The following is a 1,153,433-nucleotide window of genomic DNA, read 5'->3' as shown; positions in this document are numbered from 1 at the left end:
AACATTTTCTTTTTTCTTATACTCCGTGATATCAGCTCCCCTTTCTCCCCTCCTCCCCCCAGCATAGCCCCATGTATCCTTATTCTAATTTTGTTTTTCTATAATAGGCTTTTGTGTTTTGTTTTGCCATATCTTACACAATCCAATATATCCATTCACATAAAATTCTGTTTGATTGCATTGAGTAGGGCTATACAGTCATCAATGCAATCAGCTCTCCACCCCCACTCCCTCACTTCCTGTACTCTCAGGAAACCATTACACCTGTTACTCTTTGTGAAGCCTTATCTATCTTGGCTTTCATGTATCAAACAATCTTAAATATAAAAATGAACATACACAAATCTAACATGATTAATGACGTAAAACAAATAAAAACCATAATAGTAAGGAGAAGAAATATTACAGAGCTATAGGATAGTTATGTGATTTATCAGTACCATACAGCACCCTGGATTTATCATCCCTTCCATATGGCCCTTCTGAGAGGGACTGTCCAATTATTCTATAGGTGGATTTTGGGTCTCCACTAAACCCACACCCCTTCACATTGATTTGGTTGCTTCATTTTGAACTTCTGTTACCTCTTCCCATCAACACTTCATGATCACATAGGCTGGTATTCCTCTTCCATGTGGACTTTGTCGCTTCCCTGCTAGATGGCTGCTTGTTTAACTACAGATCTTTAAATCTCAGAGGCTATATCTTTTACTTGCTGTGCACCATCAGCTGTCTTCCCCATAGTTGCTTATGCACCCATTTTGTCTTCAGGAATCATGTCAGGTATGTGAATACAATGCCACATTATTGGAACAAACTGTTATTGTACTGACGTAATATATATCTAGAGGCCCAAAGACCATCTGCCTCCTTGTGGAATTTGCATATATATATACATTTATACAACCAAATACACATCTATTTATATATGAGGGGTTACACCTCCCATCCCAAACCAGAATTGTGCTAGGCAGAGTGGAACTTTCGTAAATACACCTATTTTTTTGCACTAGATGAGCATCAAGCAACTCACTGAGTTAGTATATCCAGTGGCATCACTTGGGAATGTCTTCTCTGGTCACAGTGAAATTTTCATAAAAGCAGTTTTGATTGAACCTCATTTACTGTGATGGCCAAATTAAGAGAACAGTATAGGGCTGTGAAATTTTGTTTTCTGCTCTAGAAAAATGCCACAGAACTTGTTGTGATGTTGAACACAGCTTACAAGGACAGTGCTCTGGGAAAAAAACTGAAATGCACAAGTGGTTATTTCATTACAAGAAAAGTGAAATGTCTCTTGACGACAAACCTCATTTTAGTCATCTGTCAACTTCCCGAAGAAACGAAAATGTGCATTTGGAATTCATTCCACCAGGTCAGACTGTTTATCAAGCTTTCTATTAAGAGGTCCTGAAATGATAGTGAAAAACAGTATGTGACAATGAAGACCTGATTTGTGTCAGATAAGGGACTGGTTTTGCCACCATGACAGTGTTCCTGCTCATGCAGCCATCTCAGTGCACCTATTCTTGGCCGAAAACAGCATGTCTCTCTTGCCCCATTCACCTTACTCACAAGAGCCCACTCTGTCCAACGTCTTTTTGTTTCTGTGAACAAAGAAGGATATGAAAAGAAAGCGATTTGATGACATAGAAGAGGGGAAAAACAAACTGAGGGAGATGCTGTCATCCATCCAGACAGACAAGTTTGAAAAGTATTTCCAAGAATGGAGTTGCAGATTGACAAATGTATTGTGTAATGGAGAGTACTTTGAAGGTAATATGGTTGTTCTGTTTTAAAAATACATAAATAGATAGCTTTGATATATATTTTTTTCTGTGTTCCTCTTTCTTCCCCTCCTACCCTACTATTATATTTACCCAACATTCATCTGTCTCAGATACAATTTGATTGATCACCCATGACCAGAAAAACTACACTCTCCTTGCCATCAAGCAAAAATTATATCTTCTGTTTTCTCTATTTTATAATATTTGATTCTGTTTTACTTTATTTATTCTCTGTTTATTATTTTACATCTATATGGCAATGATATTGGTATTAACCGTGTATAAATTTAAAATATTGTGGCTAAAAGGTTAAGTTCTATGCTAAGGAGAAGGGAAGTCAACCTTGAGGGTTGGTATAAGACCTGCAAAATCATTATCAGCTAATGTCACCTGCCCCACCAGAGAACAGGGCTGGCCATCATGGTAGTGGTGAGGTGATTACATTTTTGACCAATATGGTCTGTGAATGATGTTATAAATATTCAAATGGCCATTGGCAGTAAAAGGTTTCCCACCTGTGCTAAGGGCGCCAATATGTTCTCCTCTCGTTCGTGTCTTCTGTGAAACCCAGGAGAGCCCTGGTTTGTTTGTTTTCGGAGTTACAATAGACATGTCTTTGGCTCCTTTCGGATCATGGGAGCAAGTCATGGAATGCAACAGATGTTACAATTAAACAGATACCAAGATCAATAGGTCAGGTCTGGTCCAACTCACAGCAACCCTGCATACAACGGAATGGAGCACTAGTCCTGCGCCATCTTCACAATGGCGCTTCCATTTGAGCCCTTCAGGGCATCCACTGTGCCAATCCATCTTGTGGAGGGTTTTCTTTTTCACTGTTCCATTACTTTACCAAGCATGGTGTCCTTCCCCAGAGACAGGCCTCTCCTGACAACATGCCCAAAATATGTGAGACCAAATCTTGCCATTTTTTGCCTCTAAGAAGTACATTCTGGATACAATTCTTCCAAGACAGATCGGTTTATTATTTTAGCAGTTCGGGGTACTTGCAATATGCTTGTGATGTTGAACATGTAGTATACTTTGAAGCAACACCGACTACAAAGTTGTTAGACAATTCTTTTGATGTCAGTTATTGGGTTGAGTGACTAACTTTTAATCTTTTCATCATTTACCTTTCCCCCGCTAAATTACAAAAATATCACACTTCTATTCATTTTAATTAATTTAAAAATAGATTTTTTAAAATGTGTCCAAAGAAGAAACTAAAAAGGATGCCTAAATACAGGCATGCAAATATGTAAATAACTATATAATGAGTAGAACTAGGTACTCAGATCTATATGGTAAGACTTAAGATTGCAGATGGACATTTGGCCTCCACTCAAGTGCTCCCTTAACAGAAGAGCACTTTGTTCTAACAATCTGGCATTGTGTGATGCACACATTCCCAACATGATCGCTGAAGACAAAATGGGTGCATAAGCAAATGTGGTGAAGAAAGTTGATGGTGCCCTGCTATCAAAAGATATAGTGTCTGTGGTCTTAAAGGCTTGAAGATAAACAAGTGTCAACCTAGCTCAGAAACAACAAAGCCCACATGGAAGAAGCACACCAGCCTGTGTGATCATGAGTTGTTGATGTGATCAGGTGTCAGGCATCTAAGACCCAGAATAAAACCATACTCAAGGTGAGTGGGGGGGCGGGGCATGGAGTGGAGACTCAATGTCCCTCTGTGGACATTGGACATTCCCTCAAAGAGGGGCTAAGGGAAGAGATGCTACAGTCAGGGTGCAGTACAGCACCAATGAAACACACAACTTACCTCTAGTTCTTTGGTGCCTCCTTCCCCCCACTATCATAACCTCAATTCTACCTTCCAAATTAGATTAGAACAAAGCATGCACACTGCTACAGATAAGAGCTGGGAACATATGGAGTCCAGGAGAGATAAAGCCCTCAGAGCCAACAAGGAGAGTAGAGATACCAGGAGGATTGAGGGAGGGTAGGGGGAGAAAGGGGGAATCAATTACAAGGATTGCTGGGAATTTAGACCAGCTATCCTGCATCAAGCTGTGTTCGAACTGAGGCATGCAGATGAATGTAAAAGAAAGAGCTATGTACAAAGCATGGGATTGGGAGGACTCCAATCTGATGGATTGAAGTCTCCAGTATATTTGAAGCTTGGCATATATACTCTTCTTACACAGGGAATTGGTTACAAAACAAACATCAAAGAACTTAAACATTCCTAAACTCTTATCTATGCAAATGTTACTTAACTAGTCAGTTTCTTAACTTTAGAATAATGAAAGCACTAAGTTCAAAGACAATCACAAGGATATGCTGGATTCAAGAGAGCCTCAAAGAGATCTTAAATAACTGAGTCATCTCTCAATGTTTTTAGCAGCAAAGTCACAAATAACAGTCATTTTGCAATGCTTTTGTCTGCAGAGACACAGAGGCTCAGGGGACTAAATAGTCAGCCATTAGTAAACACCTTGATCAGCCAGATGAGTCCTACAAAGGATCAATCCAGTATCCCCTCCCAGGGAGACCAATAATGGAGAAATGGGTGAGGTGCAATGGAGGATGGTGTAAGATTTGGAAAAAATAATTTATGACTTATCCAGTGTCCAGAGGGAGGGTGGGGAGAGGGGAAGGAGGGTAAGAAATGGGGAGCTGACATCATGGGTTAAAGTAGGAAGAGAATTCTTTGAAGATGATATGGCAGCATAAGTGCAAATGTGCTTGACCCATTGGATGAATGTATGGATTGTGATAAGAGATGTAAGAGCCCCATTAAAAGTATTTAAATTTTTTTGTCCCTTTGAGCATATTTATTTCTAATTTCTCCTATCCTCTCTAAATTAATGTTCAGTCAGAGCAGAAATTCCTTAGTGACTACAGCACTGATAAATAATACTTTTCCTTATTTTTTTCTTCATTAAATATCTATTAAGGGTTCCATGACAATTTTCATTTTGGGGACCAAGAATAGCAATATACTTGGTTCTTCTATAACTACCAGATATACAGTGGGATTGTTAGGTTTCTCTCTCCGGCCTAAATCTCAGCCTCGGTCCTTGGCTCCGTGCGAGAAAAATTTCACGCCGAAGCGGGGCTCGTGATCCAAGTGAATTTAATGAAGGTTCAAAGGAGCATCAGGTTTTACGCGGCACCCATAGGATTCCTCTGACCATGTAGCCTGGCAGAGACTGCTCCAGGACACGCAATGATCTCTCCCCTCCCACGAAGACCACCAGACCACCCAAGCAAGACAAGACCAAGAGACCAAGAGCCCCTCTCCCTTCAGGTCCCTGCCTTTTCAAGGATTCCCCGGGGAGGTGTGGTGAATGACCCCAGGTCGATCCCATTGGCTGAATTGCAATCACCAGGCCCAGGTGGGCTGCTCCAGGTGTAACGCCCATCTGGGCCCACCGGCGGGAAAATCCAGCTTTTTTCCTTTGCTGGCTCTCCTGGGCATGCGTAAATGGACTTCCCAATTCCCTCGGCTAAGCTACCTAACAGGATAACATTTAGCAACTATCTGTACAGACAAACCTACCAGCCACTCCACAGCAGAAAGATGAGGCTGTCTGCCCCTGTAAAGATTTATGGGGTTTCAAGGCTTCAGGTTCTAATCAATCCTATAGGATTGCAATGAGTCGAATTGATTCCATGGAGGTGGCTTCAGTTTTCATTTGTTTGTTTTTTTCTAAAGAAAAAAACCAGTAACATCACAATGAATGTGTAAGGACAAAATGATTAGTGACTTTTGGGAATGAGCCGAGCAGCTTTTCTTCATGGCTAATTAAAAGTAAACAAAATCAGTTAGGAAAAGTCAAAGGGAAGAAGAGCAACATCATTCCTTATCATGACTTAATAGCCTGGCCCTTGGATTAATGAGATGCTCTCAGCCAATATGCTGGAGACGTTTTCTAAAAGACACTTGTTTGTGGCAAAGAAGAAAACTAGCTGCTGCCTCATTGATTTAGTTCTACAAGAGGTTTTTCAGACATTTGGGCCTCCAGTCACAGCCCCGGTTGAATCTGACATCTCTGAGAGTGAAAAGGTGATACATTAAATTAAAATAAAAATTCCATAGGACCTTTGAGCACAACACAGCATTTCTTAACTCAGCTCAGCCCCAAGTCATGGTTTTTCTCACAATTTACTTTTGAGACTTCTTCATTTTTAACCCAACAGATATTGAGAGCCTTCTATATGTCATATGTAACACAGGTGCTTGGGAAATAGCAATAGGCAAGCAAAGGTCTATCTGAGCCCAACAGCTACTCACTAGAAGGAGACATTCCAAATTGTAAATGCCAAGATAGAAGAAATTTATAAAAATTAATATGGAACTGTAGGTAAATGCTAGGATGCAAAAATGAAGGTGTGACTTTAAAACTAAAGAATACATTTTTATGTATAAAACATTGGTCTCTTAAGAAACATAACAAGGGATTATCTTGACTTATTTAGGCAATATGAAATTATTACAATATATACAGCTCTTTAGATAGCGGAATTCATTCAGCTTTTAACCCAGTGGAAATCTCTAGTACTAAGCTGTACCTAAAAAGGCGATCATTTAAACAATTTATCAGCATTTCTGCAGTAAAAAGACTAAGCATTCTATATATTTGAGTGAATACACCTTAGGTATATTCATATATACTAGTATACACAGGTTTGGGAATATCACCAATATTTTTCAGCACCATTCTTTACTTGGTTTATGTGTAGGAAATCTATAGGAAAAACATGAGGGCCATGTCTCCAGGGCCTCATGATCTATCCATTAGATATACGCCTTAAAGTTCTTCAGAATTCTTACAGTGTGATTCAAATGTATGTTCTCCTCAAAAATGATGAGTTGTATGTAGAAAACCATAAACCATGGGATATTTTTAAAATATAGACATTTTTTTACTATGATCCTAATTATTCTACAATTTAATAATATTTGACTGGTACATTTGTAGAATGTAATGTTTTAGATATGTGAATTTTTAAAATCTCTTTATGATGCGAGCTCAACTCCTAAGAGACACATTTGCTATATTCTGATATATCTAGGGTATTATGGGTTTAGGTCTGCTAAGCTCATTTACTCAGAGCTTATGAGAACAAAGTCTCAGTTCTGATACCCAAGGGAATGTGGGGTCACAAGCTGCACATTTGCCATATCGGCTCATAGCCATGATGGTGAATTTATCTCAGCAGCACTCAAACCATTGGTTTCATACAATTCATGTTACTGTATAAAGTGTGCTTTTTGTAAATACTAGATCTTATTTATTCAGTAAATCACTAATAAAGGAATTATGAATAATCTTATTGTGAGAATAAGAGAATTTAAGTTATTTTCTAATCATATAGTGAAAGAAATTTCAGTTTTTGCAATGTATACTAGAATTCAAGAATACTCTAGTTTTGGTCCCATTGGAGAAAAACTAAATAACTTAGAAATGTTGGCATTATATGATAAAATAACAGAACCATTTATATATACAGCAATAGTTAATATTTTCAATTGACAGCAATTCAATAGAAGTCATTTACAGTTGTGGGTTATGGAGTATATATATGGTGCCACCATGCTGCTTAACATTTGAAAATGCTTAATTGATGTTTATCAGGAAGATAAATCCATGAATGAATTGGCTGTGGCTACAAAGAAGAAAACATTTTTGAATACTTCTATCCTGTTTTCTTAATTTGGGATGTCTGGGTAGATTGGTGGATTGCCTGTGATTGTTAAGCCTATTTTTGAAGGTTTGTTGAAAGATGGACATAGATATTAGATTCTGTCAAAATTTATACTTAAGTAGAAGAATCTGAAGAAAAGTGACTCACAGGCTGTGTCCTTGTCTAGAAAAACTGGCTGTCTTAAACGTGTGCATAAGCAAATGTGGTGAAAAAAGCTGATGGTGCCCAGCTATCAAAAGATATAGCATCTGGGATCTTAAAGGCTTGAAGATAAACAAGTGGCCATCTAGCTCAGAAGCAACAAAGCCCACATGGAAGAAGCACACCAACCTGTGTGACCACGAGGTATCTAAGGGATAAGGTATCAGGCATCAAAGAACAAAAACATTATGTCATTGTAAATGAGCATGATTACAGAGTGGAGACAGAGTAAGACAGAGTAAGATATGACAAAATAATAATTGCTAAAGTATCAAGGGTTCATGAGGGAGGGGATAGCAGGGAGGGGGGAGAGCAAGGAGGGAGGGGGAAAATGAAGAGCTGATATCAAGGGTTCAAGTAGAAAGCAAATGTTTTGAGAATGATGATGGCAACAAATGTACAAATGTGCTTGACACAATAGATGGATTTATGGATTGTGATAAGAATTGTATGAGCCCCCCCAAAAAATGCTTAAAAAAACTGTCTTTTCTAGCTCTTCAATAAGCCTACTTTTAAAAATCAATTGCATTTTCTTTTCCAAGTAACATTAAAAATGTTAACATGCTAAATTAAGTTTACAAACATTCACATTTTATCCAATTAAGACAATGATTTCATTTAATTGTTGTGAGAGGCTGAGAAACAAACACAACAAAGCAAAACTAATCTTTGAAAAGCAACCCCAACTCCCCAAATAACCATTTGTGGTAGTTACATAATCTGTTGTCAATTTGAGACTTAAGAGTGAAGGGGTGGAGTTTAGCCAGTCAATGGACACAGCTTGAGGACCTCATTCAGAGGCACTAAGGAGATAAATTGCTCACTGGAGGCGGGACACATGCTAAATCCCTGCTATTGACAAGCCACATGGAACTGCTGATGGCAGTCAGTCTTGGAACTGGAGGAGCCACCTGGAAACCCACACCAGTGCTAAGATGCTTCTGTCATCACTGGAGCCATGAGAATTTCCACCCACTGGCTTGTGATCTTCTCAAACTAGCTATCATTGATGTGTTGCAAGAGTCTGAAGAATTTACAGATTGGTATTGGATGTATGATCTACTATAAGACTTATGGACTTGATCTGCACTGGGCTGGGATGTTTTCTTAATTTAAAATTACTCTTCATATTAAGCTCTTTCCTATACATATCCCTGGATTTGTTTCTCTAGTCTACCTGGATAAACACACCATTCTACTGTGTTCTGGACATTTTATTTCTCAGTATCATACTTAGGAAACCATACAGCACCAATTATCATTTCATGATTTTATCAAATATACTCACACACATCTCCATTTCCATATTTATATCTTCGCAGTTAATTCATGTGTTAGGAGATTATTTAATTTTCATTATGAGTTGAATTAATGGAGAGAATTATCTTGAGCCATTAAAAATTCAGTAACTATATCTCCAATTTAGAGGAGACAAATATTTTTGTTTTATTAGTATTATTTTCGTACATTGGTACACAGATATATTTTTTCTCTCTCACTAATAAAAAAGAGAAAAATAAAAGTTAGTTACCTGATAATCATCTTGGGAAGGCTGCTTGCTAGATCTGCAATAAAGGGTGAGAATATAGGAGAATTCACACTGATAACATTTATGATTTGTATCCTTAAATTAAATTCTCCTCTAGTGGCATATAAGCAATGCTCACTGTAAAATGCTTATACTAGTTTGGTTACTGTTTCCAAGATGCATTATGTAAAAATAACAATATTTGTTTAAAATGAAAGACATCAAAAATAGCTTATTACAGACCTTTTCTGGACATTAAAATATATATGGAACAAGGAAAATTAATATTCAGTTACTCATGCTTTCCCCTCAAATAAATACCGATGTTGCTTTTTTGTCACTACTGTTTACTAAACACTTTCTTTCACTTGATATGGAGTCTCCTTTAGGCATATTAGCATTTCTCAGAATAGTTCATGGGAGTGCTGATCTCTCATCTATCAAGAAACCAAGTAATTTCTTTCCCTTTCTTAGTTTGGCTCGATGCTTCCCTTTTTGCAGCTTTAAGCCTTCTGCTTTTGCATTCTGTATTTATGAGGTTGTACTAATATCTCTCAGAACAAAGAAAGCACGCTCCTTACTTCCCACTGAACATTTAACACAGCTCTTTACACAAGTGTTTGTTATTCGTGGAAATGGGGTTCTTTTGAAAATATTAAGTAGCTTAAAAAGGAACCTTTGTGGCATTGTCTTTCCGAATTGGGCTGCTAATCACATGATCAGAATTTCAAAACCAGCCATTCCATGGAAGAAAGGCAAAGCTTTCTACTCTTGTGAAGACGGACAGTCTCAGAAACTCAGGGACAGTTCTACCATATATGAGTTGTAATCAACTTGACAACAGGGAGTTTTGAAATAGCTTTAAAATTTTGCCTGATTAGTGTTTGGAAGACTATTTCTATCTCTCTACCTCTACCTTTAGCTCTACCTCTACCTGTCTCTATAACTATCCATACTGTTGGTACTGTGTGCTAGGTGTTGGCCTGGGAAACATCAGGTCAATGGTTCAAACCCCACAGCAATTCCTTGGGTGAACAATAAGGCTTTCTGCCCTGCAAAGATTTACAGTTTCGGAAACCCTTTAAAAAGTCACTGAGTCAGAATTCACTCAATAGCAGTAGGGGATAGATAGATTGATAGATCGATAGATAGATAGAGAGACAGACTATAGATAGCAATAGGTAGATGGGAGGATGAGTAGATAGATGGATAGACAGACTGGTAAGCAGTTCGACAAATAGATCATACATAGATAGTTGCTATTGTTAGGTGTCATCATGTTGGTAATAGCCCATAGCAACCCTATGCACAAAAGAACAAAACACTGTGCAGTCCTGTTCCATCCTCACAATTGTACCTATGCCTGACCTCATTGTTGCAGTCACTGTACCAATCCATCTCCTAGAGAACCTAACTCGTTTTTGCTGCCCCTCCATTTTATCGAGCAAGATGTCATTTTCTAGGGCCTGATCGATCCTGGCACCATGTTCAAAGTACGTAGCACAAAGTCTTGCAGTTCTTGCCTGTAAGGAATGCTCTAACTTTTTCCCCCAAGACAGATTGGTTTGCCCTTTTAGCAGTCTATGACACTTTCACTATTCTCTGCCAGTTTGTTGTTGTTGTTGTTAGGTGCCAGCAAATTGGTTCTGATCAATATCTAATTTAGACACACCAGAATGAAAGAGTTCCTGTTTCGTCCCCACAAATTTTCCTATGCTTGAGCCATTGTTACAGTCATAGTTTCGATCCATCTCCTTGATGCCTTCCAAAGTATGACATCCTTACATCTAAAACGCACAATGGCCTTATTTATTCTGATACAAATTGATTGTACCAGTACATTGACAGTACACATTCAGAAGAGTATGTGGAACAAGTGCTATTTCGACTCAAATGCGACAATACTAGAAAGATATTTACTTGTATTTATTGACTATGCAAAACACTCAATTTTGTGGATCATAATAAACTATGGATAAAGTAAAGAATAATGGGAACTTTAGAACATTTCAGTGAAACTTGTACATAGATCTAGAGGCAGTTGTGCAAAAAGCACAGGGCATACTGTGTGGTTTAAAATCAGGAAATATGTGTGTCCGAGTTGTATCCCATACTTATTCAATCTGTAGGCTGAGCAAATAATCAGAAAAACTGGAGTATATGAAGAAGAATGCAGAATCAGGATTGGAGGAAGGCTTATTAACCAACTGAGCTATGCAGATGACACAGCCTTGCTTGCTGAAAGTGGGGAGGTCTTGAAACACATGCTCCTGAAGATCAAGGATGCAGCTTTCAGTATGAATTACAATTCAATGTAAACAAGAACAAAACCCTCACAAGTGGTCCAATAGGTAAGATTATGATAAATGGTGAAAAGGTTGATATTGTCAAGGATTTTGTCTTGCTTGAATTCACCATAAACACACATGGAAGCAGCAGTCAAGAGATCAAACAAAGGATGTTTTGCATGACATAAATCTGCAGCACATGAGTTTTCGATGATTGAAAGGAAGGATGGTACTTTGAAGTTTAAGGTGCACCTGACAAAAGCCATATTTTCCATTGCCTCATATGCATCTGAAAATTGAATTAATGGACATTAATTGAAGTGCTGGAGAAAAATATTTAAAATTCCATGGACTTTTAAAAGGACAAAGCAATCTGCCTTTCAAGAATTAAGGCCAGAGTGCTCCTAAGAGGCAAGGATGGCAAAGCTTTGCTTATATTATACGGACATACTATGAGGAGAGAGCAATCCCTGGAGAAGGACATCATGCTCGGTAATGTAGAGGGGCAGTGAACAAGGGGAAGGGGAACAAGGACATGGATTGGCACAGGTACTGCAGCAATGCGCTCAGGCATAGGAACAATTGTGAGGATGGAGCAGCACAGAGCAGTTTTTCCTTTCCTTGTGCAAAAGGGTTGCTATGGGAACCAAACTGATGGCACCTAACAACCACAATTCTCTATGTATGGTCTATCTATTTGTTGATCTGTTTATCAGTCTGTCTGCCTGTCTAACTATCCTTCCTTCTGTGTACCCATCTATTATCTATCTATTTTTTATCTGTTTTTCCTCTATCTAAGCCCCAATGCTATGGGTTGGAACTGACTTGATGGGATCTGACAACAAACACTAACAACATAGATGACAGTAAATTCTGAAAATTAATTTGCAGAATCCCCGCATTGCATTGTCTCAGGTGAATTCTCTCTGACCATTGATTAGGTATTTAAATAGCCTTCCTATTAGACAGAATGTACCAGAAAGTGGATTAAGGCAGATGCAGTTATGTTAAAATGTAACACCATATCATTTGTTTACCCTTTTGACTCATTTTAAATTTGTTCTAATTTTTAACATTTTCTGCTTTCATTTCAATTGAGGTTTTCTGTTTTATTTGCTATTATCATTTGTTTGTTTTGTATATTAGTTTTTATATTCATTTTCTCATCAACTTAGTTTAGTCGATTTTGTTGAAACCTTTAAAATCCTGTACTTGAAATCCAGGAATCTATAACTGCGATAGTTTATTGTGCCAGTCTGTCCGATAAACACAAGTAGGATTAACTGAAGGGCAGAGGGATAAACGGCTCGGTGAACCTCGCCTTGCTTGTCTGTGCCTCAATTTAAAGGGGTACACTACCTGTGGGATGCCTAGCCTGTGGACAGTGTCGCTGTAAATTGAGGTCCCGTTAAGCCCACATGATTGGAATGTTCGTCTCTGGAGCTGGGGACCGACAGTTGATGACAGTTGGGGACCTGCCTTGCTGTTTGCTGCCTGGGTATATATAGCCCAGCTCTCTCTACAGAAAGGGACTGGCAACTGGTGGCTCTCAAGCCTTAAAGGACTGTTAGTGTCTCACTGCTTTATAATTTAACTGTTGATTTCTTGTATTATCTATCTCTATATAATTTAATGGTTCATTTATTTTATTATATATCTATCTTTATAAATCTATTTATATATAATTACTAGCAATCTGGTTTGTCTCTCTAGAGAACCCTGTCCAACACAATAACAGTAACTAGATTTATAATTTCTTAAGTTGATGGAGCCCTGGTGGCATAACGGTTAAGAATTGAGCTGCCAACTGTAAGGTCAGTAATTCAAAGCCACCAGTCACTTCATGGGAAGGATGGGGCTTTCTATTCTTCCAAACTCATGACAATTACAGGAACCCATAGGGTTAGCTGTGTGTGGAAATCTACTTGATTTCAATCACAATCCACCTGTGAGTTGTTGTTGTTGAGTTGTAGTGTTATGGCAGGGGAGGTTATGGGGAAACGGATAGCTAATAATAATGAGCACAAGAAAGAATATGTTTAAATTGTTCTAAAATTGACTGTGGTGACAATTGCACAAATATGAGTCAACTATTGAATTGTATGATTTGTGTTTATGGACATGTATGACATGTCCATAAAACTGTTAAAAGAATAGTCTTATCTGTACAGGTATTCTCTCAGCATTTCTGTATAATTTTTGTTAGATTGGTTTCGTAATTAAATTTTTTTCAACATATCTTCAAATAATTTGAAATGAATTTTTCTATGGATTAAAATGAGTCCAATTTAACATTTTAGTCTGTAGCTAGTTATCCCAATCCTATCGATACTATTTACACATTAGATATTGCCTTAAAATTGTATTGAAGTATAAAATCATATTTGTTATTAACAAATATTTAATTATATGATCTATACTTATGGATTTTATTTATGTATTTGACCTACCTATGCTTTAATTCTTAGTTCTACTAATATGTCTATTCTTATTCCTGTGCTAATAACATCAATCTGGTCACCTTTCTTTATCTTGCAAAGCAAATCCCTCCCCTTCCTCAGTGTTTCCTTTTATTTGGTACAGAATATTTTGGTGTGGTAGTGACACAATTGCATGTCTACTTGATAAATAGGTATAGGGGTGAAGTAAGTCTAGTTTGTAAATTATGTCATAAACTGATGATGCCTCTCTACCCTATTCTTTAGGGCCACCAATCCTGACTCTATGGCAATGAGTTTGTTGGGTTTGGGGAGGGTTGGTTTTAATATTTACCTAACAGCTGAGTGCTAGATTTTCTCCTGCAGAGCCACTACCTAAATGGAAATATTTTTTCTGCTTATTTTTTAAAGATTGTAAAATGATTTTCAGCAACATCTAAGTACTCTTTCCATTCATATTAGTTGGGGAACTATTATTTTTAAAACTCTTTAATTTTTTTTCCAGAAAGTCCTCTGTTGTATACTTTTACCTCCCCATGTACTCTATATATGAATTCTAAGTTTTCAGTGATGTCATTTGGTGTCTCATTTTCACAGAATGCATTTATTCATTTTTTACTTATAGAGCTTTCTCAGCCACCTTAGATGTGCTAGTAATGCCATTCCAATTTACTTGGAAACACTGTCCCACATGTGCCAGATGCCCACTTCCACTTAGGTGTTAACCCAGCATCCTCTGATCCCGACTTCCAGATACTCACTCAATCTTTAACTGAGAAATCCCAAACTGTGTCTCTGCCCCCACGATTCCCACAGCTGGGACATTTTTTTAAAAATAATTTTATTAGGGGCTCGTACAACTCATCACAATCCATACATCCATCCATTGTGTCAAGCACATTTGTACCTATGTTGCCATCATCATTCTCAAAATATTTGCTTTCTACTTGAGCCCTTGGCACCAGCTCCTCACTTTTCCCTCTCCCTAACAGCTCCCCCAAACCCTTGATAATTTATAAATTATTATTATTTTGTCATATCTTACACCATCTTACATCTCCCTTCACTCACTTCTCCACTGTCCGTCCACCAGGGAGGAGGTTATATGTAGATCCCTGTAATCTGTTCCCCCTTTCTCCCTCATCTTCCCTCCATCCTCCTGGTATCGCCACTCTCACCACTGGTCATGAGGGGTTCATCTGTCCTGCATTCCATGTGTTTCCAGTTCCTATCTGTGCCAGTGTACATACTCCAGTCCAGCTGGATTTGTATGGTACAATTGGAATCATGATAGTAGGGGTGGGGTGGAGAGGAAGCATTCAAGAACGAGAGAAAAGTTGTATATTTAATCATTGCTACACTGCACCCTGACTGGCTTGTCTCCTCCCCACAGCCCTTCTGCAAGAGAATGTCCAATTTCCCACAGATGGGCCCTAGAGGCATTACTTTTATCACTGTTTGTTGACACAGAAAAGCCAGAGACCAGAGCTAAGAATGGCAGAGTAGTGAGATATTTGATATTTGGTGACCTTATCTCCAGAACGTCCAGCAATTTTTTAAAACTATAAATATGTTTAAAATAATATTATAGCATATATTATCTTATATCAAACACAATTAATTATGTGTGCATATTATATAAAATGGCTTCAAAGAGTTCATGGAAGAATAAAGTTAAAATATAATGGAATTCTCCTATGAATTTTAGTGGTTCCTTTTGTTAGTCTGGATACATTAGAGAAACCAATCCACAGAAATTCATATGCATGAGAGAGTTTCATACAAAGCTTAAGTGCACTTCAAGACAACATCCCAACCCAGTGCTCCCCAAGCCCACAAGTCCAACATTAACTCATATGTCCAGCACCAATTCACAAAGTCTTCCTCCATCTCACAAAACACACACTGACACCGACTGCAGGAGAAAAGCCAAGTCAGGGAAAGGGTAATCATATCAGCACAGGTAGGGGTCTCCACACGGGTCCTCCAGTACCCAGGGCTGCATCGGGTTAGGTCCATGTGGCTTCTCCTCGGGATGTCTTGCAGGAAGTGAGTCTTGCCAGCTGAGGCAGGGAACTGGCTAAGGCAGCTGCACTGCTCCGACCATCAGAAGAAAACAAGAGGCGACCCGAGAACTAGAAAGGCAAGGCTCACGGAGCCATTTATCTCTCCACCCTTCAATTAGCTCCACATGTGTTTATCTATCGGCCAGGATGACACAATAAACTTTAACGATCTCATCCCTCCTATATGGTGTTCTTGTTAGCTGCCATGTGGTTAGGTGCTTCACTTGTGGTGACACTAGGCACAACGAAACAAAACACATTTGCATGATTCTAGTTATCGGTTAGAGTGGACCCTTCTGATCTATAGGGTTTTCACTGGCTTATAGTAGATCACTAGACCTTTCTACCATAATATAAATAATAACATAATGTATAGCCTATGGACGTATATACCTAAGATCAAATTCATTAGCTATTAATGACCCGACTACATGTTTCTGTAAGGGAAGCTTTTTAAAAAAAAATTTGAGTCTGCATTTCATTTAAGTTCTTAATTCATAACTTTATGCCATATTAAAGCTAAATGATAAATTTTCATTTTTCAGTCTTGTTTTTATATTTGTGAATGAAATGCGCTTGCACAATGGAGGCATACTTTGAATATAAAGTCCATGTATTAGGGTGGTAAGGGGTATAGATTTGATAAGGAATCCCTAAGTGGTACAAATGGTAAAGGCGAAGGTTGATGCCTCCAATTTACCCAGTGGTGGTTGAAAGGCCAACCTAGCAATCTTCCAATCAGAGGTCACAGTCCTGAAACCACAACTCCCTTCTGCAAGTTGGTGTCACAGTGCATCAGAATTGACTCTGTTATAATGAACAGCATTGATGATAGTTAGGAATTTTAGAGAAAGAGCTTACATTTGCCTATGGATTGGCTCAGCTTACAGCTAGATGCTAGAACATGAGACAATGGCTTTGGCTTTCCTTCTAGAGTTGTGTAACAACCTTGACTTCATTCTTATAAGAGGGAACTCATTTCTCCACGTTTCTCTTACTTTAATAAGTCGCAATCCCTTTGTAGTGTTTCCTAGGAGTGTGGTAGTGTTTGCTAGGAGCGTGGTAGTGTTTGCTAGGAGCGTGGTAGTGTTTGCTAGGAGCGTGAGTGTCATGCTGCTAACATGTTGGACTGTGATCCACATGATTGGCGATTGGAAACCACCAGCAGCTCTGCAGGAGAATGACTGGGTTTTCTACAGTGTCAGAAAACCACAGGGCTTGCTATGAGTCCGCATTGACTCTATGGCAATGAGTTGACTTGAGGGGTGGTCTACTCCCTTGAAGAGTGACAGATGCAGTTCTGCCTTGTCCTGGAGGGTCACTAGGAGGCACCGTCTACTCCATGGCAGTGAATTGGTTTCTTTGCTTAAGTGCTAGGCCTTGCTTCTCAATGGGTGCTTGGGAAGTAATGTTTGCCTTAGGAAATATCATCTGGAAGAGAATTCTGGAATTCATTCCATAATGAGTGAATTTCACCTTCTTAGAAAAATTTAATGAGTTCCTGAATGAATTGACTGAAGTGTAAATTCTATGACAATATAAAAGTATTTTGGCTTTGCCATTTCTTCAGTCTAAAATAGTGCATGACACAAAGTAAGTTAGCAGTAAATGTTATTGAGTGAAATGTTGTATTCAATAATTCAGAACTAGATACATGAATGTGTGAAAATTAAATGGTAGCAATTCCTAAGTCTGTGTAAAGCATTACTAACAATTATCCTTCTTAAAGTATACCTGTTTAATGTGATAATACTGACAGGAATGTGGCATATATTATTTGAAATTAAGGCTTTTTTCATATTGCTCATACTGTTGTCTTTTTTATAGTGGTTATTTAAAAAAATATACATGCATTTTTTGCATAAACCTGTGTTCTTTTCATCCTAGTCTATAAATTGTGATGCATGCATGGACTTAAACTATCGATGCCATTTTGAAAGCTTATTACTTAATCTGTGACTTTCTTTTCCCCTTCAAATAAATTATCTAAAATAAAAATGAAAGTAATTCTTTAAAACCTAAAATAATATAACACTTTTCATATTCTTCTCATACATCAATAAAATCTTATCCATGATAATTTAAACGTTTGTATCATACACAAGTTTGTTAAAGAAATCCATTGCTTTATTAAAAATGATTTTCACTCATTTTCTCTGGTAGAAATTTTACGTGTAACATAGTTAGAAGGGAATTAGCCAGATGAAGGTTAACGTTCTGTTCTAAGTCCTCCCTATCTTGTGAGTTCACGGTAGGGATCAGAATAATGAAATTGTTTGTTGCGGTCCAATCAATTCAGGGGTCAAAACAAAAATTGTATATGGTCTTCAACTCTACACTTTGTAACAACCAAATCATAAGTTGATGCTTATGGAAGTAGCACCATGAACGGGAAAATACACAATTAATTTAAATAGGAAAATGATTTCATATGTTACTATATTGCAGATCATCTAGATTTGGATTTTAGTATTGCACTTCACTCCCTCTTACTTCTGTGACGAAGTAGTCTTTTGTAATCCAGTTTGTGCAGAATGCCCACGTTGATCTTGTCCTACATTATGCACATCTCAAACTCCTTCAGCCCGTTCAAAAATAACCATATAGATCACATAGTCAGGGAAAATATTCAATAGTTAGACATTAAGCAGTTCCTAGGAAAATACATTAAAATAAACCAATTATTATTGTTATTTATTGAAAAAAATCAGGACAATTCCTTCTGTGTTAACAATTTTCTTATAATACAATACCAATTTTCTTATAATACAATATAATATTTTCTTACAATACAAAGTAATGGGCCATTACTTTGGCCCATTAGTGCTTCCTCTCTTTTGTGTAGGAGGCTGTTACCCTTTGAATTCTGTGTTTGAATCCTTCTACCTAATAGCCAATCACTTTAACCCACATATTTTTTAAATTCTCACGAAATTTCAAAGCATGTATACAATTTTAAGCAGCTACTTCTTTTGCACGCACAGCTGATTGACTCCTTAGTTTGTTCTTCTTCTTGTGTTCTGCTGAATCATGTTCCCTTGGGGAGAACTGCTGGCCTTTGAAATACCAGTGACATAGCTTCAAGCCTCATAGCAACACACAAATTGCAACAGTGTGACAAACTGACAGACAAGTACCTGCAACAACAGTTTTAAACACTGGAACAATTGGGAGAATGGCACAGGACTGGACAGTGTTTAGCTCTGTTGAGTATAGGGTCTCCGTGGGTTGGAGTGAATTCAGTGGTATCTAGCAACAACAGCATTTTTAAATGATTGTGTCTGAGAATTGTACAACACTTCCCTCTTTAGAATAGATGATCAGTTCCAGACTGACTGCGATGAAATAAATTCTTCCCAGGAGCAGCAAACACTTCTTTGGACTGTGGTCTTCCCTTTAGCTGCCACTAAATGGAACCACAGCACATTGTTTCCAAAACACCCCTCTAAAGGGACCTGCTCTAAATGTTCTGTCAATTAATTTAATTCTTGTACCAACTCTGCGAAGTTCTTTGATTATTAACCTCATTTTTGTAGGTGAAGAATTTGAGATCGAGGGACTAAATAATATATGTAATCCATTGAAACTAATAAGACGTTGAAACTAAAGTAACCTGTCTCCTAAGTCAGCGTTTGTGACCATAAAGCCGTGGTTGCGTCTCATGACTTTGAATTAACAAAAAGAACCCATTTGAATAAAGAGCAATGTGCAATGTGTATCTCCACTGATATCCATATATTTAAAATTAACACATGGGAATAGGTTGGAATCCCCCAGTGTAGATGAACAGACTACTACCTATGGCCAAGCTGCATCTGGACAAGTTATAACCTGAGTGTTATGACTGGTCACCAGACCCTGAAAACGAACTCTTACTTGATCTGGAAGTGCCTCACAAGAAAGGTACAAATAAACAGGGAATCAGAACACTTAATCTGTATTTGCCACACTCCCACAGCCTATCTAGGGCCACTCATTCTTTGACCTGCTGTTTCTTACCTAGGCATAGTCAGTCCAATCAATATAATAGCGTCTCGTGCCAGATTTTTATATTCCACACAATTCACTTTCATTCCTGAGGCACAAACTCCTGATTGTTTAACAGTATTCACCCTCTCACCTGAGTTAAAGTGCTGCTCAGCTAAGACTTCAATTTCTAGTCCCATCATTAGGAATGGCCAAGTGAATGGGTTCTTGGTAATGAAATGGGAGAGACGCATATGGGCCATTTAGGAAATTTAACAGAAGAAACAAGTCACTTTTTTTCATCCTGTTCTCCATTTAATGGATGTTTTGTTAGCTTCCCTGGACCACATGAAAGAAAAAAGGTCATCTCCCTAGATGTTCATGAAGTAAACTGGAAAGAAATTGGGTCTGATGACAATTTTAAAGGGCAAATCAACCAGCTATCAACAACCTGATTCTGTATTTTCTTGAAATATAAGATAACTGCACTCTGTATCATTTAATTGACTGTTAGTTATGAGTTTGTTTCATTATACCATCAGCTGAACTTAACTGACACTAATTAATTAATTCATTCATTACCTTTCCAAGGTGTCTTTCCTTAGAGAAAGGTGACACATGAATACTTCTATTGGTCCAAGTCTTAGATGAATTTGTTTTGCTAGCAATTAGGAATATATATATATATATATATATATATATATATATATATATATATATATATATATATATATATATATATATATCCCTACAGACAAGTTGAAATGAATGCCTCATGTTAAAATCTAAACTTAAGCCACTAAATATAAATAGAAAGTTCCCCTAATTTTTATGCAAGACATGATGAAACTAATTATCCACTCTGATTCAGATCATAGAATGCCATGGAACATTCTGGCATATAGAAGATCAGCAGAACCTGTTGAATGGAAATAAATGAAAGATCTTCTATAGAGGCGGGGAATTTTAGCATTATGAAAGCAATGAGGAATTTGAAGCAGGGATGTCTGATTTGAAAGTGGCTATTTTGCTTTAAAAAACATATGATGCATATCTTACCTAGTGAAGATTAGCAGAGATAAAGAAAAATGGAGTGGGCATGAGCCTTAGGAGGGAAAATGTGAGAGCTTACTAATTTATTGCAGGTGAGAAAATCGAAGAGCAAGCAGTCTCTTACTGCTCTCAGGCTGCTGGTCGAGATGAGAGGGTTGATTGAGTTTTAGCCACTGAGTTAGGAAATCTAAGGAGATGTTGTGCATTCACTGAGATGGGTTGTTTTCCTGTAAAATTCACATGACACCGGAGAGGAAATTCAGTACCCCTGCTTCTTAGGTGACCTGAAGTCCATTCTGACTCATAGCAACTCTTTGCACAAAAGAATCTCACACTACTTGGTCCTGGGACATCTGCACAATTCTTGATATGTTTGAGCCACTTGTTATTGTTTGAGCCACTGTGTTTATCTGTCTCAAGAAAGACTTCAATTTGCCCACTGACTGTACTTTTTGTATGCTATTCTTTTCCCGGGATTGTTGCTCCCTTACAATAGGCTCCAAGTACTTGCGAAAAGTTTTGCCATCCACATTTGTAAGGGGGCTTCTGAGTGAGCTACCTACAAGACAGATTTGTTTGTTCTTCAGACAAAACCACAGTACTTTCAACTTTCCACAACAATCCCATAAGTTAAAAACATCAATTCTGCAGTCTTCCTTATTTAATATCCAACTTTCATACGCCTATGGACATTTGAAAATGCCCTGGCTTGGATCAAGGGCATCTTAGTCCTTAAAGGTATCTTTGATTTTTAGTAATTTATATAGATCTTATGCTACAGATTTTCACAATGCACTATGTCATAATTTGAAGCTAATTACATTATTAATCAAGAAAAAAGGAATCAGGTAGCATGTCATAGACCTCACACCCACTTTACTGTTTTGCCTCGACTACCCAACCTTGGTTTTTATATTCATTCACCAGAGTTGGGAAGTATGTTTCACTCTGAAGAGAATGAACGCCATTGGCTCCGACAGTTCTGGCCATAGGTGTTGGGGGTCATTCTGGCAGGACTGGATCACTCAGTGAGTTAGTTGGATAATGGGATGAGAGTTAAAATATATATCCCATGATTTTTTTCCAAAATTCTACAATTCAGTAGCTGTCTTCAGTTTCCAAGATGAAGAAAAGCCATTTTTAATACTAATGTCTTCAGCATTTTGAGAAATATATCTTTATTTTTTGTAAAATGTAGTCGAATTTGTTTGGCTGACTCTATATGTTAATATGGCTACTTTTGTTTTGTGAAATCATTCATTTTTAACCAATCTGCACCATATACTCAATACATAGCAATAAGAGAAAATCATTTTTATGAGTTTCATGTAAATTGTACATACTTTAAAAAAACAACTTGGGATGTTTATGGGCAGTGTAATTAAATAATTTTCACGTGCTTTGCTTATTTTTAGTATATGGTTGGAAAATGTTAGAGAAAATGCCTTATATACAGTTGTGGCAGAACATCCAAAATGTGCCATGAAGCTTCAGGAATATTTGTATTATGTATATTGAATGTATTTTCTTTAGAAGTTTAATGGAGAGCTCATTGGAATAATTGAAAGAGAAGAAAACTGCTCAGCCATAACCAGGGTAACAAAATTAATATGTTTTAAATTTTGGTAAGTGTAATATCACAAACACAAAGAGACTTTTTGACTTACCTAGAAATAACTAAATGATATATAATTAGCATGAATCTTCCTTGAAGCTTGAAGCTGAAAAGCAAAACAGTGGGGAAGCAAACAAGCAAGAAATTAAACAGCTAAAAATTTCAAAATAAAAGATAATGGAAGAATTGTGGTTCAAAATATTAATGAAAAAAATCATGGTCTTCATCCCATGAAGATCATCATGTCCTGATTAATTGTATTATTATTTTCTTTTATTGTTTGTAACCAAAAGCATTATTAAAATGTTACTTCTAGTCTCTTTGCAAACATGTACTTCGTGTGTGACTCATACTAGATATCAAAAATACTTTGGGAGTAGATATAATGCAAAGGGGATTGCAAATTCTTCAGAGATTTCCTCAGATCATTTTTTAAATTCACATAAAATATAATCACTAAGATTCATTTAACGCAAGATGATATTTATAACTATAATTTCCCCTCTTAGTTTCAAAGCAAGTGGGAATGAACCACATGAATCTCTTTTTAAATGTCTCACTGATTTCAGAACTTAAACACAGGGTTTGGACAGATGGTCAGTGAAAAGGTTTTTGTTTAATTGTTCAATTAAGTGAAATCTGAAAGAAATTATAATTTCCTTAAACTATGCCTCACAGAGGCATCAGTTGATTGTAAATATCTCACTTGGGGGAAGTTACCAATTTAATTTTAATTACCTTAATAATAAATAACCAAGATAATACTTTTGCGTTGTTCATAGTTTGTTGTTGCTGTTGTTAGTGTTTTTAGTTTACTTTTCTGCACAAGAATTACCCTGGAGAATAAGAACTGAGAGTGTATTTAACAAAATCTGGGAAGTTTTATGCAATAATCCTCATGGTAATTACTCAGTGTGTGGGGCAGGTGGGTTGGGGCAAAATAAAAAAAAATTTTCTCAGTGTATTAAGCATCTGTGTGCCATTCAATATACAGCACATACAACTAAAAATAATAACTATTTGAAAACAGAATCTTTTACCTGTTAAGATAATAAATAAATGATAAGTAGTAAATGATTTGAGGACTCTAGAATCTGATATAGCATTTAGAATGTTTTGGAATTGTTCCATTTTCCCTTTATCTGTGACTCTTCAATGTGAATTCTAAGCAAACAAATCATCATAAGAAGGAATTATTTTGTTAAAGCCACTTCCTTTCCTCTTACCTCCCCCTCTCCCATGTCCTCCGGGATCCATTGGTCCTGTTGTTTTCTCCTCCAGATTGTTCATCCAGCCTATCTTATTTAGACAGACCTGCGGAGATAATAACATGCACGAAAACAAGAAAGAGAAAAACAAAGCATCAAAACAACAACAAACAACCAATGACAAATAAAAGCAACAACAACAAAAAAGAAAAGCCTGTAGTTAGTTCAAGGACTGTTGGGTGTTAACAAACCCAGGGACAAGGGAATAACAAGTGATACAAATCGGTGGTGAGGAGAGGGTAGAAGCCTGGTAGGGTATGATCCATGGTAATATAACGGAGAGGAATTGCTGAAACCCAAATGAAAACTGAGAATAATAGTGGACAAGAGGAAAATAAAAGGAAATACAGGCAAAGGGCATTTATAGAGCTCTAAATGAAGGCACATACATATGTAAATATGTTTATATATGAGGATGGGGAAATAGATCTATGTATGTGTATATATTTATAGGTTTAGTATTAAGGTAGCAGATGGACATTGAGGCTCCACTCAAATACTCCCTCAATGTAAGAATACTTTGTTCTATTAAACTGGCATTCTATGATGCTCACCTTCCCTTCCCAACATGATCACTGAAGATAAAGCAGGTGCATAAGCAAATGTGGTGAAGAAAGCTGATGGTGCTGGCTATCAAAAGATATAGAATCTGGTAAACAAGCTGGCATCTAGCTCAGAAGCAACAAAGCCCACATGGAAGAAGTGTACCAGCCTGTGTGATCATGAGGTGCTGAAGGGATCAGTTACCAGGCATCAAAGAAGAAAAAAAATCATATCATTGTGTGCTCACCTTCCCAATATGATTGCTGAAGACAAATGGGTGCATAAGCAAATGTGGTGAAGAAAGCTGATGGTACCCAGCATTCAAAACATAGAGCGTCTGGGGTCTTAACCTCTCTGATGGTCTAATTATGTTAGTAAATTTGTATCCAAAGTGGTATATTGTTTTGCCTAAAATTTGTTGTAGGCCTGTTATTCTTAAGAAATTACTCATTTTAAGAGAACGTGATGCAAAGGATTTAAGTGGAGAACAAATGCTTTGAAAATGATAAGGGCAAAGAATGTACAGATGTGCTTTATGCAATTGATGTATGTATGTGTATGGATTGTGATAAGAGTTGTATGCATCCCTAGTAAAATGTTAAAAAAAGAAATTACACATTTTAATCCCTCTAGTAGACATTCCAGGTATGAAAACTTTAATAAACAGTTAACATTTACCCTGAGTCACACTTAGGATTACCGCCAGGAGGTTTGAAAGTAAACAAGCGGCCATCTAGCTCTGAAGCAACAAAGCCCACTTTAAAGCCCACTTGGAAGGAGCACACCAGCCTATAAAATCACACAGTGGCAAAGGGATCAGGTATCAGGAATCAAAGAAAAAAAATCAAATCATTGTGAATAAGGGGGAGTGCACATTGGGGCCCCAGACCCATCTGTAGGCAACTGGACATCCCCTTATACAAGGGCTGAGGGGAGGAGATGAGCCAGTCAGGGTGCAGTGTAGCAATGAGAAAACATACAACTTTCCTCTAGTTCCTAAATGCTTCCTTCCACCCCCCACCCCCACTATCATGATTCCAAATCTACCTTACAAATCTGGCTAGACCAAAGGATGTACACTGGTACAGATAGGAACTGGAAACACAGGGAATCCAGGACAGATGATCCCTTCAGGAGCAGTTCTGAGAGTGGCGATATCGGGAGGGTGGAGGGAGGGTGGGGTGGAAAGGGGGAACTGATTACAAGGATCTACATATAACCTCCTCCCTTGGGGATGGACACAGAAAAGTGGGCGAAGGGAGACATCGGACATTGTAAGCTATGACAAAATAATAATAATTTATAAATTATCAAGAGTTCATGAGGTAAGGGGTAGCCGGGGGAGAGGGGAAAAATGAGGAACTGACCAAGGGCTCAAGCAGAAAGCAAATGTTTTGAGAATGATGATGGCAACAAATCTACAAATGTGTTAGACATATCTATGTATGTATGGATTGTTACAAGAGTTGTAAAATGATTTAAACAGCCAAAAAGAAGGAAAGTATTTTTAGTGGAAATTTAAACCAATAATCATAGAATTAGGTTTTCTCCTTTGAGTCAATTTCAGTTCATAATGTGAACTTATCTGCAAATGGATAAGAAAAATCAATATTTATTCTCCAGTGTATTTACGGGAAAATTTTTAAATTGTTCTATAAATTATGTATTCATGTGTTCCACATAATTCTTTTGATTTACCCTTTAAGGTTTCCCACGAAATTGTGTTTTATGCTATTTTATCTAGTGATTTAAAATGAACAAAGTATAAGTGGGTAGCTTAAGGAGTTATATAATTTCACTCAAAGCAAAGTATTACCCATCATAAAGTAACAAAATTATAAATATATTATTTACTACTGAAAATGAGGTTTAAGCTTCTGAGCAAAGTAATGAAAAAATGTGATAAGATTATTTTATGGAACTTTTGAATGAAAATATTTTTCTTCTGTAATTTATTCAGTAATACTCAAATTTCATTTTAAAAATGTTTTGGGAAAAACATTTAATTTGGATAGCATTTATATATCTTTTTTTTTCAAACAAAACAAACCATTATTTTATGAAACAAAATTATTGAATTACATGAGTTGGTTGTATCCATAGCCATATTATTTTATCTACTGGAGATATCTGGCATCAGAAAAATAGCAAGCTATTGCTATTTTGATTTATCTTATGTTTTTCTCGTTAGTGAAAGGATTTCAGAGATCATTGTTTCTGACTTGTTCAGAAATTCCTGATACACACCAAATTGTCGCGCTTCTTGTTTCTTTTAATAGCTCCTGGAATACTATAAAAATATCTTAGTCTGTTTAACTTGATTCAATGACACAAACAGTTATTGGTTAAGTATTATGACCATGTACAATGCTAAGAGTGGCATATACTCACACAATAGAAGAGAGCCAAAATGCAACTGTCCTTCTATAGTTCCTCATAGTATTGTTAAGCAATCAAGCCATGCTGTATAACGGTCATTCTGTTAACTACAGCCCTTTCATGTAAATCATGCATTGGACCCAACCGCAGCTTGGGAGTGCTGCACTGGCGTCCCTTCACAGGTGAGTATTTAACCAGCATAATTTTATGTATACATTTAACAACCTGTGAGCAGTTGACAAGAGAGTTTCTGTCAATAGAGTGTCATACAAACTGCCTTTTTGTTAAAAGTGGAGGAGAGAATGAAGCTGGGGAGAGAAATTGAGAACCAACTGTCACATGCATGGGCACATATAGACAGTGTGTTACACACATGTGCGTGCACGTGCCTGCAAATCACATTTTGCCATAAGGGTTCTAGTTCATAGTTCATACAGAAAATTAATTTATTTAAAAATGTGTTTCCACATATCTCTACAGCAAGTGCATGGCGACAAAATAGTTCTCTTAGTAATATACTTGTCTAGTTCTTATTACCAAGACGTCACACATAAGTCCCCATCAAAATTACCAATAGGATTTGGTCTGGCAGTTAAGTTAAAGACAGACAGACCCGCTCAAAGGTTATGCAAGCTTGTGACAGCGGACGAGCTCGAGATTCCAAAGAGGTCAGCTCAATGGACTCTCTCAAAAGACACGGGATCATAATGTACATAGGAAGTTTTAAGAAAATTCAAACTGTGAGAAGGTCAGGGATGCTAGATCAAAGATTTTCTCCCCAAATCACAACAAAGAGCACCTGTTCATTTTTGAAGGGACTAATAGCCGTGCTATGGAAATTTCATTGGGAACTGTAACCAATTCTCCCTACAGCCCAGATCTTACCTATTCAGACATCTTTTGTTACCCCGAATCAAATAAATACCATGGAAATTCCTCAGGAATGCCAGACAGCTGTTCTGAGGTGGTATCGATCAAAGAGTGCAGAATTCGTCAGGAAATGGATAAACAGATCTATATAGCATCTTCAGCAGTATAGAGACCTAGATGGAGAGTATGTTGAGAAGCAATAGCCTTATATTTTGCTAGGTTTTGTTTAAGGAAAGTTTCAATGATTTTGGAATAATAGCTTCTGACTCACCTCATATATTGCCTGTAGAAACCACAACCATCGCCTTCTTAAACAAATAAAAAACTCCAGTTTCTGACTCAGCCATCTTATAGGAGAGGGTAGAGCTGCTGTCTAGGATTTTGGAGGCGATAGCAGAGGAGGTTTGGGGAAAATTGGGAGCTAACGAGATGAGTACAAGAATGAAGAAATGTTCTCAAACCGATTGTGGTGATAATTCAACAGCTCTTTTTGATGTGATCAAACTGTTCAGCTGTATGAGAGCATTATGCTAATAAAAGTGTTGGGGGAAAGAAAAAACCTTTACAGGGTGGTGTCCCTCGTGGCCTGGCATTTCGGCCCTTGCATTGATAGTATTTGTTATTGTTAAATGCTGTCACGTTGGATCTGACTCAATAATACCCTAAGTACAACAGAATGAAACACCCCTGGCCTTGAGCCATCTTCAAATTATTACTATGTCTGAGCCCCAGTTGGACCCTCACTGGGTGTCATCCTTTTATGCCTTCACTTTGCCAAGCATATTCTCTCTCTCCAGGGAGTGCTTGCTGTATGTGAGAGGGAGTCTCGCCATCAGGACCTCTAGTGAGAATTCCTGGCTGTACTTCTTCCTAGACAGATCTGTGTGTGTCCTTTCAGTATGCTTGCCACCAGGTCAGCTGTACAAATCCACCAGCCACTTGGTGGAAGACAGCCGTGACTTTCTACTCCTGTAAGAGTTACAGTCTCAGAAACCCACGAGGGCAGTTCTATCCTGTTCTATAGGGTCACTATGCATTGGAATCCACTTGGGTTGAGTTGATTTCCTTGCAGTCAGCAGTACAGTCTGTAACCCACTAAACTACTAGAGCCCCCCAATGCTATGAGCTTCCTTATCCTATAGCCTCATTTTCTACCCCTCAGTCCCCAACACAAAGTAAAGGCGGGGAAAGCTTGACCGGAAGTCCACTCCAAGGAACAAAGACTTCAAGTAGAAATCTAACTGAACAAAAACATGTTTTTGAATTGAGATGGGTACTCTTCACATAAGAAACTAAGTGCTAAATGTACAGTGTGATTTGAGAAGTACTTTGTGCTTTCAATTGTGGGGTTATAAAGAGACTTTTCCCCAGCATTGTCTCCCCCAAAGACAGGCCAAATATTAGGGGCTTTTTGCCAGCATATGGTGGGAGGTTAGATGCCTAGAGACATCCTCCCTGAAGGCAGTCAGTTGCCAGACAATTGTCTGGTCCCACCAAAGTAGGGCCTGCACCCTGCTGTTACGGACAGTGGACTATTTCTCCCCAAAGGCTTGGGACTAGTAGCTTGGTTCTGTAGGTGGGGTTTACACCCTGCTGATGATAATGGTCTCTGTAGTTGAGCCAGAAAACAGGTCAAACCTGCTCAGTGACATCCAAACTTTGGCTGCCTTCCTGAATCTAGGATCTGCCCTCCTTGTTTCATGTATACCCCCCAGTCCCCTCTCTTCCTATTGTGTGTATATCCCTAGATTGTCCCCCTCTCATTGCTGTAGAAACTATAGTGCAACCCCTTCCTGTGACACATGACTTTACCTGTAATTAGTGGGCTCACACTGCCCCCAAAGGTATATAGACCTGGGTTAGCAATAAAGAGCTCTTTCTCTCAGGCTCCCCCCTTTGGATCTCATCTGTTCCCCCTCTCCTCTCCTGTCCTTGTTCCCCTGTTCCCTTTCCCCTTGTCCTCCTCCCTTCCCCCTCTCTCCAGGTGGACCAACAAACATGGAAGAGGTGAGAATGCTACCATGAAACGTGTCTGACTCCATTATTTCAATCCCTTTTATCTCTCATGCACTCTATGACTTTAATGTAATATTTATATATCTCAACCATACATTTGCGCCTATTGAACCCACAATTAGTTGTGGGGGGCTGGCCCTTCAATTAAGTGTTGCCACTAGGAAACCAGAAACCGACACAAAGAAGTCAACAAAAATATAAACCAACCTGTGTAAAAAGCAAAGCCAAGCTATTAAATGAGAGTTGTAATCCCCAATGCACTATTGTTAATTCCAGGAATAATGTATGGGCTTTACGTTCAAGTCTTCAAAACAACTATTCTGTAAATGCTTCCAACTTATGTGTCTTTGTTCAGATTATTATTCCCTTGAGCTCACAAAATACACCAAATTTTAAAGTTGTGTAATGGCTAGGCTGACTGTTTTATATCTGGCAGATGGACTTACTACCCTAATGAATATGGACAAAATAACAAGAAAAGCTGGAGTTAGAGGACTGAAAATTCCTCCTTTGTTCTAAGAGTATTTCTATCAAGTAGCTGTTAGATCTCTCTGGAGATAGAGTTGCACCTCGGTCCTTGGCTCTGCATGAGAAAGAATTCACGCCGAAGCCTGGCTCGTGATCCAAGTGAGTTTAATGAGAGTTAGAAGAAGTTTCAGGTTTTACACGGCACCCATAGGATTCCTCCCGACCATGCAGCCTGGCGGAGACTGCTCAGCATCTTGCAAAGACCTCTTTCCCTGCAACTCTATGTTATATCTCCCTCTCTCCCTCTGGGCTCCTGCCTTTTCAAGAATTCCACGGAGAGCCGTGGTGAACCATCCCAGATCGACCCCATTGGCTGAATTGAATTCACCTGGCCCAGGTGGGCCGATCCAGGATTAGCGCCCAACCATGCCCACTGGTGGGAAACCTGGGCCTCTGAGAATGTGCAGGTAGCTGCCCTTTGTTCTCGTGCTTGGCTCTCTGGGCATGCGTTAATGGACATTCCTATCCCTGCACTATCTGCCTAACATAGCCTTATAAAACACTAATAAAAATTTGCTATCTTTAGCTAGAAGTAGAAATAAAACTCAAAATTTTGTATGTAAGTGACAGAGACTTCCCAAAGGATCTTGAAATTTCATTAAAACATAACCCTGAATATGGGATATATTAGCAAACACTATTAATTCAGGGACTGTATTATATTGAACTTAATAGAATGATGTGGAGAAAAAATTGTGATTTTTCTTTTTGGATTCCAGGACACAGAAATTAACAAATATATGTATATGGTGGAGTTTATCGACGTTAGTGATTTGACCTATGAGTAAGCTCATTTTGTAAGAAAACTAGAATGGGTTGTAATCCTTCCATTTCTCTGCTTACACAAGTTTCAGAAAAGATCAACAAATGAACCATGATCGTTCCAAATGCATTAAAAAATATAGAGTCGGTTATGTAAAATAAAAACCGAAAGCTATTACTAATGAAAAAGAAATAGTATTAGAGGAAACCGAGTGAAATGTAAAATTTCATGGCAGTAATGGAACTAAAAATATATAGTAGGTGATAACAATGATAAATGGATGGTATCATGTACACACTGTCATGGATTGTAACCATGTAGGACAGGGGAGAACTGCCTCTGTGTATCATTGAGACTGTAAGTGTTCAGGGGAATAGAAAACCCACCTTTCTCCTTCATAATTGGGTAGGAAGGATCGTGTGGTGAGAAATTCATTGGAAACTGTACCTCGTTCACCCTGAAGCCCAGAATTTTCCGCTCTGGACTTTTTTGTCCCTCAAACTAAAATAAATACAACTTAAAGTCAGCAGGGGAGCCAAACTGCAGTTTGGACATGGTGCAGATCAAAGAGTGCGAAATTCCTCAGGGAATGGATCAACACATGGAAACATCTAATGGCTTTAAACTTCAGGCTTTGCGCTGAGCATCCCAATGAATAATCATTTATGCCACAAAAGCTCCATATACATATAGGATATATATGAAGGTGATCTCTATATGCATGTGTATGATACACATTGCTACACAATTGTAGAACATTGTATTAAATAAACATACAAATGAAAACATGAATTTTGTTTCTAGTCATAGTTTCCCTCTAAGTCTACTCACTCTAGAAAATGGTATTTCTGTTTTTCTAACCCTTTCCAAGTATCTGACCACGTTCTTTCATTTTCACCACTTCAAAATGTCAATTTTGGCATCCTGGAAGGACTCAAATTGTGCTCTTTTAAAATTGATTTTGAGTATTTGGAACAAAAATAAACCCACAAGGGCAAGGTCAGGTCTGTAGCATGAATGGAGTACGTTTCCATAAGAATATTCTCATATCTTTGACCAATGAGCATGTGTTCACTTTTCCCAGATAGAAAGGGGGGTGGAGTGGGAAATTCCCTGGCGTTTTTCTTGGTCTTTCCCGCACTAATGCAGCTTTATATTTCCTTACAGCTTTTTTTCATAATAATATCCTTCCCATCATCATGTGTGGCTTTTGAGAAAATCTATTAAGATTGCTCATTTGGATCCCAATAACAGAGTTTCTATAATCCTCGGCATTAACCTCTCTGCTGATTTAACTGGTATAGAAGACACCTCATAAGCCAGTGTTTTGATAGGAACTCTTGGAATGTACTCCAATGAGTCTAAGGCAAGTGTATTCCTGAGCGACTTTGTCTGCAACCGTGCACTCGTTGCAGACACATGTATAAACATGTTTTCTTTGTAAGAAACCCATGCATATAAAAACTGAAGCCCCAGGAGAAATATTTTATGATTTCCCTTGTATATATATGTACTTGAAAGGACATTCAGAATGCATGCTTACATGTGAGGATGATAAGATATAGTCAAATTTGCTTTGGATCTCATATAGGGAAGGGCCAGTTCCTGAAGAAAGACATAATGATTGGTAAGGTAGAGGGGCTGGGAGAAAGAACTTTCAAGAAGATAGATTGAAACAGTGGCTGCAAAAATGGGCTCAAGTATTGCAATTATGTGATATATAACCAAGGAACATTTTATTCCATTGTACATCAGGTCACTCTGAATCACCAGTTTGTCTGCATGCACACAACAGTACCCCTCCCCCACACACACACGCACACACAACACGGTCTACAAATATTGTTACATCCTTTCACTATGATAGATCTCTACCTCAGTTTTGGGAAGTTTGCTGTTGCTCGCAATAAATATAGATTATGTCTTTCTGTAGATCAAGGAGTATTAGGGAATTTTTTTAAGGAAATAGCCTGTAATTATAATGACAAATGAAATTTTTCTGAAACAAAAGTATTTAATTACAGTGAGAAGAGGGTTACTTGAAGGTGAATTGTATGCAGGAAGAAGATGAATCTGATAATACAGGTAACAGGGAGGTAAATATAATTCTGATTTGTAACTTGAAGTTACAAATATAAATACAGACTTTCAACTTGAAATATTATCTTTACTTAATCATATATTCTTTCTAGGACTCAGTATCTTCTTTTAAAAAAGTTTTGTTGATTATAATGAAACATTACCCAAGATCTCCTAGGATGAAAACTCAATTTTCTTTTCAGTGGGAAGCAGAAGACTGGGAAGAGAGTGCATGTGGATGAATTCTTTCTTCTTATATTTTAAGAAGCCTGCCAGGCGGGGTTTCTGGGGGTGGAGGGAAAACTTTACCCTTGTTAGTTAGAGATATCATCCGCACTATATTCCTCCAATAATAGAACTACCTTAAAAGTTACCTCTTTTACAAACACACTGTTCGTTGATTGCCACCTGGCCAGCAGCTTTAACTATAGGAGCAGACAGGCATTATTGCTCTCTGGGCTCTGGAGAGTCACTCCCCCTTAGCTACCCCCAGCACTAATGTTAATTTACTCCTCCTATGAACTCAGGGGCCTTTAGGGTTAGGGTACAGGCACTTCATTACATATGTGGCTACCTGTATTTAGGGAAGCTTGCATGCCCTGAAAGTATACAAACTGTTGAAAATGCAATCCCTCTTTCTGCATGAACCTGGCTCCCAAAGTCATGGTGCCAGAGGTGAACCCGTACAATGCTTTATCTTGTCTGATGTGTCTTTACTTTACCCTTCAATTATACAACTGCCTTGTTGGACCCGTTTGGTTGTGGGGGCTGTTATCCTACACGTTTCTTTAGTTATGATAACATTCCTAAGGTGATGTTAGGAAAAGATTAACACACTACAGTGGTTTTATTAATTTTATGATTTCATCTTATTGGCATAACATTCATATATAATGCGATTTTATTGTTCAGTTATATATTAAGATGATGTGTATAATCAGCACCACAATGAATTTCAGAGCACTTTTTCTCATACTTATTTTTCTTAGGTCTCCAAGTTCTCCAACTTCGCTTGTCAGTCCCCTAGTTACTGTCTCTATTGATTTATCTATCCTGGATTTCATATACAAAACACACACCGGTGTCAAACACCACCCCCACCACAAATCAACAAATGCCCAGACAAAACATAGGAAAACCTCAATAGACAACAAAGCAGATGATATTAAAATCTGAAACAATGTTAAAATGGGTCAAAAGAGATTTTTTTTAAAGTGCTACATTTTAACCTAGATACAGCTGCCATAATCAATTTTACAATAATCTTTGTCTAATATCAAAGTTATTCATACCCCTACATTGTGAGCACAGAGAATTCAACACAGACTTAATCCATGTCACCACCTGCAGGTGGCTTTGGGCTTCCATAGTCAGCCATAGCCTTCTTCCAGGTGGGTGTGCAGAATTAAAGCTCTGAGAGTATTCTCTCCTTTGGGAGATAGTATTCTTCCTGATACCTGGGCACCATCTGGTTTCCTCATCACACTTTCACACATCTTCACTGACTTTTTCATGAGGGCAAGGATCGAGTGAGGCCATGTCATTGAACTAATTGTTCTGAGATTGGGACTAGACAAGTGTGAGTCCCAAATGCATATATATTTATAGTTTATAGATATCTCTGGTTCACTTTAGAGACATCACTCTTATTTTATGACAGAACCCTATAAATCACCACCCAGAGGCATAAAATAATTCTATTGATCATGTCATCAATGTAGCCAATGATATAGCATTTAAAACAATTTTGAAAAAAAATAAATTATACATGAATAGGTGGGATTTTAATACCAAAATACATAAATTGTTGACTTGTACTTGCAATATGTGGCTTAAGTGAGCACATACTATATTTTCATGAACAATGAGAGTTGGTGATAGGGCAAAACTTTAAATAACACTCATTTACAAAGGCACATCCATGCCTACTAGATGGTAGTTTACTTTCTTTGGGCACCCACAAACCTTGAGATCCAAACCAAAGTCCAGTGGCCACTGATTGCAATAATTTGTGGATGGCAGTCATCTTTTTATTCTTACACTTGGGCATTTCAGGTTGCGTCCCCAGTGAGTTTAGTCCACAAACATTCAGTGTCATTATCGACATGTGTTTTTGTTGCTGTCATTTTGCTGTGTTTGTGTTTGGTTTCTTCCTTTCTCTCTCTCTCTCTCTCTCTCTCTCTTTCTCTCTCTCTCTCTCTCTCTTTCTGCTTTTGGTATATCTTTTTGGTTTTGTTTTCTATTTTATTTATTTTTTTATTAGTTGGGATTTAGTACAGGTGAATATTTCATATGATTTCATATTTCAATCTTGGCAAGTAGATTTGTACAATCGCTTCCACAATCAATTTCCAAACAATATTTTTCTGTTTTAAATTATTTTATTGGGGCTCATACAGCTCTTATTAAAATCCATACATACACCCATTGTGTCAAGCACATTTGTACATTTGTTGCCAACAACATTCTCAAAACATTTTCTTTCTACTTGAGCCCTTGGTATCAGCTCATTTTTCCCCTCCCTCCCCCACTCTCCCTTCCTCATGAACCCTTGATAATTTGTAAATTGTTATTATTTTTTCATGTCTTACACTGAATGATGTCTCCCTTCAACCACTTGTCTGTTGTCCATCCCTAAAGAGGGTGTTATATCATTGTGATTGGTTCTCCCTCTCTCCCCACATCTTAGAGTTACCCTCCTGGTCCCACTACTTTTATTATTGGTCTTGAGGGCTTTTTCTGTCCTGGACTCCCTGTGTTTCCATCTCTTATCTGTAGCCATGTACATGCTCTGGTCTAGCCGGATTTGTAAGGTAGAATTGGGTTCATGACAGTGGGGGAGAGGAAGCATTAAAGAACTACAGGATAGTTGTATGTTTCATCGATGCTATACTGCATCCTGACTGACTCATCTCTTCCTTGTGAACCTTCTGTAAGGGGATGTCCAATTGTCAACAGATGGGCTTTGGTCTCCACTCTGTACCCCCCCTCATTCACATTGTTATGATTTTTTTGTTCTGGGTCTTTGATGCCTGATACCTGATCTCATTGACACCTCATGATCACACAGGCTGGTGTGCTTCTTCCATGTGGATTTTGTTGCTTCTCAGCTAACTGGATGCTTATTTTATCTTCAAGCCTTTAAGACCCCAGTCGCTGTACCTTTTGATAGCCGGGCACCATCAGCTTTCTTCACCATGTTTGCTATGCAACCATTTTGTCTTCAGCAAGTGTGTCAGGAATGTTAGCATCATGGATTGCCAGGTTATTAGAATAGTGTTCTTTTGTTGAGGGAGTACTTGAGTAGAGGCCCAATGTCTGTCTGCTACCTTAATATTTAATACTTAAATATATGTATATAGATCTATTTCCCTATCATTATATATAATATATAAATAAATATATAGAAGTATATTTACCTATGTAAATGCATAATATGCCTGTACTTAGACCTCTATACATGCCCTTTGCTTCTTAGTTCTTTCTTCTATTTCCTTTTACTTTCCTCTTGTCCCCCTGTCATGTTCTGCCTTCATTTGAGTTTCAGTAGTTCCTCTCAGTTACATTGCCCTTGATCAAGACTTACCCGGCATCCTACACCTTCCTTGACATCGATTTTAGATCACTTGTTTTACCCTTGTCCCAGGGTGTGTTCACACCCAATTCCTTTCCCTACCTCGCCTCTCCAAAGTCCCCCCAGAGTCATTGGTCCCATTGTTTTACCTCTGGGTTATTTATCCCACCTATCTTATGGAGATAGACTTGCCTTGGTATGGTTTTATTGATCTCTTTGTACATCCTCTATTTCTGTATTGCTTTGAGTTCTGATTTAATTGTATTGGTTTCTGGGTGGTATTGTGCTGCATAATGTTTTCAGGTTTTTCTGTTGTTGTTGGCTCTCTGCCTATTTAGATAAGACTTTTTATAATTCTGGTCTTGTTTTCAGATTCCTTTGTTTTGGAATACCTTTATTTCTCCTTTGAATTGAGGGATCTTCTTGCTGGATATAGGGTTCTGGATTGACAGAGGTTTTGTTTTGGCTTTCAAAAGCATTTTGTATATGTCAGTCCATTTTCTGCTTGTCATCTGTGTTAGGCCAGGTTGAATTAAGAAACAAATCCAAAGACATTTAGATATGTGTAAGAGAGAGCTTTATATCAAGGGCTAATTATATATCAAGCAAATATCCCAGCCTAATCCACATCAAGTCCAAAAATCCAATAATAATTCATAAGTCCAATTCTAGTCCATACATTTCACTTGAGACTTAAGCAGCCACATACAATAATGCGAATGCAGGGAGATCACTGGTAGATACAGAGTCGTGGATCCAGTGGCAGTGGTTGCATAACAGGGCTTGCACAGGTCTCCATGTGGCTCCTCAACAGGAAGGTGAAGACAGAATAGAGGGTGAGGAAGAGGTCCCAGGAACCTTATGAGAAGGCCACACCTATGAGGAGGTACCATTAGGCTGTACCTGATTGACAGGCTAGACTCCACCCCTACACTTTTGTATATCAAGCGGACATGAAATTATGTCACTACCACATCTGCATAGTTTCTATTTAGAAGTCTGAGCTAATCCTCATCAGTTTTTCTTTGTAAATGGCAATTATTTTTGGTCTACTTATCCTCAGGATTTTTTTCCATTTCCTGGAATTTGGATAGTTTTATTATGGCACATTGTGATGTTTTTTTCTTAGGGGTTGACTTTGTGTGTGTGTGTGTTCCCAACTTCTTGTACAGTTATTTTCTTATTCTTTGTGATACTCGGGTATTTTTTTGTCACAATTTCCCATACTATTTTCCCATTAGGTTTTGTTTGTTTGTTACTCTTCTTCTTGCTCCAGGATCTCAGTGCGAGGGAACTCTATCCAGTGTTCCAAATCATTCTCAGGATTTCATTGCATGCATTTGTTTATTCTTTTTTATTAACTCATATGTTGTAATCACAGTGATTGGTTTGAGCCCACTGATTCAATGTTTCTTTTCTTCCTTTCTTTACCTCAGATCTTTTACTATGCTGCCTAATTCTGTTATCTCGTTTTTTTATCTCCAGGGATTTCTTTTAATTTAAGAATTTCAGTTCTTTCATTTCTTCCATTGTTCTCATGAGTGCTCCCCACACCTCTTGATAGGACCTAATCATCATTCTTCTGAATTATATTTCTGGTAGTTCTAGGCTCTGTTTTTTCAGAGTAACCCATTTGATTAGGGTGACTTTTGATTGTTAATGCTTCTTTTTCTGGGGGTTTTCATCTAACTTTGGCTGACTGTTCTGTTTCCTAAGCAGCTGGGTGAAAGTGTTAGTGGTGTGTGAGCTGCTGGGTTGAATGGGGTAATCTGCAATGTCCATGGTGGGAGAGGTCATATAGGAGCTGGAAAATAAACTGGTGAAGTGGAAGAAAGGGGAGAGAGATGGATAAGAGGGGGAGAAGAAAATATAAGTAATAATAATTATGAGCACCTGTCTGGATAGGCCAACATATATGTAAAATAGTAGGGAAATGTATTCTCAGCAGGGTAATCAGAATTCACAGGTTTCGTGGAAGTCAATTTCACGAGGAAAGAGAAAGAGCCCAGAAAATGACAATGGATTGGGAAATAGAAATGTGTAAGAGTGTGTTCAGACCAGCAGTAGAGGATACACACACACACACACACACACACACACGAACACACATGTATATATTGATAAGAAAATGATTATCAATGAAGAAAATAGAGAAAAAAATGAGAGAAGGCAAATAAAAAAGGAAGAAGCGACAATGAGGAAAGAGCCAACGAAGACGAAAGATTAGGGTGTGGGTGTTGTAATCGGATGTTTTCTGAGGAAATAGTCTTTGGGTCTGTTTACTCAAAGGAAAAAAGAAGGGCAAACATTTTCAGGGGGCGCGTCTGCCTGAATCTACCGTTCTGCTTATTTTGTTTGGTGGGAATGCATGCTCTCGGAAGGTGTGGTTACACCAGAAGAGAACATTGGAGAGAATTAGAGTGAAATAATAAATGTATTATAGAAGAAGGTAAGTACAAAATCTGAAGAAAATAAAATAAGGTATAGAACACGACGTATGGGTAGGCCTTTCCGCTCCTTTGGTTGTGCTATTGTATATATGTGTGGGTCACACTGTGGATGGGATCACATCTTGGAGAATCTGAACAGGAGACAGGAAAGAAGTGGGAAGGTAAAAACTAGAAAGCATGTAGCTTTGGTACTGAGAGGCTGGCACCAGGCAGCCTATAAGTTATGCTGTCCACAGAAGACCCGCCGAGGTCGGCAAGGCTGGCCGGGTAGCCCAAGGGGCCTGCCCGGAATAACTGGGTCCACTGGGTGGAAAGGAGCGCAGTTTACAGAAGCGGTGTGCACCTTCCTTTAGGACTGACTCCCTATTAGCAGGCATTGCTGCTGCTCTCCCACGTTAACAAACTGTGCCCTCCAGAGCTTTTAAGTTGATTTTCTCATTGCCAGGAGGCGGAGGGTCTTTATCTAGTGAAACCTCGTTGGCCGTTGTTAATGAGATCTTCCTGTACTTTTTATCTGGGGGCTATATCCCCCTACTCCAAGACACCCACACTCCATCTTCACACAAACTTTAATTTCTGGTGGTTAAAAATCAAAGCTCTGTTTATTTTATGTAGCTGTAGTTTCAAATATAATACGCAAACATGCTATTACCCTAACGTGACTGAGACATATGCACATTTGTAATAATTATTAACAATTGTGAGTTATAATTAGCAACAATTTATTAAAGATAACTGCATTTGAAAATATGCAAAGTTTTCACCATTAGTACTTGGCAAATAAAATGTAGTTTACACAGAACGAATACTTTGCATAAAGTACTTAGAACTTATTTTTTTAATCATTTCATTAGGGGCTCAGACAACTCTTTTCACAATCCGTACATACATCATTTGTGTCCAGCACATTCGTACGTAGTTGCTATCATCATTCTCAAAATATCTGCTTTCTACTTGAGCCCTTGGTATCAGCTCATTTTCCCCTCCCTCCCCACTCCCACCTCCTCCCTCCCCCTGAACCCTTGATAATTTATAAATAATTATTATTTTATCATATCTTACACTATCCGACATCTCCCTCACCCAGTTCTCCACTGCCCGTCCTCCAGGGAGGTTATATGTAGACTTTGTCATCTGTTCACCAACACTCCACCCTCCCCATATCGCCACTCTCACCACTGATCCCGAGGGGCTCATCTGTCCTGGATTCCCTGTATTTCCAGTTCCTATCTGTGCCAGTGTACATCCTCCTGTCCAGCTGGATATGTAAGGTAGAATACTTATAACTTATTTTAAGTATCAATTTACCAATATTAAGGTCAAAGTTACTTATGAATACAAGGGATTCGGAGTTGAAAGAGATATGATTTGCAGTCACCTCATTAATCATGATACTAATTAGTGGAAACATGGAACAATACACTTTTATTACAAACTCATTGCTTTCATGATCATGCAGTCTCCATTGGCCAGCTTAAATTCTTTCCTTACATCTTCCTTTTATCTGACTTGACATTTTTACCACACTCTTGGCTCCCACACTTTCACTCTGGCACCGTTGTAGATTTCTGTCAGATTTCAGCACAAGTGGTCCTATTCCAAATCCACCACTCATCACTGTTAGTCTTTTGCAAAGTATTCTGTGTTTTTCCTTCCCAGGGCATGCCATAATTTGAGTCTCTATCTATCTTCGTGCTGCATATATTTCTTGGCATCTGTCTTCCCTGCTAGAGAGAAGTCCAGCAGGGATCTTGTCTCTTTGGGTCACTACTCTTTATCACTTTCTGCCCTATCTTTCTGACACACAGAGGACAATGTATTTGCAGTGACTAAACGAAGGGATAAATAGATGAAATGGTGAGTCCAATTTCATCAACGCAATGTGACTTTTGTTGACAAACAATGTTCGAAACCTAGAACTAATGTATACATTGAAAAATCAATTTGGTTAAAAACCATGGAGTTGCTCTAAACATCTGAAAATTCAAAATGAAAGTAAATTTAAAATGAAAAGTTTATTTACTACAAACTTATTTTTTCCATAAATACCAAACAAAGAAACTGATTCTGTGATCATAGACACATTCTGGTATTCAAGAAATTTATAAAATTTATAAAAGTGTAGCATTTGAACATAATGAATGCAGCAAGAACACAGTAGGAGGGTACAAAACTAAAAATCATAAAACAGACCAGGCTGACTGGTCAGCTAGAGATTGGTGGAACTTCTAAGACTATGGTCTGTAATCACTTTTATGTTCTGGAAATGAACTCATCCTTGGGACTCAGTTTTCGGCCCCCTAAAATGATAAGTCCTTAAAGGGAAACAATATACTAGGAAGGCACACACTTCTTAGATTAACCATTTGAGACCAAAAGGCAGTGTTTGTTCAAGGGTAAAAATTACAAAGAAAAAGGCATGGAAATAAGAAACACAAGGAGGAATTTGGATGTTGTATTGTAGGGATGTCTATCAGTGAGATGAACCAGTATGTGTATGAATGAAAAGATGATTTGCTCTGTAACTCTTTGCCAAATTACAATAAAAGTTTAAAAAAGAAAGAATGCATGAATGGAGATAAGAAACTGAGGTAGGATGTGGTAAGAGTGTTACCACATGGTGAGGATTGAAATCATTGTCACAAATCAAAATATGTGGATTATTTAATGGAAAAATTTTCCCTGTAAGCGTTCACCCAAATTATAGTACATTTTTTTCAAATGGATATCTAATTTGGTTATAACTATGTTATTAGTAGTCATTGAGAATCACAGATGCTTTCATTCGACTTCTGGAAAAACAAAATGTTTTCACACGCAGCATGTGTCTCAAAGTCACTAAATACTTGAATTTCAAGCTAAGAATGTATATACAGTCTGAGATTAAAGAATTCCACATCAGTCTGACCACTGCTGCAGTGTGATATGCTGACCCGAAAGAGCTTCAAACTGAGTAAGCACATGAAGAAAAGCATGGGCGAGAGATACCCCAGGGGCAATACAGGACTTCTCACTTCACTATGCATTTGCAGTAAATGTAAACGTTCTCAGCTTACATTTTGTCTTATTGGCTTAACTTGCTTCTTTAGAACTTGATAAATTGCTACTAGCAGTCTCATAATTTCTTTTGAAAATATTTTTAACTTTGAGCTATTGGATTTTGTTAGGGACAACTGCACTTCTTTTTCTTCCTTTGGTTACAGCTAATCATGTTACACAGTTTTTGGCAACTCTTCTGAAAGCTCCTATTTACAATCTTAATTACAAATTTCTGTAGTATTTCATGGCTTGCAATCTCCCAGTCTTTAGAGATTAATTCATAATTTGATTGTGTTCAAGAATACATTGTAGAAAGAAATTTCTTGTAGCAGTCCATTTGAAATAGAATGAATCATGTCAGCTTGATATCTTACATGGAGCTTTTACTTAGATTCATCAATCACTCCTAATGTTGATTATCCTAGTGGTGCCTATGGGGACAGTAACTTTCTTTCATCAAATAGCTACTAAGAAAATAAGATGTCTATTTATTTTGTTTCTCACGCATTTGGTTTGCCATCTCAGAGATGAAAGGTGTCTGGGCAGCAAGGTGACTGTGGTAGTGAGAGTGTGTTTAAGTGAAGTGAAATCTCAGCTGTACTGTTAGTTGGCACTACTTTTTCCAAGGCCGTTCCAAAAGAATAAATGGATGAGAAAGGGTGCTGGAGAATATTGAAAGCACAAACCTATCTGTCTTGGAAGAAGAGCTCCTTGCAGAGAGCTCCTTGCAGGCAAGGAGGGAGAGACTCTGTTTTACATACTTTAGACATAATGGATCGTATAAAACATGAGCTCACACATTGGCATGATTTATCCAAATTAGAAAGTATGAACGAAAGCAAGTGCCAGAGATACATCACAACCCCACTGAGTGCCAGCAGAAGTTATTGTATGTAGTCACGTGAGAAAGGTAAACACGTACTCATTCACATTCGTGATTTAATTATCTCTTTTAGAAGTCTCGTAATGGCAAACTAGACTATATATTTGTAATGATATATTTTAATTATATAATTCCAAACTGCCGCATTCTGATTTTGGCTAGATTTTCATAGAGAGTTGATTGCACCCTTTTGAAAATAATAAATCTTATCAATATAAAAAAGCTAACTTGTTTCCTACTAGCCTTATCTTCCTTAATTTCACAGATATCATGATAGCAAATTAGTAAAGGTTTATTTTTTCTCAAAAAAATTGAAAAATATTAAATGCTAAAATTGTTCATGATAAATTTGTAACAATGTGAGACTGCAATTTTTAATCATATAGTGTTGACACCATATGGCTGCTAACCTAAGTTGGGGATAGGAAACCACTCAGTGGTTCCCTAGGAGAAAGATATGCAGCCTTCTGTAACAGTGAAACCTTGGAAACATTTTTTTTAGACATTTTATTAGGGCCTCATACAACTCTTATCACAATCCATACATATACATACATCAATTGTATAAAGCACATCCATACATTCCCTGCCCCAATCATTCTCAAAGCATTTGCTCCCACTTAAGCCCTTTGAATCAGGTCCTCTTTTTTTTCCCCCTCCCTCTCCGCTCACACCTCCCTCATGAGCCCTCGATAATTTATAGATTATTATTTTGTCATATCTTGCCCTATCCGGCGTCTCCCTTCATCCCCTTCTCTGTTGTCCGTACCCCAGGGACGAGGTCGCATGTAGATCCTTGTAATCAGCTCCCCCTTTCCAAACCATTCACCCTCTACTCTCCCAGTATCGCCCCTCACGCCCCTGGTCCTGAAGGTATCATCCACCCTGGATTCCCTGTGCCTCCAGCTCCTATATGAACCAATGTACATCCTCTGCCCTATCCAGTCCTGCAAGGTAGAATTCAGATCATGGTAGTTGGGGGGAGGAAGCATCCAGGATCTGGGGGAAACCTTTTAAGGCATTTCTATTGTGTCCTTTAGTCCTGCCATGAGTTATGGAGAATGGATGCAATGGGAATGGATTCTTTGGGGAGCAAGGTATTTGTGTAGGAAATGTTTAATGAATAAGGTTCAGAGAAATAGCCCAGCGATTTGTAGATAAATAGGACTAGGTGCATATGATTATCATTCAGATTTGCTTTCGTATAAGCAATAAAAATCTGGATCCTTTTCAATGGCTTAAAAGCTACATCTGCAACAAGGGAAGTTGATGGTGCTGAATAATTTCGCTGCAAGGAGAGGATGGTTCATCATTTCAAAATGAGGGAAATTTACATACTATCACCAAGTGAGCTGGCCTTACATTGGGTATTCATAATCTGAGAATTATACCTAATAAATAAATATATCCCTAGCTGCTCTCTTGTATGACAAAATGAACTTTATTTCAGTTTGATAGACGTTTCTCCCTCTTTGTTCTAATAAATTCAATGTGACTAGATCTGAACTTATATTCTGAAGACAGAATTTTAATTATGGTCTTTTTTTGTGTTCAGATTGATGATCTTTTATATCCCAGGCTAGAGGGGGAATAAATGGGGCTTCAAATGTTTTCCTTTGTCAAATAGTGGTCATTAAATTTAAAATTATTTCTCTTTTCCATCCATATCTTTCGGTTTCTACTGTGATTTCTGGGGTTTAGTATCTGGTGTTCCAGTACCTAATATATTTTTCCTTTATAATTTTTCTCATATTTATCATGAGACCTATTACTTCCTGTAAAACTGAAAAGTATCACATCGACAATGTATAATATACTTATTTATTTGACATGGCATTTTATGACATGGTCCCATCTTAATTTACAGTGCCTTTTGCTTTGTTTTCTCAGATCCCTTCAAAAGCTCTGTTCTAGGGGACAAACATGCTATGCATTTTCAGCTCGAGTGCTTTACCTTTTTCTCTTTGTTTTGCCTTCTTCTCTTTCCTCATCCACTCAGTTCTTCCTTCAAGAATCAGTGTAAACACCATCTTCTTTTTGACACTTTGAATCAGACTAAGCAAAAGAGAAAAATTTTCCTGTGTATAATTTTGCATGTAAATAAAATATCTGTTGCATTGAGTATTTACTTTATTTCAATTGGTATCACTGTTAAATTCAGTCAGACATTTCCCCACCAAAAGAATGTAGAAGCATGAATGTAAGGAGTGGAAATTGTTCATAAGGTTGAGAAATCTTTAAAAGGGAAATTTGTAGACTAGAGAAATTTAAATGAGGAATAATATTTTTGAAACTTTAGGTAACACTGAGACATCATAGATTAGTTTTGCATAAGTTCTAGTACCTATGGATAGTGCTAGAGCTCATTTTGACCCCAAATTTTTCTTATTAATTTACATTACTTGGCTCTCTGATGGTGACCTTGCATGTAATATAATGATACCATGTCTAAACCTGGTGAAAATTAATTCTATTAAATGTGAAATATGTTACTTTGAAAAAATATAATGGGATTTCTTTCATAAATTCAAGAACTCATAATCATACTTAGCTTTCTTTTGGGAAATACAATCTATAAAATAATTTAAAAAAATTTAGACATACATTTCTAAGTACTGTGAACATATCTAAGTTCTGTGAGAGTTAAATACGTCATAGATGTTTCATAGTCCAGTTGTCAAATAGCTCTGCTGTGCAGTGGATTATTTAATGTGGTTCTTCTAGCCATGGTCTCTGTAAATTCAACCAAATGACTTTTTTGCCTGATGGGTCTGAGGGAGACCATGTGGTCTAGATTCTGGTAGATGATTGTATTTGGTTGTGTGTAATTGTTAATAGGGTTAATTGTGATGGCCATTTCAAGAGCAATAAAAGGCCCTTATTATCAAGAAAAGAGAAAAGTGGGGAGTGGAATATGTCCTTTGAACTCCAAGATCCCCGGTGCAAACAGTCTCTGATCCAGAAACAACTGACACCAGAGGAGCAATAACAGCAGCATCTCTAGCCAGAGCATGAACATCCAAGCTGGGATGCACAGAGAGCCTGCAGGAAGAAATCGTGTATGTTAAGTGGGGTGCATCCGGGCACTTAATTGAGTGGGGGAGGTTTGCTGCCCTACATAATGGGAGTTGAACACCTTCAGACAGAGGCTTATGGCAGAATGGTGTGTCCTTTGACCCTTTATTAGCAGGGCAGGAGGCTGAGAATCAGAGAGTAAATTGTTTGCCTTCCTGCTGACCAGGCAGAAAACAACCTATCCTGATTGAGTAACTGATCCCAGAGCATTTATCATTTAAAGTGTAACCAAATTGCCCGGCTATCAAAAAGATATAGCATCTGGGGTCTTAAAGGCTTGAAGGCAAACAAGCGGCCATCTAGCTCAGACGCAACAAAGCCCACAGAAAAGAAGCACACAAGCCTAACTGAACAGAAGGTGTTGAAGGGATCAGGTAGCAGACAACAAAGAACAAAAGCCATCATTGTGTGATCACCTTCCCCACATAAAAGTTGAAGACGAATGTGTACATAAGAAAGTGTGGTGAAGAAGGCTGATGGTGCTCGGCTATTGAGATATATAGCGTCTGGGGACTTAAAGGCTTGAAAGTAAACAAGCGGCCATTTAGCCCAGACGCAACAAAGCCCACTTGGAATCAGCACACCAACATGTGTGATCATGAAGGGCCAAGGGGACCAGGTTTCAAGCAACAAAGGCGGGGGGGAAATTATATCATTGTGAAGAGGGGAGTGCATGATGGGGACCCAATGCCCATCTGTAGACAACTGGACATCCTTTGCAGAGGGGTAGTGGGGAGGAGATGAGCCACCCAGGGTTCAGTGTATCAATAATGAAACTCACAACCTTCCTCTAGTTCTTAAACGCCTCCTCCCCCACAACTATCGTGATCCCAATTCTACCTTGCAAACCTGGTTAGACCAGAGGATGCACTGCAGTACAGTTGGGATCTGGAAACACAGGGAATCTAGGACAGATGAACCCCTCAGGACCAATAGTGAGAGTGGCGATACCGGGAGGGAAGGGGGGGCGGTAGAAAGGGGTAACCAATCTCCGGGATCTACATATAACCTCCTCTCTGGGGGATGGGCAACAGGAAAGTGGGTGAAGGGAGACACCAGGAAGTGTAAGATAAGATAAAACTATGTGAGATCCACATTGGTATGATCAATAAAGCACAAGTAAATATAAAAAGAAAGTGTAACCAAATTGTTGACTGTGAGTTCTGTATAGCCTTTACAATGGACTCCAGCTGAGAAACAGAGTTCCTTGGGAAGGACAATTGGTGTCAGAAGGTCGAAGGGTGAGGGGGAGATGTCTGATCTCTGCCTCATCGGAATTATATTTGAGCAACTGTGGAGTCGCATTCTCATTCTGCTTTGTGAAATTACAGGGAGTAAGGAACTGTCCCCATGATTATTGTCGTCATTGTTTCTTTTCTTTTATTGACAGGTTCAGTTATTCTTTTAACTTGAGAACCTTACTGGCACTATAAAAAGACAGACAAATAGACAAGCACGCACATGACCATCCACTCAATGTTGACTGAAAGAGACCTTATAATACATGTTAGAACTGCCCCAGTGAGGTTCTGAGACTATAGGAAATTATTCTTGTAACTCTTTAAGGGAGGAGAAACTGACTTTGCTCCAAGGAGCGGCTGGTGGTTTTGAACTGCTGATCTTGTTGTTAGTAACCCAACACGCAACAACTATGCCAACAGGGCTCTGACATTATGCAAAATAGAGTGGAACAATATTGGGGTGGAACATTATTTGCTCCATAGATTATTTTCATCTGTGGCACCAAATAGGAAAATTGCTCTTCTCTGTATGTGTAGGGTTTGGACAGTCTCAATTGCAATTTCAAAACCAAGTTTGTCAGATTTAGGAGGCAAATACCCAACATGCTTAACCTTTAAGACATTTTGCATGATATACTTTTATTATTTTATTTTACCCTTAAGCTAATCCACCATTTAAATAATGTAGGCAATTTCTAAAATATCCTCCTATTATTTAAGCAGTACTGCTTTCTGACGCAATCATTCCCTCCCATTACAGTATTTTTAAGATTTCTATTGAACATGTCAAAGTTGTCAGGACTTGCTGTTTCTTCCTCCTCTCTAATTAAAATGAAAATTTCTGAACTACAGATTATTATACACAGCTATGGAATTAAGCTTTGAGGCTTAATTAACTGAATGAACTTTATATGGTGCTGCTTTATTGGTACAACGCCTGAAGCATAGTAGGGATTCAGGAGATTCTTATTGGATAAATGTACGCTTAGCAACGTTTCATTTAATGACAATTTTGAACAGATACTTTGATCAGGTTGTGACATCAACAGGGATAAATTGTCAAACAGAATACATGGAGATATATTTTATTAAATTCTGTGTTAGGGTAGGTTCTCTAGAGAACCTAAACCAGTGACCATATAATCACTGCTAACTCAAAGTGACCCCTTGTGAGTTTCTGAGATTATAACTTTTTAGAAAGTCCAGTTTTTCTCTCATGGAGCTGCTGGTGGTTTTGAACTGCTTACCATGCTGATTGCAGCCCAAGCGCATAACCACTATACCATCAAGACTTCATGTATATGCCTATAAAAAGAGATTTATATCAAGAAGTGGCTCAGGCAGTTGTAGAAGTGATTAAGTTCAATCTGCTTCACGTATGTGGGTAAATTGCAAACTGAAGGATTCTGCTGATGCCTGTGGCTTCAGGGGCTGATTAACAGGTGTCAGGAAGATGATGCATGATGACCACAGCTGAGCTGAACAAATCTGAGATCAGCCAAGTGAACCCAATGTCCCCAGTCCACTGAGGGCTCATGGAATCATCAGGCAATATAACAGGAGGCCAATGAATCAGATGCAGGAACTAGATGCAGTAATAAAAGTGAGATAGTTTTCATACATTGTCAGTCCCTCTTAATTTTCTCAAGACTGTGAACTTATTAACTGCTTGGCTGGTTCACAGAAAATCTCATCATGGAAATCACCACAGTAGGTTATATCATATGATAGGAGAATCCTCACCCACTCAAATTGACATAAAACTTATTTATCACAGTCCACCCCTTGTCAACTTGGCATTTGTACACATATCCTTAAACTACACATATTCTTTAACAATGGCAATAATGAAGTTATTCTTGCGCCAAAAATGATGCACCTAACATGCATACAACTGAAAATGCACCAACCCATTTACATTTTATATTTTCCAAGTGAAAAAAAGGAAAATATTTGATGCATACCTATAAGAAGGACATCTTCATAACAATCACAGTCTGTGTCTCAGTAGCTGATCATATAAAAGTAAGTGGTATTTAGAATTATTGTCTTCTCACATCCATTCTATTTTCTCTTTGCTCTTAGCAAGGACCTCCTCTGCTCACTATTTTTGTCTGGTGTGATGGTGACCCAAATCTTCATTGCGGAAGCTATTAGAATTGATGTCAGAATTGAATGTTTTAGTTCCCCATTGATTTTAATCATAGGACATGGTAATACTAAGAGATAATGTAAGGTATCCCCTGGATTCTAGACATATTCTTCTTTACCTTTATTATGCAAGACTAGCCAATTTCCCTTTGGAATACAGTAATGACCTCCTTTGTTGATCCACATGAATGAGTCCAAAATGACCAGGAGGCATTCTTAATCCTACAAAAATCAGACCAAACTCCATGCCATCAAGTCCATGTTGGTTCAGAGTGAGCCTATAAGATGGGGTAGAACTGCCCCCGTTTGGGTTTCTTAACCTTAGAGAATTAATAACTCAGAAAGAATCTTAAAAGCCAAAATCTGTTTTCAGGTCTGATGGGAATGGAGTGTAATTTTGTGGGGAATAAAAGTGGAACACAAAGCAACCAAAGAGAGGTCAACTACCAGGAAATCAATGAGTGAGTTCTCTGAGGTAATTGTTCAGTGCTCAGATGGTAACTGAATGGTTTACAATTTGTACTCAACAGCTCTTCAACAGGGGTCTGCTCTGTAAAGATTTATAGCCTTAAAAACCCAATGTCATGTGAGGTCAGAGATAAAAATGCAGTTGCCCAAGTTTTCATTTACCCTGGATCAAAAATCAAGGTTGATGCAAATAGCAGTCTAGAAATAAATAGAAAAAAATTCTCGAAGACATTTTTCTTTTTAAAGAATAACAAAATCAGCAATCTACTGGAAAATTTAACAAAAGAAAAGAAGAAAATTTGAATATCAAAAATAAGAAATTAACTGTGACATTATATACTATGTACTATATATTAAATGCAATCCTATAGAGGACCATACTTCAAGAATTTTGAAGGCTTAAAATGAAGTGGACAAATTCCTAAAACACACTACCTACTCAAATTAACACAAACTAATGTAAAAAAATTCAACAGATCCATAATTAAAGAAGAAATATATAGACATCACAAACTTTAGTGGTTACATAATTTCCTGTCCACTTGAGGGTGAAGAGGTGGAGTCTAGCCTGTCAATCCTGTCACAGACAGGATTGTTATGGGCGTGACCTTTTTATGAGGATTCTGGGAACTTCTGCTCTTTCTCCATAGAACTGGGCTACACTCTCTCTCTACTTTCACATTCTGTTAACAAGCCTCATGGATTCACACAGATGACAGCCAGTGCCCTGGATCTGGATGACTCTCATGTAAGCCCGTGCCAGTGCTGAGATGCTTCTATTACCACTGGATCCACAAGCGTTTCTACCCACCGGCCTGTGATTTTTCTGTATTTGGCATCATTGAATGTGCTGTGTGAATGTAAGAGGAATTTATAGAGTAGTATCGGACATATGGGCTAATGCTAGGATGTTTTCTCAATATACGATTGCTCTTTGATATAAAGCTCTCTCTTATGATATGAGTGTCTATGGATTTGTTTCTCTAGTCAAGCCAGACTAACACTAACACACTTTCAACAAAAACAAGTCTGGATTTTAATGTGTGAAGACATTAATGTGTGAAGAGTAGCAACATATACTATTAGTAGTCTGTGAAGTAAAATGTGGAATTGAACATGAAAACAAACTGAGTCCACATTTGCCTGAGTCAAATCATAGTAACTTTGACTGATTAGATACTGAAGACAGTGCTGTTAGGGAAAGGTTTCAGAGACATAGTATTTTTATTTGTTTACATATAATCCAGGATGAGAAGAGTTGTTTTCTTTAAAGTTAATTAATCTACAATAATAATCATCTCTTATTCTCGATAACTGATCACTTCTTTGCGACCTTTAGGCAAGGGGATGTCCCATTGTCTACAGATGGGTTTGGGGCCTTTGCTCTGACCCCTCTCATTCTCAACAATATGCTTCTTTGTTTGTTTGTTTGGAATCTTCTGATGCTTGTTACCTGATCCCATCGACACCCCATGATCACACAGGCCGGTGTGCTTTTTCCATGTAGGTTTGTTCCTTCTCTGATAAATGACTTGTTTAACTTCAAGCCTTTAAGACCCCAGATGCTATATATTTTGATACCCTGGCACTATCAGCTTTCTTCACCATATTTGCTTGGGCACCCATTTTGTCTTCAGTGATTGTGCTGGGAGGGTGAGCATCACAGAATGCCAGGTTGCTAGAACAAAGTGTTCTTACATTGAAGGGTGGACTTGAGCAGAGGCCCAAAGTCCATCCACTTCCATAATGTATTGCCATATAAATATACGTACTATGCCAATACCTCTATGTTTATGAATAAATACATTTACACAAGTGCACACCTATGTTCGTATCTCTATCCATAGCTTTGCTTCCTAGAATGTCCCTCAAGTTTTATGTTTTCCTTCATAATTATAATGGGACACATCCTAGAGAGGTGAGGTGTTGCCATCACATCTCATCATAGCGACACACCTGTGCCAGAACTGGTGATGTTTGCCTTGCTCATCAGATGAAGTAAATTTACAACGTTTCTTCACTGTAAAGTCTACTTTCCTGTGCACTCTGTACCCTATTCATTGAAAGTAAGGCGTGAACTACAGTCTACATTCAAGACCTCCAGGACATTTTTAATGACCTTCCTAAAATGACATTATAAGATTTTGTAATTTTAGATGAGAGCAGACAGCCTCCATTTTCTCTAGAAGAACACCTGGTAGATTTGAATTGATGATCTGGTGGTTAATAATCTAACATTTACCAAACTGCACCTTCCTTATTAACTGATTATAGAATCTACATACTCCTTATTTCAATATCATGAAAACATTGATTGAAGTCACTAAATTATTGAGACTCCATTTCTGTTTTCCTTTGATTATAAATTCCTAATTTTTTATTTTGCATTTTTCTACATTTGTGTAATTGGTTTCAACTTGTAATTGTACCCTGGCTGTTCTTCATTTGGTAGGAGATACAATATTACTTCAACATATCGACGATCCAAATAACACAACATGTAAAACCTCTTCAAAGTGGAATAGAATTTCCTGTGTTTTCTCATAAAAGAAGCTTTTCACAATGTTTGTTAAGATCAACAGATCACTATCATCCAAACTTGCAGTATGAATGGATTAATATAATAAGTGTAAGTAACATTACAAGAAGTTTGGAAACAACAGTGGAACAATCTTCTAAGAATGATGCTTTACTACTTTGGTGGTACAGAGGATAATATAAGGTGTGTCTTAGGGGGGCGGGGAGCATAAACATTGAGGAATTTGAATTCTGAAGTGGTTCAGAAGTTAGACTTTGAGTGTGAAAAGACTTTAAAAGTACCCGTAGGCAATTTATTTGCTATATATCTTCTGCAAGAATTTGTAGAAATATTTGCATGAAAACATTTAGAAAAGCTTTTTTCCATTAGTATTATATTCTCAGGGACATGAAATAAAGTACTAATTGTTTAAATATAAATGTATATGTGTGTTTCCTTCCTTAGTGGTATATAAGATAATGAGACATTTTATAATTGATAAAATGTAAAATTCAACCAAGTATGGATAATCTTTATTAGCTGGTATTATGCAAACCAAAATCCACTATTTATTTGTTCTTTAGGAAAACCTATAAGACAACATCAGTAATAATTTGCTGAATGGATTAATGTAATAAGTGTAAGTAACTTTATAATTCTTGGAGAAAATGATATATTTAGAACATCTCTAAATCATAAAGGAAATATGGAATTAAGTTCAAAGAAATTTTATTTTATTGTATTTATAATAGAAATCCACCCATCACACTCTCCATATCATTTAATTTGGTTTTAAAGATAACCACTTTGAAAACCAATAGCATAAAGAAAGACTATTTAGTTTATATTCATAACACTGGAAATGACTTGAATTAAATCACTTTAAGTACATATAACTGAATATTTCACAATACTTTCTTGATCAAATTTTCCCCTAAACTATAACAATCTCTCATAAAAATCTCAATATTTAAAAAGTTAAAATTAAAATCTGTTGATATGCTTTGTCATTATCAGAGGGTGAGTTGTTGGGTCATTAATTATGTACTTTTTGCTAGGGAAATTTGTATTTAATTTTATTTCACTTAAAAAAGCATAAATCAGTAATATTAACAAACACAAAGACTTTAATGGTGATACTAGTAGTATATATGTAACTAAGTTCGTTCTAATCGTTTTTGTTTTAACCTTGCTTGAAAATTTTTTATATAATTAGAAAACACAGAAATAATTCATAATCATTTATTATGACCTAACTATATTATTTTATTGTAACAGTAGTTGGCATAAATATTATTAGCTTTCATAAATAAGAAATATGAAGGAATTTCAAATGATTTTCCTTCTTTGAAAGTGCTTCAATTTTTGAAAGATAATTAAATATTCATATTCTATTCATTTTTATCATTAAACCACACAATTGAAGTTGTCACTTAATATATTATTAGTAAAAATATATTAAGTAAACAAGAATATATTTATTTGGGAAAAAAGTCTTTTGGTCTGCTGTTGTCCTCACTTTTTTTATACTTAATTTCATGACATCATTAAGAGTTATAAAATGAAAGACCCACTATTATGACTATAAATGCCTGTCTTTTGCAAGCAGTAAATGAGAAAGCTTCAAATATTTGATAATATTCTGTAATGTAGTTTTTATATATTTTAAAATGCTTTTGAAGCTATACATAACATCAATATTATAATAAAATGCTCAATGACCTATGTTACATTCATGTGCAAAGACATAGAGTTAGAAAAACAAAAAGAATAACATGCTCAGCATACCCGAGACTGAAAGAATTCAAGAAAGAAAAATCAATTACCTTGCAATTTTGAAAGATTCTATAGGTAAAATATTGAATGATTCAGGAAGCATAAAGAGAAGATGGAAAGAATACAGAGTCACTGTACAAGAAAGAACTAATTAATAGTTCACCAGCAATATCATGAAAACTAGACAAAAGTTAGGAGTTGTCAAGGATTTTGTCTTACTTGGATCCACAATCAGTGTTTATGATCAAGATATCAAAAGAAATGTTGCATTGGGGAAATCTTCTAAAGATCTCTTTAGAGTATTGAAAAGGAGTGCCTGACCCAAGTTATGGTATTCTCCATTGCATCGTATTCATGTGAGAGTTGGACATTGAATAAGGAAGATTGAAGAAGAATAGATGCATTTGAATTGTGATGATGGAGAAGCGCATTGAAAGTACCAAGGGCTGCTAAAAGGACAATTAGACCTGTGTTGGAAGAAGTAAGGCCAGAGTGCTCCTTAGAGTCAAGGATGGCACTTCGGACATATTGTCAGGAAAGACCAGTACCCAGAGCAGGACATCATGTTTCATAAAGTATATGGACAGGGTAAAAGAAAAGGCCCTCAATAAGATGGATTGACACAGTGGCTGCATCACTGAGCTCAGGAATAGCAACAATTGTGAGGAAGACACAGGACTGTGCAGTGTTTCTTCTGTTGTGCACAGGTACCACTACCACCACCAACAACAATAGCAACCATATTTTGTATGTTTTATTCAATTGATAAAACTTCAAATAACAGAAGACATAATGGTTGACTTCTTGAGTGTTTGTATGGTTACAGAGACTCTGGTAGTGGATACCTCCATGTCAACTTGAACATACATAAAGTGTAGGGGTGCTATTCAACCTGTCATTCAGAACACAGCCTGATGATGCCTGCTTGTGGGCATAGTCTTCTCATAAGGAGGACTCTGGGAACCCCCGCTTCTCTCTCTGCCTTGACCTTCCTCCTGGCAGACCCTGATTGTTGCCAGAGCCCTGTGGTATGTCCACTGCTATTGGATCTACATGATTCTTCTCCAACCAACCTGTGATCTTCCTGCATTCTGCATCATGGCTTGTGGCTGGGTGAGACTGAGGAGGGACTAATATCAGGCTTACAGACTTGAGTTGGACTTGGCTGGGATGTTTGCTTGATATATAATTACTTCTTGATATGAAACTCTTTCTTACACATATGAGTGTCTCTGCATTAGTGTCTCTATTCAACCTGGTTCATAGAGAGACTTATACGTTTCCTTCATTCAGAAAACACCTACTGACAGGTTGCAAAGCCCCAGGGAAGATACAAAGTACAGAGAAAGCAAAATGAAAATGATGCAGCTTCTGACTTGAAAGAAGTTGCTGGTTTTGAAAATAACTATTACATATGTAACAAATTGTTTTAATTCTATGTGGAATGCTACTATAGAGAATAGTGTGAAGGTCTTTGAGGGTCCTGGATAAAAGTTATATGAAAGTGGTGGAAATTTCAGGAACAATATCAGAGACAGTTTGACAGTTACAAATTATGTTCATTTGAGGCTACCTGAGTGGAGATAGGGGTGGTGTCAATCAGATGGTAGCCTGATGACATCTCTTTTGGGGTGCAGTTTTTTGTGTAAGGGAGATATCAAGCCTTCATTCTTACTGGGACTCTGACTGCTCCAGGTGTATCTCCAAGGGGACAGCTGACCCTGGGAATGAACCTCCAAACTGTCTTCACGCTACCATGTTCTCCTAACCCTGGATCCATGTGACTCTGCACCCACCATCCTGTGATTTCCCTCCTTTCTGCACTACCTTTTGGTGTCATCAGCCTGTAGCTTTGTGAATCTAAAGTGATCCCTGGCTGGCATCTGACCTATAGACTTGAATTGGACTGGTTGACATGCCTTCTTGATATGTAAATACTTCTTGATATAAAGAAGCATACATATAGGAGGGTCTCTGGTTTTGTTTCTCTATAGACAACCCAACCCACACATAAAGAGAGAGATAAGAGTTTTCAAAGAAAAAAGGAATGGAAAAGACTTTAAGGAAGAGTAGCTAGGAAACAGCAGGTCATTTGCTATGACTAAAGAATAGGCTCTGGTAGTGGGTGATGTTATTCAGTACGTTCCAGTCAGTACTGCCTCATAGTGATTCTGTGTACCACTGAAAAAAAACACCGCCTGGCCCTGCTCCATCCTGACAATTGTTAGGTTTGAGCCCATTGTTGTCATCGCTGTGTCAATCCATCTCATTGAGAGTTTTTCTCTTTCTCACACACACACTCTACTTTGCTAAGCTTGCTTTCTCCCTCCTGACAACATTTCTGAAGTACATGATAGAAGTATCACCATATTTACTTTTAAGGAGTTTTCTGAATGTACACTCTCTAAGATAAGTTTGTTTGTTCTTCTGACAATACTTAGTACTTTCTATAGCCTTGCCAGCAACATAATTCCAATGCATCGATTATCCCCTAGGGTTCCCTATTCATTGGTCCCAATTTAGTTGCATAGGACACCTTAGATCTCAAAGTAACATCGATTTTCTTTAACATTTTAAAGTTGGGGTTTTTTTATGATTAATCACTATGCTTTAATTATATTCAAATTGTAAAATGAAAATACATCCTACATATCAGATATTTACATTATGACTCATAACAGCAGCAAAATTACAGTTGTGAAGCAGCAAAGAAAATAATTTTATGGTTGGGGGTCACCACAACATGAGGAACTATATCAAAGGGTCGCAGTATTAGGAAGGTTGAGAACCACTGACTTAGGGGTATGGCTTGGGGTCCAAGCAACACAAAATCTTTGCCAACTGCAAGCATTTATCCATTTATGATGATGTTTCCTATTGGTCCAGTTGTGAGGATTTTGAAATTTTAAAGTTTTATAGTAGCAGATTTTTCCAATGAAATACTGTGCTTGACTTCTTGACTGCCTCTTCCATGCATTTTGAGTTTGGATCTCAATAAAATGAAATAATTGATCTCAATCATTTGAAATACTTTGGATCTCAATAAAATAAAATGAAATAAAATAATAATAAAAAAAACTTTAACTGTTTTCTCCATTTGTTATGGTGTTGTCTATTGTTCCAGCTGGAAAATTTTTGGTTTCCTCACACTGAATTGTAATCTATACTGAAGACTTCAGTCTTTAATCGCCAGTAGCAAGTGCTTCAGATCTATGTTTGCAGGAAGCAATTGAAACCAAACTAAATTCACTGTCATTGAGTCAGTTTTGTCTGATAGTGACCCTAGGACAGGCTGGAACTATGGGTTTCCAGTACTGTAACTCCTTACAGGAGTAAAAAACCTGTCTTCCAAGGAATAGCTGTTGATTGCATATTGAAGAGTGTCAGTTTGTCTTCTTCCAGTCTTGCTGAATTCTTCTCCAGACTGGCTAGAGTCATAGACTGTTTGCTTAGTAAACAGATTGACTAAATGTGGTGAAAGGGTGCAGCCCTGATACACGTCTTTCCTGATTTTCAATCATCCCTCGTCATGTTGGAAAGAGTGCTTCTTAGTTTATACTCAGGTTCCTTAGGTGTACAGTAAATGATCCTGGAATTCCCCTCCTTCACAGTGTGATCTCTACTCTGTTCTGACCCACATAATTTCATGCAGTTTCACACTCAATAAACAACAAGTAAACATCTTTCAGGAATTTTCTGTTTTCAGCCAACATTCATTTGACGTTGGCAATGCTATCACTTTTTTCAAGAAATCCTCCTCTGAATCCAACTTGGGTTTTTGAGAACTTCCTATCAAGGTACTGCTGAAACCATTTAAAAATTACCTCCAATAAAAATGGACTTGCATAACTCATATATTCTCGGTCCTCTTTCTTTGGAATGGGCACAAGGATCTCTTTCAGACAGTTGCCTAGTGAACTGTCTTCCAAATTTCTTGGCACAGACTATTGATTTGTCCAGTGCTTCCTCAGTTTATTGAAACATTTTTATTTGTAAGTTCCTGAAACTGTTTATTATGCTTGACTTCACTGAAGCTTGGAATTCATCCATCAGTACCTTTTGTTCTTGGTGATTTTTACTTCTTGAAATAACTGAATACTGTATTTTAAACTTGACGAATATTGGTTTGAATAAGAAATCCTTCTTTAAATTACAACAGCTCGTTAACTATGGAAACTCTTCAATGATAGGTGTCCTTCCATTCACACAAAAATGGCTAGATCACAAATATATATTTGTAAATCCATATATATTATGGTTTTATATTATAGTATTTATTATAGTATATATTAAAATCTTTTTAATATGATAATTTTCCCATGTTCATTTTAAAAACCTTTAATATAAAGATATCAAAATAACAAAAAAACACTGAAAAAAAATCTATAAAATAGTCTGTGACTATGATCCAGGGTGTATTGGGAAGGTCATAGACTTCCTCGTTAGGATGACAAATAACATCAAGATTAAGTTTGTTACTTGAATGTGAGATAATTTCTTGCTTATTCATCATTGAACTCCAAGAGATAAAGCCAAACTTTTTCTTGTTTATTTTATAATGAGTTACCAAAAGCATATCCTCAGGAAATACCTATGGTAAATAATGTGAGGTCACCATTTTATACAGAATAAATATTTATGTACTGGATTTCTAGAAAAGGCCTAGTATTTCAAATACCTAAATCACAAAATATCCAGTAGATTGCAACCTTTAAGCAACAAAGGTTTAATTACTTTACCTACCAAATTCTAACAAGCACATTGAAATGACTTGAGTAAGCAAGGAGTAAAAATAAAATTGTTGATTACTTAGGATTAGTTCACATGTATATTATTGATTTGGAACTAAATTTATGTAATTCACTGACAGTAATTACAAAATATAAAATTATTTCTGGGATAGATCAACAGTATATAAAATATATATATAATGAATAAGTAAATCTCCATAGATGTAGCAAAAAAATGGAAATTCCAGCTTGTACTTACATTATGGAACAAATCATTATAATATTGGATATTATGAACATCTCTACTTATTATATAATCTTTTATTATGACACTTAAATGGGTTGGTGATGTTTCTGATTTGTGTCCAGCAAGCAAAATTCTATTTGATTTCTTAAACTGCATGATTAGTTTTACTTAATTCTGATTTCTTGTGTAGGTAATTTTTTTCTTTTTTCTACTTCCTGTAAGAACTCTTTTATAAATACCATAGAAAATATTTTCATCTCCATTACTTCAAGAAATCTTCATTATGACACATATGGTTGTTACCAATACCCCAAGAGGCACTTGCTTTCTTTTCTTAGAACATATCTTGTACTTAAGTCCTATGCACTCAAAGGAGCCCTGGTCATGTAAGGGGTTATGCATTAGGCTGCTAACTTAAAGATCAGTACTTTGAATCCACCAGCCATTCCATGAGAGAAAGATGAGGCTGTCTTCATAAAAATTTTAAATGTCTTAGAAACCAAAAGGGGCAATTCTGCTCGGTCCTATACAGTCAGAATGAGCTGGAATTGACCAGATGACAGTGAGTTTTCTAGATGTACTCTCTCTTGCAAAACAATTTTACTTAATAGCAACTGCATGTATTTCAGAGTAGAACTATGCTCTATAGGTTTCTCAATGATTGCAGTTTTCAGGAATCAGATTGCCTGAATGTAGTTCTGAGGTGTTCCTACATGGATTTGAAGCATCAACCTTTCAGCCAGTAGGCAAGGAATTTATTACTAGAATCACAAATACTGGTTTCTATTTTTAAAAGACATCTTATTTTCAATGGTACATGCACTTTAAGTAGTTCTGACCTTTTAAAAAGATTCTCTACTGCTTGTTGTGCTCAGATTTTTTTTTTTTTTTTTTTTTTTTTGCACAGCAGCATTAGCTGCTTCTGAACTCCAAAGAATTCTCAGACAGAAAGAGCGAGTCTCTGAAATGTGAGCATCGCAGCCCAGGATTTTCAACCATGTAGTCTGTTAATTAAATCTTTGCCTGTGACATTTCTGTTTCCTTCCAACACCCACACAGTATTTCTTTTATAGATACCTAGAAGCTTCCCATACCGGTCATAGTTTAAATTATGTCTTTAGATTTCTGAGCCAGTTGATATTAATATTTTTAGATTTCTGAGCGAGTTGATATTAACGGTAGAATCCATTACAGTATGTTCAGATTTTCAGCTTCTTTGAGAAATAATTCATTGTAATCTATTGTCTTAGTAAACACATTTCTAATAAATTACTTTCCACTTGTGATATTCTGTGTTAGGCAGTGCATAATTAGCAAAATTTAAGTGACCTTCTAGAATCACTAATGAAGAAAAATATATATACTTACACATGTTTTACTCAGTATAACAGCTACATATAACAAATGAAATAAGATATTAGATGCTATAGTAACTCTTTTTTATTAATTTTGTGATGATTTTATATAACCATTTTATAAAAATCACACAACAGAATTTGTTGTTAGGTGTCCTCCAGTCAACTCAACTCATAGCAACAAAATATATATATATATATATCAGGATAAAACACTACCTATCTCTTCACTGCCCTCACAATTGCTAATTATTGCAGCCACCACGTCAATCAACATCATTGCGGGTCTATTTTTTCATGGACTCTTTATTTTACTAAGCATCATTCCTTTTTCCAGGGCCGATCTCACCTGAAAACATTTTCAAAATAGGTAAGATGAAGTTTTATTACTCTTGTTTCTAAGGAACATTCTGTCTGTATTTTGAAGGTAGATTTGCTTGTTCTTCTGGCAGTCCATGGGTCTTTGAGTATTCTTCGCCAGCACATTGATTCAAATGTATCCATTCTTTTGTAGTCACACCTCTTTATTGTTTATCTTTCACATCTATTTGAGGGGATTGATGAAGAATGGGACTCACTTGTGTCAGGTGCACCTTGGTTCTCCAAGTGATACATTTTCTCTTTAACACTTTAAAGAGAACTTGTGAAGTACATTTACCCTTGACAATTACAGGGAAGCTCTTTGTGGGAAGGGGCTGTGACTTGTACATCTCATCCTGAAGAAGAAAAGCATGATCCAATTGAAAGCTTCATGGCAAAATAAGGCTTCTAGATTCGATGTTCCTCATATATATTTCTCTTACACAGAAAATGCTGGATATGTAGTTGATTATTATGCTCCCAATCCATACAAAATATAGCTACATCATAGAAGAACATATGAATCATGGTTTCGCCTGAGTATTCAGGGTAAGTATAAACAGTGTATTTTTCCATGTTGTCAAAAATCATAAATACTCTTTGAGAAGACATCAATCCATTTCTCTCTTTATTCTCAGTGCCATCTCCTGTTTTGGCACTACTAGAACTAGGGAAAATTTCAAGGTTCTAGAATTACAGTCAACATCTACTTATCAAGATTGTATGAGCTTAGTAATGAGAATATTATCAAAATATTTAATCTAGCTTATTTCCCAGTGACTGCCTAATTATCTCCTCATTTTATATAATTGGTCTAATGCTCATTTGCTATAGTGAGTCTAAGATTAGAAGAATGTAAGTTTGAAGAAAGTTCAAATGGAAAACTAAGCCTAAATAGTTCAAATTGTCTCATACTTCTCAAAATGTCCCTAAATTTGTGCAAATCATCCATCCTTCTATTTTCTGGGTAGACACGTGTAATACATTTGGTTTCAATACTTGAACATAAAGCTATACTCCATCTGGAGTTTATTTTGGGTTATGTCACAGGCAAAACCAAGGTTATTCTTTTTCCAAATGGTTTGCCCAGTTGTTCAGTTGTTTATCACTTTTCCTTGAATAATTCATTCTTTCTAACTCATTTGAAATGCCACCTCTGTGATACACTAAAATACTTAATTATGCTCATGGCTTGGCTTTCTGTGCTATTACAATGATGTTTATATACCTCTGGTACACTGTATTAATTAAAATGTTCAATATTTAAGCTAAAATGGAGTGAAGTTAAAGTTTTATTTCTGCTTCAGGATATATTTGTCACATTGAGATACTCATTGACGTCAAACAATCTTGACTCATCACTACACCTTGTGCGTTTCCGAGAATCTAACTATTTAGGGGAGTAGAAAATCTCGTCCTTCTCCCGAGGTTTTGAACTGCCGACCCTGCAGATCGAAGCCAAATCGTGACAACACCAGAGCCAAATAATTCTCTACACCTCATTTTGTAAACTCCATGATGTAAACGGGAATAAAGATGAAACTGGGCCAATTATAATATTTGTTCATAACAATGAACAGATTAATAGGAGCTGAGGTGACACGGTGGTTAGGTGTTGGACTTTGAACCTCAAGGTCAGCAGTTACAAACTGTCAGATGGGATGTTCCACCGGGTCCTATAGAGTCACTATGACTTCCCAGCTGCTTAATGGCAGTTTGTGAGAACAGATTAGATGAAATAAATTATTTACTATATGTGCTTATTTTATCCACTTATCTATATAGATTACTTATAATGTTTAGCACACACATGAGATAATAAATCATTACATAACATATTTCAGTAGGAGATAGTACTAGGACAGCACGCTTTCAATTAACTTCTGTCCTTTTTTGGTATTTTCCAATAATTTTCCTCTGCTAGAATGGAGTTAGGTAGTTGAATTGGAAAAATGTTTAGTTTTTAATGGAAGGGATTATAGCATTTTGAGAAGCAGAAAAGACAGAACCAATTGAAATAGAGATGGTGAGTATGAAAATTTAGAGAGGAAATAATTAATAGTGTAATAGATAACTAAAACTTGGCAGATATTACATCACAGTGACAGATATAATATCTCCAATAATATTCAATTAATCAATTTGTTTATTGCTATCATTTTAAATATTCTGCAGCACCATCCAATCTCTATTTAAATAATGATACTGCTTCTTAAGGAAAAAGGAAAATGCCTAAATTCCTTTTTCTTTTCAACTTTTGACTTCAGTGATTCACTGCCTCAATCTAACTTCAGCACAGATAAATGGAATCTACATATTATTCACCTTTACAAATGCACGACAGTTTATAAATAGCCCAATTTAGGAGCTAAGTTTAGGCAGTTGAGTGAAATTTAATCCGCCATTAATCTCTACTCCTAGGTTATTTATCAACTTTACACGAAGGGACAATAAAAAACTATCAAAACATTGTTTAGCACAATCATCAATAATTAGTTAGCACTTACCTAGAGGGCTTTTAAAAAATCTTTCGTTCCCCAAGGATTATCCTAATATCTGAGTAGAAGAAAACACTTTCCAGCATCTCTCACTCTTCCAGGATTCACATTTATCTTTAATCAATTAGCTCTCCCTGGAAAGCCATGTTTTGTAGGGCTGGCTGTGTGTCTGTACAAAGTGGAAGGAAAAGCACAGAACAGAAACAGCTTTCCAGAAAATCTGTCCCAATTCCTCTTTTATTCAAAATGCTATTGTGTTTTAAGTGACAGCTCACAGGCAAATTAGGTTCCACTTTATCAATCATTCAAAAGAGAAAGTTGAAGATGTCTGTTCTCCTACAGATGTACAGTCTCAGAAACCCGAAGGAGAAGTTCTATTGTGCTCTATCCGGTCTCTCTGAGTTCAATCAATTAGAAGGTAGTGGGCTTCATTAAGGAAAGTTTTAGGTTGATTTATTCAAAATGTTCCATGCCACTGGTTAACATTTTAAACAATATCATCATTCTCCGTCATCATTTTTAGTCTGTCTTTTGTTTCCATTTATTTAGTCTCCTTTCTCTTTTACATCTACGTTTTTTTGGGTGATGTTGACCATTTGGTCGCATGAAGTTAATTATTTAAGGGAACACATTACTCATGGGTGATATTTGGTTGTATTAGGCCAGGTCGACTTGAGAAATAAACTCAGAGACACTCATATATGTATAAGAGAACTTTAGTTCAAAAACTAATGATGCTTGGAGAAAACATCCTTGCCCAGTTCAACTCAAGTCCACAATTCCCTCCTCAGGCTCAGGCAACCACATGCAATGATACAGAATGTAGAAAGATCACAAGCAAAGTTGTGAGGTTCCACTGGCCTGCCAACAGGAAGGTGAAGTCTAAGAGAGAGGGGAGGAGGTTCCTGAGGCCCACCTTATGGGAAGGCCACACCCACAAGAGGCCAGCATTCAATCTCATCCATAGGCCGAATGCCACCCCTACACTTTTACATATCTTCAAGGTGACGTGAAATTATGTAACTACCACATTTGTTTTATAAGACTCTCTTTTGTAATTAAAAAAATTAATAATGTACATATTGGTTCAACTTCTTTTCTGTCTGTTTATTTTCTTGTCATTAGTTGAAAATCAGTTACTGTATTTATATTAAGGAGCCTTGGTGACCCACTAATTGATGGCTCGGGTGGTAACTGAAAATTTGTGTTTCTAACCCACCAAGCACCTCAGGGGGAGAAAAACATGACAATCTGCTCATGTAAAACTTATTGTTAGGTATCATCTAGTTAGTCCCAATTCATCACTACCTTCCTTACAACAGAATGAAAATTCAGTTAATCTTGCAACTGTGCTGGAAAAGAAAATTGAAAGTACCATGGACTGCTAAAAGGACAAAGTGGTTTATGTTGGAAGAAGCCAGAGTGTTCTTAGGAGCAAGAAGGGTGAGACTTGGTGTTACATAATCGAACATATTGTCAGGAGAGACCAGTCCCTGGAGAAAGACGTCATGTTTGGTAAAATGGCGGGGCAGCAAAAGAGAAGATAGACTTCAAAGAGTTGGATTGGCACAGTGGCTGCAAAAATGAGCTCAGGTTTAGGGAGCTTTATGAGTATAACGCAGGACTGGGTGATGTTTCATTCTGTTGTACATCAGGTTGCTAGGAGTCGGACCAAGTTTATAGACTTTAAGAACAGCAGGAGGGAAGGCCAGGCAATCTCCTAAAAAAATCAGTCAAAGCAAACCCAGTTAGCACAGTTCGGCTCTGAAACTGTCCCACATTTCTTGCTATGAAGAACCATATTATTTTTAATAATTTGTTAATAATTATTCTGGGTAATGTTTCAGATTCCAATTGTTTTAGATCAGTGGTTTACAACCTTCCTAATGTCGCGACCCTTCAATACAGTTCCTCAGGTTGTAGTGCGCGCTCCCCCCCATGAACCATAAAATTGTTTCCATTGCAACTTCATAACTGTAATTTTGCTACTGTTATGAATCACGTGACCCCTATGAAAGAGTTGTTTGACCCTCAAATGGGTCATGACCCACAAGTTGAGAACCACTGTTTTAGATATAGACACCTGCACCTATGACTTCTATAAACTAACTCTTCAAATGCAAATAAGGTGCTATTAATTATCTTCCTGGGTTCTAAATTTGTTATGCTATTTGAGCTAATAAAATATGTTTTGCTCACAAATAAGGAAAAGTTCCAAATAAAGTAGCATCTGAATAAACAAGATAATTGCTTCTTTCAGTAGAAACATTTTTACCATCACTGTCTTTTCAGTTGAACGTGTTTCTAAAAAGTGTTTATGGAGGGTGGAAGGCCTTTGATAATTTGCCAGCAATTCTGGCAGTTTGAGCTCAATGCTGAATTCTCCTTATTTCCTCTAAGAAGAACATTTCTGTAAGTCTTTTTCCCCAAAAAACTTTGGAATCATTCTCCTGTGCCTGTTTTCTTTCAATTTTGGTATCATTCTAGTAGGACTGGCTGTAAACCAACCCTTTGAAATGCTGGCGCTTCTCTAGAAACTCTCTGATAAAATGCAACCCAGGGGGATCTCATAAAATTTTAATTGCTGCTACTACATCTGTCTTAATGAGGATATTTTACGGTAGCAAGTTATAGTAATATCCCTGATTAAGATCTGTCACTTTAATCTTTACTACGATTTTGTAAACCCGGTAAGTAAATTTGCTTTTTTCAGAGTCTATTTTATCTTGTAGTTAACTCACCTCATTTCATGTCCCATATAGATGGTTTATTTCTCTTTTTTGTGTTTTCTATATTAAGTATCCTATAAAAACATCCCATTCTCTTTTCCTCTCAACACAAGCTTACTGTTTAAAACTTGAAACATAAATAATAAAAAACATTCTAATTAACCTGCTAATATAGTTGATATTTTTAGTTGCCATCCAGTCAGCACAACCTTAGGTATAACAGAAATAAAGGATGCTTATTGCAGTCCTATCTTCATAACTGTTGGTAATGAAGGAAATGGCCTGCTGGCCATATATGACTTCCTCCAATACACAAAGGAGTAGGAGAATCCACCTCCATTTGCGCCCAAAGATTAGTCTTAGGAGGAATAAATCAGACATGCCTCTAGCCTTCATCCTTCTTTTTTTTTCATTCTGCCACCAACCTTCCCTCCTACAATGCTCTACAATGCTGGGCCCAATCATCCATTACTGTGAGAACATGACAGGTACAGACAATGCTCATGATGATGAAGTTAATCAGAAAAGTAAACAGGCTAAAAGTCAGGATCAAAACACATTAAGGATACAGTTGTTTTGGCCACAGCACCCCTTTAAGCTCTGCTAGTCTATCTCTGGTTCTTCATCTCTTTGCCCATGGACCTTGTCCCCAGCCCAGAAGTGTTACAAAGCTTCTTTAGCATTTATAAATTCCCAAAGTACACCTGACTCTCTAAGCCAGCCTCCTGCTCAAAGCCACTCAGTTCTACTTGTTCCTTGAGCTGGGAACAAATAAAGGGCTAGTGAGATTTTACCCTGAAATATATGAAGAAAAGAAAAGGGCAATGCAGATAATGCTCACTAATTCTCTTCTACAAACACTATTCTCATTCTCAGAGTTAACTGAGATGAACTCTCAAAAGAAATGGAGTTATTACCACAACTGTAAAACTATACTAATCATTAGATTACAATTTTATGGTTTGTGTATCCTTTTTATTTCCAGTGATGCTCTAAGATTTATATGTAATGTTTTCAGTCTCCAAAGACAACTGAAAATTGAACTTCTAAAGAAGCTGGTATCAAAAAGCAACAATGATGAAAACTGGGGCAAACAAAGTATTATTCAATCTACCTTAGAACTGAAAGCTACCATAAACCAGGAACTCCATGTATTTTGTCTATCCCTTTACATGAAATCATTTTTATATACATATGAGTAAATGATATGCATATATCACATACTCATATATAGTTAGGTATATATAATTAAGAACATGTATTTTCAACTTTGCCTCATATTCCAAGAAGCAAAGCTTAATATTAACTAGGGGGCTTACTCCACTCTTGTAGAGTTAGGCATGTGGATACCAGATCAGCTTCAGGGTAGGTCAAAGTAGCTCTGCTTAAGATCATGGAAGATTTCTGCTGAAAGACCAGAGTATGAGTTGCAAACCCAGTGCTTATTGGGACAACTGAACAGACAAAAACCCACCCTGACTGAAGCTGGGGCTCCTGATGAGGTCTACAGCCACCACAGTTAAGCCACATTTTAAACAATCTGTCTCTGAACTTTTAAGCTACAGTAGAATCCTGAATATTGATGCTAATCTGCTCTAGAAGGAGGGTCAAGATGTGATGCAATCGAGTTCCGAATCAATTTTTCCTATGAGAAATAACTGAAAATGGCTTACTCCATTCTCAACCACCAAGTTTTTACCCTAGCCTTGACTTTTATACAAAACCTTATGCAGAAATTTCAAAGTAAGTAAGTTCTGAGTTAAATACATAATATAATTTAAATAAGAAACACAACATTAAGAAAGTTTTTAATAGCTGCAGTATGGCCCGTACCTTGAGATTGATGAGGATCTGTATCTGTGGACGTGGATGTGGAGAGGAGGTGTTCAATGGAGAGAGAGTCGTTTAGAAGGAGAATCCCCTTCCATAAAATCAACTGGTAGATGCTTTTCAGGAATTTTTTCCCCTCTTTCCCATTATATACCAGATCTTAGTGAAAAAATGGGAAAGATATATTTAATGTGGTCTGGTGGTGTTTCCTTAACTGTTTTCTGGAAGGGTTTAATAAATTATCATCAACAATGTCAATAATATGGTTACCCAGTTCCTTATCATGATGAGTCTTTTCAAAAAACTCTTTCTTAGGACCCATGTTTTTTTTTAATCTAAAAACAGTTCAAAAAACCATAAAAACTAAGAAAATTATAGCAAAATGCTTGGAACTCAGCTGCAAAAGTTTTAAACAACGTGTACACTAACTGCGCCAACTAATGCAGTGACTGAAACACGAACTATTTTTATTTCCAAAAATCACATGCTTCGGGTCAGATTCCAATGTTTTGTTTGAGCTTTGATGCAAAATTTTTCTCTACATTTAGCATCGAGATCTTATTGCATTGAGTACTGGTGCAGTCAAGCACCGGGGTCGACTGCATAAATATCTCTTTTCACTGCCCCTCTCTTGCTTTCATATGAGTTTCTTCCATTGATGAACTTAAACCTGAAGCAATATACATGAAAGGATATTTGAAAACACGGTTCCAAGACTGTGGTGGTGCTAGTCGGTGCCATGAGCTATCCAGCACTGTTATTTGTACACCTTATAATAGTTTTATTGACATGTAATTCACACATCATTCAATGTAGTGGTTTAAGCATATTAGAAAGATTTGTAGAGTCATCACCACTATCAATTTTAGAATTGTTGCTCATTAATATTAGTCCCTCTTATCTCTCCCCCCACTCCCTGCTACCACCTTTCAACTTCTGATATAACCCTAAGAAGTCATCAATCCAGTTATTGTCTCTATAGATTTACCTATCCTGCATTTCCTATAAAGGAAAACATACCAAAAATCTACAACCAAACAAACAAAAAACCCCAACAACATCCACCCAATAAAAGAGAAAAAAAAGTCTCAGTTGAAAAGATAGCAGAACATAGTAAAAACTAGAACAAATTTAGAATGGATCAAAAGGGAAAACAAAGGGCAATGTGTTCAGTTTTAAGCTAACAGCATCTTCATCAGTGCACTTTCCAATGTACTCTCTAGCAAGGCTAGCTACATCTGGTAAAGGACAGAGGAGATGCACAAGAGGTTTAGTTCAAGTGGGGATCCTGCAAATAGCATGTGTGCTTTCACCGTCATCCACAGCCTCCTACAAGCTGGGTGTTCAAAAGGTAAACTCTCACACCGTTCCCTTCTCTAGTCTTGGATATTATTTCTAATCCTTGGATCACACAGTTTGGTGTGCTTGTTCCATGTTGATTTGGTTGTCACCTTACTTAGATGACTGCTTGTTTTAAGACGAGCGTGTAAGACCCCAGACAGTGTTATTTCTAATAGTCCAGAACCATCTAATTTCTTCATGACATTTTCTATATCGCTAATATTTTCAGCGGTCTCTTCATGAGGGCAAGAATGGAGTAGGATGTTATAAGAACTGACTGTTCTTAGATTAAGGCTACAATTCGGTGTGAGCTCAAAAGCCATTCATTTATCAATGACTTATGCATGTCGCTGGTCCTCTTTAGAGACGTCATTATCTTTTTATGAGAGAACATTTAAAATCCTAGCAATGGAGCATTTGATCATTCAATTGACAGTAACATTGATTTAGCAAATCGTGTCCAATTTCATACACCTCGGTTGTCAAACTCAATTTGTTTTAAATTCTTGGTTGAACACGGAAATGTCAAGATCTGAACATATTTCTCCAAAAGAAATCATGGAAAATCCACTCTTTTTTCTGAGGACCCATAATTATGCTTAAATTCATTTTTCCAGGACTTTAGATCATTATGGTGTTCTTTAGCTTTCTCACATTTCATTGTGTCAGATAAGCTATTGTCATTGCGTTCTCATTAATCCAAATTAACTAACTTTTCTACCTCTTGGATGATTTTGTTTTCTTTTGGATTTTGGTTAATAATTTCACACCTTCTTAGCTACCTTAATCACCCCCACCCAATGTTGATAATGTTGACTTAGCCATGTTGTATTCAGCTGCCAAATTGAACATGTGGCAGCCTGATTTAAATTTCACAATTCCTTTCTTTCTTCAACTATATTGTGGTTTTCAAAGATTTTCTCTTAGCTTTGCTGCTGGTATCACTAACTTTCTTTGTAAAAATATCTTATGCAAATAAGTACAAAAAATCACAATGATGAATGTTTTAACACACTCACCTAAGCATTATATGTAGTCTGAGCAAGAGAGCTGAGCTCGAGGGAAGCATCTCCCATTTGTGTCCAAGATGAATTTCTGTGCGGGTAATATGCAGCACTGAGCTTAGATCCGCTACAACTCCGGAGAACCTGAATCCGGCAAGTGACCACGTGAACTTGGAAGAGGATGCAATCCAAAGTTGTAAAGTGACTGTAGCCTCAGGCACCACCCAAGTCACATCGGAATTAAAAGAAGAGGGTAAGACAAACTCATGGGTTATGCAAAGTACAAAACTGGTGCTAAGATGTTTTGCTGCACACTCAGTGGAAGGGTGAACTAGGAATAAAACAGAAACAAAGAGGGGCAATATGTAAACGTGACTGCAGAGGGAAAATGCTACCAGTGGGTTTTGTAACCTGAATCCAGTTACAAAAATTTCATACTATAATTCTGGTCCCGAACTCTTAAAATTTCATTCAAAGTGATCTCAGGTTAGCAATACCAACTTATAGTGACCCTATGGGACTGGGGCAGAACGTTCCCTGTGGGTTTCTTTGGAAGAGTGCCTCATGATTTTGAATTCAATAGAAAAATACTCTAAGTTTAGCCCAAACTTCAAGGGAGGATATTACACAAAGCATAAATAACAGCAGGAGTGGATCATTGTGAGCTGTTTAATTTTTCTTATTTTGCATTTTTCATGCTTTATTATATATATTTTTACTGAATATGTCCGCAGTTTTACAGTCAATAATTGATACATACTTTGTTTCATCTCACTTATTGCAATCCCCACTTACTGCACTTATTCTCTATGTATTCTGTTTCCATTCTTCCTCCTTTACTAATCCTCCTGAAATGTATACATGAGTATATCCTTTTTATCTTAAATGGTTGATTATTATTAGTTGTGTGTTCTTCACAATTATTGTTTTTCCTTATAGACCTGTCAATTGTTTGGTTAACAATTTAGCCACTTGAGTGAATTCAGTTTCAGAACTGAATGGGGATTAAGGTTTATAGTTTGGGGGCGCTGGATGAAAATGACTGCTCTATTTTATGATTTGAGTTCTGTTATACCTCCACATTATGTCTAATAGCTGTTAAACTGATTCTTTGATCTGAGAAATTGCTAGTAGTAGCTGGACAGCATCTAGATCTTCTGGTGTCAAGGTCATGGATAGTGACATTTGAGTGATACATTAGTCCACTGACAAATTGTTTCCATTTACCTATGATTTTTATCATTCTTGAAACTTTTTAAAAATATCCATTTAAATGCCTATATTTTGAATATGGAAATGCAGTGAATTATTCATTATGACTCTTCTAGCCATACCTTTGTTCCTCCCAGTAAATGACCTGTTATTGCTAGGTAAGATGGTAAGGGGAAATGCTGATTGGATTACACGATGCACTTGTGAGTGATTGTGATGTCTACCCTGCTGAGAATAAAATAAGCTATCTCAGCAGATATGTAGGATCTCACTACTGCCAAAAGAAAAGAGTCAGGTATGGAACTTGTCTTTGGGACATCAAATCCCTGTGTATTGATATTCTTTGATTGAGGAGACAGCTTGGATGACAAAACAGTAACAGCACACCAGAAGTCCAAGAAAGAAGCAGAGTAGTGGGCTCCCAAGACTACAGTGCAAGTAACGCTGAATGCTGGTTTGTGGAGTAGAGTGTCTCTGGGCACTTAGTTGGGGTATATGAGTGTGCTGACGACCTACAGAGATGGACCTGAGTACCTTGGGGTTTGAAGCTTAGAAAAGTGTGGCATGCTCTTCAGGCGTTATTGACAGGGGCTGCCATTGGGTGTGTAGATGGGGGTTGGCCACAAGTAGTGTATGAGGAACACCTTTCCTTGCTTTTCACAAGCCACTAGTGAAAACTACTGCCAGTGTGCTGTCTTAATGGAACACTCCTTCTACAGGTTCAAGATGCTCCTGCCATGTGACGCTAACCAATGATTCAACACTCTTGTGCCTTCTCTAACTTCTTTTGTGTAGTGGTCTCTTGACTTGCATTCAATCCACTTCTGTAGCCATGTCTCTAAAGTGTAGCGTTTTAGGATTACTATATACATTTATTTCATTGGTTGTATCTTGCATTTGCCTTAGAGTGGCATATACGCTTGGTTTGCCATTGTGATGGAAGTCCCATTGGGAGTTATTTCGAAATAAATATAATTTCTCAGGGTTTTAAATATGTAATATTTTCTTCATATTCTAATAAAAAGTACCCATCACTCTATATAGTCTCATCTCTTCATTTTATTCTAGCTTTAGCTGACTTGACAGCACCTAAAATCAACAATATTGGAGTCCTTGTTTGCAATTCCACATAGGCTTAACAACTTCATGAATCTTGGACTGTGATTTACACATGATTTTATTCCAGTCTCTGTCAACATCAAACATTGGCCATTTGTTTAGTGGTAAACACATAATTGACTCTTAATGAATGTTTCTTTTATTGTTTATTTGCATTAGCACTTTATACTCTATGTTACTAAAATAACAGGGATGATAATGTCTCATTTATTTTGTTTGGTGACTAATTCTACTAATTTTTGCTTTCATTCATGTTACTTTGCTACATTAGTGTTTAAATGCTAAAGGCTAAATAAATTCTGAAGATGTTCTTAGTGAAAAACACATATCAGGTTTTATACCTAATCTTTGTATTCTTGATCAATACCTAGAATGCTAAACCTTCAGAAAATATTAATCAAATCCATTTCTATTACTGAATTATAAACATAAATATTTCATGTTCATGTTTAAATAGATAAACTTGAAGGTAAAAGACTGGACAAGGTAAGAGACCTGTTGTCACTTCTAAGTATGAGACTAATCCTAGGGGTTAGGAGACCAGAGGTCAAAGGCAGATATTTATTTCTCCTAAGAATGTCTATAACTAATGAGAACATTTAAGGGCGTGGTAACTATTAATGTTGTAAAATTGTAAATGTAGTTATTTATAATATTCTAATGACCTTATTTGTAGAGGTATTAATAATGTAATTTAGAAGTTAAAATGTTAGTAGCATTGTGTTTTACTCGTTCACATCAGAAATCTCACTAGATCCTTACTAGAAACTTCATTTAAGGAAGAAATTGGATGCTATTGTTCAAAATTTTAAATGTGGAATATGAAGTTAAAAATGGTTAAGAGACGTATCAATAGTACATTCAGGAAAAGCGATCCAGGACAGACTTGCATCTCTCATATATGACTTTGTGACTTACCAAGTGGCTTCTATGATCCTTTTATCACTGAATTCAAAAGTGATGTACTATCTAAGCAATCTCTAGCTCGTTCATTTAGCATTTGTTGAGCATTTACTACATATTACTGATACTTTACTGACTGTATGTATGTAAAAGTGAACAAAATATGCGTGGTCACAACCTTCATGGAATTATAGTCCCCTAGTGGAGCCCTGGTGGCATATTGGACTGTTAATTTTAAGGTCAGCAGTTCAAAACCAGCTTCTACTCTGGAAATAGATGGCTTTCTAATCTTGTGCAATGTTACAGTCTGAGAGACCCACCGGGGCATTTCTACCCAGTCCTTTAGGGTCACTGTGAGTCGGCATCAACTTGACAGCAGTGAGTTTTTCTTTTTTATTGTTGTTGTTTAGTGAAGACAATTAACAATTAGAATCAACAAAGGCCACATGGAAGAAGCACACCAGCCTGTGAGATCACAATGTGTCAAAGGGATCAGGTATCAGGCATCAAAGACCAAAAAAAAAAAAAAAAAAATCATAGTGTTGTGAATGAGGGGGACTGAGGAGTGGGGAGCCAGGGCCCATCTGTGGGAAATTGGACATTCCCTTGCAGAAGGTGTGGGAAGGAGACGAGACAGTCAGGGTGCCATGTAGCAATGATGAAATATACAATTTTCCTCTAGTTCTTGAATGCTTCCTCACCACCACCACCCCCGAATATCATGATCCCAATTCTACCTTACAAATCCAGCTGGAGGATGTACACTGGCACAGAAAGGAACTGGAAATACAGGGAATTCAGGACAGATGAACCCCTCAGGACCAGTGATGAGAGTGGTGATACCAGGAGGGTGGAGGAAAGGTGAGAGAGAAAGGGGAACAGATTGCAAGGTCTACATATAACCTCCTCTCTGGGGGACTGATAGTGGAAAAGTAAGTGGAGGGAGATGTTGGGTTGTGTAAGATATGACAAAATAATAATAATTTACAAATTATCAAGGGTTCATGAGGTCGGGAGGAGTTAAGAGGGAGGAGAAAAATTAGAAGCTCAAACAAAGGGCTCAAGTTGAAAGTAAATGTATTGAGAATGATGATGACAACATATGTAAAAATGTGCTTGACATAATTGATGTATGTATGGATTGTGATAAGAGTTGTATGAATGCCTAATAAAATGATAAAAAATTAGAATCACCAACATTTTACAAATTATAAATGTAATAATGAATGATAAGATCATCCAATGGTTCCTAGTTTAGTTGGGGAAGGGACAGGGTTAAAAAGTCTGCCCTAAAACAATAATCTAGGCATGAGGAAGAACGGGTACAAAAGTTTGAATATGAGATGACTTGTTTTAATCTTTGAAAACACACACGCACGCACACACACACACACACACACACAATAAAACTCAGTGCCCTCCATTGATTCTGACTCATGGAAAACCTACAGGCAGGTCGAACTGCCCCTGTGAGTTTCTGAGGCTATACCTCTTTACAGGAGTAGAAAGGCATCTTTCTTCTTAGGAGTGGATAATCCTGGTGGACATGACAGTGAGTGACATTAATCAGTCACAGAGGGTTCATAGTGTATCACACCAAAACTGTAAAATTCAAAAAAGTTTTTGACACTAAAAGATTCGATTGTTGGTGGTCACTAGGAGTGAGGGGGAAAGAGGCATCATTGGATAGAAACTATGTCAGTGTTAACTTATGTGAAGAGGAAAGCCATGTAAGAGGGATTTGGGCAATAAATTATGAAGGCTGAGGAACACATCAGGTAGTGAATATTTTATCAATTCTTTTTAGTTCTATGATATTGCAGTTAGGTGCCATTGAGTTAGTTTCTACTGAGAGTGCGCAACTAAATTCTTTATTGAACTCATTGTTAATAAGTCCATAAGTCCTAAATAAACGTTTAAAAACTAGATTCTTTAGAGCCAATAAAGTGGCAGTTTCGGAGAGTTTCATGGTTGAAAACAAAGTCACCGGTGCTTATTTCAGTAAATCTGTGGCAGGATGGAAATGATCAGCTGGGAAACTATCAGCCCAGTGTGGCTTCCCTCCGCTCTCTGTCGTGTTTGGTTGGTCAAGCGAACTTCTAATGGAGCACCCATGGTTATTAAGCACAGCAAGTGGACCCATTATTGGAAAAGGCGAGCAAAGGGATAGAAAGTTAATTTACCATTTTTTTTAGTAAAGGATCATATAAAATGTCTACACAATTTAAGTAGCCTCAAAAGATAGGCCATTGACAGATTTGTGCTTTCTCGTGCTATCTAACACTGTTTATAAACAAAGCCGTTTATTGAGCTCTGTAGACTCATTATTACAGAGATTTATAAGGTTAAAAATGCCATGAGTTTTGTGAGCAGCAATAGAATGAATTAGGATATAATCCGGCATATGGGTTTTTACAGCCCCTACCCACATGGAGATTGATCTTTCAGAATTGATGAAACTACATTGGAAGAGAATAAAAATAATTCCTTATAATATTATGCTTAAAGCCAAGAAGTAAATAACTTCCCTACACATTACTTCCATAATATCTTTTTAAATCCTTTTATTAGGGCCTCATACAACTCTTATCATAATCCATACATACATCAATTGTGTAAAGCACATTTATACATTCATTGCCCTCATCATTCTCAAAACATCTGCTCTCTACCCAAACACCCGGCATCAGGTCCTCATTTTTCTCCTCCCTCTCCATTGCCCCCTACCTCATGAACCCTTGATAATTAAAAAAAAAACCTTTGTCATATCTTGCACTGCCCAATGTCTCCCTTCAGCAACTCCTCTGTTGTCCATCCCCCAAGGAGGAGATTATATGTAGATCCTTGTAATCGCTTCCCCCTTTCCATTCCCCACTCCCCACCTACTCTCCAGGCATCACCACTCTCAGCACTGGTCCTGAAGGGATTGTCATCCTGGATTCCCTGTGTTTCCAGTTCCTATCTGTTCCAGTGTACATCCTCTGGTCTAGCCAGATTTGTAAGGTAGAATTGGGATCATGATAGTGGGGGGGAGGGGCATTTAAGAACCAGAGGAAAGTCGATGTTTCTTACCACTGGTTATACCTTAAATTTACATGGAAAAACCTTAAAATTAAATGACGAAAGAAAAATCAATGCGTAATATAAAAGATAAACAAATCTATTCCTCTCCCTTGACACTCAGCAATGATAAGTGTTGTTGCTGTTGTTGTGATTGTGAAGCGTCCTCAAGTTGGTTCCAACTCACGAGGACCCAAGGTCCAACAGCCCTAAACCATGCCTAATCCTGCACCGTCCCCAGATTTGATCTGTTTTATTCCATCGTTGCAACCACAGTATCAATCCATCTCAATGAATGTCTTACTAAATGCTTCAGTGTTTTACCAAGCATCATGTCCTTTCCAGAGACTAGACTCTTGATAACCTGGGCAAAGTACATGAGACCAAGTTGTGCCAGTGTCATTCCTAAGGAGCATATTTGTTTGCTCTTCTCACAGTTCATGATAATTTCAGTTTCCATATTCTTTACCAGTAGTTCAATTCAAGTACATCAATTTTTGGTTAGTGTTGCTATCCATTGTCCAAGTGCACATAGCTATAAGGTACCTCGACTGGAGTAAGGCACACACTCATAGCGACATACTTACTCTTCAACACTTTAAAGAGGCTTATGTGACAGATTTTTCCAATGTAACACTTACATTTCTTGATTGCTGATTGCCTGAGCACGGAATGTGGATCCCAGAAAATATGAAATTACTGATAACTTCAATCTTTTCTTCATTTACTTTGATATTAACTATTGTGATAATTTTGCTTTTCTTTGCATTGATTTACAATCCATACTGAAGGCTGTAGTCCATCATCTTCAGCAGCAAGTATGCCAAGTTCTGGCTTTCAGCAAGCAATGTTATGCATAAGCTTAAGCCTTCCTCCAATCCTGAAGCCTCACTCTGCATATCGTGCATTTTGGGGGTTTCTCTGCTCAAGGCACCAAATAAGTTTAGTGAAAACCCAACTTTTATAATTTTAAAGCATAGAATATTCCCTCGATTGGTTAGAAAGATTGCCACTTGATCCATGTACAGGTTCCACATGAGCACGATGAAAGTTCTGGAATCCCTGTTCTTCACAATACTATAAGTAGTTCATTATGATCCGCACAGTTGAATACCTTTGCCCAGCTGTGAAAACACAAGTAAGCATTGGAAGTTAAAATGCAAGTAACCTTTTTGCTGAAGACCAGGCAACAATGGTTGCAGCACTACATCGCTAATGAGTTGTCAGAAATTCAAGAGGCTTCAGAAAAGGACATGGAAGAAGAGATATCACCGGTATGAGAAGATAGATTTTGGCTAAGAGCAGAATCCCAGAAACATCTGTTCTTTTTCCTCTAATCTGACACCAGCCTTTCCTCCCCAAGCACTCTATTTTTCTCCTGGTTTCAATAAACCAGTGCAATAGCCACACAAAATTCACAATCAATACTAACAATTATAGGGCTATGTCAGAGAAGTTAACAAGTTACCACAAGCTAGAAGTCATTAAACACACAAGTTTTGACCCATACCTGTACTTCTTCTGTACTTCTTCTCGGTCCACAGTCAAGTCTCTCTATGGGCCTCATCCTCTTAGTCATGCTGCGCTTTGTCCTCTGCCCTCATAGGTCAGAAAACCTGCTTGCTGCTCCAACTCACTGCTTCATAGTCTCTGCTATGAAAAGATCAGCTCCCATAGAGAATGAAGCATTTATATTGGGTTGTTAGGAAGCAGGATTACTCCATAGCACTCAACAGCAACAAGTAGACAGATAAAAGGTGTATCCTTGTGTGGCGATTGTTGCTGGGAGATTGAGTAAAGCAGTGCAATGATACTACTTAATTCACATTCTGAATTTTCAAGATCATTTTGAAGAACAAAACAGGCAGCCATTAAAGGGTCTTGGGGAGGAGAAGAGCCAGTCAGGGTGCGATGTAGCAACGATGAAACATACAACTTTCCTCTAGTTCCTAAATGCTTCCTCCCTGCCCCACTATCATGATCCCAATTCTATCTTACAAATCTGGCTAGACCAGAGGATGTACACTGGTACAGATAGGAACTGGAAACACGAGGAATCCAGGGTGGATGATCCCATCAGGACCAGTGGTGTGAGCGGCGATACTGGGAGGGTAGAGGGAAGGTGGGTTGGAAAGAGGGAACCGATTACAAGGATCTACATGTGACCTCCTCCCTGGGGGACAGACAACAGAAAAGTGGGTGAAGGGAGACACCAGACAGTGGAAGATATGACAAAATAATAATTTATAAATTATCAAGGGTTCATTAGGGAGGGGGGAGTGGAGAGGGAGGGGAAAAATGAGGAGCTGATGCCAGGGGCTTAAGTGGAAAACAAATGTTTTGAGAATGATGAGGACAATGAATGTACAAATGTGCTAAAAAGAAAAGAAAGAAAGAAAGCCACAGAGTGGCAGAATAGATTTTTTTAAAAAAGAAGCATCATTGCAGAGAGCAAATGTTTTGAGTATTATGAGGGTAACGAATGTACAAAATGCTTTATCCAATTGATGTATGTATGGATTGTGATAGGGTTGTATGAGCCCCCAATAAAATGATCTTTTTAAAAAAAAGCTTTGTTATATCAATAGTACATTAAGTTTATTTTTGTCACCAGTATGCTAGTATATAGAGCTGAACATCGTAGGAACTTACATTCTGTGTAAAACAACAATTTCATGAATTAAAGTAATAACTGAGCTTGATTTGAATTTCCTTTGGCCTAAAGGAAAAGAGTTGGCACGATTGTGGATGTGCAGGATTTGAGCAGGAAACCAGCCACGTAAGAAAGGCCGCCAGAGCAAATGCTCTATTTCCAGAAGCATAAGCACCCTGAAGTGTCTTCTTCCTCTTTGCTTGCACTTTACTTTGACTGTAGTTCCCACTCAATAAAAAGGAAGCAAGTATTGGATCTTGGGTTTGAATTTGGTAAATAGAATTTTGTGCTCTATATTTGGAAAGGGATCATGGCTTCTAAGTGTAGAAATAATGGCGTAAAATGCAATGTTAAGGAAAGAGCAAATTCAAATGGATTTGGCTATGTAAATGCATTTCACAAATGAATAGCTCAGAGAAAAGAAGGACTTATATAGGTCAGAGTAAATATAAAGTCGTATATGATTAGAAGGACATTGTTGGTTTTTTTCTATTTATTAAATCACCCTGCCACTAGTGCTCAGCATAATGTATTTCGTGAATATTGTTCCAGAATTGTTAGAAGCATCAGTTAGAAAATATATCATTCAAGTCTTTTCTATATTCCTCACCTGAAATTAAAACAAATATATTAATGAAAATATTATATTTTAATTCAAGAAAGAGAGACCTATGTATACATTTAAATACAATTCTCCTGGTTGATGTATTAGAAATTCTTGGTTAATTCTTTTCCAATTCCCTTCTGCATTTCTCCCCTTTCTTGGATGAATTTTATTAGAATATTTGCTTATCCTATTTTCCTATATCCAAGTATTATAAGGTTTAAATTGCTTTAGTAGTAACAGATAATGTTATTGGTTCTTAAAACCAAACCCTGCTGCCTAGAGTAGATAACAATGCAGAGTAATCTGACTGAACTGCCCGGAAGGCTTCCCAGGTAATTATCTTCATGGGAGCAGCCTGCCACATGATCTGGAGCATGTGGCGAGTTTGAGCCACCGACTACCTAGCAGCTGAGTGCATAACCACTGCATAACTAGAGCTTCTTTCTCGTCATTGCTAAGTAAATAAAAGTAAAACCTCTATGTATCATATTTTACTGGATTTATAACCTATTATCTAGTTATGTAATCAACCTGGGACGACCCAGGGGCAAGAAATGTCTCTAACAATAATTGAAAGCCACATAAGTTATTCATGTAATGTATTAGCTTTATTCATTAAGAAATCTTGCAGTGTAAAACCAAAGGAGCTACCATTTTCTATTTCCCAATTTTCATCATGAGATTAAAATCAGTGCTGCAACGATTTGGTTTCTATCATGCAATTTCACAGGTTAGTCTTTATAGTTTGCAAAGCAAGAAGATCTTCTGCTTTGGATTTATGAAGGAAAACTTCTAAAATCTGGTTAAATAAAAACAAAAGTATGTAGAATATAAAGTTCATCCAAAAAGTCACTCTTCTAGGGTCGTCTCCTGGCTTCCATCCTTCTGGGTTGTCTCTCCACTGACTTTATTGAACTCAATGACTTTAAACGTACATGTGACTTTTCAAAACACTGCTTTTGTTTCCCCTTCGTTTTAGGAATGCAAAATTGACTAGTAAACACCACCATATGCATTTTACAGCTCTTCTTTTTACACACCAGGCCATGAAATAAACTCTGTCTAAACTTGGATCTGCCACTTCCTTTGGAATTTTTATCATCTATTGTGAGGTTTAAATGACATCGCATGCCTAAAATTTTGCCTGGAGATGGTCGTGTTCAATAATTCTTTGCTCTTAAGGCTGACTATTCGCTCTGTGACCTCCTCTTCTGACTTTTCTATTCCTGGCAGTGGAGCCTTGTGTGTGGGGGGTGGGGGGTGGGAGGGGATTGCCAGACCCCACAACTAATCACGGGGTCAAAAGGCACAATTGTATGGTTGAGATATATAAAGATTCTAATAAAATCATCAAGAGCATGAGAGAGTGAAGAGAGATTGAAATAATGGAGTCAGGCACATTTCATAGTAGCATGCTCACCTCAGCCCTGCTTGGTGGTCCACATAGGGAGAGAGAGAAGGAGAGAGAGAGAAAGAGAGAGAGAGAACTTGATTTATTGCTAACCAAGGCCTTTATATTCTCTGGGGATATGGAAGCCCCCTAATTACAGGTGAAGATGTTAGGGTTCTCTCTCCAGCCTAAATCTCAGCCTTGGTCCTTAGCTCCACGCGAGAAAGATTTCACGCTGAAGCCGGGCTCGTGATCCAAGTGAATTTAATGAAAGTTCAAAGAAGCATCAGGTTTTACGCGGCACCCACAGGATTCCTTTGACCATGCGGCCTGGCAGAGACTGCTCCGGGACACGCAAGGATCTCTCTCCTCCCACGAAGACCACCAGACCGCCCAAGCAAGACAAGACCAAGAGACCAGGTGCCCAAGAGACCCTCTCCCTTCAGGTCCCTGCCTTTTAAGGGTTCCCGGGGGAGGTGTGGTGAATGACCCCAGGTCAATTCCATTGGCTGAATTGCAATCACCAGGCCCAGGTGGGCTGCTCCAGGTGTAATGCCCATCCAAGCCCACCGGCTGGAAAATCCAGCTTTTGTCTTTTGCTGGCTCTCCTGGGCTTGCGTAATAGACTTCCCAATTCCCTAGGCTAAGCTACCTAACAAAGACATATGTCAAAGGAAAGGGTTGTGCTATAGATAATACAGTAATGGGAGAGGATGATCTAGGGGTATCCACACAATAGGAAAAGAAGGGATTGTGGGTATACATGTGACAAGATGAGCAGATCCTAGATTCAGGATGACAGCCTAACTTTGGATGTCACTGAGCCAGTTTAACTTGTTCTCTGGCTCACTATAGAAACCATTATCAGTAGGGTGCAAACCCCACCTACAGGAACCAGACTAATGGTCACAAGCCTTTAGGGAGAATTAGCCCATTGTTCTTAACAGCAGGGAGTGGGGCCTACCTGTGGTGAGACCAGACAGTAGTCTGGCAACTGACTGCTTTCAGGGAAGTAAGTTGACAATCATCTGCCATTAGCCACAAGCAGTGTCCTAAATCTAACATATTTGGAGGAGAGGACTTGGGAGAAATCTTTCTGTTTCCCTCAGAACCTACATCAGGTCACCCAATTGTCATCTTTTAGTTTACTCATTTCCTTTCCTCCTTCCTATAGATTATTAGCCTTTATTATTTAGTTTACTTTGAAAAATGCTTTCTCTGTCCAATGTCAGGTTCTAACGGCCAGGCATTGCTTGGCCTTTCTTACCCTTCTCCTTGATTTTCTTAATCAGTGCTTACACAGTGTGAAGAAAATCTTTTTGAAACAACTTTTGCTGTGTCCTTCCTTAGACAAATAAATTTCCCACAACACTTATAAGTTCTATTGTGTTAGGTTAAGAATTCTCCATAGTGGGGTCTCTCTTTGTGAATCAATCTCTTCCATAACATTAACCTCCATTTTTGTTTGTATGTTTGTTTAGTTTTGTTGTTGTTGTGAATTGGGTGGACATTTCCTGCACAAATCAAATATCTATGCAGCAACCCATCCACTTCTTTGCTTTATGTCATTGATGGCAATTCCTACAGTGTAATATTACTTATCCAATTCTCTCCATTTCTTATTTCCGTTACTGCTTTTCCTCAACTCTGCTGAACTTTGTCTGAGTAAATAGCTGCCCACTTTGCTCTCGAATCATTGACTATTCTAAGTGGTGTGTGCCTGTCTAATGTTATTTTCTGTTAGACGTGCCTGTGCTCTTTTGAAACTTGAGCCCAAAGGGTGGTTTCAGTGTGAAACCTAAATGGTAGTTTAGGGCCAAAGTCTCCTCCCTCCTCAGAATGGCTTTGTCCTCATGTCCATATAATGTACATTAATAATTGTTTAAAGATAAAGCTCAGAATCTTTCTTCCTCTTAGGGGATGTAAATAATCCAATAATTTCTTAATTTAAAATGCCCCAACATCTGTATTTTTCATTACATTTTATCTTATATTGGTTACATGTCTTCTTTTTTCCATGTTTCTTTGTCTCACAATGGTATATATTCATCTTCTTCATCATGATAAGCAACCATAGTTTTAAATAAAACTTTTCATATATCACCTTGATAACTATATGTTGAATAAATAAATTAATTTGCTATTGCTCACATCACTCCTTAAAGGTGTCAATAAAGTTCATAGAGACAAAATTAATATATCTATGAATAAATCGATGTGTTCTTGGAGTCAGTTATTTTCCCAGTAAAATTAGAAAATTACATTAATATTTGCCTCATACTACTTGTAATATACTTTGTTACTCTGAATAAACAAATAATCTTCAAAATTATTGCATATGCAATAATTATGTAAACTCCAAATAAATATCCAAGATTTGGGGAGCACTTCTTTTATTTGTTTTGCAAAAGAGGTTTACAATGGAATGTTTATTGTCTTAGTTATAGAGTGTGGCTACAATAAAAATACCACACATTGAGAGCCAATCAAAAATAAATGTATTTTCTCATAGCTTAGGAAAAGAGAAGTAGAAATTTAGAGAGCTCAATCTGGAAGCAAGCCTTCTCTCTCTATGCATCTTTGTTTTTCCTTCAGGATCTGTGGATCTGGTGTTCTTTGACAATCTATGTGTCTAGACATCAACCTTTCCCTAGATTTGGAAGTGTTTTAGCATGGGGATCCAGTGTCCAAAGTGCTGCACTCTGCCCTTTTTTCCTGATAGAGATCAGGTCCCTCCTGTCCTTTTCTGCTCACACTCTATACTTTTATTTTTATAATGTAAAGGTGATACAAGCCATGCATTAGGAAAATTCCCCTTCCGTTGAATGTTGAATCTGTGCTGTGATCTGAATAAAAGTGTTACATCCCACTCAACTTTCATCATGGGGTGGTGGAGTGGTGGGATGGGTGTAATTTTATCATTACGTAGCTGCCAAATTACATCATTCTATTACTTCCTAATGATAGGAAATCATGACCCAACAAAATTGATAAATATTTTCAGGGAGACACAATTCAATACATCATAATCCCAAATGAATTTCATATTTAATAAAACATGATAAGAGAGCCATTAACTAATTGTACTTGATTCATTAATAATATTTATACGTGTAAATGATTCTATTTCCATATATTTTCAATACTATTTTAACAATCTAAATTTTTCTAAATGATTCTTGAAATTTTCATCGATATTAAGTCATGTGATTTTTTTAGGGACAGCAAACTGTTTGGAATATGTTGTTTACAGAGTTTTTTTATATACAGAAAATGTTAATATATAACCAATAAACTTTGTTAACAAACAGATGAACTTATAAATTTCTTAGAAAATTTTAATCATGCTACACTGCAATTTGTTAAGTCAAGTATATTTTGCCCTTTAAAAAGGAACAGCTCTGTTCATCTCACTAATGAATTATATAATGTAAACTTCTAATTAAGAACTTTACCATACAAACTTTGCTATAACATCTATATTATATATTCTTTGTTTATCAATTCCCAAGAGATATAATTAGCTATTTGTTTAGTAAAAGTAACTTATACTTTTATCTTTACATGCCTTTAATTTATATTTTATCTTTAATTGAAATAATTATTAAAAATTTTAATTTTTTGTAATTAAGATATGTTATTTCATTAATATAACAGGTGTTTTATCCTATCTTCTTACATAGTTATTGTATCTTTAATAAGAACAGGAAATTGATTCATTTACTCATATAGTCATCAAGTAATTATTGAGTGTCCATGGTAGGCCGTGGAGATGGCATTGAATGAACTACAGGGATATCTTATGTACTCAAGTTAGGCACAATAGGGAGAAGAAGCCAACACAGACATAATTCATTGATAGAGTTTGAATCTATTAGGTAGTGTATGCCTTTTTTATTAATTTTCTCACATGTAGACACTTTATAGTTTCTTTCACAAATAAAGCTGCCAGGGCTTAGATTAACTATCAAGCTACCAATGGCAGAATTCACATTGCAGCACAGATCTAGTTGATAACACTGTCTTCCTTTATGCCATGATCCATTCTCATGCAGTCACTATTTTTCTCAGTGTCTCAAATCTCTATGTTAAATGAATGGGATATTTTAGCTCTTCTTTGGCCCATGGATAACTCTGTTACCATAAAGTAGATTCTAATTTATACCTGATCATATATGGTTTCCAAAGCTATAAATATTTACCACAGCAGAAAGCCTCAGTGTTCTCCTGTGGAGTGGCTCCTGAGCTTGAAACAATGACTTCCAGGTAGTAACCCAACACCCAGCCCACAGTGTCACCAGGTCTTAAGGCAAGAAATAGGCCATGGGAAAATGAGATGCAGTGGCCATGAAGTTGGCTCTATACCGGAAGCAGCCTCTTGGGTGCCACAGTAAAACTGTGCTACATAAACTCCCAATGGCTGAATTTTCTAAAGTAAATCACCATGTTCTATTCCTGAGATTCTTCTTACCGGAAGCTCTGCTGGTACAGTGGTTATGCGTTGAGCTGTGATCCTCATGGTCCACACTTCAAAACCATCTGAAGATCCCGAGAGAAAGATTGGGCTTTCTACTCCAGGAACATTTACAGTCTTAGAAACCCATAGTGGTCCCTCTGAGTCAGCATGGACTCAATGGCAGTAAGTTTGTTGGTTGGTTGGTTTCTTCCTGGACTAGAACTCCTAAGTTTCAGTTAGCAGTTGAGTGTGCATAAGCCATTTACGCTTGTGGTTACCATGAGTAGGCATCAACTCCATGATAACTAGGAAAATAATGAGATCATATAATTGAAAGAGATTTGAGTTTCTGAAGAATTGTACCATAATTTTCCCAGGGATTAACAATAGTGGAACTTGCTTAGATGTGATAAATTGTTCAAGAATTTCATATCAAATGTAAAAGAACAACATCACAGTCATGGAGTGTATAAGGTAAGTGATATTAACACCCACACTTGAAACAACCAAAAAGGCAGGGTGGGGCTTGGAAACAAAGTTATGCTAAAATTTCTAGTTTTCAATGTTATTTTTGTGGTTAATATTGTTACTAGTATATTGGGAATAATACGGAGAAAATGCACTTAAGTTTAATTAAAAGAATAAATCATGCATTAGATCTATTAATGATAAGGCTTAGTGACATTCACAAATCTCAAAAGGTAATGTCTTAGTAAAATGCCAGCAACATTTGGTAAATACTTTGAGAATTATGAAGTATCTCATTATGAGGGCAGGTTTGGTTAAATTACATATTCCAATGAATTTAGTATGGAGTTGACACTATTGCTACACACATAAAAGTGTAATATTATAATAATTAAGTTTTTGTCAAATTAGCTGGGCCAGGATACTCAGTTTGGTAGCTGAGGTAGTTAGTTTATTGTGCCAATCTGGCCGATAAACACATGTGGGGTTAATTGAAGCGCAGAGAGATAAATGGCTTGGTGAGCCTCACCTTTATAGTTCTTGGGTCTCTTGCTTTGCGATGGTCAGACCAGGGTGCAGCTGCCTTAGCAGTTCCTTGCTTCAGCTGGCAAGGCTGACTTCCTGCAAGACATCCCCAAGGAGAAGCCACATGGACCTACTCTGATTCAGCCCTGGGTGCTGGAGCAGCCATGTGGAGACCCTTGCTAGCGCTGAGATCCTTACACAGTCATTGACTCGGCCTTCCTCCTGCAGTCGCTATCATTGCGTCTGTTTTATGAGAGGGAGGAGGACTTTGTGGATTGGTGTTGGACATATGGGTTAATGTTGGACTTGTGGGCTTGGGCAGCACTGGGTTGGGATATTTTTTTGATGCACACTTAACCTTTATATAAAACTCTCTCTCATACATGAGTTTGTGTGGATTTGTTTCTTCAAAGTACCTTGACTAACACAGTAGCCAAGGTCTTCCTATGATGTTTTACAACATAAGGTAAACAACTTCATGATAAAGTAGCACAACAATTATAAGCAGATCACCAAAACACCAAACTCACTGCCATGAAGTGGAAGTCATCTCGAGGAAACCATATAGGACAGGTTGGATTCCCTCTGTGAGTGTCTCATACCATCACTCTTTCCTGGAAGAGAAACCCTGCTTTATCACACACAGTGGCTGGTGGTTTTGAACGACTGATCTTTTAATTAGCAGCCCAACATTTAACCACTGCGCAGCCAGGTTTCTCACCTGAGGATTAGGGTAGAGTAATGCTCCGTCTTCCACAGTCTCTGGCCTGCTGTAATTAAAAAGACGTTTCCTTGGGGAAGTTGTTGCTAGGTGTCATTGAGTTGGGTTAGACCCGTAGCACCACATACACAACAGAATTAAATCCTGCCCAGTCCTATGCCATTCTCACAATTTTTCCTATGCTTAAGCCCATTTTCATAGCCCCTGGGCCAAGATATTTAATTGAGGACCTTTTATTATGGTCCCTCTAGTTTATCAAGCATTATGTTCTTCTCCAAATGATTGACCTCTTCTGACAACATGTCAAAGTATGAAGACAAAATCACCCTTTTGTTTCCTCTAAGGAGCATCCTGGATGTAAAACTCAATGTAAACAAAGCACAAATCCTCCCAACTGAACCAATAGCCAACATCATGATAAAGGAAGAAAAGATTGAAGTTGGCAAGAATTTTGTCTGCTTGGTTTCACAACCAGTTCTCTTGGAGACAGGAAAGTGGGGAATGGAGGACTTATCTCCCAAATCAGGTGAAAAGCTTTGTGTTTATTCAACAATGGGGTTATATAATGAGGCTCTCATGCCGCCTATTAGCACATACATAATAGAATGTGCAATGCGTGAATGCTGGCATCTTGAACTCTCCAAGACAGTGCTTCTCAACCTTCCTAGTGCCTCGACCTTTTAATAAAGTTCCTCATATTATGGTGAACCCCAAACCATAAAATCATTTTTGTTGCTACTTCATAACTGTAATTTTGCTACTGTTATGAATCGGGCAACCCCTGTGAAAGGGTCATTTGACCCCCAAAGGGGTTGCCACCCACAGGTTCAGACCCACTGCTCTAGGGGAATGCTTCACAATAAATATTGAGCATTGAAGAGACAATGGGAACCCATCTCTCCTTGAATCGAGAGATGAAAGAAGCTGTGGGTTCTCTGTGGGTTCTTAAAAGATAAACATCTTTAGCTGCATCGTGAAAAGCCAGGGGCCTGCAGGCGACAGCTCCATCTACCTAGCGAATGTATATTTGGCCTTATCCATATATCTGGATGGTGGAGGTTGACCTCTAAACATTAGTGCTGGTTTTCCAATTCCTGTGGTCATGAGTGTAGAGATTAGGCCACTTAACCCTTTCTTCCAAGTTCTCAGTGTCCTGTCCAGCAGGACATCAACAACGTGGACCTGAAAGAGGAACTGGGAATGAAGATGGGCAAGGGCGCAGAGAGATGGAGGCAAGACAGGAATCTGATCAAGCCACATTTTATTGAGTTGAGAGCAGAGATTTAAATAGCCAGCGAGGGGCTGGCACCATTACGTCACATGTAAAATAAGGTACAGCTGAGGTAGCCAATAATCGTGCATCTCCAAACAAGGAAGGAATGGCAGGGAACTGATCAAACAGGTAAGTATGCTAACGAAGCATTCCTGGTGAGCCTGGGGGGAGATGCCCTCAGTCATGTATTGACCAATGAGCATAGCAGCTGCTAGTGAAAGAGCACCAATCCTAGCAAGGGTCAGGGCAGCCACCCTCTGGCGGGAAAGGAACAAAGGTCAGAAAAACCTCTGGGCAGTTTGTATGGCGAGAGTAAATTCATGGCTAAAATCCAGGGTGGGGAGACACGCAGCTCCCTATAATCAGTTTCACACATACAAATTCCCCAGTAGTCTAGAGTTCCCATTCTTCCTAAAGCTACAAATAGTTCATTATGATCCACATAGTTGAATGCCTTTACATAGTCAATAAGGTCCAGGTAAACATCTTTCTGATATTCTCTGTTTTCAGATGTCAAGTTCCGTCTGACATCAGCAATGATATCTCTTGTTCTATATCCTATTCTGAATACAGCCTGAACTTGTGGAAGCTCACTGTCAATGTACTGTTGCAGCCCTTGTTGTATGATCTTCGGTATGTTTTACTTGCATGTGATATCAGTGTTGTTTTCTATAACTGGGGATCTCTTCCAGTGAACTGGTGTAGTTAACACCATCCAAATTTCTTGGTATAGATGATTGAGTACTTCCAGTGCTTCATGAGGGGGTTTAAACATTTGAATTTATATCCCATCAATTTCTGGAGGCTTGTTTTTGGCTAATGTCTTCAAAACAACTTGAATTTCTTCCTTTAGTACCATTAGTTCTTTCTATCTGCTACCTCACGAAAGGGGGTTGTGGGCTACTCTTATTCATGCAGATTCTGTGGGAAGACTTCTCTATTTTTGACTCTCTGAACTTGTCTGTTGATTCTAGAGTTGCCATATTACTTACGCACTCTGGAAGATACCAGTGGTCTTCCAACGTTGGATTAATTTGTCTTAATAACCACGACCCTGACTTATTGCCTGATTTTTTCCCTCCCTGGTTCACGGTCCATCAGCCAGGGGAACTGGCTGATTTCCTGACGACATGTGTCAGGAAATGCCAAGAGCATGACTTGCTCACCTGGCTTCCTTCACTTCGGACTCTGCTGGACTATGGTCTTCCTAATTCATGTTTAGTCAGCCCCAGTAGTTAGGTGAGTGAGGAAACTCTTCCATTTTGGCATCTGACCCACAGACTTGAATCAGAATAGACTTCTATAAGGAAGTGAGCCACTATTTGATACGAAATCATTGAGTGTGTGTGAGTGTATAACTTTTACTGATTTCATTTCTGTAAAGAACTCAGGGTAACACAAATAAATTGTGACCTTTACTGAGTTTAATCTTCCTAACTATAAGAAAAAAAAAGAGTGGAATAAGAAATTATTACTTTAAAATTATACAATATTTCACCAATATTTCTATTATTGAACATATTTACCCTCCAGAATTTACCTGCTTACTGCTAAAAATTGAACAATTCATCACTAGGAAATAGTATAGTATGTATTACAGATTTGCTTGGGAAGCTTCATTCAACTTGAAACTAATTATTGTGCCTGCTATTATGTTTCAAAACTGTTTAAATATGTGTTAGCATTTAATGTTATGAATAGAAATTGTGAGACAAAGAAATAAATTATTTTGAACACCAGCAATCTGCATCACCATTACAATTTTAATCATAATGTACCCCTTATTAGGCACTTGTTTCAAAGGCTTCTACGATGAAACATTCACTCCCATAACTCACCTTGAAATTGTGCATGTATTTTGATTATTTTATTAAATGAAATTGCTGACGCTCAAATACTACAAATGACTTATATTGGGTGACAAAATTAATAAAGGAGTTATATAAAAGCTCATTGAATTATATTTCTTGGTCAAGGCTATGTTTCACTATCTAACCACTTTGATATTCAAAAGCACTTGCTATATGTGGATCATAACAAAGTATAGATAACATTTCAAGGACTGGGGATTCCAGAAAGCTTAATCATGTGTGTGCCATGCATAGAACAAGGGGCAGTCAATGAAACAGAACAATGTCATATTGCAAGTTTTAAAATCAGGAAATGTGTGTGCTGAGGAAATATCATTTCACCATACTTTTTCAACGTATATGATGAGTAAATGATCTTCAAAGCTGGACTATGTGAAGAAGAGCTAATTATCAGTGTAGGAGAAATGCTTATTGAAGATTGCAACATGCAGGTGACCCAAGCCAGCTTGCTGAAATTGAGGGGGACCTGAAGCATCTGCCAATGAAAATAAAGAACTACAAGACAAAACTGCAATCTTCAGTGTAGAGTTCAACTCAATATACCAAAACTCTCACGACTGGATTGGAATACATCTTGTTAAATGATGAAAAGATTGATGTTGTCAAGGATCATTTTACTTGGCTCCACAATCAATGCTCATTGAAGCAACAGTCAAGAATTCAAAGGGAAAATTTTTTTAATTAAAGAAAAGAATTCAAAGAAGTATTTCATTTGACAAATCTGTTACACATGACCTTTAAAATATTAAAAAGCAAAGATGCTTGTTTGAAAATTGTGGTAGTTCACTGTTTTGACAGTTAAAACTTAGTAAAACCCTAGTTATTTATGTAACACCACGTGGACCTCAGGTTCCTTAGAATGGAGCCAGTGCCTTGTTATACCACCTGACTATTCTGGGAATCCGTAGTGGACGTCTACCTGACCTGTTAACTTAGGATTCATTTGCCTCTACAGTCACAAGGCTAACCTGCTAATTTAGATTTATTTATGTGTTCGATCAACAATCTGTAGTCTTCCTACTGATTTTTATGTCATCTGCTTCTATAGCTATGTGTTTCATGAATAACCTCCAGTATAACATCTGACTCAGACATAGAATCTGCCCAAACTTGGACTTGTCTTGTTCTACAACTGTGTGAGGTATTTTATGCAAGTTTCTGTATGTATATACATATATAAGCTTCAATGGTTTTGTTTCTCTGAAGAACCCAGCCTAACACAATCACTAATGTGTGCCTGACTGCAGCCTTTTTCAATTTGCCTCATAAGGTATTTTCTTTCTTTTTTATTTATAAATCATTTTATTAGGGGCTCATACAACACTTTTTACAATCCATACATACATCATTTGTGTCCAGCACATTTGTACATATGTTGCCGTCATCATTCTCAAAAACACCCACGCTCTACCTGAGCCCCTGGCATCAGCTCCTCATTTTCTCCTTCCTCCATGCTTGCCCCTCCTCCAAACCCTTGATAATTTATAAATAATTATTATTTTATCATATCTTACACCATCCGACGTCTTCCTTATCCAGTTCTCTGCTGTCCGTCCTCCAGAGAGGTTACATGTAAACCTTATCTGTTTCCCGTTTCTCCCTCACCCTCCCGATATCGCCACTTTCACCACTGTTCCCGAGGGGCTCATCTGTCCTGGATTCCCTGTATTTCCAGTTCCTATCCGTGCCAGTGTACATCTCCCGGTTCATAAGGCATTTTCAATGGCCTCATAAGCATATGAAACCAGGACATTGAATAAGGCTGATTGCAGAAGAATTTATCCCCTTGAATTCTGGTGTCATTGAGGAATATTTAAAGTACTCTGTATTGTCAGACAAACAGACACATTTGTTTTGGGTCAAGTACAGCCAGAATACTCCATACACGTCAGGATGTGGAGACGCCATCGCACACACTTTGGAAATGTTAGCAGCAGAGACTAGTCTCTGGAAAAAGGCACCGTGCTTAGTAGAGGCTCAGCAGAAAGGTGGAAAACCCACAATGAAATATACTTGCTCAAGCATAACAATTATGAGGCTGGCCCATGACCGGACAATGCTTCTTCTAGTGTCTTAGATCTCTATGAGTCAGAATTAACGGGGTGACACCTAAGAGCAAGAACAGCAGCATTTACATGTGTTTAATGAACAAAAAACCGTACTATTCTACTATTTAGTATTTCCATGTTAACATAGATCATGTATTAATAAAAATTTATTTTTAAAACATACCCACACCCAAACTCCTTGCGCATATGGATGTTGCTGTGAGTTGCTATGGTGACCTTAGGTACAATAGAACAAAACATTGCCATCGTCCGTATTCCTTAGCATAATTGAATTGATTATTGTGTCAATTGATCCGAGTCTGTCCTATGCCCTTCTCGTGACTTTGCCATTCTCCCGAAACAAAAAATAAGCCCGCTGTTATTGCGAGTAAGATCATCCAGCATGAGACTGAGGTAGTCTGCTATGCAGCCATCAAAAACTTGAAGAGAAGGTTAAAACAAAGCTTATTTGAGCAAAGTGAAAATTATTATAGTATGATCCTACTCTTTTGGGTCTATAAAATAGGATTACTAGAAGTGGGTGACTTAAGGGAGCATGCGTTCATTTTCTTTCCGTGCCGGAGGCTAGAATTGAGAAATTTACATGTGGCTCTCAGAGAAGATCCTTTTGTGCCTGTTGAATCTTCTAGAAACCTTCTAGCCTTAGGATGGATTTGCCTTCCTGTGTCTTCTTTAGATAGAGTCAGTTTTCACATTGGGTCTTCCTCACTTCTTACTTAATTTGTTCTTTATATCTCAAAAATGAATAATCCAAGGTACACTTCTATGAACTCATGGAGTCCTTATGGCTCTATTCATTAGCCCTTGGTCTGCCAACAGCAAGATTGGCACCACCAGCCATTCCACAAGAGCTAAAGAAGATTTCTACTCTCATAAAGATTTTGTCGTTAGGCTCCATCAAGTTGAATCCAACTCATAGTCACCATGTGTACAACCGAACACAATTTTATCCAGCCCGGCCATTCTCAGAATGGTTACATTTGTACTCATGGTTGGAGCCACTGTGTTATTCCACTTTGTTGTGGGTCATTCTGTTCGGCCGAAACTCTATCAAACATCATGTGCTTCTCCAGAGAATGTCCTCTTTTAATAACATGTACAAAATATATGAGATGAAGTTCTCACCCTCAATTTCCAGGAGCACTCTGTTCATAATTTGTCCAAGACACATATATTTGTTTTTCTAGCAGTCCACGGTACGTTTTTGGTTTGTTTTTTTTAACTTCGCCATCACCACATTATAAATGTACCCATTTTCTTGTGGTCTGCTCTAATCATTGTCCAACTTCACTTTTTTATGAAGTGACTGAAAATGCCATGACTTAGGTCCGGTGTACCTTATTCCTCAAAGTGACATCTCTGTTCTTTGGTACCTTAACAAGGTCTTGTGCAGCAGATATGCCTCGTAAAACATGTCGCTTGCTTTCTTGAATGCTATTTCTTGGAGTGTTGATTGTGGGTCTTGATAACTTTGATCTTTTCCTTATTATAATGCGGTCTGCTGTGAGAATTGGATTTGCATATATAAAGATAAGTGGATTCCTGTAAAGATTTACAGACTCAGAAACCCTAAGAAGCAGTTTTACTATGTCTAATGCCAGGCCTGGTGGGAAATGATCAAGGGTAAGGTTGCTTAGAGAAGAGGTATACTCTAGCCCAGGTGGCGATGAAGCATGGTAGTAGGGCAGGAGGAAAGTCAAGGGAGATGGAGGAAAGAGCTAGGAGTCAAAGGGCATTCATGGAGGTCTAGACAAAGACATGTACATGCAAATATATACAGGAGGATGGGGAAATAGATCTATGTGTCTATATTTATAGGTCAAGTATTAAGGTGGCGGAAGGACCTTGGGCCTCTACTCAAACACTCCCTCAATGCATGAATACCTTCTTTTATTAAATTGGAACTCTATGATGCTCACTCTCCCGACACAACGGCTGGAGCCAAAGTGTGTGAACAAGTAAATGTGGTGAAGAAAGCTGATGGTGCCCGGCTATCAAAAGAGATAGTGACTGGGGTCTTAAAGGCTTGAAGATAAACAAGCGGCCATCTAGCTCAGAAGCAACAAAGTCCACATGGAAGAACACACCAGCCTGAGTGAGCGAGTGGTCCCAAAGGGATCAGTTACCAGGCATCAAAGAACAAAAAATCATATCATTGACTGCACACCTCCATGATAGGATCGCTGAAGACAAATGGGTGCATAAGCAAATGTGGTGAAGAAAGCTGATGGTGCCCGGCTATCAAAAGAGATAGTGTCTGGGGTCTTAAAGGCTTGAAGGTGAACAAGCGGCCATCTAGCTCAGAAGCAAATAAGCCCACATGGAAGAAGCACACCGGCCAGTGCGATCACGAGGTGCCCAAGGGACCAGGTATAAGGCATCATGCAAAAAAAAAAAAAAAAGATGTAAGTGTGTGTATGTATGTGTATATATGTGTATATGTATATATGTATGTATATATATGTATATATATCATATTAAATGAAGGGGGAAGTGCAGAGTGGAGACCCAAGGCCCAAGTGTCGACCAATGGAGATCCCCTCATAGAGGGGTTTAGGAGAGGAGATGGGTTAATTAGGGTGTGAGGTAGTATCGATGAAGAACACAGCTTTCCCCCGGATCCTGGATGCTTCCTCCCCCCAACTACCATGATCCGAATTCTACCTTGCAGGGCTGGATAGGACAGAGGCTGTACACTGGTGCATATGAGGGTTGGAGGTACAGGGAATCCAGGGTGGATGATACCTTCAGGACCAAGGGTGTGAGGGACGATGCTGGGAGAGTGGAGGGTGAGTGGGTTGGAAAGGGGGAACTGATTACAAGGATCCACATGTGACCTCTTCCCTGGGAGAGGGACAGCAGAGAAGGGGGGAAGGGAGACTCCGGATAGGGCAAGATATGACAAAACAACGATGTATAAATTACCAAGGGCACATGAGGGAGGGGGGAATGGGGAGGGAGGAGGGGAAAAAAAAGAGGACCTGATGCAAGGGGCTTAAGTGGAGAGCAAATGCCTTGAGAATGATTGGGGCAGGGAATGTATGGATGTGCTTTATACAATTGATGTATGTATATGTATGGATTGTGGTAAGAGTTGTATGAGTCCCTAATAAAATGTAAAAGAAGAAAAGAGAAAAAAATGATTAGGGCAAAGAATGTACAGATGTGCTTTATACAATTGATGTATGTATATATATGAACTGTGAAAAGAATTGTATGAGCCCCAATAAAATGTTAAAATTAAAAAAAAATGAAACAGAAAAAAAAAGAATAAAAAAAAATAGTGGGAATCAACTTATTGGTTGTGGATATGGAATATGATCTCATTAGCATAATAAAAGATACCATATTGTTGAGCAGGATTACAAGCACAGGTATAAATGCTAATATTTCAACCTTTATTTGGGGAAGCATGGTTCAACTGATAACAAATGTGATACCTTTGTATTTCTGTTTGGACAGAGACATTTGGAAATATAAGCATACAGAAGGTAATTAATTGCATATCTGTTATCATATGTTCTGGGATTCCTATGCATAGTGTCGCTTGTCCAAAATTGTCAGCATCCTGAACATTTACACAGTCATTCCTAAAAATATCAGTTATGAATCCTTTAGAAATGATGCCTACATGACTTACCAACACTTAGCGAGAAAGCAACGGCTTGTCCAGTCCCTACTGCAAAATGGGTAGGATGGTGGTCTCAGGGTCCGCCTGACACTGAAAGTAAATATCATTAAATAATACTAAACTATTCTCTATTTCTAAATAGATTGATAAAAGTTAGTTATAAAATAACCTAATACTAACATAACGCAAGGACAAGATGAATGGAATGATGAATACATACCAAGTCAACCAGCTCTGAAGGGCGGCCCATAGACATTGCAAGGTGGACCCTGACAACCCCTCACCTTGTATGGCCAAACTATATCACTTATTTCCTCTGTTGATGGACTTCCTTGTTATTTTGAAGTGTGCAGTGATTAGCATTCATGTGCACACAGCTCAAAATGTAATCAATTTAATAATACATTGAACAAAAAGGAAGACATTAAAAAAAATAATCTCACCTCTCTCTGTCCAAATGGAATTTCTTCAGATGATATACATGTGGTGACTTAGAAAACAGTCCTGTGAGATTGACTCATCTGTAACATAGCCTGGGATAGTTTGATAAAATATTGACATGTTATTTCTGCCACCAATTTTATTTCAATTCTCTCTCCCCTCACTCTTGTCTAGTATTACACTTGTTTATAAAGCAGTTCTATGTAAGTTCTATGCTTCAGGCGCGGGTTCTTTATAAAGCCAGGATTAATACTTTTTTAAAAGGTATTTCTCAAATTGAGGCCTCATAAACAAACCTCAGCTATGTTTTAATCTTGTATTGGTGAGGGAAGGTGAATTATTTTCAAAATAATATTTTAGCAGAAAGCAATCAATATAAGTCTCAAACTCGGTAAGGCAATGCATATTTGATCTAATTATCAACTGAGAAACTTCAAAGGACACAAAAATATATTACAAGGTTCAGTAAAATTATATTACTCCAAAAAGCACAGAAATCTTTGTTAAACCAAAAGATCAAAAATGACTATTATTTCTTAACAAATTACCCATCGAAGTCTAATCACTTCTGAATAATGTATTTTCACTGCAATAATTCTTACCTTGAGGTGCCTGTGCTCTTATATTAAACCATGTCAGACAGCAATTTTGACACCCTCCAGAGCCACAAATTGTATTTCTTTGAAATGTTCCCCAACAGTAGGAAATGAAAAGAACTCTGAAGGGACCATGTCAAGACTTGGCAAATTTTCCCAAAGAAATTCTCATAGGTGCCCTTACTACCCTTAGAAATGAGCCCATGTATTGTCATGACTGAAAAAACAATCCTCCGCTCAATTTCCTTGGATTTTTTTTTAACACAAATGAAGTTTTCCATTTTATTAAAACCTTTCATAATAATCCCCCATATTCATGCTGCGTCTTTCAAGAACATCTATTTGGTTACTTCTTTGGAAACCCAAACGAAACAGTTTTCCTAACCTCCTGAACTGCTTTTTTTTTTTGCTTCGAGTATACCTGAACAGCAGATTCTCTTTGATTGGGCAATTAGATGGAAGTCAAACTAATGGGACTAAGAGGGGTACGTTGCTTAAAGAACTTATGCACAGATGCCCACTGATGTCAGAGACACATTTAAACAAGCTTTATTTGGAATTAACTCATGCACGCATGAAAGAGAACCCTAGTAGCAATGATTTGTAAAGTCCCTTTGTATCAGGAATAAAAACTGAGGGTTTTTTTTATGCTATAAGCCATTTTATTGATGGTGATTAGTGGAAACTGTGATAAGAATGACTGATGACCACTTATTTTCTAATTATTAAGGAGAGGAAGAGGATAAGGCTTTTAATCAAAAGAGTTTTATTGATGGGAAGGGAGTGATGATCTGGAAGTTTAATGCCAATAATTTCAACATGTAAAGCAGCATATGGTGTGAAAATTTCCATTGAACTGGCCTGGAAATATGCCAAGATCCACATGTTATGTGGAAAGCTATCTTTTTTAAGTGGTCAATTTCTTTCAGAGTTAAACCAAATAAAGCTTTTTCAATGTTAAGCCACAGGAAACACTTCCTGGTTAACCCACTTATCTGTGATGAGTGATCATTTCTAACAAAATGTTTGCTATCTATTTGCTAATGGGCGTTCTAGAATTTGTAAGCTTACAGAGATTTTGAAAGCCTCACTGAAGAAATGTGAAAAGTTGACATATCAATTTTATTCGTGATTGATGGCAAAGCCAGTGCTGGGCCCAAGTCTCCTGATTTCTAATAATTTTGTGTGTCCCTTCAGGTCTTACAGTATGTTTGGAATAAAAACTCACCTTTTATACCAATGTTAGTATTTGATAAGTATTAACTGAAGGAATGAAAAAGTGATCTCACTTGTAAATATTTAAAGCAAAGGTGTTTTCTTCTAATATTTGAACGTCAACCCTTCAATGAAAGAAAGAGAAGAATAAAATACTTTCCATGAGATAATAAAAATAACAACTCAGTTAATTCTTTCAGTAAGAAGTATTATATCAATATGAGGCTTGGTCAAATTGCTAACATGGCCAAAGAAATGGAAGCAATAACATGCCCTCTTTACAGACATTGTTTTATTTTTAAAATTTTAATTATATGAAGAATAGTGTTTTGAAATGATGGTCAATTTTAACATAAATGCCTCTTTCAAATGTCTTAGATTTATCACTAGAAATGTTAATAGGCTCATGATTTAGATGGATAACTAATATCTATAAATACAGCACATTCTCAAATTTTGTAAAAAACACCTCCTCATGATCACAATATGTTAGAATTATTCATAATTCAGTTCCCTGCCAAAGAAATCTGAACACTTTGTAGCTCAACAGGAAGATCCAAAATGTCAAAGATTGCCTAAGTACAGTACATCAAGCCACATGATTTGGAAGATATCTAGGGATATACCTAGATATGCAACTGAAGTTAAAAGGAAAAGTTCTCAAATATTAGATGTCTGATTATTAAAAAGAAAACGAAGTAAGGCAGCATTGCCTCATTTTTCTGGTCCATAAGAACTGGTGATAGATGCCCCAGAGTGATTGTAGTGGCATTACTACTCTTAAATCATGACACAAGTACTTTTCCCCTCAATAAGGGCTTTTTCATTTTTATTTGACATGCAGTTTTATTAGAACTTGGTTATGTACAAAATATATCTCAAACCATATGCTATGGAGGTGACCAGAAAAAATTTTATTAGCTATATTAAAGAAGTAAGAAATAATAGATGAAGTAGAGGTCATATGGAAGGTGAACACATTTTAAAAAAACACTTTAAAATTCAAAACAAATGTATATGTTAAAATGCAACTATATCGTGGAGTCATGTAATGTTGAAAAACCTCAAAGAAATTTATAATCTTTGAGGCCCTAACGCTAATAGAATATAAGATTTTTTTTATGATCCTAAAGTAATCAGGGTAAAGTCCAATATACTTACTACTTTCTTAAGATTATAAAAAAAACAAACCATGATACCTTGGGAATATTTTCGTCCATAATGAGTTAACTTAAAATGTTTTGATACTGATATAAAATGTTTCATTTAATCATAAAACAAGTATCAAATTTGAGTAAGATTCTGTTTTATCTGTCTATGGTTACACATTATTTCATTAAATACATTGATTTTTCTACTCTAGAAATATAAATTCTTAGCTATTTTCTAGTTTACATCAAAATGCTACTATAAAACATCTTTCATAGCCACAATTTTACAACCATTAAAATTGAGGCTATTATTTTGATCACTTACATTTTAGGTGATATTTATATTCATTTTTTTCTGTCTGATAAAATATGAATGGCATAAATAACAATAAATCACTGTATCAATGAGCAAATTGTAATGTTATCAATGGATATGGATATAATCTGTGTGTAACTCAGTTCTTTCTTTGTGAAACTTATATTTAAATGGATTTACTTTAAAATTTTTCTCTTTAGGCTCTCTTCCAATATTTATAACACAATAGAGAGGAATAGATTCCCAAGTGTTAGGTTTTCTGAATTTCCTTGTCAAACTAAAAATATCCATTAATGAAACAAATCTATCTTTCAAGGAAAACTGTGGAATCTTAGTTAGAAAAAGAAAAAATTATCAGTTTTAAGTTATTTTTAACAATTGAGTTCTATATTAACTTCTTAAAGCTTGTAATATTGTTACAATTTTAGGGTACCATGCTGTCAATTCTGACTCATAAAGACCTATATTTAAGAAAGAACTCCTAAACCATTTTTCTAGTCTGTAGTTTTTATGGAAGTAGATCTCTAAATTTTTTTTCTTCCCAAGAACCCTGGTAATTTTAGTGCCTAAACATCGCACTACCAGAGCTTCTTCAATCCTATAATGCTTTTAGTGTTTTATACAATCTGGTCAATTCTGACTCATATTGTTGTTGTTGTTAGGTGCCAATGAGTCAGTTCAACAACAGAATGAGACACTGCCCAATCCTGCACCATCCTCACGATTGTCGCTATGGTTCAGCCTATTGTTGAAACCATGATGTTAGAGCCTCTCCTTGAGGTTCTTTTGCTGTTTACATTGCCCCTCTACTTTGCAATCCAGGATGTCCTTCTCCAGGGAGCGTTTCCTTCCAACATCATGTCTGAGGATGTAAGAGGAAGTCTCCTCATCCTTGCCCCTAAGGATAATTCTGCCTATGCTTTTTCCAAGACAGACTTGTGCACAGATTCTTCTTCGGCCATCCTTATTCCATGTCCAACATTCACATGCATATGAGACAATTGAAAATACCATGCAAAAGTCAGGTTCACATTAGTACTCAAAATAACATCCTTGCTTTTCAATACCCTAAAGTGGTCTTGTGCTACAGATTTACCCAATGCAACATGTCGTTAGATTTCTTTGACTGTGAAACCAAGGATGTTACCTTTTGCTATCGTTGTGAGGATTTTGGTCTTCTTTACTGAGTTAGTCTGGGTAGACTAGATAAACAAATTCATAGACACTCGTGTATAAGAAACGGGTTTATGAAAAAGAGCAACTGAACATCCTCCCTGGGGGATGGACAACAGAAAAGGGGGTGAAGGGAGACGCAGGATAGGGCAAGATATGACAAAATAACAATTTATAAATTATCCAGGGCTCATGAGGGAGGGGGAGCACAGAGGGAGGGGAAAAAAAGAGGACTTGATGCAAAGGACTTAAGTGGAGAGCAAATGCTTTGAAAATGATTAGGGCAAAGAATGTACAGATGTGCTTTATACAATTGATGCATGTACATGTATGGATTGTGATAAGAGTTTTATGAGTCCCTAATAAAAGGTTTTAAAAAGAAGAGTTGTATAGGCCCCCAATAAAATGATTTAAAAGAGAAGAAGAAGAAGAAGAAGAAGAAGAAGAAGAAGAAGAAGAAGAAGAAGAAGAAGAAGAAGAAGAAGAAGAAGAAGAAGGAGAAGAAGAAGAAGACCAGCCCGTCCATATCAAGTTCTTAAGTCTGATATTAGCCTATATGTCCGATACCCATCTATAAAGTCCTCTTCAGACTCACAAAACACATGCAATGATGCCAAATGCAAGATGATCACAGGTCAGAAAGCCTTGGTTCCAGTGACATTGTAAGCATCTCAGCACGGCCACGGGTCTCTGTGTGGCTTCTCCAGTTCCCAGGGCATGGGGTCTATCAGGGTAGTGGCCTGTGTTTTGTCAGGAGAGAGTCTCTCAGGGAGTGAGCCAAGAGAGAATATGTCCCCTGCCACTAAGGAGGAAATACAGAAGTTCCCAGAATCCCTCAGGCAGAGACCTCATTGTTTATACAATGATTGACAAGCTAGACTCCACCCATTCAGTCTTAATTCTCAAATTAACACCAGATTGTGTAACTACCACAGACCACCCCTTGTCAATTTGAAACTTTCACAAAACTATTTAGCAGTATATAATTTTAAAATAAAAAGTAATAAAATCATATCTGTAACTATTAGGATAAAACTAAAATGCATATAATTAAAAAATGTAACATAACATTCTATAAGTGAACAAAATAAAAATATCCTATGCCTAACAATTGCAGTTAAGTAAAACCTACACTTTCATCCTATAATTCTTTGCATATATTCCCAGTCTATGAAAGTTTGCAAGCCAACCACGTCATGCCTTTTGGGTATCCAATGTCTGATCTACCCACTATGAACCCAGTGCTCTGAGGAGACAATCACTTTCTTTGATGTGAAGAATCTTCATTTCAGTTGGAACCTTGTGAAGTCTGCATCCATAAGCAAAGTCAAATCAAGACAGGCTATCCATAAAATCAGCAACAATATACACCAGTTCACAGGCTCAAGCATCTTCTCTTCATCTGGTAAGGTTCTAGTCAACTGCATGCGGCCTGCCTCACTTTGTCTCACCACGGTGCCCATTGGTTACCTTGCCTTTGGTTCTCAACTTTCCTAATGCTGTGACCCTTTAATACAGTTCCTCATATTTTGGTGTCCCCCCAACCATAAAATTATTTTTGTTCCAACATCATAACTGCAATTTTGCTACTGTTATGAATTGTGCGACCTCTGTGAAAGGGTCATTCGACCCCCAAAGGGATCACGACCCACGGGTTGAAAACCCCTGCTTTAGACCACGGCCTCATCAAAAATTCTCAACAAGCCTAGCCCCTTGTGCTAGGTCATGAACTTCAGAACAGTCAACCGCTCTCATCTTCTCCTTTAGTTCCTGTAAACCAAATCCATTGCTGCACTTCTCCCACTTCCACTTAATAAGTGGATCTATGGATCCAGATGGTCACGTAGCAAGCATTTCAGGTTGCCACAGGCTCCCTTTAACGTTCAGTCCTAGAGAGGAGTTTTCTACATGGTTCCAGATTTTTTTCCAGCTTCTAGCAGAAACCACTAGTTTAAAATTTAAGTTTAAAAAAAGCAAATAGTTCCTTTTCCTTCAATTTGTCAACAGCCGCTAGGCAAGTCTCTTGGAACGCAAATGCCCTGAGTACTCCAAAGCACTGGGTGGGGCTTCTCTTTTCAGAGGCTTCTTTGCTGGCATGTCCTAAACCTATTTAAAGATGGAATTTTAATGTTTCCTCGTATATTGCCTGATTGGATGTGGGAGATATTCTCTCTCATGGCTCACTCCCTTGGAGACTCTCTATTGATAAGACTCAAGGCTCACTGTCTTGGAGACACTGTACTGACAAGACACATGCTGATAGACCTTTTGTCCTATGAACTGGAAGAACCACATGCTCTGGAGACCCCTGCTAGTGCTGAAATGCTTCTACCACCATTGTAACAACAACACTTTGCACCCACTGGCCTGTGATTTTCCTGCATTCGGCATCATTGCATGTGTTTCTTCTTAAGAGGACTTTATAGATTTAGTGTTGGACATACGGGCTAATGGATTTATGGACTTAATCTGGACTGGACTGGGATGTTTGCTCAATATTCAGCTGCTCTTTTATAAACCTCTTTCTTATAAATAATATGCGTGTTTATGCATTTGTTTCTCTAGTCTTCCCAGACTGACACATTTGCTTTGAATTGCAATCCATATTGAAGGCTGCATCATCAAGGACTTCAAATCCTCCTTACTTTCAGCAAGGAAGATTATGTTATCTGTATATTTCAGGGCATTGATAATCCTTCCTTCAATTCTAATGCCACATTCTAATATTTTATGCTCTCACTTTTAATTTTAATAAAATATATAATTTCCTGTTACATAAGGAACAAGTCATCTACTGATCACTAATAAAATTTTAGAAATATTTTGTAAAAGGTTAGTAAGTGATTGAGAATATATCCACTATAACATTCTATGTGTACAGCTTTCACACCCATTCCACCCCCATTTCTATTTTGAGAAATGTTACAAATACAGAAAAGTTCAAATAATAAAAGTGTATCTATATACCATAATCCAGAATTATCATTATCTGTGTATATATATTTACTTAGAGGATATTTAATTTTAAGAGAAATAGATGTTTATATATGTAAATCTGATGTCTTCTTTAGCCAATCCCCTCCCTACCTCCCATATACACATTCTTCCTTTAGCCACTCTTCACAAGCAATCGTTATCAAGAGCTTCATCAACTGCCTTCTAATCCAACCCACTTTTTAAATAGATGCAAACATATATTCATCCATTATCAATATATAGTACTGAATAACTTTTAAACATTACGGAAATGTCATGAACACTAAATACATCATTCTGCAATTTAATTTCCTCCTCCTACATCATTTTTAAGATCTTTGTTACTACAGAGAAACCTTGTTATATTTTAGAGATACATATTCCATTAAGATTTTTCTATTTAAATCCTGATGTGAATTTAAGTGGCTTCCAACTTTCTGCTATGAAAAATCATGCCACAGTAAATATTCTGGTACGTATTTCCTGAGTAGGCACTCAAAAGTAGAAATGCTAGATACTTTGGAATTTCTTATACACAAACATTTCCTACTCCCATTTCCTATTTTTTAATGCCTTTGAGTTTAACTCTTATGACTTATGGTCTATTCCTACCCTTCCTACCCTCCAAAAGAGAAATCTTTGAACCATATTTTTAAGTATGACTACCTCACTTCCTGATGTCATTTGTATATGTCCAAATTCTGATAAATGCATATGTTTCTGGGGTCTTGTCTGTTCTGCTGGATGAAGATCTTATAAGAGTTGTATACTGTATACAGATGATAATTACATCACAAAAACATATTAGTTAGGATCCCAAATTCATGTTGACAGCAATGATGATAACCATGTGCGTCTTGCTCCAGCGTTCGTGGAAATGTTTCTAAAGCTTCAGCATCAGCTTTGCTGTTTACTGGAGGTTTCTGTTGGACATTTTATACACAGATGTGCTCTTCAATGTGATTTCTCTAGAGTCCAGTTTTTAAAAAAAACTATTTTTAAAGTTTTTCTTATTTTTTGGTTCATTTCTCTGAATAATTATTTCTGGCGTGCTCTTAAGTGTAAATTCCTGATAAAAATTTGCCCACTTTCAAGGATTTTTAGTTAGTATTAATTTTTTAGTGTTTTTTGTGGTGTAACCTTTTGACTGAAAGCTTTCCCACTTTTAGTACATCGATAAGGCTTCTTCCCTGTGTGTATTCTCAAATGTACAGCTAGTGTTGAGAATTGGGAGAAGGCTATTCCACATTCATTGCAACCATATACTGTATATACTCATGTATAAGTCGAGTTATTCAGCATATTTGTTATGCAGTTTTTTATGGTAAAATTAGGTGCCTCGGCTGATATTTGGGTTGGCTTATACTCGAGGATATACGGTAGTTTCTCAGCTGTATGGCTTCTCATGTGCACAGTAAGAAATGAGCTCTGCGAGAAGTCTTTCCCACATACATGCATTGTATTCATAAGGTGTATCACATGAATGAAATCTTGCATGCAAAATAAGTGATGTTCTTTGAGAGAAAGCTTTACCGCATTCATTAAATTCATAGGGTTTCTCTCCACTGTGAATATTTTAATGTTTATCAGGTACTTCTTTGGGCCAAAAGCTGTTCCACATTCATCCATTTACAAGGTTTTTCTCCAATAAGAATTTTCTCCTTCTCATTTAGGTTTGATTTGCCACTGAAGGTTTTCCCACACTCCTTACATACAAAAGTGTTCCCTCCTGTGTGAGTTCACTGGTGTCTGATGAAGTTTGACTTCTGAATGAAAGTTTTCTCACCATCCTTACTGAAAAGATTTCTCTCCAGTGTGAATTCTATGGTGGGTAAGACTTTCCTTCTGGCTAAAGGATTTTCTACATTCATTACATTCAAAGGGCTTTCCCCCATCATGAGTGTTTTGATGTTTAATAACATACTGCTTTTGACTAAAGGTTTTTCCACATTAATTACCATCAAAAGCCTTCTTTATATTATGAAAATATTCATGTCATTCAGATTTGAATTTTCATTGGCGACTTTCCCACATACTTTACAGGTGAGGGGGCTCTTCTCGCTGTACTTTTTTTTTCTGACTAAGGTTTGACATGTAAATGGAAGCTTTCCCACAGTCTCAAGATTTTTCTCCAGTATGAATTGTTTGACTTTCAACAGAAGGTTCTTCTACATCTCTTATGTTTACCAGAAATCTCTGTATGACCTTCCAAGTCTTGTTGCCCTTCTCTGCATGACCTTCCCAGATCAGCATATCTCTGTCTCAGGTTTCTTCTAGGATGACTTCCTTTCTACTTTCTCTCTACCATCAGGGTTCATCTCACTGCTTAAAAAAAAGTGGGCCATACAGCTTGATCACTTTATTATCTGCTCCTACTTCCATGCCACATGGACTCAGGAGATGTACTGACCTAAGGACAAAAAACAGACATTCTTTTTTATATAATCCAGATTTTCTGATTATCTCACCATGCAGATGGAATATGTTTGTTGGAAGGACACAAGCCGGTCTCCCACCTTTCCTGATTTTAAGCCATGCAGTATGCTCCTGTTCTGGTTGCACACAGCCTCTTAGTCTTGATCCATGTAGAAGTTCCAAGGGAACACAATCAAGTGTTCTGGAATTCCCATTTTTCTCATACAATCCATGTTATGATCCATAGAGTCGAATGCTAAAGCATAGTCAATAAAACACAAGTAAACATCATCTAACATTCCTTTCTTTGGCTCAAGATCCTTCTGAATTCAGCAATGATATTCCCTATTCCACATCTTCTCATACCTGAGGACTCAATATAATTGACAGGTCTGAACTACCCTGTAGTACTTTATAGGCCATACTCTTTAGAGGAATAGATAACCAGGCTGTTTTCTCCCTGCATAGCAGATTCAGTTGTGAACTAGCAACATTTGGTTTGAGCTCAACACTTAATCATTGTGTTCCCAGGGCTTTAGGGCTTCTATACATCCATTACCGTGCAGTCAATTCTGACTCGGCACCTCTGTAGATCACCCTAGAATTGTCCCCAAAGATTTCCAGTGCTGTAATCTTCACATAAGTAGACTGACATATCACCCATCTGCAGAGCAGTTGGTAGGTTCAATGGGTGGCCTTTCTGTTAGCAATGGAGTGCTTAACCAATTCACCAACAGGGCTCCTCAAGCATAGTAATGCTAGGAAGGGAAATAGGGAGGTGTGGGCTCACTATGAGTTAAAATTTCTTCAGTGATACTTAACAACAACAAAATCTTTGAAGTCTAAAATGTTTCCAATTTTGAAGTATTCCTCCTAATGGTTTCAAATCTAGGGAGAAATAAAGGATTTAAAATATACTTGAATATCCCTTAAATGTATAACGTAAATCAATTATTGCTTTCTTCAAAATACTTAAGGAGTTTTGTGATAAGTACTATCTTTATAGTGCAGTCTTTTTATGAACACATTTCTTAACTTAATCCTCCCCTCTTCCCTTTTTAGTGCCAGTAAAAATATCCATGCCTGAAATTTTAATAAATTTTTATGCTGCAGTTTTCAGGCCGTGAACAAAGCACTGTACTACATTTCAGAAGGATGATTTAAGAGCAGTAAGAAGCATTTTTTGATCAGTGTTTCTCATGAATATTTGAGAACCCTTCCACAGAGGTACTGCATCTCCACCACTCTATATTTGTCAGTTAGGTTTAACTCTATTACCTTATACATTTATTTATTATTTGTTCTGTTTTTAAAGATATCACTTAAAATGGCTGTATCATTGTTTAGGGGACATTATTTGTTGTAACAGTTGACTATTGCTTTTACAACACGAAGGCAAATGCCAACGTGAAGTAGAATACAAGCTGTTGAAATCACATCAGCAATAAAAAATGAATCCCTTTATAGAATCAGAGATCATAGAATTAGAAATTGAAATGTAGTAACGGAAGAGACATAAAAAGGGTCTTCAAAAATTGTAAGGAAGATATAATGAATTTTTCCCATGAAATGTATGGAGCCCTTTCTTACACCGTGTTATTTTTAAATAGTAGATTGATTATTTTATTGGTGATGGACGTGTGTGTGTGTGTGTATGTGTGTATTGTTCAGAGTACACTGGAAAGGATAAGGGCTAGAGATAGAGATGACAAAAAGGAGGCTTTTCTGGGTATGAGATGTTTAGGAATAGGTCAAATTAAAGAAACATTTGAAATATCTCAAGGGCCAAACCAATGCAAGATTAAAATTGCTTTAATATTAAATAGCAAAGAAAAGTAAAATTTTCCCAAAGTAATTTCTATCCTGATCCGTAACGTTCCGTAGTGGGTTATGAGTTGGATTACTAACTACAAGGTCAGCAGTTTAAAACCACTAGCCATTCATTCCATAGGAAAGAGCTGAGTCTTTAGATTCCTGTAAACATTTACAACCTTGGAAATTAACAGTGGACATTATAATCTGTTCTTTTATAGGGTCACTAGCAGTAGGAATCAACTTGAGTTGGGAGTGTTTTGTTTGTTTGTTTTGACAGCTTTGTTTTGATAGCTTATACAACTGGAAATCAAATGGCAAGTGTTCCTTTTAGTCTGATATTTCTCATTCTATAATTTGATGGAGATTAATTTATATTGTATATACTAGTAATGAATTCATTTAATGGTTATAGTAATCTATTGGCTATATCAAAATCTGTTGCTAGAATTTTGAGTAATTTTCAAAAATTTAGGGTTATCAGGAATAATTCTGCTGTGAGTTTTTTATGCATGTGTGTTTTAGTGCATACTTGTACTAACAGCTACAATATATTTCTTTTTTTTCAGCTACAATATATTTCAAGAATAAAATAGATAGACCTAAAATCATATTTTTATCAAGTTTTCATGACATTGATAGCTTTTCATAGCAGTTGTAGAGATTACACGCCTTCAAGCATTGGATCCACATCCTTTCCAACACTAAGTATTGTTCCTTTTAGAAGTTTTAAAAATCCTTGTTCACATATATGTAGTATATCTGATTATGAATAAAATTGATACTTTTCTGATACAATCTTTTTCAAATGCTTATTATCCAGTATATATTTTCATGTTTGAAGTGCTTGTTCAAGAACTTTGTTCATTTTTATGTCCCTAATAAAAAAAGTTTCATGCCTTTTTTTGTGTGGTGGTGGGGTTTACTTTGTGTTCCTTGTGTATTATAGATGTAAGTCTCTTTGTTATATAGATCAAACATATCATCTCCCACTTGGTATCTTGCTTTTTTAATTAGTTTTCTGGAATCTTAATGCTTTGTATTTAGGACTAGTGTATCTATCTTTTGGTTTTCCATTTAATAAAATATTATTATCAAATGATAAGACTCATTCTATTGTGTCACTCTAAAGTTTCATTGTTATCGGAAATCCCCCTGCACTTCATGGTTTCATATGCTGTGAAATAGTGGGCAAGATTAAAGGTGCTCTATATAAATAAACAATCGAAAGACCGTTGTTTATTAACTCTTATGAAGTGCCACCTTTGTCATTTTTACATAGACTTGGTTTCTAGAATTTGTGTTCTTTTCCATTGTTAAATTCTTTATTCTTCTACTAAAATCACACATGCAGTTTGTAGTAAGGCTTTATGACCCAGTTTTATAAGTGCCCCAAATATATATTTTTGTTTTTGCCATTGATGCCATTGATTACCATCACGTTGATTCCAACTCATGGTAACCAGTTGTGTGCAGAACAAAGCTGTTCCCTGATGTTTCAAGGCTTTGATCGCATTATCAAAGCAGATCAGCAGTCTTCCCTTTCTCTTCTGCTGGGTGGATTCCAAAGGGTCACCTTTTGTCTAATAATCCAGAAATTAATGAACTAGTTCCTTTTTCAGTAACTGAAATCCATATATTATTCAGATTTCTTGTTCTCCTCTAAGATCCCACTGAGGATGCCACATTCAATTTAGTCACCATGTCCCACCAAGTCTTTCCTTAGTCTCTTCAAGGCTGTATGTGTTTTATAGACATTCCTTATTTGTGATGGCCTTGGCAGTCTCCAGGAAACCTGCCTCTCAATCTGGATTTTTCGGTGACTTTCTGATAATTAAATTGGGATAATACTTACATGTGTTTCAAGGAAGAGCACAGAGTTAACGTGGTATTGTCATCACATATCATGGATGAATGACTACACGATATATTACCCTTGCTTGCTGTGACCCACTGCCTGCACATCTTGTGTCAAGTGTCCCTACGTCAATGCTATCTTCCTACTCCTCTTTGTGTTGTACTCTCTGGAAGGAGTCATTATATGCAGATGACACTCAAGGATTAGAGAATTTTATTTAACCTTTGAAAGTAAAGTATATAAAACCTTTACAATGATTCTACATGAAAGATGTGTCTGTTCTCCCCATTTATGGATTTTCTCCATAATTTATTTATATCAGTATGAGTTGGTAGATATTTATTCTTTGTGAGTTTCCAAGACTTTAACTCTCTTTAAGGGGAGCAGCAAGCTCCATTTTTTCCCTTGGAGGAGCTCGTGGTTTTGAAAAGCCAATCTTGTGGTTAGCAACTATGCTATCAAGGATTGGGGCATTGGAGGTTTGGACACTTTTAAATCCATAGAAAATTAATTTAGAAATCAATATAAGGTGTTCAAACCCTGGTGGTATGATGGGTGTGATAGGTAGGTTTATTGTGCCTATGTAGCCACTAGAATCGTGTGGGATTAATCAAATCACAGTTTGATTCAAGGGCAAAGAGATAAATGGCTCAGCCATGCCCGCTCCTCTCTCTTTTTGTCTCTGGGGGTCTGACCAGGAAGCAGCTGCTTTAATTAGTTCTCTGCCTCAACTTGTGAGCTACACTACCTGTGGGACAGTCAACCCATGCATCCTGTCACTAGAGCTTGCGGTTCCTTTGAGACCTGCTTTGCCACACTGCTGGTGTATACTTTGCTTGCTCTTGAGGCTGGTGGTTCCTGTTTTCTTGCATTGCTTGAATTTGATATCCCGTCTAGGCCTGTTTTGCTAAGCTCCTGAGCTGCTGACTGTAGATGACCCAACCTGCCTTTTGCTGCCTGTGGGAGTATTCTGCCTGCTTGCCTAAGAGAAGACTCAGCTGCCTGCTTCCTTAACTTTGGACCCAGCAGCCCTCGAGAGTTGAAGGACTCCCAGTATATTAGCTGTTCCAAAGAAGTGAGTTGAATCAAGCCCTCTATATGGCCATGTGGACTAATTAGCTGTTATAGATCCTTATATATGGATATATCTCTCCATATATAATGCATGATACAATTTGATACAAGATATTATATATTATATATATATAATCATAAGCGTTCTAGTTTTGTTTCTCTAGAATACCCTGCTTAAACATAATGGGTAAACTTTGGGCTGCCAATTGCACACCTGCCATGCCTCAAGAGAAAGATGAGACTATCTGTTTTTATTATATTTACACCGCAAGGATCCTACATAGTTACTATGAACTACTATTAGTCTAAATAGACTGAATGGCTATGAATTGTGTGTGTGTGTCTGCGTTTGTATTTTCTTGCAAATTCTAGAATCACATTTTAATTTCTAAAAGATCCATCAAGAATTTGATGTAATTGCATTTAATTGATAGTTCAAGTTGGGGAGCCCTGGAGGCGTAGTGGTTAACTTCAAGGTCAGTGGTGTAAAAACCACCAGCCACTCTGTAGCAGAAAGATGAGGCTTTCTACACCCACAAAGAGTCACAGTCTTGGAAACCCACAGGGCTAGTTCCACTCATTATTTGGGGTCACGATTAATTGGAATTGACTCGAAGGCAGTGAAACTTTTTTTTGGTCTGCTTGTTTGTTGGCTTGCTTGCCTTGAGAGTGAGAAAGCTGGGAAATTTGATACTTTTGCAATAGCTCATCCTTAATCTACAAACATGAGACATATATAAATGTCTCTATGTGAATATTCTTATTTCTTTCACAGTGTTTTGGAGTATTAGATCTTATATATATATTCTAGATCTGTTTCAAACTATTTAGATGTTTTGTGCTATTTTAAATGGCTGTGCATTTTCTGTTTTATTTTGAAACACATGATTGGTATACAAAAATGCTATTGATACCTGTTTAATGGTGTTAGATACAGCCATATTTCTATATTATTTATTATTTCTAAGTTTTCGCTATAATTTTTAATTTCCTTATTTTCTATTAAAATATTTTTCTTTTGTGAATTAACCTTCTTACATTTCTGAATTCAACTAGCCAATACTTTGTGCATGAGTTTTGCATCTAGTTATGTAAAATAAACTGCAATTTTCCTTTTATATATGGTATTAGTCAGGGTTTGATACGAATGTGATGAAAAGAACTGGAAAAGCATTTTGTTTTTATCTTGTGTGGATGATTTGATGTCACATAAGTGATATTTTTATTAAATATTTAGTCTAAGTGAATTTATTGGGGCATGGACTTTGCCTTCCAGAAATATTTATGTAAAATTTAAATATATTTATAGATATACAATTATTTATATGAAAGTAAGACATATAGACTATTTTAGTATTGCTTTTCGTTCTTCATTTTGGTTCATTTTGGCTTGGGGGAAACATGGATATTCATGTGTACCTTGATCTATGAAATATTTTAAAATTTATGAGTTTCAAACAGTTCAGATTCCTAGTTATCTCTTTGCCATTGTTTTTTTACTGTCCTACTGTGATCAGAAAGCATATTTCATGAATGTTTTCTCATGAAATTTGTTAAGATGTTTTGTATGGCCTGACATTTGGCCAATGTTTATAAATGCATGAATGCACTTTACAAGATTATGTCAAAAACTGTGTCTATATAGTTCTGAAGCTATATTTTCTGATATTCTTCTGTGACATATAAATTACTGAGAACAAAGTGTTCAATTTTCCAACAATGTTTGTGAATTTGCCTATTTATTACTGGAATTTTGTAAATATTTGCTACCTGACATTTAAAAAAGATGTTTTGTGACTGAAAAAAAAATCTCAACCAGTATTTTATCACATATTCTGCCTCATTATTTCCCTACTATGCTCCTTGTCACAGGCAAAGGATACATAGTTAGAGGTCTTCAGCATAATTTTTAAGTCTTTAATACTATGGTATTTTAATATCTATTCTCCAATTCATTTAAACTTTCATAACTAATGTCAAATCTATGGTTAACTCATGAATTTAATTAGTAATATTTATTTTTCAACTGTAGGAATACTTTTATATTATTTAAAAAATGTATATTCCATTTCTCTCTCTCTTTTAAAAAACCATTTTAATGGGAGCTCGTACAACTCTTATTATAATCCAAATATACATATATCTATTCATTGTGTCAAGCACATTTGTACATTTGTTGCCATAATCATTCTCAAAACATTTGCTTTCTACTTGAGCCCTTGGTATCAGCTCCTCATATTTTCTGTTCCCTCCTCACCCCTCCATCTCGAACTGTTGATAATTTATAAATTAGTATTATTTTGTCATGTCTTACACTATCCAACATCTCCCTTCACTCACTTTTCTGTTGTCCATCTCCCAGGGAGAGTGTTATATGTAGATCCTTGTAATTTGTTCCCCCTTTCTACCCAATCTTTGCTCCACCCTTCCGGTATTGCCACTCTCACCACTGGTGCTGATGAAATCATCTTTCCTGGATTCCATGTTTCCAGTTGCTATCTGTACCAGTGTATATACATTCTCTGGTCTAGCCAGATTTGTAAGGTAGAATTGGTATCATGATAGTCTTGATGGGAGAAATCATTAAAGAACTAGAGGAAAGTTGTATGTTTCATCATTGCTATGCTTGCTGCACACTGAGTGGTTCATCTCTTCCCCACGACCCTCCTGTAAGGGCATGTCCAGTTACCTACAGATGAACTTTGGGTGCCCACTCTGCACTCTCCCTCATTCACAATATTATTTTTTGTTATTTGATGCCTGATACCTGTTCCCTTTGGCACCTTATGATCACATAGGCTGGTGTGCTTCTTTCATGTGGGCTTGGTTGCTTCTCAGCTACATGGCCGCTAGTTTATCTTCAAGCCTTTAAGACTCCAGACGCTATATCTTTTGATCTTTTGATAGTCGGACACCATCAGCTTTCTTCACCACATTTGCTTATGTACCCACTTTGTTTTCAGCAATCACGTCAGGAAGGTGAGCATAATGGAATGCCAGTTTAATAGAACAAAGTGTTCTTGAATTAAGGGAGTACTTAAGTAGAGACCCAAGGTCCATCTTCTACCTTAATCCTAAACCTATAAATATATGCAAATAGATCTATTTCCCCATCATATAAAAATATATTTATATATGTACATGCCTGGGTTTAGACCTCTATATTTGCCCTTTGCGTCCTAGTTCTTTCCTCTCTTTCCTTTTACTTTCCTGTTGTCCCACTATGATGTTCAGCCTTCATTTGGGTTTCAGTAATTCTTCTGGGTTACATTGCCCTTGATGAAGCCCTACCAGGCCTCGTCCACCCTCCTCACCCCTGATTTTGGATCACTTGTTGTTCCCTTGTCCCTGGGTTTGCTAATACCACTTCTGTTCCCCCACCTACCCCTCTCCTATGTCCTACCCCCTGAACTGTCAATCCCATTGTTTTCTCCTTCAGATTGTTTATCCAGCCTATCTTATCTTGATAGACCTGCAAAGATAATAATATGCACAAAAACAAGATAGAGCAAAACAAACCAAAAAACAAAACAACACCAATGAAAATTCCATGACAAAATAAGAGAAAAGCCTGTAAATAGTTCAGAGTCTGTTTGTTGACCTTTATGAATGTTTTCCAATCATGTTTGATGGGGTGCCAGGTCCTGACCCCAAAGTCTATTTTTTGTATTCCCCAGAGACTTCCTTGCTCTGCTCCCTTTGCTGTCCTATTGCATGCCCTTAGTGTTTTGCCTCAGTGTGGTGATTTCAGATCAGGCACAGTTCCAACACTGTGTCTCTAGTAATGTCCCTGTAGGGGCATGGGTCAGTGAAGGATGTCATGTCTCATAGTGGAGCTGACCATATTGTCCACTCTGTGCATTGGCTGTTCTGAGCAGGGATATCATGCTCAAGTCTTGGTGGGTCAGGATGTGGTCCTCTCTCTCTTCTTCCCTGTTCATTTGCTCCCATGTGCTCTGATCAGCCATGTACCTCTCTCTGAGCTGTAGCTTCGGTGCTGTCCTTCAAATTCTTCTGAGGTGAGTGGTGGCTGTCCAATTAGTTAGGATTGGGGCTGGCCCCTCAGACCTCTCTCCTGGTTCCCTGCTTCATGTCAGTATGTTGCATTTACATCATGGAGAGCCAGGTTGAAGTCTGGTCCCTCTTTCCCTGTGGAGATATAAGCATTGCCCTCCCCTTGGGTGGGTTAGTGCCCTATTCCCCCACTACCTATTTTTTTTACCCCCTCCTTTTTAGTTGGCTACCATATACATCCATGGATTTGGTCTGGCCCCTACCATACTACCTGGACTTCACCGTAGGAATGTTTGTATACAGTAACTTTTCCCTATGCCCCTTTGGCTTTTTTTTTTTTAAGGCTTACGTCAGCGACTCATGTTAGACTTGTCCTTTTGTACAGACAACAAATCAGTTGTCTGTATGCTGATGATTTTATTTCTGGGTTTTCAGTTCTTTTCCATTGGTCTGAGTATCTGTCATTATAACAATATCATGCGGTTTTGACCACTGTGGCTGTATAATACGTGCTAAAGTCAGGTAAATCAAGCCCTACCACTGAGTCTTTGAGGAGTTCTCTGCTAATTCGGGGCTACTTCCCTTTCCATATGAAGTTGGTTATCAGTTTTCCCATTTCTTGAAGAAAGATGAGGGTAAATGTATTTGGATTGCATTAAACTTATATAGTGCCTTGGACAGAACCGATATCTTTACTTGTATATTTACATACAACCTTTTCTATTTATTCTATTCCTATATTGAGTCTTCCAATCTATGAGCAAGGGATATTCTTCTATTTGTAGAGGTCACTTTTGGTTTCTTGTAATAGTGTTCTGTAGTTTCCCTCATATAAATCTTTTTTTTTCATTTAGTCAGGTTTTTCCCTAGATATTTCCATTTGTGCTTGGCTATTGTGAAGGGCACTGTCTTTTTTATCTCCTTTTCTGTGGTCTTATACGAAGTGGATAGCAGTCTGATGGACTTCTAATTTATTGATCTTATATCCTGCCACTCTGCCATACATCTGTATTGTTCCAGTACTCCTCTTGTGGAAGTTTTGGGATTTCCCAAATATGAAATCATATCATCTGCAAATAATGATCGTTTCACCTCTTCCTTCCCCAGGCATATAATTTTGATGTATTTTTTTTTGTCTTATGCTGTTAGCTAAGGCCTCCATTACAATGTTAAATAAGGGTAGGGACAAGTAAGAGTAGGGACAAGGACCAACATTGCGGTCTAGGCCCCTTTTCAGTGGAATGTGTTAGTCATTTCTCCATTTACTACTACGTTGGCTTTTGGTTTGTCATATATAGCCTGTATCATCTCGAGGAATTTTCCTTCCATTCCTATTTTCTTCAGTCATATCAATGTGGTGAGTGATACGAATGGTCTTTTGTTTGTTGCACCATCCCTGCATCCCTAGTATGAATCCCACTTGGTTATGATAAATTATTTTTTAATATATTTTCATATTCTGTTAGCCAGTATGTTGTTAAGGATTTTTGCATTGATGTTCATGCAAAGGATACTGGTTGGTAGTTCTCAATTCTTGTGGCATCCCCGCCCGGTTTTGCTATCAGAGTTATACTAGCTTCAAAGAAGGAGTCTTGGAGTTTTCTGTTTTTTCCTATCTTCAGGAAGAGTTTGTATAGGATTCGTGTTAGCTCTTCTCTGAATAGTTGGTAAAATTCTTCTGTGACACCATCTGGACCAGGGAATTTTTTATTAACACTCCCTTGATAACCTTGTCTAATGATTCTATTGTTATGGGTCTGTTGATATTCTTGATGCCTCTTGGGGATAGTCTAAAGAGGGATTGTTTTTCCAAGAATTTGTCCATGTGTCCAATTTGTTGAGTTCATTTGAGTACAACCCTTCGTAGTACTGTGTAATTACCCTTTTGATTTCACTAGGGTCTGTTGTAATGTCCCCTCTTTCATCTCTCATCCTTGCTATGGAAATTTGTTCCCACCTTTCTTTGGTTAGGTTTGCCAGCGGTTTGTTGATTCTCTTTATTCTTTCAAAGAACCAAATTTTAGCAGCACATTTCTTCCCATAGTTTTCTTATTTTCCCTCTGCAGAATCTCGGCCCTGATTTTTATTATTCATTTTCTTTTGCTATTAGTAGGATTGTCCTGTTGACTCTGCTCTAGTTGTTGTAAATTTTGTGCCAGCATATCAATCAGAATAAGTCTCTTCCATTTTCATGTGTGCATGTATTACTATGAAACTTCCACTGATAACTGCCTTAGTTTTGTCCCATAAGTTTTGGTATGTCTTATTCTCATTATCGTTGGTTTCTAGAAATTTCCTAATTTCAGCTCTGATCTGGGCCAGTACACATTCCTTTTGCAATAGAGACTTATTCATCATCCAATAATTTTCTCCTGTTTTCTTCATCTTCCTTTTGTTGATTCCCAGCCTTATTGCACAGTGGTCAGAGAGAGGGGTCTACATGATAACAACGTGTTTAAATATATGTAGATTCACCTTATGCCCCAGCATGTGGTCTATCTTCAAATGTGTAGCATGTGGGCCTGAAGTGAATGTGAACTTGTTGTATTTGTATGAAAAGCTCTGTAAATATCAGGCCAAAGTGTCTAAATGTAGTGTTTATATCTCTAGTCTCCTTGTTGAGTTTCTTTCTCTGTGATATATCTTTCTCAGAGTTTTTTGAAGTCACCTACTATCATTGTTGAGGCTGTGATTTCTTTTTTCATCTTTTGGAGTGTTTGGTTGATGTATTCAGTGGGTCTCTCATTCGGGGAATATATGTTTAAATTGCATAGTGCTTCTTTGTGTATTGTTCCCTTGAGCATTAAATAGTGTCCCTCTTTATCTCTTTTTATGGTTTGCACTTTGAGGTCAATTTTATCCGAGATTAAGATTGCAATCCCTGCTTGTTTTTAATTCCTTTTTGCTTGGTATGCCTTTCTCAAGCCTTTTATTCTCAGCCTATTTTTGTCTGTAACCTTGAGATGTGTCTACTATAGGCAGCAGATTGAGGGATTGGGTTTTCTAAGCTGTCTGCTAACCTCAGTGTTTTAATGCCTGAGTTCAGTCTATTGATATTCAGGGTTACTATCTCCATCTGTGGCCTCTGTGATGTCATCTTACACCTTTTGTGTTGGGTGTTTTCCTATGTCCCTTTCTTATCTGTGTGTGTGTGTGTGTGTGTGTGTGTGTTTCATTCTTGACTTCTTTCCACCCTTAAGCCAATGCTATTTTGTGGGCTGTTTTCTCGTTGTTTCCCTCTGGATGGGGTTGTTCTGAGTGGTAATCTCTTATTAATGCTGGGTGCCCATTCTGGGTTAACAAGTATCTTTTGTGGGGCTGCATTTCTTCTAATGTATTCTTTGATTGCTTCCTTGTCTGGGAAGACTCTTATTTCTCCATCTATCTTGATAGATAATTTGACTGGGTAGAGCATTTTTGGGTTTGCATTATTTTCATTAAATTTTTGGAACACGTTACTCCACTCTCTCCTGTTCTTCATAGTGTTTGCTGATACGTCTGAGCATCTTCTTATTAGGGAATCTTCATATGTGATTGCTTGTTTTTCCCTAGCTGCTCTCATGATCTTCTCCTTTTCCTCAAAGTTGGAGAGTTTAACAGCTATGCGTCTTGGTGACTTCTTCTTGGGATTCATTCTAGCTTGTGTTCTTTCAGTCTCCTGAGTGGTTGCCTGGTTTTCATTCATTATGCTGGGGAAGTTTTCCTCCAAGAATTCTCTCATTATTGTTGCAGATGACTTCTTTGTTGCCCAAAGTTCGAAACCAACAGCAGATTCATGGGGAAAAGATGTGACTTTATACTTGCATAAACCGTTACCATCTCTGAAACACACAGGGGTAGTTTTCCCATATCCTATGGGTTCACTGGGAGTCAGCATCGACTTGAAGGTAGTGAGAATGAGTCTATAGGTAAAATTAACATAGTTTTGTCTTTAGAACCCAAATCTAAAATGTGCTTTAAAAAACTATTTCTATATTCAAAATGTGTTTGCTTGAATATCAGAATTACATGCAGAGTTCTGGATATATGTACCAAGTATTAACAAAGGAAATTCACATTTTGAATGTTGCTATTGATAAATAAAAGATGGTTGCATTGTTGCCTTAGTGTCAGTGCTTTCAGTTATTAAAAAAAACAACAACTATTTCTTTATTGTCAGTAGGACCTAGTCCCTGGAGAAGTACATTATGCTTGGTAAAATGGAGGGGAAACACAAAAGAGGAAGGCCTTCAACAAGATGGGTTGACGCAGTGGCTGCAACAGTGGGCTCAGCCATGGCAACAAGTGTGAGGATGACACAGGACTGGGCAGTGTTTTGTCTCCTGTGCATAGTGTTGCTGTGGATCAGAACCAACTCAATGGCACCTACCAACAACAGCTATTTTTATAACATTAACATGTTTTTACATATTTGTGCATGTGTGTTCATATACTCTGTTATGATGTAAAATACATTTCACATTGGGTCATGGCCCACAAATCTTTGAATGTCAATAGTTTTTAGAAAAACCTTCAAATAGAGTGAAGAAAGAAAAGGATGATACTGCTAACAGAGATAGAAAAGTCTCAACATTCTTCAATGTCAGACAAGCAAGAAAGGGATCATGATGGAGTTGTCAGATGTATCAAGAGTGACAACTAATGCCGTGTCTAATGAGCTCTAAATTAAGGAGTTCTGATGGCACTGTGCAGTAAGCATTGAGCTGTTAACTATAGGACTGGTGGCTAAAGCCCACCAACTCCTGCACAGGAGAAAGATGAAGTTGTCTGCTCTCAGAAAGATTTACACCTTGAAAGCCTGTAGAGAGTCACTAGGAATCAAACCCAACTCAATGGCAGTGGGTTTTGGTAAGTTAAGCCTAGTAGGTTTGGCAGCAAAGGTTTTTGTTTAAGTTAGGATGGTAATGTTAATTGAGTTTGAGATTCAATAAGTAAACTGTTTTAAAGTTAAGGACTCAGATAAATGATGTCCTTTTATCAGGAAAAAAAATTTTTGTAGCTACTTGAAAAAGCTGGAAGGAAATAAAAATTATGTTAAGAACATACATGACCAAGGAAAATCATGTCCAAAGAGATAAAGTTACACCTGTTTGAAATAAGTGCTTTAATTGGAAAATACTAGGAACCAATACTAAAGGAGAGATGTGTAGGTCAAAGAGGATATTATATGAGGGGGGTAAACCCCTCCCACCTAGGGGTAAACCCCTCCCACCCAAAAGAAGTGAAAAAAATCTACCCTGGTCAGAGCTTCCATAGTATGCATTTTCCCCACAAGGCAAACATCCAACAACTTGTTCTGAGATAGTGCAACCAATATCATCGCCTAGGAAGGTCGTCTGGTCACAGTGAATTTTTTTGTAAAAGTAGTTTCGCTTGAACCTCGTTTTTTGTGATGGCCAATTTAACATAACAGTGTGTGGCTGTTAAATTTTGTTTCCTCCTCAGGACAAATGTTGCAGAAACTTTTGTGATGTTGAACAGAGATTATAAGGACAGATATAAGGGGATATCTCAACCATACGACTGGTTTTCTTGTTTTAAAAAAGGCGAAATGTTGATTGATGACAAATCTCATTCTGAATATCTGTCAGTTCCAAAATGGATGAAATGTAGCCAAATTTGTGCATTTGTGGCTGAAGACCGATGACGATGAACCATTGAAGAGATGGGGAAGTCATCTGTATTATCTTACATTTTAGTTCACCTAATTCTAATGGAATATTTAGGAATGAGAAGGATGGCTGTGAAATTTGTGCCTTGGGTTCTGACTGACCAAGAAAAAGAGGATTGAGTGGAAACATGCTGGGCTTTGAAGAACAGCTCTGAAGAAACCCAGACATTTTTTTCCAAGGGCACTGATGATGAGGAGACCTGATGCTATTCTTAAAACTTCATAGGCAAACATTAATAAAGCCAGTGGAAGACACCATCTTCACCTCACCCAAAATAAACTCATCAATTGATATCAAAGATCTAGACGATGTTCTTTTTTCTTTTTCTTTTTTTGACGTGAGTGGGACAGTGTGTTTAGAGTTTGTTCACCAGGTCAGACTGTTAATCAAGCTTTCTATTTAGAGTTTCTGAAAAGATTGCATAACAGTTTGTGGCCAAAAAGGCCTGCTTTGTGCAGATTGCTTTTGCAATCCCAGTGTGCCAGTTTTGGGCAAAAAGCAACATGTCTCTTTCCCCCACGTGTCTGAACTTGTTCTGTGTGACTTCTTTTTGCTTCCACAAATGAGGAGGGACATGAAAGGACAGCCATTTGACAACAGAGAAGAAGTGAAGAAAAACATGAGGGAGGTTCTGTCAGTCATGCAAGCAGATGAGTTTGAGAAATATTTCCAAAAATGGACTTGAAGATTTGCCAACAGTATTAAGTGTAATGGAGAGTACTTTGAAAGTGGTAAGGTCATTTTGGAAATAAAGTAAAATTTAAAATTTCCCCTTTTTTGGCACCTCCTTATACATGGGAAATTACTGATATATAATTAACAGAAATGGACAATCACCAGTGAAGTGACACTTTCACTCACTCTCCGATGGGGAGTTGATTCCTACTCATAATGACCCTCTACTATAGCATGGTTCTCTGAGATGAAGTCTTTATGTGAGTACTAAAGATAACCTTTCTCTCTTGGAGAGGCCAGTGGTTTCAGACTGCTGACCTTGCACTTAGTCCAAAGCATAGCCCCTCTGCACCACCAGGGCTCCCTAGTGAAGTGAAAGAGATCTTGAATAGGAGTCAGGAGTATTGTCAGAAACCTATAGTGAATTCAATTTTTAGAAAATTTGAAAAGGTCTTTAAATTTAAAAATCTATGATTTGAAATGTGTTCAAAATATGCAATATTTGCCACTTACATTACATAGTTTTAAGCAGGTCCTATTTATTTATCTATCTATTTATTTATTCATTTTAAGCAGGTCCTATTTAATTAAGTATTAAAATTAAATGTTATTTTTTAAAATTGCTTCCCTGTTACTTATTTCATTCTTTCAGAGTAAATATTTTGCATATCAGAGGATATAAATAAATGTATGACTTCATTTTTCAAAAATCAAGGAATATGGTAATTTACAAAGGGTTTTCCCATAAATGTTTCTGAATTCATTTCCCTAGAGTAATTCTGATTCATAACTACCGTATTTGTTGTTAGATGCCGTCAAGTTGTTTCTGACACATAGCTGCCTTAGGCATAACACACGGAACCACCACCCTGTCCTGGACGATCCTTATGATTATTCTCATGCTTGAGACCATTGCTGTACCCACTGTTTCAATCATCTTGTTGAGGGCTTTCCTATTTTTCACTGCCCCTCTACTTTACCAAAACAATGTCCTTCTTCAGGAACTGGCTTCTCCTGGCATGTACAAAGCATTTAAGGTGAAATCTGGTCATCCCTAGCTGTAAGGAGCACCCTAGCCCTAAAGGACAGCATAAAACTGCTCTAGGCTTTGTGCAACGGTTTCATCTTACTTCTATGGAGTCATTGGTAGGTTTAGATCTTTGGTTCTATCGATTAACAAGCCAGTACAATTTACTCATGTGTTAAAATTGTTATCGATTAACAAGCCGGTACAATTTACTCATGTGTTAAAATTGTTATCGAAACATCAAATTCACAAGTACTTTAAATGTCTTTTAAATCATATATGCCATGTTGTTGTTGATAGGTGCTACTGAGTGGGTTCTGGCTTGCAAATACACTACTACATCAGAAAGAAACACCAGTTGGTCCTGCACCATATTCACAAGAGTTCTTATGTTTAAGATCATTTTTGCAACTACTGTGTCATCCATCATGTGAGTCCTTCCTCTTTCACTGCTCCTCTATGTTGCCACGATGTTCTTCTACAGTGCCTGATCTCACCGGCCAGTGTATCCAAAGTATATGTCTTGTTTCTAAGGAGCCTTGTGACTGTACCAAAAAAGTAGCTTTATTAACACTTCATCCACATGTCATACAATACAATAATATAATCATATCAAGGAGAGTTGTACAGTGATCACCAGTCAAGTCTAGAACAGCGTTTTCTTCCTTGTACTCATTGTTATTCATGTATTTATGTTTTCACTGATTGTGGGAATAGGATACACAATGAAATCGTCTCAAATTCAACAATTTCTACATGTATGATTCAGTGCCATTGATTATATTCTTTTTGATGTACAACCATTACTAATATCCCTTTTTCAAACTATACCACCATCATTAACATAAACTCAATGGCCCCTAAGCTGCAACTCTTTCTCCTTCACCCATGGTAACCACTGGTCAAGTTTGGTTTACTTATTTTTTAATCACTTTCTTGATATAGTAGTTTCATATCATACAGTTCCAAGGTTAAATTTCTTTTAAAAAGAGTTGTGAATACACACTATCACAATCAATTCTAATGCTCCCTCTCCTATCCTGAATTCATTGTTTGCTTCCCAAATCCTCTCAGCCTCCCCACCCTGATCCCCACCCGCTCCACATCCCTGATTAACCATAAGTTATTGTCTCTATGTATCCACTCCTTCTGTGCTTCACAAACTGGGGGACCCAACAAAAACAATTAAAAATAAAAACCAAGCAAAATGGAAAGAAGAAAATAATACTAATACATAAAATTATAAATACAGAGTAAGAAAGATAAGACTACCTTTAATATTTAAAAAGCTAGAGGGAAATGTCTTCCTGTGAGAACAAGTGAGAAATATTTGAACCTAGAGCAAATTCAAGTTGGGTCAGGAGGGGTGTCAACTGACTCAGTGTCATCTTATACCATGGTTGGATCCACCATAATCAAGTTTACAATAATCTCTGTCTGATTTCAGAGCTGTCTGAGTCTCTTGCCTGTGGTTACAGGGGATCAGTCAGAGGCTTAATCTGACTACATCCTTTGCAGATGAATTTTGGGCTCCTCCTGTCCTCCAGTGCCTCCTACAAATTGAGTGTTCATAATTTAAGCTCTGATACTTTTCCCTTTATCGTACTTGAATTTTGTTATTGTCGTCTTTGGGTCACACAGGCTGGTGTGCTTCATCCATGTGGATTTAGTTGACTTCTCTCTTAGATGGCTGCTTGTTTGAATACAAGCCTTTAAGACCCCAGATGTTATTCCACCTGCTTTGTTCACCACACTTTGCTGTAGCACAGGCAGTACTTACAAGACCGTTCTGTTTGTTATTTTTGGACATCTATGCTATTCTGGATATTCTTCACCACCATGATTCAAAAGCAATGATTCCTCTTTGATCTTGCTTTCAAATGCATATGAGATGATAGAAAATACCGTATGTCGGGCCAGGGGAACCTAAGTCTTCAAAGGAATACCTTTGCTCTTCATTACCCAAAAGAGGTCTTGTGCAGCAGATTGACCCAATGCAATAAGTCTTTTGATATTGACTGCTGTCACCATGAGCATTGATTATGGATAAAAGCAAAACAAAATGCTTGACAACTTCAATATTTTCACCATTTTTTTGGTGTTACCCATTGGTTCAGTTTTGAGACTGTTTATCTTCTTTGCATTGAATTATAATCCATTCTGAAGCCTCAGTCCTTATTTATCTTCATCAACAAATGCCTCAAGTCCTTACTTCCAGTTAGCAAAGGTGTGCCACCTGCATATGACAGGCCATTGACAAATCTTCCTCCAGTCATATGCTGTATATTTCTTCAGATAAGCCAGCTTCTCTGATTGTCATTAATTCCTTTAATATAGATTTCACTTCTTGTATTGATCACTATAATTTGTGATAAGCAGAAACTAAACCAAGCTTAGTTAATGATGGAATTTTAGAAAATGTCTACCTTTGACAATATCACTGTCTAGATAACAGGGGAAAATGAATACATAAAAATAGACTTCACCACCAAGCAATGCTAATTTCCATATATAAAAGCCCAGGTCTTGTGGGATGGTGAGGACAGATAGGAAATTTTGTCATTTGCTCACTCTCCTTTACTAATTTTCTATAACTATTTTGAACTAAGAAGAGTGGGACTGAAAGTCCACTAAAATGTAAGAAATACACATTTACATAAACTTTGCATAACGATTTTGGATCTCAGTACTTATCTTAAGTGAGATAAACCTTAGAGCTCCATTTTGGGTTGAATTTTATGTTTGTAGAACTAACATGAAGCTAAAACCATAAATATATATATGTGTGTGTGTATATAAATATAAATATATATATATATATAATTTAGGTATTAGGGGGTCCAAATTCTTAGCATGCTCAGCTGCTGACCCAATGTTTGGAGGTTTGAGTGTACTCAGGAAAACATTCAGAAAAAAGACCTGTTTATCTACTTCTGAAAAAAAGTCATTAAAAACTCTGACATATGTGGATTGCCATTAGTTAAAACAAATGCAATACCTTTTCTTTGTCTTCATTTTTTTTAAGCACAGGAAGGATACAAAATTTGAGATTCTGGGAAGCAGAAATTTTATTTAGAGTCCATGTGTGATGAGAAGACAGATATGTATCTGAATATAACAAGTAGCCTTTTTTGGGAAAGTTTCAATCCACAAGTGAAAAGAAAGTGCTTTGGTAGAGAGAAAAGGGCTCATGGGAAAAATTATGTAATATTGCTCCTAAAAGTATGTGAGTTTAGTGAGAAATAAAGGAAATTGGAGCTACATTAAATGATAGCCAGAAACACAAGGATACAGAGTTACAAAGTAAGAATATCGCCTTTTGATTTAAACTGTAACAAAACTCTTTTGGACTACCAGGATGTATTTAACTCAGTGCTACCACTGAGTAAAAACTCAGATTCTGAGGTAAAGGTGAATCATGGCAAAGGTAGTTTAAGTGGAAACAGTTCTCCTTTCATAACTGAAGTTGAAAATCTTTTTAAAAATTCTGTATCTGCCTTTGTAAGACCTTATAGTGTCTCAAAATCATGTCATTTTCATTGCATATTTCTGTAAATTTAAGAGATTAAGGAGAAGTAGTTTTGATACCAGTGTATAACTTAAAAGAGCTTATTCCAAGTAAATCCATTATAAAGTTTCATCACCTTTATCATTGATTGCTCCCTTTAAAATTAGACTAATGTGCTCTGTCAAGGGGAAAAAAGGATATGTAGGCTGAAACTCTTAAGTCATTCATTTTGACGATCAAAGAAGTGTCAATTAATTAATTTTACTAGCTAAAACAAAATAATGAATTGAAGATTTTATGGTTACTGTTATGATCATTTTTCAATGATTTTTGAAGTTTCTGGAAAATTTAAATGTTCAAAGGATATAGATATATATCCTTCTTACGTACATATAGTGTTCTAATCTGTCAACTTGCGTGTCATAGTTAGTGTATAGCAATCATTCAACCTATGTGCATATCAAGCTGTAGAAAAATGCATTATAGGGCATTGAATTAAATTGCTTTCTATTACTAAACCCAAGATGAATAACTCAAGCTACTTCCACCATTTTGCAGCATCCAAATGTAATTGTTTTCACTGGAATTTGAAACATGTGGTTATGTCAGTGTGCATTTCTCAAGGGTCATCTCATCTGTTTGATGTTACCTAAAAGTGTCTCGATCACTAGATAATTCAAGGGCAATTTCTTTTTAGAAATAAAAAGTTGTGGCACGTGAGAAATAATTCTTAAAAAATCAGAAATTATTTTCCATCTGATTTAATTTTCATAACATTTTACAAAGCTAAAAACAAAATCAGTGTCATAGAGTCAATTCTGACCTTCTGTGTTTCTGAGACTGCAGCACTGGGAGTGTAGAAAGCCCCATCTTCCCCCTGAGGAGCCGGTGGTTATTTTGAATTATGATACACAATGACCCCACCACCAGGGCCTTTTGATAATATTATCATTATCACCACCCCACATTAAAATGTACCATAACTTTTAAAGTGGACTGTAAAAAGTGATCTACTAATATTTTACTTGAAGAATATTTAGGGACGTAAATTTAAAGAAGGAAAAGTTTAATATAAGGAGTAAAATTTGTACTATATGATAACATTTATATGGCATGTAAATTATATTACAAACATTGGCTTCATAAAATTTCTTCAATTAACGTGTTTTAAAATGACTTTATAAGATGTATTTAAATGTTATGTTACCATTTTATCTTTTATTGGTAATAATGGCACTAGTATAACTTTCGTTAAAGCTCATTTTGACCAAATGATGTACAATATCCAATTGGAAAATAATACAATGAGGAAAAATCCATTTAGTCTACAAATTGAATGGCCAGAATAGTATCATCTCAGGATCTAGTCTTCTTGGCTGAACATGTCTCAAAGAAACCAGGCCAGCAAGAACATGATATGTGCATATCCACAGAAAGTAAAAAAATTTCCAGGGACATCATAAAAAATTTAAGCAGGTAAAAATGTAGACAAATTTTAGTCTTTGATGAAAACCTGGAGTTTGATGAAAACCTAGAATTTGAAAAGCACATAGATTTTCAAGTTTGTAAGAATATAGATTTGGGAGAAAACAGAAAAGACTTATTTCCAGAAAGATTATGTTATTCTTCATGTTAATAAAGCAAAAATTCAGGAATATTGAGTAAGACTGGAACATGATTTTAAGCACCCTCTGAAAACTAGGGATAATTTTTAGAAACAAGACAGAAACATTGTTGCAAAAGTTGTACCCTAAGGTAAGACTTGGTGGCATTCTTTATCCATTTATTCAAGTAAAACTTGCTGGGGAATTGTATTATGTACCAAATACTGTGCTGTGATTCTGAATCTGAGATTTTTTAAAAATAAGCTAGCTAAGGAACATGGCTAAATTCCAGTATAACTTTATTTCTGGGCATCCAAGCTTGATTTTCATAGAATTCCCATGTGCCATATAGTATTATTTATTCTCTCAGTTAAAAAAAATCATTTTATTGGGGGCTCGTGCAACTATTATCACAATCCATCCATCCATCCATTATCTCAAGTACATTTGCACATATGTTTCCATCATCATTTTCAAAACATTTTCTTTCTACTTGAGCACTTGGTATCAGCTCCTCATTCCCCCCCTCCCTCCCTCATCTGAGAATTTTAAGGTGCTTAGAAACCTGTCCCTGTAGTATAGGGTTGCTAAGATTCAGCATATGGTAGCAGTAAGGGAGATTATAATGTCTTATTCAATGATAAGGATACTATAGAATAACAAGAAGGTATTACGTTCCTTAATGGTAATGAGTAGTAGCCAGTAATCACAAATAAAAATGTATATCCTTTATATTCTGAACGATATACTATCAATACTCACAATACAGATTTACCATGGTCTGTGTGCTAAGAAAACTTATATACAGAATTTTTTACTATCTTTGTTAACATATATCTATCATTCCTTTGAAACATAAGCAATATGCTTACTAGTTTTTTATGCTTCCTGATTTTATATAAAAATTCAGACCTTAAATTGCATTTATAAAACATACATGTTTTCTAGTTTTCTATATGGAATTGTGACAATAAGATAAATTGCTTTTACTTGGTTAAGTAAAGAAAAATGAAGTTTGATAAACCTTATATAAGAGTACTTTTGACTGTAGCTGTATCTTCAGTTTCTGTGCCAAATAAAAGAGTAGTTCACACCGCGCACAAACACGTATATACACCTGTGCTGTATTACAACTCATTTCGGGAACTCAGTAATTAACATTATTTTCATTTAGTGCTAACCTCTATTAAGCCATCCCAATTCTCTATCTCTATGCTAATTCTTCTCCTTGCACCTGATCAAAGACCTTTAGCTGTTTGTCCGACGTCTCCCTTCACCTACTTTTCTGTTGTCCGACCTCCAGGGAGGAAGGTATATGTAGATCCTTGTAATCAGTTCCCCTTTCTACCCCAACCTCCCTCACTCCACCCACCTGGTACCACCACTCTTACCACTGGTCCTGAAGGGGTCATCTGTCCTGGATTCCCTGTTTCCAGTTCCTATCTGTATCAGTGTATATCCTCTGGTCTAGCCAGATGTGTAAAGTAGAATTGGGATCATGATAGTACAGGGGTGGGGGTTGGGGAAGAGGAGCATTTAGGAACTAGAGGAAAGTTGTATGTTTCATCGTTGCCACACTGCACCCTGACTGGCTTGTTTCCTCCCTGAGACCCTTCTGTAAGGGGATGTGCAGTTGCCTACAGATGGGCTTTGGGTCTCCACTCCCCCTAATTTACAGTGATATGATGGTTTGTTCTTTGATGCCTAATACCTGATCCCTTTGACACCTCATGAACACATAGGCTGGTATGCTTCTTTCTTGTGGACTTTGATTGTTCTGAGCTAGATGGCCGCTTGTTTATCTTCAAGCCTTTAAGACCCCAGACGCTATAGACATTAGGTCTTATCGTCCTGTAAAATTATGATCTGACCAATAATATGAGACATTTTGGCAAAAGTATATAAAAATGAGAATGAGTTTTTTTGACAGTTTAATATTAGGTATTCATATGTAGTTCTGGCTGAGTGCTCAAAGCAAAAGAGAGCACATCATGACCTTCATTCATGATTTGATCTCCAATTCTGCGTCCTCCACTTCACATAAGAATGTCTGCAGTCATTTACAGCTACCTTATTCTGTTCTCCCAGTTGCATATCTGTGTGAGGGGCGCTGAAGAGTTTCTCTCCTAGACCTCTCTGCTAAAATGAGAGAGGTGACTAAAGGGGAAAAAAATTCTAGAAGTTCCAGGAATTCCATGCTCGATTTCTTCCATTTTGTTCCAGCTTGCCAAAGTATGTCTAAAGAAAAAGGTGTTCTGGACTACAAAGAGTTTGATGGTTGGGGTATTTACATTTTCTAAAATTAAATATGATATAAAAATAAATGGACTGATATCCTACCAATGAAATTATGAAAGAAGATACCATAGGATAACATGTCAGAATACTGATTAGGAGACTTATGTTTTCACTACATGTCACAACATCTTTATAGAACATTTTTCCTATTATTTCATTTCTCTCCAAAGACAGAAGGACTTAGTCATGCTCTTCACCCCCTCTCCCCCGCTCCTCATCTTGGCTTTTATATCAATCCACACATCTCTTCTAAAATCAAAATGAAATGGTGACATGTTAACTTCGAATCTAGGGGCCCTGAAGTTTCAGTATTTAGGGTTGTTAGAACTATTGGATCACCTTTGTCTTACAAATAAGCACACTAAGCAATTAAAATAAATGCACATTTAAAACTCTACCAAAAGGAATAATAATAGAAGTATATATTCATTATTTATTGCTGTGTAACTAAATACTCCAAGATACCCAAATAATGTCGACATAGTTCAATTTGGAATTTGAGAAGGGTCGCTTGTAAATTTAGGCAAGATGCTAATCTGGGCTAAAACTATTTGAAAATTGAGTTGGGGCTGGAGTTTCCACTTTCAGGAATGACACAAGACTGTTGAACTAATGTCATAGCTCCTCACTGGACCTTTCCAGGAGGCCTTGGTTCCTTGTATGTGAGTCACTTCCTAGTGCTAATTATGAAACAGTAGGTCTAATCTTCCAGAGATACCAGTGTAAAGAAGACACAAAGTACTAAAGAAGTCACAATGGCTTTTTGGCCTACTCCTTGAAATCTCAAACCAGCACTTCAACCTTATCCTATTCATCACTGAAAGCAATACACTAAGCCATCCCATTAGGTATCTAGTTAAAACTTTAATAATATGGCCCACTCAAACAAAGCACAAGCATTTTAAACTAGCTATATAAGGTGCGCTCTTCCATTTCATCCTTAATGCATACTGTGTCTCAGGGTGGCAAATGGTTCGCACTTGGCTACAAATTGCCCCCTATCCACCCAGTGGTGCAACAGGGAAAAGGTGTAGCAATCTATTGCACTAGATTGCAGCTATTGACAATTCTTTGGAGTTCATTTCTACTCCTCTCACATTAATGATAATCTATATGATGACGGAGGATTAGCATGGCCTAATGGCCACCTAGGAAGACATAATGAAGTAAAACACTCGTTTGTAAATTTCTAGCAAAAACTAAGTGATATGAATAGAACATATGATTGAAATTGATATGCTTATTAGGTAGAGTGAACTTTCCTATGTTTACAGTTTCGGTTTTCAAAATGAATACTTATGAGGCATCAATCTTGTCACAGAAAAATGGAATATCCAGCTGTTCCAAAAAAGAAAAAAATCTAAAATTTCACCATTCAGTGAAAACTATAACTAACAATTGAGGGTTTTTCACTTCAACCTTTCATCTGTATTATTTCATATATTTGAAGAAATGGCATGGGCATCATTTAGTATGCTATTTATGAAAATTTGTATTGTTTTAACATCAACAAATAACAAGTAAAATCACACCATTTGTGACAGGTAAGGGTGAGTGTCAGGTTGGCTAGGCTGGGATTCTCAAAGGTTTGACCATGAATACCTAGTGGCATGGGAAACCTTGCTCAAGTCACAATTCAGATTCAACTAAATACCTCTGAGGTGTGGCCTGCTTCCAATATCAATTAATATTGTGGGGAAGCTTTGGGCTTTCAGTTAGATCTGGATCCTACACCTGCTTAATTGAGGGCCAGTTCTTTGGTTGTGAAGGCAATGCTCTGCCATATTGATGGCCAATCCTGAGAGTTGTCTGACCCACTGACCTTGGCTTCATGCACATCTGCAGCCACCTGCCTGATAATCTGACCCGGAGACTTGGAATCTACCTGGGCTTGCCTTGCAGGTTTCTAAACTTTATGAAACTTTAAACATATATATATATATATAAAAAAATATATATATATATATATATACATACACACACACACATATATACACATACATAGATATGTATGTGTATATATTATATACTGATGATATATATAGTAGTTATGCACTGGACTGCAACCCCCAAATAGCAGCTCAAAACCACCAATTGCTCCATGGGATAAAAATGAGGCTTTCTACCCTTAAAAAGAGTTATAGACCCTGAAAACCATAGTGAGCACTATCCTGTCTATAGGGTTACCATGAATCAGACATGATGGCAGTGAATTTGGCATATAAATACAAATATATATATGTATGTCCCTGGTTTTAGAGAACCTAGTCTACAACACCATCTTTAAACGATTTAACCCAAACATGAATGGTTGTTTAATGCCCTAATATTCTGAATACTGAGCAAGCCCCCTTCTAAAGGCTATTTAGGTAATCTCTTAGGGTTTCATTTGGACCTCTGGTCATGCTGCTTGGTAAGAGTTGGACGCTGACCTCAATTATAAATTACCACCTACTTATTAGGAGAAAGATGAACTATGGGCTCTTGAAAAAAAATTACAACTGCTGAAACACTACATGACGTCATCATAAATCAGGATTGACTTGATGGCGATATGTTTTTTTTAATTTATAGATTTTCTTAGGGCACCCTGGTGATGTAGTGAAGTAAGTGTTGGGCTGCTAACCCCAAAGTCATTGGGTCAAGCCCACTAACATCTCCAGGGGAAAAGGATGAGGTTATGAACTCCTGTAAAGATTTATAGTTTCAGCAATTTAAGGAGTAGCTCTACTCTGTGTTATGGTCTTCATTGAATTTGAATCAAATTAATGACATTTGCGTGGATTATGTTTTCAAAATTTACAGATATCCATCTTATTTTTTAATCATTTTATCGGGGGCTCGTACAATGCTTCTCACAATCCATACATTCATCCATTGTGCCCAGTACATCTGCACATTTGTTGCCATCATCATTCTCTAAACATTTGCTTTTTACTTGAGCCATTGTTATCAGCTCCTCATTATTTCCCCTCCCTCCCCACTTCCCCCTTCTATAGGAATCCTTGATAATTTATTATTATTTTGTCATATTTTACACTGCCCTACTTCTCCCTTCATTCACTTTTCTGTTGTCTGTTCCCCAGAGAGGAGGTTATATGTAGATCCTTATAATTTGTTCCTCCTTTCTACCCCACCTTCGCTCCACTCTCCTGGTATCGCCACTCTCCCCACTGGTCCTGAGGGGTTTATCTGTCCTGGATTCCCTGTGTTTCCAGTTCCTATCTGTACCAGTGTACATCCTCCAGTCCAGCCACATTTGTAAGGTAGAATTGGGATCATAATAGTGGGGGGTGGGGAGTGAGGAGTGGGGGAAGAAGCATTTAAGAACTCAAGGAAAGTTCTTTTTCATCATTGCTAGCCTGCACCCTGATTGACTCATCTCCTCCCCACAACCCTTCTGTAAGGGGATGTCCAGTTGCCCACAGATGGGCTCTGGGTCCACAATCTGCACTCCCCTCATTCACAATGATATGATTTTTTTCCCTTGATGCCTGATACCTGATCCTTTGACACCTTGTGATCACACAGGCTGGTGTATTTCTTCCACGTGGGCTTTGTTGCTTCTCAGCTAGATGGTTGCTTGTTTACCTTCAAGCCTTTAAGACCGGAGACGCTGTATCTTTTGATAGCCGGGCACCATCAGCTTTCTCCAACACATTTGCTTACGCACCCATTTGTCTTCAACAATTGTATCATGAAGGTGAACACACAATGATATAATTTTTTCTTCTTTGATGCTTGAAACCTGATCCCTTTGACACCTTGTGAGCACACAGGCTGGTGTGCTTCCGTGTGGGCTTGGTTGCTTCTCAGCTCTATGGCCGCTTGTTTACCTTGAAGCCTTTAAGATCCCAGCCACTATATCTTTTGATAGTCAGGTTCCATCAGATTTCTTCACCACATTTGCTTATGCACCTGCTTTGTCTTCAAGGATCATATCAGGATGGTGAGCATCATGAAATGCTAGTTTAATAGAACAAATGTTCTGCATTGAGGGAGTACTTGAGTGGAGGCCCAAGGTCCATCTACTACATTAATACTAAACCTTTAAATATCTGCACATAGAGACAAAGGAACCTCAAGCCATCCAAAATCGGTGATGAGGAGGGTGTGCGAGGTCTGGTAGAGCTTGAGCAAGGGTGATGTAGCCGAGAGGAAATACTGAAATGCAAATGAAGGCTGAGCATAATAGTGGGTCAAAAGGAAAGTAAAAGGAAATTGAGGATATAACTAGGAGGTAAAAGGTATTTATAGAGGTCTAAATACAGGTATGTATATATTTAAATATACTTATTTATGATTATGGGGAAATAGATCTGAGTTTGTTAACACCACTTCCTTCCCCCCACCTCCCTCTTTCTCATGTCCCCCGGGTAGAAAATCCATCTTTATACTTTAATTTTTATAGGAAAGATTCTTAGAGAAGAATTTGCTAGACCAATGATTGGGAATATTTTGAATGCTAAGTGTATTCTGATAGAGAAGAAACAAAGCAGAAGTCACCATTGAAGTACTCAAAAGAGAAAGAACATAACAGTAAATTAGCAAGATAGAAAAGAAATTCAAGATGCGAGCAAAGACTATATAAAACCATGATGTAAAAGCGAGTACTAGGAATGCTGTGAGCTTAGACTAGACTTTTGATAAGGGGATATTAGTCTTATTTGATGTTAATGAAAAACACAACAAAGGACTCCAAATAAAAAGAGAAATATCGCTGCTTAAATTTTGTTTGACTATTGATATGGATCACTTTCTCAATGGAATAACATATTATGATGACTGTATTCCTATGTATATCTTACTATGCAACATTTTTTAAGAGCATGATGCTCATTAAACCCACTGCCATCAAGTAGATTTCAACTCATAGTGACCCTAGAAGTCAAAGTAGACCTGCCCTTTTGGGGACATCTTTCTCCTGAGAAAAACATGATTAATGCTTCCTAAAATACCCTTTGGAAAATGGTAGGCTAATGCAGAAGAAAACTGATGACTAAGGAATTTGAACTTAGTTTGATGGGCAGTGCTAATCAGTGAGAAGATGATTCTGTTAATTATAGTCTGATGATTCTGTTAATTATAATTTATCTGCTCACATGTACAATAAATTGTTTTTGTCCCCTTTGTATCTTATACCTCAAACATTGGACCTATATCACATCTGTTGACTAAGGAATGAACACAATCAGCATTTTCCAAGTACTTTTAATTAGTTTGTTTTTACCCTGATCATTCAACCTTTTGACCTTTCTAGTACCTTGTTAATAAATACTCATGTCATACAATTTTGCTATAAATAGCCTTAATGTATTACTAATATATATAATACATATTATATATATTACACACATGTTTGTATGTTAATATCTTCCTTCAATATTCTAGTCATAAGGAAAAATATGACTTTAACATTTTATTCTTATATAATTTATTCTAAATTTTATTCTTAAATATTTACTGTTCTCATTTTGCATTCTACAATTCCATTAGTGATACACCTCTGAAAATTTTATTTTGAGCATTTTTATCAAATATCCTTATTGCATTAGTTATTGGCTTCTATCAAATAATGCTTAAAAGGTAGTTTGATATGAAATTACATGGTATGCTCCTTGATCATAACACTAATCCAGTAATTTGTGGATTCTGTGCTGCTATTGTAGTAGATAATCAGATTGTCAAACTGAGCAGAATATAATGCCCTGAAGAGGATGGTGGTGTCAAAATAGAATAAAATGAAGTTGGATGAATAAAACATATCTGACCTCATCCTCATAGGAATCATCCTTGGGCTAATGTGGAGTTGGACTATCAGACAGAACCCCCACAAAGTTTTCTTCTGACAAGTATTATACACATGGAACAGTCATCATTTGTAAAAATATAGTCAAAACACACAATGTACTCCTACTGCTTGTAATAAATATTAATTCTTTCCTATTAGTAAGCTCTTTCATTCTTCTTTGTCTCACCCAACTACTCCGTCTTTAGTATTTGATGAAACTAATGGAGAATAATAACTATGAAAATTTGCATGAAATATATTCTGCTTGCATATGTTAACAGGAATAATCATTTCTATTATCATTATAAGACTATGCAAGTAAGACCTTTTATCTTTTACATTTTAAATTTCTGTGAGACAGCTAATACACACGCAGTCCTTCAAATCATGAGAGCCACTGGGTGCAAGTCAAGGAAGCAGACAGCTGAGTCCTCTAGAGCAATTCAGGAAATCCAGCCACAGGAAGCAAATAGCAAGACAGATCACCAACAGTCAGCCATAAATGACAGGATCCGGCAGTCAAGCGATGTATACTCCAGTTGCGTGGTGAAGCAAGTCTTGAAGGAACCTCAAACTACAGTGACACAGTCCACGGGTTGGATGTCCTATAGGTAGTGTAGCTCACAAGTTGAGACAGAGGACCAGCTAAGGCAGCTGCACACTGATCTGATCATCAAAGAGCAAGAGACAAGAAAAGCGAGGCTGACTGAGTCATTTATCTCTCTGCCCTTCAACTAATCCTGCATGTGTTCATTAGCCTGGTTGGCTCAGTGGATCACACAGTATTTGCCCATTTTCCATAGATTTATTCCACTTAACGTGATGTTTTGAAGTTCACCCATACCGTACCAGAACTTCGTATTTTTTGGTGAATGCTATTTTATTGTATATACAAACTGTAATTTATATGTCTTTTTCTGGTGATTGCAGTTTAGGTTTTGTCTAACCGTTGATTATTGTAAATAATGTCATACATATTTGTATATATTATCTATATTCTCTTAAGAATTACTGGTCACATGGAAGTTCTAAACTGAACTTTTTGATGAACTGCCTAATTGTTTTCACAGGACCTCTTCTGTTTTACAACCCCACCATTAATGGAAAAGTGATAATAGCCATCCTAATGGATATGAAGTGTTATCTTGTTCAGTTTGTAATCTGCTAATCCCTAGGTACTAAAAGATAGTGAACATCTCACAAGCTTATAAATTACTTGTATACCTTTATGGTGATATCTCTAATCAAGTCTTTTGCCTACTTTTAGAGTTTGGTTGTTTGCACATTTTTTGTTGAGGTGTAGGAGTTCTTTACATGTTTTGAATCTCAAAGCTTTATCTGTTATATTGCTACTAAATATGTATTTTTTCAAATTCTGTATGTTCCTATAAAAATACATTTTTATATTGAGCTTTCTGTTTTTACTTGAATAGGTTTTTCATGAATGTGATTGCCTCTTTAAATTATTTTAGTGCACCATAAATTGGACATCATGCAGTTTTCCTTAATGGTTATTTATTTTAATTGATTTATGTAGTTCTCTATTTAATGCCTATTTTTTTCCACTAGTAAAAGCCTGTTATTGCTAATATTTGAACATGGTAACAATACATTCCATGTTTTATTCATATGAATAACGTTTAAAATGTTTATTTCTAAGAGTGTGAGGGTGTCCTTCTGGTTCTTTTCATGGCCAATTCCCTTATCCTAACTTAGAGTTAATTGTACAATAACATAGTACTAGATCACTTGGCCTATATGTTCTAGAAGTGCATTCACATGTGAAGTTAGCCAGAGCAATAATAATTAATAGAGTTTATACTTAGTGTCTACTTACTCATAATCTTAGATAAAGTAAGATGAAAGCATAATTCTGTAAAAGCCCCTCTCTCAGCAGTTAAGTCAGCTACAGGATATCAAACCTAAAATGTGACCAATGAGCCAAGGTTCCCGTTCTCAGATTGACACTAACGACACAGCAAATAGCAAAGGGCAGGCAGCATTTCATTCTGTTATGCATGAGGTCATCATGAATCAGAAGCATTTTGACAATAACTACAAAGAATAGTAATTGTAGAATACACCTTTTGAAGGATAAAATGCCTCTGATGGTAATTCTTCTCTCTTTTATTTTTCTTATGCACTTTCATTTTTTTTTTTTTTTGGTAAAGACTACTTTATTGGTGGCAGTTAGTACAAGTCAATAAATATTGATCCCCAAAGAAGAGCTGTTATTTATTTACTGGTCCATAGAGCACTGAGTTAAACAGAACCAACTACTGGAAGGATAAACTGAAGTCAATCCTGCTTCTTGGGATGAAGCCACAGCCAACTGATAGACGGCATATGCTGTTCCTCCGATTGTAAGAACCATGGTGGCTCCATACAGTAGGGCGTCAGTTGCTCCACCCTCTAGATGCTCTGGAATCCCATTGTTCTCCTGAAATAGCTTCTGTGTCTCTGAAACTTTATTCTCAAACTGTCTGCGTGAAGCAGTACTTATGGTCCTTTGGGCAATCTGACGCAGAGCTTGTAGATTGCACAGCATCTCGGCTCTGTTACTAGCAACCCAACCCGACAACTGAAGCCCGCACTTTCCTTTTTTAATCTGTTCTTTCATACTCCATTTGGAGGAAGATAGAAACAAAAGAATAAAGATGTTTTAAGAGAGAGAGAGGCAAGATTGCTTTAAGTGCCCTAGATGATAATTATTATTCAATTTCTACTCTTCTTCTATTTTTAAAACATCAATGAATTTATTATCTGATAATATTCACTAAGATGTATAGAGATTTCAAAGGATAATTTTAAAACCTTTAAATTTATAGAATTTCAATTGAAATTTAAGCATCAAAAATATTATATAAATTCTCATTTTATATCGTCATTAATTAGGAAAAGGCAGAGCAGGATGTTAAATCTGGTTTCAAGTGGCATCCGTTGAGATATGGGAGTAATAACACATTAGGAAATACATTGAAAATATTAGACAAAGTGCTAGCCAAGATACAAACAAAGCTTGTTTGTGTTCTACATATCAATAAAACCTTTGAAGGTAAGTTTCTGTTCTGCACAGCAATAAAAATAGTTAACAAGTAACTTCACAGTGTGTGCAATCTGGACTTTGTATATAGCAAATGGTAATGTCAACAGAGTTATATTCTCTTAGGATTTAAGAATCTGGGAGTGAGGTTGTTTTTTTTTTAAAGGCATCAGTATAGTTAATATAGTTTTAGTAAAAAACTAAAAGGGCATATTATGTACTATATATTTTTCTTTTGGTGTGAATGTCTTAAAGTGTTTTAATTTAATTTAATCTTAATTGGGATGATTAGAAATATCTTAGTTAATAACTCTTAAAATTGTACAGATGCTATTGAGAAAATGGGGAGTGCAGTTGTGGTCAGGTGTCCAGGGGTAGGAGGAAGGAATTAAAATGAGGAGCACAAGACACTTTTAAGGCAGTGAAATTATTCTATATAATACTGAGTTAGACATCACATGTCATTATGCATTTGTAATCCCTAGAATTGTACAACACAGTGAAGTCTAATATAAACTATGGACATTAGTTAATAATAACATCAATATTTCAATCAGTTTTTGCTAACATATCATAAGAATTCAAGGTCATTTGATAGGAGAACCAATGTGTAATGAGAAGACAGAGTATTTGGTAATTCTTTGTAGTTTCTATGCAAATTTTTCTAGAAATGTGAACATGTTTTTTTTTAATATATATTTTTAAATCTTTTTATTGGGGCTCATAAGGCTCTTATCACAGTCTGTACATACATCAATTGAGCAAAGCACCCTTATACATTCGTTGCACTCGTCATTCTCATAATTCACCTTCCACTTGGGTTCCTGGAATCAGCTCGATTTCCCTTTTTTTCCCCGTCCCCCTCCCTCCCCGATCCCACCCCTGGTCCCTTGATAGTTTATAAATAATTATTATATCTTATCTTACACTCCCCGGCGTCTCCCCTCACCCACCTCCCCATTGCCCATCTCCCAGAGAGGAGGTTACACATAGATCTCCGAGATCGGTTCTACCTTTCTACACCCCCTTCCCTCCTGGTGTCGCCACTCCCACCGCTGGTGTTGAGGGGTTCGTCTGTCCTAGATTCCCTGTGCCTCCAGATCCCCACTGCACCGCTGTACATCCTCTGGTACAACCAGATTCGCAAGGCAAGGTAGAATTGGGGTCATGATGATTGGGAGGGGAGGAAGCGTTCAGGAACTAGAGGAAGGTTTTGAGTTTCATTGTTGCTACACTGAATCCTGAGTGGCCCATCTCCTCCACACTACCCCTCTGGAAGGGGTGTCCAGCTGTCTACAGATGGGCATTGGGTCCCCATCACGCACTCCCCCTCTTTCACGGTGATGTGATTCTCACCACTACTCCACCTTTGTTGCTGGAGAACTGGTCTCCTCTGCCCTTCATGGTCACCTATGTTGGTGTGCTGCTTCCGTGTGGGCTCGGTTGCTTCTGGGCTAGATGGCCACTTGTTTGCTTTCAAGCCTTTAAGTCCCCAGACGCTATATCTCTCAGTACCTGGGCACCATCAGCCTTCTTCACCACACCTCTGAACTTCAAAACTGGTTTTGTATGTGGAAAAAAAGCAACTAGTAACTGTAGGAAAACGCGTACGATTTGCTTTCAATGGATTTTTTTTGCTATAATAGTACCATTGTTCTTAAATGTCTAATTAAAAAACAAACTGCTATTTAGTCCATTCCAATTCATAGCTACTCCTATGATAATTATTAGAGTAGAACACGCAATAGGAAAAGAGCATGGAGCAGTTAGGATGTAGGAGTAGATAGGAGAAGACACAGGAATAGATAGAGTAGAACGCTCCATAGGATTCCCAAGGGTGTAATTTTCATGGAAGTAGATTGTTTTCTGAGCATCTCATGAGTTCAAACAACTTACTACTTGGTTTAATCGAGAGCCTCACCAGGCCTCTCTAAGTGACCAATGGTGATAAATATATCTTTAAGTATGCTCTTTTAATGTTAGTTTCTGCATAATACATAACAGCAACACTATTGTAACCTTCCTCTTTGAGTATATAATGTTGCTGGGAACATGCATATAAATGGTTCCTCACACAATTTAAATTTTTTGTGTGCAATAATACTCTGTCTTACTCCAGAAGGATTTACGTAGTAGGAAACTGTTAAATAAAGTAATAACACATATAATACCACAAATCACTATGTATAGAAACCCCTGAGTGCGCCAGTCTTGAATTACTTTTTGCATATTTGCAGATATTTGACACTGAGCTATCTTTGGCTCATAACGAATCTATGTGTGCAGAGCAGACTGGCTTCGTCGTGCATTTAATGCTGCGATCTTTCAAAGACAGATCCTCACCACTCTATTCAGAGGGAATCTCTGAGAAGCTTGAAATGTCAACCTTAGGGTGCGTATTTGGGTTCTTAACTCTGTGCAAGAAAGGATTGTTACATTAATAGCTAAATAAAATAGTTCCTTCCCGATTTCGTTACAAGAATTCCCCAGAGACTTGTCATCCATGGTCATTCACCTTCTCCGACCCTCTTCCTGGTTGACTCTTTCATCTTCTGCTTTCATGATTTTCCCACCCTCTTCTCTTCCTGCTCCAATTTCATTAATATAGCACTTGCAATTAAAGTGTTTTTCTCTGAGCGTTTTCAGGAATGCGGGATTACATCACAGAAAAGAGGAAAACACCATTTACATGTGATTTTTCAGCACCACAGTTTTAAACTTCCATGCCTTTTCCCATTGGAAAAATCACTCTCTCTTTTTAAAATATCATTTAATTCTGGGACTGTTACATCTCTTGTTGCAATCCATGCATCAATTGTATCAGACATGTTTGTACATCTCTTGCCATCATTCTTTTCTAGACATTTACTTTCTATTGAGCCTTGGGCTCTTTCCCCACCCTCCTCACCACTCCCTCCCTCGGGACCCCTTGATAACTTATAGATTGCTGTTATTTTCATACCTCACACCTACTGCTCACTGCCTCTCTCCTCCTCTGGTTTCTGTTGTTCTTCCCCCTGGAGGGGTGTGTGTGGTTGTGTGCCCTTCCTTGCTATCAGCACATCCTTCCTCTCCTGGGAAAATATCTTCCTGCTTCCTTCATAGTCTTTTCATAGTCTCCAGATGTGTCCTTATTTTACTAATCTTGCTTGAATTCCAAGTACTTATCTCCCACTTTCTTATCTCTCACCTAGAAATTATTATTTTGTTAATTCATTATGCAGAGAGATGTTTTACCTTGTATCAATCATAAAGGAGCCTTACCCATAAAAACAAAAAAAAAAGCCCTTTAAAATATTTTCTTTGTGACATTCAATCCTCCTCTCTTACGAACAGAAATCAAATCATCTCTTTAGAGAAGAGTTGTATTTGTTGTAGGACTTTACTCCTTTGGTTCTAAACTATACTTCCAGTAATACCCCTAGCAGTTTTACTGTTGTTGTGGCTGGTTGTCTTGGATTCTATTTCAACTTTTGGGGACCCATAAGGTTGTAAATGCTATGAGTGTTCAGAGGCAGATTGCCAAGCCTGTTTCCCGAGTCACGCCTCTATAAGACCCAACCATCGACTTCTCAACAATCTTAGGTGAGGGCATCTTTGCAGTTTGCTCTGTGGAACTTTTCTCATGACACATACAAAAGGAATAGGATTGTACACCTTCTAGGCTAGAGCTTGACTTCCAATACAGTGCATATACTCCTGAAGCTATCAAGCTTGCTCTTTCTCCTTGTTATTTATTTTTATTTTTAACGTTATTTTGGGGTTTTTTTGAAGATGTTTTTGTTGTCACTGTAAAATATCTGGGGAAGAATGTACTCATGGAAAGGAAGAGGGGTGCTGCCATCTGGCAGCTTATTACCAAGTAAAGGAATTGTATCATTCATGGGAAGAAGGACACTTTATTAAGTGATTGTGATTATTTTTAGATGATCATTTTGTAAAAAAAATTCCCTTGCTAAAAGAATAATAAGATTATTTGAGCTTTCACTTGTAGCAGACAGATGCATGGATGGATGAGTGAATGCACAGATATAATGTTTTCGATACTCGTTTGTGCAAAAAATCCCCCAAACATTTTCTGTTGGGTAAATTTAAATTTTATTTCAGTAAAAGTATTTAAGGATTACATAAGAGCCCTGAGTACTGGCTACAGGAAAGTGACATTTGTTCAGAGTTGTCTTTGGAGGTTAGCTGGTCTGAGTATATCAAAATAAGCTAATAATAGTAAATGATAACTTTATAGTGATATTTTGTACAGGATATCCGAATTCTTCTTAACAACAGAAAAGAATGATTGAGAACAGCTAAAAAATGGCAAAAATATTGTCTAATGAATGAGAAAATATTGCAGCTGCCAATATTTTGATTTATTTGTAAAATTTCTAATTCTTGATTGGTACTAGAGTTATATTTGTTTTTATATTGTTGGCAATGTAAAAATATGAGAATATTTACATAAGTAAATCTGATTATTTTACTTACAAGTATTTTCAAATTAATACTTCAAATATCAGTGGATAACAATGTATTCTGAATTTTTTAGATCATAGAGGAAAGTGGAAATACTATTTTCTTAAGGTCAGGAATTTTCTTTCCAGCAGTACAGTTCCAAAGGACACCTGTTTTCTCACCAAACCAGTAAAAATATAGAGCATGGGCTGTGTGTTTTTATGAACCTTAGGAAAATGCAAATTTAAATATTTTCTTCATCAGTAATTAATCTAATTCAAGAACTGACATTCCTTTATTAATAGAAACTTGATCATTACTTTGCTAGTAATTGGTTCAAACTAATTAAATTTCCACATAGTTATTATTTTTTAATCTCCTTTCATTCATTGTAAAGTATATTTTTCTTCCTTTCCTTATTAGCATTGCATACCCTTTCACCTGGAAACAGGTAACTTAATGAAGTACTAATGAGACTTTCAGATTCAAAAGATTGTTTAACAATGCTTTTCCCCCAGGCATTTGGAAAAAAAAACGTTGTAATAGCAACATCATTTTTCTGACAACTTCTCTGGAAAGACATATAATTTTTAAAAAATAGGAATGAACGGTTAATACTAATACTTATGGTATTTTTTTGAATAAAAATCAATGGTGGGGAATTATAAAGGGAAATATTTCATATGTTCAAATGCTGGGATTACCATAAGCATAGTTCACCCTATATAGACTTTCAACATAATTTAGATTTTTCCACTTTGGAGAAATATTTCCTCCATTATTTACTCCAAATAAGAGTGGATTCCAAGTTTCCTTATTAAATGTATCAAGCATTATGTGAGAACAGACTTAAAATACAGCTATAATAAATAACCTTTCTCCAAAGTTTCAACTGCATATTCTATGATCATCTTATTATACTTTTATAATATTTTAGCAATTTTATAATATTTTTAGAGAATATAAACTTAGATCAAGATATATTCAAATATGGTTGATTGAGACTTGTTTTTTATTGTGGTGATTATAGAAATATTCCTTTCACCAATCAATTCATCATTGAAAATGCTAACCAGTTACTTAAGCCTGTCATCACAATTTGATTTTTCTACGTATGTTCCCGCTATTCTTTTCAGCCTCATCCCCTTGTGCGCTTCTCCCTTATTTGTTACATATTTTCTATTTCACCTTATTTTGTTGTTTCAAATTATTTTTGGTCATATTTTTATTGACATGTAATTCACATCATGCAATCGGATAACAACAACAAACAAATTAACTGCTCTCAAGGTGAGGCCAACTCATAGAGACAACATATAACAAAGCAGAACTGCCATTGTGAGTATCCTACACTTTAACTCTTTACAGGAGTAGTAAGCCTCACCTTCCTCCCATTGAGAAGCTGCTGGTTTTGAACCACTGATGTTATAATTTGTAGCCATATGTGTAACTACTATACTACCAAAGTGCCATGGAATTCAATAATTTAGTCATATTCAAAAGAGCTGCATAATCATCACAATCCATTTTAGAACATTTTCTTTTTTCTTGCCCTCATCATTATTAGTACCCAAGTCATAAAGTAATGGGAACATATGTACAAGATCAAGACAAGAGAGATGTGGTGAATCATAAGAATGTATGCTTACCTTAAAAGACTTTTATATCTTTCTAATAAGATCACTTATAGAAACCAGAGGCATCCATAACCTATGGATAAGCAGATGGATTCTGAGCTCCCACTTAATTCTAGTCCCAATCCAAGGACATTTAGTTCTTATACCATGGACCTGCTCAATACTCGCCTTTTATGAGATCATCACTGAACATAAGCATGCTACAGCAAAATGTGGTGAGCAAAGCAGATGGTGCCCAGCTATCAATTGGAATAGTCCTACAGACTGCACTCAAACAAGCAGCCATCCAAGTGAGGTGTCAATTAAGTCCACATAGAAGAAGCACAACAGCCTGTGTGATTCAATGATGACAATAACAAAAGCCAAGTGTCATGAAGGGAAAATTATGAGAGCATAAATTGTGAACACCCATTTTTTGGAATGCTATTGAAGACAGTAGGAACCCCAAATCCATCTGCAGAGAACCTAGTTGGATTAAGACCCTGGAAGATCCCCTGTGGCCCCAGCCCGGGTAAATGGACAGTTTTGATATCAGACAGAGATGATTGTAAATGTAATTATAGGAGATTGGACTACATTATAATATGATACTTGGTCAGTTGACTTTGCTCTTGACTCAGTCTGAATTTGCTCTTGGTTTAAATATTTCTCATTGTTCCATGGAAGAAATTTTCTCTCTGGCTTCTTTTAATATTGCTGGTGATTTTTATTTATTACTCTTTATTTTATTGTTATTGTTTTTGTTCTTTTATATTTCCAAGTGTATGAAGCACAGAAGCAGTGGATGCATAGAGACAATAACTGATTCAATAGCTTATTGTGTATGGGGGGAGGGTAAAGGTAATTGGGGAGCAAATAATGAACACAGGAGTATGGAGGGTGCACTGGAATGGATTGTGATGATATATATATGACTCTTTAAATAAGCACCTTAAATATAGCAGTGTATGATATGTGAATTTTATATCAATAAAACTGTTAAGCTAGAATCATGAGATAAAAGAAAATCATATTTGACTATATAATAATTTTATATTTACATGCAAAAATATAAAATACTACCAAAATAAAAATATAGACTTGGTACAATTTTCAAATAACTATGAAAGTGTATGATGTGTGAATTTTATATCAATATAACTAATAAAAATGATGTTTAATTTGGAAGATCATTAAATCTATGGATATAAATTCAGGACTTGTTAGTGAAATTTTGAAATAAATAATATTCAGTTGTGAGTATGTTCTGTTTTCTTCATGAGCTTTTGAGTCAGAAAAAAGTTAATGCAGTGAGCTACTAGCCAAGGATAGAGGTTCAAGCCCATCTAGAGAGCCCTTAGAAGAAATGACTGGTGTTCCTAGCTTCAAAAAAAAAAAAATCATCCATTGAAAATCAACTAGTAAAGGAGCTAGGATGCATTGGATGACCATGTTTTGTTGTGTTATCACAATTCTACTCTGACACAAACAGGGTATCTGTGAGTCATCATAGGACCAATCACAATTGTTTGATTTATTTACATCCATGATGCACTTCATACATTAGTCCTCTGCTGGAGAAAGATAGGCTGCCTGCTCCCTTAAGTATTTATAGTCTCAAAAAACCTATTTGGAGTCTCTATGAGTCACAATGGACTCAATGGCAGTAGGCTTGGTTTGGGGTATAATTTTGCATGTGATATGAGATATAGATGAGAGCTAATTATTTTCTTCCCATAAAGATACAGTTGTCATGATGGCACCATATATCAAAAATGCTTTTTCAACATGTATTCAGCATGGTCTTTGAAATATTTCATTTTTCATTTGATAGATTTGATTATATGTAGATTTATTTTTATGCTTTGTAAATTTTCTCTGTAAAGCTTTTTTTGTTGTTTGTTTCCTATGACCTCCAATTCACGATGAGCCCACATGTGCACAGTAGAACGCTGCTCCTTTGGAAAGCAGATGGCCAGTCAGTTTTTCACAGAGCCTTCATGTGGAGCTGAATGACCAGTATTTTGGCTATTAGTCAAACAACTAACTCGTGCCATCCAGGGAGTCCCCATGTGTGTAATTTTCATTTATTACTGGAATTTTTAAGCTAGTATATTTAAAAATATTTGTCTCCAGTTTATGTTCACTAACTCCAGAGTAACAACTTGTATCCAAAGCAAATAGTATCTATAAAAGAAATGTCTCTGCTTCTAAGTAAACATATCTTACCCTTAAATTGTATACTTATCTAAAGATCTCTGGCTTAGGGGCTAGAAAAACTTTCATACCTGTAAAATATATTCAATTGGATAAGAAAAATATGATACCACTAATAAGTGACCCCAGAATCCATTTATTTATTTATTTTTAAAATAGCTACAGAAAAAATCCAGGAAGTTGCTAGACATTTTCAAGTGTATCCTTTGTCAACGCCTAAATATTAACACCTGTTTCAAACATTTTAGTGTTCTATTATTTATAACTGATCATCTTCCTCACAATCTACAGTGAGAACTGATAAGTGAATAACTAAATTGAACATGCAGAATGTTTCTGATTTGCACAAGCTCGGTTAAGTCTCACTAATTCTATCCATCGTTTAGTATTTGCTAGGCATGCCACAATTTTACTACCTATTTATTTTCTTCAGTAATTTTTATCATAAAAATTTTATTTAAATTTTAGTTCACACATTTTAAAAAGTAACATTATGTCCTAAAATTTTGGCAGTTGGTGAACATTGTTCATAAATTTATTTGTATATATTTATGTGAGTATACTTCATATTATGGATTTATAAGGTTAAAAAAATTATTAGTATGAAAACAATGTAAATTTTACTTAAAAGCTTAGATATGGGGAGTTAAATTACATTTTAACAAGCATGATTTAGTTGTTTATCAGTTCAGACATTTGAATTTCCAAATATACTTCCATAAAAACAGAGAATAGCATATCATGATAATTTAATGAACACAATGGACGTCACATATATTTTAAAAATTAGTTTCAAATCTTAATATTTATTATGTATTTATATCATATAATTCTATTAGTATACATTAAGTTTTATTAATTATAAAACTTTTTTATTGTCAAGGGATTCCATAAAATTTATTGATATTATAAATGATTAAAAGTGTGAGTTTATCTGTATTATCAAATGAATTACTTATAATAGTGCTTTTTATGTGACATGAAAATATACATAATTATATATAATATAAATTCACACAAGCATTAAACTGAATTTTCAGTAGTTTATTTGTGTATGATTACATTTCTACTATATTTTGTTGTGCTATATCAAGGCACTGGAATATTAATATATGTCTATATGTGTGTGTGTATTATATACCAGATTTAAAAGTAACTCCTGGCTGGTTAGGGGGTAGAGTTAGAGTTAAAAAAGAAAATTGTATATGAAAGAGACAAATAAATAAATAAGTAAAAGTAATACTTGGTGATTTGAAAAAAGATTACAACTCTCTTACACACATAAACACCCAGAGACATATATATTCTCTTATATCATAAACATATGAAATAAGAGAAATAAAGATTATGAAAGCAACAATTTTGCTGGCATTTCATATCATTGGGAAAAATAACTAATTAAATGATGCAGAATACAGGTTCTAGCGATGCACAAATCACTGCATTCAAAATTTTGCTAATCATACAGTATTGGATGAGCTTATGTAAGCTTTGCTTTACCTCAATTTTGCCACATGAAAGTAGATAGCTAAAAAGCAAGGAAGACATGATGATTGAAAAGCATTCACCAGATGATTTCCAAGGGTAACGCAAGAATACAAATTAAAGTACTATAATGAAATGGGCAAAGAAGTGGGGTTAGGAAATCAAAACCAAAGACCATACTCAAGTTGAGAAACCTGAAGAAAAAATATATAATTCTCCATTTCCAATATTGAAGGATTCTATGGGGAAAACACTGACCAGTACTAGAGGCATCCAAAGAAGGTGGAAACACACACAAAATCACTGTGTCTAAAAGGACTAGTAGATTTGGTATTGAAGAATCCTTGAAATTCTTGGAGGAAGTTCAAGGGGCACTGCTTGAATGGTATCATCAAAGGAACGCAGCATTGGAGCGCTCTCTGTTAAATACCAAGAGATCTGGAAGACAGTTACCTGGCCAACCAGCTGGAAGAGCTCCATATTCTTGCCCATTTTAGAGGAAAATGATATGACAGAATGTGAAAATTATCTAAAATATGACTATTATCATATGTAAGTAAAATTTGTTGTTAACTCAGAAATGGTTTTTAGGTAGAGCACAGTTTGCTTAGCGGGGTTTCCACAGTGAATCTTTCTGGTGTGGCTTCTGAAGGATATTATATGCCATGGAAGGACAGAGTCTAACTAAAGTCGCAGAATGGACTGAGTCTCTGGTTAATCCTCTCTGACTGTGGCAGCTGGACTTATGTTAAAAAGTGTGTGTCAGGTTGTATCCTCTCACCACCATTGTTCAGTGTGCATGCTGAGAAACTCATTGGGGAAGTTGGACTGTATGAAGGATAATATGGCACCTGGACTGGAGTAGGCTTATTTACAACCCGGGAGATGAAGATGATAATAATCTTCCTTGCTGGAAGTAAGGAGGATTTTAAGCATTTGCTGCTGAAGTTCAAGGATTTTGCCGACAATATGGGTGACAACTCAATGTAAAGAATCCCAGGATCTTCACAACTGGACTCATGATAAATAAGCTGAATAAGAATAAGTTGAAGTTATCAAGGATCTTGTCTTGCATAGACATCAGTCCTCATGGAAGCAGCAGTCAATAGAGCAAACGACATGTTGAATTAGGCAAACTGCTCACAAGACCTCTTTAGAGTGTTGAAATACAAGGATGGTACTTTGAGAACGAAGGTGAGACTGACCCAAATCCTGGTATTTTCCTTTGCCTCATATGCATATGAAAGTTGGACATTGAATAAAGAAGACCAAACAAGAATTGATGTGTTTGCATTGTGGTACCAGAGAAGAATATTGAAAATACCATGGACTGCTAAAAGAACAAGCCAATCTGTCTTGAAGGAAGAATGTTTATGCTCCTTAGAGACTAGTGTGGAAAGGCTTTCGTCTTACACATTTTGGACATATTGTCAGGTGAGACCAAGCAATGGAGGACAGACCTAATGCTTGGTAAAAGGAAGGTCCCCAAGGAGATGGATTGACACAGTGGCTGTAACAATGGGCTCAACCGCAGGAGCCGCTGTGGGCATAGTGCCCGATCAGGCAGTGTTTCGTTCTATTGTGCATATATAAAGTCACCATGGATGGGAACTGACTCAATGGCCCCTAACAACAAATAATAGCAACCCTCCACTTATCAATTTACCCTTCTTTTTCCCACCCTCAGTAATTACCAAGGAATAATAGTTCATGACAGCTTTTTTCCAGTTTCAGGATTTTGGTTCATTGTCTTTTTGCATTCTATTTATGACCATTTCCTTTCCAATATCCTTTCCTGTCAATATACACATTAGTTGAGGTATTGCGTACCTTTAAAAATATTCATTAAAATATATATATTCATTTAAATCTAGCTCTCTCTATCTACTATCCTATCACTTTGAAGCAAAATTTCCTAAAATATTTGTCTAGACGTGTCATTTTTATTTTCTTCATTTTACTTATGATTTTAACTTGTTTCAATATAGCTTCAATACCATTTTTTTCCCTCTCAAACAACTTTTCCCAATTTCTTTACACAATTTCTAAGTTTCTCAATAATTGAAACTAGGTACGGGTGACATCAAATTTTAACTTTTTCATGCCTTTGACTGCTTGCGATTCACCTTATTTGCTCTTACTTCTTAACATATGTAATTGGTTAATAATGGTCTTGCACACCTTGATGGTTGACTTGTTAATGAACTCTACTGAGAACTGAAAAGTGAGGAGCCTAAACCGCCTGCCTTTCCATGAAAAATATGAGCAGTGTTCCTCCATTAAAACTTACAGCAATGGAAACGATGTAACATCTCTACTCTGTGATGCAGCACAACTAGACAGAATACTTTTTTTGGCAATGGGTAGATGCCAAAGATTTGTAATATGTCTATCTTCAGATGGCTGAAATCATTAGAGCTCCATTTCCTATTAAAGTGTTCTACCTGATGTTTGCAATAGGGTGATATACAGGGATCAAAATTAATATGTGAAAATGAACTCTTGATCTTGTAACCATATCAATTTCTCTTTTAAGTTTCTCTATTCTAGTTAACCTTACTTAGGGCTATCTGCTACTTACACTAGAACTAAAGAAGTTATCCTTGGTACTTCCCTTTCCTTCATCCTCCCTTTGTAAACTACTATGATGCTAGGGTCATTCTGCTTCTAAAATGTTCTTAGGTTAAAGCTGTCAATTTCTGTTCACCTATGCACACCTATAAATGATTCAGTCTCTCTTGTATTTTAGGAAATGTAAAAGTTTTTATCTAACTCCTACTTTCCGTGTCTGCGTCTCTCCAATCAATACTCCACTCTGCAATCAGAGTGATAAGTCAGCTTTTCTTTACACTACTCTACTTATAGTTGAACATTCTTCTCAAGGAAGAATTTTTAAAAATAGCAAATAAGAAACATTAGATTACATGCAACTTGAATAACCAAGTAGCTTATCCAAATTACTTTTTCAGAATTAGTAAACGATTATTATAAATGTCTACCTTTCAAAAAGAGTTTTTCCTTCTTTTGGTGGTTACGGTTCTTCTATTAATTAATTCTAAATCACATTTTCTTTTAATAAAATCAGAATTTCATTTCCTAGGCTTATCTCTAAAATTAGTCATAGTTTTTTTTATCATAAAGCATTCTGATTAAACGATTACACATTAACTGAAGAGGTCAGATAGAAGAGAAAATGTAATTGTTCAAAGAAGGAAAAAGACCACTTGTGGCACTATGTCTGCATAACAAAGTCAATCGAAGCACTGATAACTTGATACTTTTAAGTTAACACTGATAAATTGACAAATTAAAAAAATAAAATATTTGGCCCATCTTTTTCTTCATGAAACTGATATCCCTTTCTCTTAATGGTTGTTTTGCGTTGTAGACTTTTCAGAAATGTATGTCTTAAGGTGCCCTGCAGTGTCAGAGACGATCTGGTATCGGATCTAGCCCATCTCCTCTGTTTCGTGAGTAAAGAGTTAGACTATATTTTCCAGAATGCCTTCCAATGATGGTGACCTCTGTGTTCTAGGCTGGGAGTTGGGTGAAGCTTACAGCCCTGGACCACACACATCTTCTTGTGATGTTTTATACACCAACCTCTTAAAGATTTGCTGTAGGTAAACATGGAGTTCTTGGAGCTCTTAATTTGGCAGTCATACATTAGAATAAATTTATCTTTTTTTAATCACCATTTCTCCAAGATCCATCTGAACAAAACTAACATTTTACACTTGCACAGACTTGATAAACTGATAAGTTAAACCAATGAGAATTTTGTTGCCTTATTATAATGAAAATATTTTCTTAACTGATGTCAATTCTATTAGATAGAAACCAGAACCTCTGGATTTTTCAAGTAAAATTTATAAACCAAGGAAACTAATAATGGACTGATTTTAATTTATCAGCATCTTCCACCTATTTCTATCTTGAAATTACCCTGCTTTAACCTGGGTAACAGTCTGTAAATATTCTTATATTTTTTCTCATTCTCCTAGCCTGATGCTGTAGAGGCAAACATATGACAGAACCAAAGATTCACAGTGTCTTCTTCAGAAATTTCTTTGGATGGCATCCAGGAAGATACAAAGAGAGAAATTGAACTTCTGTAGTTCAATCATAAAAATTCAACCTCTGATTATTGCTATTTCTAGAGAGCAGCTGTTCTCAATCTGTGAGTCGCGACCCCTTTGGGGGTCAAACGACCCTTTCACAAGGTCACCAGATTCATAACAGTAGCAAAATGATGGTTATGAAGTTGCAATGAAAATAATTTTATGGTTGGGGGTCAGCACAACCTGAGGAACTCCATTAAAGGGTTGCGGCATTAGAATGGTTGAGAACCATTGTGCTAGAAGAGCCTTATTGCTGAGTATAAAATAAAGCAGTACTAGTGGCATCTTTGTAAAAGTGCTGGCTGATAACTTGCAGTGAGTGGTTTGAACCTACTGACGGGCCCATGGGAGAAAGGTGTGACATTGCTAGAAGCCTATGCGGTAGTTCCACTCTGTCCATATATGGTTGCTATGATATGGAATCCAGTGGAATTTCTTTTATTGATTTTACAGGTTAAAATTTGTTATGGCGGGGAGGATCTGGATCAGAAGAAATAGAAAGGCGTCTACTCCACATAGTTGGAAGATGCCCACTTTTGTCGTTGTAATTTAAAATGTATCACTCCATTCTGTAAATCCTTTCACAAACATTCCCATTTCCACTGGAGATAATTTATGAAGTATTAATGCTACTCATTAGGCCCAGGACTCTACTTTTCGCTCCAGCTTCCTTTCATGCGACATACCTGCATTTACTCTACTTTAGCCAAGCGGATTATTCTATTCCCAGAAGACACTGAGCTCTCTGGTATCAGTATCACCAATACTGAATGCTCCTTCTTGAGTTTTGCCCCCCAACTCCTTTTTTGAAAGCTCTGTGGCACCGTGAGTTAAGCATTGGACTGCTAACTGCAAGGTCAGTGGTTCAAACCTACAAGCAGATCTGCATTGGAAAGTTGTGACTATCTCTTCCATTAAAAACTGACAGTGTCAGCAATCCAATATGGGGACACTATGTGTCAGAACTGACTCCATGACAGTGGGATAGTTTTGTTTTTTGTTTGTTTTGGCCTAAATGCCACTTCTCCCTTGGGATTTTACTTCTACCTTGTCCTGACCCACGGGAACTTCAACACGGACCCTGGAGGAGGGAGTGGGAATTGGGGAGACAAGAGACACGAGAAATGGAGACAAGACAAGTAGCCTGATCAAGTCTCATTTATTGAGTAAAAGGCTACAGCTTATATAGGCCAGGGAAAGGGAAACAAGCCACAGGTGTTTCCCTGAGAACAATAAATGGGGGAAGCAAGCCACAGGTGTTTCCCTGAGAACAATGACCACAGAAAAAAACAGTTCCTGTGGAAAGTTACAGAGCTCAGGCAATAAAGATCAATACAATGGCTGGGCCTCATGGCTCCGGACAGGCAAGGTTATGGCCAGGCCTGAAGGCTCCGGACACTACCTACCACAGCCAAAGCTGGTTTCTTATAAGAAAAATCAAATTTAAGATAATAATTAATGAGTATAATTTTTAAATATCACACCAACCAGACCGCTGTTCACCATCAGTTTGTTGGACTGCACAGCCACAGGAGCTGATCTGCTGTGCCGTGTCAGAAGCTGTGCCACCACGATTTCAAAGACTGGCAAGACCACGCATGTGCAACAGGCTTCGGTAGAGCCTTTTGCTACTTTGTTCCGAGTCTGAGAACTCTACCCAAACTTGATTTTTCTGTTGGTTTAGTCTTTTGTCTCCTTTTTGTTGATTTATATTTTTAGCGATAACAATTATTATATGTAAATATGTTGACTTTGCTCCTATTAAATTTTTGTTAACTTATATAAATGTGGACATTAGATTAATTGGTATACATATATGTAAATGTATATACATATACATTCATAATACATATGCTTTTTTTAGGAAATGCCATTATTAATTTAAAAAGAAAATATGACTGCTTATATTTAATACTTCAAAATAGAAAAACACAGCTAATATTAAATATAGTTTCAGAAGTTGGAATAATTTGTATCAAACTCAGAAAATATACACTTCCTGACCCGGCATTTCTTTTTTTTTTTTTAATTAATTAATTTAAAAAATTTTTAAAAAACATTTTATTAGGGGGCTCATACAACTTTTATCACAATCCATACATATACAAAAATCAATTGTATAAAGCACATCTGTACATTCTTTGCCCTAATCATTTTCTTTCTTTATTTTTTTAATTAGGGGCTCATACAACTCTTATCAGAATCCATACATATACATACATCAATTGTATAAAGCACATCCGCACATTCCCTGCCCCAATCATTCTCAAAGCATTTGCTCTCCACTTAAGCCCTTTGCATCAGGTCCTCTTTTTTTTTCCCCTCCCTCCCCGTTTCCCCCTCCCTCATGTGCCCTTGGTAATTTATACATTGCTATTTTGTCATATCTTGCCCTATCCGGAGTCTCCCTTCCCCCCTTCTCTGCCGCCCATCTCCCAGGGAGGAGGTCACATGTGGATCCTTGTAATCAGTTCCCCATTTCCAACCTACTCACCCTCCACTCTCCCAGTATCGCCCCTCACACCCCTGGTCCTGAAGGTATCATCCACCCTGGATTCCCTGTGCCTCCAGCCCCCATATGCACCAGTGTACAACCTCTGCCCTATCCAGTCCTGCAAGGTAGAATTCAGATCATGGTAGTTGGGGGGAGGAAGCATCCAGGATCTGGGGGAAAGCTGTGTTTTTCATCGGAACTACCTCGCACCCTGACTGACCCCTCTCTTCTCCTAAACCCCTCTATGAGGGGATCTCCAGTGGCCTACACTTGAGCCTTGGGTCTCCACTCTGCTCTTCCCCCTTCATTCAATATGGTACACACACACACACACACACACACATACACACACGCACATATATATACATATTTATATATCTTTTTTTTTTTTGCATGATGCCTTATACCTGGTCCCTTTGGCACCTCGTGATCGCACTGGCTGGTGTGCTTCTCCATGTGGACTTTTTTGCTTCTGAGCTATATGGCCGCTTGTTCACCTTCAAGCCTTTAAGACCCCAGACACTATCTCTTTTGATAGCTGGGCACCATCAGCTTTGGTTATGAGGTTTGGGAAAGTATTTTTTTTTTGCTCTGTTCAATAAAAAGAAACTATCTTTCACTACTAAATGATACAATGTAGCCAAGTTTCATACACAGATTCTTGTTCTTTCTGTCCATATGGCATTAATTCTTAGATATTGATTTTTCTGGGAATTACTCAGAATAAGACTTTGCACAGGATTAAGGTAAGGTTGCAGTGTTTTAAGTCATTAAAGAGAAGAAATGAATGCAGTAAAACAATAGGTAAAATATAAAATATATCTTCAGGAAAAGTATTTACTGCATTTGGATAATTTTAGTGGTGAAATATTTCAAAACAATTTTATCTAACTTTGTTTATAATTGAAGAAATAAGACTCCTTGATTGTACAGAGACATCAAAACACTGAGCTGGTAAGGGAGCATTTCATGTTGCAAATGTAAAATTAAAAATTTAATGATCACATTTAAGCTTACAAGTCCTTGAAGAAATTACCTTCTGAGGAAGCTGGATGAGGCTCTGAGTCACTGCCTGCAAACTCCTTAGCGCTGAGCTCTGAATCATCCTGGGCACTTTAAACATTACCTTTGACATTTTTCACAGCCTCAAGCAACGCTGGCTTTCTGATGCCTGTCATCGAATGCATTTCAGGATTACAGGTTTTCTGAATCAGAAAGCTTCTTGCATATTTTATTAGACACAAAAGTATTAACACAGAATGGTTGGATGTAACTGGGTCATTTCTATTGAACAGTGAATGACACATTTAATGTTATTTTTTTTACTGGCAAAATCTACTCTTTACTGACAGTGACATCTAACTCACACAAAATAGAAGGCTTATATAATTTTTCATTTCTCTGGCTGTTTTATTTTTCTTCTTTTTAAAAAAATCAAATCATTTTATTGGGTGCTTGTACAACTCTTATCTCAAAACACTTGCTTTCTACTTGAGTCTTTGGTATCAGCTCCTCATTTGTTCCCCTCCCTCTCCTTTCCCCCCTCTCCCATGAACCCTGGATAATTTATAAATTATTATTATTGTGTCATATCTTACACTGTCCAACGTCTCCCTTCACCCACTTCTCTACTGTCCTTCCCCTCAGGGAGGAGGTTATATGTAGATCTTGGTAATCCATTCCCCGTTTTTTACGTCACTCTCCTTCCACCCTCACCATTGGTCCTGAAGGAATCATCTGTCCTTGATTCCCTGTGTTTCCAGTTTCCATCTGGACCAGTGTATATTCTTCGGTCCAGCCAGATTTGTAAGGTAGAATTGGGATCATGATAGTGGGGAGAGGAAGCATTCAAGAACTAGAGGAAAATTGTATGCTTCATCATTCCTACACTGCACCCTGACTGGCTTGTCTCCTCCCCAAAATCCTTCTGCAAGGGGATGTCCGACAGCCCACAGATGGGTCCTGGGTCACCACCACTCTGCACTCCCCTTCATTCACAATGCTGTGATGCTTTTGGTCTTTGATGCCAGTTGCTTGATCTCTTTGCGTCCTCGTGATCTCATAGGCTGGTGTGCTTCTTCAATGTGTCATTTATTATTTCTCAGCTAGATGGCTACCTGTTTATCTTCAAGCTTATATATTTTGAAAGCCAGACACCATCAACTTTCTTCACCACATTTGCTTATGCAAACGTTGTCTTCAGTGACTGCCAGGAAGGTGAGCATCTCAGACTGCCAAATTGTATTGAGGGAGTACTTGAGTAGGGGCCCACTGTCTGTTTCCATAATACTAAACCTATAAATATATGTACATAGGTCTATTTCTCCCTTGTCACATGTAAATATATTTACATCTGTATATGCCTGTATTTAGATCTCTATAAATGCACTTTGCTTCCTACTTCTTTACTTCTTTGTACTTTCCTTTTGTCCCACTATCATGTTCAGCCTTCATTTGGGTTTCAGGAATTCCTCTTGGTTACATTGTTCTTGATCTAGCCATGCCAAACCTCCTACACCCTCCTTGCCACTAATTTTGGATCACTTGTTGTTCCCTTGTCCCTGGGGTTGTTAACACCACTTCTTTTCCCCCACCTCCCCCACTTCCAGGTTCCCCCAGAACTGTCATCCTGTTGTTCTCTCTTCTGACTTGTTTATCCCACCTATCCCTTCCAGGTAGACTTGCAGTGACAACAATATGCACCAACACAAGACTGAGTACAATGAAGCAACAATAGGAAATAAAATAATAGCTACAACAACAACAACAAAAACCCTATAAATAGTTCAAGGTCTATTTGTTGTCTTTCACAAGTGCTTTCCAGTCAAGTCTGATGGGGTGGCATGCCCTGGCCCCATATCTATCCCTGGCATTCCCTGTAGACTTCCTTTCTCTGCTCTCCCTGCTGCTCTACTGCAGGCCCCCAGTGACTGGCTTTGGCGTAGTAGGTTCATGGTGGCCACAATTCCCATCGCGTGTCTCTAGTGTTGTCCCCCATGATGCTATGGGTCAGTGAGGAACAATGTGTCCCATTGTGGGGCCGGCCCTGTGGTCCTCTCTGTGCATTGGCTGCTCTGAGCAGAAACATTGTCCTCAAGGCTTGGTGCACCAGGAGGTGCTTAACTCTTTTTCCCTCCCGGTTTGTTGGCTCCTATGAGCTTTGATTAGACAAGTCCCTCTCCTTGGGCTGTAGCTTCAGTGCTGTCCTCTGAAGTGAAATCTTCTGGAGGGGAGGGAGGTGCTGTCCACTCAGTTGGACCCCTCAGGCCCTCTATCTGTTCCCTGCTTCATGGCAGTGTGTTATGTTCTTGTCTTGGAGCACTGGTTGAAGTCTGGTCCCCCTTTCCTGTTGGAGACACAAGCAACACCCTCCCCCTGTGTGAGTTAGTGCCCTGTCCCCCGGCTACCCATGACATTTTTTCTCCCCCCTTTTTGGTGGGCTACTATATGTATCCCTGAGTTTAGTCTGGTCCCTGCCATATTGCTTAGACTTCACCCCAGGAATGTATGTATATAGTAGTTTCTTCCCTGTGCCCCTATTTAAATTTTTTTTGAGCTTACCTCAGTGGACTTATGTAGTACTTGTCCTTTTGTGCTTGGCTTATGTCACTTAGCATACTTTCCTCCAGTTCTTCCCATGTGGTGTTGTGCTTCATGCATCCTGAACAGTTTTCAAAGAAGAAACAGAAGATTTATGATTGGGTTGCTATTATAGCTGATTGGGAGCCCTGGAGTCATAGCAGTTATGCATTGGGCTGCTAACTATAAGGTCGGCAATTCAAAACCATCAGCTGCTCCCCTGGAGCAAGAGCTTTCTATGCTTGTAAAGAGCTACAGTCTCTGAAACTCCGAGGGCAGTTCCACCCTGGCCTATAGGGTCACACGAATCAGCAGTTTTATTCAGTCCTGTAGCATCATGTATGAGTGGCTTTTTAAAACAATCTTGGAAAATTACGTTATTTTTCCACTTCATTTATTCATGATTTTTTTAACCCTTCCATTGAGTCTAATCCAATTTATATCAGGGTTTCAAAGTTGTAACTACTTAAAGGTATAGTTTCATTTTTCTTCTACAGAGTGGCTGATGGATTTAAATATGCAAACTTTCAGTTAGCAATCTAGCACTTACCTGACAGTGTCACTAGGAATCTTTTATGAAGCCCCCTTAAATGTCAGGCTCATATCTTGGAGACCACCTCTTGTCTGTCAGACTGCCATACCATGGTGGCTTGCATGTTCTGATGCTGGAAGCCGTTACAAATAGTTCAAATACCAGCAGGGTCAACCAAGGTCAGAAGGTTTCAGTGGAACTTATAGATTAAGGAAATACTATGAAGAATGACTGGATTGCTCACTCCTGAGGAACCACCCACCGAAAATCACATGAATAACAGCTAAATTGTGTCAGATATTGTGCAACTCCTCGGATTGGGAGTCACCCAAAATCTAACTGGGGGACATCATCTTCTTCAGGACAGTTAATCACAAGGGTGGCAATAATGAAACTTCAAAGACAGTCATTTAGAAGTGGGGTGCAAGTCAAATGAGAAGAAACAGCTACACCCATTCATTCCATATCAGAACTCGGAATATAGAAAATTATGAATTGAGGAAAATTGGAAGATGTCAAAATGAAATGGATCACACCCAGATCAATAACTAATCCATAGCATATTCCATAGGAACTGAAGTGAATCTGCATTAGCAACTTGAATCAATTGTATGGTTTCCTGTACGAGGAACGACAAATTCAAGAATAGTGTCTTATCCATTGCCCAAAAGGATATTTCAAGTCCAGTTAATACAAATGTTATTCAAAATTATACCCCAATCACTAAAGCTAGTGAGAAAGAGGTTGAAGATCTTACCACCTGTCTTCAGCCTGAAATTGATTGAACATATAATCAAGTTGCATTGATATTACAGTTGATTAAAATTTGAAATTTGGAAACAAAGAGGAAAGAGTGGAAGTTGGAAAACTACTGTTTTCAATAGCCTTGATGATGAAATTAAGCTGGGGATCACATGGTTGAATTTCACAAGACAAATAACTCTTAATTACAAAAACCCTTTTTCAACAACATAAATATCATCTCTGTATTTAAACCTCACAAGACAGAACACACAGGAACCAAATTGACTTGATCTACAGAAATAGATATGATGATCCTCAATATTAGAAGTCAAATTGTGGCTGGGTTGATTGTGTAACAAACCATCAACTATTCATATGTAAGTTCAAGTTGAACTTGAAAAGGTTAAAACAATTGCTGTCTTGGTCTTACATTTGGGGTGTGGGAAGGTTGTAATAGCAGTAATGGACATGAAATGTAATAGTTCTCAAAACCTATTCCAATTCTTTACTGTAGCTCTACTTTTTAAAATCTCCTTCTGAAGAAATATGGTACCTGGCTCCTGTTACTAAATATTTCCATCAAATAGTCCTAATCAAATTGAAGAAACTGTAGAACACATTTTTAAATTACCATGAACTTCATTTTCCCATGAACTCGTATGCATGTGAAAGTTGGATATCGAGCTATCGAGCAAAGAAACTTAAGAGAAACCAATGCATTTGAATTGTGGTGCTGGAGAAGAATCATCCAAACATCATGGACTGCTAAAACGACAGCTTGTCTTGGAAGAAGAATGGCCAGAGTGCTCTTTAGAAGCAAAAGTGGCAAGCCTTCATGAACTTATATGCTTTGGCCATGTGGTAAGGAGAGCCCAGTTCCTGGAGAAGGACATCAGGCTTAGTGAAGTGGATGGGGGCAGTGAAAAAGAGGAAGGCTTCTCTGAGATGGATGGACACAACGGGATTAGGTATAGGAACAATATTGAGGATGCCATCAAAGCCGGGCAATGTTTCATTCCCTTGTGCACAGGGTCGCTGTGGACTGGAACCAACTCTATGGCACGTAACAACAACAACTGCATAAATGAACTTCACTACCATTGAGTCAATGCTTGTTCCTAGAAGCCATATAGGACAGAGTCGAACTCCCCCTGTGGATTTTGGAGACCATACTATATGGGAGCAGAAAGCCCCATCAGAGTGATTGGTAGTCTCGAAACGACGACCTTACAGATCGCAGCCCAACTCATAACCACTGCGCCACCAGAGCACCTTTTCAAATGTCCCCTGAATGTTTTCTTAAAACCAAACAATACTGCCCATGAGAGTAGGACCCAACTGTGTTCAGTTCATTGTGTTGTTAGGTGCCAGTGAATCAGTTCTGACTCATACTGACAACAAAATAACCAGTCTTGCAAGCTCAGTTTTCTGCCATGGCGTGGGTCTTTATTTCATTGACCCTCTACTTAGTCAGCCTATTTATTTATTTGGTGGCTGGCCTCTCTTTATGACATGTCCAAGATACATGCAGTAGAGTCTGACATGCTTCCCTTCTGGGAAGCTCCTGGCTGCCCTTCCTCCATGACTGATTTGTTTGTTCTTTTGGCAGAATAATTTCAGTATGCTTTGTGGTCACCATAATTCAAATGCATCACTTTGCTGAGGTTTAACTCATTCATTGTCCAGCATTCCCATGCCTATGAGACAATGGAAAACACCATGGCTTGAGTCAGACACACCTTAATTCAAAGTGACATCTTTGCTCTATAAAATTTGAAATCATTCAGATTCTCCTAACTCATTCTCTCAAATCTATACAAAACACCCAACTAATTAAATAAATGCTTTTGAATTCCTAAAAATAAATAAATAAAGCAAATTGAAAAAATGATTATGTAAAAGAGGTGAAGGGTGAAGAGAAGGTTTCAAAGGATGGCTTAAGAAGACCAGGGGAGACATATTGAGATTGATATGACCTGAACTTATAAATCCCAATGGAAAAACATGTTTTGCATACTCAAGCAGAAATAATTGAAGAAAAATACAACCCTGAGCAGTAATATTGAAGCATTCTATAGGCAAACTATTGAACAGATAGAGCATAAAATGAAAATGGAAGCAATACACATTGTCGCGCCACCAAAAATAATTGGTCAACATTCACATGTTTCAAGGGGCAGCATATGGTCAAGAACCAATTACACTAAACGGTACCCCAGCTGCACTGAATGCATTTGCAAAACATAAGTCTCCCAAAATTGATGAAATACCAACTGAAGTACTCTTTTATGAAAATTATTCTTAAGTAGACTCTTCTATATTGAACTCAAATAAATATAGGACATTGTCCAGTATCTGCTGAAAATATATCTCATGATCCTTTGTACACGAATTAATTAAAGCCAATAATATTACTTTTTTTTAACTCATCAGAAACAAAGAAGGATCACTAAAGACACAATTATCTGTCTTTCAATAGATTCATACCTGGCACTTTAATGTATGCATTCATCATTTACTATATCTTACACTCATTGAATGTTTACATTTTAGTTTTTTAAATCATTTTATTGGGGGCATATACAATTCTTATCACAATCCATGCATACATCCATTGTGTCAAGAACATATGTATATTTGTTGCCATCATCATTCTCAAAACATATGCCCCTACTTGAGCCCTTAATATCTGCTGCTCTTTTCCCCCTCCCTCCCCACTCCCCCCCACCCTGTGAACCCTTCATCATTCATATATTATTGTCATTTTGTCATATATTACACTGTCTGATGTCTCCGCCTGCCCTCTTCTCTTCTGTCCCTCCCCCAGGGAGGAGGCCATATATAGATTCCTGTAATCAGTTCCTGCCTTCTACCCCACATTCTCTCCACCCTCCAGGCATCTCCACTCTCATCACTGGTTCCAGAGGAGTCATCTGTCCTGGATTCCCTGTGTTTCCAGTTGCTATCTGTACCAATGTACATCCTCTGATCTAGCCAGATTTGCAAGGTAGTATTGAGATCATGATAGTGGGGGGGGGGGAAGCATTCAAGAACTAGAGGAAAGTCATATGTTTCATCATTGCTACCCTGCACCCTGCCTGGTTCATCTTCTCCCCACAATCCCTCAGCAAGGGGTGTCTGGTTGACTGACTACCCTTGGGCTTTGAGTCTACATTTTAGTTTTAATGAAGAGATACAACTGAGATTACATCATAAATCCGAATGGAAAGTTAAAGATGCTTGTAAAAATTTTAATTTTTAATGTAACTTTTAACTCAGTTTTTTCCCATAAGCTTTAAAAGAGATAGTCAACCCAATCATCGTTTATGATGTGATGTACCAATAAGGTATAAATTCAGATTTTGAGAGGGATTATTTTGTCATGTGTTTATTATTTATTTTAGGAAAAAAATGTCACTAAAATTATCATTTTAGTTTACTGTGGTAATGATTGGGGGCAGGGTTTAGGAAGCGGTGGAAAGCTAACTTACAGGTCAGTAGGGCAAACTTACAAGCAGCTCTACAGGGGAAAGACGAGCCTCTTTGTTTCCTTAAAAATATCAAGCCTCAGAAATGTTAAAAATATATATGTATCAAGCCTCAGAAACCCTATAAAGAGTAACTATGAGTTGGAATTGACTTGATGGCAGTAGGTTTGGTATTTTGACTTATGCATATGATTAGGCTACTTGAAACCAAAAGGATACAGTCAAAAGTCAAACTTTCTAATTGCAGGTCTCTAAAGCTGAAATGGGTAATTGTGAGAAGTGATTTGGTGATTATAGGCTAGCATGAAGTCCCTTCTATATTTGAAAATTATCATTGACAGAAGCTTTAGCTATTTCCTCACTCTTCACTCGCATACATGTCGTCACCATCCTAACACTTGCTGTTATGCTCAAGGCAATTGCTGCAGCCACTGGATCAATCTATCACAGCCTTTGTCATGGCCCCTCGACTTTACCAAGCAGGAAGGAATCCTTGTTCAGCGACTGGTGTCTCCTGTTATTTGCCGACAGTATGTGAGATAGAGTCTTGCCATTCTTGTTTCCAGGGAGTACTCTGTACATACTTCATCCAAGACAGATTCACTTCTTCTTTTGGCAGCCATGGTACTTTTGGTATCCTTTGCTATCACCTTTATTCAAAGGAAACAAATTTTCTGTCTTCTTTATTCGGTGTCCTATTTTCACATGTATAAACGACTACTGAAAATATCATGGTTTTTTTTTTTCTAACAAGCAGCCATCTATGTTAGGTTTCAACGAAGTCCACATGGAAGAAGCACAAATGCCTGTATGATTTAAGAATTCTCAGTACGCTCATACAAATTTAAAGGAAGGAATGATATCAGAGCTTGTATGATATCAGAAAATGAATGATTCACTTGTGAATAGGTGGTGTGTGGAAGGCTATGTGCGGATGGCAGTGGAAGGCCAAAATTCATTTGCATAGTCCACCCCTGGATTAAGCCTCTGATGAATCTTCTGGTCACAGTTGAGCAAAGTGAATAACCTTATTATCAGAAAGAGCCTATTATAAAGCAGACATATTTAGGTCAAAATGTATTATTTTGTTCATTTGCTCTCTCTTTGATACATTTTAATGCTGTCTCAGTATTTTGTTTGTTTGTTAAGTAAAGGGGAAATGCAGGTGGAATAAGGTCCTGATGAGTCCCCTCTGACCAGGGATGGGAATAGCTTTGCTATCATGCATAATGCAATGACAAGTGGATTGTTGAAGGTAAGGTTAGGATGCTATTTAACACCCTAGCCTTTGATCTCCCTTATCATCCATTTAGCAATAGTCTAGTTTCTTTCATCTTTTGTGCTTTCTTTTCATTAAGGTTTTTAATCTGTTTTATTTTGTATTGTCAGGTTTTCAAAAATGTGTTTCTGTCTATGAAATCCAGGATAGGCAAATCTAGAGAGACAGTAACTGGACTGATGGTTCCTTGGGCTATGGTAGGGGAGTGAGGGGGCATATTAGGAGCTATGAGTAGAGTAGTGAAGAAAAGGTTGTAAAGATGATTGTGTTGATGATTGTACAACTTTTCTTGATATGGTTGAACTATCGAATTGTATGATATAGAAATCATATGCCAATACTGCTGTTAATAAAAAAAGAAAAGAAAGAAAATCTCACGGTTGAATCAGGTGCATCTTAATCTTAAATGTCACATTTTTGTTTTCAACACTTTAAAGTGGTCGTGTATGGTATATTTGTATTTCTGTTAATATTCTATTGATTCCTGGAGCCTTGCATTTTGCTCAGTTCTTCAGCGCATTTTACCTTCTTTGGGTCCCATTCGTTCTTGCTACCTCTTGAGTGGTTCAATGCGGACCGGCTCTTTTTGGTACAGTGACTCTATGCATTCTTTCTATCTTTTTTTGAAAGCCTCCGCATCAATGTTTTTCCCCATGGAATCTTTCAATAATGCAACTTGAAGCTTCACTTTATTCTTCAGTGTGTTGATCTCATGTGTGCTGGGCACGTTCCTTTTTTTTAACTCCATTGTGTGTACATTTCATTATATTAGTTTAAAATTTCGTCTCCAGATGCCCTTTGGAATTTCTGTTGAGCTCTTGGCTTCCTCATTTAGTCCATTTACTTTAGCTATTCTAAGATCAAGAGGAAAGTACAATGTCTCTTCTGACATCCAGTTGGGTTTTTGACTTTTTCCCCATATCTAAAATGTCCTTTTGTTTCTTCATGCATCATGTCCTCAATGACATCCCAAAGTTTGCCAGGTATTAGTGTTTGTCAGTCATCAAAATAATAATAATTTATGAATTATGAAGGGTTCATGAGGGGGAGGAAGGGGAAAATGCAGAGCTGATATCAAGGGCTCAAGTAGAAAGCAATGTTTTGAGAATGATGATGGCAACAAATGTACAAATGTGCTTGACACAATGGATGCATGTATGGATTGTGATAAGAATTGTATGAGCCCCAATAAAATTATTTCAAAAAAGAAGAAACAAAAGCAAAATGAAAAAAAAAAGTGAAATCTATATTTTGAGATGGTCTCGAAATTCAGATGGGAGAAACTAATGGTTGTATGTTAACTCTATAGCGTGTTTGTTTTGATTTTCTTCACCTTGAACTTGCACTTGTATAAGAGCAATTTATGGTTCCAGAGTCAGCTGTTGGTCTCATTTTGGCTGCAGATAAGAGATTCCCCATCATCATTTGCCACAGATGTGGTAAATTGGATTCCTGTGTATCCCATCTGCCAAAATCCACATGTGTAGCAGCCATTAGGTTGTTAACAAAGGTATTTACACTGAAGAAATCTGTAGTCTTGTACAATTAAATCATGACTTCTCCAGTCCCATCAGTCAATGAAGGTCCATATGGCTTTACTCTATCCTTGACAGGAGGTATGCTTTTGCTTATTCAACTTTGATAACATCTGCCAATTCTTGTCTTCAGTGTTGTATATGGTGTTCAATGTTACATGGTGTTCAGTTCATGTGTCTTCAATGTTACATGATGTCTGTAGTTTTCCTTGTATGTGTGTGTATATATGTTATGCTTTTTAAAAAATATGATACTATTTGAAAGTGATTAGGTTTATGAGCACTCCTAACCTTTTATGAATATATTAACAAAAATAAACAAAAAAACCCTTTCTGAAATTTTGTATTTAAGATTATATCTGGAGAAAATATTCTTCTTTCATTCATTTAATAATATATTATGTGTGTGTTGGGGGGGGGGGGTAATGATATCAGTAAAGAATGAATCCTGTCTCTATAGAACTTATAGTCAAATAGAGTAACTCTAGGTAAAACAATTTTTTGAATAGTTTATAAAAATATTTAATCTTTGTTCATTGGTATATGAGGTTTTAGCATAAGTTATTCTTCTTATAATTTCTGAAAAATTGAATTTTATGATTTGATATCAAATGGGCAAGGTCATGCTTTCCTAGCTTCTTATGAAATCATTGAATTCATGGCATAACATGGGCTTAACATTTTGATATTACTCAATCTTTCCCTGTAGAATGACAGGATATAATTAAGAAATTCAGACTGTGAATGTGAAAAGTTAATTAACTGTGAGATTTGGATAGTGTGTAATTAAAAATCAAAATAGATTTGAAATTTTTAATTACATTTTGTTTCATTTTGTGATGCTATGAAGCCTAAAAGGAGATGTTTTACATTAGCCTGATGTTTTCCTCCATCACGGTAGAGCTTACGTTATGCTCCCGGTGAAGACATAATGCACTTCTCCCCTGCAGTAGCCTTCATCTGCTTCTGAAAGTAATTTTCGAAATTAGGGTACTGCTGTGGCATTAAAATCTTATACTTTCTTGGCACCATAGGCAGAAATTGCTAAAGGAATAAGAATACACAAAATTGAAAGTAAAATGATTGTTTTTTCTATCTCAAAAGGAAAATGGAGCTTGTGTGTGATATTTTCACTAGAAAAAGCTAATTAATTTAATAAATTATTTACCTCTAATACCCTTTGAATCTTAGCTATACCTGATTAAACCTCTACCTGTTTCTTGTTATTTTACTATTTTTGAGGATTCTCAAAATATCAGAGCTCATCTATATTTGACGAGAAAAGCTCATCCTTGCAAAGCACGAACCACAATTATCAGCATCTTTAAAATAGGGTTTGCTCCCGTACATGCTCGATGCATTATCTCATTAATGTCACTGATTTTCAATTACTACCCACAGAAATAAAATTGTGAATATGAAAAGAATTTATTTTGCCACTTGAAGACATTTTTTTTAGCTGTATGGTCGTCCGTGTGGGGGAATTTCAAACAAATATTGAACTACTGGACCGAAAGTTATAGATTCGGCTTCTTGGATTCTCTAGTGTTAATGGGCAATGAAAACTCCATTGCATCATCCATTCACTCACTAAACACTATTGAAGATGCATTTTTAGGCACCGAATTTGGACTAATGAGCATAGCTTGCTAGTGTTATCGCCTCCATAGAGCATCCATTACATTACCAACTCTTAAGTGGACATGAACGATTTTTATGCATCTAGCAGATACCATTAACGTCAGTGAACAAAAACAAGGTGAAATTCAACTTTATTATGGAAATTCCTGATATTAGACTTTGAATCAATGCTCGTGGAAGGAGCTATCAACAAGTTAACATATTTCATTGAACAAATTGGTTGCACTCACCCTCTTTTTTAAAGTGTTGAAGAACAAGATGAAGGGACCCTTAGCCAAATCATGATAGTTTCAGTCACGTCACATGCGTGCATGAGAAAGTTGGAAAATGAATAAAAAACACCGAGGAAGAATTGCCACATTGAATTATAGTTTGGGCAAAGATGGTTGAATGGTCAAGGGACTACCAAAAGAAAGCATTTTTCTCTTGGAGGATGCACAGCCGGAGCGCTCCTTGGAAGTGAGGATGCAAGAGAAAGTATCGAGTATTCTGGGCCTGCTTTCCGGAGATTGGTTCCAGGAGAAGGACATCATGCTTGGGGACCCAAAGGATCAGTGAAATGAGATGGTGGCAGCCTTAGGCTTAAACATAACAACTGTGAGGATGGTTAAGGACCAAGCAGTTTTTCATTCCATCATACATGACTGTTATGAGCTTAGACTGACATAGTGACACCTAACAAGAGCAATTTACTCTTTTTTTTTTTTGCACACATCTCCAACAGATTTATTTATTTTTTTTGAAAAGCATGAATTGTGAGGAAAGAAAAAAAACATGAGGCAGGGCAAAGTATGGAATAGAAAATAAATACAAATGTAAGCCGTTTTTGCTAATTGCTTTATAACCACAAAGGAGTACAGAGGAGGTCCTGTACCAAACAACACAAAAAGGTTCAAAGGTGGAGGTGTTCCCTTAGCAAGGCTGAAGAGTCCAGTCTCTGGTATTTGGAACTTAGGCGGCAGTCCTTGGTTTTGGATGGATCCCTGGGTGTGTGGGCACAATCCATGCTTTAACCAGATTTGAACAGAAGGATGGCCACTTGGCCCAGGTAGAAGTAAATGAAGGGCTTAGTTTCATGTGTCACATAACTACCAAAGTTTCTGCCCACAATGCAGTGCCAAGTGGGATTGTACTTCTTGTCAAACTCCTTCTTGATGGGGGCCGCAATGTCCTTCTCTATGTTGTATTTCTCCAGCGCCTGAGTAGCGCACCCCACCGCGTCCTGTTGCATCTCCTCCGACATGTCGGCATTTTTGATCACGGCTTTTCGGTCGCACATGGCTACGGTGAAGCGCGGACTAGCCGACTGCGACGGTCCTGGGGGAGGGGTTAGAGCGGCTCAAACACAGCGAGAGCCGTCGCTACCGAAGCCGTGGCGCATCTCGCAATTTACTCTTAATAAATGTATTGTACCTGGTTGCATAGTAAGTATATGTCCAGTTGCAAACCTAAAGGTCAGCAGTTAAAAGCTCATATTCACTCTCTGCGAGAAGAAGGGGCAATCTGCTTCTCCATTCGTTCCAGATTTGGAACGCTTAGGTGGCAGTTCTAATCTAACCTACAGTTTTGCTCTGTGTCAGAATTGACTGGCTTTCTCTCTCTCCCTCTCTCTCTCTTTCAATGAACCCACCAGATAATCTACAGAAGAAATGACCTAATGATCTGTAAATATTGTAGTTTCTATTGTGAGATTCTGAGTTGATTTTGACTCTTAATAACTATGGGAATGTGGACTATATTACATTATAGCAATCCATTTGCATCATGTCTATAATAAATTACTTATTATGATACAATACCAAAACAAGATTTTCAGAATAAGTAAATCTTTATACTTTTACAATATAAACATGATTACGTCTGTGATTATAAATAGAAAAGAAAAGTAGAATCTGAAAGCAAAACTAAGCAACTCAGTTGCCAAACATGTAATAATAACAATTGCAGAGATAATTGCACATATAATGTTCTGGGGAAAAGGAAGAACAATTATTGGTAAAATTCCTTTGTTAAAAGATCCTGCTCAATGTCACACTACACTAATGAAATACACCATAGATAAGCAATTATTTTCTAGTATGTATTCTAGCAGATATTTTATTTTGTAGTCAAATTAATCAACTGATTTGTAAAATATGAATCAGCTCACATATGCAAGCACAGTACAAAGGAGAGAGCTCAATGATGATGCTGCTCCCAGTTTGCAAGAATTAAGAAAGGATACACTTAATTTGAATTAAAATAATGTTCAGTAAATTGCTCAGAGCCTTGATTATATTGATGAAAGGAGCAAAGAAAAGTATTATAGAACACTGACATATGCCAGAGAAAATATATTAGTTTCCTTGTTTACCATAAGATCAACTGACTGTTGATAAGAAAGACAATTTACAGAGTATTTGAAATGAAGCAGACAAACAAGTAAAATATTAACAAGCTTGCTTGATTATGAAAAACAAATAAAGCAAAGAAGTTAATATAATTTCTCTGATTTCGTTGACCTAAGAAGCCTGAACCTATTACAGCAGGATTGAAGGAGTAAGAATGGTTATGTGGATATGATTTCAAGCTTCCATATGCAAATGAAGTCAATAGTTTCCAACACTTTCCCAATACTCTTTCAAAATTATTTATCCTTTGAAAAAGCACTCTTAATATTTACACATGACATTTGTAAAAACCATAACCCAAATAGAGAAACCAGGAAAAAATTTTCAAGGATGTTTTATGGTTGTTGGAAGTCATTAAGTCCTCTAAGTTCGAAGGCTGTGAAAAATCAGAATCAGTGTCATTGCCCTTTCTTTTAAGATCAACCGTTTAGACTACTGATAGTGCTGGAAAATGTCCGACAAGTGATCTTTAGAGATAAAGCAGCCTAATTTCTGAGCTCATTTGCAACCTAACAATTCAGACAGACAATACATTGACAGAAATGTCTTCCATTAACAATAATTTGTGTTCAGAAATTTTTTTAATCAGTAGAATTAAATAATCAGAAAAGGTGTGGAGCTTACTATACAGTACCAGCTACTTGTCATCAAGGCTGAATAGACCTAATTTAGTAAAAATAATCATGAAAATATTATAAGAAACTATTTTATAAACAATTTTAAAATACTATGCTTACTTTAATTGGTGGACATTGTATGGCTTTATTTCCATGTATTTAAAACGGGGTGCACTTTCTCAGAGATCCCTCACTATATACAGCAGAAAAGCACTCTCCCCTGCACCATTTTAACAAGCTTTCTGAAATTTGAGTCCATTGTTGCAACGACCACCTCAATTTCTCTGCCCCAGGATTTTACTTCTTTGCACTGACCTCCATTTTTTCAAGCATTATGCCCTTCTAGAAGGACTGATTCCTTCTGGCAACATGTCCAAAGTACATGAAACAGAGTCTCAAAATCCTCCAATGGAGGGGGCATTCTAGCTGTCCTTCAGTCAAGGCAAATTTATTTTTCTTCTGGAAATCCCTGGTCTGTGTATTCAATGTCCCTCATTAGCATTGTAATTTAAGGACATCAATTCTTCTATTTTCCCTATTCATTGACCAGCTTTTGAATATATGGAAGGCAGTAGATGACTCTGAAGGGGATACACTGTCACAGTGGCTGAAACATGGGCTCAGACAGGACAACAATGGTGAGGTACCTGGATAGATGGTAAGGTACCAGGCAGGGGTTCATTATGTTGTAAATAGGCATGCTTAGTGGAAGCAACAAGGTAATTGAATATATCCTGCCATTTTTCACAGACACTTCAAGCCTTAAAATCATGTATTTGTTCCTTACCACATTAAAAATTTTTGCAGCAGATTTTTGGTTTCTCCACTGATGCTTCCATGAAAATTGATTGCAGATTCAAGTAAAGTGAAATTCTTGACAACTTCTGTATTTTCTCAGTTTATCATGATGTTCTTTATTGGTCCTGTTGAGAGGGTTGGCAGATGGGACTCCACCCTACACTTTCATAGAGATTCAAGTTGACATAACATCTGACTTCCACAAACCACCTCTTGTCAATTTGACACCTGCATACTACTCTTTAGCCATACATAATTTCTAAAACAAAATAATAACATGTTTCTTCTAAACAGGATGCAACCAAAACATATACTGCCCCAAATACACTATCCCTATTATATTTCATAAGTGAACAAAATAAAAATATTTCATGCCTAACAATTTCAGGTTTGTGAACACTTACACCTTAGTCCTATCATTCTACCAGCATCTTCTACCACCCAAGAACGTTTTTCAACCAGCCACTTCATCTCATTATTTCGACCTTCACCCGCACCACTTTAAGCATGCAATCTATCAACTGCTCATTTCTATTAAAGTAGTGCTTTGAGGAGGCAACCATGTTTTTTGATGCAAAGAATTTTCCTTTTATTTGAAACTTCATGTGTCTGCATCGATACGCAAACTGACATAAAAAGCTGGGTCTCCATCAAAATCAGTAGCAATGTACATAAGTTCACAGGGTCAAAATCATCCTTTTTATTGGTCTAGTGCTGACCAACTCAGTCTTACCACTTCCAAACTAGAAGATACAGCAAGCAAAGGAGTTCTGCAGATGACTCGCCCATTTTAGATCACTGACCACTTCACTAACCCTAGCCCCTTCAGGTTATGTCATGACATAGGCTCAGGTTCTGTGCAACTCTTTACATTGTAGATTTGCCAGCCCACTCTCATCTCTCCACTCCTCTTTCTATGCACCAGACGCATGGGTATCAGTGGCCAGATTCACCCCCTCTCTGTTCCTGCATTTCTCTCAGTTGTTCTCAACAAGTGGCTCCATGTAGTCAACTACAGAGCGTGTCATGTTGCCTGAAGGCTTCCTTTGATATTTAGTCATAGAGGGCAGATTTCTTGTATTGGCACAGACTTTCCCGACCTAGGCACCTTGCTCAAAATTAAAACAAAACAAAATCTAAAGTCACTTTTTTGTGGTTGTGTTTGTGTGTGTGCATCCCAACAGTTCAGTTCTAGGTGCATGTCTTTTCAAAGGCAGATGGATGAAGCTAACCTTTCCAAATTTTTTAAAAAAGCTTTCCTTGTAAGCAGTTCCTCATACTAATTTTAGTATATATAATATAAAGACTGAAGGGAGGCGGTTTACAAGCTCTCTCTAAAAATAATTTCCAATATTCATTCTATCACATATTATGTTAATAAAAGTGGGTTGGAGAGATCAATGATATTCTGGTACAGGCATCTTCTGAGAGAGTGCAATAAAACTTATAGGAGTGGAACCTGCCGGATCTTCATTTAATGGTGGAGCATGACTCAAGGTAAAGAGTACAGCTGAAAAAAACACAAAAACAACAACAACAAAAACTTCTAATGATTTTAACTTGGAAGGTGGAAATTTTGAATTTAGGAAACTTGGAAGTCGTCAAAAAATTCCTTTTTGGGAACACAGGATGATCAGTAGCCTAGGTATTAGTGAACTACAATGAACTTCTATTGCCCATTTTGATTTAGGATATCATATGATTTATTATGCCCGGAATACCACAATCAAGAGGAATGGTGGATATTCATTGTGATAGAAAAAAACACTCAATGCCATTGTCAGTGCTGACTACAAGAGAACCCCTGTAAGTTTCTAAGGCAGAATCTGTTTAAGGGAGTAGAAAGCCCCATTTACTCAGCGGGGTATTGGGTGGTTTCAAACTGCTGACCATGTGAGTTGCAGCCCAATGCATAACCACTAAAAGACCAGGGTTCCTAAACTGTCCAATATTCTCTTGCTAAAGCCATCGTGTAGTACAATACTATCTGGGATCAGATTATATCTATCCACCTTCAAGGAAATCTGATCAATACAACTGTTATTAAAATTTATGCACCAATCAAAAAAGCTGGTGGTGAAGAAACTGAAGATTTTCATCAATGACTGTGAAATTGATCAAACGTTCAGTCAAGATGCACTGATAGTTATTGGTTATTGCAATGCAAAAGTTGGAACCCAAGAGGATGGAACAGTAGTTGGAAATAGGGATTTAATGATAGGAATGAAGTTGGAGATCGCATGATAGAATTTTGCAAAACCAGTGAATTGTTCATAGAAAATACCTTTTTAAAAACACAAAAGGTTACTATACATGTGGACTTCCCCCAGATAGAATACATAGAAATCAAATTGACTATATCTGTACTTAGACACAATGAAGAAACTCAGTGTCAGCAGTTAAAACCACACCAGGGAATGACTGTGGAACAGACCACAAATTGCTCGAAGTTAAGTTCGGGTTAAAGCTGCAGAAGGTTAACACAAAGTCACAAGAGTGAAAATTAGACCCTGAGTCTATCGTACCTGAATTTCTTGAACATCTCAAGAACAGATTTGACGCGTTGAACAATCATGAGAGATCCCCATTCATGAAGAAAGGCAAAGGTCATTCAATAGATAGGAAAGGAACAACAGACAGTCCCAGCAAGCAGAAAGGTGATGGAGCAGAGAAAGGTGGAGGCTCTTCCTTGCTCCCTTATAAAATAGCGGCACCTCCAAGGAAGGATCATCGGGCTGTGACTTGACTGAGAGGTTGGACTCTTACCCTACACTTTCATACCGATTGAACTTGACATAACATCTAACTACCACAGGAAGCCTTTTATTTCCTTTCTTGCTAATTTCTTTGGCCAGGACTTCAAGTATAATGTTCCCTAGCAGTGCTTAAAGGGATCATCTGTTCCTTATTTCTGACATTCAGGGAAGGCATTCAATCTCTCCCCAATGATTATGATGTCCACTGTGGGATTTCTTAAACATCCTTTATTATACTGAGGAATTATCTTCTCTTTTATTGTGAAGGGATTGTGGATTTTATCAAATGTCTTTTTTATATCAATTTATATAATGACAATTTTCCTATGTTCTATAATATTATACATACACTATATATTATATTCTATAACAATAGTTTATGTTATATTATATAATATTGAATTTATTATTATATATATTTTTTATTAATTTTAACAATTTATTAGGGGCTCATACAATTCTTATCACAGTTCATACATATACATACATCAATTGTATAAAACACATCTGTACAGTCTTTGCCCTAATCATTTTTTTCTCCTCTTTTCCTTTTTTTACATTTTATTAGGGACTCATACAACTCTTATCACCATCCATACATATACATACATCAATTGTATAAAGCACATCCATACATTCCCTGCCCCAATCATTCTCAAGGCATTTGCTCTCCACTTAAGCCCCTTGCATCAGGTCCTCTTTTTTTTTCCCCTCCCTCCCCTTTCCCCCCTCCCTCATGTGCCCTTGGTAATTTATACCTCGTTATTTTGTCATATCTTGCCCTATCCGGAGTCTCCCTTCCCCCCTTCTCTGCTGTCCCTCTCCCAGGGAAGAGGTCACATGTGGATCCTTGTAATCAGTTCCCCCTTTCCAACCCACTCACCCTCCACTCTCCCAACATCGTCCCTCACACCCTTGGTCCTGAAGGTATCCTCCACCCTGGATTCCCTGTACCTCCAGCCCTCATATGTACCAGCGTACAGCCTCTGTCCTATCCAGGCCTGCAAGGTAGAATTCGGATCATGGTAGTTGGGGGGAGGAAGCATCCAGGATCTGGGGGAAAGCTGTGTTCTTCATCGGTACTACCTCGCACCCTAATTAACCCATCTCCTCTCCTAAACGCCTCTATGAGGGAATCTCCATTGTTCGACACTTGGGCCTTGGGTCTCCACTCTGCACTTCCCCCTTCATTTAATATGGTATATATATATACATATACATATACACATATATACACATACATACACACACTTATATCGTTGTTGTTGTTTTTTTTTTTGCATGATGCCTTATACCTGGTCCCTTGGCACCTCGTGATCGCACTGGCCGGTGTGCTTCTTCCATGTGGGCTTTTTTGCTTCTGAGCTTGATGGCCGCTTGTTCACCTTCAAGCCTTTAAGACCCCAGACACTCTCTCTTTTGATAGCCGGGCACCATCAGCTTTCTTCACATTTGCTTATGCACCCATTTGTCTTTAGCGATCCTATCATGGAGGTGTGTAGTCCATGATATGATTTTTTGTTCTTTGATGCCTGGTAACTGATCCCTTTGGGACCACTCGATCACACAGGCTGGTGTGTTCTTCCATGTGGACTTTGTTGCTTCTGAGCTAGATGGCCGCTTGTTTATCTTCAAGCCTTTAAGACCCCAGTCACTATCTCTGTTGATAGCCGGGCACCATCAGCTTTCTTCACCACATTTACTTGTTCACCCACTTTGGCTCCAGCCGTTGTGTTGGGAGAGTGAGCATCATAGAGTTCCAATTTAATAAAAGAAGGTATTCATGCATTGAGGGAGTGTTTGAGTAGAGGCCCAAGGTCCTTCCACCACCTTAATACTTGACTTATAAATATTATGGGCATATTTTATTTTCTTCTAAGTAGCAACCCTCCCCTCCACACACAATATTTTCACAGGTGTACTATACTATGTGCAGCATTCTCAAAAAATCATAAAGTGTTTATAAAAACACTTCATTCTCAGGATGGATGTGAGCTAGAGGGGGATATATTTGACAGTAATATATAGGAAACTATTTTTTCAAATGTGAGCCATTAAAGTTTTATTATGTCACACTCTTTTACTTTGGAAAAATTATAATTCATCATGGTTTATATAATAATCTGGTGTATACGCATGATAAATATACACGATATATTTTGATTTCTTCCTATCTTTTAAGATTCTGGGTCAGATGTTTATATATTTATTTCCAGTAGTTGTATTGGCAGATAATTCATATATCATATTATTCAATAGTTCAATCACACTGAGAAGAGTTGTACAATCATCACCACAATCAGCTATAGAATATTTTATTTAATTATTCTACTCATCATTATTAGTTACTTATGTCCCCCCCCCAACCTCCCCGGCCAAACTCCCAAGAAACCGTTAATTTAGTAACTGTTTCTTTCGATTGACCAATTCTGGATTTCATATAGAAAACCATAAAAATCAAACCAAAAAACTAACATGAATAACAAAGTAAAACAGATTAAAAACCGCAATTGAAAAGGAAGCAGAAAATATTTAAAACTAGAACCCTTTGCTATGGATCATAAGGGAGATCAAATGATTGCTTGCTAAATGTTAAGCTAACTGCATTTACAACAAACTGCTTTCCAGCGCACTCTGCATGATAACAAAGTTACTCACATCCCTGGTTCAAGCTCAGAGAGGAGCCCCCATTGGCTTAATGCACGTGTATTTCCCCTGAAAAACAAATCAAAAAAAAAAATCCAAACGGAAACGACTTTAAAATATATCTAAGGAAGATCAAATGATAAATATTACATATTTGCCTAACTACGTTTGCCAAAACCAACTTTTCAAGGCTCTCTGTCTAATAACCCGAGCTATTAACATCCCTAACCCATGATAGTAGGGCATTCCCTGGAGGCTTAAGCCTTGGGTGGACCTGCAAAATGGGTTCGGGGCTTCCACTGTCACCCACAGCCTTCCACAAACCAGGTGTTCACAATGCAAGCTCGGATGCCATTCCACTATTTAAAGTTGGATTACATTGTTTGCAGTCCTTGGATCACGCCGATTCATGTGCTTCCTTCATAGGAATGAGTTGACACCTCACTTAGATGGCTGCTTGTTTGAGAACAAGCCTTTTGGACCCGGGATGCTATTCTGTCTGATAGCTGGGCACCATCCAGTTTCTGCACCACACTTTGCGATAGCACCCATACCTTCGGTGATCTCTTCATGAGGGCAAGCATCAAGCAGGGTCCTGTCATAGAGCGAATTACTTTTCAATTGGGGCTAGGATTTATAATTGTTTTCTGTTCTTGAAAAGTTGATCATTTTACCATTGAATAATAGTCTTGTTCATTTCTAAGAAGTGTTTAAATTACAGTTTCTTTTTCCTGTAATTAATTTAGTCATTCAACTCTCTTTTGCTTTCTACTTACATCACATATTTATTTGTCCTTTTATGCATTTAGCTGTTCTTGATTAAAAAAAATAGAAGTATAAATGAACATGAGTATGTATATGTATGTCCTTGGTATGACTCTTGCTTCTTGAAGCTATATCTCCAGCAGACATATTGTTGGATCATATGGAATTTCTATGACCAGTGGTTTGAGATAGTACCATATCATCAGGCATTGTGGTTACTATATATAGCTATAGTCCCACCGGCAGCACATTAGGGTTTTAATCATCAGCAGCCTCTCCAGCATTTATTCTTTTCTCTTCTTGGTTTTGTTTTAGTAACTGGACTCTCATCGTCAGTGTAAAGTAGTATCTCGTTGGTATCTCACTGTTCACAAAATTAAGAAGATGGAAACACATTAAATACCCGTCAATGGAAAAACATATTTTTTGTGACATACATGCAATGGAATACTATTCATTTATGCATCACTAAAAATCAAAATGAAACAATGAAGCATCTCTTGGCATGGAAGGTCCTGGAGAATATTGTAAAGCAACCAATCACTAAAGGACAGATGTTATATGAGATACTGTTATCAGGATGGAAACAAACAAACAAAAAACAGGGCCCAAGCTAGCTACAGATGCTGTTTCAAGTGAGCTGCCAAACAAGTATAGAGGTATTTTCTAAGCTAGTATCAAAAAATACTTTCTCATAAGCATTTTCCTAGCTACCAGGACCCGCAAATTATTATCCAGCTTCCTACCTATGCTAGCATAATGATTTTCTGTGTGCCTTTTCCTTTGTGGGAGTACAGGAGCATAGAGCATCTTATCTGACCATCTTGGTTCCTGTATTTTTAGTATATCATTCATATGTATAGATTTACATGGAAGAAAAATTAACATACTTACTGACCTTGATCTCCTATTTCTAAGTACTTCAAACTTTAGAATTTATACTTAGCTGTATATCATATAAGCCCTGTCAACAGCTAATATATTTAAGCTAATCATTTTAAAGAAAGTAATAACACCTAATGGATTATAATGACCAGAGAGAATAGTGAAATTTCCTGAGACCTTGAATTTTGCTGACAATATGGAGCTCGCTAAATAGATCTATATTGCCCTGAGGCTTTCACTCTGTTATTTTCACTCAACTAGAAGAGCATGCATAAAGATACAGAATTGAGCACATCTCAATTTTCAATTAGAAGAGAGTTCTTTCTTTTCTTCTGCCATACAGCCTGCTCTTTTAAGAAGTCTATGACAACAGGGTCAGATGATAAACACAGTTCCCTCTAGAACGGGGCCTCAAGACACGGAGCTGAGCAACAGGGGGAATTGATGTTAGAATGAAATCTGATAGCAGGAAGTTGGGCTTGAGGAAATAATTGTTTTTGGAATTTCACAAAAATGATCCATTTGTGACTTTATTAACGTCATGAATTATTTGGTGATGATAACTATTTAATGACAGAGTCATGTAGCAATATCATAATCAGCAGGAACATTTTTATTTATTCTGAGAAATATCCAGAGCACTGATTACACACATTGTGTGCATTAGTAGTTATAGGACTGAAGAGCCCTGTTGGCATAATACTTACACGTTGGCCTGCTAGCCACAAAGGTTCCGATTAAAAGCACCAGCTGTTCCAGAAGAAATCTGAGACTTTCTACTCCCACGGGGTGTTACAATTTTGGAAAAATATGAGCAGTTCTATCTTGTCCTTTAAGTCACTATGAGTCAGAATCATCTCCATCATAGCAGTGAGATTGGCAAATGATAAGTTTTCAAAGATTACCCAAACTGTAAGTGAACATTTATCCTACATGAGCCCTCTGCTAACATTATAGACATATATAATTTCAAGGCATCTTAGAGTTGTTATATGTACCTAATTATATATCTACTGTGATATTGATGAAATTTATTGATGGTGGTTATTTTTCTCTTAAAAAACAATATACATATTTTGATCAATCATCTGAAAATCTTCTCCCTGTAGTAGAATAAGGTGTTATTGGAAATCTCTAGAGTCTGAAGCAAGGATTTATATAAATAGCTCCTCCGTTACCTAAGTCAAGTCTCAGATGACATGAAAACAAACTTGAAATTTAATTATTTAAATATATCGCTTTTCAACAATTCTTATACATCTAAAAACTTAATAATGCTTCAAAGTATAGATGAAATATGAAGGTAAGTAAAACATTATGGCTACAAGATTATACAAACTTTTCTTAAACATTAAGAATACGTGAAACTATTGTTTATCAAAATATATTCCATTGATACCTAAACACTTCTGAAGGTGGTATTTCTATCTCTCTAACTGTCCTTATCTCTAACCTCTTTCATGTTTATCATTAGATTTGCTCATTCTGCATTGTAATCCATATTGAAAACTTTAATCTTTGATCTTCCTGAGGAAGGGCTCATCCCCTCACTTTGAGCAAGCAGGTCTATATCATGTGCATAATGAAGGTTGTTAATAAATTCTCCTCCCATCTTGGCCCAGCATTCTTCTCCATATAGCCCAGCATCCCGGATTATTTTCTCAGCATACACTTTGAATAAATACGATGAAAAGATACAACCCTAACCCACACCTTTGCTGATTTTAAACCACGCAATTTTCCTTTGTTCTGTCTCACGATTGCCATTTGACCTCTGTACCGGTTTTGAATTGGCACATTGAAGTGTTCTGAAATTGCCAGTCTTATCAACGTTCTTCATAGTTGGTTATGATCCACCCTGTCGAATGCCATGGCATAATCAATAAAACCCAGATCAAGTGACTATTTTTCTGATATTACCTGCATTGACCCAAGGGCCAGGTGATGTCAGACATGATATCCCTTTATCCACATCCTCTTCAGAATCTCAACAATCAGTTGCTATAACCTTCTTAGTTGACATTTCTGTCGTGGGTAGATTGTATTAGAGGTCATTTTTCTTTTAAAACATTTTTGTGAAGGCAACCTAAGGAGACTAAGACAAGCGAACGGCTGAGAAAACTTGTCTGCACTATCTATGGGCATGTTTAAATACATTTTTGAAATAAAGTTGTTCATGTATGAACAGGAGCCCCTGTCGCAGTATCTCTTCCTTACTTCTGTATATTAAAATATGTGGGGTTAGTACACTGTAAAATATTAGATCAGACTTTTTTTGCTATCTGTAGAACATATCCATTGATTAAATTCAAAATAGACTTTCCAAAATGAATTATTAGAAAGTTATTGCCTTTTTGTTATTTAAATAAGACCTAAATTAAATATAAATAGCCATTGATGCAAATGTTTTGTGTGTGTTATTATGTGGACTCCATTTATCATCCAAAAAACAGTGTTATACATTTGCTAGTTGCCATCAAGGAAGCCTCTGATTCATGGTAACCCAGTCATGGTGTATCAAAATACTGCACAGTCATGAGCTAACCCCAATGATTGGTGGTAGATTATACCATTAAAATTTGTAGAGTTTCCATTGGCTGATCTTCAAAAGGAGTTATGAAGTAAGTCGATCTGAGTCCAGAAACGATGCCGAATTCTTTTTTACTTCAGAGTAAAATGCAAGCTTCCACTGGCAGTGAATTGTGGCTTTGCAAAGGGTACATTGGCCCAGAGCTGAACCCTTCTCCACCCCTCTACGTGAAGATATTTGGAAGATATTCCTACCACCAACCCACCACTAGCTCTCTTTTCAGATCCTTAGTCAAACCCAACAGAGGAAACTAAGACAACTTAAAGCAAATGCTAGTAGAAATAAGTAGGGCTTACCTAGGAGAATTTGCCCTCTTAGCATGCAATTTTGGTATTTAGATGTTTTTCAAAAACATATTTGAAAGAATTTTGAAATTCTTTCAAAATTTTTGAAAGAAGGAAATCATTTGTTTAAAATGACACATTTGTACTGTCCTTTTTTTTTTCTTTTTTTACATTTTATTAGGGACCCATACAACTCTTTTTTTTTTTAATTTTAACAATTTATTGGGGCTCATACAATTCTTTTCACAGTTCATATATATACATACATCAATTGTATAAAGCACATCTGTACATTCTTTGCCCTAATCATTTTTTTCTCTTTTCTTCTTTTACATTTTATTAGGGACTCATACAACTCTTACCACAATCCATACATATAGATACATCAATTGTATAAAGCACATCCATACATTCCCTGCCCCAATCATTCTCAAGGCATTTGCTCTCCACTTAAGTCCCTTGCATCAGGTCCTCTTTTTTTTCCCCTCCTCCCTCTCCATTCCCCCCTCCCTCATATGCCCTTGGTAATTTATACATCGTTGTTTTGTCATATCTTGCCCTATCCGGAGTCTCCCTTCCCCCCTTCTCTGCTGTCCCTCTCCCAGGGAAGAGGTCACATGTGGATCCTTGTAATCAGTTCCCCCTTTCCAACCCACTTCACACTCCACTCTCCCAGCATCGTCCCTCACACCCTTGGTCCTGAAGGTATCATCCACCCTGGATTCCCTGTACCTCCAACCCTCATATGCACCAGTGTACAGCCTCTGTCCTATCCAGCCCTGCAAGGTAGAATTCGGATCATGGTAGTTGGGGGGAGGAAGCATCCAGGATCCGGGGGAAAGCTGTGTTCTACATCGATACTACCTCACACCCTAATTAACCCATCTCCTCTCCTAAACCCCTCTATGAGGGGATCTCCATTGGTCGACACTTGGGCCTTGGGTCTCCACTCTGCACTTCCCCCTTCATTTAATATGATAGATATATACATATATATACATACATATATACATATACACATATATACACATACATACACACACTTACATCTTTATTATTTTTTTTTTTGCATGATGCCTTATACCTGGTCCCTTGGGCACCTCGTGATCGCACTGGCCGGTGTGCTTCTTCCATGTGGGCTTATTTGCTTCTGAGCTAGATGGCCGCTTGTTCACCTTCAAGCCTTTAAGACCCCAGACACTATCTCTTTTGATAGCCGGGCACCATCAGCTTTCTTCACCACATTTGCTTATGCACCCATTTGTCTTCAGCGATCCTATCATGGAGGTGTGCAGTCCATGATATGATTTTTTGTTCTTTGATGCCTGGTAACTGATCCCTTTGGGACCACTTGCTCACTCAGGCTGGTGTGTTCTTCCATGTGGACTTTGTTGCTTCTGAGCTAGATGGCCGCTTGTTTATCTTCAAGCCTTTAAGACCCCAGTCACTATCTCTTTTGATAGCCGGGCACCATCAGCTTTCTTCACCACATTTACTTGTTCACACACTTTGGCTCCAGCCGTTGTGTCGGGAGAGTGAGCATCATAGAGTTCCAATTTAATAAAAGAAGGTATTCATGCATTGAGGGAGTGTTTGAGTAGAGGCCCAAGGTCCTTCCGCCACCTTAATACTTGACCTATAAATATAGACACATAGATCTATTTCCCCATCCTCCTATATATATTTGCATGTACATGTCTTTGTCTAGACCTCCATGAATGCCCTTTGACTCCTAGCTCTTTCCTCCATCTCCCTTGACTTTCCTCCTGCCCTACTACCATACTTCATCGCCACCTGGGCTAGTGTATACCTCTTCTCTAAGCAACCTTACCCTTGATCATTTCCCACCAGGCCTGCCACTCCCACTTCTCTACCATTTGGGGTCCCATGTTTTTCCCTTGTCCCTGGGTTTGTTAACACCACTTCCTTACCCCCCCTACCCCCCCACCCCAAGTCCCCCCAAAACCTTACTTCGCTTAGCATGATTTCCTCCAGTTCTTCCCATGCCGCTATGTGCCTCATACATTCATCACTGCTCTTTAGTGATGCGTAGTATTCCATTGTATGTATATACCACAGTTTTTTAATCCAATCGTCTGTACTGTCTATTATCATTATTTTTATCCAACAAACTAAGCCGTTTCTAATATTCATATCTGATCTATTATCATTAAGAACTAGTGGATAACTTAAGAGTTGCGGCAGCTAAGACTTAGAAGGCAAATTGATTATGCTTTTTCTCTTCTGTATATTTTACAGGACCTGAGGAATATTGGAAATCCATTGTTAATTCAGGTGCCATAATATCAGGTGTGCTAATGATTGGTTTCATGCTTCTTTAAATAAGTGATTCTACACTAATTTTTAAAACTCAACTGGTATTTATGAAAGTGTTTTCTTTCTATCAATAACGAAAATATGTGGCTGCTGCTTACCATTGGTATACCTATTTAATTTTTGACAGGATCAATGCATGATAGACTATATTTTTCTTGTATATTTAGCAATATTAAATATTCTGTGGGTTGTCAGAACAACAAACAAATCTGTTGTAGGAAAAAATACGGTCCGAAAGCTTCTTAAAAGCAAGGGTGCTGAGACTTTGTCTAAAATAACTTGAACTTGTCCTCAGGAGGAAGTCCCTGAAGAAGGATATCATTCCTGGTGAAATGCAGAGCCAGTTCAAAAGGAGAAAAGCCTTTGAAGTGCACTGGGTTATTGGTGGTTTTGTTAGCTGTTATTTTTGTTGTTCATACGGTGGAGTCCTTTCCAACTCACAGCAGCCTGGTGTGCAATAGAATGAAACACTGCCTCGTCCTGTGGCACGATCACTACTGTCTTTGTGTTTGAGCTCACTGTTTCAGGCACAGAGTCCCTGCTTCTTGCCTAGGACTTTCCTCTCGCTCACTGTCCCTCTGCTTTACCAAGCATGACGCCCTTCTCTCTCTAGGGTTTGCTCTCTCCTGACAACATGCTCAAATTACATGAGATGAAGTGTCCCCCTCCCTGCCTCTAAGGAGCATCTGGTTGTACTTCTTAAAAGACAGGCTTATTTGTTCTTTCCACAGCCCATTTTACTTTCAATCTATATGCCAGCAGCATCATTCAAAGGTATCTATATTTCTTCAGTCTTTCTTATTCAATACCTTACTTTCACATGCATAGGAGGCAATTGAAAACCCCATAGCATGTGTACCTTAGTCCTCATGTTATATGACCTACCTTTACAACAACTTAGAGTGGTGTGTGCAGTAAGATATACTCAGTGCAAACTGTTGTTTGATGTCTTGACTGCTGCTTGCATGACAATTGATTGTGCATCCAGGTAAGTAGACGTGTTTGTCAATTTCTATCTTTTCTTTATTTATTATGATACTACTGATTGTCCCGTTGTGAGGATTTTAGTCTTTTTTTTTTTTACCATTGAGTTGTAATCCATACTGAAATTTGCAATCCTTGCTTGTTTTTAGCAAATGCTTAAAAAAACTAACTCAATGTATTTTTGTCAATCCCAGCTCATATAAATCTGATAGGACGTAGGAGAGCTGCATTTATGCATTTCCGAGACTATAATTTTATGGCAGTAGGAGGCCTTGTGTCTTTCTTCCAAAGAGTGGCGTGTGATTTTGAACTGATGATTCTGAAGTCAGCAACTCAACTCATGCCCACTATACTACCACAGTCAAGTATCTCCTCATTTTCAGGAAGCAAGGTTGTCATCTGCAGATAGCAGTTTATTAATGAACCTTCCTCCATGATGGATACTACATTCTTCTTCAAATACTCCAGTTCAGCATACAGATTGAATAAGTACAATGTGAGCATACAACCCTAATGCCTACATTTCCTCATTCTAAATATTGCAGTATGCCCTGATTCTGTTTGCACAACTGCTTCTTGGCCCATGTACAAGTTCTGCAGGAGCACAATTAAGTTATTTTGGTTTTGTTTTTCCTTTACTCCTACCAAATGACTTTTCCCTCAAGGGTTTTTGTGTTAAAGTGGGAGAAGATACTGATTGAATTGTGTCAAGAGTGGATCCTGCAACTGGTTGGCTTTTCTCTGTAGGGACTCTGCTTCCTGGAACTTGAGTGAAGGCCCCTCATCTGATCTGGTTTCATCACAGTCTGAAGCTTTGGGAATGAGGAAGATTTTCCAAATGAATGTTTGAATTGGAGATTTGGGACATAGCAGCACCAACAACTCCCTGAAACATTTCCCTTCACCTTAAAGTTCTGGGTGGCCATTGTAGTGAATTATAGAACCCTGGGATATAAGGGGATATTCCTATGGAACAAGCAGTAGTGATATCAGGGAAAACATTTTTTAAGTGTAGTATTTGGGACATATTTAACTTCAACCTTCTAGAACCAACAAGATAGCAGCTAAGAAAATCATCTGCTGTGTACTATAACAATGGATTTGTCTTTTGGTAGAGAGGTTCAATTTCTCTCATAAGTAAAAGTGACAGCTGGATTTTCAGTCACTAAATAGTAATATGTAAAAGCTGAAATGAGGTGTGCAGTTTAATTATGGATAATATTTCTTCTGTTTATATAAGAAGAAATATTCTAACATCATGCATGCAATAAATGGTGGGAAGTAAAAATCCAAATGGATAACTAAAATATTATTAAGAAAGAATTTGTAAAGCAAAAGGATGAACCAGAAGTCAGGAGAAATCTGTTGCCAGACAGATTTTGTGCTGTCGAGCCAACCATCTTTACCTTTCATTGTATCCCTGCCCTTGCTAAGCAAGAACTTGTATCTGAACCTCAGATTTTTCATTGCAAATAGTTTCTCATGTCTTCCAGGAAAAGAATGCAGGCTCTGTAGCTAACTTTCAGACTAGAGCACTCTTCTTTCTTTTCCTTCTCCTTTTTCTCTCTGACTGAATTGGGTTACAATCACTTGGGCAGTTGTATAATCTGGGGTCAATTTGAGAGGATTGCAAGTGAAGGGGTGGAGTCTAGTCTGTCAATCATTGCACAGCCAATGAGGCCTTTGAGTGGGCATGACCTTCCCCTTAGGATTCTGGGAATTGCTGTATTTAATCCCTGGAGGCAGAAGACACTCTCTTGGCTGAGAGACGCTTTACTAACAAGACACATGACACTACACTAATAGATCCCCTGCCACTGGCCTGTGATCTTCTTGCATTTGGCATCATTCCATGTGTTTCATGAGTCTGAAGAGGACTTTATAGATTGGTATCAGACATTGGGGCTAATGTTGGATTTATGGACTTGATCTGAACTGGACTGGGAAGTTTGCTCAATTGCTCTTGTATATAAACCTCTTCCTTATGCATATATGAGTGTGTATATGCATTTGTTTTTCTTGTCTCCCCCACACCCCCAGACCAACACATTATGGTGCCTTGGGAGTGGAGTCCTAGAGAAACAAATCTTAAAGATGGAGAGTAGATGTTTACATGACCTCTCCCTCAGGTAGTGCTTCTTCTTTGACTAGCGTGAAGTTAAATATGTCCATGAAGTTTACTGGGTTGTTTTCTGAAAAGAATATGGGACATAAAAGGTTTGATTATTATGTTTGGTTGTAGTCTGGTTATTCCTGTTTGAAATGGCAAAAAATGAATTTTGTTAAAGTATATTTTGAGCTCAGGGGTAGAAATCACACCTTGAACTTCTCAGAAACCAAACTGCTCAGGGAAAATGGTTAACAGAAAGCCTGGCTCTTGTCTGATGCTCTCAAAAGCCTAATCCCATATTTTGTATCAATAGACTGGTTTAAAAAGGATTAAGATAGCCTCAATAAGGATTGAACTTGACTGTTTTAAGACTTGAGTTTAGTGTATAATTCTACTTTGTTTATATTGATTTCTCCTGCTTATTATTGTGGAAATAAGGATTTATAGAAATGATTTGGGGAAGTATGAAAATAGAGAGCTTGTAAGCCCACTTGCCTGAAGCCATTAATTTGATCATTAGATGGGTTTAGGACACGCCTGCCAAGAAGGCTCAGAAATGATAAGCCCCACCCAGTGCTTTTGAAAACTAAAGATATTTTCGTTCCAAGACTATGTGCAAGATTGACAGATTGGAGGCATAAAGGAACTCTTTGAAGGATGAAATTTTGAACCAGTGGTTTGTGCCAATAGCTGGAAAAATTCTGGAACCATGAAGAAAACTCATCTCTGGGACTGAACATCCAAGGGAGCCTGTGGGCAGACCGAAATGCTTGCTAGGTGGCCCCGGGATCCACTTGTTGAGTGGAAGTAGGAGAAATGAAACAATAGAGAGATGGGGGGAGTTTGAGCACTAATACCCGTGGACCTGGTTTACAGGACCTAGATGAGAAGATCCGAGTGGGTTGACTGGTCTAAAGTTCTTGACCTAGCCCAAGGGGGTTAGGCTTGTTGAGAATTTGTGATGGGCCATTGTCTAAAGGTTAGGCGACCAACGTACATCCTAGTGAGGCTAAGTGAAGCAGCCCACACTGAGTTCCAGAACCCAACCAGATAAAGAGAAGATATTTGAGCCTGTGAACTGGTGGATGTTGCTTTAGACTTTATGGATAGCCTGTCCTGATTTGACTTTGCTTATGGATGCAGACTTCACAAGGTTCCAACTGGAATAAAGATTCTTCACATCAAAGATTGATTGTCTCCTCAGAGCACCGGGTTGATATAAGTCGACAGTATAGAAATTGGATAGCCAACATTGGGGGAATAAAGGCATGAAGTGGTTGGCTTACGAACTTTCATAGGTAGAGGAATATATTCATAGGATTATAGGCTTAAGGTGTAGGTGTTACTTAACTGTAATTGTTAGGTATAGGATTTTTTTTTGTTTTGTTCACTTCACTTATAGAATGTTATGTTTAAATGAGTGAGGCACATATTAAATTATATGGATTTTAATTTCATCATGTTGAGTACAGATGTGATTGTATTGTTATATGTTTGAAAATTATAGATGGCTAAAGAAGTGTGTACAGGTGTCAAATTGACAAGGGGTGGTTAATGGTAGTTACATAATCTGGTGTCAATTTGAGAGGATTATGAGAGTAGGGGTGAAGTCTAGCCTGTAGATCATTGCACAGCCAATGAGGCCTCTGTGTAGGCATGGCCTTCCCCTGAGGATTCTGGGAATTACTTTATTTCCTCCTTGGAGGCAGAGACTCTCCCTCGCTTGGCTCGCTCCCTGAGAGACACTCAACTGACAAGACGCATGGCATTATGCTGATAGACCCTGTGCCCTGGGAACTGGAGGAGCCCCTTGGAGCTCCTGTCAGCACTGAGATGCTTCCACCACCACTGAATTTAAAGAAAAAAGAAAAAGAACATACATTTTACCCTAAGCCTAATTAAACAATGTATAATGTCTTTTCCAGGCTATTTGCATGATTGACTCCCAAAAGAGAAAGCAGAAATGGATAGATGATTTTAATCTGTTTACATTAATTTGTTATATGATACTGAAAATATCATTTCAAGAAATTGCATAGTTTTTAATGAACACTTGACACAGAATTTTAAAATGACAGATATTTGTTAATTCTGTTACAATGATGTTTAAAGAAGTTCATAAATGAAGCCCATCCTGTCATCAAGCTGAGTACCACTCAAAGATGCTCACTCCATAGGGTTTCTGCCGCTGTAGGCTTCAAGTGGAGTGCCTGATGGGATTCAATCACTGACCCTGTGGTGGCTGTCCAATGCTTGCCTGACATTGACACCAGGGCTCCTATTAACCCATAGACTTATGGAAAATTTCTGAATGGGAAGAATTTTGTCATCTTCTAATAACCCATATATGGATGTTTGATTTATTTCTAACCTTTTACTATGCAAAATAATGTGATGGTGAATAACAGTGCATGTATCCTGCTAAAATGTTTTGTAGAATTTGGTGGCCATACTCTGACAGTGTGGAAATTTTGCTTTGCTTCTAAAGGCAATGATATTGTAGTAAAGGATTTTTAGCCTGTTATGAGACAATTTTATAATTTTACTTTGAGAAAATTTTACTCACTGCAGTTTTGAAAATTGGCTTTAGAGAGACAAGGAGGGCCTAGACGAATTAGTCTTCACAAAAGGCTATATTGCTTGGCTCTAATGAGATTGGATTTGTCATATCATGCCAGGAGAGATAAAGATGGTAGGTAAGTGGACATCATAGTTATAATAGCACTTGCCCCTTAAACATTAAATTCGATGGTAGCCTGAGTTGTATTCTCTTTTCTCTAATGAAATAGAAAAAGAAACCTGTTTACAGTGATTTTCAGAAATATCTTTAACTTGTCCCTGAGGATTAGGTTGAATTTAGGATACTTAATCATATATTACTGTGCTTACTGAAAATGAAATATTTGACACCTGCTTCGAGATAGCATGCAATCATCTCTCCTGCTACATAGCAAACATATCATATTTTGATGGCATATAAGCATCTACCTATATTATTAGTACTAGTCAATACATTATTATTATTACTACCGATATTATTATTACTAGTCAATACAACTCTGCATTATAAATTTTAAAATAGTAGAAGATACTACAGGGACCTTAAATGGACAGCTAGAACAATTTTAGATTGCAGTGTTCATCATTGCCTTATTGAAAAGGTAGTTATACTTATTCATGTCAAAAATAAATTACTGCTTTCAGTCAATTTTGACCTATAGAGATCCTATAGGATAGAGTAGAACTACCCCATTCTTTATAGAAATAGAAAGTCTCATCTTTCTCCTTCTGAGCAGCTGGTGTTGTAGAACTGCTGACTTTGGGGTTATCACCCCAAGTGTGTTAGATATATTGTCATTTGTCAGTTTTAGGATTAAGAGTGTAGGGGTGGAGTCTAGTTTGTCAATCAGATCATAGCTAATGAGGCCTCTGTCTGGGCATGTCCTTCTCCTGAGAATTCTGGGAACTCCTGTCTTCCTCCTTGAAGGCGGGAGACACTTCTCTATCTGCCACTCCCTGGGAGACTTTGCAGCTGACAAGCCACAAGGACCGACCCTGATGCAACCAGATCTCTGAAGCTGGAGAAGCCACGTAGAGACCCCTCCCAGCGCTGGATGCTTACAATGCCACTGCATCCAAAGACTTTCTACCCACTGACCTGTGATCTTCTACATTTGGCATTATTGCAGGCGTTTTGTAAGTCTGAAGAGGTTTTTATAGATTGTTATCGAACATACGGCTAAAATCACACTTATGGACTTGATCTGGACTGGGTTGGGATGTTTTCTTCATGTGAAATTGCATTTGTATATAAACCTCTCCCTTATACACATATGTGTGTCCATGGATTGTTTCTCTAGTCTACCCAGACTAACACACCAGGGTATAGTACACCATGCCATTGGTGTCGCATTGTGGTTAGGTTCCATCAAGCAGACTCTAACTCAGAATGAAAGTATTGCTTCACACAGCACTGTTCATGGAGTCACAGCTAGGTTTGAGCTCATTCCTGGAGGTTGATCAGACACTGTTGTGTACTATATCAGTAATAAGGTGGGTTATTTTTATTAGGAATACAGACTCTCAAGATTTGATTTAAATAAGAGTTTGCATTTACTTAAATCAAATCTTGAGAGTGTATTCCTAATAAAATAACCCACCTTATTACTGTTTAATCCTAAAATTAATAAACACCTCTGTATTTTGTCTGAAAAGTAGCACACATTTACTTCTTTGTAGAGTAGTCTCTGGAGTCCTTAATTGGTGCAAATTTCTGATGTTTGGGATACTCTCTGAACACTGCTACTAGAACATTGTTAGGTATAGTACACCCAGAGTTGGACTATACATCAAAAATAAAGGCCTGGTGATCTGTTGAAAAATCAACCATTGAATACCCTACGGAGAACAGATCTACTCTGACGCAGAATTTGCACGAAGGCAACTAATTAAAAAAGGGTACTATTTTATTGATTTTTTATTTTGTTTTTTACACATACAGCTTTGCAAATATTGCTGCATGGTAATAGCCCTTATTTAAAAATCAACAATAGTCAGGTATGTATTCATTTCTGCCCCTTAAAAAATGTGTGATTTGAGCAAATAGCTTCACTTCTTTTTTAGAACCTAGAGTGATCTCTATTTGCAAAGAGTAACTTACATGACACCATTCTGTGACATAAGCCCATTCCCTTAAGACTTTGACCAAGGTGGATGAGCAGGTACCCTCCAGGCTGTCAGAAATATGGCAGGGAATGACACAGAGGTTTCACTCCTGCAGAGCTTCATTGTAAAGCATTGGAAACTATTAAGTGGTATACAAGGAGAAATGTTAAAAAATAAAAGTCTAGCTATATTACACATTCTTTATATAAATATTTATGCAGTCCACTTAATTAAATTGACATTTTCCTAGGGACAAGAAATCTGCTGAGATCTATTATATCATGCACAAAATACACAAAGCAAGGTACTTACTTATGTATCAAATTGAATTTAAGTAAAAAAAATGAAAAGAAAACCACAAAGAATGAAATTAAGTAGTCAGTGATTCTGATTCTGAAGACGGTAGCAAATAGAGTATGTTTCTAAAACTCAGTATATTTTCTGAAAGACATATACTTAGTTATTTGATGTCATATACAACACCCCACATTTTGCTTTTGACTTGATTCAGACTTCTAAACCTATAAGACAGAGTGGAACTTCGCCATCTATAAATTTTTGACACGAGAGCTTAATATTGTCCCAGCAGGGTTCGTTGGTATTATAGAACAGGGATCTTTAAATTCTGTGTCAATTTAGCTCTCAAAAGGGTCTAAGGATGATATGTAGCACCTCTATATAAAGATAAAATTAGCATCAAAAAATCCTTGTCTATGATTTCTAACCACCTCAGAAAGATTACACCTTAGATCTTCACATTCTTATGGCAGGGGTAAATACTAGGATTGTCAGCAATTAGGATTCTCTGAAGTCATTAACAATGGGATGATTAGCCCTTCTCCATTTGGGAGATGCAATCACTTAAATTAATTAAAAAAAATCTGTACCAAACATGTTGCTGCTATCAAGTAGTGCTGAGTCACGCTTAGTGTTTGAGGAAATTTTCCCATAATGACTGTGAGTGGGGACATCCATAAGAACTACATTTTGATTAACATTGCAGATTAATCAAGACAAGGCTTTCTACTTCCATAAACAGTTACAACCTCAGACACCAACAGGGTTCCCTATGAGTTAGCTTTCACTCAATAGCATGGAGTTTTGTGTGGATTGGCGGTGAAACGTGATTACATTTCTCTCTATCATATAATGCTGGGCATTGCGATCTCAACCGTTGTACACTGTCAGAATTAATTTCGTGACTTCAAAAGTCCGGGATGAGTGATCCATTATGAGGGATTCTGCTTCATATTAATACCGCATGTTACCGAAGAAGGTTCCGGAGGAGATGGACTAGCGCAGTGGCAGCAATTATGGTATCAAATCACACGTGTGAGCATGGGGGCAGTACTGGCCAGTCTTCTTTGTGGTGTATATAGACGCTACTATGAATTGGGGCCTCTGGGTGGCACCTAATAAACACATAGGACAAACCAAAAAAATATTTCGATTGGAAATATTCTTCTTTAACAAGTACTATTTCTTGGTTGCCCAGGCATTTGTAGTTCCTAGTAGAATTTTCATCTTGATTGACGTAGACCTGAATTTAATTCCTTACCAATACACCTTATGTACAGCCATAACCTGTCTATCGGTGAATGCTTGATTGTTATTAAAATGTAGAAAAATTTTCAGTGGGTAGTCCACATTATGACATACTAGGGCAAAAAGCATGGTGATATTCTTCTGAAAACCAACCAACCCTGTGAATGTCCAAGCAACAACTGATTATGGCAATAGCACAGGGCAACAGCCTTTTCCTCAGCTGCACATCGGGTTCCACGAGTCAGAGACCAAACCATTAGCAACAAATACCAAATATCTCATGGATAAATGAAAATTGTCCTAAAACCCACCCAGTTGGCCTGAGAAATATAAATGGGGATTTGTTTGTAAAATCCCAATCTTTATATATAAATATTGGTCTTTTCTCATACCGGAAACGTGCACCTTACATTTGGTCGAGTTTGTGTTAGATTAGATTTTAAGTTTAAGAATCAAAGTAGTAATCCTTTTCAAAGATCCTTTATGTATTAATTCACCAAACACACAAAAATAGGATCTTTTAAATCTGCTATAATCAATATAAGACTTTTGCATACTTATTGTTCCTTAATATTTGTCTTTATCATTTAAATATATTCTGAGGTTCAGAACGAGGAGTGGAAACAGAAAACAGAGGGAAAAAGTAGTATAAATTATGTGACATTGTGGAAATTACAATGATCAAAAACCAAACTCACTGCCATTGGGTCATTGAGGAATCCCAGTGTTCCTATACACAACAGTGTTCAGGCTTGCACAATCCTCAAAATGGTTCTTATGTTTGAGCCCATTGTTGCAACCGCTGTGTCAGTCCATCTCATCAAAGGTCCCCCTTGTATGTTTCTGACTCACTACTTTACCAAACATGATGTTCTTTCCCAGAAATTGTTCTCTCTTGACAACATGTCCAAAGTTGGTAAGTAATAGTGTCTCTAAACCATCACTTCTAAGGTGAATTCTGGCTGCCTTTCTGCTAAGACATATTTTCTTATTTTTCTGCAGTATTTGGTACTTTCAATTGTCTTCATAAACACTATAATTCAAACGCCTTAGTTCTTCTCTGATCTACTTTTCTCTTTGTCCAATTTTCACATTAAGATGGAGAAATTGAAAATACCACGGCTTGGGTCAGGCACCTTAAAATAACATCCTTGCTCTTCAACACGTCACAAAGTTCTTCTGCAGCAGATTTTCCCACTGACCTGTGTCATTTGATTCCTTGTCTGCTGCTTCACTGAGCACTAATTGTGGATCCAAGCAAAATGAAATCCTGACAACTTCAAGCTTTTCCTATATATCATTATATTGCTTATTGGTTGAGATGTGGTTTTTTTCCCCCTGCTTTTGTTCTTTTTTTTTTTACATTGATGCACAATCCATACTAAAGGCTACAATTTGATTTCATTATCATATCTTCTTAATTTTCAGCAAGCAAGCCTATGTAATTAGTCATATTATCTGCAAATGCTGTTGCTACTTGAAATTGAGTCATTTCCAACGCATAGCTACCCAATAGACAACAGAACAAAACATTACACCGTCCTGCATCATCCTTACAATGGCCTGAGCCCATTGTTGCTGCTACTGTGTCAATCTATCTCCTTGAGAGCCTTCTATTATTTTTTCCTGTACCTCTACTTTACCAAGCATGATGATATCCTTCTCCAGAGACTGGGGTCTCCTGACAAAATGTCCAAATTATGTAAGATGGTGTCTTGCCATCCTTGCTTCCAAGGCGTCCTCTTGCCTTACTTCTTCCAGTGCAGATGTTTGTCCTTTAGCAGTCGATGGTAACTGCAATATATTTCTCCAGCACTGCAATCCAAAGGCATTGATATTGATTGCTCTTTGGTCTTCCTTATTCAAAGCCCAACTTTCATATGCCTGCGAGAGAATGGTAAAGACCATGGCCAGAGTCAGATGCACCTTAGTCCTCAAAGTAGCATCCTTGATTTGCAATACTCTAAAGAGGGCATGTACAACCTAATGCAACTCATCTTTTGTTCCCTTGACTGCTGCTTCCATGAGTATTGATTGTGGCTGCAAGCAAGACAAAATCCTTCACAACTTCAACTCTTTCCTCCATGTATCATGATTCTAACTATTAGTCCAGTTTGGAGGAGCTTGGCTCCTTACATTTAATTGTCATCCAACTAAAACTGCCATCCTTGACCTTCATCAGCAAGGGCTGCAAGACTTCCACACTTTCAGCAAGCAAGGTTGTATCTTTTGCTTATTACAGGCGGTTAATAAACATTCTTCCAATTCCGATGCACATATTTCCTGATTTTTAAGTCAGAAATCTTTTCTTGAATTTTTAAATGACTCTCCCTGGTTCCATGTACAGGCTTCGCCATAGGACATGGCTTGTTCTGGAATTCCCGTTTTTCTCAGTGTGATGCTCACAGTTTGCTATCATCTACACGGTCAAAAATCTGTCTGTGTAGTAAATAAAATGTAAGTAAACTAATGAGCTTATAACATCCTGTGAAGTAGTGGGCATGGCCTAAAATATTTTAAAAATCTATTATATGAGATAAATTAACTTTGGCCTTTGATGGTCTGAAAAATAAACTACTTTCTTTTATTAATATACATCCTAACTCAACTAGTCATTAAGTGATACAATAAAAAGTTTTATTGCTTGCTGCCCTCAAAGTGAATTATAATATCATGAATAAGAAATTAATATTCTGATAGTTTTGGATTTTGTTTACTAAATGTATTCATCTTTTCTATATTAGATACTGTGGAGAAGAATTACAGCCACAAAAGCAGGACATACTTCCTGTTCTAAAGCATTAGACAGAAACAATGTTGGCTCGACAGCTATGAAGTAAATAAGAAAGGAGCACCCACGTTTAAATAAATACAAATAATTAATTTAAAGATTTTAGGTTGGAAGGCAGGGTTTATGATTCAGACACCATAAATCTACCCAATGGCTGCTAGCGAGACTTCCTGTGATGTAGGAGCTGTGGATGCATGGAGTCAGTAGAAAATCTTACACAGTCAAATCTCATTCTTGAAATAGTGTATCAGTCAGTTCTCCAGAGAAGCATAACCAATACAATGTAAAATATGTATAGATTTTGATATAGATACAAAGATGACATAGCTATAGGTACATTGAATTTACTGTAGAAAATGCTCTCAAAGTTGTAGGGTTGTTTGAGCTAGAAAACCCAAAATTAGTGAGTAGGCTGGAAGTGTGGAAACTACAGAAAAACTGCACTCCTAAGGCCAAATTCCTTCTTCACTTGGAAACTTCAATATTTGTTGGTTAGATCTTTCAGCTAATTAGTTGAGGCCCCTCCACATTATCATGGGTTGCTATTACTGCTAACTGCCGTCAAGTCAGTTACAACTCAGAGATACCTTACATGCCATGGAACAAAGCACTGCCTGGTCCTGTGCCATCCTCACGATTGTTAGGTTTGAAAACACTTTTACAACCACTATTTTCATCGACTCATTGAATGTTTGCCTCTTTTTCCTGACCCTCTGTTTGACATGATATCCTCTTCCAGTAACTGACCTCTCTTTAAAATGGTCCCAAAGTTCTTGAGATAAAGTTTCTCCCTTTTGTATTCTGGCGGTACTTCATCTAAGCATGCATTCTTCTGTGGTCTTCATTATTTATGTCTAGCTTTCATATGCATATGAGGCAATTGAATATGGTTTGTATTAGGCACATCTAAATTCACAAAGTGGCATCTTTACTCTTTACAACTTTGAAGAGGTTGTGTTAGTCTGGGTACTATAGAGAAACAAATCCACAGAGACTCACCTATAAGAGAAAAATTTATATGAAGGTTAAGTGCACATCAAGAAAACATCCCAACCCAGAGCTTCCCAAGACCCCAAGTCCAACATTAACCCATTAATCCATATGTCCAACACCATTCCACAAAGTCCTCCTCCATCTCACAAAACACACACAATGATGCCGACTGCAAGAGGAAAGCTGAGTCTGTGAATGTGTAAGCATCTCAGCGCTGGCAGGGTTCTCCACCTGGGTGCTCCAGTACCCAGGACTGCATCGGGGTAGGTACATGTGACTTCTCCTCAGGGATGTCTTGCAGAAAGTCAGCCTTGCCATGTAAAGCAGGGAACTGCTAACGTAGCTGCACCCTGGTCCGACCATCACAAACAAGAGACCTGAGAACTCGAAAGGCGAGGCTTACCAAGCCATTTATCCCTCAGCCTTTCAATTAAGCTCACATGTGTTTATCAGTCAGGTTGGCACCATAAACTAACTACATCAGAGTTCTTGAGCAGATTTTCCCAAGGCAATATGTTCTTTTATTTCTTGATTCCTGCTTCCATGAACAGTGAGTATGAAACAAAGTAAAATGGAATTCTTGACAACTTCAGTTTATTTCTCATTTATACTGAGGTTACCTCTAAGTTCAATTGTGAAGTGTGGGTATCAAGGTTAAGCTTACTGAATACAAAGTCAAGTGATGATGAATGTTAACCTTCTCTATAAAGTAATTTCATAGCAGCGCCTAGATTAGCATAGGGCTGAAAAACTGGCCTAGTGAAGTTGGCACAAATAACTAGATATCACATAATAATAATCAAAAAACTATAGACAATCTTGGTCAGAAATCTGAATAGGGTAAGATTCGTGCTGTAGCCTGGCTGGAATAAAGTTCCCGAATGAAAATCTTGCAGGGAAGCACTTTCTCCCCTCAAAGAATGAGCAGATGCTTTGTGAGATAAAAATAAATAAAATGAAAACCTTAGCACAATGTTCCTGGATTTTTTCTCATCATTGCAGTTTTCGGCTTTCCTAAAACTCCTTCATAATAAACTCCAGTGATTGTCCTCTGTCCTTTGAGAAATGTATTAATATTATCCCAGGGGGGATACTCAAATCAGTCAGCACAGCACAAACTTTTGATCTGCCTCCCCTGTTATAAATATTACCGGCAAAACAAATTCTCTCAGATTCCTCTATTTTGATTGCAACTTTGAGGATTGTTATGAGAAATTCAATACTTGTTTCAAGTTATTTGCTCCCTATAAATCATCTTCATTAGCTTCAATCTTGCTTAAAAGGCTGATGAAAAGATCAGTTCTTTGAGCTTGCTGAACACCCAACGCTTTGGGCGCCCGGCTCGCTAAACTCTTTCAGAGGCCAGGTTGCTCCCCTCAATTGAAAATCCTGAACCAGCCATGATCGGAACTTCAGTACACATCACATCAACAATGCTACATACTTGTGCCCCCAATTTCTCTGCTTTTGCAACAGTTTCTTAATTCATAGTCTTCCCTTGCTTTTCTATCTTTGAAGTGTCCTGTAAAAGCTTGATGCATGTGAAAAAAACGTTGTTTCATATAGGTCAGCATTCTGGTATACATGTGGCAAACTTTCAGTGATTTGGAAAAATACTCATTTGCGTTTTAATAAATACTCTGATATTAGCTCAAAATATTTTTTTTCTGGGACACAACAGGTAAATGTTTTGGGACTCGAGCAAGAGTTTTACTGAGAGAACTTGTCTTAAGCTATCTACAGATTACAGACACATGCTTAAACATGTGTTGTTGGGAATAAACACATGTATTTATGAACTGAAACCTTAGTAGGAATAATTTGTATGACTCTCATATTTGTTATTGTTTAGTGGCATTGTGTCGACTCCCAAGGCACAGTGATCTCATGGAACACACTGCCGGCCTTTTCTTTCTCAGTGCCAATAGGAAAGTTGAACCCACCAATCTTTATGTTGGCAGGTGAGTGCTTAACTGTTGTGTCACCAAGGTTCCCTATCACTGATAATGAGAATAGTAACATCCTTAGTGAACGGGAGAGAAAAGAAGAAGTAAAAGAAATTCGCCATTTATTTAATCGGTGCCACTGACATTTTTTTCCGCATTTTTAAAATTTATTTTTATTTATTTACATTTTATTAGGGGCTCATACAACTCTTATCACAATCCATACATAAACATATACATACATCAATTGTATAAAGCACATCCGTATATGCTTTGCCCTAATCATTTTCTTTCTTTTTTTTTAAATCTTTTTATTGGGGCTCATAAGGCTCTTATCACAATCTGTACATACATCACATGAGCAAAGCACCCTTATACATTTGTTGCACTCGTCATTCTCATAATTCACCTTCCACTTGGGTTCCTGGAATCAGCTCGTTTTCCTTTTTTTTCCCCCCATCCCCCTCCCTCCCCGATCCCACCCCTGGTCCCTTGATAGTTTATAAATAATTATTATATCTTATCTTACACTCCCCGGCTTCTCCCCTCACCCACCTCCCCCTTGACAATCTCCCAGAGAGGAAGTTGCACATAGATCTCCGAGATGCCACTGACATTTATAAAAATATTTATAAAGATGTTTTCATTAAAGCACTGCATTTCTGATCAGTTTCTGCCAACTTTGTTGAAATATATCCATCTGTGTCTATTTCAATGTATTTGACTCTTAGTATTCTTTTTTTTAAATTTAATAAATCATTTTATTGGGGCTCATACAACTCTTATCACAATCCATGCATACATCAATTGAGTAAAGTACCCTTATACATTCCTTGTCCTGGTCATTCTCAATATTCGCCTTCCACTTGGGTTCCTGGAATCAGACCGTTTTTCTTTTTTTCCCTTCCCCTCCCTCCCTGCTCCCCCCTCCCCCATGAAGACGCTTTGTATTCTTAAGGTTCACTGCATTTCCTTCAAAATATTTTCAGCATTTCCATCAAAATTTAAGGTTCTCAAGAGCTGCCTCATATTCCCAGCACCTAGAATGGTATTATTTTTTGTTGTTTTTTTCCTTTTGTCTTGTTTTCCTGGAAACATGCCTTCATGGCAGAGGTTTTCAACCTGTGGGTCATGACCCCTTTGAGAGTCGAAGAACCCTTTCACAGGGGTTGCCAGATTCATAACTAGCAAAATTACAGTGATGAAGTAGCAACGAAAATGATTTTATGGTTGGGGCTCACCACAACATGAGGAACTGTATTAAAGAGTTGTGGCATTAGGAAGGTTGAACACCACTGCTTTGTGGAAAGATAGCTGAGAATCTGGGCTTTCAAATTACACCCGAGTCTACCGAAGCAGGCTGGAAATCACAGCACACAGTAGGAATCTGAAATAACCATTAGAAAATAGCATACAAGTTACTCTTGCTAAATGGTAGGTAAGTGCACACTTTTTGGGAAGAGATAGATTTCCACTTCACTAATGATTTAAGTTACTTGGATAAATTCTGATTAAAAATGATGGACAGGCTATTTAAGTGAATGAATCATTCTCTCAATTAATGGGATGGTGGACCACTGAACCAAGTTACCTATGGTCCAACAATGTAGCATCTCAGCTCAAATGGCTAGATGGTGATGAATTTGTGAAATTTTCATGTTGAAATATCAGACTTTACATTTCTAACTCTATCTATCTATCTATCTTATATAAATAAAACAAAACCTTACCAGATGCGTACTCCTCTTTGGGTGGGTTATCAATTGTCATCACAACAAACACAGTTTAAAACTCAGGACAAGTTTAGAGGGTTTGTCCTATTTTATTTCATTTTATCTATTTATTTATTGGTGATCTGTAGACTTAAAAGCATTTAGGATTTTGTTTGAGAAGTTGATTTTGTAAGTTAGAATTTAAAAATATATCTTCATATCCATTTTGCCTTTGATAGAATTTTATTATGATAAACAAGCCTGTTCAACATGCTTATGTGTTTAATATCTTTTGCATGAAATAAAGTTGCCTGAGGAAAGGGCTTGACAAGACACAGTGAGCACTTCAAAGGCCAGAGTCCTGATTAGACTGGTGGAATTCTGTCTCCAGTTTGACTTTAACAGATATAAAATTCTTTGAATTTTGTTATCACAAATTTCATTAAGACTGTCTCCTTCAGAACTGAGTATATAATTTTCTGTTCTTTATTGAATTACGGTAATCTCTATTTCTAAGGGTCTGCGATTTTCCTTTCCCTGCCTCCAAGTGAGTCCTTAAACACAGAGATTCTTTTTGACTTTAAGCCGAACATGTTATTGTTCATATGAGCCATCAAGTTGTCTCTGACTTAGCAACCTTCTGCACAACAGAAGGAAACATGGTTCACACCTGTGCTTTGGTCATCATCTTTGTCATGATTAAGCCTATTGTTAGGAGATAGTGTCAACTCATCTCATCAACAGCCTTCCTCCTTCTCATTGCCCTTCTACTTTACCAAAATCTATTATTCGGTGTTTTCATGAACTTTTTGAAGGTCTTTAATTTTTAATCCCTATTTATATCTAAAATGTATGCTTTTTTGGTGTGATGTCTCATAAATTTACTTTTAAAATTAATTCTGGTTTTTGTCATATCTTATACTGTCCGATGTCGTCCCTCTGCCCCTTTTCTGTTGTCCATCCCCCAGGGAGGAAGTTATACATAGATTCTTGTAATCGGTTCCCCATTTCCACCCCACATTCCCTCCATCCTGCAAGCATCACCACTCTCCACATTGGATCTTGGATTCATCTGTCTTAGATTCCCTGTTTCCAGTTCTTATCTGTACCAGTGTACATCCTCTGGTCTAGCCAGATTTGTAGGGTAGAACTGGGATCATGATAGTAGGGAGGAGGAAGCATTTAAGAACTGGAGGAAAGTTATGTGTTTCATCGTTCCTACCCTGCACCCTGACTGTCTCTTCTCTTCCCCACAACCATTCAGTAAGGGGGTGTCCAATTGCCTGCCGATGGGCTATAAGTCTCCACTGTGCACTCACCCTCATTTACAATGATATTATTGTTTTTCTTTGATGCCTAATACCTAATCCCTTTGACACCTTGTGGTCACACAGGCTGGTGTGCTTTTTCCATGTGGGCTTCATTGCTTCTGAGCTAGATGACCGCTTGCTTATCTTCAAGCCTTTAAGATCCCAGATGCTATATCTATTTTTTAATTGTAATTTTTTATTGGAAAACAAATATACAATTTGGAATGGATTTGAGGCAAATTGTGCCATAAGCAGATTTTCTTTAAGTGGCTAAACAAAATTTAAAAAGCAAGTAACCATAAAAGAAAAGGTTTCTGGTACAGGACCAGCAGTACAAAAAAATAGTGTACGAGTACCTGGATAATACACCCATTTTGCAATAGTGTAACTTTAAGTACATATTGTTGACTGGCCTTAATCCACACAGAGTTACAACTCCACCCTTCAACAACCACATGCTGACCGTTCCTAAAGAAAACTACTGAAAAAAGGCCTAACCCGATATTCCCTTGTTTGACCAACTGCATCTAAGTTTAGATTGGCAGAAGGGCTTAGATCTATCCAGAGTAAGCCACATGCAACATGTTACTTGATCAATTTTCTAAAATAAGGTTTCAGGACAATAACAGTAAGATCAGGGAAGAGAACATGGAGGAATTAAGTACCAATTACTATCCATGCATATTCTTTTGACAGTTGGGGGAAACCTTTTACAGAGAAGTTACAAACAAAGAAAAGGCAAATAAACAATTATGTACAAGAAATTTAACACATTCTGTACAATGTCTTCACTTTGCTGTCATCATTTGTACAAACTCTTCATAGTTTATATATTTTGATAGCCAGCACCATTAGCTTTCTTCACCACTTTGCCTATGCACACGTTTTTCTTCAGCTATCATGTTGGGAAGGTGTGCAACATAGAATGCCAATTAATAGAACAACGTGTTCTTGCATTGAATAAGTACTTGAGTGGAGGTCCAATGTGCATCTGCTGCCTTAACACTAAACCTATAAATATATGCACATAGATCTATTTCCCCACCATCCTATAGAAATATATTTACATATGTACGTGCCTGTATTTAGACCTCTGTAAATACCGTGTGTCGTCTAGTTCTTTTCTCTATTTCCTTTTACTTTCCTCTTGTCCCACTATCATGCTCAGCCTTCATTTGGGTTTCAGGAATTTCTCTCAGTTACATTACCCCTGCTGAATCCCTACCAGGTCTCTCACACCCTCCTTGCCATTATTTTGAATTACTTGTTGCTCCCCTGTCCCTGGGTTGGTCAGCACCACCTCCTTAGCTCTACCTCCCCCTCTCCCGCATCCTCCCAGAATAATTTATGAATTTTGAAGGGTTGATGAGGGAGGCTGGATGGGGAGGGAGGGGAAAAATGAGGAGCTGATATTAAGGGCTCAAGTAGAAGGCAAATGTTTTGAGAACGATGATGGCAACAAAGGTACAAATGTGCTTGACACATGGATGGATGTATGGATTGTGATAAGAATTGTACAAGTGCCCAATAAAATGATTTTAAAAATTTTTAGCGCATATAGTAGGCCATGTGAAAGATTTTATGTGGAACTTGGGGACCGAAAGTGGTAGATTGAAGCGACCGTGCAATTAGTCCTGTCATAGTCCTGCCAGTAAGATCTGGAGGACACCCTCGATGCTGGAACTATCAGCGGGAGGAGAAGATGCACCCTGGAGCTGTGGTGAGTCCCAATGGGGAATCACAATGTGTCTCCTGGAATTCTGGAAGAAAGTCATGCCGTTTACAACAGAGAATTATATGTTTGGAGAAGCAATTCCTGGCATGCTACTGGGCCTTCGTCGAAATGGAATTCTTGACCATGTGTCCAGAATTGTCAAATATGAAGTGGATACGTGTTGGGCTGTGATCTGAAAGGTTAGCAGATGGAAACCATCAGCCCCCTCTGTAGGAGAAAGACGGGGATTTTCACTCTCATAAACTCCCAGGGGCAGTTCTCCGCTGCCCTACAGAGTCACTGTGAGTCGGCATTGACTTGATGGCACTGAGAAGAGAGAGATGCATTGGGTTGAGCCAGGGAGAGTCCCAAACATGAAAACGTTGTTCCTCAGAATGCATTTACTTTCCCAATACACACAACCTGGGACACTTTTTCAAGCATCTCTGAGGGAGCTTCAGCATGTTTGTGGACACTAGACTGGGCCATATCAGAGTATGTACACAGGTACAGATAAGAGCTCAGGACACACGGAATCCAGGAACAGGAATGGGAGTAGTGATACCAGGAGGGTGGGGAAAGATAGGGAGAGTAGGGGAGGAAGGGAGAACCCATCGAAATGATCAACACATAACCACCCCGCAACCCCCCTGGGTGAAGAACAGAAACCATGAGGGAAGGGAGACAGCAGTGAGTGTAAGATATGAAAATAATAATAATTTATAATTTATCAAGGGGTTATGGGGTAGGAGAGGAGTTGATACTAAGGCTTCAATAGAAAGTAAATGTTTAGGAAAAAGTGATGGCAACATATGTGCAAATATACTTGATACAGTTGCTATATGGATTGTTGTAAGAGGTGTAAGAATCCCCAATTAAATGATCTTTTAATTTATAAAAATAATAATTCTGTTTTGAGTATGTGCCTGATTATTGGGTACTTGTACAATTTAGAAAATAACCAAATATTTTCTCTTTAAATTTCTTCTGATTAATTCTCCCTACAGTTTTCCTATAGAATATCAGTTATATATTATTCTAGATGATTCTGTCAGCTCCCCCTCTTATCTATTCTTTGCCTAAGAGGTAATATATTGACAATGTCAAAAAATTCCTTTGCCTTTAAGTTTCCTTATTTATTAAAAGGGAGAAGAGATCAGATTTGATTAGTCATTGCTTCTGCTAGAATCATTATTTTTACGCTGACTACTGATGGTCACCACTTCTCTCAGAGAATATTCGCAATATGACTGTGCTACTTTTATTTCCTTTCCTTTCTAGATCTCGGGTGATAACATTTTCCACGGTACTAAGCCTAGAATAATAAATTATGTCAATTAATATTTGTGTTTGTCAGGTACACTAGAGAAATAAATCCATAGAAACTCATATGTGTATAAGAGAGATTTTTATTTAAAGGGTAATTAATTGTACATTAAGAAAGTATCCCAACCCAGACCATAAGCCCATAGGTGTGATATTAGCCCATATGCCCAATACCAATCTGTAAAGACTTCTTCAGACTCACCAAACACGTGCAATGATGCCAAATGCAGGAGGATCACAGGCCAGTGGGTTGGAAGTCTTCTGGATCCAGTGGTGTTAGAAGCATCGGGGCACTAGGGTAGTTTCACGTGTCTTGTCAGCTACAAAATCTCCTAGGGATTGAGTAGTGAGAGAGAGAGAGAGACTCTCCTCCCTCCAAGGAGGGAAATCTAGATTTCCCAGATTTCAGCAGAAAGCTATGCCCACACAGAGGCCTCATTGGCTGTGATCTGATAGACAGACTAGACTCCACCCCTTCACTCTTAACCCTCTCAAGTCCCAAATTGACACCAGATTATGTAACTACCACATTATCCTTAAACATATATATATTTATAAATATATATATTTACTCTTAATGTCTATTCCAACTACCCTCTTTGTACCCTCATTTCTAAATTAGGTTCTGATTCCGTTCTTAAACTGTTTCTTTGTGCTTATCTTGAAACTTAGCCTCCATTTTATGTTTCCAATATATACAAGGACCATTTGTGACACAGTAGTTAAAGCATTCTTCTGCCAAACAAAATTTCAGAGATCTGAACCCTTCAGCAGCTCTCTGGGGTAGAGAGGTGACACTCAGTTAAAAAGAGGAAGGTCCTGGACAAGATGAATTAATACAGTGGCTGAAACAATGGGCTCAAACCAAACCACAATTGTGAGGGTCGCACAGGACCAGGCCGTGTTTTGTTCAGTTGTACATAGTGTCACTATGAGTGAGGACTGACAGGATGACATCGGACAACAATAACAATTTGGACTAGGATCCAGGTCTTGTCTCTAATGCCTTATGTTGTATGTTGCTGCACACTCCCCTTTACCCACTACTCTCGTTAATTATTACTCATGGAAATAAATAGAGTAGAACTGTTCCTTTGGATTATCAACGTGCTACATCTTTCTGGGAGTATTATGCCTCATCTTTTCTTTTCTGAAGGATTTGAACAGGTAACCTTGCTTTAAGCAGCCCCAAACCTAATCTGGTGTGCTTCCAAGGAAAAAATCCCATGTGAAGATGTTTACACGTATGGCTGAAGTTGATGTTCAGTCATATAAGTTTAATAAGGTTCTGGTGCTACTGCAGGTATAATTTGGGTTGCTCAACCCAAGGTTAGCAGTTCAAACCCACAAGCTACTACAAGAAATGAAGATGAGGATACCTGCTCCCAGAGAGATTTACAGTCTTGAAAATCTTATTTTCATTATGAGTTTATTTATTATGAATCAGAATTTTCTCCACGGCAATGGATTTGGTTCTTCTGATTTTATTCTAATGCTCTATCATTTTGTTTCAGGGATGTTTTTTGTAAGGTGCAAAATGCCAATGTCACTTTTATTGAAACTAAGATTTCTGGTATTTTAATTGCTTGGTGTCTCATATGTTATCTTGTTTCATGTATTCTGACCCCTTAAATTCTCCATTGGATTATTCATAAAAAGTTTCATGGATAAGTTAAGCCTTGAGCTGAGTTTCATGAAAGTGTTATCTGTCTTTTGGGGTTTTGTGATGAGAAAGGAAGGGGAGCACACAGCAGTCAATAATTGAAATCATACGGGCAGCTTGGCTACCTGCTGTTTCCTTTATTTAACAGGTAACTTTTCAATTTATATCTGATTTTTTCCCCTCTTTATGCTAGCTCTAACCTTTCTGAGCAAAGGATTCTATTCATAATGGAGATTTATTGTACTTTTGCAATGTAAAACATTTTCTAATTCTAATAATCACACCTAAAATCTGAAGTTAATTGTAATGGTGAATTTCAGTATATGTTTCTAATAAAAATGTAGAATTTTTAAAGTTAAATGTTTATTTTAATTCATAAATATTTATGATAAACAGAACAATTATGTTTATGCTAACCAATAAAAGAATTAAAGTAATGGCAATAATTATCTGGAGTATAATAAGAACAACAGAATAATCAAGGCTAGATCTTTGTGATTACTGGGAAAGGTGCTTTCAAGGATAACCGGTGGTGTTCCACAGATACATTTTATGGGAATAATGACTCAAATACTGAATTTCACTTATCTACTCATACTAACATTATTAAACACATTTGCCTACACATGAAGAACTGTGATTCAGAAGAGAGATAATTTGATAAGAATCATGCAGCACGTTAGTGGCAGAAGTGGGGATTAAGTTCAACAATTTGACTTTAAACTTAATTCTCTTTGCACTTTACTATATTTCCTATTAGTTCACTTTCTTTCTATCTCAACTATGTTTCCTGAATATAATATATTCTTTCTTAACGCCAATATTGTAGGCTTTCACGCATATCTTTACAAGAATGATCTGGGCTGATGTACGTTACTGTTGAAAAGTTGCAGTGATGAGGATCTTTTCTTGAGCTAGGGCTGCCTGAACAAAAGGGATCACGGGTGGTGGTTTTATGACACAGGATGTGCGGGCTTGGCAGTTCTGAAAGTCAGAAGTATAAGTAGTCTTTCATCTCTAGGAGGAGAGCCTCCCTGTCAGCAGCGCCGGGAGCTCCATAGTATTTGGGGTGTTCCATTTCGCCTGCCAATCTCTGCCCACATCAGACTGTGGGTCTGGTTTTTTTCTGTTCATCATAAAAGAAAACACTCAAAGTGATTAGTTTTACGTCCTACCCAAGGATAGTGTGACTTTGTTAGTATAACAAAAAAACAAAAAAAAAACCCTTCTGTCCAACCAGTGTCATGTTTTCAAATACAGATTCAATATACCTTTTAGGATGTCACAATTGATTCAATACCTGATATGTGTCACAGGTAAACCCTCTCAATTTTCTCATAAACTACTTTCCACTTCCAACTCTTTCTAACCCCATTGTTCAGAGTAAAGTCGGAAAGAGAATCCAAATGAATTAATTACTAGCTCATTTCTTCTTATTCTTATAATTTTACAATATTATCTATTATAAATCAGATATACATTTGTTTTCTTCAAAATACACACTAAAATACAATGAACTTTAAAATTTTCAATATATGAACTTGGGGTAAAGAAAATAATTATTGAATATTTGTTCAAATTTTAACTGAAACTGGACAAAGATTTATATTGCACATAATTCATGTTCCCAAAAGTTTCAAATGAACAGTTAGTTAGCATTAAACATTTGTGTATTTAATGCTTCCAGTACTTATATAGCCTTAAGAGGTCATTTGCTTTAAAACCAGCATTTTCATAAGAACTGGATATTCCAGAAATTATTAAGTTTAACCGCACAACTCAATGGAGAAATGAATTTTAACTTTGTTAAAATTCAAATGGTTGTATTTTAGGAGTCTAATTTCTTCTTTAATGTCACATTGAAATCTAAAACACACTAAAGATTGGCATAGATGTGCATAAATGTAACATTTTTGGACACAGAGAGCCTCGGGTCTGTGAAGACTATGCTCTCTACCTAGGAGGGCTCCCTAATGAGCTGAATCTCTTTTGACTGCATACTTATATAAATATTGTAGTTGTTTTAAAAACAATTTTAAAAGAAGAAAATGAAAGATATCTATTCAGGGGACCGTTTTCCTACTGTTGTTGAACTATTTCTACTCATAGTCTCTATCAATAGGGTTTCTGGGTCAGTAAATCCTCAGATAGCTTTGTCTTTCTCCCAGAAAGAGTGGGTTTGAAACCCAGACCTTGTGGTTATCAATTCACTGTTGACCAACAGTGCCAACAGGGCTCTGATTAATGGCATAGTATCTGACAATTAAGATAAGTAATGGAAGAAAATGACAAAAAAGATTTACAATTGACAATAAGAAACATAAAGGAATTTACTAGAGTTTGGTAAGACCAACAAGAGCTATAAAAAAACTAAAAGTTTCAGGGAGGAAAAAGGATAATAGTAATCCGGTCCATTTGCAGGCACTGTGCTAGGTACAGATAGAGACAGTATGTGAATTAATTGAATGAGTTCTTTTTGTTTTCCTTTATCGTAGCTCAGAAGTTAGTGCATTGACTTGTAATCAATTAGCAATAACATAGCACAGAAAAACACTAACCCAAGTTGATGGTAAGAGCAAAAATGTGATTAATTCTTCTTTATGGAAGACAAGGGAGAGAGTGTGGAACTCATAATCAATTTGCAATAACATAGCACAGAAAAACACTAACACAAGTTGATGGTAAGAGTGAACATGTGATTATTTCTCCTGTATGGAGGACAAGGGAGAGAGTGTCGCTAAGGTGAGCAGCAAGTGGAGGAAGTGCCATGGAGTGCTGGAGAACAGAGTTGGGATGTAGGCTGAACCTTTATGGACTCCAGAATGACCCCACAAAGAGCCAGGGAAGGGTTTTGAAATTAACTAAGAGCAAATGACATAAAAGTAATTATTCGTGTTTCATGGAAGGTGTATTTGTTGACAGAAATAGTGTGTATTTTTTAATTTACATAACAAGTTGATAGAAGTATCGGTGACAAGCACTAGCACAGTGATCAACTGCACATTATCAGCTGTGTTAGGCAGGCCAGGCTAACATTAACAGGCCATACATCCAGTTGCTTATACCAACAAATAAGTCTTTACTATGTTTTATATTCTCTTGTTTTGTTTTTTCCATTCCCTTGATATTCTTATGAAAAGCAACTTTTTCATTCAGTCACTCAGTTATCTGTAAGATCAAAGATCACAGAGAATACCATATGCATACTTTATAAAAGGCCAGTAGAGACTACTGCCACCATTCCAAGAAAAGAATTCCTTTCACAGGGAAGTTTGTGAACCAGACCAAGAGAGAACAGATATCTTTTCCTTTCCAATACTTTTCCTGGAACTACTCTGTTTCCCCAAAAGTAAGACATCCCCCCAAAATAAGACCTACTTACAGTTTTGCCTCTTGCTGAAATATACAGTATCCCCTGAAAATAAGACCTCCCCAAAAATAAGCCCCCCTGAAACTACCGTAACTCTGGACTGTAGTGGCAGGCGCTGCCGTGCAGCTCACTGTTGGCTTTAGTGCACCTGGAGCAGAAAGGAAGTGTGTGGTCTCTTTTAATAAAACCATAAGCAATAAATGTGTACTGTATTCTTCGTGGAAAAATAAGACATCCCCTGAAAATAAGACCTAGCGCATCTTTGGGAGCAAAAACTAATATAAGACACTGTCTTATATTCTGGGAAACAGAGTATATAAAGAAACTAATTAACTGCAAGTGCATCTGAAGATACTTTCTTATCTGGGTGACCAGGACAAAGAAAATTAATAATTGATGAACAATTTATCAACCCAGAAACATTGGTCTTTGGATTGCTAATGACCTATTTTCTTTAAATCAAACATATCCCCTCCCCAATCTCTGGTTTCAGCACTTGTATAACGTTCCGGCTCTCTGAGTTAAAAACTGTCTTCCTTACCTGTTCCTGCATCTTCTGGTGAATTATGTTTTGGCGTATTGCTAATGAAAATATTCTTCTGGAAAGTATTGGATAGAAACTCTGCCATTAATGCGGGGGAATTCGACCTTTAATTTACATTCTATGATAAATTAATTGATCCCAAATTTACCTTTTTCCCATAGGAGGCGTTCTGTATCAGTTACCTTCTTTGGATAATTGCACGAGGAAGAACACATTCCGTAGCGGACACTGACTGAATAGCCAGCAAAGCTTAGGTTCTGAAATAAGTTTTACGGTTCAATTGGTGTATGTTACTTAAAATAGCCATGGTGACATTGTGGGCTAAGCAAGGGGCTGCTAACTATAAGTCCTCGCCCTTTGGTAGAAAGATGAGCCTGAGAAAGATGAGGCTGTATGGGACTGTAAAAGTTTGTGATTTCAGCAATACTGTATAGGGTCCCTATGAGTCAGAATCAACTAGATGGCAGTGGGTTTTTGCTTTTGTGTTACTTTGCGTGTTAGTCTGGGTACTTTGAAGAAACAAATCCAGAGAAATTTATGTGTAAGGGAGAGCTTTATATAAAGGTTAAGTGTGCATCAAGAAAACAACCCAACCCAGTGCCGTCCAAGCCCACAAGTCCAAAAGTAACCCATATGTCCAACACCAATCCACAAAGTCCTCTTCCATCTCACACAAAAGATGCAATGATGCAGAAGGAAAACCGAGTCAGTGAACGTGTAAGCATCTCTGCGCTGGCCGGGGTCTACACATGGCTCCTCCAGCACCCAGGGTTGCATCAGGATAGGTTCATGTGGCTTCTTCTTGGGGATGGCTTACAGGAAGTGAGCCTTGCCAGCTACAGCAAGGAACTGGCTAAGGCAGCCACACCCTGGCCCAACCATCTGAGAGCAAGAGACCAGACTACTAGAAAGGCAAGGCTCACCGAGCCATTTATCCCTCTGCCCTTCAGTTAACCCCTCATGTGTTTTTCGTCCAGGTTGGCACAATAAACTAACTACCTCACTTTGGCATTACAGATCCCTTAAAACTTAGTATTAAGTTATAGGCAGCTATGTGTCAAGACTTTCTTAGACGTCATCCTAGAAATTGTTTTATTTCTTTACCTTCAGATACCTCTCATTCAATGGTAAGAGCATATTTTCAGGCTGGAAAGGCCACACTGTATATTTGACACAGTTTGAATATCCTAGTACAACTGAAACATTGTACTGTGATTTTTTGTTGACAGTCTTTAAAATTCTATCACTTAAAGTGTGTAATGTAGATGCAATTGGATTTTCCTCTCCTAAATACTCCAAATATCAGTTTGCTCTACTTATTTTTACTTTGGTTAGCACATTGGCCAGTTCATTTCTGAACTCATTAAAAAATACTTTGTTAAAGGCATTAACTAGAAGTGAGCACTTCTTTCCAAACAATGACCCTAATATAGAGTCATAACATATATCTTCCCTTACAGGTGATTTCTGGAGACAACTTCAAAAATATTTTGCTACATATAATATCTTTTAAGCTTCCAATAACAACTTTCCAACACCTGGTATTTCACACTGAAGTCTGTGTTAACTTGTTTTAGTTAAACAAGAACCTTCTATCCAAAGCAGGTGCATAAGCAAATGTGTTGAAGAAAGGTGATGGTGTCCGGCTATCAAAAGATATAGCATCTGGGGTCCTATAGGCTGGAAGATAAACAAGTGGCCATTTAACTGATAAACAACAAAGCCTACATGGAAGAAGCAAACCAGCCTGTGAGATCACAAGGCATAGAAGGGATCAGGTATCAGGCATCGAAGACCAAAAAAAAAAAAAAAATCATAGCATTGTGAATGAACGGGAGTGCAGAGTGGGGACCCAGGGCCCAACTGTGGGAAATTGGACATCCCCTTGCGGAAGGGCCGGGGGGAGGAGATGAGCCATCCAGGTTCAATGTAGCAATGATAAAACATATAATTTTCCTCTAGCTTTTGAATGCTTCTTCCCCAACCCCTCCACCTACTATCATGATCCCAATTCTGTCTTACAAATCCGGCTGGACCGGAGGATGTACAATGGTAGAGATAGGAACTGGAAACACAGGGAATCCAGGACAGATGAACCCCTCAGAACCAGTTATGAGAGTGGCAATATCAGGAGGGTGGAGGGAAGGTGAGGGAGAAAGGGGGAACCGATTACAAGGATCTACATATAACCTCCTCCCTGGGGGATGGACAACAGAAAAGTGGGTGAAGGGAGATGTCGGACCGTGTAAGATATGACAAAATAATAATTTATAAATTTTCAAGGGTTCATGGGGGAGGGGGGAAAAGAAAGGGAGGGAAAAATGAGGAGCTGATACAAAGGAATCAAGTAGAAAGCAAATATTTTGAGAATGATGTGAGAAACAAATGTACAAAAGTGCTTGACTCAATGGATGGATGGATGGATGGATGGATTGTGATGAGATTTGTATGAACCCCCAATAAAATAATTTTAAAAAAAGAACCTTCTATCAAAGTACCGATTTCATATTGATTATAGTCTTATTGCACAAAATTCCAGTGGTGTGACACACCAACATATGTTTTTACTTACGGCACAGTCTAGTAACAGTTGGTATAGGGATGGGAGTCAGATTTATTTTATGTAACCGTATATGGTCTCATTTTCAAATTCCATCTGAAAAGGCTTCAATGCATAAGGGCTTACAATCTTTCAAATTGTTATTGTTAAGGGCTGTCCAGTTATTTACAAGCCACAGTGAACCTATGCACAATAGAACAGTGCAAAACACTGCCCAGTCTTGCACCATCCCCATAATTGTTCTTATGTTTGAGAGCATCATTGCGGCCAAAATGTCCATCCACCCAATGGAAGATCTTCCTCTTTTTCTATGCCTCTCTACTCAATAAAGTATAATGTTTTTGCTTTGTTTTATTTTGATATTTTTTTCAGGAATTGCTCTCTCCTGTCATATTCAAAGTAGTTGGCATGAAATATCACCATTTTCGCCACTTAGGAGCATTCTGGCTGAACTTCTTCCAAGACAGGTACACATGTTCTGTTGGCAGTCAAATACATCAGTTCTTCTACAGCCTTCCTTATTCATTGTTCAAGTTTAACATGTGTCTGAGGCAATTGAAAACACCACGGTTGGGGTCAGATACCCCTCGCTCCTGAAAGTACCATCCTTGCTTTTTAATAGTCTAAAGAGGTCTTGTGCAGCAGATTGACCTAATGCAACCCTTCTTTTGATTTCTTGACTGCTTCATCAGCATTGATTGTGGATCCAAGCCATGGAAAATCCTTGACAAAATCCAACTTTTGTGTATTTATCACGATGTCACCTACCAGTTGTGAGTATTTGGGTTTTCTGTACATTGAACTGTAGTGTGTGCTGAAGGCTGCAGTTCTTGATTTTTGTCAGCAAATATTTCAAATCCTCCTCGGTTTCAGCAAGTGACGTTGTGTCATCTGCATAGCACAGATTGTGAATAAGGCTTCCCGCAATCCTGACTCCGTATTCTTCTTCCTATAATGCAAGATTTCTGATGACTTTCTCAGTATACAAATTGAAGAAGTTTGGTGAGAGGGTAGACCCTTGTCTCACACTGTTCCTGATTTTAAAAATGCAAATCCATTGTTCAGTTAGAAAATTTGCCTCTTAAATCATACACACCTTCTACAGAAGCAAAATAAATTGTTCTGGAATTCTCATCTCATTCTTCTTAAGGTTATCTATAGTTTTTATGGTCTATGTAGTCAAATGGCTTTGCTTAGTAAAACACAAGTAAATATTATTCTTATATTCTCTGCTTTCATCCAAAATTCAGCTGATATCAGTACACATATCAATCTCTTCTGAATCTGGCTTGTACCTCTGGCAGTTCCCTGACAATGTACTAATGTAATTTTAATGTTCAGCACAATTTTATTTCATGTGATACAATTTTCTTTTCATGTATGCAACAATTTGTTGTATAATTTATGCATTTTGATGGATCATCTTTCTTTGGAATGCTTACAAATATGGAACTCACCCAGTCACTTGCTTATGTAGCTGCCTTCCAAATTTTTCTGGCATAGATAAGCAAGTGCTTCCAGTGCTTCATCAGCTTATTGAAACTTTTCCATTGGTATTCCTTCAACTCTTGGAGGCTGGTTTTGGATTATTGCTTTTAGTACAGCTTGGACTTTCTTCCTTTGACATAATTGGTGTTTGCTGTTAAGGAACATCTTGATTTGGTTGAATGTCACCAAGTTCATTTTGATACAGTGACCCTGTATTTTCTTTAATATGGAATATTCTATTGAATATGGAAGACTGTAGAAGAAGTGATGCATTTGCATTGTGCTTGTGAAGGATATTGAAATTGTCATGAACCGTTAAAAGGACAAATCAATGTTTTGGAAGAAGTATAGCCAGAGTGTTCCTTAGAAACAAAAAATGGGAAACTTCATCTTACACACTTTGAACATGCCAGAAGAGAGCATACAGCATATTTGGTAAAGGAGAGGGGCAGTGAAAGAGTAGAAGCCCCACCCCCCAAACACACAGACATGTATTGGCAGAGTGGTTAAAATAATGGGCTCCAGCATAGGAGACATTCTGACAATCATACAAGATGACCGGGCAGTGTTCAGTGTTGTTGAGTACAAGGTTGCTAAGGGTCAGAACTGACTGGTACTTTAACAATAACGGCAACTATGTTGATGCGCATTAATTCTTAGAACCAGAATTGTAATGAAAGCATCTATTTTATTTCTTAATGCAGAAATATAAAATCATGTATAAATGGAAGATTGTTGACATATGATTTCATTGTTTCACAAATACCATGTCTTTTCTATTTTTTGAGAAAAATATTACTTTTAAAATTATTTTTAAGAAAATTATTAGTTTAAAATGAGATCTGAAAATATCATTTAAATGATACCAGAAAAGAATAAAGATGTTATTTTTTGCTATAATTCTCAAAGAAAAATATTATGAGCTGAGTGACTCTTAAGAACATGAATATGTTTTTTTCACATTCCTGTAAGCTAAAAGTTCAAATAAAATATCGGTCATTTTGGTTCTTAATGAGGGGTCTCTGCAAGACAATGCACCATGTCTTTTATCTTCAGTAATCTCTGCAACCTTTGGCATTAATTGGCTTGCACTTGGATCTACCTCCATTGTAAAATCTATGCTTTCCTGAATGTCTTTATCTCAGTGTATTGTCCTTTTTATAAAGAGAGCACAGTGATTAGATTAGGAGCGATCTTACTCGAGTTATTTCCCCATGCTATTTTAACTGTAAGAATATTTGGAGGTCCTATTTTCCAAGGAAGTCCACAGTCACTGATACTGGGAGTTAGGATTTCAACAGAATTCAAGAAAGAATACAATTTAATCCATAACCATAATGTAGAACTTGAAGAGGGCATTCTTAGTGGTACATGCTTCAAGACAAAGTAAATAATAGGGATGTGGAAAACTCATGAAGAACCTATCTATGCAAGTGCCACATCCAGTTTGCTGAAAGCAAAGAGACCTTAGGGCACTGACTGATGAATCTATGACTGCATAAACGCCCATGGAAGCAGCAGACAAGGAATCAAATGACATACTGCATTGGGGAAATATTTGGCAAAATATCTTTTTTAAACTTTTAAAAAGCAAAGATGTCACTTTCGGGACTAAATTGTCAAAAATAGATCAGTTAAGGGAAGGCTGGCTGCAGGACTGTCACAAAAGACCATTTTTAAGTTCTAACGCTCTAACTCTGAACAAGCCTTTGGTTTTGTTTGCTTTTTATTTTTAATTCTACACATCTAATTCAAATTTATTTTGTAGAAAGCAAGGACAAAATATTAGATATTATAATTTTAAAGTGGTGTTTACTCATCAAAACTATACTCGTAGCTCTTGGCCACAAAGTGCAGCTCTTATATGATTAAGTGTTGAAGTGGAGTAAGAACAGAGTTTTTTTCTAGTCAATTAAAACACTGACTTCCTTCTAAGTGTGTACGTGATTAGGCATAAGTCCTGAAGACAAGGAACTGTCAACTTTACTGGGTTTTTCATATAGCACTAAGTGTCTGAGATACTTGACCTGGTGCTGCTGATAAATTTAACCAAGTACAAGTAAAGCAAATACTAAGAATAACCATAATTGGAACATACTTCTGAAGAGCCATTTTAACATTATTAGAAATTTCAATTGAGCGTGTATTTTTTAATTTTCTTTTATAATATAAAAAAGAACTAATCAGTTGTAAATAGCAATTTCTATGCATATATTGTATGCTCACATAATACTGTCACTCCTATTTTGTTTAGAAAAGTTTATCAAATTTATCCTGAATATTTTTATACTCAGATGTTTTTGTTTATAGTTACAAAAGTGTCTTAATATCAATTTAAAGAAGAATTACTTTCTATTGTTATGGTTATATACTTCTTGAATATATAGTCTAAATATATAAGCAAAGATATAGCATAATTTGTGCATATAACAAGTGAATATATAATCTTTTTATATATTCATTAAATGAATATATATTTTCTGAAATATATATACATTTTCTAAAATATTCTAGAATAGCAGATCAGAATTTATCTTTTCCTTAAAAGAAAACCATAAGAAAGTCAATATTTCAGTTATCAAGAGTTTACTGAAAGCCTTAAAATGCACTAAGTACTGTCAGCTTGATGAGAAGCCCAGGTGGAAAACTCATGAAGAACCTATCCATACAAGTGCCACATCTAGTTTGCTGAATGCAAAGAGACCTTAGGGCATTGACTGATGAATCTATGACTGCATAAATGCCCATGGAAGCAGCAGACAAGGAATCAGATGACATACTGCGTTGGGGAACTATTTGGCAAAATATTTTTTTTTAACTTTTAAAAAGTGAACATGTCACTTTGGGGACTAAATTGGACTGGCCCTAAACATTTTATTTTTAATTGTCTTATATGTATGGGAAAGCTGGTCAATGAATAAAAATAACTGTAATGATTGGTTCATTTGTATTATGGTGTTGGTGGAGAATATTGAAAGTACTTCAGATTCTGAGAAGAACAAATAAATCTGTTTTAGGAGAAATACAACCAGAATACTTCTTATAACATGTCATTATTTCTTATGTACTTTCGACACGTCACCAGAGGGACCAGTCTCTGTAAAAGTACATTATGCTTTAGATTTTCACGATGACTGTAACAATTGGCTGAAATATAGCAAAAACTGTGTTCAGTTGTGATTTGTTCTGTTATGTATAGAATTACTATGAATTATAATCAACTCAATATAATATCAGCTGGTAGTTAGAGTTCCAATATCCTGTTGGTTATCTGTTACATTGATGTTTCTGGTTAAAGACATGTAGCTGTTTTTGTTTTATATCTTGTGTCCGGGATAAATTATAACTGGGTAGCTATTTCCATATATAATTCAAGTATTTAGTCATATGAAATACTTATAATTAGTAATTTTCAGAACATGAAAATTTACAATACCACTAGTTAATATGGCCATAAAAATCAACTAAAATTGAATGGGTCAATTTGATCTACTAATTTTTGACGAGGGAATATTCTATAGAGTATTATTTTATACAATCTGGAATTACTTTAAAATTTACTAAAACCATATTTTGCATCTCTGAAAAAAATTAATTTGCATTCATTAGACTAATTATATGGGACAACCACACACGCAAAAAGGAATTTATACTTTTTTTTTGTACATGGAAGAGCTTTAATATAAAGCAGAAATTTGACATCGAGAAGGCACCCCAGCGAGTCCAAATCCAGTTTATTGGTCCGAAGCTAGCCAGACCCTTTTCAGACTCAAGTAACTGCAGGCCAGTGACAGTGAAAGGTGACAGGTGAAGTGGAAGGAAGGGAAGTCACAGACCATTGACTGCAAAGTCATGTGGATCCAAGGTTGGTGCAGACATCACCAGGTGCTGACACCTCTCAGGGTTGAGTGGCTTGCATGGGGCTACCACTGCAGGCAAACCAGAGTCCCAGCAAGGATGAAGGCAAAGGGCAAGAGAGAGGCAGGACGTTACCAGTTTCTCTCTCATAAGAAGTCCACAGCTCCTCAGAGGCAGCAGCAGTCTGTGACTTATTTAACAGCTTGGACTCCACCCCTATACTTTCTTTTTTTTTTTTAACGTTTTATTAGGGGCTCATACAACTCTTATCACAGTCCATACATATACATACATCAATTGTATAAAGCACAACGGTACATGGTACATTCTTTGCCCTAATCATTCCTTTTCTTTCTTTTTTTTTTCCTTTTCTTTTTTTACATTTTATTAGGGACTCATACAACTCTTATCACAATCCATACATATACATACATCAATTGTATAAAGCACATCCATACATTCCCCACCCCAATCATTCTTAAAGCATTTGCTCTCCACTTAAGCCCTTTGCATCAGATCCTCTTTTTTTTCCCCTCCCTCCCCGCTCCCCCATCCCTCATGTGCCCTTTGTAATTTTTTTTAAATCTTTTTATTGGGGCTCATAAGGCTCTTATCACAATCTGTACATACATCAATTGAGCAAAGCACCCTTATACATTCGTTGCACTCGTCACTCTCATGATTCCCCTTCCACTTGGGTTCCTGGAATCAGCTCGGTTTCCCTTTTTTTCCCCCATCCCCCTCCCTCCCCGATCCCACCCCTGGTCCCTTGATAGGTTATAAATAATTATTATATCTTATCTTACACTCCCCGGCATCTCCCCTCACGCACCTCCCCATTGCCCATCTCCCAGAGAGGAGGTTACACATAGATCTCAGAGATCGGTTCTCCCTTTCTACATGCCCTTCCCTCCTGGTGTCGCCACTCCCACCGCTGGTGTTGAGGGGTTCATCTGTCCTAGATTCCCTGTGCCTCCAGATCCCCACTGCACCGCTGTACATCCTCTGGTATAACCAGGTCCGCAAGGCAAGGTAGAATTGGGGTCATGATGATTGGGAGGGGAGGAAGCGTTCAGGAACTAGAGGAAGGTTTTGAGTTTCATTGTTGCTACACTGAATCCTGAGTGGCCCATCTCCTCCACACTACCCCTCTGGAAGGGGTGTCCAGCTGTCTACAGATGGGCATTGGGTCCCCATCACGCACTCCCCATCTTTCACGGTGATGTGATTCTCACCACCACCCCACCTTTGTTGTTGGAGACCTGGTCTCCTCTGTCCTTCATGGTCACCTATGTTGGTGTGCTGCTTCCGTGTGGGCTCGGTTGCTTCTGGGCTAGATGGCCGCTTGTTTGCTTTCAAGCCTTTAAGTCCCCAGACGCTATATCTCTCAGTAGCCGGGCACCATCAGCCTTCTTCCCCACACTTGCTTATGCACACTTTCGTCTTCAGCAATTATGTGAGGAAGGTGATCACACAATGATTGTTTTTGTTCCTTTGTATCTGCTACATGGTCCATTCAACCCCTTGTATTCGCTTAGACCATGTGCTTCTTCTCTGTGGGCTTTGTTGCTTCTGAGCTAGATGGCCGCTTATTTGCCTTCAAGCCTTTAAGACCCCAGATGCTATATCTTTTTGATAGCCGGGCACCATCAGCTTTCTTCACCACATTTGCTTACACACACGTCTGTCTTCAGTGATCATGTCGGGAAGATGGGTATCCTGCAATGGCTATTTAGCAGGGCAAGGTGCTATTGTATTGGGGGATTATGCATGAGGAGGCCCAATGTCCATCTGCTACCCTACAACTGAACCTATAAATATATGCATATAAATCTATTGCCCCCATACTCATAAATATATTTACATATGTACATATCTGTATTTAGGCTTCTCTGTATGCACTTTGCCTCCTACTCCTTTCCTCTATTTCCTTTCACTTTCCTCCCGACCCATTACCATGTTTAGCCTTCATTCTGGATTCAGTAGTTCCTCTCAGTTACCTTGCTCTTGGTCACTCCCTTCCAGTCCTCCCCTCCCCTCCCTCCTCTGGTTTTGAACCACTCGCTGTTCCCTTGTCCCTGTGTTAGGCGACACCTCCTACCTTCCCCTACCTCTCACGCTCTCATGTCCCTCCAGGACCGTTGGTCCTGTTGTTTTCTTCTCTCATTATTTGTCCAGCCTATCTTGTCTAGGTGGACCTGCTGACATAGTAATATGTGCATACAAATGGATATGAATTTGACTGTGCCCAAGTGGCCCATAAAAACATGGCTTTGACAGAAGCAACATCGACATGCTGATAAGTAGAAAAGCCACTAACATACAAAATTTACAAGGTAAAAAACAAATAAAAAAAGACTAAACAAAAAGATAGCAAATATTAAAAGAAAAATTGCTAGTAGTTCAAGGTCAGTTCGTTGGCCTTTAGGAGTGTTTTCTAGGTGTAGCTTGTGAGGCGCCACATCCTGGCCCTGAAGACCATCCTTTATACTCCCTCGGGATCCCTTTGCTCTGCTTCCTCCACTGCTCCATTGCACGCCCCCAGTGTTTGCCTCAGTCTGGCAGGGTCAGCTCAGTCGCCCATCCCCCATTGTGTCTCAGGTGCTGTCCCGTGTAGGGCCATGTGTTGGTGCAGGATGTCGCATCTCGTAGTGTGGTCAGCTGAATGGTCCTCTCTGTATGATGGGCCCTTCTAGCTGGTCTATCGACCTTGGGCTTGGTGGACCCAGGTGTACTCCACTACCTCCTTTCTCCTTCTTTTGTTTCAGCTTCCTTCTGGATGTGGTGTGGTGGGTCAGTTCCTTTCCCACTCCAGACGATCTACTTCTGTTTTCTGTGGTATTCCCTTCGAGTGTGGGGGTCGGCCTAATTCTGGTTTGGGCCGGCTTGTCATGCAGCCTCTTTGTGTAGACCTCTGTACTTTGCGTTGCCCTCCTTGTTAGGTGTGTTGTGTTGGGGTCTGTATGCATGTTCCAGATCTGTGGGGACACAACCGATACTCTCCCCCGGGTGGGTTAGTACCCTGCCCCCCCCATACCATCTATTCAGATTCTCCCCCTCCCGGTTCTCCCTCTCCCTACCCCACTACTCCTTCTTTATGCTGGGCTCTCATGTACCTCCCTAGGTGTGGGGAATTTATACTTTTGCCACATAACCATCTTGCCTAACACTTGGATTCTGTTACATAGTAGCATTCTGTTAAGCATTTTATTAAGTATTGCCAAATTGCTAGCATGTTTTGCTGCCAAATTCAAGAATGGCATTTTGTGTTCAAGCAAAGGTTCCTCAGAAGAAAGGTAGAAGGGTCTGTGATTTCCTTCTGACAAATTATAATGTTACTTTGTACATATACCATTGCTAGGAAACACAATTGATTCAATTATGCTGAAACTAGGGTTCCCTCCTTCTTTTCATTAAAAGACCTAGCATTGTTACAAGGTACTGTACCTAATGCCATGAAAAAATAATACTAGGTTTGTGACAATATAACAATCTACAGAGTTGACAAATGTTACGCAGAAGGTTGGGGATGGGGGTGGAAACATATCGGAAATTTAATGTAATTGTTTCCAGAAAAGTTTCTAGGTGAATAAACAAGGTGATCTTGCACTACCTGACCTCACAACTAAACTGCACAGTCACTGTTGTCAAAACTGCCTGATATAATGGTATAATAATGATAGATACATGTCTTGGACCAATGGATCAGGACAAAATACCCAGACATAGAAACATCCACACAACTGATTTTTGACAAAGACCTAAACAACATTAAATGATAAGCTGATGCTCTCTTCAGTAAATGGTATTGGAAAATCTGGACTTCCACCTGCGAAAGAGTAAAACAAGACTCATATCTCATTCCATGCACTAAAACAAATTCAGGTGGATCAAAGACCTAAATGTAAAACCCAAGAATATCAGGATCATCAATGAGAGAATTGGAATAAGTCTAGGAGCACCAGTGCAGGGAGTTCATGGGCTATCAGAAATCACAACAGAAACACATGCTTGGAAAACAAAATAAACACAGTGCTTTGGAGAGATGAGTATAGAAGAGACAAAGGCATCAATTTGAATTCAACAGTTAAAATTCTGTCAGTGTATTCTCCCTATGAAGTAGGCTGCACCTGATCTGGCTTCCAAAATGTTCCGGTTTTTTAGTTTGTAATGTTTTATTTGGTATGTGTTTGTATAGATTAGGATATCTCGGAGGTGTTATGTCATTGGAGGTCACCCTCTTGAAGTTGGGTTTTATGTTCTCCCATTTTTTGGCCAGTGAAACCGAGGATTGAGAAGCCTGTGGGGCTGCAAGTCCAAATAAGGGTTTCCGGGGGAGCAGGATACAGTGGTGGTGATGCAGATAATAGGGAGATGATGTCAAGGAGCCCAGGTATAAAAAGAATGTTGGAAAAAGATTGTGGTAGCAATTGCACAATTCTATGTGATTGGACTATGGAATGATATTATATATTATATATATATAATCCCAATTAATAATAAAAAGAAAAGAGTAGTTTTTTTTAATTGGGGAAAAGATGAGAGGAAAGATGAATTTATAGATATAAAATATTATCAAGAAATGTGAGCTCAATTAAATCTTACTTGGTATCTCCTTATTACCCTAATGGTTGATGTGGATCATAATATATATTATTCGAGTACATTAATTTTAGCATTATACTCTCTGTTGGGTATACATGCTTGTGAATAGTAATTTAAAATGGTTCATCTAATTCCAGAGTTTTAGCTTTCCATTAACTTACACTGTCTTTGATTTGTCAAATAAAGGATGTCATCCACTCTGTTTCTGAATAAGTGACCCTCACAGAAGGGGTGAATAGCTGTTTCTTTCAAATCTGTTTTCCTGATAAAAATGCCACAGGTTGTTTCTGTCACTCCAGTGTGCCCCTTTACGTTGCCAGCTCCCGATTAACAGGAGAACATCGACATCACATTACACATTTCTTCTCCTTTGCTGTCTTCATGTAGATAATCAGCAGGTAGCCAGTGTTTGAGAAATATATATACATATATGTATACGTATGTATATACATATATGTATATGTATGTATATACATATATGTATATATATATTCCTGTCAATGTGTCACTATATTTTACACATGAAGATTGGGCCAATGAATATAAAATGTTTAGGCGCATTAAAGATTAATGCTTTTAACTACATTTGGATGTGATAGAGTTTATATGTCAGTATCAGGCCACTTTGCCTTTTCTCTTACAGAGAGATGTTAAAATGTTAAAACACCACCATCACTCTGGCACACAATGCCTGTTTCTTCTGGCATAATGCCAAGTTAGCTTAGACTTTGCATGTGTTATCATTTACCTAAGCTTCCCAATATTCATCTCAGTGGATTATAAGACTGGCTTATTTTAACATAGAAATGGACACGTTCGTCCACAGAACTCTTAGATGTGTTTTTATTTGCTTAACCAGGGCAAGAGTTTTTGCTTCAGTACTCGTTTGACAGATGACAATTTCTGAAAATCCAACTGAGAAGTTACAAGGGAAAAAATGAGGGAATCAAAAATCTGACTTCTTTTTGTTGAACTAAATATGATAGTTAAAGGAACACCTTTGAAACTCGGGATTTCAGATTAAAATTATTTTGTAGATATCAGATAGATCAGCATGATAGCTTCTCGATTTCTACCTACTCATGCAATTTAGTCATTCTCACATGATCCCACTTATCTCTGCGAGTCTCTCAAAGAGGGGGCTGGTGTGCTAGGAAAAACTTTCACAGAAGGTGTGTTACCTCCTTAATTGTAGTCATGTTGAGATTTTCAATGAAGACTGAGTAGTGAAGATGACTGTCTACATCAATTTTTCCTTTACTGACATCAACCCTATGGCGTTCTGCCCATTTTATTTCATGTGTTGCGTGGCCATGGCCATACTTGTATGTTAAGGCAGGGGCAATTGCTGTTATTTTAGATGCCTTCTGCTTGGTTTCAACTCAAAGTGACCCATGCACAATAAAACAAAACACTCCCTTTTCTTCACCAGTCTCACGATTGTTGCTACTTTCGAGCCCACTGTTGCTGTCACTGTGATCCAGGGACCTTTTCTCTTTCAGGATCTTTCTCTTTTCCCTTGACTCTCTCTTTGACCAAGCAGGCTATCTTTATCCAGGCACAGATTTCTTATGATAACAAGTCCAAGTTATTTGAGATGAATTCTTGCTCTCTTTGCTTTGAGGCAAAAGTTTCTGACCTTTCTAGCGGTTCCATGAATATTTCAAATTCTCCATTAATTCCTTCATTTGAAGGCATTGAATCCACTCTGATCTTACTTATTCATTTTCCAGTTTTCCCATGCATATGAGGTGATAGAAAATATCTTAAGTTTTCGCATATTTGACGCTGAATTGAAGTCCATTCTCAAGGATATAGTCTTTTTGTCCATTGAAAAGAGCTTCAATTTGCTTCACTTTCAGCAAGTAAGGTTGGGTCATCTGCACATTGCAAGCTGTTAATGAGTATTTCTCCAATCTTGTTTCTATTTTTCTTCATATGGTAGTAATAATTTATTTTTAAATAATTGATACCATATTAGTCTCAAGGAGATTAAAAATGTTTTAAGTGTTCCAATCTTCTAAGATGCTATTTTGCTCCACACAAGTCCACCAGGGCCCCTTAAAGCTACTAGATACTACATTTAATGTCCATGATCACTGAAACAACGTGAGACAAATTTTCATGTGAGAAAGGGTGAATGTTGGACTTTTGTTTGCTTGCTTGACTTTGAACAAATTGGCATTTTTATTATCAAACTTTGTCATGTAAAATGGCAAGATGGAAGAGAGGGAGTGAAAGCAGACATAGATAGTTACCAGCACCAGGATGGTGTGGGTGGCTTTCATCTCAGGGGAAGTTGTTTGGTATTTTTTAATCATCTTATTGGGGCTCATACAACTCTTATCACAATCCATCCATCCATCCATCCATCCATCCATCCATCCATCCATCCATCCATGGTGTCAAGCACATTTGCACATGTGTTGCCATCATCATTCTCAAAACATTTGCTTTCTACTTGAGCCCTTGGTATCAGTTCCTCATTTCCCCCCTCCCTCCAAGCCACCCCTCCCTCATTAACCACTGTTAATTTATAAATCATTATAAATTATTATTTTGTTATGTCTTAAACTTTCCGACATCTCCCTTCCCCCTCTTCTTTTCTATTGTCCATCTCCCAGGGAGAGGGTTATATATAGATCCTTGTAGTTGGTGCCCCCTTTCTAACCCACCTTCTCTCTACCCTTCAAGTGGTATCACCACTTTCACCACTAGTCCTGAGAGGTTAATCTGTCCTGGATTCCCTGTGTTTCCAGTTCTTATCTGTACGAATGTACATCCTCTGGTCTAGCCGGATTTGTAAGGTAGAATTGGGATCATGATAGTGGGGGGAAGGAAGCATTAAAGAACTAGAGGAAAGTTGTATGTTTCATCGTTGCTACACTGTACCCTGACTGGCTCATCTCTTCCCCACAACCGTTATTTAAGGGGATGCTCAGTTACCTACAGATGGCCCTGAGTCCCCACTCTGCACTCCCCCTCATTCACAATGATGTGGGGTTTTATTGTTGTTGTTGTTCTTTGATGTTTGATACCTGATCTCTTCAATAGCTTGTGGTCACACACGCTGGTGTGTTTCTTCCATGTGGGCTTTGTTGCCCCTGATCTAGATGACCACTTGTCCACCTTCATGCCTTTAAGACCCCAGATGCTACATCCTTTGATCTTAACCATATTTGCATATGCACCATTTGTCTTCAGCGATCCTCTTGGGAAGGTGAGCATCATGGAAATCCAGTTTAATAGAACAAGTGTTCTTGCATTGAGGGTGGACTTGAGTGGAGGCCCAATGTCCATCTGCTATCTTAATACTAAACCTATAAATATATGCATATAGATCTATTTCCCCATCATCATCCATAAGTATATTTACATATGCACATGCCTATATTTAGATCTCTATAAATGCTCTTTGCCTTCTAGTTCTTTCATCTATTTCCTTTTAATTTCCGCTTGTCCCACCAGCATGCTCAGCCTTCATTTGGGTTTCAGTAATTCCTCTCTGTTACATTACCCTTGCTCAAGCCCTACCAGGGCTCTTACACTCCACTCACCATTGATTTTGGATCACGTGTTTTTCCCTAGTCCCTGGGTTTATTACTTTACCTATATTTTCCTATGGGTTTCTCACTCATAAAATGAGTAGCCTGCTAATAGTATCCTGTAAGGGTGATTTTAAATGAACTCATGTAAGCCTCTAGAACAGTGCCTGGCATGGTTGATCCTTAGGAAAAGCTAACAATGTTGATTGTAATTAGCATTGCCATGGCTTTCTGAAAGAAGACCTGCTAAGTCGAAGACATAATCATATTAATACAACAGCATCTGGTCCATGGTATCCTGTCAGCAACTTGTCATTAAGTAAGTAAATTTCAGATAGTTTACCATTTGCCCTGTGCGGTGTGCACGTGCGCACGCCTGCGTATTGCCAGATTGAAGTAGCGCTTAGTTTATATTTGGGAATCTTATTATTGTCCATGATAAAAATAACCAGTTTAAGTGTAAAGCTACAGGAGAAGAGAAAAAAATAAGAGCCCAGTTAAAAAAAAAAAAGAAGATGATAGTGAATGAAAGAAATGTCTTACTCAGTGTGCTGGATGTTTTAACGCACAATGCACCTCTGTTCCTGCTCACGATTCACGAGTTATTTGCCGCCGCCATTATGTGGGGCATCCATAGCGACACTAAGCAATGGTGGCTTTGTCATCACTACAGTGAGAAGCATCTAGAAGAACCTTAGAACTAAGGAATAAAGTGAAAGAAGTACATTTCAGCAATCACCACAAGGGATTCATCCAATCTCATATCCTTCACCTGTGCTCACTGTATGACCACCTTCTCAAAACCACTCCACATATGTTGTTGACGTTTCTTTTACCAAGTTAGATTTTGCAATATACATATATTAGACTATAGATATTGCCTAAAAGTTTCTTATAATATCAAAGTTAGGGAAACCATTTCCCCTATCTCTGGAAAGAGTACATACAATTAGATGCAATATGGGAGTATTTTAAAAATAATGAATTTTCTTGTACTCTTGTGTGTATCATGTGTTATCAGAAAAATGTTCATCTATATTAAAATAGAGATATTACTATTACATATTGGTCCGGTAACCCAATCCCATCACAATTGGCTGGAAAATTGAAATTTACTGCCTATTAATATTATAAAATAAGATTGATAGCTGAGTTTTTCTTGTTGCTATTAAAAAATAATGACTTCCTTGATGTCGCATGTAAGATAATCACCCTACATTTTATCATCAAGTTTTATCTGTCATGTTCTGTTGTCATGGCATCATTGAAATAGCTAACAGTATTTCACTAAGAATTGTTCTCCACTTGGCCTCTTTTGGATATTCCGTCTAGTGAGCAACAAGGTTACTGTACTATAGTCATATATATAACCATCTTCACTTAAACCTTCTACCCAAATGAACTTCACTATCTTTTAAGTTTCATTGGAAGCCTTCAGGTTTTTCCCACTGAGAAGCCCCCATGATAAGATCATTATAGTAATGGTAGCCCTCAGAAATTATGCCTTCTACCCTTCTGCCTTTCAAAGGGTCATTTTTCCTTTTCTTCTTTTTTTCTGCTGATTTGATGCAGAAGTAGATGGCGGTGGTGCCGGCTACTGGTCATATACTTGGTTCTGGAATACCGGACTCTAAGCGAAGCCTTTTCAAATCCTCTTGGTATGCTCTCAGGGAAGCTGCCTGCATTGCAACAAATTTGTTTGATGCCTTTTCTTCTTCCTTCGCCTTGTCCAGGCTTTTCTGTTTAATCTCACTGATTCTTTGGGCCACATGTTCCTTCTGAGACGTTCCTCTTTCATGAAATGCCCCACTTGGTAGGATTCTCTAGGAGAAGACTCGCCATACTGGTCTGTTGTCCGCTATCCAGCACTTACAGTAATCACAGATTTTCTGTGGTTGTGACTTCCAGGAGTCTGCCATGATTCTGCCAGTCACCCTCATGCTGCCCTAGGGTCTGGCTCTGACCCTTGCCCAGGACACTGGGTGGATGGGGGCCCAGCCCACCGCGAGACCAACTGGAACCTCCGACCCTGAACACCTCCCTCCTTCCCCAGCAGCTTATTCTAATGATTATAAAATGTATAGAGAAATATATGACTTTTATTGTTCCACGCCATGTTTTTCCATGTATGTTTGTGTGACATATGAAAGCAACAAACACTGCGCATAGCATGTAAGTGGCTCACTCTTTCTTCTGAAAGTGAGCGCAGATTTCCTTGACTTCTGCTTGAATGCTACTTTCTGTAGCTTACATTTTCTTCATCACCTGAATCTCCATCTCCACTGTAGGCTTTTATGGCTATTATCGTCTTTTCCAATCTCCCTATCACTCCTGATTTCACAGGATTCTCTCTGCTGATGGTCTCCTAATACAAGTCTTGTGCTTAAGAGATAATGTAATGAGCTGAAACCCAAGGAAAAAAAATAGGGAAATTTAATTTTGTTATTATATGCTAGAGAAAGCAAAAGTTTAAAATGTTATAGCTGTTCATTACAGAGATACTCATGTTTCTAGTATGGTCGTACAGTCAGAATACTCTTTGGAGGAAAGATGGTGAAGCTTTGTCTCACCTACTGTGGATATATTGTCAGGAGAGACCAGTCTCTGAAGAAGGAAATCATATTTGTTAAAGTAGCTGGGTGATGAAAAAGAGCTAGGAGGAGGTGAGCCAGTCAGGGTGCAGTGTAGCAACGATGAAACACACAAATCTCCTCTAGTTCCTATATGCTTCCTCCCCCCTCTCGCCCCCGGTACCCCTTCACTATCATGATCTCACTTCTACCTTACAAATCCAGCTAGACCAGAGGAGATGTACACTGGTACAGATAGGAACTGGAAACACAGGGAACCAAGGGCAGATGATCCCTTCAGGACCAGTGGTGAGAGGGGTGATACTGGTAGGGTAGAGGAATGGTAGGGTGGAAAGGGGGAACCAATTACAAAGATCTACATATAACCTCCTCCCTGTGGGACCAACAAAAGAAAAGGGGGTGAAGGGAGATGTCAGACAGTGTAAGATATGCCAAAATAATAATCTATAAATTACCAAGGGTTCGTGAGGGAGGGCGGAGCAGGGAGGGAGGAGCTAAAAATGAGGAGCTGATGCCTGGGGCTTAAGTGGAGAGCAAATGTTTTTGAGAATGATGAGGGTAACGAATGTACAAATGTGCTTTACATGATGGATGGATGTATGGATTGTGAGAAGAGTTGTATGAGCCCCCAATAAAATGATTTAAAAAAAAAGAAAGAAAAAGAGAAAAATCTTGGACTAGGTTGACTGATATAGTGGTTGAGCTCCAACGTGAAAACAGTGTTCTGTTTTGTTGTACGTAAGTCATTCTGAGTCAGAAAAGACTCGGTGGAACATGACAAGAGCAACAGATGGCTCATCAAATTAGTATGACTAGCTAGGAATGCCGTGATTACATTTCTATGCTTTTAGCGTGGCCTTTAAAAACGATGCCCAGGAATCAAATTGTGTGAGAGAAAAAGGCCAATTATAACCCTGTTCCACAATAAACAACGAATCCTAATCATTGTTATCTTTACAAAGACCAAGAACCTTTTTAAAATTAAGGTTTGTTTTTTTTTTTTAGTATTTTGACAGATCCATCTTCTAAGCTGTCCTTCCACTATCAATAATTTTATGGATTAAGGAAATAACTAATGATATTTAACAGGGGGCGTTTTAGTGAGATACAAAAATAAAGCAGGTCTTCTTGCTATAAGTTTAAAACATGCTTGTCAAAAATCATTCTTACCCAACAAGGCAACTATAGCTAATTAATAACTCCATAGTGATCTACCTGAATGGAGTTATGACTATAGAAATATTAAAGCAACATATAATGTAGTACCCTAATTTGGGAAAATAAATCGGTGTTATTTTCTGGCATTGAGACCATGGTAAAGTGTAATATCGTAATATGGTCCTTGTACCCAAGTTTCTGTAACTCACATCAAATGACTGGGTAGGACTCTGCAAACAGTGAGAGTGCATGGCTAACTCTGTTAGAAGAGATCTATCTATTTTCCTTACCATCACCCTGGGATGAGTCAGCCATCTTCTGAAGCAGCAGTAGAGAGGAGAGACACCTGGAGGAACATAAAAGTGCATGTTCAAGATCTCTGTCAGAAGTGGCAAAAGCCACCCAAACTAGATGCATTATGGATTGTGGCACAAAGACGAAGAGGAACAGCACAGATACCATGGGGCAACTTCTCATTTGGCCCAAGACTATGGCACGGTTGGACAGAGCAGTGGGTAGGCTGGCATTCCAGCCCACGAAGGCAAAGGCCGGAGAAACTGGCTGAGACACTAAGAACTAGAGAGAGTTTTGGCTCCCACGTGACTGAGAGGTTAAGAATTGGAGAGGGAGACTTGCCAGCTGAGGAGACTGAATCCTTACTCTTTGTTGAGTCTGGCTCAAGGCAATCAATTAACTTCCATAATAAGTCCCCTTAATTGTGAGTATATCCTGTGAGTTCTGAGTGGCTACTTCAATAAATTATGGAACTCAGTATCAGTGTAATATATCTTGGGAGGGTGGTTGATTTCATAATAGGTAAGGAAGGATGGATCATGGAGGCAAGTCTGAATACGTCCTCATAGCAATAGGGATAAGAGGAGGTAAGATATGACCATATCTATGTCTGCTCCACTTTTGTCCCTTTTTGTAGTCTATATTTGTTCCTGTTAACTATTTAGGGGGCAAAAATATGGCTTTCTATTCTAATAAAAAATTACCTTCTAAGAAACATAAAGATGCAGTTCTACCCTGTAATAATCAGAATTGGCTCTCTGGCAGTGAATATTGTTTGGTTTGATTAACTATTTTATTAATTTTCTATGGCTAATATGACCAGTCAAGATTAATGAAATATTTCCCTGGTCATGAAATGCCAAATTAAACACACAGTGTTAAAATTTTATGGAGAGAGTGTATGGATGCAGAACAAGATTGTGCTTATGGGATGATGTCTCATTAGTCTCCTTCCCAAAAGGCATCAGTAGCAACTCAGAGTGACAATGCTGGCCATTTACATTTTCTTTATATTATGACTATCTTGACAAACAAACTGTCCCTTCTAGAACCTTTAAAAAGTATGGGAAACACATGTCCTAAAGACTGAATTTTTTTTGTCCTAAAGACTGAATTTACAGACTCAAAATAGTAAAAGAGTATTTGCCAAGATTGACATCAATCAGGATGGTGTTGAATGTTAGTAATTAAGCAATGGGCAATGGAATGAGTGAGCATGATCCAGAAGGGAAGAGATCTTCGTTCTATTGCTGGCTTTCACTTTCTAAATACACAAACATGGACCATTCATGTGATTTAATTGGACTTCATTTTCTTTCATGATCTAAAAAACTAAAAGGCTAGATCTCTATCCAGCATACCTCTGTATATATAATTATATAAGTGTAGTTTTAAATGTCACATTAAATATTAAAATGGTTTGATATTTTAATTTGAAATATTTAAAACTATTTTTATATAAGGCTAAATTAATTGGATTTTCCTTCTAATGCTAATGAATATATCATGATTAAAAAATCTAACATTTTAGTCTCAGTTTAAGAAATATATTTTCTGAAAACCTGATCCAGCACATTTGAGAGAACAAACAAGAGAGGAATTTCCAAATTTGTGAATATATTATACATAAAGGGAGTTCTGAAGTGTCAACCCATATTATAATCTCAGGTTCGTCTTTTAAAATAGATACTAAAGTGTTACTTTTATATCATGCTTATTATATTATTATTATTATAATTCAGTGGTCACTTTTGTTGAGGTCCCTACCTGGTGCAAAGAATGTGCACTTCACAAATAAACTAAAGATGAGTGGCTTGAACCAACTCAGAGGCTTTACCAAAGATAAACCTGCGAATCTGATTTCATAAAGATTACAGCAAAAAGGGAAGGTATCCTATAGCCTTAGAACTTCTCATCTGGAAAAAAAAAAGAACTGCTCATCTGAGTCTTGTTGCCATAGTCTGTGATGCATCTAATCTAGGCAACCTCCACCACTTCAGACAGAGATCTTGGACAAGATCTTTCGTAGTCTAATGTTTCTCTCCCTGCTGCTGCTTCAAATGTGGCCCATCCTTATGCCGAAGAGGAACTAAACAGTCCGATCCCCTTTCTTAGTGTTACTCATGCTTTTTTGCAAAGTCCCACCAGTAAGTTGGTGTGAATGACAGAGACTTGGGTAGTAGAGCCGTATTAAGAAAATTCATTCCACCACAATGTCTACGACGTAATACATTGGAAATGACACCATCAAAATAATAAAATTTGGAAATTCAAATTTTAGATTCTATGTTGGGGCTAGGGGCGGTGATAGATAGAGTCCCTACTGAGAAGAAGAGGGAATGGGCTCCAGTTATTCCCTGAGGGGTTTAATTCAGCCAAGGGCAGGCTTTTCTGTATGAGAGAAGGCTCTTAAATATTGGCTCTGTTTCTGGGAGAGACCAGCAACTCTTCTAGAAACTCTGTGACAACGCGAAAGAATCTGGTAAGATTCTCTTCCCAGTAGCTAGATGGAATACCCACAGTAGAAAACCTAGATACTCCTTGAGAGTGGCTGTAATTCACTCCTGTAATGATTTCATACTTCAACGCCACTGCCACCCAGTCTACTCCAATAGTGACCTTATAAAGGATTTCTGAGACTATCCATCTTCACAGGAGCAGATAGCCTTAGTTCTCTTGGACAAGGGATTCTAAAATCTAGAGAAATTTTTCCTTTAAAAGATTAGTTATTCCTGAGTTTATCAGTTTAATTTGAAAATGAAAGGAAATGTATTGTTAAAAAAATGGATGATGGCATGTTCCTGAACTTCAAGCAGAGATTATTTTATTTGGTTTCATTAATAGAATGACTTAAAAGCCTTACTAAGCCAGTAAATAAACAAATAAATAGCTTTATTGAAGAAGTGAAAATGTCAAATATCATTATAGTTTATGATAAATAATAAAGATTTATGGTCCCCAAGATGTACAGCAGTTTAAGAATATATTACACAAAACATTTCTAAATTATTTTTTCCAGGTATATATGCTGCTTTATTATAGAAACAATGAGTATTTGATATTTTAATCGTCAATATTTTGAGAAAAACCTTCAATTTTGAATTGCTTCATTTTCTAGACCTTGCTTAACTGCAACTGTAGTTAAGTCACTTAATACCTTCATGATGTTTTGATTCAATGCCAATTAAAGAAATGTTGCCAGGAGAAATCTATGTCATAACCATTAAAATCTTAAAAGGAGAGCCGTAGATTAATGTCATATATTTATTTGGCTCGGGGTACTTTTGTTCTGGCTTATAACTTTTCCTCTTTTATGTATTAAGCATATATATCTATATAGATATTTATAGATATAGATATCCTTCTAACTTTCATGAAACAACTAACTGCCAAAAACCTTTCAGAGAAAAGTAGCTTAGCTGATTGGCTCACTCACTCACTCACTCATTTACGCATGCACTCACTCAGTCAGTCAGTCACTCACTCAATAGTAGTCAATTAATTTGACCCCTCTAGGCCAATTCCTTATTGTAATTCTGGATCCTATGTCTGTGGCAGCCACTGTGTCGACCCATCTTGTAGAGGTCCTTCTTCGTTTCCCCTGTCCCTCCACTTTGCTGGAAACTTTCAACAGCAGTTACAGCACTTGGTCAGGTTGCTATTGTCAAGTGCCCCAGGGTCATCTCTAACCCATAGCAACTATGTGCACATTTGAGTGGAACAGTGCCCGGTTCAGAGCCATCCTCACCAATGTGCTTATGCTTGAGACAAGGTGCCAGTCCATCTACTTGAAGGCCTTCCACTTCTCCACTTTACCAAACATAATGTCCTTCTCCAGGGACTGGCCTCTCCTGACAACATAGCCAAAGCACGTAAGTTGAGGTCTCATCATCCTTGCCTCTAAGTGGTATTCAGGCTGAATTCCTAAGACAGATCAGTTTGTCCTTTTAGCAGTCCACGTGACTTTCAGTGTCCTTCTCCAGTACAACAATGCAAATACATTCATTCTTTTTCAGTCTTCCTTATTCAATGCCAAACTTTCACATGCAAATATAACAACTGAATATATACCATGGCTCTTTGAATTTGGCATACCTTAGTCCACAAGGTAACATCCTTGCCTTTCAATACTCTAAAGACATCTTGTGTAGCAGATTTACCTAATTCAACTCTCTTTTGATTTCTTTTTTTAATTAAAAATATTATTAATTGGTAGTTAATATAGAAATCATATCATTTTGTAGTTCAATCACGTCAAGCTGTAATTTACAATTGCTACCACAATCATTTCCCAAACATTCTTTTCCTCCCTGGACTCCTTTACAGTGTGAACTCCCTTTTGCCCACTGCCCACCACTACTGTATGCCCCCCACCAACCCTTATCCTATTTACTGCCATTATAAATTCATCAATTCTGGAATTCTTAAACTGATTCCTTGACTCATAAGCATTGATTGTGGATCTAAGCAAGATGAAATCCTTGAAATCCATCTTGTGTTGGTCCAGTTGTGAGAATATTGGTCTTCTTGACATGGAATTGAAAGTCCTCCTCACTTTCAGGAAGCAAAGTTGCTGCATATCTCAGGTTGTTAATAAGTCTTCTGCCATTCCTGATGCCACTTTCTGCGTCATATAAGCCAACGTCCCTGATAAGATTTACTAATTATGATGAAAGGATACAACCTTGTTGACACTATTTCTGATTTTAAACCATGTAGGTTTCCCTTGTTCCATTCATACTAGTGCCTCAATCTATGTATAAGCTCTGCATGAGTAATAGTAAGTCTTTTGGAATTCCCATTCTTTGCAAGGTTATTCATAGTTGATTATGGTCCACCCATTCGAATGTCGTTGCATAGTCAATGAAACACAAATAAGCATCTTTCTCATATTTTCTGCTTTGAGCCATGTCCACCTGACATCAGTAATGACATCCTATTTCCAGACCTCTTCTGAACCAAGTTGAACCCCTGGCAGCACCATGTCTACATATTGCTGTAAGCTTGGTTGGATAATCTGCAACAAAACTTTACTTGCATGTGATATCAATAATATTGTTCTATAGTTTGAGCATTCTGTTGAGCCACCTTTCTTTGGAATGGGTACAAATATGGATCTCTTCCAGTTAGTTGGCTAAGCAGCCAACTTCCAAGTTCTTTGGCATAGAAGAGTGAGTGTTTGTAGTACTTCATCAGCTTGTTGAAACATTTCCATTGGTATTCCATGAATTCCTGAAGCCTTGTTTTTTCAGGAGCCCTGATGGTGTAGTGGTTATGTATCAGGCTCCAAATGTCAATGTCCACAGTTTGAAACCACTAGCCACTCCTCAGAGAAAGGCATGATTTTCTACTCCTATAAACAGTGACAGTCTCAGAAACTCACAGGGGCAGTTCTAACCTGCCCTCCAGGGTCACCATGAGTCGACATCAATTGGCAGAGAGTTTTTCGGTTTTTTGTTTTGGGATCATTCTTTCAGAAGCAGCATTAGTTCTAGCTCATATGCTACCTCATGAAAGGGTGGGTGGTTGACCAGTTCTTTTTACTACAGTGACAGTATTCTTTTTTATCTTCTTTTGATGCTTCCAGTATCGTTCAATATTTTGCCCATAGACTCTTTCAATATTGAAACGTGAAGATGTTTTTCAGCTCAAGATATGCTGAGTGTGTTCTTTCTTTTGGTATTCTAACTCTAGGCCCTTGTACATTTCATTTTGCTCTTTGATGTTTGTCTTTTTGAGATGCCCTTTGAAACTGTCTGTTCAGTGCTTTGACGTCATCATTTTTTTCCATTTGCCTTAACCACTCTGTGATTAAAAGTAAGCTTCAGAGTCTCTTCAGATATCCATTTTGACCTTCTTCCCTTTCTTTCCTGCTTTTTAAATGAACATTTGCCTTCTTCGTGAGTGATGTTCTTGATATCCTCTCACAGCTCATCAAGTGTTCTATCATGGTGCTCAATGCTTCCAATCTGCTCATGGTGCTCAATGCTTCCAATCTGCTCATGGTGCTCAATGCTTCCAACCTGCTCTTAAGATGTTCTCAAAATTCAAGTGGGATATACTCAAGATCATACATTGGCTTTTGCGAACTTTAATTTTTAAAAAATTTTTAACCTGAGCTTCCATAAGAGCAATTGATGGTTTGGGCATAATAACAATTGTGAGGCTATCCCAGGGCCAGGCACTGTTTGTTTAGTAGTGCATAGGGTGACAATGAGTGGCAACCAACTCAATGGCTGAACAATGTCTATCATCTCATTTGGGAGGAAGTTCATTGCTACAAGATTAAGTTGGGGTTAGAACATCCTTTGTATTCCTTGAGGGAATACAAAGGTGAGTGAGTCTCTCACTCAACCCACTGCCATCAAGTTAATGCTGACTCATAGTGACCCTGTAGGACAAGGTACAACTTCCCCAATGAGCATTCTCAAGATCTCTGTCTTAAGTGGGAGAGGATCCGAGACCAGATACTTCAGAGCCTGTGGCATGGAGACGCAGAGAATCAGCACCAAGATTAACAGGCATCTTCTTCTATCTGATGGTGTCCTGGGATGGTGTCCTGGTAGTGGTTATATGTGTGGCTGCTAACCTCAAGGTCAGCAATTTAAACTTACTAGCCCCTCTGTGGTAGGAAGACAAGGCTTTCTACTCCTATAGAGTTACAGTCCTGGGAACCCATGGGGATTTTCCATCCTATTCCATAGGGGAGTTATGGGTCAGAATTAACTCATTGCGTTAGGAGGTTATTAACTTTCCAATAAACTCCCTTCATCATGAGTATTGTGTGTGAATTCTGTGTGGTCATTGGAACAGATTTTTAATCAAGCATAGAAGTAGAGTCCCATGGGAAACATGGCTGGTGTCAGGAAGGCTAAAGAAAGATGGAGTGTGAAGGCTTTCCTGAACCTGCCTCCTGGAAATAAGGAAACCAGAGGTCAGATATGACCAGCACCCTGCCCTTACCCTGGCCCTTATTATGTACTCGCTCACTACCATTGGTCTATGTAGACTCATAGCCATCTCCTAGGACAGAGCAGAATTGTCCCTTTCCGTTTTGGGGGTCCTACATCTCTATAGGAACAGGCTTTGTGACAAGCACTCCGGAGGGCCATCAACTGCAGAACCAGGGCTCCATGAGTGGTTTGCTAGCCACTATCAATCTCTCAGAAATCTTCATGCAAGCAAATAGACACTTAAAATGAATCTGGTATGTATATGTATGAACTGTGAAAAGAATTGTATCAGCCCCAATAAATTGTTTTAAAAAAAAGGAAAAGAAAAAAAAATAAAATGAATCTGTCTGTAAATAATAAATATTTATCAAAAATGCTATCATGAGTTTTTCTTTAAGAAATTTTGATGATTTACTTCTTAAGTCTCTAACTTAAAGCATATTATTTTATGTAAAATTATATCTGCTACATTATATATGTGTTTAAATTATAATAATCTGTATTAATTTTAATATATTTAACTGTGTATATAATATATAGTCCTGAACACCTACTAATTGCCTTTGAATAGACTCCAAATCATAGTGACACTATAGGAAAAGGTAGAACTACCTCATAGGATTTCTGAGGATGTATTTATGAAATCAGACTGCCTTATCTTTTTCCAAGTAAGTGACTGATGAACTCAAGCCACTGATCTTTCTATTGGCAGTTGTGTTAGTCTGGGTACATTAGAGAAACAAATCCACAGAAACTCATGTGAAAGAGAGAGTTTTCTATAAAAGTTAAGTGCACATCAAGGAAACATCCCAGTGTTGCCCAAGCCCACAAGTCCAACATTAACCCATATGTCCAACACCAATCCATAAAGTCCTCCTCCATCACACAAAACACACACTATGTCACCGACTACAGGAGGAAAGATGAATCAGTGAATGTGTAAGCATCTTAGCGCTGGCAGGATCTCCACAGGGCTGCTCCAGCACCCAGGGCTGCATCAGGGTAGGTCCATGTGGCTTCTCCTTAGGGATGTCTTGCAGGAAGTGAGCCTTGCCAGCTGAAGCAGGGAACTAGCTAAGGCAACTGTACCCTGGTCTGACCATCAGAAAGCAAGAGACCCGAGAACTAGAATGGTGAAGTTCACCAAGCCATTTATCCCTCCAGCCTTCAATGAACCCCACATGTGTTTTTCGGCCAGGTTGGCACAATAATCTAACTACCTCAGTAGTAGAGGAATTAACTACTGCTCCTCAGGGTAAATCAACAATTCACTGCCATTAAGGGGAATCCAACTCATAGGAACCCTATAAGATTGAGCAGAGCTGCCACTGTGAGTTTCTGAGATTGTAAATGTTGAAAACAACAGAAAGCCTCACATGTCTCTGCAGAACACTGATGGTTTCACACTGCTGACTTTGTGGTTAACTGCTGAAGGGTTCCCTTGGGGTCCATGAAGTAAAAGTCTGCAAAAATGATACAGAGGCCAGATCTGAACACCTCTGGCTGGTTACAGTAAGAAGGAGAATCCAACTGCACAAGCAGAGTTCAGACTAGAGTACAACCTCCAATAAATGTTAACCTATTCTGATTGCAACAGTCTCTTCTATGATGTTCTACTACTCTGCTGTATTCACCATTCCATTGCAATGGCCCTACTTACAGGCAATGCTCCTGATTATGGAGACTTGTTAGATAAATGAGGATCAGTACATATTAGTGATACAGTTCTTTTGTTTATAGTGTTTCATCTTAGCTATGCCCACAGGCGCATCTTTCTGTGATCTTTGGCCTCTCGGCCATGATATCTCTAGTAAAGGACATCATTCTGGCCTATTCCGATAAATAGTACATAGCTCCAATATTACAAGCAATGATAAATGACCAATGGGCGATCCTCTTTGAAAGTCAACCTCCTGCCTGAAAACATTCAGTTCTACTCATTCCTGGGCTGAGAAGCATTCTGTTGGTAGCATTGACTAAGGCTGTCCATCTGCTGCCTCTCCACACTTCATTCCTGGTTCTTCTTCCATGATAGTCATAGAATTCAATGTTCTTGCTCCTGAGATGACTCATTATGTACTCAGTGGGCTGGCAAAATGGACCAATCACTTCATTAGAGTTCTTTACACCATATTTGCATACTTGAGTCATTTAATAGGAGTTATAGAAATTTCACTTCACAAGGCCTTTGAAATATTCTGGATGTCTTCAGTGGATTCTTAAACATTGTGACCTGTCAGTAATGAAGGAAAGCTTAGTTGGCTGCTGTTTTTTTTTTTTTAACAAGTATCTCTCATGCTACTCTGGCAGATATTTGTTATATCACTACTTTGCATGTACTACTCTAAATGATAACAGAATTTAGCTCAGTTCTAAGAAGATATTTTAGGAGATTGCTGACTGAATTTTAATTTAAGGTGAAGAATAGCTCTGATCCAGTAGTGGGCTATGAGTTGCACTTCTAAATATAAGGTCAGTAGTTCAAACCCATTAGCCATTCCGCAAGAGAAAGAAATGGCTTTCTGCCCCTCAAAAATATTTGCAGCCTCAGAAATCCACCCAAAGGCAGAGAGAAATGCCTGGAAGACAGGCATTCTGACTCATGAGTGACCCTTAGAGGACAGAGGTAGAACTGCCTCTGGGCTTTTGAGGCTATAATTGTTGATGGAAGTAGAAAAACCTGTCATCCCTTGGGGCACCTGGTGCTTTTGAAATACTGACCTTTCAGATCATAGCTCAATGCATAACATTTAAAGTAATGTAGTGTCTTATAATTCTAAATATAATGAATTTTATTCAAGTCGTATTTCAAAATGAAAGTCTATATTTTTAATAAGCATTTTATTGGGGGCTCGTACAATTCTTATCACAATCCATACAACATCCACTGTTTCAAGAACATATGTACATTTGTTGCCATCATCATTCTCAAAACATTTGCCTTCCTCCTGAGCCCTTAATATCTGCTGCTTATTTTCCCTCTCCCTTCCCACTCCGCCCTACCCGATGAACCCTCCATCATTCATAAGTTATTATTATTTTGTCATATATTACACTGTCTGATGTCTCCCCCTGCCTTCTTCCCTGCTGTCCCTCCCCAAGGGAGGAGGCTATACGTAGATTCTTGTAATCAGTTCCCCCTTTCTACCCCACATTCTCTCCACCCTCCATGCATCGCCACTCTCACCACCGGCCCTGAAGGAGTCATCTGTCTTTGATTCCCTGTGTTTCCAGTTGCCATCTGCACCTATGTACATCCTCTGGTCTAGCCAGACATTTGATAAGGATCCAAAATGTATTAAATGGGAAGCAGATGCCATCTTCAATAAATGGTGCTGGAAAAAAATGGATATCTACCTGCAGAACAATGAAACAAGACCCTTACCTCACTCTATGCTCAAGAATAACCTCAAGGTGGACCACAGACCTTGAGGTAAAACCACAAACTATTAGGGCCATCAACAAAGGAATTGGGACAAACCTCAGAACCTTGGCACAGGGATTACATAGGCTATAAGAAATCAGGAAGGATACAAATACAGAGGAGACACAAATAGACAAGTGGGCTATACTGACGGTAAGACACCTGTGTACATCGAAAGAAGCCACCAAGAGAGTAATAAGAGAGTCTACCGACTGGGAAAACATCTTTAGCAATGACACATCCAACAAAGCCCTTATTACTAAAATCTACACTACTTTGCAAGCTTTCAATAAGAGAAAAACTAATTGCCCACTGAGGAGGTGGGGGAAGGACCTGAACAGAAGTTTCACAGAGTCTGAAATCTGAATGGCCAATAAACATATAAGAAAATGTTCCTGATCATTAGCCATAAGAGAAATGCAAATCAAAACAACTATGAGATACCACCTAATGCCCTCAAAGATAGCCCAATTCAGAGAATCAGAAAGCAACAAGTGTTGGAGGGGCTGTGGTGGGATAGGAACTCTCATCCACTGCTCGTGGACCTGTAGGTATGTACAGTCACTATGGAAATCGATTTGGCGATTTCTCAAACAGATGGAAATTGAGTTACCATACGACCCAGCAGTCCCACTACTGGGCATATACCTAGGAGAGGCAAGAAACAAACCACGGTCAGACATCTGTGCAGGTCTATATTTTACACCAAGCATAATTTCTTTTCAATATTTCTTATTTTCATGCATATAAAGAAGCTTTGAAAAGAAAAAGGAAGATATAAGCTATACTAATAACCAAGCAGAAAATTCTCTTTTTCAAAATTTTATCTCAAGGAACTCAAAGGCAAAGATCAAATTAAATTCTTCATGGAAAACCCACAATGGTACAAGAGTCTTCAAAAGGAGAAAATCAAGCGTATTCATTATTGCACCTCAACTTGGCTGTCGTTAACTGGAGGCAACTGAGTTTGCCCTGTACCTTATTGCTGAAGGCAATAATTACTCACTCAACCTTGGACCGTCCCCACCCCTATCCTCTAGGATGAATACAGGTAGGCAGACTCTGAAATAGTCTTATGCATTGACCCTTGGATTTTTTTAATATAATGGTAAATTCAGAGTTCAAAGTAATACTCTTTTCACCTTAGTACACAGCCTCTCCCCGGAGAGAAATACTATGGGACATTTCTTATGTACATTTCCAAAGTACATTGAGTATTGTATATTGACAAAATATAGGTGACTCTTTTGGACAGAGAAGGATGATCATGCCGGTATAAAAATCCTCTTGATTTCAAATTATATGATATAAATACACCAAAGCATAACTTACTAGCCTAAAAGAGTTGATGTCACTGGGCAGTGTATTTACTACAAGATAATGGCTTAGATACCAGAAGAAATCGGAGTATTTTACAAATAAGAGTATTTCACAAATAAGTGTTCTATTAGCAACAATGGGATTTATTAACATGTACTGCCTGCAGCAATCAACAAAAATTTACATGAGAATATGCATATTAGCATAATGAAAACTATTCTGGTGCTAAGACATCCCTTGAGATTTCACAACCACTGGTAAACAACTGTTTGTTTTGGCAGAGAAATCAATTAATTCCCTGTTGTATAAATAATGTGTTTGGAAAGCAATTTGGAAGTAAATGGAGAAATGCCTTCCTTTGACCTGTTCATGAACTCTCTTTGTTAATTCTAAAATATATGTACGTAATTGTAATTATATGTATATAATTATAAATATATATGTGTAAAATGATTGGAAAGGGTATAAGTTGTAACTACTGAATAAATATTAAACTACAAAACATATTTTAATAGTTTATTTTATTTGGCTTTGTTTTGAGAATATACATAGCAAAAAGATACTGATTCTGTCAGTACTATCTAATTCATTTATACTGATACCTTTCCTTAAAGTTTGTAATCATTCTTATCTTCCCTTTCTGTATTTTTCCAATTCAGGGATCGCCTGATTCATAACAGTAGCAAAATTACAGTTATGAAATAGCAACGGAAATAATTCGAGGGGGGGTGGTGACCACAACATTCGGAACTGTATTACTGGCTTTTGGTATTAGGAAGGTTGAGAACCACTGCTGTAGAGCCTTCACCGACAGTATGGCTGTGTGGATACCTGATTCCAGACTTCTAGTTTCCAGGTGTCTTATATAAAAGAACTTAAATGTGGGAAAAAATGACTTTATATCTAATGCAACATCTTAGTACTATGACTCAAATAACATCATTGTCACCAATGTGGTTCTTCAGCAAGCAGATGATGATTACCCCATGGTTCAGGAGACTGGAAGTTCTCATTGAAAATGGTGGCTCAGGGGAAAGCTTCTCTCTTTGCTGAATCCGAAGATTCTTGTCTGTTGACACTTCTGCTCCGAGGCAATCCTGAAGTGTCTTGGCATTTCTCATCTGCTATCCATGACATTTCACCCTTGTACCTCCCCAAACACAAGCCCTTTCCACATGCCAAACAGCTGCACACTACCACATCATTGCACACTATTTACATCAACTGCAAGCCCCAATACTCATCTTCCAAATCATCTAAATGAAATATAAGTGAGGCTTTAGGCATATTCTATTGTGGAGCAAGATTCCTTTTCTTCGATGTACCTGAGAAATTTAAACTACGCCTCTGTGTTTTCAAAGTACAATGTTGGAGCAGTCACAAGGGAGTCAATTCCTTTACAAAAGTGAGCAACTGAGAAGAACAAAAACGTGTAAGAGTCACAAGAAATCCCAACACTCAACACAATTTGCATCAACTCGCCAGGCTAGGAAAGAATCCTCTGTTTTCTGGAAGCCATCTGGACAGTGGCCTTGTCCTCTCGTTTCTGAGTGTGAAGGGACCCTGGCTTTGTGCTCCACCTTCCAGTTTCGCCTGCTTGGTCATTCTGTTCTCTGGGCTTTGACTGCCTGGTTTTCCCAGTTCATTTGGGTGTTGACCCTGTTTCTCAGCCCCTGTATTCATCTGCCCATTGGTATGGCACCCTTTGACCTCTGCCTTGAATGTCCCCACACTACTGGCCCTTCTGAATAGCAACTAGACGTTCTAGTACTGAATTATAAACATGCAACGCTTAGAAATCTAAGAGCCTATGGAACTCCCCCTTGCAGATCAATGAAATTGAGGGTGCCCACGTGGACGCTGAGAGGGCCCTGCTCCCCCAAACCACTTTCCAACAGCTCTACTGTGCTCCAGCCAAACTTAGGGATAGTTCCTTTCTTTCTGGAAGGACATTAGATGCAACGTCTTTGACTTGCTTCCTGCCTGTAGAATTCCAACAAGGATATGGTACCCTTTCCTTTCAGCGTTTTGTTGTGTGCTTCAGTTCCCTCTGACTCTAAGTCTAAGTTGACCGCAGCATTGCTCTCCATCCATGTACAATCCACATGTGGTTCATTTTCTTTGAAAACCTGACCATGAACACATACAGTATATTTGCTCCCAAAGCAAGCACAGGATAAGGATACTTGATAGCTACATTTCTATAAGCAACATGATGTTGGCATTGCCATATTTATTCTCTCTCATTTATCTTAAGAAATCATTTTCTTGGGGGCTTTATCCTTTTGGGGGGGGAGGGCTATATATACAACCTTGTAATGGGTTCTCCCTTTCTCCCCCCTCCCCCTCCCGACCATCCCTGTACATCACTACTCCCACTACTGTTCCTGAGTGGGTTATCTGTCCTGAATTCCATGTGTCGAGAGCTCCTATCTGTACCAAGATGTGTTCTCTGGTCTAGCCAAATTTTTAAGGTACAGCCAGGCGATGGTAGTGGGGAGGAAGCATTCAGCAACCAGAGGAATGATGTGTGTTTCCTTAGTACTATACTGTACCTTGGTTGAATCATCCTTCCTAAAAACCCTTTTGTGGGGGGATATCCTATTGTCTACAGATGGGCTTTAGGTCTTCACTCCAAACCTTCTCGTCCGCACCAATATAGTTGTTTGTTTAGGATTTTTTGATACCTGATACCTAATTCCATCAACACCTCATGATCACACAGTCTGGTGTGCTATTTTCATGAGAGTGGGTCTGTCCAGACCACAAGGGAAGCGGACTACGAGAGAGAGAGAGAGAGAGAGAGAGAGAGAGAGAGAGAGAGAGAGAGAGAGAGAGAGAGAGACAGAGACAGAGACAGAGACAGAGAGACAGAGAGAATGAGAACCTAATCATGGCCCACCCAGCCAAGTGACAAGTTATTAGAACCTGTCAGGTGCATAAGCAAAAGTAGTGAAGAGTGTGAATGAGTACCCCGCTATCAAAAGATAGCATCTGGGGTCTTAAAGGCTTGAAGTTAAACAAGCAGCCATCCAGCACAGAAGCATATTTATTCTCTAAAACAAGAGAGCCTTTCCCTAAAGCACTTCTGAGCCCTCACCAGAATTGCCTGTGAACTCCATAATTCTATCAGCAGTGTCTTCTAGGCAATCTATTTTTTTTTACTACTTAGTACCTACACTCTTCCACTGCCAAATCCAAAACCACTTCCACATACCACGCACCCCTGCCTTCCAGTTTCAAATTCCTCAATAATCTTACGCTGCTAGAGCAGTAGTCCCACTTGCATGTGGATCAGATGAACAGAAATATATAATCTAAGAATCTGGGAAACTAAAATTCTGTCTGCATGGAGCCAGCATCAGTGGATTACTTTATTTCTTTGCAGAATCTGGAGTAAAGCCTTTTTCCCTTTGAATTGTGCTTCAGGCCAATTTTAACATATCTGGGCATCTCTCTTTCCCCATATCCCAGTTTCTCACTTTTAAAATGTATTTTATATCTCAAGAGAGATATAAACACCCTATACTAACCATGGCTTATTAACCCAACAAAGACCAACCATTCTGCAATAGAATTATAAAAACCTGCGTAGATGTTAAGATACTCTTGGACATAATTCAATCGTAACATGCAATGTAATTTTAGAAAATTAGATATTTCTATAGTGGATGTATTTATCTTTGTCTCTTTTGAAACGTGCAGTAATTCATACAGAGGATGGAGGGGTTTTATAGCTGCTAAATGTTATCTGCGTGGTTCCCCAAATTGACCTGTGAGACAACCAGAAGCTCTCTCAGCACATGTTCGATTTCAAAAACTTTGTTTTCTTTTGGCCAGTGCTTCTACCAGCCTTTAGCTTATGGCCTTAGAAAGTAATTTTTTTAAATCAATAATTGAGCAGTTTTAGAACTGCTGTACATCATAATTTGGTCAGCTTTCTTCAAATAAAATCTCATTCTCCCCTTTATGTGTGTATATGCACATTCATGTGTCTGTACATGAGTGTTTTGTATTTCAATGTGATGAGACATGTACTTAAAGAAGCCTGTTATGATTCTTAATTCAATAAATTGATACCATCTTCTTTACCCAAGTTCCCAGCCAGCTGAATGACAGAAAGGACTTATGGTGACTAGAGATCAAATATAAGGGTTTGGTTGCTGTTGTTGTTTTGCTTTTGTTGAATGCTGGATCATAAGTAAAATCTATGACCAAAATGGATTTGTCTTATATTATTAAACTAGGCAGATTTTTCCCCTCAAAATTATTGAATCAATGGAACAACCACAGCCCTAATCCATTAAAAAGCCAAGAATTAATCTCTCCTGTTTAGACTTGTTTAGAAAGTGCCAGGACCCTGGTGGGACTGATACACATGTTTCTGATTCCTTCTCCCAAACTCATCAATAAGATTAGTTACTCATTTTGTTCTCTGGAACAAATGCGCGGAGGGTGGGCACAGGAGAAGCACAAAGTGTTATTTTAACAAAATATGAATTATTAAAACACAGCAGTAAAAGGAAGTAAGCTGTCTGTCAATAGTGAGTACTCATTAATAAAAAATTTTTATTTTATGAGTTTTTTTTAAAGAAGTAATTTTTGCATCCTGTTGTAGACTGGTAATTAAGGGGCAGAAGAATTGATTTTTGTCATTACTAATGCAATTTGCCATCTGCAAATGTAATCTCATAATTTGAGCCTAATTTTATTTTTAAATTTAATAAAGCTTTTTCTGAGACTAGTTTATAAAATGAAATGTCATCCTTTTAGAGAGATGACCATGGAAAAGTGAGTTATCAGCATTTTCAATTGCTCATATTAACTATTCTCTGAATCAGTCAATTATATGATTTTATGCTGTGCATCATGCCAAGGAGAAGTAAAGGGTCAGTGTAGACCCCTCCCCACCTCACATGGCTTCTTATCAGATGCTAATTTTATGATATTATGATTATAAATACATTTCTAGTTAAAATATATAAAGCCTCTATTTACTTGTGGAAAGTAAATCCTATATCATTAAATTTTAGGCAAGTGCATTTGTAATTTCCAATCCAGAGCTTTGTAAAAACATATGTAGTAAATTAAAATAGTTCTCTGAATCAAATTAATTAAGAATGCACACATTACTGTAATTAACATAATTATTTTAAATTTAATCACCAATGATAATAGCTAGAGGGAGAAATGAAACAAAATATTTTAAAAATAAATATGCCTTTAAAACCCATATAATTTTAGTTTTTTTATACTGATTTATCATATTAGAATGCTAAGCATTTTGCCAATATAAGTTTGTTTTTAAAACAGTTGCTAAAATGTGCAAGTATATTTGAAGGCATAAAAGAAAATTTTAATTCATGACTTGCATATTAAAAATAGAGTGCATTAATTTTATAAGGAATAAATATTATGCAGAAAAGTTTAGTTTTTCCTTTTTCAAGATTCCAAATACAAATTGGACATTTTATTTAGTATTTAACTTTATTTCATTCATTGTTTTAAATAAATGTGCTTAAAGTTACAATAGCCTTGTTATGCTTCAGTTATGTAAGCATGACTTTGGAAATTAAAAATAACTGTTGAGTTAGAGATTATAGTAATAAAGTCAATCAAAAAATGCCTTTCCTTTAACAAAGAGACTCTTCAAATTTCATATTGTGTTCAAAATGTCATGTGAAATTTCACCCATTTTTTAACTGAAAACTGGAGGTTTGGAGTGTCTGCATGGTTTCTCTGAATATCAGAGCTAATAAATGTTTACCCTGGGACCAGTTGCCATGTATGTTGCTTTTGGATCACTGTTCTTTACAATACAAAGCAATCCTCTCAGCATCCGTTACCAAATAAATTGATATAATTATGTGGAGGGTAAGTGAAAATGTATTTCTACAAAAGTACAGAAACCTTTTGTGGTATTTAGATTTTAATTTAACTTGCTGTCAATCAGGTTGGATTGATTGACAGCCTGATGATACCTCCTCAGGGTAGGGGTGGGGTGGCATTTCTGTAAGAGAGAGACAGAACTTTTCCCACTGCCCCATCTCCTTCACCTCCCCGCTGACGCTGACTGAGACTCTGTGTCTGCCTCTAGGGCGGGTCCAACCCAGTAAGCCAGACTGAGAGCTGCTGGTGCCCTGTCAGGTTTCCATGGACTTTGTGTCCACATGACTCTTCATTCGCAGGCCTATGATCTCCCTTTATCCCATTTAATCTTTCAGAATCATTGGTCTACAACAATGTGAATCTCATGATGGCCCTGGATAGTGTCAGACTTATGGACTGAAGTTGGTCTATCTAAACTGAGGTGCCTTCTTGAATAAAAATTATTTCTTACTGGTCGCGGGGAGGACATGAGCTAGTCGGGGTGCAGGGTATCAATGATGAAAGATACAACTTTCCTCTAGTTCCTAAACACTCTCTGCCCCGCCCCCGCCCCCTATCATGATCCCAATTCTACCTTACAAATCTGGCTAGACCAGAAGATGTATGTACACTGGTAAAGATAGGAACTGGAAACACAGGGAAACAGGATGCATGCTTCCTTATAGAACAGTGGTGAGAGTGGCAATAGTGGGGGGGGGCGGTGAAGAGGGGGAAAAGGGGAACCGATGAGAAGGATCTACATATAACATCCTCCCTGGGGGACGGACAACAGAAAAGTGGGTGAAGGGAGATTTTGGACAGTGCAAGATATGACAAAGTAATAATTTATAAATTATCAAGGGTTCATGAGGGAGGGGGTGCAGGGAGGAAAGTGGAAAAATGAGGAGCTGATATCAAGGGCTTAAGTAGAAAGAAAATGTTTTGAGAATGATGATGGCAACAAATGTACAAATGTGCTTGACAATGGATGGATGTATGGATTGTGAAAAGAGCTGTATGTGCCCTCAATAAAATGATTTTTTAATGTTATTCCTAATACATATTAGTGCCACTCATATATCTCCACAGACAACCAAACCTAACACATCTCCCTAAACAAAAATATAAAAAATATTTTATGTATTGCTTCCCCACATATCTTCCATCTTGCACTATGCAGTTGTGTAGACATTTCTGAAAGTGGTGTTTCCCTTGCTCTACTCTTTCCAGGGGAAAAAAAAAAAAAGACTAGGAAAAAGAGACAGATATTCCACTTCTGAGTTATGGTGGTACTGAACAATTTTGAAGGATATAGACTACTAGAAAGAGGACCAAATCTATCTTGGAGGCAGTAAGTCCAGAATGTTTCTTAGAAGTGAGGATTGTGACATTTTTCTAATGTTGTCAGGAAGAAGCGCTCTGTAGTATAACCCATCATGCTAATTAAAATAGGGGAAAGGAAACGTATTCTTAATAAACTAGACTGATACAGTGATGCAACCAATGGAGGAAGACAACAAAATCTTTGAAAGTGTTGCAGAACCACGCAGGTTTCCTTCTGTTATATTTGTTTATATGTGCGATGAGCTGAAATGGCTCAGTAGTTCTTTCAACTCTTCTCTGAGGAATTTCTCACATTTCAATTTATAACAGTGTTGGCATCTTTCAGGGACTGAAATGTCTTTCCTTATCCTTGTACTTTGAGTTTAGAAAACAAAAAGACAAAATAATAATTGATAAATTATCAAGGGCTCATGAGCGAGGGGGGAGTGGGAAGGGAGGGGAAAAAGAGGACTTGATGCAAAGGGCTTAAGTGGAGAGCAAATGCTTTGAAAATGATTAGGGCAAAGAATGTACAGATGTGCTTTATGCAATTGATGTATGTATATGTATGGATTGTGATAAGAGTTGTATGAGTCCCTAGTAAAATGTTAATAAAAAAAAAAAAAGAATCTGGAAGGGGTGAGATAAGGGACTGTAATGAATACCCTAAAGTTTCCTCTCAATTTTCCTTAGGACAGCAACAGCTGCCTTTGAAGAACAAGCAGTTGTACTGTCATAATGAAGAAAAAAAAACCTCTTTTTTCTCATTAATTCAATTTCTATTTTTCTTCACAACTTCTTCTCAATGAGCCTCTGTCATATAATCTTGTACCCTTCAAGAGCATCTGTCACAATCACCCCTTTGGTATCCCCCAAAACATTTTCAGCTGATTGGTCTACCTTAAATTGAATCAGCCAGCAGACGTTCTTTGCACACACCTAGTGATCAAAGGACCTGTTTATACACATTTTGTTTGGAATCAATCTCTCCGTGTAGAACCGAAAGGCTATTGGTAGCAATTTTCAATTACTCTCTTCTTGTGGTAAATATTAAATACTTGGACCTGAATTTGTCCTCTTTCTACTAAAATCCTAAATTTGTAACTTTTTATATTTTATAACTTTCAGGATAGAAGATTTCCCTATTTAAAAATAAATGATTTCCTGCCAACACTGTCATAATCAGGATGATAGTGATTTTTTGTTTAATAACTGGACTCTTTTTTGCATTTAAACACAATTTATAAAAACCTTGTGAAAATGGAGCGTTTTCTTGAAAGTGTAAAGGAATTTGCATGTAGGGTTTATACCTTTTATTGGAAGAGGATTTTAGTAAACCAACCCCCTTCCAAATGGATGAAAAATATTACCATTTTTATGCTGATGAGGCTTCCCTGGGAGAAGTGAGCTCAGTTGGGAGACACTATGCTAAAATGACATTGGGGGTTGCCATGGGATACAGTTATAAGAGCATTTGCAGCGCAGATGGAAGGAAGCTAAATAAGTATACCCAGGTACAAAATGAGAAGTTTTCTATTTAATTTGCCATTAAACAATGGAATAACATGAACATTTGTCTATGGGAAAAAAATTCCTCTCGTCAGAGCAAATTGCGCTTGGCATTTGGAAATATAATCCTATAATTGTAAATCAAATTAGTTTTAAAACTTGAGAGAACAGATTTTATAATGGTGTGATAATGTTCTTCAAGGAAATAGTTTCTACTATTCATCTGGGAAAATCAGATGAATACCCATTTCCCTAGTATGAATCTATACTTTCCTTTTGTTAGCATGATTATAGGTAATCATAAATAGAAAACTATTGGTGATTTTCCCTTGAGTTCAGGAACTGGAAAATCTGAATTATCAAAAAGAATAACAAAGCTTTCAAAATCGTATTGAGGATGGCCTTATTTCTGTTACTTTCTGTGCCTGCATTGGTGCATTGTTGTAGAAAACAGCACCATTTTAATTAGCATCACTCCTAAGACATCTTCAGTGATTAACTAGCAAATACATAAAATACAGTTTCTTATACAAAGTCTGTATATTGGATACACCGGCCACATGCCAGTACGTTTCTATTTAAAACAGCGAATCCATTTTACAGAAATGGATTGATGCAATTGTTCTGAGCACAAAAAAATTACATGAGAACATTTACTTAGCAATCATATGCATCAATAATAATGAATGCATTGCTATTTTAAATGTTCTGAATTCTAATAGCACTAAGTCCCGAATAGAACAAAATAAACCAAAGCTTGTCCCTGCCTGTGTGTTAGTAATGTAAGTAATTAACATTGTAAAGGAGAGACAATAACATGGTGATTAAATAGAATAATAAAATAATGGGAAGTATAGGTGTTGCTGTTTTAAGTACCCTCAGGTCAGGTTTAACTCATAACAACCTTATATACAGAAGGAAATACTGCCTGGTCCTTGATCATCTTCACAATTGTGGTGGAACCCCTTAATGAGAATTATTGTTATTAATGCAGTCATTTCAGTAGGTAGCACATGATCCAGAACCAATGAGATTGAAAAAGGAATTACAAGCTACAATTACGGTATTAGCAGAATAAATGGCTCCAGATTTTACGAAAGGATTGTAGCAGTGGATGTGTTCACTGGTTTGCTCCAAGAAATTTGGAAGACAGCTACCTGGTCAACTGACTGGTAGAGACCTTTGTTTGTGCTCTTTTTAAAGAAAACTGACCCAATCAAATACAGAAATTATTGAACAATATCATATCATGTGCAACATTTTGCTTGTGCAATGGTGGGTTTGAGGCATCTTAAGCAGTCCAACACTTACCCAGCAACACCACCAGGGCCAGCTTGAAATCATGGCAGTGGCGTCTACCTCCATTGCTAGCCACTAGACACATGCCACAATTGAGAACTTGAAATATGATTAGTACATCTCAGAAATTGAATTTCTAATATTAATTGTTAAAATATAAATTCAAATATGATAAGTGGCTACTTGTTGAGCCCTAGTGTCTATGTGGTTATGTATCGGGCATCAATCTGTAAGGTGAGTTATTCAAAACCAACAGCAGAGAGGTAAACTGAGGCATGAGAACAAAGAGAGAAAAAGTTAAGAGGCTGTAACTGTTCCTTGTTAGAGAAGAAACTCCCAGACAATGTTCCGTGGTCTAGCAAATAGCCCAGGGAAGTCACGCCCAGTGAGGAGAGTGGTGGTTTTTTTTAAGGAGGGGTGGAGGATGGTCCCTTTGGGAAGGGGTTGGGGCTGTAGCTGCTGAAATTTTCCACTGCTGTCATGTTTTTCCTTAGTCCAATTGGCCAGTCAGTGCAGGTGGGGAATAAAGACGCTTATTATTGGAGCCAGTTCCAAGAATTGTCCATTTGCTTCGTTTCCTGGTATGTGCAGGGAGAAGGGTTGAGGCCCTGACAGCCTGTCCCTGACCCAACATCCCAATCTTTTGGTGATGACTTGGGGGGAGGGGATGATGTGAGTCATTCTGGCTACTTCCTACTGACTGCAGAGAACAACAGGGGGCTACAGGCTGGAGTGTGTTGGGTCAGGTTTGGTAGGCAGGGGCTGTAAGGGTGTAAAAGAAGCTGGTTGACAGTTAAATTGGTTATGTCCTTTAATCTGTTTTGTTTTCCTTTATTCTGTTTTTAAGAAAATTGAAAAAACAGGGGCTATTCACAACAGAAACATATGACTATAGTGTTCCAATCAAAGGGTGAGAAGCCAGGAGAAAAAGGGGCTTTGAAACTTAGATGTTAGTGAGGCACTGTCTTGTTGATGGTTCCTGATTTTGTCCACCATTTTATTAAGAACTCTTACATTCTGTTCCACTCCTCCAGATTCATTAATGTAGTAACAACATTTTTCTTTGAAAACCATACAGGTGGCTCCTTTTTCTGTGGTTAGGAGATCGAGAGCCCTATGGTTTTGGAGGGTTACCTGTGTTAGGGAAGTAAGTTGTTGCTGTCGGGAGACTAGAGATTGTGAGGTAGAACCCATGACCAACTGGAGGGTCCCATTTGAAAGCCCAGCTGCTATGAGTGAGGAGGCAAAGCTAAGGCCAACTAATACAGGTAGGAAGACAGCCCTTTTGTTGTGTGGGTTGGTTTGGGACCCCATAGCCATTTAAATTTATTGGTCCTGTACGTAGTAATTTTGGGCATCACAGTGGTTAGGAGGCATGAGCTTGTTACCCTTTGGTAAGGGTGCTATTGACCAAAAGAACATTCCTCGGGGGTTGGGGGGTGGGCCTGAGAACGCTGGTTATGCAGTGAGTACTGCTACACTGGTGGTTTGATGGTTTGAGGCCGATGTCTTTTGATAGCAATTGGGATATGTCTTGTTTTTGCTGGTGCTGGAAGGATCATACAAAAGAATTCCCTTTAAGGGTGTAGGGCACACCCCAGACTTGATAGATAGGATAAAGTTCATAAGGGCACAATGGCTAATAATGGATGCTATATGATTACTTTTGAAACATGGACGAGGGCACACCTTCCTGGATTACTTTTAACCAGGTGAATGGGCTATTGGGGTGTTTTTTGGGTGATGGACTATCTACCGCCAGTAGCTGGTTAGCCAAGGATCGTTTACTATCCTGGATTTTCTGTGCTACCTGATTTAATTTATTAAAACTTTGGGGGAAGATTTCTAAATTTTGTTTATGGACGTGAAGGGTAGCAACATGTCTGGCTCTATACCACCAAGAATATAGTTTGCCCTTTCCCTTGACATCCATTTGCTCTCCCAGGGATCTGTGATGTTAAGGTGGTAGGCTTTGTTTTTATTTCTGACAAAAACGCCTTGCTGATCTAGGCCAAACTGTGCATTCCAGTCCTGTGACCAGTGAATATTGCAACAGGAATATGGACATCCCCCATAGATGTTTGGCCACCTATGATAGTATTTTTCCTTCTGGTCAGAAACAAAACACAGGATAGGGCTGACTGTAACATGATTTGTTATGGAATTTAAGGAACTGAAAGGGAGGTCGATTGAAATTAGTGACTGGCACCCTGGTGGGGCACAATATCCTTTTCCAGAGACGTGGGTATGCTTAGCATTACCAGCCTAAAAGGTTTTATGGAAAACAAATTCCTATGCAAAGGAGTTTACTTTGGGCTTTGTAGCCTTACCTTGGTTTAGGCTGGCTTGCAGAAGGCACCCTAGTAAAATGAAGGCAAATGGGCCCCATGACTTGGGTGGAGTACAGGGGATCATGGCTGGAAGGCACCTGTTTAACTTGACTGAGGTGGTGCCATTTAGGACCCCTGAGTACCTTAACTTCCGTGGGAATAGTGAGGATTATGTGTGTGGACCTGACCACCGTGGTTGTAGAGGTTTGGGATGAAGAGTTTTGAGAAACATCAAGTTTCCAGGTTGCAGCGTGATCACCTGAGAGGTTTGGTCTGAGTCTTCGGGGCAGGATAAGTACCTGTTCGTGTGTTTTCAGAGCAATTGTCTTGAAAACGAGAGAGATAAGGGAGGTAGGATGTCAAGGGGAGTTCTTGGTTAAGTAGTTTGCTAAATGGTGGTTAAATTGGAATGGTCTTCTATACATTAGTTTGAAAAGACTGGGGAAGGTGGGACTACAAGGGGAGGCTGTAATCTGAGCAAGAGCTATAGGTAACTCAGGACTTGCAGAGTTTTATAGAAAGCTGGGTGTGGTGATCTTTGAAGAATCCATCAGTCCTTTCTATTTTTCCTGATGACTGAGGTCTGTATGGAATGTGTAGCTTCCAGTCTATATCTGGTGATGAACATAACTGATGAGTAATCTTGCACATGGAAGCAGGCCCATGATCAGATTGTATGGAGGTGGGATGCCCAAATCTGGGAATGATGTGGTTCAGCCGGGTGTCTGTCATTCCTTTTTCAGTTTCATGCATGATGGGAAGGCTTTTACCCACCCAGTAAGGGTACCAACCATGGTACGAAGGTATCTTAGCTTTTTGTATGATGGCAAGGGGGTGAAGTCTATTTGCCAATCTTGTCCTGAGAGATGGCCTCTCATCTTATAGGTGAGGAAGTTTGGTTTAAGTCCTCCCTGTGGGCTGACAGAAGCAAGAACGAGGCAGGCAGAACAAACAGTGTTCACAAGGGTTTGCAATGATGGGTGATGAAGCACGGTTTACGGAAATGAGTAAGGCTTTTTGGCTGATGTGTAGTGGTGCATCTATTGCACTATGGTGGCTGCCTGGGCTGTTCGTGCAGCATTTCCCACCCTTCTGGGGCTAAGGTTCCTTCCTTGGACAGCAAGGAGTGTAATCCCATGTCTGTATACTGTGGCTGGACTTTGGGCAGTGACAAGAAGAAAATGGGAGAGGGGTAACTGGTTTGAATTAGTTAGGCTGCAGGTGACAGTGTCTGCTCAGTTGTTTTCCTGTGTCACCTAGGAATCATTAGTTTGATGCCCTTTATATTTTTTATACTATGTTCCTTTTCTTATAATGAACACATCCATTTCTCCTTTTTCATTATTTTTTTTTGGCAAACAGCTTTCTGTATACTTTTCTATTTAAAACTTACTGTCTTCATCTTAATTTTTTTGCCTAATTGGCCTGCTATTTACCCTACATGTAAGAGGTCCAATGGACAACAGGTGAGAGGGATAACCATTAATTCCCATGACAGAAACCTGAAAAGGGTGTAAAGGACCAGAGAAAGAAGGAAAAACAGAGAAGGTAGCCCCTGTGTTGACCAGAAAGGACAAAACCATACTTGCTACCTTGATTCTTACCCCAGGTTTGGCGAGGATGAGCAGGGTCGTGGAGTCTAGGCTCCATCAATTATTCACACCTAGGCCCAGTAGCATTAACGATAGGTCAGGGCTTGGAGGGACTGGCCTTCCATGGCTGGGTGCTGAAGGACAGTCACTTCTCCAGTGGCTCTGTTGACAGCACGCTGGACAAGGCATGTTGGGCGGACAAGGTTGTTGACAGTGATTGGCTCAGTGACCTTGTTCGCTACACTTGAAGCAGGCTCATGGATAAGGTCCTCTTGTTCCCACTTCCTGGGAAGGATGCCAACGTCTTCTTGGTTGCCAAGAGCCCCAGGACTGCAAACAAGGCTGGGGCCTGTAAGTTTGCCTTCTGGTGATTTCAAGACCTCCTGTCTGCTTCTGCCTACTCCTCTCTGGTATTAAAGACTTTAAAGGCTACATTTACCAAGTTCAGGACAGGAGTCTGAGGGTTGTTTTTTGGCCTTTCTAACTTTTTTAATGTCTGGAGCTGATTGAGTAATGAAAATGTGGCAAGGAGTGTGGCCCCTGCTGGTGAGGTTGGCTCTAGGTAGGTATATTTGGTAAGGGCTTTAGTCAGGCGATTTTAAATGCTGCTGGGTTTGTATCTTGCCTTTGAGTAATTTCTCTGATTTTATTACAATTAACTGCTTTGTGAGAAATTGCCTGGAGACTGGCCAAGACACACTGGAGCATTTTATCTTGGCAGGATCAGCCATCCTGGCCTGCCTGGGTATCATTCTGGTAACTTCAGTCTGGTTCTTGCCTTGGGATGGCCTCATTAACCGCAGGCATGTTGGGGTCAGTGAGATGAACCTGGTATGCGTGCTGCTGGGCAGCGGCAAAAACGCGCTCTCTTTCATTTTTGGTGAAAGTGGATGAAAGGACCACAAAAATATCATGTCATGATAAAGTATAAGTTTGAGATAGTGAAACTTTTTTGATGTAGGTGGAGGGATTATTTGAAAAAGAACTTAAGCACTTTTCAATTTGGGAGAAGTCGGTGAGAGAGAAGGCAACATGGACGTGGACTAGGCCTGCAGTGCTTGCAACTTCCCGTAGGGGGCAGAGGAGGGTTTGATGCAAATGAGTATGTTGACTGATAGGGAAAGACAAACAGAGAACTTAGGGCCTGGAGTGGGGGCCTTCGGCAGAGGGGTGGTGTGGAGTTGAGCGGGTGGCGGAGGGAGGTGATGGTAAGGGGAACCCATAATATGGAGGAGGCCTTACTGGGAGTACAGACAAGGGGTCAGGAGGTTCAGAGAAAGATGAGGGGGGAATATTGTCTGGGGTCTGATTTAGAGAGCACAGTGATAAGTAGTAAAGAGAGACAGAGATGGGAGCAGAGAAGACAGAAAACTTGGATTTCGGAGACCTTAGGCCATTTTCGATTATCTAGTTTATATTGGAACTAAAAGGAATTGCAGTTAAAAAAAAACAAGGCATTGGGCCAGATACTTGTCATTAAGTCAAGGGTTGAGAAGTTAATTAGGAGATACCATAAAGGTGTGGAAGAGTCTGGCTTGGAATTTTTGTTTTCCTTGCTGCAGGGTTCTTGGAAGAGACCGAGGTAGACAATCAGGGTCCCGAGTATCCAACTGGGCCTCTGAAACAGAGGTGAGGGGGAAGCCTGGCTTCCTAGTACCCCCGGTAAATAAATAGAGACTTGGCCGTCCCTGAATGTTTCCGATCTTTGGATGAAGGGAGAGGGGCCAAGCAACCTCCCAACTCCCTGGCTGATGGTGAGGCTCTGACGTGGGCCCACGGTTCAGCAGAAATTAATGGACAGAGCCTCTGGTGGAAGAACCCAAAAGCAAGGGGCAGCGGTCGAAATAGCAGAGATAAAAATGTAGTCAGGTACTCATTCATAGACTCAGTGAATGGCAGCTGAAAGCTTCCAGTCCAAAGGAAGGGGGGATGGAAGAGAGAGGACCACCGCACTTGCCTAAGGCAGGCAGGGGTGCGTCAAGACACCTCTTACTCCTCCAGGGGTTTCAGCACCAAATGAGACGTAAACTGAGGCATGAGGACAAAGAGCAAAAAAAATTTAAAAGACTGTAACAGCTCTGTTGTGCTTATTGTTGTTAATTATCATACAATCAGTTCAGACCAACAGAACCAGAGGCACAACAGAACAAAACAATTCATGGTCCTGAGCCATGCTCATCATGAATCCTTTGCCTGAGCCCCTTATTGTATCCACTGTGCCAATCCATCTCCTGAAGGATCTTCCTCTGTTTTGACTGCTCCTCCACTTTATCAAGCATGATGACCTTGTCTAGGCACTGGTCTCACTGACAAAATGTCCAAAATATATAGCACATGGTCTTGACATCATTGCCTCTAGGGAGCACACTGGCCTTACTTCTTCCATACCTATCATTTTGTCCTTTTGTCAGCCCATGGTACTTCCGATATCTTCTCCAGCACCGCAATTCAAAGGCAGTGATTTTACTAAGCTCTCCCCTATTCAAAGTCCAACTTTCATATTCATATGAGGTGACTGAAAATACCATGTATTGGGTCAGGCACACTTTATTCCTCAAAGTAACATCCTTGGTTTCAAACATTCTAAGGAGGGAAGTCTTGTGAAGTATATTGACCCAATGACATTCTTCCTTTGCGTGCCTGACTGTTGCTTCCATTAACAAGAAAATATCCTTGACAACTTCAACCTTTTCTCCATTTGTCATGATTTACCTATTGGTCCAAGTTTGAGGATTGGGGTCTTGTTTGCATTGAGTGATAACACATACTGAAGCTGCTGTAAATTTTGTTGAATAATCTTAAAAATAATTTTACTGTATGTGATATCAATGATATTGTTCTGTAATTTGAGCATTCTGTTGGGTCTCCTCTATTTTGAATGGATCGTTCATTCACTTGGCCAAGTTACTGTTTTCCAAATTTCTGCCGCTGATGAGTGAGTGCTTCCAATGCTTTATCAGTTTGCTGTAACATGTTTATTGATAGTCCATCAATACCTGGAGCTTTGTTTAGGCTAATGCTTTCAGTGCAGCTTGAACTTTTTCCCTCAGTACCACTGGTTCTTGCTCATATGCTACCTCCTGAAATGGTGTTATGTCCATTAGTTCTTTTTGGTACATTTGATTCTGTGTATGATTTCCACCTTCTTTTCATGCTTCCTGTATATTTTACCCATAGAATCTTTCAAGATCAAACCTTGAGGCTTAGATTTCTTTTTGAGTTCTTTCACTTACCTTAAAGTGAGTTTGTTATTAATGTCGACTTTGTTCTTCTTTTTGATTTTCTAACTTTAAGGATGGGAATATTTAATCATATTAGATTTTGTCTTCTTGAGCTGCCCTTTGAGTATTTCTGTTTGGCTCTTTGATTTCATCATTCTTCCACTTCCTTAACTACTCCATGAGTAAGGACAAGTTTCAGTGTGTCTTCTGACATCCACTTTGATCTTTTCTTCCTTTCTTATCTTTTTAATGACCTTTTACTTTTTTCATGATTGAGGTTCCTTACGTCCTCCCACAACTCAACAGGTTTCTGCCATTAATGCTCAATTTAGAAAACATCTGTTCTGGAAATGTTCTAAAAATTCAGATAGGATTGAATCAAGGTCATCCTATGGATGTCCTGAACTGTTTTTCATTTTCAACCTTAACTTATCTATGCCACATTTATGGTCTGTTTCACAGTCAGCCCGTGGCCTTGTTCTAACTGCTAATCTTGAACTTCTCCATTGTTTGGTCCCACAGATATAGTCAATGTGATTTTGTGCATTCCATTCTGGCAAGTCCAGGTGTATTTATTATTATTATTTGTTTAGTTAAAAAGGATATTTGTTCTCTCAAGACCATATTTTGTACATTCCAAGTTCCAATTGTGATAACTCAGTTGTCAAACTCAATTTGTTCCAAAATCCTGTGTGCACACTGAAAAGTTTGGAAACTGAACATATTTATCCTTTAAGAAATATGAACACTATATCATTTTACAGAGGCTCAAAACCTAAACTTATAAAATTTCTTTTTCCAGGTTTTAACACAAAAGTGAAAGCCCTAGGCTGTGGAAGTCCCATTCTAAAGCACTCAACACAATAAATATCATACATTAAATATCAAAACACAATACAAGAAATAAAATTAAATAAAGTAACTATAATTTATGCCAATAAAATACAAAATGATGAATGTTTTCATGCCCTAACCAAGCACTATGCATGGTCTGAACGAAAGTGGCGCAGCATCATCCCTTTGTGTCTGAGACGAAATGCACCGCATGACTCACGCTTGGCCATTACAGGATATTTCAAGTGAGATTTTCAGTTAACTATAAGGGAAAGTTATCAACACCAAACAGATTTTTCAACAGCAGACCTTTTCGGTGGAAAGTTCAGGTAGTGGAAAGTTGGAGCTGGGAGCCATGCATAACCAAGGTACCCACCACTGTATTAGATTTTCGCAGCTGGTTTTGCTTACCTTGAGTTGTGAAGTTCCTCAAAGCTACAATCCCACTGGCTTTACTCTGGTCACATTACCATGGTAAACTCTAATTTGAGAATTCAGCTCCTCCTCAAACACATTTAAAGTGCTTTCCTGAATCAAGGGGCTGATCCCCCAGCATTATTTCCAACAGTTTTCTGCTTCCATTCATTAGACCTTCAGTGTCTGACAATGTTTTGAAGTATTGTATAAGGTTTTCAGGAGCTGCTTCCTCCAAATTGGGAAGCCACGTCATTATTTGTGATCTGTTCTTAGTCTGGAAGTTTGGCTGAAACCTGTCTGACAGTTGAAATAACAGTGACATAACTTCCAGCATTGCAGCAACACAAACCACCATAGCATGACAAACCCACAGACAAGTGGAATTGAATATTTCTTTCCCTCATTATTTCTATAGCAAATCCAATTCGTTTTTGTAAAACTTATTAAGTGATGTGTAATAATATTTTATGCCAATATTTGCAGTCTGAGTAAATGTTTTTTCATAGCATTAGCAAGGTTTGCTACCATCTCTGCCAAAGGCAGAACATTTCCTTTATCGCTGTCATAAACTTTCTTGGATGGTCTCTGGAACACATTCATTGTGCCAAAATATAAATTATGTATAGTATATATTCAAGAATAGCATGTCATCACATATTTTCATGGAGTTGGTTCTTCAACCAAAAATAATTAGTTATTTTCTTTTTTCAAAATATTTTTTATTCTTAAGTACCCAATACTGCTATTTTGGTCTAGTTCACTTTATTTATGGTTACTCACTTGCCATGGTTTCTCTTGGCAATTCTCATGCATTAAACACAAGCTTATTTTCATAAAGTAAACCAAAAGTAATGTTTTCTTTCATTTGAAAGAATCAAAAAATATTAAATAAACCATGTTTCTATTGGCTCAATCATTTGCTAATTCAAACTTTCTTTTTCTTTTTGTTTTCTTGCCCCCAATATGTATGAGACCAAGCATCCCTGGCCTGCTACAAGAAACTAGCAGACAGGGATGGATAAGAAACAACTTTACTTTGAACAGGGGTAATGACAAAATAGCACCTAACAGCTATATTGTAATTAAATCCTGCTGTCAAACTTTCTTTTGTAAGATGGATAATTTTTAATAAGAGTTGCTCATTTTTGGATATTAACTATATATTTCTATGCTATGGAATTGTCAGGAAACAACATTTGGTTTGAGGGATTCATCAGCATTTTTTTTCTCTACTCGTTTTTATGAAAAATTATCAGTCCATGTTGACATGGAGATCATTTTACTTCCTGTTCCCTCAGTGATAATTTGTGCCATTCTCTGTAAATAGATTAGATAGATAGATAGATAGATAGATAGATAGATAGATAGGCAGGTCATTCAGATGCTTACTTAATTCCCCTTTTTTACAAGCACAGGTTCTTTTAGACCCATCTACTCTTGACATGTTCACAGAAGAGACCAATCCCTGAAAAAGAACATTGGCCTTGGTAGAGTAGAGGGTCATGGGAAAAGATGACTCTCAAAGTGGTAGATACATACCTTATCTGGAACAATGGGCTCAAACATAACAATTGTGAGGATCTCGTAGGAGGGCCAGAGAGTGTTTCTTTCCATTGTTTATTGTGTAGCTATGAGTAAGAATAAAATTTAACTCGATGGCAGCTTACATGTGTATATATCAAAATACATATGTATCCAAATGAATGAACCCATGGATATATATTATATATCTACATGTAGTTATATACATGAATATGTGTATACACTCTAGGGGCCTTTAAAAAAGTTCATGGAAGACTGAATTAAAACATAATGGAATACATGAATCTTTACTGTGTGCTGCCCCCAACAATCTAAAAGTATATATGCATCTATATGATGTAGAAAGACATGTCAAACTGTAACTATCAAATTCTCAACATTATTTTGTAAGCCTTTTGTATTCTTTCTGTTTGCTCTTTGCTTTTCAGTTTGCTATAATGCACAGAAAGCTTGAAGAAAAAGACGATTCATTTGAAAAACTTACATGGAATCTCTATTGCCTGCAAAATAAAGTTTTTACTTGCAAACACCTAAAAAAAAAAAGAATTATCACAGAAACACTTTGAAGCCTCTATTAGTGTTTTAGTGAAAGAATGCCCAGTAGAAACAATTCACATTCATGATTTATATGCATAATGTTCAGTGGCATTGATTACATTGGTCACCATGTGTCAGCATTTTCATGATCGTTATAACATTTCCATTAACTGAGTCTCACTACATGGCTTTCAACCAGCTCATTCATGCTGTAGAGCAGTGGTTCTCAAGCTGCCTAATGCCGTGACCCTTTATTACAGTTCCTCTTGTTGTGACCTGCCACAACCATAAAATTATTTTTGCTGCTACTTTGTAACTGTAATTTTGCTACAGTTATGTATCAGTTGCCCTGTGGAAGGGTCATTCGACCCCCAAAGGGGTCATGACCCACAGGTTGAGAACCACTGTGGTAGAGTAATTATCCATGAATTCATAGATTTGGGTTTTTTTTAGTGTAAAGCATTCTTTTAGAAATTATGTTTTGCGGTTTTTAAAATTAGATTTAAAAAAACCCTTTTAGTTAGCTCACAGTTACCATTCTTAAAAAGTGATTTTAAAGATAGTTTTGGGTCATGGTTTAAAGAATGACTCAGGGATATGTATTAGGAATTTTCCTAGTCATGATGGGTACAATATGTCTGGGTTCTTTGAGAACTTGAAATTCTGTGTACATGTTTCTCCTGTTCTGCTAGAATCCATGTCTTGGGACCCTGATAAGAACATTCAGTAGTTATTTGTGCTGTTGATTGGTGTCATCAAGTCGGTTATGACCCTTAGCAAACCTTAGAAAGAAGCACCTTGTGACCCTGCCCACCTGACAATTGTTCTTATACTTGAGTCCTTTGTGGCACCAACCGTGTCAGTCCATCTCCTTGAAAGTCTTCCTCTTGCTCGCTGCCTCTCCATAATACGAAACACAATACTCTTCTTTTAGGAGCTAATCTTACCTGACAATATGTCCAAAATATGTAAGACAACCTCTTACCACCCTTGCTTCTAAAGAGTTCTCTGGCCTTATTTCTTTCAAGACAGAATGGTTTGTCCTTTTAGCAGACCATGGTCCTTTCAGTGTTCTTCTCCAGCACCACAATTCAAATGCATCTGTTCTTCTACGGTTTTCCTTCTCCGGTGTCCATATTTCAAATGCATATGAGGCAATAGAAGCTACCATAATTCAGGTCAGATTCACCTTAGTCCTCAAAGTAACATCTTTGCTTCTAAATACTATAAAAGTTCTCGTGCAGAAGATTTACCTAATGCCACATGTCTACTGGTCTCTTGTCTGCTGCTTATGTGAGCATTGATTATGCCTTCAAGCTAGACAAAATCCTTAACCACATCAAGCTTTTCTTCATTGATCATAGTGTTACCTATTGGTCCAATTGTGAGGATTCTGGTCTCATTTACATTGCGTTACAATCTGTGCAGAAGTCTGCAATCCTTAATTTTCATTAGCAAGTGCTTCAAGTCCTCCTCACTTTCAGCAAGTAGTGCTGTGTCATTTACATATATCCCAGGTTGTTAATAAGCCTTTCTTCAATCGTGATACCATATTATGAGCCAGCTTGCCTGACAATTTATTAAGCAAATAATCCTGTTGAACCAGCATGGTGAGAAGATGAACTCTGATCACATCTTTCCCGATCTGAAACCATGCTGCAGTATTCTCTTGTTCTATTTGCCCAGCTGCCTCTTGAGTCATGTACACATTCCCCATGAGTACAATGAAGTATTCTGGAATTCCCACTCTTCTAAATGTTATCCTTAATTTGTTCTAATCTGAACAGTCTAATGCCTGTGCATAGTCAATTGAGCATCTTTCTGGTATTCTTTGCTTTGAGGCAAGTTCTGTCTGATATCAGCAGTGATATTTCTTGTTCCAAATCCTCTTCTGAATCTGGCCTGAACCTCTGGATGGTCCCTGCCAATGTACTGCTGCAATAGCTGTTGGATGATCTGAAGAAGAATTTACTTCTGTGTTATATCAATGATATTAATCTATAGTTTGAGTATTCCGTTAGTTCAGTAGTTACAACTAGTATGTTTTAATGTTCAAATCTTCACTTCATCAAATACTTTCTAAGTCCAAATGGAATATTTTATATAGCCTTTTAAAAATAGAATACTTTGTTCCATTTACTGGACATTTGTCATAATAAATATACAAATAATCTATTTTTCCTTAAATTGTCATGATAAAATATTAAAATAATAATGTGTTTAAGATGAGTAGAGGTACATTGGATGAAATCTGAATAACAACAGCTGTCCAGCAAATTAACTAATGAATTAATTTCACTCTTTCTTACGTTCTCCCACTTTTCAAAAGAATGAGTCGTGAATTATCTGGGACTAGTTTGGAGGGTAAATTCCATGTCTAGTCATTATGTATCATCTGTTACTTAAATCAAGGTATCCCCCTCCCCTGTCTGAATAATTTATTTCTGGGCAATACTTCTGCACAATTCTATGATCACTTTTAGTTATCTCTAGAGTTCGCAATCACCCATACAGAAGGATTGCGGTACCCAGGTCTCAAAATGCCCGTGTATATGAAAGCAATAGTAGTGGCAACAACTGAGATATGACCTCCCTTCTTTCTCCCAGACAAACATCTACATAAGCTCCCTTCCTTTATTCTTTTCTTACTCCCTTCTTTTAATATTTATTTAATCTTATGCCATACTATGAAAAATAAATGTTAGATAAGTAGTATGCATATGGTTTATTGAACTTTCAGAAATTCAGCCGAGGTGCCTAAACTGATAACTCATGAGGACTCACCATCCTAATTGCTCCCGCACCAAACCACTATGTAATGTTTACAAATTTGGTAGGATTTCTGATTGCTGTTTTCATTATGCTTATGGGATTATTTTACAATATTTGATGTTGGGAACTCATAGTTAAATATCTGGATTTCATGTAAATTTTGCAATATGTAAAAAATGTGAAAGATGGAAAATACTCTGGTCATTCAATTGAAGTATAACTGAAAGTGGACATCGTTAAGCCTGGTTGGCAAGTCATTTGACTTTCATTAGCCAAATGAAGGCTTTCATTACTTAATATGAAAACCAAAGCAAAAACATGTTTTAATGGTTTCAATAGTATTTGATGGTCAATACATATTTTGGATATATTAAAATGCATAATTTCAAAGACATTTTTACTGTTGCATCCCCTTATTAGCTTCATCTAGTGTTTGTTCTCTGGTTATTGATGAATTTCTGAAAGACTGTTCTAATTCAACAATAGGCCCCTCTGGATTGAAACTCTTAAAAACGACAAACACCAACCCGAGTATTAGACTCAGAGAATTCCTACTCCATTTTGTTTTATAATATACAATGATTTGACATCAATTTTCCACTATTTATGGTTATCTTTTCTATGAATACCTACAGGTAATCCCAGAGTTCTGAGAGTTCACTGTACACACATTTGCCATGAATAAGAGATTGCCCATGTAAATATGCTGCTGATAGAAATGAGATAATTTGAATTGATATAAGGGCATCCACCATACAGGGACATGTACACTTTAGAGGCATATAAGACTTTGCAGAGGAAACAGCAGATATAAATAAATGTGCATGTGACAACGAAGCTTCCATTGGGGAATTATCACCCATTGTCTCCCCAACAGCAATTCTGCATTGGTGTGGCTATTTCAGCATTTGTTATTATAAAAATAAGTCAGGGTAACAGCTCATGGGCTACACTTTCATCCGGCTTGTCACGTTAGTCTCCATTTCATCCATCTGAATCTTGTGAAACTTGCGGAAAAGCTGGGCATATTACTAAACAATATTTATATGGACCACAGGGAAAATACGTTTACAGTTTAGTAACTAGGAATTAGAGAAGTAATCATTTAACTAGATCCAAGTGAGATTAAATATAGTACCAGAGGCAGTTGGATTACCGAGGGGGGAACCCATAATTTAACCCTAATTTTACAAGGTAAAAAAAAATTGCTAAAATTTAAAATGGGAGACTGAATTAAATGGGTTTTCAATGCTTAAAATGAGATTGTTTAAAATGGGTATTTCAAAGGGTCTGATATTTTCCCTAAAAGAACAGGCATTCTTAACACCAATCCAACATTGCATCTGGTTACCAGCACTTGCTCTGGATTGTGACAGTCTAGCAAATGTATTCTTAATCCCTAACGGGCCAAAGATAATGAAACAGGCAATCAATCTAAATTTTGCAAGACCAGGGCAGAATATAACAAGTAAAAATTATATAGATGGCAATATATAGAGATAACCAATGTCAAGTACATTATAGACCTAAACAGCAAGTTACTGGGCACACTTGAAAGCAATTGAAATCCAGTGACTTCAGAGCCCGTGGTTTGATGGGGGACCCCCTTGCCTCTTTGTGTACTAGCTCATTTCACTTTACGTTTAAGGGAGTGTTTTAGTTCTACTAGTCTGCAAGGATGATAGTTTGATGCCAAACGGGCAAAGTTATATATTACACTTGTGTCCATCGGTAAATCGGTCACCTTACTTTCTTGAAATTTATTAAAGAGATTTATAAAGCTGATGAACCCACTATAAATCTCTCTAACTTTTATAATATCTTACTGATGTCTATGGCAAAATGAATTATGAATTTTTCCTTTAACACTATTTTCCCCCGGAGGATCCTCAGGGTGTAAATTAGTATGTTTAATCAGAGCTTCCCATAGCTTTTCTAAGAAGGCTGTCCATTTTCCTTGCCTTTTGAAAAATAAGTCTAGTTTTATCATATGGTATCATAATTTAGGCAACTATTTTCAGTCCAAATAGCCCTATTCCAGAACTCATAATTAGGTTAAGCCATGTTACCAAATAATATCAGCCTTTTTCATTTTAGGATTTGAGGATCAAATTTTTTCCAGTTCTTAAGAATGTTGTTATGTTGTTAGATGCCATCAAGTTGACTCCAAATCTATTGCGACCCTGTGCACAACAGAACGGGACACAGCATAGCCCTGCACTCTCTTCCTATGACCGAACCCATTGATAAAGCCACCGTGTCACTCTGTCTCATACAGGGGCGTTTTCTATTTCGCTGCCCTTCCACTTTACCAAACATGATGTCTTTCTCCAGAGACTGGTCTCTCCGGACAATAGGTTCAAAGCCTGGATGACAAAGTCTTGTCATTCTTTCCCCTTAGAGGCGCTCTAGCCTTACTTCTTCCAAAACAGAACAGGTTGTAGTTTGGGCAGTTCATGGTACGTTCAATATTCTTCTCCAGCACCAAAATTCAAATGCATCCACTCCTCTTTGGCCTTCTATATTCAATGTTTAGCTTTCAAAGCACAAAAGACCATGTGTTAGTCCAGGTATACTAGACTAGATTTACAAATTCATAGACACTCATATGTGTATAAGAAAAAGATATATATAATTGAATATAGAGAAAACATCCCAGCCAAGTCCAGATCAAGTCCATAAATCCAGTATTAGCCCATATGTCTAACACCAATCCAAAAATCCCTCTTCAGACACGAAACACATGCAATGACGCTGAATTCAGGAAGCTCACAGGCCAGTGTGTGGTAAGTCTTATGGATCCAGTGGCATTGTAAGCATCTCAGTGCTGGCAGTGGTCTCCACGTGGCTCCTTCAGCTCCAGGGCTCTATCACAGCTCCGTGTCTTGCCTGCAGGAATGTCTTGCTGTAGGCAGTGAGCATGAGCATGTGTCCTGCCTCCAGCCAGTTATTTATTTCCTTAGCGCCTCCAAGTGAGGTCATTGAGCTGTGACCTGATTGACAGACTAAACTCCACCCCTTCACTGGTAAATCTTAACTTGACAAGATTATCTAACTACCACAGGCCAGTATAATTAAGATCAAGTTCAAGGAAATAGAAATCTGGCTTTCCAGGGCAAAATAGATAGTCAACAAATAAAGTCAGACACATAGAAAAATATACATTCATCCTAAGCAAACTTTATGGAGTTCTGCTAGGACAATAGCTGATATCCCACAAAAACTGAGGGATTATAAAATGTTTTCCTCATCATTTTCTAGATGGGAATGGTTGACAGGCCTTAATGAGACTTTAGACTGGTGTCCAGACGTCCGCATCCTCCAATTCCATGTCCTTTATCTTTCGCAAAATGTTGGAATCCCAACCCGTACAAATGCTTTAATTTGCTACCAGATGAAATAACAGAGAGAACCCAGACCAGAAGGGAAAGGAGAGAACGAGAAGCCAACGTCTCCCTTGTAGATTCCTTCACTCTGAGATGCAGCCGCATGCCCACCGAAGGGACTCCAAGGCTGAGTTAAAGTGAACTCTAGTGGCCACTTGTGTTCTTGCCCAGCATAAGATTTTGTTCCAGTCCATTGGTGGAGAAGGACACTCTGCTTCTACTGGATGACATGGGGGGCAAGGGATTTGGGAGAATGCAGTTCACAAGATGGTTACAGTCCTTGGTCGCTGAAGCTGTACTTATCTGGCAGGGGAAATACCATGATCGCGAAGGTGTTTTCCCAGGGCGAGGCTCATCCATTGCACTCTGGATGTGCTGCCCCCTGCGAGTTGCCCAAACCTGGGCAACTCGGCTGCTTAATTTGTGGTAGTGGGGGACTGCGTTCGCGCTCTCCCCTGTAAAAAAAGAAAAGAAAAATATCTGAAAACTTTGGTTAAGAGAGAGGATGCCAGGCTCTAAGAATTTTTCTGAACTCTCTTTCCACTCACTCAGACCAGGGAACCTTTCACCCCCCTGTCTCTGGTTTGCCTGTCGCTACTTTTGCTACCATGCAAAGTCTCAGTATCAGTAAAAAAACTTAGTTTCTTCATCATTATTTAAAAATTACAGCCTTTAATGTCATTCATTTTGTGTTTTTTTTTTCCAGAAAAGGTACTGAAGAAGAATTTTGAGAGAATATACTAAGTTTCCCTCCTACAATTAAACAAGACGGCTATATTTTGTAAGTCCATTTATATTCTAGTTCTTTTTAAGTTCTATATTTATCTTAGATGAAGATTACTTTGTGGTGCAAAGTCTCACATTTTTCATTGGAAATTAGAGTTCAGTTTTTCTCTAATGAAATATTTCATTGATTTAATCTTCTTAATGCCTTGTTTTAGGTAAATCTTTCATTTCAATGAATAGTGAAATAAGCATTTCTTCTGTAGATTAACTCTGAGTCTTTGTTTCTATTACACAAATAATGGAATGTGATAAGGATCTTTTCAATGGTGTGCTCCTATAAAGAAGCTGTTAAGTAATGCTAATTTGGCCTAAACAGATATGTAGGTACCTAGAATGTCTTCTTTTTCAATGAACAAACACATTTGATTTTATCTTTACAAACTGACCTTTCTATCCTCATGAAGTAACTGAATGCTGATCATTTTTTTATATCAATGATTTTTCATTTCAGGATTCTAATCATTGAGATGTGGGTTGCATAAATTTGACATATGGGAATATGAATAGGACCATTCATTTCACATAATGAAGAAGCATACAAAAAAAGCCTACTGTGTGAAGACTCCTAAATGGCAATTGATAAATACTTCCTAATTTGACAAATTCAAAATCTTTCTGATTCTCACAAAGTTGAGATATTTTCTATTTCTCAGTTTCTAAAATACAAAGTAATGCAAATAGGCATACTAATGTTGAGACTAACATATATACCATTGATCCTTCATGTCTAATTAAATTTCTATGGCACTCCCAGCAGACTGACAGAATATGATAGATGTCATTTATCTTGATAGTTGTAACACTTTTTTTGTTGTTGCTGATTTTCCTTGAGACAGACTATTTCCATAAAACAAGAAGAAAAAGATCACACATAAATGAATAGTTTTTTATAAAGCTATCTAATATTTTACAGCTCTAAAACTCACTGCCATTGAGTCAATGGTGACTTGTGGAAGCCCCTGTCAGTTATGGAGACTGAAAGGATTGGACAGGAGTAGAAAGTCTAATCTTTCTCCTGAGGAGCTGCTGATGTTTCTTTTTTCTTTTCTTTTTTTTTAAGAGGGTACAGAAGAGCTTTAAATAATATTGTAATTGGCCTAGTTATCACATACCCAAAGAAGGAGATTTTTATAAAGACGAATGATACTGTGTTTCAATGAGAAAGAAGGAAAATGACTGGGTATCTCATTCACTGCCATTGAGTCAAGTCCAATTGATAGCAACACTGCAGGACAGACTAGAACTGCCCCACTGGGTTTCTGGGACTATTAACTCTTCATAGGAATAGAAAGCCCTATCTTTCTCCCATGGAGTGGCTGGTGGTTTTAAACTGCTGATCTTATACTTAGCAGCCCAACATGTAACCCAGTACATCAAAGCTGTAACCCAGTACATCTCCAGAGTTGCTTCACATTTGGCTTTTTGGCTACCACTACACTTCTGGATTTGATAATTCACCAGAATACTCAGAAATAACAGAAATTAGTAAATTTTAATCTAGAGTAATAGTACCAACTCAGCGACACACAGAGCAAAAACTCTGAAGCAGAGAATCCATTAGCATCATCTATCAGGTCTCAATTACCCTGACTTACAAACACTAAAAAAATAGACAATCAAAGAAGATGCATTTATTTGATTAACTAAGCATAGGAGCACATTGATGTTTATTATACAAAGTTGACTTTCCGATCAATGGCTAAGGGTATTGTATGGATAGAGAAACTTGAAGCATCTCAACCAGAAAAGGGTCTATCAAAGTTGATCAGACGAAGCAGGTGGAGACGTTGGAGATGGTTCTGGATCTGTGCCTGCTCACAAGATGGCAGTAATTCCTTTTCATCCCCCGGCCCCAATATGGGTAATAGTTCATTAAAAGAATGAGTTATTCAAATTGGTTGGAATTGGTTCTGGACCTAAACTCTTGCATTTCCTCCAAAGTAACTAAAAGGAGAAATGACACTGAAGGACATTAGTATTGCCTCGAACAAGTATATCGTATGCGGTTTTCAGAACCTATCTCGTTTACAGGTCCTACTTGTATCCGCCTATTTTGCCAACTGGAAACCCCTGAGGTTTACTTTTCCTGAGCATTGCCAAGCCTTATTAAGGATTCATGTTTGCTTGAATATGCTCACATCCCTGAAATCAATTTTTATCATGGGGTAATCCTCCTGACTGGGGTGCATTAGTATAAATCCATAGGGATACCCTAAAGACCTCATCAAAAACCTCTAATCACTTGGAAATTCCATGATTTTAGAGATTCTCTCTCAGGAGTCAAGGAAAAAGTTAAATTCTTTGAGTAAAGTTAATGTAAAATTCACAGTAAATTTTAAATGTAGACTATCAAAGACCTTTCAGTAGACTCTAGCAAAAAAAAAAAAAAGTGGTGTCAACTAGGATTTTACTTCCTATGTGAAAATAAATGCCTGGCAACAAGGGTACTGTAGAAAGGTTTATAGAACATGAGTAGAGGAAAGTGTAATGAGATAGAACTGCTTGGGATAAATCATGAAAATCTAAATTCCATGCTAGACAGTATATATTTAGTCCATGGGAAATAAAAACAAAAGATAAATTTTAATGAAATCAACATTATCCTGAGTAATTGATTTAGAAGAAAAAGGAGTTGGAAAAAATATAAAAAGTGATACGAAAATTCTGACTGTGAATAACTGGGCAAAGAATGGATATGTGAAAATGGAGAGATTAAAGCTAGAGATTATATGAATAATAAAGGGGGGATCTTCCAATATTTTAAGGACCTTCAGTTTATTTTCCAAGATAATTTATCTCTAAGACCACCACCCCCTTATTTTAATTTACCACCGTAAACTTGGCTTACCTCAAACTCACCTGTAGTAGGCTTAAATAACTGACATACTACCTTGAATTTAAGGCTGAACCACTCTAGTGTGAATAGAAGCAGATGATCGCTATCCCAAATTTATGAAATTGGTGGTCATTGGACTTTAATTCAGGTCTCTTGCTTTGTAGGTGCCCAGTGAATGGTAGCCTGATACTACGAGATGTACATTTTCCATGATAACTGTAAAACATCAGAATAGCATTCTGCAAATGACTATGTCTTTATGGGTCTTTGATAGACACTTTGAACATTATGTAAATACAATTGTGCCAGAAAGTAAAGTGTATATGACAGGTTTCTCTTTTGAAACATAGGGGAAGAGCTTGGAGAAACTTGAGGATTAAATAGTTGACAAATTATTCTATATTATCTTGACTATCCGTTGTCTCTAGCAGACTTCTGAAAGGATTTTTATGACAGACAGCCCATAAATGGAGGCAGATATTTTTATTTCTAACTACAACAAGTACTATGCTATATACTATACTATAAAATGTACTACACTAGACTGTAGATATCAGCATGTTGAAAAGAAAAATATTTCATTATTAAACTTAATGGTTATAAATGTATCAATTTAATTAACATATGCCCTCAGTTAACACATAGTGTAGCATATTTTATTAATCAACATAAATTGAGTTACCTGTGAGAAGGGTGAAGGAGCCATCCATAGTGGCATGGTGGTTTACATACTGGGCTTCTAACCACAAAGTATGCAGTTCGAATCCACTTCAAGGGAGAGAGTTCTGAGTCTTTCTGTTTCTGTAAAGATGTCACACTTTGAAACCCACCAGGTTAGTTCTGGTGTGCTCACAGAGCTGCTGTCCGTCACAGTTGATCCCACAGCAGTGCGAAGTGTGGAGAGTGAACATTTTTGTCAGGTATGGACTCTTCATGTTTTACAAAGTACCAAAGAGATAGTAAAGATTTCATATGCCTGTATTTCTGCGATTTGGACAGGAAATCTTGAAAAACGCAATACATGCTATCACCATGGTAAAACCTTAACTTGTTATTCTTACTAAATATAACATGATTGGAACATGTCTGTGATGTAGCCATTAGGTAAACATATGTTCTAAGTGGAGATATGGAAACTTTTCACAATTCCCTCTGCTCGTTGCTTTTATTAGTTTCATAGCAGATTTTTGTTGTTACTCTTGATAATTTGCTCTTTGTGTAAAGCTCTTAACACAGTTGAAAGGGGGTGGGGGATGGAGATGTTATGTTCCACAAATTCAAGAGCCACGATGGCACAATGGTCTAGTGCTCAGTGGTTTGAATACACAAGCCACTCAATGGGAGGAAGGTCTGGCAGTCTGACCGCCTACGATTACAGCCTTAGAACCACTATGAGCAAGTTAGACTGCCTTATAAGGCTGCTCCTGAAGCAGAATGGACTTAATAGCACCACGTCTGGTTTGGGCTTAACACAGATCCACAACTAGGAATAAATGTAAAAATTAGATGTCTCTAAAAGAAAAGCTCACAGGTTCCCTTCAGATTCTTACCAAATAGGGTTCAACACAGGAACATTGGTTCCAAAAATAAAACATTTTAATCCAGGATTCCTTCTTGTGATCTGCAACAATAGTCCTGGATGATGACAATAAAGACCACTTCTTATTCTGTTCTTAATTACTGTTGAGTACATCCTTGGGTACCAAATATAGGAAACGTAAATAATCAAAAGGCGGTAGGTCTACCACTCTCAGTTATCTTTTAAAGTCCCATTGTAAATTATAAAAATTATTTTTATATCTTACACTGGCCGCTGTCTCCCTTCCACTGCAGTTCCTGTTGTTCGTCCCCTTGGATGGGGAAGGTTGAGGGGATATATGAGTATGTGTCAATCATCGCTATCAGTTCTACAATTTATCAAGGGGTCACAAGGGTGGGGGTGGGGAGGAAGGGAAAAAAGAGGAGCTGATACAAAGAGCACAATAGAAAGTAAATGGCTGGAAAATAATGATGGTAACATATGTACAAATATGCTTAATACAATTGATGTATCAATTGTTATAAGGGCTGTAAGACCCCCATAATATGATTTTTAAATAATAAAAAATCCCATTGTGTATTTTTTATATTATATCTGAAAAATAAAAACAAAATTCTTTTCATATAATTATTTTTTAACTATTGTCCTCAGATGTAACACATTTTAATTTGTTTTCTCAACCTAATTAACAACTTTGACTTTCTATTGCATTTGTATTAACATTCACATTAATGAATTCACCTTTTGTCCTGCTTTGAATTTGATATTAGAAATGGTTTTATGCACCGATGCTTCTTAATATGCCTCAAGTAATTAGTCCTGGTGCAGTAAGTTATATAATATTTATTTGAGACAATAAGAATGACTTTACCAAGAAACAGAATTCATCTCAAACTGATATTATTTCAGCGATAGTTATTTATATCAATATAGAAGATTTGAAATCACCTTTAACAGGAAAATAGATAACAATTACAGAAATTCAGAAAATATTAGAGAGATAGATAACATCTCTTCATGTAGCCTCAAACAACCTTAACATTAAATGTTCTAGCAAGTTAACTTGCTATTATTAATTAAGGGAAAATATGGCTTTCAAATCAACGTGGGAACAGAGTAGTCCATACATATCAATTTTCTGAAATATTCTGACGACCTTTTCAGTCTGCTACTCCCTTTCCACTTTTCAGAGTCGTCTCTTTTGGAATTAGTGCTGTGTATAAGTCAAACCTTTTATTTATGCTGCTGAGAATTCTGATTTCAAATCTCCACACCCGTGGTTTGCTAAAGGCACTGAATAAAAACGAGGGCTGTCGGATGCACAGGATGCAGACCTTTGTCTGTTGTGTGACAATGCTCTTCACAAACACAATGTCAGCCAGACCCCACGTATGAAGCTTGGGTGAGGAAATGTCTTCCAGTTGGCAATGCAAGAAACGTGTGCATTCCTTGAAGCCAAGAGAGGAATGATTGGGTCACGCAGGTCAACTTTTCCTATAGTTAGTTTGAGAAGTCCCTCATTGTTTTAGTCTCAAGGCAAAATGCATGTATGTTGAAATTTATTACTAGTCGTTTACTTAGTCCTAAAAGAGTTAAGGGGCACTGGTAGTTCACCACAATTACTGGATAAAGTAAGTAAGCTATCAGATAAAGATAAAATAAACAGATAAATTCTGTTAAAATGCTTTAACAAATAAAGTATTTAACTGGATTCACTATCAAAAGACTTTCACAGCACAGCCATCTGAGCCCATCTTTTCTCTGATGGAGGAGATCATGTAAAGATGTCCATTGTCTCTAAAAGTGACTGGTAACACCTCATCTAACGGCCATGTGGTTCCGTTCCACTTGTTTTGAGCTTGCAGTTACTCATCAGTATTATTTTTAATATCCTCCTGAAACAGGAATAAAGACTGAGTGAAACATGAAGTGAGGTACAGTATGGCCTCATAGAGAAACAGGACAAAAATTTTAATGTGAGCTTCATCATTGGATTATTTTGGGTCATTTCTCCTCACTTTTGAAGCAAGCTAGTTGTTTGCTTAATAGTATATTCGTTTGTTTGTATAGTAGTATATTCATTTGTTTGTTTATATAGTATATTAGTTGTTTGTATAGTAGTATATTAGTATATTATTTGTTTTCTTTTTGCTCTCCATTCCAGATCTTTCTCTAAGATACATATTTTGGAACCATTAAATACTAAGAGAAACAAACAAAATAAAATAGTTTTGGTATGTAGAAGTCGACATTTAAACATTCTCATAAGCCACACTTATGCACAATTGATTTTCTTTAAAATTAGTCCAGTGTTAGCTAATGGAATGATCTTGACTATTATTTTATGTTAATCTACATTTAAAATAAAAAAACAGGGTCCCCCTAAAGCTGTTAGCGCGCTGTGGCAGCAATGATTCAATCAGCGATGTTCGATCATTTGAATGTGTCAACGTATCACGCAGTTTTTTGTAAGCATTTATACAATTGCTGTCAAACAAGAGCTGTGAGGCTGTTGTGTTGGTATCTTCTTCTGGAGTTGCAACTTAAAGGGTAAGCATTTTGGAATGGAAAGAAGCAATTCGGGTGGTAAAGGGTCAAAACAAAGCTGGAACCCACAAGGGTGAGCTGAAATCCGGAAGTGGACGTGAATTCATATTCCACAGCAAAAATGGCAATTCCTCTTCATTAAGCTCAACAGACATGTGGCCCAGAAAAAGTAGAAAGAGGTCCCGTAGGAGGAAAGACCAGTAGTACGCCAAGCGGAGAATCACAAATTAATTAAAGAGTACAAACAATTGGGTCAACAAAGACATCTAATGACCCTACCACCGTATTACAAACAGCATGGTTTGGACAGTGTTTCAGCTGATTCTCAAATCTCAAAAACAAAACAACAACAACAGCAAACCATACTGACTTCATGAAGGGATGTAATTCTGGGAAGTGCACTTTGTCCTATGCTAGCCAAGTCAGCAGAATGAAAAAGCCAGCAGAGTGACATTTGGCAATCTGGTCCAGTTTGAGTCTTTCCTCAGAATAATCTTTTAAGTGATTTAAATGCTCGTAATCAAATTCAGAGGATTTCAAAGAAAAACAATTATATTAACATGTATTAATCAAAATAGATGACATTTATGATGCAGTGATTAGCTTATATTGCAATAAATTGCAAGTTCTAGATAAGTTTAAAAACAGTAACGATTTTGAAGTGATTTTGAAGAAGTATGAGTATAAATAATTATGTCTGCAGCACCTTAAATGTATTTTGAAAATAAATCCTTTCATCAAAAATTCATAGATATCGCAGATTATTGTGGATTTTTACTAATGTTGTAAATTGAGAAGATGACAATTTTCAGCTAGAGATGAATGAAAATATAGATATGACTTCTTTTCTTTACTAGCAAAATGTGAAGTTAGTCCACGTTCTATTCATGGACGGATGAGTAGGAACTGTGAATCCTTGGGGAAAATGTTTCCTTTAGCATGTCAAACACTCTTCATGGAAAATCTGTCCTGATACTCACTTTTTAAAAAATTTTTTTTTAATTTTAACAATTTATTAGGGGTTCATACAATTCTTATCACAGTTCATACATATACATACATCAATTGTATAAAGCACGTCTGTACAGTCTTTGCCCTAATCATTTTTTCTCCTTTTTTCTTTTTTTACATTTTATTAGGGACTCATACAACTCTTATCACCATCCATACATATACATACATCAATTGTATAAAGCACATCCGTACATTCCCTGCCCCAATCATTCTCAAGGCATTTGCTCTCCACTTAAGCCCCTTGCATCAGGTCCTCTTTTTTTTTTTCCCTCCCTCCCCTTTCCCCCCTCCCTCATGTGCCCTTGGTAATTTATACCTGGTTATTTTGTCATATCTTGCCCTATCCGGAGTCTCCCTACCCCCCTTCTCTGCCGTCCATCTCCCAGGGAAGAGGTCACATGTGGATCCTTGTAATCAGTTCCCCCTTTCCAACCCACTCAACCTCCACTCTCCCAGCATCGTCCCTCACACCCTTGGTCCTGAAGGTATCATCCACCCTGGATTCCCTGTACTTCCAGCCCTCATATGTACCAGTGTACAGCCTCTGTCCTATCCAGGCCTGCAAGGTAGAATTCGGATCATGGTAGTTGGGGGGAGGAAGCATCCAGGATCTGGGGGAAAGCTGTGTTCTTCATCGGTACTACCTCGCACCCTAATTAACCCATCTCCTCTCCTAAATGCCTCTATGAGGGGATACTCACTTTTGGAAGTAATACGTTTGGAGATCTAGATGTCCTTCTGTGAGACTTGCATTACCTGGTAAATGATGTCTGGAAACCCTATGAGCCTTACATTCTTACTCTTTTTACATTTCCATAGGTGAAAAATTCTTAATCACGATGAATAGCATTTTAATACTACTCCATGCAAAGTAAAACTAACATTACCACAAGTTAGGCTCCCTGGGGTTTTCTTCCTTGCTATAAAGGCTTTTGTGATTTTTTTTCATAGTTTATACATAGTTTATCAGTATGATTCAGGTTTCTGATTATGGCAGTTACTAAATAGTTTCAAATAAGTCTCTTTCAATTTGCATTATACTTCTGGTGAAAAATATCTTTTAGTATGCAATAACGTTTGCAAACAATGTCAAACTTACTAAATAGACATTGCTGTCTGAGACAAAGTAATATGGTATTAAATATTAATATTGAGTATCCGATTTCTAAAACATCTTTTAAAATTATGTTTCCTCTTTGGATTTTTTTTTGAAGTTTGTGTTCAATCTTATTTACCGTGGCATATTCTTTAATTAGAGCCGAGTTCTAGAGGCATCAGAAATGACATTTACACATGAAGGGGTTTTGAAAATCCATGGAAACGTTTCATGATTATTTGAATTTAATTTTTCCCCAGATACACATAATTTATTCACAGACACACAAATTCATATATCCTAGAAGGGCAGTGAATTAAGTATTGGGCTGCTAACTAGAAAGATCGGTGGTTTAAACCCCCAAACCCCTCCACAGTAAGCAAGTGAGGCATTCCACGTCCATAAAGATTTACAGGCTTGAACACCCTATGAGGTAGTTCTACTCTTTCCTCTAGTCTCCCTGTGGATTGGAATTGATATAATGGCATTGACTACTTTTAGCGGTGTGTGTGTGGGCAAGATGAGGGGCCTCTGAGTTGGTCGGACTCATAGTGACCTGTGCACAATAGAATGAAACAATGTCTGAATTTTTGTTCCTGACTTCCTATTTTCATTTATTTCAGCTACAGAGATGAAAGTTTGGCCATTTGTTTACAGAAACATACATATTTCATTACATAAACATAATTATCATCACACTGTGAGTCAGAATTACCCCCCCAAAAAACCCACTCAAGTTTAATTCAAATTATATTTTATCATAGTGGCTAAAATCATTTAAATACATCATATATCATTTGCTTTAATGCTCATTGCCAATGACCAATTCCTATTCATAGAAACCTTGTAAGAGTAAAACTGTCCCATAGAGTTTTCAAGCTTGCAATCTTAACTGCAGCAGACTCACATCTTTCTCCTACCGAGGAGCTGGTGAGTCTCCACCACCAACCTTTTGGTCAGCAGTTGAGTGTGCAGCCCCAGGTCGCCTTTTGATTCGATACTGCCTTCAACTGTGTCCTCCCAAAAGATATGTTGAAGTACTAATTTATATTATCTGTGAATGTGATCTCATTTCACAAGGGAACATTTGGACATGCAATTAAGTTGAATTAGATCATAATGGATTAGGGTGGACTCGAATCTAGTGACCCATAGACTTGTAGGTAAAGGAGAGGAAACGTGAATGCTAATACACACCGAGAGGAGAAGTTTGTGTGAAGACAGAGAGAGATTTGAATAATACATCTAGCCAAGGAATATCTGGAGCCACTAGACGCTGGGAAAGAATCAGAGGATGCAAACAGGCATTAACGCCTCCTAAAGGAACCCACCCTGGCAATCCTACCTCTGGGTTTGGGCTTCTGCCCTGACCCCACCCCCCTAAATGCCCCATGGGATAGATTGCTATTTTTTATAATTTTGTTACTATTTTTGCTTTACTTGCTTATTGATTGTTTTTCTTGGTGAGAGAAAATGAGAGAAAAAAGTTTATATTTTCTGTGTGATCTAGGAATTTGGGTCTCTCAACCCGGAATTCTAAGCATCACCCCTTCTTTCTCTAATGACCAATCTTGGTTTTGTACTGAAGTTAGACCAAATTCCATCATTGATTCTTTGACACTGAGGTAGTTAGTTAATTGTGCCAAACTGGCCGATAAACACATGTGGGATTAATTAAAGGGCGGAGAGATAAATGGCACAGCGACCATTGCTTTTCTTGTCTCTTGCTCTTCGGTCATCCAACCAGTGTGTGGCTGCTTTGCTTGTTCTGTGCCTCAATTTGCAAGCTACACTGCCTGTGGGACACCTAACCCATGGACTGTGACACTGTAATTTGAGGTTCCTTCAAGACCTGCTTTGCCACACCATTGGATTTTACATCTGAGCTGTGGACTGTTGGACCCTGTCATCTGGCTGACTGTTGGTGACCTGTCTTGCTGATGCTGCCTGTGTCCAGATAGCCTGAATTGCTCTACAGAGGACTAATCCGTAGCCCTCAAGACTTGAGGGACTGCCAGTGTCTCACAACTGTCTCACGGAAGTGAATTGCACTGAGCCATTTGTACTGCTTTATAATTTAATTAACTGCTTATTTCTTATGTTATATTTCTTATTTCTATCTGTATATAATTATTAGCATTCTAGTTTAGTTTCTCTAGAGAACCCTGTCTAACACAGCACCTCTCTGACACACGTTTGGTGGTGGCTGTCCTCCCTCTGGGGTTTGCTTTAGACAACCTCCAAATGTGTAGCAAGCTAGATTCCATAGCCACCATCATTTAGAGACAGGAATGTCGCATCATTAAGATGACACCATACTGTTCACAAGTGAAGATACGGGGATTGGAGCTCCTGACTCTACAGTCTAATCCAAATATGTGAGGATGGCAGTTTCCTTATGTTAGTTAAGCTACCTAAGTGCTGAGGTTAAGGACCTATCTCAAGGTCAAAAAGATAGACTGGCAGTTAGTGAGAAGTAGAGGCCAAAAAAGACCAGCTGTCAGATTGGAGGGTGGTCTGTTGACTTCTGTTGTTGTTTTTTTGAAAGTGTAAGGAATGATATTTTAATAAAATTTAATTTAAAAATGAAGAAACATAAATTGTTTAATTTTCTATACTCTATAGCTATACACAGATGATAAAATATATTTCAAATGTTTTGAGGTAAAAACAAAATATTCAATTGTCTTTTACAAAATTTTAAGGGAGTAATGACTTTGATTTGGGAAACTATATCATCATCCAGATAGCACTTGATCAAATACTGTCAATATGTTTAATAGATTATCTATTTTTTTTCTTTTTCTTCTTTTTTTTTCTTCTTGACTGTCCCCACGCTTTCGGCACAGAGTCATCCACATGAAGAACAACCCTGTTTCCTAAGCTGGGGTTTACTCTCAGCTCACCACTGGATTACACCAGCCAACAGAGAATGGTCAGGTGCAGTGGCGGGTGGCTGGGAGATTATCTATTTTTTGCATAATTTTGAGCAATATTAGTTTCTTTACACATATGATTACTTATATGTCAGAAGCCCTGAAATACATTTGTTTCCCTTTTGAAATATCTATAGATTTTATTTCTGCTTAGTCTTTTGTTTATTAATTGGGACTTTTAGAATACTTTCAAATATTAATTATAACAATGAGCAGCTTTGAGCATATTTTGGACTTTAATGGAATTCCTTTATTTGTTTTATGCTATCGTTTTATTTATTGTTAGTGATATGATAAATACATTTTTTCATAATATTATATAGTATACTTTGTGTTTCACTCAGAATGTTTCCCATCATTTTTTAAAATTTCTAGGAGAGAAGCATTCAAGAACTAGAGGAAAGTTATATGTTTCATCGTTGCAACCCTGTACCCTGACTGGTTCATCTCCTCCCCACAACCTTTCAGTAAGGAATGTCCAGTTGGCTACCAATGGGTTTTGAGTCTCCACTCTGCACTCACCCACATTTTCAATGATATTATTTTTTATTCCTTGATGCTTCATACCTGATCCCTTCGACAGCTCGTGGTCACACAGGCTGGTGTGTTTCTTCCATGTGGGCTTTGTTGCTTCTGAGCTAGATGGTCACTTGTTTATCTTTGAGCCTTTAAGACCCCAGACACTGTATCTTTTGATAGTTGGGCACCATCAGCTTTCTTCACCACATTTGCTTATACACACGGTTGTCTTCATTAATCGCATCAGGGAGGTGGGCACCCATTGATATGATTTTTAGTTCTTTGATGTCTGATTACTGGTCCCTTCTGCACCTTGTGGTCAGACAGGTTATTGTGCTTATTCCAAGTGGGCTTTGATGCTTCTCAGCTAGATGGCTGCTTGTTTATCTTCAAGCCTTTAAGACCCCAGATGCTATATCTTTTGATAGCCAGGCACCATCAACTATCTTCACCACATTTGCTTATGTACACATTTTTCTTCAGCAATCCTGTTCAGAAGGTGTGTATCCTGGAATGCCAGTGTAATAGAACAAAGTGTTCTTGCATTGAGTAAGTGCTTGAGTGGAAGCCCAATGTCCATCTGCTGCCTTAGTACTAAACCTATAAATATATGCACATAGATCTGTTTCCCTACACTCATATAAATATATTTACATATGTACGCTCCAGTCTTTGGACCTCTATAATTACCCTTTGTCACCTAGTTTTTCCTCTATTTCCATTTATTATTCTTTTGTCCCACTATCATGCTCAGCCTTCATTTGGGTTTCAGTAATTTCTCTCAGTTACCTTGTGTTAGGGTCTCGTCCAGCAAAACCCTCACACGGTGACCCGGAGGGGCAACGAACCTGGATGGGAAAAAGAAAGAGAGACATGGGGCAAGACAAGTGCTGATCAAGCCCGTTTATTTTGCCAAAACTCTGGGTATATATTCACAACGGAGAAGGAAGTGGGAGGCACATAATTCAATGAAGCACACTGTGTAGAAACCGCACACTGTACAACAACCAATCAGCCACATGTTCCCAATAAGGTACAAAGGGTACGCAACAGTACTCAAAGACGTCCGTGGTGACGTCCGCATGCAAATCAAGGCTTACCGGGTGAACTTATCACGATGTTCCTAATATGGTATATCTGCAGTTCAATGGGTGCTCAGTACTTTGACTAATGGCAACAAGGTCAGTTATCGGAACTGCCCATGCTACAGTAGCTTGGAATGTGGGGGCGAAGTTGGGCAGGAAACAAAGCCTTGCTGTTACAAAGCGGCCAAGATTCTGCTACGTGTCTGAGGCTAGGGTCTTAATGGCTATCAGCTCCCAACAACCTTGCCCTTGCTGAATCCCTACCAGGCCACTCACACCCTCCTTGCTACTGATTTTGGTTCACTTATTGCTCCCCTGTCCCTGGGTTGATCAGCACCACCTCATTGCCCCCTCCTCCCTCTCTACTGTGTCCACTGGAACCATTGGTCCCATTGTTTTCTCTTCCAAAGTATTCATCCAGTCTATCTTATCTAGCTAGATCTGTAGAGATAATAATATGCACCAAAAATCAAGTCATAGCAAGATAGGCGATGAGTGAGAACACAGCCATAACAACAACAAAAAATAAGGAAACCAATTACCCATAGAAGAATAAATTAATTAAAAGAAAAAAATTTTAAAGAAAGAAAAACCTGTAAATAGATCAAGGTCTGATTTTTTATCTCTAGGTGTGTCCTTCAGTCAGGTCCAGTGGGGGACCATGCTTTGGCCCCGGAGTCTGTCCTTTGTTCTCCCTCGGGCACTCCCTGCTCCGCTCCCATGGTTGTTCTGCCGCATGCATTTAGTGGTTTGCCTCTGTCACAGTGTCAGTCTGGGCCAGTCCTGGCCCTGAGTCTCCAGTGTTGTCCCCCTTAGGGCCCTGGGCCCTCGAGGGATGGAGTATCTTGTAGTGGGATCAGCCATATTGTCCACTCTGTCCATTGGCTGTTCAGAGCAGGGATATCATCCTCTGGGCCTGATTGGCCAGGATGTGCTCCACTCTCTCTTACTCCCCTTTCTTTGCTCCCATTTGCTCTGATCAAATATGCCCATCTCCCTGAGCTGCAGCTTCAGTGATGTCCTCTCAAGTACATTTTTCTGGGAGAGGGGCAGTTGTCCATGTTGCTCGTATGGGGGCCGGGTCCTAGGGCCCCATCCACTGGCTCCCCACTCCTTACCAGCACACTGCATTTGTCTGACACTGGTTTTATATCTGGTCCCTCTTTCCCTGTGGAGACACAAGCAATACCCTCCCCTTGGGTGAGTCAGTGCCCTATTCCCCAATCACACATCTTTTTTTTCCTTTCCCCTTTCCTCCCTCCACCCCCATTTTAGTGGGCTACCGTATGTACCCCTGGATTTGGTCTGACCCCTGCCATACTACCTGGACTTCACCCTTTGGAGTGTTTATATACAGTAGCTTTTTCCCTGTGCCCATTTTGCACTTACCTTTCTGCTTTTATATATATATATATAACTTACCTCAGTGGACTCATGTTGTACTTGTCCTTTGTGCTTGCCTTACTTCACTTAGCATAATTTCCTCCAGTTCTTCCCATGCGCCGATATGTTTCATTCGTTCATCACTGATTTTTAGCGATGCATTTTATTTGGGGCTTGAACAATTCTTGTCACAATCCATACATACACCCATTGTGTCAAGCACATTTGTACATTTGTTGCCATCATCATTCACAAGACATTTGCCTTCTACTGGAGCCCTTAATATCGGCTCCTCCTTTTTCCCCCTCCCACCCCATTCCCTTTTCTCTCATGAACCCTTCATTATTCCTAAATTATTATTATTTTGTCATTTGTTACACTGTCCATCATCTCCCCTCACCCACTTTTCGGTTGTCCATCCCCTAGGGAAGAGGTTATACATAGAATCCTGTAGATAGGGAATTAAAAAAAAATCCCTTAACACGGATATATTTCTACTTATGAGGAAGTAAAAGAGCTATGCTAGGCAGAGCTTTGATAGTACGCATTTTTCCCAGTAGGCAAACTTCAAGCAACTCATTCTGAGTTAGAACCCTGTATGTCGCCTGGTAAAGTTCTCTGGGATCACAGTGCATTTTCCTATAAAAGCAGTTTCTCTTGAACCTTATTTTTTATTTTTGTGATGACTGATTTAAGAGAACAGCATGGGGTTGTGAAATTTTGTTCCCTCCGAGGGAATAATGCCACAGAACCGGTTGTGATGTTGAGCACAGCTTACAAGGATAGCGCTATGGGAAAAACGCAAGTATGTGGATGGTTTTCTCATTTCAAAAAGGGTGAAATGTCGATTGAAAGCAAACCTTGCTCTGGATGTCCATCAACTTTCCAAAAAGAAGAAAATGTCAACAAAATTCATGGACTTGTGCTTGAAACCTACGACGGACCATTGATGAGGTGGGAAAATTAGCCAGTCTATCCTGGAGCTCAGTTAGTGGATTTTAATGGAAGATTTGAGAATGGGAAGGGTCACAGAGAAATCTGTGCTTTGGCTTCTGACTGACCAGCAAAAAAAAAAAGTCCTGAATAAACAAGCAGAGCTTTGAAAGAACAGCTCCAAAATGACCCAGACTTTGAGATATGATGCTATTCTGACAAGCCTGAAAGTAAACATCAATCAAGCCAGTGGAAGACGCTGTCATCACCTCACCCCGAAAAACTTGTCAAAAGAAACAAAAAAATCACGGCGATTTTCATTTTGGCATTTTTGTTGTGTTGTGTTTTGTTTATTTGATGAGGAGCGTGCATTTGGAGTTCACTCCACTTGGTCAGACTTTTAGTTAAGCTTTCTATTTATCGGATCTGAAAAGATTGCTTAACAGTGTGCAACAGAAAAGGCTTGATTTTTGGCAGACAGGGGCCGGTTTTGCCACCATGATAATGCACCTGCTCACACAGCCATCTGTCTGCCAGTTTTTGCCAAAAAACTGCATGCCATTTTTGCCCCATATACCTTACGCACCTGACCTTGCTCTGTGTGACTTCTTTTTGGTTCCACTAATAAAGGAGGGACAAGAAAACACAGCAATTTGATGATGTAGAACAAGTGAAGAATAACATGAGAGATTTGCTGTCAGCCATCCGAACAGATGAGATTAAAAAATGTTTCCAAGAATAGAATTGCAGATTTATCAAATGTATTAGTGCCATGGTGAGTACTTTGAAAGTGATAAGCTGTTTTTATATAAAATTTAAATATAAAGCTTTGAAAAAATAATTCCTTTTTTATGGCGGGTACCCCCTATTTTATGTATGTTTTGTATTGGTATGTTGTAATACTCTTCTATAATTTTTTTTGTTCGAGTGTTTGTTTCTTTGGTTAGGTTTATTCCTAAGAACTTCCTCTTTTGTTTGGCTATTTATTTACAATATCACCTCCTTGATGATTTCTTCTCAGTTCTTTTCATTGGTATCCAGGAACTGGATTGATTTATGGTTTGTTAATCTTGTGTCCTGCTACTTTACGAAATCCCTTGATTATTTCCAATTATTATTATTACTGTTTTATTTTTTATATGTGGGAAACTAACACTGAGGGAAATATGACGAGGATTATGTTCCCTAACTTATAACAACGGGAATCTGGAAAGCTAGTTTTCCACATAAGAAAGCCACCACTTAGGTAAGCCAGAGGTAAAGTCTGAGTACATTATCCTGCTTTAAATATTGTTCCCTTAATAGCTATGCTGCCTTGAAATGAACACATGGTTAATTTTATCTCCTTTTAGAAGCAGACATCCTTTTGTTATTTTTTCCAACCGTGTCACCCAACCCCACACATATTTTCACCCATTGAAAGTGCTAGGTTACTTCACCTATGAGCTCAGGGACCTTAATGTGGAAACCACCCACCTTGTGATGCATGTAACTACTGACTATGCATGTATTCTGGTTACCTATAAATGTCCCAATTTGGGAAAGTTTCCTTCTCCATCCCCCCATTTTCACATGGACCTTCAAGAAGGGCTTAGGTGTGTATGCTACCATAAAAGGTGTCTGACTCCTTTATTTTGTTCTCTTTCCAATCTTTCTTATCCTCTATGACTTTACTATTATCTTTATATCGCATTGCCCATTGTTTGTCAGTTGATTTCAACTGACATGGTGAGTCTTTGTGGTTCTCTCTCTATAAAATTAAATCATTCGCAAATTGTGAGTTTCGCTTCTTCTTCACCCAATTGTATTTCCTTGATTTCTTTCTATTGCCTAATTGTTCTGGTTAAGACTTCCACATTATATTGAATAAGAGTGGTGTTGTATATATCCTCTTATAATTTCTGCTGTCAGCAATGTTTTAATCTTTTTCAAAATTGAGCATTTTTTTTTGGATATTGACTTCTCATAACTGATTTTTACTGTGGTGAGGAATTTCCTTTCTTTTTTAATCATTTTATTGGGGCTCTTATCACAATCTAGACATATATCAATTGTATAAAGCACACTTATACATTCGTTGCCCTCATCATTCTCAAAACACTCACTTTCCGCTTGAGCACCTGGAATCAGCTCCTAATTTTTCTCTTCTTTTCCCCCATCCCTCCACATTCCCTTCTCCCTCATGAACCCTCGATAATTTATAAATTAATTTTTATCATGTCTTACACTGCCCGACGCCCACTTTTCTATTGTCCACCCCCCAGGGAGGAGGTTATATGTAGATCCTTGTTATTGATTCCCCCTTTCTACCCACCTTCCCTTCACCCTCCTGGTATCACCACTCTCACCACTAGTAGAATTTCCTTTCTATTCCTGTTTTCTTGAGTGTTTTCATTGGAAATGATTGTTGGATATTGTTAAGTGTTTTTTTTTCTGAAATTTTTGATATGATCATATGGTTCTTATTCTTTGTTGTGTTTATGTGGTAGATTACATTAATTGCTTTTCTAAAGTTGAATTATCCTTGTACTCTGATATGAATCACACGAAGTAGCAGTGAATTATATTACTTTGTGATGTTGTTGTATTCTACTGGCCAGAATTTTGTTGAGAATTATGGTGTCTTTGTTTATGAAACTGCTAAAAGAACAAACAAATATGTCTAGGAAAAGTATGACCACAGTGCTCCTTTGAGAGAATTAGGGTGAGATTTTTGCCTTACATACTTTGGACATGTTGTCAAGAGCGATTGGTTCCTGGATAAGTGTGTTATGCTTGGGAAAACGAAGGCAGGGAAAAAAAAAAAAGAAGGGTCTCACTTTGCACTTTGATGGATTAACACAGTGACCTCCAGAATAAAAACAATTGTTAGGATGGTGCAGTACTGAGCTGTTTCCTTCTGTTGTGCATAGGTTATAACAAAACCATCACAGATTCAGAGCCATTCTAGTGGTATCCACCACTACCAAGATGTCCATGAGGGATAGCAGTCTGGAGCTGCCTGTCTTTGTGTGGTCTTCCACTGGTTTTGCTATCAAGGATCTGCTAGTTTGAGAGACTGATTTTGGGAGTCTGTTGCCACTTTCTAAATTCTGGAAACATTTGTGCAGACATGATGACAGTTCTTCACAAAAGACTAGGTAGATTTTTCCTGTGCAGCCATCTGTTCTTGGGCTTTCCTTGCTTTGAAATGTCTTTATGACCTTTTCTATTTCTTTATTTGTGTTGTGGGTCTGTTGAGATTTTCTACTTCCATTTGTGTTAATTTGGTATATGGTATCTTTCTAGTTATTTGTCCTTTACTTTCAGGTTATCGAGCTTGTTCAAGGACTACTTTTCATAGCAGTATGTTATTTTTCTTTTTTTGTCTCTTTGGATATATTGTAGTGTTACTCTTTTAATCTCTAACTCTAGATATTTGCATCTTCTCTTTTTTCCCCCACTTTGATAAGTTTGCCAGTGTTTTGACAATTTTGTTCATTCTTTCACAGAACCAACTTCTTGTCATAATGAGTTTTCCAACGTTGTGAGAAACTGAACAATTTTTTTTTAATGGCACAATCCGTTATTTGGAATGTGAAGAAGCCTGTGCTGGCCTATCTACAAAGTCCATCCTACATGCGTGGGTCCCAAGGGCCAGCAAGTGATGACTCATCTGGATTGGCTGTCATGATATTTGGGATAGATCAGCTGCTGGTGAAAGAGGAAAGCAAAACACTCCGAAGTGGCTCAGACCACTGTTAATGGGGTGTGTGTGTATGTGTGTTTGTATGTAGGTGGGGAGAGGGGGAGTCTGTGGAGGTAGTGTCAAAAACTCAGCCTTTGTTACTGATTTTCAACTTTCCTGGAAAAGGAAAACAATTTTAAAAAAACCTTGGATTCCCCGATATTGGGATCTCTAGGGCTGGCTGAGGGCTCCTCCCATGGTTGCAACCTAGAGCCCATGTTCCCCTTCTCTTAGAAAGTAAACTCAAATATTCGTGTTAGGTGATGAGATAAAGCTATGGAAGATGATCAGTTAGACCCTAAGGAAAAATGTTCTTTGCAAATTTTGGTCTTAATAACTGAAGACTTTTAAAGAAGTATAAAATGAAAATCATCACTTAATTTGATATCGCTACTTAAAAATAATTCTCCATCAGTTTAAATAACTTATAGAAGCACCATCTTATTTTATAATCCTCAGCATGGTATATTTCTTTCATATAATTAGGGACCTAAGTCATATGGATAAAGAAACAATCATAAAAAGCTATGAAATACAATCAAAAAAAGCTATGAAATATCACCCAAATTCTAAAATGGTATTTATATTAGATTATTGATATTTTATGTTAAAGTTTGAAAATATTATGATTTATATAAAACATGTTTAAAAGAAAATTATATAATTTAATGTTGAATATTTGAAATTTTTGAATTTTAAAATATAGTAGAAAATAATAACTGGTTGTTTCACTACACTCATGCAATATTAATTACATTTTTATAATAAATCATTTTATCAACAAAAATATTCAAATCTATAATAGAGAAATCCTGTTAGATTTGTCTCACTAAATAATTTTTTGCCTTTTATCAAAGAAAACTAAATATGCTTGGCAAATACAGTATTAAATAATCTGTGGTAATAACTCCTCAAATTATTTAGAATAAATTACATTATTACTCCATGTTCAATATGTGTAATGCAGAACATTGTTCATTCTAGAATATTTTATAGGAGACTGAGAAGGAAGTTCTTTGGATGGTCAAGCTTGTTTGTCATAGTTATCAATTATATGCCTTTTATAGAGAAATAGGGCACAGTCTATTATAAGAAATAATTTAGAAAAAGACACCCCAATATATGTGAAAAGCTTTGAAGTTTGAGATCCAGGGCAAGATAATGGCAGCATGAGATTTTAATGACAATTCTAATTTACGTATTCCACATGGATGGCCCTGATTTGTAGCTGTGATTGGTGATGATGTGCCTCATTAAAATCCTCTTTCTGCTCTGTTTAAAATGCATTCCAAGTTGAGATGAGGCAGCAAGTTTTGGTAATGTAAAGAATTATCACGTTGTTTGGTTCATGAGTTTTGGAAATAAGAGAAAATTAAAGAATCAGACTACTTCTAGCATCTCATCCTTTTTTGTGTCTGTGTGTTTTTTTTAAACATTTTATTAGGGGCTCATACAACTCCTATCACAATCCATACATATACATACATCAACTGTATAAAGCACATCCGCACATTCTCTGCCGCAATCATTGTCAGAACATTTGCTCTCCACTTAAGTCCTTTGCATCAGGTCCTCTTTTTTTCCCCCCTCCCTCCCCGCTCCCCCTTCCCTCATGTGCCTTTGGTAATTTATACATTGTTATTTTGTCATATCTTCCCCTATCTGGAGTCTCCCTTCTCCCCCTTCTCTGCCGTCCACCTCCCAGGGAGAAAGTCACATGTGGATCTTTGTAGTCAGTTCCCCCTTTCCAACCCACTCACCCTCCACTCTCCCAGCATCGCCCCTCACACCCTTGGTCCTGAAGGTATCATCCACCCTGGATTCCCTGTGCCTCCAGCCCCCATATGCACCAGTGTACAACCTCTGCCCTATCTAGTCCTTCATGGTAGAATTCGGATCATGGTAGTTGTGGGGAGGAAGCATCCAGGATCTGGGGGAAAGCTGTGTTCTTCATCGGTACTACCTCGCACCCTAATTAACCCATCTCCTCTCCTAAACCTCTGTATGAGGGGATCTCATTGGCCGACACTTGGGCCTTGGGTCTCCACTCTGCATCTCATCCTTTTTAAAAACAATATCTATGAACAAATGAGAGCTATTATATGATGCCCAGTTTGTCAATATATTTTTCACAACAGTCTCAATATCACTTGCTGGATTAATGTAAGGATACTGTTAATATGTATACTTCCTAAAACAAATATGTATGGATCTGTTTAATTACCCGAATTCATTCTTTCTTTTTCTTCTTCTTCTTCTTCTCCTACTTCTTCTTTTAACGTTGGCATCTTCTTCTTTTAACGTTGGCATCTTCTAAATTACAAATTCTCTAAAAGCCATTTAAGGCCAAGTTGGTGAGGGCATGGGTAACAATTACTTCAAAGCCTTTAAACTATTGCTTCAATATTACAATAGACTTTTTTCTTCATATATATATATTGCGGCTTGAAAATTGATATATCTAGCTGATAGCACCAAGAATATAGGATCTCTTTCTAGGTTTTTGAGAATAATTTCCTTCACTAATACCTAATTTCATGCCTCATTAAAAAAATAGAAACTCTTGACTACTGCGGTAAAATGAGATGGCAGGCTTCACAGGAGAAAACAAACTTCTAATTTACAGGATTTGACATTAAAAAATATGTATATACAAGTATAGGCAGGAGAAGAATGTGGACAAATAGCCTCTTGGGACTGTTTTTTGAAACGTTGAAAATTTTCATACTTAAACAACTTGTCATGCTCTATTGGCGACATAGTTGAGATTATATTCACCGAGCAGAGGGAGCAGGCCTGCATACATTTGCTGATGGATGGTTCAATAAATTTCATTAGCACTGTCGCCTGACCTGACATTTCCATAGCCTTTTAGTGAAGATGACCATTGTTTAAATGGCTTTAAGGAGGCCATGGATAAATTGTATCTTAGTGAAGCAGTACATCACTAAGGAGCTGCCAGAAGTGCAAGGTGGATTCAGAACGGGACTTGGCATAGGGGAGACCATTGCTGGCATCAGGTGGATTCTGGCTGAAAGCAGAGAAGGCAGAAACATGTTGATGTGTGTCTTATCAGCTATGCAAGGGCATCCGACTGTGTGGATTATGACAAACTATGGAGAATATGACACAAACTGGGGATTTCAGAACATTTAATTTTGCTCATAAGAAACCAGTACATAGGCCAAAAGGCAGTCATTCAAATTGAATAAGGAAATATACCATAGTATAAAATCAGAGAAGATGTTTATCAGGGCTGCCTCCTTTCACCATGTTTACTCAATTTGTATGTTTAGAAAATAATTTGAAAAATTAGAGTATAAGAAGAAGAATGTGCTGTCAAGATTGGAGGAAAACAACCTGCTCTACGTGGAAGACCCAACGTCGAGCAACCTGCTCAAAACCAGGTGCTGAAACACTTGATTAAACCCAAAGACTGCGGCATTTAGTATGGATTACATCACAGTATAAAGAAAACAAAATTATAGCTGCTGGTTCAATAAACGCCATCATAATAAAGAGCGAAAAGAGGGATTTCATTTTACTTTGTTCCACAATCAATACTAACTGAAGCAGCCGAAATCAAAATGTATTGGGCAAATCTGTCTCACAAGACCTCTTTAGAGTGTTAATGAGCAACTTACTTTGAGGACAAAAGTAATTTCATATGCTTATGAAAATTGAGCAATGACAAAGAAAGACCACAGAAAAATTGATGCTCATGCTAGTGTTCCTAGGGGCACCAATGGACTGGTACTTTATAGGCTGACTTTTAACAAACTGCAGTGGAATTTGTACCCTGTCTTATAGTGTTGCTATGAATTAGAATCTACTCAATGACAGCGAGTTTGTTGGTACAGAGTTGCTATGAGTTGGAATTGACTGAACTGCAGTGAGTTTGAACGTGGAGCATTGGGAATGTTATCCAGAGAGTCCAATCTTTAGAAAAGCTTAGTGCTGGGTAAAATTGTTGTTGTTAGGGTTTGTTGAGTTGGTTTGCAACCATATGTACAAGCGGAGGCGACAGTGCCCAGTCCTGTGCCATTCTCACAAGTGTTTTTATGTTTGACTCCATTGTTGCAGCCACTATGTCTATCTTTCTTGTGGAAGGTCTTCTTTTTCACTGCCTCTTAGTTAACCAAGCCTAGTGTCCCGCTGCGAGGACTGGTCTCTCCAGACTGGTCTTCTCCAGGGACTGATCTGATTGCTCTTGACAACATGTGGCTAACAAGTATGTTAGATGAAGTCTTGCCATCTTTTTCTCTAAGGATCATTCATACCGGTCAGCAAAAAAAAAAAAAAAAAGATAAAAGAAAAAATAGAATTGACTTAGTAACTTCCATGATGGATTCAAACTTAACAACAGTTGTGAGGATGGTACAGGGCTGGACAGTGTTTTTGCTATCATTAAGTTGAACTAACTTGCTGAAACCTAACAACAATGTACTAGAAAAAATCCATGGAGAAAATATATAAATAAGTAAATGTCTACAGCTCACATTTCTTCGGTTGCCTTTGAGGAGGAGGATACAGCCAAGACCTGGTTTCTTCATTTGGTTGTTTGTTTATTCTACGTGACCCCACAATGCATTCTGGGGGACCACTCTGCCATGAAAAGATTTATTGATTTCTGTATTTATACTAAGAATTAAGGAAAGACCCTTTTAAACAAAGGGTAGAGAAGCACCCATATAACCTGTTCAATTGTTTATCCTTCCCTACGAAGCTCAAGATTCCATGCAGATTCTCTTGCATGGAGGCTTAGGTTTGAATCTATGAGCAAGGAAAAATAATAAACACAAGAGAGATCATTATTATTATTTTTTTATTCAAGACTCTGACACAAGTATTCTTATTTTTAAAAAATCATTTTATTGGAGGTTCATACAGCTCTTATCACAACACTTACATGCATCCATTGTGTCAAGCACATTTGTTGCCATCATCATTTTCAAAACATTTTCATTCAACTTGAGCCTTTGGTTATCAGCTCTACATTTCTCCCCTCCCTCCCCCCACCCTCTCTGCTTCCCGAACCCTTGATAATTTATAAATTATTATATTTCCATATCTTACACTGACCAATGTCTCACTTTACCCACTTTTCTGTTTTATGTCCCTCGTGGGATTATAGGTAGATCATCATGACCAGTTTCCCCTTACTTCCTCCACCTTCCCCTGACCCTCCTGGTATCACTACTCTCATTATTTGGTCCTGAGGAATTTATCCATCTTGGATACCCTGTGCTTCCAGCTCTTATCTGTATCTGTGTACATGCTCTGGTCTAGCTGGATTTGTAAGGTAGAAATGGAATCATGATAGTGGGGGTGGGTGAGGGGAGAAAACACTAAAGAACTAGAGGAAAGTTGTATGTTTCATTGTTGCTTTACTGCACCCTGACTGGCTCATCTCTTCCTCGTAACCCTTCTGTAAGGGGGTGTCCAGTTGTCTACAGAGGGGCTTTGGGTCTCCACTCTGTATTCCCCTTCATTCACATTGATATGATTTTTTTTCTGGGTCTTTGATGCTTGATACCTGATTCCATCGACACCTCATGATCTCTCAGGCTGCTGTGCTTCTTCCATGTGGACTGTGTTGCTTCTCAACTGGATGGCCACATATTTGTCTTCAAGCCTGTAAGACCCCCAGATGTAATATCTTTCGATAGCTGGGCAATATCAGCTTTCTTCATCACATTTGCTATGCACCCTTTTTGTGTTCAGCTATTGTGTTGGGAAGGTGAGCGTCACAGAATGCCAGGTTATTAGAAGAAAGTGTTCTTGCATTGAGGGAGTACTCAAGTAGAGACCCATTGTCCTTCTGCTACCTTGATACTTAACATATAAATATATGTAAATAGATCTATTTCCCTACATCACATATAAATATATTTATATATGTTCATGCCTGTATTTAGATCTCTATAAATGCCCTTGACCCCCTAGTTCTTCCCTCTATTTCCTTTTCCTTTTCTTTTATCCCACTATCATGATAGGCCTTCATTTGAGTTTCAGTAATTCCTCTCGGTTACATTGCCCTTGATCAAGCCCTACCAGACACCCTACGCCATCCTTGATGTTGAATTTAGATCACTTGTTATTCCCTTGTCCCTGGGTTTTGTTAACACCCACTTTCTTTCCCTCACTTTCCGCTCTCCTGTTTCCCCCCAGAACCATCAGTCCCATTAAAAACTTCTTATATCAGTGTATATATTTATTTGTTTAGTTATTCCAAAGAGCACAACTATAATAAAATAGTATTATTTCCCATAACAAATTTAAGTATAATTAGTGAACTAGGCCTGCTAAATTAATGTCTGTATGCTATTTTGAATAAGAAATGTTTGTGACTTGATTATATTGATATATAAATAATATTTTTCAACTTCAAAACATTTTTCTAGCTTGGCATTCTTAAATCACAGCATGCATAAATTTGCAATGTAATAGGTTTGTTCTTTGACTAGCAATTTTTAGATTTATGTTATTGTTTTTGTTTGTTAATTTTCTCAATAACTCAAGAATTTCATAAGTGATTCTGGTCTCTTCGGGGATTTCGGTGCTCATCATACTTTTAGAATATTTTTATCTTTGACTTCTGACTTAGACAACTTTTTGAAAGAATAACTATATATATTATAGGATACTATTTAAGAAATTATGTGAATATTATAAAATGCTGACAGCAAAAATCGTGGGAGAATTATGTGACTCAGACAGGAAAATGAAAGACGAGATTCCATGAAAATGCTTACTTATTCCACTACTCAAGTTTGTCTTCTAATAGAAATCTATGTTCTATTCTTTTCCCTAATCCTTTTGTAATAGCAGAAATACTCTCTCTCTCTCTCCATATATATATATATATCCCCCCCCCTGGATATGTGGATATTTGGAAATATAGAAAGGTTTATCTCTTACCACATGATTAACAACCTCCAAGTTTGGTGACTTAAATAAATATTCTCCTTGATGATAATTTTGTAACTCAGCTGCCCTCCCTAAGTGGTTCCTCAGCTGGTCTTGCCAGTGGTCAGTCATAAGACAGCATTCTGATATTGGAAAGGTAGGGATTTGTCTCATTCCATTTAGCCGAAGGGCCTCTTCTTCTCTAAATGACTTGTTCACATGACCTTGTAATATAACCAGAGTACTTACCCTGGTGTCTCTGGGTAATCCAAATCATATCAGCAAAATATTTCAATCTTTATGCTCAGGTTCAGAAATGACACTGCACTATTATTTATTGTGAGTTAGAGAGACATATACTATCAAGGGGATTAAATGACACAAGGGAGTGAGTTTTCAGACTTATGGTTAACTGGGAGCTAGTGGATATGCTTTAGGCTGCTAACCCCAAGATCAGCTCCATGGGAGAATGGCAAGTCTTTTTACTTCTATAAAGAATTACAGTCTTGGAAATGCTGGGGCAGTTCTATACTGTCCTACATCGGTGGTTGTGATTCACAAGCAATATAGGGGCAGTGAGTTTAGTTTTATGATTTTGGACATGTGTAACAGGGTATAAACAGCTTGGAATTTCTAAGCTGGAAACCGCTAGTCTTAGATTCCTATGGCGGCTGACACAAAATACTATAAAACGTGTGGCTTAAAACACACACACATCTATTCTTTCATAAATTTAGAATCAAGGAGACCAAATTAGAGTTCCAGGAGGACCACTTTTCCTCCATTTTCACTAGGGTTGGTCCCTCCTTATCATTTCTAGCTTCTGATAGCCCTGGTGTTCCTTGATTTTTGAGTGCACACTTACACATATTACTTCCTGTGTGACTATGTCTCTATGCTTTGTTTCCTCTTTTCAAGAGAGAAAAGGACTAGGGCCCTGACTACTTACATATATGGATGAGCTCCTTAGCTTAGATAATAATTTGAGGGGGTAACTCCCTAAAAATAAAATGACCCAAAAATGGAAAACAGTGTCGCTGGGTGGAGTTTTCATCCTATGAATTTTTCCCACTAGGTGAGCACTGAGCAACTTGCTTTCCGTTAGTGCCCCCAGTGGCGATGCCTGAGAAGGTTCTGTCTGATCACAGGGAATGTATTCATAAAAGATGTTTCACTAATACCTCATTTTTTTGTGATGGCCAATTAAAACAGAACAGTGTGCAGCTGTGAAATTGTGTTTCCTGCTCAGAAAAAAATGACACAAAAACTGTTGTGATATTGCAAATAGCTTACAAGGACAGCTATAGCGAACACACAAGTGTGCCTTTTTCTGGATGTCTGTCAACTTCCTGGATGGATGAAACTGCAGTGTAGTACATTGGAGTTTCTTCCACCAGGATTGTTAGTCAAGCTTGCTATTTGGAGGTTCTGAAAGATAGAATAACATTGTGCGACAGAAAAAGGCATGATTTGTAGCAGACGAGAAACTGGTTTTGCCGCCACGACAATGCACCTTTTCATGAAGACATCTTAGTCTACCTGTTTGGGGCAAAAAACTGTATGCCTCTCTTACCCTATGCACCTTATTTACCTAACCTTGCTCTGTGTGACTTCTTTTTGTTTCCGCTACGGAAGAGGAACATGAAAGGACAACAATTTGATGATGTAGAAAAGGTGAAGATAAAACTGAGGGAGGGGCTGTCAGCCATCCAAACAGATGAGTTTGAAAAATGTTTCCAAGAATGGAATCACAGATTTGACAAATGTATTAAGTATAATAGAGAAGAATTTGAAAGTGGTAAAGTTGTTTTATAAAACAAGAAAAAATTAAATACATAGCTTTGAAAACACAATTCCAGTTTTTTGGGAGGTTACGCTTAGTATATTCAAGGAAAGAACCTATTTCCCCAAAAAAAGTATTATTCAAAGGTAAAGGGATTGGGATTTCAATGCATTGCTTAGAAGGACACTTTAATTCATAATCTGGTAACTGCTAAATTAAGTTAAAATTATATGAGATATGAAATTTAATCTTTTATGATCGTATATTTATAGTCATTGTACATAAATATAATATATATATAAATAAAATACAAACACATTCTAAAAACTAATGAAATATATTTTAATATTATAAACAACTATGATTCTATAAAATTAATTTTAATAATAAGTAAAATTGCTAATTATTTTATGGTTAAAAATAAAAGTAAAATTATAGTGTTAATGGGGTTTCCATTTTCAATTTTAAGTTTGGTTAAAAATACACTTGCTTTCATTGAGTGATTCTTTTCTTCTGTTTCATCAAACTATGAGTGATAGTTCAGAAATAAAAGAACAATATGTTTTTGAGAAAAAATAAAAGGAGAAAATATTTGCTATTTATATCACTGTTAGTATAATAATTAAACATATTTTACACTAAAATAAGAGGTAAATAAATGGTTCATTATGAGCATAGACTTGAAGTATCAACAGGCAATTTCTTGTGTAAGAATAGGAAAATGACAAATGAATAAGAGTCCTATCATCAGTAAAATAAAAGAAGGAAAAGTTAAAGAAAGCGTTTTCAAATAATTCTCCATAACTTAGATTAACAAGAATTTGAGAAAACGGTGCAGATATTTCTGTAGACTTGAGAAACATTTAAAAGTATAGTGTGTAAAAGCAGCAAATTCTAGTATCTATTATGCAAAAATAGTCATTTAAATTAATGATGAATTAGAAAAAATAATAACTACCTTAATAGCATTGAATACAAGGAACAAAGGAATGTTCTAGAATTGAATGTGGTTAGATTTTACAACTCTTGATATGTTAAAATATTTAATGGTTTAAATATTGAATTGTATTCCATGTGGATGAAGAACTGATAACTCTGCTTAAAAAAATCAAAGATGTATGTAGAAGAATGTACTCTGTTACTCTACCTGCTTTGTCTTACCTTTATGTTCCTTTTTAGATTAAGTGTTAGTATTTTTAGGGTAAAATTTATTTATATAATGTTATTTTTAGGTATCTTTGAATCACTTCCACCTTCTGGCAATCTCATGAATGAAAAAAAGTGTTACTTAAGTCTGTACGATCCTTACAATTGTTGCAATGTGTGAGCTCTCTGCTGCTTCCACCAAGTCAATCAGTCTTAAGGAGCATCTTCCATTCTTTCACTGAACCTCTAATACACTAACTATGATGTCTTCCTGCAGAGATAAATTCTTCTTGATTATGTGTTCAAAGTACTTGTCAAGAAGACTTGCTTTTCTTGACTCTAACAGCATTTCTGACCATGTTTCTAAGCTGTATTTGTTGACTCTCCAAACAGTACATTTGGATATTGTGTTAGTCTGGGTACTTTAGAGAAACAAATCCACAGAAACTCATGTGTAAGAGAGAGTTTTATGTAAAGGTTAAGTGCACATCAGGGAAACATCCCAACTCAGTGCTGTCCAAGCCCACAAGTCCAACATTAACCCATTAACCCATATGTCCAACACCAATCCACAAAGTTCTCCTCCATCTCACAAAACAGACGTAATGATGCCAACTGTAGGAGGAAAGCCAAGTCAGGGAATGTGTAAACATCTCAGCGCTGGCAGGGGTCTCCACATGGCTGCTCCAGCACCCAGGGTTTCATCGGGGTAGGTCCATGTGGCTTCTCCTTGGGCATGGCTTGCAGGAAGTGAACCTTGTCAGCTGAAGCAGGGAACTGGCTAAAGCAGCTGCACCAGGGCCCAACCATCAGAAAGCAAGAGACCTGAGAACTAGAAAGGCGAGGCTCACTGAGCCATTTATCCCTCCGCCCTTCAATTAACCCCACGTGTGTTTATTGGCCCGGCTGGCACAATTAACTAACTAACTAACTAACTCAGATATGATTTGTCAATACCATTAATAAATGCATCAATTCTTCTTCAGGTTTCCTTATTCATTGGCCAGCTTTCACATGAATATGATGCAATTACAATATTACGGTTTGTGTCAGTTGGACCTTTGTTTCTAAAATAAAATCTTAATTCTTTAGCACCTTAAAGGTGTCTTTTGCAGCCGACTTGTTTAATGAAATGGATTATTTGATTTCTTTTCCAAGTAAAAATAAAATTTTGAGAGCACATGATCACAACCAATAACAGGCCATCTCCAGAGGGAAAAGTAATGTAGGGTGGAACCAAAAATACCATTGGAGGCTATCCCTTCACCTTATATACTCTCCCTTCGTGGCTGGTCTTCTTCCACATCCACTTAGGTCATGGTTGTATGTGTTGTTGGACAATTAGGGGGTATGTTCAAATGTTCATGTGACATGTAAACGGTCCTTACCATGCGTGCCCAGACTTTGGGTGTGCATAAACATGCATGTGCCATCACTGATCCTTACTGGGTATGTCTCCTTCCATAGTAGCCTTCTTGCATGTACCTGATCTAAGAAGGACTCTTTTCTATATGGACTTGGCTAGCTATTCCTTGCTGATTGATGGGCCTTTGGGGAATAGCCCCTTTCCCCCTAAACTTCCTGGCTATCTTTCCCCCTCAAGCATCATGGGGAAGCATATTCTTGTTACTCCTGCTGATCATAGGTCAGGAGGGGGAATTTGCACACATTTCTTCTTCCTTTTCTAGCAGAGGCTGACCACTAGGGGCCCAAGACAATTGGAGGTTGAGGTAAGATTGAGATACTTGTACTTTTGCGGATTATAGCTGTGACTTAATAGCATTTGTAATTTGAAAGCTTCCATTCTAATCTATATACGTTGTGTTCTTTGATATTCGTTAACAATGATATACCTTATGCCATATCTTTCTTTGAATTCAACTTGATTTTCTGTCAGCTCGCTGTGTATTACTGCAACTGTTTTTGAGGTATTGTAAGGTCTCTCTCTCTCTGGCCTAAATTCCAACCTCAGTCCTTGGCTCCGCATGAGAAAGATTTCACGCCGAAGCCAGGCTCGTGATCCAAGTGAATTTAATGAGAGTTAAAAGAAGCTTCAGGTTTTACGCGGCACCCATAGGATTCCTCTGACCATGCGGCCTGGCAGAGACTGCCCCAGGTCATGCAAGGATCCCTCTCCTCCCACGAAGGTGACCAGCCAAGCCAAGCCAAGCCCCCTCTCCCTCTAGGTTCCTGCCTTTTCAAGGGTTCTCGGGGGAGGTGTGGTGAAAGACCCCAGGTCGCTTCCATTGGCTGAATTGCAATCACCTGATCCAAGTGGGCTGCTCCAGGTATAAAGCCCATCCGCGCCCACCTGCGGGAAAATCCAGCTTTGTCCTTTGCTGGCTCTCCTGGGCATGCATAAATGGACTTCCCAATTCCCTAGGCTAAGCTGCCTAACGTATCTTCAGTCAAATTTAACTTGCATGTGATATCCTTAGATAATAAATTTCCATGTTCTGTTGTATCACTTTTCTTTGGAATGGGCACAAATATTGACTTATTTGGGCTGACTGGGTAGCTGTCTCAAAAATGTCTTGGTAGAGATTCATAGTTCCAATGTGCCTCACTTTGTTCCAACATTTCAAATGATATTCTGTCCCTCCCTCGAGACTTCGGTACAACTTAAGCTTCTTACTTCAATATCAGCTCTTCTGTAGTATGTAAGAAGCACATATTGCTGATGCATCTGGATAAATATTTGTCCATCTCTAAGGATCATACTGTGGGAGAGCAAAGAGGCTTTCCACTGCTTTAAAGAATTACAGATGCACCTACCTACAGCATCGCTAGAAGTCGGAAAAAAGTTCATGGAAGTGAATGTCCTTGGTTTGTTTGCTTTTAAGGAACTAAGGGGCTTGTTTTGATTTTTGTGTTTCCTTTGACTCTCAGCTGAGGACAGCATCAGTTCACATAACTGTGATTGGGCTTTGTTTCTTATGGTTCTCATCTTCTGCCAGAGACTATGAGGTTGGTCTAGGGAGAGTTTTTACTTAGTGAGGACAGAGGATATGAGCATGCAAACATCATGCAATTATCTTTAAGCTGTGCTTGCAATAACTTTGCTCAAAATAAACACATTAAGAGTTATATAAGCCCTTAATAAAATGATTGAAAAAATATATATAAATAAAATGAAGACTAACTAAGACAATAAAATAAAAACACAGTACAATATCCAAAAAAATGGGAGGCACTAAAATTACAAAGGGCTAAGTGTATGGATACTATTTATACCAATAATTTTTTTCTTCTGTTCAGTTAAGTTGACTTCTTACTCTCTTGTCAGGTATCTTTAGTTGATGGTATTATCAAGACTATTTGCCTAAAACTTTTTCCTCCTTTGCGTTACTAGAATAGCTAACGAGGCTTCGTTTGTGTGTGAATATCAATGTCCTTAAATTTCTATAATTATGAGTCTATTTTAACATTCTCAGACTGAAGTCATCAAATACACCCAAAAGCACTTGCCATGAAAAATTGATTAATTGACTGAACTAAAACAATTATTTTGTTCTTATATAACAATAGAATAATTGGACTCATAAAAAACAAAACACAAGCCGTGCCTAAATTTTTAATTATGAATAAATCTTTTTATTGGGGCTCATACAACTCTTATCATAATCCATACATACATCAATTGAGCAAAGCGCCCTTATACATTCGTTGCACTCGTCATCCTCAAAATTCACCTTCCACCTGGGTTCCTGGAATCAGCTCGGTTTCCCTTTCTTTTCCCCTTCCCCTCCCTCCCCGCTCTCCCCTTCCCCCTGGTCCCTTTATAGTTTATAAATAATTATTATATCTTATCTTACACTGCCCGGCGTCTCCCCTCACCCACCTTCCCATTGCCCATCTCCCAGAGAGGAGGTTACACATAGATCTCCAAGATCGGTTCTCCTTTTCTACACCCCCTTCCATCCTGGTGTCGCCACTCCTACCGCTGGTCCTGAGGGGTTCATCCATCCTAGATTCCCTGTGTTTCCAGATCCCTACTGCACCACTGTACATCCTCTGGTCTAACCAGGTACGCAAGGTAGAATTGGGGTCATGATAATTGGGAGGGGAGGAAGCGTTCAGGAACTAGAGGAAGGTTTTGAGTTTCATTGTTGTTACACTGAAGCCTGAGTGACTCATCTCCTCCCCACTACATATTTTAATTTCACTTCAATATATAAGAGGAAAGTTTTCATTTCTCTAAGTAATTCTCCAGCTGGTCAACTGATTGGAAGAGATCCATATTTGTGTCCATTCCAAAGAAAAGTGACCTAAAAGAATGCAGGAGGAATGGAACAATATTATTAATATCACATGCAAACAAAATCATGCCATGATAATTCCACAGTCATTTTGGTAGTACATCTGCAGAGTGCCCAGAAAATCAACCTGATTCAAAAGAGGATGTGGCACATGGGATATCGCTGATCATGTCATGGATGTTGGCTGATAGCAAAGAGAGCAAGAGATGCTTACTTGGGTTTTATGCATGGTGCAAACACATTCCGATCATAATGAATGATAGATAACATTGAGAAGAATGGAAATTCTAGAACACTTCATTATGTTCTTGAAAATACACTGTATGTAGACCAAGAAGTAGCCCTATAAAAAGAACAAATGTATACTGCCTGACTTAAAATCTGAATTATTCCTATTCATATTGCATCCTTAGCAAATATTTCAAGGAACTGAAATAATGAAGAATTTGACATCAGGATTGAAACAAAATTATTAACGCATTCCCCTGAAAATAAGACCTACTTACAGTTTGGTTTCTCATGGAAATATTAGGCACCCCCCCGAAAATAAGACCTCCCCCAAAATAAGCCCCCCCAAGCTACCGTAACTCTGGATTCTGGACCATAGCGGCAGGCACCGCCACACAGCTCACTGTTGGCCGCAGTGTAGCTGGAGCAGACAGGAAGTGTGAGATCTCTTTTAATAAAACAATAAACTATAAGTGTGTACCGTATTCTTCTTCATGGAAAAATAAGATAGCATCTGAAAATAAGACCTAGTGCATCTTTGGGAGCAAAAATTAATATAAGACACTTTCTTATTTTGGGGGAAACAGGGTAGTAACTGCGTTCTCTAGAGAAACAAAATCAGTCACACTTGTATGTGTTCTACATTGTAAGGTATTTATATCAAGAAATAGCTTGTGCTGTAGAAATAGGTAAGTCCAATCAGGATCATGTCACGCTTCTCCTGACTCATGGAAGTTGGTGATCAGGAAGTAGGATGATGAAACAGAGTCAGCAGGTGGCACAAGCTTGCAGATGCAGAGGTCTGAATTTGTCTGAATGAATTCCTGACTGGTAGTCTGCTGATGGCTCTTGGATCGGAAGGTAATCCAACAGAAGATGGAGAAACCAGAATCAAGATCCAGTTATGGCACATGGCAAAGTAACCAAGAGAATTGATTGCTTCATTTCTCTTTCATACAAAAGGGCATATGGTACTAAGAAGGTGTCAATAGGCTGTGACTGAATTGATAAGTTGACTTTGCCCCTACTGTACCCAAGAGTGTCTAATTGACATGATCCCTAACCATGACAATGCCTCAATATCCAGATCACCCAACCTTGTTTGCTGAATGAGAGGAAGACATGAAGCATTCACTGATGAAGATGAAGGATTGTAGACTTGAGTATAGAGTACAGAACAGTGTAAAGAAAACCAAAATCCTCACAACTGGACCAATAGACAAAACTGTGGTAAATGGAGGAACATTAGAGGTAAACTGACCTAGCATTTGAAGCAATGGGTTCAAACATTCAATGATCATTGGATGGCACAGGACCAGACAGTGTTTCTGTTGTGCATTAAGTAACTGTGAGTTGGAACTGACTAGACAGCCCCTAATAAACATGGCAACATAAGTATTTCTCTTCTACATATTATAAATATCTACACGTTAGTCATTTTTAATGTTTACCACAAAAGTATCATATATGTATTTTTAGATATGATTTGATTGTAATTTTCTATTATGAACAACACAGTGAGGAATACACATGTATATTTTAAAGGCTCTGGTTTCATAAAAAAATGTTTCAAATGAGTACTTTTGGTTACAAGAATCTATGTATAGCGTCCTCCCTGGGGGATGGACAGCAGAGAAGTGGGCAGGGGGAGATATCGGACTGTAACATATGACAGAATAATAATAATTTATGAATTATGAAGGGTTCATGAGGGAGAGAGGAGTTGGAAGGGAGGGGGGAAATGAGGAGGCGATATTAAGGGCTCAGGTAGAGGGCAAATGTTTTGAGAATGACGATGGCAACCAATGTACAAATGTGCTTGACACAATGGGTATGTGTATGGATTGTGATAAGAATTGCATGAGCCCCCCCAATAATATGATTATTCAAAAAATGAGTATTAACAGAGACTAATTATTCAGACCTTGTTAAAGCAAGGACATCAGCATTGATACTTTTTTACCAGACACTATGGTAGTTATAGATATGGGAAGGATTGATAGTAAGGGGAAATATGTCCTGATGTATATTACAAAGCGGATGGACCTTAAAAACCAATTTGAATGAGTCTACTTACATGAAAGATCCAGAGTGGGCAAATGTAGAGAGACTAAAGTTTACTTATGGCTACCAGAGGCTGAGGGAGTCAATGAGGGAGCATCATTGTCTGACACTCTGGGTTTCTGTTGTTACACAGCAAGGGTAACATAATTTCTCTGAATTGTATGTATAGGAAATGGTGAAATGGTTGATATTTTGTTATATTTATGAGGAGGTTGTTAGGTAAGTTCTTGGAACAATTCCATTAAGCTTTAATCTCTTTTCTCTAAAAAAACGTGAAGCCCCATCATCTATGCTGTTTTTGTTACTTGCCAATTCTTAATAATCCTATAGACAATAGAACAAAACACTGCTAAGTTTTGTGCCATCCTCAAAGGTATGATTATGTTTGAGTTTATTGCTGAAGTCACTGTGGGTTTTTTTTCCAGTTCATAGATGCACAGGTTTATTCCAAAGAAAATGTACTTGGACCTGTCTACTGCCAGAGGGTGGATGCTAATTCTCTCAGTAAGACATTCATCTTACTTTAATTAGGGGACCTTCAAAAAGAAAGAAAGAAAATCCAAATCAAAACAGTGACTTTCTTTCATTCTGTCTTTTTATTATTTTTTGGTTTTTCTTATTTTTTTTATCATTTTATTAGGGGCTCAGACAACTCTTATCACAATCCATACATACATCAATTGTGTGACGCACATTCGTACATTCATTGCCCTCATCATTCTCAAAACATTTGCTCTCCACTTAAGGCCCTGGCATCAGGTCCTCATTTTCCCTCTCCTTCCCTGTTCCCCACTCCCTCATGAATACTTCTCCCTAATAATCTCGCTTGCATTGATCCTCTCTTATCCAGCATGATGGCCTTCACCAGGAACAGTCCTTCCTGCGAACATGTCCAAAACATGAAAGCCAAAGTCTTACCAACCTTGCCTCACAGGAGCATACTGGCTATACTTCTTCCAAGACAGAGTTGTTTATTCTTCTGGCAGTCCACAGCGCTTTTAACATTCTTCTCCATCACCCTAATCCAAGAGCTTTAATTATTCTCGACATCTTTATTTGTTGTCCAGCTTTCACACGTATAGGAGATCATTGAAAATATCATGGCTTGAGTCAAGTGCATATTAGAGGTTTTGTTCTCTAACACTTCAAACATGACTTTCACAGGAGATCTCCACAATGCAATACATAATTTAATTACGGAACTGCTGTCTCCATGAGAAGTGATTGTGGATGATTACTTCATATCACCTTCCATGGATCCTTTAGGAAGAAGTTGTGGCTTTTTGTCTTTCGGATTAGATATTCTTTTCTACATTTTGGCTAGTTTACAGTGCAAAACAAACATGCGTGTGTTATCTCTCTTTCTGGCTTCAGCATTAAAAAAAATCCTTCAAGTACATAGTCACAATATTAGCATCGAATTATATGTGATATGAATCCCATTTTCTTGTCCTAAAATTTTCAAAAAATACAATGAAACATTTCTCTTTCTGTTCAGAGTGCTGTAGTTGGAAAGAGAGATGTAAATTCTCATTGTACACTTACTGCTGTCAGAGCCAGCAACACACAGCAGGGTGAGAAATACTGAAAAGCAAAGTTCATCAGGAGGAAGCTGTGGCTATCAGTGAAAACCCATAGAGATATGTTATATAAAGAACTGACAGCAGAAAAGCATCTTAAATGAAGACACAAAATGAAATTGTAAATATTTACTATAAGAGATTGAATTAATTCTAAAAAATTATCATTTTATTTATGAATGTTTCAAAAACATATATTAATTGAAATAGAACCTTTTATAACATTATCTGATTTGGTTTTATTCTGTAATAGAAAATACCTTGATATATTATTGTACTATTCGAAACAATTAAATTTGAAACATTGAGTTTCACTTATAATATTGATTTATGAAAATTAATATAGTAAATCCAAAAAGACAAACCAAAATAAATCAAATGGATTAATCTAAAAGGTAGAAGATAATTTGGCTTTTGGATTTGAAAAAATTCTAAATGCATTCAAATATATTCATTAATGGTTAATATTTTGACATGCCAATATTACCACAAAGAACAAAGCTGAGATGTTGAACAGAAAAGATACTATTTCTTATTTGTAAACATGAAATATTATGCTTAATTATAGAATAAATATTAAGGATTCACCAGATAGTATTAGTATGTAGGTGAATATTTTAACAAAAATGAATTAGGACACTCAGACTGGCCTTAGTGGGGCTTTATAACAGTCTTTATTTCTTATATTAAATTATCTACACCATGTTTCCATAGGATTGCCTTTGCATCTTGCAGGGGATTAGACCAGCTATCCTGCATCAAGCTGGGTTCGAAATGAGGCGTGTGGATGAAAGGAAAAGAAAGAGATATGTACAAAGCAAGCGGTCAGGAGGAGGACAGTCTGATGGACTGTGGAAGTTTGGTTTTTATACTCTTCCTACATGGGATTGGTTACAAAACATCAAAGAACTTAAAAAAACATTCCTAAACTCTTATCTATGCAAATGTTACTTAACTAGTCACAGTTTCTTAACATTTGAATAATAAAAGCACTAAGTTCGAAGACAATCACATGGATATACAAGATTCAAGAGAGCCTTAAAGAGATCCTAAATAACTGAGTTATCTCTCAATGTTTTTAGCAGCAAAGTCACAAATAACAGTCTTTGCAATGCACTAAATGGTCACCCATTCTTAAACACCGTGGTCAGTGGATGCCTCCTACAGCATCTCTCAAAAATTCTTTCAAATGAATAATTGTATGCTACACAATTATGATGAACATAAAATCTAGTAACTAAACTGTGATATTTGGGGAAGGGAAAGGAGCAATAACTAGATGTGGTGTTGGCCATCTAGTGCAAATATGGACTGCCCCAAGAAAATATGTGACCACTCTACAAAAATGCACATTGACCTTTATCTCACATCAATTTCCTTATTAAAAATGACTGTAGATGAGCCAGTCATGCTGCAGTGTACCAACAATGAAACATACAACTTCCAGTTCCTAAATGCTTCCCCGCCCCCACTATCATGATCCCAATTCTACCTTAACAATTATGGCTAAACCAGAGGATATACACTGGTACAGATAGGAACTGGAAACACAGGGAATCCAGGACAGATGATCCATTCAGGACCAGTGGTGAGAATGGTGAGGGTTGAGGGAAGGTGGGTTGGAAAGGGGAAACCAATTACAAGAATCTACATATAGCTTCCTCCCTGGGGGACAGACAACAGAAAAGTGGGTGAAGGGAGACGTTGGACAGTGTAAGATATGGCAAAATAATAATAATTTATAAATTATCAAGGGTTCCTGATGTGGGAATAGGGAGGGAGGGGAAAAACGAGGGACTGATACCAAGGGCTCAAATAGAAAGCAAATGTTTTGAGAATGATGATGGCAACAAATGTACAAATGTGCTTGACACAATGGATGAATGTATGGATTGTGATAAGAGTTGTACAATCCCCCAGTAAAATGTTTAATTTTTAAAAAATTAGTCTTCTTTTGGTTATATAAGGAACTCTGGTGGCAAAATTGGATGATCCCCCCTACAAGGTCATCAGTTCAAAACCACCAGTCACTCCATGGTAGAAAGATGAGGTGATTTGCATCTGCTTAGATTTACAGCTTTGGAAAGGTTTGCTATGAGTCAAAATAGATTCAGCCAAAGTTAGTTTGGGTATATGTATTATAATTAATTTATAAGTAAAGAAAAACTATGTCCTCATTGATTATATCTACATATCTTTAATGTGTCATATTTATCATTAACTGCAATGTAATAATAAACACACAGTTCTCACAAACAGCTATTTCACAATATTTGAAATCATATTCTCTATAACACCATTTCTCTGGGTCTACTGCTTGTGGAGAATGCAAAGAGATAGTTTGAACCTTTAGGAATAGTATCTGTAATGAAAGAGGTCAAAGTAACAGCTAAGATAATTAAAGACCACAAAAAGCTCCTTTGCTTTTATTGAGGTTTATAGAAATAAGGTGCCAGGCACATGACCCTCTGTATGGGGCTGTATGTGAGAAGACTTGTGTTTAATTAGTTGAGTCCAGTCAACTCACACCATATGGGATGGTTGTGAATATTAGCATCATTCATTTTCCATTATGTTCTTGCAAGCGTAGTAAATGAAATGGAGTCAACAGTAATTAATTGTACAAATTCATGAGTGAATAAACAGGTATTGATTATTGATTGATTGAGACCTTGATGTCATTGTGGGGAGCATACTTTAGCAAGCTATAAACTGTATGAATAATGAATAATATATATGATTACTCATATAGATTAATGACACGAGAGGTTGTTTATACCTTTGTGAAATTAAATTACGATTCATCAGTGGGTAGCACAAAAATATATTATTTAGTAAAATTATATGGATGGATATCTTCAGTGGTGCAAATAAAATTTTATTTTATGCCTGGATAATTTAAATTGTTGAAAGTTCTTATTGATTTTAAATGAATCTTTTTGCACTTTATTGTTTGTTCCTCATTATATTCCATGAAGGGCACAAAGAATCCTGCATCTTTTTTTTCTAGTTGTTTGAAATATTCCATTATTGAAAAATTTCATCAATTTTTTTCATTTTTCCTTGGTAAAAAGTTCTTATGTTCCATGAATAAAATGATAGGGTTCTATGGTGTTATGCAATGTGTTTGCCATAATTGTTCATAAACACTTTTTAAAATAAAAAATTATTCTGGGACTTTGCATTAAATATGAAATATTATCTGATACAATTGAAGAGTGCATGATTATTATCCACATCCTTTGGCTATATATTTCTTATAATATACCTAAAGAACACAGAATACAGGCAGAATGATATCCATAAGTGAAGCTAACACCCTTAACTTTTGATCATACTTATTTGCTAAATTATCTAATTTAGTCTGAATTATAAGCAAATAACTATTGGAAAGATGCACAGATTGAGAAAACCAGAAGAGAAGCAGCTGGACAATGTTAGGTCAATATTCAACAGCCAGCCTCAAGATCATATCAATGGATGATTTACCTACAACTCATCTATGAAGTAGGAGCTCAGGTAGAATCTATCAGATAAGCAATATGCTACCATTAACCATTGAAGTCCACCAGCTACTAGGCAAGATAAAGGAAAATCGTCTCCCATGAAGATTTACATTCTCAAAAGCCCATTGTATGGTCCCTGTGAGTCAGAATCAACTCAATAGGAGTGGGTGAGTTTCAACTTAAAAAAAATAGAATTTTTACGTCCTTCCTAAATAAAGGAATTCCAATTGCAGGCAATAGAAGCATGATTCAAAATAACCAACAGAGATGTAGGCTTCTGTATTTCTGCTATGGCACCTTGCCTATGGTTCCTTCAAGTCTGAGGTGAAACCTCTAAAAAACAGACAAAAGGAAAACTGGGCAACAAAGGTGTCTTGTCAACTTCTTCAGCTTGCTTTCGGCCCTGTTCATTGAGTTCCACAGAACACATAGTTGTGTATGTCAGAACTCATTCGTGTGTCTTTTTGAGACATAAGGAATGCTGGGACATCTGATCTATTCTATGAAATGATGGCACGGGTCAATGTGTATGATTCTGTAACTAAGAACGAAAGGGAGTCCTAGATGCTAGTTTAAGCGATAGCAGCTTCTACCTCATTGAAACAAACCCAAAAGAAGGAAGGAAACCTCAGTGAGCTAGACTGACAGAATAGGCACAAGGATGAACTTGTATAGATGAGTGATCATGACGTTGGCATACAGCTGGGCAACATTTTGTTCTCTTAGATACAAGGTCACCATGAGTTGGAGCTGATACAGTGGCAAATAGCAGAAACAACACCATGTTTCTTCTTAGGTTTGCTAAATGGTGGATATTCTTGTGATAAGGAAGAATGTTTAATGTTTCCATTAAGAAATCTGTACTCCTGGAGGCACAGGGAATCCAGGGTAGATGATACCTTCAGGACCAGGGGTGTGAGGGGCGATACTGGGAGGGTGGAGGGTGAGTGGGTTGGAAAGAGGGAACCGATTAAAAGGATCTACATGTGACCTCCTCCCTGGGGGATGAATAACAGAAAAGGGGGTGAAGCGAGACGCCATATAGGGAAAGATATGACAAAATAATAATCTATAAATTATCAAGGGCTCATGAGGGATGGGGGAGCGGGGAGGGAGGGGGAAAAAAGAAGGCTTGATGCAAAGGGCTTATTGGAGAGCAAATGCTTTGAAAATGCTTAGGGCAAAGAATGTACAGATGTGCTTTATGCAATTGATGGATGTACATATATGGATTGTGATAAGAGTTGTATGAGCCCCTAATAAAATGTTTTTTTAAAAAGATACACACAAAAAAAGAAATCTGCAGTCTTTCTTGTGATCATTACCCTGGGTATGAACGTGGCAGTTGCATAATAAGTGAGTGCAAAATGAAAGGGTTGGCCGCTTTGTTTCAAAGAAGGAAATGTCATTATAGTTCACACCACAATCTCCCTTTTGGCCTGTCCTTGTGTTCCAATTCTACTATTCAGTGTCAGATTCTCAGGCCCAAAGTTACTCAGAAAAGGAGTGCAGACCCTCATGGGTGCCTACCTTCCCTTCCAGCATCTCTAACAAAACTCCTGAGAATCTGCATCGAGGGCCCTTCTGGAACAGTGTGGCAGCAGTTGCTTGAGCTACTTGGAAGGATGAAAGTCCCTAGAATAGCAGGGAGGTGTCAGAATGTGAGGCTACATGTGATCTGAGGCCTCAATGCCTGAAAAGGTTCCATTATCCCATCGGATTTTATTTACAAAGCAAGTTCAAAGATAAAGGTACTGAGCCTTTCCCAGTGGAAACCACAGAGCCTTATCCAGCAGTGCGGAGGACATAACTGAAAATGGACTTGCCACAAGCCCATAAAGGCAGCCCTGGGTTTGAATTATTTAATCTATTACTGTGCGGGGCTGCCAGCCACCCACAACTAATCACAGGTTCAATAGGCACAATTGTAGTGATAATAGGTAAAGATGATAGTACAGTCATGGAGAATAAGAGGTAGAAGAGAGATTGAAACAATGGAGTCAGATAGATGTCATGGTAGCATGCTCACCTCAGTCCAGCTCAGTGGTTCACATGAGGATGTGGAAGGTGGTAATTGCAGGAGCGAGCAAGAGTGTGTTTATTGCTAACCAAGGCTTATATATTTTGGGGGTGTGTGTAAGCCCCCTACAGATAAGGACATATGTCACAGGAATGGGTTGTACTATAGGTAATACAATAATGCAGATTTTAACATTAGTAAAGTGGGACAACAGCGGGACACCATTGATAAAACTCATATCCTGGAGAAATAGCCACATGGCAGCCGAAAACCGTATACCCTAGCTTGTCATGCTGCAGTCTTTCCAAAAATCGGGACTTTTGAAAAACACCGTGGGACATGGGGAAAATTGTTGAAAATCAGGACTGTCTCGCCAAAAGCAGGACATCTGGTCACACAAGAGGAAGGGAGGGATTGGGGTATACATGTGACAAAATGGGCAGATCCTAGAATCAGGGAGGCAGCCTAATTTAGGAAGTCACTGAGCAGGTTTGACCTGTTCTCTGGCTCTCCATTGAAACCATTATCAGTAAGGTGTGAACCCTACCTACAATGGACCAGAGGAATGTCTGAAAGCCTTCAGGGAGATGATCTCTAAGCATCCAGCCTCCCACCATGTTCTGGCAAACAGCCTCTAATGTTTGGCATATCTCTGGGGGAGACAAAGCTGGGGAAAAGTCTGTCTATATCCCACAATTACTCTGAAGGGATGAGTTTGAAATGGGTAACACTACTAAGGCAGACCTTGATGTAAATATTCCTGTGACATTGATTCATTAAGAAGCCTTCCCAGAAGTGCACGGTATGGAAATGTAATAGGAAATAAAGGAAGGTAAGATGATCTAATATTTCTCAGGGGAATTTGGTTAAAAAAAATTAATAATGCTCTTGGTCCATTGTAGGTCACACCCGAGTCGTCCTGATCCTGGAGCACATTTACTAATGTGTCTATCGCAGGAACAACCTCTGGCCACATACATTTCCAGGCACTTTCTCTTCACCCCGCAGCATAGAGCTGAACTGGGCTCTGGCAGTTTCATAGCAGGCCTGCAACCAACGGATGCAGGCGTTACTGTAGGAAACAAACACACAGAATGGTACTGCATTTGAGAATAGTAAAGGGAATCTGGGAATATGGTCCAAGGAGCAATTTAGGGCTTGCTTCAGTAACTATTTAAAGCTTAATAAATGTTTCTGCCGTTCCATTTTATTTTTCTACTACAGATATTTGCAATTTGTAGCCACAATGTTTTTGAGATTTTTGAAAGTCATGTTTACAGTGTAGGTTTCTGACTCTTTCCTTAGAGACTCAAATAGGCAACATCAATAATGAAAACTTGGCCAGTGAACAAAATGATTTTCATGAAAAACCATGACAAAAGAGGCAAAGATCCTTAACCCTATAATGCCTGAGTTTTTAATTTTAGGAAATTATTTTGTGGTTTTATTCTTTACTTCATAGTTATCAATATATATATTAGTATATACATATAATAAAATGTTATGAAAACATCACGCTCAGCATTATAGGAAATCAGAAATGTTAAGTTCATTAGTCACACTTAATAATGAGGCTATATATAAAATAAAGAGGATGAAAAGGGTTGTAGCTGGAAATTTTCTAATATCTCAAATTAGAGCTAACGACCACTATTTTGAGGACTCTGTTATCCATTCTATGTACTATCCAATGTAGTTTAATGAAAAAGACTACTAAATTGACCCCAGCATAACAACAGTTGTGAGGATGCCTTAGGGCTGGACAGAGACGATTCGGAGTGAGAAACAATGCAATCTATAAGAATTGGGTAGGAATGGTGTAAAGAAAATGGAATTTAGATGGCCTGTAAATGTAGTGAAAATGTAAGTGGCATGAGAAATCCTAGAGACAAAGTGAATATATAAAATGTAAATTAGTTGGGGATTTTTTTTTCGGAAAAATTTTTAAACAGGAAAGCTTGCCGAGGACTAAAACTCTGTCCAGGTTAAGTAGGTGAAGACAGATTAAAAATAAATGACTGTTTGGTCTGTCTCCCTTTCATCTCTTGCATTTTTATATAAGATGTTATAAAGACAAGATGATAGCTTTTATAAATCTTGTACATTTCCAAGGCTTGGCTTCCATTAATTTTTTTACTGAATTTATATGATTTTTGAAGTTACCAGAAAACATATGTTTGGAATTCTTGATAGTTTTAGCTCTTTTGTTCTACATAGAGAAAACAATTTTTTTTCTATTTTATCATTGAACATTATATTTTACATCATGCAGTGATGGTTTCATAAATACATTTAGAATTACTATATTATTCAACATCAAGAATTATAGGATTTTGAGTAGAATTCCAAAGACATGTCTGCAGTAAATATAGTAAATATTTACAGGGAAAATCCAAAGAAAAGTGTAACTATATTGTTATGCTGTTAGATGTCGTCGAGTCAGTTATAGCTGGTAATGACATAGGCACAGCAGAATGAAGCAATGTCCGGTCGAGAGCCATCCTCACGATTGTTCCTATGCCTTAGCCCATTGTTGCAGTCACTATGTCAACCCATCTTCATGAGGGTCTTTCTTGTTTCCATTGCCCATCTACTTTCCCAAGCACAATGTCCTTCTCCAGGTCCTCATCGCTCCTGACAACATATGTCATCCGAAGTATGTCAGAAGTCTTGCCATCGTTGCCTATAGGGAGCACTCTGTCCATACTTCTTCAAAGAGAGATGTTTGTCCTTTGGGCAGTACATTACACTTTTGATATTCCTCGCCAGCATCACAATTCAAATGCACCTTCTTCTTTGCTGTTCCTTAGCCAATGCCTACTTCCACATGCATATGATGCCACGGACAGTGCTATGATTGGGTCAGGCATACCTAGTTCTCAAAGTACCCTCCTTGCTCTACCACACTCCCAAACGTCCTAGTGCAGCAGATGTACCTAAAACAGTATGTCCTTTGGTCTCTTTATTTCTGTGTCCGTGAGCACTGATTGTGGATCCAAACAATGCGGAATCCTTGCTCATTTCAATCGTGTCTCCATTTATTATGATGCTACCTCTTGTTCCAGTTATGGTGATTGCTGTTTTCTTTACATTGAGTTGTAATCCAAAGTATAACAATGAATGCTTAAGCTAATTCAAAATTTTCCATTTATAAAGTCAGAAATGAAAACAAAGATATTTTTCAGGTGACTATCTGACAAAAAGCCAGACTTTATTTTTATTTTCTTATGAAATGATGCAGAGTATCACTATCAATCAGAACAACGCAATGGCGGTGGTTTTGTTTGTTTGTTTGAAGAAGGGGGTTAATTACATCCAAATTCCCTATCTTTGGGTTTTTATTTATATTGGGCTTTGCTCTTATTGTAGTAGAAAGAACCAGAATGTATCATTATCTACAAACTGTATCATAAACTGCTAAAGAAGATGGATACAACTATCATTAATTTTAAGAAGTTATAAATATAAATTGCAAAGTAAGGTATATAAATTTAAAAAACAGCTGTGAGTCTAAGAATCTAATTAGAGTGTGCTACTAAGGAATTAGCATATATAGGAATTAGAGTTAATCAGAAATAGAAATTTTATTTAAACACGGATAAAAGGAAACTATTTTACTTGGATTTTAGGCTGAATATTGAGCAGCAGGTTTTATTCAGCTGAAGTGGTCCATACATGCATTTCTGAACAGATTAGCCACAAAATAATAGGGTTGGAAAGGCATGCACGATTATGTTCAGAAAGACTAACCGACCGCAGAAAAGCTTTGGAAGGTCATTATTGGAACTGACTTCATAGCTTTTCTTTTCAAGGTCAAAGTCAAAACCCAACTGCCACTGAGTGGGCCCTCACCTTGTTGGGCTGGTAACCAAAAGGTCAGCAGTTCGAAATCCGCAACACCTCTGATTGCCAGCGAGGAGCCCTTCTACTCCAGTACAGAGTTACAACCTTGAAAAACCCAGTGCTACTTTCATCTACAGAAATCTTTTGAGCTTTTTTGTTTGTTTGTTTTTTAAAAAGAGTGGGCTAAATTTCAGAATTTTCTCCCTACTTTATATTAGCTAAATGACAATCTGAAATCCATCTGCATAGTCTCCTTTGTGTGTAATATAACAGCCACGGACACAACCCAAGGGGTGAAGATGATGATGGATAAATTCCTACGTACTTTAGTCACAAATGCTGATATTTAATTTATAAAACTGTGACTGATTTTAGTAACAGAATGAGAAAACCAGTGTTTTAGAGAAAAATATTTGAATATGTCCTAAAGGAAAATTTCCATATTTCAAATACAAGTATATGTATTTCTCTTTAACAACCCTTGTGAATGCTGATACCTCCTTGAAGTGTTTTTTTTTTTTAATTTATGTGATATAATTGGATTTCTGGCAGTTATTTTATCCTGAGGCATAAACTCTGGCAGTCTTATTTAACCAGTCTATACAAATATTAATCTATCTCTATTAAACACATTGGGAAGCTTCTCCAAGTTTAACCTTTCTCTTAAGCAGATCGGAGAGTGTAAGCTTGCCTGTGAAGCTTCCATGAGGGAGAATTAAATAGCTGCCTGCTTTCCTTTACCCTGTCCTTTGTTGATACTCTTGGTTCCCATCTAGTTGTATATGACTCATGAAGGACCCATGTAGAAGAGGGAAAAACCAAACAAAAACCTGGCCAATTTTGGATTATCTTTATACTTATCGAGATGCTCAAAATCACGGTTGCATTCACTGAGTATTTTGAGTTCCTTCAAACCTCATCTAATTCCACCAAGCCAATTGCAATTCACAATGACCCCACGGGAAAGAATGGAACTGCCCAGGTGAGTTTCCAAGTTGATGACAGTGGAAACCAAAGCCTCCTCTTTCTCCCATGGAGTGACTCATGGGTTCAAACTGCTGATCCTGCATTCGCAGCACTACGTACAAATCACAAAGCCACCAGAGCTCCTGCCTTCAAACGTAAGCAGCTCGTTTTCCCAGCACTGTAATATGTAGTAGTCTACATGTTATATTGCTGTATAATTTTTGTTAAGTAGATGGAAAGGTTTTTCTTCCTAAATCAGTCTTATTCTGGAAACTCGGCAGCAACCGATTGACCATAGGCCACCCTCACAGTTGAAGTTCCCAAAAGATTAGTCCATTCATGACACTACTTTGAGGAAGCAGTTCATACCCAGTCTTATTCTGAGTGCCGTTCAGCCTGAAGGGCTAATCTTCGGAAGCGATCGTCTGACCATGTTCTGTTGTTTTTCATAAGGCTTTCAGTGTCCTCTTTGTTTGTACTATGGGAGGAAACGCAGTCAAGATGTTCCTCAGCTTTGAGTTTGAAATGATTTCGTTGTAAATACTTTAGAAACGGGATCAGGAGACACCAGTCCCTGAAGCGAAGCATCATGCTCGGTCACATAAAGGGGCGAGACAATGAGACAGAAGATCAATGCAGCAGATTGACAAGGCAGCTGCAACACTGGGCTCAAACACAACCACTATGATGATGGCACAGAGCCAGGCAGTGTTTCCTTGGCAGGGTCACTCATACTGCGGCGTGAACAGTTGGCATTTAACAAGAGCAACAATATGTGAAGATACGAAGAATCAAGTTTCTTGAGGTTGGTTGGCTTTATTTTATCCAGCAAACATATGCGTATTCTCAGCCTCTGATGTTCTTGCCCCGGGGCTTGTTTCTGAAAGCATCGATTGGCTTAAGGTAGAATTGGGTTTTTACGTAGCTCAGGTAGGTGACGTATCCATTTATAGTTCGTATCAAAGGCAACTCTCCTTTTCCTATACCATATATCAAGAATTCTGGAAGTGGTCATGTAATGTTCCTTGATATTCCACTGTCAAGGAACATTTTTCTATAGTGAGAATCAACTTGTCTATGCTTGTATTTGTCTATCTCTGTATGGCGTGAAGGTGTGGAGAGAAATGTCTTCACAGAAGATTAACTTGCACGTATAGTGAATACCCTATATACTGTATAAGCCAAGTTTTTCAGCACATTTTTTAATGCAGTTTTTGTGGTAAAAATTGGGTACCTCAGCTGATAGTTGGGTCAGCTTATACTCGAGTATACACATGAACGTTCTTACTTCAAGGTACCTTCTCTACATAGCTTTTCCTGCCAGAGCTCCTTTCAGTGAGTAGATTAATTTGACTGTGGGGATTACAATGGGTAAGAGACTTTCTTTCTTTAAACTGTGACTACATAGCCCTTAATAGCAATAACTCATTGAGAGAACTCCCTAGATTAAAGACAGCTCTACTCTGCATCTCATTTTGTTGCATCAATTTATACTGTTAAATGGGAAATGCAATTTTAGCCTAATTTATTTTGCTACATCTTTGTCAAGATAAAGCCAATACATGTTGCTACACAGAGGAAAGAATTTTCAAAAGGAGAGTCAGGTTTTATACAAAGCTTTTTATTTGTTCTTATCATTGGATTTTGGAATGTCTTTAAATACCTGATTAGCAAACATCATTATGATAAATTTTTAAAGTGAATAAAACATACAAACATATTTCCCAAGTTAATAAAATGGGTGAATATATTATTTAATGCCTAATATAACTCCATGCTTACACTTATATGCACAGTTATATAAGCTTTTTTTTTAACATCTTCTAATTTCATGTTGGAGGTTCGTATGTAGTCATTATCAACTTGACAAGATGCATTACATATGGATCATCTTACTATGGCATTGTAGTCAGTTCCTATAATCACAATTCAGTGTCCTTTTATATTATAATAGCTTATTCACATTCTACAACATAAAATATTGATTATGCCATTGAAATGGCACAAATTGAGATTTTGAATTTGGTAATATTAGTCAGATTTAATAATCTGACATCATCAGTTTTTAACGTTAAATGATGTCTTAGAATGTACAATGTACCAATTGTGGACAACATTATGCTAAACAGAGAAGATAGTAAAGATGCCACAAGTTTCCTTTTTCTCACGTACTCAACTTAAGATCCACGATGAATGTCCATGGAAGCCACAGTCAATAATCAAAAGGCATTCCTCAAATCTGTTGCAAAATAATCATTTCAAGGGTTGAAGAAAAGATATGTCACCTTGAGGACAACAGTGACTTTGGTCCAAGTCAAGGACTTTTTAATCACCTCATCTGCATGTGGAAGCTGGAAAATGGATAAGGAAGACCAAAGACGAATTGTTGCTATCCAATGCCATTAAATTGCTTCTGAATCATAGCAAGCCAATGCACAACAGAAGGAACAATGCTTCAGGATTGTTCTTATTTTTGAGCCCATTCTTGTAGCCAATATGTTAATCCATCTGGCCAAAGACTTTCCTCCTCTTCACTGCCCCTCCTAGCGAGTAAGATGGCCTTCTCCCAGGACTGGTCTCTTCTGACAACACGTACACGGTACATGGAACAAAGCCTTGCCATCATTACCCCTAAGGAGCATTCTGGTTGTGCTTCTTATAAGACAGGTTTGCCCTTTTGGCAGTCCATGGTACTTTCAATAATCCTCACCAGCACCGCAGTTCAAGTGCATCAATTCTTTTGTCTTCCTTATTCAATGTTCAACATTCACATGCATATGAGGTGATTGAAACTGTCAGGCCTTGACTCAGGCACACCTTAGTATTCAGTTTCAAATGTTTGCTTTTCAACCCTTTAAAGACATCTTGTGCAGCTGATTTACCCAATGCAAGTTTGTTCTTTGATCTTTTAACTGCTACTTCCATGATCATTCATTGTGGATTCAAGCAAGATGAAATTCTTGACAATGTCAATGCTTACTCCATTTATCATGATATTACATATCTGTCAAGTTATGGGGATTTCTGCCTTCTTTTTTAAACATTTTTTTAGGGGTTCATACAACTCTTATCACAATCCATACATATACATACATCAATTGTATAAAGCACATCTGTACATTCTTTGCCCTAATCATTTTCTTTTTTTAATATATACATTTTATTAGAGGCTCATACAACTCTTATCACAATCCATACATATACATACATCAATTGTATAAAGCACTTCTGTACATTCTTTGCCCTCATCATTTTCAAAGCATTTGCTCTCCACTTAAGCCCTTTGCATCAGGTCCTCTTTTTTTTCCCCTCCCTCCCCTCTCCCCCTTCCCTCATGAGCCCTTGATAATTTATAGATTGTTATTTTGTCATATCTTGCCCTATCCGGAGTCTCCCTTCCCCCCCCCCTTCTCTGACATCTGTCTCCCAGGGAGGAGGTCACATGTGGATCCTTGTAATCAGTTCCCCCTTTCCAACCCACTCTCCAAGCATCGCCCCTCACACCCCTGGTCCTGAAGGTATCATCCACCCTGGATTCCCTGTGCCTCCAGCTCCCATATGCACCAGTGTACAACCTCTGCCCTATCCAGTCCTGCAAGGTAGAATTCGGATCATGGTAGTTGGGGGGAGGAAGCATCCAGGATCTGGGGGAAAGCTGTGTTCTTCATCGGTACTACATTGCACCCTGACTGACCCATCTCCTCTCCTAAACGCCTCTATGAAGGGATCTGCAGTGGCCGACAAATGGGCCTTGGGTCTCCACTCTGCATTTCCCCCTCCATTCACTATAGTATATATATATATATAAATGTATATATATATATATATATTTTTTGTTGTTGTTGTTGTTGTTGCATGATGCCTTATACCTCGTCCCTTTGGCACCTCGTGATCGCACAGGCTGGTGTGCTTCTTCCATGTGGGCTTTGTTGCTTCTGAGCTAGGAGTGGTTCCATACTAAAGAAGGCAATCCTTCATCTTAATCACTTCCTCACTTTCAGCAAGCAAGGTTGGGTATCACAGGTTGCTAATAAGCATTCTTCCAATCCTAATGCCACATTTCCTCCTCATATAAGGCAGCTTCACACATTATTTGTACAGCATACAGATTGAATAAGTATGGTGAGAGGATCCAAGGCTGATGCACCCCTTTCCTGATTTAAAACCATATAGTATTATTGCCTTGTTCTGTTTGCACAAGTCTCTCTGAATCCATGTATGGTTTCAGCATGAGCACAATGAAATGTTGTGGAATTCCCATTCTTCTCAAACCTGTCCATAATTTATAATGATCTACACAGTCTAATGCTTTTGCATGGTCATTGAAATTAAAGTAAAGGTATTTCTGGTAGTCTCTGCCTTTAGGCAAGATCCATCTGAAATAAGCATTGCTATCCCTTGTTCCATGTCCTCTCCTCTTTAGTTATGATAATTATGAAGATTATAAAATACACCATGAAATTCCAGAAGAAGGAAAAATATCTATTTTAGAAGTAGGATAATCAGAATGCCCCTGAGAAGCAAGGGAGAGGAGATTTTGTGTCACATACTTTGGACATGTTATCTAGGGACAAACCCCTGGAAAATGACATCACACTTGGAAAAAGAGAGGGGCAGAGAATTGATACAGTGGCTACAAAAATGGGCTTAAACATGGCACCATGTTGAAGCTGACACAGGACAGAACAGTGTGGGAAACTAGCACTGAGGGAAATAAAACTGGGACTTATTCCCTGACTGGTACGGAAGGACTCTGGAAGACTAATATTCCATGGCAGGAAGATCACCACTCTGGTAGTTGGAGATATATAGTCTGAGTACATTTTCCTGTGGTAGTCAATCAATTTCCATAGTTTTCCCCCTTAAAGCTGTGCTTCCTTAAAGTGAGAAAATAGTTAATTCTATCTCCCTATAGAAGCAGAAACTCTATTTTGGTCTATTTCTTCCCACCATGGCATCCAGCCACTCTCATACCGTCCCCAAATAGTAGCTGGGCATAGGGGGACTTTATCCTCCATGCCTGGATTCAAAATGTTTGCTATAAGCCTGATTTTGGGGCTATGTTAATTTGGTCATTAAATTTGTCTGGACAGCTTTCAACGTATAGAAAATTACAATGTAGCTACTTTGGCTCTTTTGAATTTTATATATAAAACAAAAGGGAAAATTGTGGGAAACAGAAGGATTTCTCTCAAGTTCTCTTCCCCAAATATATGCCAAAGTTTGCTGCTTGAGAATGACCATATACTTGGAGGTCATCAGAAGTAGATCAGGGGTTATTCTCCCTAAGGGTTATCAGCCATATAGAGCAAGCAGTCACCACCGTTTATCCCACACAAGTAGGACCCACTCCCTTCTGATAAGGATAGTAGTTGACTGTTTCTTTGTAGGAGACCCCAGAGAGGTCAAGCGCACTCAAGGATGACCAAGTTTAGGGGGCCATCATGAATCTAGGGTCTGACCTTCTTGTCACATGTATACCTTTCGTTCCTCCCATTCTTTTTTTTTCGTCCCTCCCATTCTTATGGGCACACCTCTAGCTCATCCCCTTCCTGTCACCTTTATGCCGATCATACAGCCCCTTCTTATGATGTGTATGCCTTTTGTACTGCCCCTTCCATTGACATGTGGTTACCTGTAATCAGGTCCCCCTAAAGAGTTATGATGCTTGGTTATCATTAAACTGGGGTTCTCTCCTGCTCTCGCTCCCGGGCTCTCCCCAAGAGAACTACCAAGCAGGGCTGAGGTGAGCATGCTACTAAGAATTGTGTCTGACTCCATTACTTCAATCAGTCTTCTATCTCTCATGCTCTCTATGACTTTACTACAGTCTTATTATTACTGTACAATTGCGCCTACCGGACCTATGATGATTTGTTGGGGGCCCTCCTTTCCCCCACAGAACAGAGTTTCCTTCATAGGATCCTCTGCATCAGAACCAACGTGACAACAGCTAACTATAATAAAAGCATACTCTATAATAATAATTGATGGAACGCAATCCCCCACAATATTATTTGCACATTATTCATAACTATGGGCACTAAATGACTGACAGTATAAAGTTTAAAAGTTACTGCTTAAAAAGTTTAATAGTCACTGTTGAAAAAGTTTAAAGTTTAATAGTTACTGTTGAAAATGTTTAAAGTTTAATAGGTAGTGTTTCATAATGCCTAAATGACTTGGCTTGAAATTTAGAGATCTGCATAATGATCAGATAAACTGAAAACATATTTCATTTGTTTCTCTGTAGGGTCTGGACTAATAGTTCTAAAACTTGGAGTTTTTTTAAAACCTTTGTGTGATATTCCTCTTTTTCATAAGTAAATGGGCAAACACTGGTGGTTCAGAATCTAGCATAAAGTCTCTGCAGATTAGTGGATTCCTCTTGAAGTCTACAGACTCATAACATCCATACTAGGAACTCTTGCTTGAGTAGCTTATTTTAAGTTTACAAATAAACACTTACACATTAGGATACAATTGAAAATATATAAATAAAAATAAAGAATTCCTGTAGTCTCAGGAATACATATTCATATTTCCTTAACATTTTTCTTTTTAAGAAACATTCTCTGCCATATCTTTTATAGTAACTGCATACTAAATTCTTAAACCAAAACATAACGTTGCATCCAAACCTTATCATTGAAAATATTTAGGATGTTTTCCTTTCTCATTATTATAACCAACCTAGAGTGAACTTGCTGTTAGCTACTACAATTTTTCAATAATAGAACTGCAGAATGATATAATACATATATTTTAAACTTTTTAAAAATTAAAGTTTCCCTCTAGGGCTATAATCTCCATTCTAATGCTAACAGTTGATTGTCAATTTTCCACTTCCCTGAATCTTTGTTTACACTTCATAAGGCATGGACATCTAGTTTATCATAGGAACCATATAGGGCAAGTCTCCTATGGAGTTTTCTCGGCTGTAAAGTATTCAAACTGCTAGCCATCCAGTTTGCAGAGCGAAGTGTATCCAATGTCACAAGAATTTCTGTGCAACTTGATAGTAATGAGCAAATGAAAGCCAAACTTGGTTAATGAAGATACATTTTTGGATTCATTCATTTTATTCATTCAGTGATTTCAGGGGAAATCGTCTTAGGAGAGTGATGAAGCGGAAGAAAGAGTGCTTCCACACGTTTCAGAGTCACAGGGACCATTCGCAGGCACAGAAAGAGTCCGAATTAACTTCACAGTGGTGAGGAGAGTGTTCCTAAAGTGGCCACCAGGTGTGCGTGACTGAAGGCAACGAATTTGCTTGTGGTTTTAGTGGAACTTTAAAAAAATCAAGCTCAATTAAGCAATGACAAAAGCCTCCTTTATAACTCGGGTCTACGTGAGCACACATGTGGCTGGAAAGTTGACGTCTGCGGAAACATTAGTAAGAAGGTAAACTTTGGGAGGAGACGAGCCAGTCAGGGTGAGATGTAGCAACGATAAAATATACAACTTTCCTCAAGTTCCTAAATGCTTCTTCCCCCTCACTATCATGGTCCCAATTCTACTTACAAATCTGGCTAGACCAGAGGATGTACACTGGTGCAGATAGGAACTGGAAACACAGGGAATTCATGGCAGATGATCCCATCACAACCAGTGCTGAGAGTGGTGATTCTGGGAGGGTGGGGTGGAAAGGGGGAACTGATTACAAGGATTTACATATAACCTCCTCCGTGGGGGACGGACAACTGAAAAGTGGGTGAAGGGAGACGTCGGACAGGGCAAGATATGACAAAATAATAATTTATAAATTATCAAGGGTTCCTAAGGGAGTGGGGAGCAGGGAGGGAGGGGAAAAATGAGGACCTGATGCCAGGGGCTTAAGTGGAGAGCAAATATTTTGAGAACGATGAGGGCAATGAATGTACAGATGTGCTTTACAAAATTGATGTATGTATGGATTGTGATAAGAGTTGTATGAGCCCCTAATAAAATGATTAAAAAAAAAAAAAGAAAGTGAACTTTTCCAGTAGTGATACTTGGTGCTAGGGTCAGTGAAGTGATAAGCATACATTAGTTTTGAATCATGGACCAATTACATAACATATTCATACAAAGTAAATTTCTGCTTAATTCCTCAGAACTTCATGAAGATTAAATGAAATCTCACAAATAAGAATCTCAACATGATGTTTGATGCATACAGGCTTTAGTGGAAGTTACTATTTTGTGTGTGTGTGTGTAACTGTTGCTAATCTACTTTATGATATAGTATTTGCAATATTTGTAATGTTATTGGTATTGTGGAAACTAAATAATAATTTGAGTCCTGTAGAATTATTTAATTATTACAAAATCATCCTGGATCTTTAAATTTTCACAGTTGTTTTATAGTAGTTGGTTGAGATAGTTAACGTTTATTGTGCCAACCTGGCAAGTGAACGCATGTGGGATTCATTGAAGGGCGGAGAGATAATTAGCTCGGCAAGTCTCGCCTTTCTTAACTCTTGCTCTTTGATCAGCGGACCAGTGTGCGGCTGCGTTGCTTGCTCTGTGCCTCAATTTTCAAGCTACACTAACTGTGGGACACCTAACCCACTGTGTTGCTGTAATTTGAGGTTCCTTCAAGATCTGCTTCGCCACACCATTGGAAGTTACATATCTTGAGCTGGGACTGTCGGACCCTGTCATCTGGCTGACTGTTGGTGACCTGCCTTGCTATTTGCTGCCTGTGCCCGGATAGCCTGAATTGCTCTACAGAGGACTACATGATGTCCCTCACGACTTGAAGGACTGCCACTGTCTCACAACTGTCTCATGGGAGTGAGTTGCACTGTGTCATTTGTACTGCTTTATAGATTAACTGGTTTTTTTTTATGTTTCTATCTATATAATTATTAGCGTTCTGGTTTTCTTTCTTTAGAGAACCCTGTCTAACCTATTAGTATAATAGTTAAATAGTTGCTAAAGCAATTTTAATTACAACTGGTGTGTATTGTGTTATATTTTGATATGGTAAATGGGAAGCAAAAATCAAAACAATGGAGAATAGGTAAAGTGAAAGATTAAAGTGAGAATAAAATGAGATTACAGCATAAAATGAGATTACAGCATAAAATGAGATTACAGCATGAGAATAAAATGAGATTACAGCATAGTTACAGTTCAAGAATCAGCATGCTTTCTGTACAGGATTTCAATTGTTTCTAGAACAAATTCTTGCCAATACCTACTAACCACCATCAGAAGAGATGAACAAACGTTATTAGTTTTTCTCTCAATTTTTACCTTTTCCCCTCTGGAATAGTTTGCTTTAGAATATTGTGATTAGTTCTCCTACTGAGATCTATAGAAGTTTTAATACATATGCAATATTATGTACCTTATTCTTTAAACATCACACATTGAAGTTTACATCTTTCCCCCCAAAATGGACTTTATGTCATCTCGCCCACTTTCTAGGACTCCTTGAGTAACATGGACTAAAAATGGAACGCTGCATTGGTTGCTTTGAACTCACCCAGATATATGCTTCAGAAGAAAGGCCTGGCTGTTTGTTCCCCCCGCCCCCACCAAACTCTTGGAGCTAATTCTATCCTGAAACACAAAGGCTCATCATGGATTGGATCCATGACAACTGGTTTGTTAGTGCTTTCCCTGCACCCTCAGGTGTTGCTTCTCCTCATTATCTCGTGAGATTCTTATAGCATTTTGTGTTGGAGAGCTTTTTTGTCCCTTTATCCTGACCCTGCTTTTTCCTGTAGAGCAATGGAGAGCATGGGAAGCTCATTTCATTATCATCTCAATTAGCCAGCTCCTTCCTTTGCATTCTTTTAGAGCCTCTTCTTATCATGTTGACTCCAGGACCCTAATCTCATCTTCTGAATCAAAGCATCCCTCAAAAATTATACTACTTAATTTAAAAATTAAGTTGTACTTATTACCTATGCCACACAGAATTAGATTTGGTATTACATTATCTTAAACCGGAAATAAAGTTGTAATTCATTAGCATTGTTATTCCCTTACTCTTCCTGGAATATCTGACAGTACTGAACATCCTATGGCCTCTGAGCATGAACAATACATTACAAAGAGTTTTAAAATTGTAATTATATGATGACATTGTACAATTAGGATGAAGAGTGTATGTTAAGATGAATATTTCATAGATGTTTCTGCAAATAACTGTATGATCTTGAAAAAAATGCAGAAGGAAATGGTAGATTAGTATTCCACGTTATTATAGAGCAGCTTCATATCTTCACTTAGAGTTTTAGGAGGAATATTTAAAAATATATTTTCATTATTAGACTTTTATAAATCCATAAAGATGGTATTCCTGCTTCAATTATTCTTAAAATAACCAGATATTTTTCTTCAAAAGGGTCATCTTTCAATGTTTTTACACACCCTCTACTTTACAGGCTTTAAAATTTTACTTTTTCTTAAAACTGCATTTTTTAAAATTCTAAATATAAATGTTGACCCTTTATAAAAAGACAATAAAATAAATTGAGAAGGATTCATATTTAAAGATAGAGGAGGTGTTAGGACTATCTTAATTACCTCTTGCCTTTCAAGAAAATCATCAGTCTCCTAATTTTTTTCCCCGTATTTCATGTGTCCTGTTTGCGGACTATTGTCAATTTGTCACTTGTAAGACCTCCATAAAATGTAGAAGCAACAAACAGAAAAAGACAGTAAAAATGGTGTTCTCAAAAGGTTAAGATTATAAAGGAAATATAATTCTTAAATTATCTCACATTTAGGAGAAATAAAACTAAGAGATAGCAGTAGTTTTAAATATAGAGTTTGAAATTATTAAATGTCTAATGCTGATCTTCCAGGTGTTTAAATGGCTACTACCTACTAATCCAAGAGTAAACTGATATATGATCCCAAACACCATATTCGAACAAAGCCTGGTTTAACTTAGGATATGTAGCTCTGCTGGCACAATGATGGGTTCAATTGTCAAAGAACAGTTAGCAGGGGGACTTGGTCCAGCAGATCTCACAGCCTGGGAAACCATCTGGACAGTTATACCTCAAGTCTTAGTGAGTGGAAAGACAACTCTTAGGCTTGCAACAAAAATAACAGCAACAAAGATACTACACATCATTGAAAAAAGGAAAACTGGAAATTTTTCAACAATCTAGCACTATATGAGAATGAACCTTATTAGATCAATATTGTTACCTTCTGAAGCAATGGAAGCATTCTATTTTGTATTGTTCAAAGAGATGGTTCCTTATAACTGTGATTATTAAACACTTGGAATGTGGCTAGTGTAGGTGGGAAATTTTTAAAATTTCACTTAACTATCCATATGTGGTTAGGATGTAACATAATAGAGTGTCTTCGTGGAAGACTTGGGTCAAAATATTAACAAGGTTCCCAGCAGGACATAGATCATACAATAAACACAGTTTAAAAGTGAAAATAGAGTAAACAGATATTGTATTTTTATAGCATATGCTAATGTAGAATACATGGCAAGGATATAAGAAAGGATGACAGGGAATCATTAGAATTCTTAAGAAAGGCCCTTCTAATCGCTCCCTAAAAAATTAATATAAAAGCCAAAAGAAGAAAAGTCTTTCCAAAAAAAGTTTGGCAATAAGTGGATGCTTTCTTATGCAATATTATGTCCCAACCTATATCTAATATTTTATATACAATTAACTGAAAATGGATCATAGTCTTAAATATAAAATGCTAAACTATAAAGCTACTATAACACACCTAAGAGAAAATTGTTTTGTCCTTGTGTTAGGCAAAATGTTCTTGGATATGACACCAAAGTATATTTCATGAGGGATAGATAAATTTATAAATTAATAGAGGTCAACCTGTCTCAGAAACACAGCAGAAGAGACAGCAGGTCAAATGAATTGCAGGAATATCACTCACAGATCACTCCTTTTCTGTCAAACCTCCTTTTTACACTTCACTTAATTTAAGCAATAGAAGTTCAATAACCAACATATTTTGAAAGGTAAAGTCAATTAAGAAATTGTGTTGAAAATTCTTAGATTATATTGAAGGTTGGACACTTCTCTTTTTTTCTTGGTGCTAATTCACCCTGACAAATGGCCCCACATTCTAGAGAATAGTTGGGAATAGTTTATGGTATGTTTGTGTTGTCATATTAAGTTTTCCAGCTCCATATTAGTCCGTATAGTATACATTTGTAAACGGGCTTAAGTCTCAGACTAGGTTAACAAAACACACAAACCAGATGCTCAATCCGTTGAACCGGACTCAAGAGGATTTCAAGTTTCAGGATAGAATTGTGCTCCATAGGAATTCCATGGCTCTAACCATCAGAAAGCGGATTACCAGGCCTTAACTTCAAAACTTCTAAGCTGCCCTTCCAATTGCCAACCATTCATTTAGTAGTCAAGCACTTAATTATTTATGCCACTCAGCATCCAAGACTAAGTTAAGGATCCGGAAACCTTCAGCAATGGACTGTATTCAGACTTATTTTCATGAAGCATATATTCTCTATTTATATCTTATCCCAATTCCTTGGAAAATAATTCCATGTTGCTTGGTTTGGTCTAGTCCAAAGTCACAATTGCTGTTCCTTTGTATTGTTATAATATCTCAGAATATTTCCCTATATTCTTCCCAAGTTTTGACAATTTAAATTGATAAGACCTTGTGATTCCCTTACTTATAAATGGGAAGGACTTTTATTCTGATCAATATTCATATTTAGCTCTCTTCATGATACTGAAGTCAATGAAAGGTGGGAAAAAAGATAGAACTGTGACTTGTAGACTATTACAATATAAGGAGCCCCGTAGGCACAGTGATTAAGCCAGGGGTCCTCAAACTCTTTAAACAGGAACCAGTTTACTGTCCCTCAGACCCATTGGAGGGCAGGACTATAGTTTTAAAAAAAAATCTATGAAATCAAATTCCTATGCACACTGCACATATCTTATTTTGAAGTAAGAAAACCAAACAGGGCAAAAATACCTGGTGGGCCGGATAAATGTCCTCAGTGGCCTCATGTGGCCTGCGGGCCATAGTTTGAGGACCGCTAATTAAGGTCTTACCTGCTAACCTAAAGGCTAGCAGTTAGAGCACACTCAGAACTCCTTGGGGGGTGGGGTGAATGTGGTAGTTTTCTTTCATAAAGTATACAGTTTAGAACACTTTACAGAGTTACTAAACCCTGTCCTGTAGGATTGCTGAGAGTCAGAATCCGTGCCATGACATTTGTTTTCGCCCCATATGATATCATGAAAGCATGTCCCGTGTGATATCATGAAAGCAAGTTAGCCCCTGGTTTCCTGAGATGAAAGGGTAAAGTTGTTTCAGCTGGAAAAAACTATTCAGATGGTTTTGTGGATTCAGATTTTCAACTCTGTCTGGTTTTGTCAATGATGAAATCATCAAGTCTCGTGACTACCAACAGAATTTTAAATTTTGTTTGGTTTGCCTGAGCCCAAGAGATTTGGAAAGTTGTATATTTTGGTCGCATCGCTACTCTGAGTCCCCTTCAATTAGACCTTACTTAGTCTTGATCATCAGTTATATATGCTTTGAGGCTACACAAATAAGGATGATTTTAAGATAGATATTCAATTTTCTTAAAAGTGAATGGGGAGTTTCTTGTTTTAAACACATATTCAGCTTTACATCAGGTCTTCCAGAATAGTCAGAAGTGATCATTCATTCCATAGTCTTTAGGATGATCTTCTTTGCTATAAAAACTAAGTGCCAGAGAAAATTGATCTTTCATTGCCTTGTGCCCAATCATTAATTAATTTCATGTAATTCTCAAATTAAATAATTGAGATGCCATTCTGTCTTGCCCATGAAAATCTCCCCCAGCAGTGAAATTATCCATCTGCTCATAAATATGAGAACAACCCATCACTAGAATCCTATGTATGATGCCAATTATTGTACCAGACAGGGTTCTTCCAGAAACAGATGCTGCCCTCCAAATGAGGTTACTGAAAGAATTTAAGGAAGGCCGAGCTAAGTGAAACAAAAAGGGCGCTGAGGCATCCGGTGCGTAATTACAGTGGGACCCCTGGAGGGAGACGCAGGAGAATGCACTGCATCTGGAGAGATGTGGAGTACTGGAGGAAAAGAGATACTGTCAAAATGTAATGAATCTGGTGAGGGTTGGAAAAATACCCATTTTATTTTTCTGCTGTAAATCTCTTGCTGATGACTCTTAAGGATAAATACTAAATAGAGTCAGAAAACAGAGCGATCCTGTTGAGGCAGTCTGTAGAATTCAACTTCTTGGGATACAGAGCATGGAAGAACTTCAGGAAATTTCAAAAGCGTAGTGTTATCATTCAGTATCTAAGGTCAACACCATATTCATTTGTCATGGCTAAATGTTACATTCTATAGGATCAAATTGCATTGTTTATTCACATGGATGATAATGTTAAATTAGATACCACCATTCCTAATATTTTGATGTGACGAATCTGGATTTTGCTGTTTATTTTAAAGAGTATTACAATCATTGGGGAAATTAGCTAATTAATTTGTTATCCTATACACAACAGAATGAAGCCCTGCCCAGTTCTGTTCCACCTTCCCAGCTGTTGTTACGTTTGAACCCACTGCTACAGCCACTGTCAATCCATCTCACCAAGAATCTTCTTTTTTGTTGCCATTTTGCTTTAACAGCATGATGTTCTTTTTTCAGGGACTAATCTCTTCTGATAACATATCCAAAGTATGTGATCTGAACTCTTGCCATCCTCACTTCTAAGAAATGGGCAGATTTCCAAGCAAACAAACACAGAAACTCACTGCCCTCACTGAGTCAATTCCGACTCATAGTGACCTCACAAGACAGAATAGAAATGCCCCAGCAGGTTTCCTAGCCTGAAACGCGTTCCTGGAGTTAAAAGGCACCTATTTCTCCTTAGGAGTGGCTGGTGGTTTTCAACTGCTATGCTTGCAATTAACAGCCCCACTCATAACCACTATACCAACACTTTTCGCAGGGGTCCTCAAACCATGGCCCGTGGGCCACATGTGGCCCGCCGGGTGTTTTTGCCCCATTTCTTTTTACTTCAAAATAAGATATGTGCAATGTGCATAGGAATTTGTTCAGTTTTTTTTAAAACTATAGCCCTCCCCTCCAATGGTCTGAGGGACAGTAAACTGACCCCCTGTTTAAAATTTTGAGGACCCCAACCTAGGGGATGGCTATGATCATTTCTAGTTTCTCTTCCTAGTGACTTTTGGTGATCTGCACCACAAATTGCCGTCTTCTTTGTGGGTAGCCCAATCTCTGTCTCCTCCTCTCAGAGCCTTTTGTTCTTTACCTTTGGGATAAATTCCAAAGTTCCTTCTAGGTAGAAAGCTGAAAAATTGTAAGAATCCGCTCACTTATGGTCCCCTTTGCAGAAATCATGGTTCTGTGTTGTCTCTTCCTATGTCTGAAAACATTTGCTTAATATGCTTTTTGGGGTTTTAGGACTGTACATTGGTAAAGCGGGACACCATTGATAAAACTCATATCCTGGCGAAATAGCCACATGGCAGCCAAAAACCGTACACCCTAGCTTGTCGTGCATTCTTTCCAAAAATCGGGGCTTTTTTAAAACGCCGCGGGACGTGGAAAAATTGTTAAAAATCGGGACTGCCCCATCAAAAGCGGACAGGAGTCTGCTCTAAAAGGTCAAAACCCTGAAAATGCTATGGAACAGTTCTGCTCAGCACACTTGGGATCGCCATAAGTTGGGATCAGCTCAACAGCGATGGTTTATGTACTTAGCGGTTAGTATTATATTTCTTACAGCTGACAGTGGAGACGAAGACCCAGAGCAGTGAAAAAAAAAATTCTAGTGAAATTCATTTGACCTCTTTTCATCCTTATTTATCTCTCTTGAACTCATGTTTCAATTACTGATTTTATGATTTCTATTCTATCCCTAAGTGTTTGTAACTTAACTCTTCGAATGCTTAATCTATGTCATGATCTATGCTTTGTACTTTGCACCTATAGTCTAATCTGCACAGGTGTTTGAACGCTGGGTGAATAGGCTATGAGTTAAATTATTAAACAATTTCCTAATTCTTGTTATATAACACCATATGATAGCAATTGAATATCTGTGCTTTGAAGCAATGTAAAGTATTAATTACATCTTGACATGCTTTAAAGGAAAAGTAGACTGACAGACAATATATTTACAATTAAACTCCTTTTATAAGAGAAAGGATTTATATGGTACTGTCAACAGGTACTAAATGTTCCTCACTTTCTCTTTATGTCTTATTCATTCACTAATTGTAGCTATTTTTAGGAAAATTATTCTTAGGTAATTATAATTTCTTTAAATGACAGATGAAATATCACCAGTTAATTTTAAAATTCTTAATAAAAACCACTGATTTTATTTCTTTATTATGTGGCTCCTGTATTACATGCAGTAGTAATAATTTTAATTAAGGAGGCTTTCTATGAAGAAAATATAACAAATTTAAAATTATTTAAGATTTTGATAATACAATAATAGTTCAGATTATTTTGTTTTTCCTGTTTAATAGTTTTATTAGCATATAATTCACACATATATTTTAATAGTTCCACTATATTAAGAATAGTTGTCTGATAATCACCATAATCAGTTTCAGAACATTTTAAAAATAAATATTGTTGTTAGCTCCCCATTTCATCCCAATACCACTGCCATACCTCTAGGAAATTATTAATCCAGTTACTATCACTACAGATTAACTTATAATAGATTACAAAAATCATATAATACAAAATCAAGAAACAACAAGAACAAAAAACAACAATGAAAAATTAAACAGAGAAAATTCTCAATAAAAAACAAAGCAGACCATATTAAAAAATACTTTAAAATGCTTCCAAAGGGAGATCAAGTGTTCAGATGTTAGATTTCAATCTAACTACATCTTAGAGAGCAAGGCCATTCACATCCCTGGTCTGTACTCTGAGAGGATTAACCAAAGCTTAATCTATGTGTGGACCCTGGAAATGGATTTTGGGCTTCCACTGTCACCCAGAGCCTTCTGCAAACTGGATGTTCACAATATATGCTCAAACACTGTTTTCTTTGGATCATCCAGGTTGGTGTGCTTCTTCCATGTGGACTTAGTTAATGCCTCACTTAGATGTCTGCTTTTTTGAAGACAAGTTTTTACGACCCTAGACGCTATTATTTCTGAGAGTCAAGCACCATATTTTTCACCACACAGGTCTTCAGTGATATAAAAGGAGTATGAATATTGAGTAGAGCCATGTGATAAAAACTAACTGATTTTAGATTAGGCCTTGATTAATTGTGAGTCCAAATATATGTATGTATAGTTTATATATGTCTCTGGCCCACCCTAGAGCTATCATTATTATTTTATAATAGAGAATATTATAAACCACTTCCCTGGGGCATAATTCTATTAATAATGTTGTTAATTTAGCCAATGGTATACAATTTAAAGCACTGCCAAGAAAAGGAAATTATACAAATATAGGTTGGCTTTTCAGACCGAAATACATACACAAATATGTTTTATTTTTAAAATAAAGATGTTTGTTCATTTGTGACCTTGGAATAAATAATTCAATATTTTATTCAAATGTTCTTTCTTCGTCAGTGTAAGTTTCAGAGGGACTGAAAACAATTATTAAATTTTATTCAAATCAGTAACTGTATTAGGAAAATTCCCAGACCAATTAATTCATTTAAAGAAAATCTGATAGAGATGGTAAGTTGTTTAATTATCTTTCTGTGTTTAGCTTACTCGCTTTCCTTACATGTCGGAGTTCACAAAACATTTTATTTATTACTCAAGGCCCACAGGGTATTGAATATAAGAAATTAACTGGTTTTTTTTTAAATTTTAACTATTTCTTAGGATTATTTGGCATCGTGCTGACTGCCATCTATGTAGTTCTTCCGGAAATAATGTCTAGTCAAACACGGTTTCAGTTCAATGAATCATAATTCGGCATGAAAATCAATTTATTTGAACCTTTGTTTCAATTCCTTTTTCAATCATTTGAATTTTCCATATTTATTTGTGATATGCTCTTACTCTATGGCAATTCCTTCATGTCTCAAATGATTACGTCCTGACCTCTTAGTCGGTTGTTCAAAGTTAGTTGCTCAAACACACATAGTGTTCAGAAAGGTGAGATTCTTGGAACCCCATTAGCTGTTCAACTAGGTATACGTAGAGTCACTATGACTCAATGCCACCATTCGACTGTCAGTTCATTGTACTGATGACCTGTGTGTTGCTGGGAGATATTTCACCAGTATTTCAAATGTCAGCAGACTCACCACAGAACAGGTTTCAGCATAGATTCCAGACTCAGAATTGACTACAAAACAGCAATCGTTTTTCCACTTCTAAGATGCCACTGAAAACCATTTGGACAGAATGGACACATTATTAGATATTGAAAAGCTCATGGAAAGAAGCTGAACATTGCCAGAGATAGTGCCAAACGATGAACCGCTCAGGTCAGCAGGCAATAAAGATGTGACGGAAGGAGAGGTCTGTGGTATTGCTGTTGCTAGGTGTCATGCAACTACTGCGCGGTCCTGGGCCAGCATCAGAACTGTTTCCATGCTTGAGCACATTGTGGCAGCCAGCCTGTCAAAGCCAGTTCCTTCAGGTCTTTCCTCCTTTTTTGCTTCCCCTGGATTTTATCAAACATGATATCCCGCTGTAGGGACAGCTGGAAACTCCTGACAACATCGCCAAAGTATGTCGGACCCAGTCTGACAATTCTTTCCTTTAAGGAACACTGTAGCTATACTTCTTCCAAGACAGTCAGTGCGCCTGGTAGTGGGATGATTTCATGTCAACTAGACAAAACTCATGGCTTGGGTGGAGTCAAACTTGTCAATCAAGCGGTATGTTGATGACACCTCCTAGCCAGTGAGACCTTTGTAATGAGAGTAAGTGACTCTGGGAACTGCTCTGGTTTCTTTTTCAGAGAAATGGAGGTAGTTATTTTACCTAGAAATAAAGATCATGATGAGACCCAGATTAAGAAATATATGCAAGACATAGAAAGTTTATGTAAAAAGTAGAATTAAAAGATGATGAAATTTTTCCACAAATGTTTGAATCCCCTTAGAATATGTAAAGTGCTTGATATAGTATTTAGAACATACTGGGCAGACTAGGAGATAGTAATTGCTATTTTACAATCATTATTACTTTCTAGAGAGAGTAAACTAAGGAACATTGAAACCCAATAAAAAACAATGTCTTATTTGCTAAGTAAATGTAAATACATATATTAAATAGCACATTTCAATATACAAGAACTATAGAAAAAAGTCATACCTTGCACAAAATTATAGTGAACACCATGTAATATTTCATATCAGGGAGTTGTATTAGCTACATGCCATTTTTATTATTATCAGCTATGATACTCTAGAAAGTAATAGTAATTACTATCTATTAATCTTCTCAGTATGTTCTAAATAATATATCAATTACTCTACACATTCTAAGGCAATTCAAAACATTTGTGGACAAATTCAACCATCTTTTAATTCTATTTTTTCCTAAACTCTTAAGTCTTGCATATATTTCTTAATTTGGGTCTCATCATGATCTTTATTTCTAGGTAAAATAATTACCTCCATTTCTCTGAAAAAAAAAAAAACCAGAGCGCTTTGGATTTTATCATTTTTCCAAAGACATAAGACTGAAGTTATCTGTGTTTAACACCAAATATTTTAAAAATGACATGTCACAGTATGGGTTCTGTAATGTGGTACTGAAATTTACCATGTTTCTCTGTTGCCCTTGTGGGACATGCCACAATACCAACCAACCAATGAACGCTGTGTTCAGTGCACTTTATAATCAGATATTTGCTTTCAGAATAGTGGGGAAAATGAGTACAACTATCAGAAGCTACAGTTTGGCAATTTTCCTAAGAATGTAGTCAACAGGATATTTATTATTGTTGGATGCCGTTGACTGTTGTCATCCTTAGGTGCCACCAAGTGGGTTCCAATTCACAGGGACTTTATCAGAAAATCTGAACAAAACATTTCGTGATCCAACACCATCCTCACAATTGTTCTTATGCCTGATCTCCTCTCTGAAGCCACTGTGTCAGCCCACTTGCAGAGCAGCTGTTCTCAACCTGTGGGTTGTGACCTGTTGGGGGGGGGGGGTCGAACATCCCTTTCACAAAGGTCACCCGATTCATAACAGCAGGAAAAATTATAATTATGAAGTAGCAACGAATCAAGTTAAGATCCTGGGGGTTGGCAGATATTTGTAAGGAAATGGCAAAATAATGTTCTACATAAAATCCTGAAACAATAGTGATCAATACTTAGATAGACCTTCCAGCTAAATAAGTGTGAGAGGGAGAATATACCTATTAATATATGCAGTTATTTGTATATGTATATTTAACTTTGCTATAAATATATCCATGATTGTGGATGGGAAAATAGTATGAAACCTATCAGGAATAAGTCACTGTGTCTAGGGCCTAGGACCACAGTCTTAAGGTTAATCAAGGTCAATTGGCACACCAGTGTTCACAAAGTCCATGCTATAAAACCTGCTTGATAATTATCTACGGAGACCTGGAAAGCTTCTAAGTTGTACTATTTAAGGTGCAAGTATTTACCTCTCCTTCTGCAGAGGAAAGAAGAGAGGTCAAAATAGAGGCACAGGTATGGAAATAGACAATGGACTAATGGATCTTGCAAGCCTCAGTCTCCACCCTCCTGAGGCCAGAGGAACAAACGGTACCCCGCTGCCACTGCTAACTGGTCTGAAAAGGATCACATTAGAAGGTCTTGGATAGACTGGGCAAAATATGGAACCAAAACTCACACTCAACATACACCAGGCTTACTGGTTTTATAGAGATTAGACTCCAAAGGCGATATGCCCTTGTTCACCCTTCAGGTCGGGAACTGGACTCCTTCTCTTGTTAGACCAATCATTTATTATCTAAAGGGCAGAGTTCATCCAACTACAAAATTCAGAAGATTACAAAAGATGGGAAGCTGAATCAGAGGAGAAAATAGAATAAGGGGATCACAATGAATGAACTGAAACAAATCTGTGTGAATTGCTTAATGAAAAATGATGATCTTCTTTATAAACTTAAAACTAATCACAATAAAACCGGGAAAAATTGTTTAATTCCATGCTAAACCATGTGACAAGCTTACATTAAATCATAGTATTTATAAGTGATGCTACATATGTGAAAGAAAATGTAGTGGCAGAATCTAACAGCACCAAAGAATTGAAAGTTCAGGATAATTATAATACTATTAAAATAAAGAAAATATCTGACTAAATATTATAGTGACCTAATTTATTACATTTTGGAGATTTAATCATGAATCAAGAGATCATTTTATAAAATATTATTATATCGATAATAAATCTTTGTTTCATTTTTCTTAGACAGTATTCTCTTTTTCTAAAATCAAGAGCCTTTTAACATATTTTCCAACATTTTATAAATTATTTTGTACTCTTTTATCTTTTCAATAAATTTTTACAAATTTAAAAATTCATTATGCCATCAAAATTAACTATAACATTCTGGCTTGCTCGTGTGCTCTTTCAAAAGCCCACAAAAAATAAATATCAGTGCTAATTAGAAAATATGACTAAAATTTTTTATGGGCTTTAATTGGGTTATATCCAATTGTTTCTTAGATTTAAAAATTTCTTCATTACATTTGTTATTTAAAAAAATTCTTGTTTTTGTTAGGTGCCACTGAGTGGCCCTCAACCCATAGCGACTCATGCGCAATAGAATGAAACACTGCATGTTCTGTCCTCCCCATATTTCCTATGCCTGAGCCCATTTCTTCTGCCTGAGCCCTGAGTCAAAATATCCTTAAGCTACGAATATTGGAATAAAGAGGTCTTATTTCAAAATGATGGTGATAAAAAAAAGAAGGCATTCTCTGAGAGGAATGGACACAGTGGCTTCAACAATGGACTCCAGCATAGGAATAATTGTGTAGATGACAGAGGATCAGTAAGTGTTTTCTATTGTTATGCTTATGAGCTGGCAGGGAGTTGATGACATTTACCTGGTAGTACATGTTACTGGATACCACATATTTTGAGTCTTGAAAAATCTTTATATAAAACCAAGCACTAGAGTGGGTAAATATAATGCTCATTTTACAAATTGGAAAAGACAACTAACTAGTTGGGTTGTTTTGGTAAAAGGTTATCAAAGAATAGTCCTATTGACAATTTTTAAAAGTACTCAAATAACTTTTACATGGGAATGAGAGAAGTTCTTGGTACAATTATATAGATATGTGTACATCTACATTGGACCATTATTAAGTCCATAGATTCTCTTTGAATGAATTGTTGGGAAATGCTTATTTATTTTTAGATTGTTTCCAGTTTCAGCAAAGTTATATGGCTATATAACTATACATGATTTATAAATTCAAACTACTTATAGTCAAATCACATCCACCTTGTGTTAGAAATGTCTTTGTGATTTTAATTAAGTTCCTGTAGACAACTGATTTTTTAGGAGCTACAAAAAGGCAGTCTCAGAGACATACAGTGCAATTAGAAAATGGAAATAGGTCAAAATACAATCATGAAAATATGTCAGATATTGAAAGACTATAGATGAGATTCCTGAATTTTGAACCTCAATGTCTTTCAGCATTTTCCAAAGTTTTGGTTAAAAACATCATTTTTCATATTGTTATGCTGGTACTTGCCATTAAAAAAGACTGGCTCATGTATAGCACAGCAAACTCTTTCCCAGTCCTGACTCATATGCATAATCCGGCATATTTCAGCCCACTACTGTGCTGACATGAAATACAATCTTGCCATCCTACTTTTCCAGGGAACATTCTGGCTGTATTTCTTCCAACACAGATGTCTTTGTTCTTTTGACAGTCCGTGGGACTTTCCATATTTTTTTTACCAGCATCATAATTCAAATATATTGATCCCTCAGTCTTTCTTATTCAAGGGTCTGCTTTACCATGCAGATCAGGCAAGTGAAAATACCATGGTAACATCCTTGCTTTTCAACACTTTAAAGAGTCTTCAGTGCTACTTTTAATATGCTTTCTCAGTACCATAATCCAAAAGCAACACATTCTCTCCAGTCTTCCTTAAATTTGTCATCTGTAAAATGACACCATTATTTATATTTTTCCTTTTCCTTCAATATACCACATTTTGTGATATGATTTTCCTCTTATTCTGAATAAATATTATTTCTACATGGATTTGTATGAACTGTAAATAAACATTTGGGTAAATGCATGTTTCTCTAATTAGATATCAAAAATCATGCTATTTATTGTGTGTGCTTTTATCTATTTAATTGTTTGCCTGACTAGAAATGTCATGGCTAATTAATCTAGGTCTAAAACCTTGAAAGTATGCTACAGATTTTCAAACAAAAAGGTAAAGTTTATCTGAGTGCATAAACTTTATCTGTAAATGATAGTTATACCAAAAATTAAGGTCATTTGATTTTGTTTCTTTCATAACTGGATGCTGTGCAAAAACCTTATACGTTCAAAAAAAGTGAGACTACTATCTTTCACATGACTCTCTATTGGCTATTCTTTACCAGATATTAGTCTTGAATAGAAACTTCATCAATAGCTCCTTTATGATACATTATTTTAATTGTGGATTGAGTGACGATTTACAGGACAGATCATCAGTTTTTCATTCAACAATTTTAAGCATGTTGTTATAGTTTATTCATTGCAATTCACTCAGCATATTATACCTAATTGCACTTTCTCCCCATGTGTCTGGTTTCTATTATTTCTTCTTTCCCAATCTTCCTGAATTTCATCCTGGGTACATGTCTTCCTTTTTTCTTAAATGTGTTGATTATTCTAAAGCAGTGATTGTCAACCTTCCTAATGCCATGACCCTTCAATACCATAAAATTATTTTCATTGCTCCTTCATAACTAATTTTGCTAAGGTTATGAATCGTAATGTAAATATCCGATATGCGGGATGTACTTTCTTTTCTTTTTTTTTACATATTATTAGAGGCTCATACAACTCTTATCACAATCCATATATATACATACATCAATTGTATAAAGCACATCCATACATTCTTTGCCCTAATCATTTTCAAAGCATTTGCTCTCTGCTTAAGCCCTTTGCATCAGGTCCTCTTTTTTTTCTCCTCCCTCCCCGTTCCCCCCTCCCTCATGAGCCCTTGATAATTTATAGATTATTATTTTGTCATATCTTGCCCTATCTGGCATCTCCCTTCACCCCCTTCTCTGTTGTCCGTCCCCCAGGGAGGAGGTCACTGGCATATCCTTGTAATCAGTTCCCCCTTTCCAACCCACTCACTCTCCGCTCTCCCAGTATCGCCCCTCACACCCCTGGTCCTGAAGGTATCGTCCACCCTGGATTCCCTGTGCCTCCAGCCCCCATATTCACCAGTGTACAACCTCTGCCCTATCCAGCCCTGCAAGGTAGAATTCGGATCATGGTAGTTGGGGGGAGGAAGCATCCAGGATCTGGGGGGAAGCTGTGTTCTTCATCGGTACTACAGCAGGATGTATTTTAATTGTTACAAATTGAAAATAACTAAAGCATAGTGATTAATCACATTAACAATATGTAATTATATATTGCGAAATACTTATTTCTAATTTCAAATAAATGAAATTTTGTCTTGAAGCGTGGTATAGCATGGGTAAGTCTTCACACAGGGTACTCTTATGTGGGCATATCTGCATGTGGGTAGGTCCGCCTGGAGATGGATAGAGGAGCAGTGTCTTGGTTCCTAAGACCACGGAAATATGTGTTTTCCAATGGTCTTAGGTAACTCCTGTGAAAGGGTCGTCTGACCCCCCAAAAGGGTCACGACTCCCAGGTTGAGAACCGTTGTTTTAAAGCATTCATCCCTCACAAATATTTTAATTTCACATATAGATCTATTTATTGTTGGCTGAAAATTGAGCCACAGGGTGACTTAAATGATATAGACTTACTAAGATCATGGTCTTTGGATTCCCACTAGTTCCTATCCTACTATTAAGCCTAGTTTGGTTTTTTTAATGACTTTGAGTTTTATTCCACATTTCTCTCGTACTCTATTCAATACTTAGTGAGGTACTATCTAGGCTTCCTGATCTCAGGATTGTAGAAACTAATGTTTGTGTGATCCCTTAATCCACTGGACTGATTGTTTCCATTCTTTTTTATTTTCATCCCTCTTCTTTCTAATGATGTGAAGAGACTAATAGTTGAATCTTAGGTGGCCACTTACAAGCCTTCAAGACCCCAATATTTTCTTTATGTACCAAGTTATAGCAATTGGTTTGGTTTACCAGAAACCATGGTTCTGAATCCTTAGGCCTTGGAATTCGTTCCTTAATGATGTTTGGTTGTTTCTAAGAAGTTTTCATAAGTGGGCCCATGTATGATCTACCACATTCATGAATATATTTGTAGCAAATCACTGTCAAATTGATATGCATTCATGAGAATTCCCCCACTCTCCCTCCCACACCTATTCAGCCTGTGTATCTAGCCAGGTCTCTACTTACAGACCATCGGTATTGCAGGGTTTTATGTCTAACAGAACTTTCCTCTGTTTACCTCACAGTGTATTACCCTGCCAAGCTCCATCTTACTGTCTATTGCCTTCCCCTTATTCAAGTTAGTTGAATTATAATATAATACTGTATTTAAATGTACTCTTTATTTTGCCATGCATTGATTGATTGGGACTTTGGGGATATATGAATGAAGCAAGGTGCACCGGTGGTTCAGTGGTTAAGATTGTCAGCTGGGAAACACTGGCTAAGAAACAAGTCAGTGATCGGAACCCATCGACTGATGGTTCTATAGCAAAAACAGGTGTCAAATTTGTTTCCACAAATATTTGAAGCCTTGAAAACCCTGTGGGGTACTTTCAATTGCTCTTTTAAAAAATTGTTTGAAATGAACTGTATGTCATTAAAGACTCCAAGCCCATGTCCGATGTATTTTTCCTTCTATTTTGGCCACTCAGACCGAAATTCAGACTGGAAGGATAAGGGATTTGAAGGTGTTTTGTTGGCTCCCATTGATAAAACAATTTTTATTTTATATATTTAAAATTTTCCTGTTTTCTTTTGTGGGCGAAATCCTCCACTCCCCACCCCCCACGACCACAACCACTACCATCACCATACTCCCCTCTCCCTGTTCTTGACCCAGTCCCTTCATGGTCATCCAAGTCTTTTATGCTGGTGTATAAAACACATCCCTTCTTTGTTCTTCCTTATAACAGTGGTGATATTAAATGTATTTCTTTGTGAGATTGAGTTTACTAAGCATAATATTTTCCAGTTTTGTCCATGACCTATAATGTTTAAGAGAGTTGTCATGGTTTTTAATTGATAAAGGGGCAGTTTTATTTTGCATAGAGTGTGGATTTGGGTCAGAATGAAGTTGAGGGCAATGGGTTTGGGTTTTGTTAATTTTTTTTATTACAAGAGTCTGTTTCATATTGGTTAGCTTCTCTAAGTACACGAAGTGAACTAGTATTTTGAAGATATTAGCAATGTTGACAGTAAAGTTTTAGAATACGGAGGAAAGAGAACATCAACAATATGCGCAAACATACCTCATCCTTTTCATGCTCACAGATAACAGAAGCACACAGAAGCACTTTGAAGCAACAGCGCCTTGGATACCTACCCAGACACCAATCCACCATAGATTTAGACCCAGCCTTGGGAACAAAGCCTCTCTAAAGCTTCATCATAATGAAGGCTCATGATCATCAGTGTCTTTCAGGAAAATTTGTCCAGTGTACTTCTTTGGAATCCCCCAAGCCTTTCCCATTATCTTCTAACGGGATCTCTCTGCCAAGAACTGAACCGGCCTTGAAGAAACTACAGGGTCCACTATTTTATCAGACTTTTTAATAAGGCATGTGAATGAAGCTAAATCATTGAGAGATGTTGTTTTTAGCCATCTACTAATGCATGAGACAAATTCAAGGTTTTATGGGGAATAAACCAGTACATTTATGAACTTGAATTCTAGTAACTATATATGAAACATATGGAGAATATTAGCAAATATGAAATTGTATCCTTATAGATGGGGAAATGTTTAAACTTTTCCCCCAAAATAAATATTGTCTTTAAATAAGATTTTAGCTCTGTCTTGTCAAGAAAGTGAAATGGAACATGCCATTTTGATTTTATTAATTCTACGCTATTTCTAAAAAGCTAACCACAAGGTGCGCAGTTCAAGCCCACCATCCTGAGAATAAAAATGTTTGCTCCCATTGAAAATATTCGTCTCAGAAACCAAATAGAGGGTTGTGATCAGTTGGAATTCACTTGCTAGTAGTGGGTTTGTTTTTAGGTTTCATCTTCCTTAGGATTTTGGAAAGTACTCTTATAATCATATTGATGTTTTTTTGTGTGTTTTGCTTTTTTTTTTTTGCTTTTTTTCCGGTTTTTGTTGTTGTTTGCTTGTTCATTTTAAAAATGTAATTAAGTCGTTTTTTTTTCTTATCTTGACAAATTAGAAAGGAATGATGAGGAACAATGATCAATCCTATGATTTTAAGAAATTCTTCCGTTTTTTGTCAAGAGCATAATATAAAGAATGTACACTAGTACATCAGAATATTTTAGTGCCTCCTGTAATCATCTCACATATCATGTGACTATGGTGATTGCTTTTTAGTCCCCAAAAGGCTGAAACAAATGGTTTCCATGACTTGTAATAGCCTTTAACTTCAGAACACAGATGTGGCTAAAGTTAGGACCAATACATCTAGAGATTACAATCAAAGATCTTAAGAATTCATCTGATCCCTCATTCTGCCTTGAGAATTGATGGTTGATCATATAATTGCTTCTGAAAGATATCTAAGGACAGCATTTTCACATTTAAAAAACGCTATTTTAAGTATCAAAGACGCTTTCACACACCAAATATAATCAAAGTTGGATTCTAGCAATCAGAGGAAATGCAAGCAAAATGCATCATTATAGAAATGCTTCATTACATCACTGATTTTTTTTATAAATCCTATACCATATATTTTCATCATTTTTTGTTTCATTTTTATACTGTTTCCTTTTCCTTCAATTTCTGTTACTCTTTTCTGTTGTTCCCTATGGACATATATGCTTCAGCATTCTTACAATTAAAATAGCCTTTAAATCAACATGCCTTTAAAAACGTATTCTGAAGTCTCTGCACAGTGATTGGTTGCTTATATATTCTTCTCCCAAACTTCTCCCAGTGGGCTTCAAGTGTCCGGAGTCAGGGCACACTGAATTATTTTCACATCTGTTACACCAGAGGTCTGGCATGAATATTATTTGCCTAGCAAAAAAACAAGCCAATATAAGCAAACAAAAACTGTCATCCTATAGATTCTGAATTATAGTAACCCTGTGGTCAGGGTTGTAACCTATGGGTTTCAGAGAGGCTGGTGTGCTCCAACTGCTAACCAGCATGCATACGTACTGCGTCACAGGACACTTTGCCTACCTCAGAATGCACTATTTTCATTTTCAGAAAGACTTAACGATGTTACCTTTACAACTTCTGTGTTTGTTTGTTTTTTCTCAAATGTGGATTCGTCACTTCAACATTCCTTTCCCTGTCTCTAGGGGACATCATTTATTTTCTCTCTCCTGAAGAGTTTCAGTCACCCCGTAATGCCCAGCCTAGTCTAAACAAACTGAGAAGCTTAAGCCCAAGTTCCATGTTCTTGAAAGCAGCCTCTGTAAACCTCACCTGCCAACCTCCCCCTGATCCCTATGCTTTGAACGCTTTTGTCACATTATGTCTTCCCAGCTCCGGCATGGTTTGTAGGTCTTGCTTAAGGCTTGCTTTAACCCATTAGACCTCTGGTTTTTGATGCTCACATTTCTGTTGACCTCTTGATTCTCTGTTATGTTTTAAATATTGTTTACATCATGCCATAAAAACACATTTTACAAAGAGAAACACCTTGCGTCACATATCCTTAATGACACAGAAAATTTATGTTCCACATAATGTTGCATCCTAACTGTTTCAAAACATAGAGAAGATGCTCAATCTGTGTTTGTTGGAATGCATGATTTGTCTTTTCATGGATTGCATCGATGACTGTGACTTTTTGCCTGGAGTCCCTGGGTTCCACAAAGTCAGTTGCTGAATGCCTAGACAACATTTGTTGGTTCAAGTTCGATCATAGGTTCCTTGGAAGACAGACTTGGTTATCTGCATCCCCAACAGCAAACTTGATGAGAACTAACAAGTCTCATTCTCTATTTTTCTAAATTAGAAACAAAATACATCCCTTAACAATGACCCCGCCCCTTTTCTCATGAAGCTGACAAAGAATGAAGTAGATTTTATGGTAGAGGATTAGATACACACATGTTTCATTTCATTTTCCTGTTAAACTAGAGATGATATAAGTCTCTTAGATCAAGGGACAGCATCAAATCAGAATCTCTTGGGAACAGCTAATATCCTAGTAATAGATTTATCAAGTAAAAATGACAACATAGGGACAAGAGGCAGTAAATGAAATGGCGTTTCCCCAGCCAGAGGGTAGGAAGCCAAAAAGTGGCATCAAGGGAAATGTGATTCAGGTTTGTGCATGGAATAGTATCCAAATAGAATGTAATTATCCAGGTGGAGGATGAATATTCATGAATTCTGATTGTGCATCTAGATACATGTTAGTTGGGTGATTCCAGAATCCAGAGTTATCCTCTATGATCTGATTCCCACCTGTTAATGCTCATTTGCTTGTTTGTTCTGTGGGGTTTAATTACAGCATGAGATGAACATTTACCCCCACGGGAGTAATGCGCTCTACACCAGTTTGCTTAGCTCTGGATTGTTCAACCATGAGTCACCCCAGAGAGCATCTAGGCTTCAGGTTGGCAGCGAACTGGGAGAACTGCCTGATGTGTTAAACGAATGCCCATCACAGATATCACTGGATCTGTCTTCTCATTTGGCTTTACAATGCATCAGTAATACCCAGAAATGTTAAAAACATATTCATATGTATTCCTATTACCGTTCGAAATATCTTAAAGCTCCATCTGTGGTAATACTCCATACAATATTTAATATATATGTATTAAATGTTATTATTAAATATTTAAAGTCATTGATACATTTACTTGAAAAGACACCTTGAAGCCTCCTGTTTGTATATAAACTAGACAAAGAACTTAATATACTTTTCCTGAAATTCAATTTGTATTCTGAATTTTAGAGTAAAAGGGTTAATTGAAAGAAGTCAAGCACATAAGTCAAATTAACGTGAAATTCAAATCTAATTGCTAAAAATCTGAGAGTAAAAAAAACATAATGAGGTAAAGGATTAAGACTGTTAGTTAATTCAAGCTGAAAACCTGCTTCCGTATAACTTCCACGAATATTTTAGGCAAAAGTCTCAAAGTCTAACTTACCTGGAAGTTGCTTTAGTTATTCATGGAAATTTTCATGGATATAAATATAGACAATAGTACCTTTCTAGGAAGGTTTTCAATTTATATTTTGTCACACATTATTAGATTTACAGATTTCTATTCTTTTCCTAATTAAGACAGTTTAATCAGAGGAATGGATTAATCCTTTTACAATAAAAAAAATAAACAAAGTATCCACTTTGCAAATGCAGGTAACAGATGTGACCCTGAAACTATAATCATTTTAATGCTTTTGTCAGTTTAACTTTGCTCCTGGCATTTTGGGAAGGGATTTGTTTGCGACCCTTTCATCTAAACCTTTGTAGACTAAATGTGATTCTGAACTTATGCCAGGCTAACTCTCTAGTTTAAAAAATCTATTCGAAAAGAATACATGTTCCCTTACAAAAACTATAATTAGCTTATTGGGTTAAGGACATTTTAATGATATGATAAAGTGGTTTATATTATAATTAGCTATGTTTTTTTCGGGGGGAAGGCAACAATAAAACAGATGCCCAACTTGAGTCCCTGCCACAGGAATTGGACTCATTGGCACCATGAGTCCCAGGTACTCATGTGTGATAAATATCCCCAGGTGAGCTGGAAGAAGAAAGCACCTCCAGGGCACACATACAGGTGGCTGATTTAGATTAGAAGGAACTCAGCCCAAACTTGAAGGTACTTGTTGAAGTTTTATTTTTACTTTTTATGCAATATAAAATAAAACTTACATTGCTTGATATTGACTTACATGTCAATGAGAGTACCTATCCATGTCCCTTTTTAATCTTTAGTCTGAGTTTCCATAACTTAAAATGCTTTGTATAGATGGCCTTAAAGTGTGGTGTACAAAGGTAACTAGGGTTCATTTGAATTTCAATAAGAAACTATTTTGAAAATCTCCCATATAATTATACTCAAACCAGACCCACTGAGTCCATTTCAACTCCTAGCAATGCCATATACATTTTCAAAAGTGTAAATTCATGGATACTCATATGTATATAAGAAAGAGTTTTATGTAAACGAATAATTGTGTATTAAGAAAGCACCCCAGTCCAGTCCAGTGCAAGTCCATAAGTCTGATATTAGCCCATATGTTCGATACCAGTCTAGAAATTCCTCTTCAGACTCACGCAACACATGCAATGACACCGAATGCAGGAAGATCACAGACCAGTAGTTGGAAAGTGTTACGGATCCAGTGGTAGTGGGAAACATCTTCAGATGACTCCTCTAATTCCAGGGCTCTAGTGTAGCTCCTTGTGTCTTGTCAGAAGGAATGTCTGGCAGGGAGTGAGCCTGTCCTGCCTCCAGCGAGCTATTTACCTCCTTAGCGCCTCCAAATGAGGTCATGAAGCCGCGACCTGATTTACAAGCTAAACTCCATCCCTTCACTCTTAAGTCTCAAATCGATAACAGATTATGCAACTTCATTTCTATCATGTTGAGCAGCTGATGGGTTTGAACTGCTGACCTTGTGTTTAAAAGCCCAACACTTAACCCACATCACTGTCAGGAGTCTTTCCTGTATGATAAGGATATACTTATAGGGAGCTCCTGATGATGTGCTTTAAAAAAAAACAACCCACTTTTCCTAACACATGCTTCTTTTCTGGAGGGGAATGATAGCTATTGGGCAAATTTAATCTAATCACAAATTCCAGAGAATAGAAATCCATATCATGAGAGAAAAAAGTTATCTTCCTTACTGGCAGTATTAAATCATTCAATAGAGCGAAAATGAGCGTGAGGGGAAATGGTTTTAAAGATGGAGATATATTTTAAAAATTGACCCTACAGTGGGCTTGCACCGCTTTAAAGAAGAGCTCTTTTTATTATTGCTGTGTTTTTTGTGTGTTTTAATTTAAGGAGTACATAGTCTTGTTATCTATTTGCTTTCTCCAGTTCTGTAAATGGGGTGTTCATAAGAGCCGATTTCCTGAAAAGCTAATGAATGAAGCCAAACAAAGAGCAGCTACTACTGATTCTAACAGACACATTTATTTGTGACAACATGGGGAATTGCCCTGAAGAGGAATGGAGCTGTGTAGTGCTCTCGGAGTGACTGATGCTTTCGGACTCTGGTGGAGATGTCTTCCTGAGGAAGATGCATCCCATGCTTAACTCTCTTCCCCTATCAGCCCAAACCTGAAATTGCTTGTCTTTTCCTCTCTCACGCTATCTTTCTCACATCATCTATCTATCTATCTATCTATCTATCTATCTATCTATCTATCTATCTATCTATCTATCTATCTATCTATCTATCTATCTATCTATCTATCTTTTTGCACCTCTTTCTGGGCTCTTCACCTCGAGTCAAATCCTTTGACCTAAGCAGATTAGGAAGAGATTTGGCTGCAAATCAGACACTAAGCTTTTCAGCCGCCTGCTTGTTTACCTAGTCAGCAGGATGCAGTGTCTCTAGGTGCTTAGTGGACTCCTGGGGAATGAGGGGAGAAGCAAAATCCTAGTGGCAGCCGCTGCAAATGTGGGAGTCTGTGTCATTAGACAAGCAGTTGCTAATAAGGGCCTGTGAGACCTAGGTTTCCTTGGTTTCCATGACAGTTATTAGGGACCATAGAAATTGAATTGTCTCCCACAATGCTCTGGGGGTGAGGGGGTGCTCCAGTGACAAAGCAGTGCAGTTATGACTTGCAGTGAATCGTCCTTTTGAGGATGCAAGGCGCTCTGGATTATTCGCTTTTGCACTTGTTTTAATCTCTCGTTCGGCGTGTTTGCCATTTGGGTGAGAAGATGCTGGTTTGTGCTGCACCGTGTCTCAAAGACTTTTTCTCCCCATTTTTTTTTTTTTTGTCTAGCACCGAGCTTGCTAAAGCAAGGACATGAGCAACTGTGCGGGTGCGCTACTCAGGGCAAGTGAAGAGGTAAGGCATCCAATCAGGGCCTGGCAACCTGCAGCCTTGCCAAGATGCCCCGCCACCAGAGTTCTGTAATCCCAGCTCAGGAGACTGCCGGCAATGGGAGGAGCTCAATGGGCAGAAACAAAGAGAAGAACAAGCAAGTCGAGGTAAGAGGAGCTTTGATTTGATGAAATAGGACCAGCCAGGCCATGCCAGCTAATGTCACTCTCTGCACAGCAGCACGTGGCGGAGGTTTCAGAGCACTTGAATTTCAGCCCTCCTTGAGGAAAGGAGGCCGAAAGAGGCCCATTGGGAATTAACAGGAGCAGACAAAATTTCACCTCCATCACCTTAGTAAAGAAAGCAGCCAGGGCCACAAGGACACCTGTTACTTGACAAATAAGAAACGTTGCCTCTTTTTCCGAACATTCTCCAGAAACACGTTTGTTAGCTCATGAGACAAAATCCGGCTGTTCTGTTTAGCTCTTAGGATTTGATGTAGTTCATTATCAGACAGTGGAGTTGTTGATATTTGTTCAGTTTGCTCCCTGCCTCTTAAGCTTCAAGTGATTTGAAAATAACTCTTTTATCTATGTGACAGAGAAGCCAGAGATCTGAAAGTTGTGTCACTGAATATTTAACATAAATTAGGGTGATATTTCACATGGCATTGTTCCTATTACTGTGTCCACGGTACATACAAGTGCAATATTCATTTGGATGACCATCATTTCTGTTTTGTTTTGCATGAAGAGTATTCTTGACATTTTACATAGACCAGAGAAAGATGATCTTGAACGTGATACCGTTTGGTTTTATTTTGCCAAGAAACTTAGAAGACATTAGTCTAAGCTAAGTTGCTTGCAAGATCTGATGCTATGAACTTGTTTCAAAAGTTTGTGGAAAAGGATTTCAGTGCAGTTAGTGATAGTAGGGGAAAGATATTATAAATGCTTTTGTAGTCTTCAAAAAGGAAGCTTGGGATATAATGCCACAACTAATCGTCTTACCCTTTATTCTAAGCATTGTTTAGTCTTTGGGTATCATTAGCTTCATAGAAGCTAATTTGCCCCCACCTCCACTTCTATACATTGCTAGAGTAGGTTCTGGGGAGAGCAACACGTTCTTTTTGTTCCTAGAATTTGTAGAAAACTTTGAAAGATTTTCTTGCTAATTCAGTGAAAGTGATATTTTTATTTAGTACTTGTCCTGTCATAGGAACACTGGGTATTTTTGGAGCTTCTGAACGTGAAACATATTTTTAAAGTGAGAGAGCTTATTACTTTGAATTTTTGATAAATATATGTAATTTCTTCCTTTCATTTGGTAATATGATCAATAGAACAGCAAAAAATATCATCCCTATATTGTATTGGTGTGGGGTCTAAGGGATGCTGATCAGCTCTGGAGTTGGAATAAAATATGGAACTGTTTAAAGTAAAATTAAAACGTTACAAATTAGGTACTCATTATAATAGATTCTTTGAGTGAGATTCCAGGAATTAAGATTTTTCTTGCTATCCAAAATGATCTGTATTTAAAGAATGCTAGAAATGAAAATTATGTTTAAATTATAGGTTTCTGTCCACCTTTCTTTAACTTTATTCTGATATCAGGCACTTCTTTTTTATTTTTGTTAGGCAAATAATCAGGATAAAAGTAGGATGCTTCAATGGCTTTTGAAGAAAACATTTGTTTCTTAGTGCATGGTAAGAAATAAAGGTGAAATTATTTTACCTCAAGAACAGACAAAACCTTTATGCAGAAATTGATGCTTATTTCCATCTTTACATATCTTACATCTTTTGCAAGAAACATTCAAAAACTTTTTTTTTTCAAAAATAAAAGGGAAGTCATTTGGCACAGTGGTTACTGTGGGCTCTACTCCACAATGTCAGGAGTTAGAAATCACCAGCCCACTCCAGAGGAGAAACCCATAGGGGAAGTTCTACCCTGTCCCATAGATAGGGTCACTATGAGTCAGCATTGATTTAATGAGAGTGAGTAATGTACAATGAGTGGGCAATACGCATTTGAGATCCATGCGGTCCCTGGTAGCTGTCCCATGACCAGGTGTATTACATCAGAACCACCCTGGAGAGGAGCACAGAGTTGGTTGGACTGTCGTGCATGGGGTGGTACCTGATCCCAAGGCAGCTGAGGGGCTATTGGCTAGTGGGTCTCTGTCCCAGGGGGCTGCTCCAAAATAAAACTGGGCAGCAGGTGAGCTCCCCTGTGAGTGTGTAGTGCCTGGTTCCTGCAGAGCCCTTGGGACTTGTTCAGGTCTGTCTCATTGCAGCAAGGTGCATGCAGCTCCTCGGTCCTTGTGATTCCCAGGCTCAAGCTGCCCAAGGGACACAAATGGCCAAGTGCAGCAGCCAGCTGTCCTGATCATGAGGTGGAAACAGTAACCCCCTGAATGGCCTTTCTTGCCCAAGGTGTGCACATAAGTGCACCAAGTGTGTGGGGGCCAGCCAGACTAGTGAAAGTTCTTCTCACAATGGAAAATGATTTCTTTCTGTCTTTAAGAAAATGTTTCTATAGCAGTGAGTAGTTAGTTTATTGTGCCAACCTGGCCGATAAACACATGTGAGGTCAATTGAAGGGCGGAGAGATAAATGACTCAGTGAGCCTCGCCTTTCAAGTTCTCTGGTCACTTCCATTCTGATGGTTAGATCAGGGTGCAGCTGCCTTAGCTAGTTCCCTGCTTTAGCTGGCAAGACTCACTTTCTGCAAGACATCCCCAAAGAGAAACCATACTGACCTACCCTGATGCAGCCCTGGGTGCTGGAGCACTCAAGTGGAAACCTCTGCCAGTGCTGAGATACTTACACATTCACTGACTCAGCTTTCTTCCTGTAGTCAGCATCATTGTTTCTGTTTTGTGAGATGGAGGAGGACTTTGTGGATTGGTGTCAGACATATGGGTTAGTTAATATTGGACTTGTGGGCTTTGGCAGCACTGGGTTGGGATGTTTTCTTGATGCACACTTAACCTTTATATAAAACTCTCTCTTATACATGAGTTTCTGTGGATTGGTTTCTCTAAAGGACCCAGACTAAAACAAGCAGTGAAATAATCCTTCTGGGACAGGGGATGCTTTAGAAATTCAAGCGTAAGTTGGAGAGGGTCTGATTCTGCAAACCAAACGTCCACATCAATAAATACCAAGATAAAGATACAATGGAAAATCCTTTGGACAGAAAAAAAAGAAGTTAAAGTAAAAAATATTGTTAATGTACACTTATGATAGTTTTGGAGGTTCATATGCATAAAACATTTTTATAAGACCATAGTAATGAAATTATTAGGCATATAAATCCTAATAATCCAAGCCCTTGCATAATGATACTCTACAGGATGTCTGGGAGAGTATATCTTTACAGTTGCAGAAAGCTTCACTTTTCTCCCACACAGGTGCTGGTGGGTTTGAATCACTAACCTTGCTGTTAGCAGGCTAACCCATAAACTACATACAGTACCACCAGGGATTCTTGTTAGCTCTATAGGAGTAACTGAATTTCATCGTCTACATCCGGTAATTATATGGATTATATAAATTGCGGTATTTCGTTAAAATCTAACATATTCCTTATAATTATTTGGTATTTGTAAACAAATGTCAGGAAAACCTACTGTTTTTCCATTGTAATGAATCTATTAGAGTTGTACAGTAGCTGTTTTTGATCCTGGCATTGTCTGCATAGAGCCTATTCCACAGACAGTGGACTTTACACGAAGGGGAAACTGACAATAAAGCTTTTTCTCCTAATCTTGCCTCAATCTCAAACTGACTATGCTTGCTAACCCTACTTAGAAGGGAAGTAGTTAAGCTCTTTATTCGTATTTCTCCTTATCACTTTTATGATTTTGTGGTATTTCGCTAATTTTCTTCTTCCTTCTGCTTCATGCTCCCCCCTTCCCTGCCGCCGCTTTCTTTCTCCTGGAATACCTGGGTGATACAAAAAAATTAAATTCTGAGTTGTTAACTGGAAGATTGAATGTTCCTGTTCACCTGGTAGTACCTCAGAAGAAAGGGCTGGTGATCTGTGTATTAAAAAATAAATCAGCCACTGAAAACCCTAAGGCGTACAGTTCTCAGAGCACAGCTCACATGAGAAATCAGCCTCGCCTGAATCACTCAATGGCAACTGGTTCATAAAATTAGTTCTTTTTCATAAGTTCTCCACTTTATCAGGAGCCCTGGGTGGGTAGTAGGTTAGCTGTTGGGCAGAGAACTGCACGCTCAGTTGTCTGTGTGAGAAAGAGGAGACTTTTTGCTCCCCTTAAGAGTTACAGTCTCAGGAGCCCACAGGGACAGTTCTACTCTGTCCGACAGGGTTCAGAGTCAAGGTGAAGGAAGTGCGTTGGGTTTTAGAGTTTTATCTCTTTTAAGAATGTCTTCTCTTTCCAGTATTAACTTCCTTATGCAAAGATGCTGATCTCACTTCATGAATTTCAGTGACCTGAAAAGAATTATTTTCATTAATATTCCTATGTGCGGTGAACAGTTGAAATGGAAAGGTTTCCTGTCTCTGAATGCATACTATTGTAGATGTGTCTTAGCTTATGCCTTTTTCAACATTTTTGAGAAGATTCATAAAATATGATTATGGGTGGGTTTTTTTCTATTACTCCTTCAACAAGATCATATCATTTTGGCATATATGTTGTTTTGTCTATCGATTCTTTTTTCTCTTCTGGTAATTGTTCGGAGAGCTGTTTTTATCGATTTTCAGCCTTATGGCACAGTAGACTATGATTGACTTAAGCCAGTGCTTCCCAAAATGACCAATACTGCCCCGGGAACAATTCAGGGAACTGAAAGGGGTCACACTGAAGGGACGATTCCACCCGGGTGCAGTTTGGCACCGATAAAACATGTACCATTCCTCGGGTTCTTTCGTGCTTCCTTGCCCCCTATCAAGACTCCAGCGCTACCTCACAAATCCTGCTAGCCTGGAGTATGTACACTGGTACAGATAAGAGCTTTCGACACCCAGAAGCCAGGACAGATAACCCCTCTGAAACAATAATGGGCATAGCGACACCATGAGGGGTGGGGGAGGGGGAAGCGGGAGACAGGGAAAACCAATAGCAATGATGGGTCTATAACGGCGCCCCCTGGGGGCCGAACAACAGAAATGTGGATGAAGGGATACAGTGGCGGGTATAAGATATGACATAATAAAATTATATAATTTATCAAAGGTTCATGAAGGTAGGAGGGCTAGGGAAGGAGGGATAAAAGAGGAACTGATAATAAGGGCTCAAATAGATAATGTTTTGAAAATGACAATGGCAACATATGTGCAAGTTTGCTTGATATAATTGATTTACAGATTGGTATAACATGTGTAAGAACCCCCAGTAGAATGATTTTAAAATAAAAAAATCATACTACACTTTATGCAGGGCTATAGTACAAATCTTTTTAACTGCCAGTGAGGTGCTGAGTAATTTTTTTTCCTCTCAAAAGGGGAACCTAAGCCAGATGAACTTAAGACCCTTCAGAAACTAATCAGTGTATTTCAGCTTGCTTATCTTAAACGTTAAAATGTAGTTACTCCATGTCATTAATACCAATTGAACAAATGAATGTTCTAATGAGTTTTTAGTGAAAATCCAAATCAAAGAAATCCCTCCATGCTCCTGAAAATTACTGGAATAGACTCGATCTCTGCTGTGGGGTTGGCCAGACATAGAATCTGGATTTGGATACTGGGAGGCACTCCTGCAGCCAAAGCTGACATCAAAGTAGGAAGACATGAGAGAGAAAGAAGTATTAGTGACTGATTAAGCCACTGGATCAATCTGAGCCTGAAACCAACCGTTGTTAAAAATCAAGCAACTTTCCAATAGAGTGATGCAGTGTATATCTTTTATTAAGTCCAACTTTTCGTTGGGTCACTTTGTTTTCTGCTTTGTTACCTGTGCAGGCAATAGCTTTGCGATTGAGCTGTAATCCTGGATAATCAATCAACAACATTAATTTCTGAATAATCTATGCCCAAAGCACCCATAATGCTCTGCATTAACCAAATGAAATTCATTCTTAGTAGATGTGAGACTGACTACAGGGAGAATGTCAAGGGGTGAGAAGGGTAACTCTTTTCATTTTTCTAAAAGAACACTTTCCAACTACTCTCCTGAGCCTGAATTGAATATTAAAGTCCCCTGTGCTTAGAGTGAATTCCACTGAGTATGCTAACAGTGGATTAGAATATTTTTACATAAAGGAAAACTGAGATATTTCCATATTATTATTTGCTTTCAGCAATAAAATTAGCATAATTCACATTAAATTTCCTTGTTTAAAACATGCTGTGGGTAATTGCATTAATAAGTAAGACTGAATAACATATTTTATTGACTATTAAATGAAAGCAGTTAGTAATTGCTGACATACACTGGTATTTTTTTTAAGTGTAGACTCAACTGGGCAGGTAGGTTTTTCAAATTCTTCTCTGATGTGAACTGTATTTTTAATTTATCATGCACTGGAAGTTAGTTTTGTGAAACTGAATGTCATCATTGTTTTTGAGAAACTACTGAAGGAAAATCATGTTGTCCAAGAGAGTTGGAGCATGGGAAGAGCAGGTGTGGCTACACATGTTTTTTACAGAACTTGATGATTAGCCAACTTTTATTGGAATTATGTGCAGAGAAAAGGGAGCCTGAGAAAGACCAGCATCGGTGTCAAACCTCTCATTTGAGGCACTCCCGGGCGGGGGAGTATCACAGTCTGACTATTGCTTTCTCCCAACTCCTTTCTAGGAAGATCACCTGGGCCACTTGCCTCATCCTACATCCCCTCTAAGACAAGATGAGAAATGACATCTTTTCGATCCTCATTCTCAGAGCTGTCTATTCAACCCTGTTCAATAATTGAAATAGGCATGACAGCGGTAGAGCTGGTCATAGGAATTTGAAAAAGAGACTAGAGAAAAGGATGGCTATCCTGGGTTCTAGATGTCAGACTTCTGGCTTATACACCTTGGTTTTCACATTCATTACCCCATTCACTAAATTATGGAAATGCAGATACAAAGAGCAAAGAGGACCATTACTGAAAGCCTTGGCACTCCATCAATGCCAAAGAAATGCCAAACGCTGCCAAGTCTCTGACATGAAGGGACACTTCAAATTCCTTAGGCTTGTACTTTTTGATGTCAACATCAGTAAAAAGGTACTTTCTAATGAAAAGACTCTAACACCAGCCAAACATTGGGCATGAAACACATTTATGCTTGAAAATCACAAGCATGAATCAGAATGAATCAATATTTGCTAAGTGAGCTACTAGCTCATACAATCAGATTCTTTACATATTCAAATTTCTATGAGTAAATGTAAACAAATTCTGTGCTGTTATATAGCTGATAATTACTTAGTTGTAAATTCTGTTTTTACACTGTGCTGGTTTAGATCTGTAACATCTTTGCTTTTTATTTTGCTTTCCAGTTTTCTTCCAAATCAATTCTTGTAAGTTAATAGAAAAGAGTTAGAGATTTGTTATTATAAATTTTAAGAAATCTTAAAAATTTACGTTCCAACAACATAATATGTATTCTCATCCAAAGGTACATGACTAGTCTCTATGGGACTATCACTATAGCTAATTTGGCTTTTGGTAAAAATAACTTCTGTAAACAATGGAAGAAATATGCAGTAAAGGATTCATTTTTGAATGGCAATAACTCAGACATTGAGGTAAGTTCAAGTATTCTCTCTGAAGTCGAAGGAGAACATAATAGACACTTGATGGTTTGAAAATTGAAACAATTTCTTACCAGACTTGATATGTAAATAGGTCAAGAGTGTAAAGAATAAGTAGGTTAAAAGCAGGGATCTGAAATGAGCATGATTTGGCTTAAATTTGTGTCTGTCACGCCTACCTGTGAACCTGGAAGAGGTGACTTCCCATCTCTGTGCATCAGTTTTCTTATATGAAAAATGGTGGTAAGTGCTGAAAGTACCTCAGAAATTTTCTGTGAAAATTAAAATGAATTCCTATTTCTCAAGGGCAAAGATTTTTCATCCACATATTTTATTAATCTTAGTTTATTGGACTTAGTTACTAATTAATATCTTCCATTGGGTTGAAGAGCTATTTTAAAATTGTATTATCCCCTAAATTGAGCCTTTCATAATAATACTAATAGAAAATAGTGATAGTTAAAAGACAAACTTATGCTATTTGGTTGACTACCACTGATCTCTATTGGCAGAGTGTTTGTTTGTCCTGTGTAAGTAAAATATAATTAACTAAGTTATGTTATAATACCAACTACCCCAAACAAGCTACAAAGTCAGTTCCTGATGAAATTCCAAAAGTTCTTGTTTTCCCCAGAATTGGAAAATCCAACCCTAGCTATACACATATTACCTATTGCGGACAGATCCCGAGTTTACTAGTGTTTTTTACGCACCATCTGTTATAGACGGATCACGAGATAACTCGTGATTTCTCCATGCTTGTCTTCAGATGCCATTTGCTTGGATATATTTTAACTACTTCGTCTATTTAGGTGTTTGCATCAGTTTGCATCAGTAGTTGCATCAGTAGTTTGTATCAAACTTGATTGTCTTCATGTTATAAATAAATATGATAAGTCGATGAGATGTAAACTCATTTATGGTTTAATGCAAAAATAAAAAACCAAAACACAGAACAGCCAAAAAAAATACACGGCCACTTGGGTAAACTGGCAAAAAAAATCCAATCTTTAATTTGTTAATAGCCAGTATTATGATTTTTCTTTGCTACCTCAACTTTCATCTTATAGTTGCTCAATAGAGATGTTTCTAGAGTCAAGGATTTTCAGTGAAGTGCATAGTCTCTTTGACTTCTATTCCGTGTTGTTTTTGTTAGGTGCAGCTGAGTCTGTTCTGAGTCAGAGTGACCCTGTACAACACATCAAAACAGGCTCTGCTCCTGTGAAATCCTCACAGTCATTGCTTTGTTTGAAGCCCATAGTGCAGCCGCTGTGCCCCTCATCTCCAGGTGTTTATTGAGTGCTCTCCAATTTGAAGAACAGAGCTTCCAGTGCCATATAAGACAGAATTTTGCTGTTATTGGTAGGATTTCACAAGCCTATTTTTTTTTTCAGAGTAGTTCATCAAGTCTTACTACTTATTCGTTTTTTTTAAATTAGGGGCTCATACAACTCTTATCACAATCCATACATATACATACATCAATTGTATAAAGCACATCTGTTACATTCTTTGCCCTAATCATTTTCAAAGCATTTGCTCTCCACTTAAGCCCTTTGCATCAGGTGCTCTTTTTTCCCCTCCCTCCCTGCTCCCCCGTCCCTCATGAGCCCTTGATAATTTATAAATTATTATTTTGTCATATCTTGCTCTATCCGGCTATCTGGCGTCTCCCTTCACCCCTTTTCTGTTGTCCGTCCCCCAGAGAGGAGGTCACATGTAGATCCTTGTAATCGGTTCCCCCTTTCCAACCCACTCACCCTCTGTGCTCCTAGTATCGCTCCTCACACCCCTGGTCCTGAAGGTATCATCCACCCTGGATTCCCTGTGCCTCCAGCTCCTAAATGTCCCAGTGTACAACCTCTGCTCTATTCAGACATGCAAGGTAGAATACGGATCATGGTAGTTGTGGAGGAGGAAGCATTTAGGAACTGGAGGAAAGCTGTATTCTTCATTGGTGCTACGTTGCACCCTGACTGACTCATCTCCTCCCCTAGACCCCTCTGTGAGGGGGTCTCCAGTGACTGACAAATGGGCTTTGGGTCTTCACTCTGCACTTCCCCCTTCATTCACTATGGTAAGATTTTTTTTTTTTTATGATGCCTTATCCCTGATCCCTTCGACACCTCGTGATCACACAGGCTGGTGTGTTTCTTCCATGTGGGCTTTGTTGCTTCTGAGCTAGATGGCTGCTTGTTCACCTTCAAGTCTTTAAGACCCCAGAAACCATCTCTTTTGATAGCTGGGCACCATCAGCTTTCTTCACCACATTTACTTGTTCACCCGCTTTGGCTTCAGCAGTTATGTCGGGAGGGTGAGCATCATAGAATGCCAATTTAAAAGAAGAAAGTATTCATGCATTGAGGGAGTGCTTGAGTAGAGGCCCAAGGTCCTCCCGCCACCTTAATACTAAACCTATAAATATAGACACATAGATCTATTTCCCCATCCATATATATATTTGCATGTACATGTCTTTGTCTAGACCTCTATAAATGCCCTTTGCCTCTTAGCTCTTTCCTCTATTTCCCTTCACTTTCCTCCTGCCCCACTAACATGCTCCGTCCCCACCTGGGTCTTATTTGGTTTTAATCTGGAAGCGCAAGCGAAATCTATCCACTGTGGGTAATTTTGTGGTCATTTCAATACTGCTGGCACAGCCGCCCGCACTGTGGCAACATACAGGTCACCATTGCATGACACACTAACATGAATCGTAGCTGTTCGATGTACATTTTATCAAACTTTCTTCATTTAGGTCAGTGATTGTCATTTTTTCCTGTTCCTTTAATTTTCAGTGCTGCAAACACCTATTGGTTTGATTACTTTCCCCAATTTCCTTTTTCATGTATTGTGGTGGTAATGTTCTTAATAGAATGCTCTTGTATCAGTTCTTTAGGCTTTATAAAGAATAAATTATTCTGTGAAAAATGAAAATAACAGTGAATACTGAACAAAACATTTTATTGAAAGTTTATATGGCTAGAATTATTTGTGAATGTTTGAATACTTAGAGGAGTCATAAATATTTTCTTAATTTTTAAAATCACTATGACATCATCTTCAACAAAATAGCATGGATTTGAACAGAATTTAAAATGACCTTCAACTGCATAGTGATACATATATGATATTGTTTAACCTACATTAAAAACTTGAGATACTGATCTGATTCAGCTTTATATAAACTTCTGTGAAAAGGTTGTTGTCTCTTTCTTTTGATAGTCTGGCCATAGCAATACTTAAATATCAATAATTACTTTTGATTATTAAAATTTTAATTGTAAAAATGAAGTGAAAAACAAACATTGCACTTACTTTGAGATTTGAGTTGAACAAAAAGCATATGGAATTACTGGTGAGTTACCTTGATTTATTCCAAAACTCTCAGGCAAAAATAACAAAGCAACTCAATTCCAATGTATGGTGACCCAGCATATTACAGTGTAGACCTGATCCACAGGGCTGACTCAGCTGATTGTTATGAAAGCAGATTGCCAGGCCTCTTTTTCATGGCCCTGCTGGTTGGGCTCAAACCGCTCATCTTCAAGCTAATATGAAAACAAAACAAAAAAGAACCCTTTAGCCATTGAATTGGCTTTGACTCATTGGTGACCTTATTGAGTGTTTCTGGCACTGTAAATGTTTGTCGGAGCAGATGCCTTCAACAGCTCACCTGACGGCACCACCAGTTAACTTTGAAGTTAGTAGTGGAGCTCAACTATTGTCACCAACCAAGTAACTTGACAGTTAATATCATGAGTGATGTCTAACAAGGGACCATCACTTGGGCTTTATATGAAATCAATACCACTCTTCCCATTGCCTCAAATTATCAGCATCCTTAGTGCTTCGTCCTGAAAGTAGAAGAGTAACTATTGATGTTTATTTGGTACTTTAGACCTCAATCCTTCCTTTGATGCATTTCTCGAAATTAGTACTAACAGAGAAAACTAATTTGACCTGCAAAATTATGGTACTGTCAATGTGAAAGGTAGCTTTTCTCTACTTCTGAAGCTAATGATCATTATTATCATTGTACATATTACATATACTCTCCATCATCACTGTCTTCAGTATCCATTGTTATAATATCAAAAATAACAAAAATGTATGCCTTTTACAAACAGATGTTTATTCTTTCCCAGTTTAGGAGGCAAGGAGTCTGCATTTTGGGCGTCAGGTCTAGGGGAAGCTTTCTCTGTTAGCTCTGGGAGAGCTTTGTCATCAACTCCCCTGGGTCTAGGAGTCTCTCAGTGCAGCTTCTCTTGAGTCCCAGGTCTCCTTTCTTAAAGCGAGGAGATTCTCCTTCCTCTTTTTGGTAAAATCACACATCATTCATCTTATGTCAGATCAGGGTTGGGGCCTCTTTAAGAGCATTGCTTCCACCCTAGTTCTCTTACAATTGATGAGAAGATCACATCATATTACATGATGAGAAATGACTGTCTCATTTACATACCTGCCAAAGTACAATTGTCGTATAACTACCAAATCACTGAGCATCATGGCCCATCCCAGCGGACAAACAGTATTTGGAAGAGTCAATTCAGTTCGTAACAATCAGCATCATAAACATTCTACGTCATAATTATTGAACACTTACGAGGGGTCAGGAACTCTTTTACTTGCTTTTCGTAATACCTCTTACCTTCTCTAACACATGGTATGTCACGTACTGCCCCTGTGAAATGAATTTCCCCAACACACAATGAATTGAAATAGCCGTGTTATGTTGCTCATGAACTCCAGGGATCATAAATATGCTCAGTGCACAAGGGGCTGCTCTATGGTATGCACCTCTGACTCTATATGCATGAGTAGGGTTGTGATTCCACTTCTCAAGGTGATTGGAATACTGAGGCTGGGGCTATTCAAAAGTTCATTAACCCATACACTGGGTCCTGTAAATGGAAATAATTTGAAGATTAGATCTACTGGACATCTATACATGGCCTCCTGGTGTGTTTTTGCATCTTACTTTATAATATGTTACTTTAGGGTAGTTAGGTTTCTTACATGGAGGTTCAAGACTTAAGTTGGAGTTTTCTAATAGGCCCATCTGCATTGCAGTTCTTTTTACAATAACCAGCCTCAGAAACAGCCAAGTGTTATTTCAGAGTTGTTTTTTATTGACCCTGTCACTTCAAGACCTTTCCAGATTCAAGGGTAGTAGATATAGACCGTAGCTTTTTTTGGAAGGAATTATTAGCATATAGTTTTGGTTATATGTTTTAAAACTATCACAGTTCAACCTATAATCACACTTATTTACATTTCTTCATTGGATTACTTGTGAAAATTGCATTTATATACCCTAGAAATTTTAATTATCTCACCCAATTTTCTTATCAACTGTACATTTAGAATCTTCTCACTTAAAATTGCAGGTTTAGGTGAGCTTGTTGAACGTAAATCTAGTGTGGTTCTTTTTAACCTAAAGACTTCTAAAGGAAGGAAGGAAGGAAAGAGAGAAAGAGAGAGAGAGAGAGAGAGAGAGAGAGAGAGAACTCACTCAGGTTATCTTTCCACTTTGCCCTAAATTTAGATGGTTTGATAAGCTCTACAAAAATTTCAGTTTAAATAGGAAGGAAATTGGGAACACACATCAGTCACCAGTCTACAGATATTCTGAAATTTAACCAAGGACTCATGGACAGTCCCTTAAATAGAGCTTACTCTTAATTCCCAAGAATAGTTATCTGATGCGTTTGGTTCCATCCACTAAAATATTTTCTTCTCTACACAACATGAGCTGTGCTTTCAAGTAAAAAAAAAGTCCTCCGTCCTGCTTCCTGCCCACAGATGGTTGTGGAACCGAAGGTCTCTTATCACCTTGTACTATCTCTGTGTGCTCCAGCAGAAGATGAACAATTTCTTTCAGCATTTCATGAGTTCTCCGTGTATAGTTTATAATCCTCATTATATAAAAGCCATAATCACACAGCTCTTTATAATAAGCCTTTCTTTACAATGGCTTTCTCTAAGATGCAAGGGATACAGATCTTACAGTTATCATAAGCAATATTTTTAACAGTGTAGAATTTGACAAAGATGCTACTAAGGTTTTTATAATTTAAAAATATATATATTTGAAATTTTACTTTAATTTGAAATTGGCTTTCATGTTCTTACTTTATTTGTGTTGTATTATATCCAAACTGGAAATCTTAATCAAATGTATTGGCTCATTTCTGCCACTGATGATGGACACATTTGTCTTTAGCTTTCCATCACATTTCTCCCCGATTTTCTACTTTTCTTCAACAATCTGTTGCCATTTATTTATTCTTGTTATTTATTTTTCACTCTCTTGAGGTCCTTCTAGCTCCTGTCCAATGCCATTTTCCTAATGTCAAGATCTTTGGTTTATTTACTTAACTAATTAGTCTTTAATTAATGAATTAATTTAATGGTAAGACCTTTCTACCATATGCCACATTTCTATTTTAAAAAACTTCTAGAAACATGTGTAGCTCTGTCTCAGGGAGTAAAGTATAAGCTGAACATCACAATTATTCTGAGGTATTTTGAGGGTCATTTTAGAGAAAGACTCAAAAGGTTTTGCTAACACTGGAATGCATCACCTACAAGTATAAGGAAAAAATAATGTTAGCATTTCCTGAGAACTTAGATGGAGATTGTATCAACTCTTCTTTTTATGAATAAAGAAAACTAAATCTATATTTCAATCCCAAGTACTAATCTTTAGGTGCAAAAGTAAAATGATTATCTGATATTTAAGATCCTTGCTTTATTATTCCCTACATTATCATTTTCTCTTTCTTAACAGTATGGCTCTTTCTGACACTTGAAAGGCTACATTCATTCTTTTACATTCCCCCAAAGCATTCATCAAACCTTTTTTGAGAGCTTACTCCCTGTCAGACATTCTAGTATTTGAAGACAGAGTGGTTACCCATAAATGAATTCTTCATCCTCATGTGTGTATATTATATCATAGGATGGAAAATGATTCAACTGTAATATACAGATTTGGAAATCAGAATTATTAGGATTATTAGGAGGGAGATATTTTGTATTTTATGTGAAAACGTGTTAATATTTACAATTGAATATTTAGGTCTGAAAAAGAAAGTGACTACTTTGTGAGACAGAAACGGAAAAACAAAGGAAATCCTAGTAACATCTAAACAGAGGCAAAGAGATCATCTAGCGCAGTGGTTCTCAGCTTGTGGGTCGCGACCCCTTTGGGTGTAGAATCACCCTTTCACAGGGGTCATCCGATTCATAACAATAGCAAAATTACAGTTATGAAGTAGCGACAAAAATAATTTTATGGTTGGGTGCCACCACAACATGAGGAACTGTGTTAAAGGGCCTTAGAAAGATTGAGAACCACTGATGTAGAGGGAGTAATCTGAAGAAGATTCAACTTCCAAATGGTTGGAGAGGCATAATCTGTAGGATCTACTTTTGTTTGGCGTCAAGTCCATATGTCTGGTGAATCTGCTACAAGGAGTTAATGGGCATCACAGAAAATTCTCAAGGTTTCCCAGCTAACCCAAGATCCCCAGGACTCATGGAGATCAGGGTAATTAAAGAGTTTACAATCATGCAATTTTGACTTTGAAACGTATGTGTCTCTGTTATCATTAAAATTATTCTCCACACAGTAGAAACGGAGATTCACGATGTATAAAAAAATCTTTGCAAACCACTAGACTAGTACTTCTTAAATACCTACCAGTGACATAATGTGAAGAAATATATGCCGCAGACACCAGGATTTGTGCTGGCGGTTCAGTTGTGCATGGGCCTTTTGAATGAGTAAGGTCTCTTGGCTTCAACTCCTGTCTTCGACCTGCCCTTCTCTGTCTTTCCTCTTTGACTTTTATCATTTTGATGTAGTTCTTTAATAAAAAATAAAGTGTTTTTTTTTAGTAAAGACCCTATTTACTTAAATAATGGCTTTCTTCCAGTTCAAGCTCATTTCAAAGCTGTGTTTATTGCCACACTCTTTAATTATTCTCCACAACATTTGCTATGCACTGAAGAAATTTGGAACATTGAGAAGTAATTTCCATGCCATATTTTTATGCTCATCTACATAATTTTGTTGAATGATAAATGTGTCAATAAGTTACTTTGCATTACATTTAGGGAGCAAAACTATCTCAGAAGACTGTTTCATGTTGTGTATATTTATTACATGTCATTTGTTTTAATCTATTGCCTATCCAGATGGACAATGTCATATGCTACTTTTGTCAGGAGACATAAATATTGGGGAAGTGAATTTAGAGTTAAGGCAAATATTTTTTTGCCTTTGTATTGAACCTCATTTTACTTTCAGAAAAAGCAGCAGGCTATGTTAAAATAAATATTCTTTTTGTCCTGCCATGTCCCAACTTTATTGTTGAGAATCAATACACTAAGAAGATTCTTTCTTTCCTGAAGTCTATCTCCACACAGACTTTCCTTTGAACATATTTTAAAGCATCTGCTCTCCAGTGGGCAAAATATACATTAGCATGTAGAAAATGCCATGGGGAACACGCAGATTGAATTCTGCTGCTCTCATATTTTTCTCGCATGAAATGGTACTCTTAAATATTGAGCTTAGCACAAAAAAATGAAAATGCAAATAAAGTCTTTCAGCTGTGCATATTAAGAGAGGGAAATACAATCATTCCTACTCTGGCACTTTACAAGCTGTATTCCACTCTTAAGAATACTTTTTCTTTTCTTTCTTGTCAGGCCCTCAAGATAAGCAGGTGCCCACTCCAGAGAGTACCTGATCAACCCAGCCGCCCACACTATGTGTGTCAGCTGCCCAAATATCCCATCCATATATTGTTTCCTACACATCCGTCTAATGCTTAGCTTTACCCATTTTGTGAGCTCTGAAATCCAGGATATTTCTAGGACTTCTAAATCCTGTAGATCATGGGCTGCTATAGGATCACATTCCACCTTCATTTCACAATAGCAGGAGGAACAAGTCCAGTTCTCCTGACGAATGTGCAAGACACAGTAGAGTTTAGAGCAATAATCCCTGAAGCCAAGAAATATTTAAAATAGCTGATTTTAAATATTTTATTTTTCTGGACTAATTTCATATGAGTTGTTTGGGGATGAGGGGCAGATCGAAGAGGAGCGGTGTTGAGTGGGATGGTGGCATGGGAAAGGGCTGCCAAGTATAAGGACATGGGTGTCTAAATCCACACCCCCATGCTGTTTGTTTTATGGAGCGCAGTGTGCTCAAGTCATAAAGAAGCCCCATGACTGGAAGAAAGCAACAAGCGTTGACTCAGTGTTCTGCACAGGTCAAGAGCTCAGCAAGTGCTGCCAGGGTGGAATGGTGTGGTGTTGTTGTTTTTTGTTTTTTTTTTTCAATTACCATGAATTAAATGATATTCCTTGATAGTAGTAATACGTGGAATATACTTGAAATTGTTCTGGATGTTAGAGAAAACACAATATATGGTAGAAATGATTGCTTTTATAATAAGTAGACATCTGTTTCAAATGCTGACTTTTGAAATTCACCATGCATAAATGTAAGTCTACATTCCTTTCCACTCACTTTATTTAAGTAATATTTTAAGTGGGTCTTAAAATGTACTTTAAAAATCCTAATTAATAAGACAAACCCTTCCTTTTGGAGAAGTGTGTGAAGGTGCAGTGAGTAGGATTCAGTAAGCACACAGAAACTATTTCCAAATAATGAATTGCCATAGGGTCTCTGAGTCAGAATGGATTCCATGGCAATGTGTTTGGTTTGGAAGGGTTTGTAGACAGAGAGTATCAGATTTGATCCTACGTCTAGGGAAACACCTGCATCAACTGAAAGGCTTTTCCTTGTCCTGGGAATGTGAAGGACACATTGCTACCCAGATGGGGATTCTTCCAATGGCTTCAATGATATCGCACTAAATAGAAGCCTACTCTAATTGTGCCCAGAGATGATTACTGGTTACCGTCAAGTGTTCTCTTTTGCTGTACTTGCAGGGCATGACTTGAACCCATCAACAGGGGTTGCACTTGAGCAATTACCCGGGTCACAGCGGAACAAGTGAGAGAGCAGCAAAGACTTTGAGAATTGCAACCATGAGTTATGGATATTTTGACTGGGGTCATGATGCCACTTGATAAAGCCATGCGCCTTTCTTAAAAAAGGTTCTTCAACATAAATTAAACACTTGTTTCGCATTTCCTCCCTTCTCACGGCCTATTTGTCTTAAGTTTGCTGTTAAATAGGGTCAAGTAGGCTACAATTCATATCAACTCTATTAAAATAAAACCAAACAGCCCTGAAATCTCCTTAGAAGCAAGGCTGGCAAGACTGTCTACCTGACTTTAGACACCTAATCAGAAAATGACAATATTAGAAAAAGTCATCACATTTAGTAAAGCAAAAAAAAAAAAAAGATTAAATATTGAGGAAGAACTCTGATAAGACTGACTGACCCAATAGCTGCAATAATGGCCTCAGACGTCCCGTCGCTTCTTAGAATGGTGCCAGGCTGGGCCATGTGTTCTCTATTGTACACAAGGGTACCACGAGTTGGAGCCGACTTAGCCCTAAGAAGAGCATTAACTGCTTCTTTCTGATGATATAAGTGCTGATCTGTGGCAAAGGGCCGATCCGATGGTCAAGTTGTCGTAACCTCAGTAATTCCCTTGTTGACTGACTACACTGTCGATGCTGGCATTTCTTGCCTCTGCGAGGCGTGTTCTATTTCCTATTCTCTGTCAGGAGATGTTTCAAGGCCCAAGAAAGGATGTCTGATTTCAGTGCTTCCCCTTTCATAAAATAAGAACCTTCTCTTCTTTGTGCTGTCAGAGGATTTGCTTTATATGCCTGTTACATAATCTCTGCCAGGTCTGGCTCTCCAGCTCCCGGTCTTAGTATACAAGATGGCTTTGAACCTCAACCTTTCCACTCTAACTGCATGACCCTGAGCAAGTAACTTCCTCCTAAGGTTCAGTTTACTCATTCATAAAATTGTGTACAATAGGCAATTCAGAAAAGGATTTCATATTTTAACATGTTTTGAAAACTGTCTGGCATATAGATAGAGTTCTAAATTATTAGTTTCAACTCATTTTTCTATTGATTGTTTAAGACATAGTCTGTGTGGCTATCATATGCCAGACATTGTTTGTAACCATCATCATCGTCATCTTCATTACATTCATGAATTCCTATAGGGCCAGTTCTACTGAGTCTTGATGGCAGTGAGTTTGATTTGTTTTTGTTTATGAATTCTTGAATACTGACTATTTCTCCAAGCAAATGTCACATAGATGTTCATTATATGTTTATCAATGTAAGACTTGCTTTGTTCATTTGGTTTCAACATTGAAAGATTGGATGCTTGGTTTTCATTCCATTTATTAGCAGAAAAGATAGAGAATCTACTTATGAGAAATAAGCTTTATAAAATAAAGCTGTTTTCATTAATGCTTGAGAAGTTATATACACACACCAAACCCAACCCATTGCCTTCAAATTGATCCCAAATTAAAGTAAGCCAAGAGACTAGAGAAGAACTAATGTTTAACTACAATGCCACTAGGGCTCCATGAGAATTATAATAGTTTAATAAAAATTAAATAATATACCCTTTTTATATAACTCATTGCATTGGAAGCACTAGTTTATAAATAAGATTATATAGATGGGTTTTAGTGTAATGTAGCAAATTAAAATAATTTTATTTAAATTCAACCTTTGAAACATGTCTAATGTTAAGGTATGAAATAAGGTCAATTTACCTTTGCTATAGCTGCATACATCCCACTAACGGCTAGTAAGAGCACACACCTTCCAAGAGCAAGTTCATTGGGGTCATCAGGTATGAATGGGAAGTGTGGCCATTCAAGGCTACCTCAGATGAGAGGGCTCACCATATACTTCCAAAGATCACAACCACTGACAACCCTATGGAGCTCAGTTTTACTCTCACCCCCATGGGATCAGCATGAATCTAACTCCACTTCAACGGCTTTGATTTCTGTTTTGTTTTGCTATTTTAAAATCTCATCCCTGGATGAATTGAGCTTCAGAAAAGTGCTTTCAAAAGGCCATGGACACATATTGCTGACTCACAAGTACTGTTGCAATGGAAATGTTGGAACGCCTCTGCTTTGTGGAGGAGGTGACCGGTCTTAGAGGCCCTACCCAGCAGGGTTCTGGGAAGGAAGACGTGACTGATCACAGAGACATGCTTGTGGATTGGGCTACAGAAAAAAGAGATTTACTCATGATTGAAACCTAGGATGCAAAAGTAAAAAGCTTAGTAGGCAAACTTTACTTTATCTGACATACTAATTTTATACTTTTATTTGTATCTGTTTTACTAACAAATCCAGCAAATAGGTTTTTGTGTTGTACTACTTATGGGGTTTTCAGTGTGGCTTGGGCAAGCCGTCACCTGGAAACTTATGAGAGATGAAAGACTATATCCTATTGAATCAGAAACTCTGGGGGGCTTGACTGTAGTAATTTAATTTTACCAGCTCTCTAGATAATTGTGATACAAGCTAAGGTTTTCAAACCATTTTCAAAACCTACCTCAGACTCCATATAGGTAAATATTCATATCTATTATTTGTTAAGATCATTATAATAAACCTAAATTTTTAGATCATTATTTTGTTCAATAAGTAATCATTATATTAGAATTGTGTTTCTACTTCCCCTCAAGGTAAAATGTTTTAAAGGTATAAATTGGAAACACAAGGCAGTTTGCTAAATGCTAGATACTTGCTTTTAATTGTAAAGGAGCACTGTTGGCATATTTGAAACTTAACCATTTATTATTATTTATTTATTATGTTTATAACTATATACTTACATATTATATAATTATATCTTATTTTAATAATAATCAATATTATTATATCTCTTTATTCTCATAGCAGATTCCCATCAGCTAGGAGGTTTTGATTGAAGCCTCTTTTACAGTTGCAGTCTGACCCCGGCTAGGGTTGGAGCTATCCAAAGGATGCTCAGGTCAAGCCTTCATGAAACTTCTTCACTCTTTTGGGATTCTGCAGGCTATCTATTTTTGTACTTCGTGTCTCAGTCTCCAGGCCTATGAATAGCTTGGGCTTCTTACAGAAAAATATTATCTTCTGATACAACTGGTATACATGAGAGAAAATGGATGCTTCCAATTCCTTGAAGGAACTGGAACTGATACCGTATCAATTCCACCATATGGTTTTTTGGTCAAATCTATCACATATCTGTGTTTGACTCAAAGGGAAGAGACACAAAGATGTGAATAACTAGAAGCATACTTTATTGAAGGGCCTTCTCTGGAGATAAGGTACCATAATAAGTTGAAAGCAATCTCTGGGAAATGCTGGTTCACACCAATATTTTATAAATTATTCCAGCATGTAGCTTCACCTGAATGCTAGCTTCAAAATGTCCACCCTAAAACGATAATTCACGAAAGATAAATAACATGAAGGTAAAACAAATAGTCTCAGTTTTACACTCCTATGACATTTGTTTGCTGGTCAAGACCAGAAAGGTTGTGAATGAAAAAGTTAATAAAGCCAGTACCAATTTCCTAGCAAAATGTGTCTTTGCTTTAATATATCTATACAATAAGAACACACTAATACTTCAGACAATATCAAAGTGCTGATGCGTAGCCAATACAGCTGTGCATGCAAGGTTTCATAGTCCTGAATTCCTTCCAGACTATCATCCCTGGGTATTACAATTAAACACTGACTACTCAACAAAATTTTGGCAGCTAGGACACACTGTGCAGTACTTCAAAAGAAAAGCCTAGAATTCTGCTTTTGAAGTATTAAGCCTTAAAAATATCTTATTTTTCTTTGAAATAAAGAAAGAACTTATCTGTTAAAATGTGACTTATTCCAATGTGTAAACAGAGCACATTTGTAAAGTTGAAAATTAGACATAAAGAACGAGTCATTCCATAGAAGGCCTGATGGCACAGTGGTTACGTCCTCTCCTGCTAACTGCAAAGTCAGTTGTTAGACCCACCAGCCCCTGGGCAGAAGACAGTGGTAGGAGTTGGTTTCCTGAATCAGGGCCGCCTTGGGAACACTGCAGAGCAGTCTCCTCTATCGTACATGATGGCTCAGTCAGCATGGGCTTGAAAGCAATTCACAATAGCAACACCTTAGATTTAATTTATTGTTTTGTTTTGGGTATTTTTAAACTTTTTAAAACATTTTATTAGGGGCTCATACAACTCTTATCACAGTCCATATATATACATACATCAATTGTATAAAGCACATCTGTACATTCTTTGCCCTAATAATTTTCTTTTTTTTCTCCTCTTTTCTTTTTTTACATTTTATTAGGGACTCATACAACTCTTATCACAATCCATACATATACATACATCAATTGTATAAAGCACATCCATACATTCCCTGCCCAATCATTCTCAAAGCATTTGCTCTCTACTTAAGCCCTTTGCATCAGGTCCTCTTATTTTTAAACTTTTATTCCACTAAATACACTGTTCTATAACACCATAATGATTCTAATCTAACCTAGATTTTTCTAAATATGTGGTTGTTTAGAAAAATGAAATGTCCTCTAGAAAATCCCATTGAATGAAAATGAGTGAAGATTTTCTGAGACTGCCTTCAATATATAGACTTTATTGTTTTGTATCTATCATCTGGGCTAAAGTAAGATGCCAAGTTCTTATAAACATCATGTAAAGTTTTACCAAAAAATCAAAATAGTCTAGATTTCAAGTAATTATAATACATTTTAAAATAGAATTTTTCATTTAAAATTCAGTACAATTGTTTAAAATATTGAATTTATATAAGGTACTTATCAAAGTAGAAGCAAGTAAATCCATTACATTTTCATAATTGAAAGAAAGCCCAAACCATCTTTTATTAAGTATTAATATAGTATAAAAAGTTGTAAAACTAAGAAATATGGGAAAACTAATTTTTGTGTGCCTTAGACAATGTCTTTTTTTAATATGAAGGCTAAGCAGAATGTTTTTCTGCTGGAGTAATAGTTCAGAATATTTATATAATTACACTACTTACTACTGAAATAAGAGTCAAGCCATAGCATATTTTTTATGAGTATACCTCAACTTTATGGATTTTAAACCAGGTATAGAAAGAGACTTCAAATGATTATTATCTGTGATAGTTACATACTTTGGCATCAATTTGAGAGGATTGCCAGTGAAGGGCTGGAGTCTAGGCTGTCAATCAGTATATAGCCAATGAGGTCTCTGTGTGGGCATGACCTCTTCTAAGGATTCTGGGATGCCTGTATTTCTTCCTTGGAAGGCAGGAGAGACTCTCTCTCTCTGCTCACTGTCTGAGAGACCCTCTACTGACAAGATGCATGGTGCTACGCCTTGGTAGCTGGAGAAGCCACATGGACCTACTCTGATGCAACTAGACCTCTAGAGCCAGAGAAGCCACGTAGAGACCCCTGCCAGTGCTGAGATGCTTACACTGCCACTGGAGCCACAAGACTTCCAACCCGCTGGTCTGTGATCCTCCTGCATTCGACATAATTGCATGTATTTCATGAGTCTAAAGAGGACTGTATAGATTAGTATCAGACATATGGGCTAATATTTGGATTGATGTACTTGATCTGGAGTGGGCTGGGATGTTTTCTCAGTATTCTATTGCTCTTTTATGTAAACCTCATTCATATACACACATGAGTCGCCCTGGATTTGTTTCTGTAGTCTACCCAGACTAACACATTATAATTGCTGATTTCAGGTAGATCTTGATCAAAATCAGAGAATAAGAGAGAGATGTTTACCTGTGTTTTATTGGTTGTATATTGTATCTAACTCTGGATTATAACAAATTATGGATAATATTAGGGAGACTGAGGTTTCCAAAAGGCTTACATGTGGAACTTGTATAGAGATAAAGAGTGACTCATTCTAGCCAAATAAGGGTACACATTCAGGTGCCAGAAGTGGAAAGTGTGTGGAGCAGGGTTGTATTCTTTTTGTGTGTGTATTCAAATTGTATGCTCAATGTGTTAGGCAGGTTTCTCTAGATAAACAAAACCAGAACACTTATGATGTTAGATAGATACATAGAGAGATGATAGGTAGATAGATAGATAGATAGATAGAGAGAGAGAGAGAGAGATAGGTTTATACAGTGAGAAGAAATATAACGGCTGATTACTCTGCACAGCAGTACAGAGCTCAGTTCAACTCACTTTCATGGGACAGTAATGTACTGGAAGTCCTTCAACTCACACACACAACTGCTCTCAGGTCAAGGAAGCAGACAGTGGAATCTTTCCTCCAGCTAGACAGGCAGAGTCTGCCCAAGGGCAGCAGACAGGAGGGGGAGTCAGCAACAGTCAGTAGCACAGGAGCTTAGCAAAGCAGGCCCTGATGGGGTCTAGAACTCAAGTGATGCACCGCAATAGGATCCACCACCAACCTGAAGCTCAAGCGATGTACACAGCAGCAGCATGGCAAAGCCGGTCTTGCAGGAGCCTCCAGTTCTAGTGACATGCTCCATGTGGCTTGGCTCATCGGTAGTGCAGCACATTAGCTCTAGCAGCAGCACACTGGTCCAATCACAGGAAGAACGAGAGAGATAATCGTGAATATATCACGGACTGCCAAAGGAACTAACCAATCATTAATGAAATAAATAAAATAGATAAGCTCATTAGAAGCAAGGATGGTAAAACTCCAGTTATTTTAGACAGGTCATCAAAAAAGGCCAATTACTAGAAAAGATCCTTGTGGCCGGTAGAGAATCAGCAAAATCATAAACCTGAAATGAAATGGATTGTTGCAATAGGCCCAGCAATGAACAAAATATATCAATGATCAGAAAGATGGTACTGGAGTGGGCACTCTGATATGTTATACATTAAGCTGCCTTGAGTCAGAGTCAACTTGTAGGCATCAACACCAATTCTATAGGTACAGTATGGGCTGTGAATTTCCACAGAAGTCATTTTGCCTGATTGTTTTTATCCAGGTGCTTCTACCTTGATGGTTTCCTGAGACAAAGTAGTGCATAGCGGAACTATTCTCATTATCACCACCACTCACCTTCTTACACACACACACACACACACACACACACACACCATATGCTTACCACCATCCAGTACAAGGCATACTAGAAAAAAGATGGATAACTAATATTTGATAAGTAGATGGGAAACATTATCGTGAATTAAATGGATAACATTGCTGGTCTCAAAATGACTTCCCCTTACCTTAAATTGCTAAGACCACAGTAGAGATCGCCTGTTGGTTTGTTAATTGCAGCTGCTCAAAAATGAAACTTTCTCAAAGCTTAAGTTATTGTTGGTTTCAGTTGGGCGGGGGAAAGGGGGGCAGGGCTGAAGAGGGATATGCGTTGGTGTGGGTTCAGTAGAGCAGCAAAAGCAGAGACATATATATATATGAAATTCATATCAAGAAAATGGCTCACACAGTTGTCTCCTCTCATCTAGAAAGAATATGGTGACCAATAGCTAAATTTCTCACATATTTATTTTATATTTACTTAATTGCAATGCAAATGGCAACAGAGGCATGTGCTTGTTTTTGTTGGTTTTTTTAAAATTTAATCTTTTTATTGGGGATCATACAACTCTTATCGCAATCCATACATACATCAATTGAGTAAAGGACCCTTATATATCCGTTGCCCTCGTCATTCTCAAAATTAGCCTTCTACTTGGGTTCCTGGAATCAGTTCATTTTCCTTTTTTTCCCTCCTCATCCCTCCCCACTCCCCCCTCCCCCCTGAACACTTAATAGTTCATAAATTATTATTTTATCTTATCTTAAACTCTGGCACCTCCCCTCACCCACCCTCCCATTGCCCATCCCCAAGAGAGGAGGTTACACATAGATCCCTGAGATGGATTCTCCCCTTCCCTCCCGGTGTCACCACTCTCACCGCCAATCCAGAGAGGTTCATCCGTCCTAGATTCCCTGTGTTTCCAGATCCCTACTGCACCGCTGTGCATCCTCTGATCTAACCATGTCTGCAAGGTAGAATCAGGATCATGATGATTGGGAACGGAGGAAGCGTTCAAGAACTAGAGGAAGGTTTTGAGTTTCATTGTTGCTACACTGAACCCTGAGTGAATCATCTCCTCCCCACTACCCCTCTGCAAGGGATGTCCAGCTGTCTACAGATGGGCATTGGGTCCCCATCACACACTCCCCCTCATTCATGGTAATGTGATTCCCCCCCTGCCTTTATTGAGACCTATGTACATATATTTATAGGGTAGCAGGTGGACATTGGGCCTCCTCGTGCACACTTCCTCAATACAATAGCACCTTGCCCAGCTACACGGTCATTCCATGATACTCACCTTCCTGACATGATCACTGAAGACAGGCGTGTGTATAACCAAACGTGGTGAAGAAAGCTGATGGTGCCCGGCTATCAAAAAGATATAGCGTCTGGGGTCTTAAAGCCTTGAAGGCAAACAAGCGGCCATCTAGCTCGGAGGCACGTTTTAAGTATCTCTAAATGCTGTCTCAGTATATTCCATCCACTCTAATGATGTACTTTTAATGATTTAAGAAATTCAATCTTTAAATCTTCCACGAATGTTTTACATATGAAATTTTTCGGTGTCCAGTTTTTTCACCAAACACTTATGCATGCATGTGGTGTTGGCCTGCCTATTATTTGCCTTTCAGTGACTCTGACTCTGAATCTTATACAAAATAGAACAAACACTGTCTGGTCCCGTGCCATCTTGACAGTTATTATTATGTTTTGGACTATTGTTACAGCCACTGTGCCCAACAATTTTCTTGAGGATCTTACTTTTGTTGTTGTTGACCCTTCTCTTTACAAAACATGAAGTTCTCCCAAGGCTGGTTCCTCCTGGTAACATGCCCAAAGTACATTAGGTTAAATCTCTTCATCTTCTGTTCTAAGGATCATGTTGACTTGTACATCTTCCAAGAAAGACACGTGTATTGTGACAGCTGGTGGTGTATCTAATATCCCTCACTATTGCCATAATTCAAAATTGTAAATTCTTCTCCAATATTTCTTATTCATTGTCTGATTTTCACATGTACATATGATGAACATTTGAGGGCTTCGATCAGGTTCAATTTAGTCTTCAGAGTGGTATTCTCCCTCTTTAACACTTAAAAATGTCTTGTGCAACAGGTTTTCACAATTAATATATTATGGAACTCTTTGATGGCTGCTTCTGTCAGTGATTACTATGGATCTAGATCATGAGTCTTCCTCAAATCATGATACTATGCTTTCTTCAAGTCCAGGTTCTCAAAGTATTTTCTAAGGATATAGGTTAAATAAGTATAGTAAGGAACTACAACACTAATGCATATGATTTTTTATTTTTAGCCATACATTTTTCTGTTTCATTATTGCTTCTTTTTATATGCAAGGTTCTTTATTCACACAAAGACATGTTCCATAAATCTCAGTTTTGCAATGTTGTCCATAAATTTTCATGGTGCATACAACTGGATGCATTTTTATAGCCCATAAAATATAGGTGAACATGAAATATGGAGACTTAATTAACCTCTTAAGGTCATAAGTTAGTATAAAGCAATTAGTCCATGTCTCTGAGACTCCAAATCCAGGGATAATGACAAGATATCACATTGATTCACCAAACAGGAGTTGTATGCAAAAATATATGTGTGTATATATGTATATAAATAGACACAGGTATATGATATCAATACAATTGATGTGATATAGATAGAGCTATTTTAGAGGACTATCATGGAAAATGTCACTGAGGATGTAAGGTTGGTTTGGAACATCAACATCGAGGTTGAAAGGTGGTAGGAAGCTACAACATGGAAGAGAGCATTCCTCCTACAGTGAAGTATAGCAGAGAAGAAATGAACATTAGGCAAAATATAAAAAGATTCCTTTAATATTCCCAGTGGCTATGTTATGATTTTTTTTCACTCTTTGTAATATATCTTCCTCTTTCCCTTTGTAACCTTTGTATCCTGATGAAAATTATTTTGGTTCATGTTTCTTTTAAGCTATCTGCTCTTGATCCAAGCACTTTAAAAACATTCAATGTGTCTCCCTGACAATGAGAATCCCTGGCAATATTGACTCCTCCAGAAAACACTTCAGGAAGTCCCAGGAAGGAAATTGTAAATAAGTACCACATAAAACCAGGAGGATACGGGGAAGGTGAGGGGAAAAAGGGGGAATCGATCACAATGATCCACTTATAATCCCTTCCCAAGGGGATGAACAAGAGAAAAGTGGGTGAAGGGCAACAGAGGATGATGTAAGATATGAAAATAATAATCTATAACTTACAAAGGGTTCATGATGGAGGTAGGATAGTGGAGGGAGGGGTAAAATGAGCTGATATCAAGGGCTCAAGTAGAAAGAAAATGCTTTGAAAATGATGACAACATATGTACAAATGTGTTTGACATAATGGATGAACTATAGTTTGTGATGACATATGTAAGAGCCCCAATAAAAATATTCAATTAAAAATTAAAGAAACCAAAACATTTCAGATTTACTTGGCACTATGCTGTAGTAAAAGGCAAAGGAAATGGGTAGTAGGGCTTGCATTTCTTAAATTCCTTTTTCTTTTCTACTAACTCAAAACATGTTAAAGTAAAAACTATTTAAGTAATGTGCAAATTCTATCTGCTCACTGTCCTGGGGCTAGACAATATTCTAAAAGTAAAAATGTGAAGGTTTCATTAATATACAACTGTGCACCTTAAACAATGCTCTTTATTTTATGATAATCATGCTGAAAAACACAATTCATATTTTGCTTTCAATGACTCTCTCTCATGCTTTAGTATGTGTTTATCTTCAATTTTTAAAGGTATTTCGATGACTCATTTGACACAAATCCTTCATAGACAAAGGTATTGTGCTAAGACAATGAAAAATTTAATAGATTCACTTTGAAATTCAATCTATTTGTCTTATGGTTGTTGTCAGTTGCCATCAAGTTGGTTCCATTGAGCATATGTGCCAAAGAATGAAACCTTGTCAGGTCCTGTATCATTCTCACAATTGTTCTTATGTTTGTGCCCATCAGTGCAGCCACTGTGCCAATCCATCTCATAAAAGGGTTCCTCTTTTTGCTGTCTTAATATTTTACCAAGCGTTATGTCTGATCTCTTCTGACAACATAATCAAAGTGCATGAGACTAAGATTCACCATCCTTGCCTCTAAGGAACATTCTGGCTGTATTTTTTCCTAAAGAGATTAGCATATTCTTTTGTCAGTCCACAGTACTTTCAATATTCTTTGCCAGTGCCTTAATTCAGATGCATTGATTCCTATTCAATCTTCTTATTCAGTGTCTAACTTGCACATGCACATGAGGTGATTGAAAATCCATGGCTTCGGTCAGGCACAGCTTAGTCCTGAAAGTAACATTCTTGCTTTTTGAGACTTAAAAGAGGCCTTATGCAACAAAAAAATCAAATCATTGTGAATTGGGGGGAGTGAAAGTTTGGGGGTCCAAGACCCATCTGAAGGCAACTGGACATCCCCTTACAGAAGGGTCGTGGGGAGGAGATGAGCCAGTCAGAGTGCAGTGTAGCAATGATGAAACATACAACTTTCCTCTAATTCCTAAATGCCCCCTTTCCCCACAATCATTATCCCAATTCTACCTTACAAATGTGGCTAGAGGAGAGGATGTACACTGGTCCAGATAGGAACGGGAAACACAGGGAATCCAGGACAGATGAACCCTTCAGGAACAGTGTTGAGAGTGGCCATACCAGGAGGGTGGAGGGAGGTGGGGTGGAAAGGGAGAACCAATTGCAAGGATCTGCATATAACCACCTCCCTGGGGTATGGACAACAGAAAAGTGGGTGAAGGGAGACATCGGACAGTGTAAGATATGACAAAATAATAATTTATAAATTATGAAGTGTTCATGAGGGAGGGGGGAATAGGAAAGGAGAGGGAAAATGAGGAGCTGATATCAAGAGCTCAAGTAGAAAGCAAAAATTTTTTGAGAATGATAATGGAAACAAATGTGCAAATGTGCTTGACACAATAAATATATGTGGGTGGTGATGAGTTGTACAAACCCCCCAATAAAATGACTTTAAAAAAAGCCTTCCTCCAATCCTGACACAGTATTCTTCATATAATCCAGCTTCTCTGATTATTTGCTGAGCATACCAATTGAATAAGTATGATGATAAATGAGAGGATGTCACCCGGATGCACACCTTTTCTGATTTTAAACTATGCAAGATATCTTTTCTTGTTTTAAACCGTGCAGTATTCCCTTGCTTTCTTTATACAAGTGCCTCTTCATCCGTATGCAGGTTCCACATGATAACAGTGAGTGTTCTGGGATTCCCACTCTTCCGGAGGCCAGTTATAGTTTGTGAAGGTCCATGCAGTTAAATGCCTTGGCATTGTCAATAAAACACAAGTAAACGTCATTGTGATATTCTCTGCTTTCAACCAAGAGCCACCTGATCTCACCAATCATATTCCTGTTCCACATCCTCTTCTGAATCTGGCCTGAACCTCTTGCTGGTCCTTGTCAATGTACTGCTGCAATCATCGTTGGATGATCTTCAGAAAAAAAATTTTTACCGACATGTAATATAAATAATATTGACCTGCATTTGAGCATTTGGTTATGTCACCCTTTAGGGGGATGAGTACAACTGACTCTTCCAGTCAGTTTTCCAAATCTACTTGCCTAGACAAGTGAGTACTTCCAGGGCTTCATCAACGTATTGAAATATTTCAGTTGATATTCCATCAATTCCTGGATCCTTATTTATGGCTAATGCTCTCAGTCCAGCTTGAAGTTCTTCCTTCAATCCCATTGGTTCTACCCCAGGTGTTACCTCTAGAAATGGTTGGATAGCTTCCAGTCTTTGTGGGCACAGTGACTATTTGTGTTCTTTTCATCTTTTGATGCTTCCTACACTGTTCAATAGTTTGCTTATAGAGGCTTCAAGATTGCAATGTAATAAAAATGATGAGAGAAATTATACTAAAACAGCAATTTAACCTGTCTTTGGGAAGGGCTGTTCTACCATGTCTTCCATTTTATTGGATAAAGAAACTATTATCCAACATGAAAAAGAATGTTTCCCAAATTAAATTAACAATATTCAACAGTGTTCAATATTAAAAGGATAGAAAGATAAGAATTTTTATTTGGATAGTCAAACTCAAATATCTGTTTCTTATTCCCCATGCTTATTACGGGTATAGTAAGGAATTTTAATGGAGTCTTGAGAAGATCAATAAAAATTTTTGTTGCTATTAATGACTGGTCCATGAGATTTAAGAAATTCACTATTAGTTAATTAGTTATTCTATTAAATGATTAGATAATAAACAAGAAGGCAGAAGCAGAATTTGATCTTTTTATAATGTTAACTTCTATAATTTAGAATATAGTGTATTTGAAATGGGGATTGTCTACTGATGAAAATAACTCTGTAAGGTGCCATTAGCAAACAGGCACATAGATAGACATAAGCATCATAGGCATCATAGAGATGGCACAGAATGAAGGGCAATTTGGGGTTAATACATTTGCAATCTCCAGAAGTTTGGAATGATTTGGGCAATTAGCAACAGCAGCAAGGTCCAACATGTTGAAATTGTATAAATGTGGACAGCTACATTAGGAGGTATGATACTTATATCCTAAATGATATTGTGGGCAGGGCAATTCTATTCTTAAATATTTACACCCAGCTAATTTAGCCACATGACCTACTCAAGCCTCAAAATAAACTAATTTCACTCAGTTGACTCAGACTCGCAGCTACCCTGTAAGGCCAGAGTATGTCTGCCCCATAGAGTTTGAAAGACCATAAATATTTAAGTCCTTGCAGATTGGTACACATTTCTCCCATGGAGTGGTTGGTGGATTTGAACCACCAACGTTTCAGTTAGCAGCTAAGTGATTAACCACTGTGCATCCAGCTGGCCACCTGTATTAGTCTGGGTACATTAGAGAAACAAATCCACAGAAACTCATGTATAAGAGAGAGTATTATATAAAGGTTAAGTGTGCATCAAGAGAACATCCCAACCCAGTGCTGCCCAAGCCCACAAGTCCAACATTAACCAATTAACCCATATGTCCAACACCAATCCACAAAGTCTTCCATGGCACAAAACAGACACAATGATGCCGACTGCAGGAAAAAGCCAAGTCAGTGAGTGTGTACTCATCTCAGCGCTGGCAGTGGTATCCACAGGGCTGCTCCAGCACCCAGGGCTGCATCAGGGTAGGTCCATGTGGCTTCCTCTCAGGAATGTCTTGCAGGAAGTGAGCCTTGCCAGCTGAAGCAGGAAACTGGCTAAGGCAGCTGCAGCCTGCTCTGACCACCACAAAGCAATAGAACCTTAAGCTCGAAAGGCGAAGCTCACTCAGCCATTTATCCCTCTGCCTTTCAATTAACCCCACATTTGTTTATCGGCCAAGTTGGCACAATAAACTAACTCACCACCCTAAAATAATCTGAAAACTATAGGACTTGTTGACAATTTCTGCTTTACAGCAGCACGGTTACTGTTGCTCTGACTTCCTTTGTTCCCGGGGTTCCAATTTATCCCCGTATCTGTTATTTTGTGATAATCATTAACCAGTCACTTAATTTCCGCCTCTTTCATGTTCTATCTCTTAATAGTCTAGACTGCTTTTCTTAGTTTTGAGCTTTATTTTTTATTTTGTCCTTTGTGTTTTCCAACAGAAAAAATACTGAGCACTTAAATGGAAATATTTTTCAAGTTTCACTCTCTACCCACTGGTAACACTGAATTATAACTATTTTCATTATTTGTCCTTTCTCAGCAGTCATCTATTCTTGATGTGAAAGGGAAGGCTAACGATAAAATTTCAGGTAGAAAAAGAAAAATAGGGATTTGAGAAATAACGTTAATCACCAAATTATAGGGATTGTTAAAACGAGAGCAAATACTTTTCTAAAACTACTATTCTTTCGGCCTCTGTTGAGTTCAATTTTTCTCACTTATTTTAATGTTGATTTAGCTGCAACTTAACACCTCTGTCATTCATAATATAAAACTGAATGAAGTGCTAGTTTTATAGGCTTTCTTGTTTTAATACTCTGTTCACTCTTCATGATTTGACTGTCCAAGACAATGACATCTTTTGCTTTTGCAGTAACCAGAGTGGTTTTTAAATTACTAAAAGTCACTTGGTTCATTGCCTCCCTATGCAATGTTCATTGAAGCTAACATGAAGGTGAGCTTCTCTTTAATATCAAGGTGAGATCGATTTCATATGATCAGATTCTTGAAAATGAACTTTTAATAAGCTTATGTATATAGATAATACAAACAACCTATGTACTAGAAGTATGCATAACAGTTAAGTATCATGTACTCTAGGAAAGTCAAGCTATCCCTTACGCTAGGACCCTTGAATAAAGTGGATGTTTCTTGAATTAAAAACGTACTCTCCATTCAATCTCTGCTATTACTGTTGCTAAATTTTGGGGGTGGGTGGCTTCATGCTCAAAATATAATCCTAAGCATTGCATTGTTAATGATTTCACCACGTTGCTGGCTCCAGTTTCTGTAGAAGCTCCATGTTTTCTCACTCTTCTGTTGAATGTGGACTTCTGTTCTTGTCCTGGAGCCCGTAGGGGGTAGTGGTTTATGCTTGGGCTGCACTGCAAAGTCCACCGTTCAAAACCTCCAGCTGCTCTATGGGAGAAGGCGGAGGTTTTCTACTCCCATGCAAGGGTAGCATTTCAGAAATTCAAAGGCGCAGGTCTACCCTGTCCTGTAGGGTCACTCTGAGTTGGAATCTACTCTAGGGTACCGAGTTTGAGGTTTTTCTTCTTGCTCCTTTTTATTGCTTGTTCAATGTTCTTCCATAATACCCAGGCAATTACAGAACTATATTTAGGTTTTCTCTGCATTTTTTCTCTTTAAAAATATTTGTTACATATACTTTAATATCATACATTTCATGGTTCAATATTATTTGCCCCGACCCGCGGGACTCAGTTATTTGAGGGGTTCCGAGGAGGACCCAGCCTGAAAGAGAAACGGGCGAGAGAGAGAGGAGCGAGACCAAGCAGATTCTTGTCAAGGTCTGAGTTTAGGAGTTCCAAGGGAAGATAAAAAAAAAAAAAAAAAGGAAGGGCGGGGGTGTAGAGCACACAGGGCAGGCAGACAAAAATCTACGGCTGGAATGTCCGGTGCTGGAATAAACAAAGGTGGGCCATCTGGTGTGTGTCAGGGTAAGATAAGGTTGAGGTGACGTGGCTTTAGCCCTGCCGGGCAGGCAATATGACGTTGGTTTTGTCAGGCAGATTATGTCCGATTCCCAACAATTATTAAGAGTTGTACAATCATCATCATAACCCATTTCAGACCATATTTTTTGTGTGTTCATTTTGTTGTTGTTAGCTCCTCTTTTCCCAAATCCTCCCATGCCATACCTCTAAGTAATTATTTATTTTTCATATTCCTCTTATTGGGGGTTCGTACAACTCTTATCACATACTTCCATCCATTGTATGTCAAGCACATTTGTACATTTGTTGCCCTCATCATCATTTGTACATTTGTTGCCCTCATCATTCCCAAAACATTTGCTTTCTACTTGAGTCCTTGGTATCAGCTCCTCATTTTTTCCCCATCCTCCCAGCTCTGCTCTCCCTCATGTATGCTTTATAATTTATAAATTATAAATTAACTACCTCAGTCACAACTTACCCTGTCCAATGTCTCCCTTCACCAACTTTTCTGTTGTCTGTCCCCCAGGGAGGAGATTACATTTAGATCCTTATAATCAGCTCCCCCTCTCTACCCCACCTTCCCCTAAGTAATTATTAATCCAGCTACTGAATCTGAAGATTTACCTCTCATGGATTTCATATACAGAAGATCATAGAGAACACAAATAGGAAGCAAGCAAGCATGCAAACAAAACAACAATGTCCAGACAAAATATAGAAAAACTTCAATAGAAAAGAGAGCAGAAAATACTAAAAACGGAAACAACTCTAAAATGGGCCAAAAGGGAGATAAGATGATAGGATATTACAGTTTATCCTAACTACATCTGCCATCATCAACTTTATATTGCTCTCTATCTGATAGCAAGGCTGTTGGAAGTTCTGCTTAACTAAATTGCACCCTGGATGTAATCTTAAACCCAACTCAGTGTAGCTACACAGAAGCACTAGAGGTCAGGTACTCATTGATTGGTGGTTCCTTTTCTTTGTGCTTATCGTCCTTATGGAAATACTTAGCAGTTAATCATATTCATATTCTACTTTTTTTCACTAGCTTATATTTTCCCCCAACTTCAAAATTCTTTATAGACATGGAGTTAATTTTTTTCACCTGTCACGTACTAAAATACTAAGCATATAGAAATTCCAAAGAAGTCTGCCATGCTAAAGAAAATAAATCTACTATTATTACTATTCTAGGGCATAAACATCTTAATCTGTAAAAATTTGATACTCAGATTGCAAAAAGCAGCTAATAATACTGTCTTCTTTGAGAGTTATATTGATTTTTTAATCATGTTATTAGGGGCTCATACAACTCTTATCACAATCCATACATACATCAATTGTGTAAAGCACATTGGTACATTCATTGCCCTCATCATTCTCAAAACATTTGCTCTCCACTTAGGCCCCTGGCATCAGGTCCTCATTTATTCCCTCCCCACTCCCCTCTCCCTCATGAATCCTTGATAATTTATAAATTATTATTTTGTCATATCTTGCCCTGCCAGATGTCTCCCTTCACCTACTTTTCTGTTGTTCATCCCCCCAGGGAGGAGATCACCTGTAGATACCTGTAATAGGTTCCCCCTTTCCACCCCACCCTACCTCAACCCTCCCAGTATCACTACTCTCACCACTGGTCCTGAAGGGATCATCCACCCTGGATTCTCTGTGTTTCTGGTTCCTATCTGTACCAGTGTACATCCTCAGGTCTAGCCAGACTTCCAAGGTAGAATTGGAATTATGATAGTGGGGGGAGGAAGCATTTAGAAACTAGAGGAAAGTTTATGTTTCATCGTTGCTACATCGCACCCTGACTGACTCATTTCCTTATTGAGACCCTTCTGTAAGGGGATGTCCAGTGGCCTACAAGTGGGCTTTGGGTTTCCACTCCTTACTCCCCCACCCTTCATTCACTATGATACGATTTTTTGTTCTAATGATGCCTGATACCTGATTCCTTCGACACCTCATGATCACACAAGTTGGTGTGCTTCTTCCATGTGGGGTTTGTTCCTTCTGAGCTAGATGGCCACTTCTGTACCTTCAAGTTTTTAAGACTCCAGATGCTATATCTTTTGATAGCCAGGCACCATCAACTTTCTTCACCACATTTGCTTATTCACCCGCTTTGTCTTCAGTGGTTGTGTCAGGAAGGTGAGCATCACAGAATGCCAATTTAATAGAAGAAAGCATTCCTGCATTGAAGGAGTACTTGAGTGGAGGCCCAATGTCTTTCTGCTACCTTAATATTAAACCTATAAATCTATTTCCCCATCCTCATATATAAATATATTTGCATATGTAAATGCCTTTATGTAGACCTCTATAAATGCCCTTTGCCTCCTAGCTGTTTCCTCTATTTCCTTTGACTGCCCTCCTGTCCCACTGTCATGCTCACTCCCCACCAGGGTTTCACCAATTCCTCTTGGTTATATTACACTTGATCATGCCCTACCAGACCTCCCACACCCTCCTCACCACCGAATTGGATCACTTGTTGTTCCCTTGTCCCTGAGTTTGTTAACACCACTACCTTTCCTCTACCTCCCCCTCTCCCATGTCCCCTCAGAACTGTCAGTCCCATTGTTTTCTCCTCCAGATTGTTCATCCAGCCTATCTTATTTAGACAGACCTGCAGAGATAAAAGCATGAAAACACACAACACAGAGCAATACCAAGCAACAATATACAACAAAAAAAATAAACCCATGACAAAAAACAAAACACAACAAGAAGGAAAAGCTTGTAGTTAGTTCAAGGATTGTTTGTTGGCCTTAAGGAGTATTTTCCAGTCCAGTCTGTTGGAGCACCACGCCCTGGCCTCAAAGTCCACCTTCGGCATTCCCTGGGGACCTCACCTCAATGTTCACTTGCTGTTCTGTTGCACCCCCCTTCATGTTTTCCTTGGTGTTGCGGGATCAGATCAGGTACAATTCCCACACTGTGTCTCCAATGTTGTCCCCTGTAGGGATATGGGTCAGTGAGGGGTGTCATGTCTCATAGTGGGACCGGCCATGTGGTCCTCTGAGAGTTATATTGTTAATGAGCCATTAACACATTTTAAAAGTACTACACAATTCAATTTTGGAACATTGATTGTTTACTTTATAATTTCGTTCTACATTTTATACATTTAGTGGTGTCAGTTGGATTTTAGTTCCATGTCATGTATGGCTTTGCATTGCACACTGCAATAGAACACATTGCAACAAAACTATGAAGTAAGGTGACTAGAGACAAAACAAGAAGTTCAAAGTTTAGCTCCGTTCAGATAGTAGTAGTGTCTAGGGATGAAGAGAAGTAAATCTGCTTTGGGAATAATTACTACACTTCTTTAAAATTTTAACAGTAACCAAAAAACATCGAAAGAATTAAGCACACATATCTTTTTGGTAAATTCAAAAACTCACTGGCATGAGGTAGAGCTGCCCCGTGGGTGCCCTAGGCTGAGCTTGCCTCGCCCTTCTCCCCGAGAGGGGCTAGTGGTTTCACTTGTGGTTAGCAGCCCTGGTCGACACACCATGCTACCATTGCCTACTTCTCAGCTGGAAATATAATAATAGAAATAATCATAAGTGAAGGGGACTCACAACACACACAGTAGGGACCTGGTGCCATCGACGCAAGTATTTTTTACATAATATAAAGTATTATGTGCATTACGACTGCAGCCCATCGTAGAAAATTATTTCGTGAAGACAAATGTCAAAGGATTTGTGGACTGTATTGTTAGTAACCAAGTTATTATATAGAGTGAAAAATATTTGCTCATGAGTTTAGGTTGAGAAATTTTTGTAAGTTACACTTTTCTATTGTATTTTCCTACGTTCCAGCATTTCTTTGTGCACACAGAGTCCAATTATTTTCAAATAAATATTGTTTGTTGAGTCCATCATTTTCATTCAAATCCTATGCATTTATATATAAAACAAATACTGATTGCCTTTAGGGAAAAATCTGTAAGTTGGTGCCCAGTACTTACATGCATATAGCACTTAGATTCCTTGTTCTTTGCAGAGTTTGGGAGAATGTTCTAATTGTACAACAGCATATAAATATGATGTCTGATATGTGTAAGGGATGTTTTTAAAAATGAAACAATTTTTTTTCAACCTGCTTCAGTGCCTTGAGCCCACCGGGTAAAGCCAGGCAACGGTTCAGGGTGACAGTTTGCTTTGGCATGGGACACTGTGAGAGACCCATGGGTTCAGAACTGTCACAGATAACCATAAACTTTATAAAATGAATTGAACGTTTTAAAATTACTTGAAGAAACTAGTGAGATGCAACTCTGACTAAATATCATGGCAGGAATTACTTAGAACTAGAAAGCATGCTTACCATAAAATAATCAACATGGATTGTTCACTTTTTCTTAGCATTATCTGGATCCTTCCCCCCTCACACCCTCCCTTAACCTATTTGGTAAAATTAGGTAGATATTTGTGTATATTAAATATCATTAGAAATATGATTTATATAATTGGCTTGAATTGAAGGAGTTAAAACCCTTACAATATTATTCTTAAGTTGAAGCACGCTGATTTATTAGATAGGAGGAGATGATATTGTTGGTCAAACTATGAAGTTGATAGAAGATATTAGTATTAAGCAAAATAGTGAGCTGATGTAATGGGTTTGATTTTGATTTGATGCATTGGGCCAGACTTTAAAAAAATTAATCTTGTCAGGACCAGTAGAATTTAAATATTCAAAAATTCATTAAACAATAATACCCTAGAATTTAAATTCTCCCTGTTTCTCATTCACACACTAAAACATATTCTTTGTGGTGAGTGGACAGAGGCAGGCATTTTTATTTACTTTCACTAATATGCCCAGTGCCTAGAAAAATGCCTAATATGCATTTTAGAATGAATGACTCCATTAATTTCTTATATGCTAGTTTTGGAAATCATGGACGTTAAAATTAATGTGTGAATGAGATGACTTTAAGTTGGTGCTAATTTTTAACTCCTCGAGATGTACTAAAACACACTCACCTAGGATCTTGCTTCCCTATTTTCTATAACACAGATCCACAAATTAGCTGTGGACTCTAGGGCTCTCTTCTTGACAGAAAGGTGACTGTACTGGGGCAACTCTCTCTATGTCTTAACCATCCTCAGACTGTCCACAACTGGCAGCAACCTTTTTTTCTAGATGAAAATCTGTTACTTAAATTGACTTCAAAGCAGAATGTTCTAAAATTGTCCCATGGCATGTTGGTGAATTGCACCCTTTTAGCTGTGTCATATTTTAGCCTTTGAAATACTACGGTTATTCAATAAATAAATTAAGTGTATGAGGAGAAGTATAATTTAAAATTAAATTCCTATGAGTGGATAATGTATCATTTTAGTGTACATTCATATGAAAAATATTGAGTTACAAATACAAGCTACTTTATGAATTTAAGGATATTGCACCTGTAATTGTAGCTTGCTGGGATTAATTTCCATGATTAGAAAAACTAATGAAATTTGAAAAAATCATAACTGTTAGAAATCATATTTAGAAATATAATTAGTTTGATTTTTATTCTGTTTGAAAATTGTCTTACGTGCAGACCCACCATAATTAAGCTTATATTGACACTTGCAAGCATTATATTTATTATAGTATAAATATTTCCCCCAATATTCTGTGCCTCCCTGAATTCTACTGAGCTTAAGATCTGATTACTAAAGATTTTATACGATTTATAGACTGTGTATTTCTCCACTGAATTCCTAATTTTTTTTTCTTTAACCAGCCATATTTGGGTTGAGTTGTTTACAAAGAATCCTAAGGGTAAACTCCACATGTGCTATTCAGACCAATTTTTTTTTAAAGTTTGGTTAATGGATTAAGGGATGTATTAGACTGAGTTGTGTGGAGAAACAAAACCAGTGACACTCAAATGTGTATCAGAAATAACCTTATATCAAGAAGTCATTTTATATCAAATCATTATCCCAGCCACGTCCAATTCAAGTTCATGAGTTCGATGTTAGCTGGAGCTCTCGTCAGTCTCACATAGCTGCAGGCCAACGATGCACAAAGGTCAAGGGGGATGAAGGGAGAACACAGACTGGTAGTTACATTGTCTCATGGATCCAAAGTCAATGAGAACACGCCAGGGCACTCACAGCTTGGAGGTTACTACCAGGTTCATGGCCCACATCAGTCTGTTCCTGAGGCACACACAGAGTCTCCGGAACGAGGAAGGTGAAGAGTCACAGAGAGAAATTTCCAGTGCCTCTTTACAAAATGACCACACTCCCAAGGAGACATCATCAGACTATGATCTGATTGATAAGTAAGTTGGATTCCTCCTGTGTTAGACTGGGTTGACTAGAGAAACAAATCCAGAGACAGAGACATGTTTATAAGAGGGAGCTTTTTATCAAAAGATAATTTCATAATTAGGAAACATCCCAGTCCATTCTATATCAAGTCCATAAATCCAATATTAGTCCATAAGTCCAATACTAGCCAAAATGTGTCTTCAGATTCACTCAGTCACATACAATGATATAAAATGCAGGAAGATCACAGATCTGTGGGTGTAGTCTTGTGGATCCAGTGGCTGCGGAAGCATCTCAGTACTGCTGAGGGTCTCCATGTGGCTCTTCAACAGGTAGGTGAAAGGGAGAAAGAGAAGAATTTCCCAGAATCCTTATGAGAAGGATATGCCCACAAGGAAGCATCATCAGGCTGTGATCTAATTGACAGGATCGACTCCACTCCTTCACTCTAATACCCTCAAATTGACATAAGATTATGTAACTATCACATCACCCCTACACTTTCGTGTGGGTTCAAGTTGACATAAAAAAAATTGTCACCACCAATGGAGGTCATTTTGGAGAATAGAGTATTGGAAAAAATGTGATATATATGTTGTTGTTTTGAGAAGAATAACTCTTTCATTTTTAATTTTGTCATTATTTTAATTTATTATTATTAATAATAATTTTATTGGGGGCTCATACAATTCTTACCACAATCCCTACATACATCCATTGTGTCAAGCACACCTGTACATTTGTTACCATCATCATTCTCAAAACATTTGCCTTCTACTTGAGCCCTTAATATCGGCTGCTCATTTTTCCCCTCCTTCCCCTCTCCCCCCTCCCTCATGAATCCTTCATAATTCATAAATTATTATTAGTTTGTCATATGTTACACTGTCTGACGTCTCCCCCCACCCTCTTCTCTGCTGTCCATCCCCCAGAGAGGAGGCTACACGTGCCTTCTTGTAGTCGGTTCCCCCAGAATAACTCTTTTCAATAAGCATGGTTAAACATTGAAATGGGGGAAATGGGAGTTGTTGTTGGGCCTGATGTTATGGATGAATGAGAAAAAGACAGAGAATGATTTAAACTCTTTATATAGAAAACCTTAGATCAAACTGAACTGTAATAGAAACAATCATGGGTTGAGTTCCTATTTAAGCAGAACATACAACGAAGGGGGGAAAGATCTGGATTGTAAGACCAGATATTTTTTTAAAGATCTGATTTCAGGACTATTCCTAAATTATGTAAAAAGATTTATGTGTATTCAGATATCATATAATTACATGAGAATACCTTCTTTAAATGAATTACTCATATAAGTATGCAAAGTGGAAAAGCATTAATGTCCTTTCAAATATTAACTATTGTAACTACCTGTATCCACACGATAATTCACCTATCTACCAAATCAGGTTCTCAGTAGCAGTGGCTTAACAACATAACAATTTAGATTAGCTAGATATACTTCCTAAAGGGTTCCCCATCTGCCAGGTATATTCCTGCCTCTACATTTGCACATGTTCTTCGCTTTCATGGTATCTTGAATATTATTTTCCCTGTTTAACATCTTAATTCACCTCTAATCAATGTGCAGTGCAATTCTTTACTCCTTCAGAAAACCTTTCTGAAGTCAAGAGCCAGAGTTCAAACTGAGTTCTCCCTTCTTTGCACTCTTAAAGCTCAGAGAGTTGGCACCTCACAAGCCATTACTTAATTATATACCATTTTCTCCTCTCTAGCTTTTTGTCATTGCGAGGTTTTTTATTTGGATCCATCACTTTGCCGTTCTCAAAATACGTTCATATTTAGTACCGACATTCATTTTCAAAAGAATTCCTATAATATGCATCATCATTCCTATTTTTTTAAATGAAATAAAACACATTGAAGGAACTTATGCTTCCTTCCCGAGGTTACATCGGTGGCCTCACAGAGAGTGATTCCAACATAGGAATTCTAAATCTGTGCCCACCTGCCCTCTTGCCCTCTAGTTGATTCAGACTCACTGGCCCTACAGCATGGAGGAGAGTGGGTGCATAGGTATTGCTTTTTCCATGTTGGATTTAGCTCCATTGGAAACCCAGGGAGCAAAAGGCTTGTCTTAGGTCACCGCATTTGCCTCAACATGTTTAGTATAATGTTTGGCATAATACACATATTATCTAAAGAAGCATTTATTTAGTTTTTGATATGTGCCAAATTTTATATTTTTATCTTATTCGATTCCCTGTGTTCCAGACACTCAGTATGTTGAAGTCCTGGTGGCCGAAATGAAGGCTATGTGTTTCTTCTACTTTGCACACTATGTATTTACCTTTCCCAATGCCGAGCTAGCCACCGCTGCTGAGGACCAAATCCTTTTAACAATGGACAACAATATGAAGTCCCCAACTACCAGGCAGAGACAACCATCTGCTTGTTGATTGATTTCATTGGACCTTCCAGCATGGAAGAAGCAGTAATTGGCCCTCGTTGGAATAGGCTTGTATTCTGAAAAGCAGTGTACTCCTGAACTCTTCAGGAATTAGAGGCACTGACCCTCCTACTCAGACATTCATGTATAACTTTTGATTCCCCGAGAATAACTACTGGTATTTTAAATGTCAGCAAGGCCACACATAGTGGATCGTTTTGAGCAGTTTCCAGATTAAGACAAACTCGAAAGTATAGTGAGCCATTGTTGGCGGTAGGGGAGGAGGGAGTTGGTTAAGGTTGTGGTAGTTACATAATCTGTTGTCAATTAGAGACTTAAAATGAAGGGGTGGAGTTTAGTCTGTCAATCAGGTGGCCTCATTTGCAGGGGCTATGGAGATAAATCGCTCACAGAAGGCGGGACACACACTCTCTCTAGGAGACATTATGGACCACGAGCCTGATGGAGTTAAGCCGATTCAGTGAGAGCCTGAAGCTGGAGGAACCATGTGGAGATCCACCCCAGCATGTGTTGTGTGAATGTGAAGAGGAATTTATAGATTGGTATCAGATGTATGGGCTAATAATGGACTTATGGTCTTGATCTGAACTGGGCTGGGATGTTTTCTCAATATTCAATTGTTCATGTATATACACAACTGCTCTTTCTCATACAGATATAGGTGTCTGCGGTTTTGTTTCTCTTGTCTACCCAAACTAACACACTCATGAACAGCAGGGGAGCCTTGTCTCATATAATTTCTGAGAATGAATCTCTGAGGCTGGAAAGCAACTCAAATAAGACTGGGAAAGAGCTTCTCCTCAAATTTAAGTTGAACTTGACAACATGGATGGAGTAAAGCTTTGGGGACTTGGATTTGCTGATGTGGCATGACTAAAATGAAAATAAACAGTTGAAAATATCCATTAATAATCAGAACTTGAGATGCTCAAAGTAGAAATCACAAAAAATTAGAAAGCATCAAAAATAAAATATAACAAATAAGACCTAGGCATTATGAAGCTTATATGAGACTTATTAAGCTTATTTGAAGCTTACTGTGAGATCCTAGGCATTATGAAGTTTATATGGACTTATATTGGTGATTTTGAATTGATATGGTCTACAATACTGGGAATTGATTATAATATAGAAATATAAATTAAATAAGAGTCTTATTTTTTTGTTAAAAAAGGTCCTGAAACCATCATCGAAACATAACTTATATTCGGAAGTTCCATTCAAAAGAGCATCATAATTCACTTTTTTAAATGCAAATGACACAAATATGATTCCCCCAAAGTCAATAGTTATCTCTGCCCTTTAAAATGAAAATCATAATACCAAATACCATAGAATCACAAAAAATGTGATGTCAGCATAGCTAGAAAGAAGTTCCCACATCCACCATACCTATGTTATCTGCTTTCCCATGCTGTACTTGTAGCATACATTGTCTTATGATTATTTGCATTTTATTTTGAAAAGCCACTAAAATATTGGCATACTGATGCAAAGACATTAGGTTGGTGTGTTTTTAAACTTAAGATCTAACAGAATATTTAGCATATATGTCACACTTCGTAAAAGTTCATGAAGGGAATGAGTAAATTAATGAAAAGTGAGGAATAACTTAAGGTAACATAGATGCGCTGCTTCGAACTTTCTGGACTGTAGGGACAGCATAAATATGATTCTTCAAATGTTTGAATATTTCAATGAGTCGCTTTTCAGATAGGTAAACAATACGTGTAGAACAATACATCAAATAGCTAAATCAGAGTGAGCAACTATGGGAAGAAAGAAAACTAACAACATCTAAGAGACAGCAATGCACAGCTTCTTATTCCTCAATCAGCATATTTCGCTTGACAGAAAGAAAAAATGTTTAAATCTTGGACATGGCACAAAATCCCTTTGCTCACGAGTCTCTTGTTTGCATAAGAGCACGTGTTCTGCATTCAAACAGAAAGCTAATACACCAAGCCAGCTTGATCTTTCTTTCCTCTTAGAATTCTTATAAAATGGATTCATATTAACTCCAGGTCACATTTTAGATTTTGCCAAAGATCCGTTCAATGCTTCTATTCTTTCTTCTTCTGTACAATGTCTATAGCAGTTTTTTAAACTTTGCGTAGAATCTACTCTAAAACTGTTCTGATGCTGACCCACTAACTACCTTGTTTCATATTGGTTATTGAAAGCTATACCTTGAACACGGTAGGTTCATTTAAAAGAAACTATCACAGTGACGAAATCATGTCGAAGGTTCTGCAAGTCTTTGCTTTGTTTCAGTGCACCTCTGTAACTTAAAATGTATGTGGCTTCATTGGGATAAACCATTGCATTTCTCTTTTCCTTAAATGCAAGTATTTGGTACCTGTTTGTTCTATGCAAATTTCTGCTCTGCATTGTAGCTTCAGTGGACATATCTGGTTTTGCCTGCTCTTTAAAAAGATGGTCTCAAAAAAAATAAATTTAAAAAAAAATAAAAAGATGGTCTCGTGCTTGCTTCGACAGCACATATACTAAAATTGGAATGATGGTCTCTGGGGTTTATATAAAATTGACATTTCCCCCAGCTGTCAAGGCTTCTGTGTTATGAATCTGCTTAGAACTCAAACACATCGCCCTGGAGTCATATGCAATGAAGAGTTAAGCCTGTCTTCTCTGGGGTCATCTGGGAAAAGACATCTAACTGGCAGTTTTTAAGCAGCGAATACTAATCACATCAACTCTCCCTTTTCATTTTATGTGTCCAAGTGTGAAACCTCATCATAAAAGAGGAAAGAGCAACCCTGTAGTTAATATAAAATAACGCAAAATTCCAATGATATTTGCAACCCCCTCTTTCGCAAGTCAAATTCTTTTCTGAAGCTGAAGGTGGTTTACAATGTAGCATTTGATAGCACAAAATTGTCCTTGATTATTCCCAAATATTTTAAAGATATTGTATTTCATGACATTTAGCTTTGCTCTGTAATACCCATTTTAGTTGAGAATTTTGTTCATTCAAATGTTGTAGAACTCTCTGAATCATTGTAAATGTAGTAACTTCCCTGGAGAGTGATCTCATGGATCATGTTGTGCTTGACCTGAGACCTTGGAGAAAGACAAGGCTTTCCACTCTCATAAAAATGTATCGTTTCAGAAAGCTACAGGGGAACAGGGGCCAATGTACTCCATTTTTCACAGGCTCACTATGAATTGACTTGGTGGCAGTGAGTGAGTTATCCTGATAAGTTTCTTTTCCTCTTTTTTTCTTTTGAATCTCTTCAAAATTTCAGTCACTGTCAGGAAAATCTAAATGTTCTTTGAATGTAGAGCCTATCATTACTGTTCACACGACTGTGAATACTGCCCAATAATGGATTGTGTCATTGGCAGTGTTTATGAGGATATTTTAAGAACCAGGTTTCATAATTTGTGGTACAGTTTTGACCAGTGGTTTCTCTAATGAGATCTGTTAATGAAATGTAAAGACGGTACAGGTAATAGTGTGATACTAAGAGTCCTGGCAGCCAAAAGTGACATGCTCTGCTGCTATCTAAAGGGATTACAACTCAACCCACCTGGTGGCTCCACAGAGCAACGACCTGTATGTCTGTTCCCATAAAGATTATCTGTTGCCCGTGAGTTGACTCTTTCTCAATGTTTGACCCATAGCAAACATATAACGGAATCAAACTGCCCCTGTGGGGTCGTAGTAAGCACTACAGCCTAAGAAAGCATTTAAGGAAGTTCTCTGTTTCATAAAGTCCCTGTGAGTCAAAGCTCTACTTGATGACATGGAACAACAATAAGGACAAAGTAGCTGGATTCTCACACAGTAGAATGGGACGGGGATGTAAATTGGTAAAAATTCTAGTAATAGCTGAGTGGGATATTAAATCGTAACATGTCCATGCAAACTGTCCTAGAAGTCCCATGTCTTTATTAATTGTGTCAAACTGAGTATATTTATCCACTAGGAGACATATATAAGAATGTTCAGAGAAACTTTATTAATCTTTTTAAATAAAGTAATGTATTTCAATTTGTTTCTATGATTGGGCGGTTGCATACAGGAATCCTCAGTAATATATTTGTCTTCGTTTCGTGGAGGTGCTTTCAAATAATGAGATGCTTTTCTGAGCCTTAAAGGAGCCCTGCTGGTGTCATGGTTAGCTGGGTAGCTGATGCCAAGGTAAGCAGTTCAAAACCACCAGCTGATTTTCAGTACAAAGACAAGGCTCTCTACTCCCATAATTTTTACCATCTGTGAAACCTACAAGGGCACTAATATCCTGCCCTGTAGAGTTGATCTGAGTTGGAGTCAACTCAGTGGCAGGAGTTTCTGTGCCATCAGAGAGAAACAGCTAATTTGGGTAAGGCCTAATATACATTTTTTAATAAAATTGAGCAGGACATTTCCCTAATCATCGAAGTCTTAAAACAAGTTTATAGTAATGTGCCCTTTCAACAACTTTTTGATTGATAGGGCATTTGAAGGAAGGTCAGACAGACCTGAAAAATAAATTCAAAGCAAAGCAGGTTAGAGCGACTGTTTGGGTTTTGGAGTGCGGTATTCTAAAGGGATAATGTGCATTGACTTTTTTTTTTTGAGGATGCAAGCTGGTCACATGATCTCATTATGAAGCATTTCAAAGGAAATTTTAAACAGTAGGAGGAGAGAAAAATAAGGAAAGTTGTGCAGAGATATTTTCTTTTCCCATCATGGCCACACAACTGCTCCTTCTTCAATGATAGCAAAAGCTGTCCTATGATCATTCTTTGGAACACTTTACCCCAGTAACCTTACATCTCTGATCTTGCCCCTTCAGGTGTATTTTTGTTTCAACAATTCAAAGAATGTTTTAAAGGCATATTTACATGGTTTGACTCTCGCAGGGATGCCACATTTGCTGTTGTGACATGATGTAAATGGAAACGCATGCAAAATTAATTGGTGAAGGGAAAGGTTGGAGCGAATGAAGCAATATTTCCAGATGTGTGTAGCTCTAGATGGAGGAGAGGTTGTTGATTCTTTAAAATTACTACGATTTTTGTAGCATTTTTCTAACTCTCATATAATGCAACAACAAAAATATGTTTGTAACTTCTTTCAAATATATAAATGAATTCTATAAGTTAAGGGAAAGCCCAGCATTAAAAAGTGCATAATGTAGGATTCTTTTTATTGGAAGTGAAAAAAATTATCATATGTTTCCTTGAGGTCATGATTGCGGTTACATTTATAGGGACTGTTAGCAAAAAGTTAGAATCAATTTTAGGGCAGAGGGTTTGCTGTAGTGAATGTTATCTAAGAAGGAGCATTGGGGCTGATGATAATGTTCTATATCTTGGAGTATTGATAATTGCATCGCTCCATCGCATCATATGCACGTGAAAGTTAGACATTGAATAAGGAAGACTGCAGAAGAATAGATACACTTGAATTGTGGGGCTGGAGAAGAATATTGAAAGTAACATGGACTGCTAAAAGGACAAATTGATAGACATTAGAAGAAGTAAGGTCGGGGTACTCCTTGCAGGCAGGGATGGCAAGACTTCTTACATACTTTGGACTTATTCTCAGGAAAAACCAGTCCCTCAAGAAGAACATTATGTTTGGTAAAGTGGAGAGGTGAGGAAAAAGAGGAAGGGTCTCAGTAAGATGGATTGACTCAATGGCTGCATCAGTGGGCTTAGGAATAGAAACAATGATGAGGATGGCGCAGATCCATTCAGTTTTTCCTTCTGTCATGCATAGTGTCGCTGTGGATCGGAGCCAACTCAGGTGGCACCTAGCAACATGATTTGTCACCATATTTAACAAGGTGCATCATTAGGAATTTTGCAGTTTGCATATATGACATATCAGTAAAACAATCCTAAAATGCTTTATACGTGACTTTGATGTTCACAATGACCTTGTATCTGCAAAAAATGATGCAGAAGCCGTATCAAATGCTCTGTGACTACGCTATTGCCATGAGTTAGAGGTCAATATGCTCCCACCCTCGATCTTTCTTAACCTATTCTGATACCAGTTGTTCCTCCCACGACACTATACTTTAAATCTGGGTTCAGTAATTCATTGCAATAGCCACACAAAACTCACTGACAGAATTCAAAATGATGGGGTTTTTTATGAGTTTGGTTTTGATTGCATTGTTAGGGCAGAAGACAAGTAACTGCAAGTCAGTGAGGATTAGTGTCTTCTGGCTGGGACAGCTCATCCTAATGAGCAGGGGAGTGGCAATGAAAACGGACCAATCCCCTCTATTTAGGTCATGTCCTCTGTTTGTATCATACCAGCTAGTGATTTGGTGGGACTTAGAGACATGGATAGAAGAGCCACATTAAGAAACGTCACTCCAAAACCACAACTAAAATAATGTAGCATACTTTGAAGCAGCTAGGGACCTAAAATACATGGGTTTTGACATGGATTTTTAAAGAAGTGTTTCTAAATTTTAATTATATTTTTTTCTTCATGGGAGACAGATTCCCATCACTGTGATATGTTTGTTCATATAATATTGGTTATTCACATTTTTCATTATTAGCAAGCAAGACATGCGTATTTATGCCATAGTCCAACTATACCTCCTAAGTAAGCAGTTCCTCTGAAGGGAATGCCTGTTTATATATCTTGGACATCATATTTATGTATTCTTCCCAAGTCAGTGGGTCTTGTTCTATGCGCATTCTGAAATTGTTAAAATTTCTTAAAATTCAGATACGTAGGCTCTTTGCAGGAGCAGAGCATCAGGATATTCATAGAGTGTATTTCCACAGAACATAACTCTGAATGTATCTCTTGACCTCTCTCCTTTCACTCTTTCTAAGGCGTCCCATTTATTTATTTATTTTAATTCAAGAAATGCTTAAGGAATTGATTTATTCAGAAGAATTGTGTCCACTGTCCAGTACTGTTTCTTAAGAAGAATTAAAGATGCAGGCATTAACTAGAGATCTTTTTTTCCCTGGGAGTGTACACTACATGTAATTATTGACTTATTTGGGATATTTATGGAATGTGTATTATTTAAATGACTGACATTTCATGTGTTGGGAACCCCTTACCTGCCCCAAATGACGTACTTGTGCTCTAGGTAGCTTTGTTACTTTGTTATGTTCCCTTTTCCCTCATTACTCTTAACCTTTATTCCTTTGCATGGAAATGTCTGGTTAAAACAAAGAAAAAAGCACTTTCAAAATTGCCATTGTATTAGTCTGGGTACTTTAGAGAAACAAATCCACAGAAACTCATGTATGAGAGAGAATTTTATGTAAAGGTTAAGGTTAAGTGCACATCAAGAAAACATCCCAACCCAGTGCTGCCCAAGCCCACAAGTCCAACATCAACCCATATGTCCAATACCAATCCACAAAGTCCTCCTCCATCTCACAAAACAGATGTAATGATGCCGACTGCAGGAGGAAAGCCAAGTCAGTGAATGTGTAAGCATCTCAGCGCTGGCAAGGGTCTCCACATGGCTGCTCCAGCACCCAGGGCTGCATCGTGGTAGGTTCATGCCGCTTCTCCTCAGGGATGTCTTGCAGGAAGTGAGCCTTGCCAGCTGAAGCAGGGAACTGACCAAGTCAGCTGTACCCTGGTGCGACCATCACAAAGCAAAAGACCAGAGAACTAGAACTAGAAAGGCGAGACCATTTACCTCTCCTCCCTTCAATTAACCCCACATGTGTTTATTGGCCAGGTTGGCACAATTAACTAACTCAGCCATCTTTGGTAATCTCAATCCTGTCCTGTGATGATGCCAGGACAAAATGTATTAGAAGAGTTTTCCTTTTTGTCATTGTTGTTAGGTGCCATCAAGGTGCTGTCAGTTCTGACTTAATGAGCCTATTAAACAGCACATATCTCCCCAGTTCTGTACAGTCCAGGGACTGGTCCTTCCTGGTTTCAAGTTCAACTATGTGTGACAAATTCTCTTCATTGTCCTTTTCCTTATGCCATCTAGCTGTACTCTTTCAAAGACATATGTTCCTTCTATTTGTCTGTGGTATACTCAGCGTTCTTTACTAATACCATAATTTGTCCTGCTTGGGAAGGTTAAGTTCAAATGTATTGAAATGTAAGTCTAGAGGAATTAAACTGGTTCTTTGGAACATGAGTAAATTCTTTGAGACAAGATTCTTCAGATTACTGATCATGAGTATGAACTGTCATACTATGAGTATAAACTATGTCATAATATATATATATATTATATATGTATAATGACTATAACCATGTTGGTGGCACAAACAAATAAAAGAGAACACTTCTGCAGGTAAGAAAGCATCAATGAAAATAAAGTTTGTATAAATATGTTTTATGTTGCAGCTTAATTTCTCTTTCTTCAACCTTATTGTAATTATGAATTAAGTATAAAAGACAGAAAACAAAGGAAGGCAGCAAAACAACGTGGTTAAGATCCTTTCCAAGTTTGATACTTACCTCAGCTACCTACTAGTTTTGTAAACTTTATCATGTTTCCACTCCATTTAATCCTAAATGATGTCGTCTATAAAATGTGGATATCAATTCCACCTGCCAAAAATTGCTGCCAAAAGTATCAATTGGATTTACATTTATAAAGCGGTAAGAACAATATCTGATACATGACAAATGCCTTATGTGCTTGTTAAGTTAAATAAATATAATTTGCAAAGTAAGTCAATAAAAGGAAAATATTCTATAGCCCTGCCATTAACACAGCTTTTAACTTTATTACTATGTTCTTTACTATCTTTGTTCCTTTATTTTACGTTCAATGTATTTATTTATGCATTAGGGGTTTTAATCATTTTATTAGGGGCTCATACAACTCTTATCACAATCCATACATATATCAATTGTGTAAAGCACATTTGTACATTCGTTGCCCTCTCATTCTCTAAATATGTGCTCTCCACTTAAGCCCCTGGCATCAGGTCCTCATTTTCCCCCTCCCTACCCTCTCCCCGCTCCCTCATGAACCCTTGATAATTTATAAATTATTATTTTGCCATATCTTGCACTGTCTGGCGTCTCTCTTCACCCACTTTTCTGTTGTCTGTCCCCCAGGGAGGAGGTCACATGTAGATCCTTGTATTCGGTTCCCCCTTTCTACCTACCCTCGCTGTACTACCCCTGTCACCACTGCTCCAGAAGTGATCTTTGTTTCTTATACATCATTTTTTGGTGTACATTATACTTACCCACATTATACTTACCCACATTTTGTATCCACATCCCTGCCTCTTTTTCCTAGTAATGCTGTCCCTTAATCACAATGCTTCTCCTTTGAATCTTCACAAGTCGAAAGACTCACCAGCCTTGAAGCCTTAACTCAAATGTAATTAATCTTTTTTTTTTAATTACCCTGAAAAAGGTGTTCATTTCTCCTCTGAAATTGTAAGCATGCTGTTATTTTATGGTATGTAAGTACTTTCAATCTTGAATGAAGACTTCTTAAATGTGACACTTCACATTCTCCATCATAAGCCTAGGGAGGAGTTATGCTAGTATTTCGGTTTCTATGCATCTGACACATTTTTAGAGCATATACAGATGTTCAAGAAATATCTTTTGAGTAGACTGATGAATATTTATCTTGAAATATATTCTAACACTAAAACATTGTTTTACAAGTGAGAATATTTTTTAATAGGAAAAATGAAGCATTATATAATGTTGATAGAAAATTATTTAAGCTGCATGGGCTCCAGTTTTCTAAAATACCAATTTTTCATCTGTATTAGTTGGATTCTTTATAGGAAAAAAACCAGGATACACACACACATATCCTACTTACATATCTATTTTAATATATCTAGGTATCTTTCTGTATGTACATCTATCTTTTTAATTCATAATTTTATTGGGAGGCTCTTACAAATCTTTTGACAATCCATCATTCAATTGTCTTAATTACACTTGCACATGTATTGCCATCAACATATCCAAAACATTTTCTTTCTACTTGAGCCCTTGATATCAGCTCCTCTTTTTCCCCCTCCCTCCCCATCTTCCCAACCTTATGAATCCTTGATTAATTATATAATAGTTTATTGTGGTTATTCTGTATATGTACACATATCTTTAGATATATATATATATATTTGTATCTACTAATATATGCTTATATTCTTTGTAGAGATCTCAATATATGTGTATATACATACATACATATAAAGAGATATAAACTTTATAAAATAAATATATATAAAATATATGAAAACCTTATCAATATATATACATATAAAGAGCAAAGAAAACAAATATATTTATAAAGAGAAAAGTTTATATTTAGTAAAGAATATATATCTGGATCATGGCTCACAGAGCCGCAGGGAGGTTACCCATGGGTGGGTCACTACCATAGATCAGATGCTGGACCCATGGCCTCTCCAGAGACTCGTGTGATTTGGGTTCTGACCAGCCACAGAACAAGAAGCAGAAGGTGACACGAAGAACCAGCCAAGAAGACTGTGTGACGGCAGCGACTGTGGTGGCAGCAACTGGGTGGCTGGGGCTGTGGCTGTGGCGTGCCTCAGGCCAGGGCAAGCGCCAGGCTTTAAAGTACAAGGTGAAGCTAGCAAAGCCCTATACAAACCCCACACCAGCAAGAAGAGAGAGAGCAAGCCTTGTAGCATTTACATATATCTATTATCAACTAATACACACTCTCAAGGAGGCATGAGCAGGCAGCGATGCTGGGGATGGCCCACTACTTATACCATCTATTACCCACCACCTTTCTATCTACACATCTGTTATCTGCCAGAAGTCCTGGTGGTGTAGTAGCTACGTGTTGGGATGCCAACTTCTAGCTCAGCAGTTCAAGCCCACCAGTCTCTGCAAGGGAGAAAGATGAGACTTTGTACTCCCATCAAGAGTTACACTCTTGGGAAATCACAGAAACAATTATACTCTGCCATCTTGGGTCAATGACAGTGGTTAGTGCCTTGGGTCGCTATGAGTTAGCATGGACTTGATGGCAATGAGCTTGGTTTGGTTTTGTCTCTCTGTGTAGCATCTAGTTTCATCTATTGAATCTGTTAAAACCCTGGAAATAAAATTTCTTGATGCTGATAGTATTTATGTCTGCATTATATAATTCAAATGATTTAATTTTTCTCTTAATGCACTGTTGGTTAAACTTTCAACAGTTTTGATATATTAACTTTATAAGCTAAAAACTTTATTATTATAACACTCTTTCACATTATTTTAGCCTAAATATATATTTTAAATAACTATATCCTCAGTAATTGTATTTACTCCTTAGCTTTTAACATATTTCTTTTGAGCCAACAGAGACTAACAGAGTATACAAGATTATGCCACTTTTCATTTCTTATTCTAAATGCAACCTTAAGTTTGTAAGCAGAGCTGTAATGTTCAATTTGAAAATCTAAATAGCAATTTCCAATAAGAAATCTTGTTTGCTGCTGAATATTTTTCTAAGCATTTAATAATTAAAGACAATGCATATTCTGGAGATGCTTTAAATGTGTAGAAAGAAAAAAATGTGTAATATTGTACAAAATTCTAGAACACTAAAAAGAAGGTGGTGATCATTATCAGATTTGTTTCTTGAACATGTTGAAAATGAATTTCATCATCATGAATATAAAGCAATAATTGGTAGTTTATTTATTTGAAGGGAAAGTGCCTGTCGCTTTAGGAAACCAACTAGAACTGAATTGCATTGATCTTCCATATTGTATTTCCAATGGTTAGCAAACAGTTTAATCAGACAAGAAGTGTACTTGTGAGGTTTAGCAACACTGAACACCAGTAGCGTGTTTTCCAAATACGTATTTTTTAAACATTTTATTAGGGGCTCATACAACTCTTATCACAATCCATACATATACAGACATCAATTATATAAAGCACATATGTACATTCTTTGCCCTAATCATTTTCAAAGCATTTGCTCTCCACTTAAGCCCTTTGCATCAGGTCCTCTTTTTTTCCCCCTCCCTCATGAGCCCTTGATAATTTATAGATTATTATTTTGTCATATCTTGTAGATCTTTTCTCAGTAGGATTTTCTGCAAGTCCTTGACATTTCCTTAAAAGGATTCTGGTTTTTGATAAACCTTGTCTTTGTTCTGTGGCTTTTCTGTGGATAATTTTTCCTTATGGTTTAGTGAGTGAAGGTAAAGATGACTTCTTGGTGAGTGATTTTTTTTTCTTACCTGTAAAGAGAGTTTATTGATGGAAAAGGCACATAGCAACTACAAAAAACAGTCCTTTCAAAGTACCATGCAATCAAAGGAGCTATTTACTCAAGGAGTGATCGATATTGACATATTCCATTTGCATTAAAGGCCAAGTTAATCACTCTTCATGAGCTTCGTGTATTTAGCTGAAATATCTAACATAGTTATGAAAATATATTAAAGAGTTACATTTACAATGCAAATGCTAAAAAGACCAACACAACAAATTTAGCAACCAAGTCATCCATTGTTCACAGAATTTAAAATTATAATAGCTGCCTGTGAGCAATGGATGGATGAATTCAATGGATTCCTCATTCGTTCAATATTTTATGGGAAGCCTGGCTGCCAGGCAGGCTTTGGTTAAGGCCTCTGTGATATGCTATCCAGTAGACAAAAGAGGTCTAATTTTTCTTTCATACAGAAGTTAGATGATCTTAACTAACCCACTTGTGTTGCCATTGTTATTGGATTTGTTTTGCTTTATGGTGGGAGAGATAGAAAGCATGCTTTAAGTGCAAAAGGCCCGAGAACTTATTTTCCAATTTTGAAGATATTAAGCATTTATAAGAATGAAGGAAAATCCCTCCAATATCTACAAGGTTATTCTTCTTTTCTTAGAATCAACTCCATAATGCTTGTTAAAGGCAAACATGCGACATGGATGGGTATGAGCTCCGAAATATACTCTCTTTTGATGTGATTGTTTAATTTAGCCGAAGATTATTAGGTATTTTTTAAACTTTACCTTTAGGCCAGATTGAACTTAGCGAGTTGTGGTTAGGTGCCACACAATCACCTTCAATTAATACGGACCTCATGGATAACACGTTTCAGGGCCTTACGCCCTTCCCACGATTGCTGCTGTGTTCGAAGCCTTTGTCGTGGCCACTGTGTCATTGAGGTCCCTGTCTTTTCACTGACTCTCTACGATGCAGAATGCTTTTCTCCTGCGACTGTTCCCTCCTGGCAGCCTGACCAAAGTACATAAGATGATATCTCACTCCCTTCATTTCTAGGTTGTAGTTTCACTGAAACAGATCATGTGTTTTTCTAATCTTCCAACGTATGGTCCTATTCTTCACTAACACAATTGGAATCTGTCAATTCTTTTCAGCCGTTCTAATGCATTGCCCAGTATTGACCTCCCTGCGTATCAGGTCAATGAAAATACCTGCAGTTAGGCACATAACTGGTAGAGGAAAAGGAAAAAGGGAAACATCATCGGAATCAATACCAGGTTAACACCTCTGACCAATCAGGACGGCACATAGACCATCAATCCTTACAGGAAATGGAGCAAATCAGTGGGTAACATGTAAGGAATAGTGTTAAGTTCATGTTTTTAAGGTTTTTTTCCTTGTAGGAAGAGTAGGTGAATATTGCCACGTCTCAGCCCTTTCCCAGCAATCCTGTCTACCATTGCCTAACTGAGCGAGGGGCTGCTGAGTGGTCTTTCTCTGTGTTAGATCCTACACTGAATGTTTCACATGCGGTGCTCTCATTCTTCTCTAACAAGCCCATAAAATAGCAACTATTATTCTAATTATTGAACAAAAGAAATGAGAAGGAGGAGGTAGAATCAAATCAGGTAGCGGACGTTTTGTTAGAGACTAGAACACATGATTTCTTAAAGATTCCTAGATCTAACCTTGTCCACTTGGTACCATACATAATTAAAATGGCTTTTAGGTCATGGTATTAAAATAATGTGTCTAGTATACAAATTGATTAATATACCAATAGGCATTTTGAATTACTAAATCATTTTAGTAAGTCTTCTTGAAAATAAAAACATAGATATAATAGAGTATGTGACTATTATATATAATCCAGTAGTCTTCACTGAATAATTAGGAGTAAAAATAGGAAAAAAGGAAGTCATTCAAAATGTATCTACTAATATTTTAAGTTAAATTACATTAATCACTTCCAATTATAAATAATACCTATTTATAATACAAAATTGGGAAAATATAGTAAAATATAGAGAAAAAGAATACACACACAAAGTTTCTATTTCAAAATATTGTCATTTTTAGTATTCCTATGCAGTATAGAAATAAATATTTGTCTTGGATAATATGCAATTTTGCTATTTCCTCTTTGTTTCATTCTCCATATTTATTTATTTATTATGAATTGTCATTTTGTATTCATTTTTATATCACAATGCTCATTCTCTAATTATGATTATAATCTCCCTTGGGTTTTGAAGCATTTTTCCCTCTCTGAGCAATTCTGACCAGCATTTTAAATCTTTCATTTATATTTTCACAGCAGATTATGAAGACAATGAAAAATGCTTTAAAATTAAATCCAATTCACAATACTATTTATGAGTCAATTGTTTACCTCTCTGTATTTCTTCTCATAAACTCAAGAAGAAATAATTTTTAATACTTGGACTATATGTCAAATAGTTTGATAAGGAAAAAGAAAGCAGATTTTTCCTTTAGAACTATGACATTGGAAAAAGCTATTTCCCTGCAGCAGAGAGGAAAAATAAACTTATGCTAGACTCGTGAGTACTCATGATTTTATATAAGTACTCTTGAAGACAAAGGTATCTCCTCTAGCGATAAGGTAAGACCAAACTGTTATTACAGCCATACAAAAATGCCACACCATGGAAAAAGACATTGAAATGATACAGAAAGATCCTTTCTGGAACAAATAACACATTAATTTTCTGTTCCTTAGTTCTGATTCCTAACCAATATAACCTTGATTAATTTGTACATAAATAAGAATGACCCTACAGAATATAAGCAAATCAATAATAGAATGTGTCTAGGTAGAAACATATTGAAAATTTGTGCTAGCTTCTACATCCTAAAATCAATCAAATATGCAATCAAAACATGCATTTTTTATTACTGGTGATTGGAATGGGAAAGTTGTAAACAAATAAGATTGAATAGTAGTTGGAAAATATGGCCTTCAGGATAGGAACAACACAGGAGACTAAATAATGGAATTTTAGAAGACCGATAACTTACTTACTGTAAATCCTTTCATAAAAATATAACATAAATGGTGACCATACATGTCAACCTTACATTATGGAATACACAGTAATCAAATAGACTACATCTGTGGAAAAGGATGACGATCCAGGTATACAAAGACCAGTGCCAACAGAGGAACAGACTCTCAATTGCTCATATGCAAGTTCAAGTTGAAGCCAAAGAAAATTAACACAAGACCATGAGAGCCAAAATATGATGTTGAGAGTAGTTCAGCCGAATTTAGAGACCATCTCAAGAATAGAATTGGCATGCTATTCTAAAAATTGTCGGGGAAATGTCAAAGCAAATGGAGGAAGTGGTGTAAAATGAAATAAAAGAACAAAACAGGAGGTCCCAAAGAGTGGCTCAAATAAACAAAGCAAAATATTATAACGGAATATGCAAAGATGTGGATTTACAAAACCAACAGAGAAAAATGACAGCCACATTCAAACAAAACTGTGTGTGACCTGAGGGTGGATGCCACATCAAAAATATGATTCATGAAAATCATCCGTGCCCGCTGTCTGATGATAACTGAGGAATCGATGTCACATATATTTTCTCTGTGCTTAGAAAGCTCTCTTCTGTGACTCAAGGAGCCTTGCTGTAGCTGTGGGGTAGGCACTGGCTGCTAATTGAAAGATCTGTGGTTCAAATCCAGCAACCTCTCCATGGGACAATCAAACCAACCTCGCTGTCATGGAGTCAATTCCAACTCACAGAACTGTTCTTCAAGATTCCCAAGACTTTATATCTTTACAGGAGTAGACAGCTTCATGGTTTTCCACTGGAGCAGCGGGGTTCAAACCCATGACCTCTGGTTAGCAGCCCACGAATCCGCCATGGGAGAACTAGGAGCTCATTTGTTCCTGAAAGAAGGATAGCATCAGAAACCCCATACATGCTCCCTGTGACATGGGATTGACTTGATGGTAGTGGGTCTGAGTCAGAAAAAGAGGACCATGATCAATAAATGAATTAACAAAGTGGTTGCAACCATAAACACAGCACAACAATTGTGAAAATAGCACAAGACAAGGAATAGCTTCCATCCACATGGCAGCAATACAGAAACCACCAGCAACTCTACTCCTTAACAGTTAGTCTCAGAACCCCTCAGAGGGCCGCTATCGCGAGCATTGACTTAATGGCAATGAGTATACAGAGGCTCACACTGATTCCAAATTACCTTGACTTAACCAAACTACAAGTCAAAATAAAATAAATGGTGGTGAGATTTCAGTATGAAATCCCGGGAAAGCAGCAATCACATATATGAACATGTAAAAGCAGACCTTTTGAAATCACGTTTTCTTTCCATGTCATTTCCTCAGTCTCTTTTTCTCCCCCTTCTCAGGCCCATACACCTGCCACCTATCCTGCCCCCCCCCCCAACCCAATTTGGCCTGCCATGGCTCTTAGAATGACCTGTAACATGTCAGAAAGGGAAAATGGGCCAATTTTAGTGTTAGTTTCCTCCACCTGAATCACTAGGGATCTGTTATCAAAAGGGTACTGCTTGGATTTGGGACAAAATGTATCTATGTTCTACAGACACCATCGTCCTGCCTGACCACTGGCATTCCATGAAGCCTTGGGATCCATGTTCTAGCTCACTGAAACAGTACGCAACAGCTTCAACGCAGCGCTTTTATCTCAACTCAGACCTTTTATCAATGTGATAGCTTAATCTTCCCAGCAGTGGAGGAAATTAATTTCCTTCTCCATAAATTACTATGTGATTTTAGGATTATTGTTGTCGTTGTTGTTAGGTACCAACAAATTGGTATAGATTAGGTACCAACTTAGTACCAGTTGGTAGTAAATTTAGGAGTTGTTCCCAGTGAGGTACCAACTCAGATCGAGCTGATGTACAGCAGAAGGAAATACTACCCAGTGCAGTGTGCGATGGAAAGATAGCTTCCCAGGAACGTTCTGGCTTCATTTTATCCAAGACAAATGTTCATGTTCTTCTGGCATTCCGTGGTACTTTCAATATCATTCACCTACACTATAATGTAGATCTGTCTTCTTTGGTCTTCCTTATCCATTATCCATCTTTCACATGCTTATGGGGCAATTAAATATTCCATGCATCTGAATTTCCAAAATGACATCTTTGCTCTTTGACATTGTAAAGAGGTCTTAGTCAGCAAAATTTCCAAATCCAATAATTTCATTTCTTGATTCTTATTTTCCTCAGGGCTGATTTTGGGTTCAAGCAAAAGGATGTTCATGACAACTTCGGATTTTTCTCAGTCTATCATGACGTTGTCTATTAGTCCAGTTTTTAGAATTTTCCTTTCTTCCCCATGGAGTACTCTACACTGATGTTTCTAGATTTGCATCTTTACCATTAAGCGCTTCAAGTCCTCTTGCCTTCCAGCGAATAAGATTGTGTCACCCGCATATTGCAGGCTGTTAACGAGCGTACCCTCAGTCCTGATGCCAAATTATTCTTCATGTAATTTAGCTTCTTAGATTTTTAGCTCAGGCTAACGATTGAACAACTGGGGTGAAATAATACGAACCTGATACAAACCTTCCCTGAATTCAAACCATGCAGCACCTTTCAATTCTCTTCCAGTTATTGTCTGTCGGTCTATGTACGGGTTCCTGTTGAGGACAATGAATTAAATGTCCTGGAACCCCCATTCTGCATAAGGGTATCCATAGTAGGTTATGATCAATACAGTTGAATGTATTCTTATACCAATAAAACACAAGTAAAGATCTTCTGATATTCTCTGCGTTTGGGCAAGCTCCATCTGGTGTCAACAATGGCATTCCTCATTCAAACTTTTCTTCTAAATTTAGCTTGGCTGTCTGGCAATATCTTGTCCATAGACTGCTTCAACTATTTTCTGTGTATTGAACAAATAGCTATCTTCTGAATTCACTAACACAGAAGAGCATCCAGCGCTTTTTTCAGCTTTTTGATTCGGAGTCTATCCAACAGGTTCCAAACCCCTTGTGACCTAATGGTGAAGCACTGCTGTTACCTGAAAGTCTGGCAGGTTAAACTCACCTAAGGTCAGCAGTTCTGATCCACCAGCTGCTCTGAAGAACAAAGGGATTTATTCAGGATAGAACCTAATCTTGTAGATAATAGATCCCCAGATGTGTTTGGCCAACTGTCTCCGTTTTGGAGGGGGAACAGTTTCTAAATTCCACAGTCTCTATGCCGTAGTCTGTGATACACCTGGCCTCGGAGGTCCGTTCAGATAGCCAACGTGAATGTGCTCTTCGAAAGTCCTCCAGGTTCCTCTCTGTTGCTGCATCGAAGATGGCTCATCCTTATATCCAGGCAGATGGCAATGGAAACTGTTCACCAATAAATTAGTGTTGCTCTTGACCTATTTACATAATCTACGCATTCATTTGGTGGGAATTACAGACACTTAGGTAGAAGAGTCATATTAATAAATGTCACTCGTCCATGAGTCGAAAGCTTCTGTTTCTCACAGAGAGTGGCTTGAGGTCTGGAACTGCTGACCCTGTGGATAGCATCCCAACACATAACCACTGTGCCAACGGGACTCTTTTATATAATATTATTCCTGTAAGACTTAAGATTTGATTTTATTTAAGATTTAAGATTCTACAAGAGTAGTGGAATCCCAAGCCCTGTTTGTAGAGAAATTAGAAAGTATGCGTAATGAAGGAAGTGGTTACTAGATATTAAAATACGCCCTTGAAGATTGTCTCTAAATATAAATTTCTTATGGTACCGGGGAAGAATAGATACTGAATAATATTTAACATTATAAGTTAAGGTAATTTGTTTCATTGCAAGTATAGAGACAAACAAATCCCTCTTGGGGGCATGGAAAGGCAATCAAGAACTCTACAGTCATCCGAAGGAGATAACGGAACCTTGATCCTCAAACAAATGCTGAGCCTTCATCTCTCCTTGAGCATCATTATGTATGTCCGTGCCTCACACACAATGTAAAAAGCACACTATCAGAGCTATAATCACTTTGATTAATGAAGGTGAATTACATAGGTCATAATACCTGCCGTATTTTATAATTTATTAGCTTAAAAAAACCAAGGCTTTTAGTCGGTCTCAAAAATCTCTTCCGGTACTATGTGTCAATACTGGTTCACACCCAAAACACACATTTGTTTACAAATCGTAATAGAAAATCTGACCTTACAGAGTATCACGTTTGTCTCAGAAAAGTCATTCATGATTTATTTTAAATTTACAAGTGGTTTTCCTTATACTCTTCAATGTATGAAGACAATTTTACATCCTTTATTTCCATGGTGACATTCTAAATCATTTTCTATTATCCTCACAGCACTACACTTTGGTTTCAAAGGTCTAATGATGAGGTTAAGGTCCATGAAATGTTTTGAAATGTTACTCTTGCTGACAGGCCATATCTTTGCTTTGCTTTGCCTTCTTATTCCACTATCACAAAAAGAAGAATGAATGTTAAGTGTCTTAATGAATGATGTACATCACTGGATAATTGAGAATGGAGTTGAACTTAGCAAGTAATAATAACTGGATAATGTTCTAAACAATCAAATCAGCCATGTTGAAGTCCAATTAAGAGCCATTTTTGAATGTTTTTAAGGATAACTTCTTGTATAAAAATGCCTTTTTCCCACTATCTTACTTGGAAGAGAATTCCAAATGTCCTTTCCTCCTCTTTAATACATTTTTCTCTCTAGTACTCTTGTTAAATCTATATTTAAATATTACTGTTCCTTCATGTTATCATGAAATGACACTTTTCCTTTCCTTGGCTCATTTAATGGAAAGATGTACAACTCATGTATCCATCAATATCTCTTCTCCCCTTCTCCTTATGTACGAGATCTTCTCATTTTACCTGGGCACATAGCTGCCTAAAATGAAGACTATCTTCCTCAGTAATCTCAATTCTGCCAGTGGCTTAAAAGAAAACTTGAAAGGAAACTTATTTGTTCCCAAATAAGAGACTCCATATTTCTTTCTCTTTTTTAATTCTTGAAAGGAAATTGTAGTCCTGAGACCTCATAAAGATGATCCAGTAGCTCTAGCTTTGTTTGTAATTTGTATATATGTAATATTCTATTATTCAATATGTACATATTATTAATATGTATTAATGGATACAATGAATATGTTCAAAACTTCATCATTACAGATGCACTTAGTAGAAAATCTGGCCTAGATACATGAGCATTGTAAGCTTTCCAGGTCTTTTTCCCCCTGAGTAATTGTGATTTACCACTGACTCATATGTTCGAAGCAAAGTCTGTTCTATTAGGCGTATGACTGCAAGGCAGTGAGCAGAACAGTATGTGTACTTTGTGTGATAATTGATCTCTAGGAAACAGATTGACCCAGGGCAGTTAATCCACATGTGTGTGCAGTTTCTTTTCCCAAAGCCACCAGTCAAAAAATGAAATCATTTCTCATCTCTGAACAAACATAACGAGGAGGGAGGAAAAGGCCTGAGATGTTACTCCTTTAGAAAGATTCTCCAATTAGAAACAAGAGGCAGGCGGAAATGACTTTCTCGGTAACAATGCAGAAGAAATGATCTTTCACATGGCTCCCATTACTGATATTCTGTGCATTGCTTTACATTCAACTGTATACTACAGGCAGACATTTAATGTAAGCCTTAATGTATATGCCTTTGCCATGTAGAGCGACCAGATGTATTGGTGGCTACATAAGCTATCTCATGAAAAGCTAGTTTATGATTACAAAAAGCTGTTTTACAGTTAGAGAACATGGGGATAAAAACATACCATTGATGAACTATTGATTTGTCGACATAGACATGTGGTTGACAAATTTAACCCATATGCCAAATGTATCCTTTTGCCTGTTTTGTAAATGACAATTATTGCAACGAAACATGCTCCTTTTTTAAATGTGTTTCCTATTGCTAATTTTGTACTAAAACAGCAAAGTTGAACCATTATAACAGAGATTGTGTGGTCCACAAATCCTAAAACATTTATTATATAGCCCTTTCACCCCAAATATTTTCTGACTTCAAATATAGAAGAATTATGAAACAATTATATACTTTAACACTAAGTAGGCCTTTAATCAATTGAAATAAAATGAAATTAAGTACATTGCAAATAGCAAAAACACTAATTTCGATGAGAAGATTTCATGCTAATTATATATACAGGGCAACTGGCTTTTCAAAATAATCACTATGTTTTTTATCAGTTAAAATTTCTTCTTGGAAATACAAGAGATGATTAATCTATCATGTTGTTGTTGTTGTTAAGTACAATTAGATTACGACTAAAGGGGATCCTTTGTGCAACAGAGCAGAACATTGCCTGGTCCAGAGCCCAATTTTGCAGTCACTGTGTCAACCCACCTCCTTGAGAGTTTCCTCTTTTTCCATGCCCCTTTACCTCACCAAGCATGATGTCCCAAGTATGTGAGATGAAGTATCACCATCCTTATTTCTAAGGAGCATTCTAGCTGCACTTTTTAATAGTGTTTCGGTAAGCAGAAATTTCACCAAACTGAAAAGTACGCTGCTCTGTTAAGCTATACCCATGAATGACTTTGAGACATTTTCTTCTCATAGGTGGAAGAAATATATAATATTCAAAAAATAGGACTTTAATTTTCACCAATTACTTAGAATTTTTTTTGATCTACATTCTTTCTATATTGCTATTAAGAGCCTTTATCTACTAATTTAAGAAATAGGAAACAAAAGTTAAAAATATATGGAAAAATCTGACTTTAATGATTTTTTTTTTTTCTTAAAAGAGGCTTCAGACAGAATCTCTTTTGGGCCTTTTCTATAAGTAGATTAAAAAGGAGAAAATTCCACCAGGAGGTTGAGTAACAGAAACTCACATGTATAATAAATTTTATCCCATCCTTATTCTGGTCCTGTTTATTATCTTAGATTTTACTGAAAGGGAATAAATATGTGACGGAGAAAATCCCAGTTTAAGAAGGAGAGGATCAAGGGGGGCTTTATAAATTACATAACTTATTGACATGTCCAGTTTAAGAGGTGTATCATTTATTTTATTTTAATTACAGAATTAAGATACTGTGTGACAGTTCAACAGTTTTGTTCCCATTTCTCCAGGGGTTAAATCATAAGAGTCTGGATACTGAAAAAGCAACCCACTAAAACTATGAGTTTATTTTAAGGACAGAAAAACTGGGGAAAGGAAGCTGCAGATACTTCATCTCACTACATGCCTGGGTCAGAGCTTTCAGTAGTCCATCCCCAAACGTGGTGCATCTGACAGAGTAAATGATCCATTTGAATTTAACGTAAAGTTGATTAATCGATATTACTAATTACAAGTATAAATAAAAATGATCAATAATCAAAGCATTTCCGTTTTAGCTATTCGTTTTTGAATAGGACTAAATCATCATGTGGTGTCGTGGGTAGTTATGCATTGGGCTGCTGATCCGTTAGTTATGCACTGGGCCAAAATCATCAGCCTTTCCTCCCGAGAAAGACAGGGCTTTCTACTCCTAAAATGAACTACAGGCTCAGAAACTCACACGGGCAGTTCTACTCTGTCCTATTGGGAACCTATGATTCAGCACTGACTCAATAGCGGCATTTTTGAAATTTGTAATTTTGGGTATTCACAAAATTATTTGATGGGTTAAGTAAAATGAAATATGAATGAGCAATTTATACATTTCTATGCTGGGTATTTGATCCTTAAATGTTGTGTTAGTTCATGTAGACTAGAGAAATAAATCCAGAGAAATTCATATGGGATAGAGAGAACTTACAGCCAAGAGCAATTGTATATTAAGTAAACATCCCATCCCAGACCAAAACAAGTTCCTAAGGCTGATATTAGCCCATATATTTCAATATCAGTCTGTAAATTCCTCTTCAGACTCATGTAACACACGCAATGATGTTGAGTGCAGGAAGATCACAGACCAGTGGATGCAAATTCTTGTGGGTCCAGTGGGGGTGGAAGCATCTTAGCGGTGGTGGCATGGGTCTCCAGGTGGCTCTTCCAGCTCCATGTCTCTGGCTGTCATCAGCATAGCTCCTTGTGGCTTGTCAACAGAAATATCCCACAGGGAGAGTGTGTGGACCCCACCTCCAGAGAGCTATTCATCTGTGTATTGCTTCCAAATGAAGTCTCCAAACTGTGACCTGATGGACAGGCTAAACTCCACTCCTTCGTGCTTGATAATCCCAAATTGGCACCAGATTATGTAACTACCACAAATGTAAAATAATTTCCTATGTTTATGTCTTCCCACCTAGACCAACAATCAGTATTGTATTTGATTCATTCAGGAAATTGTATTTCCAGTGTACCTCATGACAAAAAAAATTTAGAAAATAGCCAATAAAATACTTTTCTTCGGTGTTTTTTAGGGTTTAAAATACTTACGCCTTAGCAAGTCTGACTCATTAGCATAAAATTCAAGTACATATTCAGATAGCTGTCTTTGAAATATATTTGTGCAAAAAGATTGATTGTTTCCAGGACATGGTTAAAAAAGAAAGGATTTCATTCTGGATTATCCAATTTAATTTTATACAAAATTAAAGTTCTTAATTCATGGCTATTTGAAGTGTAGTTGTAGAATGATCTATTACAGTGGTTCTCAACCTTCCTAATGCCACGACCCTTTCATACAGTTCCTCATGTTGTGGTGACGCCCAACCATAACATTATTTTTGTTCCTACATTAGAACTGTAATTTTGCTACTGTTATGAATTGGGCGGCCACTGTGAAAGGGTCATTTGAACCACCAAAGGGGTCACAACCCACAGGTTAAATAAAATTATTTTCGTTGCTACTTCCTTACTGTAATTGTGCTACTGTTATGAATCACAATACAAATATCTGATATGCAGGATGCATTTTCATTGTTACAAATTAAACATAATTAAAGCATAGTGATTAATCACAAAAACAATATGCAATTATATATTGTGCAATTTTTTATTTATAATTACAAATAAATTAAATTTTGTCTTAAAGCATGGTATAGCATGGGTACCAGTCAGTCTTAATATAACAACAGTAAACTACTTTGCTACATTTTGCGACAGTATGCATAAAAAGCCAACGTCAGTGAGAAGGTTGAGAGAGCTTCATTTTCACCAGATTAGAAATTTTCAAGGCAGTCTTTGCAAGAACAGAACGAAGATCATCTTCCACGACAAGTCTATTTCTGTATTTAGACTTGATAACCATCAAGCTGTGAAACCCTGTTTCATAAAGATATGTTGTTGGAAATGGAAGATGGCACAACACAGTCTCAGACAGAACAGGCTATGACTGCAAACACTTGATCCAGAAATTTGTAACTGGCATTGTAGAGAAATCAGTTCTAGCTGCACTGCTGATGATAAGTTCAATGAACTTCTCTTGTGCTGTCTCAGGAACATCTTCAACTTTGTGAACGGGCTTCTGGCAACTGCAAGTGGAGTGTCAGGTAGATTTGGGAAGTAAGATGAAATTTCATCTACAAGCAGTGAAAGGGTTCTTTCACAGAAATAATCATCGCAATCATTTTGTCTGTTTCAATGTTATGTTCCTCAAGGAAAGCAGATAAGATAGGCAACATGTACATTTTATTTTCATCCAATTTTTTTTTTCATTTGTAAAGACCAGATCTTTTCAGAGAAATCAAGGCATGTTGCCTTTGGTCCTTAAGTCATTCAAGATGTCAACCAAGTAAGCGATTTTCTGCAGTCCACTTTGATCGCTGAAAAGTACTTGAAATTACGGTTGTGCTTTCTGATTAAAAACGTTTTTGAGTTCATCACGAAGCTCAAAAACACATTTTAAAACGTTTCCTCTCGACAACCATCTCACTTCAGTGTGAAATAGCAGAGCATTATTCAGCATATCCAACTCTTTGCACAGTTGCAAAGACAGTCGATTGTTTAAAGTGCTTGCCTTTACCAAACTGACAGAACTTAGGACGCTTTTCATTACTTCTTGTAACTCTTGTGGCCGCTTCTTCATTACTAATATTTGCCGATGAATCATGCGGTGAGTTCCGATGACTTTGGTGATGCATTCAGTACCAAACGTTGAAATCCAGATCGACATCCTAGCACAGCTGGAGCAGCATCTGTGCAAACACCATAAACCTTTCCCCAAGAGACCTTATGCTCCTTCAGAAATGAACCAACGGTGTTAAATACATCACATACAGTACTTGTCATTTCAAGAGGTTTACAAAAAAGAAACTCATCTTTAAAGTCGCCATCATTAATATACCTCACTTAAACCAGTAACTGTGAACAGTTTGCAACGTCTGTGGATTCATCAAGCTGTTTACTAAATATTGGAAATAGAGCAGATTTCACTGCCTGGCTTACCTGATCAAGAATATCAGCAGACATGTCATCTATTCTTCTGTGGTCAGTGTCATTAGATAAGGAAATTGCACTTGATTTCATAACAAATTTGTCTCTGATCATAACTCAAACAATGTCTTTGGCCTCTGGCAACAGTAAATCCTCAGCAGTGGTGTGAGGTTTCATAGCTCTGGCGATTCTGAGTGCCACCAAATATGAAGCTTCAATGGCTGCTACGTTTTGTTTATGGTACTTGCCACCAGTGTCAATCTATTCTGGCTTTCTTGAGTCCATCAGCTTTGCTTTTAAAATAGTGGTATCCTTGCGGGCAAAGCTCGGATGCTTGCTATCAAAATGACTTTCTAGTTTCTCTGGCTTCCTAGATTTGGCTGATAGAACTTTACAACAAATAACACATTGCGGTTTCTCAATTCCTGCTGTAATTATTGAGGTAAGACCATACTGTAAGAAAATTCCTCACTACATTTTCTTTTCCTAGTGTTCTTCTCTACATGATCCATTGTCATGGGATGGTTTGCTAATGAAAACAATATATAACAGTAGCTTTAATAATACAAAAGATGATACATGGCATAATTCAGTAAATAGAATTCATTAGTTTCCTATGATTTACCATTCTGTTGTTTTTTTAACATACCTGTTACTATCACAAGGGGGCAGTATACACATCAACCACAGCTGAATAGAAAAAGACTGATCAGTATCCAGATAAAATTCCCATGAGGTGTGTGTGTGTGTGTGTGTGTGTGTGTGTGTGTGTGTGTGTGTGTGTGTATTGCAGTAGTTGATGACTTTACATTCACCCAGTAGTTATAATTCATGAAGTGTCGTTTTACCTCCTATCCTGCTGCTTTCAACACAGCAGCTGCTTTCTGCATAGTAGCTGCTCTCTGCACAGTAGCTGCACTCTATATGTATGACTGCTCCGCTTAAGTACATTATGGCACCAACCCTGTCACATACACCTGTATTTGTATGGGGTGTATGTGAGGGGGTTGGCACAATGATGTCATCACGCCTGGTACTCCTATGTGGGTGTATCTGCATGTGGGCGGACCCACCTGGAGATGGATAGAACGGTGTCTCAATTCCTAAGATGATCTGAAATATGTGTTTTCTGATGGTCTTAGGCAACTCCTGTGAAAGGGTCCTTTGGCCCCAAAAGGAGTCACGACCCACAGGTTGAGAACAGTTAGATAGTAAAAGATGAGTCTTTATTTTTAGCACATAATTCTGAAGAAAATCTGATGATTGTTTCTTAAGGAAAGAAAAGTGAGATTTAATGTTATGTTGCAAAGTATCTCCCACTCAACAGACTATTGAAGGTGTTTCTTCATGGAGTACAATTATTTCAATTAGACACATATAATGCTGTTCCTTTCCCATGAAAATATGTTGTATAGTTTCATGATAATTATAGTCTGATTAGAGATTTAAAAAGATTTAAAAAGTCATTGATATTTATCACAGTAGGATAAAACTCCTAGCTTTGCATAACACAGGGTTTATATTTATGTATATGGAAGATAACATTAAGCCTCTGAAATCAAAATCCTAGATTGCTGCAAGAGCGTATTATCCTCTCACATTCAAACACTTACTGTTTCAATTATTGCTGGTGGTTTTCCATAGTAACCACTGCTTGAATAAAGCTTAATTATATTATTCAGCAATTTAATTTAAATTAAGTTAATCCAGGATAGGCTGTTTATAGAATGACATTATGCTATCATGTATCAATTAACATTTATTAAAATAAATTCTAAAGCATGAAAGTCCCATAAGAAATGATATTACTGGGGCAAAGTTTAATGTTAAAGAAGAGAAACAATTGAGTTACTTATTTTCGTTTCCCACTGTTTTATTCCCACAGAGTCAGATACACCTTATTGAATCACCGGTTTCATAGTCATTTTCCTTATGGACCATTACATCGTTACATTTCAGGTATTAATAAATATACTTTAAAAATACATATGATTTAAACCTACAATTCTACTTTACCTTATATGTGAGTCAAACAATGCCATAATTTTTCATTTAGGAAGAAAAGCTGTAAAAATTTATTTAGGAAAAAATACTGTCATATTTATGGAAGAAGTCTTGTGGAGCAATTGTTCAGTTATTGGCTACTAATCCAAAGTCCCAATGTTCAAATATACCAGCTGCTGCCCTGGAGAAAGATATAGCAGTCTGAGTAACAAAGATTACTGCCTTTGGAAATAACTGAGGCACATCTACTCTGTCTTATAGGATTATTTTAAGTTGAAATCGATTTGTTAGCAACAGGTTTTGTCTTGTTTCCATTTTTATGAAAGACCACCAAAAATTTCTTTCCCAGAGTTGTTGATTGGGACTAAATCTCCTCCTTGTTAGTTTGCTTCAGTAAGAGAACTATATGATGGTACATATACATATATGTGTGTGTGCTTTCATATCTATGTAAATGATACAGTTATTTCTGGATTGCAGCCTTTAAGCGTTTTTCTTTGCTTCTTTTTATTTTTAGTTATATCCAAAGTTTTTCTAACTTCCGCCAAATAATTGGATGAGAGTATGCAAATAGGATGTGTAAAACTCAACAAGAAGATTGATCAGTCTTACCATCATGCTGCATATAAAATAAGCCATCTCAGAAGAAAGCAAGAGGAATTTATAAATTATCCAGAGTTCATAAGGGAGAGGGGAGTAAGGAAGGAGGGGTAAAAATACAGAACTGATACCAGGAGCTCAAGTGGAAAGCTAATGTTTGAGAATGATGAGAGTAACAAGTGTACAAATGTGCCTGACATGATGGATGGTATGATGGATGGATGGATGGATGGATGGATGGATGGATGGATGGATGGTGATAAGAGTTGTACAAGCCCCCAACAAAATGCTTTTTTTTAAAACAGCAAAAAAGGGGGGGCATGATCCAAGTGCATCTTTTCCCCATGGAGATGCCTGCACAAATAAGTAGCAAGGGCAGCAGTGGCAGTGGAGGCGGCACCAGGAGCATCAAGAACATGAGGTAGAGTTTGGGGCTTTCCAAGGCAAGGACTAAGTCAAGTTGAAGGCTCTCAAGTGGGAGCTTGTCTTACAATGGAGTGCCCTGTGTCTTTAGTACTGATCTGAGCTAAAGACATTTGCTCCAGCAAGGAAAGAGTAAGGGGCTGCAGAGAGACCAGGAACCAGAGAGAGGTCTGCCTATAGACACAACTGAGGAAGAAACATTGTAAGTAAAAGAACTATATCCCTTAACATATCCTTATAACCTGTTATCTTATCTAATAAACAACATAATCATGCACATTGTCTAGAAGTTCTATGTGGTCACTGAACCACATAGAAAGGTAGAACATCATGGGTGAAGTAGTTGCCGTCAAAATTGAATGAGGAGCTTTCCTCCAACTCCTAAATGCTTCCTCACCCCCCGCCCCACTACCATGATCTGAATTCTATCTTGCAAGTCTGGATAAAGCAGAGGATGTACACTGGTGCAGATGGGAGCTGGAGGCACAGGGAATCCAGGATGGATGATACCTTCAGGACCAGGGGTGTGAGGGGCGATACAGGGAGGGTAGAGGGTGAGTGGATTGGAAAGAGGGAACTGATTACAAGGATCTACATGTGACCTCCTCCCTGGGGGATGGACAACAAAAAAGGGGGTGAAGGGAGACACCAGATAGGGAAAGACAAAATAATAATTTATAAATTTTCAAGAGCTCATGAGGGAGGGGGAGCAGGGAGGGAGGGGAAAAAAGAGGACTTGATGCAAAGGGCTTAAGTGGAGAGCAAATACTTTGAAAATGATTAGGGCAAAGCATGTACAGATGTGCTTTATACAATTGATGTATATATGGATTGTGATAAGAGTTGTATAAGTCCCCAATAAAATGTTTAAAAAAAGAAAAAATACAAAGTAAAAAAAAATTGAATGAAGAAGTTTGGGCCATAGATGTGTGCGTGTATACATATATACACACATATATGACTATTCGTAGAAATAGGCCTATTTTTATTTCACATTTTCATAGAAATAGAAATTTTATAGATTTTTTTCACATACTTCACGGAAATAGGTCTTGAATTAATACGGAGTTATTTCCCTTCTCCCTGGTGAAAGCTGGGTGAGGTCAGAAGTGATCCCCACATAATTTTTGCACTTGATATAATGGATGTTGCCAGATTAAAAAAATCAGTGAAATACATTATATTTTTAAAAGTAATGATCATATATATATATATTTCAAGAAATAGGAAGTGAATCTAAATGTATTACTACTAGGGTACCAAATCATACATTCTCAAATTGATTCCAAACAAAACATGTTGAAACATGCCTCAACAGTGGCTACTTGGCTATATATCAGTTCTCTCAGTAAAATCCTTATCTCAGTGTCTTACAGTGACTTCACAGAGGCCTCTACTTCTGAAAATATGTATTAGCATAATGCTGTTATTCTTTCTCTGATTATGCACTAGATTGTCTTGAATTTCAGTGGGTAAGAATTTTGCATACTATAGGTAAAAGATTAACATCGTTGATTAATTTTTTATGACAAGTGATGTTTTATTTTGATTTATATAGAAGTTGCTTGCAGATTTTTGCTAGATACTGATTAAAATATTTTTGTGGGTAGTATATAAATTCAGTCCAATTCATGTCATTTGGGTTACCCAAGATTACATTGCTGAATTAATTTAATACAATGAGCTATCAATCATAATACTTGCCTTCTTGCGTGCATGCCAACTGTTTGGTATTAGTTTGTAGAAGCATTTATATCCATGCCCTGGGGGTGCCATCAGTTAGGGGCTTGACTACTTACTAAAAGGTTGGTGCTTCAAATCCACCCAGAGGTGCTTTAAAAGAGAGACCAGGTAATCTCTTACCTGGCCAATTTGTCCATGTCTGGGAAACTCGATGGAGCAGTTCTACTCTGTACACATTAGGGGTATCATTGCTGAACTCAGATAAAGCTTGACTCTGAGAGAGAACACCAAAAAGATGCTTATGTGTGTTTTATTAACTATGCCAACGCACACTTATGATCCACCCTTTGTGGATCATAACAAACTATTGGTAGACTTGAGAAGAATGGGAATTGCAGAACATGTGCTCATGTGGAACTTGTAAATGGCTTAAGAGGCAGTTTTGAGAACATATCTGGGGTTTGTAATTAAGAAATGTGTGCATCCGGGTTGTTTGCTTTCCCCTTATTCAACCTGTATGCAGAGCATATAATCCAAGGTGACATCAGAATTGAAGGAAGGCTTATTAACAACCTGCAATAATACACAGATGACACAACTGTGGTAGAGATAGAATCATTTGTAATTTGAGGATTAAGAGCCTTGGGGTGGAGTCTAGCTTGTCAATCAGATCTTTCTTCCAAGGAGTGTCTGGTGAATTTGAACCACCAACCCTGTGGTTCGCACAGTCCAAACTTACCCAACTGCGCTACCTCGGCTTGTCAATCACATCATATCCAATTAGGCCTCTGTGTGGGCACGGCCTCCTCTGGGGAGTTCTGAGAAATCCAGAACGTCCTTCTTGGAGGCGGATACACTTCTCTCTGCTCACACCTTGGAGACATAGCATCTGACAAGACACGCGGACCCACCCTGATGTGCAGGGACCCCTGCCAGCACTGAGACGTCTCCAATGCTACTGGATCCAAGGGCTTTCTACCTACTGGCCTGTGATCTTCTACATTTGGCATCATTGCGTGTGTTTTGTGAGTCCGAAGAGGACTTTATAGATGGGTATAGGACATAGGGGCTAATATCAGACTTATGGGCTTGATCTGGACTGGGCTGGGATGTTTCCTCAATGTTCAATTGCTCTTGTGTATAAATCTCTTTCATATACACATATGTGTGTCCATGGATTTGTTTCTCTAGTCTACCCAGGCTAACACAACAACCTTGCTTGCTGAAACTAAGGAGGACTTGAAACACTTGCTGAGCAAGGTCAAGGTCTACAGGCTGGTAATATGTTCCTAATTAGACACTTTTGACTTCATGGTTACCACGCCCTTGATGACATCGGTCTTGTGCTATGTGTTACTGAGGCTTTACATTCTGTTCTTTCAAGGCACATATCATACCAGAAGGAACGGCTGTGGACACCCCATTAAGTGATCTGGGAATTACCTCAAAATCACCGTAGTCCTTGGTCTGAGTTTTTCAGAACCAGATGGCTGTTATACCATGGTTATAAAACTGGTGATAGTTGGACTTTGGGGGGATTTTTTGCCTTGAGGGTACCCAATAAATGTTAGCCCAGGACTACCAGATACTTACTACTTTAGTGTTCTCCTTGCTTTATGAAAGGAGCATCGGCGACATAGCGGTTCTGTGTTGGGTTGTGATGTGTAAGCTCCACAGTTTAAAACTCCTGGTGCAGTTCTACTCTGTCCTTTAGCATCACTGTGAGTAGGCATTGACTCAATGGTAGTAAGTTCTGTCTTGGTTTTTGCTTTATTGGGACACATTTATTCCAGTAGGCATGAATGTTACTGAAAGTTTTGCTCGATTACCAACCCCTATGGTTTGTGTAAACAGTGTCCAGTCATTTGAAAAGTTCATTTATATAAGTCAACAGTTCCTGCATTGTCATTCTCTGCAGGCCTGCACTTATATCTTTTTTTCAACAATGTTTTAAATTCTACACTAACAATTGAATTCCCCTCATGTCCCAGAAGGATATTTGATAATGTTTTCTAACATAAAATAATAATGATATCTCTAAAATAAACCAAGCCATATATAAACCATATGTAGACGAATTAATTTGGGGCTTATGGTTAATTCTAGTTCAAATCTAAAAATAATTAGTTCTTATGGCATAGCCTTGTTTGATGCTTGCCTTTACAAAGAAATCAGTGAAAATATGGGTGATATAGCCAAGTGTAAGGAAGAAACTAGAAACTATAAGAAAGAATAGCATCTGGGATCTAAAAAGCTTGTCTTCAAACACGCTAAGTACGGTGTCAATCCTGCGTGGAAAGAAGCACATCAGTCTGTGTGATCCAAGGATTTGAAATAATAAAATCCAAACCTGAAGGGTGGAATAGAATCAGAGCTTAAATTGCGAACACTCAATTTGCAGAAGGTGATTGATGACAGTGGGAGGCCAAAGCCCATTCTCAGGGTCCACCCATGGATTGAGCCTTCTGTGAATTCCCTCTTACCGCATGACAGGGTAGCTATGGGTTGGTACTGACCCAATGGCACCTAACAACAACAATAAAAGTCAATAAATTTGATATATTGATTCTAATAGATGAAATTTAAACATTTTATTAAATGTGCCTCTTAAAATCTAGAAAATAGTCCTGTGAAGCATAAAGGATAAAAAGAAACAACCATTTAATAAAATTCTGTGAAGCCTATTTCTTGGATTTTTATTAAGCAATGTAAAAAAATAATTCAGGAATAACATGCAAAGTTTCCCCGTATAACTGGATATACATGTTAGCTTTAAACTAACAGTAAACTAATTTAAGGGTTAAAAGTGATTTTTAATATATATATATATATATATATATATATATATATATATAGTTTGTTTTGGTTTGATCTAGGGTGAGCTGTAATATTGTTTGGGTCACAGTATTATGGGACTCCTTGCCAGGCGCTCTGTTGTCTACTCTTAGATCTGGCTCTGGATTTAGAGTCAGCTACTTTTAAGCAGCAAGAAAAGCTTAGGGAGTAGAACATTCTGCATCTCTTCCCAGATAACTCGTTTGCTCGTTTTTGATGGTGTGTCTAAGAGACCCCATGGGCACTGGGAATTAGGCATTGAGATACTAATTTTCAAGGTCAGTCATTCAAAACCACTGCGCATTGGAGCAATATGATGCAATCAGCTGCTGTAAAGATTTACACTCTCAGAATCTACGAGTCACTGAATTGGGATTTTCTCAATAATGTGGATTTGTGTTTGAGGCCACTCTCCTGAGTGAGTTTGAATTCGCTAGCATAATTTAGCCTCGAGCTATCCCCTGGGATTTAGAAAAAGCTTAGTTGGTTTTCTCTCAGAAATACCAGTTAAATTCATCTAAGTGAAAGTAGATCGACATTGAATTATTTAGTTTGCTTTTGCAGTTGAAAAATGAATCACTGTTTTACCTTTTAAACTAATAGCCAACAACTACTAGTGAATGTACAATTTTTGTAGAATAACAGATTTTTATTGTATATGAATATTTTTATTCTGCCTATATTTTAAATGAGTTTTTACACTGTAAAAATTAAATAAAATATACCTAGCTAGGTGTTGGAAACAATTTTATATAAATTAGTTCTATCTTACTAAAAATATGCAAGTATACATAATCTGAAGAACATAAATCCAGATGTATGTTTTTGTCCATTAATATTTGTCATGCTTATGCAAATCACGCTTTTAATTTAACTTATACTATTTTCTTATCTTGATTATATAAAAACTCCAACTGTGAGATTCCAGTTCAATTTGGGGGTAGTCTAAGGCAAACAGCACTGATTTTAAAAAAAAACTTCAAAAAAAGATATACTGAGCATCTTGTGTTAACCTGCAATTTTCTAATAGCTAGAAGGGTCAGTTAAATTAAAATGCTCCTGGCTTTTCTGATCCTATGAATCACTGTATTATCTGCATTTTAAGGACAGGGCTAAGCTTTAATGTTTAAGATCTTTGGAAAGTGAATAGACAAGGGTAACTTAAAATGACACACACTCCTGGGAGAGAAAGTACTGAATGTTAAAGGATATTCAGAAGAATAAGCGTACTGATACAATCAGGTTTTGGTGGGTTCCATGGAGTCATTTTCAGCTTGCAGAGACTCTATATATAACTGATAAACCATTGTGTGGTCCCATGGCCGTGCACCCATATTTTGAGTACATTATTTCAGTCCCTGGAGAAATCTGTCTCATTGAGAGCTGTCCACTTTTTCACTCTCTACTTTGATTTTGGTTATTTTTTCCAGCAAAGATTTCAAATCCCCTTACTTCTAGCAAGAAAGTTGTGTCAGCTGCATATCAACACAGATGCCATATTTATATTTCAACATCTGCTTATTTGCTCAGCATACAGATTGAATGAGTACGGTTCAAGCATATCACTCCAATGCACTCCTTTCCTGTTTTTAAACCATATAGCATCACTTTGTTCTGCTTGAATAACTGTTCCTTCATGTATGCACAGAATCCTTAGAAGTAAAGTGGTCTGAAATTCTCATTCTTCGTAATTTTATAGATAATCTGTTTAATTGGGTCCATAATCTCTTGATCCACAGAGCCAAATGCCTCTGGTTGAACATAATGTGTCTCTTTGACACACCATCTAGTACACTTGCATAAAGTTAATGGATGAAGACACAATAATCAAAAGATGTGTCAAGTAGATGCTATATTCATCTAAATCAAAATTCCTCAGCAGGTAAATCTAACCAAATAATTGAGCTCCTTGTGGGTAGACTGGAGCGAGTCAGGTTGCTGCTATTGTTCCTGGCTGTGGAGTCGGATCTGACTCATAGCGAACCTATATATGTCTGTACATGGAAGGAAGCACTACCAGGTCCTACACTATTCTCATAAGTGTCATTGGGTTTGAGCCCATTGTTGCAACCGCTGTGCCAATACGTCTTGTCACAGTCCTCCTTTTTTTTTTTTAACTGCACCTCCACTTTACCAAGCATAATGTCATTCTTCAGGGACTGGTCTCTCCTGATAACATGTCCAAAGTATGTGAGTCTCACTATGCTTGCTTCCAAGAAACATTGTGGCTTGACTTATGCCAAGACATGTTTGTCATTTCTCTTGGAAGTCCAATGCACTTTCAATAGCCTTCCTCCGCCTTATCTGCTTGTGATGGTTTGCTATTGAATAAGCGAGAATGAAGAAGAATTCATGCATTTGAATTATGAACATAGTCACAGGAAATTCATATTTAGGGATCCAGCCCTTGGCATAGTAGGTATGAAAAATCCCTCACGAGGAAACAACTCCTTTTTCCAAAGTAACAAATATTTTTAAAATATTAAAAAGCAACAAAAATGTAACAAACATTTTACTTAGAATTTATATGACTAGATCTCAGCCTATGTGACTTTCCTCTGAAGGAACTTATATTTTATCTTTTAAACTATACTTTCCATTATTAGTGTGCATTTCAAAAGAAAAGAGGATTATTATAAAAGATAAATAAAAAATTTAAATTACCTTCTTTCAAGGAAGTTAAATATTTTGGAAACTTGTTTAAAGTTTTCTCATCTTACAAGATTGTGTGCTGCGTCTACATTGACAATAGCTTAGTTTTCTGGCTCAGCTCTTGTGAAGAATTAGTCGTGGGAACAATGCATAGAGAGTGAAGGCAGAAGTGTGTCTGGAAGTACCAGTCTGAAGGGATTGAATGGAGAAGATGGTATGTCTTCCAGACAAAAACATAGGCCAATCCATGGAGAAGACGCCATCCATCATTGCAGTCCTTTACCTCTTTTCTCCTTGGGCTGTCAAGTTAAGGACGAGGCTGCTCACTGAGAGTTCAACTTCTGAGTTCACTCAAAGTTGCCTTGAAAATAAGACTTCACGTTCGAGTTTTGGAAAATCAGATATTGAGACCCCGATGGAGCACAGTTTTACTCTAATGCAAATGAGGTCACAATGACTTGTGATAGACTGGTGCCGACTGGTTTTTAAGATATCATTTGTGGTGACTGCAGCCGGAAGTATAATAGGAAATTAACACCTACAATGGTTGTGTGCTGAAGTGCACATGTATTTGCCAAGGAATATTTTTTGTGTTCATTGATTGTGAATGACAACTGGAAACTGGGTACAAAGAGCATAAATTATGAGCATTGCTTTAGTTCTTAGAAAAACAAAATTGCAATCCTATATAGCTTGAGACTGCAGGGCAAGCATACTCTGACATACTTGGCTTTGCTAGGCTAATTGTAAACAAGCATTTTCTCCCTCCTATTCATTTTGGGGAGGTGAAATGGAATTTAAGATGCATTAGGTCCTTTTGACAAATGTGCTCAAATTATGATGGAAATTGTTTTCCAAATAATTTTTCATGCAAAAGGGCCCACCATCAATAAGTATGGAACACGTTAGCTGCACAGTTGACATCTAAACCGGTCCAATGCCACTTAAGACACTCTGTGAGCCAATGTTAGCGTGTTCTGGCTGGGTGTGACCAACTGTCTCTGCAGATGGTATCAAATCATGAGAAATAGGTGTATTTCCTTCTTAATATTTAACTAGATATTTAAAATGAGCATTCTCTGACTAATGGAGGCATATAATAGACGTTGGAGCTAACTGAGATATCCCTGTGGGGTCTAAAAGGCATGCCTGACATTAGTCATGGTTGTCTGATTCAATGTTCCTTTCACTACTCCTGCTTCAGAAAACGGTTGGGTCTAAAAGTGATTCTGACACATGCGATCATCCATTCCCCCCGATTTTCCATTATCCTTCATCTGAAGAGGTATTTGGAGACATGGAAAACATTAGTGAGCATGGGTTTGTTTGCCACTGGCAACAGTATTCTGCTCATTCGGCACTCGACCGACAAATGTATAACTTTACTGGGGTGGTGTAATTCCATTTACACAAGATTTGGAATTTATTTGAAATTATTTTAAAGAGTCAGTATCTTTAGCATGAAGACAACAGAACAGAAGTCAAACACTTCAGGCAGATGTGCCTTTCCGCGATTGATTATGCTGAACTGCCTGAAATGAGTGCTTCAGTGGATAGGATAAAAGAAAAGATTACAGACGCTTTGGTTAGTCCCATAAAGTTTGCAAACCTTCAGAATATCTGAAATAGAATACCGCAATTGCTCTACTGGGAAGAAAAACTGCCATGACTGCTGTAAATCTTTACTGCCCGGGCTTTCACGGCCTGTTCGTCAGTCTGCGCTTTACTATAACAATTTAACTCTGAAGAAATATCCCCAGGGCTAAAAAATTATTAAAACTCTCTGTGTGGAGTACGTATGCTGCCTTGGGTGTTCTGTGGAGCTGCAAGAAAGAGAACTTCAAAAACAGGCTGGTTCAACCCTTGGGGCAGTAAATCTAATGAAAGCCACAGGCAAATAAAAAGGGCTATGTGTGTGATATCGGTGACCAAACATTAATAAAGACCCCAGTGTTCATAACCCAAGTGGAATGAAAAAGTGTGCCATCAGGTTCGGCAGCTGTCTTCCAATAAGAACAGAATATACACTGGCCCTATTGCTATTAATAAGAGCTAACACTGGGATCTTTCACAAAGGAGGAAGTTCATTTGCCTTCTTCTATTAAATATAGCCCTATGAAATGGTACAAGTATAATTCTCAATCTAACAGAGGAGAAAGCTGAGAGGGTGAGAGGCAAATTTGCTTAACAAGGAGCAAATGAGTTTATAAAGTATACTTTACTGTCTAAAACAGGTGGACTATATTCTGTACATTGATTCCACAGAATGCATCATTTATTTCCTTTTCTCACTGTAGAGTCTGACTCTCAGTGACCCTACAGGACAGGGTAGAACTGCCCCAGTGGGTTTCCAAGATGGTAGCTCTTTACAGGAGTAAGAAGCTGCATCTTCCTCCCCAAGAGCAGCTGGTGGTTTCCAGTGGTTTCCCTTAGGGATCGCAGCCCAACGAGTAACTACTATACCATCAAGGTTCCATTTGGAATCAATATAAATGATACCTTAAAGAGGTTCTTATCAATTTGGCATGAGATTCTGGGATGGGTTAACCACTCACATTAAATGGTAAGAATTCAAAGACGCTGTCCACATATTAAGTCTGTTATTGAAGCAGAACTTACTGCGCGACTGAGCAGTGATGTCAAACTAAAGTCAAGTGTGAGTCGAAGGTGGCAAAAGTATTGACCTTCGGGAGCCTTCAGGTGGATGCCTTCATTTCATGGGGATCCCAAAGTGTCAAAGAAGAGCTGTGCTGATTTTTCAGAAGCAAATAACTAGGCTTTTCCTCTGAAGTCTATCTGGGTGGATTTAAACCCCCATCCTTTTGGTTAGCTGACAAAGCAATTTAGCCCTTTGCACCATTTGCTGAGCAGAAAATTGAAGCACAAGGAAAAGTGATTACTCCAAGTGCGCAGAGACTACCACCTGACAGATACGGAACTAGAATTCAGAAGTAAAAAAGTCAAAAGAATTCGCTTCCAATGGAATCCTATTATTCCCGTTCTTGGTTTTATTGTCCCTCTGACACAGTTGACTGCTAGCGGAAAGGCATTTCACTTCCACCCCATGGTCCCACAGAAGAAAGACCTTGGCTATCTAATTCTGAAAAGGTCCCCGCCAAGCAAATCCTATGGGCCAGTCTATTCTTTCCCATGTGATTGCTATGCCTTGGAATATATTCAGAAGCACCTAGCAGCAGCAAAACATTGTTGTGATGTCCACTTGCATGAAAATAGTTCCAACTTGAATAAAACGGAAAGGTATTCCCAGATCATTGTCAGCAGAATATGTATTTAATATCCATTCAGCAAAAAATATTTAAATACAATAAAGCAGGAATCTTTGCACACTGTATTTGCACATGATGGGTTTTTTTTTAAATCACTTTTATTTTACAAAACTTGATTTTTTAGTGTCTGAGTACTGCTGCTCAAAATTAAGTGAGGAAAGCAACCTTCAGTGGCAAATTTTGTTTTTGATTTTTAGTTATGTATATGCTTATTATTGGATGAGGTGATGGGTGTCATACTTAATGCATGATTGAATTATCTTGGAAAAGCAGCTTGTCCTAAAGCTAATTTATTCCTGTTCAGAGGAGAGTTTAATTGGCATTTTGTGTGCGATACTGAAGCTAAGTAATCCCACGTAACTGTTAGTCTAATTGCATATAAACACAACTTAATCATGTAACTGCTGTACACTATGATGTTGCAACTTTTCTAGCTCTGATAAATGCACTGTGAATATATGGATCATATATATAAATATATGTGTGTGTGTGTCCATAACTGTATGTATTTAGAATTGCCTATATGTATTCAAGTGCTCAGTATTGTATTTCTGATCTTTCAACAATACAGTTCTAAAGTGACTGGTGATATGTAACTGTATCATATGCATTATTACAGAGATTGGCAATGAAGCTTCCCTCCTGCATCATTCATTCATTATGCCTATATTTCTCATAAATATATGTACATTTTTAATTAGCTTATTGTGTATATAGCCATTATTATGGCAGAGTTCTGTCTTGAAAATACCTTATATAATTTCATGGGAATATATCCAAATAAATAGACAACAACAATATATACTGCCAAAGATATAATCAGACTTCTTTAATGAGATATAGGGAAGTTGCCCATTATTATCATTAACTGAGAGTTAATACATTTATCCTATCATTCCATAGTTCAATCATATCAAATTAGTCTGGCCTATGAGATAACTGATTCATTCTCACAGCCTGATGGATGACAGTGTAGCCTGCTGTTCTTCATACCAACCCCAAACCCACTGTCATTGAGTTGATTCCAAAGCATACCTGTTCCTAATAGGAAATAATGCTTCTTTGTACTTGATCTTGAAGTGGTTTTGTACCATTTCATCTTGCTTAATTTCCTATTATTATATAAGGATTATGGGAGGTTAAATGACGTAATGTTATTGACATATATGAAGCTGGAATTGATCCAAGTTATTGAGGAACCTTGTGAATGTTCCTGTGCTTTGTCACTGGTAGTCAGATTTTAATGAGGCAACGGTTTCTTAACCGCCTCATCCCTTTATGATGGGCCCTTTCTGCTCCTTGTTTCTGTGACTTCCTGGCTGTGTGATATACAGTGACTCTATGGCTCATTCCTACATGCTATGAGGCTTCAGGCTCTGTTTCAGGGCATATTAAAAGCCCTTCATTTTGGCTTCCAAAATAATCATCTCTGATTTATAAGTATATTCAAAATATACTTATCAAGCTTCAACCATGCGTTAAAGACTTGGACCAGTTCATTAATGCTTCCTCACATAGATTTTCAATATAGTAATTCACTACTCAAAAAAATCTGGAAGATTATTATTTTAATTGCTAAGAATTATTTACCCAGGTCCTCTGTCTATTGCTATGCTTCATATATTGAAAGGAACTTGTCCTAGGGTTTCCTGCATTTCTGTATGTCTTGCCAACAGAGACACTGTCTGCTTTTGTCCTAGGTGCTTTTACAAGGATATTAAGAACCATCTCAGATATGGTAATTGTGTCTTGTTCTGGAGCAATGTGAGGCTTGTTAATTGAGCACTAAAATATAGGTACTGTATCTCTCCAGGGCAGATGACAGGCATGCTTAATGCTCTTTGTTTAAGTTCTAGATACCCAAAGCTCTGGGTCACCCTCTTGAAATTTGACCTATCCTTTGTCCACAATGCATATGTCCATTTGCCCTTCTGTGATGGCATGCATGTTTCTATGATGAGGGGAGCAAGGCCAGTGCTATTTGAAATATCAGCAGTGTCTCCCATGTACGCAGGTGTCAGAGCTGCTACTAGACTAAGACATCTTGGAAAAATGAAATGGCTATCTACTTCTGAGAACAAGTTAGCTGCTAGGACTTGTCTAATACAGAACCAGAATATGAGCCCTCAGTTTGCAAGGCATTCCAAAGTCCAACTGTGAGGCGCCATTTCATTAGAGTTGACTTTAAAAATATGACTGGAGTAAGTTTGGGGATCTTATTTGTTGATATAGCTAGACTGAAAACGAGAAGAAACAGCTGAAAATATCCATTATGAAGAAAGAAAATTATTTCAGAAAAAAAATATGATCAAAAGCAATGGTGATGGTGGTAGCAGTGGTGGTAGAGGTGGACGTGGTGGTGGTGGCGGCGGTGGCGGCGGCAGTGGCGGTTGTGGTGGTGGTGGCGGCGGTGGAGGAGGAGGCGGTGGTGGAAGAGGAGGCGGCGGTGGAGGAGGAGGTGGAGGTGGTGGTGGTGGAGGTGGTGGTGGTGGTGGTGGTGGTGGTGGTGGTGGAGGTGGTGGTGCTGGTGGTGCTGGTGGTGGTGGTGGTGGTGGTGGTGCTGGTGCTGGTGCTGGTGGTGCTGGTGCTGGTGCTGGTGGTGCTGGTGGTGGTGGTGCTGGTGGTGCTGGTGGTGCTGGTGGTGCTGGTGGTGCTGGTGGTGGTGGTGGTGGTGGTGGTGGTGGTGGTGGTGGTGGAGGAGGAGGCGGTGGTGGAGGAGGAGGTGGCGGTGGAGGTGGTGGTGGAGGTGGTGGTGGTGGAGGTGGTGGTGGTGGTGGTGGTAGTGGTGGAGGAGGAGGCGGTGGTGGAGGAGGAGGTGGTGGTGGAGGAAGAGGTGGAGGTGGTGGAGGTGGTGGTGGTGGTGGTAGTGGTAGTGGTAGCAGTGGCAGTAGCGGTGGTGGTGATTTGATGCTTTATGTAGTGACCCTATGTACAACAAATCATCCAGTCCTGTAACATCCTCACAATTGTTCTTATGATTGAGCCCAATATTGCAACCACTGTGTCGGTTCATTTTGTCAGACCTTCCTCTTTTTTCTTTTTTTATTTCACTGTCCCTGTACTTTACTAAGGGTGATGGTCCTTTTCCAGCGACTTAGAACATGTCCAAAGTAGGTGAGCTGAAGCCTTGTCATCCTTGCCTCAAAGGAGCATTCTGGTTGTACTTCTTCTGAGGCAGATTTGGTTGTTCTTTTGGCAGTCCACGAAATTTTCAATGCTCTTCACCAATACCGTCATCCAAATGCATCAAACCTACAGTAATAAAAAAAAAGTCCAAGCTTCTTTGAAGGCATTGACCCAAAAAGGGGTCAAAGGATTGACCAAATACCAATAGAAATGTTTCAAGACAATGATTGCAGTATTAAAGAGAGATGGAAATAAAAAACCTTATTGAAAACCAGCAGGGTCTGCAGCAGAACATGATTGCACAGTCTCTCCTTACGTTCAATATAGCATGTGCCTGGGTGAGAGAATCTGAGCCCTTGACTTTGAGAGAAGAGAAAGGACGTCGATCTAAAGAAAGTGCGGTTCACTCATTTGCCCTAGAAGTATATGGATTTCTGTTGGAAAATTGCGTCCCAATGTTCTTAGGAAAGCTATGTACATTCTGCTGAAAATGGTAACTTCTTACTAGATGAGTTAACCTTTTTTCTTTAACAAGTATTAAGAGCAAAGCTACCACATTTTGGGTGAAAATGAAATCCATTTACGTTGATAGCAAATTTCACCCTGACTTGTTTGTGCAGATAAAGAACAAGCATGGGCTTCAAATTAAAAATGTGAATTTCATCCTTCATTTTGTTTCAAAAATAGCTTTTTGTTTGCAAAAGTAAGTTTATAAAAGAGATCAAGAAACTAATGGATGTGCATAATAATTTGGTAACAGCTATATTTTAATTTGTACCTATTAATGTCACTCGCTGCGAAAATATTTTTAAATTCTTAATAATATACTGTCATGCTCAATGCAATATTTTAATTTTTTAAAATTCCATATTTGAGGTGTTTACTTTTTAAACCAAGAAATTTGACAGATAGTTTCCTGGATAACTAACTGGACTAGACCCATGTGTTGACACTCATTCCAAAGAAAAGTGACCTAACAGAAATGGGACATTATTGAACAATATTGTAAGTATTTCATGCAAGTAATATTTTGCTGAAGATCAATTAAAACCGGATACAGAAGTACATTGGCACGGAGCTGCCAGAAATTCAAGCTGGATTTATAAGAAGACCTGAAACTAGGGTTCTTATTTCCAAATTCCCTAGATCTCATTCCCTGGATGTTTGCTGAGCATAACAAATTATGGATAACATTGCACAGAATGAGAGTTCAGAACACTTGTCTTTGCTCATAAAGCCTCTGGACATAGACCAAGAGACAATTCTTCAAACAGAACTTGGGACTTCTGTGGTAAAAAAACCAAGAAGGCTTTGTGTCAGTGTTGTATCCTTACACAATACTCAATCAAACTGGAAGATGAGCAAACATTTCCAAGAAGCTGGACTCTGAAGATGTGGCAATGAATGTACAAATGTGCTTTACATAATTGATGTATGTATGGATTGCGATAAGAGTTGTATGAACCCCTAATAAAACAATTGAAAACAAAAAACAGAGAAAGTCTCCTTAATAGCTTGAGATGCGTAGCTGACGCACATATTGTTTGTGGTCAGTGAATAGAACTTGAATCACTTACTCATGAATCTCAAGGACGATACAAAAAGCTAAGGGGCAAAAATCCTTACAGATGGTGAAAAAGGAACACTGGGATAAATGGAAAAAAGACTGAAGTCAGAGGGAAGTTGCCAATGATTTCATGTGTCCTGGATCCACAATCAGCATCCATAGAAGTAGCAATCAATACATCAAAATGTATATGGCATTGAACAGGTTGATTATAAAATGCCTTTAAAATAATAAAAAACAAAGATAAAACTTTAAGAAGCAAGTTAAATTGGATCCAAGCTTGATACCTCGCATACAAAGGAAGGCTGGAGAAATGGATGAAGATCCTGGAGAAGAGCTGAGCATTTTGAATTTGGGTGCTGGGGAAGAATACTGAACATGCACAGGGTTGCCAGAAGAGCCCTGATGTCCTGCTTTGGGTGTTTTGACAGAAGAAACAAATCTGTTATGAAAGAAATACAGCCAGAATGTTTGTTGAAGCCCAATGGCAAAGCTTTGTCTTCTCTATTTTGGTCATATCGTTACAATGGCTCTGTGCCTGTACCTGTAGATTTGTGACGGCCTGGTGACCCCTTTGCCAGGTATCTTGAAAGCAGCAGCGGCATGGCAGCATCGCAGAGAGTGCACCAACAGGAGCAGGAGGCAGCGCAGCAAGGTTACTGAGCAGTACAGTAAATAAGGACACACTGGGCACAGGCCCATAGCAGGTCTACACTGAAGACAGGGTGACAGGAATGAGACCCTGCCCAGAGCCTGCAGGCTCTTTTTATGCATCTGGCTGTGTTTTTGTTTCTTTCTTTATTTTGTTTTTTAAAGGGAGCTGTCCCTGGTTGGTTGGGACCCAAATATGTCCTCACCTGGCAAGATCCTGGGTGGCCAAGCTCATGGCCTCCAGCCTCCCCATTTCTAGAAAGTGGTGAGTCCTCTTTAACCATCAGGTGGCATTTCCTGTCCTGGTCACACCCCACTCAGAGAATCAAGGCTCCAATTCAATAGGGATGCAGATTTCATTCATTCATTCTGGCTGCTTTAAGCTGAATGGCAGGGGAGGGGGGTATGGGAGGGGTTGACTCTACCTAGTACTGCAACTCTGTCCTGACTGTCCCTACAGAAAGAAGCTCAGGCCTAGATGCTCCTACTGGAGGGCCTGATAGACTGATTTATTTTGGACAGTGTGCAGATTCTTGGCCATCGCTCACTTATGGAAGTACTGATAACTTGGTCCAGGAACCCTTGAGTGCATGGGATCCAACAACATCCACCTAGGGCCAGGACTTCTGTAACTACAAGGGAACAAGGACAAGAAGTTAATAATCAAGCTCTTTCCAGACCATAGTTCTAGCCAACCTGTCAGGAGGGTGTCCATACCTGAGTTTTTATACTGCCCAAAGTAATCTCCATGGAGGCAAATGGACTGCTGTTCCCCACACCGTTATCACTCTCCCTAGGTGAGAGGCTCCCATCGAGCTGTGCGCAGGCTGCACAGCCACCCAGGAGATCATAGGAGTTGGCTGTAAAAGGAAAAGTCAGCCTTTACTCAGGTCAACAAATCACCGCCTAACAAGGGAAGGAGAAGACACTGGAAGCAGGTGTGAGGATTGCCTTATCCCAAGTTCATCTCGCTACCTGTTCTGAAACCAGACAGTCATAATCCCACAAACTCTACTTTTCTAATGTTACAAAGAAGTTCATTCCCGGGGCTGAATGGAGGGAGAGAGGGAGAGGGAGAGGGAGAGGGAGAGGGAGAGGGAGAGGGAGAGGGAGAGGGAGAGGGAGAGGGAGAGGGAGAGGGAGAGGGAGAGGGAGAGGGAGAGAGAGAGAGAGAGAGAGAGAGAGAGAGAGAGAGAGAGAGAGAGAGAGAGAGATGAGGTCTCTACCTGGTGGATCCTGTTGTTAATATAGTCAGTCCCAGAAGAGCTACCAAGGTGTTAGGGTACCTTTTCTGGGCAGCTATCAGAAGCACAGAAAGGTATGATGGCTTGGTGACAAAGCAGAGAGCTAACAAACAGAAGGAGGTAGCACAGCAGTTTTACTGAACAATCCAAGCAGGAACCAGAGGGACCACTCTCTGGATAGGGAAAAAGTAGGGAGAACTGACCCAGAGCCGGCAGGCTAGTTTTATGTGTCTGGCAGAGATCATTGGGCTGGGGTTCAAAATCAGCAACAACAAATGGTGGTTGTCCTAGGTTGGCTGGGATCCAATACATCCTCACTTGGAAGAGTCCTGGGTGGTCATTCCCAAGGGCCCCCAGCCTCTAGTTACTAGTACATGGTGAGTCATCAGTCAGACCAGTCAGGCAGCTTGCCCGATCCTTGTGAGAAGGACATCCTTTTTGGTGAATTAGAGAATCAGCAAAAAAAAAAAGGGGGTGGGGTGGGAAGACACTCAATGAGGTAGATTGATAGAACTACAACAAAGGGCCCCAAAGTACGAAGAACGTGAGGGTGGAACTGGACCTATATCCGATGGCTTAAGAACCCTATATACGGTCCCCAGGAGTTGGAATCAGAATCAACTTGATGGCAGTAAGTTTGTTTTTGTGGTTTTTTGTTTTGTTTTGTTGACTCTCACAAGACAATTTCATTAAGAAACTCCTAAGGAGGATGTAAAACCTTCCAGACAACACGGGAATGGGAATACGCTGCCTTCGCAGCCTCAGTGCACAAGAGATTCTGGTGGGATTTCCCAGAGTCCACACATGCTCTGATCCAATTTCTCCACTTTTGTTCTTTAGGCCTTTCTCATCCCTCATCCCCTCTCCCACTCTAACCCCATCACTCCCCCTAGCCAGGGGAATTGGCAACACATACTTTTTTAATGGGATCCCAGGTAGAGTTCTCTCCTTCAGTAGCGACTTCCTGTTTGTATGTGACATAGTATTATCACCCTACCTGCACGACTAGACATCTCTCCTCATCTGTTCTACATTAAGGGGAGCAAGGCAGTACAGGTGGAGATGATGGACTTGAGGCTGTGAGTCATTCCTAAGCACCAGTGAGCAGTCTCTAGACTCTACAGGAGCAACTAGGTCTGTTCATTCAGAAATTTCTACCAGGAATTACATACACAGAAAAGTTATCCAATGGGAAATTCTTATTTCTAATGAGACAAAAAAAGAGAGGTGAGGATTGGATTGGTGGTCTTCAATACACCTGTCTAAGGATAATACTGAAAGCACATATTACTTATACATTACTCTATCTTATACTTCACTCTTAAAGTCTTAAAATTTTAATATAATAATCATAAATATCCATTATAAATAGTCAGGGGGGTCAATGCAAGTACAAAATAAGATAATTCCTTTCCCTCTATCTTCTAGTTCTGAGGACACTTTTAGACCACACTTCCGTGTGTGTGTGTGTGTGTGTGTGTGTGTGTGTATGGGTGTGTATCTCTTTCTGTTAGCACACTATTTCTCACTGCTTTTTCTAGGAGTTTTCCTGGCTCTCATGCAGATTCACTCATTAGAGATATGTGTGAATACTGAAGATGGCTTTTGGATGGATTCAAGGCATAGGCTGGAGGTAGGGCTCTGTGTGCAGGCTGCACTAAGTGGAGGCTTCTGACACCGACACAATTCCTCTTGATTAGAAGTTGAACATAGCACATTAATAATGAACCTAGGCCTTAGCTGGGCTTAAGATGGCAAACATAGCAGGTACTTTAAGCTCATGCTGGCATTCTGCTGGACACCATCTAGCCTGTCATTACTAGGAACCTTGGTGACCCTGATCAGAGCCCAAGTTCATCACCTTGGTCCAAGCTGTTTTTTCCTCTGCTACATATGAGGCAGCAAATAAGGACAATAATGTGAGTGGAATGCGGTAGAATGATTACCACAGACTTTTAAAGTTGATCACTGATACACACTAGGGTTGTTATAGTGTGTAGCTATGTGACCTATTGTCTCGTTCAATGTGTGTTGTCCTCTACTTTCCATCTATGATCTATGTACCACAAATATTGTTGACCATTTTCTAGACTCTGCCTAGCTGAGCCAGTAAAACTCGAGTCCAAAACTGGGGTTATTTGGCCAGAAGTTTTTGCTTACATTGTTTACATTTCTGCTGTGCTTGCATCCCTGCACAGCCGTCTATTTGTCTCATGGTAATCGATAGGTTTACTAGACTCTTTCCTTTTATTTAAAATATAATGAAGGATTAAAGTTTTTAAGAATGACCAACCTCAACCTGAGTATTAGACTGAGGTTTCTTTTTAAACTCTCATTTTGAAACATGAAATGCTATAATTTCAAATAATTTTTTCATAACATTCTTATATCGTCTACCTAAATCTTAAGGAATGGCAAGGTAAATTGTGCACAACACATCAATTTTTTTAAAAGTAAAGTGAACATATTGTTTTAGTAAAGTGAGATTTAAATGAGGTAAACCAGAGGTCGGTTACTGACGGGGAATCTACATTTTAATCTTAATTGTGTGAGGTAAGACCTTGTAAATGTTTAAAACGGGAGACAGAATTAAATGAGAGTTAAAAACAATTTCTTGTGGCAAATGAATGATAGACTCAAACTGACAGTTATTAGACGGCTTTGGGAGTAAGAGAAGTCTAACAAGTCCATTGTCTTTAGAGGGTTTTGTAATGTCTTTGATTCTGCCTGCAGTAGACATTTTCATTTTTAAAAGTTTCCATTGGTATTTAGTTCTTCTCATCTACAAGGAACTAGTTTAATGACAAACAAGCACAGCCACTACTTGACTTCTTTCTTGTGGGCAGATCACTCCTCCTTTATCTTAAAACTTATCAGAGAGGTCTGCAGGATTGCTGACTGTACATCTGACTCTTGTAATTTCTGCCTGATGTCTGGGGGCAAATTGTAGATTGGGGTGGAGTTAAAAACCTATGTTTTAATATGAACTTTCCTATGGGATTCTTAGCATCCAGATGAATTATAGCCCCTTCTAACCTTTTAAAATGTCATCAGGTTCTCTTTTTTTTTGGGGGGGGGATATTTATTTATTTTTATTTTTCTTTGTTTTTAAAAAATGTTTTATTAGGGGCTCATACAACTCTTATCACAATCCATACATACATCAATTGTGTAAAGCACATCTGTACACTCATTGTCCTCATCATTTTCAAAGCATTTGCTCTCCACTTAAGCCCTTGGCACCAGGTCCTCTTTTATCTCCCCTCCCTCCCCTCTTCCCCCTCCTTCATGAGCCCTTGATAATTTATAAATTATTATTATTTTGTCATATCTTACCCTGTATGATGTCTCCCTTCACCCCCTTTTCTGTTGTCTGTCTCCCAGGGAGGAAATCACATGTAGATACTTGTAATCGGTTCCCTCTTTCCAACCCACTCTCCCTCTACCCTCCCAGTATCGCCACTAATACCTATGGTCCTGAAGGGATCATCTGTCCTGGTTTCCCTGTGCCTCCAGATCCTATCTGCACCAGTGTACAACCTCTGCTCTATCCAGACTTGCAAGGTAGAATTTGGATCATGAGAGTTGGGGGTGGGGGGAGGAAGCCTTTAGGAACTGGAGGAAAGCTGTATTCTTCATCGGTGCTACATCGCACCCTGACTGACTCATCTCCTCCCCTAGACCCCTCCGTAAGGGGATCTCCAGTGGCCGACAAATGGGCTTTGGGTCCCCAATCTGCACTTCCCCCTTCATTCATTATGTTAAGATAGTTTTGTTCTGATGATGCCTTATACCTGATCACACAGGCTGGTGTGCTTCTTCAATGTGGGCTTTGATGCTTCTGAGCTAGATGGTCACTTGTTTACCTTCAAACCTTTAAGACCCCAGACCCTATATCTTTTGATAGCCGGGCAACATCAGCTTTCTTCACCACATTTGCTTATTCACCTGCTTTGTCTTCAGTGGTTGTGTTGGGAGGGTGAGAATCATAGAATGTCAATTTGATAGAAGAAAGTATTCTTGCTTTGAGGTAGTACTTGAGCAGAGGCCCAATGTCCTTCACCACTTTAATACTAAACCTCTAATTATGGGCACTTAGGTTTATTTCCCCATCCTCATATATATATTTGCATATGTACATGCCTTTGTCTAGATCTCTATAAATTCCCCTTGTCTCCCAGCTCTTTCCTCTATTTCCCTTGACTTTCCTCCTGTCCCACTATCATGCTCCATCTCCACCTGGGTTTCAACAATACTTCTTCGTTACATTACCCTTGATCATGCCCTACCAGGCCTCCCACACCCACCTCACCACCAATTTGGACCACTTGTTGTCCCCTTGTCCCTGGGTTTGTTAACACCACTTCCTTACCAGCGCCCCCACTGCCTCCCCCTATCCCATTTCCCTCTGGAACTGTGGGCCCTATTGTTTTTCCTCCAGATTGTTCATCCAGCCTATTTTATTTAGACAGACCTGCGGAGATAATAACATGCACTAAACAAGACTGAGCCAACCAAGCAACAATATAAAACAAAACAACAACAACAAACCACTGACAAAGAACAAAACAAAACGCAAGAAAGAAAAGCTTGTAGTTAGTTCAAGGATCATTTATTGGCCTTTAGGAATGTTTTCCAGTAGTCTGCTGGGGCACCATGCCCTGGCCCCAAAGTCCACCTTCAGCATTCCCTGGGGACCTTGCCGCTCCATTCCCTTGCAGTTCTGCTGCACTCCCCCAGTGCTTTGCCTCGGTGTGGTGGGATCAGGTCAGGTGCAATTCCCACACTGTGTCTCTGGTGCTGTTCCCTGTAGGCCCATGTGTTAGTGGACTGGCTGCTCTAATTGGGGTCATTGTCCTCAAGGCCTGGTGGGCCACATCAGGTTATCTTGAGACCCTTGCTTGTTATTACAATGTACTCCATTGTATTCGTGTCAAAGTTCCATACTGTCTGATTTGTGCAAAGCGTATCGGTTTTTCTTTCTGGACTGAGGATTAAGTCTATCCCAGCTCTTTAAGAGTACATCCCAGAGGCGTGTCAGAGAAATTAACATTTCGTTTCCCAGCTGCAAGAGCAAACAAGATGATGGCAAATCTAGAGCATCTCTTAATATTCTGCTATGTTAAAAAAAATCTGGCTAATGCACACTGGTACAAATAGGAACTGGAAACCCAGGGAATTCAGGACAGATGATCCCTTCAGGATCAGTGTTGAGAGTGGCCATACAGGAAGATTGGAGGGAGGGTGAGGTGGGAAGGGGGAACCAATTACAAGGATCTACGTATAACCTCCTCCCTGGGGAATGGACAACAAAAAAGTGGGTGAAGGGAGTGGGTAAGATATGACAAAATAATAATAATTTATAAATCATCAAGGGGGTACTGGGAAGGGAGAGGGAAAATGAGGAGCTGATACCAAGGACTCAAGCAGAAAGCAAATGGTTTGAGAATGATGAGGGCAACAAGTGTACAAATGTGCTTGATATAATGGATAAATGTATGGATTGTGATAAGAGTTGTACGAGGCCCCAGTAAAATGATTGAAAAACAAACAGACAAACCAACAAAAATAGGAGAGTCTTTCCTCCCTCCAAACTTAGGTGTCCAGAATTAATCAGTCCTTACTGGTAACCCTCCTTCCTCTCTTCTACCTGGTTAGGCCTAATGTCCCTCTATAGGGAACATTCTACAATTCTACCTCATAGGAGCTAAAAATTTAACTTTGGTCTGTGGCTAAATTCCCTAAAGTTACTGGAATCAGCAAAAAGAGATTTCAGGGTCGTCAAAAAAAAGAAAGAAAGAAAGAAAGCAAAGCACCTGGTATATATAAAAGGTGCCAACCCAGGAAGATGATCATTTGAGGATTGGAAACTTCTTCTATGACCCAAAGCATAACACCACACTTTGGCTGCATCTCTCTTAAAATCGATAGGAGAAAGTGACCTGAAATAGAATTCCCCTCTCTTTTTTTTAAATCATTTTATTAGGGGCTCATACAATTCTTATCACAATCCATACATACATCACTTGTGTAAAGCACATTTGTACATTGATTGCTCTCATCATTCTCAAAACATTTGCTCTCCACCTAAGCCCTTGGCATCAGTTCCTCATTTTTCCCCTCCCTCCCTGCTCCCCCTTCCCTCATGAACCCTTCATAATTTATAAATTATTACTTTGTCATATCTTTCCCTGTCCGACATCTCCCTTCACTCACTTTTCTGTTGTCCGTCCCCCAGGGAGGAGGTCACCTGTAGATTCTTGTAATTCGTTCCCCTTTCCAACCCACCTTCCCTCAACCCTCCCAGTATCACCACTCTTATCACTTGTCCTGAAGGGATCATCTGCCCTGGATTCCCTGTGTTTCCAGTTCCTGTCTGTACCAGTGCACATCCTCTGGTCTAGCCAGACTTGCAAGGGAGAATTCAGATCATGATAGTAGGTGGGGAAGCATTTAGTAACCAGAGGAAAGTTGTATGTTTCATCGTTGCTACATTGCACCCTGACTGGTTTGTCTCCTTCCAAAAGCCCTTCTGTAAGTGGATGTCCAGTGGCCAACTGATGTGCTTTGGGTCTCCACTCTGCACTCCCCCCTCATTCACAATGATACGATTTTTTTGTACTGATGATGATCATCAGAATTCACCTCTCTTTGATAATGACATCTAACTGCTGCCACCAAGTCAATTCTGGCTCACAACAACACCTTAGGATAAGGCAGACCTGGGAATCCTCATGAGGACAAAAGCTGCTTCTTTTTTTATTTGTTTCTTTGTTTTGGGTCCCATGGAGTGGCTAGTGGTTCCCAAATGGTTGACTTCTTAATTAGCAGTTCAACTTTTAACTTGCTGAGCCATGAGGACTCCTTGCTGGTATTTTAAACAGACAGGCACCCTAACGATTAGATTTCTTCAGTGTTCTGGGGATAATAGCTTTGCCCTAGATCTGAAGAGGCTAAATTATAGAAAATTCCCCCTTTTGGGAAAAGTTTCTGACATGAAGTTGTTGCTGTTGTTGACTTCGGTCAGGTCGGCCCCAGCGCTCAGGGACCCTCTGCCCAGCAGAAGGAAACGCTACAGGCTTCTGTGCCATCTTGCTTGTTTCTCGGCCTGAGCCCATGATTGCAGGCACCGTGTCACTCGGGCTCAACGAGCTCTTTCAATCGAGCTACAAGAAATCCTTACACTGCAAGACAGTACATGGTTACAGGCACAGACGGTCTTAGCTTTCCTCAAGGAATGGCTTGTGGTCTTGCAATTAGCAGCCAAATTACCGACTTTGCAGTTTCAGTAGCCTTAATATTTCATGAGTAAATCCACCCAAATCTATGTAATGCTATATGTTTTAAGGCATAAAAGAAAGATTTACTCATCTCATTGTAAATAAGGGTTAGTGCAGAGTGGAGACTCACAGCCCATCGCTAGGCAACTTACTGAAGGGTTGTGGGGAGGAGATGAGCCTATCAGGGTGCAGGGTAGCAATGAAGAAACATATAACTTTCCTCTAGTTCTTAATTGCTTCCTCCCCACAATATCATGATCCCAATTCTACCTTACAAATCTGGCTAGACCAGAAGATGTACATTGGCACAGATAGCAACTGGAAACACAGGGAATCCAGGACAGATGACCCATTCAGGACCAGTGGTGAGAGTGGCGATACCTGGAGGGTTGAGGGAAGGTGGGGTTGAAAGGGGGAACTGATAATAAGGAGGTACATTTAACCTCCTCCCTTGGAATGGGCAGCAGAGAAGAGAGAGGGGGGTAGACGTCAGACAGTGTAACATATGACAAAATAATAATTTATGAATTATGAAGGGTTCATGAGGGAGGGGGGAGAGTGGAGGGAGGAGAGAAATGAGCTGATATTAAGGGCTCAAGTAAAAAGCAAATGTTTTGAGAATGATGAAGGGAACAAATGTACAAATGTGCTTGACATGCAATGTATGTATCGTAATAAGAGTTGTACAAACCCCTAATAAAGTGATTTAAAAAAAAGTTAATCTCAGAAAATCATAGAGGTAGCTCTACCCTTTCATACAGGGTCACTACAAGTTGGAATTGATTTGATGCAGTGAATATTGAGTATTGGTGGACATGGCATGAGCTTTTTCTGTTTCCTATTCCATATATCTGGTGTTAATACACTGGATTATAAGTGTAATATCACTAAAAGGAATGTGAAAAGCATATATAATTAGATAATACTCCTTGTATGTTATAACACATCTTTCTGAACTAGCCAAAAAAAGAGAAAGATTTAGTTTTGGAAGACACAAGTTATCACAAGAGAATTTTATAAAGAGAGATGTTGGATAGTGCAAGATATGACAAAATAATAATTTATCAATTATCTAGAGTTCATGATGGAGAGAGGAGCGGGGAGGGAGGGGAAAAATGAGGAGCTGATGCCAGGGGTTTAAGTTGAGAGCAAATATTTTGAGAATGATGAGGGCAATAAATGTACAAATCTGCTTTACACAATTGATGTATGTATGGATTGTGATAAGAGTTGTAAGAGCCTCTAATAAAATTATTAAATATATGTATATACATACATATGAACACATGGGGAAGTTTTATAATAAACTTGAAAATCAAAGGTTTTACAGCATAATCTTCATATTAAAAATAAAATATTTCTCTACCTTGAGGGGGCTTCAAACTTTTGTGGGCAAATGTGAAAGATAATGGGTTTTCACTACACCCTTTTTGAACCCCTGTATAGGAATTATATTGTATACATGCTCTTGAATGACCTACATGACAATTACAGTAGTTAACCATTTGAACTGAAATAAAAGATAATCTGCATTCTTGGGGGGGCAAAGACAGAGAATTTTATAAAGAAATCCTAAGGAAGAAGAGAATCTATCCAGCCAGCTTGGCCAGTCTTGGTATTTTTCTTGAGTTTTCAGTTTCAAATGGGTCAAAGACAAGCATGTTACTTAGAAAACTTGTCTAGCTGCACTCAGGGATCACAGAGACATATTTAAACACACTTTGTTGAAATAAGCCTGTGAATGACTGAACCAGAACCCTGATAGCACTATGTTTGCACTTTCTCTGGTAGATATTTGAAGCACATCTCTTAGTTAAAGGATTTATAGCATTTATAATTAGGGATATCACTCGTTAGAAGGTGGTGTTCGTGTCTTATTTTTCCTATTTAACTTTTTCTACCTTAAAATGTAAATCTAGTTGAATACATATGACATTTTTACTTTTAGTTTTGTGCATATTTAAAACTATCTTGTCATAATACCAAGGGACTGAAGAAAGTTTTGCTGTTTGTCTTTTAATCTGTGGACACCTATTTCCTCATTGAAAAGGGACAGATTAATATCCTGTAGTATCATTTGATGATGGTGAAATTTACACAATCTTGTACACAGAATATTTGCTAATGAAATAAAAGCCCACTGGATGTTTTACTAAGTATCTGTAATGGAATCCATTTGAAGTGTGGTGCTGGAGAAGAATATTGAAAGTACCATGGACTTTTAAAAGGACAAATCCATGTCTTGGAAGAACTATAGCCAGAGTGCTTGTGAAAGGCAAGGATGGCAAGACTCCATCCTGGATTCTCTGGACATGCTGTCAAGAGAGGCCAGTCTCCAGAAGACAGCCTAGAGGACCGCATCATGCTTGGGACAGTAAACGGGTAGCAAAGCAGAGGCAGGCCCTCAAGGAGCGAGACTGGAGCAGGGACTTCAATGACTCAAGCGTGGGAGCACCTCACTGGGAGGAAAGGTGGTGTGTTGCTCTGCTGGGTAAGAGGTGGCTATGGTTCAGAAGGACTTAATGGCACCCAACCACCACGACAAGGGAGCGAGCATCCAGTGAATTTTATCATAGGGGAGTAAGGAAAATCCAGGTCAATTTTTGTTGACGATGATGTGCTTTCTACAGTGGCCTGCTTTGGTTATTTATATTTGAGTTGGTCTCTCGATAACAAAGAGAGGCAATGTTCAGCTAATGTACAGGACTACTTCAGCCAGTAGGAAACCGATTCCGATCCAGTGACGTACATAATAGGATCTCACCAGAAACCCCCTGCTTGCTTTGTACAATGCGGACAGCGTTTCCCACGAGAGTTGTCTTTCATTTTCTGTGGGTTGAGAGGGTTCATAAAGCACCATGGACAAAAGTACGCCTTCGTGAGATGTATTTCAGAATAAATGTCCACTGGAAATTCATGTTAACCTTTTAAAATGAGAAAACCAAGCAAGAACAATATATAAAATATTTCACTGGAAAACTCACATGTTCTCTCTCCTTCCACCAGTTAGTTGATGCTTTCTCTTACAAATTCAGGTGCTAAAATGATTCCCTATTTGAGCCAGTAATTTAGTTCCATAAAGCCCTAAGTAAGAAATCAGAAAGACAATGACTTACTTGCTCAGGGTGGAAATTTAATTACAGCTTATATGCTGCCAAGATGAAAGCACTGAAACAATGATCACTGAAACATGTACAACACAGCTCGCAAATGTTTGACCTGACAAGATTGCTGGTGACCTTTTTCCTCTCCTGACAGGGTGTCCCAGAAGCATTTGTCTTTGCTGTTGGAAATAATCGGCTAATTATACTAAGTAGGATAAAGACAGAAAAAATAAAATGAAAATAAACAGCGGTGCTATTTTTTTTCCAAAAGTACCCAGCATCATTTCCTAAATAATTATGCATATGTTAGGCACTACTAAATGTATTTTCAAAAAGGAGAAATAGTAAGGTAGAAGCAAAAGAAAAACAAAGATTTATGCTGTTTGCAATTTTAGCAGGGAAAACAGATCTGGTCTCTTTCAAATTAATGAGCTTCCCAAGATTTTGATTCTGTAAGTTTTTAAAAGGGAATCATTATAAAAATGTAACCCACTGTCAAATGGACTGATGATAGTTTTGCTATAGGCATAGGGGAAAATAAGGTACATAATAAGGGGGTAATATAAATCTACAAACAAGAATGCCCAAGTATCAGCTTCCAATTAGGAAAACAGAAAATTCTGAGTACGGAAAAATGGATTGGACTAAGTGACTCTGCTTCATAGGTGACAGAAAGACTAATGGGACAATCAGAGGACTGGGAAGGAAAGCAAAGATGAGCATCAGCAAAGGTCACAGCCACCCTTTGTACTAAAGGGAACACCTTGGGGATTCTAGAAACACGGCCTGACTCTTGGGAGCCGGAGTCAGGAAGGAGCTACTGCTGGGTGTGTGGGACATTGTTCACAGGACAGAGAGGAAAAATCGATTCTGACTTCTCCTTTTCACCTATCCCATAATTTTGTGCCAGTGGCTCCAATGAGCAAATCCTTCTGCAAGCTAAACAACACAGAGATCCGACAGAGGCAGCTTGCAAGGGTTGTACCCTTCCATTGAGAGGACCAAGGGAGAGGTGGAAAAGAGGGCTGACAGGACATAGGTCCATGTCTGGGACAGCTCAGCTCTGCTGGCACAGTATTTACTTTTCAGGCTGCTAAATGCACAGGAGAAAGATGGGATTGTCTCCTCTCTAAATAGTTACAGACTTGGAAACCCGCAGAGGCAGTTCTACCCTGTCCTATAGGGTTGATATATATTGGCATCAACTCGATGTCAGTGAGGTTTTTTTTTGTTTGTTTGTTTGGGTTTGGTTTTTATTGTATTTTATTGAAACTCCATAAAAATAATTTTTAAACATCCATTCAAAACATCTATTTCAATAAAATATTCTACATTTATAAGCACCCCATCCCTCAGAATATATATTTTTCTCCTTTTTTGCTCTTCCTTCCCACTCTACCACCCTTTCTTCTTCCTTTTTTCTGCTTTAAATACAACTTGGCAGTCACATAAAACATTGGTTTCCCTGCAGCTTCCCAACAAAGCTTCTTTCTCTTTCTATTTTGCCTGGATACGGATAAGCTGCTTTCTTTTTCCTTATTATTATTTTCAGGTAATTATCCTCTTTAGTATCTTATAACTGAACAATATTCACCACCCAGGGACACAATAAGTGTTGAGGGTTGGCAGTTCAAACCCATCAGCCTCTCAGATGAAGAAAGATGAAGCATGAATTATGCATATTAATTCCACCTCCCCCTTCATTGCAGTGTTCTGCGTCCTCCTCTTTAATTACCATAGCCTCTATCTCTAGCATGCTTTCTCTAGACCTAACTCCTATAACTTCCATACAGCTTGCCTCAGACCTTGATTCCATTGACCTTGCCACATCAATGCTGTTCTTTTCCAATGAGCACTCCTTGCCCTCCTTACACCATGTAGAATCCGCGGTCCATCATTATACTCACTCCATGTACTCGCTGGCCTCCCTTTCCTTCTGTGCATTTCATAACACATCTTTCAATCTTGTTCAATCTAACCCTTGGCCTGCTTTGCTCACTCGCCACTGCAGCTACATGGAGTTGGTGGGGAAAAAAACAAACATGCAAATCTCCCACATACCTCCTTTTCAATTAACAGCATTATTTCACATGTCTATCACTCTGAAAATGACCTGGCTTTATATTTCTTAGGAATAGAAGCACATATAGCTGGCTCCACTCTGCTCCTCATCGATTGGCCTTTGCTAACATACTTCAACCTTTCCTCCTATTGCTAAGGACAACTATGGCTTAGCTAAAGCCATCTCTCAATTGGCATGCTGGTTAAATTTCCCTTTCTCTAGTCAAATTCACTGGAGAAATTCTTCCAGGAACCATTTGTTTCTACTTTATCATTTCTATCAACACAAAAATATGGTCTTTACTCTCATGTTACATGACATTTAGAGAAAAAGAAAGGATCTTGAAAAATGTACACACTCTCATAGCCCATTTCCTTATTCTGGATCCAGCAAAAGCCCTGTAAAAATTGCCTGTACTTCCTAATCCGAATGAGCTATTTCTCTATTGCAAGAGGGCAATCAAAGTAGTGTTCATTGTTGCGTTATTCAGTATCGCCCCTGTCTTCCTAAATTTAATGGGCAGTTCTTATTAGTCTGCTGAACATTTGACTTAATGGTTATGTGCCTTAGACATTCCCTCCAGACTTCCATGTTATTCGCACATTCCTGGTTTCCCCCCTTACTCAAATTGAAGCTCTGTTTTTCTCAAACACCTTTCCTGGTCCTGCACAATCCAACTGACTATAAGCTTTTAAGTGTTCAGGGGCTGAAAGCTTGAGGGCCTCTGTCTTCATCATTCCAGATGATTCCGTATGTGACTTCATCCAATCTCTTGGCTTAAAACCTGCCTCTATGATGCTTATCCTCATTGCTAGGTGTCATTGAGTTAATTCTGACTCCCAGCCACCTCATCTGTGCAGAGTAGAGCTACTACCTACATTGTCAAGGCTTTGAGCTTTCAGGCGTAATTCCCAGGCCTTTCTTCTGCAGTTTGATGGGTTTGAATCAATCTTTTGGCTAGTAGTTCAGTACTTAACCATTTGTGCCACCTGGGAAAGTTTCAATTCCCATGATTCCCACATGTACGCTTGCTGCCCACATCGCTCCTCTGAAATCCATATTCTAATATCCAACCATATATATTGACATTCCAGTTTGAAATCTAATAGGCCTTTCTACACTCATGTGTCTAAAACCAAATTTATAAGCTCTTCTTCTCAAAGTATTTATAATTATTCTCATCTCAATAAATTACTACTTTATTTTTCTGACCCCAAACCTCAGAGCATGTCTTTATCCACTTTCTACCCCTCTTCTTGACCGTGAGAACACACATACAAAAGATGAAAAATAAATGTTTAAAATCTCCCTACATTGAATTAATTCCTCTGCTACCATCTTATCCCAAACCACCATAATTTTCTACAAGAGGCAAGATCCTCTTAATTGGTTTTACTTATTTACTCTTGCTTCATTTTCTTATGAAAAGAAAGCAGCTATAGCATGTAATTTAAAATAAAATTTTAATTATATTTCTCTTTTCCTAATCTTCCACCCTCATCACATTCTCGGCCAAGATTTTTTCCTGTACTTCAATCCGAATGGTTCCCAGGCTTTTCCAGAATTGTTATTAGTTGTTTCTCTTCAATGCCTAAGATGTGGTTAACTCCCCATTTCAATAATTCCCTCCTAAGGTCAAATGCCCCTTCCTGGTTTAGAGTACAGAGAGTATTTCACACACAGACACAAACACACACACACAAGAATATATATATATATATATATATATATATAATACAGTATTTAGAGTGTAGAGAGACATAAGAATGGGTTGGAATGGAAAAAATGTTAAAGCAAAGCAAAGGCAGATTTTGGAAACATGAATTATGGTCACTTGCTTTGCAAGACAGCTTCCTGGTGAACTTCAGTTGCACTTGAGATATAAAGTACTCACATCTTGAAGGTTGTTGAGACTCACGGTGATTTCGGTTCAGTTTGATGCCTGAGAGAGTGACAAATTCACTAACATCTTCTCTCCAGCCCCTCAGAAGATTATGGCAGTTTTTAATGTCCTATATGGTACTGGTTATTTAAAGAATTTATTCATACGTTTAATAGAAACTGTATTCATACCTGTAATACAAACATTAGCTAATATGCCCCTGAAGGAAATCTAATGTACACATCCTTCAGACAAACGCTTTCCCCCCGAAATTATGCAACATCCTCCATCAACTACTTAAATTATTTGCTTCCTGATGTATATTAAATCATGCCCACACCTCCCCCTCGACCCCTCTTTTCTGCTTTATATGCACTGATTTTTTTCCTCCAGATCATTTATTATGACCCAGTGTTCATACTTTACATTTTCTGGGTAATATATTTTCCCCACAAGAGAATGTAGGCTATGTTCTATTTTCATTTATATGCATTTTATTGCCAGAAATGTTACTTGTAGACTTACCTTTCCATGAAATCATCACTTTTTATCGTATAGCCTGTAGCTCACAGATATCAATCTCAGTCAGATCTACTTCTATTTTTTCACAATTGTAACTGTGATCTAGTTCTTGTCTCTTCCCACTAAAATATGAGTTCCATAAATAGGATTGTTAATCTCTTTTGTTTACATCCTCGAAGCCTACTACACTGCTTAACCTTTTAGGATGCCTTCAAGAAATATACATTAAATAAATACATGATTCCAGGGAGATATACACAGCAGACAGTTTAAAAGAGGTCAGACTCAAAAGAGGATTCTCAAAAGAGAGTTCTAGGTTAGAATATGTAGCATTTAAAGATAGAGAAAGAGGAAAGTCTTTTAGACATGAAAATTTGCACAGAGGAATATGATTAAGGTGAAGTATTCAGGGAAACTTTGAATCTCTTATGCTGTTAAAGAAATGGCTCCTGGCATTATAAGAGATTCCTCCATTTAACCCCATTGTGCCTGAAGCCTTATGGATTATTTACCGGTCTCATAGATTATTTACTGTTCTCCTTTTCAGCCTTGTTAAAATTAAAACTTTTTCAGATGTTCTCTTGCCAAAAGAACTTTTTTTCTTCAATTTGTATCATCTCTGGTTTTCGATATGTGAACGGAAAAACCAAAACAACTCAGTACCACTGAGAATCAGTTCCAACCTACAGAGACCTCATATACAGCAGAATGAAGCCTTGCATGGTCCTGCAACATGCTCACAGTTGTTCCTATTTTTGAACCCATTGTTGCAACCACCGTGTCCATCCATTTCCTCCAGGGCCTTCCTCTTTTGCGCTGTCCCTCTATTTTACCAAACATGATGTCCTTCACCAAGGATTAGTCTCTCCTGACAACATGTCCAAAGTATGTATGTTAAGGTCTTGCTATCCTTCCCTCTAAGAAGCACGCTGGCTGTGCTTCTTCCAAGACACTTCAGTTTGTTGTTGTTGTTGTTTTCAGTTTGTTGTTTGAGCAGCCCATGGTACTTTCAAAATGGGTTTCTCCAGCACCACAATTCAAATGCATTGATTCTTCTTTGGTCTCCTTTATTCTGTGTCCACCGTTTGCATGCATATGGTGCAATAATAGAGAACATCGTGGCTTGGGTCAGGCACCTCTTAGTTCTCAGTCACATGCTTGCTCTTCAATACTCTAAAGAGATCTTGTGCGGCAGATTTTCCTAATGAAGCATGTCTTTTGATCTCTTGACTGCTGGCTCCATGAGCATTGATTGTGGACACAACCAAGCCCAAATGCTTGAAAACTTCAGAACTTTTCTCCATATATTATGATACTACCCATTGGTTTAGCTGTGAAAATTTGGGTCTTCTTTACAGTGAGTTGTAATCCATACTGAACGTTACCACCGTTGATCTTCATCAGCAAGTGCCTCAAGTCCTCTTCACTCCCAGCAATCAAAGTTGTTTCACCTGCGTATTGCAAATTGTTAATAACTCTTCCCCCAGTCCTCGTACCACATTATTCTCCATATAAGCCAGGGTCGTATATGATTTGCTCAGCATACAGTGTGTGGAAAGAATATAATTCTGTCACACATTTCTCATTTTAGACCATGTTTAAAATTCCCTTGTACTGTTTTCAAAACTGCTTCTCATCTATGTACAAGTTTCTCTTGAACACACACAATGAAGTGTTCTGGAATTTCCACCTATAGTTTATTATGATCCACGCAGTGGAATACCTTGGCATAGACAGTAAAATACAAGTAAACGTATCTCTCATATCTGGTATAACATTTTTTTCTGGTATTCTCTGCTTTCAGCCAAGGTTCATCTTCTGAATCTGGCCTGAACTCTGGCAACTCTCTGTCAATATGCTACTGTAATTGTTGTTGGATGATTCTCAGCAGAATTTTACTTGCATATGATTTCAGTTATATTGTTCTGTAATTTCAGTATTCTGTTTGATCACCTTTCTTTGGGATGAGTGCAAATATGGATCTCCTACAGTCACTTGGTAAAGTAGCTGCCATCCAAATTTCCTGGCTTAGATGAGTGAGTTCTTTCAGTGCTACATCAGTTTGTTGAAATATTTCAACTGGTATTCCATAAATTCCTGAAGCTTTAGTTATGGCTAATGCTTTTAATTTAGCTTGACCTCTTCCTTCAGCCCCATTGGTTCTCGCTTATATGCTACCTCCCGAAATGATGGAAGGTCCCCTAGTTCTTTTGGTACGTTTGATTCTGTATATTCTTTACATCTTCTTTTTATGCTTCCTGAATTATTCAGTATTTTGCTTATAGAATCCTTCAGTATGGCAGCCCTTGTGGGTTTCTGAGACTGTACGTCTTTATGAAAGCAGAAAGCCTCACCTTCTTCTATAGAGAGGCTGTGATTTTGAACTACTGACCGATATGTAGCCATTAAACTTCCCAGGCTCTTTCTTGGCTGTTTGGTATATTGAAATTGCCTAATTGCTGGATTTAAACTCTCGAGGCTGCTAACTGAAAGATTAGCAGTTCAAATCCACCAGTTGCACCATGGAAGAAAGATGGGATTTTATGCTCCTGTACAGATTTCGAAACCTGAAAACCCAAAGGAACAATTCTATTCTCTCCTACAGAGATTCTAAGGGCTCAGTCAATTCAGTGGCAGGACATAATATAGTGTGGTTGCTACGTATTTTCCCCAAATATTTTAAGTAGGTTTTACTTTATTACATATTTTAAATATTGCTTGTTCAATTTTTGTTTACATTTCTGGACCTCATGAATTTTATTGCTGTGATTTGTATTTGTATTACTGTGCCTTATTGCATTAAAATTACTTTTTAATGATCAGACAAATATATTAGTACTTTTTTGCATTGGTGAAGGGCTATAAAGGCAGGAACTAAAGTTATTCAAAATGAGCAACTCCCTTGCATAGCATACACCCAGAAATAAGAGCTAGTATTAGATACAAGAACCCTCAGCCCATTCACTACACATCTGGTTTCCAAGTGTTGACAAGCATATTTAATATCCTCTGAAATACAAAAAATACATGTGTAAGATTATTTCAAGGTCTATTGAAGGTAGGATCAATGTATGGAATCTACTATCATCATATTATTATATGACATTGAGTTGGTTTTTACTAAATAGATACTCCATGGGACAAAGTAGAACTGCCTCATAAAGGTTTCTAAGATGTCATCTTTGTGGGAGCATATCTAAAGGTTATAAGAACCACCAAACTTTTAGTTATATACCCCTGCCACCAAAACGTAATCATTCACCAACGGGACTCATAGAAACAAAACTCTTTGAGGAAAAAGTGAACTAAGAGTTACCTTCAATATAGTGATATGTCGAACTTCCCAAGAGGAACAATTTAAAACAAAGGGAAAATAATTTGGATTAGATACTCTTTTACATAAATGTGTAAAAAAAAACTTTAGTAGACCTAGAATATCTTTAAAAGTACTATAATTATATCAAAATGAAAACACTGATCCAGAAGCAGAAACCAAGATAACATAGTGCCTAAAATAGTTTCTCTCTGGGATCCAGTCGGAGGCTTTATGATAGTCTCTATAATGTAGGTGAGCATTTAATGTGCCCGCTTGCTTTTGTAAACAGAGGGCAAGTAAATTCATTACCTCAATTATTACCACCAAGTCCCAGTGATGCAATGTTTCCCTTATGTCAGTAACAAATACATCACATCGGTGTGGACTCCTTTAAAAGTATTTCAGAAACCAGACACCCAAACATTTCCTCTTTCATCTGTGCTCAGAAGTGCTGTGTATCTGCAAAATGAAATGAAAAAAATCATCTTGCCCTGCAGTGAGTGAAAGCAAACCAGGAAAGGGGAACTGCTGCTGTGGACAGCAATCACACTTTCCAATTTAGGCAGCCTGCTTTGTGAAATGACAGGTAACGTTGTTATTTTATTTATTGATATTTTTACTAGGATGATCCCAAAACCAGTTTTTAATTATCATCCCAGCTCCTTGATGATGGAGCATTAGAATACCATGTTTGCTCATGTACAAAGGAAAAGTTCAGCCTGCTGTCAGGTGGAACAAATAGTGTCAATCCACAAGCCTTTGACTGTTATTGTTCAGTTTATGAGCCCAAGGAACTCTTATAAATGAGTTTCTGTTATTAATTTCCCCATAGATTCCTGTGTTAAAAAAAAGTTGAGTTGATGAAAACCCATGTTTGCCAGAGTAGGACCATACTCCATACAATCTTCAGTCACTAAGACCTTTTAGAGGTAGGTTTCCAAGCTTTTCTTCAGAGGTACTGTGGGTGAGTTCGAACTGCCAACCTTGCCCTTCGTAGCAAACACTTAACCTTTTGTGCCTCTGTTGTTCCTGGTAGGTGCCATCAAGTCAGTTCAGACCCATAGTGACCCTGCGTACATCAAACAAAAGAGCTCATGGGCCTGGAACATCACCACCGTTGTTTCGTGCCTAAGCCCCTTGGTGTAGCCCTGTGTCGATCCATCTCCCTGAGGACTTTCCCCTTTTTTGCTGCCTCGCCACCTTGCCAAGCCTGATGTCCTTCTTCAGGAATTGGTCTCTCCTGACAATATATCTTAAGTATATAAGACAAAGTCTTTCCATCAATCCTTCCAAGGAACACTGGCTGCACTTCTTCCAAGACAGATTCGGTTGTCCTTTGAGTGGTCCATGGGACTTTCAATATTCATATCGAGCACCACAATTCCAATGCATTGTTATTTTCCATTGCCTCATATGCATGTGAAACAGGTGTCACCTATGACTTCTTCACCCAAACTCCTTGCCATGGAATTGATTTTAGTGCCCCTACAGGGCAAAGGAGATCTGCCTGGGTGGCTTTCCAAGAGTAAAACGTTTATAAGAATAGAAAGTCACATCTTTCTCCTATACAGTGGCTAGTGGATTTGAACTGCTGACTTTTGTGGGTAATAGCCCAATGAATAACCCACTTCCTTATATTTTTTTCCACTTTGACAGGAGGCAGACTGATTTGGTTTGACTTTTACTTTTCTCATTCTTTACTTTTGATTCACTGATTTGGACATGAGATAGCTCAAGGATAAGAAACATGTCATATTCATTTTCCTCAAATACCTAGCGCAAGGAATTCACAGAATGGCACAGAAGTGGTATTTCTCCCCAGAAGCACTGTATCCTGATTATTTCTGATTCTGAATTGTAATCCATTAACTTCCCAAAGCATTCGCATACTTGTAAAGTCCGTGAATGCCTGTGAACATTGCACTGAATTATTAAACCCAGCAGAGAAGTAGAGAAAATCCTGGCAGGGAAGCTTGGTGTCAAAATTGGTTAAGGATATTGGAAGATGGAAGTATATCTGACTTCTCCCTCAAAGGAATTGACCTTCAGCTGATGCTGAGTCTGGTGCTCCGCCTCACCCCTGTGAGATCAGAGAAAGTCTGATGCTGTCTCCACACACTCCTTATAGTTGGCCAACAATGATGCTTGTCCGCCAGTCTTCCCAAACCTTGCTTCATCTCCATGTCTTCCTACTGTATTCTGATTTTAAAATACTTTCCTCTTCTTCGGGTGATTCTCTCAGTGTAGACCAATGCGGACTTGTTGTCAAGGGTGTGAACTGCCTGAATATTTTAAAGTTTTACATCCAGCTAGCAAATTTTAAATAAGCATGTTGTATCATCCTCTGTTGGAATATACAGCTTTATTTAGTACATTGCTTGTAGAGAGTGTAAACCTGTATTTTTACTAAATAAAATATTGACTAAATATTGACAAAATTTTAATGATGAACTATGGTTGTTTTCTGCCTTACACATAGAAGCTTCATCAATGTAATAACAATGTTTGGCTACATAATGAGATCCGACCTTTCTGTTTTTTAGGTTATTATATGTGTATCAAAGAAAATGTTTATCTTGCTAACATTTCAGCAAGATGTTTACCAATATATTGTGAATATTTTTGTTTGGGTAATAGGAATAGTCTAAAATATTAAAATAAAAGAAGGTTCATGTACCCCAAATATAGCAAATTCAAATATAATTGAAATGCAAACCCCACTGTCCTTGGGTGGACTCCAACTCATGGTGGCGCTGCTCTCTAGGGAGTGGCTGAGACTAACTGTCCATGGAAGCAGGCAGCTCTCTCATTCTCCTATGGGCTGGCTGGAGGGTTCCCCAACTCCCAGCACCACCGGGATTCCTTTAAAATGTCAAAGGAAGCATCTAATATTCAAAACTGTTTAAAATTTATTTATGATGATCAAAATATTTTAAGTATGTTACTAGCTCTCCTTAAAGGTCATCATTATTTTCAATCATTTGAAATTTTAAAATTTTCATTCTCAATGAAATAAAAATTTGGAAGCACAGTTATCTTACAAGTGAAAATATTTATTTTCTGAAAAGTTAATTAAATTTATTATATATTTATATAAATATTTGTAAGGTGTTGGTCCATTTGCTAGTATATTGAATCAACATAAAATTTTCTGCATAGTAATCTTTATCCAGTATATACATAATTGTAAGAGTAATATAATATTTCCTTGGAAACCATGTGCAACTATTGAAAATATCCTGCTAATAGTTAATTACCCCATGTACCATGAATGGGAATATAATGAAAAGAAAAAATTTCAAATAATCCTCCACACTGTATCATCTCTCACATTTTAATATAATTACAAATTCTCACCCATAACACATACAGAAGCAAATACATACACAATTCCTTTCTCTGTGAGTTTTTTAATTATCAAAATTATATATTCTCTTTGTAAAATTTCAAACAATATATTGTTCAGGACCGTATGCATGAAAATTTTCTATTACCCCAATATCTTTCATAGTACAAATTTCCAGTGGCTACTGTTGACAATTTGGTATGACTTCTCAGATATTTGTATGCATGTAAATAAAAACACAACTACTTATTCATCAATTTGTCATCCTGTAATACCTTGTTTCTCTGTTATGCTGAAACTTATGCCACCAACACTTTAAATGCCACCAGGTTTGCCCACAGTGAATAGGTGCCTACGGAGCTTCAGGACTAAGACCGACTGAGAAAAGGAAGCTGGTAATCTATTTTTGCAAAAGCATTAGAAAGTAAATCCTAATAAACAGCAGCAAAACAGTGTCTAATGCAACGACTGAAGATGAGCTTCCCAAACTAGAAGACTCTCCAAATACACATGAGGAGGAGCGGCATCTTCCAAGCACCCTCAGCCTCAGTGCTATCGATGAAGTCAAGCTTAATTCGCTGCTGTGGAACTACTCAAAATTAGAAGAAACAGCTACAAATATCAATTAATAATGGGAACATAGAATGTACAAAATATAAATCTAGGAAGACTGGAGGTTGTCAAAAATGAAATGATAGCTGTGAGATTATAAGAAAAAACCAAAATTGTCTCTTATAAAATGGAGAATATATACTAAGTGATCAAGTAGATATTATGTCATTTTTTCCATAGCCAGAATTGAAGGATGCATTGACAAAGCATTGTTACCAGTGTTTTGGTGCAAACGTGCATAGGTTAATTCCAATTAAAATAATTTTAAATAAATATATATATATTTCTGATCCTTGCTACAGGCAACTTCTCTCAAAATATAACTTATGTTAGTGTCATTGCTGTTAGTAGGTGCCATCAAGTCAGTCCCAACTCAGAGCTGACCCTATGTCACACAGAAAAAAATAATTCATGGTCTTAACTATTAATAATTCATCAGCCTCACTGCAGCCATAGGATTTTCAGTTCCCCTATATGCATGAAAAAGCTGTACAATAAATGCGGAAGACCGAAGTAAATTGATGTCTTTAAATTATGGCGTTGGTAAAGAATATTATATTATATTGCCTGCCAAAAACACACAAACAAATGTGTTTGAGAGGAAGTATAGCCAGTATGCTTCTTAGAAGTGAGGATGGTGAGACTTTGTTTCATCCACTTTAGCCTTACACTCAAAATGGACTAGTCCCAGGAAGCGGACATTAGCCTGGTGAAAGTAAAACAAGTCCCCAACAACATGAATTGACACAGTGACACAACGATGAGTTCAAGCACAGGAAGGGTTGCCAATATGGCGTAGGACAAAGCACTGTTTGGTTTGGGTATAGAGAGGATTCTGTGTTTTGGACCCAACTCAATGGGACTTTCCAAAAGTAACAGAATTCTGATTCCTGGGTTCCAACTGCAGATATTTGATTTTGTAGACCTGAATTGAAGCCTCGAGATGTATATTTTAATGATCTTTCCAAGTGGATGCCTTGCACCCTAAATTTTAAAAATATTTATTTTGCAGTCTATTAATCATGAAGAAAACAAAGAAGTAGGTGAGAGATATGTTGGCTATATATCCAAATTTACTCAAAATATACCCAGTTTATACCTGGAATACTCAATAATTTTTTATAGACTCTAGTTTCAATCTAAAGCATGCCCTGGTTTGGGCAATAAATGATGCAATATTTGGCTTAAGGTTACAAATTTTCTTAAATAGAAGCACATAGAACTCTCTTATTTATGCCTCTCTCCTGCAGATAGCTTGAAGATAATACATGTAGTATAAAAATATTAGAACACTAAAATTCAAATATTTTATTAAAAATAATACTTTAATAATTATATTAAATTAAAATATCATTTGAATGATTGTCTCTTGATCTGTGTCGAGGTTCCTATGGGCCCAACATAATGTTCTGGAACTCCCATTCTAGAACTATGCGAGCCATTTTCTAGATATAAATTTGTTTTTATGTGTGTACATGTGTGACACTAGTTTTGCTTCCATAGGACCAAGTCTAAGGAAATAACATAAAGAATTTGTCTACTTTTAATCATTGTAGAAGAATATTGTAATTAAAAGTGAAGGAAGAAGTTCAGACTGAAGGAAGAATTCAAACACTCCAGAAGTAATGGAGGGCAGATAGAGATGTTTCAACAAATGGCTGCAATACTGGAAATGCTCATTTGCATGTGCAAAAAACATTGGACGAGCTCTACTTAATCAACAAGCTAGAAGTATTTCATATGTGTGCCTACTCAAAAAAAGGTACTACAAAATAACAAATATTGAACAATATCACTACTATCACAAACAAGTGAAGTTTTACTGATGATATCCCAAAGCAGCAGTAAACCAACAGGGAACTACTGGAAATTGAGGATGTGAACTGAGAACTTTTGTTACTTATGTTAGATGGATATTCACTAAAAGCAGACAATGCTAGAAAGATGCCAGTTGTGTTTTATTAAATATGCAAAAATTTACTGCTAGGATTATAGAACATTATGAATGAGACTTTGTGAAGCATGAGATCCCTTCAGATCCCTTCAGAATCCTTCATTTTACAAATGCCCATTTTGTAAACAGAACAAGAGGTATTTCTTAAAACAGAACGATGGGGATCCTAAGTAGTTAAAGTTTCTATTTCCTAATTATTTTCTCCTTTGAATTCTATGTTAAATTTTCAGTTTTTATATACATAAACCATACTGAAGATAATGAGAAGAAAAATGTTAAAATCATGTAGATACAACTCCAATAAACTCTGGTGATTGGATTGATGGAAGAGGCTCCTTTATTCACATTCATGCCTTTACTCAGGTAGTAAGTGCTCTTTACATTCTCTCAGAAACCTGAGGGCCCAAAATGTTCCAGGGTGATATATGCCTATGTGTCATGAAATCATTCAAAACAGGCAAGGTACGTATGATGCTTAGGTTCTCTATCAACTTGGCTCAACCATGTTTCTCAGTGGGTTGTAGGGAGGACTTGGTAATCCCCCATTAAGTGATCTAACACGGTATAATCAACTCCATGATGAGATCGACAGTGAGCAAGCAGCCAAGCAATTATAAGAAGGGTAGGGTGAAGTGCCATTGAATGGAAGTTTCCTAGAGGTGAGGCCTACGCCTATGGACATTGTGGAGAACTGCTTCACTTCTAGATGGTCTGGAACATGCATCGGGCTCATTTACCCTCAGTTCTTGGTCCCTGAGACAATAGCCCACCGTATTACCTGCTGACCATGGCATCCATCAGTGGCTAACATCTGACTGCTGAGCTCAGATTTATCTGCCCCTGCATTTGCCAGTCAAGGTCTTCCTGCTTCATCTTCCTGTGTTATCTTCCTGCTACCCAGCCCAGCAGCTGTCTGAGTCAGAAAAAGCCTCCAGCTTAATACCTGACCCACAAACTTGAACCAGACGGCTAGATTTGCCAATTTCTATTACATGTGAGCCACTTTCTTTATATAAATCAATCTTCCTATCAATCTATCTATCCATCCATCTCTCTATCAACCTATCTACATGACTAGATCTGCTTCCCTAGAGAACCCAGCCTAACACAGTATGCCTCAGTGTTGTGTCATTTCACCACACTAAGTCAATCTATATGTTGAGCACGTAATATGAGAATGTGAGGTGCATGAAGGAAAACTCAGTATTGGGAATGGATGAAGACTCATTAACCACCTGGAATGTGCAGATGGACCTGTCTACTGAAAACAAAGAAGAAACACATTTACTGAAGAAAATGAAAGACTGAAGGTTTCTATATGGAGTTCACCTCAACCTTTGAATTACAGTGCTGATGAAGAATATTGAAAGGTGCTGGGAAAGCACAGAAATCTGTTTTGGAAAAGCCCAGCAAGATGCTCTTTAGAAATGAGGACGGCAATAGCGACTTTATCCCATAACTTTGGGGGTGTTCTCAGGAGAGATGGGCCCCTGCAGAAGAGTATCCTGCTTGATAAAGTAGAAAGTCCACAACAAAGAGGAAGCCTCCTCACACAGAGACACGGCTGTGAGTGTTGTACAAAGCTGAGTGGTGCTTTGTTCTGTGATTCAGAACTGAATTTAGGACACTTAACAACCAGAATATGTAAACACATATGGATATATACGTATGCATGCAGACAGACACACACACCACTCTTATTTACTATCGATTTATAGACTATCAATTTTTACTTTCTTGCATATTTTTAAATTTCAAAGAACTTTCTACACATTTATAGCTAGAAGTATAAAGCTATAGCTAAAAATAAGTAGATAGATAGACATAGATATGCCTTCGACTCGATTTTGACATTACCCAATGCCTCAAGGGAATCATTCTAGATTAATGCACATGGCTCTATTTTGTTCATTATGCAATTGATTGGATTATTTACAATCAACCATGTTTAGACTGATCCTACTTTGTTATAATAATACACAATAAAATTATCTAAATTATGTTCGCATTAATGTTATCAATATATACTGATGTGGTTTCACAGTCAATCATCAGGCTACTGCCTTGAGCACCCACAGATCCCATCTCACTCCCTGGTCTGATTAGCCAGGACCTGCATAGCCCCTTCCCCATTTCGACCAACTGCAGTACTCATTTTACCCATCAGGTGGCTTCTGAGACCCTGATGTTATGTTCCAAGAGTTTACAAAATCTTTTGTAATAAGTGGAGAGCAAATGCTTTGAGAATGATTGGGGCAGGGAATGTGCGGATGTGCTTTATACAATTGATGTATGTATATGTGTGGATTGTGATAAGGGTTGTATGAGCCCCTAATAAAATGAAAAAAAAAGAAAATGATTAGGGCAAAGAATGTACAGATGTGCTTTATACAATTGATGTAGGTATATGTGTGGATGGTGATAAGAGTTGTATGAGACCCTAATAAAATGTTAAAAAGGGGGGGAAAAGAATATCACAATATTACAAGATTCAATATACTTGCTGTGTCAGCACATGCCAAAACAACACTTTCATGATGGGCCAGCAAACATCCTCCTCTACCCCATACCAAAATTATTTTCTACCTCCTGCTGATTGTCTCCCATTAAGAAATCCCTCTTAGCATCCTTTGGTGCTTCACAGATGAACAGAGAATGTCCTTGCAAAGAAGCAAACGGGATACTTGGGAAGGGTGCCTAAAGTGTGTGTGACTGAAGAGCCTTAATCAGAATTTCCCCAAATGCCCCCAAACCAGGGTGAGAAGATGCAGATAGACTGACACCCTCTCTTTCCTTGCAATGTTACTGGAAAGGAAGAATGAGGAGCATAAAAAGTCCTTATAAAGCTTAAACAACTTCTAAATGCTCCTCTGAAAATATGTGTTTCTTCTTCTTTCATGACTGTGCACATATACACACACTAGTCTAGTATATGTGTACGCATGTATGAGTGCAACTCACTGACTTCCATCAAGTAGATTCTAACACATAGCAACCCCATGGGGTAAAATAGAACTGCCCTCTGTTGATTAGTGAGCCTGTATCTTTGTATCTTATTTTTAAAATCATTTTATCACAATCCATTCATCCATCCATTGTGTCAAGCTCATTTGTATATTTGTTGCAACCATCAACCTCAAAATATTTGATTTCTACTTGAACCCTTGGTATCAGCTCCTCATTTGTCCCCTCCATTTCCACCCCTCATGAACCCTTGATAGTTTATAAATTATTATTATTTTGTCATGTCTTACATTGCCCGACATCTCTCTTCACCCACTTTTCTGTTGTTTGTCCCCTGGTATGGGGTTGAGGATTCTATGTAGATCCTTATAATCGATTCTGCCTTTTTAACCCTCCTGCCTTCCACCCTCCCAGTATGGCCTCTCTCACCACCTGAAGGGTTCATCTGTCCTGGATTCCCTGTGTTTCCAGTTCCTATCTGTACCCATGTACATCCTCTTGTCTAGCTGGCATTTAAGAACTAGACAAAAGTTGTATGTTTCATCGTTGCTATACTGCACACTGACTGGCTCATCCCCTCCCCATGACCCTTATGTAAGGGGATGTCCAGTTGCCTGAAGATGGGCTTTGGGTCCCCACTCCTCACTCCCCCTCATTCACAATGGTATTATTTTTTGTTCTTGGATGCTGTTACCTGATCCCTTCATTAACTTGTGATCACACAGCTGGTGTATTCTTCGATGTGGGCTTTGTTGCTTCTGAGCTAGATGGCCGCTTGTTCACCTTCAAGCCTTTAAGACCCCAGACACTATCTCTTTTGACAGCCGGACACCGTCAGCTTTCTTCACCACATTTGCTTATGCACACATTTGTCTTCAGAGATCCTGTTGGGAAGGTGAGCATCATGGAATGCCAATTTAATAGAACCAAGTGTTCTTGCATTGAGGAGGTACTTGAGTGAAGGTCCTATGTCCATCTGCTACCTTAATGCTAAACCTATAAATATATGCACATAGATCTATTTCCCCATCCTCATATATATTTACATATGTATGTGCTTGTATTTAGACCTCTGTAAATGGCCTTTGCCTCCTAGTTCTTTCCTCTACTTACTTTTACTTTCTTCTTGTGCCACTATCATGCTCAGCCTTCATTTTGCTTTCAGTAGTTCCTCAAGGTTACACCACCCTTGAGCAAGCCCTGCCAGTATCTTTTTAAGGCAGTAGAAAGTCTCATCTTTTTCTAGCAGAGTGGTTGGCGGTTTCTAGCTACTGGCCTTGATTGAGGTCAAGGTCAGCCTAATGTGTAACCCACTCAACCTCCCAGGCTCCGATGCATGAGTCACTCACAAACAGATATACATAATTACACATATGGACATATTAAGAAGATATGATTTGAATTGTCTGAATTATATTGGTAGATATAAGCATTCTCAGATACTTACATAGACAATTTTTACTTTTCCCTAATTATTTGGACATTTGTTACTTGGCCTCTTTGACAGAGTAGCCTGCATTTCATATTAAATATGGATGAGAATTTTATGATATCTGGTTTTCTAAACTGGAAAGGAAATTATAAACAATAAGCTAAAATAGGAATTATGAGTAAGAGGCTATTTTAAGGCATTATCTGCATTGGAAAGAAATCGGTCTTTTAAAAAAGTAGTTGAATAGTGAAAGAGGAAAAAGTTATAGAAGGTGAAATCTGGTCGGTATATAGAGAATGGTCTGGTCAGATGAAGCCTCAAAGAACCTGGAAAGAGATGTGCCTTCATTCTAACTAAAACCCAGTCATAGGAAACGTTTAAATCGGCATTATTCAATTTGCATATTTAAAAGGTCTCTCTGAGTACTGCATGAAGAATAGACTGTAGGAAGACAGACATGTAAGCTGAGATCAAGGACAGACAGGTAAGCCGAGATGAAGGGAAAAGAAGAGATAGATTGTTTTACTTACATTACATGTGATCAGGGGTGTTGGGGATAAGCAAACTTGTGGGGGAGAGTAGTTGAGAGTATATATTCAGATGTGTTCAGATGAAGAATGACATTGATTATATTAATTTATAGCTTAGGAAAAAAAGGTTGACCCCATGGAAACAAATTTGGAGTGTGTAGATGATTCTGACTAATAAAAGAAAGTGCAGACAAATGGCTCTCAAGTCCCCTTTCATTAGTTCTGTACCCAGGAACAAATCACAATTTAGGGTTTTGTGCCCAAGAAATGATACTTTTCAAAGAGCTCTCCAATTGTTTTTGATGTGAGGAGAGAACTAAAGTTAAGACATGTTCAAAGGGAATAAAAGAACATATGGAAAATAAATCATTGGTGCTTCCATCACTTAGACATTTAATCAAGAAAATTTCTATGACAATGAATATAATGATCTTGGGATCATAGGTAATGGCAGATCAAAGGAACTTATAATATAAGGCCGTCATTATCAAGTACATTGTACCATTATTAATACAGTATCCATAGGGTTAAGCATGGATAAAAGCTATTATTCAGAAACCTGTGGTGTTTAGAAAATATATTTTTAAAATATGTTGTATTTTCTAAAACTTCAAAAATTAATAAGTCATGGTTTGGCACAGGGAATCCAGGACAGATGAACCGCTCAGGACCAGTGTTGAGCGTTGCAATACCGGGAGGGTGGAGGGAAGATGGGGTAGAATAGGGAACCAATTACAAGGACCTACACATAACCTCCTCCCTGGAGAATGGACAACAGAAAAGTGGATGAAGGGAGACTTCAAACAGTGCAAAATATGACAAAATGATCATAATTTATAAATTATCAAGGGTTCATGATGGAGGGGGAAGTAGGGAGGGAGCGGTAAAATGAGGAACTGATTCCAAGAGTCCAAGTGGAAAGCAAATGTTTTGAGAATGATGAGGGCAACGAATGTACAAATGTGCTTGAAGCAATGGATGTATGTATGGATTCTGATAAGAGTTGTATGAGTCCCTAATAAAATGATTTTAAAAAGAAGAGTTGTATGAGTCCCTGATAAAATTATTTAAATTAAATAAATGATTTAACAGAATTAGATTTATGATTGAATGCATGAAGCTTTCTATTTAATATGGATGATTAATCATAAAGCATTATTAGCTTAGTATTTTCCTCTACTTAACCTTCCCAACTACCAATGTTTCTTCTTGTAGTTATATGAAATTCTAGTTCACTTGCTAGTGAATTAATACAAAATATTTCTCACTCACATGAAAGAATACAGAAAATAATCTGCCATATACTATAAAAGTTAAAACATAAAGAGATAACATTGATATTTACATGCTAACCAAATTTTAAACATTGTCATTTTTGATGGGTTAGGTTGCAAGGTAGAGATGCATTATCAGCTATTTCTTTGATATTGAATATAATTACGTCTATCAAATTTTCAACTCTAGTCCTAACCTTATCCTTCTAAGTTTCACAAAATCCTCCACACTGTCAGCTTACCATCATTGCATGGTGGGCTACTGGAATATCACATTCATATTTAGAATAGCTAATAAGGCATTACTCCTTTAAGAATCACAAGTTATTTTTAAAAATCATTTTATTGGGGGCTTGTGTCTTGGTTAAATTAATTAATAACAAATCTGGCATAAAGTATCTTTCTCTAGCTGACACGACTTTGCTATTTTGGACATTACATGTTAGTGATTAGCAATTTTAATCTACTGATAAATAAGACAAACATGTCTTTATATTTAATTTTAATTACTTGAAGAAAATTATTTAATTCCATTATTAACAAATGAAGATACTGAATTATATAAGAAATCATTTGCATAAAACATTATTGTTATTGCTGTCTCCATAGATTCACACATCCTGGATTTCATATACAGAAAAACATAACAAAACATGAAGCAAAGAATAAAAAAGCTAGCAACAATAACAAAAGGAAATTGAGAAATAAAACCCAATTGAAAAGAAAGTAGAAAATATTGAAGACTAGAACTTTAAAATGGATCAAAAGGGAGATCAAATGATAAGGTGTTATATTTTGGCCTAACTACATCTGCCACATGAAGCCCTGGTGGTGTATTGCTTTCTCAATAGGCTGCTATCTGCAAGGTGGGGAGTTTGAAATCAAAGGCAGATCGGAGGGAGGAAAATGTGGGATTTCTACTCCTGTAAACAGTTGCAGTTTGGCAAGCTCACAGCGGAAGTTCTACCTTGTCCTATGAGTCAGCATCTACTCAATGGCGATGAGTTTTGACTTCTGCCATGATCCACTTCCCAATGCATTGTGTACGATACCAAGACTATTCACATTCCTGGTCTATGTTCAGAGGCACAGTGTGACGAGAGGTTGGGGGGAAATGGGGAACTAATAACAAGAAGTACATGAAAGAAAAAACTTTCTACTATTGATTGTGGTAATGATTATACAACTCTTTTTTATATCATTGAACAGTTGAATGTATGATGCATGCATTATGTCCAAAGAAAACTGTATTTTAAAAAATGTGAATGCAGATATCGACTGTTAATAATGTGACCATTATTTCATATCTCTTGTTTTATCATTACATGCCTCAACATAAAATATCATATATGATACACTTTTTTTAAATCAAAGACCAGCACATCTTTATTAAATTACCTAGAGGCCACAGATTGTCAGAATGTGTACATGCTGACATCATCATCTAAGCTTCTTTTTAAGTCATTTTATTGGGGGCTCATACAATTCTTATCACAATCCATACATCCATCCATTGTGTCAAGAACATATGTACATTTGTGGCCATCATCATTCTCAAAACATTCGCCATCTACTTGAGCCCTTAATATAGGCTCCTTTTTCCCCCATCCCTCCCCTTTCCCCCTCCCTCATGAACCCTTCATAATTCATAAATTATTATTTTGTCATATGTTACACTGCCCAATGTCTCCCCTCACCCTCTTCTCTGCTGTCCATCCTCCAGAGAGGAGGCTATACATAGAATCTTGTTATCAGTTCCCCCTTTCTACCCCACATTCCCTCCACCCTCCAGGCATCGCCACTCTCACCACTGGTCCTGAAGGGGTCATCTGTCCTGGATTCCTGTGTTTCCAGTTCCTATCTGTTCCAATGTACACCCTCTAGTCTAGCCAGATTTGTAAGGTAGAATTGGGATCATGATAGTGGGGGGAAGGAAGCACTCAAGAACTAGAAGAAAGTTATATGCTTCATCATTGCTACCCTGCACCCTGACTGGCTCCTCTCCTCCCCTCCCAAAAACCCTTCAGTAAGTTGTCTAGCGATGGGCTATGAGTCTCCACTCTGCACTCACCCTCATTTACATGATATTTTACTTCAAATTAATTTATGCTTTAACTATGCCTTTCACCTTTCTTCTTTTGCTATGAATTCCTCTTGAGGGCAAAGGTTTGGGTTTACTATTTTTTTAGCAAGTTTCATAAAGCACCATGAGCAAAAAGATACTTAATAAGTACAGTATTGGTGTTGATATAGATAATAGCAGCCACAACAGCAGTCAAATATTAGCCTACTATTATACTGAGACCATTTAATTGATTTCTGTCCCACTCATAATTTTCATGTCGGAATCCTGCTACCATTGAGTCAATTCTAACTGATACAGCAATAAGGTCTGACCTGTTAGCCATAAACTTTCTATTCCTGAAATCTCTATGGGTACAGTTTGCCACATCTTCATCCCATAGAGCAGCTATAGGGTTGAACTGCCTACCTTTCATTTAGCAGTCGAACCCTTCAGCCAGGGCACCACTGGGACGCATAAGGGATTGTGCCAAACCAAGCCAGACTCACTGCCATCACATCCACTTCAACTTGTAGTGACTCTATAACGAGGTAAAACCAAGCCTGGAGGTTTATGAGACCACAATACCAAAGTAGGAAGCCTCGTCTCTCCCTGGGGAGTGGCTGGTGGCTTCAAATTGCTGACTTTATGAATTGCAGCCGAAGGCTTAATTACTATGCCTCTAGGGCTCCTCGAGCTGTATCAGGCCACACACACACACACACACACACACACACACACCACACACACACACACCACACACACTCACACACACACTCACACACACCACACACACTCACACACATACACCACACACACACACCACACACTCACACACTCACACACACACCACACACACTCACACACACACACACTCACACACACACACCACACACACACACACACACACACACCACACACACTCACACACACCACACACACTCACACACACACGAGAGGGAACCCCCCCAAAAAGCCCCAGAATTTTTCAAAGCTATGTATTTAATTTTTTTACAAAGCAATCTTATCACCTTCAATGTACTCTCCATTACACTTAATACATTTGTCAAACCTGCGATTCTATTCTTGGAAACATTTTTCAAGCTCCTCTGTTTGGATATCTGAGAGCGACTCCCTTGTTTTTTCTTCACCTTGCTGACCTTTTATATCCCTCTTAATTTGTAGAAACAAAGAGAAGTTGCACAGAGTGAGGTCAGGTGAGTAAGGTGCATAGAGCAAGAGAGGCAAGCTGGTTTTTTTGCCCAAAACTGGCACACTGAGATGGCTTCATGAGCAGGTACATTGTCATGGTGGCAAAATTAGTCCCCCATCTGTCACAAATCAAGCCTTTTGTGTATCACACTGTTACACAATCTTTTTATAACCTTTAAATAGAAACCTTAATCAGCAGCCTAACCTGATGAGACAAACTCCAAATGCACTAGGAATTGACATTTTTGTCTGTTCAGGAAGTTGACAGACATCCAGAATGAGGTTTGTCATTAATTGACATTTCACCTTTTTGAAATGAGAAAATCTCTCAGACACAAGTTTTGCCCATAATGTTCTCCTTGTACGTTGTGTTCAACACAGCTGTGTTCAACAACGGTTCTTGCAGCATTTTCCTGAGCCGGAAACAAAATTTCTATACTGGTCTCTCAAATTAGCCATCACAAAAAATGAGGTTCAAGTGAAACTGCTTTCACCAAAAAATTCACTGTGAGCAGAGAGAGCTTTCCCAGGTGACGCCACTAGGTGCACTAACTCAGTAAGTTATTCGATGCTCGCCTAGTGGGGCAAATGCATACTAAAAAATCTCTGCCCACAGAGCTTTTGTCTATTTCTTTTTTTTAACATTACCATAAAGATTATGGCTCACATATAAAATGCCAAGATTTATAGTTAATAGATTTTGTTTTGTTTCAAGCTATTTTAATATCTCGCAGAATTTCAATGGAAACTACAGCAATTCAAGACCAACAATCCCTCTTATTTTTCCATATGTCTTGCCTATAAGGCTAGGAAGTAAACGAAGGGAGGCATAGAGATTTTTAATAGCAGTTAAGTAATTTAAAAGAGGCTTCCCTTTGCAACACAGAAACAAACTACTATACTGTATGTACATCAGGAAACAGGACAAAATGAAGATTTGAGTACAAGCAGTTAACACATTCTGCTGTTATTTTTTCTATCCTAAACTTAAGTGTGACAATGGAAAAAGTAATGGAAAGTGGGATTGGTTTGAAGAATAAAATTTTTTTCAGAGGAAAATGTTTCCCACACATCACAATGGCAATAATCACTTGTAGTAACTAGAAAATTGGTATATGATTTAGAATTTATTAATATAGAGGGTTAAATGGATTATTTTATTAATAGTTTTCCTTACATGCTTGAACCACATGGAAATCCTATTTAGTCAAAATATTGACTATTAGATAATGTAAAATGCTATATATTTTTATACTTGTGATTCTGCAACTAAAATGAATCTCATATTCTTATAACAATGTATCATATTCCTATAGTCCATATTTGCTTATAGACTTAATATAATCTCATATTGAAAGGCAAGATTTAAATCTTCAAAAATTTCCCACCAAGTCCACTTATATGTTGACATCAACTTGAAATTTCAGTACAGAGTGGGCTATTAAGAATATATTAATGTCATGAGATTCTTGATTTTTAACAGTGTAAAATGTGAATAATATATAAATTTATGGGACTATGAAGGGATTCTTAATACTAGCTTACACATTTTTCTGTAACACACAGAATGCTTGATATTACTTTATAGCCCATGTATTTTATGTAAAACCAAATAATAAAAAATAATTTATTGTTAAGAAGGTATTTTATATAGCGTCTGTGGCCTTAACGACTTGTCTCCAAACAAGCAAACACTTACGTGAGGTGTCAACTAAGTCCATATGGAAGAAGTGTACCATAATAAGTCACCAAAGGATCCATATAATCCAATGTTGAAGGAGGGATCAGTATCAGAGCCTAAATTGTTAGAAGCCAGTGTGCAGAAGGCGATGGGTGATAGTGGGATCCCGAGATTCATTTGAGGAACTACATAGGAAACAAGCCTTTGGAGAACTCCCCTATCTAAAATTGAGGAATGGGGAGAAAATGATGACTACACAGAGTGCTGGGGAGAGTTGAGAATAGAAAATCAAAGCCAGAAATCTGGCTCAAACAGTTGAAACTTTGTCAGTAGACCCTCCCTATGTTGCTACTGGACCTGATCTGGTTTCCAAAACTTTTGCATTTGGGGTTTGTATTATTTTGTTTGGTATTTGTGTGTTCATACTGGGATGTGTCTCAGAGGTGTTTTGTCATTGGAGGTCACACTCAGGAAGTTGTGTTATATGTTTGTTATGTTTCAGTCTCTGAAACCCAGGGTGGATGCACCTACAGGGACAGCAAGTAGACGAAGGGGGATGGGGGGAGAGGGGTACAGTGGTGGTGGTTGAGAAAAAGGGAGATCATGTGAAGGAGTCTCCAGAAAAAGAATGTTTGGAAACCGATTGTACTATTCTGTTTTATGTGATTGAACTATGGAGTGATATGTGTTAATTCCTAATTGATAATAAAATTTTATAAAGAAGATACTTTATAATATATTTTAACAACTGATTGAAATGGGTCGCTTATCTCAGTATTCCTCTCTGTTTTGGAATCTCTGGCAGACACTATTTGGAAGGAATTTTCCACAGTAGTAACATATAGTATGTAATTTGTGTTTTTGTCTGATGGTGAATCTGAGGTCAAAGAAAGCAAGAGATTAAGGAGCCTCGGGCACGTTTCACAGCTCTTCTGGAATTGCGATGCTCAGGTCAGGGCTTCATTTCTGCTGCCTGAATGTGCAAAATTGAGACTGTTTGCTCATCATCCCAGTATTACTCTTGTTATTGAGATTTATTATTGTCAAAGGCCATAGGGCATCCTTATAATGAATTCCCTAAAGGACAGCTAGCTAAACCAGGTGGCCCAGAAGCCCTGGTCAATTGCAAACGTTTGCAAATTACAGATCTAGAAAATGGTTGAAAAAAATGAAACTTGTAACGCAAATGTTACTAAAGTCACTCATGGAATCCTTGGACTGAAACATTTCTTTGGCTTTTCTTTGAATTCTCAAGAGATCTTACATTCTTTAACTTCAGTAACCTCGCTACTTGGAAGTACTATTTAAAATTTCAAAGGATTTTTTTAGTGTGATTTGTAAATTACATTTTAAGAGGCTAGGTAGCAGGGGGGTTCAATGTGATTAGATTGTGTAATTGTGAATGTGGCAGTGGAACATATGTTGTATCCTAAAACACTACAAGTATTTGGGAGTAGGCCTTCTCTGAGGAGGGCCACACCTTCCTTGTGAAGGCAGAAGAAATTTTTAGAAGGTTAAAAAATCCTGAAAGAATGTCCTTATATTTTTTTGATCAAAATGGAAGCGTGTGGGGGGGGTGTCTTTTTATCAGTACTTCAACTATTTTTCTCCATAATGAAAGAAAATGCATTTTTAACTATCAAATTTATCTTCAGAAGGATTGTCACAAATGTTTTAACAGTTACAATCTATATATTCCAATTTAGCTCTCCTGGGATAAATTCCAAAGTATATGTTTTGTGTGTCTGTGTGTGTGTGTGTGTGTGTGTGTATAATTGTCATTTTGTGGTGAAATTAGACAGTAGCATTAGAACAGTGGATAATAGCTTCTATTTTTTGAATATTCAAATTACATTTTCCTTTGCTTTTCTAGCATTAACTGTTGGATAGTTTTCTGCAAAATATCTTCTATTCCTGGTTTTGTGCCAACATCCAATTTATTATAATAGTTGTTTTTGTCATATCCTTAAAAAATGACCTGTGCTTTGCAAGCTTTCTATTTTAATTAGTGTTTTCATAGTATTATTATAATTGTATATGTAGTTAGTGTTAGAAGGGATTTGAACTTCGGCTAATACATTTTTGTTTTAATTAATATATGGAATATATGTCTCTATCTTCATGTATTGTTTTTAGTTCTCTTCCCTATACTCATTTTTCTGCCCCTCTCCTGTCCTCTCCATAACAATCAACTCCAGTTATTTTGTGTGAAACCATTTGTCTTGGTTTATTTCTTTCATACAGTGATGTCATACAGTATATCTCTTGATGAGATCAAATAACTGCTGAGCATAATTTCTTCCAAATTCCTCCATGGTATGAAGTGCTTACTAGCTTCATCATTGTGTTTTAGAGTTACATAGTGTTCTATTGTAAGTATATGCCCGGATGCTTTTATCCATTTCTCCACAGGTAGGCATTTTGTTTTTTCCCATTGTCTTGCTATTCTGAATCCAAACCAAAACTCACTGACATTGAGTCAATTCCAACTCAGAGGATGCTGTAGGGCAGAGGAGAACTGCCTCTGTGGGTTTCTGAGACTGTGACCCTGTATGAGAGTAGAAAGGCTACTTTTTCTCCCTCAGAGAGACTGGTGGTTTAGAACTGCTGACCCTGTGATTAGTCGGTCAATTGGTCAACTCCTAGGGGTGCATGTATCTGATCATGTTTTATAGACTTTGGGACAAATGTGAGAGTTACTCGTCGACAAAAAGTCTTTTAATTGGACTGACTCTGCTAGCCCAGTGCACCCTGCATGTGTTGGGTCAATCTTCTGGGCACAAAAATGAAATGTGAAAAGACTTCCTTCTGAGCTATCAAGGATGTAGAAACCATTGCTCTAAATAGTTATGAAAGGACACATGGAACCAACTGAAGACCATCACTTTTGTTGACCACATCAGTGTCGAAGTCACAGAAGAAAACACTGTCACAAAATATCAAGGCACATAGAACCATGGCTTTGCTCATCCACCAATGGTGTTGGAAGATTGGATTTCCTTATACAGAAGATGAAGCAAGACCCGTGCCTCTCACCATTGTCACAAAATGAACTCAAGATGGATTAAAGACCTAAAAGTAAACCCAAAGCTCTCGGGATGATCAGTGAAAAGTCTGGAACAAACTTAAGGTCCTTATTGCAGGGCATACATAGGCTACCAAGTAGGCTTACCTTCAGCAGAGGACAAGATAGATGAGTGGGGCATGATTAAATTACATCACTTATGCACTTCAAAAGACTTCACCAAGAGAGTTAAATGAGAACCGGCAGATTGGGGAAAAAATTTAACAATGAAACATCAGTCAAAGGGCTAATTAGCAAAATATAAAGAACTCTACAACAGATCAATATGAAAATAACATGAGACCCAATTAAGAAAGGGGAGAAGACCTAAACAGACAATTCACCAAAAATGAAGTACAACTGGCTAACAAACATTAAAAAAATTCTCATGATCACTAGCCATCAGGGAAATGCAAATAAAAACTATGAAGAGACCACTTTATACCTACAATGCTAACCACCCACCCCCCCAAAAAAACACCATAAAACAACAAATTTTAGATTTGGAGAGATTGGAATTCATACACCCTGCTGGTGAACTTATAAATACATACAACCACTGTGGAAAATGATATGGTGATATTAAAGCAACTGGAAATTGAAATCCCATATGATCCAGCCATACCCTAAAGAAATAAGAGACACAACACAAATGGATGTGTGCTGTCCCATGTTCGCAGCAGCAGAATTCACAATAGTGAGAAACTGGAAACAACTCAGATGCACAGCAGTGGAAGAATGGATAAAGAAATCATGGTACAATATGCATGTGCACACACACACACACACACACTCACACACACACACCCAACAGCAATGAAACTATGAAACACCACATGACATGGAAGGACTTGAAAAACATTATACTGAATGAAGTAAGTCAATCATAAAAAGGACAAGGGTATGAGTGGACTACTATGAGATGAAACGCCAACTTAACAAATCTCAGGAACCAACGCCTGGACCAAAGGAGTGTAGGCTACCAGTTGTCCAGACCACACATCATCTCCCTTTTGCACACTTCACAAGAGCTGACATGAATGAGGAGACCAAACCTTGTGTGAGGTCACTCCTTCAAGAAGAAGGAATTGGGAGATGACCATCCACTTCAGGCTATACAACACCAACCCAAGACTAGGGCAAATCATTGGGGGTCCCCACAGAGTGCAAAGAGAAGCTTTCTGGAAATTCAACCACCACCACAAGAGGGGGCCACCTATATTGTGGAGGAAATGCTGGTAGTTCTGTTGGTAATTATAGTGGGTGACGAGGGAGGACGAACCACCTAGTGGAGGGGATGCTAAACAATGAATATAGGGAACATAAGAGGACAATGGGCTAGATTTTTGGTACCTGGGTAGACACTATGAATTCATTTATATCCAACTTTTGATGAACCACACCATTGACTGAGCACCAGGATGATTATGGAAACTGACCTGGCAGGTAGCAGGGCACAACACAGGGGCTACACCAGAAGAACGTAACATAGAGACCCTGCTGAAAGAACTAAACCCTACCTTGAAGCTGCCTGCACCTTTGGACTGAGGGCTGGCTACTTTGATGGGAGAGGAAGCAGAGAGTGGATGCCCCAGGATTGTGCAAGTAGTGGTCGTTGGACTTGGAGGGAACCCCCAGCTCAGTGGGTGTTCAGTGGCAGGGGACCCAGGATCACCATGCATCACTATGCAGTGACTCAACAAGTTGGGATCTGTTGAACAGGCATCTCCACTAGGTGAGTTGGCCCAAGAAAGGCCCCACTGGCATCAACCCCCATACTTAAGGTCACTAGAGCCCAGTCGAATGAGAGATTGAACTGTGTAGGACAAAAACTCGTGGGTTGCAGCTAAGGTGAAACTGTACTTCCATAGGCTCCTCATACCAACAGTGTTTGGAGTGCTGGGTCATTGGGGAATTTGATGATGATAATAGTGCAATTGACATAGACTCTGGGGATGGGGGTGGGGTGATTGACAATGCTAAACTTCTTTGTTTACATGAGCTTTTGCTTTCCTGCCTGTAGCTTTTTGTGTGTGTGATTTGGGAGTTTTTTGTTTTTTCTTTCTTTTTATTTTCTTTTTGGGCGTATGTGTTCCGTTTGTTTGGCTGCTGATTGACTTATGGCTGCTATTGATGTAGTGGATATGACAGGGTTGTCATTCTGTCATATTACAACTGCCAAATTAAACGTGAGTCATGTAAACCCCATGGACAAGCAGGTGGATTCTGGGCTCCTACTTAACTCTAACCCAAATTCAAGAACACGTCGTTGTGATAATTTGGCCCTGCTTGAGACCCACCTTCATGAAAGGATCACTGAAGAACAGGGTGCTACAGCAAAGTGTGGTGAAGAAAGCAGATGGTGTGCGGCTATAATTGAAATAGTGACTGCCTTCTAAGTGAGCAGTCAACTATGTCCACATGGAAGAAGCTCACCAGTTTGTGTGAGCCAAAGATGACAATTACAAACTTCAAATACTGTAAAGGGAGATGTATCAGAGCGAAAATTGTGAACACCACATTTGCAGAAGGCTACGGAGGGCACTGGGAGCCTAAAACCTATGTAAAGAGTGTTGTTCAGTCTGAGCCATTGGCAGATCCGCTCTAGCCACAGGCAAGAGTCTCTAACAGCCTTGCCCTCAGGCAGAGACCCTTGTAATCTTGAATACACCTCACAGGACTTGATACCTGGCCAGATGACCTCCCTATAGGCCCAACCTGAGTTGGTTCTGTGTGCAAGCATCTCTTGTTTCATGACAGAAATTTATTTTTTGGCCTTTGGAATGTTGATAAGGGTCTATTCATTCTTCCTCATTATTTTTATATTGTCCTTACATTTATATTTTTTATATTGTCCTTATATTTTTATTGTTTTATCCTTAATACTTATTTTGAATTTGGTTTTTCTTGCTTCTGTTGGATGTCCCAGTTTGTGGCCTTCAGGAGAAATGGATGCATAGTGAGAATAACCGATACAGGGGTTGATAACGGATGCAGGGGTGGAGAGTGAGTGATAGGTAGGGAATTGGGATTTCAGGAGTGGAAAATGCAGATGGGTGGGGGCAGGGAGTACTAGAACTGACTGTGATTGCCCAACTCATTTTAAAGGTCATGTGTGAGAGGAAAGTAAGCTATTCCTCATAGAATATTGCTGTTTACCTGGATTATAATGTGAATGGTTCCCCCTTGACTTCTGCAATCAGCTAGTAGTGGCTTCAAACTCTGAGATATAAATATTAAGTTTTGTAAATGTATTTGTTTTGGTAAGTCCAATCAGCCTTCCCCTGCACCTGCTGCTAATGGAAAGTCTTTTCCCCTCAATATTTTCACATTACTCTCCTGTCATCGCTCTCCATGCTTTGTTGTAAAAGCTGGTTCCTGCTTGTTCTCCTTACTAGCTCAAGTTTTTAAAGGGTTACTCTGGGTCTTTTTCACATCGGTCCCAATACCTCCAAGCACAATGCCTGGTGGAGGAAGTATTCAATAAATGTGTCCTGAATTAAAAGCAAACTGTTTTCCATGATACATACCCAAATGCCTGGTATTTTTTTCCTCCTGATTTTAATTTGTTGCCAATTTAGTTCAGAGAATACACTGTGCTCCTATTTATTAAATTAAATATCTGCTTGAAGCAGCATATTACAAATTAGGTTTAGTTAAATTTCAATTTCCTGTGATCAGTATATAAGTTGCTCATTGCTGCATCTCATATTAGCTTGGTTCAGTAGTTAGCAATTAACATGAATACTTAATGACCACTTTCCTATTCCGATTTATTAGTAATGATACTTACCGCATAAAGTGCTTTAAGGTTAATTATAAATGTTAATAACTTGTCTACCCTTTTTATTGATGGTGCATTTTTACACTGGAGAATATGATGGAATCTGTGTAGGCAGAAGCTGGTCTGGAAAGGCTCAGCAAGCAATGTTATTAACCCATCAGTTCTCCCAAATCACTCAAAGCGTTTCAGCCACCTGGACTTTTACATCAGCGGTGTCAAAAACATGTCTTTGAAATAAGATCCAACATCTGAGTGTTTTGTAATAACCACAAAAATATAGTTACTGAGTATTCATAGCAGTTCCTCCTTATTCACAACTACTTAAGAGTGAGACAACAAGCCTGTTTTCAGCCACCTCCAGTTAGCTGACTGCAATAACAACCCTTTGGAGACCATTTATACATTGACATTTTTGCAGAGTGAGTCAGTGACTTGTAAAGTCTTCAGCTGGGTGATATACAGAGTGAATCGGTCTATAATTTTTTTTTTATAGATTGAATGTTCAAATGTTTAAAATTATCCTCACATGTGCTTTAGTACTATGAGGGTACCCCCGAAAAAAACCAGAATTGTGCTGAGTGGAGCAGAGCTTTTTCAATACTCATTTTTCTCACTAGGCAAGCATCTGGCAACGCGCTCTAAGTTAGTGCATCCAGTGGCATCGCCTGAACGGCTTTCTCTGGAAACCGTGAATGTTTTGTAAACTGTTTCACCCACACCAAGTTCTTGGAGATGGCCGATTTAAGAGAATGGTGAGCATCTTTGAAATTTGGTTTCCTGCTCGGGGAAAGTGCTGCAGAAACTGTTGTGTTGTTGAACACAGCTTACAAGTTCAGCGCTAAGGGAAAAACTCAAGTATACATGTGAGTTCCTCGTTTCTAAAAAGGTGAAATATTGATTGATGACACACCTCATTCAACTTCCCAAACAGGTGAAAATGTCGACTCCTAGTGCATTTGGAGTTTGTTCCATCAGGTCAGACTGTCAACCAAGCATTCTATTTAGAGGTTCTGAAAAGACCATGTAAAAGTGTGTGACAAAAATGGCTTGATTTGTGGCAGATAGGGGACTGGTTTTGCCACCAAAACAACGTACCTGCTTACACAGGCATCTCAGCGCACCAGTTTTTGGCAAAAATAGCATGCCATTCTTGCCTGATGCCCCTTACTCTCCTGACCTCGCTCCATTCAAATTTTTTTGTTTGTTTTGGTTCTGCCCATGAAGAGGGACATGAAGGTACAGAAATTTGGTGGCATAGAAGAGGTGAAGAAAAATGAGGGAGGGACTGTCAGCCATCCAAACAGATGATTTGGAAAAATGTTTCCAAGTATAGAATTCCAGATTTGACAAATGTATTAAGTGTAATAGAAAGTACTTTGAAGGTTGTAAGGTTGTTTTGTACAAATAAAGAAATAAATAGATAGATAAATTAAATAAATAAATAAATACACAACCCTGGAAAAAATCCATTTCTTTTGGTACCCCCTATATATTAAAACAACTGAAGCAAAGGTTGCTATAGATAATTTCACATATTTAACTTTTTTGAATATTTCTATGGTTATGTCCAAATTAAATGATAAGCTCTCCAATCCATACTCCTGTGTTATGTTTCTTTACTATTTTCCCCTAATAGTAGAGTGTCCAGGATGAATGCCGAAGTATTATTATTAACTCATTGTTAATGTAAATATAATATTTGTTTTTAACTTAATGAATTATTTGTCTTACTTAATAGCTCTAGATATATAAAAACCATCACCACATGTAATAGAAAATACCATGGACGTTGAGCCTTCCTCACACCCCACTATCATAACCCCAGTCCTGCTTTACAGTTCTGGCTAGACCTGAGCATGTATTCTGGTACACATAAAAGCTCACGACACACAAAATCCAGATAAATCCCTCAGGCACAGAAATGGGAGTAGCAATACCAGGAGGGTAGGGGGAAAGTGTGGCAAGGGGAGGAAGGGAGAATCACAATGATTGATGCATAATCCCCACTCCCAAGAGGGATGAACGAGAGAAGTGTGGGTGAATGGAGACAGCAGTCAGTGAACAATATGAAAATCATAATAATTTGTCATTTATCAAGGATCACAAGGGTGCGAGGTGATGGAAGGAAAAAAAGAAAATCTGAGAGGAGCTAATACCAAGGGCTGCAATAGAAAGTAAATATTTAGAAAATTATAATGGCAACATATATACAAACATGCTTGTTATAATTGATGTATGAGATGTTGTAAGAGTTGTAAGAACCCCAATAAAATGATTTACAGGGGGAAAAAAGATATTTTCTCTACTTATCATGATGGTACCTATGGGTCCGGTTTTGAAGATTTTGGTTTTTTCTTTATATTTAAAGAATGCGGAAGGCTGCAAACCTTGATCTTCATCAGCAAATGTCTTAAGTGTTCCTCACTTTCAGCAAGCAAGATTGTATCATCTGCATACTGAAGGCTGTTCATATGCCTTCCTCCAAGCTTTCACACAACTGCCTCTTGACTCATGTACAGGTTCTGCATGATCAGGAATTCTGGAATGAAGTGTTCTGGAATTCCCATTCTTCAAAAGGCTATCCCCAGTTTTGTATGATTTGCATTGTTGGATGCCTTGGCATAATCAATAAACAGCTTTCTAGTATTCTCTGCTTTCAGCCTAGAGCCATCGGTCATCAGTCATCATATCCTTTATTCCACAGCCTCATCTGAATCCAGCTCCCTGTCAATGTACTGCTGCATCGATTATTGGATGATCTTCAGCATAATTTCACACTTCTATAATTGATACTGTTCTATAGTTTGAGCACTCTGTTTGATCACCTTTCTTTGGAATGGGTACAAATATGGGCCTCTTCCAGCCAGTTGAACAAGTTGCTGTCTTATGAGTTTAGTGGCATAAAAGAGTGAGTATTTCCAGTGTTTCCTTAGCTTGTTGAAATGCTGCAATTGGCATTCCATCAATTCCTGGAGCCTTGTTTTTGGCTAATGTCTTCAGTGCAGCTTGAACTTCTTCCTTCACAACTCTTGGCTCTTGGTCATATGCTACCCCTTTGAATGATGAAATGTAAAAAAATATATATATTGTTGGTACAGTAATTTGGTGTATTTTTTCCATCTTCTGTTGATGTTTCTTTCACCATCTAATATTTTGCCCATAGAACCTTTCTATATTGCAACTCCAGACTGAATTTTTCTTCAATTATTGCAGTTTATGATATGCTGAGTATCCTTCCTTCTTTGTTTTCTAACTCGAGGTCCTTGCACATTTCATGACAATATTTTACTTTGTCTTCTCCAGTTGACCATGACTTTTTTCTGTTCATTTATTTGACTCTGTCATTTCTTACATTAGCTACTCTATGATTAAGAGCAAGTTTCAGAGTCTCTTCTGAGACTCAATTTTATCTTTCCTTTTTTCCTATCTTTTTAATTTCCTTTTTTCCCTTGTGAGCTGTGTTTTTTATGTCATGCCACGCTCATCGGGTCTTCTGTCCTAGTGTTCAATGTGTCAAATACGATATAACCTTGAGATAGTCTCCAAGGACTTGTTTTAGCTCTTGTGAACTTGTTTTCATATATCTCAACTTTAACCTGAACTTACATATGAGCTCATATGTAGGTTGATGGTCTGTTCCGCCCTCATCCCTGGCTTCTTTTTGGTTGCTGATATTGAGCTTTTCCATAATCTCTTCTTACAGATGTAGTCAATTTGATGTCTGTGTATTCCATATGGAGAATTTCATGTGTATAATTTCCTTCTATGTTGTTAAAAAAAAGTATCAGTGATGAAGTCTTGGTCTTGAAAAATACTATTATGTGATATCTAACTTGGTTTCTATCACCAAGGTCATATTTTCCTGCCATTGTTCCTTCCACTTTGTTTTCCAACTTTTGCATACCAATTGCCAATAATTATCAATTTGTCATGATTGCATGTTTTATCAACTTCAGACTAAAGACATTGGTAAAATCCTTCAGTTTCATTATCTTTAGTGGTTGGTACATAAATTTAAATAATAATTGGATTAATTGGATTCCATTTTATGCAAATAGAGATCCTATCACTGGCAGCAATGTACTGCAAGATAGATCTTGAAATGTACTTTCAGCAATGAATTTGTACTTTCAGTCCTTTTTAATTTGTCTTTTTTATTATTGCAAACCACAGGAATTTCTAATTCAAAATGGCCATTACCAGTGAATATCAGCTCTCTTGTGCCTGGAATGTTGATACTTTTGGGGTCAATTTCATTTTTTAAAACTTCCAGTTTTCCAAGATTCATACTTTGTGCTTTCCAAGTTCCAATTATTAATACATACTCACAACTATATCTTCTCATAGTGAGTAATGCCCCATTAGCAAATGAAGGTCCCAAAGGCATTATTAATCCCAAAGGCTGTATTCCATCCATGTCATTATGGTCGCCTCTTCTTTGAGAGAGCATCTCTTCCTGGGTCTATTTTGAGTGCCTTCTGTACTGAAGGGTTCACCTTCTGGCACTATCTGTTCTGTTAATAATCTTAAAGTTATATTACTTCAGAAAATATAACAAAAGAGTATCAGTGTTTACTCTGATGCATTGTTGATAAAGTGCAGCAAAATAATACAGAAAGGTTATTTGCATGACTTCGCCTCAAGGAACACATCTGAGATTAGAAGAAGGAGGCCGTCCATGGGGTTGAATAAGTAAGTTTCCAAGTACAAAACTTAATGACTATAATATCTACTGGATTTTTTTTAGATTTTGAAAATCTTCAGAAAATATTCTTGCATTAGATGGAATGCAAATTAAACGTGAATTATTTATGGCTTTTCCATATGTACCTTAAAACCTACAGCATAGTTGTTATTGTTGATTGTAAAGGTGTAAGAAATGCTGTGAGTCCTGTACCAAACTTTGAGTGCCTATCAATCTACAACATTAACCTTCAGGCTCAATATTGGACCCCATAAAAACCCTACGCAAATCACCACAAAACACTGCAAGGTCCCGTACCATCCTCACCATTGTTCCTAAGCCTGAGCCCACTGATGTGCTACTGTGTCAATTCATCTTTTGAAGACTCTTCCTCTTTTTTTGATGATCTTCTACTTTACCAAATATTATATCCTTCTCCAGAGATTGGTCCCCCTTGTCCAAAGTGTATAAGACAAAGTATTTCTATCTTTGCCTCTAAGGAGCTCTCAGGCATTCTTTCTTCCAGTTCAAACCAATTTGCCTTTTAGAAGTTCATGGTATTTTCAGTATTCTTTTTCATCACCACAATTAGAACACATATCTTTTTCTATCATCATCCTTACTCAGTGTCCAACTTTCAAAGGCATATGATATAGTACAGAAGATCATAGCTTGGGTGAAGTGCACCTTGGCTGTCAACACAATATCCTTGCTCTTCAGTATTCTAAAGAGGGCGCGTGCAGCAGATTTACCTAATGTAATACATCTTTTGATCTCTTGATGGCTGTTTCTATGAGCGTTGGTTGTTAGTCCAAGCAAGACAAAAACATTGACAACTCCAAACTTTTCTCCATTTATCATGATGCTACCCATTGGGTCTGTTGTGAGGCTATTGGTTGTCCTTATATCAAGTTGTAAACCATACCGAAGGATGCCATCATTGACCTTGATCAGCAAGTGAAGAATTCCTCCTCGCTTTGAGAAAGCAAGATTGTGTCGTGGGCAAATTTTGCAGGTTGTTAATAAACCGTTCTCCAATCCTGATGCCTCATTCTTCTTAATGTAATCCATCTTCTCTGATGATTTACTCAACCTATAGATTGAACAATTTGGTGAGAGGATGCAACCTGACACACATTTTTCTGGTTTTTAAACCATGCAGTTGTTCTTTGTTCTGTTTGCACAACCACCTCTTGATCCATGTATAAGTTCTGAATGAGCACAATGAAGTGTTCTGGAATTCCCATTCTTCTAAAGATTGCCCACACAGTCAAATGCCTTTGCGTAGTCAATGAAACATAGTCAATGTAAAGATCTTGGCTGTATCCCCCCTGAATGTGGAGACCACCTCATGAACACATTTGATGCCTTGAACCCTAATGACAGAAAGCCTGATGAGCTATAGGAGGACTTCCAGAGCATCTTTCATGATGAAAGCAAAGGCCATTCAAAAGACAGGAAAGAAAGAAGAGGGTATCAGAAGAGACTCTGAAACTTGCTCTTAATTGTAGAGTAGCTAAGACGTATGGGGAAAATGGGATGGCATCAAGGAGCTGAATAGAAAATTTCAGAGGGCAGTTCAAGAAACAAAGTCACATAGTATAACAAATGTGCAAGGACCTAGAATTAGAAGCCCCAAAAGTAAGAACATGCTCAGTATACCTGAAAGAAGTCAAGAAAAAAAATTCAAACCTCAAGTTGCAATTTTGAGAGATTCTATAAGGAAAATATTGAACGATGCAGAAAGAATCTAGAAATGATAGAAGGAATACACAATCACTCTACTGAAAAAAGAGAGCAAAAGAGAAGAACTAATGTGCATTCTATCATTTCAGAAGGTAGCACATGAACATGTCCATTTGTGCTGAAGGGCGAAGTTCAAACTGCACTGAATGCCTTAGCCAAAAACAAGGATGCATTAATCGATGGAATACTCAGTGAAGTGTTTCAGAGAGCTGACGAAGCACTGGAAGCACTTGTCTATTCCAGGAAATTTGTAAGACAACTACTTGGAAAAATGACTGGAAGATCTCCATATTTATATCTGTTCCAAAGGAAAGTTAGCAACAAACCACTCAAACTATGTGACAATATTATTGGTATCACACACAAGTAAAATTTCAAGATCATCTAACGATGATGGTAGCAATACATTGACAGGAAACTGCCGGAAGTTCTGGCTGGTTTCAGAATAAGAACATGCAACAATGGGTATTATTGTTAATGTCAGGTGGATCTTGGCTCCAAACAGAAAATACCAGAAGATGTGTACTTGTGCTGAACTAACGGCATAGGATCCAGCATTATAGTAACACCCAAATCCGACAGTGCAACAAATGGACAGACTAACGTACCATCTGGTAGGGACTCAATAAATATGTATGACACAGTTATCATTACTACCATAATAACAAAAGCTTAAAACAACTGAAATTAAGCTATTTTCTTTAATCTCAGAAACCAATTGGAAAATAAAATGTTGATTTTCTTTCAATCACAACGTGGATGAGATGCTGATGATTTCATAACTTTGCGGTCCATTGTTTTATACTCTTTATTTTTGCATTGCTTCAACATTTTCTTACAAGGACTGAAGTGATTTTAAAACTATATTTCAAGATTCACATGTAAATGACAAACTACTTACATATAGAACAGCTATTTATACTTGTGATATGTACATAGTCTGGGTCATTCTGTATAATTTCACTCCTTGCTGTGAGATAAAGACAGTCATTTTCATTTTCACAGTTTAAGAAATGTAATTACAAACTAATGAGTAGGTTAGATACTGGGTACAGGCAATGCAGAAATGTTTACTTTGTGCACAGTGCACATCGGTTGATATACAGATTTGGTATTAAATAAGAATTTTTCTTAAAATCTCTAGCTACGTTTGAAGTGGTAGGCACTATTTGTTTATTTCTCATTCACCATTTCCTCTTACCTGAAATAAATTAGGCACTCCTGTTAATTTATTCATTTTATTAATAAATCAATCCCATGATCTTAGATTTAATTTTTATGAAAAGTTTCTCGTTGTTTTCCATATTGGTTCTCCTTTTACATTGTCAGATCCATTAACTTGAGTAATTTTTAATTTAGATTAACAGCTCATCAATCTGTTAGTACAACCTTTCTTTATGGTACTTTTCTTAGTGCTGCACGTGATGCTATTTTGAATTTCTGAAATGTTATAAACCACCAGATTGCTAATTACCTCAGATGCTGTGAAAAATAATTACTCCACATTATTTTTGATATTTAATTGATGGTGTAATGCATTTAGCTAAAGACCTGCAATAAACTATTTCTAATTACTGAGGGTGGTGGGGTGCGAAAGTAGGCTGTAAAACTTTACAAGGGAAAGAACGTGTTCTCCATTACATTACAAGTCATTGTTGAAAGAGAAAAACAAATGAAAATGCCCATAAATGGAAGCTCTGAATGTTCCAGAGAGAGCTGTGATATAGTTCTACACATGACATGTAAAATATTTTATTATTATTATAATTTCTGAATCCATTGTGCTCAAAATGAACGTCACAAACAAAATTGACTCTCCCTGCAGTAAAAATGTTCCGACTCCAGTGGGCAGAAATTTAGAAGGGAGAAGATAATCATGCCCCTGCCAGAATGAAAACTCTTTCTCACTGGGCATCTTCAATTTGTTACCCATCTACATGAATCTAGTTGAAAGGCCAAGCCCAACTGTAGATGCTATTGAAATATGCAGATATATCAGGAACTGAAATTTAGTTGAGAAGCTAAGCCAAATTGTAGATGCTGATGAAATAAGTAGATATATGAGGAACTAAGTCTATTCTTGACTCCCAGTGTTGGTAACTGATCTTAGAAAATAACATTTGGGCTTGACACTGTACCCTAAACTTAAAACAACCAAACACCTCAATGCAAGGACACACCATTGTCTAGAAACACAACTAAGGGGACACAAAGGATGCCAGCATTTTTGAAAAGAGATGTTGATGTTTTGTTCATGTCTTTTAATGGCTTTAGGATATTATGCATAACCAGCATGGTCTTTTTCCCTCCCAAGGATCTGGTCAAATGATCTTCAATGATATTCTTATTTAATTGTTGGTTTAATTACAGTTATGTGTATTTTCCATAACAGACAACTAATATAATTGACCTATTTCAGGGAATTTAAATTATTTTCAGAATTTCAGAAATTGAAAAGGGATAAGAGGAAGGAGAAAATGCTGGGCTGGTGTGAAGCGATAGCCCGTAACCCTCACCGCTTTCCAAACAACACACGAACACCTGAGATTGCAGGGGACTTTGCTGATACCTCCCAAACCTCCACACTGGTGAGTGAAAAGTATTTTACCTCACAATAACTTGTCTGGAACTCAGTGCTAAATATATGGGCTAGGGAATGGATTTTTAAGACGCCATTATTTGTGTTTATAACAATATTTGCATGAAACTTTTCATGCATATTCGGTTTAATTAATGTTGCAAGACAGACTTGAAGACACCTTAATATTATATAAATTAAAGTTTGATTCAAGTTAAAGAACTAGTCCTTATTTCTGTTCCATTTGGACATCATTCTTTCATTAGTTCATGACCTTAAAGAAGGCTTTTTTTAAATGGATGAAGCAATAAAATGCATTCATTTTATTAAATCCTGAACTTGTACATGGGGATGTTTAGTAATCTGTGTGATGGCATGGGAAATACATTTGTGAAACCTGTTCTACAGCATACCCAAATGCATAATTGTCTCAAAGTAAAGCACTTACGTGATTTGGATTGTAAGCTGAAATAGCCTTTTGGTTTTAACTTTTTATTGTGATTTAATTAAAGTTTATGAAATGATTTGGTTTTCCATTCAATAATTCATCGATCTTTTCATTTGGGACACTCGTTGCAATGTAACAGCTCCCTTCACATGTCCTTGTGGTATATACCATTTACATTATTTTTTCTTTCCTATCACTGGGTGCCGTTTGCCTTCACCTGGTTGATCATTCAAAGGAGCACATGTATTATTGTTCACTTTATAAGCTGGTTTGTTGCTTGATTGCAAATTGAATCTCAAGGATTGCTTAAAGGGCACCCTGGTAGTGAGTAGGTTACGCACTGCATCGTAAAACATAAGGTCAGCAGTTTGAATCCACCAGCTAGTCTGCAGAAAAAGATGAGATTTTTACTCCTGTAAAATGTACAGCCTTGGAAACCCAAAGAGTTCTTCCCTGTCCTTTTCGGTCACTGTGAGTCAGAATCTGGCAGTGAATTTGGCTTGAGTTTAAGAGTCACAGTTTCAGGGCTCTACCAGTAAGCCTGGTCTTCCCCACCCCCCCACCCCACCCCCCATTCATTCTTTCACAGCTTTGTTTGACAGTTTTTTGACATTCTATCCAGGACCTCCTGTCGTAACCCCCGTCGAATCTGTCAGTATTGGTAGTGGACATTATCTAGTTCTTCTCTCTTGGGACATAGATTCTTGGGTTTCCATGCTCTTTTTAGTCCTTTGAACTAATTATTTCCACGAATCTTTGATTTCCTTCATCATCTTTGTCTTATGGCATTGGCTGCTTAGCCATGGTGTTCCTAGGAGTGAAATACATGGGAAGCCTACTAAATATTTGCATGACCTAAACAGGTGGAAGAATGGTAGATCAGGTGAACAGCAGAATAGACAGTCATGATCACTCAATTCCCAGACCCGAGCCAGTTACAGACCCACAACCCCTTGAATGAGGGGAAGGCCAGGTCCCTTTGAAGGAGGACCCTGCTACTCACTGAAGGTTCATACAGTTAGTCTTTCTCCTAGTCTTCCTCAAAGGGATCTGCAGCCTTTCACAAGATTGGCTGTTTATTGGGAGAAAGGAATTAATCAAACTTTACGGGGATTACTGGACACTGACTCTGAACTAATTCCAGGAGATCCAAAGTGTTTTGAAGGCCCACCAGTCAGAGTGGGGGAATATGGAGGTCAAGTTATCAATGGGGTTTTAGCTTGGGTATGCCTCACTGTGGGTTCAGTGGGTCCAGTGGTTATTTCCCCAGTTCCGGAAAGCATCATTGGAATAGACATACTTAATAACTGCAGAACCCCCATATTGGATCCCTGAAATGTGGAATAAAGGCTATCGTGGTAAGAAAGACCAAGTGGACACCATTAGAACTGCCACTGCCTAGGAAAACAGTAAACCGAAAGCAATACCGCATTCCTGGAGAGATTGCAGAGATCAGTGGCACCATCAAAGACTTGAAAGATGCAGGGGTGGTGATTCCTACTACATCCCCATTTATCTCACCTATTTTCCCTGTAAAGGAAACAGATGGATCCTGGAGAATGACAGAGAATTATCATAAACTTAACCAGGTGGTGACTTCAATTGCAGCTGCTGTTCCAGATGTTAATTCATTGCTTGAGCAAATTAATGCTTCCCTGGTACTTGATGTGCAGGTATTGATCTGACCAATGTCTTCTTCTCAATACCAGTCTCGAAGGACCACCAGAAAAAGTTGGCCTTCAGCTGACAAGGGTAACAATACACTTTCATAACTCTCCCTCAGAGGTACATCAATTCTTCTTCCCTGTGCTATAAGTTAGTCCAAAAGGAACTTGATCACCTGTCTATTTGCAAAATGTCACACTGGTCCATTATATTGATGACATTATGCTGATTGGACTCACTAAGGAGGATGCATCAAAGACTGGATTCATTAGTACAACATCTGTGTACAAGAGTTTGGGAAATTAACCCAATGAAGATTCAGGTACCCTCCACCTCAACAAAATTTCTAGGACTCCAGTGGTGTGGGGCATGTCGAGACATTCCTACTGAAGTAAAGAATAAGCTACTTCATCTGGTGCTAGAGGTGTCAGCTGTAGATAGAGATGCAGCGTGGAGTCTTTTGCAGACCCCTATTGGTGAATCACAGCGTAGACGGTTGGAATTTTCGAGTAAAGTACTGCCATCCTCTGCAGACAACTGCACCCCCTTTGAAAAACAGCTGTTGGCTTGTTACTGGGCTTTGGTGGAGACTGAACAAGACTGAACATCCCACCATGGGCCTCCAAGTCACCATGAGGACTGAGTTTCCCATCATGAACTGGTTATTATCTGACCCATGTAATCATAAAGTTGGATGTGCACGGGAGCACCCCATTGCTAAATGCAAGTGGTATATACAAGATCAGACAAAAGCAGGACTGAAGGTACAAGTAAGCTGCATGAAGAAGTAGCCACAGTCTCCATGCCTCTTACAGTATCTTCCTTCTCCCAGTAAGTACCTATGGCCTCCTGGGGAGTTCCTTATGATAATTTAACTGAAGAACAGAAAAGTGATGTTGGGTTTATGGATGGCTCTGCACAATATGCAGGTGCCACTCATAAGTGGACAGCAGCAGCACTACAGCCCCTTTCTGGGATCTCCCAAAGGACAGTGGTGAAGGGAAAGCCTCCCAATGGGCACATGAACAAAGTGGACATGGCGGCAGGGATGGAGGTTATGCATGAGCACAGCAACATGGACTTCCACTCACCAAGGCTGACTTGGCCACTGTCACTGCTGAGGGCCCCATCTGCCAGCAACAGAAACCAACATTAAGTCCAAGATATGGGACCATTCCTCCGGGAGATCAACCGGCAACTTGGTGGCAGATTGATTACATAGGACCACTTCCATGAAGAACTGTTCCTAAATTCCTGATATGAATCTTACTTGGTCATAATATAGTATTGTTTTAGGAATTGATTGGCTAAGGTCTGTTGAAAGATTTCTTCCTGTACATGACATACATTTGTCGTGTACACTTTTTTATAAAGTGTGCCTTTGCCTAGTTTTGTTATTAGAGCTATGCTTGCTTCATTAAATGAGTTCAGGGGTTTCCTATACTTTTCTGTTCTTGAAAAGTTTTAGAATCAGTGCCAGCTCTTCTCTAAATGTTTGGTAGAATTCACCAGTGAAGCTTTTTAAACCAGGACTTTTCATTGAGAGGGTTAGTGTGTGTATGTGTGTGTGTGTGTGTGACATTTTTCGATTTCTTCCTTTGTGATGTGTGTGTGCAAATTTTCTATCTCTAATTGTTAGTTTGATTAAACAGTGTTTTTCTAGAAATATGCCAATCTTTTAGATTTTTAACTTTGTTGGAGTAAAGTTCTTTATACTTTAGTATAAAAAGATTGAGTAAATGTTATAAAATAAGTCAGAACTATGCTTACAATATTTATCAATTTTATAAAAATTATTATACTTTTGAGTTGATAGTATATTTTTTCCTCTGGTGTTTGTTCCTTAAATAAACAAACATACAATCTAATGAGGAAAAGTGTCAAATAACCAGAGGGTGATCTGCTCTCATTCGTTTCAGTTGTGTGTTGTGCCCCAAATTCCTATGAGATATTCAATTCCTACAAGTGCTCCAAAATCTAAAATTATTCTCAGAACAATTTCTATGAGTTCAGCAGAAGTGTAAAGGGGATTTTCAAAGATGTTTGCTCAGAGAAGAGACTTTGTCTAACTGTATCTAATGTATCACACACAATGACTATTGTCTAACTGAGTTCCTACTCCTAAAATGGAAAGATGGTTAAGGATAAATCACACAACTGATGATGCTCAGATAAAAGTGAAGAATATTTCATGTGAGGATGCCATTCAAGAAGCAGTGTGAAAATGACTTAAATAACAGTTTTATTGTTACTTTACCAGATATTGTATTTTTCACTAACATTTTAAAACTCACAGCATAATCTAGTTTTGTGTACCCCTTATTTAAGTACTAACTGTAGGAAATAATGGACAATCTTTTGATATATTATTTTTATACTTAAAATGGTCATTAGGACAACAAACTGGATGTTCTTGAAGCGAACCTCTGGCAGTAAGTGTCGTCATCCCCCCACCCACCCAAAGTGGCTAGTGGTTTCAGACTGCTAACCCACTATGCCACCGTGGCTTCATAATACTCAATTAGTACCTTCTAAAATTTCCATTGGATTTGTTGTGGTATTACCTATTTCAAGTTTTATTCCAGACCTTCATTTTCTCATTCTTTTCCTCTGCTAAATTTTTGAGTTTTTTAAAAATTTATTATTGCTTTCAAAGAGCCAGTTTCAGTCTTGTTGATTCTATCTGTTATATATTTTATATATTTCTGCTCTAGTATTTACTGTTTATTTTCTCTGGCAACTCAAGCTTATTTTTCTTCTGTTTACAAAATGGGTGCATAAGCAAATGTGGTGGAGAGAGCAAATGGCACCTGGCTATAAAAAGATATAGCATCTGGGGTCTTATAGGCTAGAAACAAGTAGCCATCCATCAGGGAAGCAACAAAGCCCACATGGAAGAAGCACACCAGCCTGTGTGATAATTAGGTATCAACTGGATCAGGTATCAAAAGATCCAAATCAAATAATTATACAGATGTGAATGAGAGGATTTAGAGTGAGACCAAAAGTCCCTTTGTAGACAATTGGATTTCCCCCCCACAGAAGGATTATAAGGAAGGGATGATTCAACCAAGGTGCAGTATAGTGCCAACGAATCACCCATCCTTCTTCTAGTTCCTGAATGCTCCCTCTCTCCACTACCATGACCCCAGTTCCACCTTATAAATCTGGCTAAACTGGGGAACACACATTGGTACAGATAAGAACTCTTGACACATGGAATTCAGGACAGATAAACCCCTCCAAAACAGTAGTGGGAGTAGCAATATCATGAGGATAGGGGGATGGCCAGGAGGGGGAAGCGGATGAAATGGGGAACCTTTCACAAGGTTGGATATATAGAAATGTGGGTGAAGGGAGAAATGTGAACAGAAATGTGGGTGAAAGGAGGCATTGGACAGTGTAAGATATGAAATAAAAATAATATATAATTATACATAATAAAATCATATATAATTATATATATAATTATCAAGGAGCCATAAAGGTAAGGAAGTGAGGGGGAAAAAGAGGAGCTTACACCAAGGGCTCAAGTAGAAAATGTTTTGGAAATGATGATGGCAACATATATACAAATATGCTTAATATATGTTATGCGAGCTGTAAGAGCCCCCAGTAAAATGATTAAAGATAGATAGATAGATAGATAGATAGATAGATAGATAGATAGATAGATAGATAGATAGATAGACTGTGTGGAAACCCTGATAGATTTATTCACTCAGACATCAGTATGGATATATCTTTCCTTAAACTATGTATATAAATTACTAAAACTTTATATATAAGTGAAATTTTATTATTAACATCCATAGTTAGTTATGACTCATACTGACACTTTGCCCAACAGAACTAAACACTGCCCTGTCCTCTGCCATTCTCATAATTGTTGTTATGTTTGGGCCCATTGTTGCAGCCACAGTGTCAATCCATCTTATTGATGACCAGCCTCTTTTTCACTGCTTACCTCTCCTGATAACATGTTCCAAAGTACATGAGAAGAAGCTTCGCCATTCTTATTTCTAAGGAGCATTCTGGCTGTACTTTAAATTCTTCTGCCAGTCCACGGTACTTTCACCAATACCCAAACAAATGTGTTTAGTAGTCTGTAATCTTCCTTATCCAATGCTCAACTTTCCCATGCATAGGAGGGGATTGAGCATGCCAGGCTTTGGGAAGGCACCCTTAGTCTCAACGTGACATTTTTCTCTTCAGCACATTAAAGAAATGTTGTGTAGCAGATTTGTGTATTGTTTGATCTCAGGATGGTTTCCCATGAGCACTGATTATGGATCCGATTAAGACAAAATCCTTGACAATGTCAGTCTTTGCTGCATTAATCGTCAGGTTGTCTATTGATCTTTGTTTTCTTTCCGTTGAGTCATAATCCATACTGAAGGCAGCAATCCTTCATCTTCGTCAGTCAGTGCTTCAAATCTTCCTCTTCAACAAGCAAGAGTGTGTCATCAACATATCCAAAATTTTAATAAACCTTACTTCTATGATGCCTTGCAAACTTCTGAAGTTTTTGCATGCCAGCTGTGTCAGATGATGCTCATGTTGAGGATACCAGTGATGCCTGTGCCAGATGTTTCCTTAAGCATTTTATAGCTAGCCCCAGCTTTTAATCCTTATACAGTGCTATGGGGTAGCAATGCTTATTTATTTATTTCCTTTGATTGGGGTCTCTTACAGCTTTGATTAAAAATCCATACATCAATTGTATCAAGCACATTTGTACGTATGTTGCTTTCATCATTTTCAAAATATTTTCTTTCTCCTTGAGTCCTTGGTATCAGCTCCTCTTTTTGTCTCCATCCCCAACCCTCCCACCTTCATGGGCCCCTGATAAATGACAAATTATTATTATGTTCATATCTTGCCCTACACACTGACTCCCTTCATCCACATTATTGTTTGTACCCCTGGGCAATGGAGGCATTATAAGCTTTTGTAGTCGGTTCTGTTTCCATCCCTTCCCCCCCACACACACCTCCTCCCTGCCCTCATTGTATCTCTATTCCCATTCCTGTTCCAGAAGGGTTTATCTGTCCTGGATTCCATGTTCTTTTCTGTACAGCCAGATGTGTAAGGTAGAGCTTGGGTCATGATAGTGGGGAGGAGGAAGCATTAAAAAACTAGAGGAATGTTGTGTGTTCCATCAGTGCTGTGCTGCACCCTGGTTCTCTAGTTCTTTCCTTGGGACCCTTCTTGTGAAGGAATGTCCAATTATCTAAAGATGGGCTTTGGGTCTCCACTCTGATCCCAATGATTTACATCAATATATTGGTTTGCTTTGGGTCTTCTGATGCCTAATACCTTATCCTGTCAATACCTTGTGATCACACAGGCTGGTGTGCGTCTTCCATGTGGGCTTTGTTGCTTCCCTGCTAGATGGCTGCTGGTTTAGTTTCAAGCCTTTAAGACCCAGGCACTATATCTTTTAATAGATGGGCACTATCAGATTTCTTCACCACATTTGCTTATGCCCATTTTGACTTCAGCAATTTGTCGAAAAGGTGAGCATCCCTGAATTCCAGGTTATTAAAACAAAGTGTTATTGCATTGAGGGAGTATTTGAGTAGAGACCCAATGCCCATCTGCTACCTTAATGCTTAACAATGAAATATATGTACATAGACCTATGTGTCTATTGTTAAATATTAATGTATTTTCACATGTGAATGCCAAGATTTATGCCTCTATTTTGCCTCCTAGTTCTTTATTTTTTATTTCTTCTCGTCCCACTATCATATTCGACCTTCATTCAACTCTCAGTACTTTCGCTCAGCTACAGTGCACTTGATCAAACCCCATCAGGCATTCTATACCCCTCTCGCCATAGATTTTAGATCGCTTATTGTTCCCTTGTCCCTGTGTTTGCTGGCTTCCCCCTCCCTTTTTCCCACCTCCTCCTCTCTCATGTCCCACCAGGGCCTTCGGCCCCAATTTTTTCTCCTCAGGATTGATTCTCCTACCTATCCTATATGGATAGACATAAGGAAAAGAAAAGAGAGGGGGGGAAAAAACACCACAACAGGCCAAAAAAAAAAAACCCAAAAACCCCAACCCTATAAATAATTCCAGGTCTGCTGCTGACCCTTCTGAATGTTTTCCAGTCTGGTCTAGTGAAGAGCCAGGCCTTGCCCACCAGTTCTGAGGTCCATTTTTGGGATTCCTCAGGTACTTCATTGTTTTGCTCCCCTTGTTGTTCTGTTGCACTCCCTTTGTGTTTCACTCGTGTGTGTGTGTGTGTGTGTGTGTGTGTGTGTGTGTGCTGCTATCCCCTGTAGCTCTGTGGGTCAGTGAGGGGGCATCATGTCTCATGGTGGGGCCAACCCCATGATCTTTTCTGTGCATTGACTGCTCTGAGCAGGAAAGAAAGACCTGGAGGCTTGGTAGACCAGGTTACATCTAGATAGATGATAGATAGATAGATAGATAGATAGATAGATAGATAGATAGATAGATAGATAGATAGACCCGATAGATAAGATAGATGATTGATAGATAGATGATAGAAGATATAGATTAAATATTGATAGAGATAGAAATATATATATATATATCCCTCTTCGTTTGCTCCCATGTGGTCTGTGCAACCCTGCCATTCTCCTCAGGCTGTATCTTCAGTGCTGTCCTCTGTAGTGCCTGCTTCGGGGGAGGGGGTCAACATAGCTGGGACAAGGGCTGGCCCCGCAGATCTTTCCATCAGTTCACCGCATCATGCCGTTCTGTTGTCCTTGAGGCTTGGAGCTCAAGTTGAGATCTGGTCCCTTTCTTTCTCACTTTCCTGTGGAGGTGTGAATAATACCATTTCCTCTGTGAGTTAGTGCCCTGTTTCATCTGTTCAATGTATGGACTAGAAACTGAGGTAGAGAGAGAGAGACTAAGAAACCTAACCCATGTTTGAAGTGGTGAATGGTTGTCTACAAGAGGGAGAAGTGAGGTCAAGGATCAAATGAAGTGTAAAATATTAGGGGGGGTGATTCATGGTTTTAAATGTTGAGTACAAAGTTGATGCTCTGAAATATAAAGTCCCACATAATTTACAATAAAAAATAAATAAGTGAATCTATCCAATGAGACACAGTTATACTGGGGAAGCTGAGATTTCAACAATCGAAGGATATTAAATCCTGAGATGAAATCAGTAGTGTGTATTTTGTAGCATCTGTTTTGTGATGGGTGAACAAATAAGAGCAGTAATGAGACAATTACAGAGACTCTAGATGATATATGAATCCACAATGGCCTGGCATCACTCCAAATGAGACATTTTCTTTTCCTTACGATGCCAGGATTGTATGTGTCTGTTACATTGTTCTCTGTTGTGCATTCATTGACAAATAAATGGGGCAAGTGTTCTACAATTTTTCACTACTGCGTTCTCAATAACTGATTTGAATAAAAAGAATACTCTTCCCAGAAAAGAAGGCAAAACATAAAGCCTGCTTTTTCTATTCAGAACATATTTTTTCATGTAAACCCTTTGGAAATCACTAAGAATCTTAAGGTTTGAGAATTTATACCCTCTCCATTATAACTTAAGTTGTGAGAAGACATAAATGGCAGGGTAAGTCACACCCCCCAAATGGCACATAAGCAAGCCACCTTTATATATACTTACTGTAACACAATCTTACTTGTTGAAATCATTTTATTGCCTGTACATTTTATCTGTCTGCTGAATCAAATCAATGACCCAGTATTAAGTTTTAAAATAATTCATAAAAAAGTCAGGTGAAAGGTTTTAATGTGGATTATTATTTTTTTTAATCTTTTTATTGGGGCTCATAAGGCTCTTATAACAATCTGTGCATACATCAAATGAGCAAAGCACCCTTATACATTCGTTGCACTCGTCACTCTCATAATTCACCTTCCACTTGGGTTCCTGGAATCAGCTCGGTTTCCCTTTTTTTTCCCCCATCCCCCTCCCTCCCCGATCCCACCCCTGGTCCCTTGATAGTTTATAAATAATTATTAAATCTTATCTTACACTCCCCGGCGTCTCCCCTCACCTGCCTCCCCCTTGACAATCTCCCAGAGAGGAGGTTACACATAGATCTCCGAGATCGGTTCTCCCTTTCTACATGCCCTTCCCTCCTGGTGTCGCCTCTCCCACCGCTGGTGTTGAAGGGTTCGTCTGTCCTAGATTCCCTGTGCCTCCAGATCCCCACTGCACCGCTGTACATCCTCTGGTACAACCAGGTCCGCAAGGCAACGTAGGATTGGGGTCATGATGATTGGGAGGGGAGGAAGCGTTCAGGAACTAGAGGAAGGTTTTGAGTTTCATTGTTGTTACACTGAACCCTGTGTGGCCCATCTCCTCCTCCCTACCCCTCTGGAAGGGGTGTTCAGCTCTCTACAGGTGGGCATTGGGTCCCCATCATGCACTCCCCCTCTTTCACGGTGATGTGATTCTCACCACCACCTCACCTTTGATGTTGGAGACCTGGTCTCCTCTGTCCTTGTTGAGAAATCTATAAAAGTGAAAACAGGACTATTTCAATAATTGTCACTTTAGCTGGTCAGAAATAAATAGCCAGAAAATTACTCTCCTGTACTCAATGGTACTTTTCTGAGGGTATAAATAGAATGTAATAAAGTGGAGAACACAATGTTCCTTTATGCATTTGATGGCAGTGATGGTTCTCTTTCAAACTTGTATGCATCTTTTCAGAGATGTTTTCCCAGCCTCTATACACATTAATCCTAGATGGGGAACTTGCTACTGTAGAAAAGACTAAGGATGATATGGAATCTCTAATGATTATAATACTTATATGTATACAGATATATGTATTATTGCTATATTTATATCAGGACATGATAATAAAATGATTTATATTAAGGCATGCATTTATAAAAAATTGATAAGCTTTACATCTCTTTTGAAGTCCATTATTGACAATAGCTCACAACCATGTGTGTTAGTCTGGGTTGAGTAGAGCAACAAATTCTTAGATACATTCATATGTGTATAAGAAAGAGCTTCATGTACAAGAAATTTGAATATTGAGAAAACATCCTATCCCAGTCCACATCAAGTCCATGAGTCTAATATTAGCCCATATATCCAATACCAGCCTATAAATTCCTCTACGGACTCACAAAATGCATGCAATGATGCCGAATGAAGGAAGATCACAGGCGAGTCTTCTGGATCCAGTGGTGTTCTAAGCATCTTAACACTGGCAGGGGTCTCCACAGGGCTCCCTCAGACCTGAGGACACAGGTTCTATCAGCATAGCTCCATGTGTCTTGTCAGTAGAGCATCTCTCAGGGAGTGAGCAGCCAAGAGAGAGTGTCTCCCACCTCCAAGGAGGAAATACAGGAATTCCCAGAATCCTTAGGGGAAGGCCATGCCCACACAGAAGCCTCATTGGCTATGACTTAATTGACAGACTAGACTCCACCCCTTCATTCTTAATCCTCTCACATCCAAAATTGACACCAGATTATGTAACTACTACACCATGCTGGGATTAGTTGGATAAATGTAAGCAGTAAGAGTTTAGGTAAGAGTCTTAAACCATAAACTTTGAGTTAGCTGGTAAACACAACTCACTGTGCCACCAGAACTCCTCAAAATGCTTCAGGTCGTATTATTTCTAGGTCACTGATATACTGTCACAATAATGAGAATTTGATATCATTGATTGCATAATACAAGTGGAAGTACTCAAATGTCAGCAAGACCAAGTAATTAGCCGCAGGAGCAAGTAAATAGGGATCATTGCTGAATCATATTTGAGTCCAACTTTAAATCCAGAATTTTCCTTTTTTAGTGTATGCTACAGATATAATTAATTAGTAATGCATATATTTTACCAAAAAGTGTAAGATAGCTAGACAAAATTCTTCCTTGAAAATCTTATTTATTTAACACAAAGTAAATAATATTTCTGTTTCATTTTGTCATAAATTCATTGTCCTTGAGTCTATCCTAATGCTATGTGACCTCCCTTGTCATTAGTAAATTTATTTTCAAAATACAATAGTCATAATGAAGGATAAAGTTTTATGCTCATTACACTAATTAGGGATGAGGGATGGCAATAGATTGTTTTATTTTGACAATTTCTTTTTTAAGCATGTAAATTGACGGAGAGTTTTGAGTAATCACATCATTATCTCTGTTTAGGTGCTCTGCATCTTGTTGCTTATAGGTTATCTGTATATGTGTGTCCGTATTTTTTTAAGTGAAACCAATCTATTTGGACACTTGTGTTCTATGGAAGATAATAATCCCTGGATTTCAAATGTTTTAATCTAGGATCTCACACTTGTAAAACACCCTCACATCCTCTCACTGTTGTTGTTCTTGTGTGCATTCATGCCAAATGTGACTGAGTGAAGCCATGTAAGACAGAGTAGAACTACACCATGGAGTTTCCTGGCTGTAGTCTCAGTAGAAGCAGATTGCTAGGTCTTTTCTTCTGTGGTGAGTCTAGTGATGAATTATCAGTTAACCGTTAACAGGACTGCCAGAATAAGATCCAGTAAATAAAGGAATTGTCATTGTAGTTTATTAAGCAACAAATGATTCACCATTTGGGAGAATGCTGTTGTTGTTAGATGCCTGCCAGTCTATTCTAACCCAAAGCAACCTTGTGCACAACAGAATGAAACTCTGCCCCATCCTGGACCATCCTCACAGGCATTAAATATAAAACTGTTTTGAATTAATTTACCTCTTCTCAAAACTTTCAGCCTTAGGGATTCGGGTGGAACGATTACACAATGGCATAATAAAGAGCCTTCAGATTGCAAAGTTACATTCTTTAAATATCATAAACCTTGATCCATCTCACCCAGCTTTAAACATATATCAGAACAAAAAGATTACAAAATAAAATTATATATGTCATAAATTATTAATTTGGACATGCATATTACATAATTTTATAAGATACAATTGAGAGCCTCTATACTTAGTTACTATAAATATGATAATATTTCACCCAGAAGGTATATTTTATGCTGCTAAAAAGAAACAGGAAAGCAACTTAAAAAGATGATGGTGAAACATGCGAGAGATGTAATTGCTTCAAGGGGGTGAGGAAACATTCCTCTCTATCATCATTGTACTTAGATCCTACAATCATCTATTTCTTCTTAGAACTGCCCAACTCATTCCAGATCCAGAACACCGTACTGCCTAAAAATCCCTTTCCTAGCTCTTTCCTCAGCCACCTGTGTCTCATCATTCAGAATTAACCTACCCTGAAAGGCTTGGTAAGCGCTGCCTCTAATTTTGTACTCCTGCCATGCTTTACCCATTCATCTGTGTGTCAATCCTGGTTTTCTTTTGCCTGCTAGACTCATCTTTACCAGGAAATAGTTATGAAATGTGAATGCATGTTCTGTTCTGTTTCTCTAAACGAATATATAAAGAGAAAAGGGAGATATATTTAACTTTATTTCTGCAGTGCTTGGAACATAATGAAATATAATAGCATTTGTGAAAAGGCTAAACATCTTGAATAGAACTTAAATTAGTGAGAGATCATTTTCTATTTATAAATAGCTATTAACTGCAATATCCAATATATTAAAATCCTTTTGCTTATTTGAAATGGAATATGCTCTAAAAAGTGGAAGAGCTAATCTTAAATATCAAACAATTCTGAGGTTGTTTCTATGCCCAAAATAGAGGTGAAACATTATAAAGATACATCACAATTACATAAAGGACATTCTATTTTACTATAATTTTTTCATATACAAGCATGCCTAGTTTTATTGAAATTCACAATATTGCATATTGTTGAGCTTCACAGATATTGCATATTGTACATTTTTAAAATTTTTAGTTGGGATTTAATACATATGTCATATCATTCCTATTTCAAGCACATTGAGTAGAATTGTATAATTGCTACCACAATCCGTTTCCAAACTTATTTTTGTACATGGACTCCTTGATATCAATCTCCCTTTTACCCCACCACCACCAATGTGTCCCCTCACCCCAAAACCCTTATTCTACTTCCTGTCCCTGTAGGTTCATCACTCCTGGGTTTCATATACCAAACCATAAAAGGTATATAACACAGCTTCCAGGGTTACCTCCATTGACATAACACCTCTGAGATACACTTTAATATGAACAAATAAACAACAAACAACACAAATACACATCAAAAATATAGAAAACTTTGGAAACCAGTTCAGGTCCAGCCTGCATCATAGTGAGGAATCTACTGACACAGTTGTAACTCTTCAGGTCAGATTGATGCCTTGGATCGTCTGTATTCCTCTCTCCCAAGCACTCTCAATAGTACCACTGTCCTCCCATCCCTCAAGTAAGGATTGAAAGCATTGCAGGTACAAGAAGTGCAATAGGTAATCAAAATAAATCTTCCCTTAAGGGGGAAATGGCAATGACCGCTTCATATTTATCAGAAATATTTATATCATCTTTATCTCAATTTTTCTCATCGTTTACTGAGTCTATTACCAGGCTAAAGGAAATCGCCTAGCTACTTATAGCAAATAAACCATATTGCCCCACAAATATAACCTTCCTTGAAAAGCAAATAAAAAGTAGAGGAATTTGAATATATTTCACTTCTTATTGGATTTATTGACTTATTCTGAACAGGCATAGTTCTATTGTTTGAGCAAGTGGGCCAGTTATTTGCTGCACAAGACCATTATGCATTATGAAGAAAAATATATCAGAGCAAGTTTGCAGTTGTGTTTTCCGTTAGCATCATTTCTCTTTTTCTTTTTAATTCATTTTTATTTCATCATTAATCAGGCATTGTTTTTCTATAGCTATTACAAAGCCTTTATGACGTACTGCCAAAGGCAATCGTGAATGAAATCTAAATTATATTAGAATAATTGTCTAAAACAAATGTGGAAATTAAGGAAAAGTTGTGACACCTTTCAAGAGTCTTGGTATTTGTAAGGAAATCAGTAAAAGCACATCCCAGTGGTTGTTATGGAAACAATCTGAACTGAAGAAAGCAAAGAGGGTTCCAATGCTTCAGAAATCACATAGTGATGAAAAAATTACTTGCTGTGGAGATTAGCGTATTAACTTTAATTGTATAGTTACTGAACATGTCAAAATAGGATGATTCCCAATAGTAATAATTGATCTAAACATCTTCCTAAGAGATCTTTTTTCTCTAAGGGGAAAAGTCAAAAGATCACATTGACAGTAGCTTTTTATCAAAATGTGGCAGGTCAGTTGTATTAATTTACATGAGACTTAAATTGAGAGCTCCTGCCGGTGATGTTTAATTCTCAGTAGATGTTGACCTCTGTTATCTGAAGAGTATTTTGAATTCAGTTTCTTAAAATACCCTATTTTAATAGTCTGTCAGTAAGCACACTATTAAATATCTTAATAAAATAATGGATGTTTGTGGAATGTATGTGGAATTGGAAACATGTCTATGTCAGCCTCAGATGGCATAAATGGAATCGATCTCGTCTTACCCCTAGTGTTTATAGGAATATAGTTATGCTTTGTAGGAAAAGGGACAAGAATAATAAACTGATGTGACATTTTTCCAGTCAGCTTGCCTTGTCTCAGAATAAAAAATGTACTTGAAAATATGTGGGATGGGTTGAAACAGGGATCTGTTCTCCACAGCTGTCTTCTTATTAAATATATATGAGGGATAATAGTAAGATCCTCATTAAAATATATAATATATGCACAATAATTAGGAATACGATAATAGTTAAGTTTTTAAATGCTTACTCTATTCCAATTTCCTGGATAAGAAAACTTTTATTTGGGTTAAGAGTTATGCCTGAGGTCATTCATTAGGATGTGAAATGGGAGCTCACTTCAATCCTTTAAAGATAAAGATATTAATGATCTCTAAGATGTTTTTGCCTACTAAATGCCAAAGTGCAACTTAAATTTAGTTTTAGTTGTGTAAAATAATTCTGATTATGAAAACCATATTTTGATTTATATTTGTAATAATTTGACTGGTTCATTATTCTCATGGTCTCTAATAATCATTTCTTATTTCTGAAGGAAGGGAGAAGAATGTTTAATAGGTTCTCTTGTCTAGGCTTAATTCATTTTAACTGTTTAGCCCAATATTATTCCATTAAATGTTAGTTCAACCTATGAAACTGATCCCTTAAGTCAAAAAGCCATCTGTTGCCTGCTGTCCTGTTAAATTGCTTTGTTTGTTTTTTATGTCATTATTGTAATTGTCAACTGTCATTTTTTAATTAAATAATCCATGAGCACAGCTTCATAGCCCCCTATTAGCAAACCAGCAGCTCAGATGCATATATGGAACTCGGACACCTGCTTTCTATGTGTCACGTGCATCCTACAGGCATAACGTTCAATTGAACGATCCAGTAATTCTCTAAAGATTGCAAATGAAAGAATTCACAGTGCAGTTACCAATTTGTCAACTTCCACAGGCATTTTGTCATACTAACCAATTTTCATGACATATTGTCATGAAATTGCAAACAAAAATTGGTTGTACTATTTTCATGGGCTGAGTGCTTTCACCTATGCAAGTTAGACAAACCAGCATTATTCAATGAACATAGCACTGTTGATGTTATGTCCTTTTACATTATAGGTATAAATTTTAAAATAGGTTAGCATCATGCATTTTTGTAATGTTAAAATCTAGAACGACTTAATTAGCTGTATTTTTTACAATATCTCCACCACCACATTTATATAAAAAACAATAACAAAAACCACCTCACTATTATTGAGTTGATTATGAGTCATAGCTCCCCTATATGGAATTTCTGTCAATCTTCATGGAAACAGCCTCATCTTTATCCCTCAGAGTGGCTGCTGGATTGGAACCATGGACTTCACAGCTTATAGTTTAAGGCCTGCTCCACAGTACTGCAGGGGCTCCTCCCATTGCCACATAACACAATTAATTCTTTTATAAAGAAATACAGAGCTTAGTGAAAGATAGTTAAGAAAATATGTTCTTTGACCTGAATCTAATATAATATATTTACTAATCTTTTGATGTTTAGAATACATTGAACTAAAGTAATTTCAAAAGTGATTTTTTTTTATATTAAATCATTTTATTGGGGGCTCGTACAATTCTTATCACAATCCACATATCCATCCATATGTCCAGCACATATGTACATTTGTGGACATCATCATTCTCAAAACATTTGCCTTCTACTTGAGCCCTTAAATTGACTGCTCAGTTTTCCCCCTCCCTCCCCACTAGCCCCTCCCTCATGAACCCTTCATAATTCATAAATTATCATTACTTTGTCATATGTTACACTGTCCAATGCCCCCCATCCATCCCCCAGGGAGGAGGCTATACGTAGATTCTTGTAATCAGTTCCCCCTTTCTACCCCACATTCCCTCCACCCTCCAGGCATTGCTACTCTTACCACTGGACCTGAAGGAGTCCTGGATTCCCTGTGTTTCCAGTTGCTATCTGTACCAATGTACATCCTCTTGTCTAGTCATATTTGTAAGGTAGAATTGGGATCATGATAGTGGGGAGGAGAGAGTAAGCATTTAAGAACTAGAGGAAAGTTATATGTTTAAACGTTGCTACCCAGCACATTGACTCATCTCCTCCCCAGAACCCTTCATGAAGGGGGTGTCCAATTGCCTACTATTGGGCTTTGAGTCTCCATGCCACACTCACTCACATTTACAATGATATGATTTTTTTGTTCTTTGATGCTTGATACCTTATCCCTTTGACAGCTCGTGTTCACACAGGCTGGTGTGCTTCTTCCATGTGGGCTTTGTTGCTTCTGAGCTAGATGGCCGCTGGTTTATCTTCAAGCCTTTAAGACCCCAGATGCTATATCTTTTGATAGCCGGGCACCATCAGCTTTCTTCACCACACTTGCTTATGCACACTTTTGTCTTCAGTGATAGTATCAGGAAGGTGAAAACCTACTAAAATGATTTTTAGTTCTTTGATGTCTGATAACTGGTCCCTTCTATACCTCGTGGTCAGACAGGCTGGTGTGCTTCTTCCATGTGGGCTTTGATGCTTCTCAGTTAGCTGACCACTTGTTTATCTTCAAGCCTTTAAGATCCCAGACACTCTATCTTTTAATAGCCAGGCACCATCAGCTTTCTTCACCACATTTGCTTATGCACACATTTTTCTTCAGCTATCGTGTCAGGAAGGTGTGTATCCTGGAATGCCAATTTAATAGAATAATGTGTTCTAACATTGAGTAAGTACTTGAGTGGAGACCCAATATCCATCTGCTGCCTTAATACTGAACCTATGAATATATGCACGTAGATGTTCCCCCATACTCAAAAAAGTGATTTTTGAGTCTAGTTTTCCTTTAAAATGAATATATTTTATTTCAAAAGGATTTTTTTAAAGAGAGGAGGCAAATGGTACTATTCTCAACATTTCCTTTGAAATACTTTTCTCTTTACACAATTGTTACTTATTCCGCTTACAGGGTAATGTATTGAATACAAGTATTCACCCACTTTCCCTCCTAAAATTCCAAAGAAATGTAGTGGGAGTAGCAGTATCATGAGGGTAGGGGCGTAGTTGGGGAGGGAGAAGAAGGAGAAAGAGGGAAGCCCTCACAAGGTTAGGTATATAGTGCTTCCCCCGACAGAATAACAGAATAACAAGATGAGAGAAGATATGTGGGTGATGGGAGCTAATGGACACTGTCAGATGCAAAATAATAATAACAATATAGAATTGATCAAGGATTCAAGATGGTGTGTGTGTGGGGGGGGGGTGTGGTGAAGAGAAGCTTATACCAAAGGCTCAAACAGAAAATGTTTTGGAAATGCTGATGGCGATATGTACAAATATGCTTGATACAATTAATGTATGGAATGTTATAGGAGCTCTAAAATCCTCCGTTAAAATGATAAAAATTTAAAAGTGTAAAAAACAAGTATATAATGAAAAGAGATACTTACACTTTTTAGAAATGGGGATAACAGAGTCTATTTCTATATCAGTGTAGATGCCAAGTTTCTATGAAAAAAATTATTTCATCCAAATTATGATTATAGTGTCAACATATTACCCCCAACCATGGTCAAATTATCTTTAATGCATTGAGTATAAATGGCATTTTAATATTTTCCTTCTCACTATTAGCAATTTAGCAACAAACATGTATCGTGTTTCATGATATTTCTTGTTCATAATAATCAATACATATTTTTATTAAGAAATCATTTTATTGGGGGTATATATAGCTCTTATAACAATTCATACATCAGTTATATCAAACACAGTTGTACATATGTTGCCAGGATCATTTTCAAAACACTTTCTTTCTGCTTGAGCCCTTGGTATCGGCTCCTCTTTTTACCCTCTCTCCTCCACCCTCTCATCATCATGGACTCCTGACAAATTATAAATTATTATTATTTTCATATCTTACAACACCTTCTGTCTCCCTTCACCCATGTTTCTGTTGTTGGTTCCTCTGGGGGAATGGTATACATAGATAATTTTAGCCAGTTGCCTGTTTCTTCCCCTTTCCCCCTCAGTTACCCTCTACCATCATGGTATTGCTAATCCCATTACTGTTCCTGAGGGGTTTTAATGAACTAAGTGTACACTATATTGATTTTCTTAATTTTAAATTGTAATAGTTCTATTTAGGTCTCATATAAATGCCAGAAAAATTGCCCATTTAAATTCTACACTTGAATGGTTTCAGTATACTTACAGAAGTACGTGCAATCATCACTATAATCTAATTGGAGAGCATTTTCAGCATCCCCAAAAGGCACCTGTACCATTAACAATCACTCCCATCCTTTGTTCTTGTCTCACAAACCTAGACAACTAAATGCATTTTCTGTCTGAATAGATTTACTAGCCTGATCATCTCACGCAAATGGAATAGTGCAATATATGCTTTTAGAAACTGACTTTTTTCCCCACTCACAATGGTATTTTGGAGATGAATTCATGTTGAGCCATGTATCAGTACTGTACTCCTTTTCATTGCCAAATGATATAGCTTTAAAGGGATATTCTACATTTTGTAAAACATTCATCAGTTGATTTACACTCTTTCCATTTCTTGACTACTCCTTCATCCATTGCCTAGCAGGAATGAAAATGGATAAAGGATATAGAGGTATGTTCTGTACAGCCTCTTGGAAACTTATTATAGTCTGTCTTTCCCATAATTAATGTGGCACAATGTCTTAGTTGTAAATTTTCATTCACGTTTCCATAATAAATAATAATTTTCTTTATTAACCATGTATATATCTCCATTGAATATATATCTATTCAGCTATACTTTTATTACCGAATTGTTGGAGTTCTATTTACAATACCACCTGTAGAAATAAGATGGAAATCTATCAGAGAAAAAAACACATCAATATTTTCCACTGAAATAAATGACAGAAAGTGGAAAGCTTACAGCCTGTAAAATATAGAAAACTTGGGGGACCCATGAAACCAAGGCAGCCCCACAAAATTCTGGAGCACACAGGTTCTTGCTGTATAATCTGAAGACAAATCCCCTATTGCATAATCATTTAACAAATAATTTTTCATGTTCATGTGTTATCTTTTGAATTTCTTGATGGTATTCTTTGAAACCCAACGTTTTTCATTTTGTTAAAATTCAACGTGTCCATTTTCTTTTTTATCACTTGTGCTGTTACTGGTAGAACAAAGAAAATACTACCTCAGTTAAGGTCACAAAGATCCACCCCTCCCCGTTTTCTTCTAAAATTTTTATCGTCTTAGTTATTACATGTTAAGTGGCTGGCCCACTTTGAGCTAATCTTTTCTTCACGATTTGAGAGGCGGATGAAGATTCATTTGCATATGAGTTTCCAAGCGGTCCAGTTGTTGCGGTTCCTTTGCCCTTATTCCCAGTCCAACGAGGTCTTCGCACACTTTTCTGTTTCCTTATATTTCTCTTCAGATTTATCATTTCCTTCTCCTTTGTAACTTTGAGGTTAACTTTTTGTTTATTTGTATTCAATTTTATTTAAATCTGTAAATTCTTACAGAAATAGATTCCTCCATTTTCCTCCCAGGGAGTTTCTGCTAGTTTCAACAACAGCTGCTGAGTTGCCTGTTAGCGGCGGAGTGCTTAAGCACTCGAATACATGAGGCTTTTAATACTGTTTTTAAACTTAGCCATTTCATTTGTGTGTATAGGCTATTTCTTTATTCTTACTACCTCAATTTGAATCATCTACTATTTTCTATTTATGTGATAACGGTCAAGTTGCTATGTTGAAGCCCATTTTTGTAGCCTCGCACTTGTGCCAATTCATCTTTTTGAGGCGCTTCTCCTTTGTCCCTGTCCGACTTTACCAAGCGCGATGTCCTAGAAGAATTGGTCCCTTCTATTGACATGTCCTCCATCAGTGAAACAAAGCTTCCTATTCCGGATGTCCTTTCTCACAGACAGTTCACCTGAGTTCAGAAATTGTTCTCCAAAATGCTACTGTTACTAATCTGTTAGTCTTGGCCTAAAAGAATCATTTTTCCTTATCTTTTTCTTTTTACCCCACAGGAGTTTAGCCCCTTTAGGGTTACTCCTTCTAATAGAGACCAGGTTACATCTTTTAACAAGTCCTGAAGTACATGGTAAATCTTTAAATTACCATTATCACATAAAGTGGGTCCTTAAGGACCGACCAACTTCAACTTACATGCTATTCCATCACTGGAAATAACTTTAGGAATTTTTTAAAACGTTTTATTAGGGGCTCATACAACTCATCACAATCCATACATATACATACATCAATTGTATAAAGCACATCTGTACATTCTTTGCCCTAATCATTTTCTTTTCTTTTTTTTTCCTTTTCTTTTTTTGCATTTTATTAGGGACTCATACAACTCTTATCACAATCCATACATATACATACATCAATTGTATAAAGCACATCCATGCATTCCCTGCCCCAATCATTCTCAAAGCATTTGCTCTCCACTTAAGCTCTCTGTATCAGGTCCTTTTTTTTTTTCGTTTTTTTTCCCCTCCCTCCCTGCTCCCCCCTCCCCCATAGGAATTTTTTTAAAAAATAAATCGTCTTGGCATTAGGAAAGGAATATTTGACTCAATCTTGTTTCAGACCATCATATGTTATCCCACATCAGACACATTTAATGGAAGTCTGTCAGTTCACTTTTGAATTTTATTCAAAGATATGCTTATTTATTAATTTCCCCATTCTACAGGAAAATATTATGGACTGCAGACATACTGAGTGAATTTTCCTTTCTCACTAGTCCAGATAATAATGATGAAAGCCAAACAAAAACTCCTAAATCTTCTAATTATATGAACTTTTGTAAAGTATGAAATTATCAGATTTGATCTATTTAACTAAAATCAATAAATACATTGTATAAATCATCTGCTTACCTATTTTTTTTTCTAATTGGGGTATTGTAAGAACCCCAAATGTAGTTCTACCTATTCTCCTTATTTGCTATGCTATTATTTTTAGGCACCATTGAGAAAGTTCTGAAAGACGGCCGTGTCCTCACTAGCCTCACAATCGTGACTGTGTTTGATCCGTTGTTTCAGCTACTATGCTAATACTCCTTACTAAGGACTTCCTCTTTACCCACTGATCCTTCACTTTACCAAGCAAGACTCCTTTGCCAGGGACCATGCTCTCCTTATAACAAACCAAACAGTAGACAAAGTCTCATCATGCATAATTCCAAGGAGAATTCTGGCCTTACTGCTGCTAAAATTGCTTTGTTTGTTCTTCTGACAATCCAAGCACTTCAATATTTTTCACCAAGGACAAAAATGCCATAATTTCTTCAAATAGCTTAATTTTTCTACTGTCTTCCTTATTTATTTTTTCCAACTGCCACATGCACATAAAGTGATTGAAAATACCACGTCTTGGGTTTTAAAAGCAAACACAAAAACTCACTGCCACTGAGTGAATCATGACTCACAACGACTCTATAGGACAGGGTGGAACTGTTACAAAATTCCTCCGCAGAGCGGCTGGTGGTTTCAAACTACTGCAATTAGAAGCCCAATGCACTCCCCTACATCACCATGGCTTAGGATAGGTGCACTGTAAGTGATATTCTTGATCTTCGACATTTGAAAGAAAGCTTTGTGCAGATTTGAACAGTAAAATACATTTGATTTTTTGAATTGTACTTCCATGAACATTGATTTCAAGCAAAATGAAATCCTTGACATCAATGTTTTCTCTTATTTTTTAAAAATAATTTTACTGGTAGCTCTTATAGCTCTTATCACAATCCACACATAGGTCCACTGTGTCAAGCACATTTGTACATATGTTGCCATCCTTTTCAAAACATTTTCTTTCTATTTGAGCCCTTGGTATGTGCTACTCATTTTTTCCCTCCCTCCTTCACCCTCTTTCATGAACCCTTGATTCATAATTCATAAATTATTATTATTTTGTCCTCCACTGACCAATGTGTCCCTTCACCCACGTTTCTGTTGTCTGGCACCCTGGGAGGGGGTTTTATGTAGATCATTGTGATTGGCTCCCCCTTTCTCCTCCCATCTTACCCTTACCTTCCTGGTATCGCTACTCTCATGATTGGTTCTGAGGGGTTTATCTGTCCTGGATTCCCTGTGTTTCCAGCTCTTATCTGTGCCTGTGTACATATTCCAGTCTAGGCGGATTTGTAAGGTGGAATTGGAGTCAGGATAGTGAGGGGAGTGGGAAACAGTAAAGAACTAGAGGAAAGTTGTATGTTTCATCAGTGCTATGCTATACTGCACCCTAACTGACTCATCTGTTCCTTGTGACCATTCTATAAGAGGATGTCCAATTATCTACAGATGGGCTTTGGATCTCCACTCCGCACACCTCCTCATTCACATTTAAATGATTTTTTTGCTCTGGGTCTTTGATGACTGATATCTGATTCCAATGACCCCTCATGATCACACAGGCTGGTGTGCTTCTTCCATGTGGGTTTGTTTCTTCTCAGCTAGATGACTGCTTTTTTATCTCCAAGCCTTTAGGAACCCAGATGCAATAACTTTTGATAGCCAGGCACCATCAGCTTTCTTCACCACATTTGCTTATGTACCCATTTTGTCTTCAGTAATCATGTCAGGGAAGATGAGCATCACAGAATGCCGGGTTATTAGAACAAAGTGTTCTTGCATTGAGGGAGTCCATAAGTAGAGGCCCAATGTCTGTCTGCTACCTTAATACTTAACACATACATATATATATTTCCCTATTATATATAAATATATTTACATATGTACATGCCTGTATTTCGACCTCTATAAATGTCCATTTGCCTCCTAGTTCTTTCCTCTATTTCCTTTTACTTTCCTATTGTCCCACTATCATGCTCAGCTTTCATTCGGGTTTCAGTAATTCCTTTTGGTTACATTGTCCTTGATCAGGCCCTACCAGGCATCCTACGCCCTCCTCACCATCAGTTTTAGATCATCAATTTTAGATTGTTGTTCTCTTGTCCCTGGGTTTGTTAACATTCATTTCCTTTCCCCTGCTTCCCCCTCTCCCTTTTCCCCCTAGAATCATTGGTCCCATTGTTTTCTCCTCTGGATTGTTTATCCTGCCTATCTTATCTAGATAGACATGCAGAGACAATGATAAGCACAGAAACAAGACAGAGAAAAACCAAACAACAAAAGAAAACAAAACAACAAAAATCCAACTCACCCCCCCCCCGCCCCAAAAAAAGTGTATAAATAGTTCCAGATCTATTTGTTTACCTTTAGGAGTGTTTTCCAGTCCAGTCTGAAAGGGTGCCACGCCCTGGCCCCAAAGTCTATTTTTGGTATCCCCTGAGGACTTCATTGCTTTGCTCCCCTTGCTGCTCTGGTGCACGCCCTTAGCGTTTCACCCTAATGTGGTGGGGTCAGCTAGAGCACAATTCCCACACTGCCTTCTGTGACAACTTCAATATTTATTGATGTTGCTTATTAGTCCAGTTGTGAGAATTTGGCTTTTCTTTCCACTGAATTGCAACCCATACTGAAGTCTGCAGTCTGCTTTTTATCAGAAAGTGCTTGAAGTCCGCCTGGCTTTCAGCAAACAAGGTTATGTTATCTGCAACATCACAGATTATTTGTAAGTTTTCCACCAATTTTTGATGCTGAGTTCTTCATCCTACATTATAGCTCTCAGATTATTTCCTCAACACACAGATTGAATGAGTAGGGTGAAAGGATACAACCCTAATTCTCACCTTTCCTGATTTTAAAGCACTCAGTAGTTCCTGGTCTTTTTCAATAGACTACGTCTTGATCCATGTACACATTTTGCATGAGCACAATGTAGTGTTCTACAATTCCCATTCTTCTTAAAACGATACATAACTAGTTTTTACACACCAGTTAAATTATTTCACATAGTCAATAAAACACAGACATCTTTCTGATATTTTTTGCTTTTAGCTAAGATCTATCTGATGTCCATCCAGCAATTTCTCATGCCTGGTCCTCCTCAGAATCAGGATTAATTACTGAGAGTTCTCTGTCAATGTACCGCAGTCAGCTTTTAATTATTTCCAGCAAAATTATACTTCCATGTAATATTAAGTGTATTGGTCAATAATTTCCACATTCTTTAGAAAGTGGACACATGAATTTATTAAAGCCAGTTAGCAAGTTGACTGTCTTCTAAATTTCTTGGTATGGAAAAAGACGTGCTTCCAGTGCTTGGAAGCAACTTGGTGAAGCACTTTCTGGAGCCTTGGTACTTGCTAATTCTTTTAGTGCAACTTGAACTTCTTCCTGTTTTGTACATAAAATTAATGAGGTACTGAATTATAATTACACACTTTTGGTTGTTTTGTAAAGATTATTGGTAAAGAATATACACTCATTCTCTTCGAAAAGAACACAAAGTACAAAAATGTGCTGCAACTGTATTTTTTTAATGTAGCAAAATCACATGTAAAATTGCTATATCTATTGTTTTTTGCTCAACAGAATAGTGGAAAAATTAAGACTATTCATGATTGTCCCTATTGCTCACTCATTGACATGGACCTGATGATGAAATTGTAGTTCACTGTTTTCTCTTTGTAATAATAGCTTCACTATTGACTTAATTAAACACAGTGTTCCATAGTAATTGTACCCATTTTCATTGAAATGTCTAAAGTGCCTCTATTTTATTCAGCTAGCATTCTAACTAAAATGGCATGTTCCAATGCCCCATTATTCCATTTTTTGTACAAATGTAGCCAGAGAACCTGGTCTGATGTGAAAATAGAGGGAAAAAATTACATCAAACTGTAAGCCAGGTGAAGGAAATAAAATTAAAATTTTCAAGTGTTGGGAGTTTCTACTAGACCTTTTCAGTTATGCCAAATAGATATTATAACCAGAAAATCAATATAATTTCATGTCATTATCATATTAATTAATTTTATGCTCATGTTTATTTCATGTATTATTGTTTCTTTTGTGCCATTGAATCAACTATCACTCATAGCAACCCTATAGGTCAGTTATTACAGAGGTCAGCATTTTTAACTCACCATACTATCATGAGAAAATCAATGATGTACCTATTTGTTCAGATTCATATAACAAAACAGTAACAAGTGAAAAATCATGAAATTTTTCTAGATTTAAAAATCTAGAAGTAAGTAGGACTTAAGGGTAAGTGAGCCAAGCAATAGTTTTCAGTATCCTCCCAACTCCACCTTTTTTTCTATTGCTTCCACAAGTATTATATTTATTTCATTCTGATAATGGTATTCCAATATAGATATTGTGTCACCATTTACAGACTAGTAAAGCAAGACTTGGTGATCCCAATTCATGCACCCACTCATTATTTAACACATAAATAGCACATTATTTAACACATAGATTTTATCTTCTGTACCAATTAAAATAGAATTTGGCCACTGATTTTTTGGACTCTAGAGTCTGTTTATTCCTAATTTACACCATTCTGTCTCCCATGGAAGCCTATTCCTCCAACTGGGGAAATTCCCTGGACAGAGTCTTTAAAAGCCTATGGTTCAAAGGGGAAAGAGACATTTTTCAAATGTAATTCTGACTATTCAGATGTGGCTAAGTTAGAAGAAAATAATATAGAAGGTAAAAGTGCCAACTCTACCTTTAAAGCTGCCCCTCTTACCACCCATACAGTCCTATCTTCTCTCGTTTTTTAATTTGCTCAAGTGGTGAGTTTCCTCCTTGATTTCATTCCAGCACATTAATATATCATAATTTCACTAATTCAAAAATGAGGTGAATTTACTACAAAAATAGTATATCCAAATGTATTGTACAAAAATACATTTAAGCAGGCAGTAAAATCAAAAAGAAGAGAGGTGTTTCTAAACAAGCAAATTTAAAAATTAGTTAACTAGGTATTGTTTGATAGATTTTACATTTATCCCTCCCAAAATAAAGCTTATGAAATAGGAACATTAAATATTAGCTGAATCCCATTCATAGAATGCTTGAATATTTTTAATTAAATTTGAGGATGGGGTGAATTTAGTTAAATTAATCACTATTTGAACTTACCCTTTAAATCCTGACATTTCAGCATTGTTTCAGGCTGTACAATCTGTGTTTCAGAAATAGAACAGAAACTAGACTGGCCAGATACAATCTATCTTTTATTTGGGAAAATTAGTTTCAGAAAATTAGGAAGTCAGACAAGGGCAAGCTATTAATCTGGAATACTGTAAAAGGTAAGAAGGTTATCTCCTCTATGCAGTGAACCCACTAGTTCAATAGTTTATCTAATTAATTTACACATAAATAGGGCTATCTACATTTTTTCCAGAAGCCTTGAAAATAAATCAACTTGAATTCATAATGAACATTTACATTGCCAAAAGTGATACTGATAAAAAACAGCATTTAAAATGAAAGTGTGGGTATCCATTCAAGCTTCCTCTTCTTATGTTCCCTTTACTGAAGGCCAACAAACAAAACAATCCCATTCTGCTAGAAAGCCTGTAGAACAGAAGAAAACTGCCCCATGGGGGTTTCAAGGCTTTGATCTTTACAAAGCATAGGCCACATCTTTCTCCCACAGAACAGCTGGTGGGTTGTAATCTCCTACCTTTCAGTTTGTAGCTCTGTCTTTTAACCACTGGGCTTTTGGTGTATAAAAAAACTTCACGCTCTAGTTGACTCTTAAAGGAAATTTGGTGGTTCCCTAGTTCAAGCACCCAACTACTAACCAAAAACTGCTTCAGAGAAGGAAGGTGTGGGAGTCTACTTTGTGGAACTGCCCCATGGTCATCCTATGGGGCAGTTCTATTCTGTGCTATAGAGTAAATATGAGGACCTATGGGTACTTCCCTAGAAATTCAGGGAAAGACCACTGTGTTATGCTGAAAGAGAAGACTGGGAATTTGGAAACTCCTGAAAACTGAAGTTTATTGTTCTGTAAGTAATTTAATTTGCATATATGTGATTAAGGGAACTCTCTGAAAGGTATAGTCCCAAATATATTAGAGGCGTATTGAAAGCTACAGCTCTTGATCGTCATCAGCAAGGGCTTCAAACTTTTCTCACTTTCAATATGTGTGGTTGTTTCATCTACCTATCAAAGGTTGTTTTACCTGCTGTCAGCAGAAAATTGAGGTTTGCCTATGCCAATCGTCCCATATCAAACGATGAAACATTAGGTTGTATAAAATAACGAGGAAAAGACAAATGGTGTAAAGGAGGTAAAAGCATTTAAATAAGAAGCCTTAGTTATTTCCTCTGTTTCATTGCATCTTTCTATTCTCATTCAAGTTACTTCTGTAGTACCTTTAAGGGCAAGAATTAAGGAAAAGACAAAATAAATTAAAAAGTTTGCAATTATGAAGGACAAAATGCCTCTGTGACAAGGGTGTGCTTGTGTGAACACTCCTGCTGCAGAGTAGAATGTACATCTTTGTGCCTCAACCCCATTTCCATGTATGAAATTCCTGGCACAAATGTTATAGACACACGTACACCAAAGCCCTATTTTACTTAGATTTGTCCTTCCTTAACTTCATTGCGCTAGAAGTCTCTAGTCAAGAATACGGACACACACACACGCATACGTCATTTTGGTGGCACTATGTCTAATCTCAGTGCTCATCCAATTTCAATTTTGCTAAATTGTAAAATAAGACTGATTATGTACAGAAAATTAGCAATATTTTTTCTTCACAAATCATTCCTGCAGTACATACAGAGTTAACATCATTGATTATACACAGGGAAAAGGAATTTGTCTGTTCAGTTAGGTCTTATGGAATTCTATTCCTGGCCATGCACTGGGATACATTTAGGGATACAATTTTTTTATGACGACCTTGCTTTGAAGAAGCTTACATTCTAAGTGGAAACATTGAATCCTGTGTTAGTCTGGCTACTTTAGAGAAACAAATCCAGAGACTGATGTATAAGAGAGAGTTTTATATAAAGGTTAAGTGCACATCAAGAAAACATCCCAACCCAGTGCTGCCCAAGCCAAGTTCAACATTAACCCATATGTTCAACACCAATACACAAAGGTCTCCTCCATCTCACAAAAAAGATGCAATGATGCCGACTGCAGGAGGAAAACTGAGTCAGTGAATGTGTAAGCATCTCAGCACTGGCAGGGATCTCCACACTGGTGCTCCAGCACCCAGTGCTGCATTGGGGTAGGTCCATGCGGCTTCTCCTTGGGGATGTCTTGCAGGAAGTCAGTCTTGCAAGCTGAAGCAGGGAACGGCTAAGGCAGCTGCACTCTGTCCCAACCATCAGAAAGCAAGAGAACTGAGAACTAGAAAAGGCGAGGCTCACCGAACCTTTTATCCCTCCACCCTTCAATTGACCTCACGTGTGTTTCAGCCAGGTTGGCACAATAAACCAACTAACCCAAATCCCATGTCAGAAATGTATCAAACACTCCTAACCAATCTACCTCTTCATAGATTGTATCCATTACAGTCATTTAATCAAATTCAGATTGTTTGCAGAGGAACCCTGCGAGTGCTATGGTGGAGGCAGTGGAGTGTGGACATCAAGGGACACAGATCAAACCCGCCATCCTTTGTGGAAGAAACAAAGCTATTTGTTCCTGTGAAGATTGTCCCCTTGAAGACCTTATGTAGGATTGGTGTGAATTGAAATCAACTCAAAAGCAGTGGGGTTGTGTTTGGGGTATTATTATTTGTCGCCATTGAGTTGATTCTGATTCGTTGACATGTTTTCTGTTAGAGAATTTATATACCCCAATCGCTTTTCTTGTCTATCGCCTGTGGCATTATTTGAATTGAATTATTATTAATGTATTTATTGGGATGATGTCCTACAAATGGTCATGGATTGCAGTCTTGAGTTATTCTTTGGCCTCGGAAATGGCTAATACTCTCTTGTGAGCACTCTTATAATCAAAGGTAAAAGTTTGATATGTTGGCTGTGAACTTAGTTTTTGTAAGTTCACTGTAGCTCCATGGAATTAACATGCTTAGAGAGTGTCTACCTATAAACAGCACTAAGTATCTTGGTTTCAGTCCCAAAAGAGACATAGCCATTTGCTTTTTGGAACTAGTGTGAGAGGATTATCATGCAAATGCTTTTAGTTTCCATTGGACACAGCCTCAGAACATAAGATGTTTTTGTTATTGGTTCTTTTACTTGAGAAAATTAAAATGCTCTTGTATTGTACAACCACCAGGAGCATACATTTATATGATTTTTGACTGAACAATAAATCTTTATCGTCATTACTTCTTCAGCTTACATGTAAAGGGACCATATACTTAACCCAGCTTTTCTTTGTAGGAAGTATGGGAAATAGTTCAATATTACTAGTGATAAGTTAGTGTTCATGTTATTAATTTTTTATACCTTACCCAAATATATTGTGCTCTCTGCCAGAAGATCATGATATAGTTTATAGCCCCAGCCAGAACTATCCATGAATACAACGAGGTGAGCAAAAATATTATACCTCATAGAATCCTTCTATTCTCTCAACAATCTTTTCTTCAACATTTGTTAAACTTGTCATATTAAGTATTTAATTAGCTAATAATTTTCAAATTATTTTTAAAGTCTTCTCCTTGTAATCAGCATCTATGTTGATTTTGCTATATATGGTAACCAGTGTCAAATACTAGTTGACTAGTTGTGTGGTGGTTTATGCATTAGGGTGCAAACTTCAAGGTCAGGAGTTTGAAACCACCAGTCTCTACTCAGGAGAATGATGAAGCTTTCTACTTCCACAAATAATTACAGCATCAGAAACCCACAGGAGCAGTTCTACCGTGTCCTATGGGATCACTGTGAGTTGGCAGTGAAATGAAAACAGTGAAATGTCAAATGCAGCACATGTTTAGAAGTCCTTAAACATTTGTTGAGTAAATAAATGCCATTTGGGTATTTGGTAGTCCTAGAATATCCATATCTAGGCATAGCTCTGGAGCCTTAATTTTTTAACTGCTTGAATTTTATAAAAATTTAAATTCTTCCATTAAGAAGTGTAAGCAGAAACGTAAAATTCCAAAAGTGAATGATAAAAATAATGTGTTATAATGTAAGTGAGCTCAAAATAGTTTGTGAAAAACTCCATCATCTTTGAATTCAGTATGTCTGTGAATTTTTAAGTCTCCTGGTATTTTCTTATGTTACTTCCTTCATCAAATAAAAAGAAGATAAAGATATTTATTTATGCTTGTTACTCTTTTGTTTCCATCAATAATATATCTCTAAATATTAGATCTATATTTCAATATTAGATCTATAATGCATAGGTAAACTATTAGTGCCATATTTAATTAAAACATTATTAAATTACTAGATTGTAAATTATGCAGATTAATGGATAAATAAATAATCTAGTGAAGTATTTAATCAGTTATTTCTAGTATTTTATATAATCATATTATTTGCCATCTCACTTACCAACGTTCAACACTGTAAAAGTTCAATTATAAACAAAATGTATAACAATGTTTGATACCATGATGAGCTGAAAGCACATTATTTCCCATGCTCTCACTGGTTAAGAATAGTTTTATATGCATGTTTCACATCTATAGCCAATTCACTCCCATGTTCTCTTCTGGATGAGGATAGGCGTGCTAATCTAATGTCTTTATGCTTGTTTATAGTCAGCTTAGATAAAGCCGATAGTCATATAGAAAGAAAGGAAAGACAAATTGCAAGTACACCACACAATAAATCCCTGCTATACAATACAATTTCCCTGAAATTCTAAAATACGTGATCATGCATCATGAAACATTTGTTTTGAGGAGTAATAATTAAGATTACTGATAATTGTATAAATGAATAATTAAGTAGATATGTATATCCTATTTCAGAACTGAATGGTTTTTATGCTGTTAATGGACAGATTAAATCCACTTAATTAAGTCAAAGATTGTTCATTACTTTACAAATAAAACCCTTCACAAGTAACAAAAGTTATGTAAATGAACAATCCAACCTAAGCAAAACCACTATAAATTTCTTCTATAAACATATTTCAGTCACTTGATACCTCACTTAAGACATGTATTTCTTTCCTAATGTAGCTGTTGGTTCCTACTGTGAATATGTTTGAAGCAGAACCAAACCACATACTTAGTCATGGAATGACTGGTGAAAAAAACGTAACAGAACACTACGTGCCTACAACAGGCAAATTATTGTTGATGAGTCCGTAAAATGATTTAATTTAAGATATAGTTTTGGATTAAAGTGCATTGATTGTTATTTTATTAAATTTAGAAAACTAAAATAGTCCTGAAGGCTTGATTATTTGGTTATCCTTGCCATTAGTTTCCTCTAGATAACACTATTTCAACATCACTTAACTACTTCTGATCATTCTGCTTTGTAAATGTTTGTGCTATACCGGTGATAATGATAAAATGGGCATGTGAGGATGTAACATTATCAACTCATTCAATCAGCTGAGACTAATTTAATTATCATTGACATTATTGGCAAAACAACAATATTGTTTATCTTCTATGATAACCTGGATTTGCTTAGAATTTTGATTTTGTTGTAGATTTTTATAGCACTCTAAGGTCTTAATACTAGGTAGCTTCAAAGAGTTCATTGAAAAATTCCATTATATTTTGAATTAATGTGTTTATTTAAAAAAATTCACCCACGTATAATTTGCGTTCATACAGTTAAAGAGTTCAGTCACATTCATACGAGTTGTACAAACTTGATTGCAATCCATTCTAAGACCTTTCTTCTTTCTTGTGTTTTTTTTCACTTTTATGAACTTTTTAAAAACAGTTTTATTGCCATGTTATTCAGATATCCTGGATTACATATACAGAAAAATCAACAACAAAAATCAACAATAACAAAGTAAAGCAGATAAAATCCCTAATCAAAATGAAAGCAGAATATACGAAAATGTAGAAGAAATTTAAAATGGATCAAAAGGGAGATTAATGGATAAAGATGTTAAATTTTAACCTAACTGCATCTGCAGTAAACTACTTCCCAATGTTATCAAGACTATTTGCTTCCCTGGTCTATGGTCAGAAGGGATTTACCAGAGGCTGAATCCATGTATGGACCCTGAAAATGGGGCTTCACTCTTGTCCATAACCTCTGCAACCAGGATCTCACAATTTGCACTCTGATACCATTCTCACCTTTGGATTTGGATTTTGTTATTTACAATCCTTGTATCACACAGGGTGTGTACTTCTTCCATGTGGACTTAGTTGAGGCTCACTTAGGTGGCTACTTGTTTGAAGACACGCCTGCAAGACTTCAGATGTTATTTTTTGATAGCCATCTTTAGATGGGCACCATCTAGCTTCTTCACCAAACTTTGCTATAGCATCCCTATTTTAGTGATCTCTTCATGAGGATGAGCATCAAAAAGGGCCATGTTATAAAAACAACTTCTTCATGGATTAAGGTTAGAATTATATTTGATTCCCAAATCTGTTCAGATATCTATGACTTATATATGTCTCTGGTTCACTTTGGCATCATTATATTGCTAGAGAGAATTATCAATCATCCCTTATGGCATAAGTTGATTCTATTGATAGTTATTCATTAGTTAAAAATATAGAATATAAAACACTATTAAGGAAATATAACAATACAAGTATAGGCTGGGTAAGAACTGCATTCTATGAATTGTTGACTTATACAGATGATACTCTGAAGTGACTGGACACTATTTACACAAACAATGGGGATTGGTGATAAGAAAGAACTTTCAATGACACTCATTCCAAAGGTAGACCCAGGTTATTGATTCACTGCGCACCCCCAAGGGAAGAGATCCAAAACCACAGCCCAACAGCATACCAAGTAATATCGCCTTGGAATAGCAGTGATACTCTTCTCACACTAGGGAATTTCATCCTTAAATCCAAGGGCTACAGATGAGTTTGAGGTAAAATCCAGATAACTTCGTGGAGTTTCCACATCAAGTCTTTCCGGTGTGATCTATGAAAGATACTGCGCACTTCCAAAGAACAGAGGCTAAAGTCTCAGTATATTAGAGCACACAGCTGGGTCACCAAAAGCTGGGTAAAAACGAGGTCGAAGTCTTCCAATTAGGAACACCATACCGAACACATTCCCCCCTTGGGTTCTACATAAATGTCGTTAAGCATTTGTTTCCCAGTGGGAAATTGCTCCTCCCATTTACCCACCCACAGAAACGCAAGCGCCTTCTCAGACATATATGCTCCATCGCCCAAAACTTGAGTTGAATTTACAGCAAACTTATCATTCTGGTAGCAGCGTTTGTTGATTTTAGGTGAGCTTAGCAACAAAACAAAAAAATAGAATTGGAGCAATTTAAAAGGCGAGGTGCTCAGAGTTTACTAGGTTTAGAAGCAGATCCCAGCTCTGCCACATATCAACTTCCTGATTCAGGTCAAGTTGTGCGAATTTCTCTCATATTCACATTTCTTCATCTGTAACATGATGATAATAGTTTTTTATTGGGGATCGATAAGGTTCGACAAAGCACCTGCAAAGCAATAAACTTTTTCATTATTTTTCCTGACACAAGGTTCAGATATGAGGATACTTCAAGAAATATAAGTTAACATTAAAATCTGAAGAAAATTCTCCATTTAATTGTGTATTCTTTTAATTTTGTAAGTGATATGGATATAGGTGGAATAAGGTAAACCAAAATATAGTCAGAAATTTGTTTGCAGCACATGTATTTAATAGGAAATAAAGAAAAGGAGACTAAAAGCAGTGTCATCCTAGTGTCACCTGTTTATAACAGCCATTGACATCCCAGTCCATTCATAGAAATCTTGTGGGAAACCCTTGATATTTTATGTGGAACTGTATGTAAAATGTACTTTTCTGATGGTAGAAGCTAAAGATTTGATCAGATTGCCAATGGCCTCTGACCTTCACACCTGAGGCAATTGGTTTAAAATTGAGCATTTCTATCTTCTTCTTATTATTATTATTATTATTATTATTATTATATTTGGGGGCAGTTGAGTTTTAGAATGGGAGTTTAATACTTTGGAGAGTGTGGAAGGAAGAGTGAACTTCCTTTGCAATAATACTTATGAACTATTCGCCAAGTGGGTGGTATTTATGTTTGTAGTTACATGAAAACCCTCTCACTGCCACCAAGCCAGTTTGGATTCATAGCAATCCTAGTAAATAGGTTAAAACTGCCTCTGGTTTTCTGAGACTGTAACTCCTGATGGGGGTAGAAAGTCTCATCTTTCCCCCGTTGAGTGACAGGTGATTTCCAACTCCTGATCTTGCAGTGAGCATCTCAACCCCATAACCCACCAGGCCACGAGGGCTCTTTGTAGTTGTGTATTTCTTTTAAATTGTCAACCATTAGAAGGAATTAAATTCTTAATGTCAGCTGCTTTTAGCAGAGTTTTTCAACACTGGTTACTTAAAAGAATACTGCTGTAAGACCCTTGATATTTTATGTACAACTGTATGTGAAATATACTTCTCTGAAAGTAGCAGTCATATATTTTTTCAGTTTCTGATAAATCTGCATTTGGGCATGGGGCCCCAACATTGAGGGTGAGGAGTCTGGAAGGTCAGCGGCAGAGGCCTGACTTGAATACCAGTAGTTAAAACTTTCAGCAGATTCCCACTGGGATGCATCCTAGACCTGATCTGATTTCCAAAATCTTATGTATTTGGGGGTTGTATTATTTTATCTGGTTTTTTAAATTGTATGTATTAGGGGTTATCTCAAGAGTGTTATGTCATTGGGGTCACCCTCTTGAATTTGTGGTATTTGTTTTTCATTTTGAGGGGTATGAAAACCTGGACTGAAGAACCTATAGAGTCAGCAAGTGAAATAAAGTTTGAGGGGGCAGAGGAACACAGAAAGGTGAAGCGGTGATGATGACAAGGGGTCTACATAGAAAAAAATATGGAAACTGAATGTGGTAGCAAATGTACAATTCCACTGGATGTGAATTGATATATGTATTAATCCCAAATATTTAAATATAAGAAAAAGCAACAACAAAATAAATGAATCATAATTAAAAGCCATTGCAAAACACAAAATTATGAAAAGTTATATCTTCATTAAATATTCTTTACTTTTGTCTAAACACACCATCACATAATCTCACAAATCTCTTTGCATGCCTACTGTCATTAGTAGTATAGAGAGGTAGACTACAAAGGTAAATGTGCTTTGTGATTTCTTTAGCCAAAGGAGGTTGTCTGTGACACTAGAATTAAATAGTACTTTCTTCCAAGTGATGAAATAACTGAGTGTCCTTGTTTCCTGAACGAATCAATGAGAAACTCTTTTCCCAGAGCCGTGGGAATAAAAGATTTAGAATGTGGAATTCTAATGTTCCCCTTTTCTTGTCTCTATGTTCTATGAAAGACAATTCCCTTATTTGCGGAACTATCATATCTAAATGAAATTAAACAAATTAAAAATTAGAGAGAATCTAATGATTTTCTAATGTTGCATACAACTCTTTCAGAAACATTTGACCATTGGATTTTGACCTTTGTTTCATGGTGTTTTTTGCTTAATCCCATATTTTCAGTTAGCTACATTCAATAGCTTATGAGTAAAATTATTTATATATTAATATAATCTCTATGATAATGAATACCTGTTCATCTATAACATCTATTCTGTTGTTTCCATGTTATGCTCCCACATTAGTAGCACACAATCATATCTTAATCACATAGAGCAAACAGGAAACTAATGTATTAGTGGGTCACAGGATTTGCAAAAAACATGTAACGTGTATTTTATTTGAGTAAAATTAGGATATACTGAGCATTGCCCAAAATGACTTTTTAAAACTATTTTATTAAAGGGTAAAAGTACCATTTTATATATTTTTAATACTTTGGAAACTTGAATTTTACAATCAACCATCATAAATTGCGCATTTAACATGTAACATTATAACACATGTAATCATTTTTTCTCCACCCATGCAATCATGCATAATTTTATTTATTTTTCACTTCAAAATAAGTTGCAAGTATTAATGAACATCTTCTTAAGTATTGTAACATTTATATCATTAGCCAAATCTCAATGTCCAATTAAATGACTTTTTATATAAACTTTACATTAAATGAAATGTCTAAATATTAGTTACATAAATTAATAAGGTCTGTCAAATTCATAAAACTGCATGATCCAAATTCCAGAAAGATATAAATATTATAATCAAGATATGAACTATTTATTAAGTTCTCTGACAATTATTTGTGAAGAAAAAGGTAAGTCTAAAAACTTTGGCAACCAGTTTTTCCAACAAAAAGAACACTTGAATTTTCCATTCTAATGGGATCACACAATTAAGATACAAAGAGTGTAAGAGAATAGCTTCACTAGTACATTCTCTTATTCAGTACAACAGTTCTCTTAACAAATTAGTAATTTTATCCTAGTATTTTCTGAATAGTTGTTTGGGAACCTAACTAAATTATACATTACAATTATGGTAAATCATGCTTTTGGATTATGGTAAATTATGCTTTTGATTTATGGTACTGACCAATAATATTGAAAGTACCATCTAATGCCAAAAGAACAAACAAATCTGTCTTGGAAGATGCACAACCAGACTGCTCCTTATAGGCAATGATAGCAAGACTGTCTCGGGTACTTTGGACATTTATCAGGACAGATTAGTGCCTGGAGATGAATATCATACTTCCTTAAATAGAGAGGCATCTAAAATGAGATGGCCCTCTACAAGATGGATTGACGCAATGGCTTCAACAGTGGCCTCAAATGTAAGAATAATTATGAAAAACAAATTTAAAAATAAATAAGAACAGTCGTGAAGATGACTCATCCTGGTATATATGAGTTGAAATCAACTCGGTAATATTTCACAATAAAAAGTAAGTTATTAGCCATCCTTCTTTAATTATTTACATTACTATTACTATTATCACTCCATGTCTAATTTCACATTTGGGTAGACATCCTAGAATCATTTTATTTTATTGTGGCCACAATCCCCTTCAATTTCTTTTCTCCTCCCGTTCGCTGATATATACATTCCAAGAAAACCTAACGGGATGTACAAAGTGTCTAAGTTTTTTACATCACCTATTATACACTCAATATTATCTTGTAGAGATGATTGCACAAAGGATATGGAAATAACTTGTTACATGTACTTTCATGTTAGCTGATACCTGTTCTTGGTGGCAACTTACAAAATACTATATAGAGTTGTATTTTCAGAAATGTGTTTACCTTTGACTGTCATTTGTAATTTATGGTAAATTGTAAAGATGAAAAAAATGGAGTATATTCAATTTCAAAAGATGCATACCACTGGCAATCTAGGTAGAGAAAAAGCTTTTTATGAACTAGTCAAAGATACACGGTAATGTAAAAATTTAAATCATAAGCTATAATAGAAAATAGTATTTTTGCTAAAATTGTATATAATTTGGGAGAAAGGGGTAATTTTGAAGAAGTAACACTTGAGATCTGAAGGGTGACAGTTATTGTACAAAGAAAGAAGAGACGCTTACTGAGTTGAGAAAATAGTGCGCAAATAACTGTGTAGTAAAGGGAATGAAGAAATTGGATAAGGAGATTTAGAGCAGAGAAAGCTATTCAAAGGCAGTGCAAGAGGACACTGAAGAGGTAGAGATGGAACCACGCTAGACAGTTTATTCTCGTTTTACAGTGTTCTTGTTATCCTAAGAGCAGTGAAACAGTATAAGCAATTAGAGGGCATAATATTTTTATATTTGCATTTGAAAACCTCGACTTTTAGGACAGACAATAAAGTGGGACAAGAATAGATGTAGGTAGCCTGCATAGGAGTCTTTACCAGGTTCTCAGAAGATAAATTATGTTAGCAATAACTAGAATAACAGAGATATCTGGGATATATGAAAGTTCATGAATATTAAATGCATGAGATAACATCGTAGTATTTCATGAAGGATTGAATGGAGAGTTGTTATGGAGTGAGGGAGGGTGGTAAAACAATACAGCCATGATGCACTCTGCTCCTTGTGCTAAGTCACCCTGGTTCTTTTGGAACAATTGTCTCTGGGACTATATACACAGACTGCATGAGCACACTTAAGCGTTCTGAAACCTCAGTCTTTGTAATGTTGTTCACAGTTTGTTATGATCTGTATCACTGAGTGTCTTTACATAAGCAATAAATCACAGGTAAATAACTCTCCACTGTTCTCTGCTTCCAACCGAATCCATCTGATAGCAGCAATGACATGCTACACTCAATGGCCCCTTCTGAATTCAGCTTGAATTTCTGGCCATGTTGTATTGGCTGGTAAGGTGGGACTACTAACTCTACTGTCAGTTCAAACTCGCATGACACTCTGTAGGATAATAATGAGGTTATCTTTTCCCATGAAGATTTTAAGCCTAAAAAAAAAAAGACGAAGAAGAAGATTTGCAGCCTCCGATCCCCATATAGAGCATCCATGTTGTGCATCCATGTTGTGTCTTCTCCATATACTTATTCAATCTGTATGCTAAGAAAATAAACACAGAAACTGGATTAAATGAATAATTTGTAGTCAGGACGGTAGTAAGGTTTATTAACAACTTTCAATACACGGATGGCCCAATTTTGCTTGCTGAAAGTGAGGAAGGCTTGAAGCACTTTGTGATGATCAAGCATGGCAGGCCTCCACATGGATTGCAACTCAATGTAAAGAAAACCCAAATCCTCACAACAGAACTCATCGGAAACGTCATGATAAATAGAGAAAAGATTGAAGTTGACAAGGATTTCATCTTGCTTGAATCCACAATCAATGCTCATGGGAGCAGCGGTGATGAGATCAAAGGATACTGCCTTGGTTCCATCTGCTACACAAGACTTCGCTCAAATGTTGAAAATGCTTTTGAGGACTAAGGTGCTCCTGCCCAAGACATGGTGATTTCAATTGCCTATTATTTTCATTGACATAAGTCAGAATAAGTTAATGACAGTGGGTATCTGTGGATTTACTTCTTAAACCATTTTGGAATTGTCTTCAGTAAAACTTTACTTGAAGGTGTTGTTGTTTGGGGCACCAGCAGGTCTATTCGGCCTCAATGATCAGGGTACAAGAGAATAAAACAATGCCCTGTCTGTCAACATCCTTATAAATGTTGTTATGCTTGGGCTCATTGTTATAGCCACCGTCCATCTCTTTAAAGTCTTCCTCTTTTTCACCGACACTTTGCTTTACCAAGCCTGATGTCAATCATTTCTGCCTCTGTTGTATCACATTTCTTTACAAGGGGTGAGTAGGTCAGAATTCTAACGAACTTGCCATGTAAGTGAGCTCTTGCAGAGCTGCCTCTGCTTGTGGGAGCATCTCAGTTGTTATTTTATCAATTTCTGGAGCCCTGCTTTCCTGCAGTGACTTCAGGGCAGCAAACACCCATGATTCTTGTCCACATGAAACTTTCTGAAATGGTCGAATGCCAACCAATTCATTCTGGTATATTTGTCTCTCTCCTTGTGATGCGTTCTGTCTCAGTAAATATTGTGCCCTCAAACTCACCAACACTGGAATTTGAAGTGTGCATTTTCTCTTAGCGCTTTCAGAGCAAATAAAGTGCTTAATCTCGTTTTCTCTTTTGATTTCCTAACTTCAGATCTTGGCACATTTCATTCTAATCCTTTATTTTGTCTTCCTACACAGTCTAAAATATTCAGGCCAACTCTTTTACTAGATCGTTTTTCTTCCATTCACTTTACTATCTGCCTTAAAGATCAAGTTTTAGGTTTCTTCTGACAACCTTTTTAGGTGTCCCTTTCATTACTCGTTTCTTTTTTAACAATCTTTTGCTTCTTCATACAGGATACCTCTGATACCATCCCACACAGCATCGTCTCCTTGGTCACTGTGTTCCAGGCATCTCTTAATTTACGTTATACTCGGGATTTTACTTAAATGCTTGTTGGCTTTAGTTTTCTTCAGCTTCAACTTTAACTGGCTTGTGAGCAACTGGTCATTTGTTCTACAGTCAATCCCTGCCTTTGTTTTGATTATAATATGGAGCTTCGTTGTCGTCTGTTTCCACAGATGTGGTCCTTTTGCTTCCTAGGCATTCCATTCGGTGAAGTCCATTTGTTTATTTGCACTGGATGTTGCTGAAAAAGGGTATTTACAATCAGTGATTTGTTGGACTCACTCAATGGTTACCAACTGATGCCCTGTGTCATATAATCCAAATACAGATATTTCCTTTTTGTTTCTAATTTTCACTTTGGAAACGTAATTATGTTTGATCAATTTCAGATGGAGGAAGTTAGCAAAAAATTCAATTTATTCATCTTTGAAATAAGTTGTTTTGTGTAAATTTGCAGGGATATGGATATTATTCTATTGTAGTCATTATTGTACTTCAAAAAAGATATTTATAATTAATTTTTAACAAGAAAGGCAACTTTCCTTCCCCTTCAGGTTGTCAGTCTAAGAATAATTCAATATATGGTTGTGTGATTCTGTATGACCAATATCAGTCCAATTCAGCATGCTAATACCTAGAATATCTATATATAATCATTTTAATCATTTATCTTTATTTTAATCATCTAAGTTTTCACTTTCCTACATTCATTCCATGATACAGGCTATCAGTGGATCATTACAGTTGTTTCTTCTCATATTGAGTCAAGACTAAGTGCAAATGAAGGTCCCAAAGGACTTACTCCATCAATGTATTTATGGTCGACTCTACTTTGAAAAAGCACCTTTACTTTAGTTGTATTTCAGCTTATCTTCCAACACTATATCAGGATATTCTGCTGAAATCTATACATTTTTCACTGGCCAATTTTGTTCACTGGCCAGTTTTTGTTAGAAGATTATGAGGTTCGTTTTTGCCTAGCCTGCCTTAGTATGAAAGCTTCATCATAGGGTTAGGGTTAGGGAAAAGAAAAGAAAAGAAAAGAAAAGAAAAGAAAAGAAAGCTTCATCAAAACCTCTTCATTGGGGTAACCCTTCTGGTATTTAAAATACTGATGGTGTAGCTTCCAGCATGAAAGCAACAAAGTCAGCCAGCATGTTAGGGAAAACTGACAGATTAGTGGAGGCTTGTAATGATTTATTTCACTTGATATATTCATCTTACTAAAAGATGTTAAAGTGAGTTTTTAAATAAAAATCTAATATTCATTCATTTCAATTTTAAGTACACATTTTATGTCATCCATCTCTTAGAGCGTTCAGAATTCATTCAACATGAAAAAGATGATATTGTATATAATTCCACAGAATCAAAAGGGAAGCAAATCAAAGAATGATCCATAGTGAAATAAGGAAAAACAATTTAAAATTAATAAATTGGGAAATAGTGTAAGATAAAATATGTGAGGTATTACTTCTGTATTAGTAATATTTTCCATTTTTCCCCAAAAGTATAGACACATTGGAGAAAAATGCCATTGAATCTAGATAGATATGTAAATTGTGCTATTAATTTACTAAAGTATACCTGATGCTAGGCATACTTTTGAGTGGAATAGATCATGAAATTTGGTTCACAGCAGCATAACATCAGGTCCTATTAACAGTGACGAAATATATGTAACAGCAATTTTGCACCAAAGTAAAATGATGTTCTTTTTGAAACACATGGATACCACAAACAGCAGATCAAAGGAGTCACCAGAGTTGATGGATAGCAAAGCAAGCAGTGGTGTAATTGGGGTACATTATTTTGAGTGAATTGCAATTACAGGAGGCATGTCTAGCATTGTTTTGCCTCTTATTTTACTCCTGGAATATTCTGGTACTTGAAATCATGCAGTGCTTATAAAATTATCAAGAAAAAGCCAAAGCATGGTTGAGTAGAAAGTGAACAGATTTAGAATCAGAAAGACCTTTTTCAGAATCCTCCTTTACCATAACATAGCTGCGGGCCCTAACCATGTTAGTTGGGTACACTGAGCCTCAGTCTCCACATTTGTAAAGGTCACTGATGAGTTCGTTGGGAGGAGTATGTTAGTAATGCACTAACACAGTGTCTGGTGGCACAGAGCTGCTCATTAAGAGTAGCTTTCATGGAGGTTATCCATGCTCAGAGTAGGTCCCTGGGCATGGGCTTGGAAAACCAATGAATGGTTACCAAGCCCAACTATGCTACTTCCCAGCTGTGTAACTGTGCAAATTGTTTACCCAGTTTGTGCTTCACTTTTCTCATCTGTAAATGGAGATAATAACAGCACTCTTCTCAAAGATTTTTTTCCAGAGATAAATACACTTATGGCTCTTCACATACAATTTGGCACCCATTAAGTATCCAGTACAATTTTAATTGTTGTATTAAAATTACTCATTACTTATAAAAATATAATTAGCCAAAAAGAGAGCATTATCATTAATATCAATAAGAATTTTATTCAGTCACAAAAAAGTAAAATATATGAAGGCCAACAATTTCTTATTTTTTTATTACTATACAATTTAAAAAATAATATTCAAAATATACTTCATTTATCTGACATGATCTATATTCTTTTTAACAATCTGTGTCATTTCTAGTGATGGACAATGTAAAACCTTACAGAGAGGCAATTTCCTGCTTATTGATCAGCCCTAGGTTTTATCCTCTCTTTTCAACCAATTTTAATGCTTTCAAAGCTTTCAAAGCTGTTGAGATTTAATTAGGAACATCTGGTCGCATTGATTTTCTTAGTTGTCCAATATGGTTGCTCAAGCTCCAGGTAGTCTTTTTAGAAGTGTCCTTTTTTATTACTCATTTAGTGCAAATGAGACAATTTACTGTAAAAATGTTTGCAGTGGAATCGGTAATTTCTTTTTTTTTAAAGAACTATTGCTTTATTATTCCAATAAATTTAAAAATACTTAAATAGAACATTTGTTAGTTAAGCTTTTAAATTCCATTATGGTTTTAAGTTCAGATTTCTATATATTAAAATAGTTGCACATTTTCCACTATGTCCTTGGTTAAAATTAGTGATAAGTAGATTGCTTGTATGAAAATGTGCATCACAATGAAGCCCCCAAAAAGAAATATATGACTAGAGAGAAGTAGGCATTTGCTATGAGTTCTTTTATAGAACAAGAAAAGTGTTTTGCTTTATGATGATGGTATAATAAAAAGTAGAACATTTCTACATATACATCTTCTCTTATCTTTTTTTTAAATCTTTTTATTTGGGCTCATAAGGCTCTTATCACAGTCTGTACATACATCAATTGAGCAAAGCACCCTTATACATTCGTTGCCCTCGTCATTCTCATAATTCACCTTCCACTTGGGTTCCTGGAATCAGCTCAGTTTCTCTTTTTTCCCCCCATCCCCCTCCCTCCCCGATCCCACCCCTGGTCCCTTGATAGGTTATAAATAATTATTATATCTTATCTTACACTCCCCGGCGTCTCCCCTCACCCGTCTCCCCATTGCCCATCTCCCAGAAAGGAGGTTACACATAGATCTCCGTGATCAGTTCTCCCTTTCTACACCCCCTTCCCTCCTGGTGTCGCCACTCCCACCGCTGGTGTTGAGGGGTTCGTCTGTCCTAGATTCCCTGTGCCTCCAGATCCCCACTGCACCGCTGTACATCCTCTGGTATAACCAGGTCCGCAAGGCAAGGTAGAATTGGGGTCATGATGATTGGGAGGGGAGGAAGCGTTCAGGAACTAGAGGAAGGTTTTGAGTTTCATTGTTGCTACACTGAACCCTGAGTGGTCCATCTCCTCCTCACTACCCCTCTGGAAGGGTTGTCCAGCGGTCTACAGATGGGCATTGGGTCCCCATAACGCACTCCCCCTCTTTCATGGTGATGTGATTCTCACCACCGCCCAACCTTTGTTGTTGGAGACCTGGTCTCCTCTGTCCTTCACAGTCACCTATGTTGGTGAGCTGCTTACGTGTGGGCTCGGCTGCTTCTGGGCTAGATGGCCGCTTGTTTGCTTTCAAGCCTTTAAGTCCCCAGATGCTATATCTCTCAGTAGCTGGGCACCATCAGCCTTCTTCACCACACTTGCTTATGCACACTTTCGTCTTCAGCGATTATGTGAGGAAGGTGATCACACAATGATTGTTTTTGTTCCTTTGTATCTGCTACATGGTTGATTCAATACCTTGTATTCGCTTAGGCCATGTGCTTCTTCTCTGTGGGCTTTGTTGCTTCTGAGCTAGATGGCCGCTTATTTGCCTTCAAGCCTTTAAGACCCCAGACGCTATATCTTTTTGATAGCCGGGCACCATCAGCTTTCTTCACCACATTTGCTTACACACACGTCTGTCTTCAGTGATCATGTCGGGAAGATGGGTATCCTGCAATGGCTGTTTAGCAGGGCAAGGTGCTATTGTATTGGGGGATTATGCATGAGGAGGCCCAATGTCCATCTGCTACCCTACTACTGAACCTATAAATATATGCATATAAATCTATTGCCCCCATAATCATAAATATATTTACATATGTACATGTCTGTATTTAGGCTTCTCTGTATGCACTTTGCCTCCTACTCCTTTCCTCTATTTCCTTTCGCTTTCCTCCCGACCCATTACCATGTTTAGCCTTCATTCTGGTTTCAGTAATTCTTCTCAGTTACCTTGCTCTTGGTCACTCCCTACCAGTCCTCCCCTCCCCTCCCTCCTCTGGTTTTGAACCACTCGCTGTTCCCTTGTCCCTGTGTTGGGCGACACCTTCTCCCTTCCCCTACCTCCCACGCTCTCATGTCCCTCCAGGACCGTTGGTCCTGTTGTTTCCTTCTCTCATTATTTGTCCAGCCTATCTTGTCTAGGTAGACCTGCTGACATAGTAGTATGTGCATACAAATGGATATGACTTTGACTGCGCCCAAGTGGCACATAAGAACATGGCTTTGACAGAAGCAACATCGACACGCTGATAAGCAGAAAAGCCACTAACATACAAAATTTACAAGGTAAAAAACAAATCAAAAAAAGACTAAACAAAAAGATAGCAAATATTAAAAGAAAAATTGCTAGTAGTTCAAGGTCAGTTCGTTGGCCTTTTGGAGTGTTTTCTAGGTGTACCTTGTGAGGCACCACATCCTGGCCCGGAAGACCATCCTTTATACTCCCTCAGGATCCCTTTGCTCTGCTTCTTCCACTGCTCCATTGCACGCCCCAAGTGTTTGCCTCCGTGTAGAGGGGTCAGCTCAGTCGCACATCCCCCATTGTGTCTCAGGTGCTGTCCCGTGTAGGGCCATGTGTTGGTGCAGGATGTCACATCTCGTAGTGTGGTCAGCTGAATGGTCCTCTCTGTATGATGGACCCTTCTAGCTGGTCTATCGACCTTGGGTTTGGTGGACCCAGGTGTACTCCACTACGTCCTTTCTCCTTCTTTTGTTTCAGCTTCCTTCTGGATGTGGTGTGGTGGGTCAGTTCTTTTCCTACTCCAGACGATCTATTTTTGTTTTCTGTGGTATTTCCTTCGAGTGTGGGGGTCGGCCTAATTCTGGTTTGGGCCGGCTTGTCGTCCAGCCTCTTTGTGTAGACCTCTGTACTTTGCGTTGCCCTCCTTGTTTGGTGTGTCGTGGTGGGGTCCGTATGCATGTTCCAGATCTGTGGGGACACAACCGATACTCTCCCCCGGGTGGGTTCGTACCCTGCCCCCCCCCATACCATCCATTCGGATTCTCCCCCTCCTGGTTCTCCCTCTCCCTGCCCCACTACTCCTTCTTTATGCTGGGCTCTCATGTACCTCCCTAGGTGTGGCCTGCCCTCCCTCCAACTATCTATGCTTCCTCCCGTTTATTGTGGGATGGATGTTTATTTTTCTATTTCTGTCATGCTGATTGTACTTACCTCAGGGGACTCATGTTGTACCTGTCCCTTTGGGTCTGGCTTACCTCGCTTAACATAATTCCTTCCAGCTCTTCCCTAGAAATAACGTGTTTCATGTGCTCATCGGTGCTTTTCAGTGCTGCATAATACTCCATTGTGTGTATGTGCTAAAGTTTGCTAATCCACTCGTCTATCGATGGAAACTTAGGCTGTTTCCAAGTCTTTGCTATTGTGAATTGTGCCGCAATAAACATTGGAGCGTATATGACTGGTCGTGTTTTATTTGCTGCTTCAACCGGGTATATGCCCAGTAGAGGGATGGCTGGGTCATAAGGTAGATCAATTTCCATTTTCTTTAGGTATCGCCAGATTGCTTTCCACAGTGGCTGTACAAATCTGCACGACCACCAGCAGTGGAGGAGGGTTCCTGCTTCACCACAGCCCCTCCAACACTTGTTGCGCTCTGATTTACTGATCTGGGCTAGCCTCAGGGGTGTTAGGTGGTATCTCATGGTTGTTTTGATTCGCATTTCTCTTATGGCAAGGGACTTTGAGCACTTTCTCATATGTTTATTGGCCATATTGATCTCCTCTCTAGTGAAAGTTCTTCTCAATTCTTTTTCCCACTTCCTTAGGGGGTTAACTGTTTTCCTCTTTTTGCAGGTCACAATGGTGTTGTAGATTTTTGTAATGAGCCCTTTGTCTGATGTGCCATTACTAAAAATCTTCTCCCAGTCTGTGGGTTGCCTTGTCACCCTCTTGGCGAAGTCTTTCGAGGTGCACAGGTGTTTTATTCTTATTAAATCCCATTTGTTGATTTCCAGTTCACCTGTGTGTGTCCCCTTCCCTGTTGCAGTGAGCCTATGTGCTCCCTGGGCCAGTGCTCTGAGATTAGTCCCGATTCCCTCCTTAATGGTCCTGATGGTTTGGGGTTTCACTTCTAGATCTGCGATCCACCTTGAGTGTATTCTTGTGCATGGGGTGAGGTAAACGTCTTGTTTCATCTTTCTATATGTGGATATCCATTGTTTCCAGCACCACTTATTAAAGAGGGCATCTGCTTCCCACTTGACGTTTTTGGGACCCTTGTCGAAGATCAGTTGTCTATATGCTGATGATTTTACTCCTGGGCTTTCTATTCTTTTCCCCTGGTCTGAGTTTCTATCATTGTGCCAGTACCATGCGTTTTGACCGCTGTAGCTGTGTAGTAGGCATTAAAATCAGGTAGGGCGAGTCCTCCAATTGTGTCCTTCTTCTTGAGGAGTTCTCTGCTAATTCTGGGTTTCTTCCCTCTCCATATGAAGTTGGTGGTCAGTTTTTCCAATTCTTTGAAGAAGGTTGATGGTAATTGGATTGGTATAGCATTGAACTTGTAGAGTGCTTTAGGAAGAACTGTCATCTTTACTATGTTCAGCCTACCTAACCATGAGCAGGGGAGGGTCATCCATTTGTGAAGGTCACTTTTGGTTTCCTGTAATTGGGTTTTATAATTATGCTTATAAAGGTCTTTAGTATTTTTTGTTAAATATATTCCTAGGTATTTCAGTTTGTTCTTGGCTACTGTGAAGGGTACTTCCCTCTTAATCGCCTCTTCCATGGCCCTGTCCGATGTGTATAGAAACCCTACTGACTTCTGTTTATTGATCTTGTATCCTGCTACTCTTCCGTATTCCTCTATTGTTGTAAGTATTCCAACTGTGGAGTTTTGGGGGTCTTCAATGTATAGGATCATGTCATCTGCAAATAGCGATAGTTTCACCTCCTCCTCTCCCAACTGGATCCCTTTGATGTCCTTCTGCTGTCTTATGTTTTTAGCCAGAACCTCCAAAACAATATTGAATGGAAGAGGGGACAGGGGGCATCCTTCTCTTGTACCCTTTTTCAGTGGGATTGTTCTTGTCTTTTCTCCATTGACTATGATGTTGGCTGTTGGTCTTTCATAGATAGCTTGTATGAGCTTGAGGAACTTACCTTCCAATCCTATCTTCATGAGTGTTTTGATTAGGAATGGGTGCTGGATGTTGTCAAATGCTTTTTCTGCATCTATGGATATTATCATATGGTTTTTATCCTTTTACTTCTCAATGTGGTGTATGATATTGATGGATTTTCAGATGTTAAACCATCCCTGCATCGCTGGGATGAATCCTACCTGGTCGTGGTGGATGATATGTTTTATGTTCCTTTGTATTCTATTGGCCAATATTTTGTTAAGGATTTTTGCATCTATGTTCATTGGAGATATTGGTCTATAATTCTCTACACCTGTGGGGTCTTTTCCCTGTTCGGGTATCAAAGTAATGCTGGCTTCGTAAAATGAGTTGGGAGCTTGCCGTTCTTTTCTATGTTATGGAATACTTTGTGGAGGATCGGTGTCAGCTCTTCCCTGAATGTTTGGTAAAATTCTGCTGTGTAGCCATCTGGCCCTGGGGCCTTTTTCCTTGGTAGGTTTTTGATGACACTCTCTATTTCTTCCTTCACTATGGGCTTGTTGAGGTTCTTGATCTCTGTCTCAGATAATCTAGGGATAGATTGTTTTTCTAAATATTTATCCATGTCTTCCAGGTTTCTGAATTCATTAGAATACAAACCTTCATAGTACTTTGTGATTATCCTTTTTATCTCATTGGAGTCTGTTGTTGTTGCCCCCGATTCATCCCTCATCCTGGCTATTGATGGTTGCTCCTTTCTATCTTTGTTAAGCTTTGCCAGAGGAGTGTCAATTTTATTAATTCGTTCATAAAACCAGCTTCTAGTTGCGTTAATCCTTTGCATTGTTCTTTTGTCTTCCCACTGGTTTAACTCCGCCCTGATTTTTATTATTTCTTTTCTCTTGCTATTGGAGGGGTATTTCTGTTGACTCTGTTCTAGTTGTTGGAGGTTTTGTGTTAACATATCTGTCATACGCCTTTCTTCTTTTTTCATATATGCATTCAGTGATATCAAGCTACCTCTGATAACTCCCTTTGCAGTGTCCCATAAGTTTTGATATGTTGTATGCTCGTTCTCATTAGTTTCTAGAAACTTCCTAATATCCTCTCTGATCTGGACCTTAACCCATTCATGTCGCAGGAGATCGTTGTTTATTCTCCAATTGGTTGCCCTTGCTTTTCTGGGTGCCCTCCTATTAATCTCCAGCTTTATGGCATGGTGGTCTGAGAAAGAGGTCTGGATAATATCTATGTGTTTGAATTTACTCAGGCTGGCCTTGTGTCCCAGCATGTGATCTATTCTTGAGAAAGATCCGTGTGGATTGGAGAAGAATGTGAAACCTTTTGCTTTGGGATGAAAGGCTCTATAGATGTCTATCAGGCCCTGTTGCCTAATTACATTGTTTAGCTCTCTGGCCTCTTTGCTGAGCTTCTTTCCCTGTGACCTGTCTTTCTCTGATAGTGGAGTGTTGAAGTCCCCCACTATTATTGTTGTTTCCGTGATTTCTTCTGTCATTTTTTTTAATAGTTTGTTTGACGAAATTTGCCGCGCCATTATTAGGTGCGTAAATATTCGGTATGCTAAGTGCTTCCTGGTTTACTGAGCCTTTGAGCATTATGTAGTGTCCCTCTTTGTCTCTTTTTATGTTTTGGATCTTGAAATCCATTTTGTCCGAGATTAAGTTAGCCACTCCTGCCTTCTTGGAGTTACCATTTGCTTGGTAAACTTTCTGCCAGCCCTTTATTCTTAGCACATGCTTGTCTGCTCGCTTAAGGTGTGTCTCTTGCAGGTAGCAGATTGATGGGTTATGTTTTCTAATCCAGTCCTCCAGCCTCTTTCTTTTAATGTATGAATTGAGCCCATTTGTAATCAGAGTGATTATTACTATCTCTGGCTTCATAGTTTCCATATTCTGTTTTGTGTTTTGGGTCTTTGCCTATCTTCCTTCATATCAGTGTACTGCGTTTGAGTGGAGAGTTTCTATCCTGTCCTCTTTTCCATCTGAGACCCTGTTGTCCTGGTACTTGTTGCTGGCAATTTGGCTTCTAGATGGAGATGGGCTATATGGTGGTCTCCTGATGGTTCTAGTTGGAGCTTGATCTTCTGGCCATAGTGAGTCAGCCAGTATGTTCTGCAGGGTCGGGTGACTTGCAGCATATTTTTTGAGTTCTTTTCCTGGAAGACCCTTATCTTACCCTCTATCTTAATGGATAACTTGGCAGGGTATAGGATTCTGGGGGAGGCATTTTTATCTTTCAGTTTTTGGAAGATGTTGCTCCATTCTCTCCTCCTCTTCATGGTTTCTGCTGATAAGTCTGAGCATATTCTTACCTGCGCTCCTTTGTATGTGACTGTCTTCCTTTCCCTTGCTGCTCGTAAAATTTTCTCTTTTTCCTCTAAGTTGGATATTTTTACAATTATATGTCTTGGCGTATTCTTCTTGGTGTTTAGCTTAGCCGGTGTCCGCTCTGCTTCCTGTATGAGAGTCAGATTCTCCTTTATTAGGTTGGGAAATTTTTCTTCCAGAAATTCCTTTGCTATCTTGGCAGTCGATTTGTGTGTTATGCTGTGTTCCGGTAGACCGATTATTCTAATATTATTCCTCTTCATAGCATCTGTCATTTATTTTCCTATCTGATTGTTTTTCTCCCTTGCTTCATTTGGTTTGAGTGTCCTCGAGTTCACTGATACGGTTCTCAGCCTCCTCAAGCCTAGATGTAGCTTCTGTGACCTTTTTTGTGGCCTCTGCTACTTCCTCTGTTAGTTTCTACAGTTCCTTTTGGTGGGTAGAATTCATCCCCTCTATTGTGGACTTCATCCCCTCTATTGTGCATTTCATCCCCTCTATCGTTGCATCCTTATTCTGGTTTGCTTCTCTTAGTTCCTGTATTACTGCAAGCAGAGTTCTGAAGATTTCCTTTTGTGGCTGATCTATATATGTTTCTTCTATGAGTGACATTAGGTTAGTTAAAGTGCCTCGTTTCTCTGATTTTTTTGTTGGGAGTGATGTGGCCTGTTGATTTTTCCTTGATCCTTTCATAGGCCCCATGCTTCTGGGAGACAGGAGTAACCTTATCTATGTTATTGTTAAGGATCCTTTCAGGCAATTGCCTGTGACCTACTTTAAGGGTGGGTCAGCCTGCTGTGTAGACCGAGTTCCCTGTCGGGTTGGTGACCCGCAGTGCCAAGATGTTTCAGCAGCTGGAGTGGGGGCTGGGGCTTCAGTGAGTGCCCTCAGGCTGCTTTGATCAGGTGTGACAAGGTACCCTTAGCAGCCCCCTTTATGAGGAGGGGGGTTAGTAATAAAAAGGATTTAAAAGGTTAATGATATATAAATAGTTTTTAACAGAATATTGGGCAGAGGAAGAAAAAATTGAAGGGAGAGGGAAGAGAATCTATAATAGAAGAGGGACAAGCTGTGATACTAGTAGAGGTGGAAGGAGAGGGAAGAAAAGAGAGAGAAGGAGAATCTATAGGAAAGGGGCAGAAGAGAAGTACAAGCATTAATGAAAAAGTAGGAAGGAAGCGGAGAGGGAATACAGCACAGAAAGTAAAAGAAAGGGAAGAAGGAATAAAAAACAAAACAAACAAAAAACACAAAAACAGCAAAAAAAACAACAAAAAAACACACACACTAAAAAACAGATAAAAACCTATGCTAGATGGAGGATGTGTAGATGTGAATGTCTGAAAATTTCCCCCTTTCCCTCTAAGCGCTGGTGATGCCTAATAGAGCGCAGAAGTGGCTGAGTTCATATTTTCCCACGATGTGGTGCTGATCTATGTGTTGTTGGGAATGCTCTTCAGCTCACCAAGTCCTCCCAGGTCCGGCCACTCCCCACTGGCGGTCCTCGTGTTCTAGCTGGGAAGTGCTAGGGCAGCTAAGGGTACTGTGTGGAGGCTCAGGCCACAGTGCCCGTCTCCTATGGTGGCTGGGGCGGGCTGCGACAGGCTTAGGGCTGGCACTGGGGACCCCACAGGGCCCCAGGTGGTGAGAGCCGGGTGGAGCTCACCGACGGCTCCTCAGGGACTGCAAAGCCGAGTCCCAGGCTCCACTGCAGGTGGAGTGTTTGATCTGCCCGGGCTGTGAGCGGGCGCGGGGAGGCCCCTCAGACAGCTGCGCAGACAGCGGCGCGAAACTGCAGGGGACAATGATGCCCATCCTCCGCCCCAGCTCAGAGCTCAGGACCACGCAGACAGCGGCGGCTTGGCGCAAAACCGCAGGGGACAGTGGTGCTCGCTCTCCGCCCCCGCTCAGAGCTCAGAACCACCCGGAAAGCAGTGGCTTGGCGCGAAACCACAGGGGACAATGGTGCTTGTCCTCCGCCCCGCTCAGAGCCCAGAGGTGCGCGAACAGCAGCGGCTTGGTGCAAAACCGCAGGGGGTAATGGCGCCGGCAGAAGTGGCTTGGCGCGAAACTGCAGGGGGCAATGGCGTCTGTCCTCTGCTCAGGCTCAGAGCCGCGGCCGCCGGGGTCCCCGCAGCACCCTGGGGAGGGCACCTACTTTTGTGCCTGGTGCCGGGAGGGGCCCTCGGCGGGCAGACTCAGCAGCGCGGGCCACGGAAGCACAGGGTCCGGGACAGGCGCGGGTTGGCCTATGGCTCCCGCCGGTGGGAAGTGCTCAGCGCAGGGTCCCGGCCGGGAGTGGAGCTGGCGCTAGGCTGCCGGGGCTGGGTGGGGGCGGGCGGGGGTGGGAGGCCGGCGCATGGAGGGCAGGTGGAGAGGTCCGCGGCAGCTGTGCGGGTGGATGGTTCCCCGTGGCGGTCGCCAGACAGCCCGCGGGTCCGCTCCCCGGAACTTGGATGAATGGAGGGAGGGACGTGGGCCCGAGAGGAAAGATTCTCTCCCAGTGGGGATCCGCGAGTGGGCCTCTGGTGTAGGAGAGCGCGTGACCTGCTGCACCTGTCTAGGCAGGGCAGGCAAGCGATTCTGGGCTGGGGTCTGGTTTGGGGATGGAGCTTAGGCCAGTCGCCAGTGAGCTTGCGGCAGCTTAGTGACCAGAGATGTCCCACGAGTCTGGTCCTCTTTCACCTAGACCCCTGCTCAGGACAAATAGGTGGGGTGGGACTGGGCTGCTGTCCCAGAGGGATATTTCACTCCCAGACTCATACTATTCAGCTACCTGGTCACCAAACCCGCTTTGTTTGGAGGAGCTCTAGGAGTATGCGGGTGTCCCCATCGGCCATCTTCCCGGACTCCTCAGTAATTTCTAATAAGCACAGAGTCCATGTCTACTACTTTGTTCTTGTTAAATACATGTGTTTTCCCCTTGAACATATTTCTTGGAGTTAGTTTTTTGTTTTTTTCATTGTGTTTTTTTTCAATCACAAAAAAGGGGGAAGGATGAAGTACTTTAGGATCATTGAGAAGATATATATGGATCATTTCATTTGATTGGCTCATTTCCCACATTCCCATACACGTGTATCAATTATTAGCTCTATATTTTTTCCTACTGTGGAAGAAATCATGAGTCCTTTTTTTCTGAAATACTTGCTATAATAGTCTAATATCTAATAGCCAAGAATTCAAATTCCTTAATATCTCAGAATATTTAGAGTTGCTTTAAACTTCTGACATTTTTTAAAGGAAATAGTCTTATTATACAGACCAATTAAAGTGCAACACTGTGAGATTCAGCACAAAGAAGCTTAGCTCTGTGACTTGACATCTCATGGTTGGACTCTCAGCCCTCCCAGCTACCAGCGGTGTAATCATTATCAAGGGCCTTATTACACGGAGCAGCTATAAAGCAGAGGGTATTGGGGAGATTCACTGTGATCAGTGGATCATTCATCCAGTCAATTTTATTATACGTAATATATTTGTTGCTTTCTTTATCAGCAAGAAAATGTGACACATCTTGTTACTTTGGAAGACAATTTTCTTTTTCTACCACAAAATTTTCTTTCAAAACTACTTAGCCTTAACATGGGATAAAAGAAGATACCATTTTATTCATAAATACATACATAAATATGTAAGTATCAACTAGTACTTTGTTTCAGTAATATTGATATAACTATTTTACTCTTTGTACAGATAAGCTATAGAAGTGTATCTGAAGTCAGCAGCTATGAACGTTTTATTCTTTAAAGATGTTGACTATTTTCAGCTGAGATAACCATCTCTTCAGTTAATGCACATCAACCACACCCACCAGCCATCTGCCACTGGGAGCTATCGTAATGCTACGTTTTCATATTTTAGCAAAACTTCCAGACTCAGATGGGTTAGAAATTTATAAAATTCTAATCCCAAATTGGCACAGGTAGGACCCTGGATCAGTGTTTCCTTTCTTTGTGCATGGGTTATAATGAATTGGAGCTGATTCAATTAATGGACAAATAGAAAGAAACTTCAAATTATAGAAGTTACTGTATTTCTTAAAATAAATGATAAAATTCTGAAAAGATATAACATTAACGTTTGTATTTAATTTCTTTCAATTTTAAAACTGACATGTTATTTTAGCATCTTAAAATTCTGTAACACATATAATGTTTTTTACAAACAAGAAGACTAGGAAGAAAATAAATGATTGGCCAAAGCTAAAGTACTGAGTGTGAAAAAGAATTTGAATCTAAGATTTCTAGCTTTTAGCTTATCTGAATTTCCATTTTATTACGTTGAAAAGTTGCTTCATTCTAAGTGTTATATAAATATGGCAAATCATTTTACATCCACCATGGAAAAAATTCAAATATATTAATGCATGACTTCCGTGATGTGTGGAATTTGCAATTAGATTTACTTTTATTCAAAATGATTGAAATAAATTGTAAGAATCTTGTTTATAATAAAATTAAGTGAATGAAAGTGATGTATATATTCAGACATGAATAGAATTAATAGCATTCATTTTTGTTCTTTATATATAAATGATTTCACGACACTTTGCAGATGTTACATGAATATAATATTCTACTACAATATTCGGGAGGCTAGGAAAATTGCAAGATATGCACTGTTGTGAAGAAATCTGAGAGCAGAAGGATAGTCTGATGAATAGTGATTACTATTATTTACATATGCTAACCGAGATAATGAAGTAGCTTAGTAGAATAGAGACAAAATACCACTAAGATGTAAAAAAAACAACAACAAGAGTCTGAAGGTAGATTCAGTAGTAGGGGATTGAACAACACCAACAATACAAAAGATTTTCAGTCTTGGCAATCATAAGGAACAATTTGAATCCATCCTGTGGGACCACTATGGGTCAGAATCGACTTGACAGCAATGTGTTTTCGTGTCAATCGTTGCATGTTTATTAGTATCACCCTAAGCCCTGCTGATGATTTTATAAAACAACAGTTCATTTATCACATTACTTTTCTAAACCTAAAAAATACAATATAGCTCTGAATTCAAGAGCTCATTTGGTTCTAAAGGTCTGAATCAGACACTGTAGATTTACATTTAGTAAGTCTCCGGTTTCTCATCCATGTGTGACATGCGCATGATAAATGGACCTGAGTTTGTTTTCCAGATTAAATACCACAGTTCATGTGAATAACAGTGCCTCAGTAAATGTGGTTCATTGTAAACATAATTAACATCTTTTAAATGCCTCAGATTATCCTTTTCTATTTGTAATTGTCTATGCCTGTTCTTTATAATGAAATTATATTCTTCTTCCCTCCCAACACACAATTTGAAGCCAAGACATCAGAAATCACATTCTGATATTTCCTTCCCATTCTGTTTCAGCTTTAAATAGGAGTGATAAATATTTCAGGACATTTATTTATTGATTGGTGTCATTTATTTTATTTTTGTCAATTGAGCATTTCCAGAATAAATAGCATGTTATATAATTGGAAAACTTAAGATATGTAATTTTCTTAAATATAAATGGTCATTTTCTTTGGAGCAAATGAATTATAGGGTTTTTAATTTATCCTGTGAGTTTGAAATGAGTCAAGGAAAAGCTAGACATTTGAACAGATGAAAAGTCTGCCTTATCAAGTGGGATCCTAAAAATCATAAAAGAAAAAAACATTGGTTAGTTTGTCCAAAGGAAAGGTTTTAAGTAGTGAGAGATCTCTAAAAGAACCGAAATGCCACCAAACCCTCTCAGGATTTTTGAAGGATACCACCACTCTGGTGGCATCTCATTGACACCAGTACCAGGGTATTGAGAGGTATAAACATAGGTATGTACATATGTCAATATATTGATACATAAAAATAGAGGTATTGGTATATGTACACATATTTATATGGCAATACATTAAGGAAGTAGATGGACTTTGGGCTTCTGCTCAAGCTCTCCCTCAATGCAATAACACTGTTCTAACAACCTGGCATTCTGTGATGGTCACCTTCCCAAAACCATGGCTGAAGACAAAATGAGTACATAAGCAAATTTGGAGACGAAAGCTGATGGTGACTTGAAGTTAAGCAAGTGGCCATCTAGCAGGGAAGCAACAAGCCCAAGGGGAAGAAGTACACCAACCTGTGTGAACTTAAGGTGACAGTGGGATCAGGTAACAGGCATCAGAAAATCCAAAACAACAACAACAACAGGGAAAGCATATGGTTGAGAATGAGGGGGGTTGGAGCCAAGAACCCAAACCCATCTGTAGTCAATAGAACATTTACTCACAGCAGGGTCACAGGGAGGCGTGAGTCAACCAGGGAACAGTATAGCACTGATGAAATACACAATATCCCTCTGGCTCTTTGAGCTTTCTTCACCCTCCACCCACCCCTGCTATCATGGCCCCAGTCTTGCCTTTCAGTTCTGGCTAGACCAGAGCATGGACACTGGTGCAGATAAATTTATAATTTATCAAGGGTCCATGAGGATGAGAGGGTGGGGGGGGGGGAAGGTGGGGGTGGAAGAAGCTGATACCAAGGCTTCAAATAAAAAGTAAATGTTTAGAAAATTATGATTACAATATATGTACAAATATGCTTGATACAATTGATGTATCAATTGTTACAAGAGCTGTAGGAGCCCCCAATAAAATTATCTTTAAAACAAACTTTACTAAGGAATTCAATGATGTGGGTGTATCTTGATTAGAGAGGAGAGAAAGAAGAGAACTTCAAAGTGACTTCTCAACCATAAATAAAATTACAATTCTCAATGTGTCATATTTTGCTCTGTCTAATACTAGAAAGTACTCAAAGGCAACCTCTTCTGAATCCTCGTTTAAACTCTGGCAGCTCCCTGTCAATGTATTGCTACAACTGTGATGGATGTTTTTGGCAAAATTTTACTTTCATGTGATTTTTCAATGGCATTGTTCTATAGTTTGAGCATTCTGTTGGGTCATATTTCTAGGGAATGGGTACAAGTTTGGACTTCTTCCAGGCATTTGGTCAAGTATCTGCCTTCTGAATTTCCTGGCCGAGATACGTAAGGGCTCTTCCAGTGCTTCATCAGCATGTTGAAACATGTCATTTGGTATCCCATCAATTCCCAGATCCTTGTTTTTAGCTAAGGCTTTATGTGCAGCTTGAAATTCTTCCTTCAGCCTCATTGGTTTTTGCTCCAAATGCTAGTTCCTGAAATGGTGGAATGTCAACTAGTTCTTTTTTGGTACATTGACTCTGTGTCTTCTTTCCAATTTCTGTTGCTACTTCTTCCATTCATTCAGTATTTCCTCCACAGAATCTTTTAATATTTCAACTTGAGGCTTGAATTTTTTCTTCATTTTTGTTTCACCTTAAGACTGCTGAACCTGTCAATCACTTTCAGTTTTCTAATTCTAGATCTTTCTACATTTCATTATAATGTTTGGCTTTGTCTTCTCGAGCAGCCCTTTGACATTTTCTATTGAGATCTGATTTTATCCTTTCTTCCATTTGCTTTAGCTATTCCATGAATAAGAGGAAGTTTCAGAGTGTCTTCTACATGCACACTAATCTTTTCTTTCTTCTTTGTCTTTTTAATGGCCTTTCTTCATGAAAGATGCTTTTGATGTCCTTCAACAGCTGATCAGGTCCTAGGTCATTCCTGTTCAATGCATGAAATCTGTCTTGAGATGATTTCAAAATTCAGGTGGAATAAATTCATGTTCATAGCTTGGATCTCATATACTTGTTTGCATTTTCTTCAGTTTTAACCAATTTAAGCAATTGATGGTCTGTTCCACAGTCAGCTGCTGGCTTTGAAAGGGATCTCCTGAGCAAGTTAAGTTCAAGGTAATATCATCAGCACAAGAAAATATGGCTATTGTTTTTAGTTATTGTTTTAATTCCACAGGGTGATCTTGATATATTCTCTTGAAAGACACAAAGTGATCACTGCTTTGTTTTGAAATTTAGGAAAATAGAAAGTTGTATTGGTGAGAAAAAGTCCAGGAAAGCTTTTCTGAGGGGTTTTGTCTCCCCCCTCCCCCCAGTCATGACAATGTACCTGCTCATTCTCCATCCACCCTATAGACCCAGTTTTGCTCCTTCAGACTTCCTTGTTGTTCTCAAAATAAACACAATTTGAATCACTCAAGGGACAAATGTCTTCAAGGCGTGCAACCATTTTCGCCCTCTGTTTCCTAATTGGCCCTTCCCATTTGTATAAATCCTCTGCTCTCTAACCTTCTTATCTACACTTGCTAAGAGCTATTGTCAGTTTGATCCTCATAGATGGCTCTTTAAAAGAGTACCAAGGCCAAGGAACACATTGTTTACTAATGAAGCTAATCTGTTACTTGGCTTAAAGAACATTTCAAGGACTTTTTATTATTATTGTAAGGATTAAGGTTTAAAGATTATCTCAAGGCAATAGTCTCAAGGATTCATCTAGCCTCCATGGTTCCACAAATCTAGAATCCATGAGAAATCTCTTTGGATCAGGATTCTTCTACAGCATTTTTGACAAAATTGTTCAGTAATGGTAGCCAGACACCAGCCAGTTCATCTGGTCTCAAGGCCAAAAGGCAGGTGTTCATGGAGACAACTAGCCACACATTGCATTTCTCCCTCTGATATCTGACTTATCTTCCTTTGTTACTTCAGGTGACAGGAGACTAATTGTAGTAACTTGGATGGCTCCTGACAAGCTTTGAAGGCTCCAGGTAGTGCACATTGAACTAGGAGCAGTGAGTTTCTGTTCACAATCATGGGATGTTCAACACTGATTAGGGGCATTGATTGCACAACCAATTGATGTAATTGACATCAGTAAATTATACTCTTGTAAAGTGTTAATTAACTAATGTGTTAATTATGTGGGGGGTTATATTTGATTTTTGATGGCTGATAAAACACACTATATAAAAGTCAAGAAAATAAAAACCAAAGAGAAAGAAATATCTTTTTCACATAATAACATCTGCAGTGGATACTATTCGGCTCATGGGGCCCTCATCTTTCATATACATTGTCACCTCTTGCTATGACTTTTTGTGAAACCATGGAGGACATTATAACACGAAAGTGAGTGAGCCAATCAATAATTTAACATTTCAAGTTCTTGTGGAAAGTTTATTTTTCCAAATAGATGGGCAGAAACTATATTTATGATTAAAATGTTATTTTGAGATAAATTGTGAAGATTCTAAAATATTACAGATGCCGTTATAAAATGCCAATGTAACATTAGAATGGATGCAAAGTTAAGATCTCAGCTGGGTTTTTCTTGACCCTGTTATTTTATGAAGAGAAGCACAAGTATAAAGGGATGTTCTTGTTATTAATAACATAACCCAAAGCTATGGAAGCCGTACAAAAACCCCACCTCTCTTAAAATATTTTCTTGTTGTCAGCTGCCATGGAACTGATTCCAATTCTTCATTATTCCAAGTGTGTATAGTGTAACAACTCTAAATAATTTTCCAGGATAGTACCTTTCAAACTCACACTGCCATGCTTATCTTTCAGGGCACCTGAGGATGACTTTTAACCACCATCCTTTCTCGTAAGATCCCAGGGCTTTACCATTTGCTTACCATGAATACGTCATTTAAAAATTTTTTTAATAATTTACTAAATGTAACTCATCACATGAGATTTGATAGAACAAGAGAGGAAAGAAGGGATAAGAGCTGAACACATTTGATTGATTGCAAAGGCCCAAAAATAGAGGAAACCACTGTGGTACTCAAGTTCAGAATGTGAACATGAATTTGGAATATAGTGGTAGAGAAGGGTCTGGACTTAAAAATGTCTGCTCTCTATGTGTTGGACGATACCACTTAATCTGACCTGCACCAAAGAAAATTTCTCATTTCCTCCCTAAATCCTAAAGTGGATTTAAAAATTTAAATGCATTTCCACATGTCTTTCCCCTCTCATTTCTCCATTCTCCATCTTATGTATTACTATTGGTATCTCTGTCCCTAAGACATAGTTTCACTTACCACTTACCACTAAGATTCTGGAAAGAAACTTGATTTTGACTATTTTTACCCAGATAGCCTTTTACTAATCACTTCAGAATCATTTCTATGTCATTTAAAATAAAAGCACCTTAAAAACATTGTTAAAAATGTTAAATCCCACCCCCCTGAAAATATGTTAAGTCTTTGCATGGAATAACAATAAGTATTTGTTTGAGAAAATACAGAAAGTAAAGAATCAGATAAAACTTACGTATGATTTCATTACTCGCTGCGAAGCATTGTTAAATTTAGGGAACATTCTTTCCCACTATTTGCTTTATCTATATTTTTGTTTGGTTCAGATAACTACCTATTTAAAATCCTATGCCTTTTTCTTGTTATTGAAATAGAATCAGTTTCCTAATTTTAAAAGTAATCACCATTAATAATATTTAATAACTACACAATATTTTAATAAATGGACATTTCAAATTTATTTAACAGAATTTCTACTTGTGTTAGTCTGGGTACTTTAGAAAAACAAATCCACAGAAACTCATGTGTAAGAGAGTTAAGTGCACATCAAGAAAACATCCCAACCCTGTGCTACTCAAGCCCACAAGTCCAACATTAACCCATATGTCCAACACCAATCCACAAAGCCCTCCCCCATCTCACAAAACAGACGCAAGGATGCCAACTGCAGGAGGAGAGGCGAGTCAGTGAATGTGTAATCATCTCATCACCAGCAGGGTTCTCCACACGGGTGCTCCAGCACCCAGGGCTGCTATGGGGTAGGTCCATATGACTTCTCCTCAGGGATATCTTGCAGTAAGTGAGCCTTGCCAGCTGAAGCAGGGAACTGGATAATGCAGCTGCATCCTAGTCCAACCATCACAAAGCAAGAGACCCCAGAACTAGAAAGGCAAGGCTCGCTGAGTCATTTATCCCTCCGCCCTTCAATTAACCCCACATGTATTTATTGGCCAAGTTGGCACAATAAATTAACTCACTACTGTAATATATTTACATTGTTTCTAACTTGTGTGTGGTAGTTACATAATTGTCAATTTAAGGATTAAGTGTGTAGGGGTGGAGTCTAGCCTGATTGATCATAGCCAATGAGGCTTCTGTGTGGGCATAGCCTTTCCCTAAGATTCTAGAAATTCTGGTAATTCCTCCTTGGAGGTGGGAGACTCTCTACTCACACCTTGGGAGACATAACAGCTGACAAGAAACATGACATAGCAGCTGACAAGACAAGACCATGATGCAGCTCTGTGTGCTGGAGAAGTCATTCGGAGACCCCTGCCAGCACTGAGATGTTTCCAATGCCACTGGATCCAAAGACATTCTACCCACTGGCCTGTGATCTTCTACATTCAACATCATTGCATGTGTTTTGTGAGTCTGAAGAGGACTTGTTAGATTGCTGACAGACATATGGCCTAATATTGGATTTATGGACTTGATCTGGACTGGACTGGGATGTCTTCTCAGTGTTCAATTGCTCTTGTATATGAATCTCTTTCTTATACACATATGAGTGTCTCCATGAATTTGTTTCTCTAGTCTACCCAGACTAATACATTGTGGCTTCAAGCAACATCTTTTGGCATAAAATTATTTTGCTAGTTTAAAATTATTATTATAGAAACTATTTCTAGAAATGAAGTTATAAGCAAATCAATGGCATGATGATTACAAGAACTGCTGGAGTAAATTACTAAATTTCATCCAATACACATTGTACATACACATTAAAATTATGTGTGAGGGGTCCTGAGTAAAGTGACTATGTGCTTAGCTGATAACCAAAAGATCAGCAGTTCTAATCTCACCAGCAGTTTCTTAAGAAAAAGGCTTGATGATGTGTTCTTATTGAAATTAGTCTTGGAAATCCTATGGAGCAATTCTATTCTATCCTTTCAGATTGCAAAGAATGAGAATCGACTGAATGACTCACAGCAATAACAAAAAGTGTGTGGATTCCTATTTCACATTTAACTATTGTGTGTGTTTTATGCAACAATAAACATTTGTTGAAACAAAAGCTATCATATTTTACATGTTTTCTTTTTTTCAATATTGAATTTTGCAAAATGTTCATCAGACATTATATTTACACTGTGTGGTTTGACTGTGTATGTATTTGGCCCATTTTACTAATGAAGTCTTTAGTGTTAATCTATTAACAGCTTATATGGGAATCTACTAAATAACTTTCATTAAAATTGAGTAAATATTTTTCCGCATTTGTCTTTTTACATGATATTTTAAAAATTTTAACAAACAAGTTTTATTAACCATTTGTCCACTTACTCTGACCTTTCTTTTGAAGAATTTTTATGCTTAGAATTTTTTCTATTTTAAGATTAAATACATACTTTTTTAACTTTTTTCTAGATTGTATGGTTTAATTTAAAACAACAAACATCTATTTAAACCCAAACCAAACTAAACTCGTTGCCATTGAGTCAATTCCGACTGATAGTGACCCTATAGAATAAACTCCTATGGATTTCCAAGACTGTAAATGTTTGTGGTAGTAGAAAGTCCTGTCTTTCTCCCTTTATCTATTTAATCTGCCAGGGTTTAGTTCGTTGGGAATGTTTGGCTAATGAAGAGTTTTTTAATGCAATTATTACAGTTTTGATTCAAAGGAAAGAAGGACAAGTTTATTAGTCCATAAAATTGAAAAGAGGAGATTTGGGACCTGGGAATAAGAGTCATTGAGACTGTGGGAACAGTTCTTTGTGAAAGGGAGGAATAGTACGTGTTGAGCCAAGGTCTGAGGTTACGAATAACAACAGAAAATAATTACACACAGGCAGTTGGTGGAACAATACTTTATTGATGCAGATGAGACACAGAAATGTCAGCATCTATGATGGGGTGGTCCATAATGAGCAGGCCGATCCCAGATGCACACATCCTTCGTGTTGTATGTGAGGACCTCATCTCCTCTCAGCAGCTGATATAATAATGGGCCTGACAAGATGCTATAGTATTCTTCTTATATAAATAAAATGTTAAAGCACTCGTTAGTCCTGAAATACGGAAGGAGTCTTCTGACAAGAAAAATGAAGAAACTGGGGCAGAGGGAATGTCAGGGCATGGACTTCCTTGTTGTTGTTAGGTAGCATTATCAGTTCTGACCCCGTGCCCAATAGCAGGAAAGCCTGCTAAGTCCGGCACCGACCTCCTAATTATTATGTTTGCGCCCACTGTTGCAGCCACTATGTCAATCCATCTCACGGAGGGTCAAACTCTTTTCCATGCTCCAGTTCTTTACCAAGAGTGACGTCCTTCTCCAGGGTCTGGGCTCTTCCGACAACATGTCCAAAGGACCTAAGACAAAATCTCAACACACGTCTTGAAGGGAGCATTCTGGCTTGACTTCTTCCATGAAAGATTTTGTTGTTGTTGTTCTTCTGGAAGCCCATGGATGGTACTTTCAGTGTTCTTCACCAGCATCATAATTCAACTACATCAGTTCTTCTGCATCCTTCCTTATTCAATGTCCAGCTTTCCCACTTATATCGTCTATATGAGACAGGTGCAAACTACCATGGCCTGGGTCCACGAACACTCCATCATCCTCAAAGTGACACCCTTCTCTGTGGAGCAGATTTCCTCAAGGCAATGTGGCATTTGATTGATTGATTGATGCTTCCAGAAGCACTGATTGTCAATCCAAAGAAAAAAGCACTGATTGTCAATCCAAAGCACTGATTGTCAATCCAAAGTTGTGATCATTTTGGCTCTCTTTACATTTAATTGCAATTCATTCTAACGACTGCAGTCATCGAACTTTGTCAACCAATGCTTCACGTCCTAGTTGCTTTCAAAAAGCAAGGTGATGGGGAACAGGGCACTAACCCACACAGGGGGAGGGTGTTGATTGTTTCTCCACAGGGAAAGAGGGACCAGATTTCAACCCGGTGCTCCAAGACAACAAAGCAGCACACTGACATGAAGCAGGGAACGGATAGAATGGCCTGATGGGCCAGCCCATTACCATCTAAGGCGACAGCACTACCCTCCCCACCCACCACCGAAGATTTCACCTCAGAGGACAGCACTGAAGCTCCAGCTCCAGGAGAGGGACTTGTCTGATCAGGGCACACAAGAGCCAATGAGGGGGGAAGGGGAATAAAAAGAGTGAAGCACATCCTGGCCCACCAAGTCCTGAGGACAATATTTCTGCTCAGAGCCGCAATGCACAGAGACGACCACAGGGCCGGCCCCACCACGGGACACAACATTCCTCACGGACCCATAGCACCATTGGGGACAACTCTAGAGACACATGATAGGAATTGTGCATGAGATGAGCCCAGTACCCCAAAGCCATCTACTGGAGGCATGCAGCAGAGCAGCAGGGGGAGCAGAGAAAAGAAATCCCAAGAGAATTCCAGGGAAAGATGTGGGGCCAGGGTATCGCGCCCCATCACACTCGACTGGAAAATACTTGTAAAGGACAACAAATATACCTTGAACTATTTATAGGGGTTTTGTTGTTGTAGTAGTAGCTACTGTTTTATTTTCTATTGTTACTTCCTTGTACTCTGTCTTGTGTTGGTGCATATTGTTGTCACTGCATGTCGACCTGAAAGGGATAGGTGGGATAAACAAGCCAAAAAAGAGAACAATGGGATGACAGTTCTGGAGGGACATGAAAGAAGGGGAAGGAGGGGGGTGGGGAAGGAAGTGGTGTTAACAAACCCAGGGACAAGGAAATAAGTGATCCAAAATCAGTGGCAAGGAGGCTGTAGGAGGCTGGCAGGGCTGGATCAAGGACAATGTAACCGAGAGGAATTCCTGATACCCAAATGAGGGCTGAACATAATAGTGGGACAAGAGGAAAGTACAAAGAAATAAAGGAAAGAACGAGGAGGCAAATACAGGCATAGACAGATGTAAATATATTTATATGTGACAAGGAAGAAATAAATATATATATATATATATATATATATATATATATATATATATAGGTTTAGTATTAAGGTAACAGATAGACAGTGGGCCCCTACTCAAGTACTCCCTCAACAAAAGAAAACTTTGTTCTAACAATTTGGCAGTCTGAGATACTCACCTTCCTGGCATGATCGCTGAAGGCAACAGGTGCACAAGCAAATGTAGTGGAGAAAGGTGATGGTATCCGGCTATCAAATGATATAGTATCTGAGGTTTTAAAGGCCTGAAGATAAACAAGTGGCCATCTAGCTGAGAAACAACAAAACCCACATGGAAGAAGCACACCAGCCTGTCCTGACACAATTGCCGAAGACATGGCAGGTGCATAAACAAAAGTGGTGAAGAAAGCTGATGGTGCCTGGCTATCAAAAGATACAGAGTCTGGGGTCCTACAGGCAGGAAGATAAACAAGTGGCCGTCTAACTGAGAAACAGCAGAGCCCACATGGAAAAAGCACACTAGTCTGTGAGATCACAAGGCATGGAAGGGATCAGGTATCCAGCCTTAAAGAACCAAAAAAAAAAATCATAGTATTGTGAATGAGGGATGTGTGGAGTGGGGACCCAGAGCCCATCTGTGGGAATTTGGACATCCCCTTGCAGAAGGGCTGCGGGGAAGAGATGAGCCAGTCAGGGTGCAGTGTAGCAATGATGAAACATACAATTTTCCCCTGGTTCTTGAATGCTTCCTCCCCCCACTATCATGATCCCAATTCTACCTTACAAATCCGGCTGGACCAGAGGATGTACACTGGTATAGTTAGGATCTAGAAACACAGGGAATCCAGGACAGATGGCTATCAGGAGGGTGGAGGGAAGGTGAGGGAGAAAGGGGGAACAGATTACAAGGATCTACATATAACCATCTCCCTGGGAGACGGGCAGCGGAGAAGTGGGTGAAGGCAACATCGGACAGTGTAAGATATGACAAAATAATAATAATTTATAAATTATAAAGGGTTCATGGGAGGGGGGAGCAAGAAGGGAGGGGAAAATGAGGAGCTGATACCAAGGGCTCAAGTATAAAGCAAATGTTTTTAGAATGATGAGGGAAACAAATATACAAGTGTACTTGACACAATGGATTGTGGTAAGAGTTGTACGAGCCCCCAATAAAATTATTTTTTTTTTCAAAAAGCAAGGTTATACTATTTGCATATTGCAGGTTGCTAATAAATCTTCCAATCTAATGGCATGTTCTTTTTCATATGTCAGCTTCTCAGCATCTGCTCAGCATACAGAGAGGATAACCTTTGCCCACACTTTCCTGATTGTAAACCACTCAGTAGTGCCTGATGCTTTTCAAATTACTGCCTCTCAGTCCTTGTATAGGTTTTACATGAACACCATAGAGTGTTCTCGATTCCTCATTCTTCTCAATGTTATCTATATTTTGTTATGACCCACACTACTCAATGTCTTTGCATAGTTAATAAAACACAAATAAACTGTTCTGGTATTATCTTCTTTCAACCCAAATCCATCTGTCATTGGCAACATTACTTTCTTTACTTTTTTGGATTTTTCTATTTATTTATTTTAATCATTTTATTGAGGCTCATACAACTCTTATCACAATCCATACATACATCAATTGTGTAAAGCACACTTATACGTTCGTTGCCCTCATCATTCTCAAAGTTCGCCTTCCGCTTGGGTTCCTGGAATCAGCTCATTTTCCTTTTTTCCCTCCGCCTCCCTCCCTGCTCCCCCTGCCTCATGAACCCTAAGGAATCAAGGCATATAAATTAAGGAAAAATTTATAAATCATTATTTTATCGTATCTTAAACTGCCCGGCATCTCCCTTCACCCACTTTCCTTTTGCCCATCCCCCACAGAGGAGATTATATGTAGATCCCCAAGACTGGTTCCCCCTTTCTACCATCCCTTCCTTCCCAGTATGGCTACTCTCACCGTTGGTCCTGAGGGGTTCATCTGTCCTAGATTCCCTGTGTTTCCAGATCCCATCTGTACAGCTATGCATCCTCTGGTCTAACCAGGTTTACAAGCTTGAATCTGGCAATTCCTTTTCAATGTACTGCTACCATGTACTGGAATAGGTAGAAATATGGATCTCTCCAAGTCACTTGACCAAGTGCTTCCTGAGTTTGTTGAAACATTTACATTCCCTGTCAATTCCTGGAGTCACGTTTTTGACTGACGGCGTGGTTGGTGCATCTTGGACTTCTTCCTTCAGCACCATTGCTTTGTCATCATATGCTTCCGACTTCTTGAAATGATTGCCTACTGAGAAGCTATTATTGGTCCAATGACTCTCTCGTTTCCTATCATCTTTGTAATGCTTCCTGCATTGTTCAATATTTTTCTCATAGAATCTTTCAATATTGCAACTTGAGGCTTGTGTATGCTGAGCTTGTTCTTCCTCTTAGGTATTCTCTATCGGGGTGTATTCCAGATTGAAGACCTCTAATGAGGTGACATGGGTGAGTTCCACAGGTTCTCCTTCCAAGAGCAGTTAATGCAAAAGAAGGGTCATCACATAGGGATTGGGCCCTAATATAGAAATTAGAGTTCTCTTCAGTTTTCTACTTGAATCTTTTTTCTTTTAGTGGTGTTTAGGGTCTAGTAATTATGTTTCTATGTCTGCTTCTCTTTCATGCAGAATGGGAAACTGAGAAATAAAAGAGGACATCAGACAAATGGAAATGTTCACATTGTAATGTCATTAAAGCTATTGGACACAGCAGTCTATTGACCAAAAATTGTATTCTTGATAGCTTATGCCTTAATAGAACCTATCCATTCACACTACACATCAAATACTAAGAACAAGTCTTCCTTGGTAAGCCTAGTACATGGAGAAACAGAAAATCCAATTATCTCTTCAAGATCAAGTTCATCCAACGTTGGAGAGAATCTTCCATGAATTGAATACATGAAACTAGAAATAAAATCTATAGAGAATTGGGATCTTACAGAATTTAAGTACTTGGGAATTCATGAGAGATGAGTCCTTTAAGATAAATTAGAATATAACCTTTAGACAGGGTAAGGGAAAAAAAAGGAGTGACAGAATTCTGTAGTTCTGGCTCTTGTTTGGTCTTGTGACTATTTAAATCTTAGCTACAGACCCTCATATAGTACTACAACAACAACAACAACCATGTTTTCATGGATTACATCAGCACCAGGATTTTAAAAGGGGAAAGGGCGATTACTAATGGTTTCAAACATCAATTCTTTAAAACATAACAGAAGTTTTAGATTTTAGTGGTTTCTTTCCAAGGAGCTTTTGTGGTACAGTTAGGCTGTTCTCCACAAGGTCAGTCATTAGTTGATTGAGTGGTTTATTTTATTGTATTTGCAATGACTTATCTATGTAATCTGGAATTTGCAGTTTTTCCCTTTAGGAAAATTAAATGAAATTTTCTATGTAGCACTTACTCTCATAATCTTTTTATATGCTGCTACTGGGGTGTTGTAATTAAAAAATAACAATAATGCTGGACGCTCAAAAGTACTGAGCCAAGTTTTACATTGCAACAATTTTGCCTTTTTTATTAAATACTTTTATTGGGGGCTCTTACATCTCTTATGTGTGCTTTGTAAACCATTTTTTTCATGTTTATTAAATTTAAAATATGTTGAATCTTAAAAAATGTGAAGTCTATCTGTGTTATCATATCTAAAGAATTCCACCTTACCTTCAGAATGCATACAGGTACTAGGATGTCTTGGTCATTTTCTAAATCAACACACACATACACACACATACCACTCCATTTGAGGTCATTCAAACTCATCATGACCCTGTAGGATGGAGTAGATTGCCCCAACATGATTCCATAGCAGTAAATTTTTATGGAAGCAGACTACCTTACCTTTCTCTCACAGAATAGTTGGTGTGTTTGAATGTTCTGGTTAACAACGAAGAAGGCTTAAATGCTATGTCATTAGAGAACTTTACCAATTTCAAGAGATGGAAACATTGCCAATTCCAAGGCTCCTTAGATGGACATAACATTACTATGGTCTCATTTCAAATTTGAAACCAGTGATTTTTGAAAATTATCATCATCTCGATGGCAGTGTAAAGGAAAGAAAGAATGATTTCAAGGTGAGAAGGCAAACCCAAAGATTAAGAGTGACTAAAAGTTGGACGAACAAGATGATGACCAGGAAGTCAAGCTGAGGGCTGCTGGGAATGCCTTGAAGAAAGCGACGACAGTGCAAATGAAGGCTGGGAGGGGGATGTTTCCTACCTTTGGATGGTTATAATGCAGCAGACATTAATGCAGTGGGCATTCACACACATCTTGAATTTCCTAGTCTGTGCATGACTAATCCAAATATGCATGGAATGTTATTTTATTATAATTGCATGTCTCTGGGAAATAAAGTCACTTCTGTTTGGTCCTCTATTGTTCTCACAAGGAATGGTACAGTAATAAAGTTTTAATTATATTGATTTAGTCTGGTGATTTTTCTTAAGTTAATTAAGAATTTAATTATTGACCACTGATTTTTATTCCAGATATTTTCATTCTCTTGATGCAATATTGTATTGAGCTGTGGTTTTCAGACTTTATTATGCACCAGACAGTGTGTTAGAAAACAGATGGCTTGTCCTCACCCTTAGAGTTTCTGTTCAGGAGAGCTGAGCCTGAGGATTGGCACTTCCACCAAGTTTCCTGGGTGGTATAAAGCCTAATTAATTGGAATGAAAAATAAAGGAAAGGAATTCATTTTTCCTGCTGAAATTCTGTTTATGCTTACATGAAAATCATGATTCTAGAGTTTGGAATGCAAAAATCAATTGTTTCAACCTATGCTGGGACTATCCTTTTTTCTGCTAAAAAAAGTTAATTAAATTAATAAAAGTTTGTTTTCATGTATTCAAAATATTGTTATTTGTAATATTAAAATGTTCATTTAAAAAAGATTAATTAATTGGGTTACCCAAAGGAGAAGCAACCCTGTGGTGCAGTGATTAGGCATTCTCCTATTAAGCAAAAGGTTGGTAGTTCCCACCCACCCAGTGACCCTGCAGGAGAAAAGACCTATAAATCTGGTTCTGTGTGGGTTACAGGCAAAAAAAAAAAAACTTTCTAGGAAATTCTATTCTGTTACATGTGGTCATGTTGAATTGGAATACACATAATGATACCTAACAGCAAAATCAAACAAAAAAAAAACAAAGGATGGACTTGCAAGAATTAATTCAAGGGAAACTTGGATTATAGACCTAGATAAACCTTCTAAAAATTAGCCCAAAAATCCATTGGTGTGCAATTCTAACTTGATTACACATGATACACATGAGTCAGCATCCATTCAATGGCAGCTTGTTCTATCCTGTTCCCAGATGATTGCTGATTCTACGTGTCCACGAGTATCACTTTGAGAACCAGTGCTGTCCATAATCTACCACTTATCTGTGGATTGCATGTTGCTGTGATGCTGTAAGCAGGGTCACTGAATGTGAACATGACTCAGAGGAGCTTGCATATTCAGAATAGACCATGAAGAAGGAATAGGCCGTACACATCAGTGGGAAAATCACTAAAAGCCTTATGGACAGCAACGGGGCTTTGTCAAATATACTGAGAAACGTTTGCATCGTAACAAAACATTGTCAGATATAGTACCAGGAGATGAGCCCTTCTAGTGAGAAATGCTCAAAACACAGCTGAAGAAGAGATGATAGAGTTGCTCATAATGACAAAGTAGAGTTGATATAATGACATAGTTGGAGTAAAGCTTCCAGGACCTTCATTTATCAGTGGAACATAACTCAAAATGAGGGGGGAAATGCTTTAAAATCTACTAATAAGGATGTAGAATGTAAAAAGTATGAATCTAGGAAAATTAAATGAAATGCATAAAGATCAGTATGCTACACATTAGTGGGCTGAAATCAACTGGTACTAGCCATTTTTAATCAGACAATAATACAGTTAACTATACTGTGAATTAACACCTTCAAATGGAATGGTGTCACATTCATTTTCAAAAAGAACATATCAAGATATGTCTTGATCATTGGGCCTCCATTTAAGTACTCCCTCAATGCAAGAACACTTTGTTCTGTTAAACTGGCATTCCATGATGCTCACCTTCCCAACACGACTGAAGACAAAGTGAGTGCATAAGCAAATGTGGTGAAGAAAGCTGATGGTGCCTGGCTATCAAAAGAGATAGTATCTGGAGTCTTAAAAGATATAAACAAGCAGCATCTAGCTGAGAAACAACAAAGCCCACATGGAAGAAGCACACCAGCCTGTGTGATCATGAGGTGTCGATGGGACCAGGTATCAGGCATCAAAGAACAAAAATAATCATATCATTGTGAATGAGGGGGAGTGTGCAATGGGGACCCAAAGCCCAATCTGTAGGATCATGGAAGTTGACAAGCCAGTCAGGGTGCAGTATAGCACCGATGGAACACAATTTTCCTCTAGTTCTTGAATGCTTCCTCCCCACAACTATCATGATCCCAATTCTACCTTACAAATCCGGCTAGACCAGAGCATGAACATTGGCACAGTTAAGAGCTGAAAACAGGGAATCCAGGACAGATAAACCCCTCAGGACCAATAATGAGAGTAAAGATACCAGGTGGGGAAGAGGAAGGAGGGGATAAATGGGGAACTGATCACCATTATCTACATATAACCCCTTCCCTGAGAGATGTACAACAGAAAGGTTGGTAAAGGGAGATATAAGACAGTGTAAGGCATGACAAAATTATAATAATAATTTATAAATTATCAAGGGTTTTGAGGGAGATGGGGCGGAGAGGGAGGGGAGCTGATACCCAGGGCTTAGGTAGAAATAAAATGTTTTGAGAATGATGATGGCAACAAAGGAACAAATGTACTTGACACAATGGATGGATGGGTGCATTGTAATAAAAGTTGTACGAGCCCCCGATAAAATGATTTTTTAAAAGAAAGAAATTAAAAGAAGCATTGCATTTGGCAAATCTCGTGAACAAAACTTCTTTAAAGTATTGAAAACCAAGGATGCCACTGTGAGGACTATGACATGGCTACCTCAAGCCATGATATTTTAAAATTGCCTCATATGCATGGGAAAGTTAGACAACGAATAAAGAAAAATGTAGAAGAATCAGTGTAGTTTAGTTATTTTGCAGGTAAAGAGTGTTACTATACCGTGGACAGCCTGCCAGAAAAAAGAAACAAATCTGTCTTGAAAGTCTCTGCATGTTGGCTGCTTATTGTGGAAATCTTCAGGACCAGTTGGGAAATGGTTTTATGAGCAAGGGAAAGTGTTTATGAATTTCCCTGTTATAGTCCTGCAAGGACAATTCTTTAAACAGGTCAGTCACTGTGTTCTCAGTCTGACTGAAGAGGTCCTTCTCAGACCCAATTTTATTGTAGTGAAGAGCACACTGTAAACATTGCTTGTCTCAAAAGTGAAGGACACAGAGAAAAATAAATAAAGGAAAAGATTGGGTGTATGATTTCAGAAGCACACTTTAGGAATTAGCAAAATTTTTATCAGCAGAAATCAGAATTCAATACCTGGTTTACAGGTGATCTCAAATAATTCTTGAAATATAATCTTATATTTGGATATGTGTAAGAATACAACAAATGTACAGAATTTTCCTAAATCCTTCTCTAGATTTTGCAATTGGGTTAAAGACAATTTAAATTTGACCCCTAAATTCATATAGAATTTGTAATGGAAAACACAAACAACCACAGTACAGGAGGAAAACAAAACCAAAGCAAACACCTGATTTAGCGTCAAATAAAAGTGCTACCTTTCATTGACACTATAATAATCTCAAGTGCATAGACACTACTGTACTTGAGCTCTGTGCAAAATATTACATGCCCCTATCCCATTGCCATCCAGGCAATTGCAACGCATAGACAGAAACTATAGAATAGGGTACAACTGTGGGTTTCTGAGAATGTATAGAACATTTCTCCTCATGTATCTACTCATGTATCACACAAAGGAGATTGTAATTACTACTTCAATTGTAATTCTAGTTGTTTAGTACTCAGAGACATTAATCAATTTTCAAAGAAAAAAATCTCTATATAATCACGGAGGAAATGAGTATATTCTTCAAGCAACTGTCCTACATGAAGAAAAATATTATTTTAAAATATTCAGAAAATTTTTTCACTTTTCTTTTTTTTCAATCATTTTATTGGGGGCTTATACAACTCTTATCACAATTCATACATACATCAATTATGTAAAGCACATTTGTACATTCATTGCCCTCATCACTCTCAAAACATTTGCTCTCCACTTAAGCCCTTGGCATCAGCTCCTCATTTTCCCCCTCCCTCCCCACTCCCCCCTCCATCATGAACCCTTGATAATTTATAAGTTATTATTTTGTCATATCTTAAACTGTCCGACATCTCCCCTCACCCACTTTTATGTTATCCATCCTCCAGGGAGGAGGTTATATGTAGATCCTTGTAATCAGTTCCCCACCTTCCCTCTACCCTCCTGGTATCACCACTCTCACCACTGGTCCTGAAGGAATCATCCATCCAGGATTCCCTGTGTCTCCAGTTCCTATCTGTACCAGTGTACATACTCTGGTCTAGCCAGATATGTAAGGTAGAATTGGGATCATGATAGTGGGGGGAGATGGAGGAAGCATTTAGGGACTACAGGAAAGTTGTATATTTCATCGTTGCTATACTGCATCCTGACTGGCTCATCTCCTCCCCATGACCCTTCCGTAAGGGGATGTCTAATTGCCTACAGATGGTCTTTGGGTCTCCACTCCACCCTCCCCCTCATTCACAATTATATGATTTTTTGTTCTGATGATATCTGATACCTGATCCCTTCAATACCTTGTGATCACATAGACTGGTGTGCTTTTTCCATGTGGGCTTTGTTGCTTCTGAGCTAGATGGCCACTTGTTTATCCTCAAGCCTTTAAGACCCCAGACACTATATCTTTTGATAGCCGGGCCCCATCAGTTTTCTTCACCACATTTGCTCATGCACCCATTTGTCTAATGTAGAGCCATGGAGACAATCTCTATGAATGAGAAAGGAAAACTAGAATTCATTTTTTGAAGTTGTGGGTAAAAGACTAACTAAAACCCATCCATGGCGTTAGGGGCTTTCTTTACAAAGCATAATCTTTGTTGTCTCTCACATTCCCAGGAATGTAGTGATGGTATTATAAATTCTTTAAGAATTGCCAATGGCAAGCATGTGGGCATTAGAGATAATGTTTTGTGCATACCAATTATAAACATGAGCAGTTTTATTACCTGGTGTTCTTCCCCATGAGAATTTCAGTTCACAGTACAGAGAGAATCTATGCAATTTAAGAGGAAAATAATTGATTTCAGAGTTGCCTTGAACTTCTGTTACTACCTGTTTATTCCCTGATGTAAGAACTGGCTTTCTTCCCTAGAGTTTAGAAAGTCCGGCAACATCTGGCCCAACATCTTTCCCTTGATGTAACATCTTCAAAGGTATTTTCATTGTAAATGGTTGCATTTCTTGCCATGATTCTTGAAGTTCTGTCGTGTTTGAAATATTTTTTGACAAATCAATTTAAAAATGAGGAATCAATTTAAAAGTAAGAAATAATTGTCCAGACACTGTCAGAGGGTGTTTTGTTACTTCTTTATTAGCTGTAGTGAAAATTAAGCCAAATAAGAATTATTAGATTATTCTATGAGCTAATCAAAAATATCCTTTCATAATTGTTAGTGAGTGAGACCTTCACCCAGACCACTCACTGAAACAGAGATAGAAACAGTAAAGCTTTATTCAGACAGATTCGAATCTGGGCCCCCACCAGCAACTGAGGCAGGCTCAGTCTGTATGGCGAGAGCCCCGAACAGCTTCAAAGGGAAGTTATTATACATCCTTGTGGGGAGTCTTGGCAAGCAAGGGGAGGGGGAAGGCAAGTTCTTGTGTGAAACTGGCAAAGCATTCTCAGAAAAGTGAAACAAAACAGTTTTTAAGTCTAACAAAGTAAGTTCTATATTTAAGATCATTTTGTCCCCAGTGGTCTGCCAAACGATACTGTAGGTAGGCTAGGCTGCTTCTTGGAACGTAAACATCCTGGCTGGGCTACACCTGTTTCAGGCTGCAATTTAAAAATGTTTCCATTTCTGACCTGGGGGGGGCGGGGGGGGGTGAACTGCCTGTTACTGTGACAGGGCACCCTTTCCTGACCGGGCAGGGGGGTGAGCTGCCTGTTTTTGTTACAGGGCACAGTGTCACAATAATCATCACATATATTCCAAGTGTACAGTAATATTAAGTGGTAGTGGGAGAAAATGTTTTTTTAATGTTTGAAGTCTTTATTCATAATCATTCAAATTAGAGATTATCAAATGCCTATGAAATTATTCCTGTCTTTCAAAATATTCTAAGCTATGGGGTCAAACATGAATCAGATTAGACTCACAGTAATTAACAACAATGGCAGTCTTTTAGAAAAGTGTACTGCAGACTTGTGCAAATATGCCAGAAAATGTTCACTTTAACCAACAAAATTCAAAAAATTATTATTTGAAAGATTCATAAGAAATTTTGCATTAGCAACCTCTTTACAGGGACACTTTGACTAATATTGGACTATAGAAATTCAGTGATGTAAAAAATGCTCTATATCTCCATCATTGGGGCGGGGCGCGGGGGAACAACCATTGCACACAAAGAGGAGCCAAGAGATAGAGGGCCATTAACCTGGACAATTTTCAGAAACAGGCTGAAGGGAAGAAACTGGAGGGGAAAAATTATAGAATGACATTGATTCCATAGTTAATGAAGTAGTTTGGCATTTTCAATTTAAACAAATATTTTGACCCCAGGAAGTTTTCTGCTGTAGACCTAGAACCATCCAACTAGTGCCAACAGCACTTTTCAAGGAAGCTAGCCCAGAGAGTTATCTTTTCTGCAGTCTTTTAAGCAAGGTTGGGGCCAGTGCAGGTGATTTGATAGAAAGAATAGCAACTTGAGATAAATCTTCGATTTATCAGTATAATCCAGAGAATATATTCAGATCAAAGGAGTCTTCTGGGCCAGTTAAATTGGAGGCACAGTGGTTAGAGCAATAGGTTATGGAGATTGTTTTCTGAGCCTTCAAAGGGTGGATTTTTTAAAAATCTTTGTATTGGGGCTCATAAGGCTCTTATCACAATCTGTACATACATCAATTGAGCAAATCACCCTTATACATTTGTTGCACTCATTCTCATAATTCACCTTCCACTTGGGTTCCTGGAATCAGCTCGGTTTCCCTGTTTTTCCCCCACCCCCTCCCTCCCCACTCCCTCCCCCCTCCCCCCCGGTCCCTTGATAGTTTATAAATAATTATTATATCTTATCTTACACTCCCCGGCATCTCCCCTCACCCACCACCCCATTGCCCATCTCCCAGAGAGGAGGTTACACATAGATCTCCGAGATCGGTTCTCCCTTTCTACACCCCCTTCCCACCTGGTGTCGCCACTCCCACCGCTGGTGTTGAGGGGTTCGTCTGTCCTAGATTCCCTGTGTTTCCAGATCCCTACTGCACCGCTGTACATCCTCTGGTATAACCAGGTCCGCAAGGTAGAATTGGGGTCATGATAATTGGGAGGGGAGGAAGCATTCAGGAACTAGAGGAAGGTTTTGAGTTTCCTTGTTGCTACACTGAACCCTGAGTGACTCATCTCCTCCCCACTACCCCTCTGCAGGGGATGTCCAGCTGTCTACAGATGGGCATTGGGTACCCATCATGTACTCCCCCTCATTCTCACCACCACCCCACCTTTGTTGTTTGAGACCTGGTCTGCTCTGCCCTTCACGATCACCTATGTTGGTGTGCTGCTTCCGTGTGGACTTGGTTGCTTCTGGGCTAGATGGCTGCTTGTTTGCTTTCAAGCCTTTAAGTCCCCAGACACTATATCTTTTTGATAGCCGGGCACCATCAGCCTTCTTCCCCACACTTGCGTATGCACACTTTCGTCTTCAGCGATTATGTGAGGAAGGTGATCACACAATGATTGTTTTTGTTCCTTGGTGTCTGCTACATGGTCCATTCAACACCTTGTATTCGCTTAGGCTGTGTGCTTCTTCTCTGTGGGCTTTGTTGCTTCTGAGCTAGATGGCCGCTTGCTTGCCTTCAAGCCTTTAAGACCCCCAGATGCTATAACTTTTTGATAGTCAGGCACCATCAGCTTTCTTCACCACATTTGCTTACACACACGTCTGTCTTCAGTGATCATGTCGGGAAGGTGGGTATCCTGCAATGACAGTTTAGCAGGGCGAGGTGCTATTGTATTGGGGGATTATGCATAAGGAGGCCCAATGTCCATCTGCTACCCTACTACTGAACCTATAAATATATGCACATAAGTCTATTGCCCCCATAATCATAAATATATTTACATATGTACATGTCTGTATTTAGGGTTCTCTGTATGCACTTTGCCTCCTACTCTTTTCCTCTATTTCCTTTCGCTTTCCTCCCATCCCACCCATAGGGTGGATCTTGAGGGATTTTCTTAAAGGACCAGGACAAGCTCAGGAAGAAGTGTTCATAAAATGGGAAGCTACATTAGTGAGAAAAAGTTCAGGATGTTTGAGATGAGGAATTTTCTTCCATCATGACAATGAGCCTTCCGTTCTCTCTGGGTACCAAGGACTGGTCTACGAAACCTGTTGTTGGGAAACCTCCCCCCACCCTTCATGCTCTCCTCATCACACCACTTCAACTGCATTTTCTTCCTCAAAGTCAAAGAATATTTCAAAGTAATATGATTTACATCCCCAGCGGATACTAGAACTGCTGTTTTGATATGGTTTAAATCACAGTGCAGAAATTATTTGAGGGAGAATTAGAGGAATGGAAACATAACCCTCAGACATGTATAGATCTAGATGGAGGAAGTGTTTTTGGGGAGGGACAGTGGACCAGGGCAGTGGTGTGGTAATGGGGGTAAAAGGGAGATAATTTCAAGAGGCCCAGGAAGGAAAAAGAAAATGTCTAGAAACTGATTGTGGTAGCAATTGTACAATACTGCTTGACGTGATTGAACCATGGCATGATATTATGTGTGTTTTAACTCCCAATTAAAAATAAATTTTAAAAGAAATGATAGCTTCACATTTTGACATTTTTTGGTGCGTTTGTAGCAATACCTTTTAACTTCCTCCACTTCACTGTCAGTTTGTCTTACTTTGGTGGATAGCATATTGCTGTGAGGCTTGAAGTTTTGTATGTCAAATACCAACAGAGTCACATAAGGTGGACTGGCTTCAGTAAAGCTCCCAGACTAAAAACAGACTATTAACCAGGAATAAACTGTCCAGTTTGAGGGATTGGCCTCTGAAAATCATATGACTAGCACAGGCGGTGCCAGAAGAGGAAAAGTTCGGATGAAAAGGAATTAGAAATGTGACTGAGGAGGAGTTGCCTCCGTAAAGTAGAAGTGACCATTATGTGGATAGAGGAAAGCATTCAGGACCTTCATTTGCTAATGGAGCTTGACTCAGAATGGGAAGAAATCACTGCAAAACCATTTAATAAGCAGAATATTGAATTTGTGAAGTATAAAATTAAGAAAATTGGAAGTCATCAAAATTGAAGTAGAATGCATAAAAGTAGATCTCTTAGATTTTAATGAGCTGAAATGGACTGTCACTGGCAATTTTGAATCAGACAATCATTTGGATTACTAGGCTGGCAATAACATTTAAAGAGGAATGGTATCCATGTAATATCAAAAATAACATATGAAGATATAATATCTGTATGCCTATAAGGCAGTGCCATTAACATACTATGATTCAAATTTTCACACCAGACATAAAAGCTTATGATGAAGAAATATATAGATTTCTTCACTTTGAAGTTGATCCAACATGTAATTAAGATGCATTGATAATTATTGGAAAATGAAATGGAGAAGTTAGAAATGAAAAGAAAGAAACCGTGATTGGAAAATATAGTGCTGGTGATAAAAGTGAAACTGGAAATCACATAATGGAATTTTGCAAGGCCATGGACTTCTTCAATGCAAATACCTTTTTCCAGAAACATAGTAATTACACAGGTGGCCCTTGGCCGATGAGATACACAGGAATCAAATTGACTATATCTGTGCAAAGAAATAATGTAGCGGCTCAGTGTCATCATTCTAAAAGAGACCAGGTCCCGACTATGGAACACTCCATCCATTATTATTCATATATAACTTCAAGTTCAAGTTGAAGAAGATTGAAACAAGTACACAGGAGCCAAAATACAACCTTGAGTATGGCCCGCCTAGATTGTGAGAATATCTCAACTACGGATTTGCTTTATTGCACATCCCTCTGTTACTAACAGAGGGATGATTCCTTGGGGAGTTGTAGATGTGGATTCTCTTTCTTCTTATATAGGCCATGGTGTTCATGTCATTTCTACACCCCTCTACTACAATCATAGATTTTGACACATACGGACTCTAAGACAGAATAAAATAGCTCATTAAGGTTTCTGAAACTAAAAATCTTTATGGGAACAGACAATGTCATTTTTCTCCGGTGGATAGATTGGTGGGCTCAAGCTTTTGATCTTGTCATTATAGCTCAATACATACCCCAGTATACCATCAGGGATCCTTACCAAGCAAATAGATGTGTAAAATTATTCCACTCCATGCGTCAGTGAGCCATATCAGAATTCAAGAGAAAGAAGGCCATGCCCATCAAGACAGGAGTGTGTGTAGATCCCTGCCTCGGGTGGGAAGGCAGCAGGCATCAGAGCCTGAAGCACTGAGGAGACTGTGAGACGGAGCAGAGGATCACTGTGGTGGGCTTCCTGGCCATGTGGACAGAGGCCAAGGGGCAATGTGACTGAGAGGCTGAGGACCAGAAAATAATGGCTGAACCAAAGTGCTACGGACTGAAGAACTATATTCTTACCATCTGTAATCTTAGCTTCCCTAATATAGCTTCATAATCATGAGTATAGTCTGTCAGTTCCCTGGAACTATTTTTTTTATCATTTTATTAGGGACTCATACAACTCTTATCACAATCCATACATACATCAATTGTGTAAAGCACATTTGTACATTCATTGCCTTCATCATTCTCAAAACATTTGCTCTCCACCTAAAGCCCTGGCATCAGCTCCTCATTTTTCCCCTCCCTCCCCGCTCCCCTCTACCTCATGAACCCTTGATAATTTATAAATTAATGCAATGAATTGTTGAACCCAATAGAGAAGTGGAGTGCAAAGAAGGAGAGAGGATGAGGCAGCCAGACTGGAGTAGTATCAATTCTCCTTCTCTCTACTAAAGCTCAGAGGAGGTCAGACCTGGCATTTCCTCAACTGTGTACAGAATGTGTACTTTTAGCCATCCAGAAGATAAAGGTCGTACATTTCTCCAAAATCCACTGTCAATCTGAATCATTAGAACTCTGCATCGCAGCTGCTATGCAATTTAAGTCTCAATTATTAAAATGTAGTTAAAGTTCCTAAACAATCGCCTCACACAGGTTATTCCCGGTAGTTTGCATAATTGATACACATAATCCCCAAGTACTGAGGAATACAACATAATAACAAATTTCATAGCATGGTAAGACAGTTTATGTGCTGTTCTCTTCATTCCGGCACAAGAATGGGATGTATTTTCAAAGCGAGGCAATACCCTGAAAAGTAAGGGACATTTTGTTGGTTAGCTTGAGGAACTCTTGCCTTGAGGTCAATATATTTTCCTGAAGGGGAGGATGTGGGGCCTTCAGGTGGATCTGGACTTTAGAAAATGATTTTATAAATTCACCTGCTCCCATATCCCTTGAGATTTTTTTTTGAAATGCTGGCTGGAACAGGTAAAATACATGCCCATTACAAATGAGCTGCTGAGCTGATATCTATATTCCCATGACAAATATCATCTCTGGCTTAAGATGATATACTTGGCTTTTAGTTTTTATTTAAACATCATTATCATTTTACTGCCTAATAAAATCACATGGGGATGGCATCTAACTTACACTGGCTTCCTAGTGGTGCAGAGGCAGTCGTCACCACCAGCATCAGTCGCTCAGGGTTGATTCCTATGCGGCAGAAGTCAGACATGGCTCCAACCTCCAAAGTTTATACCATTTCTGACACAAACGACAACCTCCTACAATATTCTCTACTTCTCCACAGAGTTTAATAATTCGTTACAGTGATCATACAGAACTCAGAGACACATTCACAGTTACGAAATCTATTAGGGAAGTTCATGGTTCAAATTCAGGATCAGGAATGCGCAGGATACAGTTCTGCAGTCAGCATAGCTTCCTCTCAGGCATGTTCACAAGCATTCCACTCTCTGCATCTTGAACTTTTGGTCTTGTCTCTGCCTTCCTCGGATAAGTGTTACACAGCAATTCCAGCTTTATCAGTAAGCGCCCAAAGACACCCACAAATATACCAACAAATCTCCTGGCTGAAGGCACTTAGATGTCATGATGAGTTGGCCATGAAGTGCACCAGCCTGTCCCATGCTAGAGTCTTAGTTGTGCCACTGGGACATCTTGCTCTCTTTTATGTCTTTGCTGTCACGGCTCCCTATGCTCCGTATGGAGGAGTTTCGGGGAGAGAATATCAGGACCAAAGTCATCCTCGACTCCTGGTTTTTCTTTTTTCTTTTTAAGCAGTTAAGATTTTATTTTTTAAATAATGGCCTAAAAATAAACAGTATTAAAAAAGTTTATTAATACATATGTACATTTAGTGGTGGTTTCTTTTAAGACAAAATACTGAAATATTAGTTAACACAAACAAAACCCCCAGAATCTATATACAGACTTCATACCATAACAATAGCTTAAATTTATATTTTTTCCATAAGAAAAGATTCACACCTGGTAACAGAAAGCTAGTTATCTAGTAAAATTCTTTTCTAATTCCATTTTTGAGGCGGAAATTAATAAACCTAATTGATTTACGTAGAGGTGGCTACATACACACATAAACGTGTCAAGGTTTGTTTTTCGGTAATAAATAGATTTCTCTAGGAGTCAGCACACATGAATGCTCTACTTCCTTAAGAAAGGAGCTTAGGTCATATGCTAAACTTTAATCACTTTGACCCCTTATAATGTAGATTTCTACAAAGGCCTTAACAATTTGGGGAAGATAAATAAAAGCAAAGTCACACTCAAGAAACTCCTAGGGACAGAGTAATAAAGTGACTTTTTCATATAGTTTTAAAAGGTATGTTTTTTTACCCAAGTTGTGGTATTGAAAAATGATTACAAAGCAACTTACCTGGCCAAACCAAACCCCAAATAGGAACCATTGTGCTTATCTTGGTATAATTTCTTTGGTAGTCCCTACAGTTTAGAGCACAATTTAAACATCTGTTCATCTAAGCCCTTCTTACTGTTAAATACATTATGGCAAGTTATAAAACAGCTTAGTTTTACCATTTGTAAAAATTCAAGTTTTTAACAGCTTGCTATATGGCAACTGTAGATAAATGAGTTACCTTATTACAACTCAAACTTTGTAAACAAGTTTTCTTTTTAAGAATCAGAATGGATGAATATTGAGGCTAACAAAGTCCTGCGTCACTTAGTATACCTTTTAAGGTGGCCCTTCAGTTCAAAAGTCCAATAAAAATTTACTAGTGTGTCAAAGTAACACTGGACTAAAAAAAATATTGCGATGGTACAAATTGCAGCTAGCTTCTGTCTTGTCCTTGGGAATGAAATCATCTTTTGTAAACAAGTTTTGCTGTTTAATGGCTGACAGACAATACATTTCTCCCTTACTGCCCATTTTAAGTGAGTGCTGAGGAGAATCACAGCATGTTTTGGTGTTAAATTGACTGGTCAATTCCAACACGTCTGCTGGTTTTCACGTCTAGTGTTTTCCTGGTGGTTTTTCAGTGCTCTTCGGTGGTGTCATTATGCCTCCACTGCACACGGGTGACAACTGTCCCCCTTTTCTGAAGGTGTTTATGTCATTTACTTCATCCAGCATAACCAGATAATTTGAATGTGTCTGAATGTTGTGCCTGTCTTCCATGGGAATCTTCTTAAAAGCCTTCAGCTTCACTGGACTGTTGTCCTTTGTTACATTGACAAAAGGTACCATCCAATCTACACATTCAGAAATAATGTCCCATTCCAAACCTGAAGCTTTCTTTACCACTTCATGGGAAGTAAAATGGCACAGGGCAGCAGCAGCCAGTATTCTGTACTGGAACTCTAATGAATCCACAGCTAGAATACACAGATATAAAAGCTGAGCTATTTGGATGAACGTTTCCTGAGAATATTGAGGTAGAAGAACTTTAGGAGCATCTTTAAGAGCATCAATTTGGAGAAAGAGGTTCAGCCAGGAGATGATTGTGACTGGACAGAGTTCCCATTTTAAAGCCTTTAATATAAAGAGTTCCATCCTTAAGTAATCCTCTTCATTGCATGCACCATCAGTGACATAAGCAAACTCGTGGAGTTTAGGAGGATAGATTTCCTCAAGTTTGGAAGCAATGAATAAAGAAGTGATTCCAATGAGTTGAAGCATGTTTTTATTGACATCCTTTTGTGTCAACATAAATCTATCAAAAAAGTCTTGTGCAAGATAAAATGTTTCCCTATGAAGTGTGTATACTTCACATACCTCTAAAAGCCAATCTAGAAGTATTGACCTCATCTGTGGCTCCAAGTCAGAATGCAGAACTTCAAAATGCTTGTCATGAACGTATCTGCTCTCTTTTTTCAACATATTTTGCCAAACTTCATTTGAACATCCCCAGCTTAAATCAGGCAAGGGTGAAGGATTTATAAAAAGATTTTTAAATCTGTAATTTGTAAATCTGGAAAAGTCACTTGTTCCTATTTCTTTGTGGGGTGTTTCAATGATAATGCAGGGACTAATCCCCCCAGATAATACAGGTGGCCAACAGTTCCTGATCTCATATTGCTGTTTCCTGGTGACCTCTTCGTTTCTTTTTTTGACATCCTGGGTGGTTTTCCTCTTCTTGGCCTGAACTACCTGGGCTTCTTGAGGGGAATCTGGCTGACTGGGTTGGGACTGCTGCTTAGCTTGTAAACGGCTACTGCGTCTGGACATCTTCTTTCAGGTGTTTGAAACCCCGCCAGCCCCGCCACTGCTCGCCTCCCCTGGTTTTTCTTAATGGTAATGAGATCCTATTTCCACCTCTGACATGGCGAATTTTAAGCCTAACTGGGTGGTCAAACTGACCCATCTACCAGGGTTATAATCATCTTATTTGCATGGTCCCACACCCACAAAGGTACCATTTGCCTTATTTATATTATTAAAAACGATTTAATTCCTTTAGTAGGCCCCAATACGTGACAGTTTCATAATCGTACACACTGTTGGGTGAGAGTAACAAACACTGTAACTTGAAGGGCCATGATGAGTAATTTAAATCCATTTTAACAGGGGGGAAAACAAGCTGGTTTTCATAGAAAAGGAGAAATTTCCAATGTTATTTAATCTGATCTCTATGCCCTGCCCTGTGTTGTTTATACACACTATTACAATGAGTCACCCTAAGACAATAAGAAGCCTCATGTGAAACGGGAGACTTGAGGACATTTCAGGATCTTGCATTGTGAAGAGTCAAGTAGGTGTGAAGCAACCCTCAACCCTGTTGACACCCGGTGTCTATGGAGCTGGCTGTCCGTTCCCCAACCCTGCGCCTGTTTTGTGCCCCCACACTTCCTCCCACCAGAGTAATATTGTCCCTCTGTCCCCAGTCTAACTCTTTCCTAAAACCGACAACTTCCTTGTGAAATAACAGTAAGTAAGTCGCGCTGCACATTTCTTAAGTGTCATGGCTCTTAATGTTTAATTCTAGATTCCGTATATAGAAAATTACAACTAAATCAGGATTGACTGATTATGTTTTTCTCTTCACTTAAAATAGTTATTCAAATGCTTTAATTACATGCTGGGTATCTTTAAAAAGATGATGGCAATTATATAGTTAGGATTTGGTTATACAGATCGTGAAAATTTTGTTCTGTCATTATAAAAGAATTAGATGTATATTTTAATACAAATTCACAGATATAGACTGTGAAAACTGCGTGGCAAATATTAGACTCTGAATATCTTTAAGATTTTGTTGACATCTATTTTTCGAAATAGCTCATCAGTATGCCCTCAGTTTCTGGAATCTGGTTCACTTTATTTCCCACTTGGCCATATGCTGCCTCCTGAGATGGTTGATAGTACTATGAGTGTGTGGTTCTCCCATATCTTTTGATACTTCCCTTGGGTCACTCAGCATTTTTGCCATTGGAACTCACCAATATTTCATCTCCAGGCTTGAGTTTGTCTTCAGTTCTTTCAACTGAAGAGCTGCTAAGTGAATTCTTCCCTTTTGGTTTTTAACTTCATGTCTCCACTCTCTTCAAAGCAATAATTTGCTTCATCTCTTTGAACCCTTCGATATTATTTGGTCAACTGTTTTACTTCTCCCTTTCTCCCATTTGCTTTACTTATTCTATGTTGAAGGGCAAGTTTCAGAATCTCTTTTCACATCTACCTTAGTTTTTCTTTCCTGCTTTTTAAATGGTCTTTTGCGTTCTTCATGGATGAGGGTCTTAATGTCATCACACCAATCATCAGGGCTTTGTCTCCCAATCATCAGATTTCAATGCATCCAATCTGTTCTTTAGATGATCTCTTAATTCTGATCGTGTATACTTAAGTTCATAATTTGGCTCTCAGAGACTTGTTTAATTTTCTTCAATTTTAACATGAATTTTATATGAGGAATTGATGGTCTGTTCCACAGTTGGCATCTGATCTTATTCTGACTGGTGATATTGATCTTGTTCATCATCCCTTCCAGAGGTATATTCAATGTGATTCCCAGGTATACCACCCAGTGAGGTCAATTAGACTATGAAAAAAAAGAAAAGAAAAAAATCTTACTGCCATTGAACCCATTCTGATAGCAACTGATAGCAGCACTATAGGACAGAATAAAACTGCCTCCAGGAGTTTCCAAAACTGTACATCTTTAAAGGAGTAGAAAGCCTCTTCTTTCTCTTGCTGACCTGCTGTTTCAAACTGCTGGTCTGTTGGTTAGCAATCTAAAATATAACAGAATATGCAAATAGGGCAGAGTCACCATTTATGCTATTTTTAAAAGTATTTTATTAGGGACTCATACAACTCTTATCACAATCCATACATATACATATACCAATTGTATAAAGCACATCTGTGCATTCTTTGCCCTAATCATTTTCAAAGCATTTGCTCTCCACTTAAGCCCTTTGCATCAAGTCCTCTTTTTTCCCCTCCTTCCCCACTCCTCCCTCCCTCATGAGCCCTTGATAATTTATAAATTATTATTTTGTCATATCTTGCCCTATCCGGAGTCTCCCTTCACCCCCTTTTCTGTTGTCCATCCCCCAGGGAGGAGGTCACATGTAGATCTTTGTAATTGGTTCCCCCTTTCCAACCCACCTACCCTCTACCCTCCCAGTATAATCCCTGACACCCCTGGTCCTGAAGGTATCATCCACCCTGGATTCCCTGTGCCTTCAACTCCTATCTGCACCAGTGTACAACGTCTGCTCTAGCCAGACTTGCAAGGCAGAATTCGGATCGTGGTAGTTGGGGGGGGGGGGGCATTTAGGAACTGGAGGAAATCTATATTCTTCATTGGTGCTACGTTGCACCCTAACTGACTCAGCTCACTTATGCTGTTTTAAAGAAGTGACAGCAACATTTTATTGTGTGATCTCTTGAGTCATTAATATCACCAAAACTGTACTTCCAACTTTTACAGGTTCATTGTTTCCAACTTTCACAGGTCAATCACTAATAAGTATTATCTTTGAATCCTCATCAAAACTTTAATCAACTTATGACTTCCGTTTTAAAAATCATCATTTTTTTCATCTTTGGTGTGTGCATTTGAATTAAATTAGACAGGCCTTTTTCTGTCGTTGTTGTTAGGTATTGGGTGCTGTCAAGTCCGTTCGGACTCATGGTCATGCCACATACAACATAGTGATCCCCAAGAAATACTGCTCTATCCTGTGCCTTCATCATCATTGGTTTGTTTGAACCTGTTGTGGCACCCACTGTATCAATTCATCTTGCTCACGGCCTTCCTCTTTTCTGTTGCCCCCCTACTGTACAAAGCATGATGTCCTTTTCCAGGGACAGTCTCTCCTAATAACATGTCCAAAGGGCCAGAGAGAAGTCTTCCAGCATTCTGACCATACATCTTCCAAGACAGATTTGTTTTATTTTTTGGCAGTCCATGATACTTTCAATATTCTTTGCTGGCATGATAACTCAAATGTATCGATTCTTTTTTTTTTTTTTTTTACTTTTCTATTAAATGTCCAACTTTCGCTTGCATGCTTTTGCTCTTATTAGGTGCTGCGGCATCTGTGCCAATGCAGGACAATCCTGTGTATCACAAAAAGAAATACTGCTCATAGTTGTGCCATCCTCACGACTATTTGTATGTTTCGGCCCCTCCATGAAGCCACTGTGCCAATCCTGCCAAAAATATTCCTCTTTTTCATTGTCCTGCTACATTGCCAGGCATGATGTCCTTCTCCAAGGACTTATCTCCCCTAACAAGAGGTCCAAAGTTCATGAGATGAAGTTTCTCCATCCTTGACTCTAAGGAGCATTCTGGCTGTACTTCTTCCAAGACAGATTTATATACGGAGCAAATAATCAGAAAAGCTGGATTATAGAAGAATGCAGCATCAGGATTAAAGGAAGGCATATGACACAAGCTTGCTGAAAGAGAGGAGGACTTGTTGAACATCAAGGATTTCAGTCTTCAATGCGGATTACAACACACTGTAAAGAAAACCAAAATCCATGTGCATATGCATATGAAGCAATGGAAAATGCATATGAAGCAATGGAAAATACCTGTCTTGTCCCAGACATACCTCAGTCATCAAAATAAGACCCTTGATTTTCACCACTTGAAAGAAGTCTTATGCAGATTTGCCCAATATAATGCGTTGTTTGATCTCTTGACCACTGCTTTTATGAGCATTGATGAAGGATTCTATCAGGTGAAATTCTTAGCAACTTCAATCTTTTCTTTGTTGATCATGATTGAGGCGGTAATCCATACTGAAAGTGTGGTCCTTGATCTTCATCACCAAGTGCTTCAAGTCCTCCTCACTTTCAACAAGCAAAGTTGTTTTATTATCTATGTATTGCAGGTTGTTAATAAGCTTTCCTTCAATCCTGATGCCGTATTCTTCTTATATATTCCAACTTCTCTAAGTATTGCTCAGCATATAAATCTATCTTGGAACAAATTCAGCCAGAATGTTCCTTAGAGGCAAGGGTGGAGAGACTTTGTCTCCTGTACTTCACATATGTATTCAGTGGAGACCAGTCCCGATGTGCATTTTATTTCACATAGTCCAGTTTCTCCAATTATTTGCTCAGCATTCAGATTGAATAAGTATGGTGAAAGGATGCAAACAACTCTGAGAGACACCATTCTTTATTTTAAACCAGACACTAACTTTAACATAGATCTTGAAGTGTTCATTTTAATGATGAATGTATAAGCAGTCCTCTTAAATAGTCTTGGCATGGGAGACCTTATGATTAGCCTATTCACAATGGTCAATACCAGTCAATTTCAGTTCACTCAAACCTAGGATAAGGAGCCCTGGTGGTGCAATGAGTTAAGTATTGGACTGATCACTAAAAACTGAGAGGTCGGAATACACCAGGTACTTTGAGGGGGAAAGATGAGGCAGTCTGCTTTTAAAAAGGTTTATAGGCTGAGAAAGCGTATGGAGCCAGTCTATGTTCTGTAGGACTGCTTTGAGTTGGAATCACTCAACAGCATTGGGTTGGGTTTGGAGTGCTTAGGATATTGATCCTTATGTATTTCACGTCATTTGAACAACTTGCAATTTTTCCAGATTCATATATTGTAACATTCCATTCCATATTCTTATTATTAACCATTAGCAGGAATTTTTCCTCTTCATTTTAAGTCACCCCAGAGAAGCAAATAACAGTCCCAAAAGATTCACTCCATCCACGTTGCTGAAGTTGATTACTTTGAGGAGGCAGTTCTTCCCCAGTCGTTTTTTCAGTGCCTTCCAAATGGAAAGGTTCATCATGCATCACTATTTCAGTAATCAATTGTTATTCCTAAAGTTTTCACTGTCCAATTTCCAGCTACTGCTACCTAGTCTGGTGTAGTTTGGACACTGCTATATCCTGTCCAAACTAGGGTAATCTTGCTGGTTTGTGAAATACCAGTGGCATGGCCCACAATATCACTGTAACATGCAAGTCACTTAATGACAATTTGACAGACAAATCCCCATTTTATTACATTATTTTCTTGTAAATCCCTTCAGGAAAAAGCACCTGGCAATCTACTTCTAAAGTAGACGAAGGAATTATATTTCCATCCCTCCTGCCACTGCTACCAAGACAGTGCCACTCACGCTCTGATTGTTCATTCCACTCCGACCTAGGAAGATAGCCCAGACTCCCACCCCTGCTTCAGCACTTAGGGCTTCAGTTAAAGTCATTTGGTCAAATCGAGGGTGAAAGTTTTGTGCTCATACTGCCATTATAATGCCCTGACTCAACATTTTTCTTAGTTTATTTTCAAAGAACTCTTGATTCAACCAATGAGTTCTCAGGATAAGCTGATTCAGATTTTACTCTTAAATACAAAAAGCTTTTATTTTAGGACTTTGCATAACTGAAGAGACCTTATTAGCACCTAAAATGAAATTTGCATAGATGCCTTCTGAAACCTTATGTAAAAACACCTAATAGTTACATTAGATGGAAGTCGTGGATTTTTGTCATTTAAGCACCTTCTTCTATTATGCAGTTAATTTCTGTCCACATCACTGAGTGAAAAGAACCACTTGCCTTTATCTTTTCAAAACTGAGGACATGTGGTTTTATGAATATCAGCAATAAAGACTCATCTGGAGCTTTTGGAAAGAATTAAATAGTAGGGATAGACAATATTTTTAAGTTGTGTGCTTCTTAAATTTTTCAATGTATTTGTGAAACAATGCAATTAATGATATTTCTCTCAATACCCTTTTGGATCCTTGGGGCCCATGAATGCCCAGATCTCACAAACTGCTATAATGTTAGTTAATTAAATTCTAAATTTAGGAAATTGATCAAAGATTTAGGAAGTTGATCAAAGATATATCCTTTAAAGATGAAATTCTGTAGCCCAAATTCTATATTTCATATGAATTGATCTTGTTTGTCCCATCAAAAAATAACTACAAAAGACTTTTTTTAAATTTATTTTTTTAACAATTTATTGGGGCTCATACAATTCTTATCACAGTTCATACATATACATACATCAATTGTATAAAGCACATCTGTACAGTCTTTGCCCTAATCATTTTTTTCTCCTCTTTTCTTTTTTTACATTTTATTAGGGACTCATACAACTCTTATCACAATCCATACATATACATACATCAATTGTATAAAGCACATCCATACATTCCCTGCCCCAATCATTCTCAAAGCATTTGCTCTCCACTTAAGCCCCTTGCATCAGGTCCTCTATTTTTTTCCCTCCCTTCCCTTTCCCCACTCCCTCATGTACCCTTGGTAATTTATACATCGTTATTTTGTCATATCTTGCCCTATCTGGAGTCTCCCTTCCCCCGCTTCTCTGCTGTCCCTCTCCCAGGGAAGAGGTCACATGTGGATCCTTGTAATCAATTCCCCCTTTCCAACCCACTTCACACTCCACTCTCCCAGCATCGCCCCTCACACCCTTGGTCCTGAAGGTATCATCCACCCTGGATTCCCTGTACCTCCAGCCCTCATATGTACCAGTGTACAGCCTCTGCCCTATCCAGCCCTGCAAGGTAGAATTCGGATCATGGTAGTTGAGGGGAGGAGCATCCAGGATCTGGGGGAAAGCTGTGTTCTTCATCGGAACTACCTCGCACCCTAATTAACCCATCTCCTCTCCTAAACCCCTCTATGAGGGGATCTCCATTGGCCGACACTTGGGCCTTGGGTTTCCACTCTGCACTTCCCCCTTCATTTAATATGGTATATATATACATATATACATATACATATATACATATACACATATACACATACATACACACACTTATATCTTTTTTTTCTGCATGATGCCTTATACCTTGTCCCTTGGCACCTCGTGATCGCACTGGCCAGTGTGCTTCTTCCATGTGGGCTTTTTTGCTTCTGAGCTAGATGGTCGCTTGTTCACCTTCAAGCCTTTAAGACCCCAGACACTACCTCTTTTGATAGCCGGGCACCATCAGCTTTCTTCACCACATTTGCTTATGCACCCATTTGTCTTCAGCGATCCTATCATGGAGGTGTGCAGTCAATGATATGATTTTTTGTTCTTTGATGCCTGGTAACTGGTCCCTTCGGGACCACTCAATCACACAGGCTGGTGTGTTCTTCCATGTGGACTTTGTTGCTTCTGAGCTAGCTGGCCGCTTGTTTATCTTTAAGCCTTTAAGACCCCAGTCACTATCTCTTTTGATAGCCGGGCACCATCAGCTTTCTTCACCACATGTACTTGTTCACCCACTTTGGCTCCAGCCGTTTTGTGGGAGAGTGAGCATCATAGAGTTCCAATTTAATAAAAGAAAGTATTCATGCATTGAGGGAGTGTTTGAGTAGAGGCCCAAGGTCCTTCCGCCACCTTAATACTTAACCTATAAATATAGACACATAGATCTATTTCCCCATCCTCCTATATATATTTGCATGTACATGTCTTTGTCTAGACCTCCATAAATGCCCTTTGACTCCTAGCTCTTTCCTCCATCTCCCTTGACTTTCCTCCTGCCCTACTACCATGCTTCGTCACCACCTGGGCTAGAGTATACCTCTTCTCTAAGCAACCTTACCCTTGATCATTTCCCACCAGGCCTGCCACTCCCCCCTCTCTACCATTTGGGGTCCCATGTTTTTCCTTGTACCTGTGTTTGTTAACACCACTTCCTTACCTCCCCTACCCCACCACCCCAAGTCCCCCCGGAACTGTCGGTCCCGTTGTTTTTCCTCCAGATAGTTCATCCAGCCTGTCCTATTCAGACAGACCTGTGGAGACACTAACATGCACAAAAACAAGACAGAGGAAAACAAAGCAACAGTATACAACCAGACAACAAAACAACAAAAACAAACCACTGACAAAGAACAGAACAAAACAGTTCACAAGAGAAAAGCCCATAGTCAGTTCAGGGATCGCAAAAGACTTTTATTAAAGCAATATTTATTTGACTATCTCAAGTAAGAATAGTGGAGACTACAGGGTAACACATTATTTAACGTGACTTTTCTAGCCAAAGTATCTGTAATTCCCACCACAATACCTTCTCTGTGTAAGAGAAACTACAGGAAGATACTAACAGGATTCAGTCATGAGTGATTTTTAATGTGGCTCATTGTACAGATCATTCTGCTGGTTATAAAATGGGCTGGTTGGAAACAGGAGGTAAGAATCTCACTAACAGAACCTGTAGCAGTGTGTGTCCTCTGGAACCCAAGAACCCTGCACAGTAAGCTTGCCTGACCCAGGGAGATGGTTTTGACATCAGAACAGTGGTGAAGTGGCAACAGTAGCAGAGAAGGAACCAGAGGACCAGAGCAGTGGACCTGCCAGCCCACAGAAGCTGAGTGCTTTGGGGTGGCCGAATTGTAAAGTGGAGTGTCACTGGGCACTTTGGTGAGAGAGATTAGTGTGTTGAATCACCAAAAGGAAGCTGAGTGCCTTTGGCGTTAGGCTTAAAGTGGAATAGCATGCCTTTGGAGAATGTATTGGAAACCATAACGAAACTTTGTAGCATGTCTGATGGAACATTTCTCACCAACATTGTAGTTTGCTAACTTTTTAAATAACGAATATTGTCCATGAGTTCTGAATGGTCATCGCAATTAATTATAGAACCCAGCAGAACAATTTTAAAGTGCTGTGGAAGACAGACGAGGAACTTTATTTCAAACTCTATTACCCCCATGATCTTCCTTTTCTCATTCTTCCAACTTAAGAAGACCTAATCTTCCCTAAAGGTTCTTCACTTTCCGGATTGCCATTGGCCTCCATATGAAAATCGTCGCATAAACTCAAACTTTGTTCCAATTCTTTCTTTTGGCCAATCATCAACATCCATATATGCTGATCATCTTTATTAGATAGATTAATCATTAAGATACACAGGGACAAGAGAACAACATGGGACCCAAAATAGTAGTGAGGGGGAAGTGGCAGGCCTGGTAGAGAATGATCAAGGGTAAGGTTATGTAAAGTAGAGGTATAGCTGTAACCCAGGTGCGGATGGAGCATGGTAGTAGGGCAGGAGGAAAGTCAAGGGAGATGGAGGAAAGAGCTAGGAGTCAAAGGGCATTTATAGAGGTCTACACAAAAACATGTACATGCAGATATATATATATATATAAGGACAGGGAAATAGATCTATGTGTCTATATTTATAGGTTAAGTATTAAGGTGGCAGGAGGACCTTGGGCCTCTACTCAAGCACTCCCTCAAGGCATGAATACTTTCTTTTATTAAATTGGCAATCTACGATGCTCACCCTCCTGACCATCTGCTGAAGCCAGAGAGTGAACAAGTACATGTGGTGAAGAAAGCTGATGGTGCCCGGCTATCAAAAGAGATAGTGTCTGGGGTCTTAAAGGCTTGAAGGTGAACAAGCGGCCATCTAGCTCAGAAACAAATAAAGCCCACATGGAAGAAGCACACCAGCCTGTGCAATCACGAGGTGCTAAAGGGACCAGGTATAAGGCATCATGGTATGTATATATATATATATATATATATATATATATATATATATATATATATATATATATATATATATATATATATATATACCATATTGAATGAAGGGGGAAGTGCAGAGTGGAGACCCAAAGCCCATTTGTCGGTCACTGGAGATCCCCTCACAGAGGGACTTAGGAGAGGAGATAGGTCAGTCAGGGTGCGATGTAGTACCGACCAAGAACACAGCTTTCCCCCAGATCCTAGATGCTTCCTCCCCCCAACTACCATGATCCGAATTCTACCTTGCAGGACTGGATAGGGCAGAGGTTGTCCACTGGTGCATATGGGATCTGGAGGCACAGGGAATCCAGGGTGGATGATACCTTCAGGACCAGGGGTGTGAGGCATGATACTGGGAGAGTAGAGGGTGAGTGGGTTGGAAAGGGGGAACCGATTACAAGGATCCACATGTGACCTCCTCCCTGGGGGGACAGACAACAGAAAAGGGGGTGAAGAGAGACGCCGGATAGGGCAAGATATGACAAAATAACAATTTATTAATTATCAAGGGCTCATGAGGGAGTGGGAAGAGGGGAGGGAGGGGAAAAAGGAAAAAAAAAGAGGACCTGATGCAAAGGGCTTAAGTGGAGAGCAAATGCTTTGAAAATGATTAGGGCAAGGAATGTATGGATGTGCTTTACACAATCAATGTATGTATATGTATGGATTGTGATAAGAGTTGTATGAGCCCCTAATAAAATGAAAAGAAAAAAAAAGATACTTGAAGAGATTAAAAAATCTCCTGCTAGATATTTATCATGTGGCCTCGTTTTGGTTAGTTAGTCTTACTGAACTGATGCTCCTATAAATCATCAATGATCTATCAGCTTCAAATTTAGTTACCATGATATCTGCTCTTTTGTTTACAGCATTTTTATGTTAAATAATAGCAGCTCTTACAAAGTTTATTTAATGCATAATTATTGTAAAGCATTTTTACTAACTGTTCTCCAGGTATGTTTCTACAAATTGATTTACTCTAAAAGTTATCAACACCAAGAGGTCCAAGTGCTAATGGTCCCATGTATTATAAACAATAATGACTCTTATTATTGATATTAGACCCAAATAATGTTTCCCAAACTTTGTTTCATGTATATTTTTCAAAATTACCTGACAAATTTATTAAAATGATAAATTCATTCCCATGCACAAAACTGATAAGTAGAATATATTGAACTCACTGCCATTCAGTTATGCTGACTCATAGCAACCCTATAGTACTGGGATGAACTGCCACTGTGACTTTCAGAGACTTTAACTCTTTACAGGAGAAAAAAACCTTGTCTTTCTCCCACTAAGCAGGCAGGTGGTTTTGAACTGCCTGTCTTGCAGTTAGCAGTTAAAGGCATAACCACTACTTAATCCATGCTCCTTATAAATAAGACTAGTAAACACTTCCTTGCCAGGAATCAGTTATGAGGACAACAGGTGTCTCATGATATGATGTGATGTGATGTGCATGACATGACAGATACTTCACTTCTGAGGTATTTTCCCTCAAATGCAAAATATTAGTTTGATAATGAGAAAATAAAATGCAAGCCTGAATCTAATAGTGAACATTCTAGGAAACACTTGGGTATATTTAACATACTTAAAATGCAAATTGAATAATTCATATTGCTCTTCACTGTTTCTGTGAAAAGTCCCTGAATGTGAATGTATATATCATCCTTCACACAATGTGCATCTTGTGCTTTTAGTTGCCAACTGCTGCTGCACCCCTAGAGATATTCCCCTGAGCACTGCTTATGCTTTTGGGGGTTATTTTTTACATATTGCCATAAAATTATAGAATATTTAATAAACTAATTCCCAGGGGTAGGGAGCAGTCGGCAAACGAATATAGAAGGTACATGTTACTTGAGTCAAAATGCAGTATTTTCCATTTGATTGAGGTGCCTTTATAGAAATAACCTTCAGTAAAATATCTTTAAATACACCAAGACATGTTATCTGGAGAGACAGGTGCCGGGGAAAAGATATCCTCGGCAAAATGAGGATAATTGAAGAAGATGGATCAACCCAGTGGCTAAAACAGTGCAATCAGAAATACAATTATGAGGAGAATTTATTTATATGGTCCATAGGATCTTGATGCATTGGACACAACAGGACAGCTCCTAATGAACAATAAATACCCCAAATATCATTCAAAAAAATAATGAATTTGTGTATGCTTTGCAGAGTTTGATTTACATTGATAGATTTCCAAATGTCAAAAAAATAATAGAGTTCATTGCTTTCTTATCGCCGCTGTGACAGCTTACCCTGAACTCACTGAGATGACTTTGACGTGGGTGCAAGAGGAAATCATGATGAGGGAATCTTTGGGGCAGGTCATTTCAGAAGAAATGAAAGTGGATATCTTGAGGAAGGATGATAAGATTTCATATTAAACCTCCAAACATTTAAAAAAGGAAACAGAGAGTTATCATCTTATTTTTCTGGACATCAAAATCCCTGCAGTGCTGTCATCCCTTTGGTAGTTCCAGTGGAGAATCTGCTCCTGAGCCTTTTGTGAATCTCAGAAGCTGCCCACACTCAATTGCTCCTGGCTCCCTACTTCCATCTTCAAAGTCCACAATGTAGCATCTTAAGGCCATTAGTTCTCCCTCTCCTCTCTCTCTGGCCTCCTCCCCTCCACCTATCCTTTCTTTCCAGGCCCACCCTCTCCACTCACTGTTTCCAACTGACTCTCTCACCTATCTCTTACAATGACCCTGCTATTACACGGAGCCACACAGAAAATCCACGATAATTTTACCATATCAAATTCCTAAACTTTTTCACATCTGCACTGCCATTTTGGCCACATATGGTAACACATGTATACCTTTGGACAATTAGGATCGACTCACTAAAGAATCATTATTTTAACACTGTGATTTAGCTTTTCTTCTTCTGATAACTTTTACAGCTAGAGTAAATTTGTTATGTTGAGTCATGTGGTAATTACTATGGCTATACAGGACCCTTGGTGGTGTAGTAATTATGTGTTGGACTACAGGCCGCATGGTCAGGATTTCGAAACTCCCAGCAGCTTCGCTAGAGAAAGCCTGGGTTTTCTACACCCAGAAACAGTTACAATGCATCGCTATAAGTCAACATGGACTCAATGGCAGTGAGTTTGGGTTTGGAGTTGGGGATGACTATGTATTAGCTATTATTTGTCTCTTCAAGTGAAGTTTAACAAAGCAAAATATGACTTTTATTCTTTAATTGCCTCTGTAAACTACAGAATATTGTTCTCCTATATACTCTCAATAATGTGTTTCATTGATAATTTTGTTGCGGAGAAAGTGAAGAAAAAAAATTAATCACCTTAAGTTTGGTTTGGTTCTGACTAAAGATGAATGATCGAAGCCATTTTAGAACAATATTTGTCATTACTTATGATCCACATGGTCAGCAGTTCAAAAACACAAGCTTCTTCCCAGGAGAAAGATGGAGCTTTCTACACATGTAGAGTCAGTCTCAGAAAGTCACAGGAGCAGTTCTGCACTCTCCTATAGGGTTATTATGAATTGGAATCGGCTCAATGGCAATGAATATGTTTTGGGTCTTGTTATCAGGGTGTAAAATACCAGTTTCTCTAGATAACATGCTGGGACATGCTTGAATCAGGTGAGTTTGAGAGATGGACAAGTAAAATATGGAAATCTACTGGAGAATCACTGGGGGAATTTTCAAACTAAATTAATATATTTGGTAGAAAAATGCTACAGTTTTGGTTTTCCTATGTACCTAAGGAGAACTTCTAGTTGAAGTTCATGTTGAACTCTGATGTCTATCATTTATTATACCTTGCAGTAATAGATCTAAATAGTCAATGTCAATAAAATAAATGACTCAGTATCTTTAAGAGTAACCATGTCACTTGTCTCAGTGCTGCTATCTTGGCTGGTACAAAGGACATTAATCAAAACAGACTTGTTTCAGAAGAAAAAGACTTAGTTGGCAATCTTCCATGAGAAAAGAGTGTTTTAGAAAAATGCAAACTAAGAATAACTAAAGTGGAATATATATTTTTGGAAATCACAGATTGTCTAGCTAAAGTAGCAATATGGAGGGGGGTATTCTTATTTGAAATTATTCATTATGAAAATATGAGGGAGGGGTTTTCAAAAAGTTTGTTTGAATAGAGATTTCAAAAATAATGATTCCTTTTCACTAACGTGTGAAGCCCATATGTCTAATGATTGCTTTTCTTTAATTTGATCACCATTTTCAGGCATTGTAAGGAGCAGCACTATCAGCAGTTATTATTGACGACCTACTAGCTCTTGTTTTTTTTCCAGAAATGGAGAGCCAAAGCATAGTAACTAAATTATCTAAGATAATATATGTCAATGCATAGGTAGAACAGTAACCTTACTTAGAGTTTGGCTTTTAGTCCATGACTCAGTTCAAAACAACTGGTCTCATAAAAAATGTGTATCAACCGCTTCCACTTAAACATTTCCAGGGGAAAAAAATCATGCCTAACTCATTGCATAAGAGCCCTGGGGGCATAGTGATTAGAAGTTTTACTGCTAACTGCAAGGTGAGCAGTTCGAACCCACCAACTGCTATGAGGGAGCAAGATGAGCCTTTATCTCTTTTAAAGAATTATGGCCTGAAAAAATTCCCAGGGAAAATTCTATCCTGCTTTATAGGGTCACTATGAAAAGGAATTGATTTGATGGCCGTGTTTGTTTTTGGTAACTCATTGCCATCAAGCAGATCTTAACTCAGAGTGAAGAAGATTTAAAAGAGGAAGCAGACAGTCTCATCTTGCTTCCACAAACTAAGAACATGAAATTAGCAGTCCAATGCTTTTTCCACAGACAGACCTGGACTTTAATAATGTCCTTTTGTGCTTGACTAACTTCACTCAGTATGTGTTCCAGATCCCTCCAATTCTTGAGTTACTTCATAGGTCCATCACTGTTTTTTAGGGATGCATAGTATTCCATTATGTATTTCCTAGATGACTAGTGAATGGGAGCATTTTCTTGTGTATTTATTAGCCATTGGAGTGTCATATTTTGTTAATCATATGTTCAGGGCCTTTGCCTACCTTCTCAGAAGGTTATTTTTTTTTCTTGTTGTAAGCTTGTAAAATTCTATAGATTTTAGTAATTAGTCCTTTGTCTGATAGTTTGGTACTAGATAACTTTGCCTGTCTGTGGTCCCTCTCTTTTTTTATCATTTTATTGGAGGCTCATACAACTCTTATCACAATCCATACATACAGCCATTGTGTCAAGCACATTTGTACATTTGTTGCCACCATTATTCTCAAAACATTTGCTGTCTACTTGAGCCTTTGGTATTATCAGCTCCTCATTTTTCCCCTCCCTACCCACTACTGCCTCCTTCATGCACCCTTAATAATTTATAAGTTTTTATTACTTTCTCATAGCTTACACTGTCCGACATCTCCCTTCACCCATTTTTCTGTTGTCCATCCCCCAAAAAAGGATGCTATATGTAGATCCTTATAATCAGTTACCCCATTCCACCCCACTCTCCCTTCACCCTCCAGGTATCGCCACTTTCAGCACTGGTCCTGAATGGATTATCTATCCTGGATTCCCTGTGTTTCCAGTACCTATCTGTACCAGTATACATCCTCTTGTCTAGCCAAATTTGTAAGGTAGAATTGAGATCATGATAGTGGGGCAAGGGGGTGTGGGAGTAAGCATTTAGGAAGTAGAGGAAATTTTTATATTTCATCGTTGCTACACTGTACCCTGACTGGCTCATCAACTCCCCGTGTTCCTTCTGGAAGGGGATGTCCAGTGGCCTCCAGATGGGTCTTGGGTCTCCAATCTGCACTCCCCTTCATTCACAATGAATTGATTTTTTGTTCTTTGATCCCTGGTACCTGATCCCTTCAACACCTCATGATCACACAGCCTGATGTGCTTCTTCCATGTGGGCATTGTTGCTTCTGAGTTAGATGTCCACTTGTTTACTCAAGCCTTTAAGATCCCAGACTCTACATATTTTGATAGCTGGTCTCCATCAGCTTTCTTCACCACATTTGCTTATGCACCCTCTGTCTTCAGCAATCTTGCCAGGAAGGTGAGCATCATGGAATGTCAGTTTAATAGAACAAAGTATTTTTGCATTGACGGAGTACTTGAGTGGAGACCCAATGTCCACTTTATCCTCCTGTGGCTTCAAGCTCAAGGAGAGTGCCACAGAAGGCTGGTGGGTTGCCTGTTTTGGTGTAGAACACAGTGACTGGTTGTCAGAATTGCCCTGGTCAGATAGATCACTGTGAAGGTTGGGCAGAGATTCCTAAAGCAGCGTGGAATGTTGGTGAGTGTTGCCAAGCTGCCTTAGGCTATGTGAGGCATTGAGGTAGGTGGGAGGAAGTTCCCTCAGTCATGTAGGCCCACAGAGGACAGAAAGGAGCTCCCCCAGCCACACAAGCAGGAATTCCCCAAGAAGAAGTTGGGCAGGATAGCACCTGGTGGTGGGCGGGTGGGCTTTTCCCACACTCAGGATATGCTGCACAGGGTGGAGATCTCCTAGCTGGATGGAGGACAGGCATAAATGCTCTAGGCTAAGGCAAGTTGTCTGGAGGTCGGCAGTGGCATGTGAAAGAACAAGGAAGAGGCAAAGAGGAAAAAAAAACAAAACTAAGCCCACGTAGACAGTGGGTGGATAGAGAGAAGAGAGCAGAAAAAGGTAACAATATAGTTGAGCCCCAAACCCTGCCCATGGGACACGTTGTGGCTGTGTTGAGATAAAGCCCCTGCATTGGCTCCAAATAGTCCCAGCTCCAGCCAAAACAGTGATGGAGCTAATGGCAAACCCTAGCTGGCCTCCACTGTGGTAAACCAAAACCCTCCACATAGGCTCTCTTTTTCACTACATTAGTGAAGTCTTTTGATGTGTACAGGTTTGTAATTTTTAATCGGTCCCACTCATTTAATCCCCCTGGCGGTAATCGCGAGTGTGGCTCAGGGTAAATGTTAACTGTCAGAAGCGGTAACCCTGAGTCACATTCGGGATTACACTGCAGAGAAGTCCCTTATCTGCTCCCGAGCCAGCGGCGTCCTCCGCTGTGATCGCAGAGCGATCTGATTTCCTCATCCCTGGAATGTCTACTAGAGTGATTAAAATGAGTAATTTCTTAAGAATTATAGGCCTGTAATATAAAATAACAAATTTCATGCAAAACAATGTACCGCTTTGGGTACAAAATTACTGACATAATTAGACTGCCAGGGAGGTTAATGTTCTATGGAGTAGGTTTCTTTAGTTATCTAATATCCCGTGTAGGTCACTTAAACATTTAGATTTGTCCCAATTTTCTAATTGATGATCCTGATACCTTTGGGTTTTACATCTGGATCTTTAATCCACCTTGAGTTTGTTTGGGGACACAGTGTGAGAATGGGTCTTTTTTATTGACAAGGGTATCTATTTTTCTTTTAATGCTTTTGGGGCCCTTATCAAAATCTGCTGTCTGTATGCAGATAATATTATTTCTTGGTTTTCTGTTCTGATCTATTGGTCCATTCATTTATTATTATTATTCCAGTACCCTGCTGCTTTGACAACTGTGGCTGTATAGTAGGTTTTGAGATAAGGTTGTGTAAAACCACCTATTTTGTTCATTCAGAGGAGTTCTTTACCTATCCTGGGCTTCTTCCCCCACCATGAGAAGTTGGTCATTAGTTTTCCATTTTTTTAAAGAATTATGCTGGAATTTGGATCAGGATTGCATCAAATTTGTAGATTGCTTTCAGTCAGTGTTTCTCAACATTCCAAATGCGTCAACATTTTAATAAAGTTCCTCATGTTGTAGTGACCCCTAACCATAAAATTATTTTGTTGCTATTTCATTTCATAACTGTAATTTTGCTAGTTATAAATCGGGCAACCCCTATGAAAGGGTCATTCAACCCCCAAAGGAGTTGATACCCACAGCTTGAGATACGCTGCTTTCGGTAGTATTGACATATTCACAATATTGAATCTTCCAATCCATTAACACAGGATATTCTACCATTTTTGGTTTCTTGTCATAATTTTCTTTAGTTTTCTCCAGACAAGTCTTTTGTTCTTTTAGTATTAAGCGGGAGTATATTTGTGTTTGTGTTTGTGTGTGTGTATGTGTGTGTGTGTGTGTGTGGTTTATTCCTAGGTATTTCACCTTTTGTGTGCCTGTTTGGAATAGTGTTATTTTCTGATAACTTTTTCAGTATTAGTATCACGGGAATATAGCAATCCGATAGATTTAAACTCGTTAATCCTGCTACTCTACTAAACTCCTCTATTCTCAATATATCAAATATTTGCCCAATTGTACTCCCTTGATTTCTTGCTGTGGTCTTATGGTACTGGCAAGAATCTCGAGCACAATATTGAATAAAAGTGGGGATAAGGGACATCATTCTGGGGTTCCTTTATTCACTGAAATGTTTTCAGCTTTTCTCCATTGAGTGTAATAGTGATTTTGAGTTTATCATAGGCGGCCTTTACTGTATTGAGGGCTTTGCTTCTAATCCTGTCTTCTTGGGAGCTTTATAGGAATGGGTGTTGGATTTTGTCAAATGATTTTTCTGCATCAATTGATACATATGGTTCTTATCCTTTAACTTGTTAATGTGGTGGATTGTGTTACCTGTTTTATGAAAGTTGAATGATCACTGCATCCCTGATATGAATCTCACTTGGGCATGATGTATTATTTTGATATGTTGTTGGATTTTACTGGCCACAATTGTATTAATAATTTTTGTTTCTATGTTCATGAGAGATATTGAGATGCCAGTATGTTGTTCTCTACCCTTGTGGGTTCTTTGCATTGTTTGGGAATCAGGGTTTTGCTTGCTTCATAGAATGAGTTTGGGAGTTTGCTGTCACTTTCTACTTTCTGGAAAAGTTTGTGTAGGCTTGCTGCCAGTTCTTCTCTGGATACTTGGTAGAATTCTCCTATGAAACTATCCGGACTGGGTTTTTTGTTGTTATTCTTGGGAGTTTCTTGATGACTTTATCTATTTCTTCTTTTTCTGTGGATCTGTTTAAATCCATATGGATTAATCTGGGGAGAGAGTGATTTTCTAGAGATTTGTCCATGGCATCCAGATGATTGAATTAGTTGCAATATAGTCTTTTGTAATACTGTATTATTAATCTTTTTATTGCATTTGGGTCTTTTGTGACATTTTATTTTAGTGTGGTTTGTTTCATCCTGAATTCCAGATATCATTGCCTTTTCCTTTTTTTCCTTTGTTAAGTTGGCTAGCAGTTTGTCGATTTTATTGATCCTCAAAGAATCACCTTTTTTGCTTTGTTGATTTTTTCCATTGTTTTTCTGTTTTCTGGTTCATTTATTTCTGTTCTAATATTTATGATTTATTTTGTTTTGTTGTTGGAAGGATTATGATGTTCCCTCTCTTCTAATTGCCAGAGGTGCTGAACATGATTCTCTTTTCTGGTGTTCATTTATTGCAATAAAGTGGCCTCTGAAAGTGGCATTTCCTACAGCCAATGGGTTTTCTTATGTTGTGTTATTGTTCTTATTAGTTTCTAGGAACTTCCTAATTTCCTCTCTTACTATTTGGCTATTACTCAGTCTTTTTTGAGTATTGTGTTGTTAAGTGTCCAAGTGTTTTTGTTTTTTATTTGTTATTTTTTATTCTTTCTTTTAGTGATTTCCAGCTTTATGGTGCTGTGGTCAAAGAAGATGGATGTGTCTAAATTTTCTCAAGCTTGTTTCATGACCCAATATATAGTGTATTTTAAAATATTAGCCATGCACATTGGAAAATAATGTATATTTTTATTTTTGCTTCTGGTTAGTGAGCTCTGAATATTTAGGAGATTGAGTTGTTTGGCTGTATTTTCAGCTCCTCTGTTTATTTATTGAGTTATTAGTTGTTGATATATTTTTCTTTATGTGGTGTATTGAAATCACCTACTATAATTGTTGATCTGATGATTTCTCTATTAATCTTTTTGAAGATGTGCTTGGGAAATTTTGAAGGTCTTTTGTTGGTTGCATATATGTTTATAATGGTTATGAATCTTGGTTTATTGACCTTGAGAATTAAGTAGCCCATTCTTGTCATTGATTATGTCATGCACATTGAGGTTTATTTTGTCAGAGATTAATATTGCCACCCGGTTTTGTTTTGTTTTTTACTCTCAACCTATTTGTGTCTGAATTTGAGATGTCACTCTTGAGCAGACTGATGAATCTTGCTGACTAATCCAACCTGCTATTCTTTGTCCCTTGACTGGTGTATTTAGTCCATTGACATTCAATGTAATTAAATCTAAATGTAGATTAGTCACTGTCATTTCATACAATTTGTGCTTCGTATTTTACATTCTTCTCCTTTTATAGGGCAGTGTGTGTGTGTGTGTGTGTGTGTGTGTGTGTGTGTGGTTTATTTCTTTGGTTTCTTTGTGGTGTTACAGGAGATGTTTTCTGCCCATAAAGCACTGGAATTTAATTTTTGTACTGCTGGTTTTGTTTATATGAATTCTCTAAATATTTCCTTAGTTGAAAAAACTTTCATTTCTCCTTCAAATTTGATCAAAACTTTGCTGGATAAAGGATTCTTTGATTGCTTTTGTTGTCTTTCAACTTTCAAAATATGTTGTTCCAATTTCTTCTTTCCTGCATGATCTCTGCAGAGAAGTTTAAGCATATTCTTACCTGTTTATCTTCATATGTGACTTCTTTTTTCTCTCTAGTTTCTCTTAGGAAACTTGCTTTTCCTTAAAGTTGGATAATTTAACTACTTTGTGGCTTGATGGGTGGGTTTTTGTTTGTTTCTTTTTTGTTTTTGTCTGTGGAGTAATCTTTTTGGTGTTTTCTCTTCTTCATGGATGGTTACAGTCTCCTATCTTATTTGGGGATAATTTCTTCCAATTCTTCCAAGAATTCCTTTGTGATTCCAACTATAGACCTATTTTCTTCTTCCTGATCAGGCACCCCAATAATTCAAATGTTATTTTGCCTCATTGTATCCCACATCATCCTCATGCTTTCATCGGATTCTTTTGCTTTTTTGTTGAGTTGTTTCTCTCACTTTCTGGATTCTGCTTGGTTGTCTTTGAGTTTGCTGATTCAGCTTTCCACTTCTATTGGTCAGATCTTGTACTCCCCCCCCCTATTTCCCGTTCCTTAGCTCCTGAATTTCCTTTGAGTGTGCTATTTTTGAAGGCTCCATTTTTTCATCTATTTTCAGGAATATTTCCTTAATCTCTTTTAAGGCCCTACGGATCATTTTTCCTGTATTCTCCATCTGGAAATTCAAGGACTTCTGGGTATTCCATTGAGTTTGGGCAATCTTCGGTTGTTGACTTTGTTTCTCTTGGGTTTGTTTTTTTTTTTTAACTGCTGCTAGCTGTTGTTTGCACAGCATAGTGGTTTAGCTGTAGATGATGCCTAGGCTTCTGGGTTGTGTAGTGATGTGGAGAGGGTTGGCTCTTTAAATCATAGAAGGATCAGATAGATTCTGGAAATCATATTGTGTGCAAATGAGGTGGTAGTAATAGTTGGTTGGGTAGGAGGAATAGAATTTAGGTGCTTCAGAGTAAGTTTTCAGTAGTGATGTTAATCATAGGAAGCCTTCCTGTTAAATATAGTAAGTTTTGATGAGTTGGAGAATGGGTTATAAGAGATGTGATTTTATAAGACTGTGTGTTACTGGGATGAAGGAAGTAGGGTTTTGTACTGGTGCTTGGAGTTGGTGAGAAGTATATTAAATCTACCAGAGTCACTATTGACCCTGTATAATATAAAGGGAGAGTGCAGCTCTTCTGTGATTGTGTTTATAACAGAAGGCCCTTTCATTGTGGATTTCTACATAATTCAGTACTACCCGCTCTTTGCCTGTGGTCCCAGGGTGGAGAGAGGCTATTGGAATGGGGGCCAAGGTGGAGGGGATGGAGGGTCTTCTAATCATGGGGCAGTCCTAAGAACAATGAGTCCCAGTGTGTCCACCAGTTGCCTAGAGAGTGGGAAACCACCAAGAAACCCAGGAATGAAGGGCTCAAGTTTCTCGGGTGGGAAAAAAATTGTGGTTTTCTTTCTCAAAAGAAAATGGGAACAAATCTAGTAAACCTTTGGAGACCACTGCAGGTTCAAATTGTGTTCTTGTGGTCCTGATGTTATTCCAAGTTAGCTGGAATAGCAAGTTAGCTGGGTATCTCTCTGGAGACTTGAACCTTTGTAAGTAGGCAGAGGTGCAGGACTCCATTAAGGGATCACAGCTATGGACCTCTGTTCAGTGTCCACCATAGATGTTATAATCTAGGGTTACCAGAGATCCAAGAGGATATGGGGCCATGGGCTGCACATTGGGTACAGTCTGTCAGGATATTTCACCATGATGGTTTGTCACAGAACTGGAGTTAGGGGAGGGAGGAATTTGGCAGTCACTACCCACTGACCCTGGGCTATTAAGGGAGAGAAAAGACTTCAGGCAGGCACAGTGAGAAGAAAACACCCACGCTGTGGCAACATCCATTGAGCTCTCTATAGGTTAAAATCAGAGTGGAGGATCTGAACAAAAACACCTGGGATGTTAGGAGTCTATGTATGATTTCCCAGAGTTGGCCTCCTCACCTGTTCATCTCCTGTTCACACAATGGGAGCTCTAGGAAGTGATTCTCCATTGGCTCTATCTTCCTGAAAGTCCAGAATTTTGCTTTCTTAAAATTTTAATTAAGTGTTTAAAGATATTTCTAAAAGATAAAGTAACAAGATATAAATTTTAGTCTAGTTTTTACATTGTCTTCAACTTTGCCTTGTTGAATCAAATGTTGTATGTATTAACATTTTACATTTTAATAGTATTACTGAGCTATAATTAAGATATTATACTATTCAACTTAATTATATTAACACGGGTTATGCAATAATCACCATAGTCAATTTTGGAGCATTTTCTTCCTTCTTATACTTACTCATGTTGACTCCTCAAAGGCCATAACCACCCCTGCCATGCCATTAGATTAATCGAGTTGCTGTCTCTAGAGATCCGCACATCCTGACTTCTCTATACAAACACACACGCACAAAGACCTACAAGGAAAAGGAAAGACCCAGAAACAATGAGAGAAAAATCTCAACTGAAACTAAAGCAGAGGTCAATTATCCTTGATCCCAGTAAAAGGGTATCCTCTAGAATAATTGTAAAATGGGGCAAAAAGGATATTCAATGACAAAGTCCTACATTCGAGCCTAACCACAGCTACTAAAGTTCATGTTATAATGTTCTTTGACTAGTAATAAAGTTAATTACAAGTTAATTACATGGTCCTAGACTATGATTTTTCATGAAATCAAGTTTTTTATGGTTCACACGTTTACATAATATTTAATTAAATTATATGGTTAACCATATGTATGATTTTCTGGAACATGAGACAGTGTGTCAGTTACTTCCTAGTTTGGCCTATGGAACCCTCCATGAAACGGTCTCAAATCCCCTTTCCACTGTTTGAAAACTAGTGTGGAAATGACAAGAGCAAATAAAAGAGGTTGCTGTATAAAAGTCTTTTAAATGCTTTCTTTACAATTTAGCATTACTGAGATTTGTCAAAGTGGGAAAAAATTCTTTTGAGTGTATCTTGTAGCCAAGATGAAGATCATTATTAAGAAAGATAACTCGAGACTAGGGCTGAGAGTACAGTAAGACAATTCAGGCTCCCACGGTGTAACATTTTTAGGATCAGTCTGCTGATGTTGAGCCTGCACTTGCATGATGCAGAGAGTGATTGTCTCCATTCATGTGCACTCTTGATGCCATCCTTTAGGTGGTCCCCCCCATCTAAAGAAATTAGGTGGGAATTCATTATTTCAGAAATGATGTGGGAGGCCACATGGTGGATGTAAGGCCAGAGGCAGTGAGTTTCTGCAGCATCGTATCAGAGTCTTCATCATAGACTAGGAAGTGTGATTTGGTCTGAGGGAGGCTACAGCCATTTGTCTTGTCAAACTTAGCATATGGTTCTAGGAGCTGCCTTAGGAGTTTGGCTTACAAGGATTCCATCCTTCTCAAGGATCCTGTAACCCTCATGATATTGTACATTAAATCGCTTCCTTTTTAAACTAGCTAGAGTAGTTTCTGTTGTCTAAAACTTAAAATGCACAAGATCAATCTTTTTTACTCTGCTCTGTCTTAGCATTGATATCTTCACGGTTACCTTACTTTGAACTTTGCATTGCTCTCTAAGTTCAGGCGTCAATTTCCCGTGTTCCTAGCTTTACCATATACTGTGGTTTTAATGATCTTGACTTCATTTCTACCCATTTTTCTTCTGGCCTATTTCAAACATTGCTAGTCTGCTGTCTCCTCATTTTCTATTAGACTCAAGTTCTAATATTGCTTTGAAATCCCAATTCAGCTTCTTCCTATTGCTCTTCCTGCTGCCACTGCTACCTTGCCTCTTTTCCTGACATGGACTTGAACTCATGCTTACCTTGCCTATGATGATGTGCCTGCATGCCTATGACTGCTAGTATCTATAGTGCTGACACCGTCTTCAATGCCGTCGATGCTTGTTTCTATATTGCTGGCAAATGTTGACCTCTTTTTGAATTTTGTTATCCCTCCAAGCCATAACAGAAATACCCAAATTATCTCGGAGGTATTGTATCTTGGAATCTTTTTTGTTTCAATTAATTCTCACTCAATTCCTATTTTGGCAAGTATAGTCATAATACTGCCCTCATTTGGAGTTTCTGGGTAGTTGTTGTTGTTAGGGGCCATTAAGTCAGTCTCAAATCACAGTAACCCTATACTCAACAGAACAAAGTACTGCCCAGTCCTGTGCCATCTTGTGCTGCAGCCACTGTGTCAATGAGTCTCTTTGAAGGTCTTCCCCCTTTTCATTGCTCCTTCACTTTATGCTGCTTTAAATTCCTCATATTCACCAAATATGATGTCTTTCTCCAGGGACTGAACTCTCTGATAACATGTTCAAAGTATGTGAGATGAAGTTTCCCATCCTTGCCTCCAAGGAGCGTTGTGCCTGTACTTCTTCCAAGACAGATCTATTTGTTCTTTTGGCAGTCTGGTGTTTTCACTATTGCTCACCCACATCACAGCTCAAATGCATCCATTTTTCTTCGGTCTACCATATTGAATGTCTAAATCTCACTTGCATATGAGGCAATTGCAAATATCATGGGCTGGGTTAGACTTACTTCAATTCTTTAAATAACTTCCTTGCTTTCAGCAGATTTGGTTCATCCAGCTTGGTTCAACAAATTTACCTAACACAACTCTTCTTTTCATCTCTTGACTATTGCTTCCATGACCTTTAATTGTGGATAAAAGTGACAAAAAATCCTTGACAATGTCATTCTTTTCTCCATTTATCATGATATTACCTACTGATCCACTTATGAGGATATCGGACTTATTTCTATTGAGCCACAATCTACACAAAGGTTGTAATCTTTGAATTTCATCAGCATGTGCTTCAAGTCCTCCCCACTTTCAGGAAGCAAGATTGTGTCATTTGCATCTCAGGTTGTCAAAAAGCCTTCCTCCCAACCTGCTGCTGAATTCTTCTTTATATAATCCAGATTATCAGATTGTATTTGCTCAGCATACAGATTGAGTAAGTATGGTGATAGAACACAACCCTGACATACACCTTTCCTGATTTTAAACCATATAGTATTTATTCCCCTGTTCTGTTTGCACAACTGCTTCTTGATCCATGTACAGGTTCCATAGGAACATATTTAAGTGTTCTGGATTTTTCATTCTTCTCAAGGCTGTTAATAGTTTCTTATGACTCACACAGTCCAGTGCCTTGGCACAGCCAAGGAAACACAATTGCTGTCAGCCAAGATCAATTTGACATCAGGACTTGATCCAAGTCCTCTTCTGAATTAGACCTTGACCGCTGCCATGGCCAGATGATCTTCAGCAAACTTTTACTTCCATGCAATATAAATGATGAATCATTGTTCTATAATTTGTGCATTCTGTTGCATCACCTTTCTTTGAAACGGTACAAATATTGATAGCTTCCAGTCAGTTGAAGAAGTAGCTGTTCTCCAAATTTCTTGACTCAGATGAGTGAGTGCTTCTAGGATTTTCCTGTATTCATAGGAATATAATTTCAATTTGTATTCTATCAATTCATAAAGCCTTGTTTTTGGTTAATAACTTTCAGTCTAGATTGGACTTCTTCATTCAGATTGGACTTCTTCATTCAGATTGGACTTCTTCATTCAGATTGGACTTCTTCATTCAGATTGGACTGCTTCATTCAGATTGGACTTCTTCATTCAGATTGGACTTCTTCATTCTTCATTGGTTCTTGCTCTCATGCTACCCCGTGATCTGGTTGAATGTTGACTACGTCTCTTTGGTATTGACTCTACGTGTCCTTTCCATCTTATTTTGATGCTTCCTGCATCATTCAACGTTTTCCCCATAGAATCATTCAATATCGCTACATGATATTTACAGTTTTTCTTCATTCTTTCACTTTAAGATACCCTGGTTGGTCCAAACGTTTAAAATATTTAGATCCTGAATTTTCGCCATTTTATGATGGAGTTTTGAGTCCACTGAAGTGCACCTTGGAAGAAATGTCTGGAAATCAGTTTCCAAAAGATCATAGCCTTTAAAACTCTATGGAACACAGTTGTACTCTGACATCCATGGGTCCCCTTGAGTCAGAAATTATTTTATGTTAATTGATGACTTGTCCACCTTTAAAACAAATTGTTTTATTTTCTCTCCTTTAACAGAGTCCATATAAATTTTTCTCTCATAAGAACTGCAGAAGAGCGTTTTCCCTAAAGTTAAGACTCCATTTGATATGTGGAAGCCTATTACTCATAGGTTTTGATCTTTGGGTGAAGTTTAGCAATTCAGAGAAAAAGATATATCAGATTTATCTGACTTTATCTGTGAAAGAACTTTTAAAAAAAAAACCTCTGAAAAGCCTTAGGAAATTTTTTTTAGCTTTGTGATAATACTAATGTCTTATTTTAATAAAGTCAGTCTCTGACATGAGTTCAGACAAAAGTAGGTCTGTTTCTCCTATGAGTCACATGGCTACATAGGGACCACCGTGTGAGTACATGAAAAGCTCTACCAAAGTCATGTCAAATAATTTTTGTCATAAGAAAGAATGAGGAATTTTATCAAATAAAATATTATTCCATTTTAGAACATAAAAGGAGGAGGAGAAAATATAGTAAAAATTCTTGAACAGGGATAGAGTACTTGAACGGAGTACTCCAAACTTAGATTATTTTGCTCTGAGCTTATTGTAAGAATTATCTCCTCTCCTGGTCATCCCTTTGTTCCCCCCCCCTCCTCCCCGCCTTTTTTTTTTTTTTTTTGCTATTACTTTCACTCCAGAGAGCATTGGGCCTTTGCAAGATGATCTATGAGAATTCTCTCTACTCAGCACATCCCTGTTGAATAATTCCTTTCCTTGATAATTTAGCAAATACAATTTCTTTGCAAGCATGAAATCATAATTTCCAGCCTATCTCTTTTGTCATTAATGCTTTTGTCCCAACTTTCATCCCGCCACATTAGTCGTTTTGTTTCAAATGACAAAAATTAAAATAAAGCACGTTAAATGTTCCCTCCTGAAATGAGGCTCACAAAGAAGTCAAATGCTACATTTGGCTCTAAGCTTGACAGAATCTACCCTGTTTCCCTGAAAATAAGACAGTGTCTTTAATTAATTTTTGCTCCCAAAGATGTGCTAGGTTTTATTTTCAGGGGATGTTTTATTTTTCCATTAGGAAGGATATGGTACACATTTATTGTTTTATTCAAAGAGACCTCACACTTCCTGTCTGCTCTGGCTGTTCTGTGACCAACAGTGAGCTGCACAGCAGCACCCGCTGCTAAGGTCCAGAGTGCAGAGTTATGGTAGCTTTGGGGGGGGGCTTATTTTCAGGGAGGTCTTATTTCCGGGGGTGCCTTATATTTCAGCAAGAGACAAAACTGTGAGTAGGTCTTATTTTCAGGGGATGTCTTACTTTCAGGGAAACACGGTATGTCAAGCACTCTTTTCTGTCCCCTCCCATTTGGCCTTTTTCTTGTGTCTAAATAGAGTCAAGATTTATTTGCTACTAAAACGTTGGTGCCAGTAGTAAAAGGGTATCCTCTAAAATTGCTCTGGCAAAAAGTTTCAAGGGAACACACTGACTTATTTTGCCTCAATCACGTCCCCTGTTCTCAAACAAGCACTTCTGCCAGCAAGTTACAAAGTATTGTCATCTGACTGGCGAGATCTAGGCCACATGAGAACACCTTGTGAGTATGTGAAAGCTCTGACAAGTTAATGTAGAATGATTTTTGTCATAAGAAAGAATGAAGAATTTCCCCAAATAATATCAAATAAAAATATGATTCCATTTTATAATATAAAAGGAGGAGGAGACAATCTAGTAAAAGTTCTTGAACAGGGATAGCAAGAAAATGAATTCTGGTAAAGAAGGATGTATATGGACCATGATTATTCTTCTCTAGTTTCATAATCCCATATGGCAAAGGCATCAACAAAAATTTTCCTTCTAGTACTTGTGCTTTATACATGTTTAAAGATAAGGATTTGAAGTTCTGAGACTTTCCCCCCAAGTCTCCTGTAACTACAGTCTTTTCTTTGGTAGGTTTTAGTCAAAATCCTGTCAGTGCATAACTTGTTCCTTTCAATTGTGTAGATTCCATAAGCTACTAAAGCCAAATCAAACATATTGTCTAAATATTGTCCCTTATTCCGTCCTCAGATATGCATGCCCTCACAGTTTAGCAATATCCTTGATGCCTAGCCCAGTTAGCTAACTCCTCTTAAATGTGGTTTCAAATGTAACTTACGCTAACAAATCAAAGTGAAACATTAATTAAGTAATACTAACTTGCCTCCCACTCGGAGCTTTCTCCCAGAGGATGAGTCTGCATATAGGGGCAAGTTTTATTTTTATCAGGTAGGAAGTGAATAAGAACAGACTTTTATGGTGGAATTTAGAGAGTGGATCTTTCCTTTCAGTTACTTACTTTCTTTTTTTGCCCTGTCTGCCCAATATAAATTTTTGAAAGTAGTTCAAATTTCAAAGCTTCAAGATTCTATAGGTACACATTATAAAATGTAGGCAATAATTTAACTTGCAACTTTTCTACCAAGTTAAAAAAAACTGTCAATTTCCCAGCAGGGTTGAAGGTTTTCTGTGGTCTTGACTTTCTGATCTATTATTTACAGCATTCCAATTCCCAGTATCACTTCGTGGCTACAGGAGACTAAAATATAGTTCAAGCTATATTTTATTTAGTTTTATTTAAAATGTGTTTTATTGAGCTATAATTAACACATAATACAATCCTTTAGCTCAATCATATTAAGAAGGCTTGTATCATCATCACCACAATCAATTTTAAAATATTTTATTTTCTTTTTAAAATCATTTTATTGGGGGCTCCTACAACTCTAATCACAATCCATCCATCCATCCATTATATCAAGCACATTTGTTTCCATCATCATTTTCAAAAAAGATTTTCTTTCTACTTGAGCCTTTGTTATAAGCTTCTCATTTTTACCCTCCCTCCCCTCTCTCCCTAAGGAGCCCTTAATAATTTTTTTCATGTCTTACTCTGACCAATGCCTCCCTTCACCCACTTTTCTGTTGTCCATCCCTTTGGGAGGGGGTTATATGTAGGTCATTGTGATCAATTTCCCCTAGCTCCCACCACCTTCCCCTTCCCCTCCTGGTATGACTACTCTCAATATTGGTCCTGAGGGGTTTATCTGTCCTGGATTCCCTGTGTTTCCAGCTCTTACAGGTACCTATGTTCATGTTCTTGTCTAGTCAGATTTGTAAGAAGAACTGGGGTCATGATAGTGGGGGAGAGGACACATTGAAGAACTAGAGGAAAGCCGTATGCTTCATTGATGCTACACTGCACCCTGCCTCGTCTCCTCCCTGCGACTCTTCTGTTAGGGGATGTCCAGTTGTTTACAGATGGGCTTTGGGTCTCCACTCTCCACTACTACTCATTCAAATTCTCAGTCTTTGATGCTTGATAACTGATCCCATGGACATCTCATGATCATACAGGCTGGTGTGCTTCGTCCATGTGAACTTTATTGCTTCTCAGCTAGATGGCCACTTTTTTATCTTCAAGCCTTTAAGATTCCAGACGCTATATGTTATGATAGCCAGGAGTATCAGCTTTCTTCACCATATCTTCTGGTGCACCTGCTTTGTCTTCACAGATCATGTTGGGAAGATGAGCATCATGGAATGCCAGGTTCTTGCACTGGCATTGCACTTGGGGAATAGCCAATGCCCAATGTCTGACCTTAATATTAAAGCTATAAATATGTATACATAGATCTACTTCCCCATTGTCATATCAAAATATATTTACATATGCACATGCCTATATTTTGACCTCTATAAATGCCCTTTGCCTCTTAGCTCTTTCCTCTATTTCCTTTTACTTTTCTCTTGTCCCACTATCATGTTCAACTTTCATTTGGGTTTCAGTAATTCCTCTCGGTTACATTGCCTTTCATCAAGCCCTACCAGGTATCCTACACCCTCTTAACCATAGATTTTAGATCACTTGTTTTTCCCTTGTTCTTGGGTTTGTTAACACCCAATTCCTTTCCCCTGCCTCCCCATAACAATATGCACAAAAACAAGACAGCAAAACAAAATTACAAAAGAATAAAAAACAACAACAGCAATAAAACCAATGACAAAAAGAAAGAAAAGCCTGTAAATATTTCAGGGTCTGTTTATTGCCCTTTAGGAGTGTTTTCCAGTCAAGTCTAATGGGGTGGCACATCCTGGTCCCAAAGTCTATTTTTGGTATTCCCTGAAGACTTCATTGCTCTGTTCCCTTACTGTACTTTTGCATACCCTGAGTGTTTTGCCTAGGTGTGGTGGGCTCAGATCAGACTCAATTCCTGCACTGTGTCTCCAGTGTTGTCCCTCATAGTGCTCTGGGTTAGTGAGGGACATTGTATTTGGTAGTGGGACTGACCCTATGGTCCTCTCTGTGCCCTGACTGCTCTGAGCAGGAATCAGACTTCAACCTGGTGCTCCAAGATGTGAATGAAACATACCAGCATGAAGCAAGGAACCATTAGAGAGGTCTGAGGGGCCGGCTATGTTCATAGACCCACCCCTCCCTCCCCCACTAAGAATTCACTTCAGAAGACAGCACTGAAGCTACAACTCAGGGAGAGGTACATATCTGATGAGAGCACACAGGAGCAAATGAAAGTGGAGGAAGAGGAGAGAGTGGACCACATCCTGGCCCATCAAGCTATATTTTATATAGCTTAAAAATAAAAAACAAACAACAAATAAAAGAAAAACTTGCTGCAGGAGAAAACAAGGAATAGGTGATTTTTCTTACTTTATTAAAAAAATAACTCTACTTTTCTACATTCATATTTTCTGGTTGTAGTGTGTTAAGTGGTGACTCTAAAAAGATATGCTCATACCCTAACCCCGGAAACATGTGGATAGAATTCTATTTGGAAAATATCTCTTTACATTTAATTAAGAATTGCAATATGAGATCACACTAGATTATTTACTCACAGCCTAAGAGTACTTCTGACTCATAATGACCCTACAGGACAGAATACAAATTCCCCAGTGGGTTTCTGAGACTAACTCTTGACAGGAGTAGAAAGTCTATGGTTTCATTTGCAGACCAGTAGGTGGTTTTCAATGCTGGTCTTGTGGTTAGCAGCCCAGGGTTTAACCTACTATATCATGGATCCTAAATAAATGTCAGCTAAAATAACTCCTGGCAATGACGTAAAACACATTAGAGATGACAGAGATTGGGGTTACATGGCCACAAGTCAAGAAATGTCTGAGGCCATCCGAAGAGGGAGAAAGCAGGATGTGAAGTGCAATTTTGTCAACACCCTGATTTTAAACCTCTAGTCTCTAGAACTGTGTGATTATATTTAATTAGCCTTTATCCACTACATTTGTGACCATTTATCATGCCTGTCACATGAACCAAATATCCAATAGATGAAATTTTACATCATATATTCCAACCAACTTCAATGAGAAAATAATGTATTTTTGAAGAATGATACTTGGAACGACAACATAAAACAAAAAAAAAAACATGGAAATATTCTGTCTGGTCTAGCTTGGGGTATATGTCCATGCATGAAATAATCATATAAATAGTTATATGAGTAACTTAGACTGACCAACCTGGGTTTATGGAATCCAACATATTAGGGATGGGAGCAAGGGGTCCATCACAATTCATGTTGCCTTAGGAAGAAGAATTAGTGCATTTGAATTATGCTGCTATGGGTTGGAACTGATGCAGTGGAATCTATCAACAGCAAACATGTTTTGTGTGGACAGCAGGAAGGAACAGGAAAGCATAAACATCACAGTATTTGCAAGAATGAACACAAGCAACAATTTCGTGGATGCCACAGGACTAGAAAGTGTTTTATTGTACTGCATATATGGTTCTTATGAATCTGAATGATCTGAGTGGTAGCTAATATATCCACTGCCATTGAGTCGATTTCAACTCCTAGGATTTGTTAACAATATATATCCATACATAAAGTGTGTCATAGTTGGGAAGTTAACAACTGAAATTGTTCCTAGAACATATTACAGGATCAAACAAATCTGTTTTGGAAGAAGTACATCCAGAGTGCTCCTTAGAGGCAAGGATGCCAAGTCTTCACCTCATGTACTTTGAACATGTTATCAAGAGACTCTAGTCCCTGGAGAAGGACATCATGCTTGGTAAAATAGAGGGACAGTGAAAAAGAGGAAGGCCCTTTAAGATGGGTGGACACAGTGTCTGCAATGATGGGTTCCAATGTAAGAACAAACGTAAGGATGGTGCAAGCCTGGCTGAGTTATTCTACTGATAACATGTCCACAGTCAGTAAGAGGATCTGTTGCTATCCTTGCTTCTTAGCTTGTACTTCTCATAAGACAGATTTGTTTGCTTATTTAGCAATTCATGTTACTTTGAATATTCTTTGCCAGTACCATCATTCAAATGCATTAATTCTTCTTCTGCAACCTTCACATGCATATTAGGCCTTTGAAAATAACATGGCTTTTGTAATTTACACTTTATTCCTCAAAGAGATATCCTTGCTTTAAAAAGGTATTTTTCAGCGGATTTACCCAATGTAATGTGTGATTTGATCTCTTGACTACTGCTTCCATGAGCTAGATTGGATATCCAATCAAGACAACATCCTAGGCGACTTCAATCTTTTCTCATTGTTTCTTGGGTCAATGGAGTAGTAGTATGGTAAAAGTAAATCTTTCCAACTCATGTGTGTTGCTTCTTTTCTCCACTGCATGCCTTAAAAATAAAAAATGATACAATTGGCAAACTGCCATCCAAAATGGGCAAAAGACTAGAATGGACGCTTTACCAAAGAAGATATATATGGTAATAGTGAATGAGAAGATATTTAATGAGATTTTTCATTAGGTCAATCCAAACTGCAATTAAATGCCATTACACTCTCAGGAGAATGCCTAAAAAATTTCAAAGCAAATATTTCAAATATTTATAGCCTGTTAAACAGATTGGGATTTTCCTGGGCACTCACACATTCACTTACTATGCAGCCCAGGCAATTCACTCTTAGTCAATCAAGTGTGTAAAATTACGTTTACGCATTAAACATATACCCACATATTTACTAGTGTCATTTATAATTAGACCATTGGGGAAATAGCCATAATGCCCAACAACAGATCAATTGTAAAACAAATTTTGGTATATCCCTACAATTAAATCCGTTTTATCAGTAAATCTATGTGAACTACTAATATTTCCAAATAGTGGAAGAATGTAACAAGCTAGGAGACTACAGCCAATGACACAAAGGTACACATGATATAATTGAACTGGCATTACTATTGTTAGGTGCCATTGACTCACTTCCTTCATAAAACAGAACACCTCCCAGCCCTGTCTGTGCCCTCCATACAACCTTCCCTACGTTGACTTCATTTTGTATCCACTATGTCAATATATCTTGTTGCGAGTCCTTTTCTTTTGTCCAGATCCTCGACTTTACCAAGCATAATATTTTTCTCCAGGGACTGGTCTCTCCTGATAACATGTCCAAACTATGTGAATCAGAGTCTTTCCATTCTCAGAAGCATTCTGGCTGTACTTCTTCAAAGACAACTTTGTTCACTCCTCTAAGCAATCAATGTTATATTCAATACCCTTCCACAATTCAAATGCACAATTAAGACAATTCAAATACATCAATTATTTTTTGGTCTTCTTTATCCATTGTCTAGCTTTCTCATGCATTTGATGTTATTGTGGTAGTTGCATAATCTATTGTCAATTTAAGACTTGAGTGAAGGGGTGGAGGTTAGCCTGCTAATCAGGTCGCACCTTGATGACTTCATTTGTAGTTGCTATGGAGATAAATAGCTCTCTGGAGGCGGGACACACACTCACTCCCTGCAAGACATTACTGATGATGAGCCTGATGGAGCTATGCCAATGCTGCCAAAGCCCTGGACCTGGAGGAGCCACATAGAGACCCTGCCATTGCTAGGATTCTTCCACCACCACCAGATCCACACATTTTTCTACCCACTGGCCTCTGATCTTTCTGCATATGGCATCGTTGCATGTGTTTTATGAGCCTGAAGAAGAATTTATAGATTGATGTCAGACATGTGGGCTAATATTAGACTTATGGACTTGATCTTGACTGGGCTGGGATGTTTTCTCAATATTCGATTGCTCTTGTATATAAAGCTCTTTCTTATAGACGCATGAGTCTCCCTGGATTTGTTTCTGTAGTCTACCTGGGCTAACACATTATGGTGCTTTGGAGTGGGGTACTAGACAAACAAATCATAAAGATGGAGAGTGAATGCCTGTTTGACCTCACCTTCATAGTAATTTTTGTTCTTTGACTAGCCAGAGGTCACGCGTCCATGCAGTTTACTGGGTTGTTTACTGGACAAAATAAAGGAAGTTAAAGTTTTTATTATTTTGTTTGGTTCTAGTCGTTCGCTATTCCTGTGTGAAATTGTGAAAATGAATATGATTGATGTGTAATTTTAGCTCAGTGGACAAAATAACCCCTTGAATTTCTCCCAACTACTTAGTGAAAATGGCTGACAGAAGGTCAAAATGGCTGACAGAAAGCCTGGCTCTGGCTTGATGCAGTCAAAGGTCTAATGCCATATTTTGTACCAATATAATAGTTTAGATGAGGATTAACATAAGATGGATAAGGATTGAATTTGACTGCTTTAAGAATTGAATATGGGATCTAATTCTGCTTTGTCTATACTGATTTATTCTGCTTATTATTGTTGATATGATTGATAGAATTAATTATTGGGAAACATGGAAATAGAGAGCTTTTAAACCCACTTGCCTTGAGCCATTAAAATTTGATATTTAAATGGATTGGGGACACACCTGCAAAGAAGGCTCAGATAGGACAGACCCCATCCTGTGTATTGGGTATTCAGGACATTCAAAGGTGAAGAGACTTGCCTAAGGGGTTTGATAGGGGTTGGGGTGGAACTCTTTGGATTTTTGAATTTTGAACTAGTAGTTTGCACTTGAGCCTGGAAAACTCTGGAACCATGGAGAAAACAACTCGCTAAGACTGAATATTAAGGGAAACCTGTGGGCAGACTGAAATGCTTGCTAGGAGACCACCTGGATCCACTTGCTGAGTGGAAGTGGGAGAAATGCAACCATAAGAAGATGGTTTGAAAAAGTTATAGCACCTGAAGTTTTAAAGACCTGAAGGTAAACAAGCAGCCATCTAGCGGAGAGACAATAAAACCCACATGGAAGAAGCACACCGGCCTGTCCCAACTCCATCGCTGAGGACAAAGTGGATGCATAAGCAAAAGTTGTGAACAAAGCTGATGGTGCTCGGCTATCAAGTGATATAGCATCAGGGGTCTTAAAGGCTTGAAGACAATCAGGCAACCATCTAGCTAAGAAACAACAAAGCCCAAATGGAAGAAGCACACCAGCCTACTCCAACACGAAGGTTGAAGACAAAGCGGGTGCATAGGCAAATGCTGTGAAGAAAGCTGATGGTGCCCAATTGTCAAATATATATATAGAATTTGGGGTCCCATAGGCTAGAAGTTAAACAAGGAGCCATCTAACTGAGGAGCAACAAAGCCCAAATGGAAAATGCACTCCAGCCTGTGAGATGACAAGGTGTGGAAGGAATCAGGTATCAGGCACCAAAGACAAAAAATCATAGCATTTTGACTGAGTGGGAGTGCAGAGTGGGGACCCAGGGCCCATATGGGGGAAGTTGGACATCCCCTTGCAGAAGGCCTGTGGGGAGGTGACAAGCCAGTCAGAGTGCAGTGTAGCATACAATTTTCCTCTAATTTTTAAATGCTTCCTCCCCCCCCCCCGCCCAGTATACATAACTGGCTGGACCAGAAGATGTACACTGGCACAGATTGGAACTAGAAATACGGGGAATCCAGGAGAGAGGAACCCTTAGGATCAGTGGTGAGAGTGGCGATATTGGGAGGGTTGAGGGAAGGTGAGGGAGAAAATGGGAACAGATGACAAGGTCTACATATAACCTCCTCCATGTAGGACAGACAGCGGAGAACTGGGTGAGGGAGAGACATCGGATGGTGTAAGATATGATAAAATAATAATTATTTATAAATTATCAAGGGCTCAATGGGAGGGGGAAGCAGGGAGAGAGGGGGGAAATGAGGAGCTGATACCAAGGGCTCAAGTAGAATGCAGGTGTTTTGAGAATGGTGATGGCAACATACGTACGAATGTGCTGGACACAAATGATGTATGTGCAGATTGTGAAAAGAGTTGTATGAGTCCCTAATAAAATGATTTAAAAAAAGAGAGAGAGAGACAGGTTGAGTCTGGACAATGACTCCCATGGACCTGGTTCACAGGAACTAGAGGAAAAGATGAAAGCAGGTTGGCTGGTCTGAAGTTCATGACCTAGAACAAGGGGGCTAGGGTTGCTGACAACTTGTGATGGAGCCCATGTTCTAAAGGCAAGGCAGCCAATGGACACCCTGGTGAGGCTAAGTGAGAACAGTCCACATGGAGTTGACCAGAACCCGATCAGATACGTTTTTGGGCCTGTGAATAGGTGCATGTTGCTGCTAACTTTATAGATGGTCTGTCCTGATTTGACTTTGCTTATGGATGCAGACTTCACAAGGTTCCAACTGGAATGAAGATTCTTTACATCAAACAATGTGATTGATGCCTCAGATTACTGGGTTGATGTAACAGGGCAGTCTAGTAATTGTATACCCAAAATGGGGAGGTTAAAGGCTTAAAGAGGCTGACTTACAAACTTTCAGAGCTGGGGGAATATATTCATAGGATTAAGGTGTAAGTATTGCTTAAGTGCCATTGTTAGGCATAGAGTATTGTTGTGTTGTTCACTACTAGAATATTATGTTTAATATAGGATTTGGCACATTTTAAAATTGTATGCATTTTAGGTTTATCCTGTTAGGTACAGCTATGATTTTATTATCGGTTGTTTGAAATTATATATGGCTAAAGAGTTGTATGAAAGTGTCCAGTTGATAAGGGATGGTCTGTGGTGGTTACATAATCTGGTATCAATATGAGACAAGAGTGAAGGAGTGGAGTTTAGCCTGTCAAGCAGGTCACAGCTTGATGACCTTATTTGGAGGAACTATGGAAATAAATAGCTTGCAGGAGGACATATACTCACTCCCTGTGAGACATTACTGATGACAAGCCTGATGGAGCCCTGGAGCTGGAGGAACCAAGTGGAGACCCACAACAGTGCTGAGATGCTTCTACCACCACTGAATCCACAAGACTTTCCACCCATTGGCCTGTGATCTTCCTGCATTTGGCATCAATGCATGTGTTTCATGAGTCTGCAGAGGAATTTATAGATTGGTATGGCGCATATGGGCTCATTCCGAACTTATGGGCTTGATGTGGACTGGGCTGGGATATTTTCTCAATATTCAATTGCTCTTGTATGTAAAGCTCTTTCTTATACACATATGGTGTCTATGAATTTGTTTTTCTAGTCAACCAAGACTAACATAAATATTATGAGAAAATATGTTTTCTTCTTATACCTACCATCTTAATATTGTAAAGATTTTTCTTGCTATGGGAAAAGAGGCTAAGGTGAATAGGGTCATTTCCATTGTATGGCCTGGGACTTCCTGAACATCAGTCGTTAATCTATTCAGGGTTAAAAGAAACATCCTCATTTTTGAAACCCCCAAAGAAGGCTTGATAGTAAAAGCCAGGAAACCTAGGAAAGAGGTATTCCCTAGGCACTGCTTAGCTCTCGGATATAAAGGCCAAATTAAAAAAAATAAATCAATTGGTAATTTCATATAAGTGAACATTTCAAAACATAGTGAAATCCTGAAACATAACTTTGAAATATGTTCAAAAACCAAGGGAGATTTTGGAATGTTGCAATATAGGCATCTGAAATTTTACAATATATGTAACCTTATGCCCTTTTTAATATTTATGGATACATCCCATTCATCATCGAAAGAATGAACAAAATGACTCACATAAGTGAAAGAAAGCATCTTTTTGTGAGTTTATGCTCCCAGTAAATTCCAATTGCAGAGCTAGTGCTTGAAAGATCCATTCATCTTCAGGGAAGGTTCAGGGCTATCATTATGAAGATTAGCATTCAACTAACAGGTATGGTTCATTAATCAAAGCTTTGGAGAAGGCAGTGTCTTGACCGAGATGCAGACGCTCATAAAAGTACTTTCAGCCTTGAATCTCTGCTTTGAAAAACTATGTCTTTTCTCTTTAAATATGAGCCAAGATGCTGAATTAAAAAGTAAAGGTATAGGAGTGAAAATGTCATTAATAGAGTAGCTCTGTACCTGGGGGGAAGGAAAAGTAGCTATGATTTTTTCCATGTTGTCAAAATAGCTAATATACCTGCTTATGGAAGGCATACATCTTCAATCCAAGTCCTATTAGGTATTCCAAATCCTTTGACTTACCAAAACAAATCTATATACCTATAATAGTGAGTTACCTCCATCTGTTGTCTTGCTTGTATATATTTAACAGAAAATAATGTGAGTATTGTCTATATATTTTTTAAAAAGTGTTAAGTGTTGGAAACAAGAGGAATAAAGAACATGTTCAGGTCTCAATACGTCCATCGTATAATAAGGGAGAAAATAGAAACTTGAAGTGTTATGAAAGGCAAAGTACACTAACTATTTATAAAGGTAAAACCTAAACCCCTTTGGAGCATGGGTACTTTTACTTGGTTGCTTGTTTCAGCAAATTTTCTTTTTTTAGCCTATACTACTTGCATAAAGCCGTTATCCAAACAACACCAAAATTCAATGAGACATAATGTATGCTGGATAGAGGGAGTTCTTGACTGACTTTATGAGCTTAGGAACCCTGAGCAAATTCCTTAGTTTGCTCTGAGTCCCAATTTCCATATTTATAAGATTTAGAGAGTTTTAAATATTGTTATTTAATAGGAGTTTACCTCATATACATGTGAAAGCTGGACAATGAATAAGCAAAATCAAGAATGCCTTTGAATTATGGTGCTGGGGACTGTGTTAGTTCAGGTGGACTAGAGAAACAAGTCCAGAGGCACTCATGTGTGTAAGAGAGAAAACTTTATATCAAACAGCAATTGTACATTTAGAAAGCATCCCAGCACAGTCCAGATCAAGCCCAGAAGTCTGATATACCAATCTATCACTTCCTCTTCAGACTCATACAAAACATGCAATGACACTGAATGCAGGAAAATCACTGACTAGTGGCTGGAAAGTTTTGTGGATCCAGTGGCAGTAGAAACATCTCAGCGCTGGCAGGGGTCTCCACCTGGCTCTTCCATCTCCAGGGATCTAGCGTAGCTCCATGTGTCTTGTCAGCAGGAAGATGAAGCAGAGTATGTATCCTGCCTTCAGGGAGGAATAAAGCAATCCCAGAATCCTCAGGAGAAGGCCATGCTCACACAGAGGTCTCGCATTGGCTATGACCTGATTGACAGAATACCTGTACCTAGCAGGATATAACTAATATACATACAATTAAAAATGTGCCACCATCATTTAAATATAACATTCTGTACATGAACAAAACAAAAATATTCTATACTTATGTGAACACTTATGCATTAATCCTATAATCCTATGAATATATTCCAGCACCTATGAGAGTTTGTAAGCCAACTACTTCATGCTTTTATCCTCCCCATTTTAGGTACCCAATATCTATACTGCCCACTTACATCAACCCAGTGCTCATATTCTTTGATGTGAAGAATCTTCATTCCAGTTGGAACCTTGTGAAGTCTGCATTCATAAGCAAACTCAAATCGGGACGGGCCATCCATAAAGTCAGCATCAATATGGATCAGTTTACAAGTTCAAAAACTTCTCTTACCTGATCGGGTTCTGGTCAACTCAATATGGGGTGCCTTAGTCTCACCAGGGTGTCCATTGGTTGCCTTGCCTTGATACAATGGGCCCCTTCACAAATTCTCAACACCTCTAGCCCTCTTGTATTAGGTCATGAACTTCGGCCCAGTCAACCCTCTCTCACCTTCTCCTCTAGTTCCTGTGAACCAGGTCCATGAGTATTGTTGGCCAGCCCCAACCTGTCTCTTTATTGCCACATTCTTTCACTTCCACTCAACAAATGGATCCAGATGGTCTCCTAGCAAGCATTTTAACCTGCCCACAGGCATCCTTCAACATTCAGTCCTAGAGAGGTGTTTTCTTCATGGTTCCAGTTTTGGTTTTTTTTCCAAGCTCTGACTAAAACCACTAGTTGAAAACTCAAAAATCCAGAGTTTCTTTTTTCCCCTCAATTTGTCAACAGCCGCCTGGACAATTCCATTCACCTTCAAATGTCCTGAGCACTCAAGCCACTGGCTCAGGCTTATCTTTTCAGAGCCTTCTTTGTAGGTGTGTCCTTACCCATTTGAAGATTTCATATCGATGGCTGAAAGTATTAGCTTACAATCTCTCTATTTATACTTCCCATTAATCATTTCTATCAATCATTATATCAATAAAAATAGGCAGAAGAACACAGTAAAACCCTACCACAGTCAGAAACTTACATCAATCTTAAAACAGTTAAGTTCAATCCTTATCTATCTTATCTTAATCCAAACTATTCCAATGATACAATACATGGCCTTAGGCCTCTGGCTGCATTGCTTCAAACCAGGGTGGGACCTTCTTCATCCATTTTGGTCTCAGTCAGCAATTTTTGCTAAGCAGCACAGTCTCTGAAAATTGAAATGGCAATTTCTACCCATGAGCTCAAAATATTTATTAATCAAATTCATTTTCACCATTTCAAACAGGAATAACAAAGAAAACAATCAAAACTTTATCTTCCCATATTCTTTCCAGAAAACAGCCCAGTAAACTGCATGGACCTATCCGACCTCCAGCTAGCCAAAGCAGAAAAACTACCATGAGGCATTGGTCAAACAAGCATCCATTCTCCATCTTTATGATTTGTTGCTGTAGTAACCCACTCCTGGTACGATAATGTGTTAGTCTGAGTGTCTATTAATTTATTTCTCTAGTCAACCCAGTCTAACACAAGGAAGAATATTGAATATGCTGTCAGAATAAGTAGTAAATCTATCTTGTAACAAGTACATAAGAAATGCTCCACAGAAGAGAGTATGATGAGACTTTGACTCATGCATGTTAGCTATGTTATAAGGACGGACAGAACCTGGACTGTTCTGGACATTATTCTTGGGAAAGTGAAGCTTTGGCAAAAAAAGAGGAAAACTTTCAACAAAATGGATTGACATGGTGGCTGCAACATAGCAATTGTGAGGTTGGAAATATTTTATTCTCTTGTACATAGTGGCCTTTCTTTTAAAAATTATTTTATTGGGGCTTCTTACAGCTCTTAACACCAGCCACCCATCCATCCATCCATTGTATTAAGCACACAGGGTTCTTATGAGTAACAGTGATATGAACGGTACTTACTATACTCACAGCCAGATAGTTGATTTCAACTTCTAGCATTGATAATACTATATGTACTTAATGGGTGTGATCATTGAAGAGTGTCTAGAAAGTTGTAATTGTTGTTATAAGGTGGCATCGATTCACTTCCAATGGATAGCTACCCTATGTACATTAGAAAGAATTACTACTTGGTCTTGTTCCATCATCCCAGTTGTTGCTGTTTGATACTATTGTTGCAGCCACCGTGTCCATTCCCTTTGGCTTCCTCTTTCTCACTAACTTTCTACTTTACCAAGCATAATGTCCATTTCCGGTGCCATACGATATGAACAGCATTAAAATTGCCTTTTGTTCTCCTGAGCATTTCTTACTATTGTGTGTCTATGACCATCAAACTCTTTTTTCCCAAGACTGAAACCTAAAGCAGTGCTTTTTCCTGAAAACTGTTAATAATTGTTCACCCTGTTAATCCTCTCTGTGTACCTATTTTTCCTCCTTTGACCACTTCTACATGTTGGCAGATGCGGGATCGTGCCCCACATCCTCTCCCTCTCTGTGATCATCCAGCACAGGCTGCTTTAAATGATGCCGTGTTTCTGGTCTCCTTGTCCTTTCCTTTCGACTCCACTCAAATGCATCGCTGTTTTCTTCTTGGGAACATTCTACTTCATGCAAAAGCAAGCACTTTTCCTATTACTCCTGCTAGCCCTCTTGTTATTAGCATAAAATTATGAAATCAAGCCATTTATCCTGCTTCTGAAAATTAAATATGTTCTATAAAACCCTCCCTGAGCTGAGGTTTGGCCCCAAATTTCTCTCGATTTTTTCTGAACTGAATTTTAGACTGTCACAAACCAATTACACAATGCAAGCTCTCCGATGATATATAAAAGAGAAAAGATGTATACATTTATTAAAAATACCAAAATAACCACATGACACCCTTTGCTCTACATGTATAGGATATTCCTGAACAAAATAAAATCCCACTCTCATGCAGAGAGAACAAGAGAAACAGACAACAAACAAATGGTCACACAAATCCCACCAGGTAATAAAAAGTGTTGGGCAGAAATATAAAATACGGTAAAAGGGAAAGAGTGACGATTAATCTAAAAAGAAAACACGTGAGCAAAACTAAATGTAAAACAGAATGCTGTGAGCCTCATTGATACGTGTGAGAAAATCATTCAGGGAGAGAAAAACGCAAAGTGAGAGCTGAAAAGCAGAATTTGTAGGAGAGTGATTAAAACCGAGTGAGGTGGTAGGGAATGTGGTAATGATGAAGCAAAGGTCATTTGACTGGTATGTAAACCCCCACCAAATTCCCAATCAAATCTTTTTTTTTAAAGTTACCTTTCAGGACATAGTCATAATCAAGGATGCCAATGAATGAGAGCAGACTCATTAGAAGATTTTGAACGCCGGCGTTTATTTAGTGTGGAAAAGACCCAGTATTTGAACTCTGATTCCAATTTTTATGACGGAACTATGTTCAGCTGAATATTTCTGAGACTCGCAGTTTTCCTTTGTAACTTACAGATCAAGTAGGAGATATGCAGTAATGTAATTAAGAACACAAAATATAATGTTATTTGTCAACTTCAGTTGTTTCTTTATGCATACATTATTTTTCTTAGGGTCCCATAGATACCACCATGGAATGTTGTATAGATTCTAAAAATAGTTCTTTTGTTATGCTTTACATAATTTTAAGCCCTCTTTAAGGTGAACTCAGAAAAGTTTTGGATTCAAGACATGGCAACAACGCAAGATATCATGTGACATTTTTGTGAACTGTGATTTGACCTGTTTTATAGATTTTCATGTACTGGTTTCTTACAAATAGAGCCATGATCATATCTTATGCGAAGCAGATATGAAGAGCCTTAGTCTTTGCATTTTCTCACTGATTCTCAAATAACAACTTCTCTTTCAAAACATTATATAAAGTCTCTTAGAAACATTTTTTAACATCTTAGGGAAGAAAGACTTGGTGATCTATTTCTATATGTTACAGTCATTGACAAAACCGGGAAACTCAGTTCCATGTGTTGGAATCAATAGCAGTACTTTTGTCTGTTTGTTTCATATGACATCACCTTTAGGAACATCTATAGGGAAAGCTTTTGTGGTCATTTTTCGGTTTAGTCTTCTGAGCCTCAGAACTAGAGAGAGTTCTGTTCCTGGAGAAAAAAAACCCAAATTTTTATATTACAAAAAGGGAACTGGGAGCATAGTAGGCTACAAGCACTGTGATTAAAAAAAATATATATTAGAAAATCAGGAAACCATTCAGGAGGTTAAAAAAATATTACTAATAATAAAGACTACATTTTTCTCTTCACCCTGACCACTATTAAACCTTTTCGGTGGTACCTATAGTCATAATCAACACAATGGCAATGTGTTTGTTTTTTTACTGGCTTTGACAAATCCTTTGAGAATAGCTTCTCTCTGAGCCTCACGTAGGTGCTCATCTGAAGATAAGAAGAACTCATTTGCCAAGACTGCTTGGGCCCCAGTATTCCAGGAGGCTCTAGATAAATAGTGTAGATGAGCAAGAGGTGATATAACCAGGCTCTGTGGTTCATCCCTGTCTGCGTCCTGCAGGCTATACAAAGCCAAGCACATACTGTAGCAAGGTGGTTGTGACAACATCAGTCAGGAAGTTTGCTCCATAAATTGAGGGAACAAATTACTCAGGGTCAACAATAAGCATCTCCAAAGATACCTCATTAGGCAAAGGAGGTCGCATCAATGAAGAAAGCTTCTTTTGTGATATTTAGGGCCCAGTGATAGGCCAAGCTCAACTGCAAGGAAGGTAGGAATGCCCCAGATGGAAGAAGTACCTAGGTGATTTGTGGGGCTATAAACTTTTCCTCTCTTTGAATACATTTCCAAACAATGTATAAATGTATGTCTCGGGTTTTTGTATTAATATATACTTAGCTAGCTCCTTGATGAGTTTTATATGAAATTAATATCTGAAATAAATAACTCTCATTGTTTTGGCATTAAAACAAAACTCTGTGTGTGTGTGTGTGTGTGTGTACACAGAAATTTGAATGAAACATAAAGGACATCATTTTGTATAAAACCACAATAAATCCAAATCATTAAGTCCACTTAGTTTTTCCTGCTCAATCTCATGCACATGGTTTTAAATTATCTTAACTTCTTTAATTATATTAAAGAATATATAAAGCAAAAAACGGTTTCTAAATTTGTTATTCAATAAGCAAAAACACATCACTTCTCTGCCATTTGGCTAATATCAAGTGTAGCATCAATAAGCAAAAACAGAGCATCAACCTAAACCCAAACTGAAACAACACACCAGTAAATCAGATTCCCTACTAAAAAGACTGATGTGAGCAGAGCACAAGGCTTCCCAATCTCTCAGTTGTGAATTCATGCGACCAGAGTGAGAGGTGTGAAGGACAAATAATCATCTTTTCAAGGCCATTGATCCTGTGAGAAATATGACAAATGAGGCATCATCCATTGTTTTTGTCAGTCTAATATTTCTCAATTTCTTATCGGTAATAAAGTGTGAAGGAAGATAAGAGAATCACCTTTGTAGCCCGTAATGGTTGAGCATCATTATCGCGTAACTCTCAGAACCTTCACTACTAGCAAGGTTATCATTGCATGGGCCTTAGAGCCCATGGTAGCTGATGGTATTGTGACTTTTTATTAGCTCTGTAAAAAATTAAGTCAGTTTTATAATCCACCTAAGTGTGGGGCTACTAACTACAAGTTCAGTGGTTCTAATCCACCAGCCATTCCTAGGGTAGAAAGATGACGTTGTCAGCATCTGAATGATTTAGTCTCAGACACTCTCGAGAAGAGTTTTATTCTATTATAAAAGGTTCTATAATTTGGAATTAACTCCAGGATAAGAAGAGAGAGTCACTATCCCTATATTTATAATGCTGGAAGTGGAAGGATTTGTAATGCTTCTTAGTTTATAATAATCTTTTCACATTGGAACAAATAAATAAGTCGGTAAATCTGCCCTACAAGTGTTTGCCTCAGCTTAAGGAAACCTGGCATCATTTTTTTGTTCCTTTCTTCATTTCCACTTATAGTAAGTAACATCTAATTCCTAATCAAGGGGGCCTGTTGATGCCATAGTAAAGCTCCTGATTCCTTCTCTTTTTTAATACACCAGCTGATCTTCAGGAGAAAAATGCTGCAGTCTGCTTCTGTAAATATTTACAGCTGTGGAAATTTTACAGTACAGTTCGATTGTGTCTTATAGCATCTATAGGTCAATGGGTTTGTTTCTTTGTTTGCATGAAACAGTTACTCCTTTGTGAGATATAACCCAGCCTAGGTTGGGAGCTCAGCTTTATCCAACAATAGTCATTCCCTATTTCTATTCAACTCTCTCCCATATATACTCCTTATAACTTCTTCTACATTGTCATCCTCTCTATAAAGCTGTAGAATTGAAAACTTCTCATTCAGACTCAGCAAATTAAATTGACAAACGAGATGCCAAGGTATTCTCCACTACAGAGGCACAATTCAGCCAGCTTCCCTCCCTCTTCTCTGCAAGGGTTGCCCTTCCATTAAAGACTAATCACTTCAGTTGATCTGTGTTGTAGGCAGAATTCTGGGATGTCCTCAAAAGATTTCCTGCCTCCGACACAATGCTCTGGACTGAAGACATGATGGATTTCAGTCTCCTAACTTGTAGCTGCTGCTGTTACTGCCATCAAGTGAGCCCATGATGTATGCACAACAGAATGAAATGCTGCCTGATTCTAGAGCATCCACATGATTGATTTCAGATAAAATTGCATGATCCATAAAGTTTTCATTGGCTTATATATGGAAATAGACCACTTAGGTTAAGTTGCATACCTGTTATGTTAAATGGTATAGCTAGCTTCATCAAGGAAGATTATCTAAGTCGGACTAACCCAATCATGTGAGTTCTTTAAATCGTAGATACTCTTTCCAGCTTATGGCACAAGAGATTCGAGGTCTAAGAAGCGATGAAGGAAAGAAGGCTAACTTTAATGAAGATGGAAAAAACAAATAGTAAGCAATGAGGAAGGCCTTCAGGAACTGAGGCCAGACTGATACCCGCTGGCTCCCTTCAAGGAAACAAAGACCTCAGTCCCACAACCGGCAGGAGCCAACTTGAAGAATACTCCTGGCAGGAGATTCCCCTCGTAAAATGCAGAAAACTAAGTCTCTTAATATTTTTCATTTGCGAAATCTATTTTAAAGTGTAGTATATGAGACCAAAGAAAATTAAAACTAAAGTTTATAATATTAATTTGAGCCAACACATAAAATCTCTCGATTTTGCATACTAGCACCTGGTAAACGTCTATAAATGAAGACAAATCAAACATAAGTGCATACCAATCATGCTCATTGGCACTTAATGACTTGGGGTGCAGAGAATTCTAGGCAATGTAGTGTGCCAGATGGCACCAGTTCTCATTTCTGAAGCAAATAACACCTTAAATGTTTCATTGAAAGAGAAAAGATCTATCTCTTGGAGTTCACCTCTTTTATACAAGAGAACTACTATCACCTTTGTGGCTGGTTTAGCTGCCTCTACTTTTGTTCCCCCTTTGCCCACGTGGAAGAAGCACACCAGCCTGTGGGACTATGAGGTGTAGAAGGGACCCGGTGTCAGACATCAAAGAACAAAAAATGATATCAGTGGGTGTCCACCTTCCCAATATGATCACCGAACCATTTATATTTCATTGATAATGCTATGTGCTGAGGTCTGTGTGAGAGAAAATGACCCTTTATTCAAAAATATCCTATCCAAATTCTTTTATAAAGCCTTGAGCAGGACAAAGACAATAACTAAGGTGAGCAAAACAAACAGCCTATACCCAGAACAGAGGCCAGTGGGTTCAGCTGGATCACAGCCATGGTACTTATAGCACACGAGAGAGAACAAAATAAATTATCACACGATCGTGATGAGTGACAGAACAGTCCTTCACTGTCCAAGGCGGAACTGCTGATCTTGATCAGGATGCTTTTAGAATTGCAGGCTAAGAGGGGTTACAGGATTGGCTATTTCAGTAAATCATTAAAGGTAATTCTTAATGTAAAAAAGACATAGGTCAGAAAGTTTCTTAGTTCTTGTGTGAGCAATTATTGTGCATTAGTTAATCTGCTTTCGGACACATTCTTCTTGAAGGCAAGCTGTCTTTCCTCGACCTTCCCCAAGCTTGTCTACATATGGTACCCTTGTTGGTTTAATGACCAGTAGTCTCTGTAAAAAGTAACATAAAGAACTCAAGTAGTGCTTAGATGCAGGTCAAGGCATGAGATAGAGTTATACTCAAAATGACTTTGACTGCAGTTTTCCATGGAACATGGAATATGTGGAGTATGGATTTAGGAAAATTTGAAGTGATCAAAAAGGAAAATGGAACTCATGAAGATCAATGTCCTAGGCATTAGTGAGCTGAAATGGACTGCTATTGGCCATTTGGAATCAGAAAATTATATTTTACTATGCCGGGAATAACACAACCAAAAGGAATGGTGTGGCATTCATTGTCAGAAAGGATCTTGCTAAATTTATCATGAAATACTGCTATCTGTGATTGGTGTATGTCTATCTATCCTTGAAGGAAAACTATCAATACAACTATTATGCAAAATTATGCACCAACCCAGAAAGGTAGTGAAGAAGAATTCTACCAATGACTTCAGTCAGAAATTGATTACGCATGCAATCAAGATATATTCATAATTATTGGTGATTGGAATTCAAAAGTTGGAAACAAAGAAAAAGGACTAGTAGAAAATTGGACAATCTGGACTTGGTGATAGAAATGAAGATGGATAGAGCATGATAGAATTTTGAGAAATCAACAACTTGTTCATAGCAAAGATCTTCTTTCAACAACACAAAAGGTGACTCTCCACATGGACATCCCCAGATGAAATCCAAAGAAATCAGATTGACTACATCTGTGGGAAGACCCAATGGAGAAGCTCAATATCAGCAGCTAAAATCAGACCCGGGGTTGACGGTGGAACAGATCATATATTGCTAATATGCAAGTTTAGGATGAAGCTGAATAAAATTAAGACAAGTCCAGAGGGACCACAATACAACCTCGAGTCTATCCCCAGTGAATTTTGAAAACATTTCAAGATCAGAATTGTAGCATTGAAGACTAAAGACAGATGACCTGATGAGCTGTGGGAGGACACCAAGACCTTTATTCATTATTCATCAGAAGGTCAATGAAGGATTGAGGTGGATGTCAGAAGAAACTCTGAAACGTGTCATTAATCATATAGAGTAGCTAAAACAAATGAGAGAACAGATGAAGTCAAGGACCCGAATAGAACATTTCAAAGGCAGCTTGAGAAGACTAAGTCAAATAGTATAACAAAATGTTCAAGGACTTAGAAACCTAATGGTATAAACACACTCAGTATATCAGAAACTGAAAGAATTTAAAAAAATCAAACCTCAAATTACAATTTTGAAAGATTCTATAGGCAAAATGTTGACTGATGCAGAAAGCATCAAGGGAAGATGGAAAGAATACACAGAGTCACTGTACCAGAAAGAACGAGTCGACATTCCGTAATTTCAGGGGATAGCATATACGCAAGAAACAATGGTGCTGAAGGAAGAGGTATAAGCTGCCAAAATTTAGCCAAAAGCAATGCTCTAACAGGGGTCCTAAAACTTTTAAAACAGGGGGCCAGTTCACTGTCCCTCAGACCCGTTGGAGGGCCGACTATACTTTAAAAAAAAACTATGAACAAATTCCTATGCACACTGCACATATCTTATTTTGAAGTAAAAAAACAAATGAAGCAAAAACACCCGGCGGGCTGGATAAATGTCCTCAGTGGGCCGCACGTGGCCTGCGGGCCGTAGTTTCAGGCCCCTGCAGAAGTGATGGAATCCCCACTGAAGTGTTTCAGAAAGCAGAAGAAGCACTCACTCATGTATGCCAAGAAATCTGGAAGACAGTTGCTTGCTCAACTGACTGGAAGAGATCCATATTTGTGCTCATTCCAAAGAAAGTTGACCCAGCAGAATGCTCAAATTATATAATGATATATTTTATAACCCACACAAGTAAAATTTTGCTTAAGATCCTCCAACAACATGTGCAGCAGCCTGAACTGCCAGAAGTGCAGGTCAGATTCAGAAGAGGACATGGAATAAGGAATATCATTGCTGATGTCAGATGGATCTTAGGTCAAAGCAGAGAATACCGGAAAGATGTTTATCTGGGTTTCAATGACTATTAAAAGACATTACACTGTGTGGATCATAATAAACTCTACGTATCTTTAAAAGAATGAGAATCCCAAAACAATTCCTTGTATTTATTCAGACCTCATATATAGGTCAAGAGGCAGCTGTGCAAACAGAGTGAGGGAATAATACATGCTTTAAAATCATAAAAAGCTGTGCATCACGGTTGTACTCTCTCAGCATATTATTCAATCTGTATACTGAGCAAATCATCAGAGAGCTGGATTAGACAATTAAGAATGCAGCATTCAGATTGGAAAGCTTAGTAACAGCCATCGATATGCAGATGACACAAAGACTGAGGAGGAGTTGAAGCGCTTGCTGGTGAAGATCAAAGATGGTGGCCTTCAGTATGGATTACACAATGTAAAGACGATTAAAATTCTCACAACTGGACCAATTGGTAACATTATGATAAAAGGAGAAAAGGTTGAAGTTGTCAAAGATTTTGTCTTACTTGGATCTACACTCAATGCTCATGAAGCAACAGTCAAAAGAAGTTTTGCATTAGTAAATCTGATCAGAAGTGTCAGATCAAAAGAAGTATTGCATTAGTGAATCTTCTGCATCAGACCTCTTAAGAGTATTGAAGAGCCACCATGTTTCTTTGAGGAGTAAGGTGCCTGACCTAAGCCATGGTGTTCTCCATAGCATCACTAGCATATGAAAGTTGGACATTGCATAAGAAAGACCGTAGAAGAAATGAGATATTTGAATTGTGATGCTAGAGAAGAATATTGAAAGGACAAGGATTACCGAAAGGACAAACCTATATGAATTAGAAGAAGTAAGGCTGAAGTTCTCCTTGGAGGCAAGGCAGTCTTAACATACTTTGGACATATTATCAGGAGAGGCTAGTCCATGGAGAAGGACATCATATTTGGTAAAGTGGAGAAGGGAAAAAGAGGAGGGTCCTTGAGGAGATGTATTGACACAAAGGCTGTATCAATGGGCTCAGGGAGAGGAACAATTTTGAGGAGGATGTGGGACAGTGCACTGTTTCATTCTGCTGTGCATGGCATCACTATGGGTCTGAGCCAACTCGACAGCACCTAACAATGACAACAACAAAGTCACATTTGTTTTCTTTGGATAGTGAGGTAGTTAGTTTATGGTGCCAACCTGGCCGATAAACACATGTGGGATTAATTGAAGGGTTGAGAGATAAATGGCTCAGCGAGCCTCGCCTTTCTTGTCTCTTGCTCTTTGATCATCAGACCAGTGTGCGGCTGCCTTGCTTGTTCTGTGCCTCAATTTGCAAGCTACACTACCTGTGGGACACCTAACCTGTGGACTCTATCGCTATAATTTGACGTTACTTCGAGACCTGCTTCGCCACACCATTGGAAGTTACATCTCTTGAGCTGGGGCCTGTCAGACCCTGTCATCTGGCTGACTGTTGATGACTTGCCTTGTTGTTTGCTGCATGAGGCAGGATAGCCTGAATTGCTCTACAGAGGACAACCGGGTGGCCCTCAAGACTTGAAGGACTGCCAGTGTCTCACAACTTTCTCACGGGAGTGAGTTGCACTGAGTCATTTGTATTGCTTTATAATTTAATTGTTTATTTCTTATGTTATACATCTATCTATGTGTATAAATATATATATGTTTATAATTAGTATTCTGATTTTGTTTCTCTAGAGAACCCTGCCTGACACAGATAATAATTTCTATTTGGATGTTGCTGGTTTTTTTATTTAGTGTTTTCAAGTGAGAACAGAGCCCTCAATAGGACTGCTTCAATGATTTATAGGTGTCCCCAGATCTCTAGAGTAAAAACAGCATCTTTTGTTATATACCATTTAGTGGTATTTTACTGTTTTATAACTTGTCAAGAAAATTGGTGGAGTTGACTCTTATCATTGCATACTCATGTGAGAACTCATTGATAAACATAAAAGAAACCTCACCACATAAATGAAGGCAAAAAAGTAATCTTAAACTTGTCATTCAGGATTCAGAACAGAGGACATCAAAAAAATCCTTGCCTGATATACACTGCAGGCCTATAATCCCAATGTCATTTGCTATTACCATGTTACCCTTTTCTGTTTCTTTTCACTGGGAGAGTAAATGGTCAGTAGTTAAAAGGAGAATAATTTCGGAGAGGTGGTAGCTCTTTCTAATGGCTGGTCCACTGAAAGTGCTTCAGTCTATTCTTCCATGGAATAGCTGGCCGACACTGAAAGTCATCCCTCTCAGCATTCTCAGATGATCTCCACGAAAGAAAGACTTATTCTATCCACAAAAGGTATGTGGATCAGTGAGCTAATGATATGTGAAAATATACAAGAATAAAATCCTAAATAAATATAAGGAATATCCTATGGCTCCCATCCTGAGAATAATTTACCCACCACTATCAGGAGAATGCTGACCCTCCGTTGCACCAATAGGATAGAATGGAATGGCCACACATGATTTGCAAGGCATCTATATCTCTCTCCTACATAGCATTTGGTGGGCCTGAACCACCAACCTTTTAGTTACCAGCTGAATGCTCTATAGGGACCCAATAGATAAGAGCATAAATGTTCCATGGGTCTCTGAGGCTAAATATTTTATGGAAGCAAATGGCTACATATTTCTTCCATGGAGCAGTTGGTGGATTTTAACAATGGACCTTGTTATATTCAAGTATTTAACCCACTAAGTGACCAGGTTTATTCATCCTGAGAATACCCAATTTAATTAAAATTGAAAAGCATCATACAGCATGATATGAGATCAATAAGATACCTTTCAGGGGTAGCCTCACATTTGCCTGATAGCACCACCAGGGACCCTGCCAATCACACTATTATATAATATTTTAACCACACATACACATCAATAAACTCAAGTGCTTGTTATTATTGCTAGGTGCCATTGAGTCTACCCCAACTCATAGCAGTTTTATGGAATATTGTAGCCAGTTATTACCTGCAGTAACTGGTAAGAAAATGATATAAATTCATTATGTATAATGAAATTATATAAATAACTTATTTTTAAAGGATAATAAACATTCAAAGTTTTATTCATTCCTAATTATTTTAGTATTTGGCAAGTTATTTATATATTGTAAAAGATCTCTTTAATGGGTTAAAAAGCAGAGATCTCATTTGGAGGACTAGGATACACTTGACTCAATGCCAATTTCCTCATACATATCCATGAAAGCTGGACAATGAATAAAGAACATCAGAGGAGAGTTGTTGCATTTAGATTATGCTAAAATATATTGAAAGTGTCATGGACTTCCAGAAGAAGAAAAAATATATATTTTGGAAGAAGTACAGTTAAAATTCTCCTTGGGAGAGATGATGACCAGACTTTGTCTCATGTACTTTGGACATGTTCTCCAGAGGGACAATTCCCTGGAAAGTACATCATACTTGGTAAAGGGGAGGGTCAGCGAAAAAGAAGAAGACACTCAATGAGATAAATTGACAGAGTGGCTGAAACAATGCACTCAAATAACAATTCTGAAGTTGGTACAAGACTGGGAAATGTTTCCTAAAAATTTATGATTGGCTTTTTAACTTGTTCCTGTATACCATTGATCAAAGTTACTATATTAATGATACCCTGCAAGAAATCAAATGGGAAATGGTTAAAACAAACACTAACCACTTGCTGCCCCACCTTTAAGAGTTCATGGTATGGTCCCTCGCTGGTTTTCTATTGTCACATTTACATGGTCACTAGAATTGTTACCGGGGACCTTGGGACTCATAATATTCAGAGAAGGGTAGTTGTCAGGAATGCCCCTAATCCTAGTGGATGTATAATCCTCATTACAAAGACAATTTTCTCATAGTGAAAAATTGAGGTGGCGAAGTTTCACACTGTGAACATGTATTCTGTTCTTTACCCACAGGATTACCTTATACATTTTCTTAGAGATTACCTAAGAGATTTTACTTAGAGATTTTTCCTTAGATGTATGTATGTATATTGGTAGTCCTATGATGTATTTTTCCTTGTGCTGTATGATCTTAATTGTTAGTGCAATAACATTTTTAAAAATGTTTAAAGAGTTTTTATATTTTTTTCCTAGACCTCAACATATTGTCCTTCTATGATCAATTTCTGTTTGTCTGTGCAGTTCTATACACAAAGTTATCACATGAAAAACTTGACGATCATACAGGACAAAACAAAACCTCACTACTCTCAAGTCAAAGCCTACTCACAGCAACCCCACAAGACAGTGTAGAACCGCCCCTGGTGAATTTCCAACTGTGCCGCTCTCGGCAGGAGTTTATCCTGAGGAGGGACTGGTGGCTTCCAACTGCTGATCTTGGGAGCACAGCCCAACGCATAACCACTATGTCACCAGGGCTCCTTCAAAGGTCATACAAGGTTCCTCTTTTTCGTTTATTTACCATCTTATTCAAATCATTAAGACCTGATGCCATCAATGTATATAAAGTGCTTGGACAATGTTTAGGCCTTTTAAAGAATGTATGCTTCAATGATTTATCCAAGCACAGCCCCCCAACTCCCCAAAACCTAGAAAGAAAGGAAGGAAGGAAGAAGGCAGGAAGAGAAGGAAGGATGGAGGGAGAAGAAAGGGAAAAGTTAAAAGAAAGGAAGAGAACTGGCTAGATATCGTGAGAAAGGAGTAAAGCTTATATTTTGGCCTTACCTGACTGAACTGACTTGCTTAATCAATACACATTAGAACAGGGTTAGATATGTTTAAAATTAATTATGTCACTGCCAATATGATAGTATGATTCATTCATTTACAATGAAGAGCTATCAGAGCCTTAATACCACAACCTCAATATGCAGTGTCCCCAACAAGGTGTTTTTGTCAAATGTCAGCTGGTGTGCTACCATACTCTTCTTCTTTAATATCTACACATGTAAGGACTGTGTACAGGTCATGAACACATTGACCTCACCCAGCAATTTCCAGGGCTTCCCTTGAGTTTTGTTCTCGGATCAGTCAGGGTTGAAAGAATGGAAAAACTTTGCAGTGCAGGCCACAGGAGAACTGCATGTGTGATTTATAGTGAAATAGATACTATAAAGTTTTCTCCTTTCAGGTATCTCCTTTATTACATATATAAAATAGAAATGTTAAAATTGTGCTCAGAACGCTATAAGCACGTTTTAGGATGCCGGTGACATGAGCATGCCTCTTTCATCTTGCCGCTGTGATTTATGCCATCCCCAGAATATTTCAATATAATTAGAGCCTTGTTATGTGCAGTTGGAAGAGACATGATTAGTTTATAATGAACAGAAGACTACAGTTAGCTTATAAAATGGCCATTTATGTTCTCATTATGGCCTGACTCATTATCATGTTCATAATGAACAATGAGAAAATGCATAGTAAGAAACTTACTCCAAAACATTCGATGCATAATGTGAAAATAAGAATAATGATCATGTGTAACCTAGTAGAGTAAAATATACTCATATACATGTGTATATACATTTAATTATATGCATACTAGATTGCCTCATGATTTCACATGAATTAGTTAATAAAGCAAGTGTACTCTTTAGATATATTTTAAAATCATTTTAATAGGTGCACTTACATATCTTAAAATATTCCATACATCAATTGTATCAAACATATTTGTACATATGTTGCCTTCATCATTTCAAAACATTTTCTACTTGAGTCCTTGGTATAAGCTTCTCTTTTTTCCCCTCCCTCCCCCATCCTCCCACCCTCATGAATCCTTGATCAGTTATACACTGTCATTATTATTTTCTATCTTACACTGTCTGTTGACTCCCTTCACCCACATTTATGTTATTCGTCCACTTCGGGCAGGGAGATGGCTATATATCCAAACTTGTGGTGGGTTCCTCCTTTCTCCCTCATCCCTCTCCCCAACCATCCCCCTACCCTAATGATACCACTACTCCCATTACTGTTTCTGAGGAGTTTATCTGTCCAGAATTCCATGTGTTGTGAGCTCTTATCTGTACCAGTATACATGTTCTGGTCTAGCCAGATTTGTAAGGTCAAACTGGGTCAAAGATTATACAGCAGAAATAATTTAATTTGGCCTATACATACCCAATTAAGGAAGGTTTTTTGTTTTGTTTTCTTTATACATGATTCAAATAATTGCTGGATTCTTCTTTTGAGTATGTGCAGATATACTCTTTATTGGTCATTTTTTAAATGAATAATAGCCCAACAATTTTAGAAGACATTTTATGATGTGTATGATTTAATCATAAAAGATATACAAATGCAAAATAAAATAGTGACTAAATGGAACTATCTTAAAGACAAGGAAAATCATTTTTTTTTCATGAAGAATAAAATTCATTTGCAAACGTTTTTTAAAACTCTGTAAATTATATATAAACCAGCTACCTCAATTTTCTAATTAATTTAACAACTTAAGAGAAGAGTCAGTCAGGGTGCAGTATAGCACCAAAGAAACACACAACCTTCCTCTAGTCCTTTAATGCTTCTCCCTCATGCCCCCCACCACTACCATGACCCCAGTTCTATCTCACAAATCTGGCTAGACCAGAACATGTATACTGGTACAGATAGGGGCTCACAACACAGGGAATCCAGAAGAGACAAACCTCTCAGGACCAAAACAGTAATACTAGGAGCTTAAGGGAGGGGAGGGGGGGATAGAGTAGGGGGGACCAATCACAATGGTCAGCATATGGCCCACCTCCCAGGGGGAAGGACAGCAGAAAATTGGGTGAAATGAGACAGCAGTTGTTGCAATACATGAAAAAAAAAATAATAATTTATAAATTATCAAGGGGACACAGGAGAGGGAGAGTGGTGGAGAGAGGGGGAAATGAGGACCTGATGCCAGGGGCTCAAGTAGAAAAATTTTTTTTTGAAAAAGATGATGGCAACATCTGTACAGATGTGTTTGACACAATGGATATATGTATGGATTGTGATAAGAACTGAAAGAGCCCCCAATAAGATAAGCATTGTTAAAATATATTCAAAATATAGATTTTCTCTAAAGATTGGTTTTAATTTCTATCCTATTCAATATTTTCTACCACTTAAAAAAGAATAAATTATTCTGTAACTTGAAATGACCAATAATGCTTGACAATACATTTAGAAAGAAACATGAAATCTCTAAGGACTTTTTACAAATAAAAAATTAGCGTGTGTTTTTTTTTTCAAATAAAAACATTTCAATGTACTGACAAATTCAGTACCTAAATTGGACCTAGACAAGTGAAAGTAAGAGAAAAGTGATATGCTATTTTTTATTGTTGGGGGATTCTTGGAGGCATATGCTTTATGATTCTGTGTTCCCAGACTATGTGTTGGCTTGGCTAGGCTGACCAATATTTCCCAGAGGTCCCTGAGAGTATTTCTGACTAGGGTGGAAAAATAAAATGGGTTAGTGTGTGAGTCATGGAAGAGGACAAGAGGGAAGCAGCAGCCAGTCTATGACAACATATTTTGATCAAGGTGGAAGCCACACCTACCACTGTTTCATTTCCCCCTGGATCTCCCTTTCAGCTTTTCTGACTATTGGGCCACAGGTATGTGAAACCAAGACCAAATGCACTTTGGTCAGGTCCATTCTGATGAATAGCCACCCTACACAACAGGACAGAACTGCCTCTGTCCGTTTTCAAGACTGTAAATCTTTATGAGAAAAGAAATTCCCCTGGAGCATCTGCTAGTTTTGAGCTGTTGACCTTGAAGTTGCCCGCCCAACTTGTAAGCTGCTCCACCAGAGCTGTCAGGAACAAAGGGCCTTTGTGTCTGGTTGTCTTCAGTGCCAGGCAGTAAGAGTTGATAGAGGTTTCAATCTGCCTCATGAACACATGCTTGTAATTTTCAGCCTGTCCTTTTTTCCTGCAGACCGCAAACTCTCCCGCTGTAAATAAACTCATCCTCCAGGGCCAATTTTCAGTCAAATCATAGAATAGAATGGAATGGAATAGAATAGAGGAACTAATAATAACAGTAGTGTAGCATTCACACCTTTGAAAAATCAACCACATCCAACTAAAACTGCTGTATTTGGCCAAGAACAGAGTCCAGGAGGAATGGAAACTGGATTCATAGGGAAGATAAGTGATGGTTCATTGGAGAGATTGGAATGGATCAGTTGAAACAAAATGTATATGAATTGTTGAATGTGAAAATGGTGGCCTTCTCCATAAATCTTCACCCAATTCATTAAAAGTTTTAAGAAAAAAATTAATGAGTGAATAAAGGGGGGGGAAGTAAGCATACTTAACTAGCTCCCACAACCATCTAAGGTTATGACTGTAACAAGCAGTCTTAACATATGAACATATCCCAGTAGTCCTGCTGTGGATTACCGAAAGAACAAACACGTCTGTCCTGGGAGAAGTGCACCCAGAATACTTAATAGAAAACAGGATGATGGCACTTTAGTTCACTTACTTTGGACATGTTATTCGGGGGGGCAGTGCCTGGAGAAGGACGGCCTGGTTGGTAAAGCAAAGACTCAACACTAACGATACTCAGTGAGATGGGTTGACACAGCGGCCGCAACAATGGACTCAACTATCGCACAAGAGCAAACAGCATTTCTTTCTGTTTGGTGTACGTAGGGTTCCTATGCATCAAAACCCATTTGTCACCACCTGACTTTGGTTCTGTTTCTCTGATTTCACCCTCATCTAAAGACTAAGCAGCTAACCAACATTGAAACATTTTATAATTTATAGTTTTAAATTGATGAAAACGTTATCACAAACCGTTATTAACTTTTACTGCCTATCCTGTTGAGTATATTTTTATTGGTAGAGGTATGTGCAAACATATTGTTACACATTTTCTATGGTGTCTGGAACTTAAAATTCGTTTAATAATTGTGAAGTTTCAGTTTCAGACCATGTTATACCTTCCTACATATTTATCTTTAATGGAGATGTCATGATGGAAAACGCTTTTCATTTTTACTTTCCGATGGAAAATAAGGATATTAAATTTACAAGAAACATTAGAAGCTTAAGAAAATGGCTATGCCAACACTGGAGAGAGTGCAGGAATTGCGCCCAATCAGACCCCACCACACTGAGGTGAAACACTAAGGGTGTGCAAGAGAATTACAAGGGGGAATGGAGCAACGAAGTCCTCAGGGAATATAAACAAAATAGACTGTGGGGCCAGGCATGGCACCCCATCAGACTCAACCGGAAAACACTCCCAAAGTCAACAAACAGATCTTTAACTATTTGCAGGTTTTTCTATTTTTTGTCGTTGGTTTTTGTTATTGTTTTGTTTTCTTTTGTTGCTCTGTCATGTGTGTGTGTGTGTGTGTGTGTGTGTGTGTGTGTGTGAGAGAGAGAGAGAGAGAGAGAGAGAGAGAGAGAGAGAGAGAGAGAGAGAGAGAGAGGAAATTATTATCTCTGCAAGTCTATCTAGGTAAGATAGGCAGGATAAACAACCTGGAGGAGAAAACAAGGGCACTGACATGGGAGACGGGGAGGTGGGGCAAAGGAAGTGGGTGTTAAACCCAGAGACAAAGGAACAACACGTGATCCAAAATCTATGGTGAGGAGGGTGTAGGAGGTCTGGTAGGGCTTGATCAAGAGCAATATAACTGAGAGGAATTACTGAAACCCAAATGAAGACTGAACATGATAGTGGGACAAAAGGAAAGTCAAAGGAAATAGAGGAAAGAGCTAGGAGGCAAAGGGCATTTAGAGGACTAAATACAGGCATGTGCATATGTAAATATATTTATATATGACAATGGGGAAATATATCTATGTGCATATATGTATAGGTTTAGTATTAAATAGCAGGTGGACATTGAGCCTCTACTCAAATACTTCCTCAATGCAAGAACACCATTCCATGATGCTCACCTTCCTGACATGATCGCTGAAGACAAAGCAGGTATATAAGCAAATGTGGTGAATAAAGCTGATGGTGCCCTATATTTTTTGACTCTATATCAAAAGATATGGAGTCTGGGGTCTTAAAGGCTTGAAGATAAACAAGCAGTCATCTAGCTCAGAAGCAACAAAGCCCACATGGAAGAAACACACAAGCCTGTGTGATCAGGAGGTGTCAATAGGATCAGGTAGCAGGCATCAAAGAACAAAATATCATATCATTGTGAATGAGGGGGAGTGTGGAGTGGGGACCCAAAGTCCATCTGTAGGCAACTGGACATACCCTTACAGAAGAATCTCATTGAGGAGATGAGCCAGTCAGCATGCAGTATAGGAGCGATGAAACAAGTAACTTTCCTCCAGTTCCTAAATGCTCCTCCACACATACACACTATCAGGATCCCAATTCTACCTTACAAATCCAACTAGACCAGACGATGTACAGTGGTACAGATAAAAGCTGGAAACACAGGGAATCCAGGACAGATGATCCCTTCAGTACCAGTGGTGAGAGTGGTGATACTGGGAGGGTAGAGGAAGGGTGGGGGTGGAAAGGGGGAACTGATTACAAGGGTCTACATATAACCTCCTTCCTGGGGGACAGATAACAGAAAAGTGGGTAGAGGGAGGCATCAGACAGTGTAAGATATGAAAAAATAATAATAATTTATAAATTATCAGGTGTTCATGAGGATGGGAGTAGCAGAGAGGAAGGGGAAAAATGAGGAGCCGATATCAAGGGCAAGCAGAAAGCAAATGTTTTGAAAATGATGATGGCAACAAATGTACAAATGTGCTTGACACAATGGATATAAGTATGGATTGTGATGAGAGTTGTACGAGCCCCCAATAAAATAATTTCCAAAAAAAGGAAAATTGGTGTACCATAGACATAAGAGCAAATTAAGTTTCAAGAATTCATTTAAAAAGTAGATAAAGCAAACAAAACAAAACCAACTTCTGCTTTACATACAAATAGATGAAATTAGCTATGTACTCATTTCTGCTTTACAATAATATCTAAGTGAAGCATTTTTTACACAACATTTATCTTCACTTCTATTTAAAAACTATGTATGATAAACTTTTTATACAATGTTTATCTCCACTACCTACAGCATTTTAAATCTGTAAGTAGAATTAATCATCAGCACATATGCAAAGTAGAAAATGTTAACCAAATTAAAAGTGGAAATGTTATCCTAGTTACTCTGAGAAGAAATAAGAGCATTAGTCATTTTTTACTGAAGTATAAAAGCTAGATTAAATTAGTCACAGTGTGGTAATCAGATTAAAGAATCTCTAAATATAGCCATGTCCCCATACATGAAGTTTATGTGTATGTTATTTTACATATTGTTGTTAGCTTTTGTTGAGTTTAACCCCCTCATGATCACATGCTTATTGGACTGTGTAGAAGCAGATTCTAAGACCTTCCTTCCTAGTATATCTTTATCTGGAAGCTCTACTGAAATGATCAGTATCATAGCAACGAACAAAACTCCACTGACAGACAGTGATAGCTACTCAGGGGTGCATTGCTAATGATGATTTTAGGGTAAGGAGATGGGTCCAATTACCTGGGTTAGACTAACATAATCACAAGCAAGGATTCTTAAATACGGAAGAGGCACGAAAAGTAATCAGACTCTGGGAGATGGTATTATAAGGACAAAATTCTTTTAAAGATGGAATTGGAGAAAAAACAACTGGCATGGGGCCACATCTCCCCTTCTCCATCTATTCAAGGGGAGATTAAAATCCAACTACACTCCAATAAAGGCTGATTGCCATAAGACAGAGACCAGATAGGCCTCCAAACGTTCTCCTTCGTTCCAACACCAACCATCGTTCCCGTGGCATTCTACGTCTCTCTTCCAGCTGCGATAACTCAGTTTGGACCACCCAGATCTCGCAGCTAATACTCACCTGTGTGGTTGTGTATTAGGGGCGTTAACAGGTCACCACAATTCAGGATCAGACAACATTGGGGATAGATATCCTTTTATCCACCAGGGACGCTTCTCAGCCATGCCTGAAGCCACTCCTCTCTCTGGTCCTCTGCCTCTCAGCCAATACCATCCCTTGTCTTCTGCCCTACTTGGGCATGTGTTACAAAGGTCCTTTAGCAATGACAAATGCCTGAAGGTCACGCCACTCTGTCCGTTTCTCTGCTGCCAACAGGCCCTCAGCTTGACTCGTCCATGGGCTCTGGAGCCCATGGTTCTGTCTCGTGGTCTTGATCCGCAGCCTCTGCTGCCTTCACCCCTTTGGGTAGTGATCTCAAACATCTACTCCCCTAGTGGCTCTAATTTCTTGAAGGTCATGCGGTCCCCCTTTTCCTGTTTGTGAGAAAGCTTACTTTTATACTTGGCGGAATGACAAAACTTACCGATCCCCAAGTTAGAGTTCTCTACCCCTTACTACATATCTACTACACCCTGGCGGCATAATATTGTGGGTTGGGTGGCCAACTAGAAGGCCCCATCAGTTCAAAACTACCAGTTGTTCTTTGGAAGAAAAAGACCAGGCTTTCTACTCCCATAAAGAGTTACAGTCGTGGCCACCCTCAGGGGGCAGTTCTCCACTCTCCTATAGGATCACTATGGTAGTAAGTGAGTAAAACCTTATTAGGATCCTCTCACCTGGTTTGGTGGGAGTAACAAAACTTATGGCTAGAAGAGCCATGCTAAGTACTTTCACTTCACTGCAGGCAACAAACTAATAATAAACAGTCTCTTAGAACCTTTAGGAGGAACAAAGTCATGCCTATCCCTTGATTTAGCAAGTAAGAGCTGTTTTGGAATTCTTCCCACAGCATAAGATAATAATTAATTTGTGTCATTTTATGCCACTAAATTTGTGGTACTTTGTTACAACAGTGATTAGAACCTAATTTGTGTGGGACTAGAACAAACTGGGCAGTTTCCAAAGGAATGGCCTTCTGCTCATCTCAGCTCTCTCAAGTTCACAAAGAGTGAAGACTTAAATTAGGAATCAGAGGACAGTTGGATAAAATTCACATAAAGCAAAATGGGATATGTACCCTCATTGAGGTGGGTTATTGAGAAACCTGTTTTCCCTCCTTTCTAGCTCCCATAAAAAGAAGGAAAATTTTAAAGAAAATAAAATCAACTTAATTAACACGTGTAACACTGGCTAATACACCTTCAAGTCCCCGTGGCATTTTATCCTTTGATTATGCAAAGTTCGTTTCAGCTCAATGTAGATTAAATCGAATAGTAACAATCCCAACTGGACTACCAGATGGAATCACATTTTAATTAACTTTTCAACCAGCATACAGATGTGCTTCTTGTGATCATTATCAAGAAAAAATTTGCTTTCAGCAAAATGAGAAGCCCCTGGTGGTGTATTGAAACTTGGAGTGATTGATCACATCATGAAATCATTAACCTTAAAAAATATTTTTAATCATGTATTGACCAAAGAAAGAAAAAGGATGGAAGCTAGTATTGAATGTATCAATAACATTATGATGTTCCTCTTCAGAGATTGAATTAAATGTTTGCATGTTGAAACAGCAATCTATATATGAATATTATTAGCTTCCAAAAGAAGTCACGTGGCTCCTTAATGAAAGTCTCTATCCATTAATAAAAGCATACATCACTGAAAAAGAGACTCAGGTGCCATTGTTTGTTCTTCATCACCCTCAAGTAAGACTTATTCCACCCTGAGGTCATAACACCCCTGCTTTCCAAACCTGTTCACTTTTAAAGGACAATCATCATAAATTGTAGAAAAATATTTCAGCAAATATAGAAGCTTAAAAGGTAAGCAAGAATTATATAGAAAATATAGAACAATTCATATAATTTATTCTTTAATTTAGTATTTATTTAAATTATTTAAAAATTGTAACTAGAACTCTAGAAACTAATAATAAAAAAATAAACTTTCCCACTATTTACAAACTTTTGTTTACTTGATCTGAAACTGATAAGGGAGAATCAGAGAATAAAGTAATCCTCTTACCATCTGTTATTGAAGTACAATAATATGCTTGGCACTGAAGGAAAAGAATCAAGGGACAGCTACCTTTAACAAGTTTCATTCTGTGAATGGATACAAGGCAGGCATTTTAAGAGGTCAAAACCAAGCCCAGGTCACTTGGTGCATTTCTGAAAGTGTCAAGGTGGAAGCATTCTATCATTCTCACCTCATAAAAGTCACAGCATGCCTATTAACCTAGGGATAAAATGCTCACTGATTCAATTGAAATTGCAATGTAGGCTTTTGTCCTTCAAGTGTAATGATTTATATATGTACTAAAGGAAATTAGAATTTTTTCCCATCAGTTCACTGGTTGACCTTCTAAAGGACACCTAAACTCTGTCAGCCTCAGTTTATTTGTCAGAGAAATGAGAGGCTTATTCTCCAAATTATATTTAGTATGCTGTAGTCCCCACCACTTGTCTGTCCATTTGTCGTACTGCAGTGGTTGTGTGTTACCGTGATGGTGTGACACAACCTTGTTTTCTGAAAGTGAGGATGACTTAAAGCACCTGATGATGAAGTTCACCTGCTGCTCGATTCCCACTCAATGTAAATAAAACCCAAATCCTCACAATATGCAAGGAGGTAACATCATGGTAAAAGGAGAACTGTCTTGCTTGGTAACATCCTGATGAAGAGAACTGTCTTTTTTGAATCCACAATCAATGCTTATGGAAGCAGCAGTCAAGAAATCAAATGATGCATTGCTTTGGGTAAATCTGCAGCACAAGACCTCTTTAAAATGTTCAAAAGCAAGATTACTTTGAGAAATACTGCTGCCTCTTATGCATATTAAGACATTGAATAACAAAGACCAGAACAGAATAGATGAATTTGAATTAAGGTTGATGTCGCCAAATATTGAAAGTATCATGGACTATCAAAGAACAAACAAATCTGTCTCAGAAGTACAATTAGAATGCTTATTAGAGGGAAAGATACGATATTTTGCCTCATGTGCTTTGGTCATTGAGGTAGTTAGTTTATTGTGCCAACCTGGCGATAAATACATGTGGGTTAATTGAAGGGCAGAGGGATAAATGGCTCAGTGAGCATCACCTTTCTAGTTCTCCGGTCTCTTGCTTTGTGATGGTCACACCGGGGTGCAGCTGCCTTAGCCAGTTCCTGGCTTCAGCTTGCAAGGCTGACTTCCTGCAAGACATACCCAAGGAGAAGTGACATGGATTTCCCCCGATGCAGCCCTGAGTGCTGGAGCAGCCGTGTGGAGACCCCTGCCAGTGCTGAGATGCTTACACATTCACTGACTCAGCTTTCCACCTGCAGTCAGTATCATAGTGTGTGTTTTGTGAGATGGAGGAGGACTTTGTGGATTGGTGTTGGACATATGAGTTAATGTTGGATTTGTAGGTTTAGACAATACTGGGTTTGGATGTTTTCTTGTTGCGCACTTAGCCTTTATATCAAACTCTCTCTTATTCATGAGTTTCTGGGGGTTTGTTTCTCTAAAGTACCCAGACTAACACAGTCATGTTGTTAGGAGAGAACACTCCCTGGAGAAGGATAGTATGCTTGGTAAAGTAATGGGGAAGCCATAAAGAGGACGACTTTCAGGAAGATGGGCAGTTGCTTTGAGGGGCACATTTATGAGCTGGCACAGGACTGAGCAGTGTTTTGTTCTGTTGTATGCCAGGTCTCTAACCACCACATATCAAAGTCCTCATCTGTGAACGTGACTTTGTTGACCAATAATAGTTTAGTAGAAGCTATCAGGTTACTATGTGGTAGGATGAGTCCTAATCAAATATGACTGAGGTCTTATTAAGAAGGGAGAGGAGATACAGGCACAGAGGGATGACTGTCTGCAAACATATGGACGCCACCAAACATCACTGGTGAGTGCCACAAGCTAGGAAGGAAGCATGGGACAGATTTCTGTCTCCGATGAGGCACCAACACCGGTCAGCACCACGATCTGGAACTCCTACACCACACGAGACCTCGGAGAGATGAATCACCACAAGGTCACTGGCTGCAAAACATAGCAAGATTGTGAGAATGGTGTGGGACCGTGTTTCATTGTATTGCTCATAGAGTAACTATGAGTGGGAACCAATCCGGTGGGCCCTCAGCTTCTGACACTGTGAGACAATACATTTCTGTTCTTGTTGTGTGTTATTGAGTCAATTCCAAATAATAGTGACAGTATAGGGCAGAGTAGAACTGCCACACAAAATACTCAAAGCTGGTAACCTGATGGGAGCAAATCACCAACTTTTTTCACCCACAGAGCTGCAGGTAGTTTAAACAAGCAACTGTTTTTTGGTTAGCACCTAACCCACCCCCTACCCCCGACCCCCACGGCCACACACACGCACACACACACAACCGCACTCATCGGTACTGTGTCTATTCCAGCTCATAGTGACCCTCTATCAAGGCTTTCAGAGACGGTATATTTTGATAGAGAGTAGAAAGGCTCCCTCTCACAGAGAGGCTGTTGGGGTTGAGCAGCCAATCTGTAAATTAGTGGTGAAGTTTAACTCACTTGGCCTATGAAATCTCTCCTGGCCAAACTGATTCAAACTCTTATCATCTCTTTCTTAAGAATCCCATCCTGTCTTAGGGTAACTGAACAGAAAAAAAAATAGCGTGGGAATGATTTGTCTGAAATATCATCTTGACCTTTTTTACTTACCTGCGTACTTTGTCATTGTGAAAGACCTACTATTCTGTGCTTTTATGAAAATGTGCTAATATTTCAGTTTCTTGGTGTGATAAGTGCACAATTAATCTCTAAACATGGACTGAGTCACTTGGATTAAAGATCTTTTTGTAAAAAAAATGTAAAATAGTGTTTTTAAGGACACAGTCATGTTGTTTAATGAAATTTTAAAAATCATTTAAAATAGCTCTTTTGGAAGGTGAAGGGAAACAGAGGAAAGCGCTAGGAAACAAAGCTATGGATAAAGGTATAAACATAGGTGTGTACATATGTAAATACATTAATTCATTAAAATAGAGATACTGACCTATGTGCATATGTTTATATGGCAATACATTGAGGTAGTGGAGAGACTTTGGGCCTCTGCTCAATGCAAGAACACTTGGTTCTAGCAACCTGGCATTCTGTGACTCTCACCCTCCCGGCACGATCGCTGAAGACAAAATGGGTGCATAAGCAAATGTGGTGAAGAAAGCAGATGATGCCCGGCTGTCAAAAGATATAACATCTGGGGTCTCAAAGGTTTGAAGATAAATAAGCAGCCATCTAGTAAAGAAGTCCACATGGAAGAAGCACACCAGCCAGTGCAGTCATGAGATGTCAATAGGATCAGGTAACAGGCATCAGAAGACCCAAAACAAACAAACAAAACATATTGTTGAGAGCAAGGGGGTTCAAAGCAGAGACACAAAACTCATCTGTAGACAGTGGGACATCCCCTCACAGAAGGGCCACAAGAAAGGGATGGTTAAACAGGGCGCAGTATAGTGCCGATGGAACACACAATAATCCTCTGGTACCTTTAGACTTCCACACCACCGCCATCATGACCCCAATCCTGCCTTTCATTGTAGGCTAGACCAGAGCATATACACCGGTATAGATAGGGATAAGAGCTCAGGATAAACAGAATCCAGGAGCAGGAATGGGAGAATAGATACCAGGAGGGTAAAGGGAAGGTGGGTAGTGGAGGGGAGGAAGGGGGCACTGATTGCAATGATTGACACATAACCACTACCACCATCACCCCAGACAGGACGAACAACAAAATCCATGGAGGAAAGGAGACAGTAAGATATGAAAATAATAATAATTTATCAAGGGGACATGAGGGTGGGAGGGAGGGAGGGAAAAAGAAGAGCTGATACCAAGGATTCAAATAGAAAGTAAATGTTTAGAAAATAATGATGGCAATATATGTACAAATATGCTTGATATCATTGATGTATGGATTGTTGTAAGAGCCCCCAATAAAATGATCTTTTCAATAAATAAATAAAATAGCTCTTTCTCACATTAGGAAAAGAAGCTAGACTGGGTTGTGTTTCAATGATAGTTGCTTTTGAATATTTTCTCTTTTTATTTTAAATATTTTGCTGCTCTAGTTTATTAAGAGTAAACATATAACCACCTCCCTGGGGGATGGGTAGTGTAGAAGTGGGTGAAGTGGGACGTCAGATGGTGTAAGATATGGCAAAATAATAATAATTTATAAATTATCAAGGGTTCGCAGGGGGATAGACATAAATAGGGGTTCTTATAATTTACTGGAATTAACCGAAAAAGCATTACTTTAACTTCATGTTCTTTAACCTCATGTTTTCGTTGCATTTTCTCACCAGAAATTCATTGGCAGGACTATATACTTATAGAATTTTAGTTTTGAGTGTAGGCCCTGATTTTATCCTGTTTGTTTTAACTAAAGTCAGCAGATTTCCATTTACTTAGTCCTAATTTTCTTCTTCATTAAAAACACATTACATTGCTTGTAATTAAAATTTAAATGGTTTAGAATTGCTCATTAAAGTGTACACATCTCCCACAGCTCTTTCCTATACCTCAGAGGCAGCCACTAACATACTACACCGTGAATAAAATGTTAAAATCCACTACCAGTTAGTGAAATATCTTTTTAAATGGTTTTAGATATTTAAGGAGGCTTAACTCCCTCCCCTCAACAAACTGCCCAGAGAGATATTGTATTTAATAATAGTATATATACTATACACTTGCAATTTTATATACACATACAACTTTAAATATACAAGAGAAACCAACTGCCCTTGAGTCAGGGAGGAGATAAGGTTTTATACTCTCTTGAAGGGACAGTTGTACCCTCTCCTATAAGGTCATTATCAGTTGGAGCAACTTGATGGCAGTGAGGGTTTTATTGGGGGGGGCTGAGGGGGAGAGGATTTTCTTGCCCTTGAGTTGACTGTGACTCTTAGTGACCCTCTATAGAATTTCTAAGGCCACAAATATTTAGGACAACAGACGTTTTCCTCCTTAGTAGCAGCTGGTTAAGTTTGAAGTGCAGGCTCTGTGGTTAGCAGTCCAGTGCTTACACACTGCCCCCCCACACACACACTCCTATACAATTTCATACCACAGATGCAAATGGGCAACTTTGTAGAAGTAAGCAGAGGAATTCACACGTAAGAGGCAAGATGTAAAACAGTTTACACTGTGGACTAATAGAAGAGGTAGGGATACTCTACATTATGTGAAGGCGAGAAGAGCAATTTCAGAATTTCCTGGTGGTATTAATGGTGTGTTTTTGTACAGAAAGAACTAGTGTGGTGATAAAATATGTATTTTGAAAGCACACCAACCTGCGTGATCACAAGGTGCCGAAGGGCTTATTTATCAGTCATCAAAGAACAACAACAAAAAATTCATATCATTGTGTTCTCACTTCCCTGATACGTCATCTGAAGACAAATGGGTGCATAAGCAAATGTGGCAAAGAGAGCTGATGGTGCCCAGCTATCAAAAGATATAGTATTTGGAGTCCTAAAGGCTTGAAGGTAAACAAGCAGCCATCTAGCTCATAAGCAACAAAGCCCCCATGGAAGAAGCACACCAGCCTGTGCAATCACGAGGTGTCAAAGGGATCAGGTATCGGGCATAAAAGGACAAAATATAATATCAGTGTGAATGAGGGGGAGTGCAGAGTGAAGACCCAAAGCCCATCTGTAGGCAATTGGACATTCCCTTATGGAAGGGTCTCAGGGAGGAGACGGGCCACTCAGGATGCAATGTAGCAACGATGAAACATACAGCTTTCCCCTAGTTCCTAAATGCTTCCTCCCCTCCCCACCCCCCCAACTATCATGATCCCAATTCTACCTTACAAATCTGGCTAGACCAGAGGATGTACACTGGTCCAGATAGGAACTGGAAACACAGGGAATCCAGGGCAGATGATCCCTTCAGGACAAGTGGTGATACCGGGAGGGTGGGTTTGAAAGGGGAACCAATTACAAGGATCTACATATAACCTGCTCCCTGGGGGATGGACAACAGAAAAGTGGGTGAAGGGAGACGTCGGACAGGGCAAGATATGATAAAATAATAATTTGTAATTTATCAAGGGTTCACGTGATAGGAGAGAGTGGGAAGGGAGGGGGAAAATGAGGACCTGATGCCAGGGGCTTAAGTGGAGAGCAAATGTTTTGAGGATGATAAGGGTAATGAATGTACAAATGTGCTTTACACAATTGATGTATGTATGAATGGTGATAAGAGTTGTATGAGCCCCTAATAAAATGACTTAAAATAAAGAAATGTATTTTGCAATATTGAGGAATGAATTAGATAAATATGGTCAGCAAATAGAAATCTAGAATGATAGGCTAGACTGTATAGATATAATCAGGATTTACAATTAGATATTATGAAAAGGGAATTTTAGAAATATGAACTTGTAAGTAGTTAGCATCAAACAACATGAGCTAAGGAAAGAAAAGCTAATTGGAGACATTCTTTCGCTACCAGTTCTTTCTCTTTTTACCTGTAGATCCCCAGTCTGCTTCTCACTGTGACACTAGGGTCTGAGGGTAGCTACTTTAGAGAATTAATCTTACCTTTATGTTGCCTCTCTAGTTCCAAGCAAAAGATGGGGCTTTCCACTTACATAAAGACTTACATCTTGGCAAGTCAGAGGAGCAGTTCTATCCTATCCTACAGCGAGCTCCTGAAAGCATGTTAGTAATGAGTTTGCATATTTCCAGTTAGCATGAACCAATCACCCCTTTATGAGACATAGATTTGCACATGTTTCTGATTTAGCAAATATTTGGATTGGAGGGAGATTTGAGTTTAAAGAAAATGCACTGCAATAACTATTCCTTTGCATTTGCATTTTCAGTGTAATCTTCAATTCAAGCGAGGCTTCAATATAATAAAGATAGGCAGTCCATTTTCTCTTCATCGTCTAGGGTATATAGAAGTAATCAGGACTTTTGTTTCTATTGAGAGAAATTTGAAGTCTATTGGAAAGTTTCTTTCTTTGAAAATCCTGGAATGAGTCTTTCTTAATTTGAAGAATTTCTACTAACATTTTCTTCAGACTGATCAAAAAACTTTTGAATCATAAATAAATTTACCTTAGGAATCTGATCATAATGAATAATTATATATTACACACCAGCATAAAAAGTTAATTCAAATTTTACTATGTTATTTTTAGAACATTTTAGAACTCATTATTTTAGAACTCATTTTATTTGGCTTCAATTTAAGCCAATTATCTTTCTAGGTAAAGGTTTTCAGAGCCTATCATCAGTTTTACATTCAATGATTCATACACATTTTGCTGCATCTAATTCATTGCAATTCCTTCAATGGAGCATCATGTAACCTATTTCCTCCCTGTGTTTCTTGCTTCCATTTGTCTTTCTTTTCTGGCCCTTTTGAACTTTAAATTGGGTAAATGATACCCTTTTGATCACAAAGAGTTACATAGTCAGTGTGTGTACCTCACTAGTGATACTGTTACCTTATACATCTAGCTAATCCTTGGCTGCAATTGAGCCACACAGGTGAGTCAAAGCAATGCTGTAGAGTGGTGAGAGCCAGACCTAAGGAAGTGAAAAGGTTGTAACTAAGATTTGGAAATAGGATACAGTTCCTTGATCAGGACAGCCTTTTCTCCATCACACCCACAGACACACCTCCTTCTAGTTCTCAGCTTCCCAACCGCACTGACCTCGGCCCCCTGACCTCTATCCTGCTTGGATACGTGTTACAAGCCTCTGTTAGCTCTGCTAATAAATGCTTAAAATGCATTCCACTCCTTCAGTAATCTGAAAACATTCAGCTTTAGTTTATGGGTTGGAAAACCTAGATCTCCCAGATAAATGTTCAGGAGCAACTCACAGCCGGCAAAACTTCTGTCCAGAGATTTCTTGCTTTGCAGGTCAGGCCAGGATGCCCATGCTCTGTCTCCTGTCTGTTTTGCTGCCTCTGCTGTTGCCATTTGGTTGCTGGATCTCTGCCTCTGCTTCTTGCTATCTCTTGCCATCTGTGTGGTATCACACCTCTCTCTCTCTCTCTCTCTCTCAAGGATGACTCTCTTTATGGTAATAACAACCCCCTAACTGCCTCCAAGCTCATTTAGATCTAGTAGAATGACAAAGTGAACCAATGTCCACATTAGAGACCTATAGACTATTGTCATGGACTTATACCTTTGGGTCATGTAACATGTTTACATTATTAACAGTTTAGCCAATCCCTTTGTTGGGCCACCAACACCTCCCATTTACATAGTCCTGACCTGTCATTTGGTAATAGATGCAGAAGATGACTCTTCTATACAATCTACTTATGGTTTTAATATAAACCATGTGAAAATATCTTGTAAATTCACTATAACTATATGTTACAATGTTGCCACAAGTTGATTAGTGTCTGAGAGTTTTTGAAGGCATTACAAACAGATTTATCTTGGATCGCCAAGATTCCATAAGCAGTTGATACTAGCCAACCACCATGTTGTAGGTAGCCTGCTGAAGCAGGCTTTATGGTCCGCTAGAAATCTAAATTACAAAGATGTCATGGAGCAGATTAGAAGGAACGGGGGGGGGCTTCCTTCACTGTCATATATGACCTCCTGACTCCCAACATTTGGCCAGTAGAGAGAGTCGATCTCAGTGTATTTTTCTGATCCCAGAAATTTAGTTAAAAGTCTAAAAACCAGGTTTTCTTATGAGAGCAGCACTGTTGACATATTGGGAAGAGGCTTTCTTGTTTGGATGAGCTTTTCTGTGACATTTAGGAAAAAGTTTGGACTCAACTGCTGATCTAAATTTGCTACAAAAGAAAACTTCCATAAAGATTATAGCCAAAGATATTCTATGGAGTAGTTCTACTTCTGTAACTTGTGACGTTAGCATAACTTGGAATCAACTCCTGGATATGATTGCTGTTTTGTTTGATATGTTTGTTTAGCCCTGTACACACAGAATGCAAGTGACTCTCACATAAGTATTCCAGAAATCGCAAAAAGTCTTGGGGAAGATGCAAAGTACTCTGATAAGAACCACTGGAGAAGTGCCAGGTAGGCAGGCATGTGTGGCTGAGCACTGTACTGCTAGCTGAATTCTTCAGAGGAGTCACCAGAGGGACCCTAGAAGACAGGCTGGACAAGGTTTCCACGGTGTCACTACAAGTCAGTTGTCTCTTTTTCTGTAGCCACTACTGCCTCTTGATCCATATATGGATTGCAATTCAGTGCATCAATTATTTCTTGATTGACAATTGCATGGACATAGACTGTTGACCCAAGTAGAGTGTAATCCTTGACAACTTCAATTTCATCACCATTTATCATGATGCTGTTTATTGGCTTAGTTGTGAGGATTTTTGTTTCCCTTATATTAAGGGGTAATTCATACAAAATGCTGTAGTCTTTTACTTTCCTCAGTAAGTGATTCAAGTTATCTTCATTTTCATCAAGCAAGGTGTGCCTTCTGCATACTCTAAACTGCCCATGCTTATTCTAATCACATAGCTTTATTTCTCAGATTATTTGTTCAGCATAGAGGTTGAATAAGTAAAGTGAAAGAATAAAACTCTCTCCTACACATGTCCTATTTTAAATCTTTCACTATATACCTTTGTGCTATTAAAAAAAAGCCTCTTGGTTTACATACAGGATTGATTTTTAGATTATATTTTATATATCACTTTGCAAGTACATCGAATTGTATTTTAGTATTGTATGTTGGTCTTACATCCTGAAATCTTGTTTTTTATTAATTATAATATTTTTTCTGTAGATACTTTTGAATGATAAAGTTTCATCTACTTCAAAGCGTGGCTGTTTGATTTCTCCTCCATTCTTATGCTATTGTATTTAACTATTTTCTTGCCATAAGGCCTGGATAATTGTTGCAAAGGAAATGAGATAGCTAACTCCTTTGTTTTGTTCTGATTCTTGAAGATACTGTGTAGTGTTGCCTTATCTAGTACATATGAGACAAGTGTGCTCCGGCTTTTTTCAATGTTTTTATATACATTTTCATATAGAGTAAATAACATTCCACTATAATATGATTCTTGCCAAGATTTAAAAAATCATAGCCAGTGCTGAATTTGGTGCCCTATTGGTGTCATGGACTTTACTTTGAACTGCTAACCTCAAGGTGAGTGGTTCAAACCCACCAGCTGCACCAGCTGCTCCATGGGATAAAGATAAGGCCATAAAGATTTAGAGTCTCCCAAATCCCAAAAGCATATCTACTCTGTCTAAAAGGTTGCCGTGATCAATCTGGAGAAGGACATCATGCTTGGTAAAGTAGAAGAGCCGCAAAAAGAGAGGAAGGTCCTCAACAGGATGAACTGACACAGTTGCTGCAACAAAGGGCTTACGCTGGGGCAGGATTGAGAGGCTGGTGCAGGAGCTGCCAGTGCTTCAGACAGCTGTGCACAGGGTAAACATGAGTTGGGACTAACTTGATGGCACCTGAAAGCAACGAGTTGAAATCAACTTAATAGCAGTGAGTCTAATGGGCTTTGTGTGTGTATCTAATAAGTTTAAAACTGAAAAACATGTAACAAAAATATAAAATTTCAAGAGGGTGACCCCTGTTGGCATAACCCACCTGAGATCAAACAAACAAAATACAGAACATTTTGAAAAACAGATCAGGTTTGACATGCATCAGAGGGAAGAACCACTGCCAAGGTTTTAACCATTCAAGTCAGGTTTATCCTTTTGACCTTCTATAGTCTTCTCTCTAATGCACTCTGGTTAGTAACCACTTTCCTCCCTTCCCGCAATGATGGGTAGAGGGAGATCCCCGGAGGCTTATTTCCTATGTAGTTCCCACAAATGTATATTGCGCTCCCACTGTCAACCATAGCAACTTTATCTGATAGCTGGGCACCATCTAATGTCTTCACCACATTTCATCTTTCTTTATATTTTACCCAACCATTTTAATGGGAGCTAATCCAGACATCATACCATTTTGTAGTTCAATCACATCAAGCAGTGTTGCACAATTGCTACCCAAATCAGTTTCAAAACACTTTCTTCCCCCCTAAAGTTCTCGATACCAGCGCTCCCTTACCATTCTCCCAACCTACTGTTCTCTCCTTCAGATTTGGATTAATACTTTAAAATCCTTGGATCATGGATGTCAGTGTGCTTCTATGTTTTTTTATCTGCCTCTGGTTCACCTTACTGACATCCTTCTTAATTTAGGGTAGACAATCTTATCGATCATCTCCCTGTAGCATAAAGAGTAGATTATTTTTAAATCTCTTAATATTAAGGATTGTGTTTTCCTAATATTTTTAGACTTTTGTAAGTATGTTTATCTATTAGATATGTAATTTTTCCATCTTGAATATTCTAATTTATTATTGCTATGCGAATTTTATCAAATGAGAGGGAACAATGTTTTGCTATCCTCTGGAAAAGTTTGTCTGTGGTTGAAATGTTCACTGTGATACAATTTCAGGATCACAGGAAGCTGTAACCAGGAAAATTTAACAGGAAAGCTATCTTTTTATTGTCTTTTCTGTGTAGGTATGATTTCAACTAACGACTCAGTATCTTTGATGGTGATGAGATATTTTGGCCTAGAATCCTTAATAAGCAAAACATCATGGCAGTTGCTTTATAGTTATCAGGAAAAGATAGGTGAAACGGAGAAAGAAAGAGTGTCAGTGTTTAAATGCATCACTGAGTGGCCACTGTTTAGTTCTCCTGGATAGATGATCTCTTAAAATACTGGTGCATATAGGAGCTGGAGGCACAGGGAATCCAGGGTGGATGATACCTGCAGGACCACGGGTGTGAGGGGCAATGCTGGGAGAGTGGAGGGTGAGTGGTTTGGAAAGGGGGAACTGATTACAAGGATCTATTTATGACCTCCTCCCTGGGAGACGGACAACAGAGAAGGGGGTGAAGGAAGACGCCAGATAGGGCAAGATATGACAAAATAATAATCTATAAATTATCAAGGGCTCATGAGGAAGTGGGAAAAAAAGAGGACCTGATGAAAAGGGCTTAAGTGGAGAGCAAATGCTTTGAAAATGATTAGGGCAAAGAATGTACAGATGTGCTTTATCCAATTGATGTATGTATATGTATGGATTGTATGTATGTGTGTATGTATATGTATGGATAAGAGTTGTACGAGCCCCAAATAAAATATTTTTTAAAAACAGGAAAAAATACCTAAAAATCTGGATAATCTCATCATATTATTAACCCAAGAGGCATAAGTGTCTGTTATTTACAATTTACATATTATTCTCTACTTTCATAGCTAAAACTAAAAAATTTGGCTCAATTTTACTTTCATGCTTCTTGTTCTTTTCTGTGTATTTCAGTGATAACTTAGCCCTTTATAAAGTAAAAGAGAAATATTTTCCTCATCTCTCTTAGGAGAATACAAAGAAAAATATTTTTATGAAGTATGGTAGTTAGAAGGAGAAAAAGATAGTTTTCTCTGATAATTTATAATGGAAACAAAACAACAGCAAGAAACCCAAGTGCAATGATATAAAGGCAGTTTTGACTGCTCATGCCCCGCTATGGCAGGGTAGAACTTCCCAGTGGTTGGTAGCAGAGCTAGTGATCTTCATGAAGAAAACTGTCAGATCTTTCTCTCTATGTTTTTGTGAATATTTAGCTGAGTATATTACTTGTTTCATTACTATGTGCCTTTGAAAGTAAGTCAAGAAACTTTTTTCCTTTTAGTCTGGGCAGTTTTACAGCTGATTTATTTAGCTTTCCCAACTGAATTTAACAAGAAATTGGTCATTTTTATTTGCATTTCACCCAGGAGTCAGTTGAGAATCAGTGAGCTTAAGTAACTGTGAATTCTGATTGACTCCACAGTGCAGACTCATTTCTTTACCTGCTTTTAATTCTATAATTGACACAGGACCTGAAAAAAATGCTTGTTACATAGAAAAATTCATTACATCCCGATGAGTAGCATTCGATATTGACATGTCAGCCATGGGATGTATGTATTTGTATTATAATTTTGCATCTAGTATATGAAAATCTTCACCCTGAAAATTGTTTATTTCCACTAGGAGTTAATAGGTTAAGCATAAGAAACACTTCTCTTGGATTTCTTAATTATTCAATAAGCTGGGGAAAAGAGGACATTGCTTTGATAATGAAACATCTCTGGAAAGGCGTCCAGTGAGTCCTTGGAGTCTTCTTGTCTTGATGGGTGCCTGCACACAGTCATAAATCGATCACGGCTCACGTGAGTAAGTTAAGCACAGTCACTTTGAAACCTGCTCCGGTGGCTGCCCTTGGAATAGAAATTGATTTGAAAATAGGGGTCAGTTACTAAATTTAGATTGATAGTTTGTGGAACAATTCCATTTGAAGTACTTTTCTTCTCAACACATCTAAGGAGATTTATTGCACAGACTGAACCAAAGCTGCTGCTGGTCTCAATGTGCTGTCATACAATTAAGAATCTAGGTTTGCTACAAAATGGACCCCTCACGACTAACCTTTAAGAACTCTTTTGTTGTCATTTTATGCAGTCTAAGACAGCGTACCAATTAGAGGAAATTATCTAGCATTACTACATGACACATGGAGTCTCATCTTTCCATTATGACAATTGAATCTGTTTAATCAGAGAAGCTACGAAGGTGTCGGCAAGCACTGTTCAGTTTCTTCAGACATGCACTTGATTCTCAGCCAGAGAAATCGCAGCCTCAATATTACGTTTCCCTTACTACACTTCTCTTATACACTGTCTCATTAGCTTGCCCATTTCTGTGTGTCCGTTTGACAACAATCTTTAGATACTTAGCTCCATAAACCTCACCTCTTCCTAGTGATCAATGGAATGGGACCCAGCAGAAGGAGAAAAAGGAGTGGAAACATCTGGCTACTTTGGCCACCTTATGATCTCGGTGCTGGACCTTCTGAGAATGAGCATATCAGCCAGTGTTTCAGAGTCTATTTCTGACACTGATTCCTTCCAGACTCAAGATAGTCTTCCATATCCATCATCTTCCTCCATTAGTCCATCTAAAGTGGGAATCCAAGGTGTTGTTTAAAGCACATACTTCATTTTCCCATAAATAAAGGGAGATGTGCCTCAGGCTCGCATGCTTAGAACGTCACTTAAAATAGCAATAGAGTGAGCATGATGATATAGTCATTTCTTACAATGCACCTTTCTTTTTTGATTTACAGGTTCAGAATTAATGTGATATAATATCTCCCTAAGTCATCTATGTTTAAATAACCAGGTTGGCTTCTGTCATAAGTGCAAAGGGTTACGTGAAGAGAGAGTTACAGGAAAAAGCAAACTGGAATTCATTTTATTATCACTAACACCTATCCTATGGGTCTGATTTCCACATTAAAATCTTATCAAGTGAGCCATATTAAAAATAGCTGACCTTAAGGTATGTACACAAGAAAACTTTAAGTGAGAGAAGGGTCTTACCCTTCTGCTTCATCCGCCATGAGTATCCCATGCTATCCCGCACAGGTCTACTGTTTGAATCCTTTCCTCTGACCGTACAAACTAATGATCAAAACATTGGAGTCAAAAAATCCCATCCTTTACCTTTACACTTTAATTAAAACATACATGTAATTCCACACGTGGAGATGATTTTATCCTTGGCTTTCTAATTGAATTGTCCTCTTCTGAATATTGCTCAGAACCCATCTTCTAAAGAATGCCTTTTTAACTAGCATTAGACGTAAGGCTCTCTAGCCTCTGAGGGAGGATGCTGCTGCCAACACTCCATCATCTTGCTACGTACTCTGAGTAGTTTCTTTCCCCTCTCACAGAAATAGCAGGGCATCATTGCACTGATAACACTGATGCATTCTGAAACGTTATCTTCGTAAGGTCACCATCCTGCGTGGCTTGCCAATTACAATTCTGCTTGCACTTTGATAGATACCACCCACCAAAGTTGACACTTCCTATACAATTAAAAACAAACATTGTCCCAATCTGCGCCATCCACTGTATCTATCGCAATACTCGGGTCCCAGTGCCACTCCTTACTGGCCTTCTTCATAAGGTTTTCAAAGTCGGAGAGCTGAACAATGATCTGTTGAAACCGATGAGGTTTTCACTGGCACCTAGTGATCCTAGTCTAGAAGCCATGCTGACACCTGTTCACTTAGATGGCCCAGGTGGTATTTGAACTACTGTTTCCGTAGCTTCTAGCATCATTACCAACATATGACAATGTGACAGACATGTAATAGAAACAAACATATTTGACCCTTTAGTCCTCTTTCTCCTTTGCTATTTTCGCTCTCCCTTGCCTTAATTCCTTCAACCACAAGCATTAGTGTCCTGCTTTGAAGTAAAGGGGCTGCTGATGGGCATAAAAGCATCCCCTTCACCCACCTGAGCTTCTTGATAGCAGCAGTCATGGACTAAGGCAGCGGTTCTCAAACTTCCTCACGCCGAGACCCTTTAATACAGTTCCTCATGTTGTGGTGACCCTGTATGTGGGGGGCCCTGCCTGGAGTGGTGTCTCAGTTCCTAAGACTCAGAAATATGGTCTTAGGCGACCCCTGTGAAAGGGTCGCTCGACCCCCAAAGGGGTCGCGACCAACAGGTTGAGAACCTCTGGACTAAGGTATACTTCTAATCTTTTGCCTTGAATTGTTATTTCTAAGTTAATTGCCTGCTGATTACCATACAGAACAAACTCCTGACCTTGGCCTTATTAGTCCTGATTCTTACTAGCTGAGCTATCGAATCCACATTATTTCCATCTGTTTCTCTTAGTATGGGGCAATTGCTCTACAGGCACAGTGGAGGCACAAATGGTGCATTTCTCAAAAGGAATTCCCATGGAGTTAATGGCTGCATTACTAGTTCCAAAGACGTTACTGGAAATGTGAGTAGAATAATGAGGTACTGGGGAACAGTAGCAGACACGGCTGAGAGTGGTGATATTTCCCTGCCTCTGAGCAGGGTAAAGATAACCTCAGTTGGCTTCAACACAGAGGAATAAATGAATCCTTTATTTCGACCAAGCACAGCACACACCACACTGTGGTAAACATTATTGAAAGCTTAAGAATATATTTTATCAGGGTAGCAAACCAAAAATACAATGTGAAAATGAGATTCTGCGTTTTTGTTGTTGCAATTTTTTTTGTATGAAGAGAAGTTTAATTAAATGTTCAGTGCTCATCAAGAAAATATACCTCCCCAAGGCTGCCAAAGCTTACAGCTCCGATATTATACTATGTGCACCAAGAATCCAAAAATCTTCCACCATCGCACAAAAGAGACGAAATGAGCCCCAAAGGAGGGCCAAAGCCAAGTCAGGGAAGGGGAAATCATCTCAAGAATGGTGGGGGGGTCTCCACATGGCTTCTGGCAAAAAGTGCTGAATCATAATAACATCGTACCCTAACCGCAATTTTCTGTTTGAACAGGAGGACATCTCCCACTCAGAGCCCGACCAGTGACCGCTCTGGCGCTTCTGCCACGGTCGTATTCTGGTCCCAATTAACGACGCCACCCATAGACGTGTCCAGACAGAATTTTAGAAAAGAAAAGGAAAAAAGAAAACCCTCTACCTCAAGGTCGGTCCTTGCATCCGCGGCAGGACCCATGCTCTCAATCCCCAATCCCGGACGTGTCCCCAAATATTAGATTCAGTGAAGGAATGCGGGCTTACCTTGGGCAAATGCAACAATTATGACCAGTTGAGATGCAAAAGCTGCAAAAGGACTTTATTAGCTAGCTCGAGCTAGGGCTTCCTGCCTCCACTGCCCAGCATAGCGGGGATGCAGTGTCCAAAGGGAATCGGCTCGTTGTTGCAATTTTTCATTGGCCTCTGGGGCCACTAGTCTTGCCCTCTGCCATTTCAAACAAAGGTCTTAGAGGAGATCCACTGGTGGCTCTTCTTCTGATGGCTCTGCACTTCTCTGTGCTTCCGAGAGAGCTCTTCAACACAGAAGAATGGCTTTGATGGAAGTGGGATTTTTGTCTCTCAGCAGATCATGTTCTCAAGGAAACGAAAAATGGTGACTTGTGGCACACCCTTCACTGAAGTGGAGACTTAATCTTACCTCTTTCCTGCCCACTAATATGACAGAGAACTCTGTCCAAAATGGGATTACAGGCATAGATGCTACAATTTATAATATATTGCATAAAGACCTTATGGCTAGGAGGGTCATATTCATTGCATTCATCTTAAGAGCCAGACTCCTTTCTAGCACAAAACTCTAGAGAAGGTTTTTCTCTTCTCCAAGAGGCTAGAAATTTCTGTCCTAGCATCATATAGATGAATGGAATGTCCATTTATATCTGTACAGTAAGCTGTACAGTCCCATGTGCATACAGGAGTTACCATTGTATGTACGCCCTCTCCTTTGCCTAGTTCATTCTTTTGATTTCTCTCTAGTCTGACCTGGAAGGAAGAAGATCATATAAATGGAGGATGAGACTCCACGATTGAACTGTAGTTTACAGTGAAATGCTGATATTCTCTATCTTAGTCCTGCTCTAAAAGAGGGCAGTTTACCTAACAATTCAGAGGTAAAAATGAATCCCTTTTAGTAATGGCCAATTGACTACTTAAAGTTTTAAAGAAGCATGTACATACTGATGTTGAGGAAAAGTATGAGTCTTTGGGGGGCAAAGCCCTGTATAGTTCAGAGAAATGCACTGGCTTTCCACTTCCTAATTTTTGTTTTATTTGGAAGGTGTCTAATTTGAGGGGTTACCATAGTAAGGTACCACAAATTAGATGGCTTAAAATAAAAATTCATCTTATCATAATTCTGAAGTCTAAAGTCTGAAATCAAGAGATCAACAGGGCCATGTACCCTCTGCATTTCCCGGGGAATAAATCTTTCTTGTGTCCAACAAGCTTCTGATAGTACATATCAACCTTTTGTATTCCTTGGTTTGTATATGCATTCCTCTAATCTTTGCCTATTCCATCACATGGCCCTCTGTGACTCCATATTTCTTTTTTTAAGGACACCATATGAATGAGATTTAGAGTTCTACTTAAATCAATGTTATAGATTACATTGCAAACTTTTCCAAAAATTTGTGCTGAAAAATTTTAATCCATAGAGATTTAATGGATTGAGCATTAATGATCAATGTCTGAGGATCCCTGATGTTGTCGTATTTAGTCACACATTGTGCTACGATTCCCAAGATCTGAAGTTCAAAATCACCAAAGGCAGATGGGACTCTCTCCTCCCATAAGGAGCTCCAGTATTGGAAACTCACAGGGGCAATTCTCCCCTGTCCTGTAGGGTCACTATGAGTTGGCATCAACTCCATGGCACTGAGTCTTTGAGTTTGAGAAAATGAATGGGAGAAATGATGAAGTAAAAGAGATACTGAGATATTGTGTTAGTCTGGGTAAACTAAATAAACATCCACAGAACATCGTATATGTATAAGAGAGGGTTTTATATATAGGATTAGTCAGAAAGTATCCCAACCCAGTCCAGTCCATGCCCCTGAGTCCGACTTAGCCCCTATGTCCGACACCGATCTACAAAGTCCTCAAACTCACAAAACGCACGTAATGACGCCCAATGCAGGAGGATCACAGGCAGTGGGTAGAAAGTCTTTGAATCCAGTGGTGGTGTAAGCATCTCAGTGCTGGCAGGGGTCTCCATGTGGCTTTTCCAGCACCCAGTGCTACATCAGGGAAAGTCCATGTGGCTTCTCCTCATGGACGTCTCACAGGAAGTGAGCCTTGCCAGCTAAAGCAGGGAACTGGCTAGGGAAGCCACACCCTGGTCTGACCATCAGAGAGCAAGAGACCAGAGAACTAGAAAGGCAAGGCTCGCCGAACCATTTATCTCTCCGCCCTTTAATTAAACTGCCCTTCAATTAATCCCACATGTGTTTATCAGCCAGGTTGGTGCAATAAACCTTAACTAGCACAGATATTTAAAAGGAAATTGAAGAAGACAAAGTACTAGTAAAGAAATGGACAAAGACCAAGTTAGAAAACCAAAAGTTAAATACGTGCTCAGTTTTCTTTTACTAGAATAACTGAAGGAAAAAGTTAGGCTCCTGTGTTAGGCGGGGTTCTCTAGAGAAACAAAACCAGAACACTTAGGATTTTATATGCATATCTGCATACAGCAAGAAGGAATCTAACAGCTAATTGGTCCACACAGCAGTTCAGAAGGCTCAGGTCAATTCACTTCCAGGGTAGAGTTAATATACTGGAAGTCCTTCAACTCCTGTGGGCTGCCACGTACATGTTCCTATTGGCCAGGTTGCCACAATAAACCTAACTACCACAGCCTCTACTTGAAATATGGAAGGATTCTATGGTCAAATTACTAAATAACAAGAAACATTAAAAATGGAAGGAAGACACAAATGCACTGTATCTAAAAACAATCTGGTCAATGTTAAACCATTTCCAGCGAGAGCATATACTCAAGGATTGATAGTATTAGAAGTTCAAGTTGCACGGAAAGAATTGGTACAAAGTGACATTCCAGCAATGGACAAATTTAATCAATCTTCCTGGAGGTGCACAAAAGTCCATGAACAAAAATTGGATGAAACAATTCGGGGTTGAATCTGCTGGAAAGACAATTCCCATTGGTTCTGAGAATCAGCCCATGGGTAATAAGGTCGGAAGTGCAAAACTGCCGGCTCTTCTGAGGGGGAAGAAAAGGCGTTCTCCTCCAGCCAAGTGTTCAGCCTCGGAGCGACTGAACAGAGTCGAACTGCCCCATCGAAGCTCTTTATGGTCCCAACCTCTCCGTTTACTATGGAGAGCTTGAGATGCCAGCTTGATGGCTAGCGATCCAGTGATGAAGCCACTGCAGCACAGAGTTCTTTCTGTCAAGTGAAACAAATAAACAAACAAACAAACAATCACCCAACATCATCCAGGTGATTCTGACTCATACTTCACTGCCATTGAATCTGTTTTGACTTAATGGAAACCCTCTAAGATAGAATAGAAGTGGCCCCTGCAGGTGGAGAGACTGCCACACTTTACAGGAGTGGAAGCCTCCTCTTTCTTACAGTGAACCTGTGATAGCGTTTCTGAGGCTGTACATATTTCTAGGAGAAGATTGCCTCCTCAACTGTTACCCAGAACCCTCACCAGGTCCCCTTCCACCGAGTAAACCAACGGAAAACCAAGCTCACTGCCATAGAGTCCAGGTCAATTCAGTTACCGCAAAGGACAGGCTAGAACTGCACCCAGGGGAGTTCTGAGACGGAAATTCATTACAGAAATGGAGAGGCTGGTGGCTTGCACCTGCTGACGCTGTGGTTAGCAACCGAACGCATCACCACCGCGCCAGTATCCTCAATATCCTCAGGTGTCTCATGTGCACACACAAGCAAGCCATATCAATTGGCTCCTGCAATTGGAGTATCAAATTTATAGTGTTCTCTTAAAGGAGACCTGATTGTGTAGTGGCTATGAGTTGGGTTGACAGCTTCAAGGTCATCCAGGATCAGCCACGTTCTACTGCCTTTCAGAGTTTCGGAATCCCACGGGGACCAGTTCTACTCTTCCAGTAGGGTCTCTATGAGTCAGAATTGACTCAGTGGCAGTGAGTTGAGAAGAGAGTGGCAATTTAGGGACAAAGCTTCACGGTCTCTTTTACAGATTTCTATGCAAAGAATTGAGTTTTCTTATGTCTGTCAACAATGTTACACAGAATTTTTAGACAAAAATGTTCTTTTCATTTTTATTTGTGGCTTACTATCTCTCCCTAGGCTCTAGACATGAATGAATTATGGGCACAAAGCTGTGTACTTAGAGTGGAGCAAACCACCCTACTCTTTGTTCACTTAAGGGTTAGAAGTTCAATTCCACCCAAAGATGAGTTGGAAGAAAACGTTGGCTGTCTACTTCTGGAAAATCAGGCATAATGACCCCGTAGGGTATAGTTCTACTTCTGCTGCGCAGATTATATCAGACATTATAACTCTGTGGGGTATAGTTCTACCCCCACCTCACAGATCATACCAGCCAAACAGCACAGAAACGAATTCCCAATGGCTGTAATGGGAAACTTGTCTTAAGAGAACATGCTTTTCTCCTGAGAAGTCATCCTGAATCTCATGTTCGCTAATTTTACATGATGACCTTTTAAGAGATTTTCATAGTTACATACGGAAGAGTATTTTTATCAAGGCTTCTAAGAGGAGAGGTTTTTGAGTTCGTGGCAATTCAATTTAGTGTTCTCTAACTAAGGATATGACATCCTTTGAAATTACTGTTCTAACACCCTTACCACACAAATAATCTTGACACTGTGCCTGCATAAATGTCAAGAGTAGGAGCGTCCGTGTCATCAAATTCAATTTTCTTGTACACAGGAGTCAGCCTCCATAATTTGTGAATAATCACTTGTCATCTGATGACATTGAACTACTCCCTGGTGTCCTCTTATGTTTGTCCAATTGTCCTTGTAGTTCAGTTGAGTAGAATCTAATTCAATGGCATGTCTACAGGGGGTCTTTGCTAATGTATTACATGGGGGATGAGTAAACTGTATTGTCTTAAATGTATTGTAAAGAGCATGAGAGATTTCAGAGATACTTTCCATAATGTAAACAATTTTAGAGGAATGAAAACAAAATCGCTATTTTGTGCAATACTGCATTCAGGGTTGGTTTCAAATTAATTTTTGCTGCTATGGGAAAATATTGCTAACTTGAAATTAATTTGACAAAAAGTAAAATGTTTTCTGAAACTGGAGCCATACACTTAAGACAATTTATGTTCTTTTGCCATCGAGATTTGATCAGTAATAATTGACACTTCAAGTAGGCACTGGGTAGCAAGAAGGGAAAGTTTGATAAATGGGCCTGAGAGTTAGGAACCTTTACAACGTTTGAAGTAATTTGTAGTTTAAAATGTGCTTGAGGTGTTGACGTTTTAATGACTGCTTTATTTTGCCATCCGGCCAATTGTGGTTTTGCTTTGAAAGCAAATATTTCATTGTAAGTGGAACATTTTTAAATCTTAAACAGAAAAATAGAGGAATGCAACCTCTGTTCTGCTTTGCACTTGTGAAAACTGCTGGTTCAGATGACGCTCGTCACCTGACATAAAACTCTCTGTAAAACACCGCTTTCAGTAAGAAGATGAGCCCTTTATTGGGCATGTTTGGTATCGCATAAGAATGAACCAGGTGGCTAATAAGATACTGCTCCTCAATTTAAATCACCTTATTTGACGAAAAAAAGTAAAGTCTCACGTGTCGTATTTTAGATGGGGCAGTAAAAGATTATGAAAACAGTCTTACAAACATATGCAAAAACGCCCTGATGCTAAACATATTTTAGGATCTGTAAGCGAGGAGTGAAAGAGAACACCACACCCCTGTCATCCAGTCTTTTCTGCTCAATGGTTTAGGCGGCCCTAAAGAGCTTTGTCCTCCGATAAAAATCTCTGCCATCAGTCTGTTGGTGGTGCCAGGTGCCATACTATTGTTTCTGACCCCTACCAACCGTGGCTGCAACAGAATACCACCGGGTGCTGTGCCATCTTCCAAGTTACTGTGTCTGTGAGTCCATTCTCCACTTCTGAGAGTACACCTTGTCTGGAGTCTTCCTCTTTATCACTGTGCCTCTACCTCACCAAGCATGGTGTCCTTCTCCAGGGACCGATCTGTCCTGATGACAGGTCCGACGTCCATGAGATGAAGACTCATCCCTGCTTCTAAGAAGCGTTCTGGCTGTGTTTCTTCCAAACAGATGCATTTGTTCTTCTAGCAGTCCATGGTATTTTCACTGTGTTTCACCAACACCATAAATCAAATGCTTCCATTTTTCTCCAATCTTCCTTATTTAGTGTCCACTTAATATGTTACATACATATTAAGTGACTGAAAAGACCATGGCTTAGGTCAGACTCATCTTGGTTCTCAAAGTAGCATGCTTGCTTTTCAAATCGTGTGCACTCGATTTACCCAAGGCATTGTTCTCTCTTGTCTGCTGCTTCCAAGAGCCCAACCACGAACCGAGTAAGAGGAAATCCTTGACAACCACTTCCACCTTGTTTCCATTATCAGGAGATAATGTCACCTCTTTGTTACCTATGGGTCCAAATGTGAGGATTAGGGTTTCCTCTTCACTGAGTTGAGATCCGCATCAAAGGCTGTAATCCTCAACCTTCCTCAGCAAGTGCTTTCAGGGCTCCTTGCTTTCAGCAAACAAGGTGGTGTCATTTGCATATCATAAATTTTTAATAAGCCTTCCTCTCATCCTGGTTCCAAATGCATCTCCCCAGAGTCTGTCTTCTCAGGTTATCTGCCCAGGATACCGTGGAATAAGTATAATGGGTGTATATAACCTTGACACACCTTTCTTGGTTTTAACTCACATGATATTCTCTTGGTCTGTTTGAACAACTGTCTCTTCATCCATGTCCAGGTTCTGTATGGACACAAGGAAGGGTTCTGAATTTGCCATTCCTATCAAGACTGTCCATAGTTTGTTGTGATCCAACAGTCAATAAAACACAAGTAAACATCTTTCTGGTGTTCTCAGCTGTCAGCCAAGAGTCATCTATCTGCTCCATGTCATTTGTTCCATGTCCTCTTCTGAATTTGGCCCAAATCTCGGGCAGTTTCCTGTCAATATACTGATGCAACTATTGTTGAATGATCTCTATCTCCTTAGAAAGACTGAATTTTGCCATAAGAAACTGAAATTACATTGAAATGTGTCCTCAATCGTTTTCAAGCATTTTCTGTAAAATTAGAGCTGAATTTCTTAGTACTCTGAATATTCACTCCCAGCTCTACAAGGCTGACCAGTCTTCTGATTCCAGATGAGCCTATAACCTACCATGTCTTATCTAACATATCAACCATCTGGCTCATGAAGAAGCCTAAAACTGCTTCTATAAATAGTTGAAGAAAGTTAATAAGACTGAACGTTAACTCAAAAGAATGGGAAAAAACACAAGTTAACTGATTTGACCGACTGAGATACCAGATGAGACTGTTCTTGGAAAACATATTAATTCCCCAGGAACCAAATCAGATTTACTCTACTTGTACTTGGACTAGAAGGATGTGGTTTCAATAATTTAGACAAAAATCGAAATTTCTTTATCTGCTGTACATACTTTATCTAGAATTAGTTTATATTTCATATGCAACTTCTTTTTCAATTCCATCATAAATTTAACAGGCATCTTATTTTCATGAACTAATGGTGAAAACTGAAAAAGATTGTGTGGTTAAAAAGTGGAAAGAAAATAAATGAGTTTTTATTCAAGATTCACATTTTAATGGAAAAGATTTTCTGGCTCATTGGTGTGCAGTAACTACTTGTTGATTGTAATAAAAGAAAAAGCAGGCTAGATGAGTATTTGGATGTTTTTATTATATTTATCAGCTATAAAACAATATGTCATTTGTTATTGATTGTTTTTATATTTTACTTTCTTACAAATGTCCTATTTTGTACCCCATATACTACAAGCATAATAATAGTCCATGCTTTAGAAGTAACTACTGCAGGGCAATGAATTCCTTTGCTCTTCTAGACAAAGTCTCCACCTTCTTTTCCTGCATGGGTCTGGGAAGAAGGTGGGGGAAGATAGGACTCATCTGTGAGTAATGCACAGGATGTCCTGAAATGCCATCCTGCTCGGCATAAAATGAGCCCTCTGAGAAGTAGGAAGAGGAATCTCTTTCCTATCAAGAGCAAGGGGTTGTATACATCTTTGGGCCCAAGAGTCCTGTACAGTGACCGTCCTCTTGGATACAGAAGACAGCAAGGAGGAGGAGCAGAAACAGGAGCTAAAGCGTGGAACAACGTGATGGACTTCCCAAACCAGGGATCAAGTAAAGCTCAGTGCTTTCGTGCAGGAGGCTGGCTTGCTGAGTAGGGTGCCTCTGGGCACTTAACCGGGAAATCTGGGTATGCTGTCCCATGATAGTGGAGCTGAGTGCCTTCAGACCAAAGCTGATTGAAGTGAGGTGCTCTGGACTCTTAATTTAGGGGGCTAGATTTGCTGACTCGCGGAGTTTAGCTGAGTGCTTTCTTGTAGAGACGTATAATGGAGTGGAATGCCCTTTTTGGCAGTTATTAGCAAACCTGAAAATATTCTGTAGCATGTCCCAATGAACAACTCTCCTGAGCCTTTCTCACTGACATTATAATCTGTTAACTTCCTTAATAAGACCTTTTCATCATAAAGTTTGTCGATGGGCTATTTTTAGCCATGGCAATGGGTACTGGATTCTAGAGGGGGAGAGAATATGAATTAAAACAACACAACTGCTTCCTTCAGCATAATTGTTTGCACTCTGGCAAAGTTTAGATTAAGAGCAATACCTATACTTTTTGTGAGATTTGTGTTCTAACACAAGTAGTCCTAAACAGCATAATGAAGACAAAATGGGAATAAACTTTTTTAAAGTAGCTAAAAATACTTCCATGCAATTAGTATACATATGGTTTATCATTTGGGGGGAGAAGTGTAGGAATTAATCATCATTCAGAGCGTAACATGTGTTAGGTGCTATTGCAGATGACAGAGAGGTGGCACTGAAAAAGAAGCAAACAAAATATCACACTTTTCCCTATCCTGCAGAAGTTCATATTTTCTAGAACTTCAACCATGAACTTTAAAAAATGTATTTGCTTTCTTTTTTTCTATTTGCTTTCTTCACCATGATTTTCTTTTTTGAGATTTCTCTATGAGCAGTTTATTGAAAAGGCATTTCCTCCTGGGTGTGGTCTATGTCCTATATTACTGCACACTGGAGAAGGCAGCTTTCTTCCTCCTGGGTGCAGATCCTGAATCTAGCCTGTTATCTCAGATCCTTTGGAGGTGAGTCAGTGGCCTTCTGTATTGCCTGAAGAGCCTGGGCATCACCAGAAACCTGCCATCTCACCTGCTGACCTGGGACCCATCAGCCCCTGCATCTCTCTGAGTCAGGAAATGTTCTAGTCTGACACCTCACCCACAGACTTGGAAATCTTCTGTCTCTACCATTGTATTGACCATTTGCCCGACATAAACCTCTTTGTCAAACCAGTGAGATTCCTGGCTCAGCCACATAGTCAGAAATAAAGCCTGGATTTTCACAAAGGGAATTCGAAAGGTTCTTGGGAAAATCCTATTATCTTTTAACCCTGTGTTCCCAAGAACTTTGCAAGTCCCTCATACGCTAGAGTATAGCTATGCTCCACAAGGTGCCCTAGGGTTTTTGGGAGCTGAGCATCAGGATTTTATTTTGAAACATCTCTAGATGGACTTGAACTGCCCAGCTTTTTAGGTGACATAAAACCAGGGACTCTGAGGCCACTCAGCTCATTTCCAATCACTGCTTTCTACAAAGGACCCACAGGCCCTGCTGCTGCAACCATTCACTCCTCCTTGGTGAATTTTCTCATATTTCCTGTGAACCTTCTTAATGGGAGTCTTAAATGCCACCGTTTGAAGGATGGATTGATGTTGATTTTCCACAAAGGAAAATAATAGGCTTATAAAAAAAAGTCAGAGGAAATAAAGCCCACTGGTAGAGGTGCTGTGGGGAGAATACTAAGGAGCCAGCAGGATGGCATCTGTTGGGTGGAACCTGGTTCTGAGTGTGTGACATCAGGGGTTGTGCTCAGAGGTAGACCAGCGAAGAGTTCCCCAGCTCCCAGCTCCTGAGAACCCCAAGAAGCCAGAGTTCCAACAGCCTGACACCTGAGGAGACGCAACCCCTTTTCAACCGAGGTCGAATCCATGGTCCGCTGAATAGGAGTAGGCAGGAGGGTGGATGCTGGATAGGAGTAGGCAGGAGGGTGGACGCTGGATAGGAGTAGGCAGGAGGGTGGACGCTGGATAGGAGTAGGCAGGAGGGTGGACGCTGGATAGGAGTAGGCAGGAGGGTGGACGCTGGATAGGAGTAGGCAGGAGGGTGGACGCTGGATAGGAGAAGGCAGAAGGGTAGACGCTGGATAGGAGTAGGCAGGAGGGTGGAATGCAGCAGCTTAGGCTCATTATTGGGGGGTCATGTTTCATAAACAGTAGGAGGACAACTCCCCCTGTTTCTGTGCTCTCTCCTCTGAATTCCCTTGCTTCCCATTCTTCCCTCTACTTTTAGATTCCTTTGTCTCCATTCCCATCTCTGCCCTGTCTCTGTTCTCCAGCCGGCGGTTCTGCCTGCTAATGCAAGGAGGTGATGGGGACCCACTGTTTATCAACTCTAATAAATTGTGTTCTACTGGGTCTCAATACAATGATCTTTGCAGCTGTTTGGGAGGAGAAAGATAAAAACAACAATAACAAGCAATGGTTTTACTAATATCTTTGGCATGACAGATAGAAACAATACTTCCCCCAAATAATAAAGATTCAGAGCAAGTAAATATACCTCTACCAGAAACTGAGCGCAGTAAAATCTAATTATGTGCCCTTACTTTTATTATTATCAAATATTTTACAGTCACTATAAAGATAGTATTGTTCTTGAAACTCTATGAAAACTGAAAAAAGAAAATTAAATATCCTTTGGTTTAGAAATGAGAATGTTTAGGGGGAAAACTCATGGGATACAATATGTTTGACAGTAGAAATTAAGCATGTATAGTTGGAGACACAGTTTAGTTTTATACAACCATAATTATTCGTTTTTAAAGGAAAAAAGGCAACATTTAAAATTTTTTTCAAAAGTGGCCATGGCAAATGCAGACAGTACATGGATGAATATTTCCAAAAGCAGGGTACTCGGTGACAGTGCACTTGGGGAACCTGGCTCCTGAGAGATAGGCCCTGTCTCAGTCAATAGTCTGCATCAATGAATTAGTGAGTGAATGGATGCAGGAATCAATGGGTTCAGATATGGGGCACAGGGAACAAGGTTCAGCAGTGTCCAGTGGGAGCTGGGTGGAATGGATCAAACCTGAGACCACTGAGGCAAGCTGGAGGGCATAAACTCAAGGACTCTAACAAGCCACCTGTGCCCTGCGGGGCCCACTCAGCCACGGACGCCCCGCTGCAGAATGCCACGTAGGTTGCTGTGCGGAAGGAGGGCTGGTCTGTCTGTGGCTATGAGCATGACAGCGCCCGGTGGGGAGAGGGGAGGGGGCCTCCATGGACAGTTGAGAAGTGAGCGGGAGGTGCGCTACCCAGTATGGTGGCTGCCCCTGTGGGGTCTGTTCCAGCTGCACTGAGATGTGATGTTGGCATGTCAGTAGACTCATTTGACAAGTCATTCGAATGGGTTCACCGTCACACAGCATGGTGCCATTTCTGACTCCTCCCTTTAACCCAGCTACTCCACCTTCCTAGGGAGTCTGTGTCTGGTGTATAGGTGTGGCGAATATGGTGTGTTGGCACATGTGCATGCGTGCAGTGAATATGTATCAATCATGTGTGTAGCGTGCCTGTGTTGCATACATATATGGGCATTGTGTGAATATGTGCAAATCTGAGTATATGTATGTAAGTAGGATGTGTCTGTGCATGTGTGTGATGTATGATGTTTGTGTGATGTTTCTGATCCTTGTGTGTGTGCAATGTAGTGTCTGTGCACCTGCATGTGAGCATTTGATGTATGCATGTGTACCTGTTGTGTTTGTGTGCTTGCTGAAACCTCTGATGTATGTGCATGTGTGTAGCATGTGTATCTGTGGTGTGTGTATCCATGTCTGTGTGTGTATATATGTCTGATGTACGTGTGGTAGTTTTTGTGTGTGTCTGTCTGCTGTACATTTGTATATGTGTGAAACACATGTGTGGTACCTGTGTGTGCTGTGTTTTTGTGGTATGCATGGATGATGTACACGTGTGTAGACTTATGTGGCCATGATATACATGTGTGTATTTATGTATGTGTGATGCACATATATTGTGGTTGTATATATTGTGTCTGTGTGATATACATGTGTGTGGCATTATGTGTGGGCTGTGTAGGTGACATGCATGTGTATGATAGTGTGTTTTGTGTCAGTGGGATTTATGTGTGTGGTAGTTGTGTGTAGTACACCTATATGACATATACATGTATGTGTGTGATATACATGTGTGTGGTAGTATGTGTTTTGTGTCTGTGTGAGATATAATATGATGCATATATGTGTGGTAGTCTATATATGTTATGTGCAACAGACTTGGGGACATACTTGTGTGTGTTGTGTTCCTGATGTATGTGTGTGAGTGTAAGGGGGTGTATTGCATGTGTTGGGGGCCAGGACCCCACCAGGCTGCCCTGGTGTCTCTTCAGCCGCACTGGTCCCCCCAATCCACCCTACTCCCACACAAACAGCATCTGTTTTCCTGTTGGCTCTGAGGAAGGCCCTGTCTGAATGGTCACAGTCTACTACTAGATAAAGCCACATATGTCACTGCCCCAGTCAGCAAATGAATTGCCATGCTAAAAATTTCATTGAACAGGTATTCAACATTCAATTCACATGAATGATTTACGTCTCTCTATTACTCACCACCTGCAAACACCTTGCCGAGATGAAGTACACCCCTTCACATCACGTCAGGGTGAAAACACAACCCTACAAAGGTCTGAAAACAGAAACAGGCAAGGGAACCCGAGAGGCCCTGGTCTGAGAGAGGATCTTGTGGCTCGCCCAGGAGTTCCTCAGGGAGCTTGCATAGCTCTGACTGTACAGCTGCAGGGATGTGCACCGGCACACCTACCTGTGTGCGCGTGTCCACACACACATACATCTGAACTGAAGCAAATGACTCCGCTCAATTATTTGTAGTGCGCTCTTTAGCCTGTCCCAAGTAAACAGCATGTGTTGCTTTGTTCTCTGGATTATCCCTGCGGATCCCATTTCACCCTGGGGAACCTTGTAGTCCCTGGGTACTGCCAACCTTGAGAGGCCTTGCTTGTTCACTGAGAGGCCAAGGGGTCAAGAGCACCAAGAAGCGCCTGGTGAAGAGTGGGCCATGGTAAGGCCCTGCAGCCCCTGCAGCCCCTTCCACTCTGACCACACGGTCAGAATCAACAGCAAGGAATTGATTTTTGATTCATCTTCCTTGTTCTCAGTGCAAGTGTCTCTTCTTTCCTGGGGACAAGCACTTCACATGTTCCAGAATAATATCACCATTTCCTCCTAGGGCTTTCTTTATTATCCACTGTCATCAAGTCTGCTCTGGTGGCTTATTCCTGAACAGTGGAGTCTGATGTCCCCATAGCCATGGACCTTTGGCTGATCCAGCATCTGGTGGAAATGGTCTCCCGTGACCACTGGGGACAGGACCACTACTGTGGGTGAACCTGAACCACGCCACATGACCCAGAACCAGAAATAACCTGTCAGCATCCTTTGTCCAGGGGCCTGAGGTGGGGACCGTGTCCAGGTCAGGGGGCGCAAAGACTGCACTGGACGCTCTGTCCCCTTACTGTCCATGCCCATGAGGGAGCAAGGTTTGGCAGGGCCTCTGCCCTGGGACAGGGCCTCGTGTGCAGCTGGGAGACCTGGGACTGTATCTTGGGCCCCCCACGCACCTATCCCTGTCAAGAAACTCCAGGAATGGTGCTACCTCTGCTGAGACAAGGTTGCCCTAGAACTCCACAGTCCTCGGTCTGCATTTCAGGACAAGTCAGGACATTGGTAGCTTTGTAAGACCCTTGCAGGGAGAATCTGGTTTGATTCAATAAGTGATTGACGTCCTAGCTTCAGATAATTTTCTTAAGAGCTTTACAATGGCCTCTTCTCACATCTGTTTCTTCGTTTCTCTGCCCTGCATGATGGTCCACGTGGAGGGAGAGAGAGACCTTCATCATGATTTTATCAGCAGTAATATGCCACCGTGACAAGACAAACTCTGATCTGAAAAATAATAACTATTTAATACAATGTTCTTAGTCTAAGTTGATGTACAACAGAATAAAAGCTAGCCAGTTCTGAAACATCTTCATGATCACTGGTCTACTCACTTCCATCGTGGCAGCCAGTGTGTGTTTTGATGTCCTTTCAATCTAGAGGAACCATATTGCAGCACTATTTTGGATGTTATTTTGTGTTCTGCATAGGTGGACATTGGCTAATGTTTTGAAAAAGAAAGCTACACTCTCTTTTTCCCTCTAGACACAGTTTTGCCTCAAAATCCTGAAGTCTGAAAAAAATGTATCCTCGGTATGTTTCTGGTAAAAAATATATTGTTGTCTGAGTCTGAACGCTCCACTAAAACCTGTGGGGTAACCTTCTTGTAATTGAAAAGATGGTTGCTTAGCTTCCAGCATAATAGCAATATGCAAGTCATCACAGTAAGACAAACTGACAGATGTGTTTGGATTTAAGAAGACACTCGGTAGCTAGAACCACTCTAGAGATAAAGGAATCAGGATAACGAATCAAAAGTGATGTGTGTTGGCTGTGTGGGGCTACTGTGGATTGTGTGCTTAGGGAAAGTTTCTCTGAAGAGGTCCAATTTAATTAGAGAATTAAACATTTGTGACTATTTGTAACAGTTTCCTATACTTGAGGGAACAGCAAGGTCTCCTGATCAGAAACTTTTTAGGCATGTTCAGAATTCAGAGAAGGCTAGATAGAATAAACAATGGGGAAAAAATCTTTGTAAACAACACAAAAGGGGATAATCTGCTCCTGGGGTCTAAATCATGTAGGAGTTTAGCTCAAATTAGAAACTTGCCATTTCATTCCAAAAGATATCATATCCCTTTGTAATTCCTCCCTTAGGCCCCTACTCACCGCGCTCATCCTCTGGCAATTTGAATGTTTTAGAATGTTATGTAAATGACATACCCTAGTTTCTACCATCATTTTCATCTGTTAGTCTGCAGTGTCCTTAATGCTGTAATGTGCTGTTAGTGATGTGAATGCTTTTTATGTGCCCTTAAGTCTGTTCAGACTCACAACGACCCTATGTGCAACTGAATGAAACACTGCCCGGCCCTGAGACAGCCTCACAACTATTGCTATCTTTGAGGCATGGTTGCAGCCACTTTGTAAATCCATGTCACTGAGAGTCTTCCTTGTTTTGCTGTCCTGCTACTTTATGAAGCATGATGTCCTTCTCCCGAGTTTGGTATCTCCTGTTCTAAGGAACATTCTGCCCCAACTTCTTCCAAGACAGCTGTGTTTGTTCTGGCTGTCCACAGGACCTTCAATATTTTTTGTCAAAACTATAATTCAAGTATATCCATTTTTCTCTTACCTTCTTTACTCCCTGTCCAACTTTCATATGCATCTGAAGTGACTGAAATGTCATGGCTTGGGTTAAGTGCACCTTAATCCTCACTATTGCATCCTTGATGTTCTAGACCTTAAAGGGGTTGTGTGCCTGTGTACTCCTGAAATCCTTGCTTATTTATCTTCAGCAAAATTTTATTTACATGTGATTCTAATGATATTGTTCAGTAAGTTACACATTCTGATGAGTCACTTTTCTTTGTAAAGAATCTCATCCAGTCAACTGGCAAGGTCTTACAATTTTATCCGCATAGAAATTGGACTGCTTCCAGTGCTTCATCATCTTGTTGAAATATGTTGGTTGCTGTTCTACCAATTTGGAGACATGGATTTTCCCTAATTCCTTCTGTGCAGATTCAGTGCTACTTCTTGAAATGGTTGAATGTCAGCCAGTTCTTTTTGCTTTAGCGACTCTGTATTCTTTCCATCTTCCCTTGATGGTTCGCACGTTGCTCAATAGTTTCAAAGAAAATCCTTCAAGATTGCAACTCTGGCTTGACTTTTTCTTTCAGTTCTTTCAGCTTGATATATTTTGACCACGTTCTTCTTCTATTTTTTTCTTTATTTCTTTTCTCTTTTTTTGGTTTTCTGGCTTCAGGTCTTTGCACATTTCATGATATATCTACAGTTGGTACTCATGAGCAGTCCTTGAAAGGTTTTGTTCAATTCTTTTATTTCATAATTTTCCCATTTGCGTTAACTATTCTATGATCGTGAGCCAGTTTCTGAGTCTCTTCTGGCATCCATTTCGATCTTTAGTCTTTCTTTTTATTAATAACCTTTTGCTGTCTTCCTCGATGATGTACTTAATATCATTCCATGGCTTTTAGGTCATCTGTCATGAGTGTTTAATGAGTCAAATCTATTCTTACAATGATCTCCAAATTCATTGGCTAATCCTTGAGAAGGAGATCACCTATTATTCCTATTCTGTTCTTAGTCAGGAAGATCTAAGGAAACCTAATGATGATGATGCTGGTGTTCGAAATGCCAGTGGCATAGCTTCCCCATGAAAGCGATACACAAGTTACTACAGTATAACACACTAACAGTGAAGGGGGAAGGTTAGAGAGATCTGCCTTTAACTGTGTATAGACCTAGATGGAAGAAAGGCTGAGAAACACTAACATCACAATTGGATATATTTGTTTAATAATTTCTATTATTTTACAGCTCTACTTGTTTACCTACCCTTGTATTAACTGAGTATAAGGGTAAAAAGCACATAAGAGATCTCATTTGATTTTTATAATGGAGGCACTTAAAGATGATATTGTTGGATAGTAGGCATTCTCAATTCATTCCCAACTCAGGATGACCCCACGTGTGCAGTCTAGAACTGGGTCACGGGATCTTTGACGACTGGGACTTTTCAGAAGCCACCTCTATGCCTGTCTTCCAAAGGTCTTTTAAGATGGTGAACTGCTCAGCAGTTGGCTACAAGTAAAGCCATTAATGATTTGCATTACCTATCAATTCCTAACTGATGACACTGATCGTTCTTATTTACTTTTTACAATGGAAGAACCAGGTATATGGTGATTAAAGGTAGATCTAGGACTCATACTTGGGACTTACTGATTTGTACAGAATGACATGTGTAGAACTACATATGCTTAGTTACATACAGTCTCAAAAACCAAAAGCATGAAAAGTTAGAGATTTATGCTTCCATTAACTACCTAAATATAAATGAAACAGAGCTTATCTATTATCACTATCTTCTAATACTTATCTTTTTCCTTAACAAATGTTTTCTCTCTTATGCCACTGTTTTTCTTATTTATGCTACCTATTTTTAAATTTTTTTTTGCTGAGGCAGAAATAAAAGGGAGAGTAAACAATATTGCTATAAATATAGAAACTTTTATTTACTACAATATAAAAATAGGGAATTATTTTTGTCTACATGCCAACCACCCAGTCCCATATACTTTTGAAGGTGGTGGTTACGTCTCTCTAAGTCTTCCCTGAATCATTGTGCCCTCTTTGATTCTGACTATCTCGGGATGGCAGTTTTGGAATCCTACGATGACTTAAATTGCATTCTTTTGAAAGGGGCTTTTTAAGTTTGAGGAAGAAAAAGAATTCTGAGGGTGCAATATCAGGCCTGTAGGATAGATGTGATAAGGTGTCCCAGTGAAAGTCTCCTTGATAACTCTAGGGTCATGATGGAAAAGATTCCCTGACACAATTTTCAAGGCTTTTCATCACTAATGTAGTTTTTCATTTTCTTGAAACATCTTTATATTAAGCCCCATGATTATCCTATGTCCTTTGAAAAAAAATGTATCAAAATTAGTCCTTTTGGGGTCCCCAAATATATAATCTTTTGAGCTGACCTCTCTGCCATGAATTTAACTGGCCTAGAAGCTCCTCTGGAAACCACTGTTTTAATTATATTTTTTAAAGGTACTTTAGTGAGGTTAAGAAAAATGCATTACTGAGAAAACTTGTATGCAGCCATCCACTGATGGCAAAGATATGAATAAACATGTGTTGTACAGAATAAACTAATGTGTGTATGTATGAAAGCTCTACTAACAATATATTTAACTCACCCTAGTATTTTTATTAAAAGATTTGGCAATTCAACAATTTCAAAATGTGCAATCCAGCAACTTTGTTTACATTCACCATGTTGTTCAATTATTTCTGTTTTCTGTTGGAGTCATTGCACTATCACGAACCAAATCTGAACATTTCTCAGATTTAAAAATAAGTTAAATATCAACTTTTTACACACACAAAAGAAGTTACAATGTTATGCCATCCCAGCACATTTGATTTTTCCTTAAGGAAAAAAATAGCTTCTATCAAGTTCATTTTTATTCATAATAGCCCTATAAGATAAGGTAGAATTGCCCCTGTGGGTTTCTTACTCTGTAGCTGTTCATAAGAGTAGAAAGCCTCATATTTCTCCCTCTGAGCAGCTGGTGGATTTGAATTGCTGACCTGTGGCTAGAAGCCCCATGTATAACCCACGATTAATATTATTATCTTCCATCAACTGTACCTGTCGAAGTTTATTTTCACATGGATATTAACCTCTGTGGGAAATTTTCCTAATTTTCTCTTGTGGATTAAGTTTGGACAAAATTTTTCTAAATGCATAATGTATTCTAGACCTAGGATTGCTACTAAACTATCACCTCAGACTTAGGTAGTTCTGTGTACGTTTTGATTGCCAGGTGATGATATTCTGCATATGACTGCATACCAACCCTGTCAGACAGCCACACATGATTATCATATATGTCTCCTTGGAACTAATATTGGGGTGGGGATGTGGGAGCCCCCTGGCACCAGTGAGTCAAGGCTATGGTAAAAACAAATGAAGCAGTATGTCTTTGGGGCTCCATAGACAAGAGAAATGCAATAAACTTTTGACATAATTAACTATATATGAATATTATGAAATATCAGCTTGCGCTTATTAAGTTATAAAAAATGATTCTAATTTTGTTCTTAATTTGACTTTAATTCAGAATTGTATCCAGCCACATCATCTCAAGGAAATCAATATTATTAGACATTAGACAGGAAAGATAATGAAATGACTATCACTATAAAGGCAATGTGTTATTAAAAATGGGTGAATAAGGCATCCTTGTGAAAGGGTTTAGATCCTGTGTTCGATCCTGTGTGGGCCGCAGGGCAGCGAGAGGTGAACACAGAAATACACACATGAGGAGGTAGCTAGGGCAGCAGAAGGAGTCCAGGACCTCTGCCTTTCCACTTCAATGGTGTCACCTTGCCAAGCCACGGAAAGCGCCCATCATTGTGGTGAAGTGCAATGGCTTGGAATGGCTCTTCTGTCCATATCTCTGAAACACCCACCAAATAACTGGGTTTAACCATGCAAATTGCAGTGTGTGGAACACTAACAGAGGGAATTGGAAGCAGGAACAGAAAATTCCTGGGACCGTTAAGGAAAAGAGCCAGTGGCAGAGTGCATTGGAGATCTCTCCCTGTGTGAACTAACAGGTCATGACCAAGCCAAGGCTAGAGGCCTAGGACAGTAGACCAGGAGACTGAACAGAGGAGCGGCCCTGAGACTGAGACTGTGGCTGGCTTCCTGGTACAAGGGGGCAGACGCCACCAGACCATGTGGCTGAAAAGCTGAAGACCTGAGAGACTTGGCTGCTGGCTGGTGACATGTTGCTGTGGAACAATAGCCTCAATATTTTCGGATCCTGGTAATCTATTAACTACCCTAATATACCTTGATAAATCTGGGAATAAAAGGGAATTTGTAAGCTACTCTATAAATAAACATAAGATTCTATAGTCTTGACCCTACAGCAACAACAAAATTAGACTGAAAGCCTAACAATTACATATACTGGCTGCTTGGTTTTTATATTTTATTTCATTGTAATCATACTTACCAGATTAAGAAATCTCTTTGAACTTACTTTCAAGCAAAAAAATCACCACAGAAGTGTACTTTTGTTTTTCCAATATGATTTTTATAAAACAAGTTATAGAAGCACATGAATCTTCTGGTGCTACATAATAATTTACTATCACTGATCTATTTTTTAAATAATTAAATCATTTTATCAGGGCTTGTACAACTCTTATCACAATCTACACGTACATCCATTGTGTCAAGCACTTTTGTACATTTGTTGCCATCATCCTTCTCAAAACATTTGCTCTTTACTTGAGCCCTTAGTATCAGCTCCTCATTGTTTCCCCTCCCTCCCCATTCCCACCTCCCCATGAACCCTTGATAATTTATAAATTATTATTATTTTATCATATCTTACACTGTCCAACATCTCCCTTCACCTACTTGTCCACTGTCTGGTCCCCAGGGAGGAGGTTATATGTATATCCTTATAATTGGTTCCCCTTTTCTACCACACCATCGCTCCACCGTCCTGGTATTGCCACTCCCACCACTTGTCCTTGGGGGGTTGATCTGTCCCGGATCCCCTGTGTTTCCAGTTCTGATCTGTACCAGTGTCCATCCTCCAGTCCAGCAGGATTTGTAAGACAGAATTGGTATCATGATGGGGGGTGGGTGGGGAGGAATCATTCAAGACCTAGAGGAAAATTGTATGTTTCATCATTGCTACTCTGCACCCTGACTGGCTCTTCACCTCCCCACGATGCTTCTGCAAGGGAACTCACTAATCTATTTTGAATCATCAATATTTTCATAACAGTATGTATTCATCTTCTTATAAGCCTTATGAAGATTCTATATTTTACTGTTTTTATTTTTGTCAAAAACTTTAGAAACTAATTTATTCCCATACTACTGTATTATCAGTGAAGATTTTATTTATTTGTATTCATCATATAAAATGTAGTTAACCTTGTGGTTTTCGATGCCTGAGATCAGTTACTAGCCATCAAAGAACAACAAAAAAAAGCAATATCATTATGTGCTCACCTCCCTGATACGACCACTGAAGACAAATGGTGGTGAAGAAATTGCTGATGGTGCCCAGCTATCAAAGATATAGCGTCTGGGATCTTAAAGGCTTGAAGGTAAACAAGCGGCCATCTAGTTCAGAAGCAACAAAGCCCACATGGAAAAAGCACACTAGCCTGTGAGATCACAAGGTGTCAAAGGGATCAGGTATCAGGCATCGTCAGAACAAAAAATCTTACCATAATGAACGAGCGGGGGAGTGTGGAGTGGACACCCAAAGCCCATTTGTAGGCCACTGGACATCCCCTTACAGAAGGGTCTTGGGGAGGAGACAAGCCAGTCAGGGTACGATGTAGCAATGATGAAAAATACAACTTTCCTCTAGTTCCTAAATGCTTCCTCCCTCCCCCCCCCTCACTAACTGTCATGATCCAAATCCTACCTTGCAAGTCAGACTAGACCAGAGGATGTACACTGGTACAGATAGGAACTGGAGACACAGGGAATCCAGGGCGATGATCCCCTCTGGACCAGTGGTGTGAGTGGCGATACTGGGAGGGCATAGGGAGGGTGGGGTGGAAAGGGAGAACCCATTTCAAGGATCTACATGTGCCTCCTCCCTGGGGGACAGACAACAGAAAAGTGGGTGAAGGGAGACGTGTGACAGAGCAAGATATGACAAAATAATAATTTATAAATTATCAAGGGTTGATGAGGGAGGAGGGAGCGGGGAGGGGGGGGGGGAATGAGGACCTGATGCCAGGGGATTTGGTGCAGGGCAAATGTTTTGAGAATGATGAGGGCAACAAATGTATAAATGTGCTTTACACAATAAATGTGCTTTACACAACATGTATGGATTGTGATAGTAGTTGTATGAACCTCTAATAAAATGATTTTTTTAATGTAGTTAAATTTCTTTTTTCTTTTTTTCTCTCTCTGCTCTGGTTATTTGTCTGAATGCATTTTGAACCTCTGATATTGAAATAGAGACCTTCTAGCAGATAAATCAGCCCAACTTTATTATTTTTATCCTGGAGATGATATCTATTATGAGAAATTCAAATGTCTTATTTCACAGTAATTAATTCATGGTCTTTTGTTCACAAAGGTGCATGCCTTGGATCTTACTGATTTCTAATGAGCTTAAAGTTCTGTTCTTTCAAAGTTTTCATCTAAGAGATTGAAATCATATAAATCCATTGAAGAAAGGATGAAACGCAGACATATAAAAGATAAAGACTTTATTGGAGTAGAATCAGCTAAAGTAGCTGCAATATAATGTATCTTTTATGAACACCAGTTAGTATTTCTAGGTGGTATTAGACTGCTGTTCCTTCCTCATATTTTTATAGTCCAGATCAAATATAATTGCTTCTGATTGATCCAATAACTACCAAATGCTCATGAATAATATTACTCATGGAGTAACAATAATGTAGATGAAATCTGAAAATATATAACCAAAGTCAATTGAACTTTGTTCTGTATTTGTAACTTTATTCTTAGGCAGTCTTTGAAAAATCACATGTAGATATTTCAATTTTTATATTATAAATAATAAAATATTTTAAAGTGGCTTTATTATCTATAAATCAAATACTGTATAAAGTGTTACCACATACTGGGATGACTATCATTCTTGAGAACCCTTATGTTAACCTCTCTCTGAAACAATCATGTCAAGTTATTAAGTAATTCTATTTAATATGTTAAAAACCTGTGATGTTCCAGGAAAGTATTTTTGGATTTAAAGAGAAAAATAGATGCAATTAAGATATGGTTCCTCTTTCGGAAAAAGAAAAGTTTTATCAAGTCATGGTAGTACAATAATAGACCTAAACTTACGTATAAATCTCTTTCATTAGTTACTGTTGTGTCTAGGTTCCTTGGAGTCTAGCAAGATCCATGTTCAAAGTAGAACGTCTCCAAAGATGTTCAAAGCTGGGACCTTTTGGAAGCAAACTTGAAGATATTCCTCCCAAGGAAATTCTTACTGGGCTCAAACCTGCCACCTTTTTTGCCTAGTAGTTGAGTGCTTCTCCATCTGTGCCACTCAGGGGCTGCATTTACTTTTGTTCCTTCGAAGCAATTGATATTTATATACATGGAGATGCTCCAAATACTTACATACCAGAAGTTTGAAGATAACCGTATGGTTAGAATTGACAGCCAGGGAATATTTCTAAGAGGTGGTTTACATGTTAGGCATGATGTCATGTTTCCTGAGATGTGTATTTATTTATGATAACTCTGTGAGTGATGCAGGAACCGGGGACAGCGGAAAGACTAAAGTGTGCCACTTCCAAATCAATTGGCACCATTGCTCTGTATTGAGTTTTGTGACAGAAATCCAACTGAGTCCATTATTAATCTTGAAAAGTCCAATGAAAAGTCATAACTAGTGAATGAAAAATCCAGTGAATAGTGAATGAGGACTTGAACCAAGTGTGTCTGAATCTGAACATTCATTCTCCTGCATAGCCATTATGATGATGGTGATTGTTGTACCCTTATTATTCTATATCTTATTTGGTATCCACACATCAGATGTTCTGATCTCTTTCAAGTGCAAGCACATCTCCTCTTAGTAGTCATTGCAAACTTATGAAGCTTTTTCTGAAATTGAGACCCACTGCCGTCATTGCCATCCCAGTAAGGAGCTGCGGCAGACATTGTGGCCCACCCTGGCTCTAGCCTATTAGATAAGTCCGTGTCTCATACCTCTCTTACTAGGCATAGCTAAGATTTGAGGAGTAGAATTACAACATTTTAAAAATCAAATATTTTGAATTTCCACTAACAAAAAATATATAAGTTGTGTATACAAAATATAAGCTATGTATAGAAAAGATTTAAAGTTCATATAAAATATAAGATTAATTCTACCAGAGTCTAACTCATTAATTTTTGTAACAACTTGAAGATTTACAATATAACATTAATTATACCACAGTCTAACTCATTATATTCTAAGCTAAATACTTTTAACCATTGTATTATTTAATTTTTGTAACAGCTTGGAGATAATTGTGTTATAATCAGTATTGTATAAATACATAAAAAGAAGTTTTACCATATGTGGTGCAAGTGGAATTTGAACTCAGGGAATAAGAAAATTTATGGGACAATTCTACTGTCCTATAGAGTTTCTGGGAGTAAGAAGCAACTCCATTGCAGTGGGTCTGGTTTGGGATTAATTAAAGTATCTTATTGAATTATACTTCTCCAAGATCATTTCTATTTTCAACTATCTAAGAAAGAGGACATGTGGAAGAATTATATTTTGTTTTCCTATGGGCTTTCTAGAAGTGACTTGTTTTCCTACTCTATTTTTCATCCATTATATAAGTCTCCATTATATAAGTCAAATAAAAAGTTAAAATAGTGAAATTATAGTCTATTGTGTATTTTTGTTTATTTTTATTTTATTATTTTTAAAGATCATTTTATTGGGGGCTCTTATAACTCCTTTAACAATCCATACATCAATTGTACCCAGCGTATTTGTACATATGTTGCCGTCATCATTTTCTAAACATTTACTTTCTATTTGCATCTTTGGTATCAGCTCCTTTTTTCCCTCCTTCCCCTCCTCCCCCTCTCATGACCCCTTGATAAATTATAATTTTTTTTATTATTTTCATACCTCGCACCAACTGCTGTCTCCCTTCCCCCATGGTTTCACCCTCTTGGGGGGTCGGGTGGGGTGAAGGTTTATGAGTCGATCCTTGCAATGGGGTCCCTCTTCTTTCCCTCCTCCCCCCACCTTCTCCCCAACCCCTGGTAGAACAAATTCTTTTGGAGCAATGAAAAGGTGTGGGAGAGAGATAAGGGAGAAAATATGTGTCAAAGCTGCCTTAGAAATAATAGGATTCGTGACGCTTAAATAGTTCAGCTATGATTTTTTTTCATGGCTACATGCTTTTTGCACCTGTGCAAGAAGTTTGACTGTCAGTCTTTCTAAACCAGCTCCTTGAAAACGTTGCCTTAAAGTGTGTAAAACCAGCATTAGTATGCAGAAGGTTTGCCAATAATGGACCAGAAGTAAATTCCAATGACAGAGAGATGAAAACATGGCAGCATAAGCTTTTCTGGGCTGATCTTATGATTCATATATACTTCATGGTGCCTATTTATTCAACTAGCAAGATCTCATATGTACCCTCAGAACCAGAAAAAAATACATTGTAATTCTGTACATATTATTTACCAAAAAATGAAGGTGAAATAGTTGAATAATTCAGGGAGGGGCAAAATAAGAGGTCAGGTATGAGAATGGAAGCACCTGGCTTGTAGATACATCACACACAGTGCAGTTCTGACACATGCATGGAAGAATAGCCAACTTACTCAGGAATCATAAAATAGCCTAAGCATATGCTTTGCTTGCATTGTATCATGCTCGACATTTTGATTATTATGCTTTCAGGTAAAGGATGCATTGATTGATTGCCCTAAAACACCAACTTACTGGTATTTTCGAATACCATCAGGGTCACCCAAAGTGAACAGGTTTCCGCGAGCTTACAGACTAAGGGCAAACTAAGAAGCATAAATTGATTTGAAAAATAAGGTTGCAAAAAAAATTACTTAAGATGACTTCATTTTTCAGGGTCTAGGCAGAAATTGATGCCTATGTCAGTCCGGGTAGACTAGAGAAACAAATCCATGGACACCCACATATGTGTATAAGAAAGAGGTTTATGTACAAAAGCAACTGAGCATTGAGAAAACAGCCCAGCCCAGTCCAGATCAAGTCCATAAGTCCGATATTAGCCCATATGTCTGACAGCAATCCATAAAGTCCTCTTCAGACTCATGAAACACATGCAATGACGCTGAATGTAGATCACAGGCCAGTGGGTAGAAAGTCTTTGGATCCAGTGGCATTGGAAACATCTCAGCGCTGGCAGGGGTCTCAACGTGGCTTCTCTGGCTTCAGAGGTCTGGTTGCATAAGTGTAGGTCCATGTGGCTTCTTCAACTTGGAACAATGGCATAGTTCCATGTGTCTTGTCGGCTGCAATGTCTCCCAGGGAGTGGCAGAGAGAGGCAGTTCTCCTGCCGCCAAGAAGGAATATTGGATTCCCCAGAAATCTCAGGAGAAAGAAGGCCATTCCCAGAGGTCTCATTGGCCATCTCCCAATTGATGGTCTAGACCCCAGCCCTAAATTCTTAATCCTCAAATTGACAAATGATTATGTAACTACTACAGTGCTGCTGCCAAAGTGGATAAATTAAAGAGAGTTTAGTAGTCTCTTTACAAAGGATATAAGCATCCATGGGAGTCCCGCTGGCACAGCTGTTAAACACTGGGTTGCTACCCACAAGGATAGCAATTCAAAACCACCAGCTATTCCATGCGAGAAAGACTTGGCTTTCTACTCCCATAAAAAGTTACAATCTCAGAAAGCCACAGAGTAGTCCTACCCTGTCCCATTGGGTCTCTTTGAATTGGAATAACTTGATGGCAATACTTTGGGGAGGTTGTTTTTGTTATAAACAGACACAAAACATACCATAATCATCCAAGGATAATAGTGGCAATGGGTTATTACCTCTCACTATTCCAACTGGACAAAGAGATAGAACATTTTCCAGGACCCAGAGGTAGAGATGGTTTTGTGGATAGGGTGGGGGGACAGATGCTACGAGCTCCAGGAGCGATATGCTTTTACATAGGAATCATTCTGATCTCACTCTCCGTTTTCTCTGTAACACCCTGGGCCATTGAAGTAGTGCAATCAAACTGAATGTCAGAGCAAAGGGACCTGTGATGAGGTTCATCTGTGTGTACCTCCTTGGCACATAGTCGGCTAGAAAAGAACAAAACATTTGTAAAAATAGCGTGTAAAAATTATAAGCACCATTGACCATGATACTGTTCATTATTATTTAAATCGGAAGACAAAATTTTTAAGTATTAAAAAAATGCAGCCTAAACATGAGTAAAAGGTGGCATTTGATTTGCAAGAAAACCACTCAATTAATACACATATAGTTTTTTTACCATAAATCCAAAGTACCAATGGTCAATGGGAACATCAGTTTCGATGAGCTCGGCCCCCAAAAGACCAAGTAAAACCATTGTCATCGTGTCAAATCTAATTCATAGTTTCCTTCCCTTTATAGGAGAGCCTAGCAGTTCTGAATTATACATCTTGTAGTTACCAATCCAACTACTAACCCTCAGTGTTGTGAGTGCTTCTTCCACACATTGCAACCAGAATAACTAGCTAGTAGGTGCCCAGCTACCGTTAAAAAAAAATCCTGCTCAGCAAGGGATCACATAATAAGGTCCTAATGGAGTGGGAGAAAAAAATGTAGAACAAAATTCAAAATATTAAAAAATGGCAGACTTAATTGGTGAGGAACGACTGGAGTCTTACAAGCTCACAAATGGCCATCTAAGGTGTAACTATTGGTCTCTCTCCAGAGTAATGGATAATAACCAAAGGGAAAATGCATGGAAACAATCCTTTCGATGGATTAATGGACTGTGAAATCATCAGTCTCTAAAATCCGGAGACCAAAAGAACTAGATAGTGCCCAGCTGTTGCTACTAACAACTGTGAATGAAAAGATTACATTAAAAGCTCCTTGGTAGAGTAGGAGAAAAATGTGGAACAATACTAAAAATAATCAAAGACAATGGGTTTAGTGATCACATAGATACTGGTGGGGACCTCACCCCCATCACTCCTCCAAGACTATAGCCCTATAGCACCCTTGAAGTCTAGACATGAATTCATTCCCATATTTGAATAATCAACCATTTAGACCCCAAGGAGAGCATTTACACCAAGACAAAGTTGAGAAAGCTCAGAAAAAAAGAAGGAATGGGAACGATATGGTCCATAAACAATCCCTTATGTCCTATTTTTTTTAAGGCAGGCTTCCTGTGTTCAGATAAAGACTTACGGAGCCCTTAAGTTCATGGCCCTTCATCACTCTTTACATTTGGGAATGAACTCCCACCCATGTCTCAATTTTCAGCCAAATAATAGACAGGGATATAAAGGGAACAGTAGCATTGCTCAACCATTTAAGACCAAACGAGCAGCATTTTCCCAAGGAGAAAGTTCAGAAGTGTCAGAATGAAAACAAGAAATGCGAGAAGAAATTGGAAAAAGTGATTGAAATCATCAAGATGAAGCAGGCTATGTTGGAACTGTTGAATGAATGGAAAAGTTCACTGCTCTATAAGCCCAATTCACAATAAATTTTCCATTAAAAAAGGGAAGAAGGGGCTTTTATATTTTGGTTTTTAAAAATAATAAAGAAAAAAGATGACATATGCATTGTCTTTTGGTAACTTTAGCAATGCTATTATAAGATAAAGCAATTTATACCAACAAGAATTTTATATATTATAATCAGCATACATATTCGTAAAGTAGTAGACTTGATAACTTTCCTGCAACTATGTGATTTCCACAGAATCATGTCAGACAGTATTGTAGGAACAAATAGAGCTGCTTAAATATCACTCTTTTTAGGTTCAACAAATTGTCCACTAAAAATCTATACTGACCTAATTTTGCATACAGTGAAGAAAATGGCAGTACCTGTCTTTTCACGTAGAAATTCAAATGAAATTGTTATCTTCAACATCTTAGCCCTTACTCCCCATCCTTTCAAAACTATACGACTGTGTGAGTTCAACCTTCAAGGCCTTCACCCTGGTCCTTTGATAATTCAGCCAATGGTCACTCTGTTGCATTCTTTTTATTTTCACACAAATAAGACTCAGCTTGAAACACTTTTAATATTGGTGTGAGAAAGCATTTTTAAAGGTTTTCATTTCATTTACACACTATAGATTTCAGGTACTCATATTTTTAGAATGACAAAGCACTTTTCAGTAGATTTTTCTTTTGCAGTGTGTGTAGAGCAAAAGCACGTTTTCGCACATTCAATGCAGGACGTAAGATTTTCATCAAATTGCACTGCAAGCCACAACGTCAGTGGTTCAAAGCCACTACCAGTCTGGGAGATAAAAATGAGACTGTCCACAATGTCCCTTGCTGACCCATGGCTCTATGGGAGACAACACTGGAGACTCAGTGTCCGGATTGGCCTGGTCTGACCCCACGACACCAAGGCAAAACACTAAGGGCGTGCAGCAGCGCAACAAGGGTAACAGAGCAGGGAGCTCCCGAGGGAGTGCAAAGGATAGACTTTGGGGCCAGAGCGTCCATGACACCTCATTGGACTCGACTGAAGAACATGCCTAGAGGTTAAAAAAAAAAAAAAATCAGACCTTGATCTATTTACAGGTTTTTCTTTTTTAACTTTAAAAAATTAATTAATTATTTTATTGGTCATTGGTTTTCTTTGTTGCTGTCATCATTGTGTTCTCTTTTGCCACTTTTTCTTGCTATACCTTGTTTTCTGGTGCATATTATTATCTCTGCAGATCGATCTAGAAAAGATAGGCTGAATGAACAGTCTGGAAGAGAAAACAAAAGGACCGATGGTTCCAGGGGGACATGGGAAAGGGAGGAGTGGGGGAAAGGAAGTGGTGTTGACCAACACAGGGATAAGGGAGCAAAAAGTGATCCAAAACTAGTGGCAAGCAGGGTTTGAGAGGCCTGGTAGGGATTTAACAAAGGCAATGTAACCTAGAGAAATTACTGGAACCTAAATGAAGGCTGAGCATGATAGTGAGGCAAAAGGAAAGTAAACAGAAATAGTGAAAAGAACTAGGAGTCAAAGGGCATTTATAGAGATCTAAATAAAGCATGCACATATGTAAATAAATTTATATAGGATGAGGGGGAATAGATCTATGTGCATATATTTATAGATTTAGTATTAAGTCAGTAGATGGACATTGGACCTCCACTCAAGTACTTACTTAATGCAAGAACACTTGTTCTATTAAATTGGTATTCCATGATGCACACCTTCCCAACATGGTTGCTAATGTGTGCATAAGCAAAGGTAGTGAAGAAAGCTGATAGTTCCCGGCTGTCAAAAGATATAGCATTTGGGGTCTTAAAGTCTTGCAGGTAAACAAGCAGTTATCTACCTCAGAAGTAACAAAGCCACATGGAAGAAGCACACCACCCTGTGTGACCATGAGGTGTAGAAGGGAGCAGGCATCAGACATCAAAGAACAAAAACTCATATCAGTGTGTGCCAACCTTCCACACACCATTGCTGAAGACAAACATATGCATAAGCTAATGTGGTGAAGAAAGCTGATGGTGCCTGGCTTTCAAAATATATAGCATCTGGGGTCTTAAAGCTAATGGTGCCTGGCTACCAAAATATATAGCTTCAGACATCAAAGAACAAAAACTCATATCAGTGTGTGCCACCCTTCCAGAAGACAAATGTATGCATAAGCAAATGTGGTGAAGAAAGTTGATGGTGCCTGGCTTTCAAAACATATAGCATCTGGAGTCTTAAAGGCTTGATGATAAACAAGCAGCCATAGAGTTCAGAAGCAACAAAGTCCACATGGAAGAAGCACACCAGCCTGTGTGACCATGAGGTGTTTAAGGGGTTAGGTATCAGACATCAAAGAACTAAAAATGATATCATTATAAATGAGGGTGAGTGCAGAGTGGAGACACAAAGTCCATCTGTAGGCAACTGGACATCCCCTTACAGAGGGTCGTGGGGAGGAGACGAGCCAGTTAGAGTGTAGGGTAGCAACAATGAAACATACAACTTTCCTCTAGTTCTTAAATGCTTCCTGTCCCTTACTATCATGATCCCAATTCTACCTTACAAATCTGGTACACTGGTACAGAAAGGAACTGGAAACACAGGGAATCCAAGACAGATGATAACTTCAGGACCAGCGGTGAGAGTGGCGATACCAAGAGGGTGGAGGGAAGGTAGGGTAGAAAGGGGGAACCTATTACAAGGATCTACAGGTGACCTCCTCCCTGGGGGCTGGACAACAGAAAAGTGGGTGAAGGGAGACGTCAGACAGGGTAAGATATGATAAAATAATAATAATTTATAAATTATCAAGGGTTCGTAGGGGAGGGGGAGGGAGGGGAAAATGAGGAGCTGATACCAGGGCCTCAAGTAGAAAACAAATGTTTTGAGAATGATGATGGCAACAAATGTACAAATGTGCTTGACCCAATGGATGGGTGGATGGATGGATTGTGATAAGAGTTGTACAAGCCCCCAATGAAATGATTTTTTTAATCAAACAAACAAAACTATTAGAGTCTAGAAAATAAAGTTTATTTTCATTTGAAATATATAAATGTTTTCTTTTTTCATTTAGTTTTTTTTAGATTTTATTTTTTATTTATTTTTTATTTTTAAATATTTTATTAGGGGCTCATACAACTCTTATCAAAATCCATACATATACATGCATCAATTATATAAAGCACATCTGTACATCTGTACATTATTTGCCCTAATCAATTTCAAAGCATTTGCTCTCCATTTAAGCCCTTTGCATCAGGTCCTCTTTTTTTCCCCTCCCTCCCTGCTCACCCCTCCCTCATGAGCCCTTGATAATTTATTATTTTGTCTTATCTTGTCCTATCTGAAAAAAAATGAGACTCTGCTCCAATTAAGATTAAAGTCTCAGAAGTCAGGAAAGAGCACGGAGGCAAAGGACATTTATAGAGGTCTAAATAAAGGCAGGTACACATGTAAATATGTTTATATATGAAGATGGGGAAATAGATCTATGTGCATATATTTATAGGTTTACTATTAAGGTAGCAGATGGACATTGGACCTCCACTCAAATACCCCCTCAATGCAAGAATACTTTCTTCTATTAAACTGGCTTTCCATGATGCTCACCTTCCCAACAAAAAAACTGAAGACAAAGTGGATGCATGAGCAAATGTGGTGAAAAAAGCTGATGAAGTCTGGCTATCAAAATAAATAGCATCTAGGGTCTTAAAGACTTGAAGGTAAATAAGCGGCCATCTAGCTCAGAAACAACAAAGCCCACATGGAAGAAGCACACCAGCCTGTGTGATACGAAGTGCCAAAGGGATCAGTTATCTGGCATCAAAGAACAAAAATTCACATCATTATGAATGAGGGGGACTGTGGAGTGGGGACCCAAAGCCCATCTGTAGGCAACTGGGCATCCCCTTACAGCAGGATCATGGGGAGGGACAAACCAGTCAGGGTGCAGTGTAGCAATGATGAAACATTCAACTTTCCTCGAGTTCCTAAATGCTTCCCCCTCCCACGTCCCCCTCCCACCCCCCACTATCATGATCCTAATTCTACTTTAAAAATCTGGCTAGACCAGAGGATGTGCACTGGTACAGATAGGAACTGGAAACACAGGGACTCCAGGACAGATGATCCTTCGGGATCAGTGTTGAGAGTGGCGATATGGGGTGGGTGGAGGGAGGGAAGGGTGGGGTGGAAAGGGGGAACCAATTACAGGGATCTACATACAACCTCCTACCCGGGGGACCAACAACAGAAAAGTGGGTGAAGGAAGACGTCGAAGAGTGTGAGATATGACAAAATAATAATTTATAAATTATCATGGGTTCATGAAGGAGGGGGGAGCGGAGAGGGAGGGGAAAAATGAGGATCTGATGCCAGGGGCTTAAGTGCAGAGCAAATGTCTTGAGAATGATGATAGCAAGGAATGTACAAATGTGCTTTACACCATTGATGTATGTATGGATTGTGGTAAGAGTTGTATGAGCCTCCAATAAAATGATTAATATAAAGGGAGAGAGAGAGAAAAAAAATGCTCACATTTTCATTGGACTTACTCTTTCCCTTCCAACCCATTTTATTGAGGAGCAGTTAAATGGTGTGCTACTAGCCAATTTTTTCTCAGCCTAAAATGTACAAAACTATGTATAGAATAATATAGGGATTCTGTTCTGTTTTGCTTTAAAGTTATAGAAATGTATATGACACATTTTTCTTTTTGCTTCTTAATATATCACGACACCCATGTGCCAGTAGGAAACTAATACGTATGTGAAATTTTATATAAAATGTATTGCCTAAAATAAAAGCTATTTAAACTTTTCCTTTCTCTCCCTGTGAAAAAGGCGCACCAACATGCTACAGAGAGAAAAAAAAAAAGATCCTGTAAACAAAAGAAAGAAGTTGAAATTCTTTAAAAGCCTGGAGGAAAGTCCTCCTAGACCTAAAATTCAGGCCTCTTGAGCTTGGAGGAGGCTGGCCTTTTGTACTAAATACATAAACTTCTTAGGAGGGGACCAGCCAGCTAATGCTGATATTGCTAAGAATGTTTTGAGGCTGTTTCTGTGAGCATGAAAACTGCACACTGTGTTCAACTGCTGCTATAAGAACAAATTGCAGATACCATAACGAAGAGGCATTTCTGGAAAGATGTTCGCAGGCAAAAAACAAAAGACAAAAGAGAAGTCAATAGGAAGAAGCAAATCTCCTTCCTTTTCCAGTCTCCTGCTTTCTGTGTAGTACCTCCTCTGAATAGAACCTAATAGTAAATTAACTAGGAAAATTAAAACGTGTTTCCCAAAGCTCCAGCCTCCGAGTATATTCATTTATATTTAATGAATATAAATTCATTATATTTAATACATTTATATTTAAATATTAAGTGATATCATAAAAATGATATTTCTAAGCATATATATGATTGTAATTTTTTTCAGTTATGAAGATTTATAAGTATTCTTAGTCACATGTCCTTTTCCATGGTTGCTTTTATTTCTCTGGAAGAGAGTGTGTGGGAGATTACTGCATAAAATGTTATTTTTTAATTTTAACAGCTGCCAGATGTTTATTTCAAGAGACTGCAAAAATTCACACATATACTAGTAACTTTGTATGGTACTTTTTCTTCATAGTCCCCTCTCCACTAGCAAGTAAAGTTATCCCTTATTTTTTTAATGAATCATTTTATTGGAGGCTCATACACCTTTTATCACAATCCATACATCAATTGCACCAAGCACATTTGTATATATGTTACCATCATCATTTTCAAAGCCTTTTCTTTCTACTTGAGCCCTTGATATTAGTTCCTCTTTCTTTCCCTCCCTACCCCACCTTCCCAACCTCATGAACCCTTGATAAATTATCATTTTTTTCATAAATCACACCATCCACTGTCTCCCTTCACCCACGTTTCTGTTGTTTGTCCCCTGGGGGGAGGAGGGGAGTGTTATACGTAGATCATTGCAATCGGTTCTCCCTTTATCCTCCTTCTCCAACCTTCCCCCTACCCTCATGGTATCTGTCCTAGATTTCATGTGTCAAGACCTCTTATCTGTACCAGTGTACATCCTCCAATCTAGCCAGATTTTTAAGGTAGAACTGGGGTCATGATAGTGGGGGGAGGGGGGTGCATTAAAGAACCAGAGGAATATTGTGTGTTTCATCAGTGCTACAGTGCACCCTGGCTGACTCATCCCTTCCTTGTGACCCTTCTGTAAAGGGATGTCCAGTTGACTTCAGATGGGCTTTGGGTCTCCACTCTGACCCTCCTTGTTCGCAATGATATGATTGTTTTAGATCTTCTGGTGCCTGATACTTGATCCTGTGGAAACCTCATGATCACACGGGTTGGTGTGCTTCTTTCATGTGAGCTTTGTTGCTTTGCTGCTCAATGTCCACTTTTTTAACTTCAAGTCTTTAAGACCCCAGATGCTATATTTTTTAATAGCCGGGCACAATCAGCTTTCTTCACCACATTTGCCTATACACCCATTTTGACTTCAGCAATCCTGTCAGAAAGGTGAGCATCACAGAATGCCAGGTTATTAGAACAAAGACATCTTGCATTGAGGGAGGGCTTGAGTAGAGTCCCAATGTCCGGCTGCTACCTTAATATTTAACATACAAATATATGTATATAGACCTATATCCCTATTATTATATATTAATATACTTATGCATATACATGCCTAAATTTATACCTGAATAAAGGTCTTTTGCCTCCTAGTTCTTTCCGCTATTTACCAGTTATCATTCTAAAATTGGTAAGTCCACATATGATGGACATAAACCAATGCTTTGTTACTTTAATTTCCTCTATTGGATTTTCAATGATGTTTCTCTTTAAGGGAGTAGATAGCTTCACCCTTCAATCACAGAGATTCTGGAAGGTTTGAACTACTTCCATAGCTTACTCAAATGTGCCACCAGGGATCCTGTTTCATTCCTTTGTACATAAAGTTGCTATGTGTCTGAACAGACTCCAGGACACCTAGCAACAACACACCCTGCAGGATTTGTTTCCAGCACCTTGAGGATGTCTTTTTAAAGAACTTTTGCCTTTATAATCTTAAAACTTTCACCTTTTAAATCTTAAACCTTTCCCCCATGTGATAGGTAGGTTTATGGTGCCAACCTGACCAATAGACACATGTGGGATTAATAAGGTTGCAGCTTAATTGAAGGGCAAAGAGATAAATGGCTCAGGGAGCCACTCCTTTTGGTCTCTTGCTCTCTGGTGATCGGACCAGTGTGCGACTGCCTTAGCTAGTTCCCTGCCTCAACTTGTGAGCTACACTACCTGTGGGACACCCATCCCACAGACCTTGTCCCTGTAGTTTGAGGTTCCTTCGAAAACTGCTTCACCACATTTCTGGTGTACACATCGCTTGAGCTAGGGACTGTCAGAGTCTGTCATCTGGCTGACTGTTGGTGACCTGACCTGTTGTTTGCTGCCTGTAGCCAGAGTGCCTGTACTGCTCTACAGAAGACTCAGCTGTCTGCTTCCTTTACTTTCACCCAACGGCCCTCGTGAGTTGAAGGACTGACAGTATATTAATTATCTCATGGAAGTGAATTGAACTGAGTCCGCTGTACTGTTCTGTGAACTAATTAGTTGTTTACTTCATTGAGTTATATGTACCTATCCATATAGATATAGATATAGATTCCTATCCATATACCATATACACTCATATATAAGCCGAGGTTTTTCAGCACATTTTTAATGCAGTTTTTGTGGTAAAATTAGGTGTCTTTTCCCTGGGCACCCCCTTACAGAAGGGTCTAGGGGAGGAGACAAGCCAGTCAGGGTGCGATGTAGCAACGATGAAAAATACATCTTTCCTCTAGTTCCTGAATGCTTCCTCCGACGCCCCGCCCTCCACACCCCATCATGATCCCAATTCTAGCTTGCAAGTCTGGCTAGATCAGAGGATGTACACTGGTACGTAAGGAACCAGAAGCACAGGGAATCCAGGGTGGATGATCCCTTCAGGACCAGTGGTGTGAGTGGCGATACTGGGAGGGTAGAGGGAGGGTGGGTTGGAAAGGGGGAACCGATTACAAGGATCTACTTTTGACCTCCTCCCTGGGAGATGGACAACAGAAAAGTGGGTGAAGGGAGATGTCGGACAGGGCAAGATGTGACAAAATAATAATAATTTATAAATTATCAAGGGCTCATGTGGGAGAGGGGAGTGGGAAGGGAGGGGGAAAATGAGAAGCTGATGCCAAGTGCTTAGGTGGAGAGCAGATGTTTTGAAAATGACGAGGGCAATGAATGTACAAATGTGCTTTACACAATTGATATATGTATGGATTGTGATAACTGTTGCATGAGCCCCTAATAAAATGATTTTAAAAATTAGGTGCCTTGGCTGATATTCAGGTTTGCTTACACTGGAATATAAGTGGGATATGTATATATATAACAATCATAAGTGTCCTGGTTTTATTTCTCTAGAGAACCCTGCATAACATACCCCATTCATGATTTTTCTCATTCTTTTCTTAATCATTTTCCTTTTTCTTTCTCTTTTTTCATACTATCTTAACCAATTTGTAGTTGCAGTTATGCAAGATTAATGATACAAATTATAGAAATTTGTATAATCAAGAATAGTATAAATAAAATCATATTCTTTGAAATGAAAATGCAATTCATGTGCATACTCATCATGTCCTTAAAACATTTTTGAAATATGTACAATTTTACTTATTTTTTAAATCTCTTAGATATTAAATTTCTATTCAAATGTTTCTTTTTTCTTGAATAAATTCTACGAACTTTTATTTCCCTTAAATAAATTTATTTCTTCTGGGCTTCCTAATGTCTGGCAGGAGTGGCACATTCAGTATTCTGTTGTAGTGGTTCTAGTGTTTTCTGAGCATTTGATTATGTTTTGTTTCAATCTTATGTAGGTCTGTTCTTGTTTTCCTAATAAGTCATAACTATTTTATCTATATTGTAATTATCTTCAAAATGCCTGTGTTAAAGACTATTTCATTATCCTCCTTCTACTTTATATCTATTAACTATCTTTGGGTTTTATATTTTATCTTGTCTTAGTACATTCTTTCATTTTTTATTATTCTGTTCTTGAACAATAAAGTCATTTGTAGTTGTTTTTTCTGGGGAGAATTTTTGCTAAGATTTTTTATAGGTTTTAATGTGGATTTACTTATAATCTACGATTTCCTTGATAGCTTTAATTTTTTTTAATTAAGCCTTATCTAAACATGTGTTCATTGATTTCCAGGTGATTAAGACCTTGGTTTAATTTATCATTGTATTGTCTTAATAATAGAGGAAGTGCCTTGTAAAAATCTCTCATTGAAAAATGTTTGCTATGATTTTATTTGAAACAAAATAGTGTTTAAAATGTTTCATTGCTATTAAAGAGATTGTTTTTGCATTAAATAGATATAAGAATTTTTAAATACATATTAAGTCAAATCTATTAGAAAAGACCTCTTTAAGTGTTGAAGGCAAAAAAATGTTACTTTGAATATTACCATTTGCCTGACCCAAATGCCTCCTATATATGTGACAATAAATAAGGAAGAATGGGGGGAATTGATTCATTTGAATGGTGGGGTCTGTGAGTAATATTGAAAGTATCATGGGCTATTAGACCAAATTTGTCTTGGGAGAAATGCAGCCAGAAAGCTTCTTAGAAGTTGGAATGATGGCACTCGATCTCTGGTACTTTGAACATGTTGTCACGATCCATGTCCCACAGAAGGACATTGGGCTTCGTGAAGTAAAGTTTCAGTGAGAAAGACCCTCGACAAGATGGATTGGCGCAGTGGCTGCACAAATGAGTTCAAACATATCAATTGGGGGGATGTGCTGGACACAGGCAATGTTTCATTGTGTTAGACATAGGGTTACTGCACACAACTATAAAAGAATGCCGAATGCTGACTGGATGGCACCTAACAGCAACAGTGATAATTAAATACGTTTTTATTATATTATCAATTCCTCTATGCCCTTACTTGTTTTCTACTAACCATATTTCTTTTAAAAAGACATCCTTTCTTTTTTAAAATCATTTTATTGAGGGCACGTAAAGTTCTTATCACAATCCATGCATACATCCATTGTGTCAAGAACATATGTACATTTGTTGCCATCATCATTCTCAAAACATTTCCCTTCTATTTGAGTCCTTAATATCTGCTGCTTATTTTCCCCCTCCCTCCCCACTCCCCCCTATCTCATGAACCCTTCATCATTCATAAATTATTATTATTCTGTCATATATTACACTGTCTGATGTCTCCCCCTGCCTTCTTTTCTGCTGTCCATCCCCCAGGGAGGAGGTTATATGTAGATCTTTATAATCAGTTCCCCTTTTCTACCCCATCTTCCCTCCACCCTCCAGTATCGCCACTCCCACCACTGATCTTGAAGTGATCATCTGTCCTGAATTCTCTATGTTCCCAGGTCCTATCTGTACCAGTGTACATCCTCTGGTCTAGCCAGATTTGTAAGGTAGAATTGGGATCATTATAGTGGGGGGAGGGGGGAGGAAGCATTTAAGAACTAGAGGAAAGTTATATGTTTCATCACTGCTACCCTGCACCCTGACTGGTTCATCTCCTCCCCACAACTCTTCAGTAAGGAGTGTCGGGTTGGCTACCAATGGGCTTTGAGTCTCCACTCTGAACTCACCCACATTTTCAATGATATGATTTTTTGTTCCTTGATGCTTGATACCTGATCCCTTCAACAGCTCATGGTCACACAGGCTGGTGTGTTTCTTCCATGTTGGCTTTGTTGCTTCTGAGTTAGACGGTCACTTGTTTATCTTTGAACCTTAAAGCTCCCAGACCCTATAGCTTTTGATAGCTGGTCACCATCAGCTTTCTTCACCACATTTGCTTATGCACACGTTTGTCTTCTTTGATTGAATCAGGGAGGTGGGCACCCATTGATATAATTTCTAGTTCTTTGAAGTCTGATAACTGGTCCCTTCTGTACCTTGTGGTCAGACAGGCTGGTGTGCTTCTTTCATGTGGGCTTTGATGCTTCTCAGCTAGATGGCCGCTTGTTTATCTTCAAGCCTTTAACACCCCAGACGTTATAACTTTTGATAGCCTGGCACCCATCAGCTTTCTTCAGCACATTTGCTTAGGCACACATTTTTCTTCAGCAATCATGTCGGGAAGGTGTGCATCCTAGAATGCCAATTTAATAGAACACAGTGTTCTTGTATTGAGTAAGTGCTTGAGTGGAGGCCCGATGTCCACCTGGTGTCTTAGTACTAAACCTATAAATATGTTTCCCCACACTCATTTAAATATATTTACATATGTACATTCCAGTCAAAAAAGACTCTTTTATATCCCAAGCTTTAATTACCCTTGCAAAAAAGTTTTATCTTTTCTTTGTAACTCTTAGATGACCTTCTAAATGACTTTCTCTTTAAATGCTCCTTCACCTGGAGCTATAATAAAGAAAAACTTTTACAGTAAAACATCAAGTATGTGCAAGATATTCTTGAACTCTTTTTCCTATACTGTTTTGTTTATTTCCTTACTTGGGATTGTTTTTTTCTCTTCCTCCTCCAGTTTGTTCTACTGATCAATAGTTTATTACACAGAGAATTTGCAGGTAGACATATTAATGTTCCAAAATATTTATGTGTTGTCTAACAACTCTCCTTTAAGAGAAAAAAATCCTGTTTCTTTCCTTAGAATATAAGAAAACATTATTAAAACAGAATTATCTAATGACTTTCTTCATTGGTAATCATTTTTCTTGGTAATAAAAACATTATTATATTTCGTAAGATACATTTTCAAGTTAATCATAATCACAAAACAAAATAAATAATGCATTTATATCAAACCAAAATTTTGAAACTTCCTGATCATCTTAAAAGACTTCCATGAAGCTACAATTTTTTTCTCTATGGAACAAACTGCTAAGATTCTACATTACTGTTTGATAATTTCATGTTTTTTCACAATATGTGTCATGAATTCTTGTTGTTTATACCTTTTATTGACCTACAATGTCACAATAATTTGGCACTGAGAAGTTATAAGAGGTTTTTGACACAGCTTCTGTTTAATCAAAGGTGAAAATATACAAGTGAATGTAACGAGGTGTGACAACCTGATTTGACTAATCGACACAGGAGAATGTGTCATTGCAATAGTAATGGGACAAGCCACCCAATTAATTAGTAGTAAATTGAGCAAATTGTCTTGGAAGTTTTCCAGGAGAGAAAAGTAATTCTGGTGTTTGCTTCAAAGGCAAAGTAAACTAAACTTCCTTAATTCCCATGAGTATTGAAAATTTTGATTTATCATTCTTAGATGTTATAAAGCAGAATTTAATCCCAAGAAAGACACAATTTCAGGAAAGAGAAAAAGCTAAGTGTTTTATGTTAAAATGATGAGTCTGGTAGCCTGTGATGATCATGAATTTTTCAGAAAGTGTTTTAGGGTGCTTGTTCCACCAGGGAATAATAATGGAAATATTATAATCCCACAATCTAGTAAATATTTTCATTTTTAATGTATCTGATCCTTATAACAACTACCAGGGTATTTCTGTCTACCACTTAACAGCGGGAAAGCTGAAACCGGAAGCATCAACCAATATGATCCTGCCAAAGCTGGTCATTTCATCATTCTCCATCAGTGTCTTGCACAGCAATAATGCACACCGCACAGGAACTTAGTAACTCCACACAGGAACTTAGTAACTGACATACTTGTCTTTCTATGCTCTGAGATGGGAAAACAGAGAGAGGGTATTTAGCCATGGTAAAAAATTTAAAAGACTGTTTAAGCTCATTTATTTCTCCCCATCCCTGACTTTGTATTAGGAGACAGTAGAGGCCCTGAAGAGGAGTCCTGGTGGTGTGGCATGGTTACACATCAGGCTGCAAGGCTGTGATCCTCAAGCTCAGCAGTTCAAAACCATCAGTTGCTCCACAGGAAAAAGATGGGACCTGCTACTCCTGCCAAGAATGACCGTCTCAGAAACTCACAGGGGCAGTTCTACTCTGTCCTCTAATGTTGCTAGAAGTCGACATGGTCCCGATCGCAGTGAGCTGAGTTGCAGAGCTCATGGATTTCTAGTAAAATAACTAGTCGAAGTGTCGTTTATAGTAAGTAGATGCTTCTTCATGTTAGTGTAGGTGAGGCTGTTTAGTCTTGGGATTGTCTTATATAACTCTGTGGTGAACTCATCTAAACCTGTGAGGGCAAACCAACCTCCTTTGTTTTATCGATTTAAAAAATCCTATTTGGTTTGAGGGAACATGAAGTAATCTTGTGGCAAATTAAATTCCTATGGTTCTTCTTGATTCTATGACAGCACTTTTCACTTGCAGTTCCTTATCATGTTCTCGAAATAACCAAAGAAATAAAGAATTCATTACAACAAGACAGCACCCGAAGCCTATTACATTGTGTGGCGTCTTACCTCTATGCTGCATAATAATGTGTCAAAATCATGAACTTGAACTAAAAAGGAACTATGAAATGATTTTGTTTACTAGTCTGTCGAAGAGTTGTTGAGATATGGATAGGAAAGTGCCTCTTTCATCACCAAAAGAGGGTAATCAAGGAAAAATGTTTGCAAGCAGCAAGTACATTAATCTCCAGCTGGTCTTTGGGGAAATACAACTATTCATATCATTGTGACTCATCTAAGTCTATAATAATGTGTCCTACGGTGACATCACTGATTGTATGAGACAACTGTTGCATATAAAGGACAATGTATGGTGCAGCTAGAGTGTCTTAAAACCCATGCATGACAATGACAGGCTGCAAGGAATGGAGCTCCTCTTCTCCACAATGACATGGTTGCATAGCCTGTCATCGCTGTTTTTCTTGAATCATCTCAAGCCATCATCAAGGGCTAATTCAGACAAACAGATTCCCATAACAACTAACAAGGAGCCCTGCTGTTGGGTATTCAGGTCACTTTGGTGTCAAGTCTAAATGTCCAGGAAGAGACACTAGACAGACTTGCAGTATGTCAGCACCATGTCATTCAGGTCCTTCCCAAACATTTGGGATTTTCTAGACGAAGTGTCACCAAGAATGTTTTTCCTACAGTAAAAGAGTTGCAGAATGATCTCTTCCTACACATGCTGCCCATAAATTCTGATTTGTCAATCAAGTTTGACTTGATTGGCATGGCAGAGTGGTAAGAAAAACAGGAGTGAGCTAGTTGTCAGAGTGGTATCTGCCATGAACATTAACTCTGTGACTACAAGGGATGGTATGTCTTTTGGTTCCAAAAGATGAGCTCAACACTTCAAGATTCTTTTCTTCTCTAAAAGTGCATGACTGTTTAAAAAAATCATATTTTATGAGTTAATTATTTTATTGTACCAGCCTGGCCAATAAACACATGTGGGGTTAATTGAACGGTGGAGGGATAAATGTCTCAGTGAGCCTCGCCTTTCTAGTTATCGGGTCCCTTGCTTTGTGATGGTCGGACCAGGGTGCAGCTGTCTTAGCCAGTTGCTGCTTCAGCTGGCAAGGCTCACTTCCTGCAAGACATCCCCAAGGCCTCATGGACCTATCCCAATGCAGCTCTGGGTGCTGGAGCAGCCGTGTGGAGGCCCCTGCCAGCGCTGAGATGCTTACATATTCACTGACTTGGCTTTCCTCCTGCAATCGGTGCCATAGTGTGTGTTTTGTGAGATGGAGGAGGACTTTGTGGATTGGTGTCGGATATATGGGTTAATGTTGGACTTGTGGGCTTAGACAGCACTGGGTTGTGATGTTTTCTTGATGCACACTTAGCCTTTACATAAAACTCTCTCTTGTATATAAGTTTCTGTGGGTTTGTTTCTCTAAAGTACCCAGACTAACACATATACCAAAGATTTCATGTTTCTTTCCTACTGAACTATAAATGTCTTTGAGTGACAGGAATTATAATTATAGCCTTTTGGGTCTCTGAGCAGCACCATGGTGGTCGACAAAAACAAATGCCTTACAAAGGGTGGCAAAAAGGAGCTAAGAAGAAAGTGGTTGGTCCATTTTCTAAGAAAGATTGATATGATGTGAAAGCACCACCCATGTTCAATATAAGAAATAATGTAAAAACACTAGTCATCAAAGTCTCAATGAACCAAAATTTCCTTTGATGGTCTCCAGGATCTGGTGTCTTAGGTGAGCCTTGCAGATCTACAGAATGATGATATTGCATTTAGAAAACTCAAGCCAATTACTGAGGATGTTCAGGGAAAACACTTGCCCGGCCAACCAACTTCCATGTCATGGATCTTACATGTGACAAGATGTGCTCCATGGTCACAAAATTGACAGACCATGATAGAAGTTCGTGGTGATGTCAAGACAACTGATGGGTATTTGCTTCATCTGTTTTGTGCTGGTTTTACTAAAACATGCAACAATCAGCCTCTTCCACTCAACTCCAACACGTCCCCAAATCCAAAAAAAAATATTATGGAAATCATGACTCGAGAGGTGTAGACAAGCACTTGCAAGTAGTCCATACATCGATTCAAGACAGCATTGACAGAGACATAAAAACGACTTTCAAACCTATTTGTCCCCTCCACACTGTGTTCATCCACAAAATGAAATACTGAGAAGCCCAAGTTTGAATTGGGAAAATCTAGGGAGCTTCATAGTGAAAGTGTTAGTTCTGGCAAAGCGACTGGAGATGAAGCAGGTGCCAAAATGGAGCAACTTGATGGCTATGAGACACCAGTTCAAACATCTATTTAAAATTCCAACTTTTGGAAGAGAAATATTTGCATGTATGAAGTTGGTACTAGGAAGGGAATATTCATTGTCTTTGAAATCCATAACTGACTATGTATTTTCTAGCAGCAAAAAGATAAGAGATACAATGATCTTTAGTCTCATTGCTTAATTTTAACTGAAAATTAATTATATACATTTTTTTTCTGGTGAAACAAACATTTCCTAGAAACAAGATCTAAGATGTTAAGTAATATCTAGATGTTAATTGAACTATTTTTAATTATATACTCTAGAGAAATATATTTGGTAAGAGAAAAGTTATCCTGTGTAAGCCATCAGAATATCTAACAGTGAAAACAATATAGAAAGAAATCATGGGTTTGCTCATTAAGTGCTTCTCCCATCCCCCTCCCCTCAAAAGCTTAGAGTATGTCCCATTCTTTCGGTCAAAATCTCTAATTTTATTTTTCAGAATGAAAAATCCCCAGGACGATCTGCAAGTCGATCTAGTAACATTTCAAAAGTAAGTGAAATATATTCTTTTTAAAATTTTTTACATAAATTGCTGTACTTCATGAACTCAAGTAAATATCATATTTAACCTATGATTGTTTTCTTTGCTAACACACAAATGTAACTTGTTAATAGTTTTTACCTTTTCAAGCTTTTCTATGATCAAAATGATCATCTTGCATAAGGAAATGGATAAGCTATTTGTTCCTCTGTAGTATTCTTCCCAGAAGATAATGCACTACTTTTAAGATGTAACATATAGTGAGTTTTTCACCTTATTTTAAACATCATTCTCAAATTGAAACTACATCAGCATTCATGTTATAATTCCCATGAAATCAATTTTTCTGGAGTTTGAAATCAGCTCTGGTTTCCAATCATGAATTTAATAAAGACATTAGTTTGGTCACATTTAAGTTATAGAGTCATCAGATGAAATATAAAAAAAATATCCCAGACACCCTATAAATCCAAGAAAATCATTCGAGTTATCAAAAGTTTTGTAAAGATACTGAAAATTTAAAAAATGATTATAAAAAAATTTTAGAGAGGTGTATATGATTTACATCAGAACTGACTTACGGCAAACGGCAGATGCCAAGGTCCAATCCTTTAAGTCAGCCTTTCTAAGGCTAGGAATCTCAGGTTAGCTGTGCTTACTCTTTTCATAAAAAGTCAGTTCCATAGCTTTTGAGGTAGTTAACTGTGCCAACCTGGCTGATAAACACATGTGGGGTTAATTGAAGGGCAGAGAGAAATGACTCTGTGAGCCTCGCCTTTCTAGTTCTTGAGTCTCTTGCTTTGTGATGGTCGGACCAGGGTGCAGCTGCCTTAGCCAGTTCTCTGCTTTAGCTTGCAAGGTTGACTTCCTGCAAGACACCCCTGAGGAGAAGCCACATGGGCCTACCCCGATGCAGCCCTCGGTGCTGGAGCGGCACTGGGGAGACCCCTGCCAGTGCTGAGATGCTTACACATTCACTGACAGCTTTCTTCCTGTAGTCGGTGTCATAGTGTGTGTTTTGTGAGATGGAGGAGAACTTTGTGGATTGGTGTTGGACATATAGGTTAATGTTGGACTTGTGGACTTGGGCAGCACTGGGTTGAGATGTTTTCTTGATGTGCACTTAACCTTTATATAAAACTCTGTTATACACGAGTTTCTGTGGATTTGTTTCTCTAAAGTACCGAGACAAATACAGTTATACTTAATATAGAAAGGCATGCTTATAGAGTTGGGTTTGGGTTGACATATGGGAACTTGAATCTCAGGCACACTATCACACCAAGTAGCTCTATTAAGACAGGGGTTCAGTGGTTGGGTGGTAATCCAAAGGCCAGTGAGTCTAGACCACCAGATGCTCCATGGGAGAAAGATGGGATGACAATCAGCTTTTGTAAAGTTTTACAGCCTTGGACACCTATGAACCAATTCTATTCTGTCCTATAAAGTTGCTAGGAGTCCGAATCAACTTGATGGAAATGATTTGTCCACCACCTTGACTCACAAGAATGACTCACTGGGCCTAAATTTCATAGTGTTTGTCCTAAGCATAGATTTTCCTTCTGGGAGCCTAGAACTTGGGGACTTTCTAGGCAATGGGATAACGATGTGACTAGCCAGCAATGAAGGCTTTGGCACTGTGCCCAGTGAGTTTCTAGGGTAGATATGTGTAGTCATATTCATTGCTAGGCTTAAGCATATTCTGCCAACTCCAGACTCTGGAAGCCTTCCCATGGTGTTTTCAAATTTCTCCTCATATGCCCTTTCCCCCTTGGCTGATTGTATTTTGCAGCTTCTCTGAAATAAAGAATAGTTACTTAGTGGGTTCTGAGGTGGGCACCTAGCTGAAAGGTTAGCACTTTGAAATCGCCAGCTGCTCCAAGCCTCCCTCAAAGAATCATAGTTTCAAAAGGCCAGAATCTACTCAAAGGCCATGAGTTTGGGTTTGAATGAGTGTGACTACATAGCGAGCCCTGGGAGTCCTCTTTGCTAGCTAGTGTGTTCTAGAGGGAATCTAGCACAATACCACAGGCACAGGGTTTCCTTTGGAGGCAACAGGACGGCATAAGAAGTTTGGGGGAAGATGATATATAAACTGAGCTTTAAAAATGGGTATGACTTCACCAACTGCCATGTTTAAGAAGTGTAAGTATAAGACATAGAAGGTAGAAAACATGAATTCATAAGGAAAATGCACAGAAAATATTTACTTAGGCCCATTTTAAATGGGAATAGTTGGAATTATATAATACAGTACCTTTAATCTAGTTATGTAAATTCATGTGTATTACCTAGCTTGGAGACAGAGTTGGATTAAGTACCAATCAAAGGTCCTTGCAACTTTTGTTTAATGAATGAAGATGTATGAAAACCAACATTATTTTTGTTATTGAGAGTATATATTATTAATAATAATGCTATTGAGGAGATGAAATAACCAGACATAGTTAAGTAATAAACATTTACTTGTTGTGGTTACAATTTGAGTTTTCTGGTACTGATAGCATTTTTAAATCATATTATATTTTTCATTTGTTTTAGCCATTAATAAGATGGACATATGTCTTCTCCCTACGCTAATTTTTTCTTATTCTCATATGGTAGGTCTGTCCTAACTTTTAAAAACTAATCCAAAAGGTATTCTGAAAAAAAGTATACACAGTTTTAAAATAGTCTGTGTTGGATAGTCAAAATAACTTCACTGTCTGTCAGGCAGCATTTACTTACCCATCACTCACTTTTTTTTTTAAAGCTGCTTTTGGTAATTCTTTATTGCTGTCATTTTTAGAAATACATTTGGCCCATAATTAGGCTCGTCAAAATTAGCAAATATATGGCTTTTCTTTTATTGCTTCTTGGTTGGGAGTTATTTAATTAATAACAATTTGTTATGAATTTCACAATCAAGGTTTTTGAAGTGAAAACTGTCAAAAGGCAAGAGTTCCTTGTGCTTTTGATTCAAATCAACATTTGGAATTTTCTTTGACTAAAACACTTTATGATTGTTCGGTCTATGTATGGAGAACCTTACAAAATCTAAGTTTATGGAAAGAAATATAAAAACCACCACCTGAATAAAATGGTGTTTCAGCCAATTTTGACCCCTTTCTATCTCCCAATTTCATTTGCTTGTGAAGGTGTATCTAAATTTTTCTAATCTGTTTACTTGTCTCTACTTAGAAACATCACACATAGTATGTGTATGCTAGATAAGTTTTCATTAAATGTAGATGCATGACATGGTCAAAACAGTTCATTCAACAAACATGTTCGCGGATGTACTATGTGGACAGCATCATATAGAGTATGTAATTTTAAATAGATGTTTCCTTTTTGATCCGATAGTGACTTTTATTTTATAGCTATAAATGTGCATCTCTTCAGAAATTTCTATATTTACCTTTGAGATTCCAAAATACCTTTCTGCAAGGTCAAGGTGAAGGCAACTCCAAAATATTCAGTGTATTAAGAGGACTCTCCATTGAACATGAGCCAAGCCTTTGTATCTGTGAATAGGTGTTTAGTGTTCTGATTTATTGAGAGATCCATCTTGCTTTATTCATACAGGGGACCAATAAATCTTCCATACCTTCAGACTGTATCCCTTGAGGGGGTACTTTTGATAGGTTGATGAAATAAAGAGGAATGCATAATTAAGAAAGTACTGAACATTTCAGGACTGAGTTGAAGACTTTCATAGAGCATGAATCAAGTTGCATTCTGAGACTAAAACTGAGTCAGTGGGTAAAGATTTAGATGAATTTTTAAGTGGGATGATGGACTATTACAATCTGAGGTTCTTTATTTAAATTAGCTTACTTGTTAAATGCTTGGGTAATTTCCTGTTTTTTTTATGTAGTCAACTGGCAAATAACTCTCAAACAGATGTTCCTAGCACTTCATTAGTATAAATTTTAGACTGAAAGAGTCTACTAAAATTTTGTTTAGAGATGAGCTCTGACGCATTCAGGATGATATGGCCATAGCAAAAATAATCTATAACTTATCAAGGGTTCATGAGGGAGGCAGCAGGAAGAGATAGAGAGTTGATAGTAAGGGCTCAAGTGGGAAGAAGAGAATGCTTTGAAAAGGATGATGGCGCCATATGTGCAAATGTGCTTGACACATTGGAGGAATGTATGGATTGTGATCAGAGATGTAAGAACTCCCAATAAAAGTATTTTAATTTTTTTTACAAAAATGCATAATAAAAATCCATCTTAGTTCAGATTCTCCAAAAGAAGACTGAGATAAAAATTATTTTCCAAGAATTGGAAATGCTTCCAGGAGAGGTCATTAAAGAAGTTGGAGAAGCCAAACACAGAAGTTTCCTCTTAACCTACAAGAAGGTTTCCTCTGAAGTACAAAATGCCCCTCAGTTTGTCCCAAATTGAGTCAAAGAAGCAAATGCTTCATACAACTACACTAGCCATCCATTGACTTAGGGTCACTCAGGAAAGGGGATTTGCCAGGGATTTACTCTCCTCACATCCAGGGAAAGTGTCTAAGCGGTCAAAGGGAAGTTTCCCATGAGAATCACAGTCGCAGGATGTTAAACACAAAAACAACCCAAAGCTGAGGACCAGGAAGGATCGTAGTGAAACACTGAGAGCATCTGCTATGGTACCACTGAGCTCTATGCATGGCACATACTAACCCATTCTGTTAGGTAGCTTAGCCTAGGGATTGGGATGTCCATTGACGCATGCCCAGGAGAGCCAGCATAGGACAAAGCTGGATTTTCCCGCCGGTGGGCACGGATGGGCGTTAAACCTGGATCAGCCCACCTGGGCCAGGTGATTGCAATTCAGCCAATGGGCCCACCCTGGGGTCGTTCACCATGCCTCCCCCGGGGAATACTTGAAAAGGCAGGAACCGAGAAGGAGAGGGGCTTGGCTTGTCTGGTCTTGTTTCGGAGGAAACTTTGGAGAGAGATCTTTGCGTGACCCTGAGCAGTCTCTGCCAGGCCACAAGGTCAAAAGGAATCCTATGGGTGCCGCATAAAACCTGAAGCTTCTTTTAACCCTCATTAAACACACTTGGATCATGAGCCAGGCTTCGGCGTGAATTCTTTCTCGTGCGGAGCCAAGGACCGACGTTGGAATCTAGCCTGGAGAGAGAGACCTTATAGCCTGGAGAGAGAGACCTTACAATTCCATCTTGTCATATATTCTTATAGATCAGTGCTTCTCAACCTTCCTAATGCCATGACCCTCTAATACAGTTCCTCATGTTGTGGTGCCTCCACACACACACACACCATAAAATTATTTTCATTGCTACTTCATAACTGTAATTTTGCTACTGTTATGAATTGGGTGACCCCTGTGAAAGGGTCGTTCAACCCCCAAAGGGGTCGCAACCCACAGGTTGAGAACGGCTGTTATAAATGATGATTGGCAACAGTGCTAAGGAAAGCTACAGAGACATGGATTAGTTGCATGAGCTCTTGCTATTAAACCTCCCAAAACCAGGATTGATGGACATTTCCCTTTCCCTGCTCCTTCCATTTCCCTGTATTTTTATTAGTCTAAATGTATGTTTTGTGAGGTGTCTATGACCTTTAATCCTCATTCCCATTAATTTAATGGACTGTGGTTGTTGTAATTCCGCATTTAAGGTTGAACAATTTGGGTAACGAAAAAATGCTGGATCATATTCCTCAATTGAGAAATATCCCCTGATGTCCTGTTTGTGGAGCAACAACCTTACCCCTTATCATGGGAATGTTCTATTACCCAGTGAATTGCTACCTGGCCCGTCAAAAAATACCGCTTGTTATACCAAGTTCATGGAGACGGCACTAGTCAGCCAGCCCACCGATGTCCCTAACCAAGCCTTCCGTTTTCCGCTGACCAAGTAGCGTTCTAGGAGCTACGTTCCAAACTGTAAAGAGAACGTTGTACCAACGTGACTGTTGACCACCTTTCTGCATTTCAGGTTAAGTTTACCAATTATCTTCATTATTCACTGTGGTTCCAGGAATAATATAAAACGTGATATTGCGTAGGACTCTGGTGTGAAGACTAAACTGCTCTAGAATCACCTCAACAGTTCCTGCTCAAATCTGACCATTTTAAACAGTCAACTGATAGCAAAGCCTCCGGTCAGTTATTCCCCAGTAGATTCTGACTTGTGTGTAAAGAGGAGAACTGAGCCATCGGATTTGCAAGGTCGTGACCTTGTATAAGTAGATTCCCCAGGCTTTTATGATGAGATTCCTCTGGGTGGGTTTTGAGCACCAATCTTCTGGTTTAATAGTTCAGTGAATAATTGAGTGCCTAACTGAGTCACCCAGGGACTCGTGCCTTCTAATAAATGATCATTATCCCAAAGTACAGTTTATGCTCCCTCTAAAACCCTCTAAAAAGAGTCCTAACATGTACTCTGGATATTTCTTAGTTCTGAGATAAAGTATAAAATGTGTCCGTTACTTGGCATGGGCATGCAGACTATGGGAACTATTAGTCCTTTCTGCTCAGGATTTGACTTGAAAATCGGATATGACTTGCATGATAGCATCAAGACAGTGGACTAGTCCCATGTGTGTCGATTTTCAAACAATGAAGGTCATGTCCAGCCTATAAAGTTCCCTTTCCACGAAGCAGAACCTACCTGCAGATGTCCGTGCCAGGTAAAGGCAAACTCCTTCTGCTCTTTATTTGATAGGCGAGCTTAAAGAACACCTGATGAGACCAGCGCCCCGACCACAGGCCAAAGCCTGTGCCGATCTGCTCAGCTTTAGGTCACCATTTTCAACCCGGCAGCTGCAATTAGCACTTCTCCCCTTTGCTACTTTTCGTGATCTACTCTTTCTCCATGGATGTGCCAGGTTTCTGCAGCAACGGGCTGAACACAAATGAGGATATGATGGAAATGACCACTCTCCTGTCCTTTTACTTCTGTTTCACACAACAGCTAAAATAATCCTTTCGAAATAAAAATCAGAGTGTCTGGTTAAACCCTCCCATGGTTTCCTATATAAATCAGGGTAAAGCATGCATTCTCATATTGGCCAATAAGTGATCATCAAATCCCATACTCCCTCTAACGTTATTTTATTGTTCTTCTTCTTTGTTGGCACCAAAATTCAGGAACACATCTTTTACTTCAGCATCTTTGTACCCTATGTTTCTGCTGCCAGAACATGGGAGCCTCAGCTATCAGCATGATTAGCATTCTTGATTTTTTTTCACATTCTTCCTCAAATATCACATGACTAGTTAGAGCCCAGGAACCTTGATGGTGTACTGGTTATGAGTTCAGCTGCTAACCAGAAGGTTAGCAGTTTGATACCCCCAGTGACTCCCCAAAAGATAGGTCTCCACAGGGGCTTTCCATTTCTGTAAGAATTACAGTCTCAGAAACTCAAGGGGCAGCTCCACTTCCATGGAATCAACTCCATGGGACTGCTTTTAGGTTTTTGAAGTTAAAACCCATATTGTCTGGCTCCATTTTTTCCTACGAGTTTTACTATCTGTTTTATTTTTAATATATGCATTTTCTAATTAATGTGTTCAATTTAAACTATGAGGGCAAAGTTCTTCATTGTTAAGTTTTAGAACCTCAGCGCCTAGAAGAAGCATGCACTCCATAGTTACATGTTGAAAAAACTGACCTTGTTTTGTTAAGGTTAAGATCACCCAACTGGGGATTTGTAGATTTAAAGAGCCATGCCAGCTCATGAACAATTAGTTACTAAAACAAAATAGATACAGAAATTATAAATGATTACAGATATATGCAATTGTGGCCCCACTCCAAAGCTCTATACCAGCAGGCACAGCCTTCTCCCTCTGAAGTTCACTAGCCAGAATGTCTCCCACAGGCAAACTAGCAACTCCAAACCTATGTGGTTTCTCAGTGTCCAGAGATAAACTACTCCCACACACACACCTAGGCACACAGCAGCAAAGAGTTAAGCGACAATTTTATTAAAATACAAAGTTGCTTCAAAAGAAATGAAGTGGATCCCTCTCATTAATTGAGAAGGCCCACCTTCACAATACAGAAAAGACACTGCACTAGGGGAGCAAATAAAGTCCCCCTCTTGAGATGAGAGGGGACAGAGACTAGGAGGTGCATCTAGTTTTAAAATGACACCTTCAGAGGGGAGGGGGTTGCTCTGCAGATGTTCAAGCAACTTTCTCATCAGTTGTTCCATTCATCCTTGGATCTCAAATTTTGTTTCCTTCAAGTTTATATTTACTGCTCTTCTGGGTCAGCATGTACAGTCCTCTGTCTGCTTTACTGGATCGGGTCTTCAAGGTTAAGGTATTTACCAAGACAATTCTCACAGCGCCCTTTGTTCATTCCCTTCGTAGATGGGGCAGAAGTTCCTGTTCTGTCCCATATGACTTTCTGAGCATTATCAAATACTCGGCAGCTGTCTCATTCTTCAGAGTGCCCTAAGCCAAGTTGCTCTCGGCAAAAGGGTAGTCTTTTTCTTTTAATTTAATAAATCTTTTTATTGGAGCTCATACAACTCTTATCGCAATCCATACATACATCAATTGAGTAATGTACCCTTATACATTCATTGCCCTCATCATTCTCAAAATTCGCCTTCCACTTGTGCTCCTGGAATCAGCTCATTTTCCTTTTTGTTCCCTCCCCCCTCCCTGCTCCCCCCTTCCCTCTGAACCCTTAATAGTTTATAAATAATTATTTTATCTTATCTTACACTGCCAGCATCTTCCCTCACCCAACTTCCCATTGCCCATCTCCCAGAGAAGAGGTTACACATAAATCCCCAAGATCGGTTCTCCCTTTCTACACCCCCTTCCCTACCGGTGTCGCCACTCCTACTGCTGGTCCTGAGGGGTTCATCCGTCCTATATTCCCTGTGTTTCCAGATCCCTGCTGCACTGCTGTGCATCCTCTGGTCTGACCAGGTCCATAGTGTCTGGGGTCTTAAAGGCGTGAAGGCAAGCAAGCAGCCATCTAGCTCAGAAGCAACAACGCCCACAGAAAAAAAGCACATAGATTAAGCAAATACAAGGTGTTGAATGGACCAGGTAGCAGACACCAAGGAACAAAAGCAATCATTGTGTGATCACCTTCCTCACATAAACTCTGAAGATGAATGTGTGCATAAGCAAGTGTGGAGAATAAGACTGATGGTGCCCGGCTATTGAGAGATGTAGCATCGGGGGACTTAAAAATTTGAAAGTAAACAAGCAGCCATCTAGCCCAGAAACAACAAAGCCCACACGGAAGCAGCACACCAACATGTGTGATCATGAAGGGCAGAGGGGACTAGGTCTCAAAAAACAAAGGCAGTGGGGGAAAATCACATCACCATGAATGAAGGGGAGTGCATGATGGGGACCCAATGCCCATCTGTAGTCAGCTGGACATCCCTTGCAGAGGGGGAGTGGGGAGGAGATGAGTCACTCAGGGTTCAGTGTACCAACAATGAAACTCAAAACCTTCCTCTAGTTCTTGAACGCTTCCTCCCCTCCCAATCATCATGATCCCAATTCTACCTTCTGGACCTGGTCAGACCAGAGGGTAGTCTTTTCATCCTACAGGCAATAACTTGAAGATGTTTTATCACCCTTCCATACCCACCAGAGAGCATCCATTGAAGAAGAGGCAGTAAGTAATCAGTAAGCATGATGATGACTCATTCAGTGGATTCCATGAAGCCTGCATCCCAAGCCCACAATCCTGATACAAGAAACCACAAATGGAGCAACCCCAGTGGCAGAACAGGAGCCTATGAATGGATGCGAGACTGTGTTCTTGGTCTCACCCAGGGTAATGGAACAGTCCCTGCTGAGGAAAGTCTCACCTGTCAGAATTAGGGAGCGATGTTGAGCCCCAGACTCACACCATTCACTAATGAGATAATCCAGGTACTTGGTAGCAGCATAATTCCATCATGAACCCTCAAATGTAGATTAGGCAGGGATGGACCTAAAATTAACTGAATGTTATCCTGACTGAAATGAACATGGATGGCAAGTGTTCATTGTCCTCCTCGCAGGGTAAGGACGGGGGTGATGAGAGAGAGGCCATAAGCTCAGATGGAAAATGTGAGGATTCCAACAAATTTAGCAAGGAAGCTATGTAGCATTTTAACGCACTACTTAAAAAAATCAATGTCTTCCCCTATTTAAAAAAAAATCAATGTCCTTGATTCCTGGTTAAACAAAATATCAAAACTATAAATAAAGACTGTATCCATGTGTCATGCTGGAGTGTATTGGAGTTGAGGCTGAGACACGAACGCAGAGTTCTACCTGATAATGTATCAGACTCAGAGACCCACGTATTGCAAAATGTACAACAGTGAGTATGGGCCCATGGGATCCATTGGTGTTAACACATATTCTACTCATCAGGTGCTGCAATCTGAATAAAGCAATTGGATGACCTTTATTAAGGTACATTAGAGAAGCCGACTAGGAAAATGCCCTAAAAGAACTAGGCGTTATCAAGAAACTTCAAATATATATTTTTTCATATTAATAATTTATAAATTATCAAGAGTTCATGAGGGAGGGGTAGCGGGGAGGGAGCAGGAAAATGAGGAGCTGATATTAAGGGCTCAAGTAGAAAGCAAATGTTTTGAGAATGATAATGGCAACAAATGTACAAATGTGCTTGACACAATTGATGGATGGATGGATTGTGATAAGATTTGTACTAGCCCCCCAATAAAATGATTAAATATATATATACATATATTTAAAACTAATACCCATCAAATGGTATTGCACCTCTTATACATAGACTTTTGGAATCCCAAAACTAAAGTTCAAAAGTGGTAGTCACCCTGATCACCACCAGTACTGGAAAATGTGTGCTTCCAACACACACACAACTTTAAATTCTGTGGGTGTGAAGCCCTAGTTCACAGAGGGATAATCCCATCTGAGGACACAGTAAGAATCCCACTAACATTACAGCGATGACTTCAATCTAGTGTCTTCAAGCTTGCTGGCTTTTGACCTGGCAAGCAGAGAACATTGTTGTCATTCTAGAAGGGGTGATTAACCCTGGTCATCAAGAGAAAAGTTTGCTAAATAATGAAAGAGAAATACATCTACCTCACAAATGGTATAGACTGAGACACCTTTCCCTTATACAATTTTGTCCACAAACGAGCAAATAGTCACCATGCGTTGAAAACATCTTCATCACCCGGATACTGTGAATGCCAGCGTGTAATAACTCACAATTGCTCCTTTAAAAGATGCTTCCTCACTCAGGAGAATATGCATTCTTCTACCTCAGCAGTTGATATAGGAATAAAATAAATTGAAAAATATGGACTCCATACCTCAAGATGGCACTTGATGTTAACTATGCTTCAGAGCTGCCCTGTGTCTAGAGCTAGTCCCCAACTAAAATAATATCCTGGTTAATTTTTACCTTCTGCCCATAAGCCTTGCTTCTTCATTTCTAAAAGGACCACCCTCGTGAATGTGAGAATTCTGGTCTCGGCTTCACTCCCAAACACAGTGTGTAAGTACCACACTGAATGGATGCAGGGCTTAGAAACTTTTAACAACTTGATATAGTTTCAATTTTATTTTTCTAAAGTATCAGTCGTGAAAATGAGAAAGTGAGAAAAAGGGAGGGATAAAGATAAGAGAAAGATGTATCGAGGAAGCAAGGGAGGAAGGAAGGAGAGAAGGAAGCAAAGCAGTTCTTTGCAAGAGGTAATTGGAAAAACCAGCTTTCGAGCATTTAATATGCTTTTAGGAGGTCCAGAAAGATCCTATCATAGTGGAAAATGCTTTTAAGTGTGTGTGTGTATGTTTATGTATCTTTGGAAAGACCATATTTTTCACTAGATGATAGATTTCCAAAGACACGAGTTGTGTCTCCATTATCTATTGAAATAAACATATTAGGCTTTTAGAGGCTGATGAGCTTTCTTTGGGGGTTTATGACTTGATTTTGCTAAATGGGCATCATAAGTTAATTATATCTGCCATATTATTTTCCATTAAAAAGAGAGCATCTATGACTTATTCACTCAGATATTGAATATATATATATATATACTTGTTTGTTATAGGCACGGCATTAGGTAGATTCTTAAGATTCAAATGATCAGAGCTACTAATGTTTAATAAATTATAGTACATTCTTGGATTAGGGATTCCGAGGCTGATTATCTTTACAGAAGCAGACTGTTATATCTTTCTCCCATGGAACAGCTTGGAAGTTTGAACTGCTAACCTTTTGTTTGGCAGCGAAGTGTTTTAACCACAGCACCACCAGAGGCATGCACACCCCACTGGATTTCCTTATCATTAATAGCAGCACTCAATTTATGTTTATTTCATCTAGGACAGGCCTCACTAGCTTCCTTAATTCGCACTAATGAGTGAAATCCATTACTTAGAAAGCTAGGAGTCAGGCAATAGGATCCACCTTGCATTCAGCTAACGCATTTTGAAGCACTGAGGGGTGTAGTGCTGGGAGCGAGGTTGGGAAAGCGGATGCTCTGTAATACCTGCCAACATCCAGATCCAGATGTTGTAAGGCTAGCTTTGTAAAACTGAAATGATAGCTGAGACCTTGTATCCTGGCTTTATCCTGGCAAGAGGCAAGTACTAACTCACTCTCTTCTAGTCAATTCTGACACACAGTGGTCTTGTAGGTCAGGATATGACGGCTCATATGAGGTTCCAAGACTGTAACTTTTTATGAGACACGAAAGCCTCCTCTTTCTCTACAAAAGCTGGCTGGTGGTTTTAAACTGCTGACCTTCAGGTTAGTAGACCTTCTGCAAGCAGGTGGATGTAAATTGTATTTTCTCCTCTTTTCTTCAGTAATACACATTTAAAGCTGCAATCTCTTTATTTTTTGGGTTCTTTGCATTTTAAAATGCGCCACATTCAGTTTGTCAGCAATCCCCAAGATTGACGCGTTGCAAATCCAAATGCACAGAACAAAACACTGCCCAGCCCTGCATTATCTTCATGATCACTGATAGCTCAAATGCATCATTGCAGCCGCTGTGCACTTTAAATAGCTTCCATCCTAGGACGTTCATCTTCTAGCACTATATCAGATAATATTTGTTATTATCGAGAAGATTTTCATTAGCTAGTTTTCAGAGGAAAATCGTCTCACCTTTCTTCTCAGTCCTTTTTAATCCTAAATCTCTATTAAAGTCTGTCTACTGGAGGTGACCCTGCGGGTCCTTGAAATAATACTGGTATAGCTTCCCACCTGCTTGGAAAAGTAGAGGGGCTGTGAAAAAGAGGACAGCCCTCAATGAGATGGATTGACAAAGTACTTGTAATAATGGGCTCAGGCATAGGGACAGCAGTGAGCATGGCGCAGGACTTTGCATAGTTTCATTCTGTTGTGCGTAGTGTCACTATGGGTCAGAACAGGCTCAGGGGCACTTAACAACAACAAATCTTCCAGCAACACCCACGACCCCTCAGTCTAATAAACTAATAGGTATCAGATACGTGTGTGTATGCATATGCATTTTAATGTACTTTAATGTGAACATGTGAATAGTTGGTGACAATCAGGAACAACGTGGGCTCAGAGGATTTTTACCTCTTGTTGGGAACTAGGTTCCTGAGCAAAAGGCCCTAAGATACTCTGATGATGATATTTTATTTCCTCCAATTCTGTATTAGAATATAGGATTCTCTTGATGTTTAATCCGTTTACATGCTAATATCATTGTGATCACCCTTTAAGATTCCTCTTTCAGGAATTCCCAAAACAAAGCCTTTTCAGTTGAAAATAATTAGTTGTGAAGAAAAATTATGCTATGGGGTTCAAATTCATAAACCAGATTATAAATTGGCATACATCAGATACAACAGGGTGTGAGTTGCTGTTAGCATTTAGTCCCTGTGTGCAGGTTAATTGGAAACTCATGTCTATCAGCAGGACTGTAGGCAGCTCAAATATCCTAACTCAGTACCCATCCAAGAACAGCCCCTTAGAGAACTCAGAAAAACAGGTCAGGTCAACCTGCCCATAGGGAGACAATCTGAGAAAAAGAATGAGAGCTAAGATATTAGGCAACTCTTCCAATGGCTAACCTGATATACTCATATATCAAATGGATCACTGGAGTTTAACCTAATCTCTCCACTTTTAGTCCTTGCAATCTCCTCTTGAATTTTATTACATTGTTGTTTTATATAAATCAGTAGACTTGTCAAATGAGTTTGGGGTCTTACATGTTTTAAGCTTGTCTGGTGATGCAAATAGTACTTGTTCATCTCACAAGTGTTAGAGTGAAGGTTTTCTCCAAGAAAGTGGGTCCCTTCAATCAAAATATGAAAGATTTGATTTAGGAGATAGATTGGAAAATTACCTATACTGATTGATTTACAGTAGAGAGTAGCTAAATATTGACTCTAGAACTCCCCAGTCCAGTAGCCACAGGTGGCTATTGAAATATAAATTGAAATTAAATACAATTTTAAAATTAACTCTTCAGTTTCACTGCCCCCCTTTTACATGTGTGACAGCGATGAGTGCCTCATTATAGGATACCATTGCTAAGGACATTTTCATCATCAGGGAAACTTCTATTAGACACTATTGGAAAACAGACATGTAGGAAGTACATGTTTTCTCTTTGGAAAGGAGTAAATGGTGGAAAGAAAGCTCAAAAATAATTCCAATATGAATAAGATATGATAATATTTAAAATGTCAGTTTGCAAGTTCTTAATGCCAGTGCCTGCCAGTCAGCCTTCTTGACATAGCAGAATTTTCCCACGAAAACAAACATTAAAAATTAAGAACTATTAATTATAGACTATATGCCAAAGAACAAAAAATGATTATAAACAGGTGCAGTTAATTAGTGACACAATTCTGCTTGTTGGCATTGTGGTAATATTGGATGTTGATGTTCTAGACCAGAGGCTAGTATTTAGGTTTTTTTGTTTGGCTATTTGTTTATTTTTGTTTGAAATTAATTTTAATCATTTTATTAGGGGCTCATACAACTCTTATCACAATCCATACATATATCAATTGTGTAAAGCACATTTGTACATTCATTGCCCTCATCATTCTCAAAATATTAGCTCTCCACTTAAGCCCCTGGCATCAGGTCCTCATTTTCACCCTCCCTCCCTGCTCCCCCTTCCCTCATGGACCGTTGATAATTTATAAATTATTATTTTGTTATATCTTGCCCTGTCCAATGTCTCCCTTCACCCACTTTCATATTGTCCGTCCCCCAGGGAGGAGGTCACATGTAGATCTTTGTAATCTGCTCCCTCTTTCCAACTCACTGTCAGTCTACTCTTCCAGTATCACCACTCATACCACTGGTCCTGAAGGGATCACCCACCCTAGGTTCCCTGTGTTTCCAGTTCCTATCTGTACCAGTGTACATCTCTGGTGTAGCCAGACTTTCAAGGTAGAATTCGGATCATGATAGTGGGGTGGGGTGGGGGAGGAAGCATTTAGAAACTGGAGGACAGTTGTATTTTTCATCGTTGCTACATTGCACCTTGACTGACTCTTCTCCTCCCCTAGATCCCTCTGCAAGGGGATCTCCAGTGGCCTAAAAATGGGCTTTGGAGTCTCCACTCTGCACTTCCTCCCTCATTCACTATGGTAAGATTTTTTTGTTTGATGATGCTTCATACCTGATCCCTTCGACACCTCTTGATCCCACAGGCTGGAGTGCTTTTTCCATGTGGGCTTTGTTGCTTCTGAGATAGATGGCCGCTTGTTCACCTTCAAGCCTTTAAGACCCCATATGCTATGTCTTTTGATAGCTGGGCACCATCAGCTTTCTTCACCACATTTGCTTATTCACCCGCTTTGCCTTCAGTGGCTGTGTGAGGAAGGTGAGCATCATAGAATGTCAATTTAATAGAAGAAAGCATTCTTGCAATGAGGGAGTACTTGAGTGGAGGCCCAATATCCCTCTTCTACCTTAATACTAAACCTATAGATATAGGCATATAGATCTATTTCCCCATCCTCATATACAAATATATTTTCATATGTACATGTCTTTATCTAGATCTATATAAATGCCCTTTGCCTCCCAGCTCTTTCCTCTATTTCCCTTAACTTTCCTCCTGTCCAGCTATCATGCTCAGTCCCCACCTGGGTTTCAGCAATTCCTCTTGGTTACATTACCCTTGATCATGTCCTCCCACGCCTCCCACACCCACCTCACCACCAATTTGGATCACTTGTTGTTCCCTTGTCCCTGGGTTTGCTAAGACCATTTCCTTTCCCCCCACCCTACCCCCTATCCCATGTCCCCTTGGAACTGTCAGTCCTGTTGTTTTTCCTCCAGATTACTCATCCAGCCTATTTTATTTAGACGGACCTGCGGAGATAAAAACATGCACAAAAACAAGACAGAGCAAAACCAAGCAATAGTATACAGTAAATCAGTAAAAACAAACCACTGACAAAGAACAAAACAAAACACATCAAGAAAGAGCAGCTTGTAGTTAGTTCAAGGATTGTTTGTTGGCCTTTAGGAGTGTTTTCCAGTCCAATCTGTTGGGGTACCGCGCCCTGGCCCAAAGTCCACTTTCAGGATTCCCTGGGGACCTTGCCACTCCATTCCTTTGCTGTTCTGCTGCACTCCCCCAGTGCTTTGCCTCAGTGTGGCAGGATCAAATCGGGCTCAATTCCCACACTGTGTCTCTAACGCTGTCCCCCACAGGGCCATGGGTCAGTGAGTATTTAGTTTTCATAACAACTCTGAGTGTGAATAAATTACATTTAGTTTTGTGCTGCCAAGAGTGGAAAATATCTCTTGCTATTTGACCATCTGTCATATTATACAAAGGAGAAACAAAAACACACTTATAGTTGTAACTTCTTTCCAACAGATGGAATGGTTATTTTACATAAGATTTATTTCACTCAAATCCCTTCCCATTTTCGTTGGTACTCATATATTTTATAAATCTCTGGTGCAATATGAGCATATATTCAATAATTGTATTTGAGTATTTTCAGCAGTAAGGAATGGCATGCAATGAAAGGTGCATGGATATTGTTTAGTGATATGCTAAGCAGCAATCATTTTGTCTGTATTTCTTCAACTATGGACCTAGGTAACATAGTGATTTTGCCTTGGGCGGCTAACTTCAGGCAGCAGTTCAAAACTATCAACAGCCCCACTTGAGAAAGATTAGACTTTCTACTCTCACAAAAAGTTACAGTCTGAGAAGCACACAGGGTCAGTTCTGTCCTGTCCTATAGTGCCAGTATGTGTCGGAATCAAATGGAGGACAGTGAGTTTGTTTGTTTGTTTGCTTCTTCAACTATACTCAATTCAAGAACAAAGATGATTAGAAACCAACCTATTTAAAAAATATCTTTGAAGTCAGTAAGCTATGCAGATTTTTAAAGTCATATATTCAAATATTATGGCTATACTCTTGAATTTTTACCTATGATTTTATTTTGGGAAGTAATTTTGTTTTGCCGGTCTCCTTGATTATAATCGGCTTCTTTTAGCTCATCTACCAGAAGGCTTATCTGTTAAGAACTTTTGCAAAATGCAGTTGAAATACTTACCCAAAGACACTTACTTTGGTGAATAGTGACGAGGGTCTTAAAATATTGGAAACAGCTGTCTATTGAAAGATGTAACTATTGATTTCCCCCACTTCCAGGGAAAAGAAGAATAAAACTAAAGCCTCAAGGGAACAATTAGTCAAAGGGGCTAACAGGCCATACAGACCACAGGCTCCGAAGACCAGCTAACACTACTGATCAGAACATCCTGGGAGGGGTGGAAAGGGGGGGGGGAATCTTAGAACAAAATGTGTTGCTATTGATGGTGTTTAGTTCGTTTTGACTCATAACACACCTATGTACAATGGAATGAAACACTGCCTAGTGTTTTGTGAGTCTCACAATTGTTCTTCCATTTGAGTGCATTGTTGTAGCCACTGTGTCTATCCATCTCGTTGAGGCAGTCACGTAAAAGACCAGGAGGTCTACTAAATGCTAGTGGAATGCCGGAGACGGTGAGCTTTGGACACTCTTCTGGCCTAGAACTGAACCCACTCCTTGGAATCAACTCAGCCAAACAATAGACAGGCCTGTACAGCTGTACAGTGAATGATAACAGCAGAAGGAGTCCTCCTCAGTTCAGGGATGAAGAGGACAGCATTTGCCCATAACAAAGTTCAGAAGGCAAGAAGAGGTGCACAAGGACTGAGAGAGGAAGTGGGAAGAGTGCTATTGCATTCAGAGGATTGCAACTAATGTCATGAAGCAAACTGAGTGTCCGTTGTTGAATGGACAGCTATATTGCTCTGTCAACTTTCACCCAAAACTACCACAAAATGTTCAAAGCAGAAATAAGTCAAGTAAATTAAAAAGATATTGTTTGAAACACGAATAGTCAAATAAGTCACAGTTTGGGGTCATCTATACTTCATTTGAGCAAAAGCTGATATTTTGACATGATTTACATTATAATTAGACTGACATTTTCTATGCCAGTTTTTAAATTTATATAACATTTAATATTAATTACCATATTAATTTTTCTGTGATGTTAGCTTTTATTTTTAGCACTTTTCCATTGAATGATATTTCTCTCATCTGTGTTTTCTTGGTTGCTAATTTTCAGCTATCACCTAATATTTGTTTCCATTCTGTGCCCTTCATTACCCTATTTTTGTGCCCTTTAAATATATTGTACAGCGAGGAGCATGTTGGCAGCTGTGTTGTTAATGTAATTAACATGAATAGTCTATTTGGATTGACTTAGCCAAATAAATCCACTTTGAGATTTAAACTGCCCAATTTGGCTGTCTTTGTTGATCAGATTAACGCAATAATCGTCAGACCTCTAGCTCACTAATTACTGCAGAGACACACCATGTAGTCCCTCATTTGATTCTCATTTCATGAAATGTATAATCAAAGCTCTATGAAGGAATAGAGACATGTAAATAGCACCAATTTAAAATGAAATTCAATAACCAATTACATTGTTTTCCATCACATCTCTCTGCTAAATTAGAAGAGGAAAAAATTGTAAGACTATATTTTTCTTGTTATTACCATGGAAAAGAGCTGTCCATTTACTGTACTTAAGACTCATAAATATAATATCCCCACAACCTAATTTCTCAGTCAGTGTTAATAGGTTTTAATTTTAGCCTTCAAAATGAAAATAGAATAGTGAATTGCTTTTTTGACTATTCATAGGCCTTCAGTTTGTTGAGAGAAAAATGTTTATCTGAGAAAAGTACATTAAACTATTATTTTATGTATTTGCTCAAAAAGTTTATACGTTGTGTTTGGGTTTTTACTAGGAAAAAGACTATTGCTCTGGAAATTTATGATGAATATGAGGAAACATGGTGATTAAATTCCATATTAAATCTTTATTTTCTAACTGGTGATATTCCCAGTCTCAATATAGATGATCCTATTGAAAATAAATAAGAAACAAAATACTTAAATTAGTTTCTTGTTTGTCATCTAAAAAATCTAGAAGAAACAGTTATACTAGAAAGTTAATTACCAATATGAAGGTCTTGGACATTCCTAATGACACAATTAAATGCTTGCTTAGTAACCAAATGATTGGTGGTTTAAGTCCACCCAACCGTATCTCTTAATAAAAGCCTTGTTAAATCTTTCCCCAAAATCAGTGACTGCAACTGGTGTGCAGTATGGTTCTGCTGTAATAAACATGGAATTATTTTGAGTTGGAGGTTACTCAATAGCAACTAGTTTTTCTCATACACGTATTTTAAGGTAAATTTTTTTATGGGTTAGAAACACTTCTAAAAAAAAAAAAGACTCTGAAAGAAATTAAAAAATACCACAGGTACAGATAGGAACTGAAAACACAGGGAATCCAGGACAGATGATACCTTCAGGACCAGTGGTGAGAGTGCTGATACTGGGAGGGTGGAGGGAGGGTGGAGTGGAAAGGGAGAACCGATTACAAAGATCTACTGATAACCTCCTCCCTGGGGGACGGACAATAGAAAAGTGGGTGAAGAGAGATGTCAGACAGTGTAAGATATGACATAATAATAATTTTTAAGTTATCCGGGGTTCATGAGGGAGGGGAAAAATGAGGAGCCAATGCCAGGGGCTTAAGTGCAGAGCAAATGTTTTGAAAATGATGAGGGCAATGAATGTACAGACGTGCTTGACACAATTGATGTATGGATGGATTGTGATAAGAGTTGTATGAGCCCCTAATAAGATGATTTTTTTAAAAGAAATAAAAATTACAACAGGAACAGACAAGCACACCTATGTTTGTCGCAGTAATTTCTGTATAGCAAAAACATGGAAACAACAAAAAAACCTCTAATTATTCATTCCATTCATACAATGGAATATTATGCAACAATAAAAAACAATGACAGCTTTCTTAAACACCATAGACATGGACAAAACTAGAGAGCATTATGCTTAGCAAAATTACTCAATCTTATACAGATAAATATTTCATATCACAATTAACATAGGGAAGAACAAAGAAAAAGAGACATTGTTTTTGCCCCAAAAGATACGACTTTGAAGACTCTGAGGAGGTTGCAGATGGTGGCGGGACTAGGGAAAGGAGAGGGATAGAAAATTATAGAGGGAGAGAGTGAAGGATGGAAGGGGGGGCGGGGGAGCAGGGAGTAAGAGAAACACATCTATGGGGTGAGTTACTGGAATATTATTACTGATTTCATTTGTTGAAAGGGGCTAAGTAACTATAGAGATTATGTATCTTTTTTAAAGAAAATCCCTCCAGATTCCATGCTGCTTGGACCAAAGTGTTGGTATTGGGAACTACTAGGTATCACGTATTGTCGGGATCTGTGTGTCTACATACACATTATCACTAGCGTTGAAAAAATACTTTTAAGATAGATTTATAATTTTAAGATTAGAATTAAGATTTATAAAAAATAGTCATCTAATCTGCATCACACAAGTTAGTAACACAGCCTCTCTGTTTAGCTACTATAGGTACCATACCCCAAGAGTTTCATGTTCCCGGTCCAATGGCTACCACAGCCTGGATAATTCAAGTCAATGCAGTGCACGCAGTAATTATTGAACGAATGAAATTCGGGAGAGGAGTCCAACCCTTCCTTTCTGTTTTAAGCAGTAGTGCAGAAAAGAGTCTCCCCTTGTTTGAAAATTTACATTCAGTGGTTGATACATACATTTAGTGTTTGTATTCAGCTGCAGTGCTCAAGAGAAAGAATCTCCAGGCACTAGAAGCGCAGGGAAACCCACAGAAATGCCACCCAGACATGACCTCTTCTCTGATGTGTCTCTTGCTGGTGTGTGGCTGAAGCAAGCAGCACTCATATTCCTTAGAACTGACCCGCTCATTGTTCTGGCAGTCCAGAGGGGAAATAGGTATTGAGAGGAAAAATTTCTGATATTCAATTACCCATTAATATTGATTGGCTAAACCTGCACCACACAAAGAAATGGAACTAATTCATTCTATCACGCAGAGAATTAGCAGAGCTGTCATGAAGAAAAATAACTATGACATGGAAATGGACATCACAACTGTGCAAGACCCATACTCTAGAAGGAAAGGGAAATATGTTTTTTTAAATAGGAAAATAATGTGCTTGAATTAAAAAGATTTTAAGGCCTTTTTTGTAAATAGTAGGAAGACATTTGAGGTTTTTGGCATAAGAAATTGCATAATAAAAAGTTCACTTAAAAATGCAATGTGAACATGGTACAAAATGCACTGAAGATCCATGCATTGCCCTGTATGGACTCATGACCATTTATTCAATTCAAACTAAAGCAAAAGCAAAAACACCTGCAGGCAAATATTGTATACTAGTTAATGATGTGTACTCTATACTTTTGTCAGCAACTTATTTTGAAAAAAAATAGAAACAAAGATCTATTTGTGCTCCCCCGAGAAGATTTTTGTTTCAAAGGACAACACTGATTCTGCACCTCTGGGAGATGGACATATCTGATCAGAGCACATGGGAGCAGATGAAGGGGCAGGAGGAGAGAGTGGAGCACAGCCTGGCCCATCAGGCCATGAGGATGATGTTCCTGAGTAAAGCAGCCAGTCCACAGAGAGAACAACATGGCTGGCCCCACTATGAGAAATGATGCCCCTCAGTGACTAAGGGCAATATAGGGGACTGCACCGGAGACACAGGGTGGGAATTGCACCGGACCTGATCCCACCACACCGAGGCAAAGCACTGGGGGAGTGCAGCAGAACAGCAAGGGAATGGAGTGGCAAGGTCCCCAGGGAATGTTGAAAGTGGACTTTGGGGCCAAGGCGTGGTGCCGCAACAGACTGGACTGGAAAACACTCCTGAGGGCCAACAAAAGATCCTTGAACTAACTACAAGCTTTTCTTTTGTGAAGTGTTTTGTTTTGTTCTTTGTCAGTGATTTGTTTTTGTTGCTTTGTTGTCTGGTTGTATACTGTTGCTTTGTTTTCCTCTGTCTTGTTTTCGTACATGTTAGTGTCTCCTGTCTGAATAGGACAGGCTGAATGAACTATTTGGAGGAAAAACAATGGGACCGACAGTTCTGGGGGGGGGGGTTTGGGGTGAGGGGGGGGTAAGGGAGTAAGGAAGGGTTGTCAACAAACACAGGGACAAGGGAACAACATGGGACCCAAAATGGTAGAGAGGAGTGGCAGGCCTGGTGAGGAATGATCAAGGGTAAGTTTGCGTAGAGAAGAGGTATAGCTGTAGCCCAGGTGGTGACGGAGCATGGTAGTAGGGCAGGAGGAAAGTCAAGGGAGATGGAGGAAAGAGCTAGGAGTCAAAGGGCATTTATGGAGGTCTAGACAAAGACATGTACATGCAAATATATATATATGAGGATGGGGAAATAGATCTATGTGTCTATATTTATAGGTTAAGTATTAAGGTGGCAGAAGGACCTTGGGCCTCTACTCAAACACTCCTTCAATGCATGAATACTTTCTTTTATTAAATTGGAACTCTACGATGCTCACTGTCCCGACACAACTGCTGAAGCCAAAGTGGGTGAACAAGTAAATGTGGTGAAGAAAGCTGATGGTGCCCAGCTATCAAAAGAGATAGTGACTGGGGTCTTAAAGGCTTGAAGATAAACAAGCGGCTATCTAGCTCAGAAGCAACAAAGTCCACATGGAAGAACACACCAACCTGTGTGATCGAGTGGTCCCGAAGGGATCAGATATCAGGCATCAAAGAACAAAAAATCATATCATTGGCTGCACACCTCCATGATAGGATCACTGAAGACAAATGGGTGCATAAGCAAATGTGGTGAAGAAAGCTGATGGTGCCCGGCTATCAAAAGAGATAGTGTCTGGAGTCTTAAAGGCTTGAAGGTGAATAAGCGGCCATCTAGCTCAGAAGCGAAAAAGCCCACATGGAAGAAGCACACTAGCCAGTGTGATCACGAGGTGCCAAAGGGACCAGGTATAAGGCATCATGCAAAAAAAAGATATATGTATGTGTATGTGTATATATACATATATATTTATATATGTGTGTGTGTGTATATGTGTGTGTGTGTATATATATGTATATATATATATACCATATTAAATGAAGGGGGGAAGTGCAGAGTGGAGACCCAAGGCCCAAGTGTCGGCCACTGGAGATCCCCTCATAGAGGGGTTTAGGAGAGGAGATGGGTCAGTCAGGGTGCGAGGTAGTACCGATGAAGAACACAGCTTTACCCCAGATCCTGGATGCTTCCTCCCCACAACTACCATGATCCAAATTCTACCTTGAAGGACTGGATAGGGCAGAGGTTGTACACTGGTGCATATGAGAGCTGGAGGCACAGGGAATCCAGGGTGGATGATACCTTCAGGACCAGAGGTGTGAGGGGCGATGCTGGGAGAGTGGAGGGTGAGTGGGTTGGAAAGGGGGAACTGATTACAAGGATCCACATGTGACCTCCTCCCTGGGAGATGGACTGCAGAGAAGGGGGGGAGGGAGACTCCAGATAGGGCAAGGTATGACAAAATAACAATGTATAAAATTACCAAGGGCACATGAGCGAGGGGGTAGCGAGGAGGGAGGGGAAAAAAAGAGGACCTGATGCAAAGGGCTTAAGTGGAGAGCAAATGCTTTGAGAATGATTGGGGCAGGGAATTTGCGGATGTGCTTTATACAATTGATGTATGTATATGTATGGATTGTGATAAGAGTTGTATGAGCCCCTAAAAAATGTAAAAAAAGAAAAAGATCTATTTGTGGATGGTTAGAAAATAAATAGATGGGGGATGGTTAGAAAATAAATTGTGGGGGAAAGGCAAGACCCCCACAACTAATCACGGGTTTGATAGCCGCAATTGTACAGTTGTTATATATATATATAATAGTAAAGTCATAGAGAGCATGGGAGATAGGTCACCTCAGCCTCACTTGGTGGTCCACGTGGAGAGAAATATTTACTGCTAACAAAGGCTTTTATATTCTCTGGAGACATACAAACCCCCTAATTACAGGTGAAGACATGCGTCACAGGAAAGGGTTGTGCTATAGGTAATACAGTAATGGGAGGGGGTGGTCTAGAGGTATCCACACATTAGGAAGGGGAGGGATTGGGGGTACACATGTGACAAGATGGGCGCATCCTAGATTCAGGATGGCAGCTTAATTTTGGATATCACTAACCAGGTTTGACCTGTTCTCTGGATCTCCATAGAAACCATTATCAGTAGAGTGTAAACCCCACCTATAGGAACCAAGCCAATGACCGTAAGTCTTGAGGAAGAAGTAGCTCCCTGTCCTTAACGGCAGGGAGTGGGCCCTACTTGTGGTGGGACCAGACAGTAGTCTGGCAGCTGACTGCCTTCAGGGAAGTAACTTAACAATCATTTACCATTAGCTGCAAGCAGGGTCCTAAGTCTAACATATATTTGGGGGAGACAACTTGGGAGAAATCTTTCTGTTTCCCAGAATAAATGATATAAAACAAAATTAGCAAAATGTTAGGAATGTTAGTGTTGGGTATACTAGTGTATGTTGCAGTTTTAAATTTTTTTCTGTATGTTTAAAAAATTAAAAATACTGGAATAAAATGCATGTAGAGTGGACTAAAGAAGCTGAAGTATGGAGAGCTAAACAAGACACTAGAATAAACTGGCTATGAGCTGCCAAGGACTTGGAATTATTAGTGATAATGGGAAAAGAAGTAATACTGATCATGACTGACATTGAAAATGAAGAAAAAAGATACCCTGACTAATGATTAGAAGTGTGGATTGAATAATGAGAGACAATGTATCTTATGATATTTCTACCTTGGTAGAAGGATAAGGGATGATGTTCTCCTAGCCTTGAATTGGGGCCTTTGAGTGTCAACTGACAAATGCTGGCTGTTTGGGGGACATCTCTCCAGATATTTTTTGAGATTCCACCTACACAAATACTCCCTAACACAGTGACATCTCACAACCCTTCAGAAGTTCTTTTTTTTTTTTGCTTCTGCAACACATATCCAACCTCCAAGTTCTTCCTGCAATGCGACAACAGCAGTGCCTATTAAGAAAGCTGTGTTAGTCTGGGTATTTCAGAGAAACAAATCCACAGAAACGCATGCGTAAGAGAGAGTGATATATAAAGGGTAAGTGCACATCAAGAGAACATCCCAACCCAGTGCTGCCCAAGCCCACAAGTCCAACATTAACCCATATGTCCAACACCAATTCAAGCACTCCTCCTCCATCTCACAAAACACACGCAATGATGCCTACTGCAGAAGGAAAGCCAAATCAGTGAATGTGTAAGCATCTCAGCACTGGCAGGGGTCTCCACGTGGCTGCTCCAGCACCCAGGGCTGCATTAGGGTAGGTCCATGTGGCTTCTCCTTGGGGATGTCTTGCAGGAAGTCAGCCTTGCAAGCTGACGAAGGGAACTTCTAAAGAAGCTACACCCTGGTCCAATCATCACAAAGCAAGTGACCCAGAACTAGAAAGGTGAGGCTCGCCCAGTCATTTATCTCTCCGCCCTTCAATTAACCTCACATGAGTTTATTGGCTCAGGAGCCTTGGTGGTGTCGTGGGCTACAAGTTAGGGATGTCAGTGCAATGTCATCATTTAGGCATCGACTGGTCCATGGGAGAAAGTGAGACTTTTATAAAGGTTTAGAACTTCATAAATCCACAGGGTTAGTTCTACTTCTTTGTCAAGAAGTAGTATATAATTAAGGACCCAAGGTAGTGAAGACAGAAAACTCAGCTATGCTGAAAATGCTCGCCAAAAAAAAAAAGACTGCAGGGATGGATAGAATTGTTTCTATAAACTAATAATATAGCACCATAAATACTCAATATCTATGCACAGATGTTTGGAATACAGCTATTTTGAGGTTGACTAGAAGGGATCTATAATTGTGTCCATCCATAAGAAAGCTGACCCAACAGAATGTGGAAATATTGAATGACATCATTACCACCACATCCAAGTCAAATTTTGCCCAAGATTATTTTTTAAAATTGCAATAGTACATCTGCAGGAGCTGCCAAAAAATGCATGCCAGAGGCAGAAGAGGGGCTGGGGATGAGGGATGTCATTGCTAATGTCAGATGAATATTAGCTGAAAGCAGAGACTATCAGAAAAATGTTACTAGCATTTTATTCACCATGCAAAGGCTTTCAACTGTATGTATCGTAACAACTCTGGATAACATGACAATCAGTGGGAATTCCAGAACATTGTGCTCATGCAGAACCTGTACACAGATCAAGAGGCAGTCTTTTTAAAAGAACTAGGGGATGCTAGTTTAAAATCAATGGTGTAAATCAGAGTTTTATTCTGTATATTTTTTTCAATCTGAATGCTGAGCAACTAATCCTAGAAGGTGGAATATTTGGATTATATGAAAAAGAATGGGGCATCAGGTTTGGAGGAAAGTTTATTAATAATCTGAGATATTGTGTGGGGGAAAGACCAGCCTCCTACAACTAATCGCGGGTTCTATAGGCCCAATTGTATGGTTGAGATATATAGAGATTATAATAAAGTCTTAGTATGAGAAATAAAAAGAGTGATTGAAATAATGGAGTCAGAAATATTTCATGGTAGCATGCTCACCTCAGCCCCACTTGGTGGTCCACAGGGAGATAGGGGGAGGGGGAGGAGGACAAGGGGAAAGGGAACAGGGGAGCGAGGAATGGGGAGCCAATGAGAGGCCAAGGGGGGTCGTTATTGCTAAGCCAGGCTTATATACCTTCACGGGGGCATGCAAGCCCACTAATTACAGGTAAAGACATATGTCACAGGAAGGGGTTGCACTATAGGTAATAAAGCAATGAGAGGGGAACAATCTAGGAATCTATATGCAATAGAAAGAGGATGGATTGGGGGCACACATGTGACAAGAAGGGCGGATCCTAGATTCAGGATGGCAGCCTAACTTTAAATGTCACTGAGCAAGTTTGACCTGTCCTCTGGATCTCCATAGAAACCATTATCAGTAGGGTATAAAGCCCATCTACAGGAACCAAACTGATGACCGCAAGCCTTTAGGGAAAAGTAGCCCATTGTCCTTAACAGCAGGGACAGGGCCCTACTTGTGGTGGGGCCAGATAGTATTCTGGTAGCTGACTGCCATCAGGGAGGTAACTTGACAATCATTTACCATTAGCTGCAAGCAGTGTCTTAAGTCTAACATATATTTGGGTGAGACGAATTGGGAGAAATCTTTGTTTCCCACAATTCCTTTTGGTTTTTGTTTTTTTTTAATTTTAACAATTTATTAGGGGCTCATACAATTCTTATCACAGTTCATACATATACATACATCAATTGTATAAAGCACATCTGTACAGTCTTTGCCCTAATCATTTTTTTCTCCTCTTTTCTTTTTTTACATTTTATTAGGGACTCATACAACTCTTATCACCATCCATACATATACATACATCAATTGTATAAAGCACATCCATACATTCCCTGCCCCAATCATTCTCAAGGCATTTGCTCTCCACTTACCCCTTTTGTTTTATATATAAAATTTAAAAGAGCTACAGTGGCTACACAACTACTTTCTATACATGGAAATCTGTCAAGGCAAATTTAATGACCAAATTAATATAGCCACAAATTCAGGCTTATGGAAAACAGTTTGAATTCAGTCACTGGGGATAAAGTCCCCCTATGCCCATCTGCTTTGGGGGAAAGGTATGAGAGAGACTGGATTCCATGGTGGGAAGAAATAGATCCAATAGGAGCATCTGCTTCTATAAGGAAATAGAATCAACCATGTGCTCACTTTAAGGCAGCCCAGCTTTAGGGGAGAAACTGGAAATGATAGACTACCACAGGAAAATATACTTGGACAATATCTCCAACTACCAGAGTGGCGGTCTTCCAGCCATGGAATACTAGTCTTCCAGATTCCTTCCGTACCAGTCAGGGAATAAGTCCCAGTTTTATTTCCCTCAGGGCTAGTATCCCACATTTCCCCCTTCTGCATTACGATTAAGATTTCATAGTGTCAAGGAGGCAACGTGGTCTCTCTTCATAGCTCTTAGCTTCCTATAGAAGCAGCACAAGACTGCAAGCATCAAAATGATGATGAACAGCAACACAGTCAGACTGGAACTTAAACTACGTGAAATGCTTTTAGCCCAAGCTCGAGGATCCAACCCTTCCATGCCATTCACCAACTGCTTAATCATATCAGAGCCAGGAAATGCCTCAAGCTTGTCTTTGAGTGTATAGAAAATATCCTTTTTAAGCTGATCAACAGCTAATGAAATGTTTCCCTTAAACCCTTGTAAATGTTTCCTAATCAAATCCCAGTCATACAATGTCTTATATGGGTAAGGAGTTATACAGAAATCAGTTACATTCCAATCACATTATAGCATTAATTGAGAAGTCCAAAATCTTGGTCTTTCAGCAAGAGAACAGTCGGTAGTAATAGTCCAGTCACTATTGTATAAAATGTTCAGCTTTGATCGAGTCCCAGAGTTTCCCATAGACAGCATCAGCAATGGAAGAAATAGCTCAGCAGACAGCAATCTTCATTCTCAGGAATCTGCCAGGTCTTCTTGATGTTTGGGATAAACTCAGTAGCAGGACAGGGTCAGGTCATGCATCAGCTTCCCTCCTTTCTTCTGGGCCTTGCTGGCTGAAGAGAAATCCACCTATTTCCTTTGCCTGTGAAAACATAAACAAAAGCCCCTCCCTTCAGGGTGTAAGCAATCTAGAAAAATAATAATGGAGTTTGTGTTTCCTTCATGTTCTTCATCTTTCCAAACGTGATTGCATCCTTCTAAAGGGTGTCCATCAGCTTCATTCTGCAAAAACATAGACGTATAGCCTTTCTCCAGGAGACAAATGGACCTGGATCCCAAATGTGACTTCCATCTTCCGGGGACTTCTTAAAATAAGTTTTCTCTGTAGAAGTGAACATGTGTTTATCTGCCCTAATTTTGTTACAAACTTTTAGTAAGGAGAGAAATTTTTTAGTTAAAATGACAAATGAAATGTGTCACACATAAGATTCCTCTACACCCTTCTGTTTAAAATGATGACCTCACTTAACTTGCTTTGTTTGTGACCAGTATAACTACTTAGATAGAGATCATTGTTATGTAAATTTTTGCTTCCAGCTCTCAGAGAATCAAGAGCACTGACCTAATTGAGAGAATTTACCACACTCTGGATGATTTGAAAGACTGAAAAAATCCTTAATAAGTTTGTCCAGCTCTTCTTGAAGTAACTTACCAAACCGACATTTTTTCTCTCAGTTTACCAATAAGGTAATTAAGCCACATTGCTTTACAGGCTCTTTACACTGTAGGATTTTACTATCTTGCGATGTCCTGGCTTGGTTAACTTCTCTCATTCCCTCCATGCTGGATTTAGAGGAAGTTAGTGGGCAGGTTTTAGGCCCTAAGAAAATGACCCATGTCCAGAATTGAAATACCTTTTCCCTTCAATTTCTAATTCCACGTGGGGCGCTGTTGTTCCCCCACAACAGCATTCCAAACAACCACTTGATTTAATATAGTGTGGTCAGACTTCTCAAGTACTCTTTCCTGATAGGTATAAGTTTTTACTCTAGAAATGCAAGGAAGCAATCTTCCTTCTTTATAAACCATGGTATATCAGATATCATCACTGCCTTAATTTCTCCTTCATAACCTGATCAATAATTCCAGCAACACTTTGAGAATTTAAGTTGGACTTCCCTAGAACATTTCCCAGAGTTCTTTTAGGTAGATGACCCCAATTACCACACTTAACAATTTCTGATTTAATTACAGTTTTGGCTTCTCCTCACAACTCTGATCAACTCCAGTATCAATTTGAATTCCTTGAGAACTTAGGTTCAATCTTTCTGATAGAAACTGTATTACTCTTTCAATAAGAGGTTCTGTTAGGTCTCTCTCTCCGGACTAGATTTCAGCCTCGGTCCTTGGCTCCGCGCGAGAAAGATTTCACGCCAAAGCCGGGATTGTGATCCAAGTGAATTTAATGGGGGTTAAAAGAAGTTTCAGGTTTTACGCGGCACCCATAGGATTCCTTTGACCATGCAGAGACTGCCTGGCAGAGACTGCCCCAGGTCACGCAAGGATCTCTCTCCTCCCACGAAGACGACCAGACCAGCCAAGCCCCTCTCCCTTCCAATCCCTGTCTTTTCGAGGGTTGGGGGGGGGGGGGATGCGTGGTGAACGACCTCAGGTCGATCCCATTGGCTGAATTGCAATCACCTGGCCTAGGTGGGCTGCTCCAGGTGTAACGCCCATCTGAGCCCACCGGCGGGAAAATCCAGCTTTGTCCTATGCTGGCTCTCCTGGGCATGTGTAAATAGATTTCCCAATCCCCTAGGCTAAACTGCCTAACAGTTCCTGCTTTTTATAATCAACAAGCCGTTATGAGGGCTTCTGAGCCTTTACTTGGTTAATTAAACTTACTTACTGCAGTGAGGACAGAGGCTGGTCTTTTTGCAAGTTTGGTTAGGTCTGGTTTCCTGCTGTGAGGTTGGGGGACACCTGTGATTTTTGCCATTCAGAGATTCTTTTGCTGGGTTGGGCAGAGGCTTTGCCTTCTGTACTCTGTTGGGCAGAACTTAGAGCAAGCTCCTTCCTCCATTTTCCTGCCAGGAAGCCTTTGCTAAAGGCAATCCTTTACTGTTGAATCTTGAGCGACATTGACTCACCCAATGAGTTCCCTTCCGACAGCAGGGGCAAAGTTCAGGTTCTTTTAAATCAAATCTCCATGGCCCTGGTACATGCTCAGATGCAGGCCACAGCTCACTCTCTGTGGTCAGGCTGATTTGCCTACACTCTGTTTGAAGATGACCTGTCTTCCCACAACTAAAGCACTTTATTCTAGGTCTGGTGTAATTTACCAAGGCAGCTGCCATGAGGTTGGCCTTATATGCTCATCTGTCTCTACATTCCTACATATTCTGAGATAATCTAACAGTGTTCCCTGTTCCCTGTAGGGACACAAGGCATTTTTATAGTGTTTATTAGAGAAATCATAAGATAGCTTAAGCACTAGGTCTCTTACTGCCTGGACATTTTGTACACATTTGGATACAGAGTCTTCCAATCGGGACACAAAGTCAGCATAGGATTCATCATTCTTATAGCCGTGTAACTCAGCTTTCTCTCTTCTGATGGAATTATCTTTTACCAGGCCCTTAGGCAGACCTCACATATCTGTCCTATTGTCTGTTCAGTAAACTGTAGTTGGGACTCAACTGTGATATATTTCTCATCCCCTAGCAATTGATGAATTCTTATATCTATCCCATCCTCAGCATTCTTCCAAGCTTCTGAATCAGCTGTAAAGTCCCACCACATACAATATTATAAAAATTCTGAAGGGTAAAGACACATTTTCGCCAGGACTCTCCAGTCAGCAGGGGTCCAGCTCTTAGACTCTGCTAAAACCCTTACCTGGTAATTACAAAATGTGAGTGTGGGCCATAAGCATTGACTGCCTGCTTGAGATCTTTTAGCAACTCAAAGTGTAAGGCACTGTGAATTCCTTGTTGGTGTTTCCCGCAAGGCTGTCTGCTAACAACTCTAACAGGATAAAACATTCTAAATTCTAAATCCCCTTCTTCTGCAAACCCCTTTTCTACCCTTGACAGTAAAGGTGCTTTCCTAAACTTTGCCTCTCTGCTTCTATTTTCTGAGCTGGTCTTCTCAACCGGTATAGCTTCAAGCTCCACTTCCTGAACTTCATCTTTTATGTTAGCTCTCTTGGTTTGCATTTCTTTGGGGCTAATCTCTCAACCTCCAGCACTGGCTTGCTTCCTTGTTTTACAATCTCTAGTCTTTCTTACATAAAATTCCAGCAGGGGAGCAGATGTTTTTTAATATGATGTCTCCATCTGACTCGGGCTTAATTTTCTCAGCTCTGTCTACAATCTTCTCATCTGCCTGATATCCATTCTGTCTGCCTCTCATCAGATTTAAGTTTGGGTATCTCAGAGATTTCTCACTAACTTGCTGGTTTTGTTTCTTTGCTTTCCCTTCCTTTGAAAGCAAGGGAGCTTCCTGGAATTGTTTAATAGCCTTGCTTTGGGTCTCGGAATTCACTTCCTCTCGTGCTTTATCGCTTTAGACCTTTGGAGGCTGCTGTCCCCCGAGACCAGATAGGCTGTGGCCATGAGGTTTCCTTTAGAATCAGAGGCCTTGGGTAACAAATCAGTGCCTGCTTCTTCAGTTTTTTTCTAACGTTTCCTCACCTAGATCATACTCATTCAGGACACTGTTAGATCTCTCAGGGGAGAGCTCTACATTTCAGTCCTTGGCCCCACGTGAAAAAGAATTCTTCACACTGAAGACTGGTTGGTGATCCTAGTGAGTTTTATGAGCATTAGAAGAAGTTTCAGGTTTATACAGGCACCCACAGGGCCCCTCACCCCGTGCAGCCTCCCTAGAAGCTGCTCGGAAAGACATGCGGTCGACTCCGGGCTCTTGCCTTTTTCAATTATTCCATAGGAGGCATGGTGTATGACCCTGTCAACCCCATTGGCTTAATTGAATTTACCTGGCCTAGGTGAACCAACCCAGATGTACCTCCCCTTCCTGACAAGAAACCCGAACCTCTGAGCATGCGCAGTGTACCACTCCTTCTGGGCCAGTAGCTCGGACCTCTGAGCATGGCTAATGGACACCCAGTCCCTAAGTCAAACTACCTAACAGCACTTCAGCTTGCTTTTCTAGATTTGAATAGACACAAGACTTCTCACTACACTGATAATTCTCTTTCTCTTCCACCTGCCAAGATTTTAAAAACCATCTTCACTTGAACTCACAGAGACCATGTCTCCATGGTGATACTCTCCCCATCTCTGGGTGCTTTCTTTAAGTTTACAATGACCTCCTCCCAGGTCTCTAGATTGAAAGTTCCTTCCTCTGGGAACCATGGATTATGCTGTCACGCGCGACCCTCCCACGGCGGAAGATAAGAGGATGAACGCGACACACGACGAGACAAATTGACCAGGATCCTTCTGATAGCGTGATAAGCGGAGTTTATTGAGAGCTGCCTCTAGATCCGAGGTCAGCTATGGAAGACCCCGGGCAGGCTAAAAACCCTGGCTTATATATGCTTCGGGGTGACGGGGCTCTCTCAGATAGGCGCAAAGCTCTCCTGCGTCAAAGTCCAGACTGAGCGCATGCGTGGCATAACTTGTTATCACTAACCCTGAAGATAAGGGCGCGGTCCAGCGCCATCTTGTAATGGCGTCCACATCTCCTCCCTTTTTATATAATAAGATTTTGGAATCCCGCCTGTCTTAGGTGACCTAGCATGCCACATGGTCCTTACCCGTCATCGGAACTCCTGCCCTCTAGCGGCAGGCTCCTGTCTTAGGTTGGTACCATGTCCCACTGGTCTTTCCCGTCTTTGGCTGCGGACTCAGCTTGCGCATGGTCTAGCGCTTGAGGAGGGAAAGCCAAATCTCTGGCTGCTCGCCCTTTTCAAGAGCCATGAGGGCTTGTAATATCACACGCTTTTCGCTAGCCTGATTGCGCTTGAGCTTGCAAATCATCCAGAGAAGAATTATGCCACCGAAGCAGATTAAGCCCAAAAATAAAAATGTTCCCACCCACTCCTTGAAATAGGAAAAAGCAGAGGACAACCAAGAGGTGTAATCTCCAAGCGTGATAGGCTTAGTACGTGTGCCATTCAATTTCAAAATCTTCAACAACATCTGGTCCTGTATCGCTTCCAGCTCTTCACTCCATTGGCCTGTCAAAAAATCTGAAATGTTTTTAATAATGCTGCTTGATTCATTATATACAATAGGGGTGACACAAACCGCAGGTGTTGATAATACACAGCTCAGTTGTACCAAGCTGGTAAGTTGCTCAATTTCTTGTTGCAATAAATCCGTTTTTTGATTCAACAGAATTATTCCCGCCGCTGAATGAGCTTGGGCATTGCGGGCTTCCATTAGTGCATCCGCGGTTTTTTCCACAACTTCATTTATAACTTTAGCTGTCTGCACTTGATTGGCCATAGCGATACCCGCAGTTACGGCCGCTGTTGCTGATATCGCTATTGCTGTAACAATTGCAGCTGTTACGCCAAAATCTCTTTTATGTCTCAATAGAGTAGTAATGGGGAATTGATTCGGATCCGCTTCCACAGGTATAGGAACTAAGGTGGGAATGCGAATGACCATAGCATTATGCGTTTGGTTTCCAGACCAACACTCTCTAATTTTACATCTACATTTACTACTATTGCAACTAACAACATCATTTATAATACATGTATCATTAAAAACTAAAAATAAAAAAGGACTTTTTACGCAAACTGGATTATAATCATAAATATAATTATGGCTATAACTCAAGCCTTCACTAACGTTTGCCATATTTCCCACAATAACTACATTAGCTCTTTTGAGACGTATGACGCTTCCCAACAAGCCAGCAAAAGGGGACATAATAGTGGCAGCATTCAATCTGTTATTTAGAATCCACTGATGCCACGGCCATGTATTCTTGCTCACATTCTGGGTGCTGTTATATAATTTTGGGGAAAAATTGAGGTTTAGTTTAGATAAATACAATTTATCCTGTACCCCTGGGTCACAGTTTTCAAACTCTGGTGGAAATCTTTCTCTAGGACGACAGGGAGGGAATACCCTCACTCTTTCCAGAGTACCATTGCATCGAGTTCTTTCCTCATGTTCTTTGCGCGTCTCTACTGGTGCTAGCAATTCTTCTTGCCAGACATATGTCTCGACACGCGTCACCGGCGGAGTTGCTGGTGTCGACCATTCACCTAGTTGCGGGGCTGGGGGCGAGCCACTAAAAATCATCTCGCCTTCTTGATCGACCTCTACCTTGACAGTCGACCCTGGGGTAACTTCAGGATCAAGCCATGTTGTAACATTTATCTTTCTCAAATTTATGCACTGATTACTGGAAGAATTTTTTATGATATGGAAACATAAGCTATTAACTAAAGTAAAATTTGTGACATTATAAAATTTTGATACTTTACTCACAGGAGGACTACAAGGGACTCCCAATCTATCACATTTTTGAGCAAAAAATACTGGGAGAACTGGGGCTTGTCTATTTACTGGATGGGGTATAGGCCAGGTTCTCACCACTCCCCACAATTTTTCCTGCTGCTTCTAGCATTCTAGCCACAAAATCTGAAAATGGCTCCGTAGGGCCTTGTATTATTTTTGTAAGGTTCCCTCTTACTTCTCCCCTATTGGGCAGCGCTTTCCAGGCCTTTCCGGCGGCTAAATTAATTTGTTGGTATACATCTATAGGGTAACCTGTCTGATTGTTTACCCATTGACCATTTCCTGTTAGCATCTCATATGTCCAAGCCTGCTGAGGCATGCCCCTGGCTGCATTTTGTCTTGCTTGGGTCATGCTGTTTTCCATCCACATAGACTTCCACTCTAGGTACTGTCCTGTGGTTAGGACCGCCTTGGTGACTGAACACCAGTCAGTAGGAGTCATACAATGCGCACAGACACGATCTATTAAAGATTGTTTGTAATTAGCATTGACTCCGTAAGATCTTACTGCCTCGGCCAATTCCTTGACAATTTTATAATCTAAAGGTTCATGATATCGCTGTTGGTTGGCATTTTCAAAAACCGGGAACATCTGACTAAGCATCCGTTGGCTCTTCGGCGTCAAAAGAGAATAATTTTGTCCCCCTGAGCTATAGGGGGGAGGTATCTGAGGTGCCGGAGGTATAGACTTAATAGCAGCAAACTCATCGTACCTCCCTCTGTCATATGCAGCCGCCGCCTCCTCCAATTCCTCCTCCTCACTTTCGGTAAGGCCTAAAGCCCCTAATTCCTTCCAGGGATAAATACTCCCTGGCACTTTGGATTTGTCTTTAAGCTTAATCTCAGTAGGGGCTTCCTGCCGTGCCCCCCTCTCTCTTGTGGTCCCTCCTTGTTTTGGCTGTTTTGTCTCTGTTTCCTCTCCGGTCTCTGATTCCGAGCCGGTCACGGAGGTTTCCTCTGACTCCATATTTGTCTCCAATTTTGAGCTCCTGTGTTTTTTCCTTTTAGATCGATCTATTCCCGGATCGTCCTTTTCGGACGTCCTGTTTCCTCGGGTGTGTTCCTGTCCTGCTTCTGACATGCTGTCTTGAAAGTCAATCCACTCACGCTGCCCCTGACGTATCACTTCTGCACAAGCTTCGTCCACTAAGCAACTTCTAACTAGTTTCCAGACCGGTCTCGTGCCCGGTCTTATCTGTCCCTCTTCTTTTGCTCGATCAATGTCTCTTCCCAACTTGTCCCAACATGGGACAGTCAGAGAGCCCGTTGTTAGAAACCATGGTGCAATCTGGTCTATTTCCCTCACAAATTTGCTAAGCGTGCCTTCTGATATCTTCAGTTTACGAGCTAGCAAGATTTGCTGCAAAGTTTTAACCATCTGTTTTATTGGAACATTTCCCATGTCGCCCGTTTATCTACACGGGACTTAAGCACAGGATTTTCTTCTCGGTCTAAACCGAAAGCAGAAGCAGCACTCTCTCCCACACTCAGCCAAGGCCGCCGCAGCCGTAGCGGATAAACATTCACACAGCAGTGGCCTTGCAGAACTCACCCTCTCCGCAGCGCTGATCAGTTCTGAATCCTCCCTTTCGGGGGTCTCCACTCAACCGTCTCGTCGCCTTGTTAAGGACTCGAAATCCCGGGTTTTCGGCACCAGCTGTCACGCGCGACCCTCCCACGGCGGAAGATAAGAGGATGAACGCGACACACGACGAGACAAATTGACCAGGATCCTTCTGATAGCGTGATAAGCGGAGTTTATTGAGAGCTGCCTCTAGATCCGAGGTCAGCTATGGAAGACCCCGGGCAGGCTAAAAACCCTGGCTTATATATGCTTCGGGGTGACGGGGCTCTCTCAGATAGGCGCAAAGCTCTCCTGCGTCAAAGTCCAGACTGAGCGCATGCGTGGCATAACTTGTTATCACTAACCCTGAAGATAAGGGCGCGGTCCAGCGCCATCTTGTAATGGCGTCCACATTATGCCTTTTTACTACTTTTAGAAAACATCGCATCTTTTTCTTCGTTACTTTTGCATCTGTCTTTTCAGTAAGTGGATGAGTGTCGTACTATAGCTTTCAGGTATGCTTTTACCTTGCCCCATTGTCCCCTTTAAAATGCTCATTCACTATTTCCACTACTTATCTGCCAATCCCCTCATCAGCTCCTCACTTCACACAGTTTTCCGATTCACTCTACATTCCAGTGGGGCCATACAATTGTTACATGGGATATAACTCAAAAGAGCTCCCTCCTACTGTCATGTGATGGGTGCCATTTGTGGGGGGAAAGACCAGCCCCCCACAACTAATCATGGGCTCAATAGGCACAATTGTATGGTTGAGATATATAGAGATTATAATAAAGTCCTAGAGAGTATGAGAAATAAAAGGGAGATCAAAATAATGAAGTAAGACACATTTCATAAAAGCATGCTCACCTCGGCCCCACTTGGGGGTCCACATGGAGATAGGGGGAGGGGAAGGAGGACAAGGGGAAAGGGAACAGGGGGGCGAGGAAAGGGAAGCTGATGAGAGGACAAGGGGGATCTTTCTTTCTAACCCAGGCTTATATACCTTCATGGGGGCATGCAAGCCCACTAATTATAAGTAAAGACATACGTCACAGGAAGGGGTTGCACTATAGGTTATACAGCAATGAGAGGGGAACACTCTATGAATATACACTCACTAGGAAGAGGAGGGATTGGGAGTATACTTGTGACAAGAAGGGCAGATCCTAGATTCAGGATGGAAGCCTAACTTTGAATGTCACTGAGCAGGTTTGACCTGTTCTCTGGATCTCCACAGAAACCATTATCAGTGGGGTGTACACCCCACCTGCAGAAACCAAACTGATGACTGCAAGCCTTTAGGGAGAAGTAACCCATTATCCTTAACAGCAGGGAGTGTGTCCTACTTGTGGTAAAACCAGACAGTAGTCTGGCAGCTGACTGCCTTCAGGGAGGTAACTTGACAATCATTTACCATTAGCTGTAAGCAGGGTCCTAAGTCTAACATATATTTGGGTGAGACAACGTGGTAGAAATCTTTCTGTTTCCCACATGATATAGAGATAATACACCTTGCTTTCTGGGAACCAAGAGGGCTTGAATCATTTCCTAATGAATATCAAAGATTTCACGCTTCAGTATGAATTATAAATCAAGGTAAGGAAAAATCCTCATAACTGGACAAATAAGTAATATCACGATAGAGAAAGTTTGAATTGTCAAGGATTTCATTTTATTTGGATCCACAATTAGTGCTCATGGAAGTAGCAGTCAAGAATTCAAATGGCATACAGCACACAACCTCTTTAAAGTAGTAAAGAGCAAAGATAAAACTTTGGGGATTAAGATGTCCCTGACTCCAGCCATATTTTCAAGATCTTCATATGTATGTTAGAATTGGGCAATGAAAAAGGAAGGTCAAAGGATAACAATGAATTTGAATTATGGTGTTGGTGAAGACTATTGACAATCACCAGGTCTTCCAGAAGAACAAACAAATCTGTCTTAGAATAAGTACAGCAGGAATGTTCTTAGAAGGGACAATGGCAAAGCTTTGATCGTGCATTTTAGACTCATTTTCAGAAGAGACCAGTCACAAGAGAAAACCTTCATTCTTGGTAGAGTGTCAACAAAAATGAGGAAGACTCGCAGTGAGATGGATTGGTACAATGGCTGCAACAAGGAGCTCCAGTGTAACAACAATTGTGGAGAAGTGGGCAATGTTTCATTCTTCCTGTTTCTCATAGGATCACTATTGGTTAGAGCCCACTCAAGGGCACATAGCAATAACAAAAACTTCAATAGGAGGCTCCCTTATTTATGCTCTTCCCCATTTTACTGGTGGAACTTTGTAAGGTCCTTGATCCATTAAATTTATCAGATGCGATGCTTTGTGTTCTCCCAGGCTAGATAGTAAGAGGTGAAATAGCATCTATTGGATATTTCTCTGGGGTACCCATCTTGAGAACCCTGAGATGACATACAGGAACACATGTGCGAGCACAATGTGTAAGGTTTATTGGGGTGCGAAACAGAACTAAAGATCCAATTGGCAAAGTTTTAGAAGCAGGCTTTATTGAGAAGCTTGCGGGAGGGTTCAGCAACTCAGGGTATTGAGCTATTGAAGCTGCACCCTACAGTTGTCGAGGCGAAATCTTTATATGCCGGAGAGAAGGCAGAGGGGTGGGGGGGTTCTTATTGCTAGCAGGTGCAGCTGGCGGGCTGCCTGGGATACCTGGTGTTCTGAGCACGTTCCGTGCTGACCACGGTCATCCTGCCCTTTCTTTGTGGTTATTCGGAGAGGGGTGTTCACCGAGGGAGGGGAAGGGCAGCAAGGGGTGAGTGGAAAGGCAGTAAGGGGTGAGTTTGAGAGCTAAGATGGAGGTGTTGGATTCAAAATGGAGTCCCTCGTGCCAAGACCAGGCACAAGGTGCCTTGAAGTGAAGTGGCTTGGAGAGAGCACATGGAAAGTTCCTATAGAGCCCAAACCCAAACTCACGGCCGTTAAGTAGAATCCTACTCAAAGTAACCGTATGGGACAGGGGAGAACTGCCCCTGTGGGTTTCTGAGACTGGAGAATAGAAATATTTCTTCAATGGAATAGAAACCTCTTCTTTCTATAGAGTTAGGAAGGGGAAAAAAATGCTTAAAGGCTTCAGCTATTTTAGCTCAGCTTTTTGAATCTTCCCAACTTAGATGGCAAATGCATGAGACAGTATAATCCCTGTCCTCAGTATTAAAGTCTCTCGGCAATGAATTAAAGTGATTGGACACAGATGTCAACACGCGTCACCTTCTGCTGATTTTAATATAGAGAAACAGAGGGAGATTATAGCATCATCAAGCAAATTGAAATAATTTAACTGTGTATCCAAAGTGGGTCTCATTATAAGTTAAATTGGAGCTGATTTTAAAAAGGTAAGGTAATCAATAAAGAAGGAAGATGGGAACTGTGCAGAAAAATATATGAACCGCTTGGAATAAAAGGTTGAATTTGAATAAGTGAGTGTTTGAACTGGCGAGTTAAGTAGGGACTAGATCATATAAGACACTTTGGCTAAATTGAGGAGTAACCTTTCTTATTAAAGTTATGGAGAACATTGAAATATTTAATGCAGAAAAGTATTGTGGGTATCTCTGCTTTGTGATTGTAGTAGACCACTTAAAAGTCTACTGTGATTTGTCCACGTTAATTCAGAAAGATTACATTAAGGAATAAAGATAAAGATGAGATGTCCTTTAAAAGTAGGCCTTGAAGATGCTGGGGATTGGTCCCACGAGGAATCAGTGAAAGATACTGTTCCAGGATTCTGTCCGTATTACCAGGATGGAAGTGTGGGGTTAGGTATTGTCATTTATTGCTACATAGAACACAGAATCAGAAGAATATGGGGTTTCAGGTAACCTGTTCAGCAGCATTACAGAATAAAGACCAGGTTGTATGTTTTTGTAAAGATTACAGATAAGAAAACCCTGTGAAATAGTCCTACTCATTAACACATACGGTCACCATGAGCTAGAATTGACTCAAAAACACTAGATTTGGATTTATTTGTTGGATTGTTTCTGTCTTTCAGGTTTTCAATATGACAATTGTCTGTAGGCAGGAAGAAAAGACTGCCTAGTCATGGCCATCCTCACAATGTGTCAATCCATCTCATTAAAGGTCCTCCTCATTCTCACTGTCCCTCCACTTTACCAAGCATGATGTCCTTGTCCATGGATGCTTCCCTATCGATAAAGTAAGTGAAACAAAACCTCTCCATTATTGCTTTTTTGGAGTATTCTGGCTGTACTTCTTCCAGGACAGCTATATTCAGTCTTCTGACAGTTCACTGAATTTTCGATTTTTCACCTACACCATAATTCAAATGTATCAATTCTTCTTCATTCTTCCATATTCTTTGTCCAGCTTTCACATGTATGAAGCAACTGAATGCACCATGACTTTGGAAAAGCACACTTTAGTCTTTGCAGTGCTTCTCAACCTTCCTAATGTCACGACCCTTTAATACAGTTTGTGTTGTAGTGACCCCCAACCATAACATTATTTTCGTTGCTACTTCATAAATGTAATTTTGCTACTGTTATGAATTGGGCAATCCCTGTGAAAGGGTAGTTTGACCCCCAAAGGGGTCGTGACTCACAGGTTGAGAATTGCTGCTTTAAAGTTATATTGCTTTGCAACACTTTAAAGAGATTTTTGCAGCAAACTCGCTTAGACTGCATGCTCTTTGATTTCCTGAGTGTATTTGATGAATGAGCAGTATCGCGGATCCCAGTAAAGCAAAATCCTTGAAAAGTCCAGTGTTTTCTCCATTTATCATTCTGTTATTTATTGACCCAATTGTGAGGTCTTTTCTTTTGTTGAGATGTAATCCTACTTTGTGGACTTTGATCTTCATCAGTTTTTACTTCAAGCCCTCTTGGCTTTAATTGAGCAAAGTGTGTTATTTGCACATTACAAGTTGTTAATAAGTCTTTCTCCAAGGTTGATGCTGTATTTTTTCTCATACAGTCCAGTTTCTAGGAAATTTTCTCAGGTTACGTATGGAATAAGTATGATTAGAAGATACTACCCTGACCCACAACTTTTCCCAGGGTAAATTAGACTCCACATGCGTAAATTTCCCTCTGAAAAAAGGATCCAATTGAGTTGCCTTCCAATCTGGACAAATAATCCTGGAAAGCCAGTGATCATTGAAAACAACAACTCAAGTTCGTTCAAACACAGAGTACCCAAATCGTCATTTCAGATTCTCCAAAAGCACCTGGCAGGAAGGGAAACCCTTTAAATCTTTTTTTTGTTTGTTTTTTCAATTGATTTGGATGTTTTTACCACACTTAAGATGAAATGGCCACAACATATAATTTCATTCCTCTTGCTAAACTGTCCCTCACCAAGTTGCAAAGGTAATGCCCCAAGCCCATGAAGGTTAGTCCATTCCAAATAAATGTTCATTTATAAGAAATGTTTACCACTTGAAAGCATTTTCTCCACAGAGAACTGTTTGCTTTCAGATGTCTGAAAGGAACTTGTACGTCCCTAAAGACTTCAAGTGCATTTAGGTTTTATTTTTCCTCGTTTTTGTTTAGACGCAGCCTGAAGGGTCAGGAATCTGGAGCGCTATTTTTCGTTTGTGTTTGAAGCATATTGTGCATAGTTACACAGCCCCTCTCAACAAATGAAATCAGTAATCATATCCTGTGAAATCCCCCATACATATGATTCTTTTTCCTTTTTCCCCTCGCATCCGTCCCCTCTCTCTTTATAATTTCCTAGCCCTCTGCTCTCCCTGTTTCCCCCACCATCCCTGGCTCCTCAGAGTCTTCAAAGTCTGATCTTTCTGTGTAAAAAGCCACATTTCTTTCTCTTGTCTTTCCGTACAGTAATTATGTTATTAAATATTTATCCTTACAACATTAACTCAGTTTACTAAGCATAATGTTCTCCACTTTTGTCTATGTCTTGTGGCATTGAAGAGCGCCGTCATGGTTTTATTGATGTATAATATTTAATGGTATGCACTACCAGAATTTGTTTATCCTTACATCATTTTACATCATCAGAGTTTTCTATGGTTTCCATTGTTTTTCTGATTATGGAAATTGCTGCCATAAGCATATGTGTACATTGTCTGTTTTTGTTATATTCCCTAATTCTTTAAGCGAAATATCCAGCAGAGAAATTGCTGGATTACAAAATTCTTGTGTTTGCATTTGTTTAAGGACGTGCCATCCTGATTTCCATAGTGGTTGTAAACACTATTGTCTCCTCCCCCCCCCCCCCCCCCCGCAGCAATGTCAGAGGATTTCAATATCTCTGACACCTCTTCTGCAATTATTCGTTTCTATTTCATTGAATTTTGCTAAAAGTGTCCCTGTGAGGAGGTAGCTCCTTGTTGTTTTCATTTATATTTTTCTTATTGCTAATGAATGTGTACATTTCTTCATTCAGTTGGTCACATGGATGTTGCTTTAGGTAAACTGTTTATTCAAACCTTATGCCCATTTTTTGACTGTGTTATTTGTATTTTTCTTGTTAAGATCTTACCGTTTTCTAGAGATTTCGGAGATTACCCCATCATCTGATGTATCATTACTAAATATATTTTCCCACTCTGTGAGTTCTTTTTTAACTCTTGATGGAGTCCTTTGGTGTACATAAATGCCATATTTTTGGAAGGTTCTAGATCTTTATTTTGTCTTCTATATATTTGGTAGTGTAAGTTTGTCTCTATTTTTAACTTGATGGTATTTATGGTGGTGTGGTTTATCTTTAGGTCTGTGATACATTTTAAGTTTATTTTTGTAGATGGTGTGAGGTGTGTTTCTTGTTTCATTCTTTTGCAGGTCAAGACGTAGTTTTTCCAGTACCATTTGTTGAAAGGCTGTCTCTTCCCTCTTAATGTGTTTTAATCCTTATCAAAAACTAGGTGTCTATAGGTCCTTGGTTGTATTTCTGGGTTCTCCATTTTAATCCATCAGTCTTCATATCTATCAGTGTATGAGTACCTGGCGATTTTGATTGTCATGGCTTTGCAATAAGTTTTAAACTCTGGGGGTGAGACGCTTCTGATTTTGTTTTTCATTTTTAATAGTATTTTATTTATCCTAGGTTTCTGTCCTTACCATGTAAAGTTGGTGATTTGTTTTCCTCTTTGAAGAATTGTGGTGAGATTTGGACCAGACGTAGGTTAATTTATAAAATGTTCTTGGTAAAATTGATATTTTTACAATGTTTAGACTTCTTATCCAGGAACAAAATAGCCAGTTCCATTTGTGTAAGTTTCTGTTGATTTCTTGCAGGAGATTTTATTTAGTTTTCTTTGTATAACTCATTTGTTTCTTGGGTAAGTTTTACTAATGAATACTTTATCTTTTGTGTAGTTATTATACATTACTATTATTTTATATCATTAATATACAAGAATCCAACTGATTTCTGTATGCTGATCTTATAGCCTGTTATGCTGCCCATTTTATCAATTAATTCTGGCAATTTTTTAATAGAATCTTTGGTATTTTCAATGTATATGATTTTATCATCTGCAGATGAAGAATTTTCTTTCTTCTGTGCCTATGTAGATGGATGTCTTTTATATATTTTTGTTGTTGTCTTTAAAAAGAATTCCCTCCGTAAGATGGATTGACACAGTGGCTGCAACAATGGGCTCAAGCATAGGAGTAATTGTGAGGATGGCGCAGGACAGGGCAATGTTTCTTCCTGTTGTGCACAGAGTCACTGTGAGTTGTAATTGACTCAATAGCACTTAACAACAACATAACACAATTTCCAGGACTATATTAAGACAAAGTGGTGATCAAATAGGAATAGAGATAGCAAACGGGGAGGGGGAAGCGGGTGAGAAGTGTGGAGGGATGGGTGCACCTGTTGCAATGAGTCGCATATAATCACACATGCCCCAGTCAGGGGAGAGAACAACAGAAACCCGAGGGGAAGGGAGACAATGATCGGAGTGAGATTTGAAAGTAATTAACAATCTACAATCATTCAGGGGGCCATGAGGGTTGGGGGTGCAGGAGGGAGGGCGAGAAAAAAGAAGGAGCTGATCCCAAGGGCTATATGGAAAGTAAATGTCTAGAAAAGAATGATGGACTATATGTAGGAATGTGTCAGATACATTTGATGTATGGTTTGTAACAAGAGTTGTAAGAACCTCCAATAAAATGATTTTTTAAAGACAAAATGATGATAAAGAGCAACCCTGTATAGTTCCCATGTAAAGAGAGCATGACCGTTGCCATGATGCCAAAGGCTAATGCCTGAAGTAGATGCAAATTAGTCCATGTACTTCTTTTTTCAGCAAAAAAATGAACATTTATAAGAAATGTTTACCACTTGAGAAAGTGGTTTTCTCTAAAAAGAATTGTCTTAATACTTAGGGAAATTTTTTAATGTTTGGCTAGCTGACTGAATAACATAGTAAATATGATTAATAGGTAAATAAAGAACCTAGTAAGTATAGGTTAGTAAGTATAGCATAGTAAGTATATAATAAGGAAAGAACTACATTCCTTATTTTCCTTTTTTCAAAAAACATTTTATTAGGGGCTTATACAACTCTTATCACAATCGATACATACATCAATTATGTAAAGCACATCTGTATATTCATTGCCCTCATCATTTTCAAAACATTTGCTCTCCACTTAAGCCCTTGGCATTATGTCCTCTTTTTTCCCCTCCCTCCCCACTCCCCGCTCCCTCGTGAGCCCTTGATAATTTATAAATTATTATTTTTGTCATATCTTGCCCTGTCTGACATCTCCCTTCACCCCCTTTTCTGTTGTCCGTCCCCCAAGGAGGAGGTCACATGTAGATCCTTGTAATTGTTTCCCTCTTTCCAACCCACGCTCAGTCAACGCTCCCAGCATTGCCACTCACACCCCTGGTCCTGAAGGTATCATCCGCCCTGGATTCCCTGTGTTTCCAGTTCCTATCTGTACCAGTGTACATCCTCTAGTCTATCCAGACTTGCAAGGTAGAATTTGGATCATGATAGTGGGGGGGAGGGATCGGAGGGGGGGAGCATTTAGGAACTAGAGGAAAATTATATTTTTCATTGGTGCTATATCACATCTTGACTGACTCATCTCTGCCCCTAGACCCCTCTGCAAGGGGATCTCTAGTGGCTGACAAATGGGCTTTGAGTCTCCACTCTGCACTTCCCCCTTCATTCACTATGGTAAGATTTTTTTTGTTCTGATAATGCCTTATACCTGATGCCTTCAATACCTCATGATCGCACAGGCTGGTGTGCTTTTCCAAGTAGCCTTTGTTGCTTCTGAGCTAGATGGTCGCTTGTTTATCTTCAAGCCTTTTAAGACCCCAACGCTATATCTTTTCATAGTTGGACACCATCAGCTTTCTTCACCACATTTGCTTATTCACCCGCTTTGTCTTCAGTGGTTTTGTCGGGAGGGTGAGCATCATAAAATGCCAATTTAATAGAAGAAAGTATTATTGCATTGAGGTGGTATTTGAGTGGAGGTCCAATGTCCTTCTGCTTCCTTAATACTAAACCTATAAATATAGGCACATATATCTATTTCCCCATCCTTGAAAATAAATATATTTGCACATGTACATGTCTTTGTCTAGACCTTTACAAATGCCCTTTGCCTCCCAGCTCTTTCCTCTATTTCCCTTGACCTTCCTCTGTCCCACTATCATGCTCCATCCCACCTGGGTTTCAGCAATACCTCTTCTTTACATTACCCTTGATCATGCCCTACCAGGCTTCCCACACCCACCTCACCACCAATTTGGATCACTTGTTGTTCCCTTGTCCCTGGGTTTGTTAACACCACTTCCTTACCAGCGCCCCCACCGCCTCCCCCTATCCCATTTCCCCCAGAACTGTCAGTCCCGTTGTTTTTTCCTCCAGATTGCTCATCAAGCCAATCTTATTTAGACAGACCTGCGGAGATAATAACATGCACAAAAACATGACAGAGCAAAAGCAAGCAACAATATACAACAAAACAGCAATAACAACAAACCACTGACCAAGAACAAAACAAAATACATCAAGAAAGAAAAGCTTGTAGTTAGTTCCAGGATCATTTGTTAACTATTAGGAGTGTTTTCCAGTCCAGTCTGTTGGGACACCATGCCCTGGCCTCAAAGTCCACTTTCAGCATTACCTGGGGACCTTGCCACTCCATTTCCTTGCTGTTCCGCTGCACTCCCCCAGTGCTTTGCCTCGGTGTGGTGGGATCAGGTCAGGTGCAATTCCCACACTGTGTCTCCGGTGCTGTGCCCCGCAGGGCCATGGGTCAGTGAAGGACGTCATGTCTCATAGTGGGGCTGGCCATGTGGTCCTCTCTGTGGACTGGCTGCTGTAATTGGGGTCATCATCCTCAAGGCCTACTGGGCCCAAAAGCTAGATTTCATTAACTCCAAGAATCTAGTATCAAGAAAGAAATTGTAAAGGATACAATGTACAATGAAAGCATAAAGTAAATCCCAAAGAGACACAGATAATACAGAGAACATTACTCAATGTTTTACGGTGAGCTTTATTCCCCAGAATTCACACCAATAGCTTACTTTCTGTCCAGGAATTGCTCTAGGGTCGTGAAGAAGCTGCACTACATATTAATTCTAAAATACCCTGGTGTGAGACTAAGACATGTATTTCTTTAAAGGAGTCTGCCTGACATTTGAACTTCCTTGTGAAATCGCATTAAATATGTATCAGCTTTGAGGGTCCACCAAAACAGAATAAAACATTTTCAATTTAGTCTTGGTTACACTTGACCTGCTTTAAAGTGCTCCTCTAATGAAACGGAGGCTATGCTAAAATTAATTCTATGCAAACGGCCCAGCCGGCTCTGTGGTATTTGATCAGAATGCACACCATCCCCTTTCCCTGAGCAGAGAAACAATGCTGAGATGGTGATTGCTTTAATCTGGCAGGACTGATAACATTGCCCTAATAATGGAAATGAAATTCAAGTAGTTTTCTGACCTGAATATAGCACCCATGTTTTACTCTAAGACATAAAGAAGAACGGGGAAACAAGGTCTTCCATCTGCAGCAGTTTTAGCTTGTAGCTGTACGCATCATTCTGCCTCAATGGCATATTTTAAATTGTGTCGGGTCTGAGTCAGCATCGATTCAAGGTCAGTGAGTTTGGTTTTTGGTTTCCATGGGGAGAAGAGGCTATTTATATTTTATCTATTGGTTCTTAGTTACTTAAAGGATTTATGAAATCTCAAATGGCAATTGTTAATTAATCTAATTCTCTATGAAATGTGTGGATTGTTATATTCTTTTTTGTGGTATTTTTCATTTAATTCTATTTTATTAGATTTTTAAAATTAAAGCAATATTTTGTTGTTCATTTTGTCTTTTAATTCTTTGTACTTTTACTTTAAGAGTACTACTCACAGTAAATGTTATCAAGTCTTACTCTTTTATATCTCTATATTTTCAATTAAATTAATTTTTTTGGTTTTTCCTAGTTCCTGTTTCCTTTGCTAGATCTAGGTTAGCTTTCCTCTGGGGTCACTATGAGTTGGGATTTAGCCCATGGTATTTTAATTTTAAAGTACACATTATGATATTTTTCTCATACTGGTTGACCTTATCAAAAGAACATTATCACATTTACTGAATCTTCTAATTTCTTAAATTTGCCAATATCTGTGTTCCTCTTCATGAAGCAATTACTTCTGTATAAACTATCATCTACACATGTAATATTTCAAAAATTCATAGGAAAAGTGAAATTAAAATATAACAGAATTATTGCATGAATGTTTTGCATCTCTATTTTGTATCACAATAAATTTATTGAGAAAGATGACCATGCTTTCTTACACTGGCACTTATACAAGTTTTGGTTTTCCACCACTTTGCCATCCTTTACTTGATTGCATGTTCCAAGAGCAATTTCACTGTGTGGTCTTAGTCAAAATTCTGAAATCGTGTATTCCTGAGAAAAGCCCTGGAGGCATAGTGCATTACACATTGAGCTAAGAGTGTAGCTGGAACTTACCGTTCACTCCACAAGAGAAATATGAGATATTTTGGTCCTGAGACGATCTTCACCCTTGGAAGCCTAAAAGTGAAGTTCTCCTTGGCCATATGTGCTCATTACAAGCCAGAAGAAACTTGATGACCCTGGATTTGGAAGTTGGAAAAATTACTAAACCATTTTTGTATACATTACTATTCAAATGTTTGACAATCTGATATTTTTTCCTAGACTGATGGTTTACTATTTTTCTCTAAAGGTTTTTGGATTATGCTCGGTGTCTTTGGTATTCTTAGCACCTTTGTGGCTTAATAGACATATAATGCCAATCTATGCTTTCTGGGATATACTTCAGAGCTGGGATCCCACTATTAATGCTTGCCACTGTCTGGAGGAAACCTGCATAATTAAGTTAATCTGAAGAAATGGGTGTTATCTACCAGCCCCAGCACTAGAAACTGTTTGGGACATATGTGTCTCACTATCAAAATCCATATTACCTCACATTTTCCCTTTTATTCAAAATATCTTATATTACTAAAATCGTTTTCAACAAAAAATGAAAAGGCAAACAAAATTTTATCTTGAAAAGGTTAAATTTTACTAAAAGTTTTAGCTATTGGTGTTTTCTTCTCCCTCCTAGTTAGCACTCTATAAGCAATTTCAACCCGATGTTTTCCATCTTTCTTTCACCTTATAAAGTTTATCTTTATAGTTATGTTTTATATATTTTTTAACTTTCTATTTTATATAACTATCTTCTGGAGCACCTCCTTATGTTTTCTATCAAATCACTAATTTGTTATGCAGCTGTAGCTTGTCTGGCATTCATCATCTCTATTGGGATGTCAAAGCCAATAGATAGCAGCACCTGGTAACAAAACCTGATGTTCTGCTTTCATGAAGTTTATGGTCAAGAAAACTCCATGGAGCTCAGTTCTACTCTGCTCTGTGTTGGATCACGGTCAGTTGGAATCAGCTCAATAAGAATTGGTTAGGCTTGTTTTGTTTTCACTTTTTTAAAATCATTTTTTAATCATTTTATTGGGGGCTCATACAATTCTTATCACAATCCCTATATACATCCATTGTATCAAGAACATGTGTACATTTGTTACCATCATCATTCTCAAAACATTTGCCTTCCACTTGAGCCCTTAATATCTGCTGCTCCTTTACCCCCTTCCTCCCCACCTCATGAACCCTTCATCATTCATAAATGATTATTATTTTGTCATATCTCACACTGTCCAATGTCTCCCCCCACCACCATCTTCTTCTCTGCTCTCCCTACCCCAGGAAGAAGGTTATACGTAGATTCTTGTAATCGGTTCCCCCTTTCTACCCCACATTCCCTCCACCCTCCAGGCATCGCCACTCTCACCACTGGTCCTGAAGGAGTCATCTGTCCTGGATTCCCAGTGTTTCCAGTTGCTATCTGTACCTATGTACATCCTCTGGTTTAGCCAGATTGGTAAGGTAGAATTGGGATCATGATAGTGGAGGGGAGGAAGCATTTAAGAACTTGTATGTTTCATCAAGGATTAAGAAGGAGTATGTGTCAGAGTGTGTGCTGTATGGGAAGGTCAGGGCAAGCAGCTATGAGGCTATCATAGGTATTCTGCTTCTAGGGTAGATCATCACAGATCACTGCTCCTGATATAACCATTAGAAAATAAAATGAGTGGAGTAAAAAATATTGGTTAGGCTTTGATTGATTAAATATACTTAAAGCAGTGTGTTAAATATCTAAATCATCTATTGCTCTTTTTTTCTAATTTCATGGTCCAGTGTCTTACTTTTCTGATTAAACATACTTACTTTGGACTTTGGTCTACTCCAAGTAATATCTGTGCATACAAGAAAATATAGTTCATATAATTATTCTTCAATTTTGTGCACAAACCACAAACTCTAATGATGATGAAATTGGAGAATTCTGATAACTTCTCTGATCTGAAATATACCACACATGTGATCAAAATGCATGAATAATTATTGGCAGATGAAATATACAGAAACAAATTTGACTACATCTATGGAAAGAAGCCATGAAAAAGTTCAATATCAGCAACTAAAGCTAGGCCAGAGGCTTACTGTGGAGCAAACCATCAATTGCTAAGAAACTTTGGGCTGAAGAAAATTAAAACAAGTTCTCAAGAGCCAAAATACAGTGTATTCCCCTGAATTTCAAGAACATAACCCTTGGTAGAGATGATGCAGGAAAATTTCCTCTAGCACCAATTCTGATGCTTAATGTAAACAGAACTCAATCAATTAAGAAATTAATCTGTGCAAAGCAATATTTCACGGATTGAAATGTTAGACTGCACTCACATAAATTCCCAATATCAACAGTACCTTAATTTCTATATCATTGGATACATTATTGATATTGATATTACCAATGTTGTTGCGTTACCTAAGGGGCTGATTGGCATTTTTTGTTTGGGCGTTATTTTTTATGCTTTGTTTGTTTTCTTGCTTGCTGTTGTTTTGTTGTTGGTGGTGATGTTAATCTTGGTTTTGTTTATTTTTTCCATAATATGACTGCCAAAGTAAACCAGAGTCATTCATAACTCTAGCGACACGCAGATGAATTTTGGGCTCCCACATAATTCTAGCCTAATCCAAGAACAGTTAGTCCTTACAACATGCCCCTGCTCGATACTAGCCTTCACAAAGAGTTCCCTGAAGATAGGGTGCTACAGCAAAGTGTAGTGGAGAAAGCAGATGGTGCTTGGCTATCAATTGCAATAGTGTCTGCAAGGTTTAAAGGTTTGTAGTCAAACAAGTAGCTATTTAAGGTGGGGCATCAACTAAATCCACACAGAAGAAGCGTACAAGCCTGTGTGATCCAAAGATAACAATAACAAAATCCAAATAAGCTGAATGGGAAAGTATCAGAGTTTAAATTTGGAATATCCATTTTGTAAAATGTTATGAAGGACAGGGGGAAACTAAAATCCATCTGCAGAACATCTAGTTGAATTGGGCTTCTGATAGATCCCTCCCTAGTCAAAGGCAAGGGACTCGAACAACTTTACAACCAGACAAATATCATTGTAAACTTAATCATGGTGAACTGAATCATCATATAATATGATATTTCGTTAGTTGACCTCTCTCTTGAGCCAACCTAAATTTGCTCTAAGCTCAAAGATTTCTCGATTGTTCCAAGAAAGATTTTTTTGTTCTGGCTTTTAAATTTTTATCGGCTTTTTATTCTTTATTTTTTTATCTTTATTAAATTTTTTGTTTTGTTTTCTTCTTTCTGTTCCGTTTCATTTTTGTCTTTTATTGATTTTGTTAGGTCTCCCAGTTTAGGAAACATAGAAAGAGTGAGTGTATAGAGCCGATAACTGATGCAATGGTTTTTTGCAAAGTGGGTAGTTTGGGAGGGGAGAATTGGCGGCAATCAGTGAATGCAGGATGAAGGAGAGCGCCTTAGAACTGGTTGTGATGATATATTTATAACTCATTTTAGAAGTGGTTTGACTATGGAAATGTGTGATGTGTTAATAGTATATCGAGAAAACGAAGAAAGAAAAAGAAACAAGTTTGACCTATGGTTCCCATGGGTGAAGGAGGAAGAGGTTTTGCTTACGGGGAATTGAATTCATTTTAAGGTTGGTGCAACAATTTGGAGAGGGATAACAATAACAGTTTAAAAAACCAAGAGTATAAAGTGACGCTGAATTATATATATAGAAGTTGTTGAATATGGTGAATGTTTTGTTGTGGATATTTTTGTCAAAATTGGGGGCAGGGACATGCAGGAATAACAATGAGTATGGAGAAAAAGAAAATGCCCTAAAGTTTATTGTGGTAAAAATTATACAATTCTTCTTGATATGGTTGAACTATGAATTGTATGATAGGTGGATGAAATGCCAATAAAACTGGTTTTTAGATAGACAAAATCTCATCTATTTTTATGATCACCATTTCATGAAATAATTTTTTGTAATTGTTAATAAAGTAAATCATATTTAATACAACTGTTTGTTAAGTTAATAATTTATTTAAATATAGAAAACCAATGAAGTTGGGCTGTGTTTAGCTTTGAAATCTGACTGAACACATTATAAAAGGAGAAACAAGAAAAACTAAAATCCTATTTTTATGGTAATATATAAGTCAAGAGATTCCAAAATGTTCAACATTAAAATAAAATACAGCCTTCATAAAACCTATATGGAGTATAAATGAATACAATATTATTTGGATTAATGTTCATATTATTCATTCACATAGGTTTGTTAAATATTTAATGGGAAATACTGAGAAAAGATTAAACAACTTATTATCAGAAAAAGTTATTTGAACTTTATATCTAGGAATCTACTCTAAGAAAATAAGGAAGGGGTACAAAAATCTTTCTGTCATCTCACTGCATGTGTTAGAATAAATAATGGCTCCCAACCGTGTTCATGTATGAATCATTGGAATGCTACATAACAAAAGGAACTTCATAGGTGGAACTAAATTAAGGATCTTGACATGGTGGAAGTATTCTGGATTATTCATTGTGCTCACAAGGAACTTCATAAGGGAGATGCAAGAGCATCAACATAAAAAGAACAGTAAAAGAAAGAAAGAATATATGGCACAGGAACCAGAACTTGCCTGATGTACATTGAGGCTAGAGTAAAGGTTCACACATCAAGAGCTCCAGTGGCCGCTGGACGCTGGAAAATACAAAGTGATGGATTGGCCCCTAGAGATGCATCAGAATGCAGGAGAAATGCAGCCCTGCTAACACCTTACGCTTCAGACCACTACATTTACGATAATTTGTTACAGCAGCAGTACAAACGAATACGACACATATTAGTGCAAAGTTAAAAACAAATCAAGTGCAAAGGTAAATTAAATGAGTTATGAAACATCAAGAAATATTTTATGAAGCCCTTAAAATTATATTACAGAAGAATATTTGACTACATAAGATATTCATGTGATATTAAGTTTAAAGAAATGTGCTAGAAAACCTGGTAAATAACCAAAGTCTAACAAATAAATTATAAATAGCAATAGCTATTCTCTGTTGTTGCATTGTTTGGGATTTGTGTGTTGGGGAGGGATGGTTTTGAGTGTGTGCCAGAAATTTAGAAGAGTTTTGTATATCTTGTATATCTTTGTATATCTTGTTAGTACTTCCATAAATCAGATAATATTATCAAAATTTGACTGAGAAGGTAGATTGATAAGGCAATAAGTAATTAAGATGCATTCCTATTAGTATAAAGTCAATATTTCAGGTAGCATTTAAAACTAAATATCAGATAAAAATTTTTTTAAATAAATTATCAGGTCCTGCACTTTTAGTCCTTTGTCCAGAGGACGCAATGCTATATGGTGGAAAACAGGTGAGTTTAGTTTCTTCTTTTCTTTGACTTTACAGTAAACTTGCGTTACTTTTGAAATGCACTTTAAAGTTTATTAAAAGAAAAAAGTTTATAAAAGAATAAAATATAAAGGTTTTCATTTTTGTTGAGATATTTAGAAAAACCTTTCCAGTTTTCATGTTACTTTTAGAAAATATGGCACTTTTCATCTTTGAAACTAAATTGCTATAAAGATTTCATACAAATCCGTAATAATCCAGAGTATAAAACTATGTCATGACCTACTTGATTACATACCATTCAGACTTTAACAAATTCAAAGTATGCACATTAAAAATGTAGTACATTTACTTATAAATACCAATGCATACGAGAAAGGGAAGCATAAAAATATTGAACAAAATTAACCTTTGAGGAGAAAATGGAATCTAGTTAGTCTGAAAGTGTTCCCATCCCATTACTACTCATGAGTAAATACCTGCAAAAACACACAAAAAACTAAAACCAATATCACTATTAGAATAAAGCCAGACCAAAAATTAAAAGGCTTGGTGGAGCATTGTGTTCTTGCTGAAACAAATATGTCGATTAGCCTCATCCTGCACCAAATCCCTTGTTCAATATGAAATCTCTACAGAAGTAACGTCTTGCCATCTCTGACTCTACTGTGAAGGTTCTATTTTGTTCTGTTGTATTGTTGTTGTTGTTTTTTAAGTAATCATTGTGCTGATTCACATATCAGATTTTGTCCCTGCCATTCACGATTGTACTTCCCAGATAATAAAAGGCAGATGTTGTGGGAGAAGCTGGCTTAACAGTATGAAAGGAACAACATGAGAGCCCTTGTCACAAGAAGTTCAGATGATTGTGTTTTCCATTTTCCCATCCATTTATAAGGTTTCATAGGTAGTCGGAGAAAATATCTTCTACACACTCAACTGCTACAACAGAGAATTGAGCGACGATTCCATCCGCCACAAGCTCCAGTTAAATGCAATAGGTGTAATTTATCTAGCCAACACAAGATCCAGACATGAGTCAATCAAGGGTAATCCCACAGTCTTTCCAATAGCATCCACTGGGTCTGCCAAGGTCTACTTCCTGTTCCATGACTAACAGCTAGAAATAAAGCAGACTCACAATCCTCAAGTATTACAGGACACAAGAATGGAAATATCTGAAGATTCAAAGCAAAATGGTATGCTTAAAATGATTTACTACCATAATAGGAACAGTTGTCTTTCTTGTTGCCTATTAGATCCCTGCTCCTAAACCATTGTGGAAATATTAGTGGAAGTTCAAAAAATATTCATTGATATCTAACTATCTATCTATCTATTTTTAAAAATTATTCTACATCCTCCATGACTGACAAGAAATCTTGAACTCTATAAAACGCATGTGTAAAACTAGAAGGGAATAAACTGGGAATTTTTAAAGGAATAGAAAATGGGAAAAACTAAATACATTTATTTTTAAAACAGCAATAGATGAAGAACAAAAATAACATTTTCTTTATACATGTACCAAATATTTGGGGTCTGTCTCTAGCTTCTCTTTTAACTTTCTAATTTACTGCACACCGAAATAAATAAATAGCTCACTGCTAGCTATTCAAGACTGTCTCACAGCAACCCCACAGGACAGGGTAGAACGGCCCTTTGAGTTTCTGAGACTATAAGCTTCATGGGAATAGAAAGCCCATCTTACAGCCGCAAAGTGGTTGGTAGTTACAAACTGCTCACCTTGCTGTTTGCAGGCCAGTTCATAACCACTGGAAGTTATGTCTCCTCTTTTAATTTTTCCTCCCCTGATTTCTAATTTTAATATTAGCCTTGGACATCCTGATTACATATTGACAACATATTGACTTCTATTTTTATATATTTTTCAACTGAAATTGTGTTAATTCCATAACTTTATTGTCAAGCACAGTGACAGTGTATTTTATGTGTAGTGAATGCCCTTCAAGAAAAATAAGTTTTTTTTAGTCACCTATAGTGACTCATGTTTCTTGTAGGAGCAAACTAAGAAGTTTAGATCATTTCTCCAATTTAAAAAAGGCTTAGAAAAGCTCAGGGGTGGGAGGGAGTGGAATGGAGTACATAAAATCATTCTCCTTGAAGACTATGGAGATTTAGCATCACTATGGCTCTATAGTAGATCAAGATCCATAGATGATGAAAATTTAGAGAGGAGAGCCTGGCATTTGGGGCTGTTTTCCCTAGAGATATTGGCAATTCCAGAGGTGGTTGAACAGTTGAGAGTCACCGAAATCCAAGTAGAAAGCGAGGCCCTGCCTGGCCATGTCCTAATCAACCAGCTCTGCTTTGCAGAGCTTTGCAGAGCGGCACCCCAGGCAGGACTGAGAGCTGGGAATAGACTCTTTCCCGGTGCCAGCAGTCCATGTCAAATCATTTCACTCCTAGGGATAGGATTAATGCAAAAATGAGCAGATCTCAATTCTCACTGGACCTTTAATTATTTTTAGAAGCAATCTACAATGTCCAACAAAAAATATTTATCTACTAGGCATAAAAGGGAACAAAAATAATAAATCAAAAGCTAAATTCACTTAGAAAAATAAATTTCATTTTATGTATTCCAGTTGTAGAAAACGAAACAGTTGCTCTCCAGCCCACTGTGACTCAGGAAAACTCTTTGTGTCTCAGAATAGAACTGTGCTTCATCGGATTCTCAGTCTGGTTTTACAGTAAATCACTGAGCCTTCCTTCCAAAGTGCACCTGGGTGAAATTGGTCCTCCAGCCTTTCAGTTAGTAGACGAAAATATTAGCTTTTTATTACGTAGGGACTCCATTTTAACTAAAGCACAATTAACATAAGAATTATAGGCTTATTCCTAGAGGATCTCTGGAGTCATCACTCTGATCTCTTATTCTCTGATGGTCAGACCAGTGTGCGGCTGCCTGTAGCTAGTTCTCTGCCTCAGCTGGCAAGGCTCACTTCCTGCCAGAGATCCCTGAGGAGAAGCCACATGGATCCACCCTGATGAAGCCCTGGGTGCTAGAGAAGCCCGTGTGGAGACCCCTGCCAGAGCTAAGATGCTTACACGCTCACTGATTCAGCTTTCTTCCTGCATTCGGTGTTATTGAATGTGTTTTGCAAGTTTGAGGAGGACTTTATAGATCGGTGTCAGACACATGGGCTAATGTCAGACTTATGGGCTTGGACTGGGCTGGATTGGGATGCTTTCTTAATGTACACTTACCTTTCATATAAAACTCTCTCTAATATACATGAGTTTCTCTAGTTTACCCAGACTAACACAGCCCCGTACCACAAGCTCTGCAGCTTGAAAGTAGCAGCCACTCTTGGAGAGAAAGGCAGGATTTCTACATCCTTGATGAATTATAGTTGGAGTAACCCACAAGGCAAAATTCTATGCTTTCCTATATGATCATTATGTGTTGGAATAGACCCAATAGCAGTGAGTTTGAGTAACCACAAAAGAAAAGATCAATTAATTGGACTGCATCCTATTAAAAAGAAACACAGTATCAAAATGCATTGTGATAGCGTGAAAATTATAAAATAGATGACATTTTTAATACACATAGGAAAGGTATTACATAGTAATTACATACTTGAAAATGGAAAGCTAAGTGGAAAAAACTATTCCTGAAAAACTATTAAATGAAAATATCCAAATGTGAAATAATTTTTTCCACTTATCACCCATCTAGGTTTATACACCTCTGAAAGCAGTGTTCCTCTAAACCAGCGGTTCTCAACCTGTGGGTTGCGACCCCTTTGGAGTCGAATGACCCTTTCACAGGGGTCAGCCAATTCATAACAGTAGCAAAATTACAGTTATGAAGTAGCAATGAAAATAATGTTATGGTTGGGGAGTCGTCGCAACATGAGGGAATGTATTAAAGGGTCACATCATTAGGAAGGTTGAGAAACAATGCTCTAAACTCTCTTTGAATTATGGTGCTGGCAAAGTGTCATATATGACATGGACTACCAGAAAGGTAGACCCATCTATGTGGAAAGAAGTAAAATCAGAACAGTACTTAGAAGCTAGATGGCAACCATCATCTCACATACTTAGCACATATCACCAGGAGAAAAGCATCCCTGTAGAAAACTCTGTATGTTGTCAAACAGAGGGTAGGCAAGGGAAAAAAGAAGCCTACGGGAAAAAAAGACAGGTTGGTGTAGTAGCAGCAACATTGTGAGGAGGACGCCAGAGGGGGCAGTGTTTTGTTCTGTTGTACTCAGGGACAAAATGAGTCCGAACTGACAACATAGCATCTCCCCAAAACCACTACTATCCTTCCCCTCCATAAAACTGCACTGTGTCATTTATACCACATCCCCAAAAAAGCAGTGTGGGTATTCTCAAAGGGCTCAAATCTTGCTCCTTTCTGACAAAAACAAATGTGAAGGGTCAAAATCGCAGTTGTAAGATCAATGAGGAAAGGTTTCCCAATAGAATTTTTTAAATCATTTTTTAGAGGCTCATACAACAATTACCGCAATCCATGCATATATCAATACCCAATAGAATTTTCATAGGAGAGTCCTTCCTAACCTTAAAAAATGATCTGGCAGTGTCATAAGGGAAAAAATGACATTCCCTGGTGCAAATTTCCTGACCTGGATTTAACCATCGCAATTTTACATTTTCTTGAAATTCCTTTGTAATATGCCCCCGTGATCACCTCACTGACATCAAGTTGATGCCAACTCATGCGAACCCTGTAGGACAAGGACACACACAGTTGAATATTTTGGCATAGTTAATAAAACACAAGTAAACACCTTTTGATATTCTGTTTTCAGCCAAGATTTATCTGACATTAGCAATGATATCCTCTTCTGTCTCCAACCTGAACTTTGCCAGCTCTCTGTTCATGTTCTGCTGCAACCATTGTTGAATGATCTTCAGCAAAAGCCTACTTGCATGTGATATCAATGATCTTGTTCTATAACTTGAGAATTCTTTGGGGTCATCTCTCTTTGGAATGGGTACATCAGTTGTTATGGATAGCCTTGAGAAGAATGAGAATTCCAGAACACATCATCGTGCTCATCTGGAACTTGTAGCTATATTAAGATGTAGTTATGAAACAGAACAAGGTTATACTCCAAGGTTTAAAATCAAGAGAGGTGTGCCCTGGGATTGTATCCTCTCACCATACTTATTCAATCTGCCTACTAAACAAATCATCAGAGAAGCTGGATTACATGAAGAAGGATGTAGCATCAGGATTGGAAGAATGCTTATTACAACCTATGATATGCAAATGACTTGCTGAAAGTGAGAAGGCTTGAAGCATTTGTTGATGAAGATCAAGGTTTTCAGCCTTCAATATGAATTACAACTCATCCTAAAGAAGGCCAAAATTCATATTACTTAAACAACAGGTAACGTTATGGTAAATAGAAAAGATTGAGTTTGGCAAGAATTTTGTCTTGCTTGGATACATAATCATTATTCAATGTAGCAGCAGTCAAAGAATCAAAAGACACATTGCATTTTGTAAATCTGCTGCACAGACCTCTGTACAGAGTTTTTACTTTGAGAACTAAGGTATGGCTGGCTCAAGCCATGGTATTTTTAATCAACTCAAGTGCATATGAAAGTTGGACATTGAATAAGAAAGACTGAAGAGGAATTGATGCATATGAATTGTGGTGCTGGCAAAGAATATTGAAAGTGCCATAGACTCAAAGGACAAATAGACTTGGATGAAGTCCAGAGTGCTCCTTAGATGCAACTGTGACAAGACTGTCTTACATACTTTCGTCATGCTGTCAGGAGAGACCAGTCCCTGGAGAAGGACATCATGTTGGGTAAGGTGGAGGAGCAGAGCAAAAGAGGAGGGTCATCAGGGAGCTGGAATAGCACAGGGGCTGTTAAATGCATTCAAACATAAGAACAATTGTGAGGTTGATCCAGACCAAGGAGTGCTTTATTCTGTTGTGCTACGAACCAGAACTGATTTGATGGCATCTAGAAACAACCACAACACCAGCTGCTATTCTGTATAGAGTTCTATATAGAATCATAGTATTCTATATAGAAGCCTTGGTAAAACAATGTTTGCAACATAACATTTAAAACAATCCACATCCCAAAAGGATGTTAGGTGCCGTTGATCACTCCCACTCACTCATCATCATAACGACCTTATGTATGGTTCTGTGCCTTCACGATTGCTATTTTTGAGCCAACTGTTAAAGCTACTTTGTCATCTCTTGAAAGTCTTCCCAATTTTCATTGAAAATCGATTTTATCAAGTATGTTGTTCTTCCCCAACAACTCATCTTTCTTGATAACATGTCCAAGATACATGAGGCAAAGTATTGCTATATGTGCTTCTAAGAAGCTATCTGTCTTTACTTCCTCCAAGACAGGAACATTTGTTGCACTGAAAATCCTTTCAATGTTCTTTACCACCACCATAATTTAAATGCATCAATTTTTCTCTGGTCTTCCTTCTTCCTTGTCCAACTTTCAAATGCCTGTGAGAGGATTGGCCATACCATAGCTTATGTCACCTATACCTTAGTTCACAAAGTGATATCTATGCTATTTACTGCTTTGAAGAGAACTTATGCAGCAGATTGACCCAATGCAAATACATTGTTGGATTTCTTGACGGCTGCTTTCATGAGCATTGATTGTAGATCTAAACAAATGGAAATCCTTGACAATTCAACCTTTTCTTCATGTATTATGATGTTGTCTACTGTTAGAGTTTGTTGGATTTTTTTAATCGAATTGCTATCCATGCTGAAAGCTGTAGTTTTTATATTCATCAGCAAGTGCTTAGAATCTTCTTGGCTTTCAGCAAAGTTGTATAGGCTGCATATCACACGTTGTTAACAAGATTTTCTCCAGTGCCACGTTCTACTTCATGGAGTCCAGTTTCTCAGACTATCTTCTCGGCACAAAGATTACTCACTATCGTTAAAGAATATAAGCCTGATGAGTACCTTCCTGATTTTAAACCATGTAACACTCCTTTATTCCATTTGAATGACTGTCTCTTGGTCTATGTACAGGTAGGTTTTATACAAACACATTAAAATATTTTCTTTTCTTTTTTCCACATCAAAATATTTTCAACTTTCATTCTTCTCAATGTAATCTATAGTATACTATATTTCATGTAGTGAATCACAAGTAAATTCCTTTGACTATCAATGAAATACAAGTAAGTATACATCTTACAGGTATTTTGTGCCTTCAGGAAGATCGAAATGATGTCAGCAATAATATTCCTCATTCCACACCCTCCTCTGAATTCAGATCAAATGTCTGCCAGCTCCCTGACAATCTGCTAATGAAACCTAAAAAAAAAACTTTTCTTCACCTAAAACTTACTTCCATATGACATTAATGATATTGTTCTTTTTTAAAATTTTCATTCCTTTGAGTCATCTTTCTATGGAATGGGTATAAATATGGATCTTTTGCAGTCATTGGTCAGATAGCTGTCTTCCAAATTTCTTAACATACAACATATTGAGTACTTCCAGTACTAGATCAGTTTTTCGCAATATTCAGTTGGTATTCTGTCGATGCCTGGCACCTTGCTTGCACTAATGCCTTTCGTGCTGCTTGTATTTCATTTTTCAATATCATCAGGTTCTGAGAATATGCTATCTTTTGAAAAAGTTGAAAGTTAAACAGTTGTTTTGGTTCAATGACTCTATATATTCTTTCCATATTATTTTGATGCTTCCTTCATCACTCAATTTTAGCCCATGGAATCCTTCAATACTAAAATTTGAGGCTTTGATGTATTCTTCAGTTCACTCAGCTTGAGATACACTAAGCAGCATTTTGCTTTTAGGCTTGTAATTCCTGGTCATTGTATATTTCATTATAATGATTTACTCTGATTTTAAAAAAATTCCAAAAGGCCACTATAACTCTTATCAGAATCCATCCATCCATCCATCCATTGTGTCAAGCATTTGTTGCCATCATCATCCTCAAAACATTTGCTTTCTATTTGAGCCCTTGGTATCAGCTCCTCGTTTTCCCCCTCCTTCTCCCACCCTTCCTCCTTCACGAAACCTTGATATATTTTTTTTAAAGTCTTGTCTTACACTATCCGATGTCTCCCTTCACCCACTTTTCTGTTGTCTGTCACCCAGAAGGGGATTATATGTAGATCATTGTGATGGGTTCTCCCTTTATCCCCCACCTTACCCTTACCCTCCTGGTATCACTATTCTCATTATTAATCCTGAGGTGTTTATCTGTCCTGAATTCCCTGTGTTTCCAGCTCTGTGTTTCCAGCTCTTGTCTGTACCAGTGTACATCTCTCATCTAAGCGGATTTGTAAGGTAGTATTGGGATTATGAGAGTTGGAGGGAGGAAGCATTAAAAAATCGAGGAAAATTACATGTTTCATCGCTGCTATACTGCACACTGACTGTCTCATCTCCTCCCTGCAACCCTTCTGTAAGGGGACGTCCAGTTGCTTACAGATGGGCTTTGGGTCTCCACTCCGCACCCCTCCTCATTCACAATGATATTGTGTTAGTCTGGGTAGACTAGAGAAACAAATCCATGGACACACATATGTGTATAAGAAAGAGATTTATATACAAGGGAAATTGAACATTGAGAAAACATACCAGTCCAGTCCAGAATCAAGTTCATAAATCCGATACTAGCCCATATGTCCGATAGCAATCTAGAAAGTCCTCTTCAGACTCAAAATGATACCAAATGTAGAACTGATCACATGCCAGTGGGTAGGAAGTCCTTGGATCCAGTGGCATTGGAAACATTTCAGTACTGGCAGGGGTCTCTGCATCAGGGTGGGCCCATGTATCTTGTCAGCTGCTATGTCTCCCAGGGTGTGAGCACAAATCTCCCACTTCCAAGGAGGAAGTAGTGGATTTCCCAGACTTCTCAGGAGAAGGTCATTCCCACATAGAGGCCTCATGGGCTATGATCTGATTGACAAGTTAGACTCTACCCTACACTCTTAATCCTCAAATGGACAAATGATTATATATCTACCACAGATATGATTTTTGTTCTTTGATGCCTGGTACCTGATCCCTTTGAGACCTTGTAATCACACGGGCTAGTGTGCTTCTTACATGTGGGCTTTGTTGCTCTCAGCTAAATGACCACTTCTTTACCTTTAAGATTTTAGGACCCCAGACACTATAGCTCTTGATAGCAGGGCACCATCAGCTTACTTCACCACATTTGCTTATGCACCTGCTTTGTCCTCAGTGATAGTGTCAGGAGGGCGAGCAACATGCAATGCCAGTTTAATAGAACAAAGTGTTCTTGCATTGAGGGAGTACTTGAGTAAAGGCCCAATGTTGCTACCTTAATACTAAACCTATAAATAGATGCACATAGATCTATTTCCCTATTGTTATATATGAATATATTTACATATGCACAAGTCTGTATTTAGACTTCTATAAATGCCCTTTGCCTCCTAGCTCTTCATTCTATTTCCTTTTACTTTCCTCTTGTCCCACTATCATGTTCAGCCTTCATTTGGGTTTCAGTAATTCCTCTCGGTTACATTGCCCTTGATCAAGCCCTACCAGACCTCCTACAATCTGGAGAAGAAAACAACAGGACTGATGCCTCTGGGGGTGGTGGGGGCATGGGAGAGGGGGAGGTGGGGGAAAGGAAGTGGTGTTAGCAAACCCAGATCCAAGGGAACAGCAAGTGATAAAAAATCGATGATGAGGAGGATGTACAAGGCCTTTTGGAATGTTCTTTTCAGCTCCTATATTTCATCATTCCCTCCTATTCCTTTGGCTAATCTACATTCAAGAGCAAGTTTCAGAATCTCTTCTGGTATCCTTTTTGATACTTTCCTCCTTTCCTGTCTTTCTGATGACCATTTCATTCATATATATATATATATATATATATATATATATATGATATTCTTGAGGCCATGCCACAACCATTAGTGCTAAAGTTGTTCATCAATATCTCTGAATTCAGGTGGGATGTAGTCAAGATTGTGTTTTGAATTTCATACACTTGTTTTAATTTTCTTCAGCTTCAATCTGAACTTGCATATGAGCAATTGATGGTCTGATCCACAGTGCCTGGCATGTTTTGGTTTCTAATATTGTGCTTCTGCATTGTCTGTTTACACAGATGTTGTCAATTTGATTCTTGTGTATTCCATCTGTTAAAGTTCAGATATATAGTCATGTTTATGTTGTTGAAAAAACAGTATTTGCAGTAATAATAATTTATAAATTATCAAGGGTTCTTGGTGGGGGAGTTGGGAGGGAAGGAAAAAAATGAGGAGCTGATACCAAGGGTTCAAGTACAAAGCAAATGTTTTGAGAAAGATGAGGGCAATGGATATACAAATGTGCTTGACACAATGAATGTATATATGGATGGTGATAAGAGTTGTATGAGCCCCTAATAAAATTATTTTTAAAAAATTAATTCACTACATACATTCATACCTCAATACATACCTCAAATTATGTAAAAGGTGTTAGGTATAGGGGGTAGGAAGGGGGAAACGTGAGGACCTGATATTAAGGGCTCAAGTAGAAAGAAAATGTTTTGAGAATGATGACGGAAACAAACATGCAAATGTGCTTGACACAATGGATGGATGTATGGATTGTGATAACAATTGTAGGAGCCCCCAATAAAAGATTAAAAAAAGAAAGAAAACATTGACATAGAAAATTTTGTGATGTTTCCTGGCCAGTAGATGTCACCCTTAAGCCATTTATAAAGACAGTTCGAAGCTGCTCTCAATCAATTTTAAATGATATCAAGTCTGGGTGTAATAAACAAAAATTGATTTTGTACTTTTTGGTAGTTGAGTTTAAATATTTCAAATACATGTAATTCTTATTTTATAGTTTTTCAATAATAAATAGAATATAAAACGAAAAGAGAAAAGAAAATGGTATTTGCAATAAATAAATTATTGGTCTTGCAAAATCCTATCATATGATCTCCAGCTTTTTTGTACTTCTAAAACCATATTTTCTATCAGCTACACGTTTTTTGTGTGTACAACTTTCAAATTTTGACCACAAGTAATTATCAATGAATTTTGATTTCATATTTGGTCAATGCCAGCTTTAAAACGACAACAGAAGTCTTCAGTCTCTTAATTACTGACTTCAGTCGTTGGTTTATAAATTTGAATACTAGTTGTACTAACTAGTATTCCTTGTAGGTTTGCAGATATTATCCTATTACAAAGAGCATTATATTCAAAATAGATCTTGGAGTGTTCTTTTTAATAATAGATGAAATGTCATTACTCTTGAATTTATCACTCATGGATTAATAAACCATTTGATTATCCAGTTCAAAATGACCAATGCCAGTCTATTTAAGCTCAATAAAGCCTAAGTCCTATGGTACTTAGGAAAAAGCCTAAACTATTCTGAAGGAAATGGCCCAAAACAAGGCTTTTGGGAATTAATAGAATGCATACTGAAATATTTCAAAAAGCTGATGGAGTACCAAAACCACTCACTAATCTACAGCACGAAATTTGGAAGCTATACATGGCCAGATAACTATAGCATACCTATATGTGTACCCATTTCAAAGAAATATTCCCTAATAGAATGTGGAAATTATCCAACTGTATCATTAACATTGCTGAAGATCATTCAAAAAGTGTTGCAGGAGTTCATGACAGGAACCTGCCAGAAAGTCAAGCCCCATTTGGAAGAGGATATGACATAAGGGATCATTGCTAACATAAATGTATCTTGGCTGAAAGTAGACCATTCCAGAAAAGTGTTTACTTGTATTTTATTAACTTTGAAAAGACTTTCATATATATGTAAAAAATGGACAACGGATACGCAGAAGAATTCGATGCATAAGGTTTTCAGGAGCAACATTTTAAAGGGGCAGTCAATTATTTCTTCTTAAACGATTGTTCGTATGAAATTTAAGTGATCTATATTTGTACCATTCCAAAGAAAGATGATCCAACATAATGCTCAAATTATAGAACAATATCATTGATAGCACATGCAAGTAAATTTAGATGAAGGTAATCCAACAGTGGTTGCAGTAGTACATTGAAAGGGAGATTCTAAAGGTTCAGGTCAGTTGGATGTTGAATAAGGAACCACAAAGAAGAATCAATGTATATGAATTGGTTTGCTGGTCAAGATTATTCAAAGTACCATGGACTACCAAAAGGACATGTAAATTTTTCTTGGAAGTACAGCCAAGGTGCTTCTTAGAGGTAAGGATGGCCTGCTTTGTGGTATATACTAATAGAGACCAGACCCTGAAGAAGGACATCATGTTTGGTAAAGTAGAGCGGTAACATAAAAGAAGAAAGCCCTGGTGGAGATGAATTGGCTCCAACAATGGATTCAAGACTAAGAGTGATTATGAGGATGATGTAGGGCCAGGCAGTGCTTTTGTTCTGTTGTGTATAGGATTACTGTGGATTGGAACCAACTTGGCACCTAACAACTACACAGAAGAATTGGTGCATTTGAATTACCATGCTGGCAAAGACTACTGAAATTACTGTAAACTTCCTGAAGAACAAATGTCTCCATTTTGGAAGAGGTTCAGCCTGGATGCTTTTTAGAAGCTTGGATATCAACATGTCTTCTCAGGGTTTTTGATCGTTTTATTTGATGAAAGTCATCCCTGGAAATAGACATGATGCTTGGTTAGGTGTGAGGTCATTGAGAAAGATGAAGCACTTCAACAGGATGGATTAACATGGTGGCTGCAGTAATGGGCTGCAACCTCAAACCCAGTGTCTCCTTTTGTTGTACACAAGGTCACTATCAGCCAGGACCAACTCTGTAACACCTAGCGATGAAAACAATATCTATGATACCAATGTTTATGTGTTCCATTTCAATTTTCACAACGTCTGATATCCCTGGCTGGATCCATACTTACTACATTCCATATTCTGATTATTAATGGATGTTTGAAGCTATATTTTCTTATTTTAATCCATGCCACATCTGAAAATTAAGATCCCCAAAACTTTACTTCATCTATTTATTCTTTGAGTGTTTTCCAACCTTAGGGGTTCATCTTCCTGCATTCTATTGGACAATACCCCATTGCTGTTCATTAGGTTTTCAGTTCAGTGACTGGTCCTTAGAAGTGGACTGCCAGCCTGTTCCCTCAGCCTCCTCTTTTCTTAATCTACAAGCTCCTTTGAAACCTGTTCCCTACGGGAAACACTGCTGGTATTGGAAATCCCGGAGGCATAGCCACCCCAGGAATATGCGAACCACCAGACTATTAGAATCCACAGACAAGTAGTAGGGAAAAAATAGGTAAATAAATGATGGCATATTCACCATCTTTGGAAATTCACCATACAGCAATGAAAAAGGGTAAATGAATCTCAAACCTACTTTGTGTATGTTACGTGCCATCAATTTCTTTCAAACTCATAGCACAGCAGAACAAAGCACTGGCCAGGCCTGTGTCCTCCTCACACTCATGGTTGGGCCCAGTGGGGCAGCCATTATATCAATTAATTTCTTTGAGGGGCTTTCTTGGCAATGACCCCCCCACTTTACCAAGTATGATATCCTTTTCCAGGGAATGGTCTGATCCCATGTCCAAAGTGTGTGAGGCAAAATATTGCCATTCTCCATTCTAAGGATCATTTGTATTTCATCCAAAGCGGTATTTTCGATATTCTTTGCCAACACCATACGTAAAATTTATCAATCTTTCTGCAGTCTTCTTTACAAACAAAACAGACTATAATGCATAATTATATGACTGTTTATATAACTCTTAAACATGGGCAACACAAAATCATAGTTATTAGAACTGCATATATGTTATTGTGTTGTTAGGTGCCATTGCATCAGTTCTGACCCACAGCCACCCTCTGTGTGACAGAATCAAACACCACCCAGTCTTATGCCTGCTTCAGAGTTATTCCTGTTCATGAGCCCACTGCAGCTATGGTGTCAATCTATCTCAGTGAGGGCCTTCCTCTTTTTTGCTGCGCCTCTACTTTATCAAACATGACGTCCTTCACCAGAGATTGGTCTCTCCTGACAATATGTCAAAAGTATGTAAAATGAAGTCTCACCATCTTTGCCTCAAGCACTCTGGCCCTACTTCTTCCAAGACAGATTGGTTTGTCCTTTTAGCAGTCTGGTATTTTCAATATTCTTCACCCATACTACAATTCAAATCCATCCCTTCTTGTTCTAATTCAATGTTTAGCTTTCATATGCATAAGAGGCGATTGAAAATGCCGTAGCTTGGGTCAGACACACCTTAGTCCTCAAAGTAACATTTTTGATTTTCAACACTTTAAAGAACTCTAGTACAGCAGATGTGCACAATGCAGTGTGTCTTTTGATCTCTGGCCTGCTGCCTCCATGAATATTGATTGTGGATCCAAGCAAGACAAAATCCTTGACAACTTCATTGTTTTCTCCATTTATCTTGATGTTACCTATTGGTTCAGTGTGAGGATTTTGACCTTTTTATATTGAGTTGCAATCCATACTGAAGGCTGCAATCCCTGATTGCCACATTCTTCTCCACATAATCCAGGTGTTCTTATGATTTTATTAGCATATAGATTTAATAATTATGGTGAGAGGATACAGCCCTCACACCATTGTTCCTGATTTTAAACCATGCAATATTTCCATGCTGTGTTTACATAACTGCCTCTTGATCCATGTACAAATTCCACATGAGCACAGTGAAGTGTTCTGGAATTCCCATTCTTCTCAAGTGTATCCAAACTTCGTTATGATCCATGCAGTCGAATAGTTGCATAAATAGATTCTTCCATTCTTTTTTTTTAAAAGGATTAGTACCATGAAAGATTGTCTTTGTAGTGGAGAGGGCATTAATTTTAAAAATGATTAGGAAAGCACAGGAAGGCTCCTTATAAAGTGATGATAATGTTCGATTTCTTGACCTAGTTCATTTTGTGGCAATTCATTGACCTTTGTAATTATTTTGTAAACTAGCCTGTATTGGGTCTCACAGTATTACTTACAATTCAGTCAATGTATCACCAACTGTAAAACTATAAAAAAAAATTAAGGAGAAATAATTTAAAGTACTCTTGCTCATAATATTTCTGGCTTTGCCTTTCAGATATATTATCTTTAAATCATATTTATAGTTTCAAATTATTCAGTGATTTTGTCTACTCTAACCTCATTATGAAGTCCATTGTTCATCACACAATATTTTAATTAGTAATTAATACTTTCTTTTGTTTAGCAGCTCCTGATTCCTCTTCTCTGCTATGTATGTTTGGTGATATCCTGGTCATACTTGAATATAACCCCTGATCTTTCTATCTCTATGGTAATTCCAATGCCTCCTCTTCCTTCTTAGCCTTAGCTGCTTGGCTTGTCTAGTTAATTATAGGCATGATCATACTACTATATTATCAAACAGAATTTTGAAGTGTTTGTTTCCAGTGTAAGATGGTGATAAATCTTAAGTCCAGGCACTTACTATGTCATTTGTTATTACTAGCACTTACCTCAGGAGCCCAAACAGTGCAATGGTTATGTATTGACTAACTGCAAAGTCAGAAATTGGAAACCACCAACTGCTTTGTGGGGGAAAGACTGTGGTTGGAAGGGCCAGCCCCTCACCACTAATCACGGGTTAGATAGGCGCAATTGTACAGTTGAGATACATAATTATTATATTAAAATCATCGAGATCATGAGAGAGAAAAGAGAGATTGAATTAATGGAGTCAGACATATTCATGGAAGCATGCTCACCTCAGCCCTGCTTAGTGGTTCACGTGGAGAGAGGGGGAGGGGAAGGAGGACAAGGGGAAATGGAACAGGGGAACAAGGACAGTAGAGGGAGCCCACAAGAGGCCAAGAGGGGAACCCGAGAGAGAGTCCTTTATTGCTAACTCAGGCCTATATATCTTTGGGGGGAGTGAAAGCCCACTAATTACAGGTAAAGACATATGTCACAGAAAAGGGTTGTACTATAGATTATACAGCAATGAGAGGGCGACAATCTGGGGATATACATGCAGTAGGAAGAGGAGGGATTGGGGGTATACATGGGACAATGAGGACAGATCCTAGATTCAGCATGGCAGCCGAAATTTGGATGTCACTGAGCTGGATTGATCTGTTCTCTGGATCTCCATTGAAACCATTATCAGTAGGATGTAAACCCCACCTACGGGAACCAAGCTAATGTTCGCAAGCCTTTAGAGAGAAGTAGCCCATTGTCATTGCAGCAGGGAGTGGGGCCTACCTGTAGTCTGGCAACTGACTGCCTTAGGGGAGGTAGCTTGACAATCATCTACCATTAGCTGCAAGCAGTGTCCTAAGTCTAACATATTTGGGGAAGATGACTTGGTAGAAATCTTTCTGTTTCCCACAGAAAGACAGGTCTCTCTACTCTCATAAAGAATTAAAATTTCAGGTTTAAAAAAAAGAATTAATTTCAGAAACCCACGGGGGCAGTTCTACCATGTCCTATGCATCAACATCAACTCAATGGCAGCGAGAGTTTGAGAACTTAGCTCATTTTCTCGCTGAAATAAGGACCTCAGCACGTTATTCATGCTTTATCACTGGCTTAGTGGCAAAGTGGTTAAAGTTGAAGTGATTTATGATGCTCCCATAGAACAAGTAAATTTTCAAACATGTACAGGGTTGAATGTACAGATTTCTCTACTAACCACGTTCAACCAGAACCTCAGCATGTGATATTTGGAAATAGAATTTTTGTGCATGTTTTTAGTAAATTGAGGTAATAGTGGATTAGCGTAGTCCATTATTCAAGGTGATTAGTGTCCTTTTAAGAAACAGAGGAAAAGAAACAAACTATAAAAGGTAAGAAGGTCATGGAATTAATGATGCAGCTACCATCCAAAGGATTCCAAGTATTATCAACGGCACCAGAACCTAGGGAGAGGAAGTGATAACATCTTTACTTAAGACCTTTAGCCTCTAGAACTGTGAGAAAATAAAGTTCTGATGTTTAACCAAACCACGAACCTAAGACACCATATCACATTTGCTTATACTTTATGGTCCATTTGCTATCTCTGAGGGGGTATCCCAAAAAACTAATGCTCATTTGTTTTCAGGTGTTTTATTATGTCAAGGAAATAGTACATTTGGAGTTCATTCCACCAAGTTAGACTGTTAATCAAGCTTTCTATTTAGAGGTTCTGAACAGATAGCATACCAATGTGCAAGATAAAAAGGGCTTATTTGTGGCAGGGAACTGGTTTTGCCACCGTGACAATGTACCTGCTCATACAGCCATCTCAGTGGGCCAGTTTGGATCAAAAAATGGCATGCATCTCTAAGTCCACACACCTTACTGATGTGACCCTGCTCCGTGAGACTTCTTTTTTGTTTCCGTGAATAAAGACGGACATGAAAGGGCAGTGACAGCGATTTGATGATGTAGAAGTGATTGGGGAATAAACCACAAGGAGGTGCTGTACGCCAACGAAATAGATGAGTTTGGGAAATTGTTCCAAGAATGGAATCACAGATTGACAAATGTGTTACGTGTAATGGAGAGTGCTTTGAAGGTGATAAGGTGGTTTTGTAAAAAAATTAAATACATAGCTTTGAAAAAAATAATTCTGGTTTCTGGAAGTTTAAAAATAAAATCAAGGTCATCAAAAATTTCCTTCAACCTTGGTAGTGTTATAATAATATAATATAATATAATATAATATAATATAATATAATATAATATAATATAATATAATATAATATAATATAATATAATATAATATAATATAATATAATATAATATAATATAATATAATATAATATAATATAATATAATATAATATAATATAATATAATATAATATAATATAATATAATATAATATAATATAATATAATATAATATAATATAATATAATATAATATAATATAATATAATATAATATAATATAATATAATATAATATAATATAATATAATATAATATAATATAATATAATATAATATAATATAATATAATATAATATAATATAATATAATATAATATAATACAATACAATACAATATAATATAGTGTTATAATAATGGACACTGGACACTGTTAGCTGTATGTCGTAAAACAAAGGCATTCTCAGGAATACATTGACTTCCCCAGGTCTCTTATATAATGAAATTCGTACACATTGTTATGATGATGTGTTTGTATACAATCAGTAGAACGCTATTTTCAACCCCTCCCAATTTATTTATGTTTTTAACTTGGATGTTACAGCTTAGGGTGGAGAAAAAATATATGTCATTTTCCCCATGTTGGTGAGTCTTGTGATACCAACCCTACTAAACCTATGCCAAGTATGCTGAAGAAGCAGCTTATGATAATGTAGCTTTCCACTGAAGCTACAACTTGATCTCTGGAATTCAAGAACCTCACCATATACTTGTCAGATGTCTTCATGTATACACACTGCTGGATTAACACAAATATTTTTTGCATCAAAAAGACCCACTGGCTTTATTTTTGCTTTTTTAATAATTTTATTGGGGGGCTCATACAACTCTTATCACAATCCATATATACATCCATTATGTCAAGCACATTTGTACATTCGTTGCCCTCATTGTTCTCAAAATATTTGCTTTCTACTTGGACTCTTGGAATCAGCTCCTCATTTTTCACTTTTGTCCCTCCCTTTCCGCTATCCCCTCCCTCATGAACCCTTGATAATTTATAAATTATTATTTTATCATATATTACACAGCCCAATGTCTCCCTTCACCCACTTTACTGTTGTCTATCCCCCATGGAGAAGGTTATATGTAGATCCTTATAATCGGTTCCCCCTTTCTACCCCACCTTCCCTCCTCCCTCCCAGTATCACCACTCTCACCACTGGTCCTGAAGGGATCATCCACCCTGGGTTCCCTCTGTTTCCAGGTCCTAACTGTACCAATGTACATCCTCTGGTCTAACCAGGTTTGTAAGGTAGAACTGGAATCGTGATAGTGGGAGGGGAGGAAGCATTTAAGAACTAGATGAAAGTTGTGTGTTTCATCGATGTTACACTTCACCCTGAGTGACTCATCTCCCCTCACTACCCCTCTGCAAAAGAAGGTCCAGTTGTCTACAGACGGACATTGGGTCCCCAACCTGTACTCCACCTCATTCGTGATTATATGATTTTTTTGTCCTTTGGTGCTTGCTACCTGGTCCCTTCGACTCCTTGTGATCACACATGCTGGTGTGCTTCTTCCATGTGGGCTTTGTTGCTTCTCAGCAAGATGGCCGGTTGTTTACCTTCAAGCCTTTAAGACCCCAGGTGCAATATCTCTTGATAGCCGAGCACCATCAGCTTTCTTCACCACATTTGCTTACACACACATTTGTCTTCAAGCAATCGTGTCTTGAAGGTGGATATTATGGAATGTCCATTTAATTGCACAGCAGGTCTAGTGTTCAGGTGGCTTGTGGCCTAGTGGAAGGATTCTGGTGAGTGAATGGACACCCTGGGACAACACACACACATCTGTTCTGAGCTGGAGCCCCTGAAATCTGGGATCTGATCCCTGGGACATCCTGGCACATACAACTGAGATGCCCCTGCACATCGCCACCACCGCTAGCACCACTGCTGCAGCCACCACTGTGTTCACCAATTGCCCCACCCCATCCCCAGGCCTGGTCTCCAGGCCAGGAGCTGCTTGGCTGCCCTGCCAATACACACAGACACACGCAGCTCTGGCAGGACACCCTCCCCACGCCCCACCCCCGCCCCACGCCCCAGCAGTTGCCTACTCACAGTGCTTCACTAGGAAAGTGGCTGCCTTCTCCCACGGTTCCCCTCTCCCCACTTAGCAACAACCCACCACCAAACTCTGGGTTCTACTTCCAAGCACCAAGCACCCAGGGTCCCAGGAAATGACCTATAGTAGGTTAGGTGACCTGTGACCGGAAGCACTCCACTTCATTGTTTCCTGAGACCCCCTCCACAAGAGCCCCTATTTGCTCGCCTGCTTCAGCAGTGTTGAGCCGCTCCCAAGAGTTCCCCCCCCTTCCCCAGCCTGTGCCTGCACTCTCACCAGCGCCACTCCTGCTCCCCACCTGGGCTGCACCAGCTCAGGCCACTACAGCGTGCTACAGCACACTCCTGTCCTGGCATCCCTGAGTGCTTCACTGCTCCCGCCGGGGTCTCTTCCACCCCCTACCTTACCCAGTGTCAATCTAAGTCACTGCCACGTACTTCCCTCCGGCACCATTTCTGCACATCAGCTAAACACTTTCCTAGCGTCCCAAACCCATGGAGTTCAGGGGGTAGTGCATCATGATCTGAAGCTCATACATTACCAGCACATAGCTTGGCTCTGAATTCCTCAATCAGCACCCCCTACTGTGGAGGAGAGGCCTCCCCTACCTTTGCCTTCTATTAGGCATCTTTGAGGGGAAAATTTATTTTAATCAAACGTGAAAAAATGCTGCTAAGCATGGACTGACAGACCAGTGCAAAGCAGCCCAGGAGCATGCATACAGGCTCCAGCCCCACTCTAGTCACTGAACTCACCACTGTTGGCCACTGAATCACCCTGCCTACATGGCAGTCTGACCCACCTCTATAGTAGACCCCAGGAAGCCCCCTAAAGCACCCTTATCAGTAACAAAGAAATACCTCAGGACCCCCTGGTCTCCCAGAAACATGGTGCCTATTTCTACAAAGGGGTCAAGGAAGCATCACTCTCAACAACAACAACAGAGACAAAGCACAGTAGCAGAGTTAATGGCACTCATAATAGAATCAAACTCGAATCTGCCACAAAAAGAAATCTTCAGAAGGCTGCTTGGAGTAATAGAGGAGTCGAGGGAAGCAACACAGAATTAGGATGCAGTGATACAGAATTTCAAGCCTACAATAGAGGGGATGAAGTATAAAATAGAAGGGATGAAGTCCACAGGAAATACAGGCACTAATGGAGGATATAGCAGAAACAACACACAAGTTTTCATAAGTTAGAATTAGACTTGAAGAGGAAAAGAATCATATCAGTGATCTCAAAGATAATCAGAAAGATCTTAGCAAGCAAGACAGTCAGATAGGAAAATTAAAGAAGCAGAAGATAACCTGAGATCAATGACAGATGTTATGAAGAAGAAGAATATTTGAATAATTGGTCTACTGGAACAGGACACAACATGCAAGTCGACATTTAAGATAGAAAAGGAATGTCTGGAAGCAAATTTTGTCACCTGAATGAATGAGAATCAGGCACTCATACAGGAAGCAGAGAAGACATCAACTAGGCTAGACTCCAAGAAGAACTCATGAGGACATATAATAGTAAAAATAGACAACTTTGAGGAAAAAGGGAAAATTTTAAGGGCAGCAAGAGAAAGGAAGACAGTTACATACAAGGGAGCTCAGTAAGAATATGCTCAGACGTGTCAGCAGAACCCATGAAGAGGAGTAGAGAGTGGAGCAACATCTTCCAAAAGCTGAAAGAAAAAGAAAAAACACCTGCCCAAGAATCCTTTTCCCTGCCAAATTATTCATTAAGTTAGATGAGGAGGTCAGTGTCTTCCAGGACAAGAAAAGACTCAGAGAATATGCTGCAAGACATGCAACCTTACAGAAGATACTGGTCGACTCACCAGGGTCAGAGGATCAACCTCCACCAAGCACAAGCAGGAGACTTCCATATGTCCCAGCTCCATTCAGAATACAACGTGCTGACAACAATTACCAAGATAACAGGGCCTCAAAGGGAAAAGAAGACAAGAAAGAAGCTTCCCCCACACAAACACAGCACACTGATATGAAGGGAGATAGAAAAACATCCAAAATGCAAGACATGATCTGACAGTGATGAATACACAGATCATGATAATAACTGAATTCCAATTACCTCAATTCATACATTAAAAGAAAAAGCCTGGAGGACTGGTTCAGAAAGCATAACCCAACAATCTGCTGCCTTCAAGAGACACCTCTTAAGCACACAGAAAAAAAATAAACTAAGAATAAAAGGTTGGCAGAAAGTATGACAGGAAAACGGCAACTTAAAAATAGCAAGGGTGGCAATCCAAATCTCTGACAAAATTGACCTCAAGGTTCAAACCATAAAAAGAGACAAGAAAGGGCACTATATAATGCTCAAAGGCTCAGTAAACCAGGAACCAGTTAGCATATTGAATATACAATCACTTAAAAATGGAACAGCGAATTTGTCAAACAAACTATTAAAAAGACGAAAAAAGAAATCACGGTTCAACAATCATAGTAGGTGACTTTAATACTCTTCTATCAGAGAAAGATAGATTACCGGGAAAGAAGCTCATCAAGGAGAATATAGAGCTAAACAATACAATTAGGCAAGTGTACCTGATAGACATTTATAGAGTTTTCCATCCACACACACAAAAAAACTCACATTCTTCTCAAGTCCACATGGCTAATTTTCAAGAATAGACCACCTGCTGGGAAACAAGTCAAGCCTGAGTAAATTCAAACACATACATTATTCAGATGTCTTCCTTGGATTACCATGCCATAAAGCTGTAGATTAATAAAAGGATGACGAGGGCAAACAATTGGAGCATGAACAATGACCTTCTGCAATATGAATAGTTACAGGCTCAGATTAGAGAAGAGGTTAGGAAGTTTCTAGAAACTAATGAGAACAAGAATACAATGTATCAAAATTTATGGGATACTGCTTAGACAGTTGTTAGTGATAGCTTGATATCAATAAATGCATATATGAAAAAGAAGAGGAACTTATGACTGATATGTTACCACAAATCCTCCAGCAACTAGAACAGAGTCAATAGAACAACCCAATAGCAATAGCAAAAGAAAAAAATAAAATAAAATAAAAATTAGGGCAGAGTTAAACCAGTGGGAAGACAAAAGAACAATGCAAAAGATTAATGTAGCAAAAAGCTAGTTCTATGAAAGGGTCAACAGAATTTACAAGCTGCTGGGGAACCTAACTAATGAAAGGAAGGGTCAAACATCAATAGGCAGGATGAGGGATGTAACAGGGGGATTCACAACAGATCCCAATGAGATTAAAAGGAAATTCATAAAGTACTATGAAGATCTGTATTCTAATGAATTCAAAAACGTGGAAGACATGGATAAATACTTGGAAAAATAGTCTCTCCATAGATTATCTCAGACACAGATCAAGAAACTCAACAAACCCATAGCAAAAGAAGAATAGATAGGGTATCAAGAAGCTACCAACAAAAAAAGGCTTCAGACTAGATGGTTTCACATGGGAATTCTACCAAGAATTCAGAGAAGAGTTGACACAGATCCTCCACAAAGTATTCCAAAGAATAGAAAAGGATGGCAAACTCCCAAACTCATTCTACGACTCCAGTATAACTTTGATACCCAAACAAGGCAAAGACCCCACAGGTATAGAGAACTACAGACCAATATCTCTAATGAACAAAGATGCAAAAATTCTTAACAAAACATTGGCCAATAGAATACAAAAGTATATAAAACATATCATCCACCATGACCAGGTAGAATTAATTGCAGGGATGCACGGATGGGTTAACATATGAAAATCCATCAATATTATATACCACATTGATAAGCAGAAGTATAAGAACAACATGATAATATCGATAGATGCAGAAAAAAGCATTTGACAACATCCAACACCATTCCTAATTAAGACACTCATGAAGATAGGACTGGAAGGCAAAATCCTCAAGCTAATACAAGTTATCTATAAAAAGCCAACAGCCAAGATCATAGTCAATGGAGAAAAGACGAAAAACATTGCACTGAAAAAAGGGATCAGACAAGGATGTCTTTTGTCCCCACTTCTATTCAATATCATACTATAGGTTCTAGCTAACAACATGAGACAGCAGAAGAACATTAAAGTTATACAACTGGAAGAGGAGGAGGTGAAACTATGGCTATTGGCAGACAACATGATTCTGTATATTGAAAACCCCAAAGCTGCACCACAGGAGTACTTATAGGAATAGAGGAATGTAGAAGAGTGACAGGATACAAGGACTTGAAAGGTTTGCTATATACATTGGATAGGACCATGGACGGCAAGATCAAGAAGGCAGTACCCTTGACAATAGCCAAGAACAAATTGAAATACCTAGGAATATATTTAACAAAAAAAAAAACGCAAAAGACCTATACAAGGCAAACTACAAGACCCTACTACGGGAAAGTAAAAGTGACCTCCTCAAATGGAAGAACATCCCATGCTTGTGGATTGGAAGGCTCAAAATAGTAAAGATGTCGATCTTACCCAAAGCACTTTATAAGTTTAACACTATTCTGATTCAAATACCAACAACTTTTTTCAAAGAATTGGAAAAACTGACCACCGATTTCATATGGAGAGGGAAGAAGTCAAGAAATAGCAGAGAACTTCTCAAGAAGAAGGACAAAATCTGAGGACTCGCTTTACCTGATTTTTAACACCTACGACACAACTACAGTGGTCAAAACAGCGTGGTACTGGCATAATGACAGATACTGAGACCAGTGGGAAAGAACCAAAAGCCCAGAAGTAAAACCATCAGCATATAGACAATTGATGTTCAATAAGGGCCCCAAAAGCATCAAGTGGGAAGTGGATGCCCTCTTTAACAAGTGGTGCTGGAAACATGTAGAAAAATGACATAAAATGCTTACCTAATCCCTGGCACAAGAACAAACTCAAGTTGGATCACAGACCTAGAAGTAAAACACCAAACCATCAGGACTATTAAGGAAGGAATCGGGACTAGCCTAAGATTGTTGACCCATGGAATACATAGACTCACAGCAATAGGGAAGGGCGAACTGGAAATCGACAAATGGGATTTAATAAGAATAAAACACCTATGCACCATGAAAGACTTCACCAAGAGGGTAACAAGGCAACCCACAGACTGGGAGAGGATTTTTAGTAATGACACATCACATACAGGACTTATTACTAAAATCTACTAATACCCCCTGTCCTACAAAAAGAGGAAAACAGTTAACCCCCTCTGTAAGTAGGCAAAAGAAATGGAAAGAAAATCCACTAGGGTAGAGACCTGTATGGCCATTAAACACATGAGAAAGTGTTCACATTCATTAACCATAAGAGAAATGCAAACTAAAACAACCATGAGGTACCATCCAATACCCTTGAGGTTAGCCCAAATCAGAAAATCAGAGAGCAACCAATGTTGGAGGGGCTGTGGTGAAACAGGAACTCCCCTCCACTGCTGGTAATTGGGTAGATATGTACAGCCACTGTGGAAAGTGATCTGGCCATACTTAAAGAAAATGGAAAGCAATCTACTTTATGACCCAGCCATCCCTCTACTGGGCATATACTCAGAAGAGGTACGAAATGAAACCGAACCAGTCATCTGTGCTCCAGTGTTTATTGAGGCACAATTCACATTCGCAAAGAGATAGAAACAAGCTAAATTTCCACCGATAGACGAGTAGATTAGTAAACTCAGGAACATACATAATGGAGTAGTATGCAGCACTAAAAAGCATGGATGATTACATGAAACACGACATTTCATGGGAAGAGTTGGAAGGAATTATGTTAGGCAAGTTCAGCCAATCACAAAAGGATGGGTTTAACATGAGCTCTCTGAGGTACGTACAATCAGCACAGCAAGAATAGAAGAAAAGACAAAGACAGTTGGGTGGAGGTCAGACCAAACCCAGGGAGGTACATGTGAATCCAACCTAAAGAAGGGGAAAGGAGGAAGGAGGAGAGAGAATGGGGGTGGGGAGAAACAGATAATGACATAGGGGAAACGGCACTAACCCACCCAGGGGGAGAGTATTGGTTGTGTCTCCACAGAATTGGAGTGTGTATTCAGAACCCACCACGGTGCACCAAACCAGGAGAGCAATATAGCCATGTGGAGGAATGAATGAAAAAACTGGACTACAGGGCTGGCCCCAGTCAAAGCCAGTCTGACCCCCACCCTGGAAGTGTGTGCCACAAAGAACGACACTAGACCTTCAGGTGGAGGAGAGGAACCGACTTACCATGCCCACATGGAAAGCAAACCAAGAGGAATAAGAGAAAGGGGCAGTCAGCCTAGACTCTATATAGGCACACCAAGCCTGTAAGATGAGGTCCCTGTAGGGAGCTGCTAAGGCACAGAGAGGACTGTGGGACTACCAATAACTCAAGACATATTGTCCCCCATCTGGAGCATATGGTGACAGAGGACAATAATGGGGACACAGTGAGGAGACAGTGTGGACTGAATCCTATGCAGTAGAACAAACCAGGAATGGAGCATAACACATCAGCAATTGGAGTAAGGTGATCCACAGTGCCCCTGAGGAGCCCCAAGAATGGACTTCGGGCTAGGAGGGGTAGCCCTCAGATGTTCTCTAGGACCAGGGGGAGGGGCTCATGGGGCCCAGTGAACAGACATGGATCTAAGTAGGGTTTTTTTTCTCTCTATTTTTCAACCATGTTTTCTTACTGTTCCGGCTGGGACATTGCTAGTTTACCTACTTATAAGGGACAGACATGGGAGGGAAGCTCGGGGAGAAAGCAATGGGGCCAATGGTCCCAGAAGGTCTGGAGGAAGAAGGAGGCAGGGAGAAGGCATCATGGACAGGGGAACAACTAGGGACACGAAACCAACATCTAGAAGGGTATAGAGATCCTGTGAGTATTAGAGCAGCACCAATCTAGCTGAGAGGAAGTACTAAGAGGTGGAAGAAAGGAGGGAAATGATGGCAGGGCAGGAGAAGGCAAAAGGAAACAGAGGCAAGCTGTAGAAGCAAAGGTATAGATAAGGATATTGACAGAGGTGTGTACTTATGTATATGCATTAATCCATGAAAATAGAGGTATTGTCCTATGTGCATGTATTTATAAGGCATTACACTGATACCTTCCCTCAACATAAGAACACTTTGTTCTAATAAATTGTGATTCTGTGATGCTCATTCTGCTCCCACCCGCCACCACCACATGATCACTGAAGACAAAATGAGTGCATAAGTCGGTGTGGTAGACAGAGGATGGTGCCTGGCTATTAAAAGATATAGCATCTGGATTCTTAAAGACTTGAAATTAAGCAAACAGCCACCCAAAAATGAAGCAAAAAGCCCACATGGAAGAAGTAAAACAGCCAGTGTGATTGTGAGGTGTCATTGAGACCAGACAATGAGCATCAGAAGACTCACAACAAACAACACACAAACAAGCAAAAATGCATTGGTGAGAATCGGAGGCAGGGGGGGGGGATTGGAGAAGTGACCCAAAGCCCATCTGTGGATAAAAGAACATCCCCCTGCAGAAGGGTCTCAAGAAAGGGATGAGTCAATCAGGGTGCGGTACAGCCCTAATGGATCATGCAATATACCTCTGATCCCTTGAGGCCTCCCCACCCCCACTCTCATGATCCCAGTGCTGCTTCCCACACTGAACTAGACAGGAGCATGTACATAGGTATAGGCAAGAGATAAAACTCATGACACATGGAACCCAGGAACAGGAAAGGGAATAGCGATACCAAAAGGACAGGGGGGAGCGGGAGAGAGGTAGGAAGGGAGGTTGTACCGATCGCAATGAATGGCACATAACCGCACCCCCCCACCCCAATCCAGGGGGAAGAACAGCAGAAACCAGAGGGGAAGGGAGACAGCAGTCAGTGAGAGATTTTAAAATAATAACAATCTATAATCTATCAAGGGGCCACAAGAGTTGGGGTGGGATGGGTGGGAGGAGGAAAAAAAGGAGGAGCCGATCCCAAAGGTTCAATGGAAAGTAAATGTAGAGAAAAGAATGTTGGCAATATTTGTACAAATATGTCAGATACAATTGATATATGGATTGTAATAATAGTTGTAAGAGCCCCCAATAAAATTATTTTTAAAAATAAATACATAAAAGTCAAACATACAAAATACTGAATATTCTCTATTTTGATATGGCACTTTCCTTCAGTTTCCACTGTTCTCTACAAATAAACCTACAGTGAAAGCTATGATATATACTTGGTTCACTCATTGATAGTAAGCACAGCAGTCACTTGAACAAATATGATGATTTGAAGTTAGTTGTTTTATATTTATGGATATGCAAATGGCTTAAATATGAACATGTCATTCTGGGACAAATTTCTAAATACCCTTGCATGATTTCATCACTCTTATTGCAACATATCAAGAGATACTGACCTAGATAGATTCTGAGGGAATTTTTCAGGGTGAGAAAGAAGTGACTAAAGAAGAGGAAGTGTTGATTAGGAGCAATAAAATGAAAATCAATCAAGAATAACAATTTTGTCATTTCAACTACTTCTTCAAAGTCCGTTTCAGAATCACCTACAAGATGAATATGGAAAGGGTTTCCAAAAGGTTGTGGAAAAAAATGTCCATTTGCTTTTAATTCAATATTTCCAATTTCTTTAAATTTGTTGTTAGATGCACTCAGATCTCAAGTTCTCTCTTACTCATAGTGACATTGTAGACAGTAAAACAAAACCCCAGTACTGTACCCTCCTTAAGATGCTTGTTATGTGTGAGTCCATTGTTAGAGCTACTGAATCAATCACCTAGAGGATAGATCCTCTTGTTTACTCATCCTGAACTACGCCAATTGTGATTTCTCCTAGAGACGACTAGTCCCTCCTACTTAGTGTTCAAAGTGTGAGAGACAAATCTCACTGTCCTTTCTTCTAAGGAACATTCTGGCTGCACTTCCTCCTCCTTAAAAAAAAGAGTGCTTGTTTTTTTTTATTTTGTTCTTTAATTTTCAATTATTCTATTAGGAGCTCTTACAGAAATATTACATTCCATAGCTCAATCACATCAAACCCTGTTGTACAATTGCTACCACAGTTTCAATTTTCTTTCTTATTGAACTCCTTGATATTAGTTCCCCTTTATCCCCTCACATCCCCCTTTCTTCCAGAGCTCCATATGCAGGGTCCGCTTGCCTAGCAACTCATATGTTTTTAGTCATCAGCATTCTTGTCTGAAAGATGAGCATCCTAAAGTCCCCATTGCTATTCCTGCAGTCAGTGATGGAGCGGTCTAGTGCTCCCCACCATATGCACGCCCCCGCCCCCCCCCACACACACACACAATTATGCCTTTAGACATTCAGTTTGGTGTCCTTGTGAGTAATCCCCAACCAGTTCAGATGTGGTGCTAAGTGCTGCCCACTGAGTCAGAAGTCTATGATCAGGATACTTCTGGGACTTTGTGGCTTTGCTACCATCACGGGTCTCTTGTGCTCCCCTCTTGATTTGCCCCATGTGTCAGGCCACTCTCCTGAAGTTGTATCTTCATGGCTGTCCTCTGAAACACCAGAGAGAGGATGTCACATCTTTTTTTAAAAAAACATTTTATTAGGGACTCATACAACTCTTATCACAATCCATACATACATCAATTGTGTAAAGCACATCTGTACATTCTTTGCCCTCATGATTTTCAAAGCATTTGCTCTCCACTTAAGCCCTTTGCATCAAGTCCTCTTTTTCCCCCTCCCTCCCCGCTCTCCCCTTCCTCATGATGAGCCCTTGATAATTTATAAATTATTATTTTGTCATATCTTGCTCTGTCCAATGTCTCCCTTTACCCACTTTTCTGTTGTCTGTCCCCCAGAGAGGAGGTCACATGTAGATCCTTGTAATTGGTTCCCTCTTTCCAACTCACTCACCCTCTACCCTCCCAGTATTGCTCCTCACACCCCTGGTCCTGAAGGTATCATCCACCCTGGATTCCCTGTGCCTTCAGCTCCTATCTGCACCAGTGTACAACCTCTGCTCTATCCAGACTTGCAAGGTAGAATTCGGATCATGGTAGTTGTGGGGGAGGAAGCATTTAGGAACTGGAGGAAAGCATTATTCTTCATCGGTGCTACATCGCACCCTGACGGAAGGATGTCACATCTTGAGTTGAGCCCAGCCCTGTAGTTCTTTCTGGCAAGGACTTGCTCTACACAATAACATTGCCCTCAAGAATTGGTACCCAAAATGAGGTCAACTCTCACTCTCCCTTTCCTGTGGAGACGCAAAAACTACCCTCCCCTTGGGTTGGTTAGTGCCCTGACGCTCCTATTGATGTAATTTTTCATCCCCCACCCACTGTGGGCCTTCAAGGCTTATAGGACGGGGGGTGGGAGATGTCTTTCAGCACAGGTGCTACCTGCATCTGTTTTTGGTGACATTGGGTTTGATCTTGCTCATGCCAGAATATCTTGCCCTCAGCCCAGGAATTGCATGTTGTGTGCATTTTCTCTTGTGCCTTTTCTGCAGTTTGAACTTACCTCAGTGGATTCATGTTGTACTTGACATTTTGTGCTTGGCTCACTTCACTCAATATCCTCCAACTCTTTCTATGAACTGAAGTGTTTCATAATTTCATCACTATTTTTTAGGGATGTGTAGTATTCCATTGTGTGTATAAACCAGAGGGTGTTTTTTAATGCATTTGTCTATTGATGGAAATTTAGGCTGTTTCCAATTTTTTTACAATTGTAAACTGAGCAGTGATGAGCATTGGAGGGCAGATGTCCAGTCATGGTCTGGTTCTTATTTCTTCTGGGCATATGCTCAGTATTGGAATTGCTGGTTGTAGGGTAGCTTGATTTCCATCTGTTTTAGGTATTGTCAACCCACTTTCCACGATGGTTGTATGTATCTACATGACCACCACCAGGGAATGATCATTCTTATCTCACCACACTCACTCCAGCATTTTTTTGCTTTCTGTTCTTAAATTTGGTTATCCTTGTGAGTGTTAGGTGGCGTCTCATAATTGTTTTGATTTGCATTTCCCGGATGTCTAATGATAGGCAACATTTGTTCATATGTTTATTGGCCATTTGGATTTCCTCCTTTGTGAATCTGCTGTTGAAGTCTTTTGCCCACGCCTCAGTGGGCTATTCCATTTTTTTTTCTTGTTGTAAGCTTGCAGGATTCTGTAGATTTTACTAATAAGCCCTTTGTCTGATATATCATTACTAAAAATATTTTCCCAGTCTGCAGGCTCTCTTATTACTCTCTTGATCAAATCTTTCATTATACACAAATGGTTTATCTTTAGTAGGTCCCACTCATCTATTTTATCTTCCTCTGGGTGTCCAAACTTCTTTATGTCTGATATCCCCTGTATGGCCTGTACTAAGTTTCTTAGCTTTGTCCAATGTTCTCCTTGATGATCCTGGTGGTTTGGGATTGTACCTTGAGGTCTGTGTTCCACCTTGTATTTGTTCTTGTGTATGGAGTGGGGTGTGGGTCTTGTTTCATTCTTCTGCAGGCTGATAGCCAGTTTTTCCAGCAACCATTTTGTTAAAAAAACAAGCATCTGCTCCCCATTAGATATTTTTAGGGCCATTGACAAAGATCAGTTGTCTCTATGCTACCATTTTAATTTCTGGATTTTCTGTTCTTATCCATTGTTCTGAGTATCTATTATATTATACTATTATTATACTATACTATACTAGTGTACTATATTATTATACTATATTATACTAGTATGATGCTGCTTTGATGACTGTGGTTATATAAGAAGCTTTAAAGTCTGGTAGTGTAAGCCCATTCACTTTGTTCTTACTCTTGACAATTCTGGGCTTTTCCCCTTTCCACATGAAGTCGGTAGTCAGTTTTTTCAATTTCTTTGAAAAATGATGCTGGAATTTGTATAGGGATTGCATTGAACTTATATAGTGCCTTAAGCAGGATTGGCATCTTTACAATATTGAGTCTTCCTATCCATGAGCATGGGATATTCTTCCATTTGTGAAGGTCCCTTTTGGGTTTCTTGTAATAATGTTCTGTAGTGTTCCTCATGCAGATCTTTCATATTTTGGTTAGGTCTATCCCTAGATTTTTTAGTTTATGCTTGGGGTCTACTACACTTTTAATATTCTACAACAACATCATAATTCAAAAGTATCAATTCTTCAATGGATTAATCCTCCTGTTAATCCCCTCTGATAATAGTCAAAAGATGTGAATAGCCTTGCTATCAGACAGAAAGCACTGTAAAGTTGATTGTGACTAATATACTTAGTTTAAAATGTAATATCCTTTCATTTGTTTTCCCCTTTGAGCCATTTTAAAATAGCTTCAATTTTTAGTATTTTCTGCTTTCACTTTGATCAATGTTTTTCTATAGTTGTTTAGTCATTGCTATTGATTTTATTTATTTGTTCAGTTGGTATTACTGTGCTTTGTTTTGTATGATTTCCTGATTGTGAAATCCAGGGTAGGTAAATCTATAGAGACAGTAACTGGAGGCAAGCATGGCAAGAGGTAATTGGGGGAAATGGGAACCCAGCAACAATGAGTAAAAGAAGAAATTGTCTTGAACTTGATTGTTGTAATGATTGCACAAATCTTCATAATATGATTGACTGATTAAAGTGTATGATATGTGAAATATATGGGGGATTAAAAAAGTATCAGTTCTTCTCTGAACTTCTTTACTTATTATTCAGCATTTACATATATTTGAGGCAATTGAAAATAACAGTGTATGACAGCATACTTAGTCCTCAAATTTTGCCCATAGAATCTTTCAGCTTTATAACTCAATGCTTAATTTTCTTTTCAGTTCTTTCAACTCGAGATATTCAGAGTGCGTTCCTCCCTTTTGTTTTCTAAATCTTGGCCTTGAACATTTTGTTATATTTCTTTTTTCTCTGTAGCTTCCTTTTGAAATTTTCTCTCCTCCCCACACCCCACCAGAAACTTTTTTTAATTGGGAGCTAATATAGATATCCTATTGTTCTATAGTTTATTTGCCTCAAGTAGTATTGTATAATTCCTATGACCATCAGTTCCTAAACATTCTCTTCCTTCTTGAACTCCTCGACATCAGCTCCCCTTTACTCACCCTCACCCCACTGTTCTCCCCAGGAACCCTTATTCTACTTGCTGTCTCTATAGGTTCAACAATCTATTCAGTTCTTTTGATTCATTGTTTCTTTATTATTATTATTATTGAATTTAGTTTTTCATTCCGAGGCACCTAATTTTACTACAAAAACTAAGCTGAAACATGTGCTGAAAAACTTGGCTTATACTAGAGTATATATGGTTTAAAACTTAATAAAATAGACATATTAACTATTGAGGCCTTATAGTGAAACTTAAATTCAATTGTGTTAGGCCAGGTACTAAAGAAACAAATTGAGTGATACTCATACATGTTTAAGAAAGAGCTTTATATCAAGATGTAATAATAAATCGAGAAAACATCCCAGCACAGTCCAACTCAAGTCTTTAATCCAATACCAGTCCATAAGTCCCTCTTCAGACACAGGCAGCTACATGCAATGCTGCAGGATTCAGGAAGATCACAGGCCGGTGGGTCCAAAGTCAATGGCAGTGGCTCTGGTAGCAATTTGTGTCAGCCAGCAAGAAAGTGAAGGCAGAGAGAGGGTAGATTCCCAGGACCCTCCTAATGAGATGGCCACACCTACAAGGAGGCACCATCCTGCTGTGACCTGATTGACAGATTGAATATCACCCCTACAATTTTATAGTTCTTCAAGTTGACATGAAATGATGTAACTACTACATCAATAGTATATTGATGATATGTATAAAGTGCTCAATCATATAAGAATATGTTTATTACTTATTGTGTGAATTTTTAGGGAGCATGTTGGTATATGAAATTGATATAGCTGTTTTTCTGAGGTAGTATTGGAGGGAATTACTACCCAGGTCAAACATGTTGGACACAATAATCTTCCCAGCATTCACCTAAATTACACACCTCTAAGAAACTCATGGCCTTTTGATTATTGAAATAGCTAATGGAGAAGTAAAACTGGTCACTTTTACTTACTTAAATGGCTTGATGTATTTTCAGACAAATTTGTAAAAAAACAAAACATCAAGTATCCTTGAGAATTAATACTACGAATTTATTCTGTTCATGCAGGGGATTAAAGCTGTCCGAGAGCTCTATTTAAAATTCCATCATGTTGGTGCTCAATGCCATCGAGTCAGTTCTGACCCACAGCGATCTTATGCACAGCAGGGGAAACACTGCCCAGCACTGCACCTTTCTCACAGCCCTTCTGATGCTCCAATCTACCTTTGTAGCCGCTGTGTCCACCCATGTCCTTGAGGGCCTTCCTCATTTTCACTGCCCCTCTACCAAACTCGATGTCCTTCTCCAGGAATTGGTTTCCTCTTGCCACATGTCCAAATATGTTCTCAAAATATCACAGCAAAATGTAAAAATGACAAATAAAAGAAACTAGCTTTCACAAGCAAGCAATAAAAACCAGCCAGCTCAAAACTGGCTTATGTAACAGGTTTTTTGAGGTTGTTTGTCTGTATTTTAAGCACACCTTAAGATTATACATTGTCATGAAATAGCTAAAGAAGAAGTGGAATCGATTTTTGACCACATTTTTTGCAGCTTCTTCAATTACCGTATATATTCATGTATAAGCCGAGTTTTTCAGCACATGTTTTATGCAGTTTTTATGGTAAATTAGGTGCCTCGGCTGATATTCGGGTCAGCTTATACTCAAGTATGTACGGTATATCTTTGACATCACTTTTAAAAGAGTTCCATTAAATCACTATATGTAGCTATGTAATTAGTAGTTTATACTGATAAATATTGTAACACATAATGACCTGACTTATGATCTACAAAAGCTTATGATGTTGTCTACAAAGACTTAGAACGCTGTTGTTGTGGATAGGCACCATCAAGTTGGCTCCTACTCAGAGTGAACCTGAATACAGCATGAACCACTGCCTGGTCCTCGCCATTCCCACAAATGGTATGTTCCATCCCAGGGACCTTTCAGGACAACTTACAGGAGAAAGCGATACTCTTTAATTCTGGAGAATTGTCTGAAATTTTTTAATCAGAGATATTGAATTAGTTCCACAAACTTCAGCTTCCCTGCTTTTAAAATACATCTTACAACAATGAAATAATACAGTTAGTAACTGGAAGTGTTGCAGATGAGGTAATCTTAAGTCATTGTTTATATAAAAAGCTAGCCGGAACTGTGGAGTCAGTGGTTAATAAGTAACTGCTAACCTAAAGGTGATTCAAATCCAATAGCCGTATATGGCAGCCTGCTTCTGTAAAGATTTCTTTAAAAAAAGATTTCTTAGCCTAGGAAGCCCTGTAGCTTCATCCTATAGGATCACTATGAGTCAGAATCAACCTGACTGTATATGTATAAATATTTCACTGTGCTTGCAAAAAAGGTAAAATAAATCTCCAGGTACCATAAATGAATATAATAATTATTAACTTAAAAGTATTTTAGGTGAAATAGAAATCTGGGAGCCATGTTTTCTAAGATGAAAACAGATGATAAGCATTCAGAAAGAGATATTAAAAATGCATGCTACAAAAATTTTAATACTTATTTTTTTAAACAGTATGTATCATTCAAAACTCAAGTTTAGAAGAGGGAGAAGGTAATACGCTTGAATAGAAGAATAGAACACATAAAAGCGGAAAGAGGCAAAGAAAAAGACGATCCTGGAAAATATGAAGTACCTAAACAGATAATAAAAATAAAAGGAACACTATATATGAAAAAAATTCATGCGAATGATAGCTAGGGAGCTTCAGAGAGTTTATGAAAAAATAGAATTAAAAGACAATAGAATTTTTCCATGAACTTTTTAAGCTCCCTTTGTATTAATTATAAACATTATGCATAACAAAATAGCTTTACACTATACAAGATAAAAATTATCATAATTTTAAACAGAAACCACCAGCCTCTCCATGAAAGAAAGATAATGCTTTCTACTACCATAAAGAGTTACAGTCTCAAAAACCCACAGGACCATTGCACTTTGTCCTATAGGGCTGATATGAGTCAGGATCAACTCAGTGGCAATGAGTTTAGTCTGAGTGTTTGGGTCGTATTAACATTTTCATAATATTAAGCCTTCATTATCAATGAGCATTGAATATTCTTCCATTTATGTCCATCTTTTTGCTTTCTTACAGTGTTTTGTTCTTTTTGGTTACCAGTCTGTTTTTTCTGGTTAACTCTTTTTGTATTTCCTTTTCTATGCAACTAATGTAAATTGTGATGTTTTCTTGATTAATTTTTCAGTGTTCATTAGTATGCAGGAATCCAACTGGGTTTTGTATGTTAATTTTGTATCATGCCATGTTGATGAATCTCTCAATTATTTCTAACATTTTTTTGGGTCAAGTCTTTGGGGCTTTCTATGTATAAAATCAGATCATCTGAAAATAATGAGAGTTTCATTTCTTTTTTGCCAATGTGAATTCCTCGGGTTTCTTTTTGCTATCTGATATCCTGGCTACTTACAGCACAATGTTGAAGAAGAATGGTGACAAGGGATATCCTTCTCTGGTTCCTGTTCACAAGGGAATTCTTGCAATTATTCCCAGGTGAACGAAGTGTTAGCCATTGAATTTATGTATTGTGTTAAGAAATTTCATTTGTATTCCCATTGTGAGTATTTTTATCAGTAATGGGGCCTTATTTTTTCAAAAGCCTTTTCTGCATCAATTGATATGTTTCTTATCTTCAGTGTTTGTTATGTGGCAAATTATATTAATTGCTTCCTACTGTTGAACCATCCTGTGTAGTTGACATTAATTCCACTTGATCATGGTATGTTATTTTATATAGGCTTACAAACACACACACATTTGAATTCCTATATATGTGGATTTTATACATACACATATATATATTTGGAATGTGTCTATATATATATACATACATATATTTGGAAAGTGTATATATATATGTGGATTCTATTGGTCAGGATTGCGTATTTGGTCCATAAGGCATATTGTTTGGTAGCTTTCTATCTTAATAGTGTGTTTACCTGGTTTTAATATCAAGGGTATACTTGCTAAAAAATAAGTTAGGAAATTTATTGTTCTAGTCTAAATTTTGGAATAGTTTGATTAGATTGGAGTCAATTCTTCTCCGAATGCTCAGTGGAATTCCCCATGCACCCATATGACCTTGAATATCATTTTGTTGGAAGGTTTTTAATGACCTTATCTAGTTCTTTTTGTTGCTATTGCTATAGATTTGTGTAAGTGTTTTACATCAGTCTGTGAATTTGACTTGAGAGTACATTTGTAGGAATTTGTCCAATTCATCTAGATTTTCAAATTTTTACAACTACAGTTATTCATAGTAACTTATTTTTAAATAGCATTTGGACTGATTGTGATGTCACCTCTTTTATCTCTTATATTTAACATCTGCATTTTCTCTTTCTTTTCCTTTATTAAGTTAACAGTGGTGTGTCAGTTTTGTTAATCCTTTCAAAGTGCCAACCTCTTGTTGACTTTTCCATTGTTTTTCTCTTTTCCCATTTATTTCTGTACTAATTTTTAGCATTTCTTTTCTCTTGGTGACTGAAGGTATATTTTATTGTTCTTGTTCTAGTTATTGAAGATACTTATAAAGGGAGATGTCAGATAGGGCAAGCTATGACAAAATAACAATTTATGAAGATAGTTAAATAAGATGTTTATTTTTATTCTCTCTTCTTTTTCATGTGTGTGCTTATTGCTCTAAACTCTCTGAATACTGTTTTTTCTATATCCCAAAGTTTTTGTATGATTTGGGTTTGTACTTTTTTGTTTCAAGGATTTTAAAAAATATTCATTCCTTATTCATCAGTTACCCAATAGTTTTTAAATCACGTGTTGTTCAGTCCCCATAAACTTGGTTTTTTTGTCCTTAATCTTCCTATTGTTGATTTACAATTTTATATCATTGTGGTCTGAGAAAATGAATTGTAAAAACTCAACAGTTGAAAATTTATTAAAGCTTGTTTTGTGTGATGTCATACACAACCCACTCTATTTTCCCTACACTCTACTTTTTCTCTAGCTACGACAAGTCTTTGCAATGGCTACACAGAACTCAAAGACAATGTTCAAGATTAAAGGGGTTATTGAGGAAGCTAATGCCACTGAGACATGCTCAAGGCACAACATTCTTCCAGCCCTGTTAATAAATGCCCATAGGGCATGCCACCCCGCTGTAAGCATCAGTCCAAAAACATTCAACTCGAGATAGATGGGTCAGCAAACACAGCTCCCCATATTAAGTACCCAAAGACACCCCATTTCTGCCCCAATGCACTCAGATTTATTTGTTTTGTGGGCTGGAAAGTCTACTGGTTTCTTTCATGCTCTGGCTTTTGGTTCTGCTGCCAATCCTCTTATGTCATAGCTGTCTTCTGGATCTAGAAAGCACTTCACAGGGACCTCAGGGTTCAGAGGACCCTGACTGTTCCCCACTCCTGACTCTTGCTGGTAGTGACATCACCCCTACAACTTCACAAGGGGCTCATTTACACCCAGCAGGATGGCATTCTAAGGGATCCTGTTCATGAGTGAATCCTGTAAGTATCTCCCCAACCCCACCCCACCCTGCTTACTTAGACCCATACAGGAAAGAATCATTTGGTAGGGATTAAAGACTTTGGCTAGAAAAACAGTAAATCATTCATTGCCGCTAGACTTTGTGTTGTAACATAAGGTCTATTTTTTTCTTAACATTTTATTGAGGGCTCTTTCAGCTCTTGTGACAATCCATACATCAATTGTATCAAGCACATTTGTGCATATGTTGTCATCATTATTTTCTAAACATGTGTTCCCTATTGAGCCCTTGGTGTCAGCTCCTCTTCCCCAGCCCCCTCCCTCCCACCCTCTTGCCCCTTGATAAATTATAAATTATTATTATTTTCATATTTTACACTGACCACAGTCTCCCTTCCCCCATGGTTTCTGTTATTTGTCCCCCTGTGTGTGTGGAGGGGGGGGATCAGGGAGGGATCAAGTTAGGTGTCAATCATTGTGATCAGTTTCCCTTGCTCCCCCTGCCATCTTGGTATTGCTACTGTCCTATTCCTGGATGCTCCAACACCCATCATTCTCAGCAATATGTTTTGTTTGTTTATTTGCTGCTTGCTTGTTTGGGGTCTTCTGATGCTGTTACCCAGTTCCAGCTACATCTCATGATCTCACAGGTTGGTGTGCTTCTTCCATGTGGACTTGTTGCTTCTCTGCTAGATGGCGGCTTGTTTAAATTCAAGCCTTTAAGAACCTAGACACGGTATCTGATAGCTGGGCACCATCTGCTTTCTTCACCACATTTGCTTAGGCACTCATTTTGTCTTCAGCCATTGTGCCAGGAGGATGAGCGTCACAGAATGCCAGGTTGTTAGAACAAAGTGTTCTTGCATTGAGGGAGGGCATAAACAGAGACCCAAAGTCCAATCCCAACCTCAGTGTATTGCCATATAAATATATGTACATGGGCCAACACCTCTGTTTTTATAAATTAATGTATTAACATATGTGCACAACTATGCTTATACCTTTATCCACATCTTTGCTTCCGTTCCTGTTTGCTTTCACCACATAAGGTCTATTTTAGAGAATGTTCCATGTTGCTGAGTGGAGTACTCTGTGTCTAGAAGAACTGGTTGGTTGGGATGTTTAGTATTTTTCATCTTTACTGAGTTTCTTTCTTCATGATATGTCCTCTTTCAAGTATTGAAATCCTTGACTATTGGTGTGTCATCGGGTCATCTCTTTAGTTCTATGAGTGTGATTAACACATTTAGAAGGCTTTTCACTCAGTGTGTGTGTGTGTGTGTGTGTGTGTGTGTGTGTGTGTGTGTGTGTTATAGTGATGTCCTCTGCTTCTGCTGTCCTGTAACTATTATGTAGTATCTTTTTTTTTTGTCTCTTTTGGTGGATTTTGTCTCAAAATCTATTTAATCAGATATTAACATTGCTACTCTAGTTTTTCATTGGTGGCCATTAGCATGCTATATTTTTTTCCCACATTTTGAATTTTAGTTTATTTTGTCTGTGTCTAAGGCATAATTTTGGTAAACAACATATTGATGGATCCTATTTCTTTTCTTTTATCCAGTTTGAGACTGTTTCTTGACTGGTGCATTTAATTCTTTAGCATTCAGTGTTATTATTGATATGTGTGGGTTGTGGTTGTCATTATGCTGTGTGTGCTGTTGCTCTTGTTATTGATTTATTTATCCTAACTATAATTCTGTGCTGAGTTCCCTTTGTCTGTGAATTTTCTTGTAATTTTTCCTTTGTTGGTTTTATATATATATTTTACTAGTTAGTATGACTTTTTCTTTTCCATTTAATGTTTTTTCCAATTTTATTTGAGGTTACACTCTTATTTATTAGTTTGGTCCCATTTTTAAAATCAGCCTGTTCTCGCTGGTGATCTGCTTATCTTTCTCTCCACCCAAGCATTCAATAACCAGTTTTTCCATCATATTTTGGATTGATATCTCTGGTTACTAATTTTTAGTCTTGCATTTTTGCTATCTTTTGAATGCTATTTTCAGTAATTGATTTTTAGATGTTATATTGATCTCAGGTTTATCTGCTGTTGATGATATGAACAGAGTTCTTCCCTTAGTATTTTTTGTAATTCCAGGCTGGCTTTTATGAATTCCTTTAATTGCTCTTTGCTTAAAAATATCCTTATATTTACCTCATATTTGAGAAATAGTTTTTCCATTATAAGGGTTTTTAAGATAGAGATTTATTTTTATTTGTGATTAATAAATCGTCAAATTGGTTATGACACTATCCCACACTCTAGACCACCATTTCCTAGTACAAATACTTTTAAACCAGACTGAGGCATAAGACAGAAAAGAGCAAAGATAGGTGAACATCTTCCTTTAACTTTAGTCATTCCTCCACAATGACCTTTGTACATACATACCTTCCTCCAAAGTAAAGTGTCAGGACAATGCAAGGACGGGCAGGTAACATGGCCTCATGACTTTTTCTTTTCAATAGCAAGTAACATACAGAAATAATGATATTCAAAACATGTATACCCCTTGATTTTATTGATCAGAACTCATATTAGCATTTCAAAGTCCTGCGACCATACATCAGAAAATATAATGACCTAAGCAAATGACAGTTATTTTCGTTCAGGGTTTTATACATGTCATTCCATTGTCTTCTTGCCTGCATGTTTCTGTTGAATATTCCACGTTTGTTCTTATTAATTTTCCTTTTCCCTGCTTGCTTTCAGGATCCTCTATTTTCTTTGAATTTGACCATTTTTACTATGATATGATGATATTTTTCTTTTGTGGAAAGGGATTTATTTATCGTGTTTGGGGTTCTCTCGGCTTTTTGGTAGTTATTTTCTCCTCTTTTAAGCTGTTAGGGATTTTTTTCTTCCAACACTATTTCCTCTATGGATCGTTTTGGTTCTTCCTTTTCTGGAATCCCAGTGAAATGTAAGTTGTTCTTTTTGACAGTGTTCCACATAATTCCTAGGCTTGCTTCAGACAGACCCTTTTGCCCTTTTGGTTGATTGATCCTCTAATAGCTTGGAGTCAGGATATTTCTCCTTGAGCTCATTAATTCAGCCTCCCATTGCTTCTGTTCTATGTTTCTATTCTTTTCGAGTGTTTTCTAATTCTGTTATCCTGATGGTCATCTTCTGGATTTCTGTTTGTTTTGTTGTTGTTATTGTTGTTTTAGTTGTTGGGTTTTTTGTTTGTTTATTTTTTTGTTAAGGTTTCTCCCCCCACCCCACCCCCCACACACAATTGTTTTCCTGAACTATTTCTCCATTCGTCCAATATACCTAAATATCATTTTTCTGAAAATTTTTATGGTAATTCCAGGACCTCTTCTTTGAAAATTCCTTGAATATGGGTGTTTTCTCACTTGATTTTTGCCTAATTTTTGATCTATCTATCTATCTTTTCATGCCAACCAATGCTGAGTGCTGCCTGCAATCCTGGTGAAGCTATTATTATCTGGGGTGGGGTGGGGTGGTGTGGTTCTGGATCATGTGTGATTAGATCGGTTCCCTCAATAGTACCAGAAAGGAGTAATGGAAACCACAAAACAAAAAGAGTAATAAGGGAGAGAAAAAGGAAAAAGGAACGTTGTTTTTCATCCTGTACTTTAAAATTTATATCAAAGTAAGATGTGATGAGCGCTGCCTGGGCTTCTTCCATAGGTGTACCAAACAGCCGCAGCTAGCCTGCAGCTCTATCATAGACACTGGTTATGCCCTAAGAAACCTGTTTTGTTTTTTAGATTTATCAGACCAATTTCTCCAACAGATAGGTTCAGACACAAATATTATGGAGAATCACTATTTTTCCCCCAATAGCTTTTCTGTGGAACAATGAGTTTTGATTTATAATTCTTTGCTCATATATTTCACTTCCTTTGCCCCATTAGGCACTCCAGTGGGTTTAAATGAAATTAACCTTAGAGTAGTTGAGTTCCAGAAATACTCCAGAAAAATGTTCTGTTGGCATAATTTAAGTCAATGTAGCAAATTTAGTAGCATGTTTTAGTGGGTGGAATTCATTTGTTTCAGTGGAATATCCAGTACAGTGGAGTGTATTGTGCTCAAAGAAAAACTCATTCTTGTGAACATGCTTCACCAGGTACATAATTTACCAGAAATGACACTAACTTGAGCATATTCTAGAAAAATAAATCATGTGAAGCATGCATCTTGTGCTATGCATTCAATTTGAATAGCACTGGTTGCCTTCTATAACCATGATGATTTGAAGAATCTGAAGATATAATCACGTGGGGAAATCACCTACAGTGAACCCCCTGCTTTTGCATGTTTTCCCATAGAGAACGTCTGTGACACTATGTCAAAGACAGAATATGACAGGAGGAGATGATCTTTTAATGGTTAGACTTTGATATGTTTTTGTTTACTTTTCTCCAATATCTAAACAAGTATATTCTCCTTTTCCCTTTCTCATTCACTCTTCTTTGAATTACTACTTAATTCTATTGTTGTAGTTTGAATGTCATCTCACCTTACTTTATATTATTTTTTCTGTTTCTTTTCCATGATGTTTTCAGCTGATTCATTCTTTTTTATTTTATTGAAACATTACATGTTTTCATCTCATTACAGTTTTGGTTTTGCATGTTTATTTTATACTTGAGGGTGGCCAGTTTGAATCTTATCCATATATATATCTTTACTTTAACTATAAACCTGAACTTGGGAATCTTTCTGTGAAGGTCCAGTAGCAGGTAAATATTTTCAACGTTGCCAGCCACACAGTGTGCTAAAATTAGTTAACTCATTCATGGTAGTACAAAAGCAGCCATAGACATTATGCAAACAAATAAAGATGCTTCTTTCTCAATAAAACGGCATTTACCAAAACAGGTATCTGGAAGAATTTGACTCGTGGATCCTGTTTTACACCATAAACCGGCTAAATAAAGTCTACATGATTAACTAAATGAGATGGCAAATCATCTAACCTGCCCAGTTCCAGACACCAAAATTCTTGAAACATTTTGGACACAGTGAATATGCCTTAATATTGCTGACTTGCCAAAATTTGAAATGTCTATGAATTGAGAGCAATATGTCTAATTCTTTTTTCCAACATTTTTTAGTGTATTGAAAGGTGTGCAACCGTAACCACAATCTAATTTTATAACATTTTCATCACCCCCAAATAAACCCAGGATACATGAGCCATACTCCCCCCAATCTTGCCATCTCCCCAAGCTACAAACAATCAGAATCTACTGTCTGTATTTATGTTGTATTGTCAGTTGCCATCAAGTTGGTTCCAACTCATAGTGACCATGTGCGCCCCAGAAGGAAAGACTGTCCAGCCCTGCATTGTCCTCACAACTGTTCTTATTGTTGCAGCCACAGTGTCAGTCCATCTTGTCAAGGGCCTTTCTCTTTGTCACCCCCACCCCCCCTCTACTTTACCTAGCATGACCTCCTTCTCCAGGGACTGGTCTCTCCTGACAACATGTCCACAGTACATAAAACAAACTCTTGACATCTTTGTCTCAAAGGAGCATTCGGGCTGTATTTTTTCCAAGACAGATTTTTTGGGTGATGGGGGGGACAGCCCATGGTACTTCCAATATTCTTCACCAGCACTATATTTCAAATACATGGGGTCTTCTTCAGTCTTCATTATTCAACATCTGAACTTTCACGTGCAAATGACGTGATTGAAAATGCCATGGCTTGGGTCAGGTGCACTTCAGCCCTCCTGAAAAGTAACATCCTTGCTTTTCCACACTTTGAAGAGGTCCTTGCACAGCAGATTTACCCAAGTCAGTGCGCCATTTGATCTCTTGACTGCTGCTTCTGATTAGGCCTTGGTAAATCCTTGCTGCCTTTCCCTTCCCATGTCGGACAGGAGGCCCCTACCTCCCACCTCTGACAGGTGCTCTTCTAGCATTCCTTCTTTTTTTAAAAAAATCATTTTATTAGGGGCTCACACAACTCTGCTCCCAATCCATACAGCCATCCATTGTGTCGAGCACATTCGTGCATTTGTTGCCCTCATCATTCTCAAAACATTTGCTCTCCACTTAAGCCCGTGGCATCAGCTCCTTATTTTCCCCCTTCCTCCCCACTCCCCCTCCCTCATGAACCCTTGATAATTTATAAATTATAATTTTGTCATATCTTAGACTGTCCAACATCTCCCTTCACCCACTTTTCTGTTGTCCATCCACCAAGGAAGAGGTTATCTGTAGATCCCTGTAATCGGTTCCCCCTTTCCAACCCACCCTGCCTCCACCTTCCCAGTGTCACCACTCTCACCACTGGTCCTGAAGGAATCATCCATCCTGGATTCCCTGTGTTTCCAGTTCCTATCTGTACCAGTGTCCATCCTCTGGTCTAGCCAGACTTGCAAGGTAGAATTGGGATCATGCTAGTGGGGAGCTGGGGGGTGGGGAGGGGAAACATTTAGGAACTAGAGGAAAGTTGTATGTTTCATCGTTGCTACACTGCACATTGACTGACTTGTCTCCTCCCTGCGACCCTTCCATAAGGGGATGTCCAATTGCCTACAGATGGGCTTTGGGTCCCCACTCTAAACTCCCCATCATTCACAATGATATGATTTTTTTGTTCCTTTATGCCTGATAACTGATCCCTTTGGCACCTGGTGATCACACAGGCTGGTGTGCTTCTTCCATGTGGGCTTTGTTTCTTCTCAGTTAGATGGCCACTTGTTTACCTTCAGGGTTTTAATATCCCAGATGCTATATTTCTGATAGCTGTAAACCATCAGCTTTCTTCGCCACATTTGCTTATGCACCTGCTTTGTCTTCAGCGAACGTTTTGGGGAGGTGAGCAAACAAGGATATGATATTTTGTTCCTTAATGCCTGATAACTGAGTCCTTCAGCACCACATGATCGCACAGGCTGGTGTGCTTCTTCCATGTGGGCTTTGTTGCTTCTGAGCTAGATGGCCATTTGTTTACCTGCTTCTAATTCTGAAGTAGTACATTGCACAATTGGAAATACATTCAATATCTATAATTTTCTTCTTTTGTGGTAAAAATTAAACATATTATACATATATAATGGGAGCAATGTAGATGCAAATGTTTATTTACCCTATATTTTAATATTGGTCATTTATAAGTATTTTAAAATATAAGTTAGAAAACACATTTACTATCTAAATTACTAATGAGCATACATTGCTAATGTAATATAACCCACACACACACAAAAAAAATCATTGTCATCAAGTGTATTCCAAAAAGCAATACGGTAGCACAAACTAAGTAAAAATGCACCTTTGCATTAGGGAGGTTGTAAATTTTTAAGGAAGCAAAAAGCCTAAATATTATCCCATATGTTGGTTAACAGCAGAACGCATATCTAATACAAAAGTTCTTACAACAGGACGAACAATTAACATCATGATAAATGGAAAAGGACTGAAGTATTCAAGAATCTCATTGGATTCACAATTAACATCCATGGAAACAGAGGGCAAGAAATCAAACAATCTATTGCATTGGGAAAATCTGCAAAAGCACCTCTTTAAAATGTTAAAAAAACATAAATACCATTTGGAAGTTATTTTGTCTTGTTCTAATCCATTTATCTTAATTCTCATCAAATAATTGGATGTGACTAGGAAAATAGGGTGTGTGAAACACTGATCGAGGGGATTGGTCAATTTTCCCATTCTTCTCTGTATACATGAGCTGTCTCACATGCAAGAAAAGAGACTCTTGTGACCATCAAGAGAAAAAGTCACCAGTAAAACATATGAAAAATCCCTGTCTGAAGTTGTGGAGGCACCAGTGGCCTCGGCACTGAAACCATGAGGCAGAGCAGAGAAGCAACATTGAGGCCATCAGGCAAAGCAGGGACTAATCCCACTGAACAAGGTCGAGGCCAAGGTAACACATGGTTGAGGGACTGAGATCAAAGAGCGGTATACCTATGTTGAAATGTGTTGCACACAAAATGAATCTCTTCTCATTTTGAATCCTGTTAGCTTCTCTATCAAACCTCATAATTGTGAATATTGTCTATCACTTCTGAGTAGCCATTGTAATGGATTACCAAACCAACGGAGTTCTGTAAGAAGATTAGTGCAGTAGAGGAAGAATCCGGAAGAAAAAAAAAAGTGGTTAGATAGTGGAGCCATGTCTGACCTTGACTTGTGGAAATCAGCCCTGGGCTTGTGTAGAGCTGGATTCTCCTCCTGTGTGTATCTGGAGATAATCAGGCAAACCCCACGCCATTTCTTCAAGGACTAATCTGCACCCGACTCCGGTATTTTTAGTCATTTCTTATGCAAGCAACAGCTGAACAAGGAATGAGGAGAACCAGAGGAGAATTGCTACCTTGGAATCATGATGTTAAAGGAGAATACTAAATATGCCATGACCTGCCAGAAGAATGCAATATTTCATTGATAGTTATGAGAAAACAAAATCTTACCTAAAAATCATTAAAGCCTGGTTATGAAACATAGTATGAAGGATCACATATAAAAAGTAGAACTTCACAGGGGATGTTCTACTGCCCTATAGGGTCATTGAATCAGCATTGGCATAATGGCAGTAGCAGTTATGCACCAGGGGGATGACTGATAATGTTCTCGAACATAAAATGACAAAGATGTCTCTAATGTGTACCATGGACATATATAAACCATAGATGCAAGAGTGGATTTTGAGCTTGAATTTAATTCTAGTCCCAATCTAAGAACAATTAGTTATTATGACATGTCCCTGATTGATGTTCAACCTCAGCAAAAGATCACTGAAGACAAGGTGCTATAGTAAACTGTGGTGAAGAAACCAGATGGTGGCCAGCGAGCAGGAAGAATAGGGGCTGGGCTCATAAAGGCTTATTTTCCAATAAGCAGCCATTTAAGTGAGGTGTCAATAAGTCCACACGGAAAAGCACAACAGCCTGTATGGTCCAAGGTTTGTAAATAATATAATCCAAATCTACAGGAGGGAATGGCAACAGAGCTTAAATTGTGAACCCCTGGTTTGCAGAAGTCTAGGATGACAACACAAGCCCAAAATCCATTTGCAAGATCCCCACATGGCATAAGCCTCTAGTGAATTCCCTCTCATCATAATTGAGGGATGCAAATAGCTCGGTCATCAGATAGAGCATTATAAAGGTCAGTATGACAGACATAGGTGAAAATGTAATCTATTATCATTTGATCTCTTTTTGACCCATTTTTTCTCTTTTTTAAAAAAAATTAATTGTTTTATTAGGGACTCATACAAATCTTATCACAATCCATACATACATCAATGGTGTCAAGCACATTTGTACATTCATTGCCCTCATCATTCTCAAAACATCTGCTCTCCACCCAAGCCCCTGGCACCAGCTCCTCCTTTGTCCCCTCCCTCTCCCCTCCCGCCTCCCTCATGAACCCATGATTATTTACAAATTATTATTTTGTCATATCTTACACTGTCTGGCGTCTCCCTTTACCCCCTTTTCTGTTGTCCATCCCCCAGGGAGGTGGTCACATGTAGATCTTTGTAATCACTTCCCCCTTTCCAACCCACCCTCTCTCCACCCTCCCAGTATCGCCACTCTCAGCACTGGTCCCGAAGGGATCATCTATCCTGGATTCCCTGTGCCTCCAGTTCCTATCTGTACCAGTGTACATTTTCTCATCTAGCCATTTTAAAGCTATTTTGGGTTTTTTCTTTTTTTTTTTTCAGTGAAGGGGAAATACACATGGATTAAGCCCCTGGTGAATCCCCTCTGACGCCACACCAAGGATATGAATAGTGTTGCTAACTTTGAGAATGCATTAGAAAGTACATCGCTGCAGATGTAGTTAGGTCCATTTAGCACCTTATCATTTGATCTCTCTTATGATTTATTTAAATTTGTTCCACTTTTTAGTATTTTCTGCTTTCTTTTTGATTGAGGTTTTTATCTGTTTTACTTTGTTATCGTTGTTTTGTTGGGTTTTTTGCTGTTTGTTTTTAAATGTTTTTCTGTATATGAAATTCAGGATAGATAAATCTATATAAAGATTAGCTAGATTAATATTTCCTTGGGGGGCATGGAAGGGTGGTTGAGAGAAAAGGGTAGCTAATAACAATACAAGAGTGAAGAACAGTTGTAAAATTATTTTTGTATATCTCTTTGATATAATCAAACTATTGAACTATATATATGAACTATAGCCAATAAAACTGTTGTGGGAGAAAAAATACCTAGTGGCTTCATCTAAATATTATGAATCTGTACCCTTGGAAATTAATTTGAAGAAATATGTGTCACTATCCAGTATGAACACACTATTTTTGTTGTTAGTTGATTTCCAATTAATTTCAACTCTTGTCAGCCCATGTGTACAGAATATAACACTCCACAGGGGGGTTGAATGTGTAGGTTTGGGGAAGCACAATGCCAAGTCTATTTTCCAAGTTACCTCTGGGTACCTTGGACTATTAACCTTTTGGATAATTGTTGAGCTCTTAGCTATTTGCATCACCCAGGGATTTTTTATGCAAATACTATTAATTTTTTGTGAGGAAAACCTCATTTGAATTTTAAGACAATACGAGTAAAGCGTTGTATGATAACATTTTTATTTTTCACCTTACACTATTCATTAGTCCCATCTGAATCCCACCTTATTTTCTAAAAATGTTTTTCCACTAGCCATTACTTTCTGTTGTTCACAGTAATAAACCCCACCGTCTACCCTCAAAAAAAGGCTGACTGCTTATTTTGAAATGTCAAAACATTTATTTGCCTATCAAAAAAGGTAGAAGTGCTTAAAGAGAAGGAAATAACTGTTGAATTATGTAGGGTCTTCCCTTAAGGAGGGACTGTAGTTTCTCCTTCGATTGGCAATTTCATTGTCAGCATTGGAAAATAATGTATTCCTATAAATTTACATATTTCCTTGTACCCTGATAGCTTTACTTTTTTTTTTGATAGCTTTACTTTTTAAAATTACCATCTGAAACAAAAACATTTTGTTTTAAGAGGAAAATGTAAGGATGATAATAATTTTTCAATTGCTAGCCCAAATTTTAGGATTTAAAAGTAAAATTTTACTTAATTCAATTCCTGTGAATATCTTGCCTAATAATGGCTTTAATAAATCCCTCTCATATAATTATTCAATTCACCAATAAGATTCTTATAAAACTTCATAGATTCATAATTCAGAAGAACTACTTTGAAAGGTATAACCCTGAACTTTGGGAGGAGAAAGGCCTACGGATAAGGAGTAGAGCTCCTAATCATCCATTAATTGCCCATCCATTTGCCTCAGAATATATAGACTAATCTAATTATAACAATACCTGTGGGAGGCACTTTACAAAGAGATGTAGCAAAATGTATCTTCTTAATCAACCAGAATGTAAGGCAGTGATTTATAAATTCAATAAGAATATTTAATCCTATGAGAAATGATGCCCCTCAGTGACTCAGGGCGATACAGGGGACAGCACCGGAGACACAGTGTGGGAATTGCACCTGACCTGATCCCACCACACTGAGGCAAAGCACTGGGGGAGTGCAGCGGAACAGCAAAGGAATGGAGTGGCAAGGTCTCCAGGGAATGCTGAAAGTGGACTTTGGGGCCAGGGCGTGGTGCCCCAACAGACTGGACTGGAAAACGCTCCTAAGGGCCAGCAAACGATCCTTGAACTAACTACAAGCTTTTCTTTTGTGAAGTGTTTTGTTTTGTTCTTTGTCAGTGGTTTGTTTTTGTTGTCTGGTTGTATACTGTTGCTTTGTTTTTTTTTAAAAAAAAGAATATTTAATCCTGAAATAAAGTGATTTTTTAAAAAAACACACTATTAAATTGGGCAAATGTAAATGAAGATCCAGAGTAGAAATAGGAAGAGTGGTGACCCATTGAGGGGATTACTACCCAAAATCACAAAACAATCAATGCACACAATTTTGAATGTAAACTAAATTCCTTTGTAACATTCACGTAAAACACGTCAAATTCCTCAAAGAAAGAAACATATTGTTAATATAAATAGTGAAAACTATACACTCAATGACAAAATAAATCCTGGTGATCCTATATTCTGCAGGAAATATTCATGCTGACTAGTAAATAGAAAAAAAAATCCATTCCATGTTATTAGGAAAGTGTTTTTTAAAAGAATGAACCTAGAACTCGAATTCTTCTTTCTTATACACATTTGTGTGTTTATGAATTTGTTTCTCTAGTCTAACACAGCAGTTATACCTTATCCTACAGAATTACTATGAGTTGTCATCAGCTTGATGGTAGTGAGTTTTTGAGTCAGGACCAAAGAAGGGAAGAAAATTCTGTAAGTAGCAAATGAAGATTTCCTTCAATTTAAGTTATCTAAAGATGCTTATTAGCAGCTAAGTGGCTTACGATATAATATTTTCCTTGTATTTTCCCATTATGAATCTAATTAAGTGGTAATCATGAAAAAGTAGATCTTAATTTTCACAAGGAATAAGTCCCAAAACATTCATGAAACCTTAGATTTAAGTATATCAGTAAAATTCATTTCCTTTAGAAAATTATTTTTTCTTGGAAACAGTCACTAATTTTTTACACTATTATTAGTCATAATAACAAAGTTACAGGAATTATAATAACTTTTCTTCCTCAGTGTTATTATTTGATTTCTCTATTTTCCCCATCAAAGTTAAAATATCATTTTATTCTTGAAAAGCATCAGATTTATATGCAAATATATTTATATATGACGATGGGGAAATAGATCTATGTGCATATATTTATAGGTTTAGTATTAAGGTAGTAGATGAACATTGGGCCTCTACTCAAGTACTCCCTCAATGCAAGAACACTTTGTTCTATTAAACTGGCATTCCCTGACATGATCACTGAAGACAAAGCGAATGCATAAGCAAATGTGGTGAAGAAAGCTGATGGTGGCCGGCTATCAAAAGATATAGTGTCTGGGTTCTTAAAGGCTTGAAGATAAACAAGTGACCATCTAGCTAAGAAGCAACAAAACCCACATAGGATAAGCACACCAGCCTGTGTGATCATGAGGTGTCAATGGGATCAGGTATCAGACATCAAAGAACAAAAAAAAATCATATCATTTTAAATGAGGGGGAGTGTGGATTGGAGACCCAAAGTCATCTGTAGGCAACTGGACATCCCCTTACCGAAGGGTCACAGGAAGAGACAAGTGAGTTAGAGTGCAGTATAGCACTGATGAAACATTCAATTTTCCTCTAGTTCTTTAATGCTTCCTCCCCACCCCTTACCCCCAACTACCATGATCCCAATTCTACCTTACAAATCCAGCTAGATCAGAGCATGTACACTGGCACAGATAGGAGCTGGAAACATAGGGAATCCAGGACAGATAAAGCCCTCGGGTCCAATAATGAGAGTAGCGATACCAGGAAGGGAAGGGAAAGGTGGGAGGGAGAGAAAGGGGAACAGATAGCAAGGATCTACATATAACCTCCTTCCTGGGGGACAGACAACAGAAAAGTGGATGAAGGGAGACATCGGACAGTGTAAGACATGACAAAATAATAATAATTTATAAATTATCAAGTGTTTGTGAGGGCGGGGGGAGGGAGGGGAAAAAAATGAGGACTTGATACCAAGGGCTCAAGTAGAATGAAAATGGTTTGAGAATGATGATGGCAACAAAATTACAAATGTGTTTGACACAATGGATGTATGTATGGATTATGATAAGAATTGTATAAGAATTGTATGAGTCTCCAATAAAAGAAAAGTGTCAGATTTGATGAGGTAATGACTTAGATGTTAAGACATAGTCTTTAACTTCTTACAGCAGATGTTATTTTAAATCAGCATGTAAGAACACATTGTAGCATCCAGCAAACACATCGCATTTGCCAGATGCTAAATGATTTTAGGGACAATATAGAGGTTGACATGATAATTAAATTGTGTTAAACAGTCTTAAAAACACACAATTTATAAATGTGTGAAAACCAGGGCTAGTATTGGGAAGTCTTCTCCTGCATTCTCCTGATTTATGGGCGCTTTGTAATTTGGTGCCTGAAAGGGGCCCTGGGAGAGCATTTGAGTTCAAGATTCAAGTCTACCAGTCATTTCTCTGGCCAACACACATTTTGGTGCCTCAAATGTTAGACTTGCTTCTGGGCATATTTGATCAGCTGATTATCATTTTAAGAAATAGAACAAATGCCACATATCACTCCAATCTGCTCACTCATAAAAAATATCAGGATATTTTAACGTAATATTAGTGAGCATGAAATACAGAAAGTACATCCTGACTTTATTTAAAGTACTTTGAGTTGTACTAAGTATTTATTTATTTTTATTTATTTATTTTACATTTTATTAGGGGCTCATACAACTCTTATCACAATCCATACATATACATACATCAATTGTATAAAGCACATCGTACATTCTTTGCCCTAATCATTTTCAAAGCATTTGCTCTCCACTTAAGCCCTTTGCATCAGGTCCTCTCTTTTTTTCCCCTCCCTCCCCGCTCCCCCCTCCCTCATGAGCCCTTGATAATTTATAGATTGTTATTTTGTCATATCTTGCCCTATCCGGAGTCTCCCTCCCCCCCTTCTCTGACATCTGTCTCCCAGAGAGGAGGTCACATGTGGATCCTTGTAATCAGTTCCCCCTTTCCAACTCACTCACCCTCTACTCTCCCAGTATCATCCTTCACACCCCTGGTCCTGAAGGTATTATCCACCCTGGATTCCCTGGGCCTCCAGCTCCCATATGCAACAGTGTACAACCTCTGCCCTATCCAGTCCTACAAGGTAGAATTCGGATCATGGTAGTTGGGGGAGGAAGCTGTACTAAGTATTTATGTCAAGTTGTACTTCACATGATGTCCTTTGATTCAAAGATATTTGAACAGTGCAAATTACATGAACTTGGAATTTTCCTCAGGTATCACTTCACCTTTATTAGGAACTGAACAGCAGAAAGTTCCAATCTGTTATCTTAAATGAGGGGCAGAAATAAGAGTTACTATACAATAAATAAGGAACTCAGATGGCATAGTGGGTTATGTGTTGAACTGCTAATTACAAGGCCAGCTATTGAGTTCATCAGTCCCTCTCCAAAAGAATGCTGAGACTTTCTGCTCTCACAAAGACTTACAGCCCCAGAAACCCACAAGGGAAGTTCCACTCTGTGCTCTGGGGTTGCTCTGAGCCATCATGGACTGTCTGGTGGTGAGCTGAGTATGCTAAGTAGTGATCCAACTGTTTGGAAACCCAAACTGGGCTGTCAGAGTTCAAACTCCTTTATTGAAATTGAAATGGTCCAATCGTGTTATAGGATGGTACGTCATCTCTAGCTGTGCACAGAAACTCTGAAAAGAAAAGTTAAGATTTTTCTTAGAAAGAAACTTGGCATCAGCCTCACTTTTGAAACATTTAACATGGATTGCCCATTGATACCTATATATAGTGTTTTTGGAAATATTACTCCCTAATTTGAAAAAGAAAAATTTAGATCTTCAAAATATTTATGGAAATTGCTGAAGTTTTATATTTTTGACATTCTAAATTGACCTCATACCTTCATATATGTACCTTTTCAATTGTCTTTTTGTTTTCCACTCTTCTCAAACTGTGTTTTGGCTTTGCAGTATCCAATCTATAGTCTCTGTATATGGTGCACAGCCTCCCATAACAAAAAAGAAAACTCCACTGCCAGCTAATCAATTCTAACTCAGAGACTCTACAGACCAGAGAACTTCCCCTTAGGACTTCCAAACATTTCAATATTTTAAAAGCTGCAGAGTGACTGTAAGTTCAAACTAGTGACCTTAAGATTAGCAGCTCAATGGGTAATCAACTTGCCACCAAGTCGATTCCATATTCAGCTTGATTCCATTCAGTTGATTCCATGTTCATACTTGCCCATGAGTCTATATTCAGTTTTTGTTGTTATTAGGTGTCATTGAGTTTGTTCCAACTCATAGCAACCCTATTCACAACAGAACGAAACTCTGCTAAGTTCCTGCACTAGCTTCACAATTATTCCTGTACCCACTCCTGGGCTCATTGCTTCAGCCATGGTGTCAATTCATCTTTTTGTGAGCCTTCCTCTTCTGCATTGCCCCTCTACTTTACCAATCATGATGTTCAGCTTCCCTTGGTTGTTCCTTAATGTCTAATTATTTTTCAATTATTTCTTACCTCTTTTACCTTATTCTGTAATTTGTGGGTCTGAATTATTCTCGTGTTTAAAGCTAGAATGATGGTGCTTCACTATATTCTCTGTTTAACTATGCTAATTTATTAATTTATCATTCTAGTTTTAAATAAGAAGCTAGAGCTATCCAATGCAATTTTCCAAATCAGTTCCCCAAATAACCCCAGGAACAAACCTGAAAACCCAAAACAAGAAAATTTGTTGTTGTTGCTTTTGGGGTGGGGTTTGGTTCTCAGAAACCTTGTACAGGTAGGGTCTTACTGAAGTCCCTCGGTGGCAAAGAGTTTACTTTGGGACTTACATTTCAAATAGAAAAAGAACTGTTTATACTTACCTGGCAGGGGAGATACCATAATCACGAAGGTGGTTTTCCCGGGACGAGGCTTATCCTTTGCACTCTGGATGTGCTGACCCCTGCGATTTCCCCAAATGTGGGAAACTCGACTGCATAATTTGTGGTAGTGGGGGATTGCGTTCGCGCTCTCCCCTGAAAAAAAGGAAAAGAACTGTTCTTTCTTTAAAAAAAAATCATTTTATTGGGGGCTCTTTTCACAATCCATATAGCAATTGAATCAGGCATGTTTGTACATATGTTGCCTTCATTCTTTTCTAGACATCTACTTTCTAGTGAGCCCTTGGTATCAGCTTCTCTTTTTTCCTCCTCCCTCCTTCCTCCCCACCCTCATAACCTCCTGATAGATTGTACATTATTATTATTTTCATCTCTCACACTGACCACTGCCTCACTTCCCCCCACGTTTTCTGTTTTCCTTCCACCTGTAGAGGGGTGTATGGTTATGTGTCAATTATTGCAACTGGTTTTCCATTTCTCCCCTCCTCTCCCCCTCTCCCCCCTACCCTTCTGGTATCACTATTCCCACTCCTGTTCCTGAATTCTATGTGTTGTGAGCTCCCATCTCTTATCTATAGCTGTGTGCATGTTCCCGTCTAGTCTGAATTGAGAAGCAGCACTGGGGTCCTGGTAGTGGAGGGTAGGGAAGACTCAAGGAACATGAGGAATATAGTGTGTTTCATTGATGCTTTACTGCACCCTGGTGACTCATCCCTCCCCGGTGGCCCCTCTATGAGGGGAGATTGTTCCATTGTCTGTAGATGGCCTTTGGGTCTCTGCTCCACACACACCCCATTCTCAACATTATGTTTTTGTTTGTATGTGCCTGCTGATGCCTATTACCCAGTCCCTATGACTCCTCATGATCGCCCCGGCGGTGTGCTTTTTCCATGTGAACTTGTTGCTACACTGCTGAATGGCGACTTGTGTAACTTCAAAGCTTTAAGACCACAGAGCTATATCTTTTAATAGCCTGGCACCATCCGCTTCTTCACCACATTTGCGTATGCACCCATTTTGTCTTCAGAGATTGTGTTAAGAGTGTGAACATCTCAGACTGCCAATTTGTTAGAACACAGTGTTATACTAAGCAAAGTCAGCCAATCATAAAAGGAGAAGTACAGCATGAGTCCCCTGAGGTAAGTGTAATCAGTACAGTAGGTATAGAAGAGAAGCCACCTGTATCCTAACATTTGGGTTGAGATACAGGGAGTCAGGAGGAAGTTGGACCAAATCAAAGAAGGTAGATGTTGGTCCAACACAAAAATGGGAAAAGGAGGGAGAGGGCAGTGAAAAGATAGAGGTGGAAGTAAAATAATGGCAGAGGATGTGGGGCACTAACCCACCCAGGGGGACAGTACTGGTCTTGTCTCCACAGAATGAGGAGTGGACATGCAGACCCTACAATAATGCCCCAACTAGAGCCAAACTGACCCCCTCCCTGGAAGTGGGTGTGATGGACAGTGGCACTGAACCTACAGGTTGAGGAGAGGGGCCAGTATGCCACACCCACATGGAGGCATGCTGGGAGGGAGAAAAAGAAAGGAAGAGCCAGACTGGACCACACATTAGCACACCGGGCCCAGAGGATGATGTCCTTGGGGAGCTAATGAGACACAGAGGGGACTGGGCAACCAAGCACTGGTGCTGATGCACCCAACTGCAGGCAATCAAACCTGGTGTGGGTTAGACCCTGGGGCCCTGGGTGTCTGCTCCGAGGGACCAGAGCTTCCAGGCAGAATCATCGCCTAGCCCCATGGAGGGAGAGGAACTGTTGGAAACGGGTTCAGCTCCCCCAGGTGGGAGCCACAAGTAGACAGCTGCTATGTGGTGGTCAGACCTGGCCTTGGGGACCTCTACACAATACCTGTCCTGTTTCTAGCACAGTGACCAAGACAAGGGGTAGATGGGAGGGGGGGCCACTGGCTGGTGGCGACCAAGGTACACAAGGGTCACACAGACAGCGGGAAATCCCTGGTATGTGGACCCAGATCTTAGGGACTTGAAACAAAGCAGATGTGGGGCAGGGCCACATCCTGGACAGGGAGGACCCTTAGTGGGGACCTTTCCACTCACCAGAACACTTCCACTTGACCTCCCAGACACCAGACTCACCAGAGCTCCCTGTATGGGCCACTTACCTTGGTGTCTTATTGTGAGTCTTAAGAAATATTCTTTTTGAAATGATGAAATTAATGAACAAAGCATGGCCTTAAAAGAAAATTAAACATACTTTGTTCTGTGATTTATCATAAAATGGCAATAATTCTGTATAGAAATCCAAATTCTGCTGTTATTTCAGCCTGATGTTGGCAATATGTTTAATTTGGTTGATATAAAGAAAGATACACCGCTTAAACTAGTAAAATGCACTATGAATGGTTTGCTGAAATTTTTGTATGGATATGGAATCAATATGATAAAAAAATGATCTTTTGCCATGGTTGCTAGGGTTGAAATCTGATATTTTCACACTTCTTATGCAGTCACTAAAATAAACCTCTCTAAAATTATTGCTAAGAACACTCAGGTATATATATATATATATATATATATATATATATGTGTGTGTGTGTGTGTGTGTGTGTGTGTGTGTGTCCAAAAATATACAGCTATACAGGAATTGCACTGGACAGAGCTGAGCTTTCATAGTACATGTTTTTCCCATTAGTTAAGCATCAAGCAACTCACTCTGAGTTAGTGCACTCAGTGGTGTTGCCTGGGAAGGTTCTCTTTAGTCACAGTGAATTTTTCATGAAAACAGTTTCGCGCAAACCTCGAACCTCATATTTTGTGATGGCTAGTTTAAGAGAACAGTGTGCAGCTTTGAAATTGTGCTTCCTACTCAGGAAAATGCCACAGAAATTGTTGTCATATTGAACACAGCTTACAAAGACAGCGCTATGGGAGAGACTCAAGTGAACAAGTGATTTTCTCATTTCAAAAAAGGTGAAATGTCAATTGATGACAAATCTCATTCTGATGGTTCATCAACTTCCTCATCAGATGAAAAATGTCAACTCATAGTTCATTGGAAGTTCATTCCAACAGGTCAGACTGTTAATCAAGATTTCTATTTAGAGCAGTGGTTCTCAACATGTGGGCCGTGACGCCTTTAGGGGTCAAATGACCCTTTCATAGGAATCACTTAAGATCATTGGAAAACACATATTTCTGATGGTCTTAGAAACCAAGACACCGGCTGCTCTATCGGTCTGTAGGTGGGTCAGCCCACATGCAGATATGCCCACATATGGGTACCCAGCATGACATCATTGCGTCAACCCCATCACATATACCCTGGACAAATACAGGTGTATGTGACAAGGTTGGCACCATAATGTACTTATGTGGATCTGTCACACATGTGTAGAGAACAGCTAGTGTGTAGAGAGAAGCTACTATGTAGAAAGCAACTGCTGTGTTGAAAGCAGCAGGATTGTAGGTAAAATACTTCATGAATTATATTTACTGGGTAAAGGTAAAATCATGTACTATAAAATCATAAACTACTGCAAAAAAAAATCTGTACCATGGGAACTTATTCTGGATACTGATTGGTCTTTTTATATTCAGCTGTGGTTGATGTGAATGCTGCCCCTTGTGATTGTAACAGGTATATAAAAAGAACAACACAGGGAATGGTAACTCATAGGAAACTTTAAGAACTGACTAGATTTACTGAACTACGACATGTATCATCTTTTATATTATTAATGCTATTGTTATATATTATTTTCATTAGCAAATCATCCCCGACAATGGATCATGTAGAGAAAACCATTAAGAAAAGAAAATATAGTGAGGATTTTTCATAGTATGGTTTTACCTCAATAATTACAGCAGGAATTGAGAAACCCCAACATATTATTTGTTGTGAAGTCTGTCAGCCAAATCTATGAAGCCGAAGAAACCAAAGTGCCATTTTGATAGCAAGCATCCGAGTTTTGCCAACAAGGATACCAACTACTTTAGAAGCAAACTGATGGACTCAAGAAAGCCAGACTTGACACTGGTGGCAAGTACCACAAACAAAATGTAGCCGCCATTGAAGCTTTATATTTGTGTCACTCAGAATCACTAGAGCTATGAAAACTCACCCTATTGCTGAGGATTTACAGTTGCCAGTGGCCAAAGACATTGATCAGAGATGAATTTGTTATGAAATTGAGTGCAATTTCCTTATCTAATGACACTGTCCACAGAAGAATAGATGACATGTCTGCTGATATTCTTGATCAGGTAATCCAGGAAATTAAATCTGCTCCACTTCCAATATGTAGCACGCAGCTTGATGAATCTACAGACATTGCAAACAGTTCACAGTTACTGGTTTACGTGAGGTAGATTAATGATGGCAACTTTAAAGATCAGTGTCTTTTTTGAAAACCTCTTGAAATGACAGCTATTACATATGATGTATTTGACACAGTTGGTTTGTTTCTGAAAGAGCATAAGATCTCTTGGGAAAAAGGTTTGTGTTGTTTGCACAGATGTTGCTCCAGCTATGCTAGGATGTGGATCTGAATTTCAACGTTTGGTACTGAATGAGTCACCAAAAGTCATCAGATTGGTCGGCAAATACGCTGCCTCAAGAGTTACAAGAAGTAATGAAAAGTGTCATAAGTTCAACAATTTTGTAAAAGTGAGCACTTTAACCAGTTGACTGTTTTTGCAACTGTGCAACGAGTTGGATGTGCCGAATAATGCTCTGCCATTTCACACTGAAATGAGATGGCTGTCAAGAGGAAATGTTTTAAAATGTGTTTTTGAGCTTCTTGATGAATTCAAAACGTTTTTTAATCAGAAAGCAAGACCACAGTTCGAAGCATGTTTCAGCGATCAAAGTGAACTGCAAAAAAATCGCTTACTTGATTGACATCTTTGCCATCTTCAATGAGTTAAATTTATCACTGCATGGACCAAAGGTAACATACCTCGATTTGTCTGAAAAGATTCAATCATTCCAAATGGAACTTCAGCTTTGGCCAAAAAAAGATGAAAATAAATTTTACAGGTTGCCTACCTTAACTGCTTTCCTTGGGGAACGTGACATTGAACCAGACAAATGGATTATGATGATTGTTTCTGTGAAAGAACACTTGCACATGTTTGCAGATGAAGTTTCATCGTACTTTTCAAATTTACCTGACATCCCATTTGCACTTGCCAGAAGCCTAAGTTGAGGTTGAAGTCAAAGTTGAAGATGTTTCTGAGACAGCACAAGAGGAGTTCATTGAACTTACTAACAGCGATGCAGCGAGAACTGATTTCTCTACAATGCCAGTTACAAAATTCGGGATCAAGTGTTTGCAGTCATATCCTGTTCTGTCTGAAACTGTGTTGCACCATCTTCCATTTCCAACAACATATCTTTGTGAAACAGGGTTTTCCACTTGTTGGTTATCAAGTCTAAATACAGAAGTAGACTTTTGTGGAAGATGAACTTCATTGTGTTCTTGCAAAGACTGCTCCGAGAATTTCTGATCTGGTGAAAAAGAAGCTATCTCAACCTATGCTCTGACATTGGCTTTTTACACATACTGTCATAAAATGTAGCAATGGAGTTCACTGGTGTTATATTAAGACTGTTACCCATGCTATACCATGCTTCAAGAGAAAATTTCATGTTTTTGTAATTAGAAATAAATATTTCACAATATATAGTTACATATTGTTTTTGTTATTAATCACTATGCTTTAATTATGTTCAATTTGTAACAATGAAAATACATCCTACATATCAGATATTTACATTACAACTCATAATAGTAGCAAAATTACAGTTATGAAATAGCAACAAAAATAATTTAATGGTTGGGGATCACCACAACATGAGGAACTGTATTATAGGGTCACAGCATTAGGAAGGTTGAGAACCACTGATTTAGAGGCTCGGAAAAGGTGGCATAACAGTGTGTGACAAAAAGGCACTGGTTTGTGGCAGATGGTGGACTGGTTTTGCCACCTTGACAACGCACCTGCTCACACAGCCGTCATTCTCAGTGCACCAATTTTGGCAAAAAATAGCATGCATCTTTTGCCCACGCACCTTACTCACTCACCTGATCTCCCTCCATAAAACCTTTTTGTTTCCACGAATGCAGAGAGACGTGAAAAGACAGTGATTTCATGATAAGAAATATAGTGTTTATTTTTTTTTCTTCTTTTTTTTTTTTTAACAATTTATTGGGGCTGATACAATTCTTTTCACAGTTCATACATATACATACATCAATTGTATAAAGCACATCTATACAGTCTTTGCCCTAATCATTTTTTTCTCTTTTCTTCTTTTACATTTTATTAGGGACTCAAACAACTCTTACCACAATCCATACATATACATACATCAATTGTATAAAGCACATCCATACATTCCCTGCCCCAATCATTCTCAAGGCATTTGCTCTCCACTTAAGCCCCTTGCATCAGGTCCTCTTCCCCCCCACCCTCCCTCCCCATCCCCCACTCCCTCATATGCCCTTGGTAATTTATACATCGTTATTTTGTCATATCTTGCCCTATCCGGAATATAGTGTTTATAATGTATGTCTATTAGCTGACATCTCGCTTTTCCTTCAGGTGTTCTAAAATTGATTCCCTGATTAAAGCAGATAGCAATGGGTTTTGCCCTTTAGATCATGAAATTTTTCTTGGGTATAATCCAAATGAATTCAGTCCTTCCTGCTCCCAATTTAACTCAGCAAAAAATCTCCTTCAGAGGAAACACAATTCAATTCTGAAAGCATTGGTGAACCACATGGTTCTTTCAAAAAGGTTCACTTAGGTTTGTGTCTGTATGGGGGTAAAGTTGGAATTAGGTTACAGAACACAAAACAAGAATTTCTGAGGATATTCTTCTTTGTATCCATGCCTTAAGTCATTACTCATCATAACTGCTCATCTCTGTCCCACCCATTAAACTCTGAGCACAGTTCTCAGCTTTCCATCTTTGGCTCTGCCCTGACTCCTCCTCTGTATTCAGTCTTAATCATTCTCTTTCAAATGTCTCCTTTGTGGAGAAGACTTACTAGCTTCTTTGCTTCACTAAGTGTCCCTATTGTGTCAATGCAAATAACAAGACAAACACGAGGTAGACATACATGAAAATGAGGAGAAAAAATAGTGGGGATGGGGGAGAGGGTTTTCAAGGAAGGGAATTTTTCCCCCTAATACACAAAATTTTACTTTGACATAATTTTACTATGATGCCATAGAGAAATAATAAGGAATGTGTGCTTGAAATTCATTGCTATATTCATTATATATCTTATTGTGTATAATGTTCACCCAGTTCCTCTTAAATAATAGAGAGGTAACATTTATTTTCATTACCTGTAAATGTGCTTCTGCTAATCACTGATTCGTCTTTATTTTGTGGACAATGCAGACCAACTAATTCTTTACTTCATGGTCTTAAAACCTCTGAAACAAATTTGTATTATCATTCTACTGTTATACCAAAGGGTATATAGCTCGTGCTTCCTGCTCTCATTTTCTCTTTTGTCCTATTTTCTTCTTCATAAGTATGGTTTATTTTCTTGTGTTAGGCTGGGGTCTCCGAAGAACCAAAACCAGTGCAGTAGATATAAAGAAAGACATTTTTTATCAAGAACAGGATTGGAGATTCTACAATCGAATGATTGATTATATCCAGTCTGGTTCAAGTCTATGGGCTCATTGTTAAACTGGAGGCTCTTCCTTTACTTGAATCCACATCCACCAACAATGCCCACAGAACTGTGGTCAAGAAAATAGTGCTTTGGGGAAAGCTGCTACACAAGACTTTTAAGAATAAAGATGTCATTTTGAGAACTGCCATGCTTCTGACCAAAATGATATTTTCAACCATGTGCATGTGAAAGGCAGACAATGAAAGAAGAGTTAAAAAAAAATTTTAAAGAAAGAAGAGCTGATGATTTCGAATTATGGTGTTGGCAAAGAAGAGTGCATATACCATGGATTGTCAGAAAAATAAAAAAATCTGTCTTGGAAGAAATATAGCCAGAATGCTCCTTAGAATTGAGGGTAGTGATGACAAGTGTAATGTACGATAGACATATTATCAGGTGAATCAGTACCTGGAGAAGGACATCCTGGATGGTAATGTAGATGGCCAGGGGAATAGAGGAAAACTTTCCATAAGATGATTGACACTGGCCACACAGTATAAACATAGCAGTTGAATATGGGGTAGCTCAGGACGAGGCAGTGTTTTTGTCTGTTGTACAAAGGACTAGTATGAGCCACAAATGACCTTATGGCACCTAATAATAGACATTTTCTGCTTACATTCATGAGGTCTTCAGTAATTGACAATGTCTCCAAGCTCTGCATAAGATTTTCACCCTCTACTTCCTTTGAAGTGGGCAGACCATGCCTTCTTATCTGTTTTTAGTCTGGAAGCGCCACTGAAATCCGTTCACCAGTGACATAGCTTCCAGCATCACAACACACAAGCCACCACAACATGACAAAGTGACAGACATGGTAGATTGACACAGTGGCTGCAACAATGGGCTCAGTCATAGGAACAATTGTGAGGATGGAGTTGGACCATGTGGTGTTTCATTCTGTTGTATATATATATATATATATATATATATATATATATATATATATATATATATATATATATATATATATATGTTTACTATGGGTCAGAACCACCCAGTAGTTCAACAATAGCAACAAAATGTTTCACGTCTCAAAGGTATAGCTTTCAATCATAACTTGTAACTACATGAACCTATTTGATTTCCTATAAAAAGCATGTGGTTAAAGATTTTCAAGCGTTCAAATCCACAGACACCAAAATCCTTTCTTCAATATTTGATATGTAGTAATAGATGATAGTAGGTCAGAAAGTATTGCTACTTGGATTTCAACACATCCATGCTCAGGTTTATAAATATCTCAAACAAAGCATGTTTAAAAGCAAGTCTGAATGATCAGTGTATGTCGGCAGAAAAGTCCTCTCAGTAATAGACATGTATTAGTCTCATTAAGATGCCTTCAAAAAACAAGTCCAGCTGTGTCTTCGGTGGTGATCTGCTAGACCAGTTCAATATAAGGCAGAGAGCTTACCTCTGAAGGTTATGGGGCCTCTTCTGGGGGATTCTCAAATGTAATCACAGATTTTCTCAAATGACACATGATGATCATGGGAGTTATGGCAATTTTTTTTTTAGGAAACTGAAAATTGCGTTGTGAGAAAAGTATCTGAAAAGCTCAGCTAAGGATTTTTTTTCCCCATCACTGCAATGCACGTGCTCATTATTCAAGTATACCGTGGGTTGTCCTAAAGGATTTTTCTATTGGGAATTTCACTCCATCCAATGGATCACACTAGTCCTGCCCTTCAGGCATTTAATGTTCCCAAATTCAAAGAACATTTTAAAGGGACACGATCTGGGTTCCTCAAGGATGTTAAAACTGGCATTTTGACTCAGTTTGAATCAAACACAGAATTCTTTGAGCAAAGGATTAGAGAACTGGAAACCCCATCTGCAGAAGTGTATAGGCTCAGATCAGGGGTGGAGAGCATCTTTCCTGCAGCCCGTATAAGCCCACCAAATGAAGACCAGCTAACATTGCTTGCCTCACCAAAAGGAAGCAATTCAGGCATCACATTGGGGTTGAGATATATATATATATATATAATCCAAATATAACAGGCTAATTTTTAAGTTGATAATTGTGTATGGCCCAATAATGTTACAACTATCCAAATGATTCCTAGGCATAAAAAAGATTACCAATCCCTGGCCTGTGTTAAGAAATAATAGCTTCACATTTTGACACTTTTGTTTAAAAAGGTTTCTATAATTTTATAGCAATATGTTTTACTCATATTTGTGGGTGGTTGTCTTTTATCTTTTTCTTTTCTTCTCTTTGCCACTCTCTCTCTTTTTTTTAGTTTCCTCTTTCCCAGCTCCTTTTGTTCTTCTCTATGCTTTTTCCTTGGACACTCTTCTCCACTTTCAACTCTTTCTCCTTCTTTCTCTTTGTTTTACCTCATTGCCATATCTCCATCTTTTGCCCTACTTTATTCCTTCCCGCTTTTAAGACCACTCCCTACATCATACTGTACATCAGATATTAACTGTGTATCATCTGGAACATAGGAGGCTTTTTGCTTCTATGGCCTCTGGTCTGTCCTTGCCATCACACTTCATTATATTTCTTTCTTTATGAAAGTTATTAAGGCAAATTATACTGCAGCCAATTCGATTATCCAAATTATTGAACTGTAACATCAAACTGCCACCACAATCCAAAGACAGTGGTGCCTCAGTTGTTGAAGTCCATCCAGTCCAAATTCCTGTTCAAACACCAAAATTTTAATTGAACATAGTTTTCCCATAATAAATAATGAAAACCAATGAATTGTTTTTGAGGCCCCATATTTCCCTTATTGTAGGAGGCATGAGCTGATCAAGGTATTTACTAATGGGTGACTATTTAGTCCCCTGTGCCTCTGTGTCTCTGCAGACAAAAGCATTGCAAAATGACTGTTATTTGTGACTTTACTGCTAAAAACATTGAGAGATAACTTAGTTATTTAAGATCTCATTGAGGCTCTCTTGAATCTTGCATATCCGTGTGATTGTCTTTGAACCTAGTGCTTTTATTATTCTAAGGTTAAGAAACTGACTAGTTAAGTAACATTTGCAGAGATAAGAGTTTAGGAATGTTTAAGTTCTTTGATGTTTGTTTTGTAACCAATTCCCTTGTGTAAGAAGAGTATAAAAACCAAGCTTCAAATATACTGGAGACTTCAGTCCATCAGATTGAAGTCCTCCCGATCCCATGCTTTGTACATATCTCTTTCTTTTCCTTTCATCCACACGCCTCATTTCCAACCCAGCTTGATGCGGGATAGCTGGTCTAATCCCCCCTCCCCCCGCCCCCGCATCTAATACATTCCCTAAGGAGGTTTTTAGCCTTCTTACATATCTCTGTCTCAGGTGTGTTGTCACCATTGACTTGTTTTTCATTTATCCAAATTATCAGTTACTTTTCCATCTCTTGGATGGTCTGCGTTCTTTGTTTAGTAGCTAGCAATTTCACACCTTGCCCTACATTAGCCCCTTTCATCATATTTCCCCCCTCAAAATGTTGATAATATCAACTTAGCCAGGTTGTATTCGGCAGCAAGATCAGACAAGTGGCGAGGTGATGCAAATTTCCCATTGATTTAGTTCTTTAACTCCATCATGGTTCTCACAGTTTTCCTCAGAGTTTGATAGCTGGTATCACTAACTTTCTTTGTAGCCATGGTAACAATAGTTTATACAAATACCACGGAAAGGGGGGCAAAGTGACACTGAGTGGATTTTGCCAAACTTTGCAGGAAAAGTTGAAGGAGTGGAAAGTTGAAGCTAGAACCATTCAACAGCTGAAGTAAGGGTGTGTGCAATGTTTCTTTCACCCACAAAGGATTCTTTGAACGCTCCTTCCGTTACAACCCCTTTAACCATTGATCTATTTTATGTCACTATACATTTTGTATAGTTTGCATTTTATAAATTAGATTATATTGTATGTACTCCTATGAAACTCTGTACATTCATGCAACATAATCGTTTTGAGATTCAGCTGTTGTGTTCCATGACTTACTCATATATTCCTTTTTACTACTGAGTAGTATTGTGTTGTATGAATATACTACACTGTGTTTATCAGTTCACCTATTGATAGACATTTGAGTTTTAAAGGGTTTGGTGCTATTGTGAATATAGTTGCTATAAACATTAATGTACACGTATAGACAGATGCCTTCACTTCTCTTTGGGAAATACAGAGGTAAGCAAAGTTTAGCTCATATGATAGATGTATTTGACAATATATGAACTGCCAAACACATTTCCATTTGGAATTTCCTTCAGCTATCTATCTATGAAAGCTATAGTCGCTCCACATACTTGTCATTAATTGATATCAGGTTTGTTTTCTTTTTCGTGTAGTCATTATAGTGCTGAGACATTGTGGTTTGCATTTCCCTAATGATTATTTATTTGATTTTAAGCATCATTTCATATGTTTATTGGCCATTCCCATGCCTTTCTGCCTTTTTTTTTTGGTAAAGCATGTACACAAATAAATATATACGGAATCAATAATTTCTACATAGTCTTCATTAACATTAATTATATTCTTCACATTGTGTCTCTATTATCACTATCTTTTTTGGGGGGGGCTCTCGTGGATTGTTTTATTTTATTTTTTTAAACAATTTATTAGGAGCTCATACAACTCTTATCACAGTCCATACATATACATACATCAATTGTATAAAGCACATCTGTACATTCTTTGCCTTAATCATTTTCTTTTTTTTTCTCCTCTTTTCTTTTTTTACATTTTATTAGGGACTCATACAACTCTTATCACAATCCATACATATACATACATCAATTGTATAAAGCACATCCATACATTCCCTGCCCCAATCATTCTCAAAGCATTTGCTCTCCACTTAAGCCCTTTGCATCAGGTCCTCTTTTTTATCCCCTCCCTCCCCGCTATTATCACTATCTTTACACATAATTTTCCACCATCATTAACTTAAACACTACCTATTAAAATTTTAATCTGGACTTTAGATATTCTATTGTCAATTTGATCTCATGTAGGTAATTATTTAAAATAGTTATCGAATGTATTTTATTGAGTTAAATGTATGTTTAATTTCAAGATAATGAGATAATGTTATATCTAGATTTGTTTCAGGGCAATAAATTCAAGGGTTTCCCTAGATTCAATGGATCCTATAAATCTAGTTTCCACAATAATTGTCCATTTTTCTTTTTTGATCAAAATGCCTCTCTTGGGCCCTCGAACAAAGCTCCTAATGGTAGTCAAGTGCTTTCGTTATATATTATTGCTTTAAAAAATATCAGAAACAGATCACTTTAACAAATATTTATTCTCTCATAGTTTAGGAAGTGTAGAAGTCTGAATTCACAGTACCAGGCCTAGAGTAAAACTTGTTCTCTGTGTTGGCCCCAGAGAAATGTCCGTCTGTCCTTTCAGCATCTGTGATATAGTCAAAGTTAATTGTGCCAACCTGGCTGATAAACACATGTGGAGTTAATTGAAGGGCAGGGAGATAAATGGCTTGGTGAGCCTAGCCTTTATAGTTCTCAGGCCCCTTGCTTTGTATTGGTCATACCAGGGTTCAATTGCTTTAGCCAGTTCCCTGCTTCAGCTGGCAAGGCTCACTTCCTACAAGACATCCCCTAGGAGAAACCACATGGACCTACCCCGATGCAGCCCTGGATGCTGGAACAGCTAGCTATATGGAGATCCCTTGCCAGAGCTGAGATGCTTACACGTTCACTGATTTGGCTCTCCTCCTACAGTCAGTGTCATAGTGTGTGTTTTGTGAGATGGAGGAGGACTTTGTGGATTGGTTTTGGACATAGGGCTAATGTTGGACTTGTGGTCTTGGGCACCACTGGGTTGGGATGTTTTCTTGATGTGCACTTAACCTTTATATAAAATTCTCTCTTACACATGAGTTTCTTTTTTTTTCTTCTTACACATGAGTTTCTGTGGATTTGTTTCTCTAATGTACCCAGACTAACACAATCTGTCAGCCTGATATTCTTTAGATACTCCATGTGTCTTGACATCAATATTGTCTTTGGTCTAGGAGTTTCTCAGTGTAAAAGCCGCAGATTCCCTCTGATTTCTGTTGGCTTTTTAATGTTTTGTTATGTATATATTTACCAAAAGATAAATAAAAGAAGGCATACGAATGACCAATATTATTGTTGTTAGGTGCTGTCATGTCAGTTCCACCTCATTGAAACCTGTGTACCACAGAACTAACCACTGTTGGATCCTGTGCCATCTTCACAATTTTTCTTATGTTAGAGACCATCAAGGCATCCACTGTGTCATTCCATCTAGTTGAGCTCCTTCTTCTTGTTCACTGCCCCACTACTTTACCAAGTATGTCCTTCTCCAGAGACTGGTCTCTCCTGACATGTCCAAGTACATAGTTCACTGTGAGTCAGAAACAACTCAATGGCAGAGTAAGGAATGCCCAATAAGCATATGAAAATATACTTGAAATAATAATCAACAAACCACATTCCAGGAAAATTCCCTTTACACAGATCAGGGTGGAAACAGGGTTAAGAGTGTTGCATCCCACACTTAATCCTTGTATTGATTTATCATTTCATGGGAGATCATTGCATAATTGCCACATTATTTAATTGCATAACTGCCAAATCATTTAGACTCATGATCAGGCAAAATTGGCACATATTTTGGAAGGATACAATTCAACCCATGAAACCAAGCGTCAACCGTTGTTTTTTCTGAGCTCAAGGCAATGAGACTCTTATACCTGCAGTCCATTTCCTTCTGAGTTTTCTATTTCCTCAGCTGCTCCAGACAAATAGAGGTCAATTTTATCTTGAATGGCTGCCTTCAAGACAACATGTGACATTCACCAAACTAGGAAAGAGAATAGAGACATCAGAACAATAGACCAAGTCACTGAATAGTATTAAGTCATAAGCCTAAACCGTCCAACCAAGATCATTCATTCCACGAGGTGTTTAGTTGTACTTAGCAGTATCAATAATTGCAGCCTTTTGTTACAAATGCTACTGTTTTGTTATAAAGTATATATAACTTTATATATTTTTCATTTCACATTGTTTCCTGGTGTACCACTTGGTGATAACAGAAACATTAGTCAAGCTGTGTAAGCATTATCCATCGTCAATGTCAATATTCTCATCACTACGGGCAAACATTCATGACTTCCTAGAGAATGATTTCTCTCCACCTGGATAATCAAAATAATCATTGGTCTCTAAATATACCTACTATTATTATTTTAAGCAAATGACACTATATAAACTGTGCTTTTGTCCTGCCTGATTTCAGTCTGAATAGTTCGTTGAGGCTCATCCATGCTGGAGCATGTTTTCAAACTTCATTTGGCTTTAAAACTGAGCAGTATTTTATTGCATGTATATGTCATATTTTGTTTACCCATTCATGTGTTGACAGGTACTTGAGTCCCCTACCTTGTGAAGAGTGCTCCTGAAATGAGCAGAAGTGTAGTGAATTTAAGTCTGTGCATGTTTTTCTTGTGATCCTGAGGGGCTTATATCTAGAATGGAACTGCTTGGTCATATGCTAGTTCTAATTCTACTTACTGAGGAATTGCTTAATTAATTTATCATCGTACATTCATTCCCGCCAAAAGTGGGTCAGGATTTCCATTTCCCCACATCCTCACCAACATTTGTTATTTTCTGTGTTTTTTATCATTGCTATTCTAGCACAGCTGAGGTACATCTCTTTGTAGTTTGACTTTATCTTCCAACGTCTAAGGACAATGAGTATATTTGCATGTACTTATTGGCCACTTTAATATTCTCTTAGGTAAAGTGATTGTTTATATACTTGTCCCATATTTACAGTGGGTTATTTGTCTTTTTAGGGTTATCAGATGCCTTTTAGAAAAGTATCTTCTTTTGGGAGTAAGATGGCCCATTTTTATTAATTTTGCTTTACACTTTGCATCTAAGAGCAATTTATTTTTTAATAAGGTCTAATTTATCAAAATTTTCTTTAATGATTTATACTTTTTGAATACCATCTAGAAAACCTTTGTCTACTCCAAGGTCTCAAGATTTTTTCTTAAGTTTTATAATTTTGGTTCTTATGTTTTAGTCTATAAATCATTTCAAGTAATTGCTACTATATGAGAAAGTAAAAATTGAGATTTATTTTCTCTCTCTTTTCTGTTTATATAATCAGTCATTCAAACACCATACCATTTTTTAAAAAGACTTTTTTTCTTCTTGGACTTTTCTTCCTATATGTCTTAGGCTGAGTTCTCCAGAACAGCAAGATCAGATATGTATCTATAAAGAGAGAGCTTTATATCACTGAAATGACTCACACAGAAGCAGGCAAATTCCAAGTGCATGGTTCAGATGTTGGACTCTAGGCTTCTCTTGATTCACATGGCTGCAGAAACTGATGATTCTAAGATTGGCAGATTTGGGGCTGGAAAGGCAAATTGATTCACTGTTGGCAGCGAAGATAACAGACTACTGACAACTCCCAGGATTAGCAGGTAATGTGGCAAGTCACTGAACTAGCTCAAGTCCACTGAAGTTCAGAGAATGAGCCAGATGCACGACCCAGAGCCCACCAAAGCAGGAAAGCAAGCAAGCTTTTCAACAGCATATATTTATTTTGGAAGCATGTCACACCCCAAGGAAATGTCCTTTCAATTGATTTGAGTTCGGACTGTGATCTAAGTAAATGTGTGGCCTCCCACTCTAATCTTCTTACAACATATTGGCTGCTTGTAATAATTCTCATTATGGAGGCGATTGCATTGTGTTTAAATTGCATTATTAGTGATTACTAGGTTTAAACTTCCAAATTACTGAGAATCCTTAACTCAATAAAACCTTAACAACTATCACAGCATTTTCCCCCATAAACCAATTGACCTTGTTTGTAAGTCTATTACTGAATTTTCTATTCTGCCCAATTGACCCATATTATATACCTATCCTTTTGCTTATACCGAACTCCCTTGATTCCTAGAGCATCAGTGTGAATTTTAAAATCAGATTGTGCATCACTTTCAACTTTTTAAAAGAATATTGTTATTTTTGAAAGTTATTTACCTTTTCACATAAATTTTCCAAAAAAGGCTTAACTTTTACCCAAAAAAAGTTCCGCTAGAATATTGACCGGAATTGCATTGAGGTACAGATCAATTTAAGAAAAACTGAGATTAGGAATACTGTCTCCCAATATATGGGCAAAGTATATCTTTCCATTTTTATGGGGCTTTTAAAATTATTCTCAACAATGTTCTGAAGTGCCAGGCGAGAAGTCTTTCATTTCTTTTTAAAGATGAATTTGTGTATAATTAATGAGTTTTGGGGTGCTGTATAAATAGGATTTTCTAGCGCATCATTTACCAATGAACTTAGTGTTTAAATGTGAGCTTGTCATTTTTACTTATCTTCCAATTAGAAAACTTCACTGTGTATCACATAATATGTACCACTACTTAGCCTGACACTGAAAGTACTGCATTGTTCTGATCCTTTTATATAGACTTGTCACTTCTAGTCTTTGTTTCCAGTAAAGTGAACTGCTCGCTGCTTCAAGTGTGTCATCCAGTTTTACATTAAACTGTATCTCTTAGCCTATCTGGGCCAATTGTTTTTTTGCCCGTGATTGAGATTATTTGGTATTCATAAAAAAGTTTATTGGTACTACTGCTGAAATAAATGGGAAATTTGTGCCCATAAAAAAAGAGTTTGTAACAACAGTTGTCATCTAAAGTTCTACAATAATCTGTTACATGATGTTATTCATGTATTGCTACACAAGAGAAGTCATTTTGTGTAATTATTCATCATCACATTCTTAAATCATCCATTTGGCCCCCTTACTGAAGTTGGATCTAAATTGGCCAAGGCAGCAGGATAAAACAGCATTGGACTCTTTTGAAACAATCACCAATTTTCAAAAGGTCAAAGCCAATTGGCAATGGTTGATGTGACCCCGAGAGCATAGTCATGGCCTAGGTGCCACGGAGACAAGTTGCTTTGTGTCGCCTAAAAATGGAGTCTCAGAAAACCTAATTTGAAATCAATGCCTTTAATTACACTGCTGATATAAATAACTTTGAAAAAAATAGTGCACCTGGCCTCTGAGAGGGAAAAACTGAGGCGCAGAAGGGAGATAGATTCCAACCAGGAATGTGAAGTTGAGAAAGATTTTACTGCGGTAGAGAAAGAGCTCCTGGGAAGGAAGGAAGAGAGACAGGCGCATCTTGAGCTCCCAGGTGTGTTCTGCAACGACCCACCGAATTAGGTGCGGGAAATCCTGCCTGTCAGCAGGGTGATGGGATATTTGTAGGGTTTGGGTCAGGGAGATAGGCAAATGAGATGAAGAGAGCTGTGGTGCTTGAGCCTATAAGGAGAAGGGAGGCTTCCTGGTGCTGCTGTGGCAGAGTCAGAGTCCTTAGCAGACCTGCCTCTTGGAATGTGGGGGAAGAGGCTGCACAGTCCAGCTCTGGCCTTGAAAGGTGGGGGAAGGGACCACACAGTCAGCAGGCTATCCATCTTTTTGAGAGGCTAGGGGAAGGGGCTGCAGAGTACAGAATCGGCCCAAACTAGGACCAGACCCGGCCCAAACAGCCTTCTGTTTGTTTTTTCCCATTTGAATGCTCTGTACAATATAATCATTGGAAATGAGCATCCATTACAAAGACTGATTCATTTCAAAGAACATATTCTGCTCATCCAGACAACTCTTATTTTTTCCCTCCTCCACCCCATTTCAATCTTGTACCTATTAAAGGAATTAACAAATTACTCTCACAATATACCAAGCAGCAAATTAAAACAATACATTACTACTGAACAGGATCGTGCATATTCTCAATTACCACGTCTACATGTTAAAATACCCTACCAGATACAAACTGTTAAAGATATAATCTTCCTTAAACTAAGCATGTCATCTCCTAAATAGAAATCTACATATTTAACGAAAACAGATAATGCAACTTCATTTGATATACTTCCTGACTCTTAAGTAGTCCAAGGAAAGAGGCTCAAGAGTTTTCTCAAGCTTTGGCCTCGGTTTATTTATTTTGTAGCAGGTCAGAATGATCTCCTCTTCACAGGAACTTGGAACTGTATAGTTTTTGTTCACTAGCGTGTGAAAGATTTCTCTATCTTCGCTACAATCAAGTCAAGATTCCCCAGGGGCAATGCAACTCAGTTAAACTATTACCAAGTTCGCTCAACCCAATTCAACTATGTTGTATTACCAAGCTCCATTCAATCCCATAACTTTTTATTAGCTACCTGTGACGTACCAGACACTGTGCTAAGCACTGTGAGGATTTCCAACATGAGCAAGGTCTATGTAGCCTCTTTTCTCAATCTGGTCCAGAGACATAAAAGATTAGCTACAGAATATGCTGACGGTCTGGAAATGACTACACAAGAACACTGACAAATAAATGTTAGAGCAAGGTTAATCCTGTAAGTGGATTTTAAAGGGGCTCTTGGAATTTTTTTAAGGCATCCCTAAATCTGGGGAAACTCTCTGGGACTTATTATTGTCTCTATAAAGACAAGACGTGGAAACAAAAGGGTGTGATATACTTAGGAATAACAAAGCGAGTTTTGCTGGAACGCAGGACTACTGAAAGTTAGTACCAAAACCAGTAGGTGGAATCCAGAGCATAGAACCTTACAACTCTGGGTTCACTGGAGACCCCCTTGCAGAGGACTCTAGGGGAGGATAAGAGCCAGTCAGGGTGCGATGAAGGACGATGAAGAATACAGCTTTCCTCTAGTTCCTAAATGCTTCCTCCCTCCCCCACCCCTCTATCATGATCTGAATTCTACCTTGCAAGTCTGGATAGACCAGAGGATGTACACTGGTACAGACAGGAACTGGAAACACAGGGAATTCAGGGTGGATGATCCCTCCAGGAACAGTGGTGTGAGTGGCGATACTGTGAGGGTAGAGAGAAGGCGGGTTAGACAGAGGAACCAATTACAAGGATCTACATGTGACCTCCTCCCTGGGGGACGTACAACAGAAAAGGGGGTGAAGGGAGACGTCGGACAGGGCAAGATATGACAAAATAATAATTTATAAATTATCAAGGGTTCATGAGGGAGCGGGGAGCGGGGAGAGAGGGGGAAAAATGAGGAGGTGATGCCAGGGGCTTAAGTGGAGAGCAAATGTTTTGAGAATGATGAGGGCAATAAATGTACAAACGTGCTTTACACAATTGATGTATGTATGGATCGTGATAAGAGTTGTATGAGCCCCTAACAAAATGATTAACAAAACAAAAAAAAAACCCCTCTGGGTTCATCCTTATGTATTTAATGTACTAGGTTTTCAGGAGCCATGGAAGCCTTTGATAAAGGAAAAGGAATGAAATTTTAAAACGCTTTGGCTACAGATTGAAAAGATGACAAATGGGAGGCCATGAGAAGAATATTTTCCGATAGCTAAGTAATGACTTTGGTGGTGTAGGGGGCTACACAATGAGCTGGTAACCACAAAGGAAGCAGTGTAAACTCCCCAGTTGCTCTGTGATAAAAAGATGAGACTTTCCCCTGTAAAGATTTAAACTACCCAGAGGGGCAGTTCTACTGGTCCTCTATGGCCACTAGGAGCCAGAGTTGACTCAAAGGCAGTGAGCTTTTGCATAAGTGAGACAACTTCCTGTATTCGATGGAGAGAAGGTTCAAGATCTGGAATGATATTACAAGCAGTGGGATTAGAACAGGTATCAGACATGAAAGTTAACATATAGGCTACAGAAAGTATGTACAACTACAAAATCCTGGAAATTCATCCAGAGCAGCAGGTATAGTGGCAACAGCATAGGATGCTCTCTTCCAAATGGGGGGCTCCAGCCCAGGTCCTTGGAACCTCTATATGATCATACAGCCCACCCTCTGCCTGTGGAATCTAAGTTCATAGTCTCACTAAAGCAGAACCTGAGGCATGACCTTGTGCAGATAATATTTTGGTTGTGTCTGATTTCATATTTTGAGAGGAAACTTAACCCCAGACCACAGGTATGAAGGAGAAGGAAGAATGAGACAGAAAGGGCAGATCTAATAAAAGGGTGTAGTAGAAAAGTCATTGTGATGTCACCTTAAAGAGAGGGGTTGGGTGAATTTGTTTTCTGGGGTTAGCTTAAGAGTTGGGGCAAGATATGACAAAATAACAATCTGTGGATTGTCAAGGGCTCATGAGGGAGGGGGGAGCAGGGAGGGAGGGGAAATAAAAAGAGGACCTGATGCAGAGGGCTTAAGTGGAGAGCAAATGCTTTGAGAGTGATTAGGGCAAAGAATGTACGGATGTGCTTTATACAATTGATGTATGTATATGTGTGGATTGTGATAAGAGTTGTATGAGCCCCTAATAAAATGTAAAAAAGAAAAGAAAAAAAAAGAAAATGATTAGGGCAAAGAATGTACAGATGTGCTTTATACAATTGATGTATCTATATGCATGGATTGTGATAAGAGTTGTATGAGCCCCTAATAAAATGTTTTTTTAAAAAAAGAGTTGCCTGGGATGATAGTTCCCCGACACTTTGGGGTACACTTGAACCCAGGTTTTTGCAGAGGACCCTTGGTAGTTGATTGAACTAGGTCTTCCATAACAGTGTAGTTAACCAAACCACTGGGTCTACGTCCTTTTAATTACCAGTGCCCAGTAATACTGGTGACTCACCAAACCCAGTAACTGTAAGCTATAGCTCTCTAAAAGTCATCACCACCCTCACTTAATCTCAGCAAAGGGTTTCTTACTACATCTGAGCCTGTTCCTAATCCTATTTGATCTATCTTCAGTCTATCACTATTTCTGGTACCATCTGTGCGCCTCCTAGAGTAGAAACACAGACAGGAATGTTGGTACCAGTGAGATATTTGGTAAGGTTTCCTAGGAATCGGACAGAGGGAGCAGGAAGAATAAGACAAAGATAGCAGGAAAGTCCATTTAAAAGAAGCATATTAAGGGTCTTGAATGTTATGAAACGCCTGAGAAATATCCAGAATGTATCTCAGAATGGCCCACCTAAGACAGACAGGGGACTATTTCATTAGCCATGGGCTCCTGGCTCCCTTTTTTTTTTTTTTTTTTTGCCAAGGGGGAGGGGGAGAGAGAGGGAGAGAGGGAGAGACAGAGAGAGAGAGAGAGAGAGAGAGAGAGAGAGAGAGAGAGAGAGAGAGAGAGAGAGAGAGAGAGAGAGAGACTGGCTCCCATTTTTATTAAGGGTTTCCCCCGGAGATGTTAACTTTCTCACCTTCAGGCACAGCTGAGTGGGGTCTTAAGGAATCATGAGCAGAAAGTGGATGCTAAGTGGTGTTCACATAAGACAGGACAGGGTCACTGTGAAGTTACTCAAATCTCACAAGAACTCTTCGTCACCGTTTCAGATGAAGTCAGAAGCAGACTGAGGGAAACTAATTCAAGTCACCAGAGACAACATCCTCTAAAGGTTTCTGTAAAAGTACTTGTGTAATAGGAGGGTTTTCAGCTCCTTCACGGAACGCTCCCTAATTATTTTCTCGAGAAACAGAGCTTGTGCAATATTTTCTGATCTCAATCTTCAACGTCAGCAAAGCTTGTCTTGGTATTTATCAGTATCAATAGGAGAGAAGAGTTATTTCTGTGGCAACATAGACCGATAAATCAAATCTATTCCTATATCCTTCCAGCTGATCATTATTGCCCTATTTCTGTTCTCAATTGTCTGTTTCAACAGAAAATCTGTGCTGGTTGAGCTTGGCCTCCTGCCCCCACCGTCTTTCTCAAGATAGGCTCGACAACCTCATTAGTTGCAGTTTCCTTTTTCCCTGCTCAAATAATTCAGCCTTGCTCTAAGTAGAAATGATCACAGTTAGATTTGTTTTTTTCTTCCAAAAGTCATTAGGTACACCAAGTGGAAAATAGTAAAAACTCACCTTTTGATATTTTGTATGTCTGTCCTGCATATTTCTCTATCCATATGTTTATGACACAGGCCTATTGTCTAGTCCTCAAGATAATTTATGTCTTTCTCTTCATTTTGTAATCAGCCCACGGTGCAGAGTTTTTTGTTTGGTTGGTTTTTTAACGTTCCTGGCCTTTATTAACCAGTACAGTTCCTTGTCTTCTGGTTTGTGGAAGCAGTCGGGCAGACAGCACTGGCCGCAGTCATGTCTGTCAACATGGCTGGCCATGAAACCCCAGCACCACACTTGTCTGAAGGGCATGCACGCCAAAGGCGGCTGATTTTGCCATTTTCATCCACCTTCTAGTATTTTAAGACAGCCAGCTTAACCTTCTTTCGCTTATGCTTGTTCTTCTTGGGAGTGCTGTAAGACTTCTTCCTTTCTTAGCACCCCCACCAAGTCTCAGCGCACGATGAAGAGTGGACTCCTTCTGAATGCTGTAGTCAGACAAGGTGCAAGATCAGCTGTTGCTGATGGGGAAGAATTCCCTTCTTGTCCTTGATCTTGGCCTTCACGCTCTCTATCGTATCCGAGGGTTTGACCTCGAGAGTGATGCTCTTCCCGGAAAGGTCTTCATGAAGATCTGCATCCTGGCAGCAGCCCCACCGCAAATGGTGGATCCGAAAGCAGAGTTTCTTAAGAAGCCCACATGAACCTCAGTATGTAGAGAGATACACTTTGCACAATGTTTGAAACTACACATAAGGTTTTCAGTGGCTACTTCCTCCACCGTGGATAACCAATTCCTCCTTTGTTGTCTATTCTTAGTCTAGAAGCTGTGCTGAAGCCTGTCCATCTTGGGTGAGCCTGCTGGCATTTGAAACACCAGGGACAAAGCTTCCAGTATCACAGGACACACAAACCACTCCAATTAGACAAACTGACCGACAGTGGTGCAGTGCGACAAGCTGATAGAATGTTTCTTAGTGGAAAGGACAGTAAGACACTGTCTTTCATACTTTGGGCATATTGTCCAGAGAGCCCAGTCCCAGGAAAGTGACATCATGCTGGATGGCAGCAAAAAAGAAAAAGTTCCTCAAGGAGATGCGTGGACACAGTGGCTGTAGCAATGGGCTCAGGCAGAGGGACAAGTGTGAAGATGGTGCAGGACCAGGCAGGGTTTCGTTCTGTTGGGCACATGTTAACAACAAATTTTGTACAATGTGGAGGAAAAATCCACATGATTTTCTGAAATAATCCCAGTCTTCATGGTGCTCTTGTGTCTCCATTTTTTTTTTTGACCAAAAAAGGGCCTTAGCTTCTATCAGTTGAGAGCTTAATCATATTCACTCTTTCTGGGTTTCTTCTGGGCTTACAGTTCTGCCTCCAGATTCTTACCAGACCTATTGCTAAAGTGCACACTGCTGATGAACCTAATGACTAGTTTTCTTGTTATGTAATCAAGCAGGAGTATGCCTTTCTGACTCATATCAGTTTCCAAGGCTACTGCCTGACATATGGGCTGGGAAGTCTTTCCTGTGACTTTTGACCAGAAAGTCACATTGACTTTAACCTTGGTGGCCTCTGACTCTTTCCCAGGCAAGTAATTTCAGTTACCTTAAGAAACCCACAAAGATCCAAGAATTCCCTCTCCCCATGTCAAGCCAAGAGTCTAGGGAAAATATCCACCCACCTCAGTCATCCCTTCCCTATCATACAGGTGCGGAGAACCAAATCCATGCTGTCAGTCCACCTACCCGCCCCCTCCATCCCACCCCCACCAACAAGCATATCTTAGGGAGTCTTCCACAAACTATGTCCTCATCAGGACATCCCCTTAAGCATGCTCAGCCCATGATGTGGAATAAGGAATAAGACATAGGAATCTAACCTTTTGTTCTAACCTTCCTATTCCATCCTTCAGCAGCAAGCAATAGTGATCAGAAAGAGAGTCTGCCTATACACAGGGAATTACCCTAATTCGTAATCTCCAAGGGCTCTGGTTGCATAGTGGGCTATATATTGGGCTGCAGTTGGCAAAGTCAGCAGTTCAAGACCACCAGCTGCTCTGTGGGAGAAATAAGGGTCTGTCTATTCCTTACGATTTACAGTCCACTGTATTCTATAGGGTTGCCATGAGTTGGAATCAACTCAATGGCAGTGAGTTTGAATTTGATCACTCTGTTCTATGTTGTTATTGTGTGTCTTCAGGTTGATAAGTGTGGTAGTTACGTAATCTCATGTCAACTTGTTAAATAGATTTAAGGAGTGGAATCTAGCCTGTCAATCAGCTCACAGCCTGAGGGTACTTCCTTGTAGGTGTGGTCTTCTCATAAGGAGGGTCCTAGGAACCTCCCCCCCACTCTCTTTGCTTTCACCTTCCAGTTCACAAGCCACGTGGAGCCATGCTGATGGCATCCAGAACCCTGAAGATAAGTTCACTGCCATAGGATCTATAAGATTTTGTGTCCAACAGCCTGTGATCTTCCTGCATTCTGCGTCCTTGTGTGTGCTGTGGGAGTCTGAGGAGGAATTTGAAGATTGCTATCAGAATTATGGAGTAGTATCAGACTTATGGACTAGCTCCGGAATGGGCTGGGATGTTTGCTTGATACATAATTACTCTTTGATACAAAGCTCTTCTTGCACATATATCATTGTCTCTAGATTTGTTCCTCTAGTCAACCTGGCCTACTTCAACAAGGTTGCGCCAAAACTGTTCAAAAAAGCAGGTTCTCTTCTAAATAAACAGAAGTAAGAAGGGGAACTCAGAAAACTGTTTTCTCTCTCAATAATATTTTCTCAGTGTGGTCTCAGAAAAAAAATCAAATATGAAAGCCGAAGTAGGACACTGTGCCCTTTGATCTAAAGCAAGGGTTATTAACCTCAGTTACACAATATAGGCATTTGGGAAATTTTTAGGGAATGATAACCAAGTCATGGACCCTCAACCCCCAATTCTAGAGTGAGGCCTGGCACAGAAAATTTTAGAACGCTTCCCCAGTGATATTTAACATTTAATTGGAGTGAAAAATCACTACCCTAGTGCCATTATGAATCTTCTCCCTAAACAAAGGAATCCCATTGAATCCATGTTGAAGGATTTCAAGATGAGTGGCTTCATACAATCCTTGGACACTCTACAAATCAATTATCTGATAATGAAATTCACGTATTCTTCCTTTGATGTAGGCATGTATTACGGTATTTAATTGAAAGGGGAAGGAAAGCGTAAAGGGGTTAAATAATAATACTTTATTCCTTAAATGCTTGATAGAAAAAAGTAATAAATGAAATTATTGACTCTTGCTGTTAGTAGCTTTCATGTGTGGCATCATCATTAACATGAATGATATATTATTTGTGTTGTTTTTAAAATTAAAGATTTTAAGTATTACAATGGTGTATAGGAGCCCTAGTGGTGTACTAGGTTTCAAGTTGGGCTGTGATTCACAAGGTCAGCAGTTCAAAACCATCAGCTGCTCCTCAGGAGAAAGATGGGACTTTCTACTCCCATAGAGTCACAGTCTCAGAAACTCAGATAGGGGCAGTTCTAATCTGTTTTACAGGGTCCCCATGAGTTGAAATCAACTCAATAGCAATGAGTTTGGGGTTTTTTTTTGGTTTTGGAAAGGTATATGTCTTAAAAAAACAAAGGTTTCCCACAATCGCACCTCCATGATATAATCAGCACTAATTGTTAGATGCACATTAACACAGATTTTCCTACAAGAATGTGAAAAAATAAAAATAATAAATGCATTATTAATTAAATGATGAACTTTAAAGTTTCTTTTTTCCCACTTAAAATAAGTCTTCTAGAGGTGTGGGTCAGCGAGAGAGACTGTAAATGCCTGTGCATGCTGTTCATGTCATGCTTTTTAATGGCTTATTATTTCAATGTAAATAATTAATGAAGATTTGAGTTGTTTCTAGTTTCTGGCTATCACAAACAATGCTCTAGTAAACATTCTTGTAAATGTGTCTTTGGGCAATTGTGCAGGTGTTTTAGCAAAATTAATTCCTATGAGTAGAATTTCTGACTTCAAAGACATTGACATTTTCTAGTTTAATAGAATTTCCTGATTGCCCTCCAGATAAGTTGTCCCAATTTACACTTAATTCAACAAAATATTACAGCGCTTGCTTTTCCCACTGTGGCAACACTGGATATTAGCAGTCTTTCAAAAGAGTACAGACTCGATAAGTGAAATTGATATCATTTTCAACTTAATTTGTACTTCTTTGATTATTGAAATTGAACATAATTTATACACGGATTTTTCAGTAAACTGTCTGTATTTACTCACTTTTCTTTGAGGTAATTCTTTTTTTTTTCAATGTGAGAGAGATCTCTGAACACTTGTGACGTTAGCTCTTTAATCATACTTGGAAACAGGGCATTATTTATCTTTTCTACTTTAGAGGAAACAGTGGTTTGTTTGTGAGTATATTTGTCTTCTTTATCAACAAGGATTGTTTCTCTTTTGAATCATTATGTTTATAACATTTTGTCTATATTAAAATTTTGTCTGGTGTTAGCATAAGAAATTCCCTACACAATATAGCAAGCATATTTAATTACCATTCATTCTCATACTTTAAAAAACCTGGTGGCACAGTGAGTTGGGCTGCTTGCTAACTGTTCAGTTAGCTGTTTGAAACCACTGGCCACTCACCATATAAAAGATGAGGCTTCCTACTCCCTTAAAGATTGACCGGGACAATTCTACTTGGTCCTGTATGGTGGCGGTGCATCAGAATCTATGGCAGTTAGTTTTGTCATACTTTTGTGGTTTAATCTATTACATTAACACATTTTACTTATTTAAAATATTATTTTAGTCCGAGCACGAAGGTAGGGTTCTAGCTTTACCTTTTTCAGATGGCTAGTCATTTTTTCCCAATGCTTGTCATTCAATAACCTAGTTTTTACTATTGATCTAAGTACAATGTCCTTATATGCTCCATGTATTTCCAGGCAGTGTCAGATATGTATCTCTTCTTGTGCCACAGATGTTCACCTAATTCATGGAGATTCATGTTATATTTCAGCACTTGGTAAGGATAGAATATAAACCATACTTCCTCTTACCTTTATATTTATTTTCCATCATTTTCTATCCTGCTCTCCATTAGCCATTACAACACTTCTAAGAGCTCCCATAATAGTAAATATCCTCTCTCCCCATGGCTTTGGCACATACTACTCCCTGCCTTAATTTCAAACTCCCTTTTAGAGACCAAGTGTCTTCTTCTCTTGCAGGATTACCTCTAATGCCCACTCCACTCTACATTAAGTGCTCATGATCAACACACACACTGCTGGTCTATATCAGGGTAGGTTGTGCTTGCTGTTTGGTGTTTTCAAGTTGGTTTTGACAGCAAATGAGACAATATGCAGCAGAACGAAGACCTGCCAAGTTCTTCATTATCAGCACGATCATCTTTGAGTCCATTATGTCAGCCCTTGAGTAAACCCATCTCATTGAGGGTTTTCTTCCTTTTTTGCTGATCAACCATGATTCCCTTCTGCAAGGACTGGTCACCTCCCAGTAAGATCCAAAGATCATGAGATGAAGACTTATCATCCAAGGTTTCTGACTATACTCCTTTCAGAACAGATTTTTTTATTGTGCTGGTGGTCCATGGTTGATTTAGCGATTTTCCAGCATCATACTTTAAAGGCACCAATTAGTTTGAGGCAATTGAAAATAAATTATGAACTAAGTCAATGCACCTTCATCCATGTCAAAGACTGGGTTCTCTAGAGATGCAAAATCAGTAAATATATGTTTATAACGTGTGAATTTGGGATCAAGAAAATGGTTCACACAGTTGGACAAGTGGACAAGTTCCTAGTTTGGGTGCATAGCAAGCTCATGGGTTAGATGTTAAGAAAGAACCTTCTCCTGATTAATAAATTGAAGAGGCTATTAAACCCAAGTTCAGCAAAAGGATCGCAGGCTTATGGCTGCAGAGGTAAATTAATTCAAGATAACCAAGTCAGCAGGCCACCAGTGCCTCCCAAGATCAATAGAAAATATGACAGGTCGTTAACTGAAGTCCAAAGAACTGGAGGTTAATGAACCAGATTCAGGATCTAGACCCAGCAAAAGCAAACGTGCCTTCGGATTGTGCCCGCTTATTTACAGAAGCAGGCCACATTCCCAAGAAAACGTTCTTTCAGTTGTTTGACTGCTCTTGAAGGTCTTATTGTGGGGGGTGTTCTTACTGAAGTAATAAGGTCTTATTACTGATTGCATCATGGGAGATTACTGGGTCATACCTGTCAAACCGAGAACCCTGGTCCAGCCAAGGAGATATAAAATCTTAACTATCACAGTCCTCAAAATGGCATCTTTCTTTCTTAACACTCTAAAGTGGTCTTTAGCTGAAGATCTGCCCAATTCAATGTCATTTGATTTTTTTGGGGGGGGAAGAGGGTGGCTGATATTTCCAAGGACATTGATTGCGGGCCCAAGTAAAATGAAATCCTTAGCAACTTCAATAGATTCCATTTATCCTGATGTTAGAGGAGCCCTGGTGGTACAGTGGCTAAAGTGCTGTGCTGCTAGCCAAAACGCTGGCAATTCTAATACGTATGGCACTCTGCTGGGAAAAGATGAGCCAGTCTTCATCAGTAAAAATGTATAACCTTTGGAACCCAATGGGGCAGCTCCACCCCATCCTACAAGGTCTCTAAATCAGAATCAACTCAATAGAAAGGGATTATCATTGTTTTTATTATTTGGTGTAAACAATTTTATAAATTACAATCCATACAGAAAACTATAATCCCTGATGTTCATTAGTAATTATTTCAAGTCCACTTCATTTTCAGCAAGAAAAATGTGTCCTCTGTGTATCACAGGTTGTTAATGAGGCTTCTTACAAACCTGATGCCACCTTCTTCTTTTTTTTTAAATCATTTTATTGGGGCTCATACAACTCTTATCACAATCCATACATACATCAATTGAGTAAAGCACACTTATACAATCATTGCTCTCATCATTCTCAAAATACACTTTCAGCTTGGGTTCCTGGAATCAGCTCATTTTCATTTTTTCCCTCCTCCTCCTTCCCCGCTCCCCCCTCCCTCATGAACCCTTAATAATCAATAAATTATTATTTTATCTTATCTTACACTGCCCGGCGTCTCCCTTCACCCACTTTCCTGTTGGCCATCCCCCAGAGAGGAGGTTATGTGTAGATCGCCAAGATCGGTTCCACCTTTCTACCCACCCTACCCTCCCGGTATCGCCACTCTCACTGTTGGTCCTGAGGGGTTCATCTGTCCTAGATTCCCTGTGTTTCCAGATTCCAACTTCACGTCTGTGCATCCTCTGGTCTAACCAGGTTTTCAAGGTAGAATTGGGATCATGATAGTTGGGGGGGAGGAGGAAGCACTTAAGAACTAGAGGAAGGCTGTGAGTTTCATTATTGCTACACTTAACCCTGAGTGACTCATCTCCTCCCCACTACCCCTCTGCAAGGGATGTCCAGTTGGCTACAGATGGGCATTGGGTCTCCATCATGCACTCCCCTCATTCATGATTATATGATTCTAGCCCCCCACACCCGCCTTTGTTGCTTCAAACCTGGTCCCCTCAGAACTTCATGATCACACATGTTGGTGTGCTGCTTCCATGTGGGCTTTGTTGCTTCTGGGCTAGATGGTTGCTTGTTTACTTTCAAGCCTTTAAGTTCCCAGATGCTATATCTCTCAATAGCAGGGCACCATCAGCCTTCTTCACCACACTTACTTGTGCACACATTCGTCTTCAGCGTTTATGTGGGGAAGGTGATCACACAATGATGGTTTTTGTTCTCTGGTGTCTGCTACCTGATCCCTTCAACACCTCGTGTTCACACAGGCTTGTGTGCTTCTTCTCTGTGGGCTTTGTTGCTTCCGAGCTAGATGGCTGCTTGGTTGTTTTCAAGCCTTCGAGACCCCAGATACGATATCTTTTTGATAGCCGGGCACCATCAGCTTTCTTCACATTTGCTTATGCACACCTTTGTCTTCAGCGATCAGGTCAGGAAGGTGGGTATCATGGAATGACCGTTTAGCTGAGCAAGGTGCTATTGTATTGAGGGAGTGTGCACGAGGAGGCCAAATGTCCATCTGCTACCCTACTACTGAACCTATTAATATATGCACATAGGTCTATTTCACCCATAACCATAAATATTTACATATGTACATGTCTGTATTTAGGCTTCTATGTATGCCCTTTGCCTCCTATTCCTTTCCACTATTTCCTTACACTTTCCTCCTGTCCCACTACCATGTTCAGCCTTCATTCTGGTTTCAGTAATTCCTCTCCGTTACCTTGCTCTTGATCACTCCCTACCAGTCCTCCATCCCCTTCCTCCACTGGTTTTGAACCACTCCTTGTTCCCTTGTCCCTGGGTTGACCAACACCTGTTCCCTTCCCCTACCTCCCACACTCTCATGTCCCTCCAGAACCATTGGTCCTATTATTTTCTTCTCACATTGTTTGTCCAGCCTATCTTATCTAGGTGGACCTACAGATATATTAATATGTGCATACAAATGCAGATAACTTTGACAGCACCAAAGTGGCTGGCCCATAAGAACATGGCATCGACAGCAGCAACACTGACACACTAACAAACAAAAAAGCCACTGACATACAAAATTTAAAAGAAGAGAAAAAAAAAGACAGCAAAAAAAACAAAACACCTGTTAGTACTTCGAGGTGTGATTGTTGACCTTTAGGAGTGTTTTCTGGACAAGTCTGATGGGGTGCCACGTCCTGGCCCCAAAGTCCATCCTTTATACCCCCTTGGGACCTCTTTGCTCTGCTTCCCCCACCGCTCTATTGCACACCCCCAGTGTTTTGCCATAGTGTGGTGGGGTCAGCTCAGTCGCACATCCCCCACTATGTCTCAGGTGGTCCTATGTAGGGCCATGGATCAGTGCAGGATGGCGTATCTCACCATGGAACCGGCTATATGGTCCTCTTTGTACAATGGGCCCTTCGAGCCGGGCTATCGTCCTCTGAGCTTGGTGGACCCAGCTGGGCTCCGCTCCATTCTTTCTCCTTCCTTTGCTTCAGCTTCCTTCTGGGTGTGGTGTGGTAGGTCAGTTCCTCTCCCACACCAGACGATCTATTTTCATTTTCTGTGGTACTCCCTTCAATGGTGGGGGTCGGGCTAATTCTGGTTGGGGCATATGGTCCAGTCTTTGTGAATTCCTCCACCCTTAACGTTGCCATCCTGGTTTGGTGTGTCATGGTGGGGTCCGTATGCATGTTCCACGTCTGTGGGGACACAACCAATAATCTCCACCTGAGTGGGTTAATGCCCTGTTCGCCCCATGCCATCCACTTGGTTTCTTCCCAACCCGCTTCTCCCTCAACCTGCCCCACTTCCCCTTCTTTATGTTGGGCTCTCATGTACTTCCCTAGGTGTGGCCTGCCCTCCCTCCGACTATCTATGCTTCCACCTGTTTATTGCAAGACAGATGTTTATTCTTCTACTCCTGCATTGCTGATTGTACTTACCTCAGGGGACTCATGTTATACCTGTCCTTTTGAGTTTGGTTTACCTCACTTAACATAATTCCTTCCAGTTCTTCCCAACATGTTTCATGTGATCGTCTGTGCTTTTCAGTGCTGCATAGTACTCTATTTTGTGTGTATGTGCCAACGTTTACTAATCCACTCATCTATCGATGGAAACTTAGGCTTTTCCAAGCGATTGTGAATTGTGCTGCAATAAACATTGGAGCGCATATGACTGGTTGTGTTTTATTTGCTGCTTCCAACGGGTATATGCCAAGTAGAGGATAGCTGGGTCATAAGGTAGATCAATTTCCATTTTCTTTAAGTATCGCCAGATTGCTTTCCACAGTGGCTGTACAAATCTACACGACCGCCAGCAGTGGAGGAGGGTTCCTACTTCACCACAGCCCCTCCAATACTTGTTGCTCTCTGATTTGCTGATTTGGGCTAGCCCCAGGGGTGTTAGGTGGTATCTCATGGTTGTTTTGATTTGCATTTCTCTTATGGCTAATGACCTAGAACACTCTCATATGCTCATTGGTCATATGGGTCTCCTCCCTAGTGAAAGTTCTTTTCAGTTCTTTTGCCCACTTCCTTAGGGGGTTAACTGTTTTCCTCTTTTTGCAGATCATGATGGTGTTGTAGATTTTAGTAATGAGCCCTTTGTTCAATGTGTCATTACTAAGAATCCTTTCCCAGTCTGTGGGTTGTCTTATTACCCTCTTGGTGAAGTCTTTCAAGGTGCACAGGTGCTTTATTTTTATTAAATCCCGTTTGTCAATTTCCAGTTCAACTGTGTGTGTACCCTTCCCTATTACAGTGAGCCTCTGAGTTCCCTGGGTCAGTGCTCTGAGGTTAGTCCCAATTCCCTCCTTGGTCGTCCTGACGGTTTGGGGTTAAACTTCTAGGTCTGTGATCCACCATGAGTTTATTCTTGGGTGTGGGGTGAGGTAAACATCTTGTTTCATCTTTCTACATGTGGATATCCATTGTTTCCAGCACTGCTTGGTAAAAAGGGCAATCGCTTCCCACTTGATGGTTTTGGGACCCTTGTCGAAGATCAGTTGTCTGTATACTCATGATTTTACTCTTGGGCTTTCTATTCTTTCCCACTGGTCTGAGTGTCTGTTGTTGTGCCAGGACCACGCTGTTTTGAACACTGTAGCTGTGTAATAGGCATTAAAACCGGGTAAGGAAAGTCCCCAAACTGTGTCCTTCTTGAGGAGTTCCCTGCTAATTCAGGGTTTCTTCCCTCTTCATATGAAATTGGTGATCAGTTTTTGCAATTCTTTGAAGGTTGATGGTATTTGAATTAGTACAGCATTGAACTTGTAAAGTGCTTTAGGTTAGACTGTCATCTTTACTATGTTGAACCTTCCAATCCATGAGCAGGAGATGTTATTCCATTAGTGGAGGTCGCTTTTGATTTCCTGTAGTAGGGCCTTATATTTATCTTTATATAGTTATTTAGTATTTTTTGTTAAATATATTCCTAGGTATTTCATTTTTTTCTTAACTATTGTAAAGAGTACTGCCTTCTTAATCCCCTCTTCTGATGTATATAGAAAACCTACCGACTTCTGTTTATTTATCTTGTATCCTGCTACTCTTCCATATTCCTCTGTCGCTGTAAGTACTCCAGCTGTGGATCTTTTGTGGTTTTCAATGTACAGGATCATGTCGTCTGCAAATAGGGATAGTTTCACCCCCTCCTCTCCCATTTGAATCCCTTTGATATCCTTCCACTGTCTTATGTTGTTAGCCAGAACCTCCAAAATGATATTGAATAGAAGTGGGGACAGGGGAAATCCTTGTCTTGTACCCTTTCTCAGTGGGATTGTTCTTGTCTTTTCTTCATTGACTATGATGTTGGCCATTGGTCTTTCATAAATAGCTTGTATAAGCTTGAGGAACTTACATTCCAATCTTATCTTCATGAGTGTCTTGATTAGGAATGGGTTCTGGATGTGGTCAAATGCTTTTTCTGCATCTAGGGACATTACCATATGGTTTTTATCCTTTTTCTTCTCCATGTGATGTATAATATTGTTGGATTTCGGATGTTAAACCATCCCTTCATCCCTGGGATGAATCCTACCTGGTCGTGGTGGAGGACATGTTTTATATACTTTTGCATTCTATTGGACAATGTTTGTTAAGGATTTTTGCATCTATGTTCATTAGAGATATTGGTCTGTAATTCTCTATACCTGTGGGGTCTTTGCCCTGTTTGGGTATCAAAGTAATGCTGGATTCATAAAATGAGTTTAGGAGTTTACCATCCTCTTCTATGTTATGGAATTCTTTGTGGAAGATTGGTGTCAACTCTTCCCTGAATGCTTGGTAGAATACTGCTGTGAAACCATCTGGCCCTGGGGCCTTTTTTGTTGGTAGGTCTTTGATGACCCTATTTCTTCTTTCACAATAGGTTTGTTGAGGTTCTTGAACTCTGTCTGAGATAATCTAGGGGTGGGGACTGTTTTTCTAAATGTTTATCCATATCTTCCAGGTTTCTGAATTCATCAGAATACAGACCTTCATAGTACTTTGTGATTATCCTTTTAATCTCATTGGGGTCTGTTGTTATTGCCCCTGATCCATCTCTCATCCTGGCTATTGATATTTTCTCCTTTCTATCTTTGGTAAACTTTTCCAGAGGACTGTCCATTTTGTTAATTCTTTCATAGAACCAGCTTTTAGCTGCATTTATCTTTTGCATTGTTCTCTTGTCTTCCCACTGGTTTAACTCCACCCTGATTTTTATTATTTCCTTTCTCTTGCTATGCAGGGGTTGTTCTTCTGACTCTGTTCTAGTTGTTGGAGGTTTTGAGTTAACATATCTGTCATACACCTTTCTTCTTTTTTCATATATGCATTTAATGATATCAAGCTACCTCTGATAACTGCCTTTGCAGTTTCCCATACATTTTGATACGTTGTATTCTCATTCTTGTTAGTTTCTAGAAACCTCCTAATATCCTCTCTGATCTGGGGCTGTACCCATTCATGTCATAGGAGATCGCTGTTCATTCTCCAATTGGTTTCCTTGCTTTTCTGGACATCCTCTTATTAATCTCCAGCTTTATGGCATGGTGACCTGAGAAAGATGTCTGGTTAATATCTATGTGTTTGAATTTACTCAGGCTTGACTTGTGTCCCAGCATGTGGTCTATTATTGAAAAGGATCCATGTGCTTTTGAAAAGAAGGTGAAACCTTTTGCTTTTGGATGGAAAGCTCTATATATGTCTATCTGGCCCTTTTGCCTAATTACATTGTTTAGCTCTCTGGCCTCTTTGCTGAGCTTCTTTTCCAGTGATCTGTCTTTCTCTGATAATGGAGTGTTAAAGTCACCTACTATGATTGTTAATTCCGTGAATTCTTGTTCATCTTTTTAATAGTTTGACGAAATTTGCCGCATCCATTATTAGGATATGCTAAGTACTTGCTGGTTTACTGAGCCTTTGAGCATCATGTAGTGTCCCTCTTTGTCTCTTTTTATCGTTTGGATCTTGAGGTTCATTTTGTCGGAGATTAAGATAGCCACCCTTGCCTTTTTGGAGTTACCATTCGATTGGTAAACTTTCTGCCAACCCTTTATTCTTAGCATATTCTTGTCTGTGCGCTTAAGATGTGTCTCTTGCAGGCAACAGATTGATGGATTATGTTTTCTGAGCCAGTCCTCAAGCCATTTTCTTTTAATGCACGAATTGAGTCGATTGGAATTCAGAGTTATTATCACTATCTGTGGATTCGTAGTTGCCATGCCCTGTTTTGTGTTTTGGGTCTTTACCTATCTCCCTTCATATCAGTGTGCTGTGTTTGAGTGGAGAGTTACTATCTTGTCCTCTTTTCGATCTGAGACCCTGTTGTCCTAGTAATTGTTGCTGGCATGTTGGCTTCTAGATGGAGCTGGACCATAAGGTGGTCTCCAGTTTGTTGTTGGTGGAGATTGATCCTCTGGCCATAGTGAGTCAGCCAGTATCTTCCACAGGGTCAGGTGACTTTCAGCATATTCCTTGAATCTTTCCTTGTCCTGGAAGACCCTTATTTCAGCATCAATCTTAATGGATAACTTGACAGGGTATAGGATTCTGGGGAGGCATTTTTTGCTTTCAGTTTTGTAAGATGTTGCTCCCTTTTCTCCTCTTCCTCATGGTATCTGCTGATAGGTCTGAGCATATTCTTACCTGCGCTCCTTAGTATATGACTGTCTTCCTTTCTCTTGCTGCTCGTAAAATTTTCTCTTTTTCTTCTATGTTGGATATTTTTACTATTATATGTCTTGGCGTGTTCTTCTTGGGATTTAGTCTAGCTAGCATCCTTTCTGTTTCCTGTATGAGTGTCTCATTCTCCCTTGTTTGGATGGGAACATTTTCTTCCAGAAAATCCTTTGCTATCTTGGCTGTCGACTTGTGTGTTGTGTTGTGCTCTGGTAGACCAATTATTCGAATATTATTCCTCTTCATAGCCTATGTCATTGATCTCAGGCTATCTTCTGTTTCTTTAATTTACCTATCTGACTGTCTTTCTAGCTTACTTGGGTCTGTTTGAGTATCCTCGAGATCGTGATATGGTTCTCTGCCTCATCAAGGCTAATCATAAATTCTGTGACCTTGTGTGTGGCTTTTGCTACCTCCTTTGTTAGATCCTGCATTTCCCTTTGGTGGGTGAATTTTATCCCCTCTATTGTGGACTTCATCTCCTCTATCATTGTACCCTTATTCTGGGTTCCTTCCCTTAGCTCCTGTATTACTGCAAGCAGCCTTCTGACGATTTCCTTCTGTGGCCGATCTGTATCTGTTTCTTCTATGAGAGATGTTAGCTCTGCTACTATGCTTCATCTCTGTTTTTGCTGTTGTTGTTGGGATGATGTTGTCTGTTGATTTTTCCTTGATCCTTTCATAGGTCCCATGCTTCTGGGAGGCCAGGGTAACCTTATCTGTGTTATTGTTAAGGATTCTTTCAGGCGACTGTCTATGACCTACTATAAGGATGGGTCAGACTGCTGTGTAAGCAGAGCTCCCCGATGGTTTAGTGACCCATAGTGGTGAGATGTTTCAGCAACTGGAGTGGGGGTTGCAGCTTCAGTGAGTGCCCTCAGGCTGCTTTGACCTGGGTTGTCAGGATACCCTTAGCAGCCCTTTTTTGTTTAGTAATAAAAAGGAATTTAAAAGGTTAAAAATTTTAAAATAATTTTTAACAAACTTTTGGGCAGAAAAATTTTAAAATGGAGAGAGGAAGAAGGAGATGCTATAAAAGAGGAGAGAAAAGACATGATAATAGTAGAAGTGGAAACACAAGAAAAAAGAGATAGAAAGAAAATCTATTGAAAAGGGGTAGAAGAGAAGTACGAGTAATAATGAAAGAGGAGGAAGAAAGAAGAGAGAAAAGGCAACACTGAAAGTAAAAGAAATAAAAGAGAAAAACCAGCGCGAGATAAAAGATGTATATATGAATATATATAAAATTTCCCCCCTTCCTTTCCCTCTAAGTTCTAGTGATGCCTAATAGAACGTGGAGTTGGGGGAGGCCTCGCTGTCACAGGACGTGGTGCTGATCTGGGCTCCGAAGCCCGGCTATGTGGAGGGAAAATGCTCTTCAGATCAGCAAGCCCTCCCAGGTCCCTGCAGGCCTGTAGAGCTGAGCCTGTGGGGAGAGGCTACACAGGCGGGAGCCGCCCCACAAGGGCGGGCCTCCTGCACAGGCTGGAAAATGCTGGGCTGCTATGGTTGCTGAGAGAGGCACGGGCCACAGCACCCACCTCCTATGCCAGCTAGGAAGGGCTGGAGCAGGCTTAGGAGCTGGCACTGGGGACCCCACAGGGCCCCTCAGTGGTGGGAGCAGGCTGAAACACACAGACGGCTCCAGTGGGGACCGCAAAGCTATGTCCTAGGCTCCCTAGCAAGCGGTGATGTTTACTGCTTAATCTGCTGGCCCTGTGAGTGGAGCAGGCAGGCTCCGCAGCGACGTGGTCTGAGCCTGAACGAACAGCGGCTGCTCTGTCTGGGAAACTGCAGGCAATGGTGCTTGTCCTCCACCCAGTCTCAGATCTCAGAGCTGCCGGGCACTGGAATCCCCGCAGCGCTCGATGGAGGGCAACGCCACTCCCGCAGGAGTGCAGAACCCTGTTGCTTGTGCTCCCAGTAGGCAGGAGCACCCACAGTTGTGCCTGGCGCTGTCGACACTGGAAGGGGCATCCTCAGCAGGCAGACTCAGCGGCCTGGCCACAATTACAGATATCCGCAGTGGCACAGGGTAGCCTGAAGTGGCTCCGAGGGAAACGCAGTGTCTGAGGTAGGAACGTGATCAGCTATGGTGCAGCTCCTGCTGGCGGGAGGTGCTCAGCACAGGTTCCTGGGCCAGGAGTGGAGCGGGTGCGAAGGTGATGGGGCCTGGCAGACTAAAGTGATGGGGCCAGTGGAGAGGTCCCAGGCAGCGGTGGGGGTGGATGGTCCCCCATGCGGGTGGCCAGGCAGCCTCCAAAGGCCTGCAGGTCAGTTACCCGGGCCTTGGATGAATGGAGGGAGGGACGTGGGCCCAAGGGCAGATCCATGGGAAAGGGAAGCTTCTCTCCTAGTGGGTTCCTGCAAGTGGGCAGCTGCTGTAGGGGTACCACAACCGCTGCTCGTGTCTCGGCAGGCAAGGCAAGCGACTCTGGGCTCAAGGTCCCAGCCTGGGAATGGAGTGGGGCTATAACTAGTCTTGGCCATGATGGCGGCAGCCTAGTGACCGGAGATGCCCCATGAATTGGGTCCTATAACACCAAGGCCCAAGCTTAGGACAAATGTGTGGGGTGGGGGTGGGGTGCTATCCCGGGGGGATATTTCACTCACCAGACTCCTACCACTCGGCTACCTGTACACCAAACCCGCTTTGTTAGAAAAGAGCTCTCAGAGTATGCAGGTTCCCTGGTCCTCCATCTTTTCCCTCTTCATTCGTCACCTTCTTCTTTGTAGAGTCTAATTGCTCAGGTTATTTGCTCAGCATGCAGATTGACTGTGTATGGTTGAAGGATACACGCACTTTTCCCGATTTTAATCCACACAATAGTCACTTATTTTGTTTAAACTACCACCTCTTAGTGTATGTACAGGCTCCACATGAATACAATTAAGTTTTCTGGAATTCCATTCTACAAACTATTATTCATAATTTCTTATATTCCAAGCAATCAAATGCCTTTGCAGAATCAATAAAACAGAAGTAAACATCTTTCTGGTACGCTTCATTTTTTAGCCAAGATCCATCTGACATTCGTAATGATGATATTGGCATTTCACATCAATTCGAATCCATGTTTGAATTTCTGTCAGCTCCCTGCAGAAGCACTGCTGCAACCATTTTTTAATTATCTTCCACAAAATTCTTTTGCATGTGCCATCAATGATATTTTTCAAATTTTTCAGTTTGTTCAACCACTTTTCTTTCAAATGGGCACACAGGATTTCTGCCAGGCTATTGGCCAGGAAGCCGTCTTCGGTCTTTGGCGGGAGAGTGCCTCCATTTCCATTGACATTCTCACAAACCCTGGGGTCTTGGTTTTCCCCAATGATCTCAGTGTGGTTTGGACTGTGTTCTTCAGTACAACTGATTCTTGATCATATGCTACCTCTTAATATAGCTAAATATCAACTACGGTAATTTTATTTTGTAGCATGAGTCTGTGTATTCCTTCCATTTTCTTTTGATTCTGCCTGCATTATTAAATGTTTTAACCATAAAATCTTTCACTATTGCCACTCAAGACTTGATTTATTTCTTCAATCCCTTTAGCTTGGTAAATTCTGAGCATTTCTTCCCTTTTGACTTTCTACCTCAAGGTTTTTGTATATTTTACTATAATTGTCTTCTTCAGCTGCCCTTTGAATTCACCTGTTCAGCTCTATCAGATTGTATTTTTTAAATCATTTTATTGGGAGTTCATATCATTCTTATCACAATCCATACATGCATCCATTGTGTCAAGCACACTTGTACATTTGTTGCCATCATCATTTTCAAAAAATTTGCTTTCTACTTGAGCCCTTAATATCAGCTCCTCATTTCCCCCCTCCCGACTCTCCCCTCCCTCATGAACCATTCATAATTCATGAATTATTATTTTGTCATACTTACACTCTCCAACAACTCCCTTCACTCACTTTTCTGTTGTCCATCCCCCAGGGAGGAGGTTATATGTAGATCCTTGTCATTGGTTCCCCCTTTCTACCCCACCTTCCAGATTGGATTTTTAAAAATCCACACTCTCAGCCACAGAGTCAACTCGGTTATATTAAAATTTCCTGTTTGCTTATATATCTGCTCCCCTAATCAGTAAGTTCCTTCCTGGTATTGTCTATTTATTTATCCCCACAACCCAGTATAGTATCTATTACATCATACATCTAATTCACCTTTGTAGAAAAGGTGAACCAAAGTGACCCACATAAGAATTATTTTATTCCAATGGGTTTGCATAACAATGGTCTGTTGGTCCAATAAATCTTAGTCTTAGTCCAGGTGCTATCTTATTTGAATTTAGGTAATTTATCAGGGAGGCGATCTAATGAATAACAAGTAAGAAAGAGAATGATGGCAAGTCAATAAAGTATGTGTACACGAACTGACACACCTGGCTGGTATCCTGCTTAGGCCTCTGAGAAAAGCTCTGGGGTCACTTCAGAATTGTCCCTCTGCAGATTGGAAAAGTTAGGGCAACTACGCATTGACTCCAGTGCACGTAGTGCCATCAGCGGTGTTAATCACCCCCACAGTCTCAAACTGTGCTTCTGTGTCACATTATAAGGGCGTATGATACTAGAAAAGACCCGAGTCAGAAGCACTGATGGGAGAAGCAGATTGTGTAGGTGAACTTAGTGGAAGATGGACATCAACAGTATCTACTGCAATCGCTTGCCAGCAAACTGAACATGTATAAACTCTCATGGGATATAAGCTGTTTAAAGATTGTTGATGGCAAGAAGGAATGAGTTCTATTCTCTTCAAAACATGTAATGGTTATAGTTATAACCATTGATACTTGATTCAGTGTCATGATGAACCAAAAAGTCTCAATGAAATATTGCATGTTTTTAATGTCCTGTGTTAGTCATTAATACAATTTTTCCCATTTAGAAACATATATTTGCTCAGACTTTGAGATGATATAATTTGTTCTCTTATGATTATGTCTACTTATAATATTTTTGCTTATGAAGCCCGATTGGTTATGAAATATCATTACATAGTCACAGATATCTCTTTTGATGCTCAAGATAGTACAATTCACAACAATAATAACATTCACTTAGTAATATAACATCAAAAATATTAGTTCCATTTTGGAACTACATTACTATTTCAAAAAGGAGAATTAGAAGTCCCTTCAAAGATGTCCTTTATTCAGTGCCTACTGTGCTTAGAGCTGCCTGATTGCAACTCTAGAAGAACACAGAATATGATGTGCACTGAAACGTGCTGTTTACTCGTAGAGAGCAGAAATCCTCATATCTCATAAAGATTAGCTATTTGTATACTCCACAAATGCAAAGTTAGATATCAATCTACAGTGTGTATGTATATGTATGTGTGTAGGTATATCTATATCTATATCTATATATATATACATATATATATATATAGAGAGAGAGAGAGAGAGTGAGAGAGAGACTGATGGCACTGTCCTAGTTATTGGACTGCTAACTGCAAGATTAATAGTTAAAACACAGCAGCTTCTTCATGAGCAAAAGATGAGGCTGTGTGCTTCTGTACAGATTTACAGGCTCTGAAACCCCACATAGGTTTCTTATGAGTCAGAGTCAACTCAATGACAATAGGTGTGTATGTGTGTATTTTCATAGAGACGTTCATAAATCAATCAATTGAAGATGAAACAGTACGCAGTGTTCGTGGTCCAGTGGATAACGCTCAGGAATGTGTACATTGGAAATTGTAGATGTATGGACGGGTATTCAAGTGTGTTGAGGGCATCATCCTTTAGGCACACTTGAATAGTTTTAATCACTTCATTACTATTTCATGTTTGCCTTTTAAGCCATGTTAAATGCTACCTCCTACATCAGTTTTCTATGGTTGCTGTTAAAAAATTGTCACAAATTTAGTAGCTCAACAACATGAAAATATTATCTTATCTTTTTGGAGGTGAGAAATCTGACATGGTTTCACTAAACTAAAAATCAAGGTGCGAGCAGGGGTAAATTCCTACTGAAAGTCTGGGCACAATTCTATTTCCTTGTCTATTCCAGTTTTTAGATGCCACCTGAATCCCTTGTCTCAAGCCCCCTTAATTCATCATCAAAGCTGGCAACGTAACATCTCTCTCTCTCTGACCATCTCTATGCTGCCTTCCTCTTATAAAAACCATTCATGTTTGCCTTAGTCCCCTTTTAGACAATCCAGAATAATTTCCTGACCTGAAAATCCTTAAGTCATCACAGCTGTAAAGTCACTTTAAGATGTACAGTAACATCTTCACAGGGGCCAGGGATTAATATGTGAGCATTTTTATCCGTTAACTTCAAGTCATTTATGACTCAAGGCCACCCTATAAGTGTCAGAGTAGAATAGCGCTTTGTAGGGTTTTCTAGGGCTGATTTTTTTCGGACATAGATCACTGGGTTTTTCTTTATTTTATTGCCATTATTTTAAAATAAAGAGAACATCCATTAGTGGGATAAGAACCAGACAACTACAGAGGCATACATAAAAATGAGGCAGGCCATTAGTATATTATGGTGTCCAAGAGTTTGCCGGTTTACACAACTTTAAAACAGACATGAGAAATTAAAGAAGACTGTTCCATTAGTACTACACATCACTAAAAGGCACTGATGATCACGTGAAACACATAGTTTCATGGGAAGAGTTGGAAGAAATTATTCTTAGTGAAGTCGGCCAATCTCAAAAGGCCAAGTACAAGATGACTCCCCTGAAATTTGGAGTGTACATATAGACCCCACCACGGCACACCAAACCATGAGGGCAACATAATCAAGCACAGGGAGGAATGCATGAAAAGATTGGGCTACAAGGCTGGCCCCAACCAGAACCAATCTGGCTCTCTCCCTATAAGTATGTGCGACAGAGAACAACATTAAACCTACAGGTAGGGTGAGGGGCTGGCATACCACACCCACACGGAAGCAAGCAAAGAAGGAAAAAGAGAAAGGGACAGTTGGTCTGGACCCCATATTGGCACAGCAAGCTTGGAGGATGATGTCCCTGCATAGAAGAGCTGCTAAGTCACAGAGAGGACTATAGGGCCAACAACAGTTCATGACATGTTGTCCCCTTACTGGAGCATAGTGCAACAGAGGACGATACTGGGGACACATGGCAGGGAGGTAGTGTGGATTGAATACTACCCCCACCACCACCCCTGCACTGGTGAAAATCAAGAAGAGAACATAACAGATCAACAACTGGAGCAAAGCCACAAATCCCCCAAAGAGTCCCCCCTCCCCTGCTGCCCAAAAAACATAGACTTCAGACTAGGTGGAGCAGCTCCTGGAATTCCCACAGGACCAATGGGGAGATAGTCATAAAAGTCAGCTGACAGACCTGGAATTATGTATGTCCCCCTCTGCCACTGCCCCCTTTTATTTTTTCAACCTTTTGTTTTCTTTTGTTTGGTCTATGCCATTGTTGGTTTGCCTAATTACTTTAGACAGGCATGGGAAGTAAGCTCAAGGAGAAAGCAATGGGACCAACCCTGGAGGGAGAAGAGGGCAGGGGAAGGGTGCAGTGAGTAAACAACACCATAGACAGGGGGAAAACTAGGGAAGGAAAATCAACAGGAAGCTATAGAGATCCTGGGGTTGTTGGAACTACATACTAGCTGAGAGGAAGTATTATGAGGCAGAAGTAGGTCACGTGTGATGCTGGGACAGAAGGAAGGTAAAAGGAAACAGAGGAATGATCTAGGAAGCAAAACTACGGATAGCGGTATAAGCATATCTGTATAAGTATGTAAATACATTAATCCATAAAAATAGAGGGATTGGTCTATGTACATATATTTATATAGCAATACACCGAGGTAGTGGACGAACTTTGGACCTCTGCTCATACCCTCCCTCAATACAAGAACACTTTGTTTTAACAAACTGTCATTCTGTCTGTAATGCTCACCTTCCTAGCACAATAGCTGAAGACAAAATAGGTGTATAAGCAAATGTGGTGAAGAAAGCAGATGATGCCCGGCTATTAAAAGACATAGTATCTGGGGTCTTAAAGGCTTGAAGTAAAACAAGCAGAGAAACAACAAGCCCACATGAAAGAGGTACACCAGTCTGTGTGATCCTGAGGTATCATTTGGACCGGATAACAGGCATCAGAAGACCCATAACAAACAAGCAAGTCATAAAAAGCATTGTTGAAAACAAAGAGGGTTGGAGCAAAGAGACCCAAAGCCTATCTGTAGACAATGCAACATCCCTCACAGGGGGGTCACAGGGAAGGGATGAGTCAATCAGGGTGCAGAAAAGCATCCTTGAAACACACAATATTCCTCTGGTTCCTTGAGAATTCCTCACCCCTTATTATCATGATCCCAGTGCTGCTTCTCACTTCAAAATAGACTGGAGCATGTACACAGGTATAAATAAGATATCAGAGCTCTCAACTTATGGAACCCAGGAAGAGGAATGGGAATAGTGATACCCGAAGGGTAGGGGAAAGTGGTAGGGAGGAGGGGAGGAAGGGAAAATCGGTCATAAGGATGAACACATAACCACACACACTCCTCCAGGGGGAACAACAACAGAAACCATGGGTGAAGGGAAGCAGCGTTAGGGGTGAGGTATGAAAATAATAATAATTTATAATCAATCGAGGGGTCACAAGGGTCGGGGGAGGGAGGGAGAAAAAGAGGAGCTGATACCATGGGCTCAATAGAAAGTAATGATGGCAACATATGTACAGATGTTCCTGATACAATATATATATAGACTGTAATAAGAGTTGTAAGGGCCCCTAATAAAATGATCTCTTGATAAAGAAATTCCCAAACCAAAAAACTTATTTTGGAAAACTACAGTGTTTAGTATTGATCAATTAATTACAGCTTTGTTCAAAAATAAACACTGTCCCATTAGCACAGTTGACAATAGATCAATATAACAGAGAAAAGAGTGAAAGTCCCAGAGTGGGATTGAAGACCAACCAGACTTTTCTTTAGAGGCACCTCTGCATGGACTCAAACCTCCAAACTTTTGTCATTTGTGCAAGTGAATCATTTGTAAGTCCTAAGGACTTCATGAACATTTGGAGGAGAAAATTATCCAGTGCACCGCACCTCCTCTTGAATATTTTCCTGACTTCCTGAGTTAGAATTTATATCTCTTTCTTGCTATCCGATAACTGTCTGTACAACTCTATATTGGAAGTTTTAGAATGATTTGAACATTTGTGGTAGATTTCCGGTCGTTGTCTTGGTGACTGGATGGCATGTCTAATTTGTACAATCAGAAGGCCTGAATCTGGAGCCAGGATTCCCGTGGGTTTCTGCCTCTGGAAAGCAGAGGCTCTATTGCCTGGTGTGATAAAAGAACAGAAATTGGAGTTTAATTGTTTGTCCAAGTCTCTGTTCTACCATCTACTATGAGAAGCAGCCTCTATTTCTCAGTTTCTTCACCTAAAACATGAAAACATTGATATTGATTTTTTTCATTGTATTTACCAAGTAAGTTACTTGCATTAATGAATCCATATAATTTTAAATGCTTAGAAGAGTGAATGGCATGTAACAGTCACTGAAAAGTGTTACTTATTATTTTCCACTTGCCAAATTATTTTTTTCTGTTTTTTCTTATCCAGATATTTTGCCAAATTATTATAGGAATTTAAGGCACAATCAATTCAGGCTTAGCAAATGTTTAGCACAAAGCAAACCCTCAAAATATATTACAGGTTTTTTTATTAACATCATCTTTACATATATTCAACTCAAAAGGTTAGAGTCAAATAAAAAGAAGATTGTTTCATTGAAGGTAGGGGTTTATTGAAATGTATTGAACCTTGCATGAATAATCTTACTTATTTCATGTTCTCTCAGCCTCAAGGAGTCTTAGTGGTTCAGTGGTTAAATATGTGGCTATTAAATCAATGGTCAGCTGTTCAAACCCAGCAGCCACTTCTGGGGAGAGCAATATAGCAGTCTGCATCCGTAAAGATTGCAGTCTTAGAAATCCTATGGAGTTCTATTCTGACCTATGAGGTCTGTCTGAATGAAATCAATTCCTCAGAACAGTTTTGCTTCATTTTTTTCCCCTTAGACTCAATATGGTGCCAGAGTTAAAAGATAAAAAGGTCAATAATACTGTGATATATACATTTTATTTATTCAATAGAAAACTATAATAGCCATAGCTATCAGCTTTTTAATACTACAAAATATTTTCAAATAGATTATCACATATAATTTTGATATGAATTGATGTTAACTCCAGACAGGGTCACTGGCTATTTGATTATTACCAGATCATTATCAGCATTTATTATTCCAAGATTATCACCAGTATCCCCAGATTATTAACATCCTGTGACCTAAAACTTCCAAGTGCCACCCCTTTTGAGACAAATTAAACCATTCCCATCAAATGTTCACAGTAAGTAGAATGAAAATGTAAAATCATCTTTCTCTCGCATAAATGAAGCAATAACAAAGCGGTACAGCCTCTCAGCTGTTCCAAGTTCCTCAAATAAGTTTTATTTTTGCAAACAGCACCCTCTTAACTTCCTGTATTCTGTGAGCTGAGTTATGAGCAACATGACTGGCAGCCACCTTTGTTGCAACTTTCTAAATATGTGGAAAAAAAGCAAGATATCAACTATGTATTATCTAAACCAAGACGCCAAATTATCTAACTTGTTTCTCCAGGCAAGCAGTCCCACAGCAGGAACCGCTCCCAGAAGCCAGTCGAGGTTGTCTGTCTGTCCATCTACTCAGGACATCTGCAGGTAAGTGCCGAGCAAATGATCCTGTTCAATCTTTCTTTGAGACCTGTTTTGTAGTCCTGATTTGTAGTCAAAGAATGTGCATCTGCCTTCTTTGCCTGTAGACAATTTGTCCTTGCTCCTTGTGTTTCCTTTATTTCATTTTCTTCAGTTATCTTTTATATCAATATCTCATCCATGCTATCATTTTCATCTTTCTTTCTCTTTGTTTTTCCATTGCTTTCCTCTCCATTCCCATTTTCCATCCTCCACCTGCTGGTTTGTCCAGATCTGCCATCTTGCATGACATGTCGGAAGATGTACTTGAGCACTGCACCCCTGTCATAGTGCTGAGCCCTACTAGGAAGGAGTCTGGTGAGAAGTCATTAATATAGAGGTCTAGGAGGAGAAGAAAGGCCTCAGAGAGAAATGAGCATGCAGCTGAACAAAGGAAAGATCAAAGAAATGATTTTCACCTTCAAATCTCAAGCCCCAGATGGAGTGAACTTCACGCAGATTCTTCAGATTCATCTTCCACAGATGAGAGTCAATGGATTCAGGCTAAAAGAAGAGCCCGAGTTAAATTCTGACTTTCACGAAGAAGGAGAATAAATAATAATAATAAACCTTGTGGGAACTTGGAAAGGACTTCCATGCCCAACAGAGTTGAACTTGGTGACTTGAGAGCCAAAGATAGAAAGCCACAGGTGCAGATCCAATATGAGAGCTGCTCTTTAAGTCAACGAAGAGGAAAAGCCACAAGGCACCAAGAAAGTGTTTCCCTGACCAGAGGATCCTTTGAGATTAAGAGAGTCTCAAGAATCCAGGAAGAAAACACAGGCAGATTTCTCACAGGAGACCCTCAATTCTTTCATAGTCTTAGGCAAAATGAAGCCATCAAGAGCAGATTTTCAGAGAGTGATTCCAGTACTGAAATCTTAGAAATTCACAACTCTGGCAAACCTGTGGACGGTACAGAACTCCGAGTGAATAGTTTTGTTCAGAAGTCTCCTGCCATCTTTGGTGCTGGGTCTGATCATTTAGAAGTATGCAGGTCAGTCACTCTGGAGAAATATTTGATGTCGTATAAAGTACTTGTTCTTACTATGAGTTATATATGTGTTTCACACCTACTCCCCAAACAGCTTATTCATACTTCTTTTTGTTTTATTGTGCATGAAGTGATCAGCAAGAGAAGGTGGCTATGAGAAAAGCAATGCATTGGTATCTATGGGTCTGAAAGCTATTACAATATATTTTTAATTTTCTTTTCATTGGAATGACCTGTCTCAGCGTAAGAGGACAGAGAAACTAGATGGTTTTATCTCCACTCGAATTAAGCCAAGAACAGTGGAAGAACTGTCAATGAGAGTGTGTGAAATGTTACACCCTTCAATGCAAAGAGAGGAGTTAGCCCCCTGGCAAAAAGCTATTCAAAACTTTGGTTTTGTATCAGAAAGATTTCCTCTGCAGCAGGTTCTAATTTCTTCTCCAACAATCTAAATTAGGGAAGATGGCTGAGACTGAAAGAGCATTGATGTTCTAGTGGGATTATGACAGCCTGTAAGGAAGGAAGCCACGTTAACTTTAGTGATAATCATATACTGAAGTGCTTCAATGGGCAGAAATTTCATAACCTGTGACACTGCTTTTATTGCAAAATTTATCTAAAGCATATATCTAAAAGAGGAGTGGGGAACCTTTTTTTTGGCTAAGGGTTATTTGGATATTAATATCATACACAGGCCATATAAAATTAGCAACTTAAAAACTAACCTGCAGTATTTGGTCAAACATTTCATTAATTCACCTTTAATATGATGGCTGGGACTGCTTCTCTTTGGGTAAAGTGTGTGACATTAGCTGGTGTTACAAGACTGTCATGCTAATAAGAACTATAGGTATATTTGTATTGGTTTGAATAAATGATATACTTTTAAGTAAAATAAATGTTTCTATCTTCATATCATAACAAACTATTTAAGTTGGTTGGATTTTGTCTGGAATGAAGTGAAATTTTGTTATCTAATACATGACGGTTTGGGATTGTTTTCCTAAAAGTTGAAAACAAGACATACAATTATCATATGTGACTCGTGACTCAAATGACCCAGAGAATGTCATCATTGTCCACAGATTGTGGGATAAGGAGAGAAACAAAACTCCATGTGTGCAAAACATTAGAACCAGATGTTCCTCTGAAAATTCCAAAGAGGGTCATTCAAAAAAGCATCCATTTGTTTATCCATTCAACAAAAACATTTACCAGGCATCTATTCTGTATGCCTGATATTATTCTAGACATTGAAAATAGCACAGTACCTAAGAATTGCATAGTTTCTACTGTTGTAGACCTTAAAGTTTAATGAGGGATGGATACAGACACAAAATAGATGGTTTCATAATTAGTATGTGATTACAGTTGTGAAAAGAGGTGTCAGAACTATGAGAAGAAATCTAACCTAACCCAATCTGGGATCTGATCAGCAAGTCCGGAGGGGATGATGGGGGCACCAAGGTTACCAGGATGACACAAGTTCATCAAGAAAAGCAGGGAAGAAACGCATTGAGGAAGACGGCTAATCCCATGTAATCAGGGAAAGAACAGTCAGGGAATTTGTCGTGGGCAGGTTGTGGTAAGGGAAGAGATGGATTTTGAAAATGAAGGTGTGGAACTGGAGTGAGGCTGGACCACATAGGGCCTTATCAAACAGGTTAACATTTTTGAAAGCTATATTTAAGGCTTTCGTATTTAAAAGGGAGGTGGTAAAATTTGTTTTTATTCCCATGTAAATGTCTATGCTCTTTAAAACATGCTTAAGTGTGGCTATACTAAAAGATTTGGCTAGTCAAACTATCACTTCTGTTTTCAGCCTAAGAAATACCTGCTTTCAACAAGCTGTTGCCATTTCTTAAATCCAGCATCATTTAATGAAAGACAGTCAAAGAAGTTAACAGTGGGTTTTACAGTTGTTAAAGAACAAAAACAAGGCTTGCAATTAAAGTCATAGTGACTGGTTCTGTCTTCAAAGCAGTAGTCTGGAAGGACATTTTCAGACTATGTATTTTTTGTTTTGTTTTTTATTAAAAGATCATTTTATTGGGGGCTCTCACAGCTCTTATAGCAATCCATACATCAATTTTATCCAGCATATGTGTACATATGTTGCCATTATTATTTTCTAAACCTTCACTCTTTATTTGTGTTCTTGGTATCAGCTCTTTTTCCCCTTCCTCCCCCCTCCCACCCTCATGACCCCTTGCTAAATTATAAATTATTATCATTTTCACATCTTACATTGACCAGTCTCCCTTCTCCCATGGTTTCTGTTGTTCGTCCCCACCGAGGGGTGGGAGTGGTTATGTGTCCGTCATTGTGATAGGTTCCCCTTTCCTCCAATTCTCTCCCCATCTTCCCCTTCCCCTTCTGATATTGCTACTCAGACAATGGATTTAACCTAGACTTCTATCAGTGAATTGGAAATCAGTGGGAGCATCAGGATTGCTTCTTACTATGGGTTCTCATCAAAATATTTTAAAAAAATGCTTTAGGAAGTATATTATCTAGATGTTGAAGATAAAATGTGATAAAAGGCTTAATCCTTTTAGGCTTATTATGTAGTGGGAGGAATGGAAAACTCCTGAATAGACAAAAACTCAACTAGTAAAGGGTGACTATAAGAACAGAGTAAATAAGTAAAAATACTGCAGGAATGTTAGAAAACCTCAAGAATAAGTGAGACTGGGGTGAGAAAAATTGTTAGAAGGACAAAAATGCATGGATGACATCCCAGGCCTTCAATGCAGGGAGACTCCCTAGCCCACACAGGGTAACGGAACGACAAGTGTGTGCAATGAAGAATGGTGTGTGAATGTGTGACTAAGTTGGAAGACTTACATAGATTAGCAGGAATTGATTTTTTTTTTTTTAGGTTATGAGTAAAACAGACATTTCCTCCAAGTTATTGGATTCTAGCCTATATACCAGGGCCTATTACCTTGACACACACACCCCCAAAATAAAAAGGGAAACAATTCCATTGGGTGGAACTTTTGTAGTATATATTTTTCCTATTAGGGGAACATCCAGCTACTCCCTATGAGTTAGTGCAGCCAGTGGCAAAGCCTGGGAAGGTTCTCTCCTGTCACTAAATTTTCTCATCAAAGCGGTTTTGCTTGAACCTCGTTTTTTGTGATGGCTGATTTAAGAGAAAGGCATACAGCTATGAAATTTTGTTTCCTGATTGGGGAAAATGCTGCAGAAACCGTTATCATGTTGAATACAGCTTACAAAGACAGCGCTATGGGAAAAACTCAAGAGTACGAGTGTTTTTCTTGTTTCAAAAATGGTGAAATGTAAATTGATGACAAACCTGATACTAGAGGTCCATCAATGGTCTGACTGGGCGAAAATGTCGACTCATAGTGCATTTGGAGTGGGCTCCACCCGATCACATTGTTAATCAAGCTTTCTATTTAGTGGTTCTGAAAAGATAGCAACAAAAAAGATCTGGCTTGTGGCAGACAGGGCAATAGTTTTCCCATGACTACAATACACCTGCTCACGTGGCCATCTCTGTGTGCCAGTTTTGGGCACAAAATAGCATGCTTCTCTTGCCCCGCACACCTTACTCACCTGACCTCGCTCCCTGTGACTTCTTTTGTTTCCGTGAATGAAGTGGCACATGAAAGGACAGCAATTTGAGGACATAGAAGAGGTGAAGAAAAATATGAGGGAGGTGCTATCAGACGTCCAAATGGATGAGCTTGAAAAATGTTTCCAAGAATGGAATCGTAGATTGGACAGATGTATTAAATGTGATGGAGACTACTTTGAAGGTGATATGGTTGCTTTGTAAAAAAAATTTAAATGCATAGCTTTGAAAAAAATTCCATTTCTTTGGGGGGGGGGGACCTCCTCATTATCTCTTTTAAACTAATGAGATGGGCTCTAGATTTCCAAAATGGCTGCCTCAGACATTGAGAATAAGTCAGGGAAATCATGCTCCTTCCATCTTTAATGAAAGAACCTTCATGGTCACATCTTTTACAGGGTGGGGTTCTGCCTATTTCTTACCCCCCAAAAAATCCATTGCAAAATGATACATTTATTATTTGAAAACGTTTACGAAGTAAGATTCGCTTAAAGAGGGATAATAGAATGGTCACTGTGTCCATGTGGATATATATTCCCCGAGAAAGAAACCTGGACTTTAGAGAACAAATGTTGATGTGATGGATGCATCTTACCACGAGGTAAATAGGATTAGGATGGGAATGATCAATGGAAAGGAGGACTAAATTTCATCAGCGTTTCACCCAATGAATAACCAAACCAAATCAGTTGTCATCGAATCAGTCCCAATACATAGTCACCCCGGATATGTCACAGAATGAAACTGTATTCTACAGAGTTTAGAAGCAAGAACCCTAAGCTTTTCTTGCAAGGCACATCTGGGCGATTAAAATCACCCACCTTTCCACTAGTATTCAAACATTTAACCACCTGCATCGTCAAAGAATACCTTGCAAATGAGTTGAAGCAATCTTAATACTTGGAAGCACCGAAGGGATAAGGCAGGGCCAAGGATGACCGCAAACCTTGGGTTAGTCTCCTGCTGACATCATTGACAGAGGTAGGAAGCATCCAATGGAATTTGGCTTGGAAGAGAAACAGTAGTAAGTGTCAGGCATGCTATTTGTGATTGACATGACATTCCAAGGTTGTGAAGAGATATTGTGCCACCTGTAATTGAAACTCAGGAGAGCAAGCAGTCGGGGCTGCATCTGTATGGTTTTTCTATCATTGGTGAACTACCCACAGCCTGTCACTAACCATTACCCATGCTTCATTGTCTTTCACATGGTGCGTTAGCACAGAGCAACAGCAAAAAGATACTAATTATCTTTGCAAGGAGGACACATAGAGTGGGGAATCATTTTCAGGAAGTCAGAGTGATGCTTGACAAGAGTATTACACCTCTAAATACAGTCATGTTTGGGAGAAGAGCCACCCAAGGGGCATCGCTGGAGCACCAGTGTCCCCTGTGTACAGGGAGAGGATCCACAGAGAGCAGCAGCAGTTGGTCACAAGCTTACATTCATGAGGCTCCAGACGTGCAAAGACAGGGCCAATTTTAGTCACAACCACAAAGCAGAAGAGGTTCTATGTCCTTTCCCCTTTTCTGTTCCTGCCATTGAGTCCCTTCCTGGCCTCTCTACCCTCTTTCCCACCCTCACGCAAAGCCATTCTCTATTTGGCAACAATCACTTGGAATACAATGATTTTGTACAGAGAAAAAGGCATGCCCTGACTTACAGAACAATCACATTAGCACCTAATGGAAACTGAACAACAGCCTGTTAATTTCCCTCCAGGGAAAATTCAAAAGCTTTCTTATAATCAACCGGTCCCTGTATTGTGGTGGAGCTCTGGTGGCACAGTGATGAGGAAATGGGCTGCTAACTGCAAAGTATGCAGTTCAAAACTACCTGCAGCTCATCCAGAAAGATGGGGCTTTCTACTCCCATAGTTACAGTCAGGAACTCACAAGTGTTACAGGTTCGGATTAAAGAAAGCTACTACAATGTCCAATTAGAATTAGTGTAGTCTTATTTCTAATCAGGCTCACCTGGGCTGCAGCAGAAATACACAAAGGGAATCTCCAGTCTGCAGCCCCTTTTTCTCTGAGAGATTTTCTTTTATATTATTCAGGAAGGGTTGAATACAGAAAGGAGAAAAAGCAAGTTAAGATGCATATAACATTAAGTGGTACTGACAGGAGTAAAACCAAAGTACATTTAGGGAAAGTTTCAAGCACCTTTGTTTGTGATCTCATTCCTGGATTTTTTTCTCTAGCTTGTCCTCCTATGAAGGGAGGGAAATGGCCACCCCTGTCCCTGAGGGAAAGATTTACAGGATCTCTTGGTAAGAGGAGAGGGGTCATTTAAACAAGAACTGCTCTGCACTTACAAAACTGCATTCCATTGTGACCTTAAGACAGATTCCCTCAGGCCAGGCAGAGGTCAGAGGGGGTGGGGGAAATGCCCTCAGGGAAAAGTGTTCTAGGGACATTTCTGCTTAAATGTGGTGATGTGAGCTTGTCGATTTCACAAGGGCAGTTCTACCCTGCCCTTTGGGCCCACTTTGAGTAGGCATTGACTCCACAACAGTGGGTTTGGATATTATGGTCTATCCGATCTGCCTCTCCCATTTCCAATGTTCATGGGGATCATTGGCCTATTCACTGCATTAACAAAAATATTGGAAGCTCCAGTCCAGGCAGAGAGACCTTGGAAGAATGGCCTAGCAATCTGTTTCCCCCAAACGGAGCCATTGGAAGCCCTGTGGAGCACAGTTGACCTTCAGCACATGCGGGGCCTCCATGCTTTGTGACTGGTTTTGTTAGATCTCTTTGGGGATAGATATACCTCGGTCCTTGGCCCCTCATGAGAAAGAATTCACGCCGAAGCCTGGTGTGTGATCCAAGTGAGTTTTATGAGCATCAGAAGAAGTTTCAGGTTTACACAGGCACCCACAGGGCTCCTACCGAACGTGCAGCCTGCCTGGAAGCTGCTTGCAAGTCACGAAAAGTCCTCCCTGTTGACTCTGGTCTCCTGTCTTTTCAATGATTCCATGGGGAGGCGTGGTGGATGATCCCTGGTTGACCCCATTGCCTGAATTGAATTCACCTGGCCTAGGTGGGCCAATCCAAGTGCACCCCCCATCCATGAGAACCCTACCAGAAACCTGAACCTCTGAGCAAGTGCACTATGCCCCTCCTTACATCCCAGCCCTACACTAGCCTACCTAACAGTTTGATTCATCTTCAGTTCTCCCAAAGGGACTATGACCTGAAATTCCTTCATACTATGCTCCACTCCCCACCCCTACCTTGTGCCCTTCACTGGTTTAATTTTCAGTTAGTCTTTCCATCCCAGCTTACGTGTCCCATTGTTAGGGAGATCTTTCAGATCCCCTCGCCCACACTCAGGCTTCCAGCATCACTTTTATAGAATAATGTTCCTTTGCTAGTATGTGATTATTCACATCAGATATGTTTCCTGCAGTACGGGAAGTGCCAACGACAGTGCCAGGCAAATAACACATGTGCAACACAGAGTGTTATGTTGGTTGCCATTGAGTGAGCGTCAAGCTTAGGAGATCTTGCATGTAACAAGATCCTACACCGTCTCCACAATCCAGGGCTTGGGCTTTGTTGAGGCTATTGCGTCATTAAGGTTGTTCCTCTTTTTGTTTTTTTCTGATCCTCTACCAAACATGATGTCCGTTTTTAATCATTGGACTTTCCCTAGACAGGTCCAAAGTAAACAAGACAAAAACCTCACCAGTCTCATTTCTAAGGGACATTCTGATTGTATTTCTTCCCAGACTGATTTGTTTTTTTCTGCAGGAAGTCCATGACATACTCAATATTGTTTGCCAACACTGCAATTCAAATTCGCTAATTCTTCCCGATGCCTTTTATTCATTGTCCAGTTTTCACATGCATCAGAAAGACCATGACTTCAGTCAGGCACACCTTAGTCACCAAAGTGACATCTTTATTAAAAAAGCCTTTTGCAGCACATCTGCCCAGTGTAACAGGCCCTTTTGATTTCTTGACAACCGCTTTAAGTGAGATTTGGGCGAAGTATTTTATATTAAGGAAGTTATGCTTAATATGTGAAATCATAGCAAGAAGTGGAAATTACTTTGCCTATTATAGCGCCAACATGTAAAGATTATTCTAACCCTCTCTTTCTGCCATGAAGTCCATACAAACTCATAGTGACCCTATAGGACAGGGTAACACTGCTCCTATGAGTTTCTGAGACTGTACCTCTACAAAAGTAGGAAGTCTTGTCTTTCTCCCAGCAGTTCTCAAACCCTAACATGCACCAGTATCACTAGAGGGTGTGCTGAAAGACATATTGCTGAACCAACTCTAAAGTGATTTCAGGTGATACACGTGTTCCTGATTCAAAGACTGCGCTTTCAAAAATGCACCTGAACTGAACACTACAGATTCTTTTGTGCTTTAGCAGTGGGAGCAACGAGATTGAAATGGTGCTTGGGAAGCATAATTATGAGTGTTTACAACTTCCTGATAAATTATGAATGCAGACACAAAGCATAAATACATTACTTTCCTGCATTTCACATAGTCATACTAACATAGTGTGGGTTTTGTCACTAAAACTGTGGGATGACAAAAATCCCAACTCTACTGGGAACTTGGATACGATGGTTTAGCTGCTGTTTCACCTCAAACCCACTTCCTCATCCTACCTACTCCCATTTCTGTCGGTAGCTCCACAAATCCCTTTCATTTCCACAGTCGACTCTTCTCTTCCAATACATTAGACGTGTCCGTTTTCCAATCATTTCCTTCTGAGAGTATTACTTCTGACCTAAACCTTCTGCTTCTTGCAGCTCTTTCATGCCATGACTTTGCCACAGTCTTTTATCTCCCCCACACCAACCCTCTAGGCTGCTGTCTTCTGTACTCAGGACTTTTCCAAGTGAAAATAACAAAAACTAGTTAAAATTAGCTTAAGGACGGGGAGGAGATGAGCCGGTCAGGGTGCAGTGTAGCAATGATGAAACATACAACTTTCCTCTATTTCCTAAAGGCTCCCTTCCCCCACCTCCACTACCATGATCCCAATTCTACCTTACAAATCCAGCTAGACCAGAGGATGTACACTGGTACAGATAGGAACTGGAAACACAGAGAATCCAGGACAGATGATCCCTTCAGGACCAATGGTGAGAGTGGTGATACTGGGAGGGTGGAGGGAAGGTGGAGTAGAAAGGAGGAACCTATTACAAAGATCTACATATAACCTCCTCCCGGGGGGGTGGACAACAGAAAAGTGGGTGAAGGGAGCCATCGGTCAATGTAAGACATGAAAAAATAATAATTTTTAAATTATCAATGGTTCATGAGGGAGGGGGTAGTGGGGAAGGAGTGGGGGAAAGGGGAGCTGATCCTGAGGGCTCAAGTAGAAAGCACATATTTTGAGAATGATGAGGGCAACAAATGGACAAATGTGCTTGACACAATGGATGGATGGATGGGTTGTGATGAGTTGTATGAGCCCCCAATAAAATAATTAAATTACAAAAAGTTAGCTTAAGGAAGAAAGAGCTACATTGATCACAGAAATAGGAAATCAGGGCTAAAGAAGGTCTTCTCCTCCTAGTCTTGTCCTCCTTTGTTCTAACTGCATAGAAGTTTCCTCTATACAGTAAAAGGAAGGCCCAATTTAGGATTTCGTTTTCCCAGCAGTGAGCTAACAGAGAGGAGCAATATGTTCTTTTATCATTTACGCAAGTTCCAGGGCAGGATTGCTCTCAGCTTGCCTGAGGTCATGTAACTATTCTTGGGTCAATTACTTCCTTCAGAGGCATGAGGCAGTATACTTGGGCCAAATCCTTAGGAAGGAAGAATGGGTTTAAAATAAAGTGATTTGCAAACCCATCAGAATCATTTGAACGGGGGAAGGCCATTTCAAAAATGAAAAGAGAAGTAGCAGCCAGTGCCAGAAAACCAAACAAATGTTAATGAGCAGGGGGAGGCGGGGTCAGTTGCTTTTAACTACATCCCTGTCAGATCTTACTCTATTTCTCCATATTTAAACCTCTTTCAAGTTTCATCTTGTACTTTTCCTTTCTTCATGTAATTTTTCTAAAGTATTCTGGCCCACTGTGATTTTCCCTTTCTTGTGATTTTCCCTTCCCTTTCTCATCCGCACCAAAGTCACAATCACATATTCTAAAACCCATTATACTCTAATGATGTGCTGCGTGGTAACTTTGTTCTCTTTTTCTATAAACTTCTTAAAGTAGGAGATCAGGCCTTATACTTATGTTGTGTCCTCCAATGGCATTTAGGAACTTCTCCAACAGAAGAGTTGGTATGCCTTTATAATGCTAAGAGAGGAAACTTGCTAAAACCATGGAGATAATAGTGGGATTCAGTGGTATAAGGTAAACAAAGTAGGAATACTGAGTGCTCGCAATGGATTTAAAAGAAGATGAGCCCAAAGATAAATGTTAACTCCTGGTTATGGTCAAGTTCTAGTTTGTGTTGTTTGGTGAATTTGAGGGTATGCTTTATATTAGATGCTATTAATTTTTTCAGTCTTCAGTAAGCAACACTTTGGAGGTGGCATTAGAATAGAGAATGATGAAAAATGACCTATACTTTGACTCATTTTTTCTGTTACAAGCTGCAGTGGCTTTGAATTGAGTGGGGGAAATGGTGATAGAAAATTTCCCAGAACTCAGGCGACAACTGTCCAACCACAGGATCAAGTGTTTGGACAACTCCCTAGCATTTAGAATATTTAATTAGATAGACTCTTATAATAGGCCCAAGATGCTAAAAGAATTGTATTTTAAATAGGCACTTTCCCCATTATATCTGTATATTTTTTATTTATTCAGAGCAATTTACTCTGTGTGGAGGCAATGTCATGGAAGCTGGAAATTCCCTGGAACAGATCATAATGGTCACACACTTGGTAACCTTGTATTCAAATGGGTAGGGTGAGTAATTAAACAGTTATAGTAATAAACATCATAATTCCAGGAATCAAGACACTTATTTAGTATATCTGGCATATCAAAGCAGATTACTCTATGGGAGTCAGTAAGGAGCAAACCAAAGAGGAAGCAAGTGAAGCAAGAAGAGATCATGTGTTCCAAGGAAGGAAGTGGCCTGTGTGAGAGCCCAGAAAGGAGTGAGCGGTGGCGATAAGCGTTTCCATGCGGCCAGAGCAAAGGAGAAACTGCAGGCGACTATGTAGTTCCTTAGGAGCATGGGTTTTTCCAAATGATACAACTCCTGCAGATGTTTTATCAGTAAGATGAGTGTCACTTTTGACTCACTGAGGTTGCTGTTGGAAAAAAAAAATAGAATGCAGGGGGCACTAGGGAAGCCCAGGAGACTAAGTAGAAGTCCTTGCTTGCTTTCTACTGCTCAAAGAGAGAGGTTACAATGACTAGAATAATTGAAAAGTACATCTTTTAAACATCTTGAAAGAAATAGTGTCAGATCATACATTGCGTATGTATTTGTTCTTGGTTTCCAATTTAAAAAATCGTTCGCTATCAAGAAAAAACATCTTCTGAGACAGATCTAAAAGGAGACGTTGAGTTCCATTCTGTATAGAATGATATGTGTAAAGGTGAAACTGAGGTACAGGGAGCTAGACAGACATAACTGACAGGACAAGGGAGAGCAGAAACAGAAAATAGCTTTATTAGGGGGTCAGAGAAGTCTTGCTCAGCAGCTAGGGACACAGGTTTTTAAAGGGAGGTGAGAAATGCATGCCAATTAGCATGTTGACTCCTTGCAGCTTTCTTCAACGCCAGAATATCTGGTTTCACTGGTTATCTTATCTGGTGATTATCTTATCTGGCATCATCTGCTGCTGACCTTTGGGACATGCAGGGAAGCACTTGCCAGCGCCCTGATATGCTTCAGCTTAGTCCAAACAGGGCTTGCCTAGGTCGGACCCGGCCCAAACAATATGAAGTACAAACATCCAAAGAGATCTATCCAGGAGGTAGTTATATATAAAAGTCTAGATTTTGAACATACATGACTTTTAATTGTAAGGATAGCACCTCAGATAAACAACCGGATCTCTTTCTGAAAAATCAGTCATGGAAAATCTTAGAAAGCACAGGACTACTCTGTCACACAGGATGTCTTCATGAGTCAGGATTGAATCGGTGGCAAATGGGTTATATTTCAGAACTGTTACCTAGAATTTAGACCTAGATGTCTTAAACGTAGTGGTGGTAATTGTTCCGCTATCTCATTGTCCGTCTTTAAGATAAGGGTACTAAGGAATCCTATAAGACAGCAACACTTAATGGCATGAGGGGAAGAAAATTCTAAAGGAAACAGAAAAAGGACAGAAGAAATAAGAAAGCACAGGACAAGGTGACGGAAACAGAAAGTATGAGATGAGTTCAAGGTCTTCTCTTTTCTTTTTTCTTTCTCCTCCTCCTCCTCCTCCTCCTCCTCATCCTTCTTCTTTTTAATGAGAAGACTCCAGAGCTCAGAGGAGCCCTGATAATCTAATGGGCTACTAACAATAGGTCTAGCAGTTCAAAACCACCAACCACTCAGTGGGAGAAAGATTAGGCTTTCTTCTAAACAACTATTACCTTGCAAACCCACAGGGGCAGTTCTACCTTGTCCTATAGGGTCTCTAGGAGCAGGAAATAACTTGATGGCAGTGAGTTTGGTTTGGTTTGGTTTGATGAGCGTCACGAGAGAGGTTAAAGATGAAGAAAATGGAGAAGAAGGTTTATCCAGGTCCCACAGAGAAGGTAGGAATGGAGGAGATCCAAAGCAGAAAGTAGAAAGATTGTATGTGGCGATGAAGGAAGACATGTCTTTCTAGACAATAGAAATAGAAGAGGAAATGATAAATGTGCATATGCTTATAGATTTTTAAACTTTCTGAAGTAATAAAGGAGTTACAGGTATCGCAGCACTAAATAAACAACAAATATTGGGGATATTTACTCTAAAAATTCATTGTTTATCTGAACTTCAGATTTAACTAAGCACCTTGTGTTTATTTTTGCTAAATGTTTACCATGCTCAACATGATAAAACAATATTGCAATCCCCGTTGCTGTTCTCTCATGCAAATATGGGAGGAACGTCAGATGGCAGGAGGTGTGATTTAATTCTGCAATGCATCCTTCAGATGCAGATTCAAACACAGAAGGCAATTGAACATATGCACCTCACATTTAGGATAGTTTTATATATAACTCTCCAGATAAACTTAAAATGGACACTGTCATTAACTGCAGTCCTCAACACACAATCAAATACGTGACTTTATTCTACAGGATTTCTCAAATTAAAAAGGAAAGAAAACAATGATAAATCTGTAAATGATATATATACCTTGGAAAGATTGTAGAAATAACATTTTTATCTCTTTTAAAAGACATGTACTTAGCCTTCACCCCACCACCACCCTCAATTACTCTCTGTGTGGCAGGCACTCTTTCCAGGAAAGGAATGATGATCAATAATACTGATAATCTTGACTGGTAAATTATCTTACAGCATCAAGTCCAAGTGGATTGATTAATGACTTTCTAATTTGGCTAAACAGATCACTCTGGTTTTGGTAAGTAACGTGTTCTGTAGGTCAATCATTTAGCAAGTTGTATTTGTAAAAAGATGTAAAACTAAGTATTTCCTTACTTGAAAACCATAGTAAAGAAGATTTTAACATGAATCAGGAAATTTTCAACCTCGGAAAATTTCAAGGAAAGGTAGATATTGATATAATGTTCTTTCAACTATTCAAGTCAGCATTTATATTTTATGAGATTGTTTATACTTAACTACAGTTGGTTTGTTTGATAAATTTGATTTTTGTTAAGTTATACTGAATTATGTTGAAGTGAAAATATGGAATGAGGAAATATTAATTGGATATTTTATCTACTTCTTAATTTAAAAATCATATGGTTGCAGCATTAACATTATTTTGAATTGTATACTCTCTTTAGTAAAATTTATCTGTCTATAAAAATGTATCTCGAAAAAAGTCAACAAAAGGCCACTCTCTTTTTTCTCACACTCATGTAAATTCATCGTATCCACCATTGTGCATGCATTGAATTTGTCCTCCATATACTTATGAAAACTGAAAATAAACACTATATATTTAAATTGATGAATTTTACATACAGTGGTTATTGCTATCAAATCATGATGTTGACATAAGCATTTATTTCTGACTTGAACAGCTCTTCATTTCTAATTACCATATTTAATTTCATGCCTTCCTTATTACTGTTGCAGCATAGTTATCAATTCATTTAAATCTTCTGCAACCATTCTCATACATCTGTAAACTTAAAATACTCGCGTCTAATTTGATTGAGAAATTACAATGCCCCGGTGACAAACTCGGTCATCTGCCTTCTGTCCAAGGCAGTTGAACAGTCTAAAATTCTACATAAGGCTCTCCTTCCTGCCTCTATCAGGTGCAAGCACTTCCGGAAGTCTGCAGGTTTCCCCTCCAATCACGCCCAGGTTTATGCAGAACTGAATCTGACATAATACAGAAGTTCTTATGTTTGAGGAAGCTCATTGGAGATGAATTTTACTTTAGATATTATACTGAGAATGTTCTTTCTTCCCTCAAGTTTGCTCAACAAATATTCATTGAAATTCCTCTATTTTCTGCCCAGTTTGCACTATCGTATTTTCTTTGGCCCTTCTGAGCCTCACCTGAACAAATTCTGCTCGCTGTGTTTTAGAGACTCCTTATGCTAGACCATGACTCTGAGGGTATACTCAAAAATGAAAAGAAAAATGGAGTAAAGAATGGAGGGAGAAAATATAACCAAATGAAAATAGGAGCTGTACACTTGGTCAAAATAGTGAATGCTTCAGAAGAATCATAGCCATAATCCTCAAAAATGTACCATTTTAGCTGTAACAAAGACCTGTCTTATTGTGTAGGAGCCCCAGTGGTGTAGTGGGTTATGTGTTGGGCTTCTAAACATAAGGTCAGTGGTTCAAACCCACCAGACACTCTTTGGGAGATATGCTCTAGGAAAGTCTTATGAACCCACCAGACAGCTCTACTCTGCCTTTTAGAGTCTCTATGAATGCAGATCAACTCAATGGCACTGAGTTTGTTGTTGTTTGTAATCTAGTGCTGCCACAACAGAAATATCACCCGTAGCGGGCTATGACAAGCAGGAATCTATTTTCACAGTGTAGGAGGCTCGAATCCGAATTCAAGGTGCCAGCTCTTGGGGAAGACTTTCTACCTCTGTTGGTTTACAGTTTGGAAGGAAATAGGTTGACATTCCTATGAGAGTTCTGTATGTCTTGGTATTCATCTCCCCTTGGATCTAGGAGCTTTCTAACCCAAGGCCCTGGGTTCAGTGGGAATTCTCTGTTTACAACCCTTCTTTTTTGGTGAGAGTAGTTTCCTCTCATGCTACTTACTTTTGTCCCTTTTTATCTCTTTTAACACAAAGGGTGTTGCAAGCTATACTCCAGAGGAAATCTCCTGACTTCAGATCTAGATGGTAACAGAGGATTAAAGTTGTCATACCCTACCCTTAATTCTTCTACACTATCTCAGTTTATCACCTGAGATCACAGCATGGGGATCGTTAAATAATTGCCAAATTGCAACGTTATATAACTGCCAGAGCACTGAGAATCATGACCCAATCAAGTTGACACATATTTGGGGGGAACACAATTCAAACCAAGGCAGAACATGAGATATTATATTACCCAGCAGTTCTCAATATTAGCTTCTAGACTTACTTGGAAGTTTAAAAAATATGAACTACTGCCAGGGTCCCATTCAGACTCCACTGGAAATGTGTTTTCACCCGGGGTACAGCTTTTAAAACTGATGAATTTTGCATACAGTGGTTGTTGATATCAAATCATGATTTTTATGGGAGCATTTAGTTATAGCTTGAAGTTATCTATTCTTGGGTTTGCATCTTCAAAATGGAAGTCTAGCATCATCAAGGGATGCAGTTCCTGATCTTTTAAATATTCTTCGAGCTTAGGGAACAAAACAAAATCTATAGTAGGGAAAAGGTCAGAATTGTAAGGTATATGGGGTTAAGTTTCTCAACTTAAATAGCATAGGACAATTCTTGCTTCCTTCAAAGGCTTAGCCACTTTCTTAGAAATTCTTCATAATAAGCCTTTGTGTTCACCCTGTAACCTTCAAAAATGATCTATCAACATTGCCCCGCTGGGGGAAAAATTTTAATCCATGAAAACCTTCTGAGCTAGCCTCTGCCTTGCATTTAAATGGCTCAGCATCTCTCCTCAGAACTCTGTTATGATTGAACCCTTGTCTTTTTCAAGCCATTCTAATGAGATTATGACAAATGTATGACTGAATTTGTTTGTGGTCATCCACGGATAACGGAGACAGGTTTAAACATGTTTTGTATTGAATGAACCTGCACTAAGTATGACCTGGAACTCTAGTTGCAATACATTATAACTATCCCTCATATGGCTCCACATTAATTATGAAATTATTGCAGTTTTTACCTTCATTTGACATTACTAGTTCTATAGCCTAATGTTCTTCCAATTAAAGCATATTTCCTGAGATCAGCTATATAATAATTTTTAGTAAGAACGAAGGAATTCTGATTCTTCTCATTGTTATTTGAATAAGTACACTTACACCAGGAAAAAAATGTTGACCAGTGGATGCGATGACTTGGTGACTCTAACTCCACAAATGGGAAGAAAAATCCAGCACCACATCTGCAAAGGAATGGCTCCTATAAGGCAGAGGTCAGCTATGCCTCCACCCTCCACTCCCTTTTCTGACCCCAACCACCCCTTCCCTGACACTCTACTTCTCTGCTGTGCTTGAAACTGTCTTAAAATGAATACACAGAACTCACAGGAAATACACATAATTATAGGGCTTTATCAGGGGAAGTTAATATGGCACAAGTCAGGATGAGAAAACACTGTAAGGACACAACACTCTTGTCCACAGCAATGCCTCGTATCAGCCCTGCAAGCCAGCAAGCATGCCTATTTCTGATCTTCAAACTCTCAGCCACGGTATCCTATGTGTGTGCATGTGCTATTATTAGTCGTGTGTGACTCATGATACCCCATGTGCAGAGTAGAGTTATTCCATAGTGCTGCTAAGTGGTAACCCTTCAGGAGCACATCACCAGACTTATCTTCTGGAGAGCCTGCAAGTGAGTACATACCATCAACCTTTCTGCTTGCAGTCATGTGTGTAACCACATGCTCCACTTTAGCTGGTTATTGGGTTTGAGAGAAAGTAATTCTGACCACCAAGCTCCATTCTTTTGTGTCCATATTATAGAACTATTCCCCAAAGTACGTTTCTGGAAAATGGATTTTTTTCTTAAGATATATTTCATGCCATATGTTTCAAGAAGAATTCTGTCAAATACAATATATAGTTTCAGAAATTAAAATATTTCAAGAACTTCTTGTTCCCAGTATCACTGAATCCATGGGCACAAAACCCACAGATAGAGAGGGCTGACCATATACACTTATGGTTATTAAAATACAGTATATATCTTATTTTCTATTCTATTATATATCATATTATACATATATTTTAAGACCACACTTGCAGGTATAATATATATTATGTGTCTAACTCAAGAAATCTACCTGACTACATGGCCCTGTATGGTAGAAATTAGGCACATTCAACTCCCCCAAGCCCTCTGGCAGAGAAAGATGGGGCTACCTGCCAGTCTCATACACCCTACATAAAGTCAGTATGAATTAGAGTTGACTTGATAGTGTTGAGTTAGGCTTTGATGTGATCTATCTGCCTATCAAAAATCGTGCTTGGCATAAAGTCCATTTAGCAGCACTTCCGTATTCTAGGCACATTAGAGTAGAGCCTGGAGTTGAGCACCTGGTACAGATTATTCTCATTCAGCACCTGAAAGCAAATGTGGGTCGCTGTTGTCATTCTTGAGGATGTTGCTAGTAGAAATAAAAGGTACAGTTGATCAAAACAGCTAACTTCTTAGATTAAACCTCCAATTTTTAATCCACTTGTTATATTTACAATTCACGTTCAAATAACAGTATAGGGGAAAAAACACAACTAAAAAGCTAAATGTCTTGTTCTCGATGTTTAGTCTTTAAAACAAAATCAGATTCACTTGGGAACTTGCTAGAAATGCATGTCAAGGGGCTTACCCAAGGCCTATTGAATCAAAATCTCTAGGGAGATGCTTAGCTATTTGGATTTTTTAAAAATCATTTTATTGGGGGCTCATACAACTCATCACAATCCACACGTACATTCATTGTCTCAAGCACATTTGTACATATGTTGCCATCATTGTTTTCAAAGCATTTTCTTTCTACTTGAGCCCTTGGTATCAGCTCCTCATTATTTTCCCCTCCCTCTCACTCCATCCCTTCCTCATGAACCCTTAATAATTTATAAATTATTATTATTATTTTTTCCATGTCTTTTACTGTCTGATGTCTCCCTTTACTCCTTGTCTGTTGTCCATCCCCCTGGGAGGGGATTATAGGTAGTTCATTTTTATCAGTTGCCTCTTTCTCCCCCCACCTTAACTTTACCCTCCTGGTATGGCTACTCTCAATATTGGTCCCAAGTTTATCTGTCCTGTAGTGCCTGTTTCCAGCTCTTATTTGTACTCATGTACATGCTCTGGTCTAGCCATATTTGCAAGGTAGAATTAGGGTCATGATAGTCAGGGAGAGGAAGCATTAAAAAACCAGAGGACAGGTATATGCTTCATCGGTGCCATACTGTACCCTAACTGGCCTGTCTTTTACCCATGACCCTGCTGTCAGGGGATGTCCAATTGTTTGCAGATTGACTTTGGGCTAACACTCAAACTCCCCCCACCCCCATTCGCATTATGATTTTTTGTTCTGGGTCTTTGATGCCTGATACCTGATCCCATCAACACCTCATGATGTGCACAGGCTTATGTGCTTCTTACATGTGGGCTTTGTTGCTTCTCAGCTAGATGGCCGTTTGTTTATCTTCAAGCTTTTGAGACTCCAGATGCTACATCTTTTGGTAGCCGGGAACCATCAACTTTCTTCACCACATTTGCTTATGCACCAGCTTTGTCTTCATGGATTGTGTTGGGAAGGTGAGCATGTCAGAGTGCCGGATTATTAGAACAAAGTGTTCTTGTTGGTCTCCTAGATAAGTTTGATGCATCAGTAGTTTAAGATATAAATATTTTATATATAAAGTAGGTTTTATATGTAAACTATAAATTAGTTTACTGATATAAAGATTACCAAACCCACAATCCCATTACCAGCCAGTTAATTCTGACTCATAGCTACTCTTCTTGATAGAGAGCTTCCTCAGAAGGTTTCCAAGGCAAGATTCTTTACTGAAAGAGGCTACCAAATCTTTTCTCCTATGGTGTGGCGCATGTCAACCAAGTACCTTTTAGTTAGCAGCCAAGCCCTTAATCAAATCCTTAATTAAGGCTTCTTGATAAAAAGAATGCAGTTGTTGTTCTGTACTATTGAATCATTTCTAGTTCATAACAATACTATGTAGAAATGAATGAAACACTGCCTGATCCTGAAACATCTTCATAAATCATGGCTATGTTTGAGCCCAGTATTGCAGTGACTGTGTCAGAAGAAGACAATTGCAAAGTAATCCATGTGTACAATAAGGGGTAAATATGGAATGTGTCATATTATAGGGAAAGGGATGTTGATTTGAGTCTGTGTGTAGGACAGCAAAACACACAACAAAATAAAGAATTTATGACACATTTTTGAATTTTAGATTTCTATTTCCTTCTTTAAAAAAAGAATTGGTTATGCTAAATTTCTTTCATTGGTCCTTATAATGGGGACATTGTGAAAGATAAAAGAGAACATTCTTAGCTACCTACTTTCAAATTTAGTATGTCTGCTTATGTCCAAGCTGCACTGAAAGCATTAGCTCTCAGAATGGATGGAATACCAATTGGAATGTTTCAACAAGCTCATGAAGCACTGGAAGCATTCAGCTGTCTATGTCAAGAATTTTGGAAGATAACTACCTAGGCCACCGACTGGAAGAGATTTCTATGTGTACACATTCCAAAGAAAGGCGACCCAACAAAATGTTCAAGTTATAGAACAATATAATTAATATCACATGCAAGTAAAATTTTTCTGCTTATCATCCAACAATGGCTGTAACAGTACATTGACATAGAGCCGCCAAAGGTTCAGGCCAGATTTAGAAGAGGACATGAAACAAGAGATAAAATTGCTAATAGCAGATGGATTGTGGTTTGTGGCTCAAGCTAGGGCTTCCTCCCTCTGCTGCCTGGCGCAGCAGGGACCCAGCGTCCAAAGGGATCAGCCCCCAGTTCTTTGTTAGCTGAGCTTTTATGGGGCAAGGGGCAGGGGGCAGTCTAGTGTTGTTTTTCAAATTCATTGGAGAAAACTTTTGGCGCCAGCATTGTCTAGCAGTAGTTGGTGAGTAGTTTCGCGCGTGCCTCCTCAATTGGTCAATCGGTGGTGGGTTGTTGTTTGAATTTCACTAGTTAGGTTATGCTCAGGCGCTGCATCCCATTGGTCAGTTTGGAACAGGCAATATCTTATCCGACAGAGTTGCCTTAGTGGCCAGGAACCTTAAACTTAGGCTTAGCCCAGACTTTTAGTTTTATACAGCCTGTCATGGCGCAAGGTCAGGCAAATACAAACAAAAATACAATCTACATCTATACAAACAAAAATACAACCTAACAGCATCAGCTCCTCATTTTTTCTTCCTCCATCCCCGCTCCCCCTCCCTCATGAATCCTTGATGATTTATAAATTATTATTTTATCATATCTTGCACAGTCCCACGTCTCCCTTCACCCATTTTTCTGTTGTCCGTCCCCCAGGGAAGAGGTTATATGTAGATCCCTGTAATCAGTTCCCTCTTTCTACTCGACCCTCCCTCCACCCTCCCAGTATTGTCACTCTCACCGCTGGTCTTGAAGGGATCATCCGCCCTGGATTCCCTGTATTTCCAGTTCCTATTTATACGAGTGTATATCCTCTGGTCTAGCGGATTTGTAAGGTAGAACTAGGATCATGATAATGTGTGGGAGGAAGCAATTAGGAAGTAGATGAAAGTTGTATATTTCATCATTGTTACATCACACCCTGACTAGCTCATCTCCTCTCCGCGACCCTTCCATAAGGGGATGTCCAGTTGCTTACAAATTGGTCTTGGGTCCCACTCTGCACTCCCCCTCATTCACAATGATATGATTTTTTGTTCTTTGATGCCTGATATCTGATCCCTTTGAAACCTTATGATCACACAGACGGGTGTGCTTCTTCTATGTGGGCTTTGTTGCTTCAGAGCTGGATGGCCACTTGTTTACCTTCATGCCTTGAAGATCTCGGATGCTATATCTTTTGATAGCCGGGCATCATCGACTTTCTTTACCACATTTGCTTATGTACCCATTTTTCTTCAGCGATCATATCGGGGAGGTGTGCACATAATGATATGATTTTTTGTTCTTTGAGGCTTGAAAACTGATCCTTAGGCACCTTGTAATTACACAGGCTGGGATTTCAGCTTTCTATATGAATTACAGCTCAATGTAAAGAAAATCAAACTCCCCAAGAGTGGACCAATAGGTAATATTATCATAAATGGGGGAAAAATTGAACTTGGCAAAAATTTTGCCTCTTTTTGGATGCACAATCAATGCTCATGGAACCAGCAGTCAAAAGGTCAAAGGATGCATTGCATTACATAGGGTAAATCTGCTACATAAGATCTCAGTTACTTTGAGGAAAAGGGTGCACCTGACTCAAACCATGGAATTTCCGACTACCTCATCCACATATGAAAGTTGGGCATTCAATAAAGAAGACTAAAGAAGAATTGGTGCTTTGGAATTATTGTTTTGGTGAAAAATATTGAAAGTACCATGGACTGCCAAAAGAACAAACAAATCTATCCTGGAAGAAGTACAACCAGAATGTTCCTTAAAAGCAAGGATGGTGAGATTTAGTCTCATGTACTTAGGAAATTTTTTCGGGAGATACTTAGGACAAAAAACCCAAATTAACTGCCATCTAGTCAATAATCACTCATAGGACCCTATAGAAAGGTAGAATTATCCTTGTGAGTTTCCCAGACTGTAACTCTTTATGGGAGTAGAAAGCCCCATCTGTCTTTGACGGAGTGATTGGTGGTTTTGAACTGCTGATCTTTTTTTTTTTTTTAACAATTTATTGGGGCTCATACAATTCTTATCACAGTTCATACATATACATACATCAATTGTATAAAGCACATCTGTACAGTCTTTGCCCTAATCATTTTTTTCTCCTCTTTTCTTTTTTTACATTTTATTAGGGACTTATACAACTCTTATCACCATCCATACATATACATACATCAATTGTATAAAGCACATCCATACATTCCCTGCCCCAATCATTCTCAAGGCATTTGCTCCCCACTTAAGCCCCTTGCATCAGGTCCTCTTTTTTTTTCCCCTCCCTCCCCTTTCCCCCCTCCCTCATGTGCCCTTGGTAATTTATACATTGTTATTTTGTCATATCTTGCCCTATCCGGAGTCTCCCTTCCCCCCTTCTCTGCTGTCCCTCTCCCAGGGAAGAGGTCACATGTGGATCCTTGTAATCAGTTCCCCCTTTCCAACCCACTCACCCTCCACCCTCCCAGCATCGTCCCTCACACCCTTAGTCCTGAAGGTATCATCCACCCTGGATTCCCTGTACCTCCAGCCCTCATATGTACCAGTGTACAGCCTCTGTCCTATCCAGCCCTGCAAGGTAGAATTCGGATCATGGTAGTTGGGGGGAGGAAGCATCCAGGATCTGGGGGAAAGCTGTGTTCTTCATCGGTACTACCTCACACCCTAATTAACCCATCTCCTCTCCTAAACCCCTCTATGAGGGGATATCCATTGGCCGACACTTGGGCCTTGGGTCTCCACTCTGCACTTCCCCCTTCATTTAATATGGCATATATACATATATACATATACACATATATACACATACATACACACACTTATATCTTTTTTTTTTGCATGATGCCTTATACCTGGTCCCTTGGCACCTCGTGATCGCACTGGCCGGTGTGCTTCTTCCATGTGGGCTTATTTGCTTCTGAGCTAGATGGCCGCTTGTTCACCTTCAAGCCTTTAAGACCCCAGACACTATCTCTTTTGATAGCCAGGCACCATCAGCTTTCTTCACCACATTTGCTTGTGCACCCATTTGTCTTCAGCGATCCTATCATGGAGGTGTGCAGTCAATGATATGATTTTTTGTACTTTGATGCCTGGTAACTGATCCCTTTGGAACCACTCGATCACACAGGCTGGTGTGTTCTTCCATGTGGACTTTGTTGCTTCTGAGCTAGATGGCCGCTTGTTTATCTTCAAGCCTTTAAGACCCCAGTCACTATCTCTTTTGATAGCCGGGCACCATCAGCTTTCTTCACCATATTTACTTGTTCACCCACTTTGGCTCCAGCCGTTGTGTCGGGAGAGTGAGCATCATAGAGTTCCAATTTAATAAAAGAAGGTATTCATGCATTGAGGGAGTGTTTGAGTAGAGGCCCAAGATCCTTCCGCCACCTTAATACTTGACCTATAAATATAGACACGTAGATCTATTTCCCCATCCTCCTATATATATTTGCATGTACATGTCTTTGTCTACACCTCCATGAATGCCCTTTGACTCCTAGCTCTTTCCTCCATCTCCCTTGACTTTCCTCCTGCCCTACCATGCTTCGTCGCCACCTGGGCTAGAGTATACCTCTTCTCTAAGCAACCTTACCCTTGATCATTTCCCACGAGGCCTGCCACTCCCCCTTCTCTACCATTTGGGGTCCCATGTTTTTCCCTTGTCCCTGGATTTGTTAACACCACTTCCTTACTCCCCCTACCCCCCCACCCCAAGTCCCCCCAGAACTGTCGGTCCCATTGTTTTTCCTCCAGATAGTTCATCCAGCCTGTCCTATTCAGACAGACCTGTGGAGACACTAACATGCACGAAAACAAGACAGGGGAAAACAAAGCAACAGTATACAACCAGACAACAAAGCAACAAAAACAAATCACTGACAAAGAACAAAACACTTCACAAAAGAAAAGCTTGTAGTTAGTTCAAGGATCTTTTGTTGGCCCTCAGGAGTGTTTTCCAGTCCAGTCTGTTGCGGCACCACGCCTTGGCCCCAAAGTCCACTTTCAACATTCCCTGGGGACCTTGCCACTCCATTCCCTTGCTGTTCTGCTGCACTCCCCCAGTGCTTTGCCTCGGTGTGGTGGGATCAGGTCCGGTGCAATTCCCACCCTGTGTCTCCGGTGCAGTCCCCTATATCGCCCTTAGTCACTGAGGGGCATCATGTCTCATAGTAGGGCCAGCCATGTTGTTCTCTCTGTGGACTGGCTGCTCTACTCAGGAACATCATCATCACGGCCTGGTGGGCCAGGCTGTGCTCCACTCTCTCCTCCTGCCCCTTCATCTTCTCCCGTGTGCTCTGATCAGATATTGAACTGCTGATCTTATGGTTAGCAGGTCAGTCCTAAAAGGGGACATCATGCTTGGAAAGTGGAGTAAAAAAAAAAAAAGGAAAGACCTTCAATGAGATGGATAGATACAATGGCTGCAACAATGAGCTCAAAAATAGGAACTAATTGTGAGGAGGGCGCAAACCAGGCAGTGTTTGGTCCTGTTGTACTGAGGTCCCTTGCGGGTCAGAACTGTCTCAATGGTACCGAGCAACAACATCGTGACAGTTAAGGACTGGCAAAGTGTGGGATTACGTGTTTACCACCAATGTAGGAACCATCCAGATAAATTTTTTGAAGTATGACGTCTCCATCACCTGCTCTGCATTTACTCAAGGTGGATCTTGTCATCGGTAATCACATTGTATTTGATGATGACATATAATGGCTCATCCATGGTTGAAAGTAGAAGTTTTAAGAATATATTTAGTTTTATTTTGCTTTGGTTCATGTTTCAATTCCATATTTTTTTAAATTTGGTATTTGCAAAAAAAAAAATCCTATTGACTTTACGTAGTGTTGTGTGCCATTCATTCAATCACAGTAGAGCTGACTCACAGGGTTTTCGAGCTGAGGCTTCTATGGGAGCAGTTAGCCAGGTCTTTATTTCATGGAGAGATTATGAGATTGAAGCCACCAACTTTGAGTTCACAAACTAGCACTTAACCATTGTACCAGCCAGGTTCATTGCTGATCTTCTTATAAAATATTCTTTAAAATTTCTTATCAATATAAAGATGAAACATTAAAAATGTAAAGACTAAATGACTAAAAATGTCATTTTGGCTTACATTAAAAAAACTTTTCGTGGCATACTACATACAATATATGAGGAGGCTTCAACAATTCTGTGGAAAATTCTATTATATTTTCATTCCATTTTTGACAAACTGTTTGAAGATCATATATATCCAAGAAAAGGATTCCAAAGGTAATTAGCTCTTGTAGCCTCTTCGTACTATGGTCCTGGTGCGTTAAGATACTGGTTAATTTTCAAGATGTTCATCACAATGATATCCTACAGCAAAATAGACAGACTTGGATTCATTCACAAATTTTTTTCTCCGTGATGTTTTTCCAATGCAATTAAGAGACCAAACAAAAGAATCGGTAAACTCAGAATCAATGTGAGTTATTTGTTAATCATACATCATTTATTAAGATATGAAATACATATGTACATACTGAATGAAAAGTACATTTTATAAGTATACCTATGAATGTACTTGTAGATAGACAATAGATATATCATCTTCCATTCTGTTAGACACAGTGGATTGACACAGTTGCTAACAATAGGCTCAAACATAAGTACAATTTGAGGCTCACGCAGGCCCAGGAAGTGTTTCTTTCTATTGTAATAGAGTCTTTATCAATCAGAAGTGACCTGACAGCACCTGACAACACATTCTAGTTAAACGACTATAATTAGGAAAAGGTAAAATCATGTTTAAAAGCAAAATGGAGCTGTTAGGAGTTAAGATAGGCCATGGATTTTATTTAGATCATATCCATATAAAATATACTATCTGAAAATTAAAATAGAATTTGAAAGTGAAGATCAGCTTTTGTAGACAAACAATAAAAGAAGTTACTAGACAGTAATCCTAGAATTTTACCTTTTTGCTTGTTCTGCACATTTTTTTGAAAAGGCACACATTCCACATCATTTTCAAGAAAATAGAGGAATATTACAATTGTTTTAAAATGAAGAATATTACAACTTTTATACTCTATATCATCTAATAGCCATCCAAAACTAAACCAAAATTGGAATAGTCATAGTAATTAGTTTTTATCTTGCTTATTTTGTATCATGTTTAGTGCAACACCATAAACAAACAAATACAATATCTATACTCAATATTTCATTTTGCATTTTTCACTTTTGTGATTTATGCATAAAAATCTACCTTTCATTAATCTCAATGTTGAGCTTAACATTTTTAAATGATTTATTGTTCCTCTCTTGAATATAGAAAGCTGTTTCTGGGATATAATGAAAGGCAAAGATGACAGGAACCGATATACCAGCGATTGCATCTGGCATACATAATTAATGCATTTCATCCATATTGGGTGAGGAGGAAAATATACCAATTTATCATTTAGATGATTTCATAGTGAAAAATAAAATCTGCCTGAGAAAGAAAAAGCTTAAGACGTGCTTAAAAGGCAGAGGTAAACTGAAGGTCAGACATTAATAAGGCTCAATGGACAGTGAATGAACAGTGAGAAAGTTCAAATACACTCAAGTCCAGGCAACTGAAAGCACTAATGACAGGTGAAGAAAACCCGGCAGCTAGAAAATAATTGAGTTATTTGGCTTTCACATCTAAGGAACTGTAACAAACTCTCAGATATGCCTAAGTGGAATGTTTGAATTCATACTTACATAGATCGTGGATGCACACCATCCCAACCCAAACCTTGCCACGACCTTGAGTCAATTCTGACTCTTAATGACAAGGCAGTAAAACTTTACAGGAAAATCTAGTTTCCTCGTGGTAGCAGTTGGTGGGTTTGAACACTAGCCTTGCAGTTAGCCGTCCAGAACTTATCAGGCAACATAGCATAGCTGACACAAAACATTATATTTTATTGTTTTGGGTTTTTTCTTTTCTTTTTTTTTCAAAATAATTTTATTGGGGGCTCATATAACTCATCACAATCATCCATCAATCCATTGATTGTGTCAGGCACATTTATACATTTGTTGCCATCATCATTTTCAAAGCATTTTCTTTCTACTAGAGCCCTTGGAATCAGCTTCTCACCTTTCCCCTCCCTTCCCCACCCTCTCTATCTCATGAAGCCTTGATAATTTATAGATAATTATTATATTTTCATGTCTTACATTAACTGATGTCTCCCCTTACCCAGTCTTCTGTTGTCTATCCCCCTGGAAGAGGGTTATAGGTAAATCATTATGATCGGTTTATCCTTTTAACCCCCACTCCCCCTTACCCTCCTGGTATGGCTACTCTCAATCTTGGTCCTGAGGGATTTATCTGTCCTTGATTCCCTGTGTTTCCAGATCTTATCTGTACCCGTGTACATACTCTGGTCAAGCCAAATTTGTAATGTAGAATTGGGATCATGACAGTGGAGTGGGGAGGAAACCTTAACGAACTAGAGGAACGTTGTATGTTTCATCAGTGCTATACTGCACCCTGACTGGCTCATCTCCTCCCCGTGACCCTTCTGTAAGGGGATGTGCAGTTGCATACAAGTGGGCTTTGGATCTCCACTCCATACTCCCCCTCATTCACAAGGATATGATTTTTTCTTGTGGGTCTTTGATGCCTGATACCTGATCCCGTTGACACCTTGTGATCACACAGGATTATGTGCTTCTTCCATGTGGGCTTTGTTGCTTCTGAGCTAGATGGCCACTTGTTTATCTTCAAGCCTTTAAGACCCCAGATGCTATATCTTTTGATAGTTAGGCACCATCAGCTTTCTTCACCACATTTTCTTGTGCACCTGCTTTGTCTCCAGCCATCATGTCAGGAAGGTGAGCATCATGGAATGCCAGGTTAATCGAACAAAGTGTTCTTGTGTTGAGGGAGTACTTGGGTAGAGCCTCAATGTCCATCTGCTACCTTAATAATAAACCTATAAATATATGTACATAGGTCTATTTCCCATCATCATATATTTATGTATGTACCTGCCTTTATTTAGACCTCTATAATGCCCTTTGCCTCCTTGTTCTTTCCTCTATTTCCTGTTACTTTCCTGTTGTCCCACTATCATATTCAGCCTTCATTTGGGTTTCAGTAATTCCTCTTGGTTCTATTGCCCTTGATCAAGCCCTACCAGGCCTCTGACACCCTCCTCGCCATCAATTTTGGATCACTAGTTGTTCCCTTGTCCCTGGATTTGTTAACACCCACTTCCTTTCCCCTACCTCCCCTTCTTCCATGTTGCCCCTGGATCTTCCGTCTTGTTGTTTCTCCTCCAGATTGCTTATCCCGCCTACCTTATCTAGTGAGACATGCAGAGATATAATATGCACAAAAACAATATAGCAAATTTTGTTTTTGTTAGCTATAGTTAAGTCTGTCCTAAACTCATGATAACCCCATACACAACTGAACAAAATATTTCCCATCCTGTTCCCTCCCCAAAATCAGTTGTGGATTATGCCATTGTAATAGGGTTTCCATTTCTTTATTTTCAGAAGTAGATCACTGAACCTCTCTGCCTAGTCTGTCTTAGTCTGGTGAGGGAGAAAGGGGGAACAGATTTCAAGGATCTACATATACCTCCTCCCTGGGGGACAGACAGCGGAGATGTGGGTGAAGGGAGACATTGGATAGTGTACGATGTGACAAAATAATAATAATTTTTAAATTATCAAGGGTTCATGGGGGATGTGGGAGTGGGGAAGGAGGGGTAAAAAATGAGGAACTGATACCAAGGGCTCAAGTAAAAAGCAAATGTTTTGAGAATGATGAGAGAAACAAATGTACAAATGTGCTTGCCACAATGGATGGATGGATTGTTATAAGAGTTGTATGAGCCCCTAAGAAAAAGATTTAAAAAGAAAGGAAATTACTGCAACATCATTGCAACAGGAAAATCTCCAGGCACGAAAGGTCAAATGTCTGCTCATGAGATGCATTGGCCAGAATTGAATTTAGGTCTTAGAATTCAGATAAAATCTTTTTCCTCCAGCATTAATGCATGTGTGGTGTGGGAAGGACCAACTATTCTTAATACTTTTGTGTCTTTGCAATGAATAAATACAGTGAATAGATCATGGAAATTTCACTGATAGGGTTAATGTCTGCAATAAATGACAGCAAATGGAAACTTCTAAAAACAGCAAGCTATGAGCTTCTGAATTCACCACGAAGCCATCATGTTGCACTGGTTGCTCCTGAGCTGGGGAGGCAGAGAAAGGGAAAGCAATGCGCATACGCTGATAAGACACAGCACCTTTCCAAACTATTCAAGTATGTAAATCTATCAAATTTATTCATGAATTTCTTAATTTGCTAAAAATGGAAAGGAAAGAATGTTAAGTGGGGTTGGAAAAATATTTTAAGTCATGGTGGGGTTTTTGTTGTTTATTTTCACAGTTCCTTTAGTGATGATAAGAGTAATTTGTGGCTATTGTAAAGAAAGTCAAATATAGGAAAAAGTACTATTTTAGTATTATGGAGAGAATCACTCTGTAGATTTTGAAATATTTTCTCCTAACCTTTTTGTACGCATACAACTTTTTAATTGCAGTCATTATGTTCTCAGTTATGTCTCTCATGGACAATGTATAAAGTTTACAGACATAATATTTTAACACAAATATGAGTGAAAATCCTATTCTGTCAAGACTCTGAATAAAATAAGTTTTCCTTTAATTTTATTTTCGTAAACATTTTGTTTTCTACCCCTATGACTATGAGACGAATAAGTAGAATAGTCAAATAGCATAAGACTTACTCTGGCAGCTCTAAAAGCAAGAAAAACTGACCTAGAAAGAGGAACCAAGCTTTAGTTATTTACTATTTGTAATTTTCTACTATGAGAAACAGGTTCTCAAGTGGGGTTAATGTTTCGTATTTTTTATTTTATTTGGAAAAAATATGTTTTCATCCATTGAGATATCTCGAATCCAACAGAGTAGCTAGTATTTCTGAGAAAATTTGAAACTATTTCCTTCTGCTTTTCAAAATGACTGTCTCTGTACGGAGCAGCTGAGTTAAAAATGAATTGATCGACACTATGGTTTCCAAGTGGTGATTGTGGTGACAAACACATGTCCGGAGGTTCCATAAATAGATTGGTCTTTAGCAGTTTCCCCAATAAGTTTTAATTAAAGCCTTAAGTCACTTGAGTGTCTCTTTTATTTACATTCTTTCATAGCTCACCCTTCCCTCCTATTCCCAAATTACGGCCTCTTGTTGCCATTGTTTACTGCTGTCATGTTCTTTCCAACTAGCAAGCCTGTGAACCCTTATTCTGCTTTTCAATCCCTTGCTTTGCTCTTTCCCATCTTCACTGCTACTGTATTTGTTCAAGGTCCCATTGCCACTGACATTGATTATATTCTCTCTTTTATATTTTCTTTCTAATCTATTCTAGATAGCAATGCCAGATTAATTTTCTGAGTGATTGTATTTTATTGCTGAAATTCTTTACTGGGTTCCTATTCTGACTGAATATGGCTAACGGTGTGTGTGTTGAAGGTAGTTTTGGTATAACTGAATGAAAGATACCCCTCCATAATCAATTTATTTTTCACCATGGTATCCCAAAACAATCCTACCCAATTTTCATTACCCTGTGCAACTTGACTAATTCTCTTACCCAATTAACTCACTGCCATCAAGTTGATTCCAACTTGATTCATGTCAACACTATACAGTGATCCAAGGCTGTCAATATTTACAGGAGAGAATAGCCTAGTCTTTCTTCTTGGAGTTGCTGTAGGTTTGAACTGCCAACCTTAAAGTTATCTTGAAGTTAAAGTCCTACTCAGAGTGTTCATTGGAAATTTTACCTTGGATATTTTACCAATTCTCCTGGTCATCTACCATAACCCTTAACTACATTGATTACCAGTTCATCTCTCACACATTTGTAGCCATCACCTCTCCCGCTTCCCGTCTATGATCTTTCCTGGCCTTTCACACAATGGCACTTGCCATTACATAATCACATCTTGACTGGCATTCTAGCTGTTTGTGCACTTGTCCCATGTGAAAGCTCTCAGAGTTTACAATAAATTACTTGTTGAGAAAATAGCAAATAAATGAGTAAGCGAATGAATAGATGTGTGAATATTGAATGAAGACTGACCATTCTGCATAGGACGTGGCAGGGACAGCTAAGCATTAACATTTGCTGAGGCACTTATGTGCTTGGGTAAAAGAGTTTATATACAGAGGTGTATCTAAAATTCAGTGCATTCTTGGCTATGTGTAAATAAATTACCTGTTTTACCAACTGACAATGAAATTTGAGATTTTCATTGATTAGGTGCTCAGCTAGTTAAGATTAATGAAGGGCAAAAATGGAAGAAAGTTTGAGGATGAATTTATAAAGATTCAGACATTTAGCAACCACATACAAAGACCAGCCACAAAATCATATTGAATTCCATCATACGTGGGGGGGAGGGTAATGGGAGGAAGTTGTAGCTGAATATTCTTTTTCTGACAGTTCTGAAGTCACTGTGTTTATAGAAAAGCCTATGTCAATTTAAATAAAGTAAAGCCAAATGGGTTCTACCTGTCATTTGTTTTGTTTTTAACCTTTTCTATTCAGAAGATGCAACTAATAAAAATTAAGCCTAATGATCTTAAGAATGTTTGCTTAGGAATGTCGCTATTGTCATGTTTAGTCAACTATACAAACATCTTCAAAGAGAATTACTTAGAGCTAATATAAATTCATGTTTTTAATGCATATGGAAATGGAGAGAAAATATTGTATTGGAATATTCATTAAGATACACTGCTATTTACTCATCTATCCTCAGCCTCATTGTCATTGAGTCTATTTTAACTCATAGCAAGAATAAATAAGACAGAGTAAAAAGCTGCCTTTGTGAGTTTTTGAGTCTGTAAAGCACCAAAATTATTAAGTTCTAAAAAGGTAAATGCAATCAAGGAAAACCTATTATATTATCCAGATTATCTTTAGAGCTCAACAACAGAGCATGGCTAGTGACAGCCAAGAAGTGTTTAACAGAAAAGTCATTATTTTAAAAGGCACAATCTAGTTCTTGGTTTCTCCTGATTTGAAGAATTTGGGCCATTTGAACATATTCTAAGATACGAAGGAAAAGTGAAACTATTGCTACATAACCCTAGGCTGAGACCCTTAGGACTGTACATGCAAACACTGACTCAAGTTGATTTTCACTCCGAATGACTCTACAGGACAGAGTAGAACTGCTCTTTAGGACTTCTGAGACTTAGCCTTTATGGGAACAGACAACTTCATCTTTCTCCATCAGGAGCTGGGAGTTTGAACTTTGGACCTTGTCATTAACAGCCCAATGCTAATGGTGGTTTGAACTACTGACCTTGTCATTAACCTCCGGGAGCCACCAGGAAGACTGATTCATTAGATCGGACAAAAGAATAATTTCATTTCCAAACCCAAGCAGGATTTAAACCACTCATATAGGGGAATTGAGTAGAGCCATTCAGGTTAAATCTCTCCAGTCTATTGCAGTTCACACACAAAAAAAAAACAGCCACAAATTCAAAGAAAACTTAGCCTTCTCTGTATTTTATTCTTATCATGTGCTTCCAGAGCAAGATAAATCATTATTTTCTTCTCTACTGCTTTCCATCAGTGTAGTGTCTGGAGGGAAGAAAATGTGGCTGAGTAGTTGTGACTGTGTAAACCTCCCAGGAATTGAGTTGGAAGTTATGTCACCAACTTTCTGTGGATTATTCCCCACAACTCTGTGCAGATGGTTTGGGATTTTTGACCTGATTTGTCAGTGGTGACAAATTAAGGCATAAAAATAATCTCAGGAAAGACTGATATATACCAGGTTTTTTTCAGTTGAGAATAATCCTTTGAGAAATAAGAACATTTTTAAAAGTTATTCATGTCTTAAGTATTAGCACTTCTCTGAAAATGTTAAGAGGATAGTGTGTAAATTCAGAATGACCAATTTTACTATGATAAAAATTATACATCTTACCTGATCATGAAATGCACTGTTTTCTTTTGTCCTAATTGTATTTTCAATTAGAATATTTAAGATATTTTTTAACCTAACACTCAAGGATAGTGTCCAATACTTGTCTTCATAAAGCCATTTGCTATAATTCCAAAAATGTGCCTGGCTCCAAATCCATGTTTCTGGGAACAGCTGTTAAGAAGAATGGTATTAAATACTGTCCATCCTCTTTACTTATTAACTAAGAGTTACTTCTTCTTTTCACTGCTGGTCAGTTTGCTTGACTTCCTCTGTAGCTCAGATAGGGTATAAAATTGGTACATCTCAGTGTGGTTCCTCAAATGCAAATTCAAGAGTGCATGGTATGTGAAAGGATAACACACTTCTCACTTTCATTACAAGTGAATTTTCCAGAAACACAAATATGATACTGGCAGTTTTCGGCAACTTCTGGTAATTGCTAACTCATCTCACTAAACCAGTCTACTTTCTTTACAAATTTAAATAAAAGTGCAGAGTGTTGGCCCAAAGCCAATCTGTAAGCAATTGGACATCCCCTTACAGAAGGGTTGTGGGGAGAAGACGGGCCATACAGAGGACAGTATAGCATCGATGAAACATACAGCTTTCCTCTGGTTCTTTAATGCTTCCTCTCCCCCATTATCATGAACCTAATTCTACCACACATATCTGGCTAGACCAGAGCATGTACATGGGTACGGATAAGAGCCAGAAACACAGGTAGTGTAGGACAGATGGACTCCTTGGGACCAATATTGAGAGTAGCCATATGTGTTATACAGGGTTCTCTAGAGAGACAAAACCAGATTGCTAATAATTTTATATATATATTCATAGAGATAGGGGCTAAGGGAAAGGTGGGGGGGGGATAAAGGGAGAACCATTCATAGTGACCTATCTATAACCCCCTCCCAGGGGGATGGACAACAGACAAGGGGCAAAGGGAGATACTGGACAGTGCAAGACATGAAAAAAATAATAAATTCTAAATTATCAGGGTTCATAAGGGAAGGAGGGAGTGGGAGGGAGGAGAAAATAATAAGGAGCTGATACAAGGGCTCAAGTAGAAAGAAAATGCTTTGAAAACAATGATGACCACATCTGTACAAATGTGCTTGACACAATGAGTGTATGGATTGTGATAAGAGTTGTATGAGCGCACAATAAACTGATTTTTTTAAAATGGTATAGTCCAAAATTTTGGAGAACTCAATAGATATATGGTTGATGTTCAAAAGAAAGAAAATGTGGAATGGAACTTTAAATTCTTTGTGGAAACTAGACTTGCTGGATTCATTAAGACTAGTGGAAATCCCCAAATCTGTTGACTGGAAATAACATTTAAGTCTAAGCTATCCCATGAAGTGCTACTTTAAATAAACAGTATTTTAGAGCAATATGGGTTGGCCTTGAGCATTGCACCCCTTCTCAGCTGGAATTTTCTTGATGGAAGTACATTTTGATGATATGAAATCCAAATGACAAATGCAGCCTTAAAGCAAAAGTCAGAACTTTGAGGACTATAGAGTTTGAATGAACTGGTGAAATAGTATGGGCAAAGATAATTAGCATTTTAACACAATGTAATTTATCTAACCATTGTCAATAAACTGTAAAGTGGTTGAGTAGGTGTCTGTTTTGTTTTGCATGTATATGCTCAAAAAAATAAAAAAGAAGAAAGAAAACTCAAAAAAAATTCTTAATGCATAGCCTTGTCAGGCATCTACAATGTAATTCTTAACATATTTATTCTGCCTTTTTAACCCTCTCATCTTTTAATTATTCTTAATATCAATAGTACTTTTACATACAAAGCAGATTCTACCTCCTAAAATTAAAAAGCAAGAACCTATTCAGCTTTAAAAACTAGAATGTGCAAAGAAACACTTATCTACCAGCAAAGCCCAGTTCTGTAGTTTACGGTGTATAAGGAGCAATGGAAGCATGTAACATGAGAGTATTACAGAGTGAAAAACAATTAAAGGGTATTTCATTAAAGGTGTGCGATTTAGGGAAACTTCAAGTTTCATCAAGTGTTATCAGGAATAGATAACAGTGGGGATAAGAGAAAATGTGTGAGCTAATTTCCAGAGGCAGATATTTTGGTCTATCTGTTGTGTAGGGTTGCTATGAGTCAACATCAACTCAATGGCAACGATTTTGTTTCATATTTTTGTTTTTGTTTTTTATAGGTATAGAAACCTATAACTCTAATGCTGATTACACTTTTAATATCCACATTAATTTTTCCCATTGTTTATGTGATAGCTTATGCAATATATGATAATATTTGTGAGTCAACTGTAGTTAATGACAACACAACCAGGAGCACTAAGCTGCTCTTTAGGCTAACGGAATCAATATTCTGGCACAGTCATAGCTTATTTGTGGCAAAATAGACAGCTTATCAGTCGGTAACCTTTGAACTATGCTATAATATTTATATGTTGAGCATTCTTGGGAAATATGGTAGAATAGGTAAGGAAAATCTAAGTTATAGAAAAATCATATTAAAGCCAGGTAAAGCAATTTAGTGGTTATTCAGTCAGTGATAGAGTTCATAAAATATGGCAGTATTTTAAGTAGATCTGAATAAGAAAATGTTTAAGAATTATATGGATGGAGGAAAATCTGATGGACAAGATCTGTATCTATTGAGAAATCAAGACAATAGAGCAGTTGCAGAGAGGATGGAAAGAAAGGAAAAATATTTTAACAATTGAATAAGAAAAATATTGGTATATGGATAATAATTTGAATATAGAATCTGAACTAAATAAAAAGTTGAAAGATAAAGGCAAGATATTTACCCTGATAAATTAGAACGATGGTACTAGTTATGAAATTGGATCTTTGAGAAGATTTTGGAGATAGTGAGATGAAGGAACTAGTAAATGTCGCCAATACCCTGGAGTTAGTGAAATGGCAGAAAGGATTTGTTCGTGGGGAAAGCAAGGGTTGGTTCTGAGGATGGACTTGTGACGTCGCAATAATATTTGTGTAAGTAATACATGTGTAAATGGAGAAGTAATATTTGAGTGAGTTCAGGGAAGAAAATAGTGAGTGGAGTGCAGGGAACAAAAGTCCAAGATCAAGCACAAAATTTACAAGATAAGCAAAAGGGGGAAGCAAAGAAATTAATCTGTGGGAATGGAAAAATAGTGGACTTTTCCAACACTTGGAAAAGAAAAACTCAAGGCTAGTCTGTTACATTTCTCTTTCTTCAACTTCTTTTAAGGAGGCCTGGTGGCAGAGTGGGTTAAACATTGGACTGTTAATTGCAAGGTCAAGAGTTTGAACCCAACAATTGCTTTGTTGGATAAAACTTTAGCTTTTGCTTCCATACAAATTTATGATACAAGAAACCCAAAGAGCCAGCTCTGCTTTGCTCCAGGGTCACTACGAGTGAGGATTGACTCAATGGCAGTTGAGTTTGAGTTTCTTTATAGTTATTGTACCTATACTTGAATACTTAAAATCAGGAAATCCACACTCACTGGGAAAACTCCTATCTTTGGGAGTTTTCTATCTATTTCTCCTTTTATATTTCACAGAAATCTATTTTCTGTAACATCTACTCATTGTGTCTAGTTGTGGGATCAATCAAGGCCTATTTTTTATACAATAATCTTTCATATAATTATAGATAGTTCTTATGTAATTACTCCTCCTCTGCTTTTTGCCCTTTCCAAAGTAGCATCTTTGATCTGGAATGTTTATATACAGTAAGAAAAGCTCAGACACGAATTTAGATGTATGTAATGCTACTGTGTTTCTCTGGCATTACAGACTCCAGGATCCTAGCATTTTACATATCCTATCCTGGATATGTAGTGACAGTTGTTGAAATTTCTGCAATCATCTTATGCACCTTTACAATTCCAATTTTGTTGTTGTTGACCATTCAGGGGTGAACACTGTCACCTAAATCCAAAAAGGAGACTTCAAAGGTGAGTGATCAACCATGTTAGAGTACATCAGGAAGCATAGAAAAAACAAGATAGGCCCTTAGACGTGACTACGAGGAGAATTTTGGTTGGTTAGTAGAAAAGTTCTCCCAGAATTAAATTACATGGAGAAAAGGCTTACATCACACACTTTGGGGTAAACTATGGCAGGTTTCTGTAAACTGAAACGCACACATGGAAAATTGAGCTCCTTTTACAAAAATAAGCACCATGTTGTGTTTATGGTATTTAGCAGCAGGTTTTATTTATTATTTCCATTTTGTAAATGGCACTTTATTTTCACACAAGATGTAACGTTCACCGTATTTTCTCCGTGCTCTTTTTGGAACCACGCAGCAAGCAAATAACACTTCACAGATGAGAAAACAAACACTCTAAAACTTGTCTGAGGGCATCCAGCATGCAGAGAAGTGAAACTGCATGCTAGTTCTGCTGTACACAGACCCGAGCACACTGCCTCACGCAGCTTTCTTTGAGACTCTTGTGTACTCGACTGGAGATTCAAATGCGTCAGCAGTTAATTTGCCCTTTGTTGATGTCCTTCTTGGGTATCATCAGTACGCTCCATCCCATAGCGCTCTTATGCACAACAGAACAAAACACTGCCTGGTCCGGCACCATCCTGTGCTTGAGCCCATTGTTGTAGTCCTTATGTCAGTCTTTCACCTTGAGGGAATTCCTCTTTTTCACTGCCCCTCTACTTTACCAAACATGATGTCCTTCTCCAGGAATTGGTCTCGCTTGACAACATGGCCAAAGTATGTAAGAGTAAGTCTCACTATGCTCACCTGTAACTGTAGTGGAACTTGTTCTTCTGGTGTTAAAACCTCATGGTCTTGCCTTAAGGTCATGCTTTAAGCAATGAGTTAGCTAGCTGCTCAAACTATTCCATTCAAATGCACTAACTGCAACCATAAGCAAACTATATGGGTTCTACCCTCTGCCATCGAGTCAATTCGGACTCATAGTGAGCCTATGAGTAGAACTGCTTGAAAGCCTCATAGGGTTTTCAAGGGCGAAATCTTTATGGAATCAGACTTCCTGATCTCTTTCCTATGGAGTGACTGGTGGCTTTGTACCACCAACATTACAGTTAGCAGCCCAACACTTTATCAGCTCCAATAACTATTTTTTTCAGTTTTGAGAATATAACTTATATTTTAATTCATTTATTGAGCTATAATTCATATATCATGCATGTCAATAGTTCAATCATATTAACATGGGTGGGGCACTCCTCACGACAATCAACTTTGGAACATTTTCTTCCCATTTCCCCCATCCTGCCCATTTGGGCCCCAGGTAATTGTTATTTCAGTTACTGTCTTCATAAATCCCTGGCTTCCCTATACAGAAAAATGTAAAAAATAATAATAAAGAATGGGGGTGGTGGTAACCAAGTAGCGATTAACAATGATCATATAAAACAGTGAAAGACATCAATCTACAGAGAACCAAACCAAATTAAAAATTTGGGATAGGAAAAAAAATTAGGATAAATTAAAAGTGGGCCCAAAGGGAGATCTGATTGCAAGGTGTTGCTCTCTGGTCTAAGAAATTCTTGCCCATACCCTTTGTCTTATTTGGGGGCCAACAGACAAATTTTCATCCATTGGTTAAGTCCTGAACTATTTGCCTCACACAAGGGTTCTTTGATTCTATTACTGTTGCTGTTATCGTTCAATGTTGTCAATCATTTCTGACTCCTAACAGACCCCTGAACAATCCTCACAATTGCAATATTTGAGCCCATTTTGCAGCACTGTATCAATTCATTTTGTTAAGGGTCTTTCTCTATTTCACTGAGCCGCTACCTTACTAAGCATGATGTCCTTTTCCAGACACTGGCATCTCTTGGCATCATGTCCAAAGTACATAAGATGAAGTTTCTCCCCACTGACTTCAAACGGGTATTCGGGTGGTGGTTCTTGCAATCAGTTTTCTTTTGGGAAATGCACAGTACTTTCAATATTCTTCCCCAATACTATAATTCAAGTGCATTTATTCTTCTGCAGTCTGTATTGTTTCTTGTCCAAATTTCACATGCTTTCGAAGTAACTGAAAATATAACATCTTAGACCCTCAACGTGACATCTTTGTTTGATGACTCTCTTTCAGTCAGTTAGCCAGGTTGGTGTTCTTCCAGATTTCTTGGCATAGATGAGTGGATGCCTCATCAGTTGTTGAAACATTTCTGGAGCCTAGGGTTTGACCAAGGCTTTTGGTGTAACTTGGACTTCTTCCTTCAATACCATTGACTCTTGATCATATCTCTGCCTCTTGAGATTGTTGAATGTTGATCAATTATTTTTGACATCATGACTTTGTGTATGTCTTCCATCTCTTGATGCTGCCTGCATCATTCAATATTATGTCCATAGAATTCTTCAATACTGCAACTTGAGACTTGACTTGTTCATTTTTATCTCTTAGCTGTTCACCAAGGATGATCCTGCTGGTGATACAATTGATGCATGGGTTGTTATAAGAGCTGTAAGAACCCCGAATAAAATTATTTTTTTTTAATCATTTTATTGGGGGCTCATACAACTCTTATTACAATCCATACATACATCAATTGTGTAAAGCACATTTGTACATTCATTGCCCTCATCATTCTCAAAACATTGGCATCAGGTCCTCATTTTTCCCCTCTCCCCATAAGCCCTTGATAATTTATAAATTATTCTTATTATTACATTGTCATATCTTACACTGTCTGATGTCTCCCTTCACCCACTTTTCTGTTGTCCATCCCCCTTTCCACTCAACCCTCCCTCCACACTCCCAGTTTTGCCACTCTCACCACTGGTCCTGAAGGGATCATTCATCCTGGATTCCCTATGTTTCTGATTCCTATCTGTACTAGTGTACATTTTTTAAGAAAAAGGAATTCCCACTTAGAAAGGAAGATGTGGGTGGAATTAGACAACTATAAAAAGAAAAAGAAAAGAAGTACTAGTAACATAGGTTCCAGCATCACAGTAAAACACAGCCATCAAGTACGGCAAACCAACAAACCAGTGGTGGAATCCCATGAACCATAATAAAATTAATAAGTGCTCTATAGGCTACCATATGCAAGGTACTCTTTTATCTTATTTAATCCCCAAGACACACTAGGGACATTTTAAACCTCTATAAACTTCTACTGGCAATTAGCTGAGAGAAAGCTTATGAGCCATGCTTTGGTTTGCTTCTGCACCAAATAATTCTACATATTATTGTATGACACTAGGGAGGAAAGAACAAAACACTAACAAGAATACGAATTCCTCAATGAGCCATATAAATATTCTACATGCAGAAAATATCTGTCCCACTCTCAACATGACTTTTTGCCACCATTGTGACTTCAAGTCTCTGTAACCCATGATGTTCCTAGAATACGTAACCACTCTATGGTTTCACTTGTTGGTCTGGTCACTGGAGTGTACACCATCACCAACTGTCTTCATGCTGAAGTTTTTAATGTACAGGAACCTTTCATTCCCTTCCCCTGCCGTTCACATAACTGACTGTGATCTCAAGACCGTGTTACTACTGCTAAGCACTACCAAGTCTAAAAGCAATGTAGCAAGCAACATGACATTCATTGTAAATGGATGCTCTCAAATCTCACCACAAAATTTATGGTTGGTCCGTAATTCTTATATTCATGCTTGGGAAATTTCCCATCACAATTTTTAAATGACGTTTTATGGTCCTTTGCACCTTCTTTAAAACCTTAACACATTATTTCTCCCTTCTGTTGAGTAGGCATTTAATCTCCCATGACACAGAAGATAATAAAACCACTCAGATCCACGTATCACAATATTTTCTGCCCACATCATCCTTTTATCCTCACCTATCTTTTTTCTTCTACGTCTTTGCTTAAAAGGTACCATGCTGGTGTAATGGGTTATGATATATGCTGCTAAGCACAAGGTCAGCAATTCAAACCTACTACAAAAACAAGATGACGCTTTCTACTCCTGTAAAGAGTTATGGTCTTTATGGGGGCAGTTCCACCCTGTTTTATAGGGTCGATAAAAGTCAGAATTGACTCGATGGCTGTGAGTTTGGTTTTCCTTATTCACAAAAAATAGTGTCCATTGCTCTCCTGTAGGTTTTCCATTTGTAGAGACATTCATCTATTTTTTTTTTGCCCTTACCGTTTTGCTTTATCAAGGACCTTCATTTAATAACTGGACATTCTCTTACCTTATACATTTAAAAACATATTTTATTGTGTATCGGTAAAAACTTACAAATTGCATTAGGCTCCCTTTGACAACTTCTACTTTAATTGTTCATTGACATTAGTTACATATTGAACAGTGTGTCAACATTCTCTTCAGTTCTGCTGTGGTTGCTTCATTTCATACAGTGCGTTTTAAAATTTTAGAAGATATACAGCAAAACATACGCCAATTTAACAGTTTCTGCATGCTCTGTTCAGTGACATTCATTATATTCTTCCAGTTGTGTAACCATTCTCACCCTCCTTTATTAGTTTTTCTTACCTCATTAACATAAACTGATTGTCCCCTAAGATGTAGTACTTTGAGTTGTTTCAATTTGATTGAACTAATGCTGAAGACAAATGGGTGCAGAAGCAAATGGAGTGAAGAAAGCTGATGGAGCCCGGCTATCAACAGATATAGTGTCTAGGGTTTTAAAGACTTAAAGGTAAACAAGTGGCCATCTAGCTCAGAAACAACAAAGTCCACATGGAAGAAGCACACCAGTCTGTGTGATCACAAGGTGTTGAAGGGATCAGCTATCAAGCATCAAAGAACAAAAAATCATATCATTGTGAATGAGGGAGTGTGTGGAGTGGGGACCCAAAGCCCATCTCTAAGCAACAGGACATCCCCTTACGGAAGGGTTGTGGGGAAGAGATGAGCCAGTCAGGGTGCAGTGTAGCAACGATGAAACATACAACTTTCTTCTACTTCCTAAATACTCCCTCCCCCACTCCCACTATCATGATCCTAATTCTACTGTACAAGTCTGGCTAGACCAGAGGATGTACACTGGTACAGATAGGAACTGGAAACACAGGCAATCCAGGACAGATGATCCCTTCAGGGCCAGTGGTGAGAGTGGCAATATTGGGAGGGTAGAGAGAGTTTGGGGTGGAAAGGGGGAACCCATTACAGGGATCTACATATAACCTCTTCCCTGGGGGATGGACAACAGAAAAGTGGGTAAAGGGAAACATTGGACAGCATAAGACATGACAAAATAATAATATATAAATTATCAAGGGTTCATGAAGGAGGGGGGATGAGGAGGGAGTGGGGGAAAATGAGGAGCTGATGCCAGGGGCTTACTACGTGGAGAGTAAATGTTTTGAGAATGATGAGGGTAATGAATGTACAAATGTGCTTTATAAAATTGATGTATGTATGGAGTGTGATAAGAGTTGTATGAGCCCCCAATAAAATGATTTGAAAAGAGAGAAAGAACTCAGGAAATGTAAGAGAATGAATGCAGAAAGAAACTTTCAAAGTGTTACGGCCACAATGGCCATTCCAATGAGAGTATTTCCTTAATGATAATTAATGATAAAAAAAGACCCTGTTAGGTGACATCTAATCAATTTTGACTTGTCGCAATTCTAGACACAGCAAACAAAACACTGCCCTGTCCTGAAGGAACCTCACATATTGGAGCCACGATGTCAATCCATCTTGTCAAAGGCCTATACTTTACAAAGTAGGATTTCCATCTCTAGGGACTGGTCTCTCCTGGAAACGTGTCCAACGTACGTGAGACAAAGTCTTGCCATCTTTGCTTCTCAAAACCATTCTGACTGTACTTCTTCCAAGACAGATGTGTTTGCTCTGCTGGCAATCCATGGTACTTTCAATATTCTCCACTAGCATCAGAATTCAATGGCGTCAATTCTTCTTTGGTTTCCTTTATTTCGTGTCCAACTATCAATGTTCGTCTTCCTATAGTTCTGCTTTTCAGATTACCTCCTTACCATAAAGATTGAATAACGATGGGGAAGGGACCCAACCCTATTGCCGCTTTCCTAATTTTAACTCAAAAACCTCTCAAACCTCACTGTCACTGACTTGATGCCTACTCATAGCAACCCTTTAGGACATTGTAGAACTGCCCCTTGAGTTTCTGGACTGTCACTTGTTACAGGAGTAGAAATCCCCATCTTTCTTCCTAAGAGTGGCAGGTGGTTTCAAACTGCTGACCTTGTGTTATTCCTTGCTCCATTCAAAATACTGCCTCTTAGTCCATGTATAGGCTCCCCATGAGCAGAATTAAGTGTTCTGGAATTCCCATTCTTTTCAAAGCTATCCACAATTTGTTACTGTCCACACAGTTGAGTGCCTTTGCATAGTCAATAATACCCAAGTACACATCTCTCTGGTATTTGTTTCTCTGAGTCAAGGTCCATCTGATGTCAGCAATATCTTTGCATGTCCTCCTCTCAATCTAGGTTCAATTTCTAGCAGCTCCCTCTCAGCGTCCTGCTGCAACTGTTGGGAATAATCATCGGGAAATTTTTATTTGCGTATCATATAAATTATATTGTTTGACAATTTCTGCATTCTGTTGGGTCAGGTTGATGTCTTTCATGTTTTTGGCATAAGCAAGTGAGTGCTTCCAGTGCTTCATCAGCTTGTTACAGCATTTCTATTGCTATTCCATCCATTCCTGGCACTTATTTTTCAATAATGCCATTAGTAAAGCTTGGATTTCTTCCTTCAGTATCACTGATTCTTAATCATATGCTGCTTCTTGAAATTGTTGCGTGTCCAACAGTTCTTTTGGGTACCCTACCTTTGTGTAATCCTTCCATCTTCTTTAATGCACCCTGCTTCAGTCAATATTTTACCCATAGAATCTTTGAATATTACAATTTGAAGCAATATTGAATTGTTTCTTCAAGTCTTTCAGATTGAAATATGATAAGCATGTTTTCCTTTTTGATTTTATACCTCTAGGTCTTTGCACATTTTATAATAATATTGACTTTGTCTCCCTTAGCTTCACTTTGAAATTATCTATTCCACTCTTTTATCTCATCATCTCTTCCAAGTGCTTTAGCTACTCTATGATCAAGAGCAAGTTCCACAATTCCTTTTAATATGATTAAATTCTTGAATTGTATGATATGAATTATATGTCAAGTTTCAAAGTCTCTTCTTAAATCTACTTTTGTCTATTCTTTCTTTCCTCTGTGTTTAATGACCATTTTCTTTCTTCATATATGATGTTTTTGATGTTAGTCCACAGCTCGTCGGATCTTCTGTCATTAGTGTTCAATGAGTCAAATCTGCTTTTGAGATGTTCACAGAATTCAGACAGGGTATATTCAATGTCCTATTGTGGACTTCTTTTAATTTTCTTTGAATTCATCTTGAATTTACATATGAGCAATTGATGATCTATTTCAGTTAGTCCATGGTCTCCTTTTTACTGCAGATATTGAGCTTCCATATTGTCTCTTACCACAGACATAGTCAACTTTATTCCTATGAATTCCATCTAGCAAAGTCCAAATGTACAGTCACCATTTCTGTTTTAGAAAAAAAAAGGGTTTTGCAATAAAGACATTGTTAAGCTTGCAAAATTCTAACACATATTCTCAGCTTAGTTTCCATCAGTAAGGCCATATTTCCCACTACTGCTTCTTCCTCATTGCTTCCAACTTTCACATGCCAATCACCAATAGTAACAAATAGATCTTGACTCTATGTGTGATCAATTTCAGACTGAGCAAATTAGTAGAATTCTTAAATTTCTATATCACTGAATTTGGATATTTGTTTCAGCTGGATTTCCTTGCATGTGTATAGATATTATCTTATCGCATCATTGTACTTCAAGATAGATCTTAAAGTGTTCCTTTTTATTATGACTGTGTTGCCATTGCTCCTTACTTTGTCATTTTCAGCAATAACAATCCACATGTGTGTGATTCAAAATGGCCAATACCAGTCCATTTAGCTCATTGTATATCTATCTGAGATAGAGTCCAAAATATGGCCCTTCTAGCCATAATTCACTATGTGATATATTATAATTCTAGACTCTGTGCCTGTAGTTAAAATTCTATTTTTGGAGAGAGCTTTCTTATATGCTAATGGGCAGAGGATTAATGGGGGATTATGTCTCTAATTTAGTAGGGAATATGAAATAAATTACACCCTTTGTTTCCTTGATGGCACGGTATGCTGGAAGTCACACTTCTAAGCCATTCCTTGGTGCATAAGCACCATCTCAAACATACATAGAAATCCCAGGGGCATTGGAAAATCATGGTTTTGATCTCTATATAAGGTACCACAGACTGTGGCACACAGAGACTCAGAGAGCTGAGCAGAGACGATCAGCTACCTTCTCTCATCTAGCCAGAGTCTATGGGTCTGTGAGACAGAGCAACAGTTGGGTGTGTCCAGTCCATGGAGTCAAAGGCCAAGGGACCACATGGCTGGGAGGCTGAAGACCAAAGAGATACATGGCTGCTTACTGAAACGAAGCATTTTTATGGGGCAGTGACTATACACTTGCTGTTTGCTGATCTTGAGAGGTGTTGCTATGGTGCAATGGCTATATCATTACTGTTTATTGATCCTGACTTGGGGTAACCTGTTAACTTTCCTAATAAACCCACTTTATCATGAGTATTGTCTTTGAGTTCTGTGTGGCCATTGCAATAAATTAGAAAGTCCCACATAGAAGTAGAGTACCATGGGAAGAATGATTGATATCTAAACAAAGTAAAGGATGGAGGGTTAAGGCATGTCTATAGGGAATAGAGAAGTCAGAGGAGGTCAGATATGGCCTTCCATACCATGAAACCATTTTTCCTCTTCTTGTTTTGAATACTTTCCAATCTGCTTGGCTCATCTTCCAACACTATATCTGACAAAGTACTTCTACTATTTGTAAGGTTTTACTATATCTGACAATGTTCCTTTGCTATTTGTAAAGTTTTCAGTGACTAATCCCTCAGAAGTGGCTAGTTATTTTTTTCTTCCTTAGTCTGCTTTTCAGTCTGCAAGTTTTATTGAAACCTGTTCACCTTGTGTGACCTTGTTGATATTTGAAGTACTGGTGACATTATAGTCCAGCAACACACAAGCTACCACAGTAAGATAAAGTGATAGAAAAGTGGTGGGTAAAAAGAGTTTATGCCAGATACATATATGTGTACATGTAATGTTTTGCTATAGTTAGAGGAAGCTTTGGTAATATTGAGTAGGGGCAGCGGAAGTGATTTTAGATACATAGGACTTTTTGAAATAGACTTTCTTAAGACTCAAATATTAAGGCAAGGGGCTTTATACCTGCACAACAAATCCAAAATGTAAATTTCCATTTAGCACTTTGTGGTCTGCTATTTATAGAAATCAAGTAGTTGTATGGAAATACCAAGCCATTTAAGTTAGTAGATGTCACGCATTTCAACATATACTGATTGGACCATATACTGAAGTAGACTGTTAAAATGCTAAGATAAAAATAAAATTGTTTTCAACATTTTTTGTCACCAGGTGATCTATTAGGGATCATCAATGATCTTTATAAAATCACTTAATTCCAAAACCTCAGCTTCCTGTTAGATATAAAAATACATTGAAATTATGAGCATTTTACAGTGCAACTTAATATTGTTATTAAGTTCATTGTCTCTAGATAATTATTCTGTTGGGAAAAAACATATTTATGTTCTCATTGCTATGTTTTTGTCTATAATTCAGCAATTGTAGTCTGCATGAAGCGCATCAATTGAAGAATTGCTTTGTTCTCGTTTAATGGTGTACTCACATTATCTTTTATTTCTAGTCGATTTGGGAAGTTGATATTTAGGTCTTAAAATCATTTAGAACCATCTCAACAAGTTTTGTAAGGAACAATTGGGGTTCAACTTGAGTAATTTAGAAGAAGTTGAAAATGCTAAAGAATGTACAAAATAAATCGTGTGTAATGGGAATGAAAATGAAACAAGCTTTTGAATTTTTCCTATGGGAAATAAACGTAATTTTACGAGAAAATTGCATGGCTGCTGTTGCTCTAGGTAGCAGTTTTAGTAGATTTTTTTTTCAATCTGTAAGAGATCGGAAATGGCATTATATAAGTAAACTGGTCCGATCATAGTTTGAAGTCAGCAATGAGCTAAGTCTTTGTTAAAGTTCTTATGAGTGAATTACTTTCTCATTTCAATTGAAAAGTTGGAGTCTCAGAATCTCCTTGACAGCTAGCTGTACAACGTGTGACATGGTTTTTTTCTTTAGTAATGAAAGATCAGATGGCATAAACTGAAATTTTCTCCCTTTCAAGTGGCCGAGTGCCCTTTGTTCCTACACACTGCTTACTGTGCTCTTCTTTGTAACCTTTACTTCAGCGTTTTGTTACGTGCAGAATATGGAGTGACTTATTTTGTTACATTGATTTTCATCCGTGTTAATAATAGTCATACAGTTTCTTCAACATGGAGTCACTAGATATAGTTTAAGGCAAAGGTCAGGAAACATTCTTCAGTAATAGACTAATAGCAAATAATTTAGCCGTTGCAGGCCATCTGGTCTCAGCAACTACTCAACTTACTCTTAGGAGCAAACACAGATACAAACAAACAAGTAAGGTAAAATCCCAATATAATTTTATTTATAAAAACACACATCAGACATAATTGGGTCATCGTTTGCCCACACTTAGTCTAAAAAAGTATCTTTATATAGAAGCAGGGAGGTAAGAGATTCAAGGACTTAAGTAGTATCAACCTCTGATTTATAACTTACTAGATTTCCATTGCTTTAAATAATATGGTCAATTATTTTAAAAGCCTAAATTTGCTATCACCAGTTCCTTTTCTACTAAGCTGTAGTTTGCTGACTGAATACTCAATGGTAGGGATAGATCACCGAGTAAACTAGATAAACACTTGCTTAGGGAATCAACAAAACAGGAGTACCAATCGGTCAAAACAAGACCCATGGATGCCATGGGACAAGACTCAGTAAAAAGTGTGCATTACACTTCTCCTGTAACTGAAGCTCCTTATTTCAGTGATTTCTTTGTTACAGAAAAATGTCCATTCTAACACTTGTGACATTTAATCAATATCCAATTGGATTCAATATAAGCCAGTACTGAGTGTGTTAGTCTGAGTAGACTAGAGAAATAATTTCATAGACACTCATATGTATATAAGAAAGAGGCTTATAGACAAGAGCCATTGAAAATTGAGAAAACATCTCAACCCAGTCCAATCCACACCCTTAAGTCTGATATCAGCCCATATGTCTGATACCAATCTATAAAGGCCTCTTCAGACTCACAAAAAGTGGGAACCTGTGGCTTCTTAAGCTCCCAGGGTGTAGCGCCATGTGTCTTGTCAGTAGAGCATCTACCAGGGACTCAGCAGAGAGAAGTGTCTCACGCCTCCAAGGAGATAAAATACAAGATTTCCCAGACTTCTCAAGGAAAGACCATGACCACACAGAGGCTTCATTGGCTATGATCTGATTGACAGACTAGACTCCACCCCTTCACGCTTAAGCCTTTCAAGTCGCAAATTGACACCTGATTATGTAACTACTACACTGAGGAAGGGTGAATTATATTAACAGAGATAGATCAGAAGGGTCCTGATCAATTTGGAGAGAATTATCTTGTGTATCATGTCTGTTTATTAAGCAGCTCCAATCAGGGTGCTAGGAAGACTATTGGTCACAATTCAAACCTGAATGATTTTAAAAGCATTGGGTATGCCCTTGCCCATGTCCTTATAAACAACCCATGGGAGTTCTAATCTCAGATGCCCAAAAGGAGAGAATTTAAATAAGTTAACCATTGCAATGAATTAAATCAAGTTATTTTTAAACCTATGTAGCATTATCTACAGTGGTATCTTCTAAGTTTTTCAAACAATAATATATGTATAACTTTAATATTAAAATGTTTGCCATACACATGGATGCAATATAGAATACATTTTACATAATATTACCATGGCTAATAACTGAATAAAACATTAATAACAAAAACCTGGAAATACTAATTATCATCTAACAAAAATTTTTAATTTCTATAACAAATGAGTTTTATATTTTGTTATCTTTTGTTCAGGACATAGTTTTTATAATATTCTATACAAGCCAATAGCAAGGTATTAGCCAGATTAACAAGACCCAAAATTCAAAATTTTGTTTATTATGCAAAATATGTTTTCATTCTGAGGTAATAAATGTGTTGCTAAATTTGTCTATTAAGAATGAAAGAAATTATATTTATCAAAAACAGTTTTATCATAATATTTACATATCTGTTCATCCCTTGAGGAAACAAACTAATTAAATATAATAAAATTACGTAAATAAAATTTATTTTCTATTTCCTTAATGTGGTAGATATATACTCATTTGTCAATTTGAGGGTTAAGAGTGTAGGGGTGGAGTCTAGCTTGTCAATCAGATCATAGCCAATGAAGCCTCTGTGTGGTCATGGCCTTCTTCTGAAAATTCTGGGATATCCGGTACTTCCTTCTTGGAGGCAGGAGACACTTCTTTCTCTGCTCACACCCTGGGAGACATATCAGCTGACAAGACACATGGACCCAACCTGATGCAGAGACCCCTGCCAGCGCTGAGATGTTCCCAATGCCACTGGATCCAAGAATTTTCTACCCACTGGCCTGTGATCTTCTACATTTGGCATCATTACATGTGTTTCATGAGTCTGAAGAGGACTTTATAGATTGCTATCAGACATATGGTATAGTATCAGACTTAGGGACTTGATCTGGACTGGGCTGGGATGTTTTCTCAGTGTTCAATTGCCCTTGTATATAAATCTCTTTCTTATGTGTATATGTGTCCATGCATTTGTTTCTCTTGTACCCAGAGTAATAAACTTAAGATGTACAATCCTTAAGAAATTGATTCATGTTAGGGTGTGCAAGACAAACTTTCTCATTGAAAATTGGTGATATTGTTACATCTATTATGTATATGAATATGGAAATTGAACAAATGTAAAGAGAAGTGCAACACAACACATGCATTTTGTGTATGGTAGCAGTTATGTTCTTTTCATTTCAAATCCATATGGTACAACCTTACACTGAGTTCTCTTTAACCTACTACAAAAGAACACGCCAATGTCTCTATAGTCATCTGACTTATGGCAGCTCTGAAACTCCCTGCTCAAAGCAAACCACATGCATACTTGTGCATTTGTGTCATGTTCTGTTCTATTGCTATTGCTCCTGCCCCTGTGCAGTATCAGCAACATCTATGAACTGTGAAGATGCAGCATGAAAGAACAGAACATGACTTTGAAGAATTCTAAGTATTGTTTCAAAATTAAACACACTTGTCAAAATCGATGAAGGACCCACCAACAAACATTCAACAAACACAAAACAACTGTTTCAGACTGCCTTGTACTATGCATTTTGATTCTATGAGACCTAAAGAACAAAATTGCATATTCCCAAACTTTTAGTTACTACTTTTTATGTATAGATTTTTATGTTTATATCCAAATCATTTGTGTAATGCACATTTTGTTTGTACAAATTTTATTTATGTTTAATTAGACAAATTGGTTGATACAATAGAACAAAAAAAGTCTAATAGCAGATAAAAAGAAGAGGATTTGTAACCCCTAAAAACAATTTAAAAATTAACTTCCTTTTTTAACATAATGAATCACAAGAGACTTCTTCCATAGAACATTCGTGTTTAATGGATGGAAACGATTGTACTAGTGCTGATAGTGCTAAAATTGCCAATAGCTTTATGAATGCAGCAGGATTTGTTCTAAATTCTGCATGTATTCCTTGTTGTAGACCAAATAATGGTGATGTAGAAAGTGACGCTACTTATAATACAAAATCATTACAGCTAAAGACATCATAAATACCAGAAATACGGGTCATATTTTATGCAATAATTTTTCTTCATTTGATTTAAATTGTTGGATCAAAACTAGACCAAATGATTGTCATCATCATGCTAGACCACTGAAAAATGCATGTCATTAAAATTGCCAATGGGATGGGATTTTAAATGCTATTAAAATAAAGGGGGATATTCGTATATGGGAAGGCTTTTTAGACTAAAAAAACACTTTATACCTATTAAAATACACTTTATACATATTACATACATGTTCACTTATACATATCAAAAATGTGAGTGACTGAATTCTATGTAAGAAAACAATGCAAATTTGGCACAGGGAACAAAATTCAAAATATTTTTGCCAACTCTACTCACCAATGGACAATCCTGAAAACATATGTAGGCAAAAATAGAGTATTAAAAATATTCCAATCATGCTGGTAAGTATGTGCTATAGCAATAAGTACCACCTGGAATTGTACACTCAGATTCTAGTTGCCTTTAGAAAATATTGCTGAAGGCAGACACAACAGGAAAACACCAAAGGACAACCAGGGAACATCATCAACCAAATGCAAACACTGGAGCGTGTGTTGACGGTGGTTATGCAGGATAATATATCGGAGCATTTTCATTTGGTGAGTCTACCCCTTGAGATTGAGAAGTGAATTCAAAGGCATGCACTGATCTCTACCAGCTGTTAATGGAGTATTGATGTAATTAAGAAGATTTTTTGAATACACATCAGCACAGATACTGATATAGAGTACACTGCCATTGCAGAAGCATTATACAGAAACTATAAATGTCAGAAGTATCAAAGATTAATTTAATGTAACCACATACTACACCATCATTGAGAGATTGAATCTTGCATGAAAAGAAGGTGAATGTGTATACTGTTCTTTCAAATAAATTTGTCTTTTCAAACAATGTGCATATGCCTGATAAAGAATTGATGAAGATATTTAAGAACGGTGTGAAGGCTTTCTCTAATGAGTTAAAAATAAACCTTTATGGAGAAATGTGACAATTTCCTCTTGTTTGAGAACTGAGTTTACAGATTCAGTTGAGACAAATTTTACTCGTAAAATAAAGTACTTTGCATATTTCTAAATAATGAAAGTATTTTAGGCATGCACCTAATAGTTTTTTATTAAATACTTTGTTGGGGGCTCTTACATCTCTTATCACAATCCATACATTCATCTATTGTCAAGCACATTTGCACATATGCTGCCATTATCATTTTCAAAGCATTTTCTTTCTACTGAGTCCTTGATATCAGCTCCTCATTTTCCCCTTCCCTCCCCCATCCACCCTCCCTCATGAACCCTTGAGAAGTTATAGATTATTATTTTCATATCTTGCACTGTCTTCTGTCGCCCTTCACCCACTTTTCCATTGTTCATCCCCCTGGGAGGGGGTTATAGGTTTATCCTTGTGATCAATTCTCCCTTTCACTCCCAACCTTCCCCTAATCCTCTTGGTATTTCTACTCTTATTGTTTGCCTTGAGGGGGTTTACCTATCCTGGATTCCTTGTGTTGCGGGCTCTTATCTGTAGCAATGTGCATGTTCTGGTCTAATCTGATTTGTAAGGTAGAATTGAGGTCATGATATTGAGGGGAAGGAAGCATTAAGGAACTGGAGGAAAGCTGTTTCATCAGTGCTACACTGCACCCTGACTGGCTCATCTCTTCCCTGTGACCCTTCTGTGATGGGAAGTCCATTTGTCTACAGATGGGCTTTGGGTCTCCACTTCACTCCCCGCCCCCCCCCCCATTCACATTAGGTATGATTTTGTTCTGGTGCACCTAATTTTGATGAGCACAAACTTTACAGCAAACTACTCATTTCACCCTTAAAGAGATTAAAAACCACTCAGTGTATAAAGATTCAAGAAAGACTCATTATCCTTGCTATGTGTGAAAGTTGTGATGAAATCAATGTGTATGTGAAGACTATACAAATAAATACTTTCATTTATAATATGTTAGAGATAAATTTTTACCTGAAAATAAATATGAGGCTTCAAAAATTGTGGGGACATCCCATACCTGTTAATTCCATCATTCGACAAAGTTTGAAGCCCCCGCTTAAAGAATAATTTGTTGTGATATATCTTTTATTACCATAACATTTTCTTTTCTGACATCTTTTCACTTCTTTTTTTATAATTATAGTATTTATTATGAAACAGGTTTCAAAATTGAAGTAAAACTGGTAAAAGTAAATTTTTTATTGTGGGCAGGTGATCAACAAAATGTTTTCTTTGTTGGAGATTTGTTTTCTTTGTTGTAAACTATATGAAATATTATTTTTGTTGAAAATTTGTAAAAGTCCTAGTACCCTGCATTCACTAAAATATTTATATGATCCAGTACATATTGCATAAAAATGTCACCTATCATTTTTGTTTTCAATCATTAATGTTATGGTGTCATTTTAGAAGAAGTTACAGTGTGGAAAGCTAACCCACACACACCTTTAAGAATATACTCCACATATATCATTTGAATGCATGAATAAACAGAGGATAAGGCACCACATATGATCAGTGTTTAGAGTACTGACATGGCTTATTCTGACACTCATCAACAAACATCTATGGAGTTTCTATAGTGTGACCACTGCTCTTTTGGCAGCAAGTTGTTATATGAACTATAATAAAGCTAGTTTATGATCTCTGGAACATACAAGATTAGAAAAAAGAGATAATAATAAATTCCCATAGGTGAAGGGAGACATTGGATGGTGCAAGATATGACAAAATAATAATTTATAAATTCTCAAGGGTTCATGAGGGAGGGGGTAGTAGGGAGGGAGGGAAAAAAAATGAGGAGCTGATGCCAGAGGCTTAGTTGGAGAGCAAATGTTTTGAGAATGATGAGGGCAATGAATGTACAAATGTGCTTTACACAACTGATGTATGTATGGACTGTGATAAGAGTTGTATGAGCCCCTAATAAAATTACTACTAATAATAATAAATTCCCAGCCCCACTATGAAACACAACATCCTTCACTGACCCATAACCCTACAGGGGACAACACTGTACACATAGTTTGGGAATTCCGACCTATCTGTTCCCACTACACCGAGGCAAAACACTTTCCTGACAGGATCGTTGAATACAAAGCAGTGCATAAGCAAATGTGGTGAAGAAAGCTGATAGAGCCCGGCTATCAAAAGATATAGCGTCTAGGTTCTTAAAGACTTGTAGGTAAACAAGTGGCCATCTAGCTGAGAAGCAACAAAACCCACATGGAAGAAGCACACCAGCCTGTGTGATCACGAGGTGTCGAAGGGATTAGTTATCAGGCATCAAAGAACAAAAAAATCATATCATTGTGAATGAGGAGGGGTGCGGAGTGGGGACCCAAAGCCAATCTGTAGGCAACTGGACATCCCCTTACAGAAGGGTCGAGGGGAGGAGACCAGCCAGTCAGCGTGCGGGGTAGCAATGATGAAGCATACAACTTTCCTCTACTTCCTAAATTCTTCCTCTCCCTCCCACTATCATGATCACAATTCTACCTTACAAATCTGGCTAGACCAGAGGATGTACACCGGTACAGATAGGAACTAGAAACACAGGGAATCCAGGACAGGTGATCCCTCCAGGACCAGTGCTGAGAATGGCGATACGGGGAGAGTGGAGGGAGGATGGGGTGGAAAGGAGGAACCGATTACAGGGATCTACATATAACCTCCTTCCTGGGGGATGGACAACAGAAAAGTGGGTGAAGGGAGACATCAGGCAGTGTAAGATACGACAAAGTAATAATTTATAAATTATCAAGGATTCATGAGGGAGGGAGGAGTGGGAGGGGGAAAATGAAGAGCTAATGCCAAGGGCTTAAGTGGAGAGCAAATGTTTTGAGAATGATGAGGGCAATGAATGTACAAATGTGCTTGACACAATTGATGGATGTATGGATTGTGATAAGAGTTGTATGAGTCACTAATAAAATTATTAAAAACATGAACAAGTAAATGTGGTGAAGAAAGCTGATGGTGCCCGGCTATCAAAAGAGATAGTGACTGGGGTCTTAAAGGCTTGAAGATAAACAAGCGGCCATCTAGCTCAGAAGCAACAAAGTCCACATGGAAGAACACACCAGCCTGTGTGATCGAGTGGTCCCAAAGGGATCAGTTACCAGGCATCAAAGAACAAAAAATCATATCATTGACTGCACACCTCCATGATAGGATCGCTGAAGACAAATGGGTGCATAAGCAAATGTGGTGAAGAAAGCTAATGGTGCCCGGCTATCAAAAGAGATAGTGTCTGGGGTCTTAAAGGCTTGAAGGTGAACAAGCGGCCATCTCGCTCAGAAACAAATAAGCCCACATGGAAGAAGCACACCGGCCAGTGCGATCACGAGGTGCCCAAGGGACCAGATATAAGGCATCATGCAAAAAAAAAAAAAAAGATATAAGTGTGTGTATGTATGTGTATTTATGTGTATATGTATATATGTATGTGTATATATATATTATATTAAATGAAGGGGGAAGTGCAGAGTGGAGACCCAAGGCCCAAGTGTCAGCCAATGGAGATCCCCTCATAGAGGGGCTTAGGAGAGGAGATGGGTTAATTAGGGTGTGAGGTAGTATCGATGAAGAACACAGCTTTCCCCCAGATCCTGGATGCTTCCTCCCCCCAACTACCATGATCCGAATTCTACCTCGCAGGGCTGGATAGGACAGAGGCTGTACACTGGTACATATGAGGGTTGGAGATACAGGGAATCCAGGGTGGATGATACCTCCAGGACCAAGGGCGTGAGGGACGATGCTGGGAGAGTGGAGGGTGAGTGGGTTGGAAAGGGGGAACTGATTACAAGGAGCCACATGTGACCTCTTCCCTGGGAGAGGGACAGCAGAGAAGGGGGGAAGGGAGACCCCGAATAGGGCAAGATATGACAAAATAACGAGGTATAAATTACCAAGGGCATATGAGGGAGGGGGGAAAAGGGAGGGAGGGGGGGAAAAAAAGGAGGACCTGATGCAAGGGGCTTAGGTGAAGAGCAAATGCCTTGAGAGTGATTGGGACAGGGAGTGTATGGGTGTGCTTTGTACAATTGATGTATGTATATGTATGGATTGTGGTAAGAGTTGTTGGAGTCCCTAATAAAATGTAAAAGAAGAAAAAAACAAAAAACAAACAAAAAAAATTATTAAAAACAATAATAAATTCCCAGATCGTTGTATAAGTGCTGCTTCATGCAACTTCTCCTTCCATGCTGTGCTTCCTAACTCATTCTGGGGAGGAATGGCACTAATTATAAACATCCCTGTGCTCTCACACCCTCATTTTCCCCTCAGAAATTTTAGAATTTAGTGTTCCTCATTGATAATTTTATTTTTGCTTCATAAAAGAGAATCAGAATATCATGCTATGTTTTGAGTTCCAAAGTGTCAGGTTTCAATTCCCATGTCGTTTTGCAGTAGACAATGTGAGCATCCATTTCATATGCCCTGGGAAGATGGATGATACAGATAGGCAGGCAAGCAGGTCAGTAAGTAGGTAGATCGAAGGAAAAAGCATACAGATTTCCAGCCTTGTAGAGTGACTCAGTTCAAAAACCATGAGTTCACACATTTAATTTTAAAATATTACATTCAACAGATTTAAAGTATTTTTAAAACATTAGCTCCAATTAACTTTTTTAGCCCTTTCTAATAGATGGATAAGTTTTAAGCATTACTGAAGGAGCTATAATTTGAATGTATAACCTAGAATTAAGGAAGGCTTAATCCTCATCCAAAGAGGAAAATAAAATAATTTGAATGATTTGGATACCAGATTAATAAAGAAAACATAGAATTTAATGCTACGTAGAATTCATGGTAATTCAGAAACTAGTTGAACTGGTTGTAAAGTTAGCATTTAATATTTTCAGTCAATAGAATTTCTTATATCTGAACTTCTTACAGCCAGTAATTTTTGTGACTTTTAAACCATGATGATTATTGTCAGTTTAGGCTGTACAGCATGCCCAAATGTCTTCCTTATAAAAGCTTTATAATAGTCTCTGGCTGAGTGTCTATATTCTTCTTAAAATTTTTCAGATTTTTCAACAGTTCTCTCTTACATCATGAAACCATTACCAAAATAAAAAAATGACCACCACCACCACCACCACTCATTAAAATAAAAAACAAAAAAAATGACATTAGTAGATAACAATATTCCTCAGAATACTTGTTAATTAGAACATTTACATATAAAGTATGTACAGCCATAAAGATTATAGGGTTGTATGGTTAAAAACCAACATTGGTGTAGGAATAAAATGACAGTGCATTTCTGATGTTCCAGTGTCTATTTCCTTAGCACACGCGTTCAGAGCCCAGCAATAACCATGAGAGGGAATGAAAATTTATATTCATCGTAGAGTTAGCCCTAGTTCAAAGTTGAGGTTAAATACCTTGCGTCCTAAATCTCCGGTTGTAGGTTCTAATATAGCCTGATATGAACAAGGGTGAAAAGCCACTGGTGAGAAAGGCTGTCTGGCAGGTCTCACACTGCTGCTGTGTCTCTCCAGGATCTGCCACTGCGAAGGGGATGAAGAGAGTCCGCTCATCACGCCCTGCCGCTGCACGGGTACCCTGCGCTTTGTCCACCAGTCCTGCCTCCACCAGTGGATTAAGAGCTCCGACACGCGCTGCTGTGAGCTCTGCAAATATGACTTCATAATGGAGACCAAGTTGAAACCCCTGCGAAAGGTACTGTACCTGCAGACACTGCTTTCCGAGAAGGTTTGCAGAGCGGGCTGGATTCACAGGTGCATTTCCTTCCCCAGTGAGATTCGCCTCGGGTGCTGCTCTCCACAATGGACCTGTGCTGGCGTACAGACATCGCACACAGCTGTGCCTTTTCAAACAATTCTGCCTTCTTTCTCTTTTACGCTCTGAAGTCTCTGGTTTTTACATCACTTTCCACAGTTCAGCGTGATAGATGCATGGATGGGTGGATTGATATATGAAAAATACGCCGATAATTCTATGTCATTGAATTGATAGGAACTGTGAGAAAATGGTCATTGCTGCAGTCCATGTCCAAGAAGATGAGGCGATAGATATACATATATATAATATATTAGATTATATTAAGCTACGTGAACTCATCTAATGTCTTGAAAAGCACACACTAGGTAACATAGGAGACATTTCTTTTATAAGGTCTGAGCTATTTTCTTATGTTTGCTCCTATTTGGAGTTTTGATATGATGGTCTGTGTACAACTAAAGTACCTGTAAATAAAAGGCATTATTTTCCACATCATTCTCCAAGTTGGAAGAAAGAAGCAAGTGTATTTGATCTATTTTCCTTATATTCAAATTCACATATTTTTAGGGTTCAAAACTCAAAGCCTCCAGACTCACTGCCCTAGTTGATTTGGACTCGTAGCAGCCCTGTAGAATGGAGTAGAACTCCCCTTCTGCTCCCAAGACTGTAAACTTTTACAGGAATAGAAAGCTTCATCTTTCTCCCATGGTGTTTTCAAACTGCCAACCTCCTAGTTAACAGCCCAGGGTGTAAACATTAAATATAATTTAAGGGGAATATTTATTAAGTCTTAAGTAGGACAAAAACAAGACAAAGGCATACCATCCAGATTGGGGCCACCATTGGCATGAAGTCATAATGACATCCAAGGATTCCTAGCCACACAGCCATTTAAATAGTGTACAGAGAATGAAAGACACTCTCACAAAGCTATGATGAGTGGCTCATCAATTTATCACAGCTACAGGTAGGACTATAGAAGCAGGAACAGAACTATGATTGGGACATGTCGTTTATGATAGACAGAAGAGCTTACAAGATTGGTTCAGGACTTTCTGACCAATGCAACCAGGGCATTCATGGGGTATGTATGACCTAAGCAACCCCAATACTCGGTATGGTGCAAGGATATAGTCATGAACACCCTTAAGAAAGACTGCCCTGCCCCTCCCTGAGCTGCTTGCAATGCACTATTCCTGAGGACCAGACTGTTTACATCCCTAGCTAGTGATCAGAAGGAATTCAATGGAGACTTTTTCTAAGTGGGGACTCTGCACGTGGTATTTGGGCCTCATTATCATCCATACATTCTGCCTGTTCAGAATTTAACCTCTAATACAATGTTATGTTTTTCTAAATGATGGTAAGCATGTGAGTCGAATATCAACTTAATATTTTCCTGAAAGCTATTAAAGAACAGCCTACCAACGAACAGCATGGACAAAGAATTTTACATAATGCATGCTTGATAGCTTAGCTCCAAGATATTTGCATATAACTTATTCCTCTTTTGCCTAACTGAACCCTTACAAATATAGCTGCCTCAATTTCCAACAGAGACTATAGAGCCTGTAATTTAAATACTGAATCGACCTGCAGCTACTTTTTCATTTAAATTAAATGCAAAGCACCAGGTAGAGAAAAAGAACACTCCTTGAAAATAAACATGGTAGGCTCAAAGATGAGCAAAAGGGAAAAACAAACAAGGAAATTCAAGTAGGCAACTGATTAGAGACTGGCCATTGTCATACTTCATCGAGTCCATAAATTATAAAGTGAGGAAGAATTGGTAATAACATTCCCTGATTTTATAGTAGATCTATTTTGAAAATCTGCAAATGATTTATAGGTATTGTCTGTTTTTAACATAAACACACCTGAAAGTCACAAGGTGGCACGCTGATTCTGTAGGTCCCAGAGCAATCAATGCCAGAAATAGAAATGAGCCCTATCCTTTGCCCTTTGCTGTACGCACTGAACAGGTGCTGTGGGCTGTCTGGAGTCAAGAGGACACATTGTGCGCCACAATGTCCCTCTCTATGTTGTATTTTTCCAGCGCCTGAGTCGCGCAATCCACTGCTTCCTGTTGCATCTCCTCCAACATGTCGGCATTTTTGATCACGGCCTTTCGGTCGCACATGGCTACCGTGAAGCGTGGACTAGCCGACTGCGACGGTCCTGGGGGAGGGGTTAGAGCGGCTCAAACACAGCGAGAGCCGTTGCTACCGAAGCCGTGGTGCATCTCCAATTGTCCTCTTTTAACGCCAGAGAAATCCTGTGAATACATCTCATTTTAAATCTTCATCATAAGGAATGCATTGATGCAATCTAGAAAGCACCTATGAATTGTTGATTAGTAAAATACCTTGATTTCCTTTTTGGAATATTCTCTAATTAAGTATAGATATTGATAAAGGAAAGCATGTCAACCTCGTGTAATTTTAATAGCATTTGTACATCTTCAGGGGCTAAGGGAATCTAGTTGAAAGTTGCTTACTGATAGCCCACAGATGTGCTTTCTTTGACCCAGAATAGTTTAAAATTTGAATTAAAAGTTAACAATTCTGATAGTTTAAATATATGATTATTTCACAAAGAACTTCACAATCTGAATTTGTTTTGAAACAAAATCACTAACTCCGTATTTTCTGGACCACATTTTTATCTGACAACAATCAGTAAAGTCAAGTGGTGGAGAATCCCCTTTAAAAGACCATTTGCTTTCAGATTCAGCACATGCCCACCACCTCCTCCTTTTCTGAGAGTGAGTCCTTGTGGCTTTTCTATTTCTCTGGTTACTACTGTGGATTTTCTTTTGGGTTTATTTTTAGCAGTTTTCTTGGCATATAATTCACATATCATACAATTCAATAGTTCAGTCACAAAGAAAAGTTGGACAATCATCACCACACTCCGTTTTAGAACATTTTGTTCATTCTTGTATTCAATGTTATTTGCTTCCCTTTTTCCCTCAACATACCCTGCACTATTTTTAAAGGACTATTAATCCAGTTACTGGCTCTATAGATTTACCTGTCCTGGATTACCGATGCAGGAAAACTAACAAAGTAAAATGGATAAAAACCTCAATTAAAAAAAGCAGAAAACATTAATAACTAGAACAAATTAAAATGTATCTCAAATGATAAACTTCTAATTTTCAACATAACTGCATCTCCAACAATCCACTGCATTCTGCATGATAGCAACGCTATTTACATCCCTGGTCCTTCGTCAGAAGGGATTAACCAGCAGCTTAATCCACATGTATTTCCCCTTCATTTTTTGTTTTATATTTTTAAAACTGAAACAGCTTTAAAATGATTCAAAAAGGTAGACCAAATGATAAGAAAATACATTTTGACCTAACTGTGCTTGCCATAATCAACTTTGAATGTTCTCTGTCTGATAAGAGCACTGTTCACATCCCTCAATTATGCTCAAAGGGGATTGGGATTCACCAGAGGCTTAATCCGTGTGTGAATCCTGCAAATGGATTTGGGTCTTCCACTGTCATCCATAGCCTTTGGCAAACCAGGTGTTCACACTTTAAGCTCTGATACTATTCCGTTTTTAGATTTGGATTATATTCTTTACTATCCTTGGATCACACAGGCTGGTGTGCTTTTTCCAAGTTGACTTAGTTGACACCTCATTTAGATGGCTGCTTGTTTGAAAACAAACCTTAAGACCCCAGACGCTTTTCTTTCTTCTTTTTAAAAATCATTTTACTGGGGGCTCCTACAACTCTTATCACAGTCCATCCATCCATCCATCCATTGTGTCAAGCACATTTGTACATTTGTTGTCATCATTGTAAAGGTGAAACTGAGGCACAGGGAGACAGACAAAGTGTAGGACAGAGGAGAGCAGAAACAGAAATAGCTTTATTAAGGAAAATCCTGACGAGTTTTCATGACCTAGGCCAACAGGTCAGGGAAGTCGCACCCAGCAGTCAGGGCGCAAGTTTTTAAAGGGATTGTAAGAAAAGTCCGGCATTTATGGATAGGGTTTTTCTGCTCCAAGAATTGCTTGTCAACTCCTTGGGGCTTTCTTTGAACCTGGAGCATCTGGTTTTACTTCCTGGTACCGGTTTTCTTATCTGGCACTGGCTGGCCTGCTTTGCTTTTGGTTTTGTGCATTGGTCAGCCCCTGCCTTCCTGTTCCCTTCCAGACATTCAAAGCTTTTAAATGATAAGGGGTTCCGTGATATTTTCTAGCTACTTCCTGCTGTCATTTGGGGGGATGGCAAGGGGTTGCAGGTCAGGGTGTGCTGGGTCAGTAGGCAGGGGGCTGTAAGGTTGTAAAAGAAGCTGGCTAACAGTGAAATTAGTAATGTCCTATACTCTGTTCTGGAGAAACTTGAAAAGACAAGGGACTAACAGTAACAGGAAGCAAATTATCACCAGGGGTCCAACGAGCAGCATGAGTCAAGAGACAAGGGGTTCTCTAACCAGGATGCTGTTGACGGATTTCCTCAATGTTGTTTCCTAATTTCTTTCTTTCTTTTTTGTAAGGTAGAATTAGGATCATGATAGTGGGGGAGGAAGAAGCATTTAGGAACTAGAGGAAAGTTGTATGTTTCATCATTGCTACATCACACCCTGACTGGCTTGTCTCAACCCTAAGACCCTTCTGTAAGGGGATGTCCAGTGGCCTACAAATTGGCTTTGGGACTCCACTCTGCACTCCCCCACTCATTCACTATAATAGGATTTTTTGTTCTGATGATGCCTGATACATGATCCCTTCAACATTTCGTGATTGCACAGGCTGGTGTGCTTCTTCCATGTGGGCTTTGTTGCTTCTGAATGAGATGGCCACTTATTTACCTTCAAGCCTTTAAGACCCAGGCACTATATCTTTTGATAGTCTGGCACCATCAACTTTCTTTGCCACATTTGCTCATGCACCCATTTGTCTTCAGTGATCATATCAGGGAGATGAGCACACAACGATATAATTTTTGTTCTTTGATGTCTGATAACTGACCCCTTCGGCACCTCGTGATCACACAGGCTGGTATACTTCTGCCATGTGGGCTTTGTTGCTTCTGAGATAGATGGCCACTTGTTTACCTTCAAGTCATTAAGACCCCAGATGCTATATCTTTTGATAGTCCGGCACCATCAGCTTTCTTCACCACATTTGCTTATGTACCTGCTTTGTCTTCAGCGATCGTGTCAGAAAGTTGAGCAACATGGAATGCCAATTTAATAGAACAAAGTATTCTTGCATTGAGGGAGTACTTGAGTGGAGACCCGATGTCCTTCTATCTTAATAGTAAACCTATAAATATATGCACATCTATCTATTTCCCCATCCTCATATATAAATATGTTTGCATTTGTACATGCCTTTATTTAGACCTCTACAAATTCCCTTTGCTTCCTAGCTCTTTCCTCTATTTCCTTTGACTTTCCTCTTGTCCCACTATCATGCTCAGTCTTCATTTGGGTTTCAGTAATTCCTCTTGGTTACATTACCTTTGATCATGCCCTACCAGGCCTCTTACACCCTCCTCACCACCAATCTGAATCACTTGTTGTTTCCTTGTCCCTGGGTTTGTTAACTCCACTCCCTTCCCCCTAACTCCCCTTCTCCCATGTCCCCCCAGAACTGTCATTCCCGTTGTTTTCTCCTCCAGATTGTTCATCAAGCCTGTCTTATTTAGACAGACCTGCATAGATAATAACATGCACAAAAACAAGACAGAGCAAAAGAAAGCAACAATATACAACCAAACAACAACAAGAACAAAACAATGACCAAAATAAAATACAAGAAAGAAAAGCTTGTAGTTAGTCCATGGACTATTTGTTGGCCTTTAGGAGGGTTTTCCAGTTCAGTCTATTGGGGCTCCAAGCCCTGGCCGCAAAGTCCACCCTCGGCATTCCCTGGGGACTTTGCCATTCCGTGCCCTTGCTGTTCTGTTGCACCCCCTTAGTGTTTTGCCTAGGTGTGGCGGGATAAGGTAGGCACAATTCCCACACTGTGTTTCCAGTGTGGTCCCCTGTAGGGTTATGGGTCAGTGAATGACCTCGTGTCTCACAGTGAGGATGATCATATTGCCTTCTCTGTGGACTGACTGCTCTAATCGGGAACATTGTTCTCAAGGCCTGGTGGAGTCAGTTCCTAATTTCATCAGCCTTTTTGTTCAAAACTTACAATTTTTCTTGGCCACCCCAGACTCATTCTATAGTAACAACTTTCCTCCCCCAATAACACGCACGTACTACCCTTGTCAGCTGTTAACAAATCCAATGCATGGGGGTTCTGAAGGGTTACCTGTGCCAATGATGTAAGCTGTCGCTGCAAGGAGGTGAGAGACTCTGAGGTAGATTCCATGGGTAGCTGGAGTTTTTTGTCAAAGCTTTGTGTTTGGAGAATGCTGTGCCCCAAAGCCCCATTAGAAATCCCTGCTGCTGCCAGGGAGGAGGCAAAACTAAGGCCTACCAGGACAGGTAAGAATATGAACCTGCAGTCACAGGGAACAAAATTAGTTTTAAAATTCCACAGCCACACGAACTCTGCTTGTCCATACAAGGTAAGTTGTAGTACCAGGGTAACCAGGAGACAGGCGTGTGGTGTAGAACTATTGAAGCATTTAGTGAGCATCCTGTTATACACACACACACACACACACACACACACACACACACACCGGGGGAGGCTCTGAGGGTTCTTGTGATGTTGTGAGCAGAGTTACATGCTGGGTTTCCAGGATCCTGCAGTGGCTTATAGCACATAGAATAAATAACACTTAAATTCCCTTCAGGAGTATACAAGGGGACATTAAGAGAAGAGCTGAGCAGCTTATACTTTTGTTAGAAAGGGAGAAAGTCAGCAGGGGTACAGCAGCCAACAATGAATGTTGTCGGGAGGCACAGAGATAACAGGAAGTGTTGTCAACTTCTGAGGCATTAAAGAGTGTAGCGACTTCCTGGATTACTTTTACCCAGGTGAATGAGTTGTCAGGATGCTTTGTCTGTACTGAGCCTTCCATTGGTTATAGCTGGCTGGCTAAGGATTGTTCACTGTTCTGGATTTCCTGTGCCACTTAGTCTAAGTTATCAAAATTTCCAGGGATAATTCTTACATAATGCCTCCTAAGGGTGCTGGAGGGCTTGCCACTGTGCCATCAAGGATATAATATTCCCTCTTCCCCTGACAGCCATCTGTTGTCCCAGGAGTCTGTGATATTAAGGCAAAAGTTTCCACTTCCATCCCCTAAAAAAAAATTTTTTTAAGCCTGCTCTATTTAGTTTGAGCTCTGCACCCCAATCTAGTGCTATGTGTATTTTGCAAGAGGAGTATGGGCATCCACCATAGATGTCTGGCCACCATTGGCAATACACTTCCATTTGGTCAAAATGGAAACACAGGGCTGGTATGGAGGCTCTGGTAGCTATTGATTTTAGGGTGCCAGGGGGAAAGTATATCAAAACTTATGACTGGAACCCTGCCAGGGCACAATATCCTTTTCTAGCCACATGTGTTTGTGCAGCATTTTTTTCCCAATAGGTTTCATGAACAACAAATTGCCACACAAAAGGGTTTACTTTGGACTTTGGAGCGGTATTTTGGTTTAGGGTGGCATGCAGGGGGCACCTAGTAAAGTGAATATGAGTGGGCCCTATGACTTGGGTGGAATATAGGTGACCATGACTTGGGTTTGTTTGCTTGACTCGGCTGAGATGATGCCAGTTGGGGCCCCCATGTACCTTAGCCGCTGTAGGGGAAGTGGGGATTATGGTGTGAAGTCCTCCCCACTTTGGCTGGCGAGGCTGTGGTTGTGTTCTTTCAGGAGGACTGAGTCTCCGGGGCTGACCGCTGGCAGGTCAGGTTGCATAAGGTCTGAGGTGGGCAGACATCTTTCTGTGTGCTCCCAGAGCAGCTTCCTTAAAAGTTACAGGACAGGTAAATAGTTTGCTAATGGTGGTGGTTGGACCAGTAGGTTATGGTTGATAAGAAAGGGCCTGCCATACATTAACTCAAAGGGACTTAAGAAGAGAGAGGGCTGGCGCAAATTCAAGTTAAGGTGAGAGGCAGCAGGTCCACCCATGAGTGACGCAGCCCCAGGGACAGCTTTGACAAGTGATTTTTTTTATAATCCCATTCATTCTCTCAACCTTTCCTGAGGACTGAGGTCTGCACGGAATGTGTTAAGCATCACTTAATGTCCAGAGCAAACGAAACCTGCTGTGTGACTTGGGACACAAAGCACGGTCCATTATCAGACTGAATAGAGTTGGGGAGTCCAAACCTGGGATGATTTGAGTTAACAGAATGTTAGTGACCGTATCTGCTGTCTCCCGTTTGGTAGAGAAGGCTTCAGCCCATCCTGTAAAAATGTCTACCAATGTGAGAGAAACTTAAGACCTTGGTGGCGAGGCATATGAGTGAAGTCACTTTGCCAGGCTTGACGGGATAGATAGCCACGCAGTTGGTGTGTGGGGACCTTTGGCTTGAGGGCTTCCTGAGCATTGATGGCTTTGCATGTGGAACAATAGGAATTAACAGTCTGAATGAGCTGGGCCAGGGAGGGATGGTCAAAGATTGGTTGTAAGAATTGGGATAGGGCACGGGGCCCGATGTGTAAAGAGGGATGTATTTGGTGTATGAGGTCCTCGGCTTGTTGTGTTGGTAATGTGATGTTGTTATGAAAAACTAACCACCCCTTGTGGTTTTTTCCCTCCTTTTTGGGTTAGGGCGGCTTCTTCCTGAGGTGTATAAGAAGACTGTACTTCGGGGATGGTACAGTAGAGTATTGGAGCTGGCCCAGAATGGTTGGTGGTCAGGCTTCTGACAGTAGCATCTGCTTTGTTGTTGCCCTGTGTGCAAAGGAGCAATCAGTCTGGTGTCCCCTGCAGTGACTGATAGCCACGTTAGCTATCATTAGGGTCCTGTAAAAGATTAGCTATTAATTTACCATTTATAATGGGAGATCCTTTAGTGGTAAGGAATCCCCTTTCCTTCCAGATACTGGCATGATAGTGGGCCATAAGGAAAGAATAGAGTCCATAGAATATTAACTGCCTTTCCCTTAGCCAAACGGAGTGCCCGAGTTAGAGCAATGAGCTCTGCTTTTGGGGAGGTGGCGCTATCCTGGAGGCACTGGGCTTCCCAGACCCAGTAGAGTGAGACTACAGTATAGGCAGCCCGCCACTGTCCTTGCATGTTAACAACAAATGAAGTTAGATTAGAGTTGGGATAGGGTTGATCTGAAGGTCCAGGATGAGGCAGTGTTAATTCCTCAACCACTTGTGGGCAGGAGTGACTGTCGGGTACTGACGTTACCTGATGCAGGAGAGTTGCTGGGTTTAAGGAGGGAGACTGGTGCAGACATATGTCAGGGTTTTCAAGAAACAAAAGATGGATTTCTTGAATGCAGTTGGGAGAGAGTAAAGACAAGGCACGGTGTGGGAGAAGGTAGTGTAACCTGTGAATAGATAAAGTCAATTTGAGAACTTTCTTGGTGAGAGCGGCTGCAGCCTCTAGAGCCCAGAAGGCACAGTTGCCATCCTGATTGTCATGTCTAACTGTTTGGATAGATAAGCTATCAGTGAGCGGGTGGGTCCCAAGGGTTCAGTGAGGACCCCGACTGCCACACACTGTCTTTTCCTCAGTGCAAAGGAAAAAAAGGCTTTTCAGGGTTTGGTAAATGTAAAGGTGGAAACTGGAGGAGGGTTTTTCAGAGTTTGTTAATGGCTATCTTGACTGACTGGGGGGGAATCTAGGGATCTAGTAGGGGTGGCTTTAGCAGCTTCTTACAGAGGTTTAGCAAGCAGGGAAAAGTTTGGGATCCAGTGTCTGAAAAATGCTACAAAGTCTAAGAAGGTAAGCATTTTGTCTGCAGTTTAGGGGGCTTAGAGTCCCTCTCCCACCAGGGACAGTCAGCTGTGAGCTCCCGGGTGGTGGGGGTGAGGCACAAGCCCAGGTAGGTAACAGATGTGTAGTAGAGCTGGGCTTTGGCGTGTTTAGAAGCTAAAAGGTTTAAAAGCTGGGCATATGTTCTAGCAAACTGGCCTCAGATGGACTACACAACAGCAAATCACCTACATATTGCAGCAAGGTAGATGGCAAGAGAGGACATGTTAACAGATCTGTGGTCAGTGCTTGGTGAAAAATATGAGGCGAATCTCACAACCCCTGAGGGAGGATGCCCAAGAATATTGGGAGGCAATACCAGTGCCTGGGTTTTCCCAAGTGAAAGCGAACAGGTACTGAAAAGCGGGATCCAGCAGAATCATGAAGAAAGCATCTTTCAGATCAAGTACGGAAAAGTGGGTAGTATTAGGGGGAATATGGGACAGAAGGGTGTAGGGATTAGGGACTATGGGGTGAATGGGGACTATGGCTTCTTTGATGAGACGTAAATTCTGCACTAAGTGATTCGGAACCATCTGCATTTTTAACAGGTACAGTAGGAGTGTTGCAGGGAGATTGGACGGGTATAAGAAGCCCATGAGCAAGGAGGTGCTGAATGCTAGGTTTTAGGCCTTTAAAGTGGGTGAGCAAAATTAGGAACTGGGGACAGGATGGGAAGGTGGAGGGGTCTTTAAAGCAGATAAGGATGGGTTGATGATGTGTAGCAATGACAGGCCGGGAAGTGTTCCATACTTCTGCATTTACCCAGTGTGGCAGAGGAGTCAAAGAGGGTGTGGGCAGGGGAGTGGTGACGGAGAATGTTAACAAAAAGGAAGCTGGGAAGGAGAGGTGGGTAGCAGGCGGTTCCACTGAAGGCTAACTCCTAGCTTAGATAGCAGATCTCTACCCAGTAACAAAGCAGGGCATGAAGGCATTACTAAGAAGGTTTGGCAAAGAGGGGAGCCCCCTATGTCCAAGAACAAAGGGGGAGTTATTAGGGGTTTTTAGGGTTTGCCATCTTTTCCCATAACTGTGACCGGAGAAGGAGAAGTTTGGGCTGAGAACTGAGAAGGTAGCCCCGTTGTCCACCAGGAAAGAGACTGGTTTGCCTGCTACCTTGATCGTCACCTTTGGCTCAGCGAGGGTTACCGGAGTCTTTGAGTCCAGGCTCAGTCAGCCTTCATTGGTTGCTAGACCAACGGCAACAGCAGCGCCAATGGCAGGTCAGGGTTTAGAGGGATGGTCCTTCCGCGGCTAGGTGCCGAGGGGCAATTGCTTCTCCACTGGCCCTGCTTACCACACACCTGGCAAGGCTTACTGGGTGGTCAGGGTTGCGGGCAACGTTTAGCCCAGTGCCCTTCCTGGCTGCACTTGAAACAAGGTCCTGGTGGCTGGCGGTGAAAGCTGTTCTTTCCAGCACTCTTCTGACCCCTCCCACCTGCTGGCCTGAGAGCGGCAATTAACACCTAAGCTTGCCAACTAGCTCTTTGGCGGGCCCAGGGCTCACCGGCTATTTCTGACTGTTCCTCTCAGGCGTTAAAGACTTTAAATTCCATGTTTACCAGGTCATGGATAGGGGCCTGAGGTCCCTCCACAGTCTTTAAGTTTCTTTTCAATATCAGGGGCTGACTGCGTTTTGAGTGGCCCCAGCTGGGGAAAAAGGGTCTAGCCTAGTATACCAAGTTAAGGCTTTAATTATGCGTGTAAGGAATGCTGTCGGGTTCTTACCCGGATGCTGGGTGATCTCTCGCAGCTTGTTAAAGTTTACTGCTTTGTGATCGATGGCTTGCAAGTCGGCCAATTAGCACTGTATCATGTCAGGCCCTGCCTTCACGTCCCTTGGGGATGTCTACCTTATAAGTCCAACCAGGTTCCTCCCTCAGGACAACCTGGGAGCCTACTGGCATGGTGACATCGGTTAAATGGACTTGACCTGCATGCTGCTGAGCGTCTGTGAAGACACGTTCTTGCTCATCAGGGGTGAGGGTGGAGGCTAATACTACATATAAGTCATGCCAGGTGCAATCATAAACTTGCATTAGGTATCGGAATTCCTTAATAAAGAAGGTAGGATCCTATGATAAAATACCTAGATGCTTTTCTATCTGAGAGAGGTCTATTAAGGAAAATGACATGTGGAATCAGATGGGTCCCTCAGCTCCTGCAACTTCATGGAAGGGGCAGACAAGAGGGTGTGCCTGGCAACAGGAGATGGCAGCGAAGGACAATCAGGGGATGGCAATGGAGGAGGCGGGGGTGGTTGGGAAAGAAGAGTTTGGGAGGAGGAAGAGGTCTAGGAAGAAGTAAGCAGTGTTTTGGGAAGAAGTAAGCAGTGTTTTGGGAGATGTGGAGTAAGGGGGATGATGGGAAGGAGGGAGAAAGAGCTTCCAGGGAATCCAATGGACTAGGGTTTACAGGGGCAGCAGATGGCGGAAGAGCTGATGCCTCCATTTTGAGCTGAGCAGGCATGGGGACCTGAGCCAGGAGAACTTGTACAGGTTGGCATGAGGAACAAAGGGAGGGGCAGGAGCAAAGGAAGAAGAAGGCCTGAACATCTGGGACTCCTGACCATTTGTGGTTTCGCTGACAAAAGTTGTCGAGGTCATGGAGAATGCTAAAATCAAAAGTGCCATTTTCTGGGCAGTGCAACCCATCGTTCAATTGGTATTGTGGCCACACTTGGTTACAGAAAAGACCAGACGCTTAGGGCGAATGTCTGGAGCCGGGCTCAGTTTAGCAAAGTTAGCCAACAGGCATCCCAAGAGGCTGTCCCTGGGAGGCCTAGAGAGGGCGCTTCCTGTGTTGTCTTAAACTGCAGGGGCTACGGGCAAAGAAGAAGGACGTCTGGGCCCTGCCCGCGCCCATCAGTCAGGAGGTGGCCCGGTAACCCTGAGAGGCATCCCAGTCAGAGTTATGAACCCAAGGGGGAGAGTTCTTGACTCACTGGAACAGGAAGGTTCCCTAGCACAGACCTGTGGCTTTAGCTGGGCAGACAGGGACCTTGGATCACTGAAAGACATCACAGGGAGCCTATGAGGGGGTGGGGCCTGGCTTTGTGGCTGGTGAATGGAGGGTGGTCTGAGGTCTTTGTTCAGAGTGGGGGGGGGGAGGAAGTAAAAAAAAGAGGAAGTAGAACAGTTTTAGAGGAAGCACCGCAGAGCTGCAAACACACGAACAGGTAGAAAAAGCTCAGACACACCCTTTGTCTCCTGGTCTAGTCAGAAGGTGCAGTGACTGCCAGACCGTTCTAGGAGTCCTGTTATGGGCAGGAATCCCAGGATGTAAACACAGAGACAAAAGGCTGGAGGCCACACGAGAGAAGATAGACACAGAGAAAAGATGGACACGAGGAGAAACTGGCCTTATTGTCCCACCCCTTTGGGGGAAAGGCAGTTATTTCTAGGTCCTCTAGGTACTTGGGTTGCAGAATAAATCCCTGCAGCGGCACCATGTTCAGCTTCCTAGCATACTTGCTTTTCTGGGCTTTCAGCTAATTAGCCTCCCGTGGACCCTAAGTTCCCGTATGAGTTTGCTGGTCCTCGGTGTCCAGAGAGACAAGCAAGAAAAACGAGACAGAACAAACGTACACAAAGAGATACTGACCAGAAATCACCCATCCAAGTGAGCTTCCAAAGGTTCGAGAAGAAAGGAGGGGTGGGCTATGTCCCAGCAGAAGCAGGCCTGGGACTACACAGAGCCTCTTGCCTTCCCCCGCTCCCCCTCCTGGACTTCATCTCCAAATTTAAAGGTGAAGCTGAGGCACTGGGAGACAGACAAAGTATAGGATAAAGGAGAGCAGAAACAGAAATAACTTTATTGGAGGGACTCCGGATGAGATTCCGTGACCTTGGCCAACAGGTCAGGGAAGTCGCACCCAGCAGTCAGGGTGTGAGTTTTTAAAGGAATGGTAAGGAATGTCCCACATTAATGGATAGGGTTTCATTGCTCTGAGAATTGCTTGTCAACTCCTTGTGGCTTTCTTTGAACCTGGAACATATGGTTTTACTTCCTGATACCAGTTATCTGGCACTGGTTGGTCTGGCTTGCTTTTTGGTCTTGTGCTTTGGTCAGTCCTTGCCTTCCCATTCCCGTCCAATCATCATTCTCAAAGCATTTTCTTTCTACTTGAGCCCTTGGTATCAGCTCATTTTACCCCCCTCCCTCTCAATCCCTTGAAAATTTATAAATTATTATTATTTTTTCATTCTTACACTGTCCAAAGTCTCCTTCCACCTACTCTTCTGTTGTCAGTCCCCCAGGGAGGGGGTTAAATGTAGATCATTGTGATCAGTTTCTCCTTTCTCCACCTCCACCCCCATCTTCCTCTTACCCTCCTGGTATCAAAACTCTCATTATTGGTCCTGAGGGCTTTATCTGTGCCAGATTCCCTGTGTTTCCAGCTCTGATCTGTACCAGTGTACATCCTCTGGTCTAGCCGGATTTGTAAGGCAGAATTGGGATCATGACAGTTGGGGGAGGAAGCAGTAAAGAACTAGAGGAAAGTTGTATGTTTCATCGGTGCTATACTGCACCCTGACTGGCTTGTCTCCTCCCAGTGACCCTTCTGTAAAGTGATGTCCAGTTGCCTACAGATGGGCTTTGGGCCTCCACTCTACACTCCCCCTCATTCACAATGATATGATTTTTTGTTCTTTGATGCCTGATACCTGCCAGACACTATTCTTTCTAATAGCTGAACACCATCTAGTTTCTTCCCCACACTTTTCCATAGCAACCATGTCTTTAGTTATCTCTCCATGAGGTTGAGCATCAACCAGGGCCATGTCATAAGAGCCAATTGTTCTTAGGTTTGGGCTAAAATTAAGTGGAAGCCCCCAATCCATTTATGCATCAATGCTTTATATATGGTTCTGCTTCTCCTTAGAAGCATAATTGTCATTTTATGTTGTTGTTAAGTGCTATTGAGTTAGCTCTGACCCATAGGAACCCTCAGCACAACAGAATGAAACACTGTGGTTCCGTGCCAGCCTCACAATTGTTTCTATTCCTGAGCCCATCGATGCAGTTATTGGATCAATCCATCTAATTGAGGGCCTTCCTCTTCTTTGCTGCCCCTCCACTTTCCCTAGCATGGCATCCTGCTCCAGAGACTGATCTGTCTCTCTGATAATATGTTTAAAGTATGTAAGCCAAGTCTTCTCATCCTTGCCTCTAAAGAGCACTCTGGCTTTACTCATTTCAAGACAGATTGATTTGTCCTTGTCACAATCCATTGCTCTTTCAGTAGTCTTGTCCAGCACCACAATTCGAATGCATCTATTCTTCTTCAGTCTTCCTTATTTAACGTCCAACTTTCCCATGCATATAATACAATGGTCAATACTCTGCCTTGGGTTAGGTGCACCTTAGTCCTCAAAGTAACATCCTTGCTCTTCAAAACTCCACAAGAGGCCTGTGCAGCAGATTTAACGAATGCAATATGTCTTTTGATCTCTTGACTCCTGCTTCCATTGCTTGTGGATCCAAGTTAGGCAAAATCCTTGACAACTTCAACCTTTCCCTCCATTTATCATGATGTGACCTATTGGTCTAGTTGTGAGGATGTTGGTCTTCCTTCCACTGAGTTGTCATCCACACTGAAGCTACAATCCTTGATCTTTGTCAGCAAGTGCTTCAACTCCTCCTCACTCACAGCAAACAAGGTTGTGTCATCTGCATGTCGCAGGTTAATAATCCTCCAATCCTGATGCCACATTCTTTTTCATATAAGGCCACTTCTCTGACAACTTGCACTTTATTTTATGTTAGAGAACATTATCAACGATTCTACCCTAGAGTGGTCCTATGTACCACCGCCACAGTACAAAGCACTGTCTAGACCTGCCCCGTACTTGAAATTGTTATACTTCTGCTAATGGTTGCAGCCAAAGTGACAACATATCTTGTCTTTTCCCCTGCCCCTCTGCCAAGCATGATGTCCTTTCTCAGAGACTGATCTCTCTTGTTAACATGTCCAGTGTGAGAAGTCCCACCGTCCTTGCCTCTAAGGAATATTCTGGCTGTACTTCTTTCAAGGGAGATGTTTGCTCTTTTGGCAGTACATGGTCTTTGCAATATTTTTCACCACCACCAACATCTAAATGCATGGATTCTTCTTAGCTAGGTCTTCGTTATTCAATGTCCAACTTTCCTAGACATATGAGATAATTGAAAATATCATAGCGTGAGTCAATAGCACCTTAGTCTTCAAAGTAACATTCAGGCATTTCAACCCATTACACAGGTGTTATGTAGCAAATTTACCCAATGTAATGTGTTGTTTGATTGCTTGGCTAGAAAAGCTAGTGATTTCCAATTGCAGATCTTTTCGTTGGCAAAGGTAACCGTTCGGGGTTATTTCAATTAGACACTCCTGGGCTGGGCAGGGGTGGGACTCAACCTTTCTATTGGGTCAAAGCCTAATGTCACCTCCTTGGTGTCATAAGCCTTCTCATATAAGAGTGGGAGGGATTGAAAACTTCTTTCTCCCTGCCCCTCCGCCGTCCTGCTCTACCTGCCTCCAGGGGCAGCCTCATCTAGGCCACAGCACCCTGAAAGCTGTCAGTGCCCTGCCATGTTTCCACCTACCTTAGATCCACAGGACTCTGTACCCGCTGGCCTGTGATCATCCTGCTCCCTGCTCCGAGGTTTTGTGCCAGCATCCCGCAGATTCGTGAATCTTAAGAGGGACTTATGCATTGGCTTGGGTCTTTGAGACCTATTGGACTAGGCTGGGATGCCTTTCTGAATTCTTCTTGATATCAAGCTCTTTCCTATATAGATGAATAGATATGCCACTGGAATTGTTTCTCTAGAAAATTTGCGCTAACATAGCAGACAAGCACTTAATCATTGTGTCACCGGGGTCCCTTGGTTTTTGGGTAGGAATCTGAATTTTTCAAGGCTTGTACTAACGCATGAGCACCAGGCAGGAGAAATCCTCATTCTAGGTTGCTCCACTGCTGGGGAGGCGGCTGCAGGGTGGGGCGTGAGGAGTCCAGGTCTGTGCCCTGATGCCTCCTGCCTGCCCCACAGCCTCCTGTGAGTTGGTCTTCGGGCATGTATTCACATAGCCGAGTGGCCTTTGCTCTCATGTGCTCCTGCCTGAGAGCACCTCCACCATCTGCAGCTGCAGCTTCAGCTGCCTGGCGAGGTGGAAATGGATGAACTACAATGAAGACACCGTTTTGGGCCTTGAACAAGCCCAACAGCGGCCATCCTAGACCGCAGCCACCTCCAGAGCCAGTGCCACTCGCTGTTGGGCAGCTGAGAGGTGAATCCTGGCTGGGAGGAGGCCCAGTCCAATCGGTACCTTCCTCTAGGACAGCACCTCCGAGATGGTGGTGTAGTCTCTGAAGTCCCAGGCTGGGTGGAGACCCTCTGCCTAAGGACACACTCACTCCTCAAGCCACCTGCCGAGACAGACCTGGTCTACTGTGAAAACTCCCCCACCTTTTGCGAGCCCAGCCCTGACACAGGCTCCTTCCTGGACTTGCAAGGTCACCTCCCACGGCGCTGCTGGCTGGGACCTGCTGTGCCGTGGCCACAACGCGAGGATGGAGAAGCAGAAGAAGTGCCACCACATCTTCCCCTGGCTTTGCTACGTCAGCTGCCCGGAAAGCATCTGCATCTATGGTGTATACGCCTGCAAGTCGCCAGTCTGGGAAGTGTGTGGCTGGAAGGATCTCCCCAAGTCCCATGGGAAGCGCGACCTGAAGCAAATCCAGCCCTCAGCATCAAAGGCGAGGCAACAGACTGCTGCCAGAGTCACAGGGGGTCAATGACCCGGACCCAACCCACCCCTTAGCTGGGAGTCGTCTCCCTTTCTCCCTCTTTTTCATCTTAAGCTTCTCACCCTACTCTGGATAGTGCTTTTGGTGTGTGTGTGTGTGTGTGTGTGTGTGTGTGTGTGTGTGTGTAAAAGAGCGCTTTCTTTTTGGTTCCCTAGGGTCTGATGGGAACCCATCCAAGGCTTATCTTGGCACATATTAAAGAAAATAAAAAGGAAACAAAGCAGAAACCACACCAACGGCACAGCCTGGGCTTATGCGAGCTCTCTGCTTGGTGGCCAAGGTGGCAGTATAGGCAAGATTCTGTTGTCAAACGGCTTCTTCTGGTGGCATTCCAAGATGTCTGCGAGACGGTAGTTGGGAAGTATAGTCCCTTTTGTCTGTCTTCTGTCATTCCCATTGGATAGACTTTTGCATGCCGATAAAAGCCATGTATTTAGTTGGCACTAAGTGGGAGGGACGCCCGAGGTGATTTCGAAGGTGGCCTAGGGGAAGAGCAGCTGTTCTCCAAAACCTTTTCTGCAAGAGTTTCCTGGGAACCGCAGCTAGATCCCAGTGTTTTCCTGCCTTTCTTTGGGCCCCACTGTTAGTGCTGTGTATTTGGATTTGGAGTGGCAGACTGTGACCAGGTTCTGTATGGGCTAAGTCTCCATCACCAGTCTCTTGGGAAGGGACCTTTGAGTCTTTCCAGGGCTGACCCACGACTACCTGAAGGCTTCAGTAATGCAGCGCAGGTACGCAGGTAGGGCAACCCGACTCTAGGTCATGTTCAAAGGACACCGAGAGAGTAGTAATCCAGAAACCCCAACAAGGACATGTCTTCGCCCATCCTTTTCCTTCTCTGGCCTTTGAGGACCAAGAGGAACGATGCCTTAGTGGTCCTCCACCTGAGACAGGGGCAATTCAAGCTCAGGATCACTGGGCATTCTAATGAGACCCAGTGGGCACTCACACCCTTGGTTGAAGCATCTCATCACCGAATTCTCCCTGATGTGTAGGGCCTACAAATCTATAGTGTCCGAAGCTAGCCAAGGGGGGTGTGAATGGATGGTAGGCGATGAAAGTATCTGTCTTAAGGAGAATATAAAAGAAGGGATGCATTAGGACTGAGAGTAGAAACAAGACTTTTTTTCTTTCTTTCCTTCCCTCTATCCTGGGTCTACCTAAAACTGGTCTCTGAGAGCTGGCCTACAGTCAGCTTGCTCAGGCAGGCCTGCCAGCTCCAGCATCCTGAAACCACACCTGCACCCTGGAATTCCCTGACCACAGCCCCGAGACCCCTGTGTGCCCTCCCCAGAGTGCCGCTCCCACCTCTTCCCTTTGACCCCAGTCCCACCCACAGATGCTTGCTTTATGTGATCTATTTTAGCAGAATGGATACAAATTTTCAAGACCAGTCTTTTTTACGTCTATCTATACTGTTTTGAAAGTATTCAAGTAACTGACAGATTATTATTTAATTCTAGTCCATCGAGTGTATTGCAAGTATTTCTGCCTTAGTCAAGTATTAGGGTCCAAACTGTTATTTCCAATATTTTGCAAAAAGTTGTAGAAGTCGTTGATCTTTTTAATCTGATATTCCAAAAGCCTCATTTTATAAATATTATTTATTGTACAATGTGTATACCTTCGGGTTAAGTAAGATTGTAAATTACATAAATATATGTATTTGGAGAAAATGTATTTCACCATGCACTTTATTTCTGTTGTCATTAAACAGAAGGTAAGCAAATCAACAAATGAAAAAGTAGTAAACATTCTAGTCTTCTATGACTCATAGACTGTAAGCCTTTTTAGAAAATATTCTCAAACCCCAATTTCTCTTTGAAAAACATGGGACACTTGAAATAGTATTTAAAAGGCTGTATTGATATGACTTCTCAGATTCAGAGGCATTTGCAAGATGCACTAGATTATTTTGATGGCACTAGGATTCATCAGCAATTTTATTTGGGTAGTTTTTTAAGTGGTCATTTAGAGTACCAGGTGTAACATTTGATCACACTGTATTAGAAGCACATCCAATTAATTGCTCCCTGCTCAGTAATTTCTTTCCGTTCATAATGTTCTAAAGAGCAACCACAAGAAACAATTCATTAAGCTAATTATTCTGAATTTGTACCATTAGCCACTGTAAATAAGAGACAGTTTAGACAGAATGGTTTCTTAACGTAGAAAAGAGCAACTCTTTACAGTCTGACAAACCTTGGGACCTAAAAGTTAATCTGCAAAGATATCAGGAAAGACTTACCATATGTACCTGAGTGTAAGCTGACCCGAATATCAGCTAAGGCATCTAATTTTACCACAAAACTGCATTAAAAATGTGCTGAAAAACTCGGCTTATTTACATGAGTATATCCAGTACTTCATTAATAGCTACGTGTACTACAGCAGAGTCTACAGTTAGTATGTTCATCAAGATGTGCTAATGTTGTTCAAAGAAAATCTTTAAAATAAAATCAAGGGGTTTAGTCAAGAAAAAAAAATCCCTATCATCTTTAAGTCAGCAGCTCACCTACTTTTACAGCATTCAGTAAAAGTCTCATTAATCTCCCGAGTTACACTGGGTCAGAAATAATTCTCAGGGCCCAGGGAAGTCAAAAAGTCACAAATGAAGAAAGCCCAATGGTGGCTCAGTGCGATTTGGAAATACCTGCAGTATTGATTAGGGAACAGGCGCTAAGCTGTTCAGGAACTGAGAATTGCATAGTGTTCAAATCTGAATTACTCCTGAATATGAGAAGCCGGCAGTTGGACATGAAGTCAAGTGTTATGTGGACAGAAAGTACTATTGATATCCTTATATCAGCAGGAAAAATAGTTTTTCTAGTATCTTCTTTACATAAACTGTCTGACAAATGTACAATGCATAATATCCAATTCCATTCATCCATTTATCCATTTTATAAAAGTACAACGAGGCAGATAATCTGTGAACTTTGATTCGCTATTAAGTTGAGGAAGCCTGATGGCATAGTGATTTTGCATAGGGCTGCTTACCACAAGGTCAGCAGTTTGAAACTATGAGCTGCTCTGCTGAAGAAAGCCGAGCCCTCTACTCCTGTAAGGAGTTACAGTCGGGGAAACCCACGGAGGAAATTCGATCCTGTCCTTTAGGGTTGCAGTGAATCAGCATTGGCTCGACGGCTGTAAGACTGGAGTTTTCTGGAGGCTGACCCAGGGAGCGGCTGACTGGTACAAATGACTAAACACTTGATTACTAGCCAAGGCTCACAGGTCAAACCCTGAGATGCCTCAAAAATAGGTCTGGTGATTGTCAGAAACCTTTATGGAAAAGTTCTACTCTGTATGCACAAGTTGAGACTACGTACATGGCAACCAACATAGCAAGGTTAAAAAATGCATATATACACACACACACACAAACACACCGTATATACTCGAGTATAAGCTGAGTTTTTCAGCACAAAAATGTGCTGAAAAAACTGGAGTTTGGCTTATACAAGGGCCACTGGTACCCCAGCAAGGTGTAACATCTTGCGGGTGATTGCTGTTCCTCCACTGTTCATTCAAAGCCCTGCTGACACTGCAGGGCTTTGAATGTTTGTTTACTCACATCTAACCAATCAGAGCTATGACCTGGATGGCTCCAATTCGCAGAAGCACCCGTAGTGATTCACTTACGCTGGCAGCTGAACTGGTAAGGATGTGTCTGTGGCTGCGCTCCGTGTCTCCCCTCTGGTCTCTGTGTTAATTCACATTCTGCATTTCCCACCCTAGGCTTATACTTGAGTCAATTCGTTTTTCTGGTTTCCCAGGTAATAATTAGGTACCTTGCCTTATACTCGGGTCGGTTTATATTCAAGTATATATGGTATATGGTATATGGAAAGTAAACAAGCTCTGTCTGTACAAACTTATTATGCCTAGTAAAAAGGAATAATTATTGTGACATATCCCTCAGACAATGATTTAGTTGAAATGGCTATTAATAAATAAGCATGTCTAGTTAACATTATGTTTTTTTCCATAATTTGACATAGCATTCATCTCTGAAGAAATTGAAGGACCCACACAAGTTATCATACCAAACTGATAAGGTCATAGTATAGATTTTATTACCTTCCAGTCTTAAAAAAAGGAAAGGAGAGGAGTCAGAGGTCAGATTCTACCTATGGTCTTCTTGCGTACTGTGTACTCCTTGACGTAGATTGGTTTCCAATTGGGCTACTGATCACAAGATCAGCAGTTCAAAACCACCAGCCAATCTACAGGAGAATGATGAGACAATGGCCATGAATTTAATTTTGTTTTCAATCATACATGGGGCATTTGTTTTGTTTTAAACAGACATACGGAGCCCTAGTGATGCAGTGAGTTACACATTGAGCTTCTAACTGAAAGGTCAGTTGTTCAAATCCACCAGTCTCTGTGCAGGCTAACTGCTCCCTAAAATTTACAATCTTGTACTCAGTCCTCTAAGGGGGAAAGACAAGGCTCTCTTCTACAATAAAGTCTTGGAAACTTACAGGAACAATTCTGCTCTGTCCTATGGGCTCACTTTGAGTCACCATCAACTCAATGGCAGAGAGCAAGCAGGAGCGTGAGCAGTAGAGCCATCGAGAGAGGGACTCCGTCCTATAATGTAAAGTCACTATGAGTTACACACAGATATTCAAAGGCAGTGAGTTTGGGTTTACCATGAACTATCCCAAAAAACTCACTGCCATTGAGTCAATTCTGAGTCATCGCCACCCTCTTGGTCAGAGTAGAACCGCCCCTGGGGTTTTCCAAAACCACCTCTTTATGGGACTAGAGAGCCTCCTCTTTCTCGCATGGAGTGGCAGTGGCTTCAAACTCCTCCCCGACTACTCCACCAAGGACTACTCCACTACGGACTCTACCATGTCCCATAGGGTCTCTAAAAGATAAAATCAACTCAGCCAATGGCAATAAGTATAACTTGGGGCAGTGGGAATCACACATAGGGAAATTCAAAATGTATAATTTGCATCTAGACCAGAGGATGTACCCTGGTACAGATAGGAACTGGAAACACAGGGAATCCAGAAGAGATGATCCCTTCAGGGCCAGTGGTGGGAGTGGTGATACCGGGAGAGTGGCTGTAGGGTCAGGTAGAAAGGAGGAACTGATTATGGGAATCTACATATAACCTCCTCCCTGGGGGATGGACAACAGAAAAGTGGGTGAAGGGAGACATTGGACAGTGTAAGATATGGCAAAATAATAATTTATAAATTACCAAGGGTTTATAAAGGAGGGGAGGGGGAAAATGAGGAGCTGATGCCAGGGGTTTACGTGGAGAGCAAATGTGTTGACAATGATGAGGATAACGAATGTACAAATGTGCTTTATACAATTGACGTGTGTCTGGATTGGGATCAGAGTTGTATGAGCTCCCGATGAAATGATTTTTTTAATGTGTCATTTGCATAAGGAACCCTAGTCACACAGCGGTTATGCACTCTGGTACTTACTTCACAGTCAGCGGTTTGGGCTCAGTCATCAGTGACCCTTTGGGAGAGAGGTTGCAGCTACTTCAGTAAAAATTTACAGCCTTAAAAACCCCGATAGGGCAATCTTACTCTACCCTACAGGGTCTGTGGCAGTTACAACAGACTCAAAAGCAATGAGTTTGGTTGACTTTTTTTAAGGTTGGTCTGTGTGATTTAGAACACTCTCGGAAAATTATTTTATCTTGACACTTAATCTCTCTAATCAAACCAGTTTAGTTATCCACAAAATATTCCCTCTGGCTGATGGTGTGTTTTCCATCAGAAATAGGTGTGAACAGGCTGCCTAGTTAATTGTTGTCTTGAGGGCACACTGACTGAACTTGAAAGTACCAAAAGTAAAAATGACATTATTTCAACTAGATTAGAGCATTAATATTTCCATTAACACGTTTTCCTTTGATTTTCATTGTTGCTTTTCTTTTGTTTTCTTGTTTTTTGCCGTAGCAGTTTCATACTCTCAGAAAATCCATTGATATTTAAATTAAAACAATATTCAAGTGCAAGTAAATAACAATACTAATGAGTTGTGTCGGGTAAATCTAAAATGTGAACATATATGATTTGTTCTAACAGATACTTAGGATGTGTCCCATGCCCTTCATCTTTGTATCTTTTAAAGAAAAGGTCAGTTAATCTCTCAAAATTTCAAAGAAATGTGTAGTCAACTGGGATGAGTGCTGTAGAATAATTTGTTCAAAGTAGGTCCTGAAAAATGGGTAATGGGGATGGCTGAACATGATAAAAAATTAATGTCACTGAACTCATGCATGTGAAGAGTAATTGTCAAATCTTTTGTTACATATGTATTTACCATAATAAATACAGTAAGTCCTAGAAATGTTAATATCAAAATGTTAATAATATAATAAAAACAGTAATAATAATAATAAAAACAGTAAGTCCTAGAAAAGATAAGAGCTTACCCTTTTCGGAAGCTTTCATCCATATTGTTAGGAGATGCCATTGAGTTGATCCTGACTCAGAGCCAACTTATGTATAACAAAAGGAACCATGGTCCAATCCACACAATTGTAGGTATGTTTGAGACCATTGTTGCAGCCACTCTGTCAATCTATCTCATTGAGAGTTTTCGTCTTCTTCAGTGAACATAAACTTCCCACTAAACAGATGTGTACCTATACCAGTGTCAAACTATGTTCTGATTCATGTTGAGAGAGCTTCAATGGCTTCTTGTTCATTTATTCAACATACTGCAGTAAGAATCTATTGCATGCCAGTCATATACAGGTAGGTCCCAATTTAAGCTTTCAAAAAATGTAAGAGTCCACTAGGGAAGATGGAAAAACATGAATTACATGCAGTATTTTCTAATAATAAACTTGCAAAGTATGGTAATAGATGAATGATAATTAATGTGTGAAATTAATAATTTCCTGTATATTCAGAAAGAATGATATAGATTTATACATAGAGAACTTAGCTCCAGCATATGTTTATTATTTTGCTGTGAAAACCTCCATAGCTTCAAATTTTGTTGTTTTTTTCAACCTTTTATTGTGAATTCGTTCAAGTTTTACAGGACATATCAGTTTTCCATTCAACAATTCATACACATTTTTCATGACACTGATTTAAATCCCCAAAATGTAATATCACTACCACCTCCTCCCTGTATTTCCTATTTCCATCCTCCTTCTTCCCTATCTACTCCTTGGGTAAATGCTGGCTGTTGATTTCACATGGTTGGTTATTCCAAGTTATGCATACCTAACTAGTTCTGTTGCCCCCTTCAACTGAAAATTAAATCATGGAAGTGAGGTCATTCCATACCTGAAAGGTAACTAAGGGCCTTAGACTCAGGGGTTCTGAGATTTTCTTTCATACAAATAGGCCTGCTTTCTTTATGATTTTCTTCGTGATTTTTCTGTGATCCCTTCCAGACCAGTTGGTAGTGGCAGCTGGACCCCACCTAGTTCTTCTGATCTCAGGAGGCTGGAAACTAATGTTCACATAGACTGCTAGATTGTTCCTCTGTCTTCTATTTTCATCACTCACCTTTTCTCTGGACATGCTGCTGAAGAACGTTGAGGATCTCAGTTGGTACCTATCAAAGTCATATGTGGAACATTGTCTTGTGAACTATGTTTTTCCAGTTGACCTTGGTGTCCCCTGAGACTCTGGTCCTAAGTCCCCAGGCCCAGCAGCTCATTCTCTCAGGTCTTTGCTTCTAATGAATAAGTTTTTATAAATTTGTCCCTGAGTATGCTACCACATTCATGGCTATATTTACAGCAAAGGCACTTATCTATATCTACATGTATGTACATATATGCATGTGTGTATATATATGTATATAGTTATTGTTAGATGTCAAAAAGTTAGTTCTGATTCATAGTAGCCCAAAATACAACAGAACAAAGCACTGCCCAGCCATATGCCATTCTCACAATAGTTATATTTGAACACATTGTTATAGCTACTGTGTCACTCCATAAGAGCCTTCCACTTTTCAGTTGCCCTTCTACTTCCCAAGCATGATGCCCTTGCCCAGAAACCAATCTTTCCTGATTCCATATCCAAAATGTGTGAGATTAAATCTCATCATCCTTGTTTCTAATGTGTATTCTGGTTGTACTTCATCCAAGCCAGATTGATTTGTCATTTTTACCATCCATGGCACGTTCAATATATTTAAGAGTGAATTCAGAATTCAAATGCATTAATTCTTCATGTCTTCATATTCAATGATATGAGGCAGTTGAAAATACCATGGCTTAAGTCAGGCGTACCGTAGTGTTCAAAGAAAACCTTTGCTTTTCAACACTTAAAGAGGTCTCATGCTGCAGAAATAGCCAAAGCAATTCATTGTTTGATCCCTTGACTGCTATATCCATGAGGATTGATTGTGGATCCAAGTAAGATTAAATACTTGACTACTTCCATATTTTCTCTGCTCATCATGGTGCTACCTATTGCTCCAGTCATGAGGCCTTTGGTTTTGTTTACACCGAGTTGTAATCCATACATGCGTACATCTTTGATCTGCATCACCAAGTGCTTCAAATTCCCATCACTTTCAGCAAGCAAGGTGGTGTCGTCTGCGTATCAAAAGTTGTTAATAAGCTTCCTCCAATCCTGATGACATATTCATCTCCATACAGTTCAGCTTCTCAGATTTTGTGCTTAGGATACACATTGAAAGAGTAAGATGAGACTACACAACCTCGATGCACCTTTCCTGATTTTAAACCATGATGAGACTACACAACCTCGATGCACCTTTCCTGATTTTAAACCATGCAGCATTCCCTTGTTTATCCAAACAACTGTCTCTTCTTGTTCCATGTGTGGGTTCTGCATGAGCACAAGAAAATGTTCTAGAGCCCCATACTTCTCAGTGCTATCTATATTTTGTTATAATCCATAGTCAAATGCCTCTGTATACTCACGAAAACACAAGTAATCATCTTTCTGATAGTCTCTGTTTTGTTGCGTGTGTGAAGCTCCCTGTTGATGTATCTGCAACCTTTGTTGAATGACCTTCAACAACATGTTTACTTTTTATAGTAAATATACAGAAAGAGAGAGCAATATTCCTTTTTCTCTTGTTTTCTATGCATCTTATCACCTAGGTTAATCAAAAAGGTGCAACTTATCAATTGGATAGCCAATGCAATGGATAGAGAGATACTTGCAATGTGGAGCAAGATTTAATAGGGTGACAAAAAGGAACCCTAAATAAACAACCCCTAAATAATTTTGGCTGCAATAGATTAAATGGAAGATTTCCCTTTGGTACTTCTTATTAGTAGATCCAATTATATAGCTCTGCTTCTGCCGTTGAAAAGCGGCACCTAGAGAGCATAACTTCACTTGCTTGGTAAGAATGTCACCCTGCGTTATTATTCTAGATATAAAGAAATACTTAACTTACATTGAAATTGCTATTGAAGTCTTTAAGATAATGCAGTTCTACTTTTGAGAAAACTCATTTCTATTTTAATAAGGTTTAGGGCCAAGCAAAATTGATTTTACTTTATTGAGGGGGTACCCCCCAAATGGATTTTCTTTCAAAGCTATATGTTCACATTTTTTTGTTTTATAAAGCAACCATATCACCTTCCAAGTACTCTCCATCACACTTAATACATTTGTCAAATCTGCTATTCCATTCTTGGAAACATTTTTCAAACTCATCCATCTGGATGGCTGACAGCACCTCCCTCATTTTTTAGTTCACCTCTTTTACGCCATCAAATCGCTGTCCTTTCTTGTCCCTTGAATTCATGGAAACAAAAAGAAGTAGCACAGAGTGAGATCAGGTGAGTAAGGCGCATGGGGCAAGAAAGGCGTGCTGTTTTTTGCCAAAACCTGCACACTGAGATGGCTGCATGAGTAGGTGCATTGCCATGGTGGCAAAATCAGTCTCCTGTCTGCCACAAATCAGGCCTTTTTGGTTGCACACCGTTATGCAATCTTTTCAGACCCTCTAAATAGAAAGCCTGACTAACAATCTGACCTGGTGGGACGAACTCCAAATGCACTACAAGTGAACATTTTCATCCATTTGGGAAGCTGACAGACATCTAGAATGAGGTTTGTCTTTGATTGACATGTCACCTTTTTTGAAGTGAGAAAAGCACTTTTTCACTTGAGTTTTTACCATAGTGCTGTCCTTGTAAGCTGTGTTCATCATCAAAACAGTTTCTGCGGTGTTTTTCCCGCGCAGGAAAGAAAATTTCACAGCTGCACGCTGTTGTCTTAAATTGGCCATCACAAAAAGCGAGGTTCAAACAAAATTGCTTTTATGAGAAAATTCACTGTGACCATGAGAACATTCTCAGGCAAAGCCACTGGGTGCATGAACTCAGAGCAAGCTGCTGGATGTTCACCTAATGGGGAAAATGCACACTAGGAAAGCTCCCCTGTGCAAAAGCTCTCATTTGGGGCAGTACCCCCATATATACTGTGTGCTCTAATATTTGAAACCTGAACTAGCATTAAAATGACTGACTCATTACTGTGATCTACATATGGGGAGTTTAAAAGTATCCATTTAGGATACAAAAATGCACACACACATACACACACAAAATAGTTATACAAGTAAAGATTTTCCCAAAGCATTATGTTATGATTCATATTTAAATTACTTGCATATTTAAATTATCCTCTAATTAAAGACCTTTTCTTTCTCAACTGGGACAATTTTCTTTATTCATTATTCCAATTGCTCACGTCTTGCCATCAACTATAAAATAAATTTCCCTTAATTTTGATTTAAATTTTTGAATCAGAAGTACATATTCAAACAAACAAAAAACCACCCATTTCTTTCTGTAAATTGTAGATTCTAACACATCTTGGCCCTACAAGACACAATAGAGTTTCTCCATTGGGTTTCCAAGGCTGTAATCTTTACAAAAGCAAACTGCCACATCAATCTCCTGTGTAGCCAGTGGTGTTTGTAATTAGCTGCTGAATGCTTAACTACTGTGCCACCAGGGCTCCCGTAAGTATTTCAGCCACTGGGAATCAACATGATTCTTTTAAAAGCAAATTACTTTATATCAAATGCCATTCTCTATATCGACTAAGGATATCTAACCACATCTTAAATACATTAATCTGCTCTTGGAACATTATCACACTACACTAAGTTAAGCTTATGGAAGATTTCACTTGAATAAAGAAATACTCTTCCATATACTTGCTGCCCTTCAATTTTCTTTAAAGGGTACCCTCAAGGGACTCCTTTTCTATTGTTTCTCTAGTGGCTGTCCCAATTAACAGCATAATCCTATCGATACTGATATTTAGTGAAGGAATATTTCACCCTAAATTAGGCTGACTTACCCAGCCCCAGGCAAAGCATAGTGTGCTCTGTGGAACTTGCAGCCTGGAGACCTAGAAAATATGTAGGAGGGGATTGGAGATGGAGAAAGGCTAAGCAATCATGTTCAGTGCTTTCCCCATTCTCCATAACAGTTGTTATGCTAATGGAGTCTCTACAAAGGGAAACAGAAGAAAAGGGGGGTTTTGCCTAGAAGATGAAAGTCCTTCTTTAATAAGGTCCTCTCTCCAGGGGCTTGCAGCTCTCCTCCCAAGACACAGAGCCTGATAAACATTTTTCATTTTCTTGTTACTTAAAAGACAATAAAAATGATGAAGTTAAAAGAGCAAATGATTAGTTCCTATAGTAGGGAAGAGAGAAATGGACTGGTGTCAAAAGATTCTGTTCTGACGCTGGCCTCTCTGATTCTTGTCTTGCTTGCTTCATCTGTAAAAATGGAAAACTGGGAACAATTTCTTCACAGTTAAAACTGTAAGTTCATGGAAAGCAAAGCAAGGAGTTCACTAAATAATTTTCATTAAAATAGAAAATTTTAATATTCAAGTATATTGTAAATCTTCAGAAGGAAAAAGAAAAATCAGTATGGAGAGATATATTCATATTTACAGTAGCTTAGTTTGTATACAACAACAAAAACTGAGTAAGAAGAGGTACAAAGTAGGCTGTTCAACATAGAACCATCCATTAAGGCAAACCATGAAAGTCAAGTAAGAAATGCCCTCCCTATATTTACAATAAGTACATAAATAATACAAGCCAGGACTAAAGAAAGACTGGGAAAAGGGGAGAAAAAAAGGGAGAGACAAATGAGATATAAGAAGAAAGAAGCAAATCAAACCCACTGCCCTTAAATTAATACTGACTCATATTGACCCAATACAGCATTTCCAGGGCTGTATATCAGTGTTTCTCAGCCTTCCTAATGCCATGACCCTATAATACAGTTTGTCACTGTATGGTGATTCCCAACCATAAAAGTATTTTCAATGCTACTTCAGAGCTGTAATTTTGCTACTGTCATTAATCATAATGTAAATATCTGATATGCAGGATGTATTTTCATTGTTACAAATTGGACATAATTGAAGCAGTGATTAATCACAAAACAATATGTAATTATATATGTGAAATATTTATTTCTAATTACAAATAAATGAAAATTTGTCTTGAAGCATGATGTAGCATGGATAAAAGTCTTACTATAACAACAGTAAACTACCTTGCTACATTTTGTGACAATATCCTTAAAAAGGTAACATCAGTGTGAAGGTTGAGATAGCTTTTTTTCTCACCAGATCAGAAATTCTCAGGGCAGTCTTTGCAAGAACACAATGAAGATCATCTTCCACAACAAGTCTTCTTTGCTATTTAGACTTGATAACCAACAAGCTGGAAAACCCTGTTTCACAAAGATTTGTTGTTGGAAATGGAAGATGGAGCAACACATTCTCAGACAGAACAGGATGTGACTGCAAACACTTGATCCAGAATTTTGTAACTGGCATTGTAGAGAAATCAGCTTTTGCTGCACCGCTGTTAATAAATTCAATGAACTCTTGTGATGTCTCAGGAACTTCTTCAACTTTGACTTCAACTTCAACCTTGGCTTCTGGCAAGAGCAAATGGGGTGTCAGGTAGATTTAAAAAGTGCGATGAAATTTCATCTGCAAGCATGTACAAGTGTTCTTTCACAGAAATTATCGTCGTAGTCCTTTTGTCTGGTTCAATGTCATGTTCCTCAAAGAAAGAAGATAAGGAAGGCAACATGTAAATTTTATTTTCATCCAAAATTTTTTGGTCAAAGCTGAAGTTTCATTTTGAATGATCGGGTCTTTTCAGACAAATGGAGGCATGTTGAATTTGGTCCTTGAAGTGATCAATTTAACACATTCAAGATGGCAAAGATGTCACCCAAGTAAGCTATTTTCTGCAGTTCACTTTTATCGCTGAAAAGTGCTTCAAACTGCGACATTGCTTTCTGACTTAAAGAATGTTTTGAGTTCATCGTGAAGTTCATCAAAAACACATTTTAAAACATTTCCTCTTGACAACCATCTCACTTCAGTGTAAAATCACAGAGCACTATTCAGCACATCCAATTCGCTGCACAGTTGCGAAACAGTCAACTGTTTAAAGTTCTCGCCTTTACAAAATTGACAGAACTTATGAGGCTTTTCATTACTTCTCGTAATTCTTGTGGCAGTGTCTTTGTTGCTAATATTTGCCTGATGAATCATACAGTTAATTCCAATGACTTTTGGTGACTTGTTCAGTACCAAACATTGAAATTCAGATCCACATCCTAGCATAGCTGGAGCACCATCTGTGCAAACAACACAAACCTTTTCCCCAGAGATCTTGTGCCCTTTCAGAAATGAAAGAACTGTGTCAAATACATCACATGCAGTAGTTGTCATTTCAGGAGTTCTTCAAAGAAGAAATTCATCTTTAAAGTCGCCATCCTTAATATACCTCACATAAACCAGTAACTGAACAGTTTGCAACGTCTGTAGATTCATCAAGCTGGACGCTAAGTATTGGAAGTGGAGCAGATTTCATTTCCTGGATTACCTGATCAAGAATATCAGCAGACATGTCATCTATTCTCCTGGGGACAGTGTCATTAGATAAGGAAATTGCACTCAATTTTGTAACAAATTCATCTCTGACCATAACTCGAACAATGTCTTTGGATGCTGGCAACAGTAAATCCTCAGCAATGGCATGAGTTTTCAAAGCTCTGGCGATTCTGCGTACCACCAAATATAAAGCTTCAATGATTGCTACGTTTTGTTTGTGGTACTTGCCACCAGTGTCAAGTCTGGCTTTCTTGAGTCCATGAGTTTTGCTTCTATAATAGTTGGTATCCTTGCCTGCAAAGCTCGGATGCTTGCTGTCAAAATGGCTTTCTAGTTTGTTTGGCTTCATAGATTAGGCTGACAGAACTTCACAACAAATAGCACGTTGTGGTTCCTCAATTCCTGCTGTAATTATTGAGGTAAAACCATACTGTAAAAATCTTCACTATATTTTCTTAACGTTCTTCTCTACGCGATCAATTGTCATGGGATGGTTTGCTAATGAAAACAGTATGTAACAATAGCTTTAATCATACAAAATATTTTACATGGCACAGCTCAATCAGTACAGTTCATTAACATTTCCTATGATTTACCATTCTCTGTTGTTTTTTTTACATACCTGTTACTATCACAAGGGCAGTATTCACATCAACCACAGCTGAATATAAAAAAAACTGATCAGCATCCAGATTCAGTTCCCATGGTACACATATTTTTTGCAATAGTTGATTATTTTATAGTACATGATTCTACATTTACCCAGTAATTATAATTCATGAAGTGTCATTTTACCTCCAATCCTGCTGCTTTCAACACAGTAGCTGCTCTCTACACATGTGTGACTGGTCCACATAAATACTTTATGGCACTAACCCCGTCACAGCCAATCCTGTGTATGTGACGGGGTTGGCACGATGGTGTCATCACACCAGGTTCTCAGATGTGGGTGTATCTGCATGTGGGTGTACTCACCTAGAAACAGATAAGAGGAGCGGTGCTGCGGTTCCTAAGACCATTCAAAATATGTTTTCTGATGGTCTTAGGTGAACCCTGTGAAAGGGTTGTTTGACCCCCAAAGGGATCACGACCCACAGGTTGTGAACCACTGCTGTAGATCCTTATGCTAGAATAGAGCCTCATTTTTCTCATTAGCAAAGCAGCTAATGAGTTTGAGCCATCAACCTGAGGTCTAGTAGTCAAATGCCTACCCCAAAGTCCCATCAGATCTCCATACAGAAGCAAAAAGAAGAGAGAAAATGTTTGAGAATAGTTGAGTACCGAGGCATCCTGAATGGCAGCTGAAGCTAAATATTAAAGGCTCACACCACACTCTTTCTTCTTCTATTAAGTTACAAACAGGTGGTTAAAAGCTGAAGTAAAACTAATCCAAGTGGTTCTTGAGAACAAAGCTGTTCTGCAGCTATGAAGCATCCAGGACAAACTTCTGACCCAAGAAGAAAGGCAGGATGTGCTGAGTGTCGTTTCTTACATGGCTCGGTGGGAAAAGTCAGTGTAGGATTAAGATGAATCAAACTAGTTTGTTAAGTCTAAAAGAATAGTCTATTTTCTTGAAGGCTTTCTGAAATTATTGCTCTCCATTATAGAGTTCATTGCATAAAAAATTCTTAGAGCTGTTAAACACAAAGATTTATTTTTGGTGAGTATTGTAAGTTTTGTAGATATATCATTCTTGCGCCTGACAATTCAATTGCTTAAATATATTTAAATGATCTGTGCATTCATTACCACAATCCGTTTTAGATCATAGTCTTCATTTTTTGTACTCATTGTTATGAGTTCCCCATTGTCCTTCAACACTCCCTTAAGGAACTATTCATATAGTTACTGTCTCTATGGATTTACCTATTCTGGTTTCATATAAAGAAAATTATACCAAAAAACAAAACCAACAATGATAACAAAATAACACAGAGAAAAGCTTCTATCCATGAGAAAAGAAAAGATAATAGAAACTAGAACAATTTTTAAATGTATCAAAAGGAAAAATAAATGACACTTTGTTAACCTAAATATATCTATAGTAACCCACTTTCCAATGTACCCTGTCTAAGGGTAAGAGTATTCACATCCCTGGTCAGTGGTCTGAGGGAATTCAATAGATGCTTAATTCCCCACAAGTACTCTGCAAGTGGATTTTGGGCTTTCACTGTCAGCTAGAGTCTTCTGAAAACCAGGTGCTTATAACATAAGCTTTAATACAATTCCCTCCTCTGATCTTGGCTTTTATCAATTACAGTGTATGGATCACTTGTGCTGGTGTGTTCCTTCCATATGGGTTTAGCTGACACCTCACTTAAATGGCTGCTTGTTTTAAGACAGGCCATAAAAGACCCCAGACACTATTCTTTATGATAGCAGGGCACCATCTGATTTGATTCACCACATTTTGCTAGAGGACCCATGTTTTCAGTGATCACTTAACTTGGGCAAGCATTGAGCAGGGCCACATAATAAAAACTATTTGTTCTTAGATTGCGGCTTTTGATTAAGTGTGAGCTCGAAATCCATTTGTATATATCTAAAGTATCTATCTATCTATCTATCTATCTATCTATCTATCTATCTATCTATCTATATATATATATATATATATCCTGGGTCCATTTTAAAGGCAGCACTATGAGCTTGTTGACAACTAACTTAGCAAACTTCATAAGACATTTGGTAATTCTAATAATAGCATCACTAATATAGGATTTTAAGTACTATTGAAAAAGGGAAAATATACATACATAAGAATGCTCTGTAGACTAAAATGCATGTGATATTCACTTACACAGGTTAAAACTTAATTGACACAACATTGTTTAAGAACACAATGAGCATTAGACACAAGGCAAACACATCAATCACAGTCATTCACTAAGACAAAACTATATCTGTAGGATAAAGCATGTCACACAAAGGAAAGCAAAGACAGTGTGAATATAATCTTAAATTGCCAAATATCGGGCATCCTCAAAACCAAGAGATTTGATCCAGTCCACTGACTTCCAAATTCACAGCCTTGGGATAGCAGTTCCTACTTCTTCTCACAGAAAGTTGTTTCCACCTAAAGTTCAAAGGCGCATTTCAATTCCATTAATTTGCAACAGGTGTGTTAATCTGGTTCCCTCGGTGGTGTTTTTACAAAGCACATAATTCTGATGTTGTCTGTAAAGACTGCTATACAACTCAAAAAAAACCCCAAAAAACTAAAAGTCTAGGAATCCAAGAGCACACAGGCAGGGTTACTCAGTCAAAAATGCCTGGTCAGCAACATACTAATGAGCAGATTTTCTCACTGGGAGTCTATATTAAGCAATGTTAAGCATTTTCCCCAAGGGCAGCTTGTTCCTTCTTGATTTTCTGGTATTTTTACTTTTAAAAATTTAACAAATTTGGGGGGGGGGGAGTTAAGAAATCTGGATCGTGATCCCTCTCTGAGTCTAGCAAACGTCTTTTCTAGAAAAGACTCATCCTCTTTTTCTAACGTGCTCTATTCAAATATAAGGCGAGATGGCCAGCTCTGTCTGAAGGATCACATTGTGCAAGTTCCTATAATACTCGTTCCATCATTCACGCCTTCTACTGCATGAAGTCAGTCTTCAAATATTTACTGAGTACTTGGTCTGAGTCTCTAGGGATAAAGGTGAGCAAGATTCTCACCTCAGATAATTTACTTTCTACTCAGGTCATGTCAGAGGTAAGCGTGACAACCCCAGATGAGACACAGTAGAACTGTGTTCTGTAAGATATTCTATGGCTGATTTTTCAGAAGTAGATTTCCAGACCTTTCTTCAAAGGTGCCTCTGGATGAATTTGAAATCCCAAACTGTCAGTGGCAGCCAAGAGCATAGACTATTTACACCACCCAGGGACTGGAGTGGAAGCCATAAGTGAAAACCATTGGTGAGTTGTAATGTTTTGGAATGGACTTGGGGGGAAAAAAACCAGCGTGGAGAAGAATTTCTAACTACCTCTGAAGTTCAGCTACTAAATAGCTTCAGCTATTGAATTTTAACCCCAGGGAAATTTACACCAATTTTAGGTGAGGAAATTATGAACATCACAGCCACTCTCTGTTCCATTAGAACAATTTGACAAAGAAAATTCAGGTGAAAAGATAGTTGAATGACTGTAGGAAAATATTTGCCTTGAGCACTTGGAAGAAGCACAAAAATAAGCCTGTTCAAGTTTGCTGAGGAAATCACTAAGTGTCGGTAAAGAACAATTCCACAGACAGTTTACTATCAGAACTAGACAGATAACATGAATAGATGAAAGAGTCATCAGATCATCAGTGCCAAATGATACCATAGTGGCGTCATAACAAGGGGAGCGGAGTACTACGGGATTCTGAAAGAGCCGTGTCCAGTCTGCAGGGAGTAGGAGCAACTCAGCTCTCTTGGATTACTGCGGAATCAATCGCTTTCACAAGTGAAGTCACACTTCTAAATTTAATTAATAGTAACTAGTGCAAACTCAGGCAGATATGACCAAATTTTAATAATTTATAAATTATCAAGGGTTCATGAGGGAGGGGGGAGCGAGGAGTGAGGGGAAAATGAGGAGCTGATACCAAGGGCTCAAGTAGAAAGCAAATGTTTTGAGAATGACGATGGCAACATATGTACAAATGCGCTTGATACAATGGATGGATGGATGGATTGTGGTAAGAGTTATACGAGCCCCCAATAACGATTTTTTTAAAAAACCAACCCTGACCTCAAGAGTTAATTCTCCATCCAGTGTAGAAATGCCCTTATCAAAACCTAATAAAACAAAAACCTTAATACCACCGAGTAGATTCCGACTCATAGTGTCCCAATAGGAAAGAGCAGACTGCTCTTGTGGACTGCCAAGGCTACATCATTACCAGAGCGGAAAGCCTCATCTTTCTCCCCCACAGTGGCGGAGTGGTGAGCTCCAGCTGCTGACCCTGGGGCAGCCCAGCATGGAATGCATTCTTCCACCTTTGAAATAGGTACAACATACCTTGGGCATTCGATACAATTCTAAGAGCGAAACTAAACTTTGAGTTCAGAAAAAAAAAAAAAAGATTTCAAATTCCCAGTCTAGTGGTTTTAGTCCAAAGTAAAAGGGGAGGTGGGCGATGGAAGGTGGCATAATACTTCCTTTTCTGACTTTGGGACTTTGAACTGAGAAATAAAATTGCCTAAGTAAAAGTACGTTGTAAACCAAGAAGTTATATATTGTGATGATATTATTGTCTCTCTAGCTCTCTATTGTCAATGCTACAGCAAGTTCTCTTGGCTGCTCTTACTAAATCAATACTGAACTGCTTCATTTTCAAAGAGCTGGCTCTTTCTAGAACATTAATTATTGTATGAGTACAGGCATCTATGAATCTGCAGTCCTGTGATTCAAAATATGTGGTCATCCAGATAAAAATTATTCTCGTTCATATGCGGGCTAGTTTATCTACAAGGACTGTAGTACGCAAACTATAAAATAAGCGAGTTGAAGACGGGAAACTGCTTAACATACAGAAACCTTTAACGTATTCACTTTTTAAACATGTGGGAAAAAAACTTAGCCTTGTCTGGCAGATTTGAGCAAAACTCATTGTGTGCGTGCTTCCTAAAGAATTGTCTCCACACCGGGCAGTGTAAGATAAGATAAAATAATAATTTATAAACTATGAAGGGAGGGGGGAGCGGGGAGGGAGGGGGAGGGAAAAAAGGAAAATGAGCTGATTCCAGGAACCCAAGTAGAAGGCGAATTTTGAGAATGATGAGGGCAACGGATGTATAAGGGTGCTTTGCTCAATTGATGTATGTATGGATTGTGATAAGAGTTGTATGAGCCCCTATAAAAAGATTTATTAAATTAAAATAAATAAAATTTAAAAAAATAATTGTCTCCAGCGGACCTGTCAGTCATGTGCATGGGAACACCTGATTTGACAATAAATTGTTCTTGCAGATTTACTGAAATGCTTTTCCAAGTTTTTCATTATGCAATCTTGGGGTCACGTAATTTGCTCTATTTAACTAGTGTCATGATTTAGATAGTGAGTTCCACAGTCAGCCTGCTAGAGTTTGGCTTCATTAATGTAATCTTCATAGCCTTGCGGCCTTGGGAAAGAGACTTAATTTCTCTGCGCCTCCATGTTTTAATGTGTATTTCCTCAGCTATACGACGGCGATAATAAAAGCACCACATGTGGTTGTTAGAAGGACTGAATGAAATTATTCCTGTAAGGCATTTAGCATTATATCTTGAACATAGTGCAAATGCGTGTTAATTATTACTTGTAAGTACCACCCATCTGCCAGTTTGTCTTACAATGGTGGCTTGTGTGTTCCCATGACTCTGGCGATATTTCAAAGGCCAGCAGGTAAAGCCCATGGTGCTCAAGTTGCAGCACAGTTTGCAAGCTAAGAAGAAAGGTCTAATTCCCCAACCCAGCAGAGTTGATTTGAAATCGCCTTGAAGTAGCACACTTGAAAAGAATCTCACATTCGCAAAGCCAAGATGTGTCCTACTTCAGTGAAATTACTCAGTCTGGACTTCAGAACAGCTTCAAGGGTTGTAAGATGTGCTCAGAAAGACCACATGCTCAGACCACCTACAAGGCTTTAATCTTTGACCCTGATAAGGCAGTGGACATGGTCTGATTCAAAAACCAGCACATTCACTGCAAGAAGCAGGAACGAAAACTCAGCAATGGTTTTAATCGAAAGCGCCAAGCCAGACGTTTCCAAAGAAGAAAGAGGTCCCCTTGCCTCCCACCTGCTGCAGACACTTGCCCTGTGAGGCCTGCAGATCAGAGGCTTATGTCTGTAATCCGCCTGAACCTTCTGGTTCTAAGTAACCTGGAGTAGTTGTTGCCCTTGGGTAGAATTCAGTATGAGATTCTCAGTCTCATTATACATGTATCTGGTGTAAAAGAAGACAGCTGAACTCCCATACAGTCGACTGCACTTAGACTGTTACGGTATCATAAATCATTTCATTTCTGGGAAAGCTCACCATACAAAAGTGTTTTAGCATTATTACTAAAGAATTTTGACTACTTTATTGAAATTGTCTCAGGCCACTCTAAATCACTGTTTTGTAGTGCATTTTTTGTGTGTGATAATAAAGTTTTATATGGTTAAAAATGGCCATTTTTATTGTCAAGGTGTGTGAGTGTGAATTAGGAGGAGAGTGGCTAAGTATCAATTCACCATCAGGAATAAGAAATCAGTAAATGAATGACGTGTAATATAAAGGAATTGTCAGGAACAATAGCATCTATTAAAATACGGAGGTAAATATCCAAAGTATTATATAATCTATTTGAAAAGCATTGTCTCTGCATGGTAATAAAGAAGCACACAGAAGGTAGAGCAGGCGATTGCCAGGCAAGGAAATTCGTTACTGCTGTTAGAATGGAGCTTTTCAGCAGGTGCAACGAGAACAAATTGCAAAAAAGCAATTAATCCTGAGTAAAAGCAAACTGCCTTTTATGTGGTACTTGCCAAACAGAAGAATAAAAAATGTCTCTTACATAAGGGCTCTGATATAAAAGTATCTTTTTAAATAACGCCGGTGTATATGGCAAACACCTTGCAAGTTTTGATTCCAAAGGCCTGAGGTAGGGAATGACATTCTGCTCTCAGATCGTGCCAGTGCTGGACCATATTTTCAGTAGCAGTAATGTCAGTAGCAGGACATCACATAGGGAGGAAAATATTCCTCTGTGTCTCTGATGACATCAGAAAATCTCAATTTGGAGCTAGCTTGTCTTGTACACCTTTCCTATATGTCTAAGCTCTTTCAAAGATAAAGAAGTGGTCTTCAGACTAAGAACTTTAGTCAGGGAACAGACTCTAACTATAGTTTAAAAACTATTAGTGGAAAAGCTGGTAAAAGCCAAAGTCTAATATTTAATTAATCACAATGCCCAAATGCTGGTTTCTCATTTTGACAAAAACTCTGTGGTAACAGAAGATGTTAACATTAGGAAAAGCTGAGTGAATGGGGTATATGTAACCATTATTGTTCTTGGAGTGTTTCTGTAAGTTCAAAATTATGACAAAAGTTTAATTTTTAAGTGTAAAAATAAATAATTTCCCCAAAGCCAAACCTATTGCCATCGATTCTAATTCATAGAGACAACATGTGGTGTTTCTCAGGCTGTGAAATTTTATGAAGCAGCTGTATATTTGTTTTTAGGTGCAATCCAGTCGATTCTGAGTCATGGCAACCCTGTGTAAAACAGGACCAAACACCACCTGGTCCTGTCTCATTCTCACTATTGTGGTTTGGTTGTTATGTTACATTACATGACATTGTGTTGAGTTACGTTAACCTTACTACTGGGGATCCAGGGAATGAGCAACTCTATTAAAAGCCGCTTACATCAATTGCTTCCCTTAGGATATTCAGCATAAAGCAGAAGTAATATTTATGGAATGGAGAAAATTCCTCTCTCACAGAATGGGTGAAGATATGCAATATAAGTAAAGCACTGTCTTAAGTGCCTACTACATAGCCATTGCGTTTAATGTGGTTACAGGCTGTGAAGCTGTTTCCAAGTCCCAGTCACCCTATGCACAAGCGAAAAAAATGCCCCTAACCCTGCACCACACCCACAGTTCTAGTTGCGTCCAGGCCCATTGTTTCATCCTGTGGGTCCAACCGTCTCATCAAGGATCTTCTTCTTCCTCATGGACTTGACTTTCCCGAGCATGATGGCCTCCTCTTTCTCCGAGCAGCTGGTCGGAACCCGACACCACCATGTCTCTCTCTGTCTCTCTCTCTCTCTCATTGACCTCTAGTGGACTTCAACTCCTAGTAACCCTCTAGGGAAAATCAGAACTGTCCCTGTGGGTTTCGGAGACCTCTAACATTCTATGGGTTTGGAAGGCCTCCTCTTCTCCCTCGAACAACTTGTGGTTTCAAATTGCTGGCTTTGCAGTCACAGCCCACTGTGTAACCCACAATGTCATGGGGTGAGGGGGGAATGCCTTCAACATCGCCCCCAGGGCTCCTTAAACAAGGACTTCAAGAAGGTACAAGCTGAAATTTTACTTTTGGACGGGGTGTCACCTTTGATAGCTCCGAAAAGTGGAAAATTCTGGACATCTAGCAGGAAAAAAAGGGAAAGAAGATCTAAATATAACTTCCTTACATTACAAAAGAGAAAACCTGAGACCCCAAAGTTGTTCAATAAACTGCTTAAAACCTACACATTTGTGGACAAATGAGGGCCCAAAGGCAACATTCCTTCTACATGATGTTGCTTTTCACACACTGTAGCTTTTATTCAGAGAGCCTGGTGTCCCTTTGTCGAGAACACTTTATCTTCCTCCTTAGCCTTTGAGGGCTTGCTGTGAACACTTCATTGCCTTTTCAGAATTGTTTGCTCATTTCTGGGTGCGACTGTTTGAACTGTGGCTAGTTGGATCCGAACCTGCAGAAATGGAGGGCCATTTGTACCTATTTTTATTGTCTGAACTAGAATGATGTCAGTCAGCATGATCCCCAGTTAGAGTGAAATATTTCACTTAAGAGCTCCCATGTGAGACTGGCCTAACTAGAGGGCGGGGCCACTGACTGTCAAATATGATCTTCAACTAAGATGAGTTCTGTTCTCTTGGATTAAATTCCTGAAAGGAATGCTTGCATCGAAGGTACCTCGATAACCTTGTTAATTTACAAAGCCAAAGCGCTCAGCTAAAAAGTACAAGTATGGCTTCATATTGTCTATGTTATCATCCTTGATTAAATGAGGTATTTTCATCCTTAGGCATGAGCCGAAAGCTTTCCATGAAGTTTTGCCATACTTCCCTAAATGATAAGCCTATTTTGTTGTTGGTGGTGGTGGTGGTTGGTTGGTTTCCTGTTATAGGAGTCTCTGAATAGTGTAAATGGCTAAATATACTCTTACTAACCCAAAGTTTCGTAGTTTGAATTTACCTGGTGGGGGTGTGGGAGGGGCTTAGGAAAAAGTACCTGGTGGACTACTGAGAAATCACAGACAATGAAAATTTTAATAGTTTTACTTCAAAACAGTAACTGGTGTGATTGTGGGTTTTGTTAGTGGTGCTGGTGGGTGGGGATTGTTATATTGCAAGTCACAGATGATGTTTTGTACACCCACTTCTGCCTTCTAAAGACACAAATATTTCTATTCATTCATCGGCAATTTCAAATTACTCACAGTCATGGTTTATAAGCCCTCACAAAACCTAAAAGTCATAGGGCTAACGCTGTATTTTTAAGTAGTTGACGATCCGTCCTATTGCTCAGGAAAAAGAAAAGAAAAACCATTTGGAGCAAATACTTCCTTTGTTTTCAGGCTTCATAGTCAACGGCACACTCTGCTAGGATACCTTGACCTTGCACATATTGGGTTGTCCTTGTAGGATCAGGGAGTGGAAACGCAGACATCTGCTTCTCAGCTTTGTTATCACAGAGGCAATTGCTTTGTTCTCAATGGGTTCCTAGCTCATTTCTGGAGTCTTAACAGCAAGAAATACAACAGTGAAGGGCGGGCCAGCCACAAAGTATCTTTGATAAAATCAGATGGATCACAGCAAGAGGTTGCCTTGAAAGAAAAAAAAAACCCTCAAATAACTGCGGAAGCCACAGAAAAGCACAACTCTGCTGACTTTTTAACAAAACACAGTCTACAAGCAGGCACTCCAAGCTCTTATTCCAAATTGCTCTGTGTGGTGTTTGAAGCAGGCTATCAAAACTGTCCTGAGAAAAGCAGCCCGAACGGTGGTTTGCCAAGGGGGGGGGGGGGGAGGAACTCAGGGGGGAGCTTGCTCAACAATGTCGGTTTTCAATAAGAGGCTTTGTCTTTGAGGTCCGACTACGTTTTACAGATCCCTGACTCCTCAGTTCTACCGGGATCATTGGACTAAAGGGCACATATGTTAACATGCTTTGTTTTCAATTCAAGTGCTTTGTTGTGGTAATCCTTATTTACACTCATTATTGAAGGAAAAGCAACATGAACAAGTGATAGTCCCCAAAGAGGGGTGGTCATTGGAGATTGCTGAGGAAATCCACAGAAGCAGAGTAATTGGCTTTTCTTTTTTGGTTTGTTTGTTTGTTTGTTTTTCGCTTTTGAAGTCACTTGTATTTTTATTTATTTTAATCGTTTTATTAGGGGCTCATACAACTCTTATCCCAATCCATACATACGCCCGTTGTGTAAAGCACATTTGTACATTCATTGCCCTCATCAGTCTCAAAACATTTGCTCTCCACCGAAGCCCCTGGCATCAGCTCCTCGAAAATGGCTTTTCTTTGCAGAAACAACTTTTGGAAAAAGGGCAGGAGCTTTTAAAATCATGTCGGGAGGAGGTAGTTAGAGCAGAGGGAAGCCGGTGCTGGAGCACCACCGTGGCATGCGCTGTTTTCTTCCTGCTTCTATGACGACCTCGTCCACCTAGATTTTTCATTGATTTTCTAACGAGGTCCAAGATAAAATATGTGACCTAATATTTCATAGGTCAGGTAACAATGCCTTGCAGTGGGATTCATTTCCCTTTTACCTAATTTGGAGGTTAGCTTGCGATGATGACTTACTAGATAGGTCCTGCATTGCCATGGGTTTCTCGATGCAGGCTCGCCCCATGTTGTCAAGGCAACACGCTTCACGGTTTTCTCCTTTTAAAAACCATTTCGAGTATTGCAAATCTTAAAACACAACTCTCTCTAAATACACAGGGTCAAATAGTTCCCTGTATGCACAAAGCTATTTTTAAAAAATAAGACATTGTGCCTTTAGATTGAAAAAAATTTGATGTGAGATAGAATATGTATATTTAAGGAGTAAACTGGAAACCATATGGTAGCAGTTATGTCCTGTCCCTATGTTGCTAGGAAAGGTGAGGCTGCTTACCATAAGCAGTAACCGTTTTGGAAGCAATAGTAACAGTGTTGACGTGTTTTGACTAATTTCTACCTACACCAATTTCAACTAACCTGTTTTCTCTCAATTTGAAAACTTAGTGTTTCAGTGTTTTCTGGGCTTAGTATCCCCTATTTTCTTTGCCCTGTGCCCTCTAAGAATCAAGACTCCATGTGGGGAAATGCTTACAGTAGAATTGCAGTCGATCCAGAAGTCATGGCGAAGCTCTGGCAACGTCACTCTTGAATTCAGAGACTGACGGAATTGGAAACGAGTACCTCCCAGAGGTGGGCTGCTGAGAGGTGGCTTTATTCAAGTCCGAAAGAAAGGATTTTGGTATTCGTTGCTTTGAGTCCATGCTGACTCACGATGCACAAGTCCATGTGTGACGGAGTAGTACTGCTCTATGTGGGTTTCTCGGCTGCGATCTTCATGAAAGCCAAACACCAGGTCTTGTTTCCCAAGTGCGTTGTGGTAGGGTAGATCTGCCAAAGCTTCAATCAGCAGGGTCGAGCACAAATTGCTTGTACCCCATAGAGACCCATAAAGAAAGAACAATCAAATACTTATTTTCTCCTTTTTACTAGCTCACTGTGTTAGTCTGGGTAGAGTAGAGAAACAAGTCCACAGAAACTCATATGTATATGAGAGTTTTATATACAGGATAAGCGTACATTAAGAAAGCATCCCACGTGTGGCAGGGAGACAGTATGGGAATGGAGCATAGCAGATCAGCAATTGGAGTAAAACCAATCCACAGAGCCCCTGAGGCTCTGCCCCAGAAGCAGGGGTAGGGACTCATGGGGGCCAGCAAACAGACATGGACCTATGTAGAGCTTTTTTTTTTCGTTTTTTTTCTCCTTTTCTTTTTTTCAACTGTATGTTTTCATATTGTTCGCATAGGACATTGCTGGTTTGCCTAATTATATGGATTGGACATGGAAGGGAAGTCCATGGAGAAGGCAATGAGTCCAACATTAGCCCATGTATCCAACAAAGATCTACAAAGTCCTCCTCACATTCATAAAACACACACAATGATGCCAAATGCAGGAGGAAAGCCGAATCAGTGAGCGTGTAAGCATCTCAGCGCTGGCAGAGGTCTCCATACGGCTGCTCCAGCACCCAGGGCTGCATCGGGGTAGGTCCATGAGGCTTCTCCTCAGGGATGTCTTGCAGGAAGTCAGCCTTGACAGTTGAAGCAGGGACCTAGCTAAGGCAGCTGCACCTTGGACCGACCATCAGAGACCAGAGAACTAGAAAGGTGAGGCTCACCAAGTCATTTATCTCGCCACCCATGAATTAATCCCACATGTGTTCATCAGCCAGGTTGGCATAGTAAATCTTAACTATCTCACTCACTATTAACAAGAAAGCTGAGTCAATGTTAGGATTCTTATTGAGGTTCAAGAATCTCAAGACTTCATTTTCGAACTTAATCTTGGTAATGTACTTCACAGGGTACATTAAGCTTACGTAGTAATCTGGAGAAATTGTTGTTTGGCGCTTTGCTACTATTTACCTTGGTTTTTCACTGAGATTTTTAAACACTTTGCCAAATCACACATCCTGTCCCTTACATTTTTGTTCTGAATTTGATTACATAGAAAGTGGCTGTATACCCTACCCTGATGCCCAGAGGTTTGAGAACACAAATATATGTCTACACATGATGTTTTTTGTATGAGACTCAATGACTCTGAGCACTTTCATGTTGAGCATTTGTCAGATAGAATGCACCTCAGCTCCTTTCAGCAGCCTTTCTTATTTCAATACACCAAAGAATTTCATCCTTATAAAGGAGTAAAGGTTTCCGTGGCCATTATGGAAGCATTTTCTCTCTATTACTGTGATTTGACAGGTGAAACATTCAAATGTCAGTCAGTCTATAAAGCTTTCAGGTTGTCTAGCTCAGCCCTCTCCTGTTACATCCAAAAATTACTAACACTCCACCACAGTGCAAAACAGATTTGAGCCTACTTAGGAATGCACATGCAAAGCAGTGAAGTGAATGCCCAAAGGGGGTGAGGTAAAGGAAAGTAAGTCAAGCACATTGACACAACATGGGTCCTTATAGTACATCAATTTTATGCAAACATCATGCACGCAATCTTTGATTTTTCTTTGCCAACTGCACCTTGCTTCTCTAAGCATGATATACTAGTTTTTACAGTAATGTGTAAAAACAATTTTTACAGTGTCATGTAAAAAATTTACACTAAAATGTGAAAAATCAGCATAGTATACTTAAGAATATACTTGTGGGGGGGCGTGATTGACAAAAAGATATTTAATGTATGCATGTCTTGTAAACAGCAGTTACGTAAGAATTGCAATATGATTCCAAGATTTCTAGTAGTCAAAACAAGAGGAAAATATGGTCAGTTACATAATTCATAGTATATTTCAATATGATTTCAATTTAAATAATTTATAAAATGATATTTAAATGTTTAGCAAATACACGGTGGCAAGGTTTCCTCCTCCTGAGAATTACAAAGTGGATGTGGCAACTGTAGATGTCATTTACAGTAATAAGGTGGTGAGATAAATTATGCTGCAAAAATAATAATTAGAATGGATTTACTGAGTGCTTACTAGTGCCAAGCACTATGTGTTATATGAATGAACATCAAAAGGTTTGTGAAAAAATTCTTCTACCTTTTAATTTCATTCTTTCACAAACTTTTTGAAGCGCTCTCTGCTAAATAAGTGACCCATATTTAATCCTCTCTTCTCCCACAAGTAGTTCCATAAATAGCCTCAGAAACCCACAGGACCAGTTCTACCCTCTCCTCTAGGATCACTAGGAGTTGGAATCGACTCAGTGGCAGTGAATTTGGTTTGAGACGTCACTGCTGTAGAGTCAATTATAGCTTGCCACAACCCTATAGGGCTGGGCAGAACAGTCCCAGTCCCTGAGGTTTTCTGAGAATGTAACTCTCCACTGGAGTAGGAAGCCTCATCTTTCTCCATGGAGCAACTAGCAGGTTCAAACTACTGGCCTTGTGGCCCAGTCCATAATCTGTTACACAACAAGGGCTCCTTTTTAAAAAAAATCATTTTATTGGGGGCTCATACAGTTCTTATCACAATCCATACATCCATTCATTGTGTCAAGAACATATTTATATTTGTTGCCACCATCATTCTCAAAACATTTGCCTTCTACTTGAGCCCTTAATATCTGCTGCTCATTTTCCCCCTCCCTCTCCATTTTCCCCTACCTCATGAACCCTTCATCATTCATAAATTATTATTATTTTGTCATATGTTACACTGTCTGACGTCTCCCCCCGCCTTCTTCTCTGCTGTCCATCCCGCAAGGAGGAGGCTATACCTAGATACTTGTAATCAGTTCCCCCTTTCTACCCCACATTCTCTCCACCCTCCAGGCATCACCACTCTCACCACTGGTCCTGAAGGAGTCATCTGTCCTGGATTCCCTGTGTTTCCAGTTCCTATCTGTACCTATGTACATCCTCTTGTCTAGCCAGATTTGTAAGGTAGAATTGGGATCATGATCGTGGGTGGTGGGGGGAGGAAGCATTTAAGAACTAGAGGAAAGTTATATGTTTCATCATTGCTACCCTGCACCCTGACTGTCTCATCTCCTCCCTTCCCAAGAAAGATGAAATAGGTGGTTATCATGATGTAACAAATAATAAGCCAGAGGATTAAAAATGTTAAGTAAGTTGTTGAAGGTTTCCGTTAGTACATGGTGGAGCTCAAATTCAACCTTACATTAATGCCATGCCCAAGTACATGGTCATGCAGTATCCTATACTGTGTTTGTAGTAGGGAGCGATCAGATTTTCTAAGGTATGGCAAGAAAGACCTCCCATTAGAAAAAGTAGTTAGAACTGGTTATTAATCTTAAATAGATGTTTGCCAATGAAATGTAAAGACTTACAGATATCCTGGGCAAGGAAATTCATATTTGAAAGTAAAAATGCATGAAAAATTCATGAACTGGAACAATGAGTAAACATATGAAATTTTCTTAACCTTTCCTCCTTGGCCATCATTTAAAATTGAGGTGACAATAGAACTTACATCACCATGATGCTGTTAGAATGAACATAGTAACAATGTAAACATATTAAAATATTATACGGGGGGTTACCCCCTAGGAAAAAAATGGAAAAAAGCTCCCCTAGACAGAGTTTTCATAGCATGCATTTTCCCACTAGACATCTAGCAATTCACTCTGAGTTAGTGCACTGAGTGACGTCGCCTGGGAATATTCTCTTTGGTCACAGTGTATTTTTTTTATAAAAGCAATTTCACTATAACCTCACTTTTGTGTGTGATGGCCAATTTAAGGAAACAGTGTGCAGCTGTGGAATTTTGTTTCCTGCTCCGGGAAAAATGCCACAGATATTGTTGTGATGTTGAACACAGCTTACCAGGAAGCACTATGGGCAAAACTCAAGTGTATGAGTGGTTTTCTCATTTCAAAAAAGGTGAAATATCTATTGATGACAAACCTCATTCTGGATGACTGTCAACTTACCGAATGAACGAAAATGTCAACAAAATTCATGCACTTGTGCTCAAAGACCAATGATGGAGTGTTGAGGAGATGGAGACATTATCTGGACTACCATGGCGCTCGGTTCAGTGGATTTTAATGGAACATCTGGGAATGAGAAGGGTTGCTGAAAATTTTGTGCCTCGGGCTTTGACTGACAAGGAAAAAGGGCATCGAGTGGAAATATGCTGTGCTTTGAAAGATCATCTCCAAAGGGAGCCAGATTTTTTTCCCCAAGGTCATTACTGGTGCTACTCTGACGATCTTGAACTCAAACATCAATTTAGCCAATGGAAAACACCATCGTCACCTCCCCCGCAAAGTGCTAGTCAAGTGAAATCAAAGATCAAGACGATGCTCATTTGTATTTTTGGATTTCAGAGGGATAGGGCATTTGGAATTTGGTTCTACCAGGTTAGACTGTTAATCAAGTTTTCTATTTAGAGGTTTTGCAAAGATTGCATAACAGTGTGTGACCAAACCATGACAACACTGCACCTGCTCATGCAGCCATCTCAGTGCTCCAGTTTTGGGGGAAAAAAGCCCAGCATGCCTCTCTTGCCCCACACACCTTACTCACCTGACCTCACTCCATGCAACTTCTTTTGCTTCCCACAAATGCAGAAGGACAGCGATTTGACAACATTGAAGAGTTGAGGGGAAAAATGAGGGAGGTGCTGTCAGGCATCCAAATGGTTGAGCTTGAAAATGTTTCCAAAAATGGAATCACAGATGTATTGAGTCTAATGGAGAGTATTTTGAAGGTGATAAGGTTGTTTTGTAAAAAAAAAAATACTGAAACTCAAATGAAGGCTGAGCATGATAGTGGGACAAGAGGAAAGGAAAAGGAAATAGAGAAAAGAACTAGGAGGTAAAGGTCATTCAGAGAGGTCTGAATACAGGCACATACATTATAAATATATTTATATATGACAATGGGGAAATAGGTTCTATGTTTTATATAAATAAACCTATAAATATATTTATAGGTTAAGTATTAAGGTGTCAGATGGACATTAGACCTCTACTCAAGTACTCTGTCAATGCAAGAACACTTAGTTCTATTAAACTGGCATACCATGATGCTCACCTTCCTGACATGATCACTGAAGACAACGCAGATTCATAAGCAAATGCATGCATGTGATGAAGAAAGCTGATGGTACCCAGAGATCAAACAATATAGCGTCTGGGGTCTTAAAGGTTTGAAGGTAAACAAGCGGCCATCTAACTGAGAAGCAACAAAGCCCACATGGAAGAAGCACACCAGCCTGTGTGAGCATGAGGTGTCAAAGGGATCAGGTATCAGGCATCAAAGAACAAAATATCAAATCATTGTGAATGGGGGGGAGTGTGGAGTGGGGACCCAAAGTCCATCTGTAAGCACCTTGACATCCCCTTACAGAAGGGTTGTGAGGAGGAGATGAGCCAGTCAGGGTGCAGTATAGCAGATGAAAGATACAACTTTCTTCTAGTTCTTTAATGCTTCCTCCTCCCCACCCCCCACTATATTGATCCCAATTCTGTCTTACAAATCCAGCTAGACCAGAGGATGTACACTGATACAGATCACAGCTGGAAACATGGGGGATCCAGAACACATAAACCCCTCAGAGCCAATCATGAGAGTAGAGATACCAGGAGTGGAAGGGGAAGGTGGGGTGGAAAGGGGGAACACATCACAATGCTCTACATATAACCTCCTCCCTGGGGGACAGACAACAGAAGAGTCAGTGAAGGGAGACATTGGAAAGTGTAAGACATGAAAAATAATAATAATTTATAAATTGTCAAGTGTTTGTGAGGGAGAGAAGGTGGGGAAGGCAGTGGAAAAAATGAAGACCTGATACCGAGGGCTCAAGTAGAAAGAAAATGTTTTGCATATGATGATGGCAACATATGTACGAATGTGCCTGACACAATGGATGGATGGATGGATTGTGATAAGAGTTGTACGAGCCCTCAATAAAATGATTTTTTTAAAAGAAGACTAGAATTATCAAGAAAGAATGGTATTAATATTGATGCCAAAAGCAACCAATAGATCAATGATGATATTCCAGAACCGTTTCACACATTAACAGATAGCTCATTTGACAAAGAGAAAAATGCAATTCCTTTGAGAGATCCATATTAAAAAAGAGAACTAAAATTACTGTTGTTCTTGTTGTTGTGAGCTGTTGTCAAGTGTATGCCGACTCACAGTGACCCAATGTTCAAATGAGGGAAACGCCACCCTGGCCTGCACATCCTCATAATTATTCTTGCTTGAGCCCATTTGTGTAGCCACTGTGTCGATCCATCTTGTCAAAGTCCTTCCACATTTTCACTTCCCTCTACTTTACCATGCATCATGTCCTTCTCCCGCGACTGGTCTCTCCTTATCACATGGTCAAAGTACCCCAAACAAAATCGTGCCATCCTTTCTGCGAAGGAGTATTCTGGCTGTACTTCGTCCAAGGCAGATTTGTTTGTTCTTTTGCAATCCACAGTACTTTCAATATTCTTTGCCAGCGCCATAATTCAAATGCATCGATTCTTCTTCATTCTTCATTATACAATACTCGGTATTTTCCTGCCTATGAGATGATTGAATATGCCATGGCTTGCCCACCTTAGTCCTTAAAGTAACCTGTTTACTTTTCAATACTTTAAAGAGGTCTTATGCAGATTTACCTAATACAATATATCATTATATCTCGACTGCTGCATACAGGAACACCAATTGTGGATCCACGCAAGATAAAATCTTTACACCTTAAATCTTTTCTCTATTTATTATGATGCTACCTATTGGTCCAGTTGTGAAATTTTTGTCGTCTTTACATTGAGTTGTCATCCATATTGAAGTCTGCGATCCTTGTTCTTCACCAGCAAGTGCTTCAAGTCCTCCTTACTTTCAGCATTCCAAAAAAGGTGACCCAAAAGAATGTGTAAATTATAGAACAACATCATTGACACAACATGTAAATAAAATTTTGCTGAAGATTATCCAACAATGCATTGACAGGGAGCAGCCAGAGGCTCAGGCCACATTCAAAAGAGGACATGGAGCAAGATATATCCTTGCTGTTGTCAGATAACTCTTGTCTGAACGCAGCGAGTACCCGAATGATGTTGGCTTGGGTTTCACTGATGATGCAAAGGGATGCCACTAGGCAGACCAAAACAAACGATGGCTAGCGTTGAGAGAAATGGGAATTTCACAACACTTAATTGTGTTTCTATGACACCTGCACAGAGATCAAGGGAACACTGCATGGTTTAAAACCAGGAAAGGGGTATGTCAGGGATGTATCCTGTGACATTTGGTACTCAGGCTGGTATCCACAGGGGAACTAGCAAGCTCCAACTCTGTGTGGTTTATTATGGTCCAGAGAACACCTGTGCTCACACATAGCAACCAAGAGTTAAGACACGGTTTTATTAAAGGATAACGTCACTTCTGAAGAAATTAAGTGGGTCCCTTTCAAGTTGAGAAGGACCCTTTAAGCATAGAAAAAATTTACTTTGTTCCAGGGGTGAAGCACAGCCCCCCTCTCTAGGTGAGAGAGGATGTTGTCGAGGGGAATACTTCTAGTTTTTATATGGCATTTTCAGATGGAAGGGGCTTGCTTCTCTGCAGATGGTCACACAACTTTCTAGTAAATTGCTCCGTGCAACCTTGAGTCTCATACATCATTTCTTTCAGTTTTAGCCGGGCTGCTGCTCCACGTCAGCATGTCTCAGAAAGTTTCAGGATTATCTCTAAGTACAATCCTGCATCAGGATTTCTCCCATGGCCTGGCTTCACGGTTAAGGTGCTTGCCAAGCCAGTTCTCACAGAGCCCTTTGTTCATAACTTGTTCCACAGGGTCATTTGTTCATCCCTAGTGGCAGGGCAGAAGCCCTTCTTCTGCCCCTGTCACATCCTCTTACCATATTTCTTCAATCATCTGGCTTAATATGAAGAAGATTGCAATATCAGGATTAGTGGAAAGCTTATTAACATCTTTCAATAACTAAAAACAGATCCTAGACAATAATATTTCTAGAAGAAAAAATTGTGATGTTGGATTAAATAAACACATTTAAATATGGCACAAGAAAGTTTCACAAAAATAAATTTATATATTGGAGTTTGTCAACATTTTTTATGTCTACTCTTCTAAAGTAGCTGATGGTGAATGAAATGAAAAGCTACATTTTGAAGGGGAGAAAACATTTTCAAATCAAATATTTCATAGAGAATTTGGGTCCAGAATATATACATAGTGAATTATCAAAACTCAACAGTTAGAAAACAAACAACTCAATTTGAAATCAATATTGTCAAGAAACCTGGACACTTCATCAAAGAAGATAAATAAATGCATAAAAAGATTCTTAAGATTAGTTATTAGGGAAATGTACATTAAATCAATAATGAACTGGACACCTATTAAAATGGAAATATCAGAAGCCTGATTGTAACAAGTGTTAAGAATGATGTCGAGAAACTGGGATTCTCATACATTGCTGGTGTAAACAAAATAGCACAACCATTCTGGAAAACTTTGGTAATTTCTTTAAAAAGATAAACATACAGATACTATATGGTCCTGTTGCCATAATCTTAGGAGATTATACAATAAAAATAAAATAGTAATGTTCATAAAAAGACTTGTACATTAATGTTCTGAGCAACTTTTTTTTTAATATCTCAGTCAGAAATAGTCCAGATGTTCTCCAACAGATAAATGGATAAACAAAATGTATATGGAGAGATATTAGTATTCAATATAGGACTTAATACTAGTGTACAATAAAAATACATTTCAATAACATCCTGCAACATATTTAAAAGTAAGTATGATGACTCAAAGAAGCCAGACTCAAAATCAGAAGATTGTATACTGCATAATTTCACTTATCAAAACTCTAAAACTCAGGTCTGTCTAAAGGTGGGCTGGATGAACAGTCTCAAGGAGAAAACAATAGGGCCAACAGTTCGGCGAGGACATTGGAGAGGTGGAGGTGGGGGGAAAGGAAGTGGTGTTAACAAACCCAGGGAAAAGGGATTCAAATTGGTAGTACCCCCTCAATGCAAGAATATTTTGTTCTATTAAACTGGCATTCCATGATGCTCACCTTCCAGACATGATCGCTGAAGACAAAGCAGGTACATAAGCAAATGTGGTGAAGAAAGCTAATGGAGCCCAGCTATCAAAAGATATAGCATCTAGGGTCTTAAAGACTTGAAGGTAAACAAACGGCCATCTAGCTCAGAAGCAACAAAGCTCATATGGAAGAAGCACACCAGCCTGTGTGATCATGAGGTGCTGAAGGAATCAGTTATCAGGCATCAAAGAACAAAACATCATATCATTGTGTGTTGACCTTCCCAATACGATCACTGAAGACAAATGTGTGCATAAGCAAATATGGTGAAGAAAGCTGATGGTGCAAAACTATCAAAAGATATAGTGTCTGGGGACTTAAAGGTTTGAAGTTAACAAATGGCCATCTAGCTCAGAAGCAACAAAGCTCATATGGAAGAAGCACACCATCCTGTGTGATCACGAGGTGTCAAAGGGATCAGGTATCAGGCATCAAAAACAAAAAATCGAATCATTGTGAATGAGGTGGGGTGCAGATTGGGGACTCAAGATCCATCTGTAGGCAACTGGACATCCCCTTACAAAAGGGGATATCAGCCAGTCAGGGTGCAGTGTATCAACGATGAAAACATACAACTTTCCTCTAGTTCCTAAATGCTTCTCCCACTCCCCCACCCATCATGATCCCAATTCTACCTTACAAATCTGGCTAGACCAGAGGATGTACACTGGTACAGATAGGAACTGGAAACACAGGGAATCCAGGACAGATGATCTCTTCAGGACCAGTGCAGAGAGTGGTGGTACCAGAAGGGTGGGGTGGAAAGGGGTAAACGATTGCAAGGATCTACATATAACCTCCTCCCTGGAGGATGGCCACCAGAAAAGTGGGTGAAGGGAGATGCCAGACAGTGTAAGATATGACAAAATAATAATAATTCATAAACTATCAAGGGTTCATGAGGGAGGGAGGGGGAAATGGGAAGCTGATACTAAGGGCTCAAGCAGAAAGCAAATGTTTTGGGAATGATGCTGGCAACAAATGTATAAATGTGCTCAACATAATGGATGGATGTATGGATTGTGATAAGAGCTATATGAGCCCCCAATAAAATGATCAAAAAAAACCTCAACTCTAGAACTTGCATATTAATCTGTGGATGCATAAAAACACTGATAGTTATAGGGTAGTGGAGAGGTAGAAATAAGAGATGTATACTGGTACAGATAGAAACTGGAAACACACACACAAAAAAGAAACTGGAAACACAGGGAATCCAGGGTGGATGATCCCTTCAGGACCAGTGGTGTGAGTGACGATACTGGGAGGGTGGAGGGAGAGTGGGTTGGAAAGGGGAAACCGATTACAAGGATCTACATGTGACCTCCTTCCTGGGGGACAGACAACAGAAAAATGGGTAAAGGGAGATGTTGGACAGGGCAAGATATGACAAAATAATAATTTATAAATTATCAAGGGTTCATGAGGGAGGGGGCAGCGGGGAGGGAAGGGAAAAGTGAGGACCTGATGCCAGGGGCTTAAGTGGAGAGCAAATGTTTTGAGAATGATGAGGGCAATGAATGTACAAATGTGCTTTACACAATTGATGTATGTATGGATTGTGATAAGAGTTGCATGAGCCCCTAAAAAATGATTTAAAAAGAGATAGATTATCAGGATCATGGATAAACTTGGTGGGTATAGAAATGTCCATATTCTAGATGGTGTTAATTGTTTCACAGATATATGTACATGAAAGCATACCACTTTATAATCCTAAGTATCTACAGTTTATAATATCTCAATAAATAAAGCCTTTTTTTTCCAAACTGTGAGCAAGCTGTGAATAGCTTGGGATGAGATGAGTCACAATTGCTCAGTTCTGCCTGTTTCTCCCCTCTGATTACCATCCCACTAGATTACCAAGGCTGAACCCCCTCTTCATAGAATGCCCTGGGTCATTGTGAAAGGGGGTTATGCTTGGAAGCCAATGGAGCCTAGCAAACACAAGCCCTCCTATGACCTATTTCTGAGGGGAACAAAGACCATAATGCAGTAGAGATCACCAGAGGTTTTTCAGTAAAGGATATCAGACCTGTGTGGTTCTTCCTTTAAAAAAAAATTGTCCTCCATGATTAGATTTACCTTTTAAAATTATGAATTTTTATATCCTAATATCACTATTGGGTGAAAGTTGGGGCTTTCTACTCCAATAGTTACAGTCTTGGAAACCCAGAGGAGCAGTTCTACCTCTCCTATAGGGTTGTTATGAGTCAGCATCAACTCAATGGCAATAAATTTAGGGTTCGGGGTTTTAGTATTTAGATGTACATTTTTTCATTGTGTAAATAGCGTTATTCTTTTATTTTACTTTTCTAGATTTTATAAACTTTCTACAAGGAACATACGTCTTATAAAAAATAAAAAGCTATTGAAAATAAAAACTGGGAGAGATCAGCCGTTCATGTTGAAGGAAAGAAAGCTAAAGATGGGGAGAAGTAAATTAAAACTGAAGGGCTGAGTGTCATGGATCACAGTTCATTTGGACTGACGGGAGATAATTTGTCTTCTGAGAGAAGAAGGAAGTAGTGATGGGTGTGATACAGTTATAAATATGTGCTTGTACCGAAGACAGGAAGTTAAGGGAGTTTACCCATGGGGGTGTCAATGTTCTCTGAAGTAGAAGTCATATTTAATAAGACCCACTATTACCTCCTTACTTCTTTTCTCCTGGATTACTACATTGGTCAATAACTAGTCACCTCTCTCCCCATTCCATTGTCACACAGCTACCTACAAAAGCCTCCATTCGAAAATCCTGTAACCCAAACACCTTTCTACCTTACTCTTTGCCAAGAAAACAAAACAGAGCTCACTGCCATCGAGTCAGTACTGACCCATAGTGACCCCCTGTGGGTTTCCAAGACTGTAACTGTTTATGGGAGTAGAGAGCCTGCCGTTCATTTAGAACCGCCAACCATGCAGATCGCAACCCAACATGTAACCAACCACTACAGCAGATATGCTTCAATTTTGCTCAAATTCCAATTCCATGGCCCGAAACGATCTGCCTCCCTACCTCCTTCCTGCTAGAACCTGAAGCGACGGGTCTGTGTTATTTCCACATAACATTGTTACATAAGTGACATACAGTATAAGTTTTTGCTTGCCAGGCATCCCCCCCATGGTTCATTTTCATAAGTACACCCAACTAGTATTTTTCTACATGTTCGTGACTTCTATTTCAATTTTTTTCTTGTCCAATGGATGTGCAATTGTCTTTGCCCTTGGGCCTGTTGTTATGCAGACAGGGTTCTCAGCAACAGAGTAATAAAATTATTAATTTATCATAAGCCGCCTACCCTTCAATTTCAAACACAGACCCTCTCCTAGCAGGATTCCTTCTCTCCTCTGCAAACCTTTTTTTTTTTTTTTTTAATTTTCCAATTACTGGAGTCCAACTAAATTCAACCGGTGACTTTTGCACCTTGGCTTCTATCTTTATTATATAAATATGATCACAAGTAACACTTTTGAACCACTGATAGAAGCCAAAATCCACTTCTGGAAATGGCTTGACACATTGAGCAGTTGATACATGAAACTTCTATTCCAGATCTGTTTTAAATTATTTTGTCAGCTCTCCCCATTGAATGGGTACGTGCGCTACGTACACGGGTCTTCTAGTTGCAAAAAATACACTACTCTGTCCATACAGACTAGCCCTCTTTTGTTCATTTTACTTTTAATTTCTAGAGTTTTATAGACTTTTGTTCCTCCACTCATTTCCAGCAGTCAGTACATTCAACAGAAAGAAATCCCATCATCAATAGCAAGACCTGCATTCCCCCATCCTCCCTAACTCTCTTAAAGTTTATAACCCCCAGGCTCCTCTGAAGGAAAAATAGATTCTTGCTGTTGTTACTTCACACACAAAAGATTCGCCCATGCTTGTGGATTACTTTCTACCCCAACTGGACCTCGAGAAATGTCTTTTGCACAAATTTCTTGCAGGAAATCAAAGACCACGTTCTTTGTCTCCATGCACACTCATCCGTCCATATCAATATCATGCCCATGGATTGATACTCAAAAGGCTTCATTACCTGGTCCTGTTCATTCTTCCCACCTCACTGCCTACCTTTCCATCTCATTCTTACGCTGGACCTTGGCAGTTTCTTCAGGCAAACCTGTATCCCACACAACACTATGTATTTCCACATAACCTACATGTCTCCTCATCCACCCCCTTTTCATCGTATTCAACTACTGGAAACCTTTTCTAATCTTTGACATAAGGCATATTTTTAAATGGGAATATTAAATGCTCCTGTAACATTTTCAATGTGTATAGCTGGATTCTACCTGTTTGTTTTTATACAAATGAATTACAGAATAACATTGGATTGGTTTCAGATTTAATATCCACCACTTTGCTTGGATCCACTAGTACTAGAAGCAAGCTGCAAGGGAATCTGCAGTGAATAAAAGTGTTTCTTACCAGGATTTCCATCACTGGAACTGGAGGACACAGAAGAAGAAGCAAGGTCAACTCATTTCTATTAGCTTTCAATAGACAAGAAAGAAAAATGACTGACTCTTGAAAAATCCCTCTAATAATAAGCACTCCTCTCATATTAACCTCTCATTCATAAGCCCTGGGAAGAAAAATTGAATTTATTCTGAAGCATGAAGAAGTGGCCCCCGAATCTCATGGCATTCCATACAGTCTTCAATTGGACCCAAGGAATCTGCACACTGTCCTTTAGCAAGGGCTCCCATAGACACAGAATAAAATGTTCTGGTGCCCTCCATACAGCAATGGGATTGCTAGACCTCCTGAAGTTTTCTTTGGCTCTTACTGAGAGAAAGCTCTATGTATGGGTGATACGATGGGACGTAGTTACCTTATACTAGTCTTATACAGTGAAATCTCAGAACCATGTTGCACAACCTCCTGTAAACACAGAAGAACTTTGCCCATTCTTTCCCACAACCCAGTTGGCTGAACATGATTATTTAGGACTTAAAATCTGTCCCAACTTCTGTAAATAACAAAAACTGGCCAATTATGGACTCAAAGGGTTCTTTGGTTTTTTTAAACACAAGTTCCTAAACCACAAGTTTCGTTTCATCCAGAAAAAAAAAAAAAAGTAACTCCTTTCAACCCTGCCCTGTCCCAATGCTTCCTTGTTTTGTAAAACAAGGACTCTTAAACTGGAGAGTGTCTCAAACATTTTTGGAGAATGCAATGAAAATATAGACTTCTCCCAAAGAAACATAAATGCACACATTTTGCACCTAAATGAAGGAATTTAAAAATAAGTTTTTAACCCCAAACCAAACCAAACTCACTGCTACCAACTCAATTCTGACTCACAGCAAGATAAACAAGCCCATTACACCACCTGGGCTCTTATTGGTAGCTGTCCCTATACGAATCATACGCTTTACACTAATTATAATTGGTATGGGCCACTGGAGGAGCAGTGAAAAAGAGGCAGGCCCTCAAGGAGATGAATGGACACAGGGGTTGCAAAAATGGGTTCAGGCATTGAAACAATGGTAAGGCTGGTGTGGAACCAGGCAGTGTTTTGTTCCATTGTGCACGGGTCACTCTGTGTGAGCACCGACTCGGTGGCACCTAACAACAACAACATATGCCACAGAGATGCAGCTCTGGAGCCAGGAGGATGGCCATGTGGAGAGGTGAGGCACTGAGGTCTGCACGAAGGCCTGAGTCATGGTCATGGTCAGAGAACAATGGTGTCCTGCTGCTCCAGAGGCAGCGAGCAACTGCTGAGCATTGGCACCCACGACCAACACCCTAGCTCCTGCAGACTCTCTTGTGGTGGGGCCGGGAATTGTAGGGAATGCCCATTGGGTGGTGCCTGAGTAAGGCATACAGGAGAGCCCCCTTCTTCTCACATAATGGTGACTTTTACTTAACAACCTGATTGTTGGTGCCTAACCATGTCAACCAGTGACATCCAAAATAAGAATCGGTATTTAGAAAGTTTAACATTTCGCTCACTGCCATTTAAGCTAGGGTAGGCTACATATTTATTTAGTCAATTTATTTTAAAGTTATAGATGGCTAAAAGGCATTGTAAGAAAAACTCAACACATTCAGTTAAAAAAATTTTTTAAAAGAAAGAAAAACTCAACACATAAACATGACATGCCCTGTTCAGATGAGACATACCATGAAGTTTATTGGGAATGGGGTGTGAGAATACACTTGGCCGACGTAAATACGTATTGACAGTGGGCGGCCAGTAACCTAGGATTTGCTGTGTGGATGCGAGTTGACTCGATGGCAGTAAGTTGGGTTTGGATAGCCAGTTAAAGAAGGCTTCAGAGAGGAAGCTCCTTTGGCTTTTGCTGCCATGTGGATGACAACATTCTTTGCCATTTAATCATGTAATTTTTGAAATATATTTTCAGGTCATTTGTGTGAATTCTAAGGAGTATTGCAATTATTTCACACTTTAATACTTTGCCTGTGTTTTTTTGTTTTGTCTCCAAATCTGTCAAATGTATGACTGGGGTGTGTGTGTGTGGGGGGGGGGGGTGTGCAGTGACTCAGTGTTCTCACCCTTAAAATTGGATGAAATTGCCCTGCGCCCTGGTGTGTTATGACCACTTCCGAGAATGGAGCTCCTGCTCAGAATTCAATTTGGATGTTGAGACTGAAGATGCTCCTACGCATGGGAGAAAGTTTATTACTTACCCGATGGGGATTTGGGGGAGAAGAGCTCTGAGAAGGCTTGAGATAACAGGGGAAAGACTAGCCTGGTAGCATTACGCTAGAGGGTGGGTCTCAAAGACCCAGATGGGAGTGGGTTGAACTTCCTGCCAGGCTAACGAGCTTTTTCCAGGGCAGGCGTCCTCAAACTATGGCCCGTGGGCCACATGCGGCCCGCTGAGGACATTTATTCGGCCCGCCGGGTGTTTTCGCCCCGTTTGTTTTTTTCACTTCAAAATAAGATTTGTGCAGTGTGCATAGGAATTTGTTCATAGTTTTTCTTCCAACTAGAGTCCGGCCCTCCAACGGGTCTGAGGAACCGTGAACTGGCCCTCTGTTTACAAAGTTTGAGGACCCCCGTTCCAGGGCTTTCTTACTAGCCATCCAGATACGGGGCCAAAGAGGAAGGAGCATGGTAAAGCGTGCGAGTGATACATGTGTCAATAACATTGAAAAATACCAGGGGGTACCCAGAGAACACTGGATTTTGTTTTTCAAAGTATTTAAATTTTGTTTACAAAACAACTGTATCACCTTCAAAGTACCCTATATTACATTTAATACATTTGTCAAATCTGCGATTTCATTCTTGGAAACATTTTTCAAACTCATCCACTTAGATGGCTGACAGCACCTCCCTCGTTTTTTTCTTCCCCTCTTCTATATCATCAAATTGCTGTCCTTTCATGTCCATCTGCATGTACGGAAACAAAAAGGCATTTCACAGAGCTTGGTCAGGTAAGAAAGGAGCACGGGGCAAGAGAGGCGTGCTGCTTTTTGCCAAAAACTGGCGCACTGGGATGGCTGCGTGAACAGGTGCAGTGTCATGGTGGCAAAACCGGTCCCCGGTCTGCCACAAATCAGGCCTTTTTGTTGCACGCCGTTATGTCATCTTTTCAGAACCTCTAAATAGAAAGCTTGATTCACCGTCTGACCTGGTGGGACGAACTCCAAATACACAAGTCAACATTTTCATCTGTCTGAGAAGCTGACGGACATCCAGAATGAGGTTTCTCCTCAATGGACATTTCACTTTTTTTTTTTGAAACGAGGAAACTACTTGCACACTTGAGTTTTCCTATAGTCCGTGTAAGCTATGAGAAACAGCACAACAGTTTCTGCAGCATTTTTCCAGAACAAAATGTCACAGCTGCATGCTGGTCTCCTAAATTAGCCATCACAACAAGCGAGGTTTGAGCAATGCTGCTCTTATAAAGATATTCAGTGTGACCAGAGCGAACCTTCCCAGAGACACGGCTGGGTGCACTAACTCAGAGAGAGCTGTTCAATGCTCGCCTCGCGGGAAAAATACAAGCTAATCAAGCTCCACTCTGCCCAGTGCAATTCCACTGGGGGGGCAGGCTCTTTATCAAAAGGTACTTTGTACCTTTTCACCACCAACACCTCCCAGCGCCTCTCCCACTCCCACCCCCACCCCCTAGAGACCTTCCATCTCCCATTCCAGGCAGAATTAATGTCTCTTCTAAAGTATCTATTATTTCATATAGTTAAAACATGTCATTGTGTCCCCAAATAAATTATTCTAATAACAGATCCTAAAATAGGTTGTAGACCACTGTCACAACTTAAATGCTATTTATTAAACTATTTGATAAAGATATCATCCTTTATCTTTAATAGATCTTTTTTATGGTAAATGTGGGTAAACAAAAAATAGAATGTAAATTAACTGGTAATTATAAAAAAATCATTTGGAAAAAAATAATTATTTCAAGGGGAAAAAAATGTTGTTCTCTCCACTTTTACAAATCTCTGTTTCTTCCTGGGAATCATTAGCGGAAAAAAGTTCAGCCTTATTAGGCACAAGCAAATTTTATTTAACTAGCATTTGTTTAAGGCATGGAAGATGATCTGCAGATTACAAACATGGCTAAGATACAGTCTCTACACACATGCACATACATGGATACATAGATACACATTCTTTCTTATGGATCAGTAATCATAAACTCCTCTAGTCCAGCATCAACAAGAATTTCCACAAATTTGACCCTAAGGTAAAACTTGTGGAAGCAAGAATCTTGGCCAACATCTAGAGGAATGTTCAATTCTTTCTTATGTTTTGATATTAACTCTTACATGAAAGAATTGGCTAATAACTATATTGCCCTGAGAAAATCAATTCCCATATCTTGGCCCCCATTTCTTCATCTAGAAAATTAGGGGGTAAAATTGTATCCCTTAGAAAAACTATCTGTGTTCTAACATTCCTACTGTCTGCAGTTCTCTTGGAAGAGAGGGATTCTTTATCCTGAACAACAAAGCTGTCATCATTGTATGCACAAAGAGTGGCCTTAAGAATTAAGAATTTGAAGGAGAAAAAAATAATTAAGAATTTGGATTCCTACTCACCTGTGCCCTGCGCCCTCCGTCTCCCCCACACCCCTCCTGCCCAATTCACCATCCCACCTCATTCTCTTTCTCTAGATCTGGGATACACTTTAGGATTTTATACTTACTACCCCCCTTGAGCTACAAATTATTCACTAAGGAACAAGTAAGGGAAGTAAATGCAGAAGATGGAAGACTGTGAGAAGCAGAGGTCTGGGAGAAATGTCAATGGTAAGGGTCATTCCAAAAGTCAAAGCAAGATCTTAAACTCTATAGGAAGAGGATTGTGAAATGTAATCACATTATTCTCGATTTCCTTATGAAATCACACTCCATAATTAAGCATCCCCATGGAAACAGCACTGTAGAAAGTTTTGGAAAATATAAAAAAAGAAAGAAATTATTTGTCTTCCAAGATGGGTTGTAGCTGTTGATGTGTGTGTGCTGTACAGTGGTTCCTAGGCTGTAATCCAACCAAGAATGGATCGGCAAGTCTTTTCTACCACCAAGTCACTGGTGGGTTCCAACCTCCAAAATTGTGTTAGCAATCTCTTCTTCAACTATGTATCAGAAACGACTCCAGGGTACACAACAAAAACATTAATTATATCTTTAAATAATGTGTGTTCTCATATCGTAACCTTAATTAGCCGGTATTTGGGGCTGGGGGATTGGTTGGTTGTTTTTTGAGGGGGAAAGAGACAATATTATCATTCCTATGAAAAAAAATATTAGACATTAAACCACTTCTCTAAAATGTTTCTGTAAACTTTGCATTCCTTACAGAAGTGATTCTCAGACTTCAAAAAAAAATATCAGTTGTGGGTGGTGGTGGAGAGAGCTTATTAAGAATGCTGATTCCTACCCTGTTCTCTGCACCCCCTCTGCCCCCATCTCATTCTGTGTCTCCAATCCGGGGGTGTCAAACTCAATTAAAATGCGGGCCATTTGGTGCAAAGGCTAGATTCACGCGGACCTCATCACATTTACAAATTTTGTTAAAGGTATATTTTGGAGTGAGGGTTCAGGAATATGGGTAGGAAAATTAAAACACTATATAATTACAATTATTTAAACATTTATGTTATTTAATGTATTTATAAAACTAAAATTATTCTTTTTTACCCGAAACTTGCCAGCACTTTCCTCCTACTAGTTTTCACTTACCTCTTATGTTGTGACCGGAAAATATAACAAAGTCACTAATAAAAAACACATGTTGGACAGCTGACAAACGTGATGCACAATCGTAATGGCTTCGCTCTAGATAGGTTAATTAGCAATGCTGCCGCTAGGTATGATTCCTAACAGCACACCCAGAGTGCTCTTTTTAACCTGTTCGCTATTGAGATCTGTTTACATTACGTGACACTGAGCGTGGCAGACATATCGCTTCCAAACATCGCCGGAACGGAGTCAGCGTGTTTAGACACATCCACAGGCTCCCAGGAAAGGCACTGGCCACGTGTAGACTCGCCTTCAGTAGTTCAAGGGTTCACGAGGGAATTGTGTGTATGGTATTGCCTCGATCTCCCCTAAGCGCTATTTTCTTCATAACAATTTTTTCTATTTTCATTTTTATTTCAGAGCATCGCGGGCCACAAAAAATTATCTCGGGGGCCAGAGGCTCTCACGGGCAGCCAGTTTGACAGCCCGGTTCTAATCCGTCCAGAATTTAGGAATTTATATTTGCTACTCCAGTGATCCTAATACGGATAGCCTAAAGGGCAAAGATCTCGTCTCCATTCATAACAGTCAGCAAACCCATTGCCATGAGAAGATTCTGACTCATGGGGACACTTTGGGACAGTCTAAACTTACTTTCCAAGGCTGTAGTTTAGATGGAAAGGAAGGACCGTATCTTCCCCCTATGGAGCTGCTGGTAGTTTAAAGCACCCTGACTTCAGTTAGTAGCCCTGTGCTTTAACCACGGCACCACCAGGGTTCACGGCCACTTGGAAGAGATCTCAGAAATAAGAGAATTAAGGTAAAAGAATCTCTACCTTCCCTCATGTTTCTCCTTTTTTTTTTCTTCCTAGCTCATCAGCTTCATATGTGATTTCATTGCACCACCTGCTGGATCATTGTACTCAGCACACATTTTTTCCAAACTCCTATCTCATGTATTCCCTAGAAGGAAACAATGTCTTGGTAATACGACATCAAATTAATACGTATTTGCTATATATTTTCACATGGAATATGCATGTTTTACAGAGCTAAAATATTAATTGTTATAATGTTGACTGAGTAAAATATCAATTTGATTAAAATATTTCACCACCTTTATATTTATTGGTTATCATATTTTAAGGATACTGATGCCTTTTAAATTAATATTCTTGAACATCATTTTTCTAGTAAACTCTGAAACACATCCAGACAACTTGATTCCTTTGCTTGCTGTCTACTGGCCATCATTTCCCAACTCAGTATTTAGCGATTCAAACCTATTCACTGTCCCTGTGGGAGAAAGACCTTATAATTTACTTCCAAAAAGATTCATTGTGAATGAGGGGGAGTGCAGAGTGGGGACCCAAAGCCTATCTGTAGGCAACTGGACATCCCTTTACAGAAGGGCTGCAGGGAGATGAGCCTGTCTGGGTGCACGATGTAGCAGTGATGAAACATACAACTTTCCTCTAGTTCCTAAATGCTTTCTACCCCCCCACCCCCACCCCACTATCATGATTCCAGTTCTACCTTACAAATCTGGCTAGACCACAGGATGTACACTGGTACATATAGGAACTGGAAACACAGGGAATTGAGGGAGGATGATCCCTTCAGGCCCAGTGGTGAGAGTGGCGATACCTGGAGGGTGGAGTGGAAAGGGGGAACCGATTATAGGGATCTACAGAAAAGTGGGTGGACAACAGAAAAGTGGATGAAGGGAGGCGTCGGACAGTGTAAGGTATGACAAAATAATAATTTATAAATTATCAAGGGTTCATGATGGAGGAGAGTGTGGGTAGGGAGGGGGAAAAATGAGGAGCTGATGCCAGGGGCTTAAGTGGGGAGCAAATGTGTTGAGAATGATGAGGGTAATGAATGTACAAATGTGCTTTATATAACTGATGTGTGTGTGGATTGTGATACGAGTTGTGTGTAAGCCCCCAATAAAATTATTAAACAAAAAAAAGATTGTGGTCAAGAAAGCTCTGTGGGGCAGCTCTTCTCTGTCACATGAGGTCTTTGCCATGAGTTACAGTCAACTCAATGACACCTAACAACAACAAAAGCCCCTCAAACACCTGAAGATCCACAGTTTTCAAAGTTCTCCAAAGTTTTAGGCACCTGGACCGGCATTCTTTGGTTTCTGTTTGTCTGCAAGTCTGTCTTCCTGATGCTAATCAGGACTATCAATTGCTTCAAGAATGAGAAACTTGAACACCAATAGGCTCCACAGCAGGTATAGAGGACTGTGAGACTGCCTTGCTTACTTTGGACAATATCTTCAGGAAAGATCAAGAGCTAATAAAGACACCACGTTCGGTAAAGCAGAGCATCAGCAAAGACAAGGGACGACTTCACGAAGATGAAATGGCACCATCGCCACAGAAATGGTAAGAAACATCTCAGGGCCATGGTGATGACACAGGACTAGCGAACATTTCATCATGAATCAAAGCCAAATGGATGGCAACTAACCACCACCATCACCTCTACCTCCTCCTCCACCACCACTACTGCTGATGTTGTCAATGAATATGGAAAATACCATAAACGACCAGAAGAACAAACAAATCTGTTTTAGAGGAAGCTCAACCAGAAGGCAAAGGTGGCGAGACGTCATCTCACATAATTTGGCCATGATGGAAGAAGAGGCCAGTCCCTGGAAAAGGACATCAGACTTACTTGGTAACACAGGGGTCAGTGAAAAAGAGGAGCACTCCGTGAGATTGGCAGACCCAGTGGCTGCAGCAGATGGACTCACACATGAGGCAATGCTAGGATGGCAGTGCTTCGTTCTGTTAAACAGAAGATGGCTATGAGTCGGGACCCACTCAGTGGCACCTGACAACATCGATAAGATGGCCAGTAGTGCACTCTTAGGGCACATGGTGGAGTCTGTCGGTCCCAGAGGTCTTCTACCTTCTGCACTAGTAAAGGAAGGTGCAATTACAACCCATATCACACTTTATGCTTTCCGTGTACTTAGAATGTTTGATTCCTTTTAAAGAATCAAAGTTTTGTATCATCTGTCACCCACGGTGATATTATTTAAGTTTTGTATCATCTGTCACCCACAGTGATATTATTTCCTTGGGAAACTTGAAGTTTTAACATAACATTTTGAATAGAATTTCTAGACCAAAAAATGTGACATTACTGAGTCTTCTATTATAAATGGTGATTTCTTCCCAATCTTAACAGAAAAGATATTACCAATTTGTCATTTTTCAAAATGATGCTTAGTGGGCACACAATAACGCCTCCATTTGTCCCTCTTATTCTTCAGATAGTTAACAAAAACAGACTGGGTTTCCCTGCTAAGAGGTACAGTATTCAGGAAAATCTATTTGTATTTAAGAAAAAAAGGGGCCATTGCCTGACTTAATTCTATAGAAACAAAAACCAATTCATCCCTTTTCATTCTTTAGTGACATTATCAACATGATGTATTTAATTAGAAGGTAAAAAACACCACAGTCAAAATGATAGTGTGCTACAAATTACAATTTATGATCATTGCACATGTTGATTGAATTCTTAATAAGTTTCTGTACTGTACTGCACTTCCACACATGAACTCACTTAAACTGTCTCCTGTAAAGGAAGTACTATTCTTGCCAACATTCCATCTATCCAGAACCCACAGGGAAGGTAATGAAAATTGTCTCCGCCAGTCCACACAGTACTTGGTGACAGCAGCAGAATTTGAACCCAAAGCCATCGTTGCTAAGAAGGCACACTGAACCACAGAGTAGATTGTCAAACTATGTGGTTCACTCCTTAGTGGTGGATTCAGTATTTACCTGGAGATACAGATCGTATGGATTTAATGTATGCCAAGTCTATCTATTGTCTATCAGGTACCAGGAGTTGATGGAAGGCCAATTGAGTGCGTCAACAATTGGATGCAGCAGTGTAAGTGCTGTCTATGTCAAGAAATGTGAAAGACTGGCACCTTGCCAGCTGACTGGAAGGGAGGCCTCTGTATTAGTTCCCATTCCAAAGAAGAGTGAAATTGTCAAACAGTGTCACTAAGCACATGCAAGTACAATTCTGCTGGGGATCATTTTTAGATGATCGGAGAAGTCCATCAACAGGGAGGACCTGGCCTCTAAGAGGAAGGACATGGCCCCAGGACCAGAGGAGAACTCTTGAACAGCCTTTGCCATGCAGTGGCCCATGTCTGATGAAAGCAGAGAGCGCCTGAAGCACTCACTGAAGACCCAAAACTGCAGCCTTCAATAGGGATTACACCTCAACATGATGGAGGAGGAGGAGCAGGAGGAGGAGAAGGAGGAAGAGGAGGAGGAGGAGGAGGAGGAGGAAGAGGAGGAGGAGGAAGAGGAGGAGGAGGAAGAGGAGGAGGAGGGGGAGGAGAAGGAGGAGGAAGAGGAGGAGGAGGGGAGGAGAAGAAAGAAGAAAGGAAGGAAGGAAGGAAGAAAGAAAGAAAGAAAGAAAGAAAGAAGAAAGGAAGGAAGGAAGAAAGAAAAAGAATTTCTCATAATTGTGCCCAAAAGCAACAACATGACAAATGGAAAAAAAAAATTCAGGTTGTCAAAAAAAATTTTTTTTTCCCTCTTGGATCCACAATCAACACAAAGAAGACTAAGGAGTGCCTGATCAAAGGCATGGGGTCTTCAATTTCCTCTTGTGCATCTGAAAGTTGGATAATGGATAAAGACGGCCGAAGAACGAATGCATTTTGAATTGTAGTCTTGAGAAGAATGTCATCTCTACCACAGGCGTCCAGAAGAACGAATAAACCCGTGTTGGAAGAAGTACACACAGCAAGCTCTTCAGAGGCAAGGATGGAGAGAATTGCTCACCAAACTTTGGAGAGGCTATCAGGAGGAGTCAGTCCCTGGAGGAAAGTATCCTGTAGGGGTCAGTGACGATGCGGCAGACCTTCAATGAGGTGGATTGTCCCAGTGACCACAACGGGCTCAAGCATAAGAATGCCTACAAACTGTCGCAAGACTAGACACTGTTTCATCCTAGGACCCCTGTGAGTCCGAACCAACACTGGACAGCACCTGGCAACATCTTCTCAGGGATTCGGTTAGAGAACCAAGCCTGGACACTACTTTTCAAAATAAAGAACTCTCAGCAGTGACGAAAAGGCATTATCATTTCCCCTTTATGTTCTGGTAGTGCACAGTCCTCAAGCGCCCTACAAAATGTAACTTAAAATGAGGAGCTGCAAGTGAAACCATTACCTCCAGGCCCCCAAGTATTCCCTGTGGAAAAATGGACGATCCCTATTTCAGTAAATCTGCCCATTGTACACTTGGTTATTTTTACCCTGGCCTGTGTTATCAAAGATAACATAGCACAGACTACTTCCCCTACCTCTAAATCAGTACATGCTCAAACTGCCCGACAATGGTAGCTGCTAATCGAATGTTTATATTTCAGTAAGAGATATTGCCTGTCGCTTGTAAACATGGCCCATGCCCTTATAGTTTGTGCGCATTGATAAAGATCCCAATCTTGGCTGCACTAGACCATTTTATCTTGTTCTACTGTGACGGGAAAGAGCTCTTGTAACATGGCTGGGCCAATACCAGACTGCTAACTATAAGGATGGCAGTTCAATCCCCACAGCTTCTCTTCAGGAAAAAGATGAGGTTATCTGCTCCGATAAAGATTTACAGCCTTCAAACCCCTGCATCAGGTTGCTACCAGTCAAGTCTGAAGTCACTCAATGGCAGTGGGGTTTGGGCGCAGGAAGAGAGCAGCATTCTCATGCAGGGAAGACAAGAAGGGCATTCACTCAAAAATATATAATGTCCCTTCCCACTGAACGCTACATAGAAGTTTCAAATATCTAGAGGGTTGGCAGATCAGTGGAAGAGAGCTAGTATACTGCAAGGAGGTGGGGGGGGGTGGAATTTTCCAGCAGAGAATAAAAGGCTTCCAGAGTCGTCTGTTGTCAAGATTTTATAAATGTAACATTTTCTGCTTTGACTGTTAAGAAAGCGTGGGGGTCCATTCATTTGGTCGTTGACAACTCTGTGGAGGGCCTCATGCATGCTTCCTGACTTGTATCTGTCATGAGTGCTTTAAATAATCAGCAAATGCAACACACCAACTGGCATGTGCATCTCAACATGGCTTCCTTGTTGTCTACTCATCACCAGGCTTGCAGCAAAGTTCACTGAAAGTCTGCATTTTTCTCCTAGTGTTTTTAAATGCATTTAAGAGGAAAATGATTTACAACAGGAGTATTTATGGAGAATTCAATAAAGCCTCAAAAGAGAAGTTTAGGAACTGCCATTTAGTTCCCTCGCAAAATAATACGCTTGGATATTAACAAGCTTTCCTGTCAAGACATTCATTTGAACCGTGACATTTACAAAACCGAACAGGTTGATTCTGGGATTGATAAACTAACACAAAACGATGTGCTTCATTTCAGGACAATTCCTTGATTGGTGAGTTCTTACTCACCCTGAAATATTCCTGCAACAGCAGATAATCAAACAGGTTTGACTTCCCTTTGCTGAAAAGTCCATGACACACTCCACTGAGGTGGCCACAGAACCCGTCGAGTGTCCTTCCATGGGCTGCTCGCTGCAAACTGTCACTTGAATCAGAAATTTTGGGGACGGAGACGGGTGTGGCGGGGGGGGGGGGGGGGGGGGGGGGGGAACCTTGTTCAAACGCAGATTGCTGGGGCCCCTGCCAGTTTCTGATTCAGTAGGTCTGGGGTGTGTCTCAAACTGCCGAATTGCCCGGGTTGGTGGTGCTTATGAGACTGGAGGACACACTGAAAGCCACTGCCTCGGCTCCTTGGATCCTTTAGAAATGGCCCCAATATGACAGGCCTCAGAAATTGTAGAGTTTAGTTTCTTCCAGCACAGGGGTTCCCAACCTGTGGATCGCCACCCCTTTAGGGATCGAAAGACCCTTTCACAGGGGTCGCCTGATTCATAACAGTAGAAAACTACAGTGATGAAGTCGCAACGAAAATAAGTTTATGGTTGGGGGGAGGAGGGGGTGGTCACCACCACATGAGGAACTGTATTAACAGGTCGGGCTTTAGGAAGGTTGAGAACCAGTGCTGTAATGACCCAGCCATCACCACCAGGTGGCGCGCGACCGAAGCCATTTTCTTGGGAGCTAATACAGCTATTGCACAATTCACTCTCTCAAACAGTATTATACTATTGCTACCACCATCAGTTTCAAAACATTTTCTTCATATCAGCTCTCCTTTACCACCACCACCACCCCCAGTCTCCTCTACAGTCTCTCCCAGGAACCCTTTTTCTACTTGTCTCTATAGATTAATTAATCCTGACTTTCGAAAACCCACGTTTTTTTAAGGCACAGGCAGCCTGGGTTTTCCCAGCCAGCCAGCTGCTCAGTTCTGATAATTTCATTTAAAACATTTTCTGTATATGAAATTCTGGAGCGGTACATCTATAGAGACAGTAACTGGATTAGTAATTACTTGGGGGCCTGGCAGGGGCAGTTGGGGGAATTGGGAACTAAACAATGTGTATGAGACGAAAGTGCTGTGAAATTGATTGTGGTGATGAGTATATAGCTCTTCTTAATTTGATTTAGCAATTAAATTGTGTGACGTGGCTCTCTTGGGGTTTTTCTATGCTTTTTTTTTTTTTTAATGTCGCAGGTATGAAATAAGGGTGAGCCACAGGAGAGGCCCAGTCCTTTGGACTGTCCTGCAATCAAGGTTGTATTGTTACAGACGCAGATTGCCACATGATTCTCCTTCAGTGTGACCGGCAGCTGAGCGCTTCAACCGCTGTGCTAGTAGAGTGTCATTTCATTAGCCTGTCATAAATGCATAATGACATTTGAACTGTCTCAAATTTATTTCAAATTTACTTACTTACCCTACTTATGCTATTACTCAAAACAAAGAAAACCGAACTTCAAGTCAATGCTGACTCATAGCAACACTACAGGGTAGGGGAGAATTGCAGGTCCCGGTGGGTTTCTGACATTGTAACTCCTTACAGGAGTAGAAAGCCTGGCCATTCTCCAGCAGAACTACTGGTGGTTTCGAACTGCTGACCTTTCAATTAGCAGCTTAACTGGAAACCACTACGCCATAAGGATTCCTGATCATCTGATGGTGGGGTTTTGTTGCATGTAAGTAAGCCCAAGGTTCATCACATTATCTACGAATGTTGGCTGAGATGCATTGTGCTGGGACAGTGGTGCTCAACCACCCGGGCGTCCATTGTAGCATACTTTGTAGATTTGCTGATCATTTGGGTTTCTGTGAAAAGCTGGGGCAGGTGGTATAAGTATACCAAGAAAAAGAGAAAAGTGGATTTGTTCAAAAGGGGAGGGGTACTAACACATATATTTAAACAGTATGCAAATAAACTGCCTTTATTCTACAGTGATACAAAGTTTTTTTAACATGCAAAATTTTCCTAATTATATTTTAGGATAGAATAAAAATGCCAATAACTTAAATTAGAACATTTGATGCTGTAACACACTTTGATTCAGATGGAACAAACGGGAAACTTCACGGAAGCAATGTTTGAATATTTCAGAAGTACAATTCAGAAAGATTTTATGTTTGTGTTTCTAAGTGAATAAGGGAGTTGTATTGGATACTTTCTATTTGGTGGGGAGGAGGGGACCTGCAGCAGGAAATGACAGGCGAAGAACAATGAGACACGGATGAGAGACTCAGAGACGGAATTGCACAATCCCAGGTGCACGACCCTCTATGTAAGAAGTGCTGAGATTGGTGACACTGATGTTGCCAACTCTGCTGTTTTTATCAGGTGCCAAGGGGTCAGCTGGGACTTAGAGAGACCCTTGATACCAAAGAATGAACCAATGAGTAAACCCAATGTTGCCCAGCCCCAAGCCACCTTCATTATCGCGGGTGAGCTCGGGGCTGCTGCGACTTTGTACAGATTCCTACTTTCACGGTAAGATGTCTTGTGACCTGGCACCGAATTTCATCATCGCAGGTGTGAAGGCATTTTCTTGGCTGCACTGTTTAAATGGAGAGATGGAATTTTAAGGGTTTTTTTTCTTAAGATTTAAGGTTTCGATCCTTCGCTTCTCCATAGGTTTCTCGCTTTTACGCCTTGAAAAAAAACGCATTCAATTTGTATATAAGCCTGAAAAATGCAAGCGTATGAATGGAGAAATTTGTAAAATGAGTCTGTTTCTGCTGGTACAGAACAGTGGGTGCAATGATGAAATTATTCGGAAGGGGGCGCCATTGTGTTACATTGTGCGCTGGCTGCGGCGTTTCTGAAGGCTTCCGATAAAGATGTAAAAAGCAAATGGCAAACGTTTCGATGCTTCTCTTATCCTTCACTTCTTATAAAATAACAGATATTTAGAGGTGGCCCCTCCAAAGCGTCTGTTGTTTAGAGCTCGGAGGAGTCTGCCCTCAGATCCACAGACAAACGCCTCTCAGCTATTTTGTGAAATGGCATTTAGATTGAAGAAAACCTCTTATCATTGATTCAGACGCCTGGCGACCCTGGGTGCGTCGGAGAACTGAACTCAGAGGGTTTTCAATGTTGGGTTTTTCAAAGTCCATCACTAGGCCACCCTCACCGGATGCCTCTCCATGGATTCAAACCTCCAACCCGAGGTTAGCAGTCAAACGCATTCACCCTGTCTGTCACTCAGGCACTCCCGATCTTTCAGAGGCCCGACGTTTTGAGTTATTTTTTTAAGTCAGTTTTACAAATGAATATTTATTTGATATGGATCTGTTACTAAAGTTATTATCAATCACCTTGGAACTGTTAGGAAATGTGAGTCACTCGGGTCATATTAAATACTAAGGATTCCAAAGACTACCTATTAAATCACAAAATACAATTGTCAAATTCTCGTGTTCTATGATCATATACGTCACAATCTAGATTAAAAAATCATTCATAGGTACGGTGTGAAATTTTTATAAGTCAACGTATGCATAATAAAATCTTCTAAATTAAGTATTGACTCATTTGAAGTAGCATATAAATTGAAGTATGTCTATTTTCTAATCACATTGCTAAGATTTATCTCCTATGTGTTTGGAATGATACATAAAATATAATGTGAGGGGGGGTGCCCAAGGTGACGGCAAGCATATTATTTATTATCTCTAAACATACTCCTATAAACCAAAGTATTTAATGACCAGCCAGTAAAAGCAGCTGAACTGTCCTTGCTAGTAAATAAAAACTTTTTTACCTATAAAATCTGTAAGAAATTCCTAAGCGCATCAGAGTCAGACTTTAAGTATTCTGCTCTCTTACAAATGAAACTGTAAAATCTTAATCCTCAAGCTGGAAGGGAAACTAGGAAGAATCTTCCGTTCTCGGGTGCAAGTGGCTGTCGACATTCCCACGGTCAGTCATGGATTCTGCGCAGCAGAGACAAGTGAAGGAAAGGGGGCACAGGCAGGTACCTTCCTCAGGAGGGTAAACATCTCAGGATTGAGGTGGGAATCTTCTCGCATACCTGGCAAAACCCAGTCATTCGTCTCCCCCTGCCAAGGGAGCAGCCAGGGAAGGCTGGAAAGGCAACTTCCAGCTGGGCTCTTTGCCAACCCCAACAAAATGGATCTGTTAATAAAGGGAAAAACAACGAATGCTCTCCTCTTCCAGTGTCTCTGGCTTAGCCTCTGCCACAGTCTGCCTGCGAATCAGGAAAATGTACCTGAAGCCCAGAGAGATTAAGCAAGTACATCCATTGTTCCAAGTTGTAGCCAAACCACAACTTTATGTAACATGTGGCGCGTGCTCCCTCCCCCCAGGTTTAATCGAGTTGTGGGTTGAATTCCATTTGTGTAATGGGTAGAGGAATGAAGACATCTTTCATAATGCCTTCGTAGAGTCGTGAATAATTATGGATAATTAAAAACGTAGCACATCAGTTCATCTCTCATGAGAACATTGTGATTTTATTTTCCCATGGGAATTATGCGATGGAAATAAAGACCCAATTTTTAACTGAGGAGCGAATTGATACTGAGCTGGAAAACCATTCAAATTTCCATGTTTCTCATGGAACACAAATTCTAGAGTCATTGATACAGGATGAACTACCAACACGATTGCTCTCAGATAATAATGTTGTTGTTTTTTTAAAACCTTAAACTTTAAACCAAAATGATCCTACAGATCTTTGATTCAGGTAATAGTTTAGCTTAATTAGTAAAGAATGTCTGCCTTCAGCATGATGCCTTTCTAAGAAAGCATCTTTGTAAAGTTAGGATCACATTGATAACAACTTGAAAAGTTAGAAAGGAAGTTAGGGGGCAGTGCGTTTGTTAATGTAGAGGAATAATTCAGAAAGAGCAGGTGAGAATACTTGCAAAAATTGAAGAATGTAATCAATGTACATGTAGAAACTGTTCAATTGTTATGTTTAATGGGTATATTTTCGACAACAAAAATTAGATAAAGACATCTCTTATGGGGTTTTCTACTGCAATGCAGCATTCTATTCTTGGAAACCCACTGGAGCAGTTCTGTCCTGCCCTGTAAAAGGGTAGCTTTGCATCAGCATCCACTCGATGGCAATGAGTTTTTTGTTTTCTTGTTTCTTATTTTTGTGAGAATCTACTACTTTAGGTAGTGGACACATTGCCTGAAATAAACTTGAACTTACCAAAATAAAAAAACGTAGACAATCCTGGTGGCAGCAACAAATCAGGGTTCTTGGAGCATGTGTGCCATGTTACCCAGCTGATAAAATTTGGTTTTCTAGGGAGAGTTGTCAACAAGGAATGTTGACTTTCGCTCCCGGTTGCCAACCACTCATTTAAATAATTGTTAAAAATACGCAGTCAAGAACGCAACATTGTATCGGGTTCTATCTTTTGCTCATTATGGTGGAGTCCTGGTGCCTGGCCTCTCTCCTGCCGCCTGCTGGCCTGACCTCCCTAGTGACTTGCTCATAAGTTAGTGACCTGGCCTCACTAGTGACTTGCTCACAAGTGAGTTCCACAAAGCAGTCATACACAGGCATCGGAAAAGAAAATTTCTGAAAACGCAAAACAGTAACGCCACCCGTTCGTCTTAAAGATGAAGAAATTCTGACCTGGCAAAACTGAAGTGACTCGATTGAACTCATTTGGGGAAAAACTGATTCGTTTCTTTTGTTTGGTTTTAATAAAACTTCTAATACGGGGCGGCCCCAATCCCAACTATGTAGATACCTCCCTTCCCCCCTCCTCAGAAGAATCCACTCCAGAGGACAGCACCGGGACTAAAGCTTGGGGAGAGGGGCGCAGTGGATTAGAGCACACGGGAGAAACGAAAGAGATGGAGAGGGAGGAGAGGACATACTGGTCCACCAAGCCCCAAGGACGATGTTCCAGCTCGGAGCAGACAACACACAAGGAGGACCATAGGGCTGGACCCACCACGGAACCCGGTGTCCCTCACTGAAGCATGACGCTGCGGGGGACAACACTGGGGACAGTGCAGGAATAGTGCCCGGTCTGACCCCAGTTCACGCTGGGGCAAGGCGCTGAGGGCAGGCAGGGAACAGAGTGATGAAATCCCTGGGGAATACCAAAAACAGACTGTGGAGACAGAGTGTGGCACCCCATCAGACTCGACTATACTCCTAAAGGCCAACAAACAGACCTTGAACTACTTATAGACTTTTCCACTTTTGTCAGTGGCTTTCTTTTTGTTATTTTGCTGTTGTTCTTGTTTTGTTGGCTTTGACTTCCTTTGTTGTTTCATTTGGCTTTGCCTGGATTTTGCACTTATTAATGTATCTGCATGTCTATCTAGATAAGATAGGGGGGATAAATAATTCAGAGATGAAAAGAATGGGACCAATGGTTGAGGGTGGGGGGGCGGAATACAGGAGAAGGGGAAGTGGGAGAAAGGAAGGGGACCAGGACCAACCCAGGGACAAGGGAATCATAAAATGAACTAAAATCAATGGAAGGAAGCTCTTAGGCTACCTAGTGGGGCTTAATCAAGGGCAATGTAGCAGCGAGGAATTACTAAACCTGAATGTGGGCCGAACATGATGGTGGGACAGAGCAAAGTAAAAGGAAATAGAGGAAAGAACCAGGAGGCGAAGGACATTTGAAAAGGTCTATATATATAATGAGAGGGGAATAGAACTATGTACTCATATCTGTATGTTAAGAATTAAGGAAGCAGACGAACATTGGGCCTCAACTCAGGTAGTCCCTTCACACAAGAACACTTTGTTCTAACAATCCAGCATTCCATGATGCTCACCTTCCGGACACAATCACTGAAGACAAAATGGGTGTATAAGCAAATGTGAAGAAAGCTGATGGTGCCCGGCTATTAAAAGATAAAGCATCTGGGGTCTTAAAGGCTTGAAGATAAACAAGCAGCCATCTAGCTCAGAAACAACAAAACCCACATGGAAGAAGCACACCAGCCTGTGTGATCACAAGGTGTCAATGGGATCAGAAGAAAATTATACCCAATGTGAATGGTGGGGGTTGGGGCGGGGGGACAATGTCCATCTGTAGACAACTGGACTCCCCTCACAAAGGGGTCACAGGGAAGAGATGAGCCAATCAGGGTTCAGTATAGCACCAATGAAACACACAACTTTCCTCTAGTTCTTGTCTAATCCGATTTGTAAGCTAGAATTGAGGTCATGATAGGGGGGTGAAGGAAGCACCAAAGAACTAGAGGAGCTGATATCAGGGGTTCACTTAGGAAAAGAATACTTTGAAAATGATGGTGGCGGCATATGTACAGAAGTGCTCAACACACTGGATGAATGTGTGGATTGTGATAAGAGATGTAAGAGCCCCCAATCAGAGTACTTTTTTAAAAATTGAAAAAAAAAAACCTTCTAATAGAGATTTAAGTTGTACATAACTTAAATGTTATGTCTTTCCAAATTCTAGGCTTGTTTTGAATATTTCCACCTCATCTGAATTGCAAATATAGAGTGTTTCCTTTCCAACCAGGGAACTGTGTCAAGGAAGTAAATGGGAAGTTAAATGTCTTGGTTAAAACTCCCTGTCGTGTGATTCCTTCCCGCCTGCAGTGGGAGAGACTCCAGATGACCACGAGTGAGAGGAGGAGAATATTCTGCTCTGTCGCCTTCCATGTCATCGCCATCACCTGCGTGGTCTGGTCCTTGTATGTATTAATCGACCGGACAGCTGAGGAGATCAAGCAAGGCAATGATAATGGTAAGCGCATACCTTTCTTGAATTCCAGTGATGAGATGCAGAGGTGGCTCGGGCAGCTCTACCCCCCGTCTAGGTCTTCATTTATGATACAATAGGGAAGCCCATTCCTCAGGCTGGCAGTTGTTTCCTCAATTGTTATTAATATTCTGACTTGAAAGCAACAAATGCATAGGTTCCCAGGTTAAGATATGAGATGCATCAACTCCACATAAAACTCAGTAGGGAGAATGATACAGCTATCCTATGCCACCTCCGGAGTTTCAGGAGGTGAATAAGGTACAGGTCAGCCTGCTGGGAAAACCATAGGCAGTCATGGCTGGGAAAAAGAAGTGCTTTCTTTGGTTTCTCCTTGCTTCTTTTAAAACATGAGAAGATGAACATGTTTTATAATATTCGTACATACTGTAGCTTTCATATAGTGGATTAACAGTATGATTTGAGCCACATTGACTTTTATTTTGAAGCACGGTGTCCAGTCTGCAAAGAGAGAGATTTAAAAATCATTCTAGCATATTCTAACATTTGAATGGATAGGTCATTTCAACCATAGGCAAAAATAGGACACATAGTCACGATCGAGTATTATTTACAGTCACATCCCAAGGTAACCAGTGGTTTCCATCTTCCTGTAGATCTTCAATGTGTAGTACAGAGGGCAAGTCATAGTGGGCACCAATGGCCCACAAACAAAAACAAAGGGGAAACCGCTGGAGAATTTGAACAGAATTCAGAGGACAAGAGTTTAACTTTGCAATATTAGTTTTTTAAAATGTTCATGCCGCAGTCAAATAAAAGGAAGCAAGTAAAGAAGAACATGAAAGGAAGAAGGAAGACAGGAAAGAAAGGTGTTTTTGGTCCTTTCTAAGCACAGAAAAGGTGTTCACTTCCCGACTCGTCCTCATGGTGGCAGCACTCAACAAGAACATTTGCTCTCTGGGCGGGAGCTGTAGGGCTAGCTTCCTGTGGGTTGTGACAGGAAGGGTTGGGGACAGAATTAGTGTGGAAAAGAGTGGAAGAATTGTTTGTTGCTTGATGGCCAGATGTTAGAAAAGAGATAGTTTGGGGATTTTTTAATCCACTATAAATCTATTTATACACAATGTATATTAAACTACCTTGTTTGCAATTATAGTATGCATTGTCCCTGCCATGCTTTTTAAGTACATTGTGACTTCCCTATGTATTTAAAAGCATTCCAGGCACTGTTTCTTATAGGTATAAGTAATGGCCCAAGCCACGTAACAGAAAGGGTACAATCATGTAATGCACAATCATCTATGTATGGAAACGCACAGCAGCCAGTCCTATCAACTCAGGTTATGGCACTCAATGGATTGTAGGTCCTGACTTGTGATGATGGTTTCCGTTCTGACAACTGGATCATAAGTTACTTTTGATGTAAGTCAAATACCTCCTTTGTTTGTTTTCACTATTATTACCTTTTATTATTAATATCTTTGTAAGTCTGGTCTTTGTCTTTGGAGATTGGAAACCATCCCTATACACATCTTTGTGTGAACATCTGAGAAAGATAACATCACCAAATTATGTGATACAATATTGTACATAGTCTCATTGGCAATAAAATGTTGCCAAAAAATCTTAACTATGGTTTTTCATAACCTGAATACATAATAAATCAGGGACTACCTTAGGTGTTACCTTAGGGCTCAAGCATTTTCTAGAAATCAAGGACACATCTGATAACTGAGACAACATTTTTAAATGCCTAATCTTGTGAAATAGTGGTTATATGTTGGGCTACTAACCTCTAGGACAGCAGTTCAAAACCAATAGCTGCTCTGCAGAAGAAAAATGAGGTTTTCCACTCCTGTAAAGAGTTAGCCTCAGAAACTCACAGAGGCAGTTCTACCTTGTCCTATAGCAGGGCTGAAGAACTTTGGACCCTTGAACTGTATATAAAGTTGTATTAATCGATACCAGCTACATCACAAGCCTCACCAAAGAGAAGCCATCACATTGGGGGTTAATTAAATGTTTGACCTAATACAGCAGACTAATTTTGAAGTTGGTGATGTTGTATGGCCCATGACTGACCAAATGGCCCTCGGGAGAAACAAGGTTCCCTACTGCTGTCCCTTAGAGTCTCTCTGAGTCAGAATTGACTGTGAGTTTTGATCTTTTTGTGATTTTTTTCTTGGTTTGTTTGTTTTGTTTTTTTGTTTAGCTAAGAGTTCAGTGTTTGAGACCCTGAGGTGAAGTAACCTCACTCTCTTTCAGTGGTCACCTTGGCCTGGTCTAGTTGCTGAAGCCTGCAGGCTACTGATGTCCTCTGGCCATATAACTCACTGCCATTGAGTCAATGCTGATTCATAGCAACCCTACAGGACAGGGTAGAACTGCCCCATGAACTTAGGAGACTGTAACTACTTACTGGGGTCAAAAGCCCCATCTTTCTCCCGAGGAGTTGCTGGTGATTTCAAACTGCTGACTTTGTGGAGCACAGCTGCTCCTAACCACAACACCAGAGGGAGCCATCTGGAAGGGGTGGGCAAACTAAGGGTGCCTCTCCCTGAAGTAATAGGAAGCAAACTTGTATTGCTCATATGCACTTTCATTGAATTCCACCCCGCTTGTAAGAGATGTAAGTTCCAGTGACCTTTCATCCTACACTAGACATGGTTCTCAGCTTCTGCCACTAAATTCTCTCGAGACTCCAAGAGAATCGGGGCTCCATGTTTCCTTGTTCCTTCCTCCCGCCCTGCTATTGCTTCTCTATTCCCTGAGTGTTCTCATGCATCCAGCTGTCCTTCCTGTGCTGATACCCCCCAACTTTTCCTCTCTTTCATAGCACATTCCAGCCCATGCTCCAGAACTCAGCCACATGTGGCTCTTCAAGGCACTCAATACTCAATCTTTATACCCGTGGTTCTCAACCTGTGGGTCGCGACCCCTCTGGGAGTTGGATGACCCTTTCACAGGGGTCACCCGATTCGTAACAGCAACAAAATTACAGTTATGAAGTAGCAATGAAAATAATTATATGGTTGGGGGAGTCACCACAACATGAGGAATTGTATTTAAAGGGTTAGGAAAATTGAGACCCACTGGTCTATACTCTCTTCCTTCCCACCCCTGTACCCCTTCCATTTTCACCCCTGACCTAATCTCTAGCACTTCCATGTGTGATGTGAGTCATGATCCACTCAGTGGCAGTACATTTTTGAGTTTTCTGGGTCAATGTTCACTGACAACCTTAGAGCAGGTCTCTGCTTACTCTCAAGTGGTCCTTTTGCCAGCTCCCGGAATAAGTAGTGGGAAACGAGTACCGTCGTCCATGGCAAGACACTGACTGCAGGGAGCTAAGCAAAAGGGGAGCGGTAAGAAGCAGGGGTGGAGGAGGACAACAGCATCCAGCAGGAGGAGGAACAGCACAAGGGAGGGGTCAAAACAAGGGGGGGGGACCTCATAATCTACTACCCTTTCCCACCCAAGCATGTGTGGGAAGGGCATTCCTCCTCCCAGTCACCCCAAACAGAAAACCACCTGCCACTCCCAGTTCCCTTCCTCCTTTCACTTTCACCCTGTATCAATCACCAAATCCTGCTGCTTGTCTCATGTACCTGTGGAGTCTGTCCACATCTTTCTCCCATAGCCACGATATGTGTGCAAGCTGTTGCCACCTTTGACTTGGCCTGGTCTTCCTCCAGTTCTACCTTTCTTCAGCCAAAGTGAATACTATGATCATGGAACATGTACAAAAACACAAAAGGAATTATATTCTGGCTCCTCTTCTCCACCACTCTTAGACTACAACCCAGACTTCTTAGTGGGACTCTGCTGCGGCTCTTAACCTGGCTTCCGCTCGTTCTGCTCAACACTCAAATTTACCTCCATGCCTTCACTCCGGTTTCCCCTATATAGGAAATAGTTTTCCCAGGGCTGTAAATCTTTATGGAAGCAGATTGCCACATCTTTCTTCCACAGAGAAGGTTATGGGTTTAAATTGCCAACCTTGGGGGTAGTAGTTACGCATTTTAACCACTGCACCAGCAGAGATCCAGATACATAGATAGATAGATAGATAGATAGATAGATAGATAGATAGATAGATAGATAGATAGATAGAGTTTTGATAGCATGGAACTACTTGAATGCCCATCATTTGGGGAACAGTGGGTAAATGATGCATCCGTAACTTGGACTATGATATATACTACTGTACTCATTGGCATCGTGTCCATTGGGAAACACAGAGACTGTTCCCAAAAGGTTCTGAGCTCAGAGCAGGCTGACCCCACCACCTGTCTTGCTGACCATGATACAGTTAGTATTGAGCACTATGCCTGAGATTTGGGCCATCCATGTTGTAGACGTAATCATGAACGCCACCGATGATTGTCCACCTATTATTTTTCTTTTGAGTTCTGGGTGGATGCAGACCCCAAGCCACTACAACAAACTCTCCTTCAGGCTCTTCTGTCACATCTCCAGTTAAAAAGCTCCCTGGTATTAGCCAAGGGTCAGCTTCCTGCCCTATATAGGTTTGCTGATTATTTTCCATTCTAGAAAGACAACTGAGTAATGAATTCTGAATTAGGAATCAAGAAGCTCGTGGCCAGGTCACCATGGCAAAGTAGTACAGTTCAGGAGGCCAAAGACAAGATAATGAGGTTGTTGGTGATGTTTCCCTAATTCTAGAGGTCAAACTGTCTAGGTTTGGAAAAATGACTATCCACAAGGATTTTAGCTCAGATAGTTAATTAGGAATACACACCACCCCATAACAAACTCGATGCCAACGTATAACAGGTCTCTGGGAGCAGGTAGAACTGCCCCTGTGCGCTCCGCAGACTGTAACTCTGTTTACAGGAATTGGGAATACACTAGAGCAACGTGATTTCAGGGGAGACTGCAGCTATGAGTATGATCCACATTGCATGTAGGCAGTAAAACTAAAGTACTATTGGTAGAAATTTCAGAAGCAGTAATATAACCAAAAAACCAGTAGCAAAGAAAAAGCTATATCCAGGGCCACTCCACCAGAGCCACTTGCCATTGGGATAGCTCCTAACTGAGTGATTCAAATGGCAGCCGCCCTTTCCAGAAAGCCTTTTTTAAAGGGCACCATCTGTCTCTATGTATCAAATGTTGGTGGGAAGATTGTATCCCAAACCTTACTTTCTAAAACGTGCCTTTCAAGCCAGCATGGACATTTGTATGCATTTTTATTATTTTAATCGCCTTTCGACAATGGACCTTCCTTCGACTGAGGAATTGCTGTTCTTAAATTACTTTGAAAGTTGCTGGAAAATACTGCATAATTTGGAAGTGAAACTATTTTAAATCCACTTTGGAAACCTTCAGGAGTATCTGCAGTGGTACAAACTGTTCTTCTTCAACCAGAATGGACGTTGACTATAAAGCAGCAAAGTCTTCTGAACTACAGTGGGAATACTGGAAGGGGGAAAGACTTCATGTATGTTAACGTGGTTGTTCTTTTTTTAAATCACTTTATTGGGGCTCATCCAACTCTTATCACAATCCATCCATACCTCAATTGTAGAAAGCGCATTTGTACATTCGTTACCCTCATCATTCTCAAAACATTTGCTCTCCACGACGATGTTTCTTTAAAAAAAAAAAATCTATTCTGCCACTCTGTGGCATGGTTGTTCTTTTTTTTTTGGTTTTTTTTTTTTTGGTTGTTCTTTAAGATCAAAGATGTGGTGTATTAATGAGCAAGCTCCAGATAGCTCACTCGCCTCACTGCAGTTTTTGAAAATGTATCACCTTCTTGCAAACTCTCATGAAGGAAGTAATTGTTCTTGCCGTATCTGCACATATTCTAGAACCATGCTCCAGTATATTATTTACGTGCTAAAAACAAAGCGCAAAATCCAAACAAAACACAGCAGCCATTAAAGAGCTATTGATGGTCTCTAAAATCCTTTCTCCTTTCTCGATTTGAATTCTCGAGCACTCTTAATGTCTTGTGGCTGGAGACACCCAAAGTGCTTCTAATGCTTTTTAAAAGAGACTTTCGGTACTGATGCTCAAGTTGCCCAGCATCGATAACCATTCATACCACACAGACTTATATTTACTTGTGGTTTCCCATCTGACTCTGGGACAAGGGCCATCCCCCACTCTTTGTAGACCATTAGAAAATGTGCAGAAGTGTTGACCACTGTGGTCAACCCCGAAGAACTATCACTCTGCAACACTTGTTGGTTGTTGACCCCCAATTAGTCTGGTTCAAAACCACTACTTTCAATCCACATATATTCCTTTCCAGAAATTTCTTGAAATATTTCTTGAAATCACCTGTGGTGTGCAAACCCACCCAAACCTACTGCATTGGGTCCATTTCAATTCACAGTAACCCTATGTAAGGTTTCCAAGCCCGTGAATCTTCACCTGAGCAGATAGCCTCAACTTCTTCTCACGGAGCAGCTCCTGGGTTTGAACCACCAACCAGTCTCAGTCTTCTATGGGGTCTTCAACAACCCAAATATAACAAACTAGCTGTCAGGTCTAGTTCTGCCTTGATCACTAGCTTATTATCTTGAAGAAAATATTTAATCACGCTAAAGTTCAGTTTTCTAATTTCTAAAACTAATATGGTTGATTGGGTGCCCTCTAAAATTTTCTTTTGATAGTTAATTTTCAGGGAACCATGTACTAGACCTCGTAACAGGTCATTTGAACCCATGTTCAAGTGTCACTGTAATTTATGCATTGGACTGGCAACAGCAAGGTCAGAGGCTCAAACCCACCTGCCTCTCTGCTAGAGAAAATTTATAGTCTGTAAAAATGTATAGTCTTGGAAATACTATAGAGAGTCACTATGAGTTGGAGTAGACCCAATATCAGAGAGCTTGATTTGGAGGGTGTTTTGTTTTTAAGCGCTTATATAAATAATGCTCATCCATCATACACGGTTATTACTTGTGAAGATCATCATTAAATTATGTTGGGAAAGGTTATCAATTTAAGAAATGTTTTTTTATTGGATCTTACAGAAGAGAAGCATTGGAATAAAAATAAAGGGGAAATCCAGAGTTTCCGTTGCACTGGAATAAAAATAAAGGGGAAATCCAGAGTTTCGGTTCACATACACCTTCTATAACTCTGCACCACATAAGGACCCCAAAATATCCCAATTTAACAGTGAGACACTTTTTCTAAATAAACTCACTATCGCTGCAGCTGTTAAATTCAGGCAAGTTTTGCGGCTGGGTGATTTTAAAAGCTTTTAGAAGCACTCGAGGTGTCTTCAGCCACATGATGTGTATTATTGTTTTGTTTAAAAACTATATATAGCTTTGTGTTAGTGCAGGTTGACTAGAGAAACAAATTCAGAGACACCCATATGTGTATGAGAGTTTTATAGAAAAGAGCAATTGTACATTGAGAAAACATCGCAGCCCAGATCAAGTCCCTAAGTCCAATATCACCCCATATGTCTGATACTAGTGTATAAATTCCTCTGCTGTAGATTCACGCAGCACATGCAATGCTGCCGAACGCAGGAAGATCACAGGCCAGTGGGCACGAGGTCTTGTGGATCCAGTGGCGGTGGAAGCATCTCAATGCTGGCACAGGTCTCCACTTGTCTCCTCCAGTTCTCTGAGCGTCTCAACAGCAGAAAAGGGAAGGCAGAGACTGGGTCTGGCCTCCAGCGGGCTATTAATCTCTGTTGTCCCTCCAAATGAGGTCATCAAGCTGTGACTTGATTGACAGGCTAGACTCCTCCACCCTTTCGTTCAAGTTGACAGATCAATTTGACTCGATGTGTAACTGCCACAATGTGCTACACAAGGCATGAAGAGTATTCGAGAATTCAAATTGTGAAAGGAGAAAGGATTTTAGAGATCAAGTCATTCTTTCTAAAGATGAGGAACTGGGTAATTTGCCAGATCCCCAGCTATATACTAACACCCCCTGGGCCACCTGGGACCTTCTGGTTTATCCCATTCAATGTAGAGTGAACAAAAGGGCAAGCTGTTGATAGCCTTCAAGCAGGCATGCCTTAGGTGGAAAGGGATGGGGACCCTAATCTATTACCAAGAAAACATTCTTTTTTTCCAAAGAAACAACACTGCTGGAAAGTGAGTGAGTTTGACAGGGACCAGTAAGTATAGCTTACCAAAAAAACAGAAAAAAAAATCCATTGGCATATAGTTTGAATGTTTGGCATAAATAGTTCCTAACAAATTTAATACAACCAGTTGTTACTTCTGCATTTAAGGCCCTTATTTATTTTCGAGTGACATCTCTCAAGTTTTCTCCTGCTGAAGTAATTGTAACCACAAGGATGCCTAGGGGGTAGGGCTAACAAGCGTGTTGTTAGTTAGTATGGACTTGGTTCCATATCATCATGCCACCATTCAAAACAGAATGAAACACCACCTGGTCCTGCGCCATCCTTGCCATTACTATGCTTGAGCCATGGCTGCAGCCAGTGCATCAGTCTATCTCCTACTAGAGGGCCTTCCTGCCTTTCGATGATCCTCCGTTTAACTACTGTACCACCAGGCTTCCTTTCTACGCATTAAAAAATAAATCTGCAACCATCCAACCTATTGAGAATCACAATGACCCTACAGAACAGATTAAAACCACCCCTTTGCATGTCCACTTTAAAAACTCCTGGAAACAGGCAATGGTCTTATCTTTCTCCGACAGAGCAGCTGGTGGGTTCAAACCACTCACTTTGTGGCTAGCAGCCCAATTGGTAACTCACAATATCACAACTCCCAGTCAAAAAAAAAAAAAAAAAAAACCCAACTCCCATTGAGTCTCTTTCCACTTCTTGACCCTTTCTAGGTTTCCAGATGCTGTAAAACTTTGTGGGAGAAGATACCTCATTGTCCTCCCGCAGAGCTGCTGGAGGGTTTGACCCTTGGGGTGAATGGTGCCAGCAGGGTTCCCATGGTTTTAATGACATACTCCCTGCCTTTTAGTCCTTTGTAACTCCTAGCAACCCTACAAGACAGTGTAGAACGGACCCTGAATAGGGTTCCTGAGGCTGTAGATCTTTACAGGACCAGAAAACCATCTTTCTCCTGTGAAACAGCTAATAGTCTCAGACTGCTAACCTTATCTTGTAAAGAGTTCCGATTTCAATCTATAGACAATGGGACATCCCCTCACAGAAGGAGCGCAAGGACAAGGAAGGGATGAGTCAGCCAGGACTCAGTAAAGCACCGAAGAAACAGACAATAGTCCTCTGGTTTCTTCGGGCTTCCTCACCCCCCACTAACATGGCCCCAGTACTGCCTTTCACTGCGGGCCAGACCAGAGCATGGGCACGGGGAAATAGTGACTGAAAAGCAAATGAGATCATTGGTTAGATTGGTCTCCTTTATAATAATAAGTTATGTTTAAGGTGCTTAAGGGGGAAACTCCTTTATATAAAACCAATCGCTTCTCCTCACCCAACTCAGTGGGAAATGGAACGAAAAAAGTGTAGGGGAGTTTTGCTTTTATTTGGAAATAACGAACTCGTGAAATTAACTTACCTTTGAACCTTTTAACTGAAGTCCTATAAATATAGTTGCTTCCACCTGAACACCCTAGTTGTCCTCAATGGCATGCCAGGAAGATCTTGACCTGAGCTCAGGATGAACTGTGAGGTCTGTCTGCTTTTCTTTGTCTGAAGTGATTTTACTCTTTTAATATAAAATTCCCTTTTGTGATCTGGTCTGCGATTCTGGTGGAGGGAGCCCTGGGGGCGCAACGGGTTACCCACTGACCCGTCACCTGCCAGTTGGTGGTTTCAACCCACCAGCTGCTCCTTGAGAGAGAGAGAGGAGTGTTTCTGCCCCTGTATAGATTTCACCCGTTCTAAATGGGCTCGTTTATTGTTTCTGGTCAGGGGAGAGGAAAAAAAGATAGTAGTAGCCAGGCATCATCTAGTCCTTGTCTCAGGCTGTGGACTATATAGGGTCATTGGTCCTTTCGTTTTCCTCAAGGGACCAACAGTTTCTTAGATCGGGTGCTCGGATTTGTGGATTCATCATTATTCTATGTATGCACATTTTGTTCATCCACTGTATATCTGTACCACATTTTATCCGTTCATTGATGGATATGTAGGCTCTTTTCATGTTTTACTATTGTGAATAACACTGCCCTGAACATGAATATGCCTATGTCTGTTCATGTCACAACTCTTATTTCTCTAGGGTATATACTCAGAAGGTCCTGGGATGGCTACTTCATATAGTTTTATTTCTAAATACTTTTTACTAAAGTAACCTATCATTTTCTACACTTCACAATTCTCCTATTACTGTCTGAGAGTTCCAATTTCACCACCATTTTGCCAGAATTCCTTCTTTCGTTTCCTTGGGTACCGGTTTGTGAGCAGTGCCACTATTGTTGGAGATGGGATCGCATGTTAGTTGTGATTCGCATCTAATAAGCATGAAGGGTAATGGGCCCTAGTGTCATAAGGGGAAATTCTTCCTCCGTTGCCACATGGGCAGCAGTTTCTAATTTACCAGCTGCTCTGTGAGGGAAAGATGAGACGTTTTACTCCCTGTGCTACGATCGCACAGGGGTAGTTCTCTCCTGTCCTGGAGAGTGGTTTTGAGTAGGAATCAACTTGCTGGCCGGGAGAATGATGCGATCTCCTCATGTGTGTTAGCAATGTGACTGTTCTTCGGTGATTAACCGAATTGGCTATGTACTTGGCCAGTTTTTAATCAGACTGTGTGTCTTTTTTGTTAAGGGTTGTTTTCTATAAACTTTAGAGATTGAAGCCTTGTGAGATATGTCAGTGTTAACAATGTTTTCCATGGCTGTAAGTTCTCTTTTGACTCTCTTAGTGAATTCTTTTTGTTTTTAAATCATTTTATTAGGGGCTCATACAACTCTTATCACAACATACAACTCTTATCCTTACATACCTCAATTGTGTAAAGCACATTTGTACATTCATTGCCCTCATCATTCTCAAAACATTTGCTCTCACTTAAGCCCCTGGCATCAGGTCCTCAATTTTTCCCCTCCCTCCCCGCTCCCCCTTCCCTCTCTTGGTGAATTCTTTCGATTGGCACACATAAATTTGAAGAAGTCCCAGTTATCTAGTTTGTCTTCTGTCTGTACATTTTTCGTTTTGGGTGATATCCCATAGATTAGACGCCCTAGTTTGTCCCTATTTTTCCTTCCATTGGTCAAGTATAAACCTGGCTTCAATCTTATGCGAACTGATAACCAGTTTCCCCTGTAGCATTTGTTAGAGAGACTAAAGCTTCTCTATTGGACGGACTTTGACTATTGTCAAGGATCAGATCTTCATAGCTAGATGCATTTCTTGGTAGATTCTCCATTGTGTTCCATTGGTCTATGGTGTCTACCGTTATTGAGCACGAGGCTCTTTGGACTGCTGAGGCTGTAGAGTAGGTTCTGGGGTGAGGAAGTGCTAGACTTCCTTCGTCGCTAATTCTTGTAGGGCCTGTATAAAAATTATACAGGCAATCAAATGAATTTATTATGAATGGCAAAAGAAGGCTGCCACTTTAATCGGCAATAATAGTGAACGAAATGTCAGCTCCTGTTAGGTCCAACCCCACATCTGGATGGGTTCTCAGGCGGCAGTTGTGTAATTGAGGAGTAAATTAAAGAGACATGACACAAGGTATGCAGGGGCGCACATCTTCCGATGGAGACCGGAGACCAGAACCAGAACGAGACAGTGATGTATTCTCTTAGGAGTTTATATAATCTTGGGCATGCAAGCCACAGTAAGAACATAGGAATAGGTTTTATTAGAACAGTGGTTCTCCACCTTCTTAATGTTGCGGCCCTTTAATATAGTTCCTCATGTTGTGGCGAGCCCCAACCATAACATTATTTTCATAGCTACTTCATAACTGTAATTTTGCTATTGTTATGAATTGGGCAATGGCTGTGAAAGTGTCATTCGACCCCTAAAGAGGTCACGGTCCACACGTGAGAACCGCTGAGTAGAGGCACACATGTAATATGAGGGTGGAGCAAGGGGTATTCATGTAATAGGAAGGGGAAGTACTGGAGGCATACATGTGCCAGGAAGGTACACTCCCAACAAGATGGGTGGATTCTAGAGTCAAAATGGCAGCCTTACCTTGGTTGTCTCTGAGCTGGCTTGACCTTAGGTGTCTTTTCATCCTACTCCAGGGGAATAATCTATGATCCTTCTCAGAAGGGAGAGGGTCCTAATTAGGGTTGGACAGACAATGGGGTCTGATTGCTAGTGAATGGCAGCCAACCTTCAGGCCAGTGGCCTTCAAGCAGTTGACCTTCAAGTGTATATAGTAGCAACCATGTGCCTGCAAGCAGTTTAAGACTGGTGTTATTATGGGGAACATTGTGCGGAGTAACTTTTACTTAGAAGAATGTGAGTGGGACACATTTCCAACCCACGAATGTGAATTTCCCTCCCTGGGAGCTCATCCTCCCAGACTCTAAGTATGAATATTGAGCGTTTGTCCGCATACACTCTTCCCAGTTCTGTTTCCCACACTCCTCTAATTCCTGTGTAAGAGTTTCAAAGTAATGTTCCCATAAAAGCTTGAGAAGTAGGGATGGGCACAGAGTTCATTCTTAAACCCCCAGGAGCTTCCAAAGGTGAATTTCACAGCACAAAGAGGAACGTAGCATTATAGGCAGGTGCTTCGGAGAAAGAACAGGTAAGTCAATTGGCTAAAGTTAGACTTTCCAAGTTCTTCTCAACTGGCAAGGATCGTGCACCTCCGTGCTTAGATTTGGGGCACAGGTAGGAATGGCACATGCAGAAGGGACAGACAGACAGAAACAAAGACAGACACAGGTAAGAGGAAGGAAGCTGCAAAAAGCAGGTCGAATGTTGCGAAACCAATGACTTAGTCCTTGCAAATCTATTTCTTTCAACAACACATTGTTTCTGTGACAGATAGCTAGAACACCTTCACACAGAAATAGCTGCTGATACAGTCTGGGCTACCTAGAGCCTCAGCCTTCACCAGTTCAGACAGAGATCCTGTCCACTGGTGCTCTTCTTCCTCGATGGTCCTGGATGTCTTTCTCCTCCTCCTTGGGAGTTAGCTTCTTTTTATGGAGGTGTGGTTGTTTTGTCTGTCAGCAGATCACACACCCAAGGAAACAAAAGGTGCTAACTTGGTTCTTACCCTTCAACAAGGTAGAGTCAGAATACATCCCATCTTACTCCTGTCTTTAGCCTAACCAAGAACTCCCTCCAAAATGGGATTATAACCACAGGCACAGAAGCCAGAATTTCCAGCGCACCACCAAAGGGATTCCGGCTTAAAGGGCCTGAGTAATGGATGACAGGGCAAGAAGCCTCTCTTCTATATCCTAGCATATTCTGTGGCATCTGTGGCCCCTGTCTACTTGAAACTAAGAGCATCTTTCCTTCTCAGGTATGTGAATCAACAGAAAAAAACCAACCCCAGTTGAGAACCACTAGCCGACACTGAGTCAGTGTCGTTGTTTTGCATAGAAGAGGAGGCTCGGATGGGAATTTTTTTTTAAGTCCATTGGAAACTCAAGGCTTTACAAAAAGAAGACTGTTAGATTCCTTGGGTGGAAATACCTAGATTCTGAGCTTCGCATGAAAATGAATTCACGCCAAAGCCTGGTTTGTGATTTTTTATAAAGGATAGAAGTTTTTATAGTGAATAGTGAATTTTTATAAAGGATAGTGAATTTTTATAAAGGATAGAAGTTTCAGGTTTTACACAAGCCCCCTCTGGGCACTTCATAGCCACACATGGAAATCTGAGGCCAGAGGAGCAGCTGGAAAAGGCGGCTTTTTATTTTTTATTTTTTTTTGGGGGGGGGAGTGTCTCCACTGGCAGACATGGTCGATGGTACTCGTTGACCCCATAGGTTGAATTAAGCTCACCTGGCTTAGATCAGGGGCCCTACCAAGTGCACTGGCTTCCTGTCTCAAAGGCCTGAATTGGTGCACGCCCTCTACCCTTGATTGACTTCCATCTTCCTGTAAGGGGGGGCAGGGGCTTGGGATGTAGAGGGACAAGCCCTGGTTTCGGCCTCTAACTACCTAACAAATCTACACTTTTTACTTTTAACTCTCCTTTGACACGTACCACACTATTACTCAGAAAAAAAGGATTCTAAAATCCCCAAACAAGTTAAACTGCCGTCAGTTCCAATTCATGACAGCCCTTTAGAGCAGATCACAACTGTTCCACAGGGTTCCCAAGTCTGTACTCCTTGTGGAAGCAAACGCCACATCTTCCTACCGTGGACTGCTTACTGGTTTCAAACCCATTGTCAGCCAAGCACTTTAACCGTCACCAGGGTTCTCATTCGAGCCCATCCACTCCGTCAAATCTGACAGCCCTGTTTCTGTGAATCTGTAAATCTTTATGAGAGCAGACAGACTCATCTTTCTCTCCAGGAGTGGCTCATGGGCTGGAAATTTCGATACAACCCAGACACACATTTCTCTTGCTTTTAAACCATGCAGTTTGCCCTTCAGTTGGGAAGCTGCCTCGACTGCATGTTTCATCGAGCATTAGCATATTAGCACATCGCAGCTTGTTAATAAGGCTTCCTCCAATCCTGATGCCACATGCTTCTTCATATAATTCAACTTCTCTGATGAGTTTCTCAGCACATCGATTGAATGAGTCTGATGAAAGAATGCTGCCCTGAACCTAATTTTCTTGATTCTAAAGCCAGGCAGTATTCCCTTGTGTTTGCAAACTGCCTCTTGATTGCATATTTAAACAATTTCAGACTGACGATATTGGTAGAATCTATCATTTTCCTCATTACTAGATTTCATGGCAGGTGCAAACATTTGAGAAATGGTTGTACTGATTGGATTTCCGTGAAGATGGACAGATATAATCCTATCACAGACAGCAGTACAAAAACATTCAATTTGTAGAAGGCTATGGAGGACAGTGGAAGCCCCAAATCCATCTGCTGAGTATCTACTCAGATTGAGCCTCTTTTCTGCTCTGGCCACTGGGAGGTGTGTGCGCAGCTTTGCTATCAGAGAAGATTGTGAACTTGATTGTGGTGGATGGAACTACTGTCAGTTGACCTCCCTTGTGACCCAACAAGAATGTGCTTTAGGCTTAAATATTCCCACGTCAGAAATTTATTTTCTGGCTTTTTAAAATATTGCTGGTGGCCTTTTCTATGAAACATGCTTTATATTATTGTTTCATATTGTTTCTGTTAGGCTTCTAAGTTTATGAAGCATAGAAGGAGTGGATGCAGAGAGATAACACCTGATTAATGGTTTGGGGAGGGTGGTTGTTGTGGGGAATTGGGGAGCCAATAATAAATGCCAGAGAGGGGAGGGAGTAGAACTGACTGTGATGATGGTGTATACAACTGTTAAAAAGTAACTTAACCATGGAAGTGTATGATAGATGAATTTTATATCAAGAGAACTATACGAAAAAAAGCTGGTTTGTTTTGGGAAAAAAGTTCTTAATGTCCTTTTTTGGCAATGAATACAATGCCATTTCTCTTGATTGTATCATTCCTGGCATAAACCTTATGATTCTCTAATTCAAAATGGCCAATATCCGTCCACTGCAACTCACCATGGATATTGATCTGTATGTATTCCCTTTAATATTTGATGTCTTAAATGTTCCTAGATTCATACTTCTTATATACCAAGTTCCAATCACTAAATTTTTTAAAAAAGTAATAAATCATTTTATTGGGCACTCTCACAACTCTTATCACAATCCACACATATATCCTTTGTGTCAAGCACATTTGTACATATTTCCATCATTTTCAAAACATTTTCTTTCTACTTAAGCCCTTGGTATCAGCTCATTCCCCCTGCCTCCCCACCCTCCTTCCCTCATAAACCCTTGATAATTTATAAATGATTATTATTTCATGTCTTGCATTGTCTAATGTCTCCTTTCACCCACTTTTCTGTTGTCCATCCCCCTGGAGATGGGTAGATGATTGTGATTGGTTCTCCCTTCCCTCCTCCCACCTTCCCCTTCCCCTCCTGGTATCACTACCCTTATTTTTGGTCCTGAGGAGTTTACCTGTCATGGATTTCCTGGGTTTCCAGCTATTATCTGTACCCATGTACATGCTCTGGTCTAAGTGGATTTGTAAGGTAGAATTGGGGTCATGATAGTGGGGGTGGGGGGGGAAGCATTAAAGAACTAGAGGAAAGTTGTAATGTTGCATCAGTGCTATACTGCACCCTGACTGGCTCGTCTCTTCCTTGTGACACTTCTGTAAGGGGATATCCAATTGTCCCCAGATGGCTTTGGGTCTCCAATCCTCCTGCCCCTCATTCACCTCAATATGATTGTTTTGTTCTGGGTCTTTGATGCCTGATACCTAATTCCATTAACACCTCATGATCACACAGGCTTGTGTGCTTCTTCCATATGGACATTGTTGCTCCTTATCTAACTGGCTGTTGATCTTCAATTCTTTAAGGCCCCAGAGGCTATATCTTTGGATAGCCAGGCACACTCGGCTTTCTTCACCACATTTGCTTATGCGCCCATTTTGTCTTCAGCGATCATTTTGGGGAGATGAGAATCACAGAATTGCTGGGTTATTAGAACAAAGTGTTCTTGCATTGAGGGAGTACTTGAGGCCCAATGTCCCTCTGCTACCTTAATACTTAACATAGACTTCTATAAATGTCCACTTGCCTCCCAGTTCTTTCCTCTATTTCCTTTTACTTTCCTCTTGAACCACTAGCATGTTCTGCCTTCTTTCGACCCAGTAATTCCTCTGGGTTACACTACCCTTGATCAAGCCCTACCAGATATCCTATGCCTTCCTTGCCATCGAGTTTACATCAAGCACTTGTTGTTCCTTTGTCCCTGGGCTTGTTAACACCCACTTCCTTTTTCCCTGCCTCCCCCTCTCCTGTGTCCCCACCCCCACCCCACCCCACCCCACCCCACTTTTCTCCTCCAGATTATTTATCCTACCTATCTTATCTGGATAGACATTCAGAGACAACAATAAGCACAAAACAAGACAGCACAAAACTAAACAACAAAAGAAAACAAATCAACAACAACAAAACAAACCCAACGGAGGAAAAAAACCAAAACCACCTATAAATAGTTCCAGGTGTGTTTGTTGACTAGGAGTGGTTTCCAGTCCTGTCTACTGGGGTGCCACGCCCTGGCCCTAAAGTCTACTTTTGGTATTCCCCGGGGGACTTCATTGCTCTGCTCCCCTTGCTGCTCTGTTGCACGCCCTTAGCATTTTGCCCAGGTGTGATGGGGTCAGATAGAGCACAATTCCTGCACTGTGCCTCAAATGTTGTCCCTCGTAGCACTGAGTCAATGAGGAACATTGGGTCACGTGGTGGGGCCAGCCCGATGGTCCTCTCTGTGCATTGGCTGCTCTGAGCAGGAATATCATCCTCAGGGCTTGGTGGGTCAGGACGTGCTCCACTCTCTCTCCTTCCCTCTTCGCTTGCTCTTGTGTGTTCTGATGATCAGACATGCCCCTCTCCCGGAGCTGTAGCTTCAGTACTGTCCTCTAAAGTGAATTCTTCTGGGGGTAGAAGGTGGGGTGTCCACGTAGCTGGGGTTGGGCTGGCCCTGCATACCTCTCTACTGATTTCCTGCTTCGTGCAGTTATGCTGCATTCACATCTTGGCACACGAGGTTGAAATCTGATCCCTTTCTCCCCTCCTGTGGAGATATAAACAACACCCTTCCCTTGGGTGGGTTTAGTGCCCTGTTCCCCTGCTACCCATGTCTTTTTGTTTTTTTTCTTTCCCCATCCTTTTTGGTTGGTTCCCATATGCATCCCTGAATTGGGTCTGGCGCCTGCCATAGTACCTGGACCTCACCCCAGGAATGTAAGCATACAATGGCTTTTCCCCTATGCCTCTTTTGCATTTTTGAGCTTACCTCAGTGGACTCATGTTGTTACTTGTCCTTTAGTGCTTGGCTTACCCTCCCTTAGCATGATTTCCTCCAGTTCTTCCCATGCAGTAATGTGCTTCATACAGTCATTGCTGATTTTTAGGGATGCGTAGTACTCCATTGTATGTATGTACCACAGTTTTTTGAACCCCTACCTTGTCCAACAGACCTACCACACAGGGTCTCCAGGACTTCCCAGTAACATTGAATCCATTGGATAGAAAGAAAATAAATAAAGTCAGCCACATAGAAAAAGTGCACTAGTGTGGGGCACTCATGAAAATCATACACAGGGGTTCTGTGGCTTGCACAAATCTTTAACTTGCATGTCACATTCATAAAACTATGGTATGATGCTACTACACAGATCAGTAGGGAAGGGTTAGAAGCAATTCAGGCATGCATGCTGAGCTGATCCCCTTGTTCAGAGGCTGGCTCTTCACTCACCCTGAAGGGAATCCTGAATTTATGAGTGGGAATTTCTTTTCCAGTAAAGAAAGTGGCTGTTCTAGGCAGACAGTATAACAAATGCTAAATAAATCATGAACATACGTTGGGGCATAGAAGGTTTGGCATATAGTTACAAAACTACAAAAGAGTTTCAAAAAGTTAGTGGGGAATGAAACGAAAAATTAATAGGATTGTTTCTCATGAACTTTTAAAAAACCCCTTATAGGGTTTTGAATAAAGCTTACTAAGAAAGACACAGCATAGGAGAAATCAGGATGCTAAGTATAATTATGAAGGAAATGCAGGTATGATAACATTTATTGAGCATGACCACAACATATCTTAAACTCTCCTCAGACATCAGTTATAAAGAGTGCTTTGGTTAAATAAAATCTGCACACCAAAGCCAATAGCTACCCGCTGAATCAGTCCATTGACTCAGTATGACTCTATAGGATCTCCAAGACTATAAATCTACATACAGGAGCATATGACTTCACCTTTCTCCCATGGACTGGCTGAGGGATTTGAACCACCAACCAACACTTTACAGTGCCGACCAAGCTCCTTAGGTTGTTGGAAAGCTAATACAATCTGCATAATCAAATAATATACATACTACCAGTTAGCTAAAAATTAGCAGTAGCAAATATGATTACATCTGAGTTTATTCAAAAAGTACAAGATTCTGAAGTATTTCAATATGTTTTACGTGAAGAAAGCCAATTATATCTCCATATTGTCTATGCAAGTGTTAGGAAACTGAGTTTTGAGGAAATTTTGCCAAACCTACTTTTCTTAGAGATTCTAGACATAGACTTGAATTCATGGAAATTAATCCCAATGATATTTTCATGTATTGAGATGGAGTATAGGTTTTAAATGGTGATTGCTATGAATTATCAAATCATAAAGAAGTCCTTGTATATTGGGAACAAGAAAAAATGTGTATTCATACCAGTAAGGACTAATAAATCTCATTCTATATGTTTAATACGCCACTAAACTGTCTGTTTTAGGTAGTCAATGAGGACCAACAGTGAGTGGTTTTTGTGTCAGTAACACACTCCTTTTAAAATCAGGCAGCATTGTTCAAAGTTTCAACAGAAAAGAAAGAACCAAAGCCATTAGAAAAGAGGGAAATAAAAAGCTCAAGGGAGTACGATTTCAGACTGACTCCGAGATGAAAAATATAGGAAGAACTTAAAGGAAAACACACATTTATCATGGTTACTAAGGGTGTGTTAGTCCTCATAGTGGAAACAACAGAGACTGTCATCTGACGATCTTACCGAGAAAGGTCTGAAGTAGCTTGTCACGGCAGCACTCAGATCATCCTTCGCTAGGGTGTCTACGCAAACAGGAAATGTGCTCAGCATTGCATTGATCTTTGAGGACAGGGTGACCCTGTTATTTCAGGTCACATTTAGGGAACAAAATCTTAGTCATGATGCAATCAGGGTAGTGTGTGCGTGTGTGTGTGTGTGTGTGTGTGTGTTTGCTTCCATGTCATAAAGCAAATGCCACTACTACAAAAGCAGCAGGATATTTCCTATACATTATTATAATCAAAACCTCATCCTGGGACCTAGTATTTACTGTGATTTTTACCCATTTCTACCCCTCCTTCCGGTTTCACTAGTTTATACCCTCCTGTTTTACTTGACAACCTCTTTCGAACTCACGATGAGTTATTGTGTCCCATCCCCTGCCACCCCTCTCCTTCCTAATAGTGGCACAGGACAGACTCTTGAGCATCATCTATTTAACAGCAATGGTGATTACTCTGAATGAATCAGATCATAAAGAAGTCCCTGTGTATGAGGACCAAGAAAAAAAAAAATACTTGTTCGCATCAGTAGAGACGCGAATGAATTCCGCTTCATGCACTGGCTGGTTCTGCACCTTCCCCACAATTGTCCCCATGACTAAGCCCACTGATGCTGGCGCGGTGCCAACCTAGCTCACTGCGGGCCTCTTGTTTCTCTGCTGCCGCTCCACCTTACCCAGCATGCTGGCCTCCTCCAGGGAGAGCAGTCATCAATATGACAGGCCTAGCCAGTAGTCATAAACAGGAGAGGCCTAAGTACTAGTTGTTATAATCACAGGAATGCTTGTGTAGTGTTTCAGGAATGTTTGTGAAATAAGGCTAGCTTGTAGTAAGCACATTGGGAGAGAAAACGTGTATCTAATATACTGAATTTCACTTGTACAAAACATGTAAAAACAAATTAGCATAATTTGAAGACTGTTTCGTGTTTTTCTCTCTAGTGAGGTTGGAGAGCTACTTTCCCTTCTTTTCTTTTAAAGGAAAGAAGTACGGAAAACTGTAAATATGCCTAAACGTGTACCCATGACTTCATCTTCAATTGAAAATGCTGATTCTTTCAATATGCTCACTAGCCTTTAAAATTTAAGCATCATAAAGACAAGTGATCGGCAAGATTTCCCCTGCCCTATTAATTTTTATCAATAGGGATAAAAATAAGGAAAATTTAGAGAATAAGCCCTTTGTTATTCCTGCGGATTAAACCCGAAATGAGCTTCCATTTCTCCATCTGGACGCTCAAATGAACAATGGTTAGAACTGCCAAACGTAGAGTCTATTAGTTCATATACAATTCTCAATCCTAATGACCCCTGCAAAAATCTGGTTTACTGGAAATCTATTATTTCTTTACCTGCTTCTCGATCTAACTCAAAATGTTTCACAGGCTCAAGTCAGTTTATGTAAGTGACTGTATTTTGTGTGTTATACAAATAGACAGTATTACTGTTCTTAGAAACAACTTTGAATATGTGCTTATGATTCTAAGTTCTCAATTAGTGCAAGTTGCATAAAAACAAACACCACACATCCTATAAAATCAGTCTACAGTTATAGGAACTACATACCTAAGGATAGATGTTTGTATACCAAAAAAAAGGACCACTGCCATCAAGTCAATTTCAACTCACAGTGAGCCTATATATAAATTTTGAGGCAGAAGTTTACAGGAGAAGTTGGCCTCATCTTTCTCTCCCAGAGCAGCTGATGGGTTTGAACCACTAAACTTGTGATTAGTGGCCCAAGGCTTACCGACAGCACTACCAAGGCTCCTAGTTCATATACATATTCTAAAATCCATAACCCATCTTTAGCTGCACTCAGTATGACTGTATAATTTTAATTTCACCCGAAGAGATGATTATATTGTGCCTGATGAGGTGTTATCCATACCATCATGATGAGAAGTGTGATTGTAAAAATCTGTCACTTAAGAAAGTCGTTGAGTATTTCCCAGCTTAGGTAAGCTAAATGGTTTCAGTTTAATTTTGAACACAGATGAGATTATCTCAGGTGGTATTAAATTTTATTATTTTAAGCCCTCTTTAAATATATTTGATATTTTAAAATATATTTGAAAATGATATATTAAAATATATCATTTGATATATTTTACTTTTTAAATATAACTACCATTCACATAAAAACACCAAGAATTGAAAATGCGGGCTATTTTAAGGTTTTCAGTCGTATCCAGTTGAAAGTAACAGTATTGAAAGTGTTGTTTGATTAAGAAAAATTACATAAATACGTGTGTGTGGGTATGCTATTCTATAAAACTACATGCTCCAGAGTGCCTGCTACAAACCCCCAACTGTCCCTTTATGGGGTTTCAATTCTGTCTCAATATATCATTTTAAAATAGGCATAAGATGATCTACCTTATAGAGTTGTCAGGGTTAAATGAATTTTTTTTTTCAAAGCTATGTATTTTAAGGCTTGAAAGTAAACAAGCGGCCATCTAGCCCAGAAGCAACAAAGCCCACATGGAAGCAGCACACCAACATGTGTGATGATCATGAAGGACCGAGGGGACCAGGTTTCAAGCAACAAAGGCAGGGGGGAAAAAATCACATCATCGTGAATGAGAGGAGCGCGCGATGGGGACCCAATGCCCATCTGTAGACAACTGGACATCCCATGCAGAGGGGTATTGGGGAGGAGATGAGTCACTCACGGTTCAGTGAAGCAACAATGAAACTCACAACCTTCCTCTAGTCCTTAAACACTTCCTGCCCCCAACTATCAAGATCCCAATTGTACCTTGCAAACCTGGTTAGACCAGAGGATGCACAGCGGTACAGATGAGAACTGGAGACACAGGGAATCCAGGACAGATGAACTCCTCAGAACCAGCAGTGAGAGTGGCGATACTGGGAGGGAAGAGGGAATAGAAAGGGGGAACCAATCACAAGGATCTACATATAACCTCCTCTCTGGGGGATGGGCAACAGAAAAGTGGGTGAAGGGAGACGCCGGGCAGTGTAAGATAAGGTAAAATAATAATTTATAAATTATTAAGGGTTCATGAGGGAGTGGGGAGCGGGGAGGGAGGGGGAAGGGATAAAGGAAAATGAGGAGCTGATTCCAGGAACCCAAGCGGAAAGTGAATGTTGAGGGCAACGAATGTGTAAGTCTGCTTTACACAATTGATGTATGTATGTATTATGATAAGAGTTGTATGAACCCCAATGAAATGACTTTTTAAAAAGCTATGTATTTTAATATTCTTTACAAAACAACCTATTACCTTCAAAGTACTCTTCATTACACTAATACATTTATCAAGTTCTGTGTTTCCATTCTTTTTTTAAAAATCATTTTATTAGGGGCTCATACAACTTTTAGCACAATCCATACATACATCAATTGTGTAAAGCACATTTGTACATTCACTGCCCTCATCATTCTCAAAACATTTGCTCTCCACCCAAGGCCCTGTCATCAGCTCATTTTTCCCCTCCTTCCCCTCTACCCTCTCCCTCATGAACCCTTGATAATTTACAAATTATTATTTTGTCATATCTTGTACTGTCCAACGTCTCCCTTCGTCCACTTTTCCGTTGTCCATCCCCCAGGGAGGAGGTTATATGTAGATCCTTGTAATCAGTTCCCCCTTTCCAACCCACCCTCCCTCCACCCTCTAAGTAAATGACTACTTATATAAACCAAATCTATATGGTATAGCCCAGGACCTGGCACATCGATCGCTGTGGCTGTTAGGTGCTATCCAATCAGTAAGTACTCAATGAAATGCTATTTTCAAATACTGTTTTAGAATTCAGATCTCATTTCTGAGACAGCTAAGATTCTGAAACGATAAACCTTTGTGCACTAAAAGATTTAGATACAAAATGTTGACTTGTCAGAAGTCTAATGTAGTTAGTGATAATCATAAGTTCCTAATGCTAAGGATGGGTGAAATAACAATAAAATAATATTAAAATATTTAAAATAATAAAAGTGTATTTCGATTCCATATTTATATGATTTGAAAGGAATGAAGTCAACTTGGAGCTTAATGAGTGGTGCGGTGGTTAGCACTGTGCTGTGATACACAGGGCTGGCAATTCAAAATGACCAGCAGACTGGGCTTTTCATGTCCGTAAGCCCACAGGGGGTAACCATTAGTCAGCACGGAGTCGATGTCTGTGAGTTTTTGAGAAGTGAACTCAGTTTAGAGTTCTTTCTTGTTGTCACCAATATTCCTTACCCATGTCTGTTGATAGGAGAACAAATCCTGATGGCAACCTGGTGATAACATTTTCTCTTTTTGACTTGCAAGGTGTCCTCGAATGGCCATTTTGGACCAAACTGGTTGTGGTGGCGATTGGCTTCACAGGAGGGCTCGTCTTCATGTACGTACAGTGTAAAGTCTACGTTCAGTTGTGGCGCCGGCTAAAGGCCTACAATCGCGTGATCTTTGTGCAAAATTGTCCAGACACTGCCAAAAAACTGGAGAAGAACTTCTCGTGCAACATAAACACGGACATCAAGGACGCCGTGGTCGTACCTGTATCACAAACGGGTATCAGCTCACTGCCACCTGCGGAGGGTGGGCCCCCTGAAGTTATACCAGTTTGACGGGACAGCCTAGGAGCTTCTTCACTGAAGAACAAGCCGTCAGCCACTACAAATAACAACAGTGCTCCTGAGTTCCCCTCTCCCCGTAGCTTCTCTTTCTCCTACGGATTCATTTTTCTTACTTCATGCGGAAAGGAGAAAACAAAACAACAACTCAAACCCACCGCCACCATCGATGACCAGGATCTCATGAAGCGATGGCTAATGTGTGACACAGTAATGTGATGTTGGCCAGAGAGTGGTTCCCGCGACAACGAAGCACGACTGGGACAAGTACTGCGCTTAGGAAACGACAAGAGACTTGATGGACATATGCAACTCTTAATGGGAGCAGGGGAGAAGTTGAGTTATAAAGACTTGAATTGCAATGTGTATTTCTTCTAGGGCCTTGTAGGTTAACTGGCTCACCGGAAAATAACATTTGGTTTTAAAGCTTGAAATTGCCTGCGTTATCCCTAAGTCACGCCAGAAGCAAAATTGGAGGATTAATATTTTGATGTTCATACTTTATCCACTGAAAGTGTACTTTGATTTTTTATGGCCATGGTGAAGTCCAATCGTTTTGACAGATGCATGTTTTGGGGGGGAAAAAGTTGTGATACACATTTGAAAGTATTAGTTCTTGGAATTACGTTTAAATCATGAACAAGAGAATTTGGGACTTCATTAGTTCTGCTCTGCTAAAACCCTCACGGAAGGTGAAATGGAAGATTATGTCTTCTTTTCTCTTAATTTTCCCTCGGAAAAAGTGGTGTCCAACGGAAATACAATGTAAGCCACAAATGCAGGCCAAGACATAATCTAACTTTTTCTAGTAACACTAGAAAAAACAATAGATGCAATTAATTTTGATAATCTATCCAAATGATCATCCTAATAATTCATCAAGATAACAAAAATTAGTAAGGTAGTTTACACATCTTGTTCTTTTGAACCGTCTTCAAAATCCACACAGATGTGAAGTTACAGCAGATCTCAATGTGAACTAACCGTAATGGACAGTGCAGCCTAAATTTAAGAGACTATGCTTCCACATTAATGGCTGAAATATATTAAAACAGCAACTTACGTTATCCTTCAAAGTCTCATAAATGTTACTATTTTACAACGCACTAAAGTAACCAAATGCAGTGTCCTGCTTAAGGATCAGCCACCACTTCTCTGAAGGTTGAAAAAATAATAAAAGATAAAGCAACCTGCAGGGAAGTACTGGAATTAACTTCTTTTTCCTATGAAGTCCTTATGGTCTAATTTTGTTTGTTTTCAAATGTGTAAGATTATGAGGTTTTTTTCCCAGGGCAGTAAGTTTGGTTTTGGAGCTGATGAGGTGCCAACTTGATAAAGGATCATTCTGGTCAGGACTGTAGACCCTATTAAAAGCTGACCTTGCTTAGTTGGGAAGCAACACTAGTCAACAGAATGTGGTGTGGTAAGTGATGGATTGAATTGTTTGGGCCTGATAGCTGATTGTGTTCTTTGCATATTCATGTAAAACTGAAGTGTCAGTGATAGTGCAGTGAACTGCATTAATGATTATAGAGATAGTGGCCTGTCAAAGAACAATGTCCAACATAAAAATGATACATGACTTGTTTTTGCTAGTTGTCATATTCATTGCCTTGAAAAGGCAACCATGATGGTCAATAAGAACCAAAGCATGGGTATCGCATTGCCCAAATCTGGGTATCACATCGATGCACTTTGTAGTTAATAGTGTACTTGTTCTTGATTATCATAGAAAAGGGGGGGGAAATGCCCTTTTAGGGAGACAAAGATGGTATTAATATTGGTAGTGACCGACACGGAGTTCAAAGTCTCAATTCCTACAATGTAATGAGGAAAAGGTAAATAATGTCAACTTTATGTACGTGTGGTGTGTGCATATTCATGTATATACATGGGGGAAACGTTCAGATTTTCAGTCAACTTGGAACCATACGGTTTAAAACTCATCTTTCTGAAAATATGTAGGGGTGTGAAACAATAGTATAAACAGAACAAAGTCATGTAACTAAACTGGACCAAAGAGTCTGCGCACATAAAAAGATGCTTAAGTAGTATCTTAAAAGAATGTGACCTTTTAAGAAACTCCTCTTTTGATTCACTTCCCCTGATGTTGCTATTTCAAAGGTCTAGAGTAAACATTTGTCAATAACAAACTTTAGGAAACTTATCTATAGCTCTTCATCAAAGAGGTTAACCTCAATTCAGTGTTCCTGCTAATATCCTGAAACTCTTAGGTCATCCACTTTCCCTGTCACTTTGTAATGGCAATTATGTTGAGGAGAAGAAATCTAGTCACCAGCAAATAAAGAAATGCTGATCATTCCTTGGTATGCACTGGAGAGGAAAAAAAGTTTAAGTACCCTCAAAAATACTGTTTAATTCTGCACAAACTAAAGCACAGCCCATGTCACAATTGGAAATGACTGGCTAAGATATGGATTCATTTATTAAGGTGACACTAAGAAACTTCATTGAGAAATCATTACGCTGTTAATGATAATTCATGATATTTTAAAACTGTATCTAAAGTCTCCTAATTAACTTTCATGGACTTTGATGTTTCGAAGTGATAATATATTTCCCCAAGAGGTTCCAAAGCCAAACCCACTGTTGCTGGCTTGATTCCGGCTCAAATGGACTGATTCCGGCTTTACAGGACAGAGCAGACTTGCCCCACAGTATTTCCAAGGATGCCAACTTTCATGGAAGGGAACGGCCGCATCCTTTCCCAGCAGAGGAACTGGTGCGTTTAAGCCGTTGGCCTATTGGTCAGCGGCTGAGCAGTGTAACTACTGTACCACCAGATTAAAAATCAATAATTTCTTCTACTCTTCTCCTGATTTCAAACCGGAACTCTTGAACTTAAATCATCTTCTTTTTTTTTTTTAAATTTCCTACAATGGCTGCATAAGACTCAAATCAGGAAAAAACTACAAGCCTTTGAGCATCTAGCGCCGATGACATTATTTTTACATTTGTGTGGAAATCATATAATTGGCTTTTTAAATAATGAAAGGATTTGGCTTTGATGCAATGCTTTTGTGGTTTGAACACTACCCCCACACAAACAAAACCTGCTCTCAGGAATGACGATTTTTGAGGCATATTTTCCTGTCATCTAAGAAATCTAATGGAACTGAAACAAAGCAGGGACTGATAAATATACAGTTACGCTTTTAACAGCCTCAATTTTCACAATCACGAATCTGTAGAATTATAAGTATAAGGCACAGATACTTGGGATGCTAATTTTTTAACTAAAGAACTGTCAATTTTATTGCATAAGATTTTATTGTGCAAGATTGTCGACCTTATCAAAGATTAGGTTCTAAAGAAATGAAGTTCTAGAACTTTTTTTTTTAAGTGCAGTTTAAGCTTAAGGATAAAAATGAAACGAAATGACTGCAACAATTGGGAGGCAGCAATGCCGGAGAAACCAAAGACAGGTACAATTAGAAGGAGTTTCAGAATGTCCAGCATTGCATGCACTCTGAGCTGTATATTGTACATGAATAATAATTACAGTCCTGGAGAAATCGCTATTAGTTCTGCTCTATATTGATTTGCAAACGAGATTAAGTACACTGAAAACTGCTCTCCTTGGGCTGGAAAATGAATTCATTAAATCCATGACAACATTCCAAGCCAAATCCACTGCCAATGAGTTGATTTCAACTCACAGTCCCTCTATAGGATGGAATGAAACTGCTCCTGAGGGTTTTAGAGACTAAATTTCTCCGGGCGCCACCAGCCTCATCTTTCTCTGTCAGAACTGCTGGTTGGCTTGAAATGCCAACTCTGTTGGTAGAAGCCCAGTGGTTAGCCCACATCGCTCCCGGGTGACATTAGGTTATCATGGAGGCAGGGTGGGAATCAATCCATCTGAGGCAGCTGTTTCCCTTTCTTTACAACATGGCCAGCAAAGACTTTAGAAAATAACAATAATATTGTAGTTACTGCAAAGTCCTTGTGCCAGGCTTCCGCTTTAATTAGGAACAATGAACACCTTTCCTTTCCTTAGGTCAGCCCAGTGGTGCTATTTGACATACCAGTACAGCTGAAAGGAAGTACTGTTCTCTTGGGCTGCTGTGTTTCCTCCACATCAGAGGAGAGCCCATTTTGAAAGTCAGTATTACATTCAAACAAACAAGGAAAACATTGGACTGTGTGCAATTTTTGACATGGGGTATTTGTACTATTTTGATTTTCCCTGATTCTCTTGCATTAACAATGTAATGTTTTGTGAATAATGTGTACGAAGACAACTTAGGAAAATCAGTACCTGTGAAAGACAACTTTGTATATTAAACATGTGACCAACTCTCGTGATGTGGTTTTTATACTTTTGGCCTACATTAAGAGGGTTTCTACAGATTTCTCTTTGCTACAGTCTCGTGTTCTTGATGACTCGCCTGAATTAAGATTTTTCTTATCGTCATCTGCATCCTAAGGCAGGATCTGAACACCTAATACTGTGAAAGCAAGCATGCTGACTTCATCCTCATATGGAAAAGAATCAATGGGCGCATCAACAGAAATAACTTAACAGACATTCAAACCCCGTTTTTAACGATTTTTTTAAAAAGCAGCATTTCTTTACTTAGAAATAATGGAAGATTTTGAAATCTGTTTCTAATCTAAGAGGTTTGATGCACGTGAAGCAAGTGTGGCTGTGCACGATGTCAGTTTATCAGAGGGAACGCATGCTAAACAAACTCCTGTCCAAGAATGAACTGGGAATCGACTCCATGGCAGTGAGCATGGGGTTTGTTCCAGGGTACCGAGAGGTCCTCCTGCCAGACTACTTTTATCAGCTCAGTTATCTGCCCAGATTCGAAGGCTGAATCTATAACTTTCCCTCACCTCTCAACATTACAATCAAACACTCCTAGATCTGTTCAGTTAATAATCCTAAACAGGGCATATTAAGACCTATAGGGGCCCTAAATACCGAGAGCAGAGAGGGCTGGGATAGCAATGCTTTTAGATACAGGGATAACTTTTAAGGCAGCGGTTCTCAACCTGTGGGTCATGACCCCTTTGGAAGTTGAACAATGACCCTCTCACATGCAGTCATCCAATTCATAACAGTAGCAAAATGACAGTTATGAAGTAGCAACAAAAATAATTTTATGGTTGGGGGTCACCACAACATGAGGAACTGTATTAAACGGTTATGGCATTAGGTGGTTGAGAACCACCGTTTTAAGGTAAGACCTGTCGAATGAGAAAAGGTCTACAACTCCAGAGAATGATGCTGAAAGAAGAATGTGAAGTACGTAGGTTTGTCAGGGGGATCAGCCAAGTAAGGCTGACACAATCTACACGTAAGGGTCCTTCTTGGATTCAGTGACTCATACAATGAAGATGAACGGTGCCAGGGCCCCCCAAGTCTTGCCTCACCATTGTTGTTGGTTGGCTCTGGGAGTTCGCTCTGACCCATAGCCACCCTGCGTATAACAGAAGCAAATACTGCACAGTCCTGTGCCTGCCTTACAATTATTCCTCTGCCCGAGCTGATTGTTGCCGCTCATTCTGTCCCTCTGTCTCACTGAGAGCCTTCCCACTGTTCCTGCTCCTCTCCTTTAACAAGCACCATGGCCTTCTCCAGGGACTGGCTTCTGACCTGTCCACGGTTTGTAAGACAAAGTCTTGCCAATCTTGCCTCTGAGGTGCACCCTGGCCATCAGTTAGTCCTTCTGGCAGCAGTCAGTCCATGGTACTTTTCAAATGGATTGACTCTCCTTCGGTCTTTCTTATTCTATGGGCAACTTCCGCATGCATATGACACACGGAAAGCACCATAGCTTGGGGAAGGCATACCTTAGTCTTCATTGTAACATCCTTGCTCCGCAGTACTCGATATTTGGGGCAGATTTACCTAACGGAACCCCTCTTCTGATTTCTTGGCTGTTGCTTCCATGAGCATTGATGGTGGACCCAAGCAAGGCCAAATTCTTCAATAATTCCTATCTTTTCTCCATTTCTCATGATGTTACCTGTTAGTCCAGTTGTGAAGAGTTTGGTTTTCTGTAATCCATACTGTAGGTGACAATCCTTGATTTTCATCAGCAGATGCTTCAAGTCCTCCTCATTCTTAAAGCAAGGTTTTATCATCTGTATTTTTCAGGTTAATAAGCCTCTAACCCGGGGGTGTTCAAACGTTTTAAACAGGGGGCCAGTGCACTGTCGCTCAGACCCGTTGGAGGGCCGGACTACAGTTAAAAACAAAAACAAACTATGAACAAATTCCTATGCACACTGCACATATCTTGGGACAAAAGCACCCGACGGGCCGGATAAATGACCACGGCGGGCCACATGTGGCTCACGGGCCGTGGTTTGAGGACGCCTGTTCTAACCCTTGCTACAAGATACCGCAATCTTCTTCATAGAATCCAGCTTCTCTGATGATCTGCTCAGCATACAGATTGAACAAGTATGGTGAGAGGATACAACCCTGTCGCACGCCTTTCCTGATATCAAACCATGTGACATTCTCTTGTTCTGAAGTTCCAAATGAGCATAATGAAGTGTTCTGTCATTCCCAGTCTTCTTGCTGTTATCCAGTTTTATTATGGTCCACATAGATGAATGCTTTTGCAGTCCATGAGCCACAAGTAACGACTACCATCTTTCTGGTAGTCTCAGCTTTGAGCCAAGAGCCATCTGACATTAGCTGTTTTCCAAGACCTCTTCTTAATCAGTCAGGGAGGGCACAGCTACAACTGTTGTTTGATGATCTTCAGAAACCTTTTACTCGGTACAATATCAATGATGTTTGATCATTTGAGCATTGTGTTGGGTGATCTTTCTTTGAAATGGGTACAAACATAGATCTCTTCCACTTAGTTGCCCAAGTAACGTGTCTTCCAAATTCCCTGGCGTAGACCAGTGAATGCTTCCAGTGCTTCTTCGGATTGCCAAAGCATTTCAATGAGTAGTCCATCAAATCCTGGAGGTTTGCTTTTGCCTAATGTTTTCAGTACAGTTTGAACTTCCTTCAGGAAATTGGTTCTTGCCAATATGCTACTTTATGAAATGGTGGAATGTTGACTAATTCTTTCTGTGTCAGTCAATATTTTGCCGATAGCATCTTCCAATATTGCAACTCGACTGGAAGTTTATCTTGAGTTCTTTTGGTTTCTCTTTTATTAATTCTAAGTCCTTGCACATTTCATTATTATTGTCTTGTCTTTCTAAAAACCCTTTTATTATTCTTTCTTAACAAATGGCCTTAGGGATAGGGGAGCAGAGGAAGGGGGAAGAGGCAAAGCGAGGCCCCAGCCTGACAGGCCCTGTCTACCCACCCCTTTCCCTCTTATATATTTGTAATCCATATACAAGCCCAAGGGGTGAGGGGGATAGGGGGAACTCCTACTCAGAGGGTGGGGGCAATGACCTTGTCCCCAGGACCCAGGTTCCTCAACCTGTCAAGAGGGTGCTTCTTGAGGTGGCGGCCCTGTATGCTCCCAAGGTTTCGGCATCCAGCACAAGGCATGGGGGGGGGGGGAGGCCTGCTGGTAGAGGTTGATGCACTGGATACAGAAGACACTGCAGTAAGTGGAAGGCTGGGCCTTGAGGCAGGAATTAAGGCCCAAGAGGACCTTCCAGCTGGGGGAGTCCGTGAAGACCCAGGCCCCCCCCCCCAAGGCTGCTGTTCCATTTTCGATAATCCTGGAACGGTTTTATTTCTACTGAGTGCCACTTTTGTTCGTGGAAACCTAGCAGGAAAGGCCCTGGCAGGTGAAGGCAGCACCCGAGTAGCAGGAGCAGGTGGAAGTCACACAGCCAGGCTGGGGAGCTGCAAAGCTGGGCCCACAGGTAAGAATTGGAGGGGAGGAGGGGCCGAAGGTGGTGCTGGCGGCAGAGTTAAAGTTCATTACAGGCAACATGGGAGAAATAGCTGCAGAGCAGGTGTCCCTGAGGGAAGAAAGCCTTTTGGGCTACCAGGCTGCAGAGTAGAATAAAAATCCTGGTGTACCTGCAGCAAGGGTACGTCTGGCAGAGGGCTAGGGCAAGAAAGCTGGAGAGCAGAGAGAGGAAGGGGGAGGATAGAGCGCCCCTCCAGTGGGCAAGTCTGTTGCTTGCAATACTGAGAAATCCAGAAACTGGCCCTTGAGGGCTACTCCACAGAGTAGTGCCAAGGGAAGGGCTGGGCCTGGGGGCAGATACATGGGCTGTGACCTGTAAGGGTGCAGTAAGGGGGGGTCCCAGGCGGAAGCCCCCATTGTTAGGATGTAAATGAGAGTCTATGGCTCCCCCAGACACCTGAGAACCAGGAGGCCCAGGGCTGCCGTATTAGACCTCAGGGTAGAGGCATGGGCCTGAGGAGCAGAGTGGGTGGGGGTGTGGGGGGTAGTCGCCCACCCCCTGGGCCCTGGTGTGATGGCACTCCCCTGGGAGTAAAGACTCTCTGCCAGGGGACGGTTTTGTCTTTTTGAGCTGTTCTTTGAAAACTTCCATTCAGGTCGTTGACTTCATTCTTTTTTCCATTTGCTTTAGCTACTCTATGATTAAGAGCAAGTTTCAGTCTCCTCTGACATCCATGTTGTTATTTTCTTTCTTTCCTGTCATTTTAATGGTCTTTTGCTTCCTCGTGTATGATGTTCATGATGTCCTTCCACAGATCATCATGTCTTCTGCCATTAGCGTTCAATGCAGCAAATCTGTTCTTGAAATTCAAGTACGATAGAATCAAGGTCATATTTGGCTTTTGTGGACTTGTTTTTCATTTTCTTCAGCTTTATCCTGAACATACATACAAGCAATTGATAGTCTGTTCCAGTCAGTTCCTGGTCTTTTCCACAGATGTAGTTCATTTGATTTCTGTGAGTCTGTGTATTCCCCATCTGGGGAAGTTCATTTGTATAATAGCTGCCTTTGTGTTGCTGTAAAAAGGAGTTTGCTATGAACAAGTCATTGGTTTGTCAAAATCTTATGCCATCTCCAGCTTCATTTCTATCACCGACTCCTTATTTTCAAACTACCATCCCTTCATTTCCAACTTTTGCATCCCAATGGCCAATAACTATCAACGCATCTTAATTGCATGGTTGATCTAGTCCCAACTGAAGTTGGTGGTACAATTCTTCCATTTTTCATTACTACCTTCTACGGTTGGTACATACATTTGAATAACAGTTGTACTGCTTGGATGTCTTTGAAGGCAAATAGGTACAATCCTATCACAGACAGCATTACTTCATAATTGACTTTTTTGCAATGTCCCTTTTGACAATGAAGGCCACACTGTTCCTCTTGATTGTGTTATTCCTGGCACAGTAGATCATACGATTTTCTGATTCAAAGTAGGCAACACCAGTTCATTCCAGTTCGCTAATGCCTAGGAAACCAATCCTTACCAGTTGAAGATAATTTGTTATTATTTCCAATTTTCCTAAATTCATACATCACACACAGATCTGACCACTAGCAGGTTTTTGCAGCTGTTACTTCTTATTTTGAGTCCTGCCTAATCAGTAAATGAAAATCCCAAAGCCTTTATCCTACTTGCGCCACCCTAGGTGAGACTATTCTGAGACATCTGCTCCTCCTCAGTCGCATTTCAAGTGCCCTTGAACCTAAGGGGCCCATCCGCTGGCGATATTCTTTAGGTACTCAGTGTCTGACGATGCTTCAAAGCGATGCAGAAGTTTCTGCAGTGGCTTCTTCCCTAAGTGGGGAGCCAAGTCCTGCATTGTCTGCTCTTAGCCTGGAAGCTTCGCTGAAACCTCTTCACTGTGGGAAACCCTACAGCATTTGAAACACCAGAGACATAGCTGCCAGCATCACACACAAGCTACCACAATATGACAGACTGACAGACAAGTGGTGGCTTGTCCCACTAAGTGACACCAAAAGTGAAAAGGGGACCAGATGGCATGATGATACAACAGAAGTGACAGAGAACCCGGTGGGTGGAGCTAATTCCATGATGCAGCTAAGCAGTTTTGGAACCTGCAGCTCTACCCTAGGGCAGAGAAGTAGAGTTTCATATTCTATCAGAACCGGAGGCCACGCACGAGACACTGTCTCATTACCTTTCTCCTTGGAAGAGCTGAGAAGTGGTCTGTGGCAGCTCCTCCGAAGCCTCCTTCACAGGACAATTTGCCGGTTTTGTCTCAGGCCAGCTGCAACCCAACCTTGCCTCAGTGGATACACAGAGATCATCAGGGTGCCAGGATGAAGCCCTTCCGTACAACCAACAGATATCTTGGCCCATTATAGGATGCACAGTGAGGGCAAGTGGGCACAAATTGAGGTTGGAAGAGCAGTAGGGAATCAGAGCACTCCAATATACTTTTGGTATAGCAGAGAATGAGAACTTCATTACATGTACAACGGGGAGGTAATACAAGAATGTGAATAAAGAAGTGGACTCTTTTAATATACATTTTAAATAGGCACAATCTATGCGGGCAGTCAGGAATGTAATGATTTTGAAAATAGAACCAGAAGCACGAATCAAATTAAAACGAGAGACCGAGAAAAAGGCAAAGAAGAGAACCAAGGGTGATTTCTTGGAAGGTTCTGGCTGAAGAAACCGAATGGGAAATTCATCGTTAGCTGCATCACGCATCGTGGCTCTGGTGCCACTGTGATGCGGAAAGCCATGTCAATGGCATTTCATGTACCATCAGGGTCACCCAAAGCGAACAGATTTCAGCAGAGCTTCTTCATAATGACCAAACTACAAAGATGGAATAGGCTGTCCACTGAAGAAGCAAGAACCACTGAAAACCACTGGTAGCATGGAAAACTTAGGGAAGAGCAAAATTCTGGAAAAGACAATATGAAGTGGAATTCAGAAGTCTGATAAATTAACTTCATCCTCTATGTGGTAAACAGAAAGATTTCTCCCAAGTTGTCTCCCCTGAATCTATCCCAAACTTAGCTGCTTGCTACACATGGCAGGTGACTATACACTTGGAGGTCAACAGAAATAGGTCAGAGGTTGTTCTCCCCAAGGGTTATCAGCCATCCAGAGCAAGTAGACATCACTGTTTGTCCCACAAGTAGGGCCCACTCCCTTCTGATAAGGATAGTAGTAAATTTTTTTCCTGAAGGACAACCCAGGGAGGTCAAGGCCACTCAAGGGTGACCAAGGTTAAGTTGCCACCATGAACCGAGGGTCCACCTATCTTGTCGCATGTATACCTCTAGTTCCACCCCTATCATGTGTACACCCCTAGCTCATCCCCCTTCCTGTTACATCTTTGCCCATTATATATCCCCCTTCTATTGCTTGGATTGCCTATCGTACAGCCTGTTGCTGTGACATGTGTGGTTACCTGTAATCATGCCCCCTAAGTAGTTATAAGCCTTGGTTAGCAATAAAGTTCCCTCCTGCTGGCTCTCTCCGGCCCACCTCACCTCCCTCTCCTGCCCTCGGCCCATGCTGTGCGTGGACCCAGTTGGTAAGATCATGGCCATCCATAAGGTGTGCATGCTATTGTGAAATGTGTCTGACTTATTTTACTCTCCTATCTCTCTCAAACTCTATGACTCTTATAATCTATACATAAATATAATAACCAAACAACTGCACCTCTCAACCCATGATTGGTGGTGGGGGGGCTGGTCTTCCCCCCCCCCCCGCACAAATGGCGCCCATTGCGTGGCAGTAGGAAAAGAACTCTTTTGAGTTATGCCCCATGTAACAATTGTACGGTCCCACCGGAATGTAGAGAAAATCAGGAAATTGTGTGAAGTGAGGATCCAGTGTGGGGATTGGCAGATAAATAGTGGAAATAGTGAGTTAGTATTTTTAAGAGGGCAATGGGGCAAGGTAAAAGTAAACTGAAACTTATGGTATTACGCTCATGCACTTACTGAAAAGACAGGGTGTAAAAGTAACGAAGAGAAGGATGCAATGGTTTCTTTCTAAAAGCAGTTAAAAGATACAATCCATGGTTCCCAGAGGAAGGAACTTTCGATCTAGAGACCTGGGAGGAAGTCATTGTAAACTTAAAGCATACAGAGACAGGGAGACTATCCCTGTAGAGACATGGTCTCTGTGGGTTCAAGGTCTTAGTACCTTTGCAAAAGGAATAGAATGAGGATTATCAGTTTAATGAGAAGTGTCTACTCAAATCTGGAAAAGCAAGCTAAAGTGTCTTTGAATGAGCATGATTCAGGGTAGGAAACTTTAGGAGAAACTGAAGCAGGGATTGATTTGTTATCTAAGGCCTGCCGATTCTAAAGGAAACCCCATTGCCAATGCCCATATGCCCTCAGGGGGATGCAACCTCCTAAGGTATAAAGGTGATACAGCAATAGAGGAAGCGAATTCCAAAATCCAAAGGCAGGCTATTAAACAATCTCAGGAAGCCCCCTTGCTTTCAAAGGTAGGGAAAGTAAAGAAACAAAACTACCAAGTTAGTGAGAAACCTCTGGGATACCCAAACTTAAATCTGGAGAAAGGCAGACAGAACGGGCAGACTGCTAGGGAGCCTAGGACAAGGCTTTGCCGTGCCCTGCAAGGTCCCCAGTGCCGATGAGAAGATTTTAGACGGAGCTGTGAAAACTAAGTCTGAATCAGGAGGGGACATCATAGTAAAAGCATGCTCCCCTGCTGGAATTTAAGTGTAAGAAAGACCAGAGAGGAGGAGGAGGGAAGATGGCCAGGTGAGCAGCATACGCTGAGAGCTCTTTTGAACAAGGCGGGTTTGGTGTCCAGAGAGCCAAGTGGAAGGAGTCTGGTGAGTGAAATAAGCCCCCTGGGACAGCACCCCACTCCTACCCCACACATATGTCCTGAGCCCAGCTCAGTGACCTAGGATCCGATTCTTGGGACATACATCGTGGGTCATCAGGCCACCACCACCGCAGCCGCACCCACCTATAGCCACACTCCATCACCATTCCGGGATCCCAGGTCCAGTTGCACGGCTGCACTGCCGAGACACTCGAAGTGATAGTGGGAACCCCCTGCAGCTGCCCATTCGTTGGACCCCACTAGGAGAGAAGTTTCCCTTTCCCAAAGTTTTCCTCTCACCACGTGGCGGCGATCTGCTCTTGGACCCGGGTCCCGCCCTCCATTCACCCAGGGCTCCAGCAACTTACCTGCAATCTACAGCTGACTACCTTGGCGACCTCCATGGGGGACGATCCAGCCCCATTGCTGCCTGGGACTTCTCCACTGCCACCCCATTTGCCTGCCCCCCCACCCCCATCAGCTTAGCTCCTACTCCACTCCCTACTTGGGAAGCTGTGATGGGTACTTTCTGCAGGCCCCAACCATGACAGGAGCCAATCGCGCTTTTACCCACTACACTGCGTTTCCCCTGAGCCACTTCAGGAGGGTCTGCGTCACCGCAGAGCCCTGTTCCCACAGCCAGGAGAGTTAAGCCTGCCCACGCCAGTGCATTCCTCGGTGCAGTGGGCTAGCGCCAAACCCCGACCCCAGCTGGAACCGGCTTGTCCCCTGCACTACAGGATACCTGGCGTCAGCAGCCCAGAGCCCTAAGCCTTCCTGACACAGCGCATTTCTCTTCGTGCAGAGGGTGAGTGACATGGCTGTCTGCTCCGGTGCACTGAGGGGTTTTCAGTGCTGGCAACTCGGAGCACAAAGCCTGCCCGCCACTGCACGTCTCTCTCAGTGCGGAGGACAGGAGCCATTGCCCTGTTTCCCACCGGAGACGACACTGTCAGTGCTGACTCAGTCCCGTCGCTGTGGAGCCTGCGCTGCTCTCAGGGTCGGCAGCTCAAGGGATACGCGTCTTGACTGCTAGGGAGCCTAGGACAAGGCTTTGCCGTGCCCTGCAAGGTCCCCAGTGCCAGCTTCTAAACCTGTCCGCCCCAGCCCTTTCCAGCTGGCATAGGAGATAGGCGCTGAAGCCGGCGTTTCCCTAAGCACCCTTGCGACCCGACTTTTCCAGGTGGTGCAGGAGGCTCACGCTGTGGTGCTTCTCCTGCCTGTGTAGCCTCTGCTGACCGGCTTAACTCTACAGGCCTGCAGGGGCCTGGGACTGTATGCTGATATGAAGGGCATTTTCCTTTCACATAGCATGGCTCCAGAGCCCCAGATCAGCACCACGTCCTGTGGCAGCGAGGCCTCACCCACCGCAGCCTTCTATTAGGCGATGCTAGAACTTGGAGGGAAAGGGGGGTGGGGGGAATTTATATGGGGTTTTTTTCCCTTGTGGTTTTTCATTCTTTTTTTCTTTTATTTTCTGTGGCTTCTCTTCTCTTTTTTTCTTTCTGCTTTTTCCTCCTTTTTCAGTATTACTATTACTTCTTATCTGCATTTTTTTTGGATTTCCTTTTTTCTCTTTTTCCTCTTTTACTACTATTATTACTTTTCTCTCCTCTTTCATAGCTTCTTCTTTCTCTCCATTTTTCCTTTTTCCTCCCATATTATTTTTAAATTTAAAGAAAATTTCATCTTAAACATACCCAAAAAAGCACTACTAAGGGCACCCTGACAGACCAGGTCAAAAGCCTTGGGGCACTCACTGAGGCTCCAACCCCCACTCCAGTCAATGAAACATCTCACCACTGCTGGCTACTAAGCCATTGGGGAATTCTGCCTTCAAGGCAGTCTGACCCATCCCTAAAGGAGGTCATAGATAGCCGCCAGAAAGCGTCCTTAATAGTAAAACAGATAAAGGGACCCTGGTCTCCCAGAAATATGGGGTCTACGGAAGGATCGAGGAAAAATCAACAGACCACATCACTCCCAACAACAACAACAACAACAACAACAACAACAAAACAGACAAAATACAGTAGCAGAGCTAACGTCTCTCACAGATCTGCCACAGAAGGTTATCTTCAGAAGTCTGCTTGCAGTAATACAGGAGCTGAGGGAAGAAACCCAGAATAAGGATGAAATGAAGGGATGATGTCCACAATTGGGATGACATCCACAATAGAGGGGATGATGTCCACACACCAAAGGAACTGCAGGAACTAACAGAGGAGGTAGCAGAAACCACTCAAGGTCACAGAATTTACCAATAGGCTTGAGGAGTCAGAGAACCGTATCAGTGATCTCAAAGATGCTCAAACAGACCTAAGCAAGCAGGAAAGACAGTGAGATAGGAAAATTTAAGAAGCAGAAGTTAACCTGAGATCAATGACAGATACTATTAAGAGGAATAATATTCAAATAATCGGTTTACCAGAGCACAACACAACACACAATTCGACAGCCAAGATAGCAAAGTAATTTCTGGAAGAAAACTTCCCCACCCTAACAAGTGAGAACCAGGCTCTCATGCAAGGAGCAGAAAGGACACCAGCTAGATTAGACCCCAAGAACATGCCAAGGCATATAATAGTAAAAATATCCAACTTCGAGGAAAAAGAAAATTTTAAGAGCAGCAAGAAACAGGAAGATAGTCACACACAAAGGAGCCCAGGTAAGAGTATGCTCAGACCTATCAGCAGATACCATGAAGAGGAGGAGAGAGTGGAGCAACATCTTCCAAAAGCTGAAAGAAAAAACACGTTCCCCAGAATCCTTTACCCTGCCAAATTATCAATTAAGACAGATGGTAAGATAAGGGTCTTCCAGGACAAGGAAAGACTCAGAATATGCTGCAAGACACCACCCAACCCTGCAGAAGATACTGGCTGACTAACTATGTCCAGAGGATCAACTTCCACCAAGAAAAAACAGGAGACCACCCTATAGCCCATCTCTATCTAGAAGACAACATGCCAGCAACAATTACCAGGACAACAGGGTCTCAGAGGAAAAATGAGACAAGATAGAAACTCTCCACTTAAACACAGCACACTGATATGAAGGGAGATAGGTAAACACCCAAAACACAAGACAGGGTATGACAACTATGAATTCACAGCTAGTGATAATAACTCTGACTACCAATGGATTCAATTAGTACATTTAAAGATAAAGACTGGAGGACTGGCTCAGAAAACATAATCCATCAATCAGTTGCCTGCAAGAGACACATCTTGAGTGCACAGAGAAATATATGCTAATAAAAGGCTGGCAGAAAGAATACCAATCAAATGGTAACTCAAAAAAAGCAGGTGTGACTATCTTAATCTACACAGCACCTCAAGGTCCAAACTGAAGAAAGAGACGAGGGACACTACATAATACTCAAAGGCTCAGTAAACCGAGAAGCAGTTAGCAAATTGAATATTAACACACCAAATAAAGAGGGGGTTAAGAAGGAAGCACCCTCCGTAGTAGCTAAGAACAAACTGAAATACCTAGCAATATATTTAACAACAACAAAAAGACCTATACAAGGAAAACTGTAAGACCCTAATACAGGAAACCAAAAGCAACCTCCACAAAAGGAATAACATCCCCTGCTCTTGGATTGGAAGGCTGAACATAGTAAAGATGACAATCTTACCTAAAGCACTTTCCAAGTTCAATGGTATACCAATTCAAATACTATCAACCTTCTTCAAAGAATTGGAAAAACGGATGACAGTGTTTTGACCACAATGACACTCAGACCAGTGGAAAGAATAGGAAGCCCAGGAATAAAGCCATCAGCATATAGACAACTGATCTTTGACAAGGGTCCCAGAACCATCAAGTCTGAAGCAGATGCCCTTTTTAACAAGTGGTGCTGGAAACAATGGATAGCTGCATGTAGAAAAATGAAACAAGACGTTCACCTGACCCCATGCACAAGCAAAAACTCAAGGTGAATCACAGACCTAGAAGTTAAACCCCAAACCACCAGGACCATCAAGGAGAGAAGCGGGACAAACCTCAGAGCCCAGGGAATCCATAGGCTCACTGCAATGGGAAGTGTACACAAACACAGGTGACCTGGAAATCGACAAATGGAATGTAATAAGAATAAAGCACCTGTGCACCTCTTAAGACTTCACCAAAAATAAAAATTAAAAAAAAAGACTTCACCAAGAGGGTGACAAAACCACCCACAGACTGGGCGAAGATTTTTAGTAATGACACATCGGAAAAAGGGCTTATTACTAAAATCTATAACACCCTAATGACCTGCAAAAAGAGGAAAACAGTTAGCCCCCAAAGGAAGTGGGCAAAAGAACTGAAAAGAACTTTCACTAGGGAGGAGACCCATATGGCCAACAAGCATATGAAAACGTGTTCCTGGTCATTAGCCATAGGAGAAATACAAATTAAAACAACCATGAAGCACCACCTAACAGCCCGAGGCTAGCCCAAATCAGAAAATCAGAGAGTAAAAAGTGTTGGAGGGGCTATGCTAGTGGTGGTACAGATTTGTACAGCTACTGTTGAAGGCAATTTGGAGATACTTAAAGAAAATGGAAATTGATCTACCTTATGACCCAGTCATCCCTCTACTGGGCATATATACTCAGTGGAGGTAACAAAAAAAATACAACCAGCCATCTGCCCTCCAATGTTTATTGCGACACAATTCACATTCTCAAAGACTTGGAAACAGCCTAAGTTTCCATCGATAGACGAGTGGATTAGTAAATTCTGGCACAAACACACAATGGAGTACTATGCAGCACTGAAAAGCACAGGCGATCACATGAAACACGTCGTTTCTTGGGAAGACCTGGAAAGAATCATGTTGAGCGAGGTCAGCCAATCTCAAAAGGACAGGTATAACATGAGTCCCCTGAGGTAAGTACAATCAGCACGGCAGGAAAAGAATATACACTTTTCTCCCAATAAACGGGTGAAAGCATAGATGGTTGGGAGGGTGGACCACACCCAAGGAGGTACATGAGTCAACCTGTCAAGGGGAAGGGGGGCAGGAGGAGGGAGACTAGGGAAACTGAGTTGATGACATGGGGGGAACAGGGCACTAATCCACCCAGGAGGGGAGTATTGGTTGTGTCTCTACAGAACTGGAATGTGCATACAGACCCTACCATGACGTGCCATGAGGGCAACATAACACACAGAGGAATCCACAAAGTCTGGACCATACCCTCAGCCCCAACCAGAATCAGCACTAAACCCACCATGGAAAGGAGTGCCACAGAAAATGAAAATAGATCATCTGGTGGGGGAAAGGAACTCACCTACCATACCCAGAAGGAAGCTGAAGCAAATGAAGGGGGAGGGAGTGGATCACACCAGGTCCCACTAAGCTCAGAGGACGATAGCCCAGCTCGGAGCGGCCAATGCACAGAATTGACCCTATGGCCGGCCCCACAGCGAGATGTGACATCCTGCACTGAACCATGGTCCTACACGGGACAGCACTGGAGACACAGTATGGGATGTGGGACCAAGCTGACCCCACCACCCTGAGGCAAAACACTGGGGGCGTGCAATAGAGCGGCAGGGGTAGCACAGCAAGGAGGTCCTGAGGGAGTATTAAGGATAGACTTTGAGGCCAGGGCGTGGCACCCTATCAGACCCCACAGGAAACCACTCCTTAAGGGCAACAAAGAGACCTTGAGCTATTAACAGGAGTTTCTTTCTTTTTTTAAGTTTTAATTTATTTTTCCTTCTTTTAGATTTTGTATGTCATTGGCTTTTTTGTTAACTTGTCGGTGTTGCTGCCATCGTTGCCATGTTCTTATGTGCCACTTTGTTTGGTGCTGTCGATGCCAACTGCAATTTTATGGACTTATTCATTATCTCTGCAGGTCTATCTAGGTAAGATAGGCTGGGTAAACTATGTGGAGAAGAAAACAAAGGGACCAAGGTCCAGGATTTGGGGGAGGGGGGGAATGGGAGAGGGGAGTTGGGAGAAAGGAGGAGGTGTTGGCCAACACAGGGACAAGGGAACAATGAATGGTTCAAAATCAGTGGCAGAGAGGGGATAAGAGGACAGATAGTGGGTGACCAAGGACAATGTAAGGGAGAGGAATTACTGAAACCGGAATGAAGGCTGAACATGGTAGTGGGACAGGAGGAAAGCATAAGGAAATAGAGGAAAGGAGTAGGAGGCAAGGGGCATACATAGAGGCCTAAATACAGACATGTACATATGTAAACATATTTATGATTATGGGGGAAATAGCTCTATGTGCACATATTTACAGGTTTAGTAGTAGGGTGGCAGGTGGACATTGGGCCTCCTGGCAGGCATTCCCTTAACACAAAAGCATTTTGCTCAGCTAAACGGTCATTCCGCGATATCCACCTTCCCAACATGATTGCTGAAGACAAACGTGCATAAGCAAACATGGTGAAGAAAGCTGATGGTGCTGGGCTACCAAACGATATAGCATCTTTAAAGGCTTGAAGGTAAACAAGCAGCCATCTAGTCCAGAAGCAACAAAGCACACAGGGAAGAAGCACGCAAGCCTATGTGATCATTAGGTGTTGAAGGGATCAGGTAGCAGACACCAAAGAACAAAAACCATCACTTGTGATCACCTTCCCCATATAAATGCTGAAGACGAATGTGTGCATAAGTGTGGTGAAGAAGGCTGATGGTGCCCAGCTATCGAGAGACGTATAGTCTGGGCTCTTAAAGGCTTGAAAGTAAACAAGCAGCCATCTAGTCTAGAAGCAACAAAGCCCACATGGAAGAAGCACACCAGCCTGTGTGAAAACGAAGAGTCTTGAGGACCAGATCTCAAGCACCAAAGAGGTGGGGGGAAATCAGGTCATCATGAATGAGGGGAGCGTGTGATGGGACCCAATGCCCATCTGTAGACAATTGGACAGAGGGGTAGTGGAGAGGAGATGAGTCACTCGGGGTGCAGTGTATCATTGCTGAAACTCACAACCTTCCTGCAGTTAATCGAGAGTTTTGAGAATGATGAGGGCAACAAATGTACAGTGTGCTTTACACAATTGATGTATGTGTGGATTATGCTAAGAGTTGTATGAGCCCTGACCCTTTTCAAGAAGATGGAGCCAAAGGCAAAGAAGGAAGCTTCTGCCCCACACAAAATGGAAGCCAAAGCAAAGGCTTTAAAAGCCAAGAAGTCTGTGCTGAAAGGTGTCCACAGTCACACACAAAAAAGATCTGCCCATCACCCACCTTCCAGCGGCCCACGACCCTGAGACTAAGAAGACAGCCTGAATACCCTCAGAAGGGCACCCCCAGGAGAAAGAATTTGGACCATTATGCCATCATCAAGTTCCTCTTGACCACAGTCTGTCATGAAGATCGAAGATAACAACACACTTGTATTCACTGTGTATGTAAAGCCAACAAACGCCAGATCAAACAGGCTGTGAAAAAGCTCTATGACATTGACGTAGCCAAGGTCAACACCTTGATCAGGGCTGATGGTGAGATGAAGGCATATGTTCCACTGGCTCCTGACTCTGACGCTTTAGATGTTGCCAACAAAATTAGAATCATCTAAACTGAGCCCAGCTGGCTAATACTAAATATAAACTTTATAATATATATATATATATATATATATATATATATATATATATATATATATATATATGAGTTGTATGAGCCCCAATAAAATGATTTAAAAAATAATAATAAAATTTTTTTAAGAAAAGAAAGACTAGAGATTGTAAAACAATTACTCAAGCTAGTGCTGGAGTTACAGAGATTAGCTCCATAGAAATGCAGATTAAGAGTGTTAACACAGAAGCTGAAGTTCGGGAAGTGAGCTTCGAGATATACCACCTTCCAGAAGACCAGTGCAGACAATAAGAGCAAAGAGGCCAAGTACAGGAAAGCACCTTTACTTTGAAAGGTAGAAAGGAGGATTGCAGAGGGAGATTTAGAATTTAGAATGTCTTACCCTGTTAAGAGTTGTTAGCAGACAGCCTTTCTGGAAAGACTAACAAGGAATTCCTAGTGCCTTCCTCTTTGATTTCCTAATAGATCTCAAGCAGGGGGTCAAGGACTATGGCCCAGACTCACATTTTGTAATTAACATTATAAGGTCTTTTGCGGAGTCTGAGTGCTGGACCCCTCCTGACTGGAGACCCCTGGTGAAAATATGTCTTTACCCTTCAGAGATTTTACAATAACACATGTGGTGGGATTTTATAGCCCATTCACAAGCTCAGAAGAATGCTGAGGATGGGATAGATATAAGAATTCAACAATGGCTAGGGGATGAGAATTATATTGCAGTTGGGTCCCAATTAGTTTACTGAACAGACAACAGCACAGATATGTGAGGTTTGCCTAAGGGCCTGGGAAAAGATAATTACATCAGGAGAGAGAAGGTTGAATTCGTTGGCTATAAGACAATCGAATGATGAATCTTATGCTGACTTTGTGTCCCGATTGGAAAGTTCTATTTCCAAATGTGTACAAAATGTCCGGGCAGTAAGAGACCTAGTCATAAGCTATCTTATGATTTCTCTAATAAACACTGTAAAAATGCCTTGCGTCCCTACAAGGAACAGGGAACACTGTTAGATTATCTCAGCATATGTAGGAACGCAGAGACAGATGAGCATAAGGCCAACCTCATGGCAGCTGCCTTGGCAAATTACACCAGACCTAGAATAAAGTGCTTTAGTTGTGGGAAGACAGGTCATCTTCAAACAGAGTGTAGGCAGCGCAGGCCAACCAGCCTGGCCACAAAGAGCAAGCTGTGGTCTGCACCAGACAATGGGCCAGGGCCACCAAGTTCGGGTTTAAAAGAACCTGAACTTTGCCCCTGCTGCAGGAAAGAACTCATTGAGCAAGTCAATGTCCTCAAGATTCAACAGTAAAGGATTGCCTTTAGCAAGGGCTTCCTGGTGGGGAACTAAAGGAGCTTGATGCAAGTTCTGCCCAACAGAGTTCAGAAGACCAAGCCTCTGCCTAACCCAGCAAAGGAATCTTGAAATAGAAGCAATCACAGGTACCCCACCCCCACCAATCTCACAGCAGGAGACCAGACCTCCCCAAACAGGCAAAAGCCCAGCCTCTGTTCTTGCTGCAGGAAGTTTGACTAACCAAGAAAAGGCTCAGCAACCTTCACAGCAGTTTGTCAGTTCTAAAAAGCAATAGCCTCTTATAGAAAGACTAATACAGTTTTTATCAGGAAGCCTTAGCCTAAGTACTCGAATTGATACTGGAGTTGATCAGAATTGTGAGGAAAAGCCAAAAGCTGTGATAGAATCAAAAATTATTAAGAGCGGTGATTGGGGTCCACTACCTAAAAGAACAATGGGACATACAGGATGTTTATTAGGAAAGTCCAACCTGAATTCTCAAAGTGTTCTGACGGCTACTGGAATTATTTGTCAGGATTATAAAGAAGAATTAAGGCAATGATTAAATCTGACATACTATGGTTTATAAAGAAGGAAGATGGCTTAAGCCAATTTTTGTTTCCTTGCATTTCTTGAGTAAACATCTATCAGAAAAGAGTACTTAAGAAGTCTGACCACCCTATAAATCAAGGGGTGTTTTGGAGTGTTGTTGTGGGAAACAACAGCGCCCCCACATGGAATTAGAAATTTAAGGGGAAAGGTCATTGGGGTCATTTCCATTAACCTCTTCTAAATCTAGCAAGGAAGGAATGAGTGAAGTTAACCAAGACAAAATATTGCCAGAGGGTAAAATCATACAGTGTAAAGAACCTTTAACCTTGGACTAGTGATGAGGGTGGCGATGGTGGCGGGTGGAAGGAATGTGGGGTAAAAAGGGGGAACTGATTACAAGAATCTACGTATAGCCTCCTCCCTGGGGAACAGACAGCAGAGAAGAGGGCGGGGGGAGATGTTGGACTGCATTAACATATGACAAAATAATAATAATTTATGAATTATGAAGGGTTCATGAGGTAGGGGGAGTGGGGCGGGAGGAGGAAAATGAGCGGCTGATATTACGGGCTTCAGTAGAAGGCAAATGTTTTGAGAATGATGATGACAACAAATATACATATTTGCTTGACACAATGGATTTATGTATGGATTATGATCAGAATTGTAAGAGCCCCGAATAAAATGACTTAAAAAAAAAAGAACCTGTAACCTTAATGGTAAACTTAGAGAAAAAAAAATGTCTGTTTGATAAAAGAGCAGCAGCTGAACAAATTTATTAAATTTTTTTCAGTCTTTCAAATCATCCTGAGAGTGGTACATAGTTCTCACAATTAGTTAGCTCTCAATTCTCTGAGAGCTGGGAGCCAAAATTTACATAACAATGAACTCTAGCTAAGTAATTATACTGGTCCCAAACCAAGCAAGTTAACAGATTGCTAACAGTGCTTTAATATCTGCATTGTTAAAAACAGAAGGGAAGAAGAGGAATTTTATGTGTGACAAATTTCACTTAGTCATTTTAACTAAAAAGTTTCTCTCCTTACTAAAAACTTGTAACAAGATTAGGGCAGGTAAACACATTTGCACTTCCACAGAAAAAGCTGATCCTAAGAAGTCCCAGAAAGACCTGAATCCTGTTTGGGAGCCAGGTCCATTTGTCACTTGGAGAAAGGCTATACATTTATCTTTTTGCAAAATAAAGCTGACAGACTCCCTTTAAAAGGATGCAACCACGTTTGCACAAAGATGGACAAGGAAGAGATGGAGAAGCACCCCAATTTTAATCATAATTCTTTCTCCAGGTTGCTGACACCCCGAAGAGAGGGGCTGTTTGTTTGTGTTTTCACAGGCAAAGGAGATAGGTGGATTCCTCTTGGGCCAGCAAGACCCAGAAGAAAGGAAGCTGAGGCTGTGATCTGATCCTGTCCTGTTACTGAAACTATTCCAAACCGTCAAGACCTCGCAGATTCCTGAGAATGGCGATCGCTGACTATGGAGATATTTCTTCCATTGCTGACGCTACGTAAGGGGCACTCTGGGACTCTTATCATAGCTGAACATTTTATACAATAGTGACTGGACTATTACAACAGACTGTTCCTTTTGCTGAAAGATCAAGATATTGGACTTGTCAATTAATGCTATGTGACTGGACTATAACTGATTTTTGTATAACCCCTTATGGCATGATTGGGATTTGATTAGGAAACATTTGCAAGGGTTTAAGGGAAACATTTCATTAGACGTTGTTTCAGCTTAAAAAGGATATTCTTTTCCATACATTCAGCCTGAGGCACCTCCAGGCTGATATGATTAAGCAATTGGTGAATGGCATGGAAGGGTTGGACCTTCGAGCTTGGGCTCAAAGCATTTCATATAGTTTAAATTCTAGTCTGACGGCGCTGTTCATCATCATTTTGATGCTCGCAGTCCCTGTCGCTTCTATAGGAAGCTGAGAGATATGAAGAGAGACCATGTTGCCTCCGCGACATTATTAAATCTTAAACATAATACAGAAAGGGGAAATGTGGGATACTAGCACTGAGGGAACCAGGACTGGGACCCATGCCCTGACGGGTACGGAGGGAATCTGGAAAGCCAGTGTTCCATGGTAGGAAAGCTGCCACTGGTGGTTGGAGATATAGTCCAAGTACATTTTCCTGTGGGAATCTAATGATCTCCAGTTTATCCCTTTAAAGCTGTGCTGCCTTAAAGTGTTCAAATGGTTGATCCTAGCTCCCTGGAGAAGCAGACATTCCTAGTTGCTTGATTTCTTCCCGCCATTCCATCCAACCCCTCTCATAACTTTCTCCAATGATGGATGAGCATCGAGTGAGGTGACCAGATTTTAACATTAGTAAAGCCGAATACCACTGAAAAAACTCATATCCTGGCAAAATAGCCACATGGCAGCCGAAAACCGTATACCCTAGCTTGTCGTGCATTCTTTCCAAAAATAGGGACTTTTTTAAAATGCCGCAGGACAGGGAAAATAGTGTTTAAAACCAGGACTGTCCCACCAAAAGCGGGATGTCTGGTCACCTTAGCATAGAGGGACTTTATCCCCCATTGCCTGGATTCAAAATACTTGCCATAAGTCCAAAACGTGGGCTTAGCTATATTAATTAGGTCATTAAATTTTTCATGACAACTTTCAGTGTATAGAAAATAACCTCTTCGCCCCTGTGGCTCTTTTGAATTTAATATATAAAACAAAAGGGGGAATGGTGGAAAACAAAGATTTCTCCCAAGTTGTCTCCCCTAAATATATCCAAAACTTAGCTGCTTGCTACACATGGCAGGTGACTATACACTTGGAGGTCAACAGAAGTAGGTCAGATGTTATTCTCCCCAAGGGTAATCAGCCATCCAGAGCAAGCAGACACCACTGTGTATCCCACAAGTAGGGCCCCGCTCCCTTCTGATAAGGATAGTAGTAAATTATTTCCCTGAAGGACAGTCCAGGGAGGTCAAGCCCACTCAAGGGTGACCAAGGTTAGGCGCCATCATGAATCTAGGGTCCGTCCACCTTGTCACATGTATACCTCTAGTTCCACCCGTTCCTTTCATGTGTACACCCCTAGCTCATCCCCTTCCTGTTACATCCATGCCCATTGTATATCCCCCTCCTATTGCTTGTATTGCCTGTTGTACAGCCCGTTCCTGTGACATGTGTGGTTACCTGTAATCATGGCCCCTAAGTAGATATAAGCGTTGGTTAGCAATAAAGTTCCCTCCTGCTGGCTCTCTCCAGCCCACCTCACCTCCCTCTCTTACCCACAGCCCATGCTGTGTGCAGAACAGGCTGGTAAGATCATGGCCATCAGGTGAGCATGCTACCATGAAATGTGCTTGACTTCTTTATTTTACTCTCCTCTCTCGCTCATGCTCTAGGACTTTAATTATATATATATATATATATATATATATATATATATATATATATATATATATATATATATATATATATAACTGTACAATAGCGCCTATCGAACCCGTGATTAGTTGTGGGGGGCTGCCCTTTCCCCCCACACCTTTACATTAAAGAATATACTCTTATAATATAAGCTTATTATTGAAAGAGGGTTAAAAAACAAGGAGCTGATACCAAGGGCTCAAGTAGAAAGAAAATGTACTGAAAAAGATGATGGCAACATATGTACAGACGAGCTTGACACGATGGATATATGTATGGATTGTGATAAGAGCTGTAAGCGGCCCCAACAAAATAAAATGAAAAGAAAAGAAAGAGGAGTGGAGGGGTTTGGGGCAAATCCTTCTCAAAGTGAGCAATACAGCCGCCTCAGGGGCACTGGAATAATTCAGGGTAGCTGCAAAAGGAAGTATCTACATTTTATCCTGGATTATGGGCCGTCGTACAAAGGTTTTCCTTGCTAGTGGGGTACCGAGTAAAAATTTTTTTTCTGGAAATGGGATGGTAGGTAGAATAAGTTTGGGAGTCTGTGGTTCAGAGGCTTATTAGTGGTCTTATAATCAACAGTAATCGATATTTTGGGCCTTTAGAAAACATGAAGAAAAAAAAAAGAGAGAATGTAAAGCTAGAAACGGAACTAAATAGGAAACCACGAGGCTGAAACAGTGTTGAGAATCCACCTGGGATATGCAAAGAGAAAGGTGAAGATGGTCAGTCTGAGTCTCCTCCCGCACATTCAACTACCTGGGAAACTGATAGCTAGGTGCTAATGGTTTAGACGTCTAAAGATAAATACTGTGCAGTCAGGGCAATGGATCAGAAGGAACATGCAAAGCAACTATGTACTTTGGACCTAAACTGACTAAGAAGTATTCTGAGGAACTCTGTAGTTGATATGTAGTGAGAATGTGAAGTCAAATATGTGCACAACTTTAGCCAAGAGTGGCCAGATAGCAGGTAACAGAAAGTGAAATACTCAAACTCAAGTTTATAGTGTTTCAGGTCCAACTAAGGATATGGGTGACCATGAGTCACCTGAGGTATGATGGAGAAAAAGAACTGAAGTTATATTTGTTATCCATGAAGGCTACAAAAATTAGCAAATCAGATGGAATAAAGACAAGTAAAACTGAGTCAAGAGCTAAAGGCTTCAAGCAGATAAGGTAAGCAGATAATGGAGTCCTGGGTGATGTAGTTCACACTGATGACCAAAAGGTTTGTCCCGGGAGTCAACACACAAGTGCCTCAGAAGCGCGAACTAGCTATCGACTTTGGAAAACATTAGACATTGAAAACCCCACCAAGTACAGTTGAGACACATGTGTTCACCCTGGTTGGCAGGTGCTTTAATAGTAAAGGGTTTTAGTGGTGAGAAGTTAGTTAAAACCCTGATGGAGCTCCAAAAGAACAAGGAAGAAAGTGCTTGGATTGAGGAAGTAAAAAAGGACAATTCCCTGCAGCACATGGAGTATTTATATTCTCTCTAAAGAACAGAAAAGGCATGTCAAAAGAATCCGAAAGAAAAAACTGCTGGTAAAGCAAAAAAAAAACAATTGGGGTATTAGCAAAGAGACCAGACAAGTGTGTGTTAGTTTACCCAAGCTTTAAAATGTATCTCTAATTTAGGCCCATGACCTGCAGCTTAATGGCTCAAATAAGGGAGCAGCAAACTACGCCAAGCAGGCCAAATGCAGCTGGTACCCCATTTTTGTGTGTGTGGTCTAAGAATAAATTTTGTATTTGTAAAGTGTGGTAACACAAGTACACATAGAGAAAATGCTACAAAAACTGTGCATGGCCTAGGATGCCTGAACAATTTATTGAAGCTCTGGCCCTTTACAAGGAAGTTTGCCAATCCCTGGTTGTTGTTAGGTGGTGAGTCAGTTTCAACTCATAGCAACCTGATGTACATCAAAACAAACATAGCTGGTCCTACACCATCCTAACAATTCTTGCTATATTTGAGCCCACTGTTGCCATCTGAGAGCAGTGCCCGCCTAGTTCAGACTTATTTCATACACAGTTACTAAAACAAACCAGCAACAGCGACATCACTGGAAAAACAAATCACTGAAATAAACTGAAATAATATAAATATACTTTTTAATTTTCATAAGAAAAAGTTATAACATTATAAATAGCCTGTTAATAAGACTTGGTTGACATCTAGTTAACATAACACAACACATGTATTATTTTTCTCTTGAAAATATTCAAATATACTTCCATAGTTTCTTTTACAAAATAAACTAAATGATATGTTGTGTTTAACAAGGTTTGTGCATAATAAGCAATTTAACACACTGTTTTTCAATGCTTGAAATAATAAGTCAATTACCACATATACTCGAGTCTAAGCTGACCCAAGTATCAACCGAGGCACCTAATTTTACCCACAAAAACGACATTTAAAATGTGCTGAAAAACTCAGTATATACGGTATATTAATTTAACCTGTTTCTTGAAGAGGGAAAAAGGGATCACATCAGTAAAACAATTGGTACTATAATCTTAGTTATGGTTCCACACAAAGCAGACATCACTTTTCATGAGAAAGCAGGAACTATACAACATAAAAGGTGCTCACATGAAGTCATTTTCAAATAAAAATCAGATTAAGTATGAGACTGTTCCATTGCTACCAGTTACCTCTGCCTCGGACGATAAATTAAATAAGAATAGTATACAGTCCATGAGTCTACTATGAATTCCATGTCACATATTCTCGTATGTTAAAAAAACTTAAGGTTCATTTTTAAGAGGGGAGTAGGTGAAGAGTATTGCTAGAAGGCAGAATCATGAAAGGCATCAGTAAGGACCCTGTCATGAAACAAGGTGCTATGGATTGTTCACTGTGTGATGTTAAAACCCACTGCTACCCAGTTAGGCAGTCCTACACAAACATGAGGGGGAAAGAAACTGTTTTCTGTCTTCATTCAAATCAACTCCTGCCCCTCCAAATTCAGATTAAAAGGGTTTTTTGGTCACTACATTTTAACAAATTAATACAAACTATAAAGCAACCTTCCTTTTTCCTTATAATGTTAGGTAACAATTCTACCTGTTTGAAAACTGCAAATGGAACGCCGGTCACATAAGAGAATGATGCATGCATTTACCACCATCAACAAGTGTAGCTTGATGCTCTCAAATGTCTTCACAGCTCAAGTACAGTCCACTAGGTCACCGGAGTCATTTCCTCGTCAGAGCTGCTGGATTCATCTTTTAGCTCCAATTCCTCTAAGACTCTGTCTACGGCTGTACAGTTTTTCTTCTTGCATTTCTTGGGAATTGCATCATGTTTACAGATTTTCCTCATCTTAATGTTGGGCAATTTCTTCAGATCAAAATCCCATTCCCTAGACAAAAGGAAGTTAGTTGGTGGAGGGAAAGGTGGGAAGTAAAGAGTCTATAGTAAATATAGTGAAAGCAGCAGAGAAATGTTTCTACATGCATAGAGATTAAAGTGCACTAGAAAAATAGAAATGCACTGGAAAAAAACAAACACTGTCCCAAGAGTAGAGGCTTGCTTTCTTTATGCATTTTCTCCTTAATTTATGCAAGAAGTAATTGCAGAGTTCTGCATATTTAAATCTCCAAAATCATACAGGAGAGCAGTAGGCTAAAGTTACAAGAGGGCTCTGTTCAGTTCTTCAGTTCTTCCTGACTCTCATCCCGGATTAAGCTATAAAGTAACAAATAGCAGAAGTGGGACTTGTGTCATGCCTGTCTAGCTCTAAAACATGTGACCAGGAGAAGGTTTTCCTTCCTTTTCACGCAGGATGGCATCACAGTTACAAGTAAGTTGCAACAGTCACGTTTAACCTAATCATTTTAAAACTTCCAGTTTTTTAACAGAACTTTTATGTGACAATACTTGTTCTCAAATTGCTTTAGAGCATGGAAAGATGGTTTCAGCAACAGAATTTCAACCAACAATACTAACAACGGCTACGCGAGTCTCAGGGGACACCAAAGCCAAATGGCACAACATACCATACATACTCGAGTGTAAGCTGACCCGAAAATCAGCCGAGGCACCTCATTTTACCATAAAAACTGCACTAAAAATGTGCTGAAAAACCTGGCTTATCCACAAGTATACACAGTAGTTCGCAAAAGACAGGGCTCTATATCCTAATCCAGTGATTAGCAACGGGGTTTAAAGAAAAGTGACGGAAATCAAAATGGACTAAAAGACCATGCAAACGTCAGACTCTATAACGCAGACTCAGCCAGTGCCTGGCGATCACTACCAAATATCTGCGAAAAATCTCAACAGAGGGCCCTGGACCGGGAGGGAAAACGCAGAACAAAACTCAAAATCAGAATGCACCATGCCCGCTGGCTGCAGAGACTGGGGATGCCCTCAAAACTATGACCCTTAATTAGTCTTCAGGTCTGCGTGAGACTCACCTGGGTTAAAATCATTTAAGATCAAGAGGGCAGCAGTTACCTAAGGTCAAAGTGCAGTTCGGAAAGGAGGAGGAACCATGTAACTCAGGAAGAGACGGGGAGAAGTAAGGGCACCCTACACTCTGTGAACCTTCAGCCAATGCATGATCAAACATTTCCAAAATAAAAGCGTTCCGTTAAAAACCCTATGTTCTCTGACTAAAGAGGAAAAGATTAAAAGACGCAACCGGTTTTCTTTTAGGGGTAAAATCTATATTCAAAAGAGAAGAACCTCCATGTTTCATGCAGTTTACTTACAACTTTAAAGGACACACACTCACCTAAGTGTTTTCAGATTAGCTGCATCTACAATGTCGGGAATCTCTGGGGAAGAAAAACAATTATGCCCATTAAACAAGGCTTTCTATATGACATCATGCTATAATGTCTTCATGTATTCACTCAGATACAAAAACAATACTCCATAGGAGGTACATCAAAAGCAAGACCAAGTCTGAAAGCATAGCTACAGCCAAAGGGAAAAGTACGCTTTCCAGACGATAGGTTCAGTCAGGAGATTCAGAGTCTGCCTGCAGATAACGGACAAATTTTAGCATAGAATCCTATAAAATAAAGCAATCTATTAATAAACAAACAGGCCTGTCCGTTGAAACCATTAAAAGATACCTAGAAAATTCTAACCACTAATATGCGAAAGCAACTTGATATCGTTTTCTCCTGCAGTGAAATGTACAAAACTTTCTACCACGTAAATCACCTTGTTACAGTTCATTCAAAGAGAGCAGGGTGATTTCATCTTTTAAAATCTCAGTATTTAGGAGGTGGGAACAGACACACACACATAACTATCAACAGAAGTGAGGGGAAAAGTTCAATACAATTTTAAAACATTCTTAATAAAAACTAGGGTGTGAGAGTTTGCTATCATGATGATGAAAAATATCATACACCAATACACATGATCATACTTACTGGTATAATACAGGAGACATTTATTAAAAAACAACAACAACAACCAGGAAACACCATTATAAAAGTTGAAGCCAATGTATTTCTGTACAAAATAAATTCCAAACCAAAAAACTGACTGTCACTGAGTCAGTTCCTACTCATACACAGCCCTAGTCCAGGGTAGCACCGTCCCCAAGAATTTCCACGATTTCCCATTTTTAAAGGCGCAGAGTGCTTCATCCTTCCCTCTGGGAGTGGATGATTTCAAACTGCTGATCCTGATGTTAGCAGACCAACTCTCAACCCACTATGCCACCACTGACAGTCAAATGGAAATAATACAAAAGATATTCAATGCAATTTTATCCTGACTTTACAGTCGTTTGAAAATCTACAAATCTGAGGGGTCAAGTGCTTAATTGTGGTAAAGACTGGATACCGTTGAACTACTGGACTGTATGATACGTTGATGAAGCGCCAATGAACTGTTTTTAAAAAGGTATAAATTAAGAACATTCCAAATAAATATATCAAATCCAAATATAATGAGTCAAAAATTGGTATGCCACCCTGGTAGAGAAGAGTATCTAGCTAATCTTCTCAAAGTCTTATTAAATTAATTTGGACACATATTTCTAGATACTTGTGAACCTGTTTCCGTTTACTAACCTTTCACCATGCTTCTGGAAGAAGCACTGGGTAGTTAGACAAATACCAGAACTAAGTTCTAGTACAGGCTCTATCACCAAAAGATGTTTGTCTCAGACAGTTATTGAAGTGCTCGTATGCACACTAGATCTCAGCATCGTGTCACTGTTATTGTTAGGGACCTCAAGTTGGTTCAGTCGCATAGCAACCTGTGTGCAAGGCCCTCTGGACCACAGAATGGATACAGATCCCAAGCTCCTTTCATTTCTCCAGTACCTCACAGTTCAAATAAAACTGAATCTTAGCTGCTAACTAGAACCCTAACACCTATTCAATTTGAAGTCAGGCTGCCTTGTTGGCTTTCTATGGAAGGCTAAATCCCAGACTTTTCTGGTGTGGTGGTGTCAAAGTTTAAGCATATATATATATATATATATATATATATATATATATATATATTAATATATATTAATATATATTACTATATATATTACTATATATTACTATATATAGTATATATACAATATATATATATATATATTTTAAAGAAGATTCTATTTTTCCTAAGACTAAATAGTTTCAAACTTCTGGATATACTTTAGTGATTTCTCTAAGCTTCTTGCAATATATTTTTTTAATTACCAAGATTAGAATTTATATGAATATAAGATTACAGGAAGAAATTACAAGACTAAAATCTCCTATAATGAACACTAGAACTGAGTAAACTAATGGCAAAATGGTGTGAGGGTATGGTAGTGAGTTGGGCAAGTAAGATTACAGATCAAACCAACTGTAAACGGAGACTTAATACTCTTACCTTGTAAAGAAATGGCCACATTAAAAATAGTTTGAAGTCTATGCCAATGCAGAAAAATCTAGCTAGCTATGAAGGATATAGAAATTAAACCTAAACCTGTAACGCAAACCTGTACTAAAATATTCTCATCATACTGCAATGACAGAGCTGTTGAACTACATCATAGTATTCATTAATAATTTCCTCAGAACTAATTGCTTCTAAAATTAAAAGATCACTTCCTATTTTTGTGGCAATTTTGTTTTTAACCCTAGGAATTTTTTAAATCATTTTTCCCATCAGTTTCACATTTTAAAAGGTACCTGCCCCATATTCTCGCTTAGCTATTATTTAATGCAACAAAACACAAATCAAATCAACTCTGATTCATAACGATACTGATATCGGACAGGATAGAAATGCCATATCTTTCTCCTAGAACGTCTGATGTGTTCAAATGTTTGACCTTTCTATTGGCGAGTGGACACTTTAACCACTGTGCCACCAGGGCTCAGGGACAAAGAGCGGAAGCACAGAGACTCAGTAAGTGGCATAATCTTGTTGGGAGTGACAGTTGAGGCGAGGGTGCCCTAAACTTAAAAAGGATAGGTGGTAGTGTTAGAAACGTTATCAAATTATAAATAGAATTTTTCTGGAAGCTTAGATGTGGAGTTTGAAAGATAAAAGTAAATATGACTCTTGGTTTCTGATCTGAGTAAATGGATGTGTGGCAGTCCCAATAACTCAAACAGGGAACTTGCAAGAGAAACAAATTAAATGCAGATAGCAGCAGGACTTTGCTTTGGATGTCACTGTGAGACATTTAAGCAGAAAATTGAGAAATTCCAACATGAGACATCAGCCTTTAGAATTAGATGATATGTAAGATCAGCTTTTAAATAGATTGGCTGAGATCACCTAAGGAATGGGTGCAAACGGAAGAAGCCTGAGGACAGAGCTTGAGCCAAGCGTGAAGAGGAGCAAGATTTGGCACATACTGCTGTGGAGTTGACCGACACACAGAGACTCCACAGCACAGAGTCGAATGGCTCCTTTGGGGGTTCGATCTGCAAATCTTTACAGGAGCTAGAAGACTCACCTGTCTCTCTTAGAGAAACTGGTGGCACTGAATCGTTGACCCTTTAATTAACGGTCCAATGGTGAGCCGCTACGTACCAAGGCTCCCTGGATTTAGCACAGGAAATTTAAATGTGGGGCCCGCAACCTATTAAGAAAACTAGAAAATTGAGAATGATGAGGGCAATGAATGTACAAATGTGCTTTACACAATTGATGTATGTATGGATTGTGATAAGAGTTGTAGGAGCCCCTAATCAAACGATTAAAAAAAAAGTAAAAATGATCAATGTCTTCTATACCACAGGAAAATCTTGCAGACATTGAGTAAATAAGATTCCATGCAATTATTTGTCTTAGCAATTTGAAAGTCAAGCAGCAGAGAGTACTTTGAATTGAGTGATGGGGAAAAAAAATAGTGCATGAGGAAACAGACGAAAAACCTGAACAAATTCTACACTTCTAGAAGTTAGCCACGGAGGTGACAATGGCCTAGCACTGGCTGAATCCTTCCCTTGCTGTCCTATACTAGGCACTAAGCCAAGCATTCTCATAAAATCTCATTTAACTTTGAAACAACTTGAATTTGTAGGCATATTATTTGTTTTAAAACTGAAAGACGAGATCCAGAAGAGGTTAATTAATGTGTCCTGTTAGAACAGTGAATCTTAAGTATTTGCATTCAGATCTATCTGGTTCTAAAACTATTCTGGTTGCTTTGTCATTTGAGGACACTAAATTCTTACAAATTATAAAAAGGAATTGCTTTCTACTTCAGGGTTTCTAGTATGAAAAAAATACTTTTCCTCCAGATTCCTTCATTTTTATGTTACAATTATTAAATTTTAGAAACTTAACTTTTCTATTAAATGCTTCATTTACTCTACTTCAGTGATAGTGATGTGAAGTCCATGTTGGACTGCTAACAACATGGTTGGTGGTTCAAACCTACTAGTCATTCCTCACAAGAAATATGAGTCTACCTGCACTTATAAAGAGTTACAGCTTGAGCAACCCAGACAGGGTGACTGTGAGTTGAAGTCACCCCGATGGCAGGGAGTATACTTCTGAAGGAAATCCCTGTGACACAAATGTCCACAAGGACCAAGCCGGGAACATGAATAAAGAAAGGGTCAACATAGAAAACTTCAGAATGCATGGCCCGGTCTACAAAGAACAGCTGCTAAAACACTCCAGCAAGTGATTTTGCCACACAATTTTATTTTTAAGACAAGAAATCCACCTATTTTACACAAAATGACCAGATTTTTTGGACCTTGAGAAAATTTCTCAAACGTTGCTAAGCCAGTGGAAACAATTTGTCGGCCACACCTGATCTTTGAGTAGCCACTAGTGTGTAGGCTTTGCAGGGTGTACCTATCTTCCATTACTGTGTTGTTTTACACAGTGTGTACATAGGGTCACTACGAGGCAGAACCAAGTCAATGACACTTCACCACTACCACCAGCAAACCAAGGGCATGCCCGTGTCTTCAGAACTATGTAAGCCATGCTCCAATGTCACTGGTATTTGAGTAACAGTTCAATGTCAAGGAAACATAGTTTCTGAAAACTAATTCTAAGTACAGCTTGCTAGCTACGATGACAAAGCTGAGCCGGACACAGTTATAAGCTAAGCAATCTTTGTCCATGGTTGGGGTAAGCACACAACCACCCGAGAACACAGCACAGTAGGTGCGTGCCACAAAACAGAGAAAACGTACTGCCCCCGTGGGAAGATAGGTCACACGACTGCTAGCTTGGGAAATGTAGGTTAAAAAGGATGGGTCCAAAATTATCGAACTAACAAAACAAAGTAATAGAAAACAACTGAATTACACAAACAGGAAAAAGATGTTAAAAGCTTTGACACAAATTGCAAATCCGATACAGAATCAGAGCAAACGCACCAAGGCCATAGCCCTCATATTGCTGTCGCTCCCGCTCCATCGTCTGCTTGATAACCATCTCCCGGGAAACGTGGCGCCGGCCTTGCCTGTCTTTGATGCTGTTATGTAACTCAATCTGCTCCAACTCACTGCTGAATCGATTTAAATAACTGAAAAATAGGAAAATGGCACTGTTACAAAGTCTACACTTCATTAAACACTTAGTTACCTGCCTTTCTCACCGTTTCGATTTCTCTGAGGTCCTGAATCCTCCAAACTCTTTACCCTATCACTGGATAACACACAATTATTTCCAGAATTTCAGGGACCAAAACACTGCCCACTACCAACACCTCTAACTTACCGAGTGGATTCCAACTCACAGAAAGCGTATAGCGTATATGTTCCTGTGGGTTCCTGAGACTGTGACTCTTTACAGGAGTAGAATCCCTATCTTTCTCCCTCGGAGCAGCTGGTGGTTTTGAACTGTTAACCTTATGGTTAGCAGCCCATGACATACCCCCACCAGGGCTCCAAAGTATATGTTAATTCCAGGCCCTTATATTGTGCAACATCTCCAGATGAATCTTCCCCTTTAGCATATCAACCCAGAACCTGTCATTCATCCCCTTGCTTCCCTCCATCCCCTAACAAGGCTATTCCATTTCCTGGGCTCCTGATCCCAGGAAAGGATATGATCATTCATCACGTAAGATGGCCAGTGCCCTCCTGACTTAGTATCTGACATCACACTTTTCACTAAGAGCCATGCTTCCACCTTCTTCAAATTCCCAGGCTTCATTTTTTCCCAGTCCTGTTACTAAGCAAGCAAGGTCACCGACACATCTGGTTTGGGCTTCTACCCAGCCTCTCTACCATCTCCCGGGTAAAGGCACGCTCCTTTCGGACATTGTCCTCTAGCGACTGTACCTATCATATGAATGCAGCCATGCCAGGTGCTTGCCCTAAAACCTACTCGTTGTTTCCAGTATCTTCCAGCACAAAGTCTTAACTCTGAACTTGGCATCTGAAGTCTTCCATGAGGTGGCTGGTACTTATTGTACCTGCCACCCTTCCCTCCCTAATCTTGTTCTTATGGTCAGAGTAAATGTGTTTCCTGAGCTCTCACCTCCAAGTCTTTCAGATGGTGTTTCCACTGCTGAAAGGCTCGTCAACCTCTGTACTATCCTTTTCAAGTCCTTTCCCCTCACGTGTCAGTTTAGATCAGGGGTCCTCAAACTACGGCCCACGGGCCACATGCCACAGGCCACATTTATCCGGCCCGCCGGGTGTTTTTGCCACCGCTGCCTGTCCTGCTTAGCAGCCGATTCGTCCAGTGTGCATAGGAATTTAATCATAGTTGTTTTTCTAAACTATAGCCCGGCCCTCCAACAGTCTGAGGGTCAGTGAATTGGCCCCCTATTAAAGGACCCCTGGTTTAGGTAATACTTCTCCCAGGAAGCCTTTCCTGACCCCAGGAAACCGGGCTAACTACCACTTTGAGTCTAAAGTAGCTGAGCCAAAATATGGATCCAAAGTCTCTCTCAGATAACAAAACCCATTTTCTCCTCCTCAATCCAGAACAGAATTCTGGCTTTTAAAGAATCTAGCTGCAGAATTCCCTTTGTAACTCTCCGTTCATAATACACCCATGGTTTACCTTTCAATCAATGCGCAAGCATCTTTCTTTGAATATTCGACTTTTCTGCCATCAAGATGATTTTGAAACCACTGTAGTTTTTCACCTATAAACAGCAAGTACGGAGGCAGTTTAGTATTACCATGAGTCATTAATAAAGAGGTGTTCTCAAGAGGATGAAAATTCATCTCCATATCCAATATAAAGACTGTGTGGCTGCAAAGATAATGAACCAGTCAGTCAGATATTAAACTGTCACGGATTAGGGAGGAGATAGGTGGCAAGGATGCTTCTCTGCACACGTTCCTTACGAAAATGTGAATGCAAAACACAATACCAAACAAGAGAACATGAAGTCCTAAGTGGAACATATGTAAGATAACTAGGTATTAACAGGAGTTATGGAAGCTTGGTCAAAGGAGCAGTAAGCAGCAGACAACATAACAGGAACTGCACAGCCCTGTGAAGATCGGTGCTCTTGTCCCCTTTTCAGAGGACGAATGGCCAAAAAGTTAGCAAATACATTAATCTGCCGGATCCTAAATAAGACGTTACGGGGATATATTAACAAAGGACTGATGAACCTTTTCCCTACCAGTAAGTCTAAGTAATGAATCTCTTCTAGTTAGACTTCCTAATATCGCAGACCAAGAAACGGTCCTATTCAATATTCAGACACCCCACTTTGAAGTAGTATTCCCTGATAATGCTGCAGATATAAGGCTTCAAATACCTCCAACTTTAGCAACTATATATGTCTTTTCCCCAGCAGTATCGGAAAACTGAGATAAAAATCATTAAGTTTATTTAAATGTATGTCAATGATCATTTTGGACTTTAAAAATGGATGTAATCAAGTTTCTTAAATAAACCACTTAGGTGACAATAGTGTTTCAAAGGAAAGGCTGGACAGAGCAGAACTTCACTACACTGTAACCTGATTTCAAATTAGTACGTCCACTTACCAATAATGTTGAGACGCAAGGCTTTCTCATTCTTCATTCTTAGAAGAAAACAAAATTCATATTAGAAAATTTCAAAAGCAATTGATAATAATTTGTCAAACGCAACCAATCAAAAAAACTCCTTTGAAAGCTTTCATTCAAAGATCACTCTTTTAAATTTACAAATTAATTGTTTAAACACAGAAACATTGTCTAAAGTGTTGTTATAAACTTTTTTTCGCTCTTTAATGACTAAATGAAGTCTACAGAACAAATCAGTTTTATTTCACAAATGAAAGTGTTACTTAATTAAGAATGAGTATTGGGTGTTTTTTTAAATGAAATATGCATAATATTTGTGCACAAAAGTGTAACAGAAAATTAATACCTTTTATCATTTTGAATGTTGCCCAAGTGAATTACTGTTATCTTTTGGAATTCAAAATAACAAGACCAATTGCATGTGATATGAATTTGAATTATGAAAGAGTTATAACAAAGAAGTAACTCATTAAGTTCCAAAAAGCAGTCTAAGAAACACATGCTTTCTACAACTGATATTGTAATCATTCAAAAGATGCCTTTGGCTGGCTACTCTCTGCCAGAATTTGTGCTCGTCCCTGGAGCTACAGCAGGAACAAAAGGTCAGCTGTTCACGTACTAACAAATCTGAAAATTTAGAGGCGACAAGAACATGGAGCCATCTTTTAAAAGTACCTATAGGACATCTTAAAACTGACGTTTTCCACAGGAAGTAAAATGTAAACTGACACTTCACGCAGAGACAAAAACATTATCAGGACAAAAAAGGGATGGGGAGCCTAAGAGTAAAAAGAGAAAATCATTTTACCCAAAAGAAAAAGCTTTACATAAAAGAGATGTTCCCATGGCTTCTATCCATAAAAGAATAAGCAAACCGGATTTATCTTTCTGCTTCAGGCAACTAGAAAATTAGACAAGTAAAATAAAGCTTTTAAAATAACAGCTTTTTGGTCACAGAGTGGGAGGGAATATTCACAATACCAATAGCTAACAAAGAATTTGTATCTAGAATATACCAATAGCTTTGACTACTCAAAAAACTGAATTGTCTGAAAAGCGGAATATATGCCCATAAAACCCTTAAAAAATAGACAAATCAATGTGAAAAGCAAGATTTGAACAGATGTATTATCAAATTCATATAAATGTCCAATAAGCACATAAATAATGCTAACATTAATTCTCAAGAAATGTATATTAAAACCAGAGATCCCACTATACACCTACTTAAGTGGCTAAATTTACACTGACAAAGGATGTGGAACAATTTCATTCTCATTCCAAGATGGTGAAAATAGAAAATGTTTCAGAATACGCAGTTTCAGAAAATCACTTCAGGAAGAACAATTGCTCATGATTACACGTACTCCTCCCACGTTGTTGTGGTTGGAGGCCATCAGAGCGCCCTGACTTATGTGACCCTATGTACAACACAACAAACGCTGCCCAGCTCTGAGCCAGGCTCACAATTGTGGTGTTTGAGCCCATTGTGGCAGTCACCGTACCAATCCATCTTTTTAAGGGTATTCCTCTTCACAGACTCCCTCCTCTACCAAGCAGGAGGCCCTCCTCCAGACACCGGTCTCCCTTGGTAACATGTCCAAAGCATGTGCCGCAATAGCTTCTGAAGAGCCTTTTGGCTTCCTTCAAAGCAGATTTGTTTGTTTTTCTGGAAGTCCACAGGGCTCTCATTATTCTTCACCAATACCATAATACACATGCTTTAATTCTTCTGGAATGAGACCTATATAATCCCCTACCATATAATCCAGCCATTTGAAAACCTATAATTTATTACTAGCTCAATTTCTTACATACACTTAAACATACACTACAAAACCCAGCAGTCCCAATCCTAGGAATTACAAGTGAGATGAAAATATATTCCTACACAAACGCTTATATACAAATGTCCATGTCACTAGCCTTGAAAATAGTTAATGATATAGATTTAAAAATGAACACATTCTCATTTAGACTTACTGCATGAATATAATTTTTAAAGACATACATAAGGCACATAAGCAAATGGACATAACTCTTTTCCAACAAAACTTTATTTATATAAAATAAGTGGCTGGCCTCATAATTTATCAACCTCGGAAAATAGTAAAAAGCTGGACACAATCAGTGACCATCATCATCTGAATAATAAATGAGTGCCACATCCATGAAGTGGAATGCTAATCAGCTGGAAAAGACCAACTAATGCATGCAAAAATAGTCACCAGAGCTGAACAAACTTAGCAAGGCCCAAATTAGAGTGATATAGGGATTGCAAAAGAAAGGAGATATATTTGAAATTTAAAACTGCAATGGAAAGTAAAACCACCCTGTTTCTGAGAACAAACACCTTTAATTGACAGCTCCCACCCAAAGAGAGTAGTTATCTAAAATGGCCTTCCATGATTTTTTTTGTATCATTTTATTGGGGGCTCACAATCCATACAGACATCAATTGTATAAAGCACATTTGGACATTCATTATCCTCATCCTTCTCAAAACATTCGCTCTCCATGCCCCCAATGGTTCTTGCCTTTTAGTATTCATGACCTTGCCCTGCTGAGTGCAGTTGAATCTAGTGATTTAATTAACAAATGAAACAGTGCAACAGTGATGGATGTGATTCCAAAACCGTGTTAAAGATTGCCTTCACCGTGTGTCTCGGAGCCCCTACACTGGGGGAAGCAAGCTGCTCTGCCATGGCGTGTGAACGTACATATGGAAAAAGTAACAGGCAAGGAGCAGGCTTCTGTGATGGCACTTCAAGCAAATCCTCTCTAACAAACTGTGAGAGGACAGCAGATCCCACTCTACAGCAAGTCTCACTCTACAGCAAGTCCTACCCTACAGCAAATCCCACTCTACAGCAAGTCCCACTCTACAGCAAATCCCACTCTACAGCAAGTCCTACCCTTCAGCAAGAGACTATGACTCGGAAGGACCCAGGCTAAAAGCTTCCAGATACCTAATGGATGTGGACTGTGAGAAATAGAAATTGTATAAAACGGTAGCAGATAACAAACAGTAGCTGATAATTACTAGGCATTTTCAAGAAATCATGGGTGCCTGAAGTTCATGTTACACCCTGCTGTTCATTTTCTCTTGCCTCTGCTCCCAACCTTTTGAAAATAGACAATTCAGCATTTCTGATTTGTTACAGTATTTAATGGTGGATGCGGTGCTTACACACTGGGCTAGGAGCTGCAAGGGCACATCACTCGACACTCCTCAGGGGAATGGGCTTTCTACTCCTGGAAAAGGTCACCGTTGTGGAAACTCGCCTTGTAAGGTCACCCTGAGTTGGCACTGACTTGATGGCTGTGGGGGGAGGTCAGACGCTTACAGAAATCCTCCCTAAGGGAAGTTAGTCACCAGACTACAGGGTAGGCCTTGCTCCCTGCTTTGGGGACCAATAAACTTTTTCTCCCTAAGGCCTGCGGACCAAGTGTTCACACCTTGCCAATAATAGTCTCTATCAGTTGAGCCAGGGAACAGGCCAAACTGGCTCTGTGACATCCAAAGTTAAGCTGCCATCCTAAATCTAGGATCCGCCCATCTTGCCACATGTATACCCCCAATCCCTCCTCTTCCTGTTACGTGGATACCCCTAGATCACCCCCTCTCATTACTGTATTACCTATAGCACAGCCCCTTCCTGTGACGTATGTCCTCAGCTGTAATTAGGGGGCTTGCACGTCCCCAGAAAATATAAAAAGCCTGGGCTAGCATCAAAGATCTCTCTCTCTCTCTCTCCACGTGGACCACCAAGCGGGGCTGAGGTGAGTATGCTACCATGAATTGTGTCTGACTCCATTTACTTCAATACTTCACTTCTATCTCTCATGCTCTCTATGACTTTACTATGATCTTTACTTATTATCGCTGTACAATTGCGCCTACCGGACCAGTAATGATGTGTTAGGGCTGGCTTCCCCTGACAGATGGCAATGAGTTTGTTTGGGCTTTTCATGGCTTTAGTGCAGGGTGATCAACTGAATTTCAGGATGCTACTTGTGATCATGCTTCCACTGAAAATCAAATATGATTCACGGTCACCGAAGCTGCAACTCAAACATGACAGACGGCAAGCTGCGCTAGCACGCTGATTCTGACTCATACTGGTTTTGTGGTTCTTAGGTTCTGTCACGTTGATTCCAATTCACAGCCATCCTCTATCCAACAACAAAATACGTCCTGGCCCCGCACTACTCTCACAAGTGTTGCTATGTTTGACCCATCGGTGCAGCTACCATGTCACCATCTCTTGGAGGGCCTTCTTTGTCGCTGACCCTCCATGTTTTGATTCTGGCGCACAGCAACTCGGTAAGGCAAGAGCAGAAGCGCTCCTGCGGGGTTTTGAGACCACCCATCTTTACAGGAGAAGTCCACCTCATTCTTCTCCCGTGGAGCACCTGTTGGGTTTGGACAACCAATCCGGAAGAGCCACTGGCCAGCGTAACCCGTGCTCCCACCTGGGTTCTTCGGAAGCAGTTAGTAGGCTCACTTTGTATCTATCAGAGCGCCCTCACTTCCCAGCTGGCTGGTCAGGTGTTACTCACTCAGATACTTTCCATGGCTGTCCCCCCACCCAAAGTCTCCCCCATTCTCCACTTCATGCATTTTAATGTTTCTTCACTGAACTATTTTTCTATTTAAATTTACTGATCGATCGATCGATCTATTGAGCTACATAAGACCTTCTTAACTATTTTACCCTCAATGTTTGGAACGGATTCAATATGTAGTTCCTTAAGAAAGGAAAGACACCTGCCTGGAGGGTAAATGCACAAGCTGGCTTTTCACCGGTGTATACTGCAAACAGCGAAGACACTTACCTTTCCTTTTTCTCTTGTTTGTGGGACTGCCTGGTGATCTGAGCGGCTTTTCTACTATACGGATGGATGACTTTTTTCTCCCGACCGCCACTCTTTCCCTTGGGCGCTTTAGGCTGAAAGTGTAGAAAAACACATTAACAGATGTTTCTACTAGGGCTGTCCAGTCATTTTCATCTCCCAGCATTCTAATTTGACAGAATAGCCCCGCCCCACCCACAGCAATAGGGCTTTCTTGGCGGTAATCAACCTAAAAGCAAGCCCAGTCTTCTCCCACAGAACAGGCACGCAGGCGTTAACTGCCAAACCTTCTGGTCAGTAGCCGAGGATGTTAGCTGTTTCTACCACTCAGGAACTTCCCTGCCACTGAGGCCATTCCAGCTCATAGCGACTCTGCAGGACAGGGTACAAGGGCCCCATGGCTTTCCGAGATGGCAATTCCTTATGAAGTAAACACTGTCTTTCTTTCTCAGAGTAGCTGATGGTTTCAAACTACTGATTATGTGGGCAATCGTCCCGTATGTACCATATATATTCGAGTATATATTGCTGAAGCACCTAATTTTATCACAAAAACTGCATTAAAAATATGCTGGGACCTGAGACACAGTGGGGGATGTGCGACTGAGCTGACCCCGCCACACTGAGGCAAACACTGGCGGCGTGCAAGGGAGCAGCGGAGGAAGCAGAGCAAAGGGAGCCCAAGGGAGTATAAAGATGGTCTTCCGGGCCAGGACGTGGCGCCTCACAAGCTACACCTAGAAAACACTCCTAAAGGCCAACGAACTGACCTTGAACTATTAGCAATTTTTCTTTTAATATTTCCTATCTTTTTGTTTTGTCTTTTTTTAATTTGTTTTGTATTTTACCTTGTAAATTTTGTATGTTAGTGGCTTTTCTGCTTATCAGCGTGTCGATGTTGCTTCTGTCAAAGCCATGTTCTTATGTGCCATTTGGGCGCAGTCAAAGTCATATGCATTTGTATGCACACATTACTATGTCAGCAGGTCCACCTAGACAAGATAGGCTTGACAAATAATGAGAGAAGAAAACAACAGGACCAACGGTCCTGGAGGGACATGAGAGCGTGGGAGGTAGGGGAAGGGAGGAGGTGTCGCCCAACACAGGGACAAGGGAACAGCGAGTGGTTCAAAACCAGAGGAGGGAGGGGAGGGGAGGACTGGTAGGGAGTGACCAAGAACAAGGTAACTGAGAGGAACTACTGAAACCAGAATGAAGCCTGAACATGGTAATGGGTCGGGAGGAAAGCGAAAGGAAATAGAGGAAAGGAGTAGGAGGCGAAGTGCATACAGAGAAGCCTAAATACAGACATGTACATATGTAAATATATTTATGATTATGGGGGCAATAGACTTATATGCATATATTTATAGGTTCAGTGGTAGGGTAGCAGATGGACATTGGGCCTCCTCATGCATAATCCCCCAATACAATAGCACCTCGCCCTGCTAAACAGTCATTGCAGGATACCCATCTTCCCGACATGATCACTGAAGATAGACGCAAATGTGGTGAAGAAAGCTGATGGTGCCCGGCTATCAAAAAAAAGATATAGCGTCTGGGGTCTTAAAGGCTTGAAGGCAAATAAGCGGTCATCTAGCTCAGAAGCAACAAAGCCCACAGAGAAGAAGCACACGGCCTAAGCGAATACAAGGTGTTGAATGGACCATGTAGCAGATACAAAGGAACAAAAACAATCATTGTGTGATCACCTTCCTCACATAATTGCTGAAGACAAAAGTGTGCATAAGCAAGTGTGGTGAAGAAGGCGGATGGTGCCCGGCTACTGAGAGATATAGCATCTGGGGACTTAAAGGCTTGAAAGCAAACAAGCGGCCATCTAGCCCAGAAGCAACCAAGCCCACACGGAAGCAGCACACCAACATAGGTGACCATGAAGGGCAGAGGAGACCAGGTCTCCAACAACAAAGGTGGGGTGGTGGTGAGAATCACATCACCATGAAAGAGGGGGAGTGCGTGATGGGGACCCAATGCCCATCTGTAGACAGCTGGACACCCCTTCCAGAGGGGTAGTGTGGAGGAGATGGGCCACTCAGGGTTCAGTGTAGCAACAATGAAACTCAAAACCTTCCTCTAGTTCCTGAACGCTTCCCTCCCCTCCCAATCATCATGACCCCAATTCTACCTTGCCTTGCGGACCTGGTTATACCAGAGGATGTACAACGGTGCAGTGGGGATCTGGAGGCACAGGGAATCTAGGACAGACGAACCCCTCAACACCAGCGGTGGGAGTGGCGACGCCAGGAGGGAAGGGGGTGTAGAAAGGGAGAACCGATCTCGGAGATCTCTGTGTAACCTCCTCTCTGGGAGATGGGCAATGGGGAGGTGGGTGAGGGAAGACGCTGGGGAGTGTAAGATAAGATATAATAATTATTTATAAACTATCAAGGGACCAGGGGTGGGATCGGGGAGGGAGGGGGACGGGGGAAAAAAAGGGAAACCGAGCTGATTCCAGGAACCCAAGTGGAAGGTGAATTATGAGAATGACGAGTGCAATGAATGTATAAGGGTGCTTTGCTCAATTGATGTATGTACAGACTGTGATAAGAGCCTGATGAGCCCCAATAAAAAGATTTTAAAAAAATATGCTGGGAAACTCGGCTTATCCCTGAGTACATACGGCAACTCACAATGTCACCAAGGCTCTTCTACTTCTTCATATTAATGCTCACTCCTTTTTAAAAAAATGATTACGAAGTACTTACTACTTATTATGTTCTGGGCTAGGCAGTGAGGCTTCAGGATCAAACAAACTAGGCGTAGGCTTGCCCTTCCAGAGTTTACAATCTCGCCACCTTTTGAATAATGTACTTTACTAACTGTGATGGCCAGAAAGCCACAAGGGCCTTACTTGAGACAATAGAGATGGGTACACATAACTTGATGGAATCTGGAAAGGTCTCTGTAAGGAAGTGACTTAGATGCTTACAAGAGCAGTTCCTAAGGAAGAACAAGAGCGCTCCAGTCTAAGTTCTTCTAACAAGAAGAGTCTCTCATGGTTCAACAAACCAAGGGAAGGCAGCAGGGCGAGACCACAGCACACACAAGATTTAACTGAGGCCAGAGACAGTTACAAGGCTGGTCATGCTGGGCCTGGTATATATCTTTACAGGGCTATGGAGGCTTTGTTTTTAATGACAATTTGAGCTGTCATATAAAGAAGAGTTTCGAAGGTGGAAGAGGAGAAAGTAGAAAGGCTAGTGGAAGTGCCGAAGTAATAATGAAGAGAAATGTTGGATGAATGGAGAAAAATGGCAAGAAAAATACATTTTGAACGGACTTGACTATCAGGATGAGGGGAAGAGAGAAATAAAGTATAATCTCTATACTTACAGCAAAAGCAAGAAAGCCTGGGGCTGAGCTCAAATGAAATTGCTCTAGAAATGAGACAACAGCCTCCCACCGCATCATCCTGCTTCCTGTTTGCCAGCTTCCATGAGTCGGAAGCTGGACTGGAACCCAAGTGGATTTACCTACTTCCACAACTATGTGGCCATTTCTCGATACAAAGCTCTTTCTATACACAAACACATCCATGCGTCACTGGTTCTGCTTCTCAGAGAGCCCAACCTAAAACACACTGAACTCCTGGCAATGTCATTACATACTGAACGGGCAGCATTACCTATAGCTTTCCTTCAGGGTTCTAGCTAATGTAACTTATTTTTAGTTCTTATTTTCAAAGTCTTTTCCACAAGTCAAGATGCAAAAGTCTTATTCTTTTTCCTTAAATTAGTTAATTATACTGACAATGCATGAATATCCTTGAAAATGTACTAAACATTTAAAAATTTCTGTTACAAATAAAATCTACTACATACCTAATAGGAAATTGAATAAATTAAATCAAACAAGCAAAAATATCCTGTTAATATAAAATACTATAGTTCAGTACTAATTTTATGGCAACATTAATAAGTGCCTGCAGAAATGTACTTTCTCTAATAATAAATGATCAATGCTCTCTGCAACAAGTCAATTAAACACTGGTGTGAACATGAGTGTTTTGAACACTGACTAATTTCTATACACTGGTTATGCCTTTGGGCTGCTAACCACAAGATCAGCAATTCGCACCCACCAGCCCCGCTGCAACAGAAAGAAGAGGTTAACTACTACCTGAAAGATCCAGTCTCAACTCACAGTTCTTCAGTCAAGGGGACCAGATAAAGTCACTGGAATTTGGCATCGACAGAAAAACCCACCAAGCTGGTGTCATTGACTTATCACATCCACAAAGCACATCTTAATCCACTATGATCAAGGGGGGCGGGGGTTGGTGAAGGGTTCTGAATATTTATTCTAATGAGCTATTATATCAGTTTTAACACCTTCCTCCTGTTATGTTAAAGTAAATTGTAGAAAACCATTTTAAAATTATGCACAGTTGCAACCTGGGAAACTCAAGGTGGCACCTGATAATATTAATTTCAGGAGCTGTTTTTGGTTCATTTAATGCAACTGGTAATTGCAAAATCCACTTTGCCTGTGTAAGTGATAAATATCATAGACTGTTGCCGTGCTGGCCCTATGAAATTCCGCACTTGATATTTTGTGTCTACGCTGCCTTCAGTACTTCTGGCAAGGGTTCTGCTTAGCACTCAGTAGCATTTCTTCTCCTTGTCTTGCCTGTTCATTATGCTTTCATTCTGAGGACCAGTGGGTAGACTCTATTATTTTTCTAAATTACAGAAATGTATAGTAGACAAACCATTTCCTTATGTTGATGGCCAAATGTTAAGATGTTATATCATCTATAATCTTGTCACAGTCCACTTAACGATGCTTGGTTAGATTTCTGTGAAATTCTCTTCCAGAGTAGTTTCCCCCCCTACAATGTGAGCGGGGGGAACCTTTACTATAATTAGTGACTATGGTGCAGAATTTCATACAAATGAGATGTGCCAGAAGCACGATAATTTAAACGTATTTAAACAAAAACAATAAAGGACGGGTGCACAAATTTACTGCTGCTTAGGCCACTGCAGCTTCTAGAACTCAATTTCTTTTACTGAGTTAAAAACAAAAGCTACAAAATAAAACAGTTTCACCTGAAATCAATCCTGTTTTTTTTTTTTTACCAGTAGCCACCTGGTCTAGTTTCTGTGTCATATAAAATACAGGCGCTAGGGGTTTGGTGTAGCTTTTGTTTGACCTCTCACAGGAATGAAATGGTCTATTTCATGACCCTCATCTTGAATTGGCCACACACAGGGTGCCTGATCAATGAACTGAAAGCTCTGTCAACCATGTGTTCTAGGGTATAGTTGCTCCACAGACACTTTCCTTTCCTGTTGTAATCATCACAGACACTGACCACCTGCCATCTTTCTTCTGTAGCATCACTGTGTGGGTCTGAACCAACAAGCTAATGGCACCACCTAAGAACATTCAAAATAGCCTTTTAAAGTACGTACTTTTCCTCACTCAAAAGTCTATAGATGGTGAAAAGGTCTACAACTAGCTTCCAAGTCTCTAGGTAACCAACACATCAACCTCGAGAATAATGGTATCAGCCCAAACATAAGACGCATGATCGGAGCAAGAGGGAGGGAACTGCATCTCCATTCTCTGAGCACAGAATAAACTTGAAGGGCATACTGTGTAATCTTGTTGGTCTTTGTTTAGCACTCCTCCTTCCCTTGCAGAGTCCCTCTACTTACATGTTTCCCATTTCTATGATGCCATACCTATGATCCAGAGTACTGAACATAAATGTTATCAAAATTAAAATAAGTGTCTAAGATCCATTAGCCGGTCCATAGGACAGATGTGGCAGTCTGCTTCTATAGTCTGCAGAGATCACAGTCTTACAAAATCGATGAGCAGTTACTTCTACTCTGTCCTAAGGGTCGTTAGGCGTTAGAAATTATTTGAAAGCATAATGAATTACAAAGTTGAATCTGTTGACTTGAAATCAGTACCTAAGGGAAACGAAATTCCTGCTCATACACCTCACTTAAAAATTCAAATCCAGGGACGCCAGCTCCCTTCTCCCGCCATCTCCTGGATCTGGTTTCCGGCTCTGCCTCCCCTGAAGGCGGCCTGCTGATCCCAGGAGCCATATGCGACCTGCCAGGAGGACGATGAAGAGGATCCAGGACGCTGCCTCCACAGCCAGTGGCGCCCCTGCTCGGCTTGGCCTAGCTTGGTTCCTCCAGCCCTCCTCCCGCCCGTCGGTCGGCCCGGCAGCTGCAGGCAGCCAGCAGGGGAAGCCTTCAAGTGCCATCCAACTGACTTGAAGGGCCCACAACTCGCTCACCACTGACCCACCCAGCTCCACTTCCACCACTGGGCCCCTCGCTGGGGTCGGTCATGGGGCGCAGCAAGCCTAAACAGAAGCCGCCTCCCAAGAAGTGGACTGGCACCCTGGACGCGGAGTTCACCTGCCCCTTCTGCAACCACCCCAAGGCTTGTGAAGCTAAGATGAACCGTGCCCGCGGCAAAGCGGTCATCTCCTGCAGCGTCCGCTTCGAGGCTTTCCAGGCGCCCATCACCCACCTCTCCGACCCCGTGGCCGTGTGCAACGCCTGGGTCGATGCCTGTGAGGAAGCCAACCGAGAGCAGCCCCAGAGAAGCGCCCGAGGCCTCCCACCGTGTCCCCAACAGCAGCGGTCCACAGCGGCGACCACCCCCTGTGCCCTGGTTCCACAGATGCCTGAGCCCCTGAGCATGCTGAGGCTGTCTGCCAGTGTCTGGGGGGTGGGGGATGCAGGGGCGCCATGATGAGGCTGTCTGCCAGTGTCCGGGGGGAGGGGGGGTGCAGGGGCGCCCAGGACAGACAGACTGCTCTGAGAGCGGTAGGGACTGGAAGAGGAGAGAAAAAGAGGTATGGACTGAATAAGAGAATAAGAGAGGGGGGAAGAGTGAATGGGGCAGAGATAGAGTTTGAAAGACCTTGAGAGAGAGATGCACAAATAGGTTAATCCACTATTCGATTTGTATTCCAGGAATGCGTGAAGTCCTTGATTTGTGCATGTGAGCATGTGGAGGTCCCCGGTCTGCAACGCACACAGCCTCCATTTCACTGGTCCATCACCTTCCCAAGAGCTGTGCCACCATCATTCATGCCACAGCCAACATGGTGTCCTCCTTTTAGTGTCCGGTTTTTTGTATTTCCTTGTTCTCCCTGGTACCTCAGGTGTCACCTCACCCTCATGTTCGCGCTTCCACAACCTACACACACACACACACACACACACACACACACACACACACCCTCCCAACCCCCTGTGAAAGGAAGCCTTTCCTTTGACACCATCCATTCCCAAAACCAATTATAATTGATTCAGAGCCATCTCAACAACTATACCATGTCCTTATATACTTTATTCCCTGAGAACACAGACAAGGGGAAATAGAATGTAAGATAAACAAAATACAAATCTACTCCAAAAATGCATAAACACATCCCTGTGGTACAACTATTAAGCACTGGACCACTAACAAAAAGCCTGGGAGTTCAGACTCATTCAGTAGCTCTGTGAAAAAGACCTGATTTGCTTACATAAAGATCACAATCCAAAAATCCTAATGGAGCACAGTTCTACAGGTCAGTGAGCCAGAACTGAATCCAGACCCAACAAAAACATGGTTTGGGATGAACAGCAAATATTTGTTTGAAGCAGTCCCCAAATTGTAACTAAAACTAAAAATATGTTAATTTCTTTTTTTAAAGCTGGTATAATAAAAGTGCTTTCAACATGGTATCCAGGATAGATAAAGCCCTCAGAAACAGTAAGGAGAGTAACGAGTCCATGAGAGTTCCAAGAAGGGAGGAGAGGAGGGGTACTGATAGCAATGATGCATAATCCCCCTCGAGGGTGGATGAATAACACAAGTGTAGGTGAAGGGATACATCAGATAGCCTAAGATGTGAAAATAATATAACAATAATATATAATTTATTAAGAGCAGATACCAAAGGGCTCAAGTAGAAAATGTTTTGAAAATGATGATACCAATATTTGTACAAGTTTGCTTGATATAACTGATTTATGGATTGTTGTAATATCTGTAAGGGCCACCAATGAAATGATTGGGGGAAAAAGATCCCATATCATCAATAAAATAGTTTCTTTTTTTAAAAAAGCTGGTATATACCCCACCCCCACATTCAAAATTAATTTCCTAGTAAATCACACTTAAGGATTAAAAAAAGAAACCACACATATCCTAAAGGAAAATTGTATCTTTCCCTGGTTTAATCTATGAATCTTTGAACGAGGAAGGTTTTCCCGTGTGTTACATAAAATTCAGAAGACATAGAAACATCAACATACCCAACTAGCAAGGTGTTTCTAAATGCCACTGTGCTCATTCTCAATCATAGTGGCCCTAACCGTGCACAACACTGCCCAGTCCTGCGCCTCCCTCCAATTGTTGCTATGGGATCAGTAATCAGTGAGTGCTTCTCAGGCCCTCTCCTTGAGGAACTTCCTTTTCACTGGCCCTCTATTTTATCAAGCATGATGTCCTTTCCCAGGAAAGAACCCCTCTGATAACATATACAGAGCACAAGAGACCAAGCCTCACCATCCTCCCTTTAAAAACGCTTCCCGGCTATTCTGTTCAAGAAAGACTTATTCTTTCGGCACTGTGTGGTATAGTGAATGCTCTTCTCCAACACCATAATTCAAAGGCATCAATTCTCCCCCAGTCTACTTTACTGGGGTAGTTTTCACATGCATATGAGGCAATTGAAAATACCATGGATTACGTAAGGTGTTCCTTAGTATTCAAAATGCCATTTGTTTTTAAATACTTTTAAGAAAGGTCTTTTGCAGTAAATCTGCCAGTGCAATACTGTGACTTCTTGACTGCTAGATCAATGATTAACGTTGTCTAGTTAGGAAGGTTTCCGTTTTGTTTTCCACGTTGATGTGGATGCACATTGAAGGCCGCAGTCCTGGATACTCATCAGTAAATGCTTCGTCCTCTTCGTGTACAGAAAGGGAGATTGTGTCATCCGCGTATCGCAGGTTGTTAGGAAGTCTTCCTCCCATCCTGCTGTCTTATCCTTTCCCATGTGGTAGAGCTTCTCATATTATTTTGTCAGTATACACAGTGAATACGTAGGGTGAAAGGTTACAACCCTGGCACATACCGTATATACGCGAACATAAGCCACCCCGAGTATAAGCCGAAGTGCCTAATTATAACCCGGGAAACTAAAAAACTGATTGACTCGAGTATAAGCCTAGGGGGGGAAATGCAGGATGTGAATTAACAGAGACCAGGGGGGAGACACAGAGCGCAGCTACGGACAAATCCTTACCAGTTCAGCTAACGCTGTAAGTGAATCACTACGGGTACTTCTGCGAATTGGAGCCGTCCACGTCATAGGACGGCTCTGATTGGTTAGATGTGAGTAAACAAATATTCAAAGCCCTGTAGTGTCAGTGGGGCTTTGAATGAACAGCAGAGGAGCGGTAATCGCCCACGTGATGTTACACCTCACCGGGGTACCACTGATCCATGTATAAGCTGAACTCGGCTTATACACAAGTATATACAGTACCTTTATTTCATTGAAGCCATGACATATACCTTTTTTGACTGAATCCCCTCGTTCTATTTGAACTGCCTCTTGAATTATGCACAGGTGTTCTATTAGCAAGATTAAGTGTTTTGAAATCCCTTTTATGATCTACACAGATGTATGCCTTCACATAGTTTACAAGATACAAACATCTTTCTGGTACTCTTTGCTTTCTGCTGAAATGTACCTAACACCAGCAATAACAGTCCTAGTTCCATAATTTTTCTGAACTTAGTTTGAACTTATAGAAGTTCCCTGTAATTGTACAGTCACTTTTGAAATGTCATCAGACTTCTGTTAGTATATGATGTCAATAATTTTCTCTTGAAGTATTTGCACATCCCATTCAAATGACTTTCTCTAAGGTAAGCAAAAATAGAACTTTTTTCCCAGATAGTTGGCAGGGTGGCTGGCATCTAAACTTCTTGACATAGTTGAGTTGGCACTTTTAGTGTTGCATTGGTTTGCTGGAATATCTCCATGGGTATTCTGTAAATACTTGTATCCTTAATTTTCACCAATGCCTTAGGTACAACTTGAATTTCCGCCTTCAGCATCACAGCTTCTTCATCATATCTACTGCCTGAAATGGTTGGGCAATCATATGAGAATCCAGTTAATAAGAAAAACATGGCTTTGGAACTGCAGGAAGGTTCATTAAAAACCTCTGATATGTACCTATGAGATAAAACTTTGTCTGCTGAAAATGAAGACAATTTGCAGCACTTATTGACAGAGATAAAAGATGGTATGATACTCTTCAGTATGGATTAAAGCTGAATTTAAAGAAAATAGAAAACTTCACAAATTTATCATCATGATAGAAAAAAATTGTGGTTGCCAAGGACTTAATGCTACTTGTATCACTAAGCAAGGTCCTTGGAAACAGCAGGCAAGAAATCAAGACTACACTAGGCAAATCAGCTGCAAAAGATCTCTTTCAAGGTCTAAAAGCAAAAGATGTACCTTTGTTCACCAAAGTCCACATGGCCCAGTCCACGACCTTTAAAATTGCCTCGTAAGCATGCTGAACAATGAAAAAGACAAAAAAGAGCTGCAGCACTCAAATTATGGTGTTGTTTAAAAAATACCAGATTGCCAAAAGCAACAAATCATTCTTAAAAGAAATACACCCAGAACACTACCTGCAATTGCAGATGTTAAGTCACTAATGTTCGATAGGGCGTCAGAGGAAAGGAGGGAATCCTTCAATGAGCAAGGTGGACACAATAGTCACAATAGACTCAAACATACAATGATCATGAAGAAGGCACAGATGAGGATGAGGCAACATGGGCACTATTCAAAACTGAATTGACCACAACTAAGACAACCTAATCTGGGCTGCAAAGAAACAACACTTACTACATTTCTAATAGCAGGCTTATGTCAAAAGGAGTATACTCATGAGTATACAACAGAGTTCACACCAAATTTAAAAGCACAAAGCATTTTTAATTCAAAATAAAAAAGTGTGCTGTGGGATGGATAAGTACTAAGCTTCTTTACTTAGATTAACTTCTAACAGAAAAGGAAATAAATGTATAGTCATGTAAGATTCAAAAATGAAGATAAGTAACAAGACAACTAGAAGCTGTACTGTTTCTATTACTAGTTACTACTACGAAAGCCACAACTACTAAAAATTACTAAGTGCCAGACACTGATCAAACTGGATTTTGCTAAATTTTCACAGCAATCCTCTGAGGTATTGGTATCCAACACCTAACATATGAAGCAACTGCAAAAAGAGTTTAGTCTCATGAACTTCTTACACCACTTATCTTGAGCTACACTGAAAGTTTAGCAACTTTCAGTTAAGACAAAATCTTATTTTAAAAATGTCTAGTACCAAACTAAGCTTATTGACCCAGAAAGTTGATCTCAAATACATCAGAAAAAATGAGGACTGAAATGTACCAATGAGAATGGAGCCTTTTGTTACTCTCTTGACTCTTGTACCAAGACATACCCTCTACTGTACAGCTGAACAAAACGGATGCTCTGTCAAGGACAAGTGCAATCTTTCATGACAATCACCCTCACACTGCCACACGTAATTGCTTAAACATTCCATTCTGAAAAAGAAAACAACTATGAAAGAAAATTATAATTATGAAGGGTTGGAAAACACAGGCAAGTAAATTGGATTTGCACAAATGTATACAAAAGTAAAAATGAAAATGACAGGCATATAATGAAAAAGGTAGAGAAAGAAGACAGAAGCTACTGTGGCTAGATTATCACGATTTTTTTTACCAGAATGTAAACTTTTAAAATTTTGGTTTTACTAAAAACACATTAGAAAAAATTATCTAAAACCTTCCTACATAAAAAGAATGATACTCAAAAATATAATATCAAGTGCAAAAACAATGTCCTGGCACATAAACATGTGCTAGAACTACCAGAAAAGCGGAAATACTGATGCATAATTCGGACACCCTTGAACTCTCTGACTCCAATACACTGCAAGGTACAGACAAGAGCACCCAAAACTTTGTTATGCTCAAATAGAGGACAACTAAGACGCGACAGTGGCGAAACGACTGTCCCTAATTGTTAATACTGAAGCATGGTTGATAAATCTTCTTCCCATCTATTCATCTTCTAATAAAACCGTTCAAACACTGGTGGGGATTTTGGCAGTCACTATGAGTGGAATGGAAGATGTGAAGGTGCCAATTTACATAGCCACGTTATGGGCAGCGATTTCAGCCGAATAGCAAGTAAAAAATCTTTAGAAGCCCTGGTGGCGCAGTGGTTAAAATGCTGGGTTGGTTGCTTCAACTCACTAGTTAGGGAAAAGACGGCGCAATCCGCTTTGGTAAAGGTTTCAAACCTCTGAAACTATGGGACAATTATACTTTTACAGGGCTCGCTGGACCCGGGCCTGAAATCGACTGGAGAAACAAGCCACATCAAGTTCACTGCCATGGAGTCTAGGCTGACCCATGGATACCCTACCCTACCGAACAGAGTAGAGCTGACCCTTTTCCCGAGACTATAGATTTTTGTAAAAGCTAGATGGGGAGGGTGTAGAAAACATCACTTTCACAATTGAGGGCCTTGAAGTTACCACCCAACGCGAAGCCCACTCCCCAACCAGGGCTGTGATTTGGTTTGGGGGGTGGGGGGGATTGGTGTCCCCCGAAAAGTTGGGCACGAGACGAGGTGCGCCCTCAGCACTCGGCGCGCCCACCGCGCTCCAACCTGCAAAGGGCCCCCTTTCACCCGCCCTCTCTTCGCCGCGCGGGTCCAAGGCGCCGGCCCGGGCTGCCCCCTCCCTCCCGTGCAAACACCCACCATGCTGCCGTCCTCGCGGGCCCAGTTCCAACGCGGAAAGAGGGCCGAAGGCCCTGCGCACGGCGAGCACACGCCTGCGGGTCCGCGGAAGCCGCGCAGTCTCCGGCCGGAAGAGGCGGGGCGAGTGCGTCCCTCGAAAACGTCCCCGGAAACCAGACCTCATCTTTGGCGCCCGTCGTGGAATATCAGTCCCCCGAAAACCAGACCTCGTCTTTGGCGCCCGTTTTGGAACTTCAGTCCCTGGCCTTAGGACGCTGTGAAGGGAGTTCATGGCCATTGATTGAATTGGGTCAGAAGCCGGAAGCCGAGCCGCAGGGAGGCAGAGGCAGGGGGCTGGGGCCGACTTGGGGGATGCACGATCGGCTCTGGCACGTCGGCCCAACCTTGGTCTTGGACTGTGGACGGCTGTCCCTAACATCCTCGCCAGCCCTTCAGCTTTCTGCCCAGATGCCCACGGGTGGAGTGGCCGTGCCCAGGCTGGGAGGGCTGCTCAAGGAAGGCACGTGCTTTGGAAGAATACCTACCAACTTCTAGCCATGTGCCGGGACAGTATATTCATTCCGAAAGTAGTCATAAATGCCTATTGTGACCTAGGAGTTGAAGATACTCAGATGCTATCCCTATTCTCATGAAAGTGGGGCATGTAATAATAATAATAATAATAGAAAAGAACAGTTAATATTTCAAATAATATCAATAGAAATAGAACCAGTGGAGGTGGTTTATATATAGTGATCTCATATATAATGATAGTTCAATGACAAAGATGGACACAGGAAGCAGCCCTGGGCAGTACTTGAATGTGTGATAACTTCAGATGCATGTATTCAATCAAAAAATATCTATTCAAAGGTGGGGTAGAGAGGGGGATCCGATTACAAGGATCTACATATAACCTCCTCCCCGGGGGGTGAACAACAGAAGGGAGACGTCGGACAGTGTAAGATATGACAAAATAATAATAATTTATTAATTATCAAGGGTTCATGAGGGAGGTGTGGAATGGGGGGGCGGGGATGAGGAGTTGATACCAAGGGCTCAAGTTGAAAGCAAATGTTTTGAGAACGATGATGGCAACAAATGTACATATGTGCTTGACACAATGGATGTATGTGTGGATTATGATAAGAATTGTACAAGTCCCCATAAAATGATTTTTTAAAAGATTGATGTGTTAAATAAGTGTGTGGCCAGATCACTAAGTTTTCGCGGGACGTAAATATGTGGAAGTGCATTTGATATAAATCTACACAATGAGGCTACATTGCATTTAGTATAAATCAACACAATGAGGCTACATTAATGTGTACTTTAAAACTAATACATTGAGAATTAACTTAATCCGACCTAGCACCATACTGTGACCATTTCCTACGAATCAGTCTTTAACCCACCATACCACATTTCCTAAATCTGGCATAGTGCAAACCAACTTCCTGAATTTTATATTTTAGATAAAAAAAAATGGGATTCTGCAAACACCTATCGGCATTTAGTATTTGCTCGACTGACTTAAGGCCTCCTAGTGGTGCAGTCAAGAGAAAGACGGGAATTTCTACTCCTATAAGCAGGACCCACAGGGAGTCACAGTGAGTCAGCATTGACTTGATGGCAGTGAGTTTATTTGTTATTATTCAGGTGCGCACACTGAACACTAAATAAAGCAAGTGATGAAGAAATTGAAGAATTCTACCAACTTTTCTGTGGGAAATTGAGCAAATATGAAATCAAGAGGCATTATAGTGATTGGAATGCATAGTGGGTTATGCATTAGACTGTTCATTAAAAGCCCAGCAGTTCAAATCCACCAGCCAGACAGAAAGATGAGGCTTTCTACTCCCATAAAGAATCTTAGAAACGCACAGGGGCAATTCTACCCTACCCTATAGCGTTGGTATGAGTAGGAATAACTTGGATGCAGGAAGTGAGTGAGTGAGTGAGTATGTGAGTGAGTGAATGAGTGAGTGAGTGTGAGTGAGAGAGAGAGTGTGTGTGTGTGAATGAGTGAGTGAGTAATGTAAAAGTTGGAAACCAGAAGAAGGAAAACTGGTTGGAAAATATGGCCTTGAGATCACATTATAGAATTGAAGCTGCATATGACCTTAGTAAGCTGTTGGAGCCGATTTCAGTGTGCTCATCTCCATAGTCTAACATGTTTTTGTCTTTGCTGTTTTCCCATAAAAGTAGGGATTAATGCAATTATTATTGAATGATTTAAGGTGAAAAAATTAACAGAATAACAGTAATGCTCACGGGAAGTGGGTTGAAACGTATATGATTTCTATCATAATGAATGAGGGGTGGGGAGTGCAGAATGGAAACACACAGCCCATCTATAGGCCACTGGACATCCCCTTACAGAAAGGTCTCCGGGAGGAGACGAGCCAGTCAGGGTGCGATGTAGCAACGAAGAAAAAGAAACTTTCCTCTAGTTCCTAAATGCTTCATCCCCACCCACTATCATAATCCCAATTCTACCTTACAAATCTGGCTAGACCAGAGGATGTACACTGGTACAGATAGGAACTGGAAACACAGGGAATCCACGATAGATGATCCCTTCAGGACCAGTGGTGTGAGTGGCAAGGGTGAGTTGGAAAGGGGGAACCGATTACAGGGATCTACATATAACCTCCTCCCTGGTGGACATACAACAGAAAAGTGGGTGAAGGGAGACGTCGGACAGTGCAAGTTATGACAAAATGATAATTTATAAATTATCAAGGGTTCATTAGGGAGGGTGTAGCGGGAGGGAGGGGAAAATGAGGAGCTGATGCCAGGGGCTTAAGTGGAGAGCAAATGTTTTGAGAATGATGAGGGCAATGAATGTACAAATGCACTTTACACATGTATGGATTGCGATAAGAGTTGTATGATCCCCTAATAAACCGATTTAAAAAAATTTTTTAAAGAAGAAGACAAGAACAAAGAAAGCAGAGCCTGGAAATGGAACAACCAGAACACAAAAGAAAATGTTAACAAATTGTAAATATATATATATATATATATATATATATATATATATATATATATATATATATATATATATATATAAACTATTGCCACTGAACAACTTATGTAGAAATTTTCAAGTAGGATCATATTTTACTGTGAAAACATTCACCGAAAAAGGCAATAAAATATTATTTTTAAAGTAAAAAATAGTATGAGCCTCCAATAAAATGATTAAAAAATAAAAAAAAATTTTAAAGTGTATGATTTCAATATCTTGTTGTTTGGTGCCATGGAGTTGACTTCCCACCCACAGGAACCCCGTGCTCTAAGAACAGAACACTGCCCAGCCCTGCACCATAGTCACAAGTATTTCTGTATTTGATTGAGCCCATTATGTCCACATTTTGTCCGCTGTATCAATTCAGCTCCTTGAGGGTTACTCTACCAAGCATATAATGTCCTTGTCTCATGACAGGTCCCTGCTGACAATATGTCCAAATACGTCAGACATAATCTTGCCATCCTTGCCTCTAAAGAGCATTCTGACTCTATTTCTTCCGAGACAGATCAGTTTGTCCTTTTGGCAGCCTAAAAACTTTCAATATTCATCATCAGCTCAACAATTCAAATACACAGATTCTTCTTCACTCTTCCTTATTCAATGTCTAACTTTCAAATGTATGTGAGGCAATGTAAAATATCCTGGGCTGGGTCAGGTACACCTTACCCCTCAGAGTAAAATCCTTGTTTTCAACATGCTAAAGAGGTCTTGTGCAGTAGATTTATCCTCTGTAATTCATTGTTTGATCTCTTGACTGCTGCTTTAATGAGCATTGATTGTAGATTCAAGGAAGAGGTAATCACTGGCAACTTCAACCTTTTCTTAATTTATCATGATGTTCCCTAGTGGTCCAGCAGTGGGGTCTTCTTTCCAGTTGTGATTCATACCACAGGCTGGTTGGTGTCCTTGATCTTCATCAACAAGTGCTTCAAGTCCTCCTTATTTTCAGCGAGCAAGGTGGTGTCTTTATAACTCAGGATGTTAATTTGTCTTCCCCAATTCCAATGCCACACTCTTCTTCATCGAATCCAGCTTCTCTGATGATTTGTTTAGTGCACACATTGAACACATGCAGTATTCTGTTGTTCTGTTCCCAGAACTGCTTCTTGAGCCATGGACAAGTTTTGAGGGAACATAATTAAATGTGGTTGTATCCCAACTCTTCGCAAGGCTAATCTTATGATCCACACTGCTGAATGCCTTGGCATACTCAATGAAATACAAGTGAACATCTTTTTGGTATTCTCTGCTTTCAGCCAAGATCCATTTGACATCAGCGATATATCCCAGAGGAGCGCTATGTCCGCTCCTGAATCTAGCCTGAAGCTCTGGCAGCCCTGTCAATGCGCTGTTGCAACCATTGTTGGAGGACCTTCAGAAATTATTTTTCTTGCATGTGACATCAATGATATTGTTCTATAATTTGAACCTTTCTTTCGAATGTGTACAAATATGGTTATCTTCCAGTCAGTTGGGCAAGTAGCTGGCTTCCAAATTTCCTGGCATAGATAAATGAGTGCTTCAGTGCTTCATCAGCTTGTTGAAACATTTCAGTTGGTATTCCGTCAATTCCTGAACCCTTGTTTTTAGCTACCCTTTTCAGGGCAGCTTGAACTTCTTCCTTCAGTATCATTGGCTCTTGCTCTTGTGTTACCTCCTGCAATGGTTGAACGTTGACTAGCTCATGTTGGAGCAGCGACTCCATGTCTTCTTTCCATAGGCTTTTGATGCTTCCTGAGTCATTCAATATTTTGCCCAAAGAATCTCTCAGCATTGCAACTCGAGGCTTGCATTTCTTCTTTAGTTCTTTCAGTATGAGATCAGCTGAGGATGTTCTTCATTTTTGGTTTTCTAACTCTAGGTCTTGGCACATTTCATTTGAATATTTTACTTTTCCTTCTGGAGCTGCTCTATGAAATTTTCTGATCAGTTACTTGACTTCATCGTACTTTACATGTACCATAGCTAATCTACAATGAAGAGTAAGCGGAGCCTCTTCTGACCTCCACTGTGACCTTTCCTTCCTTTGCTGTCTTTTTAATGACCCTTTGCTGTCTTCCTTTCTGACTGTTGGACAGATCACCAACTGTTCATATGTAAGTGCGGGTCGAAGCTCATGAAAACTGAACAAGTTTACTGGAGCCGCAATATGAGTCTATCCCACCTGAATTTCAAGAATATATTTGAAGCACTGAAGACTAATAACACAAGACCTGATGAACTGTGGGAGGACATCAAGAACATTATTCATGACGAAAACAAAAGTCCATTAAAATGAAGTCACCTTAGTTTCCAAAGTATTACAAGGAAAGTGAATTAATACTTTGTGACTGTATAACCAGACTGCAATCTGGTTTTGTCTCTCTAGAGAACCCTGTCCAACACACCATTATATTCTACATCGCCTTGTAGAGTATATGTTCTTGTGCCAGCTTGGCGAAGAAGCTTTGGTGGCATATGGGAGTATACATTGGATTGGTGACCACAAGGTCAGCCGTTTGAAACCACCAGCCACTCCAGGGAAGAGAGATGAGGCTTTCAGGTCCCAGAGCGCTAATGGTGAATAGTCTAATGGTTAGGGTTTGAGCTGCTAGCCGCAAGGTCAGTGTGGCAGTTATACTTTCTTTCAACCTGTGTGGAAGTAGGGCAGAGCCCAACCTCTGAAACAAGTGGTAGCCGGATGACACCTCCTCGGGGTGGGGCCTTTGATAAGAATGAAAGACCTTAGGCACTGCTTTCTCTTTGCCCCTTTACCTTCTGCTTGCTGGACTCTGCCTTCAGAGCTGGCGCCAGGGCTGACTGGCCATGAGAGTTGTCAGTGCCCTGCCATGTTTCCGCTGACCTTGGATCCTTGTGATTCTGTAGCCACCAGCCTGTGTGCTCCATGCTTCCAGCCTCACCTTTCAATGTCATTGGCCTGAAGCTACTTGAGTCTAAAGAAGGTCCTGGGTAGCATCAGCCTTACAGACTTTAGTTGGACTGGGCTGGGGAGCCTTCTTGATATCAAGTTATTCTTGTACAAAGATGAGTGTCACTGATTTGGTCCCTAGACAACCCGGCCTAACAAAGCCAACAATTCAAAACCACCAGTTGCTCCATGGTAGGAAAAAGAAAATCATTCTATTCCTATAGAGATTTACAGTCTCAGAAACCCACGGGGAAGTTCTACCATGTCCTATAGCAGCGGTTCTCAACTTGTGGGTTGTGACCCCTTTGGGAATCAGACGGCCCTTTCACAGGGGTTGTCCAATTTATAAGAGTAGCAAAAGGACAGTTAAGAAGTAGCAACAAAAATAATTTTATGTTTGGGGGATCACCACAACATGAGAAACTGTATGAAAGGGTCACGGCATTAGGAAGGTTGAGAACCACTATACTATGGGGTCACTATGATTCAGAATAGACTTATTGGTGTGGGAGTTAATTTTGTGGGTTTGAAAGATTTTCAATCTCAGAAAGTCACACAAGCAATTCTACTCTGCCGTGGCTATATATTGGAATTGACTCACTGATAGTGAGTTGAGCCTAAGTTCCCTCATGAGAAACTAAGGGTGTGGAGTCACACCTGCCTTGGGAGAAGTAGTCCCAAGCTGGCATTCATTATTCCTTACCATAACTCCACATATTGTTTTTGCTGAAAAACGAAAATATTTCAAGCTGTTATTTCTCTCTAAGGTAACTAATGTTCCAATTCATTTTGCCAAGCATCTGCTCTCAACAATGAGTCAGTCTCAAGGGTACTCACAGTTCTAATAACCCCAACCTGAGATAACAAAATGAAGATTGCGATCTAATTTTGAGAATTGGCAAGAGAAACTATTTTGTTGTGCTGTCACCAAAAATTAGGGGGGAAAGGCATAGAGTATGTTAGCCTGTGGATAACATAGCAACTGGTTGGCCTTCCTTTCACAAAGACTTCCCCCTTTTCTTCAATGGATAAGACATCCCCTTCCCTCCTGGTTCAGAGAGGTGCTTTGGAAAAACCACCTTTACCTAATCAATCGAGCAAATTAAGTAATCTTTCTCCTGGCATAGTAGTTGCATGCTGTTATTCAAAAACAATTGGTCAACATTTAGCCATATCAATAGGTAGTATATGATCAAGAACCAATAGTGTTGAAAGAGGAAGTCCAAGCTATACTTCATTAACCAAAAATAAAGCTCCAGAAATTGATGGACTAACAAGTGAAATGTTTCAACAAGCTGATGAAGGACTGAAAGCACTCACTCGTCTATGCCAAGAAATTTGAAAGAGAGCTACCTGGCTAACTGACTGGAAGATATTCATAGGTGTGCCTAAGGAAAGGTGACCCAACAGAATGAAGAAATTATCATCGATTATTATTCATATCACTTGCAAGTAAATTTTGCTGACAATAATTCATTAATGGTTGCAGTGTACATAGACAGAGAGCTGACTGAAATTCAAGCTGGATTCTGAAGAGGGCTTGCAAAGAGGAATGTGGTAGATAGGTTTGTTGTGCCACTATGGCGATGAACACATGTGAGATTGGTTGAAGGACGGAGAAATAAATAGCTCGGTGAGCCTCGCCTCTCTCTCTCTCTTACTCTTTGATCATCTTGCGAGTGGGCGGCTGCCTTGCTTGTTCTGTGCCTCCATTCGCAAGCTACAATATCTGTGGGACCTAACACGTGGACTGTGTTGTTGTAACTCGAGGTTCCTTCAAGACCTGCTTTGCCATGCTACAGGAAGGTACATTTCTTGAGCAGGGGATTGTGGGACCCTGTCATCTGGCTGACTATTGGTGACCTGTTTGCTATTTGCTGCGTGTGCCCCAATAGCCTGAATTGCTCTACAGAGGACTACCTGGCGGCCCTCAAGACTTGAAGGACTGACTGCCAGTGTCTCACAACTGTCGCACGGGAGTGAGTGGCATTGAGCCATTTGTAGTGCTTTATAGAATAATTAACTGTTTTTTCTTTTCTATCTATATAACTATAAACACAATTGTTAGTGTTTTGGTTTTGTTTCTCTAGAGAACCCTGTCTGACACAAGGAATATCAGCATTGGCACCAGATAAATCATGGCTGGATGTAGAGAATGCCAGAAAGATGCTTACTTGCATTTTATTGATTATGTAAAGGCTTTCAATTGTGTGAATCATAACAATTTAAGGATAACGTGCAGAATGGGAATTCCATAATGCTTAATTTTGCTCATCCAGGACCTGAACATGTACCAAAGAGCAATTGAGGGAACAGAACAAGGAAACATTGCATAGTTAAAATCATGAAATGTGTGCGTCAAGGTTGTATCTTTCACCAAACGTGTGCAATCTGTATGCAGAGGGCTGAATTATATGAAGCATGTGGCATAAGAATTGGAGACAGGATTATTAACATCTGCAGTATGCATGCAATGCAAATTTGCTTGATGAAACCAAGGAAGACCTGAAGCACCGCCTGAGAAAAATCAAAGACTGTATGCGGCCTTGAGTATGGACTGCAACTCCATGTAGAGGAGCAAATTCATGACAGCATTACCAATCAATGACATCATGATAAAGGGGGAAATGATTCAAGATGTCAAGGATTTCCTTTTTCTTCGATCCACAATTAGAATTGATGAAAGGAACAGTCAAAAAAGCAAAAGATGTAGTGTGTTGGGCAAATGTACTGCACAAGACTGCTTCAAAGTTTTAAAAAGCAAAGATATCGCTCTGAGGATGAAGTTGTGCCAACCAAAGCCCCTGTGTTTTCAGGGGCCTAATATGCATGTGAAGGTTGGAGAATAAGGAAAAATTGATGCATTTGGGTTATGGTGCTGAAGAATATTGAAAGTATATTGGACTGTTACCCTGGTTCCCCAAAAGTAAGACGTCCCCCTACTTACAGTTTTGCCTCTGGCAAAAATATAAGACATCCCCCCAAAATAAGACCTCCCTGAAAATAAGACACCCCCCTCAAAGTTACCGTAATTCTGGACTCTGGACCTTAGCAGTGGGCACCACCGTGCAGCTAACTGTTGGCTGCAGCTCAGCCAGAGCAGACAGGAAGTGCAAGGTCTCTTTTAATAAAACAATAAATGTGTACCATATTCTTTTTCATGGAAAAATAAGACATCCCCCGAAAATAAGACCGAGCGCATCTTTGGGAGCAAAAATTAATATAAGACACTGTCTTATTTTCGGGGAAACAGAGTAGAAGAACAAACAAATCTTAGAATAAGTCTTAGAAGTATAAATATAAGGCTTCTTAGGAGCAAGGATGGCATGACTTACCTCAAATACTCTTGGTACATTATCAGGAGAGACCAGTCCCTGGAAAGGTTATCAAGCTTATTAAAGGAGAAGTCCAATGACAGAAAAAAGAGGAGGACACTCCATGAGATGGATCGATGCAGTGGCTGCCACAATGGACTCTCTTAGGAGCAAGGATGGCATGACTTACCTCAAATACTCTTGGTACATTATCAGGAGAGACCAGTCCCTGGAAAGGTTATCAAGCTTATTAAAGGAGAAGTCCAATGACAGAAAAAAGAGGAGGACACTCCATGAGATGGATCGATGCAGTGGCTGCCACAATGGACTCCAGCATAGCCATTGTGACGGCGGCCCAGGAGTGTGTGGGACTCCGGTCAGCTGTACATTGGGTGCCTATGAGTCAGAACTGACTTGAGGGTGCCTAATAGCAACCATTTGCACAATGGCTAAGTGCTTCACTGACAACTCAAATATTCTAAACTAATAGTTAGTCCACGGCAGTCAACTTCCTTTTCTTTTTCCTTTTTTAAATCGTTTTATCAGGGGCTCATTCAACTCTTATCACAATCCATACATACATCAATTGTGTAAAGCACATTTGTACATTCATTGCCCTCATTATTCTCAAAACATTTGCTGTCCACCTAAGCCCCTGGCATCAGCTCCTCATTTTCCCCCTCCTTTGCTGTTCCCCCTCCCTCATGAACCCTTGATAATTTATAAATCATTAGGAGGTCACATGTAGACCATTGTAATCGGATCCCCCTTTCCAACCCACCCAATCCTCCACCCTCCTAGTATCGCCACTCACGCCACTGGTCCTGAAGGGATCATCCGTCCTGGATTCCCTGTGTTTCCAATTCCTATCTGTACCAGTGTACATGATTTGGTCTAGCCAGATTTGTAAGGTAGAATTGGGATCATGATAATCACGGAGGAGGAAACATTTAAGAACTAGAGGAAAGTTGTATGTTTCATCATTGTTACATCGCACCCTGACTGGCTCGTCTTCTCCCAGAGACCCTTCTGTAAGGGGATTTCCAGTGGCCTACAAATGGGCTTTGAGTCTCCACTCTGCACTCCCCCCACCCTCATTCACTATGATAAGATTTTTTGTTTGCAGTCAACTTCTATAGCTAATCCAGCCTTGGAAGAAACCCTGTGGGGGAAATTCCCCTTGTCCTATATATAAGTCACTATGAATTAGAATTAACTTGATGACAACATGTTGATTTGGTTTTATACTTTTGGTTATAATGCCATTTGAGAATGGTTTTCTGTGTTGTGCTAATGTAACCATATTATTGTAGGTTGTGCCTTAGTCAATCTCTTTTGAGGTATGAAAGAGATTAAACAAGTAAGCAGGGGAACAGAGATGGGGAAAAAGATGCCAAATCATATGACAATTGTGTTAGTCTGGGTTGACTAGAGAAACAAATGCAGAGACATTCTTACGTGTGTAAGAGAGAACTTTATATCAAAAAGCAATTGTACACATGAAAACATCCCAAGCCAGTCCAGAATAAGATCATAAGTCTGATATTACCCCATATGTCAATACTAGTCCATAAATTCCTCTTTAGACTCACACATTCATGCAATGACATCGAATGCAACAAGAGCACAGGCTAATTGGTGAAATGTCTTGTGGATCCAGTGGTGGTGGAAGAATCTCAGTAGGTTGTGGGTCTCCACATGGCTCCTCCAGCTCCAGGGCTCTGGCTCTATCAACATAGCTCTATGTGGCTTGTCAACAGGAATTTCTGGAAAGGAGTAAGTGTATCTGGCCTCCAGTGATCTATTTATCTCCGTAGTGCCTTCAAATGAAGTCATCAAGCTATGACCTGATTGACAGGCTAAACTCCCACCCCTTCACTCTGAATAGTCTCCAATTGTCACTGGATTATGTAACTACCACAATGATTTCCTAAAACAGAAGCCTCAAAAGGAGTAGAATTTTCCTCCAGAGCCAACAGAGAGAGCAAGCCTTTCCTTAGAGGTGGTGACCTGATCTCAAACTTCTAACCTCCTAAACAGAATCCTGTCATAGTGCAGTGGGTTATACACTGGACTGCTAACTGGTCAAAACTCTCAACTCTCTCCACAGGAGAAACATGTGATTTTCTACTCCTGTAAGGATTTCCAGTCTTGAAAACCCACATGCAATGGTGGTATTTAAATAATTTAATAACAGATTCACTGTTCTAAGTATAAAAAAAGATATGTCAAAAGGTAGTTTATCATTTCAAACAGTTAAGACTTAAATAAGAGCAATAAAAGAGACACAAACTACATTATATTATAAGAGTTTTAAAATTTTAATGAAAAAATGTCAAATAATACCTGACCAAAACCAAATCTATTATTTAAGGTATTTCCTTATTATTTCTTGAGTGACGTCCTCATTTGCAATATTCTTTGAGTTTATTGCAGCATTATAGGCTGTGTGATTTATCCTTAGTCATCTTTTCCTGTGGGCGTAGAATCCCATTCAAAGTAGGTCAGTTAAACAATAGCCCCTATTTTTGACACATTAGAATTAGTCTACTTCTATTCTCTGAACATATTATGTTCATCTTGGAAAAATACTTTCAGCGTCTGTGAGTTCTGTTGAACTCATATCAGTTGTTCTAACAATATTTCTATCTCTTTAAACATTTCAGGAATTGCATAATTCACTCAATGTTTATGGGGAATTTGGGGCGAAACACAAAGCTGAAGCAAATGACAGCGTGTCACACTCTGGTTGTTTGTTTCTTTTTCTCTTTATGCTCTATGTTTGTTTATTGCAGTAACAAACACAAGGGGATAAAAAATGTAGTATTCCATCAGAAGTATAACGAGTTTTGTGAGATGAATAAGTAAATATTACCAGCAGAGTGTCATCTAATTTTTTATATGATTGACAGAATAAACATTACTACAGGCGTTTAGAATACTCTGTTGTACAGATAGAGGTTAAATAGAGTAAGGAATGTAATTTCCTTACTCTAGAGTAAGGAACTGTGATTTCCACATTGGGTGGCTGGGAAGCAGCCCACCTTAGAGGGAACCCTAATTACAAGCACCATTTCAACAACTGGTGTGTCTGTTCTACCCAACAGGTGAAAACCAATTGAACCCCATAACTTCCCCTAGAGGCAGTTCTACTCTGTTCTGAAGCGTTTCTAGAAGTAGGAATTGACTTGATGGAAGTGAATGAACCTCCTCAATTGTGAAAATATAAATAGCTGATTGTTAAAGCCACATATATATGGCATTTATGATATAACAGCATTAAACTAAAACAATGGTATAGTAGGTATGATAGTTGGATGATTTGGGGTCAATAACACACCTGGACACACCTGGCTCAAGGTGGAGTCAAACCTGTCAATCAAGTTGCAGCCTGAGGACACCTCCTTGGTGTCATGAGCCTTTTCTATAAGAGCAAGGTGAACGGAGACTCTATCTCTTTGCCTTCCTGCTTACTCTGTCACTGACCCTGAGAGCTGCCAGTGTCCCGATTTCCATGGGACTTGGATGCATGTGACTCTGCACCTACCAGCCTGTGAACATCCTGCACTCTACACCGTTGCATATGACTGTGTGAGTCTGAAGAGGGACTTATAGACTAATATTGGACTTATGGACTTAAGTTGGACGGGGCTAGGAGGCCTTCTTGATATATAATTACTTCTTGATGTAAAGCTCTTTCTGATGCACATTAGTGTCACTGCATTTGTTTCTCTATAAAGCCCTGCAAATACTAGCCCAAAGATATAAATATGAATTGGGTAACAAAGAAAAAGACTAGATCCCCCCCCAAAGCTATGCATTTAATTTTTTTATAAAACACCTTAGATCAGTTATCATGCATCAAAGAACAAAAAAAATCATATCATTTTGTGCTCACCTCCTGATATGATCGCTGAAGACAAATGGGTGCATAAGCAAATGTGGCGAAGAAAGCTGATGGTGCCGAGCTATCAAAAGAGATAGTGTCTGGGGTCTTAAAGGTTTGAAGGTGAACAAGCAGCCATCTAGCTCAGAAGCAACAAAGCCCACATGGAAGAATCGCACCAGCCTGTGAGATCACAAAGTTTCAAGGGATCAGGTACCATAGTGAATGACGGGGGGAGTGTGGAGTGGAGACCCAAAGCCCATTTGTAGGCCACTGGAACTCCCCTTACAGAAGGGTCTTGGGGAGGAGACAAGACAGTCAGGGTGCGACATAGCAATGATCAAAAATACAACTTTCCTCTAGTTCCTAAATGATTCCTTTCCCCCCAACTCCCACTGTCATGATCCGAATCCTACCTTGCAAGCCTGACTAGACCAGAGGACGTACACTGGTACTGATGGGAACTGGAAACATAGGGAAGCAAGGGTGGATGATCCCCTGAGGACCAGTGGTGTGAGTGGAAATACTGGGAGGGCATAGGGAGGGTGGGTTGGAAAGGGGGAACATATTTCAAGGATCTGCATGTGACCTTCTCCCTGGGGGGACATACAACAGAAAAGTCAGGGAAGGGAGATCTGGGAAAGAGCAAGATATGACAAAATAATAATTTATAAATTATCAGGGGTTCATGAGTGAGGGGGGAGGGGAGAGAGTGGAAAAAATGAGGACCTGATGCCAGGGACTTGGGTGGAGAGCAAATGTCTTGAGAATGATGAGGGCAATGAATGTACAAATGTGCTTTACACAATTGATGTATTTATGGATTGTGATGGGAGGTGTATGAGTCCCTAATAAAATAAAAATTGTTTTAAAGATATGGAAAATAATAATAATATATAATAATAAAGGTTCGTGGGGGGCAGGGTGAGCGAGAGGGGATAAAGGGGAGTTGATATCAAAGAGTTCAAGAAGAAAGATGATGTTTTGAAACTGATGGTGGTAGCAATTGTAAAATTATGCTTGAGCTAACTAAATGATGGATCTGTAAGAGCTCCCAATAAAATGATTAATAATAATAATAAATAGAACATAGCAGAGACAGATACTTTTCCCTAAAAAGTGTCCCAGACGAAGCAAAATAAATGAGTCAAGATGAAAAAAAACCACCTTAGCATCTTCAAAGTACTTTCCATTATAACGAACACATTTGTCAAATCTGCTATTCCATTCTTGAAAACATCTTTAAAACTCATCTATTTAGACAGCCCTCTCTTGTTTGTTTTCCTTCACCTCTTCCCTATTGTTGAATTACTCCTTTCATGTTCCTCTTCATTTGCAGAAACAAAAAGAAATGGCATGGAATGAGGTCAGGTGAGTAAGGTACATGGGGCAAGAGAACCATGCTGGGGTTTTTTTTTTGCCAAAAACTGGTACAGTGAAATGGCTGCATGAGCAGGTGCATTGTTGGTGGTAAAACCAGGCCTCTTTTGTCACACATGGTCACTCAATCTTTTCAGATCTTAAATTAAAAATCTTGATTAACAATCTGATCTGGTGGGACAAACTCCAAATCAACATTTTTGTCCATTCAGAAAATTGACAGACACCCAGAACAAGATTTGTCATCAATTGATATTTAATCTTTTTTTCAAACAAGAAAACCACTCATACAACTGAGTTTTTTTCCCCCATAGCACTGTCCTTGTAAGCTGTGTTCAACATTACAAAAGTTTCTGTGGCATTTTTCCTGAGCAGGAAACACAATTTCACAACCACACACTGTTCTCTTAAATTTGCCACCACAAAAAGCGAGGTTCCAGTGAAACTGCTTTTATGAAAAAATTCACTCTGACCAGAGAGAACCTTCAAGGTGATGGGATTGGGTGCACTAACTTAGAGTGAGTTGCTTCATGCTCACCTAGCAGGAAAAATTCATGTTACTAAAACTCTACTGCACTCAGTGCAAATTCATTTTTTGGAGGTAGCCCTTCATATATCAGTCCCCTACAAAATAGACCATAAGCGAAAGATATTACTAGAGATTAGAAAGTTACTTCAGGGTAAACAAGAGGCCATCTAGCTCAGAAGCAACAAAGCCTGCATGGTAGAAGCACACCAGACTGTGTAATCACGAAGGGATCAGTTATCAGGCATCAAAGAACAAAAAAATCATATTATGGGGTGCACACCTCCATGATATGATCTCTGAGGACAAATGGGTGCATAAGCAAATGTGGCGAAGAAAGCTGATGGTGCCCAGGTATCAAAAGGTATAGCATCTGGGTTCTTAAAGGCTTGAAGGTAAACAAGCAGCCATCTAACTCAGAAGCAACAAAGCCCACATGGAAGAAGCACATCAGCCTGCGCCATCACGAGGTGTCTAAGGGATCAGGTATCAGGCATCATCAGAACAAAAAGAAATCTTACCATAGTGAATGAGGCGGGGAGTGCAGAGTGGAGACCCAAAGCCCATTTGTTGGCCACTGGAGATCCCCTTGCAGAGGGGTCTAGGGGAGGAGATGAGTCAGTCAGGGTGCGATGTAGCACCTATAAAAAGTACAACTTTCCTCTTGTTCCTAATTGCTTCCTCTCCCCTCCACCCCTCCCCACAAATATCATGATCCGAATTCTACCTTGCAGGACTGGATAGGGCAGAGGTTGTACACTGGTGCATAGGGGAGCTGGAGGCACAGGGAATCCAGGGTGGATGATCCCTTCAGGACCAGGGGTGTGAGTGGCGATACTGGGAGAGTAGAGGGTGAGTGGGTTGGAAAGAGGGAACCGATTACAAGGATCTACATGTGACCTCCTCCCTGGGGGACGGACAACGGAAAAATGGGTGAAGGGAGACACCGGACAGGGCAAGATATGACAAAATAATAATTTATAAATTATCAAGGGTTCATGAGGGAAGGGGGAGCAGGGAGGGAGGGGAAAAATGAGGAGCTGATGCCAAGGACTTAGGTGGAGAGCAAATGTTTTGAGAATGATGAGGGCAATGAATGTACAGATGTGCTTTACACAATTGATGTATGTGTGGATTGTGATAAGAGTTGTATGAGCCCCTAATAAAATGATTAAAAATAAATACATAAATTTTTTAAAAAGGTAATCAAGAGAAAAAAAGAAAGGTGCTTCTTAATAATCAAAAATTTTTATTTTAAATGATGTATATCTACATTTAACTGAATGGAAGAATAATGAAGTAAAAGAGCTGAATAGAAATTGTCAAAGGGCAGCTCAAGAAGACAAAGTCGAGCATTATAATGAAATGCTGAGAGAATTCAAATTGCAGTAACAGACCCAGTATTTCTCAGTTTGAAAGAACTAAAGAAAAGAACCACCTTTGAGTAGCAATATCAAGTGTTCTATGAATAATTCAGGAAACATCAAAGGAAGATGGAGGAATGTTCAGAGTCAGTAGGTTAAAAAAATCAATGTTCCATCATTTCAGCAACTAGTGTATGATTAAGAAATGATAGTACTTATAGAAGTCTGAGCTACATTGTAGGTATTGGCAAAAAGAATTCTCCAAGAATTGCTAAAATACCAACTGAAATATTTCAATGAACAAATATAACAGTGGTCGTTCTCACTCATCTCTTCCAAGAAATGTGGAAGACAGCCACACCGCTAACCTAGGAGAAGAGATGGATACCATGCCACTAGGAAAAGAGAGGATTCAAAGGAAGGTAGAATGACTAAAAAATCATTAATAGCACAGGAAAGTAATGTGTGTCTGACGTTCATAAAAAGCACTTGCAGAAGTATATCAACAGAGAACTGTCCGAAGTTAAGACACTCTCAAAAGAGGATATAGAACAAGGAATATCACTGGTGAATCTTGCCTGAATTAATTTACTTCCCACAGCAAATTCCTTATTTCTGAAGTTTTACAGGATTAACTTTGGAGTGGCTGGTGCTAATTTATCAGGTTGGCCTATTTCTTTTTGGAGCTGTGAGAATATTAATATTATTAGCTTTTTGTCATGTGTGATATGACTAGCTAGCTATTTTCCCTTTTCTTGTGTTCGACAGTTAATGTACAACTGTGTCGAACTGCTGTGGAACCGTGGTTGTGCATTGGGCTATAATCCAAAGGCCAGCGTTTGAAGCCCCAGCTGCTCCTTAAGAGAACTAGCGAGCTTTCTACTGCTGTGAAGAGTTACTTCTCTAAGTGTGACTCATGTGAACAGCCTAGGAAACCCACAGGGGCCGTTCTAGCCTTCCCTCTAGAGGCTCTGTGAGCCTGAGTTGAATTGGAGGCAGTGAGTTTGTTGTTTTAAAATATGGGAAATGCTGTGGGTTTGCTAAGGAGAAAAAATGATAAGACAGTTTCCATAATAAATACGGTTAGAATTTTAAAATTGTCATGATTGTGATGAGTCAGAGTGGACATGACAGCAACTCACAACGAGAAAGAATTTCCTAGCGCGGTCTTTTCTTCACTAACTCCTGCACTATTTCAGTAGCCTCAACCTCCCTGTTTTTATGTTTTCTCCAATTTCACCAGTCTTCGTGAAGACTATCGATATTGGATACACATTAGCTTGCTAACCACAAGATCAGGGGTTCAAACCCACCAAAGGCTTCAACAGAGAGATGATGACGCTGTCTTCGCCTGTAAAGATTTACAGCCTCAGAAACAATATAGAGTCACTGTGACTCAGAGTTAACTCTATGGGAGTAGGTTTCACATCAAATTTCAAGACACTCAGATGATAAAAATCTCCCCACCATACTGCATATGCCTCTAAAAAAAAAACCAAACAAACAAAGCCGCAAAACACCTGCAGCGGCCTTTTCAAAAGCAGGCTTGCTGTTTCCTCTGTCACTATTTCTCAGCATGAATCTTTCATTGCTGGAAAATTACAAAACTTCTCTTCTACTTGTGTTCATTGACTTCCTCTCCTACTTAGACTAATCAGTCTACAAAGCGAAATTCTGCTTTATACGGCTGGGAGTAAGTTCTTGCCCTTTGACCTTGTCTTGCATTTGGCACCTGTGGATATTTACTGAAAGCACATGCGTGCCTACCTTGCCTTCGTGATTAGATTTTAATCAAACGTCTGGAGAGAAAAAGTCAGCTGTAGCTCACCAGTCAAGCACAACATAAGGTGTTATCTAGTAAGCGTATAATAAGGAAATTCAGGATTATTTAATGAAGAATCTGTTCTCTCAAACATTCACAGCATTGAGAAATATTTTAACATTGAAAGAATATGTCAACAAGGTTACAGCTCAGTTAAAATATAAAATAAGCTTCAATAGGAAGTATAGAATGTGAATTGTCCATCAGTGTTCATTCTCCCTCCCCCATCCCCGCCCTCACCTTTTTTTTTTTGAAAAAGGAAGATTTTCCTGATGTAATTTTGTTGACCGAATACATAGCAAAAAATAAAATTCTACATTTACAATTTAGTGGTAACTGGCTACATTCTTGCAGCTGTATAGCCATTTCCCCCCTCTCTCATGAACAAACTCATCAATCTCCATAAAGTCTCTCTCTAATCTTTTAAGCATGCATTGTAAATTTGATCCCACATGGACTGGTGTTAAAATCGCATAATGCTCAGGCAGGTGGGTTAACTTTAAGACGACTTCAGGGTATATTTTTGAGTGAAGAAGAAGGATTTTAATATCATTCCAGATAATTGAGCATAACTCTTTGCTACAATACCCAAACTTGATAAATGGCTGTTTCATCAATACTTTTTAATACTACTACATTAAAATCAATTGGACTTTTTTATATATAACAGATTTTTTAGTAACATTTGGAAGATGTTGGTTCATCAAGTAATCCAAGACACATTACTTCTGAATGTTTGGCATGACATTATTTTAAAAGTTCACATGTTAATGTCACGACCTATCTCAACTGAAGAGAGGCTGGTGGCAGGAACGTATTCTCCATAATCCTAATTTCTGCACAGTACTTTACATTTTGTCATGGCAATTGGCACTGCCATTTGCTTATTTGAAATAAAAGGCAGTTGAGATCATGTCTGCCTAATGACTATGTTTAAATAGCCATGACTTGTCTGCTACTCATTCTTGCAATAAAACGGTCTGTGAATAAAGTGGGCATACCAACTCACAGCTCAATCCACAAGTGCTGTCTGCAATTAGGCCATCATATTTGGGTCTGCAGCAAAGCACATTAAATGTCCATCCCTATTTGTCACATAGCTACTAAAACTATGTGTACTCTACGGTCAACACTCAATAAAATTAATGATTTTTTACCTTTGTCACTCTATTCGTAAGACTCTGTGTATCCCTTTTGATTTTGTTGATAACCTAATCCATTTGTCATTTCAATAGTGTTTAATTTTCATACATTTATTTACCTTTCCTTATATTTTGTGATTGACTTGTAGCTTCGTTCCATTATGGTCAGATTAGATACTTTCAAGTTATAATTTTTTAAAACTTACTAAAATTTACTTTGTGTCTAAAAACAGTCTGCACCAAAGGTATGTGCAATGAAGTAGCGTGTGTACCACTGTGCAACTGCTGAGTGGTGTGCTCTGTCCAAATGGTTAATTTCATGCAGATTTTGTTTCTTTATTCCCTTTTAAAATGGTTCTATTGATCATCAAAAGGTGGTGCATATAAATTTAAGTGATATTCATAACAATAAAATTTCACTTAAAATGTATTGTTATATATTAACATACATTGCCACTCCCCTTTGCTTTGTATGACTGTTACTTGTTATGTCAAGTATCTCCACCCCATGTTAATCAGTTTCTGCACCTGTACTTAAGATGTGTCCGTTCTCATATAGATATGTCATATTTGTAGTCTAGCCTACCACTGTTTCTTGACTACAATATTTAATCCATTTATATTCACTGCAATTCATTATCAATAGAGAAAATTTACATCGAACATTTTGTTCAAGATAACCCCTTATAATTTCAAAGCTGAGTTCTTTGTAGGAATGTATTTTTCCTTTGTTATTATTACTTTTCAATAAATTTTTATTACCAAATCACTTAGATTCCCCATAAGACCTGAAATTTCTCTTATCTATACCAATCACCTCCATTTTATTTTTGTTATTGTTAATTACAATTGTGTAGCCCAGATCCCCCATCTCATTGTAAATTAATTTTATGATATTCGTTTAAGTGGTTATCTAGTGCCATGTTTCTTTTCACAGAACACACTTTAATACTTGTTGCAGGGCTGGTTGGGTGATTACAAATTCCCTTAATTTCTGTTTATCTGGGAAAATTCCAATTTCTTTTTCTTTTTAAAATCGTTTTATTAGGGGCTCATACAACTCTTACGGCAATCCATACATACATCAATGTGTAAAGCATATTTGTACATTCGTTGCCCTCATCATTCTCAAAACATCCGCTCTCCACCCAAGCCCCTGGTATCAGCTCCTCATTTTCCCCTCCCTCCTCACTCTGCCCTCTCTCATGAATCCCTGATAATTTATAAATTATAATTTTGTCATATCTTGCCCTGTCTGAAGTCTCCCTTCACCCACTTTTCTGCTGTTTGTCCCCCAGGGAGGAGGTCACATGTAGATCCTTGTAACTGGTTCCCCCATTCCAACACAACCCCCCTCCACCCTCCCAGTATCACCACTTACACCACTGGTCCTGAAGGGATCATCTGTCCTGGGTTCCCTGTGTTTCCAGTTCCTATATGTACCAGTGTACATCCTCTGGTCTAGCCAGATTTGTAAGGTAGAATTGGGATCATGATAGTGGGGGAGAGGAAGCATGTAGGAACTAGCGGAAAGTTGTATGTTTCACCCTTGCTACATCGCACCCTGACTGGCTCGTCTCCTCCTGATTCTCTTCTGTAAGGGATGTCCAGTGACCTACAAATGGACTTTGGGTCTCCACTCCACACGTCCTCCCCCAGCCCCCGACATTCACTATCATATGAGTTTTTGTTCTTTGATGCCTGATAGCAGATCCCTTTGGCACACGTGATCACACAGGATGGTGTGCTTCTTCTATGTGGGCTTTGTTGCTTCTGAGCTAGATGGCCGCTTGTTTACTTTCTAACTTTTAAGACCCCAGACACTTTATCTTTTGACAGCTTGGCACCATCAGCTTTCTTCACCACATTTGCTTATTTGGAAATTCTAATTTCATCCTCACTTTTATTTCTGAGTTGGAAAACTTGTTATATATATATATATATATATATATATATATATATATATATATATATATATATATATATATTATTTGGAGAATTTGTTATATATATATTACTCATTTTATTGGGGACTCATACAACTCATATCACAATCCATCCATCCATCCACTGTATGTCAAGCACATTTGTACATTTGTTGCCCTCATCTTTCTCAAAATATTTGCTTTCTACTTAAGCCCTTGGTATCAGCTCCTCATTTACCCCCTTCTTTCCCATTCCCCCTCCCTAATGAACCCTTGATAATTTATAAATTATTATTATTTTGTCATATTTACACTGTCTGATGTCTCCCTTCACCCACATTCCTGTTGTCTGTCCCCCAGGGAGGAGGTTATATGTAGATTTTTATAATCAGTTCCCCTTTTCTACCCCATCTTCCCTCCACCCTCCAGTATCGTCACTCCCACCACTGGTCCTGAAGTGATCATCTGTCCTGTATTCTCTGTGTTTCCAGTTCCTATCTGTACCAGTGTATATCCTCTGGTCTAGACAGATTTGTAAGGTAGAATTGGGATCGTGATAGTGAGGGGTGGGGGCAACAGGGAGAGTAAGCATTTAAGAACTAGAGGAAAGTTGAATGTTTCATCATTGCTACACTTTACCCTGACTGGCTCATCTCCTCCCTGCGACCCTTCTGTAAGGGGATTCCAGTTGCCTACAGATGGGTTTTGGGTCCCTAATCTGTACTAACCCTCCTTTACAATGATCTGATTTTTCGTTCTTTGATGCCTGATACATGATCCCTTTGACACCTCGTGGTCACACAAGCTGGTGTGCTTCCACCATGTGGACTTTGTTGTTTCTGAGTTTGAGGGCCACTTGTTTACCTTCAAACCTTTAAGACCCCAGATGCTATATCTTTGATATTGGGGCACCATCAACTTTCTTCACCACACTTGCTTATGCACACATTTGTTTTCAGCGATCATGTCACAAAGGTGTGAACCATGGAATGCCAATTTAATAGAATAGTGTTCTAACATTGAGGAAGTAGTTGAGTAGAGGCCCAATTTCTGTCTGCTACCTTAATACTAAACCTATAAATATACGTACGTAGATATATTCCCCATCATCATATATAAATATATTTACACATGTACATGCCTGTATTTACACCTCTGTAAATGCCCTTTGCCTCCTAGTTCTTTCCTCTATTTACCTTTACTTTCCTCTTATCCCACTATCATGCTCAGTCTCCATTTTGGTTTCAGTAATTCCTCTCCATTACATTGCCCTTGATCAATCCCTACCAGGGCTCTCACACCCTCCTTGCCTCTGATTTTGGATCACTTGTTGTTCCCTTGTCCCTGAGTTGGTCAACACCACCTCCTTTCCCCCAGTTCCTCTTCTCCCTTGTCTCCCTGTAACCATCGGTCCCATTGTTTTCTCTTCGAGACTGTTCATCCAGTGTATCATATCCAGACAGAACTGCAGGGATAATAATATGCACAAAAAACCACTATATAGCAAAACAAAATGATGACAAAAGCAAAAAGCCAATGACACCCCAAAAAACAAATAAATAAAATTAAAAAGTAATAATGAAAAGAAATACCTGTAGATAGTTCAAGGTCTGTTTGTTGACCTCTTGAAGTGTCCTCCACTAGAGTCCAATGGGGTGCCATGCCCTGTGCCCAAAATCTTTCCTTGGCATGTACTCATGACCTCCCTGCTCTGTTCACCCACTACTCTGCCACCCACCCTTAGTGTTTTACCTCAGTGTGGTGGGGTGAGGTCGGGCCAATCCTGACACTGTGTCTTCAGTGTTGTGCCCCGTAGGGACATGGGTTAGTGAGGGACGTTGTGTCTCACACTGGGGCCAGCTATATGGTCCACTCTGTGCATTGGTTGCTCTGAGCAGGGATATTGTCCTCCAGACTTGATGGGCCAGGATGCGCTCCACTCTTCCACCCACTTCATTTGCTCCGTGTGCTCTGATCAGACAAGTCCCTCTCCCTGAGCTGCAGCTTCAGTGCTGTCCTCGAATGTAAATTCTTCTTGGGGGAGCAGCGCCTGTCCACGTAGTTGGCATTAGGGCGGGTTTTCAGATCCCTCCACTGGCTCCCCGCTCCATGTCGGCATGCTGCATTCACATCTTGGAACACTGGGTTGAAATCTAGACCCTCTTTTCCTGTGGAGATATAAACAATAACCTCCCCTTGGATAGGTTAGTGCCCTGTTACACTGCTACACATTTCTACATTTTCCCCCTCCTCCTTTTTAGTTGGCTATCATACCTACCCCTGGATTTGGTCTGGCCCCTGCCATACTACCTGGACCTCACCCCAGGAATGTTGGTATACAGTAGCGTTTTCCCTATGCCCCTTTTGCATTTTTATTTTAAACTTACCTCAGCGGACTCATGTAGTACTTGTCCTTTTGTGCTTGGCTTACTTCACTCAGCATAATTTCCTCCAGTTCTTCCCTTGCGGTGATATGTTTCATGCATTCATCACTGCTTTTTAATGATGCATAGTACTCCATTGTATGTATGTACCATGGTTTTTTAATCCATTTGTCTATTTATGGAAATTTAGGTTGTTCCCAACCCCTTGAAATTGTGAACTGTGCCATGATGAACATTGGAGCACAGATGTCTGGCCATGGTTTGTTTCTTGCCTCTTCTGGGTATATGCCCGGTAGGGGGATTGCTGGGTTGAATTTCCGTCTATTTAAGAAATCGCCAAATTAATTTCCATAGTGGCTGCACATACCTATAGGTCTACCAGCAGTGGATGTGAGTTCCTATCTCACCACAGCCCCTTCAACACTTGCTGCTTTCTGATTTTTTTAATTGGGCTATCTTTGAGGGTGTTAGGTGGTATATCATAGTTGTTTTAATTTGCATATCTCTTATGGCTAATGCACGGGAACATTTTCTCATATGTTTATTGGCCATTTGGATTTCTGTCCCTGTGAAATTACTGTTGAGGTCCTTTGCCACCTCCCCCGTGGACCATTAGTTTTTATCTTATTGTAAGTGTGCAAAATGTTATAGATCTTAGTAATAAAGCCTTTGTCTGGTGTGTTGTTGCTAAAGATGTTTTCCCTGTCGGTGGGTTCTCTTATTACTCTCTTGATAAATTCTTTCCATGTACACTGGTGGTTTATCTTCAGTATATCCCACTTATCATCAATTTATGATCCCCTGTATTTGTATTCTTCCCAGTTTCCTATTGCCTATGTATTTCCAGTGACAAGGTTCTCAGGTTTATCCAATTCCCTCATTCATGGCCCTAATTATTTGGGGTTTTACCTCAAGGTCTATAATCCATCTTCAATTTATGCTTGTGCATGGAGTGAGGTAAGGGTCTTACTTCATTTTTCTGCAGGTAGATATCCATTTTTTCCAGCACCATCTATTGAATAAGGTGTCTGCTTCTCATTTGATATTTTGGGGCCCTTATTAAAAACCAGTTGCCTGTATGCTGATGTTTTTATTTCTGGATCTTCAGTTCTTTTTCATTGGTCTGAATATCTGTTGTTATAGCAGTACCTCACTGTTTTGACCACCGTGGCTGTATAATACGTGCTAAAGGCAGGTAGAGCAAACCCTCTCACTTTGTCTTTCTTCTTGAGGAATTCTCTGATGATTTTGGGCTTTTTCCCTCTCCATATGAAGTTGGTAATCAGTTTTTCCACATCTCTGAAGAAGGATGGTGGTATTTGTATCGGGATAGCATTAAACTTATGTAGTGCCTTGGCAGAACTGACATCTTTACTATATTGAGTCTTCTAATTCATGAGCATGGGATATTCTTCCACTTGTTGATGTCACTCTTAGTTTCTCATAATAGTGTTCTATGATTTTCCTCATACAAATCTTTCATTTATTCAGTCAAGTATATCCCTACATATTTCAATTTGTGCTTGGTTATTGGCTACCTTTTAAATAGCCTCTTCTGTGATCTTGTCTGAGGTGTATAGCTAACTGATAGACTTCTGTTTTTTGATCTTGTATCCTACCACTCTGCCATATTCCTCTATTGCTTTCAACACTCCACTTGTGGAGTTTAAGGGATTTTTGATATATTGAATCATATTGTCTATGAATAATGATAATTTCGCCTCTTCCTTTCCCAGATGTATACCTTTGATGTGTTTTCTTTGTCTTATGTTGTTAGCTAGGACCTCCAGTATGATGTTAAATAGTAGTGGGGAAAAGGGGCATCCTTGTCTGGGCCCCTTTTTCAGTGGAATTGTTTTCATCTTCTCTCTATTGATTATCATGTTGGCTGTTGGTTTTTCATATATAGCTTGTATAATATTGAGGAATTTTCCTTCTATTTCTATCTTCTTGAGTGTCTTACACAGGAATGGGTTTTAGATATTTTTCAAATGCTTTTTACACATCTATCAATATTATCATTTGATTCTTATCATTTTCCTGCCAATGTGGCGAATAATACTAATGGTCTTTGGTATGTCGAACCATCCCTGCATCCCTGGTATGAATCCCACTTGGTCATGGTGAATTGTTTTTTAATATGCTTTTGTATTCTGTTGGCCAGTATTTTGTTAAGGATTTTTGCATCGATGTTCATTAGGGATAATGGTCTGTAGTTCTCAAATCTTGTGGCATCCGTTCCCGCTTTAGGTAGCAGAGCTATACTAGCTTCATAGAAAGCGTATGGGAGTTTTCCATCTTTGTTAGTTGTTGTTTAGGAAGAGGTTGTATAGGATTGGTGTCAGTTCTTCCCCAAAGGTTTGGTAGAATTCTCCTGTGAAGCCCTATGGCCCGGGATTTTTTTTATTGGTAATCTCTTTATAACATTGTCTAATTCTTCCATTGTTATGGGTCTGTTGAGGTTCTTGACATCCATCTAGAATAGTCTTGGGAGGGATTGTGTTTCCAAGTATTTGTCCATGTCTTCCAAGTTGTTGAATTCATTAGAGTACAGGCCTTCATAGCACTGTGTAATTATTCTTTTGATTTCATTAGGGTCCATACTAATGTCCCCTGTTTCATCCCTCATCTTTGCAATTGACATGTGGTCCTTACTTTCTTTAGTTAGGTTTGCCATCGGTCTGTCAATCCTTTCGAAGAACCAACGTTCAGCTGTATTAATTTTTCCCATAATTTTCTTGTTTTCCCTCTTCTTCATCTCAGCTCTGATCTTTATTATTTCAATCCTTTTGCTATTAGTAGGATTATTCTGTTCACTCTGCACTAATTGACGTAAGTTTTGTGCCAGCTTATCAACCACAAGTCTCTCTCCTTTTTTCATGTGTGTGTTTATTACTATCAGCCTTTCTCTGCTAAATGCCTTTGCTGTATCCCAAAGGTTTTGGTATGCATAAGGTGGCCAGACGTCCCGCTTTTGGCAGGACAGTCCTGATTTTTAACAATTTGTCTGGCATTCTGCGTATTTTAAAAAGTCCCGATTTTTGGAAAGAATGAACGACAAGCTAGGGTATATGGTTTTCAGCTGCCATGTGGCTATTTTGCCAGGATATGAGTTTTATCAATGGTGTCCTGCTTTACCAATGTTAAACGCTGATCACCTTAGGTATGCAGTATATTCATTCTCATTGGTTTCTAGAAATTTCCTGATTTCAACTCTGATCTGGCCAATAACCAATCCTTTTGCAATAGAGAATTATTCATTCTACAATTGTTGGCCTTTGTTTTCTTCACCATCCTTCAGTTGATTTCCAGCCTTATGGCACAGTGTTTGGAAAAAGATGTCTGTATAAACTCTATGTGTTTGAATTTACTCAAGTTAGACTTGTGTCCCAGCATTAGGTCTATCTTTGAATATATGTCATGTGTGCTTGAAAAGAATGTGATTTTTTTTCATTTGGGTGGAAAGATCTGAAAATATCTATCAGGTCAAGTTGTCCAATTGTGCTGTTTAGATCTGTAGTCTCCTTGTTGAGATTCTTTCCCAGTGATCTGTCTTTTTCAGACAGTAGTGTATTAAAGTCATCTACAATAATTGTTGAGCCAGTGATTTCTGTTTTCATGTTTTGCACTGTTTGATTTATGAATTTTGCCAGTCTCTCATTGGGAGCATATATATTCATTATGCTCACTGGTTATTGTCTACTGTTCTGTTGAACATTTCATAGAGCCACTACTTGTCTCTTATTATGGCCTGTATCTTGTGGTCAGTTTTGTCAGAGACTAAGATTGGTACTCCTGCTTTTTTTGCATTGCTGTTTGCTTTGTATATTTTTCTCCAGCCTTTAATTCTCAACCTGTTGTGTCTCCTGTAGGCATCAGATAGATGGGTTAGGTTTCTGAGACAGTCTGTTAGCCTCTGCCTTTTAATGACTGAGTTCAGGCCATTGATATTCAGTGCTATTCCAAGCATCTGTGGACTCTGTGATGTCATCTTGTACCTTTTGTGTTGGGTGTTTTCCTACCTATGTATTAAATTCATTTGTGTTGTGTGTGTGTGTATGTGGGGGGCGGTTCATTTTTGCCTTCTTTCCACTATTTTGCCAATGCTTTCTTGGGGGCTGTTTTCTCTTTGTCACCCTATGGGTGAAGTTCTTCTATGTGATGGTCTCTTGTTTGTACTCAGTGAGTTTTGATCTTCTGCCCATACTGGATCAGCAAAGATCTTTTGTAGGACTGGGTTTATTTTATGTATTCTTTGAGTTTTTCCTTGTCTTGGAAGGCTCTCACTTTTCCACCTATCTTAATAGATAATTTGGTCGAGTATAGTATTCTTGGGTTTACGTTATTTTCCTTCAATTTTTGGAATATGTTACCCATTCCCTTCTCTTCTTCATCATGTCTGCTGATAGGTCTGAACTTACTCTTATTGGGATACCTTTATACATGACTATTTGTTTTTCCCTAGCTGATCTTATGATCTCTCCTTCTCCTCAAAGTTGGATAATTTAATTCATGTTTCTTGGTGACTACTTCTTGGGATGCAGTCTGGCTGGTGTTCTTTCAGTCTCCTGAATGTTTGCCTGATTTTCATTTATTAAGCTGGCAAAGTTTTCCTCTATGAATTCCTTCACTATTTTTGCTGTGGACTTCTTTGTTGTGTCTTGTTCTGGTAGTCCAATTATTCTAATGTTGTTCCTCTTCATAGCATTATACTTGGCTCTCAGCTTATCTTCTTCTTCTTTCATTGTCTTATTTGACTGCTTTTCCCATTTTTTGAGGGCTGCTTGATTATCCTCATGGTCATTGGTATGATTGTCTTCCTCCTCAAGTCTGTTAGCAAAGTCTGTCAATTTGCCACTGGATTTTGGTATTTCATCCCTTAATTCTTCTATTTATCTTTGGTGCATTGCTTTATGTCCTTTATAATTTCATCTTTTTAATGTATTGCTTCCCTCATATCCTGTATAACTCCAAACAGCATTCTGAAAATGTCTTTCTGTGGCAGGCCAGTATCTGCTTTTTCTATCCACATCGTTAGGTTCATGACTTCTTCCTGCATTGTCTTCTCTTACTTCTGTTTTTTTTGTTGAGGCTGTTGGGGCTGGTTTTTGTTTACATGTTGTTTTAGAAGGCCTGGTGGGGGACTCTTGTGAGTTCTTCTTTTAACTACCTGCAGGTAGCTGCATTGGGGGGCTGGGCTACAGCTGTCTCTTCCTGTGGTTTCCATATTACTCTAGCCGATGGACAAGTATTCCATTATTTGGGATGTGAATTGGATAATCCTCTCATGGGATACTGGTTGGGTTGTTGTGTGCCCACAATGGTGATCTTTCATTGGCTGATCTCTAAGTAAGCTCTAGTGGTTTGTCTTACAGCACTTGGAGCACCTCGTGTGGCATGTGGTATTACCCTCTGGAACTGGAGTGCCGCAGAGTGCATGTGGGTGTGCCTTCCTTCGTGTAGGTCACTGTAGCTGGCAGGCAGAATTACCCTAGTCAGAGAGATGGCCGTGGAGGCTGGGCAGATGATCCTGAAGCAGCGTGGAGCACCACTGGCAGTGGGCATGACTGCCCCCAGTCACTTGTCAGGCTCCAGGGTTTAAACTGAAGTTCCCTGAGTCATTTGAGAGGGAGAACTTCCAGACACTTGGGGTATGGAGGAGGACTGGAGTGATTTCCCCAGCTATGTGTAAAGCCAGCAAATATGGGTGGGAGCTCCCCCATCTGGGCCTTCAGAGTTGACCTACGTGGAGAGGAGTGGCCTGGAGGCCAGTAGTGACTTGTGAAAGGAAAGAGTGGGAAAGAGAGAGAGAATGGAGAAAACAAAGACAGGAGCAGAAATACCAGGAAAACTAACACCCATTCAGAAAAAATATGAACAGTCTAAACAAAAGTAAAGACAGTCAAAAAGAGAAAACAACAAAAAGGGAAAACTTATTAATCAGCTGAGATTGTTACAGGAAAGAGAGAAGTGATAGAAGAAGAGGAGACAAGAAGAAAAATTGAAAGCAAAACAAAAGAAAGGGAGAAAAGCGAATAAAAGGGAAAAATAGATAAAGAGATCGCTGAGCCCCAAGTTGTGCCATGGGTTGCACTGCCTCATGCAGTATGAATCACTGTCACAGGGGCAGGCTTTAGCTTTCCCCACTGGGTGGACAGAGTTGCCCTAGGCAGAGGGTAAGGGGCTGGAAACTAGCAGTGGTATGTGGAAGTAAAGAGAGGGAGAAGAGAGAAACAGAAAAGCAGGGAGAGAGGAGAAGAGAACAAAGAGAGAGAGAAGAAAGAAAGAAAAAGAAAGAGAAAGAAGGAGGAAAGCACAACTCTGCTCACTATGATTGACTGTGATGGTAAAGAGAGAAGGAAAAAATAAAGAATAAAGAGATAACTGATTCCCAATTGCCTGAGGGATTTACACTCTGTCCCAAGATGGCAGGCTGGTGTGCCCTTTTAATGCAGGGACCCAACGGTGCTGGCCAGAATTGCCCTAGCTGTCAATATCACCTTAGAGACCCAATGGAGGTTTTATCAGCAGTGCAGAGTGCTGTAGATGGCTGTCACAGTTGCCTTGTGTGTTGTGCAAAACTCCCACAGCAGGCTGGCTTGAGTTCCTCCTGTTATTTAGGTTGAGTTAAAGCCAGCAGTGGCATATGATAGGAAAAGGAGGAAGAGAAGAGCATAAAAGAGAGGAAAAAGAAGAAAAGAAAAGAAAAAGAGAAAAACAAAACTGGGCCCATTGAGACAGACTGTGGTGGGAGAGATAGAAGGGCAAGAGAATAAAGTAAGAAGAAATAGAGTGGTTAGTAAGGAAGATAACCGAGGCTTGATCGCCTGACCATGGGGCTGGAGAAGTTCCAACTCTGCCTCAAGATAGTGGGGTGGTATGCCTGTTTGGTGTAGGGTCCCACAGATGCTGGGTGGGATTACTCTTGAAGGCAAGATCGTAGCAGATGCCAGGCAGCAGGCAGTTCCCCCAGCGGTATTTAGCACTGGCGTTCACTGGTATACTTGCCTTGTGCTGTCTGAAGCACTACAGCAGGAGACGGGGGTATTCCTTCAGCCCCATGAAGGGTCCCAGGACAGGCAGGACCTCCCCAACCATGTGTAGAATCACTGAAATGAGAGCTGGGCTCATTGTCCTATCTAGACTGCTAATGCCCTACTAGCTCAGAGCCCCCTACCCGCTCTGGCCAGCTAAAACAGAATTAAATTAAGCTGGCTCCCTGGCTCTGGGCTCTGGATCTGTGCTCAGTTAGAAACTGAGACTTGCTTCAGGGTTCTTTTTTTTTGTTGTTGTTATTTTGAAACCCTCCAGGCACTGTAGCTAATTTCTGGCATCCCTTAGCATGGGCTCCCTTTTTATGCTAATACATGTTAAGGGACTCCTTCTATCTGATGCCTTGGAGTTGTACAATGAGCCTGAGATTTGCAGTTTTTACCAAGAGAATATTTTTTCTCTTTTTCATATTGGGATTATGAAGTGCCTTGATTTGGGGACCATCACATTGGCCTCCAGAGAGGGAGATTCAGCTTATCAGGGAGGTTGTGTTCTTCTTGGCCAACTGGAACTGAATTTACCCCCTGAACTATGACTATCTGCTTATTTTATGCCACATCACAACCTGACTCAGGTAAATTCCTGCTTTTGCTTCTCCAAATGTATGGCTACCTGCTGACCTTGTTTCCCAGGCTATGAGCTCAAGTATGTGACCATGTGGGGAGTTCTGGTTTGGGGTCCTGTGACTAGGTCTCAGAGGTTCTCCTTGTGTCTGGGATTATGTCCCCTTTAGGGTGTCAGCCTTGGGTAATTGCTATGCACTGCAAAACTAGGGCGCAGGATCCCATGAGTCCAGCACACTGAACCTAGAGCAATTTAATGCATTCTTTATTCGCTTTGTGAATGGAAATCACAAAAAAGCGGGGTTCTAGTTCTAATTTCAGGACTCCACCTCCCAGTCTCCTTCACCTTACCTCCCAATTTTCTGGTCTGGCAGCAGGAGCTCTGGGTGGGTGAGTCTTAAGTAGATGCCATCTTCTCATCCTCACTTTTGAAGATAATTTTGCTGGGTAAATTATTTGTGGCTGATAATTATTTTCTTTCAAAGCCTTAAGGGAATTTGTCTGAGCAACTTCTTTTTATTTTTCTCATTTTTTTTGGTTACCACAGGCATATACCTTGAAGTGTGTGTGTGTGTGTGTGTGTGTGTGTGTGTGTGTGTACTAAATATCTCTGGAAAATCAACTAAACTTACAATCAAATTTTAAAAAATTGTTCTATTGGCATATACCTCACATAAGAAACAGTTTATTTGTTCATTTACATTAAGATTTGTGTAATCATCTCCACAATCAATATCTAAACAGCCTTTCATCCTCATTGTTGTTAGCTCATTTCCTTCCACCCTCCCCTGCCATGTCTCTAGGCAATTATCAATCTCTACAGTACTACCTATCTTTAATTTCATATACAGAAAATCATAAAATACACAAACATGAATAAATCAAGCAAGCAAACAAAAGCAACTTAACAATGGCATAGAAACAAAAACATAGAAAAAGCTCTATCAGAAATCCTGCAGATTATTTACTTTTAACATGTGTCAAAGGGGAGATAAAATGATAAGGTATTGCATTGTAATCTAACTACATCTGCCATAGTTGACTTTTCAATGCTCTCTGTCTGAAAGCAAGTCTATTTCAATCCCTGCACTGCAGTCAGAAGGGATGCACAGAAGGCTTAATCCATGTGGAGGCTCTGCAAATAGATTCCTGGTGTCCGCTGTCATCCAAAGCCTTCTGCAAATGTCACAATTTAAGCTCTGATATGATTCACTCCTTTAGATTTATGCTTCCTCCATGTGGACTTTGTTTATGCCTCACATATATGTCTGCTTGAACAATGGGATTGCTTGCTAGTTCTGAACAACTAAGATTTTAATCCAACCCTACTTGGGAAAATATAATTTTTAAATGGCAGCAAAAATAGTAATAATTAGAAGAGCTAGGAATTCTACACCGCAAAGTCTTGTGGAGTCAAAGAGGTCATGTAAATGTGTGAATCAGAGGATAATTCAGTAAGAAACGGTGTGGTTTGTGATATAGCTAACTGGAGAGTTATGTCATGCATGTAGTTATTAACATTTAAGATATTAACATTAAAATGGTGTCCTGAGGCTATAAGGAAGCAATCAGGATCAAATTTATTTTTCAGGTATAACAAATAGATAAATAGACATACAATATGAAAAACTACTTTAGGGTAGTTTCAAAACAATGCTCAATCTCAAATATAATTTAAGGAGAACATTTATTAGGTCATAAAAGAAGCAAAGACAGCACAAAGACTCTGGCACAACATCAGATCAGGAAGGCCATTTGCTCCAGGTTAAAATGGTGTCCAGTTCCAGGATTCCCAGTGAGGACACTAGTCAAATTGGAACAATGGGAACTGTCACAAATGCATGATTGGTGGCAGATCAAGACATCATCGCTTCAAATAGGACTACAGACGTGGGAGCAGACAACAATTAGGACACAAACCTTAGATTAAAGAGTTTACAAGTTTTATTCACGGCCTTCTGAGTGAAGCAGTCAGGTTGAGACTGACAGGGCATGACTCAGGAGTGTGTGCCTGCTGGTACTGTCCCCAGTAGGGTGATCAATATCAAGGACACACCCTATGCTATTGCAAAGTGTGAAGAAATTAGATGGTGTCTGGCTATCAGATAAAATAGTATCTAGAGTCTTAAAGGCTTGTCTCGAAGCAAGCAGCCATCTAAGTGAGATGTCCACTAAGTCCACATGGAAGAGGTATGCCAACATCAGTCGCTGAAGGCTTGTAAATCATATAATCTGAAGTTGGAGGGCATAGTATCAGAGCCTAAATTGTGAGAATCCAGTTTGCAGAAGGCCATGGGTGACAATGGGAACCCAAGATACATTTGTGGGAACTACATAGGAATTAAGCCATCAGTGATCTCCATAACTGAGAGATGGGAGGAAAGTGGTGTCTAAACAGAGCACATTGAAGAAATGAGTAGATAAGAGCAAAGGTGTTGGGTGCAGCAGAGTGAGTGCCATTTCCACCCATTTTCAAAATTTCCTGTTCTCTGTTTACAAAATTCCTGTTGCCTGCCCTTCCCGCCTAGATGCTCACCAGAGAATCGCCTGTGCCCCTAACAAGGGCTGCATTCTTTCCCTATTTCAAACTTTCCAATTATGAGAAAACCTGGTGCATTTCCTGTCTTATTGATGGTTATGCCCTGAGAAATATAAACGGAGGAATTAAAATTTTAAAATCATTTTATTTAAAATTTTTTATAGTTTTTTATCAGGAGCTCTTACAGATATTATTACAATCCATAGTTCCATTCGATCAAGCATAGTTGTACAGTGGCTGCCATCATTTTCATTCTTCTTGAACGCCTTGATATCAGCTCCATTTATCCCCTCCCTCCCCATCCCACCGACCCAAACCCTTAATATGTTATATATTATTATTGTTGTTGTTGCTTTGTAAATCTTTTTTAAAAATCCTTTTATTGGGGACTCATACAGCTCTTACCACAATCCATCCATTGCGTCAAGCACATTTGTACATTTGCTGCCATCATCATTCTCAAAACATTTCTTTCTACTTAAGTCCTTGATATCAGCTCCTTATTTTTTTCTCTATCTCCCCCTCTCTCCCTCCCTCATGAAGCCTTGATAATTTATAAATTACCATTTTCTCATGTCTTACACTGACCAATATCTTCCTTGTCTCACTTTTCTGTTGTCTGTTCCCCTGGAAGGGGGTTATATGTAGATTATTGTGATTGGTTCCCCCTTTCTCTCCCCGCCTTCCCCCTACCCTCCTGGTATTGCTACTCTCAATATTGGTCCTGAGGGGGTTATCTGTCCTGGATTTCCTGAGTTTATCTGTACTCATGTACAAGCTCTGGTCCAGCCAGATTTGTAAAGTATAATTGGGGTCATAATATTGGGGGGAGGAAGCATTTAACAACTAGAGGAATGTTGTATGTTTCAATGATGCTATACTGTACCCTGACTGGCCTGTCTCTACCTTGTGAGCCTTCTGTAAGGGGATGTCCAGTTGTCTACACATGGGCTTTGGGTCTCCACTCTGCACTCACCCTCATTCACCTAGATATGATTTTTTGGTTCTGGGTCTTTGATGCCTGATACCTAATCCCATAGAAACAGGCTGGTGTGCTTCTTCCATGTGGACTTTGTTGCTTCTCAGCTAGATGGCTGCTTGTTTATCTTCAAGATATTGAGACCCCATACCCTATATATTTTTTCTTTTAATTATTTTATTGGGGGATCGTACAACTTTTATCACAATCTATATATACACCCATTGTGTCAAGCACTTTTGTACATCTGTTGCCATCATCATTCTGAAAACATTTTCTTTCTCCTTGAGCCCTTTGTATCAGCTCCTCATTTCCCCTCCTCCCTCACCCATCTCCCTCCCTCTCGAACCCTTGATAATTTATAATTATTTTTTCATGTCTTATACTGTCTGATGTCTCCCTTCACCCTTTCTTTTGTTGTCCATCCCCCAGGGAGGGAGTTATATGTAGATCATTCTGATCAGTTCCTTCTTTATCCCCAACCTTCACCTTTTCTTCTTGGTATAGCTACTTTCATGATTGGTTCTGAGGGGTTTATCTGTCCTGGAGTCCCTGTGTTTCCAGTTCCTATCTGTACCAGTGTACATCCTCTGGTCTAGCCAGATTTGTAAGGTAGAATTGGGATCATGATAGTGGGGTGCGGGGTGCGGGAGAGGAAGCACTAAAGAACTATAGGAACGTTGTATTTTTATCAGAGCTAAACTTCACCCTGGCTGGCTTATCTCCTCCCTGAGACCCTTCTGAAAGGGGATGTCTAGTTGCCTACATATTGGTTTTGGGTCTCCATTGTGCACTCCTCCTCATTCACAATGATATGATTTTTCAGATGCTATATCTTTTGATAGCCAGGCACCATCAGCTTCTTCACCATATTTGCTTATGTACCCATTTTGTCTTCAGTGATCATGTCAGGAAGGTGAGCATCACAGAAAGCCAGGTTATTAAAACAAAGTGTTCTTGCATTGAAAGGGTACTTAAGTAGAGGCCCAATGTCTGTCTGCTACATTAATACTAAACTTATAAATATATGTACATAGATCTATTTCCTTATCATTATATATAAATATACTTACATATGTCCATGCCTGTATGTAGACCTCTGTAAATTCCCTTTGCTTCCTAGTTCATTCCTCTATTTCCTTTTACTTTCCTCTTGTCCCACTATCATGTTTGGCCTTCATTCGAGTTTTGGTAATTTTTCTTGGTTACATTGTCCTTAATCAAGCCCTGCCAGGCATCCTATGCCCTCCTCACCATATGTTTTAGATAACTCTTTGTTCCCTTGTCCCATCTTTGTTAACACCCACTGCCTTTACCCTGCCTCCCCCTCTCTCGTGTACCCCTTCCCAAATAATTGGCCCCATTGTTTTCTCCTGTGGATTTGTTTATCCCGCCTAGCTTATCTAGATAGACTTTCAGAGAAAATAATAAGCTCCAAAACAAGGCAGAGCAAAACAACAAAAGAAAACAAAACAACAACAAAAAAGACGACAGATAAAACTTTATAAATAGTACAAAGCCTGTTTGTTGACCTTTAGGAATGTTTTCCGGTTGAGTCTGATGGCATGCCACACTCTGGCCCTAAAGTCTATTTTTGGTATTCCCCGGGGACCTCCTTGCTCTGCTCCCCTTGCTGCTCTGTTGTATGCCCTTAGCATTTCACCCAGGAGTGGTGGAGTCGGATTGAGCACAATTCCCACACTGAGCCTCCGTGAAGCTATAAGGGTCAGTGAGAGATGCTGTGTTTAGAGGTGGGGTCGGCGCTATGGTATTCTCTGTGCATTGGCTAAAGGAGGAATTTCTTTGTCTCTTCTTCTTCCATCCACTTCTTCCCTCTGGGTTTCCAGTAGCCTGACATTTGGTCCTTTTTGAATTTCCTTCCCTCGTTTTCGCCCTGTGTGGCAGTGGCTCCTGTGACTCAGGTACCTTCTAAGGCAGCTCCCATCCTCTATTACAGGACTAGCTCTCTGGTTTCAGTGTAAACTAGCTACATCTTCCTTCCCTTGATTTCCTTAAGTCCTTTTATCCCACTTTGATCTCCCTTTAGTTTGGATTTAACCCAGTAAGCCCCATCCCCGGAATAAAGCCTGAAACTGTTATTCTTGTTTCATCTCTATCCTTAAAATTCCTTTACAAAGGGATAAACCCTAACTAGAACTGTGCAAACCTTGTCAGCTGATTTTCCCTCTGATGCACACTGAACCTGATCTGGTTTTGAAAAATTTTGTTTGTTTGTTCATATTAGTGTTTATCTCAGAGGTGTATGCAATCAGGGGTCCCTTTCTTGAAGTTGTGTTATAGGGTTTTCAGTGTATGAAGCCCAGGATTGATGAACCTATAAGGACAGTAAATAGAACAAGAATGGGGGCTGGGGGGTACAGTAAGTGAGATGATGTTGTTAGGTTTCTGGATTGGCTTTACCCCGGTTCTTTGCTTCACAAGTTGAAAAAATTCACTGAGCAGAAGCACTTTTGCAATCCAAGTGAGTTTTTATGGGAGAAAGGGAAGTTTCACAGGTATTAGAGTCTCTCAAAAAGATGCATGCTATTTCTGGAAAGTATGTTACAGAAGTTTGCAAATGGGTGCAAAAACCACGTGGGAAGAATACAGGAAGGGGGGTGGGGTGGGGGGTGGCGCAGAGCAGGCCCTGGATGGGCCCTGAGGGAGTATGCAGGCATGTTCGTTCATACTCTCATGTGAAAGAGACCCCCCCTCCCCATCCTCCACCTGCTGCGGAACAAGGACAGAGTAAAAAAAAAAAAGGGACCTGGCCTTCTTGCATCTGGCCTTCATTCCCTCCTGCCCCACTGCCTGAAGGGGTGGGGTGGGGGTCATGGCTGAAGGTAATGTCCAACTCTGTTCAGAGCCACCTTCCTGACATCATGTGGCTGGGCCTCGCTTGCTAGCCTCTATCTGGGTGACCAGACGTCCCACTTTTGGTGGGACAGTCCCTATTTTTAACAATTTGTCCCACGTCCTGCAGCGTTTTTTAAAAGTCCTGATTTGGAAAGACTGCAGCACGACAAGCTAGGGTATACGGTTTTCGGCTGCCATGTGGCTATTTCGCCAGGATATGAGTTTTTATCATTGGTGTCCCGCTGGTGTCCTGGTTTATCAATGTTAAAATCTGGTCACGTGGAGCTCCCACCTGGGCTCAGGGGGCTTACTTTGCACATGCGTCGTTCTGGATTTTCCCATAGCTGTCCAATTCGCGTGCCTCATCTCCCTGCAGCCCCTCTGTTATGGCCCTACCAGGCACTGGGGAGACAACCCCTTTCCCCCCTAATCTAGCGATCTAATAATCTCAGAGTCCAGGAAGGAAAAGTATGTTTGGAAACTGATTATGGTAGCAATTGTACAATACTGTTTGACGTGATTGGACTATGGAAGATATATGTGTTAATGCCCAATTAAAAATAAAATTCAAAAGTTATAACAAAAGCAGCAATTCTTTAAAAAGAAAAATAAGACACATCTCCCCTTCCCTGGGCTGACTGGAGAGGGGTAGAGGTTATATACTCTCCAAATGTGCTCAGCCCGAGACGAATAGTTTCTACATCCTTGATTAATGATCCAAAGGAATGTAATGGAGGCTTCATCTATGTGGAGACTCTGCAAATGAAATATGGGCTGTTCCTGTCATCCATATCCTTTTTCAAAACAGGGTGCTATAAATTATATGGGAGCAAAAGCCACCTCTTTTCCTCCACAGATCAGCTAAAGGATTTAAACTGCTGACCTTGCAAGTAGCAGCCTATCTTGAAACCCAATACACCTCCCAGATTCCTTATACTACACCAGACGACATTTATACATTGGAAGGCATGTTGGGCGCTGAGCAAAGAAAAAGAAATGAAATGGCTTTTGGCTAATAAGTACTTTACAGGCAGTACTCCAGGGAGGTGCTTTTTAACTTAGGCAGAGCATGGCAATTTGCTAAGAAAAGAGGAGCTATTGAGTTGGTTAGAAAGACATTGAGTTGGTTAGTATTTAGAACAGAAATATTTATGGGTGTGGAAAATCAAACAATCAATTATTGCCATTAAATCACTTCTGATTCATCACAACCTCATATGTGACACAGTAGAATTGTAAAGTAAAATCCAAAGGCTTTTATTGGCCATTATCTTACAAGAAGCAGATTGCTATTCCATTCTTTTGTGGCAGGGCTAGAGGAATTGGAATGGGCAGCCTTTAGGGGAGTAGTCATTCCCTTTGCACTCCTTAGAGTTTGGTGGTGGTGTTAGAGGGATTAAAAAAAAAAGTCTACCCTTACTACACACTCTTATTTTATCAAAGAAAACAACAACTGTCATCAAAAATTATTCCCATCAAATAAGACTGCTGCTTTCATTTTACAGATCAGAGCTGGGGCCTTTGCTGAGCCTGGTTATGAGTGAGGTGGCTGAGTGTGATGCCACTCAATGGGCAACGCAACATTAGCAGGTCTAGTCCACCTGTGACAGCTTACTTCAAAAGCATCAGCCATAGAGTGGCATTCTACTCTGGTTCACATGGGCTCACAGTGAGTAGAAATGGACACAAGGGCTACCGGTTCTTAGATCAAGTGTAATTTACCTGCTGGGGTTGGGAGAATGGCCTACCTTGCCTAAATACATTACTGTCTCCCTCAGGTAAGGGGGCTATACACTGAGAAAGGTGCAAAATGGGCAGTAATAGTAACTGGTGTAATTTTCACAGCAATAATATAACAAGATAGATGCCCCCTCCCCAATGCACACAGAGGAAATTTATACAAAATACCATAATCATACCTCGATTTGCCCCATACTTGGTTGACTAAACTAACCAAACTTGAGAAATGGAAGAAAAAGATGGCAATAATCCCTGTGTCTATCTTTATATACAAGGCTAATTCCATTTCAACCAAACTCAGTAGTTTAGATGAGTCTGGAACTTCAGTGCCCTCAATTCTTTTAAAAATTATTATTTTATTGGGGGCTCATACAACTCTTATCACAATCCATATATACATACATCGTGTCAACCACCTTTGTGCATGTGTTGCCATCATCATTTTCAAAACATTTTCTTTCTACTCCTAATTGGTGTAGACCCCCTGATTCGTCAAACTGTAAGTGTGTGTTATGTTCATCTGCTTGTATGGTTGTTAGGTAAGTATGTGTTATGTTCCTATCCTTGTACGGTTGTTAGGTAAATGGGTGTTATGATCCTCTGCTTCTATGGTTGCTAGGTACTGTGGGATCAGTTCTGACTCTGCAGTGTCAGAATCACCTGCATCATCCTCATGATCGCTGCTGTGTTTGAACCCATTGTTGCAGCAACCACGTAGTTTCATTTTGAGAGACTTCTCTTTTAGCCAGACACAAAGTCCTTCTCTAGGGACTGAATGTTTCTGATAACACGGACAAAGTATGGGAGACCAACTTTGGTCATGATGGCTTTCAAGGAATATTCTGACTCTACTGTTTCCAATAAAGAGTTTTTCATTCTTCTGGCAATCCAGATATATTCAGCATTCTTTTCCAATACCAAATTCACCTTTTCTTCTATTGCACTAATAGGGTCCAGATATTTCTAATTTTTTTCTCATAGTGTATTAGTCTGGGTACTTTAGAGAAACAAATCCACAGAAACTCATGTATAAGAGTTTTATGTAAAGGTTAAGTGCGCGTCAAGAAAATATCCCAACCCAGTACTGCCAAAGCCCACAAGTCCAACATTAACCCATATGTCCGATACCAATCCACAAAGTCCTCCTCCATCTCACAAAACACACACTATGACACTGACTGCAGGAGGAAAGTCGAACCAGTGAACATGTAAGCATCTCAGTTTTGGCAGGGGTCTCCACATGGCTGCTCCAGCACCCAGGGCTGCATTGGGGTAGGTCCATGTCGCTTCTCCTTGGGGATGTCTTGCAGGAAGTCAGCCTTGAAAGCTGAAGCAAGGAACTGCTAAGGCAGCTGCACCCTGGTCTGACCATCACAAAGTAAGAGACCCGAGAACTGAAAGGTGAGGCTCACCAAGCCATTTATCTCTCTGCCCTTCAATTAATCCCCCATGTGTTTATCGGCCAGGTTGGCGCAATAAACTAACTCAATCCACCCCTTGCCAACCTGGCACCTATACATAATTCTTTAGCTTCACAATTGAAATTAAGTAACACCTACACCTTAACCCTATAATCCTGTGAATTTTCCCCCCAACTATGAAAGTATGTAAGCCAACCATTTCATGAGTTTATCTCCCCAAATTTTGGGTATCCAATTTATATACTGCCCACTTACATCAACTCAGTTCTCTGAGAAGACGATCATTTTTCGACATAAGAATCTTCATTCCAGTTGGAACCCTGTGAAGTCTGCATCCATAAGCAAAGTCAAATCAGGGCAGGCCATCCATAAAGTCAGCAACAATATGCACCAGTTCACGGGCTCAAAAATCTCCAGCTTGTCGGGTTCTGGTCAACTCAGTGTGGGCTGCCTCACTCAGCCTCCACAGGGTGCCCATTGGTCGCCTAGCATTTAGACTATGGGCTCTCACCAATACTCAACAAGCCTAAACTTCTCATGCTACGTCATGGACCTTAGACCAGCCAACCCACTCTCGTCTTCTCCTCATTTTCCTGTAAACCAAGTCCACAGATGTCAATGGCCAAACTCAACCCATCTCTTTATTGCTGCAATTCTCCCACTCCCACTCAACAAGCAGATCCAGGTGGTTACCTAGCAAGCACCTGCTCACAGGCTCCCTTTAACATTCAGTCCCAGAGAGAAGTTTTCTTCATGGCTCCAGATTGTTTCCAACTTCTGACAAAGACCATTGGTTCCTGAGTACTCCAAAGCACTCAGTGGGGTATATCTTTTCAAATCTTTTTTTACAGGCATGGCCTAAACCCATCTAAAGATCAAATTTTAATGGCTAAGCAAGTGGACTTAAAACTTTCTATTTTCCTACTTCCCATATTTTCCCTAGAAAAACAACAGAGTAAATAATGTGGCTTTATCTGACCTCTGGCTAGACATGAGGGAGAGGTCAAACAAACATCTACTCTCTATCTTATGATTTGTTTCTTCAGTACCCCACTCCTAAGGTACCATAATGTATTAGTCTGGGTACATTAGAGAAACAAATCCACAGAAACTCATGTATAAGAGAGAATTTTATGTAAAGGTTAAGTGCACATCAAGAAAATATCCCAACCCAGTGCTGCCCAAAGCCACAAGTCCAACATTAACCCATTAACTCATATGCCCAACACCAATCCACAAAGTCCTCCTTCATCTCACAAAGCAGACACAATGACGCTGACTGCAGGATGAAAGCCCAATCAGTGAGTGTGTAAGCGTCTCAGCACTGGCAGGGGTCTCCACACAGGTGCTCCAGTACCCAGGGCTGCATCAGGGTAGGTCCATGTGGCTTCTCCTTGGGAATGTCTTGCAGGAAGTGAGCCTTACAAGCTGAATCAGGGAACTGCTAAGGCAAGCTACACCCTGGTGAGACCATCACAAAGCAAGAGACCCGAGAACCAGAAAGGTGAGGCTCACAGAGCCATGTATCACTCCGCCCTTCAATTAACCCCACATGTGTTTATCGGCCAGGTTGGCACAATAAACTAACTAACTCACATAGCTACTTGAATTGGTGATTCTGCTAGATTTTACTTTCATTTGTAGTCTGTACTCCAAGAAATATTTTTCCATATTAGTATTAAGGAAAAAAATTATATGGGGAAAATATGTTACTGCAGTTAGTTACTGTGTGTCAGCTCTGATTCATAACAACATAACAGCACAGGATTGGGCGACATTTTGCACATGCTCAATGCACGAGCAAAACCTCGACCAGTCCTGTGCTGTCTCCATAGTCTGTGATATATTTGAGTACACTGTGGGGCTATTGTGTCAATCCATCTCAGTAAGGGTGTTCCTCATTTTTGCTGACCCTCTACTTTACTAAACATGATGTCCTTTACTAGGAATTTGCTATTCGTGATAATGTGCCCCAGGTAAGTGAGCCTGTATCTCATCGCCCTTACTTCTGAGGAACATTCTAGCTTCTCATTTTTTTTCCTGGGACAACTTTGTTTGTCCTTTGGCAGTCACGCTACAACCTGTATTCCATGCAACAGGCCAATTCACATGAACCACTTCTGTCTTCCTTTTTTTCATCATCTAGTTTTCACATGCGCCTGAGAAAAGTGAAAAGATCATTGAAGTGAAATATTGGCCCCTTAACATGTGAAAGAGATAGTTTGCAATAGATTTCATCTGTGTGTTGCCTTTTGATTTCTCCTGCCAGGGACATTTGTAATTCAAGTAGAATGAAATGCTTGGAACTTCATTTGTTCCTCTCCATTTATTACACTTTTGTCTTCTACGCAGTTGTGAAGCTATTTAGTATATATATATTTTAATTTTTTTCTTTTTTTAAGTATGTTTTTAAAGTGCAGGTGCAGCCCAGACTGAGCTGTGGTCTTCTAACTTTCCTTAGAAAGCCCTTCAATTAAGTCATCTTCATTGTCAGCAAATAAAGGTATCTGGTCTCCATCTTGTAGGTTGTTGAGTCTTCAGTCCTGATGTGTCATTTGTCCTCATAACGTCTGATTTATTGGGTTATTTGTAGAGTATACAGTGCACACAAGAAAGGCCAAAGGAGGTAGTCTTGACCAACAAAAATATAAAAAAGGTAAAACAATGAGTTTGAGACTTTGTTTTTGTTTCTTTACAGAAATTAAATCAGGGGCCCAGTAGATATGTTTGTTTGACCAATACATTGTTCACAGACAATTTTTATTTTTCAGTTTTGAATGTCTTTAGGTGAGTTTTCCTTCTCCCGATCACCACAGGCCCTGCCTTCATCCATGCCCAATACCCTGACACTCATAGAATTTCTCTAGTTAAGGGCACACTCAGAGCTGTCAGGCTGTCTTTTGTGTGGATAAATCAAGATTAGTAAATGAATCAGTTCTTCTGATTGCAGAGAACACTTGACTGACTTCCTCTAAAATGAGTAATGGAATTTTCTTCATAACAAATAAATGCTTGGCATGTTAGTTTTAAAAGGTTGGCTGACCTTCTGTCAGACTTCCTCTAAAAGGGAGAAAAGAAAAGTATCATATCTTTAAAAAATTTCTTCCACTTAAGCACTTTTGTTCATATAATTTTTCATGATCAGAATATGCATATCTTATACTTATATGCTTAACTTCATTTCTATACTTAAAAAATATTTTAAGACAAACACATTAAGAAAAACAATTAATAATAATTCATATATTACTTACCATTAAAATATTTAGGGCTTTAATAAATATTTTATAAAATATTATTTTCCCTATTAAATATTATTTTCATATTATAAAAATATATCTATAGTGGTGATACCGGGAGGGAAGGGGGGTTAGAAAGGGGGAATGGATCTCGGGGATCTACATATAACCTCCTCTCTGGGGGATGGGCAACAGGAAAGTGAGTGAAGCAAGAACCGGGAAGTGTATGATAAGATAAAATAATAATTTATAAATTATTAAGGGTTCATGAGGGAGGGGGGAGCAGGGAGGGAGGGAGAGGGAAAAAAGGAAAATGAGGAGCTGATTCCAGGAACCCTAGTGGAAGGCGAATTTTGAGAATGATGAGGGCAATGAATGTATAAGTGTGCTTTACACAATTGGTGTATGTATGGATTGAGATAAGAGTTGTATGAGTCCCAATAAAATGATTTAAATAAAGAAAATCTCTATAGGTTTCATAGAGGGAAATCTATGCTTCCTATCTAGGGTTTTGAATCTCCCAGACCACATCCTTCTGTTCCCCAAGTTGACCTCTACTAATGTTAAAAGCTTTCTACTTAATAGTTTAGAAAATGGTTGCATAGTATTTAAATGAATGGAAAAATTTGTGAACTTGGAGGAAAATCTTAAGTAGTTCCTCTTTCCACTATCTTTTTTCATGTGCATAATGTCTTGTAGATTATTTTGGTACTAATGTCATATTTAACAATGTTTGGATTTATTTGTGCTTTTCTCCATAAAACATTAATCCCTTGTGGTGTAATGTTAGCATTCAGCTGGTAGCCAAATGTTGGCAGGATGAGGCCCCTAGTTGATCTGGGGGAGAAATTGTGTCCGTAGGCTTCTCTGTAAAGATCACACACCCAACCACCCACTCACATAATCACTCACCCACTCACCCATTGCCATTCAGTCGATTTGAACTCATAGACCCTATAAGCCAATGTAGGACTACCTCTGTGGGTTTACAAGGCTGTCAATCTTTACAGAGAGGAGGAGCAACTGGTATGCTTGAACTACCGACCTCGTGGTTAGCAGTCCAACTCAAAAACCTCTATGCCACCAGAAGTCCTTCCCTAGGGGAAACCCTAAGACGTGTCCTCTCTGTCCACTAAGAGTAGGAATTGACTAGACACACAACCACCACCGCCTTGTTTAAATTAACTGATTTCCTGCCTTCACCTAGTAGTTCACCGTCACGATACTGTGATTATGTTTGCTTTCATTCCCGTATTCATGACTGTCAGTGTTTGTCTCATCTGTTTGTCTTTTCTCTTCCTTTACTTATCTAAAAGCATAAACTAAATCCCCAGTGCCTCCGAGCAATGACGACTCATATCAACAGTATAGACTATATAGGGTTTCCAAAATTGCAAATATTTAAGAAAGTATGCTGCCTCATCGTTCTCCCAACAGAACAATTCATGGGTTCGAACTACCAACCACAGTGCCACTAAAGAGATAATTAAACACTAATTTGGAAGGAGCAGTGGGTGTTATTTAGTGAAAATGAGTTTGGGTTTTCTATTTAAATGTTTGGTTTTGTCTATGGGGATTGATTAAAAATGGCTTCTCACAGATTTTTCCACAACAGCAATATTCTTTCCACAAGTCTTAACATGTTGGTAGAGTCATACCATTACATATGGTGCAGTCCAAAAGGTGTTTTAAAAATTTAAATGATAGTGCTAGCTTAAATAGCGAACACATTCTTAAGTGATTTCTGAGATATGGTATTACACATGATAAAAAAGACAAAACTAATCAATGTAGCAAGACCCCCTAACATAGTTGTTCACAGCCTTGCCCACCAAATGTTGAACTTACATAAGTAGTTTTGAAACCAATGTCTTGATCTGTACCTCAGAATCTCTCAATTAGTTGGCTTGGTCTGTGACAGAGACATGAGATTTTAAAGCCTCCCCAAATGATTCTAAAGTATTGCTAATGTTGAAAGTCACAGATCTAAATCTATCTCAGGAATTTCGGTTGACTATGCATTAGAATAAAAGAACTTCCCCAACTCTATCCTCAGCTACTCAAGTTTAATTTGTCTGTGGTTCAATCACAGGCCTTGAGAATTCTTTTGGGGGTCATGATTTTAATGTGAAGTCAAGGTTCAGAATTACTGCTTGAGAACAGGATATCTAACCTTGCCGCTTGGGAGAGAATTTACTGTGATTGGTTTGTTTTAATGACAATTTATAACCTCTGTCATCTGGAAGAGTTCAATGGCACACATTCAATTTTAAGTTAAAGCTAGTAAATTCACCTTGTTTTAAAAGTGTCTATTTGTGATTACACTTGGAGGGGGGTGAGGGGGACCACAAAACTCTAGTTCTAGATAACTGGCCAGTGAGTGGTTGTAGATTTGTCTCTCTGCCACTTTGGATCAAATGAGTGATTACACTTGAGATTCACAATTTTCTGTTTCAGAAGGTTTCTGTTGTGTTAATTTGATGAATTAGTTAGGTTTAAAGTGCTTTTGTTGCATGTTTATATCAATGTTCAACAATACAAAGATGTCTTGGTATTTTTAGTTAAGGGATGCAAAATAAAAAGAATATACACAGATGTAAGGACAGCTTCTTTTAGAATCTATGCTATCAAAACGTTCTAGATTTCTTTTATCAAATGTATCAATAGCACGAGGGAAGCTAGAAGGAATGTTTTACTGAGGACTTGCATAGAACCGTTGAACAAAGGAGGAGCCCTAGCGCAGTAGGTTAGGTATTGGGCGGTGCGCTGCCGACCTGGCCCTTAACATCCTTAAGAGCCTATGGATGTGCCATTGAACTCTTGTAGAAGATAAAGGTTATAAATTGTCATTAAAATGGATTTACGGATCTGTAAATATTTATAGAGCAGTAAGACTCTGTCCTGTGGTTCAGAATCATTCGATCGCAGTGAATTTAGTTGTGTTTTTTTTTTTAATAAACTGTTAAGCCTGTGATAGAAGAACATTAAGAATTGATGGGAGGAGGGACTGCGGGACAGCAGGAATTCAGCACCCAGCCCTCAGTAGGCCCTGGGGGAGGGCCCAGCGGTCACGTCTCTGAACTTCTTTTGTAAGGAGTGAGCACTGCGCATGCTCAATCATTCCTCTTTGTAGCTCAGGCTGGTCGGTGACCTTGCTCACTTTTCATCAGTAGGAGTGGGGCGGGGATGGAGTCCCGTGTTCGCAGCATCTGCATGGTATTTGCACCGAGTGGAGCCTTTGAGCACTGCCACGGAAAAGGACAGCAAGCCAGGTGGGAAGATCATGCAGTTGCTCCCAAACCAGGCCAATCGCCTCCGGATCCACTCCACCAGGGCCACCTGTGTCCGAGATGTGGCCACCCCCACCCCCCCACGCCCCGCCGTGCAGCAGGAATCCTGTCCGTGCTGTTCTTCCACACAAGGCGGTATAAACAGACGGAGGCAGGACACATGGACTATGACCATTTGTCCTCTCCACGCTGCCCCTATTCTGTCCCTTGCTTGAACAGAGTCTGGTGGCATCTGAGAACGCGACCTACTGAGCTGGCGGAGAATTGACTGTCACATCTGGAGGGGCATCGCCCTCTTGAACTAGTTTCTTGATGTAGCAACAATGGCATATACTGCCAAGTATGTTGACAAGGCTTGGGTGTTCTGCCTCAAGGGGGAAGGCAAATCTTCAGAAGGCTCCATGTGGGGGGCTTGGTCCTTCGCTTCCCACTACAGTTTGGACAATCTCATAGCCATCGTTGACATGAACCACTTGGGACAAAGTGATGTTGCGCCTTGTGAGCCCTGCACTGACATCTCTCAGCAGCGCCGTGAAGCTTTTGGGTGGAATATCTCCATCGTGGATGGCCGTCATGGGCAGGGGTTGTGCCAGGCGTTTTGGCAAGCAACTCAAGTGAAGAATAAGCACACTGCAATTATTGCCAAGACCCTCAAAGGTCAGGGTATTCCAAATATTAAGAATACAGAAAATTGGCATGGAAAGCTAATTCCAAAAGACAGCAGATGCAAGTATCAAATGAATTGAGAGCCAGCTACAGACCAGCAAGAGGCTCCTACCGAAACCCTCCCATTGAAGACTCCCCACCTATACCATCTCAGACATAAAAATGACATCTCTACCTTCTTACCAAGTTGGCAACAAGATAGCTACTCCGAAAGCCTGTGGCTTGGCTCTGGCTTAACTGGCCCATGCAAATGAGAGAGTTATTGTCCAGGATCGGGACACAAAGAACTCCACTTTATCAGAGTTATTCAAGAAAGAATACCTGAGAGGTTCGTTGCATGTTTTGTTGCTGAGCAGAACGTCGTGTGCTTCGGGCAGTGTTACCCGTGGTTCCACCATTGCTTTTGCTAATTCCTTCGCTGCCTTTTTGACCCGAGCATTTGATCAGATCCCAGATGGGCGCGATCTCCCAAACCATAACTGGTTCCCACTGCGGGGTATCCGTTGGTGAAGATGGGCTCTCCCAGATGGCCCTGGAGGATCTTTGCAAGTTCAGGAGCATTCCCAATTGTGCTATTTTCTATCCAAGTGACGCTGTTGCAACAGAGCATACTGCTTGACCACCAATCCCAAAGAAATGTGCTTTATTCGAGCCAGCAGAGCAGAAACTTCAGTGATTTATGCCCCACTTGGAGGTCGGACAAGCCAAAGTTGTCCGCAGCAATGTCGATGACCAGGTCACAGTGATTGGAGCTGGAGTGACACTGCATGAAGATTTAGCAGCTGCTGCTGCTCTTTCTAAACTAGGTATTCCTGTCCGTGTCATCGACCCATTAACCATCAACCTCCTGGATGCTGCCCCCATTATCTCCAAAGCAAAAGCCACAGGCAACTGGGTTATCACCGTGGAGGGTCACTACCAAAAGGGGGCCTCGGGAAAGTTGTATTACGTGTAGCGGTCTCTCAGGACCCTGACTGACATCCTTGTTCATCAGGGGGCGGTGTCAGGAATGCCTCAAAGTGGGAAAATTAGTGAACTGTTGGATCTGTGTGGAATTAGTGCCAAACACATCATCCTGGCTACAAAATATACTCTAATGAACTAAAATAGCTGGTAAAAAAATCAATTGTCTAAAAATACATGTTACAAAATCATCATTTATATCTGTCTAAGTCCATTGTGCTTTTTTTTTGTATTTTATTTATTTATTTTTAAATCATTTTATTAGGAGCTCATACAACTCTTATCACAATCCATACATACATCAATTGTGTAAAGCACACCCATACATTCATTGCTCTCATCATTCTCAAAACATTTGCTCTCTACCTAAGCCTCCAGCATCAGCTCCTCATTTTCTCTCCTCCCTCCCTGCTATCCCCCCATTGTGCATTTGTTGTTGATTTTAAAGCAAACCCTTTCTTTCATTCCTAATTCAGGAATTTAAGTTAGTGATGTTTTTGTTAAGCTATGTATGTAAACAAATGTTCTTCCCATTTTTTATTTATTAAAAGGGGTTAAAATTTTTTAAGTAACAGAGTAGTAAACAAAACCAACCATCTATTACAAAATTTTCTGGTAAATCTACAGATAAATGAGTTGGGAAATCAACGTAGAGGTGATAGTTAAATGTCAGTAATTTTAGCTATACCCCCCCCAAACAAACAATCAAAAACACATTAATTTAGCTGTAGACTTCAACGACCCCTCGTTTGAAGTACGATCACTATGATATGTTGTTCACATTGGGAGGTTTTCTGTAGTATGTTTCAGACCCGCAGCCTCCTGGATTGCGTTTGCCTGCAATTGCCTTGGCATTTCTGTCAGTGTTATCTTCTTCTCCCAGCTCCAGTTCTGCAGTTGTAAAGCAGCAGTGGAAGTTCTTAGAAAGTATTGTGAAAACATGAAGGTGGGACCAGTTCTGGTCTGTACCCTACCCTGTTTTGTGAAATTTGAAGTGTTTAATGTTCTAACAGACCAAAGTAGACTGCTAACTTGATTGATTCATCTGGAAAGGATACTAAAGTCAATGTTAATGAAGCATATTAAAACTGGAGGCTCTCATCAGAAAAAAAAAATCTTACCAGAGTGAATGAAGGGGGAAGTGCAGAGTGGAAACCCAAAGCCCATTTGTCGGCCACTGGAGGTCCCCTCACAGAGGGGTCTAGGGGAGGAGATGAGTCAGTCAGGGTGTGACGTAGCACCGATGAAGAATACAGCTTTCCTCCAGTTCCTATATGCTTCCTCCCACCCAACTATCATGATCCGAAATCTACTTTGCAAGTCTGGGAGAGCAGAGGATGTACACTGGTGCAGATAGGAGCTGGAGGCACAGGGAATCCAGGGTGGATGATACCTTCAGGACCAGGGGTGTGAGGGGCAATACTGGGAGGGTAGAGCGTGAGTGGGCTGGAAAGAGGGAACCGATTAAAAGGATCTACATGTGACCTCCTCCCTGGGGGATGGACAACAGAAAGAGGGGGTGAAGGGAGATATCGGACAGGGCAAGATATGACAAAATAATAATTTATAAATCATCAAGGGCTCATGAGGGGGGAGCAGGAATGGAGGGAAAAATGAAGACTTGATGCAAAGGGCTTAAGTGGAGAGCAAATGCTTTGAAAATGATGAGGGTATAGAATGTACAGATGTGCCTTATACAATTGATGTATGTATGGATTGTGATAAGAGTTATATGAGTCCCTAATAAAATGTTTTTTAAAAAACCCTGGATGCTCTATTTTCTGATGCCGTTTGTGTGTGATTTCATTTCTCACTGAGAGAACTGAGCAAAGAAGAAGCTTCCATCGAAACTGAAAGCAATAGATCTGAAAACAGGTCCAGACTGAAGACAAATGAATGCCTGTGATGCAACGGTTAAGCGAATTGATTATTCTAACACATCAGCTGCTCCATGGGAAGAGGGATTTGGTGACCTGCTGTGGTGAAGAGCACCATTTCTCAATTGGCTGCCAGCGACTCAATTCTGACTCATGGTGGTCCTATAGGACAAGGGGGAACAGCCCCTGTGGGTTTCCAGTAACTCTTTATAGGAATAGAAAGCCTCATCTTTCTCCCTTGGAATTGGCTAGTGGTTTTGAACTGTTGACCTTGCCCTTGCAGTCAACATATAACCACAATGCCACCAGGGCTTCAAGATTACAGCATAGAAAACACTATTGGCAAATAGAGTCTGTCCTATAGGGCTACGGTGAGTTGGAAAATATGAAATAAATAAACAATGCTAATCATCTTCAAATTTCTGGAAACACAGGGACTGAATGGACCCCTGAAATTGTTGCCTTGAGATTATTTTTTAAATCTTAAACGAAAAATGTCTCTTGGTGTCTTTTGAAGTCAAAACAGAATAGCTTAACTAGTTAGAAGTGCCTTTGGTGAGGATTAAACTATTTTGGTGAGATTAAGTTGATAAAAGCAAGTTAAACATCATATAGGAACTGTAAGGGACAGTGTACTTGAATGGAAGAAAAGCAACTTAGAAAACGAAGGAAAATGGTTGTATAACTAAGGACGATAATGAGTGTCATGGCATTGTGCATGTAGAAACTGTTAAATTAGTGCATGTTTTGTTGTATACTAAATATTAACAACACTTTTTAATTTTTAAAGCCAAAGATGGCCATTCTATATGCTATGAGATACTGAGAAGAGACGTGGTCATGGTATTTGAACTTAAATTTAAAGGCTGAAGAAGATATAAACAAGGTAGCATTGATATCACATATATAACCAAACTAAACCAAATCAAACACACTACCACTGAGTCAATGTCAACTCATAGTGATCCTACAGGATAGGGTAGAACTATCCCTGTGAGTTTCTTTCTTTCTTTTTAAAAAATCATTTTATTAGGGGCACATACAACTCCTATAACAATCCATACATACATCAATTGTGTAAAGTACATTTGTACATTCATTGCCTCCCCCTCCACCCCCCCACCCCCCATAGCGGTGAGTTTCTGAGACTGTTTCTGGGAGTAGAAAGATCAGGCTTTCTCCTGCAGGTCAGCTGGTGGTTTCAAACAGCCAACCTTGCAGACTTCAGCTTCAGACTTCAGGGACCTACAGGAGCTTCACGCCAGATTCAGAAGAGGATGTGGAACGAGGAATATTATTACTGATGTCAACTAGAACATGGCTGAAAGCAGAGAATACCAGAAAGTGTTTACTTGTATTTTATTAACTATGCCAAGGCATTCGACTGTGTAGATTATAACAAACTGGGGATAACCATGAAAATAATGGAAATTCCAAAACACTTCATGGAGCTTCTGTGGAACTTGTATGTGGATCAAGAGATCGTTGTGCAAAAAAGAACATGGTATAAAATCGGGGAAAATAAGTGATGGTTGTAGCCTGGCGCCATACTTATTCAATCTGTACGCTGAACAGATAATCAGAGAAGCTGGCTTCTATGAAGAAGAATGTGGCATCAGGACCGGAGGAAGGCTTATTAACCTGTGAAATGCAGATACACTAACTTGCTTGCTGACGTGAGGAAATTTGCTGAAGCAGCTGCTGATGCAGATAGAGAACGGCAGCCTTCAAGTATGGATTACAACTCAATGGAAGAAAGACCAGAGTCCTCACAAGTGGACCAATAAGTAACATCGTGACAAATGGAGAAAAGACTGAAGTTGCCAATGATTTTATTCTGCTTGGATCAACCCTCAATGGCTCATGGAAGCAGCAAAGAGATCAAAAGACTTGTTGTAGTAGGTAAATCTGCTGCACAAGACCTTTTTAGGGTATTGAAGAGCAACACTGTTATTTTGAGCACTAAGATGCGCCTGACCCAAGCCAGTGTATTTTAAATCGGCTCATGTGCATGTGAAAGCTGGACATTGAATAAGGAAGCCCAAGAAGCATCGATACATTTGAATTTTGGTTCTGGTGACGAATATTGAGAGTACCATGGACTGCTAGAAGGGCGAACTCATCTGTCTTGGAAGAAGTAAAGCCAGAGTACTGCTTTAACGCAAGGATGGAGAGACTTCATCTTGCATACTCGGGACATGTATCAGGAGAAGTCAGTCTTTGAAGAAGGACAGCATGCTTGGTACAGTGGAGGGGTCATGAGAAAGAGGAAGGCCCTCAAGATGGATTGACACCATGGCTGCAGCAATGGGCGCAGGCATAGGCCAATTGGAAGGATGGTCCAGATGCGTGTGCTGTTTCGTTCTGTTGTGTGTAGGGTCAGATCAGTCTCAGACGACTGTGTGGCACCTAACAACAGTAACAGCAATGACAACAGCAACAGCAATATACAAAGAGAAAAGATTCTTCTAGATGCATTTAAAGTCACTGTGTTTACTTCTTTAGCGAACCCAGGCCACCACAATTCTTTAACTTCATCATTTCTTCCATCCATTTGAGTTCCTCTACCTTCAAGGACGAGTTTCAGTGTCTTTCTTTGGTCTGTCTTTAGCTACCGCCAATATTTTGAAAGACTGTTTCTCTACCATGCATGAATTCATTGGAACATGGAGAACCCTTTACTAGCATTTTTTTCATTCTGAAAACCTTCTACTCACAGCTTCCCTTTCATTACATCCCTCTCGGATCTCTGTGCACTTTCTATGTATTCATATGACCAAGATCCTCATCATTTTCTGATTTGAAACAATGACTTGAACCAGATTGTATGGCAAGAGATTTTTCCCACCACTTAAAATTCATGCTTCTTCTGAATTTATGTCCTACAGCAGGGGTCCTCAAATTACGTACGGCCCGTGGGCCACATGCGGCCCACCGAGGATATTTATCTGGCCTGCCGGTTGTTCTTGCCCCATTGTTTTTTTTTTAATTCAAAATAAGATATGTGCAGTGTGCATAGGGATTTGTTCATAGTTTTTTCTCAAACTATAGTCTGGCCCTCCAACGGTCTGAGGGAGAGCGAACTGGCCCCTGTTTTAAAAGTTTGAGGACTCCTGGCATGACTATATATTGTGGAATCAAATGGATAATACGTAGCAATAAATTAGCGGACTTGGAGAGGACTTTATCCTTATGAGTGCTATAGAAAGATAGATTTTATAAGCAATGTTGTTATCCATTCTACAAAATTTGCCTAAATCATAAACTGATGGTTTCCCCTTAAATTTTTATGCCTTCAACCCCCTCATCTTTCTCTCCCTCAGAATTCCTCTGTAGATTTCTATCATCAGTAACAATGTACAAGATACCCAGTAGGTTTTATAAAGCCAGAGGTTTTAGATGTCCAGAAAAAATTGTGCAGGTTTAGGGAGTAAATTATCATATAACCTGGTTTGCATTTTCTGTAAATGCGGTTGTATATTTTTGAGTTAATTCCTACTCACAGCTGTCCTAGATGACAGACCAGAACCTCCCGTCTTTTCTCCCATGCTGTTGCTGGGAGATTTGAACCTCTCCTCATTTGACTAATAACTGAGTGCTTAAGCATTGTGTCACCAGGCTTGCTTGTTGGCCCCTTCTATCTAGCTGTCATTGTTTGAACATGGTGACAGACCCCTTTCCAGTTTGAAGATAAAGCCATAAAAATTGTTCACACCAGTGGCCACTGGAGATCCCCACATAGAGGGGTTTAGGAGAGGAAATGGGTCAGTCCTGGTGAAGAACACAGCTTTCCCCCAGATCCTGGATGCTTCCTCCCCACAACTACCATGATCCGAATTCTACCTTGCAGGACTGGATAGGGCAGAGGTTGTACACTGGTACTTATGGCGGCTGGAGGCACAGGGAATCCAGGGTGGATGATACCTTCAGGACCAAGGGTGTAAGGGGCGATGCTGGGAGAGTAGAGGGTGAGTGGGTTGGAAAGAGGGAACTGATTTCAAGGATCCACATGTGACCTCCTCCCTGGGAGATGGACGGCAGAGAAGGGGGGGAAGGGAGACTCCAGATAGGGCAAGATATGACAGAATAACAATCTGTGGATTATCAAGGGCTCATGAGGGAGGGGGGAGCGGGGAGGGAGGGGAAAAAAAGAGGACCTGATGCAAAGGGCTTAGGTGGAGAGCAAATGCTTTGAAAATGATTAGGGCAAAGAATGCACGGATGTGCTTTATACAATTGATGTATGTATATGTATGGATTGTGATAAGAGTTGTGTGAGCCCCTAATAAAATGTAAAAAAAAAAATTTTTTTCACACAACACCAAGAGATAGTAGATTTAAGACATATGAAATTATCATTCTACATACTAAAAATTAATCATATTCGAACAGTTTCATGTTATTTAATATAATGCAAAATATGTTGATGTACAAAAAATGTCCTTCAAGTGTTCCTAAGGCATTGCAAAAACTGACGGAGATTGAGGATTAGTTAAGTAGTACAGGGGAAAAATAAGTACTATGTGAGTGTTATGCCTTGAAAAATGAAAGATTCGAGAACTCTTGTGTCAGTGAAGAAAAGCTCTCCACAGGTTTGCTTCCTCAATGTTCCCTCTTTCTAGTGCCTTTGGTTCACTTCTAAAGAGGTCAAAGCTCTCTTCCTGTCTGAAGAGATCCTAACGGAATTTAGCTAGACGTGAGCTGATACAGTGTTGCAGTTTTCTAAATCTGAATGCTTTCCTGTTGCCACAGGTCTACCTGTACAGTTGAACCTTCAAGGTAACCGTGCCATTGTGTGACTCCCTCTAGTCATATACAACCTTTGATTCACCATATTGTAGCTTCATATCATGTGAGAGTGGAGGATCAATGTGAAATGTTTTTGTTTGGTCCTCCTCCCCTGTGACAGGTTTATTGCACCAACCTGGCCAATAGGAACCTGTGGAATTAATCAAGTTGCAGTTTGATTGGCGGGCAAAGAGAGAAATGGCTCAGTAAGGGCCACCCCTCTCTCCTGCTCTCTGGCTACAGACTGGGTTGCAGCTTTAGCTAGTTACCTGCCTCAACCTTTCTGCAGCATCACCTGTGGGCCCAGCCCACCTGTGGCTCATAGGTCTGATAGTTAGAGCTTGAGGCTCCTTTGAGATGTGCTTTGTCACTCTCCTGGTGAGTCCATCGCTTGAGCTTGAGGCTGATGGATCCTGTCGCCTTGCATTCCTTGAGTTCGATATCCAATCTGGGTCTGGTTCACTAAGCTTCGGAGCTACTGACTGTTGACCCACCCTGTTGTTTGCTTCCTGTGGGCAGACTCTGCCTGCTTTGCCCGAGGGAGGACTCCACTGTCTGCTTCCTTGACCTTGGACCTGGCAGCCCACTTGAGTTGAAGGACTTCCAGCATATTAACTGTTCCACAAAAGTGAGTTGAGCTGAGTCCTCTGTACTGCTGTAGACTAATTAGCTATTATGTTCCTTCTTGCTGTATAAACCTATAAGTGCCCTGGTTTTGTTTCTCTAGAGAACCCTACCTAACACTGACCCCCCATTTAAAAAAAAATGAATTTCTATGTTACTGGTGACTGCAAGTCCATTTCAGTTTTACTTTTCCTCCTTTTTTAGCCACTCAGAGCAATAATTAGATCTGAGGAATAAGGAATCTAGAGTCTTTTTATAAGTGGAGTGATTTTAACTTAACTTAATTAATTTATCAATCTACTAATCAGTTTATTTATTTTCCTGTTCAACTCTCCATTCCCTTTGCCTACTGTCCTCAAATTTCCATCTCTCCTCTCCCTTTTCCTGTCCCTGGTCTCCTTGTGTCATCAAAGTGTTGTCTTTTAGTGTATCAACCACATTTCATGTTCTTTGTTTTTGCTTATGACAATGGTGATATTAAATATTTATCATTGTAAGACTGAGTGTGCTATGCATAGTGTTCTCTAGTTTTGTCGATGTCTTGCATTGTTTAAGAGAGTTATCATTGTTTTGGCTTTTAAAAATCATTTTATTGGTGGCTCTTACCACAATCCATACATCCTTCCATTGTGTCAAGCACATTTGTACATATGTTGTCACCATTATTTTCAAAACATTTTATTTCTTTTACTTGAACCCTTCTTATCACTGTTTTTTACTGATATATAAAATTGCACATTATAAATGTACCTGGGCTTGTTTAGCCATTCCTCTACAGTTGGTATTTTGGGTAGTTTCCATGTTTTTGTTATTGTGGAAATTACTACAATAAACATAGGTGTGCATATGTCTGTGTTATATTATTAATTTGTTTAGGGCATATACCTAGTAGAGAGATTTCTGGATCATAAAGCACTTGGATTTGCATTTGTGTAAGTACATGCCATACTGATTTCCATAATGGTTGTACAATTTTACAATCTCCCCCCAAGCAATGTAAAAGCATTCCCATCTCTTCCCAGCCTTTCCAGCATTTGTTACTTTCTGTTTTATTGGATTTTGTTAAATGTCAGTGTGAGGTGATATCTTATTGTTGTTGGCTGCCTGGATGTCATCTTTGGTAAGTTACCTATTCAGGTCTTGCACCCATTTTTTACTGGATTGCTTGTGTTTTTCTTGTTAAGATGTTTTACTTTTCTATAGATTTCGGATATTAGATCTTTATCTGATATATCACTACTGAATATTTTTCTCCCAATCTGTGGGTTCTCTGTTGACTCTTGATGAAGTCTTTTGTTGTGCATAAATGGTGTAATTTTAGTAGATCCCAGTTCTTTATTTTGTCTTCTATAGTATGGATATTTTTCATTAGGCTTGGTAGTGTTTCTAAGACAATTATGAAGACCATCAGTGAAAAAATAGGGCGAGACTTAAGCACCCGAATGTAAGGCATAGACACACTACTGAACATAATTGCTTTTCTGTCTTACTGTAGCTTCAATAATTTTAAGTCTTTGTAGATTGCATTTCAAAATTGCAATAGATTGTCCATATAATTTAAATGGGAACATTAATATAGAGCTTTATTAGTGAATGATTATGATGTCATACTTCTCAACCATGTCTTATTACGTCCCCCTTTTTAACATCCACCAAGACCGGTCCTTTGACCACGCTTCTCCAGACTCAGACAAATGGCCTGTTTCTGCGATAAACTTACTTGGATAAATGCAAAACCTAAACCAAACGATTGACATTATGTTGATTTAGACTCCATAATATCGACTTGGCTGCGATGTTTATGGAAGCAGACAGGTAAGGGACCACGGGGGAGGTTCATTGCAGTCAGATTGCGGTCCCACATGTGGAGAGCAGCGCTGCTCCACAGGGTTTTCAAGGCTCTGACCTTGATCACCAGGCCTGCCTTCCTATGTTCTTCTGGGTACATTCAAACTGCCAACTTTGGGCCACTAGTTGAATGCTTACCACTTGTGTCACCCAGGGGACTATTGGAATACCACAGGTGAAAATTTCCTTGTTTATTTTACTAAAGTGGAACCATTCTCTAGAACTCTTTGCATTCAAATCTGCTTTTTCACTGACAACAACAACAACAAAAAAAAACAAACCCCAAACTCAAGGCTATTGAGTTTATTCTGACCCATAGCAACCCTTTAGGACAGAACAGAACTGCTCCAGTGGGTTTCCAAGGCTGAAAACCTTGAGGTAATAGAACACCCCAGGTGTAATGCCACCAGGGTTATATGTTGGACTCCTAATGCCAGGTCAGCAGTTTGAATCCACCAGCTTCTCTTTGGGTGAAAAATGAGACTTTCTACTTTCATAAATAGTTAGTCTTGGAAACCCACATTGGCACTTCTACTCTGCCCTATAGAACCACTATGAGTCTGAATCCACACGATGGTAGTGAGTATACCCTCTATGATAGTCAAAGTTATGAATATATCACAATTTACCCAGTATTCCCCAAATGACAGGCATTCAGTTACTTCCATACTAATATATAGTATATATATATAATCTCCCTGGTGATGCAGTGGTTAAAATGCTAATTTGCTAACACAAAAGTTGGCTATTTGAACCCATCACCTGCTCTGTGGAAGAAAGATTTGGTAGTCTGCTTCCATATAGATTTTCAAACGTGGAAATACTATAGGGGAGTGTTATTCTCTTCTGTTGTGTTTAGCAGGGTTCTCTAAAGAAAAAACACCGGGCTATATATGATTACACATAGATAGATAGATAGATAGATAGATAAACAGCTTTATACATCACAAAGGAATAAAACAGCTAATTAGTCCACACAGCAGTACAGAAGGCTCCATTCAACTCACTTCTGTGGAACAGTTAACACACTGGAAGTCATTCAACTCACAAGGGCTGCCAGGTCCAAGGTCAAGGAAACAGATGGCTGAGTCTTCCCTTGGGCAATGCAGGCAGAGTAATCCCACAGGCAGCAAACAACAGGGTGGTCATCAATAGTTAGCAGTTCAGGAACTTAGTGAAGTATGGATGGAATATCGAACTCAAGTAATGCAAGATGACAGGATCCACTAGCCTTAAACTCAAGCAGTGTATACACTAGCAGCGTGGTGAAACGGGTCTTGAAGGAATCTCAAACTCTAGCTACAGGAACTATGATTCACAGGTTGGCTGTCCCACAGGTAGTGTATGTCACAAGTTGAGGAAGAGAACTAGCTAAAGCAGCCGCACACTGGTCTGACCACCCAAGAGCAAGAGAGAGGGTGGCAGGCCTTTCAGAGCCATTTATCTCTTTTCCCTCCAATCAAACTTCAACCTGATTAATCCCACATGTTCCTATTGGCCAGGTTTCCACAATGAGCCTATCTATCACAGTCACTATGACTTAGAACTGGCATTGTGGCAGGTGGTTTGGTGGATATATTTTTTTCCAGTAATTTTTCAGGGAAATTTCCATAGATAAGAAATTTCTGTCACTGGAAAATATGGCCTTGGTGATAGAAATGAAGTTACAGATTTGCAGAATCTAGAACATTGTCATCACAAATACCTTTTTCAACAATATAAACTGTCTATAACAGGCATCCTCAAACTATGGCCCATGGGCCACATGCAGCCCATTGAGGACATTTATCTGGCCTACCGAGTGTTTTAGCCCTGTTTGGTTTTTTAAATAAGATGTGTACAGTGTGCATAGGAATTTGGTCATATTTTTTTTACTATAGTCCGGTCCTCCAATGGGGCTGAGGGACAGTGAACTGGCCCCCTGTTTAAAAAGTTTGAGGACTCCTGGTCTATAACCACACAGTTCTCTATATGGAATACACAAAAATCAAATTGACTATATTTGAAGGAAAATCAAGGGCTGACTGTGAAATGCCAATTACTCATGTTCAAGTTCAGAAAGAAGCTGTAAAAAATTAAAGCAAGTCCACTGGAGTTAAAATAACATCTTGATTATATGCCACCTGAGTTTAGAGAATATTTAAAATATAAGTTTGATTCATTGAACACTAATGACAGAAGATCTGAAAATCAAAAAGGGAAAACATGTTCTGCATATGTTAAACTGAATGGACTGAAGGAAAATATTCAAGCCTCAAGTTGCAATACTGAAAGATTCCATAAGTAAAATGTTGATTGATGCAGAAAGTAGCAAAGAAGATGGAAAAAAATACAGTAGCTGTACCCCAAATAAATGCTTAACCTTCAACCATCTCAAGATGTAGCGTATGAGTAACAATCAAAGGTACTGAAGGAAGAAGTTGAAGCTACATGAAAGGCATTCGCCAAAACAAGGCTCCAGGAATTGAAAATATTTCAACAAACCCTGGAAAAATTGGAAGCACTTACTTGTCTATGCCATGGAATTTAGAAGTGAGCTACCGGGTCATCTGACTAGAAGGGACCCATAGTTGTACCCATTCCACAGAAAGGTGATCTAACAACTTGTGCTATAGGAAGACACTTGGAAACAACAGTTAAGATTAGGGAAAACGTGAGAAAAAAGTGTGATGTTATCACTTTTTATTTTTGCCAATCTAACGAGTTAAAAATATTTCCTTACTTGTATTTGTCTTGCTACTAGAGACATGAAAACCTTTTCATATGTCTATAAACAGTTTCATCTTATCTCTGTGAATTGTCTCTTCAAATCTTTCTTACTTTCTACAAAATCATTGCTCTTCTTCATTATGAGTAAATAAGGACTCTTTGTATACTGGAAATAATAGTGCCTTTAAAGCAAATAAAAAAGACATATAATGCACTGGGAAAATATTTACCATATGGTAAAAGCATTAACAGCATTTAATCCATAAAAATAACAAATGCTTTGAATAAAATCATGTAATCAAATATGTCTATCTTCCACTATGGCTTCTGGGTATGCGGCCTTATTAAATGAGATCTACCTTCTTTCACACGCATTGTCCAATCTAAGGCTGCATAAGTATTTTCCAAGATTATTATATAATAATGTCATAGTTTTATTATTTTAACGCACTGCCATCCAGTCCATGCAGACTCATAGTGACCCTGAAGGACAGGGTAAAACTGTCCCTTTTCGTGTCTGAGTCTAATTCTTTATTAGAGCATAAACCCTATCTTCATCCCAAGGTGGTTTCGAACTGCTGCCCTTCTGATTAGCAGTCCAATGCATAACCACTATTCCACTAGGGCCCCTCATACATTAATAAGCTTGAGTTAGTAAACGGCATAGTCTACAGCGCTTTGTAAAGCAACGTAAAGTTCTTCATATGGTTTTGTTAAAAAATCAGATTTAGATGTTTGAAAATTTCATGTATACACATTATTTTTCTCAAAAAATAAGTCAGAATTATATGAAAGATAATCGTGAAAAGATGAGGAGTAGATTTTCACCAATCAAGTGTTTCCTATTTACTACAATTTCTAAATTTAGGAATCTTTTACAACATTCTTCGGGCCTAGAATTATTTCAACTTTTTTACACTCTTTAGGGAGGAGCCCTGGTGGTTATTAGTAGGGCTGTGATTCAAATGGTGGGCAGTTTGAAACCAGCAGCAGCTTCTGAGGGAGAAAGACCGGGCTTTCGACTCCCATAAACAGTTACAGTCTCGAAAACCCACAATGAGTTAACAATGGTCCCAGTGATATACTGTTAGATTCCTCACATGGGAAATACCTTGATTCTTGGCTTCGCACAAGAAAGAATTCATGCCGAAGCCTGGTTTGTGATCCAAATGGGTTTTTATAAAAGACAGAAGAAGTTCCAGGTGTTAGAGTAACCCACATGGCACTGCCCCCCAAGTGACTGCTAGAGGAGAGACTGAGAGAGAGAGAGAGAGAGAGAGAGAGAGGGGGGGGGGGGCCAGGCCACTCAGGACTTTGGGGAGCAGCTGGAAAAGAGGGAGGTAGTCTCCAGGATCCAGCCTTTTTAGGGCCTTCCAGCTGGGAGACTCTATTGGCTGAATTAAACTCACCTGGTCTAGATTGGGCCAATCCAGGTGTACCACCCATCTAGGTGTACCACCCCCACCCCTTTCTGGCTCTGAACCTGGATTTGGAGTATGTCCAGTAGACACCTGGTCCCTGTTCTGGCTACCTAACAATACTATTTCGACATATAGGTTGTAAAATAAAAAGGAATTCAGGCAGACCAAATGTGTCTTCTGCTGTCTTGTTTTGACCAGATATTTATTTGATTGTTCTAATGTTCAATGTCCTTATATTTACAATGATAAGGAAATCTACATAATTAAATAATGAAATCTACAATATGGACCATCATGAGGATTAGTTACAGTAGTGGCTGTAAAGAGAACATTGAATCGTGCCTGCTGTCTAATAAGCGTTCCGCAAATGCGGGTACTGTTATTAAGAATGTTTTTCTTATCTGAGATGGACATGCATATTGGCTTTGAGAACCTAAATGAAAGGACTTTGGGCTTGTCACAGTGATGTATTACTGCTACCAAACCATTTCTCCATCGACGTGTTTAAGAAACAAGCACAGGCTGGATGGAAGTAAAAGAAAGCTTTACTGAGGTACCCTGTTTCCCTGAAAATAAGACAGTGTCTTATCATATTTTTTGCTCCCAAAGATGCGCTAGATCTTATTTCCAGGGGATATGTTATTTTTCCATGAATTAGAATACGGTACAAATTTATTGTTGAACAAAAAAAGGGGAAATTTATTACCTGTATACGGTATGGTAGTAGTTGTCATCGCAAACCAGCAAACTGTGAATCCTATAGTATCAACAATTTCTTGTTACTACCATTATTTCTATGTACAACAATCTATGGTATATTTACTTGCACTTCCTGTCTGCTCAGGCTGTGCTGTGGCCAACAGTAAGCTGTGCGGAGACGCCTGCCACTACGGTCCAGAGTCCAGGGTTACGGTAGCTTCGGGGGGCCTTATTATTGGAGAGGCCTTGTGTTCGGGGAGGACTTATTTTCAGGGGGCGCCTTATATTTCAGCGAGAGACAAAACTGTAAGTAGGTCTTATTTTCAGAGGATGTCTTACTTTCAGGGAAACACTGTAGGTAGATCAAACAAGGAGCAAGCCAGGACCAGAGTGGCCAAGGGAAGCCCTGGGGTGGGGGTGGGGAGGAGTGAGGAGAAGGTTTGCAGTTTTACACATATATATCAAGAAGTAAACTGGGAGAATTACAAATCTGTAACACATTTGTCAATATGCATTGTCATGAATATGCATTGAGTTGGGGTTAGGATTTTGGGCCAGGAAGTGGCTGTCTAACCCCTACCTCCCTTCTAAATGCTGTCTGAGTTGGTCTGGTGCCTTCTTTGTTCCTATACCAAGATTCTTTTTCGTTGGCCCCAGCTTCAATTGTAGCTTTCAACTGCCCTTTCTGTGCATGTTCAGCGGGCCATACCTCCTTGTGACCAACAGTGGATTGCCGTGTGAGGTAATTTCCTAGGGAAAAAGGGTTCAAAAGAAGGAATGAGCAGTAAAGCAAGTTTTGCCATATGAGGTGCATGTTTCAACAGCCTGTGGCAATATCTTTTATATTGTAAGGGTACATTGGGAAAGTTTGAAAATTTGCAGGGTTATACAAGGCGATGAGTATTGCGGAGCATAATGAACTAATGACTATTATTGGGTTTAATATAAAAAATTCAAACTATTTTTCTTTTGTCTTTGAAACTGTATTCCATCCTTTATTATATTTATTTGTATTTTATTCTGAAAGTGATCGATTTGGGGCTGCGTGGTTACTTTAATTTGATATACTTACCAGCACAAATAGCTTTCATTTTGAAAATGTCTGCCTGTAAGATAGACAGAAGATACAAACATAACATGCTCTTAAGAACATTTTCTTGATACTGCTTCCTCTATAACTTCTGAATAGTACTTACATTGATTTTTTTTATCTGCAGATATTTTCAGATTTTCACAGAATTGGCTTTCCTAATGTCCATTGATTTCATTTGCCCAATAGCAAGAGGAATGCAGCTCTGCTTTGATTGTTCTGTCTGACAAATAAATAAATAAAGCACTATGTTCCTGTTCATTTCATCTCAACCACTTCAGATTATGGATTTTCATTTCTTGTGGTCCTTCTGGCCCCTTTATAACTTAATCAAGTGGGTACATCCATTATAATTTTTATTTTTTCTGTAGAAATGAAAGCTCAACTTAAAATTGGTACAGCACTTCATAGTATAGCTCGAGTCTTTTTAGAGGAAGCTTTCTGAAATATTTTATTTTATAAAACAGAACATTAAATATACATCTTCCCATACTAAAATCTGAATTTAAAAATACATAGTACATAGATTCTAAAATATATTCTAGATGAACAACCCTCAGTAAATATCCCACTGAGTTCATCTGAATTAATATAGCTTCCTTTTATTGGATTTCCAGGGTTTTAAATCTTTGCCTCATCTTTTCCCCTGGAATCGTGGGTGGGTTTGAACCACTGACCTTGTGGTTAGTCGTTCAATGTTTACCCAACAGCATCACCAGGGCTGAATATATTTTGGATTAGTTTTCTTTCTTTGAAGAAAAAAAAAAGAAGAAGAATGTAACCTGATTTATTTTGTTTAACTCAAGATGCCAGTAAAGAACACTCAGATAGTTAAAGGGAAGGACAAAGAACAAATGCAAATGGTAAGTACAGGGAGGACGAGGGAAGAATATTGTTATACAGTAGGGAATGAAATCAATGACATGATTTAAAATATATATATGAATTGTGGAAGGAATCGAAACCACTATGTTTTGTAAACTTTCACGCAAATAATAATAATTTTTAAAAACAATCTAGGTTTGTTGTATAGATTCAAATAAATGACCGCCACTATAATGTCTTGAAATTTAGAATCATCTTTATTCAAGTAACCAGACTGCAAGAATCTAAAAGCGATTCTTTAAGTTGCAATCCTGAGTGGAAATAATAGCCAATTTATTTAGGGGAAAAAAACATTTATCAGGGATTTTCCTATAGAGTGAGCAGATACTACAAAAGCAGAAAGCAATATTAATGTTAGCATTCTTTTGATCAAAGCAGGGTACATCCATTACAAAATCATAGTGTCCGCTGGATTGATTTAAAACATCCTGGCTAACAAAATAAAAATAGTAAGACTAATTAGGACATCCTGATTACAACATCAAAAGGAACAATATTTAAAAATAACAAGATTTATTACAACATCCTGATCTTGGGAACAGAAGAGTACATTCCAAAATCAATTACTAGCAGGACTTTCTGAGATGGGATGGGGAAGGAGACAGGTTATTCAGCAGTCAACAAAATGGTGTTACAGTGGTTAGCGCTAGTCTGTCTCAGTGTTCAAAAAAATAGAACTCAAACTATTTTATTGATGGTCTATAACTTATTAAACAAACTATTTTCTACTCCTGCTTTTATGACAGTTTTCCTTAGGGATGGATATTGAATGTTGTAACCAGTATTTTTTTTCCTACTGAGTCTACAGAGATTATATATTTTAAAATATTTTATTCTGCTTAAGTAGAGAATTACATGTATTCATTTTCTTTTTTTTTTAATCTTTTTATTGGGGCTCATAAGGCTCTTATCACAATCTGTACATACATCAATTGAGCAAAGCACCCTTATACATTCGTTGCACTCGTCACTCTCATAATTCACCTTCCACTTGGGTTCCTGGAATCAGCTCGGTTTCCCTTTTTTCCCCCCCATCCCCCTCCCTCCCCGATCCCACCCCTGGTCCCTTGATAGTTTATAAATAATTATTATATCTTATCATACACTCCCCGGCGTCTCCCCTCACCCACCTCCCCATTGCCAATCTCCCAGAGAGGAGGTTACACACAGATCTCTGAGGTCGGTTCTCCCTTTCTACATGCCCTTCCCTCCTGGTGTTGCCACTCCCACCACTGGTGTTGAGGGGTTCGTCTGTCCTAGGTTCCCTGTGCCTCCAGATCCCCACTGCACCACTGTACATCCTCTGGTATAATCAGGTCCACAAGGCAAGGTAGAATTGGGGTCATGATGACTGGGAGGGGAGGAAGCGTTCAGGAATTAGAGGAAGGTTTTGAGTTTCATTGTTGCTACACTGAACCCTGAGTGGCCCATCTCCTCCACACTACCCCTCTGGAAGGGGTGTCCAGCTGTCTACAGGTGGGCATTGGGTCCCCATCATGCACTCTCCCTCTTTCACAGTGATGTGATTCTCGCCACCACCCCACCTTTGATGTTGGAGACCTGGTCTCCTCTGTCCTTCATGGTCACCTATGTTGGTGTGCTGCTTCCGTGTGGACTCGGTTGCTTCTGGACTAGATGGCCGCTTGTTTGCTTTCAAGCCTTTAAGTCCCCAGATGCTATATCTCTCAGTAGTCGGGCACCATCCGCCTTCTTCACCACACTTGCTTATGCACACTTTTGTCTTCAGCAATTATGTGAGGAAGGTGATCACACAATGATTGTTTTTGTTCCTTTGTATCTGCTACATGGTCCATTCAACACCTTGTATTCGCTTAGGCCGTGTGCTTCTTCTCTGTGGGCTTTGTTGCTTCTGAGCTAGATGACCGCTTATTTGCCTTCAAGCCTTTAAGACCCCAGACGCTATATCTTTTTTTGATAGCCGGGCACCATCAGCTTTCTTCACCACATTTGCTTACACACACGGCTGTCTTCAGTGATCATGTCGGGAAGATGGGTATCCTGCAATGGCTGCTTAGCAGGGCGAGGTGCTATTGTATTGGGAGATTATGCATGCGGAGGCCCAATGTCCATCTGCTACCCTACTACTGAACCTATAAATATATGCATATAAATCTATTGCCCCCATAATCATAAATATATTTACATATGTACATGTCTGTATTTAGGCTTCTCTGTATGCACTTTGCCTCCTACTCCTTTCCTCTATTTCCTTTCGCTTTCCTCCCGACCCATTACCATGTTTAGCCTTCATTCTGGATTCAGTAGTTCCTCTCAGTTACCTTGCTCTTGGTCACTCCCTTCCAGTCCTCCCCTCCCCTCCCTCCTCTGGTTTTGAACCACTCGCTGTTCCCTTGTCCCTGTGTTGGGCGACACCTCCTCCCTTCCCCTACCTCCCACTCTCTCATGTCCCTCCAGGACCCTTGGTCCTGTTGTTTTCTTCTCTCTTTATTTGTCCAGCCTATCTTGTCTAGGTGGGCCTGCTGACATAGTAATATGTGCATACATATGGATATGACTTTGTCTGCGCCCAAGTGGCCCATAAGAACATGGCTTTGACAGAAGCAACATCGACACGCTGATAAGCAGAAAAGCCACTAACATACAAAATTTACAAGGTAAAAAACAAAACAAATTTTAAAAAAGACTAAACAAAAAGATAGCAAATATTAAAAGAAAAATTGCTAGTAGTTCAAGGTCCTTTCGTTGGCCTTTAGGAGTGTTTTCTAGGTGTAGCTTGTGAGGCGCCACGTCCTGGCCCGGAAGACCATCCTTTATACTCCCTCGGGCTCCCTTTGCTCTGCTTCCTTCGCTGCTCCATTGCACGCCCCCAGTGTTTGCCTCGTGTGGCGGGGTCAGCTCAGTCACCCATCCCCCATTGTGTCTCAGGTGCTGTCCCATTTTCTAATGCTAAGTCAAACTTACCTTCTTGAGGGAATTCCAATGTTCATGAAAGTGTTATCCTTTTTATATATTAATGTTAATAAAATTAAAATTTATATATTATATTTGACTGAGTACTATCCTAATAATATTTTTGTCTGTGCTCATTAAGAATTTTGACCTATATTTAAAATCAATTTTAAAAGATTATAATATTATCCATATACAGGATCCATAAAACAAGCTGGAAAATCTTTCTTCATCCTCTATTTATTAGAGGGTTTGTGAGCAAATTACTATTGTTTCTAAATGCTTTACATAACTTATCACTTCACTTATTTACAAAGCAGGGCAGAAATTTTCTTTGTAGAAAGCTTTTATTTGCATTAAATCAGTTTAATTGCATTAAACCTATATGACATTATTCATATTTTCCACTTTTTCTATGTTAACTTTGCCTTTTTTATCAGGAAATTAGAACATTTAATTTGAGTTGTTAATTTATTAGTGCTGAATGATTCCTCACTTCAAATATACCTTTAGTGTTTATAGGATCTATAATAATGTTTTATATTTCATTTCACAAATTGATATTTTTATTAAGATTCTTAATCAATTTTGTTATATGTATATCTTTTATGTTTTCAAATAATTTGTTAAAATTTGAATTTGCTATTTCATTAATTATATGCTTTTATTCTAAAATTTATTTTCTTATGCCTATGGTATTTTATTTAGATTTTCACTAATTTTTACCACTTAAGTTGAGTGCTTAGATATGAGATTTTGCATCATTCATATTAAATGGCTGCGTAACCCCTTTGAGATAAGTGTTTATATATGCGCTTCTGGTAGTTACATAATCTATTGTCAATTTGAAAGTATTAAGAGTGAATGGGTGGAGTTTGGCCAGCCAATCAGGTCGTACACCTCATTTGGAGGTGCTAAGTAGATAATTAGCTCGCTGGAGGCAGGACACAGGCTCACTCCCTGTGAGGCATGACTGACCATGAGCCTGATAGAGCTACACTGATGCAGTCAAAGCCTGGAGCTGGAGGAGCCACCTGGAGACGCATCCCAGCACTGAGATGCTTTTATCACCACTGGATCCATAAGACTCTCTACCCACTGACCTGTGATCTTCCTGCATTCGGCACCATTGCTTGTGGTTCCTGAGAAGAGGAATTTATAGATTGGTGTCAGATATATCGGCTAATATTGGATTTATGGACTTGATCTGGACTGGGATGTTTTATCAATATTCAATTGCTCTTGTATATAAAGCTCTTTCTTATACACATATGAGTGACTATGAATTTGTTTCTCTAGTCTATCTGGACTAACACAGTTTTCAAAATGAATTTATTCCTTCAGATTATTGCCTTACCTATATCATACACATTTTGGTGTTATGTACATTTGAATTTCTAAATACTTGTTGATTTTCCAGATACTGTTCTGTTATTTATTTGTGACAGGATACCAAATTGATCAAAGAATACAAGCATGCCACATTTGATTTTAATTCTTTGCCCTTATAATAGTTATTGAGATGTTTTAAACAGCCCAGCATATGGTCTATCAAATATCATATTTTTGTTTACCTGAAAATATTGTATTTTCCTGTGTTTGTTGGGCATATTGTTGTTGTTGTTGTTAGGTGTTACTGATGTGGCTCCAAATCATAGCCACCCTGTCTAAAACAGAATGAAACGAAGCCAGTCCTCCATTATCCTTGTCATTGTTGCTACGCTTGCAGCCGTTGTGTTGCAAGCTCTCTGTCAATCCATCTCATCATATTCTCTGATGACATCCTGGTGACTTGTGCACTGTTGAGATGGTACAGAAGGGAAAAGTTCAAGCTACACTGAGGACCTTAGCCAAAAATGTAAAAGGCCCCAGAAACTGATAGAGTACACATGGAAATGTTTCAACAAGTTGATGAGGCACTGGAAGCAATCCTTTGTGCCAAGAAATTTGGAAGACAGCTCCAAAAAAAGGTGATCCAACAGAATGCACACATTATAGAACACTATCAATGATATTTCATGGAAGTTGAATTTTGCTGAAAATCCTTGCAGAATGTTTGCAGCAGTATATTGACAGGGAGCTGACAGAAATTCAAGCCTCAAAAGAGGACACAGAAGAGAGGGTTATCATTGGTGATGTCAAATGGATCTTGGAGGAAAGCAGAGAATACCAGAAAGATGTATATTATTTATTCACTATGCTAAGGCATTTAATTGTGTTAGTCATCACAAATTATGGATAGCCTGGAGAAGAATGGGAATTCCAGAATACTTCATTGTGCTCATGAAGGATCTGTACATCAATCAAGAGGCAGTTGTGCAAACAGACCAAGGGAATATTTAATATTTGTAAAGGTCTATATCAGGAATGTATCCTCTCAGCATGCTTATGCAATTTGTATGCTGAGCAAATAATTAGAGAAGCTGGAATATATGAAGAATGAGCAGGATTGGAGGAAGGCTTATTAACAACCTGTAATATGTAGATAACACAACCTTACTTGCGGAAAGTGAGGAGGACTGATGAAGATGAAGGATAGCTGCCTTCAATAGATAACACTGTGATAATCAGAGAATGATTGAAGTTGCCCCGGATTTTATACTGCTTGTGAGGATGGCACAGGATTGGGAATGGTTTTGCTCTGTTGAAAATAGGGTCACCGAGTTGGAACCAACTTGAAAGCACTTCAGAACAACTGATTTACCACGCTTGATGGTTTTCTCCATCGTGACCTGTCCAAAATACAGGAGATGAAATCTCACCTTTTTTGCTTCTAATGAATATTCTGACTGTACTGCTTTCAAGACAGCTTTGTTTTTGTGTTTTCATCTGGGCTATATTTTATATTCTCTCTCCCAACACCATAATTCAAATTCACTACTTTAATTTTCCCTATTCATTTTCCAGCTTTGGCATTCATATTGTGCAGTTTAGGTAAGGTACACCTTAGTCCTAAAAATGACATTTTTTTCTTTGCAATTCTTTAAAGCAGTCTTGGGCAGCAGATTCACCCAATGCAATAGTTCATTTGATTTCTTGACTGCTGCTTCCATTAGCATTGATTGTGGGTCCACATAAAATGAAATTCTTGACCACGTCAATCTTTTCTCTGTTTTATTTTTATTTTTGATGACATTGCGTTTTGATCCAGTTGTGAGGATATTTGTTTTCTTTATATTCAAGTATAATCCTTAATAGAGGCTGTAGTCTTTGATCATCAGCGAGTGCTTTAAGTCCTCTCACTTTCAGCAAGATTGTGTCATCTACAAATTACAGTTTATTAATAAGCCCTTCTATTCACAGGTGTCATTTAGTTCAAGGGTGTTGATATTGCTTGTTTTAGTCTAGATTCTCTAGAGAAACAAAACTAGTGATATATAGATGGAAAATGGCTTACATAATTATAGAAGCAGGCAAGTTCCAAATTGGGGTAAATTCCAAATCAGTGAAGGAGATGCTCGGCTGTAGAGGTCTCTTGACTCACAAAGCTTGGAGACTGATAAGCCCAAGGTCAGCAGCAGCACAACAGGTTGTGGATACAGAGGAGAATAAATGCAAGGTCAGCAAGTCAGGCTTGTGGCTGGAGAGGTGAATGATTCCAAGATGAAGAGGTCAGATGGCAGGCCACTGGTGACTTCCAGGATTATCAAATAATCAGAGAGTATGTTTTCTCAAGTCCAAAGAACCATAGGTGGAATAACCTGATGAAGGATCAAAATATAGCTAAAAGCAAGCCACCTTTCCCTAAGCATTCACTTATATTGGAAGCAGCCTACATCTTGAGGAAATTTTCCTTCAATTAATAGACTGCTCCCAGCAAATCTCATTATGGAAGATTACATTGTGTTAGACCTCATCGTGGAGGATTACTAGGTCTTAAGTACAACCCACTGAGAATCCTGGCCCAATCAATTTGACACAGAACGTTAATTATCACAGTGGAGTTCATATAGTCTATAGCTGTACTCATGCTAGGAAAGTCAGTTGTGACCCAGATATCAAGTATATCTTCTTCAGTTAAAATAGGTCATTAGAAATTAGATGTCATGAGATATCTTAAGTATCTCTTGAAAGAAGAGTAGGAGCAATAGAAGCATGGGCATCCTATTTGTATAAATTCCTTTTGCCTTTAATGAAATACTACAAATAAGCACATAAAATTCCCTGTTGACTGTGGACTGCTACAATGTACAGTGCATATTTTAATCAATTGATTTATATTCCTCATAATGAACTGAATTCTAAGTATTCCAAATATCTCCCAGTGTCAGGTGTTCAAGTGAAGAACTGTGTCCAAAAGGAGAATTGCTTTTTTATTTTGCTTTAAAATGTTGAGATGTTGTTGTGATTTTCCTATCCAGGCAAGACACAGTCTCTCCAGAGCTGTGAAGCATCATTGAGGCTCTGTTGTGTCACCAGGTCAAAAATTACCTATCGAGTTGCTTACATTTCAGTGCTCATTAGCTAAAAGGCCTTTGCTTTGTCAGACTCTGCTAACAGCTGACAAGTCTTTAGGTTACACAGGAAATGTGATCGAGGTATATTGCCTCCAAACACGAAGCATTTTGAGCTTTCAGCAATAAAGGTTATAAGGTACAGCAACGTGTACTTCAGTAAAGATGTGAAAAGTTGATATGTTGATAGCTCCTTTACTAATGCCTGCCACCAGACACTTAAATGAGGTGACAGGTACCTGTATTACAAAGATGCATGTATTTTCCAGGGATTTGCCTTTTCCGCTCTGATGTCCATGTGTATGACTAATACATCCAGAATATGGACTTTTCTTCCTTTTCGTGTGTGATGTCAACAATAAAATATTCTTTGGTTTGTTGAGATGATGCAAAGCATAATTAAATGGTGGCAAAGAGCCAATGTCGACACAGTTCTGTGGTAAAAATTGAGATGTGTTATTGCTCTTTCCAGGTAAAAGAAAATTGCTTCTTGTGTTCTCTGTTCTTTAGTGTAAAGACAAGAAACATTTGAAAAATTAATAGGTATATATTATGTGCAGTGGGATATGTTGATATACCCCTGTAAAGACATCAAACTTGGAATAGCAATAGTAATTAGAGGGACTGATTACACTTATTAAAATTCACTGTCATTCTCTAAGACTCATCAGTCTTTTATGTTAGTTAAAAAAAGACATTAAAAATACATTGTATGAATTATTATTGTTTTGTGACTCTCCCTTTCTAAGTTGTAAGGTCAGGAAGAGCTAATCATTTATTTTATTCACTGATGTATTCATTTGTTAGAATTTTGCCTAGCACTTTTTTAGTGCCAGATATTTTTAAATTAATGAATATATATATATAATAAAAAATGCATGAGGGAGGGAATCCATATCTTATTAAACTATGGGAAATGCAGCAAACATTATATTTGGTGATGAAATGGTAAAATAGTTCTACTAAGGAAGAAAGCAAAGAGACAAAAATGCCACTAACAAGGAAAAGATGCAATCCTGACAAGTCTTGGGTGCATAAAGAATGCAGTTAATGACATAAATTATAAGACTATATTGCAAATTTTTATGGTGAGGATTTTGTAATTTATTATGTGATGAGGAATTGCTAAGTAAACTAATGTAGTATTTATGCTTTATAAATATATTTATAAGGCTAAAGTTTAGGCTATTTCAGAGAGTGAAAAACCTGAAGACAAGGAGACAAAGGAAACAGGTCAGATTAAAATTTTACACATAGGCCTTTATGCCAATAGAATGTATCTATTCTCCATTTAATCATTGTTCTATAATGGGATAGCTTAATACTTATCCATGAAAAAGTTTTCTTAAAAGAATAGAAATATATACTTAAAAAAACCCTCATCTAGTGCACCTTTTTGTTTATTTTTAAATAGTTTTATTGGGACATAATCCATATATCATGAAATTCAATAGTTCAATTATATCAAGAAGAGTTGTACAATCATTGCAATCAATTTTAGAACATTTTATTTTTTTCTTGTACTCTTTGTTACTCCTCCCGATTTCCCCTCAACATTCCCTGCTCTCCCCACAAGAAAATATTAATATAGTTACTGTTTCCATAGATTTGCCCATCCCAGATTTCATATACTGAAAAACATACAAAAATGAAAATCAAAGATTGGTGAGTTTCTGGCAAGATAGCGACCAGGTAGATAGCCCATGCTGGTAGCTCCATGGAGATTGGTCAGTAGGGAGATTTGGAGGTCCAGTGGGATATGCAAGGCTGTCAGTTAATCTCCACGACAGCCCTGAGCTCTTCCCTGAACCAGTAATCAACCTTAACCCTCTGTCCTATACCTGCTGTAGATTCCTGGGGACCTGAGGCCTGGGGAAAGGACTGCCCCAGCCCGTACCACCTGCACTGCTGTGGATCCCACTGCAACTACCACCACCCCTTATTCATCCACCTGTGCCTCAGCTGTCACGTACCAAGCTTGCTAGCTACTTAGGGGGTGGTTCTTGCAGCCGTGGTTTGACCCCTCAACCACCACTGTCTGCTTGTGGCTTTCCCTGTCATGCCGGGGACCATCTCTGTTCTTGCTGACAGCTGCCCCCACCACACCCAGCCCTTTCCCGGCTTTGGAGGATGGCTTCCCTCTACCACACCTGGAGTACTCCCAATGCAAGTTCAAGGTTTCCTGCATAGGGTGCCCAGAGCTCTCCTGCTGCCCACCCACAGTGCCTTTAACTATGGACAGACCCCCACAGTGTCGCCCTGCCCCCTGTGTCTTGCACTCCCATGCCCAGACCTGCACTCATCTTTAGACTGCAGCCTGTGCCATTGTGGTCAGAGTCCATCAGCACTCCATACAAAACATTCACAGCTGCAAATGGACTCCTACAGCATCCCTAGAAGCATATGAATGCTATGCTTTATGCTGCAGCTAGATCACTCTGCAGAGTCTGACTGTGACAACTCATGCCTGAGAAGGCCATCCAAATCCAACCTGCCCTTCAAACAACTGAAACTTGGTAGGGTAGGGTGGAGGCTAGTGGGATAAAGTGGTAACCCCAACCTCCCCAGCACAGTTAGCTACATGCAGCTGGCAAAAGTATTCCTACCAGCCTCCCAAAGAGAGAGCCAGGACTCTTTGGCTCCCCATAAAATGTAGCTGAGCTCCTCCAAAATGACATGCAGACAGCAACCAGCCATAACAACTCCAATGAACAAACAGGAGAAACCAAATGCAATGTTGGAGGAAGTCCAGAACCTAACCATGTGTATAGAAGTAGAAGTTGATCTACCACATAAAGAAATCATCAGATTGCTACTTGCAGTCATACAAGATATGAGGGAAGCAATACTAAAAACTATGAAACAATAGAAGAGATAAAGGCCACACACCAAATGGAAATACAGGAGTTAAGGGACAAAGAAACAAAACCAAATAACAGGTTAACAGACTTCACCAATAGACTCGAAGAAGCAAGAACCATACCAGTGACCTTGAGTGTAACCAGACAGACTTTAACAAATGGGAAAGACAGTCAAACAAGGTAATCAGAGAAACTTAAGAAAACCTGAGAATAATGCCTGATGCCAAGAAGAGGAACAGCATTTGAATAATTTTATTACCAGAACAAGACACAATGAAGAAGGCAATGACAAAAATAGCATGGGAATTCCTAGAGGAAAACGTCCCCAGCTTAATGAATGAGAATCACGCAACCACTCAGCACAAAAACTAGATAAATTCCAGGAAAAAATTAGGCAAGGCATATAATAGTTAAACTATCTGAGGGAAAAAGAGAAATCATAAGAAAAAATGAGGGGGCGGGGGGAAGGAGAAGGTAGTCACCTATAAAGTTTACCAAATAAGAATATGCTCAGACCTATAAGCAGACACCACGAAGAAGAAGAGTTGAGTAGCATCTTCTGACAGTTGAAAGAGAACAATGCCAACCCAAGAATATTTACCCTGCTAAATTATCAAGATAGAGAAGTAAGAACCTTCCTGGACATGGAAAAACTAAAAGAATACATTAAAAGAAACTCACCACTATAAAAAATTCTTGCTGACCCTTTGTGTTCAGAAGAACAACACTCACCAAGCACAAATAGGAGACCATCACATAGAGCAACTCCACCCAGAGGTCAACACATTGAAAACAGCCCACAAATAACATTGGCTCAATGGTGAAAAGAAGGCATGCATGAACTGCCCCACCCCCACCATATGCAGAACACACTGATAAGAAAGGAGGTAGGAAAGCATCATCAAACCCAAAAAGGTATAAGATGATTTCACAGAGTTCATAGATGGATGTAATAACTCTGAATATCAATGGACTGAACTCATCCATTAAGTGACAGACTAACAGACTGGCTTAGAAAACATAACCCATTGATCTGTTGCCTATAAGAGACACGTCTTAAGCTGGTAAACAAAATAGGCTAAGAATCAAAGGATGGAGAAAAACATACCAGGCAAATGGCAATTCATAAAAAAGCAGGGGTTGCAATCCTACTCTCTGACAAAATTGATCTCAAGGTGAAAGCCATAACAGGAGCATTATATAATGCTCAAGGGATAAGTAGGCCAAGAACCAGTGAGCATACACACCCAATGAGAGACCCAGGACATTTGTCCATCAAATGATGCAAAAGTTGAAGAAAAGCAATTACAAGTTCAACAATCATAGTTGACTTTAATACACTGTTCTCTGAGAAAGATCAATCACAGGGAAAGAAGTTAACAAGGAAACTACAGAACTAAACTCTACACTTAGGCAACTTGACCTGACAGATATTTTCAGAGCTCTCCACACAAATGCAAAAGTATTCACATTCGTTTCAAGCCCACATGGAGCATACTAAAAGATAGACTGCATGTTGGGACACCAGTTGAGACTGTGTAAATTCAAGCACATAAAGATTGCTCAGACCACTATGCCATAAGGTTGGACAACAACAAGAGGATGATTAAGAAAAGAAGGGATACCAATTTGAGGATGAATAACTTTCTACTGCAAAGTGAGTGAATACTGGCCTAGATAACAGATGAAATTAGGAAGTTTTGGAAACAAAGGAAAGTGAGAATATGTAGTTATCAGAGGAAGCTTGATAGCAATAAATGCACACATGTAAAAGGAAGAGAGACTTATGGTTGATATGCTGGCACCAAACCTGCAACAAGTGGAACAGAGTCAACAGGACAATCCAATTCTCCACAGTGACAAGAGAGAAACCACGTGATAATATTGATAGATTCAGAAAAAGTATTCGACAACATCCAACACCCATTCCTGTTTAAGACACTCAAGAAGATAGGAATGGAAGTAAAATTCTTTAATATAATACAAACTATATATGAAAAACCAACAGCCAATGTGGTCAAAATTGGGCAAAAGATGAAAACTATCCCACTGAAAAAGGGGTCCAGACAAGGATGCCTCTTGTCCCCGCTTTTAATTAACATTGTACTAGATGTCCTAGCTAACAATATAAGGCAAAGGAAAGACATCAACGGTATTTGTCTTGGGAAAGAAGAGGTGAAACTACAGGGGCAGAAATCAGAATGGCCAATAAACAGATGAGAAAATGTTCATGAACACTAGCCATAAGGGAAATGCAAATTAAAACAACTATGAGATACCACTTAATACCCTCAAAATAGCCCAATTCAAAAAATCAGAAAGTAATGAGTGTTGGAGTGGGTGTGGTGAGATAGGAACTTTCAACCACTGCTTTTGGTCTTGTAGGTATGTGCAGCCATTATGGAAATCAATTTGGCGATACCTGAAACAAATGGAAATTGAACTACCATATGACCAATCGATCCTCCTACTGGCATCTACCCAGAACAAGTAAGAAACAGACCATGACCTGACATCTGCACTTCAATGTGCATCGCAGGCAGCACAATTGACAATCACAAAGAGTTGGAAACCAGCTAAATTACCATCAACAGAAGAATGGATTAAAAGCCTATGGCATATTCCTACAGTGAGGAATGCATGAAGCACATCATTCATGGAAAGAGTTGGAGGAAGTTATGCTAAGTGAAGTAAGTCAAGCACAAAAGGACGACAACATGAACCCACTGAGGTAAGCTTAAACAGCACAATGGGCATAGGGGGAAAGCCACTAAATCTATAATTTCCTAGGAAATGGTCTAGGCACTCAGGGAGGGGTCAGACTCTACTCAGGGATGTATATGGCAGCCAACTAAAAAGGTGGGGAAAAGAGAAAAATAAAAAGGATGAGGGTAGTGGGTGTATGGGGCAGAGGGAGCAGACCTCAACCCAGTGCTCTAAAACCTTGAGAGAAATATACCAGTATGGAGCAGTGAACTAACAGAGAGGTTTGCAGGCTGACCCCAATCTCAGCTACGTTGACTCCCTTCCCAGAAGAATATATTATAGAAGACAGAACTGAATATATAGCCCGGGGGGAGCAAACTAAGAGGGAAAGAGAGAGAGAGAGAGAGAGAGAGAGAGAGAGAGAGAGAGAGAGAGAGAGAGAGAGAGAGAGAGAGAGAGAGAGAGAGAGAGAGAGAGAGAGAGAGAGAGAGAGAGAGAGAGACAGAGAGAGAGAGACAGAGAGAGAGACAGAGAGACAGAGAGAGACAGAGAGACAGAGAGACAGAGAGAGACAGAGAGACAGAGAGAGACAGAGAGAGAGACAGAGAGAGAGAGAGAGAGAGAGAGACAGAGAGAGAGAGACACACACACAGAGAGAGAGACAGAGACATCCTGGCCCACCAAGCCTCGAGGATGACATTCCTGCTTGGAGTAGCCAATGCACAGAGAAGACTATAGGGCTGGCCCCACCATGAGACATGGCATCCCCTCACTGACCCACAGCACTACAGGGGATGGCACAGTAGACAGTGTGGAAATTGTGACTGGTCTGACCACACACACCGGGGCAAAACATGAAGGGAGTGCAACAGAACAGCTTTGGAAGCAAAGCAATGAAGTCACCAAGGAATTCTGAAAACAGACTTCAGACTTGGATGGCAGGGCTTAGCACCTCATCAGACTTGATCAGAAGTCATTCATAAGGGTCAACAGATAGGCCTGGGCTTATTTATAATTTTTCCCCTTTTCTTTCTTTGTCTATCTATATAATATAGGCAGCATAAACAATCTTGTAGAGAAAACAATGGGACCGATGGTTCTGGGGGAACATGGGAGAGGAGGAGTTGGGGGTAGGGAGGATGGAACCAACAATCTCAGGGACAAGGAATAATAAGGGCTCTAAAAATCAATGGTGAGGAGGGCTTAGAATGCCTGGTGGGGTTGGATCAAGTGCAAGTAGCCAAGATGAATTATTGAGAGCTGAATGAAGGTTGAATATGATAGTGGGACAGGATGAAAGTAAAAGTAAATAGAAGAAAGAACTAGGAAGCAAAAGATATGTAGAGAGGTGTAAATATAGGCATCTATAATGGTAAATATAATGATAGGGATATAGGTCTATGCACATATATTTATATGTTTAATATTAAGGTAGCAGATGGACATGGGGCTTCTACTTAAGCCTTCTCTCAATGCAAGAATACTTTGTTCTAATAGCCTGCCATTTTGTGATGTCCACCTTCCTGACACAATTGCTGAAGACAAAATGAATGAGTAAGCAAATGTGATGAAGAAAGCTGATGGTGCCCAGCTATTACAAGATATAGCGTGTGAGGTCTTAAAGCCTTGATGTTAAATAAGCATCCATCTCGCTGGGAAGCAACAAAGCCTGCATTGAAGAAGCACACCAGCCTGTGTGATCATGAGGTGTCGACAGGATCAGGTATCAGGCATCAGAAGATCCCAAACAAACAATCATATCAATGGGAATGAGGATGGTTGGTTGGAGACCCAAAGTCCATATGTAAACAATTGGACATCCCTCACAGAAAGGTCACAAGAAAGGGATGACTCATCCAGGGTACAGAATAGCACCAATGAGACACACAACATTCCTTCCCCCCACCCCACTATCATGACCCTAGTAGTTGTACCTTACAAATCTGGCTAGATCAGAGCACGACATTGATACAGATAAGAGCTCTAGACACATGGAATCCAAGGCAGATAAGCCCCTCAGGAACAGTAATGGGAGTAACGATACCAGGAACATAAGGGCAAGGTGGGGAGAATAGGGGGACAAAGGGGGAGCCAATCGCAATGATCGACGTATTACATCCCCCCTATCCCCCACCCCAGGGGACAAACAATAGAAAAGTGGGTGGTGGTCGTGGGGAGAAGACAGCATATGGTATAAGGTATGAAAATAATAATTTATAATTTATCAAGGGGTCACAAGGGTGGGAGGGTATGGGAGGGAGGGTGAAAAGAGGAGCTGATAACAAGGGCTCAAGTAAAAAGAAAATACTTTGAAAATGACGATGGCAACCTATGCACAAATGTGACTGATATAATTGATGTATGAATTTATATAAGAGCCAAACAAGCCCCTAATAAAATGATTTTTTAAAAATCAAACAATCAAAAAAGCTAGCAACAATAACAAAACAAAATAGAGAAAAACCCCAGTTAAAAAGAAAGCAATACACACACACGCACACACACCACACACATACATACACTCATGCATACACACACCACACACATACATAC

The 1,153,433-nt window shown here is 39.1% G+C and overlaps 4 protein-coding genes, 5 non-coding genes and 4 pseudogenes across 10 annotated transcripts; 5 read left to right on the top strand and 8 right to left on the bottom strand.

Annotated features, from left to right (window-relative positions):
• Window positions 1-138,211: 138,211 nt before the first annotated feature.
• LOC142443261 (cytochrome c oxidase subunit 7A2, mitochondrial pseudogene) lies at window positions 138,212-138,493 on the bottom strand (annotated as a pseudogene).
• A 30,385-nt stretch (window positions 138,494-168,878) lies between these two features.
• LOC142443260 (dynein light chain 1, cytoplasmic pseudogene) lies at window positions 168,879-169,415 on the bottom strand (annotated as a pseudogene).
• Window positions 169,416-262,029: 92,614 nt separating this feature from the next.
• LOC142444069 (small nucleolar RNA SNORA63) lies at window positions 262,030-262,161 on the bottom strand. The gene has a single exon (XR_012783745.1). It is a non-coding gene; the product is annotated as a small nucleolar RNA SNORA63 (small nucleolar RNA).
• Window positions 262,162-269,598: 7,437 nt separating this feature from the next.
• On the top strand, window positions 269,599-269,761 carry LOC142443797 (U1 spliceosomal RNA). Its single transcript, XR_012783548.1, has one exon. It is a non-coding gene; the product is annotated as a U1 spliceosomal RNA (small nuclear RNA).
• A 12,185-nt stretch (window positions 269,762-281,946) lies between these two features.
• Window positions 281,947-282,075, bottom strand: LOC142444101 (small nucleolar RNA SNORA65). The gene has a single exon (XR_012783770.1). It is a non-coding gene; the product is annotated as a small nucleolar RNA SNORA65 (small nucleolar RNA).
• Window positions 282,076-389,373: 107,298 nt separating this feature from the next.
• On the bottom strand, window positions 389,374-389,503 carry LOC142444151 (small nucleolar RNA SNORA42/SNORA80 family). The gene has a single exon (XR_012783810.1). It is a non-coding gene; the product is annotated as a small nucleolar RNA SNORA42/SNORA80 family (small nucleolar RNA).
• Window positions 389,504-490,572: 101,069 nt separating this feature from the next.
• MARCHF1 (membrane associated ring-CH-type finger 1) lies at window positions 490,573-1,017,334 on the top strand. The gene is given in 7 exon segments (XM_075544746.1): window positions 490,573-490,683; window positions 700,997-701,047; window positions 857,107-857,186; window positions 857,452-858,216; window positions 915,368-915,548; window positions 992,950-993,097; window positions 1,017,036-1,017,334. Coding segments are annotated over 7 exon segments (1,635 nt in total).
• On the bottom strand, window positions 574,341-576,236 carry LOC142443258 (G1/S-specific cyclin-E2 pseudogene; annotated as a pseudogene).
• On the top strand, window positions 810,164-810,327 carry LOC142444074 (U1 spliceosomal RNA). The gene has a single exon (XR_012783749.1). It is a non-coding gene; the product is annotated as a U1 spliceosomal RNA (small nuclear RNA).
• Window positions 986,568-986,653, bottom strand: LOC142444119 (small nucleolar RNA SNORA14; annotated as a pseudogene).
• A 27,633-nt stretch (window positions 1,017,335-1,044,967) lies between the features above and the next one.
• TMA16 (translation machinery associated 16 homolog) lies at window positions 1,044,968-1,073,123 on the bottom strand. 2 transcript variants are annotated; one of them, XM_075543649.1, is made up of 8 exons: window positions 1,073,012-1,073,095; window positions 1,070,672-1,070,732; window positions 1,060,126-1,060,238; window positions 1,055,266-1,055,303; window positions 1,054,322-1,054,406; window positions 1,052,683-1,052,831; window positions 1,047,618-1,047,660; window positions 1,044,968-1,046,240 (listed from the first exon to the last, which is right to left on the bottom strand). In XM_075543649.1, the coding sequence occupies exons 4-8, from the start codon at window positions 1,055,300-1,055,302 to the stop codon at window positions 1,046,060-1,046,062; spliced, it is 495 nt and encodes a 164-aa protein (XP_075399764.1). In that variant the 5' UTR covers window position 1,055,303; window positions 1,060,126-1,060,238; window positions 1,070,672-1,070,732; window positions 1,073,012-1,073,095; the 3' UTR covers window positions 1,044,968-1,046,059. The 2 variants fall into 2 exon arrangements, with proteins under 2 accessions (XP_075399764.1, XP_075399765.1); XM_075543650.1 differs by lacking the exon at window positions 1,070,672-1,070,732 and having other exon boundaries at window positions 1,073,012-1,073,123.
• LOC142443054 (transcription elongation factor 1 homolog) lies at window positions 1,066,480-1,067,975 on the top strand. Its single transcript, XM_075544675.1, has 2 exons — window positions 1,066,480-1,066,760; window positions 1,067,843-1,067,975. Exons 1-2 carry the CDS (start codon window positions 1,066,480-1,066,482, stop codon window positions 1,067,973-1,067,975), a joined length of 414 nt encoding a protein of 137 aa, XP_075400790.1.
• A 47,228-nt stretch (window positions 1,073,124-1,120,351) lies between the features above and the next one.
• TKTL2 (transketolase like 2) lies at window positions 1,120,352-1,122,129 on the top strand. The gene is given in 9 exon segments (XM_075544745.1): window positions 1,120,352-1,120,417; window positions 1,120,420-1,120,541; window positions 1,120,543-1,121,076; window positions 1,121,078-1,121,340; window positions 1,121,343-1,121,388; window positions 1,121,390-1,121,474; window positions 1,121,476-1,121,632; window positions 1,121,635-1,121,710; window positions 1,121,712-1,122,129. Coding segments are annotated over 9 exon segments (1,767 nt in total).
• The last annotated feature ends 31,304 nt before the right edge of the window (window positions 1,122,130-1,153,433 follow it).

This window comes from Tenrec ecaudatus, chromosome 3 (assembly GCF_050624435.1).
Source record: "Tenrec ecaudatus isolate mTenEca1 chromosome 3, mTenEca1.hap1, whole genome shotgun sequence".
NCBI classification, from domain to species: Eukaryota; Metazoa; Chordata; class Mammalia; order Afrosoricida; family Tenrecidae; genus Tenrec; species Tenrec ecaudatus.
This window is presented reverse-complemented; position numbering and strand designations above follow the sequence as displayed.

Excerpts from the sequence above, each read along its gene's own strand:
- LOC142443054 (XM_075544675.1), top strand. The coding sequence starts at position 1,066,480 with ATGGGGCGCAGCAAGCCTAAACAGAAGCCGCCTCCCAAGAAGTGGACT. Across the intron at positions 1,066,761-1,067,842 it reads AGCGCCCGAGGCCTCCCACC|CTGGTATAATAAAAGTGCTT; the intron begins GTGTCCCCAACA and ends CTTTTTTTAAAG.
- TMA16 (XM_075543650.1), bottom strand. Across the intron at positions 1,055,304-1,060,125 it reads AAACAAGAGAAAAAGGAAAG|AATGAAGAATGAGAAAGCCT; the intron begins GTAAGTGTCTTC and ends TTTTCTTCTAAG. Across the intron at positions 1,052,832-1,054,321 it reads GCTTGCGCATTGATTGAAAG|TTATTTAAATCGATTCAGCA; the intron begins GTAAACCATGGG and ends CCTATTTTTCAG.